The 1153433-nt window shown below is 44.8% G+C and overlaps 1 protein-coding gene and 1 long non-coding RNA gene across 51 annotated transcripts; one reads left to right on the top strand and one right to left on the bottom strand.

The window, feature by feature from the left end:
* Positions 1–89299: 89299 nt before the first annotated feature.
* On the bottom strand, positions 89300–112444 carry LOC142311448 (uncharacterized). Its single transcript, XR_012754270.1, has 3 exons — positions 112241–112444; positions 98432–98612; positions 89300–91032 (listed from the first exon to the last, which is right to left on the bottom strand). It is a non-coding gene; the product is annotated as an uncharacterized LOC142311448 (long non-coding RNA).
* ANK2 (ankyrin 2) lies at positions 109653–921677 on the top strand. 50 transcript variants are annotated; one of them, XM_075349661.1, is made up of 53 exons: positions 206787–206882; positions 282512–282569; positions 592656–592757; positions 641055–641153; positions 642529–642627; positions 681868–681966; positions 686314–686499; positions 691452–691475; positions 696348–696446; positions 707206–707304; positions 720011–720109; positions 721243–721440; positions 722222–722320; positions 722513–722611; positions 735820–735918; positions 736451–736648; positions 748754–748852; positions 749075–749173; positions 749843–750040; positions 750388–750486; positions 752114–752212; positions 760475–760573; positions 765823–765921; positions 774152–774224; positions 777031–777087; positions 778567–778711; positions 782105–782119; positions 785371–785473; positions 788092–788192; positions 791511–791546; positions 804724–804948; positions 811151–811249; positions 811812–811966; positions 812213–812424; positions 816474–816678; positions 817025–817121; positions 821864–822092; positions 822262–822387; positions 822666–822788; positions 841570–841602; positions 850035–850056; positions 853222–858471; positions 867558–867632; positions 872499–872630; positions 881345–881491; positions 886336–886597; positions 889120–889423; positions 902583–902675; positions 903140–903223; positions 903867–904031; positions 909110–909286; positions 913175–913266; positions 919660–921677. In XM_075349661.1, the coding sequence occupies exons 2-53, from the start codon at positions 282558–282560 to the stop codon at positions 919841–919843; spliced, it is 11424 nt and encodes a 3807-aa protein (XP_075205776.1). In that variant the 5' UTR covers positions 206787–206882; positions 282512–282557; the 3' UTR covers positions 919844–921677. The 50 variants fall into 50 exon arrangements, with proteins under 50 accessions (XP_075205669.1, XP_075205776.1, XP_075205640.1 ...); XM_075349554.1 differs by lacking the exons at positions 206787–206882; positions 282512–282569 and adding an exon at positions 109653–110121; XM_075349525.1 differs by lacking the exons at positions 206787–206882; positions 282512–282569 and adding an exon at positions 410436–410596.
* The last annotated feature ends 231756 nt before the right edge of the window (positions 921678–1153433 follow it).

Below are 1153433 nucleotides of genomic sequence, written 5' to 3' on the forward strand. Positions count from 1 at the left end.
TACAATTGAGTGTTATCAGTATACAGATGGTACTGAAAATCAAATCTACTGATGGCTTGTAGAATAGGGGCAGTGTAAAGAGCGAAGAGGAGGGGGCCTAGAACTGAGCCCTGAGGAACCAGCTGGTGATCCACAGTGTCGAATGCAGCAGAGATGCAGGAGAATCAACAGGGAGTAGTGACCATTAGGTATAGCTGTTAGTAGATCATTAGCAACTTTAGTAAGAGCAGTGTGTAAGAAGTGGAAACCAGATTGCAAAGGGTTAAGAAGATGGCTGATTAGACTGGACAAGACCAAGCGATCCAGAAGTTGTGATGAAGGGGAGATTAGAGATAGGTCTGAAGTTCGCAACACAATTATGGTCGACAAATGGGTTCTTTTAACCTCTTTGCGAGAATGGGCATACTGGGTACATCATGAAAGTTGGTGCCCTCCCAACCAATGACATACCCAGAATGTCATGGCGATCACGGGAGTTCAGGTGCTGTACCCCCACAATCGCTGCTGGGTCTGCGACTTATTTTGTAGTCATGGCTCTTACGGCCAGGAAGGGTGCACGGGCCGCTCTACGCAGTTTAACTTCCTAAATGCTGCACTATTGATCACACCATTCAGGTGGCACTGAGAGGATCGTGCTCCTCTCCCAAGCGATTGGCCTTGTAATGTCCTCACCATGATGACCCTGGGGCATCCTGCTACAGAGAGCCTCATACACCTTGCCAGATGCTTGGAGTGTGAGTCGACCTGTCAGTGCTGCAAGTCCAGCACTGACAGATGCAATCCACTGCAGTGCTTGTGCACTGCAGTGGACTATATGAATGATCAGACTGATGAAAAGTAATTTCCTATAAAGGGAGTAAAAAAAAATGGTAAAAAAAAAAAATGGTAAAAATATTTTTAAAAATCTGGAAATAAAGAGCAAAACTAGAAAAACAAAATTCCAATAAATTTCAATTTATGTAACAAAAACTACACATATTTAGTATTATTGTTTCCATAACAACCCGATGTATACAACATTAGCTAACTCCTTCAGTGAACACGGTAAAAAAAAAAGTAGCAAAAGCTATGGCTTTAAATCACACTGCTGACAAAAATAGTGCAATAAAATATGATCAAAAAGTCCATATATGAATAAAAATAGTACCACTGAAAAAGACATTTTGTCCCACAGAAAAACATGCAGGCATACAGCTCCATCAGCCAAAAAATAAAACAAAACTATAGCTCTCTGAATACAGCCATGTGAAATCTATTTTCTTTTTTTCATACAAAATAGTTTTTATGGCTGACAAGAGGCAAAAACATAAAAAAAAAAATATAGATCTATATCTATCTATATATAGATAGATAGATTTTATATATATATATATGTATGTATGTATGTATGTATGTGTGTGTGTGTGTGTGTGTGTGTGTGGTATCTCGTGCTGACCTGAAGAATAAAGCTGTCTTACCACTTCTACGGCACAGTGAACGGCATAAAGAAAAAAACTTCCTGAACTGCTGCTGCTTCATGCTTCTGCCTCACAAAAAGTGGAATAGAAAGCGATCAAAAAATATTATGTGGCTCAAATAGGTACCAATAAACTCCAACTCATGCTACAAACAAGCCCTCACATGACTGTCGGCAGAAAATTATAAAAAGTTAACATTCAAAATACGGTAATGCAAAAAACCTTTATATTGTAAAAGAAAAAAAGCTTTTTTTAGTGTGACAGCAGACAAACCTAAAAGCTATATAAATCTGTTATCGCTGTAATTATACTGACCAGATGAATAAAGCCGCCTAATCACTTATACTGCAGGGTGAACAGCGTAAAATATAAAGCCAATTTTTAATCTCCTTTTGATTTGTTCATTATGCCTCCCAAAGATCGCAGTACGGTGCGGCTCATATTTATCCTTCGCTGAGCGCTTACACCGAGGATTAGAAGAAAATCTATGAAAAACGTAATTCAGCCATAATTCCCAATAGAAAATTCACTGTAATGAGGCAGGGGGAGTCACTTTTAACTCCTGTCTGGCATATGATCTGGTGGTGTCTTTTTACGCGTCTTTTTAGACGTGCACAAATGCGCTGTCGATAAGTTTTGTCCCCCTTTAAAAGATGGACACCGCTGAATAGAGGCCAAACAGAGTCCGTAGTAACACTGCTGCCTCATTATAATGAAAGGATCAGTCGGGGGTTTCACCTGAATCCCATATTTCAGAGATGTAGATGGAGACCCTGATGTAAGTGCTCAGCATAGAGCACAGGATAAATGTGAACTGATCCAAAATGTTCTGTACCCAAATCACCAATAGCATACAACTCAACCCACAAAAACACAAGTCCCCACTCGGGTCTGTTATTTATTAACGAAAATATAGGGGGCTTCCATGTTACTGGTAACAGGCTCTGGAAAAACACTATTGCTCCCACCTCAAAAAAGAAATCCGTCAAAATCTGCACTTCCAAATGCCCTCTCCCTTCTGAGCACCACAATGTGCTTAAACCACAGTTGACGGACGCATTTTTTGCATTATTATAGTGAGGAGAGCCTGCCTAATTTACGGGTGCAGGTTTCCACAAGCATGAGATGGACGCACTACGGGGCACTACAATGTACTGGGCACAAGGGCTTATTTGCAATTTTTTTAATTCTGCAACATTCATTACGTTTCACTCAATAGATATTTTCCAGAGAATAAATCGTCACTTCACCTGTAGATGAATTCCCGTTATTTCCAAAATGTGGTCACTTAAGGGGGAGCTCCACTATTTAGGCACCTCAGGGGCTCTCTAAACATGAGATGGAGTCCGCTATCCATTACAGACAATTTTGTGCTCTAAAATTCAATGTTGCTCCTTCCCTTCCAAGCCCTGCCGTGCGCTCAAACTGGTAATTTCCACCACATACGAGGTATCTGCGTACTCAGAAGAAATTGCACTACAAATTGTATGGAGCATTTTTTTCCTGTTACTCTTGTGAAAATAAAAGATTTGGGGTTCAAGCAATTTTGTGGTTAAAAAAAAAACACTTTTTTTTTTAATTTTCACGGCTCAACATTATAAGTTCTGTGAAGCACCTGCGGGGGTCAAGGTGCTCACCAAACAACTAAATAAATTCCTTTAGTGGTCTAGTTTCCAAAATGGGGTCACTTGTGAGGGTGCTCCACTGTGCGGGCACATCAGTGGCTCTCCAAACACAACATGGCATCCACAATCTATTCCAGACAATTTTGTGCTCTAAAATTCAAATGGTGCTCCTTCCCGTCTGAGCCCTGTCGTGCGCCAAATCAGTTGATTTCCACCACATATGAGGTATCGGCGTACACAGGAGAAATTGCACAACTAATTTTATTGTGCAGTTTCTCTTGTTACCCTTGTGAAAATGCAAAACAGTAAAATGCAAAATAATAGGGTGAGAAGATGCAAGGAGCATGGTAACTTCTGTGACTGGTTAAAAAAAAAAGAACTAGATGAAGTGCAGGATGAAAGAGAATTCGTGATATTAGGAGACTGGTAGAAAATTTCCTGTCAGATATGGTCAATTTTTCCTTTAAAATGTTTGGCCAGATTATCCGCGCTGAGGTCAGTAGTGGGGCCTGCACTTTTGGACCGAGCAGGGAATGAAAAATATCAGTCATTTAGGATTTTTTGATGGAGAGGTGATGAGGGTTTTGATGTAAGCTTGTTTGGAGAGAGTTTAAAGGCAGAATTGTATGTTTTAAGCATAAACTTAGAATGGATTTAATCTTTGGCCAGATTAGATTTATTTCCACAGTTCTGCGAACCTAAAGCACTGCTGAAGAAAACATTTGTAGCGTGTGCAAGAGCTGCCGCTATCTGTACCAAGGTTCTCTGTGTGTAGGCGGTACAGCTTCATCCAGGGCATTTTGCAGTGTTTTATTATAATTAGAGATGGGCAAACCTGCAGCTCTTCGGATTCGGCAAGTCCTTCCGGACTTTAAAAAAAAAAAAAAAAAAATCAGTTCGGGATCGGACTTGAACCTGAACATCTGCCCGGACGCTGCAACCCGTGTAAGTCTATGGGGACCCGAACATTGTACTCTAAAATGGTGGTAGAAATGGCTAGGGGCATTAGAGCAGAACCGTTTTACTTACCGAGTCTCCTGCGCGGCTGTAACACTACTTTCGGGTCCACTCATTAACCCACGTACATATTCACTGGTTCCCCCACCCACCGTCAGTCCTGGTGTCTGTGATTGGATGCAGTCAGACCGCACCCCCACCTTGAGTGACAGCGTATGTGATTGTGTGATTGGTTGGAATCACACACGGTCTGCGTCCCCATAGTGGTGTAAAACTAAATAAATTGGTGTAGGAACACCCAATATTGTGATACCCAGTGCAGATAAAGCATACAGCTACAGGCTGTAGCCCCCTACCGTGTGCTGTGTATCAAAATAAGAGGGATCGTATGTGACTTTTTTTAATTTAAATAAATATTTAAAATAATTTGTGTGTGGTCACTCCCAATTTTAATGACCAGCCATGACACAGCAGACAGTTTGGGGGCTAGCATTCTGGGGAGGCTCATGGTTACTGAACCCTGCCCAGCCTAAAAATAGACTGCAGCTGCCCAGAATTGTCGCATCCTTTAGTCACGTTACCCTGGTCATCCCTATTGTCTTAGTGCTGTGGCTTTCTGGGTTATAATATAAGGGGTTAACCCTAGATTAGTAATGGAAGGAGTCTATGATATCCCCCCATTAATAATGCTGTAAGTGAAAATAAATAAACAAAAAAATCCTTTATTTGAAATAAAATACAAAGAAAAGAAAAAGGATTTTTGTGTACTCACCGTAAAATCTCTTTCTCTGAGTCTTCATTGGGGGACACAGGACCATGGGTGTATGCTGCTGTGACTAGGAGGCAGACACTAAGTGAACATAAAAAAAAGTTAGCTCCTCCCTGGCAGTGTACACCTTGAGCCGGAGGCGGTACTATGCCAGTTTTGTGTAAAAGCAGTAGTAGGAGAGCCTTGAACAACCATAACTAAACAATGTAATACAAGAGAAAAATGTGTGTTGAAAAAAACACAGTGCCTTATGGGCACGTAAATATACAGTAGCCGGATGGAAACAAAGGTGACCCGCAAACAACATCGGGAAACATCCGGTAAAGGAAGACCTCACAATCCAAACAGGGTGGGTGCTGTGTCCCCCAATGAAGACTCAGAGAAAGAGATTTTACGGTGAGTACACAAAAATCCTTCTTTATCGCCTTCATTGGGGGACACAGGACCATGGGACGTCCAAAAGCAGTCCCTGGGTGGGTACATAAGCCGTCCTACAGAACCAAAGCAAACAACAAATCCTGTGGGAACACTCTGTACAAATGTTTACTACCTTTTTAGAGGTGTGCGACGGCCGTCTGCAACGCCTTTCTCCCAAGGCAGGCATCTGCTGATGTCTGGGTGTGGACCCTGTAAAACCTGGTGAAGGTATGAAGACTGGACCACGTTGCGGCTTTGCAGACTTGCTCGGCTGAAGCCTGGTGTCTGATTGCCCAAGACGCCCCAACTGCCCGGGTGGAATGGGCTCTTACTCCCCTCGGAGGGGACTTGTCCCTGATTCGGTAGGACTCCGCAATGGCTGATCTGATCCATCTGGCAATGGTAGCCTTGGACGCCGGCATACCCTTCTTGGAACCAGCAGGCAGGACGAACAGGTTAGACCACCTGAGACAAACCTCTAAAACATAAGTCTTTATTGATATTAAATATTAAAATGAGACACCATGTGTCTGACAAACATAAAGGACAAAAGACAAAGTGCTCGTGAAGGGCCAGATAGAGGTAGGTAGAAAAAAAAAAAAAAAGCGTGCAGGAATATACTGATAATGGATAGCTAGATGAATTCTAGGCAATCTAGGAGGGACTAGTTAGATCCTTCACTTATCCTTCCTACCTGCGGAGAGTGTTATAATGTACAGAACACCCCCCGCTCCGGGTGGCTATCCCTGGCTGTCCCTGCTCTTCCCATGGGAGAAGCCCAGGGTACCGGCCTGCTTGGTGGACCCAGGGGCTTGATCCTAACTGCTGCTGATACAGTATATGACTGGAACATAGGATTCAGTCCAGCTCAGGAACCAACAAATCTAATTGTTTCTGTTTGTTTCTGTTTTGCACACAATTCACCTGGTTGGTGGTGGGCATAGGCCAGGGAAGAGCAGGGACAGCCAGGGATAGCCACCCGGAGCGGGGGTGTTCTGTACATTATAACACTCTCCGCAGGTAGGAAGGATAAGTGAAGGATCTAACTAGTCCCTCCTAGATTGCCTAGCTATCCATTATCAGTATATTCCTGCACGCTCTTTTTTTTTTTTTTTTTTTTCTACCTACCTCTATCTGGCCCTTCACGAGCACTTTGTCTTTTGTCCTTTATGTTTGTCAGACACATGGTGTCTCATTTTAATATTTAATATCAATAAAGACTTATGTTTTAGAGGTTTGTCTCAGGTGGTCTCTTCTGAATCTTACCTCGATAGCTTATTTTTGGATGTGGTTTATTTAGGACGAACAGGTTGTCTGATTTGCGGAAAGGCGCAGTTCTCGAGACGTAAGTCCTGAGCGCTTGTACTAAGTCCAGAGTGTGTAGTGACCTTTCCAAGGAGTGAGTGGGTGCCGGACAAAAAGATGGAAGCACGATCTCCTCATTCAGGTGAAAAGGAGACACCACCTTCGGCAGGAACTCCGGAGCCGGGCGCAGGATAACCTTGTCCTGGTGAAAAACCATAAAAGGTGAGCGGCACGACAGAGCTGCCAGTTCGGACGTTCTCCTGATTGAAGTGACCGCCACCAAAAAGACCACTTTCCAGGATAAGTGTGAGAATGAAGATTCTCTGAGTGGTTCAAATGGAGCCAGTTGGAGGGATCCTAAAACCAGATTAAGATCCCATGGTTCTAGCGGAGCCTGATAGGGCGGATTCAGATGAGCGACTCCTTGGATGAACGTCTTGACCTGCGGACGTGATGCTAGGTTTCTTTGGAAAAGAACAGACAAAGCCGAAACCTGCCCCTTGATGGTTGCCAGCGAGAGACCCGCTTGCAACCCTGCCTGAAGGAACGCTAGAAGCGTCGGTAGTGAAAGAACTAGCGGGGAGAGATGGCCGTTGACCTCGCACCACTGAAAAAATGCCTTCCAGGTGCGGTAGTAGATCTTTGACGATGAGGGCTTTCGAGCCCTAATCATAGTCTGAATCACTTCTGGAGCAAACCCTGACTGGGCTAACAGCCAGGATTCAAGAGCCATGCCGTCAAATTGAGAACCCCTGAATTTTGATGGAAGAGCGGACCCTGAGACAGCAGGTCCGGCCGATCTGGAAGCCGCCATGGGGTGTCTGTGACGAGCTGTGCGAGTTCTGCGAACCATGCTCGCCTGGGCCATTCTGGAGCGATGAGAATCACCGGAATGCCCTCTGCCTTGATTTTCTTGAGGACTCTTGGGATCAGTGGCAGCGGCGGAAAGATGAACGGTAGTCTGAACTGTTTCCACGGAAGAATGAGGGCGTCGACTCCTAGCGCCTGCTGGTTGTGGTAGCGGGATATGAACTGTGGAACTTGATTGTTGAACCGCGAGGCCATCAGGTCCACATCCGGAGTCCCCCACCTGTGGCAAATCTGCTCGAAAACCTCTCTGTTTAGAGACCATTCGCCCGACGCCAGACCCTGTCTGCTGAGGTAGTCGGCCGCCCAATTTTCCGCGCCGGGGATATGTACTGCGGAGATCCTGGCGTTGTGAGACTCTGTCCACCGTATGATCCTCTTCACCTCTCTCATCGCCATGACGCTCCTCGTGCCGCCCTGATGATTGATGTATGCCACCGCCGTGGCGTTATCCGATTGTATCCTGATTGGAGACCCTTGGAGAAGGTGTTGAAAAGCTTGCAGGGCTCGTAGGACTGCTCTGATCTCCAAAACATTGATCGGGAGCCGGCTTTCCTGGTAGGACCACTGACCGTGAGCCGTGTGGTGCTGGAAGACCGCTCCCCAGCCCAGAAGGCTGGCATCGGTGGTGACCGTCTTCCAGTGCACTGGTAAGAACGACGTTCCTTTGACGAGATTCTGCCTGATGGTCCACCAGCGCAGCGAGTGGCGTTCTTTCGAGGACAAACGTATCTTGCGATCCAAGGTGAATAGAGACTTATCCCAATTGTGCAGCAGGAATAGCTGAAGAGGGCGAAGATGGAAGCGGGCAAACGGAACCGCCTCTATTGCCGCCACCATCCGACCTAGGGCCCTCGTACCAAATCGTATGGACACCGCCCTGGAGTGGAGGAGGGTCTGGACGTCTTTCCGGAGGGAGACAATCTTTTCCTGTGGAAGGAACACGCGTCCTTGGATGGTATTGAACTCCATGCCTAGGAAGGTAATCCGGCGAGCCGGGGTCAACGAGGACTTTTTCCGATTGATGAGCCAACCGAGATGGGATAGAGTGTCGATGGTGATCTGGACACTTAGACGACAGTCGTTGAAAGAGGACCCTTTGATCAGTAAGTCGTCCAGGTATGGAATTACCAAAACACCTCTGGAGTGCAGGATCGACATGGCAGCGGCCATGACTTTCGTGAACACTCGAGGCGCGGAAGCAAGACCAAACGGTAGGGCAGTGAACTGATAATGATCTTGTGCTACGGCAAAGCGTAGGAATCTTTGGTGCTGGTGTGCAATTGGGATATGCAGATATGCGTCCTGTATGTCCAGAGAGGCGAGGAATTCGCCGACCTCCATGGAGGCAATCACCGATCGGAGGGACTCCATGCGAAATCTTCGGGTTCTGACGTACCTGTTGAGGATCTTGAGGTCGAGAACAGGGCGCACAGTGCCATCCTTCTTGGGGACAACGAAGAGGTTGGAGTAAACTCCTCTGAACCGCTCCGAATCTGGAACCGGAATCACGACCCCTGAGCGGTGCAGAGATTTGATGGCGCGAAAAAAGGGGCGAGCTCGCGCGTCCGACTCGGGAGGATGGGAAAGAAAGAAGCGGCTTGGAGGAATTGATGTAAATTCTATCTTGTAACCCGAGACTAGGATTTCTCTGACCCAAGCGTCTGTGATCAAAGGGAGCCAGACGTGTTGGAACAGAGAAAGGCGCCCCCCCACCTGGTCTGCGCTGACGCGCGAAGACCAGGAGTCATTTGGAGGAGTATCGCTGAGATCTAGATGCTGGTTTGGCAGACTGGCGTGGTCTGGAACGCCAGGAGGGATTTGTTTTGAAAGACGGGTTCTTCCTGCTTCTCTGCGGGGATCTGTTCCTCCTAGGCTGTGCCGGGGAACTGAAGCTGCGAAAGGGGCGAAAACCTGAGGTCGGCTGGCGGCGTGGGAAACGCCTTGGTCTCAGCTGTGGAAGGGAGGTGCTCTTTCCTCCCATAGCCTCGGCGATAATCTGATCGAGCCTGTCCCCAAACAGTCGGCCTCCTGCAAACGGGAGGGCGGTAAGTGATTTCTTTGAAGCCGCGTCTGCATTCCAGGCTCTGAGCCAGACTGCCCGGCGGATTGCCACCGTGTTGCTGGCCGCTTGTGCTGCGCAATTGGCTGTAGACATAGATGCGTTAATGATGTACTCACCCGCCAGGGCAATCTGTGCAGCCATGTTGACAAGCTCGGGATCGCCCGACTGCGAGCGAAGCCCTTTGCGGAGGGTGTCGGCCCAGGCCACCATGGCCTTAGCTACCCAGACGGCGGCGAAGGCCGGAGACAGTGCCGCGCCTGCCGCCTCAAAAGCCGAACGGGCGAATCTCTTGATGTTACGGTCCGTGGCATCACGGAGCGATGTTCCCTGCGGCAGAGATAGAACTGTATGCGAGGCCAGACGGGAGACCGGAGGGTCGACCACCGGTGAGCCCGCCCATTCCTTCTTGAGATCTTCGGGGAAGGGATAGTGTAAATCAATCGACTTACCGTTGTTGAACGTCTTGTCCGGTTGCTGTCTGTGCTTGCGTAAGATCTCAGCGAACTCCGGATGATCGCAGAAATACTTGTGAACACGCTTAAGTCGTTTGAAAGATACCTGTGAGCCCTGGGTGGTGGCAGAGTCAGGCTGTAGCTTCAGCGTCGTATTCACCGCGTCGACCAGGCTGTCCACCATACGCCTGACGTCGGCTGCCTGATCCGAGTCCATAAGGGAGGCTGCATCCGACTCTTCCCCTGAATCATCACACGGTCTCGGAGACGAGTGGCTCTCAGGCCTTGGAGGGGAGAGAGACCTCTGGGAGGAATCGGAAGACGAGACCGTGCGGGTCCGCTTCCGCGCTCCCGTAGTCTGTTCTGGGTCAGACCGACTGTCATCCTGCGACGGCTGGACCTGCGGGGCATGGCTGAGCGTAGGGAGTAACTGCAAAGCCTGCGCGATGGTCTGAGACGCCCTCGACAGGGAATCCACCGACTGGGAGAGAGAAGTCAGCCACTCCGGGGGAGGGAGCGCATTGGGGCTCGGTGCATCCTGTACTGCTGCAGTAGCGAGTGGGATGGGGGTGTCGGCGGCGTCTGGGGCAATCTGCGTGGGCTGTGGGTCAGGGACGCAAGCTGCGCAGAGGGGGGTAGCCTGGCCTTGGGAGAATTTTTCGTTGCAGGACAAGCACGCAAAATGCATTATGAAAGGGACCTGTTTGGATCGGGAGGACTTAGGGTTAGGCATGGCTGCTCAGGGTGCTCCTACTAGAGACACTAGGGGAGGAGACAGGAGATTGGAGGAAAAAAGTTAGGAGAAAAAAATGTAAGAAAAGTTGCTGGTCCTAATCAGAACCAGCACTCAAAGGCCTGTGTCCTCCCTGGGTCAGCAGGAGGCTCAGAGTAGCTGGGGCCAGCCACCGGAAAAGAGATGCTGCTGCTCAGTGGTCTGCCTGTGCTGTGGTGGGCCGTTTGCAAGAAAACGCGGGCTTTTGCCTCTTTTTTTTTTTTTTTTACTGAGGGGGCGTGCTAGGGATGATATCTGCTGTTGCTGGGCAGAAAAAGCGGGGGGCGGGCCCGGAAGACGCGCGCGCAAACGGGGGGGCAGAGAGCTCCGGCCTAATGTAGGCCCGAAGCCGGGGACTAAATTTGAGAGCGGCGGCCGCTGGGAGCCCAGCGCTGCGCGCGCAGCAGGGCTTACCTGCGTCCCTGCGCGGTGTCCAGGTCCCTGGGTCCCATCCTGGCTGCTGAAGGCCCCCGGTGAGTGCAGGCTTGTGCTGGCAAGTGCCAGGGGAGGCTGCTGGGGGGGCTGTGTGGAAGACTGCAGAGTGCTCCTGCGCTGCAGTGTGTGCTCCTTTGCCTGGGCCCAGTGAAACAGGAGAGAACGCTGGGGGAGGCCTGGTGCTGTGAGCGCTCCTGCGCTTGCGATGTTTCCTCGCCATCTCCATCCGAAACACCCCTTGGGACGGTACCATAGGGGTCGACGGGGAGTGAGCCCATAAAAACGTAGATGCGTGGGACCCCAATCAGCCCCTGGGGTGGTCCATGGGGCCGGAGGGGGATAAGGGCTGTGTCTCGAGTGGGGACGATACCCTGTATGGAAAGAGCAGGCGAGGATACTCTCTGATGCGGGAATTTTAAAAAGCGTAAAAAGGATGAGAACGCTGAGCGGCGCCGTATAGTTGAAAAAAACGGAAAAAAAATAAATAGCCTAGGCTGAGGTTGGCCCACAGAGATATGGGCCCACATCAGCCTCCTACAACCCTAAGCAAAAGAACTGGCATAGTACCGCCTCCGGCTCAGGGTGTACACTGCCAGGGAGGAGCTAACTTTTTTTATGTTCACTTAGTGTCAGCCTCCTAGTCACAGCAGCATATACCCATGGTCCTGTGTCCCCCAATGAAGGCGATAGAGAAAACACCCTCTTTCTCCAGTTTATTAACCCCAAACACCCAGGTCCGACGTAACCCACATGAGCTCACACAGCGATCCCAGTCGCAATGCATGGGCACATTAGAAAACATGACTGCCAGCTGTGGCTTCAGGCAGAGACTGAGTACAGCTGTGAGCGGTGATGTCACTCAGTTTATCTGCAGTCACAGCTGGACGTTCCCATGGTACCCCACCTGTGACCACAGGTAAACTGACCTCAGTGACCTCACGTCAGCTGAACTCATTCATTTCAATGAGACCTGCATCTCCTGGCAAAAAAACAAGTTTTTTTGCAAAGAGATGCAGATATGGTGCTGAAATTAATATACTAAATTCCTGCACCAATACTGTATTTCCTGTCAAGAATAACGCATAATGTGATGCAATTTTGATGCGATATTTTCACAGGAGATGCATATTTGGTGCTGAAATTTATACACCAAATCTGCATCTTCTGGCAAAAAAAACGCATCTAAACATGATGTAGTTTCGATGCGATATTGATGCGGGTTTTTTTACCAGAAGATGCAGATTTGGTTACTAAATTTAAGCATCAAATCTTCATCTCTTGACCAAAAAAACCCCACAAAAAATGGTTTTGATGTCGTTTCGGTGCACTTTTCTGCCAGGAGATACAAATTTGATGCAGTAATCTGGTGCAGACATTTCAGCACCAAAGGACACATGCACCTTAAAACGTCTATTGCAGTTGGCAAATGCCCATTAAGAGGGCTATCCAAATCCTAACATTTCTTCATCCCACCACTAGATGGAGCAGTATTGTATTAGCCAATTGGCCTAGGTTGGTATTTATATACTTTTAGTCCATTATATTCTCTTACGAGGCCATATATTTGTTTTAGGGCTTGAACTAATTGTCTCACAAAAAAGCTGTTGCAATTGTCTAAAATTACTCAGTAAGGCCTAAACCACACGGCATGAAAATAGGACCAAGGGGAATGCGATAAAACATTGCATTCCACTCGGACCAATATTAGCCTGTGTGTCAGCACACATGAGCGATTATTTTCTCGGCCCCAATCGGATCGAGAAAACAATCGCAGCATGCTGCGAGTGTAATGCAAGACTCTTTCTCTCGCACCCATTTAAGTCTATGGGGCGAGAGAAAGATTGCACTGCACTCGCAATACACCGGTGTACCGCAAGTGCAGGGCGAGAATGGCAATAGCTGGCTACGGAGGGGAGAGGGAAATAAATCCCTCCCTCCCCTCCTCAGCGCCGTCCCGCCCTCTCCTCCGCAGTGCCAGCCCGCCCATCGCAGCTGAGGTCCGATCGCATGATCGGACTTCAGTCGCAGTGACACTCGCATGACACTCGGCTCCCGCTGTGCTGCCAGGGTGAGCCGAGTGTCATGTGAGGATCGCATTAGTCCCCATGTGGCCCCGGCCTTAATCAAAATTTGACACAAACATCTAATTGTCTTGTGCTTAAAGCGGTTTTCCCCAAAACAAAGTTAATTTGAATCAACAGATCTTGGAATATTAATAAGTTGCACAATTGGATGTGATTAAAAAATGTTCCTGTGCTGAGATAATCTTATATACAGGATGTGTCCCTGCTATGTACTGTGTAATGGCCGTGTCTGATACTATAGGGACACGGTCGGATCATACCACATCTCCTGGGTCAGGGAGAAAGTAAAAAAAAGTATACAGACATTACCGCACAGGATCGCAAGTAATTCTTTCTTTGAGGTAAAAAAGTTTTAAAAAAACAGTCAGGAAATGTTTTACCTCACAAAAAGAATCAACTTTGTTCACATGCTGTAATGTCTGTATATTCCTTTGTGTCCCTGTACAGTCAGACACGGCTATTACACAGTCTATAGCAGGGGCACATATATAAGATTCTCAGCACAGGAACATCTTTTTTTAATCACATCCAATTGTGGAACTTGTTGTTATTCCAAGATCTATTGATTAAAATCATCCTTAAAATTAACTTATTTTCCTGGGAAAACCTCCTTAAATTCAGATTTGGCTTCTTCAATACGTATAGTTTGAAGCAGTTTTGGCACAGCATATCGCTTTGTATTCTGGGATAGGCTCTGGAAATTGTGCCGGTGCCTGCTTTTATGACATTATAGTAAAACTAATGAGTTAGGCTAATTTCACAGCACTCTTTTGCCATCTTTTTTGGTGGCTTCTATTATGAGATCAGAAAAACAGGATTCAGATGACATTCGAAGAAAGTCATTTGCTCTAATGAGGCAAATAAAGTCCAAAGTCATTTTTTAATCCGTTTTACCATTTTTGTTGCCAATTTGTTGTCTTTTATGTCAGACCAAATAGCACTGTGCTTTTGTGTCCAACATAAAAGGCAGATACCACTGGGGAAAAAATTAGATCGGAGTCCAAGGTTATAGACTTTGGACTCCAGTTGCCTAATTATACTCAATGGCATTTTATGGGTTTCATCTGATTCCCGTTTTACAGAGTTTTGGACAGAAGTCACCAAACGAGGAGGCAATAGAGCCTGCAATGTGGTGTGAGACTAGATATATACTGCTTCCATTTCAGTCTGAATTTATTCAGATGGGCGTATAAAATACTTGTGTGTTTTAAGAATACAGCATGCAATTTCATCCATTATGCAGATGGAAGACACCCACTGAAATTTGCGGAAAGGGAAGAGTATTGCATCAATATTTAATCGGTGTTTCATCTATATTGAATCCGGCTTTCAAAGCAGCCGTCTTAGGCTTTGTTCACATCTGTGCTTATTTCCATATTTTTGGTTTTGTATTTAGGAACAGAAATATGCAAATAATGGTACAAATGGATCTATCACATGATGAACGTCATTCATTTTAAAGGGGTCTACTGGGCTTCAGTCAGGGTCTCCTGCATTTTACCAGGAAAAAAAACAGGCTGCTACATTACTTTGTACAGCATTTTTGGCTTATATACTGTATGTCAATGTCCCACCTACTAGAGACTAAACTAAAAGAACTGATTAAATCAAGACAAAAAAACATACATGCACAACATAAATAAGAGTACATTGTACGTAGTATCAAATATACTGATTGCATGGGTTAGGATTAAGTACAGACCAAGCAGATTATAAATCAGAACCAAAGAAAAGGAGAAAAAAAACGCACGACAGGTCATAACTTTTATTATTAAAATGTGACAAAAAAAAAATGGTTACAGAAAAAAGGGGGTGTCACTACACATAAAAAATCAAAACCAAGTGGTGTACCGTATTTTTCGGACTATAAGACGCACCCTGGTTTTAGAGGAGGAAAATAGGAAAATTTTAAGCACAAAAATGTGGTCATGACACACTGTTATGGGGCAATGATCTGCTGCCTACACGATTATGGGAGTAATGTCCCCAAATGCTCTGCTAAGGTACCCCATCCTGGTAATGATCCTCCTGCCTTGTATATCTATCCCATCCTGGTATATGCCCTTAGCCTGCTATATACTGGCATCCTGCTATATACCCCCATCCTGATATATACTGCCATCCTGGTATATGCCCTTATCCTGCTATATACCCCCATCCATCCTGCTATATACCCCATCCATCCTGCTATATACCCCCATCCTGCCATATAGCATGTATCCTGTATCACACAAAAAAAAACTAAACATTTATACTTACCTTTCCTCGCTCCATGGAGCATTGCTTCTCTCCCTGTCTGTGGTGGCAGCAGCGCCGCTGATCTGTGTGGAGCCGTCACCGGTCACTTCCCTGCAGCATCGCTCGTCCTCCTGTCTGCCGGTCAGTTGACCTGCGTGACTAGCGGCGCGCACAGTGATGACTTCATCGCTGTGCTCACCACTCTCTACACAGATCAGCTGACCGGCAGACAGGAGGACAAGCAAAGCTGCAGGGGAACGGTGAGTATACTGTACTTATTCACTGCCCCCTGCGTTGATGATGATGCGCGGGGAGCAGTGAATACAGCCGCACATGATCACTTCAGGCTGTAGTTGCCAGGGGTGATCACGGCCGGCTGTTTAATATGCGCGCACCCCCCCGCCCTTCATCCCGCCCACCTGTCAGCGCCGGCTTCAGCGCTGAGACATGGGCGGGAGGATGGGCGTGCATATGTAATGAGCGGGCCCACGTGGTCACGGCAGGCGCTGCTGCAGCCTGCTCATGCCGCCGATGACCTGCTCCACCGCAGCGCCCTCATTCCCAGCCGCAGCCCTATATTCAGACCATAAGACGCACCCCCCACTTTCCCCAACATTTGGGGGGGAAAAAGTGCGTCTTATATAAAATACGGTATATATAACAAAGGATCAATTCATTATTAAAAAGTAATATAAGTAAGTTAATAAATAAATATATATGTTGAACTATGCTAAAAATACAAATATGCAAACTCTGTGTATATCAAAATTTATATAAAGTGCATAGGGCCGAGCACGAGGCACTTTGTGTGGTAATGCCCCCTTTTTCTGTAACAATTTTTTGTCACGTTTTAATAATAAAAGTTGTTATAATGATCTGTTGTGCCTTTTTTCTCCTTTTCTTTGGATCTAGACAGTAACCTAGCATATCTGTTCAGTAATACTAATGTAAAGAGCCCTCAAATATGTCCGTAATCAGTATCATACATAATAACTAATGATTTTGCACAGACCGCTGAGCAGAATCACGGCCACTATTATAGTGTTGAAGATGGGATACAAGTGATCCCTTTTTTTCCGATCTGACCGTTGTTCCAAATTAAAATGTCGTTTGTGCACGGCGAAAAAGAATAATAATTAATTGGAAATCAATTATAACTCTTCCTCTCACGACCAAGGCTGAGGCAAGACTGAAAATCTTTATTCTCGGACAATTAGACCACGAAGTAAAAGGGGTGTAAACAAAAGTTTTAGTCCAATCAAGTATCGTAGGTCAGGGCTTCATGACGTAGAGAGATCTGCATATTCTCCGTGGATTGGTCAGTCCAGGCTCCAGGAATTTATTTTGTCCATCTGTCTTGGGTGTAGAACAGGAAATGGTGGCCATCTTCAAGCTATACATATATATATATATCCTAGTATATACTGAGTCTAAGGAAAATACACTGAATATGCAATATACTTATATAAACGTATTAGTAAAAGAATAAAAGAGAACAAAGACATGCATAGATATGTGTGTTAGTTTACATCTTACTAAACTATATACCTGAGTCTATGAAATGGCTGAATTAAGTATTTTTGGATACTCAATTCTTTATCCTCAACAGTCCCCCCTAAAGACTTACTTCTGCCATTTCTAAATTCTAAGGGTACTGTGTTCCCTTAGGAAGAGAGGTAGAAAGACTTATCGGAAAACCTGCCTAACTGAACATTGAGGCATGGGTGGAGAGGGGAAGTGGTTTTTTTCACCGGTTTGAGACCAAGGACTCCTAGGCGAGTCCTCACCCTTTGTAGTTGGACTTTCCCATGTCCCAAGGTTCTCTAAGTCCTCTCTTCTAACAGTTTATTCTAGCAGAATCGTTTTGTAACTGGGGGAGAGGGTCATGTTGGTCTTTATGGGCATGTTGTCTGTCATATCTAGGTCTTCTGTTTCGAGTAAAGGAAAGGTCCCTCCTAATGTTACTTCAGCTGTTTTGGAAAATATTTTCTTCAAACACGGAATTACACAAACCAGAATGGCTAATAATATAACTAATACTATACTTAAGGCGGTCCCTATCGGGATCAACCAGCCTTTAAAAGAACTCGTCCATCCAAAATAATCTCCCCAAGGGTCGGTCACTCCTGAATTTTTCTTTAATTCTTCAGACAGTGTAGTAAGTTTCTTTATAGCTAAGGTGACCTTCCCATCCACTCCAGTGTTATCTGGTATATATGTGCAACAAACATCCCCCACCATTTTACAGACTCCACCTTTCTCTGCGAGGATCATATCCAAAGCCATTCTGTTTTGATAAGCCATGATGGAAGTCGGATCTAGTTGTTCTGCCAGTCCCTGTAAGGCGTCACGTGTATAATTAACAAAACGTTGCTGATTATAGTAGATGTAGTTAATCCAGTCTACATTTTTATTTACAGTAATTATGGGGATAATGGATTCGAACCCCGCCCTGACTTGGTCTCTAGCTTTATATTCGTCAGGGACCCCCCTAGCCACTCCAATAGCATCAATGTAAACATGTGGGTCAAAAGAGCCTTTAGGTGTATTTCTACTGGTACGGTCATCATCTGCACTCCGTCGAGTCCGTAAGTTGATTTTGATGTGTGCTATAAAGTCATTTTCTTTGACAGTGTGGTCAGCGGGGGCTATGTGTATAGGCATAAGTGCCTTAGCTAAAGTGCATTCTCCCGTCCAATTTCCTTCTACTCGTGATCGAATTTTCATATCCCCACAAATCCAAAACACATCTGCCACGGACTGTACCTGGTTAATTAAGTGATCACGGGTGAGATTGCTATAGGATCCACAGAACCCATCTCGAAATCTACCCATATCTCTCCCCTGACCACTCACATTATAACAGGTATAGTTGCCAGGGTATATAGTAATGCCTTTCCCAGGGGAGAAGGCCTTAGCTACTATCGGGTATCTCTTTTTCCATTCTTCACATGCATTACCCTCAGTCATATTTGTAAACAGACTAACAAGACATAATTCAACTTCGTAATCTAAATTCAGTGGGACAGTTCCTAAATGAGGTCTGGCTCCTGCACATACATAACAGTCTGACCTGTTGGCTTGGTGTACTGTATATTTCATCCATTCTAACCACAGGTTGGTGTCTGTATAACCCTGTTCAACTGCATATACATCTTCCATGGTGGGATTAGCTATGGCTACCATACTGTGAAAGGTCTGAATATGTGTAAGCATTCGAAATACTGGTAGAACTTTTGTCATCTGTGATAACCTAAATTTTCCCAACTGCATACAACCATTGTGTCCACCCTTTATATGTGTACCCAGAAGGTATATACCTTCATCCTGTCATTGGGGGTGTTCTATGTTGAGAACTAAAGGGTTACACTGGTTATTCGTAGTACATGTTCTAGTGGCTGGTGCACGGGAGAGTGTCATCCTGGTAAGTAAAGATCTGCCCTTCTCATCCCGTTTATTTAAGGCTACACTTGGTTTGTATCCCCAATTCTCACCAGTATTCCACCCAACAGCCTTCCATGAGCTACATGTGTCTCCATATCCACCTCCTGTAACACATATGTACTGTTGCCCCTGTCTCAAGTGTGCCTGACATCCCATTTGGGGGGCCCGTCCTAGTTGACATTTCACGATATCACAGTAATCAAATGTAAAAGTGACAACTTGTGTCTAACTATTGTACCAATACGTAACCACATCATTTGTTTTAGTAACAGTGGCCTGAGACCACACAGATTTTGTGCAAAGGATAAGTATTAGCAGGACACTCAGTGCAGCTCTGGTGGATCGACCCTTCTGCAATGCGAGGCGTGGATCCATGTTGTCCTGCCTTCAAGTTTCACGGAGGTAGGAGTCACCAGGATTATCTGGAACGGGCCTTCGTATCTGGGCTCCAGACAATTCTTCCTGACGTGTTTTTTAACCACCACCCACTCTCCTGGTTTCAATGTGTGGGTGGCTAGATCTGTGTCAGGATCTGGAAGAGAAGAGAAAACTGCTGCATGTGTTTTAGTTAACTCTCGACTTAGTTCAATAACAAACTGCACAACTGAGTCATGGTGGTCAGACAAATTTTGAGGGAAATAGGACCCTAATCTGGGGACGGAACCAAAAAGTATTTCAAAGGGGGTTAGGCCATGTTTTGCAACAGGGGTGTTTCTGACATGGTACAGGACTATAGGGAGAAGTTCTGTCCAGGGCAGTGCACTGTCTTGTGAGGCCTTGAGCAGTTTGGTTTTCAGAGTTGAGTTCATCCTTTCCACTTTCCCACTGCTCTGGGGGTGATAAGGAGTATGCAGTCCGAGACTTGCTCCAAGCATATTCCACAGTTCTTGGTAAATGTTAGCTGTGAAGGCTGGTCCTTGATCGCTTTCGATGACTTCTGGCATTCCAAACCTGCACACGGTTTCCGTGATGAGCCGTTTAGCTGTGACTCTTGCAGTCATGTTGACTACCGGGTAGGCCTCGGGCCAACTGGAAAAGATGTCGACAACTACCAAAACATACTCGTACTTCCCCACTTTGGGTAGTTGGATGTGGTCCACTTGTATCCTTTGAAATGGATAAAGAGGCTTCGCCAGATGTTTTTGTGGTGTCTTCTCTGTTCGTGCAGGATTACATGTTATGCAAGTCTGGCAGCTTCTGGTGTACGCGGATATTGCTGAGGAAATTCCTGGTGCGTAGTAGAACTTCTGGATGAGTGCCAACATTTGATTCTTCCCTCTGTGCGTACAACCATGGGCCCATGCTACTACTGCAGGGAACATTCTTCTTGGTAGACAGACTCGACCCTCAAGCTTCCATAGTTTCCAATCCACTTTGGCTCCCATCTTCTTCCATTCTTGTCTTTCATCATATGGAGCATGGATCTGTTCCGATATGAGTTTATCATATGGAGTCCTCCCCACTTTATTGCCTGAGTCTTCTGGCTGTGTAGCCTTCCCCGTCCTGGTTATTACCATAAGTAGAATATCCGCCAATTCTTCCGGTTTCTCTCGTGCTGCCGTCTTCGCTAGTTCATCAGCATAATGATTGCCAAGTGCTTCTGGGCTGTCCAGCCGTCCATGCGCTCTGACCTTCATGACAGCTATTTCTCTGGGCATCTGAACTGCCTGCAACAGTCTCTGGACAAGTACCGCATTCTTCACTGGAGTTCCAGTTGAGTTAATGAGTCCTCTGTGCAACCATAGCAGTCCAAAATCGTGTACAACCCCAAAGGCATACCTGCTGTCAGTATAGATGTTGACTCTTTTCCCTTCTGCCGCTTCACATGCCTTGATGAGAGCTACCAATTCTGCTTCTTGTGCTGACATGTGGGATGGTATGGCTCCCGATGTAATTGGCTGATCCAGAGTGGTCACAGCAAATCCCGTGTAGAACTTGCCGCCATCCCCGTACCGAGAACCATCTGTCCACAAAGTAAGATCTGCATCTGGCAAAGGTGTTTCACATACTTGACAAGGTGTAGTAGTTTCCTTTTCCATCTCCTTTAAGCAATCATGGCTGCAAACAGGGACGTCAACCATGTCGCAGGAGCTGCAGCGTTCATGGGCTTCATGCTGACATATGGGGTAGTCCCCCCTAGAAAGCGGAAGAAGAGTGGCAGGATTCAAGGTAGTACATCGCTGTAGAGTAACGTTGTCAGGAAGTAATAGAGAGCACTGAAGACGAAGGTGACGTTGGGCGGACAGGTGTCTTGGTTGAGTCTGGTCAAGAATCGCCTTCAAATCATGGGGTGCTTGAACCACCGTGGGGTGGCCAAGGGTAATGTCGGCCGTTTTGTCAAGAAGAAGATGTGCAGCATGGACCGCACGAAGACAGGTGGGCGAGGCCCTTGCCACAGGGTCAAGTCTGCAAGAGTAGTATCCAACTGGGCGTTTTCTGGAGCCATGGTCTTGTGTTAACACTCCAGAGGCATGGCCATCGATCTCATGAAGAAAAAGAGTAAATGGCAAAGCATAGTTCGGAAGGCCCAATGCTGGGGCTGTTAAGATGGCGTCTTTGAGTTTCTCGAAAGCCCAATTTCGTTTGTCATAATCCTCAGGAGAGTCGTTATATGTGATATGATTGGTCTTGACAGCATCGTACAACGGTTGCATGATCCTGGAAGCGTCTGGTATCCATTGTCTGCAATAAGTGATGAGGCCTAAGAAGGCTTGCAGTTGTTTGATATTCCTGGGAAAAGATAAAGCATCAATGGCCTCTTTCCTGTCCTCCGTAAGATGCTTACAGCCTGGTGAAATACAATGACCAAGAAATACGACTTTGGGTTGGCACCACTGAACCTTTGCCTTAGAGACCTTACAATTTTGGGCTGCAAGGAACTGGAGCAAAGATACGGAGAAGTCGTAGCAGTCTTGTTCACTCCCAGCACAGAGGAGTAGATCATCCACATACTGTAAAAGAGCCACTTCTGGATGTTCTTGCTGCCATGGTGAGAGAATGATAGACATTGCTTGAGTGAACTGATTGGGACTGTTTTGTGCTCCTTGTGGCATGACTGTCCATGTATACTGGCCTCTTTGGAAGGTGAAAGCGAACAGATATTGACAGTCCGGATGTAGAGGTACACTGAAGAAAGCGTTGGCGAAATCAATGACAGTGAAAACGGTCGCTGAGGGTGGGATCTGTCCAAGAAGAGTATGTGGATAAGGTACCACTGGGGTTTCCAACAGAGTAGCAGCATTGACGGCCCTCAAATCTTGCACTAACCGAAACTTAGGAGCTTCTCCTTTAGATGTCTTCTTTTTGACAGGAAACAACGGCGTATTGCATGGTGAAACACAGCGAATGAGGGCCCCGTTTTCAAGAAGAGCTGATATTTGCAGTTTGAGTGATTCTTCCTGGATGGATTTCAGAGGATATTGCGGCACTCGAGGTAGCTGGGCCCCAGGTTTAAGACGCACCATAACGGGAGGTACTTGCAGACGGCCAACATCTTCGGGACCCGTTGACCATAGAGACTGTGGTATAAGAGCTATAACACTGTCAGGTATTCCATACAAGGGATCGTCTCGATGCAAGAGCATCATAGGCAATGCTGAGACAATACACACGTCTTCAATTCCCTCCGGTGTATTGGGATTGTAGAAAGTTACCGTCATGCCATCGGAGTCGAAATTGATGTTGGCTCGGAAACAGTGTAAGAGGTCGGCACCCAGAAGATTAATGGGACAGGTAGGCGACACCAGGAGTCTGGTCAAAACTTCAGGGAAAGGACCGATTGGGACCGGCACTGTAAGTTGGTTTTTTTTTTTTTTTTTTTAACTATATTTTTATTCAAATTTTTCAATAACATAACATTGGCATAAGCGAATTCAGCATTGTAAATTCAACATTACATTGTCATGTTTGATCATCCCAAATTCCATACCAATTTTTAAAATCAATAACCATAACATGGCAAGATAAAGCAAAGGAAAGCAGCGACCCCTTAACCCATCATTCTTATCATTCCCCCCATTGAACCCTTGTGAACATGGTAATGACATATAATAAAGAAGTCCCACTCAAATCGGTTATTTCCCCCTCTCCTTTTAGTCACCTTTCGGCATTTCCTCCCCCACCTCCAAGCCATCCAATGTATCCTTCAATTTTTCAGTATGATACCAGACTGTGTCTTTGAAAGGTGACATAATCCTGACTATCTCCTCCCGAGTACAATAGGCCAGTATGAATTTCTTCCATTTGTTAAAGTGCTGTCGTATTCTATCCGCCCTCCTTTCTGCATCCAATCCTTCTATTTCAAGAAGATGCATGAGCTGACCCAAGATCTCTTCAATCGCGGGGACCCTAGACTCCAACCAATTTTTTAGTATCGCTCTCTTGGCTGCCAGAAGTATCACATGTATAAGTCTGGGTGGGTTAGTCATCTTCCCTTTGGTATCGTTCCCCTCCTCCCAATGGTGAAAAATAGCGAACCCAGGTGAGAGCCGAACTTCAAGACCCCACACCTTTTGTATACAACTTTTGATCTGTGACCATAATGGACTCAAATGGGGGCAGGACCACAACCCGTGAAGGAGATCAGTTCCACTACTCTTACACTTAGGGCAATACGTAAGCCTGTCTGGCTTTGTTGCTGATGGAGGGAGATTAAAACCATAAATTGCCTTGTGCATAATTCTAAATTGGGTTTCTCGCCAATTCTCATTTAAAATTGATTTACGAAGAGCATTCCACCCTCCCCTAATTTTTACCCCCATAGACGGGTCCTCAAATTGTTTTTCCCAAGATTTAAATAAACCTTCCGGGTGCTGTCCTATTAATAGATCACGCATGGCTCCATAAAGAAAAGAGATAGATGATGAAGTTATTGAGTTCTTTACCAGACAATCAAAAGAGTTAAATACTACCTCCTGGGTCACATCATGCAACTGAGTCATAATACTATATCTCACTTGGTCATATTGGATTACTTGGTTAGTCCCCAGGCCATACTGCGCTATAATTTCGTCTCTACTCAACCATCTAGGCTCTGAGGTGTGCAAGAGATGAGCAACAGTCCTTATACCCCGCACCTTCCACTCTTCAAACAGCTTATTGCTTGTCCCCTGCACAAACTCTGGATTCCCCCATATAGGCAAGTATTTGGATATTTTATGGGGAAGTTTGTAGTTTTTCCTCAACGCCTTCCACGCTGCAATCGTGTCTTTAAATAAGGAAGAGTGCTTGATTTTCACAGGGAGATTAGCCTGCCTAGTATGAAGCAATGCCACCAGATCCCAAGGTTGTGCATAGTCTCTCTCAAGCTCCAACGCTGAATAATGCCTAGAGCCTTTAATCCAATCCAATAAATATCTAGTCAAACAGGCTATATTGTAACCCCGAATGTTCGGCAAACTCAGACCTCCATGAACCTTAGATGCCATCAGCTTCTTAAGCCCTATACGAGGGCGTTTCCCCCTCCAAATGAAGTGTGAAAAAGCTCTATTTAGCTGGACAATATCTTTATGCTTGAGAAGCAGGGGAAGTGTTTGAAGATGATACATTAATTTTGATATCGACATCATCTTAATTAGGTGGACTCTACCAATTATGTTCAATGGAAGGTCGTGCCATCTTTTAAGATCTTGCTCTATTTGGCTCAGAAGGGGTGGATAGTTTAGACTATAAAGGGTTGCCGGAACCTTACCTATTTTAACTCCCAGGTATGTGATATATGACTTAGCCACTGTAATTCCTTCAAAAGGGTTCTGCTCCCGTGTTTGAACATTTGTCCCTCCCAGGTATAGGAGCTCGCACTTTGACGCATTAATCTTGAAGCCTGAGTACGCTCCAAACTCTCGCAAAATTTGTAAAATCTCGGGGACCTGCTGAGCTGGATTCGAAAGGAAAAGCAAAATGTCATCCGCAAAAAAAGCTGACTGAATTTGTCTATTATTTACAGAAATACCCTGGAAGGTGCTATGTGTAGATAACAATCGTACCAATGGTTCCAGAGCCAGATTAAAAAGTAATGGGGAAAGGGGGCAACCCTGTCTGGTTCCTTTCAGTAACGGAAAAGGGGCTGACAGATATCCTGGAATGTAAACTTGAGCCTTCGGATTTGTGTAAATTTCTCTAATGTAGGTATAAAATGACCCCGAAAAACGCATTTCATCTAGAACTCTATAAAGCCATGACCACTCAATATTGTCAAAGGCTTTCTCGGCATCTATTGTAAGCAAAGCGGGAGATTCTCCTTTCAGAGGCCGAAGGTTAACCCTATCCAGGACAAGAAGAACTTTTCTAATATTTAGTGTCCCTGATCTTTTCTGAATGAAACCGGCCTGTGCTGGGGAAATCAGTTGGGGAAGAATTATAGCTAGACGATTTGCCATAATCTTTGACATTATCTTCATATCTAGGTTGATAAGTGATATGGGCCTATACGAACCCGGCTCCTTCGGGTCCTTCCCCTGTTTAGGGATCAATTTTATATATGCCCGGTTATTATTTTGGAAAGACGCATTACCGTCTAGTATGCTATTATACAGCTCTAGTAATGTAGGTAAGATCTCTTCCTTTACTGTTTTATAGAATTCTCCCGTAAATCCGTCAGGGCCAGGGGCTTTATAATTATGCATGGAGTTGATTGTCCCCAATACTTCTTCCCCCGTAATTTTGGCATTCAGAAAAGTGCGATGCTCTTCTGTGAGTCGAGGTAGTGTCACTTTAGATAAAAGATTATTATCAGGAAATTTGTCTCGCTTTTCCGACGAATAAAGGTTTCTATAATACGTGCCTAAAGTCTCAATTATTGTCTTAGGGTTTTTGTGTATCTCCCCCTTTTGATTTTTTATTTCCATGGGTCCCTGAGTTATAATCCTATTTTTCGCTAAGTTGGCCAGTATTTTCCCTGCTTTATTTCCAAAGCGATGTAATGTAGCTTCTTGCATTGACCTAGCCATTTGTTCCCGTTTTTCCGCCCACTCATTAAAAGCTCTTTGGGCTATTACCCATCTATCTCTATGGTCCCTATCAGGATGCTTTTGAAAAGAAGTATATGCTTCCCTCAATTTATGGGAGGTTTCAGTAAATTTAAGATGAGCCTTTTTCTTCAAATAGGAAACATGTGCTATCGTTCTGCCCCGTAATACTGCCTTCGCCGTGTCCCATAATAACATAGGTGTGTCTTTATGTTGATCATTATGTACCATAAATTCCGTCCACCATTCCTTTAATTTCAAGGAAAAATCTTCGTTATCTTTAAGGAAGGAAGGATATCTCCACAGATAGTCCGTTCCTCTGGGATAAATGTTTGCTAGGTCTAGCACCACCGGGGCATGGTCAGAAATCACCAAATCCTGGATAGTAGCTGAGTGGAGCGCACGTACCAGGTTCCCTGAAACAAGAAAGTAGTCAATGCGAGACCAGGAGCTATTAGCATGTGAATAGTGCGTAAATTCCCTATCCTGAGGGTGCAGTAGTCTCCACGCATCCCATAAGGCCGTGGCATTTAACAGAGGACGCATAACTTTATCATGGCCGCGCGGTACATTTGGGGGGCCTTTAGCATTTTTCCTGTCCTCTAGCACAGATACCACCGAGTTGAAATCCCCCCCAATTATTAGATTAAAATGGGCATGTTCTAAAATTTTGGCCTCAAGTCGTTGAAAGAATGATTTGTTGTTTTCGTTCGGGGCATAAATATTAAAGATTTTATAAATTCCTCCAGGTATCTCCACTGAGATCATCTGAACCCTACCTTCCGTGTCTGCATATGTTTCCAGGACTTGATGTTGTAATCTCCTACTTACTAATGTAATAACCCCTGCTTTCCTTTTAACTGAAGATGACCCATAGACTCCTCCAACCCATAATTTCCCCATCCTCTGCATGTCTGAACCTTCCAGATGAGTTTCCTGAAGGAGCGCAATGTCCGGTTTGAGGCGATTAAGGTGGCGTAATATCTTAATTCTTTTTTGGGGGGAACGTAACCCCTTAACATTCCAGGTGACTATTCTCATAAAGCACATGTAATAAATGGAAATCCTGCCTTTCGTTTACCATGTTTTTGCTGCCCTCTCTTGCCAAAAAAAAAAAATTCAACCAATTAGACAATTGAACATAGTGCTCACTTGCAATAGTGAGAGTAGTAGTAATAATAATAACTCTGTGTAAAATCTTTGCTACTTCACTTGAATCCAAAATCCCCAAACATTTCAAACATCTCCCTCCCCTCCCCCCCCCCAACTATACCATAATACTCAGACTTCACTTTTTTCTGATCATTTTCCAAGCTCAGTCAACCTTATACTTATAGCGTTTAACCAATATAAAGGAGTGTCCCACCTACAAAGAAAGAGAGAGAAGGAAAAAAAAAAAAAAAAAAAAAGAAAAGTTCTCTTTCCTTTCCTCCGCCTCAGATTTCTTGAACTTTTTCCACTGCGGCTTCTCCAGCCTAAATCAAAAACAGGTGTCCCACCTTGAACTTTACACATCCGACATTTGTCTATTTGTCTCAGGTTCCCTTAAGTTCCTTGTTTTGTTGTCTCCAGTCCTTCGGGGAAGCTGTAGCGTGCTTCACAGAGCTCCCTTTGGTCACTCTCTGGTTCGGTGAGTCGTTGCGCCCTTGTCCTGGAGAATTCCTGAGGTCACGAGGACTGCTGATCCGCTCAATAAAGGCCTCTGCCTCCTTTGGACTTGAGAAAGAATTGTAGGATCCATCCTGATGTCTGATAATCAACGTTGCCGGGTACTTTAACTGGAAGCGTATATTTCTCTTAAATAAGGCAGAGCATATGTATGAGAATGCCCTCCGCTGCCGTGTGACCTCCGCAGAAAAATCCTCGAAGAGCAAGATGCGCGAGCCTTTCACCTCCAAGGGATGTTTCAATTTCTTGTATGCCTGTAATATTTCCTGTTTATCGGAGAAGTCCAAGTATTTCATTATGACTCGTCTTGGGCGTCTGTTATTTTCACTCTCATCACCTCTCCTTGGCGGACCAATGCGGTGCACCCTTTCCACTTTTCTCCTTCCTGCTACTCCCAGGGTTGTAGGAATAGTGGATTCACACAATGTACGTAGCTCACCAACCGGGTATGTTTCAGGCAGGCCGACAATGCGCAAATTGCTTCTTCTGGAGCGGTTCTCTAGATCGTCCACACGGTCCCTCAGGGTCAGATTCTCCCTGGCCAGACGCATGACTGTAGTGTGGTCAGAGCTGAAGTCCTCCTCTAACGTCGACATTTTGGTTTCCATAGCCGCAACCTGTTCCACCGTCTCATCAAGTTGGTTCTGTATGGCACTGAGAGCTTTTGCTATTGATGCTTTAATTGTAGCGGAGATGTCAGGTAGCAAACGATTGGCGACTTCATCAGCCAGACGCTTATAATCCATACCCTCCACTGTTTTGAATACATCCGGGGTCCCCGGGGAATCCTCCATCTCCATCTGATGAGTATTTTCAGGTGCCCGAGGGACACTTAATTCTGTATGGGCAGTCACAATCTTTTTTTCACACTGTACGCTGGATGTATGAGGATTTTGTGTTTTGGAGCTGCTGCGCAGCAGGTATCTTTCCATCAAATAGTGAATGAAGGGACGTAAGTTTTGACACTGATTTAGTGTGGGTTGTCAGACAAATCTTGATTCTGCTCCCCCTTTTGTTTATTCTCACTTTCACCCCTTTCTCCCCCCTGCCAGAGTTATATGAATTCTCACTGTCCTGAAACTTTGCAGGGATGTATGTTTAAACTTCCCTCCTTCAGCTTCTTTCACTTTCTCCAGAGCTTTGCACTGAGTCTGTATGCCTAGAGATTCAGCTCCTGCTTATGCACAGGTCTGGACAAGATGGGGGAAGGGCCCAGGGATTCCCAGCTTTTTAACTCTTAGCTCTTTGCAGAACTTGTCAGTAGCGTGTTGTTTGTCTTATCAGGACTCCAGGAGATTTATTATTCTGCTGCCGGTTAACTGCTTAGTGCTGGGGGAGTGAGTGCAAGGTAAGCTGCGTCCTGCTCTCTGTGTACAGATCTGATTTTAGTGCAGGGCAGGCTCCGGCGCCATCTTTATCACGCTGCCAGATCTTGAGAGGGAGGGGGAGAGCGAAATTCACCGCGCTGTTTCAAGTAATTATCTCCACGGCTCCCCATGAACTTCCCTGCATGTAGCAACTTCACTCACCGGTGGAATGGAGCGGGGGAGGCTGGTGGGTTGTCCGGTATATATGTCAGAGCTGCAGGGAATGACAGAGCTCAGGCGTCCTGTGTCCTACATGATCAGCGCAGGAGCCGGAAGTCGCTTAAGTTGGTTTTTAGTTGGTGTGCCATCTACACCAACACAAGTAAAAGTGTCTGAAGTAAGAGGAACTGACAATGGTAAGTCTTGTTGTCTAATAACAGTTTTGGCCGCACCTGTGTCCACCATGAATTTGATTGGGTTCTCATCTACCAGTAGGGTGACTGCAGAGCAAGGAGAAAAGGCACTTGTGGTAGAAGCCATGGTAGGTTCAGGCGTGCCTGACCATCATTGTGGCTGTTGTTGGGCCTGAGCTCGATCACCTTGTTCAAGTGGTGGGTATTGTTTTCTTGGTTGCCGATTATCGACATTCCGAGGAGAGCACCTATTGGACGGTGTCCGACAATCACGTTGGATATGTCCATCCCTTCCGCATCGGAAACAAGGGCCTCGGAATCCTCTCCGATCAGGGTAGTTTTGAAATTGTGTTGAATGTTCGGCCGTAGTCTGATAGATAGCGGGAGGGTACACTTGCGTAGGAAATGGTGATACATTAGACATAACGTATTGAGGGTTCTCAGAGTCCTCTTCCGCCAGGACAACCATCGCCTTCTTGGAGGGTTTCATATTCTTCTGGAAGCTTTTTGCAATAATAATAGCATCTGTCATGGTAGCATTTTCAATTTCCGGGCGAGTCTTCATTATATTGTTCCTAAGCTCCTCCCTCAGACCAGCGACAAAAGCTTGTGACAAAAGCTGAGCCTGTGGTTTAATCTGTTGTGAGAATCCGAGGTCTGCGAACATCTGGGTGAGTCTGGAAGCGTATTTTTCAACTGACTCTGCTTGATCTTGAGTCACATCCTTAAGGCTGGTGGCTTGATCAGATAAACGATCTTGTGCCCAGGATTTCAACTGTTCACAAAAAGTGACACCGGATTGCCAGGTTTCTTCAGAAGACAGGCGAGAATCATTCAGGGCCCCTTCCATGACTGGCCAATAAGAGTCTCCTGCTTTAATTTGGGCCAATGACATTAAATCTTGCCATGTAGCTGCGTACATCTTCTGGATCTGTACGATACGGCGGTAAAATGGCATAGGTTGGGCCTCTGGGTCTGGCAGTGTGGAGACTAAGGTAGCTGCCTGTCCAGGAGTAAACTTTATGTACATCAAGGGTTCTGAGTCATCCTTATCAAGTACGGCTTTCTGTGTCCGGACTGGTACTTGATCATCACTTGCATCTTCAACCATAATAGGTAGTTTCCTGGAGATGATAGTGGGTTTGGATGGGTGAACATATCCTTGGAGGGCATCCTGGAGTGCCTTAACAGTCGCTTCCAAACTTCCGACTAGACGAATTTCTTGCAAATTCAACATCTGGCCATGGATTAGGGGCATTATGGTTTTAACAATCTCGTTTGCACAAGCTCGGATAGGGAATCCGAAAATTCCAGCCGAAATGGCGGGCAAGGCTATTGACCGTAAAGGCATCTGGGCCTGAGAGGCCTGGGAAGCGTGTAGAATGGCTGCTTCGACTGCCTCTCGGAGGATCCGGCAACTGGTGTCATGTTGATTGGAATCATAAAGTGGGCCAACTGCATGAATGACTAGATTGCAGGGCAAGTTGCCTGGGCCTGTAATAGCAATACGTCCTGGTTGGACAGGGCCTTGTGTACGTACTAGGGCTTCTGAATCACGTTGAATAGATTCGCCTCCAGCCTTGACTATGCGAGCACCTAGGCCACCACTGTGGTGCAGGTGGCCATTGGCAGGATTAACCACGGCTCCTACAGACATGGTAGTGATGTCTCCTTTTCCAACTGAGAGGAGGAGTGTGCCATTGGCACAGGCATAATAACGCTGAAAGACAGGGTCCCACTCCTCGGATATGGTAGAAAATGAATCCTGTGATCCTCCATCTGTATGGGGATTATCATAAGCCACACCGTCCTGTGCATAAGTAACACCCTCCTGTCCGGGTGGATCCAGATCAATAAGCTCATGTGACAGTGCAGAACGGGTAGTATGTGGTAGGGGCCTATGAGGTTGCAAAACTGGAGGTGCCACTGAGGATGCTGAAAGATTGGGATAAAGCAAACCGGGTTCAGGCACCGGGCTATAATAGGTGCCGGCTGGGGTGATGACTGGACAAAGTAATTGTGGTTTATGAGGTGTAGCAAGATGGCCACCACAGGAAGTTCCAGGCATCTGACTTCCGGGAGTATTGCCATGTTGGGACACTATGGGTGTACTGGGAGGGGCAGAAGCTACGGGCGGTGCCAGGGACGTTACTTTTAAGGGCTCTAAACTAGTTTGCATTACAGCATGCAAAGGAGGGGTTTGGTTAATACCGGATACAGCAGCTCCTAGAGAAGGAGAACGATGGGTCACAGTTGAAGGAAGACATTTAGTGACGTCAGAAACAGCAACAGGCAAAGGGGGGTAAAGGGGGGGACTGTAAGCTATAGCAGGCAGTGAAAGAGGTCTTTGTCCTCCACAATTATAACAAACACCACAATAATCAGGATTTTGGCAATCACAAACAGGGCATATCCATCCACCTGGACCAACGCCTGAATCGGCCGCGGAGCTATTGTAAGACGGCGGCAATGAGGTTTGTGAATCTATCACTTGAACCTTTGATTTTTCACTTAAAACATAACCATACAATTTAACATCTCCTTGGTCCACTTCAATCTCCTGCCAGCCCTCTTTCTGTAACACCGCAGCTGTCCGAAACCAAGCCCTTGCTGTATCTAACAGATTATTATCTTCAAGTATCCCCTTATTGGCGGTCAATATAGACTTCCATACACTGGGCTGCAGCCTGCCACCTGGTGGTAATCCAACAATTTTACACAATTTCTTAACATTTTTCGTATATTTTTTCCCTTCTCGTTTTCCAACTAGAATACTAGCGCTCTCGGCATCCTCCGGAAGAACCGTTTTCCTTCTGAACAAAGTATACATAGTGCTTAATTGGATCGGCCGTTCCAACGGAGTCCTTTCTCGCCTCGTCCGCGTTTGTAACACGCTGACAGTGACTCGCGTCTAATACGCAGGAGAATCCGCTAACTCCAGCACCCTTACCTCAACTAAAGTGAGTTCCTTTCCCGCCTCGTCTGCCACGCAGACAGTGACATGCGCCTGAACCGCAGGGGAATACGCTAAATCCACTTTAAGTTAACAGAACCCTTCCCGCCTCGTCTATTATCTATCCAATATTCAATATTCAACACTCAATATTTAATATTCAATATTTAATATCTAACAAACAGTGGCTGTGTTATCCGCAACACAGGGGAATCGCTAGTTCTCATACTTCTGTTCAAAAAGAAAATAACTCAACTGAAAACACCAAAAAATGCATAAACCCGTCAGGTTCTGTTCCAATTTAAGCCAAAATAACACTTATCTTTCTTTCAAATCATTACAACTTGCTGTACTATACAAAGGCTGCAGCCACCTCCACTGACCCCTCCTCTCTCCAAAGAGCTGCGCTGTTTTAACCCCCGGTGTCTGCCTCTTCCCTCTTCCACCCCCCTTCTCCTCCACAGAACAAAGACAGCGGCTGCGTCTATGTGGGCACTATCAACCCCCCTGCTTTCTAACACACACAAACTTTCCTCTTAGTGGAGAAATGCAGGCAGTGGGTGATTAACTTCCCCCCCTGCTTTCTTTGTCTAAGAGACTGCAGACACAGCGCGTAATACAACTCCCGCTCTCAGTCCGTGACTACCCCCCTTCTTCCTTTGTTCACAGCGAAGAAGAAAAAACTACAGGCAATTAACTCTTTGAAAACTAGATCAGAGCGTAGAATCTACAAGCTATCTATGAAGCTAAAAACACCGTTCACAATTAGCAATAAAAAAAAACAAACGATCAGATCGTATGACCCACGGACCCTATGACGCTATGGGGTCTGGGTCCATCTCTTTGTTCTTAGACTACCGGCGAAAGATTCAAGCCCGCTAAGGGTCAATAGCGTCAACCACTTCCTCAGTTCAGGGATCATACCTTTCGCCACAAATCTCCGAAATCGCAGGCAGTACTCATATACATTATATATGACACTTACCTGCGATTTTGAGTGATCAGCTCCTGTTTCGGCGGCCTGTGGGTACTAGGAAACGATCCCTCGGATCCGAGATAGAAGTTCGGCCAATCTTTCTTACGGTTTCTCAGCAGTGCCTCCAATTTGTTGAAGATGGGATACAAGTGATCCCTTTTTTTCCGATCTGACCGTTGTTCCAAATTAAAATGTCGTTTGTGCACGGCGAAAAAGAATAATAATTAATTGGAAATCAATTATAACTCTTCCTCTCACGACCAAGGCTGAGGCAAGACTGAAAATCTTTATTCTCGGACAATTAGACCACGAAGTAAAAGGGGTGTAAATACAAGTTTTAGTCCAATCAAGTATCGTAGGTCAGGGCTTCATGACGTAGAGAGATCTGCATATTCTCCGTGGATTGGTCAGTCCAGGCTCCAGGAATTTATTTTGTCCATCTGTCTTGGGTGTAGAACAGGAAATGGTGGCCATCTTCAAGCTATACATATATATATATATATCCTAGTATATACTGAGTCTAAGGAAAATACACTGAATATGCAATATACTTATATAAACGTATTAGTAAAAGAATAAAAGAGAACAAAGACATGCATAGATATGTGTGTTAGTTTACATCTTACTAAACTATATACCTGAGTCTATGAAATGGCTGAATTAAGTATTTTTGGATACTCAATTCTTTATCCTCAACAATAGGTGCGAGTGGTATCCTTGTAAACATCTGAATGAGGCCCCAGAACGAGAACACTCAAAAATATAAATTAGTTGTTATGGTTTTTTCATTTAGAACTTTATCAACATAAACTATAGGAATATAGATGTATTTTTCTAATAAAATGATACTATAAATAAATGTGCCATTAAAAAGGAAAAAATGAAAGAATGCTCTTCTAAAGGTTGTTCCCAAGGAGGAATAAGCTATATCTAATGTATGTTCAGGTATGTTAGCTGCTTCCTCTGCAACTACGTAGCAGGTACACTTTAATTCCGGAGTTGTCTGCTATCAGACTACATCTACTTCTTGTCACCACTCAGTACAATACAAAAATATAAACAGAGTGCATTATTTATCACATCCGCTCCTCCGCCAACAACAGCACGGAACGTTTTACCATTATGTTCTGTAATGAACAAGTGGAATTCAGATACAAATTGCATTCTCTAACGTGTTTTAATGCCTTTTAAAGAGATCTATCTAATTACATCCTGACGATGAGGAAGTGCATTTGCTAGGGAATATAGGGCCATCAAAACAAATATTTTTAAAAAAAGCCCATTGCTGCAGTTTTGCAGTGCTTTTAAAGTGATACAGACATTTACCGCAGGTACATATTTTTATAGATTAAATGTCAGTCATTTCTGGGAAGCGGAATGGTCTAGCTAAGAAGAACCTTAAAGGGAACCTGTAAGATCCCTTATGCCATTCAAGCCTGCAGCATTCACATTTGCACGTCAATATTTCCTTCCTACCCAGCCCTTTTTAACATCACTCTTTTATTACCTCCTTGTTTTGTATGCAATTTAGTGGCTTGTCTAGTTCAAGGGATTTTGTTTCCCCAGACTAGTCAGCCCTCTATCCATGTTATCCAGTGTCTCTCTCAGCCCAGCACTATGCTTCTCTCCCAACCAACATTCTCGGACACTTCTCAATAGACGTCTTGTCCCACAAACGGCTAGATTTCACCTGTTCCTGCCCTAAGCTCTTCTCCCGCTCTATTTCCCGCACTTTTTGGGCAGGGTTAATCCAACTACACAGTACAGAGGGGAGCATTGTCTCTGTCGGCTAGTCCACAACAGACAGAACACGTGGGAACACCATCTCTTAAAGTCACAGCATGGTTAGTCATTCATAGGGCAGACACCTCTACATACCTCCCCACTTAACGATTGCCGTCCTCGACCATTATGATGTCAGAACTACAAACAGGGAATAAAAGTCAATTTTTACAGGCTTATAATTCTTAATGCAGGGTCCACAGCAAAGAGCATCCATCTTTCCCACCTATTTTGGTCTTGTAGTGTAGCAGGGAGGCGCTTGGCATGTGCGCAGTAACTAAAAAAAGAGAAAACAGAATCGACAGCATAGACAAGGCAAACATATCTAAGTGGTGGAACCCCTGCAGTAGCCCTGTGGGATCTCCGGAGGTCTTGACTATCTGGCAAGACCAGACAGTCTACCAGAGAGATGGTTGCCATTTCCGGCGAGACCTGGCAGTCTCCAGAGGGATGGTTGCCAACAGAGGTTTCAGGGTGGTCCTGATGTGTTTCTTCTGAATGAGTTGGTAGTGGCTCACCCACGGGATCACTAGTGTCGGCGGGCTGAGGATCCCCTGCGGTATCAGAGATGGTCCGCCATTCTTCATCACAGTCATACCCAGGTGACTCTGGCTTGGGAAATGGTGCAGGGATGTCTTTTGATGGTAAACTTGGGAAGACCTCAGAAGGGCATGGCGGTAGCATATTCCTGTGTAGTACTCTTGGGGCAGATGTTCCACTCTGTGACCGCTCTAAATTTAGCTCAACGATCTTGATCTCTCGCCCAGCTCGTCCGAACAGCCACGGATATGGGGTGCAACCCGTAGCGGAGTGAACATGGTTGTTAAAAACCCAAACTAATTCCAGCAAGTAATCCAACCAATGTGCCTTCTTATTTTACTTCTTTTAAAACGTTCACATGCTTCATTGCCCTAGTGATGACAGGGGGTGGTTCTGGACCACTCAATGACATACATGCGGTATAGCTCCTCAATCATCTTGCCATGGAAACAAGCACCTTGGTCGGAGTGCATTTGCTTCAGGAAACCGTACACCCAAGTGTCCTCCCCACTTGATTGTGCTGCTACCAAATGGGGGTGTGAACTTGAAAGTCTGAGGCCTCCTTCTCTGCTAGACACTCGTCGAGATCCGTCACCAGAGCCCTCAACCATGTTACTCTCTACAGGCCATCTGCATTAGTGTTCTCAGTAGCAGATTGTAAAGTTAAACTTCCACTGCTGTTCCAGGGCCCCCAGCTTGGCGTTCTCGAGGTGAACCAGGCAATTGGTATCTATGCGGACCTAAATTTTGGTCCCCATCAGGAAGCCCACAAATTTCTCTGTCATGGCCCATACCAGAGCTAGGAGCTCAAGTTGGAAGGCACTGTAATTATTAGGGTTGCATTCGGTGTCCCGCAGGGACCTACTGGCATAAGTGATGACTCTCTCCATCTTGTATCTGTGACCAGGTCTGACTTTTTTTTGTGTGCATTTAAGATTACTCAGTCAGTACTAATATATGATATGATTAAGAGCAATTTTTTAATTTGAAACACGTAAGATAATTTGCAGGGGTTTTTTTTAACAATTGTTCTTTTTAATAATCTACACAAATAAGGTTTACTACATTTTAAATACAAGGTTATTACCAGGATTTTCTTTTGCGTGAGCTGGATTTTTCTTTTTCTTTCTTTCTTTGAATTCCTCATTGCTGCTTGGGAACCGGCCCATTGATTTCTGCTTGCTCCGCACTCTAAATATGGACCTTTTCTCATGCATCAGGTGAGCTGATTTTTTAATCTATTTTTTTTTTAGTCCAACTACGCAGTACAGAGGGGGGTGCCGTGTCTGCCAGCTAGTTCACAAAACACAGAACACGGGAGAGCCCTGTCTCTTAAAGTCACAGCATGCTTATCCGTTTGTAGGGGCAACACCACTACATACGCATCCCGGCTTCAGAGAGAGGCTCACTGCGCATGGTCGGAAAACAACTTCTACCCTTCCGATCATGCGCAGTATGCCTCTGTGAAGACGGGACGTGTACACTAGGCTTGAGCGGAAACGCTGCTGAAATAAGCCTTTCACATGCACAAGATTTCCAAGTAGTAAAGCCGGCTAGTGGAAATCATGTTTTCACATCCACAGGGCTGTGATAACATGGAAAAAGGGCTGACTAGTCTGGTGAAACAATGCCCCTTCAACTAGTAAAGGATTTAATTTGCATATGAAAAAAGGAAGTAATAAATGCTTTTTTTATACATTGATTTTAGAGAATGATGTTATATGGGGCTGGTTTGGAAGAGAATTTTAATGTGCAAATGTGAATGCTGTTGGCTTGGATGGCAGGTTCCCTTTAAAAGGGTTTACAAGGGATACATCCACCTAACAAAGGCCAAATGTGTGTCTTTTATGGCCTACACCGACGGTGGACCAGGGATGGACTAAGCAATCACTCCTGTCCACGGCCAAAGAGCACTGACCTCGACAGTGGACCAGGGATGGACAAAGTAATCATATTTCTCTACATTCTTGTTCAGTCCGTTGTGCTATTTTATACATTGTACCACCAAAAAAAAGGCATTAGTAGCATTGAAGTCAATGAGTGAAATACCTATGAGTGTCTGACACAAAGATCAGCCAACTTATAAAGAGAGGCTAAAGGCCCATGCAACAACGTATCTAACGATATATCGCCAGGATCATGGATTCCGTGACGCACATCCAGCCTCGTTAGCGACGTCGTTGCGTGTGACAGCAAGGAGCGACTGTTAACGATGGAAAATACTCACCTTATCGTCCATCGTTGACACGTCGTTCCTTTTCAAAAAATTGTTGTTTGTTGAGCTCGCAGGTTGTTCGGCGTTCCTGCGGCAGCACACATCGCTATGTGTGACACCGCAGGAACGAGGAATATCACCGTACCTGCGGCCGCCAGCAATGCCGAAGGAAGGAGGTGGGCGGGATGTTATGTTCCGCTCATCTCCGTCCCTCCGCTTCTATTGGGCGGCCGCTTAGTGACGCCACTGTGACGCCGATCAAACCGCCCCCTTAGAAAGGAGGGGGTTCGCCGGCAACAGCGACGTCGCTAGGCAGGTAAGTCCCGTGTGACGGCTCCAAACAATTTTGTGCACCACGGGCAGTGATTTGCACGTGACTCACAAATAACTGGGGCGGGTGCTTTCACCAGCGATATTGCTAGCGATATCACTGTGTGTAACACCCCCTTAAGGCTACAGTCAGATATTTTGTAGTGGAATTTTTTTTATACGTTATCTGATCTAAGCAGTACCTATTAATTTCTATGGGCAATCCACTTTGACCATTGGTATGAGATATTTTGTAAGGCTTCTGCCACACTCACGTGAAATTCACGCACGTGCCGAGAGACACGTATTTTCCCTGCGTGTTGCGTGCAGGTAAGTACGTGTCTCTGGTACGTGCGTGACACGTGTGTTCTACGTGTGCTATCCGCGATAGCACACGTAGAACCGGTAATTATTATACTCACCTGGTCCTTCCTGATGTCCGCGCTGCTGTCCGTGGTGCTGATCCTCGGTCTCCAGCCCTCCCGTCTCCCCGCTGCTGCTGCTGCCAGGCAGTGAAGTGAATATTCAATGAGAATAATGAGCGGCGGTCGGCAGCAAGAGGCAGCACCGGCAGAGACAGGAGGGCTGGAGAAGGTGAGTTAATGTTTTGTTTTTTTTTCACTGACGTGTGTTTTCTCCGGCGCGTGTCACACGGGACCGCATCCACACTACACCCGTGTGGTACGGGTGCGGGCCGTGTGACACCCGTGCTGCTGGTGAAAAAACGGACATGTCAGCGCTTTGAAAAACGCACACACGTACAAACGCACACGGACACACGTTCCGTGTGGTTTTACGTGTGTGTGCCTGCTACCATAGGGTAGCATTGCTGTACGTGTCTCCGTGCCGCCGGTACGTGTAAAAAATGACAAACACGTGCCGGCGGCACGGATGTGTGGCAGAGGCCTAAGGTAGTGTATGTCACTTTGAAGCAGATCCTCGTGAAATCTGCTCTATACAAAAAGTTTATTTAAAAGAACTGAGAGTCCTCAGTTGTTGATATCTTTTAATGGCTAACTGAAAAGATGGTAATAATAGCAAGCTTTCGAGACTACTCAGGTCTCTTCATCAGGCATGGTATAACAAAATCTGAAGAGTCACACATCTATACACAACAGGACATAGAATAGTGCAGTAAAAAAAAAAAAAAGTTATCTGAGGCAGAACTATCACTCTATCACTATGGCAAGGGGGCAAACTGTTGTGGCCATAAATATTGCTGCAGTTCAGTATGAAAGTTTTATTGTCCTCTGATTAGGGTCTGGTCCGGGCTGTGATGTCCCCAGATGCTCATAGGAACACATCTCTTAATTGATGTAAAAAGACATGAATCCATGTGACACATTTATTCCTGCTCTGAATGTATCAAAGGTCATCAAAGTTTGTACTCCCAGACTCTCCTGTCTCTTTGGGACTTGAAATTTCCTTTCAATACCAGCAATTTCATGTCCATGATGCTGTGGTCTGGGTTACAAAAATGTTTGGCCACAGGTAGATCCATCCTTTTTTCTCTAATTGTGTGGCAGTGAGAATTCATCCTTGTCCTGAGCTGTTGTCCTGTCTCCCCTACATACAGACTCCCAGTTGGACATTTGGTACATATAATTAAGTACACCTATATTTACATATATGCTCTATACAAGGCACTCAAATCAAAAGGATGGAAAAAATATTTCAGGTTAAAAAAAATTCTAAAACTTTTTAAATTTGGTTAAAGAAAAGAAAAACTCCTCAAAACTCCCCAAAAAGGATTGACTTGATAAATGGTTTATGTAAGAAAACTTTGTTGATTCCTCCACCTCAAAAAACTAGATGCGAACATATGTTGAAGGTGGCTTTAAATTTTAGAGAGCGTTCTGCTGAAGACTATCCGTCCCAATTCAATAAACAAAGTTCATGGACCTGATTCAACACAGCTTTTACTCCAGTATTCAGCATAAAAAGCATTGAAAAGTCTAAAACTTTTACTACAACTTGTAGAAGCTGTAGTAAAATTTTGCGATTTTGTAGTTCTCACGTTCTTATCTCCAAGCCCTAACAAAGTAGGAGGTGCTGGGTCAGGACAAGGAAATGGCGACTGCTATACGTCTACTTCATGATGAGCAGCGGCATGTCACTGCACGTCACTGAGTGTAATGCTCGCGGCCGTTCTCAGCCCACAGCTGTGATGTGCGGTGACGTCGCGGGCTCTCGCGTTACTTCGAGTCAGAACGTCTGCGAGCATTGAACTCAGTGACAAGCGGTGATGTCACAAGTTTAGCGGCGTTCATGGCCGCTGGCAATGAACTGAGCTAACCTCATGATGCCACCGCTCGTCACGCCAGCAGCCGTTGTCTGCATCCCCTTGGTGCTAATCCAATTTCAGGGGGACCCCACGTTTTTTGTTTTAATTTATTTATTTAATTTTAAACAAATAATCTAAAGCAACAGCATGGAGTGACATTTGTTTTAGATCACCAGCCAAGGTAAAGCTGTCAGCTGCAGGCTGCAGCTGTCTTCTTTATGTTATCTGGCTACCAAAAGGATGGGGGATCCCATTTCATTTTTTTTTTATATATATATAATTATTGCATTTGGGGCTAAAAAGAAGGCTAAACACCCTTTAGTGCCACATGAAAGGCACTAAAGGTTGCAAGCTTACAATATGCACGTGGTGGGGCATTATACAGTGTGTCCACCCATATCTAGTCCACCGCCATTAACTTGAGAACGGCAGCAGCTATAGGCATAGAAATGGTGCCTAGGTATAGTAAAGTAGCCATGCGCTACTCAATGAAACCACCTATTGCGCCACCTGGTGGAAAACAACAGAGTTAGCATTTATATCTCGAAAATGGAACAAGATAGAGGAAAAAAAGTGAATTACAAAGTTGTAGGGCTTCATCAATTCAATACAAATCGACACCTTGCATACAGAAATGCTATGATTAGTACATATAAAACTCACAAGGCTATGGGCGTGAAGCGATACCTCATGGAGGCCTTCCTACAAGTCATTGGGTATGGTGGCTGCGTGGAGTGGCCTCCACGCTCATCTGACCTGACCCCATTGAACTTCTTTCTGTGAGGTCACATCAAACAGCAGGTGTATGCGAACCCTCCACCAACATTGCAGGACCTACAACGACGTATCACAGTTGCTTGTGCAAACGTGTCACCTACCATATTGCACAACGTGCAGCAAGATACAGTATGCTCTCCAGAGTCCAGATATGCATTGCAGCTGACGGTGGCCACTTTGGGCATCAAAGTTAAATGAGCGCCATATACGTGACCAGCATTCAATGTTTTGGGGGGCTCATCGGTTTCATATCATAGCATTTCTGTATGCAAGGTGTCGATTCGTATTGAATTGATCATGCCCTACATTTTTTTAATTCACTTTTTTTTTTCTATCTCGTTCCGTTTTCAAGATAAAAATGCTAACTGTTGTTTTCCACCAGGTGGTGCTATAGGTGGTTTCATTGCATAGCGCATGGATACTTTACTATACCTAGACACCACTTCTATGCCTATAGCTGCTGCTGTTCTCAAGTTAATGGCGGTGGACAGGATATGAGTGGACACACTGTATATGTGTTGCACATCTATCTAGCATCTACTGTATCTATCCATTCATTCATCTATCTAGCTTTTGACAGTATGAAAAATTCCATATTAAAAACGCATATCACACGGATGCCACATGGACATCACACGGATGACATACAGATAACACGGACAACACACGGAGACTAAGTGAGGGGGGAAAAACACTCACATCGCACTCACATCTCATACGGAATGACACTTGCATGTCGAGTATCAGTATAATGGAAGTCAATTATTGGGCAGTTCGGCCCTCCACCCACATACAGCCAGCCATAAACACAGCATTTCTGGGGGAGGGTGGGCAAGGTTGTATTTTTAAAAAAAAAAAATTCTGAACACGTTGTTTTTACTCCCAGTGAGAGCCATTCAGATACTGCAAGCAGATCTCACTGGGATGCTGGCTCCATGTGTTGGATCCATCGCAAACAATACATCCAAGCACCTGCAATACTCGGCTGAGTACCAAGCGTATTGAGCAGTGGCGAGTGCACTCGCTCATCATTAATAATACATGGTTGAGTGCGCATACGATGCATTGTTCTCAGTAGCACAAGTCCTGTTTACACAGGCAGATGTGCTGCTGAGAACGATTAATTTTTGTGCAGCATAAAAGCTCATTTCACCTGTGGAATGACCAAGCATTTTGCTCGATTGTCTTGTGATCAGCGGCCTGTTTAGACTGCAAGATTATTATGAAACAAGTTTCTAGGAATGCAGTTCTAGGAATGCTCGTTCATGATTATCTTGCAATGAAAATGAGTCTTTAAGTAACAGAAAATAGTGCCGCCTGACAAGGTAGTTCCCTGGCACGCACTAGTATGGATAGTACAGATTATGTTGGGCTCCAGCCTATGGGCCTCAATACGTATAAGACCCTCAAGAGGAACCACAGCACCCTAAAGAATTGTGAAGAAGATTCTTTGTTCATCAAGTGCATGTGACCTTTCAACTCTTGAGGGTTTCTCTAAAGCTTTCTCAAGCCTTTTCTTCCATATTGGCAGTGGACATGTAATGGAACCTAGGAAAGGCTCCATGGTAATGAATGTGGCTATTATTCCGTTCACATCAGTTATACAGCACATCTGTTTCTGACATCAATTTCATGTGTCTATTCTTAAAAACAAAAAAGACAAACAATGTAAAAATGCTAGTGTGAACACAGCTTGAGGCCTCTGCCACATTCACGTGAAAATCACGCACGTGCCGAGAGACACGTATTTCCCCTGCGTGTTGCGTGCAGGTAAGTACGTGTCTCTGGTACGTGCGGGCCACGTGTGTTCTACGTGTGCTATCCGCGATAGCACACGTAGAACTGGTAATGTACATACTCACCTGGTCCTTCCTGCTGTCCGCGCTGCTGTCCGTGGTGCTGATCCTCGGGCTCCAGCCCTCCCGTCTCCCCGCTGCTGCTGCTGCCAGGCAGTGAAGTGAATATTAAATGAGAATAATGAGCGGCAGTCGGCAGCAGCGGCAGAGACAGGAGGGCTGGAGAAGGTGAGTTAATGTTTTTTTTTTTTTTTCACTGACACGTGTGTTTTCTCCGGCGCGTGTCACACGGGACCGCATCTACACTACACCCGTATGGTACGGGTGCGGGCCGTGTAACACCCGTGCTGCGGGAGAAAACACTGACATGTCAGCGCTTTGAAAAATGCACACACGTACAAACGCACACGGACACACGTTCCGTGTGGTTTTACGTGTGTGTGCCTGCTACAATAGGGTAGCATTGCTTAACGTGTCTCCGTGCCGCCGGTACGTATAAAAAATGACAAACACGTGCCGGCGGCACAGATGTGTGTTACAGGCCTGAAATAAAAAAAAAGATCATGCTGGCTTTATGGGCTGCAGATTTGCATTACATTATGATGTTTATTCTATAATATACAAGAACATGCCACAAGCCAACTACAATCCAATAGACATTAATACACTATTAGGGTATGTGCACACTACACTTTCTCATTTTGACTTTACAGTGCATATGTTAATTATGGACATTTATTTAGTGCTTTTTCAGGGAGGTTAAAGGCAGAAACCACCTGAAAAAGTTGTTGTGTGCACATAATTTCAGTTAAACAAACATGTCTGGGGTAGAAAACAAAAAGGGAAAAGCCAAATTAAATTCTGTGCCTATTTTAAAGGGAACCTGTCATCAGATTTGGCCTCTAGAAGCTGCGTCCGTCCACCACCAGTGAGCTCTTATATACAGCATTCTAGAATACTGCATATAAGAGCCCAGGCCATGCTGTATAAAAAAAAACACCTTTATAATACCTACGGGGCAGTCCAATCCGATGCCTGACGCTGCTCTCCAGTCTGGCGCCTCCTTTCTTTGGCGATTGCCATCCTCCTTCTACCCAGCCCAGTGTGGATGATGCGTCTTATGTCATCCACACAGGCCACAATTGTGCTCCTGCGCATGCATACTTCAGTCTGCCCGGCTGAGGGCAGATAAAAGTACTGTAATGCGCAGGCGTGAGGAAAGGTTAAAGACCACCCGTACATGTGTAGTGGGTGGGCCTACCCCCTACCAGTACCAGCATAGTTAACCCGGAATTGTAATAAATAAAAATGTTGACTTTTATTATTCTATGTTGTGATAGGGCACCCCTAGTGGCCGGGTGGGACGGCTGTCGCCACCGGGGAGGAGGAGCCGGCTGTATCATGGGGGAGTGTGTGAGTGTGAGTGTGTGTGAGTTAGTTGGATCCGGGACAGAAGGCTGAGAACACCAAGGGGCAGAGTGTGTGAGCGGGACCACCAGGGGGCGCCGGAGAACAAGGAGGGGAACGTAACCTCAGGGTGTGAAGCAACTGGTGTGGGTCCGGTGTGCATGAAACCAAAGTGTGGGAGCCCGGCGAAGTGGAGTACCCCGGGCATATCCCCACCAGAGGGTGCGTTAGGGCAGGCTGCCCCCAGCTCCACCGAAAGTGCCTGATTTTACTGCCGGATCCTGTCGTGCAATAAAGTATGTCGTTTGTAACCAGCACCCTTTGTCTGAAGATCGTTTGTACGACGTCCGGCGAATGCACTATCACACTCTGCCCCACCAGGTCAGTCCCCGACATTGAAGAAGTGGTGAAGCCAGGGACCAGCCTGAAAACTACCGCCACGACTACAAGGCAGGAGGCTCCCCTGGCTCATCATTTCATGTGGCGTAGTCGGCAGGATGCGATTCCCCTGCCAGGAACCCAAGAAGCCGGAGATCAAGTGGTGCCGAGTGCACCGTATCCGGGCTATGAGAGAAGATTTCCAGTCCCATGGTGGGAGGAAGAAGTGCCTATGGCGTTGGACCGGGCACAAGATGGCGGCAAAATGGCCGCCGTCTGTGAAGCTGAGGAAGAAAAGGCGCGAAAAGTTGGCGCCGAAAGAAGAGCCTGGGGCTGGCCGGTGCCGAAGAAGAGGTACAGAGTACTCCGCCCAAAGAGGGGAGGCGCCGGTCCCAGGTCACGAAGAAAGAGATACAAAGTGGGCGGTATTTTGAAGAAAAAGAGGAACCGCCGTGGAGGAGTCAAGATGATGTGTGAGGCTGGGGGTGGAGCCTATCCAAGAGCGGGAAACATAGGCCCGCCTCCACTTCCTCCAGTCTCAGCATTGACCCCGTCGCCATTGCTAACTACACAACAGGAGAAAGATGGAGACTTCCGGCCAACAGCAGGATCTCGCCACCGCCATGGCCCTGACCAGCTTAAGCCGGGAGCATCCCAAACACGCTGCCCCCGTAGAAGCGTCTCTGCTTGACATGCCGACCGGGCCAGGAGGCCCAGCACGCCCGGAGAAGGTGACTTGGCTGACCACCTGGGACGCGACAACCGGAGGCACGACCACCGAGGTACGGGCAACTTATGCCACCCAGCTACCGGTGGGGAACCGCCCCCTGGGGATTACCTATTCCCCTGTGGAGACACCTCAGCACGTCGCCACAGCCGCAGCACCCACAGCCGCAGCACCATCTGTCCCCGTGCGGGAGCCGGCTGAAGTGATTGCCGAGCGGCGGGAGCAAGATCACCGGGGCTTCTTTTGGGACCCTGTAGTCCCGTCCTCTACCTCATATCCAAGGGCTCCATCTCCGGTGCCAGACCCCGTCCAGGAGCGGCTGCTTGCAGAGATCCTCGTCCGGGAAATGATGTCCGGTCCCGGCGGTGAGGAGCTGGCCCTGCAATTCACCACTGGTATAGTGGTGAAGTTCAACCAGCAGGAGGGCTACGGGTTTATTCGTGAAGCGAGCACCGGAGACGATTATTTTTATAATCGGGTCCACCTGGATGTGGAGGGTCTACCAAAGAGGCTTCACACTCTTTACCCGGGAGAGAAGGTACAGTTCTTACCCGAGGCGGGAAGTCGCGGCCTGTTCGCGGTTGGAGTGACCCGGATGCCGACCGCCCGGGAAGCGGCCCAGTGGCAACAGGAGCTGGAGTGGGAGGAGCACCAGGAACGGCGCCGGAGCCAGCCGAAACCGATGCCGACGGATGCCTCCCATTCCAGGCGCACCTTGGCGGTCCCACCGGAGGTGCAGTCTGGCCCGACCGCTGACCCGGAAAAGGGTACCCCGGTGGTGGCGGTTAACCAAAGTGTCACCAACAGACCGGTAATAGTCCTGGACGTGCCGCAACCTGTGCCTCAACCGCCCCGGGTGGCGACTCCATCGCCTCCACCGGAAACCGAAGAGGCCACACCATCGGAGCCTCCTTTCGCTCCTGTTTCGTTCCGGAGGGTGCACCGACAACCTGGGCAGTCCCTGGGCGTCTACATCCAGGCCCAGGCGGCCGAATGGAAGCGGTCCTGGCCTCCGGAGTAGATCACCCGAGCTGGCTTGTTTGAAGACCGGTATTGTTGTTTAACCGGCAGAAGTTCATGTTCAGTTGATAAAGCCCGGAGAGAGCTCGCTGTCAGACTGAGTCAGGAACTCCTCCACAGGGCGAAGAATTTGCAGTTACAAGTTTATATGCCTGTTGCTCACCATCCAAAGACCGGGAGCGCTATTGAGCCTCCGGGCGCCCTCCAAAGACCGGGAGCGCTGTTGAGCCTCCGGGCGCCATCCAAAGACCGGGAGCGCTGTTGAGCCTCCGGGCGCCATCCAAAGACCGGGAGCGCTGTTGAGCCTCCGGGCGCCATCCAAAGACCGGGAGCGCTATTGAGCCTCCGGGCGCCATCCAAAGACCGGGAGCGCTGTTGAGCCTCCGGGCGTCATCAAAGACCGGGAGCGCTGTTGAGCCTCCGAGCGCCATCAAAAGACCGGGCGCTGGACTGGTGCCCTTTTCTCGTACGGGTCGCTTGTTGTGGACTGGGCTGAAGGGTATTTTTTTTTATGCTATGTTCATTTTTGTTATATGTTTATAGATAGAGCCTTGCCGGGAGGCTCGGATTTTAAGAGGGGAGGCATGTAGTGGGTGGGCCTACCCCCTACCAGTACCAGCATAGTTAACCCGGAATTGTAATAAATAAAAATGTTGACTTTTATTATTCTATGTTGTGATAGGGCACCCCTAGTGGCCGGGTGGGACGGCTGTCGCCACCGGGGAGGAGGAGCCGGCTGTATCATGGGGGAGTGTGTGAGTGTGTGTGAGTTAGTTGGATCCGGGACAGAAGGCTGAGAACACCAAGGGGCAGAGTGTGTGAGCGGGACCACCAGGGGGCGCCGGAGAACAAGGAGGGGAACGTAACCTCAGGGTGTGAAGCAACTGGTGTGGGTCCGGTGTGCATGAAACTAAAGTGTGGGAGCCCGGCGAAGTGGAGTACCCCGGGCATATCCCCACCAGAGGGTGCGTTAGGGCAGGCTGCCCCCAGCTCCACCGAAAGTGCCTGATTTTACTGCCGGATCCTGTCGTGCAATAAAGTATGTCGTTTGTAACCAGCACCCTTTGTCTGAAGATCGTTTGTACGACGTCCGGCGAATGCACTATCACACTCTGCCCCACCAGGTCAGTCCCCGACATTGAAGAAGTGGTGAAGCCAGGGACCAGCCTGAAAACTACCGCCACGACTACAAGGCCGGAGGCTCCCCTGGCTCATCATTTCACATGCGCACTACAATACTTTTATCTGCCCTCAGAAGGGCAGATCAAAGTGCGCTTGAGTAGGACCGCAATGCGTCATCCATGCTGGGCTGGGTAGAAGGTGGGCGGAATTCGCCATAGAGAGAAGGCATCGAACCAAAGAGCAGCGACACCCATCGGACCGGACCACCACCAGGTGAGTTTTATGAAAGGTTTTTTTTCATGTTATACAGAGCGGCCTGGGATCTTATATACAGTTTTCTAGAATGCTGTATATAAGGACTCACTGGTGGTGGCCGCAGCTTATAAGGGAAAAACCTGGTGACCGGTTCCCTTTAAGTTAATTTATTTTATGGTAAATTCTTTAATTTAGAATGTTAAAAAATTACAGCATATCAATTCAGCATTATTACTTATAGCAATATGCGTTTTATTTCAAATCTGTTTTATTGATGAAACTGTTGTCAACATACAAACATATCATTTGTGCAATTACAATACATAAACATCATTTTCTCAATGCAGGGATATCATCCAGAAATTATTACATTACTAAATTTCTTGGAATTCTTCAAATTATCTTTGTGCTATTACCATATAACCATTGATAAATTATAGGTCAGAATTCCCACTTCTTTTGACTTCCCGTATCCTAATATACTCATTCTCATTTTCATTGTATGTCTATTGTCTTTTGAATTATTGATAAATCTTTTCATATAAAAAATGAAACTAGAAAAATGCAGATTAATGCTCAGAAAAGAAAGAAAGAAGAGGAAAGATACAAGCATAAAGAAGAGGAAATTAGAGAGAAGGCGGAAGAGGGGGGAGAGCAAGAAAAGAAAAGAAAAAAAAGGGGGGGGAGGAATGAGACTCCCCACCGTTTCTCAGTTCAAAAAGCTCGCCAAACTTTCCACAAACTCTGGGGACTCCACGAACATAATCCATGGTCCCCAAACTGTAGTAAATTTTTCCGTGTTCCCATTTAGTTCTGCTGTCAGCTCCTCCATTCTCTGGAGGTTTGTCAATTCCTCCAACCAATCCAGCACCGTAGGGCATCTAGTCTGTTTCCAAAATCGTGGGACAATCATACGGGCAGCCGCCAGGCAAAATCGCAACATGTCCCTTCTTTGTGTTTTAATAGCTCCTGAGAGCATAGAAAGAAAGGCAACCTGGGGGGGACTTTTCTATTTCACCTCCGCTCATCTTTTTGTACAGGTAAAACACTGAGTCCCAAAAGGGTTGCAGCTTAGTACAGCTCCACCATATGTGTAGCATTGTACCTGTGTCTGTGCCACACCTCCAGCACACATCAGACACAGAGGGAAATATAGCAAGTAATTTAGTCGGGTAATGGTACCACCTTGTGAGAATTTTATAACTTTTCTCTTGAGCGGCGCACGCCAAGGAAAGCTTGTGGGTCCACAGGTACGCTCTGCTCCAATCGTCCTCTGGAATATCCTCTCCCAGTTCCTCTCCCCACCTACAGACAAAGTGAGGTTTATCCACCCTATTTCTCTGGTTCAGTATTTTATAAATGAGCGAGATGCCATGTCCAGGTGATGACCCCTGTAAAAATACTTTCTCAAAAGGAGTGGGGGGGTGTCCTCATCTTTCTCTCCCTGTCCTGGTATGAGAGGAAAGATTTCAACTGCATATATTCCATCCAGGAAATCTCTCTCTCTGTGTCCTGCATGGAAGTATAAGTTGGTAGGGTGTGTCCCTGGAGTACGTGACCAAAACGAGTATCATCTGCCCGGGTAAATCCCCCGAATCTATGGGAATGGAGTCCTGGGGGGAACTTCTTATTACCGAATACGGGGGTAAGTGGGCCCTGCTCCTGAGAGAGAGAGATCCCTTTTTTATCTCTCCATCCCACATCCCCATCGCTGTCTGCGTGAACTCCATTCCCTTCGCTATCTGGATCCTACTTTCTTTCTCTAACCATGGGAGTAAATGTGAGGGAGTTCCCAGCACATCCTGTTCGATCACCACCCATTGTTTCGAATTCCTATGAAAATGCCAGTCTAGTAATCTCGTTAGGATAGCTGCCTTGTAATATAACTGAAATTTGGGAGCCCCCCCCCCCCCCCGCCCCACCGTCACTTTTGTGTCTGATCAGAGTTTTAATTCCTGTTCGGGGTCTCCTGTTCCCCCAGACAAGGCTGTCCGGATCTTGGAGAAGTAACATAGCGGTAGCTGTATGGGTATTGTCTGAAACAGGAACAGGAACCTCGGTAACACATCCATTTTTATCACGTTTATACGCCCAAACCATGTCAATCTCTTTTTGTCATATTTCTTTAAGTCCCTGATTGTCCTTTCTAATAAGGAGAAAAAATTATTACAATTTTTGCTGGATCCCTAGGTACCATAACTCCCAGATATTTTAAAACTGACGGTTGCCACTTAAAAGGGAAGTTTTGTGATACTCTCGCAAGGTCTTCTGCCGATAAAGTCACGTCCATGGCCTCTGATTTGGAAAAATTTACTTTGAAGTTGCTTAAGTTGCCAAACTCTTCGAACTCCTTGAGCAAGGACAGGAAGGATATGTGTGGTTGGGAAATGAACATGAGAAGGTCATCCGCAAATAGAGCCAGCTTACGGTTCTCCATGACTATGACGTATAACAGGGGTGACAGTGGACATCCCTGTCTCGTTCCATTGTGGACCAGAAAGGATGATGATAGAAACCCATTTGTCCTGACTTTTTCTGAGGGTCTCGTATACAGGGACGCAATTCTACCCAAAAATTTCTGACCCAAACTGACCTGTCTCAAGGCTGCCATCATAAAGCTCCAACTGACCCGGTCGAAGGCCTTCTCCACGTCCATTGAAAGTAAACACATGGGGAGAGACTGAGCCTTCGACCGAGCCATCAGGAGGAACAATTTGTTGGTGTTGTCCCGTGCCTCCCAGTCTTTTACGAATCCCACCTGGTCCGTATGTATTATCCCAGGCAGGGACGGGGCAAGTCTGTTGGCAAGTGCTTTAGAGAAAAATTTCAAATCTAAATTAATCAGTGAGATGGGTCTTTAATTTTTAACCAGCAAGTGGTCCTTTCCCGGTTTGGGGATAACACATATGTGTGCTTCAAGGGACTGTGCTACCCACTGGGAGTTTTCAGATATGGAGTTAAATACTTTGGTCATGAACGGGGATAACTGAGTCTGAAAAATTTAATAGAACTTAGGGGTAAAACCGTCCGGACCTGGGCTTTTGCCTGAGGGAGAATCCCTGGTAATAGATGCCACTTCTGTCTCTGTAAAGTCTGCTTCTAGGTTTTCAACCTCAGTATTGGGTATAGTCGGCAGGGCTGTTTTAAGTATGTAATCATTTATTTTAGTCTCCAAAGCTTTTTGTGTCATATCCCCAAATTTGCCCCTTATGTCGTAAAGGTCACTATAATATTTTTTAAACTGCTCTGCTATGTGGATTGGGTTCTGAGTCAAAAGGCCGTCCGATTTTTTGATCGTAGGGATGTGACTGGGGTCCCCCCCTCGGATGTAATAACCTAGCTAGTGGTCTGCCACATTTGTCCGCATATTCATACATAAATCTTTGTAGTCTATTCCTGTGCCGCTCGTATTGTCGGTCCAGAATGGATTTAAGTTCCTCTCTGTTCTTAACTAGCTCTGTCAGTGTGACCGGGGATAATGTCTGCTTATTGATCTTCTCTAGGTCTGAAATATTCTGAAGTAGAGACAAAATGGTTTGGGCTCTCTCCCTCTTAATCCTAGCCCCATGTTTGATCAGAATCCCTCTCAACACACACTTGAGTGTCTCCCATTGAACAGGTAGGGTAGTAGTGTCTCCTGAGTGTATCTCCAAGAATTCATCTATTGTGTTCTGCAGGTATTTCAAGCATCCCTGGTCCCTCAGTCCCTCAGCAGACTATTATTCAACCGCCAAGACCACGGCCTCCCAGGCCCGTCCGGGATAGTGAGGCTCAAAAATATGGGGGCATGACCTGACCAAGAGATACTGCCTATAGAGGCCTGTATCTGCCATGTCAGGGCCTTGCTGCTGTATCCATTTTGTATTTGCTAGGTTTTTTCAGCTGGCACCTATACACACTTGTAGGATGTGCGGGTCAGTCTTTTGAAATATTTGCATGTCAGGGCCTTCTGACTTACAAGGAATAGGTCTATGCGGCTGTACGAAGAGTGAGTCGGGGAAAAATATGTGTAGTCACGGTCTACTGGGTGTAGTGTTCTCCATGCATCCACTAATCTGAGTTCCTGTATACAACGTTTAACCTTCGTTAGTTTCCTTATTGAAAGAATATTATGTCCCGATGTTGTGTCTACCTTAGGGTCCAAAGTGAAATGTGCATTATTAGAAAATAAATAAATTAAAATGGATATACATGGTAAAAATATGTGATTTTAACTTTACATGTATCAGCAACAATATGTTAAAGGGAATATGATGGATTAATCTAGTTTTATGAATGCCACTTGTTCCAAGAGCGAAGAGATGTAACGTTTTTAGAGTGAAAAATGCATATTTCCATTGTATATTTGGCGTTTGATTTGTTAAATCACTTCAGTTGAAATGGAGGATTGTTATTAGGGATGATCGAATACCTCAAATATTCGGCTTCGCGAATATTCGACGAATAGGTTGCCGCTATGCGAATATTCGATGCGCAATGTAAGTCTATAGGAAGCTCGAATAGTTCCGAATAGTTGTTATTCGGTTTTCCAATAGACTTACATTGCGCATCGAATATTCGCGAATAGTCGAATAGCGGCAACCTATTCGGCAAATATTCGCGAAGCCAAATATTTGAGGTATTTGATCATCCCTAATCGTTATCTTTCCAGTGGTTTTGTTAATTTCTGTAAAAAAATAAATAAATAAAACAAGACAAAGTCATTTTTGTTTTGAAGTAGAAAAAACATTTACTTTCTACCCAGAATAAATGCCCCTAAACAATCCTTTCTCCAAGTCCAGTGAAGCAGACATGGCAACACAGACAAGTGTTTCACACTGAGCTAATTCTGTTAGTAGACTTCTTTGTGCCACTTTACTTTTTTTTTATTTATCTGGCAATGTGTTTAATTCAGCATCACTAATTAATACATACCCATCTTCCTCGTTAGACAAATGATTGTCTGGGAATAGATGTATATGCCTGTCCTAGCTGCGATATTTTCCAGTCTGTTAGGCTAAGTAGCTGACACATATCAATAAGATGGGTAAATATAATTGAAGGTTTGAGCTCGGCCATTGTGACTTTATCTGTAGCCAACATGTGTCCATATTTTCTGACCAAGCTTTCCTTTCATGTAATCAGTGTTTGAGCTGTTTGGCCATAGTCATGCATACTAATTATTTTGTCTCAGTTGTGCTGGAAGGGAAAAAGTATTAATACTTGAAGTCAGCAAGCTTACAAGGCTTCACATCAAATATATTCCACACGTTGTTAATAGCTGTGTAACTAAGATGAGAAGAAATTCCTGCTAATGAGATATCAAAGGGGTACCTTAGATTTATTAAACATATTCAAGATTTGAACTAGGGATTCTTCGCATTCTTTGCAGCACATTTTTCAATAGTAAAAACACTCGCCATTGTACCCTACCAGCTAAATGAATGAAATTTCTCAAATCTTAGTCTTGCTATTTTTTGGGGTTTTTTTTTGTGGATTTGAACCATCAAATCCTTTTTTTGTTTTGTTTTTAATCTGTAGCGCGTCAATTTATTCAAATGATTGGGGGATAAAAAACAGAAATAAAAATGCTTGTATTTTACATAACATTTTTGCTGCCAACAGTGACCATGTGCACATATCGGGGATGTGGAGACATGTCGGTCCCCACGTGTATCCCCGGTACCAGGCGGTTATTGAGCTGCTAGTTTATGGGTGAGTGATACTGGTTGCCCTTATGTGTGATTATTCGTGGATGGTAGTGAGCTACAATCATTATGATATAATCCTGTTAGTCACAATTGTTCAGCACCATTTAATGTTAGTTCCCACTGTATCCCATTACTGAATTTATACATCATATTTACTGGTCCTTTTATTCTGGGGGCACGTGTTTTTTTTCCCCTTTTGCACTATACCCCATCCCTATTTTGTTTAATTATTTGTATTCTGGAGCAAAAATTTAATAAATTATTATTATAATATTATGGTGTTGCTTATTAGGATACTATGTCTACTCTTGGAAAAATGTAAAGACTCCTTTTTTCCTGAGTTTCTAATGTATATTTTTGGGAGTTGTTGCCAATTTGTTTAATATGAGATCTGTGGGTGGTCCTTGTCTTTTTTATATCTGTAGGTCAATAGTATTTTTGGAGGTGACATGTTTCCTTTAAAGGAGTTTTTACAAAATCACAAGTTATCCCCTATCCTTGACAGGGAATAACTTGTAGATTGCTGTGAATTCCAACAACTAAAACCCCTATTAATGCCAAGAATGGGACTTTGGAAAGCCCTGTCTTGTATAAAGACAAGGAACATGACTACCAAAAAAAGCTAAGTACAGCACTTAGTTTGTGGCAGTCCCATTGACAAAAAAATGAAACACAGTCATTTTTTGTGAAAAAGACAGATACTGTTAAAATTTAGGTCACACAGAGTCCCAAATGGATCCATCTTCTTCATAAAAGTCAATAAATCTCTGAATTCTGTTATTCAGGACGTCAGACAGTAGCCCAAACGGAGCCACTGATATTTGGCAATAATGTGATCTGAACATAACATGCTTTAAGCGGTCTTCTTGAACCTAACTAAAATTTCAACTGAACAGGCACAGAGGGTCCAAGAATTGCCAATATATTGAAACCAATGAGTCCTTACTAGTGATGGGTGGACCTGGACTGTAAAAATCCAGATCTGCATGGGTTAAAAAGTACCCATACAACAACCCTGGGCCCGGATTTCACAGGGAAATCTGGGTACCAATCCGGATCCAGCAAAAAAAAAAAAAGGAAAAAAAAAGGGAAAAGCAGACGCTTTATACTTACCAGTCTCCCATGCGACTGTAACAATACTTCCGGGGCAGCTCATACTTCTTCTGGGGCCACTTATTATCCTTCATACATATGCACTGCTTCCCCCTCCCACTGGCAGTCCCGGTTGCTAGCAGTCAGACAGTGCCCCCACTCTGTGTGACAGCATGTCTGACTGCTTGCAAGCGCACACACTGTTTGTGTATGTATACTGGAGTAAAGATAAATAAATACATTGCTGTAGGGTCTCCCCATAATATAATACTCATCATAGATAAAGCATATGGCTACAGGCTGCAGCCCCCAGCCGTGCGTTTATCTTGACAGTGTATCAAAATAAAAGGGACCACATATGGCTTTTTTCTTTTTTTACTTAAATAAATAATTTTTTAAAAACGGCATGCAGTCCCCCCTAATTTTGATACCCAGCCATGATAAAGCCAACAGCTGGTGAAGCGAGGGACAGGAGTTTGGAGGCTGGCGACTGGTGGGCGTCAGTGGGGTGTTAGGCGGGCTTTGCACACTACGATATCACAGGTGCGATGTCAGTGGGGTCAAATTGAAAATGACGTACTTCCGGCATCGCATGCGACATCTTAGTGTGTAAAGGTTCGATGATACGATTAACGAGCACAAAAGCGTCATAATCGTATCATCGTTGCAGCGTCGGCGTAATCCGTAATTACACTGACGCGACGGTCCGATGTTGTTCCTCGCTCCTGTGGCAGCACACATCGCTGTGTGTGAAGTCGCAGGAGCGAGGAACATCTCCTACCAGCGTCACCGCGGCTTCCGTAGGATATGCGGAAGGAAGGAGGTGGGCGGGATGTTTACATCCCGCTCATCTCCGCCCCTCCGCTCCTATTGGCCGCCTGCCGTGTGACGTCGCAGTGACGCCGCACGACCCGCCCACTTAATAAGGAGGCGGGTCGCCGGCCAGAGCGACGTCGCAGGGCGGGTGAGTCCGTGTGAAGCTGCCGTAGCAATAATGTTCGCTAAGGCAGCTATCACAAGGATATCGCAGCTGTGACGGGGGTGGGGACTATCGCGCTCGGCATCGCAGCATCGGCCTGCGATGTCGCAGCGTGCAAAGTACCCCTTAAAGTCACCCATGATGATAGTGGGAATGTCAGCAGAAAGTGTAGAAGCCAGGCAGAGAACTATGTTATTTACATATACTATTACTACTTATTTATTTACTTCAGGGTATTTTGTTTTTAAACCTTATGTAATAAGGTGTCCAGTGCCCTACCGCCCCCACTTCCTTATGGTGACTAATGGAACTGTAGTGCAGGGGTGGGATTAAAATGTTTAAAAACAGGTTCTCTATAAACCCCGCCCATTTGAAAACCACACCCATTCTGTAACCACAATCATTTTGTTAGCCACACCCATTCTTACGCACTTGACCCGGCCATTTTTTTGCAATTCTGACCAGTGTCACTTTATGAGGTTATAACTCTGGAGCTTCAACGGATCCCAGTGATTCTGAGATTGTTTTTTCGTGACATATTGGGCTTCATGTTAGTGGTAAATTTAGGACAATATTTTTTGGGTTTATTTGTGAAAAAAATTGGAAATTTGGCGACAATTTTGAAAATTATGCAATTTTTAAAGTTTGAATTTTTATGCTCTTAAACAGCGAGACATATAACACAAAATAATTAATAAATAACATTTCCCACATGTCAACTTTACATCAACACAATTTTGGGATTTTTTTTTTTTTAGGGGTTTAAAGTTTATGAGCAATTTCTCATTTTTACAATAAAATTTACAAAGCCACTTTTTTTTTAGGGGCCACATCACATTTGGAGTGATTTTGAGAGGTCTACATGACACAAAACACCCAAAAGTGACACCACTCCAAAAACGGCACCCCTCAGGCTACTCAAAACCACATTCAAGAAGGTTATTAACCCTTCAGGTGCTTCACAGGAATAAAGCAATGTGGAAGGAAAAAATGAACATTTTACTTTTTGCAACAAAAATGTGAATTTAGCCTCAAATATTGCATGTTCACAAGGGTAGCAGGATTAAATAGACCCCAAAATTTGTTGGGCAACTTCTTCTGAGCACGCAGATATCTCATATGTGGCGAAAAACCACTGTTTGGGCGCACGGCAAGACTCAGAAGTGAAGGAGCGTCATTTGACTTTTTGAACAGAAAATTAGCTGGAATCGTTAGCCGCACCATGTTGCATTTGGAGAGCCCCTGATGTGTTGAAACAGTGGAGCTCCCCCACACGTGACCCCATTTTGGTAACTAGACCCCCCAATGGCATAAAAAAAAAATCAGGATGCATACATGGATGTGTTGCAAAAAGGGGAGGGGGAACTAGGTGGGATGGAAATGTGCCTACCCCGTGCCAGCAGCCGAGCTGCTCAGATCCGGATCCGTGGTGGTTCGAGGGGTCTTCAGACCCGGGGGTCGTGCGGCCACTCAAATGAAGGGGGTATTTACAGAGGGATGTATTAGGCTATGTGTCCACGTTGCTTTTTACCTGCTTTTTTGCTGCTTTTTCAACTGCAGCGTTTAATGCCAAAATGGATGTGTTCTGCTTTTCAAGCATAGTCTATGGGAATTTGGGTTTCTTGTGCACACTATGCTGTTCAAAAAGGTGCCTTTTTGTGGCAGAAATTTGGGCAAAAACTCTGCTTTGCAGTTCAAAACGCAAATGGCAAAAACAATTGACATGTCAATGTCAACAACAATTGACAATTGGCAATGTCAAAAGGGGGTGGTTTGTTTAGGGAGATAGTTCGTGACGCCACCCACGGGTCGTGGTGATAAAGGGCACCACCGCTGCTGGTGACGGGGATCCCGGGAGCGATGGTAGGGAGCAGCTAGGATCTTGTCCCCTCCGTGGGTAGGGGTTGGGGGTCCCAGGGCCCGGTGGTGTAACGGCTGGGATGCAGGGTTGCAGGGGCAGCGCAGCGCGGTGCCAGATGGCACTGGTGTACTCACTCAGGCAGTCAATGACAGAGTCTTTGGTAAACCAAACGGCTGGATGGACGGGTCCCGCAGCCGGCTGCAGTGTTTTTGTGCTCTCCCCGGACGGCTGATGGTGGCTGTCTTTCCCTGCACCTGTTAGAATGTTCTGACTCCTGTGGTTGCCCACCGGTAGTCCGCTCCCCAGTGTATAGGTACCGAAGGAGCCCGTTTTGCCCGCAGGTGCTGGCCCTTGGATCTCTAGCCTATGGTGGTGGCTGTATATTCTCACGGTGTGGACTGTTGCCTTCTGTCGGGTCTTGGTTTTTGGGAAACCCCTGGGGTTCCGGTCACACTCGGATTTGACCGTTGTTGGCGGCTCCAAGCCTAGTCGTGGTCCAATGGCCCTACCTGTGTGCTTAGCTTTACTCCGCTCCCCGGTTTGGTACCGGCGGGCCACCGCCCGACCCCGGTCCTACGGTTCCACAGAGATCCACTAACTCCTGGAGACGGCCACCACCGTCTGCCAACCTTGCTGACAGTGCCTGGGCTGGAGGGATGGATGGAGGGATAGAGGGATGGATGAAGGGATGGAGGGAGGAATGAAGGGAGGGATGAATGGATGGAGAGATGGAGGGAGGGATGGAGGGAGGGATGAATGGATGGAGGGATGGATGGAGGGAGGGATGGATGAATGGATGGATGAAGGGATGGATGGATGGAGGGATGGATGGATGAATAGAGGGATGGATGGAGGGGTGGAGGGAGGGATGAAGGGAGGGATGAATGGATGGAGGGAGGGATGAATGGATGGAGGGAGAGATGGAGGGATGGATGGATGAATGGAGGGATGGAGGAATGGATGGAGGGATAGAGGGATGGATGAAGGGATGGATGGATAGAGGGATGGATGGATGAATAGAGGGATGGATGGAGGGGTGGATGGAGGGATGAAGGGAGGGATGAATGGATGGAGAGATGGAGGGAGGGATGGATGGAGGAATGGATGGAGGGATGGAGGGAGGGATGAATGGATGGAGGGATGGAGGGAGGGATGAATTCATGGAGGGAGGGATGAATGGATGAAGGGATGGATTGATGGATAGAGGGATGGATGGAGGGATAGAGGGAGGGATGGAGGGAGGGATGAAGGGAGGGATGACTGGATGGAGAGATGGAGAGAGGTATGGAGGGAGGGATGGAGGGAGGGATGAATGGATGGAGGGAGAGATGGAGGCATGGATGGATGGATGGAGGGATGGATGAATGGATGGAGGAATGGATGGATGGATGGATAGAGGGATGGATGGAGGGATAGAGGGATGGATGAGGGATGGCGGGAGGGATGAAGGGAGGGATGAATGGATGGAGAGATGGAGGGAGGGATGGAGTGAGGGATGGAGGGAGGGATGAATGGATAGAGGGAGGGATGGAGGGATGGAATGATGGAGGGAGAGATGGAGGGATGGATGGAGGGATGGAGGAATGGTTGGAGGGATGGAGGGATGGATGGATGGAGGGATTGATGGATGGGTAGAGGGATGGATGGAGGGATAGAGGGATGTATGAGGGATAGAGGGAGGGATGAAGGGAGGGATAAATGGATGGAGAGATGGAGGGAGGGTTGGAGGGAGGGATGGAGGGATGGATGAATGGATGGAGGGAGAGATGGAGAGATGGAGGGATGGATGGATGGATGGATGGAGGGATGGAGGAATGGATGGAGGGATGGATGGATGGATAGAGGGATGGATGGAGGGATAGAGGGATGGATGAGGGATGGAGGGATGAAGGGAGGGATGAATGGATGGAGAGATGGAGGGAGGGATGGAGGGAGGGATGAATGCATGGAAGGATGGATGGATGCATGGAGGGAGGGATGGAGGGATGGATGGAGGGATGGAGGGATGGATGGATGGATAGAGGGATGGATGGAGGGATAGAGAGATGGATGGAGGGATGAAGGGAGGGATGAATGGATGGAGAGATGGAGGGAGGTATGGAGGGAGGGATGGAGGGAGGGATGAATGGATGGAGGCATGGATGGATGGATGGAGGGATGGAGGGATGGATGAATGGATGGAGGGATGGATGGATAGAGAGATGGATGGAGGGATAGAGGGATGGATGAGGGATAGAGGGAGGGATGAAGGGAGGGATGAATGGATGGAGAGATGGAGGGAGGGATGGAGTGAGGGATGGAGGGAGGGATGAATGGATAGAGGGAGGGATGGAGGGATGGATGAATGGATGGGAGGGCAAACACCGGCACTACCGCACTCATCACCGCACACACGCAGGCACTACCGCACGCTTCATCACCACACAAACACCGGCACTATCGCCCCAATCATCACCGCACACACAGGCATTACCTCAGTGACGTCCCCGCTGACAGCGCGGCTCACTTCAGTTGCTGCGTAGATCTGACACAGAGCACTCGTGTTCTACTGCCGCTCCTGTCAGCTTCATGTAGCAGAGCTGAGAGCGTCGTGGGACCTCTGTGGATTACGTCAGACCTGGAGGGGTATGAAAAAGGGTTTTTTTTGTCTTTTATTCCAAATAAATAATTTTTCGTTGTGTGTGTTTATTTACTTTCACTTGCAGGTTAATCATGGAAGGTATCTCGGGGAGACGCCTGCCATGATTAGCCCCTTATTACCCGGATTGCCACCGCACCAGGGCAATTCGGGATGAGCCAGGTAGAGTCCCGGACTGTCACATCTAATGGATGCGGCAATTCCGGGCGGCTGCTGGCTGATATTGTTAGGGTGGTGGGCCCTCCATAACGTGGCGCTCCCCATCCTGACAATGCCAGCCTCCAGCCGTGTGGCTTTATCCTGGCTGGTATCAAAATTGGGGGAACCGTAGGGTTATTTTTATTATTTATTTATTTAATTAACTGTACGATATAGACCCGCCCGCCGGCGGCTGTGATTAGTTGCAGTGAGACAGCTGTCACTCAGCGTGGGGGCGTTTCTGAGTGCATCCAATCATGGGCGCCGGTGGGCGGGGAAAGCAGGGAATACCAGATTGAATAATGAGTGGCAGCCATTTTCAAAAGAGGAAAAGCCGCTGGAGCTTTGTGACAGCCGTGCAGCGCCGCGTCCGTGATCAGTGAGTAGAAAAGAGAGAGGGATTGTGCTGGGGACGCAGGACGCATGCAGATACGCAACGTGCGCACATAGCCTTACTGTGAAAAGCCACGCTTTTGGTGATCGAACCGTTATCGAACGTAACTCGAACTGCCGAACTTGAAACAAATTGTTCGAGTTCGTCGAACACCGCCCAAAATCACTCGAATTTGAAATTGGCAAATGGTTCGAATCGAACATTGCTCATCTCTAGTCATAATGCTTTATTATGCACAGATCTGCAGCTTGTGTTTAAATCCATCTTCTTTCTTTTAGTGCTGTAGGGGTTAAGAACTCTTTCCTATCTGGCTATTCTTTGAAGTCTTAATCTCAGGTGTAGTTCTTTGTGATCACTTCCCTTCGCTATAAATAGTCACGTGTTTTACCTTATGATGCCAGTTACAAAATCTCATCATTGTTATGCTAACCACTTTGGTAGGAGCCAGTCTCTGGAAGAAGCTGGGGGTCATGACAATTGCAGTGGTGGTGTTTAGCTGCATTGAAGGTGCTTGGAGTGTTTTCCTTTTTGTGTTTATTTTCCCCCTGTCTGTCTCCCTCCCCATGTGTTGTATTATTGTAGTGGTGAGACTAGTGCTCTCACCGGCCTTCTCACTAGCCAGGGTGAGTTAAGGGCACGTGAAGGCCTACTCACATGATCGACAATGGGGAGAAGAACCCTTATACGGGCTTTAGGGAGTGCAGGTATCAGCCTTAGGGAAGTGTAGAAGGTGACCCAACTCCCCTCTCTCTAGTGCCAGAGCCCACCGTTGTATCGTGTTCTGGGGTACCCTGTGTGTTGCGGCTCTCTCTAGGGGTTCCCTTATACCTATCGAAAACCATCACTATGAGAGCCTAGTTGTGGCCTCATTGTGACTCTCGTAGAAATGCATTAAGCGATTGTGACATAATTTCTGATTTTCAGCCACTCAGACGCTACGGAAACAAGATGGCACCTCGATACTGGACCAATGCCATAAAAGAATGAAAACGCGTAAGTATAATACAGGGGACAGGGAACTTAGATTTAAAGCGTCCCTAAAATGGTAAAAGAAAACAAAACTTTGGAGTGATGCTTTAAACAGCAAAACTTTGCATTGGTCACTAAACAATGCATGGGGCTGCTGGATTTCTGAAGGAGAACTCATTTTAACTTTAAATATATCATTATTAATAAATATGATAAAACACTTTCATATTCTGATGAAGTTTGTTACATTTCCATGCAGATGTAGCTTTTTCTTTTGCTATGGCAGGGGTAGCAACTCAAATTCCTGATACAGCCGTAACAGTATTTTCAGATATCACATAAGTCTATTAATAGGTAAAGTAAAAATTATATGGCTGCTATATTGTACTCTGGTCTGTAAAAGGCCAATCATCTCTGTTCCTGTGCTCTAATCCTTTTCTAAATTTTAGAAACATGTTAAAAAATCTGGAATATTTACTTTAAAGTGCAAAAGAAGTCTGTGGGAGCTATTCACATTCTGGCAGACATAGCATTTCAATGTGCTACAATGGCAATCATTTATTCTTGTAATGATAAGACAACAACCCCTCAAACAACACTGTGAGAAGCAAATGATAATCTATTCAGCATGTGACCGCCAGTATAGAAATCACATACCGGCAGTCACATGACCACTCACTTGATCTGGCTATTGAGGGGAATCCTGAGATGTGTGCATAATGCACACTGTTAGGACTCACCAAAATGCAGCTATATAGTGTTACTGCAGACCTTTACCCAAGCCTGGAAAACCTCTTTAAATCACAGTGATCACAGTTTAGCTACACTGCCTTAATGGGAGTCTAAAGTACGGTAATTTGAAAACCACATATTGTTTAATTATCCTAAAGACCCCAACAAAATTACATCATATTTCTATTTGTTCTGATTGGCTGATGTTTCTAGGCAGGAACCCACCCATGAGGAGCTGAGTTTCTATTAAAACAAAGACAGAATCATCTTAAGGCAGGAATTGAACCTATAGCTAATAGATCAACTGTGCAGTAATTGATGATATACCGATAATAAATCTTCCCGAGTCTTTTTATTATTTAGGTCATGTCTTTATCAAGATTGTTATAATATATAAAGTTGGAATAATGTAGTGTGCATCTCTCATGAAGTGACATGAGAACCCTCCCCTGACTGTGGTGCTTGGGGCAGAGTTACGGTCTCTACTTTAACATCTCCAGTACCGACGGAAGGGAGAGGGAGCCACATTTAATTTTAGACATCAAGGCATGAAGCACTGTTGGTACTAATTGGTAAAGATGGCTTCCAAGAATATAAAATTGGCTATTTTCATGTAACCTTCTAGTTGAATTCATGTTTTTCTAGTGGGCTCTATAATAGTTAGACTGACTCTACTAACTTCAAGTATTATTGCTGAGGTTGATGTCTTGGTGAAATCACATGGAACAGCAACAGAAGACAACATTTGTGATGGTAACATTTAGGACCATTTTTAAAATGCCCTTTATGTTAAAATTACTTTTTTGTTTTGTGCAAGAGCAAGGTCAAGATTTCATATATGTGATGTCACATTTTGAATTAATTTTCAAGTTTCCCTTCTAGAATTCCCTAGTGAACATCAGCTGGCACCCACTAGTAATGGTGTGTATTAAATCAATTTATGAGAACTGTATAGTTCCCTGGGACTTGACCTAAAAGTAACACTTGGGGTTCAAGGACAGCCAAGTACAGTGCTTGCCTATTTTCTGCAGTCCCAAAGCCAATGAATGGAGCATATGCAGCTCTGCTCCAGGTAAGACGGGGCTTTGAGTTTCATAGGCTTGTTATGGGGATCATTGTGAGTCCCAGTGGTTAGACCCCCAGCAATTTATTCAATGGATAGAGAAAAATGTATTATTTGGGGAATAACCCTTTAGGTTTCTGTATATCTTTAGTTCCCCTTGGGTCAAAACTTGAACATGAACCGTTGGCTGCTGTACTTCTTCTACTTGGCAGTGGAGACAGATGGGTTAACAAAGCTCGTAAAAAGAAACCGGCTTTACCTCTTCATAAAATAATTTCATTAAAGTTGCTTAATCACCTCTTTTGCAGCACAATAAATCGTTTGCATTGTTGGAAGTACAGTTAGAAACTCTTATGCTTTGCTGTTGATAGAATTTGGAAAGTTCACTTTAGTCATTTCAAGTGGATGGATGACAACTAAGACCCAATATATTTCACACCACAGCTTTATCTATAGTCGTGGCCACGAGTTATAATATGGGCACAAATTTTGGCTTTTGCACAGTTTGTTCCTTCATTGTTTTAGGCAGATGTTTCTATGGTTACTGAAGAACAATTATAAGCACTTCATATGTTTTTAAATTTTTATTGACAAATACACCGAGTTTATACAAATACTCAATGTCTACAGTGTTGACCTTTATTTTTCAATACTTATGCAATCTGTCAATGAACAATGCTTTTTCCAGCACGCTGGAGCATTATGTCACAAGGCAAATGTGATAACTAAGTGGTTCGGTGAACAAAACATTGGAATTTTGGGTACACTTGTGGCGCCCTGGACTAGCCAGGTCGTCACAGGGACTATAACACGACACCCCCACCCCGAGATAGGCACATCAGTCAGACACAAAATCCTTGTTGCCATCCTCCAGGGGCTGATGTCCACACCAGGTGGGGTGGAGCCAGGCGGTTGGCCCCACCCACTGAGGAGTTCACAGTCCTGGAGGCGGGAAAGGAAGTTAGTTAAGCTCGGGCAGAGCTCAAGAGCAGTTAGGGAAGTGGTAGTCGAGGAGCAAACTGACTGTGTCCGGGTACGTGGCCCGGGCACCGAGAGCAAGGTTGGCAGATGGTGGCCGTCTGCAGGAGAGGCAGATCAACGCGGAACCGTAGGACCGGGGCCTGCCGGTACCGAACCGGGGAGCGAAGTGAAGCCAGCACAAACCAGCAGGGCCTGCGGACCCCAACCAGGCTTGGAGTCGCCGTTAAACAGGTCAAATCCGTTAGTGACCGGAACCCCAGGGGTTTCCAAACAGCCAAGACCCGATTGAAGGCAACCGTCCAACCAGCACAAGGGAAATACAGCTACCGTCACAGCTAGAGTTCCCAGGGCCAGAGCCTGCGGGCAAAAGGGCTCCTCCAGCCCATATACATGCTGGGGAGCGGGTTACCAGTGGGAAGCCATCGGGACCGAAGATACAAAAAAGGTGCAGGGAAAGGCAGCCACTACCAACCGTCCGGGAGAAACCACAGCAGCCAGCTGCGGGACCCGTCCATCCAGCCGTTTGTTTTACCAGAGACTTTGCATCCATTTGTGGCTGAGTGAGTACTACCGTGCCATCCGGCACCGCGCTGCGCAGTCCAAGCGACCCTGCACCTTGCCAACCCTGCCTCCCCATCACCTCACCGGGCCCCGGGACCACCAACCCCCCTACCCTCGGAGGGGAGAGAAACATCCCAGCTGCTCCCTGCCATCGCTCCCGGGATCCCCGTCAACAGCAGCTGTGGTGCCCCAACCTCACCACAAACCGTGGGTGGCGTCACGGACCAAATCCCCCAAAACTCACTAACCCCCTTTCACTCACGGGCGAGGAGCGCCGCTTGAGTCCCCGGATCTGGCCCACCGCTCGAGCCACCAAGCAGCAGCGGCAGCCGCAGCGCCGGACCCGAGCGTGGTGAGCGCAGCGCCCTCCCCGCCCGCGACACACTCGGCGAGAAAAATGGTGCGAGTGGAAAGCGATAAAAAAATCGCATTCCACTCGGACCAATATTACTCTATGGGGTCGCTCCCATGAGCAATTATTTTCTCAGCCCTAATCGGACCAAGAAAACAGTCGCAGCGTGCTGCGGCTGTAATGCGAGCTTGTTTCACTCGCACCCATTCAGGTCTATAGGGCGAGAGAAACATCGTATTGCTCTCGCGTTACACCGGTGCAACGCGAGAGCAGTGCGATTCTCGCATCAGCCGGCAACGGAGGAGATAGGGAGATAAATTCCTCACTCTCCTCCACAGCGCCGCCCTCCTCTCCGCAGCTGTGGTCTGATCGCACGATCGGACCACAGTCGCATGACACTCGGCTCCTGCTGTGCTGCGAGCGTGAGCTGAGTGTCATGCGAGGACTCGTACAAATCCCCGTGTGGCCTCTGCCTAAAACATCTAAAAATACTGAAGAAGCAAACTTTGTGAAAACCAAAATTTGTCAGTTTCAAAACTTTTGGTGACAACTGTAGATATGGAACAAGGTTTCAAAAGGTCTACAAGTATTTAGGAATTTTACATAAGACAAAAGCAGTGAATTTTCAATTTTCCAGTAAAGACTGTACAATGATTGGCTGCAGACGTCATATCTAAGTACAGGCAGTAAAAGATATAGAGAGGATTTTTATTTTATTTTAAAGTATGCTGAAAGTTGTTTTTTCTTTATAATAAGGGAGGTAGAACTTTATAAATTAACAGTAATACATTTTACACAATCAAGAACGAACAGAAAAAATTGTAAAACCTGCAAAATCAGCAACAGAAGAAGAAAAAAATGTGACCTTATACAACAATATAACGCTAGAATCAAGAAGATTAACTGAACTAGATACAACTGTAGCAAATTGTTATGTGTAGAAGCCAGGGGTGAAATATCATTGGTGTAACCTGTGCAGCCGCTTAAAAGGTAGGGGGGGCACTTTTACCTCCAGATCAGGTGTCAGTGTGCATTATGATGCTCTATGGGACTGCAAAGAGCCTATATACTGTTATTGCACAAGGGCCCTCTTCTGTGTCTGCTCCTGGTAGAAGAGGTTAAACATTGTCATCTGCAGCTATTACAATATACTTAAGACCCAAGAAAAGACATTCAAAGTGGTTTTGAGGGGAAAATATAACACATTTTATTTCATACAGCTAGTGCATCAAATCAGGAAGGTTCAGAAAAGCATTATGGACAAAGGGGTATCAATCGCCAAAGTGTCAGTATGCAATATTACAATATATCGCCATTTATACAATGCATATGATTGAACTTTACATACAGGGTCATACATATTGTATTCACAATAGGGCATTTAGATGCAATTATAACACAAGTAAGGACAACAATAAAGACATCAGAGTAACATCAAAAATTCATCATTATTAGTCCTGAATTGTCACAACCATGTATAACTCCATACCAATGGTATATTGCACCCATGCCCATTTCATGAATCAATTTGCAAAAAATTGACAATCATTATGCAAGCTCAAAAAAACCCTCAGGTACAGATAAAGTGCAAAGTGCAATATACAAATTAATGTTATAATATAACACACTAAATTGCACTAATCCCTTTGAGGTAGTAAAAATGACAGATCATAAAATGGGGTCTCCCAAACCTGAGTATTGCAACAGCCCATAAGGTGTCATACTGCATGTGCATTGAAAAACATCAGCTCATAGTCAAGAAGACATTGTATACATATAGAGCAATAACAATCAATATAAACACATGCAGCAGCACTCCATAAGTCAGGTGGGTCAACCCCACTGTTGCATACTTAACGTTTAGCGATCAGAACCGAAGGAGGTGTACACCAAACCCAGGGACGTACGTTACGCAGTCTTTTTCAACCCGGTATATGCAGGAAAGTATTACTTTCCTGCATATACCGGGTTGAAAAAGACTGCGAAACGTACGTCCCTGGGTTTGGTGTACACCAAACACAATACTTTCCTGCATATACCGGGTTGAAAAAGACTGCGAAACGTACTGTTACAGGTCTTGGAAAATGGTAGCAAAAAACTTAAAAAAAATCAGATTTTAATTTTTACCACTTAAAGGGAATCTGATTTACTGCCCCATCTGAGAACAGCATAATGTAGAGACAGAGACCCTGATTCCAGCCATTTATTACGTTATTGGGTGCTGCAGTTTTGATAAAATTACTGTTTTATCTACTGCCGGTCTACCAGTTCTCAGAATACTGAGGTCTGTATAATGCTGCCCACTCCCCTGATTGACAGCTTTATATGTACACAGTTCATAGGCAGAAATCTGACAACCAGTCGTAGTGTGGGGTTGGACTACTTGGCATCAGGATTACTACTCCTCTATATTGAAATTCTCCTTATGCTAAAAGAGTGATTTTTTTTTTTTTTTTAAAAACTGTACTAATCAGCCAAGTAAGTGACCCATTATTGGAATCAGGGTCTCTGCCCCTACATCATGCTGCCCTCATATTAACCTCCTTCCGAGAGCCGTAACTTTTTATTTTTCTGTCAATCTTGCCATATGAGGGCTTGTTTTTTGCAGCCAAAAAAATTCCAAGTGTGGAAAAACTGCAAAAAAAGTGTGATCGCACAATAGTTTTTGGGATGTTTTATTCACCGTGTTCACTATATGGTAAAATTAATGTGTGGGTGTGATGCCTGAGGTCGGTGCGACTTTGTAGACACCAAACATGTATAGGTTTACTTGTATCTAAGGGGTTAAAAAAATTCACAAGCTTGTCCAATAAAAGTGGCGTACGTTTTGCGACATTTTCCGAAACCCATAGCGTTTTCATTTTTTGGGATCTATGGCTCAGTGATGCCTTATTTTTTGCGTCTTGAGCTGACATTTTTCGTTTAATATTTCTTTATTATTTCAAAAGTTTTCATATAACAGAAGATAAGAAATGTATAAGGGTCTTTCATGTTACCCAATGTTACAGCATATGAAGATTATAAAATAACCTATGTCTTTAAGTCTCGTAAAACGTATGGTACTATGAAATGTATCGCAAATCATGTGGAAGGTAAAATCTGTATAACATCCTATAGAACATCTTAATTTTAACATGTAATAATCTTCTATCTTTATATTTATTCCGTGTAAAGTGTTAAAGGCAACTTCCTTCTGTATAGTCTGGTTCAATAGGTATGAAAACATGACCCTATGTATATCAATTAGGTGAGAAAGAGATATAGAGAGAGGGAGAGAAAGATAGGTAGAGAAAAAGGGAAGGAGGGGAAGACATGAGGAAATGGGGGGGAGGAGGAGAAGGTCTGTATTGTGATGCCGCCCAACTTCTGTGTCCGGGAGCCCATCCCGGCTTCTTGAATATTTATTGTGATAGAGCGCCTGTGAGTAACCAGGTTTGGAATTGCTGTGTTTCTCTATACTGAAGCCACGGGTACCAAACCGAGAAACACAAGGAGTCTTTCCCTTCGTCAAACGCTCTCAACTCCTCCAGACGCCGCAGGCCATCCATAGCCTCTACCCAGTCTGCTCTCCTCAATGTACAGGGGGATCTCCAATGCCTCGGTATGATTTGCCTCATTGAAATCATAAAGTACGAGAGCAAGCCTTTCTTCGCCTTGGAGACTGCCCCTGTATACATTGATAAGAGGGCCACTTCCGGTGAGGGTGTAACTTCCGTGTGATGTAAATGGTTATAGAGAGCAAAGACATCTTTCCAAAGACCCTGTATCCCTGGGCAGGTCCACCAGATATGTAGCATTGTGCCCACTGAGGTCTTGCACCTCCAACAGGCGTCAGATACCTCTGGGAACATTTTATGTAGTCTGGCGGGTGTCCTATACCACCGTGAGAGGATTTTATAATTGAGTTCCTGCATTCTACAAGAAATGGTGGATTTATGTGTTAGGTTAAATGACTTACACCATTGTGCCTTGGGAAAAGTCTGGCACAATTCTGTTTGCCAATGTCTAACGTAGTCAGGCAAGTCGTCTCCTCCATCCCCCTCGGGCACTGCTATGTTGTAGATTATTGAGACTATGTGAGGGGGTGTTTCTCTAAGGAAGCATAGTTTTTCAAATGGAGTCAGATCCTTATGTATCTCAGATCCCGGAGCCAGAGAATCTATGAAACTACGTAGTTGTAGATATTGGAACCAGTAGCCTGGTTCCCGTGGCCGGTCTCCAAGCAGGGATATCAGTGGTTTGCATCCCTGTTGGGTAATTACGTCTTTAACTCGTGGAATCCTTCCCATTGGCGTTGAAATCAGTCTGGGATGAGGTTCGTGAAACCAGCATTGAAACGCGGGGTTGCCCACCAGAGGCGTCATAGGACCCGGTTCTCCTGTCAATCTATATCGTCTATTGGCTGTCCTCCACGCTGTAGCCAGGGACAAGAGGATCGGGGAAACTCCCAGGGTCCCAAGGTTAGTTCTAGATGACAACCAGAAGATTCCGTGTGCCATATTCGGGCATAGGTCACATTCAATCTCCACCCACAATTTTCTGTCTTTACTGTGCAGGAGATCCAATATGCAACCACCCACCGCTGCTGCGTGATAAGCTTTAAGATCCGGGAGCCCCGCCCCTCCATCCCAGCGAGATTTAATCAGCATTGAGTATTTCTGAGCTGACATTTTTAATGGTACCATTTTTGCGCAGATGTTACGTTTTGATCACCTGTTATTGCATTTTGCGTAAAACTTGCGGCGGCCAAAAAATGTAATTTTGGCGTTTGGAATTTTTTTGCCAATACGCCGTCTACCAATCAGATTAATTGATTTTATATTTTGATAGATCGGGCATTTCTGAATTCGGCAATACCAAATATGTGTATATTTTTTTAACCCTATAATTTTAAATGGGGTGAAAGAGGGGTGATTTGAACTTTTAGGTTTTGGGAGTTTTTTTAAACTTTTTTTTTACTTTTTTTTATTTTACTAGTCCCCCTAGGGGGCTATAGCGATCAGCAATGCGATCGCTCTGCCCTATCTGCTGATCACAGCTACACAGCTGTAAACAGCAGATATGTTCATTTTCTGATTCACTCGGCTCCGGGCCAAGTGAAACCGAAAGTGACTCATGATAGCTACAGGCATCATTTCATGACCCTGTGCTACTATGGCAACCACCGAAAGTCACGTGATCACACACGTGACTTCCGGTGGGGGTGGCGGTAAGTGAAAATAATGGCTGCACGCATATACATCTCGCTGCCAGACTTTTGCAGTTAGATGTAAGGGGTTAAATGTTGCGGGTGGAAAGCGATTCCACTCGTAACATGTAGGCACACATGTCAGCTGTTGAAAACAGCTGATATGTGCGTGGATCGCCGCAACCTGCCCACGGCAGGGAATTAACCTCACACGATCCATGACAGATAGATCCGTCATGGGTCGTGAAGGGGTTAAGTAAAAAAAAACCTTTGTTGCAGATTCCCTTTAAATAAAATAAAAAATACAAATTTGCAATTACTGTAATTATACTGACCTAAAGGATCATGTTTTCAGGTCATTTTTACAACAAAATGACCGCCATAAAAAACCCCCCAAAAACAAATGTGGAATTGCGTTTCTTGTGCAATTTCCCCGTACTTGGATTTTTTTCCATTTTCCAGTACATTAAATGGTAAACTGAATGGTGTCACTCAACTACAACTCATCCCGCAAAAAAAAAACAAGACTCTCAAATGGCGAACAGAAAAATAAGAAAGATTATGATTCTTAGATGAAAGAGGAAGAAAAATGAAAGAGCAAAAATGGGAAAATGCCCAAACAGAAAGGGCTTAATAGTGAGTGCTAGGACTGCAATAATTAAAGGACACAGTACAACACTTGCTGCTAATTTGAAGTACCATCACTAGCGCTAATCATACATGAATCACTTGTATCCTTCATACTTTTTTAAAATGTATCATACATCTGCCACAACTCTTTCATAGCATTCACATAGCATAGTAAGCAGACATATAGGTACATAGTTACATAGGTTGAAAAAAGACCTAGGTCCATCTAGTTCAACCTTCCTCCACCAATTCTACATTTTGTCATTAAGTCATTTATAGCCGACGATGTTGTGTGTAGTGAGGAAATTATCCAGCCCTTTCTTAAAAGCTGTTATAGTATATATGCCATTACTACCTCCTGTGGTAGGACATTCCGCAGTCTGACTGCTCTAAGGCTATGTGCGCACTTTGCGTCGAGGTAGTTGAAGTTCTAAATGCATCCCTTGGCAGAAATGGTTTTTGCCAAAGTTGCTTTTGACCACAAAAACGCTATAAATACGCTTGCGGTTTTACCGCATTTTGGCCGCGTTTTTACCGCTTTTACATGCTTTAACATTGCTTAAAGTCAGATGCGTTTTGAATACAAATATACTGCTAAATAAAGTTTTAACATTCAAATACTATGAAAAAATGGGAAAAAATTGATAAATATCAAGATTAAAATCATAAACAAAATAGATTATTTTATTAAAATTATAACTGTGTATTAATATTTATGTATAAAATAACGTTAAATTAATGTTTTTCATATTTTTAATTGTCGGACTATGTGTGTGTGTAAAGGGACATATCATGCCTTTAATATAATGTCAAAAACGCATGCAATTAAATTGTCAAAAACGCTTGTTTTCTGCATCCAAAAAGCATGTAAAACACTAGGATTTTGATGTAGAATGCGTTTTGCAGCTCCTCATTGACTCTAATGTTACCAAAATGCTGACAAAGTGGCAAAAACAATTGACATGCTGCTTCTTTAAATGCGGAGTTTTTGCCCAAAAATATGCAAATTAAACGCTGCGTTTTGAACTGCATAGTGTGCACAAAAAACCCTATTTCCCATAGACTTTGCTGGAAAATCAAAACACATGAATTTTGGCACTAAAACGCTGCAGTTGAAAACGCTGCGGAAACGCATGTAAAAACGCAAAGTGCGCGCATAGCCTAACTGTAAAGAACCCTTTCCTTTTTAGCTGCCGGAATCGGCTTTCTTCCACTCGCAGAGAGTGCCCCCTGGTCCTTAGTATTGTCTTTAGAAGGAACAAGGCATGTGCGATCACGGGATCTAATCTCTCTTTTTATACACCCAAAAATCTTGTTTGCTTTAGCAGCTGCTGCCTGACAATGTGTGCTGTTGCTCAGCTTATTTTTTTTTTTTTTTTTAACTATATTTTTATTCAAATTTTTCAATAACATAACATTGGCATAAGCGAATTCAGCATTGTAAATTCAACATTACATTGTCATGTTTGATCATCCCAAATTCCATACCAATTTTTAAAATCAATAACCATAACATGGCAAGATAAAGCAAAGGAAAGCAGCGACCCCTTAACCCATCATTCTTATCATTCCCCCCATTGAACCCTTGTGAACATGGTAATGACATACAATAAAGAAGTCCCACTCAAATCGGTTATTTCCCCCTCTCCTTTTAGTCAGCTTTCGGCCTTTCCTCCCCCACCTCCAAGCCATCCAATGTATCCTTCAATTTTTCAGTATGATACCAGACTGTGTCTTTGAAAGGTGACATAATCCTGACTATCTCCTCCCGAGTACAATAGGCCAGTATGAATTTCTTCCATTTGTTAAAGTGCTGTCGTATTCTATCCGCCCTCCTTTCTGCATCCAATCCTTCTATTTCAAGAAGATGCATGAGCTGACCCAAGATCTCTTCAATCGCGGGGACCCTAGACTCCAACCAATTTTTTAGTATCGCTCTCTTGGCTGCCAGAAGTATCACATGTATAAGTCTGGGTGGGTTAGTCATCTTCCCTTTGGTATCGTTCCCCTCCTCCCAATGGTGAAAAATAGCGAACCCAGGTGAGAGCCGAACTTCAAGACCCCACACCTTTTGTATACAACTTTTGATCTGTGACCATAATGGACTCAAATGGGGGCAGGACCACAACCCGTGAAGGAGATCAGTTCCACTACTCTTACACTTAGGGCAATACGTAAGCCTGTCTGGCTTTGTTGCTGATGGAGGGAGATTAAAACCATAAATTGCCTTGTGCATAATTCTAAATTGGGTTTCTCGCCAATTCTCATTTAAAATTGATTTACGAAGAGCATTCCACCCTCCCCTAATTTTTACCCCCATAGACGGGTCTTCAAATTGTTTTTCCCAAGATTTAAATAAACCTTCTGGGTGCTGTCCTATTAATAGATCACGCATGGCTCCATAAAGAAAAGAGATAGATGATGAAGTTATTGAGTTCTTTACCAGACAATCAAAAGAGTTAAATACTACCTCCTGGGTCACATCATGCAACTGAGTCATAATACTATATCTCACTTGGTCATATTGGATTACTTGGTTAGGCCCCAGGCCATACTGCGCTATAATTTCGTCTCTACTCAACCATCTAGGCTCTGAGGTGTGCAAGAGATGAGCAACAGTCCTTATACCCCGCACCTTCCACTCTTCAAACAGCTTATTGCTTGTCCCCTGCACAAACTCTGGATTCCCCCATATAGGCAAGTATTTGGATATTTTATGGGGAAGTTTGTAGTTTTTCCTCAACGCCTTCCACGCTGCAATCGTGTCTTTAAATAAGGAAGAGTGCTTGATTTTCACTGGGAGATTAGCCTGCCTAGTATGAAGTAATGCCACCAGATCCCAAGGTTGTGCATAGTCTCTCTCAAGCTCCAACGCTGAATAATGCCTAGAGCCTTTAATCCAATCCAATATATATCTAGTCAAACAGGCTATATTGTAACCCCGAATGTTCGGCAAACTCAGACCTCCATGAACCTTAGATGCCATCAGCTTCTTAAGCCCTATACGAGGGCGTTTCCCCCTCCAAATGAAGTGTGAAAAAGCTCTATTTAGCTGGACAATATCTTTATGCTTGAGAAGCAGGGGAAGTGTTTGAAGATGATACATTAATTTTGATATCGACATCATCTTAATTAGGTGGACTCTACCAATTATGTTCAATGGAAGGTCGTGCCATCTTTTAAGATCTTGCTCTATTTGGCTCAGAAGGGGTGGATAGTTTAGACTATAAAGGGTTGCCGGAACCTTACCTATTTTAACTCCCAGGTATGTGATATATGACTTAGCCACTGTAATTCCTTCAAAAGGGTTCTGCTCCCGTGTTTGAACATTTGTCCCTCCCAGGTATAGGAGCTCGCACTTTGACGCATTAATCTTGAAGCCTGAGTACGCTCCAAACTCTCGCAAAATTTGTAAAATCTCGGGGACCTGCTGAGCTGGATTCGAAAGGAAAAGCAAAATGTCATCCGCAAAAAAAGCTGACTGAATTTGTCTATTATTTACAGAAATACCCTGGAAGGTGCTATGTGTAGATAACAATCGTACCAATGGTTCCAGAGCCAGATTAAAAAGTAATGGGGAAAGGGGGCAACCCTGTCTGGTTCCTTTCAGTAACGGAAAAGGGGCTGACAGATATCCTGGAATGTAAACTTGAGCCTTCGGATTTGTGTAAATTTCTCTAATGTAGGTATAAAATGACCCCGAAAAACGCATTTCATCTAGAACTCTATAAAGCCATGACCACTCAATATTGTCAAAGGCTTTCTCGGCATCTATTGTAAGCAAAGCGGGAGATTCTCCTTTCAGAGGCCGAAGGTTAACCCTATCCAGGACAAGAAGAACTTTTCTAATATTTAGTGTCCCTGATCTTTTCTGAATGAAACCGGCCTGTGCTGGGGAAATCAGTTGGGGAAGAATTATAGCTAGACGATTTGCCATAATCTTTGACATTATCTTCATATCTAGGTTGATAAGTGATATGGGCCTATACGAACCCGGCTCCTTCGGGTCCTTCCCCTGTTTAGGGATCAATTTTATATATGCCCGGTTATTATTTTGGAAAGACGCATTACCGTCTAGTATGCTATTATACAGCTCTAGTAATGTAGGTAAGATCTCTTCCTTTACTGTTTTATAGAATTCTCCCGTAAATCCGTCAGGGCCAGGGGCTTTATAATTATGCATGGAGTTGATTGTCCCCAATACTTCTTCCCCCGTAATTTTGGCATTCAGAAAAGTGCGATGCTCTTCTGTGAGTCGAGGTAGTGTCACTTTAGATAAAAGATTATTATCAGGAAATTTGTCTCGCTTTTCCGACGAATAAAGGTTTCTATAATACGTGCCTAAAGTCTCAATTATTGTCTTAGGGTTTTTGTGTATCTCCCCCTTTTGATTTTTTATTTCCATGGGTCCCTGAGTTATAATCCTATTTTTCGCTAAGTTGGCCAGTATTTTCCCTGCTTTATTTCCAAAGCGATGTAATGTAGCTTCTTGCATTGACCTAGCCATTTGTTCCCGTTTTTCCGCCCACTCATTAAAAGCTCTTTGGGCTATTACCCATCTATCTCTATGGTCCCTATCAGGATGCTTTTGAAAAGAAGTATATGCTTCCCTCAATTTATGGGAGGTTTCAGTAAATTTAAGATGAGCCTTTTTCTTCAAATAGGAAACATGTGCTATCGTTCTGCCCCGTAATACTGCCTTCGCCGTGTCCCATAATAACATAGGTGTGTCTTTATGTTGATCATTATGTACCATAAATTCCGTCCACCATTCCTTTAATTTCAAGGAAAAATCTTCGTTATCTTTAAGGAAGGAAGGATATCTCCACAGATAGTCCGTTCCTCTGGGATAAATGTTTGCTAGGTCTAGCACCACCGGGGCATGGTCAGAAATCACCAAATCCTGGATAGTAGCTGAGTGGAGCGCACGTACCAGGTTCCCTGAAATAAGAAAGTAGTCAATGCGAGACCAGGAGCTATTAGCATGTGAATAGTGCGTAAATTCCCTATCCTGAGGGTGCAGTAGTCTCCACGCATCCCATAAGGCCGTGGCATTTAACAGAGGACGCATAACTTTATCATGGCCGCGCGGTACATTTGGGGGGCCTTTAGCATTTTTCCTGTCCTCTAGCACAGATACCACCGAGTTGAAATCCCCCCCAATTATTAGATTAAAATGGGCATGTTCTAAAATTTTGGCCTCAAGTCGTTGAAAGAATGATTTGTTGTTTTCGTTCGGGGCATAAATATTAAAGATTTTATAAATTCCTCCAGGTATCTCCACTGAGACCATCTGAACCCTACCTTCCGTGTCCGCATATGTTTCCAGGACTTGATGTTGTAATCTCCTACTTACTAATGTAATAACCCCTGCTTTCCTTTTAACTGAAGATGACCCATAGACTCCTCCAACCCACAATTTCCCCATCCTCTGCATGTCTGAACCTTCCAGATGAGTTTCCTGAAGGAGCGCAATGTCCGGTTTGAGGCGATTAAGGTGGCGTAATATCTTAATTCTTTTTTGGGGGGAACGTAACCCCTTAACATTCCAGGTGACTATTCTCATAAAGCACATGTAATAAATGGAAATCCTGCCTTTCGTTTACCATGTTTTTGCTGCCCTCCCTTGCCAAAAAAAAATTCAACCAATTAGACAATTGAACATAGTGCTCACTTGCAATAGTGAGAGTAGTAGTAATAATAATAACTCTGTGTAAAATCTTTGCTACTTCACTTGAATCCAAAATCCCCAAACATTTCAAACATCTCCCTCCCCTCCCCCCCCAACTATACCATAATACTCAGACTTCACTTTTTTCTGATCATTTTCCAAGCTCAGTCAACCTTATACTTATAGCGTTTAACCAATATAAAGGAGTGTCCCACCTACAAAGAAAGAGAGAGAAGGAAAAAAAAAAAAAAAAAAAAAAGTTCTCTTTCCTTTCCTCCGCCTCAGATTTCTTGAACTTTTTCCACTGCGGCTTCTCCAGCCTAAATCAAAAACAGGTGTCCCACCTTGAACTTTACACATCCGACATTTGTCTATTTGTCTCAGGTTCCCTTAAGTTCCTTGTTTTGCTGTCTCCGGTCCTTCGGGGAAGCTGTAGCGAGCTTCACAGAGCTCCCTTTGGTCACTCTCTGGTTCGGTGAGTCGTTGCGCCCTGGTCCTGGAGAATTCCTGAGGTCACGAGGACTGCTGATCCGCTCAATAAAGGCCTCTGCCTCCTTTGGACTTGAGAAAGAATTGTAGGATCCATCCTGATGTCTGATAATCAACGTTGCCGGGTACTTTAACTGGAAGCGTATATTTCTCTTAAATAAGGCAGAGCATATGTATGAGAATGCCCTCCGCTGCCGTGTGACCTCCGCAGAAAAATCCTCGAAGAGCAAGATGCGCGAGCCTTTCACCTCCAAGGGATGTTTCAATTTCTTGTATGCCTGTAATATTTCCTGTTTATCGGAGAAGTCCAAGTATTTCATTATGACTTGTCTTGGGCGTCTGTTATGTTCACTCTCATCACCTCTCCTTGGCGGACCAATGCGGTGCACCCTTTCCACTTTTCTCCTTCCTGCTACTCCCAGGGTTGTAGGAATAGTGGATTCACACAATGTACGTAGCTCACCAACCGGGTATGTTTCAGGCAGGCCGACAATGCGCAAATTGCTTCTTCTGGAGCGGTTCTCTAGATCGTCCACACGGTCCCTCAGGGTCAGATTCTCCCTAGCCAGACGCATGACTGTAGTGTGGTCAGAGCTGAAGTCCTCCTCTAACGTCGACATTTTGGTTTCCATAGCCGCAACCTGTTCCACCGTCTCATCAAGTTGGTTCTGTATGGCACTGAGAGCTTTTGCTATTGATGCTTTAATTGTAGCGGAGATGTCAGGTAGCAAACGATTGGCGACTTCATCAGCCAGACGCTTATAATCCATACCCTCCACTGTTTTGAATACATCCGGGGTCCCCGGGGAATCCTCCATCTCCATCTGATGAGTATTTTCAGGTGACCGAGGGACACTTAATTCTGTATGGGCAGTCACAATCTTTTTTTCACACTGTACGCTGGATGTATGAGGATTTTGTGTTTTGGAGCTGCTGCGCAGCAGGTATCTTTCCATCAAATAGTGAATGAAGGGACGTAAGTTTTGACACTGATTTAGTGTGGGTTGTCAGACAAATCTTGATTCTGCTCCCCCTTTTGTTTATTCTCACTTTCACCCCTTTCTCCCCCCTGCCAGAGTTATATGAATTCTCACTGTCCTGAAACTTTGCAGGGATGTATGTTTAAACTTCCCTCCTTCAGCTTCTTTCACTTTCTCCAGAGCTTTGCACTGAGTCTGTATGCCTAGAGATTCAGCTCCTGCTTATGCACAGGTCTGGACAAGATGGGGGAAGGGCCCAGGGATTCCCAGCTTTTTAACTCTTAGCTCTTTGCAGAACTTGTCAGTAGCGTGTTGTTTGCTGCTGATATCTTATCAGGACTCCAGGAGATTTATTATTCTGCTGCCGGTTAACTGCTTAGTGCTGGGGGAGTGAGTGCAAGGTAAGCTGCGTCCTGCTCTCTGTGTACAGATCTGATTTTAGTGCAGGGCAGGCTCCGGCGCCATCTTTATCACGCTGCCAGATCTTGAGAGGGAGGGGGAGAGCGAAATTCACCGCGCTGTTTCAAGTAATTATCTCCACGGCTCCCCATGAACTTCCCTGCATGTAGCAACTTCACTCACCGGTGGAATGGAGCGGGGGAGGCTGGTGGGTTGTCCGGTATATATGTCAGAGCTGCAGGGAATGACAGAGCTCAGGCGTCCTGTGTCCTACATGATCAGCGCAGGAGCCGGAAGTCGTTGCTCAGCTTATTTGTAACCAGAATCTCCAAGTCCTTCTCCCGTTCTCTAGTCCCAAGTTTACTTCCATTTAATGTATATGCAGTTATAGGATTACTCCGTCCTAGGTGCATTACTTTACATTTATCAAGATTAAATTTAATTTTGCCAAGTGTCTGCCCGTTCCGACATCTTATCCAGATCTCTTTGCAATATTGTACTATCAAGGTCAGTTTTTAATATCCTACATAGTTTGGTGTCATCAGCAAAGACTGACACTTTACTATCAATCCCATCCACAAGGTCATTAATAGAGAGATTAAAAAGAATTGGTCCTAGCACAGATCCCTACGGCACACCACTGCTGACTATTGCCCATTTAGAGAATGTACCATTTATGACTACTCTGTTTCCTAACTTTTAGCCAATTCCTTACCCAGTTGCTTATAGTTTCCCCTAGTCCTTGCTTCTGGAGCTTTAGTATAAGGCTATTATGTGGTACAGTATCAAATGCCTTTGCAAAGTCCGAATAAATCACATCAGCTGCATTACCAATATCCAGGTTTGCACTTACCCCCTCATAGAACCCCAATATGTTGGTTAGACAAGACTTATCTTTCATGAATCCATGTTGTCTGTCAGTTATTATACTATTTTCTGCAATATATTTTTGCATGTCATCCCTTAAAATGCCCTCAAAAACTTTGCACACGACTGATTTCAGACTTACTGGCCGGTAGTTGCCCAGATCCACCCTCTTACCTTTCTTAAATATCGGTACCACATTAGCAATCCTCTAATCCTGAGGAACCAACCCTGTTATAAGCGAGTTTAAGAAGATGAGATACAATGGTCTGTCAATTACTGAGCTCAATTCCCTCAAAATTTGTGGATGAATGTCATCTGGCAGAGAGGATTTGTCAATGTTTAATTTACTCAGATGCAGGCATACATCTTCTTGTGTTAAATTAATTATATCAGCTGGGGAACTTTGATTTTTGACTTGTTAAATGATCCTTGGAACAGTTTGTTCCTTGGTGAACATGGATGAGAAGTGCCTGTTTAATATCTCAGTCTTTTCTTTGTCCTCTATCATTAACTTGTCATTATATTTTAACCTCATAACGACGGCCGTATGACTTAAAGCGGCGGCAAAACAGGGTACTTATTCTGTTCCACCGCTTTCAAGCGGCGGGCCGAAAAAAGCCTGTAGCGCCCCCCAGCAACCGAAAATCTCGGGGGTTTCAGCTACCGGGGGTACCACCCCTACCCCCCCTCCGGAAGTCAAAATGGCGCCGAAGCGCACAGAAAACTGCCGCCACCGGCTCTGCATTCATTTCCTTCCGATCTGAAATGATCAAACATTTCAGATCGGAGGGAAATGTCCTCCCCCTGACCCCTCCTCCGGTACACCAGAGCCCTCTGGTCCCCCGGAGCCCCTCCGGTTCTCCAAATAGCCGCCCGTTCCCCACGCCGGAGCATGCAAGATGGCGGCGCGCAGCGCACAGTAGCGCGCGGCCGCATTCATCCTGCTCTTTCTGCCGCATGTGACACGTCACATGCGACAGAAAAGTTGTCGCCAGGTCTCCCGCCGTCACCCCCCGTCAGCCCCCCCCAGCCCCCGGTCAGCCCCCGGTCAACCCCGTTACCTGGCTTCTGCTCCGTCCCCGCGATCACTCCGCCTCCTTCTAGAAAGCTGGCGGCGCATGTGCAGACAGTGGCTGTCAGCTGGATCCTTACAAGCAGGGACGCTGACCTCGCTGCTGCACTATGGACTGGGGGAGAGTGAGTGCAGTAATCTGCAGCCACACTCCTCATATGGAGAGCCTGCTGTTCTAGAAAATGGGGGGTACGTTCTGTGAGCGTGCCCCTCATATTCTGGAATGAGGTTACTGCAGGTCACTCTGCCCTAGGTTGGACCGGGGCAGTGTGAGTGCAGTATTCTCAGATTACTGCACCCACACTGCTCATGGAGAGCTTGCTCTTCCAGAAAATGGGGGATACGTTCCCTGAACGTGACCCCCATATTCTAGAAGGTCCAGAGTCGTCGAGGGACCTCCAAAATGGATTACAGCGACCGGAATTTGTTTATTTTCAATAAATTGGTGAAAGAGGAATGTTTCGGGGAGGTTTTTTTTTCAAATACATTTTTTTTTTTGTCTTTATTTTTTTCTATTACTGACTGGGTTAGTGATGTCGGGTATCTGTTTAGATGCCGTGACATCACTAACCCCAGGGCTTGATGCCAGGTGACATTACAGCTGGTATCAACCCCGTATATTACCCCGTTTGCCACCGCACCAGGGCGCGGGATGACCTGGGGCGAAGCGCCAGGATTGGCGCATCTAATGGATGCGCCACTTCTGGGGCGGCTGCGGCCTGCTATTTTTAGGCTGGGAAGAGTCCAATAACCATGGCTCTTCCCACCCTGAGAATACCAGACCCCAGCTGTCCGCTTCACCTTGGCTGGTGATCTAATTTGGGGGGTCCCCACGTTTGTTTGTTTGTTTTTTAAAAAAGAAAACGCCTGGGGAGCCATCCAAATTGATCACCAGACAAGGTGAAGCTGTCAGCTGTGGTTTGCAGGCTACAGCTGTCTGCTTTACCCTAGCTGGCTATCAAAAATAGGGGGGACCCCATGTCGTTTATTTTAATTATTAATTTTTTGGGGGGCTAAATACAAGGCTAGGCACCCTTTAGTGCCACATGAAAGGCACTAAAGGGCGCCAGCTTAGAATATGCAGGGGGGTGGGATGTTATATATGTTTGACATCTATCCATTCATCCATTGTAGCATTTTAGGCTGTGTGCCCACGATCAGGGTTTGCAGCGTTTTGGGCGCAGTGTTTTCCCTGCGTCCATAACGCTGCATTGTGCAGTAGAAACACAGTGGAAGGATTTTCAGAAATCCCGTGCCCAATGTGCTTCTTTTCTCCGCAGCATACACTGACCTGTGGTGCAGCTTCCCGAGCCTCAGCATGTCAATTTATGCTGCGGAGACAAGAGTGTTCTCTGCAGGTAGCATAGAGCTCCACAGCAGCCTGAACCCAAATCGTGGTCATGGGCAGCTGCGTTCTCCCTTGGACAACACTCACATCTCTGCAGGAAGGCTGACACTGTGTACTAGACGCCGTGTCACTGGATCATGGCCACATAGCCTAAAAGTGAGAAATTTGTTGCTACAGCAACATTTTTGTGAAGTACCTGTGGATTCAAAATGCTTACTATACTCCTGAATAAAATCCAGTTTCCAAAATGGGGTCACTTGTGGGGGGTTTCTGCTGTATAGGTACCCAAGGGGCCCTGCAAATGTGACATGGTGCCCGCAATTTATTTCCACTTTTCCAGAATTCAAATGGTACTCCTTCCATTCCAAGCCCTCCCATTTATCCAAACAGAGGTTTTTGGCCACATGTGGGGTATCCCTGTGCTCATAAGACATTGAATAACAACCTGTTGGGTCCATGGTTTGTTGTTACCTCTTGAAAAAGTAAGAAATATGATGCTAAAGCAACATTTTTGTGAAAAAAAAAGAAAATTTTCAATATGGCAACCTAAGCTTATCAAATTCTGTGAAGTACTCTTGGATTCAAACTGCTCACTATACACCTAGATAAAAGCCTTGAGGTGTCTTGTTTCCAGAATGGGGTCACTTGTGGGAAACCTCCACTGTTTAGGCACCTTAGGGGCTTTCCAAATGCAACATAGCGTCCGCTAATGATTCCAGCCAATTGTGCAGTCAAATGGCGCTCCTTCCCTTCCGAGCCCTGCTGTGCACCCAAACAGTTGATTTCCACCACACATAAGGTATCAGCATACTCAGGAGAAATTGCACAATAAATTTTATGCTGAATTTTTTCCTTTTACACATGTAAAAAAAAAAGCTACCTGGTTGAAGTAACAATTTTGTGGTAAAAATGTATTTTTTTATTTTCACAGCTCAACATTATAAACTTCTGTGAAGCACCTGGGGGTTCAGGGTACTCACCAAACATCTAGATAAATTCCTTAAGGGGTCTATTTTCCAAAATGGGGCCACATGTTGGGGAGCTTTACTGTATAGACACCTCAGGGTCTCTCCTAATGCAACATAGCGTCCGCTATTGATTCCAGCCAATTTTGCAGTCAAATGGCACTCCTTCCCTTCCGAGCCTCGCCGTGCACCCAAACAGTTGATTTCCACCACATATAAGGTATCGCCAAACTCAGGAGAAATTGTACAATACATTTCATGGTGATTTTTTTCCTGTTACCCTTGTGAAAAAAAGCTACCTGGTTGAAATAACAATTTTGTGGTAAAATTTTATTTTTTTATTTTCATGGCTCAACGTTATAAAATTCTGTGAAGCACCTGGGGGTTCAGGGTACTCACCAAACATCTAGATAAATTCCTTGAGGGGCCTAGTTTCCAAAATGGGGTCACTTGTGCGGGGTTTCTGCTGTTTAGGTACCTTAGGGGACCTCCAAATGAGACATGGTGCCCGCACTCTTTTTCAGCCAAATTTCCTTTCCAAAATTCAAATATTGCGCCTTTCGTTCCAAGCCCTCCCATTTGTCCAAACAAAGGTTTCAGACCACATGTGAGGTATCACCGCGCTCATAAAAAAGTGGGTAACAAACCTTGAGGTCAAACTTTTGGAATTACCTCTTGAAAAAGTGAGAAAATTGATGCTAAAGCAACATTTTTGAGAAAATTATTAAAATTTTCAATATGACAACATAACGTTAACAAAATCTGTGAAGTACCTGTGGATCTAAAATGCTCACTATACCCCTAGATAGAAGCCTTGAGGGGTCTAGTTTCCAAAATGGCATCACTTATGAGGGGTTTCTTCTGTTTAGGTACCTTAGCGGACCTGTAAATGCAACATGGTGCCCGCAATCTATTTCAGCCAAATTTGCTTTCCAAAATTCAAATATTGCGCCTTCTGTTCCGAGCCCTCCCATTTGTCCAAACAGAGGTTTCTGACCACATGTGGGGTGTCGGCGCGCTCATAAGAAAGTGGGGAACAAGTTTTGGGGTCCATTTTGTTGTGTTATTTCTTCTAAAAGTGAATAAATTTGGGTTAGAGCAACATTTTTAGGTAAAATAAAATTTTTGCTTTTTTTCATTGTACATTGCTTTTGTTCATGTGAAGCACCTGAAGGGTTAATAAACTTCTTGAATGTGGTTTTGAGTACTTTGGGGGGTGCAGTTTTTAGAATGGTGTCACTTTTGGGTATTTTCTGTCATCTAGGCCTATCAAAGTCACTTCAAATGTGATGTGGTCCCTAAAAAAATGGTTTTGTAAATTTTGATGTAAAAATGAGAAATCGCTGATAAACTTTGAACTCTTCTAACTTCCTAACAAAAAAAAATTTTGTTTCCAAAATCACGCTGATGTAAAGTAGACAAGTGGGAAATGTTATTTATTAACTATTTTGTGTCACAGAAATCTCTGGTTTAACGGTATAAAAATTCAAAAGTTGAAAATTGCTAAATTTTAAAATTTTTTGCCAAAATTCAATTTTTTTCATAAATAAATGCAAAAAATATTGTCCTAAATTTGGTACTAACATGAAGTCCAATATGTGACGAAATAAAAATCTCAGAATCATCGGGATCCGTTGAAGCGTTCCAGAGTTATAACCTCATGAAGTGACACTGGTCAGAAGTGCAAAATTTGGTCTGGTCATTAAGGTGAAAATTAGCTCTGTCACTAAGGGGTTAAGGGGCCGATATTATCCTTTGCTTTCATTTTGGCATTAATGTATTTAGAAAAAAAAATTGGGATATATTTTAATTTCTTTGGCGATTTTTGTTTCAGTAGCTAATTTTGCTTGCTTAATTTCCTTTTTACATTTCTTATTGAAATGCTTATACTCCTGAAATGCTATTTCTGTATTCTCAGTTTTCAAGATTGCCCTTTGTTTATGTTTTATTATACTTTGTACTGTCTTATTGATCCATAGTGGTTTCTTTTTATTCCTGGACATTCTATTACCAGATGGTATAAGTTTTTTTACACGACTCTAGGAGTATATCCTTAAACTTACCCCATTTATGTTCGGTATCCCTAGTCACCATGACATTGTCCCAATTTACACAATTAAGTTTTCTCTTAATTTGTTGAAATCAGCTTTCCTAAAATTCCAGGTTTTTGCATTTCGCCTTTCAAATGTTTTATTGATTTGTACTTTGAAGCTTACCATATTATGATCGCTGGTGCCCAAGTGCTCCCGGACCTGTAGATCTGATATTGTATCTGGTCTATTTGACAGGACCAGATCTAGCAAATTATCTCCTTTTGTTGGTTCATCTATCATCTGAGAGAGGAAATTGTCTTGTATTGTAGATAACAAGTTACAGCTTTTAGCACAATGAGAAGATTCTATGTCCCACTGAATGTCTGGATAGTTGAAGTCCCCTATAAAAAGGACCTGATTATTATTATTATTTCAATTTGTTGCAGCATTCACCCTCTACCTGTTGAGGTATGTTAGGAGGTTTATAGCAAACTCCAATTAACAGCTTTGCATTATTCCCCTCCCCATGTACATTTACCCATACTAACTCTACATTGCAGTTCCCTCCAATGTCGTCACTGAGCACAGGTCTTAGGTTAGATTTGATAAATATACACACCCCTCCACCTTTTTTGTCTTTCCTGTTCTTCCTGAGTGTAGTATAGCAATGAACCCAGTCAGGGCTTTCATCCAGCCAGGTTTTCATAATGCCCACCATATCATAATCCATGGTTAACATGAGTCTCCAATTCATTAATTTTACTTACAGGACTTCTTTTGCCAATAGACATTTAATTCTATTAACACATTCCTTACTCCTTGCCTCCCTACTTTCCTTGCATGTCCCAGCTCCTCTAAACCTTCATTGACCCCTATTGTCTCACTGTCTCTAGCTGCTCTATCTATCCCCTTATTTGCTCCACTGCCCTCCCTCCCCTGAGATCCTAGTTTAAAAGCTCCTCCATCTGTCTGACCATTTTCTCCCCTAGCACAGCTGCACCCTCCCCTTTGAGGTGCAGCCCATCCCTATCGTATCTCCCTAAACTCCCGTTGTCTTTCTGGTGACGCTCAGTATTTCTGAAAACATCACCTTGGAGGTCCTGGAATTTAGCTTCTCTCATAGTTCCCTGTAATCATTTTTAAGGACCTTCCACCTGACTAACTTTGTCCTTACTTACAGCAAGATGGAATTGTAGCTGTATATTGCTCAGGCCAAAAGACCACTGCTACTCCAGCAGGATACAGCTAAACCCCCACTAGGTGGAGGCATCACAGGTGCAGGGGGAGCCAATCACGCTCACTTCCAAATATGGAGGAAGTGATGGCTGGATGGTAAAACTGCACACTAGTGGCTTGCATAGAGCACTGTTTACACTAGCAGATGCACAGTCACAAACCCGCAGCCTATTAGGTGACGCCCATACTATTAGATCAGGCGGGCTGCCAAGCCGTACCCCCACTGCGCGCTACATAGGGACAGAAACTCTAATAGCAAGGCCTAACAAAAAGGGACCTGGCTGTATCCTGTACAATAAATATAAGAGGTTTTTTGTTAGCGTTATGGCCATAAGACGTAAGCCTACAACCCTCGTCACGGGAACCTCATGCTTGTAGGTCCCTACACTATATATATAATATAAAAAAAGCAAAAAAGAATATCATTACTTAGTATGGGCGTCACCTAATAGGCTGCGGGTTTGTGACTGGGCGTCTGCTAGTGTGAACAGTGCTCTATGCAAGCCACTAGTGTGCAGTTTTACCATCCAGCCATCACCTCCTCCATATTTGGAAGTGAGTGTGATTGGCTTCCCCTGGACCTGTGATGCCTCCACCTAGTGGGGGTTTAGCTGTATCCTGCTGGAGTACCAGTAGTCTTTTGGCCTGAGCAATATACAGCTACAATTCCATCTTGCTGTAAGAAATTATATTCTTTTTTGCTTTTTTATAACTTTGTCCTTAGCACCAATGTGCACCATGACTGCTGGGTTTTCTCCAGCCCCACCCAGCAATCTGTCTATCCGATCTGCAATATGCTGAACCCGAGCAACGGACAGGCAACACACTGTTCGGCAGTCATGGTCTCGGCCACAAATGACCCTGTCTGTCTGCCTAATTATAGAGTTCCACACCACAAACATCTGTCTGGCCTTTGCTGCACTCCTATTTTCCTCCTTCATACAGCAGTCATTTTGCTGGTTGCTAGGAGCAAAGCCCTGCTGTAGTGATTCTGGTCCTGGGCCTTCATTCCTAATATCAGCCAAACAGGCATATTTACTAGGTTGTCCCAGATCAGGACTAGGCTCCCTGACACTTTATCCCTACCTCTTCTTCTAACTGTTACCCCGCTACCTACCTCTGTGTCCTGACCTTCCCTACCTCCACCCTCCTCCATATCACTGGCCCCAGCCAGAGAAAGCTCAGTGAGCTCTAAACTCCTCTCCAGGTTTGCAATGCCTCTAAGTGTTGCAAGCTGCATATTTAGATCAGTTACATGGGCTTCCAAATATGTAACATGTTTGCATCGAGTGCAGGCATATTCATCCTTGAACGGCTGTTCAACGCATGCATACATCTCACAAGATTCACACTTGATAGCATTGTCCATGGAGCACTTATTAAATGGGGATGAACGGTACAGATAAAAGCTATGGAAAACTTGTAAGGATAACTCCAAACTATGCTTTAGTGTCAAACTATGATATTGTATTTAATCTATGGACTTACCTGTACCTTCAGACTCGCAAGATCAGTAACCCTCGCTTGCTGGCTGGGATATGGAGTGCTAGAACAAAAACTTAGTGTGAAAGCAGCCTAAAGCCCGCTTTACACGCTGCAATGTATCTTACAATGTGTCGGCGGGGTCACGTCGTAAGTGACGCACATCCGGCATTGTAAGTACATTGCAGTGTGTGACAGGTACGTGCGATTGCGATTGAACGGTAAAACGTTCATCGCATGCACATCGTACCTGTCTCTAGAATTGCACGTTAGATTGTTCATCGTACCCGAGGTAGCACACATTGCAGTGTGTGACACCCCGGGAACGATGAACAGATCTTACCTACGTCCTGTGGCTCCCGGCCCACAATGCGGAAGGAAGGAGGTGGCTGGGAAGTTTATGTCCCGCTTAGCTCCGCCCCTCCGCTTCTATTAGTTTATGTAGGAACTCCGGCACACTGACTATTACCCATAGAGACTTAGAAAAGCAGAGGACACAATGGTTGATGTCAAAATCCTTTTCTTTTTATTTTGTGAGTGAAAAAACGTGCAATGAGTGCTGTACAAAAGTCCGCCAAATCACAACGTTTCGGCCTATTTGGCCTTCTTCAGGTCGGACAGGCTAGATACAATATTTACAAAAAGGAAAACAAAACAAAACAAAGATAAAGGACATCCATCAGTATGGGATATTGGAACATATTATAGTATAACATGACACATCAGATACAAGGTAATTCATGAGAGACAATAATGCAGTATCGTAGGTGTAAGGACATAGATATAAGAGACGTGGGAACACATTGTTGTACGAGGATTCAAGGGAGACAAAGGAGAGTTGCACTGAGAATGGTGCCTACTGTGAAGGAGTATTCACTAGTATCCATTTATGATAAGACTTATACGTGTGTGTGTTTTATAAGCACCGTGTGGCTAACAAGGTAAAGAAGCTCACCTTAAGAATGACAGGACACGAAGTAGGTAGATGTATGCAGGGCACTGTTGCTCGACCTGTTGTATAGTAAAGTTGGTCATGTGTTAGAGGGTGCCAAGATGTTATGATAAATTGACTGGATGCTATGGGAACATACCATATGTTGGATTGCTGCGTGGGTCAAAATATGTGGAATGTCAAGTTTTGGGTTCCACTATGAGTGGCGAGTGGTACTAGAGATAAACAGAGTTTTGTTATATATAGATTGAGGGTCGAGAGTTAGGCGGGCTTTGCACACTGCGACATCGCAGGTGCGATGTCGGTGGGGTCAAATTGAAAATGACGCACTTCCGGCATCGCATGCGACATCGCAGTGTGTAAAGCCTAGATGATACGATTAGCGAGCGCAAAAGCGTCGTTATCGTATCATCGGTGCAGCGTCGGCGTAATCCATGATTACGCTGACGCGACGGTCCGATGTTGTTCCTCGCTCCTGCGGCAGCACACATCGCTGTGTGTGAAGCCGCAGGAGCGAGGAACATCTCCTACCGGCCTCACTGCGGCTTCCGTAGGATATGCGGAAGGAAAGAGATGGGCAGGATGTTTACATCCTGCTCATCTCCGCCCCTCCGCTCCGATTGGCCGCCTGCCGTGTGACGTCACAGTGACGCCGCACGACCCGCCCCCTTAACAAGGAGGCGGGCCGCCGGCCACAGGGACGTCGCACGGCAGGTGAGTGTGTGTGTGAAGCTGGCGTAGCGATAATTTTCGCTACGCCAGCTATCACCACATATCGCTGCTGCGACGGGGGCGGGCACTATCGCACTCGGCATCGCAGCATCGGGCTGCGATGTCGCAGTGTGCAAAGCCCGCCTTAGTGTGAATGGTTGTATAAAAGTTTACCTGTTATAAGAAAACGCATCCAATCCAATATTTAAATGCACATGATAGTGTGATGAGTCAAGGGCATATAGGGAGGGTCAGGATTTCATCTGAGTCAATCTCCAAGGTGCGTGTCCTGTGTGCAATGGTACAGTATAGTCCATAGGGAAGTAGAGATCGCAAAAGTAAAATAGATTGGATTAGGGTTACCTCAATGATATTCAGCATATGGATGAACCTCTGGCGTGGTTGAGGATCAAGGAGTCCCTGAAGACATGTAATAATGCCTAATAAAGGGTATAAAAGAAAGTAGGAAAAAAGAAGGTGGAGAAGGAGAGAAAGAGGGAGAGGAGAAAGTGAAAAAAGGGGGAAAAAGGAGAGGAGAAGAGAAAGAAGAGGAGGGAGAGGAGAAGGTGAAATAAGGGGGAAAAAGAGAGGAGAAGAGAAGGAAGAGGAGGGAGAGGAGAAAGTGAAAAAAGGGGGGAAAAGGAGGAAGAGGAGGAAGAGGAGGAAGAAGAGAAAGAAGAGGAGAGGAGAAGAGAAGGAAGAGGAGGAAGAGGAGGAAGAAGAGAAAGGAGAGAAGAGGAGAGGAAAGGAGGAGAGGACGAGAGGGGGAGAGGGGGAGAGGGGGAGAGGAGGAGAAGAGGAGAAGAGGAGAGGAGAGGAGGAGAGGAGAAGAGGAGAAGAGGAGGAGAGGAGGAGGAGAGGAGGAGAGGAAAGGAGGAGAGTAGAGGAGAGAAAAGGGTAGAGAAAAGAAAAAAGAAAAAAAAGTATGTGTACATATGTGACAATTAATGAACAACATGGCATAAGAGAATGGAACAGGTTAGTAGAGGGAGAGCAAACAAATAGTAGTGGTGTACCTGGAATGATGTGTAGAAGCCAGGGGCTAGGAGCCAAAAATATGGTCAGGAGCATAGAGGATAATGGAGCAAACATGTACTGGTCCAGGTAACTACGTGACTGTATAGTATGGGGGAAGGGAGAGAGTAAGAGAATAGAAATGTAATAGGAAAGGAAGAAAAGAAAAGATATATACCTGAGACTCCACTGGTTTTAATCTGGATGGGGGTCCATAGAGTATGGTGATAGGAGTCCAGGTAGCTGGCAGAGTGAGAGTAGGAGAAGGGAGATCGTTATGTATAAAATATATGGTGTCAATGAACATGTCCAGATTGTCAGGGTGAGCCACTTACCATATGCCTGCGTGATTGTGGAGGTGAAACGTACGTCCTGTGAGCGGCAGAGCATATGACTAAATGATCTATTTAACAGAAATGGTACCGCGACGTCACTTCCGGTTTCGCACTGTCAATCAACAGTGAAACAGGAAACGCATAATCGCTAGGGGGTGGTTGCCAGGTAATAGTGTCATGCTGCTGGGTGGAACGTGGGAGGGAAGTGCTGGAGCGCTCCCATGGCTAAGGGGGCGTGCTTAGGAGACACATAGTGATATCGGCAGATGGTCCTGGACGGAGGCAGAACATCAGTGTTAGGGCAGGTGAGACGCTAGATGTGGCCCAGGATGGTGTAGAAGGTGCCCAACCACAGAGATGATGTTAGTTCTGTAGAGAGGAGAAAAAGGGGATATTAGAAAAAAGATACATATAACATCATATCGGTATATTGTATATGCTGCTGGTATGGTTATTGTCAACAGTATAATTGGTGTAACAACAGTACAATAAATACAATCAAGTGATATGGTCAACACTGTTACCAGGTGCTGGACTGTAGAGAATCCATGCAGGTGCTGACGTGCATATATGTATAGAGGGAGAAATATATCGTTAGTACATCATAAACAGACGAATTGGTACATAATTGGTCATCAGAAACCCAATTCATATTTGCGATTCAAACCATGGGGTTCAAGGGTCCCCAGGGTATGAATCCATCGTGCTTCTCTTTCACGGAGTAATTTGACCCTGTCGCCACCCCTGCGATGGATTCCCACTTGGTCAATGACCTGGAACCTAAGTTGGGAAATCCTGTGTCCTGCTGAAATAAAGTGGGAAGGGATGGGCAACAGAGTGCGTCCGCATCTGATATCGGACTTGTGTTTGTTTATCCGGTCTCGGACATGTTGGGTGGTCTCCCCAACATATCCGAGACCGCACGGACACTTTATATAATAGACCACATAGGAGCTGTCACAGGTAAAGCAATCTTTGGTTTGGAAGGATTCACCTGTTCTGAGGTTAGTAAAGAAACTGCCCTTGGTGACGTTTGAGCACTGTGCGCATCTGAGACAGGGAAAAGTACCAAATTGTGGGTTATGGAGAAATCTTTGTCTGGGGACCTGAGTGGAGGGGCCTATATCGGCTCGGACATGTTTGTCTCTCATATTGGGAGACTTCTTGTAGCAAAATAGGGGAGATGCCTGGAATTCATTAATCCGCGGATAGGCAAGGCCCAAGAGTGGCCAATGTTTCAAAACTGTCTTCTTAATTAATGGGGAAAAAGGGTGAAAGGTGTTTACCAGAGGGATACGGTTAGGTTGAGTTAGTGGGCCAGATGGGCGAGATGTCATATTGGTGGCTACGTTTACAGGATACCCTCGTTGTATAAACTTGTCAATCATTTCTCTATGTCTCAATGTGCGGACGTCCTTACAACTCACTATGCGGTCAACCCTAGTGTGTTGACTGATCGGTAGGGAGTTTTTGGTGTGTTTGGGATGATTGCTCTTGAAATGAAGAAGGCTATTCTTATCCGTCGGTTTAACGTAGATATCGGTCGTGATAATGCCATCTCCGTTTTTGGCAATCATACAATCTAGGAAGTTGATCTCATTGTTACTGTGATGGATGGTGAAAGTCAGTAAAAATGTATTAACCTCAACAAAAAATGTAGTGAGAGTTTCAAGGGGCCGTCCCATATCAGAAATATGTCGTCGATGTATCGGCGCCATAGTAGAGCATGACGTAGGATCAGGGGGTGAGAATGTATATATCTGTCTTCAAAGAACGCCATGAAGATGTTAGCGTAGGGGGGCGCGACATTCGAACCCATCGCGGCCCCCCTACGCTGCATGTAAAACTGGTCTTGGAACAGAAAATTTTTTTTTTCAAGGATAATCTTTAGTAGGTCTATACAGAATTCCTTATTGTCGGCTGGTAAGGTGGTGAATTGTTCTAAGAACCAACATACAGCCTGTAGACCGTCATGGTGGTTGATGCTGGTATATAGTGAGTTGACGTCTAAAGTGACCAGTAGGGAGGTGGCAGGAATTTAATGTAAATCTGTAAGTATCTCCAAGAAATGGGATGTGTCCTTAAGGTAGGATGGTGTTAGAGGGGGACTTCTTCCTCCTCTTCCTCCTCTTCCTTCTCTTCTCTCCTCCTCTCCTCTTCTTTCTCTTCTTCCTCCTCTTCCTCCTTTTCCCCCCTTTTTTCACTTTCTCCTCTCCCTCCTCTTCCTTCTCTTCTCCTCTCTTTTTCCCCTTTTTTCACCTTCTCCTCTCCCTCCTCTTCCTTCTCTTCTCCTCTCTTTTTCCCCCTTATTTCACCTTCTCCTCTCCCTCCTCTTCTTTCTCTTCTCCTCTCCTTTTTCCCCCTTTTTTCACTTTCTCCTCTCCCTCTTTCTCTCCTTCTCCACCTTCTTTTTTCCTACTTTCTTTTATACCCTTTATTAGGCATTATTACATGTCTTCAGGGACTCCTTGATCCTTAACCACGCCAGAGGTTCATCCATATGCTGAATATCATTGAGGTAACCCATAATCCAATCTATTTTACTTTTGCGATCTCTACTTCCCTATGGACTATACTGTACCATTGCACACAGGACACGCACCTTGGAGATTGACTCAGATGAAATCCTGACCCTCCCTATATGCCCTTGACTCATCACACTATCATGTGCATTTAAATATTGGATTGGATGCGTTTTCTTATAACAGGTAAACTTTTATACAACCATTCACACTAACTCTCGACCCTCAATCTATATATAACAAAACTCTGTTTATCTCTAGTACCACTCGCCACTCATAGTGGAACCCAAAACTGGACATTCCACATATTTTGACCCAAGCAGCAATCCAACATATGGTATGTTCCCATAGCATCCAGTCAATTTATCACAACATCTTGGCACCCTCTAACACATGACCAACTTTACTATACAACAGGTCGAGCAACAGTGCCCTGCATACATCTACCTACTTCGTGTCCTGTCATTCTTAAGGTGAGCTTCTTTACCTTGTTAGCCACACGGTGCTTATAAAACACACACATGTATAAGTCTTATCATAAATGGATACTAGTGAATACTCCTTCACAGTAGGCACCATTCTCAGTGCAACTATCCTTTGTCTCCCTTGAATCCTCGTACAACAACGTGCTCCCACGTCTCTTATATCTATGTCCTTACACCTACGATACTGCATTATTGTCTCTCATGAATTACCTTGTATCTGATGTGTCATGTTATACTATAATATGTTCCAATATCCCATACTGATGGATGTCCTTTATCTTTGTTTTGTTTTGTTTTCCTTTTTGTAAATATTGTATCTAGCCTGTCTGACCTGAAGAAGGCCAAATAGGCCGAAACGTTGTGATTTGGCTGACTTTTGTACAGCACTCATTGCACGTTTTTTCACTCACAAAATAAAAAGGAAAGGATTTTGACATCAACCATTGTGTCCTCTGCTTTTCTAAGTCTCTATGGGTAATAGTCAGTGTGCCGGAGTTCCTACATAAACTGTTAAAAATATTTTTCTCCTGAGCACCTACGCGAGGTGACGCAAGGTCTTCTTCAATTCCTCCGCTTCTATTGGCCGGCTGCCGTGTGACGTCGCTGTGACGCCGAATGTCCCTCCCACTCCAGGAAGTAGACGTTCGCCGCCCACAGCGAGGTCATATGGACGAGTAAGTATGTGTGACGGGGGATACTCATATGTGCGGCACGTTCAACAAATTGAACGTGCCACACATACGATGGGGGTGTGGCACCCTGGATTAGCCAGGTCGTCACAGGTAACACACAAACACCCCCACCCCCACTAGACAGTAACATTAGCCAAACACAAAACCCTTGTTGCCTCCCTCCAGGGTCTTATGTCCACACCAGGTAGGGCGGAGCCAATCGGTTGGCCCCACCCACCGAGGAGTTCACAGGCCTGGAGGCGGGAAAAATGACAGATTTGTCCTGGAGGTTGAAGTGAGAGGAGTCAAGTGGAGAGTTTCTGGGTTTGTGGCCCAGGCACTGAAAACAGGGTTGGCAGACGGTGGTGGCCGTCTGCAGGAGTGGTGAATCAACGCGGAACCGTAGGACCGGGGACGGGCGGTGGCCCACCGGTACCGACCGGGGAGCGAAGTGAAGCCAGCACACACAGGCAGGTCCATCGGACCCCGACTAGGCTTGGAATTGCCGTCAACAGTCAAATCCGAGTGTGACAGGAACCCCAGGGGTTTCCTAACAACCAAAGACCCGTTAGAAGGCAACCGTCCGCACCGTGAGGGTATACAGCTACCGCCCAAGGCTAGAGACCCAAGGGCCAGCGCCTGTGGGCAAACGGGCTCCTCCGGCATCCATACACCGGGGAGCGGACTACCGTTGGTGATCCATCGTAGTCAAACAGTACACAAAGGTGCAGGGAAAGACAGCCACCATCACCTGTCCGGGGAGAGAGACACTGTAGCCGGCTGCGGGACCCGTCCATCCAGCCGTTTGGTTTACCGAGGACTTTGTGCATCTCTTACTGAGTGAGTACACCCGTGCCATCCGGCACCGCGCCGCGCTGTCCCTGCAACCCTGCACCTCACCAACCCTGCCTCCCCGTCACACCACCGGGCCCCGGGACCACCGACCCCTACCCATGGAGGGGGAAAACAACATCCCAGCTGCTCCCCACCATTGCTCCCGGGATCCCTGTCACCAGCAGCGGTGGTGCCCATCTTCACCACAACCCGTGGGTGGCATCACGGACTATGGGGTACTTTGCACGCTGCGACATCGCAAGCCGATGCTGCGATGCCGAGCGCGATAGTCCCCGCCCCCATTGCAGCTGCGATATCCTTGTGATAGCTGCCATAGCGAACATTATGGCTACGGCAGCTTCACATGGACTCCCCTGTCCTGGGACGTCGCTCTGGCCGGTGACCCGCCTCCTTATTAAGTGGGCGGGTCATACGGCGTCACTGCGACGTCACACGGCAGGCGGCCAATAGGAGCGGAGGGGCGGAGATGAGCGGGATGTAAACATCCCGCCCACCTTCTCCCTTCCGCATATCCTATGGGAGCCGCGGTGACGCCGGTAGATGTTCCTCGCTCCTGCGGCTTCACACACAGCGATGTGTGCTGCTGCTGGAGCGAGGAACAACATCGGACCATCGTGTGAGCGTAATTATGGATTACGCCGACGCTACACCGATGATACGATTACGACGCTTTTTCGCTCGTTAATCGTATCATCTAGGCTTTACACACTACGATGTCACCTGCGATGCTGGATGTGCGTCACTTTCAATTTGACCCCACCGACATCGCACCTGCAATGTCGTATTGTGCAAAGTGCCCCTAAATCCCCCAAACCAACTACCCTTTTCACTCACGGGCGAGGAGCGCCGCTCGAGTCCCCGGATCCGGCCCACCGCTCGAGCCACCGAGCAGCAGCCGCAGCAGCGCCGGTCCCGAGCATTAGCGAGCGCAACGGCGGTGCCCTCCCCGCCCGCGACAGGGGCGTTGCAAATCGCATACGAAATCGTATGCGAAATTGCAACGTGTTAAGCAGGCTTTAGTCACAAGACACAGATCCCAAGACATTTATTTTTTCTCTTTCACAGTAGCACAGAGATATCTGACTGAAATAACATAGTACTGGTGTAAGTACTGTGATAAATGCAAATAAATTGCATGGAGAACTATATTAACAGTCCTGTCTTGAGAAGTTGCACTCCACTTTGGTCTATTTGGAGAGCACAGCAATCTTATCGTCTTATTCCATTCCTTATGGTTTATTTATAGACCAGATGAATTTGTATTCGGTACTTTTCCTTTTGCCAGTAAACAAGTATTGACAGAGGAAAACAAATGCAAATGAATAACACCTTAATATAACTGGGCGATGATTACATTTCTCTATGGAAGTTTTCATATTTTTATTTTAGTTGTATGAACATCAATCAAAGACTAAATGAGACCAGAGTATAGTGGTACAATTTTGGTATTTTTCTTCATGGCTACATTCAGAGCATCTCCAAAACAGCAATTTTTGTAGTGCATTCCCATTACACATTGGATGGTAGTAGTGATGAGCTAGCACTACCATGGTCAGTTGCTAGGTACTCGTAGCAAGCATTCGGACACTTGAATGGGCTTGATACGTGTATCAAGTTATAGGCTGGAAACACTCTTATGCGTGTAAAATCGGTCCGACTTGCCTGAAAAAAACTCGGCCGATTTTAGTTCACTAGTCATCAGTGTGCTGTCAGTATGCTGTCAGTGTGCAATCAGTTTTTACCCTCAGCAGCTGCTATTCATGTAATGTTATGTACAGAAGCATTTACATTGTTCTCTGCTACATGCGTGAAATCTATTGTGAAAAACGCATGTCACTAGGATGGTCCGTATGCACCCATAGACTTGCATTGGAGAGACTCGTGCGAGAAACTCACCAAAAAGCAGCATGCTGCGATTTTTTTCTCAGTCTAATTTGGAGTGAGAAAAAAATCGCAGATGAGAGCTGATTCATTGAATAACATGTGTCCGAGTGCAATGCGAGATTTTCTCGCTTTGCACTATTGCGAGAAACTCGCAAGTGAGAGGCTGGCCATAATGGAAGTCAAAAGGAAACTCAAGCATTTTTACAGAAGATCTTCCAGAAAAATGCTTTAGTCCCCAATTGACTTCCATTATACTCTGTACACGAGTCAAGCCCATCCAAGCATCCGAATGCTCACTATGTGTACTGAGCACCCAAGCATGGGAGTACTTGCTCATCACTAGCTAGTACCTAACAAAAGTGGTCCAAAAATGGTTTATACATGCAAACTAGTTAGCAAACCAATGCTGATAACAGTGCATCATTAAGGCCAGAGTCACACTTGCTAGTGCCTCGCGTGTAACTCGCGCGAATCTCTCATTGAATCACCCAGCATGGACTCACACTCTCAGGACAGGAGCGTCTCAGCTGCATAGACATACATGCAACTGACCCGCTCCTGTCAGGAGAGTGCGAGTCCGTGCCGGGTGATTCAATGAGAGACTCACGCGAGTTACACGCGAGTTACACGCGAGGCACTAGCAAGTGTGATTCTGGCCTAAAAGTGTCTATAAGGGCAGCAAAATAAGTAAATCATGGAGCAGTAACAAAATAGTGTTGTCTGATGAATCATGTTCTCTAGTGTGCCTAGAAGAATTGATGCTTTGATGGGTGGTCACTAGTGATGAGCGAGCACTATCATGCTAGGGGGCTTGATGTTTGGAAAGAGCAGCTTGATGCTTGGATGGGCTTGACTCGTGTACCAAGTATAATGGAAGTCAATGGAAAAGTCAAGTATTTTTCCGGAAAAACTACAGAAAAATGCTTGCGTTACCTATTAACATCCATTATACCTGGTACACGGTCCAAGTGTCTGACTGCTTGTTACGAATACCGAGCATGGTAGTGCCCGCACATCACTAGTGGTCTCACCAAATACTGATCTGATTTAGATTTTTCTTCTGTTCATTCACTTTGCATTTTGTTAATTAATAAAAATAACACAGGTATGTAAAATTTGTGTTTATGACATTTTTTTTCAAATCCAATGACTGATTCTTATGTTTTTTATACCTTGATTTAAAAAGGATTTTTAACCATCATGTATGGATTTTGTACAAAACACGAATTAATTATGTACAAGCGAGATGAACAAAACAAATCTTTACTGTAGGCAAAAATGTACACAATATTATATATAGAAATTTACTAAACATTAATTCTGCAACTTTATTTGAAATCAAATCTTGCACCTCTTTGTTTTCTCTTCTAAGCTTCTCCTGATGCCTTTTCTTTTTTAGAAGGCCTCTGGATCTTCTCTGTGAAGCATCCAGCAGTCGTCCCCCATCATGTTCACGTTCCATCTCTTGATATCCTAATGAAATCTTTCTCCATGCTCTTCACTTATAGCACCAAGGTTTCAGGAAAGTAGTCCTAATGGGAATGCAAAAAATGCAACTTCAAATTCATCAGACAACCCAAGGCTTTGAAACGTTGCAGCATGTTCTCCACGATGGACTTACATTTTGAATATGTTATTTGTTGTTACCTGAAAGTTACTTCACAACTTTTTTAAAGGAATCCCAGGCCCTTTTCTCAACATCTTTAATATTTGTTTCAAATACGTTGTCTTTCTTGAGTTTCCAAATATCTGGACCCACAAAAATGCCTTCCTTCAGTTTTGCTTTGGACAGTCCCTAAAACTTGGTACTCAGTACTTAAAAGTCTTTCCTTCTTTCAGTAGAGCGTTCACAAACTTTTTCATCATTCCAAACTTAATGTGGAGGGGTGGCAAGAAAACTTTAGAGGGAGCAACTAAACTTTCCGCAACTATGTTCCTGAGTCCAGGTTGAAAATATGTTCTCATTGGCCAACTTTTATGGCTCCTGTGATGAGTCCTATCCTGGCTGTCCCATTCACACAAAAACCATGGGTACTTTGTGTATCCTCATTGCTGCCGAAAGAGAAAAGAGAGAGCTTTCAGATCACCATGTACCCTTGTAGTTAAATTTCACAATACTTGATCCTCTTAAGCCCGCTTTACACGCTGCAATGTATCTTACAATGTGTCGGCGGGGTCACGTCGTAAGTGACGCACATCCGGCATCGTAAGATACATTGCAGTGTGTGACAGGTACGTGCGATTGCGATTGAACGGTGAAACGTTCATCGCACGCACATCGTTCATTTCTCTAGAATTGACCGTCAGATTGTTCATCGTACCCGGGGTAGCACACATCGCAGTGTGTGACACCCCAGGAACGATGAACAGATCTTACCTGCGTCCTATGGCTCCCGGCCAGCAATGCGGAAGGAAGGAGGTGGGCGGGATGTTTATGTCCCGCTCAGCCCCGCCCCTCCGCTTCTATTGGTCGGCTGCCTCGTGACGTCGCTGTGACGCCGAACGTCCCTCCCACTCCAGGAAGTGGACGTTCGCCGCCCACAGCGAGGTCGTATGGACGGGTAAGTACGTGTGACGGGGTTAATCGTTTGTGCGGCACATTCAACAAATTGAACGTGCCGCCCATACGATGGGGGCGGTTACAATCGCATACGATATCGTATGCTGGATCGTAAGGTGTAAAGCAGGCTTTAGTTAAGTTTCTTGAGAATAAAATCTAAATTCTCATAGCTTTCCTTCTTAGTTCTCAGAATGCCCAGGCACTGAAGCATACTTGCTGCCAATTGTGCAGTAGCACATCTTTCAGACTTTTTTTTGGATGAATCAATAAAAAGTCTCCACTCGCTCACATTGTACTTAATGTTACATTTTTCCATCAGCCCAGGAACATCACTGCAATACACTAGGGCACCGTTTTTAGAAAAGTATGTAAATAATTCCTTTTCTCTAATTCTGTACCATGAAAAACACGTACTACGGTAGGAGTTAGCAGGTTCTTTTCCTTTAGACGAGAGCGTACAAGTTCTGCAAAATGTTTAGGAAGGTCCATGTTCCAGACTAAATCACTTAATTTGAGCTGTGAAAAAAGCTGTGGCTCATGGGCCTATGGAGTCAGTGCTGTAATTACATTTTTTCAGTTTATTGAGTTTAAGTTTCGAACCTATAGAAAAATCCCTTCTTACTTTCAAACAATTTTACCTTTGCAGACCTCTGTAATTATCAACATTTATATTTTTTAAAGTATTTTTCCCCACAGTTTTTGCCTAAACAATTGCTGCACAGTACAGTATATATATATATATATATATATATATATATATATATATATATATATATACGGTATATGCGCAGCAAATGTCATATTTTCACTTTGTTCTTGCCCATTGAGAACATGCCCAGGACCTTGAGGGAGCAGTAGTGACAGGGTCCATAGCCAGGCTATCATGAAAATCTAGGCACAAGTGGTTCATTTATTTAATCAAGCTTTCCCAGGATGAGATATATATTCTCTCCAGTATCCTCATGTTGCAGGCTAACATATCCCCCTGCAGTAAGCAATAAAGTACACTTTTTTGCTTACTGCAGTGCACTTTGGTATTTTTACTGTGAGAACTAAGACCATTGACATTTCTGACCTTTGCAGACTGACTAGAAACCCAGCATTGAACCATTTTCACTATTAGCATATTGCAGCTTATAGGGAATCTGTCAGGTTTTCATCCCCTCCACCCACTCAAGCTATATGCACGTGTACCACTTTCAAAGCCAAGGTTAGCAATACCTATACATGACCAATCCATTCCTCCACTACTGAGAAATAAGGGCGACTTTGCACGTTGCAACATCGCACGTGTGATGTCGGTGGGGTCAAATCGAAAGTGACGCACTTTCGACATCTTAGTGTGTAAATCTTAGATGATACGATTAACGAGCGCAAAAGCGTCGTTATCGTATCATTGGTGCAGGCTCCGACTTTTTCATAATTACGCTGCCACGACAGGTACAATGTTGTTCCTCGTTCCTGCGGCAGCACACATCGCTGTGTGTGAAGCCGCAGGAGCGAGGAACATCTCCTACCTGCGTCCCGGCTGCAATGAGGAAGGAAGGAGGTGGGCGGGATGTTTACATCCTGCTCATCTCCGCCCCTCCGCTGCTATTGGCCACCTGCCGTGTGACGTCGCTGTGACGCCGCACAACCCGCCCCCTTAGGAAGGAGGCGGATTGCCGGCCAGAGGGACGTCGCAGGACAGGTAAGTGCATGTGAAGCTGCCGTAGCGATAATGTTCGCTACGCCAGCAATCACAAGATATCGCTGCTGCGACGGGGGCGGCGACTATCGCGTGCGACATCGCAGAATCGGCTTGCGATGTCGCAACGTGCAAAGCCCGCCTAAGTGTTTGAATTGATATGGCAGTGAGGCTGCTACTCCAGCTCTGTTCCCCGCCCAGCACCACCTCATCCTGTTTGACTTACAGCCTTTATGATGTTCCACTTGAGGCAAAAGAGTCGTCAGTCAAGCAGGAGGAGGCGGTGCTGGGCAAGGAGAAGAGCTGGAGTGACAGAGGCTTCAGATCTATCATAGCAATTTGCATATCAGTTGAATTACTGGTTTCTCAGTATTGCAGGAACAGACTGGCCATATAAACATATTGCTGAACTTGTTTTTGAAAGAGCTTCATGCACATATAAATAGTTTGGAGGTGAAATCCTGCTGGTAGGCAGTCCTGTTGTTAAAGGGAATCTAATTCCACAGAAACACTTTCAAATGGCACTTCAATAATTTGGAGCAGAACCAAGCTTGGGAGGGTTATCAGACACGTTTACAGTAGTTTTTGTCTTCCTAATATACACTTAGCCAGTAGAATACTTAAAAAATATTCTCATGGGCATCTTCTCCTCCACTTAATACCTGTTGTCATGCGATGTTCGGCTTTGCACACACCTGATGGCACGGCGTCGTTAGACTCTGTTCACACTACAGAGTCTGACAAGCAACCTGACGCGTCTGGATTGTTCAGTCAGAGCCAGGTTTTCATTTGCGAGATTATGTCCTGCCTAAGGCCGGAGTCACACTTGCGAGTGCCTCGCATCTAACTCGCGCGTGTCTCTCATGGTATCACCCGGAATGGCCGCACACTCTACTGACAGGAGCGTCTCAGCTGCATAGTGATACATGCAACCGATCCGCTCCTGTCAGGAGAGTGTGCGGCCATTCCGGGTGATACCATGAGAGACTCGCGCGAGTTACTCGCGAGGCACTCGCAAGTGTGACTCCGGCCTAACACTGTATCAGACAGGGGTACTCAGTTCACTGCAAAGTTCTGGAAGGCATTTTGCTCCTGTTAAAGATCAAATTGTTACACTTTGTCAGCCTTCAATCTGTAGTCAAATGGTCAGACGGAGCGTACCAAAACCTGGAGCAATATTTACGCTGTTTTGTGTCTGATAAGCAGAGGGAGTGGTTGGCGTTCCTCCTGCTGGCAGAATTTGAGATCCACAACCGTCGTCATGAATCCTCTGGGGTTTCGACATTTTTGTGTGTGTATGGACAGCACCCCTAGTTTTGTACTTTATGTAAGATTCACTCTTCCGGGGTCCTGGAGGACGATCAAGCAGGGTCGGCATTATTGTCTACTTGATCTAAGGTTCAGCAGCACTTGCGTAGCATGGTCTCTTGGTATAAACGTGTGACTGACAGTGGACATGTGCCTGGTCTGGACCTGTGCGTGGGTGATTGGGTGTGGTTATCCATTGCTAATCCCTGCCTAGCCGTCCCTGTATACTCTAGCATAGATAAAAGGATCTTTAGAAAAAGATCTTTTGTCACGGGCGGAGGGGACGCGCTCGCCACGCTCGGGTCCGGGGCTTCTGCTGCTCGGTGGCTCGAGTGGTGGGCCGGACCCGGGGACTCGAGCAGCGCTCCTCACCCGTGAGTGAAAAAGGATGGTTTGTTTAGGGAGAGAGTTCGTGACGCCACCCACGGGACGTGGTGATGATGGCACCACCGCTGCTGGTGATGGGGATCCCGGGAGAGATGGTAGGGAGCAGCTAGGATGTTGTCCCCTCCGTGGTAGGGGGTTGATGATCCCGGGCTGTCTTTCCCTGCACCTGTTAGAATGTTCTGACTCCTGTGGTTGACCACCGGTAGTCCGCTCCCCGGCGTATAGGTGCCGAAGGAGCCCATTTTGCCTGCAGGCGCTGGCCCTTGGATCTCTAGCCTATGGCGGTGGCTGTATATCCTCTCGGTGTGGACTGTTGCCTTTTGTCGGGTCTTGGTTGTTGGGAAACCCCTGGGGTTCCTGTCACACTCGGATTTGACTGTTGTCGGCGGCTCCAAGCCTGGTCGGGGTCTGATGGCCCTGCCTGTGTGCTTAGCTTCACTCCGCTCCCCGGTTCGGTACCGGCGGGCCAACGCCCGACCCCGGTCCTACGGCTCTGCAGAATTCCGCTAACTCCTGTAGATGGCCACCACCGTCTGCCAACCTTGCTGTCAGTGCCTGGGCTCCTACCCAGGCACACGCAGACGTTTTACTCCTCTCACTTTCAATTCCTGAACTCATCTGTCTCTTTTCCCGCCTCCAGGCCTGTGAACTCCTCGGTGGGTGGGGCCAACCGCCTGGCTGCGCCCCACATGGTGTGGACATCAGACTCTGGAGGGAGGCAACAAGGGTTTTTGTCTGACTGGTGTAACTGTCTAGGGAAGGGGTGTGTATGTTGTTATGTCTGTGACTACCTTATGTTAATGAGTGCGGGGACTAGTCCCAAGGGCGTTATATCCCCCGACTAGTCTGTCCTCTTAGCATGTTAGCATACCCACTGGGGCATACTAACATGCTATTCAATGCAGCTTCACCAGCGGTGACATGTGTACCTGTGTCCGCTGTGAACGCTGAAACTGAATGCCCCGGCATTTCCAGTTATGCACAGTAGACCTCTCTGAAGCTGGGGCACATACACCCAGCTTCATACTGCACATGAGCGGAAGTGCCCGGCACTCAGAAGCGCGGTCACAGCAATTACAGGTACACACATCACTGCTAGTGATGCTGAATTGAATAGCATGTTAGCACACCCCTGTGGGTGTGCTAACATGCTGAGAGGGCGGACTAGTAGTCCCCGCGCTCATTAGCATAAGATAAAAGATCTTTAGAAATACTTTTTCTAAAGATCTCTATATCTATACTACTAGATACATGGACGGTTAGGCAGGGATTAGCAATATGCACCCAGAACTGCTCGTGGTTCTGAGTACATATTCCACCTGACAAGTTCCCTTTAAGTCTTCAACAGTCAATCATTTACAGGACCAATACAGTTTCCTATGTTACAAAATTGCAATGTATCTGTAAAAATCGCAGGCTATACTCTGGCATACACTTTTTCTTGCATTGACAGACTTCAATGGATTTTCCAGAACATCGTGCATGCTGCGATTTTTCTTCTCTCACACAGGTTCTTTCAGTGAACAAAAACAATTCTGTGCTCTGCTCCATTGAATAACACTTGTCTGAGTTCAGTCAATTTCTTTCATTGATAGCGCTTGGACCAAAAATTCAGTTGTGTAAACTGGCCTTAAAACCATTTTTACTCCAGTGCAAAGACAATGTTCAATCAGTGCTGTGAAGTCCAAAAGTTAAGATACTATACCTGCCATGCTAAGTTTTAAACTACTGTACTATCTGAATCTTGATAGACTTCTAGCTGGTAGAACTGGGGGCTTAGTGGGGAAACACCTATGACAGGAGTGTCAAACTCAAGGCTCAAGGGCCAAATCCGGTCCGTCACATCATTATGTAGCCCACATGCTGGATTGCCAGTAAGGCTGTGTGCTTTTTTCTACTGTCCATAGCATACGGCAGAAAAAGGCACCCTCCATGATTTTTTAAAATTTTATGTTAGTTTGTACTGCGCATGGCGCTAAAAAGGCGGTGTAGCGCCCCTGAAGCCATCAGGGAGCTACAAGGTTCTGCATCCTCACCAGGATGCAGGGCCTACCCCCAGGGCCCCGGAAGACCAGTGCCGGTTACACACAAACACTTCACAAAATCCCAGTTTTCCACAATAATCCCCCATAGAATGATTCAAAAATAGGGTCGGACCAATAGATGGTCACCTAGAGGTGTAGCCAGTCCAGTCCACTAGTTGACCAGGTGGGAGGGGCAGACTGTGGACAGTCAGTCAGAGGAGTGAGAGAGTGAAGGTGGACGTGAGGAGACGCACTGACGAGGAGTTGACAGTAACCTGTTGCCCGGGAGGGTAGTTGCCAGTGGAGTACGGTGGAGTACTTTCGGAACTACGCACCAACGGGGTACAGGACCCTAGGTCAGACATAAAGCTCCAGGCAGTCCTGATAACACCTGCACAGCGTGGAGACCCTCAAGGATCTCGCTGACCCTAAAAATCCGAGACTCAGTAGCAAAGGGAGAACCGGGGACAGGGCCAGAGACTCAAACCCCACAGGGTTCACGCTACTGTCATACAGACAGCAGTGGAAAAAACACTGGACGAGGACCCCCAGTTGCTCTACGCCACGGGTACCCACCAACCAGAGACATGTGCAGGGGAGAAGGTACCAGATTACTACACTGGCACTGGGACAAAGGGGACCTGAAGTTGAAACCAGCCGGCCTCGGGTGACCAGTTACCACCAGAAAGTGAGTAAAGAACCAGTTGCACTGAACCCCTTTGGTGGACTACCTTCTTCCGACACCCGTCATTACACTTACCCTCTGGGGCCCGGCCCTGCTTGCGGAGGTTCTAACATCCAGGCTGCCATTAACACCAGCCTCAGTGATGGACATTGTGCAGCGATCTACATAGCCACATCACCGCAAGTGGTGTCAAGTGTGAACACTATTCTAATCCCCTGTAAATAGTCCCCTTTCCAAAAAGGGCCCAGGGCACGGAACCAGGCAACGGCCACCAAAGTGACATTCCCTAGATATACATTGTCCGGGACCAAGTACCCCATATCCCTGGGCGTCACAGCTGCCATTGTGACATCCTGGCAAAACCAGGTAGTCACAAATGGTCCCCTGCATGACACCTTCCCTCACTAGGAAACACACAGCCAACCTTTAAACCCTAGTCACCCCCCTTAGGGACAGACAGACACACCATTGGGCGTGACCAGGCGGTTGGAACATGCCCACCCAGGGGTCCAGACAGCCCGGGGCGGGAAAAAGAGCAGTTTAGACAGTTAGCTTGAGAGTTCAGTTTGGAGAGGAGTATGGGCTGGAGCTAGGGGTAGCTCCAGCAGTCAAGTACAAATTGAACGGTGCCAGGGCAGGAGGCTTGGTGCCTTGGCTAGGAGGCAGACGGTGGTCTCCGTCAACAGGAGACGGGAAGACGGCTCGGTGGAACCGATGTGGACAGGGCCAGGGTAGGAGCCCGCCGGTACCGACACGGGGAACCGACCCGGAAACTGTAGCACAAAGGGGGGTACTCAGACCCTCAAGCCAGGAACCAGAACCTACTGGAACTGGTTAATTAACCGATAGAGGCCAGGACTAGAGGTCCTGTCCCACCCAAAGTCCCTCATAGAAGACAACAGCCCACCGATTAGGGATAAGAAGTGACCCCCAAGGCCCATAGATCCCACGGGCCAGCGTCTGCAGGCACGGCTCCTTAGGCCAGATCCCGCCGGGAGCGGACTCTTACGTTTCATATTGGGAAGTCTTTTCTACTTAAACAGTACAGGAAAAGTATAGAAACCACCAGCCGGGTGGTGGATCCCGAACGCAACCGGCCACGGCACCGGCCACGACCACCTTGGTTTACCAGAGACTTGTGTGTTTTACTGAAAGTGAGTACACCAAGACCACCTGCGGTCGTCATTCCCCCTGCACCAGAGCCATCGGGTCCCGGGGCCACCATCCCTGCCCACAGAGGGGTTAACATCTTGCTGCACAACATCTCCCCCGGGTGCCCCGTAACAGCAGCGGTGGTGTCCCACCTCACCACACACTGTGGGTGGCGTCACAAACCTATTACGGCCTAGCCCGTACATCTACGTCCCCCATTTTATTCGGCGTGTCCGCGAGACCCCAGGTCCGGAGACCCTCGTGTCACCACCCCTGAAGGTCCGGAACCGAGCAGCGTCGGCTGCTGGCACGGGGGCGGCACACCCTATGCAGTACAAATGGTATATGCTAGAATGTATGGGCTTGTGGAAGGTGTGACGCCATTTCTGTCACGTGATGTCACTTCTGCGCCATGCAACAGATGGCTAGGGTGTATTTAGGGGACGGGTATACAATGCTGAAAAGACTGGTGGGATTTTATGGGGTGTGATGCTGTAAGGATGTCTGTCTTGGCTTTTGGGGGGTATGCGATACTGGAGGATGCCTGTGGTGGGATGTTGTGGACCTATAATGCTGTGAGAATGCCTCGGGGGGTCTATGATAAATGTGGTGGGATTTTGGATGTGTGCAATGCCGGATGGGGGGGCACGCTTTTGATGTAATTTTAGCTGGGGTGCTATTCTGGGGGGATTCCTATAGTGGGATTTTTTTTGGAGGGGGTGTGATGCTGAAGGATGACTGTGATGGGATTTATTTGTTGTATAATGCTGTAGATATGCCTGTTGTGGGATTTGTGGAGTGTATACTGCTGGGTGATGCCTGCAGTGGGGGTATAATGCTGTATGGATACCTATGTTGGGATTTGGGGGGGTATAAATGCTGTAGGGATGTCTGTCATGGGATTTGGGAGCATTCAATGCTGAAAAGACTATTGTGGTGGGATTTTGGGGAGGCAATGTTGTAAGGAAGTCTTTTGTGGGGTTTTAGGGTGTGTGCAATGCTGGGGGACAACTGTGGTGGGACGTTGTGGGTCTATAATGCTGTGAGTATGCTTGTTGTGGAATTTTGGGAGTGTATGATGCCTGTGGTGGGAATTGGGATGTGTGCATTGCAAGAGGGGGAGACGCTTTTGATGGGTTTTCAGGGGGTGTGCTACTCTGGCGGGATGTCTGTGGTGGGATTTTGGGGGTGTGCGATGCTGGCAGATGACTGTAATGGGATTTTTGTGTGTGTATAATGCCGTAGATATCCCTGTGGGGGGTTTGCACGGTGCACAATGATGGTGGATGCATGCAGTGGGAGTTTGGGGTTCTATGATGCTGTTGGAATGCCTGTGGTGGGAGATTGGGGGCGTTCGATGCTGTGGGGGGGGGGGGGGAACTGTGGTGGGATTTTGGGTAGTGTGATTTGGGAGAATGTCTGTGGTGTGATTTCAGGATCAATAATGCTGAAAGATGCCTGTGGTGGGAGTGTGAGAGTGTGCGATACTAAGGGGACGCCTGTGAGGGACTTTGAGGGATGCCTCTGGTGGGATATGGGGTGTGTGCAATTCTGGGAGGGGGGATGCTTGTGGTGGGATTTACACCCCAATCACAGCATCCTTAGCCCTATAAGGCACCGTGCCATTAGCCCAACAACCTAGGGACAGAGCACTTAGTCCAACAATCCAGGCACAGCACCCTTAGCCCTACAACCCGGGCACAGCGCTCTTAGCTGTACAACTCAGGCACAGCGCCCTTAGCCCTACAACCCGGGCACAGCGCTCTTAGCTGTACAACTCAGGCACAGCGCCCTTAGCCCTACAACCCAGGGACAGTGCCCTTAGCCCTACAACCCAGGGACAGCTCTTGGATAGCCCTACTACCCTAGCCCTAATGGCAAGGGACAGCTGCTGTATAGCCCTACTACCCACGCACAGCTCTAGTATAGCCATATAACTCAAGGACAGCTCTTGTACAGCCTTAGGCTATGTGTGCACGTTGCGTAATTGCATGCAGTTACGCTGCAATCTGCACCGCAGCGTAACTGCATGCGTCCTGCGTCCCCTGCACAATCTATGGAGATTGTGCAGGAGCCGTGCGCACGTGGCGTATTAGAGCGCAGCGCTTCGGCTGCTGCCCGAAGCGCGCGTTCTAAGAAGTGACATGTCACTTCTTTCCTGCGCTTTACCTGCATCCCCCCCGCCCTGTCTATGGGAGGGGCTGCAGTCAGAGCGCATGGAATCGGCTTTTTTTTCTCCATTACGGACTGTTTCTGCAGCGATTTGAAGCGCACGTGTGCTCTTTAAATCGCTGCAGAAATTTCTGCAGGGCCAGTACGCAACGTGCGCACATAGTCTTACAACCCAGGCACAACTCTCGTATTCCCCAGGGACAGCTCTCTTATAGCCCCTGGCCAGTTTGTGCATTGCAGTCCATGCTCGTACTGTATTGCATGGAGATCTGCATGAGCCATTACTATTGCAAGCAATTCTTTGAAGGCAACCATAATGCTGATGTGGCTCTCAGTGAAAATGAGTTTGACACCCCTGACCTAAGACAATACCTAAAGTGTCAGGTTCTCCTGTCTAATCCAGGACACTTGTGGCTTTGTTGCACCTCAGGCTCCAGTCATTACTGATGCCCAGACGCCTTGACTCAGTGGCCTGGTGGGGTCCCAACTCTTCCAATTTATCATAAAATTAGAGCACCCCTTTACTGTTAAAGCTGCAGCACCATCTACTGGGCGGGAAAGCCGCAATCCTTTGCAGAGAACCACTGATTGTCCTCCTCACGGTGGTGTAGCAGGTTTCCATCCTGATAGCTGCACATTGGCATCCATGCCAGTGTAAGAATCCGGGGCTGTGGGTGCTGAGGGTGAGCTCATCGGCAGCCCAGCCTCCAGCTCATGTCAGCTCTCCTGCTGTAATCATCCCAGCAGTAGTAGCAGCAGCAGGAGCAGCACTCTCCCCCCAGCGTCTCACATACACTGCAGACTGCCAGGCGCTGCTCTGCAGATCACTACTGGACGAAGACAGGAAGGTCATTGCTGCCCTCTCTGCAGTAGGCACCGCTGCCCGGCTCCTACCCATGCTACATGACTAGGAGGAAGGTGTCTGACGGGATTCTCAGCCAAAAACGTGCCACAGAAGGGACTGCTGGAGAAGGAGGGAGGCTGCAGGGACATGGCCTCTCCCACCTCTGCCGCCTCTACACCAGGGGGTGGTGTGTCTCCCCCCATGCCACCCAGGATCCGCCAGGTGGGTGCCTATCTCTATATGCCATGCCTGTATGCATACGGTGCTCTGCCCTGTGCCATCTGTATGGGAGTCACCCCACACTTGTCCCTTCCTAGACAAGGGCACTGACTTTTTCTTCCCCTGGGCACTCCCAGTATAACCACAATGAATACCCAGTCACATGTACAGTATGTAGGTGCAGGTATGAACTGGACTATAACTGGCTGCTAATGTTTTCTTCCTGATAGCCCTGGGATATCACATGACGTCTGCTGCAGCGCCTGCACACATGTATTTGCCATGTACAATATTGGCTTTAGTAAATATGTCGCTGTGCCACGCCTTTCGGAGAGCACAGAAATGTTAGCGCTAATAGTAGAAATGTACAAATAATGCTATTGTATGGTTGTCATAATTACATCAGTACTTATACTATTTTATAATGACCAATACATGCGGAAAAAATGTCTACTATATATATATATATATATATATATATATATATCTATATCATAATGGTGACTCAACAGGTAACAGGTATATGGGATTATTACCGCTTGGCGCTGTAGTATTTGCTTAGGTGCCCACACAGGTGCCGGTGGTGACTGCAGAAACTTCCATCAATATATATATATATATATATATATATATATATATATATATAAAATATGTGTGTGTTTTATACATACACACACATATGAAACATAGTTATATTTTAATATATATATGTGTGTGTATATATATGTATATATATATATATATATATATATATTTATTTATATATATATTTATATGCGTGTACTTTTTATATTGGAAAAGAAGCAATGAGGTGTCCTGAAGGAAATATTGTCTATAAATCAATATACCACACCCAACCTTACTAATATGCAGTAAGATTATGATGGTGTATGGTCTGGATGTTCTGCCACCTATTGATACATGCCATGCCGACCTATACTGAGGGCATGGCTACCAGACTGCCAGTAAATTTACTGTAAAATGCTTAAGTTAGGCTTGGCTTTTATATCCAAAGTCTTCAAAAAATCTGCAGGTGATGTCACCAGTCATGACGGTGCATCTCAAGCAGTGGCCTGACTGAGAATGTTCATCCAAGATCTTCCCTCTGTATTCTTCTGGGCTTATTGAGTTCATACAGTAGTTCCAGGGTGGCCCTGTAGTCTCTGGCCAAAATTGTCACTCTTGAAGTTCTTGGGTTGAAATCTGAACCATAACCCACCATTAAATTCTGATGATGTCATCGCTCTACATTATGACGTCATGCTGTAGTAGGAATGATGTGTGATACTATATATTTCCTGTATAGTGAGATACTGTAATCTAGTTTAGCCCTAGCAATGTCTGGTAGCTGACTGATCCCATATACTATGTATATATATATATATATATATATATATATATATATATATATATATATATATACACATATCTCCCTCTCTCTTTATATGTATATATATATATATATATATATACACACAGTATATATGTATATATATATATATATATATATATATATATATATATATATATATATACGTAGATAAATATGGTCCATGATGATTTTGCAATAATAATAATTTTAACCCCAGTGTGATGATATTAGGTAGGCATTGTCCATTTTTCCCGAATGCACAGATAATCATAATCATGTTGTCATGTTCCGGGAAGATGCAGACAAATAACTCATCTTTGCCAATAATGTGTATTTATATCTTATACATTCTGGTAACAATGTATCATCATGTATCGCGCTTTATTGGGTGCAGCTGGGACGAAAGAAGAAAGCTGTCAACGAACTGCGGGGGGCCGGGGAGCTGGTTGCTCATGATTATCGAGGACTCCCATACTTGGGCGGTCTCCAGGGTGTATATGGTTGTGTAGGTAAAGCATGATTTTATGAAAACTGCATGAAAACCAGAAAGTAACCCAGTGAGTGATATACTCTGTCACGTTATGCTGCCCCCAGATAGGCTCTTTTCTCTCTCAACCACAAGTCAGAAATGCTGCTGCTAGGGCCCAGGACTGGCGCTGATATCTTCAGATCAACTCGTTTCCTAAAGGAGTTTTTCACAACTGAATTATTAAAAAAAATACATGCAATGAGAAAAAAAACCATACTCACCTTACCGATCAGTGCTTTCTCTGCTAGCTAGGACCAGCACAGAACTACTGTCGTCACTGCTGCAACTAGTGATTGGCTGCAGCTGCTACATCTCCTTATGGCCCAAACAAGATGTAGAGATACCAACTCTGGGCATCATCTTACAGTCATGGACCAATCACTACCCGCAGCCGTTACATATTTTTAAATGCTGCAGTCATTGATTGTCTGCAGTGGTTGTGTGCCCATGTTGGCCAGAAGAGGATGGAGCATAAAGATGTATTGTAGACCCAAGCAGAATTAGGAGAGTATTGGTTAATCGGTAAGGCGACCGCTGGACGCCGTACTTGGGATTTTCCACACAGACCTCCCTAAGATACTGGTTGCTGTGGATCCCTGTGGTTACCCCCTGCCCCATTGTGGGATTGCAACCAGATAGGACTTGGAGTGTATGTATCCCCTCCGTTACTGTGGGAGGCTGTATATCCAGATATATTGCCAAGAATACGTGACTGACTGTCCAACACGTACTCAGTCCTGTGGATGAACCTGAGGTCCTCCTGATGGGAGCTATTTGACATTCTAGGAGGCTTTTTCTTATAGATTCATATCAATATATTGCATGGCCAAGTGTGGGCACCTATAACCAACTTAGTATTTACTAGGACCCCAACTCCAGTGGGTTATGAGTAACTCAGGAATCATTAGTGAGAAAGGTGAAAAAGTCATCCTGACACATTTTATGATAAACCAGCTATACAGACAGCATGGTTGTCCCCCTATATTTCTTTAAAGTGGCAATCAGCAACTATTGATCTGTCCAAAGACAGAAAATTCTCTCAAGAAATTGTTGAAAAGCCCCTGATGAGCCCCTGATATTGACAAGGGCGAAACGCGTCGGTCATTTCTTGAATTGAGTACCTTAAATGTTACCCATCTCTTATTGGGCATTTCTTGGTTTCACACTAAGTGTGACTCATCTGTCTACCTTTAACTGAGCACAATGACCGATGTAGAAGCGAGACTCATTTATATCTTCAGTTGAGCACATAGATATATGGAATATCTGACGACTTCCCTATGCCCCATATCCCTACTCGTCTCAGTGGTGATACAGACAAATTAGCCATTGCGGACTGAGCACCTCTTCCTCACTGTGGTGTTACTACTGTAGGGGTTGTTTCCATCTGAGAGGGATCACGGTTATCACTAGGGAGGGCAATACCCAGGGATAGCCGTCGTTGGAACGGGGGCGTCTTCACATTAGGACGCCGACCCCCGTAGTAAGGAAGGAATAGTGATAGGGATAGACAATCCTTCCTCTATCCTCATCTTGCTTTTAATTTTATGTTATGTACGTGAATTTGATAATAATAAAATTATATGATTTTATATAAAAGTAGTAAGAAGTTGGTTTTGGCAAAATATCTACTTTAGTATCCAGAATAGGTTTAGTATTAATCGGTAAGGCGATTAGGATTTCTTTTACATGTTGAGAATCTGCTGCTCTTTTTTTTTTTTTGGAGGAGGGGAGGAGTTAAATCCCCTTTATTTTTAAGAAAACTAAATAGATTTTTTCATGGATATACTATTTATGCTGCAGTGTGAACATACCTTTGCTGCAGTTTTGACAAAATCTGTTTGCTGCATATTAATTCTCTGAATGCTGAGTTTTGTATAACCCCACCCACACCACTGATTGACAGCTTTCTGTGTACACTGTGCATAGACAGAAAGCTGCCAATCAGTGGTGAGGTGAGATTTACACAGAGCTCATGAATACCTGGCAGCAGGTTTACTAGTCCTCTAATGATAATCTTCTGCTGATAAAACCATGATTTTATCAAAACTACAACAAGCAGCTCAGTAAGTGACACATTGCTGAACTCTCTTGTGCTGCTCTCAGATTAGGTAGCAAAAATCTGGTGACAGAATCTCTTTGAGGCTGGAGCTGCAAGAAGATGTTTGTCGTATGAGAGCGATTCTCTGAAAAGTTGTGCGACTATAACATCTGTGCAACCTGTCCGCGACTTTCCGCTCTTATTTAGCCAAGTTGTGACAAGTCCCTGTCGCTTGCGATTGCATTGAAGTCTATGGGAAGTGAGTCGCTTGGGACATTCAACAGAAACTTGTTTACAACAGGTTGCAATATGACACCATAGAAAAACAGGAGTTTGACTGGAGCTCGACCGGATCCATTCACTATTTTGAGGCCGTTGGAGTCATTGTAGACATTATCTGGCCTCTGTCCTGGAAGTGTTTGTCACAAAGACGAGTTTTAGTGCACTCCAGATCAAGATGAACGCGTTCTGTGTTGTTTATAAAAAAGACACCCAATCCACAGGTAATTAGTGCACAATTATTGCCAACAGCAGGTGGGTGAGGTTTGCCATGGCAGCTGCCAGGCCGTGTGCATAATACCAGCCTGACAAGGTGCATAATGCCAAAAACTTGTCACCAGGTTTTTCCCTTAGGCTATGTGCGCACGTTGCGTAATTACATGCAGTTACGCTGCGCTTTGTAGCGCAGTGTAACTGCATGCGTCCTGCGTCCCCTGCATAATCTATGGAGATTGTGCAGGAGCCGTGCGCACGTGGCGTCTTAGAGCGCAGCGCTTCGGCTGCTGCCCGAAGCGCTGTGTTCTAAGAAGTGGCATGTCACTTCTTCCGTGCGCTTTGCCTGCAGCCCCTGCTCTGTCTATGGGAGAGGCTGCAGGCAGAGCGCATGGAATCGGCTTTTTTTTTTTTCACTACTGACATTTTCTGCAGCGATTTGAAACGCACGTGTGCTCTTCAGATCGCTGCAGAAATTTCTGCAGGGCTAGTACGCAACGTGCGCACATAGCCTTATAAGCTGTGGCCACCACATTGAGCCCTTATATATAGTATTCCAGAATACTGTGTATAAGAGCCCAGGCCACTCTGTGTAATGTAAAAAACTCCTTTATAATACTCACTTAGGGAGTGGTGCGATGGTTGTCGCTGGTCTCTGTCCGGCACCTCCTACATCTTGTGCGATCAACGTCCTTCTGCCCAGTCCCATGCGCGTGGTTCGTCTGCGTCATTCATAGAGAGGCCTGCATTGTGCTCCTGCGCATGTGCACTTTAATCTGCTCTACTGAGAGCAAAGCAAAGTACAGTAATGCACAGGTGCGAGATAAGGTCAATGTCTACCCACACATGTGCACTACAGTACACTGATCTGCCCTCACCCTACTGATCAAAAGTGCATGTGGAGGAGCGTAATGGCGGCCTCTGTGTGGATGACATAGGACGCGTCATGCACACGGGGCTGGGAAGAAGGATGGCAACTGCACAAGATGGAGGAGGTGCCGGACCTGAGAGTAGTGACCCCCATCACACCAGATCACCCCCCAGGTGAGTATAATAAAAGTGTTTTTTTATGTTATATAGAGCAGCCTGAGGTCTTATATACAGTATTCTGGAATTCTGGTACTTTATTCTAACCACAATAAAAGTGTGTTGCTCAGCAATCGGACCCCACTGACTTGTAAGTTATCAATGAACGACCCCTTTAATGATAGAAAAACACAAAGAAAGTAAACATTCCAGCTCACCAATCTGTAGATCCAGATGTCCATTTGGGCCAGTGCACGGTGTCTGTGGTTGGCTTCCACAGGTGTAGCAATCATTGAAGGGAGGAAGGGGTAGAAACAAATCCAGCACTGATGTCCATAAAAAGTTATTTTTCTTTATTTCAAATTCATCATAAAAATTAGAATGGATCAATCCTTCCAAAAGCCCTGATTACACCTTACGCGTTTCAGAGAAATACTCCTGAATCATAGGCAAATGTGCCTATGATTAAGGAGTATTTTCTCTGAAACGCGTAAGGTGTAATCAGTGCTTTTGGAAGGATTGATCCATTCTAATTTTTATGATGAATTTGAAATAAAGAAAAATAACTTTTTATGGACATCAGTGCTGGATTTGTTTCTACCCCTTCCTCCCTTCAATAATTGCCCTTTAATGATAGAATGGTAACGCAGCACATAGACCTGCTTTATGGCATCACACTGACCCATTGAGACCTTTCTACGTTTGGGCTTGTGCATTCCTTTTTTGATACCGGATTATTACTCATTTTCTTATGTATAGGCTTGATATTACACCCATATATAATGTTTTAGTGCTCATTACTGCTTTGCTTCAAGTCTATTTGCTGAATATACAGGTCTGTAACACATGCTCTTATTGTGTCCTATGGGATTTTCACACTGCGGTTCCAGTCTATAATATTGTGATTGTCTGGTAGTACCAATCGTGTGAGGTTTAATTTTTCCTGAATTGTCTTCCTGTGAAATTTCTCATGCCAATAAAATAATAAATGTTTGGTGTTTTAGGCATGCACACTGTTCTTTGTCTTATATCTATCTATATATATATAATATATATATATATATATATGTTTGAAAGAAAGCACAATGCAAATCATACTTGTGACTTTTGTGCTGATACATCGATTTTGGAACCTAATATACAGGTTGTAACAATTCTGCAGGATGAGTGCCAAGATAGACGGCTAGAGTCACATGTACATACAGCAGTGCGAGGAAAGGAGGCAGTGTCTGACAAGTAGGCACAACTGTGTGCGGAATACAAATACATTGGGCACAGCCCCCTCCATGAGGGCTAGGACTGTGAGTGGATCCACATTTTACCATCAAGTAAGAACAGAAGAATTAAAAGAAGTAAACAAACGTATAACAATACACGATCATGTATTCTTCATCTGCATGGTAATAGAAGTTACAGTGCCTTGTGAAAGTATTCGCTCCCCTTGAATTTTTCAACCTTTTCCCACATTTCAGGCTTCAAACATAAAGATAAAAATGTAATGTTATGGTGAAGAATCAACAACAAGTGGGACACAATTGTGGAGTTGAATGATATTTATTGCTTATTTTAAACTTTTTTAAAAAATAAATAACTGAAAATTGGGGCGAGCAATATTATTCATCCCCTTTAAGTTAATACTTTGTAGCGCCACCTTTTGCTGCGATTACAGCTGCAAGTCACTTGAGATATGTCTCTATCAGTTATGCACATCGAGAGACTGAAATTCTTGCCCATTCTTCCTTTGCAAATAGCTTCAGCTGACTGAGGTTGGATGGAGAGCGTTTGTGAACAGCAGTTTTCAGCTCTTTCTACAGATTCTCGACTGGATTCAGGTCTGGACTTTGACTTCACCATTCTAACACCTGGATACGTTTATTTGTGAGCTATTCCATTGTAGATTTTGCTTTGTTTGGGATCATTGTCTTGTTGAAGACAAATCTCCGTCCCAGTCCAAGGTCTTTTGCAGACTCCAACAGGTTTTCTTCAAGAATGGTCCTGTATTTGGCTCCCATACATCTTCCATCAATTCTAAACCATCTTCCCTGTCCCTGCTGAAGAAAAGCAGGCCCAAACCATGATGCTGCCACCACCATGTTTGACAGTGGGGATGGTGCGTTCAGGGTGATGAGCTGTGTTGCTTTTACGCCAAACATATCAATTTGCATTGTGCCCAAATAGTTCGATTTTGGTTTCATCTGACCAGAGCACCTTCTTCCACATATTTGGTGTCTCCCAGGTGGCTTGTGGCAAACTTTAACGACACTTTTTATGGATATCTTTAAGAAATGGCTTTCTCCTTGCCACTCTTCCATGAAGGCCAGATTTGTGTAGTGTACGACTGATTTTTGTCCTATGGACAGACTTTCCCACCTCAGCTGTAGATCTCTGCAGTTCATCCAGTATGATCATGGGCCTCTTGGCTGCATCTCTGATCAGTTTTCTCCTTGTTTGAGATGAAATTTTTGAGGGACGGCCGGTTCTTGGTAGATTTGCAGTGGTATGATACTCCTTCCATTTCAGTATGATCACTTGCACAGTGCTCCTTGGGATGTTTAAAGTTTTGGAAATCTTTTTGTAACCAAAACGTCTCCACAACAGTATCACTGACCTGCCTGTTGTGTTCCTTGGTCTTCATGATGCTATCTGCGCTTTAAACAGAACACTGAGACTATCACAGAGCGGGTGCATTTATACGGAGACTTGATTACACACAGGTGGCTTATATTTATCATCATCAGTCATTTAGGACAACAATGGATCATTTAGAGATCTTCAATGAACTTCTGGAATGAGTTTACTGCACTGAAAGAAAAGGAGACAAATAATATTGCACGCCCCAATTTTCAGTTATTTATTTTTTTAAAAAGTTTAAAATGAGCATTAAATTTCGTTTTACTTAACAATTGTGTCCCACTTGTTGTTGATTCTTCACCATAACATTAACATTTTTAGCTTTATGTTTGAAACCTGAAATGTGGGAAGAGGTTGAAAAATTCAAGGGGCGACGAATACTTTCGCAAGGCACGGTATGTAACATATTATATTGTAAGATATTCTTTTGTAATATAATACTTTGTAATACAGTATATAACAAAAGAGAGTACCGTACACTCCTCACACTTGTAACAATTGTATTATGTCTTTTCATGGGACAACACTTAAGGTATGACAATTTGATACAATATAAAGTAATCAGTGTACAGCTTGTATTGGTTTTTTGTTTCCTCTAAATAACTCAATACACATTAAAGGGAACCTGTAACCATATTTGTAGCCTATAAGCTGCGGCCACCATCAGTGAGTCCTTATATACAGCATTCCAGGCCACTCTGCATAATGCGATCACAGCAGACAGGAGGTGGTGGACCCGTGAGCAGTGACGCCCATCGCAGCAGACTGCCCCATAGGTGAGTATAATAAAGGTGTTTTTTACATTATACTGGACTCTTATATACAGTATTCTAGAATACTGTAAATATGAGCCTACTGGTGGTGGCCGCAGCTTATAAAGGACAAACCTGGTGACAGGTTTCCTTTTATGTCTAAACCGGTGGCAGCAAAAGTGAGTTATCTCCTAAGTGAAAATGGCCAAATTATTCCCAAAGTGTCAATATTTTGTCTGGCCGCTCATCATCTTTGGGTATGGAGTGGGTCACTAGAGCTTCACAGGTTGTCACTGGAATCCTCTTCCACTTCTACATGACGACGTCACAGAGCTAATGGATGTTAGAGGCCATGCGCTCCTCCACCTTCCATTTGAGGAAGTCCCACAGATGCTCAATAGGGTTTAGGTCTGGAAACTTGTTTGGCCAGTCCAGCACCTTTGAATATGGCCAAATTGTGCCGAAATAGCCATTTTTCCTCCCCGGTGTCAAGATGTGATTCATTAGTGTTACAAGGTCTCAGGTGGGAATTGGCAGCAAGGTGACTTAAATTTGGTGTTATCACTCACACAGTATCTCATACTGGTCACTGAAAGTTCAACATGACATGTCTTGGAAAAGAATTCTCTGAGGGTCTGAAAAAAAGAATTGTTGCTTTACGTAAAGATGGCCTAGGCCATAAGAGATTGCTAGCACCCTGAAACTGAGCTGCAGCACGGTGGTTAAGACCATACAGTGCTTTAACAAGTCAGGTTCTACTCAGAACAGGCCATGCCATGGCCGACCAAAGGAGTTGCTCACCGTCATATCCAGAGGTTATCTTTTCAAAATAGATATGAGTTCTGGTAGCATTGCTGCAGCGGTTAAAGTGGTGGGGGGGGGGTCAGCATGTCCGTGATCAGAACATACTCTACACATCACATCAAATTGGTTTGCAATGCTGTCATCTCAGAAGTAAACCTCTTGATCCACAAGAAAGCCCAGAAATAGTTTGCTGAAGAAAAACAAACCAAGGACATGAATTAGAAGAACCATGTCTTATAGTCTGAGTCTAAAATAAAATTATTTGATTCAGATGGTGTCAAGCGTATGTGGCAACAACCAGGTGAGAAGTACAAAGAAAAGTGTGTCTTGCCTACAGTCAAGCATGGTGGTTGGAGTGTCATGATTTGGGTCTCCATACCTAAACCCTTTTGAGCATCTGTGGGGCATCCTCACATGGAAGGTGGAGGAGCACAAGGTCTCTAATATCCACCAGATCACTTTTGTTGCCATCAGTTTAAACATTAATGGCTTTGTGTTGAGTTATTTAGCGCCCACACCAAATTTACACTGTTATACAAGCTGTACACTGACTACTTCACATTGTATCAAAATGTCATATCTCCAGTATTGTCCCATGAAAAGATATAGTAAATTATTTACAAAAATGTCAGGGGTGTACTCACGTTTGTGATACACTTTATATCCTTATATTGGTTAAAGCTTTGTTTTGTTCTTGTGATACAGAGCTCCAAATACATAGAGTTAAAAAGGACCTGTCAACATTTCAAAAGTGGCCATTTTTTACTTTTAGGGTGCACTCACATTAGTGTATATATAATTACCCAGATTCTCAACCAGAAAAGTTGGTGAGTGTCAAGCGTTTTTTCCTCACCTAGAATCTGTGTGCCATGCAAGTGCTATACGAGTGTGCGGGGTTTTTGTAGGCGAGAAAAAAAAAAAACACTTGCATAGCATTCGCAAGACATATGGATGCTAGGTGGGAAAAAAGGCACACTCGCATAGCACTTGCATGACATATAGATGCTAGATGAGGAGAAAAATGCATGACACTCGCCTGACACCCGCCAACTTTTCTGGTTGAGAATCTGAGTGATTTTATATACACTAATGTGAGTGCACCCTTAAGGCTGCTTTACACGCTATGATAGCGCTAGCGATATCGCTAGTGAGCGTACCCTCCCCCGTCGTTTGTGCATCACGGGAAAATCGCTGCCTGTGGCGCACAATATCGCTAACACCCTTCACACGTACTTACCTTCCTAGCGACGTCGCTGTGGGCGGCGAACAACCTCTTTGTTAAGGGGAAAGTTCGGGCGACGTCACACAGCGGCCGGCTAATAGAAGCGGAGGGGCGGAGACCAGCCGCATTAACGACACGCCCACCTCGTTGCCGGAGGACGCAGGTAAGCTGTTGTTCGTCGTTCCTGGGGTGTCACACATAACAATGTGTGCTGCCTCAGGAACGACGAACAACCTACGTCCACAACGACCAACGAGATTTTGAAAATGAATGATGAGTCAACGATCAGCAATTAGGTGAGTATTTTTGATCGTTAACACTCGCTCGAAGCTGTTACACACAACGATGTTGCTAACGACGCCAGATATGCGTCACAAACATCGTGACCCCGACGATATCTCTTTAGCGATATCGTTGTGTGTAAATGAGCCTTTAATCTGTCATATGGTTCCAGGATGTCCACTAATGTACAACCCCAGCTTAATCTATTCCAGATTCTAATAAAAATATTTAAATATTGATGAGCTGCAGCTGATGAGTTGCCACTCATTGACTGCAGCTGGTAAGTGACACAAGACACATCACTCTTCTAGAATAGTGCCACCAACATCGCTGGAATGGCATCGCTGTAGGAGGTGAGTGTACCCTGTGTTTATTTAAATTAGGATCTGGAATTTATTAAGCTGGGGTTATCCAGAGGTGCATGTTCCCTTTAAGGTCTTATTTTTTGCATCACAAGTTTTTCACTATCAAAGAGACAGAGAATAGCTTCCTGATCGCTAGGGGTTTGACTACTTAGATCTTCATCGATCATGAGAACAGGGATCTTGAACACCGAGAACTGGGCTCTGTAGAGCTCCATCTTGAATACAGTGGAGGTACACATGTTTGACCTCTGTTCCATTCATTGTCACTGAGACTTGCTGAGTACAGAACTTGGCTCTTTCCATCAGCACTATTCACAATTAAATGATGGAGGTCTAAGGCAGGGGCCACACGAGCGCATGGCATCCGATGCGGGAATATCGGATGCAATATGCTAATGACCCTCGGCTCCTGCTCTGCTGTGATTGTGAGCCAAGTGTCATTATACTGTGATCTCTTCTTGCGATCAGATCACAGCTGTGGAGGAGAGGTAATCTCTCCATCTCCTCCATTTGTCAGCCTGTGTGTATATAGCACTTTACACAAATGTCACCCGAGTGCAGTCCAATGTTTCACTCGCACCCATAGATTTGTATGGGTGCGAGAGAGCTGAGACTTGCTGACACCTGCAGCATGCTGTGATTGTTTTCTTGGTCCAAGTAGGGCTGAGAAAAAAAAATTGCAGATGGGAACGGCCTCATAGAGTAACATTGGTCCGAGTGGAATGCGATTTTTTTTTTTTTTTTTTATTGCATTTCACTTATCAGATTTTACTCGCCATGTGGCCTAGGCCTAACGCGCACTACTGCACCATTCAAGAAAGGGTTCTGCTCCAATGTAATGGAGTACGTTGCTGTTGTAATTTTTTCCACTTTTGTATCAGAAATGATGCTGAATTTGCCTGCAGCGTCTGGCCATGTCCACCTGGACACAAGTTGTGCTAAATAGTCAATCAGGACTGGATTAAAAATTAAAACACAACCCCAAAACATTTAAAGTTTTGCACAATTACACAGTGAACATTAATTTTACATTTACTCTAAAAGTCTGAAAAATACAGTTTCAGAAATTCTGGTGAGGGATACCTTTAAAATGTGGAAAACCGCTGCTGCCCCATGACTGGAGGAAATAGTTCTTTCGGGTGTACAATGGTCAAAATAGAAACTGGCATATTTAGCCTGGAATGAAAAGAATTGTGATTTCAGATTGTTTTATTAATCCAGCGCATTTTTGCCCCGGACTGGCACCTTTCTCAACGTAGCTTTCATAACTTGAGAAAGGTGCTGGTCCGGTGCAGAAACACGTTGGTATTAATAAAAAGTGATTTAGAACCCCAAGGCCCTTAATTCCTGCCGTGCAGCCTGCCTAATATATGACAGTTTCCATTTTGACCAAATACTCATTGATGAATCAGATGTGTCTTACTTATGTAATCCCATGTGTACCTCTTTTTAGTAACACCAGACGAGCGCCCCATTATTGTACTGCCTGACAGTACCGAGGCTGATAGTACAGCAGCATTAGAGACTCATCCCTTATGCGGCCAAAGCCCAGTGGCCATGAGAGTAAAGCTGATTGTTTTATAATTGATGGATGTTTTTGGTTGTGCGGTATTACAGGTTTACCATATGGCTACTAAAATGCATCTCTCCTGATGTGGAAAGACATTGCTGCCATGCCATCCAATGCCCAGCATGTACCTGGCACACTTCCTATTAAATAGAATAGGTTGTGTGCACAATGCTTGCTGGACATTGGACGGATGCCTACCTGTGCAGATTGCCTTCCTTTGATGATACATTGCTCGCTACTTAACTGCATAATCAACAGACGGTCAAGGCTGCGAGGGATCATTGTCTGAGACCTCCACCAATGTCTCCTATAATGGTGTGACAGTCAGTGACTCAGTCTATGCGATGGGCACAGATGTTTGACCACTGTACTTTATTCTCTCTATCAGTCCTATAAACGTTGAATGGAGTTGCATAAAGTGATCACTTAGAACTTATTACCAGAATATCCCTTCAATCCGTAACTGTCATTTATTTTTCCGTAGATCAATATTAGAAGATGTAATCAGAAACTTGGTAATATATCTTATTACAGTTAAGTATTCAGACGACACTAGTAAAATCCTTCTTTATATAGACATTTCGGAGACAATGCGTCAACTTGCTGACAGATCAGTATATAGCTGCTGCCCATAGAAGACACTGCGGTTACTTTTTTCAAGTGTTTCACCATCTTACCACAATGCTGGATTTACAGCAACAATGCTCACTACTAATGTATAATGTATGCCATGTGACTATGGTTTCTATCTTTCTCAAATGCTAGATTTAAGCAACACTGCCATGTACTGCTGTATAATGACCTCCACATTGACACTGCTTCTATAACTTTTTTTCAGCAATATGGAAATAAAATAAAACAGTATACATTAATACTGCTTCCGAATTTGATCAGTTTTTGCAACAGAATTTTCATTCATTGCTATTTTTTTTATTGAGCCAAAATGGATACATGAATCAGTCGTGCCCAGGGAAGAGGGTACTCGGTCCCGGTAGTTGCAAATGGGAATGTCACTCTGATGGCTGTTGCCCGGTCCCATGCCCTGGAGCTTCTTTTGTAAAAGGGGAATATTTACAGGGGAGATAAGAGTTAATGTTCATGTGACGCCACCTGTGGGTTGCGGTTAAAGGTGGAGAACCGCCGCTGCTGAATGTGGGTACTCCCAGAGCTGGTGGTGGTAGCAGCAATGATGTTAGGCCCTCCGCAGGTAGGGCCGTGCCTGGGAGATGTGACAGGATAATAATGGAAACCACACCAGGTTGTCTTGAACAGTCTCTACTCACTCAGGCTCTTGGATTACTGGTTCAGGTCCCTTGGAGTATCAGTGCCAATGTAGTGACCCAGGTTGCTCTGTCCCCGGCACTCTCTGTTGGTTGGGTCCCCATAGCGTGGAGCGTTTGGGGCCCGACTGTCCCTTTTGGGGGTTACAGTCTCCTTCTCCGTACGGCGGGCAGTGCGGACCCTGTGGGAGGTAAATGTCCAAACCCCGTTCCCAGTTTACTGCTGATGCCCCAGGATTATTTGGCTCGCTGAAGTACATGAAGGTGTCCTGACCGGATCAGGTATTTATCAAGCCATGTAGAACTGGCGCCTGATCTATTGCCCTGTGCCCTGTACGTGCTCCGGTCCCTGCGGTACCTGCCCGTACCCACCCTGGCGACCTCTCTCCTGTGCCCCCGGGGTCACCGCTGCACGGACCCAGCTCCAGCACGTCCGCACACCTCTCTATGTGCTTCACTTCTCTCAACTCACTGCTGACCCCTCCCACCAGGTTGGCTAATCCCGGGACTCGTTCCTTCCATTCCCTTACATGGTTAATCCTCTATGCGGAGTGGAGAACTAGAATTTTGGTTGTGCTTTGGTGGTATCGGCACTGGTACTCCAGGTCCCAGGGGTAGGTCCTGCATCCCCAAGAGGATGCAGTTCCTTGTAGTGCCCTGAGTGCCTCAGGGGTGCTACATTCCCCCTTGGTTAAACACAGCGCATCCTTGGGCTGTAAGCAAAATAGAGTTTTTATTTAACCGCAATAAAAAGGTAAACAGGTTAATGCATAACATTCTTCCCACACAGGGGAGGCTCATTTCTTAAACATTGCAGTAATCCCCCATCAACCCACCATCCAAAAGGTCCTGGTCCCCAGAACCCTCTAAGGAGGCAGGTCACCGGTCCCTGTGGTGACCAGGTCTGGGCCATCTCTACCCCAGACCTTTCCTCCAATCTTCCTCTCTTTGGTGGCGGTATCAGTGTCCTGATGGTAAAAAGGATTACTCTGGGAGGCACACATGGTGCAACTATTTACAAGACACAAGTTTGTGTTGGCTGCTGCCAGTCCTGCAGCCTTGGTCCATTTTTAAATTAACTTGTAGAAAATCAGGTTACTTTTCCAGGAATTATCAACATTTTTCAAAACATTTTTCAAATGATTATGCAGATTTTCAAAGAAAATAACAAACACTCAACAAGAACATGTTAACTGCTGGGGTAGCCTGGTTCCGCTACCACAACTGCATCTGGGAACCGATCCCAACTCCCTGGCTGGCTTGGCAGGCCTCCTCATCCACGACAGCCCTCTGTGCTGCATTAGCCATGCCACACTCCCTTTCGAATCTCAGACTCCCTGAACCCGAACATTCCGCATCCAGATCACCATCAGCGGATCTCTGTTCCGACTGGTCACCGGCGACTCCTCTGTCGGTCGTCGGGTGTTCCAGCTCGGACTGTTCACTGGCGACTCCTCTGTTGGTTGTCGGGTCTTCCATTGCTGCTCCCTGCAGCCTAGCCGGGTCCGGTCTAGTCGTTAACGGAGTTGTTGCGGCCTGTTGTGGTCTGGCCGTGGTCGGGGTATCCGATGGCATCGGCGGGTCAGCGGGCAGTGGTAGTACAGGTTCCGCTGCCATGGGGACTAGTGGGCCTGAGGAGGTTGCCACACTTACCGGCTCCTGGTGCCTATCCTCGTGCAGAGCCCATGCATCTTGGACTCGCACAGCTGCCACTACCCCCATCATCTCCGAGCGCCAGTCCTCGATCTGTGGAATCATCTGCAGTCGCATCCGGAGGCACTGCCGTCTCCCTGCACCTCCATCTTGCCAGTCCCCCTCAGTTATTTTCCCCACTCTCGCGGGGACTGAAGCACGCTGGGAGCTTCTGAGTCAGATCACTTCCGACTTCCGCCCGCGCTTACATGACTAGTGGGCGGAACTTCTGCTCGCACACTTTTGCAGTTTTGCACCCTTTTTGTCACAGTGATGGCACAGCAGTTTGTTTTTTTTTCATAACAATCAAAGATGGCAACAGTCTTTACACAAATAGTCCATTAAATGCAGTTCCTTAAGGCACACGTCACCTGTGTTAACAGGCCTTGTCCGTATCCTGTTTGTGACGCCAGAAAAAGAAGCTGTCGTGCCCAGGGAAGGGGGTACTCGGTCCCGGGCGGTTGCAAATGGGAATGTCACTCTGGTGGCCGTTGCCCGGACCCATGCCCTGGAGCTTCTTTTGTAAAAGGGGAATATTTACAGGGGAGATAAGAGTTAATGTTCATGTGACGCCACCTGCGGGTTGAAGTTAAAGGTGGAGAACTGCCGCTGCTGAATGTGGGTACTCCCAGAGCTGGTGGTGGTAGCAACAATGATGTTAGGCCCTCCACAGATAGGGCCGTGCCTGGGAGATGTGACAGGGTAATAACGGAGACCATGCCAGGTTGTCTTGAACTGTATCTACTCACTCAGGCCCTTGGATTACTGGTTCAGGTCCCTTGGAGTATCAGTGCCAATGTAGTGACCCAGGTTGCTCTGTCCCCGACACTCTTTGTATGTTGGGTCCCCGTAGCGTGGAGCGTTTGGGGCCCGGCTGTCCCTTTTGGGGGTTAGAGTCTCCTTCTCTGTACGGCGGGCAGTGTGGACCCTGTGGCGAGGTAAGTGGCCGAACCCCGATCCTAGTTTACTGCTGATGCCCCCGGATTATTTCGTTCGGTGAAGTCCATGAAGGTGTCCTCACCGGGCAGGCATTTATCAAGCCGTGTAGAACTGGCGTCTAATCCAGGGCCCTGTGCCCCGTGCGTGCTCTGGTCCCAGCGGTACCTGTCCGTACCCGCCCTGGCAACCTCTCTCCCGTGCCCCCGGGGTCACCAGCTGCGGCATGTCCGCACACCTCTCTGTGTGCTTCACTTCTCTCAACTCACTGCTGACCTCTCCCACCAGCCTGGCTAATCCCGGGACTCGTTCCTTACATCCCCTTACATGGTTAACCCTCTATGCCTGGTGTGGAGTGGAGAACTAGGATTTTGGTTGTGCTTTGGTGGTATCGGCACTGGTACTCCAGGTCCCAGGGGGTAGGTCCTGCATCCCCAAGAGGATGCAGTTCCTTGTAGTGCCCTGAGTTGTTCAGGGGCGCTACAAATCTATTGGGCAATTATGGATGCAAAGAATGGAGCAATACTGATGGAATACTACTTTATTCCCATAGGCTTTGATGTGTGTATCCATTATAATATTGGATCAAAATAGCAAATGCAGTGTAATAAAAGAAAAAAAAAATGGAATTGAAAAAACCTCCATGTGAACAGTCCTATTAGTAAACTACCGTAGTACTTCAATCCATATAAACCAAATGAAATACAGATGAGAAATACTCTTATATGAAAGAGGCATAAGTGTAAAGGCTGCTTTACACGCAGCGACATCGCTAACGCAATGTCGTTGGGGTCACGGAATTCGTGACGCACATCCAGCCTCGTTAGCGACGTCGTTGCATGTGAAACGTACGAGCGACCGCAAACTATCAAAAATACTCACCTTATCGTTGCTCGTTGACACGGTGCTCCATTCCCAAATATCGTTGCTGTTACAGGACGCAGGTTGTTCGTCATTGCTGCGGCAGGACACATCGCTATATGTGACACCGCAGGAACGAGGAACCTCACCTTACCTGCGGCCGCCCGCAATGAGGAAGGAAGGAGGTAGGTGGGATGTTCGTCCCGCTCATCTCCGCCCCTCCACTTCGATTGGGCGGCCGCTTAGTGACGTCGCTGTGACACCGAACGAACCACCCCCTTTGAAAGGAGGCGGTTCGCTGGTCACAGCGACGTTGCTAGGCAGGTGGTGCATGCCACTGGTTGTTCGTCGTTCCTGCGGCAGCACACATTGCTATGTGTGACACCGTAGGAACGACGAACATCTCCTTACCTGCGTCTATCGGCAAAGAGGAAGGAAGGAGGTGGGCGGGATATTCCACCCGTTCATCTCCGCCTTTCCGTTTCTATTGGACGGCTGCCATGTGACGTCGCTGTGACGCCGCATGAACCGCCCCCTTAGAAAGGAGGCGGTTCGCCGGCCACAGCGACGTCGCAAGGAAGGTAAGTCCGTGTGACGGGTGTAAGCGATGTTGTGTGCCACGGGCAGCGATTTGCCCGTGACGCACAACCGACGGGGGCGGGTACGCACGCTAGCGATCTCGCTAGCGAGATCGCAGCGTGTAAAGCGGCCTTTAGAGCAGGGTGCTTGCAAGCTGAATAGTAAACAGCTTGTAAGCACGTGCTCATTGCCCAAGAAACTGGCCAGGATCAGAGAACTCATACTTCTGACTGGAGGCTCCATGCCTAGCATTGGCAACCAGCAAGCTGGGAACCAAAGTAGTGGTGTGCTCCTAAAGATCGAAAGTCAGGCAACCCCATCGAAGGGTTTATCCACTTATAATAATTTATCCCCTATTCACAAGATAGGTGATAACCTGCTGCTTAGTGTTGCCTGGCTGTTGCCAATCCACAGATGGGGGAAGTTTTATTACAGCATCAGATTCCCACCCATTTAATACTTGTGGGGCCACCAGTAAAACCTGAGCACCTCACTCAGCAGCCCCATAGGGGTCGAACAGAGCATCAATCAAGCATGAAGCATGTGCACTACTTCTCTATTCTGACGGAGAGCAAAGTTTGCTTGTTCTGTCGATTGGTGCATGTCCAATGGTAGGATCCCATCAAACAATAAGTTATCTAGTGATAAGTTGTTTTGACTGGACAACTCCTTTAAGTAAAAGTTTGAGATAGCTGACTTCGGAGAATTAAGATCCTGTGTGATTTGCTGGCTGGACAGTGTTATTTCTCTGTAGGAGTGCAGCTAAAACAAGTAACTATTGTAGAGTGCATGAAGTTCTATGTGGCTGAAGTAAAGAGACTCCATTCATATATCTGCCTGTCTTTCCTTTTGTCAAATTTAAAAGTGTATCTGCTGGATGCCTGGCTGGGCTTTGTCCTAGGTTTATTGGGGGCAAGGAAATGCTCCTCACTCTATTGATCATCCATTCTCCAAAACTGCATTTACTTTTTGTAGTTCTGGTTTCTAAAGAAATAAGTATGCAGGAATTTCCACAAGGCTATTTCTTCAAGCAACCCAAGCAGAAAGTGCCATCATGAGCTGTTTTAAAGAAGAACTTAAAGTTGAGGCAAGTAAAAGCACCTTGTGTTTTTCAAATTGTGCAATTATTTAATGGTTTTTCTAACCTAGTCATAAATTATACATGGGAACATTGATGAAATTAGCCATACTCATCTGCTTTCATCCCCCTAGATCAGGGGTGGGGAACCTTTTTTTTCTGCCGGGGGCCATTTAGAAATTTCTACCAAACTTCGGGGGCCGCACAAAACTATCAACTTGAAATATACCCTGCTATATTTGGTCAAACAATTAATTCACTGTGGTGGCTGGAGCTTCTACTTTTTGGTGTAGCTGTGATATTAGGCGATATTGATCTTGTTGCTTTTCACAACTGCTTTTCCAGGTTTGAGTTGGCTGGGACTGCTGTATATACATCACAGGAGGGTATGGGTGCATACACTGGGTGCAGAATTATTAGGCAAGTAGTATTTTAGCGGATTTTTTTCATTATTGATCAACAACTATGTTCTCAATCAACCCAAAAGACTCATAAATATCAAAGCTTAATATTTTTGGCAGTTGGAGTGTTTTGTTTTTAGATTTGGCTATCTTAGGAGGATATCTGTTTGTACAGGTAACTATTACAGTGCAGACTTATTAGGCAACTATATTCCCATCTCACTTGTTTATTTTCACCAGGTAAACCAATATAACTGCACAAAATTTAGAAATAAACATTTCTGACATGCAAAAACAAAACCCCAAAAAATTAGTAACCAATATAGCCACCTTTCTTTATGATGACACTCAACAGCCTACCATCCATAGATTCTGTCAGTTGTTTGATCTGTGTTACGATCAACATTGCATGCAGCAGCCACCACAGCCTCCCAGACACTATTCCGAGAGGTGTACCGTTTTCCCTCCCTGTAGATCTTACATTTTATGAGGGTCCACAGGTTCTCTATGGGGTTCAGATCAGGTGAACAAGGGGGCTGTGCCACTATTTTTTCATCTTTTAGACCTTTACTGGCCAGCCACGCTGTGAGTAGTTGGATGTATGAGATGGAGCATTGTCCTGCATGAAAATCATTTTTTTTTGAACGATACCGACTTCTTTCTGTACCACTGCTTGAAGAAGTTGTCTTCCAGAAACTGGCAGTAGGTCTCGGAGTTGAGCTTCACTCCATCCTCAACCCGAAAAGGTCCCAGAAGTTCTTCTTTGATGATACCAGCCCATACCAGTACCCCACCTCCACCTTGCAGGCGTCTGAGTCGGAGTGGAACTCTCTGTCCTTTATTGATCAGCCTCTGGCCCATCCATCTGGCCCATCAAGAGTCACTCTCATTTCATCAGTCAATAAAACCTTTGAAAAATCATTCTTAAGATATTTCTTGGAACAGTCTTGACGTTTTATCTTATGTTTATTGTTCAAAGGTGGTCGTTTTTCAGCCTTCCTTACCTTGGCCATGTCCATGAGTATGGCACACCTTGTGCTTTTTGATACTCCAGTAGCGATGCAGCTCTGAAATATGGCCAAACTGGTGGCAAATGGCATCTTGGCAGCTTCACGCTTGATTTTCCTCAATTCATTGGCAGTGATTTTGCGCCTTTTTTTTACCCAACACGCTTCTTGCGACCCTGTTGGTTATTTGCCATGAAACGCTTGATTGTTTGGTGATCACGCTTCAAAAGTTTGGCAATTTCAAGACTGCTGCATCCCTCTGAAAGACATCTCACAATTTTGGACTTTTCAGAGCCCGTCAAATCTCTCTTCTGACCCATTTTGCCAAAGGAAAGGAAGTTGCCTAATAAATATGCACCCTTTATATAGGGTGTTGATGTCATTACACCACACCCCTTCTCATTACAGAGATGCACATTACTTTATTTACTTAATTGGTAGTTGGCTCTCAAGCCTATACAGCTTGGAGAAGGACAACATGTATAAAAATTATCATGTGATCAAAATACTCATTTGCCTAATAAGTCTGCACACAGTGTATACATCACAGAAGAGGGTTGGGAGGAATATAGATCACTGGGGAGGCTGGAGGGCATGGACATGACTAGAGAGTCTGGGGGCATAGACATCAAAGGGGATACTAAGGGCAAATACATCACTTGAGAGGAAGATACAGTTAGGTCCAGAAATATTTGGACAGTGACACAAGTTTTGTTATTTTAGCTGTTTACAAAAACATGTTCAGAAATACAATTATATATATAATATGGGCTGAAAGTGCACACTCCCAGCTGCAATATGAGAGTTTTCACATCCAAATCGGAGAAAGGGTTTAGGAATCATAGCTCTGTAATGCATAGCCTCCTCTTTTTCAAGGGACCAAAAGTAATTGGACAAGGGACTCTAAGGGCTGCAATTAACTCTGAAGGCGTCTCCCTCGTTAACCTGTAATCAATGAAGTAGTTAAAAGGTCTGGGGTTGATTACAGGTGTGTGGTTTTGCATTTGGAAGCTGTTGCTGTGACCAGACAACATGCGGTCTAAGGAACTCTCAATTGAGGTGAAGCAGAACATCCTGAGGCTGAAAAAAAAGAAAAAATCCATCAGAGAGATAGCAGACATGCTTGGAGTAGCAAAATCAACAGTCGGGTACATTCTGAGAAAAAAGGAATTGACTGGTGAGCTTGGGAACTCAAAAAAGCCTGGGCGTCCACGGATGACAACAGTGGTGGATGATCGCCGCATACTTTCTTTGGTGAAGAAGAACCCGTTCACAACATCAACTGAAGTCCAGAACACTCTCAGTGAAGTAGGTGTATCTGTCTCTAAGTCAACAGTAAAGAGAAGACTCCATGAAAGTAAATACAAAGGGTTCACATCTAGATGCAAACCATTCATCAATTCCAAAAATAGGCCAGAGTTAAATTTGCTGAAAAACACCTCATGAAGCCAGCTCAGTTCTGGAAAAGTATTCTATGGACAGATGAGACCAAGATCAACCTGTACCAGAATGATGGGAAGAAAAAAGTTTGGAGAAGAAAGGCAACGGCACATGATCCAAGGCACACCACATCCTCTGTAAAACATGGTGGAGGCAACGTGATGGCATGGGCATGCATGGCTTTCAATGGCACTGGGTCACTTGTGTTTATTGATGACATAACAGCAGACAAGAGTAGCCGGATGAATTCTGAAGTGTACCGGGATATACTTTCAGCCCAGATTCAGCCAAATGCCGCAAAGTTGATCGGACGGCGCTTCATAGTACAGATGGACAATGACCCCAAGCATACAGCCAAAGCTACCCAGGAGTTCATGAGTGCAAAAAAGTGGAACATTCTGCAATGGCCAAGTCAATCACCAGATCTTAACCCAATTGAGCATGCATTTCACTTGCTCAAATCCAGACTTAAGACGGAAAGACCCACAAACAAGCAAGACCTGAAGGCTGCGGCTGTAAAGGCCTGGCAAAGCATTAAGAAGGAGGAAACCCAGCGTTTGGTGATGTCCATGGGTTCCAGACTTAAGGCAGTGATTGCCTCCAAAGGATTCGCAACAAAATATTGAAAATAAAAATATTTTGTTTGGGTTTGGTTTATTTGTCCAATTACTTTTGACCTCCTAAAATGTGGAGTGTTTGTAAAGAAATGTGTACAATTCCTACAATTTCTATCAGATATTTTTGTTCAGACCTTCAAATTAAACGTTACAATCTGCACTTGAATTCTGTTGTAGAGGTTTCATTTCAAATCCAATGTGGTGGCATGCAGAGCCCAACTCGCGAAAATTGTGTCACTGTCCAAATATTTCTGGACCTAACTGTATATCACTAGAAAAGCTGCGCAACATAGATGTGGCTATGGGAATAGACATCAATGGGGGGTGCATATGTACCGCCCCAGCAGCGGATCGAACCGCTCGGATCCGGGGGTAGTGTCTGTTCGTGGCTCGAGGGTCTCCGGACCCGGGGGCTTATGGACCACACTCTAAAGTAAAAGGGGGATATTTACAGGAGAGTTATAGTTCGTGATGCCACCCGTGGTGTGCGGTAACTGGGAGTGCTGCCGTTGGGAGTACCCGGGGTGATGGAATGGGGCAGCAAGGTGTCGTTACCCTCCACGGGTAGGGGTATGCCCCCGGACTCTGGATGATGATACTGGGTGCCGTGACGGGGAGATCACTCATGTACTCACTCAGCCAGTAAGCAGACGCTGACAACCAAGCGTAAACCAAGTCTCTGGGTGCCGCTACCGCTCGGAGGGGAGCTCATCTGGGTCCCGTCCCCTGCAGTGCTGCCTGATCCGTGACCTGCCTCCTGGCACAAAGTTTAAATTCACTGCAGTGGCCCGGTAGTCTGGAACTTGCCGGGTCCCGCTCCCCACTATGGCTAAGTGTGGGAGCCTGCTCTCAGGGCTCACGCTTGGGATTTTAGTGGGCTGCTTGTATGGAAGGCCCTATCCCCCTCATTGCGCTAGTGCCCCGATTCTGGAGCTAGTGGGAACAGTCCATGAAGGCTCCGTTCTCCGCAGGTTAATTGCCAGGTTTCCTGAAGCTTCTCCCCGACCTAGGGTCCGTGTACCCCGCCGTGCCTTCGTTACCGGACCAGTGATAGGACCAGGCTGCTGACCATCCTCTTTCACAGGTCCAGGCACCTTGCCTCAATCCCCTGCAACCGGGGGTCCGACTCCTCTAGGTCCAGACCACCGTCTGCAACCTAGACAGCTACTCTTGGGAGCCACCGCTCCCTGCCTCCTCCACGTCACAACTCTCCTTCACTCTCCTTTCACCTCTCCTCTCTGACACTCCTCACCTACCCTTCCTGACCCCTAGGTGGGTGACCCTATTGCGCTCAAGCCGCCCACTGGTGTGTCTGGTGGGTGTCGTGCAGGGTGTATCTAGGATTTTATTTGCTGTTGGGGGCAGCACCGCAAGATGGGGACCCAGAATCATGAAGGATTTGAATACTGCACTAAGAAGAAAGGGTGTACAGTACCCTGTGACGTCCTGATAGTCCAGGGGCGTCACACATACATCACTTGGGGTATATTCATCATTGATGGGGAGCACATACATAGCTGGGGGAGCATAAACATTGCTGGGGAGGGCTAAGAGGAATATACATCACCAGGGAAGCAGCAGGGCATAGACATCACTGGGGGTACAAACATCACTGGGCGGCACAGACATCACTGGGGGTATATACATCACTGGGTTGCATAGACATAGCTGGGGGGCACAAACATTGCTGGGGGGTCTATACATAGCTGGGGGCACAGAAAGCCCTCGGGGATGCCGAAGGGGCACAGACAGCTCTGGGGGATGCCAAAGAAGCACAGACAGCCCTGGGGGATGCCGTAGGGGCACAGACAGGCCTGGGTGATGCCGTAGGGGCACAGACAGCCTTGGGGGATACCGGAGGGGCACAGACAGCCCTGAGGGATGCCGGAGGGGCACAAAGAGCCCTGGGCAATGCCGGAGGGGCACAGAGAGCGCTAGGGGCACAAAGAACGATGGGAGAGGATGGAGGCACAAAGGGCATTAGGTGAAGCTGGGGGCACAGAGAGCACTGGGTGCACAGAGAGCACTGGGGAGGCTCGGGGCACAGAGATCACGGGGAGGCTCAGGGAACAGAGATCACTAGGGAGACTGGGTGGCACAGTGAGCGCTGGGGGACAGAGAGTGCTGAGGGCACGGACAGACCTGGGGGATGCTGGGGGCACAGACAGACCTGGCGGAGGCTGGGGGCACAGACAGATCTGGGGTAGGCTGGGGGCACAGACAGACGTGGGGGAGGCTGGGGGCACAGACAGACCTGGGGGAGGCTGGGAGCACAGGCAGACCTGGAGGAGGTTGGAAGCAGTTAGAGAACTGAGGGAGGCTGGGATCACAGAGAGCGCTTGGGGAGGCTGCTGGCACAGAGTTCGCTGTCACCGGGCACAGAGAGCTCTGCCGCCGGGCACAGAGAGCGCTGCCCAGGATAGTAGGATCTGGGGGATGATGGGGCAGTCGCTCCTCTTTTGTGGGATTGGAGCACCCCTCGCACCTACCCCGCCTACAAAGTACGTCCTCAAGTAGCCAGTGCCAGCGTGGGGACGTAGTCCTTTAGGTATAGGAATCGCAGCGTTCAGCATTGATCGCGTCGTGCGGGGTTATTAAGGGCCAGCAGCTAGCAGGATGCGGCTGCCGCCCCAGCACTTCGGTCCCCGGGAATCAGCCCGGGGGCCGCAGAAAATGTCATTGCGGGCCGCATCCGGTCCACGGGCTGGAGGTTCACCACCCCTGCCCTAGATCCAGAGGAGGCCTCTTCGGTGGCATGCAGCAGCACTGGTAGCAAGGACCTCATTTGAACCCTAGAACAACTAAAATTAGCTGTGAACATAGCCCTATAGTGACAATTTGGATATGAACACCGATGTTTTTTGTTTTATTGATATACACAGTGACCCCCTATAGGATTAATAACCAGCTAAAGCTTGAATGTGGCCATACAGTTGAAACCAGATGTTTAGATACACTATCTAAAAAGACACATATGCATGTTTTTCTCACTAATTGACATGAAACCAGAATAAACCTTTCCCATTTTAGGTCAAATAGGAACCAAAATTATTTATATTTGCCAAATGCCAGAATAATGAAAGAGAGAGAGAGAGAGACAATGTTTTAAGGCATTTTTTTTTTACTTTCTGCAAAGTCAAAAGTTTATATACACTAAAGGGTACTTTACACGCTGCAATATCGGTACCGATATCGCTAGCGAGCGTACCCGCCCCCGTCGGTTGTGCGCCACGGGCAAATCGCTGCCCGTGGTGCACAACATCGCTAACACCCATCACACGGACTTACTTTCCCTGCAACGTCGCTGTTGCCAGCGAACCGCCTCCTTTCTAAGGGAGCGGTTCATGCGGCGTCAAAGCGACGTCACACGACAGCCGTCCAATAGCAGAGGAGGGGCGGAGATGAGCGACTGGAACATGCCACCCACCTACTTCCTTCCTCATTGCCGGTGGACGGAGGTAAGGAGATGTTCGTCGCTCCTGTGGTGTCACACATAGCGATGTGTGATGCCGCAGGAACGAGGAACAACATCGCTACTGACCAGACAATGATTTTTCATAAATAAACGACCTCTCTCAGACAAACGATTTTTGCCTCTTTTGCGATCGTTTAAGGTCGCTCCAGCCTATCACACGCTGCGATGTCGCTAATGACGCCGGATGTGCGTCACAAACACTGTGACCCCGACGATATATCGTTAGCGATGTCGCAGCGTGTAAATGGCCCTTTAGAGTACTATGCCTTCAAACAATATGGTGAAAAATATGTGGAGAGTGGATGTTTAAAAACCGCGCCAAGGACCACTCATGAAGGAGATGAATTTAACGTGACTTTATTCCATGTTCAGGTCTACGCGTTTCAGGAGCGTCCGCTCCCTTCCTCAGGACAATACAGGCACAAGCACATCATTGGATCTTGATGTGCTTGTGCCTGTATTGTCCTGAGGAAGGGAGCGGACGCTCCTGAAACGCGTAGACCTGAACATGGAATAAAGTCACGTTAAATTCATCTCCTTCATGAGTGGTCCTTGGCGCGGTTTTTAAACATCCACTCTCCACATATTTTTCACCGATTACAGGGATGACTGCTGCCTTTGACCTATTTCAGATGCCTGCAGAGTGGTTGTGACTTTCACAACCACACTTGGTGAGTAACCTCTTGTTATCACACCCCAATTGTTTGTCGGGTAAGACCCTATTGCGCTCCTTTTCCACAGTGTTCAAACAATATGGGGCAGCCCATATGATGATGTCATGCCTTTGGAAGCTTTGATAGGTTTATTGGCAACATCTGAGTTAGAGACACACCTGTGGATGTATTTTAATGCACACCTGAAACACACTGCTTCTTTGTGTAGCATCATGGGAAACTCAAACAAAAGATATCAGCCAAGATCTCAGGAAGAGAATTGTAGACTTGCACACAGGGCAGTGGAGTCGGAGTCGGAGCACATTTTGGTGGAGTTGGAGTCGGAGTCGGTATAAAATGGACCGACTCCGACTCCTAAAATATATAATAAATTGGGTATAGGAGTTCAATACAGAATGTGCTGAATATTTTTTCATAGAAATTTGGGAAAGTTATGAAATGTCCAATAAATGGCTGTTCTATTCCTGATCTAAGGCTACATTCACACACAGCGTTTTTGCTGCATTTTTTGGGGATACGTTTTTCAGCTGCAAAAGCAGATCAGCTTTTTAAAAAAACGCATCACCTGAAAGGTTTTTAAGCTCATAGATAATGTTTTCAATAGCAAAAGCAGATTAGAAAAATAACGGACAATGCTTCAAACATGACAAGTACAGTTAAACTGATGAATGAGAGTAATGAACAACAGCTAGAAGAGAATTTAGGATTTAGGATGTTTGACATGGAAGGCCACAGTGCTGTTCATGTAACTGAGGAACAAACAGATAGTACAACAGAAGAACAGCAAAATTATACTTTAGAAATAGATCATCTTGTTGAAGCTGCCTCAAACACTTTCATATTCATCACATGCGCTGTGTTGTGCACACGCTGCAGCTGGCAATAAGAGATAGTCTGCAAGAGGAACATGCTGGAAATCTAATTGGAAAAGTGAGGAAATTGGTTATTGCCGCCAGAAGCCCTAAAATTGATTCCATCTTGAAGCGACATGCTGTGAAAGGGGCAATTGTCGATCAAGCCACTCAGAGAGGCAGCACTTATTTAATGATTGAGTGATTGCTTGAACTAAAACCGTTTCTTATAGATATGGCAAACCCTCAGGTAACCCTAAATGAAAGTCAATGGACACAGGTGGCTAAATTGAAGCAATTGCTTAATCACCCATTTACCGTGACTAAAAAATTACAAGCTAAGGATTTAACTCCTGGCATTTTCATAAGGGAGTGGAATAACTTACTATTTTGCCTGTCCCAAAGAGGAGTTTTAATCGCAGATGGCATTTCTGCTTCAATGAAACGGAGAGAGATACAACTATTGGAAAATAAAATTCATCTGGCAGCTATATATGTGAACCCAAGTCATCATATACTGCTTGATGATCAACAGCTTACTAAAGGAAAAGAAGCTCTGACTGAGGTAGCAGTTAGGATGAGTAGCCTACAGGACTGCCAGGTGCAAGAGGACTTGGGTCCTGACAGTGCTACTGCTGCCATATCTTCATCCTCATCAGATGAGGAGTTTTAACTTTTGACAAGTATTTGAATGACATGGAGCAGGCAAAGTGTTGCCGCAAGGAAAAATATTTCACTCCGTCTCCTATAGCAGCAGATTGACCATATTTCAGCAAAATTTTTCACTTGCTCTCAAAAAAATAGAAAAATTCAACCGTTCATCAAAACTGACTGCATGAGGCAATTCCTTTATACCCGGAAATTGTTACAGATGTTGGCCATGTGGATACGGCTTTGCCTCCAACCCTAGTTAGTGTGGAGAGGTTATTCTCTAGCCTTAAAATTATTAGGCCAGATTTGCGGTCATCTATGAAGGAGGATCTGATGGAGGCAATTCTATTTCTTACAATAAATTCATAGACTGCACAAATGTTATTTAGTATGTTTTTGTTGAAAACTGTTTTTTGCCACGTACATAGTTTATATATATATATATATATATATATATATATATATATATATATATATATATATACAGTAAAGACCAAAAGCTTGGACACACCTTCTCATTCAAAGAGTTTTCATTGTTTTCATGACTCTGAAAATTGTAGATTCACATTGAAGGCTTCAAAACTATGAATTAACACATGTGGAATGAAATACTTAACAAAAAAGTGTGAAAAATCTGAAAATATGTCTTATATTCTAGGTTCTTCAAAGTAGCCACCTTTTGCTTTGATTACTGCTTTGCACACTCTTGGCATTCTCTTGATTAGCTTCAAAAGATAGTTACCGGATATGGTTTTCACTTCACAGGTGTGCCCTGTCAAGTTTAATAAGTGGGATTTCTTGCCTTATAAATGGGGTTGGGACCATCAGTTGTGTTGTGCAGAAGTCTGGTGGATACACAGCTGATAGTCCTACTGAATAGACTGTTAGAATTTGTATTATGGTAAGAAAAAAGCAGCTAAGTAAAGAAAAACGAGTGACCATCATTACTTTAAGAAATGAAGGTCAGTCAGTCCGAAAAATTGGGAACACTTTGAAAGTGTCCCCAAGTGCAGTGGCAAAAAACATCAAACGCTACAAAGAAACTGGCTCACATAACGACCGCCCCAGGAAAGAAAGACCAAGAGTCACCTCTGCTGCGGAGAATAAGTTTATCTGAGTCACCAGCCTCAGAAATCGCAGGTTAACAGCAGCTCAGATTAGAGACCAGGTCAATGCCACACAGAATTCTAGCAGCAGACAAATCTCTAGAACGACTGTTAAGATGAGACTTTGCGCAACAGGCCTTCATGTTAAAATAGCTGTTAGGAAACCACTACTAAGGACAGGCAACAAGCAGAAGAGACTTGTTTGGGATAAAGTACACAAGGAATGGACATTAGACCAGTGGAAATCTGTGCTTTGGTCTGATGAGTCCAAATTTGAGATCTTTGGATCCAACCACCGTGTCATTGTGCGACGCAGAAAAAGTGAACGGATGGACTCTACATAGCTGGTTTCCACCGTGAAGCATGGAGGAGGAGGTGTGATGGTGTGGGGGTGCTTTGCTGGTGACACTGTTGGAGATTAATTCAAAATTGAAGGCATACTGAACCAGCATGGCTACCACAGCATCTTGCAGCGGCATGCTATTCCATCCGGTTTGCATTTAGTTGGACCATCATTTATTTTTCAACAGGACAATGACCCCAAACACACCTCCAGGCTATGTAAGGGCTATTTGATTAAGAAGGAGAGTGATGGGGTGCTACGCCAGATGACCTGGTCTCCACAGTCACCAGACCTAAACCCAATCCAGATGGTTTGGGGTGAGCTGGACCGCAGAGTGAAGGCAAAAGGGCCAACAAGTGCTAAGCATCTCCGGGAACTCCTTCAAGACTGTTGGAAAACCATTTCCGGTGACTACCTCTTGAAGCTAATCAAGAGAATGCCAAGAGTGTGCAAAGCAGTAATCAAAGCAAAAGGTGGCTACTTTGAAGAACCTAGAATATAAGACATATTTTCAGTTGTTTCACACTTTTTTGTTAAGTATTTCATTCCACATGTGTTAATTCATAGTTTTGATGCCTTCAAAGTGAATCTACAATTTTGAGAGTCATGAAAACAAAGAAAACTCTTTGAATGAGAAGGTGTGTCCAAACTTTTGGTCTGTACTGTATATATACACAGTGTATGTATATATATATATATATATCAAGATATTTAGATATATATTTATTGAAATACAACTTTAGAACACAAAAAACTGTAATAAATTGTAAATTTGTAATACACTATCTAATAGATTATTTATATATATATATATATATATATATATATATATATAATTTATATACATATATATATATATATATATATATATATATATATATATAAATAATCTATTACATAGTGTAATACAAATTTACAATTTATTACAGTTTTTTGTGTTCTAAAGTTGTATTTCAATAAATATATATCTAAATATCTTGATTATGGTATCATTAAAATGATTAAATGTCTGATGTTCACATTGTACTACAATAAATTTTTCACTTAAATATAAGCAATATATGTGGGAGTTGGAGTCGAAGTTGTCGAGTCGGAGTCGGTGCAAGGGAAATTGAGGAGTCGTAGTCGCAGGTTTGGCTTACCGACTGCACAGCCCTGCTTTGACAAGTCTGGTTCATCCTTGGGGGCAATTTCCAGATACCTGAAGGTGCCTCGTTCATCTATACAAACAATTATACGCAAGTACAAACATGATAATGTGAATGGGAATGTCCAGCCTTCATACCGCTCTGGAAGGAGACAGGTTCTGTGTACCAGAGATGAACGTGCTTTGGTCAGACATGTGCATATCAACCCAAGAACAAAAGCAAAAGACCTTGTGAAGATGCTGGCGGAACATGGTAAGATTGGGTCATTAGCCACGAGTACTGTATCAACATGGGCTGAAGACAACTCTGCCAGGAGGAAGCCATTACTTCAAAAGAAACATTAAAAAGCCAGATTAATGTTTGCAGCTGCACGCAGGAACAAAGACCTTTATTTTTGGAGACATGTCCTGTGGTCTGACAAAACTAAAATTTAACTGTTTGGCCATAATGACCATTGTTACATTTGAAGGAAAACTGGAGAAGCTTTGAAACCTAAGATCACCATCCCAACTGTGAAATACGGGGGTGGCAGCATCATGTTGTGGGCTTGTTTTGCTGCAGGAGAGATTGGTGCATTTCACAAAATAGATGGCATCATGAGGAAAGAAGATTATGTAGCAATACTGAAGCAACATCTCAAGACATCAGCCTGGAGCTAAAAGCTTGGGCGGAAATGGGTCTTCCAAAAGGACAATGACCCAAACCATACTGCCAAACTGGTTACAAAGTGGCTTAAGGATAACAAAGTCAATGTTTTGGAGTTGCCATCACAAAACCCTGATCTCAATCCTATGGAAAATTTATGAGCAAAGTTGAAAAGGCAGGTGCGAGCAAGGCGACGTACAAACATGGCTCAGTTACACCAGTTCTGTCAGGAGGAATGGGCTCAAATTCCTACCAACTATTTGAGAAACAAAAGGAGGAAAGGAGATGAAGCACAAATTGTTGCAAAATACATTTTATTGAATACAAATCAAGTAGAAAAATACTACAGACAACATGTAATATATAGGATAAGTCAAAGGTGAATGTGGAAAAGGGGGGTAGTAATTGAGGTAAATTAAAATTACCACACAGAACCAGCCATGATTAGTATGCGTATAATATTTGTGTTAAAATTAGAAATTTACACACCAGCATGTTATTGAATTAAATAAAGTGGCAGACTAAAGGGGGCACATATTGGAAGGGTTATATATGTACCTACAGTCAGGCATATGAAAAAATGTACCCCATATAGAAGAACCGCTATGGTCTATAAACAGGGTGCAAATAGGCTATGAGACTGTGCAGGTGAATGGAAAGTACCGTGTAAAATACCAGGACAAATCATAGAATACCTGGTGGTGTGAAGGGAGGTTGGTTCTGGTGGTAAAGTGACCTCCTGACAGCTGTTTCGCAGCACGCTTTCTCAAAAAGAACTTCCTTTTGAGAATGGCTTGGGCATTCACCACTAATTTATTTCACTCCAATCCCACACTTGGAGTGTGTCTCTTATGGCAGGGCTGTGCAGGTGTTAGGGAACTATTTAGAGACCATAGCGGTTCTTCTATATGGGGCACATTTTTTCATATGCCTGACTGCAGGTACATATATAACCCTTCCAATATGTGCCCCCTTTAGTCTGCCACTTTATTTAATTCAATAACATGATGGTGTGTAAATTTCAAATTTTAACACAAATATTATACGCATACTAATCGTGGCTGGTTCTGTGTGGTAATTTTATTTACCTCATTTACTACCCCCCTTTTCCACATTCACCTTTCACCTATCCTATATGTTGCCTGTAGTATTTTTCTTTTTGATTTTTATTCAATAAAATGTATTTTGCAACAATTTGTGCTTCATCTCATTTCCTCCTTTTGTTTATCATGCCTTTTGGAGTTGGCACTTTTCCCGAGGGATACTACTGAGTTATTCCCTCGGTGTATTACATTACGGCCATTTTTCTGTATTTAATCCAACTATTTGAGAAGCTTGTGGAAAGATATCCAAAATGTTTGACCCAAGTCATACTGTTTAAGGGCAATGGTACCATATACTAATGAAATGTATGTAAACTTTAGACTTTGCAGAAAATAATAAAAATCCCTTAAAACATTCTCTCTATCATTATTCTGTCATGTGGCAAATGTCCGTCTGCTGTATGCTATGTATAACATATTATGGCTGCGTACTATCTTCTTGTAGCCTGCTATATTCTATATTCCGGCCGATATCTATATGATATTTTATGGCATCATACAAGTTGCCTATGTCCCTTTTACTTAATAGATTATGAACCTGTAGGAGCTACATGTGCCCCCTCTGATTTCTACTATGGCTCCATATAAGAGGCCTCCTCGTCTTTCAATAATCATTACAATTGCAATCAAAATGATTCCAATCCCTTTGCAAATTACGACAGCATTTTACAAACTTTCTGCTGTATTCAATACTTTACTCAGACAGGAACAATTTAAATACCAGTCTCCAAGTTCAACATAAAATGAAAGTTTTAATGACTACTAGTCTAAGAATTCTTCATCTCCTTCATGGCAAGCTTAGTAGACTTAGTACAGTAGTACTTTTTTCTAGCTCCCTTTGGCTGTTATAACCTGCTTTAAATGTAATACACTGCCAGATACCAGCTTCTGGCAGCACTCCTGAGAAAGTTTAGCCTATTCCTTTTGGACAATGATCTCCATTTAACTAATATTCTTGATTTTGCGTTCTTCAAATCCTACCAAATATTTTCAATGGGTTTAAGGTCAGGAGACTTTGATGGCCACTTCAGGATTTTTCAGGACTTCTGATACCAATACTTGAGGTACGTGTGGGGTCATTGTCCTGTTGGAAGGTCGTATGATACCCAAACTTCAGCTTCCTCATAGAAAGCATGCTGTTTTCTAGATGGGTTTCCTGATACTTGAATCAGTCAAGCAGCATCAGACCTTCATACAGCCACCGTCATGCTTTATTGTAAGCACTGTGCTTCATTCATCCTCTTCTAGGTATACTGGTGATTAGTTCCAGTTTTGTTTTATCTCTCCACAGAAACAATCCCAAAACATCTGTGGCTTATTTATATGATTTGGAGCTAATTGGAGCTGACTACTCTTGTGTTTGTGTGTCAGTAAAGCTGTATGTTTTGAAATTCAGGCAAAGAGACATTTCCTTACTGTGCAAACCGAGTCCTCAGTGTCTGCTGCCACAAAAAAACTTGCTGTAGCCCTTTTATGTTTTTGACCACCTGCCGTCTCACAAATCTGGTAGGAGCTGCTGATAGATTCCTCTTTCACATCCAGGTAAAGTATTGAGTGTTCATTTAGGGTAACTCTACTTTCCAGTACCTCTTCGGAATAACCTGTCCTATCTGTGCACAGGAGGAATTACAGTATGTCTGGCCATTATATGACTTGTGTTCTGCATTTTCACCATTTTTCCCATATGCAGGCTCTATCACTTAGACCTCATTCACATGTCCTTGTTTCCAATACATATGGTATCTGTTTTATTCACGAATACCACACATACCCATTAAAAACTATGGGGCTGCTCACGTCTATGTTTTACATTCTCTTTTCGGTAGCACGGATACAAGTCTATGGGTTTGGGAAAAACACGGACACGTGTCATCTGTGTGTCATCAATGTACTGTACGTGTTTAATATTGCAAAGGATAGGACAAACTTTGTAATATCTTTATTTCTTTACCCATCTGTGAAAAACACAGATGACATCTGATGGTAAAAAGGAACACATGGATGACACACTGATCCAAAACACTGAGGACATTGGTATAATTTTTTCACGTACATGTTTTATAGAGCTGTGTGAAGGGTGCCTTCTTTACAATCAATTGGGAGTTGGTTGGAGAAGCCTACCTGCAGTGATCATCCCCATACACATCACTGCACACATAAATGAATTCCTGTCCTTTATTTCATTTTTTAGCACACTAAGACAAGCAAAACCAGCCTGGAGGAAATTATACAGCAATGCTATGCTGTCTTGATGTGAATCAGCTTTGGGTATGTTAGAAAGTTCATTACATTCTTTCTATGTTTCTCTTTGCTTGTTTCCTCTCCCTGCTCTTTTCTCCTCATCTACCCTGTTAGAATAATGGGCTATGTCACATGACAACTCAGTGACTCTGCAGTCCATCTTCTTTGAGCCAGATGGATTTGAGCTGGGTTTTTTTTTTCAGAGTGAATGACAAGTTCAAGAAGCAGGGAAAAATGAATAAGAGGCTGATAAATGTATAGTTCCATTCTAACTTGTAGGCTAAGGACACAGTAAGTAAAACGGAGCTACAGGAATACGATTAAAAAAATCGCATTCCACTCAAACCAATATTACTCTATGGGTTTGATTAGAGCGATTTTTTTCTCAGGCCTAATTGGACCGTGAAAACAATCGCAGCATGCTGTGGGTGGAATCTGATTAGTTTTCTCCATACAAGTCTATGGGTGCGAGAGAAACATCGCAATGCACCTGCATTACATCAGAGTGCAGTGTGATATACGCATCAGCTGACAATGCAGGAGATAGGAAGAATAATCCCGCTCTCTTCTCTGCGGCTGTGCTGTGATCACAGGATCGCATCACAGTGGAATGACACGCGGTTTACACTCCAGCAGGTCGGGAGCAGAGTGTCATGCGATACACTCGCATTAATGCTCGTGTAGCATCAGCCATATACTATGCCTTCTCCTGTAGCAATATTAAATGCCTTTGCTTTCTGTTTATATATTTTCCTTGTTTGCTCAAGGCAGGGATTTCTTCTATTAAGTTATATGCACGCGTTAAAGGGGTGGTCTAAAGACAAAGTAATTTTCTTTCTAAATCTCTATTTAGTACCATAATCTAAACTATATTCTAGGATACTTCCATTCAAATTTCTATTTTATTTTTTTTCCCCTACTTCCTTTTTTATGATGCTTTGTTTGAGAATCCCAGTGCATGCTGGGATACTCAAACAAAGCATCATCAAGAGGCAGTGACTGCGGTCACTGTCACAGTCTCTACCCCTTCCCTGAAACAAAGCGTCATCAGGGATGCTTTTTTCAGGGGCTCTGCTAGTCCATGAGTGATGTGTATTGTGCACTAAGCACAATGAAAGCATGCTCTCTGTTGCTGGCTCAGATCAGCAGTAACGAGTCATCAACAGACCAATGTCAGAATACCCGGCGTGCAGAGACCAGTGATGTCACTTGCTGGTGTCCTTGACACTACTTGTCACTACTGGTAGCATGATGCAGTATCTGCAATCCATTCAGGTTATTCAGGTAGTCCAGCTCCTTTAGCAAGGTATATCCATATGTGTTTTTGCAAGAAGGTTTGCAATGTTTCCCTGCAAAGACTCGGGAGCATAGAGTAGATCGCTCCCAACTTTCCAAGATTCATTGGCTCTGTCGTGATTTCAGTGGTCAGTCTCGCTATGTCAGGGTTTTGTCCTGACTTCCACCACTCACTCTCTTTGCCGCCTTTATCATTCATTAGCTCCTTCTCCATCTACTCTCTTACATTAATTAATGCACCAATCCAGTGGGGTTTTTTTGCTCCTCTGGAGTAGTGCTTTAAATCAAAGTCCCCTGACCCTGTCTTATACTCACCTACTGGCAGCTTCAAATTCTATCTCTGCCGCTCTGGTTAGTCTCCTGTGATATGTGACCTGCTGGCAACTCCATTGTTTGCTGGAGTGCACTGGAATTCAAAACTCAATACATCTCTATGAGTGCCTCATTGTGGCCTCATTCTGGCTCTCATAGACATACATTGGAAGCTCGTGACATAATTTCTGACTTCTGACCAGTCAGAAGTTACAATCACAAGATGATGTTGGTAAAAAGTCGCCAGAAGGAGTATATGACAGGGACTTTGATTTAAAATGCCACTCCAGCGCTGAATAAAAACTACTAGAGTGGCGCTTTAAGTAATCAATTCTCTTCTTTTCTTGTAGTCGACTTTCCCTGGGAATCAAAAACACTAGCTGTATCTTTGCAGGCAGAAGGTAAAGTTTTGAGTCACAGCTTTAGAAGCTTAGAAGAATCTGCTATACTTGAAGGTGCATTGCAGGCAGTGAACATAGAAACAGATCATACTGGTCCCTGTATTCTAGAGTTAAAAAAGAGAAGATTTTTTTTGTTCCTATAAAACTACTAAAAAATAATGAAAAACAATTACAAAAATTAATTTTCTATATCTTGAGAGATCTGGTCTTCCTAGGAATCGAACACATAATCTGTATCATTGCAGGTAGCAGCAAAAGCTATGAGCCACAGCTTACAAATGTTTTGGAGGATTTTCTATACTTGAAGCTGAAGAGTAAGCTCTGAACTCACAGACAGGTAATACTAGTACATCTGTATATACAGTCATATGAAAAAGTTTGGGCACCCCTATTAATATTAACCTTTTATCTTTATAACAATTTGGGTTTTTGCAACAGCTATTTCAGTTTCATATATCTAATAACTGATGGACTGAGTAATATTTCTGGATTGAAATGAGGTTTACTGTACTAACAGAAAATGTGCAATCCGCATTTAAACAAAATTTGACCGGTGCAAAAGTATGGGCACCTCAACATAAAAGTGACATTAATATTTTGTAGATCCTCCTTTTGCAAAAATAACAGCCTCTAGTCGCTTCCTGTAGCTTTTAATGAGTTCCTGGATGAAGGTATATTTGACCATTCCTGTTTACAAAACAATTCCAGTTCACTTAAGTTTGATGGTCGCCAAGCATGGACAGCACGCTTCAAATCATCCCACAGATTTTCAATGATATTCATGTCTGGGGACTGGGATGGCCATTCCAGAACATTGTAATTGTTCCTCTGCATGAATGCCTGAATAGATTTGGAGCGGTGTTTTGGATCATTGTCTTGCTGAAATATCCATCCCCTGCGTAACTTCAACTTTGTCACTGATTCTTGCACATTATTGTCAAGAATCTGCTGATACTGAGTTGAATCCATGCGACCCTCAACTTTAACAAGATTCCCGGTGCCGGCATTGGCCACACAGCCCCAAAGCATGATGGAACCTCCACCAAATTTTACTGTGGGTAGCAAGTGCTTTTCTTGGAATGCCGTGGTTTTTTGCCTCCATGCATAACACCTTTTTGTCTGACCAAACAACTCAATCTTTGTTTCATCAGTCCACAGGACCTGCTTCCAAAATGTAACTGGCTTGTTCAAATGTGCTTTTGCATACCTCAGGCGACTCTGTTTGTGGCGTGCTTGCAGAAACGGCTTCTTTTGCATCACTCTCCCATACAGCTTCTCCTTGTGCAACGTGCGCTGTATTGTTGACCGATGCACATTGACAACATCTGCAGCAAGATGAAGCTGCAGGTCTTTGGAGGTGGTCTGTGGATTGTCCTTGACTGTTCTCACCATTCTTCTCTGCCTTTCTGATATTTTTCTTGGCCTGACACTTCTGGGCTTAACAAGAACTGTACCTATGTTCTTCCATTTCCTTACTATGTTCCTCACAGTGGAAACTGACAGTTTAAATCTCTGAGACAACTTTTTGTATCCTTCCTCTGAACAACTATGTTAAATAATCTTTGTTTTCAGATCATTTGAGAGTTGTTTTGAGGAGCCCATGATGCCACTCTTCATAGGAGATTCAAATAGGAGAACAACTTGCAAGTGGCTACCTTAAATACCTTTTCTCATGATTAGATACATCTGCCTATGAAATGCAAAGCTCAATGAGGTTCCAAAACCAATTTAGTGCTTTAGTAAGTCCGTAAAAAGTAGTTAGTGTTCAAAACAAGAAATTGATAAGGGTGCCCATACTTTTGCACCGGTCAAATTTTGTTTAAATGCAGATTGCACATTTTCTGTTAGTACAATAAACCTCATTTCAATCCAGAAATATTACTCAGTCCATCAGTTATTAGATATATGAAACTGAAATAGCTGTTGCAAAAACCCAAATTGTTATAAAGAAAAAAGGTTAACATTAATAGGGGTGCCCAAACTTTTTCATATGACTGTATCAGTGTATTTCTATGTCCCTGTATTCTAGAGGGAAAGTAAAAGTCAGCTTTTTTCTTCCAATAAAATTATAAAAAAATAATAAAAATCAGTTAAAATAATGTCAGTTTAATGTGTTTTATTAAAAAATAATAAACATCACAAATCATTAAATATCAGATGTATTTGGTAACCTGCACAACACAGAGATCAGATTATTTATGGTGATTGGTAAATGGCTTAAAATAAAAATGACATGATTAATTTATTTTCTCAATTAATGGGAATCTGTCAGTAGGATCAACCCTATATGGGTATGCAGGTCATAGGAGGCTGGGGAGGAGGAGGGGGCGGGGACACCGATTCACTGGATCTGCCCTACTAAGCAGCAGGGCAGCAACAGAACGTTGTCTGTGATCCCCATCAACAATGGAGGGGCATAAGCTACTGCCCCTGTCGACATGACATCACAGGACGTAGCAAAATCCCGGCAGGAGGAGTCACATGACCGCTCTGAGCCGGGGGAGAGGGGCTGACAGCAGGGCAGGTACGTAGTTGCTATCTACCTACATGCCCCTATGTAACCCAGGTGTAATACAAAAAAAAATAAGCTCTTTTTAGCATTGGTACTATTTAGCATAGTTTTAAAAAGCAACTATCATTTTAATTTTTTTTGTAAATCAGTAGTATATGTGAAGATGCTGGTGCAATTTTACTTCATTAACCAGGTGCATCGGATGAGTGACATGCAACTATATTTGTGATTTGCCAAAAATCCTACTCCTCTCCCTGCTGGAGTAAAATTTGTGACGTAGTGAATGCCACCACTTGTGATGTGTGATGGTCGCCATGCCTCATCCTACTCTGCTTACTTTGTTGGAGCTGAGCAAAAAGGGCGTGAGAACGTTCAAAGTAAAAAAATGTGAGTGCAGCCTCCACAATTATGCAACTTTTCAAAGCTTTTTATACCAGAATTCTTTGATGGATCAGGCCCTGTGTCTTTTTGTTGGTGGTCCAAGACTCTTCAGGAAACTCTTCTTATCTCTGGAGTTTTGTAAACCTTGAATGTCTCTTTTAGTGTATTTTTTGCATTTCTACTAGCGTTCTTTAAAAAGTTTATTTTGTTTTTTGTATACATTTTTTACATTTATTTAAACAGTAATGGTAATGCTAACACTTTAGCAGCAGAAACGCATTCAAATCACATAAAAGAATGCCCAGGCGACTGCCGGGTATCGCTTTAGCCTTTCCATTGACTTGTATTGAGCAAACAGCAAATCAATGGACATATTGCTTCTAAACTCTTGGTATCATTGAAAGCCTAAACCAGGCCTACTCAACATATACAGTCTGCGACTTCATGTGGCCCCCCAAAGATTTTCTGGCAACTGACAGAGAACTGTGAGACTCATCTTCTTATATTTAAAGGGAATCTGTCACCAGGTTTTTGCTACCCTATCTGAGAGCAGCAAAATGTAGGGGCAGAGACCCTGATTCCAGGGATGTGTCACTTACTGAGCTGTTTGCTGTAATTTTGATAGCAACAATGTTTTCTCTGCTGCAGATCTAGCACTTATACAGCACTAATGAATATGCTGGACTACCTGGCAGCACGCCAAGTATTCCTCTAATGATAATCTGCTGCTGATTAAACAGTGATTTTATCAAAGGTGAACCAAGCAACCCAGTAAGTGAAATTAGGATCTCTGCCTCTACGTTATGTTGCTCTCAGATTAGGTGTTAAAAACCTGGGGACAGATTCCCTTTAAATGTTTTCACGTCTTTAATGGGAATCTGTCTGCAGGTTTTTGCTACATCATTTGATAGCAACATGATGTTGACAAAGGGAACCTAAATCTAACAATGTATCACTTAGATTACTGGGTGCAGCAGTTCTGACAGAATATACATTTTTATATCTAGCCATGTACCAGAGCTGAGAAAGCTGTCCTGCCCACACCAGGCTCTCTATGGAGATTGTACATTGACAGTGAGCTCTCAATCAGAGGAGAGGGTGTGTCTGACTAATGTGCACTTGACATTGTAGGCTGAGCAATGATAAGGGTCTTGCTACTTAAACATACATAGCAAATAAACAACAAATCTGACCTTTACAAGACAGGCATCCTTAAATTCTCTGTGTTAACCCTTGGCACTTGCTCTATTCAGCTTTCATAGCAAAAACCTGCTGAAAAATTAATTCCCTTTAAGGCATGAAAACATTTGAAAATATGAGGGTCAGGATAGGGTCAGAGGTGGTCATGGAAAATGGTAAGTATTCCTTGGAGGAGATGAAGATTACATTTCCTGACAATTACTCTAGATGAGAGAGAAAGGGGTGTTTGGGTAGGGTATTATTGTGAGTGCACATTGTGACGTAATAGGGGGAAAATTGTGAAAGCGGCACATTATAAGGGCAGTCTATGTGTGGGGGGGATACTATGGAGTATGTATGAATATGTAAGATATTATGGAGAAGGGCAACGTGAGAAAATATTACGGACAAGGACAGTGTGGGAGGATATTATGGAGAGGGGCAGCATGTATGTTGAGGAAATATTATGGAGAAAGCTAGTGCAAAAGGATAGTTTGGAGAGGGTCAATATGGGGGGCCATAATGGAGAGGAGCAAGGTGGGGAAATTATGGGGTGGGGCAGTGTGTATGTGTGTGTGCTATATTATGGAGAAGGGCTGTGTGTGGGGGATATTATGTAAAAATGCAGTGTGGGGGGACATTATGAAGAGGGAAAGTGTGGGGGACATTTTGTGCAGGAAGCATAGTAAGGGGCAATTATTTATTCAGGAACACAGCATGGGAGATATTTTTAATTAGGAGAATATTTATACTTTTATTTTTAAGGGCACTATGTTGGGAAGGGCTGCAGAATAACAGAGAAGTCTGGAGTTATGAGCTTTGGGCATGAAATCTCATTATGGCATTGGTACTGTATAGAGACAAAAGGAATGGGAACAGTTTCAATTAGATAAAATGTCAACTATAAGGTGCCTGGATGTAACTGTTAATTTGTGATAATGCCTGAGTCTCATCAGTAGTGTGGTTCCTTTATGATCCGTAGTCTGATGATGGCTAGAAACAACAACTCCCAGCATCTCCTTACTACTGTTAAAGACATACTGGAAGTGGCAGATTCATGTGATGCAAATGTATACGGGACTGATTTGACACTTCTGAACTAAGCTTATCGCTACATTCATGTACTGACAGTAGTTTTGTCTCTAAATTCATTTACTAATGATGGTTCTGGCACTGCATTCATGCACTGACGGTGGTTTTGGCGCTGCATTCATGTACTGATGTGGTTATGCTCTTGTATACATGTTGCAACCATGAATTGCTTCATGGTTATATTAAAACTAACAAATCCTCAAAACTTTAGTTTCTGCTCCAAAAGCAGCGTAATTTAATGTGTGTTTACCCTGACTTTTTGCAGCAGAAACTGAGCAGAAACGGTCCAAATCTTCCTGAAATACTCAAAACATGGTTCTGGTGATATATTCATGGAAGTACACCTTTGATTTTTTTTGTGCAGTCCTTGGGATTAGTTCAGTGTGACAATGTGGCCCTTGGACCAAAAAATGTTGTGCACCCCTGGCCTGAAGCATTTAAGACAATGAAACTCCTGAAAATATGAACAGCAAGGTGTTTTTCCATTAAAATTAGTCTGACTATTCTTTTTAGCGTGACTGAAAAGTGAGTGACTTTTTCCTGTGACAGTATCTTGCATTTCAAAAATACTGGCGAAAGATGCAGTGAGAACATATCCTTACATTCGTGGAATGTGATTGGTCTGACAAAAAAAGATACTTTGCAAGTTCCACTAAAACCACATCCAGTTTTTTAGAAGAGAGTATACTAATCAGTGTGTTTTCCCATCACTGCACATCTAATATATAAAGCTGAATGTGTGTATGTACGTGTGTGTGTGTAAAATTTTGCACACTCACACGTCTGGAGAGAGCGTCATAGGCTATGTTGTGAGGCGAAATGTTAACCCTGCGCATTCCAATTTACCAATCAATTTTGCCCCATCTACATAATGGGAAAAAAGTGAAATGAATCCGCACCGTCGCGTTTACAATCACAAAATTTTGCACAGAGACCTCATGTGACCCAGGGAACGTCGTAGACTATGTTTTGACAGGAAAATTTAACCCCGCGCTTTACAGTTACTCTCCAAAAAACATGCCTCCATTAAAGTACAGTGCCTACAAGTAGTATTCAACCCCCTACAGATTTAGCAGGTTTGATAAGATGCAAATAAGTTAGAGCCTGCAAACTTCAAACAAGAGCAGGATTTATTAACAGATGCATAAATCTTACAAACCAACAAGTTATGTTGCTCAGTTAAATTTTAATAAATTTTCAACATAAAAGTGTGGGTCAATTATTATTCAACCCCTAGGTTTAATATTTTGTGGAATAACCCTTGTTTGCAATTACAGCTAATAATCGTCTTTTATGAGACCTGATCAGGCCGGCACAGGTCTCTGGAGTTATCTTGGCCCACTCCTCCATGCAGATCTTCTCCAAGTTATCTAGGTTCTTTGGGTGTCTCATGTGGACTTTAATCTTGAGCTCCTTCCACAAGTTTTCAATTGGGTTAAGGTCAGGAGACTGACTAGGCCACTGGAACACCTTGATTTTTTCCCTCTTGAACCAGGCCTTGGTTTTCTTGGCTGTGTGCTTTGGGTCATTGTCTTGTTGGAAGATGAAATGACGACCCATCTTAAGATCCTTGATGGAGGAGCGGAGGTTCTTGGCCAAAATCTCCAGGTAGGCCGTGCTATCCATCTTCCCATGGATGCGGACCAGATGGCCAGGCCCCTTGGCTGAGAAACAGCCCCACAGCATGATGCTGCCACCACCATGCTTGACTGCAGGGATGGTATTCTTGGGGTCGTATGCAGTGCCATCCAGTCTCCAAACGTCACGTGTGTGGTTGGCACCAAAGATCTCGATCTTGGTCTCATCAGACCAGAGAACCTTGAACCAGTCTGTCTCAGAGTCCTCCAAGTGATCATGAGCAAACTGTAGACGAGCCTTGACATGACGCTTTGAAAGTAAAGGTACCTTACGGGCTCGTCTGGAACGGAGACCATTGCGGTGGAGTACGTTACTTATGGTATTGACTGAAACCAATGTCCCCACTGCCATGAGATCTTCCCGGAGCTCCTTCCTTGTTGTCCTTGGGTTAGCCTTGACTCTTCGGACAAGCCTGGCCTCTGCACGGGTGGAAACTTTCAAAGGCTGTCCAGGCCGTGGAAGGCTAACAGTAGTTCCATAAGCCTTCCACTTCCGGATGATGCTCCCAACAGTGGAGACAGGTAGGCCCAACTCCTTGGAAAGGGTTTTGTACCCCTTTCCAGCCTTGTGACCCTCCACGATCTTGTCTCTGATGGCCTTGGAATGCTCCTTTGTCTTTCCCATGTTGACCAAGTATGAGTGCTGTTCACAAGTTTGGGGAGGGTCTTAATTAGTCAGAAAAGGCTGGAAAAAGAGATAATTAATCCAAACATGTGAAGCTCATTGTTCTTTGTGCCTGAAATACTTTTTAATACTTTAGGGGAACCAAACAGAATTCTCGTGGTTTGAGGGGTTGAATAATAAATGACCCTCTGAATAAACTTTTCACAATTTAAAAAAAAATAAAAAAAGAAATAACATTCTTTTTTGCTGCAGTGCATTTCACACTTCCAGGCTGATCTACAGTCCAAATGTCACAATGCCAAGTTAATTCCGAATGTGTAAACCTGCTAAATCTGCAGGGGGTTGAATACTACTTGTAGGCACTGTAAATGGAGCCTGGAATTACAGGTTATTAGTAGGAGCTGTGATTGGTTGCTATAGGAACAAAAAACATTCATAGTGTAAGAAGCTTATATGTGAGGTAATAAGATGTCGGTGGGGAGACGGATAAAGAGAGACAGACAGAGAGACAGACAGAGAGACAGAGAGAGAGACGGACAGGGAAAGAGACAGACAGAGACAAACGGTGAAAGAGACAGACAGAGACAGACGGGGAAAGAGACAGACAGAGACAGACGGGGAAAGAGACAGACAGAGACAGACGGGGAAAGATACAGACCTGGAAAGAGACAGACCTGGAAAGAGACAGATCTGGAAAGAGACAGAGACAGACCTGGAAAGAGACTGACCTGTAAAGAGACAGACCTGGAAAGAGACAGATGGGGAAAGAGACAGATGGGGAAAGAGACAGGTGGGGAAAGAGACAGATGGGGAAAGAGACAGACAGACATGCAGACAGGGACAGAGACAGGCAGACAGGGAAGGAGGAGACAGCCAGAGAGACAGACAAAGATAGATGGGGAAAGACACAGACCTTGATAGAGACAGAGAAATAGAGACAGACAAGGAAAGAGAAAGACAGAGACAGGTAGACAGGGAAAGAGACAGACAGGAAAAAACACAGACAAAGAGACGGGGAGACAGACGGGGAAAGAGACAGACCTGGGAAAGAGACAGACCTAGAAAGAGACAGATGGGGAAAGAAACAAAGAGATAGAGACAGACAAAAAAAGAGACAGACAGAGACAGGCAGACGGGGAAAGAGACAGACGGGGAAAGAGACAGACGGGGAAAGAGACAGACGGGGAAAGAGACAGACGGGGAAAGAGACAGATGGGGAAAGAGACAGATGGGGAAAGAGACAGACTGGGAAAGAGACAGACTCGGAAAGAGACACACCTGGAAAGAGACAGACCTGGAAACAGACAGACGGAGCACATTACTTGGCCAATTTAGTTAAATCTGTGTGGAATATCTGTGGTGTTGAAATATATGTTGTGAAATGCTTCTATTAGCTTAGTTTTTGCCTTTTAATAATTACATTTCTATCTATTTATTTTGTGGTTTTTGTGTGCAGAATACATTTTTGTTAATACATTCTATTTTGTCAACAACAGTTATTAACCCGGGCGAAGCCGGATAGTACAGCTAGTTTACTATAAAACTATACTATACTATACTAGATCTGTATATGTAGCATATATATTAAAGTGACGAGAACAGTCTTTCTGCTTATGCATAAGCCATACATGCTTCATATTGGATCAGCCCAAGTGTTTGGTAGGTAGTTTGTCTATACAAATTGCTCCTTTCAAAAGAAGCAGCTAAGAGAGAAGCTCAGATCAGTATGTCATAGTATGTGAAATGAAGATGTGAAATGTTATTATATATGACCACAAAACTCCAGTCTCAGGGCTTACAGCCGGCGCCTTCAAATTACTCAGCACATTCTCCATTTTCCTGTTACTGTCTCATTATTATGTTCAGCTTTTTACAGTAAGTAACAATCTCAGCTTGGATTTTCAGGCTTTAAAATCAGAAAAGGAAACAATTACCTCTTATCATGTCATCATATTGGAATCCTTATTTCTTACATTAAAGCACACCAATCTGCAGGATTTTCATATAGAAAGTAAAGCCGGTGCTATACTGGTGCTAGGATGCTGAATGTAAGCATACATTATGTTCACAGATTGGATGTTTTATTTCAGAAATATGTGCAAGTAAAGTTCAGCAATGCACTGCTATTTGATTGACAGGTGTAACACGAAGGGAATATGTGGGTCGGGTCTTCGTATCTATTTCCGCCCCTGTCTGCCTACCTGGCCGTCTCCCCCCCTGTCGCCGACATAGACATTAATTCCGGCGCAGGCAGACAGACAAGGGCGGGAATAGATAGCAAGACCCGACCCACAGATTCCCTTCCTGTTGCACCTGTCAATCAAATAACAGTGCATTGCTGGATCTGTACTTGCACATACTTCTGAAATAAAACATCCAATCTCTGATCAAAAGATATGCTTACATTCAGCTTCCTAGCGCCAGTATAGCACTGGCTTTACATATATATATATGAAAATCCTGCTGGTTAGTTCCCTTTAAGAGTATATCCACAGGTAAAAAAAAGCAAAATTCTAGCTTTTAGACAAATCTGATTATTTAGTTGAGTGTTCTAACTTACTGACTGTTTAAAGGGATCTTGTCACCTGTATAGATGCTATTAACCTGCAGATATGGGATTAATCTGCAGGTTCATAGCGTTACAATCCTGCCAATTAAACCCCGCTGCTGGGGGGAAATTAATTTTAATCCTCCCTGCAACATTCTGGTTTCAGTCATAGGGGTGGTGCTGGTGTGGGTTCAGTCATTGCTCTGTTTATGGAGAACAGCGGCTGTAGCGGCTCCCCCTCACAGACTGACAGCTGGTTCTAATGATGAGCGGCTGTCAATCAGTGTGGGTGGCACAGTTACAGCCGCCGTTCTCCATTCAGTCAGTGGTGACTGAACCAACACTTGCACCACCCCCATGACTGAAACCAGAATGCAGCCAGGAGAATTAAAGTTAATTTCTTCCCAGCAGGAGGGTTCAATATACAAGCATTGGGCAGCATTCAAACACTATTATCCTGCAGATTAACCCCATATCTGCAAGTTAATAACATTTTACAGGTGACAGGTTGCCTTTAAGGCTCTACTACTGTCTCCATCTTGGTTATCATTATTTTTATATCATTATTATGCACTGCTTATATAGAACCGTCATGTTCCACAACACTTTACAGACATCATCACTGTCCCTATTGGAGCTTACAATTTTAATTTACAATCAGTGCCATTGGATTGTGGGAGGAAACCTACAGAAGGACAAGGAGAACATACAAACTCCTTTCACACATTGCCCTTGTTGGGCAAAACCCAAGCGCTGCAAAGCAACAGTATTAACCACTGAGCCATGAATAGTGCTCCTGAAATGAAACGGTATACTTTTATTATGCAACTTTATTCTTTTGCATTTATGATAAACTTAGTGCAAAGCTTGTAAAACAATTCTGGTATAGAGTTCATATTTCTTGAGGGCATCTTATATCACTAACATCTCTCTAACATTAAACTTTAAAATCTGTCTACACCCAGCAAGAAAGCAGATCTTACAATACAAAAAAACTGAGCCAACAGTCACTAAGGCTTTACGATCTTCTGGGCATTTATGTATCACACAGCAACATGCTATATACAGTACAGACCAAAAGTTTGGACACACCTCATTTAACCCCTTCAGCCCCAAGCCTATTTTGACCCTAAAGACCAGGCCATTTTTTGCAATTTTGACCAGTGTCACTTTATGAGGTTATAATTCTGGAACGCTTCAACGGATCCCGGTGATTCTGAGATTGTTTTCTCGTGTCATATTGGGCTTCATGTTAGTGGTAAATTTAGGCCGATATTTTTTGCATTTCTTTGTGAAAAAAACAGAAATTTCGCGAAAATTTTGTAATTTTCAAACTTTGAATTTTTATGCTCTAAAACCAACGAGACATATGACACAAAATAATTAATAAATAACATTTCCCACATGTCTACTTTACATCAGAACAATTTGGGGGAAAAAAAAATTTAAAGAAGTTATTGGGGTTCAAAGTTTATGAGCAATTTCTCATTTTTACAACAAAATTTACAAAGCCACATTTTTTAGGGACCACATCACATTTGAAGTAATTTTGAGAGGTCTACATGACACAGAACACCCAAAAGTGACACCATTCCAAAAACGGCACCCCTCAGGCTACTCAAAACCACATTCAAGAAGGTTATTAACCCTTCAGGTGCTTCACAGTAACTAAAGCAATGTGGAAGGAAAAAATGAACATTTTACTTTTTGCAACAAAAATGTTAATTTAGCCTCAAATATTGCATATTCACAAGGGTAGCAGGATTAAATGTACGCCCAAAATTTGTTGGGCAATTTCTTTTGAGCACGCAGATACCTCATATGTGGCGAAAAAACACTGTTTGGGCGCACGGCAGGACTCGGAAGGGAAGGAGCGCCATTTGACTTTTTGAACAGAAAATTTGCTAGAATCGTTAGCCGCACCATGTTGCGTTTGGAGAGCCCCTGAGGTGCCGAAACAGTGGAGCTCCCCCATATGTGACCCCATTTTGGAAACTAGACACCTCATGGCATTTATCTAGATGTTTATTGAGCACTTTGAACCTCTGGGGGCTTCACAAAAGTTAATAGAGTTGAGCCGTGCAAATAAAAAAAAAAAAATTTACCACAAAATTGTTACTTCAACCAGGTAGCTTTTTTTTTCACAAGGGTGTCAGGAAAAATTGCACCATAAAATGTATTGTGCAATTTCTCCTGAGTACACAGACATCTCATATGTGGTGGAAATGAAATGTTTGGGCGCACAGCAGGGCTCAGAATGCAAGGAGCGTCATTTGACGTTTCAAACGCAAAATTGTCTGGGATAATTAGCGTATTCCATGTTGTGTTTGGAGACCCCCTGAGGTGCCGAAACAGTGGAGCTCCCCCATATGTGACCCCATTTTGGAAACTAGACCCCTCATGGAATTTATCTAGATGTTTATTGAGCACTTTGAACCTCTGGGGGCTTCACAAAAGGTAATAGAGTTCAGCCGTGAAAATAAAAAAAAATTTTTTTACCACAAAATTGTTACTTCAACCAGGTAGCTTTTTTTTCACAAGGGTATCAGGAAAAATTGCACCATAAAATGTATGGTGCAATTTCTCCTGAGTACACAGACACCTCATATGTGGTGGAAATCAAATGTTTGGGTGCACAGCAGGGCTCAGAATGCAAGGAGCGTCATTTGACTTTTCAAACGCAAAATTGTCTGGGATAATTAGCGTATTCCATGTTGTGTTTGGAGACTCCCTGAGGTGCCAAAACAGTGGAGCTCCCCCACATGTGACCCCATTTTGGAAACTAAACCCCCATGGCATAGAAAAAAAATTAGGGCACACGCACAAATGTTCTGCAAAAAAGGGGGGGGGGACTAGGTGGGATGGAAAAAAGAAGTCCTGTCCAAAGTCGAGTACGACTGCAGGACGATTGCTGATCAGGTACCTAATTGTACATGTTTTGTTTTGTTTTTTTTTATTTGGGGTGCACAAAAAAAAGCAAAAACTAGAGCAACAATTACGTACCTGATCAGCCAATCATGTAGCTGATCGGCACTTGGCCGCAGGCAGGTGGGGGAGGAGGGGGGGGAGAGGGAGTGGGAGATGCGATTGGGGATAGTTAGAAAAGAGCCACGAACAATACTTACAGGATGGATCAGAACAGCGGCAGATTGGGGGGCGGCAGATGGGGGGGCAGCGGCATATAAAGGGAGCATCTGTGAATGTGAGACGGCGGCGGCTGGGATAGGGTGGGGCGGATGGGAGAGGACGCAGTGGATGCAGGAGCGGCAGAGGATGGGGGGAGGGTGGATGGCAGGGAAGGGGAGTGGGAGGTGAGATTGGGGATAGTTACCCTACAGGATGGATCTAGGCAGCAGGATCACAGGAGATGAAGGAGGCAGCAGATCGGGGAGGGTGAGAGGTGGGAGAGGGAGAGCAGCGCAGATCACGGGGGAGACAGGTGAGCAGAGCACAGATCATGGGGGTGAGAGGTGAGAGAGCGCAGATCACGGGGGAGACAGGTGAGCAGAGCGCAGATCACGGGGGTGAGAGGTGGAGGGAGAGCGGACAGCAGATCACGGGGGTGACAGGTGAGGGAGCACAGATCACGGGGGTGACAGGTGAGGGAACACAGATCACGGGGGTGACAGGGGAGGGAGCACACATCACGGCGGTGACAAGGGAGGGAGCACACATCACGGCGGTGACAGGGGAGGGAGCACACATCACGACGGTGACAGGGGAGGGAGCGCACATCACGGCGGTGACAGGTGAGGGAGCACAGATCACGGGGGTGACAGGGGAGGGGGCACACATCACGGCGGTGACAGGGGAGGGAGCACACATCACGGCGGTGACAGGGGAGGGAGCGCATATCACGGCGGTGACAGGGGAGGGAGCACACATCACGGCGGTGACAGGTGAGGGGGCACAGATCACGGGGGTGACAGGGGAGGGAGCACACATCACGGCGGTGACAGGGGAGGGAGCACACATCACGGCGGTGACAGGGGAGGGAGCGCATATCACGGCGGTGACAGGGGAGGGAGCGCACATCACGGCGGTGACAGGGGAGGGAGCGCACATCACGGCGGTGACAGGGGAGGGAGCGCACATCACGGCGGTGACAGGGGAGGGAGCGCACATCATGGCGGTGACAGGTGTGGGAGCACACATCACGGCGGTGACAGGGGAGGGGGCGGGTAGCTGACCACGGGGGTCAGAGGTGGGGGGAGCGTGCAGCACATCACGTAGGGGAGGGGGCGAGCAGCACATCACGGAGGGGAGGGGGCGAGCAGCACATAACGGAGGGGAGGGGGCGGGCACCGATCACGAGGGGGAGGGGCCGGGCAGCAGATCGGAGGGAGCGGTGGCACTATGACAGATGGAGGAGGACAGGGATCGTGCAGCACATCACGGAGGTGAGGCGGGCAACGATCACGAGGGGGAGGGGCCGGGCAGCAGATCGGAGGGAGCGGTGGCACTATGACAGATGGAGGAGGACAGGGATCGTGCAGCACATCACGGAGGGGAGGGGGCGGGCACCGATCACGAGGGGGGAGGGGCCGGGCAGCAGATCGGAGGGAGCGGTGGCACTATGACAGATGGAGGAGGACAGGGATCGTGCAGCACATCACGGAGGTGAGGGGCTGGGCAACGATCACGAGGGGTGAGGGGCCGGGCAGCAGATTGGGGGGAGCGGTGGCACTGTGGCAGATGGAGGGCGGCGGCGGCAGCGGATCGGGAGGTGTGGGGGTGAGGGTGCGGGCAGGAGATCGGGGAGACAGGTGGCAGATCGCTGAGGGCAGCGGCGGCAGCGGTGGATCGGGATGCTTTTCGCCGGTTTCATACAGTGCAATGGCAGCGCGGCAACTTCCGGGTTCCATGCTCCGGTCTCATAACAGCATGGGACCGGAGCTTGTCGCCCTGCCATTGCACTGTGTACACTCACTGTGCTCAGTGTGCTGGCGTGCTGCAGGGACGACAAGTGAAGCTGATGGGGGCGGTCACCGGCAACAGGTCCACTGTGATTGGAGAAATCGGTCACAAGGCCGATCTCTCCAATCAGAGCTACTGGAGCTGGGGGAGGGTGATCCAGTGAGGTCACCCAGCTCCAGCCAATGGCCAGTGCTACAGCTGCACTGGCCAGGGCTGGATTTCAATGTTTCAGTCATTTTAAATGGCTGGAACATTACAGTGGCTGTGATTGGTTGAGCGGCATTCGTCAGCCAATCACAGCCTCCGTAGGTCCAGGGAGGAGGCACCACCCCTCCTAAGGTCAGGAACAGGTCCCCTCCTCCCCGAATCTGCGGTTTATGTTAACATATTGCAGTCACCGGAGGCTCCGGTGCCGCGATTCCGCCATGACGGAAAGATCCGTCCTTGGTCGTTAAGGCCCAGGGCACAAGGACGGATCTTTCCGTCCATGGTCGTGAAGGGGTTAAAGAGTTTTCTTTATTTTCATGACTCTGAAAATTGTAAATTCACATTGAAGGCATCAAAACTATAAATTAACACTAGAAGTCCCAGAGAGGGGTCATTTAACATTTCTACCTTTGGAACCCAGAGACAGGTCGAAGGACCTGAAGGATTTTAGCTAACATCCTATAATCACCGTCTTTTGTTCTGTAATTAAGGCCATTACTGTCGCACCACAGGAGGTTGTTGTTTTCCATTGAATTTAGCCATTTAGTTTCTAGTTAGTTCTATTCAGTTTATTGTATTTGATAATATAAAGACTATAAGGTCATTTGACCCTCTTTCGGGACTTCAGGGGGGAGCTCAAAATTTCTGGAACTTCTAGTGTTAACACATGTGGAATGAAATACTTAACAACAAAGTTTGAAACAACTGAAAATATGCCTTATATTCTAGGTTCATCAAAGTAGCCACCTTTTGCTTTGATTAGTGCTTTGCAAACTCTTGGCAATCTGTTGATGAGCTTCAAGAGGTAGTCATCGGAAATGGTCTTCCAACAGTCTTGAAGGAGTTCCCAGAGGTGCTAAGCACTTCTTGGCCCTTTTGCCTTTACTCTGCGGTCCAGCTCACCGCAAACCATCTCGATTGGGTTCAGGTCTGGTGACTGTGGAGCCCAAGTCATCTGGTGTAGCACCGCATCACTCTCCTTCTTAGTCAAGTAGCCCTTACACAGCCTGTAGGTGTGTTTGGGGTCATTGTCCTGTTGAAAAATAAATGATGGTCCAACTAAACGCAAACCGGATGGAATAGCATGCCGCTGCAAGATGCTTTGATAGCCATGCTGGTTCAGTATGCCTTCAATTTTGAATAAATCCCCAACAGTGTCACCAGCAAAACACCCCCACACCATCACACCTCCTCCTCCATGCTTCACGGTGGGAACCAGGCATGTAGAGTCCATCCGTTCACCTTTTCTGTGTCACACAAAGACACGGTGGTTGGATCCAAAGATCTCAAATTTGGACTCATCAGACCAAAGCACAGATTTCCACTGGTCTAATGTTCATTCCTTGTGTTCTTTAGCTCAAACAAGTTTCTTCTGCTTGTTGCCTGTCCTTAGCAGTGGTTTCCTAGCAGCTATTTTACCATGAAGGCCTGCTGCACAAAGTCTCCTTTTAACAGTTGTTCTAGAGATGTGTCTGCTGCTAGAACTCTGTGTGGCATTGACCTGGTCTCTAATCTGAGTTGCTGTTAACCTGCGATTTCTTTGGCTGGTGACTTGGATAAACTTATCCTCCGCAGCAGAGGTGACTCTTGGTCTTCCTTTCCTGGGACGGTCCTCATGTGAGCCAGTTTCTTTGTAGCATTTGATGGTTTTTGCCACTGCACTTGGGGACACTTTCAAACTTTTCCCAATTTTTCGGACTGACTGACCTTCATTTCTTAAAGTAATGATAGCCACTCGTTTTTCTTTACTTAGCTGCTTTTTTCTTGCCATATTACAAATTCTAACAGTCTATTCAGTAGGACTATCGGCTGTGTATCCACCAGACTTCTGCACAACACAACTGATGGTCCCAACCCCATTTATAAGGCAAGAAATCTCACTTATTAAACCTGACAGGGCACACCTGTGAAGTGAAAACCATTTCCGGTGACTATCTCTTGAAGCTCATCAAGAGAATGCCAAGAGTGTGCAAAGCAGTAATCAAAGCAAAAGGTGGCTACTTTGAAGAACCTACAATCTAAGACATATTTTCAGTTGTTTCACACTTTTTTGTTAAGTATTTCATTCCACATGTGTTATTTCATAGTGTTGATGCCTTCAATGTGAATCTACAATTTTCAGAGTCATGAAAATAAAGAAAACTCTTTGAATGAGAAGGTGTGTTCAAACTTTTGGTCTGTACTGTAAATATACAATGGCCTCAAGGGCAGGAAGAGGATTATTGGGAAAGAGCACTCTCCTTGTAAATTCAGTGGCATGTAAAAGTTTGGGCACCCCTGGTCAAACCTACTGGTAAAAAAGTTAAATAAATCATCTTTTACATTTTAAGAATTACAAAAGGGAAAATGGGCTGATGCAAAACTTTGGGCACCCTTGGAGATTTGTGTGCTCAGACCAAGGTTTTAGACCCTAATTAGCCTATTACAGTTATGGCTTGTTCACTATCATCATTAGGAAAGGCCAGGTGATGCAGATTTCACAACTTTATAAAAACCCTATGCTTGTGCCAAAAAACAACAGCCATGAGTTCCTCTAATCAGGTGCCTAGCACTCTGAAAATAAAAATGGTGGCAGCCCAAAAAGCAGGGGAAGGCTATAAGAAGATAGCAAAGCTTTTTGAACTTGCCCTTTCCTCAGTTCGAAATATAATTAAGAAATTGAACAATGGAGGTCAAGATAAAGTCTGGAACACCATCAAAATTTCTGTGAGAGCTGCTTGTAGGATTGCTAGAGAAGCAAATCAGAACTCCCATGCTTGTCTGCAAAAGACCTCCAGGAAGATTTATCAGACTCTGGAGCTGTGATATATTTTTCTACTGTTCAAAGACACCTGCAGAAATATAGCCTATATGGAAGAGTCATCAGAAGAAAACCTCTCCTGCATCCTCACCATAAAATTCAGAGTCAGATGTATGCAAAAGAACATCTAAACAAGCCTGATGCATTCTGGAAACAAGTCCTGTGGATCGATGAGGTTAAAATAAAACTCTTTCGCCACAATGATCAAAGGTATGTGTGGAGAAAAAAAGGACACAGAATTTCATGAAAAGAATTTCTTCACAAAAATTAAGCATGCGAGTGGATCAGTCATGCTTTGGTTGTGTTGCAGCCAATGGCACTGAGAACATTTCATGAGTAGAGGGAAGAATGGATTCAATAAAATTTCAACAACTTTGTGATGCAAACATAACACCATCTGTAAAAAAGCGAAAGTTGAAAAGAGGATGGCTTCTACAAATGGATAATGATCTTAAACACACGTCAAAATATACAATAGACGACCTCAAATGGCACAAACTGAAGGTTTTACAATGGCCCTCACAGGCACCCTGATCTTAGCATCATTGAAAATCTGTGGCTAGACCTCAAAAGAGCAGTGCATGCAAGACGACCCAAAAATCTCACTTAACTGGAAGACTTTTCCAAGAAAGAATGGAGGAAAATCACTCAAAAAAAATTGAAAGACTCTTGGCTGGCTACAAAAAGCATTTACAAGCTGTGATACTTGTTAATGGGGTTACTACTAGGTACTAACTATGCAGGTTGCCCAAACTTTTTCATTTTCCTTTTTTTTATTTTAAAATGTAAAACAATGGAAAAAATGTTTTGCCTAAAATATAAAGAAAATGTGTCATCTTCAACTTTATGCCTTTTAGTTATCATTTCATCTTCAGCTTGCTTAACTGCTCACAATAACAGTAATTTTGACCAGGAGTGCCCACATGTTTACATGCCACTGTATACTGGATTCATGAACTATCTGTTTGTTATATTTTTCAGTTTTCCTAGTGGCCACATAGAATATTTTTATACTGTTTTAGCTGCTAGGAGTAGAAACCTGTAGCTGTAGTATGCTCATGTATTGGGCCTGTATAGTAGGTTATTTGCTTTCAATATGGATTATAAAGTTTTTCATGTTGTGGCATACACTTTCTTTTATTTAAAGTTGAGATATATCAAATTTTAAAAAATTATAAATGTATGTATTTAAACAAACAACAGCTGCTATTCACTAAAATTGTCAACCTTATACTTTGTAATGAGAAATTTAAATGATATACTGTATTTAAGTATACAGGATTCATATACAGCTCTGGTAAAAAATAAGAGACCAACTGCACATTTTTATATAAATCAGCTTCTCTACATGTCTGACAGCCATTCCATTCCAGTATCAGTTGAATTCCAACCAGAGTACAGACCTGCAGAGGGTGAAAGCGACTCTCCACTAACTGGGATGACTGTCATCTTATTCGAATGTCACTCAGCAACCATGGGATGACATCAAGTGACTTACAAAAGGAATGGCAAATGGCAGCTGTGGTGAAGTGCACAGCAAGAACAGTTCATAACAAGCTCCTAGAGGCAGGGCTCAAGTCATGCAAAGCTAGAAAAAAAGCCTTTCATCAATGAGAAGCAAAAGAGAGCCAGTCTGAAGTTTGCCAAAGACCATAAGGATTAGACCAGAGAGGAATGGAGTAAGGTAATCTTCTCTGATGAGTCTAATTTTCAGCTTTGCCCAACATCTGGTCGTCTAATAATTAGATGGAGACCTGGAGAGGCGTACAAGCCACAGTGTCTTGCGCCCACTGTGAAATTTGGTGGAGGATCGGTGATGATCTGGGGATGCTTTAGCAAGACTGGAATTAGGCAGATTAAACTTCGTGAAGGATGTATAAATAAAGCCGCATACAATGTTATCCTGGAAAAACAGTTGCTTCCTTCTGCTCAGGCAATGTTCCCCAACTCCTAGGACTGGTTTTTCCAACAGGACAATGCGCCATGCCACACAGCTAGGTCAATCAATGTGTGGATGAAGGCCCACCACATCAAAACCCTGTCATGGCCAGCCCAATCTCCAGACCTGAACCCCTTTAAAAACCTGTGGAATGTAATCAAGAGGAAGATGGATAGTCAGAAGCCATCAAACAAAGAAGAACTGCTTACATTTTTGCACCAGGAGTGGCATAAGGTCACTCAAAAGCAGTGTGAAAGACTGGTTGAAAGCATGCCAAGACACAATATTGTTAAAATATTAGTATTAAAACATTAGCATTGTTGTTTCTAAATGATTATAAACTTGTTTTCTTTGCATTATTTGAGGTCTGAAAGCAAGGCATTTTTTTATTTTGACCATTTCTCATTTTCAGAAAATAGAAAATGTATTGCTTGGAAATTCGGAGATATGTTGTCAGTATTTTATAGAATAAAAGAACAATTTACATTTTACTCGAAAATATATCTATAAAAAGAAAAATCAGAAAAACTGTCAATTTTGCAGGGGTCTCTTAATTTTTGCCAGAGCTGTATATTACCACAGTCCATAGCCACCTTTCCCCGCAAAACACAGGGTAATCTTTGGACCATTCTAAATATATAATGTTTTTTCTCCCTCACATTTTAGTTGCATATTTAATAAAGGGCTTGGTTGCTGAATTATGTCGGTTAAGAAATGTTTATGAAGCTTCATGACATAAGTAGTGAAGTTATTTACACTGAAAAGCACAATGTAAAAAGGAATGGCTTTGTGCTAAAGTAGGAAAATATAACAAGCAAAGAAACAAATATAGCAACCGAGAAAAGCTGAAGATAAAGATAAAGTGCATTTCAGCTTAAATATATATTTAAAGGTAACCTGTCACCATGAAAATGCACTACAATCTGCGGGCACCATGTTTTAGAGCATCAGGAGCTGAGAAGATTAATATATAGTTTTATGTGAAAAAAATTCAGTATGATACATATTTAATAGTTTAAACCTTTGCACTTTCTGGGATTTTCAGTCCAGTGGGAGGTCCTATCAGTGACTGACAGCTATTTCTGTATGCACTCTTAAATAAAGAAAACTGTTAGTCATTTATAGGACCACCCACTGGATCGAAAAATCATTAAAGAAAACCCTTAAAACTAAATCTCAATACTCCGCACCACCTGCACTATAACATGGTGCCCGCAGATTAGACTTCCTTTTCATGGTGACAGGTTCCCTTTAAAAAAGTGAGACGTTGTTACTTATTGTGAGAACCAAATTAATAAAAGCATTACATTATGCGCTGTGGCGTGCAGGTATTTTGCTTCTGGGGGTTAAGCCTTCATTAACATCTGTCTACTCTATATTACAACCTACTTTATTCGGACCAATTGCTATGCATTACAAGTACATAAAGAGCTCTCCATGTGTGCAATATTCTTTCTCTATTGTCTTCTATCACCCTTTTCTTTGTAACTTATCACCTACCTACATAAAAAGTCACGATCTGTTAAAAATTAAAGAGTTAAAGAGAAGTTATCATTAGAAAATTACCTATTGTCCAAATCAAGTTTTTGTTACTTCTTTTTTTTTTTTAAATTGTTTTCTTTTTTTCAACTCACGATCTTTCCAAAAAAAAAAACCAAAACATTATTAATCTTGTTATTTTCACACTGACCACTTGGGCTTTTGTAGAATTAGGGTAAGTTCACACAGTGTGTTTTTCGCGGCGTTTTTGCGCAGTTTTCGGGTGCGTTTTTGCTCAGAAAACTGCATGACTTTGCTTCCCCAGCAAAGTCTATGAGTTTTCATTTTTGCTGTCTGCACACAGCGTTTTTTTTCAGCTGCGTTTTTGTGGTGCCACAAAAACGCAGCATGTCAATTATTCCCGCGTTTTTCACTGCGCTTTTCATCCATTGAGTTCAATGGGATGTTGAAAGACGCAATGAGAAACGCAAATAGCTGCGTTTTGGTGCATTTTGGTGCGTTTCTAAGACCAAAAACGCAGCTATAAACGCAGGAGGTGGGTAGTAAAGTGACGTGTACAGGAAGAGGATTCCTTCTGTCAGTATATACAGAAGCGTGAATCCTCCCGGTACCGTCACCGCTGCGTCCACCTCCCGTCCTGTGCAGGTATGCTGCCCTGCGGCGCCATGTACAGGCAGGAGGTGGAAGCGGCTGCGAAAACAAAAGTTAACAGTAGAAAAAAAAAAAAAAAAAGTTATACTCACCTGTCTGCAGCCTCCCGGTGCCATGCCCGCTCCCAGCTCCTCTCACGGTATCGCCACCCCCGCTCCGGCTGTGTGTAGACGGCCGGGAAACCTCCGATGGATGCAGGACCTGGCGATGGATCACCTGATGCAGTCACCTGACGCATCAGGTGATCGTAAGTATCGCGGTGACGCGGGCACCCGGCCGGTATCAGCGGATGCGTCAGGAGACTTCATCCCTGATTACCGACAGCTGCTGCAGCGATCGGGCGGGATCAGACTCCCGCCCCATCGCTCCAGGAGCTGCCGGTAATCAGCACATAAGTGAGTATTATTTTTTTTTTTTTTTTGCACCGATGCATCTGCTGATTGTATAAACGGCTTTTATACAATCAGCTGATGTGTGATGGGATTCAGGCACTTGATCCTGACACATCATCTGATCGCTTTGCCTTCCAGAAAACCGATCAGATGATATTGGATCCGGATTGGACGGCGCGGGACCCTGACCCAGGATTACTGCGGAGGGGGGGTTCTTTATTTCAATAAAGATGGAGTCACTAATTGTGTTGTGTTTTATTTCTAATAAAAATATTTTTCTGTGTGTTGTGTTTTTTTTTATCTTTACTAGAAATTCATGGTGGCCATGTCTAATATTGGCGTGACACCATGAATTTCGGGCTTAGGGCCAGCTATACAGCTAGCCCTAACCCCATTATTACCCAGCGAGCCACCCGGCATCAGGGCAGCTGGAAGAGTTGGATACAGCGCCAGAAGATGGCGCTTCTATGAAAGCGCCATTTTCTGGGGTGGCTGCGGGACTGCAATTCACAGCGGGGGTGCCCAGAAAGCATGGGCACCCTGCACTGTGGATTCCAATCCCCAGCTGCCTAGTTGTACCCAGCTAGACTCAAAAATTGGGCGAAGCTCACGTCATTTTTTTTCAAAAATTATTTAATGAAATTCATGAAATAATTTAAAAAAAAGGGCTTCCCTATATTTTTGGTTCCCAGCCGGGTACAAATAGGCAGCTGGAGGTTGGGGGCAGCCCGTACCTGCCTGCTGTACCCGGCTAGCATACAAAAATATGGCGAAGCCCACGTCATTTTTTTTGTTTGGGGGGGGCAAAGAAATCCTGCATGCAGTCCTGGAAGGAGGATGCTGAGCCTTGTAGTTCGACAGCTGCTGTCTGCTCTCCTGCATACACTATTGGATGGAGGATGCTGAGCCTTGTAGGTCTGCAGCTGCTGTCTGCTCTCCTGCATACACTATTGGATGGAGTATGCTGAGTCTTGTAGTTCTGCAGCTGTCTGCTCTTCTGCATACACTAGTGGAGAATGAAGAACATATTGAAGAAAGAAATGACATCAGACCTTTTTTTTTTGTTCACTGATAAAAAACGCATAAAGACGCAGTGAGCAAAAACGCAGCAAAACGCAGCAAAAAACGCACCAAATCGCGGCAAAACGCGTGCGTTTTTTGCCGCGTTTTTTTGACACGGGTGCGTTTTTGTGCAGTTTTTGCCGCAAAAAACGCACAAAAACGCAGCGTCAAAAAAACGCAGTGTGTGAACCTAGCCTTACTGTGCTTTCAGGAACAGTTTACAGCAGGCTCCTTATCAGCAGAGGGAGGATTACAATGACAGATGACACTTCTCTACCCAGTTGATAACACAGGATCCACAAATCACAATAGTGAATGTCACAGAGGACCCGGCTCCCCCTCCATTCACCCTGACCCTCAGTACAAAGGATAAATAGGCTCGGAGTTTGTTCGTTGATAGAGATGGATGAGCACTGAAATGCTTGGGTGCTTGGTCCTCACGTCTAGGAGGTCAGACGCTCTGAAAGAGCTCAACTCGAGTAACGAGTATAATGGAAGTCACTGATTGGGCAGTTCGGCTCTGCGGCCACATACAGCCAGCTATATACAGAGCATTTCCAGGTGTTTTTCTTCTTTTGACACACTACATCCCAAAACATTGCTTTAACCCCAGTTAGAGCCATTCAGAGACTACTAATGGCTCTTCTTGGGGTGCCTGAACACATGATTCAGTGAAGCAAGCCTGTGCTTTGTGGTAGTTGTTTCACGGACGAGACTTCCAAGCACCCGTGATACTTGGCCGAGCACCATGAGTACCCAAGCACCCCGATGCTCAATCGAGTAACAAATAGTATCGAGTATGCTGGCCAAACATTATTCATTGTAGCTAATATATGCATTTTGTATCCTGAAACAGCAGGAAGTTCGAGTCTAAAAAAGTCAAAGTGGTCAGTCGGAAAATTGCAAAATTTCTCTTTTGTATTTTAAATACAGATTTTGTTTTGGGGGAAAAAAAATTACCAAAAATTCTAAAAAAAATACATCAACATGAAAACCTGATGTAACCCCTATACGACCTAGGACGTACCTATACGTCCTTGGTCGTATCTGTGCCTTCAATGCGGACTTGTGTGATGAGTCCACATATTCCCCACACGTCTGTGGATTTGATCAGCCTACATGTGCAGCTAATGCCTGTTAACTAGTTAGATTGTGCTGTCTAAGGCTGTGTCCGCACTTTGCGTTTTCACCTGCGTTTCAGCTGCTTTTCCGCAGCGTTTTGAACTGCAGCGTTTTAATGCTAAAAGGCATGCGTTTTGAATTTCCAGCAAAGTCTATGGGAAATGGGGATTTCTTGTGCGCACTTTGCCGTTCAAAACGCTGCATTTAATTTGCATAATTTTGGGCAAAAACTAAGCATTCAAAGAAGCAGCATGTCAATTGTTTTTGCCATTTGGGCTGCGATTTGCTGACATTGAAGTCAATGAGATGTTGCAAGCAACATCAAAATTCCAGCGTTTTACATGCTTTTTAGCTGCAGATAACATGCGTTTTGGACTACCAAAACGCATGCGTTTATGACATCAAAATAATAGAATGATAGGTCCCTTTACACACACACATAGTCCGACAATTAAATTAATGAAAAATGTTAACTTATTGATATTTTAGCCATATATAGTATAAAACCGGTATAATTATATTAAATATAACTTTTTTCGATATGATTTAATAAATTATATTTGTTTTAATTTTTTCCCCTTTTTTCATAGTGCTTAAAACTTTATTTAGTAGTGTCTTTGTAATCAAAACGCATCTGACTTTAAGCAATGGAAAAGCATGTAAAAAGCGCTAAAAACGCGGCTAAAACGCGGTAAATACGCACACGTATTTATCGCGTTTTGATGGTCAAAAGCAACTTTGGCAAATGCAATTTCTGCCAGAGGAAGCGTTTAGAACTGCAACTACGACGACGCAAAGTGCGGACACAGCCTAACTCTGGCGTTGTCATGACGCATTTCCTGTGAATGCCAGCAGAGCGCCGGCGTTCACAGGAGATCAGCATTTCTGCTGATCAGAGCAGAAGCAATCAAATAGTGCAGGCATAAAGTTTACTAGGGAGACTGGTAAAATCAATAAAAAATGTACTAAAAAATTTTGAAAAAAATAATCAATCCCCTTTTGCCCAATTGGAAATAAAACAATAAAGAAAAAAAAACAAAAAACATATATTTGGTATCTCTGCATTCAGAAATGTGTCTAAATATATCAATATATGAAAGCAATTAATCTGATCGGTAAATGGCGTAGTGAGAAAAAAAAATCAAAACTCCAGAATTACGTTTTTATTGGTCAATGCAACATGGCATTAAAATGCAATAACAGGCGATCAAAACATCATATCTACTCAAAAATGGTATAATTAAAAATGTCAACTCAAGACGCAACAAATAAGCTTTCACTGAGCTCCAGATCCCGAAAAATTAGAACACTATCGGAAAATGGCAACAAAAGGGCAATTTTTTTTTATTTTTCAATTTATTTTTTTTACAAATTTCTTTTTTTTTTGTTTATGTTTTTTTTTACCATTTAGTTAAAAGTAAAACTATACATGTTTGGTATCTATGAACTCGAATTGACCTGAGGAATCATATTGCCAGTTCAGTTTTACCATATAATGAACATGGCAAATAAAAAACCCAAAACACAATCGTGCAATTGCACATTTTTTGCAATTTCACCGCACTTGGATTTTTTTTTCCTGTTTACCATTAATGATGTCATTCAAAGTACAACTCATCCTGCAAAAAACAAGCCTTCATATGGCTATATTGACATAAAAAGAACAACGTTATGGCTCTTGGAAAAAGGGGAGGAAAAAATGGAAAATTGCCAGTTGGTAAAGGGGTTAAACAAGTGGTTATTTTCTGATGACAGCTTACCTTTATAGCATCATCCTACTCATAGTCCACACAAGTGCACGTCACCCGGTGAGTTGGCTTGTCTCACCAAGTGTTTTAGAAACTTGCATGAAATTGTGACAAAAGATGACCTAGGTAGCAGGATGAGACTTTCATGATATTGAGGGAAACAGATATGATCTTAATTGGTCTTTATTTCCATTTTACAAGGAAAGACTGTTTTCACACAGTGCTTTACAATGACCATTGTAGATACACCAATGTTAAAATCTCCCATAATGGAAAAGATTATACTGCATGGTGTTCTTTAGGGGATAATACTATGTAGAAAATCACATGCAGTATTATTTACAACAGAAAATAAATTTACCAAAGTATACTAGTTTAAAGGGAACCTGTCACGTGTAAAAATTTTATTAATCTGTAGATATGGGGTTAATCTGCACGTTAATTGCATTCTGAACATGCCCGTCGCATCCACATTGATCCCCGCTGCTGGGAGGAAATTAATTTTAATCTTCCCAGCAGCGTTCGGGTTGCAGTCACAGGGGCAGCGCCAGCAGTGGTTCAGTCACTGCTTTGTGTATGGAGAGTGGCAGCTGTAACTATGCCCCCCGCACTGACTGACAGCTTCCTCTAATGCAGAGTGGCTGTCAGTCAGTGCAGGGAGCTTGGTTACAGCCACCACTCTCCATACACAGAGCGGTGACTGAACCTATCCCCATGACTGAAACCAGAATGCTGCCAGGATTAAAGTTAATTTCCTCCTGGCAGGATTCAATGTGCAGGCACCAAGCAGGTTCAGAATGCTATTAACCTGCAAATTAACCCATATATGCAGGTTAATAGCATTTTTCCAAGTGACAGGTTCCCTTTAAGGGTATTGTCCAGGTTTGGCACAAAAGCCTTCAGTCACTCTATGTGACTGCAGGCTTGTGAATCCTCAAATCGTGCTCAGCACGCATTGGCAAGATTCTCCGGTACCAACGGCAAAGTATGTGATATGCATACTTACAGGCACATTCCAACTAGATGTGCATGGCCTGGCTGAATTCACTTGCAGTTTCAAAAGTTTTAGCTGTCAAATTACTGCCTATTAGCAAAGAACTGAGCAGTTGTGGAAACTCAGTGGTGAACGTATGGATATAGATGGAAAATCCTTTTAAAGGGGCTGTTCATGCAGCAAAAACATTGATTCATTAATATATTTCTACACACATAGTCAATAATAAACATTTCATATCACTCAGAAAAGCTGACACAACAACACTGATATATACATACAAACACGCATAAACACTGATATACATACACTAACTAATAAAGTACACACCGGCGCTCATAGGAGACCATGATTTCAGCTATGCACAGCAGTGCTGATGTACTACTCAGTATAAGGCCCGTTTCACACATCTGGCATTTCGCCGGATTGCCGAATCCGGCACACTCCAGTACAGTGTATACAGTACAATGGCATCGCGGCAACCTCCGGCCACATGCTGTCATGTGACCGGAGCATGTGACCGGAGCTTGTTGCGATGCCGTTGTACAGTACTTACACTGTACTGTAGTGTGCCGGATCCAGCAATCTGGCGAAATGCCGGATGTTTGAAACGGGCGTAGCAGAAGCCATTAGACAATCGCAGCTGCAAGACCCCCAAGGGGACTATTAAATATGAAAAAGTTTTGAAAAGTATGAAAAAGAAACATCAAAAAACAAAAACACAAATGTTTAATTACCCCCATTGAAAATATACAAAGAAAAAAAGTTTCGTATTGCTGCAATCAGAAATGTCCAATGTCTCATAATATTAAATAAATTAATCAAATCAGTAAACAGTGTAATGAAAAAAATGAAAAATGCTAGAATTACATTTTTTGGCCTCCGCAATATTGCAATAAAATACAGTAAGAGGCAATCAAGACATTGTAGCTACCACAAAATGGTATCAGTAAATACATCAACTCAGGGCACAAAAAATAAGCCATCACTCAGCTTCAGATTCCAAATAATGAGAACTTTATGGGTCTCAGAAACTGGTGACAAAAGTGTTTTGTGTTTTTTTTTTATGTACGGTATATACAAACTTCTGAATTTTTTTCACCACTTACATTTTTTTTAATAGACAACAAAAGACAGATGCTTGGTATCTACGTACTCGTACTGACCTGGAGATCATACTGTCAGCTCAATCCCAAAAAAACAATTGTGGAATTGCACTTGTTTTACAGTCTCACCGCGCTTATGTTAAAATTAATGGTTTCATTCAAAAGTACGACTCATCCTGCAATAAAACAAGCCCTCATACAGCGATATTGACAGAAAAGTCAAAAAGTTATGGCTCTTAGAAAAAGGGGAGAAAAAACTAAAATAAAGGAAAAAAAAAAGAAAATGACCAGGGGGTGAAGGAGAGGACGTAGAGGTTATGCCCTTTGCATAGTGTCAGTGTAAATCGCAGATGTTATTTGACTGATATGATAATTTTCCTTATACGCTCTGAAGAAGGTATTTGAATATTGCATGGATAGAACACATAACAATTACATATTCTAATTTACGGGGGCTTTACATGTCGATAGTTTTCTTTTACAGACCTCGTGTTCACAAAAAAATCACGGAGACATGTTTGTTTTTAACCTGATTCATGGATCCCAATCATTCATGTAAATCTCTAGGTCGGTGAAAATCATGAGCAGCACACGGATGGCATCTATGTGCTGCCCATTTTGAACAATGAAACGGTTAGGGAAATGCTTTACTTTTTTGGGGGGGCAAGCATTCAGAAAATAATTAAAAAATACTGGTAAAAATGGACTCAATGACCAAAGACTGATGTAAATCTGACCAAACACTGATGAAAATCTTTCCAGCACCACGAATGGAAATTGGTATTTTTTTTCAAGTTCCAGAGGAAAAAAATAATGTTTTTTTAAGTTCGAGAGAAAGAAATGTGAATGAGGTCTTAAGGCCGCTTTACACGCTACGAAATCACTAGCAATTGCTAGCGATGTCGAGCGCTAAAGCACCCGCCCCCATCGTACATGCGATATCGTGTGATCGCTGCCGTAGCAAACATTATCGCTACGGCAGTGTCACATGCACATACCTGCTCTGCAGCAGCGTCACCGAACCGCCGCGCAATAGAAGGGGCGGAGATGAGCGGGACGTAACATCCCACCTCCTTCCTTCCTCATTGCCGGCCGCAGGTAAGGTGAGGTTCCTCTTTCTGCGGTGTCACACATAGCGATGTGTGCTGCCGCAGGAGCGCCAAACTACTTCGTACACCGAGCAGCAGCGATATTCGAGAATAGGGAGGCATGTCACCGATGAGCGATTTTGACCGTTTTTGCGACGATTCAAAATCGCTTATAGGTGTCACACGCAAAGACATTGCTAAAGCGACCGGGAGTGCGTCACAAATTCCGTGACCCCAATGAGATCACTTGAGCGATGTTGCAGCATGTAAACCGGCCTTTAGGCTTTGTGCAGACGACCATATTTTTGATGCAAGCGCAAGTGAGAAACAAATTCCCAATATTCTGGATAAAACTCTGACCGATTTGAAATATGCTTGTGTGACCCTAGCTTTAAAAAGGTTGTTCCCTTTCAGGTAATGTTCAGCTCAACCTATATTTGGTTTAAAAAAAACAACACACCACAATGAACTCTTCTTCTCCCGATACACTGGTGACTCCTCGCAGCTTCTCCCGATATCTGACATTGGTTATGGTGCTAATGTCATGTTGATAGAGTGGCAGCTGATCAGTGAGCTCAGTGGTTCTGGCCGTGTAGGCGCAAGGCCCCCTTCAGAGCTGCTGAGCTCACTGACTGGCTGCCGTGCTATCTGTGACGTTAATGCCAAAGCCAATCCCCAGACATCAGGAGCAGCAGAGGGTCTGGTGTAGGTGAGTCCAGTAAGGTTTGTTGTTTTTTCATACCACTGGAATGTCACCGACACAGGAGGTGAGTATAAGCTTTTTTATATTATGGGCCAAACATGGGGCGTGAAAAGGAATAGTCCAAGTAGTTGACAACTCCTGTGAAGGATATATCCAGGACTTAAAAAAAAAATAAGTGCCTAAGCACTAATAGATGGGTAGTTGCTACTATTCAGCTGCTTTCACTGACGGCGCATCAACATAGCGGCGGATTCTCATCCGCTCTACTCTGTAGATGGAGTGGGACAGCCGACATCGTTTCTGTTTGACAGCCGGCTCACCCAGTTAGGCAGCGAGGAGCTGGCTGTCAATCAACATAATGTCGGCAGTCCCACCCCGTCTACAAAGTAAAGCGTTAACAAGCCTCTGCTCTGTTGACGAAGCCATTGTATCACCAGCAAGAGCAGACTGTGCCGGTGAAGAATGGCGCCGGGCACAACAGGCTGGTATGTAGCAACTACCTGTCTATTAATGCTTAGGCATATTTTTTTTTTAGGTCCTGGATGTACCCTTTTAAGCTTCTTATTTCATATGTATGAAAAATGTAGATATTTCTTCTTTTTGGTGTTTTCTGCTAACCGCTCTGCTAGGTAGTAGTTACACCTTTAGTTCGCTGTACATTTATCCAACTTAAAGGAAAACTTACAGCTTTATTAAAAAAAATAACCCTTTGGTTAGATTTGTGTGTCGTTTAACTTGGCATAAGGTCATGCCGTCTTCAGTTGGCAAATACAATTTAATTGAGAACTGGCAGTTTCTGCTGTGCACAGTCAGGAAAATATGTTGTACTGAACCTGCTAGTGGAATAGTATTAGCGCTCATTAGCATATTGCTCAATAGTTGGATACAGAACAGGAGCCTTGTCTTTTAAACATTGCTCTTTTCATGTGTATCCAGAGAACAAGCTTATAGCCCGCGCTTCACATGGCAGGGTTTCCAAACTGTTATATATTTCCCTCTTTATAGCACGGGGGCATTTTTATGAGCGTCTCTTTTTTTATAAGAACTAAATACAAATCACATAATTCAATCCATTGCCTTTTGTAGAACAAGCCTTTCTTTTATTATTCCCAGGCTTTTTACTAGTTAATTCATCTTACATTTTGACAAGCCTATATTATTAGCTTTTGAGCCATTTTATAATTGTTTTTTACACATTTTCTATGAATCCACTAGGATGGAAACGTAACTATTTATTTTAGTACTAAATCTGTCCAACTTAGCTATGTATTTCCATATGCCATATTACACAATAGTGCAGAAAGTGAACAAGGGGATATTTTCTTCGGCTTCAGTATGTTGTCGGGATATTTATTTGTATTGGAAAAAAAACGTGTCTCCAGTTTTCCACTGTGGTTTAAAACCTCAACATGACCGTTATGTGAAAAAACAGCTTTAGGCTGGATCAGACTTTTTTTTTTTAGCTTCATGTGTGTCGCCCAGGGAAGGGGGTACTCGGTTCCGGACTTTTGAAAACGGGAATGTCACTTCGGGTGGCCGTTGCCCGGTACCGTGCCCTGGGGATGCTTAATAAAATGTCAGAGGCTATTTACAAGGGGATAATAAAGTTAATGTTCGTGACGCCACCTTCGGTAGTGCGGCAAGGGAATAGGTGCCGCTGCTGCTGCTTATGAGGTACTGGGGCTGATGGAATCAGCAGCAAGTGTGTTAACCCCCTCCTCAGGTAGGGTAAACCCCAGTGTCCTATAGGTGCTGGATGAGGTGGATAGTGCAGGAACAGGCTTTGAGACCTCTGGGTGTTGGATGAGGTACACAATGCAGGAAACAGGGACACACACTGCTGGATACCGTAGTGCTGAATGAGGTGCAGGCTGAAAGGAATCCAAACAGACAAAGTCCGAGTGAAACAGGGAGTCTTTACGGAAGATTTTTACCCCCTCCGTGCACTTCTCTTACACAGTTCTGTCAGTCCCCTGCAGACCCCACAGCCAGCTTCTAGTCCCCTGGGCATTGTGCGATGATCCTCAGGCCTCGCACCCAGACCTGACACCTAGCCGGGCGTCCTCCTCCTTCCTTCTCCCTCTCTCTGTCTCTGTCTGGACTTGTCTGATTTTCTCCTCCACTTCACTCACCAACCCCTCCCCTTCCCTCTAGGGACCTAGCTATAGGAGGGTTGGATTTACACCTCCTAGGCAACCTCCACTTCCTGGACAGGCTTTACACCATAGGACGGCCAACCCTCTTGTGGTTCAGGGTTGTGTGAGTGTTTTATGTGTGTGCAGGTTTAGCCAGAGCTAGGACTCCAGGAACCAGGTTGCAGTTTTTAGTAGCATGCCTGCAGGGGCGCTACACATGCAATATAATAAATCAGAATTGATAGTAAAAAAGATGTAAAAATACAACATTAATCATCAGGCTTTTTTACCATTTACCCTGAGGTCGTGGTCCGTATCCAATTGTTACATGAAACGTGATCAAGCCACACAACAGGGGCCAGCATTTCTCTGGTGCAAAAGCTGATGCGCCATAAAGGTGGGATTGATATTATTCCAAACCAGGAGATTACTTCCTCCATCAGTTTCTGTCTGGCATTTGTACAAATGTGAATCTATTTGTTTCAAGTCCAAAATGCTTATTGTTTTTAACACATGCAAAATAGTATACACCCTGAACAGTAAAATTACTATACCAGGAAATGTTGTGGAATTATGGAAATCACAGGATCGATAGACATCCTAATGATATGTAAATGGTGAAAAAATGCAAACACAATTTTCAAAATATCTCCATTTTTCTTCAGTATTGAGTATAAGTGAGTTGTGCAGATATACAGGCATTTACACACCTTGGCATGCTATCATTAAAGTTATTAATGGATGTCTGATGAATGGTCTGCCACTAGAGATGAGCGAGTAGTGAAATGCTCGGACTCGCTATACTCATAACGAGTAGGTCCTAATCTCTCGGGTACTCGTTACGAGTACCAATGCAAGTCAATGGGAAATGTGAGTAATTGTCTGCTGGACCCTACAAAGCGGTCTGGGGGCTGAGTAAAAACCTGAAATGGATGCATGATTGTTTAAAAGCCGGGCAGTAAAAAGCCGCCGGCTTTTTTAAGCAAACAGATGATGCTGCGCTCCCTGCTCCCTGGTACTGCACTCCCCGCCCAGTCTTAACTTAGGATCGGGCAGGGAGGCGGCGGGGGAGCGAAGCACCGGACAGCGGGGATAATAGTAATAATATTTATTTACTTATATAGTGCTTTAAAATATATTGGCAACACTGTCCCCATTGGGACATTGAAGCTTGATATCAACATACCAGTGGTTATATCTGTATTCATTCACTATTGTATATATCATCACATAGAGGAGGATAAGATAAATTATAAGTGAGAGGTACTTTATAATGCTGTATGATCATATTGTAGGCTGGCGTGTTGGGGAATTATGCCATTTTTGGCTTTTTAATTGTTTTTAAATTGTTTGTCTGTGTGCTCCTGCTGCTCCTTGAGCCAGGATTTGTCCACATTGTTTAAATAAAGTTTTTTCCACCTTCTTATATTGTATTGGTGATCCCTTCAAGGTATATCTTTCCTTCTCTTAGTACGGCTCCTTTTCATATACCAGGAGATCCCAATGGGTGGTGCCCTTCTTACTTTGATAACTGTCCCCATTGGGGCTCACAAACTAAAATCCCTATAAGTATGTTTTTGGAGTGTGGGAGGAAATCGGAGAAAACCCAGGTGCAGGTGAGGATTGACTTGACAGTGGCAACGATGAGGCACAGAGCAATCAATAATTAATCAATTATCCATGCACAGAACATATCTATGGTGGAAATCCTTTTTATAGGGCATTCTGGTTCAGGTGATACATTGGCAGGAAGGGGTGTAACTACAATAGGTGCAGGAGTTGCAATAGCACCGGTGTCACAATGTGATTGCACCTGTTGCAGCAGGTCCGATAAGACACCCGGTGAATTGCGTAACACAGAGGGAAAGCCAGGGTAACAATACAATGGAAGGTTCTGGCGATAGGAAGAGGAGAGCAGGGTCACGTCCTAACACTCACATAAGACTGATCACTGCACTCCCTAACGTCTCTAGATGGGTTCTTCCGCCATACCCCGATGATGTGCCTAGGCCCTCACTAGCCCTGACCTCACCCTGAATAGTGAAGTCTAGCAAGACGCTAGTCTCGCTAATGCAATAAGACAACATGAGGAAAGAAAGACAAATAGGTGGGGAAAGACACAACAAATAACACTCCAGCAGTAACTTCTCAGCTGCAACTGAAGCAACACCTCAGTTTTCTCCAGAAACTGGCTCCTTCCAATTGGATAGCATAGCTATGAGCAATAGCCGACAAAGGGAGGAGTGTGGAGTGGATATTTATAGCAGAAGGGAGTGGCTGCAGCATAGATTGCAACTACCTGTTAGATCACTGCATGATAGAAATTAACCTTAACCCCTTCAGTGCCAGAAGGAAGTAAGTACGCTTCTGTGACGCCCAGGGATATGGGGTACTCGGTCCCGGGCAGTGTATATTTGGGGAATGTTACTTTGGTGGCCGTTGCCCGGTTCCGTGCCCTGGGCCCTTTTTGTAAAGGGAAATATTTACAGGGGATTAGAATAGTGTTCACACATGACGCCACTTGCTGTGTTTCAGCTACGTAGATGGAGCCGCCGTTGCACAATGTCCACTACTGGGGCTAGTGTTAATGGCAGCCTGGATATTAGACCCTCCACAAGCAGGGTCGGCCCCCAGAGGGTAGGTGTAATTACAGGTGTCGGAAGCAGGTAGTCCACACAAGGGGTTCAGTGCAACTGGTTCTCTCACTTTCTGGTGGTAACTGGTCACCCGAGGCCGGCTGGTTTCACCTCCAGGTCCCCTTTGTCCCAGTGCCACTGTAGTAATCTGGTGCCTTCTTCCCCTGCCCTGTCTCTGGTTTGTGGGTCCCTTGGCGTAAAGCAACTGGGGGTCCCCGTCTGGTGGTTTACCTACTGTCCATATGACGGTAGCGTGAACCCTGTGGGGTTGGAGTCTCTGGTCCTGTCCTTGGCTCTTTCTTTGCTACTGAGTCTCGGATTGTTAGGGTCAGCGAGGTCCTTGATGGTCCTCTCACTGTGCAGGTGTTATCAGGCCTGCCTGGTGCTTATGCCTGACCTAGGGTCCTGTATCCCGTTGGTGCGTAGTTCCGGGAGTACTCCACCGTACTCCACCGGCAACTACTCTCCTGGGCACCAGGTTACTGTTCACTCCGAGTCAGTGCGTCTCCTCATGTCCACCTTCACTGCTCGACTCCTCTGAACGACTGTCTGACCACTCTCTGTCCCTCCCACCTGGTCAACAAGGGGACTGGACTGGCTCCACCTCTAGACGGCCATCCATTGGTCCGACCCTAGCTTTGCACCATTGTATGGGGGATTGTTGGGGAAAAACTGGGATTACCTGGAGTGTTTGTGTGTTACCGGCTCTGGTCTTCCAGGGCTCTAGGGGGTAGGCCCTGCATCCTTGTGAGGATGCAGAACCTTGTAGCTCCCTGATGGCTTCAGGAGCGCTACACTTCAACTCAGGGTAAATGATGAGTAGGCACTAAAGCGGATTTGTGATCACAACACGATGTGATCTTCTGATGAAGATTCCCCAGAGATCACATCAGGCCATGACACACTCGTGACACCCAGGCCCTGGAGTCCACGGGGCCCCAAAAGTCCCTTTAGCTTATAGAAAAGAGTAAAGCTATTACAGACTTGCATTAATTGGGGGCTCCATTGGAGATTTTGCATTAGGCCCCAAGAGCTTCAAGTTATATAACTGCTGGCAGCCACTGTTCCTTCAAGACACATAAGGAGTTATAGATAGCAATTATATTATTGTCTGTCTACAGCTTCTCATTTTATAATAATGTTTTTATGCTTTCAGCCGGGCGTTATATAAATCTGTCCTGGTAATCATTGCAGTACAGTTATCAGAGCTTTGTCTTGTAATGAGCCATACTATGGTGTTCATCACTTGACCAAGATCTGTTACATTCGCTGGAAGTAAACAATGGAGGTTACAATTGAATGACAGCAAGCAGAGATCCTGAAAACCTTGAGGAAATACTTATTTCAGACCTTCATTATATAAAGTGTGACTTCTATTTCCTATAAGTAGAACCTCCCGTTCCATCATGTGCAGTATTGAGACACACACATTTCCCTGGCAGTGATGAAGCGCCTTCATGATTGCCGCCAGTGTCTGCCCCACCTTAACTGTAAGCGTGTTCTGTCTCAGTTTCGTGAGGATTCTCCTGAAGTCATGTAAGTACAATTTTCTTGTTTTCAAGGCACTCCTTTTTTTTCTGCTGAAGCATGAATTCAGCACTATAGAGCTATTCTATGAGCCCACTATTGAAAAATGTGTTTGGTATCCATTTTTCCTTCCAAATCTGGACTGGCCCGATAGCATTATTCATCATGTTCTGTTTTTTTATTTCAGCAATAGGAGCTCAATGGTATATACAAGTGCATCTCAATAAATTAGAATATCATCAAAAAGTTAATTTATTTCAGTAATTCAATACAATAAGGGAAACGCATAGATTATATAGAGTCATTACACAAAGAGGGATCTGTTTCAAGTGAAGTTATTTCTGTTAATGTTGATGATTATAGCTTACAGCCAATGAAAACCCAAAAGTCATTATCTCAGAAAATTAGAGTATTATCTAAGGCCAACTGAAAAAAAGATTTTATGTCGCGGGCGGTGAGGGGACGCTGCACTCACCACGCTCGGGTCCGGCGCTGCTGCTGCTCGGTGGCTCGAGCAGTGGGCCGGATCCGGGGACTCGAGCGGCGCTCCTCGCCCGTGAGTGAAAGGGGAATAGTTTTTGGGGTTTGGGAAGTCGGTCCGTGATGCCACCCACGGTTGTGGTGAGGTTGTGACACCACCGCTGCTCTGGACAGGGATCCCGGGAGTGATGACAGGGAGCAGCCGAGATGTTTCTCTCCCCTCCATGGGTAGGGGGTTTTGGTGGTCCTGGGGCCCGGTGATGGTGACTGGAAAGTGGATGACGGGGTTTGGCGAGGTGCAGGGTCGCGGGGGCAGCGCAGTGCCAGACGGCACGGTAGTACTCACTCAGCCAATAACGTACACAGAGTCTCTGGTAAAACAAACGGCTGGATGGACGGGTCCCGCAGGCGGCTGCGGTGGTCACTCCCGGTAGGTTGGCGGTGACTGCCTCTCCCTGCACCTGTAGTGTGTTTTCGGCCCCGATGGCTTCCCACCGGTAGCCCGCTCCCCAACGGTGTGTTTGCCAGAGGAGCCCCTTTTTGCCCGCAGGCTCTGGCCCTGGGAACTCTAGCTGTGGCGGTAGCTGTATTTCCCTTCACGGTTGAGCGGTTGCCTTCAGTCGGGTCTTTGCTGCTGGGAAACCCCGGAGGTTCCCATCGCTGATGGATTTGACTGGTTTAACGGATACTCCAAGCCTGGTCGGGGTCCGTAGGCCCTGCCGAATGGTGCTGGCTTCTCTTCGCTCCCCGGTTTGGTACCGGCGGGCCACCGCCCGTCCCCGGTCCTTACGGTTATGCGTCAATCGGCCTCTCCTGCAGACGGTCACCACCGTCTGCCAACCTTGCTCTTAGGTGCCCGGGCCACGTACCCGGACACGGTCTGTCTGCTCCACTACCACTTCACTCCTCTCCTCTCACTTTCCCTCACCGTTTTTTTTTTCTTTCCAGCCTCCAGGACTGTGAACTCCTCAGTGCGTGGGGCCAACCGCCTGGCTCCACCCCACCTGGTGTGGACATCAGCCCCTGGAGGGAGGCAACAAGGATTTGCGTGTGTGACTGATGTGCCTAACCGGGGTGTGGGGTGTGTTGTTGCAGTACCTGTGACGTCCTGGCTTGTCCAGGGCGCCACACAAAAGTCATTATCTCAGAAAATTAGAATATTATCTAAGGCCAACTGAAAAAAAGATTTTACACTCAGAAATGTTGGCCTACTGAAAAGTCTGTAAAGTAAATTCACTCAATACTTGGTCGGGGCTCCTTTTGCATGAATTACTGCATCAATGTTGTGTGGCATGGAGGCTATGAGACTGTGGCACTGCTGAAGTGTTATTGAAGTCCAGGTTGCTTTGATTGCAGCCTTCAGCTCATCTGCATTATTGGGTCTGTTGTCTCTCATCTTCCTCTTGACAATACCCCATAGATTTTCTATGGGGTTTAGGTCAGGCGAGTTTGCTGGCCAATCAAGCACAGTGATACTGTGGTTATTAAATCAGGTATTAGCACTTTTGGCAGTGTGGACAGGTAACAAGTCCTGCTGGAAAATGAAATTTCCATCTCCAAAAAGCTTGTTGGCAGAGGGAAGCATGAAGTGCTCTAAAATTTCCTGGTAGACTGCTGCGTTGACTCTGGTCTTGATAAAACACAGTGGACTTACACCAGCAGATGACATGGCTCCCCAAACCATCACTGATTGTGGAAACCTCACACTAGACTTCAAACAGCTTGGATTATGGCCTCTCCACTCTTCCTCCAGACTCTGGGACCTTGATTTCCAAATGAAATGCAAAATTTACTTTCATCTGAAAGCAACACCTTGGACCACTGAGCAACAGTCCAGTTCTTTTCTCCTTGGCCCATGTAAGACGCTTCTGGTGTTGTCTATTGGTCATGAGTGGCTTGACACAAGGAATGCGACAGTTGCAGCCCATGTCCTGGATACATCTGTGTGTGGTGGCTCTTGAAGCACTGACTCCAGCAGCAATCGACTCCCTGTGAACCTCCCACAAATTTTTTAATGACCTTTTCTTATCAATCCTTTCAAGACTGTGGTTATTCCAGTTGCTTGTGCACATTTTTCTCCCACAGTTTTTACTTTCACACAGCTTTCCATTAATATGCTTGGATACAACACTCTGTGAACAGCCAGCTTCTTTACCAATGATCTTTTGTGGCTTACCCTCCTTGTGGAGTGTGTCTCAATGACTGCCTTCTGGACATCTGTCAAGTTAGCAGTCTTCCCCATGATTGTGTAGCCTACATATGTGAAAAGTAACATTGAAAACGCAATGCTTGTATCTACATCTGTTGAAAATGACATCCATGAAGTTGTGAGCAAAGTTGGCGATATCACAATTGTTAATATTTAAAAGCCTCCTGCAGTACAATGGCCCACAGAAGTCATTCATGTTCACCCACACCCTACTGTATACATAGGAGATTTTAATAGCCACCACGAGCTTTGGCAATATGCTAGCAATGATGACAATGGCGAGTATCTGGTAAACTGGTCTGAAGCGCATAATATATTCCTCGTTTTTGATGCAAAGGACTTTCCAACTTTCCAGTCAGCAGCCTGGCAGAGAGGATACAATCCTGACTTATGTTTTGTGTCACGCAATAGAAACAATCAACCTTTGTCTACATCTCGATGTGTTGTCAAACATTTCTCTCGTAGCCAGCATCGCCCTGTCATCATCACCATTGGAGTATCTATTCCTCTTGTAACGTCGTATCCGCGTCCTCGATGGAACCTTGCCAAAACCAACTGGAAGAAGTTTGCAGATCACCTTGATAAGTGTATCGGATGGATACCTCCAATCAGTAAAAACTATGAACGGTTTTGTAAAGCAGTTATTACAGCTGCAAAGAAATCAATACCACATGGCTTTCGCAAAGAATATATCCCAGGATGGTCTGATGAATGTGAACAACTGTACAGACAATTTCTTGAGAGTGAAGATGGTGAAATTGGTGAGGAATTGTTGAACAAACTGAATGCAGCACGTTGTATTAAATGGATGGAAACAGTTGAGAATTTGGACTTTAAAAGGTCCAGTAGAAAAGCATGGTCTCTTTTAAGAAAACTAGAAGGAAATCGTAAAGTAAAGCACAAAACGAATTCTATAACTTCAAATCAAATTGCAGCACACATTGTGAACATCTCAAGAAGCCCAAAAGACCGAGCTCACACCATTGAAGTTAAAAATAAGTTTAAGGGGGGGCGTGTCCTGGCTATGGAGGAGTGAGGACGTGTTTGTCTCAGCTCCTGCCACCGGACTACATTACTGACAATTAAACCAGCCCAAGAGCCTGGAAGAAAAGGATATGCAGCGCAGGAGAAGGGAGAGCTCCCAGGGGCCCAGCAGAGGAGCGTCACGGACAGAGGAGAAGGGAATTGGAGGCTTCCTTACCGGGCTGAAGCAGAGGACAGCACTGCAGACATCTCCCAAGATGGAGAGGCAGGGGAAGCCCCAGCAGCAGCAGAGACAGAGAGAGGAAACCACCCGGGCAGCGGAGGAGAGGCAGCTGATAACCCCAGACAGCCAGTATACAAGGTCTCAGGTACAGGAGATCCCTGGAGCAGGGAGCATGGGTACAACCCCCACCATTGCTGATTGCAGACCTGCAGTGGGGAGGCCTCAGGAGGGGGGAGAGGTGCCCTTACCCCTGTCACAGAAGGAGGACAATAATAAATCTCAAGCAGAGGCTGTTAATGCTGCAAATGGGGAACAGGGCCCTGCTAGTGGAAATCTCCTATCTTCAGTGAGACACAGCCTGAGTCAAAGTGTGTATGATATGGAAATGCAAGCAGAGTTAGAGCCTGCCACAAGTACAATAAGATCACATGAACCAGGAGTGCTGACAGAACTTAATGAAATCCGGGCACACATCTCTTCTATGCCCACCAGAGAAGATATGGAGACATATATAGCAAGGCTGGAACAGGCATACCGCACAGAGCTGTCGGCCCTGAGGGGGGAGGTGGAAAGAGTGGACACTCAGAACCAAATACAGGCAGCTAAAATACAGAATATAGAAGACACCACTCAGGCACAAGGGGCCATTTTGGATCAACACTCCCGCCAAATACAATATATGGTGGAAGCAATGGACGATGCTGAAAACAGGGGCCGGAGAAACAATTTAAGGGTCCGGGGTTTACCAGAGTCTGTTGAACCTAAGGATCTCCAGAGAGCCCTCCAAGTGATGTTTAATGAGATCCTGGGTGAACCATCAAGCCAACCCCTGGAGCTAGACAGAGTGCATAGAGCGCTTGGCCCTAGACCTACACAGAATGACAGACCTCGAGATGTGATTTGTAGGGTCCACCGTTATGTCCTTAAAGAGGCCATCCTGTTTAAGTTGCGCAGTGGAGTTTCACCATCATACGAGGGGAGCCAAGTCCAGATTCTGCAGGACTTATCCCGTTTCACTTTACAAAGAAGGAGAGCACTGAAACCTCTCCTGGACATGCTCCGTTCGTATGAGTATAAATACAGCTGGGGATTTCCCTTCCGCCTGCAGGTCCGACACGCGGGAAGAATGCATGTTCTTAGGAACCCGACTGATATGCCATCGTTTGCTGCAGCCCTGGACATTCCGTTGGTGCCTATAGAGGAATGGCCGGTGTTTCCAATGGGGGTATGGGGTGCTGCCCCAGATGGTGATCGGATGCGTGGCCCTCGAAGAGGAAGACCAGTCTGATGTTTAAGGAGTTATTGGTTTATAAACAAAAATTCATTGGGTTGTTTCTCAATAGAATGTACCTCCCAGTTTTGCTATAATTTTTTTGCCAGGGGGATTAAGTCTTTCTGATTATGAGGGGGGGGGGGGTTCCCTCCCGCCTTCCTGGAAGAGGGGGCGGGGGGCACCCCCTGACTGTGTATAGCACATTATTCTCTCTAGACCTTGTGTCCTCACATTATATAGGGCTCTGGCTGACAAACTAAGTTGAATAATTGCTTATTGTTAGTCCGGGGCAGGGGGCTCCTTTGTAGAAAGTTCCCTCCCTGATTGGGATAACACGCCATAAAGGAGTGGCGTAGTCTCACCATCCCTAGGTTAGACAGTTTGGTATTCTCATACCTATACAGTTACTTTTAGTCTTTTTAGACCCGACGTTAGGGTCTTGTTGTGACCTTGCAGGTGGGAGGCACTCTGACCTCCTTGCCTTTGGTTTCTACTGCTTTGTTGGTAGTTTCTTTTGTATTCTCAACCTTCTTACCTCTTCTCTTTTATTTCCTCTTCTCTTTCCCTGCTCTTCCTATCCTACTTGCCTGCACATCTCTCTCTCCCTAATCCCCGAACCTATCCCTAGAGTCCCCACCGTTCCTCCGCATTGGAATGACGCAGATTAATTGGGGTTCACTAAATGTGAGGGGACTTAATGTCCCGCAAAAACGCTCCCAGATATTTTTTGACATGCACAAAAAAAGAGTCCATATACTATTGATCCAAGAAACACATTTTAAAACGGGCCACCTCCCCATCTTTAGAGACAGATATTACACTAACTGGGTCCACAGTTCCAACCCAGAGTCAAAATCCAAGGGAGTGTCCATAGGCATCCATAAGTCCCTAGTGCACACAGTTCTAGATACACGGGTGGACACGGAGGGAAGATTTATATTCCTGAAAATTAATGTTAACTCATCCATCTTTACCATTGTCAATTGGTATCTACCGAATAGAGATCCGGCGACGACCTGCTCCTCTCTCCTGTCATCACTGGATGAATTCGCAGAAGGGACCGTGATCGTAGGCGGTGATTTAAACTTCACTTTGGACCCTAAGGTAGACACAACGTCGGGACATAACTTTCTCTCAATAAGGAAACTAACGAAGGTTAAACGTTGTATACAGGAACTCAGATTAGTGGATGCATGGAGAACACTACACCCAGTAGACCGTGACTACACATATTTTTCCCCGGCTCACTCTTCGTACAGCCGCATAGACCTATTCCTTGTAAGTCAGAAGGCCCTGACATGGCAGATACAGGCCTCTATAGGCAGTATCTCTTGGTCAGATCATGCCCCCATATTTTTGAGCCTCACTATGCCGGATGGGCCTGGGAGGCCATGGTCTTGGCGGTTGAATGATAGTCTGCTGAGGGACCAGGGATGCTTGAAAGACCTGCAGAACACAATAGATGAATTCTTGGAGATACACTCAGGAGACACTACTACCCTACCTGTTCAATGGGAGACACTAAAGTGTGTGTTGAGAGGGATTCTGATCAAACATGGGGCTAGGATTAAGAGGGAGAGAGCCCAAACTATTCTGTCTCTACTTCAGAATATTTCAGACCTAGAGAAGATCCATAAGCAGACATTATCCCCGGTGACACTGACAGAGCTAGTTAAAAACAGAGAGGAACTTAAATCCATTCTGGACCGACAATACGAGCGCCACAGGAATAGACTAAAAAGATTTATGTATGAATATGCGGACAAATGTGGCAGACCACTAGCTAGGTTATTACATCCGAGGGGGGACCCCAGTCACATCCCTACGATCAAAAAATCGGACGGCCTTTTGACTCAGAACCCAATCCACATAGCGGACCAGTTTCAAAAATATTATAGTGACCTTTACAACATAAGGGGCAAATTTGGGGATATGCCACAAGAAGCTTTGGAGACTAAAATAAATGATTACATACTTAAAACAGCCCTGCCGACTATACCCAATACTGAGGTTGAAAACCTAGAAGCAGACTTTACAGAGACAGAAGTGGCATCTATTATCAGGGATTCTCCCTCAGGCAAAAGCCCAGGTCCGGACGGGTTTACCCCCAAGTTCTATAAAATTTTTCAGACTCAGTTATCCCCGTTCATGACCAAAGTATTTAACTCCATATCTGAAAACTCCCAGTGGGTAGCGCAGTCTCTTGAAGCACACATATGTGTTATCCCCAAACCGGGAAAGGACCACTTGCTGGTTACAAATTACAGACCCATCTCACTGATTAATTTAGATTTGAAATTTTTCTCTAAAGCACTTGCCAACAGACTTGCCCTGTCCCTGCCTGGGATAATACATACGGACCAGGTGGGATTTGTAAAAGGCCGGGAGGCACGGGACAACACCAACAAATTGTTCCTCCTGATGGCTCGGTCGAGGGCTCAGTCTCTCCCCATGTGTTTACTTTCAGTGGACGCGGAGAAGGCCTTCGACCGGGTCAGTTGGAGCTTTATGATGGCAGCCTTGAGACAGGTGGGTTTGGGTCAGAAATTTTTGGGCAGAATTGCGTCCCTGTATTCGAGACCCTCAGCAAAAGTGAGGACAAATGGGTTTCTATCATCATCCTTTCTGGTCCACAATGGAACGAGACAGGGATGTCCACTGTCGCCCCTCTTATACGTCATAGTCATGGAGCACCTTGCGGTCGCCCTGAGAAACAACACAAGCATCCACGGGATAGAGGCGGGTGGGGAGAACCGTAAGCTGGCTCTATTCGCGGATGACCTTCTCATGTTCATTTCCCAACCACACATATCCTTCCCGTCCTTGCTCAAGGAGTTCGAAGAGTTTGGCAACTTAAGCAACTTCAAAGTAAATTTTTCCAAATCAGAGGCCATGAACGTGACTTTATCGGCAGAAGACCTTGCGAGAGTATCACAAAACTTCCCTTTTAAGTGGCAACCGTCAGTTTTAAAATATCTGGGAGTTATGGTGCCTAGGGATCCAGCAAAAATTGTACATCACAATTTTTTCCCCTTATTAGAAAGGACAATCAGGGACTTAAAGAAATATGACAAAAAGAGATTGACGTGGTTTGGGCGTATAAACGCGATAAAAATGGATGTGTTACCGAGGTTCCTGTTCCTGTTTCAGACAATACCCATACAGCTACCGCTAAGTTACTTCTCCAAGATCCGGACAGCCTTGTCTGGGTTTGTCTGGGGGAACAGGAGACCCCGAACAGGAATTAAAACTCTGACCAGACACAAAAGTGACGGGGGGGCGGGGCTCCCAAATTTTCAATTATATTACAAGGCAGCTATCCTAACGAGATTACTGGACTGGCATTTTCATGGTAATTCGAAACAATGGGTGGTGATTGAACAGGATGTGCTGGGAACTCCCTTACATTTACTTCCATGGTTAGAGAAAGAAAGTAGGATCCAGATAGCGAAAGGAATGGAGTTCACGCGGACAGCGATGGGGATGTGGGATGGAGAGATAACAAAAGGGATCTCTCTCTCAGGAGCAGGGCCCACTTACCCCCGTATTCGGTAATAAGAAGTTCCCCCCAGGACTCCACTCCCATAGATTCGGGGGATTTACTCGGGCGGATGATACTCGTTTTTGTCACGTGCTTCAGGGACACACCCTACCAACTTATATTTCCATGCAGGCCACAGGGAAAGAGATTTCCTGGATGGAATATATGCAGTTGAAATCTTTCCTCTCGTACCAGGACAGGGAGAGAAGGATGAGGACACCCCCTACTCCTTTTGAGAAAATATTTTTACAGGGCTCATCACCTGGACATGGCATCTCACTCATTTATAAAATGCTGAACCAGAGAAATAGGGTGGATAAACCTCACTTTGTCTGTAGGTGGGGAGAGGAACTGGGAGAGGATATTCCAGAGGACGATTGGAGCAGAGCGTACCTGTGGACCCACAAGCTTTCCTTGGCGTGCGCCGCTCAAGAGAAAAGTTATAAAATTCTCACAAGGTGGTACCATTACCCGACTAAATTACATGCTATATTTCCCTCTGTGTCTGATGTGTGCTGGAGGTGTGGCACAGACACAGGTACAATGCTACACATATGGTGGAGCTGTACTAAGCTGCAACCCTTTTGGGACTCAGTGTTCTACCTGTACAAAAAGATGAGCGGAGGTGAAGTAGAAAAATCCCCCCAGGTTGCTCTTCTTTCTATGCTCCCAGGAGCTATTAAAACACAAAAAAGGGACATGTTGCGATTTTGCCTGGCGGCTGCCCGTATGATTATCCCACGATTTTGGAAACAGACTAGATGCCCTACGGTGCTGGATTGGTTGGAGGAAATGACAAACCTCCAGAGAATGGAGGAGCTGACAGCAGAACTAAATGGGAACACAGAAAAATTTACTACAGTTTGGAGACCATGGATTATGTTCATGGAGTCCCCAGAGTTTGTGGAGAGTTTGGCGAGCTTTTTGAACTGAGAAACGGTGGGGAGTCTCATTCCTTCCCCCCCCCCTTTTTTTCTTTTCTTTTCTTGCTTTCCCCCCTCTCCCCCCTTCTCTCTAATTTCCTCTTCTTTATGCTTGTATCTTTCCTCTTCTTTCTTTCATTTCTGAACATTAATCTGCATTTTTCTAGTTTCATTTTTTATATGAAAAGATTTATCAATAATTCATAAGACAATAGACACACAAGGAGAATGAGTATAATAGGATACGGGAAGTCAAAAGAAGTGGGAATTCTGACCTATAATTTATAAGTGGTTGTATGGTAATATCACAAAGATAATTTGAAGAATTCCAAGAAATTTAGTAATGTAACAATTTCTGGATATTATCCCGGCATTGAGAAAATGATGTTTATGTATTGTAATTGCACAAATGATATGTTTGTATGTTGACAACAGTTTCATCAATAAAACAGATTTGAAATAATGCAAAAAAAAAAAAAAAAAAAAAAAAAAAAAAAAATAAGTTTAAGCTACTAAAATCATCAGTGGCGCCATCTGAAGAATACTCACGTGCTTTTACAACCTGTGACATTGAAATTGCCCTTGCTGAAACTAAAATTAACAAAGCTCCAGGCTCTGATGGGATCCATCCTGAATTTCTCAAAAACTGTGGACCTTATGCGAAAAAATGGATGGCAAAGTTCTTCTCAGATATTATGGAGAATGCTCAAGTCCCTAGTAAATTAAAACATGCCAAAATAATTGCATTGTTAAAACCTGGGAAGCCTGAAGATAATCCATCAAGCTATAGACCCATTGCCTTGTTGAGTTGCTTATATAAGCTCTTAGAACGCTTAATATATAACAAGATCAGTTTAAAGATTTTCGACTCAATACCTATAGAACAAGCCGGCTTCAGACCTGCTCGAAACTATAGTGACCAAGTCTTAGCTTTGACAACTCTCATTGAAGCTGAATTCCAGAAGAACAAGAAAGTTTCAGTGGCGTTTATCAATCTCTCTGCCGCATATGATACTGTGTGGAGGGAAGGACTTTTATATAAATTTTTGAAGGTGATTTCATGTAAGAAAAAATCTTTAAACAATGGACTGGCCCAGGGATCAGTGCTGGCACCTCTCCTGTTTGCCCTGTACCTAGCTGATATTCCTAAAACAGTGTCACGGAAATTTGGATATGCCGATGACTGGGCACTTGCTATGGTAAGCAAAACAATGGAGGAAGCAGAGGATATTCTTACAAAAGATCTTAGTGTAATGGGAAAGTACTTCCGACAATGGAGATTAAAACCTAACCCATCAAAAACGGAAGTTTGTTGCTTTCATTTACACAATGCAAATGCTAAGACTGAACTTAAAGTACAATTTGAAGGCCAATCTGTTAAACACAATTTCAATCCTAAGTACTTAGGTGTAACCCTTGATAGAAGTCTAACTTTTAAATCCCATCTGGATAAATTGGCACAGAAACTGAAAGCACGCAATAATATTATTCAGAAACTTTATGGATCCTCCTGGGGCTCGGCAACATCTGTTTTGAGAACATCTACTCTTGCCCTGGTGTACTCTGCTGCAGAATACTGTGCTCCAGCATGGTTAAATAGCTGTCATGTAAATTTAATTGACACTCAGCTGAACAACTCTTTGCGTATAATATCTGGTGCTATTAGACCTACACCTGTTCACTGGTTACCTGTGCTGAGTCATATCGCACCCGCAAATCTAAGAAGACAAAAGCTCCTACTTAAAGAATACACTAAAGTAGGGAATAATGAAAAACTTCCAATACACCAAAATATCAGAGATGTTACAATACAACGATTGAAATCAAGACACCCACCCATCCGAACTGCAATCACCTTGCATGAACAAGACTTCAATTTAGAGGAGAAATGGCGAGAAATTTGGGTCAATGTAGTAGACGGTGATCCCCAAGTGTTCCCTAATTTACAAAACCCTCCACCAGGCTTCAATCTACCAAGGAAAACATGGGTTACTCTAAATCGTATCAGAACAAACTTTGGCGTCTGTGCAGATTTTATGTATAAGTGGGGAAAATATGACTCTCCGACCTGTGATTGTGGAGCAGATCGTCAAACTATCCAGCACATTGTTGAGGAGTGCCCCCTGAGATCCTACCATGGTGATAAGAAGGATTTCTATATTGTAAATGATAACGCTATTGCATATATAGAAAATCTTGATATTCAAATTTGATTTTTTTATCCTTTTGATATTTTTCAATCACTGTCTATTGTCTGGTGTTTACTTTTATATGATGGTAAGATATACGTTCATACGATTAAATTAAATGTAGCCTACAGAACCAGACTAAGGGACCATTTTAAACGCTTAGGAAGCCTTTGCAGGTGTTTTGTGGTAATTTGAACAGCCAGCTTCTTTACCAATGATCTTTTGTGGCTTACCCTCCTTGTGGAGTGTGTCTCAATGATTGCGTTCTGGACATCTGTCAAGTTAGCAGTCTTCCCCATGATTGTGTAGCCTACAGAACCAGACTAAGGGACCATTTTAAACGCTTAGGAAGCCTTTGCAGGTGTTTTGTGGTAATTATTCTGATTTTCTGAGATAATGACTTATGGGTTTTCATTCGCTGTAAGCCACAATCATCAACATTAACAGAAATAAACACTTGAAATAGATCACTCTGTTTGTAATCACTATATATAATATATGCGTTTCCCTTTTTGTATTGAATAACGGAAATAAATTAACATTTTGATGATATTCTAATTTATTGAGATGCACTTGTACTTTATATAAGCTTTTAGGATCTGTGGGAATCTAGAAGAAAACCAGAAGGCACTATTAAACAGTCACAACCCAATGACCAATATTATACTGGATGAAGTCTAACTCATATATATTAATTAATTTGTTCAACAAACAATTAGAAAGTTTCTATTTCTTTAGGACAGACTACTAATATTAGATTGGTAGGGGTCAGCACCGAAGTTTGACAGAAAGGCCATTGTTAGGGATACACTGTGTAATGACGTTGTCAGGGAGCGAGAAGTTGCCACGCTTTGCTCACATGGGCCTTACCGCTCTACTCACATGGAGAAGTCGGGGACTATTTTTCTCCAGAGATGATGATGGTAGAAGGGAGGACCACCAGTGTGACCCCAGGGATCATACACAGGAAAAGTGATGCTCTATGGTTATGAGAAATCTTCTTTAAATCATGGCTACCATAATACTTTATGGAAAAATCAGTACAGATGTACCCCTGTAAACTTTATTAAGCTTTGTATGTAGGCAAGTGGCATCACCATTACATTCCAGAAGCCAGTATTTCCCCCTTCCTCTTAATAATCCTTTAGAAGGCCCTTCAGTTTTCTGAAAAATCTGTCTAGTGTTCAACAGTAAATTTAAAAGTTAGGGGAGGAAGGGGTATGAAGCTGCAGGATGTCTGCCTCAGTGGTCTAATGACTAGGCATCAGAGGGCGTAGCTAGGGAGCAGAGAGCTATTACAGTATATTGTACCATTTATTGCCCCCCACTGGAAAGCGTACTCATACTCATACACTAACTACACTAACCAGCAGAAGGAATAATATCAAAATCTTCAGATTACACACAGCATTTCCGGATGCATCATGTAATCTACACAGATGTTTTATACAGGGTGGGCCATAAGTATGGATACACACTGATAAAATGGAAGTGGTTGCTGATATCACCCTACTGTTTGTGGTATATTAGTATTTAGGAGGGGCAAAACATTTGAGGTCGGGTGACGCCATGGATTTATCAGGGTGTATATATACTTATGGCACACTCAGTATGTATCCATACTTATGGCCCACCCTGTAGTAATAGTCTTTTCTTATGGGTCATAGGGACCTTTTGGGCCTCTCTACTCTCCAGGGTGTGATTGCAGTCCCCAGCATCTATTATAGCTATGCCTTTGCTATGAGAATAGATTACTAAAGTCTTTCATACATTTCACACTTATATGTTATCGGTGACTAGGCCCAGTCACACACGATTTACCAGCGATCCCGACAACGATACGACCTGATAAGGATCGCTGGTAAGTCGATGGGAGGTCACTGGTGAGATGTCACAGTCAGACCTTACCAACGAGGCAGTAACAATACAGGTCGCAGTAGCGTATAACGATCTCTGCTGTCATTGGGACCCTGTCACACAGTGTCAAACACAGCGATGCTTCCTGCCTAGCAGGACATTGCCTTTGAAAAAAATGGTCCTAAACATTCGGCAACGACTAGAGATCTCACAGCAGGGGCCTGATCGCTGGTAGGTGTCACAGATAACGAGATCGCTGGCGATAATGTTGCTGCGTCACAGAAACTGTGACTCAGCAACGGTCTCGTTAGCGATCTCGTTGTGTGTGACGGGGCCTTTAGTGTGTATATAGAGTGATTAGTGATAAAGTGTGAGACTCCAATAACAGTAGAGTTTACTCTGCAATTTATAGGGGTGTTCCTATCGGTTAGGTTGTGGTCATCCAAAAAAGTGGGATGATTTTTTTCTCACTTCTCCTTTCTATACAATCTGTTTTTTTGTTCAGCAGCTATTAATCTTTTACAGCACCATTTACAATTTCTCATCTTATAGAATTGTAATGTATCCGTGAAAATCTGATGCTTTACTGATGGTCCTTAAGGCATCCGATTTTTTTTCTTGCATTTTTTCCGAGTGAAATCACAACATGCTGCCATTTTGTTTTCTCGTGTCGAATACAGCTGACAAAAAACTGTGTGAGCAAGCCCCTATAGTAATGGTTAGGATATGCCAACACTATAGATAGTCAGGGGTTTGATCTATGCTACTGCCTCTGATCCTGAGAATGAAGAGTATGTGGCCGGAGTGTAGCATAGCATCATTCCAGTGTGTCCGTTGGCTGGCGCCCAACTGGTTGGTCCAGGAGCGCTGCTGAGTAGAGAAATGTTAGGTGGGGACTCCGCACTTATCCCAGCACGTCAGAGTCGGTGGGCATCTCAGAGATTGAATCCTTACACGTCAGAATGACTTACCTTAGCACTACGCCATTACTTTATATATAAGGGGAGAAAACGTTTCCAAAATGTAAATATTATATTGTACTATACAAAATCGGGACGGGTTGGTGACTCCATGAGAAGCAGGCTAGAATGTAATCCACGGATCCACGTTTCGCTATGATATCATCCTACAGAGTTTGATGTGAATCCGTGTTGTCAGCCCCCTCTGTACTGAAGCCTCAGTAACCATGTGTACAGCCATGTAGTATTTGCTGCCTCCAGCCTTTGCGTCTCATCTTGTTTTGTTCTCCTCCCCTAGTGTTTCATACCGCTGCTTCCCATTACTGTGATTTTGCAGTGGATGTTGATGTTTTATGTGATAGAGGATGCTAAAGATCATTTCTCTTTTTAGTTTTCAAAGGCCAATTTCATTGTGAAAACATCAAAAACAATAATAAGATTCACCCATTGAAGCTGAAAAGGTATCACTGGTTTTAGCATAGTGTTAGATTAAAGGAATACTCCAGTAGATGCTAAAAGGAAAATCTGCCATTGAGTATTATATATATATATATATACAGTATATGTGCAGTTGTTACCTCCATTATACATATTTATCAGGCTTAACCCTTTCACAACCATTATTTCACATAGCGGTTATTGGCTATCTCCAGCAGTCCCATAAACAATGAGTGACGCAGTGGTGCACTCCTACGACAACTGCTACATTCTGATGGCGCATTTCAGAGCTCTGGTCTCTGGATCAGTGAGGGTCCCAGCTGTAAGACCAGGCCTCCCTGATCCTCAAGTTACCAACTATGTACGTAACCCATTTATGTTGAAAATAAATCTTTACAACCCGGACCTAATCACAGCTTGAACATTATAGTTCTAGACATGGAATTCTTACTCCTGAGTCTGAAAGAATGGAGCTCCAATTTTACTAAGGGCTCATTCACACGTCAGATTTCTACCCATGTTTTTCATGGATTGCCCATGTACCTATGATAGCCAATGGGGCTGCTTAAATGTCACTGAGTTTTTGCAGACCAAGTGGTTCAGGTAGAAAAATGAGCTATGTGTGACTGTGCTGCTACTTTGAACAAATGCTAGAGTGACAAATGGAGTGGGGGTTGAGATGATTACTGGAAAAATGGCTTTCAGTGCCTTGAAAAAATATTCATACCCTGTGATCTACCTGGGGCTAGTTTAGAACTTTTTATTACCTAACCCTGCTTTACTCTTCTCCACAACTTTATCCCTGACCTGTCTGGTGTGTTCGTTTGTTTTCATGATGCTGTTTGATCTTTAATGGTCTTAAACAAACCTCTGAGGCCTGCACAGAACAGCTGTGGTTATACTGAGAATAAATTACACACAGGTAAACTCAATTTACTAATTAGGATAGTATTTAGGACTACTGGGGCTGAATACAACTGCAAGTCACAATTTTCAGATTAAAATATTTAGAAAAGCATGCATCATTTCCTCTACAGTTCACAAATACTTGCTACCGTATTTCCCTAAAAATAAGACACTGTCTTATATTATTTTTTGACCCACAAAATGCACTAAGGTTTATTTTCGGGATAGGGTTTTTTCTGGGTGAAACACAGGTTGGAGGTAAGGTTACCCCCGAAAAAAGGCAGAATACCACCCAGGAGAATCATACATGTCTCTGGACATCTGCATCACTCCCAGGTCCTCCTGCGACCCTCGGCGGGCGCTCCCAACAGGTGTGCTCCACAGCGGTCCTCCCCTGCATCCGGCTGGCAATCACACACATGTCAGATAACAAGCACACACACACACATCAGATCATACACACACACACGACATCCAGTAATACCATATTTCTTCTGGCCAGCAGTGGGACCTGGGACGCAGTATAGTGGAGCGCAAGGACCTGCATCAATGCATTCCATCACAGGTCCTCCATGCTTTCCACTGCAAGTCCTTGCGTTCCACTGCATCCCAGGTCCCTGGACCAGGATGTTATCAGTTGATGTATGTGTATGTGTGCGTGTATTTCACTTCAGATCATCCCATTCAGGGTCTAGTGAGTATGATTGCGGGGTCTTTTTTCTTCTCTCTTTTGGGGGTATCCGCTTTCTATAATGAACTATCCTGCAGTATTCCTTAACTTTTTTTTAGCTGCATGGACATTTCATTATTGAACCACAACTAGGGCTTTTTTTGGGGTAGAGCTTATATTTAAGTCTTACTATGAAAAGGCCAAAAATGGCATGTATTATGAGATGTGCACTGCACTAAAAATTCCAACCTGCACTATTTTAAAATTTGAGATTTTTGGCCAAAAAATTGCAATTTCTTGAGCTACCCCGCCACGTCACAGCAAATCTCTTTGGGGCAGTCCTACTCTAAAATATTTTTATTTAAAATGTGCCATACGGCCTCACATATGAAAAAGTATGACTGAATCATGGCTGTGGGCGGGACAGTTCCAAGCAAATGCTGCATGAATTAAATAGCCTGTGTACAGGGCTTGATGGCTGAATGTGAACAGCTACCAATCGCCAAAATCAAGACAGGTGTAAAAACAATTTAATTAATTACCATTTACTTGGGCCTGCTTCGCCTTTATCCATGGCTGCTGGTCTGACACTGTGCTGGTGTGTGTGGCCTTGCTGCATATGCTGGCACCTGGACTGCCTTTATTCGCAGTTGTCTGTCTTTGCAATATGGGAGCGGTTCTGAGATGTCACAGGTATATATGTGTTGCTCTTATATGGTTCTGCTTATTAAAATATTTAGGAGGCCGTATGGCACAATGGTAAATTATATAATATAGAGTAGGACCGCCTATTGAGATTTGCTGTGATGTGGCAGGGGGGTCTCAAATTATTGATCAATTGTTTGCGAAAAATGTCATTTTGCATTATGGTACAGTAGGAATGAATCTGTGAATTTGACACTTTTTATTTGTTGCATGCCATTCATAGGCAGTGTTGGCTCCCCCTCTATAATTTTTCAAGGTACTGTATTTATGATATCAGAATGGTATTAGTGAGGCAGAGTGGTTTGAGCTTATCATTTTATTGAATGCAGAAAGAACAGATTCACTAATAACTAGAGTTGATCGAATCCGCCAAAATCCGGGAGCGGCGGATCACTGAAAAAAAAATCCGGATCCGATCCAGATTCCATTGTCCATAAAAGTCTATGGGGACCAGAATCCGAAAATTAAAACTATTTGTGGAGGGGATACGAGGATTGGAGCGCACGCGGTGTACTCATTGAGGATTTGTCATGGCAGCAAACTCCTTCCGGGTCACGCTTTTCCCTTCCGGAGCCGACAATTCAATATTCATTGTTTTGCCTTCCCACCAGCACATGTAATTGGCAGCGTGTCAGTTGACTGCAACCAATCACAGGCGGCAGGACGGCCGGTGGGTGGGGAAAGCAGTGCAAGTGACTGCGGGTCAGTATTGTGAACGTGCATGTGTTTCAGAAACACATGCACACTCTTGTCAGAAGTGTGCGCGGCTGTGCTGCGATGTCCGACTCGTGCGAGTCTGGCATGACAGCACCTGGCACAGCCTGCGTTCTCTGAACATGAGCGTGCATGTACACAGAAACACATGCACGTTCCTGTCAAGTGTGCGCGGCTGTGCTGGTGATGTGGCTTTTTTTATTATTTAAATAAATTAAACAAAAACGACATGCGGTTCCCCCTGATTTTATTCCCCAGCCATGATAATGCCGGCTGGGGCTGGTAGTCTCAGCCCACAGCCGCCCAGTATTGCAGCATCTCTTAGATGTGACAATCCCGATGCCTTACCGTCTCTTCTCGATTGCCCCTGAGCGGTGGCAATCAGGGTAATAAGGGATTAATAGCAGCGCACAGCTGCTACTAAACCCTAGATTAGTGTGATAGCACAGGCGTCTATGAGATACCTGCATCACACTAACCTGTAAATGAATGTAAATAAACACAGACACAGAGAAAAATCCTTTATTTGGAATGAAGTAGAAAATACACACCGTCCTTCACCACTTTATTAACCCCCAACACCCTGCAGGTCCAGCGTAATCCACACAAGATCCCACGCCGCTTCAGCTCTGCTACATAACACAGCCAGTGGCCATAGAGCACGACCGCTGGCTGTGCAGACAATGACTGAGCCACATGACTGCTTGGCAAGCAGATACTGTCACAGGCAGGGGGCGCGTGTGCCTACACCCAATCACAGATGACAGGACGGCCGGTGGGCGGGAAAGACACGGAAATCTGTATATATACGATGCACAGTACAGGAAGTGAATGCGCGACCCAGAAGCAGTGTGTCGCCATGACATTGAGTCTCGGTAAGTATGAAACGCTGTTTTATTTCTGTTTTTCTTTATTTTTTAATTATTTTCCCCAATGCCGGATCCGGATCGTGCACCCGGAATCCCGGATCTGGGTCCGGCACCCGGAAATCTTTGAAATCGCGCGGATCTGGACTTTTACAGTTCAGATCCGCTCAGCCCTACTAATCACTGGAAGTTATTATTAGTGCTTGCAGTGTTCAATATGGTTCATATAACTAAACTAAATTAGTCACTGCATAAAGCAAGACAGAATAACTTCCTGTGTTGCTATTCGATCCATTTCTGTTATCTTTCTAAATATTTTAATGTTGCCTGCGGCACATTTTTTTCAGTGGAGAAGAACTCAGTCCGGACTACATTTCACAAGAATTGTAGGATATGGATGATATTAGAAAGAATGAAGTCAAATGTTTACATTAGAACATGGTTTCACAAATTATATATTCATTAACCCACAGTATTTGTCACTAGATTTCCAACTACAAACTGCATACATAGATATGAGGCCTGATGAGACAAGTGTACTTACAGTTGAAACCAGAAGTTTACATCCACTATCTAAAAAGACACATCTGCATGATCACGTTTTTCTCACTATCATGACATCAAAGTAAACCTTTCCTGTTTTAGATCAATTAGGAACCAAAATTATTTATATTTGCCAAATGCCAGAATAATGAGAGAGAGAGAGAATGTTTAAAGGAATTTTTATTACTTTCTGCAAAGTCAATCGTTTACATACACTTAAGGCTACTTTACACACAGCGACATCGCTAGCGATGTCGCTGGTGAAAGCACCCACCCCCGTGGCGCACAACATCGTTAGTCCCTGTCACACATAGTTACCTGCCTAGCGACGTCACTGTGGCCGGCGAACCGCCTCCTTTCTAAGGGGGAGGTTCGTGCGGCGTCACAGCGGCGTCACTAAGCGGCTGCCCAATAGAAGAGGAGGGGCGGAGATGAGCGGCCGTAACATCCTGCCCACCTCCTTCCTTCCTCATTGGCGGCGGGCGCAGGTACGATGTTGTTCCTCTTTCCTGCGGTGTCACACATAGCGATGTGTGCTGCCGCAGGAACAACGAACAACATCGTACCTGCAGCTGCAATGATATTTGAGATTAGAACGACATGTCAACGATCAACGATATGGTGAGTATTTTTGATCGTTAATGGTCGTTCCTGCGTTTCACACGCAACGACGTCGCTAACGAGACCGGATGTGCGTCACGAATTCCGTGACCCCAACGACATCTTGTTAGCGATGTCGTTGCGTGTAAAGTGGCCTTAAGAGTACTATGCCTTTAAATAATATGGGACAGTCCATATGATGATGTCATGTCTTTGGCAACATTTCAGTTAATTAGAGACACACTTGTGGATGTATTTTAACCCCTTCACAACCGAGGACGTAACGGTACTTCCTAAATCATGAAGGGGTAATCACCGCCGGCTGCTGCAGTGAGCCTGCGGTGATCCCAGCACATGTCTGCCAATTTGTACAGCAGACATGTGTGCCTCACAGGTGCAGGTGGATCCATGATCCACCCGCGCCTGTTAACGCCTTGATGACGCTGTCAAAATCTGACAGCGCTATTTAAATGCTTGCAGTGGGTAACGTGCACTGATCCGCTGCCATCGGAAGCCCCGTGACATGGTCATGGGGAGCCAATGGTTGCCATAGTAGCACAGGTGATGACTACTATCGCTATCATGACTCACTTCCTGTTACAGCCGGAAGAGCACTGCCTGTAACAGAAGACAAGCATTTCTCCTGGTCTCAGCTTTGCAACTCTGATCGAGAGATATGAATGAGCAATCTGACTGCAGATCCTTATAGTCCCCTAGGGGGACTACTAAAGTAAAAAAAAGTAAATAAATAGTTTTAAAAAAATTAATAAAAAAAGGGAAAAAGCGTAAAACCCCCATTTGGCCCATTGAAAATTAAAGGGTTAAAAAAAATTGCACATATTTGGTATCGCCGCGTTCAGAAATGCCCGATCTATCAAAATATAAAACCAATTAATCTGATCGGTGGTAAATGGCATAGCGGCAAAAAAAATCCAAACGGCAACATAACGTTTTTTGGTCTTTGCAAATTTTGCACAAAATGCAGTAAGAGGTGATCAAAACATAGCATCTGTGCAAAAATAGTACCATTAAAAATATCAGGTCGAGATGCAAAAAATGAGCCATTATTGTGCCCCAGATCCAGAAAAATGAGAAGGCTAATGCGGGCGTCACACGAGACGAGCTATCGTGCGATGCATCGTCGGGTCACGGTTTTCGTGACGCACATCCAGCATCGTTTGCGACGTCGTCCCGTGTGACACCTACGAGCGACGCAAAACGTTTGCAAATCATGTGCAAATCGTTTATCTGTCACACGTCGCTCATTTTTAAAAAATCGTTTATTTTTCTTTCAGTTGGTTGTTGATCGTACCTGTGGTAGCACACATCGCTCCGTGTGACACCCCGGGAACAATGAACACAGCTTACCTGCGTCCCGCGGCACCCGCTGGCTATGCGGAAGGAAGGAAGTGGGCGGGATGTTTACGTCCCGCTCATCTCCGCCCCTCCACTTCTATTGGCCGGCCACTGTGTGACGTCGCTGTGACGCCGAACGTCCCTCCCCCTTCAGGAAGTGGATGTTCGCCGCCCACAGCGAGGTTGCTCAGCAGGTAAGGCTATGTGCGCACGTGTGCGTATTGCATGCAGTTACACTGCGTTCTGCAGCACAGCGTAACTGCATGCGTCCTGCGTCCCCTGCACAGTCTATGGAGGAGCCGTGCGCACGTGGCGTCTTAGAGCGCAGCGCTTCGGCTGCTGCCCGAATCGCTGCGTTCTAAGAAGTGACATGTCACTTCTTCCGTGTGGTTTGCATGCTGTCTATAGGGAGAGGCAGCATGCAGAGCGCACGTTCTCTGCCGGTACCATGCGCTTCAGAACGGAGCTTTTCAGCTGCGCTCTGAAGCGCACCTTTTAGGTGCTGTGCAGAGCGTACACGTGCGCACATAGCCTGAGTGCGTGTGACGGCAGTTTAACGACTTTGTGCGACACGGGCAGCGATTTGCCTGTGACGCACAAACGACGGGGGCAGGTGCAATCGCTCGTGTGATCGCACGATAGATCGTACCGTGTGACGCCCGCATAAAGGTCGTAGAAAATGGGGCAAAAAGTGCACCACTTTTTAGGGACAAACTTCTGAATATTTTTTAACCCCTTATATAAACGTAAACCTATACATGTATGGTGTCTGCGGACTTGAACCGACCTGAGGCATTACACCAAACATCACTTTTACCATATAGTGAACATGGTGAATAAAATATCTCAAAAACAATCATGCAATTGCACTTTTATTTTTGCAATTTTTCTGCACTTGCATTTTTTTGCTGTTTTCCAGTACACTATATGGTGAAACTCATGGTTTCATTTAAAATGCACGATTCCTCTTGCCTTGGAGGTGATAGTGCCCCACACTCCGTACGCATTGGACCCCGCTGCGGCTGCACAGATTACACCGATGATCTGTCCGCCCCTGGTGACGCGGTATGGTGTCCTCTGGTGGAGATTTCCATTTCATCCTTTACTGTTATGTCTTCATTAGGGAATTACTAGTCGAGCGATCTATTCACAATACATAGTGACAATGGAGCACTGCTACTGTATTTCTTTCCTTGTTTTCAGCCAATATGTAGAAGCCCATGTCAAGTCCCTTGACAATCAGCACTTAAATCTGACCTCGACATGAATTATTGTGCCATTAGGGAGCCCTGATCCCCTCCCCTGACCCTCAGGAGATGTCAGCTATCATATTGCACCCTACACATCGATAATCCATGACCTCCACGACACCACACTCAGGACCACTTCCAGGACGATCGTGGAGGATGCTGCACCTGTCAGGAGCGGGCGTAGCCGCGTGCTGTGATTGGTCGCCGCCCCGGCCGTGACGTCACAGTGTGTGAGTGCCGAAGCGGTGCGGCCAGTGTGAGCTGTATCCTCAGCACATGGATGATCGCTGGAGGCTGCGGAGGATCGCTGCTGGGAATCTCCGGATCTGACTGCCAAACTGCTGCCTGTGCCTAGTAAGTGAGGGTCGTGGGGGAGGAAGGAGGCACGCGGGGGAGCAGAGAAGAGAACTTTTTCCATAGGGAGCGTGTGATCCAGCGGGAGGGAACGTCTAGTGTCCAGGTCGGGGACATCATCTGTATTATGTGCAGTTGCTGCTTATTCCATATATGTGAAGGATGCTGGTAATGGATGACGGACCGAGCAGCCTGGAGCTGCCACACCCAGCTCCTCCCAGGGATCCTCCAGATCCTACTGTAACAATAAGGCAGGGGGATATAGATCCTAGAAGGTGGCTGCCATATGTCACTATTTACAAATATTTATCCTACATAATGGGTCACATTGTGTGATAAACTCTGGATTATGTGATTTATGGCACCACACTCACCAACAATGGTGCCACACAGCCCCAGAGTGCAGGGGGCGGCACGGTGGCTCAGTGGTTAGCACTGCAGTCTTGCAGCGCTGGGGTCCTGGGTTCAAATCCCACCAAGGACACCATCTGCAAAGAGTTTGTATGTTCTCCCCGTGTTTGCGTGGGTTTCCTCTGGGGTCTCCGGTTTCCTCCCACACTCCAAAAACATACAGATAGGGACTCTAGATTGTGAGCCCCAATGGGGACAGTATTGCCAATGTATGTAAAGCGCTATGGAATTAATAGCGCTATATAAATGAATAAAATTATTATTATTATTATTATCAATGTGGGAGACCAGGGGTACACTTGGGCACAGCCCAGACATTGAGCTGTGAACTTTAGAGGGGCAAGGATCAGTCAGAAACAGCCAAGGATTACCTGCCTACAGTGTATAATACATGATGGGACTCTTAGTCCTGCAGCAGCTGTGGCAGCTCTGGTATTAAGGGTTAAGATTGGTATTAAATAGAATGTAAAGCGCATACTCATAGAAAAGGTAGAATCGCAATGTTATTCATTATGTGATGCGTGCTGCTTGGGAGTGGCTGTTGTGATGTCCGGATATCACGGTGTCAGTGTACAAATATTAACCAGAGATGGAATCAGTTTATTATTTTAGATGCACGGTTATGTAAAAGACGTGTAAAATCACTAGTGTAAAAGAAAATGTAACTGATAGAAAGATATATTGTTCTACTTATGAGAAGTTTTTTGTTGTTTTTATGCACAGGCAGCAACCATTACTAAGGCACTGGGGAAATAAAATCCATCTTTTCTTACAGAGGGATGATAACATACTAAGGTGTACTACAATATTATAACTTAGAAATTAAAGCAAGTGTCCATCTTTAACCACATGTCATTTTAAGTCAGTTTTTCTGATTGTAAATCGCCTTCATTGATACATGAGACAATTGTAGCTGCTTGCTGCTACCACTAGGGGGAGCCCTCTGCTTTCTGCTATATTATTGAGTTATAGTATGCAATAAGCTCCATAGCTCCCCCTAGTGGAGGCCAAATATGAAACAGCATGTCCATTTCTAAAATTACCTTTATGTTTGCAATATATAACTTTTTCTCTTTACAAAATTGCCATAATCTTCAGCCCCTGATCCCTGACAGCTGAACATAAGAACTCTTCCTATGTCGGCACACAATCAGTACTATGTGTGAAGAAGGCTGATGGCCTGGATCATCTCAGTAACTAAGCCAGCCTGCTTCTCTGTCACATTGGGCTGACTTCACATATAGCACTGATGATCCTCCAACAGCGGATACACCCTCCTGTGCCAAGCACACAGCTGAAAGTTGTGCTGCCAGGATCGAGGCTCATGCAGCAGTTTTATTAGTGCCTACCAGCAGCCATGTATGTAGACTTTTTACCCTCACAGCTCCTGTTATTGCCATGTTCTGCATCAGTATGTATGTAGTCCCAGCCTATTGCTGGTGGTACTGATTAGATTATGCGCCATTGTTTCTGGAGCAGTCTTCGCGCCTCCTTCTCTATAAGCATGCTTATTTAGGTGGACAGCAGCATACGCCGCGGCAGGTATTCTCGGATTGGACATGTGTATATCCCCTTTGATGATTATTGGGCTGCCCCTATGCATATTAGATCAGCCAATCCCATTAAAATGAAAGACTGGGTGACTTTAATGTGAATACGCAGCGAAGCACAATATGTCGTTTATATAATCACTATTACCTATTGCTTTGGACCATTAGCTTGGACCAGTATCATCTCTCTATGATCAGTTCCTTAGTCTGGTGACTGTAAAGTTTCCTTGTGCAGTAAACGATTACACTCGATGGCCCCAAGGACTTCTGTTTGGATAAGCAGCATCACAGGGAAGCGCCTGTCAGAGAGCCATGCTGAGGGTAGTGTGGGATTACTGATTAGCTGCGAGCAATCTGCTTATCCTACTGAACTGTGGGTAATACTGCAGCTTGGTCTGGCTGTTGAACTGTTTTCTTTTTTTTTGGTGGGGGGGAAGCATCTTCACAGTGTAAAAATCACGCGTGGAATGTACCTGTAATTCCAGCCTGTTACGTAGTGTAGCGCTGCAATCTCTCTGGTGTGATGGATTTATCTTATATGTGAGATTTCACTGTACATAATTTCCAAATTAACATTTTGTTTTTAAATTAAAAGTCCAGTCATAGGGAAAGTAACTTAAAAGTTTCTCAACATAGATCTTCCCGAGCGCACTGCTCCCCAGCCTACCAGCTTCTTGCTGGGGGTTAGATAATGTAGCGCAGCATTCTCTCTGGTCTGATGGATTTATCACATGTGTGAGATGTCACTTACTTTACATGTCACGCCCTGGCCTATCAAGTCGTCACAGTGTATTGTGCAATCTGCCCTCCTGTACAATATCCACCTCCTCCTTGGTTACGGGTCCCTGACCTTTGGTGTTGCCAAGAACAAGCTAATCAAAATCCTAGAAACACTCTGCACCACACCCACCAGACACCAGTGGCTAACCTAAAGGGAATAGGGTTGTCCACTTGGGGGTTGGTAAGGGGAGGTCAGGAGTCAGTTGAGTGGTGACTGTCAAGGGGAGAGGTCACAAGGGAGTTGAGAAGTGACTCTCGAGAGGAGAGGTCAGGAGCTGGGCTCCTTGAGGCTACTAGGTGGCAGACGTTGGTCTGGGCCTAGTAAGATCTGCACCCCGGTCACAGGCGATCATGAAAAGAGGCACGGACTGTTGAGGAGGAGAGCCGGCGGCCTTGTGCCATCACCGGGCAGGGGCCAGGGCACGACAGGATACGTGGACTCTTGGTCAAGAAGAAGCTTCAGGCGTCCTGACAATTTACCCGACGAAGACGGAGCCTTCAAGATCCGTTCTCCACCCGCTCCAAAATTGGGGTACTAGTGCAACGAGGGGGATAGGACTTTCCCACTACATAGTCCAGAAAATCCCAAGCGTGAACCCTGAGAGCAAGCTCACCCAGTTAGCCACACTAGTGAGCGTGACCCGACTAGTTTTATGCTAAAGGGACCAGTTAGAAGAAAAGGTGTTAACGAAGAGGTTACAGGCTAACAGGCAACACCAACGGGCACGGGATCCAGGCATGCTCCCTCCAAGCGGCAGTGTCAAGAACTTTGGTTTATCACAGTCGTTGGTGTCTGCGTTATTAGACTGAGTGAGTACACAAGTGACCCTTACTGTCCCAATGGCGCACCTCCCCGTCACCATCATCGAGTCCCGGGGCATCCCCCCTACAGGTGGAGGGGTTAAACACCTGGCTGCCCACACCATCGCCACCGGGTACTCCCAATCGCAGCGGTGGTACGCCATCTTACCACGCACCACGTGTGGTGTCACAAACTTTCCACACCATCCCCTGTAAATATCCCCCCTTTTATTCCGAGTGGCCGTGCGACCCCGACCCTCGGGTCCGGAGACCCCTCGAGCCACCGCGGATCCGGACCGAGCAGCCTGGCTGCTGACGCGGGGGCGGCACATACATAATTTCCAAATTAACATTTTGTTTTTGAGTTAAAAGTCCAGTCATAGGGAAAGTAACTTATAGGTTCTCTTCACAGATCTTCCCGAGCGCACTGCTCCCCAGCCTACCAGTTGCTTGCTGGGTGGCTGTCTGCTTCTCTTCTAATGATTGATGGTTGAGCTGCTGAAACATATTTCACTCTCCCCATGTTTTACCTCTGCAGCATCAGAAAAGCCCATGGCCACTGAAAATAGTCAGATCCAGTAATCTGGCTTGTTTCAGAGCTGCACATGTAAGTGATGCGCACCATTCGTCCTAAGCCACACGGTGAGAAAATCGGTGCAAGTGGAGTGTGATAAAACATCGCATTCCCCTCGGACCAATTCTAGCCTGTGTGTCAGCACACATGAGCGATTATTTTCTCAGCCCTAATCGGACCGAGAAAACAATTGCAGCATGCTGCGACTGTAAGCCGAGACTCTTTCTCTCGCACCTATTCAAGTGAATGGGGCGAGAGAAAAATCGCACTGCACTCGCGGTACACTGGTGTACTGCCAGTGCAGTGCGAGAATGGCAATAGCCGACTACGGAGGAGAGAGTTAGAGAAATCCCTCCCTCCCCTCCTGAGAGCCAGCCCGTCCCCCGCAGCTGAGGTCTGCTCGCAGGGTCGGACCTCAGATGCAGGCACACTCGTATGACACTCGGCTCCTGCTGTGCTGCCAACACCAGCAGAGTCTCATGCGAGCATCGCAGTAGTCCCCGTGTGGCCCCAGCCTTCCTGGGAGACCAGCTGAGTAGTACAGACAGGAGAGGGCCCCTGTGCAAGAACAGTATATGGGCCCTTTGCAGTCCAATAGCTCATTATAACGCTCAATTCCACCTGGTTTGGAGATGGGAATGAGCCCCTTACCTATTGGGAACCTTTGTGGCTGTACAGGCTGCATAAGTCATAAGTCCGCCCCTGGACCAGCCACCGCTGATTGACTGCAGAGGTGGCCGATAACCTATTCAAGGATTCAAGTAATAACATTAAAAATCTTTCCCCTTATGAGGACAGAAAGGATTTTTTTTTAATAACTAATAAATTGTTTTTACAAGCACTTTGTCATTTTAAGTATTTTTAATGCTGAGAATAACCCTATAAGCTCATCCTGGATTGACGAAAATGAATCCAATGGTAACCAGCCCTAGGCTGTGATTAGTGTTAGGGTACGTCCACCCGCAATAATGCTGCGGAATCCACATTGGAAAACAATATCAGCAAAATCTGTACAAATCTCATCTACTTATAGGAGAAATTTCCTGCCCTACTGTATGGATTTTTAAAGCACAGAATGTAAATTTTTGCTTTCAGTGGCAAAAATGACATCTGAAATCAGATCCCTTGGTTACAGATTTTTCCGCAGATCACCTGCTGATCCTGGTCCCCCCACATGTGCCAGTACACCTGGTCATCACATCATCATAAATCTGCTACAAAATCAGCCCCCAAACATACACAGTGCGGGTTTGTGATGAGGAATTCCATGTCTCTATTTCTGGATTTGCTGTAGGAACCGTTAGATCAAGAGGAGGTTTTCTCGCTCCAGTCAGGGATGGGCATGCCATGGGTGCCATACAAAAGCCCAGGCGGTAAGGAGGCACTTACACCTCCAAAGCAGGTGGAATTGTGGATCATGATGAGCCATTGGATGTCAAAGGACCCATATATTGTTCATACACCAGGGCCTCTTCTGACTTGTGTCCACTCATGGCCCCTACAATGTCCCTAGTTCACTGACAATTCATTGAAAATGATGAAGAACTGAAACACAAAGTGTGTACATATATATATATATATATATATATATATATATATATATATATATATATATATATATATTACAGTGCCATGCAAAAGTATTTGGCCCCCTTGAATTTTTCAACCTTTTCCCACATTTCAGGCTTCAAGGATAAAGATAAAAAAATGTAAATGTTATAGTGAAGAATCAACAACAAGTGGGACACAGTTATAAAGGTGAATGATATTTATTGCATATTTCAAATTTTTGTAAAAAATAAATAACTGAAAATTTGGGTGTGCGATATTATTCGTCCCCTTTACTTTTAAGTGCAGCAAACTCCCTCCAGAAGTTCATTGAGGATCTCTGAATGATCCAATGTTGTCCTAAATGACTGATGATGATAAATATAAGCCACCTGTGTGTAATCAAGTCTCCGTATAAATGCACCTGCTCTGTGATAGTCTCAGTGTGCTGTTTAAAGCGCAGATAACATCATGAAGACTAAGGAACACAACAGGCAGGTCCATGATACTGTTATAGAGAAGTTTAAAGCCGGATTTCGTTGCAAAATTTTTTCCAAAACTTTAAACATCCCAAGGAGCACTGTGGAAGTGATCATATTGAAATGGAAGGAGTATCACACCACTGCAAATCTACCAAGACCCGGCCGTCCCTCAAAAATTTCATGTCAAACAAGGAGAAGACTGATCAGAGATGCAGCCAAGAGGCCAATGATCACTCTGGATGAACTGCAGAGATCTACAGCTGAGGTGGGAGAGTCTGTCCATAGGACAAAAATCAGTCGTACATTGCACAAATCTGGCCTTTATGGAAGAGTGGCAAGAAGAAAGCCATTTCTCAAAGATATCCATAAAAAGTGTTGTTTAAAGTTTGCCACAAGCCACCTGGGAGACACACCAAACATGTGGAAGAAGGTTCTCTGGTCAGATGACACCAAAATTTGACTTTTTGGGCACAATGCCAAACGATATGTTTGGCGTAAAAGCAACACAGCTCATCACCCTGAACACACCATCCCCACTGTCAAACATGCTGCTGGCAGCATCATGGTTTGGGCCTGCTTTGCTTCAGCAGGGGCAGGGCAGATGGTTAAAATTAATGGGAAGATCGATGGAACCATATACAGGACCATTCTTGAAGAAAACCTGTTGGAGTCAGCAAAAGACCTGAGACTGGGACGGATATTTGTCTTTCAACAAGACAATGATCCAAAACATAAAGCAAAATCTACAATGGAATGGTTCACAAATAAACGTATCCAGGTGTTAGAATGGCCAAGTCAAAGTCCAGACCTGAATCCAATCGAGAATCTGTGGAAAGAGCTGAAAACTGTTGCTCACAAACGCTCTCCAACCAACCTCACTCAGCTCGGGCTATTTGCAAAGGAAAAATGGGCAAGAATTTCAGTCTCTCGATGTGCAAAACTAATAGACACATACCCCAAGCAACTTGCAGCTGTAATCGCAGCAAAAGGTAGTGCTACAAAGTATTAACTTAAAGGTGATGAATAATATTGCACGCCCAAATTTTTAGGTTTTTATTTTTTACAAAAATTTAAAATAAGCAATAAATATCGCTCACTTTTACAATTGTGTCCCACTTGTTGTTGATTCTTCACCATAACATTACAATTTTTATCTTTATGTTTGAAGCCTGAAATGTGAAAAAAGGTTGAAAAATTCAAGGGGGCCAAATACTTTCTCAAGGCACTGTGTGTGCATATGTGTATATATGTATATATATGTATGTATGTATGTATGTATGTATGTATATGTAGGTATATATAGTGTATATATATAAGTTGTCGAACTTTTTGTTGTCCAGCCATTTAGTTTCATTTGTATAAGAGCGGAAAACTCCTTGGAGGATACTGGGATTTAATCTTTATCGGTGTTAATACTTTTACTGGAAAACAACTTAGATGAAGTACCATAGGAATAAATTCTATTTGAAGTCATAAATAAAGCATAAGCTATATAATAATGCTAATGTCCTCGGCAGGAGCCAGGAGCTTTGCTCGGTTATTATAACACACTGGGCATATGGCCCATCCTCAGAAATGTCTACAGTTACTGCTCTCTGCATTGTAAGGCTGAGTCACTTAATAGCCAGATGCTACTGTTTATCAGATCTGGGAAGTGGGGAGGAGAAAAGAAAGCATATTTAGAATTGTATCTAGGTATCGCACAGAGAGGCTTGTTTATTGAAGACTTCGATACCCAGCATGCTGTCTCTGAGAAAATAACATTTCCTGATATTCTTCTGCATTCCTTCAATACTGGAAAGTGCAAGTTCAGCATCTGGTTTACCATCATAACCAGGAATCAAGAAATAACGATCTGACTTCCATTTTATTCTGCATGAATATTGACTAGTGGCACTTCTTGAGCTTTCAGGATTTTTAGCTTTATATGTCTGTTAGTTTTCATTTTACTGGGATTACGAGACATTATTTTATGCAGAAACCGCCCTGCAACATTCTAGGGGCTACTGATTGATTGCAATAGAGGTATGAAATAAACAAGTGCCCTCAAGTTTGCTAGATTAGTACTCCTATTAAGTATTGTGCTACTTTATCAAACTAAATTAGTAACCAAAACAAAATTAAAGGGGATGTCCACTACTTGGACAATCCCTACTCATTTACCTTGTTTGCCCCCGTAAAAATAAATAAGCCTATACTCACCTCCAGTGCGGCTACATGTTCCCGTAGGCCCACGCGACATTGTTATGATGCTTGACCCCGCAATCAATCAGCATCGGCTTCCTTCACCCCGCCTTTGGACATTTGAGCAGGATGTGAGTGCTGCGGTGATTTCCTGTTCAAATGTCCTAAGGCGGGGAGAAGGAAGCCAGCGCTGATTGGTCACGAGGACCGCGTGTCATAACAATGTCACATTGGCTCCAGGAACGCAAATTCGAACATCGCTGGAACTACGGACGCTTCGGAGGTGAGTAAAGACTTATTTATTTTTCTAGGAATGAGATGGGGTTGTTCAAATAGCAGACAACTCCTTTAATAACAGAATAAAAAGTTAACAGAATATGGTAAGAAATAGACAAAGACTTTTTAAAAAATGTATTTATTCTGATGGATCAGCCGTGTTGGACCTGAGGATGATGAGTAACACCTCAACTTTTTATTTTTAACTAGACCAAGCTTGTGGCTGCTCCCCTGAGTATTGTTTTTTTTTTTTTTTTTCCTTTTTATGATCCTCCATACGGTTTCAGAGATATGGTCTTGTTTAGTCAGTTTGGGGTTTTTTGTTTTTTTTTTAACTATGGGGGCGTTTAGCTGTTTTGCATAATAACCCTGTGAGCACCATAAAAATTTGCACTGAATAAAAAGTCTACAACTATGGCGGATTTAATACAAATATTCTAAAAAATAATCAGCAGAGCATCAGGAATAAAACAAAAGTAAAAAAATTCCCACTTTTGACCTGGTGGCAGGTCCCCTTTATACTGATGAGTGACAGATACAATAGCAGAAAGTACATTTTTCATTCGTATTGGAAAGAATATACCATCTTCAGGAAATAACCATATTAGTGACTCATCAAGTACTTAGTGTGATCTCCATTAGTGGATTAGGTTACAAATTCAATTACAAAGTCTCCTTTCTAGAATTTGTGTTAGTGGTATTCTCCAGGAATTGTCCAGGGATCTTGTTTAGCTGAGATGTTCACTGATTCTTGAATGCTATCATTGCGTCTGGGAACATTTGCAATTTATAGTAACCCCTCTGTCTAGTGCTGACAAATATGAGTGTCTACAATGGCCATAAATCCATTATTGTAAATGGATGATCTGGGTGGTGTCTGCACTGAGAGTGTACATGTACAAGTACCAAACAATGTATAGCATATGAATAGAGAAATACTCACAGTCCAGATCTATTGTAATTTTCATCCATTTCCACCCTTAAACTTGATGACAGTTGGTTCAAGAAATCATCTACATTTAAAGGGAGTCTGTCACCCCCAATATGGCAATTAAGCTGCCTAAACATTTATATAGGGCACCTATGCCCTACTAAAATCACACTAAGCAAGTATAGCTTTTCTCAGGGGTGCACAACATATTTTGTTTGAAGGGCCACATTTCCATACTGAATCAATTCCCAAGGCCGCCAAAAAGTTAAAGGGGTATTGTATGAATACATAATCAGAACCACCATCAATCAGTACATTACCAGAACCAAGTGTAAAGTATTTGAAGAGATTCTACTCAGTTTCTGCTCCCAAAAATTTAGTGTAAACACATACTAACTTAAACGGAGTATCGGAGCAGAAACGCACCAAATCCTCCTCATAAAAATACTCAAAACTATATGATATGAGATTATTTTTTAACATAGACATGAAGTATGTTATGGATTGCTACATGTGTAGAAGAAGAAACCCACTGTTTGTACATGAGTGCAGCACTAGAACCACCATCAGTACAGGAATACAGCACCATAACCAACGTTACTACACAAGTGCAGCATCAGGACCATCATCAGTACATTAGTGCAGTGCCAGAAGCACCATCAGTACATTAATGCAGCTTTAGAACCACCATCTGTATATTAGTTCACTGTACATTAGTTCAGTGCTAGAACCACCATCAGTACCAGATTTCAGCACTAAAACCATCATCAATACATGAATGTAGCATTAGTATCACTATCGGTAAATTAATATGGTGCCAGAACCACCATCAGTACCAGAAATGCAACACCAGAACCACCGTCAATACACGAATGCAGCTCCAAAAACACAGCCAGTACATGAATGCATAGTGTAGAGATCAAGTGTAATGTCATGTCAGCCCCATAGATGTATTGTCTGATCTTACAATTCTCAGTATGTCCTTAACAATGGGAAGGAGATACTGGGAGTTGTTGTTATCAGTCATCATTGAACTGCCTACCATACAAAAACCACAGTACTGATAAGATGTAGTCAGTGTCACAAAAACATTTACATTCAGGTACCTTATAGATGACATCTTTCCTGATTGAAGTTGTTTCCATCCCTTTTGTCTCCACGTAGCAAAGACCCATGATGAGATTTCATGCCCAGAGCTTATCTCTGCAGACATCCTTCTTCTTCGTTTACAGCTGTACTTCCCAGGACAGTACCTTTAAAAAAAAAAAAAAGTATCATACTGACCCACAAAAATAAATCTCCCATGCTGCGCATCTGAAAAAATAATTAGCCCTCACTGTGCTGCACAAAATATCCACCCCAAACTGTGGGAAGAAACCATTGGGGATCATCCTCTTGGACTAGTCACCTGGTGATATGTTTTCCTTGAAAAGCCGCTGCGTTTCAGAGTAAAACATGCCTGGTTTAAATAAAAGAGCCAGTGTCTGATTCATGCTGCCTGTGATTCGGGCAGCATGAATCAGCTGGGAGATTCTCTCTGCAAATTGTGAAACTACTAATTTGGATAGATCTCAGTGAATGTAATATTCCATTAATAATCATAATTTCAGTTTTATGTATTCTTATGTAATGCCCCATGTCTAGTAATATATATTATAATCACACCTGTATTCTTGCGCATTAATATATTAGGTTAGGTTCACATTAGGCTGGTTTCACACTACGTCTTTTTAACATCCGTTGAAAACGTTTTTTTTAACGGAAGTACGGATCCTGTGCAAATCCGTTTTGTGTTTAATGCATTTTCAATGGACTCACGTCCACTTCCGTTTGCATTCGTTTGCGTCCGTTAGATGCAGGATCCGTCATTTTGCGTTAATTTAACATGTTTCAAAAACGCAACATGTAGCGTTTTTTGGCTTTGTCAAATTAACGTATGTCACAGGATCCTTGACATTGCGCCGCGAGCTGCAATGCATGTCAATGAGTGCTGGATCCTGCCTACCAAAAGTCGTTCAGTTGCGTTATAACAGGATCCTGATTCTCTACTGAGCATGCCCGGTACAGGGACAGGGTCGGTCGGTCGGTCTGTCTCTCTCTCTCTCTCTCTCTCTCTCTCTCTCTCTCATGTGCACGCTGCCCGGCTCTGCTATGTGCACGCTGCCCGGCTCTGCTATGTGCACGCTGCCCGGCTCTGCTATGTGCACGCTGCCCGGCTCTGCTATGTGCACGCTGCCCGGCTCTGCTATGTGCACGCTGCCCGGCTCTGCTATGTGCACGCTGCCCGGCTCTGCTATGTGCACGCAGCCCGGCTCTGCTATGTGCACGCAGCCCGGCTCTGCTATGTGCACGCAGCCCGGCTCTGCTATGTGCACGCAGCCCGGCTCCTAGCAGCTGTAGACACTCGTAACCAAGGTAAATATCGGGTATCCAAGGCCGATGTTTACCTTGGTTACCAGCGTATGCAGCTGTCAGAAGCCGGCTCCCAGTCTAGCTCCCCTCAATCCCGATCACATGACTCCTTTGCCCGCCCCTAACATCCAGTGCAGGATCCTGCAAAATAACATATGCGTTTGCATACGTTATTTGCTGTAAAAGCAGGATCCGTACTTCCGCTAAAAAAACGTTTTCAGCGGATGTTAAAAAGACGTAGTGTGAAACTAGCCTTAGTGAATGGAGAGTCTGTGACAAGTTCTGTCTGGAAATGAAACAAATCTGGTTGTACTGAATGGGGAGCCATCTGGTGCCATATTTGTCCCTCATTGGATAGATGCATTGTTGCAGGTGTTCGCTACTTGTTTTCGGAAGAAACCGAAAAATAGAATATCAAGCGCTGCCTTAACTTCATCTGTACTTTACTTTTAGTGAGATATGTCTCTTTTCTTGCAAAAGTGTCTGAGATTGCTCCTTTTAAACAATTTTCTTCTTCTGACAAAGTGACAGAATTTGAAATGTCATTGAAACTCTTAGCTGACACTGGCCATTAGAGATCACCAAATAATGGCAAGAATCATCTAACATGTTGGTGAGGGTCTGTAATAGGAACCCTCACCAGTCACTAGAATGATGGAGCCCCTTTTGCCAGAGGCGTATCTAGGGGGGGGGCTGGCGGGGCATCTGCCCTGGGCGGAGTGTCGGGGGGGGGGGGGGCGCTGTCATGCCGACTGATGCAGCACTGAGTTTCCCCGGTGGCCAGGGCCAGCGTCAGCACCTGGCTGTCAGCAAGGGCGGTGATGTATGCTGCTGCCCCCGGGCCGAGTTCCGGGTACCGCAGTGCTCCTGCCGGCAGCCCGCACTTCCCTGGTTTGCTGGCTCTTAACTCCTCTCCTGCACGCAGCTTTCACTGCTGCGTGTAGGGTCTGTTTGTCCGTGGGCGGAGCTAGCACGCACTGTGCACTGTGCTCCCCGTCCAACAGATGAAGGTAGATGCTAGAGTGTACTGGCTCCTTCCAGGTATGACTTAATTTGTAATGAAGCTGGTCACACCCACTAACATGGAAGGAGCCCATAAATTCTAGGCTCAACCCACAGAAGAGCCGAAGCATCTACATATCGCCGAGCTGTATGTCATCCTTCCCACCCCAGTGCTGTATACCCGAAGTACTATCTGTCCCACGCACCCCAGAGCTGTATACCCCCAGTACTATTTGCCCCACACACCCCAGAGCTGTATACCCCCAGTACTATTTGCCCCACACACCCCAGAGCTGTATACGCCAGTACTATCTGTCCCATGCACCCCAGAGCCGTATACCCCCAGTAATACTTGCCCCATGCACCCCAGAGCTGTATACCCCCAGTAATATTTGCCCCACACACTCCAGAGCTGTATACCCCCAGTAATATTTGCCCTACATACCCCTGAGCTGTATACCCCCAGTACTAATTGCCCCACACACCCCTGAGCTGTATACCCCCAGTACTAATTGCCCCACACACCCCAGAGCTGTATACCCCCAGTACTATTTGCCCCACGTACCTCAGTGTTGTATACCCCCAGTACTATCTGTCCCACGTACCTCAGTGCTGTATACCCTGAGTACTATCTGTCCCACGCACCCCAGAGCTGTATAATCCCCGGTACTATCTGTCCCACGCACCCCAGAGCTGTATACCCCCAGTACTATCTGTCCCACGTACCTCAGTGCTGTATACCCCCAGTACTATCTGTCCCACGTACCTCAGTGCTGTATACCCCGAGTACTATCTGTCCCACGCACCCCAGAGCTGTATACCCCCAGAACTGTTTGTCCCTACCACCCCAGTGCTGTATGCTCCCAGAACTGTCTGTTCCCTGACACCAGTGCTGTATGCTCCCAGAACTGTCTGTCCACCGACCCCAGTACTGTATACCCCCCAGAAGTGTCTGACTCTCCACTCCAGTGCACTATACCCCCAGAGCTGTATGTCCTCCCCACCCCAGTGCGGTATACCACCCCACAGCTGTATCTCCCCCACCCCAGTACTGTACACCCAAAGAGCTGTATGTCCCCCCCACCCCAGTGCTGTTTGCCACTTCAGAGCTGTATGCCCCCCTCTGGAGCTGTACGTGCCACCATTGCTGTATGTCTCTAGCCTCTCCTGTGATGTATATAGCAGTGTCAGTGTGCTCTGTGTGCGGCCATGTCTGTTAGCCATGGCCACCAATAAGCACAGCACAGCCACATGCCCAGGAGGAGATGGATGGGAGACAAGCTGGAGAGGTGAGTGAGGCTGCTGCTGACTTCCCCTTATTAATATCTCTAATGTGTCTGTGTGTGCATGTATGATGTGTTTCTATGTATGTCAGTGTATAGATTTGTCGATTTAGATGTATTCTTGTGAATTTGTCTTTAAATATGAATATGTATGTATGGGGCCGACTGAGACTCTTTTGCCCAGGGCCCACAAAAACCTGGAGCCAGCCCTAGATGTACTGGAAGTTGTCAGTTCATGCAATACAAATGTGTATGGATCTGACCTGATATTACAATTGATGTACCATGTACTGCTTGTGGTTCTGATTATGTATTTCTGTACCGATGAGGGTTTTGATGCTGTATTTCTGAACTGATGGGGTTATATGGATGTATTTCTGTGCTGCTGGTGGTTCTGATGATGAATTTCTGTACTGCTGGTGGTTGTGAGGCTGTGTTTCTGTACTGTTGGGTGTTATAATTATGTATTTCTGAACCTCTGTTGGTTCTGGTGCTGTTATTAGCTCTGATCCTGTACACAGGTAACAATTCATAAATTGTAAGATTCGACAACCTCTTTACTTACAATTGGGATACACTGCTTAATTGTATAAGTAAAGGGCTTGTCTAAGTTTGAGATGAAATTCTGCAATGACTCTAGGTGACTGCAGGCTTCTGAATTCTCACAATGCATGCTCTGCACACTTTTGTGATTCTCTGGTGCCAGTGGCAAGAGTGAACGGTCATGTGAGCGCAAGTATGAGATTTTTATATTTCTGGCCACATTCTGATTTGACGTGTCCAGCCTCACTCAATTAATTTTGAGCGAGACCACGCATGCCTAGTCAGCACGTGACCACATATATGTAAATCACATACTTGCAGTTTCATGACCTCCCACTCTGACCATTCGCACCAGAGAATCCTGACAGCGGGCAGTGTGCGCACTGTGAGAATTCAGAAGTCTGCAGTCACATAGTAACTGCAGATTTTCATCTCAAACTTGGACAACCCCATTACTTATAAAATTAAAGTCTGTAGCCCAATCATAACAGCATGTAATATACTCCCTGTCAGGATTCAGCTCTGCGTTTGGTTCCAGCAGTCAACATTTCGCCACTCCACTCATATGTGATTTTCATAATTGCATGTGACAACTGGGTTTTCTTCATATGTTTCTCTTTGAAGATTAAGATAATTAAATTATTAAGAGCATCTCTTTATCACGTGACTGTGAGTGTGCAAATCACATATGAATGATTGGTCACATGGGGGGGCGCCAAACTGAAGTCTTGCCCCGGGTGCCAAAAAGCCTAGATACACCTTTGCTTTTGCTTTTAGCTTAGAGATTTACTCAACTGCAAACTAGTGTTGATAGCTGAATCATGAAAATAAATGAGACTATAATCCACATTCACTGCCCAGTTCTGACCTGTGGTCCCTGGATTTCACCTCTGTAGCCGGCATCCTCAGCTAGACATCTCCTGGGCACCTCTGTCATCTCCTAAGCCATGCAAAGTCATGATGTTGTGAAATGCACTTTATGAAGTCAAATGAGTCCTAGCAACATCATTGTGGGGTACTCGGTCCCGGGTGCTTTATAACTGGGGAATGTCACTTTGGTGGCCGTTGCCCGGTCCCGTGCCCTGCGGGCTTTTTAATGGGGAGTATTTACAGGGGAGATGAAAGTTATTAGTGTGACGCCACCTGTGGGTTGCGGTTAAGATGATGGAACCGCTGCTGCTGAGTTGGTTACCCCTAGGGCTGGTGGTAATGGCAGCTATGGTGGTAAGCCCTCCGCAGGTAGGGCTGATCCCAGGGGATGTATGGTGGAGACTTTCACCGAAAAAGGGAAGCCACACCGAGGTTTGCAGTTTAACAGTTCTTTACTCACTGTTGACCCTTGAATGGCTGGTTCAGGTCCCTGTACTTCCAGTGACAGCTTGATGACTCGGTTGCTCTGTCCCCGGCACCTTCAGTGTGGTTGAGTCCCAGTAGTTTGGAGCTGATTTGGGGCCCAACTGTCCTGTTTGGCAGTCTCCTTCTCCAAACGGCGGGCAGTGTGGACCCTTTAGGGCCGGTCTGTGTCCCGAACCCTGATCCTTGCTTTACTGCTTGTGCCCCCGGATCTGTGGGTCAGTGAGGTCCGTGAAGGTTCCCTCACTAGGCAGGTAATTGCCAGGCTGCGTGAAGCTGATGCCTGACCTAGGGCCCTGTGCCCCGTCGGTGCTCTGGTCGCAGTGGTACTCGGGTGTACCTACCCTGGCGAGCACTCTCCTGTGCCCCCGGGTCACCGTTACTCGACCTAGCTCTAGGCACGTCTTTCCACTTCATTCTCTACTCTAGACTCCTCACTATCCCCTCCCACCAGGCTGTCTAGTCCCCTGGACTGGCTGCGCCCTCTAGGTGGCCATCCCCTTTGTGCCTGACTAGCCAATTACCCCTGGTGTGGAGTGGAAACTGGGATTTTGATGTGTATAGGTGTTACTGGCACTGGTGTTCCAGATCCCTGGGGGTAGGCCCTGCATCCTGGTGAGGATGCAGTATCTAGTAGTGCCCTGAGTGGTTCAGGGGCGCTACATCATGACCTCATGGGGCCTAAGAAGCAACAGAGGCACCCAGTAGATGTTGGACTGAGGATGCAAAAGTGAATTCCAGCTGCAACAGATGACTGGACTAGAGGTCGGAACTGGGCATCACAAATCTTTTTGGTCGGAACTTGGCATAACGAATCTTTTTGTTCTTCTCAATCCACAAAAAACTTTTTACTATTTTCAGCCAGTATCTAGGGGTTGTGGTTACCCATACAGCACTCAGGGACTGTTGGAATAAAGGGTCCAGATGTTCAGGAAGCTGGTGAAACAGAAGAGTCAGGCAGAGCAGTCTGCAGGGAAACCCCCCATACACCAAATACCCCTAAGTCAACCCGTATACACTCTCCCCAGACTCTGCTGGAAGCAAAAGACAACATCACAGCAAGCAGCCAGTAGTGTTCGGAGATATGGTGAGGGGCAGTATTGTGACTCGAAACTTGGTTTCAGTGGCTTCCTTTGGCCTTTATGTCTGCCTGTGAAAGTCCAGCATTTTCCGTCTGTATATATGGACAGTTACACAATTAAGGTTTAGGGGGTAGAGAGATTGGGTAAGTGAGTTCCTGGCAACTGCATGATGAGGGTAAATCTAGCTGCATACTTCGTTAATCCATTGTTAAAATTTACTCCAAAAATAAAGGGGACATCATGAACTAATTATAACCTATTGACCTACGTAGTCCTGACCTGTTTGTATGCACAGTCCGCACTCATTGCATAGTAACCTTTTGAAGTTCCTCGGAAGTCATATTATGTGCCTATACAGTTAGTGGAGCCTACTGTAGGGGACATGCATGGAGAGCTCCTGACGTATACCTCCTACCTAGAAAACAAGAAGATGTGAACAAGTCCTACGACAAATAATTTGAGGTTTAGCATGTAGTATAATTTTGTGATCATTTTACAACACACTTCTGGCATATTTTGTTAAAGCACCTCTTCAGCGGTTTTATTGCTTTCACCACTGGAGTGGTTCTTTAACCCCTACACACCATGGCCATTTTTCATTTAGTTTGTTCTTTTCCTTTTTGTTTTTAACTCCTCTTCTTCCAAGAGCAATAACTTTTCTCATTTTTGAATCAGTATAGCTGTATGAGGGTTTGTTTTTTTTGCGGGACGAGTTGTACTTTTGAATGACACCATTCATTTTGCTACGTAGTGTACTGGACAATGGGGGAAAAATTCCAGATGTGGTGAAATTGCAAAAAAGTGCAATTCTACAATTTTTATTTATTACCATATTTACTATATGGTAAATGTGACCAGGGTGTATGATTTCCAAGTCTGTACAACTAAATGGATACCATATACGTATACCGTATATTTTTTTATTTAAAGGGAATCTGTCAGCAGGTTTTTGCTACCTCATCTCTGAGTAGCATGATGTAGGCAAAGAGCTTCTGAATCCAACGGTGTATCACATAGATTACTGGGTGCAGCCATTCTGATATAATCTGAGGTCTGAGGGTGGAAGACTATTCAATTACAAATGACAATGACATGATTTCCTGTTTCTAAAACATTCATTTTACAAACACAACACAAAAAATTGGACCTAATTATAAAATCTTAGCTGCTAGAAGCAAAAGATTAGGCATCCCAAAAAAAGGACATTGATAGATAATGGGTTAAAGGGAACCTGTCAGGTCATATATGCACCCAGAACCACAAGCAGTTTTGGGTGCACATTTCTAATTCCTGCCATACTGTCCCAGCATCTGCTAGCATACATAAAGAGATCTTTAGAAAAAGTATTTCTAAAGATCCTTTATGATATGCTAATGAGCAAGGGCATTATTTCCTCCAACTAGTCCGCCCTCTTAGCATGTTAGTACACCCACATGGGCGTGCTAACATGCTATTCAATGCCCAGCATCATCGGTGGGGTCATGTGTACCTGTGTCGGTTGTCACCGCATCAGACACCAGGTTTAGGCTCAGTACATATGATCAGACGTCCTGACACTTCCAGTCATGTGCACTATGAAGACGGGTGTACGCATCTCGGCTTCAGAGAGGTCTAATGCGCATGACTAGAAGTGCTGGGACTTCTGATCATGCGCACTGAGCCTAAACCCGCTATCTGAGGCGGTGACATCGGCCACAGGTACGCATGTCACCACTGATGATTCTGGGCATTAAATAGCATGTTTGGTCGCCCCTGTGGGCATACTAACATGCTAAGAGGGCGGACTAATTGGGGGAAATAACGCCCTTGCAACTAGTCCCTGGTCTCATTAGCATATCATAAAGGATTTTTAGAAATACTTTTTCTAAAGATCTCTTTATCTATGCTACTGGATACAGGGACATTTAGGCAGGGATTAGCAATATGCACCCGGAACTGCTCGTGGTCCTGGTTGCATATTGAACCTGACAGGTTCACTTTAAGTGCTTGTGACGTAACTTTTGAATTCCGGACAGTCAGAAGTTGCGGTCTCAAGATGGCGCCATGGGACCAGAGTGGCGGCAATAAAAGGGTAAGTATATTATTAGGTGCTAAAAGCCACCCCAGCTGTGAAATAAAAAAATATGCTTTAGTGTTGCTTTAAATATTCTTTTACTTTTTACTTTGAGAAAGAAAATGTCTATGGCTAAAACGTATAGCTATCGTTAACATTTCATGTCTTTCCAAACATTTCAAACATCTTGTCTAACCATTATTGACCTATACAGCCTTATCAGCAATTTTACATGTCAATATATAGCAATTATGTATTGATGTCCAGGCAAATCTTACAACTGAAAGCATCTCTTAGATTTTCATATTCTGTTGTGCGTCCGAATGCAGATTGCAAATCATTAACCCCTAAAACTGATTGTGGTATAATAATGCTATTAAATACAAAAAAAATCTATATGCTGTGAATAACTGATTAGGCAGCATATGCTGTTGCGTCCTTTTGCATGAATAACCATTATGTAACATTGCATCCAGATCTGTATAATTTTTAAAGAAGTGGTTCACCCATATTTATTATTTCCTACATCGATATTATGTTGAGAAACAATGTTTCTCTCAAATACCTTGTGTTGGCAATAGTGCCTGTGAGAGGCGCTATTGCAGACCACTGTTCCCCATGCCTGACCCCCGGGCTCCATGACCTTGGGGATCCGGTGATGTCACGTCAAGTTCCTGATCACGTGACATCACCACGGCCGGCCCCAGTCTTCCTGGGTCACTGGGTTGTGGGGGTGTTTCACCGCTCGTCAGAGCCCCGCGTGCCTCCTGCTTGCAGAGCTTTGCTGTGAGGGAGGAAGGAGCAGGAAGCTGATGGGCTGTCACGCTGGACTGTGCTGAGCGGTGAAACACCGCCCACAGCCAATCACTCACAGAGACTCTGGTCACAAAGCTTAATCTGCCCGATTGGACTGGAGTAAGGTAAACTTCTCTAATAAGTCTAATTTTCAGCTTTGCCCAACACCTGGTCATCTAATGGTTAGATGGAGACTTGGAGAGGCGTACAAGCAACAGTGTCTTGCACCCACTGTGAAATTTGGTGGAGGATCGTTCATGATCTGGGGATGCTTCAGCAAGGCTGGAATGGGGCAGATTAAACTTTGCGAAGGATGTATGAATCAAGCCGCATACAAGGTTATCCTGGAAAAACAGTTGCTTCCTTCTGCTTAGCAATGTTCCCCAACTCTGAGGACTGTTTTTTTCCAGCAGGACAATGCGCCATGCCACACAGCTAGATCAATCAATATGTGGATGAAGGACCACCACATCAAAACCTGAACCCCATTGAAAACCTCTGGAATGTAATCAAGAGCAAGATGGATAGTCACAAGCTATCAAAGAACTGCTTAAATTTTCGTGCCAGGAGTGGCATAAGGTCACCCAAAAGCAGTGTGAAAGACCGGTGGAAAGCATGCCAAGACGCATGAAAGCTGTGATTAAAAATCATGGTTATTCCACAAAATATTGATTTCTGAACTCTTCCTGAGATAAAACATTAGTATTGTTGTTTTTAAATGATTATGAACTTGTTTTCTTTGCATTATTTGAGGTCTGAAAGCAATGCATTTTTGGGGGGGTTATTTTGATCATTTCTCATTTTCAGAAAATAAATACAAAATTTATTGGTTGGAAATTCTTAGACATGTCAGTAGTTTATAGATTAAAAGAACCATTTCCATTTTACTCAAAAATATACCTATAAAGAGAAAAAAAATGACAATTTTGCAGTGGTCGCTTAATTTTTGCCAGAGCTGTATAAAGGCAGACACTAAAGCGGGCTTTACACGCTACGATATTTCTAGCAATTGTTAGCGATATTGTACGCAAAAGCACCTGCCCCTGTCGTGCATGCAATATCGTGTGATCGCTGCCGCAGCGAACATTATCGCTATGGCAGCGTCACACGCACTTACCTGGTTGGCGTCGTCGCTGTGACTGCCGAACAATCCCTCCCTCAAGGGGGAAGTGCGTTCGGCGTCATGGCGACGTCACTAAGCGGCCTGCCAATCAAAGTGGAGGGGCAGAGATGAGCGGGACGAACAAGGTAATAAAAGACAGGAAAGTTCCCCTAGATAGCAGCAGGACAAGACCAAATAACAGTGCTATAATAGACCCAAATCCATCAATAACCCAATACAAAAAATAGAGCATATATGTAAGGTGCTTAAAAGTTATACATTGTGCAAAAACCGCAGTATATTATGTAACATGTAACCTATGCTGCAAAAGTGCAAAGGAGAACTGAAAAATTGCGGGGACCAGTTAACTATAGCTACTATTGTTCAATGTAAAATTCATGAATCACAGGGAAGAGGATTATGGAGGGTTAAGGTACAATACCTTGATGACTGGTCTAGGTAGTCAGAGTGACCTGCTTGCCTGCTGCAGACCCCAACACATGTTTTGTAACTTCCTCAGGCGGTGCTGAGGGTGTGAAGTCTGAAATCCTGCAATTCCTCCTCTCGCCAGTCCATGGGTCTCACTGGCCTCCCAATAAGCCCCTGTTCCTGACTGGCTGGGGCTGTCCTTCCATGTAGCCCTGGTCGATTGGCAGACCAATCATGCAGCCTCATTCAAACTGAGTGGTTTTCTATCCGCCACCTATTCTTTTAAGTCACATGGGAACTTAGACATACATTTTTCCAGCATAAATATATCCAAGACATGTTCTTCCTCCCGAGCACCTAGCCCTTATATCCACCGAGTGTATGTCGTATGTACCGTATTTTCCGGCGTATAAGACGACCCCCAACTTTTCCAGTTAAAATATAGAGTTTGGGATATATCATATATACTCGACTGTAAGCCGACCCGAGTAATGTCCTCATTGTTTAGTGATGTCCCCTGCTGTAATGTCTACATTGTTTAAAGGGACCCTGTCATGTAATTTATGTGTTCTAACCTAGAAACAGTGTGATGTGTGCCCTAGTAACCCCTTCCTACCCATCCCTGTGTTGTTGTTATGTGTAATGTGAATGTATAAAAATGTGTTTTATAACTTACGTGTACCCTATGTAAATGAGCAGGGTCTGTAGCCCCATGGGTGTCGCATCGCCCTGTGGCCATTTGCATGTTTTCCATGGTATCACGCCCCTGTGGGCGTGATACCATTGATTTACATCAGCGACGTCACCATTACTACTTAAGATCCCGCGCATGTGCACTTACTATTCCTGCAGCCTTGTTATCCGGGTATTTGCTTCTCATCTTCAGACGCGCTCTGCGCATGGTCAGAAGACTCCTGCCTTTCTGGTCATGCGCAGAGTGTAGAAAGAAGAAATGGCACTTCCTTGTAGGGATAACAAGAGAAATAGGGGTGCTCTTCAGGTTCCAAAGCCGTAGAATGTAATTAAACAAGGCACTCCCGAACTTGAAAGTGATGCAAGTTTATTAAATGTGCATGATAAATAGCGTTTTCGGTCGACTACGGACCTTCCTCAGTTGCACATTAGTGGAGTGAGCTGGAGGCACAGGATGGTGTGAAGCGCGGTATCCACCGCTGCATGGGGGCTGCCATGCGCAGAGCGTGTCTGAAGACGAGAAGCAGTCACCTGATAACAAGGCTGTGGGAATGGTAAGTGTGTACGCGCGGGGTTGCTCATGTAAATCCATGGTTTCACGCCCACAGGGGCGTGATACCATGGAAAACATGCAAACACCCACAGGGCGATGCGACGCCCATGGTGCCAGAGCCCCTGCTCATTTACATAGGGCACATAAAAGTAATAAAACACATTTTTATACATTCACATTACACATAATTACAACACAGGGATGGGTAGGAAGGGGTTACTAGGGCACACATCACACTGTTTGTAGGTTAGAGGACATAAATTACATGACAGGTTCCCTTTAATAATGCCCCCTGCTGTAATGTCCCCATTTTTTAATAATGCCCTCCTCCTGGTTCCCTTATTATGCAGTTGTTTACACACAATAAAAGATATTCTCACCTTTCCTCCGTGCCCGCGCTGCCTCCAGCTGTTTCTTGCAGTTCCCAAGTACACAGACTCCTCCGTGATAGCGTGAACGGAGCGGCCGCTGCAGGATGTCGTCATGGCTTTACAGCAGTTGAATGCTTTGTGGCGCCGTAAAGCATTCAACTGTAGTAAAGCCATGACGACATCCCGCAGCGATCGCTCTGTGCACCGGATGCTATCACGGTGGAGTCTGTGTACCTGCAGACTGCAAGAAGCAGCTGGAGGCAGCGCGGGCACGGAGGAGAGGTCAGAATCTTTTATTGTGTGTACTGCAGTAAAGCCATGACGGCACCATGCACAGCCGTAGACACCCGGCGTATAAGACGACACCCGACTTTTGAGAAGATTTTCAGGGGTTAAAAAGTCGTCTTATATGCCGGAAGATACAGTAATGTGTTAACAAACTCCCAGTGCCTGTGTGCAATGGGTCTGTCAGTTTCCTGAATATAACTCCAGTAGGTTTCAGGCATGACAGATTACCATTCTAGTAATGTTCTATGAATGGTCGAGTAACATCTCTGATCCCCAGAAGACAATTTATTAAAGCTTCTCTTGGTTTTTTGGTCAGGACAATGCTCAAAAATCTCAGGCAGCCACTGACTGACACCTCATGTAGCGGTTCTCCAATATAACCAGAGATGGTCATCAATATCTTCATTGAAATGTGGTATGTTCTGGTACCTTAAAGGTGTGAGCTCCTCTCTCTTGGCGTCGGTGGTCTTGATCTAACGACTCCCTTCTGCTTGCGATCACTGTCCTTTTGCCCTGCTTTGTGCGAATGACGCATCCTATGTCAACCACACAGTGTCCTCCACTGCGCTTCTGCTCATGCACACGTCTCTATTCCCTGCCACGGGCAGGGCAAAGTATTGTAGTGCACATGCGTGGGCATTCTTTGACCTTTCCCCATGCCTACGTATTACAGTACTTTTCTCTGCCCTCAGCAGGGCAGAGAGAAGTGCGCTTGCACAGTAGCACAATGGAGGACACTGTGGGTGACATAGGACGCGCCATCCACACAAAGCAATACAGGAGAACGGCAGTCGCAAGCAGAGAGGAGTCGCTGGATCAAGACCAGCGACGACAAGAGTGAGGGGCCTGCGACGTCCATCAGACCAGACCAGCCTGCAGGTGAGTATAATAAAAGCTACTTTTTTTGTTATACAGATTAGATTAGAGACTTATATATAGTGATTTAAAATGCTGTATATAAGAGCTCATTGGTGATGGCCGCAGTTTATATGGGAAAAACCTGAAGACAGGTACCCTTTAATCATTATGGTTGAAAAAAGTTGAATACCTTATTACTTATAGCCTTGGAGGGAAAGAAGATATTGGACAGGATACACTAGGATTTTCTACAAGCTTCTCTGGAGAAATTTGGCTCTCAAGGGCAAGTTTTAAGATCAATAATGGCTCCCTATGTTTCTACAACAGCAACCATACTATTTAGTAATTAAATTTATCCCATTCTTTCCAAATCTCAAATGGAGAAGGTTGCCCCTCTCCCCACTTCTGTTTGTTCTTATTATAGAACCATTTACTGAATATATTAGAATATAGCGGAACCCTGGATTAAGAGTAACTTGGTTTGAGAGCATTTTGCAAGACAAGCAAAGCTTTTTACAAATTTGTAACTTGGTTTAAGAGCAATGCTTTACAATAAGAGCAAATACTCACCATGCACACTTCCGGTTCCGTCCTTTCACCATGCTCAGAAAGCCATGGACCCCATAGGGGGGAGGGGCGACATGACCAGTGGGAAGGGAGGGAGTGAGGGGTTAATAAAGTGAATTAAAGGGCATTATGGGCCCTTATAGGGGATTGGTGGAATAGGGTCACTGTAGGGTGGGGAGGGGGCTAGTATATAAACTATAGGGGAGGGGTCTTACCTTCCTTGTGACTCCGGACAGCAAAGGATTCAGACCCAGGACCACGGACCCAGCATGGCGGACCTCCAGGAGCTCGATAGGCTTCTCAGATCGGCGATGGCGGTGCACGGGGCCCAGGCAGTGCAGTCCCACGTCAGGGCTGCCTGGGCTTCCCCGTCGGCACCTGCCCCTTGCACCCCCCCATAGATGCGGGCGGCGTTCCAGGCCCCCCCCCCCATCCGATATTCCCCAGGCGCAGGGGGGGCAAGGAGGCACAGCGAGAGCCCCCCTCGGGACCCTCCGCGGCGGGGCGGGCAGCGGCAGCTCCCTGCGTCTGCCCCGGCCGCCGGGAGGAATCTCCGGCGAGGCCGCGGTGGCCGAGAAGGGGGCGTGGCCAGTCCGGGGGCCTTCTTCCGGTCTCCGGCCTCGGGCTGGAGTCCGAACCCCTGCGGCGTCTCCCGGCCGGGAGCGAGCCCGGCGATGATGTGAGGCCAGCGGTGGCCTGGATGCGGGCGGGCCCGGCCTGGGGCCTACTTCCGGTCCCAGGCCTCGGGCTCAATTTTCCAGGCCGGCGGCAGCCCGGGATCGGGGGCGTGCCCGGCGCGGGACGGAGGCCCGGGGAGGGGGCGTGTCCAGCCTGGGGCCCGCTCTGGACGCCAGGCCCCCGGCGGTGGGGCACGTCCTGGCGGCAGCTACCACACAGGAGCGTGCCCGGCAGAGGAATGAGGCCGGCAGTACCCTCCAAGGACCGTGGGGGAGCTGAGCGCAGGCAGCCAGCAGGGGGACCGGTGTGGGCAGGCGCCACCCGGATACCTGCAAGGCTGGGGAGAGTAGGGGGGACGGCGGGAGCCCGGCGGTGACTGCCAGGTCCCTCATATCAGCTGCACTGCGCCCGGCGGCCGCGGTCTCCCCCGGGCGGGGGAGGACCAGTGGAAGGTTCTGGTCGGAGGCCCTGGAGGGCGAGGGACGACGGTGGGGAGCCCCCTGAGTCCGGGGAGCGGCTCCTCCAGGAAGAGGCCTCGGTCAGCGGCGGCCCAGGGGACAGGACGGTCTCGTGGGCTGTCGCCGCACAGCAAGCGACGGATGTCGACCACCAGTGCCCACGCGGCGGCCCAGGAGGGCGGCCGTGGTGGAGGGGACGCATCGGCTGCGTCCTCTGGAGCTGGAATGGTGGAGGACGCCTACAGCGAGGAAGAAGAGGGAGCCCTCAGGTCGGGGGACGAATCTGACGAGTAGATGGCGGAGGACGTCGCGGTACCAATTTCCATTTCTGCGCCACGGTCGGGTGAGCTAGCCGTGGATTCGGCATTGCTTGCGGCGCGGGTTGCTAGTTTTGGGAAGGTGGCTGCGGGCACGGCAGCGCCAGAGGGGGGGGTCAGCATTGTTTAGTCAGTTGCTGGGCTTGTTGCGGGGTTTAGCGCGCGCGCGCGCCGGCGGCAGCAGCGGCATGGACGGGTCGGCGGTGGATGGCGCAGCGTCGGTCAGCAGCGAGGCGGCGCCGATAGGGACGGGTGCGGTTGGTGGAGTAGTGGAGCCCACGGGGTAAACAGCGGTAGAAAAGGTAAATGGGGATGAGGTGGTGCGTTTGGATGATAGGGCCAAGTTTACGTGTGCTTTGAGGGACCGTTAGGGGCTCACCTCAAGAGGGAGGTGAGGGACAAGATTTGGAAGGGGGAGTATGTGAAGATATTTTCCCTGCTACCCTAAAAAACAAAAAAAAAAAATTTAATCTGGACAAGGTGAAGCCGAACGACTCCAAGAAGGAAAGGGAAGAGGAAGAAAAACGCCGTTATAGGCTCATTCCTCGTTCCTTTTCCAATTGGCTGCAGGCGTTCGCAATTTTGGCAAGTGTAATAGGGGAAAAGGAGCCGGAGCACTGCTCGGCTCTGTTTGGTTATCTGGATGCAATGGGGGAGGCGTATCGCACGGACAGGGGCTTGCCATGGCTGCGGTATGATGAGCAGTTTAGGCAGCGGAAGGCGTTGCGGCCCGTCATGCGGTGGGACCATGAGGACATTTCCTTATGGATGCGTTTAATGGCGGCCCCGAGCCAGCCCTTTCATGGCGGCGCCGGGGGGAACGGGAGCCGGGCCCTCGGGTACCCAGAAAAAGGGAGTGTGCTGGCAAGTTAACGACGGCCGGTGCAAATTTGGGGCAGCATGCAGGTTCGAGCATGAGTGCTCCGGCTGCGGGGGGACGGGTTTGGTAAAAGGGAGGACGCCAGTGAACATAGGGGCAATGGCGCCATTTACATAGGTATCCGGACGGGGCAGCGGCGTCAATTTTGCGGTTTGGTTTTATACGGTTTTCAGATTCCGTCAGCGGTTGAGGCATTGCCTCCGGTTTTGTCGTACTTTACGGTCGGCGAGGGACCACCCTATGGTTGTGGGTGGGAAGTTGGGGACAGAGGTTGAGTTGGGCAGGATGGGGGGTCCATTTGAGAGCCCGCCGTGCAGTAATCTGGTGGTGTCCCTGTTGGGGGTGGTGCCAAAGACGGAGCCGGATAAATTTTGGCTCATCCATCATCTTTCATTTCCGGGGGGGGTCGTCAGTGAATGATGGCATCGCTCCAGAATTGTCGGCAGTGTACTACGTCTCGTTTGACAAGGCGCTGGACTTGGTGCGGGCGGCGGGACGCGGTGCATTGATGGCAAAGGTGGATGTAGAATCGGCGTTTCGTTTGCTGCCGGTGCATCCGGAGAGCCAGCACCTTCTGGGTTGCTGGTGGGGTGATGAGTTTATGTTGATCGTTGTTTGCCTATGGGCTGTTTCAATTTCTTGTTGTATTTTGTGGCGTTTAGTTCCTTGGCTGAGTGGGTGGTGCGGGACGTGTCTGGCTTGTCCTCCATTATCCACTATCTAGATGATTTTCTTGGTGTCGGTCCGGCGGGATCCATGGTTTGCGCTGGCTCGTTGTTCGCCTTACAGAGAGTGGCGGATAGCTTTGGGATTCCTTTTGGCACAGGATAAATCGGAGGGGCCGGCGATGGTTATGCGGTTTTTTGGGGATTGAGATTGCCTCTTTGGCTATGGAATGCAGGCTGCCGGAGGGGAAGATGGTGGACTTGTGGTGAGTGGTAGCAGCACTGCTGGCAGCACGGAAAGGGCGGCTGAAGGTGGTGCAGTCTTTGCTCGGGAAGTTGAACTTAACGTGCAGGCTTATGCCAATGGGGCGGGTGTTCGCCAGGATTTTGGCGGCAGCTATGGCAGGCGTACGGCCCCCCGGCGCACTTTGTGCGGGTCACGCGGGAGATCAAGGAGGATTTTCTGGTTTGGGATGTTTTTCTTGCAATGTTTTAACGGCCGAGCCTTGTGGTTGAAGACGGTGGTGCCCAATGGTGTGCTCGAACTGTACAGGGACGCGGCCGGGTCGGCGGGTTTCATCACCCCCTTTTTCAGGGACATTGGTACGTTGGGAGGTGGCCTGAGGAATGGCGGCAGGTTGGTCTGGTAAGGAATCTGGCCTTGCTTTGGTTATTTCCGATCGTGGTGACGGTAGAATTGTGGGGGGGTCGCAATTTTTCAGGACGTAAAGTGTGCTATCACTGCGATAATCGGGCGATGGTGCATGCGATAAACAGCTTGTCAGCAGAAGTCCGGACCGGTAGTGGCTTATCTGCGGCATTTGGTGCTCAAGTGTTTACTGTGGAACGTTCATGTAGTTGCGAAACATGTGGTGGGGGTGATAACGGGGTGGCGGACGCTTTATCTCATTTTCAGTCCGCAGGTTGTGGGAGTTAATGCCGGGGGGCAGACGAGATCGGAGCAGCGTGTCCAGAGGACTTGTGGAGCCTGGTGAGGCATTGATTGCGGGTTTAATTAGGAATTCGGTGAGTGGCAGGAGCTGCTGGGAGTTATGTTTGGTGACGGGCGAGCAAATTACTTGTTGGCGCTACTGGCACTGGTGAGCGGGGATTTCAGGGCTGGGAAGTCAGCATCAGCAGTGATACTTAGGGTGGCGGCTGTGGCCTTTTTTGGTTGAAGGTCAGGGGTGAGTGGGGCGTGCCGCGGAATTTTGGGTGCGGCAGGCCTTGAAGGGTTTTCGTAAAGGGGCGAAGGAGCGGGACACTAGGCGGCCCGTTTCTTTGGTTTTGTTATGGCGATTGGTGGATGGTTTGCGGGAAATTTGTGTCTCAGTTTATGAGAGGGTGCTTTTGAAACGGCTTTTGTGTTAGCCTTTTTTTTTGGGGCGTTGGTGAGCCCTTCCAGGTTCAGGGGGGGTGGTCTGATGTCCGAGGTTGTGGCAGTGGTGGGACGGAGAGTAGAGGGTCGGCTTAAGCGGTCCAAAAACAGACCAGATGGGTCGAGGCAGGTTGGTTGTGATGGATGCGTTGTGCCCGGTGCAGATGGTGAGGAAGGCGGTCTTCTGGGCCCGCTGTTACGACACGTGGATGGGTCTTGGTTGTCTCGTTACCAGTTTGTGGCCGTACTGAGGAGTTGTTTGCGCTGTGCGGGGGAATGCCCGGGAGATTACGGGCCTCATTCCTTCAGGATCGGGGCGGCTGCGGAGGCTTCGCGTTGTGGCCTGGGTAATGACATGGTGAGACGAATCGGTTGGTGGGAGTCTTATCGTTTTCGGGGTTAGTGTAGGACTGCTTCAAATGAGATTTGCCGTGACGTGGCGAAGCAGCTCAAGAAATTGCAATTTTTTGCCAAAAATCTCAAAAAAAATTTTTATAATGCAGTTTGGAATATTTGATGCCTTAGTGCACATTGGTGCTGGCTCTTTGTTGTTTCTTTGTTGAATTGGTCGGTGGTTGACCTCCACCTTGCTATGCACCCCAATTTGGGATGTATTCCATCTGTATAGATTTTGGCGTTTGGTGACTGTTCACATTGGGTCATCAGGCTTTGTCCACAGGCTATATATATACTTCATGCAGCATTTGCTTGGACCTGTCCCGCCCACAGCCATGACTCAGTCATGGGTACGGGACTGCAATAGACCAGGTGAGTGCTGCTGAGAGCAGTTCTGCTATTTATATGTGAGGCCGCATGGCACATTTTATAAAAATATTTTAGTGTAGGACTGCTTCAAATGAGATTTGCCGTGACGTGGCGAAGCAGCTCAAGAAATTGCAATTTTTTGCCAAAAATCTCAAAAAAAATTTTTATAATGCAGTTTGGAATATTTGATGCCTTAGTGCACATTGGTGCTGGCTCTTTGTTGTTTCTTTGTTGAATTGGTCGGTGGTTGACCTCCACCTTGCTATGCACCCCAATTTGGGATGTATTCCATCTGTATAGATTTTGGCGTTTGGTGACTGTTCACATTGGGTCATCAGGCTTTGTCCACAGGCTATATATATACTTCATGCAGCATTTGCTTGGACCTGTCCCGCCCACAGCCATGACTCAGTCATGGGTACGGGACTGCAATAGACCAGGTGAGTGCTGCTGAGAGCAGTTCTGCTATTTATATGTGAGGCCGCATGGCACATTTTATAAAAATATTTTAGTGTAGGACTGCTTCAAATGAGATTTGCCGTGACGTGGCGAAGCAGCTCAAGAAATTGCAATTTTTTGCCAAAAATCTCAAAAAAAATTTTTATAATGCAGTTTGGAATATTTGATGCCTTAGTGCACATTGGTGCTGGCTCTTTGTTGTTTCTTCGTTTTCGGGGTTATGTACGCCCACAGTTGTTGTCCCAGTGAGGGCTTTATGGAGTAGTTGGTTGTGGCTTTGTCGGGGTTCCTTGCTGCAAATTGGTGTTGGTGGGGTGTGTTTGTTAAAGTTTCTGTGGTTGTAGGAGTTTGCCTGATATGGATTCTGGGGTACTCCTTCGTGTTCTGGGGGGCCCGTCGGGCCGACGCTCGCCTGAATGGTCAGTTTGGTGGGGACAGATCGCTTGCGTTGGTCCAGTGGTTCGGTGTGCGGAGCATGGAATGGAGCAGGGTCGTGACGGAGTTTGAATGCTATGGCAGGGTGGATAGACCTCCGAACGTGTTGGTTTTGCACGTGGGGGGGGAAATGACTTGGGAGCGCAGGCATCACGTGATTTGATCCGGGACATCAAGATGGATCTATTGCGTTTATGGACCAGGTATCCGGGTTTGATAGTGGTATGGTCGGATTGTGGCCACATTGGTGTGGAGGGGGGCACGGTCCGTTGAGAAGCTGAATTGCGCCCGGGCTCATGTGAACAGGGTGGTTGCGTGTTTCGTGCGGAGAAACGGCGGTATTGTAGTGTGACGTGCGGATCTGGAGTCGCCAAAGTAGCAGTTTCGAAAGGGTGATGGGGTTCACCTTACTGTGATTGGTTCTGACCTATGGGCCTTGGGTTTGCGTGATGGGGGAGCAAGCCTTGGGTGTGTGGCGGGTCCAGGCCACGTAAGGTGTCACGTGTCCTGTCCTGTGGCGGGGGTAGGTCTGGTCCAGAGGCGGTTGTAAGGGATTGGTGGCTGGACTGAGAGGCACTGTCTTGGTATGGTGTCTCCGGGTTCCGGTAAATTGCAGGCACGGGGTTCTGCAAGGTTTGGGGGGTATTAATCCACGGGGTGATTAATACCTCATCTCTGGGTCGGAGTGTTGCGGCCAGGGATATTGGTGGAGGAAGTGGTTTCTGGACCGGGCCTACATGGGGTTACATGTACTGTTATTATTTATGTGTTACCTATTATTTGTTTGGGGTCGCCCGTTGGACGGCGCCCCCTTGTGTTAGAATGTTAATAATAGGTAATAAAGGCTGCTGTGGCCAATTTGTTTAACCAAGTCCCATGCAGTCGGTGTGTTATTTATTAGGTTAAGTTGGGTATACTAACCATCACGACCGGAGAATCCTTCCTCAGTGGTCAAGAAAGCCATGGACCCCATAGGGGGGAGGGGCGACATGACCAGTGGGAAGGGAGGGAGTGAGGGGTTAATAAAGTGAATTAAAGGGCATTATGGGCCCTTATAGGGGATTGGTGGAATAGGGTCACTGTAGGGTGGGGAGGGGGCTAGTATATAAACTATAGGGGAGGGGTCTTACCTTCCTTGTGACTCCGGACAGCAAAGGATTCCCGCCCACCCGCCCTTGTGTTTTGCGAGTTCGTTTTGGCTATGTTTTGTTTTTTTTAAAAAAAAAAAAAAAAAAAAGTGAAAACAAAATGAGAAAATGGAATGATGCAGTTTTTTAAAAAAAAAAAAAAAAAAAGGGAATACAGGTTAAAAAGAGTCGTATGTTCTGTCGCAGCAGCGGGGGTAGGTCTGGTCCAGAGGCGGTTGTAAGGGATTGGTGGCTGGACTGAGAGGCACTGTCTTGGTATGGTGTCTCCGGGTTCCGGTAAATTGCAGGCACGGGGTTCTGCAAGGTTTGGGGGGTATTAATCCACGGGGTGATTAATACCTCATCTCTGGGTCGGAGTGTTGCGGCCAGGGATATTGGTGGAGGAAGTGGTTTCTGGACCGGGCCTACATGGGGTTACATGTACTGTTATTATTTATGTGTTACCTATTATTTGTTTGGGGTCGCCCGTTGGACGGCGCCCCCTTGTGTTAGAATGTTAATAATAGGTAATAAAGGCTGCTGTGGCCAATTTGTTTAACCAAGTCACATGCAGTCGGTGTGTTATTTATTAGGTTAAGTTGGGTATACTAACCATCACGACCGGAGAATCTTTCCTCAGTGGTCATGGAGGTAAATTTCTGTACATATGTACTGTATACTGTACACAGTATACCACTGTACAGTATAGTATATACTATATAGCCTATCTATCAATTTGCATTTGTTGATACAGTATTGTACTTTCTTATTGATATCCAGTGCAGCACATTGCTTATACTGTACCTCTTGCTCACCAACAATTCTTGTGTAAGCTAAAGTGCAGTTTAATTTGTTTTTGTTTTTTACTGTACTGTACAATATTTTGTATTAGTGTACAGTAATAACTTTATATGAATACAGTACATTGTTTTGTATTACTGTAATAAGTTTGTATAAATGCAGTAAATATTTTTGAGTTGTGGAATGAATTGTCCGCGTTTCAATTATTTCCTATGAGAAAATTTACATTGATATAAGAGTAACTTGGTTTAAGAGCACACTCCTGGAACCAATGTTGCTCGTAATCCAAGGTACCACTGTAAATTAAAACATAAACGGAATTCATACAAATGCAAGACAATACAAAATATCCCTATTTGCAGATGACATCATAACTACAACAGATACTCTAAACTCCCTTAGATACATCATTAAAGCACATGAAACCTTTTAAAAAATATAATATCTATATATATAATTGCCTTATTCTGTCTGTCTGTCTTGCTCCAAAATGACGTCATTACAGTGACAACCGTTGCATTGGCCGCTCTTCTTGGCCCAGCCCCGCACACATTGGCCGCTCGTCTTGGCCCGGCCACGCCCCCGCACACTTTGCCCGCTCAGCCACACCCCCCACACACACTTTGCCCGCTCGGCCACGCCCCCCGCACGCTTTGCCCGCTCGGCCACGCCCCCCACACTTAACCCTCTCGGCTTAGCCTGGCCACGCCCCCCGCAGACTTTGCCCGCTCAGCCACACCCCCCACACACACTTTGCCCGCTAGGCCACGCCTCCCACACACTTTGCCCGCTCGGCTCGGCCTCGCCCCCCCCGCACACTTTGTCCGCTCGGCCACGCCTCCGCACGCTTTGCCCGCTCGGCCACGCCCCCACACACTGCTTGCTCGGCTCGGCCACGCCCCCCGCACACTTTGCCCGTTCGGCCAAGCCCCCGCACACTTTGCCCGCTCGGCCACGCCCCCCACACTTTGCCCGCTCGACCACGCCCCCGCACACTTTGCTTACTCGGCCCGTCCACGCCCCCACACTTTGTCTGCTCGGCCACGCCCCCCGCACACATTGGGCACCTATACACCTCCCCCCAGGACTACTCCACCAATTAGACACCTCCCCCCCAGGACTACTCCTATTAGATTCTTCCCACAGGACTACGCCTCCTATTAGACTCCTCCCCCCAGTACTACTCCTCCTATTAGACTCCTCCCCCCAGGACTACTCCTCCTATTAGACTCCTCCCCCTCAGGACTACTCCTCCTATTAAACTCCTCTCCCCCCAGGACTACTCCTATTATACTCCTCTCCCCCAGGACTACTCCTCCTATTATCCTGCTCTCCCCCCAGGACTACTCCTCCTATTATACTCTTCTCCCCCAGGACTACTACTCCTATTATACTCCTCTCTCCCCAGGACTACTCCTTCTATTATCCTCCTCTCTCCCCAGGACTACTCCTCCTATTATGCTCCTCTCTCCCTAGGACTACTCCTTCTATTATATTCCTCTCTCCCCAGGACTACTCCTCCTATTATACTCTTCTCCCCCAGGACTACTACTCCTATTATACTCCTCTCTCCCCAGGACTACTCCTCCTATTATGCTCCTCTCTCCCTAGGACTACTCCTATTATATTCCTCTCTCCCCAGGACTACTCCTTCTATTATACTCCTCTCCCCCCAGGACTCCTCCTCCTATTATACTCCTCTCTCCCCAGGACTTCTCCTCCAACACACACACACTGCACAAAACATACCTCCCCCCAAAACACACACACACACCCACACAAACCGCGCAACAGACACAGCACCACACACACACACACAACGCTGCAGACACAGCGCTCCACAAACAACGCAACACACACAACGCAACACACAAACAACACTGCTCTCACACACCTCCACATCCAGACAACACCCAGAGCATTTACAGCGCCCTACACAAACACTCGGCAACTACACACAACAACATCGATATATATAACAAAAATCATACATTAACTACACAACAAATTCTAGAATACCCGATGCGTTAGAATCGGGTCACCTTCTAGTTATAAAATAAACGTCTTCAGTACATGTGGAAACGGACATCACACGTACTGGAAACAAGGACATGTGAAGGAGGTGTAACACACATGGCTTTAAACTCTATTCCAGTATAGCATTACATTTATTAATATAAAATTGAGTATTACATTCTATATTCATTTCTAGAAAACTTGCACTGACCACCAAGTTGTCAGTACAGCTGTGGATAAAAATCGGACAAACATTTCTGACTCTACTTGCACCAAGACTCTATAAAACTTACTTTCATCTGAAAACAACATCTTGGACCACTGAGCAACAGTCCAGTTCTTTTTCTCCTTGGCCCAGGTAAGACGCTTCTGGCGTTGTCTATTGGTCATGAGTGGCTGGACACAAGGAATGCGATACTTGTAGCTCATGTCCTGGATATGTATGTGTGTGGTGGCTCTTGAAACACTGACTCGAGCAGCAGTGCACTCCTTGTGATTCTCCCCCAAATTTTTGAATGGCCTTTTCTTAACAATCCTATCATGGCTGCGGTTATCTCGGTTGCTTGTGCACCTTTTTCTACCACACTTTTTCCTTCCACGCAACTTTCCATTAATATGCTAGGATACAGCACTCTGTAAACAGCCAGCTTCTTTAAAAATCACCTTTTGTGGCTTACCCTCCTTGTGGAGTGTGTTAGGGTATGACCGCACTTTGCGTTTCCACCTGCATTTCAGGTGCTTTTTAGGTCCGTTTTGAACTGCACCTTTTCCATGCCAAAAGGCATGCGTTTTGCTTTTCCATAATAATCTATGGAAAATGTTGATTTCTAGACCGCACTTTGCGTTTTAAAACGTGCGTTTAATTTGCATATTTTGTGGCAAAAACCATGCGTTCAAAGAAGCAGCATGTCAATTGTTTTTTTCATTTTGGGTGCGTTTTGCTGACATTGAATTCAATGTGAAATGGCAAAAACCAAGAAACTTCAAATTTCCTGCATTTTACCTGCTTTTTAGGTGCAGTAAACATGCGTTTTGGACAAGCAAAACGCATGCTTTTCTAACATTAAATTAATGGAATCATATGTCCCTTTACACACACACATAATGTGACAATTAAATATAAGAAAATAATGATTTTATTGCTATTTTAGCATTAAATATTATAAAACCGCTATAACTTCATGAAATATAACTTTTTTCTTTATTAATTCACAAAATATATATGTATTTTTTTTTCTCTTTTTTGATTCTGTTTGACTGTGTAAACTTTATTTAGCAGTGCCTTGATGTTCAAAACGCATCTGTCAAAACACAGGTGAAAAAGCATGTAAAAAGCGCTGAAAACGCATCTAAAACGCGGTAAATACGCATGCGTTTTTAGCGCTAAACTTCTGGAAAAGGAAACTTTGGCAAAATCAATTAAGGCAAAAACATGCATTTAAAACTGCAAGTAGGTGAACGCAAAGTGGGGTCATAGCTTTAATGTCTGACTTCTGGATATGTCAAATCAGCAGTCTTCTCCATGATTGTGTAACATACTGAACCAGACTAAAAGACCATTTTGAACGCTTAGGAAGCCTTTGCAAGGGTTTTGTGGTAAATACTGTATTTTTCGCTTTATAAGACGCACCGGATTATAAGACGCACCCCAAATTTAGACATAAAAAAAGTAAAAAAAAGAAAAATGTGGTCCGTCTTATACTCCGGTGTTCTCTTACCGGAGGGGGGTAGCAGTGGTGGTGAAGCGGTGGCGTCTGTGGTTGCAGGTGCGGTGGCGTCCGGGGTGGCAGGAGCCGCGGGACACCATGGTGGCAGGAGCCGCGGGGTCCGTGGTGGCGGCAGCGGCAGCAGCAGCGGTGGCGGCGGGTGAGTCGTGCAGCAGGCCAGTGCAGTGAGTGTCCCAGTGTCCGCGGTCCCGGTTCAAATGATGGCGCCTGGAGCGGCGCATGCGCAGATGGAGCTCTCATCCAAGGGCTCCATCTGCGCCTGGGACCGCGGACAAACTGGGTAACTTGCTGCACAGTCGCCCGCCCCGCACGCACAGAGTGGCAGCCAGCTGGCTGCCCGCCCACCCTGCGTGCAAGCGGCCGGGTACCTGTGCTTGCGTGCGGGTGCCTGTGCGGCTGCCGCCCGCACACAGGACCCGGCTGATGCCCGCACGGGCACCCGGCTGCCGCCCGCACACAGAACCCGGCTGCCGCCCGCACACAGCACCCGGCTGCCGCCCGCACACAGCACTCGGCTGCCGCCTGCACGCAGCCACGGGTACCCGGCTGCCACCGCACGCAAGCACAGGTACCTGGCCGCTTGCACGCAGCCACAGGCACCCGGCTGCCCGATCGCCGCACAGACAGGACACCCAGGTACCGCTATATTCGGATTATAAGACGCACCCCCCATTTTCCTCTCAAATTTTTGGGAGGAAAAGTGCGAAAGCGAAAAATACGGTATTCTAATTTTCTGAGACAATAACTTTTGGGTTTTCATTGGCTGTACGCCATAATCATCAACATTAACAGAAATAAACACTTGAAATAGATCATTCTGTGTGTAATGACTATATATAATATATGCATTTCCCTTTTTGTATTGAATTACTGAAATAAATTAACTTTTTGATGATATTCTAATTTATTGACATACACCTGTATGTCCAGACATTCAACAGCTCCACGTGTACCAGAGATTATTTTTATTTCAGTTATTTTCACATTTTGTGACATTCATAGATCGAGTCTGTCAGATATAAGGCAGGAGTATGTGAGCAAGGATGGTTGACCTTAGGGAGATCAACATCCACCACTGCGGAGACACCATCACGTGTTTCTCAACGCAGTGATTCTAGAGCAATGCCCCCTGGGAAATATATATATATATATATATATATATATATATATATATATATATATATATATATATATATATATATATATAAGGCAGGAGACCCACAGCCGATCTGAACATTGAAGTCAGACCTTAAATGTCCTACATGTGAAATTGGCCGCAGTATAATTTGATTACATTGTTATTGACCGAGATCCTTCGACAGCACTATGGGGTCTTGTTTTTATTGTGTAACAATTTGTAGGCTTGAATGACACTATTCACTTCACTTTATAATGTACTGAAAATAGGGGGAAAACATTCAAAGTGGCAGGAAGTGGTGAGAATAATGCAATTCGTGATTTTTTTTGTGGTGGGGGATGTTTCTACGTTATTTATTATTGTATGGTAAAAATTACATGGCACCATGATTCTTCAGGTCAGCATAATTATGGCGATATGAAACCTATGTAGATTAAAAAAAAAAAGAAGTTTGTGAAAAACTGTTTTTATTTTTTTGTTTTGTTTGTTTTTTTTTCCAGCTTATTTTTGTTTGACTAAAGCTGGCACTTTTATTTATACCCCCAATTAAAGGTACATACAACATTTTGATTAGATTTAATTGCATTGTTTGTAAGACATGTGGTGATCGAAAACTTCAAATCTGGTGTTTTGTTTTCTCCTTTTGATGGCCTTTATCGAATGCTTTACTTACTTTAAGATTTTAATAGATGAGACTTACAGATGTGGAAATACCTACTGTTTTTATTATTATTATTATTATTATTATTATTTCAAAATTGAGAAAGGGGTGTGATTCTCATTATTATATATTTTTAATTTTTTTTTTGTTTTGTTAATTATTTTAGTTATATTTTCTTATTTTTTTTGTCTCTTTAAAGGACTTGATTTGGGGATTATTTAATCACTTTTTCATATGTTGTAAATAGTGTAAATTATTGTCTTGTATGAAGATGTTTTTGTGATAATTCTACTCAAGTTTCCTGACTGCTGCAGTCAATCACAGGCTGTAGTGGTAGAGTGGTGATGTCTCCTCTAGCTGTGCCAGTGTCAGCACCGATCATGAAGCATCCTGAGTAGGATGTAAGTGAATGTTGTTGGGTATCACTTAGTTTGTTATTTTTTACAGCTCCAAAAACCTGTAGAACTTTTTGTTTTGTCTGGACAATCCTTTTAAAAGGGAACCTGTCACCCGTTTTTTCCTTATTAAACCAAAAATATCACCTTCTGCAGCTCCTGGGCTGCATTCTAGGATGGTGCACTTTGTTGCTGGCCCCCCTTGCAGACACCTAAAAGAACTTTATAAAATTTTACCATTTCCTATGCAAATGAGTTTGGTTGGCCAGATGCGCGGGCTCTAATTCGGCTTCTGTTCCCCCTCCTGCCGCTGTTCGCCGTCCCCCAGTCATGATTTACATGGATGACGCCGCCTCCGTTATCGTCCACGCTGCTGGAGTCTCGCGCAGGCGCATTTCGCTGTGCCCCTATCGCGAGGCTGAACATAAAGTTTCCCTCGCGCGAGCGCCGGTGATGTAGGTGCGAGATTATGGGCGGCGCTGTGTGTAACCTCACCAGCGTCCTCCCAGTACGCACTACTTGGATATATATCAAAGTCATCCTAAGAATGTGAAAAGAGTGGATTCCGAAAAAGGCTCAGTCACCATGATTCTATTAACCATGTTATTGCTGTTGGGTCACTTTCCTATTTTGTTAGCAGCACGAACGCGGAATATAAAAAATGTGTTGAGGCAGAAGTTGTAACTCAGAGAAGAAAGCATATAATGGTTACTTTTGTAGCACTCTGCTACATAAATAGCACTTTTCATTTCCTAGAATTGCAACTTATTTTATATATTCAGGTAACTTCAAAGGAATGAGAAAGAAATTTAATACGTAATTGTCATTTTAATACGAAATGGCACCTCTCCAAATGTTGGAGTGACGCCTTCCTCCGAGCTTTTGCTGAACGCTTTGTGCTAACACTTTACTTTCCAGATTTGCCTAAAGCTTTTATTTTTGATTAAAAGACATGAAATATGTAAATGCTTAAATTGCATTTGAGAAGTGTCTGTAATGAAAAGTCAGCCTGACATACATCCAGGGCATTGATTTAGTATGACATGTACAACTGTTGTCTTGTCTTTTCATTACATGCATCTTTCCTTTGTGTGTTTATTATTTAATGCTTTATCAAAAGGAGAATATTGCTTCACAAACAGCCGGAAGATATAATATCCACAAATTAGGAAGTTGAGTATATGGCCGGGCGAGAGGCTGATATGGGAGTAGTGATGGACAAGAGCAGTAGTTGGGCTGTGTTCACACTAGTCATTTTGTTTCTGCTAAGGCCCCGTCACACACAGAAATAAATCTTTGGCAGATCTGTGGTTGCAGTGAAATCATAGACATATTGTTCCATTTGTACACAGCCACAAACCTGTCACTGATTGTCCACAATTTCACTGCAACCACAGATCTGCCACAGATCTGCCACAGATCTGCCACAGATTTATCCCTGTGTGTGACAGGGCTTTTAATCTAAAACAGCAGAGGAACAGAAAAATGGAATTAAAACATTCAGTTACTAAATCCATGAATGGGCTTTTCATCTAATAAAATATTATCTGCAGACTACTATGCATTTGATGGATGGACAAAAAAGTGTGATCTGCTCAGCTTTTTTCCGTCAAAAAGAAAGACAGCAAACAAAATAGGCATTTTTTTGTATTGTAGTCGAGAGAAAAGAAGTCTTTCTGGTTGGCCATCCTTTATGCTTTATATTTAAAGGATCTGTTTTTTCAGCATTAGAGGTATTCAAACACACGTTGATTTGTGCTTATAAGAAACTTTCCATAAATCAATAGTAGCAGTGAATATAAAAAAAAGTTGTAATACACATGACTTATTCCTTCCAAAGACAATACTAAGGACCATGGGGCATACACTGCGAGTGGCAGAAAAGCAATTCCGACAGCTAAATAGGAAAGGGTCTTTACAGTTAGAGCAGTCAGACTGTGGAATGCCGACCACAAGAGGTAGTAATGGCAGATACTATAACAGCTTTTAAAAAAGGGCTGGATGATTTCCTCACTACACAAAACATTGTTGGATATAAATGACTTAGTGACAAAATATAGAATTGGTGGAGGAAGGTTGAACTAGATGGACCTAGGTCTTTTTTCAACCTTAGTAACTATGTAATATATCTTATCAGACAAATCTGCTTCTTTAGCCACTTTATGAGCCACCTTTTCCCCCACCTTCTCCAGAACTTAGCATTCGCTTTGAAAGAACAGCTCAAATGGCTCTTGCTCTAGACAAGGTTGAAAATAATAATGTGTCAGGTTTTATCTCCTATGATATTCTCTGGAAAAGGGAGAAGGAAGGAGGAGCAGAATAAAGAAACAGGCAGGGGTAGACACAAAGTGTGTGCTGAGCTTTCTAACATGTCTTATGCCAGCCGAGATGGATTCACATCAGCACTGCTCAGTATTACTGTATAATTTTTTCCATGCTTCTGCTGGTTCTCTCTGTGGGCTAAGAAAAGGAAAAAAGTATGGGATTCAATTTTTCTACTGTGTATGGAAGACATCTTCCACTAGGTCAGAGACAATGGAAAACTGGTGAAAATGTAGGATACAAGTATAATGGTAAGAAACAGTGTAATTCCTCATGTGCACAGTCGTGGTCGCGGCCCGGTACCGTGGCCCTTGGGGTGCCGTTCCCCAGTAAAGAAAAAGGTTTGTTTTTTTGGTAAAAATAAAAGAGAATAATAAAAAAGTGTTTGTCGACTATGCCACTTGCGGTGTGCGGCCAGGTTATTTGGGGCCACCACTGCAGGTTTCTGCTGGGGCTGATGGAGTGATGCAGCCTGGATGGTTAGAGCCCTCCGCAAGCAGTGACAGGCCCCAGCAGTGGATGATGGTGGTTGTAGTGGGGAGCAGTCTATGTGAGTGCACGCCGTCAAAGAAACAGTCCACACCGATGTTGTAGTTTAACCTCATAACGACGGCCGTATGACTTAAAGCGGCGGCAAAACAGGGTACTTATTCTGTTCCGCCGCTTTAAAGCGGCGGCCCGAAAAAACCCTGTAGCGCCCCCCAGCGACCGAAAATCTCGGGGGTTTCAGCTACCGGGGGTAGCTGAGACCCCCCAGATTATGAATCGGGGTGTTTTTTCTGGACCCCGTTAATGCGATCGCCGGTATACACCGTATACCGGCGACAACATTAAAAAAAAAAAAATGGCCGGTAAAATTGATTTATTTCTCATCTGACGTGATCAAACATGTCAGATGAGAAATAAATATGAGCCCTTAGTGCCCCCAAAGCCCCTGGTACCGGAGAATCCCCCCACCACCCCTACCCCCCCTCCGGAAAATCCAAGATGGCGCCGACGCGCGCTGAAAACTCCCGCCGCCGCCGGCTCTGCATTCATTTCCCTCCGATCTGAAATGATCAAACATTTCAGATCGGAGGGAAATGTCCTCCCCCTGACCCCTCCTCCGGTACACCGGAGATCTCTGGTCCCCGGAGCCCCCTCCGGTTCTCCAGAGCTGCCTCCCCCCTCCGGAGCGTGGAAGATGGCGGCCGCATTCATCCTGCTCTTTCTGCCGCATGTGACACGTCACATGCGGCAGAAAGTTGTCCCCAGGTCCCGCCGTCACCCCCCGTCACCTCCCCCAGCCCCCGGTCTTACGTTACCTGGCTGCTGGTGCTCCGGCCCCGCGATCACACCGCCTCCTTCTTGAAAGCTGGCGGCGCATGCGCAGACAGCGGCTGTCAGCTGGATCCCTGCAAGCAGGGACGCTGACGTCGCTACTGCACAGGCTGCTCCACTGTGGACCGGGGGAGGGTGAGTGCGGTAATCTGCAGCCACACTCCTCACATGGAGAGACTGCTGTTCTAGAAAATGGGGGGTACGTTCTGTGAGCGTGCCCCTCATATTCTAGAATGAGGTTACTGCAGGTCACTCTGCCCTAGGTTGGACCGGGGCAGTGTGAGTGCAGTTTTCTCAGATTACTGCACCCACACTGCTCATGGAGAGCTTGCTCTTCCAGAAAATGGGGGATTCGTTCCCTGAACGTGCCCCCCATATTCTAGAAGATCCAGAGTCGGCGTGGGACCTCCAAAATGGATTACAGCGACCGAAATTTATTTATTTTCAATAAATTGGTAAAAGAGGAATGTTTCGGGGAGTTTTTTTTTTCAAATAATTTTTTTTTTGTCTTTATTTTTTTCTATTACTTGACTGGGTTAGTAATGTCGGGTATCTGTTCAGATGCCGTGACATCACTAACCCCAGGGCTTGATGCCAGGTGACATTACAGCTGGTATCAACCCCATATATTACCCCGTCTGCCACCGCACCAGGGCGCGGGATGAGCTGGAGCGAAGCGCCAGGATTGGCGCATCTAATGGATGCGCCACTTCTGGGGCGGCTGCGGCCTGCTATTTTTAGGCTGGGAAGAGTCCAATAACCATGGCTCTTCCCACCCTGAGAATACCAGACCCCAGCTGTCCGCTTCACCTTGGCTGGTGATCTAATTTGGGGGGGACCCCACGTTTTTTTTTTTTTTTAAAAAACCGCCTGGGGAGCCCTCCAAATTGATCACCAGCCAAGGTGAAGCTGTCAGCTGTGGTTTGCAGGCTACAGCTGTCTGCTTTACCCTAGCTGGCTATCAAAAATAGGGGGTACCCCACGTCGTTTATTTTAATTATTAATTTTTTGGGGGGCTAAATACAAGGCTAGGCATCCTTTAGTGCCACATGAAAGGCACTAAAGGGCGCCAGCTTAGAATATGCAGGGGGTGGGACGTTATATTTGTTTGACATCTATCCATTCATCCATTGTAGCATTTTAGGCTGTGCGCCCACAATCGGGATTTGCAGCGTTTTGGGCGCAGAGTGTTTTCCCTGCGTCCATAGCGCTGCGTTGTGCAGTAGAAGCACAGTGGAAGGATTTTTAGAAATCCCGTGCCCACTGTGCTTCTTTTCTCCGCAGCATACACTGACCTGTGGTGCAGCTTCCCGAGCCTCAGCATGTCAATTTATGCTGCGGAGATGAGTGTTCTCTGCAGGTAGCATAGAGCTCCACAGCGGCCTGAACCCAAATCGTGGGCATGGGCAGCTGCGTTCTCCCATGGACAACACTCACATCTCTGCAGGAAGGCTGACACTGTATACTAGACGCCGTGTCGCTGGATCATGGCCACATAGCCTAAAAGTGAGACATTTGTTGCTACAGCAACATTTTTGTGAAGTACCTGTGGATTCAAAATGCTTACTATACTCTTGAATAAAATCCAGTTTCCAAAATGGAGTCACTTGTGGGGGGTTTCTAATGTATAGGTACCCCAGGGGCCCTGCCAATGTGACATGGTGCCCGCAATTTATCTCAACTTTTCCAGAATTCAAATGGTACTCCTTCCATTCCAAGCCCTCCCATTTATCCAAACAGAGGTTTTTGGCCACATGTGGGGTATCCCTGTGCTCATAAGACATTGGATAACAACCTGTTGGGTCCACGGTTTGTTGTTGTCTCTTGAAAAAGTGAGAAATTTGATGCTAAAGCAACATTTTTGTGAAAAAAATGAAAATTTTCAATATGGCAACCTAAGCTTATCAAATTCTGTGAAGTATTCGTGGATTCAAACTGCTCACTATACACCTAGATAAAAGCCTTGAGGTGTCTTGTTTCCAGAATGGAGTCACTTGTGGGGGACAGCCACTGTTTAGGCACCTCAGGGGCTCTCCAAATGCAACCTGGCGTCCGCTATTGATTCCAGCCAATTTTGCAGTCAAATGGCACTCCTTCCCTTCCGAGCCCTGCCATGTGCCCAAACAGTTGATTTCCACCACATATAAGGTATCGCCAAACTCGGGAGAAATTGCACAATAAATGTTATGCTGAATTTTTTCCTTTTACTCTTGTAAAAAAAAAAGCTACCTGGTTGAAATAACAATTTTGTGGTAAAATTTTTTTTTTTTTTTTTTCATGGCTCAACGTTATAAAATTCTGTGAAGCACCTGGGGGTTCAGGGTACTCACCAAACATCTAGATAAATTCCTTGAGGGGCCTAGTTTCCAAAATGGGGTCACTTGTGCGGGGTTTCTGCTGTTTAGGTACCTTAGGGGTCCTCCAAATGTGACATGGTGCCCGCAATCTTTTTCAGCCAAATTTCCTTTCCAAAATTCAAATATTGCTCCTTTCGTTCCAAGCCCTCCCATTTGTCCAAACAAAGGTTTCAGACCACATGTGAGGTATCACCGCGCTCATAAAAAAGTGGTTAACAAACCTTGAGGTCAAATTTTTGGAATTACCTCTTGAAAAAGGTGAGAAAATTGATGCTAAAGCAACATTTTTGAGAAAATTATTAAAATTTTCAATATGACAACGTAACGTTAACAAAATCTGTGAAGTACCTGTGGATCTAAAATGCTCACTATACCCCTAGATAGAAGCCTTGAGGGGTCTAGTTTCCAAAATGATGTCACTTGTGAGGGATTTCTTCTGTTTAGGTACCTTAGCGGACCTGTAAATGAAACATGGTGCCCGCAATCTATTTCAGCCAAATTTGCTTTCCAAAATTCAAATATTGCTCCTTCTGTTCCGAGCCCTCCCATTTGTCCAAACAGAGGTTTCTGACCATATGTGGGGTATCGGCGCACTCATAAGAAAGTGGGGAACAAGTTTTGGGGTCCATTTTGTTGTGTTATTTCTTCTAAAAGTGAATAAATTTGGGTTAGAGCAACATTTTTAGGTAAAATTTAATTTTTGCTTTTTTTCATTCCACATTGCTTTTGTTCATGTGAAGCACCTGAAGGGTTAATAAACTTCTTGAATGTGGTTTTGAGTACTTTGGGGGGTGCAGTTTTTATAATGGTGTCACTTTTGGGTATTTTCTGTCATCTAGGCCTATTGAAGTCACTTCAAATGTGATGTGGTCCCTAAAAAAATGGTTTTGTAAATTTTGATGTAAAAATGAGAAATCGCTGATAAACTTTGAACCCCTCTAACTTCCTAACAAAAAAAAAAATTTGTTTCCAAAATTGTGCTGATGTAAAGTAGACATGTGGGAAATGTTATTTATTAACTATTTTGTGTCACAGAAATCTCTGGTTTAACGGTATAAAAATTCAAAAGTTGAAAATTGCAAAATTTTCAAAATTTTTGCCAATATTCAATTTTTTTCATAAATAAACGCAAAAAATATTGTCCTAAATTTGGTACTAACATGAAGTCCAATATGTGACGAAAAAACAGTCTCAGAATCACCGGGATCCGTTGAAGCGTTCTAGAGTTATAACCTCATGAAGTGACACTGGTCAGAAGTGCAAAATTTGGTCTGGTCATTAAGGTGAAAATTAGCTCCGTCACTAAAGGGTTAACTTGCCTTGTTTACTTTTGGTGATGGAACCATGAGTGCTGGTTCCAGGTGTACCCACTCACCTTGTTCTCCGTGCCAGCTGGACCTAAGATGCCTGTCCTCCATGCACACTTGTTGTGATTGGACTTCTGTGGCCTGGAGCTACTTGGAAATCGCGTGTTTTCTCTCTGGGCCCTAATGCAGCAGCCTGGACTATTTAAGGGGTTCATTTGCCGATCCCCTCTTTGCTGCTTCTGCTTCAGGCTTTCTTAGGTTGGAAATTGACCCTGGAGATCTTCTCGCCAGGCAGAGTTAACAGCTGACCATAAAGTGTCCCACTGTCCTAGGGTCTGCACCCCGCTTTGTGCTGAGTCCCGTGAGCCTAGGTTCCAGAATTCCACAGGCCCTCCATGGTTCCTGAAGTCTGCTGCTTCCACAGGTAACCCACGGTGTTTGGAGTCCTGGTTCCGTACTCCACAGTTCTCACTCCTTTTACAGCACTCCGTTGTCTCTGCAGGTCTGCTTTCAGTACTTTACTCTTTCTACTCCTTCACTTCACTCCTCTCTCCTTCTCCTCCTCCACTAAACTCACTGCATGCCACTTCCTGCCAGCTTCCCAACTGACCACTGGCCCCTCACCCTCATTGGGTCTATTCCTACAGGCTGGGTGGCTACATCCAATCAGTGCCCTCCCCTTTTACCTGTTACTAGGCAGTCTCCTAGGTTAGTGTTGGGGTTGTGTACAGTATAGACCAAAGGTTTGGACACACCTTCTCATTCAAAGAGTTTTCTTTATTTTCATGACTCTGAAAATTGTAGATTCACATTGAAGGCATTAAAACTATGAATTAACACATGTGGAATGAAATAATTAACAAAAAAGTGTGAAACAACTGAAAATATGTCTTATATTCTAGGTTCTTCAAAGTAGCCACCTTTTGCTTTGATTACTGCTTTGCACAATCACATTCTCTTGATGAGCTTCAAGAGGTAATCACCGGAAATGGTTTTCACTTCACAGGTGTGCCTTGTCAGGTTTAATAAGTGGGATTTCTTGCCTTAAAAATGGGGTTGGGACCATCAGTTGTGTTGTGCAGAAGTCTGGTGGATACACAGCTGATAGTCCTACTGAATAGACTGTTAGCTGCTTTTTTCTTGCCATAATACAAATTCTAAGTAAAGAAAAACAAGTGGTCATCATTACTTTAAGAAATTAAGGTCATTCAGTCCAAAAAATTGGGAAAACTTTGAAAGTGTCCCCAAGTGCAGTGGCAAAAACCATCAAATGCTACAAAGAAACTGTCTCACATGAGGGTCGCCACAGGAAAGGAAGACCAAGATTCACCTCTGCTACGGAGGATAAGTTTATCCCAGTCACCAGCCTCAGAAATCGCAGGTTAACAGCAGCTCAGATTAGAGACCAGGTCAATGCCACACAGAGTTCTAGCAGCAGACACAGCTCTAGAACAACTGTTAAGAGGAAACTTTGTTCAGCAGGCCTTCATGGTAAAATAGCTGCTAGGAAACCACTGCTAAGGACAGGCAACAAGCAGAAGAGACTTGTTTGGGCTAAAGAACACAAGGAATGGACATTAGACCAGTGGAAATCTGTGCTTTGGTCTGATGAGTCCAAATTTGAGATCTTTGGATCCAACCACCGTGTCTTTGTGCGATGCAGAAAAGGTGAACGGATGGACTCTACATGCTTGTTTCCCACCGTGAAGCATGGAGGAGGAGGTATGATGGTGTGGAGGTGTTTTGCTGGTGACACTGTTGGGGATTTATTCAAAACTGAAGGTATACTGAACCAGCATGGCTACCACTGCATCTTGCAGCGGCATGCTATTCCATCTGGTTTGCGTTTAGTTTGACCATCCTTTATTTTTCAACAGGACAATGACCCCATACACACCTCCAGGCTGTGTAAGGGCTATTTGAGTAAGAAGGAGAGTGATGAGGTGCTACACCAGATGACCTGGCCTCCACAGTCACCAGACCTGAACCCAATCGAGATGGTTTGGGGTGAGCTGGACCGCAGAGTGAAGGCAAAAGGGCCAACAAGTGCTAAGCATCTCTGGAAACTCCTTCAAGACTGTTGAAAGACCATTTCCGGTGACTACCTCTTGAAGCTGATGAAGAGAATGCCAAGAGTATGCAAAACCGTAATCAAAGCAAAAGGTGGCTACTTTGAAGAACCTAGAATATAAGACATATATATACAGTTGTTTCACACTTTTTTGTTAAGTATTTCATTCCACATGTGTTAATTCTTAGTTTTGATGTTTTCAATATGAATCTACAATTTTCAGAGTCATGAAAATAAAGAAAAGTTGTTGAATGAGAAGGTGTGTCCAAACTTTTGGTCTGTACTGTATGTGGCCTGAAGGTGCTGGTGTACTTGTTGGTATGGATATTCTGGGGTTTGGGTTTCCACAGGTTACATTTGTGGCACTTGGGTACTGCAGGGGTGCTACACTCACCTATCAAAAAAACCCAACAGGTAATCTGCATGGAAATAGTGTTTGGCAGTGTAACTGGAACAGCATCTACAGGTAGAAAAAGAAGTTATTTACTTTCTGCAGCCGCTCGTCATTACGTCAGTGCAGAGAGATATAACAGTCGTCACTCACTACACAGTGAGCATGCTGTTTGTGATAGCAGCGCACTTGCTCTGCTTCCTCTGTAGTGATCGGTGGCTGTACCTGCCCACTGCATTGGACTAATGGCTGAAAGCTAGTGGCCTCAAGGAGGATACAACTTCATTTACTCCACCCATATTACCCCTATATCTGCAGGTAAATAGCATTTTTGAAGGTCACAGGTTCCCTTTAAGATTTGTATTAGCAAAGGAGAACATGCAGTATGCAGTTTTCGATCAGGTGTGGTCATATCTAAGCATGTGCCAGGAGTTGCCGCTTATAGATAAATTAGACCTTTAGTCTCATCTAAATTTAGATGATAGTATTTTGGTATATTCTTCATATAGTATATAGGTATTTATATATAGGTATTTATTCAGAAGATGCATAAGGAAAAGGGCACTTTCCATTTCAATCAATGGGCTGTCAATGTAGAGTAACGATATTTTTTGGGTCCTCCAAAGAGAAAGATGCTTTTTTCAGCTGCACTGCTCTCACTAAATAGAGGACCTAGTCTATTTGGAAGGAGGCAATGACTGCTGGTCTTTACCAGACAAGCTCCCTTAAAGGGATTGTCCACTACTTGAACAACCCCTTCTCATTCTCCATGTTCGCTCTCATAAAAATAAAAAAGCTTATACTCACTTCCGGTGCCAGCTCGGTTCCAGCGGTGTTATAACTCACGTGACATTGTTATGACACGCGAGTCCTGCTCCCAATCACTGCTGGCTTCTCACTCCCTGCCTTTGGATATATAAGTAATTAACAGGATGTGAGTGGCAGCCACAGATCTCACTTCCTGTTAATTATTTAACTGTCTGAAGACGGGGAGATAGAAGCCGGCACTGACTGGGCTCAGGGCTCTTGTGTCATAACAGTGTCACATGAATTCCACCACTTGAACCGTGCCGGGACCAGAGGGGAGTATAAGCTTTTTTATTTTTATGGTGGCGAACATTGGGAATAAGAAGGGGTTGTCCAAGTAGTGGACAACCCCTTTAAATTGTAGGATGTAATTATTATTGATGTATTCAACATAAAGGAGTCTGTATGCCGTCTTCATGAATCCTAGTGAAGTATAATTAGGTCTGTAGTACGGTAGATAGGTAGCCTTTAACACGTGAATTAGAGCAGATATCAGTTTTTCAGATGCTTTACTGTAGATGTTTCTCTCTGGTTTTGTGCTCACGGATTATTTCCCAGAAGGCTACAGTCCCATGCTGGTATCCGTATTGCATTGTCCTACAGGAAGATTAATTACCTGTGTGCATTAGGGAAAAGATTGCAAATTGTAATATAAAGGTGCCACATCATACAGAACTATATATTCCCATTATTGTGCCTAAATATTTTGCAGCACGTTCCATATAAGAAATACTTAAAGGGAATCTGTCATGTCCCTAAACGTTATTAACCTCCAGATGTGGGGTCAATCCATAGGTTAATAGCATTACAGAGCTGCCCAGCAGCCCTAAAAAAAGTATGGCTACCAGGAAAACATTATTCCTCCTGGGAATCACCGACTTTCAGTCATACAGACTTGCTGGTGTGACTGCAGCCTCTATTTAGTACATAGCAAACAGCGGCTGTAAGCGCACCCAGCACTTTGATTGACAGCCTGATCTCCCCATCCATTTGCCAGTCAAGGTAATGGGCCATGCTTAGAGCCACCATTCACAATGCTGTGTAAGCAGTGACTGTAGTTGCTATGTGCGCACCTCTATGACTGAAAGCTAGCATCTCCTTCGAAGAATAAAATTCCTTTTTTCCCAGTAACCAGGCTTTCAGTTCGGTGGCCAGACAGCATTGTAAGTCTATTCACCTGCAGATTATCCAAGTTAACTCCTTCACCCCCAGCCATTAAAACACCCTAATGCAGGGCTATTTTTTGCAATTCTGACCAGTGTCACTTTGACAGGTTATAACTCTGGAACGCTTCAACGGATCCCGGCGATTCTGACAATTTTCGAAACAAATTTTTTTTCCGTTAGGAAGTTAGAAGAGGTCAAAGTTCATCAGCAATTTCTCATTTTTCCAACAAAATTTATAAAACCATTTTTTTAGGGACCACATCACATTTGAAGTGACAGAAAATACCCAAAAGTGACACCATTCTAAAAACTGCACCACTCACACTGCTCAAAACCAAATCTAAGATGTTTATTAACCCTTTAGGTGCTTCACAGGAACCAAAGCAAGCAATGTGGAAGGAAAAAATGAAAATTTTACTTTTTACACAAAAATGTTACTTTAGACATAAAATTTAGCATTTTCACAAGGGAGAAAAGAGAAAAGCCCGCTACACACGCTTCAATATATCTCACAATCCGTCGTTGGGGTCAAGTTGTAAGTGACGCACATCCGGCATAGTTTGTGAGGTATCTGCGTGTGACAGCTACGCGCGATCAGGATTGAACGCAAAACCGTTGATCGCAAACACATCGTATCATTCTCTAGAATTGAGCGTTTTGTTGCACGAACCTAGTCAATTGTAACGTGTGACATCCCTCATACGATTTTGGTGTCTGATGCTATGTGCGCAGGTGTGCGCTCTGCACCGCAGCTTAAAAAAGGTCCGCTTCAGAGCGCAGCTGAAAAGCTGCGTTCTGAAGCGCCTCACAATGTCTGTCATTCACTAATCTCTGTCAGTCGGTCACTATCTCTGTCCCTCACTCTCTGTCCATGTCAGTCTATCCCCCTCTCTCATATACTCACCGATCCCCGGCGCTGCACGGCGTTCACACTGCTCCGGCGGCTTTTACTGTTTTGAAAAAGCCGGCCGCCCATTAAACAATCTCGTATTCCCTGCTTTCCCCGCCCACCGGCGCCTATGATTGGTTACAGTGAGACACGCCCCCACGCTGAGTGACAGGTGTCACACTGCACCCAATCACAGCAGCCGGTGGGCGTGTCTATACTGTGTAGTGAAATAAATAATTAAATAATTAAAAAAAACGGCGTGCGGTCCCCCCCAATTTTAAAACCAGCCAGATAAAGCCATACAGCTGAAGGCTGGTATTCTCAGGATGGGGAGCTCCACGTTATGGGGAGCCCCCCAGCCTAACAATATCAGCCAACAGCCGCCCAGAATTGCCGCATACATTATATGCGACAGTTCTGGGACTGTACCCGGCTCTTCCCGATTTGCCCTGGTGCGTTGGCAAATCGGGGTAATAAGGACTTATTGGCAGCCCATAGCTGCCAATAAGTCCTAGATTAATCATGTCAGGCGTCTATGAGACACCCTCCATGATTAATCTGTAAATTACAGTAAATAAACACACACACCCGAAAAAATCCTTTATTAGAAATAAAAAACACAAACATATACCCTGGTTCACCACTTTAATCAGCCCCAAAAAGCCCTCCATGTCCGGCGTAATCCAGGATGGTCCAGCGTCGCTTCCAGCGCTGCTGCATGGAGGTGACCGGAGCTGCAGCAGACACCGCCGCTCCGGTCACCTCCACGCAGCAAATGAAGACAGCCGGCGATCAGCTGAGCTGTCACTGAGGTTACCCGCTGTCACTGGATCCAGCGGTGGATGCAGCGGTGGCCGCGGGTAACCTCAGTGACAGCTCAGCTGATCACGCTACTCACCGCCGCTCCTATCACCTCCACGCAGCAACTGAGGTGAGTAGCGCGATCAGCTGAGCTGTCACTGAGGTTACCCGCGGCCACCGCTGCATCCACCGCTGGATCCAGTGACAGCGGGTAACCTCAGTGACAGCAGCTGATCGCGCGGCTGTCTTCATTACCTGCGTGGAGGTGACCGGAGCGGCTGTGTCTGCTGCAGCTCCGGTCACCTCCATGCAGCAGCGCTGGAAGCGACGCTGGACCATCCTGGAGTACGCCGGACAAGGAGGGCTTTTTGGGGCTGATTAAAGTGGTGAACCAGGGTATATGTTTGTGTTTTTTATTTCTAATAAAGGATTTTTTCGGGTGTGTGTGTTTATTTACTGTAATTTACAGATTAATCATGGAGGGTGTCTCATAGACGCCTGACATGATTAATCTAGGACTTATTGGCAGCTATGGGCTGCCAATAAGTCCTTATTACCCCGATTTGCCAACGCACCAGGGCAAATCGGGAAGAGCCGGGTACAGTCCCAGAACTGTCGCATATAATGTATGCGGCAATTCTGGGCGGCTGTTGGCTGATATTGTTAGGCTGGGGGGCTCCCCATAACGTGGAGCTCCCCATCCTGAGAATACCAGCCTTCAGCCGTATGGCTTTATCTGGCTGGTTTTAAAATTGGGGGGAACCGCACGCCGTTTTTTTTAATTATTTAATTATTTATTTCACTACACAGTATAGACACGCCCACCGGCTGCTGTGATTGGGTGCAGTGTGACACCTGTCACTCAGCGTGGGGGCGTGTCTCACTGTAACCAATCATAGGCGCCGGTGGGCGGGTAAAGCAGGGAATACGAAATTGTTTAATGGGCGGCCGGCTTTTTCAAAACAGTAAAAGCCGCCGGAGCAGTGTGAATGCCGTGCAGAGCCGGGGATCGGGGATCGGTGAGTATATGAGAGAGGGCTGCTAACTTCAGTAATTTAGGAGATTAGCGGTCATCGGTGAGTCCTTCACTGGTGACCGCTAATCAGGGCGCGACACAGACAGAGCCGCAGCATGACCGTGAAGTCGGGTGAAGTTCACCCGAGTTCATTCTGACAGTGCGGCTCTGTCTGTGTCTGCTGTCATCTGCCATTCAGCTCTGCTACATGGCTGTCTGTGTCTGCTGTTAGCGGCCATGTAGCAGAGCTGAATGGCAGATGACATAGTTAAAACGCATCCCTACACATTACACACGCTTGGCAAGTCAATAAAAAAAAAAAGGTGCCCAATGCATACGTCACAGAACACATGATCTAAAGGATCGTACACAAAATTGACCAATTTAACATAGACTACTAACGCACGTGTGACAGCAAATGAACGACCTACATGCAATCTCATAAGATCCCGTATGCAACCTGGGCGTGTCACATCGCAAATGCGATTGTACAACTAATTGCAACGTGTAAAGTGGGCTAAAGTGCACCATACAATTTATTGTGCAATTTGTCCTGAGTACGCTGATACCTCATATGTGGTAAAAATCAATTGTTTGGGCGCACCACAAAACTGTTGCTTCAACCAGTTAGCTTTTTTATCACAAGGGTATCAGGAAAAAATGAACCATAAAATTTATTGTGCATTTTCTCCTGAGTACGACAATACCCTATATGTGGTAAAAATCAATTGTTTGGGTGCACGACAGGGCAGGAGCGCCATTCGAATTTTTTAACACAAAATTAGCTGGACTCATTAGCGGATGCCATGTCAGGTTTGGAGAACCCTTGAGGTGCCTAAACAATGGAGCTCCCCCACAAGTGACCCCATTTTAGAAACTAGACCCCTCAAGAAGATTATTTAGATGTTTGCTGAGCCTTTTGAACCCCTGGGGGCTTCACAGAAGTTGATAACGTTGAGCCGTGAAAATATATATATATTTTTTTACCACAAAACTGTTACTTGAACCAGGTAGCTTTTTTTTTCACAAGGGTATCAGGAAAAAATGCACCATAAAACGTATTGTGCAATTTCTCCTTTATTACGCAGATACCTCATATGTGGTGGAAAGTAATTGTTTGGGAGCATGGCGGAGCTCAGAAGGGAAGGAGCGCCATTTGACAGCAAAATTGGTTTGAATCATTAGCGGATGTTATGTTGCATTTGGAGACCCCCGAGGTGCCTAAACAATGGAGCTCCCCCACAAGTGACCCCATTTTGGAAAATAGACCCCTCAAGGAATTTATCTAGATGTTTGGTGAACCCCTTGAGCCCCCAGGGGCTCCACAGAAGTTGATAATGTTGAGCCATGAATACATATATTTTTTTTTTTACCACAAAACTGTTACTTGAACAGGTAGCTTTTTTTTACAAGGGTATCAGGAAAAAATGCACCATAAAACGTATTGTGCAATTTCTCCTGAGTACGCAGATACCTCATATGTGGTGGAAAGTAATTGTTTGGGCGCATGGCAGGGCTCAGAAGGGAAGGAGCGCCATTTGACAGCAAAATTGGTTGGAATCATTAGTGGACGCCATGTCACGTTTGGAGACCCCCTATCGTACCTAAACAGGGAAGCTCCCCCACAAGTGACCCCATTTTGGAACTAGACCCCTTAAGGAATTTGCGCATCAGTGATCGGCCGCTGCAGGACACACGGACGGATGAGATACAAAAAGGGATACGTAAAAAAAAAAGTCACGCCGAAAATTGAGCAGGGATGTCGATCCATTATGTGCATCCCTGATCAGCGCTTGGCCGCTGCAGGATGCACACACAGATGAGGTGCAAAAAAACAACGCAAGATACGGACAAAAAAAAGTCCCGCCGAAAATTGACCACGGATGCAGATACGTTATCTGCATCACTGAGCAGCGCTCGGCGGGACGCACGGACGGATGAAGTGTAAAAACAGACAGGGGATACACAAAAAAAAATATTATAGTCACAGTAGCCAGAGGATTAGCAGGAGGATCACTGACCTGAGGAACTGCAGGAGGAATAGAAGGCAGCAAGTGGACAGCTTATTACAGGAGCAGCAGGCAGGAAGTTGCACAGCTCATCAGAAGACCCAGGAAGGACCTAGCAATGCAGGCAGATGTGATCGGGCCAGTGAAGACCTCGGACGACTTCGTGAAAGCAGGTAGGGGATGTAGGAGAGGGAGAGCAGATGGACAGGGGGGAGGGGAAGACCGGAGAAGCAGAAGCATGGGAGCAGAATAGAGATCGCAGGTGGGGGTGGGGGGGGGCAGATCGCGGGGGGTGGCACATCGGAACGGGCAGGGGCCATTACAGGAGCATGCAGGGGCCATCACGGGAGCGCACAGGGGCCATCAGGGGGAGCACACAATACTCACAGGGAAAGCAGGAGCGGCAACCAGAAAGCAGCGGCGGCGTGGTACTACAGGTACTAGCCGGTTCACAAGCCTGGGGAGGGTGGTTACCTCCAGATCCGACCGCCCCACTGCAGCTGATTGGAGCGATTGCGCGTCATAGCACGATCGCTCCAATCAGTGCTGCAGGGGCTGGGGGGCACCATGTTTGATCTCCTGCTATGATCTGCTGCAGCTGCTGCAGCACCTCATAGCAGGATTTCACAGGATCACACTGCTTCAGGCATTGTTTTAGCCGAAACCAGTGTGATCATTGTGGTTGGCGGTTCAGATTTGAACAGCCAATCACAACGATTGTCGATGGGGGGTGGCGATGCCACCCCCCCTGGGGTCAGAGAAAGGTCCGATGCTGTAAGAAAGAGCAGGGGACATCATTTGAAAGCCGTTGCTATGGCCACGGCAATCAAATGAACTTTAGGCAGTAAAGTTACGTCCCTAGTCGTTAAGTCACGTAAAAATAGGACGTAACTTTACTGCCCGCGGTCATGAAGGGGTTAAAATGAAGAGATTAGAAACTCTGACAAACAAGGAGAAATTGACCAGGAAATTCTTTGAACATGGAGCCCTTTTATACACACGCCCTTTATTGACACAAAGAACAGTCTAAGGTCTCAATTTGAGAACACCTCGTGATACTGTGGCGCCCCTGACCTGGTCAGGCACCACTGAGTACTGCACCCATGCTGGGGACAGTACAATACAGGTAATCCAGAAGGCTGACCGAGGTGTGACTACACAGGCGCATAGTGATCAGGTCTCACACATTTACCTTTGAGAGGACCCCTGGGGATCCCAGGAGGGGGAAAAGCCTTCACCTCCACTGGAATAGTGGAGGGGGCCAAAAGCCTCCATCTCCTCTCAAGGGGTGTGGTAAGAGAATCTGGTTGCTAGGTGGCGTAGGCAGGCACAAAAGGGAAAAGAGAGGGAGGAGTAAACAGTCTGCAGCAGAGTGTGGAGGAGTGAGGAGCAGGAAAGTAAAGGTCTGACAGGAGCAGCAGTGAAGGTCCCAGATGTGAGCCGGTTCAGAGCAGAGTCCAGGGAGCTCCGAGGAGAGCTGACCCCTTCCCCTGGGCTGCTGTAGTCTGACAGCGTCCGCGCAGTGGCTACCGACGGGGGAGAACGGTCACCTAGGAGTGCTACCCGAAACCCATCTCCAGCTAGAGAGAGAGCACAGAGTGGGAAGTAAGGAGACTGCTAGGGAGAACCAGGCCCAAACGGGCGGCAGATCCCGGAGCGGGGATAGATCCACCTTTCCCTGCTAAACCTGCCGGTGTGGGGCCCTCAAAGCCCACACCACAACACCACAAAAGCCGCAGCCACGTAGCCACAGTTAGGGCCCATAGCTCACAGGAGGCAAGCAGCTGGAGTGAGCTGGTCCAGGCCACAAGCAAACGGCAAACGAAGGGGAGAGAGGCTTCAGCAACTTCCCTGGGTGACCCCCATAGGGACTAAAAGTCGGGGTCACCCCAAACCACCAAGGGCTAAGGAAGGCGAGTTGGTAGTCACCATCAGAAGTCAGCCTGAAGGATACCTGGTTCCCGCCTGGTTCATCCCAGCTACGCCCGGGTTACTCACCCTGCCACCTGAAGTGAGTAAAAACCCTGAAAGACATTCTGCCTGTGTGGAGTTATTCTGCGCCTTGTGGTTCTACGCACCTACACAGGGCCCTGGGGCTTGCCTCACTCTCAGGAGGCTATTCCAACTAACTGCACTCACCATCAGCCCCAGGCGTCCCTCAACCTGCAGTGGCGGTCCCTACTGGCCGCAATACTGAGAGTGGCGTCACGACAAGAAGAAGATCTCCTACCTGTGACAAGATCCAGCCGAGTGGAGTCCCTGAAGGTAATGCACCAACACCTGTGGGGCTTCACAATACTTACTGGAGGTTATTACTGTGCACAACCCAATACCATAAACGCTTGGGAGTGGGAAAGAGCACACGCAGAGGTGGGTCTAGTATCTGTCACCTTGATTTATGTACAAGTAAATATGCATGGATGTTATGGATTGTTTTGTAATGTTAAAATTTCAACAAACAGATTTAAAAAAACAAACAAAAATCTAAACTTTAGCAGCATTGTGCCCTATTGTGTGTATATATATATATTTTCATTTCTGTTTAAATAACCCCCCCACCCCCACTCGCCCTTTGAAATTTCTTAAAACTTTTAGAAGACTTTTCATACAGGCAGCATGTGGACTGACATGTATCCATATATGCTTTCCAATTTCTTATAGGTATTATTTATTTATAGAGCACCATTGATCCCATGGTGCTTTACATGTGAAGTGGGTACATACAAACTACAGATATAAATCACAGTAAGGGTACTTTCACACTTGCGTTGTTTTCCTTCAGTTGCAATTCGCCGTTTTCGAAAACAGCGGAATCCGTTAACAGATTCCGCTGCTTCCCATAGACTTGTATGGACGACGGATTGTGAGTGATGGACCTGCGTTGCTTCCGCTGGCCGACACTGCGTTGCTTCCACTGGGCGGAAGGAACGCAGCATGTAACGTTAAATGACGCCGAGCGGCGGATTCTGTTACATCCGTCAATAGTTATAATGGATCCCTATGGTGGCGGATTCCGTTATAATTTCTACTGAGCATGCCCAGAATGAAAAAATTGAAAAAAAAAAACCAAAGAAAAACGGAGCCGACGCATTCCGTTAGACGAACGCCAAACGAATGCAACGGGTCCGTTGTTTTACAGGAATCAGCTAACAGATTCCTGTGAAATAACGGACCCGTTGCATCCGTTGAGAGCACAAAAATAACGGATGCGTCAAAACGACGCAGCAACGAACCCAGCGGATTCAACCCAACACAAGTGTGAAACTAGCCTCAACAAGCTAAATATGATGGACTGGTACAGAGGGGAGAGGGCCCTGCCCTTGTGGGCTTACGTTCTTTTTAGTTAAGGGGGTTGTCCACTTTACTTTACAGGGATTCTATTACACCAGAAATATTTAAACTTAGTCAAATAGGGGACTTAACCCCTATAAAAATTATACTTTTATAACTTTGGTATAATAAGTGTTGCCTTTAATGTGCACAGCAATCAGTTTGTCCAATACGTAAATGAGGGTGTTCGGTGAAGCCTGGTGCCGTGACAGCAGAGAACGGTAAGACTGACCATGCCTCTGACACTGTGCATTCATTACCATGTTAGTACACCCACAGGGCGTGCTAACATGCTAAGGAGGCCAACTAGCCAAGGGAACTAATGCACTTCCGACTAGTCTCTGCGCTCATTAGTATATTATAAAGAATCTTTAGAACTACATTTTGTAAAGATCTCTTTATGTATGCTACAAGATATAGGGATGGTTAGGCATGGATCAGCAATATGCGCCCAGAACTGCTCGTGGTTCTGGCTGCATATGTAGTGCCCCTGAGCCACTCAGGGGACTAATAGGAACTGCATCCTCACCAGGATGCAGGGCCTACCCCCAGGGACCTGGAACACCAGTGCCAGCAACACCCACATACACCAAAATCCCAGTTTCCACTCCACACCAGGGGTAATTGGCTAGTCGGACACAAGGGGATGGCCTCCTAGAGGGCGGAGCCAGACCAGAGGTACTAGACAGCAGAGAGTGATTGCAATGAAGAAGTAGAGAGGAGAGGTGCCTGAGAGCTTGTAACAGTGACCCGGGGACACAGGAAAGTGGTCACCAGGGCAGGTACACCCGAATACCGCTGGGACCAGAGCACAGGGCCCTAGGTCAGACGTCAGTTTTATATGGTCTGGCAAATACCTGCACAGTGAGGTGACCTCCACGGACGTCACTGACCCACAGATCCGGGGGCACCAGCAGTAAAGCAAGGATCAGGGTTCGAGACACAGACCAGCCCTACAGGGTCCACACTGCCCGCTGTACGAACAAGGAGACTGCAACACAAAAGGGACAGTCGGGCCCCAAATGCTCCACGCTACGGGAACACAACCACACTGAGAGTGCCGGGGACAGAGCAACCGAGTCATCAACTGGCACTGAAACTACAGGGACCTGAACCAGCCGTCTGAGGGTCAAGAATGAGTAGAAACTGTTAATTACAACCCATGGTGTGGTCTCCCTTATTACTCCATCATACATCTCCTGAGCTCACATTCCCCAGTAGTAAACCGCCCGGGACCGAGTACCCCTTTCCCTGGGCGACACACATATTGCACCTGACAGGTTCTCTTTAAGTTTTGGGTCTAGCCCACCAGGGGAAGGATAACGTGAAAGGAAAAGTGACGGTTCATTTTAGAAGAATTAGTTTATGGTGTGAAGACCTAGTGAACAAGAGTGACAGACTTATGGCTGGTTGGTTGTGAAGGTTGCATTCAGTGAGAGGTTTTTGGCAATAAGAGAAGAAGGAGAGAGGACACAGCAGTCGAGAGAGTGAACTTTGAGTGCTGACAGAGACAGAGTGTGAACAGCATTGTAATGAGAGACTGATTCTTTAACAGACTAGCCTCAGACAATAGGAGCTGGAGGAAAGGGCTGTAGTGGCCAGTGTTACGAGGGGGACCCGGGGAAGCGTGCCAAGATGGCAAATGGACAGCTTCCGCCGGTCAAGGTCCACTGTGCGGTGTAAGGGACCGCTGCTATGGTCAGGAAAGAGTGAGCGGGTTGCTACTAGTGATCGTCTGGAATGTCACAGACGATCTATGTACACAGGTCCGCCCTAACCCGTGAGGGTTGTATGGCTCGGGGCTTCTCAATCGGTCTACCTGTTGCACGGGGACGCACAGAGGTGCCTACGCATGTGTGCCAGCGGGAGTCACAGGATATGGCACGAGGGTAGCACAGAGGTGCCCACGCACGTGTGCTTTCAATAACCAGGTGAGTCCGGTGGAGACTCGAGAAGCTCACCTGGGACAGGAACACGGCCTGTTGAAGGAGATACTGCCGGAGCAGCAAGGCAGGAACACGGCCTGCAAACCAGGTGCTGCCTGAGCAGCAAGGGCAAAGCCCACAAAAGACAATAATGCCTGAGCAGTGGCGTGGCAGCACGCTGCCAGACATCCAAACATAGAAGGACAGTCACCCGCCACCATGATGGCAGGGGGAGCTTTTAAGGAGGTGTAGCTCCACCCAAGGGCGGGCGCGAGATGGACGTGACCCAATCAGGATTCGTGACGTCTTGGCCCGGCCAGTCAAGATTCAGCACACCACCAGCCTCGTTATCGGGCCGTGTGATATCAGTGAGCAAATCAGAAGACGTCACGTGGGGCACATACTCATCTTCCTGCCTCTGGGTCATAAAGGCGGGATCCTCGGTTTCACAATGTGCAGAGATAAGGGAAGTTTTGCTGCTTCCCTGAGCATCCATCCTTTGCACACTGCGCAACCTCCCCGACCCTCTGTGATACTGAGCAGGAGGGCTCGTGGCAGACAAGGGATGGGAGACCACTCCATTCCTTGCAAGGGGAGAACCACTAGGTGTCACCCTTCTGCTGCGTCTCCAATGAGGCTACTCCTGCAGACTGCGCAGTCTCCCAGACCTTTGGTGCTGCTGAGCAGGAGGGCTTGCGACAGACAAGGAATGGGGGACCACCTCATTCCTTGCAACAGGAGAGCCACGAGGTGTAACAGGCCAGGCCCCTTGACCATCAAGTTACCGCGTTAACCTTAACTGGTGTGTGAACTTAGTCAACGACCTGAGTGCAAAGCTTTACTCTGGTCATGATGGGACCCTTAAGGAGACTGGACGTGAGCCTGCAGGAATGGCAGGTGACAATCACAAACTGTGCTGTAATGCAGGACTGGGTTGTGCTGGAAGATATGTGCCCACTATCTGGAGTATGAAATTATTGAAAAGATTGAACCATCAAGGAAAGTGTTGTTTGAAAAGAACTGTTGGTCTCCTTGTGTGTAGGAGTCATAGACACAAGTCCACACACCCAGCCAGGACCAGGCATTTCATGTAACATTCCAGAGTATCCAGAGTCAACCCCTTTCCCACGACTACTGCCCCGTAACACTCTACACGCACTTCCTTTATCATATCCGTTGGGGAAATAATTTTGTGATGGACCAGGTCTGGTCACATGTTGCTAATCTATGGCCACTTTGAGATTAAGAGAGCTGCCCATTCTCTTAGCAAGACTGCGCTAACATGTGAACTATGCTCCATTAAGTTATAGAAACTGTAATACGTATAAATTGGTGACACAGATTTGTGTTTCCATCACATTTGATAAAATAAAAGGTAAAGTGACCAACCCCTTTAAAATTGAAACAACAGTTTGTAGGTACAGATGCTCTAACAAAAAAAATTAATAATATCTAGTAATAAGTGAATGTATTTGATACTATTTGCAGAATAGTACGGTATTTGGGCTATTCTTTATATAGCGAGTAATGGTGTATTCGCCTTGCTATATTCGGATGTCCTGCCCAGCATGTTTGGCACCTGATTTGCAGCCACTAAACATGTTGGACTTCTTAACCAATCACAGTAATGCCGCAGCCATCTTGGCTGCAGCATTACTGTGATTGGTTGGCCGCTGCCATTTTGTGCACATTACATAGTCACAGTCTCTCTCTCTAAGCCTTCATACTCACCGATCACAGGCGCGGCTGTCACTCTGCTCCCGTTATTGGAACCTTAATAACGGAAATGCACTGTACTTAATTCTTTTTCTAACATTTTATTTTTTTGTGGTTTGATGGATTTTTAATTATACTTTATTTATTGATGGATATTTAATAATATTTAATTTGCCTATAGTGGTCCCTCTGGTATTTAGACCCTCGATTCCTGCTTTTGTGGAACAACCGTGTCTTTTTAAAGGGAACCTGTCCCCAGTTTGACTATTAAACAAAAAATGTCACCTTCTGCAGCTGCTGTGCTGCATTCTATGAAGGTGCACCTTGTTGCTGATCCCACCTTGCAGACCCGAAAAAGAAATTTATAAAATACCACTGTGTTGTATGCTAATGAGCTATGTTGGACAGATGGGCGAGCTCTATTTCGGCTCCTGTCCCTCCTTGTCGCCTTGTTCACCGTCCTCCTGTCATGATTGACAAGGATGGCGCCGCCGTCATCATCCCACATTGCTGTCCAAGTCTCACGCAGGTGCAGTTATCTCTGCCCCTATCGCGGGTCGAACATAAAAACAGTTTACCTCGCGTGCGCCGGTGATGTATCTGTGCAGGCGCGAGATCATGGTCGGCGCTGTGCAAGACAGCAGCGTTATCCTCGTACCCGACCATGATCTTGCGCCTGCGCAGATACGTCACCGGCGCGTGCATAAAGACCCGACTGGGGGAGGGCTGCAGTGATAGTTGATTTTGTGGAACTTTCTCCCATCTCTCTACTGTATCTCTCAAGCTCAGCCACAGTGATCTTGGGGTTCTTCTTTACCTCTATCACCAAGGCTCTTTTACCACTATTGCTCAGTTTGGCTGGATGTCCAGGTCTAGGAAGAGTTCTGGTGGTCCCAAACTTCTTCCATTTAAGGATTATGGAGGCCACTAGGCTCTTAGGAACCTTGAGTACTGCAGAAATTATTTTGTAACCTTGGCCAGATCTGTGCCTTGCCACAATTCTGTCTGAGCTCCTTGGGCAGTTCCTTTGACCTCATGATTCTCATTTGGTCTGACATGGACTGTGAGCTGTGAGGTCTTATATAGACAGGTGTGCGCCTTTCCAAATCAAGTCCTATCAGTTTAATTAAACCCAGCTGGACTCCCATGAAGGAGTAGAACCATCTCAAGGAGGATCACAAGGAAATGGACAGCATGTGACTTAAATATGAGTCTCTAAGCAAAGGGTCTGAATACTTTTGACCATGTGATATTTCAGTTTTTCTTGTTTAATAAATTTGAAAACATTTCTTCATTTCTGTTTATTTTGAGGTGCAGAGTGTACATTATCGAGAAAAAAAAAAGAAATTTTTAATTTACCAAATGGCTGCAATAAAACAAAGAGTGAAAAATATAAAGGGGTCTGAATATTTTCCATACCCACTGTATATATATATATACATATATATATATATATATATATATATACATATGTATGGATATGTGTGTTGTAACGTTGCGCCCTGCAACGTGGGGGTTTCACTCGCTTGCAGTGGTGTGAGGTAGCTTCAGCAACACACGTACACAGTCTCTTCATAGAAATTCTGGCAGTTTATTAAAAACACTCAGCATAAACTGCCCTCAAACATAAACAATAAGTCCATAATGGAAGTTTAGCAACTTCCCCACTCTCTGGCTCCTGCCAGCATACAACTCTAGCCAAGGTTCCTTCCAGCACCCAGGGCCCTCTGCAGACCCCTGTCTGTCTCTCCTCCAGGAGAGATTCGGCCCTACAGCCCTGGCCTGGCTGCACTCACCTCAGACTCAATATCAGAGCCTTGTGATCAGCCTCCATGCAGGCTGATACACCCAGAGCTCCTGGCTCTGCTCTCACTTGTTTCCAGTCCACACTGGACATCTAGAGCCAGCCTCTCTCTAGACTGCCCTAGACACACTTCTCCCAGGTTCAGAGACAGGATTGCTTTAACCCCTGGAGCCACACCCACAGGTGGTAAGGAGTGTGTAATCAGCATCACACACCCTTCCATGGCTCTACATGTAATGCAATCCTGTGGAACCACAGGTCCCAGCCAGCTTCACATTGCAGAGCACCCACGCTTCTGCAAAACATACCGGCCCTTTGTAATACAGCCGGTTGATACCTCACATACCCTCCCCCTCTGTTCAAACCCGTAGGGGAGAACACTTGCCAATGACCTGGGGCCGCGAGACAGGGCATCCCCGCTGCCATGCCCCACCAGTTGAGAGGGCCGTCCAAGAGCAGTAGTCCCTGAGGCATCGCCCGACACTGTCACCAAACCCTGTCTGGTCAACCTAGGGTTAAAGGACGTCCCATTTCCAGACCGTTCTCTCCCTGACCCCCTCCCAGGGTCACCGTAGTAGAGAGACATGTCCCCAGTCAAACCTACAGTCTTGTCCGAACCTAGGCTTTCTCGAGTACCCCCAAGGCTACTGTCGGAAACTCTAAGCTCATAGCGGCCACTATCTACAGTACATCGTAGGTTACCACTCTGTCGGCGATTCCTTTTATCGCGCGTCTGAACTACTGGACCGACACGCCATCTTCCACTTCTTTCCCCTGAACAACGGGTGGAAGACGGCTGCTGTCCCCCACACAGTTGGCGAAGCTGCTCCTTAATTTTCAGGTTGTCTTGCCACAACCGCTCCATGTCACGTACATGGTGTACCCGATATTCAATAAGGCTTCGAATGTTTCCAAGACTCTCTACAGTCCCGACACAGACGAACGGAACCATACCAGCTACCCTGGGTATCTTGCTCTCATAAGCAGCAGGGATTCTTAATCTCACCAATCCCGACTTATTCACCATGTCTTGCATGACTCGTCCGTTTTTTCCAATGACTCTCCCCACCAGAGCCTGGGGTACTTGGACGATATCTTTCGCCAGACTCTGCGCTTTCCTTTTATACTCTAGCTGTCTAGTGGCTTCTTCCTTTTGCAGTTGGACCTGCCACTTCATACGAACACATCTGAAGTGCATGTCCTTTAGAATAGCCACCCGCTGCCCAGTAATTTCACTGGTGGACAATATCACTAACTGTTCAGCCCCTGGGGTACAGTAGACCTCACACGCTTCCACAGCTCTCTTAAATTCGTCATGCATGCACTCGGTGGCACACGCTTCTCTTAAGTCCTTAGGTATATCCACCATGCACTTGACTACAGAAGTCTCATTCATCCCTGCCACATGCTTGTCAAGTTTAGCTTCCAGAGTCAGCTCTCTTTGGGCCTCCCCTGCTTCAACATGTTTGGTCAGGATTGACACTCGCTGCTCCATCTGCTCCAAGGCTCCCTGGGACTTGGACTGGTACTCTGCCAAGCGACTTCGGAGCTCAGCCACTTCTTTCTCCAGCTCCCTTACTCGACTCTCAGTAGCCTGCCTAAGAAGTATCTCTTGTTGCAGATGGTCTTTGCTCATCCTCTTGAATGAGTCTTCACTTGCGGACCTCTCTGGTCTACGACACACTATTTCTGAGGCTTCTTCCATCTCAGCTTCAGAACGTTTGGGTTTCAGGCTCTTAGCTGAGCCAAACTTCTTGTCTGCGATCTTGGTCTTACCCACTGAGTCAGTCAGGCTCTCAGCTTCTGATGAGACCTCATGTCCAGACTTCACCTCTTCCTCAGAGGCTCTTTCCGCTTTTACAGCACCTGCTGTGTCTTGGGACTTCACTGCATTCCCTCCAACTTCCACTTGGGTCTCTGCAGTGTCCCCCTCTGCCTTCTCTTGGGCATTTACAGCATCGCCTTCTACCAGGGTGTTACGCCCTTCAGCACGGTACTCTGTTCTTCTTAGAACCTTGGCACCATTTTCAACATTCATCACTTCACCACTGGGTAGCTTACCAGTCTGCTCACCATGACCTTTGTGGATTTGTACTCCACCAACACTGCCCTGGATTCCTTCTCCTATATTGTTCTGTAGGATGTCATCTCGTACAGCGCTATCATCCAACAGACCTCCAGCTTCATGCATGGAAATTATAGGAGACACCGCCATTACGTCTTTGGTCGGTTCCTCCCCTGCAATTTCACCCTGCTGGTTTCTGTCGTGACAATGTGTCAGTTCAGTCTTTGATTCCTCTTTCTTTTGCAGGATATCACTGTCTGACTCTTCCGTAGCAGGTGTTACTAGCACCATGTTTTCATTAACCAGGCATATCACTTTCTCTGCACCCTCAGACGGCCTACACTGTGCCCCCTCTCGGCGCTTATTACGTCTTCGGCGTCGGGAGGAAGTTTTGCCCTTCTCGCCCATCTGTACCACACTGTACTCGTTTGTCACCTTACTAGAGTCAGTGTCTTTACTGGAGTCATCATCACTCCCCCTGGTATCCTGGACTATCATGTCCCCACTTAACCAGATATCTGCCTCCCTTTCTGGAGCTACCCCGTTTTTAACGGTCACACTATCGGTTATTCCCTTAGTCCTTATGTCACTAAGTTGGGTCCGTCCATCATTTTCTTTGGTCACCCCTAACTTAGGACAGTCAATTTTAGGAGGTGCTATCTCCTCCTTACCACACATAACTGCACAACAAGGACCCCTTTTCACCTCCCAATGTGGTGGGGTTTCCTTTGGGCTGTTCCGGCTCTTACACAAGCAACCGTATACGTCCCCCTGCTTCCACAAGTGCACAAATAATTTAGAGTCCCAACCTATAATAATTGGGTGCAGTAAATCTGAGACTACTCCAACATCATGAGAACCACTGTCCCAGGCTGTCTTAATGACCACTCTGGAGACCGGGTATTCTGTCTCATTACTGTGGGTGCAGCCGACGTGGATCTTCCTTCCAGGAATCAAGTGGACATCAGAGGTGGCCCTCACCAGGGTCACCAAGCTCCTTGAGTCTACGACCCCTGTTACAGATTCCCCATCCACTTCCACAGAACACAGGCGTGGCTTCTCGTCGGATGGGTGGTCTATATTACAAACAGGACACTTGTGGCATGAACACTGTTGTCCCTGGCTACAGTCCATCTGTGCCACTTCACCCTTGGATTTGGGATGCTCCGCACCCTTTTGGGGGACCACCGCTTTCTGGGACTCCATCCCCTTATGGGCAACCACCCCTTTATGGGACTCCACCCCCTTATGGGCAACCACCCCTTTATGGGACTCCACCCCCTTATGGGACTCCGCCCCCTTTTGCGGTTTCCATGCAATGTCCTTAGCCCCCAGTTCACACAGTTTGCCCTTGTCTCCCTGGGCACCCAGTGTCCATACTGGCCCCCGAAGGGTACGCTCAAACTGGTCCATGGCTGCGACATCGCTACACACTGACAGCTTCTGCTGTCCCTGGACCAGGAACTGGTACAGCTCCTCCACAGCGTCCGCAGGGACCATTCCCTCTTTTTGGCTTTTAGCCCCCACTGCTGTCACTGGACCTCCAGGCACATGCCGTTGGTGCTGCTGGCTCTGCAGCAGCTGGTTCAGGAGCTCCTCCATGCTGCAACGAAAAGAGGAACAGGAGGGGCGCTCCAATGGGTAATACCCGGTGGTCAAAGACAGGGGGGGGGTTAGAGAACCACTAACCTTTCCGGGTTGTACCGCCCGTACAACCAGGATCTTCAGCCTGTGGTGTATCACTGCTCACCAAGCAGGGCCTTGCAATTCCGGCTGGCCTGGAACCTCCAGTCGCTGGACTCTCGCCACTGCAGCACGGGTCCCCAACGACCGGCTGATTCACCACCAGGTGCTTGAGAGCGCTGTCCCTGTTCGTGGACCCGCCGATCCACCGCCAGCTGCTTGAGTGTGCAGACAATTTTCGTGGACCCGCCGATCCACCGCAAACCGCTTCAAAAAATTTTCGTGGACCCGCCGACCCACCGCAAGCAGTCCGTATCCACAGGAATATGTCCTAGGCCGTTGCCCCTAGCAACCAGGCTGCGTTGCCCCTAGCAACCAGACCGCATGCCCGCATTCGAGACACCATATGTAACGTTGCGCCCTGCAACGTGGGGGTTTCACTCGCTTGCAGCGGTGTGAGGTAGCTTCAGCAACACACGTACACAGTCTCTTCATAGAAATTCTGGCAGTTTATTAAAAACACTCAGCATAAACTGCCCTCAAACATAAACAATAAGTCCATAATGGAAGTTTAGCAACTTCCCCACTCTCTGGCTCCTGCCAGCGTACAACTCTAGCCAAGGTTCCTTCCAGCACCCAGGGCCCTCTGCAGACCCCTGTCTGTCTCTCCTCCAGGAGAGATTCGGCCCTACAGCCCTGGCCTGGCTTGGCCGCACTCACCTCAGACTCTATATCAGAGCCTTGTGATCAGCCTCCATGCAGGCTGAAACACCCAGAGCTCCTGGCTCTGCTCTAACTTGTTTCCAGTCCACACTGGACATCTAGAGCCAGCCTCTCTCTAGACTGCCCTAGACACACTTCTCCCAGGTTCAGAGACAGGATTGCTTTAACCCCTGGAGCCACACCCACAGGTGGTAAGGAGTGTGTAATCAGCATCACACACCCTTCCATGGCTCTACATGTAATGCAATCCTGTGGAACCACAGGTCCCAGCCAGCTTCACATTGCAGAGCACCCACGCTTCTGCAAAACATACCGGCCCTTTGTAATACAGCCGGTTGATACCTCACAGTGTGTATTCACTTGATCTATAGATGTGTTTCAAAAAGGCTCTCACTAATAGCTCAAATGCGTAATTTACGCCTGGATTTTGCTTATATGGAATAAATCCTCATAAACTTTAGAAGATTTGGAGTGTCAGTCCTTTATTCAAGTTATATACTGTGGATGCGTTCCTCGGACACGTGCACCTTGGATTGTGTGCCGCCCAGAACACTTGTTTCTGCATATTATGTGGTTATAGATGTCCAATTGTATAGGAATTCTTGCATCCTGGTCCATATCCAGTCCAGATTCAGATTCAGTCCATATTGGATATGTTATAACTAGGGATGATCGAATACCTCAAATATTCGGCTTCGCAAATATTTTACAAATAGGTCACCGCTATGCGAATATTCGATGCGCAATGTAAGTCTATGGGAAGCCTGAATAGTTCCGAATAGTTGTTATTCGGGTTTCTCATAGACTTACATTGAGCATGGAATATTCGCAAATAGTCGAATAGCAGCGACCTATCCGGAAAATATTAGCGAAGCCGAATATTTGAGGTATTCGATCATCCCTAGTTATAACATTAAAATAAATCAGGTCTTTTTTTTACATGCCACATGAAATCCACAACGGCTCTGCTGGACTGACAGGTGTCTTCCTAAGGCCTGTGCCACACTCACGCGCTCCGGTACGTGTTTGGCAGTTTTTTCACGTACCGGAGGCATGTGCACACGTGGACATATGATTTCATAACTGTTTGAACACACGTAAGTATTTTGGAACGGACTTACGTGTGTCCGTGTGTTTCGCACGCTGACATGTCCACGTATTCTCCGGCAGCACGGGTGTCACATGGCCCGCACCCGTAACACACGGATGTAGTGTGGATGCGGTCCCGTGTGACACGCGCCGGAGAAACACGTGTCATTATTTTAAAATAAAAAAGCACATACTCACCTCCACCAGCCCTGCAGAATCTTCCGCTGCAAACAGTTGCTGCCGGCCGCTGCTCGTTATGAGCGTGTTATGGAGGTGGGCGTGCTGTCACGGGCGCTGATCTCCGCCCCTCCGCTCGGCCGGAAGCAGCATCAGCGGGGAGTGGGCCGGGCTGGAGCCGAAGATCAGAACCCTGGACAGCAGCGAGGACCACGTGAGTATGTAAATTACCGGTTCTCCGTGTGTTATCGCGGATAGCACACGGAGAACACACGTGGACCGCACGTACCGGAGACACGTACTTCACGCAACGCGCAGGGAAAATACGTGTCTAGCAGCACGTGCGTTATTTTAATGTGAGTGTGGCACAGGCCTAAGGGTGTATGGAAGAGACCCATCAGGCCAGCAAACCTGGGTGGTAATCAGTTGGCAGGACCAACCCTCCATGACAAATATTTTTAGTCACTTTGGTCCCGGCACCTGTTCTGTATGTTTTCTCTGACATCATGAGGCATTTTTTGAGTAAAATATGGATTCTTGTCATGATGGAGCCAGGCTCTTATTCATGATATTTCAATAAATTCATGTTCACTGATACTTCATAAATAATATGAATCTGATTGGTTATTATAGGCAACAAAGCCACAGAAAACTTACTGAAGTTTCTATTATCATATGGGTTTTGTTTTGTTTTTTATACTGATTACTGAATGTCTAGTATAAAGATAAGATTTCCCAGAAAACAAGTACCTACAGACAGCTCTGTGCAGCCTTTGAGCCAGCTGAATTGTGAGTGCAGCTCTGGCTATAATGCAAGCTGTAACTCAGGATTACGGCAGTATAAATAATGTAATGTATTTATAATGTTACTTATCTTTTTATAAGATTGACTTAGATGAACCTGGGTCTTTTTTTCAACCTATGTATCTATATAACCAGGAGGTTGTCACAGACTCCTGAGCGTGCTCACTCCAACCCGGCCTCGGCGCTATGGCTTCTGGGTATGACGTCACCGGGAGGATTTCCTGGAACCCGGAGGTCATATCGAGTGCTGGCTCTTGGTGTGTTAAGGGTGCTCAGCTGAGTCTGGACACAGCGGTGATTATCACAGCTAATTCCCGCCCCTTATCCCTATTTATACACCGCTGGTACACTGCTGGTCACGGTCTCCCGTTGAAGCACCTGCGAAACACGTGTCGGGACCGGGTCCACATGTGAGGCTGACAAACTCCCCTCCTTGGGTGCTATACATACCACAGGTAGGTCCTTCAGGTGCCAATCTCCACCATTTGTATGATTTTTTTTTTTCTCTTTATTTGCGATTATGCCATGTACTCGCTGGTGGTGTTACATACTATTGTGTTCAGGCCCTGATTTGGACCTTATCCTGTTGGTTACTTTTCATGTATAAGCACTCTATTACTCTACTATCTTAGGGGATATACCTATGTTTCTCTGGTTATTTATATGGCCATCTGGAATTAATCTAACTATCCTGTTCCCCGCACAGAAATTAAGGGGTAGCGTGTCTCCCTCCCTGTGACCTTTTCTCTGTCTCATTTAATTGGATTTTAATTATGTATGTCTAATCACTAACTGCAATCACATGTGATTTCCAGTATTTTTTGTAATAATAAAAACTGTATACTTTTTTCACAATTGTGGTGCAGTAATTCTTACTCCAAAAAAACATGGTAAATACCCCCCCCCTCGTTCGCAAGTTTTTGTATATATAACCAGGAGGCTTAAGTTGAAGAGTGCAGTAGTAAATTGAATTTTTAAAGGATTAAAAAAATGTTAGATACATTACAAGAATTTGTTACATTTTTAAAGATTAATGGGGTTATCTGACAGCAAAAATAATTTTTTCAGGCATGAATTGAGTAAAAATAACAAACAAAGGCATACTCACCCAGCAGATTTAGCATAGGCCGCTCTAGAGGCCACGTGACTACAAGAATAGAATAATTCTCTAATGATACAGTCTTCTAGTCACCTAACTGCTGCAGCCAATCATAGACTGCAGCAGTGCTGTGACTTCCAAATGGGGTAGACACTACTTCTGGAACCTCTGGAGACCTCCAGAGCAGACTATGCTGGAAATTCTGGGTCTCTAAGGTGAGTATGCCTACGTTTGTTATTTATAACGAATCCAAGGCTAAAAATATGCAGTGTGTCCACCCATATCCTGTCCACTGCCATTAACTTGAGAATGACGGCAGCTATAGGCATAGAAGTGGTGTCTAGGTATAGTAAAGAAGCCATGCGCTACGCAATGAAACCACCTATAGCGCCACCTGGTGGAAAACAACAGAGTTAGCATTTTTATCTCGAAAACGGAACGAGATAGACAAAGTGAATTAAAAAATTGTAGAGCATCATCAATTCAATACGAATCGACACCTTGCATACAGAAATGCTATGATATGAAACCCATGACCCCCCCCCCCCCTCCAAAACATTGAATGCTGGTCACGCATATGGCGCTCATTTAACTTTGATGCTCAAAGTGGCCACCGGTCAGCTGCAATGCACATCTGGACTCTGGACAGCATACTGTATCTTGCTGCACATCGTGCAATATGGTAGGTGACACGTTTGCACAACCATCTGTCATACGTCGTCGTAGGTTCTGCAGTGTTGGTGGAGGGGTTGCATACACCTACTGTTTGATGTGACCTCACAGAAAGAAGTCCAATGGGGTCAGGTCAGGTGAGCATGGAGGCCACTCCACGCAGCCACCATACCCAATGACTTGTAGGAAGGTCTCCATGCGGTATTGCTTCACGTCCGCAGCCTTGTGAGTTTTACACGTTCTAATCATAGCATTTCTGTATGCAAGGTGTCGATTCGTATTGAATTGATGATGCCTTACAACTTTGTAATTCACTTTTTTTCTCTATCTCGTTCTGTTTTCGAGATAAAAATGCTAACTCCATTGTTTTCCACCAGGTGGCGCTACAGGTGGTTTCATTGCGTAGCACATGGCTACTTTACTAAACCTAGACACCACTTCTATGCCTATAGCTTTTACCGTTCTCAAGTTAATGGCGGTAGACACACTGTATATTTTTCAAGTTGAAAAAAACCCTTTAAGGATTTAGTGCGGAGTGGGCAATGTCTTTATAAAATGAATAGGAGGGGGCTCTGCCATCATGTGGTGTGGCAGATATAACCTGTTGTTTATTATCCTCTTCTAGTATTGTCTTTACCTAGATATAACTTATTTTCCCCAGATGAGTAGATCATGTTATTATAAGTGCTCTCCTCCCTCGAGCTACATCTGCATTTCCATTTCTGCATGTGTTATGTTCTCATTGCTCATGGCCTTTCCTTGATTTTCCCTCTCTGCATATCTCGTGTAATAATCAGATTTCGCATTCCCGAGCACTGACCTCCTTCTGTCTATTTTAAATGTTTCTTCTGGTGCTCAAAACACCATCAGGAAGCAATTCTCATTAATAGATCTCTTCCTAAACTTGGCAGATTGGGTCATTTTTGTATTCTTAATCCAAGCAATACGCCAAGATTGTAAAGGTCATTCTCTGAATGCTAAAAATATTTTAATAAATGAGCTTTTACTATTCAAAAAAATAGCCTCCCCTTTTGTGCCACAGCTTTTTCTGTCAGGTTGGCACACACACGAAACCTAAAGGCTTCGCACAACACCTTCACAATCCAATGTCTTTAATTGACCGAATGCCCGTAAAGTAAAAATAGATTCCAAGCAAGACGATCGAAATAAACATCTAAATTTTCTTCCTTATGGATGTAGTGCACAAATCAGGAGAATGGCTGTATATGAAACAGGCGTAGGTCGAATTGAGTACTACTCCATTATATATGGGAAAATGGATTGTGGCCTTCAAAACTAGAACTAGTCATGCATAAAACAAGCCATTATACACCCATCAGCAAAAAATAAATATATCATGGCATAGGAAGATGGAATTGAAAAATGAAAGTGAAAAAACCCCCCAAAAACAGATGTAGATTGCAAGAAGATAAAATCAGCATCAGCATTTTCAAAGCTGTTCTCTGTCTCTTTGAGGCAGCCCCATTCCATTTTCCCTATTAAGGTGTGTGCTCATCATATAGGGGAGTTCTCCTGTCATAGAGTCATTAAGTACTAGGACTCCTTCACACACCCGTTCAAAACACGAATGTTTGGCACGGTCCCTGGGGAAGGTGTGTATGTGTGTGTTCCATTCCATGTGCTGTCCCTGTGCTATTTTAGTGACTTCCGAATAGTACACGGACAGCATGAGCTGGTATACTTACCTGTCTCCTGCGCTACTGTTACTTCCGGGTCCCTGGTGAGTGCAGTGAATTTGCAGGAGCTTAATGAGCGGGACCCGGAAGCAAGAGCAGCGCCGAGACAAGTATAAAAATTAATTATTTTTACTTGACCTGTGTTTTCTCTGGTACGTGTCACACTGATGTCATATGGATCATATCAGTATGCAGTCTGTGTGACACCCGTGTTGCCGGCAAAATACGGACATGTCGCTGTGTGGAGCACATGGACACACGTGTGCTCCACACAGACACGCACCCGTTTTAATGGGTCTACGTGAGTCAGAGTCTCCGGAACTTGTGAAAATGGATGTCACACATACCAAACACATGGATGTGTGAAGAAGGCCTTAGTGGTTCCTCTTCTATTGAACCATATCCTCTATGAGCTTAAAGGTGCATTCCCAGTTCCAAGATCCTATCCTAATATGTATTAGGTGCTATAATAATAATAATAATAATAACAATATTAGCAAATACCTCAAATTAGAAATGTAATATAATTCTCCTGCTTAGCTATGTCGCTAGATTGCATGCCCTGCAGATGAGGTAAGAGATATGGCTATCTCACAAGAACTAGACTACATTTCTAATTGGAGTTATTTGCTAAAATTATTATTATTATACCTACTACATATTGGGAATGGATCTTGGTGATGGGAATATCCCTTTAAAGGGTAACTGACAGCTGATATATGCAGACTGAACCATGCAGCAAGTTTCAGACACTGGAGATATGATGTAAGATATGTATGTTTGATTCTGAAATGCTGCAGCTCTTTAGAGAAAAACTTACTTTAAGGCTGGAATCACACTTGCGAGTGTAAAATCGGTCCAATTCTCATGCCAGAAAGTCGGACGATTTTAGTTCACATTTCATCAGTGTGCTGTCAGTATGCTGTCAGTATGCAATCAGTTTTTACCCTCAGCAGCTGCTATTCATGTACTGTTATGTACAGGAGCATTTACATTATTCTCTGCTACTTGCTAGAAATCTATTGAGAAAAACGCATGTCACTAGGATGGTCCGTGTGCCGTCCGTGTGACATCTGTTTTTTTTCACGCACCCATAGACTTGCATTGAATAGACTCGTGCGAGAAACTCACCAAAACGCAGCATGCTGCGATTTTTTTCACAGTCCGATTTGGACTGAGAAAAAAATAGCAGATGGGAGCTGCCTCATTGATTAACATGGGTCCGAGTGCAATGCGAGAATTGTACGCATTGCACTCGTGCGAGTTAATCGCAAGTGTGAAGCCGGCCTAAAAATCTGCCAGGGACTGAACCGGAGTGAGCCCTTGAGTAATAGGTTCGTCTCTCTCTACATACACTTAGGAAGAGACCTGTTACTCAAAGGTAGCTGGTGGGAGAAGCCGCCGGAGACCCGGCTTTCCGACTAGTATCTCATTCAGTGAATATACAGCAAATTAGACTGTTGTACAAGTATACAATTATTAAGCTTCATTAACAGTCTACAAACACTATGAGGTGTGAACATTCAGTATGTTATTGTCTTATTAATACTGTTTTTCTTCTTTTTTTAGGTAAGTAGCTGCTAAGAGATATGAAGATATAGTGTGTACGATCACAATGCTGCACAAGGTATTTCAGCATATTTCATTTCATTAACGTTAGTCCAGAAGTGGCGGATATCTTCTGCAGCTCATGTACAGGAAAATCTGCCTTCTATTATTTTGTAAATAGGGAAACTTGTGGTGAAAATCTTTGAGGATTCCACACAAGAATGATCATGCTGCAGATTTCAGTCATCATCTGAACGAGCGCTTGGCCAACATCTGTAAGAAGGTCATGTAGGGGGGAACACAGCAGGGGATGCCTGTGTGTGAATTGTATAAGGGACCTGTCCTCTCTTAAACCTTTTTTATTGAGCATCATAATGCCTCTGTAACAATTAATTAATAGTGGCATGGCCCTCACATGCAGTATATTAGGAAGCGGAAACTATTAAAGGGATTGTCCACTATTTGGCCAACCCATTCTCATTTCCCATGCTTGCCCCAATAAAAAGAACAAAGCCTATACTCACCTCCGATGCCGGCACAAGTTTCAGCAATGTCGGAACTCGCTATCCCAAGGCCCAAGTGACATTTTTATGACATGCGAACCCCTAGACCAATCAGCACCGGCTTCCTTCTCCCCACCTTTAGATTTTTAAGTAGTTAACAGGAAGTAAAAGCTGCGGCTTCCACTCACTTCCTATTAACTACTTAACCATCCAAATGCAAAAAGAAGGAAGCCGGCGCTGATTAGGCTTGTGGCTCTTGTGTCATAACAATGTCACATTGACCTCGGGAACGCGAGTTCCGACATCACTGGAAACTCGCCGAGTAAAGGCTTTGTTAGTTTTCTGGGGGCAAACAAGGGGAATGAGATGGGGGTTGTTCAAGTAGTGCATAACCTTTTTAAAAGGGAACCTGTCATTTACTTCCCTGTGGGGCAGTCTAATCCGGTCCGATGAGCATCACTGGCCTGTGGTACGACACCTCCTCTTTCCTTGCAGTCACCGTATTGCTTCATGTAGATGATGCATCCTACATCATCCACACAGTGCCCTCCTGTGCACGCGCACTACTCTCTGCCATGCTGAGGTCACAGCAAAGTATTTTAGTGCACATGCACAGGCATTCTTTGACCTTTCCCCGCATCTGCACATTACAGTTCTTTCCTCTGCCCTCAGCATGGCAGACAGAAGTGCGCGTGCGCAGGAGGACACTGTGTGGATGACGTAGGACACATCATCCACATGAAGTAGGAAAGAGGACAGCGATCGCAAAGGTAGAGGAGGCGCCAGGTCAAGATTAGCGACGTCCATCAGAGCGGACCGCCCCACAGGTGAGTAGGAGACAGGTTCCCTTTAAATGCTTTTTAGGTGCCCCTGGGCTCACTAACCCATTGGGCCCCTGAACAGCTGCAGAATTTGTGCATTTGGTATGTTCAGCCCTGTGAGTATGGCTATCTTATTCAAAATTCAAGGGTATAATTTGTGAAAATTGTATTTATAAGATGCAGAAGAATAAAATGCCCTAGTGTTGAGTAACTGGGGCTATGACTGGTATTGCAAGTTAGCCCTATTGACCTCATAGGGATGTTCCAAAAATGTCAGCCAGAACCTTTTTATTACACCAATTTACTGAGCTCATTACCAGTATTTACTCCGAGCTATTCATACAGTAATCACAATGACTTGTTTAAAATAATAAGAATGAAGTACAAGGCTGTTCCCGACCAGTCCCCTCATCCCTCTATGACTTAATCTCCGGCTACCCCTCGTGTAATCTCCATCTACGTGTATGTACTTGAATGTGAAAGCTGTATTTACCCATCCTTGCAAAATAATGTAAGTAATGCAAGCTCTGCTTCCATGTCTCTCCCCGTTGTGTGCGTCATGCTGCAGCTTTTCTAATTCATTCACAGAACACTTAGCAGTGAGAACAGCCACATTTTAACAGAGAAGCTAGTGAGAAAAAAATGGCTACTGGGCTCAGGCATTGTTAGCTGAAAAATGTTGAAAGTAGTAGAATTTTACTATAAATAAGCAGCATCTAATTGTGAACTAACCAGTCTAGGGCTCTGCACACTGAGGTTGGCACCGGCCCTGAGGGAGCTATCAGCTCTCCCCTCAGCGACTGTGTTCTCCTGAGTCTCACTTGTTTCCTGTCCTGGACTAAACTCCTGTAAGTGTGTGTGTGTTGCCTTGCTCCCCGGTGTCTAGCTCCCCCCCCTGCCGGGTTCCTGAACTAGTGAGCAGAGGGTCCACTACATTAGTGATGGCCATCCTCCAATGTCTATACCCTAACCCAGTCCCAGTGAGAGGGCATCTAACTGTGTGTTTTGGTGGATTGTGGTGGTTTTCCTGGCAATGACCTCCTCCGTATCTGGTGAGGTGCAGTACCCTTTGGAGACTGAAGCCTCACACATCCATCTGTGATTGATTTCTCATGCCACCGCAGCATGCGGAATGAATCGTAGCGAGTCTCGGCTCACACACCCCCATGCAAGCCTATGGGAGCGTATGAAACATCGCACTGCACTCGCATGTAATCCAAGTACAGTGCAATATATGAAGAGACAGACAGCAGAGGAAATGGGGAGAAAGTGCTCCCTCCCTCTTTTCCGCAGCTGTGATATCGCAAGATCGCATCACAGTTGCATGACCCTCGGCTGACGCTCACAGCAGAGTTTCATTAGCATATAGCTTCCGATGCTCTTGCACCGGAAGCTGTACGCAACTGGAAAAGTACCCTTATACAGACTGGACACTGACTGCTTTACATTGTATGAAAGTGTCATATCTTCAGTGTATTCCCCTGAAAAAATATAATAAAATATCTGCAAAAATGTGAGTGTACTTACTTTTGTGATATACTGTATGTCCCCAATACACTGTACATAACTCAAAAAAGAACTTTTGTTATACTCATCTACGGGCCGGTCAGTCTGATGGGCATCTGTGGTCTTGATCCAGCGCCTCCTCTCTTAGAATTGCTGTCCTCCTTGTTTTGTGTCAATGACTTGTCCTTTGTCATCAACTAATTTTTCTTCATCGCACTCCTGCATAGACGCACTTCTCTCTGCCTTACTGAGATCAAAAGTATTGTAGTGCACATGTGCTGGGAAAGGTCAAAGAGCGCCAGCGTATGCGCACTACAATACTGTGCTCTGCTTTCGGCAGTAAAGAGAGATGTGCACCTGTGCAGGAGTACGATGGAGAACACTTTGTGGATGATGAAGTACAAGTCATCTATACATAGCAAGAAGGAGGGCGTCAACCCCAAGAAGAGAGGAGGCACGGATCAAAAGCAGCTACACTTATCCAACCATACCGGAAAAGCTCTTTTTTTGCATTATGCAGAGCAGTGTGGGGACATACATACAGCCTTCTAGAACTCCGTAATAGAGGGCTGAAAGATGCTGGCCCTCCTTTTATATGGAGAAAATCCGATGACAAAGTAAGTATAAGACTAAGCTCAGGGAACTTAGATAAGAAGCACGACTTCAGTGGTAAAATTTACAAAACAACCCCCAAAATGCTGGAGTGGTGCTTTACAGAGGACCTACTATCAGGATTTTGGATCTTTCTTAATTAAAGACATGGCTAATTTCAGTGATACCTTTTTAACAATATCTGTTTTGAGGTTCTTCTGTAATCAGCAGTAGAAGTTTTATGCTAATGAGGTGCAGCAGGGCTGGACGTTGCACTTAGTTTTGCCTGTCTGAGTATTATCTGCCCCCTAACTGCTTCTGGCAAGCACAGATCGATTTCTCAGCTCAGGCGTGTCATTTGTAAGTTACTGTGTCGCGCCCAGGGATATGGGGCATTCCAGTGCAGGGCTTTCTTTTCGCACCTTTCTCTCTGCTGTGGCGCAGTTACTTTTCACATGAAAATGGCGCTGGTTTTTCAAGCAATAAGGTATAGTCCATAAAACACAATCTTTAAGGCACATGTCACCCGGTTTGACCGCGTCCAGTTCAATCCTGTTCTTGAAGCCAGGAAAAAGGGTTGTCGCGCTCAAGGATATGGGGCAGTCGGTCCCGGGCAGTGTATAACTGGGGAATGTCACTTTAGTGGCCGTAGCCCGGTTCCGTGTCCTGGGCCCTTTTTGTAAAGGGGAAATATTTACAGGGGCATAGAATAATGTTCACACGTGACGCCACTTGCGGTGTTGCGGGTATGTGGATGGAGCCGCCGCTGCACAATGTCCACTACTAGAGCTGATGTTAATGCCAGCCTGGATGGTAGGCCCTCCGCAAGCAGGGCCGGGCCCCAGAGGGTAGGTGATGTGACAGGTGTCGGAAGAAGGGAGTTCACACAGGAGTTCAGTGCAACTTGTCTTTACTCACTTTTGCTGGTGGTAACTGGTTACCCGAGGCCGGCTGGTTTTACCTCCAGGTCCCCTTTGTCCCAGTGCCAGTGTATTAATCTAGTACCTTCTTCCCCTGCACCTGTCTCTGGTTAGTGGGTCCACGTGGCGTAGAGCAACTGGGGGTCCCCGTCCGTTGGCGCTTCTTTACACTGCTGTCCGTGTGACAGTAGCTTGAACCCTGTGGGGTTGGGGTCTCTGGACCTGTCTCCGTCTCTCTCTTTGTAACTGAGTCTCGGTTTTTTTGGGTCAGCGAAGTCCGTGATGGTCCCCTTGCTGTGCAGGAGTTAACAGGCCTGCTTGGAGCTTCTGCCTGTCCTAGGGTCCTGTACTACCCTCCTGGGCACCAGGTTACTGTCAACCCCGTGTCAGTGCGTTTCCTCCTGTCCACCTTCACTCCTCAACTCCTCAGACTATCTGACTTTCTGTCCTCAGTCCGCCCCTCCCACCTGGTCAACTAGTGAACTGGACTGGCTCCACCTCTAGGCGGCCATCCATGGGTCCGACCCTAGACCCTGTACCATTGTATGGGGGATTGTTGGGGAAAACTGGGATTACCTGGAGTGTTTGTGTGTGACCGGCACTGGTCTTCCGGGTCCCTAGGGGAAGGCTCTGCATCCTGGTGAGGATGCAGAACCTTGTAGCTCCCTGATGGCTTCAGGGGCGCTACATTCCTCCTTGGTTAATTCTAGCACGTCCTCGGGCTGCAAGTGAAACTGGTTACACTTTTATTTTTCACACAAATACATAACAGGTCTTCCTACGCAGGGGAAGTTCATCGCTTTAACATTTCAATAACTGGAGTACCCCTCCCTGCACCCACCACCCAAAGGTTCTAGTCCCAGAACCCACTAAGGAGGCAGGTCATGGCTTCCATTGGTGACCAGGTCCGGACCACCTCTGTCCCGGACCTTTCCTGCACCCGGCCTCTCCTGGTGGCAGTGCTTTTATAGGGTCCACTGGTGGTACTCTGGTGATGCACAACTGGTTCAACTTTATACAGGGTAAGAGTTTTTGTTGGCCGCTGCCAGTCCTGCAGCCTGGGTCCATTTTTCTATCAAAACACAAAACTGGTAAACCTTTTCTTTCATTGTCCATTTTCAAAACATTCAAAAAGAATCAGGTTAAATGAACATTTTCATCACACATTTTCTGGAACAGTCAACAATAAACAAAACAAACTGGTAGCGCAACAGGTCATAGCTACCAGGGTGTTGGATAGGGGCCATCTGATTCACTTGTCCTCCTGGGATCAGCACTCAGAGTCTGGGTGCACTGGTCCCGTGCACCTGCACTGCCTCCTGGTGGCAGCTGAGGGACTGGTGCTGAAGTGGGGGCGGATTCCTCTGCAACGATCTCTGCTGGCACATAGGGTTGCATATAGGCACCAATCTTACGCCGGATTGGAAATGGGACCACAGCAGGTTGGTACACCAATTGCTCCGGCTTAGGCGCCCAGATCCTGGATACCGTGTAGCTCCTTAGAACAACACGAATAAACTTGCCCCCCGCATGCAGGACCCAGTCCAGTGCGGGGAGCAGGTCCGCCGAACCCCCTGCAGTGACTGGGCACAATACCTGGGGAAGATCCTCCGCGGCTCCCAATGGTGTGGTAGCCTGGGCTGTCATCACTGGATCAGATAGTGCTTGCTCCTTCTCCAGCGGAGAAGGTGATTTGACTGCTTCTGGTCTGGCAGGGGAAGCTAGTGCCATTTTTCGCCTTCTCCAGCGGAGAGGATGCAGAACCTTGTAGCTCCCTGATGGCTTCAGGGGCGCTACCACTGCACATGCCCATTACCGGCAATGATAGAGTCTAAAGGCTGCTTTACACGCTACGATTTATCTGACGATATGCCGTCGGGCTCACGGTTTTCGTGATGCACTTCCGTCATCGTTAGCGACATCGTTGCGTGTGACACCTATGTGCAACTCCGAACGATCGCAAATAGTGTGAAAATCGTTGATCGTTGACACATCATTCAGTTTCAAAATATTGTTCGTCGTTTGGAACGCAGCAGACATATTTCTACGTTTGACACCCTGCCAACGACGAACAACATCCACACGACCGCCTTGGTCAAACAATATATCGCTGAAAAGATGTAGCATCGTTTGTGAGATGTGTACGTGTGACCGCTACAAAATGACCTATGAGCGATCTCGACAAATCGTTAGAACGATCTGGGCGTGTCGCATCGCTAACGAGATCGCTAGCGATATCGTTGTGTGGAAAGCAGCCTTAAGTGAGATTTTCGCCAGATGAGGCAGATCATGGAAAAAGCAGTGACCTGTCACAGGCGAGAGAAGACAGAGTACAACGTCTAGCCCTTTGCATTTGCACCTCATTAGCCTAAACCTTTCACGGCTGATTACAGAAGAACTACAAATCAGATTTCTTCACAAAAGGTATCATCTTAATTAGTTTCAAAATGCCATTACAACCATGTCTTTAGTGACAAGTCCAAACTCCTGCTGAATGGTTCTCTATACGTAACGCCATGTATTAACGATGAAATAATGATTCTAGATAATTATTTTCATACCTCTGCATTGTGCCATTTCTCTGTAATGCTTCTTAAAAAGGTATGAATAAAATGATTGTTACTAGTTGGGTTTGCATCCTTTCACAATGTTCAATCAGAGCTGCCAGTGCTAGGCTGTATTGGGGCTAGAGATGAGAGGACTCGAACAGTAAACTTTGGTGTTCGTACCGAACATGGACTTTAAAAAAAAAAATTCAGTGTTTGAGTTCGGGTGCTTTACGTATGAACATCACTCTAACAAGCATCACTGTGCTTTGGTACGCTCCGTGTTCGGCCCAGTGCAGTGTTTGTCTGCCACACACTGGGGGTAAAAACAGCATTATCAGGTATGGTGTGTACAAAAAAAAGTAAAAAAAAAGTGCTGGCTGCAGGTCGGCAGAGACCCAAACTGCCCAATCAGTGACTTCCAATGTGGTTCAGGTAAAGTACGAGTCCAGAACTGAACTTTATCTAAAGGTCGTCTGAACCTGCCAAACAAAAACTTCAACAGGTCCGCTCATCTCTAGTTGGGACATATCTTTTTACAAGAGCAATGGTAACACTCAGTTGCAATTTATTTCTAAAGTCTATGACAAATGGTATAACAGTTCATAGGAAAAAAAACTCCACAATTGTGCTTCACGGAGAACACAAGTAATTACTGTAAGATGTGTGATGAGTGGGGAAAGATCCTCTTTAATTAGGACCTTTGACTAGGTTAAGCATGTTAGACTGGCCACATCATGAAAAAGTGGCTGCATAGCTGAATAAAATGTTTTTATCATGACATTTCTCATCTTCTTTCCGAAGATATTATCTTGTAAAATTTAGGTTAAAATGTATGATATTCGGTTATCCTCCCTCTCCTTGCTAATTTCTGTGGGATCAACCCAAACTGCACAAACGTACATGGTCAAGTACAGGCAGTTACGCAAGATACCACAGAGAGATCATTATAGGTTTATCACTGCATGGCAAAAAAATCTGATCCAATTGTAGAAATGCTTAATTTTCTATTACCTATTTGGTAACCTCTTATCGACGTGTAACGTACTGATGCATTACGTGTCAACTCCCTAACTTAAATAAAAAACTAAACAAAAAAAAAACTATGCATGGTTGATATCGCCATAATCGTATTGACCTGGAGAGTCATATTTTGTGGTTATTTTTATCGTATCATGAACCTTGTAAATAATAATAAAAAAATAACACAAATGTGGAATTGAGCTTTTTTTGATATTTCTCTGTACTTGCAATTTTTTCCCCACTTTCTGGTACATTACACCATAAAATGGATAATGTCATTCAAAAGTGCAACTTGCCCACTGAAAAATAAAAATGTCTATTGGTAGGAGAGAAGATAAAATGAAAGCCCAAAAATGTAATATAGCCTTATCCGGAAGCAATTAAATGGCACATTTGTTGGTGTTGGTTGTTCAGCACCTTTAAATTACAAATGTTATACATTTTGCTCAGGGTAGTCCCATGGGGGCTGATGGGCTTTCTTTTGATTGTGTATGGAGTATGTTAACAAACACAGAAGAGGATCGATAAGAAGTTATGTTATTAGTGTCATTAGTGAGCCTGGGTTCCACTTGCGTTTTGAATGTGCGAGTGCAATCTGATAAAACATCGGATTGCACTCGCACCAGTGCAAAACATTTGGGCAGTGTCCATCTGCGATTGATTTCTCATGCCATGTTGGCATGAGAAATGAATCGCAGCATGCTGTGTTTGGCAGCAAGTCTTGGCTCACACGCACCCATACAAGTCTATGGGAGCGTGTGAAACATTGCACTGCACTCGCATGTCAACCGACCGCAGTGCGATGTACGCAGAGACAGGCCATGGAGGAGAGGGAGAAAGTGCTCACTCCCCCTCTCCTCTGCAGCTGTGATCCGATCTCAAGATTGGATCACAGTGGCATGACCCTCGACTCATACTCACAGCAGAGGGTCATTAGCATATTTTTTGTGATGCTCTCGCATTGAAAGCTACGCGCAAGTGGAACTGAGCCTATAAGTGAATACTAAAATATTTGGGTTCGGGATATTCATACTGAATACCTAATACTAACCCAATATTCGTCATAAATAAGGAACCTAATGCAAGTCAATGGGAATCCTGAGCATTTTTCTTTACTATTTCACGGAAAAATGCTCAGGATTCCCATTGACTTGCATTAGGTTCCTTATTCGTGACGAATACTTGACTAGTACTAGGTATTCGGTATAAATATCCAGAACCAGAATATTTTAGTATTTGCTTATCACTAATGATTATGTTCATTTATGTCGTATAATCTAGCTGAATAGCTGACCAAAGACTTTTCTCCAAAGCTTTCAAAATGGCAGAAAGAACAATCACCCTTGTGTTATAATTAAAATCAGTTTTTGTGCTGACAGCAAAAATTATTAAATTGGCAATTTTTCTTATTTCAGATTTCTTTGCAAGCTTTACTTCCAACGTGTTTGTAAGTTGTAAATTGGCTCTTATAGAGCATTTCTGACCCAGCTTGCAGTTAGTGAGCCGGACAGTTCAGCTTCCAGAAATCACTTGTGTACATGTGGCTGATGAAAGGAGAGCGGATTCGGGCACGGTTGGCAGCTATTTCTGGGTTTTGTGTGGTGAGATAACAATAGACTTGTTATGTAGAGTGCTAATTAACTTTCCGCTCATGGGTGCACAACTACAAGATGACACACTAAGTAGGTGTAAGACGCACACTGAGCATTTCCTCCCACTTACTGACTTTTCTAAATTTCACTCACTAACCTTTATGATCAAAACACATTGATTGAGACATTATTATTCAATCAATATAATGCATTGATGTTGAGCAGAAAACAGCCTTTTCTGAAAATCACAGGGAAATGGGAGACTACTGTTTATTGGCATAGACACGATGCATGCATTCCCAGTATAAGGCCAGGTGCACACAATGAGTATTTGGTTTATTTTTTACCTCAGACAAAACCAGGAGTGAAACATTCTGAGGAAAAGTATACTAGAGACACGGCACCGCTTCTGTATTTCTCACCCACTCCTGGTTTTGGCTATAAATACGGAGATAAAAAAAACCTCTCCAAATACTCATTGTGTGCAGATGGCCCTACTAAACTTGTATTTCTTGAGTTTTACGGCCACGTGCACATGTTGTATATTTGGTGAGTTTTTTACCTCAGTATTTGTAAGCCAAAACCAGGAGTGGGTAAAAAATGCATTAGAGGTGACTAGTGATGGTCAAACACGCAGATATCATGGATCAGCAGGACTAACGGGGCTTTTTTTAAAAAAAAAAAAAAAATCGGGTCCATCCCAGCATTCATCCATCTGGCCGGACACCGGTAACTACTCTGGTGGACGCCCATTCACTTCTTGGGCCGTGAATTTGGCTCATGCATATGCACTGCTTTCTTCGCCCATCAGTGTCTGTGATTGGTTGCAGTCAGGTGCACCCCCACGCTAAACGGCAGCATGTCAGCGGACTGCTTCCAATCACAGGCGCTTATGTGCGTCTATCGTATTTGTTAAATAATTAAAAAAAAGCAACATGCAGTCCCCACAATCTTGATACCCAGCCAAGATAAAACCCAACAGCTGGGGGCTGGTATTCTCAGGCTGCCATTAACCTCTTATATTACCCGATTGCCACCGCACCAGGACAATTGGGAAGAGCTAGGTAAAGTGCTGGAACTGTTGCATCTAATGGATGCGGCAATCCTGGGCGGCTGCAGGCTGCTCTTTTTAAGCAGGGGGGCTCCCAATAACCATGGGTCTCCCAAGCCTGAGAATACCAGCCCCCAGCTGTGGGACTTTATTATGGCTGGGTATCAAAATGGGGGGTGAACCACATGCTATTTTTTAAATTATTTATTTAAATAATTACATTAAAAAAAATCTGCATGTGATTCCTCTTATTTTGATACACAGCCAAGATAAGCACACGGCTGAGTGCTGCAGCCTGTAGCCGTATGCTTTATCTGTGCTGGGTGTCATAATATGGGGGTACAATACGACAATTTTATTTATTTTTATTGTACGCGATAGACCCCCAGACCAAGTCTGTGATTGGAAGCGTCAGAGACGCTGTCACTCAGCGTTGGGGAGCATCTGACTTCAACCAATCACAGACGCTGATGGGCGGGGAAAGCAGTGGATATGCATGAGCCTAATGCATGGTCCCAAAAAGTGAATGGGCAGCCGCCGGAGCAGTTACAGCCATGCCGGAGGTTTGGTAAGTATCAAGCGCAGCTTACTTTATTTTTCCTTTATTTTTTTGTATTATCCAAGTGCCAGATTCCAGTCATTAGCCGTAATTCCCTGAGAATTCTGGGCCCAGATCCGGTACCCACATACTTTTTGAAACTGCACGGATCCGGACTATTAAAATACGGGTCCACCCATCACTAGTGGTGACGTGTTTCTATTCTACTTTTCCTCTGATTGTTCAACTCCTGGTTTTGTGTGAGATGAAAAATTCACCAAATACTCAATGTGCACACGTGGCCGTAGACGTCGTGCATAATTATACTCAACTGCATTTACATTTTTCATTCTAATCCCTAATTGACATGGCAATGCTTATTTTCTAGTCACATTGTGCAGGTAAAATCCGCACCTCAATTTTACAGTAAACTAGCGGATGAAATTTTAACAAATCTTACCTACATGAAAATAAAGTTTTCTAAGTGTGTCAGTTACTTTTGTGGATTGAGAAGGGATTTTTTTTTTTGCAATTTTTTCTCATTGGCTTTAACATGAAAATTAAAATACACAAATAATTCCCAAAGATACAGATTTCTCAGTCAATCAGCAGATGCCAAATTTATACCAAATTTTTAACTTCCTATAGTAAAATACCTGCAAAGTCAAAATTTCTATGACTTATCTTTGCAGAATTCCATGCAGAATTAGGGCTCATGCGCACGTAAATGTTGAATATTCTGCAGCGATTTGACAGCACATATTGTCTCGCATCGGAATCTATATGCAAGTGGAAACAAGGCCATATAGTGTAACCATAGATACCTAAGCTGCAATGCTCCGCACATGACGTAAGAGACATGGCTAGATCAGGAGAACTATACTACATTTCTAATTGGATGTATTTGCTAATATTATTATACCTACTACATATTATGATAGGATCTTGGAGATGGGTATACCCCTTTAAGTGAACTGTCCTTACTACTAGTTGCCCCAATATAAGGCACTTTCATACACCTATATCTCTGCATTAGTAACTTCTATTTAGCGACCAAATAATCACAAACCTGTTACCTGTCATTTTAGGTAACTTTTCACATTAAATTGTCCTTTGTGTGTACTTCAGCAATGCTGCAATTTCTGGTTATTTTATGACCATTATCCTACATTTTCACCAGTTTCAAATGTTTTCCGATTTTCACGAGAGTCACATAACTGAGGTGGAGAAACTTTTCTTTTATTCTCCACCTCCGAGAAAAACATATTTCACTCTGATCAGACTGTGATGAGAGTCTCATTAGCATAATTGGACTGTTTTTCATGGATGGAGAACATATGGTTGTGTGAACCCAGCCTTAGGCCTGAAACACACTTCCATTAAAAACACGCACGTGCCGTGAGACACGTATTTTCCCTGCGTGTTACGTGTGGTAAGTACGTGTCTCGGGTACGTGCGGTCCACGTGTGTTCTATGTGTGCTATCCGCGATAGCACACGTAGAACCTGTAATTTGCATACTCACGTGGTCCGCGCTGCTGTCCGTGGTGCTGATCTTCGGTCTCCAGCCCTGCCGACTCCCCGCTGCTGCTGCTGCCGGCCGCAGTGAAGTGAATATTAAATGAGCATAATGAGCGGCGGTCGGCAGCAAGTGGCAGCAGCGGCAGAGACAGGAGGGCTGGAGAAGGTGAGTAAATGTTTTGGTTTTTTTTTGTCACTGATACGTGTTTTCTCCGGCGTGTGTCACACGGAACCGCATCCACACTACATCCGTGTGGTACAGGTGCGGGCGTGTGACACTCGTGCTACCGGAGAAAACGTGGACATGTCAGCGTGTAGAAAAACGCACACACGTACAAACGCACACGGACACACGTTCCGTGTGGTTTTACGTGTGTGTGCCTGCTACAATAGGGTAGCATTGGTGTACGTGTCTCCGTGCCGCCTGTATGTGCAAAAAGTGGCAAACACGTGCCGGCGGCACGGATGTGTGTCTGAGGCCTAAATGGCAGTGCTTGAGATAATTTTTTGCTGCATTCGACTGGTCTTCAGCACTCCCATTACGATCTATGTAGTGGTAGTCTGCACTATCAACCTCCACTAGTTTCAGTCAGGGCTCTTCAGAGCCACTGCCCTCGGGGTTGATTCGGCCCCCAACAATCGGAAAGTTGAGAATATTTCTTTTAAGGGCAGTTTTGCTTAGAGATGTAAACATATTGCTGATTGCAAAAGCCTGAATACTTTGCTTATCATGTCACTGTAGATCGGCAATAGGGCACTGTCTACCCAGCTCATTACATTACAGAAATAGTCTGCCAGCCTCATAACTACCATATATTCTGGCAGAGTCAAGATCATTGTGGTTTCGGCTAAAATGGAAAAATGATTTAATCCTGTCTGGCTTCGCATGTGGTCTAATCACATTTCTGCTCCCTTCCAATGCTTGCACAGACATATTGTATCTCTTAATTAGTTTAAATTGCTCATTCATACATTTAAACTCGTAATGATCATAATTGGCGAGTCACATGACCAGTGACTTTATCATGTTTTTCCACTCTCAGATGTCAGATGATGGTACATTGTAATTTCTTATTTTATTGTGTTCTCTACAAATGTCAGAGAATTTGCTCAGGAGGAAATAATGTCTGTAAAGGTCACTTCATTGATGTACACACAGACATCTAATAAATGTGAGAACTACCATCTTGTCACATTTCTGCAGTGCCGTATCACGGGGTGATTATGTCTTATTAGCATGCACAGAGCTATTATGCTAATTAGGAACAGGTAATTCAAGGTGAAACATCACACTTGATACGCAGCAAAAGTTTGTACCCCTAAGGCACTGAATTTGCTCTGTCTGTGAAGTATTGGCTGTGGTTACTGTATATTTAGATTTCATAGCTAGTTAATTAATCGCAATATATTACAAGCACACTCATTCTACATTGATGTCACATCATGCTTATTTCGTCACAAAAAATATCCAAAAATCATTTTAATCCGAAACCATGTACATCTGAGACATTTTACAATGCTGATTTGCAATATATAATGAGAAGTGACAGAAACAGCTGCTTATTGGGGACTGTATATAAAAAAGGAGAACAAGAAGAACGAAAACCAAGGATATTGTGAAATATGATTCATTTTCATTAAACATTTTAGTATGCAAAAAAGGTGATTGGTACAAAATAGAATACAAATGAGAAAGATCAGGTACAGAGACAATACTGGCTAATATTTCATGAAAACCTGTGTTAAGTGGACACGATAACGAGAGTAGAGCCCTCCCTCCCAGGCAGCGTGACCACAGAAAAAATGTAAACAATTATTTATATGTAAATATATCTCATAGGATACAGTATTGGATATCAGAATGCCTCTCTGTTGTAAAAAGAGGGACCATAGCTCTCCCGTTATGGGTTGACATCCAAGATGGATGAAAGAAATGTCATGGATGTGATTTCCTTTTTTATATAATGTCTATTGAAGAACACACCCGCTCGGGGGCCACTACGTAGTGGCACCCCTGTGTTTATTTCATAGTATTATGGCCTCCTTTCCATTGTGTTTATTATTGGGGACTGTAGATGACTAATGGAGATCATCCAAGAAATTCCAACCCAAGAGTAGAGATGCTTGAACCTAATCTTTAAAGTTCGGTGCTCGTACCACTAGAATGAGCATCGCTGTGCTCGGGAACGCTCAGTGCTCGGTCCAGTGGGAGCTGCATGCAGTGTTTCAATGGCTCGCATGGGGGGTAAAATCAGCGTAATCGGATGTAGTGTGTACAAAAAAAAAATTAAAAATCCCGCCCTCTTTCCCTCTGAAGTGCTCGGTTTATGGCTGGCTGTATGAGGGCAGAGAGCTGAACTGCCCAATCAGTGACATCCATCGGGGTTCAGGTCAAGTTTGGGTTCCAAATAGAACTTTATCTAAAGTCTGGCTAAACCTGCAGGACTGATGACATGAACAAGCTCACAACCCGTACCCATGTGTCCCGGCGCAGAAATAACAACTACAACTTCATAACCTTTAGTGGACGGGGTCGGCCACAGCTTTATTTTAACCTTAAACTTATTTTAAACAACTTCCACTCAACACGTGAGTGACATCTCTCTTTGAACCGAAACGGTTGCCCCTCCAGCTCCTGGAGGGCATGTGCGTCCTCGGTCCCTTAACTGTTGAAAATACCGCCTGCTGTGACTTGTATCATAATCGTTAGCAAATTGAAACCACAAACAGGGAGGGTGGGTGGGGAGCTCTCGTCAGCCGATGCCGGAAGAGGAAGAAAACGGGGGTGGGGGAACCTATAAGCCCAAGGGCTAAACCATAAACCCACCAACTATAGGGTGAGCACCATGCAGGAGAGGGGGAGGGGCCCAAGCCCTAACCAGCCCATTAACACCAGGGCGCCCCCTGCCACATTCCACAATCCCTCCTCTTTTTTTTTTTTTTTTTAAACAAACTTTAATCATGTGCCCCTTGGTACAAAACAGCTGCCGGACACCGCTCCATTCCTTCTCCTCCAACCTAGGCCTTCAGTCAGGGACTACTTGCCCATAAAGGGCTCGTACTCCATCAAACCTGAACTTCCACCCGTCTGTTCATCTCTACCCGAGAGCTATCATAGTCTGCAAATTAATTGCACATTAAAGAGTTATTCCCAAAATAATTTACTAACAGGAAAGGGGATAACTTCTCGAACCCTTGGGATCTGATTGCATTGACCCCCAGGAATCCTGAAAATGGGCTATGCTGAGCTGTCTCCTGACTGGAGAGGAGAAGCGCATGATCAAACTCCATTCCATTCATTGCCTTGGGGATTGCTGGAAATTGCTGTACTCGATTTTGGCCTCTAGTTCCACAGATAATAACTGGAGCGGCAAGCATGTACACCTGTGCTTCATTCAGGACATGACTTTAGAGGTTTCAGAGCCCCTTTAGCTGTATATTTTGGCTACCTGCGGTTGGCCCCTACAGAGATTAGCAGGTTGTTTCTTACCTTTAGGGGATAGTTTTTTATTTTGAAATAAAAAATCTGGAAATCTCCTAATTTGATATGCAGACAGGCTTGTCATTTTGCTTTATTACCTAACTATAACACAGCCGCTCTGATAGAGTGTGTGTGGCAGGTTGGCAGCTTTGATGCGGGTGATTTCATCTTTCACGACCCCTTTTGCTATGTCTTCGGTGAATATGATTCTTCTTTGGACCACCTAAGATTTCAGTACAAGTATTGAAGTTCCTATATTACAGTCTGCTTCTTTAACCCCTTAATGACATCGGGTGGTAATATTACGTCCTAGCGGTTATAGTCTTAATCCTCACGGGCTGCTGCAAGCAGCCTGCGGCGATCAGCGCACATGTCAGCTGATTTGTGCAGGTGACATGTGTGCCTGCCAGGCACGAGTGGAATCACATTCCGCCCGTGCCTTTTAACCCCTTAAATAGCGCTGTCAATATGTGATAGCACCATTATAATCACGATCGCTGTAAAACTTTACTTACAGCCTGACACCGGACGTCACGTGACGTGATCACGTGAATCCAATAGTTGTCATGGTAGCAGAGGGTCATGTGATGACTCCTGTAGCTCACATGACTAAGGTCCTGTAACCAGCAGCCGAGTACTGCTTATTACAAGAGATGATCATTTCTCCCGGTCTGAGCGGTGCTGCTCTAATCGTGAGAAAGGAACAAGCGACCAGACAACTGATCCTTATTGCCCCCTAGGGAGACTATTAAAAAAAAAAAAGTAAATAATAAAAGTTTTGAAAAATTAAAAAAAAATTAAAAACCTAAAATTTCAAATCACTGCCCTTTCGCTCCATTGAAAATTAAAGGGTTAAAAAAAATATACACACCTTTTGGTATCACAGCGTTCAGAAATGCCCAATCTATCAAAATATAAAATCAATTAATCTGATCAGTAAACTGCGTAGTAGCAAAACAATTCCAAACGTCAAAATTACGTTTTTTGGTCACCACAAATTATATGGAAAATGCAATAACAGGAGATCAAAACGTAGGATCTGCACAAAAATGGTACGGTTAAAAATGTCAGCTCGACACAAAAAATAAGCCATCACCGAGCCCCAGATCCTGCAAAAATGAGAATGGTCGTGGAAAATGGCACAAAAAGCGCACCATTTTTTTGGGACAAACTTCTGATTTTTTTTAACCCCTTAGATTAAAGTAAACCTATACATGTTTGGTGTCTATGAACTCGCACCAATCTTAGGCATCACAGCGACACATCAGTTTTACCATATAGTGAACACAGTGAATACAATATCTCAAAAACAATCGTGTGATTGCACTTTTATTGCTATTTTTCCGCATTTGGAATTTTTTTGCCGTTTTCCAGTACACTATATGGTAACACTCGTGATTTCAGTTAAAAGTATAACTTGTTCCGCAAACAACGATCCCCCACTTGCCTATATTGATGAAAAAATAAAAAAGTTATGGCTCTCGGAAGAAGGGTGGCGAAAAAAAAAACGGAAAGTGCAAAATCGGCCGGTCGTGAAAGGGCTAAGTATACATTTTTATGCATAACATTAAGCCTGAATGTACCAGTCATTGTGCCAACTCATCAAACACTTTCTGACAGAATTCTGGATTACATTTTTTCAAACTTTTGCAAAATATTCAGAAAGTCAGCAGAACGTCTCCAGCTCCTAGAGTTTTGCTTAGTTTAGCCAACATGTTCATGATAATATACACCATAAAAATGCATCAATTACGATAAATTTCTCGCTGACTGGAGTACACTATAGCTTAAAAGTGTGGCAAATTCATCACAAGGCATACGTCCTTTAGTGAATTTGGCACAATTTACCCCAGACCGGTTTTAATGAATCAGGGCCATTGCATTCTATATGTGACCCCTGATATTAAGTCCTCTTTTTAAAAATACTAGCCCAATTCTTCTATGAAATAAGGATGGAAAATATAAAAATCTTTCACCCCTACGTACTACTTCAGTAGTATAAGCACACTTGTTAACATTGAAATTGCAACACCAAGAAGGAAAGTCATGGAATTATGGAAATCACAGGATCGATAGGCATGTTAATGATATGTAGATGATGAAAAATGTAACAAAAAGTTTCAAAGCATCTTGTTTTATATAGTATCCAGTATCAGAGCCACGTGCAGAAATGCAGATACAGGCCTTAGCATGTTACCTGTTATTGAGGTTATTAATGGTTGTAAGAGGACTGTAAAGCCATGCTGATTGCACTTGGGCAAATCATCATCTGTTACTAGCAGCTCCTCTGCAATCGCCGATCAATGGCGTTCCAGACGTGCACAATGGGAAATAAGTGTCATATTAGCACAAGCAACATGCTGCCAGGAATAGTCTTGTTGAAAAATTGTGTAACTAGCCGGCAGACTCAAATATTTTACCAAGGCCTGCAGCATCTCAGGACTTGTCTCCCATCGAGCACATCTGGGACGCCATTGGTCAGCAATTGTAATGGGAGCTGCCAGCAGCGGATCTTGATGATTTTATTGCCCAGGCGCATTCAACATGGCAGAACATTCCTCAGATAATCATTAATAACCTCATTGATAGCATGCCAGGATGCGTGTGTCTATTTATGTACGTGGCACTCATACTTCATATTGAATAAATTGAGATGTTTAGAAAATGTTGCTTCTATTTTTTCACCATTTGCATATCATTTACATATCTGTTGATCCTGTGATTTCCATAATTCCATGACTCCTGGTGTTGCAATTTCCATGTGTTGATAATGTATGCGTTTCCAAATAAATCCCTGTGTAATTTATTTTAGTGAATGTAATAGACACCTGTCACTACTGAAATAGGTGCAATCGCTTCTGTGAGAGAATTTATTTACTTCATGGAGTTTGCCTGCTGTTTGGTAGGAAATGTCTGGGAGGAAAGCTGTGCAGAGTATGTAAAGGATTCAACTGTTTAACTACAAGCTTCTGCAACTGCACCCACGGCACACCTGCCAACGCCTTCACATTGCTGTCTGCTACTCGAAGCGCCATGCTAAGTCATGCTGCCATCCTGACTTATGTTCCTTGCAATAATATTGGGATAATGCCACACAAAAGGGCCCAGATTATTTAAAGAAAGAACATGCTACAAAACATATGTTCTTATATTGTATTTGTCAGTACGTGATAACACTGTTACTAATCATGCAAGGAATCGGTATCATTATGTTATCCATTGCTGGCTAATCAGTGATGCACAGTGACAAAAGCAAGAGCATCATCCAGTGCAGGATACAAAAGGAGGTGACAGAGTGATGACTCACATTGTTATGTCACAGACATGTATGATGTCATGTATATACATTATATCATGTAATAAATGCAAAGCATTTGAAGCATATATTATATACACAGCAGTTGCTTTTTTATGTAGTTTGTGGCATATCCACAATTATAGTTCAGTGTTAAATTGTCAGTAGTACACACAATCGAGATTTATAAGGTAACCTTCACAAAGTCATAATTAGCTCTACAAAATGTGTCATTTAAGGTGAATCTGATGTCCCCAACTCGGCATCCCTATGCAAGTAGTGTGCCTGGGCCCCTTTCCATTTTTGGTGATAGAGCTACAGATCACATTCTCTCTCTCTCGCTCTCTGTGTATATATATATATATATATATATATATATATATATATATATAAAAATATAAAGGGGTCTGAATATTTTCCATACCCACTGTATATATATATATATAATATATATATATATATATAATATATATATATATATATATATATATATATATATGTATGTATACATGTGTGTGTATATATATATATATATATATATATATATATATATATATATATATATATATATATATATATATATATATATATATATATATATATATACATACACAGTGCCTACAAGTAGTCTTCAACCCCCTGCATATTTAGCAGGTTTGATAAGATGCAAATAAGTTAGAGCCTGCAAACTTCAAACAAGAGCAGGATTTATTAACAGATGCATAAATATTACAAACCAACAAGTTATGTTGCTCAGTTAAATTTTAATAAATTTTCAACATAAAAGTGTGAGTCAATCATTATTCAACCCCTAGGTTTAATATTTTGTGGAATAACCCTTGTTTGCAATTACAGCTAATAATCGTCTTTTATAAGACCTGATCAGGCCGGCACAGGTCTCTGGAGTTATCTTGGCCCACTCCTCCATGCAGATCTTCTCCAAGTTATCTAGGTTCTTTGGGTGTCTCATGTGGACTTTAATCTTGAGCTCCTTCCACAAGGTTTTAATTGGGTTAAGGTCAGGAGACTGACTAGGCCACTGCAACAGCTTGATTTTTTCCCTCTTGAACCAGGCCTTGGTTTTCTTGGCTGTGTGCTTTGGGTCGTTGTCTTGTTGGAAGATGAAATGACGACCCATCTTAAGATCCTTGATGGAGGAGCGGAGGTTCTTGGCCAAAATCTCCAGGTAGGCCGTGCTATCCATCTTCCCATGGATGCGGACCAGATGGCCTCGGCACGGGTGGAAACTTTCAAAGGCTGTCCAGGCCGTGGAAGGCTAACAGTAGTTGCATAAGCCTTCCACTTCCGGATGATGTTCCCAACAGTGGAGACAGGTAGGCCCAACTCCTTGGAAAGGGTTTTGTACCCCTTGCCAGCCTTGTGACCCTCCACGATCTTGTTTCTGATGGCCTTGGAATGCTCCTTTGTCTTTCCCATGTTGACCAAGTATGAGTGCTGTTCACAAGTTTGTGGAGGGTCTTAATTAGTCAGAAAAGGCTGGAAAAAGAGATAATTAATCCAAACATGTGAAGCTCATTGTTCTTTGTGCCTGAAATACTTCTTAATACTTTAGAGGAACCAAACAGAATTCTGGTGGTTTGAGGGGTTGAATAATAAATGACCCTCTGAATAAACTTTTCACAATTTAAAAAAAAAAAAAAAAAGAAATAACATTCCTTTTTGCTGCAGTGCATTTCACACTTCCAGGCTGATCTACAGTCCAAATGTCACAATGCCAAGTTAATTCCGAATGTGTAAACCTGCTAAATCTGCAGGGGGTTGAATACTACTTGTAGGCACTGTAATATATATATATATATATATATATATATATATATATATATATATATATATATATATATATATATATATATATATATATATATATAAAATGTAAAAAAAAGTCGCACACTGCAAAACCACAAAAATACTCTACCTAATAAAAAACTTTTTTGGAGATATTTAGAATATTAGAATGGCCATTGTAAGGCTATGTGCCCACGTAGCTTATTTTCATGCAGTTACGCTGCGTTCTGCACCGCAGCGTAACTGCATGCGTCCTGCGTCCCCAGCACAATCTATGAAGATTGTGCCTAATCCATGCCCACGTTGCGTATTAGAACACAGTGCTTCGACTATTGCCGAAGCGCTGCGTTCTAAAAAGCAACATGTCACCTCTTTCTTGCGCGTTGGATGCAGGTCCCGCTCTATCTATGGGAGAGGCTGCATCCAGAGCGCATAAAATCGGCTTTTTATTACGGACTGTTTCTGCAGCGATTTGAAGCGCACGTGTGCTGTTCAAATTGCTGCAGAAATGTCTGCAGGGACAGAACGCAACATGGGCACATAGCCTAATAAAAGCCCAGCGCCACTTCACGGCACCCTCCTTTGCTGGGTCCTACTCTAAACTGCATCTTTCTGGGCTTCTTAAAAACCTACACAAGATCAGCAGGTGACCACAAGAAAGTTAATGAAACTGGCCCCGGGGGCTAGCGTGCAAATCCAGGAAAACAGAGCATCACTCCCTGTTACATACAATATATAATGAAAAAAGAATGAAAACAGGGGTTCCCCTGCTTGCTGGTACTAACCTGACTTCAAACTGGACAGGCAGCACCTTCCAATGTGAACAGGTGCGTATCTGTACGTGATGTGAAATATATGTAAAAAAGAACAGTTGCACACTGCAAAACAACAAAAATACTCTACCTGATAAAAACATTTTTTGGAGGTATTTACAATATTACAATGCCCATTCTAATATTCTAAATACCCCCAAAAAATGTTTTATTAGGTAGTACCTGGTAAACCCTTAGTAGATGTTACAACACACAGGGTCATGAAACAATGGAGGTCCCTGCTGCTACGGAGAGTGGTGAGGGGACACCTTCTGAACTCAAGCTGACTCCTGAGCTCCCTAGCGTCCCTATACAGGTTCTTTCAACCTGTTGCATGCAGTATACCTTATTCCCTCAGCTGGCCCTACACTCACCCTGCCTAGTGGGTAGGCCGATGAGTATAGACTCACCACTACAATACAGAAACACAGGGGAAGGAATACAAATGGGAGGAATAGACATGCAAGAAAAAACACTCCAGGTGGCTTCAGTGCAGCAATCACCACTACTGCACACAACACGACAGACTTCTTCCAGAGCTCGCTCCGTCCAAAGTGGACCACATAGAAATGAGGATTCAGTTTCTATCACAGGCATCATGGGATCAGATTAACGTGACTTAAATAGGAAAGGGGAGGGATCTCAAAGAGCCACTCCTGAGATTGACAGCTAAAGCCCGCAGCCAGGCAGGAAAGGGTGCTTATTAACCCTTACAGCACCACAAGGAAGGAGATGTTGTTAAATAGCAGCATTGAACCTGCCAGCGGAGAGGTGTTTTAACCTTTTGATACCAGATTCACCAGGGGTCTCCCTCGAGTGAGATACCCTCATGACAGAGTTGATGTTGGGATGGTGCAGTGCAGTGTGGGAAAAAAAATAAATAGGTTATTTTGCATTAATTGGAGGATGTTCCAGCAAAATGCCATCATTGCCTAATATGGAAAGTACCAGGGTGAGAATTTGCCAGCCGTTTCCCCTGTCACCAACCGCTTACCCCATTAAAAAAAGAGGGATATGCAATCTATAATCTAGTGCTAGGACCCTCTGCCATTGTGGTAAAGACATTCAGCACTGCTACATCTCTACCATAGTTGTTGTCTCTGCATTGTGAAGCAGCAGAAGAGCAGTAAATCTTTATTTCAATTTGGGTTGTCCAAATGCCTAATACATTTGTTTGGTGCATCTAATGTACCTAATAATGTGCGCTCAGACGGTAATTCACTGATAATACCTAGACGGTATGCTGACGTGACCATTCATCCCATTTCCTGCTGTGATATTTATAAATGGCTTAACAATAGATAAAGGATTCTGCAAGGTTGTATCAGTGTCTGCTTTATGATTGATGGCTGACTTATTTGAGCCAACATCAACATGCACATATTATATATGTCTATATAAGCACTAGATTTCAATGTCTAGAATCACAAAAGCAATGTCTTGTTTTTGAACGATTTGATATCTTAAAATGAATATTACGGTACATTAAAGAGGAGGATTTTCATATATAAGGCTGCTTTCACACTACGTTTTTTTAACATGCATTATGAACGTTTTTTTGCTGTAAAAGCGGATCCTGCTTTTACAGCAAAAAAACGCATGCAAACGCATGTGTTATTTTGCATGATCCTGTCACTTTAAGTTTATGGGCTGGTATTGGAGTCATGTGATCGTGAGTCAGTGGAACTGAACGTGATAGACTGGGAGCCGGCTTCTGACAGCTGCGGAGGCTCGTAACCAAGGTAAACATAGGGTAACTTGCTTGGATACCCGATATTTACCTTGGTTATGAGTGTCCGCAGTTCTCAGGCGGGGGAGAGAGACAGAGAGGGAGGGGGAGAGAGGGAGGGGGAGAGAGACAGAGAGGGAGGGGGAGAGAAGGACTGATCACCCGAGGCTGGTTTCAATTCAAATCAAATCAAATAAGCTTTATTGGCAGGACCAAATACAAATTAGTTTTGCCAAAGCAAGTGTACATTATTGACTGGGGCTGTGGGGATGGTGGGTGAGGACTGTAGGAAGGATGGATGGGGCACATCCAGGGTGGGGACTGTGGGGGGCACTTCTAGGATGGGGGCTATGGAAGTCCATGGCTTATGATGGGGCATATCCAGGGTGGGGACTGTAGTAACGGTGGATGGGGCATATCCAGGGTGGGGATTGGGGGGCCACATCTGGGATGGGGGGCTATGGAAGTCCATGGCTTATCATAGTTCTCTTTCTCGAAGTCTATGACATTCGCTCACATACCGCGCTGCTATCTCCACTGCGCTCTCTTCTTACCCCAGCAGGATATATGTTTTCTCTTCCTCCTTCATGGAGCTGAAATCCGGGAAGAGATGGGAGAGTCTCCTGAAGTGAGTGTCCCTCACTGCTGAGTACTTGGTGCAGTGTAGCAGGAAGTGGGTTTCATCCTCCAGGGCCTCCAGGTCACAGTGTTGGCACAGCCTGTCCTCCTTGGGCTTGTAGCTCTGCTTGTGTCGGCCGGATTCGATGGCTAGACTGTGGGCACTGAGTCTATATCGGCTCAGGGTCCTGCGGTCTCTGGGATCCGGGAGTTTTTCCAGATATGGGGCCAGTCTGTAGTCTCTCTGTAGTCTCTGGTACGTGGTCAGTTTCTGTGAGGTGTTGATGTCGGTCCTCCAGTCGCTTTCTGTGCATGCTCAGTAGAGCAAGCAGGGTCCTGTCATTCAGCATGCCAGCGTTCATATGCGTTTGCGTGCTGTTTAGTCAAGTTCCAGCAATTTGCAGTATTTGGACGCAGCTCAAAAACTCTACAAGTAGTGTTTTTAAAAAATGTTAAAAAACTGCAAGTCGCTGGATCCTCACTATAACGCACGCAAACACATGTGAACGCATGTTGATGCGAGTCCATTTCAAATGCATTGAAATGAAAACGCATTTGCACTGGATCCGTTTTTGCGCTAAAAAAACGTTCAGGACGCATGTTAAAAAAACGTAGTGTGAAAGCAGCCTAAAGTAAAGCCGGTGCTATACTGATGCTAGGATGCTGAATCTAATCATATCTTTTGATCAGAGATTGGATGTTTTATTTCAGAAATATGTGCAAGTAAAGTTCAGCAATGCACTGCTATTTGATTGACAGGTGCAACGGGAAGGGAATATGTGGGTCTGGTCTTGCTATCTATTCCCGCCCCTGTCTGCCTGCTGTACAGGTATTTATTAATAATTAAGCTGGTGTAGTATGTTTGATACTAGTTGAAACATTCACCAGATCTATCGGTTGACCACTTGTAGGGTGTGCCTTACAGTATAGTTAGTAAAAGAAGTTCTAAAAGGAAGCCGCACATCTAAAGAAGGCTTTATGGGACACATTATCTCTTTCAAATATTTATAAAACAAAGAAGTTACTTTATTTATTTTCATAAAGACAATGCAATGTTTAACCATCACATCGTAAGATACGTCTCAACCGAGCATTAGCACACACTGCGGCTGAATTCCATGTACTCCATCTCTTTACTGTCCTGTGCACTCACTTTTAATCTGGCCTATATATAGCGAGTGATACCAGAGTGTGAGAAATGTTGGCACTCCTCTTCAGTGCGTTCTTTGATTTTTAACCTTCAGAATGAGAGTGTCCTTTTTATACAGAGGACATATATCCTTATGAAATGTTACCTACAAATGAAGGTAATCTAGAAATGAGCATGACTCATGTTAATTCAGTTACACCCCAAACAAGGTTAAGAGGTAAAGGTCAAGGAGGTAATCTGGTCGCCTCGAAAATGACTCAGTTATAAAAGATTTTAACCCAATGTAAAATAATAGCAAAATACTAGTAAATCTGAAATTAAAACGGTATCCAAAGTTTAATAATTCTGTTTTATTTACCTACTAAAATATTATTATTATTTTTTGTAATGGTTGTTTTTTTTGCTATCCTTGTAGATTTTTACTTTTAAATCAGCCATTTAGAAACTGATTGTAAAATGGTTGGTTCACAGTAGCCTATTTCACCATCCGTACATGGACCGCAAGGCCCGGACTGACCGCTGGTCTCTCAACCTGAACTTAATAGCCTCATAGACACAGATGAGGCTGTAAGTTTGGGTCGGGAGTCGCGCGATTAGTCCGGACATTGCGGTGCACATACTGACCATGAAATGGGTTACTGGGAATCTGGAGTGTGCCATAAAAATACAGGTTACCATCAATGCTCGAGTCTAAAGCTGGCTTTACACGCAGCGATATCGCAAGCGATATTGCTAGCGAGCGTACCCGCCCCCGTCGGTTGTGCGTCACCGGCAAATCGCACAACATCGCTAACACCCGTCACACTATACTTACCTGCCTAGCGACGTCGTTTTGGCCGGCAAACCGCCTCCTTTCTAAGGGGGTGGTTCGTGCGGCATCACAGCGGCGTCACTAAGCGGCCGCCCAATAGAAGCGGAGGGGCGGAGATGAGCGGGACGAACATCCCGCCACCTCCTTCCTTCCTCATTGCGTGCGGCCGCAGGTACGATGTTGTTCCTCGTTCCTGCGGTGTCACACATAGCGATATGTGCTGCCGCAGGAACGACGAACAACATCGTACCTGCAACAGCAACGATAATCGGGATAGGAACTACTGGACAACGATCAACGTTATGGTGAGTATTTTTGATCGTTACCGGTCATTCCTGCGGTGTCACTGACATGTCAATTGTTTTTGCTATTTGGGTTTTGCACTGCAAAGTTCTGCAACAAAAAGGCACCTTTTTTGAACTGCAAAGTGCATTCAAGAAAACCAAATTCCCATAGACTTTGCTTGAAAAGCAGAACACAACCATTTGGCATTAAAACGCTGCAGTTGAAAAAGTAGCAAAAAAGCAGGTTAAAAGCAAAGTGCGTTCTTACCCTTAAAAATAACATTCCTAAGTTCATTATCCCTTTAAATGGGTCACAAGAAAAAAAGCAATGTGGAAGAATAAAAGGAAAATGTTATATTTTCCCACAAAAATGTTACTTTAGCGCCATATTTTGCATTTTACAAGTTGTACAATTTCTCCTGAGTACGCCCACACACACAGCAGGGCTCAGAAGGGAAGGAGCACCATTTTAATTTTAAAGCGCAAAATTGGCTGGAGTCTATAGTGGACACCATGTAGCGTTTGCAGAGTTCGTTATGTGCCTAAACAGTGGAAACACCCCTAAAACTGACCCCATTTTGGAAACCAGACCCCTCCAGGAATCTATCTAGATTTGTGGTGAACACCTTGAACCCTCAGGTGCTTCACAGAATTTCATAGCGTTGAGCCTTGAAAATTAACAAAAAACTTTTTAGCCCTAAGGCTAAAGGCAATAAACTGGAACCAGGAAAATAACATGGATAAATCTGCACTGCTGTAGACAAAAAAATCCAAGTCGTAGATTGCGGAAGAAGTAGTGTTTCACTTTGAAACGCCCAGAATTAAAGCACCTATTAACAATCTATTATTTGGGTCCTTTTATCTACAGCAGCGCAGATTTAGCCACTTTTTTCCTGGTTCCAATGCTGTAAATTGAGGGTAGCAGCAACTTAGACAAGATTGCCATCCCCATAATAATATACTAAAAATCTGCAATCGAAAAAAAAAGTAAAAAAGATAATGCTGCAGTATTTGGTTTTATTCAGTAAATAAATCTTTTAAGATGTCTGGATAAGCTTCCTTGACCTAACAAAGACAAAACATCCTACTTCTAATGTTGTTGAATCATATAATACACGTCCTTACCAATATCTGTGCCTAGAACAGATTTTCACCCTTTTTTCCCTCCGTTAACACTAAACAACTTGTAAATCAACAGCGCTGAAGTCATTTATCTGGTAGTTGCTATGGCCACCAAGCCAAGCTGATCGTCTCGTCATTGTCACACATTAATCAGTATGCATGATAGCTACATGCTTTATTGTAGGTGTCAGAAGCCATAGCTGAGAATTACTTTTATAGGTCTACAACGTCTGCGTACTGTATATCATGTATACAGTATATGTATAGAGCTGTGAGTTCACATTAGTATTTGATGAGACGTTCCCATCTGAAATCCTCATTGACTCTCCTGCCCATCAACACTATTTCACTTACATTGCCTGTCGGGGATATGAAAGATTGCATTGACTAATCTGTTCCCTGGCTGCTCCTAGGTTAATGGGACATAGAAATATGAGGCAATACTATAGTGGGTGCAGGGGTTGCTGTGGCACACAGGCTTCAAAAGGTCCATTTAGCCCATATGAGAAGACCGGTTGTATTAAAGATCATTGATAGTTGGAGGCCATGTTTGAGTTTCTTTATTGGTGCCTACAAGCTTCAAGTTCCGTGTAGAATTCCTTATAATTAGCATTCTCAGTTGTTTCAGTCACACACTTCAGTTTTAACTCCCACACCCCCTCCCCCCGTGTTTTGTTTTTTCACTCTTTTTCTTCCAAGAGCCATAACTTTTTTTTATTTTCCCATTAATGTAACCATATGAGGGCTTGTTTTCTGCAGGGCGAGTTGTACTTTTGAATGATGCCATTCATTCTGTCACATATTGTATTCGAAATCGGGGAAAAAATTCCAAGTGCGGTGAAATTGCAAAAAAAGTACAATTTTGTTTTTATTTACCGTGCTCACCTTATGGTAAAACTGAACTGGATATATGATTCTCCAGGTTTGTACAAGTTCGTAGATACCAAATAGTTTTACTTTAAGTGGTGAAAATAAATTCAGAAACTTGTCAAAAAAATAATTTGTCTCCATTTTCTGAGACCCATAGCGTTCTCATTTTTCGGAATCTGAGGCGGTGTGAGGGCTTATGTTTTGCGTCTTGAGCTGATGTTTTTAATTATACCATTTTTGGGTAGATGTGATGTTTTGATCGCCTATTATTGTATTTTAATGCAATATTGCGGTGACCAAAAAAACCTTAATTCTGGCATTTTTATTTTTATTCTCTTTACTTCTTTACCAATCAGAATAATTGATTTTACTCTTTTATAGATCGGGCATTTCTGAACTCGACGATACCAAATATGTGTGTGGGTTTTTTTATTATTTTTTCAGTGGGGCAAAAGGCCCACTTGATTTGAACTTTTAGTTTTTTCTTTGTTTTCATATTTTTAAAAAGTTAACTTTTTATTGACTTTACTAGTCTCTTTAGTGGACTTTATATCCGCACTGTTTGATCGCTTCTTCTGTTCACAGCGGTGCCCTCTGATCAGCAGAAATGCTGATCTCCTATGAGTGCTGACGCTCTGCCAGCATTCACAGGAAGCAAGTCATGACAGCGACAGGGGTCAACAGCTGACCCTGCGCTGTCATGACAACCCATCAACGCCCCGTGATCGCTGATGGTGGAGGGGAATGGCGCAATCCCTGTTGGAGTGCGTTAAATCATGCTGTCAGGGCGTGATCCACCCGTGCCTATTAGATACACATGTCTGCTGACCAGATCAGCAGACCTGTTCGGGGAATACTGCAGACAGATACGACCTAGGACGTATAGGTACATTGTAGATTGTAAAGGGGTTAAAAAAATAACTGTCGTTTTTAAATAAATTATATATTATTCATAAATCAATTATATAATAGAAAATAAGTAACTTTGCAATATATCATATCAGAGAAATCTTTTTTCTCTTAAAGAATCTATCAATCATTTTCAAAATTCTCGATTTTGTGGTAAAATCTGTATCAGTGAAGACTTTCCCATTACTGAGATAGGAGAGGTCAGTTGGTACTGTTGAGACTCTATGTAAATGAGAGGAGGAAGGAGGCGAAAGAAACTAGAGAAGAAGAAAGGAGCTAGAGGCAGAGTTCCTCCTCCCTCTTGCCTACATAGAAACTTATCAGTAGTATCGGCCATCGCCTATCTCAGTAATGGGAATATCTGTCTTCACTGAATACAGATGTGTCGCCCTGGGCAAGCCAGGGGACACAGATCACACACCACCACACCCTACATCCCAGGTAGGCACATCTAAGCTGAACCAAAAATCCTTGTTGCCTTCCTCCAGAGGCTGATGATTCACACCAGGGGGTGGGCCAGGCGGTTAGCTCCGCCCACCAAGGAGATCACAGTTCTGGAGGCGGGAGAAACCAGGCAGAACAGTCAGGGAGGAGGAAGTGGAAGGAGTGGAGGAGTAGCCCAGACAGGGCTAAAGTAAACAACGAGTAAAAGTAAGGAAAGTAAAGGAGAAACGGAGGAAAGCAAGAGTGGTGACAGAGAGAGAAAAGCCTGAAGAGTCCAGCTAAGTGCAGGGCAGGTCAGCAAGGTCAGCAACGGCGGAGACTGTCTGGAGGGGGACCGTTTGGAAGTTCCTGGAAGGACCCCGTAGGCTGTGTGCCCGGTGGTCTGGAGCAGTGTTCCGAAGGACAGTCAGCACCAGGGCAGGGGCCTCTCGGACCCCGGCAAGGCTTGGAGTCGCCGTAAATTGCCGAATCCGTCAGTGAAGGGGACGTAGATCCCCCAACAACCAAGACCCGAGTGAAGGCAACAGCCCAACCTGTACAACAGAGACACCGCCACCGCCAGGGCACCAGTTTCTGAGGGCCAGCGCCTGCGGGCAAAGAGTAGAGCTCCTCCGGCCCAGCTTGAAGCCGGGGAGCGGGTTACCGGTGGGGACCCATCGCAACCAACTAGTATACAAGGTGCAAGGAAGAGGGACATCACCGTCACCTACCGGGAGAGCAAGTGCAGCCGTCCGTGGGACCGTCTTACCAGCCGTTTGGTTTACCGTACAAACTGTGTCAATGTCTCAGGCTGAGTGAGTACCACAGTGCCGCAAGGCACAGCGCTGCCCCCGCGTCCCTGCGCCCACCAGACCCTGCACCCCCCAAACCATCACCGGGCCCCGGGATCACCAACCCCTACCCACGGAGGGGCAACACAACACCTGGCTGCTCCGCATCACCATCCCCGGGATCCCCGTATTGAGCAGCGGTGGTGAAATCACCACAACCGTGGGTGGCGTCACGGACTATAAACAATCCCCACACCCAACAAACCCCTTTCACTCACGGGCGAGGAGTGCCGCTCGAGAAACCCCCGGGATCCGGCCCATCGCTCGAGCCACCACTGAGCAGCAGCCGCCGGACCCGAGCAGAAGGGGTGAGCGTAGTGTGCTGACACCCTCCTCCCCGCCCGCGACACAGATATTACCAGTGAATTGACAATTTTGAAAATGATCAGTTCAGATAAAGAAAGAAGCAGATTTGTCTGGCAAGATACATTACAAAGTTGCTTATTTTCACGTGTATTATTGATTTATGAAGTAAAACTTAAAACGGCGGGTACTCTTTCAGAATTAACAGTGACTTGCCATCATTCTTGTCATGAGTAGAGATGAGCGAACCCGAGGTTCGTTGTTCATACTGAACAAAAAAAAACAACATTCAGGTTTAAAGTTTGGGTGCTTTATGTATGCAAACCACTCACGCAAGCATTGCTGTGCTCGGGTACGCTCAGTGCTCAGCCCAGTGCGAGCCGCTTTCAGTGTTTCATCAGCTCGCACTGGGAGTAACAATGTAGTGGATGTAGTGTTCACCCCCAAAAAAATGGAAAAACCCTGCCCCCAAAATTGATCTGTATATGGCTGGTTCGGAGAACCGAATCGCCCAATTAGTACTCCCATTGAGGTTCAGGTCAAGTCCAGGTCCCAAACCGAACATTATCTATAGTCGGCTGACCCTGCCGAACCGAACTTCCACGGGTCCTCTCATCTCTAGTCATGAACAATTATAGTATAAACTTGTATTTTCCAAATAAAAATTATTTTCTCATAATTGTGCATTATTCCAACCGTTTGTTAATTTTCCTAGAAACTTAATAAACTTAATAAACTGATAGTAGGGTGTTACCAGTTAGGTGCTGCTTTCACATTCAGGCATGGTCCAATCTGTGCTGACTGCATCAAACTACATAGAGACAAATAGGTAACTCCCTGCTGCCAGATTGTCCATTAATAAATTATCCATAATTGTCTTATTTTAGGTTTTGGAAAACAGGTATGTCTAGCGTTAGATTATTTCCTCTTTAAGAATTATGATGGTTTTTTTGCAACACTGCCAAATTCCAAACTGCTTCTGGGAAGCAACATCAGCACAAGAAGTGTTTATAGGGTGTTATAAGGAATAGTCATTACACCCAACAGCAAATGTAACCCAGACAGAAGCACACCGCAGATAGATAGATAGATAGATAGATAGATAAAGGCATAGATAATAGATAGATAAAGGCATAGATAATAGATAGATGGATAGATAATGTTTTATATAGATATATACAGTAATGATAGAATCAAAGATAGATGGTTAAATAGATGATATATATATATAGATAATCATAGATGGGTGATGATAGAGAGCTAGATAACGATAGATAGATAGATAGATAGATAGATAGATAGATAGATAGGAAGTAGATAGATAGATAGACTTCAAGAAAGAGAACTATGATAAGCCATGGACTGCCATAGCCCCCATTCTGGATGTGCCCCATCCATCCTTACTACAGTCCCTTCCCATCAGACCTATAGTCCCAGTCCCTATTGTACACTTGCTTTGGCAAAACTAATGTGTATTTGGCCCTGCCAATAAAGCTTATTCGATTTTATTTGATTTTGATAGAGAGATAGATAGATAATGCTAGATAGATAAATAGATAGATAATGCGAGATAGATAGATAATGCTAGATAGATAGATAGAGGGATAGATAGATAGATAGATAATGCTATATAGAGGGATAGATAGATAGAGGGATAGATAGATAGATAATGCTATATAGAGGGATAGATAGATAGAGGGATAGATAGATAGAGGGATAGATAGATAGAGGGATAGATAGATAGAGGGATAGATAGAGGGATGGATAGATAGATAATGCTATATAGAGGGATAGATAGATGTATAGATAATGATATATAGATAGCTAATGATAGAAATATGGATAGATAGATGATATAAAGAGATAATGAAGGATGGATGATGATAGAGAGAGATAGATTTTGCTATATACGGTATTGGGTTTGTAATTATTCTTTATTTAATATGGATTTTACTTCCAAGAAAAGAGCTACAATGTCTTTCAAAGTTAATAAATACAGTATTTTATGCTTAAAATGCACAAAGACAATAGATATGTCTCTTTGAAAGGCAAATGTAGACAGAAGTGGAAAACAGCACAATTACTGGCAAACTATTTATTACAAAAAGTGTTTTCTAGATGAAATAAGTAATGCCTTACCAGCAGTGGTTGTACTAAACAGTGCAACCTGAAATCTGTGAATAAAAACCTATAAAATAGTGCTGTCTAGACTCTTAGGGCGGCTGTGCACGTTGCAACATCGCACGTGCAATGTCGGTGGGGTCAAATCGAAAGTGACGCACATCCGGCGCCACTTTCGACATCGTTGTGTGTAAATTCTAGATGATACGATAAACGAGTCCAAAGGCGTCGTTATCGTATCATCATTGCAGGCTCCGACTTTTCCATAATTTTGCTGCAGCGATGGTACGGTGTTGTTCCTCGTTCCTGCGGCAGCACACATCGCTGTGTATGAAGCCGCAGGAGCAAGGAACTTCACCTTACCTGCCGCCGGCTGCAATGAGGAAGGAAGGAGGTGGGCGGGATGTTTACATCCTGCTCATCTCCGCCCCTCCGCCGCTATTGGCCGCCTGCCGTGTGACATCGCTATGACGCCGCACGACCCGCCCCCTTAGGAAGGAGGCGGGTCGCCGGCCAGAGCGACGGTCGCAGGGCAGGTGAGTGCATGTGAAGCTGGCGTAGCGATTATTTTCGCTACGCCAGCTATCACAAGATATCCTACCTGCGACGGGGGCGGGGACTATCGCGTGCGACATCGCAGCATTGGCTTGCGATGTCGCAACGTGCAAAGCCCGCCTTAGACGTATGAAGAACCTCAAGAAGTCAGGCTAAAGAAGAAAACAAGAACATAGCATTGATGATTGTAAAATGGTTTTGCATTCATGTAGAACCCTATGTACAAGGCTTCAGAAACTTTCTATAGAAGAATTTAGCTATAAACCTTTAGCAACCTATGTTTATAGCAGATAATGATACAAATCCAACAACAATACCAGCTTGGTTCTGTGTCCTTTCTACAGGACATTATTTCTATTCAATGTGACTTGTTTGCATCCCCCAGTAAACAATCCTTCAGGACCATCCTTTTCCATAATTCTCTGTTGTTCTGGTGCTCTCTTATTCCTCCTAGAAATGTAAAAATAAGTTGATAACTCGGTGTTACCATTCAGCTTATCAGGCTATGGGCCTGCACAGTCTGAACTATCATTACTATTAATTCATCATTTTCTATAAGAAATAACAAAGCATAGAGACATAAGTAAATATACCTCTCTCTTGACTTCATCCACAGTTATGAATTGTTATCAGTGGGAAAATGCTAAATATAAATGCAGTGCTCCTGGTCCTGGTGTTCAGTGGTAGGAGCTTTATTGTATGCTTTATTAATGTTTACAGAAATTGAAAGTAAATGCATCATTAAATAATTCTACCATACAATCACTGGATAAAAGCACCATACTCTGACTAAATAACACCATCATACAATAAGCAATTAATACTCTATGGAGTAACTGAATAATACCGCCATAAACAAAAAAAAATAAAATTGAATACAATACCAATGAGACACTGTTAGTAACTAAATAAACAAGTCCAGCAACTTAGAGGTGATGTCTCTGATTATAGTCATTCTTTTATCCAGTCTCTTCCATTTGGCCCAGACCACTATGACACATCCTTTTTTGCTATGAATCACTTGTATAGAGCTTTCTACCCAGTTATAGAACCTCAGTCCTAGTTAGTATCCTAAATACTCCCACCACAAATGGTGCCATATTGCTGCCTAGATCCCCCAAATACCATACTGTTGGTAAAAACAATCAGTACTTCACTGTAAATTGCCCTTCACATATACAGCATATACATATATTCCTTCCCTGGATTCGGGCACCGTGGATTGTGAGTGCTGCCTGGATATGTTGATTTGTTGCCTTTCACATATAGGTGCCCTTAAATGCTCACGCTAAATGATGCAAGTAGTGCTGATACACAAAAAGTGCCCTCCATACCCCCATAATAACATCACAGCTTCACAATAAATGGCACAATAAACAGTGTATTGCTCCATATATAATGTATATATGAAGTGGCCCCTTCCCAGCACTACCACAGAAGTTAACAATATCGGCGCACTGCATATGCCGATATAGTTAACATTAGTGCAGCTCCAGGTGGGCACAGGGCGACCGACCCTCTGCCCCCCCGATGCGATCAAAGTGCTCTCCTCATCAGGGGGCCACTACCGTTGGGCCCCCCCAGCTCACGGGCCCCATATGGCCCGCCTTTATTGGCGGTACGCCATTGGGCCCTTATAAGTAGCAGCTTAATGTACAATACTATAGTTTTTATTATTCCATGTTGTCAATCATGGTGTTGGGGACGGATTAGGGCCACGCTCACTGTATAGTGAGGGATGACTGCACCACCCCGGTGACTGGAAACAAGCAGCTGCAGGGAGGATATAATTTAATTGTCTCTCTGAAGCCACTTTTCCTGTGAACCTGCTAGACATAATCCAACACTATTTATCTGCAGATTCCAGTATGTAAATGACATTTTAGGTGACAGGTTCCCTTTAAATTGCAGTTAGACTATACATGGGATTTTTCCTTGACCGTTTTTCTTGTTCAGTGGACGACATATAGGAAACAGTGAACATATACAGTACACTTATAATATTAGCTGCGATGTTTCCAATAACCTTGCTGTACGTGCAATTAGCCTAAAAGCTTTTAAGTCCCTGACTCAATGATACACTTACTATTTACCTTCTGAATTCCGTGCATTAGTTGATGCTGTAAACCTTTTTAGATAAAACCGTCTCTCCATCGCAGTTTTGACTGTTAGAAATTATTGATTTGTCTTAAAGGCTCATACTTTTCTAAAAGGATGCCAAGAAAGGATTTACATGTCAGCACTTCTGATTTATTTATGACCTCAAAATTCACATCCTTTGTGTTCCTGCCATTATTAGTGAAATAATGGAGTGGTGTTATAAATACATTATAAGAGGAGGCATCAGAGCCCCGTTCTGTTGTGAAACATTACTACCTTATTTTAACAGGACACTGTTAGTGTTATGTAAAGGGAATATGTTACTATGGTGTAACGGACCCCTATACAAAGATTTGCCCTATAAATATTCCTTTAGGTCACATGACAGTTTTAAAAATTGGTCCGATTTTCATGCAGATTTTTTCTCACATCTCATCCATATACAATCCGTTTTTATTATCCTTTACAGGACCATTTACAGTTTTCAATGTTACAGAATTGCAATGTATCCATAAAAATTGGATATTGTACTATGGAATCTGATTTTTTTATACACCCAAAGAATTGAATGGATGAGTCTCATCTGACCTCAGAGGAAAAATCAAGCATATTGCGGTTTTTGCTCACACATAGATTCTGTCAATGAAAAGAAATCGGTCATCTGCACTGGCCCATGACTAACATTGGACCGAGTGCTGTCGGTTTTGTTCACGGCTAGCACGCAAACCGAAAAGAATGTGAATACACCCGGAGAGAACCTGACAGCACAGGCGGAGATGGAGAATGGCAGTGTTTGACGTCTGCCAAGCCATTCTTCCACCTCTCCGCTGTCAGCTCTCCGACAATTTGGCTTTGAGTTGAACAGATGAATCGCTTGGGACAGCTATAAGCCTTTTATGCAGGTTGTAAGGTAGGATACCCTTAAGGCCCCTTTACACACTGCAACATTGCTAGCGATATCGCTGTAACGTCACCGGTTTTGTGACGTAATAGCGACCTCCCCAGCGACATTGCAGTGTGTGACACGCGTCAGCGACCTGGCCCCCGCTGTGAGGTCGCTGATCGCTACAAGTCGTTCAGGACCATTCTTTGATCCTTTGTTTCCCGCTGCGTAGCATGTATCGGTGTGTTTGACACAGTTACAACGACATCGTTAGCGACCCAGCCCATAGGCGTGCTAGCGTTCCCTTTCCAGTGAGGTCGTTCTGCAGGTCCGTATCGCTGCTGCGTCATTGGCCTGATCTGTCTGTTTGACAGCTCACCAGCGACTGTTAGAGACTTTCCAGCGATCCCGGCCAGGTCGAGATCGCTGGTGGGATCACTAGAAAGTCTCAGTGTGTAAAGGGCTTTAGTTTTTTTCATACTTACAACTTTAGCTCAAAGCCCAATTGGCACAGAGGTGATGGCAGAGAAGAGTGCATCAGTCTTAAAGGGAACCCGTCAGGTCTCCCGTGCCCCCAGAACCACTAGCAGTTGTATCTACCTATCTAAATTCCCTAATAGCCCCTTTATTATATTGGACACAAACAGATCTTTGGAAAAAGTCTTTCTAAAGTCCTGTTATGATAGGCAAATGTCCCCCTTGGCTTGTTGATGTGGCATTAGTTTCATCTGGTGATCAATAGCCTGTTTACATGGCAAGATAATTGTGGAATGAGCGATTTGGAAGAGAATCTGTCAGAAGGTTTGTGGCTCCTAATCTGAGAGCAGCATAACATAGGGGCAGAGATCCTGATTCCAGCAATGTTTCACTTACTGTTTTGCTTAGTGTAATATTGATAAAATCACTGATTAAGGGTATGCTCACAGGAGCGTATGAATTGGAGGAGTGCAATGCGAGAAAATCTCGCATTGCACTCGGACCAATGTTCGTTAATAAGGCAGAGCAATTGGTCAGTTGGTTTCTGCCGAAATCGTCCAAGACTCGCCAATACTAGTCAATGGGTGCGAGAAAAAAACGGACGCCACATGGACAGCACATGAACCATCCTAGTGACATCCATTTTTATGGAAACATTACTATCATATAGCACAAAACACTGTAAATGGTTCTGTAAATGACTAATAGCTGCTGAGAAAAAAAATGGATTGTACATGGACAGCACACTGAGTACACACTGACAGCAAACTGACAGCACACAGATGACAAGTGAGAAACAATTGTCCTACATTCCTGGCTGAGAATGGGACCGTTTTTTCATACATTCGTGTGAGTTCAGCCTAATCAGCATCATTTGAGGACTACTTGGCGTGCTGCAGGTAGTCCAGCATATTCATAAGCTCTGTATAGCTGCTAGATCTGCAGCTGAGGAAACATTGATTTTATCAAAATGACAGCAAACAGCTCAGTAAGTGACATATTGCTGGAATCAGGGTTTCTGCCCCTACATTATACTGCTCTTAGATGTGGAGCAAAAACCTAGTGACAGATTCCCATTAACTACTGTCGTTCACAATTATCTTGCAATGTAAATGCCCCTTAACACTGCCATTTATCATTAGATTTTTACAGTAGGGTAGAAAACCTCTACATTTGCATACACTTCTTATTCTCTTTTATGTAAAAATGTTTCTGATGCTATTTTTTTCCAACTGATTAAGATTTCCAAACTTATCAAGCGGTTAACAACACTTAGCTGACAATTCTTCACGCGTTTTCAGCTTCAGTCAAACTCCATACTTTACAGAAAAACTCAAAAGGAAAGCAAAAAAAAAGGTGTCTAAGAATTTTATCCAAATTCGCATCCAAAATCTAATGGATTTAAAAATAACAAACATCCTGAAAATACCAATTAAAAGGATGAACAAAAATTGCTGAAAAGAAAAACAATGGCAGTAAAAAAAAAGTTAAAAAAAGAATCTACAAAGGTGCTTTTGATTTTACAAAACTCCAGAGAAAAGGAGCAAATCTTTAAGCGTCTTCTGCTTGAAAAACGATGAAGAAAAAATTTGTGTGCACATACCCTTAGAAATTCGGAAATGCCAAGAAGCCTCCTATGACAACCTTAGGCTTCACCAAACTGGCATCATGGGTTCAGCAGATGAACAGATTATCTTATCCTGGCCAATAGTGTCGATAGAAAATGGTCAGAGTAGGGCCATGACACAAGCATCCGGTAGATGAAAAGTGCTTTGGATTATATCAGTATTTCATCACTTCTAAGATCATAAGTAATGATGAGCGAGTACTCGGATTCACAATACTCGTAACGAGTGCTGTCTAAAGCGGGCTTTACACTCAACGACATCACTAACGAGATGTCGTTGAGATCACGTAATTCGGGACTTCGTGACGCACATCCGGCCTCGTTAGCGACGTCGTTGCGTGTGAAACGCAGGAACGACCGTTAACGATCAAAATTACTTACCTTATCGTTGATCGTTGACGCGTCGTTCCTTTCCCGATTATTGTTGCTGTTGCAGGACGCAGATTGTTCGTCGTTCCTGTGGCCGCACACATCGCTATGTGTGATACCCCGGGAACGAGGAACATCACCGTACCTGCGGCCGCCCACAATGAGGAAGGAAGGAGGTGGGCGGGATGTTCGGCCCGCTCATCTCCGCCCCTCCGCTTCTATTGGGCACCGCTTAGTGACGCCGCTGTGATGCCAAACGAACCACCTGCTTAGAAAGGAGGCGGTTCGCAGGTCACAGCGACGTCACTAGGCAGGTAAGTATGTGTGACGGGTGTAAGCGATGTTGTGCGCCACGGGCAGCAATTTACCCGTGACGCACAACCGACGGGGCGGGTGCTTTCACCAGTGACATCACTAGTGATGTCGCTGTGTGTAAAGTGGCCTTAATACTCGCGTATGCATTCTGAATAGCGTGTGCAATGCAAGTCAATGGGGAATACTCTCAATGTAACGAATACTGTCTAATACTTGCGTATGCATTCTGAATTGTGTGCAATGCAAGTCAGTGGGGAATACTCGCAATGTAATTAACTTGAATGCCGCACTATTCGCTACTCACATGAATAGTACGGCATTTAAGTTACTCATTACATTGGGCGTATTCCCCATTGACTTGCATTGCACACACTATTCAGAATGCATACGCGAGTATTAGACAGCACTTGTTACGAATATCGTGAATCCGAGTATTTAGAAACTCGCTCATCATTAATCATAAGATTTGTTTCACGTTTCAGCATCGGACTAGTGACATCACTGATGGGTGCTGCACTGACAACCCTCAGTGTGAACTGTGAAGGCAGAAAGTAATCCTCCACTGACCGACTGAAGCACGGGTCACAGCAGAGATTATCACCAGCTGACGGTATTAGGGCTGTGTACAGAGGGGCGACACAGCGCTCAGTGTTTGGAAATGATTGGAATCAGTTTGTGCTGTATACCTTGAGTTTCACCATAGAAAACTGCAGTAACAACGCTCTCTGCAGATATTATTAAAGTCGTAGAAATCCTAAACACAAGGAGACTTTGGTCTGGCCGGTCCTTAGAAAGTCATGTTATCATTCCTTATTTTATGAAAAGTTATAAGATTGGGTCTGATCTGTTCATCACATCCTCTGCCTGATGAGTCCGGGCTCCTTACTTCTCTCTTTAGTAATGAGGCTTTTTTTTTTTCTTGAGATCAGCAGGGACATCTAGTGGACAACACTTGCAAATACAAGATAAATACATGTCATAATAGTAGATTAGTATGCTATAATAATAATAGCAGGAGATTAAAAAAAATATGCTTAAGGTTAAGACTTTTTAAAGTGCTTTGATCTTTGCCTGCAATCACATATTCACATTTACAAAAAGTATCATTTCTTAAGAAGTGATCAGATGACATTAGAGGGTAGAATAGGTACTATTTATTATTTTATATTTTATGGACATGTTTTACTGTGTAACAAAGCACAATTCATTGAACATTTTTGATAATATTTTAATATTTATTACATAAAGTAATATTTTATGAGACGTGAGCAGTATCATATAATGCAGGGGATTTATTATTATTATTATTATTATTATTATTTATTATTATAGCACCATTTATTCCATGGCGCTTTACAGTGAAAGAGGGTATACATACAACAATCATTAACAGTACAAAACAGACTGGTATAGGAGGAAAGAGGACCCTGCCCGCGAGGGCTCACAGTCTACAGGGAATGGGTGATGGTACAATAGGTGAGGACAGAGCTGGTTGCACAGTGGTGTACTGGACTGAGGGTTAACAACACTGTAAAGAGCATGTTCTTCTGATATATATATATATATATATATATATATATATATATATATATATATATATATATATATATATATATATATATATATATATATATAAATAAAAAATATATATATATATATATATATATATATTATCCCCAAGGGCAGTTCCGTAAACTGCAGATTGAGATGAAGGAATCCAGACTGTTCACTTTCCCTGGATCCATGCCACTTGGTGCTTCTTGGGCTGTGTTCAGACAACTGTACTGTTCAGACGACCATACTTGAACCTCTCAGCAGGTTTATGATATGTAATCGGACAGCACCATGAGGTAGAGACCCTTATTTCAGCATTGTATATCTTAGTTACAAGGTGCAGCAGTTTTCTCTGTTGCTGATCTAGCAGAGCTGAGCTGTTTATAAGGCCATGTGCGCACGTGTGCGTCTTGCATGCGTTCTGCTTCCCCAGCAAAGTCTATGTAACTTATGCAAATTCCATGCGCACGTTGCGTTTTAGAATGCTGCGATTTGCATGCTGAAATTTGTGGCCGAATCGCTGCGTTTTAAAAAGCAACATGTCACTTCTTTTGTGCGTTCCGGATGCTTTTCCCACTCTGTCTATGGCAGAGCAAGCTTACAGAACGCAGGAATTCCGCATCCATTCCACATTCATAATACTTCAAAAATGCAGCTTTTCAGCAGCATTTTGAAACGCACATGCAGTGACAAACGCTGCAGAATATTTGTCACGGCAGAACGCAGATGTGCGCTCATACCCTTACCCTGCACACACTACAGCTTTCCGTGTACATCACATAGCGACAGAAAGCTGCTAATCAGTGCTGAGAAGTGGTTGGATTAGGATGCACAAGGCTTGTTGTCTTGTAATGATAATTCCTGTTTTTTAAACTGTGTATTGAAACAGCAACAGCCCATAAGTAACAACGATAGAATCAGGGTCTCTGCCCCTACATTATGGTGTTCTCAGATTACATAGCAAAAACCTGGTGACAAATTCCCTTTAAACTTGGGCCTGTTACATGCACAGATTGCAGATGTGACTGGCTCTGTGTCCACATAGTGGAGGAGTTCAGCAGCTGACAGCTATTTACAGTTACACTGGTCTGCTCTGTATATTGGGTGAGAATAGTTGCATGCTGCAATTCTTTTCCCCGCAGAACATTGGGTCATGTGGAAAATTATCCATGTGCACAGGTACAGTGCTTATAATGGGTCTGTGGGCATCCTGTGTGCAGTTAGTGGCACCCACAGACATAACATGTACATATACAGTAGTGTGTGAGGGCTTACATAGAAATCTTGTGGCCCGATAGCAGAATTTCTAGTTACTTCCTTCCACTCCCCTACCCCCACGCTGTCCCCCAAGAAAATAAATAATTCATATTTGGCTAGGTCCTATAAGAGCATACCTCACAACTTTGCAGCTCTTACAAAATATTTTTTCTCTTATTAAAACCCCTAGATTCCCTTTTTATTACAGCCATAAATTATGATGCCAACAAAAGTGCCCCACAAACACTGTATAATACCCCACAGTGAAATCCTCCACAGTACACTCCATAGGTACATTATGATGAAACTCCTGTACCCCTATTCGACTACCCCAGCAAAGTATAGTAACCTCAACACAGTATGACCCCCAACTTTGACCCCCACACAGCCCTCCATGCAGTATAATGGGCCTACATATAATATAATGGCCCCCTTCACACTGTAACATGGACACCTCTACCTTCAAACAGTATAGTGGTCTTCACACAGCACTCCGCACAATATGATGGGCCCCACACAAACACTCATAGTGTATAATTGCTTGCATGCAGTATAATGGCCCTCAAATAGCCCTCCATAAAGTATAAAGGATCCCTCATAGTCCTCGAAATCTTATACTGGCCTCTATATAACCCTCTAAATTGTATACTAGCTTGCACATAGCCCTTTAAATAGTATAATGCTCTCTAAAAGCTTTCAAAATATTATAATGGCCTTCTCATAGCCCTCTAAATATTATAATGGCCCCACATAGTTCTCCATATAGTTTAATGCATCTCTTTGCCTTCCATATAGTATAAAGGGCCCACATAGTCCTCCATATAGTATAATACACCCCCATAGTCCACATAGAATAATGAGCCGTACATAGTACTGTATATAGTATAATGCACACCCATAGTCCTCCATATAGCATAATGGGCCCCATGGTGTCCATAGGAGCATTCTGAAGCTCTGCACAGTTGGGCACAGTGGGTGCGCAGTAGTGACATCATCGAGCCTGCTGTGCTGAGATGTCAAATCTCAGACTCCGAGGAAGAATGATGGAGGGAGTGGACAGCGAAGTACTCCCTTTTTCACCATTGATTTCACCTTTATTGGTATCTGCGATCCTGATTCAGTTGAAGGTGCATTGGGGCACCAGGCCCCCATGACTCACAGACCTCACGGCGGCTGGCATTGGCGGTACGCCTCTCATCATGTGTTTGCCTGAAGAAGAGCTTAGGATACATACACATTCACACAAAAGTATTAGAAGCTCTGTGTACGGACTGCAATGTCTGGACCAACCATGATTCTCCCGACTGGTACTAACTGCTTCACATAAAACTATGAGGCTCTTAGTTGGGGTCAAGAGACTCGTAGTCTGTTTGTGAATTGTGTTATTTACATGGACCATGTAATACTTTTGTGTGACTGTAGCCCAAGACCTCATCCATATACATTTGTGTACAGTTTTACAACAGTGAGAAATGGACTACAGCTGTATTGCATCTGTTTTTTTCTCATCCGTTTTTGAAAACCTACATAAAATAGCTAAGTGACTCGCCCACCCCAGGGCTATGGGACACCCGGTGCCGGGCCGGACTAGTCCGGGGGTCGTCAGTGGTGGCGGGGCCCGACTCCGTGGCCCTGGTGGGTGTCAATTAAATATGGCTGCAGTGTTGGGGGTGAATAAAGTTTGTGTTCGTGACGCCACCTGTGGTATGCGGCAATTAAGCCGCCGCTGCTGTATGAGGCCTCCGGGGTGATGGAATGGCAGCAATGGTGGTACTGCTCCCCACAGGTGGAGCGGTACCCCGGGGCACAGTTGGTGCTCGTGAGAGTCTATGGTGTGGTGGAATTCTATGCATGCGACAATAACTGAGACAACACCAGAGGGTGCAATTCCAAGGTCTTTACTCACACTTCCTGGGCTTAAGCACACTGGTGCCTCTGGACTGCTGAGACCCACTGTCAGGGACCTCCGCCGATCCTGGGTAATTCCTGGAATGAAAGCCGATACCCTTCTCTCAAGTGTCTCTGTCTGCAGCTGTCTCCTTAAACCTTGCCTTTGTAGGATGAACCTGGCTCGGCCTCCACAACAGCCTCCGGGCTGGGAGCTCACCTGACAGTTATTTGCCCCTTTTCTGGAGGTTCTGCTGTGGGCTGTGGCCCTGGGAGTTTGCAACTTTCCCTGGCCTCGGTTTTTACTGTTGGAGATGATTTTTCACTCCTCCGGTTTCTAGGGACCGTCCCCTGTTGCAGCTTGATCCCTCCACCGATGTTCCTGTGGAACAGGCCACCAGCTCAAAAGTTCTCTGTGGCCCTGGAATCCCTTCTCTTCCTCTGCTTGGTGTCACCTGGACCCTCTGAGTCCCAGGTTCTTCACCAGGAAGCGTCACTTTCTTCTCTTAGCTCCTGTCTGACTAGAGCTTTCTTTCTGCTTCTCCTTCTCGTCTGCCTCCCGCAGACCTCCTCCTCCTTCTCCCCTCTCTCTCTATCTCTAACTAAACTTGACCTTCCTTTCCCTGTCTGCTCTCTGATGGCTCCTCCCACCTCCCCAGTTGCTAAGCTGTACCCTATAGGAGCAGGGATGGGTCTTACGGCCCCTCCCAGCATGCAGCATGGGAGGGTAGCTGCCACTGTCCCTGGTCCCAGTGTGTACCTAACAATGGGTGAAGTGTAAATTTCCCTGGGGACCGGCGTTCACTCCTTTCCTTATCCAGAATGGTACATCACACCGCTGGATGGGGTGCAATATTCCTGTGGCGACGGAAGCCTCAGGGGCGCCACACTCCCCCACAGCGAATCCCAGCACGTCCTCGGGCTGAAAAACAACAGAAAAATGTGGAAGGAATTGCAAAAATTTTTGTTATGCATAACATAAAACAAGAAAACTTTTCTTCCCTTTATGGGAGGCACTGATACTTTTAACGTTTCAAACATTCTTATAAAGAAACTCTAAGTGTGCACTTCCAGTCCATTGCACTGTTTGGCACTTCCACCATAATTCTGGTAGAGGGCAAAACGGGTGCAACTATTTACATAAGGATCTTCTGACCACACAGTCCAGTGGCCCAAAATGTCTTTTAACTTTCTTAACTTAGGGGGGGGGTTGCAAAGAAAAACGAACCAGCCACTAAGTCCAGTGGCCTGGTACCACAGGACACATTACACATTCACAGTCACCGGGGACCACATTCCAGTCCAGTGGCCCGGTAACACATACACATGGGGGGTGACATCTTCAAAAAGTACACGGGGCAGTAAGGCAGGGTAGGGTGTCGTCTTCAAAAAGAACATGAGGGCAGCACAAAAGGGACGTCTTCACAAAGGGATGTGGGGCAGACAGGGGCTATATACAGTTCTGCTACATCTTCATCTCTTTACTCGCGGGGGTAGATACGAGGATCCCACTCCGGCATTGCCCCAGGCAACAGGTAGGCCGAGGAGATCATAGTCTGGGTCTCCTGGGTGCTGGTCACTGGCCTACTGCGGGACGCTGCAGCATGGGTAGGAGTGGGGCTGCTTGCAGGCACAGCACGGCTTTCTTGCAAAGGACTGCTTGCTTGCAGGGGGCTGCCGGCTTGCATGGGACTGCTGGCTTGCGTGGGACTGCTGGCTTGAGAGCGGCGGCGCCACTCTGGCTCTTCTGGGGCTGCCTTCTCCCGCAAGATGTGGACACTCAGGGCGTACCAGCCACGGCTCCCCATCAGCCTGGTGGCCTCTGGACAGATGCTCCTCGATGTCACGGCGGGCAACAAAGACATCCTTGCCCAGGCCGGGCTCCCGGATAAAGCCCCAGCCCGCCGTCTGCCTGAAGTCAATCACTTGGCCCCTTCTCACTGGGCCCTGGGATCCCTTGCGAGCCTTCCGGATCTGTGCCTTGGAGGCCAAATTGGACGCCTCCACGACCCTCCGCATCTCCTCCCGGAGCTCCCTCTCCTGCTGGAACAGCTCCACTTGGGGGGCGCGGGCTATCCCTTTTGCCAGCGGGGTTTCGGCAGGGCGCAGGGGCCGGGCCAGTCCCAGATCACGGACCGGAGTGGCATCCCAGTTCGCTCCCGGTGATGTGGTTCCCAGGAGGCTAACAGGGGGACTCGGAAGGTGGCCCACCAGTGGCTCGGGGCCCAGGTGGCACAAAGGATATCTTCTGTGTTTTTCACCCAGTTTTTTATGGATCTCCATAGATTTTAATGGCCAAGTTTGATTCACAAATCATATGAGAATACAACGCAGTCTGAGTCTCACAGATCAGACTCACAGATCCATTTTTTTTTTTAAAATGGGTGTGTTTATAGATCAATGAAACTCTATTGGTCCATGTGCTGACCTAGAAAAAAGGACAATACTTGTATGTGTCACACAAATGTCCTGTTGTGATAGTGTCTTTGCAATAGATAAAAAATCTGTTCATATAAACAAATTTAGCCAGGAAGGGCCAAAAAATGCCATTTTAATATGACCTTGGGTATAAAAGTCAACCTTTACAAATCGCTGTTGTTTATCTGTTCCTTGGACTCAGACTAATGAATGACCTCATGGAGTGAAGTTCTGAAGGGTTCAGCAATCCGGTAGGCGTCTGCTTTGTCAGATTTGATATTTTAATTAGATTTCATGTCTGGGTAAATATGATAGATCTGAGTATTTTGCCTCTCTGACCATTTACAGCTGCAAATTGAATTTTATGTTCTCTGTGGTTGTGGACATTCTGATAGGTTCAGTTCCTGATTTACTCAACCTGTGGAGTCATGTTTATGGAATAATAGAAGGATAAGCATAAAAAGTCACCAGAAATATTTTTCCTGCAATTATCCACTAGATCTATGTCATGAGGGTACCACGACGGAAAGTGGTCCCTCTGATTTCTGGTGTCAGGAGATCACAGTGCAAGGCTTCATACACAGTTGCTCAAGTTATTACTGCTGGCTGTGCAGATTCTCCTTTTATCCAGCGCTGCTAGGGTTAAGTAGATCATTTGGTTCCTGAAACTCTGATTCAGAAGTATGGGCAGCTATTCTCTATTGCTAATTAGCTCTGCTATAAAGTCTTCCCTACTAGTCCAGGTAAACTGCTGGTGATAGTTTCTGCTTTACTTGCCTCTAGAGGGAACCTGTGAGCTGAGGACTAGGAAGCCATTCAGAGAACATATTCTGTGTGAAAGCTGTGTTGCTCTTCCTTTCCTTAGTCCTTTTGATTTCTTCCCTCTGGTCCGTTCCTCATTATTACCTCTTGTTGTTTGGAGTAGTTTGTATGATTTCTGTTTATTTTACCCATGTCTGTCTTATCCCCTCTGTGTCTTTAATAAAGAGCGAGACTAATATTCCCACTGCCCTGTGCACTATACAGGGCTGAGTTCAGGGGAAGACAGGGATAGGCACGTGATTGGTGACAGGGGTAAAGAACCCGTATAGGGACATTAGAGAGTGCAGAGATCAACCTCAGGTGAATTTAGGAGGGGATCCTGCTCCCCTTTCCCTAGTGCCAGGGCCCACTGTTGTATTGTGTACCCTGAGTGTTGTGATGCTCACTGGGGGTTCCCGTGTACCTGGCAGAACCCCGGTAGTCACTATGTGGCAATCTGTCAGCAGGTTTCAGGCTTTGGTGGTTTGTTAGTTGAGACTAGCATTAATTAAGATGGGTTTACATTAACCGATTTGCACCATTAAATGATCTCTAAATATTTATGGATTGGTAGTTGTTTCATAGCCAGTGTAGACAGGCAGAGTGCACTTAACAATGCACACTGAACGGTTAGTAATAGATCGTTCATTGCATATCGGCTGCCATTGTTCTCGGCAGCTCAGGGCAAGTGTTGCTGAGAATGAAGATCTTTTGTGCAGCACGAGAAATCTTTTCTCCTGATGAGCGAGCATTTTGCTCATTCATCGGGTGATCAGCAGCCTGTTTACACTGCAAGATTATTGTTAAACAATGTTCTTGGGTGTCTATTGTGTTCTTGTTATGGGCAGTGTTTAAAAACAGGCAAAAAATATATACTGTATTTCCATCTGTTAAAGGGAATCTGTCAGCAGGTTTTTACTACCTCACCTGAGACCAGTATGATGTAGGCAAAGAGATCCTGAATCCAACAATGCAGCACTTAGATTACTGGGTGCAGCTGCTCTGACACAATCAGAATGCTTAGATTTAGCCATGTAACAGAGCTGAATGAGCTTCCCCTCCCACACCAGCCTCTCTATAGAGATTGGCACCTTACTGTCAATGTACAATCAGAGGAGCGGCTGTGTCGGACTGCTGTGCACTTGACTTTGTAGTCCGGGCAATGATAAGGGACCTGCTGCTTAAACAAACATAGCAAATAGATAAGCAATCAGACTATGATAAGGATGTGCATGCCTGAATTCTCTGTTTAAACCCTTTCAGCACGCTGTCTTCAGATTACATAGCAAAAACCTGCTGACAGATTCCCTTGAATTGTTTTGTCTATTTATTTTTTTAGCAGTGTAAACTTTTTTTGTTGCATCCAAATGTAATAGATGTAAAATGATTGCACCCATTGAAATTGATCCTGTTTTATATCCATTTTTTTTTCTCCAAATACAGAAATAAATGCTGACGTGAACACAGGCTAACTGCTGGAAGTATAACAATTACTAATTTGATACTACAGGATAAAATAGGATAATATCAGTCAACAGTAACAATAGGGAACAATGTTTTTTTTTTTTCAATGGATATCCCCTTCTATCAATTATAGTTTGATGTCCCTAATTATAGAAATATTTACATTTGGGGGTTTTTTTGTTTTTTTTTTTTTTACAATTTATTTTATGCAATCATCACTAGATTTTTTGAGCTGGACAAAGACAGAAGAGTTTTCTAGAGAAAACTGCTGCAGAAAAATTGTTTGAAAAGCATTTCATTTACTGAAGTGTGTTTTTTTGTTTTTTTTTTTTAACCTTGTGATTGGGCCGTATTAAGTCAGCAAAGTGGTTTCACAAATAGAAAATGGTTTTACAATTGAAAAATTGATAGCAAGAGTCTTTCACGTGTTTCAAGCGTTTTTGAAACAAAATTTCAGACACTTTTTGAAGTGGTGGAACATCATTTGGTTAGGGACCCCATAAATAAGAGATTACCGTGAAGTTGGGTATGGGGCAGTAATGAATTGATCAATACATTAGCTAAATATCTCTTTTTTCAAATAATCATCAGCAGTTGGGCAATGTCACATTTCAATTTTTTCAATTTTTCATATGGCTAATTGTATTTTTCATTCCTTATGTATTATAAAGCAGTTATGCTTGTTCATATTTCTCTGAATTTGGTGTGCAGCTTTCACTTTATATACGGTACTTTTTGAAGTGGGACCTGTTCCAAAAAAATCCTAAAAAACCCTCTATGCTCCTATCTTGTTGATGATGTCATAGATCTATTCTTGGTGTCAGGGCTTGTGTGGCGCTCATCGAGATCGATTTTGCAGATCAAAATAATTACAACTTCTTCATTCTATATTTTTGTGTTTTATTATGTTCATACTTTTTAATGCCAAAGTAGAAAGAGAATGTTACACACTTATTAACCACAAAATAATTGAATATTTAATATTCACTCCCCAGAAAGTCAAACCTAGTAATTTCTTAATCATTTTCTTCTTTTTTTGTTTCCTTTTGAATCTCCAAAAGAACTACATAGAAAGACGTCTTGTTTGATGTCTCTGGCACTTCTGAGATAGAGACACTAAACTTTGAATTGCAGTTTCTCCCTTGGGATAGGTCCGATTGATTTTGTCTGTCTCTTCTGTCGTCCAGTTGAAGTCATATTACTGGATGTATCAGGCAGTTGCGCTTTTTTCCAGTTACTTTATTTGGGTGATTTATTCAAATCTTGTTTTCCGTGGATAAAACATTCCTGTCATTTCTGGAGAAGATCAGAGATAGGGTAAAACATGCTGAAATTATTACATTGTTCACATACACTTCTTAACATTAACGGTGTATCACCAAGAAGGAAAAATTGTGGAATTAAGGAAATCACAGGATCTATAGACTTGTTAGTGATATGCAAATGATGAAAAAAATGGAAACTAAATTTTCAATGATGAAAAAAATGGAAACAAAACTTTGAAAACATCTCGGTTTACTCAGGATCGAATATAAGTGCCTTACGCAAAAATATCCCCACTTACAGCCTAGTATAAATAACAATGTTGATGCATGGTATATAGGCCAATTTTTCAAGACAAGTTCTGTATAGTCTAAAGGCCTCTTCGTTACCGATATCGCTAGCATGCGTATCCGCCCCCATCGGTTGTGCGACACGGGCAAATCACTGCCCGAGGCGCACAACATCGTGCGGACCCGTCACACTACTTACCTGCCTAGCGACGTTGCTGTGACCGGCGAACCGCCTCCTTTCTAAGGGGGCGGTTCGTTCAGCGTCACAGCGACGTCACTAAGCGGCCACCCAATAGAAGCGGAGGGGCGGAGATGAGCGGGATGTAACATCCCGCCCACCTCCTTCCTTCCTCATTGCCGACGGCCGCAGGTAAGGTGAGGTTCCTCGTTCCTGCGGTGTCACACATATTGATGTGTGCTGCCGCAAGAACGACGAACTACATCGTACACGCAGCAGCAACGATAATTGGGAATAGGGGGGCATGTCACCGGTTAGCGATTTTGAACGTTTTTGCGACGATGCAAAATCGCTCATAAGTCTCACACGCAACGACATTGCTAAAGCGGCCGGATGTGCGTCACAAATTCCGTGACCCCAACGAGATCGCTTGAGCGATGTCGTAGCGTGTAAAGCGGCCTTTAATCTTACCTTGTTTCCTCTTAGATTTCTTAAGTATGTAGATCAAACTGCCTATAATAGTTACATAGTTACATAGGTTGAAAAAAGACCTAGGTCCATCTAGTTCAACCTTCCTCCACCAATTATATATTTTGTCATTGTCACTTATAACCAACAATGTTGTGTGTACTGAGGAAATCATCCAGCCCTTCTTTAATAGCTGTTATAGTATCTGCTATTACTACCTCTTGTGGTAGGACAGTCCACAGTCTGGCTGCTCTAACTGTAAAGAACCCTTTCCTATTTAGCTGCCGGAATCCCTTTTCTTCCACTTAAAGTGAATAGTTTTTGTATGAGTATTTAAAAAAAAAATTCCATCTGTGTCCGCTTGTAATTAAGGCCATATGGGAATACCTCCTGACGAAGCTGTGTGATACAGTGAAACTAATCAAGGTTTTTCCCTGGATGCGAAGAGTACGGTATCATTTATGTTACTATGACATCTGGTATCTCATATCGAATGACACTTTCTTATTAATCTTGACTATCTATGTTGTACCTTTATTGAGACCTTGATTACTTTTCCCTAATCAGCACCTAATATTTCAATGGATCAATCATATCCTTGTTACTATATTTTACTTACTGTATGGTTCATGGATTTGTAATGCTTTTTATTTATTAGATGAAATGAATTTCTTTCTACTTATTTGATCTCTATGATCATCATGCCATCTATATAATATTTAGATACATTTATTGTTACACTTAATTCCCCCCCATCTTTCGATATATGTTATTTGCCCAAATACGCTATCTCTTTTAATCTCATCTTTTCATCTATTATCTTTTATATATTGGGATTTATGACTGTTTGCTTATTTTGCTTAAGAACGTATAAAATCTATCTTATTATTTGGGCTATATCTCCTTGTTTTTTCTGCAAAGCGCCATATTGTGCCGCTCAGCAAAAACCGGATGTGTGAAAGCAGCCTACGAATGCCGTCATGTACAGCTCTGGCAAAAATTAAGAGACAGCTACCAAATTGTCAGTTTTTCTGATTTTTCTCTTTATAGGTATATTTTTGAGTAAAATGTAAATTGTTCTTGTATTCTATAAACTATTGACAACATGTCTCCGAATTTCCAAGCAATAAATTTTGTATTTATTTTCTGAAAATGAAAAATGGTCAAAATAACAAAAAATGCATTGCTTTCAGACCTCAAATAATGAAGAGAAAACAAGTTCATAATCATTTAAACAACAATACTAATGTTTTAACTCAGGATAAGTTCAGAAATCAATATTTTGTGGAATAACCATAATTTTTAATCACAGCTTTCATGTGTCTTTGCATGCTTTCCACTAGTCTTTCACACTGCTTTTGAGTGACCTTATGCCACTACTGGCACAAAAATTTAAGCAGTTCTTCTTTGTTTGATGGCTTGTGACTATCCATCTTCCTCTTGACTACATTCCAGAGGTTTTCAATGAGGTTCAGGTCTGGAGATTGGGCTGGCCATGACAGGGTTTTGATGTGGTGGTCCTTCATCCACACATTGATTGACCTAGCTGTGTGGCATAGTGCATTGTCCTGCTAGAAAAAAACAGTCCTCAGAGTTTGGGAGCATTGCATAAGAAGAAGGAAGCAACTGTTTTTCCAGGATAACCTTGTCTGCGGGTTGATTCATACGTCCTTTGCAAAGATTAACCTGCCCAATTCTAGCCTTGCTGAAGCATCCCCAGATCATCACCGATCCTCCACCAAATTACACAGTGGGTGCAAGACACTGTGGCTTGTACGCCTCTCCAGGTCTCTGTCTAACCATTAGACCAGGTATTGGGCAAAGCTGAAAATTAGGTAAAGAAAATTTAACAAACATCTTTGCAAAGGACGTATGAATCAAGCCGCATACAAAGATATCCTGAAAAAAACAGTTGCTGGAAAAACACAAAATTGTGACAACATCCAAGCTCCGGTCAGACAAGTGTGGTTGTTGTCATTAATCAGGATTTTGCCCAGAAGTTGATATTCAGAATACAAGGGTGAATTGCAGACATTTTGAAAATTAAGGGACAACACTGTAACTTGATTCTTTGAATGAAATGTTTGCAATTGTCCTTCAGTAACCATAGATACATCTTACTAAAAACTCTTAAAACATGGAAGCAGCAAACTTTGTGAAAACCAAAACTTGTGTCAGTCTCAAAACTTTTAGCCACAACTTTATTGTATGTCAGTTGTAATTCTAGAGATGTTAACAGCAGAATCTGTCAGGTCAGCGATGAGTCTGGGGACCCTCAGTTCTAGCTATTATGAGCTGGGAGGCCCATTGGTGTCACATTTTGACATGTCTCTAAAAGTAAAGGGTCACTATAGAGTTTTGCTGGTCCTGTGTTTGGATTCATTTCATCCACATTCCCTTACCTGTTGTTTTTTTTTAATGCTACTCAAATCATAATGGAACTTCCTGAATTATTTTCTGATGAAAGAGTGAATAAGTGTGTACCCTGGCATTATAACAAATTATGACGTGTTACCTATGGGCCATGGCAATATCGTATAGTCCATAGCAGCACATGCAAGTTTCATTCTGGGATATGGTTAATGTGAGGCTCTGTGGACATAGCTGCAGGGGTTGCAATTGGTACTGCTCACAATATGCCTATTCAGCACTTTTCCATCCACAAAAATAATTCCCTTGTCACAAAACTTAAATTCAGAGAAGCAGTGTATACATGACCTCAATATTCCAGATTATTGAGAGAGCCCTGTGGGGATGTAATGGGCTTCATATCTGCAAGCAGGGTGTAAACTGAAATCATAGGGCCTTGTAGGAAACATTAAAACGGGCTCCTCACTCCTTCACCCTTTACTGAGACCTCTGCAAATATACTATTCCTTTCATTGTAATGAACGTTGACCATGACATTGTTATAATTTTTCCATGTTGAACTGAACACACGTGTAATAGTGACATCAGAGTGGAATAGAACTTTTTTTGTTGTTTTTTTTTTACATTTTGCCTTTCTTTACGGAGATTTTAGCAACCAAATGATTTGGGTATGAAGTTCTCCCTGTTTGACGCTGACCAGTCATAAGCAGGCAACAACACTCAAAGGATAGAAGAAGACGCCCCACCAGAGCTCAGAGCAGATTTCTCAATGTGTGAAATGTAATGATACACCCCTGATCTCTTGGTCTATCCTCCTTCACGTGTAGGTGTGTGTAGGAGCAACAGTGCAGCAGAGTATAGCTGTGTCACATTACAAACATTTCTTTAGCTCTCCTCATCACATAGTACAGTCACCTCTGCTGTACTGCCCCTCCAGTGTCAGTATCACACATGTGTCTGGTGTTCTGAGGAAACTTGTACTCGTTCTGCAGTGAGATCAGGGCTGACATTATTTCTCACACAGGAGTAAGCTGCCTATTGTGGACTCCTCCTGCGTGAGATATAATGAGATCTTGCTCTGATCTCACTGCAGAGCGATTACTAGTTCAGCAGTACACATAAGTGTGATACTGACAAATCTGTGGACAAGCAGTCTGGGAGAGGGGCAGAAGAGCAGTGAGGCCCATGCTATGAGAGGATCAGATCTGATCAAAAGGTTTGTAATGTGAGATAGTTAAAATCAGCTGCACTGCTCCTCCTACTCATGAAGGAGGGTAGACCAGACGATCAGAGTTGTATTAGTACATCTCATACACTGAGAAAATGCTCTAAACGATTCTGGGGACGTGTTCTTCTTTTGTTCTCCTTTCCTTCTAGTGTTGTTGCCTGCTTATGTTTGATCAGTATACTTTTTTCACTTCCACCAGTAAGAGCTTTTTGATAACACTAACTTGAAATTAACAAAATTAATGGGAATTTATCACTTACATTATTTTCTATGATTAACAGCAGCTATTGCTGTAAGGTGATAGATATGCATTATAGTAGCCACATAGATACATCCTGCAACATTCTGAAGCTGACTCATTGACTTCTATAAGAGAGTGTTCTAGACATGTGGCGTGACCTGTGCAGAGGTCATTATGCAGAGAAGGGGAGGAGGTGCGCTGTGACCATCAACTATCGGAAATGATTCTGCACTATTTATATATATATAATATATATATATATATATATAGTGTTCTGTTATCTCGTATTTTAATCCTGTCTGTAATGATGATAATTGCTGAAAAGTCATCTTTTCAGAACAGGAAGGATGAGCGTTATATTAGGCTTAGTAGCCAGTGGTGAAGTGTTTCACACGAAGTGGCTGTAGTCCAAATGTTCCTAGCTGCTCCCTTTGTTCTTTTTTAAGGATAAACTAATAAAGTACAAGAATTTTATTTAAGGATGGTGGGTGCTACTTCCATTTTTCTCCGCATTGTTTATAAAAATTGCAATATTTCACAATTTTTCATTTGCTACACTGATATGGAAACTTACAACGTATGAGCAAAATGTAAATCACAATAAACATAAATAGGATGGAAGTAATATGCATTTTCTCATCACACATTGTCTTTCTGCTCTGATCATGATGATCTGCAAAATGGTAATGTTTTCCCTTATTCATGTGCAGCTAATGGCCTTGTACTGTAGCACTCCTGTTGTAAATGGAGTAGACTATTTGTCTGTGGTTGTAGCAGAAGTGGAGACAACCACGTATTTCTATTCATAAAAAAGTGCTTGTCCGTTTCTAAATCAATAACAATATCATTTATGCATGAGCAGGTTAAGTCATGGATTAACAAGTAAAACTATATGGCTATAATGCTTTTAGTTTAAAGGGTTTATCGCCTCTTCTTCTGCAGAAGCGCACAGCTCCCCCGTCTCCTGACTTCTGCTTACAAGGGGGCGGTCCCCTCCTACTTGATTGACAGTCCTGACTAGTGGCATTGCTATGCTGCTGGCCCAAACTGTGCGTTGTTTGATGCTGCTATATGAACCTGTAACATTGATTTGGCAAAATGATTCTTCATAACAATAGCGACCAAAAATAGTTATTTTTTTCTTTTATAACTGAAATTTTATTACATTTTTTCCAAAGCATATAAAAAAATAACATGAATATGCTCCACAAGCATGTGGGCTATAGCAAAAAGCCATATATCAAGGTACACATCTTATTATCCATTAATATAAGAAAGATAAGGACTATAACAAGACACACATTACAATACGAGACAAGAAAACAAGGGGAAAGGAGGTACAGAGAGTGCAGGTGAGTATATAGTATTTACGTAGAGACCATACAGACCCACTATTATCTATTGGCCCAGTAAATATCTCAAAGGAACCAAATACTCTCAAAGTGATCTATCATGTTTTTTGATATTGCTGATAGATATTACATTCTCCTCACTTCTTGGATCCGAGAATGGAGATCGTTGAGTGAGGGTAGACGAGCCAACTTCCAGCTACGAGTAATTAAACACCCGGCCACTGTGGTTATGTGTAGTAGTAACCGTTTCACTTTCCTACCCAACTGAACGGGTGGAATATTTAATAGATAGAACTTCGGATCCAGAAATATTTGAAGATCAATTACTTCATAAATAAGGGATTGTACCAACCTCCAAAAGCACTGGATGTTAGGACATACCCAAAATAGATGTGGGACATGCTCACCTGTAACCCCACATCTCCAACAGTTATCAGGTACAGCCGTATTTAGTTTGTGTAATAATGATGGGTTGTGGTACCAATATATAAGTAGTTTATACTGATTCTCCTTGTATACATAGCACGTGGATGTTTTTGAGGCACTATCCCAGATCCGTCTACACTCACCCAGGAAATCCTCCCATTTACCCATATATGTGTGATTAGGCCATTCGTCTGGATAGTCGGTAACTAGAATACGATATATATCTGAGATAAGGCCCTTACTAGAAACCCCAGCTCTGCATAATCTTTCAAAAAGTGTAGGGGTAGAAACTTCTAGGGAGGAAAAAAGGGAGTGCATCAGGTGTCTCACTTGTAGGTACTGATATTGGGAGTTGTCAGGGAGATTAAATCTACTGCATATAGTAGCGAAGGGGAGAACTTTGGAGTGTGAGTCCACTATGTCGGCATAGCAAAAAAGCTTCTTATCAAACCACACTTTGGTCACGGTTCCCTGCATCCCATCCGGCATAATATTTAATTTTTTATATTCTTTACTGCTCTGTGACACCTGCAACTCCCCAACTTTGTTATGGGCTTTGTTGAGGGGCCAGCTATAGTTTTAAGTTCATGAGTCCCAAACTGGAGTTGAAGTGGACTTCAATAGACCCTGGATTCTATGGTAAGCCTTTGGCCCCGGAATTGTGTTACAGGGGAAGATGGCCACTTTAACGGGTCTACCTCCAAAGAATCAAATCACTTAACGAGGAACCATCGTGTATTTGTATATATTAATATAATTTCTTTTAGGCAAGTTTGATATTATAAAATATATAAAATATTAAAAACTCCATTCCCTTTTATTGTTGGTCATAATACCGTATGTTCTTATTGTGAGTAAAAATAAATTATTGAACTATTGCGTTTACTGGAAGACGGAGAAACTGAGACGTGATAGATTCCTGTGGTCACATAATTCTCCTGTAACCACCCTGCCATCTGCTTTGTGTCCTGCTGGTGTCACTGTTGGTAAAGTTGTTCTGCTCAATGACCGTAATGTGTACTGCGCACTGACACTGCTATCCCAAATGTAAAATGTGTGTGCAAGGGAAGATGCTGAGCTATGGAGAAGTAAAGGGGATGAGAAAAACAGACCGATTATTCTGGTCAGACTTTGATCAGACTGCCATCAGTTATTCTCAGACATGGAGAGAAAAACAAAAGTCTCCACCTTATCCATGTTGTCTGTGAAAATCGGACCACTCTCAGATGTCATCATAGAGTTGATTTGCCAATTTTGACCCAAACCCTCATATCAAAATGGGATATGTGTCTGATTTTTTCCACACATCAATCAGTTCAAGCTAAGAATGGAACATGTGCACAGTCTCATAGAATATTATGGGTACGAGTGCGATCTGTGAAAACCACGGATAAGGCTGATCATGTGCACGAGCCCAATTAAGGATACCACATGTATTTCTTCCTTTTAATGAAGAAAAAAAGGCTCTTAATGCAATTTACTATAAATATCTCTACAGAGAACATTATTAGGCCTCATCTTGTCGTCGAGTGGAAATTAGTTGTTAGTGCAAATGTGTTAGGGCCATAGTCACACAGCAGTATGTGATCACTATATTTCATCAGTTATAAAACAAGGGTTGTGTAAACAATGTAGAAATGCAAATATTTCCATTATACTTCTGTGTAGAGTCTGTTATTGGTTTTGACTAACAAACGGATGGAAAATATTGATTGAATACTATAGTGTGAACATGGGCCTAACAATGAAAGATTTCTGATTTTGATAGAAAAAGCTTCAGTCTTGTTATTGGATTCTAGGAAATGGCATTTAAATTTCTATCCCTTGTTCCCCAGTTGCTTCGTTACCAGATTTGGTGTGCAAAGCCTAGGTAACTGAATGTGCACATAGCCCAGGAGAAGGACTTGATGTCTGGCACCACCTATTGGATGTAGTAATCCTAAAGGCCAATATCAATCCATTAACGAGTCTTGCCACATGACCTAGTATAAGAAGCCAAACCAGAAACTCCATTGGCATACATATTTTACGGTGATGCTCTCCTTAATGTAAACCAGGAGATCTGATTTGGCTAGGTGAGACACCTCTGACTGGTGGTTTAAAGGGGAACTTTTCTCCTAGCTGAGAGTGCCAAACTGGTGTAAGGAGACTTATAGGCCATGCAATGCTCCTCTGTGAATTTAAATATACAAGTGGCCTCTTCAAAAGGAGATCTTGATCACCTGGGGAATAATCCACTGCACTGGTTGCTCGGGTTGTGGTCTCCATTGTTAGGTCATACAATAATTTACTTCACTTCATTTACTTCATCTAAGGCTGTAAATGCAAAAATTATTTTATTGTGGAGAAATGTTGAGGTATAGAGACATAGGCTAGAAAATCCGTTTTGACATTTCAACCCCCTGGGTCTTAATCATGTAATTGCTGTGTCCAGAATGAAAACACACAATGAAGTGCTTGCTTTTGTCAACATGGACACTGCAACTATATAATTAAGACCTGGGAGGGGTCGAAATGTCAAAAACGTTTTTGCCTCTTGTGTCCCTATTTAACATTACAAAGAATTCAAGAGAAAACCGATAAAGTCAAACAGTATAACAATTTTATTATTAAAAATGATTGCCAACTGGCAGAAAACCGTGGCATCACATGTATAAATATTTTGTACAGTGGGAGCCGGTATCAAGGTACAGGTACTGTATTATTCATCTGAGGCCAAAAAATGGCATACAAAAATGTAAAAACTTCAGCTGATAGTTTGTTAGAATACAATGAAAGAGGGGGGGGGGGTGGAGTACCAAAATGATTCAACATCAATAGTGTAGTCATACAGGGAAAAACCAACAGATAACAGCCTGCACATGTATCTTAGTGTGAATAGTAGTAATGAGTGAAGGTTAAATGAAGGAAGTGTACCAGTGAGGCATATGCAAGAACAGTTGATATGGAACATGCATGAGGATTATAAGATCTATGGTGCAAGGGGTAACTAAGGCAAAGAATTCAGCCAGGGTTTAAGTACAAGAAAGCATATGAAGAGGTTTTTTTTTACCTGGACACAGAGATACCAGTACTCGCATGTGATGCCAGCCCCGACGCGCACGTTTCGGCGTCACCTTCATCAGGGGGACCCCGCTCTCACGCTGCCAGTGCCGGCTCCCTGTTCCCTGCACTCCTAGCCAGAGTACACATCGGGTTAATTACCCGATGTGTACTCCAGCTACGTGTGCAGGGAGCAGGGAGCCGGCACTGGCAGCGTGAGAGCGGCGGATGCTAGTAACTAAGGTAAATATTGGGTAACCAAGGAAAGGGCTTCTTGGTTACCCGATGTTTACCGTGGTTACAGCTTACCACAGGCTGCCAGACGCCGGCTCCCTGCTCCCTGCTCGCTTCAGTTCGTCGCTCTCTCGCTGTCACACACAGCGATGTGTGCTTCACAGTGGGAGAGCAACGTCCAAAAAATGAAGTGGGACATTCAGCAACGACCGGCGACCTCACAGCAGGGGCCAGGTCGTTGCTGGGTGTCACACACAGTGACAGCGACGGGACGTCGCTGCTGCGTCACTGAAAATGGTGACTTAGCAGCGACGTCGTCGTCGTCGTCGTCGCTATGTGTGACACCACCTTAAAGCTCTATTCTTGTAATATAGATCCTCAAATCCTCTGCATATATTGTATATACATAAATGATAGCGCTTGGTGTGCTGTCAGCTGCCACTGGAGGTTTACTGCATGATGTTTTATTATAGAGTTATGTGTATAAAAGTGAGCTCCTAAGGTACCTTCAAGGGATTCTGTCAGCAAGTGTTTGCTATGTAATCTGACCGTAGTATGAGGTCAGGGCTGAGACCCTGATTCCAATGATGTATCACCTAGTTCACTGGGAGCAGCAGTCGTGACAGTTTTCTCTGCCTCAGATTTAGCAGAGCTTGGAATGCTGAGCCCACACCAATGAGTGTCATCTTTTTGTGTATAAAGTATATTAACAGACAACTGCTAATCAGTGCTGGGGGCAGGGTTGGACCAGCAAGCAGGAGACAATTAGACAGATTGGGATAATCTCCTGGTGATTAAACACTGAATTTATTGAAACAGGAACACACAGCCCAGTAAGTCACACATCTCTGGCATTAGGGTCTAAGGTCCTACATCATGCTGCTCTCAGAACACATAGCAAAAATCTGCTGACAGATTCCATTTTAGTGATAGCAGACTTACTATAACTATTTTTTGTCACATGCACGTAAGGATTGCTAGTCTTCTATGAGCTATATGAGGAACTGGAAAACTAAGATCTTTTTATAATATTGAAAGGAACTTGCTGCTCACTGAGCAGGCACTCGTTGAGTAAATGTAACGCCTGCCTGGATCCACAGACTCAGATGGGCTGTAAAGGGGAGGCTAGAGGGAAGCCACTCACCAAGTAGGACTCCCAGAACCCTGAAACCCTTTAACCCCTATACAGGGATTTGGAATTACACAGGACCCTGGAGATCACTACCTGTGGAAGGCTGCAGTCCGATGAGAGTAGTAGTCAGGCAGGGTCAAACCAGGCATTGTGGAACAGGGACAGAATCGGCAGGCAGTGACGTAGTCAGCAAACGTAGCAGAGGTCAGATCCGGGTCGGGCAGCAAGGTACAAAAACAGTAGGCAGAAGGGTAGTCAAAAACACGCAGAAGTCAACACAGGAATCACCAACAGAATAGGACCTAACAGGAGCCAGGAAAATCAGAACTATATCTGGCAGTAATCATGTGACAGGAGGGGAAATAAGAAGTGTGTGGTGTCTTCCCATTGGCTGTAGCTGAACGCTGGCAACTTCAGCTGGAAGACACATGCCACCCACAGTCAGCCAGCGGTACTGCAGATCCCAAGCTAACCCAGCCCAGTGGATGATCGGAGCCTGTGCCAACTGGTGCCGCTGGCATCGACTTCTCTCCCATCACCAGCACCATCCACAGCAGGAACACGGCATCGCCTGGCGATCGGAGCAGAAGTCGCTGGAGCAGACTCCGGTGGTGACGTAACAGTAAAGGTATGGTAGGATGGTAGCATGGAGTTGCAGGAAATTGAGGCAGTTAGCTGGTTGAAAGAAGGCACAGTAGAGTGTGTCTTTACAGAGCTACAGTCATGGCAGAAAGTGTTGGCACCCTTGAAATTGTTCTGGAAAATGAGGTATTTCTTCCAGAAAATTATTGCATTTACAAATTTGTTTTATACAAGTTTCTTTCCTTTTGTATGTATTTGAACAACACACACAGAAAAAACAGAGGGGGGGGGGGGGGAGAAGGCAAACTGGACATACAGTAATTGGACACAAAACCCCAAAAAATGGGCAGGACAAAGTTGTTGTCACTTTTCCAAAATTGTGGGTAAACAGCTTTATTTCAAGCATGTGATGCTCATTCAAACTCATCCGTGGCAAAAAACAGGTGTGGGCAATGTAGAAATCACACCTGAAATGAGATAAAAAGGGGAGAAGTTGACGCAAGCCTTGCATTGTGTGTCTGTGTGTGCCACACTAAGCATGGAGAACAGAAAGAGGAAAAGAAAACTGTGTGAGGTCTTCAGAACCAAAGTTGTTGCAAAATATCAACAATCTCAAGGTTACAAGTCCATCTCCAGAGATCTTGAAGTTCCTTTGTCCACGGTCCGCAACACAATCAAAATATTTACAACCCATGGCACTGTAGGTAATCTACCTAGACATGGAAAGCAGAAAAAAAATTGATGAAATGTTGCAATGCAGGATAGCCCGAATGATGGATAAGCTGCCCCGATCAAGTTCAAAAGAAATTCAAGTTGTCCTCCAGACTCAGGGTGCATCAGTGTCAGCGTGAATTATCCATCGACATTTGAATGAAATTAAATGCTATGGTAGGAGACCCAGGAGGACCCCACTGCTGACACAGACATAAAAACTGGACTGCAGTTTGCAAGAATGTACGTGAGTAAGACAAAATCCTTACAAGAAAGTGTCTTGTGGTCAGATGAGACCAAGATAGAGCTTTTTGGTAAAGCACATCATTCTACTGTTTACAGAATGGAATGAGGCCTACAAAAAAAATAACAGTATCTACAGTAAAATATGGTGGCAGTTCAAGGATATTTTGGGGTTATTTTGCTGCCTCTGGTCCTAGTTGCCTTGACTGTGTGCAAAGCATCATGAAATCTGAATATTACCAAAGGATTTTGGCTGGCAATATAGTGCCCAGTGTCAGCAAGCTGCGTTTGTGTCCTCGATCATGGGTCTTCCAGCAGAATAATAACCCCAAACATACTTCAAGAAGCCCCCAGACATGGAAGGAAACAAAGTGTTGGACAGTTCTGTGGTGGCAGCAATGAGTCCGGATCTAAATCCCTTTTGAACACCTGGGAGAGATCTTCAAATTGCTGTTGGGAGAAGGCACCCTTCAAATATGAGAGACCTGGAGCAGTTGAAGCTTGTTGATTGATTGCATTTGTGTATTCCAAAGGCTATGAAACCAAATATTAAGTTGAGGGTGCCAACAATTTTGTCCAACCCATTTTTGGAGTTTTGTACGAAATTATGACCAATTTGCCTTTTTTTCTCATTTTTTTTGTGTTGTTCCAATCCACACAAAGGAAATAAACATTTGCATTACAATATACGTGTAATTACAATAATAATGTTCTGGGAGAAATACTTCATTTTCTGGAACAAATTCAAGGGTACCAACACTTTCAGCCACGACTATATATGAGGGATCTAAAGAGACTCTACAACAGCAAAATGATAGAAAAATTCAAATGAAGACTATTGAGAAGGCCACGTACATTTTTATTCAGGAAGCAAATGAAACATTAAAAACATTGATGGGCATAGCCTTTAACAAAGACAGAATAGAGAAGGCACCAAAGATATAATTGAGGGATCAATCCACAAGTACAACCAAACAACAAGTAATTAGAAAAAGAGAAAGCGGATGTACAATAAAGTGGGTTCACCAACCAATGTTTTTAGTGAATTACAAAAGCATTTTATTGTAGACAGCAAGCAAAGTACAAAAATATCACACCATAAAACAATTAAAAAAGCATGATCTTACAACAATATACCAAAGTGTCAATGATGTTGACACCAATACCCCATACCTTCTAAAGATAAACAACTGAACCCTCACTGATAAGACCACAAGAGCATGATAAATGATGTTATCGCAAGGAGTGATGAAAATTCATATGATGAGAATTTACCACTCAGTAAAAGTAATCGATGCCCTCTCTGTAGCTAAACAAAATAAGACGGTGCACCTATGTTGGAAGCTTGTATCAATACATAAATAAATGCAAACAGTGCAGAGGCAATACTAACTGTAGACAAACACCAATGAGTCAGATGGAAAAAATTATAGGAGAGGGATGGGGTCAGGACCCCACGCGTATCGCCGCTAAAGAAATGTGGCTTCCTCAGTGGAAAGTGTCACACTTTAGTATTACCTCTGCATCTATTGACTATTTGCATTTATTTATGTATTGATACAAGCTTCCAACATAGGTGCACCATCTCACTTTGTTTAGATACAGAGGGGGCATCGATTTCTTTTACTGAGTGTTAAATTCTCATCATATGAATTTTCAGCTCATTACTCCTTGCGATAACATCATTTATCATGCTCTTGTGGTCTTATCAACTGAGTGAGGGTTCGTTGTTTATCTTTAGAGGGTAGTGACAACGACATCGCTGCTAAGTCACCATTTTCTGTGACGTTGCAGTGACGTCCCGTCGCTGTCGCTGTGTGTCACATCCAGCAACGACCTGGCCCCTGCTGTGAGGTCGCCGGTTGTTGCTGAATGTCCAGCTTCATTTTTTTGGTCGTCGCTCTCCCGCTGTGACGCACACATCGCTGTGTGTGACAGCGAGAGAGCGACGAAATGAAGCGAGTAGGGAGCAGGAGCCGGCATCTGGCAGCTGCGGTAAGCTGTAACCAGGGTAAACATCGGGTAACCAAGGGAAGACCTTTTCCTGGTTACTTGATATTTACCTTCGTTACCAGCATCCGCCGCTCTCGCTGCCAGTGCCAGCTCCCAGCTCTCTGCACATGTAGCTGCAGTACACATCGGGTAATTAACCCGATGTGTACTGTAGCTAGGAGTGCAGGGAGCCAGCGCTAAGTGGTGTGCGCGGCTCCCTGCTCTCTGCACATGTAGCACAGCGACGCGTGTCGTTTTAATCGCTGCTGCGTCTGCTGTGTTTGACAGCTAAGCAGCGATCATAACAGCGACTTAGGCTATGTGCGCACGTTGCGTAATTACATGCAGTTACGCTGCGCTTTGTAGCGCAGCGTAACTGCATGCGTCCTGCGTCCCCTGCATAATCTTTGAAGATTATGCAGGAGCCGTGTGCACGTGGCGTCTTAGAGCGCAGCGCTTCGGCTGCTGCCCAAAGCGCGCGTTCTTAGAAGTGACATGTCACTTCTTCCATGCGCTTTGCCGGCAGCTCCTGCTCTGTCTATGGCAGGAGCTGCATGCAGAGCGCACGTTCTCTGCCGGCACCATGCGCTTCAGAACGGAGCTTTTCAGCTGCGCTCTGAAGCGCACATTTTTAGGTGCGGTGCAGAGCGCACACATGCGCACATAGCCTCACAAGGTCGCTGTTGCGTCACAGAAAATGGTGACGTAACAGCGATGTGTGAACCCAGCTTATGGGGTATTGGTGTCAACATCTTTGACACTTTGTTGTAAGCTCATGCTTTTTTAATTGTTTTATGGTGTGATATGTTTGTACTTTGCTTGCTGTCTACAATAAAATGCTTTTGTAATTCACTAATAACATTGGTTGGTGATCCCACTTTTTTTTCCGCTTTCTCTTTTTCTAATTAGCCTTTAACAAAGCACAATGCTCACTGATCCTTCAGTAGTGCAATGTTGATTACAAAGTTGATATGTGGGTAATTGATTTATATAGATGAATTTTGCACGTTATTTTTCAGTAAGTATACACATTTATTTAGCTGTGTATACACAGGAAAGACAGTTCAGTAAATTAGCCAGACTGATACTGCTACTATAATAGCACATAATGTATTAACAATGCCATTTGAATCAGTATTAACCTTCTTGAAGGCTATTTTAATAGTAAAATGTTTGGTAATATCTATTTTATAATCTGTCACAAGCTCAGTCAATTCCACTTCACTTCTTGTGACCTTTATTTAGTGGTTAAACTGCTTAATAATCCAGTTAGGGTAACTCGGTTAAATGGAGCTGTGTCAATAGTTTCCCCAAAGCCTGTAACAACCGGTCACAATTCTGTTTGTTTAATTTGTGCGTTTTTATTACCCCAGCATAATCCATTTACTGCTGTAATCTATTACATCCATCTACCCATACAACAAGCCATTCTACTCTTTGGCAGTTCCTTATCAACTGGTTCTCTCAATTATTTACCACCATTAGGTTCAGATAATCATTTAGGCTCAGTTAGGAAATCATAGCTTATTTTGAAATCTCTCCAAAAGACCGCCTTTTTTTAGAAGAACCTTTATCTCAACTTTAATTTCTTGTGACTGATTTTCAGTTTCGCAATATACTACTGTGTGTATAGTTTACTACTAGGGATGAGCTGACCCGTGGATGTTCAGGTTCACCGGGTTCAGCCAAACTTTAGTTAAAAGTTCGGTTTAGTACCTGGATTTGACCCGAACTTGACTCCAGACCCTTAATCCCATAGAAATCAATAGGGACCCAAACTTTGGTGGTCTAAAATGGTTATGGTAAGGGCTAGGGGGCTACAAAATGAAGTAAAATGGAGGGATGAGCAGGACAATTGCCCTGCAAACAAATGTGGATATGTGACGCCCCTGGACTAGTCAGGTCGTCACAGGGTACTGCACGCTCTTTATCTCTAGTGCAGGACTCAACCCCTCTTGGTTCTGGGTTCCCAACTTGCAGTACTGCCTCCATCAGCATCCAAAATCCCAATCACACTTCGCACCACACCCTGTCAGGCACACCAGTGGGCTGCTAAGCTGCAATAGGGCCGCCCACCTAGGGGTCAGGCAGGGAGGTGGGAGGTAACAAGTCAGAGCAGTGATAGCCCTCGATCAGTGAGGAGCTTGGGGAAGCTGGGAGTTGGGTTGCAGACAGTGGTCTGGACCCGGAGGATTCGGAGACCCAGTCGAGAGATATTGGGACTGGGTGCCTGGCTTAGTCTAGGAGGACGGTCAGCAGCAGTACAATAGCCGGTCTGGGATCGAAAGCACATCAGGGTACTGGACCCTAGGTCAGGGAGAGGCTTCAAGCAACCCAGAAATGAACCTGCGTAGGACAGGGCCTTTTTGCACTGTTCCCACAAAGCTCAGAGATCGAGGTCACTAGCGCAATGAAGGGGATAGGGCTTTCCAACCAAAGCAGCCCACTGAAATCCCAAGTGTGAGCTCCAAAAAGTGGTAAGCGGGGCCCGGACAGCTTAAAGCTTACGGGCCACTTGGACTACTAAAATCTGTGTACGGAGGCAGGCTCCGGATCATCAGGTAGTGCTGCAGTAAAAGAAACCCGGACGAGCTTCCCCAAGAGGGCAGCGGCACCCAGAGACTTGGTTTACTACGTTGTCATCGTCTGCTTTCCTTCTGAGTGAGCACTTGATCACCCCTTGCCCCAGCGAGCCTGCGCTCCCCTGCAATCCATTCCACTGTCCAGAGTCCCGGGGCCTTCCCGACCCGTGGAGGGAAAACGTCATCTAGCTGCCCCCGTTCCATCAACCCCGGTTCTCCCATCGGCAGTGGCGGTACTTCCTATTACCGCACACCACTGGTGGCATCACAAACTATCTAATCCCCTGTAAATAACCCCCCATCACATTTTAGAGTGACCCTGAGCCCCCGGGCCTGGAGACCCTCGAGCCATGAGCAGTGACACCGCTGCTGGGGCGGTACAGATACATCTAAAACCCAAATAACATGGAGTCCACCCTGTTTTTGATAACCAGCCAAAATAAAGCAGACAGCTGGGGGCTGGTATTGTGAGGCTGAGAAGGCCTATAGTTATTTGGCCCTTCTGAGCCTAAAAATAACAGCCCGCAGCCACCCCAGAAGTGGCGCATCACATTAGATGCGCCAATTCTGCCACTTTCCCCGGCTCAACTTGATTGCCCTGGTGCAGTGGCAATTGACATAATATTTTTGAGGTTGATATCAGCTGTGAATTGACAGCTGTCATCATGTCCTGGGATAAGTAATGGAAAGGCTTTTATCAGACATCCCCATTACTCCCATTACTAACCTACTGAGTGTACAGTTAAACACACACATACACACACACACACACACACACACACACAGAAAAAAAAGCGTTTATTTGAATAAAGACTCCCACACACTCCCTGAATTTGAGTTACTCCTGTCTCAAGGAGCCGTTCCCTAATAATGCAACCTCAATGAGCTGGATCATGTCAATGAAGATGAAATTAGGCTGTGTTGTTCATGCAGAGGCACAATGGCTGGATTAATGATGTTATTCAAGTAGTAAGGGCTTCTCCCTATGCCATTCACAAAGTGTAGGGTGGTTCTGCGTTGAATAGACATACCTGCCCAAACTGTAACACCACCACCACCAAAGGCTCGTTTGGTGACAACAATGACTGATGTATAGCGCTCTCCTTGACGTCTCCAAACATCATTGGTGGCCATCATTTCTGCTCAGCGTGAATTGATTTTCATCAGTGAACAGCCCACTCGTCCCTTGTCCAGCAAGACTATGACACCTGTGCCTGGTGGTGTGGTCAGGAACACTTGCAGGTCACTTAGCAGGCAGACCTCCCTTGATGTAAACGGTTTAGAATGGTCTGACGTGACACTTGAGTGTCTTTCACCTCCCTTAAATATGCCTACAGTTATGTACCATTCGTAATCCTGTTCCGAAGGGCATTGTTCACAATAAAGCGGTCATCAGTGGGAAATTTGGCTAAAGAATGTCCACTTGTATGCTTTTCTGTGACTCAGTCTCTCTGTATCTCTATTGCAACCTGCTGATGCCACTCTGTGACAATCTAAGTTCAGTGGCCACTTCCGTGTGAGAAAATCCTGCTTCAAACCTCATAATGGTGATGTATTGTTCATCAATTGTTAGGTGTTGGCTTGGTCTCATGATATTAAAATGTGAACAGCATGATGAAGAGGACTGTTTAAATACCAATTTTAATTGAAGCTCAAAATTTATTAGGCGATTCATGGCTAAAACACCTGTTGTGAATTTTGCCATTAAGATCCTTGTTAGAGAACAGCAATTTGGGCAAAAAGTCCTGAAACATTGAACAGTTTGATATGTGCATTCAAAAGTTTAGACAAAGTCACATTAGATTCACCTGAAACTGCATTTTCGGATCATCTTGAAATTCCACCTGAAAGCCAAATATCCCTAACTTTTTGTGAGTAGTGTATATATAATAGCCTGTGGGTTTAAAATAAGTGAAGGGGATCAGTCCTTTTGAGTGAAGGGTGCTTTACACGCTGCGACATCGCTAACGATATATCGTCGGGGTCACGTCGTTAGTGACGTACATCCGGTGCTGTTAGCGACATCGCAGCGTGTGACACCAAGGAGCGACGATCAATGAGCGCAAAAACGTGAAAAATCGTTGCTCGTTGACACGTTGCTCCTTTTCCAAATATCGTTGCTTCTGCAGGTACGATGTTGTTCGTCGTTCCTGCGGCAGCACACATCGCTATGTGTGACACCGCAGGAACGACGAACATCTCCTTACCTGTGTCCACCGGCAATGAGGAAGGAAGGAGGTGGGCGGCATGTTCCGGCCGCTCATCTCCGCCCCTCCTCTGCTATTGGACGGCTGCCGTGTGACGTCGCTGTGACACCGCACAAACCACCCCCCCTTAGAAAAGAGACGGATCGCCGGCCAGAGCGACGTCTCAGGGAAGGTAAGTCTGTGTGACGGGTGTTAGCGATGTTGTGCGCCACGGGCAGCGATTTGCCCGTGATGCACAACCGACGGGGGCGGGTACGCTTGCTAGCGATAGCAGTACCGATATCGCAGCGTGTAAAGTACCCTTTAGTTTTTAATTATATTTCTGCGTCTATGAGCAAATGCAGCCAAACTTATCCCATAATCCTCCATCTTTGCTCCCTTGAATGCCAAGTTACACACATTTTACTATTTATTATCAATGATGATGCAAAACTTCTAGGTAGAGCACCGTAGCAGAATACATACGCAAGTGCATAATGTGCATTTTGTTATTGAAACTGCTTTCTTACTTTTCCCTTATCATGCTCTTGTATCTGTTAGATGTTTTTTGTTTTATTTTTTAAGTTATTGTGTCAGAATATATGCGATATATGAATCTATTTATCTGCATATTTTTTGAAACACAGATCTGTCATAACATTCAAATGCTCATTTGAGAGTTATAACTTTCCAAAAGAAAATCTGAAGAATTGTCACTCGCTAACACTTTTTTCCTTGTATGTTTTTACATGCAGAGTAGTAGGGTGAAACCTGGACCTATAGGCTATTTGTTTATGGGCTGTATCCTGAGTTGTACTTTTGGCAATGAATCAAAAATACTGAATATCATATGTGCCACAGTGTTTCCATCTCTCAAATAATTTGTTGGTTCAGTATTTTTAGAGGGGGCACATCTACGAGGAACCTGACTGTGTGCACCTGGCATCCAGATTCATTCTCCGATCTATCATTCCAGCGACACAACCTTTGATTCTGCTCTGGGGTAATTGCTTCAGATTGCACTTTTGCGATTTAATGCTTTGATTGTATCCATGATGCTCTAAAAAAGATTTGAAATGACAGCTGCACAAAAAAATCGTAAATGTTTTCAGCTATGTGACAACACATGCTTCTTGTATTATATTTCTTACACACTATAAGATACATTTTACTTTGGACCATAAAGAAGAAATAAAATAATGTCACTCCAGTACTTGTCATAAGTGCTGTACACATTTGTCTTCCTTATATTCCCAGACATTTAACTATTTGTCACTTACTGTACGGTCACTCATTGTCACGCTCACGCTAATGTCACACACATACATACACGTAACAAGTCATGCAGCAGTAATACATACACTAATTGTTATTAACATACACATAACCACACTAAAGTTATTTCTGATTAAGAATAGAGTGGATCCTGGATTGATTGGCCCCTCCAGCCGGGAATACTACCATTGTTTATCTCAGAAGGACAATTATTATGCACAATTAGATATCCCTACAATATTACAAACATGCATTCACTACTTATATAAGGATATCCATTGCATACAGTGTATATAAAAAGAATACCATTTTCCTTACTGATAATTTTCAACAATGAAAAACCTTGGCTGTGTTGCAACTGTCAAGAAAATCCTACCACGTTGGCCATGCCACACAGCTAGATCAATCAATGTGTGAATGAAGGACCACCACATCAAAACCCTGTCATAACTAGCCCAATCTCCAGACCTGAACCCCATTGAAAACCTCTGGAATGTAATCAAGAGGAAGATGGATAGTCACGAGCCATCAAACAAAGAAGACCTGCTTAAATTTTTGCACCAGGAGTGACATAATGTCACCCAAAAGCAGTGTGAAACACTGGTGAAATACATGCCAAAACACATGAAAGCTGTGATTAAAAATCATGGTTAAAATAGGCTGTCTGTGAATGTGTTTCTGGCTTGTCATTTATTCCTGGTCATGTTGAAAGTATTGTTTTAGGGTTGGACATTTCTTTCATTATGCTAAAGAACTAATTTGCACACTCCCCTCCCGCCCATACAGAATTGTTTGTAACACTCCATAATTAAAGGGATATATGTCACCAGGGTTTGCCACTTAATCTGAGAGCAGCATAATATAAAGACATAGACCCTGATTCAAGCAATTTGTCATTTACAAGGCTGCTTGATGTATGTTTGATAAAATCACAGATTTATCAGCATGATATTATCACTAGAGTAAACCTGCTCTAGTGAAACCTGCTGTGTAGTTATATTCATGTGTTCGGTATAACTCCGCCTTCAAACACTGATTGGCAGCTTTCTGCATATGCACAGTGTAGACAAACAGCTGCTAATCAGTGGGGGTGCAGTAGGTAAAACAGTTTAATCAAAACTGCAGCAAGAATCACAGTAATCGCTGATACATCACTGGAACCAGGCCCTTACATCATTCTGCTCTTGAAGCAGCGAAAACCAGGAGATAGATTCTCTTTAACAGCTGCCACTAAGCCCTAGATTAGTAATGTGAGAGCCCCCATTACTAATCTGTAAGTGAGAAGAAATATAACACAAAATACAGAAAAAAATCGTTTATTTGAAATAAAATACAACACCCTCTTTCTCCCCTTTATTAGCTCTGATAACACCCAGTTCCGACGTAAGCCACACAAGGTCCCATGACCATTCCATTCCAGCTCTGCTACATACATACTGAAGTCACAGTGCGCGGGCATATAACATGTCTACACGCTGTGGCTTCAGGCAGTGAATGATTAAGCCACAGTTTATTTGCGGTCACAGCTTAGGTTCCCACGGTCCTCTACCTGAGACCACAGGCAACCTGTCCTCAAGTGACCTCATTAAACTCAGTGACCTTACTTCAGGTGAGTTCACTGAGTTCACAGACCTGCATCTCATGGCATAAAACTGCAATTTTTTTGGCAAAAAGATGCTGAAATTTATACACCCTATTCCTGCACCAATTCTGCATCTTCTGGCAAAAAAAATGCAGACGAACTTCCTGCTCTACAATACAACTCTTCCCTACTCATGCAGCGGAAACATTTTTAGCTTAAAAGAATATAATTTATCTGTCCCAGCTGCCCTTTATTGAACAGCTAATAAGGACTGGCAGATAAGTCACTGACTTTCCTAGAATCCTGTTGGGGTAAATTCACAATATTTATATAAAAAAAAAAATCAGAAAGTAATTTTCATATATTGAAAATGCAGCTTGTTCTTAGTGTAATTTTTTTCTAGTGTTTTAACCATGAAATTCTCTAAATTAATCTTTTAAATGTTGCAAAATTAAAAACACCAATAAAAAGCAGCCATTCTCACATGGATAACATTTTACATACACCAAGCTCATCATGTCTGAGAGATGATTCTTTATCAGGGTTTATTAAAGGGGTTGTGCAGTACTTTTTTATTGATGACCTATCCTTAGGATAGGAAATTAAAATCAGATCAGTGGGGGAAATATTCTTGGCACCCCCGCCAATCAGATATTCTTGATGATGGATGTGATTAGTTGTGAAGATGCACAGCACAGCTCTGTCAACTGTATACTGGCCAAGACAAAGTATGACATATCTGCCCCTAATTGACCAACCATTCAAAATATAAATTAGTAGGCCTGCACTGTGCCCCCATTTATTGTGATTGGTTACTGGTCCCCAGCCCAATAAAGATATACATTAATTAGCCACTGTACCTCTCCCCTCCAATTGATTAACAGTTACTATTTGGTGTCCTCACCCACTAATCTGCTCCCCTTCCTCCCCCCAATTCATTACAAGTCCCTGTCCTCTCTCCAACACCCAGTTCATTGTAATTCGATGTCCTCTTTCCCATACATCACCCAATATCACAATTACATAAACATAATCTTTCATTTATATACATCATAAGTCCATGTTCTCTCTGACTGCCCAATTCATTGCAATTTTGTCTTCACTCACCTGCTCCTCAAGTTTTACTCAATTCCATGTTCTCTCTTCCATTCTCCTCCAGTTCAGCACAAGTCCATGTCCTCTCTTCCACCTCTCACCCCTAGTTAATTAAAATTCTATGTCCTTTCTCCTATCTTTACCCTACCCGCATCGTGTTTTCCCACACTATGTTAAAAAAAAGAAAAGGAATCACCTCTACAGATGATCCCCCGGGACCACCACTTCTTTTGGTGGCATTGACCTCTTCTGGTTGGGTATGTACTAAATGATGAGTGATAGAAAGAGCAGTGGACAATAAGCTGAGAATGACGGTGATGTGCGCCACTTATGGTAGTGAAAAGACTATAATGAAGACAGTCGGCCTTGGGCTCTGGGCGGTATTGCCCTTATTATAATCCACACCTTGGCTTCAACAGTAGTGTTCCAGTGCCAGTGCCCACCGGAGGATTCTCTGGTAGATGAGGTGACCTAACACAGAGGCTTACATTGGGTAGTATACAGTCTGTCTACACAGACCTCACACAGACTGAAATTATATTTATCTGAACATACCCTTATTAGTGGTTCTAAGCAGTTGACCCTCTTAATGACATCCATATATCCAATAAAGGCAGAGGCTGTTGTGAGATAACCTCAGTGTCTCAACCAAGCATGTAAAAGACGTCACTTCATCAATTTAATAGGGCGATCTCGAGAGATTATGCTATAACCAACATTGATTCTGAATTAAAATGGTGACAGATGCTCTTTAAAATTCAGCCTTTCATTTCTCTTCACTTTCCAGCTTTAACATCCATTGTAAAGCTTCTGAGTGTGGGTTGTAAATCCTCCAGTATAAAGATATAATAGGTGTAGTGTTATGCTGTGTTCCATTGTATTGGGGTCATCAGGGTGTCTAGCATAGGTACGGTATTTTACAAAGCAGGACCTTTCTAGGGAGTCTCCATGGCACAGAGCAGCACCGATCAGGTGTTCTGGGGGTACGTCTTCCCTTATCTTTTCCCAGCATGCCAAATCCCTGGAGCCTAGAAGTATACAATGAATGGAAATGGCTACCTACTGTATATGAAAGCGCTAGCTAATTTAACATGCCCCCACATACAGCTCTTATGCTATTTTTAATGAGTCCCATAGCTGCAGTGGTGTAATAAGCATAAATAGCTTGCTTTGAGGGCATGGGCACGTCTGTGTACCTTGCTTTTTGTTCAGCTCAATGCCTCCTTCTGCTTTGTTAAATGAAGGCTGGCAGGCTACAGTATGTCACAAAAAAGAAGACAGATGTCACTTAACCCCTTCAGTGCAATCGCTGGTTTCTTGCACTGGAAACCTTTGTGTTAATAAGCCATATATTTACTTAACAGTGCCAGGACGCGGATTTTGCAATCCCTTACACCTCTGCCGGAAACAATGACACTTCTTTAACACCTACATGACACGTGGTGTGCTCCTATGTATGTCAGTGCTATTATATGTGTTATAAAGGCCCTTTGCTGGGAATGTTACCATGTCATAGTATAAACCGCTCCAGATACATAATTGGGGGTTGCCTCTTCCATACAGTTAACATGGTGATTAGCCATTTACAGATTCATGACGCTGACCTGCAATTTTGCCCTGTGCACACATTTGCTGAATCTTCCGCGTGTGACCTCTCACCACCTTTGCTACTTAATATGCATTGTTATAATATCCTATATGGGAAGGATGAGTGTTGTCTCTTCCAATGATTATTGCTTCCACCGAATGACTTAATGAGGTTTAGCATTTTGTAATGACCAGTGCCTTTGATGGATGATACTTTCGGCCTTGGCATATCTGGCTCCTTATGCAATTCTTCAGGCTTTTCTGTTCTCTTTATCTGTTCACAACACATTTATGATTTATATACAAGTCATATCCGAAGATACTCCCATTATACTTATCATAAGGTACAGTATTTATTTTGTAATACTATCAGCAAATTCCCATTAAGTTATTACAGATTGCTTTCAAGAGCTAAGGAGCGGAAAAAACAAATACTTAATTATTAATAAGCAGAAAAAACTTTGATTTGATATTGAAGATTGTCTTGTAGACTGTATATAATATAACATGATTGCTGTGGGTTCCACTGATCAGAATAATTGGGGGGTCCCAAACTCCACTGGCGGACACTGACAAAAAAGGTCTCTATGCAAGAACATGGGCCCTTTTCAGTTGAATAACTCATCAAATGTCACGGGTGTGTCATGTGTGACAGACAGCCATGTGGTTTCTGGCCATAGAAGGTCACAACGTCTGGCTGCACAGAATGTCCCCTGACTATCCATTGTTCCTGCTGTCAGTATTCATTGGTATAGCAAGTACAGAAATCTCAACATTTAGAACCAGAGACGACTATGCTGAGAGGTGGTGACAAAGGACCAACACCTCAGACTGCACTACTCAGAAATACATGTATAGACAAGAGGACAATGAGTATATGTGCAAAAACTAGACAATTTTTATTTGATATGAAAAAAACACTATAGACAATTAAAAACATAAGACATCACCAAAATGAATCATCTGGGGGAATATAAAGATTGTTACACGGACAGAATTGTTACACAGACAAGGATAGTCTCAGGAAAACTACCAAGATAAGTCTAAAAATGCTCAGGATATACATAAATCCTATAGATAAATCGATCGCAGTGTAATTAATTGCATTAAAAGCTCAATCAGGTGAATCCTGAGACCCCCGGTCAGTGTTGGAGTACCACAAACTCAAGGTGTAAAGACTAACCAGGACCATGTAAAAATATATGGCTTGGGGTAGCTAGAAAGCCCGATGCAGGAGTATAGTTATCCCATATAGACTATGTATAAACAATTCAACCATTCAATATAGCCCCCAAAGATGGACCAGTAATTACCTGGAAGTCTGATGGATAAAAATTAAGCCCTCAGTTTGAAGGACCCCCCAGTGAGGAACCTGGACTTCATCAACGCGCGTTTCGCATGGTACAAGAGCTTTTTCAAGATGGAGAGGCACGATCGATTTATCTATAGGATTTATGTATATCCTGAGCATTTTTAGACTTATCTTGGTGGTTTTCCTGAGACTATCCCTGTCTGTGTAACAATTTTGTCTGTGTAACAATCTTTATATTCCCCCAGATGATTCATTTTGGTGATGTCTTATCATGTTTCTAATTGTCTATTGTGGTTTTTTCATATCAAATAAAAATTGCTAGTTTTTACACATATACTCATTGTCCTCTTGTCTATACATTCATTGGTAAAGGTAGCTTTCCTGCTGGATTCATCTCTCCCCCTTTGGACCCAGCAGGAGCTCAACTTCCAACCAGCTGTTGATTATCAGTATTCCCTTGGTGTTTAAATACCCCTTCCTTCCTTTTAACTAGTGCTGGTGATATTTTCAGTTTGTTCAAGCCTAGGTTGCCAGCAGGTGATTTGTACTCCTCTGTGGTATCGTTGCTGAAAGCTCTGCTGAATTTCTTCCTGAGTCACCTAATGATAAGTAGTTCATGATTTTCATGTGCAGCGTCAGAGGCATGGTCGATCTCACCACTCTCTGCTGCTACCGCACCCCACGCTGGATTTCGGCTCATTGCACATGATGAGAAATCGCAGAGGTTTGGTACTGTGGACTGTGAAGTCGGGTGTACGTGTCCTGGCTTCAAACTGGGGTAGTGCACATGACCAGAAGTCTGGGGACGTTCTGATCATGCGCACTGAGTCGAAAACCAGTGGTGGCAGCAGAGGTGAGAGCAACCATGCCTCTGACGCTGCACATTCATTAGCATGTTAGCATGCCCACAGGGACGTGCTAAAATGCTAAGGGGGCCAACTGGCAAAGGGAACTAACGCCCTTGTGACTAGTCTCTGCGCTCATTAGCATATCATTAAGGATCTTTATAAATACTTTTTCAAGAGAGCTCTTTATCTATGTTACTATAGGCTGGGACAGTTAGGCAGGGATTACTAATATACATCCAGAACTGCTCGTGGTCCTGGGTGCATATTGGACCTGACAGGTTCCCTTTATTGTTTTGTAAATTAAATTAGGATTTGCAGTGAGAATGATGTCTGTGCCTCACTGTAACGTGACATAGATGAAATGATGCAGGACAGATGGGTTCAGACGTTTTGTGTAACCAGAAATATGTCGGCGCTCACAAAATATGTCACAATAAACCTGTTTTAAATAGACTATGTAGGAAGTGGATTAATGGCACAGCTTCAGATATTCAGAGAAGTCCGTGCTTAGTACAGTATTACCACCCAGAACACAGCAATGATTGACATGATAGGATGCTATAAAAGGATTAACATATTTTATTTTAAGCACCGCTGAGATTTAACCAATTAATAATCTTCAAATACATGCATAGTTAATATGTAAAAAAAACTATTGTACTAGATTTGCTTCATTACATATTTTAGTATTTCAGTAAAATAAGAATGTTTGTACATTATTGAATATATAGTAATTAGGGATGATCGAATACCTCAAATATTCGGCTTCGCGAATATTTTCCGAAAAGGTCGCCGATATGTGAATATTCGATGCGCAATTTAAGTCTATGGGAAGCCCGAATAGTTCCGAATAGTTGTTATTCGGGTTTCCCATAGACTTACATTGCGCATCGAATATTCGCGAATAGTCGAATAGCGGCGACCTATTCGGAAAATATTCGCGAATATTTGATCATCCTTAATAGTAATGTGCAGTAACTAGGCATCAATTAGTATAAATTAGAATAGGCTGAGTAAAAGCTGGATTTGTTTATTTAGAGAGTAAAGATTTCCCGTCATTTTTAATGGACAGGATGAAAAGTTCAAACATTAGTCCCATTGGTTGCTGCAGATTGTAGACAACACCCCTGCTTAAGTTTTCAGAATGAAACCATGTTATCCCCTTGTTTCCTGAAATAGTTGTCAACTAATACGCTATTTTGCTAGTATGTAGGTGTGACATCTGTGCTGGTGCCTGTCCCCTTTATGTCCGCGATGGAGGGCGACAATAAGGTAGCCCTGTTTTATCCTGAGACTATTGGTTCTGCCCAGGCTGGAAGCTTGAGGGTTAAGGCCCATTTACACACAACGATATCGCTAACAAGATATCGTCGGGGTCACGGTGTTGGTGACGCACATCCGGCCTCGTTAGCGATGTCGTTGCGTGTGACACCTTTTTGCGATCAGCAATGATCGCGAAAAAGTGTCAAATCGTTCGTCGTATGCACGTCGTTCATTTTTAAAAAATCGTTCCTCGTTTGGAACGCAGGTTATTTGTCGTTCCTGCGGCAGCACACATCGCTATGTGTGACACCACATGAACGAGGAACAACGTCGTACCTGCGTCCGCTGGCAATGAGGAATGAAGGAGGTGGGCGGGTTGTTCCTGCTGCTCATCTCCGCCCCTCCAATTCTATTGAGCGGCTTCTTAGTGAGGCCGCTGTGACGCCGAACAAACCTTCCCCTTAAAGGAGAGATTGTTCGGCGTCTACAGCAACGTCGGTGAACAGGTAATTGTGTGTGACGCTGCCGTAGCGATATTGTTCGCTACAGCAGCGATCACCCCATGACGCGCCACCGACGTGGGCTGGTGCTATCGCTCGCAACATCGCTAGCGATGTCGCAGCGTGTAATGCCCGCTTTAGCTATGGGCTAGTCAGTGTTTCTCCCTAGGCAGAGCTGCTCTCTGTGTAAAGTCCTGAGAGTCAGTTTTCAGTTCCATTTATAGTGAATGCATCTCTGAATATCTGCAGTGTTCTCTTGCTTTGCCTATATTTACATTGTTCTGATTTTGGCCCATTATGTGACGATTCTTCTGTCTAAAGATTCTACCTCAGACTTTGTCCTTCTGCCAACCTTACATGATGTCCCTTCTTGCCACCACCTTGCTCCACCAGCCAGCAGCTGCCTCCATGGCTCCAACCTAGGGCCTCCTATGTAAGCACAGATTTCTGTACACGTGTTTAAGGGGTGAAATCCAGATCAAACCCCTGGGATCTGGTAGATGGAGTGGCTTTCACTATGTCTGTCCATGGAAGCCCCAATAACAGTTGCCAGGCTGCCATGAACAGTACGACATAACAGTAGGGGAACTTCACATACAGTGGATATAAAAAGTCAAAGTGCGCATGCATAGGAGTGCAGTGGTGGCAGATGTGTGGATGACATAGGACGCGTCATCCACATGGGGCTGGGAAGGAGGACGGCGACTGCACAAGATAGAGGAGGCACCGGACCTGAGAGCATCTACCCCCATTGGACCGATCTGCTCCCAAGGAGAGTATAATAAAGGTCTTTTTTACGGTATACAGAGCGTCCAGGGCACTTATATACAGAATTCTAGAATACCATATATAAGGGCTCACTGGTGGTGGCCGCAACTTAAAAGGGAAAATCCTGGTGACAGGTTCCCTTTAATGAAATCACTGTTTAATCAGCAGCTGATATCGTTAGAGGACTACTTGCCCTGCTGCCAGGTAGTCCAGCACATTCATGAGCTCTGTATAACTGCAGCAGAGAAAACATTGATTTTCATCAAAATGACAGCACACAGCTCAGTAAGTGACACATCGCTGGAATCAGGGTCTCTGTCTCTACATTATGCTGCTCTCAAATGGGGAAGCAAAAACCTGGTGACAGATTCCCTTTAACATCACTGTTTCGTTAGCATGCTTTTTTTAGGCTGATACATTGCATACATCTGCAATAGAAAATACTTCATATCTTTTATAGTGTGAAAACAAAAATAGTTGCTAAAGTTCACAAACGTCCACTAAATAATTCCCCGAATAATGACTGCTTCTGTTGCACTGTAAACCCGTCCGGCACATAACATGATTGAATGCTTGCCCGGGAAGCGATGTGCCCTTTCCTTGACCCAACACAGAACATTTCCAATTTGTTAGAATAAAATTTCTATTGTTTGCAGCAGACGCTCTCTGATTCTCCGCCATTGTCATGAATAGCATTCAGAAGGATAAGTGCGAGGCATCTACAGTATTTTGTGTAGAGATTGAATGTTTCCATAGTTACGCCTAACTACGTTATATTACTTTGTACCTGTAATTGAAAGTTCAAGGAATACCTAGCATACAGCAAACTCTATTCATAAGGACAAGCCACCATACTTGTTTTTTTTCTCTGCCCTATTGTTATTTACTTATTTTTTCTTCTTTTATTTATCCTTAGTTTTCCATGACACAATCTTTCATTAGGTATTTATGATATAACCCTACTCGATTTGTGTAGAACCTATGAGAATTATAATAGTTGCCTCATCATCATCGGCAGGAGCGCAACGCTCCCCGGTCTCCCAGCTAGTTCTTGATTTACAGTAGGGATCGGCAGCCCACTCTGTAGGCTCCCGATGCGGCTATAAGAGGCAGCCTTGCCTTTGCAGCTGGGAGGAGCACAGTGATGATTGGCATGAGCAATACTGAACAGCATCAGTGCAGGGCTTACAAGCTCTATTGGAAAGAGCTTGTAAGCTTTGTAGATGTGCAGCCACCACTGACAATCTGCAGCTTTGGCCGTAACCTAGGCAACAATCCATAAACAATTCAATAAAACATCACTTTGTTCTTGAGAAGGGAGGAGATTTTGATAACAAATAAATTGCAATGTTGCTTCTTTATAAAAGTACTTTGCGCTTTCACCCATTAAAGATCATAGGAAAAAGGCTTTAAGGTTCTGATCACTTTTGCTATGGGTGCGTTATAGTTATGAACTGCTTTGATGGAACAGAAAATGGAGGTCATAGCACAGATCTGAACGTAGTCTAAAACAGGTTTGTTAGCAATAAGGTGAATAAGATGATTCTGACAAAGGTTTTTACTAAGTGGGAGATATGTCCATAAAGTACATTTGAAACAAGGCAACTATGTGAGCAGTACATGAAAATAGTGACTATTGCCTTTGTAAATATCATAAGTATCCAAATGTTCTACTGTATTATTGTGACAGCATGCAAAAATGAAGAAAATTGAAGCATTAAACGGTTTGACCACTACTTTTTTAATGATGACCTAACCTTTGGCCATCAATGTCTGATCAGTGGGGGTGTGACACCCCTCTGCTGATCAGCTGTTACCACCTGTGGCTGCCGGAACACAGCAGCTCCGTCATTTCTATAGTGTCCGTATCAATTGAATTGGTGGTTGATCTGCAGAACCCTGTCATGGCCACTATAGCTTTGATAGAGCTACTGTCATCTGGCAGGATCTGTTGAATTCTCTACTGCAAATAGCACCAGTAACAGCTTTTAGACGGGGGTGCGGGTATCACACCCCTACCAATATGATATTGATGGCCTGTCTCAAGGAAAGACGACCAATAAAAATGTAGTACCTATCCCAGTGAAGTTTAAGGCTCTGTGCGCACTAGGCAGATTTTCCCGCGGATTTCCCGCGGATTTGCTGCATGTTTCGCTGCAGAAAATGTTCATAACCTTTCTGCAGTGATTCACCAGCAAATCCTATGGGAAAAAATATGCTGTGCGCACAAGGCGGATTTTGACAGCTACAGGTTTTGCTGCGGGATTCCCGCAGCAAAAAGAATTGCATGTCACTTCTTTTCCGCAGGTCCCTGCAGTATTTCAATCCATTGACTGTAATGTAATCGTGAAATCCCGCAGGGAATAACGCAGGTAGGAAATTCTGTGCGTTTCTTAGCGTTTTCCTGCGTTATTCCCTGCGTTATTTTGCGATTTTCGTGACATAGTGATCATCTCTGCCCTGCATTTTTCAAGGAAGTGATGTCACTAGAAGAGGAATATGAAATTGATCAAAGAAAAAATACACACATATCACACTCACACACAGACACATACATGTATCATACACAGACACATAGAAATCAGGCAACACACATTCGGAGGGCTGGTATTTGGCCGGATACTGCTCCTTATATAAAGTCTATGGGGATTAGAATCGGGCGCAAAGGGATAGGAGCAAGCACTTCATACTTACTGATCACTGGGCGGCTGTCACACTGCTCCCGTGGCAGCTCTTTCATCTTCCCGAACTGCTGCTCATTAGTCTCAAAACATATGCATGCCTTCCCTGCTCACCGGTGGCTGTGATTGGTTGCATTCAGACGAGCCCCAACGCTGAGTGACAGCTGTCTCACTGCAAACAATCACAGCTGCCGGTGGGCGGGTCTATATCGTACAGTGCAATAAATAAATAATTTTAAAAAAATGGCTTGCGGTACCTCCCCAATTTTGATACCAGCCAGATAAAGCCTCACGGCTGAAGGCTGGTATTCTCAGGATGGGGAGCCCCACGTTATGGGGAGCCCCCCAGCCTAAAAATGTCAGCCAGCAGCCGCCCGGAATTGCTGCATCCATTAGATGCGACAGTCCCGGGACTCTACCTGGTTCATCCCGATTGCGGTGATGCAGTGGCAATCAGGGTAATAAAGAGTTAATGGCAGCAGCCCATAGCTTCCACTAAAGGCCCCGTCACACTAAGCAACATCGCTAGCAACATCGCTGCTAACGAACAACTTTTGTGACGTTGCTAGCGATGTTGCTGTGTGTGACATCCAGCAACAACCTGGCCCCTGCTGTGAGGTTGTTGGTTGTTGCTGAATGTCCTGGGCCATTTTTTAGTTGTTGCTGTCCCGCTGTGAAGCACAGATCGCTGTGTGTGACAGCGAGACAGCAACAACTAAATGTGCAGGCAGCAGGAGCCGGCTTCTGCGGAGGCTGGTAACCACAGTAAACATCGGGTAACCAAGAAGCCCTGTCCTTGGTTACCCGATATTTACCTTTGTTACCAGCCTCCGCCGCTCTCACTGTCAGTGCCGGCTCCTGCTCTGTGCACATGTAGCTGCAGGACACATTGGGTTAATTAACCCGATGTGTGCTGTAGCTAGGAGAGCAGGGAGCCAGCACTAAGCATTGTGCGCTGCTCCCTGCTCTGTGCACATTTAGCTGCAGCACACACCGGGTAATTAACCCGATGTGTGCTGTAACTAGGAGAGCAGGGAGCCAGCGCTCAGTGTGCGCTGCTCCCTGTTCTCTGCACGTGTAGCTCCGTGCGCTGGTAACCAAGGTAAATATCGGGTTGGTTACCGATATTTACCTTAGTTACCAAGCGCAGCATCTTCCACGCGGCGCTGGGGGCTGGTCACTGGTTGCTGGTGAGCTCACCAGCAACTCGTGTAGCCACACTCCAGCGATCCCTGTCAGGTCAGGTTGCTGGTGGGATCGCTGGAGCGTCGCAGTGTGACATCTCACCAGCAACCTCCTAGCAACTTACCAGCGATCCCTATCGTTGTTGGGATCGCTGGTAAGTTGCTTAGTGTGACTGGACCTTAAGTCCAAGATTAGTAATGGCAGCGTCTATGACACGCCATGACTAATCTGTAAGTAAAGTAAATAAAATGTGTCTGTACATGTTGTAATAAGTGTATTTTTCCATCTACTGATCATGGTGGGGGGATAAGTGATGTACTACTTGAAAGGGGTCCACCGGAGGATTCTCCTCTTCTCTCGTGGGCCAGTCCAAGCCTGGCCTCCATGTTGGAAAAGTATGTCTCAACCATTGTCTGTGGTTTCACGTAGGTTTTGTGTATATGCTGTGTATACGCAGGGACCTGTAACTTGTAGAACCCTGGACCAATCTATCTAGACTATTGTCTACTTTGGTTTGATGCATGTATTACTGTCATTCCCATCACTCCTTTGCTTCACGAAACTGCCCTATACGACAGAGAAGGGATTTTAATTTTTTGGGCTCTCCCAATAATTGTGATCCGATGCCTGGAGTCTAAATTAATTTTATGGAATAGGATATGAACTAATTTTGTAGCTTGGAAACTCGTGGGGGCCGTTTTTGACTTGTTTACTACATGCTTTTGATTTGTCCTTTTTTGTCTTGTACATCATTTGTCAAATCATTAAAAAACAATAATTGGTTGGAGTTCCTCCAATACAAGATTTTTTGGGGCATAATGATTTAGGCTACTCAAATGGTTTAGTGTTATTAAGTAGGTGGTGAGTATTTACTGGTTTATTGACTGGTTTCCTTTAATGCTTTTAACTTCTGCCATTAGGTCACATTAAAAACAAACAAACAGGTAAAACGACTATGAAATTACTTGAGTCTTTGCTCCTGGAATTGCACCATAGGGACATGAAAGGCTGTAAGGAAAGTGAAGCAAATCACTGATTCCAGGCACAGTCTGCTGGACTCTTGCTGGGAACGTAGCAGTAAATCGGTTCATCACTGAGCTGCTATTTTTCTACCTGGTAATTTACTCTCCATAGTATCTGTTATTACCAGGCTTTAGTATTATCATTTTCATTGCATTGCAATTTTGAAAATCAGTATGCCGTTTTATATTTTTGCATAAAAGCAACTCCTAATTTTAACATCTGTTTTTATATATTCTATAGTTTTGATTAGGATATACCGTAAATGTAGAGTAGTAGAACCTTAAAGTAAATGTCCACATTAATATAGGCAGGTTTCATATAGCCACCTCTACGCTCATAGATTCTCTTCCCCTCATGAAATATTGTGTATTTCAAACATAAGAGAAAAAAAAATGGCATGGGAATAAAAAGTAAATTTTCTTCATTAGGTTATATGTGTCTCAAAGGCATTTATTACATCTTATCTAATGTTTCAGCTCTATATTATAAGAAAAAAAAATAATTACACAATTTAAAGGGGTTGTACAATATAACAACATAACTTCTCAGCAGACTATGCAGTAACTTTAAAGGGGTTTTCCAGTTTAGATTAAACCTTATTCCCAGCTACAGTCTGTTAAAAAAAACAAAAAAAAACAACAAAAAAGCCTTTGCTTTACTCACCCTTCCTCAGCGCTCAGTCAGGTGACTGAAGATGGATGTCACTGGATGTCCTTCCTGTCCACTGTACCCAATAATAGGCCTCACAGGACGTTATTTCATGCCAGTGTAGAGACCTCCTGAGTAGCCGGTGCTGGAGTGAGGACATTCCCTAACTTTTGAAAACTTTTTGCTAAGCAAGACAAACCCTTGACTTTGGCATAGGGGAGTTCCGGTGACCCCTACTTCACCTTTCCCCCCCACCATATTAACTTACCCATTAGAAATAACCACAGAAACGAAGCTGGATGAAATGGCCACAGCAGCCTTTATTTAAAACATAAATAACAAATGAACATTAATAGGGGTGTGGTCCTCGAAGCCCATAAGTCTGGTGATTACCAATACCCAAACATTACCTTCCCCCTGAACCAACTTAAGGCCACGTCTCACTAAGCGACATCGCTGCTAAGGCACAACTTTTGTGACGCAACAGCGATGTTGCTAGCGATGTTGCTGTGTGTGACATCCAGCAACAACCTGGCCCCTGCTGTGAGGTCGCTGGTTGTTGCTGAATGTCCTGGACCGTTTTTTAGTTGTTGCTGTCCTGCTGTGTGTGACAGCGAGAGAGCAACAACTGAATGTGCAGGCAGCAGGGAGCCTGCTCCCTGCACACGTAGCTGGAGTACACATCAGGTAATTAACCCGATGCGTACTGTGGCTAGGAGTGCAGGGAGCCAGCGCTAAGCGGTGTGCGCTGGTAACCAAGGTGAATATCGGGTAACCAACCCGATATTTACCTTAGTTACCAAGCGCAGCATCGCTTCCACGCGTCGCTGCTGGCTGGGAGCTGGTCACTGGTTGCTGGTGAGATCTGCCTGTTTGACAGCTGACCAGCAACCCGTGTAGCGACGCTCCAGCGATCCCTGCCAGGTCAGATTGCTGGTGGGATCGCTGGAGTGTCGCTTAGTGTGACGGTACCTTTACTCCCAGCCGCAACCACCAACTTGGGAGCACCAATGTAAAAAGGGGGGGAGGAAGGGTTAAACCACCACAGATGGGAGCCGACAATCCATAGCCGGCGTTGCCCCAAAATCACCAGACCACCCACCAAACCAAGAAATTAAAGGGATCCACATCTCCCTGGACCCCAATCCAATTTACACCAACTTCGAGGACCCACCCCAACCGCCACAGCCACCATGGCCCTGCAACGTTCAATAAGGGTGGGTGGGCGGGATAATCTTCCCAGGAACTGCGGGCCAAAAGATCCCTCCCCCCAGCTAAACCTTATATACCCCAATGGTCCCTAACACCCTCCCCCTCCTGGTCACCTCCCCCCAGCCAACGTCATGACAGCTTCCACCCACACCCGGGGGTGGGGGGTTCCAGCCGTGTACTTTCCTTCAACAAAGTAAATTTCATTAATTTCTTTGTTAATGTTTTTTATGTTGACCCTTTGTTGTTTTCGGAATGTATGTGTTTAAGCGGAGGTACTCTGCAGCGCCAAGCATCTCCAATGATACAGCAAAAAAAGTGTGTGCAATCGAAATCCCTTTTCCCAACTCTATCCAATTATCTACTCTTCAGAAAAGAAAACATGGCATAACCATGCCTATAATCTGACAACCGTGCCTTTGACTAGTGCCTTGAAGGTTAAAAGCATCAAAGGTTCAGTTGGCCGCACACTCTGAAACCAAACCTATATTTAGAACAAGTCGGAGAGATAAGTTTCCACTGTGCTGCACCATTGCTGTGCCTGATGGAAGGAATCCCACACTTCTGCAAGAACTCGACTTTTTCGTTTTTCTGGTGCAGTTGTGATGTAATATACTGTATCTGAGTAATGTAAATTATTACTGAAACTCGTACAGTGTGGATATCTTGTCAAGAAGCCTTGATACTTGAGCAATTTATGAGACGTTAAAGGGAACCAACCCCAAAGTGTTTGCCTTAAAGGGACTCTGCTACCAGGTTTTTGCTACCCCATCTAAGAGCAGAATAATGTAGAGACATAGACCCTGATTCCAGCAATGTGTCACTTACTGAGCTGTTTGTTGTCATTTTGATAAAATCAATGTTTTCTCTGCTGCAGATCTAGCAGTTACTGTATACAGAGCTTATGAATATGCTGGACTTCCTAGCAGCACACCAAGTAGTCTAATAATGATCTCCTGCTGATTAAACAATGATTTTATAAAAACTATACTAAGCAGCCCAGTAAAGGCCCCTGTCACACACAGAGATAAATCTTTGGCAGATCTGTGGTTGCAGTGAAATCATGGACATATTGTTCCATTTGTACACAGCCACAAACCTGGCACTGATTGGCAGATCTGTGGTTGCAGTGAAATTGTGGACAATCAGTGACAGGTTTGTGGCTGTATACAAATGGAACAATATGTCCATGATTTCACTGCAACCACAAATCTGCCAAAGATTTATCTCTGTAAGTGACAGGGCCTTAAGTGACACACCGTTGGAATCAGGATCCTGCCCCTACGTTATTCTGCTCTCAGATTAGGTAGCAAAATCCTGGTGACAGATTCCCTTTAACAACTAAAGGTAGTGCCATAATGGCGCTGGGATGCTGATTAAAATGATACTTTTTAGCTGATGAATTTGAGTCTTGATTGCAGAGTAATATTTGTCCAAACATCCAAAAATGATGTAATTCGTGCAGTGCCTTGAGCATTGGGGCAGGACTTTGTGGGTTGGGTTTTCTGTAATGCTTCCTCCCCTGCCTCCCTGCCTCCCCTCTAATTAAATTTCTTCCCTCTGTTGCCGCGAGTAGTGCCATGTTTGACACATGCGCAGTATTATTTTTAAGCTTTTCTCAAAGTCTTCAATAACATGGTGCCGGAATCAGCACATGCGCGTGTCGCGATCTCCGGCGCCATTTTACTGAGGACACTGTAAAGACGTAATATGAGCGGTGATAGCGGTGTATACTGCTCATAGTCCTCTCCACAGTGTTCTCAGTAAAATGTCGCCGGTGTTATCTATGTCTGATGAAGAAACCTGAGTTGTCTCGAAAGCTTGCTATTATTACCATCTTTTCAGTTAGCCATTAAAAGGTATCAACCACTGAGGACTCTGAAATTCTACAGGTTTCACAAACTTTCAAAGCCACTGTACATGGACTCCTCTCTAATGAGAACAGGTAATAAATGGTGTTCCGGCTTTTGGTCCTCCATGGATTTCACTTTAATTTTTTCCCCCTTTTTAAGAGATGAGCAACCCTTAACACTAGAAGTCCCAGAGAGGGGTCATTTAACATTTCTACCCTTACTTCAGGGGGGAGCTCGACATTTCTGGGACTTCTAGTGTTAAGGTATTTGTACATGTTTTTAACAAAAGAGAAAAAAAAACCTCACTGTGATTGCTTGGTTTTACTGGAGCACAGAATGAATGACACTGTCAGAGATAGTGATCAAAAAATGGTGAGAAGAATCCAGCTCAACGGTAAAATCTTCTAATGACAAATATCTGAATCACAGCTAATCCTTTATCTGCCTTAGTTAACTGTAACTTCCAAGTGGTTTACCAGAGAGGAGTAAAGGGGGCTTTACACGCAGCGACATCGCTAGCACCCGCTGCCCGTGGCGTACAAAATCGCTAGTACCCGTCACACGTACTTAGCTTCCTATCGACATCGCTGTGTGTGGCGAACAGCCTCTTTTCTAAGGAGGCGGTTCGTGCGGCGTCACAGCGACGTCACACGGCAGGCGTCCAATAGAAGCGGAGGGGCGGAGAGCAGCCGCAGAAAGTCACGCCCACCTCGGTGCCGGAGGACGCAGGTAACGTGTTGTTCCTCGTTCCTGGGGTGTCACACTTAGCGATGTGTGCTGCCCCTGGAACGACGAACAACCTGCGGCCTGCACGAGCAATGACATTTGGGAAATGGACGATGTGTCAACAATCAACGATTTGGTGAGTATTTTACATCGTTAGCGGTCGCTCGTACGTGTCACACACAATGACGTCGCTAACGAGGCCGGATGTGCGTCACGAATTTTGTGACCCCAACGACATCTCATTAGCGATGTCGTTGCGTGTAACCGGGCCTTTACAGTAATCTTCTGGTCTGAAATACAGTGCATTGAAAAAGTATTCATACCCCGAGAACTTTTTCACATTTTTTCACATTACATCCACAAACGTAAATGTTTTTATTATGATTTTATGTGATATACCAACATTAAGTAGTAACTATTTTTATATTGTAAAGGAAATGATATATGGTTTTCTGCATATTTTAAAAATATAAATCTGAAAAGTGTGATGAATATTTGTAATCAGCCCCCCCCTTATTTAATACCATTATTTGCTACAATTACGGCTACAAGTTTTTTGGAATATGTCTCTACACGTTCTGCACATCTAGAGGTTGCCATTTTCCCCATTCTTCTTTGCAAAATAGCTCTAGCTCAGTGAGATTGGATGAAGGCATCTGTGAACAGCAGTTATCACGTTTTGCCATAGATTCTCAATAAGATGTAGGTCTAGACTGTGACTGGGTCATTAAAACACACATAAATAAGCTTTGATATAAACCATTTCGTTGTACTGCCATTTCTGGCAGTATTTTTAGAGTAATTGTCCTGATGGAAAGTGAACCTATGGCCCAGTCTCAAGTCTTTGGCAGCCTGTAACAGGTTTTCCTCCAGGATTGCCCTGCATTTAACATGATACATCTTCCCAAGAACTCTGACCAGCTTTCCTGTCTCTGCTGAAGAAAAGCGTCCCCACAGCATGATGCTGCCACCACCATGTATGACTGGAGGTGGGGGGGATGTTTTTAGGGTGGTGTGCAGTGTCAGTTTTGTGCCACACAGCATTTTGCATTGAACCTAAAAAATTCTACTTTGGTCTCTTCTGCCCAGAGCATCTTCTTCCACTTTGTAGCTGTGGCCCCCTACATGGGTTTGCAAACTGCAAACAGGACTTTTTATGTCTGGCTTTCAAAAGTGGCTTTCTTCTTTCCACTCATTCATAACGGAGTATACAGTAAGGCCTCACTCCCACTTGCATTTAACACTGATGAGTGCAATCCGATAAAACATCGGATTGTACTTGCACCAGTGTTAACAATGAGGCAGTGTTCATATACAATTTTTTTTTCTCATGTAAATGAGAAAAAAAATAACAGCATGCTGCTTTTGGCAGTGAGTCTCACATGACATGTAACCATACAAGTCTATGGTAATGTCTGACTGCACTCGGAGGTCATCCGAGTGCAGTGCGATATATGTATAGACAGGCAGCAGAGAAGATGAGAAATCAATCTCTCCCTTTTCTCCGTACCTGTGATACGATAGCAAGAGAAGCATTAGCACAACACTTGCCATACGCAAGTGGGAGGGAGGCCTAATTGTTATCCTGTTGACATATTGTCCCTCCTGAGCTGTGGATCTCTGCAGCTCCTCCAGAGTGATAATGGGCCTCTTGACTGCTTTTGTAATTAGTGCTCTTCTTGCTTGGGATGTCAGTTCAGGTAGACGGCCACGTCTTGGTAGGTTTGCAGTTGTGCCAAACTCTTTCTGTTTTTGGATGATGGTTTGAACTGTGGTCCATGAAATGTTTAGAGGAGGTTGGTTTATTTTTGTAGAACCTAACCATACTTTATTTTTCTCCACAACTTCATTCCTGGCCTGTTTGGTGTGTTCCTTGGTTTTCATGTTTTATTCCTATTTTCAAACAAACCTCTGAGACCTTCACAGAAGAGCTGTAGTTATACAGAGAATTAATTACACACAGGTGGACTCAATTTACTACATAATTTACTTCTGGAGGCAATGGGTCACTCAGGACTTTATGTAGGGGTATCAGACTACAGGGGCCGAAAACAAACGTATGTCACAATTTTCAGATTTATCTTTCTAAAACATTTAGAAGATTATGTAACACTTCCTTTACATTTCACAAATAGTTACTACTTTGTGTTTGTAAATCACATAAAATCACACTAAAATACATTTAAGGGTTTATTCCCTTCTCCAAGATCCTATCCTAATGTGTAGTAGCTATAATAATAAAAGTATTAGCAAATATCTCCAATTAGAAATGTAGTATAGTTCTTCTGATATAGCAATGTCTCTTACCTCATGTGCAGGGAACTACAGCTTAGGTATCCATGGTTATGACCACCTGTATAGTGACAGTGAGTAGATCATGGACATAACCATAGATACCTAATCTGCCATGCCCTGCACATTAAAATGACATCTAACAAAATTTACTTAAAGAGGACCTTTCACTGGCTTTTTAGTGTAAACCGATGACCTCCACCTAATGGCGCTATTCCACCAATTCTGATACAGGATTTTTCTCTTTTTCTGTTCCCCGCTGTTAAAAATGCAAATGTTCCCTTCAATCAGATGACGTCTAACACAGAAATTCTCTGCAAGTGTTTGTCTTTTGTCCTTTAAAAAATGTACTGTTATATGGAAATTTTGCATATATTTGGGAATGGAGGGCGCAGAAAAAAAATGAAAATTGGAATGTTGGAATCTGTGGAAAAGCATCAATTGGAGGAGATACTTAAGGCCCCGTTACACGCAGTGACATCACTAACGAGATGTCGTTGGGGTCACAGAATTTGTGACGCACATCCGGCCTCGTTAGCGACGTCGTTGCGTGTGACACCTATGAGCGACCGCTATTGATGTAAAATACTTACCAAATCGTTGATTGTTGATACGTCGTCCATTTCCAAAATATCGTTGCTGCTTTTGGACGCAGGTTGTTCGTCGTTCCTGAGGCAGCACACATCGCTACGTGTGACACCCCGGGAACGACGAACAACACCGTACCTGGGTCCTCCAGCAACGAGGTGGCCATGACTTTCATGCGGCTGCTCTCTGCCCCTCCGCTTCTATTGGACGCCTGCCGTGTGGCGTTGCTGTGACGCCGCATGAACCGTCCCCTTAGAAAAGAGGCTGTTCGCCAGCCACAGCGACATTGCAAGAAAGGTAAGTATGTGTGACGAGTGCTAGTGATATTGTGCGCCACATGCAGCAATTTGCCCGTGACGCACAAACGACGGGGACATGTGCTTTCACGAGCGACATCGCTAGCGATATCACTGCGTGTAAAGCGCCCTTTAGTCTAAATATAAAAAAAAATACTGGCGCTTGTGATGGCATATACTTAGCATTCTCAGTCACTCTTTATCTAAACACGTGGATGCTCATGGTGGGCCTTGGTTGAAGTTTGTTGTTCTGAAGTATAACCCTCATCAGTTATAATGACTAACTGGTTTCTGTCAGTCTGATATGGGCTGGAAATCTGCCTTACTCCGCGAGACATGGATTTGTATTGATGAGATCTGTCTAGCATGAATGTCTTTCCAAGTATGGCCGACCACTGCACTAGACATTGACCAAAGTATTCAACACCCTCAGCCACCTTCCCACTGATATTGGAGTGTTCGAGTGTCTGATTAACCCCTTCATGACCAAGAACACACACACATATATATACGGTGTGTATATATATATATATATATATATATATATATATATAGATATATATATATATATATATATATATGTATAATATATACACACACACAGTATAAGTACATATATATATAGTCTGCAGCCAATTTTAGAAAGGTTCAGGCAAATTCACTGCCTGTGACCTCAGAAAGAAATCCAGGTCAGTGAGCGCATGTCTATTATTGGTTAATATGCGTCAACGTCATATCAGATTATTGTATACTAGTCAGCTTTGTGTTATAAAAAGGAATAACGTGTGACCTTTTTTATTTGCATTTAAGAAATATTGTTACAGCTTAACATTTTCAATTAAAATTACCCTTAAAAGACCTTTTTATGTATTCTGTAACCAGGGTAACTGCGAGAGTGGAGAGGTAGACAACATTACAGGCTGACATAGGCAACCGGTGGCTTTCCAGCAGCGGGAAGCGTCGGAATATACTGTGTCAATGATTTACTATGTACAAATCCTATATATTAAAACCTGTATTCCTATTTGTTTCATGATCTACACCTTTGGGGCTTGGTCACACATTACGCTTTTGCTACATTTTTATCTGCACAAGCCTTTTACAGTACCAGCAAAGTGAATGACATTTCTGAAATCTCGTGCGTATGATGATTATTTTTTCCTTGCAGATTTGAACAACCAAAGCATTTTATTTTCACATTTACAGCATACCAATTTTTTCAGTGGTTTTATTGCAGTAAAAGTGCATGCAAAACGCGTCATAAATAGGAATAAGCGAATACCTCAGATATTCGGCTTTGCGAATATTTTACGAATAGGTTGCCGCTATGTGAATATTCGATGCGCAATGTAAGTCTATGGGAAGCCTGAATAGTTCCGAATAGTTGTTATTCGGGTTTCCCATTGACTTACATTGTGCATCGAATATTCGCGAATAGTCCAATAGCGGCGACCTATTCGGAAAATATTCGCGAAGCCGAATATTTGAGGTATTCGATCATCCCTAGTTATAAACGCATATTTTACACTACGCTTTCCCTGTCAATACTGGGAAAAATGAAAAATCTGCTGCAAATTCTCAACGAGTGCACATAGCCTTACACTTCCCATTCCACAATGTATCCGCTGTTTCACATGTCTTTGTATTTTTCCAGCCTCCAGTCCTTATCAAAACAAAGTGACATCAGATGTCCAGAGGGAAAATTCAGTCTTACCTCTTATAATTAACAATCTGTTCCTTCATCTGTTGCAGAAAAACATAACTAAAGGCAGACAGTCTAAGTCAATTAAAGAATAGAGATTAAAAAAAAACACTAGAAAGAAATAGAAGAATGGTGTCAGGTCCGCAACAGTAAAAGCCACACATATGTGTGCTAAAGAGCTGGAGACTGTACCAGGTCTTCCATGCTTGCACATCATGGCATTTCACTAAAGAAAAGGAATAAGACGCTCATAAATTAACAAGGGATATGGGTCGTAATGGAAATTGCAATCCTGAAATATCTAACGTTTCGCTCTACAAGACCTTCTTCAGAGTAATACACATAGAAAACTGTATGGAATAGCACTGATAAAATAGAGGGAGATGGCACATCTTGGGGCAGCTTCTCCTATCCTATATATATTCCATATAGTATTCTGAAAAACGGGAGAACTACGTAGAATATAATGCAAAGTACAAAAGTTTTTATTGACATACAACAGACATACGACATTAAAAGTATTTAAAATATTGAGGTTTGACAATTGACAGAGACACAGGAACACTGGTAAATTTGTATTTAAATCAGCATCAAGTGAGCAGGAATCAATGCTTGTCCCTCACAAAAACTATTTCTTAGTTGTGGTGATGAATAAGGCCTTAGTAAAATACATTGTATATAGAATCCTCATCTCCGTATCAGTGAAGCATACAAATTCCAGCTATCACATTACCACAGCATATGTGTATCATAACATACAGTGACATGCCTGATACAAAAATAAGGTAAACGTATAAAGAATAAATACCAATGATCCCCCCCAGGGGGCAGTGACGCGCGTTTCGTCTGGCAACTGCATGCTTCGTCAGATCGGAGGCAAGTGGAATACGTCTGAAGAAGGTCTCTCTGACCGAAACATTCCATATGTCAGGATTGCAATTTTCATTACGACCCGTATCACTTGTTAATTTATGACTGCCTGATTCCTTTTCTAAATTCATATATGGAGCGGTATCCTATCCAGGCATCATTTTCATGTGCAGAGTGATGTATGTCTCAGCCATGTATTTCACTAAAGGGTCTGTTGTAAGGAATACTTTATGATATGGATTTTTACACCCGTAAGGGCTTAACTCACACCACCATATTTTTGGTCCGGGTGCAATCCAACAAAACATCGGATCACACTCGGACCAATGTTATTCTATGTGGCTGAGCAGATATCTGATTTTTTTCCTTGGATTGAGCTGGTTTAAGGAAAAAATTGCAGCAAGTAAGCAAGTATGAGTTGGATTCAATTATCGGATCAAACTTGGCCATACAAGTCAATGGGTCCATGGAAAATATAGGACGGCAATCGGATGACATGTGTTCAGTCTGATTTCATGGATTGTCACAATGGAGAAGATGGAGACTTTTTTTTCTTCATCTCCATATTTGAGAAAATTGGAGTACACTATGATCATACTCTGATCAGAGTTGGATTAGAATGTGATTTGCATAATCAGCCCAATTCTCTCACTTGAGAGAATCCATCTGGCCCTAGCCTAACATTGTGCAGTCTTATATTTGGCCTTTGAATTAGGGACTTCATCAAGGTTGTCTATTTCACATTCTACCAGGTTGGGACAAAGTGTAGACATATACACACATAGATCAATACACTGTCCTGAAAATTGCAAAATCTGCATGACACTGAACTAATTATAATAATTCGCCCAAATCCTAGGAGACACATTAATCACCCAGGTAATGAGAGATTCATGCAATGGTATATTATTAAAAGTTACATCTTTACTGAAATACTTCTAAAATTTGCAGACATACCCTAAAAGCAGAGTTTTTGCCCAAATTTTTGCCACAAAAATGCAGCGTTTTGAACAGCATAGTGCGCACAAGAAATCCCAAATTCCCATAGACTTTGCTTGAAAAGCAGAACGCATGTATTTTGGCATTAAAACGCTGCAGTTGAAAAAGCAGCAAAAAAGCAGGTAAAAAAGCATTAAGGTATATCATTTGTGTGTGTTTCATGAGTGTTTTTGAACTGCTGGTTGTTTATTAGATTCTTATTGAAAGGGATACTTATCCTATACTATATATGTTGTGTTTTTTCTCCTTGCCATACTTTATGCACTTTAACTAGCTGTCTCCCTGTGGTTCTCTAGGCTAAAAGGTGTCTCCTCTTAGGAAAGGATCCCTGTTTTGTTTTTAAGTAATTTTACATATATATCATAAAGATGTAACGTTTTATAATATACCATCATGTGAATCTGTCAATACCTGGATGAGTAATGTATATCTCCTAGGATTTGGGGGCATTTATATACACACATCTCATACATTCATATTTATGACCCAGGTTTCCTGTTATACCTTTTTTTAATCCAAAAGTAGACAAAAATAATTATTCCATAACCGATCTGCAAACAAAAATGCCTATTAATAAAAACTGCAAGTATATGAATATACACACACACACGCGCACACACACACACGTCCATCTAACACTATATGTTGCCATTCCCAACTTCTGGTATGGAGATCTGGACTGTAACTACATCAGAGCCAGTTTGAGACTCCTTTGAAAAACATATTTAAATTGTTTATTTTACTCGCTTATATAGTGCCATTAGTTCCACATCTCTGTTCAGACATCATCATATATAGTGGCAAAGCTTTCATTGTCATGTTAATTTGATTTGCCTTCTTCTATATTTTGCTTGACCTGAGGGAGGAATAGTCTCTCATTTTTCAGCCATGCCCTAAGCAAAAGGTGTCGACTCTATTTTTTTTTTTATCATTATTATCTTTTTTCTTTCCATCTCCCATGGAGAAGAGGCTTTGTATTCCTGGATCAAGCAGAATATATGAACAGTTCATTATGTCACCTCGTACGGACTACGCGGCCAGCGTGGACTGAAGACAGCCTTGAGCACAATGCATGCATAGCCTTTTTATGTATTTGGTTATGAGGTCTATAACCAAACTGGAAGACGTATATCATCACCAAAGGGTTTCATGTGTGTTTTATTCATTCGGTGCTGGGGCTTATTATAATACTTTTCAGATTTTTTTTCCCCAGATTTTTTTTTATCCCTTAATTGGGGTATTTCACTGTCCTATGGGACCTAATTATTTTGGATTTTAAGGGATACAGGAAGGTACTGTACATGGTGCTGTCTAATTCCAGACATTTGTATTTAGTAAAATATATACAAGTTATATATAACATGTATCATACATTACATTTTATTAAATTTTATTCCACGTGTTATTGATGATTTTGTTAGACATTGGTCATTGTTGCTCTTCTGTCGGTAAAATAACGTTTTTTCCTGAAGTCTGCTCACAGTATGGAGTCTGGATTGTAATCCTTCAGATGTGGTTCATTTAGGGTCACTCTTGCTCATTTAGCCCAGTACAGTGTTCCTTATCTTGACTGTTGTATTTTACTCTTCAATATAGAAATTCTTGGAATCTTGTCTTAAAAAAATAATTTCTGATTTAATTGACTTTGTAGATTACCTCTGTGTATATGCATATATGATTATCAGACCAGGACAAAGGGTATTCCTATTTCATACAAAGAAAGTAGGGAGGGAAGATGGACTTTGAAGTAGGTAGTTTGTAGAATTTAATATGTGTAGTACAGAAACCCGTGAAATATGGTCATGATGCCAGCTGAGTACTGAGATGGTGAGTGGTTTGATGGCAGATACTTTGTAGATTATTGCCTTCAAAAAAGATGGAAGATTCTTCATGACTATCAATACTAACCATAGCCGTGTGCACCATGTCCCTAGAGGACAGATGAGTAGGAAGGCATTGAACTGTAAACTGACGCTTGAGCTGACCATGTATGATATCACAGTCTTAGTTATGGTGACATCACTTTTCCTAGGTACCATATTCAGGAAAGCCAACACAACTGGAAGGAGAAATATCTTAATGTTAACAAATGTCAAGTGAACCAGTAAAGCTGACTAAACAGTTTAGATAGTTGTCGACTAAATGATGGCTCGTCCAGTCGTTCGGCTGACAGATATGTCCTCCAAGTCTCCCAATTATAGCAGAAGTTGGCTGGTTGAGCACTTCTGTATTCTCCTTGAGAGCTGCTGCCAGACATCAACAGAAGGATCAGTCGTCCGAAATCTGCCATGCCAGATCCTCATCTCCCACAACATCATTTGTCGGGAGGTCCCCATTGATATTAGGCTGCCATTGTCATTAGTCTAATGTGTATCTGCATTGTTAATTTCCATTGTTTATTGTTATAATAGGAGAATGGCAGTGAAAATGATCGATTCCCAAAAAAAATGCCAAAAGCATCGATTTTACTATGATTATTTTACCAAACAAAATAGCACAGTATTTGCCCACCTTTGGCACACCTAACATCTACTTTACTATGATGGGGTCCATTGGGTTTCCTTGATGGTGCCTATCATTTCACCAAACAAAATAGCACAGTATTTGCCCACCTTTGCTCATCTAACATATATTTTATTGTGATGGGGTCCTTTGGGTTTTCGTGATGGTGTCTATCATTTTACCAAACAAAATAGCATAGTATTTGCTCATCTTTGCACACCTAACATCTATTTTACTATCATAGGGTCCCTTGAGTTTCCTTGATGGTGCCTATCATTTTACCAAACAAATTAGTGCAGTATTTGCTCACCTTTCCACACCTAACATCTATTTTACTATGATGGGGTCCATTGGGTTTCTGTGGTGGTGTCTATCATTTTACCAAACAAATTAGCACAGTATTTGCCCACCTTTGCACATCTATTTTACTAAATGCATAACATATAGGTTACATTTTACTGATTAGAAGCCATATTTCTTCTTCAGCCTGCACATCTTGTATTGTATGAACTCTTATCTGTGCTATGACCTTTCATTTATTCTACTCCTCTATAGACAAATAGCAAACCAGAGGGAATATGCCAAGTCACAGTGTCCACACCAAGGGAGGCTGGTTGCTATAGTAATAGCCATATGGCATGTGATCAAGATGATAATTAGCAATGTTCCTGAAATAGGGCAGCACCTTATGTCTGGATATGTAAGACTATCACGTCTCCAGATCGCAGGTTGTAAGGATGATTCATTGCGCGGTGGCATGTTCTAGATGTGATTCATGACACACAAACCTAACAGCCTAATGGTCTGGTCCCCATCCATCCTCACTGATCAGTCATTATACATGGAGTCCAGGATTCGGCTAGTGTGAGGCTAAATATACATAAGAACCACCTGCCGTATGTGTTCACAGCATCTTCCAGCTTCAAACCTTCATGCTGAGTCTTGTCTTTATTTTGCAAGCAGCTGGATTAATGGTGGTTTAGACTAAATAGTAAGACGGATGACTGACAGATGACTGCCCTATAATCTACACTCTGTGAATCAGATTACCCATGTCTGAACCCCACCGTCACCTCTGCAGTGAGGTGACCACCTGCGATATTAGATCTATAGGAAGAGCCAAATTTCCAGCTAGAAACACTGCCTAGTTTTTGTGTATAGCGCTTCTATGGCTTTTCATTCTTCCGTGATACTTGATCTGTATTATCTTTCTATTTAAACACTGTCAGTGACCTGAATTTGCTGTAATTTGTCTTTGTTAGGAAATTCGGAAAAATAATAATTTGTTCTCCTAGCCTATTACTTGCTGTATGTGACTATTTTTGAGCTGCTATTGAACAGTAGAAAAACAACCAGATCACTGACAGGTGACAGGGAAGTCACAGCTCCAGCGTTGTAGTGTATGATGGCAGATATTAAAGGGGTTGTCGCTCTGTGACTGCAGACTTGTGAATCCTCATATTGCACACACTGTACACTGTGAGGATTCGCTGGTGTCAAAGGTGGGAACGATACGTATACATCTGGCCTGAATCCGACTAGATGGGATCGGTCTCTCTTGATGCAAGTGTAGTACTACTGAGTGAGGCTGCGCCCATCCAGTCTGATTCTTCCTGGGAGTATACATATCACATACTCGCAGTCACATGAACGCTGTTCCCGGCTCTGGCACCAGAGAATGCTTACATTGCAAACACTATACTGTGAGGATTTGTCAGAGCCGGAAATGGTGGTCACGTGGCTGCGAGTATGCGATATGTATACTCCCGGCCAGAATCCAACTAGATGGGCTCGGCCTCACTTAAAGGGGTTATCCGGCTTCTTTTGACTTTTTTTCATTATTCCCCTATTGGGCTACATTGGGGCAGGTAAGTAGATAGAGACCACTTACCTGCCCCGCTGTCAGCCCCTCTCCCCCGGCTCAGAGTGGTCATGTGACCGCTCCTGCCGCGATTTTGCTGCTTCCGGTCATTTCATGTCTACATGGGCAGGGCCATGTTGACATGCAAATCTGGAACAGCATGTCGCCTCCCTGCTGGGCTGTACAGTGCGTGGAGTAACCGCCCCCGTTCCCTGCACCCTCCCGCACATTCCCCTGCACCCCGTACTCTGGCCACAACCTCCCACACACTCCGTAGTCTCCCTCCCCCGCCTCCTGTGCCCAGCTACGTGCGCCCTGAATTCCAGCCGATTCAGTGTCCAGTTCAATAAGGCAAGGAACACTTGCTGTCAGATACACTGTCAGCGCTGTGTCCCCAGCGCTTTATCATGTTTACTGCCTGACGCCCTGGGAACTGTCTCCCCCCCTCCTCCCCCGTGCGCGCTGTCTGTGTCATCATGGGTCACCTGTGTGTGCATCAGTCTGTGTCCCGCGCCAGCCCCGTGGATGCCCGCACTGCAGCGTGTCAGTGTTTGCCCCCCTCTGCAGTATAAGCTGCTTCTCACCCTGCAGTGCGTGCAGCCGCGGGGATGACGAGCGCTGCTTGTCATCACTGCCCGTGCAGTCTGTGTCCCGCTCCCTGCCAGCCCCGCAGCTGCCCGCACTGCAATGTCAGTGTCTGCCCGCAGTATCAGCAGTTTCTCACGCCGCAGGTGGTGTCACACACAGCGACAACGACGTCGCTGCTACGTCACCATTTTCTGTGACGTTGCAGCGACGTCTCGTCGCTGTCGCTGTGTGTGACATCCAGCAACACAGCGAGACATCCAGCAACGAACTGGCCCCTGCTGTGAGGTCGCCGCTCGTTGCTGAATGTCCAGCTTCATTTTTTGGTCGTCGCTCTCCCGCCGTGACGCACAGATCGCTGTGTGTGACAGCGAGAGGGCGACGAAATGAAGCGAGCAGGGAGCAGGAGCCGGCATCTGGCAGCTGCGGAAAGCTGTAACCAAGGTAAACATCGGGTAACCAAGGTGGTTACCCGATATTTACCTTCGTTACCAGCCTCCGCCGCTCTTGCTGCCAGCGCCGGCTCCTGCTCTTTGCACATGTAGCTGCAGTACACATCGGGTAATTAACCCGATGTGTACTGTAGCTAGGAGAGCAGGAAGCCAGCGCTAAGCAGTGTGCGCGGCTCCCCGCTCTCTGCACTGTGACATGTAGCTGCAGTACACATCGGGTTAATTAACCCGATGTGTACTGTAGCTAGGAGAGCAGGGAGCCAGCGCTAAGCAGTGTGCGCGGCTCCCTGCTCTCTGCACTGTGACATGTAGCTGCAGTACACATCGGGTTAATTAACCCGATGTGTACTGTAGCTAGGAGAGCAAGGAGCCAGCTCTCAGTGTGCGCGGCTCCCTGCTCTCTGCACATGTAGCTGCAGGTTAGATTAGATGACATAATTACCTGCTGTGACGATCTCCTGCCTCCTGACGTTACCGCGGTCACTGCCTTCTCTGCCCGTCTCGCGGGCGGCCCGAGACTGTCACTAGCAGTGACGTCACGGGCTCTCGCGATACTGCGTAGAACGCGGCGGCATAGAACTCAGTGACAGCGCTGACATCAGCAGAGCAGGAGATCGTTACTGCAGGTAATGATCTCATCTAACCTCCTGACGGCAGCGCTCGGCATCCCCTGCAGTGACCTGGGCTGACCCATTGATGTTAGCTCAGGTCACTGCACGGCTCTCCCAGCCAATGGGGAACATTTTGTTCTTCATTGACTGGGAGCCTCATTGACTATGGTATGGATCGCCGTGCGCCCCCTTATTGGATTACGCCGGACCCGGATTGGATTGTTCTTGTCAATAAATTGTTGAAAGAGGGAATGTGGGGAGTGTTTTTTCAAATAAAACTTTTTTTGTTGTCTATTTTTTATTTCTTACTGACTGGGTTTGTGATGTCGGGTATCTGATAGACGCCTGACCTCACCAACCCCAGGGCTTGATGCCAGGTGACATTACACATCTGGCATCAACCCCATATATTACCTCGTTTGCCAACGCACCAGGGCAACGGGATGAGTTGGGGCAAAGCGCCAGGATTGGCACATCCAATGGATGCGCCACTTCTGGGGCAGCTGTAGCCTGCTATTTTTAGGCTGGGGAGTGTCCAATAACGGTGGACCTCCCTAGTCTGAGAATACCAGACCACAGCTGTCCGCTTTACCTTGGCTGGTGATGCAATTTGGGGGGGACCCCACGTTTTTTGTTTTAAATTATTTATTTAATTTTAAATAGCGTGGGGTGCCCTCTGTTTTGGATTACCAGCCAAGGTGAAGCTGCCAGCTGTGGTCTGCAGGCTGCAGCCGTCTGCTTTACCCTAGCTGGCTACAAAAGATAGGGGGGACCTCACGTCGTTTTTTTTTAAATTATTTATTTATTTATTTATTGGCTGAATACAAGGCTAAGCACCCTTTAGTGCCACATGAAAGTCACTAAAGGGTGCCAGCTTAGACTATGCGGGGGGGGGTAGGACATTATATTGGTCTTTCTCATCTATTATCTATCCCTCTATTTATCCCTCTAGCTATCTGTCTCTATCTATCCCTCTATCTAGCTGCTTCCATTTTTTGCAGTATGAAAAAAATAGGAAGGTACGCAGATGACACACGGACCATATACAGAATGGAACGGATGCCACACAGTTGCATCCATGAAAAAACATGACCATTTTTATGCAGACCGCAAAAACGGGGCAGTCCTGTGAATGTAGCCTAATCAAGAGGCTTATGAGGGTGATGTATTTAATTACAAAAAACTGTTTTTTCTTGGTGTATGTGTTTATTTACTGTCACTTACAAATTACTGCCCGTGATTGCACTTAGTAATCAACTCACCTGCGCCCGCTCCCGCTCTCCATGGTGCTGATCGCTCCCACGGTGCAGCATCCGGCCGGTGCTGACCCCCGCAGCAGCTGCTTCCGGGTCGGCTGTGTCGCGCATCATGAATATGCGTGACAGTAATCAGCCGGCTTAGAAGCAGCAAGCTGCACGGGCTGCAGAGGACATCGCTGGACGCCGGGTGAGTTAAAATGTTTTTTATTTTAAAAGCACGTTTTTTTCTGGCACGTGTTTCACGGACCACACCACTGCGTGGTCCGTGGGACATCAGTGATGCCAGAAAAAAATGGACATGTCTCCGTGCGGCAATCACGCACTTGCGGGTACGCCGCACGGAGACACTTGCAGTGAAAAATCACTGATATGTGAGCAGACCCATTCATTATAATAGGTTTGCGTATGTCAGTGATTCTGGTACGTTTAAAAAAAAAAGCACAAACGCACCAGAATCACTGACGTGTGAAAGGGGCCTTACACAGTATTCATTTATCTATAAGGGGTGAGGAACATGTAACAACTCTTTCTGTTACCATTGTTGATGGGATGTGAGCTGATTGCTGTGTCACAGATGAGAGAAGCTGGATCTCTGCTCTGTCACATGCTGCTGAGAGGTCAGGTGCTGGGCAGAATACTGACAGCCATTGAATGTGCAGAGGGAGGGCAGGGGGCATTTCTGGACACTGAGGCTGGGCAGGGGGCATTTCTGGACACTGAGGCCGGGCAGGGGGCGTTTCTGGACACTGAGGCTGGGCAGGGGGCATTTCTGGACACTGAGGCCGGGCAAGGGGTGGGGCTGGACAATGAGGCCGGGCAGGGGGCGTTTCTGGACACTGAGGCCGGGCAGGGGGCGTTTCTGGACACTGAGGCCGGGCAGGGGGCGTTTCTGGACACTGAGGCCGGGCAGGGGGCGTTTCTGGACACTGAGGCCGGGCAGGGGGTGGGGCTGGACACTGAGGCCGGGCAGGGGGTGGGGCTGGACACTGAGGCCGGGCAGGGGGCGTTTCTGGACACTGAGGCCGGGCAGGGGGCGTTTCTGGACAGTGAGGCCGGGCGGTGCCAGCTCTGACTGAAGTTTGGCAACCAAGAATACAGGAAGTGGTCAGTTTGCTGGAGCTAAATGTAAACAAGGAGCTGCAGAGAATAAAGGGATAATTCAAGAGGAACAAAAGTTAGAAAACTAAAAATAACAATATAGGGGTGATTTATATGACAATACAGCGCAGATTAGCTTACAATTTTTTTTGGAGTGTATGTCGGATAACTCCTTTAATGCAAGTGTGTATTGAGTGAGGCCGTGCCCATCTTAGTCAGGTTCTGGACAGGAGTATGCATATCACATACTCATGCCTACATAATCACCATTCCCGGCTCTGACACCGGGAACCCTCATAGTGTACAGTGCATGTGATGTGACGATTAACAAGTCTGCAGACACATAGAGTGACATAGTTACTGCAGACTTGCAGATTTAGACAGAAAAACCCCTTTAAATTTCCCATCATACACCACAATGCAAGTTGCTGCAACTGTGACTTTAGACCGGACAAACCCTTAACCAAAGTCCATTAAGTTTGTATTTTTTTTCACTATCATATCACAGTGACCTTAGTTGGATATTTGCAGTGTGAAGCCATTGACAGCTATTAGGATCTTACTGATATCTAGTTGTATCCTAAATAGTTTGTGCAGTTTTAAGAGAAAGTGAAAAGCTTTCTTCACAAACAGTGTTACAACTATCCATGGAGTTAGCCTGGTGCTGCAGCCCGGTTTCATTGTAGTGAATGGCTCCTACCTGCAATATCTGACATTGTGTTTCATATAATTAGCTTTAGATTCGTAACAGTATTAAAGGGGTTCTCCACTACTCAGACAACCTCTTCTCAATCACTATGTTTCTCCCAAATAAAAAAATAATAGCAATATTCACTTCCGGTGCCGTTCCACCTGTGTAGGCCCAAGCTCTAACGTGGGTCATGTTACATTGTTATGTAATACCCTGCAGCCAATCAGTAGCTGCTTCACTCTCCCCTACTTCTGACAAATCTGGCATGTGGAGTAATTGAGTATTGATAAGTGATTGATAAGTGATTGATAAGGGGTTGTTGAAGTAGTAGACAACCCTTCTAAGGGGTACTTCTCACATAGCGAGATCGCTGCTGAGTCACGGTTTTTGTGACGCAGCAGTGACCTCATTAGTGATCTCGCTGTGTGTGACACTGAGCAGCGATCTGGCCCCTGCTGTGAGATCGCTGCTCGTTACACACAGTGCTGGTTCATTTTTTTGGACGTTGCTCTCCCGCTGTGAAGCACACATCGCTGTGTTTGACAGCAAGAGAGTAACGATCTGAATGTGCAGGGAGCAGGAGCCGGCTTCTGGCAGCCTGCGGTAAGCTGTAACCAAGGTAAATATCGGGTAATCAACCGAAGGGCTTTGCTTGGTTACCCGATATTTACCTTGGTTACTAGCATCCACCGCTCTCAGGCTGCCAGTGCTGGCTCCCTGCTCCCTGCACACGTAGCCAGAGTACACATCGGGTAAATAAGCAAAGCGGTTTGCTTATTACCCCGATGTGTACCCTGGCTAGGAGTGCAGGGAGCCAGCGCTAAGCGGTGTGCACTGGTAACCAAGGTAAATATCGGGTAACCAAGCGCTTGGTTACCCGATATTTACCTTAGTTACCAAGTGCAGCATCGCTTCCACGCGTCGCTGGTGGCTTGGGGCTGGTCGCTGGTGAGATCTGCCTGATTGACAGCCCACCAGCGACCACGTAGCGACACACCAGCGATCCTGACCAGGTCAGATCGCTGGTGGGATCGCTGGAGCGTCGCTAAAGTGTGACGGTACCCTAAATGGCCTTTGTCGTTTCAACAAGCTTTGCATAAATCAACAGTATAAAATAAATATTGTTTTAATAGAGATATAATTTTTTTTATCCCCCTATTTGCCACTTCTTCTCCCCACTTATGAAAATCAATTTATATTTGTAGTGGTCAGGACAAGACTACAGCACACTAAGTATCTGGTTACACAACCTATTATACTCTTTGGAGATTGGAGGAGCAGTGAGAGGTACAAACACAGGCAAAGTAACTTATCACCCTAGTGCTGCAATCACAGCTACACAGCTCAGTGCTTCTGTATCATGTCTTCCATGCTGCTTCTGTCTGAGTGCTACAGGGAATGGAAAGCAGGAGTCTATTTGTGCTGTTTTCTGTATAAGAGATCCACTAATTTAAACCCACTAGCTCAGCGAGAAGTGAAAATTAGATATAGATCCTGTTGAGGTGGAATCTGGTGAAGAATGCAGAATGTAAGTATTATAATGGCCAGAAATCGTGTTATTCCTCATGTAGGCACACATTACAGCTTATTCTGAAAAGTTACCTGAAATGACAGATACATTTTGCAGCCAAATGAGAATGTACATGATACATTAGTACAATGTGGAAGCTGAGTCATTCATTAAAGACAATTGCATGATTCATTAGTACAGAAAATGTCATCAGCAATTATCTGGACATCTAAAATTTTCCTTCCACTCATGACCAATGAAACAGTGTATTGTATACGGCGTGGCTTATAATTGCCAGTATGGAGTTCGCTGGCATTCAGTCCTCAGAAATCATACTTAGAACCTGATTCTTTTCTATGTCATATTTCATCATATAAAACATAGGGGACACATGAATGAGCGGCTGATTGACATTGACACTACCCAGTTTAAATAGCACCCGTTGAATTGTTATGGACAGGAAAGTGGAGTCAGTAGAGCAATTAGTCTAAATAATAAATGCATAATTGCTGTGAAAGCAGGACTGACTGCATGTATAATGGGATGGGATAAAATCACAAGATCTATCAAAGTGAGAAACTATTATACAGAAAGTGTTACTGACAATAAATGTAATCCAGCAGCTGGAAAATGGGGTTAAGAGTATCTGAATAATGTGTGTCCCACTCAAAGGTTATATTCACATGCTGCATCTTTTACTGCGTTTTTGGAGCATTTTTGACGTCACAAAGGTGCACCTAAATGCATGTATTTCCTTCTCCCAGTAAAGTCTATGAGATTTCTGTTTTGCTGTCCGCACAGTGTATCCTTTTTTGGCTGCATCTTGGCTGCGTTTTTGAAGAAGCAGCCAAGATGCAGCATGTCATTTTGTTTGCGTCTTGTCCCTGCGTTTCAAAGGACTGGCAGATCAATCGCCCTCTGACTTGGAGTCGGTGGGGGATTGATCCCTGGTATGTGGCTAGATGCCAGTTCTTATAAAGTCAGTGGAGACCAGAATCTGGTGCAAAGGGGTAGGAGCAAGCGCTTCATACTTACCGAATCACCGGCTTGGCTGTCACAATGCTCCTTCGGCCGGTCATTCACTTCCAGACCGCTCATTACCTTAATTGAATATGCACTGCTTTTTTGCCCACCAGTGGCTGTGAGTGGTTGCAGTCAGACAAGCTCCCACCTTGAGTGACAGCATGTCTGACTGCAACCAATCATTGATGCCGATGGGTCTATATCGTACAGTAAAATAAATAAATAAAAAAAATTGACGTAGGATCCCCCCATATTTTGATACCAGCACAGACAAAGCCCAACAGCTCGGGACTGGTATTCTCAGGCTGGGGATATCCATGGTTATTGGCCACCCCCCAGCCTAAAAATATCTGCCAGCAGCTGCCCGGAATTTCCGCATCCATTAGATGTGACAGTCCCGGCACTTTACCCGGCGCTTCCCGCATTGCCCTGGTGCGGTTTCAATCGGGGTAATAAGGAGTTAATAACAGCTCACAGCTGCCACTAAGTCCTAGATTAGTAATGGCAGGCGTCTACCCGAGACACCCCTCATCATTAATCTGTAAGTGAAAAGAAATAAACACAAACACCGAAATAATGCTTTATTTAGAATAGAAGACAAAAAAGCACTCTCCTTCACCACTTTATTAACCCAACACAACCTTCCTGGTCTGACGTAATCCATACTAAGTCCCACTGCTACATATCTGAAGCTCACAGTGAGTACCATAGAACAGTACTGCCCGCTGTGAAGTTCAGACCACCACTGAAGGGAGCCGGGCACTCAGCGGTGACGTCACTCAGGTTAGCTGCGGCCACAGCATCGCTATGGTCTCCACCTGTGACAGCAAATCACCTAAGTGACGTCCGGTTGATCGCACGGCTCACTTCAATCACGGCCTGATTTGCGGTCACAGGTGGAGGACTCCAACTGTGGCCGCGAGTAACCTGAGTGACATCACCGCTTATTGCGAGGCTCACTTGAGTTGCTGTGTGAAGCTCACAGTGGGCAGTCTTGTTCTATGGTGCTGGCTGTGAGCTTCAGATATGTAGCATTGCTGGAAGCGTCATGGGACCTCTTGTGGATTATGTCGGACCGTTTGGGGGGTTAATAAAGTGGTGAAAGATGATGCATTTTTGTCTTTTATTTCAAATAAAGGATTTTTTGGGTGTTGGGGTTTATTTACTTTCACTTACAGATTAGTGAGGGGGTGTCTCATAGATGCCTGCCATCACTAAGCTAGGGCTTAGTAGCAGCTATGAGTTGTTATTAACCCCTTATTACACCGATTGCCACTTCACCAGGGCAACAGGAAGAGCTAGGCCCAGTGCTAGAATTGGCACATCTTATAGATGCGCCACTTCTGGGGCGGCTGTGGGCTGCTATTGTTAGGATGGAAAGGAAATCATGATGGCCCTTCCCACCCTAATAATACCAGCTCCCAGTTGTCTGCTGTTTCTTGGCTGGTATTAGAAAAATGAGGGGACCCCACGTCATTTTTTTTTTTTTTTTTTTTAGATAAATCAAATAATTAAAAGAAAACAAGTGTGGGATCCTCTCTATTTTTCATAGCCAGCCAAGGTGCAGCCAGGTTGTAACCTGCAGCTGCTGCTGTTGCTGTGTTGGATATGAAAAATGGGGGGTACTCCACTTCATTTTTTTAACAAAAAAAAAAAATATAAAAAAAACAGCTGGCCAAGCTAGCTATCTCTCTATCAAGCTATTCTGTTATTTCTTTCTATTTATTCTATCTGTACTTTCTTATTATCTATTCTTTATGTTCTATTATCTATCTGTCTATTCTATATGTTCTATCTATTATCTATCTATTATCTATCTATCCCTATTATCTATCTATTATCTATATATCTATTCTCTAGCTAACTATCAATTATCCATTCCTATCATTGTTTCTCCTTTACGCGGCAAAAACGTGCCAAAACGTCATGAGTTTTTTTTGGGCCACAAGCTGCATTTTCTGAGCCCACAGAAAAAAGATGCAGCGTGTGAACAAAGCCTTAAGGTATTGGTGGTTGTGTGTAGGGGGCTTTGAATTGGACAATTGTGCCGACTAGTCAAATTTCATAGTGTATGATCTAGATATTATGTATTACATCAATATTACGTCTTATTTTATTCCCATGTCATGTGAAAATATGCAAGAAAACATGAAAAGAAACAATTTAATAAGGCTGTGTAGCAAATTAAGATATAAAGTTGGTCTAGGAGTAATGTATTTGGAATAAAGTCATGGAAGCATAACCCCAGTAAAGATAAAGACGCCCTTTCCTTAGAAATATGGCATGAATTAGTATTTGTTAATTTTCCACTTCACGCTGATGTAAGCTATGTTGAAAATGTATGTACATGAATTCTGATGAGTCAAATCGGAACATAAAATGGCTCTATGTATCCACGCCACCGGCATTACTTTAGAAGGGAGGATGGGCGCTTTCTGCACTGCAATGAGTGACGCCTCGTACTGTTACCCTTGTTAATTAATAATGATGCTCCACTAACGCTTTTTCAGACTTGGCAGTAACGTTTCCTGCTCCCGAGATTGCAGCATCCAATGGTTCATCCATTTGTGAAATCTGATAGAGAGATGTTAGTGATTGATGATGGTTATCCTAGCCATCTAATCGAAAGATTGCTCAGATTTGTGCAGAATAAAGAATATGCTGGGGTAGCACCAAAACACAGTAAATGTGCTTCTTCCCAAAATTGGTTTCGAAACATGTCAAGGAAGGTAGAAAAAAGATAGAAGAGAATAACTGTTCTAGAGAGGATTTGTCATAAGAACAACCATGCCCATCTAATGTCACCACAGTGTCAGGATCATTACCGCTGCTCACCAGTGATAGTGGGAATGTTTCTAGACAACCTCGGTCCTTTACTGTACTGTCTTTTTTGGGGGAGAGTGGGGAGGAAATGCCTCAATCAGTTTATTAGGGTAATTCAGTGGACTTGTACTTCTTCAATATCTAGTTTCATCTCCTCTCTCCCACCCCCCAGCATTGTGATTAACGACCAAGATCTTCCAACGTCTGGGCAAATCTACCACATTCTACCATAGGTATATTGTACACACGAGGTCAATTTGGTTCTTTAATGGATTTTTTACTGTAGTGCTGTGGATATTGCAGCTTCTACTGAGCAGATGAAAGATGTCAGTAGCTGGAGCAGGAATGAGGACAGTGAAAGATGTCACTCAAGCTAGGAGATAGCGTTTGCAACCTGAATATACTTGGCCCCAATTCATCAAGACCGGCGTTGTTCACGGAGGCATAGTGAAACCAGGCTCACCTGAATTGTTAAGAGGCGCAAGCCTCCTAATCCATCTGGTGCGCCAACTGGTGTGCGCCACCGTGGGCCTACCCACAAAGCTTCAGTTCCTGACTTTGCGTAAGGTACGCCACAGCTCATCATGAATTATACGAGCGGACATCGCCACTCACTCCCCTGCTCCATAGATTTTGTTGTCTGGAAAACACCAAAAGCAGCAATGTTTGTGTGCAACCTAAGGCGGGCTTTGCACACTACGACATCGCAGGTGCGATGTCGGTGGGGTCAAATAGAAAATACCGCACTTCCGGCATCGCATGCGACATCGTAGTGTGTAAAGCCTAGATGATACGATTAACGAGCACAAAAGCGTCGTAATCGTATCATCTGTGCAGCGTCGGCGTAATCCATGATTATGCTGACGCGACAGTCCAATGTTGTTCCTCGCTCCTGCGGCAGCACACATCGCTGTGTGTGAAGCCGCAGGAGCGAGGAACATCTCCTGCCGGCATCACTGCGGCTTCCGTAGGATATGCGGAAGGAAGGAGATGGGCGGGATGTTTACATCCCACTCATCTCTGCCCCTCCGCTCCGATTGGCCGCCTGGCGTGTGACGTCGCTATGACGCCGCACGACCCGCCCCCTTAACAAGGAGGCGGGTCGCCGGCCAGAGCGACGGTCGCAGGACAGGTGAGTCCATGTGAAGCTGCCGTAGCGATAATGTTCGCTACGGCAGCTATCACAAGGAAATCGCTGCTGCGACGGGGGCGGGTACTATCGCGCTCAGCATCGCAGCATCGGCCTGCGATGTCGCAGCGTGCAAAGTACCCCTTACAGTCATATGAAAAAGTTTGGGCACCCCTATTAATGTGAACCTTTTTTCTTTATAACAATTTGGGTTTTTGCAACAGCTATTTCAGTTTCATATATCTAATAACTGATGGACTGAGTAATATTTCTGGATTGAAATGAGGTTTATTGTACTAACAGAAAATGAGCAATCCGCATTTATACAAAATTTGATAGGTGAATGGATTTGCAAAGTAAGTACACCATACCCATCAGGGCTAGGTGATCTGTTTCATGATGTGTACAGATTTGTTCTGTAGAAAGTACCTCTCTATCTTTGCTGAAGATGGGAGCATTCGAAGCAAATTGGATCTGGCAAGGAGAGCACGATATTCTGTATAGTAGCTTTATCATAAGGTTTAGATTTTCTGAGCCAGAATACTTTATACTTTTCATTCAATCAATGAAGTCTACCTGAAAAGGGGTTGATTTTTCTTATATTTTTGAGCCAATCAGATCACCTTTGATAACCAACCTCCGTGTACAGCACTTTGTTGCCAAGAATAAATCATTTAGATTTTGAGTAACGTAAAGCTGTACTCAGTAGGATCTGGGACCCTGCAAGCTTACAAGCCATTCTTTATAACCTCTAAAGGCCCTGTCACACACAGAGATAAATCTTTGGCAGATTTGTGGTTGCAGTGAAATCATGGATATATTGTTCCATTTGTACACAGCCACAAACCTGGCACTGATTGTCCACAATTTCACTGCAACCACAGATCTGCCGCAGATTTCTCTCTGTGTGTGACAGGGCCTTAACTCCTACTCTCCGCTTCCAGTCTATATAATACCTACACATGCTCATTTGGGATAATATCTACCTTTGTTTTGGACTTTTTCTTCTTGTTTTAAATTTCCATTACTTGATCTAAATTAAAAATAATCAGTTTTACATGGAAAACTGGAACAAGAAGGCTAACAGACGTGGGCCAGGGTATTTCGTTAAGGCATTGTTCTTGTGGGACACCAAAAAGGAAGGGTTCCTGCATATGACTTTCTAACGGATCTGTGAAGAGACATAAATTTAGGTTGGAATGGGATCTCTTGTTTCAGTACTAAATGCCTTTCTCAGCGCTTGCTTTTGGACAGGCTTTTATGATCTCACAGAATGAGGTCTGATGGCTCTAAATATCCTGTTCATGTGCATATGAACAGGTCAGTGAACATCAGCTTGTTGACAGTGTGATAAGGAAGAAATGGGGATTGTAAACTACACAGGATGAATATTGTTCAGTTAGTATAAAGAGATATAGAAATAAGTGTCAATTGCAGCAGGAGACCTGTCTACAGGCCCTGTCACACACAGAGATAAATCTGTGGTAGATCTGTGGTAGATCTGTGGTAGATCTGTGGTAGATCTGTGGTAGATCTGTGGTAGATCTGTGGTAGATCTGTGATTGCAGTGAAATTGTGGTCAATCAGTGCCAGGTTTGTGGCTGTGTACAAATGGAACAATATAGCTGGGTTTACACACTGCAACATCTCAAACGACATCGCTGTAACGTCACCGGTTTTGTGACGCAATAGCGATGTTGTTTGCGATGTTGCAGTGTGTGAATCCTATCAGCGACCTGGCCCCTGCTGTGAAGTTGTAATCGTTACAAATCGTTCAGGACCATTCCTAGGTCCTTTGTTTCCCGCTGTGCAGCATGAAGTTTCAGTGTGTGAATCCTTTTCAGCGACTTTGTTAGCAACTTCCCTTTCAAAAGGCTGCTTATAAACGTCCCCAACAACCAGCTAGGTCGCTCTGCAGGTCCGGATCGCTGTTGAGTTGTTGGCCAGGTTTGCCTGTTTGAACGCTCACCAGAGACTTAGCAGAGACTTAGGGAGGTCGCTATTGCGTCACCAAACCGGTGACGTTACAGCGATGTCCTTTGCGATGTTGCAGCGTGTAAACCCAGCTTTAGTCCATGATTTCACTGCAACCACAGATCTACCACAGATCTACCACAGATCTACCACAGATCTACCACAGATCTACCACAGATTTACCACAGATTTACCACAGATTTACCACAGATTTACCACAGATTTACCACAGATCTACCACAGATCTACCACAGATCTACCACAGATTTATCTCTGTGTCAGACAGGGCCTTTAACACTAGATCTACTGGACTCGTGACACCTATATAGAAATACATGGTGCAGAGTAGTCAAAATGACTACCTCAGTAGTTCTAGTGTTAAGGTCTTGTCGAGTTGGCCTCCTTTTATTTGTCTATATGCCCTACTAGAGAAAATGGAAAGGGGTGGTCTTGGTTAAATAAACCTTCTCTGTTGGAGACTCTGTAATAAGCCCCATGGCAGATTCTATCAAAAATTCTGAAGGTTTGTCTCATAAAATGAAGGTTACAGTGAAGGCAACCCTACAGACCCCATTGATGTCAATGGAATCAACATGTGTGGGTGCCAAGATTGCAGTGCCAGTGCTTACACATTTCTGTGTTTCTGATTTTACAAAGCTCTGTAATTACCGAAATCATTAATACTATTTAAAAAAACATTTTATTTTTATGTTAGTCATCTGTATTTACTAGTATTAATTTGAAATAATGATAATAATTATTATTATTATTAGTATTAATATTATTTTGTTAATATGTTGAGTAGTGTAAAGTTCAGCTAATTACATTAAAATATGCTTTATTTTGTAATGCAGATTTCCTGATAATGGATAAGTATATGTACTTTGTTTCCAGGATAAAGCAATAACTCAGATGACATGTATAGGATACGGCGCAGGCTTTCCAGCAGAAAGATGAGATAAGCTTAATTCCAATTTCTTACTGGCATATTATCTTCAAGGAGCCAGGACTTGTGCAATTAAGGGAATATTAAGTGAAATTAATGTGCTTGCCATGCTTTAATAAGATTCCGTATTCACATGCCTTATCAAGCACTTCACGTGTCTACGGTGGCTGATAGCAAATTCAGGCCAGATTCATTTCTCCTTTTCTATAGAAGTTTAAGTTGCCCTTATTTGTGAAGATGCTGTGACCAGGAATCGCTGGTGGGGTTATATGGAGATAGCAGCCCTGTATTCCAGCTAAGGTCACAGTTGTTCTCTCATGTCCCTTTTGAGGCTAAATCTAAGATTGTTCCTTTTTTATTAACTGCATGCTGCATATACAGCAGAAATGTTGACATGTGAACATGACCTTAAAGAGGTTTTCCCACTAACAAAGTTCATGTTAATCAATAGATCTTGGTGATTAAAAAAATGTTCCTGTGCTGAGATATTCTTATACATGTGCCCCTGCTATGTACTGTGTAATGGCCGTGTCTGACCGTACAGGACATGGTCTGATCATACCACAGCTCCTGGGTCAGGAAAGACGCAAAATAGAATATACATACATTACAGCATGGGCTCACAGCTGGTTCTTTTTGTGAGGTAAAACATTTCCATTCCTGTTTTTTTATTTAAATGTTTTACCTCAAAGAAAGAATAATTTGCGAACCAGTGCCTTAATGTTTTTATAGTTTTTTACTTTCTCCATGACCCAGGAGATGTGGTATAATCAGATCATGTCCCTGTACGGTCAGACACAGACATTACACAGTACATAGGAAGGGGACATTTAAAGGATTATCTTACCATAGGAAAAAAAAGGTTTAATCACATCCAATTGTGGAACTTATTATTCCGAGATCTCTTGATTAAAATGAACTTTGTGGAACAACCCTTTTGACACCTTTGCACACACTGACTGTGACATACAGCTGAGCTTGTGCTGTACTGGCCAGATGCTGACTGTGCAATACATCTGGCATCTGTTTGAACAGCAGTGACCGGATCTAGTACCTTTTGCTTCTGTTTAACCATTTAGATGCCACTGTTAAGGCCGCTTTACACGCTGCGACATCGCTCAAGCGATCTCGTTGGGGTCACGGAAATTGTGACGCACATCCGGCCGCTATAGCGATGTCATTGCATGTGACACCTATGAGCGATTTTGAATCGTCGCAAAAACGTTCAACATCGCTAATCGGTGACATGCCCACCTATTCCCAAGTATCGCTGCTGCAGGTACGATGTTGTTCGTTGCTCCTGCAGCATCACACATCGCTACGTGTGACACCGCAGGAACGAGGAACCTCACCTTATCTGCGGCCGCCCGCAATGAAGAAGGAAGGAGGTGGGCGGGATGTTACGTCCCGCTCATCTCCGCCCCTCCGCTTCTATTGGGCGGCCGCTTAGTGACGTCGCTGTGATGCCGAACGAACCGCCCCCTTAGAAAGAAGGTGGTTCGCCGGTCACAGTGACGTCGCTAGGCAGGTAAGTAGTGTGACGGGTCCGCGCGATGTTGTGCGCCACGGGCAGCGATTTGCCCGTGTCACACAACCGATGGGGGCAGGTATGCACGCTAGCGAGATCGTTAACGATATTGCAGCATGTAAAGCGACCTTTCATTACTGACAGACACATTTGAACGTCTGGGTTGCCATTGTGTATGTGCCCCATCTCTGATTTGTGACATAATTGAGCCCAATCATCAATTTAAATGAGGACAACAGTAGTGCAAAATATAGTATAAGCAAAAAAAAGATCACAGGTTCATATCCACTATGAAGGTTAAAAAACGAAGCAAAATTAAAAAGCAATATAAAAAAAATTTAAAAAGCAGAAAATACAAAAGTTTAAATCACCTCCCTTTTCAAAAATAAAGAAATAAAATTTCATATTTGATAGCATCGTGTCTACAAAAGCCCTAGCTATCAAATCGTAAAATGAGTTCATCCGTACATTAAACACAAAGATGAAAAACAATCTGCACACCAGAATCGCCCTTTGTCAGTCACTGTACTTTCCCTAAAAAATGCAATAAAAAGCAATTAAAACATGGTATGGCATCAATAAATATGCTGTCACCCAACCCCATCACCAGAAATTACAAAAAGTGTCAGGTGACACAAACTACGGTAATTTCTTTTTTTTTTTTTTTACTAGGTTCTGATTTTTGTTTTAACCTTTTTTTAATCACTAGTGCTAAAATATATAAATAAAACTAATCAGTTTTGTATTGCTGTAGTCATACTGAGCTGAAGCATCATACTGGCAGGTCATTGTTACCATACAATGAATACCGTAATAGCAAATCCGCCTTCCCATTAACAAAAAAGAAAATGGCAAAACTGCATTTGTTTTTTTTTTGTATACCATTTTACTTTCTTTTGTAATGGTAATAACAAAAAGTTTGAACTAATGGAAGAAGAAGGAAAACTGAGATAGCAAAAATGAAAAGTAGCTGGTCATGAAAGAAAAGGTGGTTGCTAGTGTACGAAGAAATGTTCAACCACCTGTCGATTCACTTCTATGGAAATTGTGTAGCGGTTTTATCATTTTTATAGAAGTGCAGTATCACACATGCACACTGCCTCACACAGAAGATTTGGGGATCTCGGTCTAAAGGCCCCGTCACTCGCAGCGACGTATCTAACGATATATCACTGGGGTCACGGATTCTGTGACGCACATCCGCCATCGTTAGTGACGTCGTTGCGTGTGACACCAACGAACGGCCGTTAACTCACCTTATCGTTGATCGTTGACACGTTGTTCATTTTCATAAAATCGTTGATTGTTGAGGACGCAGGTTGTTCGTCGTTCCCGAGGCAGCACACATCTATACGTGTGACACCTCAGGAAAGTCGAACTACAGCTTACCTGCGGCCGCCGGCATTGAGGAAGGAAGGAGGTGGGCGGGATGTTACGGCCGCTCATCTCCGCCCCTCCGCTTCTATTGAGCGGCCGCTTAGTGACGCCGCTGTGACACCGCACGAACCGCCCCCCTTAGAAAGGAGGCGGTTCGCCGGCAACAGCGACGTCGCTAGGCAGGTAAGTACGTGTGACGGCTCCTAACGATTTTGTGCGCCACGGGCAGCGATTTGCCCGTGACGCACAAACGACTGGGGGCGGGTACGCTCGCTAGCGATATTGTTAGCAATATTGTTTTTTTTCTAATTTTTTTTAGCACCATTAGTTTCTTCAACACCGTACAGACATCATCACTGTCCCCATTGGGTGTCACACTACAGGCGTGGCGAGCTCGTTCAGACTGAACGAAGTCTGATGTACAACGAATAAACAACTAAAACAACACCACAAACTGGTGGGAACATCGGGGACACAAAAGGAAGGTACCTTCCGCTAGGGAGAGAGGTGAGGAGACACCTCCTGAACACACCTCAAGCTGACTCCCGAGTTCCTTAGCATCCCTATACAGGTTCTTTCAACCTGTCGGTGAGCAGGATACCTTTGGCCCCCCCACTGGCCCTAACCTCACCCTGCCTAGTGAGTAGGCCGATGAGTTCACTAGACTCGCCACTACAATACGGAAACGCAAGGGAAGGAATACCAATAGAGTAAATACCAAGACGCAAAAGAATAAAGGTCGGGTTCTTGGAACACTCCAACACAGCTTCTTCCATCAAGGGGGCCAGTATACAAATGCGTTTGTATCTTCAGCAAGGATTGCTGGGTAACACCTCCATTTAAACCTGAAGGGCGTGACTACAAAGCTACTGCAGTTGAAGCACTCGGCTAGAGACTGCTAGAGAAGCTGCTAGCAGTAAAACTGACATTAACTGTTTAGGCACCAAAGGAAACTAAACCATGTTTAAATATGGATAACCAGATGGAGATACGAGGCTACAGTCCGAAAGCTGTCACTAGTCTCCAAAAACAGGGGGATGACCGTGACATTGAGGCTCACAATCTAAATTCCCTATAATTATGTATTTGGATTATAATGGTTCATTTATATCTGCCAATGTGCACCTTACAGGACCACCAATTCGCAACAATCAACAGATACATTGTTTTGTGTGCATAGGCTGCCATTGTTCTCGGCAGTGCAGGTCCTACTCACACAGGATGATGTGCTGCTGAGAATGATAATGCTTTGTGAAAACCAAAAGATTATTCTACCCAGTAAACAAGGGTTTTGTTCTTTCATTAGGTGATTGGCAGCCTGTTTACATTACATTATTTTTGGTAACGAGAGCTCCTTGGATAATCGTGCAGCTCCCAATAATTGTGCAGTATAAATTGTGTAATTGTGCAGTGTAAGTGTACTATTACAGTAAAGTGATAAGTGGAATGTTTTGGAATGAGTCCTGTGCTTCTGCATTACATGACTAGGACAGATTCTTATCCCCTGTGAGTAAAGATGGCTTATGACAGATGATGCATTTGGTGCACCTTTAAACAATTTGACCTTTGTTTATACCACCACTTGGTTGACTTACTCCAGAACAAAATATTGGCACAATATAGTGCAACTTATCTCAAGCACCTTTTCCTGCTAGAATTCTAGTGTAATTTGATTAGTAAATCTGCCTTAGGGTGGTGTCACACACAGCGACAACGAGGTCGCTGCTACGTCACCATTTTCTGTGACGTTGCAGCGACGTCCCGTCGCTGTCGCTGTGTGTCACATCCAGCAACGACCTGGCCCCTGCTGTGAGGTCGCTGGTCGTTGCTGAATGTCCAGCTTCATTTTTTGGTCGTCGCTCTCCCGCTGTGACGCACACATCGCTGTGTGTGACAGCGAGAGAGCGACGAAATGAAGTGAGCAGGGAGCAGGAGCCGGCGTCTGGCAGCTGCGGTAAGCTGTAACCACGGTAAACATCGGGTAACCAAGGGAAGACCTTTCCCTGGTTACCTGATATTTACCTTCGTTACCAGCGTCCGCCTTCGCTGCCAGTGCCGGCTCCCTGCTCTCTGCACATGTAGCTGCAGTACACATCGGGTAATTAACCTGATATGTACTGTAGCTAGGAGTGCAGGGAGCCAGCGCTAAGCAGTGTGCGCGGCTCCCTGCTCTCTGCACATGTAGCTGCAGTACACATCGGGTAATTAACCCGATGTGTACTGTAGCTAGGAGTGCAGGGAGCCAGCGCTAAGCAGTGTGCGCGGCTCCCTGCTCTCTGCACATGTAGCACAGCGACGCGTGTCATTATGATCGCTGCTGCTTCTGCTGTGTTTGACAGCTAAGCAGCGATCATAACAGCGACTTACAAGGTCGCTGTTGCATCACAGAAAATGGTGACGTAACAGCGACGTCGTTGTCGCTATGTGTGAACCCAGCTTTAATGTGTTATTTGCTGATACCAATATACATGAGCTTAAGCCTTGTTACTTTAGACTTGTTTCTTTAGCAATGTTCCTTTAGCCATGTTCTTCTAGCCTAGTTTCTTTTGCCTTTTTACTTTAGCCTGGTTCCTTTAGCCTTTTCGCTTTGGCATTGTTCCTTTAGAATTGTTCCTTTAGCCTTGTCCCTTTAGCCTTGTTCCTTTAGCCTTCTCACTTTAGCATTGATCCTTTAGATTTGCTCCTTTAGGGTACCGTCACACTTTAGCGATGCAGCAGCGATCCCACCAGCAATCTGACCTGGTCAGGATCGCTGCTGCATCGCTACATGGTCGCTGGTGAGCTGTCAAACAGGCAGATCTCACCAGTGACCAGTGACCAGCCCCCAGCCAGCAGCGACGTGCAAGCGACGCTGCGCTTGCACGGAGCCGGCGTCTGGAAGCTGCGGACACTGGTAACTAAGGTAAACATCAGGTATGGTTACCCGATGTTTACCTTAGTTACCAGCGCACACCGCTTAGCTTAGCGTGTGCAGGGAGCAGGAGCCAGCACTGGCAGTGTGAGAGCTGCGGAGGCTGGTAACGAAGGTAAATATCGGGTAACCACCTTGGTTACCCGATGTTTACCTTGGTTACAGCTTACCGCAGGCTGTCAGATGCCGGCTCCTGCTCCCTGCACATTCAGGATTGTTGCTCTCTCGCTGTCACACACAGCGATGTGTGCTTATCAGCGGGAGAGCAACAATAAAAAAACGAACCAGGGCTGTGTGTAACGAGCAGTGATCTCACAGCAGGGGCCATATCGCTGCTCAGTGTCACACACAGCGAGATCGCTAATGAGGTCACTGCTGCGTCACAAAAACCGTGACTCAGCAGCGATCTCGCTGTGTGTGAAGTACCCCTTAGCCTTGTTAGGTTAGGTTATGTCTTGTTCTTTTAACCTTGTTTGTTTAGATTTGCTCCTTTAGCCTTGTCTCTTTAGCCTTGTTAGTTTAGCTTTGTTCCATTAGCCTTGTTCTTTTAGCCTTGTTTGTTTAGATTTGTTTGTTTAGCCTTGTTCCTTTAGCCCTATTTCTTTAGCCTTGTTCCTTTAACCATGTTCCTGAAGCCTTGTTCTTTTAGTCTTTTAACTTTATCCTTGTTCCTTTAGGCTTGTTCCTGTACTCCTTTTCCTTTAGCCTTGTTCCTGTAGACCTGTTCCTTTAGCCTTGTTCCTGTAGCCCTGTTCCTTTAGCTTTGTTCCTGTAGCCCTATTACTTTAGCCTTTTTCCTGTAGCCCTGTTCCTTTAGCCTTGTTCCTGTAGCCCTATTCCTTTATCCTTGTTCCTGTAGCCCTATTGCTTTAGCCTTCTTCCTGTAGCCCTGTTCATTTAGCCCTGTTCCTTTAGCCCTGTTCCTGTAGCCCTGTTCCTGTAGCCCTGTTCCTGTAGCCCTGTTCCTTTAGCCTTGTTCCTGTAGCCCTATTCCTTTACTCTTATTCCTTTAGCCTTGTTCCTTTAGCCTTGTTCCTGTAGCCTTGTTTTTTTAGTCTTGTTCCTGTAGCCCTGTTCCTTTACCTTGTTCCTGTAGCGCTGTTCCTTTAGCCTTGTTCCTGTAGCCCTATTCCTGTAGCCTTGTTCCTTTAGCCCTGTTCCTGTAGCCTTGTTCCTTTAGCCCTGTTCCTGTAGCCTTGTTCCTTTAGCCCTGTTCCTGTAGCCTTGTTCCTTTAGCCCTGTTCCTGTAGCCTTGTTCCTTTAGCCTTGTTCCTTTAGCCTTGTTCCTTTAGCCCTGTTCCTGTAGCCTTGTTCCTTTAGCCCTGTTCCTGTAGCCTTGTTCCTGTAGCCTTGTTCCTGTAGCCTTGTTTTTGTAGCCTTGTTCCTGTAGCCCTGTTCCTTTAGCCCTGTTCCTTTAGCCCTGTTTTTGTAGCCTTGTTCCTGTAGCCCTGTTCCTTTAGCCCTGTTCCTTTAGCCCTGTTCCTTTAGCCCTGTTCCTGTAGCCCTGTTACTTTCGCCTTGTTCCTGTAGCCTTATCCTTTAGCCCTGTTCATTTAGCCCTGTTCCTTTTAGCCTTGTTCCTGTAGCCCTATTCCTTTAACCTTATTCCTTTAGCCTTGTTCCTTTAGCCTTGTTCCTGTAGCCCTGTTCCTTTAGCCTTGTTCCTGCAGCCCTGTTCCTTTAGCCCTGTTCCTGTAGCCCTGTTCCTTTAGCCTTGTTCCTTTACCCTTATTCCTTTAGCCTTGTTCCTTTAGCCTTGTTCCTGTAGCCCTGTTCCTTTAGCCTTGTTCCTGCAGCCCTGTTCCTTTAGCCTTGTTCCTTTAGCCCTGTTCCTGTAGCCCTGTTCCTTTAGCCTTGTTCCTGTAGCCCTATTCCTTTACCCTTATTCCTTTAGCCTTGTTCCTGTAGCCTTGTTCTTTTAGTCTTTTAACTTTAGACTTTTTCTTTACCCTTGTTCCTTTAGCCTTGTTCCTGTAGTCCTGTTCCTTTACCCTTGTTCCTGTAGCCCTAGTCCTTTACCCTTGTTCCTGTAGCGGTAATCCTTCCAGCTCTACAGACCTTTCTCTTTTTGCACTAAGGTATTAATTTTAATTGTGCCGTAGAATTGAACACTAATCATGTCCAGGCACCATGTTCTGGTATTTAGGGCTCTATTAAAAATAGGCTTAGTCTATTGTACATTTACACCAGTAGATAATTGTTAAATAAGCATTCATAGGAACGCTGCTTCCCGATTATCCACAAATGAAAAAATGTGAGTGATCACATGACAAATGAGCAGAATGCTTGTTTTTTCGGGTGATGTTATTTATGTTGTAAAAAATATGACTGTTATCGGCAGTACATTGTCCTGTGTAAACAGGGAATATGCTGCCTATACTGTGATACTGTATGGGGGATAGAACAATCATTAGTGCTCATTCCGTTTCTATCATTGTTCTTCAGCCTGTGTAAACCGAATGTTTAACAAACGCCGAATGAGGTGTATTTAGTCTATCATCGCTCGTTAATGGTGCATTGACGAGGCAAAATCAAAACAACTAAATGCATCATTACTCAATTACCTTTATATTTAAAGGAGTTTTCCAGCTTAAAGAAAAACCTTGCCATTCAGGTGCAGTTTGTCTTAAAAACAAACAAACTGTGCTTTATTCCCCTCCTCAGGTCCAGTGCGGAGTCTCCGCCAATGCTTAAAGTGCGCCAAAACCACTGACTGCAGCATTGTTTATGTGATGGCAATGCTGAGACAATAACAGACACTGGGAGTGTGACGCCCTGGACTAGCCAGGTAGTCACAGATAGACCCCCGTACTACACCTGTCCCCCAAAAAGGTGTCATCAACCAACCATTAAAACCCTAGTCACCTCTCTCAGTGCTTGATGGACACACTAGGGGGCGGAGCCAGGCGGTTGGCCACTCCCACCGAGGAGTTCAGAGGGCCTGAGGCAGGAAAAGCAGTTTAGTCGAGTCTGACAAGTCAGTCAGTGAGTAGAGAGAGGAGTCTGACAGGTGTCGGGGTTGGAGCCCGGGCACCTTAGGCTAGGAGGCAAACGGTGGCCTTAGTCTGCAGGAGCCGGGAAGATGGCTCGGTGGAACCGTGGTGGACCGGGACAGGGTAGTGGCCCGCCGATACCGACCCGGGGAACCGACTCGGAAACCGGAGCACACATGGGAATACTCAGACCCTGAAACGAGGTCCAGAATCCACTGGACTGAGTTAACTAACTGATTGCGGTCTGGACTATAGGTCCTTTCCCACCCAAGTCCCGACTGAAGGCAACAGCCCAACGAGGGGGATAGAAAGCCACCGCACAGGCAGAGAGATCCCACAGGCCAGCATCTGCGGGCAAAAGAGCTCTCCCGCCATCCACAAAGCCAGGGAGCAGACTCCCGTCGCTGAAGCGTAGGCAGCCCAAGTACACAACACGGTGCAGGAGAAAGGCCAAGACCACCGAACCGTGTGGGGGACCAGACGCAGCTGGCTGCGGGCACCAACCACCATCAACTTGGTTTACCAGAGACTTGTGTGTGTCAATAACAGTGAGTACAACAGTGCCATCCGGCCGCGCACCGCCCTGAACCGCTCAGCTACCCCCATTGGGCCCCGGGGCCACCATCCCTGCCCACGGAGGGGTTAACAACTTGCTGCATAACATCTCCCCCGGGTGCCCCGTAACTGCAGCGGTGGTGTCTACCTTCACCACATCCCGTGGGTGGCGTCACGAACTCAAGCGCTGCTCCAGCCGTGCACCTACCTAACCCCCACCAAAAGCGCCAGCATCCCGTTTCAGAGCGAAGTGACCATGGGTCCGGAGGCGCTCGAGCCACCCACCAACGAGCCCGGATCCGAGTGGCTCGGCTGCAGCCGAGCGCGGGGCGGTACAGGAGCAGTGGCGGAGATTCAGTGCTGGACCTGGGGAGGATGAGTAAAGAACAGTTTGCTTTTAAAAAAAACTACATCTAGGGACCTGGGGTTTCTGAATTGGAAAACCCTTTCACGTAAATATATTTTTGCATTTCAGGTATTTGTGTCATGCATTTATGTAATGGTTTATTAAGTATAACAGTTTTATTCTAATTTAAATGTAACCCAAAAGCCTTAATTATCAGGATCTGTCATAGAAACCTATACTTTAATGGCATGTGGGCTGTGACAGTTCACAATCAACCCACCTCCAGCTACAAGGAATTCTCTCAGTGGGGCTTATACTGTGTAAGGAACACTTGCTGTGTACAACTTACTTGTTAAATCTCTTAACACCCACAGTTAGCTGCTTATTGTGTAGGCTTATACCTATCTAAGAAAAAACATTAAGACTTTAAACTGTTCCTGAATGTATAAATGACTGTACACATTGTAGGAAGAACACTGCAGACATGTAATGTAAGAATTAGTATCTGAGTTTATAACTACTTGTGTTTACATTGATGTCTCTGCAGGCCTTCATAGGTAACCCACCTAAGGAGTCAGGTGCCATTATGGCATTGCAGAGGGTACTGTAGTAAGAGTCCAGTATTGGCCAAAAAACATCCAATCAGGCTAGTTCACTGGGTCAACATCCCAAAAATTAGTACCCATAACCTGTAATAACTTATCTTATTATTCAAGAAAGGCACCCAGACCCTCAAGTGAATCAACCACTATCACGTCATGTGGTAGAGAGCTCCATAGTCTCAATGCTCTTACAGTAAGGAACCTGTGTCTGTGATTAGGATTAAACGGAACCTGTCACCAGTTTTTTGCCCTATAAGCTACGGCCACCACCAGTGGGCTTTTATATACAGCATTCTAACATGCTGTATATAAGAGCCCAGACCGCTGTGTAGAACATAAAAAACACTTTATAACACTCACCTAGACCGGTCGCTGTGTTGGATGTGGCTCAAATGGGCGTCTTCGTCCTCCGGGGCCGGCGCCGCCTCTTTCGGCCATCTTTGTCCTCCATCTTCTGAAGCCGCAGTGCATGACACGTCCGACATCATACACACTCGCCGGCATTCAGGTCCTGAGCAGGCGCACTTTGATCTGCTCTGAGCAGGGCAGATCAAAGTATTGTAGTGCGCATGAGTGGGATCGGCGAGTGTGTATGACGTTGACGCGTCATGCACACAGGCTTCAGAAGGAGGACAAAGATGGCTGAAAAAGGAGGCGCCGGCACCGGAGGACGAAGATGTCCATTTCAGCCACATCCACCACAGTGACTGGTTTAGGTGAGTATTATAAAGTGCTTTTTACATTCTACACAGCGGTCTGGACTCTTATATACAGCATGTTAGAATGCTGTATATAAGAGCCCACTTGTGGCCGCAGCTTACAGGGCAAAAAACTGGTGACAGGTTCCCTTTAAACCTTCTGTCCTCTAGCAGTAGAGGAAGCCCCTTTCTTACCATCGCAGGTTTAGGTGTAAAACAATCATATGCAAGGTTTCTGTATTGTCCCTTATATATTTATACATTGTAGTAAGATCGCTCCTAAGCATTCGTTTTTCCAAGCTGAATAACCCCAAGTTTTATAACGTGCCTTGGTACTACATATATGCCAGGAGGAGGAAATATATACCAATATAATATTATACAGTGGGGAAGTGTGTGTGTGTGGGAAATAGTATACAGAGGGTTAATGTGTGGAGGGCGATATACAGAGGGACACTGTGTGGGAGGATATTATAAAGGGGGCAGCTTGTGTGTGGGGAGATAGTATACAGAGGGACAGCGTATGTGAGGGATATTATACAGAAGTGTGTGTATTATACAGTGTGTGTGTATTAAAAGTGTGTATTATACAGTAGTATAGTACAAAGTGTGTATTATACCGTGTGTGTGTGTGTGTGTGTGTGTGTGTGTGTGTGTGTGTGTGGAGATATTATACTGATGGGCAGTGTGTGTTGGAGATATTATACAGAGAAGTGTTTGGGGGATATTATACAGAGAGGCAATGTGTGGTGTGTGTGGGGGATATTATACAGAGAGGCAGTGTGTGTGTGGGAGTGATAATATACAGAGGGGCAGTGTGTGGGGGATATTATACAGAGGGGCAGTGTGTGTTGGGGATATACAGAGAAGTGTGTGGGGGATATTATATAGAGAGGCAGTGTGTGTGTGGGGGGATATTATACAGAGGGGCAGTGTGGGTTGGGGATATTATACAGAGGAGAAGTGTGTGGGGGGATATTATACAGAGGGGCAGTGTGTGTGTGGGAGAGATATTATATAGAGAAGAGTGTGTGTGTGGGGATATTATACATAGGTGCTGTGCAGGAGAAAGTTTTTCCAAAAGTGGTGGTGGGACTGTGGAAGGTTTGAAGGGTGGAGGTGGAGCTCGGGTGGAGTCTCAATGGGGCCTGAAAATTTTGTGGGCACGTGGCCCTGAAATTACTGATCACCATGAACTCTAATCACCAATAGAAACAAATGATCATTCAACATTCATTTAGTTGTGTTCAAACATTAACTAACTACAATCTGATGTGTAAGTCCACATAGGGCCCAGTGTACGGCTGGTACTGTACTCAGTCACACGGGCTCCTGCTAGAAATCTATCTATCTATCTATCTATCTATCCCTCTATCTATCCCTCTATCTATCCCTCTATCTATCCCTCTATCTATCCCTCTAGCTATCTATCCATCTATCTATCTCTATCTATCTATCTATCTATCCCTCTATCTATCTATCTATGTATCTATCTATCTCTGTCTATCTCTATCTATCTATCTATCCCTCAATCTATCTATCTATCTATCTATCTATCGATATATCCCTCTATCTGTCTATCTATCTATCTATCTATCTATCTATCTATCTATCCCTCTATCTATCTATCCCTCTATCTATCCCTCTATCTGTCTATCTATCTATCCATATATCTATCCCTCTATCTATCCCTCTATCTGTCTATCTATCTATCTATCGATATATCCCTCTATCTGTCTATCTATCCATCTATCTATCTATCTATCTATCTATCTATCTCTATCTGTCTCTATCTATCTATCTACCTATCTATCTATCTATCTATCTCTATCTATCTATCTACCTATCTATCTATCCCTCTATCTGTCTATCTATCTATCCATCTATCTATCTATCTATCTATCTATCTATCTCTATCTATCTATCTACCTATCTATCTATCTATCTATCTATCTATCCATATATCTATCCCTCTATCTATCTATCTATCTATCTATCTATCTCTATATATCTATCCCTCTATCTGTCTCTATCTATCTACCTATCTATCTATCTATCTATCCATATATCTATCCCTCTATCTATCTATCCCTCTATCTATCCCTCTGTCTATCTATCTATCTATCTACCTATCTACCTATCTATCTATCTATCTATCTATCTATCTATCTATCTATCTATCTATCTATCTATCTATCTATCCATATATCTATCCCTCTATCTATCTATCTATCCCTCTATCTCTATCTATCTATCTATCTATCTATCTATCCCTCTATCTATCTATCTATCTATCTATCTATCTATCTATCTATCTATCTATCTATCCATCCATCCATCCATCCATCCATCCATCTATCTATCCCTCTATCTCTATCTATCTATCTATCCATCCATCCATCTATCTATCCCTCTATCTCTATCTATCCCTCTATCTATCTATCTATCTATCTATCCCTCTATCTATCTGTCTGTCTGTCTGTCTGTCTGTCATGATGCCTCTGTCTGTCCGGGTGTACAGATCCGGCTGAGCCCTCTGTGATGTTGTTGTCCCCTTCCCCAGTATACCTGTGGTATAATGGATGGAGTGGGGCAGCTTCTGCTCCTTTGTGTGCCTCCTGCGCGTCCTCCTCTGTGGAGGGAGCAGATCCTGGCGGTAATTGGCTGAATCAGATTTAACAATGCAGCAGATAAACATTTGTGGCAGCCGCTGCCATGGTAACGTGCCTCCTCTCCTCCTCCCCGCGCCTGTAGTCAGCGCACAGTGGTCCGCGCTGGGAGAGGTTTCATGGCAGCGCTGCGAGCTGGGGAAAGTGGCAGAACATGATGAGCGAGGACGGGACCGCCAAGACGGATGGAGCGGAGAGACACAACGGCACCAACCTACGGAGGAAAAGGCCCCGAAAGGTACCGGGGGCAGAGCTGGGCACAGGGAGGCTCCACAGCATGGGCTCTCCTCAGGCAGTGCGCGCACAAGTTCAGCTGTAATGTGTTATTAGCCCCGCTGCTGTGCTGGGAAGAGGATGTAGCTGAGCTGACTGTATGATGTAGCTGAGCTGACTGTATGATGTAGCTGAGCTGACTGTATGATGTAGCTGAGCTGACTGTATGATGTAGCTGAGCTGACTGTATGATGTAGCTGAGCTGACTGTATGATGTAGCTGAGCTGACTGTATGATGTAGCTGAGCTGACTGTATGATGTAGCTGAGTTGTTTGTGTGATGTAGCAGAGCTGACTGTGCGATGTAGCAGAGCTGACTGTATGATGTAGCAGAGCTGACTGTATGATGTAGCAGAGCTGACTGTGCGATGTAGCAGAGCTGACTGTATGATGTAGCAGAGCTGACTGTGCGATGTAGCAGAGCTGACTGTATGATGTAGCAGAGCTGACTGTATGATGTAGCAGAGCTGACTGTATGATGTAGCAGAGCTGACTGTGTGATGTACCTCAGCTGACTGTGAGATGTAGCAGTGTTGACTGTAATATAGCAGAGCAGACTGTGAGATGTACCTGAGCTGATTGCAATATAGCAGAGCTGACTGTGCGGTGTAGCTGAGCTGATGTAGCAGAGCTGACTGCAATGTAGCAGAGCTGACTGCAATGTAGCAGAGCTGACTGTGAGATGTAGCTGAGCTGACTGTGCGATGTAGCAGACCTGACTGTGAGATGTAGCTGAGCTGACTGTGCGATGTAGCAGACCTGACTGTGAGATGTAGCTGAGCTGACTGTGCGATGTAGCAGACCTGACTGTGAGATGTAGCAGACCTGACTGTGAGATGTAGCAGACCTGACTGTGAGATGTAGCTGAGCTGACTGTGAGATGTAGCTGAGCTGACTGTGCGATGTACCTGAGCTGACTGTGCAATATAGCAGAGCTGACTGTGCGATGTAGCTGAACTGAATGTAGCTGAGCTGACTGTGCGATGTAGCAGACCTGACTGTGCGATGTAGCTGAGCTGACTGTGATGTAGCTGAGCTGGATGTGTGATGTAGCTGAGCTGACTGTGATGTAGCTGAGCTGACTGTGCGATGTAGTTGAGCTGACTGTGCGATGTAGTTGAGCTGACTGTGCGATGTAGCTGAGCTGGATGTGTGATGTAGCTGAGCTGACTGTGATGTAGCTGAGCTGACTGTGCGATGTAGCTGAGCTGACTGTGCGATGTAGTTGAGCTGACTGTGCGATGTAGCTGAGCTGACTGTGTATGTACCTGCCACCTGTGACGCTCATAGATCCCATCTTACAGAGGGCTAATAATTGGGCAGATTCCTCCATGGCTCTGGGAAGCTGTACAATGTATACGCCGTATACTGGCCACACCCGGTCTTACACCGTACAGCCGTACATACAATATAGAGGAGCATTGGGAACCTTTTCATCACATCCATATCAGCCTTCAGTGTGTTCCTGGATATAGCCTCACCTCTCCGCTCTGTCCTCGGTAGCGGAGCTCAGGTGCTGGCTACAAAAAGCAACACTTTCCTGTAGACATGGAGGAGGGGGAGGGATGAATAGAAAAATGGCACAAACCTGACGCTTCCATGTAATCCCTGGGAAAGCTTGTGCCACACATTTACCAGCCGCACAGGGCCCCGTGTTACATGCTCTGCCCGATCAGTAGGGTGGTACAAAGGGTTTGGAATTGAGGGCAGGTTCTCGATAAACTTATACATAAAGTGTTTCTACTCCTACGTGTCCTTCTGCCAGAGACCAATGTCCGATATTGATACCTGATTTCCGTCAGCTGGCGCCCCATAAACCGGATCCGTATTGTGAGGATAGCGCACACTCACATATTAATTGACCCTTGAGTTGTACCTGTTTCTCAGTGGTGGACTTCTATTGATCGCTCTTCTTGGTTGGCGCAGGGATGGAAGGTTTTGGTGACAATTGTTGTCACAAATGTGATGTTACAGTTATTATATATTTACAAAACAAAAAACAACCACCGGGCAAATTCTGACCTTTATATTTTGGATAATTTTTCAAAATACTCAGATTATTAAAACAACTTATACCATATCCCAGTGTGAATGGTGAGCGTCACCCAGACTGTGATTTCTAATGTACAAACTATATAAAGGCAGCATTGACCCGGTGGTTGGAAGATCAGGTGGTGGCGCCATATTGGTGCTGGTGGTTGTCGTGCCCCTGGCTTGTCGTCATACTTTGGTTCTGTTTGTGGTAGTAAACGCTTTCCCTTCCTCACTACCAGTTACTGAGAAGCAATGAGGGGATCAATGGGCACTTAATAGTGTGTGCCAATGACTGATGTCCAAATGCTGTTAGGCCCGTGCTGGCCGGTCATCATTCATCATGAATCCTTAAAAAAAAAAATCAAGTGTTTATAAACACTACAGTTCAAAAGTTTGGGGTCACCCAGATAATTTTGTCTTCTCCATGAAAAATCATACTTTTATTTATCAAATGAATTGCATAATGAATAGAAAATATCGTCCAGACATTGACGAGGTTAGAAATAATGATTTTTACTTGAAATAATTTTATCCTTCAAACTTTGCTTTCGTCACAGAATGCTCCTTTGCAGCAATTCCAGCTTTTCAGACCTGTGGCATTCTAGCTGTTAATTTGCTGCGGTAATCTGGAGATATTTCACCCCATACTTCCAGAAGCCTTCCACAAGTTGGATTGGCTTAATGGGCACTTTTTGCGTACCATACGGTCAAGCTGCTCCCACAACAGCTCAATAGGGTTGAGGTCTGGTGACTGGGCTGACCACTCCATTACAGATAGAATACCAGCTGCCTGCTTCTTCCCTAAATAGTTCATGCATAATTTGGAGGTCTGCTTTGGGTCATTGTCCTGTTGTAGGATGAAATTGGCTCCAATCAAGCGCTGTCTACAGGATATGGCATGGTGTTGCAAAATGGAGTGATAGCCTGCCTTATTCAAAATCCCTTTTACCTTGTACAAATCTCCCACTTTACCAGCACCAAAGCAACCCCAGACCATCACATTACCTCCACCATGCTTGACAGATGGCGTCAGGCACTCTTCCAGCATCTTTTCAGTAGTTCTGCGTCTCACAAATATTCTTCTTTGTGATCTAAATGCCTCAAACTTTGATTTGTCTGTCCATAACACTCTTTTCCAATCTTCCTCTGTCCAATGTCTGTGTTCTTTTGCTCATTTTAATCTTTTCCTTTTATTAGCCAGTCTCAGATATGGCTTTTTTTTGCCACTCTGCCGTGAAGTCCAGCATCCCGGAGTCGCCTTAGTCATTTCCTAAAACAGTGTTTATGAAATCCTGCAAAGAACACAAGGGTTAATCCTCCGCTGATCTATTCCGTTTTCTCCCGGGCATGTCATAGGGGTGAAGGGTTAACAGTCTTTTTGTCCTTCTGCTGCAGCCAGTTGTCTCATGGCCAGAGAGGAATTGGCTTATCACCTTGGGACACGTAGTCCCCAATTCATCATGACCTTTGCACCTGTTTTTATCTTGTTTTGTGCGCTTTGCCCCATTTTTTGTGTACCCCCAATTATTCTATTTGCGCCCTTTTTGAAGTCTATTTTATATGTACTTGCATGTGTTTTTTTGCCCTATTTTGCCAAGTCACAGAAACATTTCAAGACAGGAAAATAAGGCCATTTTTCACTTTGTGCCAAATTCACGAATCACATGCACCATTTTGAAGAATCTAATGGCAAAAAACAACAATTACGGTAATACCACAAGACAAAAAGAAAGTAAACAATAAATGATACATCAGGAACTTAGATTAGAGAACAGATCTTCAGAGGAACTGCTATTATATATTTTATTATTTATCCATGTTTTCATTGAGAGACTTATATTTGGGATTTGAATCGTATGTATCTTAACCCTAGAACACATACCTGGGGCCTCGCAGGCCTGCTAGGCTACTTGTTTTCTATTGTAGATTTCTATGGTTGCACATTCTAGGGTTAAATACATTTTTGGGGTTTTTTTTTATCACATTTTAGATAAAATATGGTGAATTTATTTTCAACATAAACTTACACCCTGGTCACATTACACTATTCAGCCTTAAAGGGAACCTGTCACCAGATTTTCCCTATGCAAACTAAATCCACCACCTTTAAGTCATCTTGAACCGCACTCCAGCAACGTGTTGATAAGTGCCAACCTCAACCGCATACTTAAGAAAATACCCCTTCATATGCTAATCAGTGTGATCCAGTCCAGTGATTGTCTCTGTCTTGTGTTCGGTGCCTCCTCTCTCCCTGCAGTCGCCGACCTCCTGTCTTGTTCGAAGTGGCGGACGTCTCCTACGTCATCCAGAGTCTGTGGCACCTGCACAGCTCTTGTTATCTATCTGTGGATGATGTAGGAAATATCAGCCAAATCAACCAGCGCTGGAGAGTCATCAATTATGGGGACAAAAGAAGAGCCAAACACAGACCACTGCCACCCATCGGAATACACTTGTCCAGCCCCATGCCATGATGTTCCCACCTCCAAACTTCACTGTTGGTTTGGTGTTTTTAGGGTGATGTTCAGTGCCTTTTGGCCTCCAAATGTGGTGTGTATTGTGGAATTGAAAGAGTTTAATTTTGGTCTCATCGGACCAGTCTGTATTCTCCTAGTATTTCACAGTCTCGTCTAAATGTTGTTGATCAAATCTTAAACGCGCTTGAACATGATTTTGGTTCAGTAATGGAGTCTTGCGTGGTGAGCGTGCATACAAGCCATGGAGGTTGAGTGTATTACTTATTGTTTTCTTTGAAACAATTGTACCTGATGATTCAAAGTCTTTCTGTAGCTCTCCGTAGGTGGTTCATCACTACTGGACAACACTTTTGACAAGTATTTTCACTTCTCTATCTGAAATATTTTGGAAAGTACTTGGTTGCAACTGGTTTATGGTGAAATGATGTTCTTTCCACATCCAGGTCATGGCTCCAACAGTGCTCAATAGCATGCTTTAATCTTTTGCAACAATAAGGTTGTGAAGGTCTTGCGACAGCTCACTGGTTTTACCCATCATGAGATGTTTCTTGTATGAGACACTTTTTTTATAGTACATCAGTTGAACCAGCTGATATTATTTTTCACCAAGTGGTAGGATTGCTTTCTAATTACGTATAGATTTCAGCTGGTCTCACAACTTTACATGGCTTGTTGCACCTCTCTTTCTTCTTGTGTTCAAACTTTTTCTTTGTGTAATTTCTCATCATTTCACATCACTAAATTTATGGACATCTTTGGTTTGATTTTTTGCCTGTGTGGATTGGATGTGTTGTTTTCGATAACTGTGAGAAAATCATGTCAATAACACATTTAGGAATATATTTACTTCGAAAGTTGGTTGATGTGTTCAATACTTATTTTAAACCCTGTATATGTGAATTGTATATTTTTAGTTGGAATCACTAATGCTGTATATATCATTGTACAATCATTTTTCTGCAAAGATATTTCTGGATTTATCTATGCTATGGAGTGATGACCCAATCCTTTAGCTAAAAAATAGGCAAAAGATGAAATTGACTTCTCTGTATTTTGATCTAAAAAGAGTGTTTTTAAAGGGAACCTGTCAGGTCCAATATGCACCCAGGACCACGAGCAGTTCTGGGTGCATATTGCTAATCCCTGCCTAATCGTCCCTGTATACACTAGCATAGATAAAGAGATCTTTAGAAAAAGCATTTCTAAAGATCTTTTATCGTATGGTAATGTTCAAGGGCATTAGTCCCCTGGGCGTTACTTCCCCGACCAGTCGCCCCCATTAGTATGTTAGTACATCCCTGTGGGCGTGCTAGCATGCTAATGAATACACAGTGTCACAGGATGAGCTCACTCACCTCTCCGCCTCCATCACGTCTGACGCTGGATTTCGGCTTAGTGCGCATGACCACGGAGTTTGGGTCATGCACACTAGTTCAGTTTGAAAACAGGACGCGTACACCCGGCTTCATTGTGCGTACAACCCAAACTCCGGGGCCATGCACACTGAGCCGAAATCCCCCGTCAGACGCAATGGTGGTGGAGAGGTGAGCGAGATCATCCTCTGACACTGCACATTCATTAGCATATTAGCACGCCCACATGGGTATACTAATATGCTAATGGAGCCAACTGGCAAGGGAAGCAACGACCAGGGGACTATTCCCCGCGCTCATTAGCAAACTGTAAAAGATCTTTAGAAATACTTTTTCTATAGATCCCTTTATCTATGGTAGTGTGTACAGGGACAGTCAGGCAGGGATTAGCAATATGCACCCAGAACTGCTCGTGGTTCTAGGTGCATATTGGACCTGACAGGTTCCCTTTAACGGCCTCATCCCACAACTCTCCATACCGTACATCTTCAGAATTGGCCAACAGTCTGATGTGTATGAGGCTTTTCAATTCTTCCCTGACAGATGATTTCAAGTGAGAGAAGAATTCTACAAGTTTCTTTCCGTCATCCGATACTTTCCGACCCGATACGGATTGTTTTGTTTCTGGGAAATAAGCCGCCACTAAAGTCTGGCTGTGGCTTTCTCATAGAGAGTTCTCGTCCGAGCCAAGTGCCCCAATGTATGGATGAGTAAGGAGAGAAATCTGTTCTCTGAACTATTAGCCACACGATCCCTTGGCCAACAGCAATATATTTTGTATGGGAGACTTTAGAGGCTGCTCAGAAGAGTAATCTGCTGATTCCTTTCTCCTGATAGCGAGCATTAAGCAACGTGACCACGCACTTTTGGCAGTGGTAATTGAGTGCTATTTCCTTTCCACTATATATATATAGACAATACTCATTACATATTTATTCATATGTACTATGCCGCTGACTGTTCACATCTTCGGTGTAGGTCCTTATAGCTGCTAGGCTCCCTCCATTACTCTTCTTACCCGCACTTTATGATGCTCTTTGGTTTATGATTACCATTAGCCGTATGAATGTAGTCTCTGTTTGAGGGTTTTCTTACAAACTATGAGTGGAAACTATTTGGGTAGCAGAGCCACGTCATGCAAATGATTCCCGCCTTCACTGTTTAGATGCTGTGAACAATACCCATGCCCGCTTTATAGCATCCGGTAAATAGGATTGTGCGGCTCTGGTCTGTAACCTATGATAACATAGTAACCAGAATACCAAACATAGCAGAGAATTATTAGTTCTAACATAATGGAAGGAGCCAATGAAATCATCGGGATTGCCCTAAAATGAACAAAGCAACATACATTCTCAGAAGGTCAGATTATGTCCGACTGACGCCAAATTTCCAGTATAGGACAAAAAAACAGACAAACCCTTTTTGAGTTGCCCTTTTCGTTGCTCCTCAAGGATTACTTTGTAGACCACAGTGTCCCCATCACTACAGCATATACTCAATCTGTTTGCACTTGTAGACCCACAGAGAACGTTATTCATGGAAGTCCCTCTATAGGAAAATATGACAAATCTCCTAGTATTGTCCCTGGTAATAGTATGCCATGCTATAAATCAATCCGTTCCGATGTCAGTCCTCAATGTGATACCAATATCATTTACAGAAATGGTAGGAAAGATTCCTCACTAGTGCCTATTGAATTCATTGTATAGTCAGTTTACCTGCAAAGCTTTGTGTTTGTGCATGGAAATAGAACTACTTGACTGTAAATGTTTACCAAAATATGCAATAAAATAATACTAAAAAACAAATTTTTCACCTTTTAAAGTGGAGCCAGTCACATCGCCAAATACTTTTATTCTGTGAATATAGGGTTCATCTGCAGGTTAATAGAGTTCTAAAGTCGCGTGGCTGCCGCACTAAAAGCCCAGCTACTGGGAGGAAATAAACTTTATTCCTCCCGGCAACACATGTCTTTCAGTCAAAGAGACGCGGCAAGTGTGACAGTACATAGTGAGCGGTACTGAGTGACAGCCGACTGACAGCCTCCTCTGTACTGATGCATTCCTGAGCCAGCTGTCAGTCAGTGCTGGGGCACGGTTACAGCCACCACTCACTGTGTACTGAGCAGTCAGTGAAGCCATGTTGGCTGCTCCTCTATGACTGAAAGCCTGAGGCTGCTGCAAGGAATAAAGTTAATTTCCTCCCAGTAGATAGGCCTTCAGTGCGGCTGCCAGGCAGCTTCATAATGCTACAGAGGTGTAGCTTAACCCCTTATCTGCAGATTAATACTGTTAGGGGATATGGCAGGTTCCCTTTAAATCTCAACAGCCAGTGAACACTTTCATTTGCATTTCATACTTACTGGCATCACTTTTGTAGCTGGAGATTGGCAGCATGCATTGCAAGACAATATGGCACGTTATTGATGAACCAATCTGTCACCAGTATTTTACTACCCCATCTGAGAGCAGCAGAAGAAGTGACCTGATTCCAGCGATGTGTCACTTACTGAGCTGCTTGCTACAGTGTTGCTAAAATCCCCCTTTTTCTGCTGAAAATCCAGCAGTTCTATGAATGCTGAGCTCTGTATAATCCCGCCCACACCACTTGTTGGTAGCTTTCCGTGTACACAGTACGCCAATCAGAGATGGGACGGGGTTACACAAAGCACATGAATATGAAAGATGACATGGTAGCAGGTTTATTAGTTCTCCGAATGCCCCTTTTTCTGCTGAAAATCCAGCAGTGCTCTGAATGCTGAGCTCTGTGTAACCCTGCCCACACCACTTATTGTCACTTTCTGTGTACACTGCATAGGCAAAAAGATGTCAATCAGTGATGTGGTGGGGTTATAAAGAACACATCAATATAGGGGACTACATGGCAACAGGTTTGCTAGTCCATTTGTAATAATCACCTGTTAGTGAAACAGTGATTTTATAAAAATTACACTAAACAGCTCAGTAAGTGACACATCACTGGGGTCAGGGTCTCTGTCTCTATATTATATGTTCTCAGATTAGGAGGTAGAAACCTGGTATTTTATTTTTATAACTTTTTACTGTATATTACTCTTGGATCATCCCTTGAAGGGGCGCTTATTTTATTGTAGATCAATGACAGATATATCCAGCATACAAAGTACATTAGGATCCTTCAGCCCCAAAAAATGCACGCAAAAAAATGCAGTTGAAGACTTTTTTGAAACAGGACATCTATTTGTCTCAAGTGTATAGTGTCAGGCTTTCAGACAAAGCGTGGCGTGAACCTAGCCCCAGAAGGAGTTTCCTGGGTATTGTTCAGTACAAATCAGGCTATAATTTAGGCAGACAGGCAGTGGTTAATCATCCGTCACCACTTCATCTATAAGTGTAATATTTCCTTCTGACAGCCCCCTGTCAACACTCCTGCCTGCTCACACGTCTCAGCAGTTTGTCTTCTCCTTCCCAGCACATCAATAGGGAGCCTGAATATATGACATTAGTTCCACTAGCTTGGCCAGGATGCATCTTTCCATTGCTGTTCCTCAAAACTGGGAATCCATTAATAATCTAAAGGCTGCTTTACACCAGGCAATCTATCGTGCGATAGATCGTCGGGGTCACGGTTTTTGTGACGCACATCCGGCATCGCTGGCGATGCCGGCCTGTGTGACACCTCCTAGCGACGCAGTATCGCTCACAAATCGTGAGTCGGGTACTGCTCGTTAGGTTCCATAATATCGGTTACTTTAGTTGACCATCGTTTCCGTGGTAGCACACGTCGCTCCGTGTGACACCACGGGAACGATGAGCAGCTCACCTGCCTCCCGCGGCCGCCGCCGGCTCTATGTGGAAGGAAGGAGGTGGACGGGATGTTTACGTCCCGCTCATCTCCGCCCCTCCGCTTCTATTGGCCGGCGCCCGTGTGACGTCGCTGTGACGCCGAACGTCCCTCCCACTCCAGGAAGTGGACGTTCGCCCCCCACAGCGAGGTCGCACGAGAGGTAAGTATGTGTGACGGGGTTTACTAACTTTGTGCGACACGGGCAGCGATTTGCCCGTGACGCAAAAAGGACGGGGGCGGGTACGATCGATTGTGAAATCGCACAATCGGTCGTACCATGTAAAGCAGGCTTAAGACTATTACTTTATATAGAAAATATTTTATTCTTCCATTCTAAAATGTGATAGGAGAATGAAACCAAGAATAAGAGAATGTATTCAGCTAAGATCCATTGATCTGGACTTTGCTCACGTCTTGGTGTGCTCAGATCAGGTCCTGGTCTCCATTTTCAGGGGAGAGGTAGGCTCATGAGGTCTCCTGCTAACGCCTCATTCAGACATCACTTTTTTCCGAGATAAAATATGAGTTTCATCAGTGATTTTCATAAGTTTATCATTTTTTTTTCACTGATGAGAAAAAACAGTTTCCCACCTTCTTCTACCTTATCAGTCTGTGAACAAGGACGTCACCCAGATGTCATCTGATTGCTGCCTGACTTATCATGGACACATAGACTTTCATTGCTGGGTTTGATCCATCACTTGGATCAATATTCGACATGTCTCCCCGATTTTGCATGATGTACCACTTGGGGCGCAGAAAATCACGGACGTGTGAACCTCCCAATAGGCTGTCAGGTACACTGGCGGACACAGACAGAAAAGGGCCCCTGTTCATTCAAAAACATTATTTGGGCCCTTTGCAGCCCAAAACCTCATTAAAACGTACAATTCCAAATATTTTGGAGGTAGATATGGACCCCCTTACCTCCTGGGCCCCTGTGCAGCTGCACCAATGATATGTCCACCCCTGGTCAGGTATGAGTGCTGTCTATGAAGAAAAGAAGGATAGCAGTCGTATGTGAAAAACGAATGTGCAAATGAGTCCTTAGGCTGGGGGCTTAGCCAAAGCAGTCACAGCAGTGTTTTCCAAGTAATAACAATACATTTCTTCCAAATTGCTTTGTGTTTATTCTTTGCAAGATTATATGTGGTGTAGAAAACATGCCAACCCATGACCACTAATGTAAAATGGAGCAAGCTGGTTGGCAACATTCTGGATTTATACTCTAAAATAAAGAACAATAATTCACCGACTCAACTTTGGTACAAAAGTTTTCAACATGGTATGACACGACTATTAAGCCTGCTTTACACGCTACAATATATCTTACGATGTGTCGGCGGGGGTCACGTCGTAAGTGACGCACATCCGGCATCGTAAGGTACATTGTAGTGTGTAACAGCTACGTGCGATTACGAATGAACGGTAAAACGTTCATCGCACGCACGTCGTTCATTCCTCATAAATTGAACGTCAGGTTCCTCATCGTACCCGGGGCAGCACACATCGCTGTGTGTGACATCCCGGGAACGATGAATAGATGTTACCTGCCTCCTGCGGCTCTCGGCCAGAAATGCGGAAGGAAGGAGGTGGGCGGGATGTTTACGTCCTTCTCATCTCCGCCCCTCCGTTTCTATTGGCCGACTGCCGCGTGACGTCGGTGTGACGCTGAACGTCCCTCCCACTCCAAGAAGTGGACGTTCTGCGCCCATATCGAGGTCGTATGGACGGGTAAGTACGTGTGACGGGGGTTAATCGTTTGTTCGGCACATTCAACAAATTGAACGTGCCACACATACGATGGGGGCGGTTACGATCGCATACGATATCGTATGCGAAATCGTAACATGTAAAGCAGGCTTTAAGGGGAACATGTCCCCTGATTCATGAAGCAGAGCCTTTCTGCATGATTAAAGGGGTTGTCTGGGACTTAACTATCATTAGATCATCAGTGTTAAAATCCCGGACAACAACTTTAAGTCTTAAGGGTGCTTTACACGCTGCAACATTGCTAGCGATCTCATTAGCGATGTGACACGCCAGATCGCAGATGCGATCTACCAAGATTGCGAGACCGGCGCTAAAAACCGACTTATGTGCAATCTCGGTAAATCGCATCTGCGATCTAGCGTGTCACATCGCTAATGAGATCGCTAGCCATGTCGCAGCGTGTAAAGCACCCTTAAGATGGTTGTTAAGATCATGGTTTAAAAAAAGTTCATTGCACTGGCATATTCTTATAATGCAGTACCATATTTCAAGAAGGTAAAACTCACTGATGTCTTAAAGCAGGTTAATACCTCAAATAATGGTTAAAACTAGTCATAACGGAACAGAGACAGATTAGAATTTTTGCCCCAAATTCATGTGTAGCTGATTTAGCCACAAACAAACAAGTAATTTGTGAAAAATCAGTGTCCGTTTATTACTATAGAACACTGCTTTTCTTGGTAACCACTCGGTGTGTAACTGCAGTTCTTCAGTCAGGCTCTTAGGGGCAATTTCTAGCGATGTCACGTGCGATAGCACCCGCCCCTGTCGTTGTAATGATATGTGGTGATCGCTGCCGTAGCGAACATTATCGCTACGGCAGCGTCACACGCACATACCTGTTCAGCGACGTCGCTGTGACCGCCGAGCAATCCCTCCTTCAAGGGGGAGGTGCGTTCGGCGGCATAGCGACGTCACTGCGGCGTCACTAGGCGGCCGGCCAATAGCAGAGGAGGGGCGGAGATGAGCGGGCCGAACATCCCGCCCACCTTCTTCCTTCCGCATTGCCGGCGGGACGGAGGTAAGGAGATGTTCGTCGCTTCTGTGGTGTCACACGTAGCGATGTGTGATGCCGCAGGAACGAGGAACAACATCGCTATTCACCTGACAACGATTTTTTGTTATTAAACGACCTTTCCAAAACAAACGATTTTTGTCCTTTTTGCGATCGTTTTAGGTCGCTCCAGCCTGTCACCCGCTGTGTCGTCGCTAACGACGCCGGATGTGCGTCACAAACACCGTGACCTCAACGATATATCGGTAGCGATGTCGCAGCGTGTAAAGCACCCTTTAGTATGGAAGCACTTTGCAGGTCTTGAAGAGTTTCTTGTCAGATTTCAGGCTTAGGGCGGTGTTACACGGGACGATATATCGTGCGTTCGCATGAGCGATCGCACCCGCCCCCGTCGTTTGTGCGTCACGGGTAATTTGTTGCCCGTGGCGCACAAAGTCTTTAAACCCCCGTCACACATACTTACCTCCCTAACGACGTCGCTGTGGGTGGCTAACATCCTCTTCCTGAAGGGGGAGGGACGTTTGGTGTCACAGCGACGTCACACAGCGGCCGCCCAATAGAAGAGTAGGGGCGGAGATGAGGGAGACGTAACATCCCGCCCACCTCCTTCCTTCCGCATTGCCGGCGGCTGCAGGTAAGCTGCAGTTCGTCGTTTCCGAGGTGTCACACGTAGCGATGTGTGCTGCCTTGGGAACGATGAACAACCGGCGCGCAGAAGAAGGAACGATTTTATGAAAATGATCGACGTGTTAACGAGCAACGATAAGGTGAGTATTTTTGCTCGTTAACAGTCGCTCGTAGCTGTCACACGCTACGATATGTCAAACGATGCCGGATGTACGTCATTAACGATGTGACCCCGACGACATATCGCCCGATATATCATACCGTGTGACGCCGCCCTTAGGCGGGCTTTGCACACTACGACATCGCAGGTGCGATGTCGGTGGGGTCAAATTGAAAATGACGCACTTCCGGCATCGCATGCGACATCGTAGTGTGTAAAGGCTCGATGATACGATTAACGAGCGCAAAAGCGTCGTAATCGTATCATCGGTGCAGCGTCGGCGTAATCCATAATTATGCTGACGCGACAGTCCGATGTTGTTCCTCGCTCCTGTGGCAGCACACATCGCTGTGTGTGAAGCCGCAGGAGCGAGGAACATCTCCTACCGGCGTCACTGCGGCTTCCGTAGGATATGCGGAAGGAAGGAGGTCGGCGGGATGTTTACATCCTGCTCATCTCCGCCCCTCCGCTCCTATTGGCCGCGTGCCGTGTGACGTCGCAGTGACGCCGCACGACCCGCCCCCTTAACAAGGAGGCGGGTCGCCGGCCAGAGCGACGGTCGCAGGACAGGTGAGTCCATGTGAAGCTGCCGTAGCGATAATGTTCGCTACGGCAGCTATCACAAGGATATCGCTGCTGCGACGGGGGCAGGCACTACCGCGCTCGGCATCGCAGCATCGGCCTGCGATGTCGCAGCGTGCAAAGTGCCCCTTAGTCTTACAGGGCTGTGGTTGTATCTGTTTTCTCAAGTTTAATCTAAGCTTTTACCTTACTGATCCTGTGTTGCAACTTCTGTCATTTTTGCTGTAAGAAAAAGAGCATCATTTTCTATTATAATGACGGACATCCAATGGAAAACAAAAGAAAATGGGCTTCAACTTGCATAATTCGTGCTCATGATGAAATGAATCATTTTTATTTGAGGTTTTTTTACTGTTCCTATATAAAAAAAAAGAAAACGCAATGAGGAAAACAGATTGCAAGTGGGAATCTATCCAAAACCACGTGGTGCTCCCATGATGCTACCAAAATAGTGTACAGTATAAAGCCTTCAGATAATGAGATGTGTACTGGCTTCTAAGTGATATGTTGCTGTAGGGATTGTAGAGACAGTGTTGGATTGAGCTGCCAAGCACCCACCAGTAACAATGACTCTGGAGCCCACCAGTAACACTGACTCTGGGTCCAACCAGTAACACTGACTCTGGGACCCACCAGTAACACTAACTCTGTGGGCCCACCAGTATCACTGATTCTGGGGGCCCACCAGTAACACTGATTCTGGGGTCCCACCAGTAACACTGACTCTGGGGGCCCACCAGTAACACTGACTCTGGGGGGCCCACCAGTAACACTGACTCTGGGGGGCCCACCAGTAACACTGACTCTGGGGGCCCCCCAGTATCACTGACTCTGGGGGCCCACCAGTATCACTGACTCTGGGGACCCACCAGTATCACTGACTCTGGGGGCCCACCAGTATCACTGACTCTGGGGGCCCACCAGTATCACTGACTCTGGGGGCCCACCAGTATCACTGACTCTGGGGGCCCACCAGTAACACTGACTCTGGGGGGCCCACCAGTAACACTGACTCTGGGGGGCCCACCAGTAACACTGACTCTGGGGGGCCCACCAGTATCACTGACTCTGGGGGCCCACCAGTATCACTGACTCTGGGGGCCCACCAGTATCACTGACTCTGGGGGCCCACCAGTATCACTGACACTGGGGGCCCACCAGTATCACTGACTCTGGGGGCCCACCAGTAACACTGACTCTGGGGGCCCCCCAGTATCACTGACTCTGGGGGCCCACCAGTATCACTGACTCTGGGGGCCCACCAGTATCACTGACTCTGGGGGCCCACCAGTATCACTGACTCTGGGGGCCCACCAGTATCACTGACTCTGGGGGCCCACCAGTATCACTGACTCTGGGGGCCCACCAGTAACACTGACTCTGGGGGGCCCACCAGTAACACTGACTCTGGGGGGCCCACCAGTAACACTGACTCTGGGGGGCCCACCAGTATCACTGACTCTGGGGGCCCACCAGTATCACTGACTCTGGGGGCCCACCAGTATCACTGACTCTGGGGGCCCACCAGTATCACTGACACTGGGGGCCCACCAGTATCACTGACTCTGGGGGCCCACCAGTAACACTGACTCTGGGGGCCCACCAGTAACACTGACTCTGGGGGCCCACCAGTAACACTGACTCTGGGGGCCCACCAATAACACTGACTCTGGGCGCCCACCAGTAACACTGACTCTGGGGGGCCCATTGTAACACTGACTCTGGGGGCCCCACCAGTATCACTGACTCTGGGGGGCCCACCAGTATCACTGACTCTGGGGGCCCACCAGTATCACTGACTCTGGGGGCCCACCAGTATCACTGACTCTGGGGGCCCACCAGTATCACTGACTCTGGGGCCCACCAGTATCACTGACTCTGGGGGCCCGCCAGTGTCACTGACTCTGGGGGCCAACCAGTAACACTTATGTGACGCCCTGGGCAAGCCAGGGGTCACAGGTCACAACATCACATGCACCCCACATTCCCGGCAGGTACATCTAAGCTAACCTAAAATCCTTGTTGCCTTCCTCCAGGGGCTGATGTCCACACCAGGGGGTGGGCCAGGCGGTTGGCTCCGCCCACCGAGGAGTTCACAGCCCTGGAGGCGGGAGAACCAGGCAGAACAGCTAGGGGAGTGAAGGAGTAAACAGTGAAGTGGCAAAGGAGGACAGTAAGAGTGGCGACAGAAAAGAAACAGTTAAGGAAGCCTGAAGTTGGTCCGGGTGTGTGCCCCGGACTGAGACAGCAAGGTCAGCAGACGGCGGTGATAGTCTGCAGGGGGACTGTTTGGAGGTTGCTGGAAGGACCGCGGACGGGTGGTGACCCGGCGGTACTGGAGCAGTATACGAAGAACAGTCAGCACCAGGGCAGGGGCCTTTCGGATCCCGGCAAGGCTAGGAGTCGCCATAATTTGCCAAATCCGTCAGTGAAGGGGACCTCTGTCTCCTAACAACCAAGTCCCGATTGAAGGCAACAGCCCGACCGTGAAGGGGAGACATCGCCACCGCCAGGGCACCAGTTTCCCAGGGCCAGCGCCTGCGGGCAAAGTAGGGCTCCTTCGGCCCAGATTGAAGCCGAGGAGTGGGTAACCGGTGGGGACCCATTGCTACCAAGAGACTTTACATAGGTGCAGGGAAGAGACCGTCACCGCTAACTGCAGGGAACCGCAGCACCGTAACCGTCCGAGGGACCCGTCCAACCAGCCGTTTGTTTACCAAGAACTGTGTCGTGTTTACTAGCTGAGTGAGTACCTCCGTGCCGTGCGGCACAGCGTTGCCCCTGCACCCCTGCACCTCCACAGGCCCCATACCCGCCTGTCCACCATACCAACCCCATCACTGGGCCCCGGGAGCACCAAAACCCCTACCCACAGAGGGGCAAATCAACAACTGGCTGCTCCATACCATCACTCCCGGGCTCCCCAGACAGAGCAGCGGTGGTGTCCACTTAATCACCACAACCGTGGGTGGCGTCACGGACAATAAACTATCCCAAAACCCAATCCCTTTTCACTCACGGGCGAGGAGCGCCGCTAGAGTCCCCGGGATCCGGCCCATCGCTCGAGCCACCGAGCAGCAGCAGGCCGCAGCAGCCGCAGCGGCAGCCGGACCCGAGCAGTGGGAGAGCGCGGCGTCCCCTCCTCCGCCCGCGACACTTACTCTGGAGGCCCACCAGTAACACTGACCCTGGGGGCCCACCAGTAACACTGACTCTGGGGGCCCACCAGTAACACTGACCCTGGGGGCCCACCAGTAACACTGACCCTGGGGGCCCACCAGTAACACTGACTCTGGGGGCCCACCAGTAACACTGACTCTGGGGGCCCACCAGTAACACTGACTCTGGGGGCCCACCAGTAACACTGACTCTGGGGGCCCACCAGTAACACTGACTCTGGGGGCCCACCAGTAACACTGACTCTGGGGGCCCACCAGTATCACTGACTCTGGGGGTTCATCAGTATCACTGACTCTGGGGGCCCACCAGTATCACTGACTCTGGGGGCCCACCAGTATCACTGACTCTGGGGGCCCACCAGTATCACTGACTCTGTGGGCCTACCAGTATCACTGACTCTGGGGGCCCACCAGTATCACTGACTCTGGGGGCCCACCAGTGTCACTGACTCTGGGGGCCCACCAGTGTCACTGACTCTGGGGGCCCACCAGTATCACTGACTCTGGGGGCCCACCAGTATCACTGACTCTGGGGGCCCACCAGTATCACTGACTCTGGGGGCCCACCAGTATCACTGACTCTGGGGGCCCACCAGTAACACTGACTCTGGAGGCCCACCAGTAACACTGACTCTGGAGGCCCACCAGTATCACTGACTCTGGGGGCCCACCAGTATCACTGACTCTGGGGGCCCACCAGTATCGCTGACTCTGTGGGCCTACCAGTATCACTGACTCTGGGGGCCCACCAGTATCACTGACTCTGGGCGCCCACCAGTATCACTGACTCTGGGCGCCCACCAGTATCACTGACTCTGGGCGCCCACCAGTATCACTGACTCTGGGGGCCCACCAGTGTCACTGACTCTGGGGGCCCACCAGTATCACTGACTCTGGGGGCCCACCAGTATCACTGACTCTGGGGGCCCACCAGTATCACTGACTCTGGGGGCCCACCAGTATCACTGACTCTGGGGGCCCACCAGTAACACTGACTCTGGAGGCCCACCAGTAACACTGACTCTGGGGGCCCACCAGTATCACTGACTCTGGGGGCCCACCAGTATCACTGACTCTGGGGGCCCACCAGTATCACTGACTCTGTGGGCCTACCAGTATCACTGACTCTGGGGGCCCACCAGTATCACTGACTCTGGGCGCCCACCAGTATCACTGACTCTGGGGGCCCACCAGTGTCACTGACTCTGGGGGCCCACCAGTGTCACTGACTCTGGGGGCCCACCAGTATCACTGACTCTGGGGGCCCACCAGTATCACTGACTCTGGGGGCCCACCAGTATCACTGACTCTGGGGGCCCACCAGTAACACTGACTCTGGAGGCCCACCAGTAACACTGACTCTGGAGGCCCACCAGTATCACTGACTCTGGGGGCCCATCAGTGACACTGACTCTAGGGATCCACCAGCAACACTGACTCTGGAGGCTCACCAGTAACACTGACTCTGGGGGCCCATCAGTAACACTGACTCTGGGGCCCATCAGTAACACTGACTCTGGAGGCTCACCAGTAACACTGACTCTGGGGCCCACCAGTAACACAGACTCTGGGGCCCACTGTTCAGCTAGCCTCATTCACACATCTGTACTTCTATGGAATGATGCACTGGGTAGTTTGTTGAGTGAATGAGGAGATGCTGCTTTTTTCTGTACCTAGAGAATAATGTAAAGAGGCCAAATACTGCTCAAAATTGGGGGCAAGTGTCACACTCCAGCACGGGGGCCCACTGAGGGATTACCCTGTGGGCCAGTCCAAACCTGTGTAGAGATGCAATTCGTCAGTTAAGCACACCCAGTTCTGCATTCTGTGCTTAGAGACTCTCATGTTTTGTTATAAAACTAATACAGTACTAAATTATATACATATGTATAACATAACTAGTGATGATGAGTCAACTTGCAGATATCTGGGATCTTAGGGACTAACCAGAATAAATAAATAAAATATTGGTTCTGGCCTGAAATTGATCCCGGACATCAATCCCCATATAAGTCTATGGAGACCAGAATCCGCTGCTTAAAAATGGTGGTAGAAGGGATAGGGGAATTAGAGCAAGAGTGCTATACTTAGCGAGTTTCCGGCACTCTTCTTCCAGGGCCGCTCATTTGCATACATGCATATTCAGTGTTTCTCCTTCCCACCGACAGTCCTGAGCATCCAACTGCTCGCTATGAGTTCTGAGCACTAGAGCATGGTACTGTTCCCTTATAACTAATTATATCCAAAAGTGAGTGAAATATAAAAGAGTATTTAAGATGTTGTTGGCTCCCAATGAACTACTAGTTCCTCTTACTACAATGTCCTATTTGAGGCTTACTAAGCTTTTCAGATTGAGCTGACCAGATTTATAGTTCTCTTTCTTGTTGGATATGATTCTGGTTATAGCAAAGATGAAACGTGCACAGTCATCTTATTTATTTATTTTAAGGGTCTTCAGCTTGATCTCGGGCCATGGCGACTTAATGGATGAATGGCCTGTAGGAAGGTTGATCTTGTGCAGCCTAGATAGGTCCACCATGGTCTTCTCTGCCGTTATCTTGATTGCACCAAGCCACCAGGTTGCTGGTCGTTTGCTTTACATTCTTCCTTCTATTCTTCCCAACCATAATGGCTTTCTCCAGTGATTTCTCTTTTTGTATGATGAGTCCAAAGTAGGCAAGTTGTAGCTTGGTGATCCTTGCTTCGAGATACATGTCTAGCTTGATTTGTTCCAAAATTGATTTACTTGTTCTTTTTGCCATCCATGGTATTGATTAACATCCTTCTCCAGCACAGTCATTCATCATGAGTCATTGAGGGTCTGCACTACATGAATGTCAGCCATACCTGCTGATTTAAGTGATATATATTGACAACTTTTTGTTGACTTAAAGCAATGGACAAGTTAGATTTCAGCATTGGGAGATAATTGGGCATGTTGGATTTCTCATGGGTGCTATGCCGTCAGGGGTGTTGTGTTGGAGTTATTGGGGTCGGGACAACCCACTGTTACTTGAATAAGGTGTATGGCCAGCTTTACAGATCCATCACTGAATAATAAGTCACAATTACAGAGTATAATGATAGTATGGAAGGTTATAAAGGAAACCTTCATCAAGGTCGTCCTTAATAACATGCTACAATGAATCAGACGTAATGGCTGAGAAATGATGTGAGGAAAATAAGCTAAGAGAGAGGTTGTGAAAGGGCCCAAGTGAAATAGCAGTCTGATGTGAGAGAAAACACTGAGGAGCTTCGGTCATTGACCAAGGGCAAGAGCAGCATCTTCATGGATAAAAGCATCCGGTTGGATTAGACTTGTAGGGGAATGAGCAGATAAACATGTCTACAGTGCAGACAGTACCACGGTGACTCCTACAGCAGCGTCTGTGAGACTGGTTGGCCATTAATAATCATATTTGTAGTGTATTATACTGTAACCATGGCGATACGCTCAGACATCAGAAAACAGAGCACAGACATCATGTTATGGCAGATTGTCTATGTTTTGCCTTGATGCCTGGTGGTCATGGAACAGAAGTGTCGGCCCTCAGCTGCTTTCCAACCTGCTACACTGGTCATTGTGCCCCTGGATTACCAGAATGCCAACATTTGTTTGAACGTGTGCTATCCCATTAATCTCTATGGGAAATTGATTTTTTGGCATGGCACTTGAATTGCCCAGCTGGCTTTGATTGAGCCGCTAACCTGTACATTGGTTATACAGTAGATAGCGGAACCTTAATGGGATTATTAGAAATGTAGGATGGCGGAGAAGCATCAACATCCATCCATAACCAGAGTCCATTCAGAGGTTGGAAAAATCCACTCATGGATCTCCCGTCTATTACACGAGACACAATATAGCGCTATTCTACACATAAGTGTGGACACATAGAATATAAGATTACATTTTATCGCAGGGAAAATCTTGGTAACCGAGCCTGTGTTCCTCATTTCTATGTATGTTCTGATAGATACCATTCCTGGGGACAAAGCTGTCTTTTTGCACGTATTTTATCATTGTGAACTGCCTTGCACCCCAGAGACTGAATATATCAGCTGTTCTTTGTATTCTGTTTTCTTTTACCCTCGGGTTACAAGCATAGAAGCAGGGCCGGCTCTGTTAGGACAGTTTGTTCTGGTCATAATGGAAGCATTTTACTGCTGACCCTCCTGTGAATCAGTGACAAGCGCTCCATGGAAGTCTGTCTGGTAAACACTCGGCTATTAATTGATCTGCAGCCAGAATGTGGCCACTTGTTGGCAAGCATTGATTGAATGACAGCTATTCACATGGTTTGCAGAAACTGAAGTATCATTTAATTGTCATATTCCCCAAGAGCCTTCACACTATGAATCATATTCAACTTCAGAAATACTCTTATGTTCTCGGTTAAATGAAGTTAATGGGAGATATTGCTTCAAAAGTCTAAAACGTTTAATGTTTTATTAACCATGATTATACTTTACTAGAAGGTGGCCCGATTCTACGCATCGGGTATTCTAGAATTTACGTATTGTGTAGTTCATGTATGATTTTTGTTATATATATATATATAGATGTTGTTGTGTGTAGTTACCAAGTGTTTGTGTAGGGCGCTGTACATGTTCTGGGTGTGATGGGGGGTGAGAGCGGTGTTGTATGTGTGTTGCGTTGTTTGTGGAGCGCTGTGTGTCTGTAGCGTTGTTTGTGTGTGTGTTGCGTGGTTTGTGTGTGTGTGGTGTGTTTTGGGGGGAGGTATGTTTTGTGCAATGTGTGTGTTGTGCGGTATGTGCGTATATTTGTGTGTGCCGCGGTGTTTCTGTGTTGGGTGTTGTGTGTGTGCAGCGTTGTCTGTGTGTGTGGGTGTCTGTGTAGGGCAGTTGTTTGTGGTTCCCAGTGTGTGTGTGTGGTGTGATGTACAGTGCGCGCGCGCGCGTGTGTGTGTGTGTTGGGGGGAGGTGTGCACTTCCCATCGTGCTCCATCCCCCATGCAGCGCACTCCCCATCGTGCTCCATCCCCCATGCAGCGCACTCCCCATCGTGCTCCATCCCCTATGCTGCGCACCCCCCATCGTGCTCCATCTCCCATGCTGCGCACTCCCAAACGTGCTCCATCCGCCATGCTGCGCACTCCCAAACGTGCTCCATCCGCCATACTCCGCACTCCCCATCGTGCTCCATCCCCCATGCAGCGCACTCCCCATCGTGCTCCATCTCTTATGCTGCGCACCCCCCATTGTGCTCCATCTCCCATGCTGCGCACTCCCAAACGTGCTCCATCCGCCATGCTGCGCACTCCCAAACGTGCTCCATCCGCCATGCTGCGCACTCCCAAACGTGCTCCATCCGCCATACTCCGCACTCCCCATCGTGCTCCATCCCCCATGCAGCGCACTCCCCATCGTGCTCCATCTCCTATGCTGCGCACCCCCCATCGTGCTCCATCTCCCATGCTGCGCACTCCCAAACGTGCTCCATCCGCCATGCTGCGCACTCCCAAACGTGCTCCATCCGCCATGCTGCGCACTCCCATACGTGGTCCATCCGCCATGCTGCGCACTCCCAAACGTGCTCCATCCGCCATACTCCCCATCATGCTGCATCCCCCATGCTGCGCACTCCCAAACGTGCTCCATCCGCCATGCTGCGCACTCCCAAACGTGCTCCATCCGCCATGCTGCACACTCCCAAACGTGCTCCATCCGCCATGCTGCGCACTCCCAAACGTGGTCCATCCGCCATGCTGCACACTCCCAAACGTGGTCCATCCGCCATGCTGCGCACTCCCAAACGTGCTCCATCCACCATGCTGCGCACTCCCAAACGTGCTCCATCCGCCATGCTGCGCACTCCCAAACGTGCTCCATCCCCCATGCTGCGCACCCCCCATCGTGCTCCATCCCCCATGCTGCACCAGCATCAGCCTCTCTCCTCCCAGCATCAGCCTCTCTGCCCGCAGCATCAGCCTCTCTCCTCCCAGCATCATCCTCTCTACCCGCAGCATCAGCCTCTCTCATCCCAGCATCAGCCTCTCTCCTCCCAGCATCAGCCTTTTCTGTCCCCAGCATCAGCCTCTCTCCTCCCAGCATCAGCCTTTTCTGTCCCTAGCATAAGCCTCTCTCCTCCCAGCATCAGCCTCTCTCCTCCCAGCATCAGCCTCTCTCCTCCCAGCCTACCCCAGCCTCAGCCTCCCCCAGCATCAGCCTCTCTCCTCCCAGCATCAGCCTCTCTTCTCCCAGCATCAGCCTCTCTCCTCCCAGCATCAGCCTTTTCTGTCCCCAGCATCAGCCTCTCTCCTCCCAGCCTACCCCAGACTCAGCCTCCCCCAGCATCAGCCTCTCTCCTCCCAGCATCAGCCTCTCTCCTCCCAGCATCAGCCTCTCTCTTCCCAGCATCAGCCTCTCTCCTCCCAGCCTACCCCAGCCTCAGCCTCCCCCAGCATCAGCCTCTCTCCTCCCAGCATCAGCCTCTCTCCTTCCAGCATCAGCCTCTCTCCTCCCAGCCTACCCCAGCCTCAGCCTCCCCCAGCATCAGCCTCTCTCCTCCCAGCATCAGCCTTTTCGGTCCCCAGCATCAGCCTCTCTCCTCCCAGCCTACCCCAGCCTCAGCCTCCCCCAGCATCAGCCTCTCTTCTCTCAGCCTCCCCATCCCAGCCTTCCCCAGGATCAGCCTCTCTCCTCCCAGCCTCCTCCAGCACGCCGTGATCCTCTGCCGACACTCACAGATCCGATCGCATACACTCACACACACACCCGATCGCACACACTCACACACACCCGATCGCATACACTCACGCACACACACATTGACGATATTGCACATACGCGTTCACACTCACAACATCCGGAGATACCACATGCTTCTGGCCATGTGATCCTCTGGCAGGTCCTGGAAGCTCACAGCACAGTATCGCCGCCGAGAAGCAAGCGATATCCCAGGATGTTGTGAGTGTGTGGATGTGATGTGATGTGTGTGTGAGGTGTGTGTGAGAGTGAGTGTGATCTGATGTGTGTGTGTGTATGTGTGTGTGTGTGTGTGCTGTTATGTGTGTGCGTGTGTGTATGTTCCGCCGCTGCAGGACCTTGATGCGCTGGTAACTATGCTACCATGGTTACCAGCGTATCTCGTCCCCCGCTCGCACGGGAGCCCACACCAGCATACGCCGGCTAGCCCCAGCAATGCGAGGGTATGTGTCGGCTGGTTTGGCGTACAGTACTCACCTGGAAGTCGAGTCTCCGTGACCGTGTCGGTTCGGGGAATGCGTGGGGGGGCGGGGCCAGAGCTAGCGTGCATTGCGTGAGGGGGGCGGGGCGTGGCCGAGTTGCCAATGCCTGCAGGGTGCCGGGGCGAGAGGCCAATCTGTGGGGGGGGCGGAGCCTGGGCGAGCGGCCGGCCAATCCGTGTGGGGGCGGAGCCTGGGCGAGCGGCTAATCCGTGCGGGGGGCGGGGCCATGGCGAGCCCAGCGGCCAATCAGCTTTGTGTCACCGTAAGGACACAATTTTGGAGCAAGACAGACAGACAGACAGACAGACAGAATAAGGCAATTATATATATATATAGATTAATTGTCCACAGGATGATGATTTTTATTTGCTATGCATGATACTTTGTTTGCAAAGGAATCAAGAATTCACATATTGAAGTGTTAGGGGCACTTTGCACGCTGCGACATCGCAAGCTGATGCTTGCGATGCCGAGTGCGATAGTCCCCGCCCCCGTCGCAGCTGCGATATCATGGTGATAGCTGCCGTAGCGAACATTATCGCTACGCCAGCTTCACATGCACTCACTTGTCCTGGGACGTCGCTCTGGCCGGCGACCCGCCTCCTTATTAAGGGGGCGGGTCGTGCGGCGTCATAACGACGTCACACGGCAGGCGGCCAATAGAAGCGGAGGGGCGGAGATAAGCGGGACGTAAACATCCCGCCCACCTCCTTCCTTCCGCATAGCTGGCGTGAGCCGCAGGACGCAGGTAGGAGATGTTCCTCGCTCCTGCGGCTTCTCACACAGCGATGTGTGCTGCCGCTGGAGCGAGGAACAACATCGTAACATCGGTCATTTCCAAATTATGGAAATGCCCGACGCTGCACCGATGATATGATTACGACGATTTTGCGCTCGTTAATCGTATCAAAAAGGCTTTACACACTACGATATCACCTGCAACGCAGGATGTGCGTCACTTTCAATTTGACCACACCGACATCGCACCTGCGATGTCGTAGTGTACAAAGTGCCCCTTATAGTGTTCTCATAAAGATGGTGTAACAGTTTGGATAGGTATATAAATACTGATGATATGTAAAAATAATGTATTTGCTTGAATTTTTTGTAAAAAATTACTTTAGTTTGTTGTAAAGCAGAAGCAGATACATATTAAAAGGAGTGTGTAAGCACAAAATGACTGTGCAAACCTAGCTCAATAGCTCCGTGCACCCATGGCATGGTCAAACAGTTCAGTGCACCTTCCCACTTTCTTGTTTTCCATCTATCTCTACTCTCCTCTGGCCGCTGGAACACCAGAGCTGGCAATCAAGGAAGAGGAAGGTGGATGCAAAGCAAGTAGGTAGGAAGCGGACTGAATTGTTTGGCCAAGCAAGTACTGTGCTCGGTTAGAACAGTCAGTTTCTGCTGACATAGTCCATTTAAAACTCTGTTTAGCATATTTTGTTTTAATTCTTTTCCATTATGCTCTACACAGATATGGTATTCAGTTCACATTTTGTGCAATGCTCCCATCATATACTGTCACCCATTGACTCCTGTTGCAAGAAAGGAATACAATAGGTGGTAGTCATCAATTTGTTGTAAAGTACAGTCAACATCTGACATACAGTATTGTATATTAGATATTGTAGATATTTTATAGGCACAGAATAATTGCATGTAATCAGTGACGTAACTAGAGTCTGATGGGACGTGGTGCGAAATTTGGACCTGGTTCCACCTCCTCCGCAAGTTGGTCAGATGTATGGGCTCTTGTAGCATTCTAAATCTTATAAAGACTTATGAGTTCCCCCATTCTGTACCAATGTCCCCCATCCTGGTCCCATCTTGGTGTATTTGTCCCCTGCCTGGTATATATGTGGCCCATCCTAGTATATATGTCCCCCATTCTGGTATATATATGTGTTCCCCATCCTGCTGTATATGTTTCCTGTTCTGTTGCTGTTTTTTAACGGATAAAAAAATAAATTATTCGACTCACTTTCCCTCCGCTTTCACCGACCCGCGGTTTCCTCTTCTGAAGTTGGAAACAGACTTCAGCATGCAAGCGACGGGCAGCGCATTACATCAATGCCATGCTCCGCCAGTCACAGGCGCGCCAACATCAGCTGCTGGCCCTCTGATTGGCTGGCAGCTTGTATTGCTGTGAAGGGACCCGGCGGGTCTCTGCACAGCAATACACTTTAGCTGAATTTGTGTCCAGGGATATGCATCGAGCTGAAAAGACTTTTTACATTTTTGGGATCTGGAGCTGTGCGAGGGCTTGTTTTTTGTGCTCTGAGCTGTTGATTTTATTCATATTATTTTGGGGTATATACGATGTTTTGATCGCCTATTATTAGCTGCTAAAAAACTGCATTTTGATTTATTTTTCTCATTACCCTGTTTACCGACTGGATTAATTTATTTTACATTTTGATAGATTGGACTTTTATGAATGTAGCAATACCAAATATGTGGGGGGATTTGTTTGTTTTTTTTCTTAATTTTTCATGGGGGGGATTTGAGCTCATGTTTTGTCTAATTTGTCATATTTTTAAAAACTTTTTTCTATGCTGTTGCTTCATTTAATAGTCCTTATTTTCTACATACAGCTATATAGAAGAGATTTCGGTCTCCTAGGAACGCCAGCCACAGGCTGATTTTTACAGGAGTACTGTGATGACAGACATAGGGGTTATCAGCTGAATTCTGGCTGTTATGACAATTAATCGGCATTACGCAATTGCGGGCACACCGTTGCGGGTCAGAAGAGCTCAGCACCCTGCCAGATTAGCAGCCTCGGGTGGCACACCACTCCACCTGTGGCTGTTAGAGGCAGATGAAGGCTGAATGATACAGGCTTCTTCTGCAGGGGAAGTTGCGGCCTCGGCGTGCTAGCCCGCATTAAAGGCAGTGAAACGACTCATGACCTACATACCACTTCATGGATCGTAAAGGGGTTAAATGACCCCCAACAGCTTGCACAAAGCCCTTTGTCTGTCATTAAATGGCCTACTTCGTACCTAATGAACCTGTCATTAGTGTACATAAATCAGGAAGGCCGATAGCATTGATTTTCAGTATTCTTATACTGTCAAATATTAGACTGTTATATGAATCAAACCAGTAAGAAAGCTGGAAATGACACCCTCTTCTTTTTTCCAACTATATTCATGTGCTGGTTAATAAGTGGTTAATATACACAGTTAATAAAACCATTGATTGGTTACATACTGTAATACTTATTCTATGTTCTGAGGATTTCGATAGCGTAGGGCAATGACAATCAGAGACGAGTTCCGGGTACAAGATGTTTTATAGTATGTCACCACGGTAGATACAGAACAAACACAACAACACAATAACACATACAATACTTTCCGGAATAGACGCGCAGGGGATTCCCGGGGCCACGCACCGGACTCCCCCAGGGAGACCACCAGAGCGAACCCCTATACAGGGACTGTCCGGCAATCTACCCCGGAAGGCCTAAATGCGCAGCAGCCGGGATAAGGAGCAAGCGGTAAAGTCAATGAGTGTCCGTACGGAAATGTTTGTCCAGAATGGTTACGAACCAAAAGAGAACCAGGCGGAGTGCTGACCGAAGATGGTAAACGGAATCCGGGCACAGCCTTGAAGAGCCGGGTACAGTCCAGAGTCAATCGGTAGGTAGTCTTTTAGGGGAATCCAGAGGCAATCAGGAATAAGCAGCAAACACAGCAGGAGCACACAGCAGGCAGTATACTCAGGCACTGGACTGGGCTGGGAGGCGGCCTTTTAAGCAGCTGGACAGGAAGTAGGGCAACAGAACGGTAACCTCCATGTTAACCGAGGGCAAGGGCAGTCAAAAGAGAACTGGAAAACCTGGAAACCTGACATTACTCCCCCCCCCACAGACGGCCTCAGGACGGATCAGGGCCAGGTTTGTCCGGGTACCGTCGATGAAACTGAGCAATCTTCCGGGGTGCCCGAATGTTACCCACCGGTTCCCAGGAATCGTCCTCGGGGGCGTACCCCTGCCAACGTACCAGATACTGAAGCCGACGACGATGGAGCCGGGAGTCAATAATGTCCTCAACCACGAACTGCTCCTCGCCGTCGACCATCACAGGCGGAGGAGGAGGCACAATACGACCATGAAACGTATTAGGGGAAACGGGTTTGAGGAGAGACACATGAAAGACCGGGTGTACCTTTAGATGGTGCGGTAACCGTAGCCGACAGGCCACAGGGCTCACGATCCCGGTGATTTTAAACGGACCGATGAATTTTTGTCCTAGTTTTTGCGAAGGAACACCCAATCTCAGGTTTTTGGTGGATAACCATACAGAGTCCCCTACCTTATACATGGGTGCCGGTTTCCGGTGAGTGTCCGCCGACCTCTTGTAACGCTCCTGGGCCGTAGCCACGGTGTCCTTTAGAACCTCCAGATTTTGTCGTATTTCTGTCACTCTGTCCTCCACCGCTGGTACCGAAACCGCAACCGGTGACCTAGGCAAAATAGTCGGATGGTAACCCAGGTTAGCGAAAAAGGGCGTTACCTTAGTGGAGCTGCTCTGTGTGTTGTTGTAGGAGAACTCCGCCAACGGAAGCATCTTCAACCAATCGTCTTGGAGATGGCTGACATAACAGCGAAGGTATTGTTCCAGGGTTTGATTCGTCCGTTCGGTTTGTCCATTTGTCTGAGGATGGTATGCAGAAGACAAACAGACATCAATCTGGAGTGCCGTACAAAACCCCTTCCAGAATCTAGACGTGAACTGCACGCCCCGATCGGAGATGATCTCATCCGGTACCCCATGCAATCGGAATATGTTCTGGACAACCAAATCCACTGTCTCTGCGGCTGAGGGAAGACCGGTACACGGAATGAAGTGAGCAGCTTTAGTCAATCGATCCACCACCACTAAAATGGTATTATGCCCGCCTGAGACTGGCAACTCCACAATAAAATCCATGGAGATAGACCCCCAAGGGCGAGATGGCACTGGTAACGGTTGGAGGAGTCCCGTAGGAGCCACACGAGGGACCTTGCACCGGGCACAAACCACACATGAGTGGACATAGTCCTTCACGTCCTTTAAACAGGTAGGCCACCAGAAAAACCGGCTCAGAAATTCCTGCGTCTTCTGTACCCCCCTATGACCGGCCAACACGGAGTCATGAACCAACTTGAGAACCCGAAGTCTTACGGCCTCCGGGACATAAATGCGTCGTTCTCTTAACCACACACCATTCCGAAGAACAAGAGTTACATCATTCGGGGGGGCAGCAAGAAATACATCACCATCATAGGCCAGCTTGATGTCCTTCCACAAGTCCTGGTCCTGGATTACTCCAACGAAATTGGCATCTGATAACACGGTCTGCGACGGGGTTCCAGGCACGGAGTCCACGGCAGGGATTCGGGACAAGGCATCGGCTTTCCCATTACGTGAACCTGGACGGTATGTAACAACAAAATTGAATTGGTTAAGAAATAGGCTCCAACGGGCTTGCCGTGGAGACAGGCACCTGGCAGACTTAAGAAATTCCAGATTACGATGATCTGTGAGTACTATCACTTGCTGCGCGGCTCCCTGTAAGTGGTGTCTCCATTCCTTGAAGGCGGCAATAATCGCCAATAATTCCTTATCCGCAATGTCGTAGTTCCTTTCCGCAGGGGACAACCTGCGGGAGAAGAAGGCACACGGATGCAGGAGACTCTTGTCCCCGGTCCTTTGAGAAAGAATGGCCCCTAATGCGTAGTCGGAAGCGTCGACCTCCACGATGAAGGGAAGTGCGGGATTCGGATGCACTAGTATGGGTGCTGAGGTAAAACATCCCTTGAGACGATGGAACGCTTCCTGAGCCTGGGCGGACCATACAAACTTCTGTCCTTTCTTAGTCAACAGGGTGATGGGACGAACAATCTCTGAAAAGTTACGGATAAAGCGTCGGTAAAAGTTGGCAAAACCGACAAAGCGTTGTACCTCTTTGATGTTTCCCGGTTCCGGCCAGTCGAGAATGGCTTGTATCTTGCTAGATTCCATGTTCAGTCCCTGAGGAGAGATGACATAACCTAAGAATTGTATTTGTGAGCAGTGGAACTCACATTTCTCCAGTTTAATGTACAGGTGGTTGTCCCTCAGCCGGGTAAGTACGGTCTTGACGTGCTCCTGGTGTTCCTGGAGAGAATCAGAAAAGATTAGAATATCATCCAGATAGATCACCATGAATTGGTCCATGATATCCCTGAAAATATCATTAACTAGATGTTGAAATGCCGCAGGAGCGTTACAAAGTCCAAAAGGCATCACTAAATACTCAAAATGTCCGTACCGACATCGGAACGCGGTCTTCCACTCGTCTCCGGGACGTATACGAAGCAGATTATATGCCCCACGGAGGTCCAATTTGGTGAATATCTTTGCCTGTTGGACTCTCTCCAATAGCTCCGGAATCAACGGTAACGGATACCGGTTCCGGATGGTTATTTTATTCAGTTCCCGGTAGTCAATACAGGGTCTCAGAGTCCCCTCCTTCTTTTTCACAAAAAAGATGGGTGCCCCTGCGGGCGAGGTAGACGGGCGAATAAATCCCTTGGCCAGGCTTTCATCAATATACTCCTTTAGGGCTTCTAGCTCAGGTGCCGCCAACGGGTAAACATGACCAAACGGGATTTCTGCCCCTGGGAGTAAGTCTATGGGGCAATCATACGGTCTATGCGGAGGAAGCCGATCGGCCTTTCTTTTGTCGCATATGTCAGCGAAGTCACGATAAACCGAGGGTAAAACGGGTACCTGTACCGTGCCTTCTGCATGTGGTGTTACCGGAACCGGAACAGTTGGACAAATGGCCGGATCACTCTGCGGTGGGAAGGATATCTCCTTAGTTTCCCAATTGATGACCGGATTTGTAGACCGTAGCCACGGAATACCTAAAATAATCGGAAAATGTGGAGAAGTGATCATCATGAAAATAAGAGTCTCCTGCTGACCTGGTTTCATCACGCATTCTAGCGGTACTGTTTCCCGATCCACTGGTCCAGATGTTAACGGAGATCCGTCTACCGTCTCCATGGTAACCGGTGAGGATCTTTGCTGAGTCCGGATACCGTGTTTACTAGCAAAAGAAAAGTCCATGAAATTTCCCCCTGCCCCAGAGTCTATCATTGCAGAGGTAGGAATTAGCTGTCCCTCCCACCGGATCTGAATGGGGAGTGAACAATGGGTATATTTCCCTTCTGAGTCCTTCGGTGAGGTAGACATTACAGTCAAGGGAAATACCGCATCCAAGTGTCCACTTGCCTCAGAGATATCAGACTCTGCGTCCGTGTTATCACACTCTGCCATGGCTGCCAATACCTTATTTGGGCGATTCGGACGTTTCGGGCAGTCGATTAAGAAATGGTCCGATTGACCGCAGTAGAAACACAAACGCTCACGGAGCCGGTGTTCACGACGTTCGTTGGTCTCTCGCTTTTGTAGAGAGTCCACTTGCATAGGAACGTCCTCAGCCTCCCGTGGCGTCCTGAAAGCAGGTTCTCTGGAAGGAAACGTATTATTATTTATACGGTTTATAGCTGCCCATTTTTCCTGTCTACGTTCCGTCAAACGGGTATCTATGCGCACACAGTGCTGGAGAAACAGGTCAAAATCCCCTGGGGATTCGGAACGGGCTAACTCGTCCTTGATGGTACCGGACAAACCCTTTCTGAAAACGGACAATAATGCATTGTTTCCCCAGTCGGTGTCTACCACTAACCTCCTGAACTCAGTGGCGTATTCAATGACAGAGCGCTTTCCCTGACGTAAGGAAAGGAGAGCAGATTCAGCGGTAGCACGGCGATTCGGATCATCAAACATCTGCGCCATTGCGTTCAGAAAGTCATCTAGGTGATTTAAACGGATGTCCCGGTTCTCTATCATAGGATTAGCCCAAGCCAGTGCTCGTGAGGTTAATAACATGATGATACATAACACCTTTGACCGATCAGAACGGTAATAATCAGCATGTACATCGAAAAACAGTATACATTGGTTAATAAATCCACGGAACTGACTACGATCACCATTGAAACGGAATGGGGGTAACCTAGGCATACCGGCAGCTGGTACGGACGTAGTGGGGACGGCTTCCTGAGCCTCCACTCTGACTTGCAAATCCTGTATAGCCGGACCCAGTACCTGGTGATCATGGCCCAGCTGCGCTTCCACATCTCTAAGCTTAGTCTGCACCACCTCCATCTCCTGCTGCAGGGAGTTAATCATGGAGAACAGCTGATCTACTCCTCGTGTCTCAGTCATTGCCCCAGCGAAATCCTCTAATGGCCTGAGTATAATGTAATACTTATTCTATGTTCTGAGGATTTCGATAGCGTAGGGCAATGACAATCAGAGACGAGTTCCGGGTACAAGATGTTTTATAGTATGTCACCACGGTAGATACAGAACAAACACAACAACACAATAACACATACAATACTTTCCGGAATAGACGCGCAGGGGATTCCCGGGGCCACGCACCGGACTCCCCCAGGGAGACCACCAGAGCGAACCCCTATACAGGGACTGTCCGGCAATCTACCCCGGAAGGCCTAAATGCGCAGCAGCCGGGATAAGGAGCAAGCGGTAAAGTCAATGAGTGTCCGTACGGAAATGTTTGTCCAGAATGGTTACGAACCAAAAGAGAACCAGGCGGAGTGCTGACCGAAGATGGTAAACGGAATCCGGGCACAGCCTTGAAGAGCCGGGTACAGTCCAGAGTCAATCGGTAGGTAGTCTTTTAGGGGAATCCAGAGGCAATCAGGAATAAGCAGCAAACACAGCAGGAGCACACAGCAGGCAGTATACTCAGGCACTGGACTGGGCTGGGAGGCGGCCTTTTAAGCAGCTGGACAGGAAGTAGGGCAACAGAACGGTAACCTCCATGTTAACCGAGGGCAAGGGCAGTCAAAAGAGAACTGGAAAACCTGGAAACCTGACACATACATTCATTATTTTTCCAGTACTCTTATGTAATTTGGATTTTTTTGATCATGGTATTCAAACATGGTTCACTTTCCAGAATCTTTGATCTGTTGTTCACAAATACGCCAAAGCATTTTTACAAAGGTCAGTGTTTTTATCTTCAGCCCACTCAGAATACTGAAAATGTGCTTTGGCCAAAGACCCAACCTGAATGCTAGAGGGGAAAAATCCCTGAATTTGTTTCTATTTTCATGCGTTTTGCAAAACTACTTGATTGTTTCATCAAACCAAATAATTACTTGGGTGTCAAAAATATATGGAGTGCTGCGATTGATGGCTATTAAAAGCATAATATAGAAGCATGGACACCATTAATACAATACCTTACAATAGAATAATATTTATTTTATTGCTTCTATTGTGAGTCATAATGAAAAAAAAAAACCTATCTTTTTAGATAGAGGGATAGATAGATAAATAGAGGGAGGGATAGATAGGCAGATAGATAAATAAATAGAGGGAGGGATAGATAGATAGATAGATAGATAGATAGATAGAAGCATAAATAGATATCATCTATGAATCGTCTATGATCCTATGAATCGTCGCCACCCCAGAGTGCTGCTTCCATTTTTGTCTTTACTATTCAGGTTTGGCTTATACCTGGGAAGCTTTCAACCCCCATTTTCTTCTTTTTTAATATGTAACTGGTGCTGATTTTTTTGTTTCTCTTTTTTAGATAGCTGATTTGCTCTTGAGTACAGAATAGGTTAGCCTCCGCTCTCCATTCACATCTTATGGGCACCAGATGGCAGGGGATTAAGACAGGAGAAAGAAAACTATATGTAATTGTGTTTAAAGTGGGGGAATTACACTAGTCAGAAAGAGTATTGAAAACACATTATCCAGCCTTAAGAAGCCTGTCACGCTAGGTACGGGGAAGTACCAAGCCGCAAGCGCACAACGAAAGGGAAGGGAAACACTTTGTCTAAGGAGAGGAAAGATGGTGACCCCTGACCAAACCTACTACTGGTCCCTGGGGTATCTCACCACCCTAGATAGGTTCCGCACCTATGCGCCAAGCTCAATACCTGACCCTAGGTATCCCTAGTGCTGGGTTTTAAATAGGTAACGGATGGGATGAGCTCTTCGTCAACCCCATTAAACAACTATAGAAGGCACAAGGGGAACATAAGGGGGAAAAGCATGAACTACTTATCGTTAGATGACTCAGGTAGAAGTTCAGCAGAGTTTTCAGCAATGATACCGCAGAGGATTACAAACCACCTGTTTGCAACCTTGCAGTGAAGGAACTAAAATATCACCAGCACCAGTCCAAAGAAGGGAAGGGTATTTAAACACCAAGGGAATACTGATAATCAACAGCTGGGTGGAAGTCGAGCTCCTGCTGGTCCAAAAGGAAGAGAGATGAATCCAGCAGGAAAGCTACCTATACCAATGAATAGTGACAGCAGGAACAATGGAAAGTCAGGGAGCATTCTGCACAGCCAGACGCTGTGACCTTTGATGGCCAGAAACCACATTACTGTCTGTCACACGTGTCACATCCATGACAAAGCCTATATGAATGTTCCCTTTTGCTACAAGTTGCTCCATTTTGTTAAGCAAAAACACACCGTGATTGTATACTGGTGCCACTGATATTTCAAAAACAATTGTCAATCTTAGTGAAAAAATATTCATTTGCTATATGGCAAGTATATGAGGGAGCTCCCACTGGTCTAATGGGTAGTATGTATTGCCATAGCACTGGCAGGCACAAACATATAAGGGCTACTCTGCAAGAACAGTGTATGGGCCCTTTACAGCCCAATAGCTCATAAAAATGCACAATTGCACTTGCTTTGAAGGGAGTAATGGACCTCCCACAAATGATATGTCCGTCCGTAGGTGATAGTCACTATATTTGGTCACTATGTAACCTACAGGAGTAAAATTTCATATAAACAAGCACATTTTATATTGTGGTACAGTTACAGGACATTGGTCTAGAGTCCAAGTCTCTAGTCCATGACTGCCCGGCCAGGGCCCTGTGCACCTCCTACTTGCCGGCATCCCTCGTGCCTCTTCGGACTAGTAGGTCTGGTGTGAGTCATCATTGTGTCATGTCGACGCACTATATCTACTAATCAGAAAACGCAGTGGGGATGCCGGAAAGTAGGAGGAGGTTCACAGGGCCCTGGTCGAACAGCCATGGACTAGAGACTTGGCTGCTTTATCACGGGCCTGCTAATCTTTTTACTCAACTTTGTTCTTCAGATCAAACTTTTCTGTGCCAATGAACCCACATTCTACTGTTTTGAGATTGCTCTACTGGGCACACAGTGCTATCTGCATTGATTCAGCTGTAATAACGTCCTATAATAACGCCACAGTTACACAAGAAATCATCAGGGACATGCTACTTCTGGGTGGTATTATGTCAGGAGATGAACAGGAGTTGTGAACGCAGAAGGAGGCAGTGATACGATGGCGGAGTGTTGTACCAGATCACAGAATAGCGCATTGCATGATGGGAAGTGTAGTTTCAGCATGAAGATGGATCTGCTGGTGTTCTCCAGCTGCTGTCCTGGAATGAAGAAGGGATGCTGATACTAGCAAAAAATGGCATCTTAAAGACACGGACAAGCTGAATAACACTATGTAACGATGCATAGGAGGCAGGGAATGCATGTACTTGTTATATTAACTGTTTATCTATTCTCTGGATTATTTGGTGGTTCACAAATTGTAGACTATCTGATGCTAGAGCTGTAAAATGTTACTATTCTTATAATAGTGACGGTTTTGTTGCAGCTGAAGTGTCTGACCCTGTTCTCTTTAATATTCATATAGTGGTTCCTCTGCTCACAATGAAGCCATCCAGCTCACATCCAATGCAGACAATGTCTGCCAGTGATGTAATGTCTTGTTTTTATGGTTATTGATATGTCAAGTATTTGGTCACTGTGATATTCTGGTCTGGTTCTGTCACGCTGTAATATTCCTTGACAATTCATATTAGCTGTCCTTCCATTGTCATTAATGGATGAGTTATCTTGTATTGCTGTATCCAGTGTGTCTAATCGGGGGTTTCCATCCTCTTAAAAATCTCATAGGATTACTATGGTAATTTAGTGCGCTAATTCTACAGTGAGCCTGAAAGGTTACAATTATTCTCATTGGTGGTGTCGTTACAAACCAATCTGCGTTCAGCTTTCATTTTCTAATCTACACTTTAAAAATCTATGGGTCATGAACTATGAAGGAAGCACATTTGGCCTCCTCTACCTCCTTCCATTTGCTTCTTTAGCTTTTTATCTGCAAACCCTGATCAAGGCAGAGTGACTTGTTGATAATCCTCCCTTGTACCTTGCATCGAGGTACATGTCCAGTTTTAAAGATTCATAAGAACCTTTACGGCGTCCACTTTTTAATTCCATGGCAGCTAAAGCTCTGTTGTATGAACTTTCTCAACTGGCACTCGAAAGCTGGCATCTTGGGCACATCTGGTTACTAGGCCCCCACAATGTCATGACTAGCCTAATCACTTGGCCTTAACACAACCTCATAATGTGGATTGCACCCATAATGTCATGGTGTCCAGTCAGCCTGGTATTCACAAGAGGCGACCATGATCTTGGCAATTCAATGCCCCAGAGTACGGACGTGAAGACTAGATGAAATTCCTGCAATTCTTTTTGCTCAACTCTTCCCAATATTACCATATTACATTTTTCATGAAATCATGAAGGATTGCTGTATTTCATACAGGTTATTAGTAGAGTTAGGTGTATTGATTCACAGGACTCTAGTCAATCCGCCAGGTCAATGACTGTGACCGCTGGACACAAGGTCTTCAAATCTCTTACCTACCGAAATTCCCAACACAGCTTTTTATTAGCTGGGCTGGTGCAATGTCATCTAAAGCTAATCAAAAGCCACACCAGGATTTAAAGAAGGTAAAAGATAGGACGCGTCATGCACGCCGGCTTCAGAAGAAGGAGAACCAAGATGGCCGAAAGAGAAGGCGCCGAACCCGGAGAACGGAGACACCCATCTGACCAGTCTGCACCAAAGCGACCTCCTAGGTGAGTATTATAAAGTGTTTTTTATGTTCTACACAGTGGCCTGGGCTCTTATACATAGCATGTTAGAATACTGTATATAAGAGCCCACTGGTGGAGGCCGTAGCTTATAGCCCCCAAATCTGGTGACAGGTTCCCTTTAAACCTTGTGGAGCAGAGTGCTGAGAGTCAGGTTGATAATTTCCTTCCACAGCTGGTCTCATCCTATTTAAGGCAGAGGTGTGTAGTAGGAGACCACCGAAGATAGTCTCTGCTTGCAGTGGTGAAATCCCGGCGTCCGTGGCATACCTCTATTTGGTGTGACCAGCTAATCATTGTCTGCTTGGTTTGAGAGTACCCCGGTGTGAATTACTCCTACTCCTTTTGGCTTATTCCCTTTCATGTCGTTTTGGCTCTCATCTGTGGTCATTTGCGGTGTGAGTGTGTTTCAGTTTTATCCTCTAGTCTGTGCCTTTGGGAGGTTGTTACCTGGGGTCCTGCCCATCCCGGGGTTGGTGTTATAAGGACAGGGTTGGACAGGAGACAGGGCTTAGGGTGATGACCTGGACCTCCCTACCATCAAGGGTATCTCCAGGGTCAGGGCAAGCGCGAGGACCACGGTTGCAGGGCCAGCGTAGCACCCATGTCTATAGAGGGCGTTTTGGATTGAATAAGCACGGCTGCCTTTTTCCGCAAACAGCTACACACCGTGGACACTGTCAGTGTCATCCATTGAATTAAACTGAGCTGAGCTGAAATAGCAAGAGTAATCTGTTCATAGCACTGTTTTAAGAAAAAAGAAACCATGTTGCAAACCTGTGCAACCATTTTTGGGTTTGTTTTATGTATGTAATTTACTGTAAGGCTATGTGCATGGTTTTGCTCTTAAAACTGCATGACTTTCCTTCCCCAGCAAAGCCTATTTCAAAGTCATTTTTCCTATCCGCACAGTGCAGTTTTGTGTTCGGTGCGCTTTTAGGTGCAGTTTTGTGTTCTGTGCGCTTTTAGGTGCAGTTTTGTTTTGGTGACCACAAAGATGCAACATGCCAATTATTTCTGCATTTTTGCCAGCGTTTTTCACCCATGCAATGCATTGCAAAAAACGCAGCAACAAAAACGTGCAAAAACGCATGCATTTTTTGGATACGTTTTTTACTGCGGGTGCGTTTTTTAGCGCACAAAAACGCTGCATCTTTGTTGTAAAAATAACGGCAACATGCGCACATAGCCTAAAAATATAAAGATACAAAAATTTCAACATTATGTAACATTTGACTAAATTTAAAGAGAATCTGGCACCAGGTTTTTGCCACCTAATCTGAGAGCAGCATAACATAGAGACAGAGACCTGATTCCAGCGATGTGTCACTTACTGGGCTGCTTAGTGTAGTTTTGATAAAATCACTGATTAATCAGCAGTAGATTATCATTAGAAGACTAATTGGTGTGCTGCCAGATAGTCCAGCATATTTTGAGCTCTGTATAACTCCTAGATCTGCAACAGAGAAAACATTGATTTTATCAAAATGGCAGCAAACAGCTCAGTAAGGGACACATTACTGGAATCAGGGTCTCTGACTCTACATTATGCGGCTCTCAAATGGGGAAGCAAAAACCTGGTGACAGATTCACTTTAAAGGGGTGGTTCACCCATTTTTTTTTTTCCCCAATGATTCTCACTTACCATTGTCTGCATCTTCTGCATTGGCTTCTGTTTCCATTTCTGGCACTGAGCGGCGCTATCCTGCACGCTCAGTGCCAGTCACATGACCCCCTGGAGCTGTGGCCGCCAGCATCCTCTGACGTCCCGGCATTTCCGGGCTCTCAAACTGGACGGGTACGTCAGAGGATGCCGGCGCCACTCACAGTGATTGACTGGGCTGTGGGCGGTGACTACCTGACGTCACAGCCTAGCATTGAGGGGAGGATCCGGAGGACGCCAGTGTGGAGCGGTGAAGGCAGAGCGCGCGCTTACCAGCATTCAGCTGTGGGAGGTACGGGCTCCAGTGTGGAGTACAGGGGGGGTTTCCTCCACTGAAATCCCCCCTGTCACGCAAGTATGTGATCACACTGTCCACCCGCCCGCTGTGCTCAGCTGTCAGGAGAGCGGGCGGTGTCGGCAGTGTGATCATATACTCCCACCAGCAGCACAGGTGACCGGACGCTGCATGCGACCAATCTGCTCCACTCTGTCACCTGCACAAGTCCCAGAGTGGAGACAGTGACATGTAGCATCCGGTCACCTGCACAACAAGTCCCAGAATGGAGACCGTGACATGCTCTGCTCTGACACATAGTGTGCTGCATGTCACTGTCTCCATTCTGGGACTTGTTGTGCAGGTGACCGGATGCTACATGTCACTAACTGTATCCACTCTGGGACTTGTGCAGGTGACCGGATGCTACATGTCACTATCTGTCTCCACTCTGTGATTTCTGCTGCATAGTACCAACTGTATACACTCTCACCTGCACAACAAGTCCCATAGTGGAGACAGTTAGTGACATGTAGCATCCGGTCACCTGCACAACAAGTCCCAGAGTGGATACAGTGACATGCAGCACACTATGTGTCAGAGCAGAGCATGTCACCAACTTGCTCTGCTCTGTCACCTGCGGTGCTGCATGTCACCAACTAAGGGTAAGTTCACACAGTGCGTTTTTCGTGGCGTTTTTGCGCGTTTTTCTGGTGCGTTTTTACTCAGAGAACTGCATGACTTTGCTTCCCGAGTAAAGTCTATGCCATTGTGCGCACTAGGCGTTTTTGCTGCGTTTTTTGCGGCGTTTTTTACCACATTTTTGTGCTGAAAACGCAGTGACATTGGTTCCCCAGCACTGTCTATGGGTTTTCAGAAGTGCTGTCCGCAGACAGCGTTTTTTTGTAGCTGCGTTTTTGTGTTGACCACAAAAATGCAGCATGTCAATTATTTCTGCGTTTTTCACTGCGTTTTTCACCCATTGAGTTCAATGAGATGTTTAACAACGCAATGATAAATGCATATAGCTGCGTTTCTATGACTAAAAACGCAGCTATAAACGCAAGGGGTGGGTACTACAGTGACGTGTACAGGAAGAGGATTCCTTCTGTTGGTAAACACAGAAGCATGAATCCTCCCGGTACCGTCACCGCTGCGTCCACAACCCGCCCGGTGCCATGTCAGCTCAGTGCGGCGCCATGTCTGGGCGGGAGGTGGAGGCAGCGGCGAAAACCAAAGTGAACAGTAGAAAAAAAAAAATGTCATAGTCACCTGTCTGCAGGGTCACGGTGCCATGTCCGCTCCCAGCCCCTGTCTCTGTACCGCCGCTCTGGCTGTGTGCAGTCTCCCCGGGGCACGTACGAAGCTTGCAGGACCTGGCGGTGGATCAGCTCATCGATTCTCGCGGTGTTGCCGGCTTTTTTGCGCCCGGCCGGCTATCAGCTGCTCCTGCCATCAGGGGACTTCATCAGCTGATTACCGGCAGCTCCTGCAGCGATGGGACAGGATCATACTCCTGTCCAATCGATCGCTGCAGGAGCTGCCGGTAATCAGCACATAAGTATGTATTTTTTTTTTCGACTGATGCATCAGCTGATTGTATAAAAGCCGATTATACAATCAGCTGATGTGTCATGTGATTCACGTAGTTTAACCTGACACATCATCTGATCGCTTTGCCTTCCAGCAAACCGATCAGATGATATTGGATCCGGATTGGACAGCGCGGGACCCTAACCCAGGATTACTGCGGAGGGGGGTTTATTTCAATAAAGATGGAGTCACTAATTGTGTTGTGTTTTATTTCTAATAAAAATATTTTTCTGTGTGTTGTGTTTTTTTTTTTTTTTATCATTACTAGAAATTCATGGTGGCCATGTCTAATATTGGCGTGACACCATGAATTTCGGGCTTAGGGCTAGCTGATAATATACAGCTAGCCCTAACTCCATTATTACCCGCATAGCCACCCGGCATCAGGGCAGCTGGAAGAGTTGGATACAGCGCCAGAAGATCGCGCTTCTATGAAAGCGCCATTTTCTGGGGTGGCTTCGGACTGCAATTCGCAGTGGGGGTGCCCAGAAAGCTTGGGCACCCTGCACTGTGGATTCCAATCCCCAGCTGCCTAGTTGTGCCCGGCTGGACACAAAAATTAGGCGAAGCTCACGTCATTTTTTTTTTTAATTATTTCATGAAATTCATGAAATAATTAAAAAAAAAAAAGGGCTTCTCTATATTTTTGGTTCCCAGCCGGGTACAAATAGGCAGCTGGGGGTTGGGGGCAGCCCGTACCTGCCTGCTGTACCCAGCTAGCATACAAAAATATGGTGAAGCCCACGTCATTTTTTTTTTCTTTTTTGGCAAAAAACTGCATACAGTCCGGGATGGAGTATGCTGAGCCTTGTAGTTCTGCAGCTGCTGTCTTCTCTCCTGCTTACACTAGTGAATGGAGGATGCTGAGCCTTGTAGTTCTGCAGCTGCTGTCTGCTCTCCTGCATACACTAGTGAATGGAGGAGAGCAGACAGCAGCTGCAGAACTACAAGGCTCAGCATCCTCCATTCACTAGTGTATGCAGGAGAGCAGACAGCAGCTGCAGAACTACAAGGCTCAGCATCCTCCATTCACTAGTGTATGCAGGAGAGCAGACAGCAGCTGCAGGACTACAAGGCTCAGCATCCTCCATTCACTAGTGTATGCAGGAGAGCAGACAGCAGCTGCAGGACTACAAGGCTCAGCATCCTCCATTCACTAGTGTATGCTGGAGAGCAGACAGCAGCTGCAGGACTACAAGGCTCAGCATCCTCCATTCACTAGTGTATGCAGGAGAGCAGACAGAAGCTGCAGAACTACAAGGCTCAACATCCTCCATCCAGGACTGTATGCAGTTTTTTACCCAAAAAGAAAAAAAAATGACATGGGCTTCGCCATATTTTTGTATGCTAGCCGGGTACAGCAGGCAGGTACGGGCTGCCCCCAACCCCCAGCTGCCTATTTGTACCCGGCTGGGAACCAAAAATATAGAGAAGCCCTTTTTTTTTTTTAATTATTTCATGAATTTCATGAAATAATTTTAAAAAAAAATGACGTGAGCTTCGCCTAATTTTGGTGTCCAGCCGGGTACAACTAGGCAGCTGGGGATTGGAATCCACAGTGAAGTGTGCCCAAGCTTTCTGGGCACCCCCACTGCGAATTGCAGTCCGCAGCCACCCCAGAAAATGGCGCTTTCATAGAAGCGCCATCTTCTGGCGCTGTATCCAACTCTTCCAGCTGCCCTGATGCCGGGTGGCTAGCCGGGTAATAATGGAGTTAGGGCTAGCTGTATATTATCAGCTAGCCCTAAGCCCGAAATTCATGGTGTCACGCCAATATTAGACATGGCCACCATGAATTTCTAGTAATGATAAAAAAAAAAAAAAAACACAACACAGAAAAATATTTTTATTAGAAATAAAACACAACACAATTAGTGACTCCATCTTTATTGAAATAAACCCCCCTCCGCAGTAATCCTGGGTTAGGGTCCCGCGCCGTCCAATCCGGATCCAATATCATCTGATCGGTTTGCTGGAAGGCAAAGCGATCAGATGATGTGTCAGGTTAAAGGATGTGAATCACATCATACATCAGCTGAGTGTATAAAAGCCAATTATACAATCAGCAGATGCATCAGTGCAAAAAAAAAAAAAAATAAATAAATACTCACGTCTGTGCTGATTACCGGCAGCTCCTGGAGCGGAGTCTGATCCTGGCCCATCACTGCAGGAGCTGCCGGTAATCAGCTGATGAAGTCCCCTGACGGCAGGATCAGCTGATAGCCGGCCGGGCGCGAAAAAGCCGGCGAGACTACGATCAGCTGATGCGTCAGGTGACTGCATCAGGTGATCCACCGCCAGGTCCTGCAAGCTTCGTGCGTGCCCCGGGGAGACTGCACACAGCCGAAGCGGCGGGACCGAGACAGGGGCTGGAAGCAGGCATGGCACCGGGACCCTGCAGACAGGTGAGTATGACATACACACACACATACACACTCACACACACACTGTATATATACACACACACACTGTATATACGCGCACACACACTGTATATACGCGCACACACACTTTCTTCCCCTGGCTGTGTAGAGCTGCTGCTGTCTCTGTATGATTGATCTCAGTGCATCCACTGGGAAGAGGCAGGGAGGAGGGTTTGGGTGGGAGCAGAGTGGATGTATTAGACACAATGGGTGTGTTAGATAAGCCAGACACCGCCCTAGAGCCACAAAGAATTCTGGGACTTGTAGGAACTGAACACAGGAAGTCAGAGGAGAGATTAACCCCATCAGAGCTGGAGCCAGCAATGAGCATGTGCTGCTAGTGCACAATGAAAGGTAATTTTGCTGAAAAAACATAATAGATGTGTTGAGGGGCACATATTAGCAAGATTTATCAGAAAAAAAAAAATCAGTTTTGGTAACTGGACAACTTATTTAAGTTTGCCTAATTTAAAAATAACTAAACTGAGGCAAACAATGAAGTCTCTTCTGATATTTGGTTACTTAGTGCAGATTACTAGCTGTAGGGAGCCTCCAGTGTTGGAGGTTCTTATAGTCACACAGAGTTCCTACAGCAGGTTGTCCTAATATAGCTACTTCAAACAACATGTAAGAGCTGGTGAAACATTGGGGTTTTCTAAGGGTGGGATACATTAAAGCTGGGGTCCCCAACCTTTGATACGGGAGCCACGCCAGCCCCTTATGTGTGGCTTGCAGATGTGTGCTCAATTGAGTGCTACTCTCGACTGTATTGACATATCATAGGGGCATTATTGCTTGTTAAAGTGGCACTGAAGGGACAGTATTACTTTTTAAGTGGGTGCTTGTGTGATTATTACTTTATAAGGGGCATTCAGTGCATTATTATTTTCAAACAAGACACTTGTGGCATTATTACTTTTTAAGGAAATGCTCATGGAATTACTGATTTATATGGGGACAGTTGGCATTTTTATTTTTTAGGTAGGCTTCACATCAGCGGTATTCTGCCACAACGCCGGATCTGGCACAAATGTGTTTTACTTCAGTGCAATTCCTATGGACTCGCGGCAAGTTCCGGTCATATGCGGTTGCGTGTGACTCGCCCACCCCAGGACTGTGGGACACCCGGTGCCGGGCCGGACTAGTCCGGGGGACGTCAGTGGTGGCGGAGCCCGACTCTGTGACCCTGGTGGGTGTCAATTAAACAGGGCTGGGGAATAAAGTTTATGGTTGTCATGACGCCACCTGTGGTTTGCGGCTATTAAGCCGCCACTGCTGTATGGGGCCTCCGGGGCTGATGGAATGGCAGCTTGGATGATCCTGCTCCCCACAGGTGGAGCGGTACCCCGGGGCAACAGTTGGTGCTCGTGAGAGTCTATGGTGTGATGTTGTGTGAATAATACGGTGCAGGGCCGACAGGCAGTGAAAGAAACAGGCACAAACAGTAGTGTCTTTACCTTCTCCTCTTTTACTTGGCAACAGTGTAGTCCAGGGAGACTGTCACAGGTGGTAAAGGTGATCCGGCCGGCCTGGAAGTGCCTGGGGGTGATCTCTTTGGCCAGTTGAGTATGAGGCCTACTCCCTGATCTTTCTTTTCTTCTACAGGACCCTGCACTCTGAATTTAGCAATGGCCCTCTTGCTGCTGGGACCGGTGGTTCGTCCCTTTTTCTGTGTGGTAGGCTGCGCAGGCCCTCTCTGGTGCTTCTCTGCTGGAGTCCATACCGGGCCCTTGGGATGCAGCTGTACCTTCAGATTGCTTCTGGGCCAGGGGGCTTGCAGCTCTCCTGCCCTCCGGATTCGGCCACCAGGGAAGGATTTTATACCCTGGCAACCACAGACTCTGATGTCTGAGTCTCTTCTGTGCCTCTCTGCAAATCTTGCTTCACTGGGCCAAGCTATTCCAGCTCCAGACCCCAGTTCCACAAGGCAGCACTACTCTGCGTCTGCTTTCTCTCTACAGACTGACCACTAACTCCTCCCTCAGGTCAGACTTAAGGAATGCTCCCTGGAACTCCAGGTTCAGAGCTCCCCCTGCTGGCCTGAGGGAGAAACTACGTTGGATGTTGAACTTACTGGCCAAAGATTCCCCCAATTACCTCCAGGCTCAGCATTAACCCTTTGGAGGGGCAATGCTGTTGTGGCGACCAGGTCCTGGGGCGCCAAACGTGCGTCATACACAACCGCATGTGACCGGAACTTGCCATAGGAAATACATTGATGTGAAACACATTTGTGCCGGATTCGGAATTGCGGCAAAATACTGCTGATGTGAAGCCCGCCTTAAAGGGGCACTAAGGGTACAAGTACTTTTTAAGGAGACTTAGGCCTTTATTGCTTTAGAAGGAGCCACTTGAAGCATTACTACTTTAGAAAAGGGCATTTCCCCCCAAAATAGAGGAACTAGTGGAGAGAGTTTCCCTCTACAATACATTTGAATATAATTTGGCTCTAAGAGAGAAGAACTACGAAAAAATATAACCAAAAATGGCTTCCTTGGATCAAAGCCTTCACACAATTTATATATTTATGACTCCTTTGACTAGGACTAAGCTTTCTTTATGGCAATAGATATCCAGCTATGGTGTATATATAAAAATTGTATGCGTTCTAGGGTTAACAAACTGTTAACAAAAGGAAAAAGCTCTGATCTTTCCATGTAAATTACTTTATTTATTTATAGCCCCCCCTGTTTACCCCATGTAATCACCACCCCTCATTTTTCCTTCGGTATCCTCTTAAGTTCCTAGTTCATACCCTACCAAACATTTAAAAATCAATAAAAAAACATTTAAAAGAGAAAAGGGCATTAGAAGTATTATTACTTTACAAAGGGGGTACTCCGGGAATTATAACTGTTAAAGAGTCACACAGGGGGCTTCCAGGATTTTTCTGCATAAACTGTAGCTCTTGACAATATCTCATAGCTGAATATATAGTTACATAGTTACTTAGGTTGAAAAAAGACCTAGGTCCATCTAGTTCAACCTTCCTCCACCAGTTCTACATTTGATCACTAAGGCTACTTTCACACATCCGGTTTTTGCTCTGCGGCACAATACGGCGCTATGCAGAAAAACCGCAACCGTTTTTTTTGCCGCCGGTTGCGTTTTCTTTTGGATAGACTTACATTAGTGCCGTATTGTGCCACATGGCCTTGCGTTCGGTCCGGTTTTTGCCGCATGCGGCAGATTTAGCCGATGCCGCGGCCGGATGGAACGTTGCCTGCAACGTTTTTTCCTCCAGCAAAAAAAAACGCATCGCGCCGCATCCGGCCGCTGCGGCGCATTTTTCAATGCATGCCTATGGACGCCGGATGCGGCGCGATGCGGAAAAAAAAGCATCCGGCCGCCGCATGCGGTTTCTTCCACTGCACATGCTCAGTAGCCTGCCGCAACCGGAAAAAAACGGACGGGCCGCATGTAAAAACTTATGCAAAGGATGCGGTGTTTTCGCCGCATCCGTTGCATAGGTTTCACAGCCGCATTGAGCCGCACTGCTCAAACCGGATGTGTGAAAGTAGCCTAAAGCGGGCTTTACACGCTACGACATCGCTAATGCGGAGTCGTTGGGGTCACGGAATTCTTGACGCACATCCGGCCGCATTAGCGATGCCGTTGCGTGTGACACCGATAAGCGATTTTGCATCGTTGCAAAAACGTGCAAAATCGCTAATCGGCGACACGGGGGTCCATTCTCAAATCTCGTTACTGCAGCAGTAACGAGGTTGTTCCTCGTTCCTGCGGCAGCACACATCGCTGCGTGTGACGCCGCAGGAACGAGGAAGCTCCCCTTACCTGCCTCCCGGCCACAATGCGGAAGGAAGGAGGTGGGCGGGATGTTACGTCCCGCTCAGCTCCGCCCCTCCGCTGCTATTGGGCGGCGGTTCAGTGACGTTTCAGTGACGTCACTGTGACGCCGCACGGACCGCCCCCTTAGAAAGGAGGCGGTTCGCCGGTCACAGCGACGTCGCCGGACAGGTAAGTATGTGAGACGGCTGTGGGCGATGTTGTGCGGCACGGGCAGCGATATGCCTGTGTCGCGCAACAGATGGGGGCGGGTACCCACACTAGCGATATCGGGACCGATATCGCAGTGTGTAAAGTAGCCTTTAGTCATTTATAACCAACAATGTTTTGTGTAATGAGGAAATCATCCAGCCCTTTTTTGAAAGCTGTTATAGTATCTGCCATTACTACCTCTTGTGGTCGGCATTCCACAGTCTGACTGCTCTAACTGTAAAGAATCCTTTCCTATTTAGCTGTCGGAATCGCTTTTCTGCCAGTCACAGTGTATGCCCCCTGGTCCTTAGTATTGTCTTTGGAAGAAATAAGTCATGTGCCAGTCCTTTATATTGACCACACGTGTATTTATACATATAAATGAGATCTCCTCTGAGACGTCTTTTTTCTAAGCTAAACATATCTAACTTTTTCAACCTGTCATCATATGGAAGGCCTTCCATTCCTTGTAATAGTCTAGTTGCCCGCCTTTGAACTGACTGTAACTTCTGAATGTCCTTTTTAAAATGTGGAGCCCAAAACTGGATCCCGTATTCCAGATGTGGCCTTACAAGTGATTTATAGAGGGGTAACAATACGTTGGGATCACGGGATCTAATCTCTCTTTTTATACACCCTAGAATCTTGTTAGCTTTTGCAGCTGCTGCTTGACATTGAGTGCTGCTGCTCAGCTTATTTGTAATGAGAATACCCAAGTCCTTCTCCTGTTCTGTAGTCCCGAATTTACTTCCATTTAATGTATACGTTGCTATAGGATTACTCCGTCCTAGGTGCATTACTTTACATTTATCAACATTACATGTCATTTGCCAAGTATCTGCCCATTCTGACATCTTATCCATCTTATATCAGTCCTATGACAAACGTTGGGGACCCCTGCAGTAAATGAACAATTTTTGAAGGTGCACACGGCCTTAATGACGGACACACTTTTTTTCCCGTATTTCCAACAACTTCTTAGCGTTGTTTGCGCTCCACAGTATAATTCATGGTGAAGTTAATATGACGTGTTTGATTAGAAATAACATTTCTAAATGTAATGCATTTTTGTTTTGCACCATCAACTTTTACCATTAATGTATGGCTGTGTTGGTTTCCTATTATAGAAAATGTCAGAAGCCCTTAGGAAAGAAACAGCTGTGAATATAGTGAACTCACATAGCGGTATATTTAGCTGTTGTATAGAACCGAAATGCGTAATGTTGATGTTGGGCAACTTGTTTTATCGTGATGAAAGCTGATTTTAATAAGTTTCCTACTGATATCAGAGGGAAAAAAAGCTTTAATACCAGTGTTATTACTAGGAATGGTCAAAAGTGTTACTCAAGGTGTGGCATGTGTTAATCTTGTCGTTTTACCAACATTCAGCAGTTTGATCTTGGAATATGTCACATTTCCTTTTTAATTCTGGTTCACCTTTTAAGGATCTATTCATGTACTAAAGAATTATTTAAAACACCACTCCCGTGGTTTATTTTTCAGCGCTGGAGTGGTGCTTTAAAGGAAGTCCCCCTACCCATAGCTTTATATTCACCCTTCGGCATTTGCATTCTTTTTCGGTACTGCTCCGGTCTCGTGGCACCATCTTGTAAAAGAGTTAGGAGTTAGAAGTTACATCACAAGCTCCCTATACAAGTCTATGAGAGCAAAAACGAGGCTCTCATAGAGATCCATTGAGGAGTACCTACAGCGTGCTGCATGAAACATTGGAGCTGTCAACAGGTCACAAATGACAGAAGACAGATGGGAGCTGCAGTGATAGAAGATGAAGCTGCCACAAATGGAGTATAAGATGGGTTAGGAACTTAAGGTGGCTTTACACGCTACGCTAAAGCGATCTCGTTGGGGTCTCGGAGTTTGTGAAGCACATCCGGCCGCTTTAGCGATGTCGTTGCGTGTGACACCTATGAGTGATTTTGAATCGTCGCAAAAACGTTCAAAATCGCTCATCGATTACATGCCCCCCTATTCTCGATTATCGTTGCTGCTGCAGTAACGATGTTGTTTGTCGTTCCTGTGGCAGCACACATCGCTATGTGTGACACTGAAGGAACACATCTCCTTACTTGCCTCCACTGGAAAAGGAGGAAGGAAGGAGGTGGGCGGGATGTTCCGGCCGCTCATCTCTTCTCCTCCTTTTCTATTGGGCGGCGGTTCAGTGACGCTGCTGTGACGTCGCTGTGACGCTAAACGAACCGCCCCCTTAGAAAGGAGGCGGTTCGCTGGTCACAGCAACGTCACAGAGCAGGTATGTGCGTGTGACGCTGCTGCAGCGATCACCACATATCGTGCCACCGCCGATGCTAGCGATGTCGCAGCGTGTAAAGCACCCTTTAGATTTAAAGCACCACTCCAATACAAAAAAACGTGAGATCGTGCTTAGATATAGGACTTTCCGTCGGTCTAAATAGACAAGAGCAATAATGAGAACTAGAAATTCCCACCCTATATTCTGTGATTGAAAGAGGTCTTGGCAAATCTGAGGATTGGTGGTCTCTGGAGCCTTGCCATCAAAAACAAGCCCATGGCCTCCTCATTCTTGTTGAGGTTCTGGCAGTCCCCTTATTCTGTATGTTTCATTGACATGCCATGAAATCTATTCGCTAAAAACTACTTTAACAGGAAAGTGGATTACAATACTTGTGAACAGAGTGCGATCTATACTTGTGATATTTTAGTCTGGCTAAATTGAGGCTTTTTATGTAAATATGTGGAAAATTCAATAGATTCTTGCTTTCTAGTCACTAATAATATCTAAATTTATGGTTGAATATATATTATGTTCAATCCGTAATTTGTGGTAGTCAATAATGATTCTTCCCATGCCTTTCTCCTCATACACCTCCGACTGCCAGGACCCCAGCACATAATCCTCCCCTTTAAGAGAAACCACGACACAATTTTTTCTTTTAAACAAACATATTTATTTAACTTTGTATTTGGAGAGTCAAGGGAAAACAATGCTCTCATCTTTTGGGATAAAATTATGGTCACAGCTCTCCAAAACGGGGCATTAAAAACCAGCCCATATACCAGGGGTTTAGGTAAAGTACCGCCATCCGGCCGTCCGGTGCGGGTATTTCGCCTCCATTTTTCCTTATTTTCAACCCCTTCCACCTGCTGTGACTTAAAATACCAACAACCGAAATCCACATTTCCTTAAACCAGAAAACCAAAACCAAGGGGAGGGTGGGCGGGAAACTGGTCCGGGTCCTGGGTAAGAGTGGCTGGAGAAACCACTGCTCCTGCGCAGTAAGCTGCGGGAGGGGGGATCCGATGACGCCTCAGGGGGAGTGGCAATGTCGAGGGATCTCTTAAAGGGGGCGAAACTAATTACCACGGGGGAGAGGGCCAGCAGTCAGGGGGCAGCATCCACATTCGGGCTGCAGTGCCCCACAGACTGCCAGGACCCCAGCACATAATCCTCCCCTTTAAGAGAAACCACGACACAATTTTTTTCTTTTAAACAAACATATTTATTTAACTTTGTATTTGGAGAGTCAAGGGAAAACAATGCTCTCATCTTTTGGGATAAAATTATGGTCACAGCTCTCCAAAACGGGGCATTAAAAACCAGCCCATATACCAGGGGTTTAGGTAAAGTACCGCCATCCGGCCGTCCGGTGCGGGTATTTCGCCTCCATTTTTCCTTATTTTCAACCCCTTCCGCCAAGGAGCAGCCAAGTCTCAACGAGCTGCGACCCCACCCACCAGCGACTGGAGCGCTTGAACTACACCCTCATGGATTCCAGCCATGAACACATCCTGCCCGCTATCATTCAAATGTACTCCATCCGCACGCAGATAAGCCGCATTATCACCCTCCAGCTGGTGATGTCGGACGACCACCCCATTTTTAAAACGAATGAATTTGGAGATACGCTGATTCAGCGTTCGCCGGGTTCTCTCTATGGCGAGGCCTTCCCTAGCGCCATGCCAAACTAGCCGAGGAATTACTTCAGACCAAACCAGCTTCATTTGTGGGAAGAAGCAGGGAAACTTGTCCATATCTGACCGCATGAGGGTCAGTAACTCAGCCAACGGGAAGGAGACCAGGTCGTTACCTCCGGCATGTACCACCAAAACCACTGGGGAGGAGACCATCCTTGCTATTTTGACCACCTCCGGTAGAACTTGTGGCCAAGCCAGGCCCCTGATACCTCTCCAATTGACGTCGATGTCGAGTAAACCTAAGGACCGGCCACCAGGACGAGAGTCCGCTCTCCGAGCTGCCCAGTACACAAACGAATGACCTAGGATCCATACGCTAGGACGGCTTGTATCTGAAAGGAAAACAATGTCAAACCACGGCAAACAAATAAAAACAGGTAACTGCACCTATTCAAAGGCTCAAACTGCGGAGCCCGTTTCTAAGACTAACTCGGGGCGTATATATCTCATGAAGCACTTAGAGTGCCATCTACCGACCCGCTGGATTTCCAGATCTTGCATGCCGGCCCGTGAAGCCTCAGTGGCGGCCCCGATACGGAACGAATGAGTGCCAAATTCCGCTGCTGGCAATCCGAGGGAAACCAAAATGCGTCTCATGAAATTTAAGAACTGCCCCGCCAAAAGGGGGGAACCATCCTCATGTGTGAAAAATTGGGGACCATCGGCTCTGACCGCCAAAAAAGCCCTAACCAGGGCCCTAGGGCACTCGGGGCCTATAATGGAAAACAGTGGAAACCATGTGCCCCTACCCTCCTGATCAGTCTTAGTTTTTCGCAAGCGTACTCGCAGCCCGTCGCCGCATACCAAAACGTCATCCCGTCGCAGTCCACCAGTGGCTTCCCGCGTCTTAGGAACTAGTTCACTGACCCGAAGGGCCCCGAAAAAAGCGGTTCCAAAAGCCGCAGAAAACAGGGTAGACTCGTATGAAGTGTTACACAGGGTCTTAGCGCCATTGATTAAATCGGACAGCAGCTTGAACGAAATGGGCCTTCTGTGGTCAACCCTTACGTCGCTCCTCCTCCAACCCTTCAAGACTTGGTGCACCAAAAAGGACTTAGTAACGTCTGGCCAGTTCCTAAGTTTAAAATGGAATGCTATGCCCGACAGCCGGTTGCGTGTTACCGCCCCCGATGCCCGTCGGTTGTTCAGAGACACCAAATACTTCAGAGTAAGCTGTAATAGAATTTCGCTCGACGGAATGCCAGGGATTTCCCCCACAGACTCACACCAATCACTCCACGCCTTACCGTAGGCCCTCCAAGTCGATGGGGCCACTGAGGAATGGATCATCGGGATCAGCTGAGCGGGACATCCCACATCCATGCTGGACATTCCAAACCTTGCACCTCCGATGACGGATGCAGCTCCCTGAATCTCTGAAATTGAAAACGCGACAGGGCGTCAGCCATATTGTTGCGGCAGCCGGGAACATGCTTTGCTTTGAACCAGGCGTTTACAGATAGGCACTTTAAAACCAAAAATCTAATCAGGCTGATGACCGGGGGGGAAGAAGCGGACAGGTGATTGATGGCATGCACCACGCTGGCGTTGTCACACCAGAAAACGATACGCTTATTCCTCAATGCCTCCCCCCAGAGTTCGACCGCGACCGCTATGGGGAAAAGCTCAAGCAGGGTGAGGTTGCCAGTCCATGCCCACTGTACCCAGGGTTCTGGCCATTTGTCAGCACACCACTGTGTGCCAAAGATAACCCCGAATCCGTAAGAGCCTGCGGCATCCGAAAAAAGCTCGACTTCGGAGTTTGTACATTCCTCATCTTGAAAGTAAGTGCGGCCATTATAAGTGCTCAAAAATTTCTGCCATACCGCTAGGTCATTCTTCAGCGGGGTTGTTATTCTGATTCTATGGTGTGGCAGCCGAGCCCCCCGGGTGGCCAAGGAAAGGCGCCTGGAAAATATCCTGCCCATCGGCATAACTTTTCAGGCAAAGTTGAGGGAGCCCAATAGTGACTGCATTTGCACTAGGGTAACTTTTCCGACCGAGATGACCGCCGAAATAAGGTTAACCAGGCCGCCGATTTTTTCTGGGGGGAGCCTGAACTCCATTGCGTCGGTGTCGATGATTATACCCAGAAAAGACAGGACAGTAACAGGGCCAATGGTTTTTTCTTGTGAAAGGGGGACCCCGAACAGTCCCATCAAGGACTGAAAGCGGTCCAAAACCAGTTGACATGAAGGGGAGGAGGCGGGGCCGACAAATAAGAAATCATCCAGATAGTGGGTTATTCCAGCGGAACCTGTCTCCCGGCGGGCAGCCCATTCTAGGAAAGAGCTAAACATTTCAAAATACTGGCAAGAGATGGAACAACCCATGGGAAGGCAGGTGTCAAAGTAATACTCGCCATCCAGCATAGCCCCCAGAAGGTGGTGGCAATCTGGATGAACCGGCAAGAGGCGGAAAGCCGACTCTATATCAGATTTGGCCAATAGGGCACCCCTGCCGGCCCGCCTGACCAACTCTACCGCCTTGTCGAAAGACACGTAATGGACCGCCGAGTCTTCCTCGGGTATACCGTCATTCACAGACCTGCCCTTGGGATAGGAAAGATGGTGAATGAGGCGGAACTGCCCCTCCTCCTTTTTGGGGACAACCCCCAGAGGAGACACACGAAGATTGCTGAAGGGAGGGGCCTTAAACGGGCCTCGGAAACGCCCTAAAGCAACCTCCTTAAACACTTTTGACCGAATGACCTCCGGATTTTCCCTGGCCGATTTTAGGTTGGGGGATAACGAGGGTAGCTTAGAAAAAAGGAAAGGTATGAAAAAACCGAAAGAAAAACCGAATCTGATTTGGGCTGCTGCCTCCTTATTGGGGTACTTGTTTAACCACGGCCCCATCCTGGTGACGCTCACTGGGGTCCCGGTGTTCCTGGGTACCGGGTTTTGTTCCCTGAACTTTTTGGGCAGATCTGTTGCATTTTGAAGCAGTGTGAGGTCCGCCGCACGCCGAGCATTCGTGCTTGTATTTGCACAGGGTGTGGTACTTGCAGAACCCGTCGTTAAATAACCAACATGTTCCCGGTCGGCGGACGGCCACCGCACCCGTGTGAGACCCGGGCACAGCGGCCGCCCCGGAAAAGGGCTGGATAGCCCTCTGAGCCATCATCAGGCGGAGCCAAGAGTCAGTAGCCTTGACACCCCAACCCAGGTGAGGCTGAAGGCCTAAGCGTCGGCGGAAATCCTCATCGTATTTCCACCACGCAGACCCTCCATGGGACTTATATGAGCTGTAAATGCTGTCCATATAAGTAAACAGTTCTGAGCACCTTTCCGGGTGCCGTTGACCCATAACGCATCCTAAAACGGAGAAAGCCTGCAACCAATTATTTATGGTCTTAGCGACCTTTGGCTTTCGATCGTAAGTTTTTTCACCCAGCCGGCGCTCCCGGTCTATCGAATGCTGGTCAGTCGATATTAACGACCAAATATCGACGTAGCTGTTGGCCCAAATCAGCTCTTTCACTTGTGCTTCAAGGTGGGAACCAAGGGGAGGAACCCCACAAAAAAGCCCATCTTTGTAAAGATCCGGACAGGGGAGGGTCGGTTTAGGCTCGGGATGCTGTAACAATTTTGGGTTCAAAAAGATCTTATGTCCTTGGGTCAGATCCCTGGACTCGGCCCCGGTGGTCCCCACCCCGTTCCAGACACCCACATAAGGGTACTCACCATGTGTCGTAGGAACTGTATTCCCCAGCTCCTGGAGATGCTCACCGGACGTCGGACCCACGTCCACTCGATGGACAGCTGTCGCCGTTGATGATCTTCGTTCCCTGTGCGAAGTCTCCGGGGATGCGTCTGAGGAAGAGGGGGAACGCCAGCGCGAGGACCTAGAACGCCGGCTACGCCGCCTGGACCTGGATCTGCCGTGGCGACGGCTGCTGTGGCGACGCCTGCTGCGCCGACGCGCTCGCTGCTCATCGGATGATGATGATGATGAATCCCGACCACGATGGCTGCCCGCACCATCCGCAATAGCCGTGGCCGGGGTCCCAGCACGTGACCGTGATATATGCTCTGGTAGGCTCCACTAACCACCCCCGCCCTCATCTGTAGGTGGCTATTCTGCAGGACAAGTGGCGAACTAGCACCATCCCCCCTTACATAAGCTGCCAACTGAGTAGGTACCTGCACACTAAAGGGATTCAGCTGAGAAGCTAAGCCTGGACCTGGTGGGGCAATATATAAAGGCTGGCTCGGCTGAGATGGTGGCGGTGTCTGATCAGATGGGGGCCACAGAACTAACTGGCCCTCCACTGTTGTAACATTTTGGGGGCCCTCTCCTCCCCCCCTCTGAACTACAGGGGCAGGTTCAGGCATTGCTCTTATCTCTGCTGAGGCACTACTAGAGCCAGAAGAACTCTGGCTTGTATTATTAGCCCCCATGGATATTAAAGGCAGGCTAGACGGGGCAGTGCTAAAAGCTGGCTGCTGAGGGAAAACGGATCCCTTTCTCCCAGCGCAGCTGCTTGCAGCCTGAGCTGGAGTAACTCCAACCTGCGGTGGGCCCTTGGTCCCTGGAGCTTCCCCCGTGATGGCGCCGGCAGCCGCGATAAAGCAGGTGGGCGGGGGCATAATCTGAGAGCGCGAAGGGTTTTTCTTCGCGCTCTTTTTTGAATTTTGCGGCGGGCTCAAACGAGCCGGCGGGCGGGTATGTCTCTTAGACCTCCGCGCGCCGGCGCCGAACGTTTGAACCTCGGCAGAGAGGAAGCTGCCCACCGGGAAAAGCCCAGTGAGCCATTCGCTGCCCTCCCTGCCGATGCGCTCTCTTAACGCATCCATCAGCGGGTCCATAGTGCCGGCAGTCCACACTGGTCCGGGTCCTGGGTAAGAGTGGCTGGAGAAACCACTGCTCCTGCGCAGTAAGCTGCGGGAGGGGGGATCCGATGACGCCTCAGGGGGAGTGGCAATGTCGAGGGATCTCTTAAAGGGGGCGAAACTAATTACCACGGGGGAGAGGGCCAGCAGTCAGGGGGCAGCATCCACATTCGGGCTGCAGTGCCCCACAATGTGCCCCTTGTGGTTTGTTTATTTGTGTGGAGTGCTCCCCGTATCCCCCAACCTATTATCAGTAATAGACCATTGATATCAGTAGCAATAAAGGCAGCAGTAAATAAAGTGAAGATTTCCATGCATTCCCATACAGAAGAAATACAACTAGGGTACAGTGCACATGCACAGCCCGTGATATGCATGACTTGCTAAATTATTAATGTGGAATGGAGTTTGAGCAAATCCTACTGGGAGCACATAAGCCCTCGCATTGATTCTTTCAGCATAGCGCACATCTACATTGCAACTACAGAAGCTGTAATATTAATAAGCTCCTTTCAATTCTTCATTTAGATGAGACCACGTTATGTCTACAATGATGCATTTATGTACATGGTATATCTAAGCCACTCACACATCCAAATAACATCCAGATATCTGTCTATTCCATTATCTTATTATCAGTAATCATTTTGCAGCTTCATTATTTTGGGATGCTAACTTGTCAAAAAATAATTTAAGTGTATAACATGAGACAATAAAGATGAGCGTAATAAATGACAGAGATACATAAGGAGTGAGGACCCTGCCCCCGAGGGCTTAGAATTCACAGACACGGAGCTGTAAAATATTTATGTTGTGTCTTTTTGACGGGACTTCACCCAAGTGTTGCATCCAGGCTCATTACGACATGTAGTGGGGGAGGGGATACAGAATATTGTCTTCTTCATCATTCGGAGGCACGAAAAAAGTAGACGTTCCAGGTTGATGCTGGTGGTGTATAATTGCATGTGACCAGATCAGATACTGAGTAAGACCATCTCCTTGGTTAGAAATGGTGCTTTTACAAGTCACATATAACATGGTGGTATAGTGTATAGCTACTGAAACTTTTGGTTTGGTAACAGTATTGGTGCTGCCTTTGTAATATCCAGGTCAGCGCTTTTGTTCCAGACAGGAGAATTGTCATGGTTGTCTCTCTGCCATATGAGACTTGTGACTGATCCCGGACTTGAGAGTCATTTCCATTCTTGACTCTCAATATTGAATGTATTCTCCTTTCTTTTGGCAGTTGTAGTGTTGATTTCAGTTTTCTTTGCCAGCTATCAGACTAATTACCAGCTCAGGTGTTTCCGGTTTGGGACCACTCCCAGTCTCTTTATATACCCTCTGCTACCAGCAGAGGGTGCCGGTTATTCTCTTTGCCATTTTGATGCTAGTCTTGGAGGTGGCAGGAGCTGCTGAAACCCTCTGCTGAAGTTGCCTGTGTGGCTGCAATATTGGTTCTGACTGCAGCATTCTGTTGTGTTTTCCCCCTGTCTGTTTTCCTTTCACGTTGTGTTGTTTTAGTGCAGCGGTAAGGCTAGTGTCTGTCACCTGCCCACTCCTTAGCCAGGGACTATTGTAAGGTCTTCTCAAGGCTTAAGGTTCCATGATCAGCAACAGGTGAGGAACCTGTATAGGACTGGCTAGGAGTGCAGGGTACAGCAGCAGTAAATGGAAGAGGTGTCCATTTTGCCTCTCACTAGTGCTAGGGCCCACCGTTGTTAAAGTGTCCCCGGTGTACCCCTTGTTTGTCGTGGTATTACCCTTGTCGTTGTGTGTTTTGGCTCACACCAGTCTCTTCCATAGTCCGTGCCGGGACAAGAACTTGACTTATGGAGGATAATTGTTGATGATGTATTTATTGTGCTAAAACCTCAATATCTGCCTTTATAGATAATGCTCAAGTTCATCACTATATTTTACTTGACGTTCCTTCCTTGAATTCTGCTCTATCAAATGCTGGTATTCTCAGTAATCAGCTGTGTTCTTAGAGGGTTCTTCTAAATTTTAAAACTGATCACCTATCCACAGGATATTTCTGAAATGCCATGTCAAAATGGAGGAACGAGGCACGGAATAATTTGCAGATTTTCTAGAATGTCCCTTTAGTAGAAGCGATTGCTGGTTCCATTGCTCATTTAGTCGCATCTGTATCAACCCATAGCGCAGTTCTGTAAAATGAACGAAACAAAAGAAGAGAAGCCGTATAAATCCACATAAACCGTACAAATCCACATGGATTATCTTTGTCAAGCAACCTAAGTAATCAGACAAAAGACCAGGAAATCTCCACAAATATCATTTTATTATGTTTATTTTATGATAATAGGGCTGTGTTTCCTGGGTGTTGTTTTTACAGAGTATTTCACTCTCTGAGAAGTAATCACTGTCCAAGCCCTTCCAGTACTGACATTAACCATTACATGAAAGGGAGCCTGACAGCTGATACATGTTGCCCAATCCATGAGTAGTATTTGTCAGACACTGGATATAAGATTTCAGCCAGGTATGTTTGACTCAAACACTGGAGCGTTTCAGAAAAAAATATACTTTTATAGCCGCCAGAGACCGAGCTGCATGGGAGACTAGTCGGAAAGGCCGGTCCCCTCAGCTTCTCCCCACGCGCTGCCCTGGAGTGACAGGTCTCTCCCTATACACGCACGCATGTACAGACCTCATAGTCCAGGTTAACGGGTGAAGATATGCCATTGGGGACCCGCATGTCCAACTAGTCTCCCATGTGGCTCAGGCCTCGACATCTTTTAAACTATGTTCTACTCTGAAGCGTTTCATATCTGGCTGGAATCATACAGCCAGTGCCTGATACACCTGATACATGCTGTACGTAGATTGGGCAGCATGTATCCGCTGTCAGGCTCCCTATAAGCCTTCCCCCTGGAATAGTTAAAGCACAATGACCTGGGCTTAGTTTTTTTTCTATACTCAACTGTTTCTGACACCCATCACCTGCCAGCCTCACACAGATTTCCCAGAGCAGGAGATGGCTACTTTACGTAAGGTTACAAGGCTAGGACATGGCAGCATTCATGGTTTTATCAGGAACCACATGCTACTGTAAGTTACACAGCTAGTCCACATTGTGTTCTCGGGATCATTGAGCTATCGTGTCACCACATTTACTGTTCTCTTTGACATTTATGGCCTATTTGACTCTTCAGTTTTGGAGACAAAAACTAAGACATGTTGGTTCCAGTAAATTGAATTGTCATTAAATGAACAGACACTCTCATAATGAATTGCCATTAACGAACTCTCCAGACTCAGTGATGAAAATATTTATAGTCATGCTGATTGATAAGAAGCAGCCTCAATATTCCATGGCTGTTGAAGGCATCTCTGGGTCTCCAAGACTTTGTGAAGATCAAGAAAGGTTATTCATTAAATAGTCTATAGCTTTTCTTTTTTCGGCTGCCAAGTAGAACAAATAGGTGGCCAGGCCCCAGCTCAGGGTTTTCTGTCATGGTGTAGGATTGTACATGACTTCAAGTCTTCTTGCTAGAGCTTCTTAGGTCTATTAAATTAGGAGGCATCACTTTGCTCATAAATTCGGAGGGCCATGATGGTTTAGGCTAGTTTCACACTTGCGTTGGACGGGATCCGTAGCATTGCATTGTGTGACGCATGCAACGGATGCGTTACATATAGTGGCACAACGCATGCAACAAATCGTACAAAATAACGCAATCCGTTGTAGTTTTTTTCTTTGACTTTACACATCTGAGCATGCGCAATTGTGTAAAGACAGCTGCGTTAACGGAATCCGTCAAATGACGCATTCTAACGGAATCCGCCACCATAGGCGTCCATTATAAAAACAACGGACGCCAACGGATTCCTGCAGGTTGCGTTTTTTTGACACTCTGCCAAGCGCAGAAAAACGTTACATGCTGCGTTCCATCCGCCCGACGCAGCGTCAAAATAACGGCGCTGCGTCGTCCAGCAGATGCAACGCAGACACTTGCGTTACAGTGCGTCGTCCATACAAGTCTATGGAGAATAGCGCAGTGCGTTAACGGACTGCGCTATTCTCCATAGTGACGGAATGCGCTGAACGCAAGTGTGAAACTAGCCTTATTAATACGTTCTACAATTATGAGTGTTTCTGACCTCGTATAAACATAGTAAGATTAATTGAATATGACTGTTCTGTTTTTGTTTTATGTATCTGTTTGTATATTTAATTTTCTACAATTTTACACTTTAATCAGCTCTAAGAAGTAATATATGATTTAAAGAAGGTGACGTCTCCATCCTATATGTCCCAATAGAGTATGTTGAGTAAGTTGTAGGGATTCATGTTCAGCTTGAAACTTAGAAGACCACAGTACATATCTGATATATATATATATATATATATATATATATATACACATATATATGTGTGTGTGTATATATATCTGCTATATATAATAGTAGAAATGCTAATACACTTCTGACTTATCACCTTCTACAGTACTATGTAACTATCCTGATGTCCCTATATAGTCAGTACTACTGCCAGAAATTGAAAGAGGTGATAGCTCTAGTTCCTTGCAATTTCAGCGGTGCACATGGGGTTAAAGCCTAAGGTACGGTCCCTCTGGTCCTGGTCTCAGCTGTGACTAGTGTGACATCTGGTCTCATATAGTTGACTAAAATGTGTTTTTAGGCTTCATGGAGTATTTGTTGCAATTTAGTAAGGAATGAATCCAATATTTGTGCTATAAAAATGACACTTTTCTGAATATCATATATAATGCTTAATTGGATTGCTGCAGAGAATTGCTTCATAGTGATGCTGGGTAGCTGAGCACACGGAGCCTCTTACCAGCTGATTGCTGAGGGTCTTGTGTTTGGGAACTCCTGGGATAAGCTGTGAATATAGGATGGGTGCACATTGTAGTGCACAGTACATTATAGAGTATCCATTCATTTTTAGAAATTTCCGTGAACCTCTAGATTAGGAGAATGGGTTTCCTTGAATGTTACTCATTTTCTCATCTATCAATCTATTGTATCTAGAAATTCACAAATAAACACAGGCGCATAAATTAGTATTTTGTAAAATGATAATTTGTCTTAATTATATACAAGCCTTAAGCATTCCATTTATTTCTCATCAACCAATTATTTGTATTTTCTTATCCCCCTTACACACCATTGTCCTCCATAAGATGGATTAGCATATTTTGAAGCCTTTGGCTAGCCGGCACGTGTAATAAATGGCAGGGCAGACACAACTCATTCAATATTAAGAAGAACCAACATACCGTGACGTGCACTGAACCTGACACATTTCATCTGACAGCCTCAAAAAGGCTTTTGTGCCGTCTGGGACTAGATCTTTGTCTGAAGAGGCTATTTTACAGGTAATGACATTGAATAATTCACATATGGAGCTGCGTTTTTCTAAACCATCCTCTATAATTGAGTGTGTAATGTGTGTGGTTTATCAATGAAATATGCCAATATGGGGGATAGTGTACAAACTATACATTACCTAAAATATTTCCCGATTTTATGATCTAGATGAACGCTTCTATTTATCAGAGTTAAAACAATAGTGCCTTATAGCAAAATCAACATGACCTTCATCATCCCCGCTATGTTACTGTGTGACCAGTATTTCCCAAGAAATATTCCCATCCTACATCTTTTGCCAAATCCTGAGGATTAGTACCGGCCACAACAGAAGACACTACCCACATCACTTCAGTGGTGCTCGACAATGATGTATCAAAAGTCTAAAACATAGTTGCATAATATATATTAAGAGATGAATTACAGCACTCAATTCAGCAAACTTTATTCCAAAGCCATTGGACAACTGTGACTTCACGCCTGAAATGCGATTTTTCCATGTCCCCCAATTTATCTCTTAATATATGTGTCATATTCCAAACATCCTTTTTGCTGAAGCTTAGCCCCCCTCTATCTCTGTATGCATATACCGTATGTCTCTATACAGATTTCTATATGTTTATTGTACATAAACTATCAATCTATCTATTTTGCATCTACGGTATATCGGTCTTTCTCTTCATTTACCTCTATGTATCCATTTAAGGCTGTGTGCACACTTTGCGTTTTTCTTGCATTTTTTCCTTAGTTTTTACTTGCAGATTTTCCTAAATCCGCAAGGAAATCCTTATGCCGGGAAGGTCAATGAGAATCCTGAAGTGTAGTGCATACAGTCAGGATTTATTCCTTGCAGATTTTATTGCAGAAAAAATATGCAGCATGTAAATTCTTTGGCTAAAGCCCGCTTTACACGCTGCAATGTAGCTTACAATGTGTCGGCGGGGTCACGTCGTAAGTGACGCACATCCGGCATTGTAAGGTACATTGTAGTGTGTGACAGGTACGTGCGATTGAACGTTAAAACATTCATCGCATACACATCGTACCTTTCTCTAGAATTGCAGGTCAGATTGTTCATCGTACCTAGGGTAGCACACATCGCAGTGTGTGACACCCCGGGAACATTGAACAGATCTTACCTATGTCCTGCGGCTCCTGGCCCACAATGCAGAAGGAAGGAGGTGGGCGGGATGTTTACGTCCCGCTCAGATCCGCCCCTCCGCTTCTATTGGCCGGCTGCCGCGTGACGTCGATGTGACGCCGAAGGTCCCTCCCACTCCAGGAAGTGGACGTTCGCCCCCCACATTAAGGTCGTATGGAAGGTAAGTACGTGTGAGGGGGGTTAATCGTTTGTGCGGCACGTTCAACAAATTGAACGTGCCACACATACGATGGGGGCGTTGCAAATCGCATACGAAATCGTATGCGAAATTGCAACGTGTAAAGCAGGCTTTAGTTTTCCCGATTGAAAGCAATGTAAAAAACATATCAAAAAACGCGTCAAATCACGGCAAATGCAAATTTTTACCATAGCGTTTTCCTACCAGGAGATGTAGATTTGGTGCAGAAATTTCTGCAACCAAATCTGCAACGTGTGCATATAGGCTTAGAGTTCTATCGATCTATATAGTAAGGGCTCATGCGCACGTACCTGCTGAATATTCTGCAGTGACTTGACAGCACATGTGCGCTTCAAATCGCTGCAGAAACACTGCATAATGGATGCAGTTTTTTTGTTAAAAATGCGATTTCATGCGCTCTGGCTGCTGCCCCCACCATAGACAGAGTGGGAGCTGTATCCAAAGCGCACGGAATAATTGACATGCTCATTTTATGAACGCACGGATTTGAGTCAAAATTTTAGCACCCAAATCGCTGCGTTCATAAAAGCAAGGTCTCATGCACAATCTACATAGATTGTGCAGGGGACGCAGGACGCATGCATTTACACTGCAGTGCAATATGCATCATAAATGCATGTAAGTACGCAACTTGTGCTTGAGCCCTAAAGCAGGATTTACCTCTAAAAGGTTTCAGGAGCTTTTTTTTATCAGTCTCTTAATATCATTTTAATAATTCCTCACCAAGTGTTGGTGATGTATGTTAAAAATGATGGTTAATGCTGGCGGTTGTATGCCCGAAATAATCTGGGACCACTGTCACTTGTTCACTTATTCCAACAACCCGCTGGTCTCATGATTGAGAGCTCTGCAAGTCCCTCTTCTCATTTTCCTTACACACTGGGGAGTTAATTATGCACTGAGGGCTGTTGGAATAAGTGATGGGGTCTCAGACTATTTTGGGTTCACAACAAACCCCCCAGCATAAAACATCATTTTTAATCAAACAGCACTAAGGCGGGCTTTACACGTTGCGACATCGCTACTGATATATCGTCAGGGTCACGTCGTTAGTGATGCACATCCGGCGCCGGTAGTGACATCGCAATGTGTAAAACCTAGGTGCGACGATGAACGAGCGCAAAAGTGACAAAAATCGCTGATCTGTGTCACAACGTTCATTTTCATAATGTCGCTCCTGCTGCAGATATGATGTTGTTTGTCGTTCCTGCAGCACCACACATCGCTGTGTGACACCGCAGGAGCGACAAACATCTCCTTACCTGCCTCCACCGGCAATGCGGAAGGAAGAAGGTGGCTGGGATGTTATGTCCCGTTCATCTCCGCCCCTCCGCTGCTATTGGCCGGCCGGTTGCTGACGACGCGGTGACGTCGCTGTGACGCCGAACGCACCTCCCCCTTGAAGGAGGGATTGATCGGCAGTCACAGCGCCGCCGCCGACTAGGTATGTATGTGCATGTGACGCTGCTGTAGCCATAATGTTCGCTACGGCAGCAATCACAATATATTGCATGTCTGACGGGGGTGGGTGCTATCGCGCTGGACATCGCTAGCCGATGCTAGCGATGTCGCAGCGTGTAAAGCCCGCTTAACACTTGATCATGCAGAGATCATTAAAAATGGTATTATGTGGCTGATGAAAAAAGCTCCTAATAGCGTCTATTAGTAAATCCTGCTTTCAAGTTGCCTTTAAATGGAATCGATCAGTAGGTTTTTGCTGCTGAATATAAGAGCACCATGATGTAGAGGCAGAGACCCTGTTTTCTGCAATATGTCACTTACTGGGCTGCTTAGTGTAGTTTTGATAAAATAACAGTTTTTCTCTATTGCAGGTCTAGCAGTTTTCTGAATGCTAATCTGTATATACACACACCCACACCACTGATAGACAGTTTTCTGTGTTTACTGATTATTGAAATTAATCAGTGATGGGGGCAGGGAACTACATGGAATTGAGACAACCAAATCTCTAGTGATAATCTCCTGCTGATAAAACATTTATTTTATTGAAACTGCAATAACCAACTTACATCATGCTGCTCTTAGATTACCTACCAAAAACCTGCTGACAGATTCCCTTTAAGATAGATCATTAATGAAAAGATAGATGCATAGATAGATAAATAGATAGATAGATGGATGAACAGTTAAATTGATAGATTTTTATAAATCATGATCATAGAAGGATCATTCAGGATGTCATAGGGAGGTAAATCTGGCGGTCAGGTTCTTTGTAATTAAGCTGTGGTTTTCTGTACCCGGTTATGATGAGTTTAGCACCATGTAACCACAACTGATTACATATTACAGTCACTGTGTTGTGAATTTGCATTGTACAATTCATTAGTGATAACATCAGTGCTAGGAAGGGTTGCGTTGTCCTCTATTAAGCAGTATTAGTTTACCGCCATACTGAATTAGATGGATGATAAAATTATGCAGACTTCACCTTCTATCCACGAAGAGAATAATAAAACGCTGTGTGTATAACACGCCATCTGCTGGATTAGGTGTCTTATATAGAGTCATAGTCTTGGCAGAAGACATGGCGTACTTTGTACAGACAGCACGCAATTTGTCATCAGGCAAAAAATGACCTGTGGCTTCCATTCTCCTGAAGCAGCACACTGATATGTTAATTAAAATGTAACCGTTATTAAAGAGAGGGTAAGTAAGTGTTTTAATTAGTGTATGTATATGTATGTACAATAATGGCCCTGCTGTACTCATTTACAGGACTGATATATTTCACCGGGCTGCGCCTGTAGGACATCAGTCCAGATTAATATGTCAGCAAAGGTGCAACTCTAATTTAAAAAAAAATAAAAGTCACACAGAGCCCCCCTAATGAACTTCACCAGTGACCTAGCGTCATCATGACAATAGCTTTTCCTGCACCAGGGCAGGTTGGAGCTCTGCCTTACAAAGCTTAAATCTGTCAGCAGGTTTTTAATCTAACAGACATATAACACCAGCATCTATAGTATTGATGATACTACCATATATATGTATATATCCATGTGTCAGTGAGTTAATTTACTCACCTACTGCCGTTCTCCTCGGTGTCCAGCGCTGTTCTTCTCCTCTTCTCAATGATGTCACCTCTCTCCAGACTTTAGGGATCATGCTACGCTCTGTGTGACCCGGAAGTGGCTTTTGCAATGTAAGTCTATGGAGAGACAGAACGAGTCTCAGAACAAAGCCCCTAAAGGCTTACATTGTAAAAAAGACATCCAGCTCATGCTTAGAGCACACATTGAGCTAGATAGTCGATATTGCGGTGACGTCACTGAGAAGCGAAGCAGAACGGCATCGGAGATCAGCGGTAGGTGAGTAAATTAATACACTCCCGCTATATTACATGTATATACACACATTTAAAAAATATGTAGATGGGAGTGCTTCTTTAACCAAAACCGCTGCACTAGGATCTATATTACCCCTATACGTGACCATATAATGGTAATACCAGTTGTGCACCAGTGCTCCGCAGACCATGTATGTGTGTGCAGGTTCTCACATCTGACGTCCTCACTGATTGTTGTCAGTTATTTTCCCTTTATATTTTCCTTTTATTTTCCCTTTTTTAATAACAATGTTTAGGGTTTTTTATCCAGCAGTTCATCCCTCATTTCATCATAAAGGAAGGAAATAGAGAAGAAGCCCTCAGCAAACAGCCAAAACTATTGTATTAGTTTTCTTGAGTGACTTCATCCAGCTGGTTCATACAAAAAATATTTAATCTGCTCAAATTGGATTATTTGGTTGGGACTTAAATGGAATTTGCTAATTAGTTCTCTTTTCTTCCATCTCGGTTCTGAGGGATGAAGAAAACGAGAAACATCTTGTATGCCTTTCTTCTTGCATTCCTCAAACAACTTATTCTCTTTTCCCTATAAAAACTCTGCATTGTTCCAAAGTGGTAAGTATTCTGAGAGTCCATATGACTGGTTCTAATTTTTCCTGACTACCTATCATACAAGTATGGTATCTCTAAACAATGAGGAATGTTTGAGATGGGATGGCAGCATAGACATAAGCGGGCTTTACATACAGCGACATCACTAGCGATGTCGCTGGTGAAACCACCCGCCCCCGTCGGTTGTGCGTCACGGGCAAATCGCTGCCCGTGGCGCACAACATCGCTAGGACCCGTCACACTATACGTACCTGCCTAGCGACGTCGCTGTTTCTGGCGAACCGCCTCCTTTCTAAGGGGGCGGTTCGTTCGGCGTCACAGCGGCATCACTAAGCGGCCGCCCAATAGAAGCGGAGGGGCAGAGATGAGCAGGCCGAACATCCCGCCCACCTCCTTCCTTCCTCACTGCGGGCGGCCGCAGGTACGGTGATGTTTCCGGGGTGTCACATGTAGCGATGTGTGCTGCCGCAGGAACGACGAACAACCTGCGTCCTGCCGCAGCAACGATAATCGGGAAAGGAACGACGTGTCAACGATCAACGATATGGTGAGTAATTTTGATCGTTAACGGTCGTTCCTGCGTTTCATACGCAACAACGTCGCTAATGAGGCCGGATGTGCGTCACGAATTCCGTGACCCCCAACAACATCTCGTTAGCGATGTCGTTGCGTGTAAAGCCCGCTATAGACTGTCTTGAGTGGAGAAGAGTTGTTAAGTTACAGGGAAAAGCATATTCTCTTTCCCATTTATGGGCAGAATATTGGCTTGAACCATGGATCTAATCCACAAGATATCTGGAAATGCAGGCCATGTTGTAGCCTCTGATTCTGGGTAGATTCATTCCCCCATATGCTTTCTTACCCATTAATTTTTTTTAGTCTGATCCATGGTGTTTTGCCTCTCCATATAGAGTGTGAAAATGCTTTGTTTAGTGCGTTAACGTCTTAATGTTTAAAAAGCAGGGGAAGAAAACTTTTTTTTATCTTTACTTACTTAAGTACCCCTGTAATTGTTCACCTGCTTAAGCTATACTTATTGGCTACCATAGTATCCCATCTGCTTTCTGCATTTGCCATTCAGTGATTTAGAGCAACATTTAAATGTATAAACTTCAGTGATTGGAGAAAACTTCTGTAGTGCGCAGATAGTCACTATGCATCGAACATCTCAAGACCATTTTTGAACAAATGTATAATGTTAATACAGGGCTGCCATTAGGAATTTCAGGGTCCCAAACGGCAAAATTCTCAGGCTCCCTTGAGACTCTGCCTCCACCCCAGCTCCATCTCTACCCCTTGAACCTTCCAGAGTTCCACCACCACTGTTGGAAAACTCCACTTCTGCACCACTTCATCACCAATCACACATTAACAGTTCCCATCAAATATTATATCACATTCATAGCCATCAGCTTTTGTTTTGACCAAAACATTTTTCCAGCCTGCCACCATGACAAGGTGGACTTTTTTGGCAGGGTGGTATTCTACTCTAACTTATTAAAATTTTCTTAAAATATCCAATACTCCTTTTAGGTATATTTTTATTTATTTTTCTTTAAGGGAATGTGTTACATATATTTTTTAAAATGATCAATAATACCACATACAAGAGACCAGGGCTGTGGAGTCGGTAAACCAAGCCTTCGACTCCGACTCCTCAATTTATCTTGCACCGACTCCGACTCCTACATATATTGCTTATACTTAGGTGAAAAATGTATTGTAATACATGAACATGTGTATGTGAACATCAGACATTTAATAATTTTTATGATACAATAATCAAGATATTTGGATAGAACATAAAATATATTTATTGGATACAACTTTAGAACACAAAAAACTGTAATAAATTGTAAATATGTAATACACTATGTAATATACAGTAGATTACATATATCTCTTGTGTGTATGTATGTATGTATGTGTGTATATATATATATATATATATATATATATATATATATATATATATATATATATATATATATATATATATATATATATATATATATTACATTTCTTTGTCGCTCCATTGGGAGACCCAGACAATTAGGGTGTATAGCTTCTGCCTCCGGAGGCCACACAAAGTATTACACTTTAAAAAGTGTAACCCCTCCCCTCTGCTATACACCCTCCCGTGCATCACAGGCTCATCAGTTTTTATGCTTTGTGTTGAAGGAGGCACACATGCACACAATGCTCCACATTTTAGTCAGCAGCAGCTGCTGATTATATCGGATGGAAGAAAAGAGGGCCCCTAACAGGGCCCCCGGCATGCTCCCTTCTCACCCCACTGAGTCGGCGGTGCTGTTAAGGTTGAGGTACCCATTGCGGGTACACAGGCAGGAGCCACATGCCGTTTTCCTTCCCCATCCCTTAGGGGCTCTGGGGAAGTGGGATCCTAACCGGTCATCCAGCCACTGGGACCGGGCTCCCTCCGCAGCCCCTGGGGGAATCTGCCGGACAGGAGACGGAGTATCGTCAGGGACATGGCCCTGCATCTACAGGTACTCTGTGTCCCCGTTGGGACGGTGCATGAAGCACCTTGGCCTCAGACGCAGCTGCGACTGCGGTGTGGATTTTTGTCTGGGACTACCGCGCCGACCGTGCCTGTTTGTCGGCCGCGATTTTTACTTTAGTCCCCGGCTTTTGCGGCCTAGTGTGTTAAACTCCCGCCCCTGAGCCTGCCAGTCAGGGAGAAAGGTGGGACGGTCGGTATGATGCCGACAGTGAGGGCTGGAGCACACTTCGCTGTCCTCCGCCCCCCTCACTGATCACTATGGGCCACCAGGTTCCCGCACTTTTGCGGTTCCGCCCACGGCTCTCTCCTCCCCTCAGAACGCCGGCAGCCATTGTTATAATTCTGCCGGTGGAGGATCTCAGAATCTGCTCAACACTGCTCTGGGAGAGGGGGATCCTAACCGGTCGCCATGCTCTGGGACCGGGCTCCATCCGCAGCCCCTGGGGGACTCTGACGGACAGGAGACTGGACATCATCAGGGACAGAGCCCTGCATCATAAGGTACTCTGTGTCCCCTGAGGGACGGTGCATGCAGCATCTGTGTTACAAATGCCGCAGCGGTTGCTGAGTGGTTTGTGAGACTGGGACTACCGCGCCGACCGCGCCATGTTTGCCGGCCGCGTTTTTAAATTTAGTCCCCGGCTCTTGCGGCCTAGTACCATATACTCCCGTTCTCGGGCCTGCCAGTCAGGGGTAACGACGGGACGGCCGACTGGACGTCGGCAGGGAGGGCTGGAGCATACGTTGGTATCCTCCTTCCCCCTCACTGAGCACTGTGGGGCACCAGTTTTCAGGTGCTGGGCACCAGTTTTCAGGTGCTGACCCCCCTTGGTGCCGCAGTGTATATATATATGTTTATTTATATGGTATATGATCTCACTGTTCGGCAGCATTATTTGCCTTTGGCTGTATACCCTCACTGAATACTCTGCGGACGACATGCTGTTGTCTGCTCTTAAAGAGTAAGGGTGCCAAGGTACTGGCTTATTTTACAACCTGTACCTCTTGTGCGGCTATATTACAGGCAGGTTCCACATTCCCTCATTGTGTACAATGCTTGGCCCCGAGGGCACTCACTCAGCTGGAGCCTCCGGCACTGGTGGGACCCTCGGCCAGGTGGTACCGCCGGTTTCCACTGCACAGATGACAGACAGAGTTTGCATGTTGGAATCAGCAAATCTCTGAGTAGCTTTCACATTCCAGGACTCAGTCTATGGACAGAGGGTCTGCTAAGATACTGGAAGCCTTGCAGTCCAGACCGATAACACAGGGCCAGGGAGCTGTGAGTTCATCGCTCCCGGGTCCCTCTGGGTCGGTACAACAAGGGGCTCCTGGGGTAACACCCAGATCCCACGGTGAGAACTCCGTCACGGACCGCGGCCTTTGATAGGCTAAGCGGGCCCGCTGGGAACCTTCCCCGACTTCATCAGGAGTGCGTGTTTCGATCACTCTAACTCCAGAGGGGCCGTCCAAAAGCACAGAACTTTACGGACAAACGCTTACTAAGCGCCTTATTGACACGCGTTACCCAATTTTTTCCCCCCTGACGTTGTTAAGGGTTGGGCTCCGTGTCACAGGGTGGATTCTCCAGTCCCTTGGCTGGCGGCTAGATCCGTAGTATTAGTGGCAGATGCCATCTCTCACGAATGCCACTGACAGGCAAATAAAGCTTATGATGAAATCCATCTATGAAGCCATAGTCGCACCTTTTGCTCCAGCCTTCGCAGCCGTGAGGGCACTCCAAGCTATCTCAACTTCTCTGGCTGAGATTATTGCGGTTGCACGTACCTCTGCCCCGCAGGTTGTGTCCTTCACTTCTCAGGCATAGGTTCTTTCGTTCTACGCCATGAACGCCGTTCCTGGACTCTGCGAGCCGTACAGCGGTAGCATCCACCAATTCGGTGGCAGTCTGCAGGGCCATGTGGCTACGTGAATGGAAGGCAGGCTCTGCTTCCAAGAAGTTCTTAACCGGTTTGCCATTTTCTGGCGACCGTTTGTTTGGCGAGCAATGGATGAAGTTACTAGACAGTCCAAGGGAAAGGTCTCGTCCTTGCCCCAGTCCAAAGGTTTCGGTCTTTTCGGTCCTCAGCAAGTTCCGTTCCTCCACGTCCAACAGGTCAGAGGAGGGCTAGAGGAACTCTTCTGCATGGCGGTCTAAGTCACAAGGCGGCTTCCTCATGACTTCGGCCTAACCAAGACCGCGTCCTCGGTCGGTGGCAGGCTCTCCCGCTTTTGCGACGCCTGGTGGCCACATGTCCAAGACCGATGGGTGAGAGACATTCTGTCTCACGGTTACAGGATAGAGCTCTGCTCTCGTCCTCCGACTCGTTTCTTCAAAACATCTCCGCCCCCCGAGCGAGCCGATGCACGTTCTCAGGCGGTGAACACTCTGAAGCCTCGATGTCACAAGGAGACTTCCTAGCATCAATTGACATCAAGGATGCTTATCTCCATGTGCCGATCGCACCCGAGCTTCAACGCTTCTGCGTTTCGCCATCAGGGACGAACACTTCAGTTCGTGGCACTGCCATTCGGCCTGGTGACAGCCCCACGGGTCTTCACCAAGGTCATGGCAGCAGTGGTGGCGGTCCTACAAGGGCCACTCGGTGATCACTTACCTAGACGATCTTCTAGTCAAGACACCCTCCTGGGTGGCATGTCAACACAACCTGACCATTGCTCTGGAGACTCTCCAGGGGTTCGGGTGGATCATCAAATTTACAAGGTTAAAACTGACACCGACCCAATCACTGACTTGCCTCGGGATGGAGTTTCATACTCTCTCAGCGATAGTGAAGCTTCCGCTGCATAGTCAGCGTTCACTACAGACAGGGGTGCAATCTCTCCTTCGGGCCCAGTCACCCCTTGAGGCGCATCATGCACTTTCTAAGGACGATGGTGGCAGCAAGGGAGGCAGTTCCCTTGCTCAGTTTCGTCTGCGTCCGATTCTATCGGACACCGCAAATGGGACAGGAGGTCGACGTCCCTAGACAAGAACGTCTCTCTTTCCCTTGCGGCAAAACCTCTCTTCAGTGGTGTCTTCTTTCCACTTCCTGGGCGGAGGAAAAATCCTCCCGGCCCCCAGCTGAGGCTGTGGTCACGACGGACGCGAGTCTGTCAGGGTGGGGAGCAGTCTTCCTCCACCACTCGGCTCAGGGAACCTGGACTCCGACAGAGTCCTCCCTTCAGATCAATGTTCTGGAGATAAGGGCAGTGGATCTAGCCCTAAAGGTGTTCCAGCGGTGGCTGGAGGGCAGGTAGATCCGAATTCAGTCGGACAACGCCACGGCGGTTGCGTACATCAACCACCAGGGCGGCACACGCGCAGTCGTCAAGCCTTCCGAGCAGTTCGGCGGATTCGGCTGTGGGCGGAAGCCACAGCCTCCACCATCTCCGCAGTTCACATCCCGGGCGTAGAAAACGGGGAAGCAGATTTTCTCAGTCGCCAGGGCATGGACGCAGGGGAATGGTCTCTTCATCCGGACGTGTTTCTAGAGATCTGTTGCCGCTGGGGAATGCCGGACGTCGATCTAATGGCGTCTCGGCACAACAACAAAGTCCCGGCATTCATGGCTCGGTCCAAGGATCACAGAGCTCTGGCGGCAGACGCGCTAGTTCACGACTGATCGCAGTTTCGAATGCCTTATGTGTTTCCTCCTCTGGCACTACTGCCCAGAGTGTTACGCAAGATCAGGTCAGACTATCGCCGCGCCATCCTCGTCGCTCCAGACTGGCCGAGGTGATCGTGGTACCCGGATCTGTGGCACCTCGCGGTGGGTCAACCGTGGACACTCCCAGACCGACCAGACTTGCTGCCTCAAGGTCCATATTTCCTTCTGAATTCTGCGGCTCTAAACCTGACTGTGTGGCCATTGAGTTCTGGCTCCTAGCGTCATCAGGGATATCTCCAGATGTCATTGCCACCATGAGACAGGCCAGGAAACCAACGTCCGCCAAGATCTATCACAGGACTTGGAGGATTTTCTTATCCTGGTGCTCTGATCAGGGTTTTACTCCCTGGCCGTTTGCCTTGCCCACTTTTCTCTCTTTCCTTCAATCCGGAATGGACAAGGGCTTGTCTCTCGGCTCTCTCAAGGGACAAGTATCGGCGCTTTCCAGTCCCACCTTACAAGCGTCCGTTAACACCCTCGGATCTTAACAGGGTGCTGACGACTCTTCAGAAGCCACTTTTCGAGCCGATGCGGGATCTCTCTATCTCGCCTTTCGCAAAGGGTGGCCTTCCTAGTGGCAGTCACATCACTCAGAAGAGTGTCTCAGCTAGCAGCGCTGTCATGCAAAGCCCCCTTCCTGGTGTTTCACCAGGATAGGGTGGTTCTACGTCCGGTCCCGGACTTTCTCCCTAAGGTATCCCCGTTTCATCTCAATCAGGATATCGTCTTACCCTCTTTGGGTCCGCATCCAGTTCACCAAGGTGAAAAGGATTTGCATTTAGTAGATCTGGTGAGAGCACTCCGGCTCTACAGGTCTCGCACGGCGCCCCTGCGCCGGTCTGATGTGCTCTTGTCCTTATCGCGGGCCAGAGTAAGGAATTTCAGGTTTTCAACTCAACCTTGGCTCGGTGGATCAAGGAACCGATTCTTGAAGCCTACCGTTCTTTTAGGCTTCCGATTCCTGCAGGGCTGAAGGCCCATTCTACCAGAGCCGTCGGTGTCCTGGGCATTGCGACACCAGGCTACGGCTCGGCAGGTGTGTCAGGCGGCTACCTGGTCGAGTCTGCACACTTTCACGAAACACTATCAGGTGCATGCCGATGATTCGGCAGATGCCAGCCTAGGTAGGCGACTCCTTCAGGCGGCAGTTGCCCACCTGTAAGAGGGGGCCGTTTTTCGGCTCTTTTTATCGAGGTATTCTTTTACCCACCCAGGGATTGCTTTTGGACATCCCAATTGTCTGGGTCTCCCAATGGAGCGACAAAGAAGGGAATTTTGTTTACTTACCGTAAATTCCTTTTCTTCTAGCTCCTATTGGAAGACCCAGGACCCGCCCCTGTTCCCTTCGGGCTGTTGTTCTTTGTGTACACATGTTGTTCATGTTGAATTGTTCTTTTGGTTCATGGTTTCAGTTCTCCGTACATCCTTCGGATTGAATTTACCTTAGACCAATTTATAAGTTTCCTCCTTCCTGCTTTGGCACCAAAACTGATGAGCCCGTGATGCACGGGAGGGTGTATAGCAGAGGGGAGGGGTTACACTTTTTAAAGTGTAATACTTTGTGTGGCCTCCGGAGGCAGAAGCTATACACCCTAATTGTCTGGGTCTCCCAGGGTCTCTAAAGTTGTATTCCAATAAATATATTTTATGTTCTATCTAAATATCTTGATTATTGTATCATAAAAATAATTAATGTCTAATGTTCACATTGTACTACAATACATTTTTCACTTAAATATAAGCATTATACTAAATGTTATTATTTAGTAAAATATTCAGCACTTTCTGCATTGCACTACTGTCCCCAATTTATTATATATATTAGGAGTCGGAGTCGGTGCATTTTATACCGACTCCGACTCCACCAAAATGAGCTCCGACTCCGACTCCACAGCCCTGCGAAGAGACAAATAACGCAACACCATGACCAGACCACATATTATCACCATTTAGTGACTGAATAATACCATATGCAAGGGAGAAATACCATCACACCATGACCAGATCAAATATTACGACCACATAGTGACTGAATAATACTACATATGAGGGAGAAATATCGTCACATCATGATCAGATTATATAGTTACCGAATGCTACAATTCTAATCATTAATATAAAAAACCTACAATACTAATATTACATAGTATACAGTGTATAATGTCAATGTACAGGTAATACATAGATTACCAGTGACATATACACAGGAGGAATGTATATAGTGTAAGTGTACAGGTTACACACTGACTAACCAGTAATGTCTCTAGTTGAAGACATTCATCTTTGCTTTTTTTTTTCATCCAGCGTAGACCGTGGTCTTCTTTCAACCAGGACTCATCTCTACGGACAATAACACACAGTTATCTAGAGCACCATGTCCAGAGAACATTTCCCAATTTTTCTCCAACTTCTACACTATGTCAAATGAAGAAAAAAAGTGACATAGTGTCGCCCTGCAAAGTACCAGGGCCCCCATTCCATAAGTATGTGGATATATAACCCAAAACACAATTTTTATATAAATAAAGCACCAGAAGCACCAGCAGTACATTAAAAGAGCACCAGAACCAGCATCAGTACATGAATGCATCCCCAGAAGCACCATCAGTACATTAATACATCCCCAGGAGCACAAAAAAGCCCCCTATACAATTATATCAATTATATATATTTAATAGTGGTGGTAAGGGGACACTGGGAGTTGTTGTTAACAGACATCAGCTAGCAGGACTGCTTAATAAGCAGTTTAAAACTGCTGACGTCAGAACTTTATGGCTTTATACAAGCAACATGAAACTGTTGGCAGCATTCAGTCGTTCAAGAGGCTTACAAGTCACAGCAATAACCTTGTTAACTATTAAAAAGGTTTTTGTTTCACCAAGACACCACGATCATGGAACATGGATATCAAGGCAGATGGAACACAAACATAATGGCAGACTACTGCTGGTAATTACAGCGTGACAACCCTGATTAGAATTATTGCAGAGCATCCAAATAGAGAATATTTCTCCCTAACAAACTGTACATTACTATTACTCTCTTAGTTAGATGATGGACTCGTTTTCTGCATGAAACAAATATATGATGTCCTATTGCTTCTTTAGAAATGAAATCGTAATGTGGCTTCCATATTCCTTCGTACTTTCGGTTATTTGCATAATCCACCCTGCTGATGAATATGTTAGCATTTATTTTTCTGGACCTCCTGCAAAGTATTAGAAGTAGTTATCTGTCAATTAGCATTGTTGTTTGTTAGTGCCAGTGTGAGTGCCAAGGCTTTAAATACTGTTAATTATTGTTTTGGAGTGTTTGGGGACAGGAGCGGTGACAGATTTGTCTTTCCGATGTGAAATGGTTTATTTTGATGTAGCGGTAGTGTTATTTTATCAGTGTTGGTCCCATGCACTACTTGTCTGCAGGGCAGCAGCGGGTACGGATGGAGCACCGCAGGCTCCTTATAATAGTAGACCCTTTGTGATTACAGATATTACCCTGGTATTTTCCGTTTTATAAGAACATTATATTTGATTTCCTATTATTACTGAAAGCTTTTGGTACATTATGGGCAGTTATTCTAAAGCAAGCCAGTGACCACCCATTATTTCTTTCATCAGTGTCATTATTATGGCTAAAAATATTCTGCACAAGAACTGAAATTTTGCTAAAAATAAACTTAAGGCCGCTTTACACGTTGTGATCTCGCTAGTGTGCGTACCCGCCCCCATCGTTTGTGCGTCACGGACAAATCGCTGCCTGTGGCGCACAAAATCGTGCGGACCCGTCACACTATACTTACCTGTCTGGCGACGTCGCTGTGACCGGCGAACCACCTTCTTTCTAAGGGGGTGGTTCGTTTGGCATCACAGCGACGTCACTAAGCGGCCGCCCAATAGAAGCGGAGGGGCAGAGATGAGCGGGACGTAACATCCCGCCCACCTCCTTCCTTCTTCATTGTGGGCGGCCACAGGTAAGGTGAGGTTCCTCGTTCCTGCGGTGTCACACATAGCGATGTGTGCTGCTGCAGGAACGACGAACATCGTACCTGCAGCAGCAACGATATTTGAGAATAGGAGGGCATGTCACCGATTAGCGATTTTGAACGTTTTGCAACGATTCAAAATCGCTCATAGGTGTCACACGCAACGACATCGCTAACGCGGACGGATGTGCGTCACAAATTCCGTGACCCCAACGACATCGCTTTATTGATGTCGCAGCGTGTAAAGCGGCCTTTAGACAATACGTGCACCTATAAGAGGCACAATGTAATACCAAAACATTTCCCTGTGTTCTGTAGAGCTTCTGTTTCAGCCTCCAATGCCAGCTCCGATGACTTTGGACTCTGACAGACGTTAGCCTTCCTGTTAGGCCTCTTCACACGTCCGTGTTTTCAGTATAAGTAAATGCGCATTGTAATGAAAATCAATTGGGATCGTCACACCTCTGTGTTTTCACAGTGACCGTGTGCCAATATGATCCAGCAGCCCGGATACGTGGACCAATACAACTCATTGGGTTAGTGAAAAACACGTACAGCACATTGACGACATCTGTGTGCTATCTGTGTGACATCCGCGTGTCGTCTGTGTGCTGTACATGTTTAGCATTGCAAAATATAGGAGAATCTTTGCAAGTTCATTCTTCTTTTAACCATACCGGAAAACACTACTGGCACACGGATGACACACACATATACACAGATGGACAAAATGGACTGTGCAACACGTGTGTTTTTTAACACGTGTGAAGGGGCCTTATGTACATACACTACAGTTCAAAAGTTTGGGGTCACCCAGACAATTTTGTCTTTTCCATGAAAAATCATACTTTTATTTATCAAATGAGTTGCATAATGAATAGAAAATATCGTACAGACATTGACGAGGTTAGAAATAATGATTTTTACTTGAAATAATAATTTTCTCCTTCAAACTTTGCTCTCGTCACAGAATGCTCCTTTGCAGCAATTCCAGCTTTGCAGACTTTTGGTATTCTAGCTGTTAATTTGCTGAGGTAATCTGGAGATATTTCACCCAATGCTTCCATAAGCCGCTCCCACAAGTTGGATTGGCTTGACGGGCACTTTTTGCGTACCATACGGTCAAACTGCTCCCACAACAGCTCAATAGGGTTGAGATCTGGTGACTGGGCTGGCCACTCCATTACAGATAGAATACCAGCTGCCTGCTTCTTCCCTAAATAGTTCATGCATAATTTGGAGGTCTGCTTTGGGTCATTGTCCTGTTGTAGGATGAAATTGGCTCCAATCAAGCGCTGTCCACAGGGTACGGCATGGCGTTGCAAAATGGAGTGATAGCCTTCCTTATTCAAAATCCCTTTTACCTTGTACAAATCTCCCACTTTACCAGCACCAAAGCAACCCCAGACATCACATTACCTCCACCATGCTTGACAGATGGTGTCAGGCACTCTTCCAGCATCTTTTTAGTTGTTCTGCATCTCACAAATGTTCTTCTGTGTGATCTAAATGCCTCAAACTTCGATTCGTCTGTCCATAACAATTTTTTCTAATCTTCCTCTGTCCAATGTCTGTGTTCTTTTGCCCATATTAATCTTTTCATTTTAGTAGCCAGTCTCAGATATGGTTTTTTCTTTGCCACTCTGCCCTGAAGGCCAGCATCCCGAAGTCGCCTTTTCACTGTAGACATTGACACTGGCGTTTTGCGTGTACTATTTAATGAAGCTGCCAGTTGAGGACCTGTGAGGCGTCGATTTCTTAAACTAGAGACTCTAATGTACTTGTCTTGTTGCTCAGGTGTGCAGTGGGGCCTCCCACTTCTCTTTCTACTCTAATTAGAGCCAATTTATGCTCTCCTCTGAAGGGAGTAGTACATACCGTTGTAGGAAATCTTCAGTTTCTTGGCAATTTCTCACATGGAATATCCTTCATTTCTAAGAACAAGAATAGACTGTCAAGTTTCACATGAAAGTTCTCTTTTTCTGGCCATTTAGAGAGTTTAATGGAATCAACAAATGTAATGCTCCAGATTTTCAGCTAGCTCAAAGGAAGGTCAGTTTTCTCTCATCGGAAGCTATGCGCAAGTGGAACAGTACCCTAAAGGGTGCTTTACACGCTGCAACATCGCTAGCGATTGCTAGCGATGTCGAGCGCGATAGCACCCGCCCCTGTCGTTCGTGTGACATTTGGTGCTTGCTGCCGTAGTGAACATTATCGCTACGGCAGCGTCACACAAACATACCTTGTCAGCGACGTCGCTGTGACCGCCGAACAATCCCTCCCTCAAGGGGGAGTTGCGTTCGGCGTCATAGCGACGTCACTAAGCGGCCGGCCATTAGAAGCGGAGGGGCGGAGATGAGTGGGACGTAATCCCGCCCACGTCCTTCCTTCCTCATTGCCGGTGGACGCAGGTAAGGAGATGTTTGTCGTTCCTGCGGTGTCACACATAGCGATGTGTGATGCCGCTTGAACGACGAACAACATCGGACCTGTGGCAGCAGCGATATTAAGGAAAGGAGCAACGTGTCAATGATCACCGTTTTTGAACGATTTTGCGATCATTGATCATTGCTCCTTGGTGTCGAACGCTGCAATGTCTTTACTGGTGCCGGAGGTGCGTCACTAACGACGTGACCCGGACAACATATCGGTAGCAATGTCGATGCGTGTAAAGCACCCTTAAGAATGAGATTTGGAAAGTTTCCTGGCGAAGGACCCAACATTTCTATGTTTTGTTCGCGGAGCCACTTAGTTATCACTTTTGTCTTGTGACATAGTGCTCCACATGGTCTCCATCATGCTGGAAAAAAATTGCACCTGGATCGTTGGGAGAAGTTGCTCTTTCAGGATGTTTAGATACCATTCTTTATTCAGGAGAGTGTTCTTAGGCAAAATTGTTCATGAGGTCAATGTAAAGCATCAAATGGGAATATTGATTATAAAAAACCTATTGTGATGTCTCCACAAAATAGTGGGAGACAATAATTGCGGGAGAGACCTATGGATTTGAAGCTCTGTATAAGAAAAAACAAGTTGTGACTTCTATAAGGATATATTAAAGGAGCTCTGCAGTGATATATGTTAATTTCCCCTTTGTTGGTACTCATGTGTGTACTGAATGCGTACCTTGCATGTCACCATCTTCTGCTGAGTCCAGCAGCACTCTGGGTCGTTCTGGTACCATTTGTATCACGCAGTGTCTTCTGTATAAGGTGACAGTTACTTTCTCAAAGAAACACCTCATACACGCGTCCATGTTCTATTCTATTTTTTCATGGATACAACAGGCACCCATTATCATCCATAGTGCTATTAACATGTCCGTGTTTTTTCAGGTCACAAATATGATCACGTGGTGCCGGAGCCATGAAAACGGCATGATGTGGCCACTCCTTATGTGTACAAACATGAAAAAAATGCCTGCCTGCTACTTTAAGAAATGAATGAGCATTCACTAACAACTAATCAGGGATAAACATAATATAATATACAGTAAATGTAAAGGTAATAGCATTATAATGCATTCGTGGAGCGTCACACTGTTTCCATTGACAATCCAAAGGCTCCATAATAGTAACTAGATCTTTATTATCTGGAATTGTATGTTATTGAGTAGAGTGAAAACACACAGATGGCGGGTAATGTGTATATGACATGATTGATGGCCTATCCTATACAGATCTGCACCTGAGTGTTTAACTGCTTTCCTGGAATACATTAATTATGATGGTTGCTGCTAATGGGTGTCACACAACCTGTCCTATGCCCTTTATAGATTGGATTCAGCATATTTTTCACTCTTTCGGTGTGGAAAAGGTTAAGCATGAGACTTGTCACCGAGTCTGCCTGACTCAGCTTCTACTAGGACCTTTCTCGGGAAGAAATAGCTAATCGCATTTATCCCAGACCCAACTGTGAAAACAAGCCAAAAGCAGCTTAGACTGCTTAGAAAAACCTATAGTAATCCTATTTGCATTTGTTTAATAATAATATGCCATAATTATGTATAGGGGTGATGTAGAAGCAGCGAAATGTGACATCTATTCTGTTCATATCAGGCATTTTTGCAGTATTTTATTTTTTTCCTGGAGCCAAAACCTTCCCTCTTAGCACTAAAAACACTTCATATAAAATACAGCTGTTTGCGACATTTTTTAACGAAGAGAAAATATGCTGAGAGAATTGACATGCTACATATTTAGGCCTCTCTCACACGTCCGTGTTTTTGGTGTGTGTGATGTCCCTTTTCACATGTACCAGAGACACGGACACACGTAGACCCATTAACATCAATGAGTTTGCATACATGTCTGTGTTTTGACATGGACCCTGTGTCTGTGTGGAGCACACGCGTGTCTGTGTACTCCACTCATCAACATGTCCGTTTTTCTCCATATACTGATGTGATCCGTGTGACATCAGTGTGACACGTACTGGAGAAAACGTGTCTGTGAAATAAAATTATTTTCTATACTCACTGTACCACTTGCTTCCAAGTCCACTCATTATGCTCATGAATATTTACTGCATCGCGGACCCGGAAGCAGCAGCAGCGCCGGAGACAGTAGTGGCAGGGGACAGGTGAGTATCAAAGTTCATGCTGTCCGTGTGTTATGCAGATGTGACACATATAGCACACTGACAGCACACGCTGAACACAGACACACGCACACACATACGTACCTACACCACAAAGTGTGTTTTACACAGATGTGTGAAAGAGGCTTTATAAATTGCTGCAATTGTCAAATTCACTCAGGAAGAAAAAAACAACAGTGTGCATGAGCGTTCTGAAATCTTATACCTCATGCTGGTACCATAAAACTTAGCTTCTTTTCTGCAGACGATAAAATAGCAAACACAAAATGGTACAAAAACACCATGTGTGAACATAGTCTTATGGCTTGGGACTGAAGCCTTCTTTGCCAGACACAAGAACAGTGGTTCACTCTATGGTAGGCTCTCTCCTGTAGTGTTTGCTATCATTGTAGTAATTACAATGAGTAGGGAATTTTATCAAGGTCAACGCTACCTTTCTAATATGAGTGTGGTGTCAGGTTTGAATGGAGTGCTAGAATCTCCTATCCATGTCCACTGCATATTTGGTACTGTACACATTCCTAGGATTTTGGCTATGTCTATCAGTGACACCTCATACGGAGGAGAAATGAATAGTATATACTCTTTTGGTATTCATCCAACTGTCTCAATAGTGCACTACAACAGTGTACTATAATGCTACTCTTCTTACTTCAGCACCAATGTTATCTCCAGTATATGATCAAATAGATAGGACAGCAGTGTGAGCAGCCTCTTCTTACCTCAGTACCCCTATTATCTCCAGTATTAGATGAGAAAGACATGATGGACAGCAGTGTGAGCAGCCTCTTCTTACCTCACTACCCCCATTATCTCCAGTATTAGATGAGAAAGACATGATGGATAGCAGTGTGAGCAGCCTCTTCTTACCTCAGTACCCCTATTATCTGCAGTATTAGATGAGAAATACATTATGGATAGCAGTGTGAGCAGCCTCTTCTTACCTCAGTACCCCTATTATCTGCAGTATTAGATGAGAAAGACATGATGGACAGCAGTGTCAGCAGCCTCTTCTTACCTCAGCATTTTTGGTTTCTCCAGTACTGGATCAGGAAGACACAGTGTATAGTAATGTGAGCAATCTCTTAGCCTCAGTATCACCGGAATATTAGGATATTCACTGAGTATCCTACTGCACATGCTCACAGGCACCTGTCCTAACATTGTAGGACAGACTTCTGTCAGTGTAACAAGATGGCAGCTAGTTTATTACACTATTACCTCCTCAGAAAATACAAGTGAGATTTGCTCATTGAAAGTATTTAGGAATTAATTTACAATTTGTGGTTATTAATTCATTCATTCATTCATTTATCTATAAGACGTTAGGGTTAAGTAAATCTGTATTGCAGACTCTATGGGTTTAAGTACAGTGAAGCCATACATAGACATCAGGTCACCATAACGTCTCCATTAACATTTGCCGGTGTATTCTGCTGGCACGTCAGCTGCCTGGAGTTCTGATCTCCACAGTAGATGTCTCACCTAGGAATATTTTGCTAGAAAAACACAATTTATTTGTGTTCCAACCATCAGAGTGCATAGGATTACATCATTCATGGAATGAACGTTACGAACTTTCGCGGAGAATTGGTCCTTGATCATGAGTTTCGTTTCTTGTGTTGTTGTCAGTATTCTGTATTTCCTCCCACTGCTGGACCACAAATATGGATCGTGTATGATTGCCATTGGCATATGCCAGCAAATAAGGCTGCTTTCACACTACGATTTCTTAACATGCGTCATGAACGTTTTTTTGCTGCAAAAGCGGATCCTGTTTTTGCAAAGAAAAACGCATGTGTTATTTTGCAGGATCCTGTCACTTGAAGTTTATGGGCGGGCATTGGAATCATGTGAGGGGAACTGAACTATAGACTGGGAGCCGGCATCTGACAGCTGCGGTAAGCTGTAACCAAGGTAAATAACGGGTAACTAAGTGAAGTGCTTTGCTTGAATACCCGATATTTACCTTGGTTACAAGCCCGCAGCTGCTAGGAGCTGACTCCCTGCACACGTAACCAAGGTAAACATCGGGTAAGTAAGAAGCGCTTTGCTTGGTTACCCGATATTTACCTTCTCAGGCGGGGGAGAGAGAGAGGAGAGAGAGAGGAGAGAGAGAGAGAGAGAGAGAGAGAGAGAGAGAGAGAGGGATGGGGAGGGGGAGAGAGGGACTGATCACGCCAGGCTGGTTTCTGGGCATGCTCAGTAGAGCAAGCAGGATCCTGTCTATCAGCACGCCAGCGTTCACCTGCGTTTGCGTGCTGTTTAGTCAGGATCCAGCGATTTGCAGTATTTGGACGCAGCTCAAAAACGCTACAAGTAGCGTTTTTGAAAAAAGTTAAAAAACTGAAAGTCGCTGGATCCTCACTATAACGCACGCAAACGCAGGTGAACGCATGTTGACGTGAGTCCATTGCAAATGCATTGAAATGAAAACGCATTTGCACTGGATCCGTTTTTGCGTTAAAAAACATTCATGACGCATGCTAAAAAATGTAGTGTGAAAGCAGCCTAAACAGTATAAAGTGGCCAGTATTTTTACATTTTTATTTGCATCTTAAAGACGGGGTACTGCGCCCACAAAACTCTAGATTCTAAAGAATATCTTCTAACTTGTGCAGAATACTCTTTTAGATTCAGGTACGACCGTTACAGAAAAGGTTTGGCATAACCTACGTGTGCTGTGTGGCGTCTGAATGAGGGGGAGGGGGCATTGAACATACTCATTTAGACTCCTGTATAATTGCTCACAGATGGTGCTTCCATTACATTTCCACCAATCCACCAGTAAGGCACATGCACGCTTTCATACAAGATGAGGGTACATGTATGCAGTGACCCAGAAGATAAGAGCTGGCACATCATAACCCTTGATGAATTATTCACTGTTAAGTGCTGAATTTTCAGGGCTTCATAGGGAATTACAGCTGCAGTGACAGAAAAGACTTGTGCACCTGCTACAAATGATGCGGGAAACGAGCGTCTATGGAAGGTGAAATCAAATCTCATCCTTGATGCATCTTAAAATAAGTATCATTTGGTAAATATATTGGTGTTTTTGACTTTTTAATTGTTCAAGAAATTTTTAAGGATTTTGATATTAATCATCAATATCTGACTCAGAGCGCCACCCACTGATCAATAGTTACAAACTCAGTTGAGCTGCAGTACCCAAGAACAGCCACTATTTAGTGTATGGTGCTGTGTGGTTGCAAGAATATTCAGAGGGTTTTCTCCATACTGGTACAATACTTGTATTTTTCTGATCTACAGTAATATATGTTTTTTTTTGTTACACTAAGGGGTACTTTGCACACTACGACATCGCAAGCCGATTGCTGCGATGCCGAGCGCGATAGTCCCCGCCCCCGTCGCAGCAACGATCTCTTGTGATAGCTGCCGTAGCGAACATTATCGCTACGGCAGCTTCACATGCACTCACCTGCCCTGCGACGTCGCTCTGACCGGCGAACCGCCTCCTTCCTAAGGGGGCGGGTCGTGCGGTGTCACAGCGACGTCACACGGCAGGCGGCCAATAGCAGAGGAGGGGCAGAGATGATCGGGACGTAAACATCCCGCCCACCTACTTCTTCCTTCCTCATTGCAGCCGGGACGCAGGTAAGGAGATGTTCCTCGCTCCTGCGGCTTCATACACAGCGATGTGTGCTGCTGCAGGAACGAGGAACAACATCGTAACATCGGTCCTTCCGAAATTATGGAAATGACCGACGTAACACCGATGATACGATTTCGACGCTTTTGCGCTCGTTAATCGTATCAAAAACGATTTATACACTCCGATGTCGACAGCGACGCCGGATGTGCGTCACTTTCGATTTGACCCCACCGACATCGCACCTGCGATGTCATAGTGTGCAAAGTGCCCCTAAAAGCCTCTTTAAAGGGGCCCATTTGTATGCAAGATTATCAGCGGTTGCATATAGACCTTTGTAGACAGGCCAAAACTGTTTATTAAAACGTTCATTAAAACGATCTGTCTGTGCCTATAGAATATCTTGTTATTGGCAGCACATGATCTGTTTACACGGGACATATGCTGCCAACAGCAATAATTTTAAAGGCAGTGTAAGTCTGTGTTTCCTGCATAGTCCTTTATCTTGCAGGTAAATGGCATTACTTAGAAAACCGCGGGGCCATTTTGCTTGATTGTCAGGTAATTGCTGGTAAATCTTGTTTAGGCCTCGCTCACATGAGCGTATGAATCGGACAAATGCAACGCAAGAAAATCTGTTTTTCATCTATAAAGTTGCAGCATCCTTGCTGCAAGTAGATGCAGAAATTGTTAAAACAGTTTTCATGAAAAAAGGGGGGCTACTATAAAACATAATATGACACAGTGGTCTATTTAAGTATAATATTCCCCCAGTCTCTTACCATAATGTAATCATACGCCTATTCATAATGCAAAAATGTGATACCACACAATGGAGTTTATGATAGCTTTATTAAAGATTTCATCAAAAAATACCAACAACACAACATAGTGTGTGTGAAGACATACAAAAACAGATAATAGGCTAAAAAGAAGTAACCTCACTAAGTGGGCATCCGGATATTAGTAATACAACCTGCACAACTAGTAATGGGATGATAGATTAGAAATATATCATGACAGTCATTATATCAAAAGTCATACCCATAAGGTGCAAGACACTCATATAGCTCCCCCAGGGGTCTGATTCCACTGGTACAAGTAAGACAATATAACTCCGCTATCGGTGGACACTTTAAAATAAAGAGCCACCATTGCCAGCGGAGAATTAGAGTTTAATACATACCCGCCGGTTAACAGATGAATGGGGAATATCCAGGATCACAGGCCCGACGCGCGTTTCGGCTGCCTTTCTCAAGGGCCGCCACACATATGGGTTATATTGTCTTACTTGTACCAGTGGAATCAGACCCCTGGGGGAGCTATATGAGTGTCTTGCACCTTATGGGTATGACTTTTGATATAATGACTGTCATGATATATTTCTAATCTATCATCCCATTACCAGTTGTGCAGGTTGTATTACTAATATCCGGATCCCCACTTAGTGAGGTTACTTCTTTTTAGCCTATTATCTGTTTTTGTATGTCTTCACACACACTATGTTGTGGTGTTGGTATTTTTTGATGAAATCTTTAATAAAGCTATCATAAACTCCATTGTGTGGTATCACATTTTTGCATAGATGCAGAAATTGTGCGAGACTCACCAGATATAAGTCAATGGCCGCGAGAAAAAAACGGACGCCACACGGACCATGCTAGTGACATCAGTTTTTTACAGATACATTTACCATTCTGTAGCATAGAACACTGTAAATGACTGTAAATGAATAGAACCTGCTGAGGAAAAAAACAGATTACATACAGACAGCACAGAAATGACAAGTGAGAAGAAAATCGTCCTACTTTTCTGGATGAAATTGGGACAGATATTTAATAAGCTCGTTTGTCCCCAGCATTAGATGGATAGTTTGGAATGAATGCTCATACAAGAGCTAGTTCCACAATTATTGTTTTATCTTAATGGTCCATAAATAATGATGAGTGGACTTGAAGATACCAAGGATCGGCGGGTCCAACTGGGTTTAAAAAGAAAAACCCATTTCGGGGCTGGAATTGATTCTGGATATCTGGCGGTCCCCATATAAGTTTATGGTGACCAAAATCCGGTGCTTTAAAATGGTGGTAGAAGAGATAAAGGGATTGGAGCAAGTGCGTTATACTTACCACGTCTCCCATGCGGCTCTAAAGGCTCATGCGCATGTAACTGCTGAATATTCTGTAGCGATTTGACAGCACATGTGCGAGTCAAATCGCTGCAGAAACATTGCATAATGGATGCAGTTTTTCTGTACAAAAAAAGCCAATTTCATGCGCTCTGGCTGCTTCCCCCACCATAGACAGAGTGGGAGCTGCATCCATAGCGCACGGAATAATTGACATTCTCATTTTATGAACTCACGGATTTGGGTCAAAATTTTAACACCCAAATCGCTGCGTTCATAAAAGTATCGTGCACACGTATCATGCACAATCTACATAGATTGTGCAGGGGACGCAGGACGCATGCATTTACGCTGCAGTGCAATACGCAACGTGAGCACGAGCCCTAACACTAATTTTGAGTTTTGAGGCCGCTCATTATCCTTCATGTGTATGCACTGCTTCCCCCGCTCACCAGTAATCCCAGTGTGTCTGATTGGTTGCAGTCAGACACGCCCCCACCCTGTGTGACAGTGTATCTGACTGCTTTTAATAAGAGGCGCTGTGTGTGTATCTCTATTGCTGTAAAAATAAATAAGTAGATAAAAAATTGCCATAGAGCCCCCCCATATTTTGATACCAGCATAGATACCAGCTACAGGCTGTAGCCCCCAGCTGTGTACTTATCTTGACTGTGCATCAAAATATGAGGAACCGCATGCAGCTTTTTTTTAATTTAAATAAATAATTTAATAAACCCGACGTGCGGTCCCCCCCAATTTTGATACCCAGCCATGATAAAGTCTGATCAAAATCGGATGTGTCTCTGTTTTTTGCGCAGACCTCTTCAAAGAAAAAGTCGAACCTGTGATATCTGTGAAAACCACGGATAACACTCATAGAGCTGGTGCATGTGACCAACTTTCTCCTAAGTTAGCCAGCCACACAATATACAATCAAGGCCTCATAACACATCAGTATGTTTGATTAATATGTCATCAGTGTTTGTTGCCAAAACCAGGACGTCTCCAAAATCCAGAACAGGTGTCAGTCTTTCAATTATAGTTTTTCTCTGTAAGTTCCGCTCCTGGCTTTGGCTCACGAACACCGATACAAATCTGCTGGCTTGTGAATAAGCCCTTACTTAGGCTAAGGTGGCCACACACCATTCATAACTGTTCTTATTCAGCCGACAGCTGCTCCTTCTACTCCATAATACCCATGTACAAGCCGTTCAGCTGAGCGTGTATGTGATTGTAATGAGGAAAGAAGAATACAAAAAGACAGTTTACACTCTGAAATGGTAAAGTATGAAAACTATGACTGTGTGAATATAGACCTGCATTACTGCGAAGGGGAATCTAAGAAAAATGAGATATTTAGAGGAAAGAAGAATGATCAGCATCTTTTAGGATTAAGGAGCAGACATGTTAAAACTGATCAGACGTTTTCTCCTCAGCCAGACATTGAACTATCATTAGATGGTCGGCAGGGGGACAGGTTCGGCCTACCTTTATAGTATGTTTATACCCATCTTTACTATTAGAGACTATACAGTATCTAATATAGTGTTACACGAGGATAGTAGTGTTAAAAAACAATCTGATATAATGTGAAGCTTAGATCAAATCACTAACGTAAGATCAGTCAGGCAGAATGTTCTAATACATAATAAAAATAAGCGCTAGACAATTTCAATTAAGGCAAATCATCTGAAAGGTATTGAAACCAGAAAAGAAAGGAATATTTTGCATATGATTGTTCTTCCTGGAAAGAATCTCTTCAGATAGCCAAACACAAGCCTGATTTGTGCAGATTTGCTGCCCCCTTCTGTTAGTAAATGAAAATGACATGACATTAATGCTAAAGTGCAAAGGGAACCTGGTAGGCCCCGTATGCTGCCACTTCCGGGAGCAGTACTATATGCGACGGATGCTGATTCTAGTGGTTTGTCAGGTAGGAGTTAATTAGGAGAAGTCGTTTTTGAGAAATGAACCCACGTTCACTCTTTTTTTTATGTGAATTTTGTAACATATTATACAGGTGTACTGTGCGAGTAAAAGTAGGAGAATACACTGACCAGTGTAATTCAGTAGGACTGTTCAGATGACCGGTTTTTCCATGGACCGAGTGGGCGTAAAAAAATGGACCGAGTGTGCGGAAAAAACCCCACAGCATACGCTATTCTGTACCTGCTCTCAGATGAGACTCCTCCATACAAGTCTAAGGGTATGCACAAAGAAAAAACGGATCCCACACCAATCTTCTGTGTAGCACCTGATTTTTACTGATTCGTTTTCATTATTAACATAGCAACATATTTGTTCTTTTACATTTTAAAATATTGATGTGTAAATACAAATGATACATGGATATCACATCCATAGACGTACAATGTAGACACATGGATGACAATATAGATGGAAAATCGTCGGAGTTTTCTGGATGACAGTTGGATGATTTTTCATCTTCTTGTCTGACCCTGGGCGATCGAGTGTTATTTCACATAGTTTATCTTGTAGGACTCTATGTGATCATACCCTTAAGGGTGCTTTACACGCTGCGGCATCGCTAATGATATATCGTCGGGGTCACGGTGTTTGTGACGCACATCTGGCGTCGTTAGCGACATCGCAGCGTGTGACAGCTAGGAGCGACGATCAACGATCGCAAAAACGGCAAAAATCATTGATCGTTGACACGTCGCTCCAAATCATAATGTCGTTGGTGTTTCATTCCGCAGGTTGTTCGTCGTTCCTGCGGCACCACACATTGCTGTGTGTGACACCGCAGGAACGAAGAACATCATCCCACCTGCGTCCATCGGAAAGGAGGAAGGAAGGAGATGGGCGGCATGTTCCAGCTCCAGTTCCCCTCCTCTTCTATTGGGCAGCCGTTTTGTGACGTCGCTGTGACGCCGAACGCACCTCACCCTTGAAAGAGGGATTGTTCGGCAGCAACAGCGACGTCGCTGAACAGGTATGTGCGTGTGACGCTGCCGTAGCGATATTATTCGCTATGGCAGCGATCACCACATGTCGCACGAATGACGGGGGCGGGTGCTATCGCTCGCGACATCGCTAGCGATGACTAGCGATGTCGCAGCGTGTAAAGCACCCTTTAGGCCTTGTTAATACAATGCAATTGTGCTATGTTTATTACCATGATTTTTCAAGAATCTACACTTTTTTTATGATGACTTCAGAAAATCACTGCCAAGATTGCAGGCCGATCGCATTGTGTGAACATGTCGCATAGGCTTTAGCTTCAAAATTTCAGCAGAAAACCTGAACAAAACTTACGTGCGAATTCGAAAGTGAAAGAAAGTATAAAGGGCAGATATCATGCGCCACGACTTTTCTTTTTCTTAATACACTCTACATTTTATCTATAACACCTGCATTAAACAAACAAACAAACACTAACGACATGTCCTCACTCTTAGGCCCCCTTCACACGTCCGTATGTCTGGTACGTATGCGGTCTGTTTTCACACATACAGGAGACACGGGCACACGTAGACCCATTAAAATCAATGGACCGTGCGTCCATGTGGAGCATACATGTGTCTGTGTGCTCCACACGTAGACATGTCCGTTTTTCTCTTGCAGGACGGGTGTCACATGGACCGCACAGATGTGATCCATGTGACACACACCAGAGAAAACCACGTTTCTGTGAAATAAAATGAATTTCTACACTCACCTTCTCCAGCACTGCTGTCTCTGCCGCTGCTGTCACTTGCTTCCGACCCCAACTCATTATGCTCATTGCATATGCACTGCAGCGAGGACCGGAAGTAGCAGCAGCATCGGAGACAGCAGCACCATGGACAGGTAAGTATAAAAATTCATGCTGTCCGTGTGCTATGCGGATGTCACACAGATAGCACACTGGCCGCACATGCTGAACACCCACACGGACACAAGCACACACATACGCACCTACACACCACGGACCGTGCAAAAACACACGTAGGAAAGAGGCCTTAAGCGGGCTTTACACGCTGCGATATCGGTACCGATATCGCTAGCGTGTGTACCCGCCCCCATCGTTTGTGTGACACGGGAAAATCGCTGCCCGTCGCACACAACATCGCGCACCCCCGTCACACGGACTTACCTGCAAAGCGACGTCGCTGTGACCGACGTACTGCCTCCCTTCTAAGGGGGCAGTTCGTTCGGCGTCACAGCGACATCACTAAGCGGTCGCCCAATCAAAGCGGAGGGACGGAGATGAACGGGATGAACATCCCGCCCACCTCCTTCCTTCCTCATTGCTGGCGGGACGCAGGTAAGGTGAGGTTCCTCATTCCTGCGGTGTCACACATAGCAATGTGTGCTGCCGCAGGAAAGACGAACTACATCGCCCAAGCATCAGCAACGATAATTGGGAATAGAGGGTGATGTCACCGATGAGCGATTTTGAACGTTTTTGCGACGATTCAAAATCGCTCATAGGAGTCACACACAACAAGATTGCTAAAGCGGCCGGATGTGCGTCACAAATTCCGTGACCCCAACGAGATCGCTTTAGCGATTTCGTAGCGTGTAAAGCCCCCTTTAGGCCGGATTCACAATGTATTATATATTATCAGAGTTTCATCCAGAAAATACAGACTATTTTTTTATTTATCATCCGTATGAATTCCTTTTTGTTATGCTGCTATTGATGATTTACAGGAGTATTTACAGTTTCCTGTGTTAAAGAACTGCAATGTATCTGTAAAATTTGGATGCTATACTATGGCTCCGTGTGGCATCCTATATTTTTTTGTTTCTTACACCCATAGTCTTGAATGAACAAGTCTCATTCGATTTACAGAAGAAAGTAGTGCATGAGATTTTTTCACACTCAGATTTGTTCAGTGTGAAATTGAATTGAATAATAATAATCTTTATTTCTATAGCGCCAACATATTCTGCAGAGCTTTACAATTCAGAGGTTCGTAAGCTCGTAAGAGCTTACAATCTACAATGCAGTGAGGTGGGGGTCCGACAATCTTGAAGTGGTTATTTACAATGACGGTCCAGCTATCTCCAAAAAAAATGGGGGGATAGATAAAGGCTGTATGAACCAGTCATCAGAATTGAATAACATTGGTTCAAGTGCAGTTCGTTTTTTTACGGGCAATACCTGAACCGTAAATATGGGTGTGTGAATAAGCCCTTAGACTACATACACACATCCATTTCCATATCTACTGTATCAAAAAGAACCATTTTTCTCTTAGGCTTATTGCTTTTGTTTCCATCTGTATTGTATACTTTTTTATTATCCTTTTTTTTTTTTAAAAAAAAAAAAAAAAGCTAAAAGGTGATAAACTGAACTTTTTTTGTCAATTCTTAATGGATAAGTTCAAAATGGAAATAACATGTTTATGATATGCAAGTGAACCCTTTGACTACACCCTCATGCAGAATTATTAGGCAAGTTGTATTTTATAGGATTTTTTTTTTATTATTGATCAACAACTATGTTCTCAATCAATCCAAAAGACTCATAAATATCAAAACTTAATATTTTTGGAAGTTGGAGTGAGGTTATTTTTAGATTTGGCTGTCTTAGGAGGATATCTGTTTGTGCAGGTAACTATTACTGTGCAGAATTATTAGGCAACTTAATAAAAACCAAATATATTTCCATCTCACTTATTTATTTTCACCAGGTAAACCAATATAACTGCACAAAATTTAGAAATAAACATTTCTGACATGCAAAAACCAAACCCCAAAAAATTAGTGATCAATATAGCCACCTTTCTTTATAACACTCAACAGCCTACCATCCATAGATTCTGTCAGTTGATTGATCTATTTACGATCAACATTGTGTGCAGCAGCCACCACAGCCTCCCAGACACTTTTCCGAGAGGTGTACTGTTTTCCCTCCTGTAGATCTCACATTTTATGAGGGACCACAGGTTCTCTATGGAGTTCAGATCAGGTGAACAAGGGGGCCATGTCATTATTTTTTCCATCTTTTAGACCTTTACTGGCCAGCCACGCTGTGGAGTAGTTGGATGCATGTGATGGAGCATTGTCCTGCATGAAAATCATGTTTTTCTTGAACGATACAGACTTCTTCCTGCCTGTACCTTTGCTTGAAGAAGTTGTTTTCCAGAAACTGGCATTAGGTCTGGGAGTTGAGCTTCACTCCATCCTCAACCCGAAAAGGTCCCACAAGTTCATCTTTGATGATACCAGCCCATACCAGTACCCCACCTCCACCTTGCTGGCATCTGAGTCGGAGTGAAGCTCTGTGCCCTTTACTGATCCAGCTTCTGGCCCATCCATCTGGCCCATCAAGAGTCATTCTCAGTTCATCAGTCCATAAAACCTTTGAAAAATCAGTCTTAAGATATTTCTTGGCCCAGTCTTGAAGTTTTATGCTATGTTTCTTGTTCAAAGGTGGTCGTTTTTCAGCCTTCCTTACTTTGGCCATGTCCCTGACTGAGTATGGCACACCTTGTACTTTTTGATACTCCAGTAACGTTGCAGCTCTGAAATATGGCCAAACTGGTGGCAAATGGCATCTTGACAGCTTCACGCTTAATTTTCCTCAATTCATGGACAGTTATTTTGCGCCTTTTTTTCCCAACACGCTTTTTGCGACCCTGTTGGCTATTTCCCATGAAACGCCTGATTGTTCGTTGACCACGCTTCAAAAGTTTGGCAATTTCAAGACTGCTGCATCCCTCTGCAAGACATCTCACAATTTTGGACTTTTCAGAGCCCATCAAATCTCTCTCCTGACCCATTTTGCCAAAGGAAAGGAAGTTGCCTAATAATTAAGCACACCTAATATGGGGTGTTGATGTCATTACACCACACCCCTCCTCATTACAGAGATGCACATCACCTTATATACTTAATTGGTAGTTGGCTCACAAGCCTATACAGCTTGCAGTAGGACAACATGTATAAAAAGTATCATGGGATCAAAATACTCATTTGCCTAATAATTCTGGACACAGTGTAGTTGATGGGGCGCTAGTTTCCGAAGACTAGTCGGCTTCCTTGGCATGTTATCACACCCCTGTGGGTGTGATAACATAATTTACAAGCGTTCAAGTAGGCGTATATGGCTGAAAATGATGCACAATAGAACACCATGTGATTTTTTTTTCAACCTCATTATAGAGAATGGCCTCATCAGGGCATACGTCTGATTCTCTGCCTTATTGTTCTAAGCCATTATGTGATAATAGGCAGAAGCTCTTTTAGTCTGAATCACTGGATTAAATTGTGGACAAATGATGAGTACTTCAGTTTTGTTAGCAATCTGTGGCTACCTCTTTTTTATCGTAGCTGAGTGAGAGATGCACGCTCACAGCATGCAGGAACCTCTGAAAACCAATGACTTCCTGAGCATGAGCATCTTAGAAGTGAAGCTGGGAACATAAAGCCAGCTTCACTGCGAATCCCTGGGGTACAATGTGAGACGTGTAATGATACACACTCTGCTTTCCTCTCTGTAATCACACATGGCATTACATTGAAATCAAAGTGACAGGAGCGGACCAGAGATGAGTGATTACAAACATGTTTCAGCTTTCATGTTACGGCAGTCAGTGTGGGGCAGTACAGCAGAGCTAAGCTTTGTCTCATTATAAACAGTTCTAGCAGCTTTAGTTTCACGGTGATTTGATGGTAACAACCCCTTGGACTCAATATAAATGATAACATAAAGTTTACAAGCCAACATCTCTGCAACGGAGAGGAAAACTTAAAAAATAAAAGTTACGTTTTACTGTGCTATGCAGTCCCTATTCCATGATGTGGCCAGTTTAACATACTCATACGGATGAAGGTTCTCATTAAGACTTCTCACTATTTTGTAGATATTTTTTGGACCTATTCTGTTTTATTAATGCCTTTTTGTAGGTTAGCTCTTCTGGACAGTATTTCAGATGTGGACTCATCAGAGCTTTTTTTTGTGATGACTCTCCATCTTTTAACTGAAGATATCTCCAGCTCTCCGACCAAGTAATACTCGCTTTCCATATTGTCTGGTCATAGTGTTAACTCATGTCTACAGACTCTGCTTACTGTCTCTGTCAGCTTAAGGATAATGGATTTCCATTATTTTATAATGTTGGGTCTTTCCAATATGTTATACCGGTATCTCAGATGGCTTAGCTTGGGCTATTCTTGATGTCTTTGCCAATATGTTGGGGTGTTCCCATTGCATAATTTCATCAATATTTGACACCTCACAAAAAATGTTCCAAAATAAATTATCTCCACTATGTGTCCTACTATAAAGGCTGCTTTACACTGCTCGTGAAAGCACCCGCCCCCGTCGTTTGTGTGTCATGGGCAAATTGCTGCCCGTGGCGCACAACATCGCTAGTACCCATCACACATGCTTACCTGCCTAACGACGTCACTGTGGCCAGAGAACTGCCTTTTTTCTAAGGGGGCGGTTCGTGCGGCGTCACAGCGACGTCACACGGCAGGCGTCCAATTGAAGCGGAGGAGCGAAAAGCAGCCGCAGGGAAGTCACACCCACCTCGTTGTCGGAGGACGCAGGTAAGGTGTTGTTCGTCGTTCCTGGGGTGTCACACAAAGTGATGTGTGCTGCCTCAGGAACGACGAACAACCTGCGTCCAGCACCATCAACGATATTTGGGATTTGAATGGCGTGTCAACGATCAACGATTAGGTGAGTGTTTTTGATACTTAGCGGTCGCTCGTACATGTCACACGCAACAACGTCACTAACGAGGCCGGATGTGCGTCACGAATTTCGTGACCCCAACGACATCTCGTTAGCGATGTTGTTGCATGTAAAGCCCCCTTAAGTGCCACTTGGTGAGAGGATAATATGGGCATTATATATGGGCATATTTGAAACCCATACAAATACAATACCATAATACAAATTTGTGATCTGCTGCTTATTTATTTGTCACATTAACCCCCCTCTTTTTTCCTCATCATCTTCCTTTTGTTTTTTTTTGTCTGTGATTCTAAAAATGTTTTTGGCATTGGTATACACAAGTATAAGCAGTTATACACATCCTAGCAAAAATCTCCATTGTATTATTTGATGAATCCGATTATTATTGGAATACCTTTTGAACAAAAAATGTACTAAAACTGTGATTTTGGGATGCCACTAACAATGGATGGGTGTTTTTTGCTCTTTTTAGCTTAGGAGACCTTTGATTTTCATTGTAGCATATTACCCTAAGAATGAAAACCTATACTTGCACACATTTGTGTCTGTGTATATAGATGAGCTAGTTCCAATAAATACATATGAATCCAGACTGGAACAAGCCACTAGATGTCAGGCAAGCTGCAGTTGCGCTCTAGTGCTTATGTAAGCTGAAGCAGGAGGGCAGTGTTAACATCATATTAAGCCCTACATTTGGCAAATACACAGAGAAAAGCTTTTGGTGTATAAGTCAATTTATCTATTGATCTTTGTTTCACCCAATAAAGGCCAAAGGAGTATCCTTTTGTCTGCATTGTGTTAATATGCATCATAATACATTTTTTACACAATGTAACACTGTATTAATGTATTAGTTTACATTATTTGGTAGATTTATTTACAGGAAGATATACAGCAGTATATTATTGTTTTATGTATACACAGTGAGACACTTTGCAGCAGGGGAACACATAGGCGGGCTTTGCACACTACGACATCGCAGGTGCGATGTCGGTGGGGTCAAATCGAAAGTGACGTACTTCCGGCGTCGCAGTCGATATCGTAGTGTGTAAATCCTTTTTGATACGATTAACGAGCGCAAAAGCGTCGTTATCGTATCATCGGTGTAGGGTTCGACATTTCCATAATTTGGCAGCAGTGACAGGTACAATGTTCCTCGTTCCTGTGGCAGCACATATCGCTGTGTGAGAAGCCGGAGGAGCGAGGAACATTTCCCACCTGCGTCACCGCGTCTAATGCCAACTCTGCGGAAGGAAGGAGGGGGCGGGATGTTTACGTCCCGCTCATCTCCGCCCCTCCACTTCTATTGGCCACCGGCCGTGTGACGTCGCTATGACGCCGCACAACCCGCCCCTTAATAAGGAGGCGGGTCGCCGGCCAGAGCGACGTCGCAGGGCAGGTAAGTGTATGTGAAGCTGCCGTAGCGATAATGTTCGCTACGGCAGCAATCACAAGATATCGCTGCTGCGACGGGGGCGGGGACTATCGCGCTCGACATCGCAGCATCGGCTTGCGATGTCGCAGCGTGCAAAGTACCCCTTAGATTTACACACTTTTATGGACAGGTCTAAAGAAAGAGCAGCTGAGAACTTTTTAATACTAAGGACTTAATAAGCATATCCAACATTTACATAGTTAATGTATGTTATCAATAAAACATGCAGAAGAGTCCAGTTTTGTATTGCTTTTCTCTGGGAATTTCCCATTCTTTCCAGCCCCTTCTGGAGCACGTACATGGAATCTACCATTATACTGGACGGGCACTCCTTTACAGTAATAAAAGAGCTGGTTGTCATAGAAACACATTGCGGAGTTTTATATATGGAGACATAAAACATAGTTGATCTTTGTGTTCTGGAAATAAAATGTTACTCTTTTACTCCATTTCTAACATACACTGTATATAAAATGTGTGCAGAATACCGCATTACTACAGTCTATTTATGGCGAGACCACAGTTATATTTTAGTTGTTGCAATACATTTTATGTCCATTAATTATTTATAAATTATTAAAGAGGACATTTTAGTATGGATAACCCCTCTAAACAGTCCCTAGAAACAAGCTTTATAGTAAGTGTAGCACCCAGGGATATGGGGTACTCGGTTTTGGGCAGAGTCTCTATTGGGAATGTCACGGTGGTGATCGTTACCCGGTTCCATGCCCTGGGCCCTTTTTGTAATGGGGATAATATTTACAGGGGAGAATATTATAATGTTCACTTGTGATGCCACTTGCGGTGTTGCAGCCGAGAATGTCTTTACTGGGGCTGATGGTATTGGCAGCTAGAATGGTAGTCCCTCCGCAAGTAGGGTTTGGCCCCAGAGGGTGTATGGTGCAGTGGGCGTCGGAAGAAGGTAGCCCACACAGATGTTCAGTGTAACTGGTTTACTCACTTTCTGCAGATGTTAACTGGTTGTCCGAGGCCGGCTGGTTTCGCCTCCAGGTCCCATTCATCCCAGTGCCAGTCTGGTTCTCTGGTACCTTCTTCCCCTGCACCTGTGCCTGGTAAGTGGGTCCCCATGGTATAAAACAACTGGGGGTCCCCGTTCTGTGGTTTGTCCACTTCTGTTCGCCTGACGTTAGTGTGAACCCTGTGGGGTTGGAGTCTCTAGTTCTCCCTTTGCTACTGAGTCTTTGGATTCTTTAGGGTCAGCAAGGTCCTTGATGATCCCCTTTGCTGTGCAGGTGTTAACAGGTCGGCTTGAAGCTCATTCCTGTCCTAGGGTCCTGTACCCCGTCGGTGCGTAGTTCCTGGAGTACTCCATCGTACTCCACCGGCAACTACTTCTCCTGGGTACCAGGTCACCGTTAACCCAAGTCAGGACGTCACTTCGCTTCCACCTTCACGCTCATGCAGTCTGACACTTTCAACAGTCACACCCGTTCTTGTCCTGTCTTCCCGACTACTCTCCACAGTCTGCTCCTCCCACCTGGTCAGCTAGTGGACTGGAATGGCTCCACCTCTAGGCGGCCATCCATTGGTCCCACCCTAGCTGGGTACCATTGTATGGGAAATTGTTGGGGAAAACTGGGATTACCTGGGTTTTGTTTGTACCGGCACTGGAGTTGCAAGTTGTGATAATTCTCACTATTGATTACCAACATTGGGAGAATTTCTGTGTAATTTCTTATATGTAGAGATGAGTAAACCTGAGGTTCTATGTTTGGGTGACTTCCAAAAAAAACCAAAATTCGGTTCGAAGTTCGACTGAGTTAAGAGTGCAAACCACTCATGCAAGCATCGCTGTGCTTGGGTATGACTGATGCTCAGCCCTGTGCGAGACGCTGGGCAATGTTTGAACGACTCAAACTGGGAATAACAACAACGTAATCAGATGTAATGTACACACACAAACAAAAAAGAAAATTAAAAACCCTACCCACCATCTCCCGGACGTGTTCTGCTTATGGCTGGCTGCATGTGGGTGGAGCCATGAAATGCCCAATTACTAACTTCCATTGAGGTTCAGATCAAGTTGGGGTCAAAAACCGAACTTTTTTAAGGTTCGAATGTACCTGTTGAACCGAACTTCCTTTCTTTACTTATATGCAGTGATTTCAGTATATCCAAGCTGAGAACCACACTTGGCTTGGATCCTGGCTTACAGGGAATCTGTCAGTAGGACCTATCCGCCTAATAGTTGCTTTTCAAAAACCTGAGGGATCCAAACGTATAAAGAGCATATGTATAGCAATGACTATTTTGGCATAAGTAGAGGGTGTAAATATCATCTCTTTTCCTATTTTTTTCATAGCTTGTATTTGTTCTTCACCTATGCACGCAATATTCACATCATGGCCATTTTAGATTTCATTCTACCATCATTTCTAGAGGTGGACCTCTCTTCTTGTTCTCCATTGTCAATTGGTCTTTTATTTTTAGCTGTCTTAGAAGCGTATCCAATATGTTAGTAAAGTTCTATCCAGATTGCTTTATCCATCTTCCCACATTTTCTACACGTCGCCCACAAACTGCTGAGTCTCTGTTACACAATGTACTTGTTCTGTTTTAAAAGCAATGATTTCTGAAATCTCAGGATTAGTACATCTTTCTGATATATCAACCTACATCTTGCCAAAAACAAAAATTCCTACTTTAGTGCCAACTCTCTCTCTCCCATTTTCTATCCTTTACTTACGCCCAGAGTGGATATGCCATACATTTGTGCTCTGTAACATAGATGTTCTTAAAGATGAACTCAGGAAGATTACCCCGGATTAGCCGGATCTGTCGCGATGCGGCGCAATTTACAATGCAAGCCTATGGACGCCGGATGAGGCATCCTGCGGCAAAAACCGCATCTGGCTGCCGGATGTGTTTTTTTGAACTGCGTATGCTCAGTATCAAGCCACATCCGTCAAAAAACAGACAGGCCGCATGGAAAAACTTATGCAACGGATCCGTTTTTTTCGCCGCATCCGTTGCATAGGTTTTTGAGCCGGATTGTGCCGCACTGCAAAAACTGGATGTGTGAAAGCAGCCTAAGGGTGGCTTTACATGCTGCGATATCCGGCCCGATATCGCTAGCATGAGACCCGCCCCCATCGTTTGTGCGCGACGGGCATATCGCTGCCCGTCGCGCACAAAGTTGCGCACCCCCGTCACACGTACTTACCTACCCTTCGACATCGCTGTGACCGGCGAACCGCCTCCTTTCTAAGAGGGCGGTCCGTTCGGCATCACAGCGACGTCACTAAGAGGCTGCCCAATGAAAGCGGAGGGGCGGAGATGAGCGGCACGTAACATCCCGCCCACCTCCTTCTCTCCGCATTGTGGCCGGAGGCAGGTAAGGAGATGATCCTCGTTCCTGCAGCGTCATACGTAGCGATGCGTGCTGCCGCAGGGACGAGGATCAACTTCGCCCCAGCGACAGCAGCGATAACTGGCAGCGGACCCCCATGTCAGCGAGGAGCGATTTTGGACGTTTTTGCAACGATCCAAAATCGCTCCTAGAAGTCACACGCTACGACATCGCTACAGCGGCCGGATGTGCGTCACAAAATCCTGTAGCGAAATCGTAGCGTGTAAAGCCCGCTTAAGAGCAGGTTCCACTTTGGTCTGGACTTGGTTATGCACGATACTAATGATATTTCTTTTGATATTACATTTCTACTGCCTTTGATGGGAAAAATGAATGACTGTGTATGTTCCTGTTGATACAGAAGCACAATCCATTTATAAAGTGGTTGTTTTTTCTTGTATACTGTTGGAAGCTATGAGAAATCAGGATTGTAATGCTATACAGAAAGATAAAACCTAACATAGACATTACATGGCTGTTGGCCGAACAATAATTCAGATGATTGTACACCCATACACGAGAATTGTTCAGCCACACACTCTTGTCTATATCACAGAGCCTCATCCTGGTGAAAAAAAGGATCAGCAGGCTGAAATCAGAACTGCTGGATTCTTAACTCCTTTAATAATCTAATACACATTTGAGTGTTGGACCAACCTGTCGATATCATTGGGTTTGGCCAACATTATTCTAATGTATATTGGGGCTTAAAAAAAAATAAAAATAAATCTTTATTTTTATATAGCGTTAACATATTCCGCAGCGCTTTACATACTTCAGGAACACTGTCCCCATTGGGGCTCATAATCTAAATTCCCTTTCTGTATGTCTTTGGAGTGTGGGAGGAAACCGGAGAAAACCCACGCAAACACGGGGAGAACATACAAACTCCTTGCAGATGTTGTCCTTGGTGGGATTCGAACCCAGGACTCCAGCGCTGCAAGACTGCAGTGCTAACCACTGAGCCACCATGCAAGCCATGGGGCGTAAGAATTAATCTCCAGATCTGTGGTGAAAAGAGTGTGTCCTCCATCATTTTCGGGAGGCTTTCTGTCGGTTGAATCCTATTCATTCCAACAGATTCTTGGCCCCTGTAAATCAACCACTATTTAGAACTTTTGGATCATTGGATACAGAGTAAAGATAAAGCAAAGGGAGAAGATAAAAAATAGTGTTAGTAGTAAGTAGAAATAGGGATGAGGTTAGTTATGACACCAAACCCAATGAAAGACATCCCAGAGTGCCAACGTTTCAGAGGAATGATGTGGAGATGCTGAAGCTTTTATATGAAGTCTCACAGACACAACGCATTTCATAGCTACTGTGCTTCATTATCAAGATATGTCTTTGTGCTTGATAAAGGAGCACAGTAGCTTCGAAATGCTGTTATCTGTGAGACCCTGGAATAAAAGCTCTAGCATCTCCATCTCTTTGTGGTAGATCTATAGTCCATTCTTATTGATCATTTGCATCCCAAGATGTCCACCCACGTTTACTGGGTTTGGTTTAACAACTAACCTTATTTATATTTCAAGATACTAAGTGAAGGAATTTTAATGTAGATATATATATATATATGTACACTAGTTTTCTGCTCATTATTCTCCGCTATGACCTCGGCTGTTATTTGCTAATTAATCCTTCTTTGCAATTTATCTGCTCGATGGCACAACTACCACCGTTACTCCTCACATGATGGAAATAAAATGTATACAGAGAGCAATAGAAGCAGCTCGCTGTCATAGGGATAAACATTTTTGCAGGATTTTTCCATGATTAATATCTGATTGATAAGGTAAGGGATGTATACAGTGCATGGAGTGAAACCCCAGCGCTCCATCACATTGTTTAGTTGGCACCTCCTTGTCCTATTCAATGAATAGGAGCTGATGTGTAGTGCCCAGCAACCAAACTTTCCTGCTACCTCTGGCAACAATTGAAATGGCGCTCCTAAGTGCAGTGAATAAACGTAATTCAGCCATTGTTTTTTTATTTGTTTTTACAACATTTATTGTATGGTAGAAATGACCTGTCAGCTTGAATCTTTAGGTCAGTGTAATTACGGTGATACCAAACTTAGGCCTCATGCAGAAGCCCAGGTGCACTATGTGCTTTCACAAATACAACACCATTATAGTCTACAGGGCTCTTCGCATGTACGTGTTTTTTCCCGCACTATGTGTCCATGCAAAGCTCACAGAGACATGTCCATTTTTACCGACACCACGAATGAAAAGTGCCAATTCAGGTCTATGGGTCTGTAAAAACATGTATGGCAGACGGACGGCATATGTGTGCCATTCTTGTGCTGTTCGTGTTTAACATTGCAAAGAAAAGAAGAAGCTTTGTAATTCAATTATTATACATGAAAAATACACTGACCAAACACTGATGACACACTGATCCAAAACACTGATGACACACTGATCCAAAACACTGATGACACACTGATCAAACACTGATGACACACTGATCCAAAACACTGATGACACACTGATCCAAAACACTGATGACACACTGACCAAACACTGATGGCACACTGATCCAAAACACTGATGACACACTGACCAAACACTGATGACACACTGATCCAAAACACTGATGACACACTGACCAAACACTGATGGCACACTGATACAAAACACTGATGACACACTGATCCAAAACACTGATGACACACTGATCCAAAACACTGATGACACACTAATCCAAAATACTGATGACACACTGATCCAAAACACTGATGACACACTGATCCAAAACACTGATGACACACTGATCCAAAACACTGATGACACACTGACCAAACACTGATGACACACTGATCCAAAACACTGATGACACACTGACCAAACACTGATGACACACTGACCAAACACTGATGACACACTGACCAAACACTGATGACACACTGACCAAACACTGATGACACACTGACCAAACACTGATGACACACTGACCAAACACTGATGACACACTGACCAAACACTGATGACACACTGACCAAACACTGATGACACACTGACCAAACACCGATGACACCTTTACCATTTTTTTTTTCGCACAGGACAAACACTGACATCTTATTTAGGCCTTTCTCACATTATTTCTTTTATTTTATTGTTGAAAAAACATTCAGAAGCTTCTACCTCTAATTTTCTGTTGTTTCTGAGCTGTTGGATGGAATTTAGCTGCTATGAAGTGTCTGATACACAGTACATGTAAACGTGGTACTCCTGCTCTCCTGTGTCAGTGTAGAACATGCTCAGGAGCAGCAGCAGCAGCAGCATTGAGGATATTATATAGCAGTATTGACCAGTGTAACTCTAAAGGCCCCGTCACACACAGAGATAAATCTTTGGCAGATCTGTGGTTGCAGTGAAATCATGGACATATTGTTTCATTTGTACACAGCCACAAACCTGGCACTGATTGTCCACAATTTCACTGCAACCACAGATCTGCCGCAGATTATCTATGTGTGTGACAGGGCCTTAAGGGCTCTTCTCCACTTGCGTTTTTTTTGTGCGATTGTAATCGCCTGTAAAAACGGTTTGCAATCTGACAAATGATTATATATGATGCTGTCTCCTTTTCCCCGTTTTTTTACGACTCCACACGTGCTCTCGGTGAAATCGCAGCATGCTGCGATTTGCACCGAGTCTCCGCTCTCACACCCCCATGCAATCCTATGGGAGCGAGAAAAAGTCAGAATCCGGGTGGCATGCGCATGTCATACAGATGGCATACGCATGTCACACGGATCCTTGACACTTGCATACCGCGTCAGACTGGCTACCGGAGCTGTCAACTGAGCTCCAGAGATCAGCCCGGTCTGTCTGCAGCTGTGCTGAACTGAACAGCAATCGCCGGGGAATCAATCACTCGGCGCTCGCTGTTCAGGCTGCACTCTGGAGCTCAGGTGACAGCTCCGGAGTTCAGTGTATGTAACTGCGCCAGGCCTGGTATTACTTATTCCTCCAGTAATACCAGGCCTGATACTTTAGTGAGCTAGCATGATGGATGCATTTTAACAGGTTTTTTTTTTTTCAGTGAATGGGGGAGCTTATGAGCCATGAGGAAAAAAGTGTCTAATAAATGGAGAAAGAGGCATAGTTCTCATATAAGATATAATACAAAGTTTCTTATAGTTACTTGTTCTGTTGATTTATTAATAGTTTATTGAAAGAACAGTGAGTGGTTACTGAGTCCTGAACAGTGGCGTAACTAGAGTTTGATGGGCCCTGGTGCAAAGTTCAGACCTCCCCCCCCCCCTCCACGTACGCCGACACTTGGGGTACAGGATAATGACGCTGACACTTGGCTCTTACCCTCAGCACCCAGGTTTCCCATGATCTGAAATCCCTCTATCAGCACCCAGCTTATATCAGCTATGTTCTGATATCCATCTTGTCCTCGGCTCCCAGGTCCCATGCTCTGCTATACATCTTTCCCTCAGCACCCAGCTTTCCCATATCAGAGCATGGGAAAGCTGGATGCTGAGAGAAGATGTATAGCAGAGCATGGGAAAGCTGGGTGCTGAGGGAAAGAGCCTTTTTTCCCTCAGCACAAAAGGTTCCCATCCCCTGCTTGTATCTTTGTCCCTCCCTTGTATATAGTTCTCTAAATACTGTAATGGCCCACACATAGCCTTCCCTATATTATAAAGGGTCCCACATAACCTTTCATATATTAGAATGCATCTCCATAGTCCTACATGTATTATAATGCATTTCCCATAGTTCTCCATGTTATAATTCACCCCATAGTCCTCCATATATTTTACTGCACCACATAGTCCTCCATATATTATAATGCACCCCCATAGTCCTCCATATATTATAATGCACCCCCATAGTCCTCTATGTATAAAATAGACCTCAGAGCCCTCCAATTATAATGACTTTCTCATAGTTACCCATGTATTATAATTCAACCCATAGTTCTCTATATATTATACTGCACCACATAGTCCTCCATGTTTTATAATGCACCTCCATAGTTCATGTATAAGGTGGGCTGCATAGTCTTCCATATATTATAATGTAGCCCCCATAGTCCTATATGTATTATAGCGCAACCCCATAAAACTTCATATTGTATTATGCAGCGCCATACTTCTCCATGTATAATGCACCCCTATATTCCATGTATAAGGCGTTGTTCATTTTGTATTATGCAGCCCCATACTCCTCCATGTATAATGTACCACTAGTCCATGTATAAGGTGTCCTTCATGTTGTATAATGCATCCCCATAGATCTCCATATATAATGCAGCCCCCTAGACCTCCATGTATAATACGCCCCTATAGTCCATGTATAAGGTGTCCTTCATGTTTATTATTCAACCCCATAGACCTCCATATATAAAGCTGCACCCCCAGGCCTCCATGTGAAATATAGCAGCCAGTCTCCCCGGGTCTCCATGTATAATTTAGCAGCCAGCCTCCCCAGGCCTCCATGTATAATAATGCAGCCAGCCTCCCCAGGCCTACATGTATAATAATACAGCCAGCCTCGCCAGGCCTCCATGTATAATATAGCAGCCAGCCTCCCCAGACCTCCATGTATAATATAGCAGCCAGCCTCCCTAGGCCTCCATGTATAATAATGCAGCCCGCCTCCCCAGGCCTCCATGTATAATAATGCAGCCCGCCTCCCCAGGCCTCCATGTATAATAATGCAGCCCGCCTCCCCAGGCCTCCATGTATAATAATGCAGCCAGCCTCCCCAGGCTTCCATGTATAAAAATGCAGCCGGTCTCCCCAGGCCTCCATGTAAAATGCAGCCTTCCAAGGCCTCTGGCCACTGTGTACTCACTAATTTATATAAAAAAAACAAGAAGTACTCACCTCTCTCCTCGTTCCACCGCTGCTTCATCCTAACCTCTGTCCTCGCTCCCTCGCTTCTCCAGTCAGCGTTCCCCTGCCCTGCGCTCTGCATTCCTAAACACAGCAGTCACACAGGAGTGACGTCACCGTGTAGGCACAGGAGGAGAATGATGATGCATAGAGCAGCACAGGCCGCTCTTTGCTTTATCATTGTGTCGTGGGCGGGGAGGAGGGTGTCGGCACACTACGCTCACCCCTTCTGCTCGGGTCCGGCAGCTGCTCAGTTGTGGCTCGAGCTGTGGGCCGGATCCCGGGGTTCCTCGAGCGACACTCCTCGCCCGTGAGTGAAAGGGGTTTGTTGGGTGCGGGGATTGTTATAGTTCGTGACGCCACCCACGGTTGTGGTGATTGCACCACCGCTGCTCTGGGTGGGGATCCCGGGGATGGTGATGGGGAGCAGCCAGGTGTTGTGTTGCCCCTCCGTGGGTAGGGGTTGGTGATCCCGGGGCCCGGTGATGGGTGGTGAGGTGCGGGGCCTGGTGGGCGCAGGGACGCGGGGGCAGCTCTGTGCCTTGCGGCACTGTGGTACTCACTCAGCCTGAGACATGGACACAGTTTGTACGGTAAACCAAACGGCTGGTAGGACGGTCCCACAGACGGCTGCACCTGCACTCCCGGTAGGTGACGGTGATGTCCCTCTTCCTTGCACCTAAGTTTGACTGATGGTAGCGGTGGATTCCCTCCGGTTACCCGCTCCCCGGCTGCAATCTGGGCCGGAGGAGCTCTACACTTTGCCCGCAGGCGCTGGCCCTGAGAAACTGGTGCCTTGGCGGTGGCGGTGTCTCTCTGCTTCAGGTTGGGCTGTTGCCGTCAATCGGGACTTGGTTGCTGGGGGATCTACGTCCCCTTCACTGACGGATTCGGCAAATTTGGCGACTCCTAGCCTTGCCGGGGTCCGAGAGGCCCCTGCCCTGGTGCTGACTGTCCTTCGGAACACTGCTCCAGACCACCGGGCACACAGCCAACGGGGTCCTTCCAGGAACTTCCAAACGGTCCCCCTCCAGACAGTCACCGCCGTCGCTGACCTTGCTGTTCTGGCCCTCCACAAAGCTGGACCCTTCAGGCTTTGCACACTCTCTGCTCTGTCACCACTTCTTGCTTTCCTCCTTTTCCACTTTCACTTAGTTGTTTACTCCTTTCTAGCCCTCAGCTAGACTTCACTCTTGCCCTGCCCGGGCTAATCTTGTTTACACAAGCTCGCCCTGAGCTCAACTGCCTGGTACTTCCTGCCTCCAGAGCTGTGATCTCCTTGGTAGGCGGAGCCAACCGCCTGGCCCACCCCCTGGTGTGAATCATCAGCCTCTGAAGGAAGGCAACAAGGATTTCTGGTTAGCTGTGATGTGCCTACCTGGAGTGTGGGGTGTGGTGGTGTTGTGACCTGTGACCCCTGGCTTGCCCAGGGCGACACAAATGTGTGCGCGATGACTGGGGAAGGGGGCCCAGTGTTAGCGGCGGCCGCGTGGTCTGTGACAGATCAGCTCAGCTCCTCTCTCACAGAAAGGAGCAGGCTACTGATCTGTCGGGCGACCGCTCACTTACCAGTACATCTTGGCCCGTAAATTTTGAGCTATTCAGTTTATCAGTATTACCGATCCGAGGGGTCATGTGTCCACCTGCTTGCATCGGCAGTATCGGGGAATTGTAAGAGAGTACGCAGTGCACACTGTCATGATTCAGCAGAGAGTGCCTGCAGACTTTTGTCCAATGCCTAGACAAGCCCTTTTATTCGTCACCTCGTCAGCCAACTTTTGTGGTTTGCATTTTTTCACTTCTTCCTCCAAGAGCCATATATTTTTTTTTCTACTGACATTGTCATGTTCTTGTTTTTTGCAGGACAATTTGTAGTTTTGAATGACACTATTCATTTACGTAAAATATACTGAAAAATGGGAAAGAATTCCAAATAGGATAAAATACCGAAAAAAAAAACAATTCTGCCATAGTTTTTTGGGTTTTGTTTTTATAGTAGTCGTTGTTTTTATTGTATTTGTTCATCACTTTGCAACATTTTCTTTATTTGGCATGAGGAGGATGAAATGGGAAATGGGTATGGTTGGGGGTGTAGTTAAGGGTGTAGCCTAAAAACCATAAAACCATTACATTTCAGAAAGTTTGGAGGTATGAGCATGTCAATTTCCCTTGAGATAAATATGCGCTTTATTTGCGCTTTTCCCCGTAGACTTGAATGAGATGATGAAACTCCACAAATAAAATGTATTTGAGTTTTTATTTCAATACTGCAGCTGAAACACAATAAAAAGCCATGTAATCCACACATGATTTTATGAATAAGCTAAGGAACACAAAATTTCTAAAACACTAAAGTTTTAATTAATATATGACATAGCAGAAAGATACCAGCTAAAAATAATGCAAAAAAAAAAAAGCCACTAGAAATCACAATGAAAAAATACAAGTAACCGAATTTAGCTAGTTGCTCCAAAAATGCTGTAGGGAATTTTTGGCATGGAAAACTCAATAAAAACTCCTTGAAGAAATTTATCCTAAAAGCGAAAGTATGGATTTTTCTACATACATCCAAAATCTAATCCCAGCTCTCTACTACATGGTCCCAATGTTGGTACATTTTGGTCGACTCACTATGTATACAGCTTTTTCTTTAACTCTACCCACAAGTGTTCGATTGGGTTTAGGTCTGGGGACTGTGGTGGCCAATCTAGCACCTCTACTTAATTGTCATTGATATTATCTGAAAAACTACTAAGTCATTACACCGAATTTTTGTCTTTTACAAAAGTGCAATCAATTTTATTATAACTTAGTGTTTCAACAGTAAAATACATGGATACAGGGAAAACATAGGGGCCCTCTTCACAGATAGCACAGCCAATAGTAAATTGGCAACATTATAGGTGCTTCTAGATCCACACTGGAATGGCATATAGTACCACACTTAGGGGCACTTTGCACACTGCGACATCGCAGGCCGATGCTGCGATGCCGAGTGCGATAGTCCCCGCCCCCGTCGCAGCAGCGATGTGTGGTGATAGCTGGCGTAGCGAAAATTATCGCTACACCAGCTTCACACACACACTCACCTGCCGTGCGACGTCCCTGTGGCCAGCGACCCGCCTCGTTAAGGGGGCGGGTCGTGCGGCGTCACTGCGACGTCACACGGCAGGCGGCCAATCGGAGCGGAGGGGCGGAGATGAGCAGGATGTAAACATCCTGCCCACCTCCTTCCTTCCGCATAACCTACGGAAGCCGCGGTGACACCGGTAGGAGATGTTGCTCGCTCCTGCGGCTTCACACACAGCGATGTGTGCTGCCGCAGGAGCGAGGAACAACATCGGACCGTCGCGTCAGCGTAATTATGAATTACGCCGACGCTGCACCGATGATACGATTACGACACTTTTGCGCTCGTTAATCGTATCATCTAGGCTTTACACACTGCGATGTCGCATGCGATGCCGGATGTGCGTCACTTTCAATTTGACCCCACCGACATCGCACCTGCGATGTCGCAGTGTGCAAAGTGCCCCTCAGGCTATGTGCCCACGGGAGCTCGCACCTGCGGATATATCTGCATGTACGGACGCAGGTTTCCCGCAGCTGCTCGCCGGAAGTACAGCGAAATAGCTGCGGAAAACCTGCGGACATTCGTGCGGCTTACCTGCGGAAGTCCCGGCCTCTATCTCCATAGTGGAGAGGCGGGATTTCCGCAGGTTATTCCGCAGAAATAATTGACATGCAATTGCGTGCGGCTGCGGGACATCCGCAGCATGTTCCGCAGCCGCACATATCCGCAGCATGCACACATCACTCTATGTCCCATATGATAACATGGGGAGTGTCTGTACATGCTGAAACCTGCGGATTTATCTAGAAAATCTGCAAATTTTCCGCAGATAAATCTGCAGGTTTAATCTCCCGTGGACACATAACCTAAATGTGCATAGTCTTACAAACTTTATATGGTATCCATATGCCACTTCCTATAAAGGGGGCTTTACACGCAGCGATATCGCTAGCGATATTGCTTGCGAGCGTACCCACCCCCGTCGTTTGTGCGTCACGGGCAAATCGTTGCCCGTGGCGCACAATATCGCTAGGAGCCGTCACACGGATATACCTGCCTAGCTACGTCGCTGTGGCCGGCGAACCGCCTCCTTTCTAAGGGTGCGATTTGTGCGTCGTCACAGCGGCGTCACCAAGCGGCCGCCTAATAGAAGCGGAGGGGCGGAAATGAGCGGCTGTAACATCCCGCCCACCTCCTTCCTTCCTCATTGCCGGCGGCCGCAGGTAAGCTGTAGTTCGTCGTTCCCGAGGTGTCTTACATAGCGATGTGTGCTGCCTCGGGAACAACGAACAACCTATGTCCTCTACAACCAACGATTTTTTGAAAATGAACGACGTGTCAACGATGGACGATATGGTAATTTTCTTGGCTGAAAAACCACTATTGTTGAGCTAGATGATGCTGTTTCTCTTTTCTTGGAAAATCTTCTTCGAGGTTGCTCCTTGATTCGAAGCAGTGACCTTTTGTTTGGGAATCAACCTAATAAAACACTAAGCTAGGGAATGTGAGAACAGGTTGTGATTTCTCATGCTCGAAGCTCTGATGGAAGGTGAGATATGGCTGAAAAAGTTCAAAACATTGTTACCCTTTTGCTTGTCAGTATAACAAGGCAGTTATAAAATAATATATATGATGTTAAAACAAGTATGTCCTCCAAGAGGCACAATTGACTAAGTGTAATCAATATAATATACAGCTGGCCATAGGCATTAGATACCTGTTGGCCAAACAGTCGTTTGGCTGACAAGAACATTATCTCTCCTGACTCACCTATTCACGGGAATGCTCATCTTAGTACTCCAGTGTTCTCTATGGGTTGGGCTGCCGTCAGACTCCAGGCAACGGCTTATCTCCATGCAAAAAAAAGGGATCAACCATTGAAATTAATCAGGCCGGATCCTTCTTTCCCCCTACATCATGATGTTGGGGAGAGTCGAAAGGCTTCATAAATATAAGGTGACCAGCTGATCCCGATTAAATTGTCAGGTTCTGTCAAACTTAACTAAGGTGTATAGGTGGGCGTAAGGCTTCCTTTATCTTAGTCTATTTTCCCTACTCAATTAGGGAATTTCATTAATGCACAAATTTAGAAAGATCTGAGCTTGCGATAGATTTACTTCAACAAAAACACATTAAGCTCTAGTGTGTGAAAGTATTCCATCGTGTATCAGCTTGTGTATCGGGGAGGGGGATTATAGCGGGTGATCATCCGGTGGGTCCCGGAATGTAGAGTGTATACTTCCAGCAGGAATTTCCAGTCTGCGCTCTCTCTGCTTACTGTATGCAGACTCACGTTTGCTGTAAGCGCTTGCTACAGATGAAGCCATATGAATATTCAGGGAGCTGCTATTGCTTGTTCACCCTTGGATCTGAATAGTGCTAGGTCAGAAGCAGGTGGACCAGATACAGCCAGTGCGGCTTCAGCTCCGAGCTGCAATAATGTAATTAAACAGAGACCAGAAGCAACAGAACAGAGGGAAGGAAGCATGTCATGTGCTCAATCCGAGGCAGTCCTAGCAGCAGCAAGTCATTAAATCAGACTGCACCATTTTTATTCCTACTCTGCTATGAGGTGCTTGTGGAATTTAAAGGAGATCTTCCTCCCCTGCTGACGTCTCCGAGGTGGCCTCTTCCTAGCTGTAGTCAGAGGACGCAGGCTGTATTCAAAGGTCCCAGAAGACCTTTCTGGTTTGCTGAGGAGTTAAAGGATGGACTGTCAGCTGGTCTGAAGCTCGCATTCATGTAGTCAGTGAAAAGCTGGGACCTTGCTAATGTGAAAGACCTGATCCTCTAATCTTTTTCTCCCCACCTCGCCTATGTCTTGTCATTGACACCTGCTATGTGTTAGGTGTAACTGTTCCTCTATAATGCTCTCTCGTTTTATGGGTGCTGCAGCATATGGACACAAGCTGTAATTTATCTCTGGATTGGAGGATTAGAGTGGAAAGTTCTGTTTTACAGCTACAGATTTAGTGGGAAAGGAAAAAAAAGCCTGGATTTTTATTCCTGTGGTTGGAGCTGAGTCCTTGAAGCTGGTTCTTTCCTCCTCAAAATGGCTCATGCTGCTGCATCTATTAAAAAAGTCCGAGATCTGGAACTGCCTCCCATTGATGAGAAAGAGAGGGAAAAAGAGAGGAGACGGCGTAAGATCCCTAGGGAACGCATAGATCGAAAACGTAAGGTATGAAGACTTCCTCTATTGAGTCACATTCATCCACTGCCTGTCATTCTCCCTGTGCTATCCATGTCTTCTGTAGTAGAAGCTGTCTCTGATATTGCATCTCCGCAGTCTCGTAAATGGGACTTTTTGTGTAATCACGCTGACAGGTCTGTTTTATTCATAGGGTCATGCATACATTAATATTCATGGAGTATGTCAATCTGTTGCTGGATGTGGATTTCTCCTGAACACCTCCCTTGTAGAGATGCAGAGTTTTCCTGCATCAGTGAATCCTCGGTGCAGACCCCACCTTCCTCATGTTTGACCATATCGGCTGGCCACCATGCCATTGCAGAGCAGCTGTAGGGATACACCTTGTATCGATACATGTAATGCGGATACGAGGGCAGCTTCGGATTTTCACATCTATCTGGATTTTTATAGCGGGTTATACAGGAGATGTCCAGCATCAAAGCTGATGATTATGGAAAAGACAGCAATCTGTAACATGATCAGGTTCCTAGAGGTGTCACGTATGAAAATATTTGTGGCTTCAGAGGGATGTAAATGGTTGGGCTGCGGTTTTGGTTCATACAGCTGTACACAATGATCAGATGCCAGCCTCTTCCTAAACGAATGGTGCACCAGCAGTCAATTATTGATGCTGCCTTCACTGCAGTACCGAACTTCACTATTACTTGAATTATATAGTCGGGATTTAATATGTGATTTTTTTATATGAAATATTACATTTTGTGCAATGCAGTTTTGTGACCAGCCCGACACACAGAAATACTGCATTTCCAAATCCCTTCTCAGGATGGAGTCTACCTTTATAACTATACAGTATAATATGGCTATTATAAGGGACCTGAAAACATAAAATGGACGGGTGATGGGATTGCGCTCAGACTCCAATGAATTAGCAAAATAATTGGGCCCCAGTGCCAACACAGCCATCCATAAATATGGTGATTCTTGGAAATTCTGTCACTTGACATTAGTGACACCATACTGCAATTATTATGTATGAGCGAATGACTCAATAAAAATGTATAAATATCTCTGGAGATCTAAAATATGACTTAGCCCGTTTGTTGGTAGAAGGCCAAAATCATAAATCTCATAAAAATGTAATGGTATGTCAACATAACATGACAGAGGATTCGTTTTGTGGAGTTGCCCTTTAAGGTTTCCTTATTCTTCAATAAGAGTAGGCCAAGGGACAACTACCTGCCGTGTCATACAGGAGAATGATTGCAGTCATGTCATCCAATCAGAAGTAGTAATACATTTCTACTGTCAAATTTATTCAGAGATCTTTAGGATTTGATACTGCGAGCGAATAGTTATTGGTATAAGGAAGGGTGATATTGGCAAGGTCCCATCTACCCCGCACTTATTTCCTCATCTATTGATTTTTAGTTCCATGATAATCTATGAATAGTTCTTTTAGTAAGTATTATGTAATGAGACAAATAGATCCATTACTTTGTAGCAGCTCACTATGCCCTGGATATGTCATCGCTTTTTTTTAGCTATTTTTACAAAGTTCAGTGTCCTAGTTCCGGGAAGGTACTAACATCTTTCTTAAGGACATAGATTTAAGTTGAATTATAGTAATACTAGAATTGAACAAAAAGATTTGCAGGACCCTGTTAACTGGCGGATGACCAGAGCACTGCTAACCTCCCATTTCCTGATTAGTACGCAGCCGCGAAGTCTTGCTGCAACGTAATGATGTCACAGCTGACTATCAGAAGAGGTGCCATCAATGTTGCAGGTAGTAAAAGGTTTGCAGTGCTCTAGTCATGCAGCCATCAACTACTCCCCCCTAGATGAAGGATCAGAGTCCTGCACATCTTTTTGCTCAACTGTACTTGGTACCCTTTACACTTTGTTGCTACATCAAAGCAAATGTAGAAAAACAATGTGCAATCATCCTTGATCTTCCACACTTAATACTTTCATAATAGACTACCTGAATAACACTGCTGTACATATTTTCAAAAGTTGTCAGGTTCAGTTATGAAATGTGCCACTTCTTTATGATTTTCACGTCCTGAATTCAAAAATGAAAATTCTTGATTGGCTCTTGTTTGTATGATATCAAAGAGTTTTCCTTTTGTTGCTGCATATAATTAATGCATAAAAGTTTCAGTACTTTGAAACATTATTAGTTTTGCAAATATAAAGATGCAAAATGTTTTGTTACACTTTGTTACACAATTCTCTGATATTTATTTAGTGAAAACTTAGCAACAATTCACCTAAATTAAATATGTTTAAATACTATGGCAAATTATAAAGTTACAGAAATTGCACTACAAAATTTGGTTCTCATTCAGTGACAACTCTTTTTTGCTTGGTGATGTTGCGCACAGTTCACACTGTATAATGGGGATATTTACTTTGCTGCGATGCAAGGTAGCACACAGGAATACAGTTGATTAAAAGTCCAAGTGGTTTATTAATACACATGAACAGCTTCTCAAAAAAAAACAAAAAACACAGATTACATGGATACCAGTCTGTTACCTGCAGAGAGGATTCTGTGCCTCTACATTGAGTCCAACTGCCCCTTTTACCGCTCCTCAGGAACCCGGATTTCTCCGCCTTTGTTGCGGTACGCCCGCACAAGTTTGGATACTTCCACTCAGCCAAAGTATTCCAGTGGAGCTGTCACCCTCCATTCACTGACTCTTGTCAGCTCACACACCTCTTCAGGCTCCACATGTCAAACACAGACTGACTCCATTTTACATGACATGTGACCTGTCAGACACACCCATAGGAGTATGTAGGTGTCCAGATCCACCCATCTCTCCAGCCACCTGTGAACCTGGCCCTGTGAACACTTCAGCAAAACATCTGGCACTACAAGTGCCAGAACAAACCTCCAGATTCACACCACTTTCGTGGTACATACTGGCCATTAATATTGTAGCCAGTCGACATCTTACAGCTTATACAAACAAACATCCACAGCACCTAAATAAAACCTCAATCCAGAGGATCACATGGGTAATATTTTAAAAAAAACAGGGCCGCAAGTTACATACCAATTTGTGCACTTGGAAATGGATATTTGCAAAAAGAAAGATCGCGTCTCATAAGGTGAAGCAAATCTGTAACCTGTTTATTCCGCGATACCAGAACACTTAACGACATTTTGACCTCTAACAGGTCTTTATCAAGCAGCAGGCTACAGATTTGCTTCACCGAATGGGACGCTGTATTTCTTTTTGAAAACTCTTTTTTGCTTGTCTCTTGTACTTGTCTGCATCGGATCATTTCTTACAATTGTCCTAAAGTAATCTGGAAGCACTGATGGATCCCATTTTCCTTGATGTCTTTTCTCCATAGCTGCAATATCTTGGTGAAATCTCTCACCATGCTCATCTCTCACTTCTCTGCAGTTTGGTGGAAAGAAGTCTACATGCTAATCTTCAGAAATGAATATTTAAGGACATGCTACAGCCAAGATCCTTATATGTTTTGATGAGATTTACCAACTCTTCATAGTTATCTGCTCTTTAGATTCCCAAAAGATAGTTACCACTAATGCAAATGCTACCAGTGCAGTCTTTTCCTTGCCCTGCAACAAACAGGTGAACTCCTCATCTTGAATTTGCTTCACTCAACCTTGGAAATTTATCAATGAGATACTTGAATGTTATTGCATTTTTATCCCTTGCCTTTACAAAGTTCTTCATTAGACCCAACTTGATATGCAATGGTGGTAACAAACTCTTATATGGCACGAAAAGTGCTGGACGCAGGACATTTTTACTCCATGACTGAAGTGAATGTCGGAGAGGCCACTTTATTTTATTGTAGAAGAGATGAATCCAGCGAGCCAAAGTTGTAGTAGATAAAAAGTTTCTTTAGTCTTTATTTCAATAATATTAAAAAAAAGTCTTTGTCCATAGCAGCATAAATGATGACAGACAGAGGTAGGAAAAGTTGCTGCTGGCGCACGGCAAGACGCGTTTCGGCTAAACCTTTATCATTGCCATCATTGGCAATGATGAAGGTTTAGCCGAAACGCGTCTTGCCGTGCGCCAGCAGCAACTTTTCCTACCTCTGTCTGTCATCATTTATGCTGCTATGGACAAAGACTTTTTTTAATGTTATTGAAATAAAGACTAAAGAAACTTTTTATCTACTACAACTTTGGCTCGCTGGATTCATCTCTTCTATTTGTGCTGGTAAGAGCTTCTACCATATATCCGTGCTAAGAGCCTCTATAGTCATAGCAGCTTGATCCTACAATATATTGGGTAAGCTGGAAAAACTTTTTCTTTTTTATTTTATTGTAGGGGTATTCTCTTGCACAAGTATACCACTCACAAAGAAAGCAGCAGTACTTTGTGTATCCACCGTGGAGACCAAGTAAGAGGGCAACCACCTTTAACCCCTTAACAACTGCAAGCCGTAACAGTACGTCCTAACCTATATAGTTGTAATCATTGGCAGCTGCTGCGGGCAACTGCCAGTGATCTGCACACATGTCAGCTGATTTGAACAGCTGACATGTGTGCCTTGCAGGCATGAGTGGATCCACCCGCGCGCGTTAACCCTTTAAATCGCTATGTCAAAATGTGACATTGCAATTTAAATCCCCACCGCGGTAAATCTTCACTTAACCGGCCCCATCGGCAGCACTGTGAGCCGATGGTTGTCATGGTAGCACAAGGTCATGTGATGACTCCTGTAGCTGTCATGAGTCACTTCCTGTTTCACCCGGCAGAGTTCTGTCAGTAACAAGAGGTGAGTATATCTGGTGATCATAGCTGTGTAGCTGTGATCACCAGAAATGACTGAGCGATCAGACTGTTGATCCTTATAGTGCCCTAAGGGTGCTAGTAAAATAAAAAAAAGATTAAAAAATTAAAACCTAAAAGTTCAAATCACCCCCATTCGCCCCAGTGAAAATTAAAGGGTTAAAAAATTATACACACATTTGGTATCGTCTCGTTCAGAAATGCTCGATCTGTCAAAATATAAAATCAGTTAATCTGATCGGTAAACAGCTTAGCAGGCAAAAAAAAAAATCCAAATGCCAAAATTATGGTTTTTGGTCGCTGCATATTTTGCGCAAATAATAACAATAACAGGCGATCAAAATGTAGCATCTGTGCAAAAATGGTAATATTAAAAACGTCAGCTTGAGATGCAAAAAATAAGCTGTTACTGAGTCATAGATCCCGAAAAATGAGAACGATACGGGTCGCGGAAAATGGCGCAAAAAGTGCACCACTTTTTTTGGACATAATTCTGATTTTTTTTAACCTCTTAGAGAAAAGTAAACCTATACATGTTTGGTATCTACGAACTCGTACTGACCTAAGGAATCATACCAACATATTAGTTTTACCATATAGTGAACACGGTGAATAACATATCTCAAAAACAATCATGCAATCACACTTTTTTTGCAATTTTTTTGCACGTGGAATTTTTTTTGCAGTTTTCCAGTACACTATATGGTGAAACGTATAATTTAATTAAAAAAAACAACTTGTCCAGTAAAAAACAAGCCCTCATATGGCAAGACTGATGGAAAAATAAAAAAGTTACGTATAATTTAATTAAAAAAAACAACTTGTCCAGTAAAAAACAAGCCCTCATATGGCAAGACTGATGGAAAAATAAAAAAGTTACAGCTCTCAGAAGAAGGGGAGCAAAAATAAAAAAGACAAAGATGGAAAATCGGCGTGCAGGGGTTAAGTCACCACAGAGGGGCCACAAAGGTTGGTCATAGCTCAGGCACCTCAACAGCTTTTTCATGTTGTCATAGGTTCCGTTCATGTGGCCTGCATAGCAAGTTGGCATTGAAGGTAAGCACATTGCCTTTAGCAAGATAACTTTTAGGCTTGTTTTGGATGGATTGATGAAGAGTGACTATTCCTCTATATTATGGCTTTTTTCAGCGTTTCCATTAAACTACTGATCTTGCTGAATGCAACAAGGTCGAACTCCATAAAGAAGTATTGGACAAAATTATCATGGTTGTGAGATAAAGAAATCCGAAAATTGCCCTCTAGTAGGTTCTACTGCTGTAGCCTGAAACCGAAGGGCTCAATCTTAGAGTGGTGTCACACACAGCGACGACGACAACGACGTCACTGCTACGTCACCATTTTCTGTGACGTTGCAGCGACGTCCCGTCGCTGTCGCTGTGTGTGACATCCAGCAACGATCTGGCCCCTGCTGTGAGGTGGCCGGTCGTTGCTGAATGTCCAGCTTCATTTTTTGGTCGTCGCTCTCCCGCTGTGACGCACACATCGCTGTGTGTGACAGCGAGAGAGCGACGAAATGAAGCGAGCAGGGAGCAGGAGCCGGCATCTGGCAGCTGCGGTAAGCTGTAACCAGGGTAAACATCGGGTAACCAAGGGAAGACCTTTCCCTGGTTACCCGATATTTACCTTCGTTACCAGCGTCCGCCGCTCTCGCTGCTAGTGCCGGCTCCCTGACCTCTGCACATGTAGCTGCAGTACACATCGGGTAGTTAACCCGATGTGTACTGTAGCTAGGAGTGCAGGGAGCCAGCGCTAAGCGGTGTGCGCGGCTCCCTGCTCTGTGCACATATAGCTGCAGTACACATCGGGTAGTTAACCCGATGTGTACTGTAGCTATGAGTGCAGGGAGCCAGCGCTAAGCGCGGCTCCCTGCTCTCTGCACATGTAGCACAGCGACTCCCGTCGTTATGATCGCTGCTGCTTCTGCTGTGTTTGACAGCTAAGCAGCGATCATAACAGCGACTTACAAGGTCGCTGTTACGTCACAGAAAATGGGGACGTAACAGTGACGTCGCTGTCGCTATGTGTGAACCCAGCTTTACTCTTGGACAGATGCAATTCTCTAACAAGATAGTTCAGTTCCCTTTGTGTTATAACTTGTGTTACATTTAAGTTTGCTGGCAAAAAGTCTGGTTCGTGAGAGGAAGATTCTTCATGATGGCAAGCGTCTTCTTCTTCCTCACTTGACTTGACTGAAAATGTTTCTGGTGCTTTTGGAACCAGCAGTTCTTCTGTATGTGCTACTGAGCATATTGCAGATGGAATGTTTGGATACTGTAAAGTCAATTTCTTTCTTGAAACTCCTTTCCATATGGGGGGCACCATGCAGAAATAGCAATTGGCAGTGTGATCGGTTGTCTCTCTTCAGATCATTGGGACTGCAAACGGCATAGATTGCCTCTTCCCATGCAACCACTGGGTAAGATGTGATGCACCTATCAGAAATGAAGACACTTTCTAATTCACTTGCTGCTACATTTCTGCTCTGTTCCTGAGATGTCATATGTGGTAGCTCCTTACTTCTACTACAGTTGGAGCAAAGCATAGTGAGCACATTTCCTGGCTATGTTTTCATAGGCACAGCCAATAGTTCTACAGTGTGCTGGTGATGTCATGGTGTCATGGTGGGCATGTGACCCCTCAGCAGGTTTATAGTGACTGGAGATGTGCGCAGGGAGGTAGATCAAGGAGAGCGGTGCAGAAAAAATAATCTTTTCAGTTAGTGACTTTGGCCTAAGAGGATGGCCAAGGGCATCCTAAAATGCTAGATTACATTATAATAAATTACTAGAGTATATAAGTCATTGCTCCCTTGTACTCAGTTTGTGTCAGCACCTGTTGCATTAGTGTCTACAGGAGAGTGTCACGAAAGTGCATAGTTCTGTAGGTGAAGTGGGAGGAATACTGTGTGTGCAGGGAGTTTCCATCTTTAGGCTGTGTAGGGGTTTATAGATGGGGATTTGTAGCTGGAGTAGTCGCGGACTGAGGTTGGGAGTGTGTGAGCCTTGGGACAGATGCAGCTCTGTCTCTTGGGAAATGTAGTCCAGCGGCAGAGAACGTGTGCTGGCCGGAAAATCAAGACGATGGCTGCAAGGGAGTGAGGAGTCTGATTGATTGGGCCAAAAATGAAAATAAGGTAACAGTGACACTTGGAGACTCTTTACAGGATCAACCAGATTTTTGTAGAATTTCTATCTACCCGCCAAACTCTTCTAACGTGCTGTATACCTCTTCAAACACAATGTCTCCAGTACCAGTATTGCCAACAAGTGCTAGTTTATTGCCAACAAGTTACGGGAATTACTTCTTCATTTTGATGAATCTGATTATACCTTCTACCGAATCCATAACATTTAGGCTGGTCTATCTTTATCAAATTAATTTATTAACTAATCAATTAATTTACAGTATAGACATGAGGATTCATCACTTAATATATGTTATGTAGTGTTATCACTTTCCTCCACTCCTTGCTTTTCCACAGAGGCATTATTACGGTGTATAGTCGTGTGTTGCCTATGACTTGTGAACATTGCTGAGTTACTTGGCTCTGAAATCATTGGAGGTCAAATGCGGTAATTTGTAGAAAAGTTGGTGAATATGGCTCTACCAGGTCCTTCTCAATACACATTTCTCCATCATTAATGATGTCAGTGGTACAACACACAGAATTATTGAAATATTGGTTGGTCACAGTCTACCCCCACCATGCCCATAGATCTATATTGATCAGGCTGGAATACTCAGTATAACGGGGAGGCCTCTCAATATTATTTGGCACCCAAGGTCACGTAATGAATGCCACCCAGGCATATGACCCAGATCCAGCTCTCTAAATAGCTGTCAGGGGCAGCTAGTCACCAATCTTGCTGAGCGAGCAAGTTTAACTCTAGGAATGCAGCTGTACCAGCTAATAGCCCTCCTTTATTAGATAGCAATGTGTCTCATGACATTCAGCATCTATATAAATGCATGTTGTATTTCCTTAACCCTTCAAGATCCAAAGTTCCGCTGTGTCAGATTTGTTATAAATTGATCAGATGCGTCACCAAATCCTTACATTTTTCTTCTCATTAGAAGATTATCCCCCTGATTCCTGTCTCCATGCAGGACTTTTATCTCCGCAAATGTCACCCGGAATAATTATATCTGGTTGTGAAGTCGTAGTTGAATTGGTAAGATTATGGTTACTTATGACTGTCATGAGCCAACAAACCCCTAGTAAGTAAATGAGGCAAATAATCTCATAATAAGCGAATACCAAACCAGGTTGTCTAGCTGATATGTACTGTATAACACCGCCATACACACACAATAGGACTCATGCTTCAATCTCTACCTTGCTATATTTTTATAATCAATATATAGGGCGTGACTTGATAGTTGTGATATTATTCCAGGTATGTGCCTAAAATATGCCATAGATGGATAAAAGTAATGATATCCTCTCCAGTTAAAGGGAACCAACCACCACGATTTTGCAATATGAAGTAAAGGCAGTGCCATACTGGCACTAGGATGCTGAATCCAAGCATACCTTTTGTTGAAAGATCGGATGCTTGGTTGCTGAAATATCTGTAATCAAACTTCCAGTAATGCACTGCACTTTGATTGGCGTGTTGAGTGAGGTGGAACTTTGTGGGTCGGGTCCTCGCTGTAAATTCCTCCTCCTGCCTCCTCTATGGCTGCTCCCTTTTCTTTATGTAATTATCGCACAACCATTGCCAATGTTGGCAGCGTGTGCACATTGCTGCAGTGATGATGTCTTCATTAAAATGGCACCGTAGTCCGCGCATGCGCGTACCGCGATCTCTGGTGGCATTTTATTACCTTGGATCATGGTACACGCATGCACACACTACGGTACCATTTTAATGAAGGCTTTATCACTGTAACAATATGCACGCGCTTCCAACAGCAGCAGTGGCGGCGCAGCACGATATTTAAGTGAAGAAAAGCGGGCATGCAATACAAGACGCAAGAGGAGGAATTTATACCAAGGACCCGACCCACAAAGGCCTCCCCCGATGCACACGTCAATCAATGTACAGTACATTTCTGGAACTTTGATTACAGATATTTCAGCAACCAAGCATTCGATTTTCCAACAAAAGGTATGCCTGGATTCAGCATCCTAGTGCCTGTATTGCTCTGCCTTTACTTCATATAGCAAAATGCTGGTGGACAGTTCTCTTTAAAGAAGCAAATCACTTCTTAGTAATATTTTAGCAGGAAAACCACTATTAACTTATAACCTCATATCTGTCGGCAGATAGGGAAAGACATTTGCTATTTTCCATTTGCAGGCCGTACTTGTGCTGCTTGTTCCGTTCAATGAGAGGAATATAATCTCACCGTGCTTTGTCTTCAATCCTTCTAAATGAAATTTTCATGTTCCTGTAATTATGGTTTGGGCACACACGCTCTCCCAGGGGTAATTCTGCGCTGCCTGTCATCATGTGGCCTGGTTACAGGAGACGGAGGGTGGGGTTTGATTGATGCTTCGCTCCTCTGTTTTTCCTTTTGTGCTGCTTTAGATGCCGGCATATTAGAACCAAATATACAATTTATAAGGTTCCTAATACACCTACAGAAGATATTATTTATTATCCAGGCAATCATGTATAACATTTCTTGCCTTTAGCCATATTTTTCACAAAATAATAATTAGGGTGTGTATGATCCAACAAGCCAGAACAGGTAATGCAGTCACAAGGGCAATATTCAGAAACAATGCAGCCGGCTCAATAAAACAACATGTAGATCATAGATCTGACGATAACAAAACACTTACCGTAATTATGGAAGAAACGATAAGCAGGAGATGCAAGACGCTCATAATGTCATCTGGTTTACTTTACTATTAGACATTACTATCAATTTTTATTATATATATATACATTTATGATATTCAGTACTGTACAAAAGTTTTAGATAGATGTGGAAAAAAAGAGTAAAGCAGAAGTGTTTATAGTTTATTTTGATTCATTAAAATGCATAGTAAAAAGAAAAGAAAACCCCAAATTCAATCAATGTTGGATATGACCATTGTTTGCCTTCAAAAGAGGATCAAAACATCATTTATTTTAGGTTAGCTTGTACACAATTGTATTGTAGGGAGATTGTTCCAAATATCTTGTGGATCTAACCACAGATCTTCTATGGATTTAAACTTTTGTAAGGCTCTTCCTTCATGTAATCCTACGTAGACTTGATGAGGTAGAGATCAGAGCTTAGTGAGGTCATATAATCACTTCCAGGACTCCTAAGGGTACGTGCCAGTGATCAAGACCCGCTACGTCCTGACCTGCGGGTCCACAAGGCTCTTCCGCAGGAGACCGCAGCATCTCGTGCCCATGATCTGGATTCGGTGCGCTGTGGTCTATCACTTGTGTTCTCCCTATGGAGGATGCTTGTGATTCCTCAGCAAAAAATTAACATGCTGCGGCTCAGGAAAGCCGTACCGCAGGTCAGTTTTTGTTTCAGGCCGCACATGCACAGTGGGCATGAGATTTCTAGAAATCCCATCCACTGTGCTTGTACTGTACAACGCAGCGTTTTGGACACAGCTGAAGCATGCTGCATTCAAAACGCTGCTAACACTGATCGTGGGCACACACCTTTAGTATTCTTTTTGTTGAAGATGGTTCTCAATGGCATTTGTCGGACTTTTGGGGTCATTATCCTGCTGCAGAATAAGTTCCAGCCAGTTAGAAGTCTCCCTGATGGTATTACATCATGGATAAGTATCTGTCTATATTTCTTAGAATTGAGAACACTAAGGGGCACTTTGCACACTATGACATCGCAAGCCGATGCTGCGATGCCGTGAGCGATAGTCCCCGCCCCTGTCGCAGCTGCGATATCATGGTGATAGCTGCCGTAGCAAACATTATCACTACGGCAGCTTCACATGTACTTACCTGCGCTGCGACGTCACTCTGGCCGGCGAACCACCTCCCGTTTAAGGGGGCGGGTCGTGCGGCGTCATAGCGACGTCACCGATCATACGATTTCGACGCTTTTGCGCTCGTTAATCGTATCAAAAATGCTTTAAACACTACGATATCGCCTGCGACGCCGGATATGCATCACTTTCAATTTGACCACAAATTTGTGCAAAGTACCCCTAAGAAAAGGACAATGCTCACGATCACATCTGCCGAAAACTTTTGTACAGAACTGAATATGTGGATGCGATAAGTCTGCCTATTGTTGCTATGCTATTTATGTCACAATATCCTACATATACATTGTACTGATCATACATAGTGGTATGTGTATTTTATTTCTTATGCTGGCATTTGCTGTGTTTTCCTGCAAACCACATTAGGGTTCATGGTAATAGATTGAGGGTCTTTAGGAGATTTGTTTTGTTTTAGATTAATAAAATACTGTATTCAAAAAAAGTGAAATGTTACATTCATGTTTTAGAAACAAGTTCTTTTCTTGGAAATGTATGGTCTCATTATCAGCTAATATAGGACTATTAATAGACTCACTCCTATAAGCAGCGGTGGTCTGCCAGCCCATTAGTAAGCCACACTGGGTTGATGGATGGTGTTTTACAATGTTTTTTCTGTATGTAGATGTGCAATACATACAGTTTTTGGTGTGGAAGTGGGACAGTAAATGATAATGACCCCATGCAAACATACACTAATTTCAATAGGATCTGATCTGCAGTACTCGAACCGCTAAATAGTGTCATGGACCTGTTTTATTCCGCATCGTACCCTGATTGTATATGGTCACTGCTAGAGCTGGTAACTGCGAATCGTTGAGAAAATATTGGACTATTAACAAATTGATATATTCTAAGGATAGGTTGCCAATATCCTAATAGTACAAACCCCTTTAATAAAAAAAAATCCCAAAATATAGTAAAAATGTTGATCATTTTATTTAGGGAATACAGTGTATGTTGTTCTCTGAATGGAGACGATTGTCGATCATGTGTAGAATAAATACAAGATCCCTGGAAAGAAACTGTTTTAACCTTTGCCCCCTCAAGCAGTCTGCTCTCCGTAGGAAATCATTTCTGCCCATTTCATCTCTACAATGTCTGTGCACTTGCACATGGTTTCATTTGAGATTGGCCGGTCTGATTTTGCAGAGCCAGACAATATAATTATCGGAGGCATCCTATTTGATTTCTGAATTGATAGGCGAGCAGCTTGTACTGTAATAGGCCAAATCCTCTCTAACATTTTAATTTGAAGAGCGAGATTACCAAATGTTCAGACACTTTTTTTTCGTATTTACTTACTTGTTGTCTTGTCGGATTTGATGGGGCACTGCCAGGCGTTTGGCTGTAAGTCAGGACACATTTTAATTACAAATTGTAATCTGAACTGCTTACTATAACACTGACTGAAGTGCATGGGACAATGTCTAAAAAAGCCGTCATTAAGTCACCACCGAGCAACATGGCGCAAGCAGTCAAGTGGCAGAAAGATAAGATACACCTTCCAATGTCCCGGACACATCTTGAAATGCACAATTGGGATTGACTTATTGTTTGATTCTATTGAGAGGAGCTTCTTAGTCCCAGTTGATGAAGGATTAGGTGGGCAGCTGGGCACCGTCAAGACACTCAGCCTTCACCAGGGTGTTTAGATACAGGATTAGAAATTGAACTAATTGTGTGTCTCCAATGAATGAAAACTGAACTCTATGTGTAAAGTACAATTCCACTATTAAACATTATTTCCTATCTCCTACAAACTAATGGTAGACATGAACTCACCGATGCGGAAGTCACTTCCTTTACTCCCAGTGGAGGGCTAGATAATTGTACATAGGCTCATGTCTCTTATCATCAGTGTGATGGGAACATTCATTTCCATATTAAATATTCCAAATCCTTTGGTTACTGCAGATAAGATTTTTACTAAAATGGACAGAGTCTCTGCATTATTCCGTAATAGGAGCCCATTTTGTTATAGCATTAGAACTGATAACACCCAGAAAAGAAGGAACGCTTTGGATTTGTACAAACACTAAGACATGTTTGTGTTTCTTAATACAACTGAAGTGTTGCATTTTCAGCCTCTATATTTGCAGTTGAAATGATTTATGTCTTACAGTATGTGTTTCTATAGCAATGTATAAGTCTTTATTGCGGCACAACATTACCACCTGAAGAAAAGCTTTTCCTCTATGTAGAACTAGGAGGTGGATGCACGGCGCTAGTCTGTCCCAGACCATAGCATTAGTGGTGGCGGGGTGGTAGGTTTCTTTTAATTGGGAGTATATTCACTTATGTTTTCCAAGAACTCTTTATGACATAAACTTTATTGCTTTTCAAAAAGTATAACAAAACATAACATAGTATCCATGTCAAATGGAAGAAGCGGATTCTGTCTTGAATCTTTACCATAAAGAGTACCATTCAAACATCATTAATAACAACTATATCCATAACAGAGGGAAAGGGGAAATAGATTATTATTATTTATTATTATTATAGCGCCCGCCGTTTATTCCATGGCGCATTACAAGTAAAAAGGGTATACATACAAACTAGTACAACAGTCATTAACAGTAAAAAACAGACTGGTATAGGAGGAGAGAGGACCGTGCCCGAGGGCTCACAGTCTACAGGGAATGGGTGAGGGTACAATTGGTGAGGACAAAGCTGGTTGCGCAGTGGTGTACTGGACTGAGAGATATTGTAGGTTGTAGGCTCGTTGGAAGAGATGGGTCTTCAGGTTCCTCTTGAAGCTTTCCACGGTAGGGGAGAGTCTGATAAGCTGTACTAATGTTTTTGCTGATTCTTGGCTAAGGAAAGCACTGATCCGGGAGATATTTTTGAGTTGTAGTAGATAAGGGAAGGAGAAAGGAGGATAGACGAAGCAGAGAGCAGAAAGGCAGAAAAGTGAAAACCATTCCAAGAACTCTTTAAATCTATTAAAGTTACTTTCGGGGGTACTAGGACTAGACATAGAGTTGAGGTCAGCGCAATGCAACGTAGACTTAAGGGTACTTTACACGCTGCAACATCGCTAGCGATTGCTAGCAATGTCGAGCGTGATAGCACCCGCCCCTGTCGTTCTTGTGATATGTGGTTATCGCTGCCGTAGCGAACATTATCGCTACGGCAGTGTCACACGCACATACCTTGTCAGCGACGTCGCTGTGACTGCCGAACAATCCCTCCTTCAAGGGGAAAGTGCGTTCGGCGTCATAGCGACGTCACTGCGGCATCACTAAGCGGCCGGCCAATAGAAGCGGAGGACGCATTGCCGGTGGACGCAGGTAAGGAGATGTTCGTCGTTCCTGCGGTGTCACACATAGAGATGTGTGCTGCCGCAGGAACGACAAACAACCTCGCTACTCACCTGTCAACGATTTTTGGTGTTGGAGCGACCTCTCCAATACCAACGATTTTTACCTCTTTTGCGATCGTTTTAGATCACTCAGAGGTTTTACATGCTGCGATGTCGCTACCGGCGCCGGATGTGCATCACTAACGACGTGACCCCGACGATATATCGGTAGCGATGTCGCAGCGTGTAAAGCACCGTTTAGACTTGTCCTCCTGTTATGACTGGTGACATGTCCATGCTGAGCACAATGAAGGGTTTAGCTACGTCAGCATTTACCAATGGTGCCTGAAGCCGTTTCCTTGAGCTCCAATCAAGTGATTATGTCTGAACAGCTGAGGTTTTTCCTTTGTTCCTGCCTTTTATTTATTAATCATATCACCCATCAAGTAGTTCTGAGCGTTTCACATTTCTGTTCATGTAGCAGCTTGTGACTCCTTTTACATTTGGACACATGTAATATATGTAGTTGCAGTTAATGCAGATACTGGGGTGTAATTTATGATTGTGTTGTCAAGTTTAGTTACAAATATTATTTTTCAGGGATTTTTTTAGCTTCTGCTGAGTGCCCATTTTTGGTATATGATGTTTCTACGTTATATGGCACTAATATTTGTATACTTTTTAGCTAAGTTAGTTAGTTGTTTTTTTATTGTATAGAATTGAGTTGGCCTCTGTTTCTCTTTCTTTGAAAAAGAAATAAATTTGCCAGTGTTTGATATGGCCCTATATCCGACAAGAAAAAGGTGAAATGAAAGTATTGGCATTGCAATCATTTCTATGAAGCCTTTATAGCTAATTTAGATACCAGGGACAACAATGATAAAGATTAATAGATTAGAAGTAAATCTTATTTAGAGCCTCCAAGTAGGGCTTACTTACCCAAGAACCCAAAATGTTCACATGTGTTAGGGTGAGCTTCATATTTGGCCGCATTGCCAATTTCAGGGTACCCTTTAACCCTTTGCAATCAATGCACATCTTTAATTCACAATTGAGAGACAACTCAATACAATTAAATCCTGCCTAAGGCGCACACAGGCCCTCTATTGTGAAGCTTCATCATTCATGTGGATGTGTATATTAGATATAAGATTTTTATATATATATTATGGATTTATAGGACTGACAAAATCTCATATAGTTTACAATTTGTACTTTTTAGCAATAGCTTGTTTACGTAAAATGTGCGTATCTGAATGTATTACATGACCCTGATCTGTTTTTGCTTTTTTCTATTTATTATTCCTTTTATTCTTGCTTTGTGCCTTTCCCTTTGGGATTAGCTCACAGTGCAGGGACCTCTAATCTCCTCAGCCAAATGCCAGATGGAACTGTATGTCAGTGTTCCCTCTCTCATCCTAACATTGAGAGCATGCCCAGTTTTTTCCTTTCATCATGACCAACCTGATTGAAATTTTAACAAACTGTTTTTCCTTTGTCATTTTCAAAAAGGTGCCTATGATAATGTATAGTTGCATTTGATATATATATATATATATATATATATATATATATATATATATATATATATATATATATATATATATATATATATATATATATGTGTATGTATGTGTGTGTGTATATATATATATATATATATATATATATATATATATATATGTGTGTATCTCGTGTATATATTCTAGATTTAGTTGACAACAACTGCTAGCAGTTCCTATGACTGGTAGCGTTTGCTCTGTTCACTGCATTATAAAAACAAATCTATAATATCACAATAAAAGATTATAATGAGATGTGAGTAAGCATGTTATACCCTGGCGTGTCACCTATCATCAACTTATTATACACTGTGTGCAGAATTATTGTTAATACACTATATATTTATGAAAGTAAAAGTGAGGTTTTGTCTTTCTTAGGAGAATCTCCATGTGCAGAATTGTTGGGCAGCTATCAGTGTGCACAATTATTATGCAATGAAAGGGAATCTGTCAACAGGTTTTTGCTATGTAAGCTGAAGCCAGCATGCTGTAAGGGTTAAGACCGAAACTACAGGCATGCCTGTTTTGTCACAGACTGATCTTTTGTTTATTTGCTATCTTTGTTTTAGTATCTGGACCCTTATCATTGCTGTGACCAGCTGGCTTATGCCATGTTGTCTGTCACGCCCCCTGCTGTGATTGACACCTCACTGTCAATGTACAATCTCTACTGAGAGCCTGGTGTGGGCAGCTAAACTCAATTCTTAGATAATGTCATAACAGGTGTACCCAGTAATCTAAGTTAAAGATGGATAGTTTCAGAATCTCTTTGCTTACATCATGCTGCTCTTAGGTGAAGTAGCAAAAACCTACTGGTAGATTATCTATAAATGAAAAACGTAAATATTCCCATCTAAATTATTTATTTTTATCTGTTCAAGTGGGAATGATAACCAAATAACTCAAAATGTACAAAAATGCATTTCTGACATAAAAAAATAAATCAATGACTAATATAGTTACTAGTGATGAGCGAGCATGCTCAACACTGTTCGATACTCGATTGAGTATAGGGTGATCAAGACGCTCAGTACTCAACATGCTATATTTCCCAACCGGCATATTCTCTGTCTCTTATTTTTTCAGAAGTCCCAGACCAGAGAGATATCTTATCCCCGGTCCTCCTGTTAGGGGCTTTCTGAAAATGCTTGACTTTCCTGTTGACTTTCATTATGCTCGTTATTTGAATGGAGCCCATCCGTGCATCAGACCTGCTTGATTCGAGTACCAAGCACATGATCATTTTAGTCCTTGCTCATCTATATATATAATTGCCTTATTCTGTCTGTCTGTCTGTCTGTCTTGCTCCAAAATTGTGTCCTTACGGTGACACAAAGCTGATTGGCCGCTGGGCTCGCCATGGCCCCGCCCCCCCGCACGGATTGGCCGCTCGCCTCGCCTCGGCTCCGCCCCCCCCACGGATTGGTCGCTCACCTCGGCCTGGCCCTGCCCTCCGCATGGATTGGCCACTCGCCCTGGCCCTCCGCACGCATCGCCAGACATAACCTTGCGCTGCTGGGATCGTGACGGAGCCGGTGAACGCTGGTAACCATTATACACATCGGGTAACTAAGGTCCCTTAATTACCCAATGTGTATCATAGTTACCAGTGTACACCGGCTCCGTCACGATCCCAGCAGCGCCAGACATAACCTTGCGATGCTGGGATCTTGACGGAGTCGGTGAACGCTGGTAACCATTATACACATCGGGTAACTAAGGTCCCTTAGTTACCCGATGTGTATCATAGTTACCAGTGTACACCGGCTCCGTCACGATCCCAGCAGCGCCAGACATAACCTTGCGATGCTGGGATCGTGACAGAGCCAGTGAACGCTGGTAACCATTATACACATCGGGTAACTAAGGTCCCTTAGTTACCCGATGTGTATCATAGTTACCAGTGTACACCGGCTCCGTCATGATCCCAGCAGCGCCAGACATACCCTTGCGATGCTGGGATCTTGACGGAGCCGGTGAACGCTGGTAACCATTATACACATCGGGTAACTAAGGTCCCTTAGTTACCCGATGTGTATCATAGTTATCAGTGTACACTGGCTCCGTCACGATCCCAGCAGCGCCAGATATAACCTTGCGATGCTTGGATCTTGACGGAGCCGGTGAACGCTGGTAACCATTATACACATCGGGTAACTAAGGTCCCTTAGTTACCCGATGTGTATCATAGTTACCAGTGTACACCGGCTCCGTCACGATCCCAGCAGCGCCAGACATAACCTTGCGATGCTGGGATCTTGACGGAGCCGGTGTACGCTGGTAACCATTATACACATCGGGTAACTAAGGTCCCTTAGTTATCCGATGTGTATCATAGTTACCAGCGTACACCGGCTCCCGGTACACATGTGCAGGGAGCCGGCATTATACTCCTCTCCCCCCAGGACTACTCCTCCTATTATAGTCCTCCTATTATACTCCTCTCTGAGTATAATAGGAGAACTATTATAGCATGGGGGATGTAGCACGATGGGGGGTGCGCAGCATGGGGGATGTAGCACGATGGGGGGTGCGCAGCATGGGGGATGGAGCACGATGGGGAGTGCGCAGCATGGAGGATGGAGCACGATGGGGAGTGCGCAGCATGGGGGATGGAGCACGATGGGGGGTGCGCAGCATCGGGGATGGAGCACGATGGGGAATGCGCAGCATAGGGGATGGAGCACGATGGGGGGTGGGCAGCATGGGGGATGGAGCACGATGGGGGGTGCGCAGCATGGGGGATGGGGCACGATGGGGGGGTGCGCAGCATGGGGGATGGAGCACGATGGGAGGTGCACACCTCCCCCCAACACACACACACAACACACCACACACACACTGGGAACCACAAACACCGCCATACACAGACACCCACACACACAGACAACGCCGCACACACACAACACCCAACACACAAACACCGCGGCACACATAAATATACGCACATACCGCACAAAACACACATTGCACAAAACATACCTCCCCCCCAAAACACACCACACCCACACAAACCGCGCAACACACACACACACAACGCTACAGACACACAGCGCTCCACAAACAACGCAACACACGCAACACACATACAACACCGCTCTCACCCCCCGCCACACCCAGACAACACCCAGAACATGTACAGCGCCCTACACAAACACTTGGTAACTACACACAACAACATCTATATATATATATTTATATATATATATATATATATATATATATATATATATATATATATATATATATATATATATATATATAAAAAACAAAAATCATACATTAACTACACAATACGTAAATTCTAGAATACCCGATGCGTAGAATCGGGCCACCTTCTAGTCTTTAATAGTCACCCTTTTTTTCCATAACAGTCATAATCCTTGCATTCATGGAATCTGTCAGTTTCCACAGCCTCCCAGACACTGTTGAGAAAGGTGACTGTTTTCCTTCACCACAAATATCCTGCTTAAGAAGGGCCCAGTTCTCAGAGTAGGGTTAGGTCAGGAGAGGAAGGAGCCATGTCATTCGTCTTTACTAGCAGCCAAGCAGTGGAGTACTTTGTGAATTTAATTGAGTATTGTCCTGCATAAAAATCATATTTTTTTTGAAAGATGCAGACTTTTTCCTGTACTACTGATTGAAGAAAGTGTCTTCTAAATACTTGTAGTACGTGGGAGTTGATTTTAAGTCCATCTTAAACCCGAAAACATCCAAGAAGCTCATGTTTAATAATTCCAGCCCACCATACCAGCAGTAGCCCACCTCTACCTTGCTAGCACTGGCAGTTGATTCGAAGTTGAGGTCTGTGCTCTTTACTGATCCAGATAAACAAAATATTCCCAATATTAAACAATTTTATTACAGTAAAATCCACACCATTGTGTAAAACAGAACCATGACCTAGTGGTCAAATACATATAAAATGTCAGAGACAAATACAATTAACAAAGTGGCAGTGGTTCACAGTTATCACTTTTGAGCATAGGACTTAACTTGTGGGCTGTAATTAATTATTCGCCAGAGATTTGATTCATGACAGTCCATACAGTCCAGATAATGATATGTTATTGCTCTTCAGGTGTCCTTATAATAGGAGTAAACCATCAGCCTTCATACAATTCCACCTCAGTAACTCCACCTCGACGCGTTTCCCCACACAGTGAGTGTGGTTCATCAGGAGGCTATGAGGCAAATACACCATATCAACATGGAGATACAAATAAAGTGCATAGTTTGAGAACATTATCACAGTGGCATGAGAAGGATAGAATAAGAAACAGATATACAAAAAGTACTTGCCCAGAATGATATGAAAAATCAGGTGTGCAGGTCCATGGCGTCAGGAACAGGATCAGCGTGGTGCAGTTGATACTATGCGGATGACCACCACAGTCCAAGTGATCGCCATGGATCTGCACTACCATCTGTGGTATATATATATACCATACATCATTCAATACACCTGGAGGCAAATCGGGCGTGTGCTCACAGAGCACCCAGTGCGCATGCCTGATACAGCGCGCGCCTACCGCGCGCTCCCGATGGAGGCCTATGAGGGTCAAATCACCCACCGGCCGTTTCCATCGGCACACTATGGGTTCCTGACTGCGCATGCCCCGTATCGCGCGCGCACCTCGCACGCGTCACACGGGAGCATGCACGTCAGACCCACTCGTCTACAAGAAAAAGCCACCGCGCATGCGCACGGTCTCCATAGCAGCAGCGCCAGGCGTCATCAGAAATGACGATCACATGACCTGCTAAAGAAGAACATAGGTGCGCATGCGCGGTGCCCTTAATTTTAACCTTAGATGGATCTTGCAGCCACTGATACTATCGCTAAAACGGTGGCGCAGAATGGCTAATTTAAGCACCACCGAAAGATACCATCCTACTTAACAAAAAATATGATATATAGATAATGCAGTCTTTGATTAGACATCATACAGTATTAAACCAAATACATATCTCATATCGCATAATACAATATAGAAAATGCAATATTTAATTAGATTAGATATCGTACAACATTACAGTATTATGACAGAAAGCGCAACATAGATACCCACTATACACATTCCATATTCACCACAGGGATCCCTAGGGCAAGCACATAACAGAAATCATTTTAATGATAATCATATCCATCAATATAGATACATCCCCCTAACATAAGAGGGTACTCTTCCAGAATAGGGCATAGTGGAATTTTTTAAAACAGTATAAACCCTGTCTATACTAAGTGGGGAGGAAGCAATTAAACGAAAGCTGTTCATTAAGCCCCCTTGGTGTAAGGGAGCCCACTCTAAATATCCATGCTGACTCCTTCTGTAGAAGAAGTCTGTCAAAGTCTCCACCTCTGGGACTAGGCTTTACTAGCTCTATCACAGAAAAACGAATATGAGCAACATCACCACAGTGGACCGTGTTAATGTGGCGAGAGATTGGTGTATCGCGTTCATTCCGAATATCGGACAGATGTTCCCCCACCCTCCTCCGGAGTTCTCTCAGTGTCTTGCCAACGTAGTCCATAGGACACGTGCAAGACGCTCTATAGACAACTCCGGAGGTCTTACAATTACTAAAGCCGCGCAGGTAAAAGGTTTTACCGGTGGCCGCACTTTTAAACCCTTTGCATTGTTCCATTGACCCACAATACTTGCAATTACCACACCGGAACATGCCAGTAATTTTTCTATCCAACCAAGTTCCTCTTGGTCTTGGTGCCTGGTACATACTATGAGACAGTCTATCGCCTAGGGACTGTCCCCGCCTATATGTAATACATGGTAATTTAGAGATATGTTTGGACAGGTCGGGGTCGGCCCTCAAAATTCCCCAATGTTTTTTAATTACCGAAAATACTCTATCTGATTGAGTGTCAAAAGTACCAATAATACGTGTGATATTCAAGTTATCATCACGTATCCTAGGTGTCATGAGCGAGTGTCTATTGGTACTTTGGGCATATGCATAAGACTGCTGTAAAATGCGTCTAGGGTAGCCACGTTCTAAAAACCGATCGAATAGATCCGCTGCCTGTTTTTCAAAATCATCCTCTCTGGAGCAATTCCTGCGAATTCGCAGGAATTGCCCCTTTGGGATCCCTCTTTTAAGAGGAAGAGGATGATGGCTATCCCATTTTAAGAGAGAGTTGGTTGCAGTGGGCTTCCGATGTGTAAGGGTCTGGATCTTGCCCTTCCCATCTTTAACTATTACTAAATCCAAAAAGGTAATGGAATTAAGATCACATGTATGGGTAAATCTAAGCCCTAAGGAGTTATTAAGATCCCGAACAAATTGCTCAAACTCAAAAATGGACCCTGACCAGAGGATGAGGATGTCATCAATGTATCGGACCCAAAGTCCGATACATTGATGAGATTCCCCATCCTCCCCCCCAAATACCACCGTTTCCTCCCACCAACCCAGGAATAAATTAGCATAACTTGGGGCACAAGGGCTCCCCATAGCTGTACCCCTGAGCTGGTGGAAGTACTTGGTGTCAAATAAAAAATAATTGTGATGTAGTGTAAAGGACAGTAATTCTTCAATGAAATCACTGTGCCTCACACATTCAACGGCTCTGGTTCTTAGAAAATAATTCACTGCCTGTATACCTAGTCTATGAGGGATCGAGCTATAGAGTGCCTCAACATCGATGGAGGCCAGGATGGTATCTGGGCTAACACTCACATCCTCCAGGATTTGTAGTAGATGGGGAGTGTCCCGAACATAAGACGGGAGGGAGGTAACAAATGGACGTAGGACTTTGTCCACATAGATGCCAACATTTTGGGATAAGGAATTTATCCCTGCCACAATAGGCCTACCCCTAAGTGGCTCTAGGCCCTTGTGCACCTTAGGGAGTGCGTAAAAAACCGGGATCACCGGACACTGTGGTACTAGAAACTCATATTCGCTATCTGAGACCAAGCCAGAAGCCCTAGCTTTTCCCAGAATTGGAAGGAGGATATCAACATAGGTCTTTGTTGGGTCACCAGGTAACCTCTCATATGTCCCCCTATCCTTCAACAGAGAATAACACATGTCAAGGTATTTAGAGTGACTTAAGACAACAAGATTCCCGCCCTTATTTTTTTTTTTATAATCAAACCATCATTCTTCGATAGCTGATCAAGTGCCAGAGACTCCCCTTCTGTGAGATTAGAGTACAGACCAGGGGATGATTGAGGGATTTTCAACAGGTCCTCCTGCACAAGTTTGAGAAAAATGTCAACACTAGTGCAGTTATTGACCGGTGGAGATTTCTTACTCGGTCTCTTCAGACATGTGAATGGACCATCTCCCCTTCCCTTAGCATTATCCTTGAGGAGATCAGTGAGGGACTGGAAGCACTCAAAGTCCTCCTCCTGAATGCCCAAAGTCCTACACTGATCCCGTGTATTATATTCAAAGAAAAGCTTCCACTTCAGCTTTCTCCCAAATAGCTCCAGGTCTTTAACCCAGCTGAAGCAGTCAAAGCGGTTTGAGGGAATAAATCCCAAGCCCTTAGACAAAACCGCATAGTCATTATTGGTGAGGGGGACGTCTGAGAGATTTATAATCCTCCCCTGGCCTGATGCGCTCTTGTACGTGGGTAGTAGCCTCCCAGATGTCTCTGCTCCAAAAAAGAACCAGATGAACCAGAAGGACCATGCGGTAACCCATGGTGACCAAAATGTCCACCCCTCCTCTTTTTTGATTTTCTTGGAGCTGGCCATAGATTTAGAGGTCGACTCCCTGTCTCCGGGGGGTTAGTACTCGTCCTTGATCTTTCCGAGTCAGATGCCTCAAGATCAGAAGATGATACTGACGATGGTTGTCTAGTGGGAGGTTGGAACACCTTGTCCTCCTTAAATTCTGCTAGATCCCTAATAAATTGAGAATGTTTCCGCTCTTTCAAATTATTTTGGAATCTTTCTATAGAAGTTTGTAATAGTCCTTCTCTTCTAATGAAGTCAGGATCGTTTTTAAGGCGTAAGATGTTATCAATACTTGTGTTGAGAATAATGGTCGATTCTGCAAATAATTTTTTCTCCTCCTCTAAAAGGAGGTTCATTAGCCTTAGGGAGGAAGCTATAGATTCCTTCCGCCACAGGGTTAAGAAATTCTCAGAGGCAGTCTTCGGGGAAGGATGGATGTTAATCCTTAATCCCCTAGGGACAATCTGGTGCTTAAGGTAGTTCTCCAAACCCTTTATTTCCCACCAGGATCGTATATTATTTTTATAGTTAGCAAATAATTCTTTAAATGAATCTTTAAGATTTGAACCTGTATTCCCTACAGAAAATTCATTAGTTGAGAATACTTGGTTCGCTTCCTCAGCCCAAGGTGCCGTATTAACAGGTCCTGACAAAAAACCTGCCATACTCTGGAATATATTAGTATGCAAAATTTGGATCAATAAAGTCCCGGGAATATTGTAGTTTAACAAGATAAACAAAATATTCCCAATATTAAACAATTTTATTACAGTAAAATCCACACCATTGTGTAAAACAGAACCATGACCTAGTGGTCAAATACATATAAAATGTCAGAGACAAATACAATTAACAAAGTGGCAGTGGTTCACAGTTATCACTTTTGAGCATAGGACTTAACTTGTGGGCTGTAATTAATTATTCGCCAGAGATTTGATTCATGACAGTCCATACAGTCCAGATAATGATATGTTATTGCTCTTCAGGTGTCCTTATAATAGGAGTAAACCATCAGCCTTCATACAATTCCACCTCAGTAACTCCACCTCGACGCGTTTCCCCACACAGTGAGTGTGGTTCATCAGGAGGCTATGAGGCAAATACACCATATCAACATGGAGATACAAATAAAGTGCATAGTTTGAGAACATTATCACAGTGGCATGAGAAGGATAGAATAAGAAACAGATATACAAAAAGTACTTGCCCAGAATGATATGAAAAATCAGGTGTGCAGGTCCATGGCGTCAGGAACAGGATCAGCGTGGTGCAGTTGATACTATGCGGATGACCACCACAGTCCAAGTGATCGCCATGGATCTGCACTACCATCTGTGGTATATATATACCATACATCATTCAATACACCTGGAGGCAAATCGGGCGTGTGCTCACAGAGCACCCAGTGCGCATGCCTGATACAGCGCGCGCCTACCGCGCGCTCCCGATGGAGGCCTATGAGGGTCAAATCACCCACCGGCCGTTTCCATCGGCACACTATGGGTTCCTGACTGCGCATGCCCCGTATCGCGCGCGCACCTCGCACGCGTCACACGGGAGCATGCACGTCAGACCCACTCGTCTACAAGAAAAAGCCACCGCGCATGCGCACGGTCTCCATAGCAGCAGCGCCAGGCGTCATCAGAAATGACGATCACATGACCTGCTAAAGAAGAACATAGGTGCGCATGCGCGGTGCCCTTAATTTTAACCTTAGATGGATCTTGCAGCCACTGATACTATCGCTAAAACGGTGGCGCAGAATGGCTAATTTAAGCACCACCGAAAGATACCATCCTACTTAACAAAAAATATGATATATAGATAATGCAGTCTTTGATTAGACATCATACAGTATTAAACCAAATACATATCTCATATCGCATAATACAATATAGAAAATGCAATATTTAATTAGATTAGATATCGTACATACATTGTTAGGGGGATGTATCTATATTGATGGATATGATTATCATTAAAATGATTTCTGTTATGTGCTTGCCCTAGGGATCCCTGTGGTGAATATGGAATGTGTATAGTGGGTATCTATGTTGCGCTTTCTGTCATAATACTGTAATGTTGTACGATATCTAATCTAATTAAATATTGCATTTTCTATATTGTATTATGCGATATGAGATATGTATTTGGTTTAATACTGTATGATGTCTAATCAAAGACTGCATTATCTATATATCATATTTTTTGTTAAGTAGGATGGTATCTTTCGGTGGTGCTTAAATTAGCCATTCTGCGCCACCGTTTTAGCGATAGTATCAGTGGCTGCAAGATCCATCTAAGGTTAAAATTAAGGGCACCGCGCATGCGCACCTATGTTCTTCTTTAGCAGGTCATGTGATCGTCATTTCTGATGACGCCTGGCGCTGCTGCTATGGAGACCGTGCGCATGCGCGGTGGCTTTTTCTTGTAGACGAGTGGGTCTGACGTGCATGCTCCCGTGTGACGCGTGCGAGGTGCGCGCGCGATATGGGGCATGCGCAGTCAGGAACCCATAGTGTGCCGATGGAAACGGCCGGTGGGTGATTTGACCCTCATAGGCCTCCATCGGGAGCGCGCGGTAGGCGCGCGCTGTATCAGGCATGCGCACTGGGTGCTCTGTGAGCACACGCCCGATTTGCCTCCAGGTGTATTGAATGATGTATGGTATATATATACCACAGATGGTAGTGCAGATCCATGGCGATCACTTGGACTGTGGTGGTCATCCGCATAGTATCAACTGCACCACGCTGATCCTGTTCCTGACGCCATGGACCTGCACACCTGATTTTTCATATCATTCTGGGCAAGTACTTTTTGTATATCTGTTTCTTATTCTATCCTTCTCATGCCACTGTGATAATGTTCTCAAACTATGCACTTTATTTGTATCTCCATGTTGATATGGTGTATTTGCCTCATAGCCTCCTGATGAACCACACTCACTGTGTGGGGAAACGCGTCGAGGTGGAGTTACTGAGGTGGAATTGTATGAAGGCTGATGGTTTACTCCTATTATAAGGACACCTGAAGAGCAATAACATATCATTATCTGGACTGTATGGACTGTCATGAATCAAATCTCTGGCGAATAATTAATTACAGCCCACAAGTTAAGTCCTATGCTCAAAAGTGATAACTGTGAACCACTGCCACTTTGTTAATTGTATTTGTCTCTGACATTTTATATGTATTTGACCACTAGGTCATGGTTCTGTTTTACACAATGGTGTGGATTTTACTGTAATAAAATTGTTTAATATTGGGAATATTTTGTTTATCTTGTTAAACTACAATATTCCCGGGACTTTATTGATCCAAATTTTGCATACTAATATATTCCAGAGTATGGCAGGTTTTTTGTCAGGACCTGTTAATACGGCACCTTGGGCTGAGGAAGCGAACCAAGTATTCTCAACTAATGAATTTTCTGTAGGGAATACAGGTTCAAATCTTAAAGATTCATTTAAAGAATTATTTGCTAACTATAAAAATAATATACGATCCTGGTGGGAAATAAAGGGTTTGGAGAACTACCTTAAGCACCAGATTGTCCCTAGGGGATTAAGGATTAACATCCATCCTTCCCCGAAGACTGCCTCTGAGAATTTCTTAACCCTGTGGCGGAAGGAATCTATAGCTTCCTCCCTAAGGCTAATGAACCTCCTTTTAGAGGAGGAGAAAAAATTATTTGCAGAATCGACCATTATTCTCAACACAAGTATTGATAACATCTTACGCCTTAAAAACGATCCTGACTTCATTAGAAGAGAAGGACTATTACAAACTTCTATAGAAAGATTCCAAAATAATTTGAAAGAGCGGAAACATTCTCAATTTATTAGGGATCTAGCAGAATTTAAGGAGGACAAGGTGTTCCAACCTCCCACTAGACAACCATCGTCAGTATCATCTTCTGATCTTGAGGCATCTGACTCGGAAAGATCAAGGACGAGTACTAACCCCCCGGAGACAGGGAGTCGACCTCTAAATCTATGGCCAGCTCCAAGAAAATCAAAAAAGAGGAGGGGTGGACATTTTGGTTACCATGGGTTACCGCATGGTCCTTCTGGTTCATCTGGTTCTTTTTTGGAGCAGAGACATCTGGGAGGCTACTACCCACGTACAAGAGCGCATCAGGCCAGGGGAGGATTATAAATCTCTCAGACGTCCCCCTCACCAATAATGACTATGCGGTTTTGTCTAAGGGCTTGGGATTTATTCCCTCAAACCGCTTTGACTGCTTCAGCTGGGTTAAAGACCTGGAGCTATTTGGGAGAAAGCTGAAGTGGAAGCTTTTCTTTGAATATAATACACGGGATCAGTGTAGGACTTTGGGCATTCAGGAGGAGGACTTTGAGTGCTTCCAGTCCCTCACTGATCTCCTCAAGGATAATGCTAAGGGAAGGGGAGATGGTCCATTCACATGTCTGAAGAGACCGAGTAAGAAATCTCCACCGGTCAATAACTGCACTAGTGTTGACATTTTTCTCAAACTTGTGCAGGAGGACCTGTTGAAAATCCCTCAATCATCCCCTGGTCTGTACTCTAATCTCACAGAAGGGGAGTCTCTGGCACTTGATCAGCTATCGAAGAATGATGGTTTGATTATAAAAAAAAAATAAGGGCGGGAATCTTGTTGTCTTAAGTCACTCTAAATACCTTGACATGTGTTATTCTCTGTTGAAGGATAGGGGGACATATGAGAGGTTACCTGGTGACCCAACAAAGACCTATGTTGATATCCTCCTTCCAATTCTGGGAAAAGCTAGGGCTTCTGGCTTGGTCTCAGATAGCGAATATGAGTTTCTAGTACCACAGTGTCCGGTGATCCCGGTTTTTTACGCACTCCCTAAGGTGCACAAGGGCCTAGAGCCACTTAGGGGTAGGCCTATTGTGGCAGGGATAAATTCCTTATCCCAAAATGTTGGCATCTATGTGGACAAAGTCCTACGTCCATTTGTTACCTCCCTCCCGTCTTATGTTCGGGACACTCCCCATCTACTACAAATCCTGGAGGATGTGAGTGTTAGCCCAGATACCATCCTGGCCTCCATCGATGTTGAGGCACTCTATAGCTCGATCCCTCATAGACTAGGTATACAGGCAGTGAATTATTTTCTAAGAACCAGAGCCGTTGAATGTGTGAGGCACAGTGATTTCATTGAAGAATTACTGTCCTTTACACTACATCACAATTATTTTTTATTTGACACCAAGTACTTCCACCAGCTCAGGGGTACAGCTATGGGGAGCCCTTGTGCCCCCAGTTATGCTAATTTATTCCTGGGTTGGTGGGAGGAAACGGTGGTATTTGGGGGGGAGGATGGGGAATCTCATCAATGTATCGGACTTTGGGTCCGATACATTGATGACATCCTCATCCTCTGGTCAGGGTCCATTTTTGAGTTTGAGCAATTTGTTCGGGATCTTAATAACAACTCCTTAGGGCTTAGATTTACCCATACATGTGATCTTAATTCCATTACCTTTTTGGATTTAGTAATAGTTAAAGATGGGAAGGGCAAGATCCAGACCCTTACACATCGGAAGCCCACTGCAACCAACTCTCTCTTAAAATGGGATAGCCATCATCCTCTTCCTCTTAAAAGAGGGATCCCAAAGGGGCAATTCCTGCGAATTCGCAGGAATTGCTCCAGAGAGGATGATTTTGAAAAACAGGCAGCGGATCTATTCGATCGGTTTTTAGAACGTGGCTACCCTAGACGCATTTTACAGCAGTCTTATGCATATGCCCAAAGTACCAATAGACACTCGCTCATGACACCTAGGATACGTGATGATAACTTGAATATCACACGTATTATTGGTACTTTTGACACTCAATCAGATAGAGTATTTTCGGTAATTAAAAAACATTGGGGAATTTTGAGGGCCGACCCCGACCTGTCCAAACATATCTCTAAATTACCATGTATTACATATAGGCGGGGACAGTCCCTAGGCGATAGACTGTCTCATAGTATGTACCAGGCACCAAGACCAAGAGGAACTTGGTTGGATAGAAAAATTACTGGCATGTTCCGGTGTGGTAATTGCAAGTATTGTGGGTCAATGGAACAATGCAAAGGGTTTAAGAGTGCGGCCACCGGTAAAACCTTTTACCTGCGCGACTTTAGTAATTGTAAGACCTCCGGAGTTGTCTATAGAGCGTCTTGCACGTGTCCTATGGACTACGTTGGCAAGACACTGAGAGAACTCCGGAGGAGGGTGGGGGAACATCTGTCCGATATTCGGAATGAACGCGATACACCAATCTCTCGCCACATTAACACGGTCCACTGTGGTGATGTTGCTCATATTCGTTTTTCTGTGATAGAGCTAGTAAAGCCTAGTCCCAGAGGTGGAGACTTTGACAGACTTCTTCTACAGAAGGAGTCAGCATGGATATTTAGAGTGGGCTCCCTTACACCAAGGGGGCTTAATGAACAGCTTTCGTTTAATTGCTTCCTCCCCACTTAGTATAGACAGGGTTTATACTGTTTTAAAAAATTCCACTATGCCCTATTCTGGAAGAGTACCCTCTTATGTTAGGGGGATGTATCTATATTGATGGATATGATTATCATTAAAATGATTTCTGTTATGTGCTTGCCCTAGGGATCCCTGTGGTGAATATGGAATGTGTATAGTGGGTATCTATGTTGCGCTTTCTGTCATAATACTGTAATGTTGTACGATATCTAATCTAATTAAATATTGCATTTTCTATATTGTATTATGCGATATGAGATATGTATTTGGTTTAATACTGTATGATGTCTAATCAAAGACTGCATTATCTATATATCATATTTTTTGTTAAGTAGGATGGTATCTTTCGGTGGTGCTTAAATTAGCCATTCTGCGCCACCGTTTTAGCGATAGTATCAGTGGCTGCAAGATCCATCTAAGGTTAAAATTAAGGGCACCGCGCATGCGCACCTATGTTCTTCTTTAGCAGGTCATGTGATCGTCATTTCTGATGACGCCTGGCGCTGCTGCTATGGAGACCGTGCGCATGCGCGGTGGCTTTTTCTTGTAGACGAGTGGGTCTGACGTGCATGCTCCCGTGTGACGCGTGCGAGGTGCGCGCGCGATACGGGGCATGCGCAGTCAGGAACCCATAGTGTGCCGATGGAAACGGCCGGTGGGTGATTTGACCCTCATAGGCCTCCATCGGGAGCGCGCGGTAGGCGCGCGCTGTATCAGGCATGCGCACTGGGTGCTCTGTGAGCACACGCCCGATTTGCCTCCAGGTGTATTGAATGATGTATGGTATATATATACCACAGATGGTAGTGCAGATCCATGGCGATCACTTGGACTGTGGTGGTCATCCGCATAGTATCAACTGCACCACGCTGATCCTGTTCCTGACGCCATGGACCTGCACACCTGATTTTTCATATCATTCTGGGCAAGTACTTTTTGTATATCTGTTTCTTATTCTATCCTTCTCATGCCACTGTGATAATGTTCTCAAACTATGCACTTTATTTGTATCTCCATGTTGATATGGTGTATTTGCCTCATAGCCTCCTGATGAACCACACTCACTGTGTGGGGAAACGCGTCGAGGTGGAGTTACTGAGGTGGAATTGTATGAAGGCTGATGGTTTACTCCTATTATAAGGACACCTGAAGAGCAATAACATATCATTATCTGGACTGTATGGACTGTCATGAATCAAATCTCTGGCGAATAATTAATTACAGCCCACAAGTTAAGTCCTATGCTCAAAAGTGATAACTGTGAACCACTGCCACTTTGTTAATTGTATTTGTCTCTGACATTTTATATGTATTTGACCACTAGGTCATGGTTCTGTTTTACACAATGGTGTGGATTTTACTGTAATAAAATTGTTTAATATTGGGAATATTTTGTTTATCTTGTTAAACTACAATATTCCCGGGACTTTATTGATCCAAATTTTGCATACTCTTTACTGATCCAGCCATGAGGTCATCCATCAAATGTCACTCTTATCTCATCAATCCATAAAACCTTTTAAATCTGTCTTCAGATATTTCTTGGCCAATCTTGACACTTCACCTTCTGTGTCTAGTTCAGTGATAGTCGGGCTTCATCCTTTCGCACCCTGGTTGTGTCTCTGAGCACTGAACACCTTGTTATGGAAACTTCAGGGAATATGGAACTTGACAGCACTGGAGAATAATGGGCTCCTGGTCTCCTAACGTTTCATTCTTCTCAAATCTTTAGCACTTGATGTGCATCTTTTTTCTCAAGATGTTTTTTGCAACCCTGTTCAGTATTTGCAACAAATCCATTGCTGTTTCTGTGATTACGCTCCATTATCTCAGCAATTTCAAAAGTGCTACATCCCTTTCTAAGACTTGTAACAATTTTTGACTTTTTAGTCAGTTCAATCTTTTTTGGCCCATTTTGCAGATAAAAACAAGCCGCCTAATAATTCTGCACACCATGATAAAGTGTGTTATCCTTACTCAATGCCGCCCTCATTACAGAAATACACCTACTTCATTCAATAAGAATTTAAGTTTCTACAGCTTGGAGATGGAGAATATGCACAAAAGTGGTGATATGGTCAAAACACTCATTCCCTAGTAATTGTGCGCACACGGTGTATTATACTATAAATAGAGGATTACTATTATGAGTCTTGGTGTTTTAGCTTTTATTGAACATTGCAGCTACTCTATAGTGCCTAGGCGAATATTTCCACAGATGATGACCAGCATAACTCTTCCTTTGAACATCAATCACCGTCAAATGCATCATAGAGTAGAAAGACGGGAAATGTTTGTTCCTTCTCTGTAAATTGTGTATGTAAAGTGTTGATTTACTGTTGGCTATACAGTGTTTTAGTAATTTTGGACCTAAGTCCAGTGTGTATTGTTTAGGGCCAGTAATCATGGTCAGTGTTTTGCGATACGGATCATCCTTGCTGTGTTTTTCATCTAACCTTCATACCTGAGACTTACATGGACTTGTGATGTGAACACTCTCTTGAATACTGTCTCTGGTAGGTGTTGGATAAATATAAGCAGAGTTTATTGAAACAGAAGATGTCTATGACATTTGATGTGCAATATGCGGCTAGCCAACTCCAGGCAATTTGAAGATTTTGTAAGAGGTGAATGGAAATAATTATTGGGAATATGAGATATATATATGCCAGGACTACTTATTGCAACCTCCTGCTCGGTGGCCTCCCTTCTAACAGTCTCGCACCCCTACAATCTATTCTAAACTATGCTGCCCGGCTCATTCACCTGTACCCCCGCTACTCCCCGACCTCTCCTCTCTGCGAATCCTTTCACTGGCTTCCCATTGCCCAACGACTCCAGTTCAAAACCCTAACCATGACCTACAAAGCCATCCACAACCTGTCTCCTCCCTACATCTCTGACCTAGTCTCCCGGTACTTACCTGCACATAACCTTCGATCCTCACAAGATCTCCTTCTCTACTCCCCTCTCATCTCCGCTTCCCACCATCACATCCAAGATTTTTCCCGTGCCTCCCCCATACTCTGGAATGTTCTGCCTCAACACATCAGACTCTCGCCTACCTTGACAAGCTTCAAAAGGAACCTGAAGACCCACCTCTTCTGACAAGCCTACAACCTGCCGTAACCCTCAGTCTGATACAGCGCTGCACAATCAGCTCTACCCTAACCTACTGTATCCTCACCTATACCTTGTAGACTGTGAGCCCTCGCGGGCAGGGTCCTCTCTCCTCCTGTACCAGTCTTTGCCTTGTATTGTTTATGATTATTGTACTTGTCCCTATTATGTATACCTCTTTCACATGTAAAGCGCCATGGAATTGATGGCACTATAATAATAAATAATAATGAGAATAATAATAATGACTATGCTTTAACAAAAGTAGACTGAAAAAAACACTCGCCATGTATTTTGGACATAGTAGGGTATAAAATTCCTTACTAATTTGAAAGGTGCATACTGAGTAAATCCATCCACAATATCCATTTGTACTGTAAGGTGAGGATATATTTAAAGGGTATATCAGGGACATAAAAAAATAAAATAAATATATATATGCACCTAAGCACTAACAGGAAGGTAGTTGCTATCTACCTGCCTGTTGTGTCCGGTCACAGTTTTTGCTGACACAGACCGCTACTGACAACAATTCAGCTGATTCCGCTGACGTTGTAATAACAGAGCGGAGGCTTCTTTTCCAATCTCCTCTGTAGACTGGGCAGGTCGCCGACATTATGCTGATTGACAGCTGACTGACCAAGTTAGGCAGTGGAGAACCAACTGCCAATCAGCTTAACGTTGGCAGTCCTGCCCAGCCCATAGAGCAGATTGGAAAAGAAACCTCCGCTCTGTTGACAAAGCCATTGTATTGCCAATAGGAGCAGTCTGTGACCGCTATGTGACGGCAAAGAATGGCACCGAGCACAACAGCAGGTAGGTAGCAACTCTTTGCCTGTTAGTGCTTAGGTACTTTTTATTTTTTTTTTAAAGTCCCGAATATACACTTTAAGAGAGGAGCATCTTAGGCCAGAGGGCACATAAGAGAAATAAAATCTATCTTTTATGCCTTTATCCTCGTATGATTCACATCTGTTTTTGCTTTAAAAACTGCATAAAAAATACTGCGGCTTCATTCAGATGTCGTTGAGTTATGAACTTGCTCCTGTTTTCATGGACAGAAAACGTACCCAGTATTGTCCATGGTACTACTCACATGTTTGTTTTTTTTCTTTTTTTCTGAACCAGGTAACCTTTCCCAAAACAAACAAAAAAAAATAAACGTTTTTGATCTGAGCCATTGATCAAAAGCACTTGTACACATCTATGGGTCCTTGAACAATATGTAATCAGTGTACAGCCCATGTGCTGACGAAACGTGGATCCAAAGCGCTGATGATCCTAAAACTTGTTGGGGTTTTTTTGGTGTACATGAAAAGTCCCTGACATCTGACTGAGACCTGAACCTGATCACACCCGGAGAGTGTATGGGCTGTAGACTGCCTTGTGTTATGTTATATTTCATATTAGTAAAAACCAGTACGCACTTGTAATACACCAATAATGGTAATCGTAACGTTGAGAAGTTCCAGTGTTTGCACGGTTGTCTAATGCATTTAATGGTAGACGAATAATTATCCTAATTATGGGCTGTATTGATGTAGTGTCAGCATATTCTTCTGCACTTCACAATCAGAATCTGTAGGGGGGAGGGACGAGGCAGATATACATATCGCTTACCTGTTCTTACGCAATGGCTGCGGGATGAGTGGAGGAATGTTTTGTTGCTAGGATACAGTGTGTGCGGCGGGGAGATTCACAGGGTATGGATTCAGATCATTGTGGTAGGAGAATTATGTTAGAAACGCTCTACATTGCATAAAAGATGCCTGATATTCTTGACATATATAAATGTTATCTATTCAGATCAAATCTAGATGACAACTAAAATTACATCCATGTGTTTCAGTTAAAGGGGCGTTCCAGTTCCAGATATCCCATTTACATTGGTTGCAGTTTGTCTTTAAAAAAAAAACCCTGTCCTGTACTTGCCTTCCCCGGTCCATCAGTGTTTCTCCGCTGGTACTTTAGGTGTCTGTTTATTGTCTGCAGCGCTGATGTCTGATGTCACATCAAAGGCGCTGCAGCTAATCAGTTTAGCTTATAGTCACTTGTGCTGTCTCCTCAGGCTCAGTGCTGCACTGTCGACATGGAGTTAGACAATGGGAGCAGTAGTGGAGACTCCGTGCTGAACCTCAGGAGAATGGGTAAAGCACAGCCAGGCAGGCAGACGGGCATAACTAGCAAAAAACGACCCACCTATTAGATATTCTGCAGCACCTATCAATCAAGTAACAGTGCATTTCACAAACTTTACATGCCTATATTTCAGAAACTATACATCCGATCTCACAGCGAGATGTATAGAATTAGCCTGATAGCGCCAGTATAGCACTGGCTTTAGTTTATATAGGAAAATCCCGTAAGTTGGCCTTATTTAAAGGGCGTGTCCCATTTCAAAAATATATCTGATGGACTCAGTGACGGATGAGATAACAAACTGAATTCTTACTGGCCCTCCTGGAGTTCAGTGTAATTCTTGCAATTTGCCTGGTTTGTTGATCAGCTGCAGCGGTAACCACATCATCCGTGCTGAAAACAGTGAGCTCAGCATCTGCATCATCTGCGCTGCTAAGCTCAGTGAGTGGCTGCAGCTCTCAAAAAAGACCAGTGCAGCAATGGGAGCCATGGATCTGGAGCCCGGAGAGTGAGTACAAGCTCAGTTTGTCATTTTATCTGTCACTGAGGCTATGGGCCGATAGGCATTAAAATATGACAACCGCTTTTGTTTTTCTGTTTTTGTAATGGCATGCATTTACACTGCGTATTGCACTGCAGCGTAAATGCATGCTTCCTGCGTCCCCAGCACAATCTATTAAGATTGTGCATGATAAGTGCGCACAATGCTTTTATGAACGCAGCGATTTGGGTGCTAACATTTTGTCAAGAATCCGTGCGTTCATAAAATGAGAATGTCAATTATTCCGTGCGCTATGGATGCAGCTCCCACTGTCTATGGTGGGGGCAGCAGCCAGAGCGCATGAAATCGGCTTTTTTTGTATAGAAAAACTGCATCCATTACGCAGTGTTTCTGCAGCGATTTGACACGCACATGTGCTGTCAGATCGCTGCAGAATATTCAGCAGTTACATGCGCATGAGCCCTTAGAGCTGCCTATTTCTGCTGTCTAAGGGCTCATGCGCACATAACTGCTGAATATTCTGCAGCGATTTGACAGCACATGTGCGCGTCAAATCGCTGCAGAAACACTGCATAATAGATGCATTTTTTTTATAGAAAAAAGCTGATTTCATGCGCTCTGGTTGCTGCCCCCACCATAGACAGAGTGGGAGCTGCATCCATAGCGCACGGAATAATTGACATGCTCATTTTATGAACGCACGGATTTGTTTAAAAATTTTAGCACCCAAACCGCTGCGTTCATAAAAGCAACGTGCGCACGTCTCATGCACAATCTTCATAGATTGTGCAGGGGACGCAGGCTGCATGCATTTACGCTGCAGTGCAATACTCAGCGTAAATGCATGCAATTACGCAACGTGCGCACGAGCCCTTAAAGGGATGGTTCACCCATATTTTTTATTGTCTAGTTCCATATTATATTGAGAAACAATGTTTCTCTCAAATACCTTATGTTGGCAATAGTGCCTGTGAGAGGCGCTATTGCAGACCGCTGTTCCCCGCTCTGTGACCCCAGGCCTCCGTGACCTCGGGGATCCGGTGACGTGACGTCAAGTTCCTGACACCGCAGCCGGCCGCAGTGTCCGTGAGTGATGGGCTGTGGGAAGTGTTTCACCGCTCGTCACAGCCCATCAGCTCCCTCCTCCCTCCTCCCACACAGCAGAGCGCTGCAAGCAGGAGACATGCTGAGCTGTGACAAGCGGTGAAACACCGCCCACAGCTCATTGAGTCAGGAAGACTGGGGCCGGCCACAGGGATGTGACGTGTCCGGAACATGACGTGACGTCACCGGATCCCCGAGGTCACAGAGCCTGGGGGTCACGGAGGGAACAGCGGTCCGCAATAGCACCTCTCACAGGCACTATTGCCAACATAAGTTATTTGAGAGAAACATTTTTTCTCAACATAATATCGATCTAGACAATAAAAAATATGGGTGAACCACCCTTTTAACTCCTGCCATTGTACGACCAAGGCATTGCCCCCAAAACCTGGAGTAGCAGAGAAAGTCTAGGCCAGAGGCTGAGCTCCTCCCTGCTGTTCACCAGTGCAAGAGGCACTTGCTGGTAGGAATATATCTCCCATTTACCACCATACCCCTCACTGCATCACATTTCCCTCTCTGTTCAACCCCTAAGGGATGGACACACATCATAGACATCTACCACCATACCCCCAGTGCCTCATAACACAAACTAAGCATGTTAATACCATTTACAAAGTGTGTTAAATTCAACTTAGGGACCGTTATGGACTAAAAATGGTACTAAGACTTTACAAGATGCTGCATATGAAAAAGCCAGGCTGGAAGTATACTGGGGTCCATACATGTACAGTGCCTACAAGTAGTATTCAACCCCCTGCAGATTTAGCAGGTTTACACATTCGGAATTAACTTGGCATTGTGACATTTGGACTGTAGATCAGCCTGGAAGTGTAAAATGCACTGCAGCAAAAAAGAATGTTATTTCTTTTTTTATTTTTTTTTTTTTTAAATTGTGAAACGTTTATTCAGAGTGTCATTTATTATTCAACCCCTCAAACCACCAGAATTCTGTTTGGTTCCCCTAAAGTATTAAGAAGTATTTCAGGCACAAAGAACAATGAGCTTCACATGTTTGGATTAATTATCTCTTTTTCCAGCCTTTTCTCACTAATTAAGACCCTCCCCAAACTTGTGAACAGCACTCATACTTGGTCAACATGGGAAAGACAAAGGAGCATTCCAAGGCCATCAGAGACAAGATTGTGGAGGGTCACAAGGCTGGCAAGGGGTACAAAACCCTTTCCAAGGAGTTGGGCCTACCTGTCTCCACTGTTGGGAGCATCATCCGGAAGTGGAAGGCGTATGGAACTACTGTTAGCCTTCCACGGCCTGGACAGCCTTTGAAAGTTTCCACCCGTGCCGAGGCCAGGCTTGTCCGAAGAGTCAAGGTTAACCCAAGGACAACAAGGAAGGAGCTCCGGGAAGATCTCATGGCAGTGGGGACATTGGTTTCAGTCAATACCATAAGTAACGTACTCCACCGCAATGGTCTCCATTCCAGACGAGCTCGTAAGGTACCTTTACTTTCAAAGCATCATGTCCAGGCTCGCGTACAGTTTGCTCATGATCACTTGGAGGACTCTGAGACAGACTGGTTCAAGGTTCTCTGGTCTGATGAGACCAAGATCGAGATCTTTGGTGCCAACCACACACGTGACGTTTGGAGACTGGATGGCACTGCATACGACCCCAAGAATACCATCCCTACAGTCAAGCATGGTGGTGGCAGCATCATGCTGTGGGGCTGTTTCTCAGCCAAGGGGCCTGGCCATCTGGTCCGCATCCATGGGAAGATGGATAGCACGGCCTACCTGGAGATTTTGGCCAAGAACCTCCGCTCCTCCATCAAGGATCTTAAGATGGGTCGTCATTTCATCTTCCAACAAGACAACGACCCAAAGCACACAGCCAAGAAAACCAAGGCCTGGTTCAAGAGGGAAAAAATCAAGGTGTTGCAGTGGCCTAGTCAGTCTCCTGACCTTAACCCAATTGAAAACTTGTGGAAGGAGCTCAAGATTAAAGTCCACATGAGACACCCAAAGAACCTAGATAACTTGGAGAAGATCTGCATGGAGGAGTGGGCCAAGATAACTCCAGAGACCTGTGCAGGCCTGATCAGGTCTTATAAAAGACGATTATTAGCTGTAATTGCAAACAAGGGTTATTCCACAAAATATTAAACCTAGGGGTTGAATAATAATTGACCCACACTTTTATGTTGAAAATTTATTATAATTTAACTGAGCAACATAACTTGTTGGTTTGTAAGATTTATGCATCTGTTAATAAATCCTGCTCTTGTTCGAAGTTTGCAGGCTCTAACTTATTTGCATCTTATCAAACCTGCTAAATCTGCAGGGGGTTGAATACTACTTGTAGGCACTGTATATGTACTACTCCTTTCAGCTGTTTTGACATGCCCCAAATGCCTTCCAGCCTGAACTGCAGATGGTTTTTCTGTTACATTAAATGACTGGCACATTTGATCGCTACAAAAAACGTATGTTTTTTAGTTATTGGAGAACAATTAACTATGCAGCCATTCTACTGCTACCATACGTAAAAAGATGCTGACTGACACCCTTTAAAGATGTCATTCTTTACCTTTCTTCATAGCTTCTCATAAGATAAGTGATGCAAGACTAGAAATAGAAAAAAGATCATTATTTTGTGACATTTTCACTACCTTGCATTGATTTTGGACATCCTATAGTGAGAACATTATGGGCTAATTTATGTACTTACTGTAGTGATGAGCGAGTACCAAAAAGCTCGGGTGCTCGAGGCTCGGGCCGAGCATCCCAAGATACTCGTGTACTCGGCCCGAGCACCGAGCCCAATGTTATCCTATGGGAGACCCGAGTATTTTTCTGAAATGACCCCCGGCAGCATGTAGAAACCCTAAAAATGTCACAAAAGTCTCAGAAGAGTGCTCAAATGACATGGCAACAACATAGGGAAGACCCCTTGAAGCATTTATCACTCAAAAGTCACAGCTGTGAACAATTTTGTCCGAGTTTTATGCCATTTTTACGGACTCACCAGAAAACCTTCCAAAATGACACCAAAATGAATTTTCATGGCGGAAATGTTAAGGGCACATACCCAATAGTGAGATAGAGCTGGTGTATGTTACTTTTTGAGATTAATACATGAAAGATTTTACGTAAAACATTGTGTGGCACTCCGATGTCCAAAACGCACGTTTTGTGCTTTTTACTAGCGATGTCAGTCAATTTTTTTTTCATTCTATCTCCCGTCGGTCGGTCTCGCTCTGTCTGTCTCTCTCTGTCTTGTCTGTCCCCCTCTCACAGTCTGTCGGTCAGTCTCCCCCCTCTCTCTTACTTATCGTTACCCGATCACTGCCGCGGCGCTGCACAGCTGTTCACTAAACTCCGGCGGCTTTTCCTCTTTTGAAAAAGCCGGCCGCTCATTAAACAATCTCGTATTCCCTGCTTTCCTGCCTTTCAGCGCCTTTGATTGGTTGCAGTGAGACACGCCCCCACGCTGAGTGACAGGTGTCTCACTGCACCCAAACATAGAAGCCGGTAGGTGTGTGTATACTGTGCAGTGAAATAAATAATTAAATAATTTAAAAAAACGGCGTGCGGTCCCCCCAATTTTAATACCAGCCAGATAAAGCCATACGGCTGAAGGCTGGTATTCTCAGGATGGGGAGCTCCACGTTATGGGGAGCCCCCCAGCCTAACAATATCAGTCAGCAGCCGCCCAGAATTGCCGCATACATTATATGCGACAGTTCTGGGACTGTACCCGGCTCTTCCCGATTTACCCTAGTGCGTTGGCAAATCGGGGTAATAAGGAGTTAATGGCAGCCCATAGCTGCCGCTAAATCCTAGATTAATCATGTCAGGCGTCTCCCCGAGATTCCTTCCATGATTAATCTGTAAATTACAGTTAAAAAACACACACACACACCCGAAAAATCCTTTATTAGAAATAAAAAACACTAACAAAGTCCCTCATCACCAATTTATTAACCCCGACAAACCCTCCATGTCCGGCGTACTCCACAGTCCTCCAACGTCGCATCCAGCTGTGCTGCATGAAGGTGACTGTAGCTGCAGAATACACCGCCGCTCCTGTCAGCTTCACACAGTAACTGAAGACAGCCGCGCGATCAGCTGAGCTGTCACTGAGGTCACCTGGATCCAGCGGTGGATGCAGCGGTGGCCGCTGGTAACCTCAGTGACAGCTCAGCTGATCGCGCTACTCACCGCAGCACAGGTCAGCTCCACGCAGCAACTGAGGTGAGTATCACAATCAGCTGAGCTGTCACTGAGGTTACCTGGATCCAGCGGTGGATGCAGCGGTGGCCGCGAGTAACCTCAGTGACAGCTCAGCTGATCGTGCTACTCACCGCCGCTCCGGTCAGCTCCACGCAGCAACTGAGGTGAGTATAGCGATCAGCTGAGCTGTCACTGAGGTTAATCGCGGCCACCGCTGGATCCAGCGGTGGCCGTTAGTTACCTGACTGACAGCAGCTGATCACGCTACTCATCTCAGTTGCTGTGTGAAGCTGACCGGAGTGGCGGTGTATTCTGCAGCTCCTGGCACCTGCATGCAGCAGAGCTGGACGCGACGCTGGAGTTCCGTGGATTACGCCGGACTTGGAGGGTTTGTTGGGGTTAATAAATTGGTGATGAGGGACTTTGTTATTGTTTTTTATTTCTAATAAAGGATTTTTCGGGTGTGTGTGTGTTTTTTAACTGTAATTTCCAGATTAATCATGGAAGGTATCTCGGGGAGACGCCTGACATGATTAATCTAGGATTTAGTGGCAGCTATGGGCTGCCATTAACTCCTTATTACCCCGATTTGCCAACGCACTAGGGTAAATCGGGAATAGCCGGGTACAGTCCCAGAACTGTCGCATCTCATGTATGCGGCAATTCTGGGCGGCTGCTGACTGATATTGTTAGGCTGGGGGGCTCCCCATAACGTGGGGCTCCCCATCCTGAGAATACCAGCCTTCAGCTGTATGGCTTTATCTGGCTGGTATTAAAATTGGGGGGACCGCACGCCGTTTTTTTAAATTATTTATTTATTTTACTGCACAGTATAGACTCGCCCACCGGCTGCTGTGATTGGGTGCAGTGAGACACCTGTCACTCAGCGTGGGGGCGTGTCTCACTGCAACCAATCATAGGCGCCTGTGGGCGGGGAAAGCAGGTACTATGAGATGGCTGTGTGCAGAGCACAGCGCGCCCGCCGGTATAAAGGCTCGGTCACGCTGTGCGGGCCGGCCAATCACTGCAATTCCACAACTAACAGGGCTGTGGCATTGCAGTGGTCTGCCAGCCAATCCCTGCATGAGGGCTGGCTCTCAAAAGAGCGCCAACATGCAGGGATGAAGACCACGAGTACAGCACGAGTATCGCGAAATTACTTGGTACCCGCCGAGTAGCCCGAGTACCGTGATACTCGTGCGAGTACCGAGTAGTAACAAGCATACTCGCTCAACACTAACTTACTGAGCAATATTTCCAGAATAGTGCAGATATATTGCCATGTATAAGGCTTGTTTACTGAGGGCTTTGATCAAATATTGTACCTCATTTTGGTTTTGAAATCTAAAAAATGTACAATAATGGAACAGTGGCTCACCGTTGGGACTTACCATCAAAATAATTCAATAAAAGTCAATAGGATCATAGCCAAAATATGTTTCTGTTCTTTGTCAGAGCAGGACAGTGTACAGACAAATCCTAATTGGATGAAGAGGTGTGAATAACTATTGTAGAAGAGCCATTTTTCCTAAGATGAAATGTATGGGGATCATACACCATTAAAGACCTATACGTAAAGAATATATTAGAAGAATATATTGCATTTGATAAATTTGCGACAGATTGAGCTTTTCATAGTAAGGCTATGTGCGCACTTACCGGATTTTGCCGCGGATTTTCCGCGGATTTGCTGCATGTTTCGCTGCAGAAAATGTTCATAACATCTCTGCAGTGAATCACCAGCAAATCCTATGGAGAAAAAAAATCCTGTGCGCACTGGGCGGAATTTGACAGCTGCATGTTTTGCTGCGGGAATCCCGCAGCAAAAACAAGTGCATGTCACTTCTTTTCCGCACATCGCTGCGGGATTTCACTCCATTGACTCAATGTTAATCATGAAATCCCGCAGGGAATAACGCAGGCAGCAAATTCTGTGCGGTTCACTGCGTTTTCCTGCGTTATTCCCTGCGGTATTTCGCGGTTTACCTCCAGTAATGTACATCGCTTGTCTGCGGTTTTGCAGGGAAGTGATGTCATTACAGGAAGAGGAAGCCGTACAGAGAGTAAACACACACATCACAGACACAGAACACATCACAGACATAGAACACATAGACACAGACACATAGAACACACATAGAAAGAAAACGGAAATATAGAAAAAAAAGAACGTGGGCTCCGCTGTATATTTACCATCCAGCCGAGGTAAGCACACAGCGGCGGCCTGGTATTCTCAGGCTGGGGAGGGAGAGGGGCAGGGTTAATGTCCCCTGCCTCACTCCCACCTCCCGCAGCCGAGAATATCAGCCGCAGCTGCCCCGGCACTGTCGCATGCATTATGCGGCAATACCGGCGTGTCCCCGGCTCTTCTTGCCGCCGTGTAGCAGTGGCAGCAAGGTAATACAAGGGGTTAATGATGGTGGGGGACCACCGCCATTAACTCCAGGCTTGATCATGGCAGCGTCTATGTGACAGCTGACATGATCAACCCGTAAGTAAAGTGAAAAAAACACAGACACCGAAAAATCCTTTATTTTAAATAAAACAAACAAGTCTCGTTCACCATTTTATTAACCCCTCCCGCACCAAAGCTCCGGCGTAATCCACAGCTCCGACGTCCTGCGCTGCTTACATCCAGCCGCGACTGTCACAGACACAGCACTGAATGAAAGCAGCAGACAGCAGAGGTAATTACCGGTCATTTCCCACGGCCGGTAATGTGAACTCACTGCCGACCATGGGAAATGCAGCGATCTGTCATCTATCTATCTATCCCTCTGTCTGTCTATCTATCCCTCTATCTATTCTTCTGTCTATCTACTCTCAGAATTAAATGACTTTTTTTTTTTTTTTTCAATGTGCTTTATTGCATTGAATGCAATAAAGCACATCCCAACCCGCACGCGGCAATACCGCGAATAATACCGCGGTAAAACCGCAGCAAACCGCGGCAAACTGCATGCGGTTTTCGGGTGCGGTTTCCCGCAGTTTTTTACCGCGGGTGCGGTAATCTTTGAGAGCATGCGGAATTTTCTCAAGAAAATTCCATTTCCCAGTGCGCACAAGGCCTCAAAGTTTCTTCTCGCTCATTGTTACGTGAGTGCAGAATACCTGAACAGTCCATTAGCTCTGAGAACGTCAGTCACCGTTTCATTACATTCAGCTGTTCTAATCTGGAGTAGAGAAGCATGAAGGAAAAATTCAGAGGTCATTCATTATTCCCAAAATAACTCCTGTAATCATTCTCATGTCAAAATTGTATTTGGAGAATGTTAATTTTCTCCAATACTTATACTGAAATGAACCCCTTCGCAACCGTATAAGGTGTATTTACGACGGGTGGGCTCGGGATGGTGTATAACGCAAGCTTGGGAACTAGGCCAGCAATGTACTCAGCAGGTGCGCAAACTCCGATTTCTGTAGTTTAACCATTGAAATGCCACTGGGTTACCATTAGAGATGAGCGAACCTGAACATCAAAATTCGGGATTGGTACCGAACACAAACTTTACAAAAAAAAAATATGAGAGTTCGGAGTTCGGGTGCTTTACATATGCTGACTACTCAATCGATCATCACTATGCTCGGGTACACTCAGTGCTCAGCCCCAGTCACTTTCAGTCTCTGAATGGCTCTCACTGGGTGGTAAACACAGTGTTATCAAAGGTAGTGTGAACAAAAAATAAAAAATCCCGCCCTCCTCTTGAAATGCTCTGTTTATGGATGGCTCAATGTGGCTGGAGACCCCCAATCAGTGACTTCCATTGAGGTTCAGGTCAAGTTGGGGTCCCAAACCGAACCTACTGAACCGAACTTCATTGGGTCCGCTCATCTCTAGTTACGATGGCTGGCAAGGTGATCCTTTTGTTCTTATATGAAGCCCAGCCTGCAGCTGGGCTTCAAAGAAGATTCTCAGTTTAAAGGGAAGGTGTCATTAAAAAAAATAATTAAATAACTGAAAAAATGTAAAGTATTAATGTTTTGTTTAGAAATTATTTGTTTTTATTGAGGAAAATATTTTTTTTTTTAAACTTGATATTTTCCTCTCAAACACTAGGGGGATCAGCTGCTAAAATCCTACTGTGGAACTACTGTAGAACTAGCTCACATTACATCTGCAGTAAAAGTGGGTGTAATCTGCTCTCCAGTGTGTGATGTCACACCTCCCCCTCCCGGTCTGGGTGTTTCCAAAAGGATAAGAGAGAATAATGTTTAGGATCACAGTGCGGAGCCATTTTGTTGGTGACCACAAAGTGATCCTAATATGTCTAAAGTGTCACCAAGCACAGCTGGCACAGTGCTCCACTGTATATTGTGCCCCCATATACTCTGCCCTCGTATTCCTGTGCCTCACTGTATACAAATGCCCCATATACTCTGCCCCCATATTTCTGCGGCTTACTGTATATTCTGCCCTGATATTCCTGTGCCTCCCTGTATACTATGCACCATATACTCTACCCCTATATTCCTGTGCCTCACTGTGTACCTTGCCCCATATACTCTTCCCCATATTCATGTGCCTCACTGTATACTTTGACCCATATAATCTGCCCTCATATGTCTGTGCCTGACTGTATACTTTGACCCATATACTCTGTTCTCACATTCCTGTGCCTCACTGTATACTATGCCTCATATACTTTGCCCTATATTCCTGTGCCTCACTGCATAATCTGCCCTCGTATTCCTGTGCCTCACTGTATACTATGCTCTATAATCTCTACCCCCATATTCCTGTTCGTAACGGTGGTGGTGGGGGAGTGTGGGAGAGGAGGCAGGGGGGTGGTTGAGCAGGGGGTGGTGTGCGGCGGCAGGGGATGGGGAGCGGAGGTGGGGGCAGCACACCAGGATCAGTTAGGGTGCGATCACTGTTGCCCGACACCGATACTCACCCCATGATGAGCGGTGTGACAGGGGGAAAGTGCAGCATACAGCATACGCTGTGGGCTCCACAAAGATGGCGGCAATCTCCTCCCTCTGCTGTGATCTGGACAGCCTAGGGGGCGTGTCCAGCTCATAGCAGGGAATTCTCAGTGTTAATTATAGGGTCGGAGCCTGTCTATCAGAACCAATGCATTGGGAGCTGCCGTATTTGAGGTGAGTAACGTTAATCGTCGTTAATCCAAAATGGCAGCTCCCAGTGTTTCAGTAAAAATGGAATTAAATAAAAATAAAACAAACAATGAATTTAATTTTGTATTTGATTTCATAATCACCATTATCAATACAAAAATTAAAAAACACAATACCTTCCCTTTAACTATAAACTGTAGTATTGCAGTATATAATAAAAAGCGATCAGATGTCTTCAAATTCCTTATATACCATAGACCAAAAAAATTGAGTAAAAATAAAAAATATTTTTAAAATTATTTAGAAGTTTATACAATAGAAAAGGTAAACAAATAAAACAAGTCCTGATTCAATGAAATAATACAAATGTTGTAAGTCTCAGAAAATGGCGAATCAATCCGATTTTAGATTTTTTCAACCTTTTGTTCTGTTTTGCCCCCAAAATATAAAAAGATCCTTATAATTTTGATATTGTTTTTGTCATAGTAAGCTGAAGAATTATATTGGCCGGTTATTTTTACTGCCCTCCTCACTGCTGGTGATACGGTGGCATATGTTGGGAACACTTAGTGGCACCCCCTGTATATCTGACTGTTGCAACTTTCAGGTTAGTAGTTTGCATGGACGGTATATTCAGGATCCCTTTTCTTAAAGGGGTGGTTCCCTACTCTGCAATAGTGGCCACGTCTCTGTAAAACTGATAGGGAAGGCCTTTTCTAAATACCTTGCTTAGCCAATTCTGCCTTTGAGCAGCGCTATTGCAGTCCGCTCATCCCCATGAAGTGACCCCTCCCTGGCTTTTGCGACGTTTCACCACTGATCACAACCCAGGATCTTGTGTGCACTCTCTTTCACTACAGAGTGCCGCAGACAGGATACTGGGCTGTGACGTTGGGCTGTAAAGAGCGGTTAAACGCCACCACAGCCCAGTCACTCAGGGAGACTGGGGCCATGCTCAGTGATGTCGGGTCAACTGGAAGTTGATGTGACATCACCGGATCCCAGAGGTCACGGAGCCCGGGGAGGTCACTTCATGGGGATGAGCGGACCCCAATAGTGCTGCTCACAGGCAGAATTGGCTGAACAAGGTATTTTAAAAAAACCTTCCCTACCAGTTTTACAGAGATGTGGCCTTTATAGTGTAGTGAACCAGCTCTTTAAGACTCTTCATTTTACAGTTCTACTGACTTAAAGGGAACCTGTCACCAGATATGATGACTATAAGCTGCGGCCACCGTCAGTGGACTCTTATATACAGAATTGTAACATGCTGTATATAAGAGCCCAGACCGCTGTGTAGAACATAAAAATGACTTTATAATACTCACCTAAACGGACGGTTCAGTGCAGAATGGTCAAATGGGCATCTCCGTTCTCCGGGTGTGGCGCCTCCCCTTTCGTCCATCTTTGTCCTCCTTCTTCTGAAGCCTGGGTGCATGACGCGTCCTATGTCATTCACACAGGCCGGTATTGAGATTGTGCGCAGGTACACTTTGATCTGCCCTGAGCAGTGCAGATCAAAGTATTGTAGTGCGCCTGCGCAGGACCTCAATGCTGGCGCGTGTGCATGACATAGGACGGGGCATGCACCCAGGCTTCAGAAGAAGGAGGACAAAGATGGCTGAAAGAGGAGGCGCCACACCCGGAGAACGGAGACACCCATCTGATCCATCTGCATTGCACCGACCGTTAGGTGAGTATTATAAAGTCATTTTTATGTTATACACTGTGGCCTGGGCTCTTATATACAGCATTTTAGAATGCTGTATATGAGCGCACTGGTGGTGGTCGCAGCTTATAGTCACCAAATCTGGTGACAGGTTCCCTTTAACAACTGCTCTGCTGTTTGTCTTCTTCATCCCTGGTACAGATGTGTCCTTCCTTAGTTTTGCTCATCTTGACATTATTTCCAGTTGACCACTATTGAAAAACAATCAAATAAACAACATGATATTACAATCCTCTGATGTTATTTATGCCATATGTATCTGTATGTGACTCCACAGGGGTGATGGATATATTGCATTCCAAAGCCTCTTTATATTGTTTACATGTATTTTCAGAGGTCAGAAAACAACTACTTAAATTATTATTATTATTTTTGTTAATATGGCATAATCATCACCTGTGGGGCAATAAAATAGGCTATAAGGCAGAAAGAGCGTGTAAATGTATACAGATCCAATCCCTTTGAGTGTACTAATAGTATGCAACAGGCTTTTAAGAATGAGAGGTTCATAGTATAGCAGGTTTATGTGTAGGAATTAGTTTGATATTTACTTTATACATTGTACATGTAGTAATTTAGTAGCAATTATACTGCATCCTATTTTTATTAATACTTCGATGAAATAGATTTGTGGCACTGTGATGTAGAAGAATGCAATCTATTAGTGGTATTTGTTACATAATCAGAAAGACAGCGAGGGGAAAAAATGAAAACATGGCCCACAGTGAGTAATTCAATAGGGCTCACATGCACAGAGAGGCATTTCACACTGGCAGACTGTTACTCCATGTGCGGAGAAGGCTGGCAGTGTATTGAAAGGCTGCCCCCTCCTAACGCCATTCACATGCATAACTGGCCTAGTAGGTGTAAAAATAGACAGACAGTGCCCGAATTGGAAATGGTCACTCAGTGGTGACCGCAGTTGTTGGAGATGACTCCCCAGAGAGACTCCAGTGAGCAGAGGGATCAGCTGAGAGAAGGAGTGAACACCGGCTGTGAGGATTGCACATGGATGTCTGACACCGTTCACACCTCCATAGCTTAGGGATAAATAGTGATGGGCAATGTACAACTCTGCCAGGCATGTCACACCGGGAAATCTATTGGGCATGTTGGAAATATAAGTGATTTGGAGAAAATTTTGGACTACTATGGCTACAACATTGAAGAAATATCAGAGCAGGAATCTATGGTGAGTACATCAAGTACATAGATCTATAAATGACTAGATAGATAGAGGGATAGATAGATAGATAGATAGATAGATAGATAAATAGTGATAGATAGATAGTGATAGATAGATGGATAGATAGATAGATAAGTAGATGGATGGATGGATGGATGGATGGATAGATGGATGGATAGATAGTGTACAAAACGTATACGAATAATGCAGTCTGCAGTAACTTTATAAAATATTTATAATTATTCAATGGTTTTAAGTATTTAAAATTTCAAAACAATATTATTTATTTATAGACACAGCGATATAAAATAATGCATATTAACCGAAGGAATACAATTCGTGTCCTTCCTTCAGAATAACTTTATGGTAGGTAACGTAATGAAGCTTTTGTATTGGGGTATTAGTAACATGCAATTCCTTAATGTGTTATCTTCTGATAACAACCCGGCTGATGCCTTTCTGGAGCCATCGCCTGTTTAGTGAAGCTTTTACTGACAGACATTGTTGGGAACTGGCTGTATACTGTTTACCTATAGGACGTCCGTAAAGAAAAATATATTAAACACACTTAGGGGTACTTTGCACACTACGATGTCGGTGGGGTCAAATCGAAAGTGACGCACATCCGGCGTCATTGACGACATCGGAGTATGTGAATCCTTTTTACTACGATTAACGAGCGCAAAAGTGTCAGAACTGTATGATCGGTGTAGCGTCGGGCATTTCCATAATTTTGCTGCAGCGACAGGTACGATGTTGTTCCTCGTTCCTGCGACAGCACACATCGCTGTGAAGCCGCAGGAGCGAGGAACATCTCCTACCTGCGTCCCGGCTGCAATGAGGAAGGAAGGAGGTGGGCGGGATGTTTACGTCCTGCTCATCTCTACCCCTCTGCTTCTATTGGCTGCCTGCCGTGTGACGTCGCTGTGAAGCCGCACGACCCGCCCCCTTAGGAAGGAGGCGGTTTGCCGGCCAGAGCGACGTCGCAGGGCAGGTAAGTGCATGTGAAGCTGCTGTAGCGATAATTTTCGCTACGGCAGCTATCACAAGATATCGCATGTGCGACGGGGGCGGGTACTATCGCGCTCGGCATCACTACAATCGGCTTGCGATGTTGTAGTGTGCAAAGTACCCTTTAGGCTGCGTGCCCACGATCAGGGTTCATAGCGTTTTGGACACAGCATGTTTCAGCTGCTTCCAAAACACTGCGGTGTACAGTACAAGCATAGAGGATGGGATTTCTAGAAATCCCATGCCCACTGTTCGTGTACTGCCAGCAGCGTAAACTGACCTATGGTGCAACTTTCCAAGCTGTAGCATGTCATTTGTTTGCTGCGGAGTCACAAGCGTTTTCCGCAGGGAGAACAGAAGAGATAGACTGCAACTGGCCGAGCCCGGATCATGGGCACGAGCAGCTGCAGTCTCCTGCGGAGGAGACTTGTGGACCCGCAGGTCAGGACCCGCAGCGTCCAGGCCACAGCAGGTCCTGATCGTGGTCACGTACCTTTAGGCTGTGTGCACGCTGAGGTTTTTATTGCAGATTTGGGGCAGTTTATTGTGCAGTTTGTTGCCCAGATCTGCATGCCTATCCTTCTGCCAGCAACGCCAATGAGAACTCTGAAGTGCTGTGCACATGTTGCTTTTTTTTCCTTGCAATTTTGGGTGCAGAAAAAATCTACAGCATGTCAATTGTTGGTGCACTTTCTCCTGCGTGTTTTAGCCCTTCTGGGCATGGATTTAACAAAAAAAGCAACAAAAAACGTGTGCGTTTTTCTGCCAGAAGGTGCGTTTTTTGGTGCCGAAAATATCTGCACTTAATCTGCAGCGTGCACACATACCTTAAATCTTATGTGACTGTTCCCATTGGTAAATATTGGCCATTAACACAATGACACATATTGGCAAGAGCAGTGGTATTTAGTTAGAAGTATATTCCAATCTCCAAGATCCTATCCCAATATGTAATAGGTGTAATAATAATATTAGCAAATACCTCCAATTAGAGATGTAGGATAGTTCTATAGTTTTAAAAGTGGACCGTTTTCCATTGCGTGCGGTAGTGTGAAACAATGTGCACTACAAGGCACACATTCTGGAGGGGATTTTGCTGCTAATCCCCATTGGGAAATAACAGGCAATGTATGAATTATCAGGCTCTATTGTCTGGTCACCTGTCGATCTTCCATGATGACATCTTGTCCCACGTGACCGCTAGAAGGCCACACAAGCCTTCTGTGGAGAGGAAAAGATGTGTTTTCTTGCCAGAACTTCCTGATTTTGAGAGTTATAAGAAGCAAAACCCATAAAGATTAGTTTTTTTTGTGAATTTTCACTGCCCCACGTTAATTCCATACCTCTTTTTTTAGACAATATGTGGATGAAATCTGTTCAGGCTTCATCAGCTTATTACACTGCAGATTTTGCGTCCATAAATCTCCCAATGGAAATTCTGCGTGGGGTGAGCATTAAATGCTTATCATTGGAAAAAGTAAAAGCAGCAATGATCCGGAGCTTGTGGTAATTATAGGACATTTCCATTAGCTGGGTGCTGCTCCTGATGTTACCAGTCTTATCCCAGTGATCAATGTGCTCTTGTTATTTCAGCCTGTAGGCCTGTGTAATGGCAGTGACATTATGCATGCCTATTCAATGGAAAGCATTTACGGCTTCATTCCAGGTGACACAGGTGACTTTCACCATACCAGGCGCTCGTCTGAGCTTGTAATGTCACCTTGAGAATTTAGATACCTGTAAATACTTTCGTTATACAATCTGTGCACTTTCTTTATATGATCATTACTTATTTAAAAACCCTTTAGATTAATATCATTTAACCTAGGCAGTAACACAAGGTCTTATACAGGTCAAAGCTATGTACAGGAGACTTTACTGTGCTGCATTAATTGCTTTAGGACTGGTAGAAAAGTACAATAACTTATATTAAAGAGGTTTTCCAGGCTCAACATGAATTCCTTTTGAATCCTGACAGTGAGCAATGTGAACACTGACAGGATTCTTCTTTATGTCCAGCTTAAGCAGGTGGCCACGTGGCCGCAGGTATGCGATTTACATACTTGTGATCATGTGCTAAATAGGTTCTCATCCACTTTTCTCATTGGTGTGCCAGCATAGACATTTATGGCATATTAAGAGGACATAGTGTGATAGAAGCCCAGTCTACCATATAGGGCACTTTTCCACTTGCGATTTTCATGTGCGAGTGCGATCCAATAAAACATCGGATTGCACTCGTACCAGTGTCAATCAATGAGGCAGTGTCTGCTTTCCTTTTATTTCTCGACACGAATTGTGCTCTCGGTGCAGTCGCAGCACGCTGTGTTTTGCAGCAAGTCTCGGCTCACGCACCCCCATACAAGCCTAGCGGAGTGTGTTAAACATCGCACTGCACTCACATGTTATGCGACTGCAGTGTGATGTACGCACAGATGTACGCAGTGTGATGTATGGGACAGACAGCAGAGGAGATGGGGAGAAAGTGCTCCCTCCCTCTTCTCCAAGGCTGTGATACGATCGCAAGATCGCATCACAGTCGCATGACCCTCGGCTGACGCTCGTAGCAAGGGTCATTAGCATATCACTTCCGATGCTCTCACATCAGAAGCGTACACAAGTGGAAAAGAGCCCATAGACAAAAGATCTTTCAAGCCACTTTGTCTATGCTGTGGACATGTGGCCCTGCTGCTTCTAAATCCGATTTTGCTTATTTTTATGTATGAATTGGTGATATTTTGGGATTTTTGATAGCAAAAATCATTTATCACATGGTTGTATATCAGAATGTAAAATTATTTCCATGACGATAGAGGAAGATGCTATAACACATTGTATGTGTCACACTCAGAGTAGTGAGTGTCGGAATACACTGCATGACAGCTGTGCTCAGATCCACGGACTTCTGACGCACTACATCACAAACAAGGGGGACAACGGGGGCACTTTTACAACTGTGGGCCCGGCAGCTAGGGAGAGGGGTGAGGGGGACACCTACTGAACTCATCTCAAGTTGTTTCCTGAATTCCCTAGTGTCCCTACATGTGGTGTTTCAACCCATCACTGAGCCAGATACCAAATACCTTACTAGCCCTGCAAACACCCTGGCTAGTGAGATAGCTGGTGAGAGATACTAGCCCCACCACTGCACTAATCAACAGGTAGGGAAAGGTAGACAGACAGGGGAATAACGACACAACACAAACTTGAAGGCTGCAATAACACAACTCCTACAACTGGCTAAGCAGCAGAAATCAAGCAGCTCCTAGAGACGTGCAGTCACCCAGGTGGTCAGGAACAGAAGGTTTTATTTCCGGCGGAAGCAAAAGGATGGGGAGACTACTTAAAGGAGACGGGAAGGGTAACAAACCAGCTACACAAAAGGTGATTAGCTAGGAGCTGCTAGCAGGAAAACTGACATTAACTTCTGAAGTGCCAGCAGAAAGCAGATACATCAGCAAGAGACTCTCGTGACAGTATGGCTGTGCAATGAGGGTGACGATGGAACCAAGTTTGGTCCAGTTTTTCTTTTTTCTGTGCCTTAAGGTAACAATTTAATGTAATGAGTAAATACTTTGTTACAAGAGTTAAGCTTTGCCAGCAATTCAAGACCCAGCTGGCACGAATGGCTTGTGCTTGCTGGTGCCGGTTTAAAATCCAGTAGGAGTAGCAATGCGGTGACTCACTTGTTCTTCAAGTCTCTTCTTTAGCTGGATTTCTATTAGTTTACACATCCATTTGCGTTATAAGCCATTCTGCATAATGATATAATTCATGATGATAAAGGTAAATCTGCACATGATATTATATTAGTAGTATAGATTTGTGGATAAATATTGTTAGTGACATGGAAGCAGTATTGTCTATTTGTGTCTCAGATATGCCCCGCTCTTACCTTATCTATAATTTGCCACGCATAATCACTAGTAAGAATAATCCACATCAAGTTTGGTGACTTTATAGAAATACTTTATAATGACTTTGTATTATAGCGCCACATAGGTCTTGGTCATTGGAAGTGCTCTTATAATAAGTCATCACACAGACACCTTGCAGTTTAGCTGAGCTCCTGGCATGTAGTGGTAACGGTAGTTTTTCCTACAGTATTGTTTAGTATTAGGGATGATCGAATACCGCAAATATTCAGCAATGCCCATATTCGCCGAATAGGTCGCCACTATTCGACGATTTGCGAATATTCGATGCTCAATGTAAGTCAATGGAAAACCCGAATAGTTGCCGAATAGCAACTATTCGGCCTTCCCATAGACTTACATTGCGCATCGAATATTCGCATAGCGGCGAACTATTCGCCAGATATTCGCGAAGCCGAATATTGCCGAATATTTGTGATATTCGATCATCCCTGTTTAGTATAGAACATTCTCAGAACGCAGTACCGACAGCAATAAAACAAAGAACTCTGAATGGAAACACTTGTGTATTTAAAGCGCTCTTTGGTAACACTTTGATTATACATCGTCATCTTGAGCTATATTTACCATGTTGTTGTAGTCATCGTAGTGGTGCTTACATGTTGCCTTTCTAATCTTTTGGCAGCATTAATGATAAAAGTTGATTCTTGCTCTCACGACAATGCTTTAAAGGTGATCCCGAGCTCTCGCCAGTAAACTGGTTTCCCCCTTTCAGTGAATACTGGTCTCTGGGAGTAGTTTGTTTAAAAAAAAAAATAGATATAAAAAAAATGAAAATAATAAACTGTATTCCCTCTCCGTGGGTCCAGAGCTGAGTTAATGCTGCTACTGCCGGTGTCTGTTATTGGTAGCAGTGCTGACGTCATGTCCACGGTGTGGGAGCCAATCGGTAAGCTCAGCTGTTCTGAGCCATGAATTGGACATGACGTCAGCACTGCATACTATAACTTTTACAAGGAACAGCGGCGCAGAGTTTGCAGAGGACCTGGGGAGGGGAGTAAACTACATTTTTTTTTCTAATAGCTGTCACAAGGAATTTTTGCACAAAACTCATCGAGTGTCATAGTGGCATCAGACGCTGTTCCCATTACAGATCCTGACACTCCACCTTATGGTTTCTCTGGTGCTTCTGAGCTATACAGGCAGGCTCGGGCGTCAACCAGCTGTGGGCTCATTCATGGTCAGGCTAGCAACCTCTGCTAGACTGCTTATTACTTCTGGGATCAGATGTTGTTGGAAGACTATCACATTGGCTGCCTTCCAATTTAAGATGGTGGAATCTGTCTTCTCATACCGACTATAGTTTATTGCTGTGTTGGTCGGCGTGTTGTAGCCCAGTCTAGTTGGTGATTGAATTGCTTTGAGCTTTCAGTTGTTGTGGAGTTCTTCCATAATATTGCTGTTTCCTCCCTGCTCTTACTTTGCTCCTATGCTCTTATTGTCTTACACCTCTGTGTGAGCATGCTGTGAGATAGAGTTTTGGTTTCCCTTGTTTATCTATTTCTGTTGGCCTACTCACACTCCTGGTCCGGGCCCTCCACTGGGGTTGGAGGAAGGGGGTTATACGATCAGGCCTTTTCAGGGCCAGGGAGGCAGCTCAGATGTCCTCACCTTCAGAGGTAACTCTGAGATCAGGGATAGCTAGGCCTCATAGCCTGAGGGCCAGTCTAGCAGCCCCTGTCCCTTGCTTTCTCCATAATCACTGTAACAATTTCAAACTGTGCATGATGACCCGGATTTTCTGAAGGTAGACAACCACTTTAAGAATACAACAACTCCACCCCACTGTTCCTGAATACCATCTGTAGTGGCCAGCTGGTTTGATGCCACAACTGTCCCTTTGAGGGGTCAAAACTGCTGACTGACTCCCTTAAATAGTATGCTATTACGTCATCAGGAATAATTTTAAAGCAGTTGTCTGGTTAGATCAGAGCTGGCCTGAAGTACCTGAGCAGTGTACAGAGCTGTGGTGGTCCGCTTCATACATTGTTTACATCTACTTCCAGAAGGGAAAATAGCTGATTGGTGCGAGTGCCGGGTGTTGCACCCACATGAGCATTTATTAATTACATCATCTAAGGAGAAGCCTGCACTACAAAAAGTGGTAAATCCTTTTCTTCAAAAAGACGATCCTACCGGTGTCCAACGTCTTGTGTCGGCAGATATATCTTCATGCTGAAGCTACATTTCCCAGTATGCATTGCACTCTTATTGTATGTGTTGTCCTCTCTTGTTCTTCCTCCCCACTCCTGTAGAACAGGGCTAGCACTCTGCTCTACTCTATACCTTCAGGTATCCAACTACTGTGTGCAGCTGCATCCCCACACCCTAGTACAACGCCACAAAGCGACACAGCATTGCTAACATCCCCGAGGACAGGACAATGCTTGGGGGGCTCTTGACCATGTGACTGATATGTGTGACATAATCAGAGTGGATCACGGGTGCTCAGAACAGGGGCAGTTTACCTAATTTTAGTAAATTACAAAGCTGTATTTGGGTAACAGTGAGCTGGGTGGCAAATAATCATTTGATTCCAGAAAACACATTTATATTATTTGGTGATATGAAAGTTATATGTGATACATTATTTTTATAAAGTTAGCTGTATTTTTAGTGGTTTCTTTTGGCCATTGCCACCTTTTTTAATATCTTTTACGAAGGTGTGTATGATAGAGTTCAAAAGACTTTGTGATATGCATTAGCCCCCCTTCACACGTCCATTTAAAAAAAAACAACAAAAAAACACCACGTCTGGCACATTCCGTTTTGGCCTTCTGTGTGTATGTATGTGTCATCCATGTGCTGTCCCTTTTCTGTCCATGTGTACATGTGTGCCAGCCGTGTGACATAAACTGGAAAAAAACGCATGACAAATTTGTTTTTTTTATGAGTTAAATATGTCCAAAGATGGATAGATGAAAGATCAATAGATAGATTTTTACAGCTATTAGGCTATGTGCGCACTAGGCCGTTTTACCCGTGGATTTACCCGCGGATTTGCTGCGGAAATTTCTTGAGAAATGTCTGCAATCTTTGTGCAGACATTTCCCAGCAAATCCTATGAGAAAAAAAAATAGCTGTGCGCACGCTGCGGATTTTTCTCAAGAAATTTCCTTGAGAAGATTTTCTTGAGAAAATTTCTTGAGAAAATGAGCATGTCAATTCTTTTCCGCAGGTACCTGCGGATTTCTGCAGTACAGCCTGCAAAATCCGTAGGGAACAACCTGCGGGAAAATCGCGGCAAATTCGCGGCTAATCCGCGGCAAATCCGCATGCGGATTTACCGCGGATTTGGTGCGGATTTTTTCCGGAGGTCCGGAAATCTTCCACTCCCAGAGGTTTCTCAAGAAATTTTCTTGATAAACTTCACATTTTTAGTGCGCACAAAGCCTAAGATAAATAATTAATTGGGGGGAAAAAATAGCATGAGGTTCCCCACAATTTTGATAACCAGCCAAGGTAAAGCAGACAGCTAAGGCTGATTCCACGCTGGGATGGTCATTGGGCCCTTCCCAACCTAAAAATACCAGCCTGCAGCCATCCTAGAGATGGTGCATCCCATTAGATGCACCAATTTTGGCACTTCACCTTGGCTTTTCCCTTGTGTGGTGGCATCAAGCCCTTGTGTTAGTAATGGAGAGGTGTTTATCGGACATTACTAACCAAGTAAGTGAAAAGAAAAAAACATGCACACAAAAATACTTTATTTGAAAACAAACTCCCCCACTATTTCCCTGGTTCATCATTTTATAAAAAAAAAAAATCCAATCAGGTACGTCGTAATCCAGGGATTCCAACACCCCTATTACTTACCCAGTATTAAAAAAAAAAAAAGACACACACCCCTGAATTTTTTTTTTTTTTTTAATTTTAATATACACTCCTGAAACTTTCTCTCTTTTACCATTTAATATATATAACAAAAACTTGCAGCCCCGCTACAGTGCAGGGAATCTTCTATAGTTCACAAAGTCCATCGTTCAAAAAAAGATATCTGATAAACCCCCCAAAAACATACAAACACAGAGGAATAAAACAAGACACTAAGGGGTACTTAACACACAGCGAGATCGCTACTGAGATCGCTGCTGAGTCACGTTTTTTGTGACCTCATTAGCGATCTCGCTGTGTGTGACACTGAGCAGCGATCTGGCCCCTGCTGTGAGATCGCTGCTCGTTACACACAGTGCTGGTTCGTTTTTTTATTGTTGCTCTCCCGCTGATAAGCACACATCGCTGTGTGTGACAGCGGGAGAGCAACAATCCTGAATGTGAAGGGAGCAGGAGCCAGTGTCTGACAGCCTGCGGTAAGTTGTAACCAAGGTAAACATCGGGTAACCAAGGTGGTTACCCGATATTTACCTTCGTTACCAGCCTCCGCAGCTCTTACGCTGGCAGTGCCGGCTCCTGCTCCCTGCACACGCTAAGCGTAGCGGTGTGAGCTGGTAACTAAGGTAAACATCGGGTAACCATACCCGATGTTTACCTTAGTTACCAGTGTCCGCAGCTTCCAGACGCCGGCTCCGTGCAAGCGCAGCGTCGCTTGCACGTCGCTGCTGGCTGGGGGCTGGTCACTGGTCGCTGGTGAGATCTGCCTGTTTGACAGCTCACCAGCGACCATGTAGCGATGCAGCAGCGATCCTGACCAGGTCAGATCGCTGGTCGGATCGTTGCTGCATCGCTAAAGTGTGAAGGTACCCTTACCCTTGTTCACCACTTTATTCAAAAGAAAAAAAAAAATTCTCAGCTGATCCAACGCAGTCCAAGTGTCAGGTTTCCAGGTTTTCCAGTTCTCTTTTGAATGAGCTTGCCCTCAGTTAACATGGAGTTTAAGGTTCTGTTGCCCTACTTCCTGTCCAGCTGCTTAAAAGGCCGCCTCTCAGCCCAGTCCAGTGCCTGAGTATACTGCTTGCTGTGTGCTCCTGCTTTGCTGTTTCTACTTCCTGATTGCCTTGGATTCTCCTGAAACTCTACCGACCGACTCTGGACCATACCCGGTTTTCTTCAAGCTGTGCCCGGACTCCGTCTGCCGTCTTTGATCAGCACTCTGCCCGGTTCGTAACCACTCTGGACAATCATCCCGTACGGACACTCCTGGACTATACCACTTGCCCCTTGTGTACCGGCTGCCGCACATTTAGGCCTTCCGGGGTTGATTGCCGGACAGTCCCTGTACAGGGGTTCGCTCTGGTGGTCTCCCTGGGGGAGTCCGGTGCGTGGCCCCGGGAATCCCCTTCGCTCCGTTTTGTGTGTTGTTTTACTGTGTTTATTCCCGTTGTGTATCTACCGTGGTGACATATTATATAACATCTTGTACCAAGAACTCGTCTCTGTTGTCATTGCCCTAACGCAATCGAAATCCTCAGAACATACAGTAGTATTACACCAAGGCTTTTAACAAGCAAAATCTGTGGAACAGTGTTCTGACACTCCATAAACTTTGCTTACAGGCAATTTCTGGGTCTCTCTTCTCTGCATTAGACCCTGGTGCCTTTGAAGAGTGGTGACATCATTAATGTTACTGCTCATCAGAGTCAACGAATCACGCACAGCGTAGTGGTAACTTTACTGATGTCACCGCTTTTCAGAGCTGCCAGATCTCATGCAGTGCAGATATCCTTTTTTGGAATACGACAGATTCGGTGGACTTCGGCGGGTAAACGAGGGAAAGCTTTGGGGAGTGTATATTGAGATAAATTATTTTTTCTTGTCTCTCTTTTTTTTTTTTTTTTTTTTTATATTGTTACTGGGCTAGTAATGGGGGTGTCTGATAGACGCCTCTCCTTTACTAACACCAGGGCTTGTTGCTAGCTGACACTACACAGCTGACACCAACCCCATAAACCATTACCCCAGTTATCACTGCACCAGAGCAATTGGAAAAAGCTGTGGCGAAGCGCCAAATTGGCGGCGGGCTGTTATTTTTAGCCTGGGAAGGGAGGGTCCAATTACCATGGACCTTCCCAGCCTGATAATATCAGCTCGCAGCTGTCTGATTTACCTTTGCTTGTCATCAAAAATGTTATTTATTTAGCTAATAGATTTTTACAGCTATCCATCTATCTATTTATCATCTATCGCTCTTTCTATATCATCTTTGCACTTCTGTAACACATACAAAGTTTTCATTTCTTGAATTCATTTAATTCTTGTCCATGTCACATGGACAGCACACAGATGTCACACTGATTATACACTGATGTCATCCGTGTGCTCCACGTGTTTTTCACAGACACATAATCATCTATTGGCCCTGACGCTAAAAAATGGACATGTCTCCATGTGGGTCACACGAACACACAAATGCTTCCCACATACTCATGGTCCATGTGAAAACATAGAGGTGTGAAAATCAACACAGATTTTAATGAGTACGCATGTGAATGTGTCTCCAATACATGTTAAAACGGACAACACACATACTGGAAACACAGACATGTAAAGGGACCTTAGAGGGAGTGCACATAGTACATCACTGATTGGGAATTGCTCTCGGCTACTTATGTACTAGTACAGCACTGCGTGACAAGAATTCTGAGATATATAATCAGGACTAATGATCGAAATACACAGATAAAAAGGCTCTGGGATAAATTCAGCATGTATTGTGTGTCTTCACGGAGACTGTTCAGTATTGGGTGTTTATATGGCAGTACCTCCAGTCGTGCACTGGTTAAGCTGTTATGTGCGGAGAGCCACTGTGGGTGTGATGCGGCATTTGTCCTCACTGCAGTTGTGCTCAGCTGAGCTGTGCTTTATCTGCTTACACGATTGGCTAAGCATCAGGGCGACTGGTGACACATCAATGCGGATTACTGGTTTGCTGCTCACAGGACGTGCTGCTTCCCGTGACCTTTAGTTAATGTGCCAAAGAGATAGCATTTGCCTATAGCTACACTCAGACCAGCCTGGTGCTCACATCTATAGGTATAGATATAGACATGAACTCATTACAATAAGACCCTTTTTGCATTGACAGTATTTGCATTCTGAGAGTTCTGTAATGTGTGTGCTTAATCCATTACTAATTTTTCCCATGGAAAGCAGGTCACTCATAAAAGCCTTTAGCACAATAATTAATATTTTATTTCTATATTTCATTACAGCTTAAAAGCCTGCTATGTTAAATGCTGTCACTTTCTTTTTTTACCAGTAGATCAGAGATCTGATCAGCAAAACAGTAAAAAGCTAGTAATATGTACTGAGGTTTTATGCTGTTGCAACATTAAAGAGAACCTGTCTTCTCGCAAAATGCTGTTTACCTACAGACAGTAATATTCTGCAAGTAAATAGTGTTTAAATCATGTCTGAATGGCTTAATGGAGCAGTGGCTGCATGGAGAAAATGGCGTTATTTTTTCCCTTTAGCTGCTCCCTTCCAGTCATTAAGGTGGTGCTGTGAGTTGTTACAGTCACTATACAGTTAAGGCACTGTTATCATTCTGATTAACGCTTGGTATCACATTGTGCATGCAGAGATGGCTGTTAGTCAATGTACAGGGGGATCAATAACAGCCATGACTGTTACAGTCCCTTGTACCACTTCAATCACTGGAAACAAGTGGCTGCAAAGAGATTGTAATTTCAGTCTCAAAAGAGCTGCAGTTATCAAGAAAGGCGCTACCTACACTGCTCTGCTCTTATTTCAGGTACCTTGGCATTATTTCCCAATGCCTCGGATAGAAGCAGAGCGTTGTAAGCATGTCTCCTCCTCTCCAAGTACTTGTGTGACGCCCCTGGACTATCAGGTCATCACAGGGTACTGCACAAGCTGCCCTTCCGTGGAGTATTCCACCTGCCTCTTGGTTCTGGGTCCCTATCTAATAGTGTTGCTTCCAACAGCAAATCAAATCCTAGATACACCCTGCACCACAACCACAAGGCACACCAGTGGATGGCTTGAGTGGAATAGAGTCGCCCAACTGGGGGTCAGGGAGGGGAGGTGAGGAGTGTAGTGAGTAGTTAGTTAGTAAGTATCCCTCGAGCTGTGAGGAGCTCAGAGGAGGTCGGGAGCGGTGGCTCCTAGAGAAACTGTCTACGTTGCAGACGGTGGTCTGGGCCTAGAGGAGTCGGACCCCCGGTTGCAGGGGATTGTGGCAAGGTGTCTGGACTTGTTGAAGAGGACAGCCGGCAGCCTAGCACTGTCACCGGTCGGGGTCCGAAGGCACGACGGGGTACACGGACCCTAGGTCAGGGAGTAGCTTCAGGCAACCTGACAATTCACCTGAGGAGAACGGAGCCTTTATGATCTATTCCCACCCGCTCCAGAATCGGGGCATTAGCGCAAAGAGGGGGATAGGACTTTCCAATCCAAAACGGTCCAGAAAATCCCAAGCGTGAGCCCTGAGAGCAAGCTCCCACACTTGGCCATAGTGGGGAGCGGGGCTCGGCAAGTTCCATACTACTGGGCCACCACGTTGAAGTTAAACTTAGTGCCAGTAGGTAGGTCATGGACCACCAGGCAAAACTATAGGGGACGGGACCCGGACGAGCTCCCCTCAGCAGCAGCGGTACCCAGAGAATTGGTTTACTCGGTTGTCAGCGTCTGCTTATGAACTGAGTGAGTACGAGAGTGACCCCTGCACTCCACGGCACCCCACACTGATTCCTGGGGCATTCCCCCTACCCGTGGAGGGCTACAACAACTTGCTGCCCCACTTCATCACCCCGGGTACTCCCAACGGTAGTGGCGGTACTCCCCAAATTACCATACACCACGGGTGGCGTCACGAACTATACATCAACTCCCCTGTAAATACCCCCTTTCATTTGAGTTGCCGCACGATCCCCAGGTCCGGAGACCCTCGAGCCACAGCAAACCCAGATCCGAGCAGCTCGGCTGCTTCCACGGGGGCGGCACACTTGTAATGTCCGTAAGCACCAGGAGTGAGGAGATCTCAGAGAGAGCAGATTGAGAGTAGAGATGAGCAAACTCATGGAAGTTCGGTTCAGCTGGACTTTAGATAACGTTCAGTTTGGGACCCGGACTTGACCTAAACCCCAATGGAAGTCACCAGTTGGGCAGTTCGGGTCTCTGCCCACACACAGCCAGTCATAAACAGATCACTTCCAGAGGAGGATGAGCAGGGTTTTTCCTTTTTTTTTTTTTTTTTCGGGGTGTGAGACAATTAAACACTCAAGCGGCTCACGCTGGGCTGAGCACCGACCGTACCCGAGCACAACGATGCTCGTGCTAGTAGTTTACATACGTAAAGCATCCGAACTCTGAACACGAACTCTGTTTTTTTTTTGCAAAGTCTGTGTTCTGCCTGAAAACTGAACCTTGTGTTCGCTCATCTCTAGTTGTGACCAATTCAGTCTTACTACATCACACTAAAAAAGCCTGTTCTGGCCTTTTCTGGGAGATAGTTCTTTTTTCACTTCTGTGTGATGCTGTCTTCTTATGATTGGGTCAACGTTATACAGGGGAAAAAGTAAAACTGTGGTTCATTCAGCTCTTCAGACACTTTTCCATAAGGTTAACATGGTAACATGCTCAACCTGGTGACAGGTTTTGTTTTTTTTATAGGTTGTAGTTATTGCTGTCTGAAAAAGTTATGGATATGCCATCACTTTGTGATTGGTGGATCTGACCATCACATCCTGATTCCACGAATGAAGGGGCCACTAATTTTGCATCGTTTCTCCCTTAGGCCACGTGCACATGTTGAATATTTGGTAGCGTTTTACCTCAGCATTTGTAAGCTAAAAATCAGTAGTGGAACAATCAGAGGAAAAGTATAATAGAAACACGGCACCACTTCTGTATTTATTACCCACTCCTGGTTTTGGCTACAAATATTGAAGTAAAAACTCACCTAATAACTTGCTCACATAGCCTAAAAGGCATTGTCTGGTCTAAATCCACAAGTCTGTAGTCACTGTATGTCACTGTGTGTGACTGCAGACTTCGAGTCCTCACACTGTGCACACTGCATGCTGTGAGGAATCTCAGCCCTGTCAGTGATATTCATAGTCCCGGACAGAATCTCACTAAACAGTTTCCGGCCTTGCTCAATGCACTTGCATTGAGTGGCGTGGCCCTGAGACTGGAGAATCCTCACAGTGTACAGTGTGTGCAATGTGAAGAATCACAAGTCTGCAGTCACATAGAGCGACACAGAGTCACTGCAGACTTGTGAATGTAAACTGGACAACGCCTTTACAATTTTAGCTGTTTACCAGTTGTGGATGGAAATGCAGTGCGGCCTAGTTTGTGTTCACGGAGATGAGAATTTTTATATGGGCGGTTAATGAGTTCTATGAAAATCCATCTATTTAAGGATAACGTAGCACGTATCTGTTTTCCTGCCTGTTGCCTATATTACGGTTTCTAAAGTAATGATTACATTGTTCTTCCCCATTGTAGTTCGGACTATTTGCAAATCAATTGTCCTCTCTTCTGCATTCGTTTACTCCTAGTATCCTTGAGGTAGTGAGAATTTTGGCGCTCACTAAGAATACAGCGACTGATATGTGTAAAACTATGTATAGTGCTGCAAAATATATTCCAGCTATATAGAGAAAATATTGTAAAATATTAGATGTATTCATTTTCACAGTCAGGCTGCTTTAAAGTTGTTGGTCTATTTTAATATTAAAATATAAGGCGTATATTTATTGTACAGTGTACTATACCATAAACAGATACTGTGTCTGGCCATCTGTATTCTATGAAATAGGCTATTCGTGCTATGCCACATGTATTCAGAGTGGCCAATCCGGTTTATTTTTGCCTGGACAAGTGATGAAAATATGTCAGATGCTAAAACAGACAAATGCATAAACAGATAATAGATCGTAAAAATAAGGTAATTATAACTGTCTATGGCAGGGACAGACGCTGACAGGATAGGGTCCCTGTGCAGAATGAACGTATGTCAGGGCATCTCCTTCTGTCATCCTTAGCCAATGTATACACAGAGTTATAAAATACTTATATACATACACTTATTAAGCACATTTTATATACGATAGCATACACATTATGCATATACACATCTATACATAACATTCACAAATTACACATAAATGCACACATTGTTACACACATATGACTCGCCCACCCCAGGGCTATGGGACACCCGGTGCCGGGCCGGACTAGTCCGGTGGTAGTCAGTGGTGGCTGGGCCCGGCTCCGTGGCCCTGGTGGGTGTCAGTAGAATTTGTGGCTAGGTGAATAAAGTTTGTGTTCGTGACGCCACCTGTGGTATGCGGCTATTAAGCCGCCGCTGCTATGTGAGGCCTCCGGGATGATGTTATGGCAGCAATGGTGGTACTGCTCCCCACAGGTGGAGCAATGCCCGGGGCACAGTTGGTGCTTGTGAATGTCTATGCAGCGGAAATAACAGAGACCACTTCAAGGGTGCAGTTCAAGTTCTTTACTCACACTTCTTGTCACAGCGCTGTAGGGACCCTTGGACTGCTGGGACCACTGTCAGGGACCTCCGCCGTTTCTGGGTGATTCAGAGAGTAAAAGCCGGTACCCTTCTCTTAGTGTCTCTTTCTTCTGCTGTCTTCCTTAGCCTTGCCTTTGTTAGGATGAACTTGGCTTGGCCTCCACTACAGCCTCCAGGCTGGGGGGGTCACCTGTCGGCTGATTACCCCTTTTCTGGAAGTCTGCTATGGGTTCTGGCCCTGGGAGTCTACAACCTTCCCTGGGCCTCGGTTTTTACTGTTTGGAGATGATTTTGCACTCCTCCAGTCTCTAGGGACCGTCCCCTGTCGCAGCTTGATCCCTCCACCGATGTTACTGTGGAACAGGCCACCGTAGCTCTAAACTGCCCCGACAGCTATACAGACTACCCGTGGCCCTGCGACTCCTTCTGTCTCCTACGTGGTGTCACCTGGACCCTCCGAGTCCCAGGATCTTCACCAGGAAGCGTCTCCTTCTGTTTCTCTGCTCCTGACTGACTTGGAGCTCTTTTCCTTCTTTCTTTCTTTCTTTCTTTCTTTCTTTCTTTCCTCCTCCTTGCCTGCCTCCAGCAGGCCTCCTCCTCCCTCCTTTCTCTCGTTCTTCTTCTCCAACTACATGCTCACTCTCTCACTCCCTGAGGTAGACTGACTAAACTTGACCTTCCTCTCTGTGTCTGCTCTCGGATGGCTCCTCCCACCTCCCCAGTTGCTAAGCTGTACCCTATAGGAGCAGGGATGGGTCTTACGGCCCCTCCCAGCATGCAGCAAGGGGGGGTAACTGCCACTTTCCCTGGTCTCAGTATGTACCTAACAATAGGTGTAGTGTGGATTTACCAGGGGACCGGAGTTCACTCTCTTCCTCTCCCAGAATGGGGCATCACACCGCTGGATGGGGTGCAATGACCTGTGGCGACGGAAGCCTCAGGGGCGCCACACATACATGTTACACATGGATATACACATTACCTACGCCTGCACACTTTATATATGCACACATAATTACATACATATTACATCTTTATATACACTTTACTCTCCTGCACTCATTACACATATACTTATTACATCCATACATGCTACCTATTGCACCTAACATACTCACTCACATGGGTAGTAGAAAAAGAAGGAAGGAGCGATAGCACTCCACATGTCCCTGTACAGACTACAAGATCCTAACCACACAAGTAAAAGTACCACTTTAGACCTGGCTCCATAAAAGCCCATCGAAGAGTTTCTTGTGTCTCCTAAAGGACATGAGAGGAGGCCGCCACACACTGCCAACAAGGGGACAGGAAGGTGTGCAGGAACAAACACAGACCCGCAGTGAGATAAACTGACAAGGTACAAGAAAGAGGAGAAGAAAAATAAAGCAACGCACACAAGGCGCTCAGCTGGTGTTTACTCAAAAATAAAGTCCCAAAGAAATCCACATAGAGATATAGCCAGCAAGGAAATAAGGTGTGAGGTGAACATATATAACCCAACCCCAATGGGGAAATGAGAGACACCAGGGGAGGAGCAACCCGAGAAGGAGAAACAAAGACATTAAGAACCATCAGGATTTGGACAGGGAAGAAAAAGGCAATAGCCCAGCAGGAACTGACCATGAAACAGAGGGTCACCAGATTGAATCTCCAAACCGAGCTATGACAACACATTCACCTTACACATAATGACATTGCAATTGCACACATACCATATAGGGCTAAATGTATGACCAAGCTCTTGTGCGTTGTATGCTGTAGCCATTGAAAAGGCACCTGAATATCAGAGCTTTCTGGCTGCCCCCACCCTTCCCATGGATCATTATATAGCTGCACAGACAGTATGTAAGCCTGTGGTCTACAGACAAGAATACTGATGTAAACACATACTGTAAAATGATAATTATAGTCAATCAATTCTTACTCACATTGGGCAACGTGTAAATTCTCCCTGTGTTTGCATTTCTCCCACACTCCAAAGACATATTGATAGGGAATTTCATTGTGAGCCCCAATGGGGACAGTGATGATCACCTCTGTAAAGCTCTATGGAATTACTAGCGCTATATAAGTGAGTAAAATATATAAACGCTGTACAAGCTATCACACACACACATCTGTATTTTTACAGGCACTAGATAAAAGGTCTCTTATTTTTTTCTGCAGCATTTATTATTTATATTGGAGAACATGATTGTTTTGCTATATGAGCTTCATGCGTTTGTGAAGCATAGTAGAATCCTTGACATACAGTCGGTGTGCCAGACCTGTATAAATGTAGCACGGGGTATTATGGACTATTAGGCCCTGGGCACGCTGCGTTTTTTTGGTGCAGTTTGTTGCCCAATCTGCATGTCTATCCTTACGCCAGCAAAGTGCATGAGAATGCTGAAGTGCTGTGCGCACATTGCTTCTTTTCCCCTTGCAGTTTTGGGTGCGGAAAAAAAGGAGCAGCATGTGAATTGTTGGTGCGTGCTTTTCCTGCGTTTTGTAACCCTTCCAGCCATTAATTTTTTAAAAAAAATGCATGGCAGAAAAACACAGCAAAAAAACACACCAAAAATGTATGTGTTTTTTGGTGCATTTTTCTGCCACAAGGTGCAGTTTTCAGTGCCGAAAATGTCTGCACCTAATCTGCAGCGAGTACTTACCCTTATCCTGTTAGGCTTTACTCACACCAGCACTTTGTAATGTCATTTTTCTATTCCATTGTATTCTGTTCTGTTCATATGGTTTATGTTATGGTGCTTGGCTCTTTTTCCCATAAAAAAAAAAAAGATACCATTATGTAAACCAGGCATTAAAGTCAATATCATCCCATTGATGCGGTTTGCATCCAACCTGGATAGGATCCGTCCCATATAAATTCTATTTCTCTGTTTCAAAACGTGGGAGTGAAAATAGCCGTAGTTGTTGTATTGTAGATACATATCGTAGAATAGATAGTATTGTTGGTTGACAATTCTAATGATATGTGACCGATTTCATTTTTTGTTTCCACAGTCGGACAGCAATACTAGCTTTCTCAAAGCTGCTCGATCAGGCAATTTGGACAAGGTACTGGAGTACCTAAAAGGAGGGGTAGACATCAACACGTGTAATCAGGTACAGTACATTGCCATGTGTTTCTCATATTCACATACAGGTTTTGCCGACCTCAGAACCCTTTAGGTTTCTTCTTTGTCATGTACACCACATCCATTATACTTCTGCCATCACTTGCACCTCGTACGTGAATTAAAACTATTATCATACAAATGTAATAATAATAATAATAATACCCTATAAACAGCTGGAGCTTTTTCCTGCTCCTTGACAGAATGCTACAGATTTGACATTCGATTTTCTTCACTGGAGAGTCGTAGTCATGTTTCCCTATAGCGGATACAGGAGATGAAGAGATCTGCTCTTTACTCTGTACCTAGGAAAAGATTTCAGGTCAGCTTAAAGAAGTTCTTGGGAACACCTTTCATTAAATGAGCACTAAATGTTATTTATACTTATATTTTCCTCTATTAATTCAGCCTCTGAGCAAAGTTCTTCTGCACTGGAGCAGTATGGATATATACATATGTACCGCCCCGCGCTTGGCCGCTGCCGAGCCGCTCGGGTCCGGGCTCGTTCGGTGGGTGGCTCGAGCGCCTCCGGCACCCGGGGGTGACGTCACTCTGAAGGGAAGCTGGCGCTACGTGAAGGAGGGTGATCTTCGGTGGGGATCTTCACGGCCGGGGCCGTGGTGTTTAGGGATGTAAGTTCGTGACGCCACCCACGGGTTGTGGTGAATGTGGACACCACCGCTGCCGTTAACTAGGCTCCCGGGGAACGGTGCTGTGCAGCCTGGTGTTGACCCCTCCGTGGGCAGGGGGTGATAGTCCCGTGGCCCGGTGGTTGTGAGCTGCGGGCGTGTTGGTGCGGTGCGGTGCGCGGCCCATGGGCACTGTTGTACTCACTATGACAGATACACCGGAGTCTCTTGTAAACCAAAAGGATGATGGTTGGTGCCTGCAGCCAGCTGCGCTTGGTCCCCCACCCGGTTCGGTAGTTCCCGCCTTTCTCCTGCACCTCGCTTTGTAGAATTTGACTGCCTATGCTTCAGCAACGGTAGTCCGCTCCCCGGCTTTATGTGTGTCGGGGAACCCGTTTGCCCGCAGGCGCTGGCCTGTGGAATCTCTCTGCCTGTGCGGTGGCTTTCTATCCCCCTCGGTGGGCTGTTGCCGTCTTTCAGGTCTTGGGACGGGAAAGGACCTAAGGTCCAGACCTCAATCAGTAAATTCAACGTGGTCCAGTGGCTTCTGGACCTCGTTCTGGGTCTGAGTACCCCTCCTGGTGCTCCAGTTTCCAGTTGGTTCCCCGGTTCGGTACCGGCGGGCCACTACCCTGTCCCGGTCCCTTACGGTTCCACCAGACGTCTTCCCGGCTCCTGCAGGCGGCAACCACCATCTGCCTCCTGGTCACAGGGTATCTGGGCTACGACCCAGATCCCTGACAGACGTTTACTCTTTACTGCTACACTCTTTCACCTCCAAAACTGATCTGTTTGTGTTTTTCCCGCCTCAGGCTATCCAAACTCCTCAGTGGGTGTGGCCAACCACCTGGCTCCGCCCCCTGGTGTGAACGTCAAGACCTGAGAGGGGTAACTCAGGGTTTTTAGGTTGGCTGCTGTTACCTTGTTAGGGGAAGGGTGTTTGTGCAAGGGCCTACCTGTGGCTACCTGGCTAGTTCAGGGCGTCACACATATATACGGTAGCTATACCCAGTCAGATGGATGTGTAGCTTAAAATTCTATGTTCAATGTTTGCATATTTTAGCTTTTTAGAGTGCTGCGCTATACTTTTGCCATTATATTGTATTTTCAGCTTGCACCTGTTCACACTTGTAGGGTGTGCTGGTCAGTCTTTTATACAGGGTGGTCCAAAAGTAGGTGGACAGTATGTGTAATAGGGTTATGAAGGGGTAGATTTATCAAACATGGTGTCGAGTGAAACTGCCTCAGTTGCCCTTAGCAACCAATCAGATTCCACTTTTCATATTCCAAAGAGTCTGTGAAGAATTATTGGTTGCTAAGGGCAACTGAGTCAGTTTCACTTTACACCATGATTGATAAATCTCCCCCTTCATAACCCTATTACACATACTGTCCACCCACTTTCGACCACCCTGTATAAAGACTGACCAGCACACCCTACAAGTGTGAAAAGGTGCATGCTGAAAATACAGTATAACGGCAAAAGTATAGTGCAGCACTCTAAAAAGACCACCCTGTATATGTATTCTATTGTATGTTCCCTATAGAATAATATGGGATTTCAGTTTTGTTGTAGAAATATTACTAGCAATAAATTGAAGGCACTAAAGCTGAGACCATGGTACCACAGAGGCAGATCATGGCACTGCTTTCTATTCCATTTTATCATTGCTTTTAAAGGGGTTGGCCAGGACTTTACAGATGATAACTAGTGATGATCGAGCACTAAGATGCTCGGGTGCGCGGTACTCATAACACGAAGTCGGACGCTCGGACAGGCTCAACTTGAGTAATGAGTTTAATGGAAGTCAATGGGAAACTTGAGCATTTTTCTGGAATAAAAAGGGGATGATTTGCATCTTTTTATTTATTTTTGTAGTCCCCATAGGTGACTTGAAACTGCGATCGTCACATTGAAGTATTGTAATTTATAGTAAAAGTCATGGCCTTCTATGAAGCCCAGCCAGAGGCTTTTCTTCACAGGATCACCGTCTAGGCAGACATGTGGGCCTTCAGCATGCCCTCAAGTGCCATGGCAGTCTATTGACACCCAACACAATTGTGGGAAGAAGGGTGGGAACGATGGGTTCATGGAAATGCTGTAAATGCATAGATTGACGCTGTCATTTAAGGTGTTAATAAGAACGAACAGACCTCAGCCCCACCTCCTGCTGATAGAGGCAGCTGCTGGCTATGTGAAAGCATCTGCCGGGTATTATGCAAGATTTGCTCCGAATATAGGGACCCAACAAAGGTCGTACAAGTATGATCAATGTCAGGAAGGGATTAAGTCTTAAAAGTACTTTGCTTAAAGTGATGTGTCACCAGAAAATGAGCTATTGTTGAAATCAGTTTTTTTGTTAAATGTATATTTTGTAAAAAAAAAAAGTCTGTTTGTTTCCATATCACAATCTTAATTAAAAATAAAAATGAGAAATCTTGCAGTTTTCACACTGTTCACTGGGGCTTTTTTAAACTTTAGCTTACGGTTGTTTCAGGAAATCCAAATACAGTGGAACCTTGCTTAACGAGAACAATCCATTCTGGGACTGTGCTTGTTAATCAAGTTACTCGTTCAGCAGAGCATGATTTCCCATAGGAAATCATTGCAATGCTGACAATTCGTTCCACAATGTGTTAAATGTCCCATCCTGGTCCCCTATTGTGTCATTCCACACATGCACAAACGCACACAAACATGTACAAACACTCACAAACTCACACAAACACACACAAACACAAGCACGCGCACACACACGCACATATTATATGCTCACCTTACCTTCCGTTCCATCGCCGGTCTCCTGGGACTTGCTGTTCTCCGGTGCGGGCCGTGTATCAGGTAACCATAACGACGAGGGCGGAACTTCCTGCCAGAGCGCTGACGTCAAAGGCAGAGCCGCTCGCCTCTGATTGGCCAGCGCGCTGCCTTTGAGTAGCGGTGACAGGAACCAGTTCCTGCTTCGTCGCTATGGATGCTGATGCCTGGATGCCTGGAGCGGCGCACTACAGGACCCAGGAGACCGGCGATGAAACGGAAGGTACATATATTATATGCTCACCTTACCTTCCGTTCCATCGCCGGCCTCATGGTACTTGTAGTTCGCCGCGATGTACCCAGGAACTACAAGAACCATGAGGCCGGCGGTGGAACGGAAGGTAAGGCGAGCATAATACTGTATGTGCGTCCGTGCGTGTGTGTTTGTGCGTACATGTGTGTGTTTGTGTGGACTGCAAGTGCGGGTTAGAGCGCGGTGGATGTACGGAACCGGAAGTGTGTGCGGTGAGGATTTCGCTCGTACAGCAAAGCTTTCCCGTAAAGCAGGTTACAAATTTACAGAAAGCTTTGCTTGTTAAGCGAAATTCTCGTTAATTGGGTTACCCGTTAAGCGAGGTACCACTGTATACGTTAAGGCTGAGGCTACAGTGGGACCGTACAATCAGACCCCAGCTGCGGAGGTGAGGGCCGGCGCTGCAGAGGAGAGGGAGGGATTTATCTCCCCATCTCCTCCATTGCCGGCTGATGCGAGAACTGCACTGCTCTCGCATTCCACCGCTGTGACGCACACATCGCTGTGTGTGACAGCGAGAGAGCAACAAAATGAAGCGAGCAGGGAGCAGGAGCCAGCATCTGGCAGCTGCGGTAAGCTGTAACCAGGGTAAACATCGGGTAACCAAGGGGGACCTTTCCCTGGTTACCCAATATTTACCTTCGTTACCAGCGTCCGCCGCTCTCACTGCCAGTGACGGCTCCCTGCTCTCTGCACATGTAGCTGCAGTACACATTGGGTAATTAACCCGATGTGTACTGTAGCTAGGAGTGCAGGGAGCCAGCGCTAAGCAGTGTGCGCGGCTCCCTGCTCTCTGCACATGTTGCAGCACAGCGACGCGTGTCGTTATGATCGCTACTGCGTCTGTTGTGTTTGACAGTTACGCAGCGATCATAACAGCGACTTACAAGCTCGCTGTTGCGTCACAGAAAATGGTGACGTAACAGTGACGTCGTTGTCGCTATGTGTGAACCCAGCTTTACTGCAGCAACAGCAATAAACAGACTCTGACCCTATCTTTTGCATTGAAGCATCTAATTAGCCTGTGCAAAGGTCATTATAAAGGGAAGGGGAGCAAAGTCAGGTGTGATATCACTAATTGTAAATGGTGGATTCTGTGTTATCAGCTATGTATAGAGGTGTTACTCATCATTGTAATCCTGCCTCTGATGATAAGAATGAGACTGTTGAAAACTCTTTCTGAAAGACAGGAAGCATGACTCCATAATAGCCCCAGTGGGCATTGTGAGAATTACAAGATTACTAATATTGTTTGTTTTTGTTTGTTTTTTTTATAAAAATTATAAAAGTGTAATAGTGTTTAAATAATACACCTGATATAAACAATAATTTTCTGATGACACATTAATTTTTAAATTGTAAAGTCTTAGACAGCTCTTTATAGCAACGCTGCAGCATTAATGAACAATGGGGTGGGGAATTGAAGTTGGGGAAAGGATTTGGAAGCTCTGCAGGACTAAATAAGGGACTAAAGTGAAGATTTTGTCATTGGAAAAAACTTTACATTACTTGCCTTTTTGTTAGGCTCTCTCTGTACCTGAGTTTGTTAATTCTGTTGTTAGGCTCCATCATAGAGTCAGAACAACTTAATTACCAGAAATGCCAGATCTGACATGGCATGAGATGTGAAATAAGCCTAATTATATTACCTTTTGATCCCTAATCCAGCGATCGAGCCATGGGTGTTTTTTTTTGTTTTTCACTTATCCTATTTTTATTCTGGAAGAATAATCCTGTTAAATTTACTGCAGATTCTAAAAATATTCATTCATTAAGTGCTATTTTGAGCCTCCGGGGCAGGCAGGAGATCACTGAGTAATGACATTAATAGTACTTCTGTGTTCTTCAGAAATGTTCATGAACTTCACTTGCATTAATTAACTTGTTTTAGGCATTTTTCTAATTGCTTGTTTAAGCACATTTGTGTCGGTCTTTGCAAAGCTGACAGAATATCTTATGGTTTAATCAACAAATTCCTAGGTTTAGGATTTTGCTTATGTACTAAAGTCTGTATGTATGTGAAAATGTGCTAAATAGTATATGTGAGTTATGCTGATTAATTATTAATCTTTTTATTTTAATTATATAGTCAGCTGGATGGGTTAACGCTTTACAGAGATGACTTTTGCATAAATGAAGGTCTTTATTATTATTATTATTATTATTATTATTATTAAGGGAAGAATAAATCCAAACTTATATGGCCCTGTGTGAAAAAGTGATTGCCGCCTAAACCTAATAACTGGTTGGGCCACCCTTAGGAGCAACAACTGCAATTAAGCGTTTGCAATAACTGGCAATGAGTCTTTTACAATGCTCTTGTGGAATTTTAACCCACTCATCTTTTCAAAATTATTGTAATTCAGCCACATTGGAGGATCTTCACTTGAGGTCAGCTTGAGGTCACTAACTTTACCTTGAGGTCACTAACAGATGGCGGGTCATTCTACTTCAGGATTTTTTGGTAGAAAGTAGAATTCATGGTTCTATTTACCACAGCAAGTCTTCCATGTCCTCAAGCAGAAAAATAGCCCCAGACCATCACACTACCATCACTATATTTACTGTTGGTATGATGTTCCTTTTTGTGAAATGCTGCGCTACTTCTACGCCAGATGTAATGGGACATACACCTTCCAAACAGTTCCATAGAGTATTCTCCCAAAAGTCTTAGGGATCATCAAGATGTTTTCTGGCGAAACTGAGAAAAGCCCTTATGATTTTTTGCTCAGCAGTGGTTTTCGTTTTGGAACTCTGCGATGCAGCCATTTTTACCCAGTCTCTTTCTTATGGTAAAGTCATGAACACAGACCTCAGCGGAGACAAGCAAGGCCTGCAGTTCTTTGGATGTTGTTGTGACCTCTTTTGTGACCTCTTTGATGAGTTGGCACTGCGCTCTTGGGGAAATTTTTGTAGGTTGGCCACTCCTGGGAAGGTTCACCACTGTTCCTTGTTTTCGCCATTTATGGATAATGGCTTTCACTGTGGTTCATTGGAGTACCAAAGCTTTAGAAATGGCTTTATAACCTTTTCCAGACTGATAGAGCTCAGTTACTTTATTTCTCATTTGTTCCTGAATTTCTTTGGATCGCGGCATGATGTTTAACTTTTGAGGATCTTTTGATCTACTTCACTTCGTCAGGCAGGTCCTATTTAAGTGATTTCTTGATTGAGCACAGGTGTGGCAGTAACCAGGCCTGAGTGTGGCTAGGGAAATTGAACTCCGTTTCCTAAAGATGTAATAAACCACAGTTAATTTATGTTTTAAGTCAGGGGTAAATCACTTTTTCACACAGGGCCCTGTAGGTTTGGATTTCTTTTTCCATTAATGATAAAGACCTTCATTTATAAAATGCATTTTGCGTTTACCTGTTTCACACCACACTTCAGCGAAATTAAATTGTCTGCTTTTAAAGTTGTTATATATGTAAAATTTGTTTTTCTTTTCTTTTTTTAAACAAACAGTTAGGTACAGAAATATTTGGTCAGTGACCGAATCTTCGTTATTTTGGCCTCTGCATGCTACTACTTTTTATTTAAAATTAAACAACTGAGATGCAATTAAAGGGGCTCAAAAGTAATTGGATAAAATGTACTTTACCACAAATAAATTATCATTTTATCATACTTTCCAGGCAATGACTGCCTGAAGTTTGTAAGCCATGGACTTCACTATACGTTGTTTACTTCTTTTTTGATGCTTTACCGGTTTTTACTGTAGCAGACTTAAGTTTGCGGGTCTTCTTTCCTTAAGTTTTGTCTTAAAAATGTGAAACGCATGTTCAATGAGGTTGAAATCTAGTGATTGACTCGGCCATTGCAGACTATTCCACTGCTTTGCCTTAAAATTCTCCTGGATTGCTTTTTCAGTATGTTTTAAGTCAGTTTCCATCTGCACTGTGCGCTGTCCAATCAACTTTGCACTTGGTTGAATCTGAACAGAAATTAAAGCCCTTTACACTTCAGAATTCATCATTGCTTTTATCTTCAGCCACTTCATCAATAAACAGTTCAATTTATGAACAGTTTCAATTACCCAGTGCCATTGAAAGCCATGCATGCCCATGCCATCACACTGCTCCCACCTTGTTTTACAAAGGATGTGATGTGCTTTGGATCATGACTTCTCCATAATTCTTTCTAGCCATCATTTTGGTACAGGTTGATCTTAGTTTCATGTGTCCAACGCATGCTTTTCCAGAACCCTTTTTATTTGCTTTATTTGCCCTCATATTGTCTTCCCTTTATGATAGACTTACATACTGAAACACCTATATCCTGGAGAGTATTCTTCTTGAGTGGATGTTGTGAAGGAAGTTTTCTTCACCATCGAAAGAATTCTGCAATAATCCACCACTGTTGTTTCTATGGACATCCAGGTCTTTTTCAGTTCCTAAGCTCACTAGCGCACTTTTCTATCTAATGGATTTCCTCCTTTTCAACCTAATAATGGTCTGTTCTTCTCCCTCCTCCCTCCTTTAGCCACATATTGTAGGTTCACAGCAACAGAATCCAAATGCAAATGCTACACCTGGAATCCGCTCCAGACCTTTTACTTGCTAAATTGATGATGAATTAACAAGGGAGTAGCCCATGCAGGTTAGATACATATTAAAAAGCTGTGATTCCTACACCCTTACTCCAGTTAGAATATGAATACCCTCAAATTAAAGTTGTGAGTCTGAACGTAAAGGCCATATTTATTATCTAACTTCATCTTAAATATGTTTTGGCACACAGTTAAATTGGCAAAACGTGTGTCATTGTGCAAACATTTCTGAACCTAACTGTGGTTATTGACATGAATTTCTCACCAGATGTTTGTAACAACCCATCCAATCCACACAGGCAAAGAAATCGAATCAGAGATGTCCATAAATTTTGTGATGTGGGATAATGAGAACTATTGAACACACTTACTGAAATTTATTTAATATTTCATACAAAAACCTTTGGTTTCTCCATAGAGGTGGAGTTTTGAAGCTGTAATCACCAACAATTGCATGCATTGCTCAGGTGCGATTTTGGACCATTTTTCCACACAAACACTCTTCATCATCCTGGTAGATGGCAGCAGATTTTTTTTATCAAGCATGTCTCTGTACATTTGTCCATTCGTCCTCCCTTCAATTATCAGAAGTTTGAAAAACAGCCCCACACCATGATGTCCCAACCTCCAAACTTCACTGTTGGTATGGTGTTTTGGGGGCGATATTCAGTGCCTTTTGGCCTCCAAACATGTACATTGTGGCATCCAAAGAATTCAATTTGGTATCATCTGACTAGACTATATTCTCTTAGTATTTCACAGGCTTGTCTTAATGTTATGGTGCAAACTTTAAACTTGCTTTAACATGCTTATTGTTCAGCAATGGAGTCTTGCGTGGTGAGTGTGCATACAGGCCATGGAGGCTGAGTGCATTACTTATTGTTTTCTTTTAAATAATTGTACTTCATGATTCTACTCTTTTTCTGTAGCTCTCCACAGGTGTTTCTTGGCTCTTGGACAACTCTTCTGATAATTCTTTTCACTCCTCTTTTTTAAATCCTATGGGGAGCACCTGATCGTGAGTGGTATTTGGTAAAATGATGTTCTTTCCACTTGTGAATTTTTGGCCTAACACTGGAACCTTTAGTAGTTTCAAAATTGTTCTGTAACCATTGCCATCAGTATGTTTCGCAACAATAGGGTTGCAAAGGTCTGGATTTACCCATCATGAGATGTTTCTAGTATGGCATGTTGATTAAGAGACACGTTTTTATAGGCCATCAGTTGAGCCAGCTGATAATTTTTTTCAGTAAGTGGCCGGATTGCTTTCTCAGTGGTGATAGATTTCAGGTGATGTCATAACTTTCCATGACTTTTTGCACCTGTTTTTTCATAATACTTGTTAATTGTGTCATTTCTCATTATTACATTTAACTTAATTTATGGACATCTATTGGTTTTGGTTGATTTCTTTGCTTGTGTAGATTTGATCGGTTGTTACTGACAACTGTTGAGAAATTAATATCAATAGCACCTTTAGAAATATATTTACCTAGAAATTTGGTGACGGTTTCAATACTTATTTCACCCGCTGTGTGTGTTTGTGTGTATATACAGTGTGTCTACCCATATCCTGTCCACCGCCATTAACTTGAGAATGGCGGCAGCTATAGGCATAGAAGCGGTGTCTAGGTATAGGTATAGTAAAGTAATCATGCGCTATGCAATGAAACCACCTATTGCGCCACATGTTGGAAAACAACGGAGTTAGCATTTTTATACCAAAAACGGAACGAGATAGAGAAGAAAAGTGAATTACAAAGTTGTAGGGCATCATCAATTCAATACGAATTGACACCTTGCATACAGAAATGCTATGATTAGAACATGTAAAAGTCACAAGGCTGCGGGCGTGAAGCAATACTCATGGAGACCTTTCTACAAGTCTTTGGGTATGGGGGCTGCTTGGAATGGCCTCCAGGCTCATCTGACCGAACCCCATTGGACTTCTTTCTGTGAGGTCACATCAAACAGCACATGTATGCGACCCCTCCACCAACATTGCAGGACCTACGACGACATATCACAGATGCTTGTGCAAACATGTCACCTACCATATTGCACAATGTGCAGCAAGATACAGTATGCTGTCCAGAGTCCAGATGTGCATTGCCGCTGACGGTGGCCACTTTGAGCATCAAAGTTAAATGAGCGCCATATGCGTGACCAGCATTCAATTTTTTTGGGGGGTCATGGGTTTCATATCTTAGCATTTCTCTATGCAAGGTGCCGATTCGTATTGAATTGATGATGCCCTACAATTTTTAAATTCACTTTTTTTCTCTATCTTGTTCAGTTTTCAAGATAAAAATGCTAACTCCGTTGTTTTCCACCAGGTGGCGCTATAGGTGGTTTCATTGCGTAGCGCATGGCTACTTTACTATACCTAGACACCACTTCTATGGCTATAGCTGCCGCTATTCTCAAGTTAATGGCGGTGGACAGGATATGGGTGGACACACTGTACATATGCTGTATATTATATATTACACATACACACACACACACACACACACACACACTCACACACACTTGTAACATCGCTTCTATCTTACTTAAAGTGATGGTCCCCCAATTAAATACTAATATAGTGTGTTAGATCTGGTAAAAGATATGTTTTAATTGAGTTATTTTAAGTAAAAGCTGTCATCACAATTTAACCTGTTAAAGTAAAGATATAGCCATAATGGTCCTGTTATACTGAATACCTGTAGTATAAAAAAATCTGCAGCCTGGTCATTGTTTAATTCACTTTAGAAGTTTTTGTGCAACAGCCTGTTTGTGCAGTGGGGCAGAGCTGTGGGTAGGGTCTTTGGCTTTACCGTAGCCCCTCTGCATTTGTATGAGCCTCCTTTTTTAAATCTCATCCTAGCACCGCCCTTGCAGTTGGCAACGCACACATTCATCTCCCGCAAAATGGCACTGGTGGCGACACATACACAAATTAAAATCTCGGCTCGTCATTTAACCAAGATCCCAATCTGCATATGTATCTCCATCAGTGCCATTTTGCTAGAGATCGCCGGAAGTTAGTCTGAGCATTCGTCGCTACTAGTGCCATTTTTCTGGAGAACGCCAGGAGATGAATATGCGTAAGCGCCACCCACAGCAGGGTCAGCAATAGGACGGAATTTAAAAAGGAAGCCCCTACAAATGCTGAGGGGCCACGGCATAGCCGAAGACCCTATCCATAGTTCTGCCCACCAATCCCACCCCTATGCACCAAAAGGCTATTGAATCAAAACTTCTAAGGGGAATTAAACAAGAACCATGGTATGGATTTTTTTTTACTACAGGTATCTATTTAATGGTATAATGGCAATTGTGGCCATACCTTTACTTTAACAAGTTAAATCGTACTGACAGGTTGTATTTGAAGTACAGCTAAACTTTTGAAGAGTTTTTATGTTATTGTCTTTTAAATGTCTTGCAGATGGTGGGTCTTTGGGTGCTGAGACCCTCATCAAAAAGACTGTTCAGCAGCATTCACTTCAGTAAGCAGAATCACTGAGCTTATACAGAAGCATGCGCACAAATTGGTACATAGAACATTAGACTTTCTATTGAACTTGTACATGGCTCAGTGCAAGCATCCAGTACTTTTGCTGGTTTTTGGACAATCATTGGGTTCTCAGGACCTGGACTTCCACCAATCTGAAGAAACTTATCAAAAGACTACCAAAAACTTGGTGATATTTTAGCAAAATAATCATATGTCTAGATATTGCCTTTACATACCGTATTTCATGTGACCTATACTGCAGTTTTTTTTTGTTTTTTTTTTAATTTACTCCTCCTTAGGATGTCCACGTAACGTGTTCAGTGTTTGTAAGAGGAGGTCCCTTTTCGTTTGCCAATTCCTATTGTCTGGCCTGTTTAATAGCAGTAATCACTTTTTTGCCCATAAACAAGAAATCCATTATAGGGTGCCAAAGTAAATATATCATAGCAATATTGAAACACATGAGCTTTTTTTGTTACTACATTTTTTGTATAAACGATTAGGCAATAACTATGGACAAGTGGGGAGGAGTCCTGCGAGGAAAATCTGCATATTCCCAGTGTATTCTGGGATAAGCAAAAAATCTCCGCGAACTCAAGGAGCATCGGGTTTTGGTCATCCAGCTGAAAGGAAGACTTCTGAGCGGCGCGCGAATTGTAGACCAGTCTTTGTCTGCTTTCACATCTACAGATTAAGAACATGGAAGAGGCCAGGAGCCATTTAGTGTGCTGCATTTCATGCTACATGTTCACAGACTTACCAGTGGAGCAGCCAAATTTCACCTGCCAGAAATGCAAGCTTGTGTCCCTGTTGGAGGAGAAGCTACAAAGTCTAGAAGAGAGAATAGCTACATTGAAAACTATTAAGGAAGGTGAGGAGTTCTTAGACAGAGCAGAAGTATCTCTTCAGAATACAGAAAGAGAAGACATTTGTCCTGCACCTGAAGAACCAGAGAAATGGAAGCATGTGACCCAGAGAAGCAGGAGGATCGGGAGACAGCCAGCACCCATACCTCTTAGGAACCAGTACCAGGCACTCACGGATGAGAAACATGATCCACCACATCAAGATAAGACATTGCTCTTTAAAGAACATCCTTGAAAGAACTCAAAGTCCTCTTTGATGGAGAAAGAAACATGTTGTTGAGAAGAAGAAATAGAGAGTGGTGGTCATGGGGGATTCACTATTGAGAGGAACAGAGGCCGCAATCTGTAGAACGGATATAATCTCAAGAGAAATGTGCTGTCTTCCAGGAGCAAAAATCAAAGATGTGTCTGAGAGGATATCGGGACTCTTCAGACCAACAGATAACTACTCATTCCTGTTAATACATGTGGGGACAAATGACACTGCAAGAAACGAGCTGGAAACCATCTGCAGTGATTTTGAAGACTTAAGCGGGCTTTACATGCTTCAATATATCTAACGATGTGTCGGCGGGGTCACGTCGTAAGTGACGCACATCCGGCATCATAAGCTATATTGTAGCATGTGACAGCTACGTGCGATTGCGATTGAACGTTAAAACGTTCATCGCATGTACGTCGTTCAATTGCTAAAAATTGAACGTGAGGTTGTTCAAGGTACCACACATCACAGTGTGTGACACCCCGGGAACGATGAACAGATCTTATCTGCGTCCCGCGGCTCCCGCCGGCAATGCAGAAGGAAGTAAGTGGGCGGGATGTTTATGTCCCGCTCATCTCCGCCCCTCCGCTTCTATTGGCCAGCTGCCGCGTAACGTCGATGTGACGCCGAACGTCCCTCCCACTCCAGGAAGTGGACGTTCGCCGCCCACATCGAGGTCGTATGGAAGGGTAAGTACGTGTGACAGCAAATAATCGTTTGGGAGCACATACGATGGGGGCGGTTATGATCGCATACGATATCGTATGCTTAATCGTAACGTGTAAAGCAGGCTTTAGGCAAGAAAGTGAAAGAACTGGGAGCGTAGGTGGTCTTCTCATCCATCCTCCCAGTGGATGGTCATGGAACAAGGAGGTGGAACAAGATTCTACAGGTGAACAACTGCCTACATCAATGGTGCCGTCAATAAAGATTCGGATTTCTGGATCACGGGGTGAATTACCTGTATGATGGACTACTTGCTAAAGATGGGCTGCACCGTACCAAGACTGGAAAACACATATTCGGAAATCACCTTGCTACACTCATGAAGAGAGCTTTAAACTAGAACAGCGTGGGAAGGGAAGAAAAAGTCCAGGGAAAGCCATACAGGTGACAAATACTATTCAAAACTCTGCTGTTAGTAATGGAAAGGAAGAACTAAGACAAAAAAATCAGAATAATGAAAATATGGGGGAAAGAAAAAACAATCACAAACTAAAATGTTTTTATACAAATGCACAGAGCATGGGCAACAAACAAGGAGTTACTAACTCAGGAAAAGAAATATGATGTCATTGGCATCACAGAAACTTGGTGGAATGATAGACATGATTGGAATACAAGGCTAGAAGGATACAACTTATTTGCAAGAAACAGATATAATAAACGAGGAGGAGGTGTCGCATTGTATGTTAGAAAATCCTATATCTCCACAGAGATTGAAGCTTCAGAGACTGGGAGTTCTGTGGAAGTTGTTTGGGTAAGAATACAAGGAGAAAACAAGGGAAAGAACACTATTGTAGGCGTGTACTACAGGCCGCTTCAACAAGCGGAGGATATGGATGAACTCTTTATACATCTAGTGACCAACTTCTCAAAAAAATATGATGTTGTGATCATGGGAGATTTCAACTATGCAGACATTTGTTGGGAGTCTCTCTCAGGTAAAAGTAACAGTTCCAACAAATTCTTATCCTCTGTTGCTGACAACTTTATCTTCCAAAAGGTGGAGGAAAAACAAGGGGATCTGCTACCTTGGATCTAATCCTTACAAACAGGGAGGAAATGGTTGAGGAGGTAAGGGTGGTTGGGACCCTGGGAAGCAGTGACCATGCTATCATAGAGTTTTGGATAACTAGAGGAGGAAGACCTGTGAAAACTCAGACTTCAAGGCTGGATTTCAGAAGGGCAGATTTTAAGGGACTCAAAAAGGATAGCAGGGATTCAATGGCCGGATGTCCTTAAGGACAGAAATGTCCAGGAAGGATGGGACATCTTGAAAAATGAAATTCTCAAAGCGCAATTGTTAACAATCCCTAAAAGAGGGAAGAATAAGAAACATTTAAGGAAATCAGGTTGGATGAACACAGAACTTAAACACATGCTAAAAAGAAGAATATAACACAATCTGCAAAACCTGCAGGGCACACATCAGATTAGCCAAAGCTGATAATGAAATAAGGCTTGCAAGAGATGTCAAAAGCAATAAAAAGGATTTTGGAGTTATGTCAAAAATAAAAGAAAAGTCAAAGATGTTATAGGAATTTTACAGGATGAAAATGGTGAAGTTGTAAAAAATGATGTTGAGAAGGCCGAACTTTTAAATTATTATTTTGCATCTGTTTGTTTTTTCTGAAAAAGTAAAAGTAAAATCAACTGATCTTCACCGTTCTATTGTAGGATTAGAAGAATCCAGGCCATCAATAAACAAAGAGCTAGTGAGGGAATACTAAGCTAACATTAATGAATTCAAATCCCCAGGTCCAGATGAATTACACCCCAGAGTACTGAAGGAGTTAGCAGAGGAAATATTAGAACCACTCTTCATAATTTTTGAAAATTTTTGGAGAACAGGAGAAGTTCCAGAAGACTGGAGAAAAGCAAATGTTGTCCCTATCTTCAAAAAGGGGAAGAAGGTGGACCCAGGGAACTACAGGCCTGTGAGCCTGACTTCCATACCAGGAAAGATCTTTGAACAAATTATTAAACAACATTTATGCAAGTACCTGGATGAGAATGAGGTAATTAACCAGAGCCAGCATGGGTTTGTAACTAATAAGTCATGTCAGACTAACTTAAGTTCCTTCTATGACAAAATCACTGACTGGGTGGATCAGGGAAATGCAGTAGATATAGTATATCTTGACTTCAGTAAAGTATTTGACAAAGTATCTCATACAATCCTTATTGAAAAAAATGACCAAGTGTGGAATGGACAAGGCAACTGTTAGATGGATTCGTAACTGGCTTAGTGATCGGAGTCAAAGAGTGGTCATAAATGGCTGCACATCCAGTTTAAAGACTGTCTCAACTGGGGTACCACAGGGCTCTGTCCTGGGCCCGGTGTTGTTCAACATCTTTATCAATGATTTAGATGAAGGTATTAAGGGTAAACTGATTAAATTTGCTGATGATACAAAGCTAGGAGGAATAGCTAATACTAGAGAAGAGACAGAGAGGATTCAACAAGATCTAAACAAGCTGGAACAATGGGCAGCAACTAATAGAATGGTTTTTAACAGGGATAAATGCAAAGTCATACATCTTGGAAAGAATAATGAAAAGAACATATACAGCATGGGAGGAATAGAGCTATCCAAAAGCATGTGGGAAAAAGACTTAGGTATTCTAATAGATCACAGACTGAACATGAGTCAACAGTGTGATACTTCAGCAAAAAAGGCAAACACCATTCTAGGATGTATTAACAGAAGCACACAGTCTAGATCACGTGAAGTCATTATCCCCCTTTACTCCTCTTTGGTCAGACCTCATCTGGAATATTGTGTCGAGTTCTGAGCACCACATTTTAAAAAAGACATCAACAAACTGGAGCAAGTTCAGAGAAGAGTGACCAGAATGGTGACTGGTCTGCAAACCATGCCCTATGAGTAACGGTTACAGGATTTAGGATTGTTTAGCTTGCAAAAGAGAAGACTGAGAGGAGACTTAATAGCTGTCTACAAATATCTTAAAGTTTGTCACAATGTAGAGGGATCAGTTTTATTCTCATTTTCACAAGGAAAGACTAGAAGCAATGGGATGAAACTGATGGGGAGGAGACACAGATTAGATATTAAAAAATAGCAACAGAAAGAGAAGATAAAAACTCCTCCAAAAATGTAATATACTCACAGCAAAAAAGAGGGCAACCAGTCTAGTTAGCCCAGGCCAACACATCTAATGCACCAACAGGATGCAGACAAACCTCTCAACATGATGGACACTTCACAGGTGCAAGGTAAATTGCACACTAGTGGCGCGCATAGAGCACTGTTCACACTCGTATGCGCATGGTGTCCAGCCAGCAACCTATTATCACGCCCTTACTATTAGGTTAGGCGGGTTACCCGGACACTACTCACTGCAGCACACAAGGGACAGAGACTCCACTATGCACGGCCGTATTAAGAGGCCCGCCTGCACCCCGTATTAAAAAAGTGCAAAAAATATATATCAAATATATATGAGGTATTAGTTTGTAAATTGGCCAATGTACGTAAGCCCACAATCCTCATCACGGATCCTCATGCTTGCGGGTCCCTACACTGATAAATATCAAAAAATAGCAACAGAAAGAGAAGATAAAAACTCCTCCAAAAATGTAATATACTCACAGCAAAAAAGAGGGCAACCAGTCTAGTTAGCCCAGGCCAACACATCTAATGCACCAACAGGATGCAGACAAACCTCTCAACATGATGGACACTTCACAGGTGCAAGGTAAATTGCACACTAGTGGCGCGCCTAACCTAATAGTAAGGGCGTGATAATAGGTTGCTGGCTGGATACCATGCGCATACGAGTGTGAACAGTGCCCTATGCGCGCCACTAGTGTGCAATTTACCTTGCACCTGTGAAGTGTCCATCATGTTGAGAGGTTTGTCTGCATCCTGTTGGTGCATTAGATGTGTTGGCCTGGGCTAACTAGACTGGTTGCCCTCTTTTTTGCTGTGAGTATATTACATTTTTGGAGGAGTTTTTATCTTCTCTTTCTGTTGCTATTTTTTGATATTTATCAGTGTAGGGACCCGCAAGCATGAGGATCCGTGATGAGGATTGTGGGCTTACGTACATTGGCCAATTTACAAACTAATACCTCATATATATTTGATATATGTTTTTTGCACTTTTTAATACGGGGTGCAGGCGGGCCTCTTAATACGGCCGTGCATAGTGGAGTCTCTGTCCCTTGTGTGCTGCAGTGAGTAGTGTCCGGGTAACCCGCCTAACCTAATAGTAAGGGCGTGATAATAGGTTGCTGGCTGGACACCATGCGCATACGAGTGTGAACAGTGCCCTATGCGCGCCACTAGTGTGCAATTTACCTTGCACCTGTGAAGTGTCCATCATGTTGAGAGGTTTGTCTGCATCCTGTTGGTGCATTAGATGTGTTGGCCTGGGCTAACTAGACTGGTTGCCCTCTTTTTTGTTGTGAGTATACAGATTAGATATTAGAAAAAAAAATTTGACAGTGAGAGTGATCAATGAGTGGAACAGGCTGCCACGAGAGGTTGTGAGTTCTCCTTCAATGGAAGTCTTTAAAAAGAGGTTGGACGGAGATCTGTCTGGGATGATTTAGTGACTCCTGCTTTGAGCAGGGGGTTGGACTAGATGACCCAGGAGGTCCATTCCAACTCTAATATTCTATGATTCAATGAAGTTGGATTATAAAAGTTAGACATGGGAAGCTGTCCATGGCCAATGAAAAGGGCAGGTTATGATTTGCTCTAAGTAAAAAAGAGCAGTACAATGAAAAGAAAACTTGTCATGCCTGAGTGAATTCATATTTAATCATCGCACAGCCACTTTAAAATATATATTACCCTTTGATAACCATTTTTCAGTTCACTTGATCCTTTCACCAGTCTTAGCATGATAAACTAGCTACAGTCAGGGCCAGAAATATTTGGACAGTGACACAAGTTTTGTTATTTTAGCTGTTTACAAAAACATGTTCAGAAATACAATTATATATATAATATGGGCTGAAAGTGCACACTCCCAGCTGCAATATGAGAGTTTTCACATCCAAATCGGAGAAAAGGTTTAGGAATCATAGCTCTGTAATGCATAGCCTCCTCTTTTTCAAGGGACCAAAAGTAATTGGACAAGGGACTCTAAGGGCTGCAATTAACTCTGAAGGCGTCTCCCTCGTTAACCTGTAATCAATGAAGTAGTTAAAAGGTCTGGGGTTGATTACAGGTGTGTGGTTTTGCATTTGGAAGCTGTTGCTGTGACCAGACAACATGCGGTCTAAGGAACTCTCAATTGAGGTGAAGCAGAACATCCTGAGGCTGAAAAAAAAGAAAAAATCCATCAGAGAGATAGCTGACATGCTTGGAGTAGCAAAATCAACAGTCGGGTACATTCTGAGAAAAAAGGAATTGACTGGTGAGCTTGGGAACTCAAAAAGGCCTGGGCGTCCACGGATGACAACAGTGGTGGATGATCGCCGCATACTTTCTTTGGTGAAGAAGAACCCGTTCACAACATCAACTGAAGTCCAGAACACTCTCAGTGAAGTAGGTGTATCTGTCTCTAAGTCAACAGTAAAGAGAAGACTCCATGAAAGTAAATACAAAGGGTTCACATCTAGATGCAAACCATTCATCAATTCCAAAAATAGACAGGCCAGAGTTAAATTTGCTGAAAAACACCTCATGAAGCCAGCTCAGTTCTGGAAAAGTATTCTATGGACAGATGAGACAAAGATCAACCTGTACCAGAATGATGGGAAGAAAAAAGTTTGGAGAAGAAAGGGAACGGCACATGATCCAAGGCACACCACATCCTCTGTAAAACATGGTGGAGGCACCGTGATGGCATGGGCATGCATGGCTTTTAATGGCACTGGGTCACTTGTGTTTATTGTTGACATAACAGCAGACAAGAGTAGCCGGATGAATTCTGAAGTGTATTGGGATATACTTTCAGCCCAGATTCAGCGAAATGCCGCAAAGTTGATCGGACGGCGCTTCATAGTACAGATGGACAATGACCCCAAGCATACAGCCAAAGCTACCCAGGAGTTCATGAGTGCAAGAAAGTGCAACATTCTGCAATGGCCAAGTCAATCACCAGATGTTAACCCAATTGAGCATGCATTTCACTTGCTCAAATCCAGACTTAAGACGGAAAGACCCACAAACAAGCAAGACCTGAAGGCTGCGGCTGGAAAGGCCTGGCAAAGCATTAAGAAGGAGGAAACCCAGCGTTTGGTGATGTCCATGGGTTCCAGACTTAAGACAGTGATTGCCTCCAAAGGATTCGCAACAAAATATTGAAAATAAAAATATTTTGTTTGGGTTTGGTTTGTTTGTCCAATTACTTTTGACCTCCTAAAATGTGGAGTGTTTGTAAAGAAATGTGTACAATTCCTACAATTTCTATCAGATATTTTTGTTCAAACCTTCAAATTAAACGTTACAATCTGCACTTGAATTCTGTTGTAGAGGTTTCATTTCAAATCCAATGTGGTGGCATGCAGAGCCCAACTCGCGAAAATTGTGTCACTGTCCAAATATTTCTGGACCTAACTGTACATCATTAAATATTGGCAGCAGAGCTGAGTAAAATTTAGTTTTCAGCTTTTAATTCTTCATCTCCATTACGGATATATTAGCTTATAATGTTTAAATTACCATTTTCGCTAAGACTAAGGGGGCATAAGCAGAGAACACACCGTCAGAGAAACTCAAAACAGTATTTCTCCTGTGAAACATGTACATTTACCCTTGAGGAAGCCACACTGCAAGTGGCGATACACGTGTGGTTTCTTCCCGCATCTTCATCTTTATTTGGCTATTACTCCCAGCTGTTCCTGGCATCTGGTATCCACAGCTGCATTTTGCAGTCATTTTCCATGCATGGTTTTCCATATGCCTGACACCAGTGGTGTAACTAGAGTTCGATGGGCCCCAGTGCAAAATGTGGACCTAACCCCTTTTCATTCAGTTCAAGATTCATAAGACACATATTACATCAATGGTGTCAGAGACCAGCTCAAAATGAGATGGACCCCTACCCCCATACTATCTAGTATAACACTCCAAAGAATGCTTGAAACACAATTATATGGCCAGAGCAAACAAATCAATCAGCCCAAGAAAGGAATAAAATATATCAAAATATTTATTGGGATACATTAAAAGACATATATAACAGACATTACATATAATAGAGGTCACAAGGAGTACACAGGTACACCCCAAAAAGCAGGGGAACGACGAGATGATGATGGTGATTTAAATTATATATAGTGCAGGCCATCAAGGAACTAAAGGGTACTTTACACGCTGCGATATCGGTACAGATATCGCTAGCGAGCGTACCCGCCCCTGTCGGTTGTGCGACACGGGCAAATCGCTGCCCGTGGCGCACAACATCGCTTACACCCGTCACACGGACTTACCTTCCCTGCGACGTCATTCTGGCTGGTGAACCGCCTCCTTTCTAAGGGGGGCGGTTCGTGCGGCGTCACAGCGACGTCACACGGCAGCCGTCCAATAGCAGAGGAGGGGTGGAGATGAGCGGCTGGAACATGCCGCCCACCTCGTTCCTTCCTCATTGCTGGTGGACGCAGGTAAGGAGATATTCGTAGTTCCTGCGGTGTCACACATAGTGATGTGTGGTGTCGCAGGAACGACGAACAACATCATACCTGCAGCAGCAACGATATTAAGGAAATGAACGACATGTCAACGAGCAACGATTTTTCTCGTTTTTGTGCTCGTTATCGTCGCTTATTGGTGTCACACGTTGCGATGTCGCTAACGGCGCCGGAGGTGCGTCACTAACAACGTGATCCCGACAATATATCGTTAGCGATGTCGCACCATGTAAAGCACCCTTAAGTACATGTATCAGTACAAATATTCAATATATCAAGTACAAAGTGTCCATACATTTGTCAATTAATACGCCATAAAATGCATGGCTCACCCATATGGAGATCCCCACAGTCAGCCTGACGCACATTTCGCGAGATGCCTTGTCCCCATTTTTTGCCCCACCATGGGAAATATGTCCCCTTCCTGCTATATATGTCCCCTTCCTGAGACCTTCCTGCGAGACCCTCCTGCTTTATATGTCCTCATCCTAGTATATCTGTCACTATCATATGTCTTTATTCTGTCTCTATCACAAGTAATAAAACAAAAACATTGTACTCACCCTTTCCAGCTCCCATGTTGCGCAGAATCCTCTTCTGTAGCCAGCGGGCAGTGGCCAGCAGTGTACACCAGGTCTGTGCTATAGTGATACATGACGTCATTCAATTATGGGGACCCCGTTGTCAGCTGCTGGCTGCTGTTCAGCTGGCAGCTTGTATTGGAGTGCAGCTAAGCAGGCCTTCTACACCCAGGCTCGGTCACGACCCCTGCTACAGCGATTGTTCCACCCCTGCCTGACACTAATATGGTGCTTGACGCTACATGCAAGTAACAAATACTTTTGCTTGTTTTTGTTATTTATCTTGGATTCATTCCTCATTGAGGTTATTCATTTATTGGCTTCATTATCTTTATTTTGCAAGCACTTTAATCAACTGTGTAAACACTATTCCATGATGTGGCCAGTTTTTAATATGCTGAAACTGGTGAAAACGTCTCTTTAAAGCTTATACTGTACTTTGGTCCCCATTTTCTTGCCTGTGTTGATGTAGGGGCTTGGTGGAGTCAGATTCAATTGATTCATGAGTAGGTGCATGCCTCTTCATAAATCTGGAGCATCTGAAGATTGGCGTGTGCCTCTGTGTGCTACGCCAGAACTCTTAAGGGGGCTTTACACGGTAGCGATATCGCTAGCAATTTGTAGCGATAGCGAGCGTGTAAGTACCCGCCCCCGTCGCGCATGCGATTGTTTGTGATCGCTGCCGTAGCGAACATTATCGCTATGGCAGCGTCACACATACCTGGTCGTCGTCGTCGCTGTGACTGCCGAACAATCTCTCCTTCAAGGGGGAGGGACGTTCGGCATCACAGCGACGTCACCGTAACGTCACTAAGCGGCCGGCCAATCAAAGCGGAGGGGCGGAGATGAGCAGGATGTAACATCCCGCCCACCTCCTTCCTTCCGCATTGTGGCCGGCGGCAGGTAAGGAGACGTTCCTCGCTCCTGCGGTGTCACACATAGCGATGTGTGCTGCCGCATGAGCGATGAACCACCTGGATAAACAACCCTTACTGATTTTTGAGTTTGGGACGACCTCTCTATGGTGAACGATTTTCACCATTTGAGGTCGCTTAAGGTCGCTGGTCAGTGTCACACGCTGCGATATTGTTAATGACGCCGGATGTGCGTCACTAACAACGTGACCCCGACGATAAAACATTAACGATATCGTAGCGTGTAAAGCCCCCTTTACTCTAGTTAGGGAGTGGAGTGAGGTTTCTGGCGTACAGGACACCACAGCTCGTGTTGAATTAGATGAGCTATGGGGTTACACCCTTGCCATCTCACCCACCCATTTTGTTGGAGTTGGGAGGTACTGGTGTGAAAACTTTTGCGATTTTTCAGAGCTTTCACGTAACTGTTTTGGCATAAAAGCTTTGACTATTCGGGGCCTATCTCTTTATGTATCTCAAAGTGACTTTGAATGAAACCTGTAGTATATCTCACACCTGCATTCACAGTTTTGGTTACTGCTGGAACTATTAACAGACATAACAAAACTGAGCTCCTGTAATGTAATGTGCCGTTTGCAGCATTGAATTCTGGGAGCGATCAAGTTACTGTATAGTGTCTGGTGGAAAAGCTTCAAATTCTTGTAGTCATTAGACCTTCAGGGGAGGGTGTGAGGTTTCAGCTCCGGAGCCTGCAGTGTTGTAGAAGCAGCTGTGGATGAGAACTGCTCTCCGCCTCTATCACCTGCAGAATTAGAAAACAAATCCCCTGGGAGTGCTGCTCACCGGTTACAATTCCATCTTAAATTGTATGACACTGACAGTACTAATAAAACAGGTCTACAAGGGTAAAATTGTTTGAAAAGTAAGACCTTATTTTTATATACTTTTGTTCGCTGAACTCTCAGTAAAAACAGACAAAATTCCATCGCGTACAGTTTTTTTTTACAAGCACTGACTCCATAGGCTTTTTTTGTGCACCATACTTTGACTCATTTGTGTGACCTTTGGTGGATGATTTTGGTGTCATTAGATTGGTAGGTTGGAAATCGGGAAATCAAAGTGGTGACTGTTAAGGGCGCTTTACACGCTGCGACATCGCTAGCGATTGCATTCGCCCCCGTCATTTGTGCGTCACGGGCAAATCGCTGCCCATGGCGAACAATATCAGAGCTACGCGTCACACATACTTACCTTCCTAGCGACGTCGCTGTGGGCGGCGAACAACCTCTTTTTAAGGGGGAGGTTCGTGCGTCCACACAGCGTCCTGTCAATAGAAGCGGAGGGGCGGAGACCAGCCGCATTAACGACATGCCCACCTCATCGCCAGAGGACGTAGTAACGCTGTTGTTCGGCGTTCCTGGGGTGTCACACATAGCGATGTGTGCTGCCTCAGGAAAGACGAACAACCTGCGTCCAGCACCAGCAACGATATTTGGGAAATGAACGACGTGTCAACGATTAGGTGAGGCCGGATGTACTTCACGAATTCCGTGACCCCAACGATATCTCGTTAGCCATGTCGTTGCGTGTAAAGGGGCCTTTACTTTTGTATGTGCAATGTGGAGGGATTAAACCTTAACAATAAAAAGAAAATTATATCCCTGGACCTCCTGTCAGTGATTCACCCTGTGCCTCACATTCCCGGAATAGTTGTCCCTTTCCCTATGGAGAAACTTGAAGATACACCTGATTCAGAAGATTCAGAACATGAAGAATTTCCCACTAGTCCCAATGAACCACAGCTTTTTTAGCAGCTCGATGGAAATGATTTAGTCAGGGACTTAGACCTTCCTAAACATTCTGCAGAATGTGTATGCTCTAGTCTAAAGGAAAAGAACCTGCTAGCTCTAGATACCTGTTTTTCATGGTACAGAAGCAGAGAAAAGGAATTCCTTCAATACTTTATCTAGACTATGCTCCAGTTTATTGCAGTGATATTCCTGGGCTGAAAGAAATATTTAACATTGAGTACAATGTGAGCAAGTGGAGACTATTGATTCATTAAAAAAAAAGTCTGAAAGCTGTGCTACCTTCACAATAGCAGCAAGTATGCTTCATTGTCTGTAGGGCATCATGTGCATTTGAAGAAAATCTATGAGAATTTAGACTTTATTCTCAAGAAACGTGACTACGAGGATGAAGGATGGTCAATATGTGGTGATCTGAAAGTTCTCTCGTAGCTCCTTGGGCAGCAAGGAGGATACACATTGTACCCACACTTTTTGTGGGAATAAGACATCTGGAATAGGACTGCTCGTTAAAAAAACGTTTTTTTTGCTCCAATGATAATATCTTTGCAACCTGGACTCAAGAACATAGTTGCGGAAAGTTTTGTTGATCCAACTAAATTTCTCCTGCCACCCCTCCACAGTAAGTTTGAACTGATGAAGCAGTTTGTGAATTTCTACCGAAAGAAGGAGAGACTTTTAAGTACCTGTGTACCAAGTTTCAGGGACTGTCCAAAGCAAAGCTAAGAGAAGGCATTTTTGTGCAGATATTCGGAAACTCATGAGTGATGACGTATTCAAAAGAAAAATGAAAACTGTTAAAAAAAAGACTTGGGTTTCTTTTAAAGAAGCCGTAAAGCAATTTCTTGGTAACAACTAAGATCCTAAATTTAGGTCCATCGTGGAGAACATGCTGAAACATTTCAAAGCCTTGGGTTGTCTGATGATTTTGAAGTTACATTTTTTTTACATTCCCATTAGGGCTACTTTCCTGAAACAATGGTGCTGTTAGTGAAGGAGAAACATTTCGTCAGGGTATCATGCACATGAAACGATGGAACATGGACATGATGGGGGACGACTGTTGGTTGCTTCACAGAGAAGATCCAGAGGCCTTCTATAAAAGAAAAGGTATCAACAGAAGCTTTGAAGAAAAAAGGAAAAGGCTTCATTTCCAAGAATTAATTTCCAATAAAGTTGCAAAATGAATGTTCAATACATTTTTATTTATAATATTGTGTACATTTTTTAAATCAGGGCATAAGAAAGCATGGGAATTAGTCATTTGATTTGAAACCATTTTCATAAACCCAAATTTTGCATACCTGTGTAATTACAGAAATCTGAATGTGAAACCGCTGTCCTCATGTAAGAGAGTTGGTGGTCGCTGTTGAAATACTTCTCTTAAAAAAATAGCAGTATAACTTTTCTCAATGTACCCTGAGGGGAATGGCAAAAGTCCATTTCACAAGGACCCTTAGAAAAGTCAGGAATAGACCCCTTTTCCACCTTGATAACATTACCATCAGTGCTAGTAATGCAGACAGTAGTAAAGCTACTAGTAAAGGGCAGTACTTGACCTTTCCCTGCACCTGCGCATTACATGACTTTGCTCTGCCCTCAGCAGGACAGATCAAAGTGTGCGTGCTCAGGAGCGCAATGGCGGCCTCTATGTGGATGACGTAGGACGTGTCATCCACACGGAACAGGGAAGGAGGATGGCGATGGAAGTAAGAGAGGAGGCCAACTATGCCCATTGGACCTGACCACCCGCAGGTGAGTATAATAAAAGGGGTTTTTTTTATACAAAGCGGCTTAGGCACTTATATACAGTTTTCCAGAATGCTGTATATAAGGACTGATTGGTACTGGACTAACTAAAGGATGAATAATAGGGTCAAATATGAAATCTACACATGGCGTCTACCAGCATTCACCATAGCCTCAACATTTTTCTCTCACAAAAATGAACCACAATCCAACAACTGCATATGCCCCTCATCTTCTAGGCCTACTTTCTAGTATTGCTTCTGTACTGCAAGTTATGTACCCTTGGCCGAGAACGAAATCCACTATGCCAATTGTCTTATCGTATCTCTGCATCATAAATCTCAGCGTTTGATAACGGAGCAGGGTTGCCAACTTACTTTTACATTTCTTTTCTGCACAATGGACATACACTTCACCCTTTATTAAAAATCATGCCCCCACATAGCGCCCTCCAAGTAGCCTTCAGTCACAAAGATCCAATGAAAGATCCAATGAGTCAGACTCCCAAGTGTCAGGAAAGACAGCGAACATCATTTGCGCTGTGTATGAATGTATTAACACTTGTACAGTACAGTGAAAATTTAGGAACCATTAACCCTTTTCCCCCAAAGCCTATTATCACCTTCATGTTCGGGCCATTTTTTCAATTCTGACCATTGTCACTTTGACAGGTTATAACTCTGGAACGCTTCAACGAATCCTGGTGATTCTGAGATCGCTTCTTCGTGGCATATTGTACTTCGTTATGGTGGTAAATTTAAGACAATATTTTTTGCCTTTATTTGTGAAAATATCTGCAGTTTTGAGGAAATATTGAATATTTTGCAATTTTCAAACTTTGAATGTTTATACCCTTAAACCAGAGCGTTATGTCACACAAAATAGTAAATAACATTTTCCCACATGTCTACTTTACATCAGCGCAATTTTTGAAACATCATTTTTTTGTTAGGAAGTTAGAAAGGTTCAACGTTTATCAGCAGTTTCATTTGTCCAACAAAATTTACAAAACCATTTTATTTAGGGACCACATCACATTTCATGTGACTTTTATAGGCCTAGTGACATAAAATACCGAAAAGTGACACGTTCTAAAAACTGCACCTTTCAAATTTATCAAAACCACATTCAAGATGTTTACTAACCCTTTAGAAACTAAAGCAATGTGGAAGGAAAAAAAATTAAATGTTACTTTTTCCCACAAAAATGTTACCTTAGCCCCAAATTTTGCATTTTCAGAAGGGCAAGTGAAAATACTCTGTACAATTTGTTGTGCAATTTCTCCTGAGTACACCGACACCTTATATATGATGGAAAACTACTATGTGGGTGCACGGCAGGGTCCAAAAGGAAAGGAGCGCCATTTGAATTTTAGAGTGCAAAATTGTCTGAATTCATTAGAGGTAGCCATGTCACGTTTTGAGCCCCTGATGTGCCTTACTATGTGAGCTCCTCCAGAATTGACCACATTTTGGAAACTATACACCTCATTGAGTTTATCTAGATGTTTGTTGAGCCTCTTGAGCCCTCAGGTGCTTTGTAGAATTTTATAACGTTGAGCCATGAAAGTGAAAAAATATATTTTTACAACAAACATGTTGCTTTAACCCCAAATCTTTCATAATCACAAGTGTAACAGGAGAAAGTGCACCACACAATTTGTTGTGCAATTTCTCCTGAGTACACCAATACCCCATATGTGGTTGAAAACTACTTTTGAGGCACAGTCCAAAGTGAAGAAGGGAAGGAGGGCCATATTGGAGTGCAGATTTAATTGGAATGGTTTGGGGGTGTCATGTCACATTAGCAGAGCCCCTAAGGTGCCAGAACAATAGAGATCCCCTACAAGCGACCCCATTTTACAAACTGCACCCCTCAATGAATTAATCTAGTGGTGAAGTGAGCATATTGACACTACAGGTGTTGTCACAAAATGTTATACTATTGGGCGGTGAAGAAAAAATAATTACATTAGATTTCCAATTTTCACAAGGACAATAGGGGAAAAAAGGCCCCATAATGTGTTACACAATTTTTCCTGAAATACCCCATATGTGACTGCACAGTACCATTTGACCGCACCACAGGGCTCGGGAGGGAAGGAGCGCCATTTGATTTTTGGAGCCCAGATTTTCTTAGAATAGTTTGTGGACTCCATTTGCAGTTTGCAAAGTGACAGAACAATGGAAATCCCCTCAAGTGACCACATTTTGGAAATTACACCCCTTTGGGAGTTCATCTACGAGTGTAGTGATGATTTGGTCTCTGAAAAACACCTATGTAGTCAATTGTAATGAATATTGCAGAATTAAAAATTGCAAATTGGTCCTTGTCCTGTCCAGTACATTACATTACATGCCCTTACATTGTGCCTAGCTCGTTCTTCCGGAAATGTGCACCTCGTAAATTAAGCGGGTTTCCTCACTAAAACAAATGTGAAACATGTGGACATTAACCATGGTTTAGGCACATTCCTGAGCTCAGAAGGGAGGGCGGGCATTTGGATTTTGGAGCAAAGATTTTGCTGGATTTCTTTTTTGAGGGGACATAGTTCTCTTCCAGAGCTTTTGTGCTACAAGTAACGTGAAAGCCCCCTGTATTTCTGTTAAAGGAAACCTGTCACCAGGTTTTTTCTTATAAGATGCGGCCACCACCAATAAGCCGTTATATACAACATTCTACAATACTGTGTATAAGTGCCCAAGCCACTCAGAATAAGGTAAAAAAACAACTTTATAATAAACATAACATCTAGGGGGCAGTCCAGTCCAATTGGTATCACTGCTCTCGGGTCCAGCGCCTCCTCTCTTCTTGCAATCACAGACCTCCCTCCAAGCCCTGTGTGGATGATGCTTCCTATGTCATCCACACAGAGGCCGCCTTTGCACTCATGCGCATTACAGTACTTTTTTCTGCCAACAGCAGGGCAGATCAAAGTGTGCATGCGCAGGAGTACAAGGCGGGGTCAAAGACCACCTGCGCATACACACTACAGTACTTTGATTTGCCATCAGCCAGTCAAATCAAAGTGCGCATGCGTCATGCACACGGGGCTGGAATGGAGGATGGTGACTGCACAAGATGAAGGAGGCGCCAGACCGAGAGCAGCGACACCCATCGGATCGGACTGCCCCATAGGTGAGTATTGGAAAGATGTTTTTTTCATTTTACAGTGTGCCCTGGGCTCTTATATGCAGTATTCTACATCAATGAGTTACTCTGGACTCCCTTCGGCCTCTGATCCGTATTTTCAAAGGTGAACAGAACTGTTGATGACAGCAGTTTCGTGCACGTCTAAAAAGATTGACACAGCCGGATGACAGGCCAAAGTGACAGTTTTATAGATCGGGTTGTTACGGACTTGTTGATACGAACTGGGTTTTTTTTTTTTTTTAGATAAATATACATATTTATTGGAATTATTTTGGTCTTTATTTTCTGATTTTTTTTTAAATATTTTTTTTTTTAATTTTATTACTTAGTCCTCATTTGGGACGTTACCTTTCACTGCTCTGATTGCAACTATACTATAATGCAATGCACAATTATTTCAGTACAGTGTAGTTGTCAGAGCCGCTCTGTCAGACGCTTAAGAGATCATGCTCCTGGCATGATGCCTGAGGCTTCCCGTAGCTTGGTAAACCCAGAGATCATCATGACGACCTCTGGTCACAATAATAACGATCAGGCCCTTGCGATTACTTTGCAGGGGCACCGATCAGAATGGAGATGGAGTGCGATCCCGCTCCCAAATCCCCTAAATGCTGCAATTGATATTGATTTCGGCATTTAGGGGGTTAAACAGCCAATGAGGGCACAGGGACCGGGAACAGCAATTGCAGGGCCACATCAGACACCTCTGATATTAACCCAGTTAGTGAAAAGAAGAAAAAAACACAAACAAAAAAACATTATTTGAAAAAAAAAACCCACTCCACCGCACTTTCCCTGCTTCACCATTTTATTAAAAAAATTTCATGCAGGTCTGCCGTAGTCCAAAGAGAGCAATAAAAACAAGACAAGACACTTTATCTCGTTCACCAATATATTAGAAAGCAATGTTCAGAGTTCTGACATAGTCAATCAGTTCCCATGATGTTCCTTGATTACCTAGATCAAAGCCTATGGAGCCTCAGAATGAGGATCCACAGGCTTTGAGCAGCAGCCAGTCCCAACGTGCGCTGCGCATAGAGAGCCTCTGGACACTGATGAGCGGTGATGTCAGGAATGTCACCGCTCATCAGTGTATTTTCAAAAGACAACCCCTGGTTATGATTCTGAGCACGTGCACTCAGCTTCTTTGTTAGACCATGGCGAGGCTTGTTCTTGTTAAACCGCTATATGGTTTTGGCCACCGTACTGCAGATCAGCTTCAGGGTGTGGGCAATCTTCATATAGCCTAGGCCATCTTTATGTAGAGCAACGATTCTTTTTTTTCAGGTCCTCACAGAATTCTTTGCCATGAGTTGCAATGTTGAACTTCAAGTATGAGAGATTTGTATGAGCGATAATATCAAAGTTAACAAACCTGCTCGCTACTCTTATAACACTAATGAGTTACATGACACTGGGAAGGGAAAAGGGCTAATTGGGCACAATTTGGCCACTCTCACTTAGGGGTGTACTCACTTTTGTTTCCAAAGTTTAGACATTAATGGCTGTGAGTTGAGTTATTTAGAGCATATATCAAATTTACATTGTTATACAAGCTGTACACTGACTACTTTACATTGTACCAAAATGTAATATCTTCAGTGTAGGCCTATGAAAAGATATCATAAAATATTTACAAAAACGTTAGGGGTGTCTATATAATATTTGTATACTGTGCCTTGAGTAAAGGGGGCTTTACACGCTACGACATCGCTAATGCGCAGTCGTTGGGGTCACGGATTTTGTGACGCACATCCGGCCGCATTAGCGATGTTGTTGCGTGTGACACCGATGAGCGATTTTGCATCGTCGCAAAAACGTGCAAATCGCTCATCGGTGACATGGGCGTCCATTTTCGATTATCGATACTGCAGCAGTAACAAAGTTGTTCGTCGCTCCTGCGGCAGCACACATTGCTCCGTGTGACGCCGCAGGAACGAGGAAGCTATCCTACCTGCCTTCCGGCCGCTATGCGAAGGGAAGGAGGTGGGCAGGATGTTACGTCTCGCTCATCTCCGCCTCTCTGCTTCTATTGGGCGGCAGTTCAGTGACGCAGCTGTGACGTCGCTGTGACGCTGAACGAACCGCCCCCTTAGAAAGGAGGCGGTTCGCCGGTCACAGCGACGTCGCCGGGCAGGTAAGTATGTGTGACGGGTCTGGGCGATGTTGTGCAACACGGGCAGCGATTTGCCTGTGTTGCACAACCGATGGGGGCGGGTGCCCACGCTAGCGATATCGGGACCGATATCGCAGCGTGTAAAGTAGCCTTAAGTTTTCATACCCTGTTAACTTTTCCACATTTTTCACAAAACACCAACAAACTTAAATGTATTTTATTGGAATTTAATGTGATATATCAAGTCAGAGTAGCAAGTGTATGTGTAGTGTAAAGTAAATGATACATGATTTTCAAAACATTTTAAAAATATAAATATAAAAATTGTGAAGTACATTTGTATTCAATACTTTGAAAGATCACCTTTGCTGCAAATACTGCTGCAAGTCTTTTGGGATATGTCTCTACCAGCTTTGCATATCTAAAGGCTAAAATTTTTGCCTATTCTTTGCAAAATAACTACAGCTCAATGAGATTGGATGGAGAGTGTCTGTGAACTGCAATTTTCAAGTGTTGCCACGGATTCTCAATGGGATTTGGGTCTGGACTGTGACTGTCCCACTCAACCACATGAATGTGCTTTGATCTAAACAATTTTAGGCTATGTGTCCACGATGCGTTTTTACATGCTTTTCTGCAGCGTTTTCAACTGCACCTTTTTAATGCCAAAATGCATGCGTTTTGATTTCCCAGCAAAGTCTATGAGAATTAGGGATTTCTTGTGCCCACCATGCAGTTCAAAACGCTGCGTTTAATTTGCATAATTTTGGGCAAAAACTCAGTGTTTAAAGAAGCAGCATGTCAATTGTTTTTGCCATTTGGGCTGCGTTTTGATAACATTGAAGTCAATGAGAAGTTGCAAGCAACATCAAAATTCCTGCTTTTTACATGCTTTTTAAGGTGCAGAAAACATGCTTTTTGGACATCAAAATAAAGATTTGATATGTCCCTTTACACACACACATAGTCCGACAATTAAATTAATGAAAAATATCAATTTATTGCTATTTTACCGCTAAATAGTATATAACCGCTAGAATTATATGAAATATAACAATTTTCTTTTTTTTTTTTTAATAAATTATATATGTTGTCCCTTCCCCCCCCCTTTTTTCATTATGTTTGACTGTTTAATCTTCATTTAGCAGTGTCTTTATGTTCAAAACGCATCTGTCAAAACGCTATTGAAAAGCATGTAAAAAGCGCTAAAACGCACCTAAAACGCTGTAAATATGCATTCGATTTTAGCGCTATTTTATGGTAAAAAGCAACTTTGGCAAAATCAATTACTGCCAGAGGGAGCATTTAGAACTGCACCTAGCTCGATGCATCGTGGACACATAGCCTTATTGAAGCTCTGGCAGTATGTTTAGGGTCATTGTCCTGCTGGAAGGCAAACCTACACCCTCATCTTAAGTCTTGCAACCTCTAACAAGTTTTTCTCCAGGCTTGCCCTGTGCTTAACTCCATTCATCTTCCGATTAACTCTGACCAGCTTCCCTGTCCCTGCTGAAGAAAAGTTTCCCCACAACATGATGTTGCCACCACTATCCTTCACAGTGGGATGATTTTTTTTAGGGTGATGTGCAGTGCTAGTTTTCAGCCACACATAGTGTTTTGTAATTAGCCCAAATAGTCAGGCTTTGGTCTCATCTGATGAAAGCACCTTCTTACACATGCTAGCTGTGTCCCTTACATAGCATTGTGAAAACTGCAAACAGGACTTCTCATGGCTTGCTTTTCAAAAATGGCATTCTTCTTGCCACTTTTCCATAAAGGCCACGTTTGTGGAGTATACGACTAATAGTTGTCCAGTTTAAAAGTTCTTACACCCGAGCTGTGTGTCTCTGCAGTTCCTCCAGAGTGACCATGGTTCTTTCGGCTGCTTTTCTAATTAGTGCTCTCCTTGCTTGGGATGTCAGTTTAGGTGGACATGTCTTGGTAGGTTTGCAGTTGTGCCATATGTCTTCCATTTTTGGATGATGGATTGAACAGTGATCTGTGAGATGTTCAGAACTTGGACTATTTTTTTTTTTTTATAATAACCTAACCAGGGAGAGGTGTCTGGAGCCCACCCTACAGCTACATGCAAATACCTATTAGCCGTTATAGTGGAGCACTGACTGTAAAGTACAGGCGGCTCCTGCACATCTCCTGTGCACTATAACTGATGTATAATTACAGTAGTTTGCAGTAGAGGGTCTTTGGTGACAAGTTATCACCAATCCACAGGTTAGGTAGGTGATAACTTATTGATCGATTGAACCAGACTAGTGTAAACCGATCAAAAGAATGAGGAACTTTTATCCCTGACAGGGCACTTATATCCCCATTTTAAAATGCAGTAGTGGGTGGGATGCGTGACCGCAGCTCCATTAATCCGCTTTGGGGTGGTCAGATAAAAACAAGTGCAGCGCTCGCAGCCACTGAGGGATTGAATGGGTCAGTGGTTGAGTCGGACATGAGCTCCAGTGTAATGGGGATAAAAGTTGCACAATTTGCCCACCGGTGCAGGTCCCAGCAATCGGATCGGACCCCCACTGATGAATAAGTTATCACATGCTTAGGCCACATTCACACATTCAGTATTTGGTCAGTTTGTTACCTCAGTATTTGTAGCCAAATTCAGGAGTAGGTGAAAAATGCAGCAGTGGTGCCGTGTTTCTATTCTACTTTTCCTCTGATTGCTCTACTCCTGGTTTTGGCTTCAAATACTGAGGTAAAAAACTCACCAAATACTGTGTGCACATGGCCCTTAGTAAAGGTGATTACTTGTTTTCACCGGAGAACCTCTGTAAGTGCATATTTGCTGCAGTGCAATAGTCACAGGACAGCGAGGGGTTAAACGTTCAAATATTTAAACTATTGGAAATAAAGGACTTTCCCCATAGTGATCTCAGAGAGAAAAAGTGACCATCATACACAACACAATCCACTATACCAAGACAAGACCAATAATACTACATACAAGGGGGAAATACCGCCACACCGTGATCAGACAACATATTACCACCACATAGTGACGCATACAGCCACATACAAGAGAGAAATACTGCCACACCATGACCAGACAACATATTACCACCACATAGTGACTGATTACAGCCACAAGAGAGAAATATCGCCACACCGTGACCAGATAGCATATTACCAATACAAAGTGATCAAACACAGCCACATACAAGACCGCCACAACATAATTAGACCACATAGTAACAAAATATTACCACATACAAGGGAGAAATACCATGACACTATTTTTATAATATTTAAAAAAACATCATTTCATTTAGACTTCAGAAATACTAGCTACTTTGCTATGATATATCACATAAAGTGTGAAAAAAATAAATATAAGTTTGTGGGTGTACGTGAAACAATGTGGAAAAGTTCGTGAGGTATGAATACATATTCAAGGCACTGAATATATATTTTTATATATATATATATATATATATATATTTATACAGTGGATGAAATAAGTATTGAATATGTAACCAATTTTCAAAGTACATGTAGTACTAAAGGTACTCACCAGATGTCGGTAACACCCCATCCAATCCATAGATGCAAAGATATCAAACCATAGATGTCAATAAATTTAATGATGGGTAATAATGAGAAATGGCACACAGACAAAGTATTAAACATGCGTACAAAAATGTTTTTAATACTTTTTACAAAAGCCTTTGTTGGTGATGAAAGCATCTAGACTCTTCCTGTATGGAGAAACTAGTTGCATGCATTGCTCAGGTGTGATTTGTTTCTTCATTCTTCCACACAATCACTTTTCAAATCCTGAAAGTCTCTGTGGGCTCCTTCTATGAAGTCTGAGCTTTAGTTCCTTCTATAAATTTTCGATTGCATTCAGCTTTATTTTCTTTCTCTGAAACTAATTGAGACATTCCTTGACTGTTTTGATCATTGTCGTGCCAAAATTTCTACCTTTGTTTCATCTTCATCATCCTGGTAGATGGCAGCAGATTTTTATCAAGACTGTCTTAGTACATTTGTCCATTCATCCTTCCTTCAGTTACATGAAGTTTGCAAGTGCCATATGCTGAGAAATAGTCCCACAACATGATGTGGGGCTCCAAACTTCACTGTTGGTATGGTGTTTTTAACCTTTTGGCCACTAAACATGGTGTGTATTATGGCTTCCAAAGAATTGAGTTTTGGTCTCATCTGATCAGGTTACCGTATTTTTCGGATTGTGAGACGCACTTTTCTTCCCGAACATTTGGGAGGAAAATGAGGGGTGCATATTACAATGTGAATGTAGCTTACCGGGAGGTGGAGAAGGGGCGCTGTGCTGGTGGCAGGGGCTGTGCTGGTGGTTGTGGCCCATGCTGGCGGCTAGAACCCGTGCTGGTGGCGGGGCTTTCCTGGCGGCAGGGGCTCGTGCTGGCGGCAGGGGCTGTGCTGGTGGCTGGGGCCCATGCTGGCGGCTATAACCCGTGCTGGCGGCGGGGGCTTTGCTGGCGGCGGGGCCTCGTGCTGGCGGCAAGGGGCTCATGCCGGCTATGTGGAGCAGGGTGGTTCGGCAGGTGTTCCAGATGCTCTGTCGGCGGTACGGGCTTCAAAGAAATGGCGCCCGTGCGTAGATTGAGCTCTCGGCTCTAGACCTCATCTGTGCAAACCTTGCCTCGGGCCCATTGATCTCCCAGCAGCGGACTTAAGGAAAATGGCACTCAGTGTTGGTGCATGCGTCAATAAGATCTTGGCTTGTCATTGAGTTGAGAGCTCAATCTGTGCACATACGACCTCCGGGCGCCATGTCTTTGAAGTCGACAGCCGACAGAGCATCTGGGAGTAAGTCACCCGCCACACGGCCCTGTTCCACACGGCCCCCGCAGCCAGGACAGACCATGCAGCCAAGACAGACCCTGCAGCCAGCAGAGCCCCCGCAGCCAGCATGGCCTTCGCAGCCAGCTGCCGCACCGCACCACCTACAGCATCGCGCCCTACTCCTACACTGTCCCTGCCTCCTGTGACCCCACTCCACCACCGCTGGCACCCCCCCTCCGGTAAGACACCACCGGAGTATAAGACGAACCCTATATTTTTTTTTACCTTTTTGTTTAATTCTAAAATTGGGGTGCGTCACATAATCCGGTGCGTCTTATAAAACGAAGAATACAGTATATTCTTCCAGTATTTCATAGACTTTTCTAAACTTTAAATGCACTTGAACATGCTTTTAATTCAGTAATGGGCTCTTGCATATGGTGCGTGGATACAGGCCATAGAGGCTGAGTGCATTACTCATTGTTTTCCTTTAAACAAGTGTATCTCCTAATTCTAGGTCTTTCGGTATCTCTCTATAAATGGTTCTTAGACAACTCTTCTGATTCTTTTAACTCCTCTGCCTGAAATCTTGCCCACCTGGTTATGACTGGTTTATGGTGAAATAATATTCTTTACACTTCTGGATTATGGCCCCAACAGAGCTTACTCAAACCTTCAATAGTTTTAGAAATTCTTCTGTAACCAATGCCATCAGTATACTTTGCAACAATAAGGTTGTGAAGGTCTTGAGACAGCTCACTGATTTTACCCATCCTGAGATGTTTCTTGGGTGGCACTTTGGTAATGAGACACTTTAGGCCATCAGTTGAACTAGCTGATATTTTTCACTAAGGGGTACTTTGCACACTACGACATCGCAGGTGCGATGTCGGTGGGGTCATGTCGAAAGTGACGCACTTCCTGCGCCGCTCTCGACATCGTAGTGTGTAAATCCTAGATGATACGATTAACGAGCGCAAAATCGTCGTAATCGTATCATCGGTGTAGCGTCGGCGAATTCCATAATTATACTGACGCGACGGTTCGATGTTGTTCCTCATTCCTGCAGCACCACACATCGCTGTGTGTGAAGTCGCAGGAGCGAGGAACATCTACCTACGTCACCGTGGCCCCCGTCGGCTATGTGGAAGGAAGAAGGTGGGCACTCATCTCCGCCCCTCCGCTCCTATTGGCCGCCTGCCGTGTGACGTTGCTATGACTCCGCACGACCCGCCCCCTTAATAAGGAGGCGGTTTGCCGGCCAGAGCGACGTCGCACGGCAGGTGAGTGCATGTGAAGCAGCCGTATCGATAATATTCGCTACAGCAGCTATCACCATGATATCGCAGCTGCGACGGGGGCGGGGACTATCGCGCTCGGCATCGTAGCATCGGCTTGCGATGTCGTAGTGTGCAAAGTACCCCTAAGTAAAAGGATTGCTTTTAATTACTAATGACTTTCCATGTTTTTTTGCACTTCTATTTCTTCTTCTGTTCAATACTTTTTCCATTTGTCATTTCTCATTATTACACATTACTAAATTTTTGGACATCTATGGTATGATTTCTTTGCCTGTGTTGATTGGATAAGTTGTCACCCGCATCTGGTGAGAAATTCATGTCCATAGCACTTTTAGAAATATATTTACTTCCCGGATTTCCCCACCCTATGGTGGGCTTGTCAACTGTGTTTGATTGATCTAATCAATAAAGTTATATTACTGAAACCAACTTGTACATTTGACATTCTATATGTATTGCAACGGTACTGTACTATGTATAACGGATCGTAAATTTTGTCTATGTTGAATCAATTTATGTTTACTTAGAAAATTGGTGACGTGTTCAATACTTATTTCACCCACTATATACTGTATAAATAACGAATAAGAGTTGATACTGAGCATTGCGCCCAGTATACAGGAGACGTTGTACTTTGCAATGTGTACATACAAAATAAGAGCAGATAATGGGGATAACACCGAATATATTTAACATAAGAAGTGTAACTGTACAGTGTCTATTAGTGATCAGTGTGCACTACTATTGTGGAGAGCTCGGTACTTGTAATGAGCAGTCGGACGTTTGGACGGGCTCGACTTGTGTACTGAGTATAATGGAAGTCAATGGGAAATGCAAGCATTTTTCCATAAGATCTTTCGTAAAAATGCTCAAGGTCTCAATTGATTTCCATTATACTTGGTACACAAGTCAATCCTGCCGACTGCTCGTTACCGAGAATTACAACCAGCATACAGGACAGCAGAAGTATTATTGTGCAGTGGCCATACATACAAAATAAGAGCTGAATCTGAAATGGACACCCAACATATTGGACAAGAAAAGCGGTGTAGTCTTCAGACACACACATCTCACTACTCCACGCCAAGTCTTCGTAAGTAGTAAAATAGTGCGTGAAGGCTGCGCATGACAAAGCTGATCTGACAGTCATGATGGAAGACTCTGGAGCAATGAGGACCAACACAATCTGGTTCTTCACAATCCACATAACATGACTGTCTGTCAAACTCAGGAGGGGGAGCTGAAGGAATTGGGAGTGACTCGTGCACAGTGACTCCCACCACTGCTGCTTCTTCTGAAGGAATCAAGTGACTCACATAGGACATACATTAAAAAAATCACAGAAAAAGAATCAGCCATTACCAACACAAGACCAGATTACTAATGCACTAGCAGAATGCAGCGGACCCCCATGATAAAGTTGGGAGCAGCGGAGGTGCAAATTACTGATGAGACAACCACTCACAACCTATCATTCATGGAGGGGGTGGTTACTAGTAATAGACATGCATGTTGATAAAGTTTGTATAGGGCGCTAGTCATACTGGTACATGTGTGCGCAGTGTCTGGCTTACAGCCTATTGATGAAACCCATACACAATATAAGTGCATCACACAGGACAGACACCCCAATTCACACAGCCAACACTAAAGGGTAGCTGCATCCTGCACAAAGATGATTAAAAATATATATATTTTAATGAAAAATTATATAAAAATTATGTATTGGTTCAGATTCTGCCCAAAATTCACAACAAGCTTGTGAATTGAGGTCTCAACCTCAAGAGTCCTTATACTTGTGAATCAATATACTAAATTGAAAAAACTACTCACATAGGACATAAATTAAGAAAAACTTAGCATTTTTACACCAGTCCCTACCGCCTATGCCAACTTTTTGTAAAGTGGGCAGAGCTGTGGTTAAATGGGGTATGTCCAAGCCATGCCAACAAATTCATCATGATTTACAAAAGTAGTGAAAATTATAACATCCCTTGGCTGATGTACATTTCTGGCTTTGGTGCACAGCAGCTGAAAGATGCACCAAATTAATTAAAGAGGCGCACGCTTCTTCATGAATTAGGTGAATCTCACTCCATTGTTTCTTTCACTAAGACTAATGCACAAAACATCTGTCTTAAAGCAGCACTCCAGAATTATTTTTATTCCACCTCCTTCAGTGGGACTTTAAATCTCACCCTCCGCCATCGATATCTGTTATCAGTACCGCTCCAGTCGCTCTTCTCCAGTTTGTGACCTCCTGGCTGCTTCAGTGTTTCATGGAGTGAGCCGGAGGTCACAACTCGGTAAAAGTTTATGAGAGCCTCTTTATAGCTCTCATAGACTTGTGTAGTGCCCCTGACTATATCAGGGTGCTACCGGGAACTGCATCCTGTACCCCATGGTGCAGGGCCTACCCCCCATGGTTCCAGGTTCCCATCAACAGTGTCACTGATATCCGCACTGCAAATCCCAACCACACGTCACAGGAGGGCTGGACAGACACACCAGTGGGTTGGTCAGGTTGGAGCAGGGCCGCCCACCTAGGGGTCGGGCAGACTGGTGGGAGGGAGTAAGTCAGCTTAGAGTCAGTGAAGTGTTAGCCCTCAAAGAATTAGGAGCTGAGGAGTTGGAGCTCCCAGGGAGGCGACAGGTTGGGTCGCAGACGGTGGTCCGGGACCACAGGAGTCGAGGACCGGTATTAGGAACACTGGACAGGAGTGTAACAGACGCAGTCGAGGAAGACTGTTTGCACCAGAAATCCCAGCCACCTTACCGGTAACGAGCACAGCGGGGTACAGGACCCTAGATCAGGGAAGAGCTTCAAGCGCCTTGGCAATTAACCTGTGGAGGATAGTCTCTTTATTAACTTTCCCTAAGAGATCAGAGATTGGAGGCATCATCACAACGCAGTGAATAGGGTTCTCCAAAATACACAACCTACTGAAATCGCAAGTGCCAGCCACCAAGAGCACAGCTGCCATACACATGGGTAGCGGGGCCCCGAAAGCTTCAAGCCAAGGGGCCACAACTGTCAATCAATTTGTGCATGGAGGCAGGGTTCCGGACTTACCAAGTGACACTGGTGGGAGTGGCACCTGGGCGGGCTCCCCCCATAGAGACTGCGGTGCCTAGAGACTTTGGTTTACCATCTGTGTGAGTGTCTGCTTATTCCACCTGATCCATCACCACGCCTACCGTAGTGAGTAATCTGACCCCTGCTCCCCAAGGCCAAGCCACCCGTTCACCAAATCCCCACTATCTGGGGCCTTCCCTACCTGCGGAGGGACTGCCACCTGGCTGCCTCACACCATCTGCCCTGGTACTCCCATCGGCAGCGGTGGTAAATCCCTTTACTGCAACCCACAGGTGGCATCACGAACATTCATCCCCTGTATCCCTTTACATTTGAAGTGGCCGCAGGACCCAGGGTCCGGAGACCCTCGAGCCACAGCAACCCCGGTTCCGAGCAGTTCGACTGCTGCTGGAGCAGCACACTTGCATTGAGTGATTGTGACATAACTTATACCTCCTGGCAGTCAGAAGTTACGGACACAAGATGGCGGCGCAAGACCAAAGGGATTCTGAAAAAAGGTGAAGCCACTGAAAGGTTAGTATGCAAGGGGCTGCTGATAAGTCTTTTGCTTTACCCAGAAAGAAATGAGAAAGGATGATGAAACTTTACATATTTTACACATACTCTCCACTGATGTCAACAAATTTCTTACATCGGTATTCCAAGTTCTGTAAACCTAGCAAAAAGAAGGATTTCTGCTGTGCCTCAAACCAGGCATTTGTAGCAGCCATGACATCAGAAATGGTGTGAAATTTGGTACCCTTGAGGTGTTTCTTCAGCTTTGGTCAGATGATAGTCGGAGGGAACTAGAATAAGGAGGGTGGTCAAACAGCTGGAAGCCCAGTTCTGCCACTTTTGTCGTGGTTGCTTGTGCAGTGTGAGCGGAGGCGTTGTCTTGCAGGAATAAAATTCCTTTGGATAGCTTGCCGCGCCTTTTGGCCTTCAGAGCTGCCTTAAATTGGTCCAAAAGTTCAATGTAATACTTTGCATTGATGGTGGAACCCTTTTGAAGGTAGTCCACTAGCAGCACGCGCTCCTTATCCCAGAACACAGATTCCATCACCTTAGTGGCTGATTTTTGCACCCTGAACTTCTTTGGACGAGCAGAACTACTGTGCCTCCAATCTCCTTGTTTTCAGGGTCATACAAATAAATCCAGGTCTCATCCATAGTGACCAGTCGATCCAGGAAGTTCTTATCAGTGAGGAAACGCTGACAAATGGACCAGGAAGTTTTCACTCACATGCTTCTCTGGTCTGTTGTCAAACATTTGGGGACCCACTTTGCAGATAGCTTCCTCATGTCTAAATGTTCATGGAGAATGACACAAACACGTTCACGGGAAATCCCCATGATGTCTGCTATTGCTTTAGCTGAAATTCGTTGTTTCTCCAGTATGAGGATGTGCACAGCATCGACGATCCCCGCAACAACAACCACTCTTGGTTGTCCAGGATGTTCCTCATCATTGGTGCTGAAGTGGCCCATTTTAAATTTAGCAAACCAGTTCTTATCTATGGAATAAGAAGAGCATTGATCCCCCAATATCTGCGACATATCACCATGAGTATCCTTCATGGACTTTCCCTGCAGAAACAACAATTTTACCACTCCTCTGCTCTCAGTTGCTGTTAATATCACATTAGACTCCGCTACTTTGTTTTTCTGTGCGTGGAACACTGTTGCCATAGGCAACAAACACAAAATGTTGAAAACATACAGTATATTAGACACATAAGGCTTTCATGTGATGTAACATTCGTTACCATAGAAACAAATAAAGATCACAAAAAACTTATCAGCAGCCCCTCGTATTACTAAAAGCAGGGATCTTAAGTTAAAAGCATCACTCCAGTGCTGTAAAAGAGAAATGTTAAGGCACCGTCACACATAACGAGATCGATAGCGAGATCGCTGCTGAGTCACGGTTTCGCAGTAGCGATCCCATTAGCGATCTCGTTATGTGTGACACCTACCAGCGATCAGGCCCCTGCTGTGAGATCTCTAGTCCAGGCCATTTTCTTCAAAGGCGATGTCCTGCTGGTCAGGACACATCGCTGTGTTTGACGCTGTGTGACAGGGTCACAGTGACTGCTGAGATCGTTATACAGGTCACTACTGCAACCTGTATTGTTCCTGCGTCGTTGGTAAGGTCTGACTGTGTGACATCTCACCTGCGACCTCCCAGCGACTTACCAGCGATCCTTATCAGGTCGCATTGTTTTCGGGATCGCTGGTAAGTCGTTGTGTGTGACTGGGCCTTAACCCCTTCCCGACCGCGGGCAGTAAAATTACGTCCTATTTTAACGTGACTTAACGACCAGGGACGTAATTTTACGGCCTAAACTTCATTTGATTGCCGTGGCCATAGCAACGGCTTTCAAATGATGTCCCCTGCTGTTTCTTACAGCAGGGGACCTTTGCTTGACCCCAGGGGGGGTGGCATCGCCAACCCCCATCGACAATCGATGTGATTGGCTGTTCTAATCTGAACCGCCAACCACATCATTCGCACTGATTTCGGCAAAAATAATGCCCGAATTAGTGCGATACTATGAGATCCAGCTATGAGATGCCGTAGCAGCTACAGCAGATCATAGGTGGATCTCAAACATACCGCCCCCAGCTCCTGCAGCACTGATTGGAGCGATCGTGCTATGACGCGCAATCGCTCCAATCAGTGTGCAGTGGGGCGGTCTGATCTGCAGGTGGCCGCCCTCCCCAGGCCTGTGCTGGTCTGGGGAGCCTCCCCCAACATGTCTGCAGCGTGGAGTGGCTGGTACTTGTGGTACCACGCCACCGCTGCCGCCGCTAATGTCACCGTCTTCTTGCCTGCTCCACGTGAGTATTGCACTCTTCTTCCAGCCCGTGCGCGCTCCCGTTATGACCCCTGCGCGCTCCCGTTATGGCCCCTGCGCGCTCCCATTATGGCCCCTGCCCCTGCCCCCCGCGGTCTGCCCCCCCCACGCGCTGATCTGCCCCTCGACTTTCCGATCTGCTCCCCCTGCGATCTGCCTGCCTCCTCTGTCATCTCTATTCTGCTTCCTTCCTTCCTTCTTTGCTTCTCCGGTATCCCCCTCTGCTCTCCCGCCCCCCCTCTGCTCTCCCGCGCCTCCCTCTGCTCTCCTGCGCCCCCCTCTGCTCTCCCCCTCCCCTCTCCCCTTGACGTCCTCTTACCTGCCTTCACCGGGTCGTCCGATTTCTTCACTGGCCCGATCACATCTGCCTCCATCTCTGGGTCCTTCCTGGGTCTTCTGCTGATCTGTCCAACGTCCTGCCTGCTGCTCCTGTACAGATGTCTATCTCGCTTGCCTTCTGTTCCTCCTGCTACTCCTCTGGGTACTGTGAGTATAACTTTTTTTTTTTTTTTTTTTTTTCCCTGTATCCTGTCCATTTTTACACCTCATCTGTCCGTGCGTCCCGCCGAGCACTGATGACGGATGCAGATAACGGATCTGCATCCGTGGTCAATTTTTGGCGTGACTTTTTTTTTTTCCGTATCCCCAATGCGTTTTGTATTGCATCTGTCCGTGCGTCCCGCCATTCGCTGATCAGGGATGCAGATAACGGATCTGCATCCCTGTTCAATTTTTGGCGTGACTTTTTTCCGTATCCGCAACGCTTTTCGTATCGCATCCATCCGTGCGTCTCGCCGAGCGCTGATCAGGGATGCAGATAACGGATTTGCATCCCTGCTCAATTTTTGGCGTGACTTTTTTCCGTATCCCCAATGCTTTTTGTATCGCATCCACCCGTGCGTCTCGCCGAGCGCTGATCAGGGATGCAGATAACGGATCTCCATCCCTGCTCAATTTTTGGCGTGACTTTTTTCCGTATCCCCGATGCTTTTTGTATCGCATCCATCCGTGCGTCTCGCCGAGCGCTGATCACGGATGCACATAACGGATCGGCATCCCTGCTCAATTTTTGGCGTGACTTTTTCTTTTTTTCCGTATCCCCGACGCTTTTTGTATCTCATCCGAATGTGCGTCCTGCAGCGGTCGATCAGTGCACCGCGTCTGTGCGTTTGAAAAGTCAAATGGGGTTCCTTCTCTTCTGAGCCCCACCATGCGCCCAAACAATTTATTTCCACCACATATGAGGTATCTGCGTACTCAGGAAAAATTGCACAATACGTTTTATGGTGCAGTTCTTCCTGATACCGTTGTAAAAAAAAAAAAAAAAGCTACCTGGTTGATGCAAAAATTTTGTGGTAAAAAAAAAATAAAATTTCACGGTTCAATGTTATCAACTTCTGTGGAGCCCCTGGGGGTGCAAGGGGCTCACCAAACATCTAGATAATTTCCTTGAGGGGATGGGGTCACTTGTGAGGGAGCTCCACTGTTTAGGCACCATAGGGGGTCTCCAAACATGACATGGCGTCCGCTAATGATTCCAACCAATTTTGCTGTCAAATGGTGCGCTTTCTCTTCTGAGCCCTGCCATGCGCCCAAACAATTACTTTCCACCACATATGAGGTATCGTCGTACTCAGGAGAAATTGCACAATACGTTTTATGGTACATTTTTTCCTGATACCCTTGTGAAAAAAAAAGCTACGTGGTTCAAGTAACAGTTTTGTGGTGAAAAAAAAAATTGTATTCATGGCTCAACATTATCAACTTGTGTGGAGCCCCTTGGGGCTCGCTAAACATCTAGATAAACTCCTTGAGGCGTCTAGTTTCCAAAATGGTGTCACTTGTGGGGGAGCTCCATTGTTTAGGCACCTCAGGGGGTCTCCAAATGCAACATTACGTCAGCTAATGATTCCAACCAATTTTGCTGTCAAATGGTGCTCTTTCCCTTCTGAGCCCCACCAAAAACAATTACTTTCCACCACATATGAGGTATCTGCGTACTCAGGAGAAAATGCACAATACATTTTATGGTGCATTTTTTACTGATACCCTTGTGAAAAAAAAAGCTACCTAGTTGAAGCAACAGTTTTGTGGTAAAAAAATTTTTTTTTCTTTTCACGGCTCAACGTTATAAACGTCTGTGACGCCCCCAGGGGTTCAAAGTGCTCATCAAACATCTAGAAAAATTATTTGATGGCTCTAGTTTCCAAAATGGGGTCACTTGTGGGGTAGCTCCATTGTTTAGGCACCTCAGGGGGTCTTCAAACCCGACATGGCGTCCGCTAATGAGTGCAGCTAATTTTCAAGTCAAAAATTCAAATGGCGCTCCTTGCCTTCCGAGCCCTGCCGTGTGCCCAAACATTTGATTTCCACCATATATAGGGTATCTGCGTACTCAGGAGAAAATGCACAATACATTTTATGGTGCATTTTTTCCTGATACCATTGTGGGAAAAAAAAGCTACCTCGTTGAAGCAACAGTTTTGTGGTAAATTTTTTTTTTTTCTTTTCACGGCTCAACGTTATAAACTTCTGTGAAGCCCCCAGGGCTTTCAAAGTGCTCATCAAACATCTAGAAAAATTATTTGAGGGCTCTAGTTTCCAAAATGGGGTCACTTGTGGGGTAGCTCAATTGTTTAGGCACCTCAGGGGGTCTTCAAACCCGACATGGCGTCTGCTAATGAGTGCAGCTAATTTTGTGTTCAGAAATTCAAATGGCACTCCTTCCCTTTCGAACTCTGCTGTGCGCCCAAACAATTGATTTTTACCACATATGGGGTATCAGCGTACTCAGGAGAAAATGCACAATAAATTGTAGGGTGCACTTTCTCTTTTCTCCCTTGTGAAAATTACAATTTTATGGCTAAAGTAACATTTTTGTGTTAAAAAGTAAAATTTTCATTTTTTCCTTCCACATTGCTTTGGTTGCTGTGAAGCACCTAAAGGGTTAATAAACTTCTTGGATGTGGTTTTGAGCAGAGTGAGGGGTGCAGATTTTAGAATGGGGTCACTTTTGGGTATTTTCTGTCACCTCGGCCTCTTAAAGTCACCTCAAATGTGATGTGGTCCCTAAAAATAATTCTTTTGTAAATTTTGTTGGAAAAATGAGAAATTGCTGATTAACTTTGACCCCTTCTAACTTTCTAACGAAAAAAAATGTTGTTTCGAAAATTGCGCTGATGTAAAGTAGACATGTGGGAAATGTTATTTAGTAACTATTTTGTGTGACATATTTCTCAGATTTATAGTCATAAATTTTCAAAGTTTGAAAATTGCGAAATTTTCAAAATTTTTGCAAAATTTCCTAAATTTTCACAAATAAACACAAAAAATATCGGCCTAAATTTACCACTGTCAGGAAGTACAATATGTCACGAAAAAACAATCTCAGAATCGCCAGGATCCGTTGAAGCGTTCCAGAGTTATAACCTGTCAAAGTGACACTGGTCAGAATTGCAAAAAATGGCCCGGTCATTAGGGTGTTTTAGTGGCCGGGGGTGAAGGGGTTAATACTGAATTTACCCAGCCACATAACAAACCACATCAGATAAACTATTCCCTAAAAAAGCATAACCCCTTCATGACCTTGGATGTCCTGTTAACCAATTAAATCTCGCTGTCAATCTCTGACAATTGGAGTTAACATGCCATTCCCCGCCCCATCGGTGGCTCCGATGTGATCACGTGATGCTGATGGGTTATCATGACTGATGACCCCTGTCACTGTCATGACATATAGTTCCTGTAAACACTGGCTAAACGCTCTGTACAGCAGAAGTGATTGAAGTATATAATCTTCAAGTCCCCTAAGGGGACTATTAAAACAATAAAAAATAGTTTTAAAATACCAATATATGAAAAAATGTAAAAAACATGCAATTTCAAATAACCCCCTTATGCCCCACTAAAAATATTACAATTACAAAAAATACACATATTTGGTATGGCTACATTCAGAAATGTTCGATCCGGAAAAATCTAAGATAAATTAATCTGATCGCTAAAAGGCTTAAAGAGAAAAAAAACAAAACCAGAATTACGATTTTTTTGGTCGCCGCAACATTACAATAAAATGCAATAAGAAGGGATCAAAACATGGCATCTTCACAAATATGGTATAATTAAAAACGTCAGTTCAGGATGCAAAAAATAAGCCATCACTGAGCCCCAGATCCCGAAAAATGAGAACTCTACAGGTGTCGGAAAATGGCAACAAAAGCGCTATTCTTTTTATTTTATTTTTTTTTACATATTTCTGATTTTTTTTTCACCACTGAAATAGAAAAAAAAAACGATGGTGGAAGGGCATTTTTTTTTTTTTTTACAATTTCACCGCGCACAGATTTTTTTTCCCCTGATTTTCAGTACAATATGTGGCAAAATGAATGGCGTCATTCAAAAGTACAACTCGTCTCTCAAAAACCAAGCCCTCAGTGGCTGTATTGATGGTAAAATAAACAACTTATGGCTCTTGGAAGAGCGGGAGGAGGAAACAAAAAATGGAAAATCGCCAGATGATGAAGGGGTTAAATAAGCCTAGACCTTCAGATGTTGGTAGTTATGGCCTCAGCGTATTGTGTTTACAAACTTCTAGAGGTTTGGAGCTTTTTGTGATGTCTGAGACAAAAGATGTCAAGTAGGATATGGTTTTATGCAATATTCCAATGCTCGGCACAGTAGATTGTGTTTTCCTTATGAATGAATCTGCTTCACATTCCTCCAGAAAAATGACTTTTCCTTTGTCTAATCATATGCTTTATTCTGTTACAGAATGGACTTAATGCTTTACACCTTGCTGCCAAAGAGGGTCACCTGTATCTTGTGCAGGAGCTGCTGGAAAGAGGCTCTTCAGTGGACTCTGCAACTAAGGTATGAAGACTATGTTATAGAATACACTAACATCAGGGTGAGAGTAATGGACCGCTACTTGCAAGCTTCACCATATTGTCTATCTGTACCACGTACACGAAGAGTGACGACAGTAAGAAAAGGAAAGCGCTGGATAGAAATAATTGAAATACTGTTGAACATGTCTATGTACATAGTTACATAGTTAGTTAAGTTGAAAAAAGACCTAGGTCCATCTAGTTCAACCTTCCTCCACCAGTTCTACATTTGGTCACTAAGTCATTTATAACCAACTATGTTGTGTGTACTGAGGAAATCATCCAGCCCTTTTTTAAAAGCTGTTATAGTATCTGCCATTACTACCTCTTGTGGAAGTGTATTCCACAGTCTGACTGCTCTAACTGTAAAGAACCCTTTCCTATTTAGCTGTCGGAATCACTTTTCTTCCACTCGCAGTGAGTGCCCCCTGGTCCTTAGTACTGTCTTTGGAAGAAATAAGTCATGTGCCAGTCCTTTATATTGACCACACATGTATTTATACAAATAAATGAGATCTCCTCTGAGACGTCTTTTTTCTAAGTTAAACATAGCTAACTTTTTCAACCTGTCATCATATGGGAGGCCTTCCATTCCTTGTAATAGTCTAGTTGCCCGCCTTTTAACTGACTCTAACTTCTGAATGTCCTTTTTAAAATGTGGAGCCCAAAACTGGATCCCATATTCCAGATGTGGTCTTGCAAGTGATTTATAGATGGGTAACAATATGTTGGGATCATGGGACCTAATCTCTCTTTTTATACACCCTAAAATCTTGTTTGCTTTAGCAGCTGCTGCTTGACATTGAGTGCTGCTGCTCCGCTTACTTGTAATGAGAATACCCAAGTCCTTCTCCTGTTCTGTAATCCCGAGTTTACTTCCATTTAATGTATACGCAGTTATAGGATTACTCCATCCTAGGTGCATTACTTTACATTTATGAACATCATTTGCCAAGTATCTGCCCATTCTGACATCTTATCCAGATCGTTTTGTAATATTATACTATCAAGGTCAGTTTTTAATATCCGCCATAGTTTGGTGTCATCAGCAAAAACTGACACTGTACTATCAATCCCATCCACAAGGTCATTAATAAAGAGATTAAAAAGAATTGGTCCTAGCACAGATCCCTGCGACACCCCACTGCTGACTATAGCCCATTTAGAGAATGTACCATTTATGACAACTCTTTGTTTCCTATCTTTTAGCCAATTCCTTACCCAGTTGCATATCGTTTCCCCTAGTCCTTGCTATACAATACACTAATGGTGCAGGAAAAATAAAAAGTAAAGAGTAAGATATATTGTAATAATAAGTAATAGTGACGCTGCATTCAGTTTTTTGCATTCTTTTTCAGAAAGGGAACACAGCACTTCACATTGCGTCACTCGCTGGGCAGGTAGAAGTCGTCAAGACTCTCGTCAAGCAAGGAGCCAATATCAATGCCCAGTCCCAGGTATTGTAAAGCTCATGAATATTTTAATAAACCCGGCGTATCTCTGAGCATGTGGTTAAGAAATCCCTATATAGAATCTGTAGGACTGATTTCATTAGGGAAAACCAGTCTTTAAAGCCTTGATAATGGAAGACATTAATCGTTCTTACTATATAGGAAACTCAGCATTGTTTTCCATCACTTGCTGTTTATATGGGTGAAGCCACCAGGAATGCCAGCCCATCACTTACAGGGGAACAAGAACCTATGCTGACCTGCGATGTAGTGACCATTTACAAGTTGAAATGATAACAATTGTTTTCTTCATTCTCATGTGTGTACTTCTTTTGTATAACTAGGTAGGATAGCATGTTTCAAATTCAAAAATTCAAACAGGATGAATATAGATACAATTGTAATCAAGCAGCTTTAGTTGCACATTTGGCTGACTTAAAGCCGACATACAGATTAGATGGCTGTTGGCCGACCTATTGTTTGGACCGAGGCCATCTCAGACGGCTTTCCCATACATATGATTGCTCGGTTTGCCAACTGCTTCTGTGGTCTCTATGAGAGAGCCACCACCAGGGATGTCTGATGATGACTTATCTTCAGGAAAACAAAAGCATCAGCAGTTCAACATTGGACATGCCAGGCCTTAACTCACCTGACAATCAATTTGTCTGCATCCTCCATACTCATATTAGAGCATTTGCCAACCCATTGATATCGTCAAGTTCGGCTGACATTAAAGAGGTTGTCCACTACTTTAACACTGATGGCCAATCCTTAGGATAGGTCATCAATGTCTCATCGGCCAGAGTTCAACACCCGGCACCCCTGAAAGCAGCAAGTGTTCAGAAATGCTCAGTTCCGGAGCTACCCCATGTTCTATTGGTGGCTGAAGATGGGTACTGCACATCCAACTCCTATTCAAATGAATAGAAGACGGATGTGCAGTACCTAGACACAGCCGCTATCAGAAGACAAAGCATCTCCAGAACTGAACATTTCTACCCACCAGCTGTTGGCGGCGGCACTGATAACAACTAAATTGCAGGTCAGACCCTGGCCAATCAGACATTGATGACGTACCCAAAGGATAGGCCATCAATGTATAAGTAGTGGACAAACTTTTTAAGTTAATGTGGGAGCTTTAGTGACTGGGAAAAGAAGAATTGTCCCATAAGTAAAATAGATCACATACCCATAGAATAGATAAATATATGATTTCTGGCAGGACGGCTGCTTTGACCCTCATGATCATGAAGCCCAAAACCCCTCATGTGGAAGAAGGAATAGTGAGCATTGCTCCATTAATAACTGTCTATAGGAGAGTTGGCTGTATATGCTTACCAATGTTCATGTACAGTACACAGGGGACATCATCGGGATCCCCACTCTCCCTCCTAGTGTTCATAAGTTTATCAGCTAACTTATAGATATGTTAATTATGGGACAACTCCTTTAATCTTAAGTCCATGTCCTATTCGGAGGATAATGCATTCTATAATGTTTTATAGCTGCAACGATTTTCTTTACAATTGGCTTTGCTTTTACAGATTGTATACATCCACCCATCAGTGGCTTGGAACTTTAGTTATACAGAGTTATATATATTCTTATCTTATCCTACCGCAGACCACCATGATTGAGTCAATAATTAGGCCATATGCAGGGCAATATCCACAATGTCTAAAGGTACCGTCACACATAACGAGATCGCTAGCGAGATCGCAGCTGAGTCACGGTTTCTGTGACGCAGTAGCGATCCCGTTAGCGATCTTGTTATGTGTGACATCTACCAGTGATCAGGCCCCTGCTGTGAGATCTCTAGTCGTTGCCGAATGGTCCAGGTCATTTTCTTCAAAGGTGATGTCCTGCTGGGCAGGACACATCGCTGTGTTTGACACTGTGTGACAGGGTCACAGTGACTGCTGAGATCGTTATACAGGTCGCTACTGCGACCTGTATTGTTCCTGCATCGCTGGTAAGATCTGACTGTGTGACATCTTACCAGCGACCTCCCAGCGACTTACCTGTGATCCCCATCAGGTCGCATCGTTTTCAGGATCGCTGGTAAGTCGTTGTGTGTGACTGGGCCTTTAGGCTATGTTCACATGTCCAGTAGTTATTTTCATTTTTAGATCTGTTTTGTGATGACAAATATGGAAACAAAATAATCCTCAGGGTTCATTGATTTGAATGGGCAAGGAAGTGTCCTTTACAAACTAATGACAACTGGACTTTTGAACAGAACCTAATATATAATCTTTATGTGCTTGTTATTTTACTGAGATAATGTTTATCAAGCTGTAAAATGTAACAAATTGTAAGAAATGGATTCTTGGCTTGCATAAAGCAAAGAACAGCTCTGTGGACACTGCTATCAGGTTCACTCTTGGAGCCTCCTTGGAAATAGTTTTGCTACAAAGAATAACACGGTATATAGCTCTATTCCAAAACTGTGGAACAAAATGGACATCAGGTCAGTGGGATCTGATGGACACCAGTGTAATCGTTTAGCAGATCCAACAATGCTTTGTGATTTCTGGTATGAACAAAAACCACAAGAAGAGGCCAAAGTCTTGGATACTGATGCAGAAGAGTATCCAGAAATGTTAGGCTTTGTGTTATTAATGGCCAGAGACAGCACAGTGATCCAATAGGTATATTCTCTTAGGTGAATTAAATAATTCATCTCAGTGATCCAAAATCTCCATAATCGGAATTTCGAGAACTATGAGGATAATACTTTTTGATGAATCATCTCATCTTATTTAGGAATTTTTTTCATCTGTGCATTTTGCAGCCTATTGGGATCAACAGCTGAGCAATCTTATTGGCTTGTAGATAAGGATATTCTTTTAATGGGGTATATTGGTTTTAAAAAAACAATTTTCCAGTAGTTTGTTTGGAAATTATTTGATTGTAAAGGCAGTTTCCTAATCAAGACCCTCATCTATAAGTCAGAGTGGAGAATGAGTAAATAACATTTTTTTCACTATGGATGACCAAGCATGATCTTTGTCAGTTGTTGTCCAGAACTTTAAATTACTTAAAGAGGTTGTCCACTACTTTTACATTGATGGCCTATCCTTAGGATAGGTAATCAATGTCTGATTGGCCAGGGTCTTACATCCGTCACCCACGTTGTTCATCTGTTCTCGGTGGCGGAAGCAGGCAGCCGGAAATACTCAGTTCCAGGGCTGCACCGTCAATTGATAGCAGCCGTAGACAGGTACTGCATCCCTTAACTCACCTGACAATCAATTTGTCTGCATCCTCCATACACATATTAGCGTGTTTGCCAACCCATTGATATCGTTGAGTTCGGCCAATATTAAAGAAGTTGTCTACTACTTTAACGTTAATGGCTTATTCTTAGGATAGGCCATCAATGTCTGATTTGCCAGGATCCAATACCCAGTACCCCTGCCGGCAGCAGGTGACCGATAATGCTCAGTTCCATAGCTGCCCTGTCTTCAGGTGGTGGCTGCGAACGGGTGCTGCACATCCCATTCAAATCAATAGGAGGCAGATATTCAGTACCCGGCTGCGGCCGCTATCAGAAGACAGATCATTGCTCCAGAACTGAGCATTTCTGGCTGCCTGCTGCCGCCACCGGCATCGAGAGCAGATGATCAGCGGGAGAGCTGGGTGTCGGACCCCGGTCGATCAGACCTTGATTACCTATCCTAAGGAGTGGATAACCTTTTTATTTTTTTCCGCTCTGTGGACCATCAGGAAAACTGAACACTTGCTGCTATTTTCCCCACAGATTTTAGTAGATCACTCTAGGTCTAGGAAAATCTATGCTCAGATTATTGATTGACCCTTCTAAAGCTGAGCCCGCACACAGCTTTACTGTAGCTGCAAGGTAACTGAAATCTTCAGCAGCCCTGTGCCACTGTGATTTACATCTGTTATTTATCCAATCACACTATTTTGCAGGGACATTGTGTTTTCATCTGCAGAATTAAGTGATTGTATAAACAAGATATATTGTAATAATAAGTAATAGTGACGCTGCATTCAGAACCGCTGCAGTTTTCGGGGGTGGATAGCCGTTGCGTGTGGGCACAGCTTAACAACAGATTGACCAGTGTGGACAACTAATTTAGGCAGAAATATCATTTTTTTTTACAATGCTTTTAGTTATAAAATGCAGCTTGCTATTTTAACTAAAAATTATGGGAGCAGCTTAAAGAAAGGATTTTCCAGTTGGACAAGATCTAAACTGCCGACATTACACTGAGTGACCTTTTGCAAGTGGCTCCTCTCGTGAATGTCTGGAGGTAGGGTATGGCTCTCACTCCGCTGACATGTATCTAACAGACAGAATTTGCCTTCAGCACAAGCTACGTATTCATTGCTTCTCAGTAAGCACATAGCAGATGGCATGTTTACTTGGTGGAAAGGTGTATGTTACATACACCCTGCAGTAAGAAAGAAGACATTTAGCAGGTTTTGAGACCAGTAGGTTTTTATCCCATTTTCCAATCTCAATAAATGTATTTAAGAATAATATCACTGCTTGCTGTTAACTTAACAATTTTTCATAACAGAAAGTTGTTGTTTCTATATAATGTACAAGACTTAACAGATGAATATGGTGTCTATAAAATCATCTGTTGTGGAAATGCTGATGTCATTCTCCTTCCAATCCTTAAAGAGAACCTGTAAGGTCCAATATGCACCCAGAACCACGAGCAGTTCTGGGTGCATATTGCTAATCCCTGCCTAATGGTCCCTGTATACACTAGCATAGATAAAGGGATCTATAGAAAAAGTATTTCTAAAGAGCTTTTATCGTATGCTAATGAGCTTGGGGACTAGTCCCCTGGGAGTTAGTTCCCATAGCTAGTCGGTCCCATTAGCATGTTAGTAGGCCCCTCGCTCATTAGCATACAATATAATATCTTTAGAAATACTTTTTGTAAAGATCTCTTTATCTATGCTAGTGTATACAGGGACAGTTAGGCAGGGATTAGCAATATGCACCTAGAACTGCTCGTGGTTCTGGGTGCATATTGGACCTGACAAGTTCCTTTTAAGTCATTAGTATCAGATTGGTGGGGGATCAACATTCAGTACACCCACAAATCAGTTATTAGCTCAGTTGGCAGCTAGACGTAAATACTAAATAGCGCAGCTAATTTCAGTGTGCAGCGGACACTGCTGAGAACTACAGATCAGCTCTTATTCTAATTCTCTTTACTAATTTCTTCACTTGTGCACTGGATGATGTATTTTCATATAGAAATAACAAGACCTTTGAACAATCAGATTGCAATGATTAGAAGATCTGCTCTTGAAAATGCTGAAGGTGGAAATTGGAGAATTATGATTATGTAGGACTGATAACAGGTCAGGAATAGTGATAGGTGAACCCGAATTGTAAAGTTTGGGATCCATTTCGGATACAGTACATAGTGTCTATGCACTAACCCCGAACACGGAGTTCTCAGGGAACTTTGTGTTACTGTTCAGATTTGGCCACCCCGTAATTTAAGAGAAAAAAAAAAAAAGACCAAGAAAGAAATTAGAATAAATCACCTTATTTTGATGTGTTTTTTTCCCCAGGAGATGCAGTTTTGGTGCAGGAATATGGTGTATAAATTCCAGCACCAAACCTGCATCTCTTGACAAAAAACACACAAAAAACTATTTTGATGCGATTTCGGTGTGGTTTTGTTCCAGAAGATTCAAATTTTGTGCAGATATCTAGTGTAGAAATCTCAGAAAACCACTTTTTTTGGGGCAAGAGGTGCAGATTTGGTGCTGAAATTTATACACCAAATTCCTGCACCAAATCTGCATCTCCTGGCAAAAAAAGCGCTTCAAAACGTCATTCGGTTTTAATACAATTTGTTTTGCCAGGAACTGCAGTTTTGGTGCTGAAATTTGTACAACAAATTCCTGCAGCAAGTCTGCAAAAAACGCATCAATATCATATTAGTTTTTTGTCAGAAGATGCAGATTTGGTGCAAGAATTTGGTGTATAAACTTCAGCACCAAATCTGCATCTCCTGGCAAAAAACCCCACGGTTTTCTGCCAGGAAATGAAGGTCTGATTGTATGACCTGATGATGATGTGTATGATGTCAGTTGCTGGCCTCTGATTGGCCGGCGGCTGCCATGGGAATAGCTGTGCACAGAGCTTGTCTTGTCAGTTATCTGAAATAAAGCATTGACTGCGGCAGCCCCTGCATCGGCCGTGATCATCAAGGGGGTCTTGTGTTTGAGACCCCTGATCTAGCATATGTCCTGCTGCATTTGAATTATAAATACATTACAGACAAAACTAATCTGAAATCAGTGTCAGACAATGTATTTGCTTGTCATAAGTGACTGCACTAAGTTTTTGCCTTTCTTGTGCAATTTATTTTGTGAAGATGAGGAATCTTTTTTTTTCTAAGTACAAAAGATAATTCCCAAAATTTCAGACCTTTAACTAAAACGGTCTGCCTCAGTGTGGATGTCACAACATTTTTTTTGCACATCTGTTTTACTAGTCAAATTTTACATATTTACATGCCACATCAATACAGCTTTCTGTTGCAGGTGCTGGCCTTTTGGTCATGTATCTACCTAAGGGCTCGTGCGCACACTGCGTCCTGTCCATTGCAGAAATAAATGCATCCTCTGGCAGTTTCTGATTTTGACATTTTTGCTTTTGTCAAAAAAACGCATGCATTTTAAGCGCGTTTTCCGTGCGTTTTTTGTGCGTTTTAAGCACTTTTCCAATGCATTTTCAATGCTTAAATTTTGATGCGTTTACAAAACTTTGTCAATGGAAAATAAAGTTTATTCAATAAAACACCATGAGAAAAAATAATCCTACTGTTGACATTTCCTGATTCTAAAAGTATATTAAATAATAATATTAATTAATTTAAATTACCGTAATATTAAATATAGTACAACTCTCATTTTATTTAGGGCTGGATGTGAGGTCAACAGTAAATCTCTTGACCTCACTTCCAGGCCAAAACACATGCTTTTTTGATGGAAAAAAAATCATGGAGATTTCAACATACAGTTAGGTCCAGAAATATTTGGACAGTGACACAATTTTCGCGAGTTGGGCTCTGCATGCCACCACATTGGATTTGAAATGAAACCTCTACAACAGAATTCAAGTGCAGATTGTAACGTTTAATTTGAAGGTTTGAACAAAAATATCTGATAGAAATTGTAGGAATTGTACACATTTCTTTACAAACACTCCACATTTTAGGAGGTCAAAAGTAATTGGACAAATAAACCAAACCCAAACAAAATATTTTTATTTTCAATATTTTGTTGCGAATCCTTTGGAGGCAATCACTGCCTTAAGTCTGGAACCCATGGACATCACCAAACGCTGGGTTTCCTCCTTCTTAATGCTTTGCCAGGCCTTTACAGCCGCAGCCTTCAGGTCTTGCTTGTTTGTGGGTCTTTCCGTCTTAAGTCTGGATTTGAGCAAGTGAAATGCATGCTCAATTGGGTTAAGATCTGGTGATTGACTTGGCCATTGCAGAATGTTCCACTTTTTTGCACTCATGAACTCCTGGGTAGCTTTGGCTGTATGCTTGGGGTCATTGTCCATCTGTACTATGAAGCGCCGTCCGATCAACTTTGCGGCATTTGGCTGAATCTGGGCTGAAAGTATATCCCGGTACACTTCAGAATTCATCCGGCTACTCTTGTCTGCTGTTATGTCATCAATAAACACAAGTGACCCAGTGCCATTGAAAGCCATGCATGCCCATGCCATCACGTTGCCTCCACCATGTTTTACAGAGGATGTGGTGTGCCTTGGATCATGTGCCGTTCCCTTTCTTCTCCAAACTTTTTTCTTCCCATCATTCTGGTTCAGGTTGATCTTTGTCTCATCTGTCCATAAAATACTTTTCCAGAACTGAGCTGGCTTCATGAGGTGTTTTTCAGCAAATTTAACTCTGGCCTGTCTATTTTTGGAATTGATGAATGGTTTGCATCTAGATGTGAACCCTTTGTATTTACTTTCATGGAGTCTTCTCTTTACTGTTGACTTAGAGACAGATACACCTACTTCACTGAGAGTGTTCTGGACTTCAGTTGATGTTGTGAACGGGTTCTTCTTCACCAAAGAAAGTATGCGGCGATCATCCACCACTGTTGTCATCCGTGGACGCCCAGGCCTTTTTGAGTTCCCAAGCTCACCAGTCAATTCCTTTTTTCTCAGAATGTACCCGACTGTTGATTTTGCTACTCCAAGCATGTCTGCTATCTCTCTGATGGATTTTTTCTTTTTTTTCAGCCTCAGGATGTTCTGCTTCACCTCAATTGAGAGTTCCTTAGACCGCATGTTGTCTGGTCACAGCAACAGCTTCCAAATGCAAAACCACACACCTGTAATCAACCCCAGACCTTTTAACTACTTCATTGATTACAGGTTAACGAGGGAGACGCCTTCAGAATTAATTGCAGCCCTTAGAGTCCCTTGTCCAATTACTTTTGGTCCCTTGAAAAAGAGGAGGCTATGCATTACAGAGCTATGATTCCTAAACCCTTTCTCCGATTTGGATGTGAAAACTCTCATATTGCAGCTGGGAGTGTGCACTTTCAGCCCATATTAAATATATAATTGTATTTCTGAACATGTTTTTGTAAACAGCTAAAATAACAAAACTTGTGTCACTGTCCAAATATTTCTGGACCTAACTGTAAATGCAGGGAAAACGCAATGCTTATTATTTTGGCTGCGTTTTCAAACATCTCATTGATTTCAATGGTTGATAAATGCTACCAAAACACACTGAAGAAGTGACATGCTGCATTTTTAAAAGCAGAGATTTTGTCAAATTTTTGACACTCAAAATGCTGCGTTTAAAAAAGCATCGTACTCACAAATTTTGCATAATTCGCATAGACTTTGCTTGGAATGCAAAGCTCATGCATTTTGACAATGAGATGCTGCAGCTTAAAACGCTGCAGAAACGCTACACCGTGTGCAGAATTATTAGGCAAATGAGTATTTTGATCACATGATAATTTTTATACATGTCCTACTCCAAGCTGTATAGGCTTGAGAGCCAACTACCAATTAAGTAAATCAGGTAATGTGCATCTCTGTAATGAGGAGGGGTGTGGTGTAATGACATCAATACCCTATATAAGGTGTGCTTAATTATTAGGCAACTTCCTTTCCTTAGGCAAAATGGGTCAGAAGAGAGATTTGACGGGCTCTAAAAAGTTTAAAATTGTGAGATGTCTTGCAGAGGGATGCAGCAGTCTTGAAATTGCCAAACCTTTGAAGCGTGATCACAAAACAATCAAGCGTTTCATGGCAAATAGCCAACAGGGTCGCAAGAAGCGTTTTGGGCAAAAAAGGCACAAAACAACTGTCCATGATTTAAGGAAAGTCAAGCGTGAAGCTGCCAAGATGCCATTTGCCACCAGTTTGGTCATATTTCAGAGCTGCAACATTACTGGAGTATCAAAAAGCACAAGGTGCCAGACTCAGGGACATGGCCAAGGTAAGGAAGGCTGAAAAATGACCACCTTTGAACAAGAAACTTAAGATAAAACGTCAAGACTGGGCCAAGAAATATCTTAAGGCTGATTTATTGAAGGTTTTATAGACTGATGAAATGAGAGTGACTCTTGATGGGCCAGATGGATGGGCCAGAGGCTGGATTAGTGAAGGACAGAGAGTTCCACTCCGACTCCGACGCCAGCAAGGTGGAGGTGGGGTTCTGTTATGGGCTGGTATCCTCAAAGATGAACTTGTGGGACCTTTTCAGGTTGAAGATGGAGTGAAGCTCAACTCACGGACCCACTGCCAGTTTCTGGAAGACAACTTCTTCAAGCAGTGGTACAGGAAGAAGTCGGTATCAGTCAATAAAAACATGATTTTCATGGATGACAATGCTCCATCACATGCATCTAACTACTCCACAGCGTGGCTGGCCAGTAAAGGTCTAAAAGATGAAAAAATAATGACATGGCCCTCTTGTTCACCTGATCTGAACCCCATAGAGAACCTATGGTCCCTCATAAAATGTGAGATCTACAGGGAGGGAAAACAGTACACCTCTCGGAACAGTGTCTGGGAGGCTGTGGTGGCTGCTGCACGCAATGTTGATTGTAAACAGATCAAGCAACTGACAGAATCTATGGATGGTAGGCTGTTGAGTGTCATCATAAAGAAAGGTGCCTATATTGGTCACTAATTTTTTGGGGTTTTGTTTTTGCATGTCAGAAATATTTATTTCTAAATTTTGTGCAGTAATATTAGTTCACCTGGTGAGAATAAACACGTGAGATGGAAATATATTTGGTTTTACTAAGTTTCCTAATAATTCTGCACAGTAATAGGTACCTGCACAAACAGATATCCTCCTAAGATAGCCAAATCTAAAAAAAAAGCATTCCAACTTCCAAAAATATTAAGCTTTGATATTTATGAGTCTTTTGGGTTGATTGAGAACATAGTTGTTGATCAATAATAAAAAAGTCCTCTAAAATACAGCTTGACTAATAATTCTGCACACGGTGTAGAAAAAATGCAACGTGCGCACAAACCTTAATGGTAGAGTCAATCAGGCGTATGACTCGCATGAATACAATGCGACAAAAATCTCGCATTGCACTCCGCCCCTTGGAAGACAATGCTGCAGCTCAGATCTGCAAATTTTTCCTCAACCCTAATTGGACTGAGGAAAAAAATCACAACATGCTTTGATTGTCTGTGAGTCTCAGATCACTCACACCCATACAAGTCTATGGGTGCGAGTGAAACATTGGACTCCACTCAAATAACATCCAAGTGCAGTGCGATATATGCACATGTTGGTAATGGAGGAGATGGAGAGATTAATCCCTCCCTCTCCCCTGCAGCTGTGATCCAATCGCAGAATCGGATCACACTTCCATGACACTTGGCTCACACTCGCAGCAGAGCCTGAGCCGAATGTCATTGACATATCGCTTCCAATGCTCTCGCATCAGATGCCATTCGCTAATGTGGCTCCAGCTTAGCAGTTGTTTTTACTTTGTTATTTTTGAGAAGAGGGTTGAATATTGTTGAAAACATGGAAAACGAAATGTAGACCTAGTCCAAATTGACATATACACCTCACCTATACTGCAGCCTGCTGCCACATTTTGCTTTCTGTCTATGTATCTACTTACCTAGCATTTCTTATTTGCCTTTTTGACAAGGGTTGAATAATTGTGGTTGAATATATTGTCAAAGGTTAATTACAGTGTTTTACAAAAAATATGGTAAACAATAAAATGGCAAATTTTAAGAATGTGGGAGCAGCTAGCAGCAGCGTAAACACCACCTACACCACTGGCACCTGCCATCCAGGCTGTAGTAATAAGAAACGTGGGCCACAATTGGCCATTTTTGCCTCTGAAAAGCGTATTGGAGGGAGAAAATGGAGAACATTATGGAATATATGGCACATCACTTGTCTCAGTCACAGCAGGATGATGTTACCACTGTTGTCAGTACCATCAGTGTGAGATGGTATTCTACTGTTAACAGTCTGCCTGATCACAAATAATGAAGAAAATTCATTTTTGGACCATTTTTTTACTGAAAAAAGTGTACTATGTACCAATGGGCTATTGGTTACCACTAATGCTGGGCAAGCGTGCTTGGTACTGCTTGGTACTCAATCAAGCATTGGGATGGTCGGGTACTCGTAGCGCTCAGCCGAGTATCGCAGGTGCTCGGATGTGTTGTTTGTGAAATAGCGAACACAAAGCATATACTGGCTTCACTGAATAGTGCGATTCGGCACACCAATGAGAGCCATTTGCAGTCTCCGAATGGCTCTCACTGGGGGTCAAAACAATGTTTTCCGATGTATTGTGTGCAAAAACAAAACAAAACAAAAAAAAACAACTCACCCTCCATCCCTAGAAATGCTATATGCATGGCCGGCTGTATGTGGGTGTAGAGCCGAACTGCCCAATCATTGACTATCCATCAGGCTGTGTGCCCACGATCAGCGTTCACAGTATTTTAAATGCAGCATGCTTCAGCTGCATCCAAAATGCTGCGATGTACAGTACAAGCATAGTGGATGGGAGTTTTAGAAATCCCATGCCCACTGTGCGTGTGCGGCCCACAGCAAACACTAACGTGTGGTGCGGCTTTCCGAGCCGCAAGGTTGTCAGTTGTCTGCTGCAGAGTCACAAGCATCCTCCATAGGGAGAACACAGCGAGGAGACCGCAGCTCCCCGAACCCAAATTGTGGGCACGGGCAGCTGTGGTCTCCTGCACAGGAGACTTGCAGACCCGCAGGTCTTGACCCGCCGCGTCCAGGATGCAGCAGGTCCTGATCGTGTGCACGTACCCTCAAACTCGTTACTTGAGTGAAGCCCATCCAAGACTAGGACTTGAGTAATGAGCAATTGAGCATTTTAGTGCTCGCCCATCATTAGTTACCACCAGTTACCATCAGTTTTTATGGTGAGGTCACTTTGGCATTATTAAGGCTGTGTTTGCATTAAAGAGATTGAAAGGGGTTGGATATAGTCCAGGAGAATTGAGTGTCACACAAATCTTTTTGGGGGCAATTGCAGAATCAAATTATTGTGAAAAATTGTCAGGAGCTGGCAAATTTCATTTTCTAAAGTTTCAAATATCTCTAAGCACTATCTTTTTTCAGTTTCTTAACGTTGTAGGAAGTATGGAGTTGATATTATATGAAGAAGTGCATGCAGAACATATTATCAGGAGGCCAGTCTTCACGTGAGATTCTTTCATAGCTTTTGGAACACGGGGGTCCTTGCATGCGCTCCGTGGGAGACCGCTTTACTCAATTTTCCTGTTGTCATCTACAAAACAATCTCACATGGAGATGAGAGTCTAGAATTTTTTTTCACCCAAATTGCTCTCGACATTATGTAAGTCATTAAAGCATGCATTGGCAAGGCTTCCTACAGTTTTACTTTGCAGCATGAGCTGGATTAAAATGATTTTCATTGCTGGATTTACAGTTTAAAATAAACATGATCACGACCACCGGTTATATAGCAGGAGGATTCTTTATAATGTGATGGATAACCTAGCCACAGGGGATTTGCATTGGATTAATGTGGAACACTGCCAGGGATGTTTTATAGTTTATCAGAGGACATCGGACAATCTTCTGCCAATGAGGTCACAGTGAGCAATGCGGACATGTCTGGTCTGTGAACTGAAGTACAAAACTGAAAAGAAATGTGCAAAGGGGCTTATAGGACTGAACAACTTATGCATGCTGTGTAGGTGTCGGAGGGTAAATGAGACATGAAATAGATATAGAAGAAAGAAAGATACAGAGATATCCCAGAGATACTGTATTGATGGATAGTGACGTTGTTATAGGGCAGGGATGCACAATATATTTTGGTCCAAGGGCCACATTGCCATACTGAATCAAGCCCAAGGGCCACAGAAAATTTAAAGGGGTATCTACATGAATACATCACCAAAACCACCATCAGTACAATAATACATCACCAGAACCAAGTTTTGAGTATTTGAAAATGATTTGGACAATTTATGCTCAGTTTCTGCTCCAGAAATATCAGTGTGAACACACGCTAACTTAAACTGAGTTTTTGTTGCAGAAACTTGCCAAATCCTCCCCATAATCTTAAATCTCAAATTTTCGAGGATTCTTTAAGTTTTAACATAGTCATGAAGTACGTTATGGATTGCTACATGTATACAAGATCAGAACCACCATCAGCACATGAGTGCGTTTTCAGAACCGACATCAGTACATTCATGTAGCACCTGAATCATTGTCAGAATATAAATGTAGCATTAGATCCACCATTAGTGCATGAATAGAGTGCCAGAACCACTGTCAGTGCAAGAATACAGCTCCAGAACCACCGGGGGTTCATGAAAGCATTGCCAGAACCAACGTCAGTACATGACTGCAATGCCAGACCCACCATCCGTACAACAATCAAATGTAATGTCAGGTCAGCCCCATATACAATTGTATTAATTGAATCTATAATCTCCTTAACAATAGTAAGGAGATACTGGGCGTTGTTACCAGCCTTCATCTGACTGCGGACCATAGAGGAACCACAGTACTGATGAAGCGCAGAGATCATATTTGCCGCTATTAAAGAGAATGAATATTCACTGTTCTCCAGGCCCATAATCCTGCCCACCTCTTGGCGCTGACTTCAGTACCAAGAGGAGTGCGAGATTATGGGCGTGGGGAGCAATGAATATACATTTTTTTATTAGCAGGCACACTGTTAGCCCCAGCATTGGCTCCTGCCTCTTGTGAACCATTCCTCTGCTATCCCCCCCTGTACAGCCATAACCAGGTACATTTGGACTATAAGACACACCCCCACCTTCCTTCAAAATGTTTGGGATAAAAACTCCCTCTTATAGTCCAAAAATATGGAACATTTCTGATTTATATTATTGGCGTTCATTCTAGTACTTTACTGTGTAAATGTCATATTCGCATGAAACAAATGTACCACTGACTAAACGTATCCTGCAATAATCACATAAAATAATTTGGATGGTAAAAAGGTAAAGCTACGTTCAGACAGAGCATAGGCTAGGAGTAAGGCAACATGTTTCTGACCACGAAGGTAAAAAACATGTTTCCTTGCTCCTAGTCTATGCTCTGTACCTTGGAAGTATTTTTGGATGCATTTTATCCGTTGAATAAAAGTTTTGGGATTTTTTCCAGGACAAGTGCTGTTTTATTTCTATATTTACTTGCTGGAGTCTTTTCCATGCACTACATGGGTGAGCTGATTCCAGTTTTTCTTGTTATTATTCAGTTACTTTTGCAGACAAAGAAGAAAAAGTGCACCATGCAGAACTTTTTATTTCGGGACCCAATGAGAATAAGTGAGGTTCCACTCTTTCCGGTTGCATCAATTATACAATGGACCGGTTGTAGACAGAAAATCCGCTTCTCTGTCCATAAAATGTAACAGTCCAGATTAATGTAAGAAAATGGTGTAATTTCCAAGGCACCGAAACTCCTGTTGATTATTCAAAAAAACTTTATTGATCCCAGCATACAATGAAAAAGTGCAAAATACAACGTTTCAGCCAGCACAGGGCCTTTGTCAAGCCAGTAAAAATGGTGTGTTGGCTGAAATGTTTTATTTTGCACTGTTTTCAGTGTACACTGGGATCAATAAAGGTTTTTGGATAATCAACAGGTGTTTCAGTGCCTTGGAGTCTACAATATTTCTTTCAAGTTTGCAGCTGAAGTAGGGCTGTACCAAGCAGCAGGAATAGTGGAGTGGTACATGGACTTTGCCGCTTTAAGGCCCCGTTACATGCAGCGATATCGCTAGCGATATTGCTTGCGAGCGTACCCGTCTCGTCGTTTGTGCGTCACGGGCAAATCGCTGCCCGTGGCGCACAACATCGTTAAGAGCCATCAAACGTACTTAGCTGCCTAGCTACGTTGCTGTGGCCGGCGAACCGCTTCCTTTCCAAGGGGGCGGTTCATGCGGCGTCACAGCGGCGTCACTAAGCGGAGGGGCAGAGATGAGCGTGACGTAACATCCCACCCTCCTCCTTCCTTCCTCATTGCCGGCGGCCGCAGGTAAGCTGTAGTTCATCGTTCCCGAGGTGTCACAGGTAGTGATGTGTGCTGCCTCGGGAACGACGAACAACCTGCATGCTCAACAATCAACGATTTTTTTAAAAGGAACAACGTGTTAACGATGGACGATTTGGTGAGTATTTTCCATCGTTAACGGTCGCTCCTTGCTGTCACACACAACGACGTCGCTAACGATGCCGGATGTGCGTCACGGAATCCGTGACCCCGGCGATATATCATTAGGTATAGATTTTACGTCATTGCGTGTAACGGGGCCTTTAGGCCAGATTAACGTTTCACACAGGAGTCAATGTAGCCTCAGGTGCACTGTATCATTGATGGGAGGAAGATCTGGTGATTTGTTCTAATTATCATAAATGTGGTTGGACGGAAATCCCACCCTTAACATGGTTCAATTTCCATCTGCTGTATTGGGTGTTTTGGGTGTAGTATTACATGTTGTAACATGATCGACATGTGTCTTAAGGCCACTTTACACGCAACAACATCGCTAACGAGATGTCGTTGGGGATCACGAAATTCGTGACGCACATCCAGCCTCGTTAGCGACCGTCGTTGCGTGTGAAACGCACGAACAACCGTTAACTATCAAAATTACTTAAGGACCCATTACACGCTACAATATATCAAACGATATGTCGTCGGGGTCACGTCGTTAGTGACGCACATCGTTTGACATATCGTAGTGTGTGACAGCTACGAGCGACTGTGATTGTGCAAAAATATTCACCTTATCGTTGCTCGATGACACGTCGCTCATTTTCAAATATCCTTCTGTGTCCTTCTGCGTGCCGGTTGTTCATTGTTCCCGAGGCAGCACACGTCGCTCCGTGTGACACCCCGGGAACGATGAACTGCAGCTTACCTGCGTCCCGCCGGCAATGTGGAAGGAAGGAGGTGGGCGGGATGTTACGTCCCGCTCATCTCCGCCCCTCCGCTGCTATTGGGCGGCCGCTGTGTGACGTCGCTGTGACGCCGATCGTCCCTCCCCCTTCAGGAAGAGGATGTTCGCTGCCCACAGCGATGTCGTTTGGAAGGTAAGTGCGTGTGATGGGGGTTACTGACTTTTTGCGACACGGGCAACAAATTGCCCGTGTTGCACAAACGATGAGGGCGGGTGTGATCGCACATGTGATCGTACGATAAATCGCCGCGTGTAAAGCGGCCTTTACCTAATCGTTGATCGTTGACGCGTCATTCCTTTCCCGAATATCATTGCTGTTGCAGGACGCAGGTTGTTCGTCGTTCCTGCGGCAGCACACATCGCTATGTGTGACACCGCAGGAACGAGGAACATCACCGTACCTGCGGCCGGCCACAATGAGGAAGGAAGGAGGTGGGCGGGATGTTCGGCCCGCTCATCTCCGCCCCTCTGCTTTTATTTGGCGGCCGCTTAGTGACGCCGCTGTGACGCCGAACAAACCGCCCCCTTAGAAAGGAGGCGGTTCGCTGGCCACAGCGACGTCGCTAGGTAGGTAAGTATGTGTGATGGGGACGAACGATATTGTGCGCCACGGGCAGCGATTTGCCCATGACGCATAACCGACGGGGCGGGTACGCTCGCTAGCGATATCGCTACCGATATTGCAGCGTGTAAAGCCCGCTTTAGTCCAACCACATCTACAGCAAAATTTTACTTGACAAATAATGCACCATGCTGATAACTTTTAAGATAAGGCTATTTCAACTAGGAGGACTTAGGTACCATTGCAGAAGTCATTGACTGATGTCAAATAACACTGTTTTTTATGCCGTTAATATCCAAGTTTTATTGTTTTCATTAAAGGCAATGTCAACAGATTTGTGCAAATCCAATGTTATATCACTTATATTATTGTGTGCACTGGCTCTGACACAATGAGAGTTTTTAGATCTACCAATGCAGCAGAGCTGAGAAAGCTAAGCCGCCGACACCAGGCTCTCTATGTACATTTCTAGTCAATGAGCTGCTAATCATATAGGGGGGCGTGCCAGACTAGCTGACCTTTAGCTGACCTAGTCCATCAATTATAATCTTCTGAAGCGAAAACAACTCTATCATCATGCTGTCTTCAGATTAGGCCCCCTTCTCACATCAGTGATTTCGGTTCGTATGACGTCTGTTTTCATATGTTCCGGAAACACGAACATATGCAGACCCATTAAAATTAATGGGTCTGTGCACACATCCCTGTTTTCTCACAGACGTCTGTCCATGTGGAGCACACGCGTGGCCGTTTTACATCTGGCAGCACAGGTGTGACATGGACCTTACACTGATGGCATCCGTGTGACATCAGTCTGACACATACCGGTTGAAAACAAGTGTCTTTGAAATAAACTGATTTTCTATACTCACCTGTCTCCAGCCCTGCTTTCTTCGGCGCTGCTGTCACTTGCTTCTGGAGCTGCTCATTATGTTCATCGCATACTCACTGCACCGCAGACCCAGAAGCGGCAGCAGCGCCGGAGACAGCAGCAAGGGGGACAGGTGAGTATAGAAGTTTCTACTGTTCATATGTTATCACAGATAGCACACGGAGAGCACACTGACAGCACACGCTGACCACACACACTGTACACACATACGCATCCACACCACGGACCATGAAAAATGGGCATTTTTAGCACGGACGTGTGAAGGGGGCCTTACATAGAAAAAAAACTGCTGGCAGATTACTTTTGAGGTAAATTTTGGTACATCTATATTTTTGATGTTTGTACAGTCATGGACAAAAGTTTTGAGAATGCTACAAATATTAATTTTTACAAAGTCTACTGCTTAAGTTTTTCTAATGGCAATTTGCATATCCTCCAGAATGTCATAAAGAGTAATCAGCTTAACAGCAATTACTTGCAAAGTCAATATTGGCTAAGAAAAAAAATACGGGTTGACAAACAAAAACCAACAAATTCTGGCAAAATGCAAGCATTGCTTATGCAAGAATGGACAGCTATCAGTCAGGATTTGATCCAGAAGTTGATTGAGAGCATGCCAGGGAGAATCGCAGAGGTCCTGAAGAAGAAGGGTCAACACTGCAAATATTGACTTGCTGCATTAACTCATTCTAACTGTCAATATAACCTTTTGGTACTCATAATATGATTGCAATTACCGTATTTTTCGGACTATAAGACGCACCGGACTATAAGACGCACCCTGGTTTTAGAGGAGGAAAATAGGAAAATAAAACTTTAAGCAAAACAATGTGGTCATGACACACTGTTATGGGGTGAGGATCTGCTGCTGACACTGTTATGGGGGTAATGTCCCCAAATTCTCTACTAAGGTACCCCATCCTGGTAATGATCCTCCTGCCTTGTATATGATCCTGCTATAAACCCCCATCCTGCTTATATACCAGCATCCTGCTCATATTCCCCCATCCTGTTCATATACCCCCATCCTGTTCATATACCCCCATCCTGTTCATATACCCCCATCCTGTTCATATACCCCCATCTTGTTCATATACCCCCATCCTGTTCATATAGCCCCCATCCCTCCTGCTCATATACTCCCATCCTGCTATATGCCCCCATCGTGCTCATATACCATCCTGGTATATGGCCTGTATCCTATAGCACAGAGAAAAAAAAACAAACGTTTATACTCACCTTTTCCTCACTCCCTCCAGCAGCGATCATCTTCCTCTCTGCGCCGCTGACCTGCGTGTGTGGACTGGAGCCGTTCCCCTGCAGCACGCGATGTCTTCCTGTCTGTGCCGATCAGCTGATAAGCACAGATCAGCTGACCGGCACAGACAGGAAGACATCGCGTGCTGCGGGGGAACGGCTCCACACACGGGGACGGGTGAGTGTACTGATTCACTGCACCCCGCGCTGATAATGATGTGCGGGGGGCAGTGAATACAGCCGCACATGATCACTCCAGGCTGTAATTGCCAGGGGTGATCATGTGGACCGGCTCTTTACTATGCGCGCGTCCCCGCTCGTCCTCCCGCCCACCTGTCAGCGCTGGCTTCTGCGTTGAGAAATGGGCGGGAGGATGGGCGTGCATATGTAATGAGCGGGCACACGTGGTCACGGCAGGCTGCTATAGTAGTCTGCTCGTGCCCCCGATGACCTGCTCCACCGCAGCACCCTCATTCCCCACAGCCACAGTCAGACCATAAGACGCACCCCCAACTTTCCCCCAACATTTGGGGGGAAAAAAGTGCGTCTTATGGTCCGAAAAATACGGTATATTTCTGTATGTGATGTAAACATCAGCCAAACACAATTAAAAACCAGAGGGCAACAGATCATGTGAAAATATAATTTTGGTGTCATTCTCAAAACTTTTGGCCATGACTGTAATAGCAGATATGTCTGTAAAAGATTACATATATTCATAGATCCTAAAATGTAGGAACGCGTCAATATTCTTGACTAGTAATAGTGTAATAGAGCTGTTAGAATACAATTTCTAATTCTGTTTTAGCTATAAAATGCTTGTAGTTAATTGTTGCTGAGCTGAGGTCAATGATTTTGCTTCCGATTTGATTAAGTGTTGATACCCTGTAGTTAATGGACATGCTGGAGAAACACGATATCGCAAAATAGAGTCTTACCCAAATATAAATAGCCAAACAAAAACAGAAGAGACTTACCTCATAGGGTTGTGAAAGTCCCAGACCCTCTAACAGCATAGAATGGCTACTCAGACCCACATGAATTTAGCAAACAAACGGAGAAAGAAAAGGGGTATAATCCGCACTGCCGTTGAAAGACCCAGGATAAGGGCGAAGACAAGAAGTGATTTTATTCGTCAACGCGTTTCAGAATAGTAGTAAAGTATGTGATTTGTCTTGAAGAAGACGCATTTAACTCTGAAACGCGTTGACGAATAAAATAATTTCTTGTCTTTACCCTGGTCCTGGGTCTTTCAACGGTAGCACAAATTTTACCCCTTTCTGTCTCCGTTTATTTGCTGATACCTTGCAGTTGGCATATAGTTATTATACTGTAGAAGTTGGTTTGATGATTGTTAGTTTGTTCTACTACGGAATTGACACCTCCCAATGCAGTTTTGCTTATTGATTATATTAAAAAGGGTTTTCCCAGGATTGAATATCATGTACTAACTATAGCATAAGGGATAATTTTCTGATCGATGTGGATCCGACAATTGGGATCCCCACTAAGCCTGAGCACAGGGCTCTATAGAACATCATCTGAATACAGTGTAGTTTGAGTACATGCACCTCTACTTCATTCATTCTGTATGGGACTGCCAAAGATAGCAGGCTGTGGTGTTCTTTTACATTTGATAGTCATAGACAGTGAATGGAGCAGGGACCTTCACTTTTTTCAGATGGGGGCCAAAGTGCTCCTTTTTCCCCGGACTTAGAGGGTGTCTGCATTCAAACCTCTGGCAATCAATAAGTTATATCATATCCTTAATAACTTTCAATCTAGAGAAAACCACATTGTCCTCGTGTACATGCATTCATGTAGCTATAGCTTCAAAAAGGTTCATGATTATAGCAGATGTTATTTTCTTTATTATCAAAAGCTATAACATATATGTTGATTCACCAAACAGTTATCCTTTAGCTAGTTTACAAATAGGCCATATAAGTTCGAGACTGGTGTCCTGTATGGAATATCATAATTTTGAAGTCTCAGCTTGCTGTAAAAATTATTGAAAGGGAAGTAGTCACCAGGTTTTTGCCACCTAATTTGTGGGTAGCATATTGTACAGAGACCCTGATTCCACCAATGTGTCACTTAAGGCCACTTTACACGCTGCGATATCGGTACCGATATCGCTAGCGTGGGTACCCGCCCCCATCGGTTGTGCGACATGGGCAAATCGCTGCCCGTGGCGCACAACATCGCCCAGACCCGTCACACTACTTACCTGCCCTGCTACGTCGCTGTGACCGACGAAACGCCTCCTTTCTAAGGGGGCGGTTCGTTCAGCATCACAGCTGCATCACTGAACCACCGCCCAATAGAAGCGGAGGGGCGGAGATGAGCGGAACGAACATCCCGCACACCTCCTTCCTTCTGCATTGCGGGCGGGAGGCAGGTAAGGAGAGCTTCCTCGTTCCAGCGGTGTCACACGTACCAATGTGTGCTGCCGCAGGAACGAGGAACAACTTCGTTACTGCTGCAGTAACGATATTTGAGAATGGACCCCCATGTCACCGATGAGCGATTTTGCACGTTTTTGCAACGATGCAAAATCGCTCAAAGGTGTCACACGCAACAGCATCGCTAAAGTGACCAGATGTACGTCACATATTCCGTGACCCCAACGAGATCGCTTGAGCGATGTCGCAGCTTGTAAAGCGGCCTTTACTGGGTTGCTTGCTGTAGTTTACACTGCTTTGTCCAAAGAAAATTATCAGCTGAGGACTACAGTAGTAAATTTGTTGCATATAGTCCTCCATAATCATGAGCTCTGTATAACTGTGCCCCGACCACTGACTGACTGCTTGATGCCTGTACACAGTATACACAGAAATCTGTCAATCCGTGATAGCTGGCATGTACATACTGGCGCCAGCGCATGCACATTGATGTAATCGCCGGCGCATGCTGATGCCATCATTCTGCTGGAACGTCATAGAAGAGGCAAAAGGAGCTGCCTCTGTATTGCCCGAAACAAAGCTCCAGGAATGCTCCTGCCTGGATATATGCGCCGCCGATAACGGCACACAAAATATTGTAGTGAGGGCAGTCCGGCCATGTGCTCCCCCAGACCCCTGGGCCTCAGGCAGCAACCCAGACTGCGCTCAATATAATCCACCTATAGTTACAGACATTTCTGCATCAAAAACATGTCTCTTAGCAGGAACAAAATGTGCATTTTTGATGTTTCTTTTCCCCCCAGTCATTAGAATGGATGGGTGAAAAACGCTGCAAAAACGTTGAACAAATTGACTTACTGCAGATTGGAAACTGCTTCAAATCTGTGAGAAGAAAATAAGAAATGTGCATTAGATTTGTAAATCTCCTTCACTTTGCTGGGACAGTAAAATGTTGCGTTTTTCATGGGACAAATGCATGGGAAAACAAGACAAAGACGTATTGTGTGCAAATACCTGTAAGCTAGAAGAGGGAAGTGAACTGCTGTCAGATTCCTCTGTGATGACTTATCTTCAGGAAGAAAACGATTGGGCAAATGAAATACAGCTGCCCGATTCTTATCACACCCAAACATCTGCCATCAAGGTAGAGTCTGTAGGCCTTGCCATTGTACATCTAAGGGCGCAGTCACATGACTGTATAATGCAGACTACAATCACATCAAAATGCTTGGACTGGCCGGTGGCTCTCCTGACCTGAGCGTGAGAGCTGCATAGAAATACATGTTGCCACGCTCGGGTCAGGAGAGCCGCTATACAGGCCCTTCATTGCGATGCGATCGTCTGCCGTGTTATGCGGCCATATGACTACACCCTAATGTATAAAACCTGCTTTAGTTTTTTTTTGTTCTTAAAGGGGTATTCCCATAATTGAAAGTTAGACTTTATCCTTGGTATAGGGGAACATTTATTGATAGTTTAGAGTCTGTCCTCTGGGGATCCTGAAAAGGTGGTTCTAGATTTGAGCCTCCATCTTGAATATGTATGCTAGATCTCCTCCCCATTCATTGTCTATGGGACTGCCGATTACTGTCCATGACTTTCTCCAACAGTTCCATAGACCACCTCTGATTGCACAGAGTATTTAATTAAAAATCTAATTTACTTTTCTTTAAGATTTTAAGTTTCCATGGTTCATGCATTTCTGTTATTTAGCGGTTCCACAATAAATTGCAGTCAGTGGGGATAATTACGTAGAATAAATCATTTGATGCATATTCAGCTGCTCTATCACGTCATCCATTAGATGTCACATTATCGTGAAACATTTTTAGCGTTGTACACATCATGTCACAGGGATCGTTTGCATACTAGTTTGTGTACTGGTTACCAAGCACTTAGTGGCTGGTAATTCCATCTTCGCATAGCAGAAAAGAGTGGTCTGGCCAGTACATTTGATCACAGCTGCACGCGTCTTGCATTCCCTCTCTGAGTACACTTATTCTAAGGGAACACCGAGTTTGCTTTACATAAATAGCTACAGAATTTGTCAGGGAGAACTACACACAGTATATTATCGCTTTCTACATATATTCTTGTTTGTCCATTCAGTGTATTCACCAGTATTATACAGATGACTATTAACATACTGCTTTATATCTAGTAACAAACCCAATGGAATTACCTATATCTAAATCATGAATATACTGTGGCATGTAAAAGTTTGGGCAGCCCTTGTCAAAATTACTGTATATTGAACAGTTAATCAACTTGAAAATATAATGATCTTTAAAAGGCATAAAGTTAAAGATGACACATTTCATTTGCATTTAAGCAAAAAAAAAATGTATTTTACATTTGAAAAAATTACAAAAAAGAAGATGGCTGATTCAAAAGTTTGGGCACCCTTGGAGATTTGTGTGCTTATAATATTGACCAAGGTTTCAGACCTTAATTAGCCTGTTCAGGTTATGGCATGTTCACTATCATCGCTAGGAAAGGCCAGGTGATGCAAATTTCACAGCTTTATAAAAACCCAGCTTCCTCTAAACTTGTGGCAAAAAGCAGCAGCCATGGGTCCTTCTGCTGCCTAGCACTCAGAAATTGAAAATGGTGGAGGCCCACAAAGCAGGAAAAGGCTAAAAGAAGATGGCAAAGTGTATTCAAGTTGCTTTTTCCTCAGTTGCAAATGTAATTAAGAAATGGCAGTTAACTGGAAAAGTGGAGGTCAAGATAAGGTCTGGAAGACCAAGCAAAATTTCAAGAGCTGCTCGTATGATTGCTAGAGAGGCAAATCAGAACTCAAGCTTGACTGCAAAAGACCTTCAGGAAGATTTAACAGACTCCAGTGTTGTGGGTACATTATTCTACTTTTCAGAGACACCTGCACAAACATTTCCTTTATGGAAGAGTCATCAGAAGAAATCTCTCCTGCCTCCTCACCATTAAATTCAGAGTCAGAAGTATGCAAAAAAACATGAAGCCTTGATGCATTTTGGAAACAAGTCCTGTGAACCAGTAAGGTTAGAATAGAACTTTTTGGTCACCATGATCAAAGATTTGTGTAGAGAAAAAAATGGTATAGAAATTCAGGAAAATAATATCTCACCAACCATTATGCATTGTGATGGATTAATCATGCTTTGGGGTTGTGTTGCAGCTAATGGCACTGGCAACATTTCACAGGTAGAGAAAAGAATGGATTCAATGACATTTCAATAAATTCTTAATGCAAACATAACACCATTTGTAAAAATTCTGTAGTTGAAAAGAGAATGGCTTATACAAATGGATGATGATTAGTGATGGGCGGACTCAGATACCCAGGATCGGCAGGTCCAACAGGGTTAAAAAAAAAAACAGTTTGGGGCTGGAATTGATGCTGCTCCCCATATACGTCTATAGGGACCAGAATCTAGTTCTTTAAAATGGTGCAAGCAAATGTTAAAACACATAATGGAGTGTAAAAATCCACTGAATTTATTAAATATATTAAAAAGACATACATTTAAAGAGAAAAGACTCTATATGTTGATACACGATAAGGAAAGAGGCAAGTAACAAGGAGGTAGTAAATCTCAATTGGTGGAGACGACATGACTACACGTATTGATAATCAAGGAGGTCTGGGGAGGCAAAAGGACACTAAAGTACAAATAGAACAAGGACGTTCATAAGTTCACCTCCCACAGACCAAACTCCAATAATATCCCACTAGTAAAGTGGGGGCTAATCTCCCATACTGTCACCGATCCGCGTCCCATACAATATGTTAGCAAAGTTTCAAATCGTATTTACCTTAGGGACACGCAGGACACACAGGATAAAGTATCGGTCGCCCTCACGATAACCAGACAGGATCAGGTAGTCACTGGTCAGAGCCCGACGCGCGTTTCGTGATCCTTCTTCAAGGGCCACCACACGTCCTTGTTCTATTTATACTTTAGTGTCCTTTTGCCTCCCCAGACCTCCTTGATTATCAATGCGTGTAGTCATGTGGTCTCCACCAATTTGAGATTTACTACCTCCTTGTTACTTGCCTCTTTCCTTATCGTGTATCAACATATAGAGTCTTTTCTCTTTAAATGTATGTCTTTTTAATATATTTAATAAATTCAGTGGATTTTTACACTCCATTATGTGTTTTCACATTTGTTTGCATTAATGTAGGAGTTGATCCTTTTCCAACTATGGGGGAATATATGTGCATTAGCACTTGACGATGGTTTATAATATGATCTCCCCCACTGTTTCCATGAATATTGTATTCTTTAAAATGGTGGTAGAAGAGATAGGGGAATTGGAGGAATCACATTATACTTAAAAAGTCTCCGTGTGGCTCTAACACTACTTCCTGGGCCGCTCATTATCCTTCATACATATGCACTGCTTCCCCACCCACCGGCAGTCTTCACGTCTCTGATTGGTTGCCGTATAGACGTTCCCCACCCTGTGTGGCAGCGTGTCTGACTGCAATCAATCAGAGGCACTGTGTGCGCATCTCTATTGCTGTAAAAAGAAATCAATAAAAAATTGGCATAGGGTCCTCCCATATTATGATGCCAGCACAGATAAAGCATACAGCTACAGACTGAAGCCCCCAGCCATGTATTTATCTTGGTTTTATATCAAAATTAGAGGAACCGCATGCTGCATTTTTAAAAATAGATAAATAATTTTAAAAAACTGTGTGCGTTACCCTCCAATTTTGATACCCAGCCATGATAAAGCCAACAGCTAGGAGCTGGTATTCTCAGGCTGGGAAGGCCCATGGTTATTGGGCCCCACCAGCCTAAAAATAGCAACCTGTAGCCTCCCAGGATCTTCGTATCCATTAGATGCAACAATCCCAGAAATTTGCCCAGCTCATCCAATTGCCCTGGGGCTGTGGCAATCGAGGTAATAAGAGGTTAATGACAGCTCACTGCTGCCACTAAACCCTAGATAAGTAATGGAAGGCATCTATGAGACCCCCCCATTACTAATCTGTAAGTGAAAAGAAATAACCACAAACACTATAAAAATCTTTTATTTGAAATAAAATACAAAAAACACATCTTTTTTACTTTATTTTATTTACTTTATCAACCCCCAAAACACCTAGGTCTGACTTAATCTGCACGAGGTCACACAACGATTCCAACTCTGCTGCATCTAATGTGACTGCACTGGGGCATAGAACTTGACGCCTTCTGTGAGCTTTAGGCAGAGACAGAGCCACAGTGATCGGTGGTGATGTCACTCAAGTTATTTGCCGTCACAGCTGGAGGTTTCCATGGTCCTCCACTTGTGATCGCAAGTAACCTGACCTTAGGTGACCTCATTGAACTGAGTGACCTCACTGTGTTCCAGTTCAACTACCAGGATACTAGTTTGGGCTCACTCATCTCCAATCATCAAAAATAGAAATTGCCTAAAGATTCTGTACACAGTGTATGGTATATGGGATACTTCATGGCACTACTTCCACCCATAAGTTAAGAGAGAACTGAAAATCAGAGATAAATTCTATAGAGGAGAAAACTAGTGAAAAAATTCAGGATCTAAATCCTCATGCACAAGTAAGGACAGCTTATTCTGAAAAGTTACCAGAAATTATATATATATAATTTAAAGCCAATTGAGGACGCTAATGTACATGATACATTAGTACAATGGGGAAGCTGCATCATAAAGGGAACCTGTCAGGTGCAATATGAACTCAGAGCCAGGAGCAGTTCTGGGTGTATATTGCTATTCCCTGCCTAACTGTCCTTGTATACACTAGCATAGATAAAGAGATCTTTAAAAAAAGAATTTCTAAAGATCTTTTATTTTATGCTAATGAGCACGGGGACTAGTCCCTAGGGCAGACCTGGGCAAAGGGCGGCCCGCGGGCCACATCCGGCCCGCCTACTCTGTGACCGGCCCGCCTGTCTTTCAGGGAGAAATCCTGCAGGTCCGCACAGTAAGTGCAGGCAGCGGAACGCAGGAGTCTCTGCTCTGTTCCCTGCCGGCACTAATTGTCAGTGACACACACGCGCGCTCTGATGTTATCAGTACTGTGCTGCGTGTGTCATTTCAAAAGTTCCCACCCGGCAGAAGGAGCAGCACAGTGGGGGCCTTCACGGAGAGAAGCAGCGGCGGGGGCCGCAGAACAGCATCAGCACAGCCAGGGCCCGTATAAGAGGAGCCAGCTCAGCGGGGGGCCTGTACGGAGGGTGCCTGAGGACGGGGACGATAACAAGGGAGAGGTAAGTAGTGACTAATAAGCTGAGGAGGGGACAATGGGGGAGGGCGGGACTGGTGACTAATACTGGGGGTGTAGTGGTGTAGTTTTACAGGTGTAGTATATGGTGTTGTATATATAGTGGTGTAGTAAATGGGGTCAGGGGCGTAACGCCCGCGGTCGCAGAGGTCACCACTGCGATCGGGCCAGCAGGGTTATAGGGGCCCGGGAGCCGCTCTGCAGAGCCGGCTGCCGGGCCCCTATTAATAAGTGCCGCAGTGTAGTGGCCGACAATGCGACTGTCAGGGGGCCGGCCTGTGAGTCAGGGGAGCCCAGTGTCAGCAGAGGGGCCCCTGACCTGGAGAGGCCACCAGCCATGTCTGAGCTGCAGCAGAGCAGGAGTGCCTCCTGCACAGCAGACGGAATAAGCCATCCTGCAGGACCTGCGATGATGTCACGCCCATGTGACTGTGTGGGAGGAGACACAGGAGGCCGGGCAGAAAGCAAAGATACTGAATCCTAAAAGAGATTTGGACACATGATGACTGGTAAAAAGAAAAGAGGGGACATGAGAGGGGGAAGGGGGCTACAGGGTGAGTGGCATATGAGGGCTTCAGACTGACAGAAGGATGTGAACGGGTGCAGAGTGTTTGAGAGGGGTAAGTTGGGGTACAGGCAGGGTGAGATGTGTGGGCATGGGGTGTGACATATCGGGGTGTAGTGTGTGATCTGGGGGGTGCAGGCTGTATGGGGAGCAGGGTTTGTGATATATGGGAGTGCAGGTTGTATGGGGAGCAGGGTATGTGAGATATGGGAGTGCAGGTTGTATGGGGAGCAGGGTATGTGAGATATGGGGGTGTAGTGTGTGTGATATGGGGGTGCAGGCTGTATGGAGAGCAGGGTATGTGACATATGGGGGTGTAGTGTGTGTGATATTGGAGAGCAGGGTGTGTGATATATGGGGGAGTAGTATATTACAAGTGTACTATATGGAGGTGTAGTATATTACAAGTGTACTATATGGAGGTGTAGTATATTACAGGTGTGCTATATGGAGGTGTAGTATATTACAGGTGTACTATATGGAGGTGTAGTATATTACAGGTGTGCTATATGGAGGTGTAGTATATTACAGGTGTACTATATGGAGGTGTAGTATATTTCAGGTATACTATATGGAGGTGTATATAGTGGTGTAGTATATGGGGGTATAGTGATGTAGTATATTACAGGTGTACTATATGGAGGTGTAGTATATTACAGGTGTACTATATGGAGGTGTAGTATATTTCAGGTGTGCTATATGGAGGTGTAGTATATTACAGGTGTACTATATGGAGGTGTAGTATATTACAGGTGTGCTATATGGAGGTGTAGTATATTACAGGTGTAGTATATTACAGGTGTGCTATATGGAGGTGTAGTATATTACAGGTGTACTATATGAAGGTGTAGTATATTACAGGAGTGCTATATGGAGGTGTAGTATATTACAGGTGTACTATATGGAGGTGTAGTATATTACAGGTGTGCTATATGGAGGTATACTATATCACAGGTGTGCTATATGGAGGTGTAGTATATTACAGGTGTACTATATGGCGGTGTATATAGTGGTGTAGTATTTGGGGTATAGTGATGTAGTATATTACAGGTGTGCTATATGGAGGTGTTGTATATAGTGGTGTAGTATATGGGGGTATAGTGATGTAGTATATTACAGGTGTACTATATGGTGGTGTAGTATATTATAGGTGTACTATATGGTGGTGTAGTATATTATAGGTGTACTATATGGTGGTGTAGTATATTATAGGTGTACTATATGGTGGTGTAGTATATTACAGGTGTGCTATATGGAGGTGTAGTATATTACAGGTGTACTATATGGAGGTGTATATAGTGGTGTAGTATATGGGGGTATAGTGATGTAGTATATTACAGGTGTACTATATGGAGGTGTAGTATATTACAGGTGTACTATATGGAGGTGTAGTATATTACAGGTGTGCTATATGGAGGTGTAGTATATTACAGGTGTAGTATATAGGGATGTAGTGATGTAGTATATTACAGGTGTACTATATGGGGGTGTACTATATTACAGGTGTAGTATATAGGGATGTAGTGATGTAGTATATTACAGGTGTACTATATGGGGGTGTACTATATTACAGGTGTAGTATATAGGGATGTAGTGATGTAGTATATTACAGGTGTACTATATGGGGGTGTACTATATTACAGGTGTAGTTTATTACAGGTGTAGTATATAGGGGTGTAGTGGTGTAGTTTATTACAGGTGTAGTATATGGAGGGGGTGTAGTGATGTAGTATATTGGGTAGAACTGAGGTAATTATATTAGTCCGGCCCTCTAAACCAATCCCGATTTCTCATGCGGCCCCATGGGAAAATTAATTGCCCACCCCTGCCCTAGGGTGTTATATCCCCGACTAGTCCGCCCTCTTAGCATGCTAGTACACCCACATTAGCGTACTAACAAGCTATTCAATGCAGCGTCACAAGCGGTGCCGCATGTACCTGTGTTCTCTGTGTGGGGCACTTCCAGCCATGCGCAGTAGACCTCTCTGAAACTGGGATGCATACATCCGGCTTCATACTGCGCATGACCGGAAGTTCCCGGCAATCAGAAGCGCGGTTACAGCAAACACAGGTACGTGCAGCATCGCTCGTGACCCTGCATTGAATAGCATGTTAGCACGCCCCTGTGGGTGTGCTAACATGCTAAGACGGCAAACTAGTCGAGGGATATATCACCCTTGAGACTAGTCCTTGCGCTCATTAGCATAGGATAAAAGATCTATAGAAATACTTTTTCTAAAGATCTCTTTATCTATGCTACTAGACAGGGACAGTTAGGCAGGGATTAGCAATATGCACCCAGAACTGCTCGTGGTTCTGGGTGCATATTGCACCTGACAGGTTCCCTTTAATTAAAGAGAGCTACATGATGTACTAGTACATAAAATGTCATCAGTTTTAAATAGCTTGATTAGGTAATCGTATGTGGCAAATCTGTGGGCTCCTTAAATGGAATCTGTCACCAGGTTTTCACTACTTCATCTAAGATCAGCATGGGGAGAGGGAAAGACCTTGATTCCATCGATTTGTCCCTTACTTGACTGCATGTTGTATTTTTTTTTTTTATAAAATCACTAGAGATAAGCAGATCCGTGGCAGTTCAGTTCGGCGGGTGCAGACGGACTTTAGATAAAATTTGGTTTAAGACCCAGACGACTTGAACCCCAGTTGAAGTCACTAATTGGGCAGTTCGGGTCTCCGCCCACATGCAGCCAGCAAAATAAACATCACATCCAAGGGCGGGGTTTTTTAAACATTTTTTTGGGTGTACACTACATCCAACCATGCTGTTGTTACTCCCCCAGTGAGAGCGATTTAAGCACTGCAAACGGCACACCGATGCTCGCGGGAGTGGTGTTCATATGTAAAGCACCTGAACTCCTTACTCAAACTCTGGTTCTTTTTTGTTTGTTTTTTTGTTTTTTTTTTGTAGAGCTGTGTTCAGTATGAACACCGAACTCTGATCCTTGCTCATCTCTAAAGATCACTTATACAGATTGTCTTACTGCTGAACTTTGTATAACCCCACACACCACTTATTGACAGCTTTTTTTTCCTCCTATTCACAGCATACACAGAACGTTGTGAATTCGTGATGGGTGCAGGATTGTACATAGCCCATGATTGTGGAGAAATTGATGGTAGTAAGTTTACTAGTCTTCTAGTGATAACCTCCTGCTGATAAAACCGTGATTTTATCAAAATTATACTAAGCTGTCCAGTAAATGACACATCGCTGGAATCGGGGTCACTGCCTCTACATTGTGCTACTGTCAAAGTATCTGGTGACAGATTTTATTTTAGGGAATATTATTTTTGCATTGCGTATTATCTGAGCAATTTATATGACAGTATTATACTGCTATTATCTCTTTATAGCATGACTGTGGAGTCGGAGTTTGAGTCGTGGAGTCAGAGTTGATATCCATTTTGGTGGAGTTGGAGTCGGTATAAAATTGACCGGCTCTGACTCCTAAAATATATAATAAATTGGGAAAAGCGGTTCAATGCAGTGTGTTATGACTATTTTTTTCATAATAATTTTGGAAAGTTATGAAATGTCCTATAAATGTCTGCTCTATTGCAGATCAAAGGATCTAGGCTTTTAGTTGAGATGAATCTGTGCTGCACTTCAGCTACATGATGTAAGTAGTGCTGTTAGCATTCTACTACAGTAAATTTATCACAAACATGAGTCATGTACAGTTGAAGTCAGAAGTTTCCATCCATTATCTACAATGTGCAATACAAGGTAATATTGTGGTACCGTGTTAGGCAGAAAAATCAATTGAAATACTATGTCCCAAGAATGACAAAAGTATCCTTTATCTAAAAAGACACATATACATGTTTTTTTCTCACTATCTGACATGAAATCAGAATAAACCTTACCCGTTTTAGGCAAATTAGGAACCAATATTATTTATATTTGCCAAATGACAGAATAATGAGACATAATGTTTTAAGACATTTTTATTACTTTCTGCAAAATCAAAAGTTTATATGCACTAAGAATACTATGCCTTTAAACAATATGGGACAGCCCATATGATGATGTCATGCCTTTTGAAGCTTCTGATAGGTTTACTGGCAACATCTGAGTCAATTAGAGACACACCTGTAGATGTATTTTAATGCACACCTGAAACATTCTGCTTCTTTGTGTAGCATCATGGGAAAGTCAAAAGAAATCAGCCAAGATTTTAGGAACATAATTATGGACTTGCACAAGTCTGGTTCATCCTTGGGTGAACTTTCCAGATACCTGAAGGTGCCTCGTTCATCTGTACAAACAATTATGCGCAAGTACAAACAAGATGGAAACGTCCAGACATCATACCACTCAGGAAGGAGACTGGTTCTGTGTACCAGAAATGAACGTGCTGTGGTCAGACTTTTACATATCAACCAAAGACCTAACGCAAAAGACCTTGTGAAGATGCTGGCAGAAGTGAAACGAGTACTGTATCAACATGGGCTGAAAGGCCACTCTGCCAGGAAGAAGCCATTACTCCAAAAGAAACATAAAAAAGCCAGATTACTGTTTGCAAATGCACACAGGAACAAATACCTTAATTTTTGGAGACATGTCCTGTGGTCTGACAAAACTAAAATGGAACTGTTTGGCCATAATGACCATCGTACATTTGGAGGAAAAAGGGAGAAGCTTTGAAGGCCCAGAACACTATCTCAACTGTGAAACATGGGGGGTGGCAGCATCATGTTCAGGGGTTGTTTTGCTGCAGGAAGGATTGGTGCACTTCACAAAATAGATGGCATCATGAGGAAAAAAGATTGTGGCAATATTGAAGCAACATTTCAAGACATCAGCCAGGAACTTAAAGCTTGGGTGGAAATGGGTCTTCCAAATGGATAATGACCCAAAGCATACTGCCAAACTGGTTACAAAGTGGCTTAAGGATAACAAAGTCAATGTTTTGGAGTGGCCATCACATAACCCTGATCTCAATCCTATTGAAAATGTATGTGCAAAGCTAAAAAGGCAGGTGCAAGCAAGACAACCTACAAACATGACTCAGTTACACCTGTTCTGTCAGGCGGAATAGGCCCAAATTCCTACCAACTATTGTGAGGAGCTTGTGGAAGGATAAGCAAAATGTTTCACCGAAGTCAATTTAAGGGCAATGGTACCAAATACTAATGAAATGTATGTAAACTTTTGACTTTGCAGAAAGAGTTGGAGTCATGGAGTCCGAGTCGGAATCAGGGAAATTGAGGAGTCAAAGTCGGAGGTTTGGCTTCCCAACTCTACAGCCTTGCTTTATAGAGTATATAGTTTGACAAGTTGAAGCGAATTATGAAACTCAAGGAAGGTAAAGAATATCTTAAAAAATCTTCACAGACAGGCACAACCCTGGATTGGAGACTAGCATTAATCAGAATCCAACATTTACTAAAAATCATTCATGTTTAATAAGAGAATTTAGTGCAGATGGCATCCTATTTTATAGATTAACGTCTATATTTTATAATATAAAATGTATATATAACAGTGATATTGCTGACAACAAATCTGATCCTGGAAACATAAAAATATTTATTTTTTTAAATTGCTGCAAGATTATTTACCTTTTAAATGGTAGAACAGAGTGTGAGTCACACTGTCTATGGAGGATCATGTTTCTGTGGCCTACAAGGCAGGTGCTTGATGAGAAAACCAGCGCTGGCAAGGCTTGAATAAAGATTTTTGAGACACTTTGTAGTTGGACACGTGTCCTTCGGTATTTAAAAGATATTTGACACTAGAGCCTGCAATATTCCAAAACTGCTTATCATACTCACAGAACAGATCAGAGAACTACACGGCATATCTTTCTGCAATCATAGGGCCAATCCAAGATGACCCAAAGACTACTGGCACAGACGCAAACTTATTTATTGATGATTATTACATCTACAGAAGCTTAGTAAATGTGCCTAAGCTTCCATGGTTGTTGATTTAGATTGACTATCACATTAAGTATCACATCTATAAAACAGCCTATTAAAATTCAAGAAATAAAGTTCAAAAATAAAAAATGAACCTACCTTCTTAGGAGATTAACCTAATACAGTATGTAGCTGAATGAAATAACCCAATTGTTAGGTCTCCTAGTTTGGAGCACGGTTGGCTGCTTCCTTTTTGGTTTTGTAGAAAAAACTTTAGAACTACTAATGCCTTCATGGGAATTAGACTGGTGAAAGCAGGAAATTTAGTGCCTTCCACTACTTAAAGTCAACCTACTCAGAAGTTGGGTGTATGTGTTGCATGTAGTGTGCATGACCGGAAGTGTGGCAGTCTTCCGATCCAGGGCAGTGGTACACATAGAGTGGTACACTTAGAGGATTTTACCAACATCACCGATTGACTGTCATGTTAGTGTCAGGATCTGTGAAGACTACAGATTCTGGCACTCTGCCTACTAACTTTTCTGATGTCTGTGATCAGCGCAGGCAGATTCAGGTGTCGACCCTCAGATTGGTAGTTCATAGGCAGGCTAGGAAGAGTTAATCTCTGCTGTGCTGCTTGTTAGTCTCCTTTGATCACATCGTGTGTGGGATCCGGTCATATTCGCGCCTCTCCTATATATGCTGGCTTGACCCTTCCTTTAATGCCAGCTATAATTTCTATACTGGTCAGGTGAGATGCTGTGATCCAAATTTACTGGTGGTTGTTGTACTTTATTGCTGTGAGTGATTGTGGTGTTAACCCTTGTTGTCCTTTTCCTTCTCTTGCTTTTCTCCTTAGGCGGGCTTTACATGTTGTGACATCGCTATCGATTGCTAACGATGTCCAGCGCGATAGCACCCGCCCCCGTCGCACATGTGATATGTGGTGATTGCTGCCGTAGCGAACATTATCGCTGCGGCAGCTTCACACGCACATACCTGCTCGGCGATGTCGTTGTGACTGCCGAACAATCTCTCCTTCAAGGGGGAGGTGCGTCCGGCGTCACCGCGACGTCACTAATCGGCCGGCCAAAAGAAGTGGAGGTGCGGAGATGAGCGGGACATAACATCCCGCCCATCTTCTCCCTTCCGCATTGCCGGCGGGACACAGGTAAGGAGATGTTTGTCGTTCCTGCGAGTTTACACCCAGCAATGTGTGGAGCTGCAGGAACGACAAACAACATCGTACCTGCGGTCGAACCGACATTATGGAAATGAACAACGATACACAGATCAGCGATATTGTACGCTTCTGTGCTCGTTCATCGTCACACCTAGGGTTTACACGTTGCGATGTCGCTACTGGCGCCGGATGTGGGTCACTAACGACGTGACCCCGACGATATATCAGTAGCGATGTCGCAACGTGTAAAGCTCCCCTAAGTCTCATACTGTTTGTTCCTGTGAGTTTGCAGTGTCTGAGTTTTGGTTTCTCTCTCTCTCTCTCTCTCTTTATCTGTGTTACCATCTCACTCCTGCCCCTTCCATGCATGGGGGAAGGGACAGACTAGTTCTGCTCAGTAAGGCACAGAGCTTTGGCATCTCCACCATCAGGGCTATTCCAGAAGTTAGGGATAGCCTAGGGTCCCCTAGCATGACGGACAGTATTGGAGTCCCTGTCCCTCGTTATTTTATAGTCACATTGTGACCACCAGAGAATAGTAAGATATCAGACCTTAACCAGACCCATTAATAGGGGAGCTGCTGGATTACCAGATCTTCGTAGATACCATCAGGCTGCTCTATTGGTGCGCATGCTTGACTGGCAGTTTTCGGCTAATCACAAAAAATGGGTCGTGTTGGAGCAGGTGGGAGCGCCAGTGCCTACGAGGTATCTGTCATGGCTGGAGTCACGTGAGGGGGTGAAGCTACCTAAGGCCATGCTAAATGTATGGGTTCGGGTGAGGCAAAAGGACTCCTTGACTGGTCCTCCCCTTCTGCTTATCCCGATATGTTTCCAACCCAGAATTTGCCCCGGGATTCACACGCTCCACCTTTCTGCGCTGGGAGGTGGATGATGACTTTAGGATATATCACGCGTTAAAAGGAAATGGTATTATATCTTTCGGAGACATGCAGGGTTTGGGTCCCAAGTGCTTGCTGTCATGGATTGAGTATAGACAATTACACTCATTTGTTTCAAGTAAAATATACAGTACAGACCAAAGGTTTGGACACACCTTCTCATCTCTAGAACAACTGTTAAGAGGAGACTTTGTGCAGCAGGCCTTCATGGTAAAATAGCTGCTAGGAAACCACTGCTAAGGACAGGCAACAAGCAGAAGAGACTTGTTTGGGCTAAAGAACACAAGGAATGGACATTAGACCAGTGGAAATCTGTGCTTTGGTCTGATGAGTCCAAATTTGAGATCTTTGGATCCAACCACCGTGTCTTTGTAGAAAAGGTGAACGGATGGACTCTACATGGCTGGTTCCCACTGTGAAGCATGGAGGAGGAGGTGTGATGATGTGGGGGTGCTTTGCTGGTGACACTGTTGGGGATTTATTCAAAATTGAAGGCATACAGAACCAGCATGCCTACCACAGCATCTTGCAGCGGCGTGCTATTCTATCCGGTTTGCGTTTTAGTTGGACCATCATTTATTTTTCAACACTGGGAGATTTATTTTTTCTAACTGGGAGATGGAACTGGGTACTACTTTTACTGAGGAGGATAAACAGAAAGCTTACTTGTTTACCCATAAGATGTCCACAGCTGGTTATGCAAAAGAAAAGAACTACAAAATTTTATCCAGATGGTACCAATTTCCAGGGAAGCTACATAAGATCTATCCTTCTGTGTCCGAGTTGTGTTGGCGATGTGGGAGGGCCCCTGGGACGATGTTACACACTTGGTGGGATTGTTCGCTGATTAAACCCTTCTGGTTGGAGGTGTTTCAAACATAAACCAAAATTACCGGAGAAACAGTGACACCCCCACCACAGACCTCGTTGCTGTCCATGTTGCCCGGCTCTATTAAAACACAAAAGGGAGACCTGCTTAGATTTTGTTTAATAGCGGCCTGTTCGGTGGTTCCTAGGCACTGGCGGACAATGATGTCTCCATCCATGCAACAATGCCAACAGGAATTTGCCTCCATATTTTATATGGATGACCTGTCCGCAGAGACAACAGGGGACAGCGAGAGATTCTTAAAAATTTGGCAGCCCTGGATCCTTATCAAAGATACTGAAGCGTTTCGAGAACTGTTTGGTCCTTGAGCCGCTAGGAACTATGAGCGGAGTTTGGTAATTTTAGACTGCCACACCTGGGATCATCACGGCCTCCTTCCCCCTCTGACCTTCCCTCCCCTCAACCTCCGCTGTTTCTTCTCTGCTACTCATTTCTTTTCTCCTCTTGGCTATCTATTATTTACACTCTAAAGGCCCTGTCACACACAGAGATAAATCTGCGGCAGATCTGTGGTTGCAGTGAAATTGTGGACAATCAGTGGCAGGTTTGTGGCCGTGTACAAATGGAACAATATGTCCATGATTTCACTGCAACCACAGATCTTCCAAAGATTTATCTCTGTGTGTGTAAGACGCCTTGCACTATGGTTGGGGATGTTACCCCTCATTTTTCAAGCTCAATATATGGGATCTCTATGCTAGGTTAATGTTGTCGATTCTTCCTCTTTTCCTCACTGGAACAATGTCGTGCCTCTCATGGAGAGAGAATGCTAGCGTTGATCAAATAATGGAATTGGGGGGGGGAGGATGGAAGGAGCGGTGAAGTTAAAACTGCATAAAGCATCGCACGCTACATGTTTACCTTACAATTTTTTCAAAGAAAAGAAAGAAAAAAAATATTCTTATATGATTTGTTTAGTTATACTCTTTTGGAATAGGACTATTATTGCAAAATTTTTCTGCAAGATTTAACCCTTTTTTTCCTTATTTTTCTGTATTTCACGTTTTTCTAATAAAGAAAGATTATACATAATGACAATCGGCTCAAACTCTGATCAGAGCACAGCTACGAAGAAAACAGAATTTTTTTTCCATCTTCTCCATTACTTGTGTATATCAAATTACACTCGGATGACATCCAAGTGCAGTCCAATACTTTCCATGCACCCATAGACTTGTATGGGTGCTTGTCATCCAATATTACGGATGCACTCGGAGCATTGTGTTTTTTTGGGGGTTTTTTTGTTTTTTGCCATGAGAAAAAAGCACTGGTCTGCATTGCCCCACAGTATAGTACTGGAGCAAGTGCTATCTGATAAAACAGATAGCCCTCAGCCATATTATATGCTCGTGTGAGCCCTAATGCTTTTGCAGACCTCCAAATTGAATGATCCCTTTATACTTCACGTCTTTAACTACCTAAGACTCAAACATGCTATGGTTACTCAGATTGGTAATGGAGAAATTTAATTTGTAGAATTCCTTTTTCTAAATATCTTCATACTACTCCCTCAATGTTTCATGTTTTTTTTTTGGTTTAGTTTTACAAAAAAAATAGAGAAAGAACAATTGTACATCTTTGAGCAAAATTTGATGAGGATTTGGACTGGACAAGATTTGGGGGAAAAAAAAAGTGTGTCTTATAGTCCGAAAAATACGGTATTTGGTCTGATATTAGGATACAAATGTTTTGTGTTATAACTCTTCTACTTAATTTTACCTGTTCATCCAGATTCTATCTTTTTATGTCCGTTGGATCCTAAGTATAAACATCTGGACACTTAGTACCTGTATTTCCTCATGTAACCGACTTACAACTGTTTACATGTTTGTTCGTGTCTAAATTCCATTTTGACCTGTGCAAATAAAGTTTTCTACATTTTAAAATGTTAGATAATAATGGATTTTGTTATGAAAATCGTAGGTAAAGAAAGACTAAGATAATGTTACATTCGCTTTCATTTACAGAATGGATTTACCCCTCTGTACATGGCTGCCCAAGAGAACCATCTTGAAGTTGTGAAATATTTGCTTGAAAATGGGGCCAATCAGAGCACTGCCACAGAGGTAAGTGTATCCTCACTTTTGGTCTGGTATACCTCTGTTTACTGATTACATTCATGTGTAGAGATGAGCAAATTGAATTTGTGTAAAATTTTATTAAATTTGCTGCACTTGGCAAATTCAAATAACTAGAGAACTGATTTGTGCGAATATCCCAAAAAATGCCCTTTGCCATTTTATACAAAGCATAAGTTTCACATAACCTCAGGCGCAACCCCTCAGGTTTCTACATAATTCCTTGCAACTACAACCGCACAGCCAGTCGGATGGAACTATTGTAGCCTGTACAAAAGCAGAGGCAGGGAATGCAGCAGCTGCTTTGTAGTGAATCTGGACAGTGAGAGAAGAGCACAGTATAGAAATGGGGAGAGAAATAATTCAAATTCTGAATAAGCATTACAAGTATTGTGTGACGGCATAGCAGTGAAGAACAAGTACTATCAGTGTACCCATGTATGTTGAGGTCACTTTAGAATATATTTGCGATAAAGTGTGTTTACAAGCAGTTGTGGGCTTAGTTGTATTTCACAGCATATTAATTCGCTGAGAATCAAATATTTTTAAAAAAAATAAATAAATAATCTTGATATAGCTGGCCAATTCGAATTTCAACAGATTTAGTCTCATTATTCATTAGGATTATATTTATGACAACCTTGTGGATTATACTTCCATCAATACAAATATTCCTTAATGAATTGGAGCACTGGTTCATGTAGAGCTCTGAATTGGCTATAAGCTATAAATTAGGAACACTGTGATAACTTTTTTCAATGTTGCTACAGAGTGATTTACCTACATCTACCTAAATCCCATTAAACGGGATATAATTAAATAGACTTTTCTTGAAATGTAAAACTGCTATGAATTTCAACTGCAGAATGAAAATCATAATCAGATTATTTTCTTTTAATGTTTACTCCTAAAAGCAAAGGTGAGCAACAGTCAAAATAATATTCATTACATTTTTTCCTTCCATTTTGCAGCTGCACAGTACCTGAAAGTATATGATCTATTTTCTTTCAGTATTGGAGATCTCATGAAGGATGGGGAGGGGTTTTAACAGAGATCTGGAACTTAAATGGAACCTGTTACCAGATTTTTTCCCTATAAGCTGCAGCCACCACCAGTGAGCCCTTATACACAGCATTGTAGAATACCGTATATAAGAGCCCAGGCCCCTCTGTATACCGTAAATTTTTTTTTATTATACTCACCTAGTGGGTCTGGTCCGATGTGTCTTGCTGCTCTCGATCAGCCGCCTCCTCCATCTTGTGGAGTCGCCGTCCTCCTTCCCAGCTACGTGTGGATGAGGCGTCCTACGTCATTCACACAGAGGCCTCCATTGCGCTCCCGCACATGCACACTTTGATCTGCCCTGCTGAGGAAAGAGCAAAGTACTGTAATGCGCAGGGGCGAGGAAAGGTCTAAAGCGGGCTTTACACACTGCGATATCGGTCCCGATATCGCTAGTATGGGTATCCGCCCCCATCTGTTGCGCGACACGGGCAAATCGCTGCCCGTGCCGCACAACATCGCCCAGACCCGTCACACATACTTACCTGGCCGGCGACGTCGCTGTGACCGGTGAACCGCCTCCTTTCTAAGGGGGAGGTCCGTGCGGCGTCACAGCGACGTCACTGAGCGGCCGCTCAACAGAAGCGGAAGGGCGGAGATGAGCGTGACGTAACATCCCTCCCACCTCCTTCCTTCCGCATTGTGGCCGGTAAGGAGAGCTTCCTCGTTCCTGCGGTGTCACACGGAGCGATGTGTGCTGCCACAGGAACGAGGAACAACCTCGTTACTGCTGCAGTAACGATATTTGAGAATGGACCCCCATGTCACCGATGAGCGATTTTGCACATTTTTGCAAAACGATGGAAAATCGCTCATCGGTGTCACACGCAACGGCATCGCTAATGCGGCCGGATGTGCGTCACCAATTCCGTGACCCCAACGAGTTCGCATTAGCGATGTCGTAGCGTGTAAAGCCCCCTTATGACCGCCCGCATATGTCCACTACAGTACTCTGATCTGCCCTCAGGAGCGCAATGGTGGACTCTGTGTGGATGACGTAGGACGCGTCATCCATATGGGGCTGGGAAGGAGGACAGGGACTGGAGGAGGCTCCGGACCGAGAGCAGCAGCATCCATCGGACCGGACCACCCCCTAGAAGAGTATAATAAAGGTCATTTTTACGTTCTACAGATCGGCCCGGGCTCTTAAATACAGTTAGGTCCAGAAATATTTGGACAGTGACACAATTTTCGCGAGTTGGGCTCTGCATGCCACCACATTGGATTTGAAATGAAACCTCTACAACAGAATTCAAGTGCAGATTGTAACGTTTAATTTGAAGGTTTGAACAAAAATATCTGATAGAAATTGTAGGAATTGTACACATTTCCTTACAAACACTCCACATTTTAGGAGGTCAAAAGTAATTGGACAAATAAACCAAACCCAAACAAAATATTTTTATTTTCAATATTTTGTTGTGAATCCTTTGGAGGCAATCACTGCCTTAAGTCTGGAACCCATGGACATCACCAAACGCTGGGTTTCCTCCTTCTTAATGCTTTGCCAGGCCTTTACAGCCGCAGCCTTCAGGTCTTGCTTGTTTGTGGGTCTTTCCGTCTTAAGTCTGGATTTGAGCAAGTGAAATGCATGCTCAATTGTGTTAAGATCTGGTGATTGCCTTGGCCATTGCAGAATGTTCCACTTTTTTGCACTCATGAACTCCTGGATAGCTTTGGCTGTATGCTTGGGGTCATTGTCCATCTGTACTATGAAGCGCCGTCCGATCAACTTTGCGGCATTTGGCTGAATCTGGGCTGAAAGTATATCCCGGTACACTTCAGAATTCATCCGGCTACTCTTGTCTGCTGTTATGTCATCAATAAACACAAGTGACCCAGTGCCATTGAAAGCCATGCATGCCCATGCCATCACGTTGCCTCCACCATGTTTTACAGAGGATGTGGTGTGCCTTGGATCATGTGCAGTTCCCTTTCTTCTCCAAACTTTTTCTTCCCATCATTCTGGTACAGGTTGATCTTTGTCTCATCTGTCCATAGAATACTTTTCCAGAACTGAGCTGGCTTCATGAGGTGTTTTTCAGCAAATTTAACTCTGGCCTGTCTATTTTTGGAATTGATGAATGGTTTGCATCTAGATGTGAACCCTTTGTATTTACTTTCATGGAGTCTTCTCTTTACTGTTGACTTAGAGACAGATACACCTACTTCACTGAGAGTGTTCTGGACTTCAGTTGATGTTGTAAACGGGTTCTTCTTCACCAAAGAAAGTATGCGGCGATCATCCACCACTGTTGTCATCCGTGGACGCCCAGGCCTTTTTGAGGTCCCAAGCTCACCAGTCAATTCCTTTTTTCTCAGAATGTACCCGACTGTTGATTTTGCTACTCCAAGCATGTCTGCTATCTCTCTGATGGATTTTTTCTTTTTTTTCAGCCTCAGGATGTTCTGCTTCACCTCAATTGAGAGTTCCTTAGACCGCATGTTGTCTGGTCACAGCAACAGCTTCCAAATGCAAAACCACACACCTGTAATCAACCCCAGACCTTTTAACTACTTCATTGATTACAGGTTAACGAGGGAGACGCCTTCAGAGTTAATTGCAGCCCTTAGAGTCCCTTGTCCAATTACTTTTGGTCCCTTTAAAAAGAGGAGGCTATGCATTACAGAGCTATGAGTCCTAAACCCTTTCTCCGATTTGGATGTGAAAACTCTCATATTGCAGCTGGGAGTGCGCACTTTCAGCCCATATTATATATATAATTGTATTTCTGAACATGTTTTTGTAAACAGCTAAAATAACAAAACTTGTGTCACTGTCCAAATATTTCTGGACCTAACTGTACAATAATCTAGAATGCTGTATATAAGGGCTCGCTGTTGGCGACCGCAACTCAGGAGGGAAAAACATGATGACATGTTCCCTTTAAATCAGGTTGCAAACTGTATATCAGGAGGTCAGAGGCGAAATGGAGAAACAAAGATTTCTTCTCAATGTAACCACTTACATTTGTAAATACTGTATATATTTTTTAATTTCAAAGGTATCCATAGTCTTTAATACTCTTGTTTGTGATTTTATAGGATTTAGTTCAGTAATGATATATTGTTTTTTTTTCTTCGTATTTCTATATATTTTACAGCATTTTGAAAAAAACATATATACCAGTACCAATGTAACATAATTTCTAAAGTTATTATAAAGTTATATAAGTTATTAAATTACAGAAACTACCAACTTTGTAATATCGCATTGCTCAACTTTCATACAGCAATGCTATAAAGTCTGGATGTTGCTTGTTTCCCCGCCAGGATGGCTTCACTCCGCTGGCTGTTGCTCTGCAGCAAGGACACAACATGGTGGTTGCTATTCTTTTGGAGAATGACACAAAGGGGAAGGTTAGACTTCCAGCTTTACACATTGCTGCCAGGAAGGATGACACAAAATCTGCAGCCCTTTTACTGCAAAATGACCACAATGCTGATGTGCAGTCTAAGGTAAGCTATCAAGCAAATACATTAAATGACATCTTTAAGTTGCATGCATTATTAAAATGATGCCATATACAGTATTAATATACAGTGCTGTGCAAACGTTTTGGGCGGGTGTGGAAAAGTAACTATGCATTTGAAAATAAAAGTGTTAATAGTTTATTTTTATCAATTAAAAAAAAATTCTAAATGATGTCATGTTATATTTTTGAAAATCAATAAAATTTACGTTATAAAAAAAAAATTCTAAATGAATAAAGAAAAAAGAAATTTAAATCAAATGAATATATAATATATTTCGCCTGACCTCCATTTGTCTTCAAAGCAGCATCAATCCTTCTAGATACAATTGCACAAAGTCAGGGATTTTGTAGGATTATAGTCACATGTACAAGCAACCAATTATACCAAGCTGGTGAGAATAACCATTATTTTCATATTTTCAAGTTGAAACACAGCCAATTACTGAAACAGAAACGGCTCTGTGAGAGGCTTTTGAGATATTTTCAAGTTGTCTCTTGAGCAGCTCATAACTCTGCAGTCTCCTTATGTCCTGGTTTCTGGCAGGGCAGGCACTCCTCCTCTATTGACAGTTCAAGTGAGTAGTAGAACTGTAGCATTATCAGTAGAAATACACCTATATTTTTGTCTACACTGTTATCACTGTATTTGCATATGTGCATGTAGTGATAACAGTGTATTTGAGCAAGCACAGACCTCAAGAAAGTTAGGGGTACTTCTCACATAGCGAGATCGCTGCTGAGTCACAGGTTTTGTGACGTATCAGTGACCTCGTCAGCGATCTCGCTGTGTGTGACACTATGCAGCGACCTAGCCCCTGCTGTGAAATCGCTGATTGTTACACACTGTTCTGGTTCATTTTTTGCTTGTTGGTCTCCCGCTGTGCAGCACACATCGGCGTGTTTGACGGCAGGAGACCAACGAGCACCGACTCTGTGTAAGCAGCGTACGCTGGTAACCAGGGTAAATATCGGGTAACTAAGCAAAGCGCTTTGCTTAGTAACCCGATGTGTACCCTAGCTACGTATACAGGGATCCAGCTCTGGCAGCCTGTAAGCGGTGTACGCTAGTAACCAGGGTAAATATCAGGTAACCAAGCAAAGCGCTTTGCTTAGTTACCCGATATTTACCCTGGTTACCAAGCGCAGCATCGTTACACGAGTCGCTGGTGGCTGGTCGTTGGGAAGATCTGATTGTTTGACAGCTCACTAGCGACCCTGTAGCAATGTACCAGCGATTCTGACCAGGTCTTATTGTGTTCGCAATCGCTGGTACGACGTTTAGTGAGACGGTACCCTTAGTACCATGATTATGCTGGTTCTTGGGGGATTGTGATTACAGAGGACTGATGAGAGCAGCTTGTCTGGAGCTGAGAAGGTCAGGGAGGTAATTGAGCTGCCAACTGCTGTATAAAAATCAGTGGCTAAAGAAATCTGATTGGGATGTTAAGAGTAAAATTCTCTCAAAAAATGCATCTACTGTGCACACTTGGCCGTGATCTGGAGATTAAGCTCCATGGAAACCAGCTGTACACTATAAAAGATAAAATATTGACATAAAGATCATAGGAAGGTGAATAAAATGATGCCTTCATATCTTCGATCCAATGTTTTATTCCAAAGAAATTCACGTATTTCTTACATGTAAATGAGCTCTTCCAGGCTATTGGGATGATGTTGCCTGAAAGATCAGCAACTGTGATCTGATCTCATGATTAATCTCTCCATCTTATTCATTGTCATCCTGCGCACTGCACATGGATGACATCCGAGTGCAGTTCGATGTTTCACACACACCCATAGACGTATATGGGTGCGTGTGATGCGAAACTCACTGCCAAACGCTGAATGCTGCAATTTTTTTCTCAGACCGATTAGGCATCAGAAAAAAAAATAGCATATGGACACTGCGTCACTGTTTAACAATGGTGCGAGTGTTTTATCGGAGTGCTCTCATCCATGTTAATCGCAAGTGGGAGCAAGGCCCTATAATCACACACAGCTCTGCAGTGAGAACAAGAGAGCAGAGATCGGCCATCACATATTACACTGGTAACGCCCCTTCTATATAAAATAATTTATGGAGGTGGAGTTATCCTCCAGGCAGCATTCGCCCCATAGCCTGGAAGATTTTATTTAAGGAACGTGATAAAACATGATATTTCAACAACAAGGCATCTGATATGACGCATAAAGGTATGACATTATTCAGCAGTATACAACCTTTATACCCAGATTAATAGGTTAAATTGTTATATATATATATTAATAACAATGGCCCAAAGTTAGGCAGTCAATGGTTGCAAACTACCATAGCTGCTTCCCCAAAAAGACAGCTGTACCTTTATTGCTGTGCATTGGAGGTACAGATGTAGACTTTATTGAAGACATCCCTATGAAGAAGAGTTTAACTCCACACCTAAATGGATTTAGTTGTGTTGTGTTCATTTTAAGCATCATGATATATTTTTTTTGTGTATTAGTTTAACCCATTACCACCAAAGACAGTTTTCACTTTCCTTATAGAGCCCTAGTTTCCAATTCTCACATGTCGCTTCATGTGACTATAACTTTGGAATGTTTCTTCCAATCCCATTGATTCCAAGTTTTTGTTTTTTGTGACCGTTTGAAAGTAGAATAAAAAAGTGAAAAAATACATTCTGTCTAAACTAAAATGTTTCTCTAGAAAGAAATTGTTATATATTTTCTACTGAACTGCTGATAACCGGTATTTAGTTGCAACCTACTGCTTGGGCACACAACACGACACAGAAGGGAAGAAGAGCTGTTTGATTTTTGGACTGCAAATTTGGCTAGAATAGATTGTGGACGCCGTTCTGCAATTGAGTCCATTAGGTGCCTAAACTGCAGAATCCCCCAACAAGTGACAACATTTTGGAAATTACTCCACTCAAGTAATTCATGTAGGGGCATAGGGTGCTTCAGAAAAATGTATAACATTGGGACATGAAAATGAAAAATTATGATTTTTCCTCTAAAATGTTGTCTTATCCCCAAATATTTATTTTTTTAAAAATTGGTGGCAGGGGACAATGGACCCTATAATCTGTTTCAAATATCTCCTTAATACCACAACATATGGTACAGAATTGAAGGTATGCAATTTAACTGTTAGAGCAAAAATTGGGCTCAAATAGACTGTGAATGTCATGTTGCATTGCAAAGGGGAATTAAGAGAAATTGGATCCTATCATTGGTAAAGCAACCTCTTCCAAAGTTAGGAATTGTTCACATGTGGTCAAAAACACTGTGTGGACCCACCACAGAGCAAGGAAAGAAAGGCATGCTATCTGGCTTTTGGAGCACAAATGGACAGTAATGGTTTATGGGTGCCACATGCAGAGCCTCCACGCTGCCAAAACAGCTGCCAAACCCCATGTTGAAAAATACACCTCTAAATAAATTCTCCTAAAGGTTCTGATGAACATCTTGAATCCAGAGGTGCTTCATAGAATTTTATAATCCTGGGACATGATAATACCTGGGACAATGAAAAACGTTCATTGTTTGTACTAAAATTATGTTTTAGCCTCCTTCGTCTTCGTGATAAGGAGCTGTAGGAGAGAATAGACAAAATTTGTTGTGCAATTTCTCCTCAATGCCTCAATTTCTCCACAATGCAATACCCAATGTGTGGTCAGAAACCACTGTATGAGTAACAGCAGGGCTTAGAAGGGAAGAATCACAATTTAGATTTTGAATAGCAAATTTGGCTGGAATAGTTTTACAAAGCCTGTGGTGCCAAAACTGTAGAAATCGGATTACACTCGACCCAATGTTATTCAATGAGGCAGGTCAGATCTGTGTATTTTTTCTCAGCTGTAATCGGGCGGAGGGAAAAAAAATCACTGCACACTGCGATTGTCAGCAAATCTCGGTCACGCGCACCTATGGTCTATATGTCTATGTCTATGGTGCATGTGGAACATCGTTCTGCGCTGATGACATCTAAGTGCAGCCCGATATATGCAGATACAGACAATGGAGGAGATGGAGAAATTAATCTCTCCTCCTTCTCCGCACCTGTGCTCTGATTATTGCATGAAAGAATTGGAGCACAGTGACATGACACTAGGTTCCCACTTGCAGAAGAGTTTGACCCTGGTCTTAGGCCTCCCTCATTAGCGTTTGGCATCTGTTACGAGAGTATCGCATGTGATAGTATAATGACACTCGGCTCAAACCCTACTGTGAGCGTGAGCCAAATGTCATTCTACTGTGCACCGATTCTCACGTGAGAGTTGGATCACAGGTCGCAGAGAAGATGGAGAACTTAATTTCTCTATTGTCTGTCTATATCGCACTGCACTTGGATAACATCAATGCAGTCTGATGTTTTGCACGCACCCATAGACTAGAATGGGGGGTGTGTGTGATCCAATGTACATGCATTCTGCATTTTTTTTTTCTGATACTATTTTAAGACAAAAAAAAATGCAGATGAACACTGCCTAATTGTTTAACAATGTTTTATCGGATTGCATTTGTCTGCATTAAACAAAAGAGGGAGCGAGGTCTTATACTAAATCTTTTCTCACAAAACTATACATCAATCTGCTCTGCTGCCCCTGCTCTATAACATACTGCCCGCAGATTGGACGGCATTTTTATGGTAATAGGTTTCTTTAAGAGACTAGGGACATACAGTGTCATATATAGTAGTATTGCTGTTGGACTATTTGGACTTATTCTGCCTGCACGGTAATATATACTGCTCAAAAAAATAAAGGGAACACTTAAACAACACAATGGTATTTTAGTGTTCCCGTTATTTTTTTGAGCAGTATATATTACCGTGCGGGCAGGATAAGTATTTATGGCAGGTCCCACACCCATTGCGAATAAAAAGCATGTTGAATGTGCTGACTTATGAATGGCATCTAATATGTGCTCTTTTTCCAAAATCTGCTGCTTCAGATGATGGTGAATAGGACGACAGAGGTATATTTATCACACATTGCTTCTTGTTGATATGTTGCATGCATCTTTGCTGTCACTAAGAATACTATTGTTGTATTTTTTTATTTTCTTTATTTTCTCATTTGTGTACAACTTTTTTTTTAAATTTTTACACTATAGTGAAAAGTAACAGATATCAATGTAATTCTCCTGAATGTAAATGTGATTGTAACAGCGGGAACGTGGAAAATGACACATTAGGAGAGTAAACATAGCAGATATAACACATACTGCGAGTGGCCACTCAGATGTGGGAACTAGTAATGACTGGTAAGGCCCCACTCACACTTGCGCTATTTTGACGCAAACGGAATCCGTCAGTAATGTAGTACAGTTCATTTATTTACAGTAGAAGCGCGACACCATGTGGACACAAGCGGGTACTGCATGACACACTCACGCGGCATATTAACGTGCTTCCACTGTAAATAAATGAACTGTACTACATTAGTGACGGATTCAGTTTGCGTCAAAATAGCGCAAGTGTGAGTGGGGCCTAAGGAATGACATATTAGAATGAGTTGTCTACTACTAAGGGAATCCCTTTTTAAGTACTATTTTCCTCAATGTAAAATAAAAATTATATACATATATATACATACATACCGTAATGTATTCTTCTCCCATACCGGCGCCATTCCAGTTATGTTGGCACCGGATCACCTGAGGCGTTGTTGTGCCATTTAAACCCTGCAGACAATCAGTGGACGCTAATCTGCTGCTGCTCACTTACTTCCTGCTGAATCTGGGGTGTGTTCTAAGGAAGTGGGAGTACAGCAAGCCAGTCAGCGGCGGCAGTTGAGCTGCTGTGCTCTCACTTCCTTAGAACAGACCTCAGATGTCAGGAAGAAGTGTGTGAGCAGCAGCAGATTAGCATCTGCTGATTGGCTTCAGGGTTCACATGGCACAACAATGTGACGCAAGCCTCAGGACAAGCACCGGTACAGGAGGTGAGTACAGGGTATTTTTGTTTTACATTGGGCAATATCATATTTAAGAAGGGCTTGTCCAAGTAGTTAAACTAAATAAAGATAAAAAATGAAGAATAAGGTCTTGAAGAATAAGGGCTCATTCAGACGCCTCTTGTTCTCGTATTTGATTTTCACGGATAGAACTAATACCTATTAGAAACTATGAGCATGTTCACATGTCCATCGACAGACCCATTCATTAAAATGAAAATGAATAGGTAAGTACAAAAAAAATGAATAGCACTAGGAACTATTTGGCAGTCACCTGAGTGCTGTTCTTTCAAGGAGCAATCAATGGACGTAAAACAGATTGCCACATGGATTGTAAAAACTGCCACATCGACCAATAATGTATCTTCCACACTAAAAACTAAAAAATTCAGTATATTTTTCACGTATAAGAAAAAAAACAGACATCCTAATGAGGTGTTAGTAAGACAGATGTGTAGGCCTCATTTAGAAGTCCATGATTTTTCTGGCACTTGAAAAACGTTCCAAGTCGCATCTGTGTTTTTGGTCAGATTTTCATTAAGGTTTGGTCGGTGTGTCAGTTTTTACTGTTTTTTTCAGTGATTTTTCACTTCTGGAAAATGCATAAATAAATTGCAAAGTTTCTGCTATACATTACATCGTTAATCACAGACCGCTCACGGATTGCACAGTCTGCAACATAGACATGTGAATAACACCATAGACTTTAATGGGTGAGGGTTCTATCTGCGAAAAACATCTAGCCGATTCTCAGAGTGCTGAACGAGGCCTTTCTAGGTTGTTATTGTCCTGATTTCGCCATTTCAGTGACTTATCCTGGTCTCACATAGTTGTCAGCATGCAGTTGTGATGCCTTATAAAAGTTGCTGTTAGCCGTATTATTAGCATTTCATTGCTTGTTATTTGTTAATAGCTGCAGAATCGCAGACCATTAACAATAGGCGATCTGGTAATACATTTCTGATAATACGGGTGAAAGCCGCTTCTTTTTATATCACAGTTTCCATAGACTGTGCGCTCGCTGCTCTCTGACCACATTTTGTGCCCTCAGTGCTAGGTCTCAGAAGGAAACGCTTTCAGCATTTTCTGATTTATCATTAGCAGAGAATTCACAATCTCTGTGTTATACCATCGTCAACATTTTATAGCTATAAAAATGTGTTAAATAACAAGGAGCAAGGAAGAAATACAATAGGTTGGGTTTTCGTGCCATTACATCACTGTGGCTTCATTATTATTTTCCATTCCTGAGTGGTGATTTCAGGGCCCACAGCTACAGTTGGAGATTATTTATAAGGGCTCTTTTCCACTTGCGATTTTCATGTGCGAGTGTGATCCGATAAAACATCGGATTTCACTCGCACCAGTGTTAATCAATGAGACAGTGTCCTCTTGCCTTTTCTTTCTCAACAAGAATCGTATTCTCGGCGCAATCGCAGCATGCTGCGTTTGGCAGTGAGTCTCGGCTCACGCACCCCCATACAAGCCTATGGGAGCGTGTGAAACATTTTACTGCACTCGCATGTTATGCGACTGCAGTGCGGTGCGCGCAGAGACAGACAGCGGAGGAGATGGGGAGAAAGTGTTTCCTTCCTCTTCTCCGAGGTTGTGATACAATCGCAAGATCACATCACAGTCGCATGACCCTCGGCTGACGCCTGCAGCAGAGGATCATTAGCATATTGCTTCCGTTGCTCTCGCATCAGAAGTGGTACGCAAGTGGAAAAGAACCCTACAGTATATACTCTGATTCTGTCACTGTACATACATAGACTGACATTTTACAAGTTTAGAGCAACTAAAGTTCATATACTCTAGATAGCTGTCGGCTGAAGGATGGTTCTGCCATTTGTTCGGCTACCAGCTATAAACCCTAATACACGTTAAATTGTTGGCCATAACGTGGACATCAGTGGGTTCAAACAATGTTAAGTCAGTAATGTGTATTTGGGTCTTTTACATGAAAATTTAACACTAAACACAAATCTTAGATCTATACAAAAGACAAAAGGACGTGCTATAAACCAGTAGGGGTTCCCTAAAAACACCTTTCTTAAATAAAAGCCGGCTTGCCAAGCAGCAACATTTGCCATCAGTAAGAACAGAGGTCCCGTCTTGAGTTTTTTACTGTTTGTCGAACACCACGTGGATTTTAAATAAATCCGAAAATAAGTCATGAGTTTGTAGATGGACTAGAACTCTCGTGCAGTAAATGGAAGCAATCAGCTGATCACCACTGGTTCAGCCTTTAACCCTGTCTGGCCACACGTTTTTTGTAATTTTGTAATGCATGGATGGTCCGGGGTCACCAGAGCTGGAGCTGATATTACGGTATATACTGGCTCTCCATCCTGACTCTTAGAGGCAGGTTCCAAGATGGAGACTTCCCTCTGTTCCCAGTCATGTTTTTTTCTATAGGAGCGGATATTAGTCATTGACATTTCCTTTTAAAGGGTAACTCCGTCCTGAGGGTGTTTATACATGTGTATAAACCATGCCCACACATTGCCTCATACATGACCTTAGAAACCAAACTGGAACAGATATCAATACATCCCCCCCTCCCATACATTAAGATTTATTGTCTCCGAACAAATAACCTTCGAATCATTGTCGAGATAATGTATCAACATTGTCTGACATCAGAGGCTTCTCAGAGTGCAGATTTGCACCAAAGCCGCTTATCATAGTATATACCTTACAAAGTACTACACATACTATAATATATCGTCCATACATCACACTGTATACAATGTGGAATGCTACTATAACGATCCCATACCATTCAGTGCAGATTCTGGGTCCAATAATGGCTGCTGAAACAAACACATTCTAGTGCTGCATTGCAGGGAGGTGGATGAGCACAAGTTCTGCACACACAGTCATTTCTGCTGGGAGCCTCCTCACAGGCCGTCAGGCTGCACATTACAATGCCGAGAAACAGGCGATAACCCCCGAACATTAACATATCACACAATCTATCCATGCAGTCATATTACTGGCACTCATTTCTGAAAATATATGAATTAAACCATTTTATTTTCCCCAATAATAGTAAATCTATCTATTTATCTATTATCTAGTGATCTATTCATCCATAAACACTGAACTTTTCTTTCCATAATTTGTAGGCAATGTCCAGGGAATAAACCAATATTATTTGCCTGTTTAACCCCTCTAGGATCAAACACCTCTGCTTTAGTGATCCCCACCTCTCTATTTCTGTGCAGAGTATGAGTGATCCCCACCTCTCTATTTCTGTGCAGAGTATGAGTGATCCCCACCTCTCTATTTCTGTGCAGAGTATGAGTGATCCCCACCTCTCTATTTCTGTGGAGAGTATGATTGATCCCCACTTTTCTATTTCTATGCACATCCACTTACATGACCACTGCTGCCAATCACGGGTAATAGCTGTATATGTACATTGAGACCACACAGGCCAGTGATTAGCTGCAGTGGTCATGCGGGTAGACTGCAGCTGCCAGAAAGTAAACTTATACAGGCTGTCCATTACCTATACAAAATGTATGTCCTGGATGACTCCTCTAAAAATGAAACTCAGCAATTTAGTGCAGAACTCGTCAGAACACACGCCTATGATGCCCACTGTACTCCAGCACTCGGTGCCGCCTCATGTCATTTCAGACCATTTTCTTTATGTACCTTTGCACTGTGACACATCCAAGTTGTACCTTCTACTAATAAAGTCCATTTGTTTCTAAAGTTAATTTGGCTTCCTGCTGCCTAACCTGTTTCTCTGATGTACTGACCCTGCGTGACCCTCCAGACCGCGCTGATGTTCCTTACTGCCGGCTAATGCTTCCTCACACAATGTAGTGGGAAAAGATGTTGCTTATGACTTACCTTATTGTTTTCTTGGATTTTGCAGAGTGGATTTACACCTTTACACATCGCTGCTCATTACGGAAACGTCAATGTGGCAACACTTTTGCTGAACAGAGGAGCCGCCGTAGACTTCACAGCAAGAGTAAGAGCATTAAGACTTCTTTAAGGCCGAATGTATTTATTTTTATGTTCAGTGAAGCGTAGAGATCATGTAAGATTTTGTGCCGCAATTACATCTCCTGATTCAAAACAATCATTTTTTAATTCCAATCATCAAAATGCCCTCGTGTCTAGAAATCGCTGTCACATGCTTGTCATGGCGCCCTCCGGTGGCCTTTTAGTTCCCTCTCTGAATTTTCTTGAAGGTCGGCTCCTGTACAGCTGCACAGGTTAAAATACAATGTGCCCACCCTGGCTGAGTGATGGAGGAATAGATAAATCCTGAATACTGGGCAGTCGTCAGTATTTAAAGCTTTCTCTTTTTTTTTTTTTAAGCATGCATTATAATCATATTATATATTTATTCTGCACATGATTCTCTTCAGCAATTTACACTACAGTGATCTTGAATATTATTTATGTATTTTAACACATTGCTTGCTGAGAGAAATTCATTGAGCCTGCGTTCCGACCATGAGCTTTTGCTGAGTTTTTGATGTTGCAGATTTTCTGCAGTATTTCTCCACCAATTATGTAAATAAGGTTTCTTCATTGCGTTCCAAATGCTTTTTTTATGTTTTTGACTCTCTGGTCTTTATTTCTATTTGGTGTGTCATGTGTAAATAAAGCTACTTTGTTTACAGTAAAAACGCAAATGTGTTTCCGCATGTAATGCAATTCTAGGGCAAAAATCTGCACAAAAAACTCAGTGTACCAGCAAGAGTAATTGACATGCTGCAGATTTAAGACACGCGCTGCAGATCAATCTGTGCTGCAAAAATTACGCACTGTGGACATAAGGTTTCTATAAATCCCATCTACTTAGCTGGAACTGTAAGACACTGCATTGTTTCCATCTTTTTGATGCAGCATGAAAAACTCACCGAATAACACACTAATTGTGGGCAGACAGCTTAAGGCTATGTGCGCACGTTGCGTTCTGTAACTTGCAGAAATGAACGCATCCTCTGGCAGAATTTGTCATTGTCAAATTTGGTGTTGACCCCATAAACGCAGGAAATACACATGCGTTTTTCTTGCGTTTTTGCCGCGTTTTCACTGTGTTTTACATGGAGTTTCAGTGCTTAAAATGGGATACGTTTTCAATACAAAGACACTACTAAATAAAGTTTGAACATTCAAACAGTAGGAAAAAAATGAAAAAAAAAACAAAAACAAAAAAAAAACTTTAAATCAAACACTATCATGATAATATTCCGAAAATGATTATTGAGATTTAATATTTATATGAAAATAAATTTAAATTATTGTTTGACTCTTCTTTTTAAGTCGGGCTGGATGTGAGGGCAAAACTAAACCTATTGACCTCACTATAAGGCTGTGTGCGCACTTTGCGTTGAGGTAGTTGCAGTTCTAAAAGCATCTTCTGGCAGAAATTGTCTTTGCCAAATTTGGTTTTGTCAACAAAAACGCTAAAAATACGCTTGCGTTTTTATCGCGTTTTACCTGCTTTTTCATTGCTTAAATTCAGATGCGTTTTGAATACAAATACACTACTAAATAAAGTTTAAACATTCAAACACTATGAAAAAAAAGATAACAAATTTCTTGATTAAAATCATACACAAATTAGCTAATTTTATTAAAGTGATAACTGTGTTCTAATATTTATGTATAAAATTAAGTTAAATTATTGATTTTCTTTAATTTAATTGTCGGACTCTGTGTGTGTAAAGGGACATATCATGCCCTTATTATAATGGCAAAAACGCATGCATTTATTTTGTCCAAAAAGCATGCTTTCTGCATCAAAAAAGCATGTAAAACGCTTGATTTTTGATTTAGGATGCGTTTTGAAACATCTCATTGCATTGACGCTAATGTTAGCAAAACGCTGCCCAAATGGCAAAAACAATTGACATGTTGCTTCTTTAAACGCTGGATTTTTTACAAAATTTTTGCATCCAAAACGCAGCGTTTTTAACTGCATAGTACGCACAAGAAAACGCATGCATTTTTGCATTAAAACGCTGCATTTGAAAACGCCGGAAAAAACGCAAAGTGCGCACATAGCCTAATGCCAAAAACGCATGCTTTGATTTTGACAAAAAAGCATGCGTTTTGCATCAAAAATGCATGTAAAACGCTAGATATTTGATTTAGGATGCATTTTGATAATTCTCATTGACTTCAATGTTACCAAAACGCTGCCAAAACGCTCAAAACTATTGACATGTTGCTTCTTCAAACGCAGCGTTTTTGACAAATTTTTGTCACAAAAAACGCAGCGTTTTTTTCTGCATAGTGCGCACAATAATGGCCTATTTCCCATAGACTTTGCTTGGAAATCAAAACGCATGCATTTTTGCATTAAAACGCTGCAGTTCAAAACGCTGCTGAAACGCATGAAAAAACGCAACGTGTACACACAGTCTAAGGGTCCTTTCAAATGAGACCTAGCACAGTGTTTATTTCATAAACTGTCCTAATTATTTCTGTAATTTTATGTAAATGTATTGCATATACTTACTGATCGCTATGGTATCCAGTTTCCTGTGGCATCCTGATCCCACGTGAGTGGTCCTGTTCTTTCCCTTCTCATACAGGGATCATTGTGTTGGCTGAAGCTAATCCCTTCAGTAAAAGTCTATCGAACCTCTGAATGAGGCTCCATAGAGTTAAGGGTGCTTTACACGCTGCGACATCGCTACCGATATATCGTCGGGGTCACGTCGTTAGTGACGCGCATCCGGCACGGTAGCGACATTACAGCGTGTGACACTAAGGAGCGACGATCAACGATCGCAAAATCGTTCAAAAGCGGTGATCGTTGACACGTCGCTCGTTTCCTTAATATCGCTGCTGCCACAGGTACGATGATGTTCGTCGTTCCTGCGGCCCCACACATCGCTATGTGTGACACCGCAGTAACGACGAACATCTCCTTACCTGCGGCCACCGGCAATGCGGAAGGAAGGAGGTGGGCGGGATGTTACGTCCCACTCACCTCCGCCCCTCCGCTTCTATTGGCCGGCCGCTTGGTGACGACACAGCGACGTCGCTGTAAAGGTATGTGCGTTTGACGCTGCCGTAGCGATAATGTTCGCTACGGCAGCGATCACCAGATGTCGCACGAGCGACGGGGGCGGTGCTATTGCGCACGATATCGCGAGCAATCGCTAGCGATGTCGCAACGTGTAAAGCAACCTTTAAGCTATGTGCGCACGTTACATAATTTTATGCGTGTACGCTGCATATTGCACTACAGTGTTAACGCATGCGTCCTGCGTCCCCTGCACAACCTATGAAGATTGTGCCTAATCCATCCGCACGTTGCTTTTTTGAGTGCAGCGCTTTGGATGCTAAAATTTTGATCCAAATCGCTGCGCTCAAAAAAGCAACGTCACTTATTTGATGCGCTTTGGATGCTGCTCCCACTCTGTCTAATGGAGAGGCAGCATCCAGAGCGCATGAAATCGGCATCCATTCTGTTGAAACACTGCATCCATTACGCACTGTTTCTACAGCGATTTGAAGCGCACATGCACTGCCAAATCACTGCAGAAATTTCAGCATGGACACTACGCAACGTGCGCACATAGCCTTAGGGGTACTTTGCACGCTGCGACTTCGCAAGCCGATGTAGCGATGCCGAGCGCGATAGTCCCTGCCCCCGTCGCAGCTGCGATATCTTGTGATCGCTGCCGTAGCGAACATTATCGCTATGGCAGCTTCACATGCACTTGCCTGCCCTGCGACGTCGCTCTGGCCGGCGAACTGCCTCCTTCCTAAGGGGGCGGGTCGTGCGGCGTCACAGCGACGTCACACGGCAGGCGGCCAATAGAAGCAGAGGGGGCGGAGATGAGCAGGACGTAAACATCCCGCCCACCTCCTTCTTCCTCATTGCAGTCCGGACGCAGGTAAGGCGATGTACCTCGCTCATGTGGCTTCATACACAGTGATGTGTACTGCCACAGGAACGAGGAACAACATCGTACCGTCGGGGCAGGGCAATTATGGAAATGTCGGACCCTACACCGATCATACGATAACGACGTTTTTGCGGTCGTTAATTGTATGTAAAAGGATTAACATACTGCAATGTCGACAGCGACGCCGGATGTGCGTCACTTTCGATTTGACCCCACCGACATCGCACCTGCGATGTCGCAGCTTGCAAAGTACCCCTGACACCGAAAAAACAACGTCCATTTCACACATAAGCCCTGTGTGAGTCGCATAGTCTGTTAGCAGGTCAAGTAGGCCAAAAGAGGATCATAGCAATGCTGGAAACTGGGGAAGACTGCGATCTTTAAGTATATTTATCCACTTAGACATAATTTTATAGGTAATTAGGTTGGATTATAAATTAAAACTGTTGCTGAAACTTCTTTTAAAATTCATTATTCAGCAGCTAATTGGGCAATTGTTTAACCTAAAATCTCACATAGAACTACACAGAATCAGATTGGTCAGAGACCCCACTTGCAGCTCCAGCATTAGACTCCCTTTAGGCTGTATGCCCACAATGGCTTTTTGATGCTGTACATTTTTGCAGCCTCAAAAATGCAGCGTTTTAGGCTATGTGCGCATGTTCTAGATTTGGTGCAGAAATTTTCTGCATCAAAACTGCACCTTCTGGCTGAAAAACGCACTAAAAAGTTTGGGTGCCGAGCGTTTTTCTTAATGAAGTCAATGGGTGGAATGCCTAAACTACGCAGGCAAAAACGCACCAACAAATGGCATTCTGCAGATTATTTTCTGCATCAAATCTACAAGGAAAAAATAAGCAACGTGTCCACAAAACATCTGAATTCTCATGGACTTTGCTGGTATAAAGAATAGACATGCAGATTTGTGCCAAAATCTGCACCAAGCCTGCATCAAAAAGAGGCAAATCACAGCAAAAACATGGCTGCTAGAACATGCAGATTTGATTGCAGATTGTATGCAACCAAATCTGCAACGTGTGCACATAGCCTTACAGTTCCAGCAAAATGAATGAAATTTATATTGTAGAAATCTCCTGCCTACTGACTGTGCTTCTTTTTTACGCTACGTAAAATGACCTGCGGTGCGTGTTTCAATTTCTCTCATGGCTACGCTTAGTTTTTCTGTGCAGATTTTCCCAAAAATTCATTAGATGCAGAAAAAATGCATGTAAAAAATACATTTACTTTTTTTAAGTGCATTTCTACTGTGGAAACATAAAAAACACATGTAATCCACATCTAAAGCCTGCTTTACATGTTACGATTCCGCATACGATATAGTATGCGATCGTAACCACCCCCATCGTATGTGCGGCATGTTCAATTTGTTGAATGTGCCGCACAAATGAGTAACCCCCCGTCACACGTACTTACCTTCCATACGACCTCGCTGTGGGCGGTGAACGTCCACTTCCTGCAGTGGGAGGGACGTTCGGCGTCACAGCGACGTCACGCGGCAGCCGGCCAATAGATGCGGAGGGGCGGAGCTGAGCGGGACGTAAACATCCCGCCCACCTCCTCCCGCATTACCGGCCGTGAGCCGCAGGACGCAGGTAAGATCTGTTCATCGTTCCCGGGGTGTCACACACTGCGATGTGTGCTACCCCGGGTACGATGAACAATCTGACGTTCAATTCATGAGGAATCAACGACGTGCGTGCAATGAACGCTTTACCCTTCAAACGCAATCACACGTAGCTGTGACACACTGCAATGTACCTTACGATGCCGGATGTGTGTCACTTACGACGTGACCCCGCCGACACATTGAAAGATACATTGCAGCGTGTAAAGCGGGCTTAAGTATATCAATAAATTGTATTAATTTCTTCATCGTCTCCGCTTCTGACATGTGAGAGAATCAGGTCACAGGGAATGACACTTGGCTCATAATCACAGCAGAGCCTAAAGGGTGCTTTACACACTGCGACATCGCTAGCGATTGCTAGCGATTTTGAGCATGATAGCACCCGCCCCCGTCATTCGTGCGACATTTGGTGATCGCTGCCGTAGCAAACATTAGCGCTACGGCAGCGTCACATGCACATCCCTTGTCAGCGACGTTGATGTGACCGCCGAACAATCCCTCCTTCAAGGTGGAGGTGCGTTCGGCGTCATAGCGACGTCACTGCAGCGTCACTAAGCGACCGGCCAATAGAAGTGAAGGGGCGGAGATGAGCGGCCGGAACATCCCGCCCACCTCCTTTCTTCCGCATTGCCGGTGGACGCAGGTAAGGAGATGTTCGTCGTTCCTGCGGTCTCACATATAGCGATGTTTGGTGCCGCAGGAGCGACAAACAACATCGTACCTGCAGCAGCAACGATATTAAGGAAAGGAGCGATCACCATTTTTGAACGACTGCGATCGTTGATCGTCGCTCCTTGGTGTCACACGCTGCGGTGTCGCTACCAGCACCGGATGTGCGTCACTAACGACGTGAACCCGACGATATATCGGTAGCGATGTCGCAGAGTGTGAAGCACCCTTACGCTAAGTGTCATTAGTAGATCGCATCCCATTCTCTTGCACGAGATAATATACACTTGTGTGAAAACATGAAAGACGTAAAAGATATCTGATTGACCTTAGAAAAAAAAAAAGTAAACAAATATTTATTACCCCTGCTGACAGATTGAATTTAAAGGCCATTTTTTGTCATTTTATCTAAACCCATCAGTGTGTACGGCGATGTAATCTGATGCAAATTTACAGTGCGTAATATGAAACACAAATCCAAAACATTTCTCCCACATCTAAATATGGTGGGAAATAGTGCTCTGAGCCACGAGATTGATGAGCCTTGCCCTTGCATGTCCCAGAGGAGAAATGGCGTATACGACATACCACATAACATATATCATATATGACACACCATAATTGTATGCTTTACATGTTCCTAATGGTCTTATTATATTGTGCCTTTTTTTCGTGCCTTGATTAATTGAATTATTTGGGCTTGAACAGATGTCGACCACTGAATTCCACACTTAGAAGAACACATTTTGCTTACTGTATGAGAACATATTTTCCCTTTTGCATAACTAGGATAAAGTTCCTATTCTCAGCGGACACAGATTCTCTCAGTACATCCCCATGAATTTTCTGCTAATTTTCCTGGACACATACTCTGCTTTCCCCTTGAAGAGGTTGAGCATGTGAGCTAAGAGCAATCCCTTCATGAAATAGTGGCATGTCTTTTAGGATTTAGCTATTACAATTGCTACACTCCTACGTATTAGAGAGAAAAAAAAATCTTTTGGTCTAGGACTTTGGATGGCTAAGATGATATGCAAGGATGTCTTCATCAATAGTACATTAGGTTTTGAATTTTCCTATAGTCCATATCATTAAGAATTGCTACAGGGTTATTTCCATCTCGGCTGCTCATGGCCAAGATGACAATAGCTGCTTCTAGGACCCGGCCACCATAAGCCAGGTAATGGAAACATCCAAGCATAGCATAGGGAAGGTGTTGCGTTTTTCTATTTTTGTATTAATAATAGTGATTATGGAATCAAGTATTTTTAATACAAAATTAAACTCACTGTTTATTTAGTTTTTATTTAATTCTAGTTCACTGCGGGCTGCCATCTTGGATTTGCTGTGTGTAACAACAGTTACTCACCTCCTTAAAGGCAGCCCCCTGCGCATAGAAGACCGTTGTCGGGCTGCGACCTTATTCTCTGACACTACTTCTGCTGTGACCTGGATATGCCCCCTGGGCTGTCCAGATCACAGCAGAGAGAGGAGAACACCGCCATCTTTGTGGAGCTCACAGCATATGCTGTGTGCTGCATTTCCCCCCTGTCAGCCGTTTGGGATGTGTGAGTACTGGCACTAAGCCGCCGCCACTACCCTCCCCAATGTGGGCGTGCAGCAGAGCATTGCGGGCGTTCATGCAGCAGAGCATTGCGGGTGTGCGTGCGGCAGAGCATTGCGGGCGTATGTGCGGCTTAGCATTGCGGGCGTGAGTGCAGCAGAGCATTGCGTGTGGGCGTGCATACAGCAGAGCATTGCGGGCGGGCGTGCGACAGAGCATTGCAGGCGGGTGTGCATGCGGCAGAGCATTGCTGGTACGGGGCGTGCAGAGCGCTATGTGGGGAGCACTATGCAGCTGTCCTTGGTGACACTTTAGACATATTAGGATCACTTTTCGGTCACCAACAAAATGGCTTCGCACTGTGATCCTAAACTTAATTTTCCCTTAGCCTTTTGGAAACACCCAGAACGGGAGGGGGATCTGTGACATCACACACAGGAGAGCAGTTTCCCCCCACTTTTACTGCAGTTGTAATGTGAGCTAGTGAAGGAATGAAGACCTCGCATCACCTCTTGTAGGTGCTCGGGAGAAAATAAACAGTCATGAGAGGCTAACTCCGGCACACTACCGATTTCCCATAAACCAAAAAAGAATGCAGTAGTTGGATGTCAAAATCCTTTTCTTTTATTTCATTTTGTAAGTGCAGAAATGTGAAAAAAACGGTGCTGTACAATTGTCCGCCAGGTGTCGACGTTTCGGCTAACAAGCCTTCATCAGGTCGGACAGGCTTGACTTACACTGGGATGGCAACCTGGTAAATATGTAGGGTGGCTGCAAGAATGTAATGCCCTCCGTGCGGAGATAGCTTATATCAAACATGTAAATTCTCTGGGTAATGTCGGCATATAGGATCAGATCCTAGGAAAGTATGTGGATCATGGTGGGGAAGTCTCAGTGGTTGTATATACCCCTTTGTTGGAGAATCCAGATGCTTGGAAAGGGTGGCGACCATGCAAGTCTGGGGGAGAAAGCAGCTCCTATTGGCTCTGGTGTTATAGCCTAGAGAAAGATCCGCACGGCCTGAGATATATTACAATCATAAGATAGTAAGGAGAAGGGCAGCTCCTGTGGTGTGGAGTGAGGGTCCCGGGCTCACGCTGGGAATCAGGATATTGTGCCTGATTGAAATCCTGCTATACCAGAGGAGATAACACAAAGGAGATTCAGTGGTTACTGGTGACTTCAGTGATATAGCTTGGAGGAAGGTCCGTTGGACTTGGGGGATATAGCAATCATGAGAGTTACACAGAGGACAGCTCCTGTAGCACGGAGTCAGAGTCCAGAGTTCACACTTGTAGTCAAGGTAATATGCCTGTTTGTTGCCTCAGCTAATGACTTCAGTGGTATGGCCTGGAGGGAGGTCCGTTGGGCCATGAACCTGTGGTGCCGCAGAGGTAGATCGCTCGTCCTGAGGCAACAAACAGGCATATTACTTTGACTACAAGTGTGAACTCTGGACTCTGACTCCGTGCTACAGGAGCTGTCCTCTGTGTGACCCTCATGATTGCTATATCCCCCAAGTCCAACGGACCTTCCTCCAAGCTATATCACTGAAGTCACCAGCAGGATTTCAATCAGGCACAATATCCTGATTCCCAGTGTGAGCCCGAGACCCTCACTCCACACCACAGGAGCTGCCCTTCTCCTTACTATCTTATGATTGTAATATATCTCAGGCCGTGCGGAACTTTCTCTAGGCTATAACACCAGAGCCAATAGGAGCTGCTTTCTCCCCCAGACTTGCATGGTCGCCACCCTTTCCAAGCATCTGGATTCTCCAACAAAGGGGTATATACAACCACTGAGACTTCCCCACCATGATCCACATACTTTCCTAGGATCTGATCCCATATGCCGATATTACCCAGAGAATTTACATGTTTGATATAAGCTATCTCCGCACGGAGGGCATTACATTCTTGCAGCCACCCTACATATTTACCAGGTTGCCATCCCAGTGTAAGTCAAGCCTGTCCGACCTGATGAAGGCTTGTTAGCTGAAACGTCGACACCTGGCGGACAATTGTACAGCACCGTTTTTTTTCGCATTTCTGCACTTACAAAATGAAATAAAAGAAAAGGATTTTGACATCCAACTACTGCATTCTTTTTTGGTTTATGGGAAATCGGTAGTGTGCCGGAGTTAGCCTCTCAGTAATGTGAGCTAGTTCTACAGTAGGATTTCAGCACCTGCTCCCTCTAGTGTTTAAGAGTGAAAAATATCTTACTTTTTATTTTTTTTATATTTTGCTCAATTAAAAACAAATAATATTTAAACAAAACCTTAAAACATTAATACTTTACATATTTTCAGTTATTGAAATTTTTTTTGGATGACACCTTCCCTTTAAGCACTGTAAGAAATTAATATTAGCTCTGGAGCAGCGTAGCACGGAGAGTTATACTGTTGGCATAAATCTGCACTGATGTCATAACTGCTATTCATTTCTATGGGACATATGCAAACAGTGGAGTTCAGCTTTGCTCGGCTGTTTTTGGAACCCTGATATTGATGGCCAGGACTTAGTCAGTTGTTTTCACCTCATCCATAAAGGCATGGTGGTAATAACCCTTAACAAGAAAGGTGAAAACAGGACAAGGAGATTCTTGATTTTTTTGTTGCCTGTAGTTCTGTGTCTCTTATATAGCACTAACATATTCTGTAGTGCTGTACAGAGATTTTCTTCATTTACATAAGTGTCTGCTCCCAATAAGCTTCATAATCTAATTTGCTCACACATACTCGGGTGAGTCTTCTAGAGGAGTGTGGGAGGACATCAGGGCCATGCAGACAAATGGAGAAAATACAACAGCCATACAGATGTTGTCCTTGGTCTGATTAGGATCAAGGACTTGTGGGCTACAACAGTTCTAACCACCGTACCACCTATTTCTTTTAAAAATAGAAATTAAATGCATTGTTCTCGGAACTTCTGTGTTAACTACTGTTACTAATTTTACCACACAGAATGGAATCACCCCATTACATGTGGCTTCCAAAAGAGGAAATACGAATATGGTGAAATTATTGCTTGACCGAGGAGGACAAATTGATGCCAAAACCAGGGTAAGAAGTAACCAACTATTTGTCTGTAACACATTATGTGAACATACTACAAGTGCATCTCAATAAATTAGTATATCCTCAAAAAGTTAATTTATTTCAGCAATTTAATACAAAAAGGGAAACACATACTATACAGAGTCATTACAAACAGAGTGATCTATTTCAAGTGTTTATTTTTGTTAATGTTGATGATTATGGCTAATACAGTCAATAAAAACTCAAAAGTCATTAATATCAGAAAATTAGAATAATTACTACAAAACACCTGCAAAGACTTTCTAAGCATTTAAAATGGACCCTTAAGGCTACTTTACACGGTCCCGATATCGCTAGCGTGGGTACCCGCCCCCATCTGTTGTGCAACACGGGCAAATCGCTGCCCGTGCCGCACAACATCGCGCAGACCCGTCACACATACTTACCTGCCCGGCAACGTCGCTGTGACCGGCGAACCGTGAGGCGTCACAGCAACGTCACTGAGCGGCCGCCCAATAGAAGCGGAGGGGCGGAGATGAGTGGCCGGAACATCCCGCCCACCTCCTTCCTTCCGCATAGCGGCCGGGAGGCAGGTAAGGAGAGGTACCTCGTTCCTACGGCGTCACACATAGCGGTGTGTGCTGCCGCAGGAGCGACGAACTACATCGTTACTGCTGCAGTAACGATAATCGAAAATGGACCCCCATGTCACCGATGAGCGATTTTGCACGTTTTTGCAACGATGCAAAATCGCTCATCGGTGTCACACGCAGCAACATCGCTAATGCGGCCGGATGTGCGTCACAAATTCCGTGACCCCAACGACTCCGCATTAGCGATGTCGCAGCGTGTAAAGCCCCCTTTAGTCTGGTTCAGTAGCCTATACAATCATGGGAAAGACTGCTGACTTGACAGATGTCCAGAAGGCAGTTATTGACACATTCCACAAGGAGGGTAAGCCACAAAAGGTAATTGCTAAAGAAGCTGGCTGTTCAGAGTGCTGTGTCCAAGCATATTAATGGAAGGAAAAAGTGGGGTACAAAAATGTGCACAAGCAACTGAGATAACTGCAGCCTTAATAGGATTGTTAAGAAAAGGCCATTCAAAAATTTGGGGGAGATTCACAAGGAGTGAACTGCTGCTGGAGTCAGTGCTTCAAGAGCCACCACACTTCCTTGTGTCAGGCCACTTATGACCAATAGACAACGCCAGAAGCGTCTTACCTGGGCCAAGGAGAAAAAGAACTGAACTGTTGCTCAGTGGTCCATGGTGTTGTTTTCAGATGAAAATAAATTTTGTATTTCATTTGGAAATCAAGGTCCCAGAGTCTGGAGGAAGAGTGAAGAGGCCACAATCCAAGCTGCTTGAGATCTGGTGTGAAGTCTCCACAATCAGTGATGGTTTAGGGAACCATGTCATCTGTTGGTGTAGGTCCACTGTGTTTTATCAAGACCAGAGTCAGCGCAGCCATCTACCAGTAAATTGTAGAGCACTTCATGCTTCCCTCTGCTTTTTGGATATGGAAATTTCATTTTCCAGCGGGAATTGGCACCTGTCCACACTGCTAAAAGTACCAATACCTGGTTTATTAACCACAGTATCTCGTGCTTGATCGTCCAGCAAACTCACCTGAGCTAAACCCCATAGAGAATTTATGAGATATTGTCAAGAGGAAGATGAGAAACCAGACCCAACAATGCAGATGAGCTGAAGGATGCTATCAAAGCCACCTGGGCTTCCATAACACCTCAGCAGTGCCACAGGCTGATCGCCTCCATGCCACACCGCGTTGATGCAGTAATTCATGCAAAAGGAGGCCCTACCAAGTATTGAGTGCATTTACTGTACATATTTTTCAATAGGCGCCAACATTTCTGAGTTTAAAATCATTTTTTCAGTTGGTCTTATATGATATTCTAATTTTTTGAGATAATGACTTTTGGGTTTTCATTGGCTGTAAGCCATAATCATCAACATTAACAGAAATAAACACTTGAAACCGATTACTCTATTTGTCTATATAATATATGTATTTCCCTTTTTGTATTGAATTACTGAAACAAATTAACTTTTTGAGGCTATTCTAATTTATTGAGATGCACTTGAATTTATTAGTGAATCCCTTGGAGCACTCTATCTATCTATCTATCCATCCAGTGTATATATACAGTGTGTGTATATATACGGTATATATACGGTATATTATATATACACACACACACACACACACTAGTACAGACCAAATGTTTTGGGCACACCTTCTCATCTCTAGAACAACTATTAAGAGGAGACTGTGCAGCAGGCCTTCATGGTAAAATAGCTGCTAGGAAACCACTGCTAAGGACAGGCAACAAGCAGAAGAGACTTGTTTGGGCTAAAGAACACAAGGAATGGACATTAGACCAGTGGAAATCTGTGCTTTGGTCTTATAAGTCCAAATTTGAGATCTTTGGATCCAACCACCGTGTCTTTGTAGAAGGTGAACGAATGGATTCTACATGCCTGGTTCCCACCGTGAAGCATGGAGGAGGAGGTGTGACGGTGGTGGGGTGCTTTGCTGGTGATACTGTTTGGGATTTATTCAAAATTGAAGGCATACTAAACCAGCATGGCTACCACAGCATCTTGTAGCGGCATGCTATTCCATCCGGTTTCCGTTTAGTTGGACCATCATTTATTTTTCAACAGGACAATGACCCCAAACACACCTCCAGGCTGTGTAAGGGCTATTTGACTAAGAAGGAGAGTGATGGGATGCTACGCCAGATGACCTGGCCTCCACAGTCACCAGACCTGAACCCAATTAAGATGGTTTGGGGTGAGCTGGACCACAGAGTGAAGGCAAAAGGGCAAACTAGTGCTAAGCATCTCTGGGAACTCCTTCAAGACTATTGGAAGACCATTTCCGGTGACTACTTCTTGAAGCTCATCAGGAGAAGCCAAGAGTGTGCAAAGCAGTAATCAAAGCAAAAGGTGGCTACTTTGAAGAACCTAGAATATAAGACATATTTTCAGTTGCTTCATACTTTTTTAAGTATTTCATTCCACATGTTTTAATTCATAGTTATGATGTCTTCAATGTGAATCTACAATTTTTAGAGTCATGTAAATAAAGAAAACTCTTTGAATGAGAAGGTGTGTCCAAACTTTTGGTCTGTACTATATATATATATATATATATATATATATATATACATATATATAAAAATATATATGCAGTACATATATTTAGTATGTGTGTGTCATGGGGTAGCATGGACACAGAAGCTCAAAATAAGGAGCAAAGTGGTCCTTGACATAATGACTAAGATCAGGACAACCTTTGCTTCTAGCTGTTTAACAACTAAGATGCCATGGTTGATTGCATTGAAAATGACTGCCTCCAGTATCTGCCATTGACTAATAAGTTGCCAGTAAGTGTAAGGGCTCATTCAGATGGCTGTGAAAATCAGTCTGCGGCAAGGCCGCAGTGAAGATAGTCTCATGTTCGAAGCTGTAATGGATGATGAGATATGGAAAATGAAAGTCAAACGTTTAAAACATTGTTACCCTTTTGCTTATCAGTGTACTTGCATCCAAAGGTTTCCACTTTCCCCCATTTAGTTTTTTGCATCAAGCAGTCTCAACACGCTGTTGGATCCACTTCAAGCACCCCATCTAGCTGCTAGCATCCACAACAAAGCCAGTATGTGGTCATCGAGAGCTCCTCTTCTGTTTGGGGATGCTCACAGAAGTCACCATCTGAAGACCTGTTATTCATAGCTTTTTCTAGACCTGGTGCTTATGCATCAAGCTGGTAGACAGCCGAAAGCCACATATCAAGGGCCTATGAGCCTATGAGCCACATGTGGCTTTCGTGCGACAGATTTGGGATCCCTGCGGTATAGTCAAATGTGCCATGTGGTAATACCATTAGTTTTTGACAGGGTATATCTCAAATATTCAAAATAGTAATACAAAATTGTGCAAGACTACTATATGGTCAGGCTACTACATATCTACTAATCAAACTTCGGGAAATCGTGAAATCTTTAACTTTTAGTCTGTGTTCACACACAGCATTTATCCTGTGTTTTTCTGCAGCCAAAAGCTGCTTTCTTGGCCGTAAGAACGCTGCGTTTAAAACACTTTTTTTTTTTTTCAGCTTTTTCATAGTGTTTTTTGCTGCATTTTTTACTTGCTTTTTTGCACAGTTTGTTAGGTGCAGTTAAATGTGTGCTTTGTCTAAAGTCCATGTTTAATAAAGTAAGTTGCATTCCCCAAAAACGTTGCAATACGAGAAAAAGCTGAAAAACGAAGAAAAAAATGTACATGTTGCAGATTCAAAGAACTCTGCAGTTTACCAATTCAGTCAGCAAAAAATCAAGTGTGTACATGAGATTTCTGAAATCTCAGATTTTGCAGATGCTCTAAAAAGCAGCTTTTAATTTGCATGAAAAACACTGGGAAAAAATGCTGTAAAAACACAGAACAAAGCCTTATAGGAATGTACCTACGGTCCCTGACAGAAGTTCTGTCGCTTATCCATGTTATGTAAATAAAAGCTTATAACCTGACTTTAAATTCATCCATTGGTTTTATAAATAACTCTTTTGAAAGCTGAAACACTCCCAAATTTGGTTTAGGTTATGAAAATAAAGTTGCTGAAATATTGATCATTTAATGAACACAGAAAAGTCAGATTTTGGCAAGACAAAAGTTTTGTCACCTTGTCATATAATGCACCCAATCCTAGTTTACATCCTCACCTGTGCTCACTAAATGATCGGTTAATTAGTGGGTGTGTATAAAAAGAAACCCAGCACCCCAGACCTACAGTTCAACTGCAACTTCACCTCTGACAACATGCAAAAAATCTACCCTGCGACCAAAGCCTTGATTATCAAGAGGCTGAAGACCAGATCCGCTGCAGAGGTGGCTGGCATCTTTAATGTATCTCAGCGTCAAGTACAAAGAATTAAAAAAAGATTTGAAGAGACTAGAGATGTTTTTGAAAAGCCCAGGTCCGGCAGACTCCGCAAGACAACTGCTCAGGAGGAACATTTGTTGGTTAGAAAATCCAAAGCCAGCCCTTCTTCCACTGCAGCAGAGCTCCAAAAGGTCTAGTCACCTCAAGTCCCTGTGTCAACTAGAACAGTTTGTAAGATTCTGTCTCAAAATGGCCTCCATGGTCGAATCAGTGCCCAGAAGCCAGCACTAAACAAAAGGCAATTAAAAAACCGTGTGGCATTTGCCAAGTCCCACAGCCTGCTAAACAGATGGACGCTGGAAAAGTGGCAGAAGGTGGATTTCTCTGATGAATCTTCAGTTGAATTACACCACAGCTGCCACAAATACTGCAGGAGACCTACTGGAGCCCGTATGGATCCAGAAAACAGTTAAGTTTGGTGGTGGAAAGATCATGGTCTTGGGTTACATTCAGTGTGGGAGTGTGCAAAACATTTGCAAGGTGCAAGGCAATATCAATAGCCTAAAATATCAAGAAACATTAGCTACCTCTTACATTCCCAATCATAAAAGGGGTCAAATTCTGCAGCAGGATGGTGCTCCATCCCATACATCCATCTCTACAACAAAGTTCCTCCTGGTGAAGAAGATGAAGGTGCTCAAGGACTGGCCAGCCCAGTCACCAGACATGAACATCATTGAGCATGTTTGGGGTAGGATGAAAGAGGAAGCTTGGAAGACAAAACCAAAGAATCTAGATGAACTCTGGGAGGCATTTAAGACTGCATTCTTTGTTATTCCTGATGACTTCATCAATAGATTGTATGAATCACTGTTGAACCGCATGGATGCAGTCCTTCAAGCTCATTGAAGTCACAAAAAATATTAAATATGGCTCTAGTAGCACCACAACTTCATTCACCAATGTTATGCAAAATATCTTTGTATTAGAAGTTAATTACTTGTTTGAATTTTACATTACTTTCTGTGGGCGACAAAACTTTTGTCTTGCCAAAATCTGACCTTTCTGTGTTCATTAAATGATCAATATTTTAGCTTTGCAGCAACTTTATTTTCATAACCTAAACCAAATTTGGGAGGGTTTCAGCTTTCACGAGTAATTTATAAAACCAATGGATGAATTTAAAGTCAGGTTATAAGCTTTTATTTACATAACATGGATAAGCGACAGAACTTCTGTCAGGGACTGTACAACATTAGCGTACATTTTATTTTTTCAGCTGTCTATCATAATGATTACGTTTTAATACCTTTGGTTCATCGTGAGAGAAGTACATACAGTACCTTAGATGTCTCCTGAGTTTTCTCCTCTAAGCTTAATGGAGAATGAATAATCTAAGCATTTAGAGTTTTGGAGGTCCCTAAATAATTCAGAACATAATGAAGATATAAATCTGCCGAGCAATTAATTATAAATGATGAAGTTGCATCCATTCTTTTGAAAATAAAGAATCTTTAAATAATTTAGGTTTAAGTCTGGATCTGTTTTTCTAAATTTCTTTATGAAGAATAGTTAAAGGGGTTGCCCAAAACCAAAGGTGAATTTTAATACTAAATATCTCGTTTTATAGAACTGAATTTTTATTATTTTTGAATTTCCAAAATTAAATTTAGAAAATTACATCACAAAGCTCAAAATAATAAAAATCCATATAATACAGTTTTAATCTATAAGCAACAATGGATGAACTCAGCCCTTGAGTGTCCAGACCTTATGTTTACATTTAGCATTATAACCCTCACCGCAGCACGGCGAGCGTGGATGTGTAAACCCACTAGACCACAGCGGAGCTGTGGTAGCTGACCACAAGCACGACACAGGAGAGCATAGATGGTGAGCACTAGACTAAGTTTATTGACAATCCTTAAATAGGAAAGGAGTGCGAAGGTGACCGGGAGAGGCTCCATGCACCAGACTCCCCTGGAGGAGCAACCTGGGAGCAAACCCCTATATAGGGCTGTCCGACCCAACCCCAGGGGGCCTAAATGCACAATCTCCAAGACAGTGGTTACGACTCACCGTGTCACAGGGAAAGAGCAAAGTCTCTGGTTAGTGTACCCAGACAGTCAGAGGAAGCACTGTGGAAGAGAAGCGCAATAGGGTCTTACCCCAGAAATATGGGGGGGAAGGAACACGGAGGGTGGACTTACTCACCTATAGGGGTTGTGAGAGTCACAACGCCTATAACAGCATGTTAAGAATCCAAGCCACGGCAGCGGACCCAAAATTGGCAGATAACAGAGAGTGGTAGATAGGGATGTCAAACCGCGCCACTGACTCAGCCGATCCAGGAGATTATGGATTGATGTTGCTTTTATTCATTACACAGATCAAGTCAACGCGTTTCGGGGGTCGCAGCCCCCTTCATCAGGACAGACTGGCAAGCAAAACAAATCAGTGTTTTGCTTGCCAGTCTGTCCTGATGAAGGGGGCTGCGACCCCCGAAACGCGTTGACTTGATCTGTGTAATGAATAAAAGCAACATCAATCCATAATCTCCTGGATCGGCTGAGTCAGTGGCGCGGTTTGACATCCCTATCTACCACTCTCTGTTATGTACCCAGACAGTGGCACAGCAGAGCGTGTGAAGAGACGGCAAACTTGAAGGAATTGGAAGTGGCTCCCCTGGATGCGGCACCGCTGTTACAGCAAGGCTCTGTGGACGTGGACCCAAAAGTGGAGCTTGAGACCAGGAAGGAGAAACAGCTTACGGGTCCTTTTGGCAACAGAGAAGCAGCAGTTCCGGAGGCTCAGCAAACAAGAATAAATCTAAGGAAAGAAAATTAAACATTAGTAAGAGGCACAGGAAGAGGTATGCAGCGCGACCTCTACACTGACAACATACCTAAGGATAGAAAATGTTGCCCAAGCACCTCCCGTAAGGGGAGGGGGCTTTATATACACAGAGCTGCTCAGCAATAGGCTAGGAGGGAATTGCCCTCAAAACAGCTTTGTACTAACAGGACCTGCAATGATGTCAGAGAAAGGGGAGGAGTCAGATCACAAGATCCTTAGTGTATGCCGGACTCTGCAGTGTTACTGTGGATGCAGGAGAGCAGGGCGCACGTGTGGGCTGTGTCAGCTTGCTGTAAATGGTAATTACAGAACGGACAGAAGCCGTTCCAGCCCTGGTGACACTGCGGAGCTGCCCCCGGTCCCCATGGCCAGCGGGGACCGGAGTCACAGAGCTTGGGGACGGCACAGGACGGAGCATGACAAGCATTTGCAAAGACTAGACAAGACAGGATATTGACACAAAAGCGAAAGGGGGTGGATAAGAAAATACCAAAGGACACTGTCAGTCTAATAATTCTACATGAACTACCTTTCATAATCATATTCATTAACAATCTCTTTGCATCCAATAAATGTCTCAAGAGGCCCACACCGCGTAAACATGCTCCACTGTATTATTTGTTAGAGCTGTTTTGTTTCCATGCTTTGTACATCTTAGATATGTGCGTGAAGCTCATTATTTGATGGGCGTTGGGTCTACCTCCACTTACTGTACATGCTATTAAGCATCGAGCAGCTGTAGTCATGTGGAGCAGAAGCTGTCCTGGTTTACAACTAATCTGAATGGTGGGACAGTGAGTATGATAAAAATAATAATTTGACATATAATCTGACATAATCTATTCTAATTTAATTGACATAATAATATTGATAATCATAACAATGACATTTTAGCCATTGTCTAAGTCATTGTAGTACAAAGCATATGAAGCGTTACCTAAGATGGTGTGGTATTATTCTTCAAGTTGAAGAACTTTAGGTCTCGTCTCGACTTTTGGGACATCGGTGCAACACTGATAAACAAATCATGAAGCTGTTGATTGAGACACAAAAGAGATTGGGAAATACTAGGACAGTACAGTACAACATAAAACATATAAAAACATCCATATTGTTACCATTGGAGAAGGGAAGAAAGAAGAAGGGAAAAGTAATCCACCTTTCACTTTTTCTAAAAATCTGTATATGTATGCTAATACATGAAATGACTGTTAGGCAGTGGTTATACAGTAGATATGTCCACAGAAGTACTCGTGGTTCTGAAGGGCACAGGAGACTTGACAAGTTCCCTTTAAATTAAAAATTCCCTACCGTTCCTTCTCTACTGTAACTTATCACCTGGGGCTGGGTTAGTCACTGCTAAACTGAGCAAGCACTAGTAGTCAAAGTTCCAATGCATCCTCAGTATGCACTCCTAGTTTTCTACACTGCTTCCTTTGAACACTAACTGACATTGTGCTCACTTGTCGAGTATAAATAAAAGTGATGAACTGGCAAGGGAGGGCACTGTTGGTTCCTATTAAAAAGAAGAGAATGCGGCAAGCAGGGAGAGCAGAGACCGGGTCATCATTGAAGTCATATTTCAGGTTGATGACGTCCATTTAAATCAAAATATTACTCTATAGGGTACTTTACACGCTGCGACATCGCTAACGATTTATCGTCGGGGTCACGGTGTTTGTGACGCACATCCGGCGTCGCTAGCGACATCGCAGCGTGTGACACGTACGAGTGACCTTCAACGATCGCAAAAGTGGTAAAAATCGTTGGTTTTGGAGAAGTCGTTAATCACCAAATATCGTTGTATGTGCAGTAACGAGGTTGTTCCTTGTTCCTGCGGCAGCACGCATTGCTGTGTGTGACACCGCAGGAACGAGGAACATCTCCTTACCGGCGTCCACCGGCAATGAGGAAGGAAGGAGGTGGGTGGGATGTTATGTCCCGCTCATCTCCGCCCCTCCGCTTCTATTGGACGGCCGCTTAGTGACGTCGCTATGACGCCGAACTAACCGCCCCCTTAGAAAGGAGGCGCTTCGCCGGTCACAGCGACGTCGCTGGGCAGGTAAGTATGTGTGCCTGTTCCTAGCGATGTTGTGCGCCACGGGCAGCTATGTGCCCGTGACGCACAACCGACAGGGGCAGGTACGCTCGCTAGCAATCTTGCTAGCGAGATCGCAGTGTGTAAAGTACCCTTAAAAGTGTCTATTACTACCCAAAAAATTGGCTACTCAGCAGGGGTAGTAGAAATTATAAAACTTGCCATTTAATTAAAGTAGTTAAAAAGCCATATTGAAGACACACAAATATGCCAAAAAGTTTAGGTTGCTCACACAGAGCTATTGATCGCTATTGCCCTGTTAAGGAAATGCCAGATAATAATTGTAACAACTCTGCTATACAAAAAAGTGACACCTGTTGTGATCCAGTGACCGAGGAAGATCAGAAAAAGAGCAATAACTCTGAAACCAAGAAAATAACCAGAGGGGCTGAAACCTTAACAGACTGCAGACCTAATACTGACACACAACTAGAAGTAGCCGTGGGACGAGCCTACGATGACCTAGTCGTCTCGACACAGCCGGAGAACTAAATACTCTAACAGAGAGAAATGTAGAAAAGCTAATCTGCCTCGATGTAGTCCCCAAAGATATAGATGGCCCCCCACATGTAAAGGTTACGGTGATGTAGGAAAACAAAATACGTAGCTAGAGAACAGATTCAGCAAAGATGAGGCCCAAAATTATCTGCATAGGAAAGAATAGGAAAGAGCACTGACTGCAGCCGTAAAAACCCTAATAAATACCAGCACGCCTGACATGGAAAAATGCTGAGCCTAAAGAGGCTCTCCCCCGCTATATCAGTACTCTGGTGTTACTGGGATCCAAGAAAAACATTGATATAGAGAGGGGACTGAGTATTGTACCATGCATGAGAAAACACAATACATAACAGAACATGGAGCAAGGTACACAGATACTCCCAGCAGGGAATAATCCAATTCCACCAGGAACTCCACACAAGCAAAATCACAAGAAAGTGAAAAACCATAAGCAAAGGTACAAGACCAACTTATCTGAGAGGAGTTCTGGTGACACAGAGAACAGGACTGGTTTCAGGAAGTCCTTAGAACACAGGAAATACAATTGAGCACTGGCAAGAAACCAAAGGAAGCAACATAGTTATATAGACCCAAACCAAATGGCCTGATTGCAAATCCTACTCAGCTGTTCAGTTCCCACTCAGCAAGTCAACTGCATTACCAGCACTGACCACAAGAGGGAGTCTCAAACTGGAATCTAATTCAAATGTATTCACAACAGACACCATCACCTAGTGGGGCTGTAAACAAATCTGGTATTTGCAATGCCATTGTAGGTAGTATAGAGAAGGAACAATGTCAGCGGATGTTCAGGGGTTGCAGATATGTTCCATGAAGTGGACTTGTCCCTCTTATCCAGAAGAATGAAGGGGTGGGTGGTCACAAATTACCCTCTTAATGAACCATCCTTAAGAAGAGGCTCCTAAAAAGCTTCAGATACGTTTTGTAATATAGTCATCAGAGGAGCAGGAGTTCTAATGTAGCTACAAGGGCTTAATGTGATACTGCTCGGCACTGTGTTCTTTTCTTTGTAGGCCTCCTTATATTTTCAGTAAACAGTAGAATGATGTGCTTTAACAAATACTCTATCTTGGTCTCATCGGTCCACAAGATGCTTTTCCATAAGGATTTTTGCTTACCTACATTTTGGCAAGGTGCAGTCTAGCTTTTTTATGTCTCTCTGTCAGCAGTGGGGTCCTCCTGGGTCTCCTGTCATAGTGTTTCATTTCATTCAAATGTCGACGTATACTTTGCACTAAAGCTGATACACCCTGAGGCTGCAGAACAGCTTGAATTTCTTTTGCATTTGATTAGAGCTGCTTATCCGCTCTTTGGAATATCCCGTGTTGCAACCTTTTAACAGTTTTCGTCCATGTCCATGGAGATTAGCTACAGTGCTATGGGTTGTAAACGTCTTGATTATGTTGCGCACCATAGACAAAGGAACATTAAGATCTCTGGAGATGGACTTGTAACCTTGAAATTGTTGAAATTTTTCAAGAATTTTGGTTCTCAATTCCTGAGACAGTTCTCTTCTCATCTTTCTGTTCTACATGCTTAGGAACACAGAAACAAGATACAAACTTCTCCCTTTTTTATTTGATTTCAGGTGTGATTTTCATATTGCCCACACCTGGTACTTCCACAGAATAGTAGCTATAGAGTCAATTAAGATACTAACTGACATTGTTAAAGAAATGATAAGACATTATGGACCTTGTCTGGTTCTAGTTAGCATTGTGACAAGTTTGTGTGGCAAAATGAACAGATTATATTATTGGTTAACTACATTGCTATTCAAAATTATATTTTCTAGCACTATATAGTGTTTCAGACTCTGAGAAGATGAGCAATAACAGTTTGGTTTTAGATGATTGGTGGTCATTTGTTGGCTTGGATCGACTCCTGTAAAGGGAGCATTACTATTAAATGTGTTGAAATGAATATTCAAAGTCCAGGTCAGGGAAAATCTCTTAGCTAGCCCCTCAAAAATGGGTAAATAATTAAAATGATTTATTTTAATGCCCGCATCCGATGTATAAAATATATTAGAATTAGGAGCTATTGAATTCCTATAGAATTTGTAGTTACTATGTATGCAAGTTAGCTCTTTTTTAGAAGGAAGAAAGCTTAAACAAGTAGCTAATGTACCTAATGCATACATTTTTCTAGGGATCATTGCTTGGCCTAAAAACTGCCAGTCTACGCAAGGCAAAACAAGACCTCCTAGCTAATATGTCAGTTTGTGTAGAGATAGTTGTTGGTTAATTTATTTGCAAATTATCTATATTGTAGCTGTGTTTATAAACTGTTAAGTAATTTATTATTAACTGCCTAAAGGTTTCTGGTTTATTAATTTGTCACAGGATGGGCTTACACCACTGCACTGTGCAGCACGTAGCGGACACGACACTGCAGTGGAGCTGCTTCTAGAGAGAGGAGCACCACTGCTTGCAAGGACCAAGGCAAGTGATGATTTACTTATGTTTTTCTATTAATCATATATCTAGTTTTTCTTCTAAAACAAATGAGTCTAGTGTAGTCCTATAGTAGATATGAGAAGCTTTCCTTATGCCGGCGTCACACGGTACGATCTATTGTGCGAGCGAACGAGCGATCGCACCCGCCCCTGTCGTTTGTGTGTCACGGGCAATTAGTTGCCTGTGTCGCACAAAGTCGTTAACCCCCTGTCACATGCACTTACCTCCTTGACGACCTCGCTGTGGGCGGCGAACATCCACTTCCTGAAGGGGTTGGGCTGTTTGGCGTCACAGCGACATCACACAGTGGCCGGCCAATAGAAGCGGAGGGGCGGAGATGAGCGTAACATCCCGCCCACCTCTTTCCTTCCGCATTGCCGGCGGGACGCAGGTAAGTTGTGTTCATCGTTCCCGGGGTGTCACACGGAGCGATGTGTGCTGCCCCGGGAACGATAAACAACTGGCACACAGAAGAAGAAACGACTTTTTGAAAATGAGCGACGTGTCAACAAGCAACGATAAGGTGAGTATTTTTGCTCGTTCACCATCGCTCGTAGCTGTCACATGCTACGATATATCAAAAGATGCCGGATGTGCGTCACTTACGACGTGCCCCCGCCGACATATCGCCCGATATATCGTACCGTGTGACGCCGGCATTAGATTTTGGGTTTATTACTAGTTGGTGTATTTTTCTGATAAGGAACAGCGTAGAGATATTTGATGGTAAATAAAGCAACTTTACATAAACCTAATGAACCTAAAATGACAGTTGACCTAGTCATAAAGAATTATAAAATTGTTGTAACTGGGTAAGTGTAAAAGTCTTTCCTAGGCTGGAGTCACACTTGTGAGTGACTCGTGCGTGACTCGTGAGAGTCTCGCATCACATCACCTGGCCTGCCCGTACACTCTCTTGACAGGAGTGGGTCATGTGCATGTAATTCTATGCAGCTGAGACGCTCCTGTCCGGAGAGCATCAGACTGCGCCGTGTGATGCAAAGCAAGATTCTCGCGAGTCACGCACGAGGCACTCGCAAGTGTGACTCCGGCCTTAGCATCACTCCTAACACAATTAAAGACTCATTTTATTTTTGTTTCTTGGTTTTTTTTTGTAGAATGGACTGTCTCCACTTCATATGGCTGCCCAAGGAGACCACGTGGAATGTGTCAAGCACCTGCTACAACACAAGGCACCCGTAGACGATGTCACACTGGATTACCTGACAGCTTTACATGTTGCAGCTCATTGCGGACATTACAGAGTAACCAAACTTCTTCTTGACAAGAGGGCAAACCCTAATGCCCGAGCCCTGGTAAGATCTTTACATTATCTAATGCTACATCCAATAAAACATAAATTACATCTACTGTGCCAGATGAGTAAAATATCCTAAAGTTAGAGAAATTTGCTTTTTAAGTTTTTTTTAATTCTTCATATCTGCATCCTTGAACCAATTTATTAAAGAATATCTGTCACCAAAATGCTCTTGTAAATTTAATCTGCGTAATGTGATCAAATTCACTGCTCATAACTAAGAAAATGATAATTAAATTTCTATAGCGCCAAAATTTTCCACATTAAAATGAATTGAGTGCTGACTTAGTGGAATAAATATTTCCGCAGTGCCGTCTACTAATTGACAGCTGATGGGCCTGCTATGTGAGCTGCTATTCACTTCTGTGCAATATTACCCAAAAAATGGTCAAAAAAGCTGTGTCTGAACATCGCTGAAGGAAAACTGCTCAATTGGAGACTAAATGAAGCATTTTGTAAAACCAGTGACAGATTTTCCTTAATAAATAATACAATTTATAATCTTAATATTATATCTTGGATAATTTGTGTAAATCTTTTATGAAAAAAAGATGAAAAATGGTGCACATCTTTCATAATCACATTTTTTATTTTCTTACGAACATTATGCCTATTTTTGGTGTATTTCATATGATTAATGTGCCCCATTGTGTGGTCAACGTGTGCTCATTCCGATACTTCTGTATATATGACAGCTCTTGGGTGGTTTGCATGGGTTGCATGATTTGCAGGCTTCGATCCGTGCATGAGTCTCGCTAACAAGTTGTTTCTCTGAACAGAATGGTTTTACTCCATTGCACATTGCCTGCAAGAAAAACCGTATCAAAGTTATGGAACTGCTAGTGAAATATGGGGCTTCAATCCAGGCTATTACGGAGGTAGAACAGGTTTTCTTAGCTTTCGACTACATCTAGCCATTTCCTGCTTTCCCCGTCCTGTCTCTGTGTTTCCTCTTCCATCAGATCTTCACTGCCGCCTCTCTATCCTCTCCAACATCTGCTGACTTGTAACTGTGGACGCCCCATTAGTCTTGTGCAGGGGAGTAAAATGCCTGTTGGTTTGTTTCACAGTCTGGTCTCACTCCAATACATGTGGCTGCTTTCATGGGCCACTTGAACATAGTCCTCCTTCTGCTGCAGAATGGAGCCTCTCCAGATGTCACTAACATTGTGAGTATGTCTTAAAATAAAATAACCGGATTTACTGTACATTATGCAACCTGTTTGATAATTCATTTCACTCAGTTTGTGTATGCAATAAAACTGGCTAACTTGTTGATGTGCATGTCATTACCTCTATTCTAGTGTGTAGAGAAAACGCTTAGGGTGCGTGCCCACGATCAGGAATAGCAACGTTATGGAGACCAGGAATAGCAACGTTATGGGCACAGCGTGTTTTTACTGCATCCAAAACGCTGCAATGCACAATGGACGGAACTTATAGAAATCCCATGCCCATTATGCTTTGTTTTTCGGCAGCATAAAACGACCTGCGGCTCAGCTGTTGGAGGCGCAGCATGTCAATTTATGCTTGCGGAGACATGAGAAGTCTCAGCGTGGAGAACACAGCGAAAGTCTGCAGCGCCCATCACCCTGATTGTGGGCACAAGCAGCTGTGTTCTCCTCCGGACAACATTCACGTCTCCGCAGGAGAAGACATGTTGCGTCCAGAACGCAGCGTGTGCTGATCGTGGGCACGTACCGCTATGGTGCTCATTTGATCTGTGTGTTTGTCCAGATGTACTAACGTAAAGGAAATCCATCATCATGTTTTTGCCACCTAATATGAAAGCAATGCGATGTAGACACAGAGATTCTGATTCCAGCAATGTGTCACTTACTAGGCTACTTGCTATAGTTTTGGTAAAATCACTGTTTTAGCAGAAGGTGATTATTCCTAGAGGATTAGTAAACCTGCTGCCATGTAGTCCTGTGTATTCATGAGCTCTGTATAACCACACTCTCACCATTGATTGGGCGATTTCTGCGTATGCACAGTGTACATATAAAGCTGTCAATCAGTTGATTTGTGTGGTCAGGGTTATACACCGCTCAGCATTCAGAGAAATAGTAGATGAGCTTTGTATAACCACACTCCCACCATTGATTGGCTGATTTCTGCATATGCATAGTGTACATATAAAGCTGTCAATCAGTTGAGTTGTGTGGTCAGGGTTATACACCGCTCAGCATTCAGAGAAATAGTAGATGAGCTTTGTATAGCCACACTCCCACCATTGATTGGCTGATTTCTGCGTATGCACAGTGTACATATAAAGCTGTCGATCAGTTGAGTTGTGTGGTCGGAGTTATACTGAGCTCAGCATTCAGAGAAATAGTAGATGAGCTTTGTATAGCCACACTCCCATCATTGATTGGCTGATTTCTGCGTATGCACAGTGTACATATAAAGCTGTCAATCAGTTGAGTTATGTGGTCGGGGTTATACAGAGCTCAGCATTCAGAGAACCAGTAGATGAGCTCTGCATAACCACACTCCCACCATTCATTGGCCGATTTCTGCCTATGCACAGTGTACATATAAAGCTGTCAATCAGTAGTGTGGTCACAGTTATACAGAGCTCAGCATTCAGAGAACCAGTAGATGAGCTCTGCATAACCACACTCCCACCATTCATTGGCCGATTTCTGCCTATGCACAGTGTACATATAAAGCTGTCAATCAGTAGTGTGGTCACAGTTATACAGAGCTCAGCATTCAGAGAACTAGTGCACCTGCCGCAGATAAAACAGTGATTTTACCAAAACTGCATCAAGCAGCCCAGTAAGTGATACATTACTGCAATAAGTGTCTTTGCCCCTACATCATACTGCTCTCAGATCGGGTAGCAAGAACCTTGTGACAGATTCCCTTTAAACAGATCATGATAAATGGTGTCATTGAAACGTCACAGCAAAAACAAATGGATACTTAGTATAGTCCAGAACGAACCTGCAGATTAATTATGTAAGAAACAGTCTTAAGTCTTCACAGAAATAGAAAATCTCAGCTCACGCATCTCTATGTTACTCACTGAAGGAGTCGGTAGTGTACTCGTGTGTTAGTTACATGTTGCTGTCTTGTGTGCTTTCAGTAATCCATTGAAACATTCTGTCTTCGTAGCATTGCAGGACTTTATGGTGTGATTTAATACATAAACTGGTAAATCAATATGAAGTACAGTGCCTTGAATAAGTATTCATTCCTCCTGAACTTTTCCACTTTTTTCACATTAGACCCACAAGCTTAAATGTATTTTATTGGGTTTTTAAGGTGTAAATTAAATGATGCATGGTTTACTAATTATTTTACTGAAAATTGTGGCTTGCATTTGTATTCAGCCCCTGTAGTCTGATACCCATCAATAAAATCCTTAGTAATCAATTGCCTTCAGAAGTCACATAAATAGTAAATTGAGTCCAGCTGTGTATAATTTATTCCCAGTCCAACTTCAGCTGTTCTGTGAATGGCTCAGAGGTTTGTTTGAGAAAATTAGGTATCAAATAACATAATGAAAGTCAAGGAACATTCAAGACAGGACATGGATAAAGTTGTGGAGAAGAGTAAACCAGGGTTAGGTTATAAAAAAAAAAAAATAGCCCAAGCTTTGAACATCTCAAAAAGCACGGTGTAAACCATTATCCAAAAATGGAAGGATTATGGCACAACTGCAAATATATCAAAACATGGCTTTCTAACTAAACAGACTCCCAATCAAGGAGAGCACTTAGTAGATAACACAGCGAAGAGGCATATTGTCACACTGGAGGAGCTGTAGAGATCCACAACTCATTTGGGACAATCTGTCCTCAGGACAACTATTAGGCCACGTTCACATGTTCAATATTTGGTTGGTATTTTACCTCAGTATTTATAAGCCAAAATCAGAAGTGGAGCAATCAGAGGAAAATATTCCAAATATTTAAGTAAAATACTGACTAAATACTGATATAGTCATATACTCCACAAATCTGGCCTTTAGTGAAAAGTGGCAAGAAGAAAGCCTGTTTTGAAAGCAAGCCATAAGAAGTCATGTTAGCAGTAGTGATGAGCGAGTACTAAAAAGCTCGGGTGCTTGAGGCTCGGGCCGAGCATCCCAAGATACTCGTGTACTCGGCCCGAGCACCGAGCCCAATGTTATCCTATGGGAGACCCGAGTATTTTTGTGAAATGACCACCGGCAGCATGTAGAAACCATAAAACTGTAAATTAAAAAAAAAAACGTGCGTGTGTGTGTAAGCGTGCATATATATATACACGCGGAGTGGAGTGCGGGAGGGGCCGTAGCCGAGCGGGGAAGTGTCGGGCTAAAGGCACGGTCATTCTGTGAGGGCCGGCCAATCACTGCAATTCCACAAGTAACAGGGCTGTGGCATTGCGGTCTGCCAGCCAATCCCTGCATGAGGGCTGGCTCTCAAAAGAGCGCCAACATGAAGACCACGAGTACAGCACGAGTATCGCGAAATTACTCGGTACCCGCCGAGTAGCCCGAGTACAGTGATACTCGTGCGAGTACCGAGTAGTGACAAGCATACTCGCTCCACACTAGTTAGCAGTTTTCAAAAAGCCATGTACAGCACACAGGTAGAGTGTGGAAGAAGATGAGACCAAAGAAGAACTTTTTGTGCCACATGCAAACTGCTATGTGTGGTGTAAAACTAACACTGCACAATACCCTGAAAACACCATCCCCACCGTCAAACATGGTGGTGGCAACATTATCCTATGGGGATGGTTTTCTTCAGCAGGGACAGGGAAGCTGACCAGAGTTGATGGAAAGATGGATGGAGCTAAATACAGGGCAGTCCTAGAGGAGAACCTGTTAGAGGCTGAAAAAGACTTGAGACTGGGACATAGTTTCACCTTCCAGTATTTCACCGACAGTAAACATAATGACAGAGCTACAAGGGAATGGTTTAGAATAAAGCATATTCTTATTTAAATGCCCAGTCACAGGCCAGACCTAAAATCCATTGAGAATCTGTGGTAAGACTTGACAATTACTGTTCACAGATGCTCTCCACCCAGGCTCAATGAGCTAGAGCGATATTGCAAAGAAGTATAATCACATTTTTAACCTCTAGATGTGCAAAGCTGGTAGAGACATACCTTTAAAGCAGCAGTAATTGCAGTTGAAAGTATTGACTCAGGGGGACTGAATACAAATGCATGCCACTATTTTCAGATTAAAAATATTTAGAAAAACATGTATCATTTCCTTTACACTTCACAAATACCTGCTAAAACTTGGAACAGTTAACAGGGTATGAATATTTTTTCAAGGCACTATATATGGATAGAAATTCATGATAAGAGGTTCCTTTTCTCAAACCTTGCCCAAACAGGCTATCAATGGCACTTTTTATATTGGCGATGTCATTTGCAAACGTGGCTGCCTCTGCATCAAAGCCATTGTAGCTGGCCCCCACTTTATAACCATACATTGGGGTTCAATATCCTTTTCAATAGGTTGGATTTTTAGACCTTCATCTATCTGATATTTATAGCCTATCATGTCAATATGCCTTAACCCCTCACAACCTTTGATGTACACATATGTAAAAGGTCGTGTCCCTGCCTTTTAATGCAGGCTCGCCTGATGAGCCCGCATCTTTCCCAGCACGATGGTTGATGTAATAAGCAAACATGGGCCTTGGGTGGAGCGGAGCTTCACCTGCAGCTGTTAACCTGTTCAATGCCGCTGTCAATTTCTGACGGTATCGCAGGGCACCGATGGGTTACCATGACAAGTGGGGGTCTAACGTGCCTGTCATTACGATTCTTCTGTGAAAGCCAGCGTTTAGCTGGCGTTCATTGGAGATTGTGATTTTAGCTATAAATAGCAGTGCGATCAGATGATTAAAGTATTAAATACAGTAAAAAAGTTTAAAAAAAAAAAAAATTTTGAAAAAAAAAAATACAACAAACCTAAAACTTCGAATCATCCCCCTTTTCCTGCATTAAAAATAAAACAATTAGAAATAAATTAAAAATACACATCTATTTGTTGTTGCTAAGTAAACGTTCTAGCTATTAAATACCACTTCAAAGGATTGCCCTAAAATTCCCTACCATGTACAAGCGTTTGTAAGAATTCTTGGATCATTGTCACATGTATACATGGCAGCAATCAACCGATGAATGAGCGAAATTTAGTCGATATCATCATTTCTGCGGCCTTAATATAATCGTTGTCGGCAGCACATCTACTGTACTCAGGTAGTGTGCTGCTAACAATATGCAAACTGCAATGGGCCCGAAAGATGGCGTTAACCATCAGTTATCCACGTACACAGCCCGTGTGATGGGTCAATAAATGAGTCGCTGGTCATGTTGTGGATTGGGCTTGTGCTTACATACAGCAGCCATTCTGGACATGTGGAGTCGCAGTGTATAATCATGGGGTATATATAGGGGAGCAGTGCGAGCCTTTGGTGAGTACTCCTGAGGACACAAGGCTCCTCCTCTAATTTGGAGGAACTGCTGCAAGATGTGTTCTAATTCAGTAGAGCAGTAATGTCACTAACCAAATTACCCAAAGGTGGATTCATTATTACTCTTATAACATGTACTTTAAATCTAAGTTAATGTTGAGTATCTTTACAAGTATGGTACATTTTCTTTTACTGTCTTACCAACATACTATGTCTTTTTTTCCCACTCATATCCAATGGCGAATTTGATTTTCTTTTATTAGCTTAAAGGGAATATGTCACAGGAATTTGATACCAAATCTGAGAACAGCACAACATAGGGGCAGAGACCTTTATTCCAGTCATGTATCACTTCCTGGGGAATTTAGTATAATTATAATAAAATCACTGTTTTATTAGAGGAGATTATCATAAGAGGACTAGACTACTGCAAGGTAGTCAAGCATGCTGTTGAGCTTTGTATAACCCGCCCCCAGCACTGATTGGCAGCTTTAGGTGTACATGGACAGAAAGTTGCCAATCAGTGGTGTAGGCGGGGTTATACAGAGATCTACATTCAAAGAAATGCTAGATCCATAGTAGGATAAAACTTGCACCAAAATGATATCAAGCAGCCCAGTAAGTGAAGCATAACTGGAATCAGTGTCTCTGCCCCTCCATTATGCTGCTCTCAGATGGGGCACCAAAAACCTGGTGACAAATTCCCGTTAAAGACTATAACACTTTGTATCTCCCTATTGTGTAGTGAAGACTTAGGCTAAGTTCACATGATGAGTTTTTGGTGAGTATTTTACACTGCATATTTTACACCACTTTTTTCCTGCCAACACCCTAGTTTTTGGTGCGGAACAATATCCTGCAAATATTCAACGTGTGGACATTCAATCAGGCCACGTGCACACGCTGAGTATTTGGTGACTTTTTTACCACTCTATTTGTAGCCAAAACCAGAAGTGGGACAATCAGAGGAAAAGTAGAATAGAAACACGGCACTGCTGTATTTTTTATTATTATTATTATTATTATTATAGCACCATTTATTCCATGGCTCTTTACATGTGAAAGAGGTATACATAATAGTGACAAGTACAATAATCATAAACAATACAAGGCACAGACAGGTACAGGAGGATAACCCACTCCTGGTTTTGGCTACAAATACTGAGGTAAAAAACTTACCAAATACTCAACCTGGGCAGGCGGCCTAACAGTTCCGGCAATCTGGATGGGATTAATGGAAAGCTCATACCCCATATGCTTTTTTTTTTACATTACGTAAATGAACCTGTGGTTAATCAGTCATCAGGTAATACTGCGGGCTAAGCGTGTGAGCCCACATCAAAGGAAGAGACACAACTTTTGACATACATGTACGTCAAAAGACATAAAGGGGTTAATCTATTGGCGAATTTGTATGCCAACGAACAAATGTAGAGGCTTGGTCTGCACTTACAGCTTTACTGGTAATGATTGACCAGTCACTTTTCTTCGTGACTTGCTCTCCACATGTTGCGCAAACGCCATGGTTGCAGGGGCGGCGCATGCGCATGGACGGAGTCAGGAGGTAAAAGAAGCCGCAGAGCTGTAAGTGCAGACCAAGCCTCCCGACATCAAGCTCATTTGTATAAGAAAAGGCAACATAGATATGGATTTGTGATATAAAGATGTGGAAGTAATCATCATAACAGGTACTGTACTGTGATGATCTTACTGTGGGGTCTAAACCGACAAAGCGGATCGCTGGCGTAAGCAGAGGGCAGTTATCAGTTATTAATTATTAAGGGGCACGTCTATATTAGGTTCCATTGTGCGCACTTTTTAGTATGTAAAGGAAAAGTCCGGTATGATGCACTCTTCCATTTCCTTCAGTTACGCATCAGATCTATTTTGGATATTCGTCCATTTGTCTTAAGATAGAATAAACAAAAGGAATATCTGGACAGAAGTGTGAAGGTAGCCTATTATAACACATTGAAATAATGTGATATTTGACGTTATAAAGTGTAAAGGAAATGATGCATGATATGTTAATCATTCTAAAAATATAAATCTGAAAATTGGGAGGTGCATTTGTATTCAACCCCCCTGAGCCAATCAATACTTTATAGGACCACATTTCTCTGCAATTACTGCTGAAAGTCTTTTGGATATGTCTCTACCAGGCCTACCCATCTGGAGTTAGAAATTTTTGTCTATTTTTATTTGCAAATTAGCTCTAGCTCTTTGAAATTGGATGGAGACGTCTGTGAACAGCAATTTTCAAGTCTTGTTAAAGATTCTCAATAACATTTAGGTCTAGTCTCTGACTGGGCCATACAAACACATTAATGTACTTTGCTCTAAACCAGACCTGGGCAAGGGGCGGCCCGCGGGCCACATCCGGCCCGCCTGCTCTCTGTGACAGGCCCGCCTGTCTTCAGCCGGTGCAGTGGAGCCGGGCCGCAGCGTGCCGAGCAAGGAGAGATCCTGTGCAGGTCCGCAGTCCGCACTCCGCACAGTCAGTGCAGGCAGCGGAACGTAGGAGTCTTTCCTCTGTTCCCTGCCGGCACTAATTGTCAGTGACACACGCGCGCGCTCTGACGTTGTCAGTACTGCGCTGCGTGTGTCATTTCAAAAGTTCCCGCCGGGCAGGAGAAGAAGCAGCACAGCAGACGGAGTAATCCATCCTGCACTGTAGGACCTGCGATGATGTCACGCCCATGTGACTGTGTGGGAGGAGACACAGGATGCCGGCAGAAAGCAAGACATGCTGAATCCTGAAGGAGATGTGGACACATGATGACTGGTAATGAGAAAAGAGGGGACATGAGGGGGAGGGGGGCTGCAGGGTGAGTGCATATGTGGGAACATGGAGCTGCAGGGTGAGTGGCATATGTGGGAACATGGAGCAGCAGGGTGAGTGGCATATGTGGGAAGATGGAGTTGCAGGGTGAGTGCATATGTGGGAACATGGAGCTGCAGGGTGAGTGCATATGTGGGAACATGGAGCTGCAGGGTGAGTGGCATATGTGGGAACATGGAGCTGCAGGGTGAGTGGCATATGTGGGAACATGGAGCTGCAGGGTGAGTGCATATGTGGGAAGATGGAGCTGCAGGGTGAGTGCATATGTGGGAAGATGGAGCTGCAGGGTGAGTGCATATGTGGGAAGATGGAGCTGCAGGGTGAGTGGCATATGTGGGAAGATGGAGCTGCAGGGTGAGTGGCATATGTGGGAACATGGAGCTGCAGGGTGAGTGGCATATGTGGGAACATGGAGCTGCAGGGTGAGTGGCATATGTGGGAACATGGAGCTGCAGGGTGAGTGCATATGTGGGAACATGGAGCTGCAGGGTGAGTGCATATGTGGGAAGATGGAGCTGCAGGGTGAGTGGCATATGTGGGAAGATGGAGCTGCAGGGTGAGTGGCATATGTGGGAACATGGAGCTGCAGGGTGAGTGGCATATGTGGGAACATGGAGCTGCAGGGTGAGTGGCATATGTGGGAACATGGAGCTGCAGGGTGAGTGCATATGAGGGAAGATGGAGTTGCAGGGTGAGTGCATATGTGGGAACATGGAGCTGCAGGGTGAGTGGCATATGTGGGATCATGGAGCTGCAGGGTGAGTGCATATGAGGGAAGATGGAGCTGCAGGGTGAGTGCATATGAGGGAAGATGGAGCTGCAGGGTGAGTGCATATGAGGGAAGATGGAGCTGCAGGGTGAGTGCATATGAGGGAAGATGGAGTTGCAGGGTGAGTGGCATATGTGGGAAGATGGAGTTGCAGGGTGAGTGGCATATGAGAGCTGCAGACTGACAGAAGGATGTGAAGGGGTGCAGAGTGTTTGAGAGGGGTAAGTTGGGGTACAGGCAGGGTGAAATATGTGGGCAGGGTGTGTGACATATGGGGGTGTAGTGTGTGTGATATGGGGGTGCAGGCTGTATTGGGAGCAGGGTGTGTGACATATGGGGGTGTAGTATAATACAGGTGTGCTATATAGGGGGTGTAGTGATGTAGTATATTACAGGTGTACTATATGGAGGTGTAGTATATTACAGGTGTGCTATATAGGGGGTGTAGTGATGTAGTATATTACAGGTGTGCTATATGGAGGTGTAGTATATTACAGGTGTAGTATATGGGGTGTAGTGATGTAGTATATTACAGGTGTATATAGGGGTGTAGTGATGTAGTATATTACAGGTGTACTATATGGAGTTGTAGTATATTACAGGTGTGCTATATGGGGGTGTACTATATTACAGGTGTAGTATATGGGGTGTAGTGATGTAGTATATTACAGGTGTGCTATATGGAGGTGTAGTATATTACAGGTGTGCTATATGGAGGTGTAGTATATTACAGGTGTAGTATATGGGGTGTAGTGATGTAGTATATCACAGGTGTATATAGGGGTGTAGTGATGTAGTATATTACAGGTGTACTATATGGGGGTGTACTATATTACAGGTGTAGTATATGGGGTGTAGTGATGTAGTATATTACAGGTGTAGTATATAGGGGTGTATATAGGGGTGTAATGATGTAGTATATCGGAGGTGTATTATATAGTGGTGTAGTATAATACAGGTGTATATGGGGGTGTAGTATATTACAGGTATATGGAGGGAGTGTAGTATAATACAGGTGTAGTATATAGGGGTGTAGTGGTGTAGTTTATTACAGGTGTAGTATATGGAGGGGGTGTAGTGATGTAATATATTGGGTAGAACTGAGATAATTATATTAGTCCGGCCCTCTAAACCAATCCCAATTTCTCATGCGGCCCCATGAAAAAATTAATTGCCCACCCCTGCTCTAAACCATTCCATTGTAGTTCTGACAGTATATTTAAGGTTGTTGTCCTGCTGGAAGGGGAACCTACGCCGCAGACTCAAGTCTTTTGCATACTCAGGTTTCCCCCAGGATTATCCTGTATTTAGCTCCATCTATCATTCCATTAACTGTCACCAGATTCCCTGTCCTTGTTGATGAAATGCATCCCCACAGCATGATGCTACCACCACCACGTTTGACAGTGGGGATGGTGTTTTCAGGGTGATGTGCAGTGTTAGGTTTACACCACACATAGCGGTTTGCATGTGGCCCAAAAAACTCTGGGCTCATCTGATCAGTGCACCTTCTTCCTCATGACAGCTGTGTTCCCTAATTAGCCTTTTGCACACTGCAAACAGGACTTCTTTTGGCTTGTTTTAAACATTTTTTTTGTCACTTATCTATAAAGGCCAAATTTTTGGGGTTTATGACTCACTTCACACATTCAGTACACGAGTAATAGTTGTCCTGTGGACAGATTCTACCACTTTGCTTTGTATGTCTACAGCTTCTCTAGAGTGACCATTGGCCTCTTATGCAACTTCTCTAATTAGCGCTCTCCTTGCTTGGGATGTCAGTTCAGGTGGACGGCCATGTCTTGAAAGTTTGCCGTTGTGCCATACTCCTTCCATTTTGGGATGATGGATTGAACAGTGCACTGTGCGACATTCAGATCTTGGGCTAATTTTTTTTTAACCTAACCCTGCTTTACTCTTCTCCACAACTTTATCCATTACCTGTCTGGTGTGTTCCTTATTTTTCATGATGCTGTTTGATCCCTAAAATTCTCAATCAAACCTCTGAGGCCTTCACAGAACAGCTCTAGTTATACTGAGAATAAATTACACACAGGACTCAATTTACTAATTAGGTTAGGTGACTTCTGTAAGCAATTGGTCACATGATTTTTTTTTAAGGATATTAGACTGCTGGGGGCTCAATATAAATGCACATCACAATTTTCAGATTTATGTTTTTGAAATATTTAGAAAACCCTGTATTATTTCCTTTACACTTCACATTCACTTGCTACTTTTTGTGTTGGTATATTATATAAAATACCAATAAAATACATTTAAGCTTCTGGGTGTAACTCGACAAAATGTGAAAAATTTCACGGGGTATGAATACTTTTTCAAGGCACTGTATCTGATCCTTTAAAGGGAATCTTGCATCTGGTTTTTGCTAACTAATCTGAGAACAGCAAAAGGTAGAGACGGAGACCCTTATGTCAGAGATGTGTCTTTTATTAGGCTGCTTTCTGTAATTTTGATAAAAATCACAGTTTTATCAGTGGGGATTATCACTAGAGGACTAGTAAACCTGCTGCCAGGTAGTCAAGAATATAACCCCCCCACCAGTGTTTGGCAGGTTTATGCCTATGCAGAATAAACAAAGAAATCTGTCATTTTGTTGTTTGTTTGGGGTTATACAAAAAGAACTGGTAGAACCGCTTCAGATAAAACTGTGATTTTATCACAATGACAATAAAACAGAAAAAACTGTGGAAATAAAAGCACAGATAGGGTATTACCCCAATATATGCGGGGTGAGGAGGGGGGGAGTAATATACTCACCAGATGCAGTTGTGACAGTCACAACTACTTTATTCGCGTGTATAACTTTGATCAAGGCTGCAGCCACCCCAGAGGCAGATAACAGAGAGAGGTAGAGAGGGGTGTTTTATGCCGCGCCAAATGATCACTGTACAGAAGTCAGATTAACGTGTTAATCTGACTTCTGTACAGTGATCATTTGGCGCGGCATAAAACACCCCTCTCTACCTCTCTCTGTTATCACAATGACAGTATGCAGACCAATAAGTGATACAGCTCTAGAATCAGCGTCTCTGCCCCTACATCAGGCTGATCTCAGATGGGGGAGTGAAAACACCTGCTAACAGATTCCTTTTACATAATCAGATTCTGGCTTATTTTTCTCTTTTTTTTAAAAAAAACAAAACAAACAAAAAACTCATTCATACTTGGTCAAGAAAGGTGTGCAAGTTTAAAGGGGTTGTCCATGCAGGATTCTCTAGAACTGGTGTCGGGCAACTTGCATACATGCAGTCTTGTGCGGCTAGACGTTTGTGGCCTCACTTAATACAAGTTAATTGAGCAAAACAAAATGCGTCTAGTCAGAATGTGGCCAGAAGTATGCAAATCACATACTTGCAGCCACATAACAGCTATCTTCCAGCACTATAGAATCCTTACAGTGCGCACTGTGCACGCTGCAAGGATTCACAAGTGTGCAGTGAAATAAGATTGCAGACCTGAGCCCCAGGCCTGTATATTGAGCGATCTCCCTGTTGTATGACCAATGTATGAGCCGTTTATGAACACCAAGTTCAGTGAAAGAGAGCCTTACATTGATTGCCAGTGAGCAGAGATCTTTTAAACAGTAATGAAGTCTAAAGCTTTAAGGTACCGTCACACATAACGAGATCGCTAGCGAGATCGCTGATGAGTCACTGTTTGGTGACGCAGTAGCGATCCAGTTAACGATCTCGTTATGTGTGACATCTACCAGTGATCAGGCCCCTGCTGTGAGATCTCTAGTCATTGCAGAATGGTCCAGGCCATTTTCTTCAAAGGCGACGTCCTGCTGGGCAGGACCCATCGCTGTGTTTGACGCTGTGTGACAGGGTCACAGTGACTGCTGAGATCGTTATACAGGTCGCTACTGCGACCTGTATTGTTCCTGCATCACTGGTAAGATCTGACTGTGTGACATCTCACCTGCGACCTCCCAGCGACTTACCTGCAATCCCTATCAGGTCGCATCGTTTTCGGGATCGCTGGTAAGATCTGACTGTGTGACATCTCACCTGCGACCTCCCAGCGACTTACCTGCAATCCCTATCAGGTCGCATCGTTTTCGGGATCGCTGGTAAGTCATTGTGTGTGACTGGGCCTTAACTGTATTACCAATGAAATAGCCTTATCATAGTGTGGTAACATGCCATTTACATCTATTGTTTATTTGATTACTGATTGGTCTGTATTGGTATTAGGAAGAAGATATGGATGAAAATAGCAATTATAACAATTATTACCTTTACAGCAAAGATGCAGATTAACGCTGAAATCTATCAATGTGTTTATTGCTTATCTATGTATTTCCAGCGAGGAGAGACCGCATTACACATGGCTGCTCGCGCAGGGCAGGTTGAAGTGGTCCGTTGCCTTCTTCGAAATGGTGCCCTGGTGGATGCCAGAGCTAGGGTAGGTTTACTGTTGTATTGTCTCTATCGAATTTCTGTATCTAGAGGGTAAATGTTATATATTATGTATGATGATTACTATAATGATTAGTATATATTACTATATATTTTGGGGTATACAGTACACGGTATTGTAGGATAAGACCTGCACAAGAGAATAATTCACATTTTATTGTAAAACTACAAGGTAATGAATATGATCTTATATACCGGCCTTTGTAAGTTGTATCCTGTGAATCTGAATTATACTGTCATTATTTGGATATTAGTCTGAAGCTAAGTATGAGTTTTATGTAATATAGTGTCCCATTACACTGGAGTTATCCTCCATAGATGCCCTTCTTCACTATGTGTGGTCCTTCTATATGCCTGTGCCCAACTCCCACTGCAGATTTGCCCATTGGCAAACTGAACTAGTTGAAGCTATCTCTCATGGTTCTTACAAAAATATGCCTTATTGGTAGATGTCAAATAAATATCTATCGCCTTTATCATGTAGGCAGATTTATTACATGCACTATTCTATTGCGCAGGAGGAGCAGACACCTCTCCATATTGCCTCTCGTCTGGGCAAAACGGAAATTGTCCAGCTTTTACTGCAACACATGGCTCACCCAGATGCTGCCACCACAAATGGATATACCCCTCTGCATATCTCAGCCCGGGAGGGACAGGTGGATGTGGCGTCAGTCCTAATAGAAGCGGGGGCCTCCCACTCCATGCCTACCAAGGTAAGAGATGCTTTACATTCAATGGTTTGTAATATTTCTAGTGTTAGGAATGACAATTTTACAATTAACTAGCTAAAATTCTGAATAAAGAGCTGATCAGTGTTAATAATGGAGGCTTACAACATTTATAGGGACGGGCACTTATATTGCCAAAAAGACTATCAAGTAAGATTCTGTAAGTTGTATGGGCTTGATATATTGAGGGATGTGCCCTTTGAGCAGATTCTCCCTGCCTAACCAGTCCTTTGGACGCCTTTGAATTTTAAATAACCAACCTGTAATATTAATAATGTAATTTGCCAAATAGGAAGATCCTAGCCTAATAAGTAGTAGGTGTAATAACAATAATAATATTTGCAAATACCCCCAATTAGACATATAGTATAGTTCTCTTTATTAGCTATGTAGCTTACCTCATCTGCAGGGTATTGCAGTAGCTTAGGTATTCATGGTTACGAGTCGACCACTAGCAACTAACTGTTAATACATGAGTGGTTGTAACCACGGATACCTGAACTACTGCAATGCCCTGCACATAAGGTAAGCAACATAGCTAATCAGGAGAACTATACTACATTTCTAATTGGAGGTATGGGAATACTCCTTTAAGGGTCATGGGCCTGGTTGCAAAAGTTCCGCTTGGAACCTTCCTTTAACTCAAAACGCTAGAGCAGATTTTCTTTATGGCCATTGTCTGCTGCTTATCCCTAATAAGTTCACGCTTCCGTTGTTTTGCATCAGTCACAATCCGTCGCCTTAGGAATTACGGTATCCTGCAAAATATTTAGCAGGAATCCGTTTTTTCCCCATAGACTTCTATTAGTGACGGATTATGACTGATCCCTTGCATTGTATCCGCCACGTGATGGATCAGTTATTTATTGACTGACTGTCAGGCGGAAGCAAAGCTGAATGTAACGTTTTTTGTGTGCGGCGGATCATTTTTCTTTACTGTGAACATGCGCACAGTAAAAAACCATGATCTACTGTAAATTCAGTTCTAGCGGCCGGAACGATCAGCTGATCACTTGGCGGTCGGCTTTTGTGAACAATCAGCTGATCGCCCAGCGGTCGGCTTTTGTGTGAGATCAGCTGATCGCTTGGCGGTCGTCTTTTGTGAACGATCAGTTGATCGCCCAGCGGCCGGCTTTTATGAATGATCAGCTGATCGCCGGGCGATCAGCTGATCGTTCACAAAAGCTGGCTGCCGGGCGATCAGCTGATCGTTCACAAAAGCTGGCTGCCGGTAAAACAGTAAGAAAACCCCCAAAAAACAACGGATTGTTTTTTTACAGCATCAGTCACATCAGTTGTGCCACTATCTGCAAGGCATCTGTTGCATCAGTCACACAACTGATTGTGACGGATGCAAAACAACGCAAGTGTGAACTTAGCCTTACTTTCACCCTCATTTCTTAACAAATACTGCAGCACTAGCAGGGACATGTGTAGGCTCTTAAAAGATCAGACTAACAGGAAGATTTCTCCTGTCCATGACACGTCTCTGCAAACACTCCCGCCACCCATTGTGCTGTTACATATTGTGCCCCACCTCAGTACCTTTCACACAATAAAGGAAGAGCCCGGACTGCTGACCCGAAGGGGCTTAAGGGAGGGCTACATGACTAGGAGGGATGCCAGGCCATAGGGTTAATAAGGGGTTAATGGAGAAAGTCAGTTTGGGCGCGAAATTTGGGGGTGGTGCTAAGGGGCAGTTAGGATCAGGGGTCAGTTTGATTGGTCAGGGGGTGGTGGCTATAGGGGGTAGTATATAGGGCAGGTCAGAGGGGGGGTGGGTCATTCCTACCTGGACGGTGACTGGAATCGTTGTGGCTGGATCCCGAAGATGGAGGATTTCATGGCACAGATGAAGAGGATGGCGGAGCAGCGTGGACAGCGTTGGATGGACGAGCAGCTCCAGCGATGGTCCGGCGTCGGCGAGGAAGATGGGACCCCCCTGCCTCCGAAGCGGCAGCGAAGAACTCGGCCCCCGGAGCGCCTCAGCCCGGAGATGACGCCGAGGAGCCGGCAGCGGAGACGGAGCCCAAGTGGATGTGCGGCGGTGGATCCGGGAGCCGGAACGTCGCGAGGCCCCGGCCGGAAGTCGGGCCGCGGGCGCCAAGGCAACGGGGCGGTGAGCGACACGGCCGGCCTCCCCTCCTCTTCCGGTTCGCGGCGCACGGCAGTGACGCGCGCGTCGCGGCCGCGTGACCCGGCGCGGTCACCTGACCCGTCGCGGTCACCTGACCCGTCGCGGTCACCTGACCCGGCGCGGTCACGTGGTCCGCTGCGCTCACGTGACCCGGCGTCCCCTGGTGCTCCGGCGGCCTCGCCTGACCGAGCGCGCTCACCTGACCCGCCGCGGTCACGTGGGGCGGCGCGGTCACGTGGGGCGGCGCGGTCGCGTGGGGCGGCGCGGTCGCGTGGGGCAGCGCGGTCACGTGGGGCGGCGCTGTCACCTGACCGGGCGCTGTCACCTGACCGGGCGCGGTCATGTGACTCCGCGTACTCACCCGTCCCGGCGCGTCCCCGCGATCCGGCAGGCTCGCCTGACCCGGTGCGGTCACCTGACCCGCCGCGGTCACGTGGGCCGGCGCGGTCGCGTGGGTCGGCGGGGTCGCGTGGGCCAGCGGGGTCGTATGAGCCAGCGGGGTCACGGGGGCCAGCTGGGTTGCGCGGGCCAGCGGGATCGCGGGGCGCAGATGAGGCCACAGTGGCGGCGGCAGCAAGGTCCAGGAGCAGAGCGGGGCCCCTGCAGGAGCATGGGGTCCCAGTGTCGGCGGGGGAGTCCGTGCGGAGACGGCCCGGATCAGCGGGGCCCGGCCTGGGATCGCAGCGGAGGGACAACGATGGGACGGCGTCGGGATCAGCCGGAGCACGCGGGGATGCCGGACGGCATGCCCCAGGCGGTGTATATGTGGCGGAGCCAGCGTCTGGATCGTCGCGGAGGATGGATGGTGCTGCGGGCGGACGGGGCCTAAGGTCGAGTCTGCCGGACGGCGGGCTCCCTGGGCCTGGGTCCAGTGAGGACGATGAGGCCACCCTGGAGGAGGACGGCGCGGAGGACGGCACCGGGGACCAGATCGTGGAGGTCGGCGAGGCGGCTGGAGTGCGACGCGGAGGACATGTGACGGCTGTTTCGGGATCTTCTCGGAGTCAGCCTGGTAAGACCACGGTTTCTTCTATTTCTCGTGCATCTGGTTTGGCTATGGATGGTGTGTCTGGTGATATGGATGGCGTGCAGGGCGTGAATGTGGTTGGTGGTACGGGTGGTTTACTTGGTGGCCCGAGTGGTGGGCGGGTCGTGAATGTGGTGACGGGTGACGGCAGTGTGGCATCCGAGTTGTTGAGGTTGGTCAGGGGTTTGTTTGCCCCTGTGGGGGGCCCTAGCATGGTGTGGCAGGGAGCGACGGGGCAGGAGGTTGCGACTCCTGCGGTTGGAGGGGTTGCTAGTGGCAATGCGGTTGGTGAGCCGGTGGTGGCGGCTCCTGCGGCCCCAGCTGCGGCTCCCGCTGCCGCAGCTGCGGCTCCCGCTGCCGCAGCTGCGGCTGCAGTGGACATTGTTCGATTGGATGACAAGGCGAGAGGGGAAGTGTATGTTTGCTTTGATGGCCCGTTGGGGGCGCATCTGAAGCAGGAGACCAGGGAAAAAATATGGAAGGATGAATATGTTGAAATATTCTCATTGCTTCCGTTGGAAAAGTTTAATCTGGATCGGGTTAAACCGGATGAGAGCAAAAAGGACGAGGAAGAACGGCGGCGTTATCGCCTTATTCCCCGCACTTTTCAGAACTGGTTGCAGGCCTTTGTGATACTGGCCGGTGTGGTGGGGGAAAAGGCTCCGGATAACTGTACGGCGCTTTTTTGTTATCTGGATTCTATCTGTGAGGCGTATAGGACCTATGGGGGGACTGCTTGGCTACGGTATGACGAGCAGTTTCGCCAGAGGAAGGCGGTCAGACCCAGTTTACGGTGGGACCACAAAGAAATTAGTCTATGGATGCGGCTGATGGCTGCGCCGAAGTCGGCATCACAGTCCTTTCCAGGGGGCACCGGCGGGGGATCATTTGGCACCTCGTCGGGGCCCAAAAAGGGCGTTTGCTGGCAGTTTAATGAGAAGGAATGCCGGTTTGGGTCTTCCTGCCGATTCAAGCACGAGTGTTCGGGCTGTGGTGGCGCCCACAGTCACCTTAAGTGCTTCCGGAAGGGAAAAGGAAAGGCCGCTGAGTCTTCGTCAAAAAGGGAGGACCCCGGTGAGGGTAGATCGGATGGCGCCGTTTCTAAGTAGATACCCGGATCGGGGGTCGGCGGAATTGTTGAGTGACGGTTTTAGTTTTGGTTTCAAGATACCGTCAGTGGTTAAGACGGGAGAGATTCGTTTAAAAAATTTACAGTCGACTCGCCTACATGGTGAGATTGTTGCGGATAAGTTACGGAAGGAGGTGGAGCTTGGACGGATGGCGGGGCCTTTTGATGCCCCTCCATTGCCGGACTTGGTTGTGTCCCCGTTGGGGTTGGTCCCGAAAAAGGAACCTAACAAGTTTCGGCTCATCCACCATTTGTCCTATCCTACTGGCCGGTCGGTGAACGATGGTATTGATCCTGAGCTGGTTTCGGTTTCGTATGTCCGTTTTGATAAGGCTGTGGAATGGTTAAGGAAGTTGGGTTGTGGTTCGCTTTTGGCGAAAACGGATATAGAAGCGGCCTTCCGCCTGTTGCCGGTGCACCCGGACAGTTTTCACCTGTTGGGGTGTTGGTGGGAGGACAAGTTTTATGTAGATTGTTGTTTGCCTATGGGCTGTTCAATTTCATGTTCTTATTTTGAGAAGTTTAGTTGTTTCTTGGAATGGGTAATTAAGGAGGAGGCGGGTCTAGATTCAGTGTTGCATTACTTGGACGACTTTTTGTGCATGGGGCCTGCGGGATCCTCGCTGTGTTCCCTTTTGCTTCGGACAGTGGAGCAGGTTGCTCGCCGGTTTGGCGTTCCGTTGGCGCCGGAGAAGACGGAGGGTCCGGTTACGGTTTTGAAATTCCTGGGTATCGAGCTGGATACGGTTGCCATGGAGTGCCGCTTGCCGGAGGACAAGCTGGTGGATTTGAGGCGTTGCGTTCAAGGGGCCATTGAGGCCAAGAAGATTCGTTTACGGGACTTGCAGTCCCTGTTGGGGAAGTTGAATTTTGCGTGTAGAATATTGCCGATGGGGAGAGTTTTTTCCCGTCGCTTGGCTCAAGCCACCACCGGTGTGTTGCACCCTTTGCATTTTGTGCGTTTGAAGGTGGAGCATAAGGCGGACCTGAGAGTGTGGTCCCGTTTTTTGCAGCTGTATAATGGACGGTCATTGTGGCTTCGTGAGGTGGTGTCAAATGAGGAGTTGGTGCTGTATACGGACGCGGCGGGATCCAGTGGTTTTGGCGCATATTTTGGGGGGAGATGGTGTGTCGGCAGGTGGCCTGATTCGTGGCGGGTTTGCGGTCTGACTAGGAATTTGGCCCTGTTGGAACTTTTCCCTATTGTCGTGGCCTTAGAGGTTTGGGGACAGGATTTGAAAGACAGGAAGGTGCGTTTCATGTGTGACAACCTGGGGGTTGTTCAGTGTGTTAACAAGTTGACAGCTGATTCCCCCCCGGTGGTGGATCTCTTGCGTCATTTGGTGCTGAAATGTCTGGAGTTGAACTTGTGGGTCTGCGCTGTACATGTGCCGGGGGTGCTGAATTCTGTGGCTGATGCTTTATCTCGCTTCCAGTGGGACCGCTTTCGAATGCTGGCGCCGGACGCGGAGCAGCAGGAGACCGTATGGCCCGTCTGGTTGTGGGACCTGGTTTGCAGCCGGCCTGGGAATTGATCCGACACTCGGTGGCACCCAGTACGTGGCGCAGCTATAATTCAGCGTGGGACCGTTGGCTCGAGTTGGTTGATGAGGTGGGAGGTCATGTATCTGAAGGTGACAGAGTTTATTTAGTTTTGTTCATGTTGGGCAGGGCTAAGGAAGAAGGCCTTTCGTGGTCGGCCGTGGCGGGCAGGTTAGCGGGCATTTCCTTCTTTTTCAAGTTATTGGGCTGGAAGGATGTTACGAAGGATTTCTGGGTGCGCCAGGTGATGAAGGGTTACCGGAGGGCGGGGGCGCGCCGAGACCTTCGGCGCCCGGTATCTTTTGAGCTGCTGGGCAAGCTGTTGTCGGTGTTGCCTCGGGTGTGCTGTTCGGAGTATGAATGCCAGTTCTTCGGGACCGCTTTTGTTTTGGCCTTCTTTGGGGCGTTTAGAATTAGTGAACTGGTGAGCAGAAACACGAGGAGTCACGGAGGTTTGTTGCTGGAGGACGTGGAATGCGGTATGGATGTGGTGCGGTGTTGCTTGAGACGGTCAAAGACGGACCAGCTGGGTAAAGGTCGGATGGTGGAACTATGGGGTGTACCTGGTTTAGCGGAGTGCCCTGTCAGATGGCTGTCGGCGTTTTTAGAAGTGAGGGGAGCTCGCCCGGGGTCCCTTTTGTCCCACCAGGACGGGTCAGCCTTGTCGAGTTACCAATTTGTCTGCATCTTTCGGAGGTGCCTGCAGTGTTGCGGTCTCAACGAGGCTGAGTTCGCGTCGCATTCCTTTCGGATTGGGGCTGCGACTCAGGCGGCTCGTTGGGGTCTGGGCGCGCAGGCTCTCCGTAAGATTGGACGATGGGACTCGGCCAGGTTTAGATCTTACGTCCGGCCGAACTTGTTGTGAGCTATTGGTGGGGAAGGGGGGGGGGGGTCGGGGGCGGTATTTGTTTGGTAATCATTACCCATTTTCTTCCTCGTGCCCCCCCCCCCACCCCCTCTGTGTTGTCACCTTTTGTTTTGTAGGTTTACCGTTGTTGGTGTGGGTGCTCGGCCACTCATACGTGTATTGGGGGGCGTTTCGTGCGGGAATACGACCGGACGGCCGCCAGTTGGGGGTTCCCAGAGAAAAGGCTACTGTGCGATGGATCGGGGTAAGGGGCATGCTGTGGAGTGAGGTGTTGCCTACCTGGCGCCACCATTCGCAGCTGGACAGAGCACCGGACGTGGTAGTACTACACGCGGGTGGGAATGACCTGGGTCTCCGGGCTTCCAGGGACCTGATACAAGACATAAAATGTGACTGCCTGCGGCTCCTGTCTTCCCACCCGGGTCTAGTAATTGTCTGGTCGGATATGGTTGCGCGGCTGACATGGCGGCACGCCAGGTCGGTGGAGGCAGTAAACAGGGCGCGAAGTAAAGTGAATCGGGAGATTGGGCGGTTCATTTCCCGGGTTGGGGGTGTCTCTGTTCGGCACCCGGAGTTGGAAGCGGCGTCCGCCGACTTGTTGCGCCGGGACGGGGTCCATTTAAATTCGGTGGGAAATGATATTTGGGCCTTAGGGCTGATGGAGGGGCTTGAGAAGGCTTTGTTGGTGTGGGAGGACTCGCGCGCACAAGGGGTCATGCGAGCTCGCGGTGGCGGAAAGGAGGGGGGTGTCTGAAGGTGGGGGTTTGCACAGAGGAGAGGACGGAACCCAGTGCCGGAGCGGGTTACCTCTAGCGGTGCAATTGTTTGGTAAACGGGTCCTTGCTGGGTTGAGTCTCAGCGGGACATAGTGGGGGCAACATCTGGCTTGGGCTCTCGAGTCGGTGTGTTGCGGCTGAGGGTCAGGAGACGGGCTGATGTTGCAAAGAACATTTTGGTTAACCTTCAGGTACCCCCCCCTTCCTTTTTCGGGTTCTTCAATGAAGAGTTGTATTGTTACATGGCTGATGTTTATGTTATGAATAAATGGGGCTGCTGTGGCCTTTATATTCCAACGTCACACAGTGTTTGTGTTTATTTTAGATAAGAACCCTAAGGGGTAGGGGGTTGTTGGGGAAGGTCAAAGGCCTTCAGTCAGACATTCCGGAGTCAAGGAAGAGCCCGGACTGCTGACCCGAAGGGGCTTAAGGGAGGGCTACATGACTAGGAGGGATGCCAGGCCATAGGGTTAATAAGGGGTTAATGGAGAAAGTCAGTTTGGGCGCGAAATTTGGGGGTGGTGCTAAGGGGCAGTTAGGATCAGGGGTCAGTTTGATTGGTCAGGGGGTGGTGGCTATAGGGGGTAGTATATAGGGCAGGTCAGAGGGGGGGTGGGTCATTCCTACCTGGACGGTGACTGGAATCGTTCCCGCCCGCCCGCCCTAATTGTGGATTCGACATCGATGAAGAAAAGAAGGAAGATCGAATTTGTCGCAGCGGCGGAAAGGAGGGGGGTGTCTGAAGGTGGGGGTTTGCACAGAGGAGAGGACGGAACCCAGTGCCGGAGCGGGTTACCTCTAGCGGTGCAATTGTTTGGTAAACGGGTCCTTGCTGGGTTGAGTCTCAGCGGGACATAGTGGGGGCAACATCTGGCTTGGGCTCTCGAGTCGGTGTGTTGCGGCTGAGGGTCAGGAGACGGGCTGATGTTGCAAAGAACATTTTGGTTAACCTTCAGGTACCCCCCCCTTCCTTTTTCGGGTTCTTCAATGAAGAGTTGTATTGTTACATGGCTGATGTTTATGTTATGAATAAATGGGGCTGCTGTGGCCTTTATATTCCAACGTCACACAGTGTTTGTGTTTATTTTAGATAAGAACCCTAAGGGGTAGGGGGTTGTTGGGGAAGGTCAAAGGCCTTCAGTCAGACATTCCGGAGTCATGGTTTCCCTCTTTGTGCCCAACATGGTACCAGTGCCCAGCAAAGTCATAGTTCTCCCCACATTAATAATTCCTCTAAGTGTGCTCACCACAAACTAAAAATGCTTCCTTTGTGCCCAACAGTACTAGCACCCTCATTTTTGCTCCTTATAGTAATGATACCCACTTTCTGCCCTTACGTACCATTGTAGTGTTCTTAAATATGGTGACTGGCTTGTAATTAAGGTCAGCTCACTCCTTCAAGAATGTGGGCCCCACTGGATTAGGGGCATTGTCACATCTGCAACTGCTATAGCCTTGTCGCTTTTACAGACTTTTCCTTAGCATATAATTCTTTCATTGAGAGGATTATCTTTATTCTATCATTTCTGAACTTTACGTTCTTGTCTGCTAGAGGGCAGCAGAACACAATCCAATATAACTGCAGTACAGCTCTTGTAGAAAACAGAAACCATTTCTGCATTTGGTTCTAGAAGGTTCTTGTTATGCAGTATATGGATCGTGCTTGCTCTGTCTGAGATCTTTGTGGATGCTGGGAAGTAGCAGCTTTACTATTACATTAAATTCATTTTTTCTATTAACTTATCAAATAGACCAAAATCACGAGTTTACAGTGTTGTTATTAAGTGGGTGTCTTAAGAAACCCTAATCTGAATTATGGGAGCGATACTTCCATAGGAACGTTTTGCAGCAATTTTCTATTTTCCTGCTAGGAAAAAAAAAATGCATGTCTGTGCCCTTGGAACACTATTAATTCACTTAAAAGCCCACCCTTGGGTAAATCAGATAATGTCTCCTCATGAGGATGTGAATTGGGGCATATATGTGGGTTGAAAGATATTGATGTTAATAGTGTAGCACAGTGCAATACTAGGGCAGTTAATTAGTCTCTGACATGTCCTCCCTATCTAAAACTGTATCTATTGAAACCTGGACTTCTCGTGTCTCCTCGATCTACGAACCTTCCTAAACCCAATATTACCCTTTCCATGTGTGGTTCTATAATTACTTCCCAGGAACATGCCCACTGTCTTGGGGTTACATTTTACTCAGATCTCCCCGTAACTCCCTTTATCCGATCACTCACTAGCTCATGTCATCTCCACCTCAACAACATCTCTAGAATTCCACCTTTTCTTACCTTTGACTCTGCAAAAACTCTTATGGGCGGCACGGTGGCTCAGTGGGTAGCACTGCAGTCTTGCAGCGCTGGAGTCCTGGGTTCAAAATCCCACCAAGGACACCATCTGCAAGGAGTTTGTATGTTCTCCCCGTGTTTGCGTGGGTTTCCTCCGGGTACTCCGGTTTCCTCCCACATTCCAAAGACATACAGATAGGGACTCTAGATTGTGAGCCCCAATGGGGACAGTGTTGCCAATGTATGTGAAGCGCTGTGGAATTAATAGCGCTATATAAATGAATAAAATTAATTATTATTTATTCATTCCCATCTGGACTACTGCAACTATGTACTAATTGGTTTCCCTATTACTAAACTCCCCCTTCTCCAAACCATCCTGAATGCAGAAGCCAGATGCACATTGCTATCCAACCACTAAACCGATGCCTCTACCCTGTACCAGTCATTTCACTGGTTGCCCATCTGCTACAGAGTCCAATATAAACATATCATGCTCACCCACAAAGCTCTCTCTACAGTTCTACACAATGTTACACCTCCATCCTCCTCTCTGTCTATCACCCCACCCCTGCCCTCTGTTCTGCTAATGCTCTAAGATTGACATCCTCAATTTTCTGAACCTCCCACTTTCTCCAAGACTTCTCAGGAGCTGCACGAATTCTCTGGAATGCATTATCCAGGACAATTTGCTTAATTCTCAATGTCCACAGTTTTAAGCGTGGCCTAAAAATGCATTTCCTTAGACAAGCCTATCATCTCATTTCACTTATCTAACTGTACCTGTTTTGTCCTTACAAAACTTTCTTTCAAATATGGTTCTTTTTATCATCTGTTTATATCCTCCATTCACTAAATTGCACTTTGTACATGTATTTGTACACATACTGACTGGTGACCAGTTCATGCAGTGATATGTGAATACCCTATTTATTATACTGTTGCCTGGACCAGAAAAAACAAGCACATATTACCATTTACCTATTGTGCCTCCCCTATTTCCTCATAGATTGTAAAGCCATCACTCCTCTTGGTATCTGTTGAATTGTGTTAAGGTGGCTTTACACGCTACGAGATCGCTAAAGCTATCTCGTTGGGGTCACGGGATTTGTGATGCACATCTGGCCGCTTTAGCGATGTCGTTGCGTGTGACACCTATGAGTGATTTTGAATCGTTGCAAAAATGTTCAAAATCGCTCATCGGTGACATGCCCCCCCTATTCTCGATTATCGTTGCTGCTGCAGTAACGATGTTTGTCGTTCCTGCAGCAGCACACATCGCTATTTGTGACGCCGCTGGAACGACAAACATCTCCTTACCTGAGTCCACCGGAAAAGGAGGAAGGAAGGAGGTGGGCAGGATGTTCCGGCCGCTCATCTCCTCCCCTCCTTTTCTATTGGGCGGTCGGTCAGTGACGCTGCTGTGACGTCGCTGTGACGCTGAACGAACCGCCCCCTTAGAAAGGAGGCGGTTCGCCAGTCACAGCGACGTCGTTGCACAGGAATGTGCGTGTGACGCTGCTGTAGCAATAATGTTCACTACGGCAGCGATCACCACATATTGTGCCACCGACGGGGGCGGGTGCTATCGCACGCGACATCGCTAGCCGATGCTAGCGATGTCGCAGCATGTAAAGTACCCCTTAGTATACTTGAACATGTTGAGTTTTTCATTCACTTTGCTGGTACTGTAAACTGCAATGTTTTACCCCTGAAAAAAGCGTAGAAAAAAATGTGGCCAGGACAAACATGTGAATAAGCCCTAAGACCCTGCATTTTTTTGTGCAGTGAAAGCAATCATCATCAAAATCTCATTATGGGAACTTATTTTAAAGGGGTTGTCCACTACTTTGACATTGATGGCCTTTCCTTACGATAGGTCATCAATGTCTGATTATCCAGGGTCTGACAGGCCGCACCGCTGCCATTCAACTGATTTTGGTCTCGGCGGAAGCAACAGGCAGCCGGAAATGCTCAGTTCCGGCGCTGCTCTGTCTTCTGATAATGGCCGGGTACTGCACATGCGCCTCCTATTCTAATCAATGGGAGGCAGAGGTGTGCCACGGCCGCTATCAGGAGACGGAGCAGAGCTGGAACTTAGCATTTGCGGCCACTTGTTGCTGCCGCCGGGATTAAGATCAGCTGATCGGCTGGGGTGTGACATGTCTGACCCCAGCTGATCAGACATTGATGACCTATCCTAAGGATAGTCCATCGATGTCAAAGTAGTGTCAGAACATTTGTCTTTTAGCTTATAAAATGACTATATTTGCAGTTTTGTTCTTAAATCTAGTTTATTGTCTTTATTTCTGCAGAAGGGATTTACCCCATTGCATGTAGCTGCTAAGTATGGAAGCCTAGATGTGGCCAAACTCCTCCTACAACGCCGTGCACCGCCTGATTCTGCCGGCAAGGTAAATCACCGTGGTTAGATTTCCATTATATGAGTAGACTCACGTATTTGTTGTTTTACGTCAACACTGTCCATATGTTGTGTTCTCACTGGTACATCACAACCATGTAATTACATAATTACTTTAATATGCATTTTATGTTAGTATTTCCTACAGTGTAAATGTCTAGAGCTTCTTCTTCACTAACTGGTTTAACCCCCATAACAAACACGCCCTTTGCAGAATGGGCTCACGCCACTCCATGTTGCTGCTCACTATGACAACCAGAAGGTGGCGATGTTGCTACTGGAAAAGGGAGCTTCTCCCCATGTCACAGCCAAGGTGAGAGTCTTATATCCAAGGTGGCCAGATCCACTGTTATTTTTAGTAGTCTTTAGTGTATCTTTGATGACAGTGGTATGGTGAGGGGTAAATACCGTAATTACCCGGGGGTTGCTTGTTGTTTATAGCGAATATCTTTTTACTGACATCTTTAGATAAAGTTCTGTATTATTTCCATATGCTTGAGCATATACCGTGTAGTATGGATTTTATCTATATGTCTTTTGGGGTGAAACTAGGATTAGATCCAATAAGGTAGAGAAGTAGACTTCTATATACCACTTTTACTTTTGGGATCCATCCCCAGATAATGAGGAAAGCCCTTTTACCGCTACATATAGTGGATTGCACCTTCATTCATATCACTGCACAGATTCCGCTACTGTCTTTGGATATACAGTACTGGAACATATCTATTAATTAGGTGACCCCTAGGAATCACCGCTTTACGATGACTTTAGTCCATTCATCATTTCTTGGTAATGTTGCCCACCTCAGCCTTGTGCATGCCCATCTGTCATTATAAAGTGCACATTAAAGCATCTGGTATTGCACACCTACTAGAAAAACACTCTTAATAACAAGCATGGAGTAGGAGGTGGTGTCAGTTTAGGCGTGCCATAATAGCATTACAGGGGAGTACTGAATTTGATCATTTTAATGTTGTAGAACGGTTATACACCTCTTCATATCGCTGCCAAAAAGAATCAAATGCAGATTGCCACGACATTACTGAACTACGGAGCAGAGACCAACATTCTCACCAAGCAAGGCGTCACCCCGCTTCACCTGGCAGCCCAGGAGGGGCACACTGACATGGTCACTCTGTTGCTGAACAAAGAAGCTAATATTCACGTGGGCACTAAGGTAAGATTTGTTTCAGAAAAAGCGATCAATGACTTTACTGTCAAGACATCAATGTATGATAATAATTGGAAATGTGAGGTTCCAAAGTAAAGGAGATTGCCAGGATTGGGGCTTATTTGGCTCATCCATGACCCATCTTCTCAATGGGTTTCTTACTCACAGATTGTAATTATTGTATTCATTCTGTAGTAGAAATTGGAAACATCCTATACACTAATTTGCAATGAGCCTTCAGGCAATGTAAACAAGCGGTTTGCTACTAGGACTTATCACCTGACACATCATTGGATTGGCCTATATGATATATTCTTATTACTGTGGATTATTCTTTTTTCTAATGCATACAGAATGGACTGACTCCTTTGCACCTAGCAGCCCAGGAAGACAAAGTGAACGTATCTGAAATACTAGCAAGACATGGGGCAAATATGGATGCTCAAACCAAGGTAACTATGTAAGGTTATCATTCAGTCATAGGGTGCATTATGTAACTATAGGACCAATGGTAGGGTTTCCTATAAATGCATTTTTCCAAAGACTAGGTGATAAATGTATGATTGCTTAAGTGACCAAACTCTTGAAACCTCAACTTTTACAAGAAAGTGAGTTCCAAAGTCCCTTGTCTAAATGAAGTGGCAGTGTGCATACATGGATATTAGCCATTCACTTCGAAGTGACACATGAACAGCTATCTTCAGCAGTCCCATAGAAAGTGAATGGAGTGGTGGTCACACATACAGACTACTGACGTGTTTGAAGCAGGGAACTTTGGAACTTCTGTTTTTGTGATTTGTGAGGGTTCCAGTGGTCGGACCCATAGAAATCAGATATCGTCCACAGTATTCTATGGACACGTGACAAAAGTAATTAGTGTAAAAACCCTATAAAGTGCTTGGCTAACATACCTCCATTGTCTTGCTGCACTCATTTAATACTTTACATATCCTGGAAATGTCTACATGAATTTGATAAAATTTGGTTGCCTTGCATAGACACAGTGATTACTGCTATATAAATAACAATGAAATGCTTTCTACACGTAAGTAATTTGGTGTCTAATGGCTAGGTCAACTTTATAGATTTGTGTACGTATGAAGGAATGAAGAGATTTCTGTATGGTTTGATAGGGTTGTATGTGTCTGATGCATTTGATCAGTTGTTAGAGCTACGTTTTTATACTTCCTCCCTTGGCATAATTGACAGCATTCATAGATTCCACGTCCCTATCATATTAGGACTCTTGGCATGTCAGACGAGATTTTTGACGGTCTGACCGTGATGAGGATCATATGACGGCTGTAGACCTCTATTATACTCGGTACAAGAGTCGAGTCTGTCCAAACATTCAACTTCTCGTTACAAGTAATGAGCATGGTAGTACTCGCTTAGCACTAAGTTATATTAAAGGGGATGTCCACTACTTGAATAACACCTACTCATTCCCCTTGTTCGTTCCCGTAAAAATATATATGCTTGTAATGATCTCTGGTGCGGCTTTGGTTCCAGCGATGTCTGAAGCTGCATTCCTGGGGCCCACATAATATTGTTATGATACGCGAGCCCCGTGACCAATCAGCACCCGGTGTCTGTCTCCCGCCTTCGGACATTTGAGCAGGATGTGAGCGCTGCTCTGACTTCCTGCTCAAACATCCAAAGGCAAGGTGATGGAAGCCGGCACTTACTGGTTGTGGGGCTCGCGTGTCATAACAATGTCATGTGGGCCCCGGTTACGCGGCTTCAATCATACTGGAACCACGGCCGCATCGGAGATTATTTTAGGCTTATGCATTTTTACGGAGGTGAACAAGGGGGATGAATAGGGGTTGTCCAAGTAGTGGAAATCCCCTTTAATGGATAAGAAATATCTTATGCATTGCAATAATTTATTTGTGCATTGCTAGTATACAGTTCAATAGATAGTTTTGTCAGTAAATAGCATTTTTTTTTTCAAATTGTGTCTGTATATAATGTTTTGTTATATTATATTTTGGGAAAATTAGCTTTAATCCAGATACTAGCCACAAGCTGATATCGGGGTTTCTGGTTTTTAGTAAATTATTCTCTTTTTTCCAGTTGGGTTACACACCACTAATTGTCGCCTGTCACTATGGAAACATCAAGATGGTGAACTTCCTTCTGTCGCACGGAGCGGGTGTCACTGCTAAAACAAAGGTAATGCCACGTCTTTACACGTCTGATACGAACGTACATTGAGGGTTCATTGGGTTTCTCATACCAGAATGCTAAGATCTGTCACTCATTATGTTTCTGATTATCCGCCTTACATGTGTTATACATTAGGGTGTGCGGCAGTGCTGTCCTCAGCAGAAATACACTGTAAACAGAAAACGATAAGTCAATTAATGTAGGCTCCCATCCCACATTGTATAGGGATATACTATTGTATATAATATTGTAAAGGAATGGTCCATAATGAAGACGGCGAGTTGTTATTATGCTGCACTTGGACTCTTTTAGGAGATATTTTTTGAGTAACTGACGATTCTAGAACTTTATTAAGAAAAAATGTATTTACCTGCAGATATAGTGACGTAAATAGCATTAAAATCATGGTAATGTAGAACGTCTGCTCAACTGTGTAGGTTTCGTGCCCAGAAAAGGGACATAAGTCAAAAGAGTAAAATGCAAACTTTGGCCCTGAAAAGATGAAATGCTTACTAATTGCTGCTCAAATGATATTTTATTAAACTTCGACCAGTGAAAGACAGATTGAAGTCCAACGTTTTGGCCATAGAGGCTTTTGTCATGGCAATCTATACATGCCATACACAAAAATAAGTATAGCAATACATAGGAAAAAAAATATTACAATATACATCAAGTGATAATAATTCAGAAAAAAACATAACACTAATAATGATTATAGGGCGGCACGGTGGCTCAGTGGTTAGCACTGCAGTCTTGCATCGCTGGGGTCCGGGGTTCAAATCCCACCAAGGACACCAGCTGCAAAGAGTTTGTATGTTCTCCCCGTATTTGCGTGGGTTTCCTCCGGGTTCTCCGGTTTCCTCCCACACTCCAAAGACATACAGATAGGGACTCTTGATTGTGAGCCCCAATGGGGACAGTGTTGCCAATGTATGTAAAGCGCTGTGGAATTAATAGCGCTATATAAATGAATAAAATTATTATTATTCTCAAAACAAAAGGATGTTCTGTGGATCGTTATAGGTTTCCATTTATACCTACCGTACTTTTTTTAATTCATTACCCATGTGGTTATTATACCCATTTGTTTTGAGAAGATCTCTCTGACCTATCTTTTATATAGATTGTCTCTCTGACATATTTTTTTTCTGATTTATGATTAGTCGATATATATTGTAATATTTTTTCCTACCTATTGATATACTTATTTTTGTATATGATATTTATAGATTGCCTTAACAAAGGCCAACACATTGGATGTTAATCTGTCTTTTACTGGTCGGAGTTTAATAAAATATAATTTGAGCAGCAATTTGGAAGAATTTCCACTTTTCAGTGCTGAAGTTACCATTTTAACATTAAAGTCATGCCTGAATGGTTTACTAGAGCAGGGGTTACAGGGAGAAAATTAAGTTATATATATTCTCTCTGCAGCCACTCACTGCCAGTCAGCAGGTTGGAGCAAAGACTATTATAATCACTCCTCACTATACAGTGAGCGCGGCTGTAATCAGTCCCTGACACTTTGATTGACAGCCTGCTCTGTATATAGATATTGCATACAATCACAGCACTGTGGTTGTCAATCAAAGTGCTGAGGAATGATAACAGAGTGCTCACTATGAAGTGAGCAGTGACTGTAACATTTCCAGTTCCACAACTTTAATAACTCCCTGTGCCACCATAATGACTGGAAGCAAGAGGCTGCTCCAGTAAGCCAGCACTATACAGGATTTAAACACTATTACATTCAGATGACCCCAACATGTGCTGATAAATAGTATTTTTGGAGGTGACTGATCAAGTCCTCTTCTATAAACATATTTTGTTTATTATGCTTAATTATATAGCAGCACCATATTATTATTATTATTATTATTTTATTATTATTTATTATTATAGCGCCATCAATTCCATGGCGCTTTACATGTGAAAGGGCTGTACATAATAGGGACAAGTACAATAATCATAAACAATACAAGACACAAACAGGTACAGGAGGATTCCTATTTCATGCACTTTACAGACATAATCAATCTCTGTCCCCATTGGGGCTTACAGTCTAAATTCCCTATTTATAAGCCATTGTAGGGTGGAAGGAAACCAGAGGAAACCCACACAAATGTGGGAGAGCATACAAACTGCTTGCAGATGTTGTCTTTGACTTCGTTTTACACTAGGACCTCAGAACTGCAAAGCTACAGTGTTAACTACTTAGTCCTCGGTATTCATGAGTTACAGGAAACCTGCAGCTTATGATTACCAAGGATTCCTGGTCCACAGCACAGAGGGATATCTAACAAAGTGGTAATTTCACAGATTTCACTGGCTCATATAACCATCACAATGCTGAAATCTGAGTGTACGTCATTGTCTTATGCTGTCCTCTTTAAGATCAATAGAGAGGAGGAGACAGATTTCCTTTAAAGGAGCACTCCTGCCTTGTTCGGAGTCTAGTAGACTAAAGGGCCCTTTACACGCTGCGATATCGGTACCGATATCGCTAGCGAGCATACCCGCCCCCGTCGGTTGTGCGTCACGGGCAAATCGTTGCCCGTGGCGCACAACATCGCTAACACCCGTCACACAGACTTACCTTCCCTGTGACGCCGCTCTGGCCGGCGATCCGCCTCCTTTCCAAGGGGGCGGTTCGTGCGACATCACACAGCAGCCGTCCAATAGCAGAGGAGTGGCAGATATGAGCATCCAGAACATCCCGGCCACCTCCTTCCTTCCTCATTACAGGAGGTCGCAGGTAAGGAGATGTTCGTTGTTCCTGCGGTGTCACACATAGCGATGTGTGCTGCCGCAGGAATGACGAACAACATCGTACCTGCAGCAGCAACGATATTTGGAAAAGGAGCGACGTGTCAACGATCAACGATTTTTCACGTCTTTGCGCTTGTTGATCGTCGCTCCTTGGTGTCACGCGCTGCGATGTCGCTAACGGCGCCGGGTGTGCGTCACTAACGACATGACCCCGACGATATATCGTTAGGGATGTCGCAGCGTGTAAAGCACCCTTAAGGCTACATGCGCACTTTTAGTATTAGGTGAGTTTTTAACTCAGTATTTATAAGCCAAAACCATGAGTGGAACAATCAGTGGGAAACATACAATTTTTGCCTCTTCATGAATCAGGACTAGCGGACATGTTGTATCCACCTCGCCACACATCCTACTCCAGTCTCTGCTGGAGTAGGATTTGTGAAATTTGATGAGTGGCAGTCGCCACTACCCCATCCCATCCTGGCTCCGCCAACTTTGTCAGACCTTGGCAACAATGACACAAGAACACCATAAGTTGCAAAATGTTAGCATAACTTCAAGTTGTGCCAAAACTTTGCCACTTTCCAAAGCTTTTTATGCCAGAATTCTGGCATAAAAACTTTGATGAATCAGGACCAATATTTTAAGTGAGTTCCTCAATGAAACACCATATACAGATGATGTAAACTTTGAGAGAAAAAAAACACCACCACTGTGCAAATAAGATAATTGTGAATTTTAAATAATTGATCTAGGTAAGCTTCATATCAATTAGGTAACAGTTAACCACAAACAATGGGTATAAAATAGTTGGTAAATGATGGGAGACATGTACATAATGCAAATACTTTAACTCACTGTCCTGAGAAGCTGGAGACTAAAGAAATCACAATTGACAATATACAGTATATCACAAAAGTGAATACATCCCTCACGTTTTTCTAAATATTTTATAATTTTTTCATGGGACCACACTGCAGATATGACCCTTTGATACAATATAAAGTAGTCATTGTACGGCTTGTACAATGGTGTAAATTTGGTGCCCTCTAAATAACTCAACACACAGCCATTAATGTCTAAAGCACTGGCAACAAAAGTGAGTACACCCTTAAGTGAAAATAGTCAAATTGTGCCCAATGTGTCAATATTTTGTGTGCACCATTATTTTCAAACACTGCCTTAACTCTCTTGGGCATGAAGCTCACTAAAGCTTCACAGGAGCCACTGGAATCCTCTTTCACTCCTCCATGATGACATCACGAAGCTGATGCATGTTAAAGACATGCTTCCGTTTGAGGATGCCCCACAGATGCTCAATAGTATTTAGGTTTGGAGACATCTTTCGCTATTCCCGCACTATTACCCTCAGTTTCTTTAGCAAGGTAGTGGTCATCCTGAAGTTGTGTTTGGGGTCGTGCGGCACAATTTCCAAAGGGAAGGGATCATGTTCTACTTCATTATGTCACAGTACTTGATGGCATTTATACTTCCCTCAATGAACTGTAGCTCTCCACAGCCAGCGACACTCATGCAGCCCCAAAACATGGCACTCCAACCACCATACTTGACTGTAGGCAAGACACACTTGTTTTTGCACTCCTCACCTGGTTACCGCCACAAAAGCTTGAGACCATCTGAAACAAATACGTTTAGTTTGGTCACATCAGACCATACGACAGGGTTGCAGTAATCCATGTCCTTAGTTTGCTTCAGCAAACTGTGCAGGCTTTCTTGTGCATTATCTTTGGAAGAGGCTTCCTACTGGGACAACAGTCATACAGACCAATTTGATGCAGTGTGTGGTGTATGGTCTGATGCCCCAATCTTTTCATCTCTGTAGCAATGCTGGCAGCACTCATACGTCTATTTTGAAAAAACAACTTTTGGATATGACACTGAGCACATGCACTCAGCTTCCTTGGTCGACCATGGTGAGGCCTGTTCTGAGCGTAACCTGTCTTGTTAAACAGCTGTATGGTTTTGGCCACCATACTGCAGCTTAGTTTCAGAAAGTTGGCAATCTTCTTATAGCCTAGGCCATCTTTATGTAGCGCAACAATTTTTTTTCCAGATCCTTAGAGATATTTCTTTGCCATGAGGTGCCATGTTGAACTTCCAGTGACCAGTATGAAAGAGTGTGTGAGCAATAATACCAAATTTAACACACCTGCTCCCAATTCACACCTTGTAATTAGAGATGAGCGAACCCAAGGTTCGGTGTTCATACCGTACACAGGCTTTACAAATAAACAAAGTTTGAGTTAGAAGATTTGGTGCTTTACGTATGCAAACCACTTGTGCGAGCATTGCTGTGCTCAGGTACACTCGGTGCTCAGTACAGTGCAAGCCACTTGTTCGCACTGGGGGTAGCAACAGCATGAGTAGATGTAGTGTGCACCCAAAAAGAAAACAGAAAACCGCACTCACCTGCCCTGGAAGTGTTTGTTTATGGCTGGATGCATGTGGGCGGAGACCCGAACTGCCCAATTAGGGACTTCCATTGGAGTTCAGGTCAAGTCCGAGTTCCAAACCGGACTTCTTCAAAAGTCCGGTTGCACCTGCTTAACAGAACATCCAGGTTCCACTCAACTCTACTTGTAACACTGAGTCATATGGAACCAGGGATGGAAAATGGCTAATTGTGCACAATTTGGCCATTTTCACTTGGGGGTGTACTCACTTTTGTTGCTAGTGGTTTAGACATTAATGGCTGTTTGTTGAGTTATTTAGAAGGCACCAAATTTACACTATTATACAAGCTGTACACTGACTACTTTACATTGTATTGACGTGTCATATCTTCAGTGTTGTCCCATGAAACGATATAATAAAATATTTATACAAATGTGTGGAGTCTACTCACTTTTTTTATACTGTACTTCAAGTCTATATCTAACCAAATAACACAATTCACTAAAGTAAAGCAGTACACTATTTACCTACCAGAATTAGGGCAACAATTCAGCTTACGACAGCTGTGTCTAGGTACCTCTATTAAGCATTCTAACTGTATGGCCCCGATTCATTAAGAACGATGTTGTTCTCCCCGGTCTTGAAGAGAGGACGTGCTGGAGTCAGACATTCCTGATTGAAAAAGCGTTGCATGCCTCTGAATAAATCTGGTGCGTCTGATAAGTGGTATGCTGCTCCAGGTGCCATATCAAAAATCTTAGTCCAGTTAGGATTGGAGTAAGATTTTTGGCATAAGGAATGCCACAGCTTGCCATAATTTATTCAAACTATAGTGTCTCGCCTCTGGGTCACTCCAGCTCCTCCCATTTGGGCGACGCTGGGTGAAACTGGCATGAAAATGCCAAAGGTCACAACATTTTTCAACTCAAAAATGTTGAATTTTTCAAGCGATTGACACCACAGTTTTGGCCTAATGACTTTGATGAAGCCTATATTAAAGGGTATATCCAGGAATTATTATTATTTTTTTTTTTAAAAGTGTCTAAGCACTAACAGGCAGGTAATTGCTACCTACGTGCCTGGTGGGGCTCATACCCTGCTATTCAGTTGCTTTTGCTGATGTTGCGGCAACAAGCAAACGCTATTTCTCTGCTCTGTAGAGGCAGTGGGTCAGCTGATATTACACTGATTGACAGCTGGCTCCTCTAGTTAGGCATTGGGGAGCTGGCTGTCAATTTGTATGACGTCGGTGGTCTCGCCCCGTCTACAGAGCAGAAAAGAAGCCTCTGCTCTGTTGACAAAGCCATTGTATCGCTGGCAGGAGCAGTCTGTGCTGGCCAAGAACAGTGCCTGGCACGAGAGGCTGGTATATAGTAACTACCTGCCTGTTAGTGCTTTGACACTTTTTTTTTTTTTTTTTTTTAAAGTCCCACATATACTTTTTAATACAGGGGATGTCAAGCTCTGTATTCAAAATACAAAGCCGCAACCTCTATAAAAGTATAATGTAAGAGGAGTCAGCATAGGTTAAAAAGGGTCAAGGTAATTTTCAGGGTTGTGATTAAGTTTAAAGACATTTTCTGGGATAGATAATCAATATTAGATTGAATGTGCTATGGCACACCGGTAGTGGCACAACCTCTTACATTGTGTAGTGGCTGTGAGGGTGCCAGCAGTTTTGTAAGGATAGGTGATCATTAGTGAAATCCCCAAAAACCCTTGTACAGGTATTCCAATCTAAACAAGTTGATACCTATACCAAAACAGCAACCAAGGTGAATGCAGACCTGAGGCATTGACAAAGAAAGCTGAACGCTTCGCACCAGTCGATTCTCTTCGTATCATGGACTTGAATGGAGTAGCAGAATCCATACTTGCTGTACCATTCAGCTGCTCCTGGCCACAAGCACTGGGACCCACATTGTTGTAACCCTTATTACCTATCCACAGATGGGTGATAGCTTGTTTTAAGGGGTTATCCCTTTTTACCTATTTTTAGACTATAGGCTCTGTGATGTGTAAAATAACAAATTAAGCTTTACTTAGCTTTCCCCGGGTCCAATGCTGCCTCCCTGATTCTGCCCCGGTCTGTGCTGATCAGCCGTAGTGATGAAGTTACATCGATGGGGCTGAACCAGTCACTGGGCTCAACAATTCTGCTAATGTAGATGGCAAAAGCCACTGAGCTCAGTGATGGCTGCATTGCTACCAACTTGAACCTGACCAACAGAGACTGGGCAAGAGGTAGAAGGTGGTGCTGGACCCAGGGAGGGTAAGTAAACTCAGTTTATTTTACAAATGATTACACGTATGGGCAGAAAATTGGTGAAAGGGGACAACCTCTTTAAATTAGAATATGTCTTTTGTATTTACTATAAAGCTGCGTACCCACGACCCATGTTCACAGCGTTTTGGATGCAGTATGTTTCAGCTGTGTCCAAAACGCTGCGATGTACTGTACAAGCACAGCGGATGAGATTTCTAGAAATCCCATGGCCACTGTGCGTTTTGCGGCCCGCAGCGTAAACTGACCTTCGGTGCGGCTTTCCAAGCCACAGCATGTCAATTCTTTGCTGCGGAGACACAAGCATTCTCAGCATGGATAACAGAAGAGAGAGACCGCCAATGCCCAAGCCCGGATCATAGGCAGCTTTAGTCTCCTGCGGAGGAGAATCACGGCCCCGCAGGTCAGTACCCACCGCGTCCTGGACGCAGCGGGTCCTGATCATATGCACATGCCCTAAGGCTCAATTGAAAAAAAAAGGAAAAAAGCCAGCTGACCGCAGTTGCCTAGTCCCTCCTAGCACAGAATGAACATCACCGGCGATGAGGATCAGGATGTTGTAGAATAAATCCAGCACTATGGTATAAAATCTTCTAGTTTATGTGATTAGGATTAAAACCTCATTATTCCTTGAATAGGGACATCATCATCATCACCTTATTTGATCCGTTTTCCCTGTTGATCAGTATTATTTTAGCAGGCTATGTTGTGTAATTCATCCTGAGGCTTGTCAGTAGACTCATGCATTTTGAGTGTAATGGTTAAAATCCTTGTATTTTTCCTTTGTTGCATTACAGAATGGCTACACACCTTTACATCAAGCTGCTCAACAAGGCCATACTCATATTATTAATGTTCTGCTGCAGAATGGTGCAAAGCCCAATGCTACTACAGCGGTAAGTTCACAGATTAATACTATACTATATACTGTCCATGCCAGCTTGCCATAGTGCCTACAAAAGTTTCTCTTCACATTATCAATGTGTCAGTGCTGCCATATTGTGCCCCTAATAATACTATACTCTACATGGCCTGCAAACTGCCTATGATAATGTCGTGTAATGGAGCTTGCCAGAAGTGTCTACAGAAATTTCTTCTCATAGTATCTATAAAACAGTGCCTCCTTTAGTTTGCCTTTAGTGTCCATTACAATATCATAGAGAATTGGCCATGTCAGCAAATTACTGAAAACACTTTCCTAAGTCATTATAGAAGTAAAGTTGACAAATGTTGAAAAATGTGAGTAACAAAACATTTACTGAAATGGATTCTGTCATCAGAATATGGCCGTTCAAACCAAGTGCGGGCACTCACTACGGCCAAACATTGCACCTTCTAACCTACATTTTCCATCTATTTCCACTTTTCTTTGAGTTCTGTAACCCTAGATCTGTCCACTAATGAACATGCGGGTGGAAAACAAGTAGCTGGGAATGAAACTGGTTGTGCCAAGAGTGCTTCGGGTTCTTGAGCTTGGTTTGATCAGTCATTTTGTAATGACAGACTCCCTTTATTGTCATGAACTACAAATCCATTGGAAAATGTATCTTTTATAGGGACGGTATACAGCTGTAGTACAATATAATTATACTGGGCCAGATAATATATAGTTAGGTCCAGAAATATTTGGACAGTGACACAAGTTTTGACATTGTAGCTATTTACCAATATCTATTCAAGATACAGTTATAATGTGAATATGAGCTTAACACTACAAGTCCCAGAGAGGGGTCATTTAACATTTCTACCTTTGGAACCCAGAGACGGGTAAAATGACCTGAAGGATTTTAGCTAACATCCTTTGTTGAGGTGGATCAACACAATTCCTTAGGCAACGGCCACATTTACAAATGAAAGTATGCTAATTGGAGCCATCAGAGTTGTCAGTTGTCAGTTTGGACTAAGGGTCATTTGACCCTCTTTCGGGACTTCAGGGGGGAGCTCGAAATTTCTGGGACTTCTAGTGTTAAAGAGCAGACTCTATTTTAATTTGAGGGTATTCACTTTCTAATTGGAATAAGGGTTTAGGAATTACAGTTCTTTAACCACTTCACGACCGATGATGCACACGGGTGTGTCCCTGTCTGTGATGCGGGCTCACATGCTGAGCCCACATATTTCCCGACACTTGTAAGCTGATTTAATCAGCCATCAAATGCCTCTAACAAGTTCCTTCATATGGCTATATTAACAAAAAAATAAAAATGTCATGTCTCTTGGAAAAAGGAGACGATAAAAGGAAAAACGAAAAATCGCCTGGGGTTGAAGTGGTTAATCTCTCAAAAGCTCTTTAATGGGATACATGGGCTATTGCCTCATTAATCCTTCATCACTTACCAAGTAAAAAATATGAAGCTAATTCCAGGTGTGGTATTTGCATTTGGAAGCAACAGGGGGGTCAAAGGAGCTCTTAAAGGAAGAGAAATAGATCATCAATAGGCTGGAAAAAAAGAAGAAATCCATTAGAGAAATATCAGAAATGTTAGGAGTGGCCAAATCAACATTCTATAAAAAAAAAAAAAAAAAAAAAAGAGTGCAGTGTTGAGCTTGAGAACTCAAAAAGGCCTGGACATCTACCAAAGACAAAAGTGGTGGATGATGCAGAATCCTTTCCATGGTGATGAAAAATCCCTTCACAACATTCACCCAAGTGAAGAACGCTCTCCAGGAAGTAAGTGTTTCATTATCTAAGTATACCATAAAGAGAAGACTTCATGAGAACAAACACAGAGGGTTCACCACAAGGTGCAAACCATTAATCAGCCTTAAAAATAGGCCAGATTAGACTTAGCCAAAAAACATCTAAAGAGTCCTGACCAGTTCTGGAAAAGCATTCTTTGTACAAATAAAACTAAGGTCAACCTGTACCAGAATGATGGGAAGTAGAAAACATGGAGAAGGCTTGGAGCGGCTCATGGTCCAAAGCACACCACATCCTCTGTAATACATGGTGGCGGCAGTGTGATTGCCGGGCATGCATGGCTTCCAATGGCACTGGGTCACTAGTGTTTATTGATGATGTGACTGAAGACAAAAGCAGCAGGATGAATTCTGAAGTGTACAGGGCTTTACTTTATGCCCAGATTCAGGCTGGAATCACATGGGCTTTTAATCTCTCATGTGATCATGCCTGATTATGGCAATGACGCTAGGATCAAACTCTGATCAGAGTCTCATTTGCTGTGATCTGATTCTCTTGCATGCAAGAATCTGATCACAGGTGAGAAGATGGAGAGCTTAATTTCACTGTCTTGTCACTTGTCTGTGTCGCTGTATATCAGACTGCACTTCAGTGACATCTAAGTGCAGTCCAACGATTTCCACACACCCATAGACTTGTATGGGAGCGTGTCATCCATTTTATCGGATGCACTTGCATCATGCTGGGATTTTTTTCTCATGCTGAATTGGCATGTGAAAAAATTTCCATACCTGCAGTGCCCATAGTATAACATTGGTCTGAGTGCTATCTTATAAAACTTTGGATCGCACTCGTCTATGTTATACGCTTGTGAGAGCACACCTTCAACCAAATGCAGTAAGGTTGATTGGACGGCTCTTCACAGTACAGATGGACAATGACCCAAAACATATGGAGAAAGCAATTCAGGAGTTTTTTTAAGGCAAAGAAGTGAAATATTCTGCAATGGCCTAGTCAGTCACCAGATCTCCAACCCATTGAGCTGCATTCACATGCTTAAAGGGACTTTGTCACCAGGTTTTTGCCATTTAATCTGAGCGCAGCATGATGAAGGAATAGAGACCCCGATTCCAGCGATGTGTCGCCTACTGGCTGCTTAGTGTAGTTCATATAAACTCACTGTTTAATTAGCAGGATATTATCATTAGAGAACTACTTGCCGTGCTGCCAAGTAGTCCAGCAGATGCATGAGCTCCGTATAAGGCTGCTTTCACACATCCGGCTTGAGCTCTGCAGCTCAATCCGGCTGTGCAAGCTATGCAACGGATGCGGTGAACACACCGCATCCTTTGCATAAGTTTTTCCTTTGCGGCCAGTCCGGTTTTTGCCGCTTGCGGCATGCTACTGAGCATGCGCAGTGGCAAAAACCGCATGCGGTGGCCGGATGCGGTTATTGCCGCATCGCGCCGCATCCGGCCGCCATAGGCATGCATTGAAAAATGCGCCGCATCGGCCGAATGCGGCGCGATGCGGTTTTTTTGCCGCACGAAAAAACGTGCCAGGCAACGTTCCATCCGGCCGCTGCATCGACTAAATCAGCCGCATGCGGCAAAAAACGGACGGAACGCAAAGCCATGCGGCACAATGCGGCACTAATTAAAGTCTATGCAGAAAAAACGCAACCGGCAGCAAAAAAAAACGGTTGCGATTTTCCTGCAAAGTGCCGGATTGTGCCGCATTGCAGAAACCGGAGGTGTGAAAGCAGCCTAACCCTGCTCTACATTCAAATAACTGCTATATCTGCAACAGAGAAAACATTGATTTTATCAAAATGACATGAAACAGCTCAGTAAGTGACACATCGCTAGATTCAGGATCTCTGTCTCTACATTATGCTGTTCTCAGATGGGGTGGCAAAAAACTGGTGACAGATTCCCTTTAAGACAAAACTTAAGGCAGAAAGACTCGCAAACAAGCAATAACTAGAATCAGCTACAGTAAACAACCAGCAAAGCATCTCAAAGGCGGAAACAGGAGCGTTTGGTGACATCCATGGCTTCCAGACCTCAGGCAGCCAATGCTTACAAAGTATTAGAAATTAACATTTTATTTATGGCAAAGTTCTTTGTCCAATTTCTTTTGAGCCCCTGAAATGAGGAGGATTTGTAGAAAAATGGTTTTAATTACTAAAGTGGCCTTTACACGCTATGATATTGCTAGCAATTGCTAGCGACATCGTACGCAAAAGCACCCGCCCCCGTCGTGCATGCGATTTCGTGTAATCGCTGCCGATCGGCGTCGTCGCTGTGACTGCCAAACAATCCCTCCCTCAAGGGGGAGAAACATTTGCCATCACAGCGACGTCACCGCGACGTCACTAAGCGGCCGGCCAATCAAAGCGGAGGGGTGGAGATGAGCGGGACGTAACATCCCGCCCACCTCCTTCCTTCCGCATTGTGGCCAGGGGCAGGTAAGGAGAGGTTCCTCGCTCCTGCGGTGTCACACACAGCGTTGTGTGCTGCCGCAGGAGTGATGAACCACATCGATAATCAACCATTACCGATTTTTGAGTTTGGGACGACCTCTCCATGGTGAACGATTTTCACCATTTTTGAGGTCGCTTAAGGTCGCTGGTAAGTGTCACACGCTGCGATATCGTTAATGACGCCGGATGTGCATCACTAACAACATGACCCCGACGATAAAACATTAACGATATCGTAGCGTGTAAAGCCCCCTTTAACGTTTGTTTCTTCAACCCCTTAAATTAATTCTGAAAGTCTCCACTTCAATTACATCTTGGTTGTTTCATTCCAAATATGAATTTGTGTCATGCAGAGCCAAAATCAGGATGATCCGGTCACTGTCCAAATATTTCTGGACCTAACTGTGCATTATACTGTGTGTGCCTTATGGAAAGGTATTCCCCAATTATTTGAGTTACTGACCTATAGTTTCCTCTATTTATCGAGCAGACTAAAGCTTTCCTCCATGGAAATAACTAGCACTGCTCCGAAATGACTGTCAGATGTGTTTGTGGAGTGTTATTTTTTTAAGGCGGCACAGAGTTCAGATGCCTCCAAATGTTAGCGTCTGCTCGGTCCTTCTGCCATAATGGACACTGGAGGGGAATCACGTAGAGAATATCCTCCTAGACATTCTCATTACTGTGTACAGTGTTTGGGAGGCATCTTCAGCTAATCCTGCATGTGAAGGCATTTTAAGTAGCTCGTATTTAAGGCAAATTTCTGCCGGTGCGTGACAGCCTTAAAGCAGACAGAACATTTTTCTGCCGAGAAGCTGGCAGATGTCAGTGTGTTGTGTTGCTATGGGGATTAAAGCTGCCGGAGAAGCCTTCAGAAGTGAGCTCCACATTACTGTAACGCTTTCCGGGGTTTGGCGCCTGGTTTGGGGTGGAAAGGCTGGCTCGCTCGCTGGGCTGTGAGTGATCTCATTGGCTCCCATTGTATCGTTCTCTCCTCACCACTTCATCTTCCCCTGCAGAATGGTAACACTGCCCTCGCGATTGCCAGGAGACTGGGATATATCTCTGTGGTGGACACTCTGAAGGTTGTCACAGAGGAGATCATCACCACAACCACTGTGAGTATTACTCCAACTTTTCACAATATGTCAGTAAAGCTTGCGTTAGGACGGTCATCATCACTTCACGACCTCCTGCGTCCTCCTGGAATGCTTCTGGTGTAGCAGAGCTGAATGTGGTACTTAACTTTTGGGGCTGTTTATTTGTAACGACCTTTCCTTGGGTTAAGATATCTCAATTGATTTATGTGCAGTCCTATGTAAACATCACAATGACACAAGCCAGTATCTAAAAGAGTAAAGTTGTATATTTCTTCTCTTTTTCTATACCTCATCTGTTATACAGACTAAGTCCTCAGTCTCGTATTCTTTGACATTCCCCCCCCTTTGAAATACATTAAAGTATATAACACCACATATTATGGTCAAAACTTATATAAAGTTTACCAAATTAGAGGGTTAAACATTTTCCACATGAATGGATGACGATGACTTATAGACATCTTGTAGAGTTGTGTAATTCCATTACGTATTGTATCTTCATGGGTTAAATTTCCCGAGATCTGTGACAGACAGCCTCACATTATCAGGAGTGACAGCAACAACACGGGACACAGACTCTAAATCTAATGATAATTGGCAACATGTGACTTCTATACAATGTGATTCATCCCTTTGTGTCATAATTGCAGATGGGTTCATGTGCAAATAAATCTCATTTCATGGTGTTCTGTTAATGTGGAAGGTGTTTGCAGCATTGGAAAGCTATAGGAATGGCGCCTGATTATTAGACTGTAGCTGTCCCTTTCTACTTTTGACAAGCCTTCTTCATATGTTTTTTTTCGATATACATCCAGCTCTTGGACCCATTATACTATCAAAAGAGAGAAAGCTGCTCCTAAAGTGGCTTCTTCACTACTGAACATGGCAATTGATTTGAATGAAAGCTACTTAATAGGAAAAAAGGGTATAAGTATACCCCATTACGGTGCCCTTACACATTGTTAACAATGGAGTTGGAAAAGTCAATCCTTAACAATTATGGGACAGATTTATGAAAACATTCAAAAAAACATCCTTGTCATTCATAGCAATCAATTAAAATGCAGCTTTCATTTTACCACAGCTGATTAAAATGTGAAAACCGGGCTCTGATTGGTTGTTATTGGCAATAAACAAACATTTTTTTCTTTAAAGCAAATCTGTCAGTTGAAACAACCTTCCTAAGCTATCTATATGAGCATGTAGATCATAGGAAGCTGAATACCTCGTTATCTGTTATCTTTTTCCAGAGAAATCCACGTTTTTCCTAAAGCCCCCATCACATTTAATGACTTACCAGCGATCCCGAAAACGATGTGACCTGATAAGAATCGCTGGTAAGTCGCTGGGAGGTCGCTGGTGAGATGTCACACAGTCAGATCTTACCAACGACGCAGTAACGATCAGCGACCTGTATAACGATAAGCGACCTGTATAACGATGAGCGACCTGTATAACGATGAGCGCCCTTTATAAAAGGTCATTGTTAGGTGTCAAACACAGCGATGCTTCCTGCCCAGCAGGACATCACCTTTGAAGAAAATGGTCCAGACCCTTCGGCAACGACTAGAGATCTCACAGCAGGGGCCTGATCGCTGGTAAGTGTCACACATAACGAGATCGCTGGCAAGATCGTTACTGCGTCACAGAAACGGTGACACAGTAACGATCTCGTTAGCGATCTCGTTGTGTGTGACGGGGCCTTAATATGTAAAGGATCTGTTGAGCTCTATAGTCCAGACACAGTTCTCACTGAGACGCTGCTTCCAGAGCTTATTGTAAATTAAAGGGGAGCATTATCAGTGTGAGACATGTAATGACTGACAGTTTGCTATTCTGATCTACATTTTTCACTCTGGTAACGCCCCCCTTTCATTTAAAATAAGCTATGGAGGCATATTCTCAGGGAGATCTATGTCCGGCCCATAAATCCTAACAGCTCATTTACATATTAAAAAAAATCTTGGATTTCTCTGGAATAAGACATCTGATCTCAGATATCAAGGTATCATTCTATTCAACTTTTTCTGACCTGAAGGTCCATATACACGGCTTAAAGGGGTTGTCCGGGACAATTTTATTTTTCAACCAGAGCTAACTACTTTCTTGTTCTGCAGACCTCTGCTGGCACAGATCGGTCACGGACCACTCCTGTTAGCAATTTTGTGTCTTATGCTGGCATCACGTTCACCGAGCAAAAGCTTTTGTTCCTCTCTGCCCTGTTGACCGGGCATTACTGCTGACATCATGCTGAATGACAGTTGTCCATACTGCAGGGAGATAGCTGTCAATCAGCTTGACGTCAGCAGTCATTCCCTGTTGAAAGAGCAACTCAAAAGAGGAAGATCTTCTCTGTTGAAGTGAAGCAGCAGAATCACTGGCAGAAGTGGTCTCTGACTGCTCTGAGCCGGCGCTGGGTAGAACAGGCAGATAGTTAGCATCTACCTGCCTGTTAGTTCTTAAGTTTATAGGTAAGAAATAAAATTGTTCTGGATAAACCCTTTAAGAAGGTGGATCCTACTGACAGATGCCCTTTACCGCAATATTGAAAAGTGAGGTCTTATGTGTTACTACAGCAACTAGATCTGACTGATGGAAATGTGTTTCTTCAACTAGTGCTGATAAATAATCATTTAGCCTTAAGATCACACAGCTTATCCAGCAATAATATCAATAAATGCAGGGAAGGCACATTTATAGCAATGAGAAGCATTTTTCACAGTGAAAGTCAAACATAGTTGATATTTGCTAGTGTATGCCTTATAGGTCATCAATATCGTGATTGTGTAAGCGGGCTCACTGATGGAATCTTAGTTAATTCATTCTGTAGCCAGCATAGTCAGTGCAACACAAAGGCTATAGAAGGCAAACCGTACCAAATTTCTAATAAAACCCAATTACATTAATACTTTTTAGCCCCACGTAGATGTATTTTAATAACAGAACAATTATTTCCAAAGGAGGACAGCTCCTTTAACCTTTTAGTATTATATATTATACATTCAGTGATATAGTATTACTGACCTACCATTCTTTTCTCTATCCAGCCTTGCAAAGATACACTAGTAGTACTAGTAGTACTAATATAGTTTCCATGTAGGGCCAGATACCATATTATGTGTATAGAGCCCGGCTCTTGAGCTGCACCCCGGTGATGATGCTCCTACTTTTACAGCCTAGTTGCATTAATATAGTCTCCCTGCAGGGCAAGAAAGCTATAGTATCGTATGATGTGTATAGAACCCGGTTCTTGAGCTGCACCCTGATGATGATGCTCCTACTTTTACAGCCTAGTTGCATTAATATAGTCTCCTTGCAGGGCAAGAAAGCTATAGTACCATATAATGTGTATAGAGCCCGGCTCTTGAGCTGCACTACGGTGATGAAGCTCTTACACTTGCAGCCTAGTAGTACTAATATAGTCTCCTTGCAGGGCAAGAAAGCTATAGTACCATATAATGTGTATAGAGCCCGGCTCTTGAGCTGCACTACGGTGATGAAGCTCTTACACTTGCAGCCTAGTAGTACTAATATAGTCTCCTTGCAGGGCCAGAAGGCTATGGTACCATATAATGTGTATTGAGCCCGGCTCTTGAGCTGTACCCCGGTGATGACGCTCCTACACTTACAGCCTAGTACCGTATTTCCCTGAAAATAAGACAGGGTCTTATCTTTTCAGGGGATGTCTTATATTTTCCCATAAACAACAATCCACATTTATTGTTGAACAAAAAAAAAATCAACATTTATTCAAATAAAACCCTGTCATTTCATTCTGGAACATCAACATTTGGTGTTAATCCTATTACTGGCTCAGATGCACATTTTCTTACCTGATCTGCTATTTTTTTGGTGCAGAACCAGCCCTGTAGTGGTGGGTACATACCATATTTACAAAGGTTTAATTTACCTGCTTACATATATTATTCTCAATGTACTGCTTAGTTTAACCCCTAAAGAAAGCAAAGACCCCCTAAAAGAATCGCACTTACCAGACCCCAAACAATTAGATTTGGCTCTCAGATACAAATCTGTGTCGCTGTCAGGTCCCCCTGCGTTCTACAAGCAGTTGGCTGCCCCTGGTGACTGTAAGCAGGATCACTTGTGTGGAGTGATACTGGACCCCGATCTGTTTGTAAAATCAGCAGTGCAATGCACCTCTAACGGCGAGGAGATCTCTGTGTGAGAGCCCATCCTCCATTGGCACTTGCCAACTGTAATTGTTTGGGGCCTGGTAAGTGTGATGTTTTAAAAAAAATATATATTTTTTTTGAGGGGCGGTCTGCCTCCTTTTGGAGATGTCTATTTTCTTTGATGAAAAGCCCTGCTGTATCCTTTAACTGTTTTAGCTGCTTGAACACTTTCTTATGAAACCGCAACTAGGGCTTATTTTTGGAGTAGGGCTTATGTTTTAAGCATACTCAAAAAAGCCCCAAAAAACGTAGTAGGGATTATTTTTGGGGTATGTCTTATTTTCAGGGAAACAGGGGTAGCACTAATATAGTCTCCTTGCAGAGCCCCAGAAGGCCGTAGTACCATATGATGTGTATTGAGCCCGGCTCCTGAGCTGCACCCCTGTGATGACGTTCCCTTTTGGCTTTATAACATGTTGTGTAATATATTTCAGACTATATCATCTATACATTGTATGAAAAAAATGTTATGTGAAGAAGAATGTAAAAGGTGTCTAATGTAATGTAAAGAAGTCGGCAAATTGCCACTTTTCAGAATGCCTTTCAAAGGAAACCTTGGCACAGAAGCGGCATAATTATATGGCTGTCAAAAGCTTAGTCTTTCTGCTTTACATAAGTGACTGGATTGAGTGCCAAACTAACTTTTCCCAAGTTTGAAGCATCTTGGGGTTTTCTTGCGCACTCTCTGGGCTTTGCCTTCATACAAGTCATAAAATACGGCTCTTGCCTAATCAATACTATATGTATGAATCCCTACCTCCCCCTCCCCTAAACTTCAGTGCTGCCCACCTGCCTGCTGTTATATCTCTGCTATCTTTGTCTATGAAAATCTGTCACAGATTTGTGAAAAGACGTAAACACATTTTAACTCCTTAATAAGTATGTGCACACATTAAGACATTGCTGCATCAAAAACGTGTCTCTTGGCAGGAAAACGCTGCATAAAACACACGCGTTTATGCTGTGGCTTATTTTTTGTTGGTTTTTGATACGTTTTTTCCCATTCATTTGAATGGGTGAAAAATGCTGCAATAAGATAAAAGCATTGGCATGCTGCAAATTGCTTGAAATCTAAGGGGTACTTTGCACACTACCACATCGCAGCTGCGATGTCGGTGGGGTGAAATCGAAAGTGCCGCACATCCGGCGTCGTTGTCGACATCAGAGTATGTGAATCGTTTTTACTATGATTAACGAGCGCAAAAGTGTCGAAATTGTATGATCGGTGTAGTGTCGGGCATTTCCATAATGTCGCGGCAGTGACAGGTACGATGTTGTTCCTCGTTCCTGCGGCAGCACATATCGCTGTGTATGAAGCCACAGGAGCGAGGAACATCTCCTTACCTGCGTCCCAGCTGCAATGAGGAAGGAAGGAGGTGGGCGGGATGTTTACGTCCCGCTCATCTCCGCCCCTCTGCTTCTATTGGCCGCCTGCCGTGTGACGTCGCTGTAACACCGCACGACCCACCCCCTTAGGAAGAAGGCGGGTCGCCAGTCAGAGCGACGTCGCAGGGCAGGTAAGTGCATGTCAAGCTGCCGTAGCGATAATGTTCGCTACGGCAGCTATCACAAGAGATCGCATATGCAACGGGGGCGGGGACTATCGCGCTCGGCATCGCTACAATCAGCTTGCGATGTCGTAATGTGCAAAGTACCCCTAATAGTCAATATCAGATCCATAAGAAACAAATACAGTTTAAACAGCACTTGGAGCGGGAATTACAAACCCAAACGGTGTAGCAAACACTCCATGATCAAATAGGAACACGGAATATGAGGCAAAAATAGTGAATCATTTTATTTCAAGCAAAAATACATATAAAAATAGTGAACAAAGATGCAATTAAAAATATATGCTGGGAAAAATTGTACAGTCACATATATGGAGTGAGACAAAAAAAAAATGAATGAATCAATGAGTACAAAAATAGTATTCATTACATAAGAAATTAAGGATGCTTATTTATCACAAGCCCCAATAAACTGCCAGTGCATAAATAATGGTGCGGGCGGTATATCAATATGGTTTATGTCTTAATGTAGTATACTTAAATAAGTACTCAAAGTGTAGTCTCAACTCCTATGAGATTCATTTACTTGGTTAAACCAGGTATCCGACGTAATCCACACGAGGCCCCATGACGATTCCAGCTGTGCCACACCTGAAGTAACCGTGTGCGGGCACAGAACGTGACCGCCTACTGTGAGCTTCAGGCAGAGAAGCAGAGAATGAGCTGCAGCTATGAGCGGTGAAGTAATTCAGGTTATTTGCAGTGACAGCTTGAGGTTCCCACGGTCCTCCACCTGTGACCGCAAATAACCTGAGTGACGTCACCGCTCATCGCTGCAGCTAAGTCATGCTCTGCCTGAAGCTTACAATGGGCGATCACGTTCTGTGCCCACGGGCTGTCACTTCTTATGTAGCAGTGCTGGAGTTGTTGTGGGACTTCGTGTGGATTACGTCGGATCTGGGTGTTTTGGGGGTTAATTGAGGGGTCAAAGTGGGGTTTTTCTGTATTTTATTTCAAATAAAGGATTTTTTCTGGTGTTCGTGTTTATTTCTTGTTACTTACAGATTAGTAATTGGGGGATCTCATAGACACATCCCATTACTAGTCTAGGGCTTAGTGGCAGCTGTGGGCTGTTATTAACCCCTTATTACCTCAATTACCACCACACCATGGTAATTGGGATAAGCCGGGTAAAGTTCCGGGATTGTTGCATCTAATGGATGCGACAATCCTGAGCGGCTGCAGGCTGCTATTTTTAGGCTGAGAGAGCCCAATTAAAATGGGTCTCCCCAGTCTGAGAATACAAGCCCCCAGCTGTCAGCTTTATAAGACCCTGCCCCTCATCCACCAATTTATTCGAAAGCAAGGTTCACACGTCCTAAGTAGTCCAGCAGTTCCCACAACATTCGTCAATTACATGGATCAATAGTTATGGAACTTCCGAACAAAGCTTTTAGGCTGGGGGAGCCCAGTAAGCATGGGCCTGTCCTGCCTGAGAATACCAGCATTTGGCTTTATCATTGCTGAGTATCAAGATTGGGGGGATGCACGCCGGTTTTTAAAATAATTTATTTAAATAATTTTAAAAAGCCGCATAGGGTCCTGCTAATTTTGGTACTCAGCCAAGATAAGTGCACAGCTGGGCGCTGCAGCCTGTAGCCGTAGTCTTTATCTGCGCTGGGTATCACGATAGGGGCACACTCAGAGTGTGCGATTGCAAGTAGTCAGACACGCTGTCACACAGGGTGAGCGCGCAGTCTGATTGCGATCAATCACAGTCGCCGGAACTACCGGTGGGTGGGGGAAGCAGTGCATATACATGAGTCCTGGAAGTAGTGTTACAGCCCCGCAGAGACTGGTAAGTATAATGCGCCTGCTCTATCCCTATTTTCTTTCCTTTTTCTTTTATGTTTTTTTAAATGATCCGGATAGTTGCATGGAGTTCCCGAATCAGCGCATGGGTACTAGATTACGTACATGGACCCGGACTTTTACAGTCTAGGCTTGCCCATCACTAGTTATCAGTAAATATAAGAAAATATGTACTGGTAGCAGACGTCAGAAATTCTCACTCATGAATCTGGCATGGTATGGCGAGCTTTTAGAAATTTACTATACCTGTATGTTTCAAAAGATAGCAACGGGGGTTTAAGTAACCCGTACATGCATTGGTATTGTTTCCTACTAAAAATACTGTACAATGACAATACTAATGCATTTCATACCATTTTCTGATTTCTATCTATTATTAGTAAATTCACTTGTTGTTTATTCATTTTCATTCATTACTATTATGGTATTATTAACTAGATAACTAATGTAACCATAGGTATGAGTATTCAACAGTCACTGTATGAAGACCGAACTTTTTGCTAATAGAAAATTCTGTAAAGAGATAAACAATTTCTTTCCAGAACTGGATGTGTTTCTGCCATTGAGTGTAATGCAATATCTGATGTTTCACCTCATTAAAAGAGGCTGTAGAACTTAATGATAATAAACAGAAGTGGATCCTTTTTACTGAGCCTGGTCTTGTCTCTGCAGACTGTGACCGAGAAGCACAAGCTGAATGTGCCTGAGACTATGACAGAAGTCCTGGACGTCTCCGATGAGGAAGGTCAGTGTCCGATATGTGTCGTAAAAGTATCATAACATTATCAATGTGAAAAGTACAGGGAAATAATGTTTTCAGAACTTTTCTAGCGTGAAGGGTATTAATTGGTGAAAGACTATAATTATACTATTTTTGTTACTACTTACTTTTTTAAAGGGAATCTTTCATCAGGTTTTTGTCACCTAATCTCAGAGCAGCATAATGTATCAGCGTCAAAAATTCAAATTACAAGTGCAATCCCGCGCTCGTAAGAAGTTTGTCAGCAATAATAATAAAATCACGATTTAACTATAACTGCTAACCAACTTCTTACGACAGCGCGGGATTGCACTTGTAATTTGAATTTTTGATGCTGATCTCTTCGTGGTCCTGCTGCAGCCGTAACCTACACACTTTCTATAGTACAAGTATATAGTAATAAATCTGAACCAATATCTTACATGAATATAAAAACTTTTATTCCAAAATTGCAATATAGCAAGATTTAAATCATATCATACAAATATTAAGTACATAACATACAGGTTTAAGCAGAGAGGGATCCTGACAAAATACACCGAGGTCCAATATCAGACATGGGAATAAGATTAGAAGTCCAATAACTCTATCAAACAGGGTGCACCACACAAAGTTCATCTATGTTAATAACAGCCATCAATGGACATATAGTCCTATAAATAAATGAAACATAGATACACTGTGGGCTTCCATGTACTCATATCAAACAAAGGAGGTGGACTTCATTACTGCAAAAAAGAGACCAGGGACATTTCGAAATTGAATACACTATGTCATAGTCAAAAGCCAGAGAGGTCGGCATAGTCAAAAAGCCAGAGAGGTCTCCCCAGGTCTAATGTGTAGCAGTTCGTTAGTTGGATTTACTCACCCATATCAGAGTGGATGCCAGGGTAGAGAATGTGCCCCAACGCGCACGTTTCGTTAGCTTCCTTCTTTCTTTTCCTTTTTGTTGCTTGTTATGACTGTATTTTGGGTTTAGTCCTTTAAAAAGAAGCAATGGTCCTATACTCTGCCCTTTTCTGTTTTATTTATACACTTTCTATAGTAGTTGTGACTATTTTCACAACTACATCAGGTGAGTACATCCATCTGACATTACTTACCATCGTTCTTACGCTATTACTCTATTAGCGCCTTTTGTCTTTTCAGTTTTCCTTTATATTATTCTAGCAGCATAATGTAGACAGAGATCCCAATTTCAACAATGTATTGCTTACTGGGCTACTTGCTGTAGTTTTGATTAAAAAAAAACAACACAATTTTATCTGCAGAAGATTATCTCTAGATAACTAGCAAACCTGTTGCAATTTAGTCCTCCATATTATTGAACTCTGTATATCCCCGCACCCACCAGTGAATGGCAGATTTTTGTCTACGTAAAGTATAGACAGAAAGCTGTCAATCAATGGTGTGGGCGGGGTTACACAGAGCACAACATTCAGAGAACTGTTAGATCTACAGCAGAGAAAATCTGATTTTATTAAAACTGCCACAAGTAGCCCTGTAAGTTATACAGTATAGACCAAACGTTTGGACACACCTTCTCATTCAAAGAGTTTTCTTTATTTTCAGGACTCTGAAAATTGTAGATTCACACTGATGGCATCAAAACTATGAATTAAAACATGTGGACTGAAATACTTAAAAACGTGTGAAACAACTGAAAATATGTTTTATATTCTAGGTTCTTCAAAGTAGCCACCTTTTTGCTTTCATTACTACTTTGCACACTCTTGGCATTCTCTTGATGAGTTTCAAGAGGTAGTCACCGGAAATGGTTTTCCAACAGTCTTGAAGGAGTTCCCAGAGATGCTTAGTACTTGTTGGCCCTTTTGCCTTCCCTCTGCGGTCCAGCTCACCCCAAAACATCTCGATTGGGTTCAGGTCTGGTGACTGTGGAGACCAGGTCATCTGGCGTAACACCCCATCACTCTCCTTCTTAGTCAAATAGTCCTTACACAGCCTGGAGGTGTGTTTGGGGTCATTTTCCTGTTGAAAAATAAATGATGGTCCAACTAAACGCAAACCGGATGGAATAGCACGCCATTGCAAGATGCTGTGGTAGGCATGCTGGTTCTGTAAGCCTTCAATTTTGAATAAATCCCCAACAGTGTCACCAGCAAAGCACCCCCACATCATCACACCTCCTCCTCTATGCTTCACGGTGGGAACCAGCCATGTAGAGTCCATCGGTTCACCTTTTCTACAAAGACACTGTGGTTGGATCCAAAGATTTCAAATTTGGACTCATCAGACCAAAGCACAGATTTCCACTGGTCTAATGTCCATTCCTTGTGTTCTTTAGCCCAAACAAGTCTCTTCTGCTTGTTGTCTGTCCTTAGCAGTGGTTTCCTAGCAGCTATTTTACCATGAAGGCCTGCTGCACAAAGTCTCCTCTTAACAGCTGTTCTAGAGATGAGAAGGTGTGTCCAAACTTTTGGTCTGTACTGTACATAGCTGGAATCAGGGTTTCTGCCCCTACATAATGCTGCTCCCAGATGGAAGAGCAAAAACCTTGTGACAGATCCCCTTTAAATGCTATTGTATACATAGCACAAACAAGAACTGTCAATATGAATACATCTAGCACGATATGTATGATCACTGGTGTATCGGTTCCTGTAGCTGCAATGGAATATTTTCATTTTTTATTCCAACTTTTACAATTGCCTAAAGACATTCTAGAGCTAGTGATAATTTAGGTTAGGAAAAGGTAGTAGCTTAGATACCAGTAGAGTGCTATATCAGGAAATCTATATTACCTTTCCAAACTAAACTATACTTTACGCAGCTATTAGATTGTTTGCTGGTGACTTCATGTCCGATGAAGAGCTTCTAAGTATACAAGGTATTGGTGTATGCATTGGAGAATGGTGTGGATTCAGTGTGACTTGCTGTGAGATTTCTTGTCCATTTTTCAGTTCCTTATATATTGAGTTGTCAATATTACTTTTATTTTAACTCTAAGATAACTGGTTCTCTTAGTGCATGTTCTGAGGCTTTGCAAATGCCAATGTGATCAAGCAAATAAAGTGCTAGTGTAGGGCAGGGGCGGACATATCATTGGTGCAGCCACACTAGGGCCCAATAGGTAAGGGGGCCATTTCCATGTCTAAAGTAGGTATAATTGTATATTATAATAAGCTATTGGCCAGCAAAGGGCTGAATTACTGTTTTGTACAGGAGCCTCTTCCATCGGTGTCTGCCAGTGGTGTAGGTATAATATAAAAATGATGCAAGCTAGAGACAGAACAAATTCTGCATTGTTTTCTAATTTACTGCTTGTTTGTTTCCCCTAAATAAATAAAGTTTAAAGGGTGCTTTACATGCTGCGACATCGCTAGCGATTTTGCGAGCGATAGCACCCGCCCCCGTCCGTGCGACATTTGGTGATCGCTGCCGTAGCGAACAATATCGCTACAGCAGCGTCACACGCACATACCTGTTCAACGACGTTGCTGTGACCGCTGAACAATCCCTTCTTCAAGGGGGAGGTGTGTTTGACGTCACAGCGGCGTCACAAAACGGCCACCCAATAGAAGTGGACGGGCGGAGATGAGCGGCCGGAACATGCCGCCCACCTCCTTCCTTCCTCATTGCCGGTGGACGCAGGTAAGGAGATGTTCGTCGCTCCTGCAGTGTCACACATAGCGATGTGATATGCTGCAGGAACGACGAACAACCAGCGGCATGCACCACCAACGATATTATGAAAAGGAGAGACGTGTCAACTATCAATGATTTTTGACGTTTTTGCGATTGTTGATCGTCGCTCCTTGGTGTCACACGCTGCGATGTCGCTAACGACGCCAGATGTGCGTCACAAACACCGTGACCCCGACGATATATCGTTAGCAATGTCGCAGCGTGTAACGCACCCTTAAGACTCTGCTCACATGTCCGGATTTTATCCGTGTAAAAAAAATCAGGATCCATTAAAAACAGAGTAAAAATGGATGCAAAATGTTTCTCTTAAAAGAAACGGATACATTTGAAAATGGACACTTTGGTTTTTGCTTGTTTTTATTCTGTTTGTAATGGATCCATTTTTGTTAGAAATTTCGTTAAACTTACCTAGTGTTATGAGCATGTACACTGCAAAATAACCTATCTAATGATGGATGACATAACAGATTACCATCTATTATGAATGGGATCTATTTCCCATAATCCTTAATATAAAAAAGGCATCCAATAAAAATCTGTAGTGTAGTTTCAAAGCATGAAGCTTTGCTTAATCAAGTAACATATTATTAGTTATTACTGTTATATGTAATGTTTGTGAGATATGAGACACGCCTAAAGCTTCTGTACTGACTTTCACAAGGAGATGATACAATGACCGGAGATGGAGGAGAGTACTTGCGACCTGAAGATTTAAAGGAGCTAGGAGACGATTCACTGCCCAGCAGTCATTTTCTGGATGGAATGAGCTACCTGAGGTACAGCTTAGAAGGAGGACGCTCAGAAAGGTATGCCGATGTAGCTGAGGTGTAGCTACTGTGACTACAAGGATATTTTGTATCTTGTCTTCCAAGACGCGACTACGTAATTTTCTTTAATACATGATCGAAAACTGTTGTCATTTGCGAGCCATTATTTAAAAATGAAATAAAGATCATAGTCTTCCAAATAATGTTTAATTCATTGAAGTGTAGGTTCACCTCAAATTAACATAGATTTTAGGATACAGAGGATAAGCTGTGGAAGAAAGCACAATAGGGTCTTACCAGGCAGGGCATCAGGCAAATGTAGGTGGACACGCTCTCCTAGTGAGGTTGTGACAGTCACAACTCCTATATTCACGCTGTAGGAAAGGCGAACAGCTGCAGCCCTGGAGAGAATCGATAAATGTGAAACAAAATGAATCCGGCTTATGCCGCGCTATCACCAAGGAATCGATGTTGATTGATTATTTCATCCTTTTATTCTTTGTACAGGTCATTGCGTTTCAGAGATTGCAGTCTTCTTCATCAGGACATCAAAGAAAGAACATCAACAATCCTTGTTTTTTTGTTGATGTACTTTCTTTGATGTCCTGATGAAGGAGACTGCGATCTCTGATACCCATTGACCTGTACAAAGAATAAAAGGATGAAATAATCAATCAACATCGATTCCTTGGTGATAATGAATCTGGTTTATGCCGCGCTATCACCAAGGAATCGATGTTGATTGATTATTTCATCCTTTTATTCTTTGTACAGGTCATTGCGTTTCAGAGATTGCAGTCTTCTTCATCAGGACATCAAAGAAAGAACATCAACAATCCTTGTTTTTTTGTTGATGTACTTTCTTTGATGTCCTGATGAAGGAGACTGCGATCTCTGATACCCATTGACCTGTACAAAGAATAAAAGGATGAAATAATCAATCAACATCGATTCCTTGGTGATAATGAATCTGGTTTATGCCGCGCTATCACCAAGGAATCGATGTTGATTGATTATTTCATCCTTTTATTCTTTGTACAGGTCATTGCGTTTCAGAGATCGCAGTCTCCTTCATCAGGACATCAAAGAAAGAACATCAACAATCCTTGTTTGTTTGTTGATGTACTTTCTTTGTAGTCCTGATGAAGGAGACTGCGATCTCTGAAACACATTGACCTGTACAAAGAATAAAGGGACGAAATAATCAATCAACATTGATTCCTTGGTGATAGCGCCGCATAAACCCGATTCATTTTGTTTCACGTTTATGTATTTTAAGATGGCAGATTTCATAAAGAATTTTAGATCTTTTTTTGCATAACTGATGACAAAATTGTTCAACTTTCTGGCGTTAATATAGACCTTTTTGCATACTGTTTTTTTTCCATCTGTAACATGGAGAACTGGTGACTTTAGTCGCACAAGTGATCCCATCAAAGACTGCGTCTTCATTTTTGTCATCAGTTCTGGAGATGAGTGAACCCAACTTTAAAGTTTGGGGTTTGTACTGAACACGTAAAAAAAAAATCTGTGTCCAAGTTCGGAGGTCAGGTGCTGTACGTCTGCTAACCACTCGATTTATTGTCCCATAAATTATGCAAGCTAGTTTATTTAGTAGCGTATTACTCCAGGCAGCTCAGCGCTCTTACAGAACATAAGTAACATACTGTACCTTTAAAACAGAGCTATAATGTAAGTTGATAGAATAAAAGTGGCTTCAGGTAAAATGGCAGCGTTGTCACTGCTGAGCGGTAAATGGATCATACAGAGGTTTGCTTCGTGATGAGCTCATTTCTGCTTCCCCAGCATGGTGCATTCCCAGTGCTTTACTACAATTAACTTCCAGTTTAGCAAAATTGCTGCTTCAAATTCAGAGAAGATAACCGTGATTATCTCCACAATGGAGGCAAATTTCCACAATTTTACATGGCTTCTAAAAATAACGTTCCCTATTTCATCAGACTGATGTTGCTTTGCATTTTTCATGCTGAATTGATCCAGAGATGACAGCTAGAATTATATCATTTACTATAAAGCAGTGTTTTTAAAAACTCTCTACAGGGATGTCAGATGGAAGCCTGTAAGTTAGCTGGGGAGTTCACCATGCCACATGGTGGGCAGTTCACCATGCCATCTCTACCACGTTCAGTAGCAGAGACCTTGTAGAGACTATAAGGTATTGAAGAACAATTGTTTTACAGAACTCATGCTACTCTTACTGTTGTTACTGGTATTATTACACCGTAACCTCTTCAAAGGGAATTTATCACCTGATTTTTGTTATGGAATCTGAGAGCAGCATCATGTTATGGCTGAGATCCTGATTCTAGTTCTGATCTGCACGTTGTCATTTTAATATAATCACTGCTTTCACTTTTGCAGAATGCTGAGCCCTGTATAACCCAGCACACCTCATTGATTTACAGCTTTCTGTGTACACTCTATATTAACAGGCAGCTGCTAATCAGAGAGCAGAGCAGTAGATTACAGAGAGCAGTTGACTAGGAGGAACAAGACACCTAGTCCTGTAGTGGGAATCTACTGCTGATAAAACACTGATTGTATTGAAACAGCAACAAACAGCGTAGTAAGGCCACATCTCTGGAATCAGGCTCTCTATATTATGCTGCTCTCAGATTACACAGCAATAACCTGCTTACCTTTAAGCCTTTAAGGTTTTTGTACACAATGGTGCCCACAGACTTTAGTGTAGCCATGTGATTCTCTTTACTATTGTTTAAAGGGAATCTGCCCACTGATTCATGCTTCCAAACCACGGGCAGCACGACTCAGAACCTGACTGCATAATTGCAGCAGAACATCTGCCACTACTTCAGATGATTGACAGGTCTCACCTCTAACAACCAAATCATGCAGCCAGGCAATTCATGAAGTTCGTGGTTTGGGCTACGTGAATCAGCTGACGGGTTCCCTTTAATTGTTGTTGGGAAATTCCAATTTTCACTATACAGTGTAATTATCTGGACATGTATGTGTCTGTAAGGGCACGGAGAGCACACACACCCATTATAGCCAATCTGCATATGGCCATTTTTCCACAAATGGTTTGTGTGAAATTAATTTCAGCATTCCCTGCTTTGGTTCCATTTACAGACCAAACCAATGAATGTAAATAGGCAGTTCCTGCACTCATCTGATATGTGGACGAGCACATGGATATTTACGGATACGACTGGCCCAAGCTTTCGTACGGCATCTGACCTCAGCCTTAAACACTTTGGAAAAACTGATATTATTACTAACATCAAGCCAACCTCACTTCCATGTATATACATGGTCCATGACTAACTAGACGTTATTTTGCCTGATCTTACCGGATACCCTTTTATTTCTGACTAATGCAGCGTTTCTTCATAACTATCTCCCTTTCATTATTTTTTCTTTCCATTTCATTTGTGTGGATGCTTCCAGCAGCACCATGCCTAGGTAGGTATGACATTGCATGGCACCACTGTGTTTTCCCTGTGCTAACCCTCCACCACAGACTCTCATCCATCATTGCCTCACGTACTCCTCACATAACTGCCTGTCTGCTGTGTAAGATCAGTGGCTGTAGATCTGTATGCTGCTATCACTCTATAATAGCTTTTACTCAGTCTACACTTAAGTGTTTTACCAAATAATAGCATTTTACTAATCTGTGTAGTATGAATCCTTAATACAGTGCGCCTTGACAGCATTGGACACATACTTTACATTTCATTTTATACATATTGTTCATTACTATATTACTTATTTCTTGAGTTAAAGCATAGCCGTCATTTTAACTTTAAGGCAGAGGCCACACGGGGATTTGTGCGAGTCCTCACATGACACTCTGCTCACGCTCACATCACAGCAGGAGCAGAGTGTCATGTGAGTGTCATGCGACTGTGGTCCAGTCGTGAGATTAGACCACAGCTGCAAAGGGGGGGGGCACGGCGCTGCGGAGGGAAGGGAGGGATTTATCTCCCTATCTCCTCTGTTGCTGGCTGATGCGAGAATCGCACTGCTCTCGAGTTAAGGGGGCTTTACACCCAACGACATCGCTAACGAGATGTTGTTGGGGTCACGGAATTCGTGATGCACATCCGGCCTCGTTAGCGACGTTGTTGCGTGTGACACATACGAGCGACCGCTAACAATGTAAAATACTCACCAAATCGTTGATTGTTGACACGTCGTCCATTTCCCAAATGTCGTTGCTGCTTTTGGATGCAGGTTGTTCATCGTTCCTGAGGCAGAACATGTGTGACACTGCAGGAACAACGAACAGCACCGTACCTGTGTCCTCCGGCAACGAGGTGGGCGTGTCTTTCATGCGGCTGTTCTCCTCCCCTCCGCTTCTATTGGACGCCTGCCGTGTGATGTCGCTGTGACGCCGCACGAACCGCCCCCTTAGAAAAGAGGCTGTTCGCCGGCCACAGCGACGTCGCTGGGAAGGTAAGTCCCTGTGACAGGTACTAGCGATATTGTGCGCCATGGGCAGCGATTTGCCCGTGACGCACAAACGACGGGGGTGGGTGCGTTTGGCAGCGACATTGCTAGCGATGTTGCAACGTGTAAAGTGGCCTTTACACTGGTGTAACGCGAGAGCAATGCGATGTTTCTCTCACCCCCATAGACTTGAATGGGTGCGAGTGAAACAAGCTCGCATTGCACCCGCAGCATGCTGCGACTGTTTTCTCGGTCCGATTAGGGCTGAAAAAACAATCGCTTATGGGAGCTGCCCCAGAGAGTAATATTGGTCCGAGTGGAATGCGACTCCGTATTACTCGACGTGTGTGCTAGGCCTAAAGGGGGCTTTACACGCTGCGACATCGCTAATGCGGAGTCGTTGGGGTCACGGAATTTGTGACGCACATCCGGCCGCATTAGCGATGTTGCTGCGTGTGACACCGATGAGCGATTTTGCATCGTTGCAAAAACGTGCAAAATCGCTTATCGGTGAAAGGGGGGTCCATTCTCGATTATCGTTACTGTAGCAGTAACGATGTAGTTCGTCGCTCCTGCGGCAGCACACATCGCTATGTGTGACGCCGCAGGAACGAGGAACCTCTCCTTACCTGCCTCCCGGCCGCTATGAGGAAGGAAGGAGGTGGGCGGGATGTTCCGGCCACTCATCTCCGCCCCTCCGCTTCTATTGGGCGGCCGCTCAGTGACGTCGCTGTGACGCCGCACGGACCACCCCCTTAGAAAGGAGGCGGTTCGCCGGTCACAGCGACGTCGCCGGGCAGGTAAGTATGTGTGACGGGTCTGCGCGATGTTGTACGGCACGGGCAGCGATTTGCCCGTGTCGCACAACAGATGGGGGCGGGTACCCACGCTAGCGATATCGGGACCGATATTGCAGCGTATAAAGTAGCCTTAAGTCATAAATCAATAGTGCACATGAAAAAAAAGTAACTTTGTAATATATCTTGTCAGAGAATCTGCTTCTTTCTTCTCCCAGACTAATTCACAGGTAAAAGCTGTATTCAGTGGAGACCGATTTTTCTATTACTGAGATAGGAGATGACAGTTAGTGCTTTTAGTATTCTATAGGGGTGAACTGGAAGCAGATAGACATTCTGCTGCATGTTCTCCTGAAACATCAGTTACACTTCTCCATACAACTTTGAGCACCAACTTTTATCTCCTATCTCAGTAATGAAATATCTGTATTTACTGAATACACATTTTCGCTGGGAATTGAGAATTTTGAGTGTGAATGATCAGTCCCTAAATAGGAAAGGGTTCTTTACAGTTAGAGCAGTCAGACTGTGGAATGCCGACCACAGGAGGTAGTAATGGCAGACACTATAACAGCTTTTAAAAAAGGGCTGGATGATTTCATCAATACACACAACATTGTTGGTTATAAATGATTTAGTGACAAAATTGTCAGAGGAAGGTTAAACTAGATGGACCTAGGTCTTTTTTCAACCTATGTAATGAAGCAGATTTCTCTGATGACATATTACAAAGTTTTTTATTTTTACTTGTACTATTGATTTATGAAACAAATGATAGTTACTCTTTATTTGTGACATGCTGTCTTACGGAGGTGTTCTGCAGGGACATTTGACGTGCCCACAGGCCCGTGTTATGGATCTGCAGGGGGTCTGTGAGCTGCCATAACGGGTCCGAAGCCCAAAATACCCTGTTATTTTTTGGAGTGCTATTTATCGTATATTCATGTGTCTGTTTCTTGTTGTCAAATCAAATGCTCTCGTAATGTCTCTGGCTGTTTGTGCTTTGTTGGTTTGTGTTAGTGTCATATAGCTCCTAAGTGAATCCACCAAAGCAGTATCTTCCAGGGGATATGCACTAATCTCAATCACGATTATTAAATCATTTTTCCATCTCAAAATTGTAATTTATTTTGTTTTGACTATCCAGTTGAGCTATTACCAAAAAGGCATATATATGTAGGGCTATAATAAAAAAAACAGCAACCAGTCAAACAGACCACAAAGCAACTCTGAAGACTTTGTACCAAGGCTGCGATCACACTTACGTTTGGGACATTTTGACTGAGCTCATCCATGGGTTCTGTAAATCCAATAAGTGGGAACTTTTTGTATTTAGAATGTGGTCGTTGCAAAAATTAACTTTTTCCCCTGGAAGCTGCATCAGGCGCTAATTGCTAATTTTTCCATTCACCTTTTCCATTTCACCCTCACATTTCTGGTGATTTGTATGTGTCAACCGACCAGCCTGCGATCCTTCAGTTCAGACAGGTCCCACTCGATGAGTCACCACAATTATCCTAGGGGCAGTGCCATCATAGACGACTCCGTCATCATTCCTCATGACCAGGTGGGTGATCCATTTGATTTTATTCCACACTACTGTATATACAGCAGCTCTGTATGTTTGGGGGAATTATTTTCCAGCGTCATGTCCAAGTATAGAATAATTTAAAAATCCATTTTATTGCAAATTCGTTAAAACTAACACTCAGGTGGACATCCAAATTAAAAAACGTCTTACGTGTTTCGAGCATAGAGTGCCTCTTAATCCTGGCAGCTCTGTGTGTATATTTTATTACCTCCCAAAAATGACCATTCACAATTCCTCCAGGAGAAATAGGTATACTTATCAAAGAGTTATGGTTATGAATTTGGAGGAATAATTGAGATGCAAACCTTTCAAATAGGAAGCTGACCATCAAAACTACATACAGTATATTAGAAAAGTGAGTACACCCCTCACATTTCTCTAAATATTTTATTATATCATTTCATAGGACAACACTGAAGATATGACACTTTGATACAATGCAAAGTAGTAAACAGTGTAAATTTGGTGCCTGCCAAATAACTCAACACAGCCATTAATGTGTAAACCACTGGCAACAAACGTGAGTACACCCCTAAGTGAAAATGGCCAATTGGTGCCCAAAGTGTCAATATTTTGTGTGGCCAAGCTTATTTCCAAGCACTGCCTTTACTCTCTTTGGCACGGAGTTCATTAGAGCTTCACAGGAGCCACTGGAATCCTCTTCCATCCTTCATGACGACATCATAGAGCTGGTGGATGTTAGAGACCATGCGCTCCTCCACCTTCCATTTAAGAATGTCCCACAGATGCTCAGTAGAATTTAGGGCTGGATAAATGCTTGACCAGTCCAGCACCTACCCACAATTTCTTTAGCAAGGCAGTGGTCATCTTAAAGGTGTGTTTGGTATCGTTATCATGTTGGAATACTGTTTTTCAGCCCAGTTTCCAAAGGGAGGGGATCATGATCAACTTCAGTATGTCACAGTACATGTTGGCATTCATGTTTCCCTCAATGAATTGTAGCTTCCCACAGCTAGCAGCACTCATGCAGCGCCAAACCATGACACTCCCACCACCATGCTTCACTGTAGGCAAAATACACTTGTCTTCGTACTCCTCACCTGGTTGCAACCACACACTCTTGACACCATATGAACCAAATAAGTTTATCTTGGTCTCATCAGACTACAGGACATGGTTCCAGTAATCCATGTATTTAGTCTGCTTGTCTTCAGCAAACTGTTTGCGTGCTTTCTTGTGCAACATCTTTAGACGAGGCTTACTTCTGAGAGGACAGCCATGCAGAGCAATTTGATGCAGTGTGTGGCGTATGGTCTGAGCACTGTCAGGTTGACCCCCTCATCTCTTTCACCTCTGCTGCAATGCTGACAGTACTCATACATCTATTTTGAAAAGACAACCTCTGGATATGATGCTGAGCATGTGCACTCAACTTCCTTTGTCGATCATGACGAGGCCTGTTCTGAGTGGAACCTATCTTGTTAAACCGCTGTATGGTCTTGGCCACTGAGCTGCAGCTCAGTTTCAGGGTGTTGGCAATCTTCTTATAGCCATTTTGTATATAGAGCAACAATTCTTTTTTTCAGAGATTTCTTTGCCACGAGGTGCCATATTAAACTTCCAGTGACCAGTATGAGAGAGTGTGTGAGCGATAACACCAAATTTAATGCACCTGCTCCACATTCACATATGAGACCTTGTAACACTGAGTCACATGACACCAGGGAGGGAAAATGGCTAATTTGGCACAATTTTGCCATTTTCACTTAGGGTTCTACTCACATTTGTTACCATCGGTTTTGACATTAACAGATGTGTGCTGAGTTACTTAGAGGACACCAAATTTACACTGTTATACAAGCTGTACATTGACTACTTTACATTGTATTAACGTGTCATATCTGCAGTGCTGTCACATGAAAAGATATAATAAAATATTTGCAAAAAATAACAGGGGTGTACATATTTTCTCACTTTTGTGATGTACTGTAGTTGTCATACATTGGCACAGAGGCTTAATGGTGGCACACATTGCCCTGTACAGCTCCATCGTACAGTGAACTACAGGGTCTTTATGTGCCACCATACAAATCTATTTGGGGTGCAAAGAGTATGTGTGCAGGTGTCTATACCTTGAAGGAGAAAAGCACCATGTTCTTCATACAGAACTACCTATTACACGTGTGTGCCATACCAAGAGGAGTGTAAGCCCTGCTTTCAAGGTTACAATCTATGAGGAAATAGGGGTAGCACAAAAGGTAAAAGATACTAAGTACTTGTCGCATATCATTATAATAAAGAAAAGCATTAAAAGAAATTCTGTATGAGCCAGTCACCATCCAGCATCTGTACAGTACAGGTACAAAGAGCTACCAAGTGCGAGGAAGAGAGAACAGGGTATAGTTAGATTATTGAGCTGAGGTGAGGTGATGGGCCAGTCTATAGAAATATGTTGAACCTATGGATGCTGGGAATTTATCGGATTGTCTGCAGTAGCGCATTCCAGAAAACTTTTTCAGCATGAGAGCAGTCCTGGAGACGGGAATGAAAGGTTTAGTTTATAGAGGATGTTATTCTTAGTAATAGATAGTAATAGATAGTATATTATAATTTACTTCTGCTTAACTGTTTAGGTCTCGTATTTAACAAAGACAGAACAAAACTCATATCGTCTCAGCTGGGGAAATGACAACCTGGACAATGTGGCACTCTCCTCCAGCCCCATCCATTCTGGGTGAGTAAAGGAGTAAATATGATTTACAGAAAACAATTGTAAATATTTATTTCATTAAGAAAGTGTTTGTGGCCATCATGGAAGATGAAAAAGCTACTATGTACCCAGAGGAGTCAATGCACTGAGGTAAAATAATGGATATTTTACAATCACGGTACATTTATGATTCAGTAGTGTAGTTCTGTATTAATATGCAACAGTAGAAAGCTTCTTATGTTGTCAGTCAGGACTGTTTTTATCACGCTGCTGTTTATCATGTTCATGTTGTTCAGGGAATTATTTTGGTGACATAAGTGGGAGTTGTTATCTCTGATTTCTTCGCTTTATTGTAAGATCACATTGAATGCCTGTCTACAGTATTAGAAGAGAGGTAGGCCTAGAAATGAGACTCCTTAGATAATCATGACGGAATTTGCATCTTACAGTCAATTACTGTATGTTACTTCAAAATGTCTAGAATCTAAAATGCACAGCTCTCCGTCACCGTGGGCATAGATTTGTTCCCCCTTCCTTTCAATCCCCATCGAAAGCTTTAGGTTAAGGCCATGCAAAGTGTTTGTGTGATTTTACTGAGAATTGGCACTGTTTTTAAATGAATGTCAGTTGGTAATGACCATGTGGGTTTGCAGGTAAAACATTAGAGTGAAGCGCTATTCATGGGTTAGGGACGAGTTTCTGAGAACAGGTTCCCAACACATTTGTGGTATCCTCAGGGAGTGCAGATCGGGTAACTGCTGTTTATTCTAACTCCCACTCTTCAATCTGATGTTTTTGGCTCAAAAATTCATATGTGCCTTTTTCTCCTGGAGACCGGTATCTTCAGTGCTCTCTCCTTTGATACAATCTATGCTCAGTTGATTGCTTACTTATACGCTTCATGTTTTTACCCTGTAGAGCAGTGTTTCTCAACTCCAGTCCTCAAGATCCACCAACAGATCATGTTTTCAGGTTTTCCTCAATCAGGTTTTTAGGATTTCCATAATGTTGCAGAAGTGATGGAATTATTCCCTGTTTAATATTGAAGAAAACCTGAAAACATGATCTGTTGGTGGGTCTTGAGGACTGGTCTTGGGAAACATTGCTGTAGAGTCATTAACAACCACTTATGGCATAGCTTCAGGTGAGTCAGGCAGACCATGGTCATCATGGGACAATAATCTCTGATCCCCTGACTGTTCTTGGAAAATACAACTGCTTATGGCAGCCTGTCCACAGTAGGTCTGGTTTGGCCATGTTGGTTCTGGATTTAGCTGGTAGCAAGTATCGAAGTACAGCTCATGTCCTGCTTTCAGCTTTCCACTTAATACCCGACCATGGAGTCTGCGAAAGGAAAAAACCACAGCAAGGAGACAATAAACAGTCTAGTAAATAATGGGTTTCTGGAGCGAATGGTTGTACCAACCTTTGTACCTCTGCAGCTGCCTCCAAGGCTTGTTGAGTCTTCTGCTGGGCAAGACTTATCTCCAGTACACTCAATCCAAGTCTACCTGATGTGATCTTATTAAAGACATATGCCACCTAGACAATGCAAATCAAGCCGCCCAGCTATCTTATTTGTAGCAGCATTTGTAGGAAGAATGGACTGTTACATAGTGGTTACTTAAGCTGGGTTCACACATAGCGACAGCGACGTCGCTGTTACGTCACCATTTTCTGTGACGCAACAGCGACCTTGTAAGTTGCTGTTATGATCGCTGCTTAGCTGTCAAACACAGCAGACGCAGCAGCGATCATAACGACACGTGTCGCTGTGCTACATGTGCAGAGAGCAGGGAGCCGCACACACTGCTTAGGGCTGGCTCCCTGCACTCCTAGCTACAGTACACATCGGGTTAATTACCCGATGTGTACTGCAGCTACATGTGCAGAGAGCAGGGAGCCCGCACTGGCAACGAGAGCGGCGGATGCTGGTAACGAAGGTAAATATCGGGTAACCAGGGAAAGGTCTTCCCTTGGTTACCCGATGTTTACGCTGGTTACAGCTTACCGCAGCTGCCAGACGCCGGCTCCTGCTCTCTGCTCGCTTCATTTCGTCGCTCTCTCGCTGTCACACACAGCGATGTGTGCATCACAGCGGGAGAGCAACGACCAAAAAATGAAGCTGGACATTCAGCAACGAGCGGCGACCTCACAGCAGGTTCCAGCTCGTTGCTGGATGTCACACACAGCGACAGCGACGGGACATCGCTGCAACGTCACAGAAAATGGTGACGTAGCAGCGACGTCGTTGTCGTCGTCGCTGTGTGTGACACCACCCTAACTGTACATAATATATGATGATGTTGAGCTACCGGTAATTTAATTGGTAGCCATACTTTAGAGCATCTCTCTTTGCTATAAATAGAGTGTGGACCACCCTTTAGGGCTCCTATATCCTCTAATAGTATGGACAACTCTTGTAATTATGATATCTCCATTCAGAATATTCCCTCTCACAGTACTATAGTGTATATATAGGTTTACAAGGGAACCTTTATGGTATGTATTAGCATATTTTACAGCTAAGGGAATAGGCGGCATATGTAGCTAGAACACTTGTTCCCTAACAGTTTGACAGTCCAGGTTAATAAAGACTTGTTCTGACGAATCCTGGATACTTTTATGCACAAGTTATTATAGGAAATATAGTTTTCATGAGTTATTTCTGGGGAAATAACTGCTTGTATTTAATCTGGCCAGTAAGTCACGTAGTATGATCATTCTTTTCAATTTTCATTAACTAGTAGAGAAATTGTGGCCCTTTAAAGGCTGCTTCAGACATCTGTGTAAATCGGTCAGATCACAATGCTTGAGCTGGCCAGAGGTATTCCGACCAAAGCGTGACAGCTTCATATATGTCTAAGTGGCTGTGACACTTGAGTCAGGAGAGCTATGGACAGTACATGCCTTGTGGTCCGTGCTCTGACCAATTTACACAGATGTCTAAAGGAACCATTACGTTGTCCGTATGGATAAATCATGCTAATTTTCCACATCTGCACCCACCGGTAGCGATAGCATGGAGCTGGGACCATATCAAGTAGACCAAATGCCATATTTGAAAAGTGTTTACTATCATGCTTAGTTTTTATATGCTCATAACGTTTTTTCTTTTGACGTTGACAATCACACTTATGTAACAATTGAATTTTTGAACTAATGTATGAAGAAAGTTGAACATTTGCATGGTTGAAGTCAGTATAAACTGGACCATTTTTTCACAAATCCATTAGTTCTCTGTAAGTGACATGATGATGGATATACCTTTGCTACATTTATTACCACTGTCTCTTTTTCTATCTCTCCTTTATTTCTCATGATTAATCTGTTCTGTTGCAGCCGCATGTCTCCTTGTCTTGATCGAGACCACAGCAGGTGATCCTTTGTGTTCAATATGTGATTGCATTGTTTCCACATTGTATGCCAATAATTCACATCAGGATGCATTAGTGTTTTGACGTCTAATGATTGGCACAACATTGACATAACATTGACACAACTGCATTGGACAGATATTCAAAATGTTTTACTTCTAGAATCATTCTCCTGAAAAGTTTTTAAGATACTTGTAACAAATGGCACCCAACCCAGCCACTCATGGACTGATTTTTCTTAAAAGAGAAAGATGATGTTGCAATCTGTTTCCCCCTTGTTTGTTTGCTAATATTACACGAGAACCTGTCTTGTTCGGTTAAGTCTTAGGAATAGTGTGTGTGGAAAACAGGTCAATACTCATACAACATGTAATCTACTAGTTGATGTGATCTGTTTTCATAATGGTAGTCTCTAACTATGCTCCCCACTGATCGAAGCTCAGCCATGATAGGCGTGTTTGATATGGAGATCTAAAATGTAAATACAATCTATGTCATAAAAGGTTAAAAAGGTTAAGATCCAGCTTAACCACAAGGTTAAATTCAGACACTTTGACCCCAAGTCATCAAAGCAATTATTCAAAATTGGTTTGAAGAATATAAAAATTTTTGTGCAGCCCAGAGTTGCACAAAAATTTGCAACTTTTGGCATATTCATGTCAGTTATCTGCCAAAGTAGGTGATGCAAAAGTTTGGGCACCCTGCATAGTTAGTACCTAGTAGCACTCCCTTTGGCATGTAAAGTCTTTCAATTTTTGTTTGAGGGATATAATTCATCCATTCATCCTTGGAACAATCTTCCAGTTCTGTGAAATTCGTGGGTCGTCTTGTATGCATTCCTATTTGGAGGTCTAGCCACAGAATTTCAAGGATGTTCAGATTAGTGGACTGTGAGGGCCATTCATTCACCTTCAGCTTGCGCAATTTGAGGTTGTCTATTGTGGAGTTTGACGTGTGTTTAGGATCATTATCGATTTTTAGAAGCCATTATTTTTTCAACTTCAGCTTTTTTCAGATGGTGTTATGTTTGCATCAAGAATTTGTTGTAATTTCATTGATTCCATTCTTCCCTCTACCTGTTAAATGTTCCCTGTGCCATTGACTGCAAAGCAACCGCAAAGCACGATTGATTCACCCTCATGCTTAATGGTTGGCAATATGTTCTTTTCCTGAAATTCTGTGCACTTTTTTCTCCTCCCATACCTTTAATCATTGTGTCCAAATAATTCTATCTTAAGCTCATCAGTCCACAGGACATATTTCCAAAATGCATCAGGCTTGTTTAGATGTTCTTTTGCATACTTCTGATTATGAATTTTATGGTGAGGACATAGGAGAGGTTTTTTTATGATGACTCTTCCATGAACACCATATTTGTGCAAGTGTCTCTGAACAGTAGAAAAATGTACCACAACCCCAGAGTCTGCTAAATCTTCTTGAAGGTTTTTTGTAGTCATGAAGTTGTTCTGATTTGCCTCACTAGCAATCCTACAAGCAACTTTCACAGAAATTTTGCTTGGTCTTCCAGACCTTATTTTGACATCCACTGTTCATGTTAACTGCCATTTCTGATTTACATTCCAAACTGAGAAAAAGGCAACTTGAAAACGTTTTGCCATCTTCTTATAGCCTTCTCCTGCTTTGTGGGCCTCCACTATTTTTATTTTCAGAGTGCTAGTCAGCTGCTTAGAAGAACCTATGGCTGTTGTTTTTTTGGCACAAGGTTAGAGGAGGCTGGGTTTTTATAAAGATGTGAAATTTGCATCACCTGGCCTTTCCTAACGATGATAGTGAACAAGCCATAACCCCAACAGGCTAATTAAGGTCTGAAACCTTGATCAAAGTTATGGGCACACAAATTTCCAATGGTGTCCAAACCTTTGCATCTGGTCATTTTCCTTTTTGTAATTTTTAAAATGTAAAAGATGAAAATATACTGTATATGTTTTACCTAAAATACAAAGGAAATGTGTCATCTTGAGCTTGATGCCTTTTAGAGATTATTTCATGAACTTGCTCAACTTTTCACAATAACAATAATTTTGACCAGTGGTGCCCAAAATTGTGCATGGCACTGTAAGCAAATACAATGTTAAATTGTATACTTGGCATCAATGCTAAACAGATTCCATTTCGAACCCTTTGGAACATGGTCATGTACCTGATATTTTTGCACGAGTCCACATAAGTTGTTTTTCTTATATGGTGTGAAAATAATGAAATATTTATTGAACCAAATTTTTTCAACAGTTGAGACAAATATATATATATAGTCAATGGAAAGAGAACATTTACCCCCCCCCCCACACCACTAGTCTTATATTGCTAGCTTGCTAACTTGAAGGGGTTGTCCACTACTTGGACATCATCTTCTAAATCATAATCTTCCCCCAAAAGTAAAATAATAACACTATACTCTCCTCTGAGGCCAATAACATTCTAGCAGTGTCAACACTGATTCTCCCGGGACTCAAGTTACTTTATGTAAGGCCTAAAACACACGGCATGAAAATCGGTGCGAGTGGAATGTGATAAAACATCGCATTCCACTCGGACCAGTATTAGCCTATGTTTCAGCACCCATGAGCGATTATTTTCTCAGCCCTAATCGGACCAAGAAAACAATTGCAGCACGCTGCGACTATAATGCTTTCCTGGTTTCTCTCGCACCCATTCAAGTCTATAGAGCGAGAGAAAAATCGCACTGCACTCGCAGTACATCGGTATACCGCGAGTGCAGGGCGAGAATGGCAATAGCCGGCAATGGAGGAGAAAAAGATAAATCCCTACCTCCCCTCCTCAGTGCCGGCCCTCTCCTCCTCAGTGTCGGCCCGTTCTCCACAGCTGAGGTCCGATCGCATGATCGGACCTCAGTCGCAGTGACACTCGCATGACACTCGGCTCCCGCTGTGCTGCCAGCGTGAGCCGAGTGTCATGCGAGGATCGCACTAGTCTCCCGTGTGGCCCCAGCCTCACACGATCCCTGTGGTCAATCAGCGGCCACTTCAGTCTCTCCTCCTTCAAACGTAATTGACATCCAGAGGAAGTGACAGCTGTGACTAATGTCTGATTTGTTCAAAGGAGGGGAGCGTGAAGTGGCCGCTGATCCAAGCATCTGGAGAGTCAGTGCCTGCATCGCTAGAATGGTTATACATAGTGTTTATAGATACTATTAATTTCTTAGGGAAACCTTGTGGTTGAGGGTTGTCAGAGTAGTGGACAAGCCGTTTGAGACAACTGTGAAGTCTGCATTTTGGTAGTTCCCGTTCAATCATTGTTATCGAGTATCGCAGGTACTCGGATGTTTTCTCTGTGAAACAATGACCACAACGCACACGCTTGCTTCATTATATGATGTGAGCAGGCACCCCAAGGAGAGCCATTTGCAGTGTCTGAGTGTACGGTACTACTGTATGTCCAAAAAAAAAAGTCTTTTTTAAGACATGAATGTAAAAAATGCAATTTTGTTTAAAAATGTATAATCCCAGTATCTCTGTGTTAACAAACACCTTAAAAAAACACTGCTTCAAATATACACCAAAAAAGTGGAATGACAGATAATGCTTGTTGAATACAGTATGTACAGTCATGGCCAAAAGTTTTGAGAATGCCACCAAAATTATATTTTCACATGATCTGTTGCCCTCTGGTTTTTAATTGTGTTTGTCTGATGTTTACATCACATACAGAAATATAATTGCAATCATATTATGAGTACCAAAAGGTTATATTGACAGTTAGAATGAGTTAATGCAGCAAGTCAATATTTGCAGTGTTGACCCTTCTTCTTCAGGACCTCTGCAATTCTCCCTGGCATGATCTCAATCAACTTCTGGATCAAATCTTGACTGATAGCTGTCCATTCTTGCATAAGCAATGCTTGCATTTTGCAAGAATTTGTTGGTTTTTGTTTGTCCACCTGTCTCTTGATGATTGCCCACAAGTTCTCAATGGGATTAAGATCTGGGGAGTTTCCAGGCCATGGACCCAAAATCTCTATGTTTTGTTCCATGAGCCATTTAGTGATCACCTTTGCTTTATGGCAAGGTGCTCCATCATGCTGGAAAAGGCATTGTTGGGCGCCAAACTGCTCTTGGACAGTTGGGAGAAGTTGCTTTTGGAGGACATTCTGGTACCATTCTTTATTCATGGCTGTGTTTTTAGGCAAGACTGTGAGTGAGCCGATTCCCTTGGCTGAGAAGCAACCCCACACATGAATCGTTTCAGGATGCTTAACAGTTGGCATGAGACAAGACTGGTGGTAGCGCTCACCTCTTCTTCTCCTAATAAGCTGTTTTCCAGATGTCCCAAACAATTGAAAAGGGTATTCATCTGAGAAAATGACTTTACCCCAGTCCTCAGCAGTCCACTCCCTGTACCTTTTGCAGAATATCAGTCGGTCCCTGATGTTTTTTCTGGAGAGAAGTGGCTTCTTTGCTGCCCTCCTTGAAACCAGGCCTTGCTCAAGCAGTCTCCGCCTCACAGTGCGTGCAGAAGCACTCACACCAGCCTGCTGCCATTGCTGAGCTAGCTCGGCACTGCTGGTAGTCCGATCCCGCAGCTGAAACAGTTTTAAGATACGGTCCTGGCATTTGCTAGTCCTTCTTGGGCGCCCTGGAGCCTTTTTGGCAACAATGGAAGTTCTTGATGATGCGATAGATTGTTGACTGAGCTGCAATCTTTGTAGCTGCGATACTCTTCCCTGTTAGGCCATTTTTGCGCAGAGCAATGATGGCTGCACGTGTTTATTTAGAGATAACCGTTAACTGAAGAGAAACAATGATACCAAGCACCATCCTCCTTTTAAAGTGTCCAGTGGTGTCATTCTTACTTAATCATGACTGATTGATCGCCAGCCCTGTCCTCATTAACACCCACACCTGTGTTAATGGAACAATCACTAAAACAATGTTAGCTGCCCCATATTAAGGCAGGAATGCAATGATGTTGAAATGTGTTTTGGGGGTTAAAGTTCATTTTCTTAGCCAATATTGACTTTGCAAGTAATTGCTGTTAAGCTGATCACTCTTTATGACATTCTGGAGTATATGCAAATTGCCATTAGAAAAACTTAAGCAGTAGACTTTGTAAAAATTAATATTTGTATCATTCTCAAAACTTTTGGCCATGACTGTAGATAGCAGTGCTTATGCAGTAATGCCAGCAGTGCCTTTTTCATCTAAACATTTACCGTATTCAATTTTGCAGCATGTATATAATTGACGCAGTTGCTCCTATATATTTCTTGACTATTTTTCTATTTTAAAGATGAATTAAGGAATATTGTTACCAACAGTTGTTCTTACAATATTATGGGATAATTCTTTTTACAAGCTGAAGCAATAAGTGTTTAAGTGCTCATATAGCCTTTAAAGGGACTTCCCGCTTCAAAACAAATATCTTTAAATATAATCTGTCAGAACAAAATGACTAAACTAAACACAGTCACTCTGTGAACCCTTGGTGTTGCCAAGCAATTCAGTGCACCTTTCCACCTACTTGTTTTGTATATATCTGAGCCCCTTCGTCTTTCAGAATTATGGCTTTACGGGGTGCGCCTAGTGCATGTGCTTGATTTGATTTGTCATTTTATGCTGACATACTCCTTTTCAAAGGGAATCTGTCAGCAGGTTTTTGCTATGAAAGCTGAAGACAGCGTGCTGCAAAGTTTAACACAGGAAATTTAGGGCTGCCTGTGTTGTCACAGTCCAATCTTTTATTTATTTGTTATGCTTGTTTAAGCGGCAGGATCTTTTTCATTGCAGGACTACAAAGTCAAGTGCATTCCCCCTGCTGTGATTGGCACTTCACTGTCAATGTATAATCTTTATAGAGTGTTGTATTGAATTGATGATGCCCTACAATTTTTTAATTCACTTTTTTTCTCTATCTGGTTCTGCTTTCGAGATAAAAATGCTAACTCCGTTGTTTTCCACCATGTGGCACTATAGGTGGTTTCATTACGTAGCGCATGGCTACTTTACTATACCTAGACACCACTTCTATTCCTATAGCTGCCGCCGTTCTCAAGTTAATGGCGGTGGACAGGATGTGGGTGGACACACTGTATAGAGGCTGGTGTGGGCAGGGAAGCTCACTCAGCTCTGCTAGATTGCTAAAACTAAAAATTCTGATTATGTCAGAATGGCTGCACCCAGTAATCTAAGTGATACCTTGTTGGATTCAGGATCTCTTTGCCTACATCTTGCTGCTTTCAGCTGACAGATTACCTTTATATGGCTGTTCTCAGATTTGAAAGTTATCCCCTATCCATAGGATAGGGGATAACTTTCTGATTGTTGTGGGTCTGACAGTTATGACCAGTAATCCTAAGAATTGGGCTCTGAAATGTCTAATAATCCTCTATGTGACAACTGTAGATAGTCGAGCACAGTACACAGCCTTTTCTGACAATCCCATAACAGATGACTGGAGTAGTGGCACAAATGTGTGGTCACCGCTCTATTGCAACAGAACATTTCAGAGCCCCATTTTTAGGATTAGTGGGCGTCACAGGAGTTGGAATAAACCTTTAAATACAGTTATAATAGAAACATATAGAACTCAATAATTTACTTTAATTTTAGGTATCCCAGTCCAACTATTATCAGCATTCCAAGTCCAAGCAAGTCTAGTTCTGTCTTGGGTTCGACATAACAGAGTTTCTAGTGCTGGGACATCATCAGTGCTGTGTGTGGAGGGGGCTGGTTGACTGACCATTTCAGTAGCTAACCAAGCCCCCTACTCTATCTTTTAATCAGCCGAGAGACAAAGTGGCTGACTAAAGGCCCCTTTACACACTGAGACTTTCTAGCGATCCCACCAGCGATCCCAACCTGGCCGGGATCGCTACAAAGTCTCTGGTGAGCTGTCAAACAGGCAGACCTGGCCAACGACGCAACAGCGATCCGGACCTGCAGAACGACCTAGCTAGTCATTGGGGACGTTGTAATGCAGCATTTTGAAAGGGAAGTCGCTGTAAAGTCCCCTTTACACACTGAGACTTTCTAGCGATCATGCTGCACAGCGGGAAACAAAGGACCAAAGAATGGTCCTGAACGATTTGTAGCGATCAGCAACTTCACAGCAGGGGGCAGGTCGCTGATGTGTTTCACACACTGCAATGTCGCTGGGGAGGTCGCTATAACGTCACAAAACCGGTGACGTTACAGCGATGTCGTTTACGATGTTGCAGTGTGTAAAGCCACCTTTAGCTACTGAATTGACCTAGCCGGTTTCTTTCATGTACAGAACTGATAACTTGCTAAGTCAGTATTAGAATGGAATTGGAGCTGCCAGGATCCAGGGCTCTACTGATAAGATGGGGATATCTCTGGAAATCATTTTTTGAAGTGGACAGCTCTTCGAGGTCTATACATAATATTAACTATAATAAATAGGAGTAGTAGAAAGAACCATGTCTAGTGACATGTGCCAAAAATAATTTCATCAATCTAATACTTCTCCCGGAAGAATACATAATTTTTACCTCATTTTATAATTTTATCAACTTTTAAAATAAAGCTTGTTTATTTTTGTGTTGGCCTGTAATTGATATATATAGTATGTGTATATATACAGTATATATATAATCTGTGTGTGTATGTTTGAGTATATATATAAAATGAAACACTTTTTGCTCCCAATTTTGATGAGCTGAGCTCTTAAGATCTAAAGGGTGCTTTACACGGTGCGACATCGCTAACGATATATCGTCGGGGTCACGTCATTAGTGACACACATTTGGCGCCGTTAGCAACATCGCAGCGTATGACACCAAGGAGCGACGATCAACGAGCGCAAAAACGTGAAAAATCGTTGCTCGTTGACACGTCGCTCCTTTTCCAAATATCGTTGCTGCTGCAGGTACGATGTTGTTCGTTGTTCCTGCAGCAGCACACATAGCTATGTGTGACACCGTAGGAACGACGAACATCTCCTTACCTGCGTCCTCCGGCAATGAGGAAGGAAGGAGGTGGGCGGGATCTTCCGGCCGCTCATCTCCGTCCCTCCTCTGCTATTGGTCGGCTGCCGTGTGACGTTGCTGTGAAGCCCCACGAACCGCCGCCAGCCAGAGCGACGTCGCAGGGAAGGTAAGTCCATGTGACGGTGTCGCGGGCGGAGGAGGGGACGCTGCGCTCGCCCACTGCTCGGGTCCGGCTGCCGCTGCTGCTGCGGCCTGCTGCTGCTCGATGGCTCGAGCGATGGGCCGGATCCCGGGGACTCGAGCGGCGCTCCTCGCCCGTGAGTGAAAGGGGTTTGGTTTTTGGGATAGTTTATTGTCCGTGACGCCACCCACGGTTGTGGTGATTGTGTGGACACCACCGCTGCTCTGTCTGGGGATCCCGGGAGTGTTGGTATGGAGCAGCTAGTTGTTGATTTGCCCTTCCGTGGGTAGGGGGTTTGGTGATCCCGGGGCCCAATGATGGGGAGGTCAGGATGGTGGACAGGCGGGTTATGGGGCCTGTAAAGGTGCAGGGACGCAGGGGCAGCGCTGTGCCGCACGGCACGGAGGTACTCACTCAGCCAAAGGATGATGACACAGTTCACGGTAAACAAACGGCTGGCTGGACAGGTCCCTCGGACGGCTACGGTGCTGATGTTCCCTGCAGTTAGCAGTGACGGTCACTTCCCTGCACCTAAGTACGGTTCTTTGGTAGCGATGGATTCCCACCGGTAACCCGCTCCCCAGCTTGGATATGAGCCGGAGGAGCCCCTCTCTTGCCTGCAGGCGCTGGCCCTGAGAAACTGGTGCCCTGGCGGTGGCGGTGTCTCTCTTTAACGGTCGGACTGTTGCCTTCAATCGGGACTTGGTTGTTGGGAGACCCAGAGGTCCCCTTCACTGACGGATTTGGCAAATTCACGGCGACTCCTAGCCTTGCCGGGATCCGAAAGGCCCCTGCCAATGGTGCTGGCTTCTCTTCGTATACCGCTCTGGTACCGCCGGGCCACCACCCGTCCATGGTCCTTTCGGCAACCTCCAAGTAGCCTCTCCTGCAGACGGTCACCGCCGTCTGCCAACCTTGCTGTCTCAGTCCGGGGCACACACCCGGACTAACTTCAGGCTTTTCAACTGTCACTTTCTCTGTCACTACTTTCACTGTCCTCCTTCTCCTTCCTCTCACTTTGAACTCTCCACTTAATCTGCCTGGTTTTCCCACTTCCAGGGCTGTGAACTCCTCGGTGGGCGGAGCCAACCGCCTGGCCCACCCCCTGGTGTGGACATCAGCCCCTGGAGGAAGGCAACAAGGATTTGTGTTCTGACCTTGGTGTTCCTGCAGGGAATGTGGGGTGCGTGTGGTGTTGTGACCTGTGACCCCTGGCTTGCCCAGGGCGTCACATTCCCCCTTAGCAAAACGCAGACCGTCCTCGGGCTGCCCGTCCAACACCGGTTTTATTTTCCTTTTTTTTTTTTTTTTTTCTGAAAGATAAAAACAAGACATACAAGTAAAAGAACATCATCCCACATCGGGAGGCACATTGCTTGAACGTTACGGTAACGAACGGTTGCGGCTGCCGCTCTCTCCTACCCAAGTGACCTGGCCCTGATGCTGCCCCTAGAAAACAGGCAGCACCCCCTTGACCCCAGTCCTTAACCAAGTTACCCAAGCGGGATATGTCCTTCCCCTCCAGAGGGTAGCCACCGGTTCCTGTTGTGGCTGGGCCCCAGCCTGCTCTAATGCGGGCCCTCCCTCCAACCTGCCTCTCCGGAGGCGGTAACGGTGCTGCAACGGAAACATTTTTATTTACAAGCCACTTAACGTCTGTGGTTGCCCTGCAAGTTCACGGGCTTGTCCATTGAAAGTTCTCTATGCAACTTTTTGTGGATGGTCCCCACGGGAACAACAATGCCGGCAACGGCCGGTTCCAATCACGGTAGACAATCAGGTTACTCCATCAGTTGATCACTTTCATTTGCAAACTTTTTCAAACTTTTAAACACACACAGACTTTCTGGTCCCAACGGGGACGGTGCAACGGTACTCCGCTGCCATCACTCGGAGTCCTCAGCTAAGGCGAATCCATCCCCCTCCACTAGCATATCAAGCATGCACTGACATGCCCGCTGTGACAGGGGCACCCGGTACCCATTTCCACCGGTACGCGGGGTATGGAAAACCACTGGGCCTCCTACATAGTGGGCACGCTCACTTGCCTCCTCAAGCTCAGCAGAGGACCCGGGGCTGGGGCCAGAGTCATCATCTCTTGTTCCTGCGTCAGGCGGGTTACCGCCAGCTGCCGCAGCCTCCCGGCCTCCAGCATCCAGCACTTCAGACCCTGCTGCGGTAGCACGGAGCAGCAGATTAGGCGAGCTTACACTGAGGCGCCCCATAAGTAACGGCTAAGGTGATGCATAGGCCGAGACTAGGCCGGGCCCCTCAGCCGCAGCGGCCGGTCCTGGTAGGACATAGGGACGTGGGTCACTAGTCGACTCTGTTACATCCATTCCCCCTCCGTACATCGGGGCAGTTGTAATCAGCATCTCCATCTCGTTGGTCCACTGCTCCATCATCCGGAAGATCTGATCCTGCTGACGCTGGTGGAATTGAATCACCCGGGCCTTCATCCAGGCCACGGTCCCGGGCTCGGGGTCTGGCACAGTCACTACCGGGACTTCTGGCACCATTCTTTTAAGGGGCCGCGGTCCTAGCGGTTTCCCCTGGTGTACTTCAGGGACGTCCTGGACGTCTGCAGCCGGCTGGCCCGCCGGGGCGGCTTGGCAGTGTATCGCTACCGGTTGGGCAGGTAGCGGGCCTAATGGCGGAGCGGCAGCAGCTATCACGGGTAGCGGGGAGAGAGGCAGGGTGAGCGGAAGCCGGCCGGGCCCCTCAGCTCCAATGGCCGATCCCTCAGGAATACAGGGGTGTGGGTCTCTTACCCGCTCCTCCAAATCCTCTTCCAACTCGCGTCTCCACATAGCAGCCACCACGTCCGCCATGTCGGTCTCCCACTCCTCCAGGAGGAGTTGCATGTGGGCCTGCAGACGATTACTCAGCGGGACGGTCCGGTCCCTCAACCACGTCGCCGTGCCGGGCGCGGGGGTCTCGCTGTTATTAACTGGATCGGCCATCTCGGCAGTCGTGCTTTCCAGGAACTAGCAACAAGATGGCCACAGGGTCCTGGCGTCCCTGCTTTTATAGCCGCGGCTACATGCGTCCAGTCGCCATTTCGTCCCCCTTAGCCTCTTTCCGGACCCTCCTCTATCGGGGCGGGGTTTTGGCCTTCGCGCCTCTGCTACTCGAGAAGACACTCGAGCGGGAACTCTTCGCGCCAAAGATGGCGGCTTCTCAGCTTGGATATGAGCCGGAGGAGCCCCTCTCTTGCCCGCAGGCGCTGGCCCTGAGAAACTGGTGCCCTGGCGGTGGCGGTGTCTCTCTTTAACGGTCGGACTGTTGCCTTCAATCGGGACTTGGTTGTTGGGAGACCCAGAGGTCCCCTTCACTGATGGATTTGGCAAATTCACGGCGACTCCTAGCCTTGCCGGGATCCGAAAGGCCCCTGCCAATGTTGCTGGCTTCTCTTCGTATACCGCTCTGGTACCGCCGGGCCACCACCCGTCCACGGTCCTTTCGGCAACCTCCAAGTAGCCTCTCCTGCAGACGGTCACCGCCGTCTGCCAACCTTGCTGTCTCAGTCTGGGGCACACACCCGGACTAACTTCAGGCTTTTCAACTGTCACTTTCTCTGTCACTACTCTCACTGTCCTCCTTCTCCTTCCTCTCACTTTGAACTCTCCACTTAATCTGCCTGGTTTTCCCGCCTCCAGGGCTGTGAACTCCTCGGTGGGTGGAGCCAACCGCCTGGCCCACCCCCTGGTGTGGACATCAGCCCCTGGAGGAAGGCAACAAGGATTTGTGTTCTGACCTTGGTGTTCCTGCAGGGAATGTGGGGTGCGTGTGGTGTTGTGACCTGTGACCCCTGGCTTGCCCAGGGCGTCACAACGGGTGTTAGCGATGTTGTGCGCCACGGGCAGCGATTTGCCCGTGATGCACAACCGACGGGGGCGATATCGCAGCGTGTAAAGTACCCTTTAGACTTTTTCTAGGTACACAAATATTGTGTATTCTCACAAATATTGTCTTAATCTGTGTTAGTCAGCACTTTTCCTTCGCCAAGATAATCCATCCACCTCACAGGTGTGGCTATTTGCCTCGCGCAGTGTAACACATCTCCTTCACATAGAGTTTATCAGGTTGTTGATTGCGGCCTGTGAATTGTTGGTCCACTCCTCTTCAATGGCTGTGAAGTTACTGGATATTGGCAGTAACTTGACCATACTGTTTTATACAACGATCCAGGAGAATCCCAATCATGCTCAATGGGTAAAGTGTCTGATGACTATGCTGGCCATGCAAGAGCTGGGATGGTTTCAGCTTTCAGGAATTGTGTAGATCCTTGCAACATGGGGCCGTGCATTGTCATGCTGCAACATGAGGTGATGGTCGTGGATCAATGGCACAACAATGAGCCTCAGGATCTCGTCACGGTATCCCTCTGCATTCAAAATGGCATCAATAAAATGCACCCGTATTCATTGTTGATAACATACTTCTGGATAACCATAACCATAATCATGTTGTCTAATCAGCATCTTGATATGCCACACCTTTGAGGTGCATTATCCCGGGAAAGGAGAAGTGCTCACCAATACAGATTTAGACAAATCGGACTTCAACTCATGAAAAACGGGAGCAAAAACAAATGTTGCATTTATATTTTTGTTATATATATATATGTACATATATATAATGCGTGTGTGTGTATACACGTGTGCATGTTCACAATTCCTGCATTGTTCACATGCATTATGGGTGCATGCTGTTCTTTTCCCAGATGTTGCATTCTGCTTTTTTTTTACCACTCAGTGTGTATTGACTTGTTTATTCTCACTCTGATCAGAAGCATGTGGGATCGATTTTCTTTTGTGACTGTTTTGTTCCACAGTTTGCATTTCTTCAACAGTTGCCTGGCACACATTTCATTAGCAAATTAAAACTGTTTGCACAAATAAGGCTCCAATGAGTCAAAAAGCTTTTCTTCTGAACCCAATGTTAAAGTACATATTCTATATCTACAAATATATCTAAATTGCTCAAAGATGGCTATCTAAGCATAATGTTTGGCTTTATAAAGTGATTTGCTTTTACAGTCTTGTATTTTTATTTCTTCTCCCTTAGTTTCCTAGTTAGCTTCATGGTGGATGCTCGTGGAGGTGCCATGAGAGGTTGCAGGCATAATGGACTAAGAATCATAATTCCTCCTCGGAAATGCACAGCCCCTACAAGAGTGACCTGCCGCTTGGTTAAGCGCCATCGATTGGCTACAATGCCTCCCATGGTGGAAGGGGAAGGTCTTGCCAGTCGGCTTATTGAAGTTGGGCCTTCAGGAGCTCAGTTCCTTGGGTAAGTTATAATACATAATACATGTGGATCTATTAAGGTTTTCAAGCTATATGAAACTAAATGAGAAGCAGGACAGGACCTGCTAATTGTGTTCATATTTCAACTTATAACATCGCATCTGTTTTATGGAACTATTTTTGCATATTTCAGATATTTCTAACACACCCAGATTTTATGAACTAAAATATGCACTCAATAACATGCGGAAAAAAACCACAAGATGAATTTAGATTGAGGGACATATTTATTTTAGAATCCTTTATTTCATTAAAATAAAATATTTTAGTCTGAGAAACATAGCGCCATTAAGGATCCTTAAAATTTTGGGTTGTATACAGCCATTATACGGCTCTCATGGAAACCCATTGAGTTTTTTCAATTGATAATAAATCCAGAATAAAAAGTGTTGTGTACTGTCCGATTCTGGGCCACTAGGTATTTAAAATGGTGTGTTCTTGCAAAAGTTCCTTTTGGCCACTCCTTGGATTACTACATACCCGTACATGCTAATATACTGTATATATAGTACCAGGAATATCACGTGCTATTATGACTATTTATTTATAGTGATGTTTTCTTTTTACACATACACTATTTTTAGTCTTAGAAATCTCACATGGTAGGTGGGGTATGTTACAAAAAAAATTGTCTGAGGAGCCTCAAGTTATGCCTCTGAGAGCATCTCAATAAATGAGCAGGTTGAAACTTGTATATTTTACTATAACTTTTTTTGTATTAAAAAGATATATATAATTAAGAATATATATGATACAGGCACTGTGTGAAAAGAAGTTGTTGTGTAGAGGTAGTCAATAGAAAGCTAGTGTTTTCTTTTTGGGTTAAAGGTTATATGCAGGATAAAAAAAATAAAAATAATGTGCCTAAGCATTAATAGGAACGTAGTTGCTACCTACACCATTATTCGCTGACACAGAGCAGTCACAGACCACTGGTGACGATGATTCATCTTCTTCCTCTGATGTTACATGACGTCTGCAGTCCTGTCCTGTCTACAGAGCAGAGTCGGAAAGAAGCCTCCACTCTGTTGACAAAGGCACTCCATTACCAGCAGGAGTGGTCTGTAACCGCTCTGTATCGGCGAAGAAGAGCGCCGGGCACAACAGTCAAGTAGGTAGCACTTTTTTTTTTTTTGTTTTTTTTAAGCCCCATATACACCTTTTAAGTATTAAATAATGAACAACTGAAGAGGTCACAGCAATAAGAAAGAGAAACAAAGAGCTATGCATGGACAGGCACATCTCAAATGTAATATTTTTTTAACTGTCCAACTGGGGGTCTGTATGTAGGGGAGACAGGACAACAGCTCAGGACAAGGATGAATTCTCACCGCCACACAATTAAGGAAAAAAGGATGGATCTACCTGTGGCCAAACATTTCTGTAACCCAGACCACAGCATCATGGACATGAAATTGCTGGTATTGAAAGTACAAACTTGGAGTACACTCTTATGATGACCTTTCACACATTCAGAGCAGGAATGAATGTGTCTCATGGATTCATGTCTTTTTACATCAATTAAGAGATGTGCTCCTCACACCATCCAATACAATAAAACTTTCACACTGAACTGCAGCAATATTTTGTCCTACAACAGTTTGTCCTCTTGCAATAGTGATAGTTCTGCTTCACATAGCTTGTTTTATTTACTGCCCCATTCTATGTCCTGTTGTGTATTAATATGTGACTCTTCATATTTTGTGTTATATTGAGCCTGAAGAAGAGACCTGAGCAGTCTCGAAAGCTTGCTATTATTACCATCTTTTCAGTTAGCCATTAAAAGGTATCAACCACTGAGGACCTCAGTTCTTTTAAACAATTTTTTATCTCTACTGGCTAACACGGTACAAAGATATATTTTACTGGTATTGAAAGGAAATTTCAAGTCCCAAAGAGACAGTAGAGTCTGGGAGTACAAACATATGATGACCTTTGACACATTCATAGCAGGAATGAATGTGTCACATGGATTTATGTCTTTTTACATCAATTAAGAAATGTGTTCATATGAGCATCTGGGGGCATCACAGCCCGGACCAGACACCCCAATAAGAGGACAATAAAACTTTCACACTGCTTATCTATGAACTACAACAAAATTTATGGCCACAACAGTTTGTCCTCTTGCAATAGTGATAGTTCTGCTTCACATAGCTTGTTTTAATTACTGCACTATTCTATGTCCTGTTGTGTATAAATATGTGACTCTTCAGATTTTGTTATACTGAGCCTGATGAAGAGACCTGAGTAGTCTCGAAAGCTTGCTATTATTACCATCTTTTCAGTTAGCCATTAAAAGGTATCAACCACTGAGGACTCTCAGTTCTTTTAAACAAACTTTTTATATTTTTTTAAGTAATGCAAAAAAACACCAGATACAGACAAACAAAAACCATTTAAAACTATGCACAAAACCTGAGGAAGCTGAATTTCAGCGATACACATGGGTATTCTTAGTTTGTCTGTTTCTGGTGTTATTTTGCATTACTGAATGAAACTATTACATTTAGGAATGTACCTGTCCATGCATAGTTTATTTTTCTCTTTCTTATATGATTCTTTACTATTCCCTACTATTTTGCTGCTACTTACTCCAAACTAACTAAAGAAGTGATTTTATTACCAAATTGTTCCCTGTTAGGCTATGTGTCCACGGTAGAATGTACCTGCGGATTTTTCTGCATGAAAATCCACGACTTTCGCGGCAAATCCGCACCTTATTTTTGGCGCGGAATTTGCCGCGGATTAGCCGCGGATTACCGCGAATTTGCCGCGGATTTTGATGCAGATTTTTGATGCACCAAAATCCGCAACAATAATTGACATGCTGCAGATTTTTCCGGATCAAAATCCGCGGCAAATCCGCCGCGGAAAAATCCGCAGCATGGACACAGCATTTCCAAAATGCCATTGAAATGGCTTGGAAGTGCCGCTGCTGCAGATTTTCGGAAAATCCGCGGTAAACCCGCGGCAAGTCCGCGGCAAAATCCACGGTAAATCCGCAGCGTGGGCACATAGCCTTAAACCCAAGTGAGCGAACTAGAGCTAGAATAAATAACAGAGCTGCAGTGATGACAATTGTTTTTTATTAACAAACTGTTATCTAAAAGCAAATAGTACATCATTTTAGCTTTTTGTATTATTAGGGTTAGAAATTATATACATATTAGAGCTAAAGTTTGAAGGGTTAGAAGAAGTGTAAAAATTATGGGTAAAAAATGTGTAAAGATTAAAGCCCCCCCCACACAGTGGTATACTAATAGAGGCCAAAAAAAACATGGACACCATGGGACCCCTGAGTCGTAGTGTCCCAGAGCCCAGATACAGTTAGGTCCAGAAATATTTGGACAGTGACACAATTTTCGCGAGTTGGGCTCTGCATGCCACCACATTGGATTTGAAATGAAACCTCTACAACAGAATTCAAGTGCAGATTGTAACGTTTAATTTGAAGGTTTGAACAAAAATATCTGATAGAAATTGTAGGAATTGTACACATTTCTTTACAAACACTCCACATTTTAGGAGGTCAAAAGTAATTGGACAAATAAACCAAACCCAAAAAAAAAATTTTATTTTCAATATTTTGTTGAGAATCCTTTGGAGGCAATCACTGCCTTAAGTCTGGAACCCATGGACATCACCAAACGCTGGGTTTCCTCCTTCTTAATGCTTTGCCAGGCCTTTACAGCCGCAGCCTTCAGGTCTTGCTTGTTTGTGGGTCTTTCCGTCTTAAGTCTGGATTTGAGCAAGTGAAATGCATGCTCAATTGGGTTAAGATCTGGTGATTGACTTGGCCATTGCAGAATGTTCCACTTTTTTGCACTCATGAACTCCTGGGTAGCTTTGGCTGTATGCTTGGGGTCATTGTCCATCTGTACTATGAAACGCCGTCCGATCAACTTTGCGGCATTTGGCTGAATCTGGGCTGAAAGTATATCCCGGTACACTTCAGAATTCATCCGGCTACTCTTGTCTGCTGTTATGTCATCAATAAACACAAGTGACCCAGTGCCATTGAAAGCCATGCATGCCCATGCCATCACGTTGCCTCCACCATGTTTTACAGAGGATGTGGTGTGCCTTGGATCATGTGCCGTTCCCTTTCTTCTCCAAACTTTTTTCTTCCCATCATTCTGGTACAGGTTGATCTTGGTCTCATCTGTCCATAGAATACTTTTCCAGAACTGAGCTGACTTCATGAGGTGTTTTTCAGCAAATTTAACTCTGGCCTGTCTATTTTTGGAATTGATGAATGGTTTGCATCTAGATGTGAACCCTTTGTATTTACTTTCATGGAGTCTTCTCTTTACTGTTGACTTAGAGACAGATACACCTACTTCACTGAGAGTGTTCTGGACTTCAGTTGATGTTGTGAACGGGTTCTTCTTCACCAAAGAAAGTATGCGGCGATCATCCACCACTGTTGTCATCCGTGGATGCCCAGGCCTTTTTGAGTTCCCAAGCTCACCAGTCAATTCCTTTTTTCTCAGAATGTACCCGACTGTTGATTTTGCTACTCCAAGCATGTCTGCTATCTCTCTGATGGATTTTTTCTTTTTTTTCAGCCTCAGGATGTTCTGCTTCACCTCAATTGAGAGTTCCTTAGACCGCATGTTGTCTGGTCACAGCAACAGCTTCCAAATGCAAAACCACACACCTGTAATCAACCCCAGACCTTTTAACTACTTCATTGATTACAGGTTAACGAGGGAGACGCCTTCAGAGTTAATTGCAGCCCTTAGAGTCCCTTGTCCAATTACTTTTGGTCCCTTGAAAAAGAGGAGGCTATGCATTACAGAGCTATGATTCCTAAACCCTTTCTCCGATTTGGATGTGAAAACTCTCATATTGCAGCTGGGAGTGTGCACTTTCAGCCCATATTATATATATAATTGTATTTCTGAACATGTTTTTCTAAACAGCTAAAATAAAAAAACTTGTGTCACTGTCCAAATATTTCTGGACCTAACTGTACCTCCCTCCGGCATCACATTTTCAAATGTATCTGCATTCTAGGTGCAGACATAGTGAAATCAGTGATGGAACAGGGCGCTCCTCCATCATTCTCCCAGTGTATTGGAGCCCTTATTTCTTGGCGCAGCAAGCGAGATAACATCACTACATTGCACCTGCTGGGGGAGCATTATACTGTTTGGAGGGCTATGTATGGTCCATTATATTGTTTGATGTGGTATGTAGGGCCAGTACTCTGTTTGGAGGGCTATGTAGGGGTCAGTGTACTGTATAGAGGGCTTTATGGAGCCATTATACTTTTTGTAGTGCTTTGCTGTGGGGGCCATTATACAGTTTGGAGGGCTATTTCGTGCCATTATACTGTGTGAAAGACTATTTGTGGCCATTATACTGTTTGGAGAGCTAAGTGGGGGCCATTATACTGTATAGTGGGCTCTGTGGAGGCTATAGTACTCTTTGTATTACTTTCTTGTGGGGGGCCATTATACAGTTTGGAGGGCCATGTTGTGGGTGACCTGTTATGTTGTTTGTAGACATATGTTGTGGGGGCCATTATACTGTTTGGGAGGCTATGTTGTGGTAGGCCACTATGCAGTTTGGAGGGCTTTGTTGTTGGGGCCATTATAATGTTTGAAGAGCTGTGTTGCAGGGAACCATTATACTGTTTGGAGGACTTTGTTGTGCGGGGCCATTAAACTGTTTAATACTAGGGTTAGGAAATGAGTACAGATTAACATTAGTAGTGTTGGGGTAATGGTTTGGAAACATATACAGATTATGTTACAATATTTGTACTGATTAGTTTATTTGATTCCTGTAGGTTTTATGCCACTGAATGACTAAGTGTTCGGTTTAAAGTATTTATATTATAGATTTTAGCCACATTTTAGGCATTCAGTACAATACTTTCAGCTCTATAATTCTAAACAGTTTTCACTTCATACATTGCCTGTAACATCAAAATGAATGGAATCTTAATTTTGATCTGTCTGTTGTATGAAAGAGCTTCATTCATTAACATTCCAAGAACGTGAAACACTGATTTCAGTTGATATCAATGCCCAAGTGAAAAGTCGTGTTCTGTCTGGCATGTAACCCTTTACAGAATACATTTTTTTTCCCAAATTCCCCTTTTCACCTTTAAGATAAGCTGAAATTCCTCTTACCTATGTTCTTTCTCCCACTGCTGCTTTGGATGTACTCAGTAAACTTCACCTTCCTACCGCTCCTCCCCCTCTAAATGAGGGAGAAAGCTTGGTCAGCCGAATCCTTCAACTGGGACCTCCTGGGACCAAATTCCTTGGGTAGGATAGACTTATCTAGTTGATGGATGCCGGCATCATCCCCGTTGTTCTTCAGTATTATTTACTTTTTGTCAGTGGTTTTGTCAGTGTACTTTAATTTGAAAATGTCACTATCGACTGCGGTCTGATAAAGCATTTTAATCTGTGTGTGTTTATGGTTTTAGTGGTATTGTATGTGTTGTTACTCTCTTCTTTGTACTATTGTTTAGTGCTGTTCATTCTTTTGGTTGAGCATGCGATTTTCTTTTTTCATAGTGGTTGGAGTCAGAGGAACCTGGATCATTTATTTAAACAGCATGTTCATTGACCTTTACAGTAATATGGCCAAAATTCATCATCTACTAAATTTGATTAAAAAAAAAATCTAAATTCTAGCTTTTTTGACTAGATGGTACCAGGTCATCTATGACCTTTATATACTTCCCGTTCCCAATACAGTGAATTGTTGCCTCCACCCTGTGTTGTGTGTGTGCTTGCTAACTAAACATCCCAGGTTTCTTTGTCCCAGTTTCTTCTCACCTTTTTCCCCTCTAATCTTTCAATATAATGTATTGTTACTCAGGCCAGTGATTGTGGAGATCCCTCATTTTGCGGCACTGCGTGGAAAAGAGCGAGAGCTGGTCATACTGCGAAGTGAAACTGGTGACAACTGGAAAGAACACTTTTGTGAATTCACAGAGGATGAACTCAATGAGATACTTAATGGCATGGATGAAGGTATTGTTCTGATGAATTTCAGTCAGATACTGTGATTATCATCTTCTATACTAAAACATGTCTAAATAGTAATAAAATAATACTCATTTTACTTACTTACATTTTTTTTTACTTCTAGAAAGTTCTATTCACACTAGTGTCATGGCTATTGCTATGTCAGCTCCATGACTGATACATTGATATTTTATATTGTGTCTTATGAATATTATTTAATTTTCTGAGATCTATTTTTCTCATATTTTTCAGTTCTTGACCCACCTGAAGAACTGGAAAGAAAACGCATTTGTCGTATCATCACTCGAGACTTTCCACAGTATTTTGCAGTGGTTTCTCGTGTGAAACAGGACAACAACTTGATTGGACCAGAGGGAGGAATTCTTAGCAGCACTGTGGTTCCTCAAGTCCAAGCTGTCTTCCCGGAAGGTGCACTTACGAAGAGAATCCGTGTTGGCCTTCAGGTATCAACAGACTAACAAGAATAGTTTGTCATTCTACACGTATATCCAAGTATATGAATCACGTTTACCATGACAAATGTGTGATAAAATACTGTATGTCTAATTATATACCATGACTCTGTTTATTACCTGGAGTTACAGGCCTAAAGCCTGCTTTACTGCGAGAATACTAGTATTTGCTCTTCTAATTTTTGCCAGGTCCATTGTTGTCATTGTGAAACTTTATGTGAAGTCAAATCACCCTCCACATCTATTTTCACCCATACACATAGTTTTCCTACTGTTCAAGCCAGTTAGTAAGTACAAATTGATGTAAATATGATACATACTAAGTGTCCCAATTTTACCTGGTCTTTCACAATCTTTCGGAAACAATCTTGGCAAATTTGAGAAGTCACTTGTTGAAAAGGGGTATGGTTTATGTAATTCCCACCTACAAATGGACGGGAGTAGAGGCACGATTGAACAGCTCGAAGTTCTCCTGACAGAAATAAGAAGGACACATATTACCAACAATAGCAGGGGAGGGCAATTAATTTTCCCTACTGGGCCGAACAATAGGCTGAAATTAATTCTGTTCAATATTAATATTAAAATATTAATTATAATTTTTCTTTTTTATTAATATTATTTGTATCACTTAATATTCAGCAGAATTAAGTATGGTGACATCTCTCTGTATACAGTATGAACCCACACACAGCCCCTCTATATACAGCATGAACCCTCACTTAGCTCCCTACATACAGGATGAGCTCTCACATTGCCCCTTAGAAATAGTATGAGCCCCCACATAGCCCCATATATTCAACATGAGCCCTCACATTGCTCCCTTCATACAGGATGAGCCCTCACACAGCCCCCTACATACAGTATGAGCTCCCACATAACCCCTACATACAGTATGAGCCCCCACATAAATCTGTACATACAGGATGAGCTCTCACATTACCCTTGTCCAATTCAAAAGAGAGAAAACCACGGCACAGTCCATCCAATATTCCAAAGTGCTTTATTTAATTCATATGGTGCAGGTAAAAATAGTGGGGAAAGAGCGGGGTGCAGGCCCCTAGTGGACGACGGCCGTTTCGCACCTCCATGTGCTTCGACAGGTCCAATTAATACAGGATGAGCTCTCACATTGCCCCTTAGAAATAGTATGAGCCCCCACATAGCCCCATATATTCAACATGAGCCCTCACATTGCTCCCTTCATACAGGATGAGCCCTCACACAGCCCCCTACATACAGTATGAGCTCCCACATAACCCCTACATACAGTATGAGCCCCCACATAAATCTGTACATACAGGATGAGCTCTCACATTACCGTTGTCCAATTCAAAAGAGAGAAAACCACGGCACAGTCCATCCAATATTCCAAAGTGCTTTATTTAATTCATATGGTGCAGGTAAAAATAGTGGGGAAAGAGCGAGGTGCAGGCCCCTAGTGGACGACGGCCGTTTCGCACCTCCATGTGCTTCGACAGGTCCAATTAAATAGTATGAGACCCCACATAGCCCCATATATTCAACATGAGCCCTCACATAGTTCTCTTCATACACATTGAGCCCTCACATAGCTTCCTACATACAGGATGAGCCCCCACACAGCCCCCTACATACAGTATGAGCCTTCACATAGCTCCGTACATACAGGATTAGCCTTCACACAGCCCCCTATATACTGTATGAGCCCACACACAGCCCCCCTATATACAGTATGAGCCCCAACACAGCCCCCTACATACAGTATGAGCCCACGCAAAGCCCATTTTTGCAAGTATGAGCCCATAAGTTGTAAAAGAAATTAAAAACACAATGAATAAATAAAATTAGCAGGTAAAAATAAATAAAAAATGTTAAAAAAGCCACTTTTTATCTAAATCACTGTTGCTCCACCCTGTAAAATAAAACCTTGCCCAATATATAAATATAATTTTTACAGAATGGGTAACATATTTTTAAATGTGTTTTAGTGGTTCTTTGTGGTCATAAAAAAAAACAAAACCAAGAGAAACACAGATACTTATTTCCCTTACTTTTCCCACAAATATTGCTCGATAACCACGAAAGAAGAAAAAAAAAAAGAATTTGACTATGACAAAATAACATAAGATTGAAGCCCCATGTGTCATAGAAGAAAGAATAACACAAAAATTATTTGACTTTCCAAACAGGAAAAAAATGTACAGCACTTTAAACCTTATATACAAAAAAAAAAACCCGAATATGTGCGTGGACTGGAATGGGTAAATGGCCTGTTCTTCAACTGGTTAAAAAGTAACTATCGTTATAATTTTTATTTCCGAATTCATTAGTACACATAAACATAGCTAATTTTGTAATACACCTTATTAGTGAAATCTGCATCTTTCTCCTCATGGGTTGGCCTTTCCCTCTCAATTCATGGGTAACATCAGAAAACGATGACTGAGATAGGGGATGGCAGTTTGTGCTTTTAAATTCCACATAGAAATGAGTAGCTAGAGGCAGACATACACATTCTGCTGCAAGTTCTCCTGACACAGCAGTTACCGTTCTCCATAGAACTTTGAGTACTGACTGTCAAACTGTCATATTCTATCTCAGGTAATGGGAAAGTCTGTATTCAATGGAGATAGATTTTGCCGGTAATTTGAAAATTTTAATAGTGAATTATCAGCCCAAAGGGAGAAGGAGGTGGATTTCTTTAATAAAATATACAATAATAATACTTATTCATTTATATAGCGCTATTAATTCCACAGCGCTTTACATACATTGGCAACACTGTCCCCATTGGGGCTTATAATCTAAAGTCCCTATCGGTATGTTTTTTTGGAGTGTGGGAGGAAACCAGAGTACCCGGAGGAAACCCTCGCAAACATCGGGAGAACATACAAACTCCTTGCAGATGGTGTCCTTGGTGGGATTTGAACCCAGGACCCCAGCGCTGCAAGTGCTAACCACTGAGCCACCGTGCCGCCCTATACAATAGTTTCTTTCACATGTACTATTGATTCCTAAAGAGTAACTGTTGTTTTAATTTATTTTTCAAGTGTATTCCATTAATGACTTTGGGAAAGTCTTGTTAGCAGATGTTAAAGGGAACCTGTTACCAGATTTGGCACCTATAAACTGTGGCCAGTGAGCCCTTATATGCAGCATTCTAGAATACTATATATAAGTGCCCAGGACAATCTGTGTAACATAAAAACAGCTTTTATTATACTCCCCTGCAGGACTGTCAGGTCCGATGGACATCGTTGGTCTCGGTCCGGTTCCTCCTATCTTCCTGCAATCACCGTCCTCCTTTCCTGCTCTGTGTAAATGATGTATCCAACATCGTCCACACAGTGTCCTCCATTGTGGTCTTGCACACACTAATTTTTCTCTGCCCTGCTGAGGTCAGATCGAAGTATTGTAGTGCGCATGTACGGGTGTTCTGTGACCTTTCCTCATGCCTGCGCATTACAGTAGTTTTCACCTGTCCGCAGCAGGGCAGAGAGAAGTGCAGGTGCGCAGAAGCTCAATGGTGGACTCTGTGTGGATGATGTAGGATGCATCATCCACTTAAAGTAAGGAGGACAGCGATCGTAAGAAGAGAGGAGGCGCCAGACCGAGACCTGCAACACCCAATGTACCCGACCGCCCCACAGGTGAGTATAATATAAGCTGTTTTATACATTATACAGAGCAGCTTGGTCACTTACATACGATATTCTAGAATGCTGTATATAAGGGCTCACTGGTGGTGGCTGCAGCTTATAGAGGATAAATCTGGTGACAGGTTCCCTTTAATATTGTACGATTGGGCCTTGGGTCATGCATGTACATGATTCATTAGCATTATAATTCCCATTTTGACTGTAGTGTGGAATAGCGTAGACTGCGTCTTTTCTGGTCAGTAATTAGTAATATCCAGTGCTGAGATTTCCCTAATAACAGTTCTTGGTAATCGCACCATCATTATGTAATGTATGTTAATGTACAATCAAGTCGAACTGTTTAAATAAAAAAGTATAATCTGCCGAAATAGAATGAGTGTTCTTTTATAACATCTATAGGCCCAGCCAATGCACCCAGAACTAGTGAAGAAGATATTAGGCAACAAAGCAACATTTAGTCCTATTGTAACATTGGAGCCAAGAAGACGGAAATTTCACAAGCCAATAACAATGACTATTCCGGTTCCCAAGGCCTCTAGTGAAGCAATGCTGAATGGATATGGTGGTGAGACACCTACACTAAGGTTACTATGCAGTATAACCGGTAAGTACTTGGGAATTACGGTACTAATTCTACAGTACACTATATAGATATAGACTTCATATTTCAGAAACCCAAATACCTTTGCATTTGTATATTATTAGGTTTTTTTTATGATAGGCTTTTTTAATTACTTTTATCAAATGCTAAATAGAAAAGAGTTTTTAATAAAAAAAATAAATATTGGTAATACTTGTCTACAATGAGTTATAATCCTGCGCTCAGGATTTATAAGCTGTTAAAATGCAGGTTTATCACATGAAGTGATGTCCTTTCAGTTTCATTCTTCATACATATTACTATTAATTTCATAATAATAATCTGATATAAATTCTATGCTTGCCTTTAGGTGGTACAACTCCTGCACAATGGGAAGACATCACCGGGACAACACCACTTACATTCGTTAATGAATGTGTCTCCTTTACTACTAATGTGTCTGCTAGGTAAGGTACCACATTAGGGTATCCATGATGGGTTAAAGATTCAGGGATATTGATTTTGATTTTCCACCAGAAGTTCAAAGATTTTGGAGATATTCTTTAGAAGTAATTGAAGCGTTTACTGGTATCTCTTTACCATTCTCCCAAAACCAATTAACCCCTTTGCCCTGAAGCCTGTTTTCATCAATCTGACCAGGCCATTTTTTTTTCAAATTCTGACCAGTGTCACTTTATAAAGTAGTAACTCTGGAATGCTTCAACGGATCCCAGTAATTTTGAGCAATGTGATTTGTGTTTATTCGTGAAAATATTGAAAATTTGACAAAAAATGTGAACATTCCACAATTTTCAAACTTTGAATTTTTATACCCTTAAAGGGAACCTGTCAGCAGAAATTTCGCAATAAACCTAAAAGATTCCCCTTCTGCAGCTCCTGGGCTGCATTCTAGAAAGGTTCCTGTTGCTATTGTGCCCCCTTTGAGACCTAAATAATAATTTATAAAGTCTTACCTTTTTGTATGCAAATTTTTTTTATGGTCACGGGGGCAGGCTGTCTTGCGTCCGTTATTCGCCTCCTGACGCTTTACGCCATCCCCCATTGCTCATTTCCATACATGAGGACGCCGCCCAGTGCTCCCGAGGTCTCGCGCATGCCCAGTGGCACTATCGCGGGACAGCACTATGTAAAGTGTTACCGCTGGTGAGGTGATTGCGCAGGCGCGAGATTATGGGCAGCGCTGTGATTGACATCAGCAGCGTCATCCAAGTACCCGCCCATAATCTCGTGCCCGCGCTTTTCCCTCTGCCTCCACCGTTATGCGCAAGCGCTGGCCATTTGAACCCACGTCACCTATTACCGCTGGCGTGAGATTATGGGTGGGTACTTGGATGACTCTGCTGATGACAATCACCGCTCCGCCCATAATCTCGCGCCTGCAGTAATAGGTGACGTGGGTTCATATGGCTAGCGCTTGCGCATAACGGTGGAGGGAGAGGGAAAAGCGCGGGCACGAGATTATGGGCAGGTACTTGGATGACGCTGCTGATTACAATCACAGTGCCGCCCATAATCTCGCGCCTTCGCAATCACCTCACCAGCAGTCACACTTTACACAGTGCTGTCCCGCGATAGTGCCACTGGGCATGCGCGAGACCTCGGGAGCACTGGGCGGCGTCCTCATGTATGGAAATGAGCAATGGGGGACGTCGTAAAGCGGCAGGAGGTGAATAACGGACGCAAGCCAGCCTGCCTCCGTGACCATAAAAAAACATTTGCATACAAAAAGGTAAGACTTTATAAAGTATTTATTTAGGTCTCAAAGGGGGCTCAATAGCAACAGGAACCTTTCCAGAATGCAGCCCAGGAGCTGCAGAAAAGGAATCTTTTAGGTTTATTGCGAAATTTCCGCTGACAGGTTCCCTTTAAACCAAATAGTTAAATCACACAAAATTAAATAACATGGGCCACATCACTACTATATATCACCACCATTTTTGAAAGATACTTTTTTTTTGTTAGGAAGTTATAAGGGTTAAAAGTTTATCAGCCATTTTAATTTTTCCAACAAAAGTCATTTTTTTAGGGACCACATCACATTTAAGAGACTTTGAGCGGCCTATGTGATAGAAAATACCCAAAAATGACTCCATCTTAAAAATTCCACCCCTCAAAGTGCTCAAAACCACATCTAAGAAATTTATTTACCCTTCAGGTGCTTCACAAGAATTAAAACAATGTCCTTTAGCCTCCAATTTTTCATTTTCAGAAGGGTAACAGGAGAAAATGTACCATACATTTTGGTAGGCAATTTATCCTGAGTACGCCGATACCCCATATGTGGTGGAAAACTACTGTTTGGGGGCACGGCAGGGCTTGGAATGGAAGGAGTGCCATTAGACTTTTGTAGCGTAGAATTGGTTGGAATCATTAGTGGACACCATACTGCTTTTACTTGTGCCTAAAAGTGAAACTTCCCAGAAGTGGCCCCATTTTGAAAGCTACACCCCTCAAAGAGATTATCTAGAGGTGTGGTGGGCACCTTTAATCTCCAGGTGCTTCAGAGAAGTGTATAATATTGAGCCATGAAAATAAGAAATTATATTTTGCTAATGTGCTCAAAACCACATTCAAGAAGATTATTAACCCCTTCACGACCAATGACATACCTATACCTCATTGGTTGTGTATGGCCCTTTAATGCGGGCTCGTGCGTCTAGCCCTTGTTATTCCCTGCCAGATCAGCAGACATTTGCAGCTAACAAGAGCGGGTGGATATCCAATCCACCTGCGCCTGTTAACCCCTAAGATCACTCTGTCAAACTCTGATGGCGCGATCTTACGATGATGTGATGACGCCTTCACAGGGTGCTAATGGGTTGTCATGATGACAGCGGAGGTTCATCTGATGAACACCCCTATCACTGCCATGACTCACTTCCTGTGAATGTCAGCAGAGCGCTGGCATTCACAGGAGAACAGTATTTCTGCTGATCAGAGGGATGTTGAAGCATCGCTCGATCAGCTGAAGCGATTGGACAGTGCAGGCTTTAATTCCCCTATGGGGACAAAAAAAAAACCCAATAAAAAATGGGAAAAGAAAGTTTTTAAAAATATGAAAAAAAAACCCAAAAACCTAAAAGTTAAAATCTTAGTTTTAAATTAATTTGTATTTACTAGTCCTCTTAGGAAACTTGAAGCTGCAAATGTCCAATCACTTCTGCTCTACAGAGCAGTGCACAGCTTTCTATAGCAGAAAGTATGATTTCCTATGAGGAAGAGCGTCATGACAGACACAAAGGTGATAGCTAACCAATGGCTGTCTTGACAACCCATTGGTGCCCCACAATGACATCACAGGAACGTCAATGGGAGCAGGGAATGGCACACTCCCCACCGACGTGTGTTAAAACCTGCTGTCAGAGATTGACAACTGGATGTAACTGGTTAACAACCTCGTGCAGCTCTCCAATCCACCCGTGGCGGTTAGAGGCACATGTTGGCTTAGGAGATGGGCTGACATGTGCAAGGAAAGATTCGGGATTGGCGTGGAAGCCCTCATCAAAGCAAGGGATGTGACCTAATACGTACCAGTGCATCCAAGGTTGTGCAGGTGTTAAAGGGGTTGTACAAAGAACACAGTACATTTTAATCAGTAGATCTTGGAATAAAAATAAGTTCCACAATTAGATGTCTTAAAAAAACGTTTCTTATAAATGTGCCCCTACAATGTACTGTGTACACACCACAGCTAGTGACCAGGGTAGGAAACAAAAGACATGACAGCATTGGATCACAGATGCTGTTTTCTGTGAGGTAAAGCATTGTTTTAAAACAGACAGGGAAATGTTTTACCTCACAGAAAACAATAGCTGCGATCCAATGCTGTCCTGCCTGTATACTTTCCTTTGTTCCCTTTCCTGCTAAGGAGTTTTAATATGTTCAGACCATGTTCCTGCACGGTCAGACACAGCTATTATCCCTACATAGCAAGGGCACATTATTTTAGCACACATTTTTAACACTTCCAATTGTTGAACTAATTATTCCAAGATTTACGGCTTACAATTGACTTTGTCCATGGGACAATCCCTTTAATCTACATTACTCCACTGCATTCTCTTGGCCACTAACCAAATCTCCCGATCTACTTTTTTTAATTTCTGACATATATAACTATTTTAGTTCTTACCTCTTTTCTAATCTTTTTTTTTCTGCACTACTACATCATAGGTTTTTCACTTTAGAATTTACCACTCGATGGTTGTGAACCTAGTATAGTCTTGTCTGACCCTAATACAGTTCATTTTACAATGAGACTTGGATATCATCATTATTATTATTTCCTTTTTTATATTTTGCTTTTTTTTCTATACCTCAGACAATTATGTATGTAATGATTTTTTATTTTCTGACCGGTACGGGTACTAAGCCTGATGAAGAGACCTGAGTAGTCTCGAAAGGTTGCTATTTATTACCATCTTTTCAGTTAGCCATAAAAAGTATCAACCACTGAGGACTCTCAGTTCTTTTAAACAATTTTTTTTATCTCTCCTGGCTAAGGCCTCTTTTACACGTCCGTGAAAATCACGCACGTTTTTCACGGACGTGTCAAAGGTGCGTATTGCCCTCTGTGTGCAGTGTGTATCGCACACGTGTGTTCTCCGTGTGTTATTTGTGATAACACACGGAGAACGAGAACTTTCTACTCACCTGTCGCTGTCCGTGGTGCTGATCTTCAGTCTCCGGTCCTGCCGACTCCCCGCTGCTGCTTCCGGCCGCAGTGAAGTGAATATTCAATTAGCATAATGAGCGGCGGTCGGCAGCAAGTGACAGCAGCGGCAGAGCAGGAGAAGGTGAGTAAAGTTTTGTTTTTTTTTCTCACAGACACATCTTCTCTCCGGTGCGTGTGACACAGAACACATCCGTGTGGTCCGTTTGCATTACGTGTGACACGTTTGAGTTCCGTGTGACACACATGATGCCGGAGAGAAACAGGATATGTCGGCGTGAGAAACACACGGACACACGTAAGTACGGAACGGACACACGTTCCGTGCGCAAATACGTGTGTCCAAAACCATAGGAATACCTAGGTCTACGTGTGTACGTGTCTCCGGTACGTGAGAAAACTGCCAAACACGTACCGGAGGCACGTACGTGTGAAAGAGGCCTAACACGGTACAAAGATATATTTTACCTGTATTTTCTGACCATGAGCCAATCAAAAACATCATTTATTTTTCAGGTTCTGGTTAATAGACTGCCGACAGATTCAAGAGTCTGTTACTTTTGCCAGCCAAGTGTACAGAGAAATTATTTGTGTACCTTACATGGCCAAATTTGTTGTGTTTGCCAAATCCCATGACCCCATTGAAGCTCGTCTGAGATGTTTCTGCATGACCGATGACAAAGTAGACAAGACGCTGGAGCAGCAAGAAAACTTTGCCGAAGTTGCAAGGAGTAGAGATGTAGAGGTACGAATTTCCCATATGCTGTCAGTTTGAATAGCAAGTCATTGCTGCTTTAAGAAGACAGTGGTTAAAATTAGTTATATAAATCGGTTGAAAAATACGATTAAAAGCCATGTTTATTTTATATTATGTACAACTATGTGACAGATTTATCTGAAATGGTTTTTTTTAGGTCCTGGAAGGAAAACCAATCTATGTGGATTGCTTTGGGAACTTAATACCCTTAATAAAGAGTGGTCAACATCACATATTTAGTTTCTACGCCTTTAAAGAAAATAGACTTCCATTATTTGTCAAGGTAATATTCATACTTAGTGTAAACCATACAATGTTATCAGTTGGGTTCTTTTTAACTTTTCCATACATTTTCTTATAACTAGTTAAAATGCAATAAATTAATATTTTTCCAAATCATCTCTTCACGTTATAGCTAACCTAATAATCTTACGTTAATTTTATCAGTCATTGGTTTATGGCCTTAAACCAAAGATAAAATTGATATGGTATTTTAAATTTCTTAAGTTTCTTATCTGTACCACCAAGAAAGGAATGTGACGTATAATGTTTCAATCAAAGGTGCGGGATACAACCCAGGAACCCTGTGGACGCTTGTCTTTCATGAAGGAGCCAAAATCCTCTAGAGGCCTTGTGCATCAAGCCATTTGCAATCTAAATTTCACTTTACCACTTTATAATAAGGTAACATTTATTTTAACCTATCAATCTTTCTTAACGGTTTACATAATACTAGTATGTTTTAGTGTCACTTATTCGGTTAGAGGCAACAAGGTTGTTAGACTGAAGTAGAGGATAGTTAGGTGGGCGGATCATGGAGTAGGTCTACTTATTGAAGGTTCATTATTGCTCTTGGCTTATCTTTTATGAAAATGCATACCTTAAGATGACTATGGAGCACACATCTGTTCAGAATAGAAGAATTTATCATGCAGTAGAAATGAACAAAACTTAAAAAATTAGATGGAGGCTGAAATATATTTTTATTGTCTTATGTGTAAAATACCATTATGTAGGATTAGAATTCAATGTGTGCAAAATATTGAGGAGGTGGGACAGTCAGACTCCATATATGAATCATTGCTCGAAAACTTTCATGATTGTGTTTCTATTTCAGTAATTCCAATAATGGAAGCTAGTGGCTGCAGGGAGAATTAAACGTCATATTCTCCCTGTAGCCGCTGTTCCATTGAGTCTGCCAGATGTGTTTTTAAATGCTATTTAACTGCAGATTATCACTAAATCAGGTACATATCATTTTTAGAGGTGACAGATTTAATTTAATATGTCAAGATGTAAGTTGGGGCTGCACTTTTAAATAAGCTATACTGTAACCAGCCAAACCCTAGCATTCATGTGTTATTGGGTTCTTTCGTTTTGCAAGCAGTGACTTGCATTTTGCATTTGGAGAACCATCATAGGTTTAGAGTTTTGTCATTTGAGTGATTCCTAGTAGTGGACGAGAGAGAGTTATGTAGCATACAGCTGTAGGCACAGTTACAAAAGGTAAATGCTTAGCAAGCTCTATTTAATTGTTAAGCCTTAGTAATATTTAGAATTACACAAGACATTGCTGCCTTGTGTGTGGCTCTCACTTGGAAACAGTAGTGCAAGGATATGACTGATAGAGATGTAAAATAGAACACAAATGACTTTAGTTGCAGCTTCAAAAAGTCTCTACATGTAACGGAATTTTTTTTTTTTTTAAATCAGATCGTTTTTATTAAACAATGGCACAAAACAGAGAAATGATCATTGCATAACAAATACACATTTTCATAGTAAGTTAAACATCATCATATTATGCAGAGCTATATAATTACTCCTCATACACATTTATGATAGTATTTTGATTTTCTATAAACTAACCAGTTAAACTACTTAACTTCTTTAAATATACAAAGAGTTATTAAGGATAAAAGTTGTTTTCCCTACCATGTTTGTCCCGCTCAACACTCCTTCTCCGACCATGTCACTCCATAACATTTTCCAATCAGTCACATCTAACCCTCCCTCCCTTCCCGGTATATCAAATTATTTCTGCCATTTCTCTCAGTACCCCCCAGAGGTTCTGATACCATATGGAATTTCCAAGCCCCCAGTACCTTAGTGGTGCCCCCCTACTGCAAACATAACAACAAATTATCCAGTATGCCATCTTGAATTAACACATTGGAGGGAAGACCAGGAACATCCATCCAGGGCTGCCAGATCTTATAGAATTTGCCCAGTGCCCTCCTCTTCAGATATACTCCCCTGTAACGGAATTTAAAGAGTATCTAACCATTTTTAAAATTGATTAGCTTTTGCAAATTTTTTAATCTTTGTAATACACTCCATTACCTTATTTTGCTTCCTTCTCTCATACACAATTCTGACAGTGCTGTTCTAACTGTCTAGTTCATGATCTTTTATAAACTACATTGAATTGCTGCTCTAGCAAGAATCCATACTCATACCTTATTTACAAACACTATCACTGCATGAGCTTGGGAGAAGAGAGCACAGAAGCTCACACAAGGAAAGTGTTTATAAATAATGTTTGAGTATGGATTCCTGCTAGGCTAGAGCTGCAATTCAAAGCTGCTTGTAAAAGAGCATGAACTGGGCAGCTAAAACAGCAATGTCAGCCTGGAAAGTACATCTTGGATTGTGAGAAAAACATAAAGACTAGCAGTAAATGAAATTTTAAAACTTTCCTTAAATATATATCAATATTTCAGGATTTACTATAGCAGAATGAGCTTAAAATCTGGTAAAATTCTGTATTTTTATGAGAGGTGTAGAATATGTTTCTATACCATACCTAAATGATAAGCAGAGCTTTGTACTCAGACCTGGCAGTATTTGGGGGAACCAATCAATTTGCCTCTTTTGCTCATTAATTAATAATTAGCTTATTGGTCCATGGAATACAATGGGAAAATGAATTCACTTATTTTTATCAAAAATCATTTTAAAATGAAACGCAAATGTTGTAAAACAATTCACAAATGCATACCAATGGGCAGCATATCAGCAAAACAAAAATCTTGCAAAATTTTGTACATCTGTAAGCAGGAATACTATCTCCATTTAATAAGAGTTACCTGTTTTTTATGCAGCCAAACTAAAGGAGAAGGACATTACTGCTGCTCGGACAAACCTTCTCAATCAGCCTGTTTGCCCCCATTAAAATAACAACACTTAAGCGGGCTTTACATGCTGCGACATCGCTAGCGATGTAGCGAACATTTCTCACTACGACAGCGTCACACTCAATTAACTCTTCACCGACATCGCTGTGGCCGCCGAACAATCTCTCCTTTAAGGGGGAGGTTTGTTCGGTGTAACAGCGGCGTCACTAAGTGGCCGCCCAATAGAAGCGGATGGGGAGGAGATGAGCGGGCCGAACATCCCGCTCACCTCCTTACTTCCTCATTGCCGGCGACCGCAGGTACGATGTTGTTCCTCGTTCCTGCGGTGTCACACATAGCGATGTGTGCTGCCGCAGGAACGACGAACAACCTGCGTCCTGCTACACCAACGATATTTGGGATGAGAACGATGTGTCAACTATCAGGTGAGTAATTTTGATCGTTAGTGGTCGTTCGTGCGTTTCAAACGCAACAACGTCGCTAACGAGGCTGGATGTGCGTCACGAATTCTGTGACCCCAAAGACATCTCGTTAGCGATGTTGTTGCGTGTAAAGCCCCCTTTATACTCACCTCAAGTGTCGGCACCATTCAAGTGGCGTCAGCACTTTCCCAGGGCTCACGTTACATTGTTATATTATGCAAGCCCTGCCCTAATCTTTTCTTATCTTGTTATATGTATTTGAGAAAAGTTTGAAGTCACTTTTTAATTCACAAAGTTTCGTATGAGGTGATAGATACTCTTAAAGCATCACTCCAGCAATTTATTTATTTTTTAAATTATGGCATTTAAATGTAAGTCCCCGGTCTAAAGCCCGCTTTACATGCTTCAATATATCTCACAATCCGTGGTTGGTGTCAAGTTGTAAGTGACGCTCATCCGGCATCGTTTGTGAGGTATCTGCGTGTGACACCTACGTGCGATCAGGATTGAACGCAAAACCGTTGATCGCAAACACATCGTATCTTTGTCTAGAATTAAACGTTTTGTTGCACGAACCTAGTCAATTGAAATGTGTGACATCCCTCATACGATTTTGATGTCTGAGGCTATGTGCGCAGGTGTGCGCTCTGCACTGTAGCTTATAAAAGGTCCGCTTCAGAGCGCAGCTGAAAATCTGCGTTCTGAAGCGCCTCACAATGTCTGTCATTCACTAATCTCTGTCAGTCGGTCACTATCTCTGTCCCTCTCTCTCTCTGTCCATGTCAGTCTATCCCTCTTACCCCCTCTCTCATACTCACCGATCCCCGATCTCCGGCGCGGCGCTGCACGGCGTTCATACTGCTCTGGCAGCTTTTACTATTTTGAAAAAGCCGGCAGCCCATTAAACAATCTCGTAGTCCCTGCTTTCCCCGCCCACCGGCGCCTATGATTGGTTGCAGTGAGACACGCCCCCACGCTGAGTGACAGGTGTCTCACTGCACTCAATCACAGCAGCCGGTGGGCGTGTCTATACTGTGCAGTGAAATAAATAATTAAATAATTTAAAAAAACGGCGTGCGGTCCCCCCAATTATAAAACCAGCCAGATAAAGCCATACGGCTGAAGGCTGGTATTCTCAGGATGGGGAGCTCCACGTTATGGGGAGCCCCCCAGCCTAACAATATCAGCCAACAGCCGCCCAGAATTGCCGCACACATTAGATGCGACAGTTCTGGGACTGTACCCGACTCTTTCCGATTTGCCCTGATGCGTTGGCAAATCGGGGTAATAAGTAGAGTTGAGCGCGGTTCGTGGTTCGTGGTTCTCCAGTTCGCGGCTCGAGTGATTTTGGGGCATGTTCTAGATCGAACTAGAACTCGAGCTTTTTGCAAAAGCTCGATAGTTCTAGAAACGTTCGAGAACGGTTCTAGCAGCCAAAAAACAGCTAAATCCTAGCTTGGTTTCTGCTGTAATAGTGTAAGTCACTCTGTGAATCAAACTATTATGACATTTCAGTGTATAGTGTGCGTGAACAGCGCCTTCAGATCACTGCTGTTTCTATAATGGCGATCGCCATTTTTTTTTTTTTTTTTCTTGTCTTCCTTCCCTAAGCGCGCGCGTCTTGTGGGGCGGGCCAGCATGTCAGCCAATCACAGACACACACACACCTAAGTGGACTTTGAGCCAGAGAAGCAACGGCATGTGTGATAGGATCTGCATGTCACATGTCCCTGCATTATAAAACCGGACATTTTCTTCACGAACGCCATTATCTGCCTTCTGCGTCTTTGGTGTCAGACATCATTGTCGCAGCTCCGTCCTCCTGAGTCCTATAGCCGATACAGCTGTATGCGCTGCATACACAGCGTTAGACAGCTTAGGGAGAGCACATTCTAGCAGTCCTTTTAAGGGCTCAAAGCGGCAGGGTCAGAGAGCCATAAGTGACAGGTCCTGCAAACAGCAACAGCGTCTGTGTAGCCCAGGTCAGGGATTTCCTCCCTGCATTTCACCATTAGGAGGGAATAGAAAGGCAGGCTTCCATTCCTCTACCCAGAGCACCACAATCCTGCCACTGTACCCTCTTGTCCTCTGCACACTCCAACTCATTCTAAGTAAGCCATTATACTAGCAAACATTCAGTGTACCTAGTGGCATCCTATACGTGGCTATTGGACTTTGCTATAGTCCCACTAGTGCAAAGACATTTGCAGAGCACGTCTGCCTGCATTGCACACTACAACTTTTTTAAACTAAGCAATTTTACTAGCAAACACTCAGTGTACCTAGTGGCATCCTATACGTGGCTATTGGACTTTGCTATAGTCCCACTAGTGCCAAGACATTTGCAGAGCGCATCTGCCTGCGTTGCACACTCCAACGAATTATAACTAAGCCATTATACTAGCACACACTCAGTGTACCTAGTGGCATCCTATACGTGGCTATTGGACTTTGCTATAGTCCCACTAGTGCAAAGACATTAGCAGAGCACATCTGCCTGCATTGCACACTACAACTTTTTTAAACTAAGCAATTTTACTAGCAAACACTCAGTGTACCTAGTGGCATCCTATACGTGGCTATTGGACTTTGCTATAGTCCCACTAGTGCCAAGACATTTGCAGAGCGCATCTGCCTGCGTTGCACACTCCAACTAATTATAACTAAGCCATTATACTTGCACACACTAAGTGTTTTTTAGTGGCATCCTATACGTGGCTATTGGACTTTGCTATAGTCCTACTAGTGCCAAGACATTTGCAGAGCGCATCTGCCTGCGTTGCACACTCCAACTAATTATAACTAAGCCATTATACTAGCACACACTCAGTGAACCTAGTGGCATCCTATACGTGGCTATTGGACTTTGCTATAGTCCCACTAGTGCCAAGACATTTGCAGCACGTCTGCCTGCGTTGCACACTCCAACTAATTATAACTAAGCCATTATACTAGCACACACTCAGTGTACCTAGTGGCATCCTATACGTGGCTATTGGACTTTGCTATAGTCCCACTAGTGCAAAGACATTTGCAGAGCACGTCTGCCTGCATTGCACACTACAACTTTTTTAAACTAAGCAATTTTACTAGCAAACACTCAGTGTACCTAGTGGCATCCTATACGTGGCTATTGGACTTTGCTATAGTCCTACTAGTGCCAAGACATTTGCAGAGCGCATCTGCCTGCGTTGCACACTCCAACTAATTATAACTAAGCCATTATACTAGCACACACTCAGTGAACCTAGTGGCATCCTATACGTGGCTATTGGACTTTGCTATAGTCCCACTAGTGCCAAGACATTTGCAGCACGTCTGCCTGCGTTGCACACTCCAACTAATTATAACTAAGCCATTATACTAGCACACACTCAGTGTACCTAGTGGCATCCTATACGTGGCTATTGGACTTTGCTATAGTCCCACTAGTGCCAAGACATTTGCAGCACGTCTGCCTGCGTTGCACACTCCAACTAATTATAACTAAGCCATTATACTAGCACACACTCAGTGTACCTAGTGGCATCCTATACGTGGCTATTGGACTTTGCTATAGTCCCACTAGTGCCAAGACATTTGCAGCACGTCTGCCTGCGTTGCACACTCCAACTAATTATAACTAAGCCATTATACTAGCACACACTCAGTGTACCTAGTGGCATCCTATACGTGGCTATTGGACTTTGCTATAGTCCCACTAGTGCCAAGACATTTGCAGCACGTCTGCCTGCGTTGCACACTCCAACTAATTATAACTAAGCCATTATACTAGCACACACTCAGTGTACCTAGTGGCATCCTATACGTGGCTATTGGACTTTGCTATAGTCCCACTAGTGCCAAGACATTTGCAGCACGTCTGCCTGCGTTGCACACTCCAACTAATTATAACTAAGCCATTATACTAGCACACACTCAGTGTACCTAGTGGCATCCTATACGTGGCTATTGGACTTTGCTATAGTCCTACTAGTGCCAAGACATTTGCAGAGCGCATCTGCCTGCGTTGCACACTCCAACTAATTATAACTAAGCCATTATACTAGCACACACTCAGTGAACCTAGTGGCATCCTATACGTGGATATTGGACTTTGCTATAGTCCCACTAGTGCCAAGACATTTGCAGCACGTCTGCCTGCGTTGCACACTCCAACTAATTATAACTAAGCCATTATACTAGCACACACTCAGTGTACCTAGTGGCATCCTATACGTGGCTATTGGACTTTGCTATAGTCCCACTAGTGCCAAGACATTTGCAGCACGTCTGCCTGCGTTGCACACTCCAACTAATTATAACTAAGCCATTATACTAGCACACACTCAGTGTACCTAGTGGCATCCTATACGTGGCTATTGGACTTTGCTATAGTCCCACTAGTGCCAAGACATTTGCAGCACGTCTGCCTGCGTTGCACACTCCAACTAATTATAACTAAGCCATTATACTAGCACACACTCAGTGTACCTAGTGGCATCCTATACGTGGCTATTGGACTTTGCTATAGTCCCACTAGTGCCAAGACATTTGCAGCACGTCTGCCTGCGTTGCACACTCCAACTAATTATAACTAAGCCATTATACTAGCACACACTCAGTGTACCTAGTGGCATCCTATACGTGGCTATTGGACTTTGCTATAGTCCCACTAGTGCCAAGACATTTGCAGCACGTCTGCCTGCGTTGCACACTCCAACTAATTATAACTAAGCCATTATACTAGCACACACTCAGTGTACCTAGTGGCATCCTATACGTGGCTATTGGACTTTGCTATAGTCCTACTAGTGCCAAGACATTTGCAGAGCGCATCTGCCTGCGTTGCACACTCCAACTAATTATAACTAAGCCATTATACTAGCACACACTCAGTGAACCTAGTGGCATCCTATACGTGGATATTGGACTTTGCTATAGTCCCACTAGTGCCAAGACATTTGCAGCACGTCTGCCTGCGTTGCACACTCCAACTAATTATAACTAAGCCATTATACTAGCACACACTCAGTGTACCTAGTGGCATCCTATACGTGGCTATTGGACTTTGCTATAGTCCCACTAGTGCCAAGACATTTGCAGCACGTCTGCCTGCGTTGCACACTCCAACTAATTATAACTAAGCCATTATACTAGCACACACTCAGTGTACCTAGTGGCATCCTATACGTGGCTATTGGACTTTGCTATAGTCCCACTAGTGCCAAGACATTTGCAGCACGTCTGCCTGCGTTGCACACTCCAACTAATTATAACTAAGCCATTATACTAGCACACACTCAGTGTACCTAGTGGCATCCTATACGTGGCTATTGGACTTTGCTATAGTCCTACTAGTGCCAAGACATTTGCAGAGCGCATCTGCCTGCGTTGCACACTCCAACTAATTATAACTAAGCCATTATACTAGCACACACTCAGTGTACCTAGTGGCATCCTATACGTGGCTATTGGACTTTGCTATAGTCCCACTAGTGCCAAGACATTTGCAGCACGTCTGCCTGCGTTGCACACTCCAACGAATTATAACTAAGTTACATTGTCAGGGATATTTATTCTTTATTATTCTGCTGTTAATAAAGCTAGACCACCACTGCAATCTTCACCACCTCTCAATTTTTACTACCACATTTTCAGTCCACAATCTTGTCGCAATCAACATGAGTGGCAAAATGACAGATGCTGGTGGAAAGGGGAAGAGGCGTGGTGGAAAAGGCAAAAAAGGTTTTGTCAGTGGGGAAGGTGCCAAAGCTCCATTATCATCTGCTGAAGATAGACCATCTACTAGCAAAAGTAAGATGTCTACTACTTATTGTGGACAATCCGATGTGCTCCCTTTTTTACGGACACGAACAAGAGGAACAAAGGTAGATGATGGGCAAAAAAGGAAAATGCTTGAATGGATCTCAAGTGGTCCAACAAGTGCCCTCTCAGCCACTTCAAGTACCGCATCCAAAAAACACCATTCCTCTGAGTTGTCATCCCAATCACACTTGATTTCTCCCAGCTCTGAAGTCTCCATCAGCCCTGCACAGTATGGTGGAACTGAGATGGCTGAGTCTGCAGAGCTGTTCAGTCACACTATAGCCTGGGAATCAGAGGTCTGCTCCCAAGCTACAGTGAGTACAGAACAGGAAATGGTCTGCAGTGATGCCCAGAACCTTTGTGACTCAGATTCAGGCCGTGAGGACCAAGTTTCTGAGCATAATGTTGACCCTTTGTCACAAACTGTAACACCTGTGGTTATAGACAATGAGGAACATACTGATGAAGATGAGACGCAGATACCCGATTGGGATGACAACTTAAATATTCGGTCAGGGCAAGAAGAGGCTCGGTCTGAGGGGGAGGGGAGTGCGAACACAACAATTGATGATGACGTTCTAGATCCCACCTACTGTCAACCCCCAGTCAGGCACTCGAGGAGGTCAACAGAGGCGGTGGAGGAGGATGCAACCGACGACGAAGTTACCTTGCGCCTTCCTGGACAGAGTCGGAGCACTGGTAGCACGTCTACAACTGCATCCTCAGCCACCACTCTGCCTATGAGCATTATTCGGAGTGGATCAACAGGTCGCATGGCCTCTAAGCCTTGCCTAGCCTGGGCCTTTTTTCACATCGAAAAAGATCGCCCAACTCATGTGATATGTAACATTTGTCATGATTCTGTTAGTAGAGGTCAAAACCTCAGCAGTTTGACAACTTCTTCCATGAATCGTCACATGAATAAATATCATAAGTCCCGGTGGGAAGCTCACCGTGCTGCAATGCCGGCTAGCGGAGCGAACCATCCACCGCCCGCCCCTTCCAGTGCATCCGCGCGCTCTTCATCTTCTAGGACTGTGGGGACAGCTGTCACACCTGTTTTTCCACGCAAAACTTCCACCACTGTAACCGCAACAGGCAGTTTGCTTGTAAGGTCGTCAGTTGGTTTGGAAGGGGAAACAAGTGAGTGTGTACAGCTCTCTCAGACATCGATAGCACCAACGTTGGATGAAGGCAACATCATGTCTCCGCCTGCACTTTCCTCACAAACCTGCATTTTTCCATGGACACCCTACTCAACACCGTCTACACACAGCAGCCAGATCTCTGTCCCTCAGATGTGGTCAAATAAAAGGCCACTTCCTCCGACCCATGACAAAGCTAAGAGGTTGACTCTATCCCTCTGTAAGCTGTTGGCTACCGAAATGCTGCCTTTCCGCCTAGTGGACACACAGGATTTTAGAGACCTTATGTCTGTCGCTGTGCCCCAGTACCAGATGCCTAGTCGCCACTACTTCTCTAAGAAAGGTGTGCCCGCGCTACACCAGCATGTCGCACACAACATCACCGCTTCCTTGAGAAACTCTGTGTGTGAACGGGTGCATTTCACCACCGATACTTGGACCAGTAAGCATGGACAGGGACGTTACATGTCGCTGACTGGGCACTGGGTAACTATGGTGATAGATGGTGAAGGGTCTGCTGCACAAGTCTTGCCGTCCCCACGACTTGTGTGTCAATCCTCTGTCTGTCCAAGTTCCGCCACAGCTTCTGCATCCTCCACCTCATCTGGGTCCTCCACCTCCGCCCCAAGCCTGCCTGGTCAGGCCACCAGCGTTCTCACTGCGCAGAAGGAATCACGCACGCCTCATTACTATGCTGGCAGCCGAGCGCAACGGCATCAGGCGGTCTTTAGCTTGACATGTCTTGGTAATAAGAGTCACACAGCTGAGGAGTTGTGGTCAGCTCTGCGGTCCGAGTTTAATAAATGGTTGTCTCCACTCAACCTGCAGCCTGGTAAGGCCGTGTGCGACAATGCTGCAAACCTGGGTGCGGCCCTTCGCCTGGGCAAGGTGACACACGTACCTTGTATGGCTCACGTGTTGAACCTTGTCGTGCAGCAATTTTTAACACACTATCCCGGCCTAGATGGCCTTCTGAACAGGGCACGAAAACTGTCTGCTCACTTCCGGCGTTCAAGCGCCGCAGCTGAGCGACTTGCATCGCTACAGAAGTCTTTCGGCCTGCCGGTTCATCGCCTGAAATGCGATGTGGCGACACGCTGGAATTCAACTCTCCACATGTTACAGCGACTGTGGCAGCACCGCAGAGCCCTGGTGCAATACGTCATGACGTATAGCCTGGGCCAACGAGATGCAGAGGTGGGGCAGATCACCCTGATGGAGTGGTCTCAGATCAAGGACCTATGCACCCTTCTGCACAGTTTCGACATGGCGACGAATATGTTTAGCTCTGACAATGCCATTATCAGCATGACGATTCCAGTCATTTACATGCTGGAGCACACGCTAAACACTATTCGGAGTCAGGGGGTGGGACAACATGAAGGGGAGGAACTACAGGAGGATTCATATGTGCAAGGGACAACAACATCACCAAGGTCCAGACGTTCATCATCACCAACGCAGCAGGCATGGGACCATGGGGAACAGGGATCGACAAGGGCGCATAGTAGCAGGCGAAATGTTGAGCAAGGTGCAGGAGAACATGAAGAAATGGAGGACGAACTGTCCATGGACATGGAAGACTCAGCGGATGAGGGAGACCTTGGTCAAATTTCAGTTGAAAGAGGTTGGGGGGAGATGTCAGAGGAAGAAAGAACGGGTAGCACCTCTATGCCACAAACACAGCGTGGACTTGGTCCGCATGGCTGCGCAAGACACATGAGTGCCTTTTTGTTGCACTACCTCCAACATGACAGTCGTATTGTCAAAATTAGAAGTGATGATGACTACTGGATTGCCACACTATTAGATCCCCGGTACAAGTCCAAATTTTGTGACATAATTCCAGCCATAGAAAGGGACGCACGTATGCAGGAGTATCAGCAGAAGCTGTTACTCGATCTTAGCTCGGCTTTTCCACCAAACAACCGTGCAGGTGCAGGGAGGGAATCTCCCAGTTGTAACTTGACAAACATGGGACGGTCTCGTCATCTTCACCAGTCTACCCGTACCAGTAGGACCGTATCTGGTGCCGGTAACAGCAATTTTATGGAATCTTTTCATAATTTTTTTAGACCCTCTTTTGCAAGGCCACCAGAGACAACAAGTCTGACACACACTCAACGGCTGGAGAGGATGATACAGGAGTATCTCCAAATGAACATCGATGCCATGACTGTGCAACTGGAGCCTTGCTCCTTTTGGGCTTCAAACATAGAAAAATGGCCAGAGCTCTCCAGTTACGCCTTGGAGATTTTGTCGTGTCCAGCTGCCAGCGTTGTCTCTGAACGTGTATTCAGTGCTGCTGGGTGTGTGCTGACAGATAAGCGCACGCGTCTGTCCAGTGACAATGTGGACAGACTGACGTTCATCAAAATGAACAAGTCATGGATCCAGAAGGAATTTACTACCCCTGTGTCATCCTGGGGAGAGTAAATGCTTGTGGATTTGGAATGTGCTTGATGCAAATCAAAACATCCTGTTTGCAACTAGGGCCCAAGTGCTGCCACTGATGGGGTGGGTGTCTGTGTGGCCCAATTTTTGGAAAAAAGGGAGACTCCGCTTGGAGTAACCCTTGCTTACATTGTTTTTAAAAGAAGCCAAGATGAACAAGTCATGGGTCAGCAAAGACTTTGCTACCTACCCCGGTGTCATCCTGGGGACGGTTAATTATGGGGTATTTTTGAATGTGATTGATGCAAATCAAAACATCCTGTTTGCAACTAGGGCCCAAGTGCTGCCACTGATGGGGTGGGTGTCTGTGTGGCCCAATTTTTGGAAAAAAAGGGAGACTCCGCTTGGAGTAACCCTTGCTTGATGTGTTTTTAAAAGAAGCCAAGATGAACAGAGCTGGGATCAGCAAAGACTTTGCTACCTACCCCGGTGTCATCCTGGGGACGGATAAGAATGGCGTATTTTTGAATGTGCTTGATGCAAATCAAAACATCCTGTTTGCAACTAGGGCCCAAGTGCTGCCACTGATGGGGTGGGTGTCTGTGTGGCCCAATTTTTGGAAAAAAGGGAGACTCCGCTTGGAGTAACCCTTGCTTACATTGTTTTTAAAAGAAGCCAAGATGAACAGAGCTGGGATCAGCAAAGACTTTGCTACCTACCCCGGTGTCATCCTGGGGACGGATAAGAATGGCGTATTTTTGAATGTGCTTGATGCAAATCAAAACATCCTGTTTGCAACTAGGGCCCAAGTGCTGCCACTGATGGGGTGGGTGTCTGTGTGGCCCAATTTTTGGAAAAAAAGGGAGACTCCGCTTGGAGTAACCCTTGCTTGATGTGTTTTTAAAAGAAGCCAAGATGAACAGAGCTGGGATCAGCAAAGACTTTGCTACCTACCCCGGTGTCATCCTGGGGACGGATAAGAATGGCGTATTTTTGAATGTGCTTGATGCAAATCAAAACATCCTGTTTGCAACTAGGGCCCAAGTGCTGCCACTGATGGGGTGGGTGTCTGTGTGGCCCAATTTTTGGAAAAAAAGGGAGACTCCGCTTGGAGTAACCCTTGCTTGATGTGTTTTTAAAAGAAGCCAAGATGAACAGAGCTGGGATCAGCAAAGACTTTGCTACCTACCCCGGTGTCATCCTGGGGACGGATAAGAATGGCGTATTTTTGAATGTGCTTGATGCAAATCAAAACATCCTGTTTGCAACTAGGGCCCAAGTGCTGCCACTGATGGGGTGGGTGTCTGTGTGGCCCAATTTTTGGAAAAAAAGGGAGACTCCGCTTGGAGTAACCCTTGCTTGATGTGTTTTTAAAAGAAGCCAAGATGAACAGAGCTGGGATTAGCAAAGACTTTGCTACCTACCCCGGTGTCATCCTGGGGACGGATAAGAATGGCGTATTTTTGAATGTGCTTGATGCAAATCAAAACATCCTGTTTGCAACTAGGGCCCAAGTGCTGCCACTGATGGGGTGGGTGTCTGTGTGGCCCAATTTTTGGAAAAAAAAGGGAGACTCCGCTTGGAGTAACCCTTGCTTGATGTGTTTTTAAAAGAAGCCAAGATGAACAGAGCTGGGATCAGCAAAGACTTTGCTACCTACCCCGGTGTCATCCTGGGGACGGATAAGAATGGCGTATTTTTGAATGTGCTTGATGCAAATCAAAACATCCTGTTTGCAACTAGGGCCCAAGTGCTGCCACTGATGGGGTGGGTGTCTGTGTGGCCCAATTTTTGGAAAAAAAGGGAGACTCCGCTTGGAGTAACCCTTGCTTGATGTGTTTTTAAAAGAAGCCAAGATGAACAGAGCTGGGATCAGGAAAGACTTTGCTACCTACCCCGGTGTCATCCTGGGGACGGATAAGAATGGCGTATTTTTGAATGTGCTTGATGCAAATCAAAACATCCTGTTTGCAACTAGGGCCCAAGTGCTGCCACTGATGGGGTGGGTGTCTGTGTGGCCCAATTTTTGGAAAAAAAGGGAGACTCCGCTTGGAGTAACCCTTGCTTGATGTGTTTTTAAAAGAAGCCAAGATGAACAGAGCTGGGATCAGCAAAGACTTTGCTACCTACCCCGGTGTCATCCTGGGGACGGATAAGAATGGCGTATTTTTGAATGTGCTTGATGCAAATCAAAACATCCTGTTTGCAACTAGGGCCCAAGTGCTGCCACTGATGGGGTGGGTGTCTGTGTGGCCCAATTTTTGGAAAAAAAGGGAGACTCCGCTTGGAGTAACCCTTGCTTGATGTGTTTTTAAAAGAAGCCAAGATGAACAGAGCTGGGATCAGCAAAGACTTTGCTACCTACCCCGGTGTCATCCTGGGGACGGATAAGAATGGCGTATTTTTGAATGTGCTTGATGCAAATCAAAACATCCTGTTTGCAACTAGGGCCCAAGTGCTGCCACTGATGGGGTGGGTGTCTGTGTGGCCCAATTTTTGGAAAAAAAGGGAGACTCCGCTTGGAGTAACCCTTGCTTGATGTGTTTTTAAAAGAAGCCAAGATGAACAGAGCTGGGATCAGCAAAGACTTTGCTACCTACCCCGGTGTCATCCTGGGGACGGATAAGAATGGCGTATTTTTGAATGTGCTTGATGCAAATCAAAACATCCTGTTTGCAACTAGGGCCCAAGTGCTGCCACTGATGGGGTGGGTGTCTGTGTGGCCCAATTTTTGGAAAAAAAGGGAGACTCCGCTTGGAGTATCCCTTGCTTGATGTGTTTTTAAAAGAAGCCAAGATGAACAGAGCTGGGATCAGCAAAGACTTTGCTACCTACCCCGGTGTCATCCTGGGGACGGATAAGAATGGCGTATTTTTGAATGTGCTTGATGCAAATCAAAACATCCTGTTTGCAACTAGGGCCCAAGTGCTGCCACTGATGGGGTGGGTGTCTGTGTGGCCCAATTTTTGGAAAAAAAGGGAGACTCCGCTTGGAGTAACCCTTGCTTGATGTGTTTTTAAAAGAAGCCAAGATGAACAGAGCTGGGATCAGCAAAGACTTTGCTACCTACCCCGGTGTCATCCTGGGGACGGATAAGAATGGCGTATTTTTGAATGTGCTTGATGCAAATCAAAACATCCTGTTTGCAACTAGGGCCCAAGTGCTGCCACTGATGGGGTGGGTGTCTGTGTGGCCCAATTTTTGGAAAAAAAGGGAGACTCCGCTTGGAGTAACCCTTGCTTGATGTGTTTTTAAAAGAAGCCAAGATGAACAGAGCTGGGATCAGGAAAGACTTTGCTACCTACCCCGGTGTCATCCTGGGGACGGATAAGAATGGCGTATTTTTGAATGTGCTTGATGCAAATCAAAACATCCTGTTTGCAACTAGGGCCCAAGTGCTGCCACTGATGGGGTGGGTGTCTGTGTGGCCCAATTTTTGGAAAAAAAGGGAGACTCCGCTTGGAGTAACCCTTGCTTGATGTGTTTTTAAAAGAAGCCAAGATGAACAGAGCTGGGATCAGGAAAGACTTTGCTACCTACCCCGGTGTCATCCTGGGGACGGATAAGAATGGCGTATTTTTGAATGTGCTTGATGCAAATCAAAACATCCTGTTTGCAACTAGGGCCCAAGTGCTGCCACTGATGGGGTGGGTGTCTGTGTGGCCCAATTTTTGGAAAAAAGGGAGACTCCGCTTGGAGTAACCCTTGCTTACATTGTTTTTAAAAGAAGCCAAGATGAACAAGTCATGGGTCAGCAAAGACTTTGCTACCTACCCCGGTGTCATCCTGGGGATGGATAAGAATGGCGTATTTTTGAATGTGCTTGATGCAAATGTAGCTGTGAAGTGTACAACTGGGGCACAACTGCTGCCACTGAAGGGGTGGGTGTGTGTGTGGCCCAATTTTTGGAAAAAATGGAGACTCCGCTTGGAGTCACCTTGCGGTGTTTTACATGATTTTAGAAGGGCGTGCCATGCCTATATCTGTGTGTCCTCCTCTTTTTCCTTGTCCAGCTGTTTTGTTTTCGCATGAGTATATGTCCTTGTCACTTTCCAATGTGTTTGAGTTGTTTGTCACCTTTAGGACACCTTTGAGGGTGTTTTCTAGGTGTTTTTCTGTGTTTGTGATTGCCTGCCATTGTTTCCTATGCAGTTCGAGTTCGGTTCGTCGAACGTTCGACGAACCGAACTCGAACGGGAGGTCCGTTCGGCGAACCAACCTCGAGCCGAACCGCGACCGGTTCGCTCATCTCTAGTAATAAGGAGTTATTGGCAGCCCATAACTGCCAATAAGTCATAGATTAATCATGTCAGGTGTCTCCCCGAGATACCTTCCATGATTAATCTGTAAATTACAGTAAATAAACACACACACCCGAAAAAATCATTTATTAGAAATAAAAAACACAAACATATACCCTGGTTCACCACTTTAATAAGCCCGAAAAAGCCCTCCATGTCCGGCGTACTCCAGGATGGTCCAGCGTCGCTTCCAGCTCTGCTGCATGGAGGTGACCGGAGCTGCAGCAGACACCGCCGCTCCTGTCACCTCCACACAGCAACTGAAGACAGCCGCGCGATCACCTGAGCTGTCACTGAGGTTACCCGCTGTCACTGGATACAGCGGTGGCCACGGGTAACCTCAGTGACAGCTCAGCTGATCGCGCGGCTGTCTTCAGTTGCTGCGTGGAGGTGACAGGAGCGGCGGTGTCTGCTGCAGCTCCGGTCACCTCCATGCAGCAGAGCTGGAAGTGACGCTGGAGGTCCGTGGATTACGCCGGACATGGAGGGCTTTTTCAGGCTTATTAAAGTGGTGAACCAGGGTATATGTTTGTGTTTTTTATTTCTAATAAATGATTTTTTCGGGTATGTGTGTTTATTTACTGTCACTTACAGATTAATCATGGAAGGTATCTCGGGGAGATGCCTGACATGATTAATCTAGGAGTTATTGGCAGCTATGGGCTGCCAATAACTCCTTATTACCCCGATTTGCCAACTCACCAGGGCAAAACGGGAAGACACGGGTACAGTCCTAGAACTGTCGCATCTAATGTATGCGGCAATTCTGGGCGGCTGTTGGCTGATATTGTTAGGCTGGGGGGCTCCCCATAACGTGGAGCTCCCCATCCTGAGAATACCAGCCTTCAGCCGTATGGATTTATCTGGCTGGTTTTAAAATTGGGGGGGACCGCACGCCGTTTTTTGTAATTATTTAATTATTTATTTCACTGCACAGTATAGACACGCCCACCGGCTGCTGTGATTGGGTGCAGTGAGACACCTGTCACTCAGCTTGGGGGCGTGTCTCACTGCAACCAATCATAGGCGCTGGTGGGCGGGGAAAGTAGGGAATATGAGATTGTTTAATGGGTGGCCGGCTTTTTCAAAATAGTAAAAGCCGCCGGAGCAGTGTGAATGCCGTGCAGCGCCGCGCCGGTGATCGGGGATCGGTGAGTATATGAGAGAGGGCTGCTCAATTCAGTTATTCAGGAGTTTAGCGGTCACCGGTGAGCCCTTCACTGGTGACCGCTAATCAGGACGCGACACAGACAAAGCCGCAGCATGACCATGAAGTCGGGTTAAGTTAACCTGAGTTCATTCTGATCGTGCGGCTCTTTCTGTGTCTGCTGTCATCTGCCATTCAGCTCTGCTACATGGCTGTCTGTGTCTGCTATCAGCGGCCATGTAGCAGAGCTGAATGGCAGATGACATAGCAAAAACGCATCCCTACACATTACACACGCTTGGCAAGTCAATAAATAAAAAAAAAAAAGGGTGCCCAATGCATACGTCACAGAACACATGGTCTAAAGGATCGCACACAAAATTGATCAATTTAACATAGACTACTAACTCACGTGTGACAGCAAATGAACGACCTACATGCAATCTCATAAGATCCCGTATGCAACCTGGGCGTGTCACATCGCAAATGCGATTGTACAACTAATTGCAACGTGTAAAGCAGGCTTTATACTCACCTGCCTTCATCTTTATCTTTTTAAAGTGTCACCTGGTCAGTCTCTGGAGATTTGTGACCTGCCGGCAACCCCAGTGCTTCATGGAGTGAGACAGAGGTCACAAATCAATGCATCTCTATGGGAACGTCTTTCTGACTCTCATAGAGATGCATCAAGTGCTTGTGCTGTAAAATCTGACTTTCAGCTAGTTAGAAGTTGTGGGCACAGGATGGCGCTGTGGGACCCGAACAACACTGAAAAAAGGTAACGCCACCGGAGAGTGAGTATAAGACCGTGGGCAAGGGACTTAGATTTAAAGCACCACTCCAGCGCTGAGAAATAAACCAAAAATGCTTTAAAGGAAAAAACATTTTGCAATATATTCTAATGTTTTTATTGCTCCTATTGGCAGTAGAAATTGCACTTCTGCTTCCATATCCTGTTTGTGGCATATTGATGCAGTTTGTCTTTATGCATAATTTAAGTCAATGGTTTGATGTTATTAATTTTTAAACCAATAGCCAGGTTTAAAAACCATTTAATCATTTTTATTCTTTGTATTATTTTTTCTTATGTCTGGCGCACTGAAACTTGAAGGAATCTGAATCAGATCAAGAATACGAAGATGAGGTAATTTCAATAATTCAGATATACTATAAAAATGTGATAATATAGCCCAATTAACTTGGTGTTTTCCTGTTGCATATTCTTTGCTGTACAGTAATACCTTTACATATGAGTTTAATTTGTTCTGTGACCAAGCTCTTAACTCAATTTGCTCTTATGTCAAATTAAATTTCCCCATTAATATTAATTGAATTGCTACTAATCCTTTCCATCCCCTACTTATGGCCCCCCATCCTGGTAAATGCCCCCTTCCTGGTACTGTATATATGATTCCCCAACCTGGTACATGACCCCCATCATGGTATATATGATACCCATCCTGGTACATATACCCCATCCTGGTTTATTTGATCCCCCATCCTGTTACATGGCCCTCTTTCCTCTTACATGACCCTACTTCCTGGTACATAGCCCCCCATCCTGGTACATGGCCACCATCCTGGTACATATGACCTCCATCCTGGTACATATGATCCCCCATCTTGGTACATGCCCCCCATCCTGGTACATGGCTCCCATTACACCACACAGTTAAGAACAACTATTATACTCACCCTCCCTCCCGATCATCCACAGAGCAGCATCCTCATCTCATCCAGTCAGCAGATCAGCATGTGAGAGTGCAGCACTCACACGCTGATCAACTGATTGCATGAGATGCGGATGATGAGCTGCAGGGGATCAGAGTGAGGGTGAGTATAAGGGGTTTTTTTTTAAGTGATCAGCTGCCTGCATGAGATGAGGATGCTGCACTGTGGGGGATCGGAGGGAGGATGAGTATAAGATGCTCTTACCTCACATTTCTGCTCACATTATGAAGTAAAAAGATACAAAGCGACGGCTTGTATCTTGCAAAATTCGTAACTTTCTGCACTCTTAAGTCAAGGTATTACTGTATGTGCAAAATGTAAGGCATCCAGTATACTATATTACATGCTGTTCCATCCCTCTGGTAGCTCAGGTTTGAAATGTTGCTGCAGCTTGAACTTTTTCACAGAATGCCTTGTATGGAAAATTGTACAGCCTTCTATGTCATAGTTAATGTTTTTTACTATACTTTCTGGCCAGTGGAGTGACTAGGAGAGGGAAGAAGCAGAAAATTAATGAGGGTGGAAGTAGATTAAAGGGGGCTTTACACGCAGCGACATCACTAGCGATGACGCTGGTGAAAGCACCCGCCCCTGTCGGTTGTGCATCACGGGCAAATCGCTAGCCGTGGCGCACAATATCGTTAGGAGCCGTCACATGGACTTACCTGCTTAGCGACGTCGCTGTGGCTGGCGAACCGCCTCCTTTCTAAGGGGGCGGTTCGTGCGGTGTCACAGCGGCGTCAGTAAGCGCCCGCCCAATAGAAGCGGAGGGGCGGAGATGAGCGGCCGTAAGATCCCGCCCACCTCCTTCCTTCCTCATTGCCGGCGGCCGCCGGTAAGCTGTAGTTCGTTGTTCCAGAGGTGTCACACATAGCGATGTGTGCTGCCTCGGGAACGATGAACAACCTGCGTCCTCAACAATCAACGATTTTTTGAAAATGAGCGACGTGTCAACGATGGACGATTTGGTGAGTATTTTCCATCGTTAACGGCCGCTCGTTGGTGTCACACGCAACGACTTAGCTAACGATGTCGGATGTGCGTCACGGAATCCGTGACCCCGGCGATATGTCGTTAGATACGTCGCTGCTTGTAATGGGGCCTTAAGAGTTAAGGACGGATTGGAGCTTTACAAGAAAGTTACAAGATGATGTTGAAGTAGTTTAGATGGGATAAGATAAAGGCGTGTTGATGATTAAAAATTTGAAAAAAGCTGATTTGAGAAATGTTTTTGAGCTGGAAGCAGCAGGAGGTGGTAAGTGGTTAACTGTGAAATTTGAAGGACAAAGCAGTGTCAAAACTTTACCGCAAATCATTGGACATTGGAGCTTAGGGAAATCATGGAGCCATTAACAGCGATTGCTAAGTCTAGTGAGGATTTACGTTAGTTGCCGGGATGATAAATAATTTAGTTGTGTTGAGTTTAGGAAAGTGGGAGAAAACGTAGTAGACTACGTTTTGGTGTCCGCCTGCAGAAAATGTATGTGCCCGAAAATAGTACAAAACAGAGCACACGCTAACGTAGTCTGCTCCATTATAGTCAATGGCCCTGTCGGTGCATGCATCCGAAACACGTTTTGCGGGGTGGGGGAGGGGCGGTTCGGACGGATACCCCGATGGGACCACTAAACGTAAGTCAAAACGCAGTGTGATAGTAGCCTAAGTCATGAGAAATGAGTGGGTCATAGATGTTTAGTTGGAGAGTTTTTCACAGACAGAGCATGTATTCGCTAAAGCCAGCTTTACACCTTACAATTAGGTATGCGATCTCGTATGCGATGTGACACGCCCAGGTCGCATATGCGATCTAATGAGATTGCATGTAGGTCGTTCATTTGCTGTCACACGAGCGTTAGTAGTCTATGTTAAATTGATCAATTTTGTGTGCGATCCTTTAGATCATGTGTTCTGTGACGTATGCATTGGGCACCCTTTTTTTTTTTATTTATTGACTTGACAAGCGTGTGTAATGTGTAGGGATGCGTTTTTACTATGTCATCTGCCATTCAGCTCTGCTCCATGGCCGCTGACAGCAGACACAGACAGCCATGTAGCAGCGGTGAATGTTAGTTCACAGCAGACACAGACAGAGCCGCAAAAAACACAAAAACCTGAGCTGAAACAATGTTCAGTAAACATGCAACATTAAGCATGTGAATTGCAGCCTTAAGACTAGAAAAAACCAAGGAGAAAAATTGTATGAAAAATACCCTGAATATAAATAAATAAATTGCAAGTGCTTAATAACAGGGTACTTAGTGTATACATTTTTGCAAAAAGGTAAAAAGCTGTCTCACCTCGTCACGGTGTACCCATCTGAGACAGTCCCTAACCTACTGAAGTTAAAAACATTATCAATACCTGACTTGTGTCATGTCAGAACTCCAATATGGATGGTGGCAAGTGGTTAGCTGTGTCCCAGATAAAATACACAGCAAAGTGAGACGCAATCAGCTGTTCAGTCTCAGTACTAGGAGGGCTGCACCCCCAAATTGCAACCAAGCAAGAAAACATACAAAAAACACAAAAACCTGAGCTGAAACAATGTTCAGTAAACATGCAACATTAAGCATGTGAATTGCAGCCTTAAGACTAGAAAAAACCAAGGAGAAAAATTGTATGAAAAATACCCTGAATATAAATAAATAAATTGCAAGTGCTTAATAACAGGGTACTTAGTGTATACATTTTTGCAAAAAGGTAAAAAGCTGTCTCACCTCGTCACGGTGTACCCATCTGAGACAGTCCCTAACCTACTGAAGTTAAAAACATTATCAATACCTGACTTGTGTCATGTCAGAACTCCAATATGGATGGTGGCAAGTGGTTAGCTGTGTCCCAGATAAAATACACAGCAAAGTGAGACGCAATCAGCTGTTCAGTCTCAGTACTAGGAGGGCTGCACCCCCAACTTGCAACCAAGCAAGAAAACATACAAAAAACACAAAAACCTGAGCTGAAACAATGTTCAGTAAACATGCAACATTAAGCATGTGAATTGCAGCCTTAAGACTAGAAAAACCCAAGGAGAAAAATTGTATGAAAAATACCCTGAATATAAATAAATAAATTGCAAGTGCTTAATAACAGGGTACTTAGTGTATACATTTTTGCAAAAAGGTAAAAAGCTGTCTCACCTCGTCACGGTGTACCCATCTGAGACAGTCCCTAACCTACTGAAGTTAAAAACATTATCAATACCTGACTTGTGTCATGTCAGAACTCCAATATGGATGGTGGCAAGTGGTTAGCTGTGTCCCAGATAAAATACACAGCAAAGTGAGACGCAATCAGCTGTTCAGTCTCAGTACTAGGAGGGCTGCACCCCCAACTTGCAACCAAGCAAGAAAACATACAAAAAACACAAAAACCTGAGCTGAAACAATGTTCAGTAAACATGCAACATTAAGCATGTGAATTGCAGCCTTAAGACTAGAAAAAACCAAGGAGAAAAATTGTATGAAAAATACCCTGAATATAAATAAATAAATTGCAAGTGCTTAATAACAGGGTACTTAGTGTATACATTTTTGCAAAAAGGTAAAAAGCTGTCTCACCTCGTCACGGTGTACCCATCTGAGACAGTCCCTAACCTACTGAAGTTAAAAACATTATCAATACCTGACTTGTGTCATGTCAGAACTCCAATATGGATGGTGGCAAGTGGTTAGCTGTGTCCCAGATAAAATACACAGCAAAGTGAGACGCAATCAGCTGTTCAGTCTCAGTACTAGGAGGGCTGCACCCCCAACTTGCAACCAAGCAAGAAAACATACAGACAGAGCCGCACTGTCAGAATGAACTCGGGTGAACCTCACCCGACTTCATTGTCATGCTGCGGCTCTGTCTGTGTCGCGCCCTGATTAGCGGTCACCAGTGAAGGATTCACCGGTGACCGCTAAACCCCTGAGTAAGTGAATTGAGCAGCCCTCTCTCATATACTCACCGATCCCCGATCACCGGCGCTGCACGGCATTCACACTGATCCGGCGGCTTTTACTGTTTTGAAAAAGCCGGCCGCCCATTAAACAATCTCGTATTCCCTGCTATCCCCGCCCACAGGCGCCTATGATTGGTTACAGTGAGACACGCCCCCCACGCTGAGTGACAGGTGTCACACTGCACCCAATCACAGCAGCCGGTGGGCGTGTCTATACTGTGTAGTGAAATAAATAATTAAATAATTAAAAAAACCGGCGTGCGGTTCCCCCCAATTTTAAAACCAGCCAGATAAAGCCATACGGCTGAAGGCTGGTATTCTCAGGATGGGGAGCTCCACGTTATGGGGAGCCCCCCACCCTAACAATATCAGTCAGCAGCCGCCCAGAATTGCCGCATACATTATATGCGACAGTTCTGGGACAGTACCCGGCTCTTCCCGATTTACCCTGGTGCGTTGGCAAATCGGGGTAATAAGGAGTTATTGGCAGCCCATAGCTGCCAATAAGTCCTAGATTAATCATGTCAGGCGTCTATGAGACACCTTCCATGATTAATCTGTAAATAACAGTAAATAAACACACACGCCCGAAAAAATCCTTTATTGGAAATAAAAAACACACACACATTCCCTGGTTCACCACTTTAATCAGCCCCAAAAAGCCCTCCATGTCCGGCGGAATCCAGGATGCTCCAGCGTCGCATCTAGCGCTGCTGCATGGAGGTGACCGGAGCTGCAGCAGCTCCGGTCACCTCCACACAGCAAATGAAGACAGCCGCGCGATCAGCTGAGCTGTCAGTGAGGTTACCCGCTGTCACTGGATCCAGCGGTGGATGCAGCGCTGGCCGCGGGTACCTCAGTGACAGATCAGCTGATCGCGCTACTCACCTCAGTTGCTGACTGGAGCTGACCGGAGCGGCGGTGAGTAGCGCGATCAGCTGATCTGTCACTGAGGTTACCCGCGGCCACCGCTGGATCCAGTGACAGCGGGTAACCTCAGTGACAGATCAGCTGATCGCGCGGCTGTCTTCATTAGCTGCGTGGAGGTGACCGGAGCGGCTGTGTCTGCTGCAGCTCCGGTCACCTCCATGCAGCAGCGCTAGATGCGACGCTGGACCATCCTGGAGTACGCTGGACATGGAGGGCTTTTTGGGGCTGATTAAAGTGGTGAACCAGGGTATATGTTTGTGTTTTTTATTTCCAATAAAGGATTTTTTCGGGCGTGTGTTTATTTACTGTTATTTACAGATTAATCATGGAAGGTGTCTCATAGACGCCTGACATGATTAATCTAGGACTTATTGGCAGCTATGGGCTGCCAATAACTCCTTATTACCCCGATTTGCCAACGCACCAGGGTAAATCGGGAAGAGCCGGGTACTGTACCAGAACTGTCGCATATAATGTATGCGGCAATTCTGGGCGGCTGCTTACTGATATTGTTAGGGTGGGGGCTCCCCATAACGTGGAGCTCCCCATCCTGAGAATACCAGCCTTCAGCCGTATGGCTTTATCTGGCTGGTTTTAAAATTGGGGGGAACCGCACGCCGTTTTTTTTAATTATTTAATTATTTATTTCACTACACAGTATAGACACGCCCACCGGCTGCTGTGATTGGGTGCAGTGTGACACCTGTCACTCAGCGTGGGGGGCGTGTCTCACTGTAACCAATCATAGGCGCCTGTGGGCGGGGATAGCAGGGAATACGAGATTGTTTAATGGGCGGCCGGCTTTTTCAAAACAGTTAAAGCCGACGGATCAGTGTGAATGCCGTGCAGCGCCGGGGATCGGGGATCGGTGAGTATATGAGAGAGGGGGATAGACTGACATGGACAGAGATAGTGACGGACTGACAGAGATTAGTGCATGACAGACATTGTGAGGCGCTTCAGAACGCAACTTTTCAGCTGCGCTCTGAAGCAGACCTTTTTTAAGCTGCGGTGCAGAGCGCACACCTGCGCACATAGCCTCAGACACCAAAATCGTATGATGGATGTCACACGTTACAATTGACTAGTTTCGTACTACCAAACGTCCAATGTATGAGGAATAAACGACGTGTATGCGATCACCGTATTTTCGTTCAATATCGATCGCATGTAGGTTTCACACGCAAATACATCACGAACGATGCCGGATGTGCGTCACTTACAACTTGACCCCGACGACGGATTGAAAGATCTATTGAAGTGTGTAAAGCAGGCTTTTGGGACACTGCAAATGCATTGTGAATACAAAGTAAATGCAAAGTGTGTGATAGAAATCTGTCACATACTGCTCAACGTAATAAGATAAGTTAATAAATGCACTTTAGTAAATATAATCAACTTGAGTTCAGAGAAGTAAATCATTATCCACTTTCTTTAAAGGGAGTCTGTTGCCACTAAATTGCAAATTCAGCTACTTAAATATTTATCTAGAGGACTTAGCCATATCTATACCAGTAATATACATTTTAGAATTGTAGTTGCTGATAAATTCACTTTTAATCCATATGCAAATTAGAGCAATTTAATGCACCTTTAGTGTGGCCAATATCCTTGTGCACCATTCTGCCCTCCGATTTGTATATACAGCACTGGCCCTGATTTTGTTTGACAGTGCTGGGCACTCACAGCGAATGCAACCTAAACTCAAATCCCTTTTCTTACGTGGGCACACTGATACTGGAGAAGCCTAGTGACATGCTAACAATGTTATGTCAAGTGCGCTCTGATCTCAGGCTCCTCTTTCAAGCCACCAGTTTGCTTCACTTCTGGGTGTACCAGTGGAAATCAGATTGTGCCCACACCCATAAAGTGTACTTGCCCTTCATGACACTGTGAGAGCTCTCATGGGCACCTCCAGTTATCAGTGTATAAGCATAGAAAGAGGGGTTTGAGTAGTTTAGGGAGTTACTCAGTACTGTCAGTCAAGATTATAGGGGACCTGTGACAACATATGGCAACTATAAGCTGCAGCCACAGTCAGTGAGTTCTTATGTACAGTATTCCACAATGCCGTATATAGGTGCCCAGGTCATGCTGTATAACGTAAAAATGACTTTTATAATACTCACCTAGGGGGCGGTCCGGTCCGATGGGTGTCACTGCTTTCCGGTCTGGTGTCTCCTCTCTGCGATGATGACAGTCCTCCTTCTACCCAGCCGAGTATGGATGACGTTTCCTACATCATCCACACAGGCCGGTATTGTGGTCCTGTGCAGGCGGACTTTGATCTGCCCTGCTGAGGGCACTGTAATGCACAGGCACAAGGAAAGGTTAAAGACCGCCCGCGCATACGCACTACAATACTTTGATCTGCCTTGAGTAGGGCAGATCAGAGTGTGCCTGCGCAGGACTGCAATGCCGGCCTGTCTGGATGACTTAGGACACGTCATCCATGGGCTGGGTAGAAGGCGGATGGCAATTGCTGCATAGAGAAGGCGCTAGACCGGAGAGCAGCGACACCCATAGGACCAAACTGCCCCCTTAGTGAGTATAATAATTATATTTTTTTACGATATACAGCGTGGCCTGGGCACTTATATACAGTATATTGTGTATAAGAGCCCACTGGTGGTTGCCGCAGCTTATAGTCGCCAAATCTGGTGACAGGTTCCTTTTAAAGAAAGTGCTGGTTATGCAAATCAGAGGGCATAACATTTTACCGACACATTAACGATGCCATGGGTGCACAGAAATTCCCTTATTTACATCTGGATTAGAAGGGAATTTATATACAACTCAAAAATGTACATGACAGACATGATTTCTGTAGGGGCTAAATCCCTTTTATAATTGTTTAAGTAGCTGAATTTGCATTTTGGAGGGGACACAGTCCTTTTTTGCCCTTATCTTCCTATAGTATCAAAATCTTGCATATATTTTCATATTAATTGTATGACTTTGCTTTGTCTTTCTAGGGAAATCTAACGTCTGAGAAAAGTAAGTGGTTTAATACGTATAAATTAAGCTTTGAATGATTAAATGGCGCTAAGCACGCCAGCCATGCTGACAAATTCAACTAAACTGATACTAACACTGCTTTAATAAAGATAATACACATAATATACTAGCATTGTTCATATAACATTTTGTAGGGATCTAAGCTACAACCTAATTATGAAACCCCCAAACTAACCCTTTTCCCTGCTACTGACTTTCCCTGTGACCCTCCCCTTTACTCCTGCTACAATGCCCATTCCATTTTATGTTTTTTTTGCATTTGTTGACATGACATTGTCATCTCATTAACTGGCTAATGACTGTATCGGTTTTGCGGGCACCAAGCAAATATCCACATTAGGTTTTCTGCAAACTTAACAGCAACTAACTTCTTGCAGTGCAAATAATGTGATGCCTGGTCCAAACAGATACTGTCCTAATGCTTTAGATGGCCGTCAACATTACTGTGGTGAAGTGTCAGTAGTTTCATCTTCACTAACCAAGCAGATGGTATTTTTAGTAGTGTCCATATATTAACACAATATCAAACCTAGAACTGGGATAAAAATAATAAAAAAATATTCTGCTATAGTTAATTAGTCTTGTAAAAGACCGGTCCATATTCCCTATGGGTATAGTGATTTCATAAATACCCCATTGTTGACCTGTAGTATGAGAGGGCCAAACAGGTTGCCCATGTAATGCATTAATTTGCGTGGCCACAACTGTGGGTAGTTTCTGGTCAAAGAAATGTTGGCATTCTCAGTGAAAAAGGTGTCTTAATTAGACAAAACCCCAAACCCCTGTAAGTGACCACATAAAGTATTGCAGGCTGGAAAGCGTGTTAGTACAACTTGTGCCTTTCCAGCCAGAAATCTATGTAACTAAGTCAGTGATAGTTATGAGTAGTAAAATGTATTATTAAAAAAAGTTTCATAGCCAAATATTACAATTTTTAAAAAGATTTTCAAACTTCATGTTAATGATTATTCTGTGAAAATAAGGTAAAAAAAGGCCATGTCTCCATATTACCTAAAATATTTCTCTAACCTAACTGCCAGTATGTAGGAGATGGCAGTGCTCAAGCATGTGTTAGCTATGTGAGCAGCATGATGATGAGCCAACTAGGCAATAATAAGTACCAGACCGATCAAGAACTACTGTTCACTAATCACTGAAACTGTAAGGCTGCTTTCACACTGCACTCCTGTCCCCGTTCAGTGGTCCCACCGGGGTTTCCCTCCGAGCCTCCACAAAATGGGTTTAGAATGTATGCGCTGAGGGGCCACTGACCATAATGGTGCAGACTGATTCACCGTGTGCACTGTCGTGCACCATTTTTGGGAGTATACACTTACAGGAGGCGGAAACCCAGACACAGTCTATTATGTCTGGGTGTCCTCCTCCAATAGGCGTAGGGACCACTGAATGGGGAGAGGACTACAGTGTGAAAGCGGCCTAACAAAACTAGGATGACCCTTCATTTACAGGTAGAACCGCCTGCTCCTCGAGGTCCTGTGCTTTGACTTTTTTTTATTGAATTTATTGAGAGTAGGTAGTACCTGCTGCATTATTGGCCTCTTACCAGAGTTGAATTATTGCTATACTTCACCACAGTATGTTGCAGATTCTTCCTTTTAGTTTGAGGCTTTTGCCACCATGACCTGTTCCCATAGCACCTTTGCTTTGCATGGAAATAACTTGACTTACATATACAGTGCGTGTGCGTGTTTTGTGTGGATGTAATGACCTTTTGTTTGCCGTACATAACATCTTGTATTTCAATTCATTTTACGTTGATCCATGAAAACTCCTTTTTTCCTATGATTTTGTTATTCAGACCTCACCTTATGTCTCCTTAAGTCTGAGGATGCTCCAATGATAGGATCATACTACCACTTTATTTAAACATTGCATAACATTAAGTTAAACAATCATTTTTCACAAGATTTCTTCCTAGATGAAATGCCGGTTTGTAGCTGATTCAGATAACTATTTTTACCAGCTCTTCTGCTGCAAGAGAGGGTGTTACATTTTTTTATTTTTGTAATTCTAGAGTATCAATTTTCTACATATGCCTGACATGCACTCATAGTCAAATATAGACTTCTTCTGACAACAATAATTGTATCTCACTATTTAATAAGCAAGAAAAGTTACATATACTTTATATAAAACAACTGTCAGTGAGGAAAGATAAGTTTAAAACTTCAACTCTTTGCCGCAAATTCTTCTACTATTTGCATTTAGAAGAGATGCAAATAACTCTATAATGATCCCTATCATTCTGAAATTTGATTATCTGCAACTGCCCCTAAACTACTTGGGCAACCAATCAAAGAACATTGAGGAAGAAATATGCTTTCTCCTATCTTTCATGGACCAAGTTATGAAATTGTCCTCATTTCTTGCGGGAAGATATAACAAAAAGAAATATTCTACCGAGTAGAATTTAACTTTTTAAAGATATTAAGCAACTTGCTATTCTTAAATAGTTAACAGGTCAGTATAGTTCACAAACTCATATTGCAACATCTAAATTGCAGGTACATGAAAAATGTCAAAGTATGAGTTTAATTCATCAATATATATTACTACAGACCTCTCTGGCAGCAAGAGTTACACTACGATAGATTTGTCACACGAATATATTAATCTTTATATGTGGTGATAGCATATTACTTATGACAATCCTGTACCAATTCCGTTAACCTGTTTTTCTGGCAGCTTAGTACCACTGGCTTTCTCTTTGAGGCAATCGACAATCAACAATTGTAGTTCTTCTTTCTATTTTTATTTTCTATCGGTTGTGTAGCATCAAAACAATCTTGAGATGCCTTTGTTCAAATTCACTGTGATTTTGTTTTCTATTTGTAATTTATTTCATTTGCTGTTTTGTCTCAGAATTTATGTTGTCGTTCTGTTGTATGTGTGAGTGTGGTGTAGTATGCATTCTAAGCAAGTTATTTCCTGCCCATTTTCCTTCCCAATTACCTTTTTCCTTTAGCATGATGTTCAAGGCCGCTTGGAACCACCAACCACGTCAGTTCATTGCATTCCCACCCCACCTCAGCCAGAGCTGTGATTATTTCCTTCATGATTACATTATTCAGTCACTATTTATTTATTGCCATTTTATGTTAATATTTCTCATTCACCTCAAAGATGACGAAGAAACCGAATCCACGGAAACTTCCATCCTGAAAAGCCATCTTGTCAATGATGAGCCAGTTTTAGCAAGTCCAGATTTGCTGTCTGAAGTGTGTGAAATGAAGCAAGATTTGATAAAAATGAGTGCAATTCTAACTATTGATGCCACGCAAAAGCCATTTTCTTCTAAAAATAAAGAACTTGAAAGAACGGAAGAAGATCCTGGAGAACCGTTTGAAATTGTTGAAAAGGTAAAAGAAGATTTGGAAAAAGTGAATGAAATTCTCAGAACTGGAACCTACTCTAGAGAAAAACACGAAGAAGCTCACTCTTCAAAATCATATAAAAAAGATGAGGAATGGGTTGTTGTAGGAGCTGAAGAAATAGCAGAAGCCAAACTAAAAGCCCTCCAGCAAGCTGATGAAACACCATGTATAGAAATACGAATAGACCGAGGGGAAAAACCAAAAATAAAAGCGGAAATGCATGATATGGTGAATTTTCTTACAAATGACCTAAATTCTTACTCAACTGATTCTACGACCTCTAGTGGAATTGGAACACAGAAAACAGAACAACGTAAGCTTCCACTAGAGATCAAAAAACCAATACGAAGAAAGCTTAGAGAAAGAAGGAGGCAAGAAGAGCTCAATGGAACAAGTGACTCTTCAGGACTAACAACATTTAGTTCAGAAGAGTCATTAGATGATGAAATTGGCCTTACTATAGCATCTGCTCCACCTGTAAAAGAAGTTTCACCAGTGATTGAAGAAACACCAATAGGATCAATAAAAGACAAAGTGAAAGCTCTTCAGAAACGAGTTGAAGAAGAACAAAAGGGACTTTCAAGCATATCAAGCAAAGTACAGATTAAGGAGATTGTTTCTGAGCCTTCCAAGCAACCAACTGCAATGACTGTGGTGCAGCCACCAGTTTCGCCATCTTCTAAAACTGAAAAGTTGGAAGAAACTATGTCAGTTCGTGAATTAATGAAAGCATTTCAGTCAGGTCATGATCCATCTAAGGAGAAATCTGGACTTTTTGAGTACAAAACAATAAAATCCGTACAAAAGCAAACCTTTATAGAAAGCCAATTAGTAGATAGTACAGTTCCAACTTTAGATAGTAATACATTTATAGATAATTCAGGGAAAGAATATTTAGCTTCTAGTGAAGGTGAGGTAAAATCCCCAAAAGGCCATGTTAAGTTAAAGTCCATCTCCGATGATCATAAAGAATACAAGGAAAGTCCCACATTGCCGCCTATTGATATTAAAGAGGTAGTGACTCAAATCCATACAATAGACGAACCTATTCATTCAATTATTGATGAGGAAATCTATAATGAACGATCAAATATAAGATTAAGAGTTAGCAGTAGTGACCAAGATGTTGATCCACAAATTAGCCCTGACAGGAAAACATCCACAGACTTTTCAGATGTTATTAAAGAGGAGCTTGAAGATAATGACAATTATTTACAATTTAAACATCTCCCAGAAGCTGAAGGTGTTCAGTTAAATTTAGATCAAGTACTCATTAGCCCATTTAATGTAACCTTTCCTTCTGAATATGGAACAGATGACTTTTTACCTGCTTTACATTTACAAGGTGGTACTTATGATGACAGCTCAGATAGTCTTAAGCATGAAGGGGTTGCTGATTCACCAAGTGGCAGCTTATTGGAAGGAACACCTCACATGAGCTCAGAAGACAGCTACAAGCATGAAGGACTAGCAGAGACTCCACAAACAAGCCCTGAAAGCCTATCAGTTTCACCAAAGAAATCTGATGAAGAGACTGAAGGTAAACTTAACACAAAAAAAGAGGATGCACTTGACACTAAATCTGTTATTAAAATAGTGGATAAGGATAGCAATTTGGCTGATGAAGACAGCTATATCACACAAATACCTGAAGTTCACAGTGATGAAAAATCTCATGGTACTGAAGAATTTCCCTTAGACTGCAAAGATTCTTCAGTTAAAGGTGAACGTCATGTAACTTTAAAAAGCCCTCAGGGACTAGAATTAATTTTCCCTACTAATACTGTTCAAGATGATGAGGTTAGTAGCCCAGTGGCTGACGACTCTGTAGCAATTAGTCATCAGGATTCATTGGAAGCAAGCCCAGTGCTAGAAGACAACTCTTCACATAAAACTCCTGATTCATTAGAACCAAGTCCCTCAAGAGAATCACCATGTCATGACTCACTTGAGAGTAGCCCAGTGGAGCAAAAAATTAAGTCTAGTATCTTCATAGGCTCAGCCCTTCATGCAAGTTTGAAATCAGACCTGGCAACAGAGTTGGCTCTTCGTTCTAGAATTCTCAGAGATCCAGATGGAAGTGCTGAGGATGATAGCTTAGAACAGACTTCACTTATGGAAAGCTCTGGCAAAAGCCCACTTTCCCCAGATACTCCCAGTTCTGAAGAGATAAGTTATGATGTTACACCCAAAATACAAGATTTGCAAGCATTCTCTACCCTTCCAAAGCCAGGTATTATTCCAGAAGTTTCTGAAGAGCAAGAAGAAGATTCTGAAAGTGAGCCGAAAAAAAGATTTACACCTGAAGAAGAAATGTTCAAAATGGTAACAAAGATAAAAATGTTTGATGAGCTGGAGCAAGAAGCAAAGCAGAAAAGAGAATACAAAAAAGAAATGAAGCCAGAAGATTTTATATCAGAAAATGACTCAAAAACTTTAAGTGATGATGACATTGAAGAGAATGGTATAAAATTAGTGCAGGATGAAGATGTTCAGATTGTAGTCAAGTCTATAGAAAGCAGAAAAAGTAGTTCGTCTTCAGAAAGTGAACCAGAATTAACCCAGTTGAAAAAAGGAGCTGATTGTGGTCTATTACTAGACCCTGTGATAAGAGTTCAACCTCCATCTCCACTTCCACCAAGCTTAGATTCTAGCTCAAGCCCCGAGGACACAGCTTTTCAACCAATTAAAGACTCATTCAAAACAGAAGAGACCCAGGCAGATGATGTTAGCATCCAAAAAAGAGAACAAAGGGGGAATGATGAGCATGAAAGCCCCAGTTTTTCTGAAGATAAAGTTTTAACAGTTCAGGCGGAAGGTAAAGAGACCTCTTTTTCATCATCTATGAGAACAGATGTACATGAGAAAATTAGTACAGATGAGTCAATAGCACAAAATCTTACAGATGATGTTAAAGATACACATGAAAGTACATCTGATTTTAAAGAGACAACCAATGTAGAGAAAGATCATACAGCTTCTTATGATGTCTCTGTCAGGGAAACCAATATGTCTCAGTGTTCAGAGCACACTTCAGTGTACAACAATGTAACATATCCAATTCAAAGTGATATATCTCTGTTTGATGATAACAGTGCATGTAATTCATTTGCTTCATCATCATTAGTGATTCAGAATGATTTCTGCGAAATATCTGTATCTTCACAATCACAAAATGACACTATTGAGCATGAACGTAGTGTCTTAGTGCCTGAAATCACAAGTCCTTATGAAAATGTACCAATAGAACACTTTTTTACTAGTGATGATAAAACTCAAGACCCTGCACTTGACATTAGTATGGTCGAAAGCCTATCATGCGGTAAAGATGAAGATACCTTCCAGCAGGAAAAAGGTGCACCCGGGTGTTCCTCAACAGATGATGAATGTTTTAAAAGAGATGCCTTAAGTGAAACTACAGAACATCAAAGTGAGCACATTATTATAACTAAATCTGAAGCTGAACCAGACTCTTGGAGCTCCATCAGAGAAGATGATGAAGCTTTTGAAGCACGTGTTAAGGAAGAAGAGCAAAAAATATTTGGGTTGATGGTAGATAAACAGTCACAGGGAACTACACCTGACACTACTCCAGCACGTACACCCACTGAAGAGGGTACCCCATCCAGTGAGCAAAATCCCTTTATGTTTCAAGAAGGGAAACTCTTTGAGATGACCCGCAGTGGAGCTATAGATATGACCAAAAGAAACTATGCCGATGAAAGCTTTCACTTCTTCCAAATAGGACAGCAGTGTGCAGATGGTGTACAAGAGGACATCAAAGAAGAAAGCGGGGAAGAAGAATCACCAAATCCTGAAAGTTTATCAGACCCATTTTCCGCCGTTGAAACTGATGTAACAGAAAGTGAATTGCAAGATACAACAGATTCACCGTTTGATAGTCAATCGATTGCTGAATCTGAAGTGGATGTTGAGGATATGGAAACGGACAGTAATAAAACAGAGCAAAAGTCAAGAATTAAAATGGGTATTTCTGCTTCCTCAAAAACATCTAAAAAGGATAGTGAAGTGACTTCTGCAGAGGAGAATTTAACAAATACTCTGGAGGGCTATGATAGTTCCTTAGACTCTTGGTCACCATCTCCTGATTATTCTACAGTAGATATGCAAATAGATTTTACTACTATCCCAAAGTTTGTGGCTTCTGAACGGGATGAATCCCCAGATTCTTCACCAGAAGAAGAGAGGTCTGTAATTGAAATCCCAACTGCAGATGTAGAAAGTGGTTCCTCTTCAGTATCAAAGTCCAAAATTCCGATAAGATCTGTTTCTTCAGCATATGACGAAAGTCCAAGTCCACAAAGTTTTATATCTGCTAATACTGAAAGCAAGTTACCAAATGATGGCCTTACACTAGTGGAAGATCAAAAGCCAAAGTCCAAGATTCCTGTTAAAACAACTGTTGCTAAAACTGAACAATCCTTCACATTTCCCGAATTATCTAGTAGCAAAATACCAGTGAAACAAGATAGTAGAAGTAAATCAGAGTCTGATGCTCGGACATCAGATTGTAAAATAAAAACAACCATAAAAACCAAAAGTTACACAGAATCTCATTGTGAGATTTCTGAAAGATCTTGCCAGGTAGTTAAGGGAGAAAGTGTTGAGGTAACTAAGCAAAAATCATCCAAACTTCCAGTGAAAGCTAAGAGTTTGTCCCCTGCCCAATCATCATCAACAGCAACCGAGCAGGAACGTTTCTTTGAAATGTACAAGAATTCTATTGATTTCTTTGAAGAAATTAGTGACGAAGCATCAAAATTAGTGGACAGGCTTACCCAGGCTGAAAAGGAGCAAGAACCAGTTTCTGACGATGAGAGCAGTGCCTTTGATATTTCAGTCATTGAAAATCTTCCAATGTCTGGAACCCAGCCATCTGTTCCAGAAGACATCTTTGATACGAGACCTATATGGGATGAGTCAGTAGAAACCCAAATTGAACGTATTCCAGATGACCATAGCCATGACATTGCACAAGGTATTTGCCAAGAAAGTGGAATTTTCCTCTGTTATGCATGTCATAGAGTTTGAATTCACTTTCTGTGACTTGTGAACATTTTCTTTTGTGGTGATTGTTTTTGTTGGTGCATGTCGTGTCTATTTGTGTTATTTTGTTAAAAGTCATCACTGTTTGTGACACAAATCTCAAGATTGGACATTGTGAAGGCTTAATAAAGCTATAATAAGAACCCATAATATGAAGGGTCATTTACTTCAGTGTGAAGGTTTGCAAAGACTGACCTTTTTATAACCAATTATGACTTTCTTGATGAAAAAATAGATATGGTGCTCTTCCTGCAGTGACGGTTGTCGCTATACACTTTCCGCCTTTGCTTCTTCTCTATTCTTAGTTTCCTTGGCTTTTATACAAGCTGTGTTTCTGATGACGGTTTATGATTTTAGACCGAATTGTCTCAAAATACACTTTGGATTGTTTAATATACATAAACATAATCAACTTTGTATCTGACCGAGTATTGGATTCTTTCTATATTTTAAAAATAAGGAGCACTAGGAGTTGCGTAAATTGTGTACTCTACATAGACATGATCACAAGGCAAATGGTAATTTATGATTTCATTAAAATTTTGAATCACGGTGAACAAAAAAAGTTATTTGTCAAGAAGCATCCAATTATCAGTAATGATTCCTGGGAACAATGCTCTTAAAGGGAATTTGTCACCAGGTTTTTGCCACCTAATCTGAAAGCAGCATAATGTAGAGACAGAAACCCTGGTTTTACTGATGTGTCAAAATACCATAAATCCAAGACCCGAATTATAAAAACATGTCTCTTTATTGGTTTCTTACAAGTAATTAAAAACACCAAATTTACCCCTGATATCTCCCTATGATGTCCACTGCCTAGCAGCGGAGACCTCCCTAAGGTGATATGGGGTCCCTGCTCCACTAAGACTGTCCCTCTAATAATTCCCAGTATTCCCTAATCTTGGCTAAGATCAACCATACACCAATAGTAGATAGACAAAGGCAATGAAGGAGAAAAAAGAGAGGGGTAGACAATTGTTTCATTCAAACCGGGCAGGTCAAACCCTATAATACATACATGTAAATTTAAACTGATGGAAGGAGATTAAACAAATCACCAGTTGTATAAGAAGTATACAGGGGAAACCTTTACATCAGTTATTCAGAAATAGATAAATAACATGGATTCTCTATACCTTATTAATAATCATACATAGCACCAGTAGAATTCCCTCTTAATAGTGAACATATCAGTAGTAGGCCAAAATATCAACCTCAACTGATAAAAAAGGTAAAAAAAATCACCAGTATTATAAAGAAGTGTCAGGGCTGTATTAGGTGTTGTGGGGCAATATTAGCAATTGGCACTCTTATCTTGCACTGGTGCTTTTTTTTGTAAATTTGGTGTTTTTAATTACTTGTAAGAAACCAATAAAGAGACATGTTTTTATAATTCAGGTCTTGGATTTATGGTATTTGGACGAATTGGCTTGGATTGATTATCCCTTGTATGGAATATTCTAGTGGTGTGTCACTTACTGGGATGCTTAGTGTAATTTTGGTAAAATCATAGCTTTATCAGTAGCAGATTATCATTAAATGACAAGTAGGTAGTCCCTATACTCATGACCACTGTATAACCACATCTACACCACTGTTCCGTAGCTATATGTGTGCACTGTACATTGGTAGAAAGCTAGCAATCAGTGGTGTGGGACGGGGTTATACGAAGCTCAGCATTCAGAAAACTGCTACATCTATAGCACATACTGTATAACAGTGAATATGTCAAAATGACAGCAAGCAGCCCAACAAGTGAAACATCGCTGAAAACAGGGTCAATGTGTCTGCAGCATGCTCTCAGATTACATAGCAAAAATTGAGTGCCAGATGGCCTTACATATGAAAAAAAAAAACCTTTGTAATTAGTTCCTGTGCTATTTTACATATCTAAATGTCAATAACAGCCTACAAACAAGGTCGGCATAGTCTTATCCTATAGTTACATTTAGTAGGTTATCAAAAGTAAAGATGCAAATGGACAGCAGGGTCAGACAGCATGGAGTTTGTAATCATGAAGGGTGCATAGGAGTTGTGCATACAAAATACTAAGATATTTTTAATTAGGGCCAGTTTCCATAGTTGTTTTAATATTTATTCTCCACAGATCCTGACAATGAAGGGGACACAGCACTAGTGGCGAAAAATGTATTTTTAATTCATATCTCATTTGAATGCCATATGATCTGAATTGTATTGATGGTGCCAGAAGAGAAAACCTTTGTTGGCCCTAGGTGTATTTGTGCATGATTAGAGTGAATCCAGCAATAGTCATCTGGTATTCCTTCCAAATGTCCGTCCTCTGGTATTTCTTTAAAACAACATACTTTATCAATCCAAGGTTAAAATTCACTCCATATAGTTAATACAGAACATCCTGAGATAAATCTAATCCACTAGTCTACTTGTTTTTACACCTGATTGTATGTATGGTCCTGGAATAAATGCAGGGGGTTGGATGCAAAGGCACGGGTGACACGAGGCGGAAAAAGGCAATGAACTTTTATTGCTGGCAATATGGCAGGAACTTCAGCAATAGAAAAACCGATAAACAGTGAGAATAGACAGTGCAAGGTCACAAAATTAACACAAGTGTTCAATCTAGGTAGCAGCAAAGTCTCTTAGGGATTATACTGACATCCCTGTAGTAGAGATGATGCATCCATACCTTGGGGAGTTACTGCGCTTACTCTTCTTGGCATCACTGGTTAGTTTTCCCGCTAGGCCGTAAGTGCTCTTAAAAAACTCTATAAGGAAAGTTGGGCCTCGTGTTCTAGCCGACCCCCACCCTGTCTGTCATAGCCCAGGTAAACCCCTGTACCATACATTGGTGTTGGAAGCTATAGCCCGGCTTACTCGGGTCTTCCTTCTATCATTACAGGCATCCTCCGGGACCTGTGAAAGAGGGGGCTGAGTTCTGGCTCTCGGCTGACGTCTCCTGGACTCTGGGTCTTGACCGGTATAGTCTGGGTCTGCAGGATTCACTTAGCGGCGATGGGGCTCTGTACCTTAACCGGCGTGGTATGGGTCTTCAGGTACTTCTGCTGGAGTCACTCACAGTTCTACGGGAGTCGATTCCGGCTCTGCTCTGGGTGCGGGTTCCAGTAACCATAGGCCTCCCCAGTATGAGAATACCAGCCCCAAGCTGTCGGGCTTTATCATGGCTGGGTATCAAGAATGGGGGGGACCGCACACCTGTTTTTTTAAATTATTTATTTAAATAATGAAAAAAAAAGCCACATGCGGTTCCTCTTATTTTGATACACAGCCAAGATAAGCAAAAGTCTGCAACCTGTAGCCGGGGACTTTATCTGTGCTCATCATAATATGGGGCGACCCTACGGCAATTGTTTTATTTATCTTTATACCATGATACTGACCCGCAGACAGTGCCTGTGATTGGTTGCAGGCAGACACTGTCACACAGGCTGGGGACGCATCTGACTGCAACTAATAACAGACGCCAGGCCAGCGGGTGGGCAGGGAAAGTAGTGCATATGGATGAGCAATAATGAGCAGCCCAGGAAGTGAAGGAAAGGCTGCAGGAGCAGTGTACAGCCGCGACCGTGCCTCGGTAAGTATGAAGCGCTTGCTTCATTCTTATTTTCTTTATTTTTGTTTTGTTTTGTTTTTTTAATTTCTTGAGTGCCGGATCAAACACCCGGGTACCTTTGAAACCACGCGGATTCGGACTTTTACAGTCCTGGTCTGCCCATCACTAGTCTTTACTCCTAGCTTAAAGGGGATCTGTCAGCAGGTTTTTCTTCTGTAAGCTGAGAACCGCATGATGTAGGGGTTAAAAAACAAAAAGCAACTATTCCTTTCTTATCTGTGTGTAAGCTATTGTTTACTTAAACTAATTGCTTTATTACCCTGTGATTATCATTGCTAAGTCTGGCTGGATAGTGCACTGGAATGTGACACAGCCCCTGCTGTCGATGACACCTCACAGTCAATGCACAATCTCTATTGAGAGTCTGGTGTGGAAGGAACAGCTCCCTTGGCTCAGCTACATGCTTAAAACTCAATTTTTTGAACATGTGAGACCGGCTGTACCCCGTAGTCTGTCATACACCGTTAGATTCAGAAGCTCTTTGCCTACATTATGTTGCTGTCACATGAGGTAGCAAAAACCTGCTGACTGATTCCCTTTAAGTAAGAATGGTGCATATAAAACGATCTGAAACCCGAAGGCCAATGGATCACGTTTATGTCAGAACGTCCTGGTTTAACATTACAGAGTGAATTCTAGCATTTGATTAATAAAGTATGTAATCTTAAGGAAATTCCAGAGGATGTATGCTGGATTCCCACTGCTCCCCTGAGTATTCTGTTTTTTGTTGTTTTTTTTTTTATTTTAAATCTGCCATATGGTTTTAGAGATATTGACCTTTTCATTTAGTGCTAATTCTTATGGTCTGTACAAAAAGGGTTTGTTAACAAAATTATATTACAGAGCAGCCTAAAGCTATGTCCCCAGAGAATCGTGTGAACAAAATACTGTAAAATGCACCTAATAAAAAGACCCATATTTCTAGAGCCCAAAAGTAGATTAAAAAACAATATTCAGGGGAGCAGCAGGAATAAAATCTGATCTAAAGTTGGTTATGTTTGATCTTCTGACAGGTCCTCTTTAAAGTGCATCAATCACCAGGATTTTCCTATATAACCTAAGGCCAGTGCTATACTGGCACTATCAGGCTGATTCTATACATACCTTTAGTTGTCAGCTAGGATGTATAGTTTTTGAAACACAAGCAAGTAAAGTTTATAAAATGAACAGCTTGTTGATTGGCAGCAGCTGCTGATCAGCTTATAGCTGGGATGGGTTTTCATAGTGATTCCTGCCCCCCTCCCTATTGTTCCTCCCTCTATCTGTTATTTATGCTAATTCTATTATAGAACCATTTTACTAAGTGGCTAGAAAGAACTTTGCTGATGCCATATCCATGTGACCAAAAGGGGTGGGGCCTCAGCCAATAGAAAAATAATGTTGCTTCCTGGTATTAGCTATCTTGGCTGAGTCCCCGCCCCTTCTGGTCATATGGGTATGACATCAGCAAATGTCTTTCTAGCCACTTAGTAAAGCGATTCTATAATAGAATTAGCATAAATAACAGAGAGGGGGAGATACAACAGGGAGGGGGGCGGGGATCACTATGAAAACCCACGCCAGCTATTAGCTGATCGGCAGCTGCTGTCATTCAAAAAGCTGCTCATTTTGCAAACTTTACTTGCTTGTGTTTTAAAACCTATACATCCTAGCTGACAACTAAGGATATGTATAGAATCAGCCTGATAGGTGCTTTAGGTTATATAGGAAAATCCTGGTGACTGGTGTGCTTTAAGGCTTCAATATGCATTCAATGAAAGTTTGATGAACCCCACATTTTGGGGAGACTGAGTGACCATCTGAGGTGTATGGTAATCTTCTAAATCTTCTTTGAGAGATGATGTTGGTGGAGAGACAGATCAGGCAGGTAGAATTGCAGTGGCAATCCTTTTGTTTTCAGGGGAGCCGATACGCTGTCAGCGAAGTATGACAGTGACTTTTTCCTGTTGAAAAAACTTGCACAAAGCTGAGTGCTCATGTGCATGGGGAATATACAGTATAATAATAATAAGTTTTATTTCTATAGCGCCAACATATTCCGCAGCGCTTTACAATTCAGAGGGGACATGTACAGACAATATGAGACAGTACAAAATAACAAAATTAAGATACCAAGAGAAGTGAGGGCCCTGCTCATAAGCTTACAGTCTATGATGGAATAGGGGAGGCACAAAAGGTGAATGGGGGGGGGAAAAAGCTTGTCATATATGGTCCAGCCATTGATTTAATAGGGGATTCAAAACCAGCTGCGTGGACCGATCGCCAGCCAGAATTTATACAGGTACAGAGTGTAAAAAAGTACATGAAGGAAGGCGGGAGAGATTGGTGTCTTCCCAATAAACATTTGGTCATCAGTTAACAATACATAAAATGCATATTATTTATAATAATTAGAGATTTATTACATAATGGGGAAGTTATCAAGCAGTATAGTTGATTGTTGTTCACATGTAGTAAAAACTATACAAGATACTAAACTTCCAGAAGAAACAAATACATATATTAGAAAATAAAGTGGATATGTATAAATAAAGAACAACGATTTTAAGACCCTTTATATAAAGAAGTGAACAAAAACATAGACACACAAAGACATTATAAATAATACATTGTAGTGTATAATCATACATTATGTATAATCCATAAAATATCAATAGTGGAATATATGAAATAGCATTTACACAGCAGTGTGCAGGATCAATCCACTGCTCTATTCACAGCTGAGCCTCTCTTCTTGGGATCCGTGATGGCTCCAGCGGTCAAGCCCTCAACACTCTGGAAGTTGTTCACATGTATAGAGATTAACTTCCAGATTTTGAGAATGCTTCTTTAAGGCATACTTACGGTATTTCTTCTAATGATGTGTTTGTAATTTGTGCTACTATTTTTTCTTAGGACTCTGAGTGGTAATGTTTCTTTGTAATACCTGCTAAAAATTGTTCTTGGAGCTTAATATTGCGCTTGTTTATATACGGTAGTATGTTCCTGCTCGGTCAGCACTGATCAGACAGTGTCACTGTGTAGGGACATGCACTGATTGACATGGTAATGGTAATTCACAGTTCTAAGATTATTCACAGATTTTCAGGAGAAATAGCAGAAGAATGGCATATCACAGAGTTTGTAGAAACAATGCTCAAAAATAGCTAATATTTACTTAAAGGGTTTTTCTCACAAAGTTAATTTGAAAGTTGATTTTAATCAATAGATCTTGGAATAATAATAATTCATAGAATTGGATATGTTTTTAAAAAAAAATGTCCCTGAGCTGAGATAATCTTACATATGTTTCCCTCCTATGTACTGTGTAATGGCCGTATCTGACCATACAGGAACGTGGTCTGATCATACCACATCTCCTGGGCCGAGGAGGAAGCAAAAGAGAGTATATAGATAGCACAGCAAGTGATCATATCTGATTTTTTTTTCTTACATAAAGCATTTCACTGCCTTTTTTTAAAAAAATATTTTACCCCATAGAAAGAATAATTTGTGATCCAATGCCATAATGCCTGTATACTTTATTACTTTCACCGCTGGCCCAGAAGATGTGGTGTGATCAGACCATGTCCCTGTACTGTCAAACACATCCACTACACAGTACATAGCAGAGGCACATATATAAGATTATCTAAGCACAGGAACATTTTTTTTAAACAAATCCAATTGTATAAATTATGCGGGCTTCACACGGTACGATCTATCGTGCGATTACACGAGCGATCGTACCCGCCCCTGTCGTTTGTGCGTCACGGGCAATTAGTTGCCCGTGGCGCACAAAGTCATGAAACCCCCGTCACACGTACTTACCTGCTGAGCGACCTCGCTGTGGGCGGCGAACATCCACTTCCTCAAGGGGGAGGGACGTTCGGTGTCACAGCGACATCACACAGCCACCAGCCAATAGAAGCGGAGGGGCGGAGATGAGCGGAACGTAAACATCCCGCCCACCTCCTTTCTTCCGCATTACTGGCGGGAGCCGCGGGACGCAGGTAACCTGTGTTCATCATTCCTGGGGTGTCACACGGAGAGATGTGTGCTGCCCTGGGTACGATAAACAACCGCACCATTAAAAATAAACAATTTTTTAAAAATAAGTGACGAGTACACGACTCACGATTTGTGAGCAATTCTGCGTCGCACGGAGGTGTCACACGAAACGACGTCGCAAGCGATGCCGAATGTGCGTCACGAAAACCGTGACCCCCGACGATGCATCGCGCGATAGCTCGTCTCGTGTGACGCCCGCATTAGTATTATTCCAAGATCTATTGATTAAAATGAACTTTAAAATGAACATTGTTCGTTGGAAAACACCTTTAGGCACCCTGCACACATCCGTGCAAAACACATGTTTTGCACGGTCCGTTGTGGAGTTCTCTGGACAATCTGTGTGTCATTGTGTGTGTGGGTGTGTCATTGTGTGCTGTCTGTGTGACATTGGATAGCACACGGATAGCATGAACTTGTATACTTACTTACCTGTCTCTTGAGTTACTGTCACACTTGCTTCCGGGTCCGCAGTCAGTGCAGTGAATATGCATGAGGCATAATGAGTGGGGCCCAAAAGCAACATCAGAGCTGAAGATAGATAAGTATAAAAAAATCCTTGTTTTTCAGTGACTTGGTTGTCCTCCGATGCATTTCACACTGACGTCACATGGATCACTTCAGTGTGCAGTCCATGTGACATCCATGCTGCCAGCCATAAACGGACATGTCGCTGTGTGGAGCTCACAGACAATCGTATGCTACACGTGGACACACGGTCTGTGTGAAAACATGGACATGTGACCGAAACCCATTGAATTTAATGGGGTTATGTATGTCTGTGTCTCCGGTATGTGTGGAAAGGGACACCACACATTTCGCAAACACAGACGGGTGGAGGGGGCCTTAAACAGATATGTTAAGAGAGCTAGTGAGTTCTCTTTACAGGGAAATCACAGTGGCACATTTTTCTATAATGAATTTGGCTGCAGCAAATCTGCTGCAAAATCTACGTGTGCAGCTTTTTTGTGGTCTTGCTGATGATTTGTGCTGTAGGTGAATCTACCCTAAGATTAACACTGGGCACTCGCATAAGATTCATTCACATCTCATTTAGCTGTACAAAACTGAGAAGCTGTGCTTTAATTCCCAGTAAATTAATATCTAATGGACATCACTCTTTGCAGACCTCACACTGGTTTTAGTTTTTTTTTTGTTTTTAGTCATTGATAGAAATTTTGGTCTTTTCTTATTCTCTGTTTCTCTTCACTCTCGCTGCCAGATTCTATTATTACTCTATCAAGATAAAGTGAGATCTCATCACTCGTAACTTTTGCAATCATTTTTTAACTCTTTCAGAAATCAATTACACACTGGTGACATATTCCATTGTTTTGGTTTATATTGTTTAGATTTCGAGGAGGACCAAGAGAGGACAGAGCAGAGACTTGCTCATATTGCTGATCATCTGGGCTTTAGCTGGACTGGTAATGTTTTAAATCTAAATTTCTATTGTCATATGGGTGCATGCAACTCACAGGAGTAAAGCCCGCTTTACACGCTGCAATGTATCTTACAATGTGTCGGCGGGGTCACGTCGTAACATTGTAGTATGTAACAGCTACGTGCGATTGCGAATGAACGGTAAAACGTTCATCGCACACACGTCGTTCATTCCTCATGAATTGAACATCAGATTGTTCATCGTACCCGGGGTAGCGCACATCGCAGTGTGTGACACCCCGGGAATGATGAACAGATCTCACCTGCCTCCTGCGGCTCCCGGCCCACAATGCGGAAGGAAGGAGGTGGGCGGGATGTTTACGTCCCGCTCATCTCCGCCCCTCCGCTTCTATTGGCCGGCTGCCACGTGACGTCTATGTGACGCCGAACGTACCTCCCACTCCTGGAAGTGGACATTCGCCGCCCACATCGAGGTTGTATGGACGGGTAAGTACATGTGACGGGGGTTAATCGTTTGTGCGGCACGTTCAACAAATTGAACATGCCACACATACGATGGGGGTGTTGCAAATCGCATACGATATCGTATGCGAAATTGCAACGTGTAAAGCAGGCTTAAGGCTGCCATGGAAAGCACAGCCAAATACCTCTATTTGGATACCGATTTGGATTTGTTTTTATTTTATGATCAAAATCACAAGAAAAAAACTATGTAAAAAGTTGTTCGATACTGATAATCTTCTGCTGAAACAGCAAAACACATCTCAGTAAGTGACACATCCTTGTAATCTGTGTAAAGTACCCCTAAGGCCTGCGCCACACATCCGTGCCTCCGGCACGTGTTTGTCATTTTTTACACGTACCGGCGGCACGGAGACACGTTAAGCAATGCTACCCTATTGTAACAGGCACACACACGTAAAACCACACGGAACGTGTGTCCGTGTGCGTTTGTACGTGTGTGCGTTTTTGAAAGCGCTGACATGTCCGTTTTTTCACCGGCAGCACGGGTGTTACACGGCCCGCACCCGTACCACACGGGTGTAGTGTGGATGCGGTCCCGTGTGACACGCGCCGGAGAAAACACACATGTCATTGAAAAAAAAACAAAACATTAACTCACGTTCTCCAGCCCTCCTGTCTCTGCCGCTGCTGCCACTTGCTGCCGACCGCCGCTCATTATTCTTATTGAATATTCACTTCACTGCCTGGCAGCAGCAGCAGCGGGGAGACGGGAGGGCTGGAGACCGAAGATCAGCACCACGGACAGCAGCGCGGACAGCAGGAAGGACCAGGTGAGTATAATAATTACCGATTCTACGTGTGCTATCGCGGATAGCACACGTAGAACACACGTGTCACGCACGTACCAGAGACACGTACTTACCTGCACGCAACACGCAGGGAAAATACGTGTCTCTCGGCACGTGCGTGAATTTCACGTGAGTGTGGCAGAGGCCTAAGAGAGACTGTGATTCCAGGGATGTGTCACATACTGTGCTGAATTTTTCTGTTTGGATGCAATCAGTGTTTTAACAGCAGGAGATCATCACTACAGGACAAGCTAGTCTCCTACCTGCTAGTTTATCCATGTTCCTACCACTGATTAGCAGCGCTCAGTATACAATATACACAAAGATGTGGTGTGTGCAGGTTTATACACAGCTTAACAACTGAGTTCTACTAGATCTGCAGAGAAAAATGTGACCTCTTTCATAAGTGATTCACCCAGTAAACCAAGTGACATATCACTAGAATCAGAGTTTCTGTCCCTAGATTACATAGCAAAAACCTACTGACTGATTACCTTTAAATGGGTTCTCTGCTGTATTTTTTAACTTCAAAAAAGGAAAGGAAGCCAGCCTGAAGCAAATAAGAAGGAAGATGTACTTAGCACCAAAACCTTGAATGACTAAGGCCCTGTGCGCACTTACCGGTTTTTACCGTGGATTTCCTGCGGTTTTGCTGCATGTTTCGCTGCAGAAAATGTTCATAACATCTCTGCAGTGATTCACCAGCAAAACCTATGGGAAAAAAAATGCTGTGCGCACTATGCGGAATTTGACAGCTGCATGTTTTGCTGCGGGATTCCCGCAGCAAAAACAATTGCATGTCACTTCTTTTCCACAGGTCCCTGCGGGATTTCACTCCATTGACTGCCATGTAATCGTGAAATCCCGCAGGGAAGTGATGTCATTACAGGAAAAGGAAGCGGAGCAGAGAGTAAACACACACACATCACACTCACACACAGACATAGAACACACATCACTCACACACAGACATATAGACTACACATACAAATCAAACGGAAATATAGAAAAAAAAACACGTGGGCTCCGCCGTATTTTTACCTTCCAGCCGAGGTAAGCACATAGCGGCGGCCCGGTATTCTCAGGCTGGGGAGGGCGAGGGACAGGGTTAATGCCCCCCCCTCTCGCAGCTGAGAATATCAGCCCGTAGCTGCCCCGGGGCTGTCGCATCCATTATGCGGCAGTACCGGAGTGTCCCCGGCTCTTCCTGCTGCCGTGATGCGGTGGCAGTCAGGGTAATATAAGGAGTTAATGGCGGCGGATCGCCGCCATTAAGTCCAGGCTTGATCATGGCAGCGTCTATGAGACAGCTGACATGATCAACCCGTAAGTAAAGTGAAAAAATACACACACCGAAAAATCCTTTATTTTAAATAAAACAAAAATAAGCCTCCTCGTTCACCCTTTTATTAACCCCTCCCAAAACACACCGCTCCGGCGTAATCCACGTCCTCCGATGCTGGCATCCAGCCACGACTGACACTGACACACGCTGCTGAATACAGCCTCGCAGCGAGACAGCAGAGAGGTAACCACAGGGCATTTCCCACGGCCGGTAATGTGAACTCACATTACCGCTCGGGAGAACTGCAGCGATCTGTCCTCTATCTGTCTATCCCTCTATCTATCCCTCTATCTATCCCTCTATCTATCCCTCTATCTATCCCTCTATCTATTCTTCTATCTATTTGTCTATTTATCTATCTATCTACTCTCTATCTCAGAAGGAAATTATTTTATTTATTTTTTTTTTTCAATGTGCTTTATTGCATTGAATGCAATAAAACACATGTACCTACCCGCACGTGGCAAAACCGCGGCAATACCGCGAACAATACCGTGGTAAAAACGCAGCAAACTGCGGCAAACCGCATGCGGTTTGCCGCGTTTTTTTACCGCGGGTGCGGTAATCTTTCAGACCCTGCGGAATTTTCTTAAGAAAATTCCGTTTTCCAGTGCGCACAGGGCCTAAAGGCCGCTTTACACGCAGCGACATCGCTAAAGCGATGTTGTTGGGGTCACAGAATTTGTGACGCACATCCGGCCCCTTTAGCGATGACGTTGCGTGTGAAACCTACGAGCAATTGAAAAAGGTCGCAAAATTGTGCAAAATCTTTAATCGTTGACATGCTCCCCTATTCCCAATTATCGTTGCTGCTGCAGGTGCGATGTTGTTCCTCGTTCCTGCGGCAGCGCACATCGCTATGTGTGATACCGCAAGAACGAGGAACCTCACCTTACCTGCGGCCACCGGCAATGAGGAAGGCAGGAGGTGGGTGGGATGTTCGTCCCGCTCATCTCCGCCTATCCGCTTCTATTGTGTGCCCGCTTAGTGACGTCGCTGTGACGCTGAACGAACCTCCCCCTTAGAAAGGAGGCGGTTCGCCGGTCACAGCGACGTTGATAGGCAGGTAAGTAGTGTGACTGGTCCGAGCGATGTTGTGCGGCTGTGCGCCAAAGGCAGCGATTTGCCCGTGACTCACATCCGATGGGGGCGGGTACGCACGCTAGTGATCTTGCTAGCGAGATCGCAGCATGTAAAGCGGCTTTTAAGGACGTCCTGACCATGCAGACAGTCATTGACCTCAGCAGTCAGGTTTCTAGTGGTCGTAGCGTCACCTATTCTAGTTCGGCAGAGACTGATGGAGTGTTTGGGAGTGTTTGTCCTCGACTCCTCTACAGTATAGGGCTTTCCTTATCCAATATATAAATTACACAGCCTGTGGGTAATTTCCATACCTAACGCTTAATTAATGGGACTTTCCCACACCTAGCATAATAAGGGTGGTCTTTATTAGGCAGAATCATATTCTGGAGATGAAACCTCAGCTTTTAGGGGTTTTGCCATACATAAATGTATTACTTATCCGCATGACAGGTGATAAGTGTAACATTTCTGGATGCCCCATTAATCATTAGAATCACTCTTCTTTACTTGACAATCTCAGTGAGGAGGATTTTAAATGGGGCAATGATTGACCCAATCCATTCAAACTCCTCGCCATTAGAGTCATGTAGTAAGGAGTAGCATACATCACACCAAGTCTAGAAATCATTGGGGTGCCCCCTTTAATCACATCCTGATATATGATGTGCTGTTAGATCATATGTCAGGTCCCCTCCTTTTGAAGTAGGCGCAGAAGCTGAGCCCGCTTTATTGCTGGCAGATGATGGCTGAGTCAGGTGGAGCTGCTTGCTGCCGTTAATCTGTTACATGCTGCTCTGAAAGCAACATTTACAGCATGCAGCCCATGACACGTATCGTTCTAAGTGCTGCTATCTTGGTCAGAAGACCCACATGCCTGCCAGGACTGCTATTATGAAAGCCAACCTTGTAGATTGTTTTTTACTTTATATTGCAATGCAATATATAGTCCAAGCAATTGGACATTCTCAGGGTTGTGTCACCTAATGGGACCTCAAAGTACAGTAAAAAGCAAAAGGAAAAAAAATATTTTTTAAGAAAATAAAAATGAACATATTTATTTGTGCTAAAATGATATCCCCATCGTCCATAGGGTGGCATCATTTTTACACAGCTGGATTTATCCTCATATGTGTTCTCGTTTTTTTCAGAACTAGCCAGAGAGCTGGACTTCACAGAGGAACAAATTCACCAAATACGAGTTGAAAATCCAAATTCCTTACAGGATCAGAGCCATGCGCTGCTTAAATATTGGCTTGACAGAGATGGAAAACATGCAACAGGTAAATGATGATCCTATGAGGACAGTGAGGGTGATGCACTACATCTGACATCCCGGAATATTGACTATATATATCTATGTAATGCTCATCTCTCCAGACGTCCTGTGAAGACGGGAGGGGTGCAGATCCACGGTGAACCAATGAGTCTAGGGAAAAAACAAAATATGATACAGCATAAATCAATAACAAATAGAAATGCTGAAGAAAAAATTATAATTAATATATATATATATAAATTAATAAGAAAACTAAAAAAATTTGTCATTTGATCCAAAGAAAAGATGCAAACATTGTGTTCTGTTGTAAAATGTATTTTTGGCGCCCCTGAGGCTTCAGTCGCCACAGAGTATTGCACCCAACATTGGGTGTAATGCTAAACCTGATTCCTGAGGAGGTCAGTCCCAGTTTCACCACATCACACACTCAAATACACACCAGATTGCCAGGTTCCCACTGGGGACTGGATTAGGGTCGGGTAATAAAGGGGTCGCCGACAGAGAGGTATTTATAGGATGCCCTCAACAGGGGCCCCAATCCCACTAGCTTAGGACCTGGGAGGGGGGAGGTGCAGCCAGCAATGGGAGTCAGGAGCCACCACAACAGTTAGAGAGTTCTCCAGCAGGAGATGAAGGGAGCAGTTGCATCTCAAGGGTGCTCCGGTGAGAAGGAGGATAAAGTTCACACGGTTGCCGTGGGGAGAGTGAATCTGCTCCCCTCGGAACCGACGCCACACAGGGCAGCAGGACCCTAGGGAAGATGATACTTAAGTTGGTTTTCCAGAATCTGCCTGGACAGGGAAAGTTTCAAGCTTCCCTGACCACACAGTGCCCGACAGCACAGTGCCATATAGGATCCGGGGTCTCGCATAAAGCCGGACCCCACATCGGAACCGCGGCACCTGCAGATAGGGACAAGAGTACATCTCATGAAACCCAGGGTCCCCTCGTAGCTTCAAGCGAGGGGATCCACAGACAGGCGTTATAAGGAGAAACCCACCGAACACCAAACCGGACTGATCTCTAAAGGGATTCGGGTTCGACGGAGCCTATCATAGCAAGTGACCGGTATTACCTGGGTGAGCGTCACAGCACTAAAAATGAGTAAACAACCTGGAACTGCAGCCATAGGCTCTGAGTCTTTATTACCCGTACTGCTGCTCCGAGCCGCCATCACAACTTCCCTCATCATCCTCCCCTGGGTCCACTCTACCTGTTGAGAGCCATACCATCCCTGGCTACTACTACCATCTGCCCCAGAGGACAGCGACAACAGCGGCGGCCTATTCCCTGGCCGCATACCACAGGTAGCGTCACAACAAACATCTCACAACTACCCCCACCATCCTTCCCCAGCCATTCACTGTACGCCTCGGGGCAACGGAGCCAGGCCAGGCCGCCCGTGACGACAGTCGACGGCCCGGTGACGAGTAGGTTAATCCACCTGCCCCGTGGGGCGCTACTTATTGATATCTCAATATTGCAACATACACAATGGTTGTAACTTAATTTTTCTCAATTTTCTGTCTATCTAGCAATTAAAGGGTATTTGTCAGCAGGTTTATGCTACCTTTCCCAATGATGTATCACTTAGTTTAGTGCTGCAACGATTCGAACATAATCAGAGTTTTTAGATTTAGCAATGTAGCAGAGCTCAGAAAGCTACCCCCACCCACACCAGTAATCACAACAGGGGGCGTCACAGCAATCATAAGGCCCTGCTGATAAAACAAACATTGTAAATAAAAGCCCCATCACACATAACGAGATCTCTAACGAGATTGTTGCTGAGTCACAGTTTCTGTGACGCAGCAGCGATCTCGTTATCTGTGACGTGACACCTACCAGCGATCAGGCCCCTGCTGTGAGATCTCTAGTCGTTGCCGAATGGTCTGGACCATTTTCTTCAAAGGCGATGTCCTGCTGGGCAGCACGCATCGCTGTGTTTGACACTGTGTGACAGGGTCACAGTGACTGCAGAGATCGTTATACAGGTCGCTACTGCTACCTATATCGTTACTGAGTCGTTGGTAAGGTCTGAATGTGTGACGTCTCACCAGCGACCTCCCAATGACTTACCAGCGATTCTTATCAGGTAGTATCGTTGTCGGGATCGCTGGTAAGTCGTTGTGTGTGACTGGGCCTTAAGCAACACCAGTCTTTGACAAGAGAGGCATCACTAAATTCTGTTAACCCTTGCAGTATGCTGTGTTCAAATTACTTAGCAAAAACCTGCTGACTGATTCCCTTTAAAGATCTTGTTTTTTTGCCGGATGACTTGTATTTTTTTCAAGGGCACCATTTTGGAGTACATGTAACTTAATGAGGACCTTGTTACTTTTTTGTGTGTATAAATAATGTGACAACAATAGCACATGTATTTCAAAAGCCTTTTTTTATTTTCTCTGTGTATCTACAATGTATTTACAGTGTCTCAGGGTTGGTTTTCTGCAGGGCTTGTCATTTAATAGAACCATTTTGGGGTACATATTACTTTTTTACATTGCTTAATTTACACTTAATGCCAATGTATGTAAAGTGCTGTAGAATTAATAGCGCTATATAAATGAGTACAATTATTATTATTATTACTTAATGATTTGCGGTTACAACATAATTACTTTGTTATATAGATCACTACAATTGCAGTGATACCCCTGTACAATATATGTGGGTATTTTTTGTACTTTTGAAGAATAACATTTTGCACAAGTATTTAAAAATTTGTATTGATTTTTTTTAGTCCTATTATTGGATTTCACAATAAAATTATTTGAATAAGCCTCCTCTTGAAATTTAAAGATGTTGTCCACCTCTCTGACAAACCCTTCTCTAGCCCTATGTTTCTCCCCCGACAAAATAACAACACGTATTCTCACCTCTTGTGCCTGCACTATTCCAACTATGTCGGCACTGGCTCTCCCAGGGCTCACGTGGCATTGTTTTGTAATGGTACCTCTAAGGCTATGTGCGCACGTTGCGTCGGAGTACCTACAGTTTATTCTGCACGTTTTCCTTCCCTTGGTTTTTGACCAAATTTGCTTTTGACCATTTTTTAGCGCTAAAAACGCATGCGTATTTACCGCGTTTTTAGTGCGTTTTCAGCGCTTTTTACCTGCGTTTTCACCTGCGTTTCTGCAGATGCGTTTTGTAGATCAGAACACTGAGAAATAAAGTTGGAATAGACAAAAAGAATGAAAAAAGAGAAAAAAAGGATAAAATTAACTTTTAATAAAACTATATGGAAAATTATCAATTTTAATGAAATAATAGTGGTTATGCACATTTTAACAGAAAAATAGGTAAAGTTTATTATTTTTTAGCATTTAAATTTTCGGTTATTGTGTGTGTGTAAAGGAATATTATAACCCTTTAATTTTATGCCAGAAAAGCATGCGTTTTTTAAGCCAAAAATGCAGTGGAAAAGCAGGGAAAAAGCATGAAAAACGCAGGAAAGTTGATTTTGGTTGCATTTTGCCATTTCTCATTGACTCCAATGTTAAGGAAACGCTGCAGAAATGGCAAAAACAACTGACATGCTGCTTCTTTTTCTGCATGGTTTTTGACCCAAAATATGCAAATTAAACGCTGCAGAAAAAAAAGCAAAGTGCACACAGGATTTCATCTTTTCCCATAGACTTTGCTGGAAAACAAAAACGCATGTGTTTTAGCGCAAAAACGCTGCCGCTAAAAACGCTGCAGAAACGCGGGTAAAAACGCAACGTGCGCCACATAGCCTAAGTGTGACATTTATCTGCTCCATTCCCTCAATACATTTATTTCAAAACCAAAGAAATCATCCAGACAATATGTTGATACAAGTGCAAAGTGTAGGTGCACAAATACTGTATGACCCCACCTATCTAAACTATACTCCCTTCCTGATCCTTTACCTACTGATTTAGATAAAAAGAGGAAAATCATTCAAACTTTCCTCTAACAATGTAAACTCCCTAATCTCTATATGGAAGCAATAGCTTCCCTCGATAAAGAGATTTCCCAGGAGGAAATAAGTGATGTCCTCACATCACTTTCTAATAACTAATTCCCTGATCCAGACTTATCTTTGTTACAAAACGTTTTTAACCCCTTGTTTTGTTTACCTAATTTAATTAATTTCTTTTAGGTTCACCGATACAAACCACAATGCTTCACTCTTATATTACTGTCATTCCAAAACCAGGAAAAGCCCTGTTAGATTGTGACAGTTATAGGCCCAAAGCCCTTCTTAATGCAGATATAAAAATCTTAAGCAAAATATTAGCATTATATTTATCTAATTGGCTTCCCCATTTAACCAATAAAGATCAGGTAGGTCTTATACAATATAGACAAGTTGGCGATAACACAGGAAAGGTAATAGACCTTATATAAGTAGAATATATCAAAGGGTAATCAAGGGGCCCACAATTCAAAAATCACTATGATAGAATACCCCATAAAACATCTTTATTAGAAAAAATACAAAACAATCCCACGCATAGGAAGAAATATTAAAAACAATAGTACACATGTGTGTCCCAACTAGGGAATCAAGGGAAAGGCACAAAGGTATACGACCCATACAAATTGTCCCATAACATAACCCCAAGGGAGGTGTCTTAGAGAAAGATGATTATTTCCCAACTGTATCCCTATGTTCACCCTTCTACTAATACGGCTTTAGATATATTTTTTTTTATATTTTTAATGATAGACAGGGACCATACAAGGAAAAAATCGAGACCCTAGACCAAGTAGGTAACAAACTATACAGCTTATAAACTACCCATCTAATATATAAAGCTGAATGTGTGTGTGTATGTGTGTGTGTGTATGTGTGGGTGTGTGTATGTGTGTGTGTATGTCTGGGATTGGCATCCGCACCGTCGCAGCTACAGCCACAAAATTTTGCACACTCACACGTATGGACCCCGAGAGTGTCATAGGCTATGTTTCGAGGGGAAATTTGAAATTTTACAGTTATTCGCCAAAAAACCTGCCTCCATTAAAGCGAATGGAGCTGGGAGCCACAGTGCAGCCAGAACTTCAGAAGAATGCACAGCCACGCCCTTATATGGAATGTTGGCGTGTCACAATGCAGCCAGGGAAAGAGACAGACACAGACAGGGAAAGAGGCAGACAAAAAGAGACAGACACAGACAAAGAGACAGACTGACAGGGAAAGAGACAGACAGGGAAAGAGAGGGAAAGTGACAGACAGGGAAAGTGACAGACAGGGAAAGTGACAGACAGGGAAAGTGACAGACAGGGAAAGTGACAGACAGGGAAAGAGATTGAGACAGACGGAGAAAGAGATTGAAACAGACGGAGAAAGAGATTGAAACAGACGGAGAAAGAGATAGACAGGGAAAGAGACAGACAGGGAAAGAGACAGACAGGGAAAGAGACAGACAGGGAAAGAGACAGACAGGGAAAGAGACAGACAGACAAAGAGATAGAGAGAAACAGAGAGATATATACAGAGGGGCAGACAGAGAGTGGGAGAGAAACAGAGAGACAGTTACAATCCCGGGCAGCGCCGGGTGCTATGTTGTGAGGCGAAATTTTAACCCCGCGCGTTCCAATTTACCAATCAATTTTGCTCCTATCTACATAATGGGGAAAAAGTGAAACGAAAAGTGTTGGGGGCAAATTGACAGCTGCCAGATTGAACAAGGGGCACTTAAAGAATTAGAGCGATGGCGCCAAAGAGTATATACCGTACAGTTGCTAAGGTGGGGCCCCGACATGGGATACTCACCACACTCGGGGATATGAACACACACACAAAATGCGCCACACACTACCACGTACTTGAACACATATACCACCCTCAGCACACATCTCACTACACATACACCAACCTCGCCACATAATCGCCCTAAACACACACAAGTCTGGTATTATCCTTTACAAATAAAAATCTGATTAATAAGCAGCCAAACTACAAGAACAACAAGTGTACCACATAGGAAATACGGCAGCTGTCAGTCACATGACCTGTCTATTATGTGTATGTGTGAGCTAATATATACTGTCAGGGGGAGGGCTTTCTGTTGCCTGGAGATTTATCAAGCTGCCAATAGCAACCAATCACAGCTTAGCTTCTATTTTGCTACAGTTAATTAATCTGAGCTCTGATTGGTTAATATAGGCAACAATTTAATAATTACATTTCTATCTATTTGTTTTGTGGTTTTTGTGTGCAGAATACATTTTTGTTAATACATTCTATTTTGTTAACAGCGGTTATTAACCCGGGCGAAGCCGGGTAGTAAAGCTAGTTAATGATAAACACAAAGCTAGGATCCTGCAGTCACTGCCAACCGCTGTTTGTTCAGAGTACACTAATCAGTGGACACCAAACAAATCTATATAAACCGCCACGATACCATCTGGCAGTATATATGCAGGTATGGACACGAAGCTCTCCCACACATGAATATAATAATGAACCCACACAGTTTAAATATCCTTACTCCCCAACCTCATTTAGAGGCCATGAATAGCATAGAACTATATGTAGGTATAAACGATATGCTGTCACAAACACGTATGTAATAGTAAACCCCTACAGTTTAATATCCTAATTGATCCTGACAGTATGCATACAAATTAGGCAGGATGCTATTAAATACATGTATATTCTGGTGAATCCATACAGTTTAATATCCTTAGTGGTCCATAACCTCTTCAGAGGCCACAAACGATACACACCTGCATGTAGGTATGAACAAGATGCTATCACAAACATGTTTATAATAGTGGACCCATACAGATTAATATCCTAAAAGATCATCTAAGGCTATGTGCGCACGTTGCGTCGGAGTACCTGCAGTTTATTCTGCACGTTTTCCTTCCCTTGGTTTTTGACCAAATGGCTTTTGACCATTTTTTAGCGCTAAAAACGCATGCGTTTTTACCGCGTTTTTAGTGCGTTTTTAGCGCTTTTTACCTGCGTTTTCACCTGCGTTTCTGCAGATGCGTTTTTTAGAGCAAGACACTGAGAAATAAAGTTGAATTAGTCAAAAAGAATGAAAAAAGAGAAAAAAAATATAAAATTAACTTTTAATCAAACTATATGGGAAATTATCAAGTTTAATGATAAAATAGTGGTTATGCACATTTTATCAAAAAAATAGGTGAAGTTTATAATTTTTTAACATTTAAATTTTCGGTTATTGTGTGTGTGTAAAGGAACATTAGAACCCATTAATTTTTGTCCAGAAAAGCATGCGTTTTTGGAGCCAAAAACGCAGTGAAAAAGCAGGTAAAAAGCATGAAAAACGCAGGAATTGTGCTTTTGGTTGCGTTTTGCCATTTCTCATTGACTCCAATGTTAAGGAAACGCTGCAGAAATGGCAAAAACAACTGACATGCTGCTTCTTTTTCAGCATGGTTTTTGACCACAAATATGCAAATTAAACGCTGCAGAAAAAAAAACAAAGTGCAGACAGGATTTCTGCTTTTCCCATAGACTTTGCTGGCAATCAAAAACGCATGCGTTTTAGCGCAAAAACGCTGCTGCTAAAAACGCTGCAGAAACGTGGAAAAAAACGCAACGTGCGAACATAGCCTTAAGGATAAAAAAAGATATTGCGTTAGATACACAAAAACCTATGTCATTGGGAAGAGAAAAAAAAATAATAGATATTCTTTTCTTTTTTTGTATTTAATTTCAATGATATTTCTTCCTCTCTATATAATCACAGGTGAGTATCAAAAACTATTCAGCAGGTAAATAGATTGTCAAAAAGCCTGTCCAATCATCTAAAATTGTTAATCCATGATATTAATAATCACTGCAGAAGTTCAATTCATAGATGTTAATCCTCAGAATCTGTCAGGTAATGCCGCACAGACCCAGCAAAGATAGGTAGATTTTTCAGACGATATAGATAAAGCAGCGTCTAGTTCATAGATCTTCAGATTACTTGCACCTCGACGTGTTTCCCCCCAATATACACATTGGAGTTCATCAGGAGGCTTTTTTTAGGTATATTCAACAAATATCCGTGGGAAAATAATCCAGCATTTTTATAGATAGAAGAGAAATAAAATATATTGGTGGCCATTTAACAGACAAAACATAACATAAAAACATAATGAGCAATTACCCTGTTCTAAGTAAATAAATAAATAGTATATAACACAGGATACATAGTAAACATTATTTTGATAAAAAAACATAAAGGCCATCCCAGTGCGATAAGGTGTGCCCAAACGGGATGGTCCCGTCTCTACTATTAAACCTCTCTGTGTCTCCACAGACCTCAGTACTCGTAGATGGAGATAGAGCAAGTCCCCGACTCGACTGTTTAGACACCTGCCTGGGAATCTAGACAAAATGCCAGCTTAAAAAGGGGGATCCACGCCCCTGTTTATACAAGAAACCAAAAAAATGAGCTGGACCATATGTCAGTATAAGGGAGCGTTCACAGTGTGGACAATTTAACAGACAAAACCTAAGATAAAAACAGAATGAGCAAATACCCTGTTGTAATGAAATAAATAGTACATGTAAATATCTTAGGGCACTTAAGTTAATACTATTTTGATAAGTGCAACAAGATGTTCTATTGTAGATCTGCATCCCATGGTTCTTTCTTATACACTTACAGAATACCCCAATAGTCAGTCATTCTCCCCTTCTAGATATTGCTGGCCGTCTGATACAAATATATTTCTATATCATTGCACGCATTGTTCATTTTCTTCCTTTTTTTTCTAATGTAGATTCCAGTCTAAACCAGTGCCTCACCAAGATCAACCGAATGGATATTGTCCATCTCATGGAATCGTACATGAAGGAGCCCATGCTACGCCATGCCAATCGCACATATGCCGATATAGAGCAGACAATTACACTGGATCATAGTGAAGGTGGTAAAATATTAAAATCCTGCAGAAAATGGGGAATTGTGTAGAGGGGGCTGTTATGTCATATAATTAATAACCTTTCATGGATGACATTCTAAAGGGTGCTTTACACGCTGCGACATCGCTAACAACATATCGTTGGGGTCACGTCGTTAGTGACGCACATCCAGCGCCGTTAGCGACATCGCAGCATGTGACACCAAGGAGCAACAATCGCAAAAACGTCAAAAATCGTTGATCGTTGACACGTCGCTCCTTTTCATAATATCGTTAGTGGTGCATGCCGCTGGTTGTTCATCGTTCCTGCGGCGTCACACATCACTATGTGTGACGCCGCAGGAACGAAGAACATCTCCTTACCTGCGTCCACCGGCAATGAGGAAAGAAGGAGGTGGGCGGCATGTTCCGGCCGTTCATCTCCGCCCCTCCTCTGCTATTGGGTGGCCGCTTAGTGACGCCGTAGTGACGTCGCTTTGACGCCGAACGCACCTCCCCCTTGAAGGAGGGATTGTTCGGCGGTCACAGCTTCGTCACTGAAAAGGTATGTGCGTGTGACGCTGCCGTAGCGATAATATTCGCTACGGCAGAGATCACCAAATGTCGCACGAACGACGGGGCGGGTGCTATCGCGCATGACATCGCTAGCTATCGCTAAAGCGCCCTTAACAGTTCAATATGGAGAACACGAATGGAGCTGAGCATCACTATGTAATCTATGGTTGTGGCCAAAACACTCACATAGTTTTTGGTTTTCATCAAGTTTGCTGCTTCAGTGTTTTTATATCTTTAGTTACATGTTTCTGTGGTTACTTAAGTAAAATTATCAACATTTCACAAGTATTTACACTTTTATTGACAAATGCACCAAGTTATGCAAAGACTCAACATTTATAGTGTTGAGCCTTATATTTCAAGACTTCTGCAATTCACCCTGGCATACTACATATCAGCTTCTGGGCCAAAACCTGACAACCCATTCTTGTCTAATCAGTGTGTGGAGTTTATCACAATTTCTGTGTTTTTGTCTGTCCACCCGCTATTTGAGGATTTACTACAGCTCCTCAAATGGGATTGAGATCTGGGGAATTTCCTGCCCACTAACGCAATATTTCAATGTTTCTTTCAGTGATGCAGCTATCTCATTTCTCTTGTGATATCATCTCCATCATACCGGAAAAACTATTGTTAGTCATTAAATTGCTCCTGGATCATTGGGAGAAGGTGCTCTTGGAGGATGTTTACAGATCAGTATTTATTCATGGCAGTGTTTTTAGGCAAAATTGTGAGTTATCCCACTCACTTTGATGAAAAGCAACCCCACACGTGAATGGTCTCAGGATGCTTTACTGTTGGTATGACTAGAGTTGATCGAATCTGCCAAAATCTGGAACTGGCGGATCCCTGCCAGATTGAAAATAAAATCCGGATCCGCTCCGGTTTCCGGTGCCCATATAAGTCTATGGGGACCAGAATCCGGAGATTAAAAACGTTTGTGGAGGGGATGGGGGGGAAGAAGCGCGTGCAGTGTACTCACCCGAGGCTGTGTTATGCCGACACACTCCTTCCGGGTCACGCTTTTCCCTTCTGGAGCCGACAATTCAATATTCATTGTTTTGCCCGCCCACCGGCACATATAAATGGTTGCAGCTAAGTGTGTCCCACCCTGGGTGCCAGCTGACTGCAAGCAATCACAGGCGGCAGGCCGGCCGGCGAGCAGGGAAAGCAGTGCAAGTGTCTGCGGGTCAGTATGGTGAACGTGCATGTCTTTCAGAAACACATGCACGTTCCAGTCAGAAGTGTGCTGCTGTGCCGGTGATGCGCTGTCAGACTCGTACAAGTTTGACATGACATCAGCCGGCACAACCTGCGCGTGCATGTACCTAGAAACACATGCACGCTCCTGTCAGAAAGTGTGCGCGGCTGTGTCGGTGATGCAGCTTTTTTTTTTCTTTTTTTTTTTATTTATTATCATTTAAATAAATAATTAAAAAAAAAAACGACGTGCTGTCCCCTCTAATTTTTATCCCTAGCCATGATAATACCGGCTGGGGACTGGTATTCAAGCCCGCAGCCGCCCAGTATTGCCGCATCCATTAGATGTGACAATCCCGGTGCTTTACCGGCTCGTCTTGATTGCCTTGTAGCGGTGGCAATCGGGGTAATAAGGGGTTAATAGCAGCACACGGCTGCTACTAAGCCTTAGGTTAGTGAATGCACAGGCGTCTATGAGATACCTGCATCACACTAATCTGTAAGTGAATGTAAATAAACACAGACACAGAGAAAAATCCTTTATTTGGATTGAAGTACAAAACACACACCCTCCACCACTTTATGAACCCCCAACACCCTGCAGCTCCGGCGTAATCCACACGAGGTCCCATAACGCTTCAGCTCTGCTACATACACAGCTACATACATACAGCTACATACACAGCTACATACATACATACATACATACATACATACATATGTGATGACTCCACGGCAGTCAGATACTGTCACAGGCTGGGGGCGTGGTCTGCCTGCAACCAATCACAGACAAGAGGATGGCCGGTGGGCGGGGAAAACACAGAAAGCTGTGTGTATACGATTCACAGTACAGTAAGTGAATGCGTGACCCAGAAGCAGTGTGCCGCCATGACACTGAGTCTCGGTAAGTATGAAACGCTGTTTTATTTCTGTTTTTCTTTGTTTTTCAATTATTTTCCCCAGTGCCGGATCTGGATCATGCACCCGGAATTCCGGATCCGGCACCCAGAAATCTTTGAAACCGCGTGGATCCAGACTTTTACAGTTCGGATCCGCTCAGCCCTAGGTATGACACAAAACTCATGATAGCGCTCACCTTTTCTTCTCCAGTCATTTTTCAGATGTCTCAAGCAAAGGGGCTTTATCAGAGAAAATATCTCTACTCCAGTCCAGTCTCTGTGCTTTTGTGCATAAATATTTTCTCTGATGAGACCCCTGCAGACTGTTTGGGACATCTAGAAGAGCTATAGTCTGGAGAAGAAAAGGTGAGCGCTACCATGAGTCCTGCGGCATACCAACAGTAAAACATCCTGAGATCATTTACATGTTGGGTTGCTTTTCATCCAAAGAAGGGGCTCACTTAACATTTTGCCTAAGAAAGTTGCAATCAATAAAAAATGGTTTCTAAACATAATTTAAGAGTAACTTCTCCCAACGATCCACAAGAAATTTGGTGACGGACAATGTTTTTCCAGCTTGATGGAGACCATGTCACAAGGCAAAAGTGATAACTAAGTAGCTCGGTGGACAAAACATTGACATCTTGTGTCTATGGCCATGAAGCTCTTCAGATATCAATGCCATTGAGAACCTGTGGTCAATCCTCAAAAAATGGGTGGAATAGCAAAAACACAGAAATTGTGATAAACTCTAATCACTGATTAGACAGGAATGGGTTGTCATTAGTCAGGATTTGGACCAGAAGTTGATATCCAACATGTCAGGGCGAATTGCATAAATCTTGATAAATAAAGGTCAACACTGTAAATATTTTAGTTTTGCATAAAATTGATGTATTTGTCAAGATAAGTGTAAAAGCGTCTGAAATGCTCATTAGTATGTCAGTAAACATAGAAACATCTGAATAAAAGATCTAAAAGCACTGAAGCTACAGGACTTTGTGAAAACTAAAATTTGTGTCAGTTTCAAAACTTTTGGCCACAACTGTACAATACCTCGGAGATTTGAAAGAACCCTATTGGTGTGCTAAGAAAAGTCTACTTAGTCCTATTGTACCTCCATGTGCTCATACAGAGCTTTCTTCTTTTGGATTCTGTATGGAAGTGACAGAATTGAAAATCACAACATATTTCATAGGATGCTGTATTATTCAATTTCTGTATTCTTGCAACACTTTTTCTACATTATCCAAAATTTCTGTTGTGGCCTCATGTATAGAAGGTGATAATAGTAAACTTTAGTAGATATTAGTATGTAATTTTTTCTAGCTATTTCTATACTGTACACATTTTTTGGCTACTTTCACACTTCAGTCTTTTTCCATCAGTCACAATCCATTGCCTTGAGAAAATACGGTATCCTGCAAAATATTTAGCAGGATTCACTTTTTTCCACATTCGATTGTATTAACGACGAATTGCGACTGATGGCCTTGCGTTGCATCCGTCATGCGACGGATCAGTCGTGGAATGACTGACCGTCGGGCGGAAGGAACTGACAATGTAACATTTTTTGGAGCATCAAGAAAACGCACTGCGCAGGTTTCTGTCGCAATCCGCCAAGAGGTATAATAGTTGTCTATGGTGCAGGATTCTTCCGTAACCCATCACACGACCGTATCCAGTGCTGAATTCCGTCATGTTCTACTGAGCATGCCCAGCATGTCTGGCACTCCCATTGGGCTGTCCAAAAAACAAACGGATCACGACGGATCCATTGTAAAACGGACGCACAAGGGATGTAATGGACGCGATGGATTAGTTTTTTCACAGGATTCCAGTGAACGGAATCCTGTGAAATAACTCATCCGTTGCGTCCGTTGACAGCTAAAAAACGACAGATCCGTCGTTCAGTCGCAGCGATGGACCTGGTGGATTTGAAATGACTGGAGTGTGAAAGTAGCCTTAGATGTACTCACCTGGAACTCACTATCTAATTTTATGTCTCTATTTCGGACATATCTGCTATTAACAATTTTATATAAAGCCAATAATCTTCCTGCATGTTTTTGCTCTAAAAGCCTTAGGAATAATATAGGGAATGTTATAGTTAGTTGATATTCCTTGCACAGTATTGTTGCTTCTACTTTCAGAAGTAGTCATTACTTGTAGTAAATACTTCATTTATATTCGTAGGCTTTTCGGCTCTTCAGGATGAGTTCTCCAGCCCTCAGAAGCAGATCAATATTGATCATTCAGAATCACGAGGCGGTGAGAAGGGTGAACATCCTCCCCTTGTGTCAGAGGAGGACGTTTCAATCAGTTATTCATCCTTCCATGAAAGCTCAGCCAGGGTTGAAGATGACAAGTCTGTTGCAGAAATAATTCGTCAACTACAGAAAGAGAAAGTAGAGGCTGACTTCTCAAGGGAATCCTTCTCTTCTAAACTAAAATATGTGTAAGTTTTCCATTTTTTGCAAAATGGAAAAAAAATATCTAACAATTTTCTATTAAGAATGTATAGTTATCTACTTTTTTCGTCCAGTGCAACATGATACTGAATATAAATGGGAAAGTGAATATGGTTCCATTGAAGAAAATACTATCAACCTGAGTATAGTTGTTTAACAGCTGTATAGTCCTTATATTTATAGCTTGCCAGAAGGTACCATAATCCAAAATAGACTGCAGAATGAAATATGGTCTAGCATTGATGCCTCAAAGCAAAAGTCAATGTGGGACAGTCTCTCAAGAAGAAAATGTAGGGGCCGATTCACTAACAGTGTTGTCACATGCTCCTTTAATCTGAACTTACAGAAAGTATCCCAGCTTAGTGAATAAAAACACAATCGTTCAAAACATACACTGACAAGCAAAAGGGTAAAAAAAAAATTGTACTTTTGACTTTCAGACTCCTTATCTCTCCATCCTTACAGGTTCAAAAATAAGACTACCTTCATTTTGTACGCAATCATCTTGGTGATCTCATAAATGTGACTTGCAACTATTTACCATATGATTAGTTATGAAGATTCTTGTCAAGTCACTGAATTGTTACTGTTTTGCTGCTGGTGGTGGAAAAAATTATTTTCTGCCTGTATACTGCAAATTACAACCTGTTCTCACATTCCCCAATAGCTCAGTGTGTTATTAGGTTGATTCCCAAGTGAAAGGTCACTGATTCGAATCGAGGAGCAGCCATGAAGAAAATTTCCCAAGAAAAGAGAATCTGCATCATCCAGTTCATCTATAGTGGTCTCTCACTACCCAAAATTACCAAACTGCTTCATGCGAGTGCCATGACAGTTGGAAGAATATGAAATGAAGTCTGTCCATCAATTTAAAAGCCAAGAGGTGGACATCCAGGCAAAATGTCAAGGTCAACAAGCCGGCTCATTACAAGGTTTATCAGTTCTAGTGTAAGAAACACAGCAGTGGAGATGGCTTGTATGATTCATAATAGTGAGATCACAGACATCCATGCAAGCACCATGCAATGCATGTTACACAAGTTTAGAATGGTGGCACGAAAAAAGGTGATGAAGCCTCGACTTCAAAGTGGACAGTAGAAGATTAGAAATGGGTGATTTAGAGTGATGAGATGAAAGTCAATAGACTAATCTCTGTTGGATGCAAATGGGTCTGGAAGAAACAAGGGAAAAGGGGCAAACGGATTGAGAAATTGAAGGAACTGTCAAGTTAGACAGGAGGAAGCTCAATCAACCAATAAAGGGAATCTGTCAGCAGGTTTTGCTACCTCATCTGAGAGCAGGATGATGTAGGCAAAGAGATTCTGAATCCAATGAAGTATCACTTAGATTACTGAGTGCAGTTGTTTGGACACCGTCAAAGATTTCAGTTTTAGCAAAGCAGCAGAACTTATAAATTCTATCCCTGCCCACACCAAGATTTCAGTGTACAATTCTATAGACAGAAGTTGCTAATCACACAGGGGGACAGAGTCAGACTTGAGCTTAAAGGTGGTGTCACACACAGAGACGACGACAACGACGTCGCTGCTACGTCACCATTTTCTGTGACGTTGCAGCGACGTCCCGTTGCTGTCGCTGTGTGTGACATCCAGCAACGAGCTGGCCCCTGCTGTGAGGTCGTTGCTCGTTGCTGAATGTCCTGCTTCATTTTTTCGTCGTCGCTCTCCCGCTGTGAAGCACACATCGCTGTGTGTGACAGCGAGAGAGCGACGAAATGAAGCGAGCAGGGAGCAGGAGCCGGCGTCTGGCAGCTGCGGAAAGCTGTAACCACTGTAAACATCGGGTAACCAAGGGAAGACCTTTCCCTGGTTACCCGATATTTACCTTCGTTACCAGCCTCCCCCGCTCTTGCTGCTAGTGCCGGCTCCTGCTCTGTGCACATGTAGCTGCAGTACGCATCGGGTAATTAACCCTATGTGTACTGTAGCTAGGAGAGCAAGGAGCCAGCGCTAAGCAGTGTGCGCGGCTCCCTGCTCTCTGCACTGTGACATGTAGCTGCAGTACACATCGGGTTAATTAACCCGATGTGTACTGTAGCTAGGAGAGCAAGGAGCCAGCGCTAAGCAGTGTGCGCGGCTCCCTGCTCTCTGCACATGTAGCGACATTATGATCGCTGCTGCGTCGCTGTGTTTGACAGCTAAGCAGCGATCATAACAGCGACTTACAAGGTCGCTGTTACGTCACAGAAAATGGTGACGTAACAGTGATGTCGTTGTCGCTGTCGCTATGTGTGAACCCAGCTTTAGTGCTCCTCAGTCTGATTAATGATAAAGCTACTGATGCTTAAACTAACATTGATCTCTATCTATCTATCTATCTATCTATCTATCTATCTATCTATCTATCTATCTATCTATCTATCTATCTATGCAATGTAGTTTGTTTAGACTCTCTCCAACACAGGTTAAGAGGACCAAGCCCTTAATAAGGGTTTACTAAGAGATTTGTCTACAGTAGAAGATAGTAAATTTTGTCTTATTCCTTTTAGTGTTACATCCCCTGATCTAGAGAAAAAGCTGCCAGAGACAGATGAAGCTGAAGACACCCTTGATTGTAAAGAAATGCCACAGTCTCCCCTTGGAGTATCTAAAGATTTAGATAGGCCCTCTTTAGAGACTCCTGTGGCTGACCGACATAGTGATTCTCCTATTGTGCAAGAACCGGATGATCTGCAGCAGAAGGATGAGCAGGGAGCAAATAAAAATGACCTCTGCATAGTGGAGTCATCGGACGAGCAAGCAGACAAGGTGGATAGAGTCTCAGAATACAGATCACTCGGCTCATTTGAAAAGGTAAAGCTCTACTGAGATTGGCTTGACAGAGGCCTATATAAGAAGGTCTCCTGTTGTACCTGTGCAGTGGTTGTGTTCTAATGTCTTAAGGTGGCCATACCTGTAAAGATTATTACTACTGATCTGGAATCTTTTATGACAGTGGTTTTGTTTATGGTACTAAAAACAGAAGAGCCTACCCTGCTGGTTGATACACTTGGGGTATGTTCACATGTAATGTATTTGCTGCAGAATTTCTACAGCGAATATTCTACAGCCACAATATTAACACTAAATTGTGTCCATCTTGATGTGGTTACTGCCGCAAAAACGCTGCTGATATATTGTCAACGTGATCTTTCAAATAACCACATTCCGCAGCTGTCAAACTTGCAGCGCTGGTCAAGCTATGCTGTGTGTGTTTTTTTTTCAGAAATGCGAAAATGATACGTCATCAACTAGGCTGGCTCTATAAAATGCTGTCTGGATATTCTGGACAACAAATCCACTGCAAATATGTCCATTATGATTAAACCCTTAGGGTATATTCACACATGTCAAATTTGTTACAGAAATTTCTGCTAATGAAAAACAATCTCCACTCTCCATTCATCTAATGTAACTGATTTCAGTCTCCGAAATCTCTGGAACAAATTTGTCACAAGCGAATAGCTCCTTAATGTTCTTGATTCAAATTTTTCTCAGTTATGGTTTAAAGAGCTGCTTCACTACTCTTCAATAGTGGCCACATTCCTGTAAAACTGATAGGGAAAGCTTTTTCTAAGTACCTTGTTCAGCCAATTCTGCCTCTGAGTGGCGCTATTGCGGTCCGCTCATCCCCATGAAATGACTCCTCGGGCTTCGTGACCTCTGAGGTCCAGTTGACCTGACATCACCGAGCACGGTCCCAGTCTCCCTGAGTGACTGGGCTGTGGGTGGCGTTTCACCGCTCATCACAGCCCAGCACGTCGCACGCTCTCTCCTTTGCTGCAGAGCACTGCAAGCTGCGCTGTGACGAGCAGCGTACCTCCACCCACAGCCCAGTCACTCAGGGAGACTGGGGCCGGACTTGGGAATGTTGGGTCAACTGGAAGTTAACGTGACATCACCGGATCTCAGATGTCACGGAGCCTGTGGGTCACATCATGGGGATAAGCGGACCCTAATAGTGCCACTCAGAGGCAGAATTGGCTGAACAAAAGATGTGTTCACTATGGCTAAGCAGAGAACCACCTCTTTAATATTCTCTTAAAAAAGTACACTTGGGACTATAGATAGATTATAAGAAAAATCATTCCAAGTTTCCAAATAAAGTAAAATATTGGGGTAACATCTTTACAGTATGTCAGTTACTAACTTTAAGATCAGTTTTCACTACCCGTAAAATAGTGACATTTATTATAGTATATACGAATATGTTTTCTACTTGAACAATAGCACAATCCTGTATTATGGAGCGATGAGCACTGTTTCTGGATAAGAAAACCCATAGTTTAGAATACTTTGGCATATACGCAAAGGTGCAATATGAAACCATAGATTTCATGTGCCATATCATGAAGCCATAATGTAGCTGTGAACTTACCTCCAACCTGGAAGGGTTAATAATTATCTGAAAATTGTCATGATTGCTCTTAGTCATATTTTATGAGAAAAACAAATGTATAAATTCCCAAGTTTATAGTATAAATGTAATATATAATATAAATTCTACATGGACACTGGGGCTTACGGAAGTATTGTCTATAACGTGTCCAAATCATGAACATTATGTCTCATGTGCTTTCTTGTCTTCAGGAGACATTCTGTTTAAACTCCAGGATGTATATTATTGAAGGAGAAAGTAACTTGACAAGTGTCACCCTGTATCCTGAGGCCTAGCTCAGATATTACTAACAAAACATTTTAGTAAACAATCAGACAGCAGTAATGCATATCAAATATACTTGGCGTGGGTACAGCTGCATTACTGTATATAGGTGTATCCATATATCTATCAATATATATTCAGTTGAAATTAGAAGTTTACATACATTATCTAAAAAGACACACAGCCTTGTTTTTCTCACTATCTGCCATGAAATCAGAATAAACCTTTCAAGTTTTAGGTCAATTAGGAACCAAAATTATTTATATTTCCTAAATGCCAGAATAATGAGATAGAGAATGTTTTAAGACTTTTTGCAAAGTCAAACATTTACATACATTTCATTAGTATTTGCTACCATTGCCCTAAAAACTGTATGACTTGGGTCAAACGTTTTGGCTATCCTTCCAGAAGCTTCTCACAATTGCCCGCACTTGCCTTTTCAACTTTTCCCATAAATTATAAATAGGATTGAGATCAGGGTTTTGTGATTGCCACTCCAAAACCTTGACTTTGTTATCCTCAAGCCACTTTGTAACCAGTTTGGCAGTATGCTTCTGGTCATTGTCCATTTGGAAGACCCATTTCCCAAGCTTTAAGTTTCTGGCTGATGTCTTGAGATATTGCTTCAGTATTGCCACATAATCTTCTTTCGTCATGATGCCATCTATTTTGTGAAGTGCAAGTAACTCCTGCAGCAAAACAACCCCACAACATTATGCCGTCACCCCTGTGTTTCACAGTTGGGATGGTGTACTTAGGCTTTAACCCCTTCACGACCGCGGGCCTTAAAATTACGTCCTATTTTAACGTGACTTAACGACCAGGGATGTAATTTTACGGCCTAAACTTCATTTGATTGCCGTGGCCATAGCAACGGCTTTCAAATGATGTCCCCTGCTGTTTATTACAGCAGGGGACCTTTGCTTGACCCCAGGGGGGGCGGCATCGCCACCCCCTATCGACGATCGATGTGATTGGCTGTTCAAATCTGAACCGCCAACCACATCGATCGCACTAATTTCGGCAAAAATAATGCCCGAATTAGTGCGATCCTGTGAGATCCTGCTATGAGATGCCGCAGCTGCTGCAGCATATCATAGGTGGACCTCAAACATGTCGCCCCCAGCCCCTGCAGCACTGATTGGAGCGATCGTGCTATGACGCGCAATCGCTCCAATCAGTGTGCAGTGGGGCGGTCTGATCTGCCGGTGGCCGCCCTCCCCAGGCCTGTGCTGGCCTGTGAGCCCTCCCCCAACATGTTTGCAGCGTGCAGTGGCTGGTACTTGTGGTACCACGCCACCGCTGCTGCCACCGCCGATGTCACCGCCGCTCCGGCTCCACGTGAGTATTGCGCGCTTCCCGTGATGGCCCCTGCATGCTCCCTGATGTGCCGCCCTGCTGCGATCTGCCCCCTGCTGCGATCTGCCCCCTGCTATGTGCTTCCCTGCTGTGATCTGCCCCCTGCCATGTGCTTCCCTGCCGCGATCTGCCCCCTGCCAATGTGCTTCCCTGTTGCGATCTGCGATCTGCTGCACGTGAGTACTGTGCTCACTTTGCAGCCCGTGCGCTCTCCCGTGGTGCCCCTGCGCGCTGCCGTGATAGCCCCTGCCGTGCCCCCCCCCCGCGATCTGCTCACCCCAACCGGCCACCCCCCCCCTTACATCCCGATCCGGTCCCCCCGCGATCTGACTGCCTCCCCCATTATCTCTATTCTGCTTCTGCAGCTCCCTCTCCGGTCTCCCCCTCTGCTCTCCCCCCTCCCCCTCTGCTCTCCCCCCTCCCCCTCTGCTCTCCCCCCTCCCCCTCTGCTCTCAACCCCCCCTCTGCTCCCCCCCCCTCTCCCCCTCTGCTCTCCCCCGACGTCCTCTTACCTGTCTTCACCGGCCTGATCACATCTGCGTCCATCGCTGGGTCCTTCCTGGGCATTCTGCTGATATGCCTGCTGCTCCTGTAAAGCTGTCCATCTCTCTGCCATCTGTTCCTCTGCAGCTCTTCTGGTCAGTGTTCCTCCTGCTAGTCCTCTGGGTACTGTGAGTATAACTTTTTTTTTTTTTTTCCGTATCCCCTGTCCATTTTTACACCTCATCTGTCCGTGCGTCCCGCCAAGCGCTGATCAGGGATGCAGATAACGGATCGGCATCCCTGCTCAATTTTTGGCGTGATTTTTTTTTTTTCCGTATCCCCGACGCTTTTTGTATCCCATCCGTCCGTGCGTCCCGCCAAGCGCTGATCAGGGATGCAGATAACGGATCGGCATCCCTGCTCAATTTTTGGCGTGACTTTTTTTTTTACGTATCCCCGACGCTTTTTTTTATCGCATCCGACCGTGCATCCTGCAGCGGCCGATCAGTGCACTGCGTCTGTGCGTTTGAAAAGTCAAATGGCGCTCCTTCTCTTCTGAGCCCCGCCATGCGCCCAAACAATTACTTTCCACCACATATGAGGTATCTGCGTACTCAGGAGAAATTGCACAATACGTTTTATGGTGCATTTTTTCCTGTTACCCTTGTGAAAAAAAAAGCTACCTAGTTGAAGCAACCGTTTTGTGGTAAAAAAAAAAATTTTTCTTTTCACGGCTCAACGCTATAAACTTCTGTGAAGCCCCCAGGTGTTCAAAGTGCTCACCAAACATCTAGAAAAAATATTTGAGGGCTCTAGTTTCCAAAATGGTGTCACTTGTGGGGGATCTCCACTGTTTAGGCACCATAGGGGGTCTCCAAACGTGACATGGCGTCCGCTAATGATTCCAACCAATTTTGCTGTCAAATGGCACTCCTTCTCTTCTGAGCCCCGCCATGCGCCCAAACAATTACTTTCCACCACATATGAGGTATCTGCGTACTCAGGAGAAAATGCACAATACATTTTATGGTGCATTTTTTCCTGATAGCCTTGTGAAAAAAAAAGCTACCTAGTTGAAGCAACCGTTTTGTGGTGAAAAAAAGTTTTTTTCTTTTCACGGCTCAACGCTATAAACTTCTGTGAAGCCCCCAGGTGTTCAAAGTGCTCACCAAACATCTAGAAAAATTATTTGAGGGCTCTAGTTTCCAAAATGGTGTCACTTGTGGGGGAGCTCCACTGTTTAGGCACCATAGGGGGTCTCCAAACGTGACATGGCGTCCGCTAATGATTCCAACCAATTTTGCTGTCAAATGGCGCTCCTTCTCTTCTGAGCCCCGCCATGCGCCCAAACAATTACTTTCCACCACATATGAGGTATCTGCGTACTCAGGAGAAAATGCACAATACATTTTATGGTGCATTTTTTCCTGATAGCCTTGTGAAAAAAAAAGCTACCTAGTTGAAGCAACCGTTTTGTGGTAAAAAAAAAAAAAATTTCTTTTCACGGCTCAACGCTATAAACTTCTGTGAAGCCCTTAGGTGTTCAAAATGCTCACCAAACATCTAGAAAAATTATTTGAGGGCTCTAGTTTCCAAAATGGGGTGACTTGTGGGGGAGCTCCATTGTTTAGGCACCTCAGGGGGTCTTCATACCCCACATGGCGTCCGCTAATGAGTGCAGCTAATTTTGCACTCAAAAATTCAAATGGCGCTCCTTGCCTTCCGAGCACTGCCGTGTGTCCAAAGATTTGATTTTCACCACATATGAGGTATCTGCGTATTCAGGAGAAAATACACAATACATTTTATGGTGCATTTTTTCCTGTTACCCTTGTGAAAAAAAAAGCTACCTAGTTGAAGCAACCGTTTTGTTGTAAAAAAAATTTTTTTTCTTTTCACGGCTCAACGCTATAAACTTCTGTGAAGCCCCCAGGTGTTCAAAGTGCTCACCAAACATCTAGAACAATTATTTGAGGGCTCTAGTTTCCAAAATGGGGTCACTTGTGGGGGAGCTCCATTGTTTAGGCACCTCAGGGGGTCTTCAAACCCGACATGGCGTCCGCTAACAGGTGCAGCTAATTTTGCACTCAAAAATTCAAATGGCGCTCCTTGCCTTCCGAGCACTGCTGTGTGTCCAAACATTTGATTTCCACCACATATGAGGTATCTGCGTACTCAGGAGAAAATGCACAATACATTTTATGGTGCATTTTTTCCTGTTACCCTTGTGAAAAAAAAAGCTACCTAGTTGAAGCAACCGTTTTGTGGAAAAAAATTTTTTTTTTCTTTTCACGGCTCAACGCTATAAACTTCTGTGAAGCCCCCAGGGGTTCAAAGTGCTCACCAAACATCTAGAAAAATTATTTGAGGGCTCTAGTTTCCAAAATGGGGTCACTTGTGGGGGAGCTCCATTGGTTAGGCACCTCAGGGGGTCTTCAAACCCGACATGGCGTCCGCTAATGAGTGCAGCTAATTTTGCGTTCAAAAATTCAAATGGCGCTCCTTCCCTTCCGAGCTCTGCCGTGCGCCCAAACAATTGATTTTTACCACATATGGGGTATCAGCGTACTCAGGAGAAAATGCACAATAAATTGTAGGGTGCACTTTCTCTTTTCTCCCTTGTAAAAATGAAAATTTTATGGCTAAAGTAACATTTTTGTGTTAAAAAGTAAAATTTTCATTTTTTCCTTCCCCATTGCTTTGGTTCCTGTGAAGCACCTAAAGGGTTAATAAACTTATTGGATGGGGTTTTGAGCAGTGTGAGGGGTGTAGTTTTTAGAATGGGGTCACTTTTGGGTATTTTCTGTCACCTAGGCCTCTCAAAGTCACCTCAAATGTAATGTGGTCCCTAAAAAAAATTATTTTGTAAATTTTGTTGGAAAATTGAGAATTTGCTGATGACCTTTGACCCCTTCTAACTTCCTAACGGAAAAAAAATTTGTTTCGAAAATTGCGCTGGTGTAAAGTAGACAAGTGGGAAATGTTAGTAACTATTTTGTGTGACATATCTCTCAGATTTATGGGCATAAATTTTCAAAGTTTGAAAATTGCGAAATTTTCAAAATTTTCGCCAAATTTCCAAATTTCCTAAATTTTCACAAATAAACGCAAAAAATATCGGCCTAAATTTACCACTGACATGAAGTACAATATGTCACGAAAAAACAATCTCAGAATCGCCAGGATCCGTTGAAGCGTTCCAGAGTTATAACCTGTCAAAGTGACACTGGTCAGAATTGTAAAAAATGGCCCGGTCATTAGGGTGTTTTAGTGGCCGGGGGTGAAGGGGTTAAAGCTTCTCCCTTTTTCCTCCAAATGTAACAATGGTCATTATGGCCAAACAGTTCAATTTAGTTTCGTCCTACCACAGGACATGTCTCAAAAAATTAAGGTCTTAGTTCCTGTGTGCATTTGCAAACAATCTGGCTTTTTTATGTTTCTTTTGGAGTAATGGCTTCTTCCTGGCAGAGTGGCCTTTCAGCCCATGTTGATACAGTACTTGTTTCACTGTTGATAATGACACAATCTTACCAGCTTTTGCCAGCATCTTCACAAGATCTTTTGCTTTTGTTCTGAGGTTGACATGCACATGTCTGACTCAAAACACTTTAATCTCTGGTACACAGAACCTGTCTCCTTCCTGAGCGGTATGATGGCTGGACATTCCCATCATGTTTGTACTTGTGTATAATTGTTTGTACAGATGAACGAAGCACCTTTGGGTATCTGGAAATTGCTCTCAAGAATGAACCAGACTTATGCAAGTTCACTATTGTCTTCCGGAGATCTTGGCTGATTTCTTTTGACTTTCCCATGATGTTACACAAAGAATCAGTGTGTTTCAGGTGTGCATTAAAATACATCCACAGGTGTGTCTCTAATTAATTCAGATGTTGCCAATAAGCCTATCAAAAGCTTCCAGAGACATGACATCATCATATGGGCTGTCCCATATTGTTTAAAGTCATAGTACTCTTAGGGGTACTTTGCACACTACAACATCGCAAGCCGATGCTGCGATGCCGAGCGCAATAGTCCTCGCCCCCGTCGCAGCAGCAATATCTTGTGATTGCTGCCGTAGCGAACATTATCGCTATGGCAGCTTCACATGCACTTACCTGCCCTGCGACGTCGCTCTGGCCGGCGAACCACCTCCTTCCTAAAGGGGCGGGTCGTGCGGCGTCACAGCGACGTCACACGGCAGGCAGCCAATAGGAGCGGAGGGGCGGAGATGAACGGGACGTAAACATCCCGCCCACCTTCTTCCTTCCGCATTGCAGCCGGGGACGCAGGTAAGGAGATGTTCCTCGCTCCTACGGCTTCACACACAGCGATGTGTGCTGCCTGCTGGAACGAGGAACAACATCGTACCGTTGCGGCTGCTGCGAAATTATCGAAATGTCGGACCCTACACCAAACATACGATAACGACGCTTTTGCGCTCGTTAATAGTATGTAAAAGGATTCACATACTGCGATGTCGACAGCGACGCCGGATGTGCGTCACGTTCGATTTGACCCCACCGACATCGCACCTGCGATGTCGTAGTGTGCAAAGTACCCCTTAGTCTATGTAAACATTTGACTTTACAGAAAATGATAATGCCTTAAAACATTCTCTCTCTCTCATTATTCTGGCATTTGGCAAATATAAATAATTTTGGTAATCCTAATTGACCTAAAACAGGAAAGGTTTATTCTGATTTCATGTCAGATACTAAGAAAAAAAACGCATGTGTCTTTTTAGATAGTGTATGTAAACTTCTATTTTCAACTGTATATGTCCTTGGTCATGAAGGGGTTAATGAAATCAATCATAGTTATCAGTCAGGATTTATATCAAACAAGTCCACAGCTATAAATGTGAGAAGGCTTTTTAAAAAAATACAATTGAGTTCCTAGGACACTGGTTCAAGGGCGGTGTAATCTTTGGATGCTGTTAAAATATTTTACACTGTGGAGAGGAACTTTCCACAGATTGTCCTTCAGAAGATGAGAATTGGCCCTAAATTTCTTGCCTTTGTTAATTTGCTTTATAATGAACCTTCTGCTAGAATACGTGTCATTGGTGGATTGTCTGACACAGGTTGACAATGAAGAGGGGCAGATGGGCACATGCCACCTGTCTCCCCTTTTTTTGCTATAGCTATAGAACCCTTGGCGTGTTTGATATTGCTTCTCTAGAGGTAAATGGGTTTAGCCAGGTAGAAGAACGCATACAGTGGGGAAAAAAAGTATTTAGTCAGCCACCAATTGTGCAAGTTCTCCCACTTAAAAAGGTGGGAGAGGCCTGTAATTGACATCATAGGTAGACCACAACTATGAGAGACAAAATGAGAAAACAAATCCAGAAAATCACTTGCTCTGATTTGGGAAGATTTTTTTGCAACTTATGGTGGAAAATAAGTGTTTGGTCAAAAACAAAAGTTCATCTTAATACTTTGTTATATATCCTTTGTTGGCCATGACCGAGGTCAAACGTTTTTTGTAAGTCTTCATAAGGTTGGCTCACACTGTTGGTGGTATGTTGGCCCATTCCTCCATACAGATGTCCAAAAGAGCATTGATGTTTTGGGCCTGTAGCTGGGCAACACTGACTTTCAACTCCCTCCAAAGGTTTTCAATGGGGTTGAACGCTGGAGACTGGCTAGGCTACTCCAGGACTTTCATAAGCTTTTCACAAAGCCACTCCTTCTTTGCCCTGGAGGTGTGCTTGGGATCATTATCATGCTGAAAGACCCAGCCACGTTTCATCTTTAATGCCATTGCTGATGGAAGGAGGTATGCACTCAAAATCTCACGATACATAGCTCCATTCATTCTTTCATGTACACGGATCAGTCATCCTGGTCCATTTGCAGAGAAACAGCCGCAAAGCATGATGTTGCCACCCCTATGCTTCACAGTAGGTATGGTGTTTTTTGGATGCAACTCAGCATTCTGTCTCCGCCAAACACAATGAGTTGTGTTTCTACCAAACAGTCCTATTTTGGTTTCATGAGACCATGTGACATTCTCCCAAAACTCTTCTGGATAATTCAAATGCTCTCTAGCAAACTTCATACGGGCCCAGACATGTACTGGCTTAAGCAGGGGAACACGTCTGGCACTGCTGGATCTGAGTCCCTGGCGGCATAGTGTGTTACTCATAGTAGCCTTTATTACGGTGGTTCCAGCTGGCTGCAGGTCATTCACTAGGTCCCCCCGTGTGGTTGTGGGATTTTTTCTCACCGTTCTTGTGATCATTTTGACCCCACGGAGTGAGATCTTGCATGGAGCCCCTGATCGAGGGAGATTATCAGTAATCTTGTATATCTTCCATTTTCTTATTATTACTCCCACAGTTGATTTCATCACACCAAGCTGCTTGCCTATTGCAGATTCAGTATTCCCTACCTGGTGCAGGGCTACATTTTTGTTTCTGGTGTCCTTCGACAGCTCTTTGGTCTTTACCAAAATGGAGTTTGGAGTCTGATTGTTTGAACTTGTTAATATAAAAGACACCTGTTCACAACCTCAAACAAGTGCCATTACTACAGGTAATGAGTGGAGGACAGAGGAGCCGCCTCTTAAAGAAGAAGTTACAGGTGTGTGAGAGCCAGAAATCTTGCATTTTTTTAGTTGACTATCGACCATAATTTGCAAAAAAAAAAACAGAGAAGGTGATTTTCTGGATTTTGTCGCTCATAGATGTGGTCTACCTATGATGTTAATTTCAGGACTCTGTCATCTTTTTAAGTGGGAGAACTTGCACAATTGGTGGCTAACTAAAAAATGTTTTCCCACTGTTTCTTGCTATGCAGATGATATGGTCTTGTTTCTTGGGGACGCCCCTCATCAGGTAAGCCGGTAATGGCTATTCTAGAAGGATTTAGAAAATGGTTAGGACTGCTCAAAAATGGGACCTATCAGTCTTTATGCCTTAGATTCGACACCGGACTGGCAATGGTTGGACCACAAAAATTTCTAAACTGGTAAAGTAACTAAAATACCTGGGAGTTGGGGAAACAGGAAGGCCTCAAGACTATATCAACCTTAATCTAATTCCACTGCTAGATAGGTGTATGGAAAAAAAAAAATGCTTGGTGCTGTCAGCCCATATCTATTATAGGAAGGGTCATCTAGGATTTTTTTCACCTTTGGGGGACATCAAGTCTGGTCTCACACTTGGGGGCTGAACTTGTTAAAGTGGGAGCAATCACACAGGCCACAAGAGGGCAGTCAGGGCTGTTCCTTTGATTGGTCTTTCCCTTTCATGGTTCCATGGCCTCAGTGATTCAATCTACAAAATTGGTAAGATTGACACATTTTATTATCTACATAGGTTTGCACTTGCATTTTATCATCATTATTATTTTTGTGGCGTGATATCTTGTTTCATTGGGGGACTACAGGAGCATCTGTTCTAGGTATATCCAGATTTTTATTGATATCTATTAAAGGTTATGTCTTACTGGTCTCTGCTGGTCTTCTGCCAAATGCGATCATAAATCTGCATACTTAAAGGGAATCTGTCAGCAGGTTTTTGCTACCTTCTCTGAGAGCAGCATGAAGTAGGCAGAGAGATCCTGAATCCAACAATGTATCACTAGGATTACTGGGTGCAGCCATTCTGACATTCATTCAGAATTGTTAAATTTAGCCATGGAGCAGAATTGTCCCACTTATACCAGGCTCTCAGTAGAGATTGGCACCTCCCTGTCAATGTACAATCACCGGAGGGGAATGTCGGACTGCCATGCCCCTGACATTGTAGTCCGAGCAGTGATAAGTCCTGCTGTTTAAACAAGCATAACAAATAAACAGATCGGACCTTGACAAGACAGGCATCCTTGAATTCTCTGTGTTAACCCTGGCAGAATTCTGTCTTCAGCTTACATAGCAAAAACATGCTGACAGTTTCACTTTAACTGGCCTAAATATGTCTCACTTTCACAATAATCAACTGTGCTACATTTTGTAGTTTGGTTTATGAGTTAATGTAATCTCAGTATAGTACAACCTTACTGTTTAAATGACTAGTTCAACCCAACAGAATGACCATTTAAAGGGAATCTGTCACTGAGTTTTTGCTACCTCATCTGAGAGCAGCATAATGTAGAGACAAATGCCCTGATTCAAGTGATGTGTCACTTACTAAGCTGTTTGCTGCCATTTTGATAAAATTATTGTTCTCTGCTGAAGATCTAGCAGTTATACAGAGCTCATGATTATGCTGGACTACCTGGCAGCACATCAAGTAGTCCTCTAATGATAATCTACTGCTGATTAAACAGTGATTTTATCAAAACTACACTAAGCAACCCAGTAAGTGACACATTGCTGGAATCGGGGTCTCTCCCCCTGTACATTATGCTGCTCTCAGATCAGGTGTTAAAAACCTGGTGACAGATTACCTTTAATTTCTATTCGATTATATAGCTACTGTTCACGGGCAGGAATTCAATGTATCATAAAATATCTGGGATATTTTCTTTTGATTTGACCATAAGGAGCCTTATTAGTTGAATGGGTGTAAACTTATAACTTAAAACTTACTTTTCACACCCATTTTAAGACAATATGGCCATGGCTAAGATTGTACACCCCCCTTTTTTCATAGATTGGGCACCTGACTTCCCTGTACACTGTATGTGGGAAGGTGGGTTTGCGCACCAACATACAGTAGGGAAGCTTGAATAGGAGAGGTTTCATTTATCATTTATCATTTGTAATCCTAAATCATTCCTGATAATGCTTCCACTTATGGCCAAAAAATAAGTGAAGAACGCTGGGAAACCGATTGGAACACGTTTTTAAGCTTCTAGTTAAATTCCCTGTTTTGCATTATGGAAACACATTTTGGCAATATTTTACATGATCAGCAACTGTTAATTTCATTGTGTTTTATTTTGGTCATATTATCTCTGTTCTATGAAATAAGTGCTGTATGTGTGTCATTACAATGGTATAACTGTTTTGCCTTACTCTTTGATTGGCAAAAACATATTTTTCTCATCACTGATTTATAATGATTAGTTGGTAAATTACAATTTGATATAGAATTTAAAGAGGACTTGTCACCAGGTCAAAATTAGACAATTTTTTGCTCTTATTTTATCTCCACTGCTCTCCCTGATTATTCCATTAATTTATTATGCTTAATTTGCCTATCTATTTAGTGCTAATTTTTATGATGTTACCAAGAGAGTATTACTCATAGGAATCATTGGGACGTGTCTGATTTCCCAGCTAGCCACATTCCCTTGGTAAAGACCACAAAAATAGCATTAACGAAATGGACCCATATCTCAGGAAGGCTATGACGGTATGGGGGATTAAAATAAAATACAAAAACGGAATACTCAGACGAGCATTAAAAATAAACAAAGAGCGACAACTCCTTTGACTTGGTGACAAACAGGTCCTCTTTATGGAAGCCTAAGATGTAGTATTGTAAAAAGAGTACTACTTCCATGCCTCCACCAGGAGCTAGCAGAGGAGCTAGGTGAGCTAGAGACCAACTCAGATGAGGACGAGATGGTAACTACCAGGGTCGTACGTCGCCGTGTGATTATTCAGGTACATAGCGTTTAACTCCTGCACGTCCCTCAGCCAGTGGTTACAAAGTCCTGGTTACAATTGCAAGGAGTCTTTGATGGCCATGCAATGCAATTAAGTACTGATTAACATGGCTGTCTGCATGATTCCCAACTAATGCATGCCCAGTTCTGTGACTTAGCAGCACCCTCACCCTTCACCAGTAGCAGTAGAGTAAGTAGATTGTTAGCTTCTTCTCACCTTCAAAAGTTCAGATAGAAGACCAACCTAATCCTGATCGTAAAGCTTTCTGCAATGCAGGGTCAACTACTGCACTTTTGTCCAAGGTCCATGCATGAACCTAACACTTTTATTTTTCAGATTTGTTTTTAGAGTTTTATTGCTAATTTTAGATTTCTGTTTTTGTTTCATGCACTTACTAATGTTGATGTGGTTGCTAAATAATGTATGAATTTGGTAAATGTCAGCTCTTTTTTATTCTGTAGGCTGACAATATGGCAGACATCCTCCCCGAAACAGTGACAGAAGAGCAGTACACAGACGAGCATGGCCATATTGTGGTAAAAAAGGTATCGCATCCAAATAATATGAAATAGATAAAATACAAATAGTGAGTTTCGCCTTGCTGCTTCTTCCTGAATCTTGGGCGCATGATCTCACAACAATTTTTATTTTATGAATTGTTGAAAGAAATTATCACCCCTTAAAAGGATTTTCCACCATTACCCTTTTTAAAAAGTCATGTCTGTAAGGCAAATGTGTACAGAAAAATCCCCATACATAAATTGTTGTCTATGGAACTGCCAAAGAAAGCAAAGTAGAGCTGTCAGCTTTTTTCGGCGGTCCCATAGGCAATGAATGGAGTGAAGATTGAGAATATACACCTATGCCCCTTTCAAGACAGGGCTTTGCAAATCCCAGCTCTTGTGATCCAGAGCCCCATTAATGAAAAAATATTTGTCCGACCTCTGGGATCCTAATACTGAGGTACCAACATCATTTTGGTCTATACGGTGAGGCCTAGGTATAATCATGGCCTGTGTGATGAGGTCCCAGTAGAAAAAGTTCAAGAACCCCGCTCTAGACTTAATATGTCCCAGTGATTGCTTCTGATTTTTCTTAAAGACTCTCTTTTGTTACACATAAAGCTGCATGTAAAAAATATTTTGTTAGCCAGCACAGTGATATGTACGTTTCTTTTTACCACTACAGGTCACAAGGAAAATTATTAGAAGATTTGTATTGCCTGATGGTACAGAAAAAGAAGAAGTAGTGGCACAGGGGGGATCACAAGAACCAGTGACTGTAGATGATGGAGACTCCGTATCTAAAGTTGTGAAACGCACCATACTCAAAAGTGACAGTGAGCAGTCTGAGGTGAGCACGGCCAAACAGCCTGAGAAGAAAAGAAAATGAGAACTAATTCATAGCTAAAGGGAACCTGCCATGTTGGAAATGGCATCCAATCTGCAGCCAGGATGTTAGAGAGCAGGGGGAGCTCGGCATATTGAAAGGGTTCAGCAAAACCTGCATTTTATTTATTCAAATCCCTGTTTGTTTTATGCATATGAGTCCAATGGGAGTGACTGTGCATGCACATAGCTGTCAATCACTAAATAGTACCACCCACTGGACTCTTATGTATACAAACACCACAAACTTTAAAGACAACCAATCAGTATGATTTTGTAAAATGTAAAGTCATGGCCATAATGGCACTGTTATACAGCCTAAATTGATATCTTTGGTGAAGAAACCAGCTTTTGTGTTTTTCTTTAATCAGCATTTCAATTTTTGCATGTAATGAGATTATGATGTACAGGGTCGAGACTGTACACTGGGTCTACTCCACTTGCCTCCACCGTTTGAATGACAGGTCATTGATTTTTCTGTGACTTGCCTTCCATTTTAAATGTGACACTGGCACTATCATTAAGTAAGAAGATAGAGAAAGGAGCGCATGTGAAGAATTTCAAGGAACCGATCGTTGTGAAACGATTATAGCCGCTCACGTAAAGGGGTTGTGCAACCCTGCACAACCTCAGTTTAAGCGTGGATATTTGAGCTGGGTGCACCGCCCAGATGCTGCTCTGGATGTTTTGGCCTCTTTAGCGCTCTCCCAGACTGTGATATCATTTTTTATACTGGCACTATCATTGGCATGGGTGACCCATGCTCAGGTTGTTTTCTTAGATGGTCTACAATAACATGGCACCATGGGCGGCCCATGTGCAAATTGTTTTCCTGGCTGGTCTACAATAACATCGTGCCATTGGCGGCCCATGTGCAAATTGTTTTCCTGGCTGGTCTACAATAACATCGTGCCATTGGCGGCCCATGCTCAGATTGTTTTCCTGGCTGGTCTACAATAACATGGCACCATGGGCGGCCCATGTGCAAATTGTTTTCCTGGCTGGTCTACAATAACATCGTGCCATTGGCGGCCCATGTGCAAATTGTTTTCCTGGCTGGTCTACAATAACATCGTGCCATTGGCGGCCCATGCTCAGATTGTGTTCCTGGCTGGTCTACAATAACATGGCGCCATGAGCGGCCCATGTGCAGATTGTTTTCCTGGCTAGTCTACAAAAACACGGTGCCATGGGCGGCCCATGTGCAGATTGTTTTCCTGTCTAGTCTACAATAACATGGCGCCATGGGCGGCCCATGTGCAGATTGTTTTCCTGGCTAGTCTACAATTACATGGCGCCATGGGCGGCCCATTTGCAATTGTTTTCCTGGCTAGTCTACAATAACATGGCGCCATGGGCGGCCCATGTGCAGATTGAAATCTCAGCTTACTGACATTTTATAGACAATTGTGTATATTCCGCCCATGGTGTAATTTTATTGTAGACCAGCTGGGAAAATCAGTCTGCACACACATCGCCCACAGCAATGACGGCACCAGTGACAGATATCAAAGAGGAGGCACACCACTGAAGTCAACAGTCCTGAAAACTTGAAATGCTGATTAAATAATGAAACAAAAAAAGCAGATTTCATCATTAAAGGTTCAAATTAATCTGTGTTACCTCACATTAAAGCCATATCTTTACTTTATATTGCAAAATTGTGCTGGCAGGTTCTCTTTAATGAATGAAATAGAAGTTATACTGAATCATTCTGCTTAACGTTTCCTTCTCTTTAATAAACTCTCCATAGATTTGACTGCATGCTCGTACAATGTGACAGGTTCCTTTTAAGCAAGTGATCTAAAACTAATGCAGTCTTATCGGTTGAAGGACTGTTACAGAGCAGGAGGAGCTGCGCAAATATGTAGCATGATACAGTTTAAGTCTTTAGGCCCTGTGCGCACTGGGAAATAACTTTTACTTAAGAAAAATCCGCACCCTCTTGCAGAATACTGCACCCGCGGCAAAAAACGCGGTAATAATGCACCTGCGGTTTGCCGCGGTTTTGCCATGGGTTGGTCCCTGCGGGTTTTTACCATTATCTATGTATGGCAAAAACCGCAGGTAACTGCGGAAAAGAAGTGACATGCTCATTCTATTTGCTGTGTTCGCACAGCATTTTTTTTTCCAATAGGTTTTGCTGGGGAAGGACTGCAGCAAGGTTAGGAACAAAAAACAAACCTTTTCTGACGCAAAAAACGCGGCAAAAACCGCAGTGTGCGCACAAGGCCTATAGGGGTTTTTCGGGGTCAGCATAAATTTCTACAGTCACTCTGTGACGCTAAACAGTTTGATGCTGATTGTGTGCAATAAACACAATGTTAAGATTCCCTTCTATTTCCAATTACAACGGGCAATTTGCATACTTGCAGTCATGTCACATGCCAACTGAATTCATTGAACATTTGAGAAAAGTGGATGAGAAGCTAGACCACACAATTGAACATTGTGAGAGGCTAGTTAGCATGTGACCGCAAGTACAGTGTACAAATTGTCCTGTTTAGCTAGAAACAGAGGGGAATCCTAACAGTGTTCAGATTGCTCAATGTCTGGATTTGGCAGTCTACAGTCACATAGATGGGCTGGAGAAATTAATGTTAATCTTGAAAAAAACATTTAATTCCTTGCTTTCTCTAGACTTATGAGTGGTTGTAGTCTGTGATTGAATGGTATATTGATTTGCAAACATACTGAACAGAGAAGTTTGGATATCACAGATTAGCACCACCTACTAGACTTCTAAGCCCATAGAGAGCATGAAATTATCAGCTGTTCCTGCGGTATAACATGCTGCCTGCAGGTCAGACAGCAGCTGTTCATTATTTTCCCTTTAAAGGTTTACAGACCATTACACATTGGTAAAGAAGCTTTTTATAATGTCCTTAAAGTGAATGAGTCATCAGAAAATTACCTATTGTTTAAATCTCTAAATAAATCTTAAATTTGTATTAAATGTATTTTTTTTTTTAATGTTGGTAAAGTTTTTTTTTCCCCCCTATAATTTGTATTAAAAATAACAATAAAATCTTGCAATTTTCACATAGGAGGTGTTCTATATGCCATACTTTCTGTTGTTTTAGGAAATAATAGATATAAATTAGCCACAGTGACCAGACTCTGACCCTCACTTTTGTATTTAAAGCACCACTCCAATGTTTTTTTTTTTATTTCAGCTCTGGAGAGATGCTTTAAATGTAAGTCCACTGCCCCCTGTGTTATACTCACTTGCCACCGTTCTCATCTGTTTCCAGCATCACTACGGTCAGTTTTCCATGATTTGTAACTTGCTGTCCATTGTTTCATGGAGTGTGCCGGAGGTCACAACTCAATACAAGTCTATGAAAGCCTTATTCTGGCCTCATTCTAGCTTTTATAAACTTCCATTGAGCACTTGTGACGTAACTTCTGACTTTTGGCTAGTCAGAAGTTACAGCACAAGATGGCGCTGAGGGACCGCTGACAAGGGATGAAAACGCTGGAAGGTAAGCTTAAAACAGGGGTAGGGGATTTAGATTTATATCTCCACTCCAGCGCTAAAATCCCCCCAAAAACCGCTGGAGTGGTGCTATAAGCATCTAATGAGCGTGTGCAAAGGACATTGTGATCGTGAAGAGATGGGAAGCAGAGACAGCAGTGACATCACTTATTGTGATTAGGGTGATCATGTGCTATCATTTGTGTCTATACATGTTACCTGTCCTTGAAATGTTGCCTCTGATGATAATGAGTTTACAGAAAACTTTTCCTAAAAAGGCAGGATGTCCGAATTTGAAAAAAAACTTTGCCAAATTAAAAAAAAAATAATAAATATAACAGCCATGTAACACAAAAATCTAATTTAAACCATTGGTCATTTTCTAAAAACAAATTCTCTTTAATATATCTAATTTCCAATAATGCTGTAAATTTTCACATTTCTGCTAATATCTAAAATCAATATATAGACTAAATGAGATTCAATGTGAAAGTCATTTATTAATAAATATACATATTAGTGAGCATAAATGAGGCTTCTGAATCAGTAGAAAAGCTCATAAAATACCCTTAGGCTATGTGCACACGCTGTGTTTTTTTGATGCTGCGTTTATGTGCGTTTTTGGCCGCTAAAAACGCACAAAAACACACCCGCGGCAAAAAACGCATATGTTTTTACTGCGATTTGGTGCGTTTTTGATCTCTGTGTTTTTCTGCGTTTTTCCAATGCATTGCATGGGTGGAAAACGCAGAAAAACGCAGGAAAGAATTGACATGTCCATTTTTTTTTTGTTTAAGCTCAAAAACGCAGCTTAAAAAAAAAGTGTGCGGACAGCAAAAATGAAAACTCATAGACTTTGCTGGGGAAGGAAAGTCATGCAGTTTTGAGGCCAAAAACGCACCCGAAAAACGCGCAAAAACGTCGCAAAAAACGCACTGTGTGCACATAGCCTTATTTGAATTGTACATTATTAATGTTTATTAAACCAGTTCAGTTACATTTAGTCCTTGGCCACGCAATAAAATTCCTTTGTTTTATTAATCGCGTTAAAAATTGCTTAAATGATAGAGGTAGAGTGCAATTAGAGGTCTTAATTAGTGAACTCAGTGACAATAAGATGTATAGATGATGATGATGATGGATGAGAAGATTGGAAGGCTTACCATTTTGAACTGACTATTCTGACACTGAAATGAGAGCTGAGCTGCAATACCCAAGAATGGCCACTATGCAGTATATTGAGCTGTGCGGAGCGGGCTTGATTCACTTTTGGCACCCTTGGGACATGGTAATAACTGATTGGTGGATGTGGTGTAGGCCCTCACAATCTGATATCGCTGACCTAACCTAAAGATAGACTATCTATATCAAAGTCCTAAACAACCCCTTTAATGTAAATGCAAGGTATCTTATCCCAGTACTGTTAATTATTGCATTGCACGTTTTTCTTGTGTTCTTTGAAGTTACAGTTTTTATATCTTGTTAAAGGTACTTTATATCTGTCCAAGGCAGAACAAATATATTCACTAAGATTTGAAAAACAAAAAATACAATTGTGTCACCAGATCTCATTTTCTGAGCCAAGTGTAATGTCATCAGACTTTGAAGTTGAACCTGTGGAAGGACGTATGGTCAGCAAAGTTGTGAAGACCACCATGGTCCATGGTGAAAGGACAGAGAAATATTTTGGAGACTCTAGTTTAGCATCTGATTTGCCATCAGCCAAGGATGACTTTGAGCAGGTAATAAGGTGGCAGCGGAGGATTTGGTCAGAGATGACCATATAATGTAGAATAGTTTATTTGGTTACTTTTTAACATTTGTAGAAGCTACAACATTGTAGTCTATACACTTAACTTAAATTACTGATCTAGCAGAGCCATAACTCCTTCATGGAAATTTATCACAACTGATATAAAAGTGGAGCAATGACCTCTAGCTGCTGATCATTTAGTGGAGACACTCCACGACGTTGCCTCCACTTCAATGAATCTCCCCTTTGTGATCTCACACTATTTTTATCTGTGTTTTTCATAGGACTGTAGGAAAACCAGCTGTATTATCTTAAAGTAATTCATCAAAAATTCAGTTCTATGCCTAACAAACCATATAAAAGATCCCTGATCATTGCCTACGTACCCGGTGCTTCATTCCGCCAATTCCCTCAATTCCCTATGAACATTGTCGCTCACAAAATAATTCCGTTTCCTCAATAAACTGGATGATTGAAGAGCTGAAAAAAGGAGTAAATCCTCATCTACAATCTGTTAATTAATCTAACAATATCCAGGGGGATACACTGTTTGTAAACATGTTAGTATATGCAAATATCTCTAAGCTAATGCACACATCCAGAACATCATATTACGGAATTATATTCCTCCAGGGATGTGCAGAAGAACATTAGGAAGCTAGGGAATCCAGGCAAAAACCTCTCAGCCGCATAATCTGTGGAGCTTGTTTGTACAGCACATAAACACAGAGGTAAAAAGATAGATAGATAGATAGATAGATAGACAATATATATTTGGTCCTGCCAATAAAGCCTATTTGATTTGATTTGATTTTTTATTTAAGAATGAAAAGAGAGCTGATGGGTAGATAAATATCAGAAAGAAAAGATAGAGCACTAAGATGCATGCAAGCATTGGATATAGGAAATGTAAACAATATATATATATATATATATATATATATATATATATATATATATATATATGTATATATATATAGATAGATAGATAGAATACAGTGTGTCCACCCATATCCTCTCCACCGCCATTTGCTATGCAGTGAAACCACCTATAGCGCCACGTGGTGGAAAACAACGGAGTTAGCATTTTTATCTCGAAAACGGAACAAGATAGAGAAAAAAAGTGAATTAAAAAATTGTAGGGCATAATCAATTCAATACGAATCGTCACCTTGAATACAGAAATGTTATGATATGAAACCCATAACCCCCCAAAACATTGAATGCTGGTCATGCATATGGCGCTCATTTAACTTTGATGCTCAAAGTGGCCACCGTCAGCTGCAATGCACATCTGGACTCTGGAGAGCATACTGTATCTTGCTGCTTGTTGTGCAATATGGTAGGTGACACATTTGCACTAGCATCTGTTATACGTCGTCGTAAGTCCTGCAATGTTGATGGAGGGATCACGTACACCTACTGTTTGATGTGACCTCACAGAAAGAAGTCCAATGGGGTCAGCTCAGGTGAGCATGGAGGCCACTCCACGCAGCCCCCATACCCAATGACTTGTAGGAAGGCCTCCATGAGGTATCACTTCACGCCCGCAGCCTTGTGAGTTTTACATGTTCTAATCATAGCATTTCTGTATGCAAGGTGTCAATTCATATTGAATTGATGAAGCCCTACAACTTTGTCATTCACTTTTTTTCTCTATCTCGTTCCGTTTTCGAGATAAAAATGCTAACTCCGTTGTTTTCCACCAGGTGGCGCTATAAGTGGTTTCATTGCATAGCGCATGGATATTTTACTATACCTAGACACCACTTCTATGCCTATAGCTGCCGCCGTTCTCAAGTTAAAGGCGGTGGACAGGATATGGGTGGACACACTGTATAGCTAAAAAATATGGTACTTAGAGCACTACTTGGCCAGTTCATGCAATCCCACCAGTCACGACAAGATGACCTTTCTCTGGTAGGACCCTAAATGTAATATTTATCAAACATACCTCTCCTATGCTAAACACGCACAAATTTAAAGGGCAGGTAAGATTGAGCACTAATTAAAAACAGCCCTAGGATTTGCGGAGTAGTGCTCATCCAAATATGGAGGTTAGTCTGCTCCGCCAACTGTATACTACAAAATACAATCACTGATCAGCTCCTCCTAACAGAATAAAGCAAGTGTGAACAGGTGCAAGCTGCTATGACAACATAATATAAGCAAAAGAATACAGCAGCACTCTGTATCTTTTCTGCTCCTTTATATGCCTATATAAGTAGCAATGTTTGAATTCCTTGTAAGGCTAACTTCACATGTCCAGTAATCATCCATTAGAACAGATGCAGCGGCAATCAGTTGGTAGAAAGTTGTGCAAATACAATTTTTTTTGTCAGTTTTGAAAAAAAATTGATTTTGGCAGGATTTGTTTTTGTAACATGGAAGTCTGTGGAAAAATGATCTGCTAACTGATTGCTATTTAACCATCCCTTTTTCATTTAGGTTTGTTTTTTTTTGGTAATAATTTTGGTAAATAATTTTTGCTTACTAGATCATTTCAAATGGAAAATAATAGCAATCAGTTAATGGATCCGTTTTCCATAGACTCCATGTTAAAAAAACAGATCCAGCGAAAGTGGTTTGGGTTTTTTTCAAAATGAACAAAAAAGTTTTGTTTGCACAACTTTTTTTGTCAATGGATTGCTGCTAGATACATTCTAAGGCCAGAGTCACACTTGTGAGAGACTGGTGCGAGTCTCGCATCGCATCACCCGGCACGGCTTGCTGCCCTCCGGACAGGAGCATCTCAGCTGCATAGAAATACATGCAGCCGACCCGCTCCTGTCAGGAGACTGTGTGGCCGTGCCAGGTGATGCAATGCAACACTCGCGCGAGTCTCTCGCAAGTGTGACTCTGGCCTAACAGATGATTACTGGACATGTGAACTCAGCCTAAGAAGGGCAGGTGGAAACTTAAACGTTGCTGCTTACACAGACCTGGAATACATTTTTGTTGTGTGATCTGAGAGCAGCATGGAGTCAGACAAGAGACCATGATTCCACTGATGTGTCATTTACTGGACTGGATGTTGAGGTTTCAATTAAATCAGTGTTTTATCAACAGGACATTATCAGCAGAGGACTTGTTGTCTCGTAGTCCTCCTGCTCTGTGTAAACCCCACCAATTATTAGCAAGCTTTTTGTCAATTTATAATGTACCTAGAATGCTGCCAATATGTATTGTTGGGGGTTTACAAGAGCTCATCTTTGAGAACTGCTAGATCTGCTGCAAAAAAGAAGCAATAATTTTATCAAATTGGGAGTCAGCAGTTCAGTAAGTGACACATCGCTGGAATCAGGGTCTCTACTCCTACATCATGCTGCTTTCAGATTTCATAGCAAAAACTGAGTGACATACTCCCGTAAAAAGGTCGGATTGCTACTTCCAAAAATCGGGTTTAAAGATTCTGTTGCCTTTCTCTTTGTAGAGGCGATTTGCCTAGATAGACCTATGTAGATTAAAAGGTACATAAATAGGCAGATAGACATTCGAAAACTAGGTTGTAGAAAGATGGATGGGTATTGGGTAACAGATAGATGCAAACATTCATAGATGGATAGATATACACAGATAGATGTACAGCGTAACGCATATATCAGAACACGTACACTACAGTATCTAAGGCGTACTGATACATCCTGACGAGCACATCTACTGTGTACTTGTACATAATAGTGGAGTAGGTGGCTGCTGTTGTTGGCAGATCAGAAGAACATTGCACAATTATTTTTATGTCTAAGTGTTATGTTTGTGCATAGCTAAAGTACTCGTCAGTGAATATTTCAGCTGCTTGGCTTTAGATGTATTATTCATTATTTTTAAAACAAAACTCATAAAATCACTCAGCAGTGAGATTCTTCTCATTTTCTAGGCTTTAACTTATGTGGGTGCAGATGTAAGCGTTCATCTGCCAAACTTAGTGGAATCAGAAATTACCAAGGAGGATGGATCTGTTATCAAAAGGTTTGGGCTGGCATGGCATCGACATTAACAGATTGAAGTGGAACTAACAGCAGTGGTCACTCTTCACTCAATAACTATCTGTTACCCGAAAACACACACAGCATGGCGGCTTTCATTGAAGAGCAATCCTTGATGGCTTACATGATCATCTGTATAAAATACAAAAATACCGTGTTTCCATGAAAATAAGACCTACCTCGAAATAAGCCGTTTGGAGTATGCTTAAAATATAAGCCCTACTCAAAAATAAGCCCTAGCAGCAGATCATCATACTAATAGTATCCTGAAATAAGGCTTGGGCAGCTCTTTCAGGATATGCAACTTTTATTGGCGTACATTGCTGTAAATCACATGTCGGCTAGTTAATGGAATGAATATTCACTCCTCTTCCTGCCCATAATCCCGCCCATCCCTCTGCCGGCATCGGTGATTGGAAATTGTGTTAATGAAATAATAAATATTCACCCCCTTCCTGTTCACTCCTATGCCTGTGTTAGGAAATGTAATTTATGTTAATGAAGAAATTAATATTCACCCACTCCCTTCCCTACCCACCCCTATGCCGTTGTCAGTGATTTAAACTTCTGTTAATGAAAAAATAAATATTCACCTCCTTTTCCACCCACCCTCTTTGCCAAGTGTCAGTGATTCACTCAGACTGTCATATTACTGCCCTATGATTGCAGCGAATGCTCGCACTGGCCGGCAGCCCTCCGGGGTGTTACAGCTGCATAGAAATACACGCTGACATGCTAGGGTCAGAAGAGCCACCAGCCAGTGCAAGCCTTGTGCTGTGATCCTCAGGTAGTAATACGACAGTCTGAGTGAATCACTGACACCTGGCACAGAGGGGTGGGCAGGGAAACGGGGTGAATATTCAATTTTTCATTTACACAAGTTCCAATCACTGACACCTCTCTTTTTTTCAGGGAAACAGTTAACTACACATTGACTTTTAATCTACTGTAACTATTTTATGGGATGACTCAGGGAAGTATGTCATCAGGGGTATCCCCAACCTCTACTGTGTACAGCTGACAGGTTAGATTGAATGTCAACCTTTCTTATAATAGATGACTTCATGTTGTACAATTCACAGTGTAAAGCTGGTTTCACACTTCTGATATTCATGGTATGAGAAAGGATCTGCCACTGGATTCTTGACCCGAACTCATCAGCATCATATATGATTGAGTTTGGGTCAGTAGGCTGGTGACTAGGTCAGACATCCCTGTTTATTCTCTGTCCATGAATATCGGAATATGTGCAACCGGACTTATGGTTGCTTTACACGCTGCGACATCGCTAGCAATTGCTAGCGATGTCGAGCGCGATAGTACCCGCCCCCGTCGTTCATGCGACATTTGGTGCTCGCTGCCGTAGCGAACATTATCGCTACGGCAGCGTCACACGCACATACCTTGTCAGCGACATCGCTGTGACCGCCGAACAATCCCTCCCTCAAGAGGGAGGTGCATTCGGCGTCATAGCGATGTCACTGCGGCGTCACTAAGCGGCCAGCCAATAGAAGCGGAGGGGTGGAGATGAGCGGGAAGTAACATCCCGCCCACCTCCTTCCTTCCGCATTGCCGGTGGACACAGGTAAGGAGATGTTCGTCGTTCCTGCGGTGTCACACATAGCGAAGTGTGATGCAGCAGGAACGACGAACAACATCGTGCCTGTGGCAGCAGCGATATTAAGGAAAGGAGCGACGTGTCAACAATCATCGTTGCTCCTTGGTGTCACACGCTGCGATGTCGCTACCGGCGCCAGATGTGTGTCACTAACGACGTGACCCCGACGATATATCGGTAGCGATGTCGCAGCGTGTAAAATACCTTTTATACTTTCATGACATGACAATTTTCCATTTTTTTGTTTTTGTTTTCCTCCCCTTCTTCCAATAGCTGTAATTGTTTTATTTTTCCGTCTACATAACCATATGAGAGTTTGCGTTTTGCGGGACAAGTTGTACTTTGGAATAATACCATTTTTTTATGACATGATGCACTGGATAGCAGGAAAAAATCCAAGTGTGTTGAAATGGAAAAAAAGTTCAATTTCATTTGTTTTTGTAGTTTATTTACCATGTTCACCTTACGATAAAGCTGATCTGGCAGTATGACTCTCCAGGTCAGTACAATTAAGGAGATAACAAACATGTATAGTTTTTTTTTTTTATTTACGGGGTGGAAAAATATTCTGAAATTTGTAGAATTTTTTTTTTATTCTTGTCGCCAGTTTCCATAACCCATACATTTTCAGTTTTCAAGCTCTTGTGGTGGGCGCCCTAAGCTGATATTTTCACTGATATCATTTTGAGGTAATTAAGATGTTTTGATCACCTCTTATTGCAATGTTGCGGCGGAACCCCCCCCCCCCTAATTCTGGCATTTTTTTTTTTGTTTTCTCATTTACCAATCAAATTAACTTATTTTATATTGTGATTAATTGGAGTATTACACATCAATACAAAATGTGTATTTGCTTTATTTTTAATGGAACAAAATATAGGTAATTTGAACTTTAGTTTTCATATTTTGAAAAACATTTTTCTCCCTTTTTACTGTATTTGTAAGCCCGCTTAATCATCCGATCACTTGTAGTATACATAAGCAGCACCATAGCACTGCTTTGTGTGGCGAAAATCAAAGACTGACAGCTGCATTTTACATGTTAGCAGCCACTGGTTTCACCTTGCTCCACCCTCAGCTGTTAGGCTATGTGTGCACTTTGTGTCGAGTTCCTTGCAGTTGTAAACGCATCCTCTGGCAGAAATTGTCTTTGTCAAATTTCGTTTGGACCACAGAAACGCTAAAAATACGCATGTGTTTTTACCACGTTTTGACCGCGTTTTACCACGTTTTTCATGCTTTTTCATTGCTTAAAGTCAGATGCATTTTCATTACAAATACACAACAAAATAAAGTTTTAACATTCAAACACTAAGAAAAAAATTGAAAAAAAATATGATGATTTAAATCATAAATAAAATATCTAATTTTATTAAAATGATACCTTTAATCTAATATTTATGGCTAAAATGACTTTAAAATATTATTTTTCATTAATTTAATTGTCAGATTATATGTGTGTGTAAAGGAACACATCATTACTTCAATTTAATGACAAAAACGCATGCGTTTATTTGGTCAAAAAAGCATGTAAAACACTAGGATTTTGATTGTGGGTGCGTTTTGAAAGATCTCATTGACTCCAATGTTAGCAAATTGCTGCCAAAATGGCAATAACAATTGACATGTTGCTTCTTTAAACGCAGAGATTTTGACAAATTTTCTGCACCTAAAATGCTGCATATTTACAAGCATTGTGCGCACAAGAAATCCCCATTTCCCATAGGCTTTGCTTCAAAATCAAAATGCATGCATTTTTGCATTAAAACGCTGCAGTTGAAAATGCTGCGGAAACACATGAAAAAACGCAAAGTGCGCACACAGCCTTAGAGACAGATGATGGCTGAATAATTCAGCCATCATCTGCACGATGGCTGATTATATCATAAAGGGATTGTCCACCTCTATTTTAGTTAAATCATCTTTTCAATTGGGTTATATTAAAATGTTTGCACTGTTTGACTTCTATAAATTCTCTTTCTTTCTTTCCTTGCACATTCAACTTTGATGTAGTCTACAGTCATGAATCAAATCATCTGAGAGAAGCTCTGATGAACATCTAAAAGAGATATAGCAGCTCACTGACAGACTCTCAGTTGATTTGTTCTGCATCCAGCACAACACAGTGGCTAGAGAAGGCAAACAATGCAAAATTAACAATGAAACCCAATTGTAAAAATGCTTTTCAGTATATAGTTTTTCAGGTTTCATACTGGACTCAATTTGTGTATGGCTACCTTATCACCTAATTCACCCAAAAAAACCCGTACAATTCAAAAAACATTGTAGAATAAAATGTAGCCTTTCTTACCAACACTAGGTCGCAATACCAAAGCACTACAGCACTTAAGGATGCCGCAGACCACCATCATAAAGGCGGGGTAACAGAAGTGCAAGATAATGAAACAAAACACAAACCTACCATTCATGGATTGGGTGGTTGCCCAGTATTATAAATGCACGCTGATAAGGCTTACACAGGGCACCCGTCACACAGATATATGTGATGCACAGTGTCTGGCTTACCATCGATTACCGATGCCGATTAGATCAGGTGGGCTTCCCAGCACTATATAAGTGCACCCCTCCAAATTACAGACACCACAATTTACCCAGCCAACACCAAAGAACCTGACTGCATTGTTCATAAAAATGCAAAACTGTGCAATAAAAAGATATGTAAAGCACATGTATTGGTTGATGTATTAAACAAAATATGCAACCTTGCAACAAACATCAAAGGTTTTCATTGTCTTACTAGTCCCTACACTAAAATAAAAAAAGTTACTGAAAGTGGTATAAAATTTTAAAAAATCACAAATAAAAGGCAGCCTTCTTCCCAACACCAGGTCACAATACCAAAGCACTACATACAGCAGACCCCCATGATAAAGGTGGGGGAAGAGGTGCAAAGTCCTGATAAAACAACCATTTGTAAACCTAGCATTCATGGAGTGGGTGGTTGACAAGTATTATAAATGCACACATATGGGGCTTGTATAGGGAGCCAGTCACACAGAGGTAGTACACAGTGTCTGGCTTACAGCCTAAAGGCCACTTTACACGCTGCGATATCGGTACCGATATCGCTAGCGTGGGTACCTGCCCTCATCGGTTGTGCAACACGGGCAAATCGCTGCCCGTGGCGCACAACATCGCCCAGACCCGTCACACTACTTACCTGCCTAGCGACGTCACTGTGACCGGCGAACCGCCTCCTTTCTAAGGGGGGCGGTCCATGCGGCGTCACAACGACGTCACTAAGCGGCCGCCCAATAGAAGCAGAGGGGCAGAGATGAGCGGGACGAACATCCCGCTCACCTCCTTCCTTCCGCATTGCGGGCGGGACGCAGGTAAGGATAGGTTCCTCGTTCCTGCGGTGTGTGCTGCCGCATGAACGAAGAACTACATTGTTACTGCAGCAGCAACGATAATCGAGAATGGGCCCCCATGTCACCAATGAGCGATTTTGCACGTTTTTGCAACGATGCAAAATCGCTTATAGGTGTCACATGCAACAACATCACTAAATCGGCCGGATCTGCGTCACAAATTCCGTTACCCCAGTGAGATCGCTTTAGCGATATCGTAGCGTGTAAAGCGGCCTTAAGGCCGGATTCACACTTGTGAGAGACTCACGCAAGCTTGCATCGCATCAACAGGCGTGGCTGCACACTCTCCTAACAGGAGCGGGTCGGCTGCATGTATTTCTATGCAGCTGAGACGCACCTGTCTGGAGGGCGGCAAGCCATGCCGGGTGATGCGATGTGAGACTCACACAAGTCTCTCTTGGATGTATGAGTCCGACCTAATGGTGATGCCCATATTGTTAGATCAGGCTGTTTTCCCAGCACTCTATATACATGCACCCCACAAGGGCAGACACCCAAATTTACCCCACTTTTATCATGGCGGTCCGCTGCATCCTGTACTGCTTTGGTATTGTGACTAGGTGTTGGAAAGCAAGGCTGCCTTTTTTCTGTGATATGTTTTTAAATTATAACCTAACATTGTACTTTATCAATAAAGACTAAAATCTTCATGTTGACCGTGTTATTTGGCAGCAGTCAGAATTCCCGTTGCCAAGTTATCATCATTAAGTTTTTAACCATTAATTATTTGTAAATGGCAGAAATCCTACTTAAAATTTATCTCTAAAGCCTGCTTAATAGCAGCCATCTGGAACAGGGCTCCGGCCGACATAGCAAAAACTGGAGATTGCAACTTATTGGTTTATTAATTAACAAGCTAAATAGACATCTGTTAGTTGTGTGCATGGATGTATGTATGCTGAACTCTATACACAGGAATCATGAATTCCCTACGGAACCAATGACAATTTTTAGCTCAGTCTTTTCTGTCTTTTCTAATGTAGACTTCTCCACATAAAGTGGGAATATAAAGCAGGTATAAGGACTTAGAACTATGGCAAAGTAGCGTTTGTGTTATGAGATGCTCTATATTCTCCCCTAAAAACAAGGCTTTCAGTGGATATTGTCACCATAGGGCTTACATTGGAAAATGCTATATATTCCCCCCTCCCTGATTTTGTTGTGTCGAAAGCCCATACATTTCTCTGGATGTTACCGTAGTATGGCGTTGATTAAAAACCACTGCAATAAAAAGTGTTGACTAACTGTAGCACTGATATATAAGTTATTCATACAGATTCCTTGCTGACATCTGCAAGAATATGAGGGAACCCCATGTCATGTATTGTAAATGTAACGTACGATCAATGTGTTTTATGCCCTACAGAACAATGATGAATAAAGCCAGCGCACAGAAGAGGACTGTGGTGAAGGACCAGCATGGGAAACATGTTTTCGTTGAGCAGCTGGAGGATGTTCCTGTAGCGCTACAGAAGGATGACCTCCAGACTGACCTTCAGCAACTTCTCAACCGCTTCTGTGGAAAGGACTGGGAGAAACAGGCCAAATAAGAGGCTGCTGCTCCATACTTACCACACATATCTGTAGTCAGTATGCAAAAGATACATTCTAGTCCATGCACAAGGGCCATGGGTACCACGCGCACTGGGTAACACTGACACTCCTGTCCTGCAAATGTCATAAAGAATATGATCAGTTTTGTTTGTAAATGCAAAGATAATTTGTGACCAAAGATAGCATCCTTGGATGGTATATCCATATATTCTCATTCAGTCCCTTCCTCCTACATGTCAGCTCCGTCCACAGGCCTCTTCATATGCTGTTAAGAAGGAAGGACCATACCAGATGACTTACACAGAGGGAATGTGCTTGGTGGTTTTTGGAGATACCAGATACTACTTTCGGCCTTTATTATACTTGCATAGAAGAACGCAAAGCAGTGAATGCAAGAGACTTACTAATGATTTCTGTATTTAGATGAGGATTCCAAGTCATTACAGTTTCAAGTTATTCGAGTATCCCTGGATCTAAGATTTCTTCTCTACAGTTATGGAGACCAAATACGTAACCAAGTTACTGCTTATAAAAAGGCAGGCATTCAAAATATACCGAGATTGTAAAGTGAACACGCCTACCCTATGTTACGCGTGTTCACATCAATGCTATAGCATACCGTTTTGTCCTATAACTAGAGAAAAAATACTGCTGATGGTGGCACTGTAAATAATGTAATGGGCGAGATAATCCCCCAGTTAAGCAAAACTACTAATAAGTAAGTCACCTTGTTTATCAGGATTTCCTATGGCACATGCATGTGGCATTAAACAAAGATTAAACTCCTGTAATCATGTGTGGAACTTGTTAACCCTCTTAGCACTGAGCAAGCAGTTTTCACAAATGTGTCCTCCTCTATTTCTGTATTTTATTTTTATGTCAAAAGCTAAAGACACAATGCAGGTTTCAGTTCTTCTATTTTTTATGTTTTTACGTCGGGACTAATCCTTGGAAATGATTCTAGCATTTATGCACTTTTTTTTTTAAGAAGGGATTATAAAGAAAATGGAAATATTTTTTGTCTTCTGTACCTTATTCTTCTCGTGGTTTAAACTATGTAGCCTTTTAACGTACAAATATATATATAAAAATACATATAAGCACTATACCTTTTAAACCCATTTATTTAATGTAAGTAGAGATTGGGAATCGAAAAGAACAAAACATTGCATTAATCAAGAACACGCTAATTTATAAATAAGGAAAAAAAATGAAAAAAATAAATAAAAACAAAAAACAAATTCGGCTTTTGCTCTTCACAATTTATGCGGGAAAAGACCCACCGAGAGAGACGAATGTCAGCTGTAAATGAATAGGGTTTAATTTAATCCCTTAACAATTCAATAGGGTCCTTGGGGTTATTTAATTAAAAAAAACCATTGTGTAGCTTCATTTCTTTCTGTCTGAAAAATTGCTAAATGACTTTCTCAGTGGAAAAGTCAGGTCACTTACCATGAAGTTGAGATGGGAGTCATGCAGCGTTTGTCATTTGGGGCTATCATGTCCATTGTGTGACGAGGTCTGAAGAAACAAGTCGGTTGTGCTATTTGCAGTGCAGATGATGTCTGTGTAACAGCATAAATTGTTCCTCACTTTTATGGGTTCTGGTTCCTTTTTATTTCTGCTCTGTTATAAAACCAAGTTTACTACTGTGAGAAGTGGCATTTAAGTTGATGATTCAGCATCTTGTTCCCATGGTGATAACACTAATTTAATATATCTATGAGGGCATGTCTTAGTTAAAAATGGCAAAAATAAATCACACTAACAATACATAGCTGCAATGTGTACAATGGCTGATTTAATTAAATAAAGTGTTCAATGTACAAATGACTGACTCTCTCTTCTCTGGTGATCTGAAGTGCATCCACATCATCGTCCACAATGTACAATTTAGAAATAACTAGCTTTACTACCCGGCTTCGCCCGGGTTAATAACTGCTGTTAACAAATAGAATGTATTAACAAAAATGTATTCTGCACACAAAAACCACAAAACAAATAGATATAAATGTAATTGTCTGTCTCCCCCTCTGCATATATCTCTCTGTCTCTCTCTCTCTCTCTCTCTCTTTGTCTGTCTGTCTCTTTCCCTGTCTGTCTCTGACTGTCTCTGTCTCTTTCTCCATCTGTCTCAATCTCTTTCCCTGTCTGTCTGGTTATCTATCTCTTTCTCTGTCTATCTATCACTGTCACTTTCCCTGTCTGTCTCTTTCCCTGTCTGTCTCTTTCCCTCTCTTTCCCTGTCTGTCTCTTTCCCTCTCTTTCCCTGTCTGTCTCTTTCCCTCTGTCTCTTTCCCTGTGTCTGTCTCTTTGTCTGTCTCTTTACCTGTCTTTGTCTGTCTCTTACCCTGTCTGTCTCTTTCCCTCTCTTTCCCTGTCTATCTATTTCCCTGTCAGTCTGTCTCTTTGTCTGTGTCTGTCTCTTTGTGTCTGTCTCTTACCCTGTCTATGTCTGTTTCTTACCCTGTCTGTGTCTGCCTCTCTCCCTGTCTGTGTCTGTCTCTTTCCCTGGCTGCATTGTGATACGCTAACATTCCATTTAAGGGCGTGGCTGCGCATTCTTCTGAAGTTCTGGCTGCATTGTGGCTCCCAGCTCCATTCTCTTTAATGGAAGTAGGTTTTTTGGTGAATAACTGTAAAGTGCGGGATTAAAATTTCCCCTCAAAACATAGCCTATGACGCTCTCGGGGTCCAGAAGTGTGAGTGTGCAAAATTTTGTGTTTGTAGCTGCGACGGTGCGGATGCCAATCCCGGACATACACACACACACACACACACACACACACACACACACACACACTCAGCTTTATATGTTAGATTTCCTTGTAGCAAGTAGGATTCAAACAATAATGCAAAACACAATTAGTAATTCTATATATTGGGCTGCGTGTGGACCAGTCAAGCTCCTCTTCACCAGTCTCACCCAACCATGTCTGTATGGACATTGCTCTGAGCAAAGGGGCCCAGTCATGCTGGAACAGAAAAGGGCCTTTCCCAAACTCTTCCCACAAAGTAGTCAGAAGCCGTATGCATTATCTGTGCTGAATATCACAATATGGGGAGACCTTAAGCCAATTTATTCATTTATTTTTACACTATAGAGATGCACACGCCTGTGATTGAAAGCAGTCAGACACGATATCACACAGGGTGAGGGCATGGTCTGACTGCAACCAAGCAGAGACTTCAGGACTTCTGGTGGGTAGGGGAAGCAGTGAATATGCATGAGGGTTAATGAGCGGCCCCAAAAGTAGTCTTACAGCCATGCTGGAGACTGGTAAGTGTAACGCGCTTGTTCTAATCCCCTATCCCTTCTACCACCATTTTAAAGCACCAGATTCTGGTCCCCAAACATTTATATGTGGACTGGCGTCTGAGCAGATAACCAGGATTCACTTGTATTAAGCAAGGCCACGTATGTCTAGTCGGCATGTGTCTGCATGTATGCAAATCGCCTGCTTGCTCCCAGAACCAACACTGGAGAATCCTGACTGCATGCACTCATATATCACAGAGTAACTGCAGAATTCGCCCTGAACCTGGATAACCGCTTTAAATATATATTTGATATGGTCATTATTTTTCAGAGCTCTTTTACACAAAATGCATTTATCATCACGGGAAACTCCCTTTAAGATTTTTCTCCACAACCGCACTTCCCATATCCCTCACTTACCAAACTTTCAGCTTGCACATTGCAGTCAGACAGGTAATGTTCTCTTGCCATTCATCACAGACAAACTTGTCCATCAGACTTCTAGATAAATGTGTGATTCATCACTCCACAGAATATATTTACACAGCGCTCAAGTCTAGTCACTGTGGGTGACAGACAGCCATGTGGTTTCTGGCAGTAGAAGCTCACAGTGTTTGGCTGCACAAAATGCTCCCTGACTTTCTACTGTGTTTGCTGTTATTATTCATTGTATTAGGTAGCTTTCCAGCTGGGTTTCTCTGGGGGTATCGCTTCTCCTTTTGGACCAAGCAGAGCCCTCCTTCCATCCAACTGCTGAATATCAGTATTCTCAATGTGTTTAAATACTCCTATCTTGCCTGGACTTGTGCTGGTGATCTTATTCAGTTCATTCAAGCTCTAGTTGCAAGCAGGTGGCTTGTACTCATGTGGTATCATTGCTGAAACCTTGCTAAACGTCTACCTGAGTCATCTGTGGATAAGTAGTTCATGCATATTTCCCCTGTGTATCCTCCTTGTGTCTTCTCTAGTGTTTAGTGGGAATGACGAAGAGCTCATCCCACCCATTCCCTATTAAGAGTCCAGCTCTAAGGATACCTAGAGTCAGGTATGCTCGGCGCATAGATGCGGAACCTATCTAGGGTGGTGAGGGACCCCAGGGACCAGCGGTAGGTTTGGTTAGGGGTCCCCATCTTCCCCCTTCCTATACACAGGGTTTCCATTTCCTTTGGTCGTTCACTTGGTATTTCCCCGTATGTACCATAACAGTCGCGGTGTGTTTTAAAGCACTCTTAGGCTTGGGGATGTAAGGCTTGCGTACATATATAAACCTACAAAAATGACAAGCAAAATGTAATACAAATAATCTTTTAGTAGTATTTTTTTTTTTTTTTTTAATCAGGTAAATTTTTGTTGCATTTTAAAAGTTTTATAAACATAACAAATTGTGAGGATAGTCCTCACACATACCCCCTCCCCCCACCCTCTTCCGGTCGACAGTCTCACTCCTCCACTTCCAACGTCCCTCTCTTTATTCACATAATGACCTGCCCTCCTTATTTCTCAGCCACTGCAATCTTTCCTTTCCTACCTATAGTCCAAATATCCTATCTTTCAGTAGATCAAATGACGCCAATCCTGGAAAGTCCAGCCACTTGCTCCAGATCTTCTCATATTGAGTTTTCCTTCCCCTTTTAATATAAATATTTTTCTCCATATAAATAATATAATTCACTTTTTCAACAAATTCCTTACGTGTCGGTTCTTTTTCAGATAGCCAATACAAGACAATTAGTTTCCTTGCTGCATACAACAATCGTGCCACTGCCAGTTTCTCTTGTTCATCCATCCCCACTTCATCCACATACCCCAGCACACACACCAGCGGGTTTCTGGGTAGGTCCACTTGCATCACTGATTGAATTAAATTTAACACTGTGATCCAAAACCCTTGTAAACACGGGCATTACCACAACATGTGCATGATCCCTGTTTCTTCCACAGTACATTTTGGACATTTGGAATCAGTTCTCACCCCCGCTTTCTTCATGCACACAGGGGTTCTATATACTCTGTATATAACATATATTTGCGATAGCTGTTTCTCCTCGCTCAGAGATATTTTAATAACATATTATAGACTCCCATTTCTGCTCCCCAATTTCTCCCAAATCTTCCACCCACCTTGCATATGCCCCAATTTGTTGCCTCCCAACAGACATGGACAGAAGTCCCCCATAGACCATCGATATGCACCCTGCTGTCCCTCTCTGCGTCCCTAATATATTAATTACACTATCTGATTGTATAACAATTGGTGTTATTCTGTTCTGCGTGACGTAGCTGCAGGTATTTATAAAACATACTATGTCCCAGTGGGAAGTCTTTTAGCAGTCCTTCAAAAGTCTTAAATATGTTTTCATCCATCACTTGGGAGAGGTATCAGATACCAATTCTCCTCCATTGCCCGAATTCCTTAAGGAATAAAAATTCCGGAATGTTATGGTTGTCCCACATGGGGGTATATCTAGTGAACCCTGTGACCTGTCTCACTTGTTTGATCTTACCCCATGCTTTATTTATCAACTGTATAGCAGGGTATGATGCAGAATGTGGACGAAACTTTCCCGCCTCCAGACTTGCCAGTAGAGGACCTTTTCCGATCACACAGTGTAATATTTTCCCACCGAGGTCTCCAAACCCGTCACACCCCACCCCACCATGTGTTGACTCTGGGCAGCTAAGTAATAGCACCAAGGGTTAGGTAGAGCCAGTCCCCCTTCGTCTTTCGGTCTCTGTAAATACTCTAACCTCATCCGTTGGCGCTTCCTTCCCCAGATTAAGGTTTGGAAAAGAGTTTATTTTATAGAACCTATTTTGTGGTAGCCACACCAAGGCATTATGGAGCACATAGAGCAGTTGGGGCATTAGTATAATTTTAACTGTTAACTCTCCCCACCACCGTAAGGTACAGTTTGGACCAAGTCAGAATCTTTTGTTTGAATTTAAGTAAAAAGGGGGCGAGATTAAGATGTTCATACGCAATCAATTTATTGGATATCATAATGCCCAGATATTTAAACTCTGACACCACTTGAACCGGAGCACAAGTCACCACCATATTGAAGGGCGTTTCATCTAGTGGCATCAAAACCAATTTGTTCCAATTTATAGTGAGTCCTGATATCCTTCCAAAGTTAGATATGACCCTCATTACCGCCTCCAGGAACTCCCTGCATCTCCCAGAAACAATAATAAATCGTCCGTGTATAAGGTACAGTCTCCTAAGGTTAGTTGCCGTTAATTTGTTGGGCATAAACCCTGCTTAATCTGAGTGTATTAGGGATGTAATGACTTTGGTGAGCCTATTCACAAGCATCTTAGCCAGGAGCTTTACGTCTACCGTCAGTAGAGAAATCGGTCTGTAAGAGGCTGGCAAACCCGGGTCTTTGCCTTCTTTAGGGAGTACCACAATTATTGCCTTCTGCATAGACTGCATCAGCTCTCCTCTCTCCAGGCATTAATTATATACCTTAAGCAGCACTGGCAATAAAACCTCCCTATGTTGCTTACATACTTCAGCCGGAAACCCATCTACCCCTGGCGCATTATCGCTTGCCATATCACTCAGAGCTAGCTCCAACTCCTCTAAGTCAAATGGCTCATCTAGTAACTCTCTAGATTCCCTTGAGAGACCTGGCACCTGGGCTCTGCTTAGAAATTCATCCACCTCCCCCGCTTCCGGGTACACCTTGACTGAGTATAAATCAAAGTAGAATGTTTCTAGTACTTTCAGGATCACAGAGGTGTCCGTGACAACTGCCCCATCTACTGACTGTAACCATGCAATATATGTCGATTCCCTCTGTGCCACAGCTAACACTGTAGGTGACCTGCCCGTTCTCCGTTTTCAAAGGACTGCATGGTCTGGAACATTAACTTTTTCTCCGCCATCTTTATGGTCAATCTATTAACCGTCGTTTGAGCTGCGTTCATCCTAGCTTTTGCCGCCGGCGTGGGGTTTGATATTAAAGCATCTTCCGCCTCCCCCAATTCCTGAAACGCAAGCTGATTTTGCCTCCGACTTTACCTTAGATATACCTCTTATATACAATCCCCTCAAGTACACCTTCATTGCTAGTAGTATTATTTACATGATGAAAATTATTAAAACCAATTAAAAATATGGAGAATTATTATGTTACCGAACACAGAGGAGTACAGACCATATGCAGCTCTGGTAGTTATTACACACTCTATATTTTCCTTGCCTGTGAGCCTTTTGTGCTTCGATTTTGATGTGTAATATGACCCATATGTAGCTATTTATTACTAAGCCACCACTGTTGCACATATATTCTTGTAGTCCTTGCATCCTTTGTATTGGGTTCAATATATTTAAGCACTTAGCACCTATAGGTCTCTTTATATTTCCTCATGGATTATATTTTAATAATTTGCATGTATGCATCTATAACATGTACTTTTGAAAAAGCAATTAACTATAGCAACAATCCCAGAATATTTATCACCTAAGCAGACCCTGACATACGGTATGTACCTTATTACTATGTGTGACAGAGGCTGGCTGGCACGTTTTAGCCTTTGGGGCAATCACAAGGCAGTGACCCTCGAGTTGCAGTGGCCCACCTCTGGCCTTTTTAGTTCTGGCTGCTGCATTAAAGCTGCAGAGGTAGCAGGCTTTATGAACAGGCTGGTACATATACAGTTAGGTCCAGAAATATTTGGACAGTGACACAATTTTCGCGAGTTGGGCTCTGCATGCCACCACATTGGATTTGAAATGAAACCTCTACAACAGAATTCAAGTGCAGATTGTAACGTTTAATTTGAAGGTTTGAACAAAAATATCTGATAGAAATTGTAGGAATTGTACACATTTCTTTACAAACACTCCACATTTTAGGAGGTCAAAAGTAATTGGACAAATAAATCAAACCCAAAAAAAATATTTTTATTTTCAATATTTTGTTGCGAATCCTTTGGAGGCAATCACTGCCTTAAGTCTGGAACCCATGGACATCACCAAACGCTGGGTTTCCTCCTTCTTAATGCTTTGCCAGGCCTTTACAGCCGCAGCCTTCAGGTCTTGCTTGTTTGTGGGTCTTTCCGTCTTAAGTCTGGATTTGAGCAAGTGAAATGCATGCTCAATTGGGTTAAGATCTGGTGATTGACTTGGCCATTGCAGAATGTTCCACTTTCTTGCACTCATGAACTCCTGGGTAGCTTTGGCTGTATGCTTGGGGTCATTGTCCATCTGTTCTATGAAGCGCCGTCCGATCAACTTTGCGTCATTTTGCTGAATCTGGGCTGAAAGTATATCCCGGTACACTTCAGAATTCATCCGGCTACTCTTGTCTGCTGTTATGTCATCAATAAACACAAGTGACCCAGTGCCATTGAACCCATGCATGCCCATGCCATCACGTTGCCTCCACCATGTTTTACAGAGGATGTGGTGTGCCTTGGATCATGTGCCGTTCCCTTTCTTCTCCAAACTTTTTTCTTCCCATCATTCTGGTACAGGTTGATCTTTGTCTCATCTGTCCATAGAATACTTTTCCAGAACTGAGCTGGCTTCATGAGGTGTTTTTCAGCAAATTTAACTCTGGCCTGTCTATTTTTGGAATTGATTAATGGTTTGCATCTAGATGTGAACCCTTTGTATTTACTTTCATGGAGTCTTCTCTTTACTGTTGCCTTAGAGACAGATACACCTACTTCACTGAGAGTTTTCTGGACTTCAGTTGATGTTGTGAACGGGTTCTTCTTCACCAAAGAAAGTATGCGGCGATCATCCACCACTGTTGTCATCCGTGGACATGTTACACCTCGTGGCTCTCCTGTGGCAAGGAATGAGACAGTCTCCTTGCCTGCCACGAGCGCTCCTGCTCAGCAGCGCCGAAGGTCTGCCAGACTGCAGGAGAAACCTCCTCAGAGAGGCAGCACCAGAGTGACACCTAGTGGTACTCCTGTTGCAAGAGATGAGGCGGTCTCCCATTCCTTGCCTGCCGCAGCTCCTCCTGCTCAGCAGCCTCGAAGGTCTGTGAGGTTGCGCAATGTGCAGAGGTTTGCTGTTCAGGGAAGCAGTGAGACTCCCGTTATCTCTACACATTATGAGACCGAGGATCCCGCCTCTATTTCCCAGAGGCAGGAGGGTGAGCATGTGCTATGCTTGGTGGATCCTGATTCGCCCACTGACGTCACACGGCTTGATGACAAGGCTGGTGACGTGGTGAATCCTGACTGGCCAGGCTGGGATGTCGTGGATCCTGATTGGGTCAAGTCCGTCATCTCCGCCTCGCGCCCGCCCTTGGCTGGAGCTACACCTCCTTAAAAGCTCCTCCTGCCATCATGGCGGCGCGCGACCGTCCTTCTATGTTTGGATGTCTGGCAGCGTGCTGCCACGCCACTGCTCAGGCATTATCGTCTTCTGTGGGCTTGGCCCTTGCTGCTTAGGCAGCACCTGGTTTGCAGGCCGTGTCCCTGCCTTGCTGCTCCGGCAGTAGCTCCTTTGACAGGCCGTGTTCCTGTTCCAGGTGAGCTCCTCGAGTCTCCACCGGACTCACCTGGTTATTGAAAGCACACATGCGTGGGCACCTCTGTGCTACCCTCGTGCCATATTCTCGTGACTTCCACTGGCACACGTGCGTGGGCACCTCTGTGCTTCCCCGTGCAACAGGTACACCGAGCCGTGTGATCCCTGCCATACAACCCTCACGGGTTAGGGCAGACCGGTGTACATAGATCGTCTGTGACATTCCAGACGATCGCTAGCAGCAACCCGCTCACTCTTCACCCACCATAGCAGCGGTCCCTTACACCGCACAGTGGACCTTGACCGGCGGAAGCTGTCCATTCCCCATCTTGGCACGCTTCCCCGGGTCCCCCTCGTAACATTACGGTCGCGCCAAAGGTCTGGCTATGGCTGAAGAGCAGCAGCAGTTGCTGCGTTATGTGCAGCAGTTGGAATCACGATTGGCAGCAGTGGAGCAGTCTTCCTCCGACAAGACTACTCTGACGACAGTCGCCACCCAGGCGGCTACCCAGGCTGTGATATTGGGCGGAAGGTCTCCTCGCCTTGTGCTTCCAGAGCACTTTAGCGGGGACAGCTCCGAGTGCCGTGGCTTTATAAACCAGGTCACCACCTACTTAGAGCTGTCCGCGACTCTTTACGCTACCGAGAAGGCGAAGGTAGCCTTCGTCCAGTCCCTGCTCACAGGCAGAGCGCTGAAGTGGTCCACGCCGTTGTGGGAGCGCGGAGATCGGGTGGTGAATAACTTAGCAGCCTATCTTGGGGCCATGAGAATGATGTTCCTCGGGCCTCAAGTCACCCACGACTCCGCGCTGCGCCTCCTACGACTTCGGCAAGGGTCCGCTTCAGTCGGGGACTTTGCCGTACACTTTAGGACACTTGCCGCAGAGCTGGACTGGCCGGATAAGGTCCTTGTCCCTGTGTTCTGGGAGGGCCTGGCGGGGTTCGTCAAAGACGCACTGGCCACGCGTGAGGTGCCTGCTACTTTAGAGTCCTTGATTGTGGTTGCCTCTCGCATAGACATCCGCCAGGCGGAGCGGAGGCTCGAGGTCTCTTCAGTACCCACGTCCTCAAGGCCTAAAAAGCGTCTGGCTTCCGTTTTTCACCAGACAGGTCTCCCAGCCAGCTCTGTAGGCGACTCCGTGGAGTCAATGGAGGTGTCCAAAGCGGTCTCCTCTACCCCAGGTTCTCGGTCTGGTGTCATCTGCTTTTCCTGTGGGCAGAGGGGACACATAGCTACCCGATGTCCCAAACCGTCGGGAAAAGACAGCGTCTAGTTTCTATCAGAGGGGGGACTCTAGACGCTACCTCTCCCTCTAGGTTGACTATCAGCGCCCAGTTGCAGTTCGGCACTACTCTCTTCTCTGCCCTGGCTTGCTTGGACTCAGGCGCTGAAGGCAATTTTATCTCGACCTCCCTGGCAACCCGATACTCAGTTCCCCTGGTTCTGTTGCCCAAGCCACTCAGGGTCCGGGTAGTCGACGGGTCCATACTACTCGATCCTATCACCCAGATCACTATCCCTCTCAGGATGGATGTACCACCGGGACACCATGAGCAGGTGTCCTTCCTGGTGCTTCCAGGGGGGACGGATGAGATCCTACTGGGCCTTCCCTGGTTGAGACAGCATGCTCCTATACTCAACTGGGCAACAGGGGAGATCTCATCCTGGGCAGGATCCTGTAGAGAGCACCTCGTGACTACCGAACCACCCGCTACCATTAGGTCGGTTGGGTCCTCAGAGAATACAGGGGGGCCGGGTTTACCGACACCTTATGAGGCCTATAGGGATGTCTTTTCAAAAAGGGCCGCAGATACTCTTCCTCCCCACCGGCCATATGATTGCCGAATAGACCTGAAGCCAGGCTCCGAGCCCCCTAGGGGCAGAGTGTATCCACTCTCTGCTCCAGAGACGGAGGCTATGTCCAAATATATTCAGGACAGCCTGGCGAAGGGGTTCATTCGCAAGTCTATTTCACCGGCTGGTGCAGGGTTCTTTTTTGTGCAGAAGAAGGAAGGAGATCTGCGCCCCTGTATCGATTACAGGGGATTAAATGCAATCACGATCAAGAACAAATACCCTTTGCCCCTCATTACTGAGCTATTTGATCGATTCCGCGGGGCAAAGGTCTTCACAAAGCTGGATCTACGCGGGGCGTATAATCTAGTGCGAGTCCGAAAGGGCGATGAGTGGAAGACCGCCTTTAACACCAGGGACGGTCACTACGAGTATCTAGTAATGCCCTTCGGACTCTGCAATGCCCCCGCCGTATTTCAAGACTTTGTGAATGACATTTTCCGGGATTTGTATCTTTCCGTGGTTGCATACCTGGATGACATTCTTATCTTCTCACCCGATCTTACCACCCATCGGAGGGATGTCATCCGAGTACTTAAGAGGCTCCGCACCCATTCGCTATATGCTAAGCTGGAAAAGTGCGTTTTTGAACGGGAATCCTTGCCGTTCCTGGGGTACATCGTGTCCAGTCAGGGGTTAGCAATGGATCCGGGGAAGTTGGAGACAGTGATGAACTGGCCTGAGCCCCGCTCGCTGAAGGCGATCCAGCGATTCTTGGGGTTTATCAATTATTATCGCCAGTTCATTCCCAACTTCTCGACGGTGGCAGCACCCATCATTGCCCTTACCCGCAAGGGCGCTAATCCCAAAGCATGGACACGAGAAACGGTAGAGGCATTTCACTGTCTCAAAACTCACTTCTCCAGAGCTCCCATCCTTCATCGTCCAGACATCTCCAAACCCTTCCTACTGGAGGTAGACGCCTCTTCGGTCGGTGCAGGTGCAGTCCTGTACCAGAAAAACGAACGAGGAAGGAAGCATCCTTGTTTCTTTTTCTCCAAGACCTTTTCTCCGGCCGAGAGGAACTACTCCATAGGGGATAGGGAGTTACTGGCGATGAAACTAGCATTCCAGGAATGGCGGCATCTCCTGGAGGGTGCGAAGCATCCATTTGAGGTATATTCTGACCACAAAAACCTCACATACCTCCAGACAGCACAACGCCTGAACCCAAGGCAGGCCCGTTGGTCTTTATTCTTCTCCCGGTTCCGCTTTATTATCCGCCACCTGGCCGGTGAGAAGAACGTACGGGCCGATGCCTTGTCATGTTGTATGGTTGTGTTGGAGGAGGACGAGGAGGAGCCTCGTCTTATACTACCCCCGGACAGCTTGAGGATGGTCACTCCCACTTCTTTGGACCAGGTGCCACCTGGCAAAACCCTCGTTCCCCCTGAACTACAGAACGAGGTGCTATCGTGGGCCCATGCCTCCAAGGTCGGGGGTCACTTTGGGGTCAAAAGGACCAGAGACCTGGTGACCAGGCATTATTGGTGGCCGAGACTACCCCAGGACGTACAGGAGTATGTGGGAGCCTGTATGTCGTGTGCTCGGAATAAGCCGTCCCGGCAGAGACCGGCAGGTCTTCTTCACCCACTGCCAGTGCCGGATCGTCCCTGGGAAGTGGTAGGGATGGACTTCCTGGGAGATCTGCCCAAGTCAGCAGGGCACAAGGTCGTATGGGTCATCACGGACCACTTCTCTAAAATGGTCCACTTGGTGCCTCTCCCACGACTCCCGACGTCACGTGCTCTCGCCACCTTGTTCATTCGGCATTTATTTAGGTTGCATGGCATGCCTGACAAGGTGGTGAGCGACCGGGGTCCCCAGTTCGCGTCTCGCTTCTGGAGAGAGCTCTGTAAGCTCCTGCAGATAGAGCTGAACATCTCCTCCGCATACCATCCCGAGACCAATGGACTAGTGGAGAGGACTAATCAAACCTTGATAACTTACCTCCGCCATTTTATCTCCGCGCATCACGACAACTGGGCTAACCTCCTTCCTTGGGCCGAATTTGCCATTAACAATTCGGTCCATGAATCCTCTGGCCAGACTCCATTCCTACTCAATAACGGACAACATCCCAGAATCCCGGTTCCGATGCCCATTACGTCACCCGATACTAGAGTAAAGGATTGGGCGACCAAGGCCCGGGAGATCTGGGATGACACCCAAGAGGCTCTTAAGAGGGCTAAAGACCGGATGGTGACAACGGCTGATGTCCGCCGTCGCCCTGCACCATCCTTCGCCCCTGGTGACCTAGTATGGCTGTCCTCTAAGAATGTTAACCTACGGGTACAGGCAGCCAAATTCGCCCCTAGGTATCTGGGTCCGTTTAAGGTACTACAGCAGGTAAACCCGGTGGCATACCGACTCCAGCTCCCTCCATGCTGGGCTATAGCCAACACCTTTCACGTGTCCCTCCTGAAACCCGTACGACTTAATAAATTCTCGGGGTCCCTGCCGGCTCAAACAGACTCCCCGTCCGATGACCCTGAGGTGGCAAAAATTGTGGAGACAAAAGTCATACAGGGCAAGAGGTACTACCTCGTGGAGTGGGCCGGTCGTGGTCCGGAGCATAGATCCTGGGAGTTGGAGGATCATATCCGCGCCCCGGGGTTGATAGCGGCCTTCGAGCACGGGCAGGGGGGGGGCCTAGACGGGGGGGTAATGTTACACCTTGTGGCTCTCCTGTGGCAAGGAATGAGACAGTCTCCTTGCCTGCCACGAGCGCTCCTGCTCAGCAGCGCCGAAGGTCTGCCAGACTGCGCAGAGTGCAGGAGAAACCTCCTCAGAGAGGCAGCACCAGAGTGACACCTAGTGGTACTCCTGTTGCAAGAGATGAGGCGGTCTCCCATTCCTTGCCTGCCGCAGCTCCTCCTGCTCAGCAGCCTCAAAGGTCTGTGAGGTTGCGCAATGTGCAGAGGTTTGCTGTTCAGGGAAGCAGTGAGACTCCCGTTATCTCTACACATTATGAGACCGAGGATCCCGCCTCTATTTCCCAGAGGCAGGAGGGTGAGCATGTGCTATGCTTGGTGGATCCTGATTCGCCCACTGACGTCACACGGCTTGATGACAAGGCTGGTGACGTGTTGAATCCTGACTGGCCAGGCTGGGATGTCGTGGATCCTGATTGGGTCAAGTCCGTCATCTCCGCCTCGCGCCCGCCCTTGGCTGGAGCTACACCTCCTTAAAAGCTCCTCCTGCCATCATGGCGGCGCGCGACCGTCCTTCTATGTTTGGATGTCTGGCAGCGTGCTGCCACGCCACTGCTCAGGCATTATCGTCTTCTGTGGGCTTGGCCCTTGCTGCTTAGGCAGCACCTGGTTTGCAGGCCGTGTCCCTGCCTTGCTGCTCCGGCAGTAGCTCCTTTGACAGGCCGTGTTCCTGTTCCAGGTGAGCTCCTCGAGTCTCCACCGGACTCACCTGGTTATTGAAAGCACACGTGCGTGGGCACCTCTGTGCTACCCTCGTGCCATATTCTCGTGACTTCCACTGGCACACGTGCGTGGGCACCTCTGTGCTTCCCCGTGCAACAGGTACACCGAGCCGTGTGATCCCTGCCATACAACCCTCACGGGTTAGGGCAGACCGGTGTACATAGATCGTCTGTGACATTCCAGACGATCGCTAGCAGCAACCCGCTCACTCTTCACCCACCATAGCAGCGGTCCCTTACACCGCACAGTGGACCTTGACCGGCGGAAGCTGTCCATTCCCCATCTTGGCACGCTTCCCCGGGTCCCCCTCGTAACAGGACGCCCAGGCCTTTTTGAGTTCCCAAGCTCACCAGTCAATTCCTTTTTTCTCAGAATGTACCTGACTGTGGATTTTGCTACTCCAAGCATGTCTGCTATCTCTCTGATGGATTTTTTCTTTTTTTTCAGCCTCAGGATGTTCTGCTTCACCTCAATTGAGAGTTCCTTAGAACGCATGTTGTCTGGTCACAGCAACAGCTTCCAAATGCAAAACCACACACCTATAATGAACCCCACACCTTTTAACTACTTCATTGATTACAGGTTAACGAGGGAGATGCCTTCAGAGTTAATTGCAGCCCTTAGAGTCCCTTGTCCAATTACTTTTGGTCCCTTGAAAAAAGGAGGCTATGCATTACAGAGCTATGATTCCTAAACCCTTTCTCCGATTTGGATGTGAAAACTCTCATATTGCAGCTGGGAGTGTGCACTTTCAGCCCATATTATATATATAATTGTATTTTTGAACATGTTTTTGTAAATAGCTAAAATAACAAAACTTGTGTCACTGTCCAAATATTTCTGGACCTAACTGTATATGGGAACAGAACTGAGCTTACTGCTTACATAGATGCTGCAACAGAACCAAGATGACTACATAGATAAGGGAACTAAAAGGAGATTACTTCAGAGATATGGGAGCAGAACCAAGCTTACTACAGAAATAAGGGAGCAGAACTGAGCTTACTACCATAATAAAGGAGCAGAACCGAGCTACTAAAGAGATAAGGGCGCAGAACCAAGCTTACTACAGAAATAAGGGCGCAGAACCAAGCTTACTATAGAAATAAGGGTGCAGAACCAAGCTTATTTCAGAGATATGGAAGTAGAACCAAGCTTACTACAGAAATAAGGGAGCAGAATCAAGCTTACTACAGAAGGGAGCAGAACTGGGCTTACTACAGAGATAAGGGATCAGAACTGAACTTACTACAGAGATATGAGATCAGAATTGAGCTTACTACAGGGATATGGGAGCATAACTGAGCTTACTACAGAGATAAGGGAGCAGAACCAAACTTACTACAGAAATAAGGGAGCAGAACTGAGCTTACTACCGAAATAAAGGAGCAAAACTGAGCTTACTAGTTAAGCTAGTAGTAGCTTAGTAGATAAGGGAACAGAACCGAGCTTACTGCAGAAATAAGGGAGCAGAACCAAGCTTACTACAGAAATAAGGAAGCAGAACCAAGCTTACTACAGAGATAAGTGAGCAGAACCAAGCTTACTACAAAATAAGAGCAGAACCAAGCTTACTAGAGAAATAAGGGAGCAGAACCCAGCTTACTACAAATATGGGAGCAGAACTGAGCTTACTACAAATATATGGGAGCAGAACCCAGCATACTACAGAGATTAGGGAGCAGAACCCAGCATACTACAGAGATTAGGGAGCAGAACTGAACTTACTACAGAGATATGGGATCAGAACCAAGCTTACTACAGAGATATGGGAGCAGAACTGAGCTTACTACAGAGCTATGGGATCAGAACCAAGCTTACTATAGGGATATGGGAGCAGAACTGAGCTTAGAACAAGGATATGAGAGCAGAACTGAGTACAAGGATATGGGAGTAGAACCGAGCTTACTACAGAGATATGGCAGCAAAATTGATGTTAGTACAGGGATATGAGCAGAACCAATCTTACTATAGAGATATTGGATCAGAACCAAACTTCAGAGATATTGGAGCAGATCTGAGCTTACTACACAGATACAGGATCAGAACTTAGCTTACTACAGAGATATGGGAGTAGAATCGAGCTTACTACAGATATGGGAGCAGAACTGAGCTTACTAAAGCGATAGGAGATCAGAACCAAACTTTCTACAGAGATATGGGATCAGAACTGAGATTACTACAGAGATATGGGAGCAGAACCGAGCTTACTACAGAGACATAGGAACAGAACTGAGTTCACTATATCAATACAGGAACAGAATTGTGCTTACTAAATATACTATAAAGAAACAGAAATAGAATCAAGCCTCCTACATAGATACGGGAACAGCACATAGCTTACTTACACATAGTACCAGAACTAAGCTTACTGCTTAAATATGGTACCATAGCTGAGCTTACTATATAGATATGGGAGCAAAACCATGTTTACTACATAGATACAGTACCATAACTCAGCTAACTACATATACAACAATTACCTAGTGAAGCTCTTTTTAACATCTTTTAAAAAAAAACCTTTTGGAAACTTTATTTTCAACCTCAAAAAATACTTTCAGATTCTGTGTTCGGGTACGGCTGTTTTTATACTCTCTGCGCTTGTCACATCACTGCTCCATATGCATTTTGCATAGAGACAATCACATGACAATCTTTTTCTTCTGAAAACCCAATTGAAACAATGAGAGAAGCAGAAGAGAGAGTGCTTGGCAAGTGCTTCTCTCTATAAATATTACATATGCTTCTCTCAGTAAATATTACATATGAAGCAGTGATGTGAGGAGTGCAGCGAGAGTAGAAACAGCCGAGTCCTAATAGTACATTACACAATGTTAAGAGCCAGTGAAATTCTACAAATGTTCCAGACACCTCTTTAAAGTTATCTTGTCACTTTGAGAAACCCTTTATCTGCAGATGTAAGGTCAATTCACAGAGAATAGTATTTGAAGCCAGGTTAGTTAGCTTACTGGAAACATGTTGGCTACAAATAGAAAATTCAGTTTTATTCTCCCTGCCACCACTTGCTTCCAGCCATAGCGGCAGTTTAGGAGCTGTTCCAGTCACCTCTCACTACAAAGTGAGTGTGCTGTAATAACTTCCCAGCTCTTTGATTTTGACATCTTCCTAGGAGCTCCAGCCTTCGGCTTTGCTTCATATAATGACCATCATGGCAGCAACACAGTGCAACCCGAAGTAGTGTCACAGGGAGGCTGATGGGAGCTGATCAGCGCATGCATCGGCCATGGCTCTAGTGACTGACAATGACTTTAAAAACTTAAAGCGACTATCTGGGACTTTGTTAAATTAAAAAAACAAAATTGTACCTAAGCATTAACAGGCAGATAGCCGCTACCTACCTGCCTGTTGTGCCAAGCGCTGTTCTTTTCCAGCACAGAGCATTCACAGACGGCAACTACCTGCGATTAAGCAGCTTCTGCTAATATAATTAGCGGAAGATGCTGACTCCTGTCTGCTCTGTTAACAGTGCCGATGTCATACTGATTGACAGCTTTCTCCCCCAGTTAGGCAGTGGAGGGCCGGCTATCAATCAGCATGACGTTGGCAGTCCCGCACTGTCATCAGAGCAGAGAGGAAAACAATCCACCACTCTGTTGACGTGACGTCAGCGGAAGCCACTGAATTGCAGGCAGGATCAGTCTGTGACCGCTGTGTGCTGGAAAAGAACGGTGCCTGGCACAACAGGCAGATAGGTAGCACCTACCTGCCTATTATGTCTATTAATGTTTAGGCACATTTTTTTTTTATTTTTTTAACCAAGGTCTGGATATCTGCTTTAAAACAGCTGCAACTGAGGTGATGTAGGATCGCTGCTGTTACAGGTAGATGCAGGCTATCTATAAGGGCTCTTCTCCACTTGCGTTAAAAAAATCACAGCGATACTCGGCTACAAATGGGAGTCGAGTGTCCTGCGTGTGGTCTGCGTACGGTGTTTTTTTTTTCTTCTCACATAGCATCCGTATGACATGAGAGCGTCATGCGTGTGCTATGTGAGTGTTTATGCAAGCAGCGTAGGACTGGCTACCGGAGGAATCTCCAGTAATACCAGTCCTGGCCGCAATTACCTGCACTGAACTCCAGAGCTCTCACCTGAGATCAAGAGTTCAGCCCGGTCTGTTTGCAGCTGTGCTGAACTGAACAGCAATCACTGGGGAATCAAAGAGGCCTCAAAGTGACATAGCTACGTCACAGTGCAAGAAGGGGTTCATTTGACTTGTCTTTTCAAAGACAAATGAAATTCTCTAACACATATGTGAATCAGCCCTTAGGCTGCGTACCCACGATCAGTGTCAGCAGCGTTTTGGACGCAGGGTTGTTTTTGTCCAAAACACTGCCTTGTACAGTAGAAGCACAGTGGATGGGATTTATAGAAATCTCAGGCCACCTGTGCTTCTTATAGATGGAGATACTAGTGTTCTGAGCAGGAGAAAACAGTGAACATCCACTACATCAGTAACCCTGATTGTGGGCACAGACGGCATGGCCCCTTGCACAGTACACTAGCGTTTCTGACAGAGAAAGTACGCTCTGTCCAGAAAGAAAGGAAGCCTGAAGGTGGCCACTCACCCTCATAGATTTAGTGTTGTACACTGAATATTTAAATGTTTTAACCATACACCGCAATACACTATTACATACACACATCCATACAGACCATGATGAAGGTGTAGCATATCGCTGAAATTCATTGTCTGGGACACTGTTAGTTTTTCACCAGCCATCTGAATGTAGTGCTTTTTAATGTTAACAATAAACATTTTGGAATCTTTTATATATATATATATATATATATATATATATATATATATATATATATATATATATATAAAATAATCAAGAAAAAACTTTTTTGTCCACGTGGATCCGCTGAAATTTCTGTAACGGGTTCACAGTTGGCTCTAACAAGGGTAGTTACCCAACTCCATGCAGCTTCTTGGGACATAGACGCTGTGGAGACACGGGGCTCAGTGGGCGCTCTCGTCCACTAAAACCCGCCGCCTTTAGAAAGACAGCGTGGCTTAGGGCTCATCCCAACTGAACGCCGGCCTCCCTAACCGTGGGCATAACACTACTCAGACAACACAGGGTGAGGGAACCACAATAATTAGACTTTATTGGATCCCCAAACAATTAACGGCACATAACACATAACCAGCAAAACACACAAATGTAACAGGCAACAGAGTCTCACCCTTCCGCTGGCTCACCAGGGATTTAGAATGTCCATGCCTCACAGGTTCCAAGCTGTCTGAGGTCTGCAAAGTCTGTAACAGGTGACTGAACTGTCCAAACCTGAGTGTCCTCCTTAGGTAGACCTGGTTTGATGTTAAAATCCTGGCAGCCGGAGTCGAAATCCCTAGGCTGTGGATATGGTCTCCAACCGGATCCGGAGTCCCTATATTGAAGCCATAAGATGTCCTGATCCTCCAGTCAGCTCCAAAGAGCTTAGACTGAATCCATCAACCATCAACAACCCCTGGTGGCTTAAAGAAGTCCCTTTTATAGCCATAACTTTCCCTTAGGATACACTGCGTCCTCATCGATTGGTTGGACAAGATCGCCTCTCCCATTGGATGAATCTCAAGCTGCATAGACAATGTTCATTTAAATGATATGGGTAGAAATACTGAGGGTGTACATATAAACTGGGAGTCACCGACTAGACAATGGCTACTAAGGTAATTACATTATCAATACACAACTACAATACAATGGTTACTGGAAATGTCTGGAGAACAATACGTCTAGCTTTCAGTGGCCAACACAATTACATTGAGTCAACAAGAGTCTTGTAAAAACAATGAGGGACTTCTCCCCCGTCTATAGACAATCTATCATGCTGTCTGGCTGGATTTTAAGAAACTTTAACCCATGAGAGTCCATGTCGTCACAGACGCTACATGAGGGATCTCTACTACCGGTAAGCTGTCCTTTTTTCTCCCTTCTATATATAATGTAGTTATACAATAGGGGTGATTTCACCCAAGGTGCACTATTTCTCAAAAACATAAAAAAATCTCAAGGCCATGTGGACTGCATTAGTAGAACCATGTTATCACAATCATGATCACAATATACAAATATAGGGTTAATATCCAGATACGTAGTGACAGTGGAGAAGTAGAGACATTAACCCCAGTACAGCGTCTGTAAACACTCAAAGTATATGTAAAGACACACAGTGGCAGTATATAAGGCAGAGGACATTAACCTCTGTCAGATAGTATGAGCTGTTCCTTCTATCAATGGAGGTACGTGATAGCAGATAACAACACAAAAGATGGCACACAGTAGCAGTATAGATAACAAGCGAATACTTACCTAAGCACGACAGAAGCACCAGGTCAGTGACTGTGACATCCACCCTTACGCGTGTTTCATTAGTGTTGTACCCTAAATATTCATATGTTTTACATATACACCGCAATACACTATATCATACACACATCCTACAAACATTCATACAACCCCAGCAACACGGACATATAAACATACTGTATAGAAATGTGAACATATATACAGACTTGTACACATACAGTTTACAGACGTTCACCCAGACTGTGTGCAGACGTGTACCCACACGGCGTACAGATGTGCATACACACGGCGTACAGACGTGCACCCACACGGTGTACAGTAGTGCACCCACACCGTGTGCCGACTTGCACACACACAACGTACAGATGTGCACCCGCATGGTGTACAAATGTGCGGTGTACAGATGTGCACCCATGCGGTGAACAGACATGCACCCACATGGCCTACAGACGTGCACACCGCGTACAGACGTGCACCCACAGCGTACAGATGTGCACACGCACAGCATACAGACGAGCACATACACTGTACAGATGTGCTCCCACATGGTGTACACACAGCGTACACACATGTACACATGCATATACTTAGATATATTCAAATAGAAGCATATACATATTTGAATAAATTGCCAAACAAATAAAAAAACATAAATAGACCAACACAATTATACACACAGACATACACACATACTGAGGGTGTTCTTACTTTTGATGATTGGGAACAACACTTCTCTTGTCTCACTTGTGGCCCACATAGTTGTTTGATGCTCCTCTTCATCAGGAAGGAGGCAGCGCGCACTGCATGATGTTATTATAACACACATGAAAGCACGCGGTGAACTGCACGTGGCCGTGTGTACTGTACTGTGTTGTGGCCCGGCCGGCACAGTCTGTGCCTGTAAAGTGTCAATGTACCGGCCCCACAGCATTGCAGTACAGCAAACACGGCCGTGCACAGTTCACTGTACACAGCCATGTGTGTTATAATATCATTATGTAGCAGACGGCTGACCCTGTACAGTTACTGGGAGAGCAGCCCAAGGAGCATTTGCCCTCCCCCCCAGGGATGAGCAATAATTATGTATGTTCCCCCTTTGATACCTGGTAACATGACAGTCCTCCATATGTTTAAAGGGAACCTGTCAGCAGAAATTTTGCACTAAACATAAAGATTCCCCTTCTGCAGCTCATGGGCTGCATTCTAGCATGGTTCCTGTTATTATTGTGCCCCCTTTTAGACCAAAATAAATACTTTATAAAGTGATACCTTTTTGTATGCAAATCTTGTTAATCATACACGGGGGTGGGCTGTCTGTTGTCCGTTATTCTGCCTCCTGCTGCTTTACGCCGTCCCCCATCGCTCAATTTCATACCTCAGGATGCCGCCCAGTGCGCCCGAGGTCTCACGCATGCGCCGTGCCACTCTAGCGGGACTGTGCACTATGGACAGTATGACCGCTGGTGTTGCGCAGGCGTGAGATTATGGGCGGCGCTGTGATTTTCATCAGCAAGTACCCGCCCATAATCTCGTGCCCGTGATTTCCCCTTATCTCCACCGTTCTGCGCAAGCGCTGGCCAGATGACCCCACGTCACCTCTTTCCCATCTTGCCCTGGAGCAGGAAATAGATGGGAGGAGCGGAGAAGCATAACGGTGGAGGCAGAGTGAAAAGCCCGGGAAGGGGAATCTTTTAGGTTTAGTGCAAAATTTCTGCTGACAGGTTCCCTTTAATTGCATTCAATCATGTTCCAGAAAATGAAGTATTTCTCCCATAAAATTATTGCAATTACACATCTTTTGTTATACAGTGACGAGCAAAAGGGTACAATGTTTTGAACTTTTGACTTTTAGGCTCCATATCTCACTATCCGCTATATCTTTGAGCATGAGACTACCTTCATTTAATGGATAATGTATCCATGCATCATAATATCTAGCAGTTCTGTTATGACAAACATGACAGTGGAGGTGGCTCTCATGCTTTGTAAGATCCCAGACGTTTATGCAAGCACCGTGCGACACATGTTAGAAAAGTCTGGAATGGTGGTCCGAACAAAAGATGAAAAAGCCTCAACTCCAGGATCATAAGAAGCATCGGCTCGAGTTTGCAAAAAAGTACTAAAAGTAGACAGTAGAAGAGTGGAAATGGGTGATTTGGAGCGATGAGACGACAGTCAATAGACTAGGCTCTGATGAGTGCAAATGGGTCTGGAAGAAACAAAGGAAAAAGGGGTTAACAGATTGAGAAATTGAAGGAAGTGGAGAAGGCTTGATGATATGCGGTTATTTCACAGCCAAAGGCATTGGATAGTTCACCAGGATCAATGATGTTCTTAATGTTGAGCTTTATATTAGTATTTTACAAGACAACTACTTCATGCACTCCAGTACTGTGGGTTTGAAAAGAACGACATAGTGTTTCCACAGGACAACGACCCGAAGCATCTGTCAAGAGTGGTGAAGAAACGGTTGAATGATAATGAAGCAGAGGTGTGGGATTGGCCCGCACAAGCCCAGGACCTCAAGCCACTTGAACACTTGGGTAGAGTTGAAGAAGAAGAAGCTGTATACATACACAAGTGAGTCGACTAGTATGCACTAACATTGGGAATATGTAGAAGAGACCTGGAATCAGATTTCGGTCAAAACATGCTTGATTCTAAGAAAAAGGATGTCCAGAAAGATTCAGGCAGTGTTGAAAGCCAATACTAACAAAATAATAAAATCTTAAATTTAGATTTTAGGAGCAAAACAGTAACAATGCAATGACATGAAAAGAATCTATATAACTAATCATATCCTAAATATTAGAAACGTCAAATTTATGTATGAGATGGCCAAGATGAATGTTTATAAACAGAAGGCAGTCTCACGCTCAAAGCTGTAGTGGTTGGTGAGATATGGGAGCCTGAAAGTCAAAAGTTCAAAACATTGTTACCGTTTTATTTATCACTGTACACATGTTTATTTCCTTTGTGTGTTTTCGAACAACACAAAAAAAACTGATAGCAAAAAAGGCAAATTAGACATAATTTGACACAAAACTCCAAAAATGGGCAAGACAAAACTGTTGGCACCCTCAACTTAATAATTGGTGGCATACACTATTGAATAAATAACTGCAATCAATCCCTTCCTACAACCACAAAAAAAGCTTCTTACACCTCTCAACTGGAATTTTAGACCACTCTTGTTTTGCAAACTGCTCCAAATCTGTCAAATTTGAAGGGTGCCGTCTCCTAACAGCAATTTTAAGGTCTCTCCACAGGTGTTCAATGGGAGTAGATTCGGACTCATTGCTGGCCACTTCAGAACCCTCCAGCACTTTGTTTCTATCCATTTCTGTGTGCTTCTTGAAATATATGTGGCTACACTGGGCAAAGAGTCCTTTCATACTCTTCAGATTTCATGATGACCTGCAGACAGTCAAGGCACCCAATGACAGAGGCAGCAAAAATATCCCAAACCATCTTTGAACCTCCACCATATTTGACTGTAGGTACGATGTTCTTTTCTTTAAAGGACTCATTCCATTTTTGGAACACAGTAGAATGATGTGCCTTACCAACAAGCTCTATCTTGGTCTCATCAGTCCACAAGACACTGCCCCAGAAGGATTTTGGCTTACTCATGTACATTTTGGCAAACTGTCAGCAGGGGGGTCCTTCTGGGTCTCGTACCATAATGTTTCATTTAATTCAAATGTCGATTGATTGTTTGTGCTGACACTGATGCACCCTAAGCCTGCAGGACAGCTTGAATTTGTTTGGAACTTGATTGGGGTTGCTTATCCACCATCCGGACTATCCTGTGTTGCAACCTTTCATCAGTTTTTCTCTGCTTCCACATCCTGTGCACCGTGAACAAAGGAACATCAAGATTTGTGGAGATGAACTCCACAAACTCCATGATTATTCTGGCACACACACACATAATGAAATAATTGACTCAACTTCTCCCCTCTTTATTTGGTTGCATGTGTGATTTTCATAATGCCCACACCTGTTACTTGCCATAGGTAAACTTGAACTAGCATCAGATGCTTGAAACAAAGTTGTTTACCCACAATTTTGGAAAGAAGCCAATACTCTTGTATGGTCACTTTTGGGGATTTTGTTTGCAATTATGTCCAATTTGACTTTTTTTCTCAGTTTTTTTGTTGTTGTTATGTAGCGCCCCATGGGGCAGGGGGTTAGCCCACTCATAGCTGGGCCTTTGAGGGTCAAGTCTGTAGATGTGATGGATGGCCTTGCCCAGTTCCGTTGCCCCGAGGCGTACACAAATGGAGGGGAGAATCGGGGGATGGTTTGTCGTGACGCCCCCTGTGGTATGCGGCCAGGTATTTGGCCACCGCTGCATGGATCCTCGCTGGTGCCGGTGTTAATGCAGCTCAGGTTTTGTTGCTCCTCACAGGTGGAGCGGGTCCCGGGTGCATTGTGTGGGAGGTAGTAGTGCAATGGGATGCAGGACTGGATCGATGACAGCAACTAGACGACACAGGCTGGTAATTTCCTTTTTACCTTTACTGGTCGGGAGTTATGGTCCAGGAATCAGCCCAGAAGCAGTGTGAGTCTCTCCTTGCCCGTCAGGTTGGAAGCCTTCCTTAGTGTGCTTTTGGGGGGGGGTCGCTGTGGCCTGGAGCAGCACAGCATCCCCTTCACTACCTCTCCTAAGGATGTCTGTCCCCTGTGACGGGCAGTGCGAGCCGGTTTTGGGACGACATTATTATTACAGCGATCCCGGGCTCTATATTACTGCTGCGTCTGGGACTTTGGTGGGCCAGGAAATGTAGAATCTCCTGTCCGCAGGGTTTCAATACTAGGCCGTTAGCACCCAGTAGCCGACGACCCCAGTGTACTGTTCTAGTGCTCGGTCCCGGAAAGCTCAGACTATAGCTCTCAAACAGCGACCACTTTCTCTCTCACCAACATTGTTCTGACCCTCCTCCTTCCTGTTCCTTTCTAACCCTTCCCCCAGGTCAGCATGTCCAGAGAGGCTCCCTTCAAAACAGGTTATGAGCTCCCCCTGCTGGCCTGGAGTAGGAGATGTTGTATGCAATGTACCCGACAAGGAGATGTCCCCTTACTGCTTCCAAGCATAGCATTGATCCTGGTGAGAAGAACAACACCACTGTGGCTCTCTTGACCACTGGGGTGCCACAGTTACAATACACATAGAGGAAATAAACATGTGTACAACAAAATGTAATTGAAACATTTTTGGAAAAAATACTTAATTTTTTTAAACAATTTCAAGAGTGCCAACATGACTGTATTACTAGAATAAAGACTGATTTGTATTACATTTTTCTTGTGGTACTCATTTTTGTAGGTTTCTACATTTAGTTTTCAGTGACTATGCCAGTAGTACATATTTATTTGTGTAGGAATCCAGCTCACCCACGTCTGACCTCACCGTGCCTCAGACTCGGATCCGGCCCTGCCCTGGCCGCACAGCAACGATAAATGAAGAAGGTGATCCAGCTGAGAGATCAGGTGATTTATTCAGTGCAGTTCAGACAATGCATAGAGACGTTGTTAACGCGTTTCTGGCTTAGCGCCCTTAATCATAAGTTATGATTAAGGGCGCTAAGCCAGAAACACGTTAACAACGTCTCTATGCATTGTCTGACCTGCACTGAATAAATCACCTGATCACTCAGCTGGATCACATTCATTTATCAGTACATATTTATTTATAAAAAAAACTAACTGGCACATCCAAGAAACAGACAAATGTGAACAGGTGCATACTCAAGGAACCAGTCAATACAATTATAGAAGTGCAGCTGCACACTAAAATACTATATTAGGTAAACATTGAATATAAAAAATTTGGAACTGCATTACTGACATAGAAACTAGGGTCAAAATGAGGTATTTGGTACATAATTTGACCATTTCATGATAAACAGAACAGCCAGCAACAAGGCATACCCCGTTGTTGGGAAGTTATCCTTGAATGCCTCTACCTGGGTTGAAAGTCTATAATTTAAAGGGAAAGTAGGATCCAAATATAACTAAATGTACATGGCTGGTGTTAGGAGTGCTCAGTCAGAAGGGGGTATACTACAAATATCAAAAAACTGACCTGCACATCCAAGAAACTGACAAATATGAACAGGCCCACACTGAAGAAACTAGTAAATACAAATAAAGTGAAAACAGCTGTACACTGAAATACTATACTACAAGTATGTTAGGTAAATTAGGATTACCAAAATTATTTATATTTGCCACATGCCAGAATAATGAGAGAATCTTTTAAGGCATTTTTATTACTTTTTACAAAATCATAAGTTTACATACACTTAAGCAATATGGGCCAGCCCATATGATGATGCCATGTCTTTAGAAGCTTTTTGGTAACATCGGAGCTAATTATAGACACACTTGAAATACACTGCTTCTTTGTGTAGGAATGTCAAAAGAAATCAGCCAAGATCTCAGGAAGAGAATTGTGGACTTTCACAAGTCTGGTTCATCCTTGGTTGCAATTTCCAGATTACTTTTGTTCCCAGCAGTATAGAAGGGCAGTGAGCCCCATAGGGGTGAATGGACCCCATGACGATCGGGAGGGTGCAAGGTTAGGAAAGGGTTAATAGGTTTGCATGGGATGGGGGATGTGTGGGAGTACAGGATTGGTAGTAGGGAGCTGTAAGGGGATTGGGGGGGAGCAAGGAAGGGGTGGGGTGTTGGGAGAGGTATAAGAGAGGGGGGTGTGCTGTTTACCTCCCCTTTCGTCGATTGATCTTTGTGTCCCAGGACGTAGTGCTGCTGCTGCTTCCTGCCATGGCTGCCCTTGCTGAACTCCTGGAGATGGTGCGGGGGGCATCCGAGGTCATGGGAGTGGATGCCCTGAGGCAGCAGCTGGCAGCGGTCTGTGGGGCTGGAGCGGCGCCGCCTGCTGTTCCAGCGCCCGGGCCGTGGCTACGTGCTCGGCGGGCGCGACCGCCGGAGCGCTACTCCCCCAGCTGGAGGGGGAGAATCAGATCAAGGAGCCCCTGCGGGGACCCTCCGGAGCAGCGGCGGAGCCCTCCAACTAACCTAGGGGAGCAGCCGGCCACCGGGAGGAATCCGCGACGGAGATCCCGTGGGTCGGGGGTGGGCGGAGCCTCTGCGAGGCCCACTTCCGGTCCGCGGCCTGCGCAGCACCAGACCGGAGCATGGATGACGGCAGCCCCCAGTGATGTGCCGGCTGGGGGTGGCGCTCGGCGTGCCGGATTGCCGGAGGAGACTCCCTGCAGGCCGCAGGGGAGAGCAACAGGACGGGGGATGGGAGCGGATGTGAGCGGCGAGGTCAGGAGATCGGAGGAGGGGTACGGTGGCCCGCAGGCACAGAGGAGATCGGTAGTCACGGTCCCCCCCGGCGAGGAGCGTGCTGGGGGTGGGTCCCGGCGAGGAGCAAGCTCGGCACGGCCTTCCGGCAGTCGGCAGGGAGGGAGCCCACTGAGGACGACAGGAGAAGGGGCGGCGCAGCAGGATATCACGATTACAGCGGGAAGAGACGGCGGCAGGGCGCCACGGCGGGAGAAAAGGAAGAGGTCAAGCAGGAGTCGCCCGGACGAGCGGGGTGCGGTGACCGTGGGGGTCGACGGCCGCCAGGTGCGGGCTGTCCCCTCGCTGGTCCCCCCTGAGGATTTCGGCAGCGCATCAGACTCCAGCGAGGAAGAAGGAGCAGCGGCAGGTCGGACGGAGCGGCAGCTGGAAGATCGTGGCACGGCTGTTCCGGCGTCGGCTCAACGGCAGCCTGGTGAGCAGACAACAGAAATGTTACATGCTGTGGGTAGCGCGGGCGAGGGCGGGGGTTCCGTCGCGGGACGCGTTGCGCTGGGGGCGAGTGCGGTCGGGCAGTCTGGTTTACCGGGTCCGGAGTTTTGGGGGCAGCTTTTGGGGGTGTTGCAGGGGTTGTCTGCGGAACGGGTTAGTCGGACTGGGCCTGGGGCTCCGGTGGGGGCGTGGGTGGGCCCCACGGAGGTGGTGCGGACAGAAGCGCCGGTGCGCGATGTTGCTGCGGGGGACACGACCTCGGCGGCAGGTACGGGACAGGAGGCTGGTGGGGCGGCTTCCTTGGGTGCGAGTAAGGAGGCGGAAAAGGAAAAAGAAAAGGAGGATGAGGTAGTGCGTTTGGATGATAGGGCACGGAGTGAAATTTATGTGTGCTTTGAAGGGCAGTTAGGGGTTCATTTGAAAAAGGAGGTGAGGGAAAAGATTTGGAAGGGGGAGTATGTGGAAATTTTTTCCCTGCTTCCCTTGGAAAAGTTTAATTTGGATAAGGTGAAACCTAGTGATACAAAAAAGGAGAAGGAGGATGAGGAAAAACGGCGATATAGGTTGATCCCGAGGACGTTTACCAATTGGTTGCAGGCCTTTGCTATCTTAGCCAGTGTGATCGGGGAAAAGGAGCCGGAGCATTGTTCCGCCCTATTTGGATATATGGACGCGATAGGGGAAGCGTATAGAGTATACGGCGGTTTGGGGTGGTTGAGATATGATGAGCAGTTCCGGCAGCGGAAGGCTCTGCGGCCGGGAGTCCAGTGGGGCCACAAGGATATTTCTTTGTGGATGCGGTTAATGACGGCGCCGGCTCAGCCCTTTCGAGGGGGTGCCGGGAGCCCGGGTGCGAGTGGCGGGTCCTCGGCTGGACAGAAAAAGGGAGCTTGTTGGCAGTATAATGAGGGACAGTGTAAGTTCGGGGCCTCTTGTCGGTTCAGACACGAGTGTTCCGGATGTGGAGGGTCCCACCCTCTGGCCAGGTGCTTCAAGAAAGGCAAAGGAAAGGCGGGGGAGGGGTCTGGAAAAAGGGAGGACGCCAGTGAGGGTAGAGGCGATGCTTCCCTATTTAAGTAGATACCCGGATGTGCGGGCGGCGGAGTTGTTGGAACGTGGTTTTACAGAGGGCTTTCGGATTCCGTTTGAATCTGAGGCGCCGGTGTTTCGCCCGGGAAACTTGCGGTCCGCAAAAGAACATCCGGCGGTGGTGAAGGAAAAGCTGCAGAAGGAGGTGGAGTTGGGGAGGATGGCGGGCCCATTCCAGGACCCGCCATTCTCTAATTTACGGATTTCCCCCCTTGGGGTGGTACCTAAGAAGGAGCCGAACAAATTTCGGCTCATTCATCATTTATCTTATCCGGCGGGATTGTCGGTGAATGATGGGATATCACCGGAATTGTCGGCGGTATGTTATGTATCGTTCGATAGGGCCTTGGAGCTGGTAAGGGTAGCGGGGCGGGGGGCCCTGATGGCAAAGGCGGATGTGGAAGCAGCTTTTCGTTTACTCCCGGTGCATCCAGAGAGCTTTCATCTCTTAGGGTGTATGTGGGATGGTGAATACTATGTGGATCGTTGCCTGCCGATGGGCTGTTCCATTTCGTGTGCTTATTTTGAGGCATTCAGTACGTTTGTGGAATGGGTAGTCAAGGAGGTGGCAGGAGTCCATTCGGTGATTCACTATTTGGATGACTTCTTTTGCGTGGGTCCGGCGGGCTCTTCGGTTTGCTCCTTGTTGTTGTTTACGTTAGAGCGGATCGCGCGGAGCCTGGGTATTCCGTTGGCAAAAGACAAAACAGAAGGGCCGGCAATTTTTCAAACGCGCTGGTGCGTGGGAAAGTGGCCGCGGCGGTGGGTGGAAGCAGGTTTGGTGAGGAATTTGGCGCTGTTGGAATTGTTTCCCATTATTGTGGCGGTGGAGTTGTGGGGCCCTGTTTTTGCTGGAAGAAGGGTTTGCATGCATTGTGACAACATGGCGGTGGTGCATTCCATCAACGCACTGTCGGCAAAATCCCCGCCGGTTGTGGGGTATTTAAGGCATCTAGTGTTGCGTTGTTTGGAGTTAAACATTTGCGTGGTGGCTCTGCATGTGCCTGGGATTCGCAACGAGGTGGCTGATGCACTATCACGGTTTCAGTTTTGCAGGTTCAGGAAGCTGGTGCCGGAAGCGGACGCGGAGGGGGAACCTTGCCCGAACTGGCTGTGGGACCTGGCATCGGTGTAGCTTTTGAGGGAATTCGGAGATCGGTGTCTGAGGCTACTTGGTGCCGATATCAGGCGGTGTGGCAGGAATGGGCAAAGTTGGAAAGTAGGGAGTTCATGGAGTCGGGTTACCAGGGTCGAGTGTTGGGGGTACTGATGTTAATAAGTGGGGATTTTTCGGAAGGCAGGTCTGTTTCGGTGATTGGTTGCAAGTTGGCGGCGTTGGCCTTTTTGTTCCAGATGCAAGGGGTTCGGGACGCGACTAAGGATTTTCTGGTGCGACAGATGATGAAGGGTTTTCGAAAAGGGGCTCAGTCGCGTGACTGTAGGCGGCCGGTGTCATTGCCATTGTTGGTGCGTTTGGTGGGGTGTTTAGGGGAGTTGTGTTCGTCTCCTTATGAGCGGGTGTTGTTCTCGGTAGCTTTTGTACTGGCGTTTTTTGGGGCCTTTCGTATTGGCGAATTGGTCAGCCCGACTAAGCAAGCGATGGGTGGTTTGCTGTTGGGTGATGTGATGCTGGGGGAGGATAGAGTGGAATGTCGGCTTCGTTTTTCTAAGACGGATCAGAGGGGCCGGGGGCGCTTAGTAGTGTTGTACGCTTTACCGGGGCACCAGTTGTGCCCAGTGTTACATGTGTCAGAGTTTTTAAAGGTGCGCGGCGGTTACCCTGGTGTTTTTCTTAGACATACGGACGGATTGGCTTTGTCGCGGTATCAATTCAATGCGGTGCTGAAGATGGCTCTAGCAAGGGTGGGGGAGGAGCCACGTGAGTACGGGTCTCACTCCTTCCGGATTGGGGCGGCAACGGAGGCCGCCAGGTGGGGCTTGAGTGAGGATTGTATCCGGCGGATTGGGAGGTGGGAGTCTTCCAGGTTCCGTTTGTACATTAGGCCTCACTTGGTCAGGTGATGGTCAGGGGTGGGGGATTCAAGGTTGGTGTTAGATGCCGGTTTGTGGGCAATTTCTTGTGCTGTTGCTGTTTTTATTCGTGGTCTTTGTATTTTATAGGTCCATGCCTTGTGTGGATCCTCGGGCACTCCTATGTGTATTGGGGAGCGTTGCGGGCGGATGTGCGGCGTGACGGTCGGCAGCTCGGAGTGTCGGTGTCGGAAGCTCGAGTAAAGTGGCTCGGAATTCGGGGCATGACCTGGGGTAGGGTGCGCCCTGAGGTGGCTTATTATAGCCGTATGGATCGTGTCCCTGATGTGTTAATTTTGCATGTGGGAGGGAACGATTTGGGAGTAAGGTCGGCGAGGGAATTGAAAAGGGATATAAAGCTGGACCTTTTACATTTGTGGAGGGCGTTCCCGGGCATAGTTATCGTTTGGTCGGACATTATAGCTCGGACGCAGTGGCGTTTTGGGAGGTCGGTGGACCGTATTAATAGGGCTCGGAGCAAGCTGAACCGGGCTATTGGCAGGTTTGTGGCGAGAAATGGTGGGTTGGTGGTGCGGCATAGAGAATTGGAGGAGTCCACGGAGCAGTATCTAAGGAGAGATGGGGTTCACCTGACTGATGTGGGTCTGGATTTATGGATGTTGGGTTTGAGGGATGGCCTAGAGCAAGCACTGGGGGTGTGGGGGGCCCGGGCCAAGTAAGGGTGTCACTTGGCCGGCCTGTGGCGGGGTGATAGGTCCGTCTGAGAGGTTGGGAGTACCGACAGTCGGCTTGTTGGTACGAAGTCGCTCAAGGGGAGTGGCTTCGGAGTGGATGGGAACTTGTGGGCGGAGGTCCCGCAGGTTCTGGGTAGGGGTAATTAACGATGGAACGTTGTTACCCCTCACCTCGGGCCGGGTGGTCACGGCCGAGGTGGTCCTCTGGGCCGGTTTGGAGGTTACGGCCGGGGGGTTAGGAATGATGGTTTGCCTCTCGGACGGATCTATCGGTGTTTCTGGTTATACGGGTATATATATGTATAAGGTTAAGTTTAACAATTGAGTGGCATGTTGGGCCACAAGTTTGGTATACATATATACGGTAAAATAAAACTGTGGCCATTCCTGCAATAAAGTCGTGGTTCTCGTCTTCATTTAGGTAGATATGGTACGGGGGGTGTGTTTTACAGGATAACCTGCTTATCCCTTATAGATGCGTCAAGACATTAATGGCTGTGTGTTGAGCTTTTTAGAGGGCACCAAATTTATACTGTTATACAAGCTGTGCACTGACATTGACTTACATTGTATCAGTGACATATCTCCATGTTTTTCTCACTACTGACATGAAATCAGAATAAACCTTTCCTGTTTTAGGTCAATTAGGAACCAAAATTATTTATATTTGCCAAATGCCAGAATAATGAGAAAGAGAATGTTTTATGGCATTTTTATAATTTCTGTAAAGTTAAAACTTTACATACACTAAAGGGGGCTTTACACGGTAGCGATATCGCTAGCAATTTGTAGCGATAGTGAGCGTGTAAGTACCCGCCCCCGTCGTGCATGCGATTGTTTGTGATCGCTGCCGTAGCGAACATTATCGCTACGCAGCGTCACACATACTTACCTGGTCGGCGGCGTCGCTGTGACTGCCGAACAATCCCTCCTTCAAGGGGGAGGGACGAACGGCATCACAGCGACGTCACCGCAACGTCACTAAGCGGCCGGCCAATCAAAGCGGAGGGGCGGAGATGAGCAGGACGTAACATCCCGCCCACCTCCTTCCTTCCGCATTGTGGCCGGCGGCAGGTAAGGAGACATTCCTTGCTCCTGCGGTGTCACACATAGCGATGTGTGCTGCCGCATGAGCAATGAACCAACTGGATAAACAACCCTTACCGATTTTTGAGTTTGGGACGACCTCTCCATGGTGAACGATTTTCACCATTTTTGAGGTCGCTTAAGGTCGCTGGTCAGTGTCACACACTGCGATATCGTTAATGACGCCGGATGTGCGTCACTAACAACGTGACCCCGACGATAAAACATTAACGATATCGTAGCGTGTAAAGCCCCCTTTAGAGTACTATGCCTTTAAACAATATGGGACAGCCCATATGATGTCATGTCTTCTTAAGCTATTTAGGCAACATCTGAGTTAATTAGATACACTTGTGGATGAATTTTCTTTGCACTACCCAACTACTATGTTTTACTTTGGCAATAAAAAGGAGGAAAGCACATAAAATGGCAATTGCATTATGACGATATATTAGCTACTGAAAATCTAAGCACCTTGGTTTAAAATAGACCTCACATCCAGCCAATTTTATTGACACTCTCAAAAGAAAAAAAATTGAAACTTAACATGGATCAAACTTCAAAATGCATATCAGGGTGTCTGTGCAGAGTGGCACTGGGCAGTAGTCGTGGGTGAGGTGTTAGTTCCTGACGCCCCAGCATGCTACATGGAAGACATGCCTAGGTGTATAGACTTGTGTAGTGCAGGCCTCATGTTACAGCTTCTTTTGGCTGACCAGGACAAGATGACGACTCTTTCCAAAAAGGAGACCACCTGTTAAGTTCATATGACTGAATTTTACTTAGCAGTTCCTCATCAACTCTTTACACAAGATAGCAGGTACTTAACGTCCAGTACGTTTCAGTTGTACAGAGCTAATCCAGACACCCTTTCAGTTCCATTTGGGTTATTTCTGTTCTTACTGGTCTTGTTAGTTCCAGTACAACGCAGCCTAACACCACAGTACAATCTGTGACAGTCACTTTCCCCTTCAGCACTAAAAAGAGAAATAGCGCTTATGAGTAGTACCCGCGGGTCTAATATTAGATTTAGAGGTATAAGGGTTTGCTCACCTGGTGAGGTTGTGCACCCTCGCACAACTCCGGTGTTAGTTGTATAGATCCTCCGATCTTGTCTGGATTGGGAGTTTGAAGCCTTGGTATCGATCCTATTAGATCGTGATCTTTGTTGGAGATGTCCGGATACAGGACCGCTGGTTTCCTCCTATGATCCCCGGCACTCTGGGTTCTGGAGTGTTGCAGCGATCCACCGTTCTCCAGCTATGGGTTTCCCTTCTAAATGGAGTGCCTATGTCTTGCTGCAGCTCTGACCGAATCCCTCAGAAGGGAGTGTGCATATAGTAGGTAATTAGATTATCGGTCTGGCGAGCGCTGACAATGCACAGGTTCCATTAAGGTTAAAGTTGCTTTATTATTAAAATATTTCAGAATGCTCCTGTTATTCAGATACAACGCGTTTCAGCATTACATCAATGCTTTCCTCAGGTATAACAGGAGTATTTCTCAAACAATAAATATATAGGGGTTGCACAGGTGTTTGTTCTTATGGGTGTGCCTTTAATTAGAACTTTTGCTTCCTTTATACAAAATATAGTGAGATAAAATTTATTTAATTTCATAATAAAATGGTTATTATAGAGATAGTTGTTAAAATCCTTTTAGGGGTATTAGGTATATAGTATAAATAAATAATATATAATAAAATTTATTATGTGATAAAAATTATTTGAATTAAAATTAATAAAATTTTATAATTTTATTAAAAAATCCGTTTGAGAGTTTTATTTTTCCTTTGTATATTTCTTTAAAATTGTGTTCTCTATATTTCTACTATGTTTATTTTTACTATATATGTATGTATTATAATATCTTTATAAATGAAATTCCTTTAAGGATTTTTCTTGATTTCTCTTAAAGGGATTTTTTTCCTCTCTTAAAGGGATTTTTTTCTAAAAGGGATTTTTTACTATAGGAATCAGACATTTAGTGATCTTATCTGGCTACATTGTCCAATGTTAAATTGTGCCCTTCTGGGGCTAAAGTGCCCAGTTTAAAGATCCAAAAACTTTCTCTCCTGGTTAATTTCATTAATGCTTCTGGGTCTTTATTATCGACGGAGTCTATAATGATGAGGGTCATCTTTGTGTGATCCCTGTTGTGCTGAATACTATAATGTTTTGAGATACTGTGTTGCATATAACCATTTTTAATATTATGCCGATGTTTGTTTAATCTGGAGTGCATCTCTTGTATTGTTCGACCCACATATTGTGTGCCGCATGGGCATTCTAGGAGATAAATTATATATGTAGATTTACAATTGAAGATATATTTTATTGGGAAGGTTTCCCCTGTAGTTTTGGAGGTAAAAGTTTTAGCTCCTTTTTTCATGACTTGACAGCAAAGGCATTTGGATGCTGTGCAGGGGTAACATCCCCAAAGGTTCGGATTGTCTGTTTTGATTATTTTTGGTTTTATGGATGTGTTGCTGGGTGCAACCATATTTCCTATATTCCTATTTTTCCTGTATATAACCATTGGTTTATGAGGTATATGGTCTGTTAGGATAGGGTCATTTTTCAAAATGAACCAATATTTGTTCATTAATTTTTCTATGTGGGTTCTCGGTTGGCAATATGTAGTGATTAGACTCCATTTTAAATATTTATTTTTTCTTTCTTTTTCCATTGTGTTTTCTTGTTTGGGTTGTAAGCATTTTTCTTGAGTGAGGAGATTTGTCTTTTTATAGGCGTCTTGGATAAGTTTTTTTGGATAGCCTTTTTCTAAAAACCGCTGCTTTAAAGTCTTGGATTCATTTTTATAGTCTTCATCGGCCGTACAGTTTTTCCTAATTCTCCTGTATTGTCCGTATGGGATGTTGCGTATCCACCTTGGTAGGTGTCCGCTATCAAATTTAAGGTAGCTATTGACATCCACCGTCTTAAAGTGTGTAGACGTTGTGATATTACCAGTTCCATTACAGGTGATTTGTAGGTCCAGATATTGGATAGTATGCTCTGAATAATTAGATGTAAAGGAAAGACCCCAACTGTTTCTGTTTATTTCTTTTATAAATTCTTTTGCTTCTGTTAGTGAACCCCTCCATATTATGAAGAGGTCATCGATAAAGCGACGGTATAGGGCTATATGTTCTCTGTATTTTGACTGTGCGATGGAGACGGATTCAAACGCACCCATGAATAGGTTTGCATAGCTTGGTGCGAATCGCGTCCCCATCGCACAGCCTTTAATTTGTCTGTAAAAAGACCCTTCAAATGAAAATACATTATTCTCCAATATAAATGCTATTGCTGTTGTTATAAATTGTCTTTGAATTGGGGGGATTTCTTTATCTTTTTTCAGAGTTTCATCTATGACTTGTAAGCCTTTATTATGTGCTATGTTGTTATACAGAGCGCATACGTCCAATGTGATTAGAATGCTGTCCTTTTGGGGGGGTAAATTTAATAGTTCTTTTATTAGTTGGGTTGAATCTTTTAAGTATGAGTCCAGTTGGACTACATATTCTTGTAGGAATAAGTCTACATAATGGGAAAGGTTACTGGTGATAGAATTTATTCCTGAAATTATTGGGCGTCCTGGTGGGTTTATTGGGTCCTTATGTATTTTGGGTAGGTAGTAGAAGTATGGTGTTCTGAAATTTGTAATATTTAGAAATTTTTCTTCTTTTTTATTTAATATTCCTTTCTCTGAGGCTTCCCTAATGATTTTACTATAATTGATAAAAATCTGGAGCGAGGGATCTTGTTTTATTAGTTCATAATATTCCCTATCATTTAGCATTTTAATACCTTCATTGATGTACCATGATCTGTTCATTACCACTACCCCTCCTCCTTTATCTGCTCTTTTTATAACTATATTCTCGTTTTCCCTTAAGGTGACGATGGCTCTTGATTCTCCTGGTGTTAAATTCTTTTTTATTCTTGGATTGATATAGGATCTAATTTCTTTTAATATTATTTGTTGGAAAGTTTCCACATGCGAACCCTTATGATGGATTGGGTAAAATTTACTAGTTTTATTTTTTGGGTTCACATGTCTAGTAATTGACTGTGAATCTTCGGTATTATCTTGGTATTTTTGTATATTTTGTCCTTGTTCGTTCTGTCCTTATGGTGGGAGCCGGTAGAAACAACAGGGATATTTAATATATCTTATTATATGATGATAGAAGAAAAAGGAAAAGGACAGAACGAACAAGGACAAAATATACAAAAATACCAAGATAATACCGAAGATTCACAGTCAATTACTAGACATGTGAACCCAAAAAATAAAACTAGTAAATTTTACCCAATCCATCATAAGGGTTCGCATGTGGAAACTTTCCAACAAATAATATTAAAAGAAATTAGATCCTATATCAATCCAAGAATAAAAAAGAATTTAACACCAGGAGAATCAAGAGCCATCGTCACCTTAAGGGAAAACGAGAATATAGTTATAAAAAGAGCAGATAAAGGAGGAGGGGTAGTGGTAATGAACAGATCATGGTACATCAATGAAGGTATTAAAATGCTAAATGATAGGGAATATTATGAACTAATAAAACAAGATCCCTCGCTCCAGATTTTTATCAATTATAGTAAAATCATTAGGGAAGCCTCAGAGAAAGGAATATTAAATAAAAAAGAAGAAAAATTTCTAAATATTACAAATTTCAGAACACCATACTTCTACTACCTACCCAAAATACATAAGGACCCAATAAACCCACCAGGACGCCCAATAATTTCAGGAATAAATTCTATCACCAGTAACCTTTCCCATTATGTAGACTTATTCCTACAAGAATATGTAGTCCAACTGGACTCATACTTAAAAGATTCAACCCAACTAATAAAAGAACTATTAAATTTACCCCCCCAAAAGGACAGCATTCTAATCACATTGGACGTATGCGCTCTGTATAACAACATAGCACATAATAAAGGCTTACAAGTCATAGATGAAACTCTGAAAAAAGATAAAGAAATCCCCCCAATTCAAAGACAATTTATAACAACAGCAATAGCATTTATATTGGAGAATAATGTATTTTCATTTGAAGGGTCTTTTTACAGACAAATTAAAGGCTGTGCGATGGGGACGCGATTCGCACCAAGCTATGCAAACCTATTCATGGGTGCGTTTGAATCCGTCTCCATCGCACAGTCAAAATACAGAGAACATATAGCCCTATACCGTCGCTTTATCGATGACCTCTTCATAATATGGAGGGGTTCACTAACAGAAGCAAAAGAATTTATAAAAGAAATAAACAGAAACAGTTGGGGTCTTTCCTTTACATCTAATTATTCAGAGCATACTATCCAATATCTGGACCTACAAATCACCTGTAATGGAACTGGTAATATCACAACGTCTACACACTTTAAGACGGTGGATGTCAATAGCTACCTTAAATTTGATAGCGGACACCTACCAAGGTGGATACGCAACATCCCATACGGACAATACAGGAGAATTAGGAAAAACTGTACGGCCGATGAAGACTATAAAAATGAATCCAAGACTTTAAAGCAGCGGTTTTTAGAAAAAGGCTATCCAAAAAAACTTATCCAAGACGCCTATAAAAAGACAAATCTCCTCACTCAAGAAAAATGCTTACAACCCAAACAAGAAAACACAATGGAAAAAGAAAGAAAAAATAAATATTTAAAATGGAGTCTAATCACTACATATTGCCAACCGAGAACCCACATAGAAAAATTAATGAACAAATATTGGTTCATTTTGAAAAATGACCCTATCCTAACAGACCATATACCTCATAAACCAATGGTTATATACAGGAAAAATAGGAATATAGGAAATATGGTTGCACCCAGCAACACATCCATAAAACCAAAAATAATCAAAACAGACAATCCGAACCTTTGGGGATGTTACCCCTGCACAGCATCCAAATGCCTTTGCTGTCAAGTCATGAAAAAAGGAGCTAAAACTTTTACCTCCAAAACTACAGGGGAAACCTTCCCAATAAAATATATCTTCAATTGTAAATCTACATATATAATTTATCTCCTAGAATGCCCATGCGGCACACAATATGTGGGTCGAACAATACAAGAGATGCACTCCAGATTAAACAAACATCGGCATAATATTAAAAATGGTTATATGCAACACAGTATCTCAAAACATTATAGTATTCAGCACAACAGGGATCACACAAAGATGACCCTCATCATTATAGACTCCGTCGATAATAAAGACCCAGAAGCATTAATGAAATTAACCAGGAGAGAAAGTTTTTGGATCTTTAAACTGGGCACTTTAGCCCCAGAAGGGCACAATTTAACATTGGACAATGTAGCCAGATAAGATCACTAAATGTCTGATTCCTATAGTAAAAAATCCCTTTTAGAAAAAAATCCCTTTAAGAGAGGAAAAAAATCCCTTTAAGAGAAATCAAGAAAAATCCTTAAAGGAATTTCATTTATAAAGATATTATAATACATACATATATAGTAAAAATAAACATAGTAGAAATATAGAGAACACAATTTTAAAGAAATATACAAAGGAAAAATAAAACTCTCAAACGGATTTTTTAATAAAATTATAAAATTTTATTAATTTTAATTCAAATAATTTTTATCACATAATAAATTTTATTATATATTATTTATTTATACTATATACCTAATACCCCTAAAAGGATTTTAACAACTATCTCTATAATAACCATTTTATTATGAAATTAAATAAATTTTATCTCACTATATTTTGTATAAAGGAAGCAAAAGTTCTAATTAAAGGCACACCCATAAGAACAAACACCTGTGCAACCCCTATATATTTATTGTTTGAGAAATACTCCTGTTATACCTGAGGAAAGCATTGATGTAATGCTGAAACGCGTTGTATCTGAATAACAGGAGCATTCTGAAATATTTTAATAATAAAGCAACTTTAACCTTAATGGAACCTGTGCATTGTCAGCGCTCGCCAGACCGATAATCTAATTACCTACTTTCCCCTTCAGCGGCCCCATGTCTATTCGCATCGTGGAAAGGAGTCAAGGGGTTTGCCAGTATTGCAAGAGTGGAGCCTTTAGCTCTCAGATGCACAAATGCATCTCTGCCTGCTACTTTGGAGCTGTAAGCTACTTGGGGTCTTCCTGGTCCCATTCTCTGGTCCCTTATGTCTGGGGCCACTACGGTGAGACAGTTGGTCCCCAGTCTCAACATTGTCCAATGCTCGGTGTCTCAGTCAGTCCTTCTGGATCACCATATTTCAGATCCTGTCTCCTTTCTAATTCTTTTGTCACAAGTCACCCACTGCATGCAGTCTTGATCATATTCAGGCCATAGGTCCACTTTTTTCAATCTCAGGGTCTTAACTAAATTTCTAAAAGGAAACTATCTCTTTCCCGATCAGCTACCCCTTGCATTGTGGGCTAGTCCCAACACTTAATTGTTTTTTACCCTACAATCTGGTAACCACCTTTTGAGCATAGCATGCATCAAAATTCACATATCACATTACAGAGACACAGAACACAAATCACATGACATCACAATAAGGCGATTGGGAAAGGAACCTAAAAATGGATGAAGGAATGAAGATTGCAGACAGAAAATGTGTGCAATTTTATTAACTAATCATAACGAATGACATGTAAAAATATTTTTTTGCCAGAAAAATGTGTCAATTAGCTTTGAAGAGCTTTTCCTGATCTTTTACTTTTATTTAAAATTCAAAAGATATACCATAAATGCATGATAGACACAAGCTACATTACTGGAACTTATATCTATTGGTACAATGGCCACCTTCTTGTGCTCTACAGTGGGTACGGAAAGTATTCAGACCCCTTTAAATTTTTCACTCTTTGTTTCATTGCAGTCATTTGATAAATTCAAAAAAGTTCATTTTTTTCTCTTTAATGTACACTTTGAATGCCATCTTGATAGAAAAAAACCCAGAAAAGTAGAATTTTTTGCAAATTTATTAACCCCCTTCACGACCAGCCAATTTTATATAAGGGGTTAAAAAAAATCAGAAGTTTGTCTGAAAAAAGTGGCGCACATTTTACGCCATATTCCGTGACCCGTAGCGTTCTCAGTTTTCGGGATCTATGGCTCAGTGACTGCTTAGTTTTTGTGTCTTCAGCTGACGTTTTTAACGGTACCATTTTTGCGCAGATGCTACGTTTTGATCGCCTGTTATTGCATTTTGCGCAAAAGTTGTGGCAAGAAAAAAAATTTAATTTTGGCGTTTGGAATTTTTTTGCCGCTACGCCGTTTACTGATAAGATTAATTGGTTTTATATTTTCATAGATCTGGCGTTTCTGAACGCAGCGATACCAAATGTGTTTATATTTTTTATTTTTTTAACTCTTTAATTTTCAATGGGGCGAAAGGGGGGTGATTTGAACTTTTAGTTTTTTTTGTTTTTTTTTTAAATTTTTTAAAAACTTTTTATTTTTTTTATTTTACTAGTTACCCAAGGAGGCTATAGCGAGCAACAATCCGATCGCTCTGCCCTATCTGCTGATCACAGCTACACAGCTGTAAACAGCAGATACGCTCACTTTCTGCTTCACTCGGCTCCGGGCTGAGTGAAATGGAAAGTAATTCATGGCAGGTACAGGAGTCATCACATGACTCTGTCCTACCATGACAACTACCGGAAGTCATGTGATCATGTCACGTGTCTTCCGGTATCGGGCGGTAAGTAATTGTTTACCACGATCGAGATTATAATGGCGCTGTCACATATTGACAGCACCATTTAAGGGGTTAAACAGCACGAGCAGATGACGATTCTGCTCGTGCCTAGCAGACACACATCTCAGCTGTGAAAATCAGCTGAGATGTGCGCCGATCGCGGCATGCTGCTGGCGGCAGACCACGGGCAGTAACATTATGACCGCTAGGACGTAATATTGCTGTCCACGGTCGTTAAGGGGTTAAACAAAAACTAAAATATCACTTGGTCATAAGTATTCAGACCCTTAACTCAGACACTCATATTTAAGTCACATGTTGTCCATTTCCTTGTGATCCTCCTTGAGATGGTTCTATTCCTTCATTGGAGTCCAGCTGTGTTTAATTAAACTGATAGAACTTGATTTGGTAAGGCACACACCTGTCTATTTAAAAGCTCACAGTGCATGTCAGACCAAATGAGAATCATGAGTTCAAAGGAACTGCCCAAGGAGCTCAGAGACAGAATTGTAGCAAGGCACAGATCTGGCCAAGGTTACAAAAGAATTTATGAAGTACTCAAGGTTCCTAAGAGCACAGTGGCCTCCGTAATCCTTAATTGGAAGAGGTTTGGGACCATCTAAACTCTTCCTAGATCTGGCTGTCCAGCCAAACTGAGCAATCATGGGAGAAGAGCCTTGGTGAATAAGGTAAAGAAGAACCCCAAGATCACTGTGTCTGAGCTCCAGAGATGAAGTAGGGGATGGGAGAAAGTTCCACAAAGTCAACTATCACTGCAGCCCTCCACCAGTTGAGCTTTTATGGCAGAGTGTCCCAACAGAAGCCTCTCCTCAGTGCAAGACATGAAAGCCTGCATAGAGTTTGCAAAAAAACACATGAAGGACTCCCAGACTGAGAAATAAGATTCTCTGGTCTGATGAGACGAAGATAGAACTTTTTAGTGATAATTCTATGCGGTATGTGTGGAGGAAACCAGCCACTGCTCATCACTTGCCCAATACAATCCCAACAGTGAAACATGGTGGTGGCAGCATCATGTTATGGGGGTGTTTTTCAGCTGCAGGGATAGGACAACTGTTTGCAAAAGATTAATGCGGCCAAGTACAGAGATATCCTGGAAGAAAACCTCTTCTAAAGTGCTCTGGACCTCAGACTTGGCTGAAAGTTCACCTTCCAACAAGACAATGACTCTAAGCACACAGCTAAAATAACAAAGGAGTGGCTTCAGAACAACTCTGTGACCATTCTTGACTAGCCCAGCCAAAGCCTAACCTAAACCAAATTGAGCATCTCTGAAGAGACCTGAAAATGGCTGTCTCCCAACGTTCACCAGCCAACCTGATGGAACTGGAGATGATCTGGAAGGAAGAATGACAGAGGATCCCCAAATCCAGGTGTGAAAAACTTGTTGCATCATTCCCAAGAAGACTCATGGCTGTACTAGCTCAAAAGGTGCTTCTACTCAATACTAAGCAAAGGGTCTGAATACTTATGACCATGTGAAATTTCAGTTTTTCTTGTTTAATACATTTGCAAAAATTTCTGGGGTTTTTTTTGTCAAGATGGGGTGCACTGCAGAGTGTACATTAATGAGAAAAAAAATGAACTTTTTTGAATTTACCAAATGGCTGCAATGAAACAAACAGTGAAAAAATTAAAGGGGTCTGAATACTTTCCGAACCCACTGTACGTGGATCCCAGAGGTTGGAACTGTACTTATCATACAGTAATGGTATATCTTGTGGATATGCCATAAATGTAAATAACAAGAAGAACACTTTAACTCTGTATTATTTTTCACATTTTAAATCATACTTTCTTGTATACTTTCAACATAAACAATTCGGAACAATTACTGCTAAGGCAATTCTACTTTCACATTTTCTAGCATTTTTTACTTTGAAACATTGTGTGACACAAATAAGATGAAGCTGCAACTTTGAAACTACTTAAAGCGGTTCTCCGCTACTATTTTATTTTTTTCCCTATTGCTAAGAACTAACAGGCAGGTAGTAACTACCTGCCTGTTCTGCCCACCGCCGATCTCTGCTGGCTCAGAGTGATCACAGAGTGATCTGCCGGCGATTGTGAGGCTTCCGTTCTGCACTGTTACTGCCGATGTCATACTGATTGACAGCGGGCTTCCTTCTGCCTACCTGCGGGGAGTCGGCTGTCAATCAGCGTATCGTCATCAATAACACCCCTTTAACAGAACAGCCTGGAAGAGGAAGAACTGCTCTGCTGATGTGAAGCTGCAGAATTGCTGATAGGAGCGGTCTTGTGCACTGAGCTGGCGCCGGGTAAAACAGGCAAGTAGTTGGCAACTACCTGCCTGTTCGTTTTTAGGCCCATAGTTCAAAAATAAAATCGGCCTGGATAATCCCTTTAAATTATATTTTTGTTTGCATTACCAGCAATGCTCTTACACACTGTAATATAGTTATGGAAATCCCTTGCTATGTAGTGATAAGAAACCTGGAAACTCCCTGTCACTGCCAATGCTACCATCAGAACACAGAAGCCATTTTATAATGATGTTTGTGTATGGAAATGAAGATTTGTGGAATGTGCAACTAGTTCTAACCTGACCTAACCCTCAGTCCTGTACTGTGTACAAGCCAAATCACTTTAACCCCGCGTCTTATTGATTTGGATTCTTGCTTCTGCATGTTTATTTGTTTGATTGCCTTTATTCCTTGAGGATTCCTATGTACAGGCTCGGCTTCGTTTCCACAACATTTTACATTCCACTGAGGATTTTTCTTCTAGAGTAATGTCACCTGAGAGGCAGGAGCATAGCAGGGAATACCATCTCTATTTATGTCCACACATAATGGAATCACAGGATGTCTGAGCATCAGAAGGTCACGGAGAAGAGAATTGAACAGCACAGCTCTGAAATAAAATATTTAAAGTGCAAACAAAAGCTGTTTACAATGGTTGTGGCTGATGTAGAGTATGAAATCCTAAAATGAGGATCCCTGTGATTGTTTATAAAGTAGCATTTTATTGACTCAACATCTCGTCCTATGCATCTTATAAAACGAGAATCTGTCACCAAATCTTCCTTTATCATCTTAGACAAGTCTAATGTAGAGGCACAGATGATGATTTCAGTGATGTATCACTTGGCTGCTTGCCAAAATTATAAAATCAACATCTACCAGTTCTCTGAATGCTAAGCTCAGTATAACCCCGCCCACACCACTGATTGGCAGTTTACTGTGTATTCTGTGCATAGAAGTAAAAAATGTTTCAGCTCACCACCATTAGGCTTTGTGCGCCCGTTGTGTAAATTCATGCATTTACGCTGCGTCTAGCACTGCAGCGTAAATGCATGTGTCCTGCGTCCCCTGCACAACCTATGAAGATTGTGCATAATCCAACCGCACATTGCTTGTTTGAATGCAGCGATTTGGATGCCAACATTTTGACACAAATCCGTGCGTTCAGAAAAGCAACATGTCAATTAATTTGTGTGCTTTGGATGCTGCTCCCACTCTGGAGGCAGCATCCCGAGCACATGAAATCGGGATTTATTCTGCAGACACACTGCATCCATTATGCAGTGTTTATGCAGCGATTTGAAGCGCACATGTGCTGTCAAATCGCTGCAGAAATTTTAGCATTTACGTGCGCACATAGTCTGAGACAAATTCCAGGAGGAGAATCTGAACGGTGCTCGCAGGACTGGAGAGGCTGTGGGTAATCAAATAAAGGTGGATCCCCGGCATAAAATAGCCATGGAAAATTTGGAAGTAAAAGTAAAACTTCAAATTTATTTCATAAATTTAAAAGAGTAAAACATAACTCCAGCGATCAAGACATAAGACATGCGTATGCAATCCATTTTTAACATTATTTTTTTAATACCATAACTCTGAAATTTTAAGCTACATGGCATAATTAATAAAGCAATCCTATATAAAGATATAGAGAGTGGATAAATATATATATATATATATATATATATATATGAGCCATTGCGATTACTCGTGGTTACTCGCTAATCCCACCCCCGCACATTACCACACGCGGCTACACCCCCGCACATTACCACACGCGGCTCCACCCCCGCACATTACCACACACTGCTCTGCGCCCCCGCACATTAAACACGCAGCTCCGCCCCCCCACATTACACAAACAGCTCTGCTACTTCCACACTCTAAATCCCTCCGGACCCCACATATAAACTTCACCTCATCTAGCACTATGACAACCAGCATAGCAGAGTCCTGCATACACTGAGGAGCTGATCATGCGACCCCTGACTCCTCCCCTCCATGTGACATTATGACAGGTCCTGTAAGCACAGACACAAATCCTGTTGTGTACGTTGCACACTCACACATCTCAAGCTGAGCTGATTCAGCCAATGACAGACAAAGGGCGTGTAATGCTAAATTGCAACTCCGAGCATTTTTCATGTCACGTTTTCGTTGATGTCTTGCAGCCAGGTCCAGGTGTGATCAGTAAACACACATATATATATATATATATATACATATATATATATATATATATATACTAGCTGTTCCTAGGCAGCTAACGCTCGTCACGCCAATTCCTATGTAATTAACACTGCTGGTAATTAAACTAAAGTTAATAATGACAACATTCAGTACCGTTGAAGTGGTTGAATTACATGTAAAGGAAGTTGATAATTATCAACTGACAACGAAAACGTGATGTGAAAAATGCAGGGAGTTGCAATTCAGCATTATGCGGCCTTTGTCTGTCATTGGCTGAATGAGCTCAGCTTGAGATGTGTGAGTGTGCAGCTTACATCATTTTTCACGTCACATTTTTGTTGCCATTCAACAATTATCAACTTCCTTTACATGTAATTCAACCACTTCAACACTACTGAATGTTTGTCATTATTAACTTTAGTTTAATTAATGACAGCAGCGTTAATTACATATGCATGGGCGTGCTGAGCGTTAGCTGGCTGGGAACAGCTAGTATTACATATATAATGTTTTGCGACTAATCTTCGGCCTTATCATTTTGTTCCTTTATTGCCCTCCTCATTCTGACACAGAACATTCTTCTTGCCAACTCACTTCTCCGGACAGCGGCTATATCCGTGGCTTCACGGTAGGGGTCTCTGTTGAGTCCAGATCCCTGTATAGGGGTTAAAAGGTGAAGGCCAGAATAACCTCTTTAATCTGGAATATGAAGTAGCTTGTGCCAAGCCTGTATGTGATATCCCTCATTAGAGCTGTCAAGTGACTACTGGCAGTGCTCCCATTACAAACCTGCGATATGTAGTGTTGACAATGTGTAGTGTGAAGTATGGCAGAGCACTTGTGTAATAAGTTACTAGATCATAGGATAAGCAAAAATTAAGTGTTGAGACTAGCCCACAATGGGAGGAGCTACTTGATAGGGTCAAGTACGGTTCATTTTATAAGAGTCAGTTGAGTTTTAGGCTGTGTTGACATGCGTTAATGAGGATCCAGCGAGCTGCAGTATTTTAACATTTTTCAAAAACGCTACTTGTAGCGTTTTTGAGCTGTGTCCAAATACTGTTTGTCACTGGATCCTTACTATATTGCACGCAAACGCATGTGAACGCTGGCATGCTGATAGACAGGATCCTGTTGGGCAGAAACTAGCCTGGCGTGAACACAGAGTCTCTCTCTCTCTGTCGGTCTCTCTCTCAGTCTCTATCTCTCTCTCTCTGTCGGTCTCTCCCTCTCACCCCCTCTCTCATGCTCACCGATCACCGGCACGGCGCTGCATGGCTGTCACATTGCTCCGACGGCTTCTTCTGCTTTTGAAAATACCGGCCACTCATTATTCCATCTCATATTCACTGCTTCCTCTGCCCACCGGTGCCTATGATTGATTGCAGTCAGACACGCCTCCACGCTGAGCGACGGCTGACTAACTGCAACCAATCACAGCCGCCAGTGGGCGGGTCTGTATCGTGCAGTACAAGAAATAAATAATTAAACAAAAACGACATGCGTTCCCCCCCAATTTTGATACCAGCCAAAGTAAAGCCACATGGCTGAAGGCTAATATTCTCAGGATGGGGAGCCCCACGTTATGGGGAGCCCCTCAGCCTAAAAATATCAGCCAGCAGCCGCCCGAAATTGCCGCATCCATTAGATGCGACAGTCCCGGGACTCTACCCGGCTCATCCTGAATTGCCCTGGTGCGGTGGCAATTGGGGTAATAAGGAGTTAATGACAGTCAATAGCTGCCACTAAGTCCTAGGTTAATAATAGCAGGCGTCTATGAGACACCCCCCATGATTAATCTATAGCGAAAGTAAATAATCACAAACACCAAAAAATCCTTTATTTGAAATAAAAGACAAAAAAATCACCCTCTTTCACGACTTTATTAATCCCCAAATACCCCTCCAGGTCCGGCGTAATCCACACGAGGTCCCACAACGCTTTCAGCTCTGCTACATGAAGCTAACAGGAGCAGCCACAGACCATGACTGCTCTCTGTCAGCTCCACGCAGCAACTGAAGTGAGTCACGTTGTCAGCGATGATGTCACTCAGGCAGTACCTGTGTGTGCGGCGGTGATGATGGGGGCAGTAGTGCCTGTGTGTGCGGTGATAATGGGTGTGGTAGTGCCTGTGTGTGCAGCGGTTCTGATGGGGGTGGTAGTGCCTGTGTGTGCGGTTATGATGGGGGCAGTAGTGCCTGTGTGCAGTGATGATTGGTGCGGTAGTGCCGGTGCTGGTGTTGGTGTTGATGTGACCGCAAAGCAGACTCTGACACAAAGGTAAACCAAGTCTCTTGGTGCCATTGCCTCTCTGGGGGAGCTCGTCCGGGTATCCACTCCCATTGATGTTGCTGGTGGTCTTGACCTGCATCCTTGCACTAATGTTAGATGTTTCCCACTGACCCCTCGGCTTATAGCTTTCAGGGTCCCACTCCCTACACTTAAGTAGAGGAGCTGTGCTCTCGATGGCTAACACTTGGGATTTCAGTAGGCCGCAGGGGTTGGAAAACCCTATCCCCCTCATTGTGTTGGTCCCTTCAATCTCTGAACTCTTGGGGACAGTTCACAGAGATACTATCCTCCACAGTTTAATTATCAGGTTCCGTGAAGCTACTCCCTGATCTAGGGTTCAGTACCCCGCCGTGCTCGGTCCCGGTTCGGTTACTAGGTACTCTGATGCCAACCGTTCCCCAAAACTAAGTCTGGCTCCTTTCTCCAATACCCTGCAACCGGGTCTCTGACTCCTCCGTCCACTGTCTGCAACCTAGCCAACATCTCCCAGGGAGCTCCAACTCCCTTAGCTCCTCACTCTCTGAGGACTACCACTCTTCTGACTCTGCCCCTCCCACCAGTCTGTCTGACCCCTAGGTGGGTGGCCCTATTCCAGCTAGATCACCAACTGGTGTGCCTGACAGGGTGTGGTGTAAGGTGATTAGGATTTGCATGCTGATGGAGCAACACCAAAAGTTAGGATCCTAGAACCATGGGGAGTTGAGTCCTGCACCAACAGATAAACAAGTGCAGTACCCTGTGACACCCTGATTACTTCAGGGGCGTCACGGGGCGGTAGTGCCTGCGTGTGTGTGGTGATGATGGGCTCGGTAGTGCCTGTGTGTGCGGTGATGATAGGGGCGATAGTGCGTGTGCGTGTGCGGTGATGATGGGTGCGGTAGTGCCTGTGTGTGTGCATTGATGATGGGGGCGGTAGTGCCTGTGTGTGTGTGGTGATGATGGGGGCAGTAGTGCCTGCGTGTGTGCGGTGACATTGGGGGCGGTAGTGCCGGTGTGTGCGGTGACGTTGGGGGCGATAGTGCCTGCGTGTGTGCGGTGATCATGCGGGCGGTAATGCCTGTGTGTGTGCGGTGATGATGGGGGCGGTAGTGCCTGCGTGTGTGCGGTGACATTGGGGGCGGTAGTGCCGGTGTGTGCGGTGACGTTGGGGGCGATAGTGCCTGCGTGTGTGCGGTGATCATGCGGGCGGTAATGCCTGTGTGTGTGCGGTGATGATGGGGGCGGTAGTGCCTGCATCTCACACTGACTCTCACACTAACTCATTAACTCTCACACTAACTCATTCACATTCACACTCACTCACACTCACTCACGCTCCCAACGTCTGAATTTCTAGTCTATCACATTCAGTTCCCCTCACTGCCAATCACATGACTCCAATACCCGCCCATATTTTCAAGTGACAAGATCCTGTAAAATAACACATGCATGTGCATGCGTTTCCCTTTGGAAAAACAGGATCCGCTTTTGCAGCAAAAAAACATTCAGGACGCATGTTAAAAAAACGTAGTGTGAAAGCAGTCTTAGAGAGTGAAGATCCAGCGAGCAACAGTTACGGATGGATAGTTTGTAGTTCATCAGGTCACATACAATGGGTGGCTTGTGGCAATAGAGGGTAGAAAGGAGAGACTAGCCTGGAGGCAAGATAGCGTGAAATTATAGAATTAACTGAAAAATAGAGTCCAAATAGTGTTGACATGAAAGACCAATCTTTGAATGGAAGGCCCCAGACAATAGGAGCCAGAGGACAAGACTCTACTCACCAGTCAAGGCACTGGGTTTATCCTAACTGGTGTATGACTGAAGTAGGTGTATCTGAGCGGATTCTCCTTGAGTGCATGAGAGTGCAAGGATCTACTCTGGCCATGGTGATGAGACCCCTAATCCTCACCCCTGTAAGACTGGAGGTGGAACTGCTGCAAGGAAAAGTGACCATCATGAGTTGTTTAACGCTGAGCTGGGTTGTGATGGAACTCACAGGACCAGTAAGATCTGAAGCAACCCTGTGGGAACTATGATTGTGCCTGAATCTGCCTTGTAGAACTGTAACTTGCTGGAAGATATGTGCCTGCTATGTAAACTGTAAAATTGCTGAAAAGAATCAAGCATTGAGTAAAGAGTTGTTGTTTGAAACAAATTGTTGGTGTTCTTGTGAGTACAAGTCGTCATCGGGTCCTGCCCAATCAGCAGCAGTATATCAACAAATTCACTGCACTCAATAGTTGTGATGCAAATTGAAGAATTTATTAATCAAAGAAATGCGACTGGGTAGTCATCCGACGTTTCGACCCACCTGGGTCTTAGTCAAGAATCGCTATGTAAAAGAAATACAAAATGTGCAATCAAAATCAAAATCAAATCAAATATGTACAGTAATAACAATATATACAATTTTTACAAAATATACAGATTTTTGCAAGATCAAGAAATCATTTCATCAAAAATCAAGAGGTAGATATGTTTGGATGGTTAGATCGATTAACAATATATAGCAGAAGGGCATAAAAAATTACATTATTCATTGATCTGGATAATGAGCTCCAGTAGAAAATGGTTATGGGCCAAATAACATCAAGATATTAATGGAAGGAGGCCAATAAATGTTTGAAATGGGTAAATCGCCAAATAAACAAACAAAAAGGAGTAATGTAAACGATGGTGCAGTACAATGGCAACGTTACCTGTACAGTAGGTGACTGGAGGATTAGAGATGAGGTGCACTGTAGCACTGGTGCATAAGAGAAGATGCCTAATAAAATAGAATATGGTAAATGGGTGTAGCATATTGAAATAGGGGTTAAACACAAGCTAGAAATTAGAGTACATAGTTACCTTGAGGATAATATACAGGGTATACAAGCACAGCAGCGCTGTTGCTGGTTGTAGCTTGTATCCTAAGGCGGGTCGAAATGTCAGATGACTACACAGTCGCATATCTTTGTTTAATAAATTCTTCACTTTGCATCACAACTATTGAGTGCAGTGAATTCGTTGATATATGACTTTAAGGTCTCAGACCCAATCTTCACTTGCACCATCACCATGGCCTAAGACACACGGCGTGAACATCGGAGCGAGTGGGATGCGATAAAACATTGCATTCCACTCGGACCAATATTAGCTGATGTGCCAGCACCCATGAGCGATTATTTTCTCAGCCCTAATCGGACTGAGAAAACAATCACAGCATGCTGCAGGTGCAATACGAGACTCTTTCTCTTGCACCCATTCAAATCTATGGGGCGAGAGAAAAATCGCACTGCACTCGCAGTACACCGGTGTACCGCGAGTGCAGAGCGAGAATGACAATAGCCAGCTACGGAGGAGAGAGGGAGATAAATCCCTACCTCCCCTCTGCAGCACTGGCCCTTCCCTCCTCAGAGCCAGCCCGCCCCTCCTCAGCGCTGGCCCGCCCCTCCTCAGTGCCGGCCCGCTCCCCGCAGATGTCCGATCGGATGATTGAACCTCAGTCGCAGGGACACTCGCATGACACTCGGCTCCTACTGTACTGCCAGCATCAGCCGAGTGTCATGCAAGGATCGCAGTAGATCCACGTGTGGCCATGGCCTTATTGTCTGTGTGCAGACCATTTTTCTAAATATCAATCAGCAGCAGTATGCAGCCTGCACAGGTTCACAGCACACTCAACACAAGTCCACATACCCAGCCAAAACCAACATTTCCATGTACGTGCTGGGGCATCTGGACTCAATCCCTCGTCCATGACTATCACCCCGCACCACTCTACATACACAATGTCGCGGGCGGAGGAGGGGACGCTGCGCTCTCCCACTGCTCGGGTCCGGCCGCTGCTGCTGCGGCTGCTGCTGTTCGGTGGTGGCTCGAGCGGTGGGCCGGATCCCGGGGACTCGAGCGGCGTTCCTCGCCCGTGAGTGAAAAGGGTGGGGATTGATTGTGGGGATTTGAGATTGTCCGTGACGCCACCCACGGTTGTGGTGAGGTTGTGACACCACCGCTACTCTGGACGGGGATCCTGGGAGCGATGACAGGGAGCAGCCTGGGTGTTAGTTCTCCCCTCCGTGGGTAGGGGGTTGGTTGTCCCGGGGCCTGATGATGGGGTAGGGATGGATTGCAGGCGGGTTACGGGGCCTAGCGAGGTGCAGAGTCGCGGGGGCAGCGCTGTGCCGCACGGCACGGTGGTACTCACTCAGCCAATGATATACACAGAGTCTCCGGTAAAACAAACGGCTGGATGGACGGGTCCCACAGACGGCTGCGATGTTTCTCCTCCCGGCAGGTTGATGGTGACTGCCTTTCCCTGCACCTGTGTAGTGTGTACGGTTCCAATGGCTTCCCACCGGTAACCCGCTCCCCAGCTTGAAGGTTGCTGAAGGAGCCCTTTTTGCCTGCAGGCTCTGGCCCTGGGAACTTTAGCCTTGGCGGTGACTGTGTTTCCCTCTCTCGGTTGGACTGTTGCCTTCTGTCGGGACTTGGCTGCTGGGAAACCCAGGAGGTTCCCTTCGCTAACGGATTTGGCAAATTCACGGCGACTCCTAGCCTTGTCGGGGTCCGTAAGCCCCTGCCGGATGGTGCTGGCTTCTCTTTGCGTACCGGTCCGGTACCGCCGGTCCACCGCCCGTCCATGGTCCTTACGGGTAGCTCCAATAGGCCACTCCTGCAGACGGTCACCACCGTCTGCCAACCTTGCTGATCCGTCCGGGCCACACACCCGGACCAACTTCAGTCTGCTCCTCTACCACTTTCCTTCCTCTCACTTCCACTTCCAAACTGAACTCCTTACTTTTCCCGCCTCCAGGACTGTGAACTCCTCGGTGGGCGGGGCCAACCGCCTGGCTCACCCCCTGGTGTGAACATCAGCCCCTGGAGGAAGGCAACAAGGTGTTTTTGTCTGACTTAGGTGTGCCTGACCGGGAGTGTGGGGTGTGTTGGTGTGTTGTTACCTGTGGCCCCTGGCTTGTCCAGGGCGCCACACACAGCATGCTGCGTTTTTTTGTCAGCCGATTACAGCTGAGGAAAGCTCACAGATGAAAACTGCCTCATTGAATAACATTGGTACGAGTGCTATGCGATTTTATTCTCACATTGCACTCATCTGATTTCTAAGCACGTAGGAGAGAGGCTTTATAGATATATCAGTGGAATCAGGGGCTCTGTCTCATACATACTTCTCTCAGATAGGTGTCAAAAGGCCTATGACAGATTCCCTTTCAACCTCTTATTCTTAAGGCCGCTTTACACGCAACGACATCGCTAACGAGATGTCGTTGGGGTCACGGAATTCGTGACGCACATCCGGCCTTGTTACTGACGTCGTTGCATGTGACACGTACGAGCGACCGCTAACGATGCAAAATACTCACCAAATCGTTGATTGTTGACACGTCGTCCATTTCCCAAATATTGTTGCTGATTTTGGATGCAGGTTGTTCGTCGTTCCTGAGGCAGCACACATCGCTACATGTGACACCCCAGGAACGACGAACAACACCGTATTTGCGCCCTACGGCAAAGAGGTGGGGGTGACTTTCATGCGGCTGCTCTCCGCCACTCCGCTTCCATTGGACGCCTGCCGTGTGACGTCGCTGTGACGCTGCACGAACCGCCCCCTTAGAAAAGAGGCTGTTCGCCGGCCACAGCGACGTTATTAGGAAAGTAAGTATGTGTGACGGCTACTAGCGATTTTGTCCACCATGGGCAGCGAGCGATTTACACATGATGCACAAATGACAGGGGCGGGTGCGAACGCTAGCGACATCGCTAGCGATGTTGCAGTGTGTAAAGCCCCCTTTAGGCCCCCTTCACACGTCCGTGATACACGTGCGTGTTTGGTCCGTTTCCGTATATACCGGAGACACGGCCAAACGTGCACCAATGTTAATCTATGATTGTGGTCACACGTGCGTTATTTCATTATGTCCGTGATCCGTATGTGTTTGCGTTTTGCACGGATGCATGTCCGTTATCTGCACGGAGCACGCACACGTGAACACAATGAAAGTCTATGGATATGTGCACACACGTTAGTAAACACGTATGCATCTACCTATAGTCCGTGTCAGTTTGGTGTTTTTATTTCTAGTGATGTCGGCTATTCTTTCTATTTCTGTGTATGTCGGTCAATCTCCCTGAGTCCGTCGGTCGGTCTCTCTGTCCCTCTCTCACAGTCTGTCGGTCAGTTTCCCCCCCTCTCTCATACTTACCGTTCCCCGATCACCGGCGCGGCGCTGCACGGCATTCACACTGCTGCGGCGGCTTTTACTATTTTGAAAAAGCCGGCCGCTCATTAAACAATCTCCTATTCCCTGCTTTCCCCGCCCACCGGCGCCTATGATTGGTTGCAGTGAGACACGCCCCCACACTGAGTGACAGGTGCCTCACTGCACCCAATCACAGCAGCCGGTGGGCGTGTCTATACTGTGCAGTAAAATAAATAAATAAATAAATAAAAAAAAACGGTGTGCGGTCCCCCCCAATTTTAATGCCAGCCAGATAAAGCCATACGGCTGAAGGCTGGTATTCTCAGGATGGGGAGCTCCACGTTATGGGGAGCCCCCCACCCTAACAATATCAGTCAGCAGCCGCCCAGAATTGCCGCATACATTATATGCGACAGTTCTGGGGCTGTACCCGGCTCTTCCCGATTTGCCCTGGTGCTTTGGCAAATCGGGGTAATAAGGAGTTAATGGCAGCCCATAGCTGCCACTAAATCCTAGATTAATCATGTCAGGCGTCTCCCCGAGATTCCTTTCATGATTAATCTGTAAATTACAGTAAATAAACACACACACACCAGAAAAAATCCTTTATTAGAAATAAAAAACACACACATATACCCTGGTTCAACAATTTAATCAGCCCGAAAAAGCCCTCCATGTCCGGCGTCATCCAGGATGGTCCAGCGTCGCATCCAGCTCTGCTGCATGGAGGTGACAGGAGCTGCAGAAGACACCGCCGCTCCCGACAGCTCCACGCGGCAAATGAAGACAGCCGCGCGATCAGCTGAGCTGTCACTGAGGTTACCCGCTGTTACTGGATCCAGTGAGACAGCGGGGTAACCTCAGTGACCGCTCAGCTGATCGCGCTTCTCACCTCAGTTGCTGCGTGGAGGTGACCGGAGCGGCGGTGTCTTCTGCAGCTCCTGTCACCTCCATGCAGCATAGCTGGAAGCGACGCTGGATCATCCTGGATGACGCCGGACATGGAGGGCTTTTTCGGGCTGATTAAATTATTGAACCAGGGTATATGTGTGTGTTTTTTATTTCTAATAAAGGATTTTTTCGGGTGTGTGTGTTTATTTACTGTAATTTACAGATTAATCATGAAAGGAATCTCGGGGAGACGCCTGACATGATTAATCTAGGATTTAGTGGCAGCTATGGGCTGCCATTAACTCCTTATTACCCCGATTTGCCAAAGCACCAGGGCAAATCGGGAAGAGCCGGGTACAGCCCCAGAACTGTCGCATATAATGTATGCGGCAATTCTGGGCGGCTGCTGACTGATATTGTTAGGGTGGGGGGCTCCCCATAACGTGGAGCTCCCCATCCTGAGAATACCAGCCTTCAGCCGTATGGCTTTATATGGCTGGCATTAAAATTGGGGGGGATCGCACGCCATTTTTTTTAATTTATTTATTTATTTATTTTACTGCACAGTATAGACACGCCCACCGGCTGCTGTGATTGGGTGCAGTGAGACACCTGTCACTCAGTGTGGGGGCGTGTCTCACTGCAACCAATCATAGGCGCCGGTGGGCTGGGAAAGCAGGGAATAGGAGATTGTTTAATGAGCGGCCGGCTTTTTCAAAATAGTAAAAGCCGCCGCAGCAGTGTGAATGCCGTGCAGCGCCGCGCCGGGGATCGAGGAACGGTGAGTATGAGAGAGGGGGGGAAACTTCAGTCACTCGGGGGATTAGCGGTCATTGGTGAATCCTTCACAGGTGACCGCTAATCAGTACTCGACACAGACAGAGCCGCGGTGTGAGGATGAAGTCGGGTGAAGTTCACCTGAGTTCATTATCATCGCGCAACTCTGTCTGCTGTCAGCCGACATTTATAAATGACATTGTGCATCACACACACGGACATTCCACACGGACATTCCACGAACACATACACGTTAATTCCACACGCACACACGGACGTTCTACACACAAACACGGCTAGCATACGCAATTCACACAGGTGCCACACGGACCATAAAAACGGACACAAAAACGGGACACGGACCCAAAAAACGGCCCGTAACACACGTGCGTGTTTTTCACGGACGTGTTCACGGACATGTGAAGGGGGCCTTAGACTGATATAGATTGTTAGCTCCATGTGGCCACTTCTTCAGCAACATCGCTCCAAATAATTCTAGAGCAAATGTAGTAAAATTGAGTTTGAAATATAGGAACAGTGTGTACACTGAATATCTAGGGTGATTATTTGCATCATTTACCCCCTGCAGTTTGCTTTTATTGTAGACTAATCAAAGTGGAAATTAGAACATGATGATACCATTATGCTTTATATAAAACAAGCACATTTGGATGAGTTCTGATATATGACTTTTGCTAGTATTTTTGTAATCCGTTCTTGTGCCAAGCCAAACTTGTCTTTGAAATTCAGGGCTCACCTCACTTCAGAGCAATTTCAAAGTTTAAGGATGTCATTAATAAAACAATCTGAAAGACGGCTACAATCATCCACGTAGGGAGGAATCAAATCTAAAGAAGGTCACTCATGACAGCGACATAAATACCAAAAGGCAGAGACTAATCATCCCTGTAAATTATTTAGCCTTCTGCTCCACTGACTGCTTTATTTAATGAAAACATAAATATCAGGCCCACTGACAATCTCTAGAACTAGCATACTATGAACCAATAACAGCCCAATAAGGCAGAAGTGATGGACGGCAAGCGGGAAATTCTGCTTCATCTACTTAACTAGTGAGACACAAATATTTTCTGACCGCAATACATGATACAACTTCACCATATCAGTCATTTATATTCTGGAAAAAAACAGGCACCGTGAATAGCCTGTGATCAATCATCCTGATCAGGACATGGAGCTGCTGCCACATCTGTGCACAATTCTGAGATCAGAGGTGCAAGAGTGCAATGCTCCATACACATTAGGGTCTGTTCACACGTATTGTAGATTATAGTCTGTTTACACGTATTGTGTTGCGTCCTGGGGCAGCCGGGCTGCTCGGATCCGGACGGTCCGTGGTTTTAGGGGTACCGGATCCGGGGGCACCGTCGACCAGTTTTAAATGCAAAATAAAAATAAAAATAAAGTCCGACTCACCACTTGCGGTTTGCGGCCAGGGATGATAGGGCCGCCGCTGCGGATTCCCACTGGGCATGATGGATAGGGACAGCGTGGATGGTTGAGCCCTCCGCGAGCAGGGCTGTTCCCCAGGGGTAGGTGAAGGGTTAACGTGGAGGCGCAGCGCAATGAAGCAGTCCAGACAGAGAGTGCAATTTGATGGTTTTTACTCACTGGATTTATGCCTTGGGGATGTACTGGATCCCAGGTGCGCTTGTGTCTTAATGGCTGTGCCAGCCAACCTGGTGCCATTCTCCTCCTGTGCACTCTGGTGTATGTGGGTCCTCCCTGGTGTGGAGCACTTGCAGGCAGCTTGGACTATTTAAGGTAATATGTCCCGATCCCCTCTTTGCTGCTGATACCTCAGACCTTAGTGGTGGCAGATGAGTCTGTGTCGCCCGGGGACCAGGGGTACTCAGATCCGGGACTCGGGGTCACTTCTGTGGGTATCACGGTGGCGTGACCCGGTCTGTGATCCCAGGCTCCACAGTAAAAGGGGATTTGGTAAGGGAGATTGTCCGTGACGCCACCCACGGGTTGTGGTGATGGTGGACACCACCGCTGCGATGAAGGTGCGGAACTCCCGGGAACGGTGTTAGGATGCAGCTTTGGATGTTAACCCCTCCGTGGGTAGGGGCAGTTGGTCCCGGGGCCCGTTCGGGGATAAGCAGGGAGCCGGGCGCAGTGCTGCGGTGCGGTGCCCGAGGGCACGGGCGTACTCACAAATATTTCACACAGAGTCACTGGTAACTAGGAATTGCCGGTGTCCGCAGCCTTCGGTACGGGGATGTTAGTGTCCCACACACGGTGCAGCAGCTCCTGTTGTTCTTTCCCTGCAGCCAAGTGCCTTTCTCTCCACTCTCTTCCTCTTTCTCCTCAGCCAGGAACGAGGAATCCACTCCCCTGTAGTGATCCAGGTCACCCTAGGTACCGAGGGGCCACTACCCTGCTCCGGCTACCTCACTACGGCCTGTCCCGGCCCTCTCGGAGCATGCTTCACTTTCAGCCTGGGAGCTACAACTCCAGACTCCTCTTCTGTCTGCCTCTCCAAACACTCTGCTCTAGCCCCTCCCCTCTGATCTGCTTTTCTCTTACCCTGGGGGATGTGGTTTGTCCTGCTGCACCGGTGTGAGATCAGATTACCAAGGAGGATTAACTCTTCCTGTGACAACCTGGCTTTGCCAGGGCGTCACAAGTCCTCAAAACCCACCCGCCTGGCAGTGTTAACAGATGGCTTAAAGTCCTGGTCTGTTCTGGGATCTGCAACCCGTGTGTACAAAGTACTGTGAGCCCTGGATGTCCACCCCACAGGATCCCTCTGTTCTTGGAGCTTGCTCTCTCGCTCTTCAGCTACTTTCCTCCTCTGAGTGGCTGTTTTTTCTACTCAGGTCTTTGCAGAGTCTTTGCTACTTTCAGTGTGTCTCAAGAATCTGTGGTCTGTCTTGACACCTGTCTTTTTACTACTCCGCCAGCCTTCTTACTCCTTCCTCTCTGACTGCCTTCCGCAGACTAACTAACTAACACCTCCCAGGTCACTTTCTCCTCCCCCAGGTCTGGTCTCTTTCTCCCCAGTTGGCTGCCTGTTATCTAACAGTGCCCAGCCCTGTCATCTGGCTAACAGAGTCTCCCAGCCGGGTACAGCGAGTGTAAATGTCCTGGTGTGCTAGTGTTTGTGTGTAATGACTGGCACAGTCATGAAGGACCTGAGCTGTTACCTTTTTTTGTGACACCTGGTTACCCCAGGGGCGTCACAATTGTAGATTAGGGTCTGTTCACACGTATTGTAGATTTTTTATTTAATCGTATGAACGTATATCTTACCATCATATAAAAATAAACACCAGTCAATCAATAGACAATGATTGAAAAATATCATAAGGATAAAAATCAAAGTCGAATATCAACATTTTCTATATATGCAATAGCATTATCATTTACAGTATAGAAATCATTCTTGTCACCATGGCAGGATCTCAGGGGGCACTTCTCAACAATGTGCTGGATAGTTTGACGATCTGCTCCACAGTCACAGGTCGGAGAGTCAAATTCTCCCCACTTATACATAAGATCTGCACAGACGCCAAAATTCTGATACGATGTAGAGTAACCCATGTCACAGTATTGTACATAAGGGTCTGTTAATGTCGCGGGCGGGGAGGAGGGTGTCAGCACACCGCACTCACCCCTTCTGCTCGGGTCCGGCAGCTGCTCCTGGTGGCTCGAGCTGTAGGCCGGATCCCGGGGTTTCTCGAGCGACACTCCTCGCCCGTGAGTGAAAGGGGGGTGTTTGTTGGGTGTGGGGATTGTTATAGTTCGTGACGCCACACACGGTTGTGGTGATTGCACCACCGCTGCTCAGTATGGGTGTCCCGGGGATGGTGATGCGGAGCAGCCGGGTGTTGTGTTGCCCCTCCGTGGGTAGGGGTTGGTGATCCCGGGGCCCAGTGATGAGATGTAAGGTGTAGGGCCCGGTGGGCGCAGGGACGCGGGGGCAGCGCTGTGCCTTGCGGCACTGTGGTACTCACTCAGCCTGAGACGTGGACACAGTTTGTACGGTAAACCAAACGGCTGGTAGGACGGTCCCACAGACGGCTGCACCTGCACTCCCGGTAGGTGACGGTGATGTCCCTCTTCCTTGCACCTTTGTTTGACTTGTGGTAGCGGTGGATTCCCTCCGGTTACCCGCTCCCCGACTGCAATCTGGGCCGGAGGAGCTCTACACTTTGCCCGCAGGCGCTGGCCCTGAGAAACTGGTGCCGTGGCGGTGGCGGTGTCTCTCCAATACGGGTTGGGCTGTTGCCTTCAATCGGGACTTGGTTGTTGGGGGATCTGCGTCCCCGTCACTGACGGATTTGGCAAATCTGGCGACTCCTAGCCTTGCCGGGGTCCGAGAGGCCCCTGCCCTGGTGCTGACTGTCCTTCGGAACACTGCTCCAGACCACCGGGCACACAGCCAACGGGGTCCTTCCAGGAACTTCCAAACGGTCCCCCTCCAGACAGTCACCGCCGTTGCTGACCTTGCTGTTCTGGCCCTCCACAAAGCTGGACCCTTCAGGCTTCTTTCTCTTCTGTCACTTCACTTGCTTTTCTCCTTTACTACTTTCACTTTCACTTTCTTAACTCCTCCACTTAACTCAACTTCACTCTTGCCCTGTCTAGACTACTCCTTCACTCCTTCCACTTCCTCCTCCCTGACTAGACTGCCTGGTTTCTTCCTGCCTCCAGAGCTGTGAGCTCCTTGGTGGGCGGAGCCAACCGCCTGGTCCACCCCCTGGTGTGCATCATCAGACTCCTGGAGGAAGGCAACAAGGATTTGTGGTTAGCTGTGATGTGCCTACCTGGAGTGTGGGGTGTGGTGGTGTGTGACCTGTGTCCCCTGGCTTGCCCAGGGCGACACATTCCCCCTTAGCAAAATGCAGACCGTCCGCGGGCTGCCGTCCTACACCGGTTTTATTTTTCTGTAAAAAGGGGATAACAGGGTTAAGCAAAACATAAATAACATTTTTAATCAAAACTCTTCCCAAGACGGGAGGCACATTTTCTTAAACGTTGCAACGGTTTACGGTCACGATTTCCGCTCTCTCCCACCCAAGCAACCTGGCCCTGATGCTGCCCCTAAAACCCAGGCAGCACCCCTTGACCCACAGTCCAGCACAAGTTACCCGAGCGGGATCTGTCCTTCCCCTCCAGAGGGTGGCCACCGGTTCCTTTGGTGGCTGGGCCCTGGCCTGCTCTGCTCAGGGCCCTCCCTCCAACCTGCCTCTCCGGAGACGGTATAGCGGAAACGGTAACGGTAACCAACATATTTACAAGCCACTTAACGTTTGTGATGCCCTGCAAGTTCACGGACTTGTCCATGGATAGTTCCCATGCCAAATTAAACTTTAAACGGTCCCCACGGGGACAACAGTGCCGGCTCCAGCCGGTTCAATCACAAGGCAAATCAGATGAAAAACTCGGTAATTTTCATTTTCCTTATCATTCTTTTGCAAACTTTCAAACAAACAAAGTGGTGGTCCCAACGGGGACGGTGCAACGGGCATCCGTTGCCCTACTCGTACTTTTCTGCTGAGGCGGACCCATCCTCTGCCACCGGCACATCAAACATGCACTGACATGCCTGCGGTGACAGGGGCACCCGATACCCATTTCCACCGGCACACGGGGTATGGACAACCACGGGGTCCCACACATAGCGGGAACGCTCACTTGCCTCTTCAAACTCAGCAGCAGACCCCGGACTAGGGCCGGAGTCGTCATCTCGTGCTTCTGCGTCAGGCGGGTTGCCGCCAGCCTCCTGGCCTCCCACATCCAGCACTTCAGCCCCTTCTGCGGTAGTACGGAGCAGCAGAGTTGGCGAGCTGACATTAAGGCGCCTCATAAGTAACGGCAAGGGCGATGCATAGGCCGAGACTAGGCCGGGCCCCTCAGCCGCAGCGGCCGGTCCTGGTAGGACATAGGGACGTGGGTCACCAGTCGGTTCTGCTACATCCATTCCCCCTCCGTACCTCGGGGCAGTTGTAAGCAGCTCCTCCACCTCGTTGGTCCACTGCTCCATCATCCGGAAGATCTGATCCTGTTGACGCTGGTGGAATTGCATCACCCGGGCCTTCATCCAGGCCACGGTCTCGGGCTCAGGGTCTGGCACAGTCTCTATTGGGACTTCCGGCACCATGCTGTAAAGGGGTCGCGGTTCCAGCGGTTCCCCCTGGTATGCTTCAGGGACGTCCCGGACGTCTGCAGATGGCTGGTCCGCCGGAGCGGCCTGGCAGGGTATCGCTACCGGTTGGGCAGGTAGCGGGCCTAATGGTGGGGTGGCAGCAGCTACTGCGGGTAGCAGGGAGAGAGGTAGGGTGAGCGGAAGCCGGCCGGGCCCCTCAGCTCCAACGGCCGATCCCTCAGGAATACAGGGGCGTGGGTCGCTTACCCGCTCCTCCAAATCCTTTTCTGCCTCGCGTCTCCACATAGCAGCCACCACGTCCGCCATGTCGGTCTCCCACTCCTCCAGGAGGAGTTGAATATGGGCCTGCAGACGATTACTCAGCGGGACAGTCCGGTCTCTCAGCCACGTCGCCGTGCCGGGCGCGGGGGCTTCCTCGTTGGGATTTGGGTTGTACATCTTGGCAATCGTGCCTTCCAGGAACCCAGTGTTGCTGCAGAGTCCTGGCGTCTCTGCTGTTATAGCTGCTGCTACATGCGTTCAGCCGCCATCGCGTCCCCCTTAGCTCTTTCCGGCCCCTCCTCTCTCGGGGCGGGGTTTTGGCCTTCGCGCCTCTACTGCTCGAGAAGACGCTCGAGCGGGAACTTTTCGCGCCAAAGATGGCGGCTTCTGAAATTTTTCTGCCGGATACCTCCGGCGGTAACAAGGCGCACCTCTACCAGACGGCAGAGCGGTAAGATCCTGTTCGTGACGCCAAGTTGTCGCGGGCGGGGAGGAGGGTGTCAGCACACCGCGCTCACCCCTTCTGCTCGGGTCCGGCAGCTGCTCCTGGTGGCTCGAGCTGTAGGCCGGATCCCGGGGTTTCTCGAGCGACACTCCTCGCCCGTGAGTGAAAGGGGGGTGTTTGTTGGGTGTGGGGATTGTTATAGTTCGTGACGCCACCCACGGTTGTGGTGATTGCACCACCGCTGCTCAGTATGGGGGTCCCGGGGATGGTGATGCGGAGCAGCCGGGTGTTGTGTTGCCCCTCCGTGGGTAGGGGTTGGTGATCCCGGGGCCCAGTGATGAGATGTAAGGTGTAGGGCCCGGTGGGCGCAGGGACGCGGGGGCAGCGCTGTGCCTTGCGGCACTGTGGTACTCACTCAGCCTGAGACGTGGACACAGTTTGTACGGTAAACCAAACGGCTGGTAGGACGGTCCCACAGACGGCTGCACCTGCACTCCCGGTAGGTGACGGTGATGTCCCTCTTCCTTGCACCTTTGTTTGACTTGTGGTAGCGGTGGATTCCCTCCAGTTACCCGCTCCCCGACTGCAATCTGGGCCGGAGGAGCTCTACACTTTGCCCGCAGGCGCTGGCCCTGAGAAACTGGTGCCGTGGCGGTGGCGGTGTCTCTCCAATACGGGTTGATAACAGAGAGTGGTGGATATAGGTGATAATGCCGCGCCACAGATCACTTCAGGAACAGTAAGATTAACGTATCTTTATTGGCATAGGTCTACGCGTTTCAGGAGCTCCGCTCCCTTCCTCAGGACCGTACAGAACCAAGAAACATCAAATCAGATTTGATGTTTCTTGGTTCTGTACGGTCCTGAGGAAGGGAGCGGAGCTCCTGAAACGCGTAGACCTATGCCAATAAAGATACGTTAATCTTACTGTTCCTGAAGTGATCTGTGGCGCGGCATTATCACCTATATCCACCACTCTCTGTTATCTGCCATCGGGTGGCTGCTGCCTGGATCGTTAATTTACATGCTGTTTAAGGGGTTGTGACTTGCACAACTCCATCTGGTGAGTATATACTCTCCCCCCTCACCCCATTTTATTGGGGTAATACCCTATTGCGCTTCTTTGTCCACAGCTTATACACAGTCCAATACGGGTTGGGCTGTTGCCTTCAATCGGGACTTGGTTGTTGGGGGATCTGCGTCCCCGTCACTGACGGATTTGGCAAATCTGGCGACTCCTAGCCTTGCCGGGGTCCGAGAGGCCCCTGCCCTGGTGCTGACTGTCCTTCGGAACACTGCTCCAGACCACCGGGCACACAGCCAACGGGGTCCTTCCAGGAACTTCCAAACGGTCCCCCTCCAGACAGTCACCGCCGTTGCTGACCTTGCTGTTCTGGCCCTCCACAAAGCTGGACCCTTCAGGCTTCTTTCTCTTCTGTCACTTCACTTGCTTTTCTCCTTTACTACTTTCACTTTCACTTTCTTAACTCCTCCACTTAACTCAACTTCACTCTTGCCCTGTCTAGACTACTCCTTCACTCCTTCCACTTCCTCCTCCCTGACTAGACTGCCTGGTTTCTTCCTGCCTCCAGAGCTGTGAGCTCCTTGGTGGGCGGAGCCAACCGCCTGGCCCACCCCCTGGTGTGCATCATCAGACTCCTGGAGGAAGGCAACAAGGATTTGTGGTTAGCTGTGATGTGCCTACCTGGAGTGTGGGGTGTGGTGGTGTGTGACCTGTGTCCCCTGGCTTGCCCAGGGCGACACATTAACACGTATTGTAATTACTTTTGTCATATGGGACAGTAAAGCTCCTGACACAAACAGAATAGAGCCCCTAAGAAATAACAGTATGAGGGCTCTCTACAATCCAATAGCTTAACATAATGCACAATTCATGGCCTCTGCCTTGGAGGTGGTAGTGCCCCACTTACCTCTTAGGCCCCTGTGTAAGAATAGTATATGGGCCCTTTATAGTACAATAGCTCATCATAATGCACAATTCCTCCTGCCTTGGAGGTGGTAGTGGCCCTTCACTCCTTGGGCCCCTGTGTAAGAACAGTATATGGGCCCTGTGCAGTCCAATAGCTCAGCATAATGCACAATTACTCCTTCCTTGAAGGTGATAGTGGCCCTATAACCCCTTGGGCCCCTGTATAAGAACAGTATATGGGCCCTTTATAGTCTAATAGCTCATCATGCATGAATGCACAATTCCTCCTGCCTTGGAGGTGGTAGTGGCCCTCTTAACCCTTGGACTCCTGTATAAGAATAATTTGAGGGCTTCGTGCAGTGTAATAGCATACCATAATGCACAATTTCTCCTGCCTTGGAGATGGTAGTGGCCCTTTTACCCCTTGGGCCCCTGTGTAAGAACAGTATAAGAGCCCTGTGCAGTCCAATAGTACACTATAATGCACAATTGCTCCTGCTTTGGAAATGGGAGTGCCTCCCTTAAATCTTGTACCCATGTGTAAGAACAGCATATGGGTCATTTATAATCCAATAGTTCATCGTAATGCACAATTCCTCCTGCCTTGGTGGTGGTAGTGACCCCCTTACCTATTGGGCCATTGTCTAGGAATATTATATGGACCCTGTGCAGTCCAGTAGTTCACCATAATGCACAATTACTACTGCCTTGAAGGTGATAGTGGCCCTATAACCCCTTTGGCCCCTGTGTAAGAACAGTATGAGGGCCTCGTGCCGTCCCATAGCTTACCATATTGCACAATTCTTCCTGCCTTGGAGGTGATTGGGCCCCTGTGTAAGAACAGTATATGGACCCTGTGTAGTCCAGTAGCTCATCATGTGGCGCCCTGGACTAGCCAGGTCGTCACAGATAACACACAAACACCCCCACCCCCATTAGACAGAGACACCAGCCAAACACAAAACCCTTGTTGCCTCCTTCCAGGGTCTGATGTCCACACCAGGTGGGGCGGAGCCAAGCGGTTGGCCCCACCCACCGAGGAGTTCACAGGCCTGGAGGCGGGAAAAGTGACAGTTCAGTGAGGAGTAGGCACTTGAGTGTCTGGGTTTGTGGCCCAGGCACTGACAGCAAGGTTGGCAGACGGTGGTGGCCATCTGCAGGAGTGGTGAAGCAACACGGAACCATAGGACCGGGGTCGGGCGTTGGCCCGCCGGTACCGATCGGGGAGTGAAGTGAAGCCAGCACACACAGGCAGGGCCATCGGACCCCAACCAGGCTTGGAGCCGCCGATAATAGTCAAATCCGAATGTGACCGGAACCCCAGGGGTTTCCTTACAACCAAAGACCCGATAGAAGGCAACCGCCCACACCGTGAGGGTATACAGCTACCGCCTAAGGCTAGAGACTTAAGGGCCAGCGCCTGCGGGCAAACGGGCTCCTCTGGCATCCATACACCGGGGAGCGGACTACCATTGGGGATCCATAGTAGTCAAACAAGAACATCAAGGTGCAGGGAAAGACAGCCGCCATCACCTGTCCGGGGAGAGAGACACTGCAGCCGGCTGCGGGACCCGTCCATCCAGCCGTTTGGTTTACCGAGGACTTTGTGCATCTCTTGCTGAGTGAGTACACCCGTACCATCCAGCACCGCGCCGCGCTGTCCAATAAAACCCTGCACCTCACCAACCCAGCCTCCCTGTCACATCATCGGGCCCTGGGACCACCGACCCCTACCCACGGAGGGGGAAAACAACATCCCAGCTGCTCCCTACCATCGCTCCCGGGATCCCCGTCACCAGCAGCGGTGGTGCCCGTCTTCACCACGACCCGTGGGTGGCGTCACGGACTAAATCCCCCAAACCAACTACCCCTTTCACTCACGGGCGAGGAGCGCCGCTCGAGTCCCCGGATCCGGCCCACCGCTCGAACCACCGAGCAGCAGCAGCTGCAGCAGTGCCAGACCCGAGCGTTAGCGAGCTCCCAGCAGCGGCAGCGTCCTCCCCGCCCGCGACAACTTGGCGTCACGAACAGGATTGAACCCATCTACTTACCAGTAGAAGTGCGACCTTGTGATCTCCGCCGGCGATGTCTGACCGAAAATTTTGAAGCGCCGCCATCTTGGTGCGATAATCTCCCGCTCGAGCGTCTTCTTCGAGCAGAGAAGGCGCGAAAGAGAAGCCCCGCCCCCAACAAACGGAAGTGCTGAAGAGAACCAAGGGGGGGCGGGTGTGTGTCTGAATAAGGTAGCCGAGGCTATAGAAAGCGGGGACGCCAGGACTCTGCAAGATATCCCGTTCCTGGAGGCCGAGCAAGTAGGATGTCCGTCCCGTCCAGCAGGCCCACGCCCGGAACAGCGGCGTGGGTGGAGGCTCGGGTGGCCCAGTTAAGCCGCAGGCTGCAGACCTGGCTCCAGCTCCTGGTGCAAGAATGGGAGGCTGGAATGGTGGAAGTGGTGATGACTGTGCAGGCCCGTGAGGCGAAAGCAGAATCGGAGGAGCGGGTGAGTGACCCACGCCCCTGTGTCCTGGAGGGACCGGTCGCTGCGGCCGAGGGGCCCGGTCTGCCGTCGCTCAGCCTGCTGCGTTCCCCGCTGCCCGTATTGGTTGGCGCCACCCCGCTGGCCGGCCCTCTGCTTCTGAACCCGACAACAGATGACATCACTCCCGCCTGTGAAGATCCACCTACAGGTGCTGCCCGCGAACAACAACTTGCCTGGCCAGCCCCGACTCCGCTCCCCTGGAAGGTGCCCGCTCCCCAAAGGGAGCTGTAATGCTGCCACCAGGGGGAGCCAGAGCTCTGCAGCAGACGACACTACACAGAGCAATAAGAACCAGGAAGGAAATGCACAGCGTTCTCATGCACTGCCTAATCAGCACAGCTGAGAGGCAGAACTGCAGGGTTTGTGAGGAATAGTCAGACAGGCTGGGTCAAACACCGTACGGGCAGAAGCAGGACCGGAGGAGCATGCAGAAGCAAAGTCAAAGTCAGGCTAAGGTCAGTACCGGAGGAAGCAACCGAGTGGGGAATAGGAGGGGGGACACAGGACAGGAGGGACGACCAGGGGACAGAACACAGACAAGGGCACGGGGGCACAGGAACAGACAGATCAGGATATCACTCACAGGACCAGCAATCACAGGCAAAGCAGAGCTAAGCTTATAGCCGGCGCTGGTTCACTGGAAGTGTCAGCTTTTAAGGTATCCAGGGGCCGGAAGTGAGGCCCGAGAGAAGGCTCCGCCCCCTAGCCATGTGGATAGGGAGGCGAATCATGACAGTACCCCCTCCTCAAGGGGGGGCCACCGGACCCCCAGGCTTCCCAGGATACTTACGGTGGAAAGCCGCAATTAACCAATCGCCCAGCACGGAGCGAGCCGGCACCCAGTATCGGTCCTCCGGACCGTAACCCTTCCAATGAATCAGATACTGGAGGGAACTACGAACCCAACGAGAGTCGAATTTCGTACTCCTCCCCGTCCACCAGTATCGGAGCCGGAGGGGTCTGAGAATCCACCACCGAAGGGACAAATGGCTTAAGCAAGGAGGTATGAAATACATTGGGAATACGGAAGGTCTGGGGCAGTTGCAACCGAAAGGCCACTGGGGTGAACACTTCGATGATCTCATAGGGCCCTATAAACTTAGAACCCAACTTAGCAGACGGAACCCTGAGCCTGATATTCCGAGTGGACAGCCACACTTTGTCCCCCACCTGAAAGGGGGGTCCCAGAGAACGGCGTTTGTCCGCTTGGGGTTTCTGGGACTGTTGAGCCATCACGATGCACCACCGTACCTCCTTCCACACCTCCCCCAGATGCTGAACGATGGAGTCGGCCCCTGGACACCCCGAATCCACTCTAGAGAAGGTCCCGAAGTGAGGGTGAAACCCGTAATTACAGAAGAAGGGAGAAGTTCCCGTAGACTGATGGACTCTGCTATTGAATGCAAACTCCGCAAGGGGCAAAAACGTACACCAATCCTCCTGCTGAGCAGAAACCAAGCACCACAGGATTTGCTCAAGGGTCTGATTCGTCCTTTCCATCTGCCCATTAGACTCGGGATGATAGGCGGACGAGAAGGACAACTCAATTCCCAACCGCCTGCACAAGGCCCTCCAAAACCGAGAAATGAATTGTACCCCCCTGTCAGACACAATATTCAGGGGCAACCCATGTAACCAAACCACCTGGTCAATAAAGTGGTTGGCAAGGGTTGCAGCAGAACGTAGACCGGAAAGGGGAACAAAATGTGCCTGTTTACTAAAACGATCCACCACCACCCAGATCACAGTCATACCATTTGAGACAGGGAGGTCCGTAATGAAATCCATCGACAAGTGGGTCCATGGTCTTTCAGGAACAGGTAATGGAACCAGTTCCCCGGCCGGCCGGTTATGACATACCTTAGCACGGGCACATGTAGCACAGTCAGACACAAACCGAGCAACATCTGAGTGAAGAGACGGCCACCAAAACAGTCGAGCAACAGTCCTGCGAGTGGCTGTAACTCCAGGATGGCCACTAAGTACGGACTCATGGAAGTCTTGAAGTACTCGTAACCGGAGGTGCAAAGGGACAAACAGTTTAGTGTCTGGAGAGGAAGATGGCGCTGAGGACTGGGCCTCCCTGACCTCAGCCTCTAACTTGGACGACAAGGCAGCGACCACCACCCCTCGTGGAAGAATGGAGGAAGGAGGCTCTGGAGGTGACACCGGGTCCAAACTACGAGACAGTGCATCTGCCCTCACGTTTTTAGACCCCGGCCGAAAAGTAATACAAAAATGAAATCTAGAAAAGAAAAGAGCCCACCTTGCTTGTCGAGGCGTCAATCTCTTGGCGGACTCAATACACGCAAGGTTTTTATGATCAGTTATGACAGTAATACGGTGAACAGCACCCTCCAAAAAATGCCTCCATTCTTCGAATGCCAACTTTACTGTTAATAATTCACGGTTACCCACAACCTAGTTCCTCTCAGCTGGAGTGAATTTCTTGGAGAAGAACGCACATGGTCGCAGATTAGTCAGAGTAGCAGGGCCCTGAGAGAGAACAGCTCCCACCCCCACCTCTAAGGCGTCCACCTCAACAACAAACGGCGCCTCGAGGTCAGGCTGTACCAGGACTGGGGCGGACATAAACCGGTCCTTTAACTCAAGAAAAGCCTGGACAGCCGTTTGCGACCAGTTGTGCAGATCCGCCCCTTTCCGTGTAAGGTCAGTCAATGGCTTGGCAATTTGAGAAAACCCCTTAATGAACCTTCGATAATAATTAGCGAAACCCAAGAAGCGTTGTAGCGCCTTGATATCCCTGGGTTGCACCCAATCCACGATAGCCTGCACCTTTCCTGGGTCCATTTTAAACCCATCACGAGAAAGGAGTAATCCAAGAAAGGCTATTTCCTGAACAGAGAAAACACATTTTTCAAGCTTGGCAAACAGATGGTTATCACGTAATCTCTGTAATACTGACCGAACATGCATAATATGCGTATCTCTATCGGCAGAAAAAATCAAAATGTCATCAAGATAGATGACCACAAAACGACCAAGAAAATCAGAGAAGATATCGTTGATGAAATTTTGAAACACCGCAGGGGCATTTGTTAGACCAAAAGGCATCACCAAATTCTCGAATAACCCCTCTGACATCAGAAAGGCCGTTTTCCACTCATCCCCTTCTCTAATACGGATAAGATTATAGGCCCCCCTGAGATCTAGTTTGGTAAACCACCGGGCTTCAGAGAGTTGGTTGTAGAGATCGGGGATGAGTGGAAGCGGATACGTGTTTTTCACAGTAATTTTGTTTAATTCTCGGAAATCGAGACATGGCCTTAATCCTCCGTCCTTCTTCTTTACAAAAAAGAACCCAGCAGCCACAGGGGAAGAAGAAGGACGGATATGCCCTTTACGTATACTATCAGATATGTGTGATTTCATAGCAGCCCTTTCTGGACCCGAGAGGTGATATAAACGGGCCTTGGGCAATTTGGTATTGGGAAGTAAATCAATGGCACAGTCATATGGGTGATGAGGCGGCAAAACCTCGGCCTCTGTTTCCGAGAATACGTCTCCGTAGTCCCTCAGGTATTCCGGAAAACCCTCAGGACTTACGGAGAACACAGGTACAGATTGTAAACACCTTTTATGACAAGCAGGACTCCATTTGACTATGGTACGACCCTCCCAATTAATAACGGGATTATGTAACCTTAACCATGGATACCCCAACACTAATGCAGCAGGGAGATTGGCCATTACAAAACAAGAAATAGTTTCAGAATGCAGAGACCCGATCACCAGAGTAAATTTTTCTGTAGCAAACCGAATGAGGTTTTGAGGCAGCGGTGTTTTATCAATTGCCAGGAGTTGAATGGGTCTTTCTAACCTCACTGTCCTTAACTCTAATCTTTGGACCAACTCAGAGTCAATGAAGTTCATAGCGGACCCACAGTCAACGAAGGCAGTAACAGACCAGACCGACTCCTTGACCCGGAGGTCGACATTCAGAAGTATCTTATTGGAGGAGAGGAAAGGTACCTGATAGTCTGGGCAACCTCCTCGACCATTACCCAGACTTAGAAGTTTCCCGACGACTGTTTAGCGGAGGGGCAAGCCGGGCAGTCTTTCCTCCAATGTCCATGGTGTCCACAATAGAAGCACAGCTTGAGATCCCGGCGTCTTCTCCTCTCCTTCTCATCTGGACTGATGGCTCCAACTTCCATCGTTTCCATAGCTGGCAAAGAAGGTGCCCTAGGTAGAGGGGGCAGAATCTCACGCATGGTTCCCCTTCTTTCCCGTAATCTGCGGTCCATACGAACTGCCTCCATTATCGCATCATCCAAGGTGCTGGGAGGAGGGTGCAGAGCCAAAGCGTCTTTCAGGGAGTCCGAAAGACCTCTCCGGAATTGGCACCTGAGTGCAGAATCATTCCATCGTACCTCAGTGGACCACTGCCGAAACTCAGAACAATATAGCTCAGCAGTGTGGTTTCCCTGAGTGAGACACATGATCCTGTCCTCAGCCACCCGTACACGGTCTGGTTCATCATATATCACCCCGAGGGAGTCAAAGAAGAGGTCAACCGAATGCCGTTCCGGGGCTGAAGGGGGTAGGGAAAACGCCTAGGTCTGGGGACCCCCTCTAAGTAACGACATGATGATCCCCACCCTCTGGGTCTCATTCCCCGAGGACCGAGGCCGGAGAGTGAAAAGAAGCCTGCAACTCTCCCTAAATGTCCGAAATAGTTTTTTTTCCCCCGAGAATTTATTGGGGAGCATCACCGTGGGTTCGGGGGAGGTCAGTTGGACATCAGTGGGACTATGCTGTCCTACGGTTTGTGAGGTAACTGCCACTGAGGTGGCCCTCGCAGAAGCAGAAACCTCACTCTGCAGAATGTGGTGTGAAGCTACCAGGGTGCGATGCTCTGCAGCCAAATCCTGCACCAGCTGCGTAAGGTTGGCTACTTGCTTGCACAAAGTACTGAGTGGATCCATTACAGTTTGTTATCCTGCAAAGTTGGATCCCACTACCAAGAATTAAATGGCTTTTTTTTTTTCCTATGGGAGATAAAGCCTATTGGGGCCGGCTATACTGTAATGCTGCCACCAGGGGGAGCCAGATCTCTGCAGCAGCCGACACTACACAGAGCAATGAGAACCAGGAAGGAAATGCACAGCGTTCTCATGCACTGCCTAATCAGCACAGCTGAGAGGCAGAACTGCAGGGTTTGTGAGGAATAGTCAGACAGGCTGGGTCAAACACCGTACGGGCAGAAGCAGGACCGGAGGAGCAAGCAGAAGCGAAGTCAAAGTCAGGCTAAGGTCAGTACCGGAGGAAGCAACCGAGTGGGGAATAGGAGGGGGGACACAGGACAGAAGGGATGACCAGGGGACAGAACACAGACAAGGGCACAGGGGCACAGGAACAGACAGATCAGGAAATCACTCACAGGACCAGCAATCACAGGCAAAGCAGAGCTAAGCTTATAAGCCTGCGCTGGTTCACTGGAAGTGTCAGCTTTTAAGGCATCCAGGGGCCGGAAGTGAGGCCCGAGAGAAGGCTCCACCCCATAGCCATGTGGATAGGGAGGCGAATCATGACAGGAGCCATCCAGCTCGGAGGCGGTCACACCCAAAGAGGCCCCGGCAGTCCGCCCGGCCAGTACAGAGGTGGAGGGTAGCCCGCCTCAAGCCCGGAAAGTGACGCTGACCGCTCTCAAACTCCAGGCCTCGGCTGAGGCTGCGGAGGGTTGCCACTGCAAGGCAGCAAAGCAGGCTGCGACACAGCGGTGCCCCCCTAACCAGAAGGTGCCGGTCGTGGCCCACATCGGGGGTACCAGCTGGACCCAACCCCCGCGCTGGAGGAGCCGCCATGTTGGGAGCGGCAGCCAAACCTGATGGGCCGGGAGACAGAGGCCCGGGAGAAAGAGAAGGCTGCTATCCTGGCCCACACCATAGAGGCAAAGGACGCTCTCCGGAGAGCCTCTCCCGAAGCTTGGGGCCCGATCTTTGAAGGTCAAGTCCGGCAGTTCTACCCCTGGCGTGGATGGGGGTTTATTCACGAGCCAAGCCTGGGGGTCGAGGCGTTCTTCTCCAGGCGAGATGTGCTTAGCCAGCTGTCCCTGGGCCATCCGGAGCATGACCTTTGTGCGGGAGAGTTGGTCACAGATACCTGTCACCTGGGAGAGAGGGGCTGGTTCGCCCTGGATGTCCAGAGAAGGGTGAGCCATGATGACCACGAGCAGCCCCGGTCACCTCCTCCGCCATACAGTCCTAGGGCGGATCCGGATGAAGCGAGTGGTGATGGTGATCTCCAGTAGTGGCAGCGGTCCGCAGTTGCAAGCAGTTGTTCCCCGTTGGGACCCTCAGCAGTTTACATGAATGACATTAATCAACTGTGACCTTCATCTGATTGTCTGCCTGATTAACCCGGCCGTTGCCGGCAAGTTGTCCCCGGAGGGACTCTCTGTGTGTTTGTACCAGCTGCATGAGAGACTACTCATGGACATGGCCGAGAACTGGCAGGCCACCCACGAACTGGTGGGCATGTAAATAGTTTTATGGGATGGAAACCGTTGCCGCCTCTGGAGAGGCAGATTGGAGGAAGGGCCCGCAGCAGAGCAGGCTGGGGCCCGGCCACCACCAGGACCGGTGGCCATCCTCCGGGGGTCAGGGGTCCCCCTAGACGTGGGGTCCCCTGAAGTGACAGCTGGGTGCGAGTAACCGTACCCATTCCCGCTCGGGCAGCCTGAACCTGGACTGAGGTTAAGGGGTGCTGCCCACTTCTTAGGGGCAGCATCAGGGCTAGGTTGCTTGGGTGGGAAAGCGGAAGACATCCGTCCGTCCGTCATTATTAAAAATGTTTTTGTTTATATGTGTAACGTTTAAGTGTCCTCACAAAAATGCTTATATGTTCAAAATGTTTACATGTTATTAATATTTTTACAGTTTTGAAAATAAAATAAAACCGGTGATGGACGGGCAGCCCGCGGATGGTCTGCATTTCACCAAGGGGTAATGTGGCGCCCTGGACTAGCCAGGTCGTCACAGATAACACACAAACACCCCCACCCCCATTAGACAGGGACACCAGCCAAACACAAAACCCTTGTTGCCTCCCTCCAGGGTCTGATGTCCACACCAGATGGGGCGGAGCCAAGCGGTGTCCCCATCCACCGAGGAGTTCACAGGTCTGGAGGCGGGAAAAGTGACAGTTCAGTGTTGGAGTTTGAAGAGTGAGGAGTAGGCACTTGAGTGTCTGGGTTTGTGGCCCAGGCACGACAGCAAGGTTGGCAGACGGTGGTGGCCGTCTGCAGGAGTGGTGAAGCAACGCGGAACCGTAGGACCGGGGTCGGGCGTTGGCCCGCCGGTACCAACCGGGGAGCGAAGTGAAGCCAGCATACACAGGCAGGGCCATCGGACCCAGACCAGGCTTGGAGCCGCCGACAATAGTCAAATCCGAATGTGACCGGAACCCCAGTGGTTTCCTAACAACCAAAGAAGGCAACCGCCCACACCGTGAGGGTATACAGCTACCGCCTAAGGCTAGAGACCCAAGGGCCAGCGCCTGCAGGCAAACTGGCTCCTCCGGCATCCATACACCGGGGAGTGGACTACCGTTGGGGATCCATAGTAGTCAAACAAGAACATCAAGGTGCAGGGAAAGACAGCCGCCATCACCTGTCCGGGGAGAGAGACACTGCAGCCGGCTGCGGGACCCGTCCATCCAGACGTTTGGTTTACCGAGGACTTTGTGCATCTCTTACTGAGTGAGTACACCCGTGCCATCCGGCACCGCGCAGCGCTGTCCCTGCACCTCACCAACCCAGCCTCCCCGTCACATCATCGGGCCCCGGGACCACCGACCCCTACCCACAGAGGGGAAAACAACATCCCAGCTGCTCCCTACCATCGCTCCCGGGATCCCCATCACCAGCAGCGGTGGTGCCCATCTTCACCACGACCCATGGGTGGCGTCACAGACTAAATCCCCCAAACCAACTACCCCTTTCACTCACGGGCGAGGAGCGCCACTCGAGTCCCCGGATCCGGCCCACCGCTCGAGCCACCGAGCAGCAGCAGCTGCAGCAGCGCTGGACCCAAGCGTTAGCAAGCTCCCAGCAGCGGCGGCGTCCTCCCCGCCCGCGACAATCATAATGCACAATTCCTCCTGCTTTTTAGATGTTAGTGGGCCCCCTTATCTGTTGGCCCCCATGCGGCTTCATAGGTAGCACCAATGATATGTCTGATCACTACGTGGCACTAATAGTACCGGGACCGGAACGAGCGTCCCAGAGCTCTGAGTGAGTAAGGACTTGGTTTACAAACTGTGTGTAGTCCTTGTCTCCTACACCGTCCCCCTCATCCAGCACCACGATAACAAGCAGTGTGTGTTGCTGTTTTCCTGCATTATCAACCCTATCCAGCACCACGATAACCAGCAGTGTGCGTCCCTGTTTCCTACATTGTGCACCTCATCCAACACCAAGAGGTCTCATAAACTTTTTCTGGACTATCCACCTCATCCAACACCACGAGAGCACTGGGGCCTTCCCTACCTGCGGAGGGACTCACATCTAGCTGCTCCATTCCATCAGCCCCGGCCCCCTTACACAGCAGCGGCGGTATACCCATAACGCAACCCACTTCTCCCTTGTAAATACCCCCCTTTATTGAGTGTTTGCTAAACCCGAGTCCGGGGACCCTCGAGCCACAGTAGTCTTAGATCCGAGCAGCTCGCCTGCCTAGGGGCGGCACAACTCCATCATTCCATCATACTATGACTTTTAACTTGCTTAAACCTCTTTTCCCCTTTGTAGAAATGTACATTTTGATGTGTGATACAGGACTAATCTTGGCACTCTGCTAGTACTAATGCATAGCATTATGGCAAACCCTCATGGGTGATTTGGAGTGGAATCTAGTGGAAGACATTGAATCTACTACCTATACTTGTGTTTGGATCCCAAAGTTTGGAGGCACATTACTTGTGGGCACATGTAAGTGTGCCGCCCCTGCAGTGGCCGAACCACTCGGATCCGAGGGTGGTGATTACTTGTGGCTCGAGGGTCTCCGGACCCGGGGGCTAGGAGCCACACTCAAATGAAGAAGGATATTATTTATAGGGGATAGGTATAGTTCGTTATGCCACCCGTGGTATACGGTAATTGGGGGTACAGCCGCTGCCGTTGGGAGTACCCGGGGTGATGGAGTGGAACAGCAAGATGATGTTACCCTCCACGGGTAGGGGAAGTCCCCGGGACTCTGGATGGTGCTATAGGATGCAGGGGGAGCGCAGGTTCGCTGGTTGCAGGGGTTAATTAGGTACTCACTCAGCAATAAAGAAGATGCTAACAACAGGGTAAACCAAGTCTCTGACCGTCGCTGTCTCCCGAGGGGAGCTTGTCCGGGTCCTGTTCCCTGCAGCACTGCCTGGTGGTCCGTGACCTGCCTCTTGGCACAGAATTTAGAGTGTCCTTTGTGGCCCGTCAGCTTGGAGTTTTCCGGGCCCCACTCCCCACTATGGCTAAGTGAAGGAGCCTGCTCTGAGGAGCTCACGCTTGGGATTTCAGTGGGCTGCTTGTTTGGAAAGCCCTATCCCTCTCGTTGCACTAGTCCCCCCGATCTCTGAAATTCGTGGGAACAGTCCTTAGAGGTCCTGTTCTCCGCAGGTTAATTGCCAGGTCGCCTGAAGCTTTTCCCCGACCTATGGTCCATATACCCTGTTGTGCCTCAGTCCTAGAGCGGCAATAGGACCAGGCTGCTAACCGTCCTTCTTGACGGGTCACAGGCACCTAGCCTCAATCCCCTGCGACCGGGGGTCCGACTCCTATAGGTCCAGACCACTGTCTGCGACCTAGTCTGCTTCTCCCCTGGGAGCTACAACTCCCAGCTTCCTCTGAGCTCCTCACAGGTCGAGGGCTACCACTGAACTAACTTAACACCTCCCACCTCCCTGCCTGAACCCTAGGTGGGCGGCCCTATTCCTGCTTAAGCAGCCCACTAGTGTGCCTGACAGGTGTGGTGCAAGGTATATCTAGGATTTGTGAATGCTGGTGGAGGCAGTACTGCAGGTTAGGTTCCCAGAACCATGGGGGTTTGAGCCCTGCACGGGAAAGAAAGATTGTGCAGAACCCTGTGACAACCCAAATAGTCCAGAGCATCACATAAGCATGATGGCTTGGATACTGAGCTTAATTGTAAATCAGTACATAGAAAGGGGAAAGCTGTTTTCCTTATCATACTGGACCTCCACTGCATTTTACCTATTTGCAGTACTGCTGATTAGCAAAACCTCAGTCCAACCCTTCCCCTTTACAGACAGAAAGAAACATTTACTACTAAATTGTGGTACATATTATAAAAGTAATATATACACAGACATATACTAAGACAAGCACGTGGACTAAAAATCACCCAGACTTGGTTGGTATTAGTGGCACCACTGTTTCTCTCCTTGCTATGGTCTGAACAGATACATTTATAAGGAGATTTTCAGGAATAGTCTGAGCACTGAACAGGTGACGCTAAAGCGGGCTTTACACGCTACGATCTATCTAACGAGATGTCGGCGGGGTCACGTCGTAAGTGACGCACATCCGGCATCGTTAGTGATATCGTAGCGTGTGAGACAGCTATGTGCGACGGTGAACGATCAGAAATACCTTCTCGTTCATCATTGACACGTCGCTCATTTTCAAAAAATCGAACGTCCGGTTGTTCATTGTTCCCGAGGCAGCACACATCGCTCCGTGTGACACCCTGGCAACAATGAACACAGCTTACCTGCGTCCCGCCGGCAATGCAGAAGGAAGGAGGTGGGCGGGATATTTACGTTCCGCTCATCTCCGCCCCTCCGTTTCTATTGGGCGTCCGCTGTGTGACGTCGCTGTGACGCCGAACGTTCCTCCCCCCACAGGAAGTGGATGTTCGCTGCCCACAGCGAGGTCGTTTGGAAGGTAAGTACCGTGTTTTTCCAAAAATAAGACATGGTCTTATATTTTTTTTTTCCCCCAAAAAAAGCACTAGGGCTTATTTTTGGAGGAGGTCTTATTCTTGGAGAAACACGGTTGGGGGTAAGTTTACCCCCCCAAAAAAGCAGACCCCTACACTTCCCAGGAGACTCATACTCACCAGACCAGGACTTCTGCGTGGCTCCCAGGTCCTCCCTGTGATCTCCGGTCGGTGCTGCACGCCGTCCTACCCTGCTGCTAGCTGACATACTGACACACACAGCAGATCACATACACACACACACACACACACACACAGCAGATCGCAAGCACACACAGCAGATCACACACACACACAGCAGATCGCAGGCACACACAGCCAATCACAGATACACACAGCCGAACGCAGACTTACACAGTCGATCACAGAAAACATATAGTACAGTAAAGTGAACCCCAGCACTCGAATGAAGACAAAAAGGGAATATGCGTAAGTGAATTTATTGACTGACACACTGCAAAAGGAACCTAACCAGAGTAACAGCACCAATGTTTCGGCATAGAGCCTTTCTCAAGGTTGTTGCCTGAAAAGGTGTGAAGACAATAACAATAGTGAGTGCATTATGTACAGGTGATACACAGAAATATATACAAATATTCATGAAGGAATACTGCGGATGGAACGTACATCACTGGTCAGAGTAAGGAAACACGGGTCTCGAAGGACAACCGGAGGTGGACAAATAGAGGTAAGGTTCCACACGTATTGCAGAGTGTGCTCTTAACTACATGGGAAAAAAATAATTAGTACAGGTAAAGTAACATATTACGTACCATGGGAGATAATAATGGTCAAGTGACATAGATAAGTAGCTTGTACAAACCAAACTGAACAGCCGGAGCTAGTATCACTACCAAGGAGAGAAAGAAAGACAAGGAAACAAGAGAGAGAAGAAGAAAGGGAGAGAAAAAAGAGAGAATAAAAAGGGGAGAGAGGAAAACAGAGGGAGGAAAAAATAGAGGAGGAGAGAGGGAGAGAAAGAGAAGGAAAGAGAGAGGGAGAAAGAAAAAGAGGGAAAAAGAAAGAGGGAAAAAAAGAGAGAAAGAAAGAAGAGAAAAGAAGGGAAGAAAGAGAGAAAGAGAGAAAGAGAACAAGGAGAGAGAGAGAGAGGGAAAGAGGTAGAGAGGGAGGGGGGGAGAGAAGGAAGGGGAAAAGAGGGGATGAAAAAGGAAAGAGAAATAAAGGAAGAGAGAGAGAGAGAAAAAAGAGAGAGGGAGAGAAAGAGAGAGGGAGAGAGAGAAAGAGGGGGCAGAGAGGAGCAAGAAAGGAGAGGGAAAGAAAGAGGAAGAGAGAGAAGGAAAGAGAAAGAGAGAAGGAGAGGGGGAGAGAGAGGAAGAGAGAAAGAGAGGGAGAGAAAGAAGGAGAAAAGAAAGAGGGAAAGAGGGAGAAGAAAAGAGTAGAAAAAGAGAGAACGTGAGAGAGACAAAAGGAGAGCAGTGAAAAAAGGAGGGAAAAGAGGAGCGCAGCAGGTAAACATGGCAACAACAGAGAGATAGGTGCTACATACCATAGGTGAAGGGGTGACAGGATCACAATGTGAGGTGAATGGACGCCTAGAAAAACAAAGCAGCAAGGTGAGATTGGTTGGTAATTCGCATCAGTGGTGGCAGGGGAGTGCAGGGCAGAGGCAATATCTGCAGTGGAGGTCCGGAGCTGGCACAGTGGCAGGGAGAATGGCTGCAGCAGCGTGGAAGTCTCTGCCGCACGGCGCCATTATAAGGAAGCCGGCAGTGGAATGGGATGCGCGTCACTTCCGGTGGCGTGCGATGGAACGCACGTGTGGAACGCACATAGTGCGCATGTCTGTGACGCGTGCGGTCACATGACAATGAGCCGGGCAGTGGGTGGGGAGAAGGCGGTGAGTTAGAAGGGCGTAGAAACAGGGGTTACCTGCTGCAGAGCGTGAATGGGGGTGTGCCTTTAGGAGGATGTGAGGGATGGGAGAAGGTCAGTTGTGCGATATCTGTAAGAAAAAAAGACAGGGGGTTAATATCAAGAGCTGACAGGGGACATATAAGGACATAGAGGATAAGAGTATGTGATAATGCACAGGAAATAGAGGAAACAAGAATGTATGACCATATAGATCTATAGGAGAGGACTCAGAGATCTAATGGCAAATCAGGATTTCAACAATATGGTGCTCAATATTGCAATAAGAGGACATGAAAACAAAAGACCCATAACAGATTTAATAGGGAGCCTCATACTCTCTGTTGAGCCCTAGTGGCTCTAAAGTTTGTAGGGTATGGATCCAGAAAGCCTCGCGTTCTCTAAGTGTTTTAATGCGATTGCCGCCACGGCGGGGTTGCTTGACATGTTCGAGTACTTGGAACCTCAGCTGTGGTATGGTGTGACCTGCGGCACAAAAATGGGCTGGGATGGGTAAAGTAGTCAGTTTACAGCGAATGGTAGACTTGTGTTTATTAATGCGGTCTCGGATATGTTGGGTGGTCTCACCCACATATCCGAGACCGCAGGGGCACTTGATCAGATAGACGACAAAATTCGACTCACAGGTGAAATATCCACGGATCGGGAATTTCTTACCCGTGCGTGGATGTGTGAAAGAGTCGCCTTTGATGATGTGCAAGCATTGAAGACAGTGCAGGCAAGGGAAAGTGCCCTTGTGCTGGCATGAGAGGAGGGTCTGTCTAGCTGATGTCTTGGAGGAGCCAATGTCGGCTCTAACAAGACTGTCCCTCAGGTTGTCGGGCCGTTTGTGGCAAATAAGTGGCCGGGAATCAAATTCAGGAATAGAGGGGTATGCCTGATGGAGTAGAGGCCAATGTTTGAAGATGACGCCATTAATGAGAGGGTTGAACGGATGGTATGTACTCACAAAGGGGACACGTTTGTGACCCCGTGAGTTGGGAGTTGAGACAGAGGGTGGGGGTCTCACATAAGGCGGGTAACCCCTTGCTGAAAATTTCGTGTCCATGTCAACGTGGCGTGCATCCGTAGTGGGAGGATCTGAGACGATCCGGTCAACCCGGCAGTGTTGAGAGTGAGGTAGGGACTTTTTAATGTGCCGTGGGTGGCAGCTGGAATGTAGGAGGAGACTATTTCTGTCAGTAGGCTTAGTGTATAAGTCTGTCGAGAGGGTGTGGTCAGGATTGATGATTACTGTGGTGTCGAGGAAATTGATGGAGTGGTCACTATGATGAAGGGTGAATGAGATATTGTTGGTGGCATTGTTGATGTCGGTGAAGAAAGAGTTAAGTGATGTGACATCACCTGTCCAGATGAGAAAGATGTCATCGATATAGCGTTTCCACAGTGTCACCTGACTGTCAAATAGCGGATGGGAGTAAATGTGGCACTGCTCGAAGTGGTCCATATCAAAGTGGAGAAGGAGAAGGGGTTAAACCCGCGCAATCCGCCAGATAAATTCAGAGGAGATGTTGATAATTCAGAACATTCTTTTATTCCATGGGTCTACGCATTTCAAGGTCTGTGACCTCTTCATCAGGACCAGTAAATCAACACTACATGTACATACAAATGAAGCTCTTTTATACCTGTGGTAACCACAAAGTACCGCCTCCCGGCACTTTGAAAAAAGTCAGAAGGGAAAGAAAAAAAAAAAAAAAAAAAAAATCTGCATGCATGATACAGCATTTTTCACAGATATCATATACTTTGTAGAATGCTATTATACTGGTCATAAAAACAATTTATATGAGAAATACACATTCATAAAATGGAAAATTATAAAATAAAAAGAAAAGGAAAGAAAAAAATGTCAAAAATCAGGACACGAACTCCAAGAAAGTTGCCCATAAGGTAACCTTCGATTTTTGTGGTGTACGCCACCAGTAGTTCTCAAAAAGCTGTGTATCCCTAAAGTTATGTTCACAAGGTTGTGATATATGCGTACAATTAAATAAAACATATGTTTAATAAATATATTAAAAACATTTCAATATAGAAAAAATGATAAAGGAAAAAGATGAAATAAAATGATAATAAAAATGCATAATTTGCTGTGAACTTTTTATATAGAATAAAAATTCTTTCACCCAAGAATACAAAGTGATGTGTATATAAATATATGTGAATAAAAATTATAATATAATGTGTGCTATATTCTTTGTTTGTGTGTTAAAGAGGATGTGATATTTACTTTTTCTTTTTCAAAGAGGATCATAGTATCAACGAGCTTAAGGTTATTAGCGGGCATAAGCGTGGGAAAAAATATATATATGTGTGCGCATGCTCTTGACCCTACCATGAGGACACATAGTACAGCGGTACGGAGTAGATGCCAGAACTGGGACCGTGGGAATAAAATCTGAGGCGCCTGGGCCAGGGATATACCTGGTTCAAGGTGGCTGTGTATGTAGTTATTTAAATTCTGAAGAGCAACATATAAATTAATAGATATAAAAACATAATATAAACAGTTATTTCTCTAAAAAATATATATATATATACATAGAGCCTATAAAAAGGGGACAATAATAAAAGGAGAATGAATAAAAACTCCCTTATTACTGCTATCTCATTTTTTCATATAGCAGTAATGCAGTACCAGAGTTCACTTATACATTGATGGCATTTAGTGTACGGCTGTATCCATTTTGTATTTGCTAGGTTTTTTCAGCTGGCACCTATACACACTTGTAGGATGTGCGGGTCAGTCTTTTGAAATATTTGCAGTGAGTTTTTTTCTGACTGAGCACTCCGCCCTACAAACCAGGCTGTGTTCATAATCCTTATACCAGGAGTCCTAGCTGCCCAGACATGGAGGTTAGTCCAGATAGTGGCATTTCAAGTTAGATTTTTAGTCTAGCTGCCCAGATATGGATGGTTTTAACCTAGATAGTGGCATTTTAGTTAGGGACCCGGAATATTGAGATTTACCTTGCCGTTTGGTTTCCGGGCTTACATGCATTGGCCAATTCATAAACTAAAAATCTCATTTTTTCATATAGCAGTAATGCAGTACCAGAGTTCACTTATACATTGATGGCATTTAGTGTGCGGCTGTATCCATTTTGTATTTGCTAGGTTTTTTCAGCTGGCACCTATACACACTTGTCGGACCTAAAAAAGACTGGGAATCTGTAGAAAAATGGTCGCTGTCGGACCCAGAAGAGAGACCGCCACCACGACGATAGTTGCGGGGTGGAGCGGACGATTGCCATCGGTATACACGATTCTTAAGATAATCTGTTAGTTTGGTTTGTTCAGTTTGTTTTGTACAATTCTTACAATGTAAAAAAGGAGGCTGTTCAGTTTGGTTTGTACAAGCTACTTATCTATGTCACTTGACCATTATTATCTCCCATGGTACGTAATATGTTACTTTACCTGTACTAATTATTTTTTTTCCATGTAATTAAGAGCACACTCTGCAATACGTGTGGAACCTTACCTCTATTTGTCCACCTCCGGTTGTCCTTCGAGACCCGTGTTTCCTTACTCTGACCAGTGATGTACGTTCCATCCGCAGTATTCCTTCATGAATATTTGTATATATTTCTGTGTATCACCTGTACATAATGCACTCACTATTGTTATTGTCTTCACACCTTTTCAGGCAACAACCTTGAGAAAGGCTCTATGCCGAAACGTTGGTGCTGTTGCTCTGGTTAGGTTCCTTTTGCAGTGTGTCAGTCAATAAATTCACTTACGCATATTCCCTTTTTGTCTTCATTCGAGTGCTGGGGTTCACTTTACTACACTATATGATTCTTTATCCCCATAGCACCTATATTGTGCGTGGTAGAGCCTTTAATCTCCAAGTATTGATCACAGAAAACACAGCCGATCGCAGACACACACAGCCGATCACACACACACACACAGCCTATCGCAGAAAACACAGCCGATCGCAGACACACACAGTAGATCACACACACACGCACGCACACACACATACACAGCCGATCGCCGTACACACATCCCATCCAGCGCTTACGGCCGCAGGGAATGAATCAAGTCACGTGTCCCGCCGCAGGTCCTGTTCGTCGCGCTGCACTGCACTGCCTCTCAGGATTCTGCCGGCGAGAAGAGATCGGTGTTGCTGGATGAGGTGAGTGTGTATGCGATCTGATGTGTGTGCGATCCGATGTGTGTGTGTATGTGTGTGTGATTTGATGTTTGCGTGTGATCCGATGTTTGTGTGTGTGTGTGTTTGTGATGGCTACAGGTCCTGCCACTCAGTGTCGGGTGAGTGTAATTGCCGGGTGCCGCTGTCTATAATGAAGTGTCCTGCAGTGTTTGTAACCTTTTTAGCTGCACGGACACTTCATTATAGATCCGCGACTAGGGCTTATTTTCGGGGGAGGGCTTATATTTAAGCCTTGCTCTGAAAATGCTGAAAATCCCTGCTAGGGCTTATTTTTGGGGGAGGTCTTATTTTTGGAAAAACACGGTACGTGTGATGGGGGTGTGGCACCCTGGGCAAGCCAGGACATCACAAGCACTACACCAACACACCCCACACTCCCGGTCAGGCACACCAAAGTCAGACAAAAACCCTTGTTGCCTCCCTCCAGGGGCTGATGTTCACACCAGGGGGTGGGCCAGGCGGTTTGCCCCGCCCACCGAGGAGTACACAGTTCTGGAGGCGGGAAAGAGAGTCAGGTTAGAGTTGAGTTTGGAAGTGAAAGAGAGAGGAGAGTGAAGTGGTAAAGGAGCAGACAGAAAGTGGTCCGGGAGTGTGGCCCGGACGGAACAGCAAGGTTGGCAGACGGTGGTGACCGTCTGCAGGAGAGGCCTATTGGAGCTAGCCGTAAGGACCGTGGACGGGCGGTGGCCCAGCGGTACCGGACCGGTACACAAAGAGAAGCCAGCATCATCCGGCAGGGGCTTACGGACCCCGACAAGGCTAGGAGTCGCCGTGCAATTTGTCAAATCTGTTAGCGAAGGGAACCTCCTGGGTTTCCCAGCAGCCAAGTCCCGACAGAAGGCAACAGTCCAACCATTAGAGGGAAACACAGTCACCGCCAAGGCTAAAGTTCCCAGGGCCAGAGCCTGTGGGCAAAAGGGGCTCCTTCAGCAACCTTCAAGCTGGGGAGTGGGTTACCGGTGGGAACCCATTGGAACCGTTTACACTACACAGGTGCAGGGAAAGGCAGTCACCATCAACCTGCCGGGAGGAGAAACACCGCAGCCGTCTGTGGGACCCGTCCATCCAGCCGTTTGTTTGACCGGAGACTCTGTGTTACTGGCTGAGTGAATACCACGGTGCCGTGCGGCACAGCGCTGCCCCCGCGACCCTGCACCTCGCCAGGCCCCGTAACCCGCCTGCCATCCATCCCTACCCCCTCACCGGGCCCCGGGACAGCCAGGGGAGAACTAACATCCAGGCTGCTCCCTGTCATCGCTCCCGGGATCACCGTCCAGAGCAGCGGTGGTGTCACCAATCTCACCACAACCGTGGGTGGCGTCACGGACAATGTCAAATCCCCACAATCAATCCCCCCCCTTTTCACTCACGGGCGAGGAACGCCGCTCGAGTCCCCGGGATCCGGCCCACTGAGCAGCAGCAGCAGCAGCCGGACCCGAACAGTGGGAGAGCGCAGCGTCCCCTCCTCCGCCCATGACAGGGGGTTACGACTTTGTGTGACACGGGCAAGAAATTGACCGTGCCGCACAAACGATGGGGGCAGATGCGATCGCACATGGGAGCGCATCACTAATTGCAGCGTGTAAAGCAGCCTTAAGCAAATCATGGTTTGTTCTAACACTCAAGATATCACCTATGCAGCCTGGAACATGACATATAAAGAGCTGCATTTTGGATGTGTATGCAAATCCAAAGATATCACCTACCTGTAGTTGTGCTCATGCCACTACTCTCTAAGGCTGTCGTGGTGCATGATACCAAGAAGGCAATAGATGCAGCAGCACATCTAGATGATACGTGTGTATTGAGCATGGCAGAACATTCCTCATAGAGGCATTAATAACCTCACTGATAATGTGCCAAGGGGTGTAATTGTATCTAGTTCTACGATTAACACTCATACTTGACACTGAATAAATCAAAATGTTCTGAAACGTTTGTGCCGCCCCAGTGTCAGCAGCCAGAACTGCTCGGATCCGGATCAGCGGTGGCTCGAGGAGTCTCCGGACCCGGGAGGGGTTGTGCGGCCACTCGAAATAAAAAGGGGGTATTTACAGGGGGTTGTGTGTTTAGAGTTCGTGATGCCACCCACGGTGTGTGGTAAGGTGGAGTACCACCGCTGCTATTGGGAGCGCCCGGTGGCGATGGGATGGCAGCCAGGTATTTAACCCCTCCGTCGGTAGGGGGGAGATGCCCTGGGGCTCGGTGATGGTAGTAAGGGGATACCGTTGGGGAGGAAAGGGTCACTGTGTACTCAGTCAGTCCAATGACGCTGACACTGACAACTTGTAAACCAAAGTTCTGAGCACCGCTGCAGCAGGGAGGGAGCATGCCTGGATCCCGTGCCCGTTGGTGTTGCTTGTTAGCCTGTGACCTTTCCCTTGGCACTTTCTTTACTGGTTGGCCCCTGTAGTATAGAACTAGTCGGGTCCTGCTCACCCGTATGGCTAACAGAGTGAGCTTGCTCTCAGGGTTCACGCTTGGGATTTTCTGGACTGTGTATTTGGAGATCCACATTCCCACCAACGCAGTTGCAGGCTTCCGTTCACCTAATCTCAGCCGGCAGCACTGCCATTCCTCCTCTCTGGAAGCATTCCTGCTCTGCTTGCTATAAGGGAATTTCCTTCAGACAAATTGGATCCCTCTCCTGTAGGGAACTGTTATATGTTTTTCCAATAAAAATCATTACCTACAAACCAGTCATATACCCAGTGATACACACTTAACAGTGACCGTCAGAGTGCCACTCCACGCCTAATATTAATGCCCTATCTACCAGCAAGGTTTCCCCTTCTCCGATCACGTTATATAAAAGAATTACATTAATGTGACCCCCTCAGTGGCATGATCGGTTTCCCCATCTGACATTGTGTGACTAACATTTATCAGTTCCATTGATCCGGATTCTTCCTTGTTATACACAAGACCACAGCACGTTCTTGTTAGACACTCCCCTAGCACTGTATCACTAAGTAGAATTACTGAGACCGCTTACGCATCCTTCTGGTATACTTTGATGACCATCATTACCTGTACTGATACGATTTGACAACCCTTTTATACTTCAGGTCCCATTGTCCCTGTGAAAGATCCTTTTGGATCGAAACGTTGGACGGACTTTTCCTGTACATACACAATAAATCCATGTTTTTTTCAAACCAATTCCAAGATTCCTCTCTTACATAGTGGTGTGCCGGATATATTTTTGTTATACTGTGTATTTGGAAAGTCCTATCCTTCTCGTTGCGCTAGTACCCCAATTTTGGAGCGGGTAGAGAACGAATTTTAAAGGCTCCGTCCTCGTCCGGTGAATTACCAGGACGCTTGAAGCTACTTCCCGGCTTAGGGTCCACGTACCCCGTCGGGCCCTGGCCCCTGCCCGGAGATGCGGAGATGACACAAGGCCGCCGGCTGCCCTCCTCGGCAGTTCCGTGCCCCTTGTCACGATCCCCTGTGACCACGGTTCCAGCTCCTACCAGACCCAGACCAACGTCTGCCACCTAGTAGTAACACTCCTGACCTCCTCCAACTGACTTGTGACCTCTCCTCACGAGAGTCACCACACGACTGACTGCTCCTGACACTCCTGACCCTCCCTAACCAACCCCCCAAGTTGGCGTCCCTATTCCCTTCAGGCTCCCCATTGGTGTGTCTGATGGGTGTGGTGCAGAGTGTTTCTAGGATTTTGATTAGCTCGTTCTTAGCAACAACAAAGGCCAGGGACCCGTAACCAGATTGCACAATACCCTGTGACGACCTGATAGGCCAGGGCATCACACTTTTCTTTCCATTTTTTCATCATTTGCATATCATTAACATATCTAATAACCCTGTGATTTCCATAATTCCACAACTTTTTCTTCTTGATGTTGTAATTTCAGTGTTGAGGAGGGTATGTACAGTATCTGATGATGCAATAGTGAGATGTACTATATATAGAGGAAAGACATACATTTCTTTAACAGAAACGGAAACACATTATCCATTGAACTATCACCGTTTAATAGAAATATCACCAGAGGCATTCCGCGTATATGTGTGTGTACATTGAGCAAAAATATAAACTCAACGTTATTGTTCCTCTTCCCATTTTTCATGAGCTGAACGCTTATATCTAAGACTTTTTCTATGTACAGATAATATATTTTTTCACTCAAATATTGTTCACAAATTTGTCTAAATCTGTGTTACTGAGAACTTCTCTTTTGCCGAGATAATCCATCCACCTCACAGGTGTGGCATATCAAGATGCTGATTAGATAGCATGATTATTGCACAGGTGTGCCTTAAGGCTGCTTTACATGCAGCAACATCGCTAGAGATGTCGCTGGTGAAAGCACCCGCCCCCGTCGGTTGTGCGTCACGGGCAAATTGCTGCCCGTGGCGCACAACATCGCTAGGACCCGTCACACGTACTTACCTGCCTAGTGACGTCGCTGTGGCCGTTGAACCGCCTCCTTTCTAAGAGGGCGGTTCGTGCGGCGTCACAGCGTCTTCACACGGCAGCCGTCCAATCAAAGCGGAGGAGCGGAGAGCAGCCAAAAGAAAGCGACGTCCACCTCATTGGTGGAGGACGTAAGTAAGGTGTCATTCGTCGTTCCTGGGTTGTCACACGTAGCGATGTGTGCTGCCTCAGGTACGACGAACAACCTGCGTCATGCAACAGCAACGATATTTGGGATTAGAACGACGTGTCAACGATCAACGATTAGGTGAGTAATTTTGATCGTTAGCGGTCGTTCGTATGTTTCACACGCAATGACGTCGCTAACGAGGCCGGATGTGTGTCACGAATTCCGTGACCCCAACGACACCTCGTTAGCGATGTCGTTGCGTGTAAAGCCCCATTTAGGCTGGCCATAATAAAAGACCAGTCTAAAATGTGCAGGTTTACAGTATTGGGGGAGTCAGCAAGGGTCAGAAAACCAGTAAGTATCTGGTATGACCACCATTTGCCCCACACAGTGTAACACATCTCCTTCACATAGAGTTTATCAGGTTGTTGATTGTGACCTTCAATGGCTGTGAAGTTGCTGGATATTGGCAGGAACTTGAACACACTATACGCTGATCCAGAGCATCCCAAACATGCTCAATGGGTGACATGTCTGGTGACTATGCTGGCCATGCAAGAACTGGGATGTTTACAGCTTCCAGAAATTGTGGACAGACTCTTCTAACATGGGACCGTGCATTATCATGCTGCACCATGAGGTCATGGTTGTGGATGAATGGCACAACAATGGGCTGCAGGATTTCGTCATGGAATCTCTGTGTATTTAAAATGGCATAAAAAAGGCACCTACACCGTGTGCAGACTTATTAGGCAAATGAGTATTTTGATCACATGATCATTTTTATATATGTTGTCCTACTCCAAGCTGTATAGGCTTGAGAGCCAACTACCAATTAAGTAAATCAGGTGATGTGCATCTCTGTAATGAGGAGGGGTGTGGTGTAATGACATCAATACCCTATATAAGGTGTGCTTAATTATTAGGCAACTTCCTTTCCTTTGGCAAAATGGGTCAGAAGAGAGATTTGACGGGCTCTGAAAAGTCCAAAATTGTGAGATGTCTTGCAGAGGGATGCAGCAGTCTTGAAATATTTTGAAGCGTGATCACCGAACAATCAAGCATTTCATGGCAAATAGCCAACAGGGTCGCAAGAAGCGTGTTGACAAAAAAGGACAAAATAACTGCCCATGAATTGAGGAAAAGCTGTCAAGATGCCATTTGCCACGAGTTTGGCCATATTTCAGAGCTGCAACGTTACTGGAGTATCAAAAAGCACAAGGTGTGCCATACTTAGGGACATGGCCAAGGGAAGGAAGGCTGAAAAACGACCATCTTTGAACAAGAAACATAAGATCAAACGTCAAGACTGGGCCAAGAAATGTCTTAAGAATGATTTTTCAAAGGTTTTATGGACTGATGAAATGAGAGTGACTTTTGATGGGCTAGATGGATGGGCCAGAGGCTGATCAGTAAAGGGCAGAAAGCTCCACTCCGACTCAGACGCAAGCAAGGTGAAGGTGGGGTACTGGTATGGGCTGGTATCGTCAAAGATGAACTTCTGGGACCTTTTCGGGTTGAGGATGGAGTGAAGCTCAACTCCCAGACCTACTGCCAGTTTCTGGAAAACAACTTCTTCAAGCAGTGGAACACGAAGAAGTCGGTATCGTTAAAAAAAAATATGATTTTCATGCAGGACAATGCTCCATCACATGCATCCAACTACTCCACAGTGTGGCTGGCCAGTAAAGGTCTAATAGATGAAAAAATAATGACATGGCCCTCTTGTTCACCTGATCTGAACCCCATAGAGAACCTGTGGTCCCTCATAAAATGTAAGATCTACAGGGAGGGAAAACATTACACCTGTCAGAACAGTGTCTGGGAGGCTGTGGTGACTGCTGCACGCAAGGTTGATTGTAAACTGATCAAGCAACTGACATAATCTATGGATGGTAGGCTGTTGAGTGTCATCATAAAGAAAGGTGGCTATATTGGTCACTAATTTTTATGGGTTTTATTTTCGCATGTCAGAAATGTTTATTTCTAAATTTTGTGCAGTTATATTGGTTTACCTGGTGAAAATAAACAAGTGAGATGGGAATATTTTTGGTTTTTATTAAGTTGCCTAATAATTCTGCACAGTAATAGTTACCTGCAAAAACAGATATCCTCCAAATCTAAAAAAAACCCTACTCCGACTTCCAAATTATTAAGTTTTGATATTTATGACTCTTTTGGGTTGATTGAGAACATAGTTGTTGATCAATAATAAAAAAAATCTGCTAAAATACTACTTGCCTAATAATTCTGCACCCAGTGTATATTTGTTGTCAATAACTTACGCCTGATCATATCATACCCAACCACCACCATGGACCACTCAATTCACAATGCTGACATCAGCAATCCACTCATCCACATGACTCCATACACTCAGTCTGCAATCTGCCCTGTACAGTCTACACTGAAACATGGGATTCATCCATGAAGAGAACACTTCTCCAACATGCTACATGCCATAGAATGTGAGTATTTGCCCAATCAGGTTGGTTATGATGACGAACTGCAGTCAAGTGGAGACCCCAATGAGGATGACAAACATGCAGATGAGCTTCCCTGAGACGGTTTCTGACAGTTTGTGCAGTAATTGTTTGGTTAGGCAAACTGATTGTTGCAGCAGCGGTCCAGATGGCTGGTGTCAGACGATCCTGGAGATAAAGATGCTGGATGTTGAGGTCCTGGGCTTGTGTGGTTACACATGATCTATGTTTATGAGGTCGGTTGGATGTACTGCCAATTTAGCTGAAACACCTTTGGTAAAGGCTTATGGTAGAGAAATGGACATTTAATTCATGGGCAACAGCTCTGGTGGACCTTCCTGCAGTCAACATGCCAATTACAAGCTCCCTCAAAACTTGCAACATCTGTGGTATTGTGCTGTGTGATTAAACTGCACATTTTAGAGTGGCCTTTTATTGTGGCCAACCTAAGGCACACCTGTGCAAAAATGATGCTGTCTAATCAGCATCTTGATATGCCACATCTGTGAGGTGGATGGATTATCTCAGCTAAGGAGAAGTGCTCACTAACACAGATTTAGACAAATTTGTGAACAATATTTGAGAGCAAAAAGACTTTTGTACATAGAAAAAGTTTTAGATCTAAGAGGTCAACTCACGAAAAATGGAAGCAAAAACAAGTGTTGCGTTTCTATCATGCATACTGTTATTTATCCAGTAGGCTGTGCTGTTGCTCTCCTTTCAAAGGCTTGACAAGGTTATAACATGAACTACTAAGTAGGTGAGGTTGCAGAATAATAACATGTAATAACATGATACAAATTTGCTCTCTTAGGTTCCTGTATCTTCCTTATTGTTAATTTGGCACTTTTACACCATATTCATTCAGTTATCTGTTTTGCATGTTATTCTTGCGTCACATCAGCAGCTAAAAATAACAATTCTGCGAGTAACATATTATTAACACTTTGTTATCTGAAATATCCAATTCCAAGGTGTTTTCCCAATTCAGATATTTATGGTATAACTACAGGACATTCACTTCTGGTAAAAACTGGACTTCTTACCCAATTCTCTTCAGTCAAGACTATGTCCACCATTACAATCAGGCTGCTGTTAATTGAATGTTGAATGTGGTCATGGGTTTTAGGCTATGTGTCCACGTTGCTTTTTACCTGCTTTTTACCTGCTTTTTTGCTGCTTTATCAACTGTAGCGTTAAATGTAGCACCAGAACCCCCAATCAGCACATGAATGTAGCATCAGAACCCACCATCCAGCACATGAATGTAGCATCAGAACCCCCATCAGCACATGAATATGTTCCGCCCCTGCAGCGGTTGAACCGCTCGGATCCGAGGGTCGTGATTACTCATGGCTCGAGGGTCTCCGGATCTGGGGGCTAGGGGCCACACTCAAATGAAGAAGGGGAGTATTTACAGGGGATAGGTATAGTTTGTGACGCCACCCGTGGTGTACGGTAATTGGGAGTACCGTCGCTGTCGTTGGGAGTACCTGGAGTGATGGAGTGGGGCAGCAAGATGATGTTACCCTCCACGGGTAGGGGAAGGCACCAGGACTCTGGATGGAGCTATGGGATGCAGGGAAAGCGCAGGCTCACTGGTTGCAGGGCTGAATTAGGTACTGACTCAGCAATAAAGAAGACGCTGACAACAGGGTAAACCAAGTCTCTGACTGCCGCTGTCTCTTGAGGGGAGCTCGTCCAGATCCCGTCTGCCTGGTGATCCGTGACCTACCTCCTGGCACAAAATTTAGAGTGTCCTTTGTGGCCCGTCAGCTTGGAGCTTTCCGGGCCCCGCTCCCCACTATGGCTAAGTGAAGGAGCCTGCTCTCAGGAGCTCACGCTTGGTATTTCAGTAGGCCACTTGTTTGGAAAGCCCTATTTCCCTCGTTGCGCTAGTGCCCCCGATCTCTGTGCTTCGTGGGAACAGGTACTGTTCTCCGCAGGTTAATTGCCGGGTCGCCTGAAGTTTCTCCCCGACCTAGGGTCCATTTACCCTGTCGTGACTTCAGTCCCGGACCAGTGATTAGGCCCAGGCTGCTGACCGTCCTCCAAGACAGGTCCCAGGCACCTAGCCTCAATCCCCTGCGACCGTTTGGTCCGACTCCTCTAGATCCAGACCACCGTCTGCGACCTAGTCTGCTTCTCCCCTGGGAGGTACAACTTCCAGCTTCCTCAGAGCTCCTCACAGCTCGAGGGCTACCACTCAATTGACTTGACACTTCCCACCTCCCTGACTGACCCCTAGGTGGGCGGCCCTATTCCTGCTTAAGCAGCCCACTGGTGTGCCTGAAAGGTGTGGTGCAAGGTGTATCTAGGATTTGTGAATGCTAGTGGAGGCAGTACTGCAGGTTGGGTTCCCAGAACCATGGGGGATTGAGCCCTGCACGGGGAGGGAAAGATTGTGTAGAACCCTGTGACGACATAAATAGTCCATGGCGTCACAAATGCAGCGCCAGAACCACCATCAGTACAAGAATGTAGCATCAAAACACCAGAAGCATATGAATGCAGCACCACAACCATCATCAGCACATGAATGTAGCATCAGACCCACCATCAGTACATGATTGCAGCACCACAACCATCATCAGCACATGAATACACCACCAAAGCCACCATCAGCACATGACTGCAGCGTCAAAATTAACGTCAGTATATGAACCATGATTAGCCCCATGTACAATTGGATTGTATGAACCTACAACTCTCAATTTGTCCTTAACAATGGTAAAGAGATGCTGAGAGTTGTTGTTATCAATAATTATCAGACTACTGACCATACAGGAACAACAGTACTGATAAGACGCAGGCAGTATTACAAATAAACATTTACATCCAGTTACCTTATAGATGACAGTCTCTGATCAGAGTCGTTCCTGTCCATTTTATATTCACGTAGCACAGACGCCATGATGAGATTTGATACCCTCAGTTCCTTTAAAAATAAGAGTATCATTATTCTGACCCATTAATATGAATATTTCCCATGCTGTGCCCCTGAATAAATAATTGCTGTACTTCCTTCACAAAATATCTCCACCCTTATATACACTGCCCCTCTTCATAATAAATCCCTAACACTGCCCCTCTTCATAATATACTCCCTATGCTGCCACTCTCCTTAATATACCCCCATGCTGCCACTCCCCTTAATATAACCCCTACGCTGCCACTCTCCTTAATATACCATCACGCTGCCACTCTCCTTAATATACCCCCTATGCTGCCACTCTCCTTAATATACCCCCCACGCTGCCACTCTCCTTAATATACCCCCTATGCTGCCACTCTCCTTAAACAGAACCTGTCAGGTAAAAAAAGAGTTATTGCCTACTACAAAGCAGAAGCATGTGTGAGCTAGTAACCCCTTCCTACCCATCCCTGTGTTGTAATAATTTGTAATATGAAAGTAATAAAATATGTTTTATTACTTACATATTCCCTATGTAAATGAGCAGAAGCTGTAGCCCTATGGGCGTTGCATCACCCTGTGGGCATTTGCATGCTTTCCATGTGGGCATGATACCATGGATTTACATGAGCGACGGTAACATCTGCTTCTTCAGAATCCTGCACGTGCGTGCTTACCATTCTCGCTGCCTTCTCATCCTGGTTGCTTGTCGGCTTCAGACGCGCACTGCGTGATGCCCTAGCAAAACCAGGTAGTCACAAAAGTGTACATCCTCCTTGTTACCACCAGAAACCCACATTTAGGCATAACACACAGCCATTAAACCCTAGCCACCCCCTCATGATAATATGGGCACACCAGTGGGCGGGATCTGGCGGATGAGAATGCCCACTTAGGGGTCCTGAGGTGTCAGGGGCGGGAATACAATAGAACAGTCTGGGTGAAGTGAAGTTCAAGTTGAAATGTGGAGAGCTGACAGCTGTGTAGTCTGGGGTAGTAGCCCTTGGACTATCCAGCTAGGTGGCAGACAGTGAACAGGGCCACAGGCGACAGAGATCCGGTCGCGGGAGACCTAAAATGGACCAGGGCAGGGTTGTAGCCCACCGGGCTACATTAACCTGAGTGCGGGACCCGAATGCACCCTCCTAAGGCAGCCGGCCACTGGCAACTTGGTTTACTGCTGGACTTGTGTGAAATTACTGAACTGTGAGTACACCATTGTCCCCTGGTCCAGCCCGGCACACCACCACCAGCAGCCATCACTCCCGTGTTCAATCCTCGGGCCCCGGGACTACACCTCCCCTACCCGTGGAAGGGATCCCATCTTGCTGCACCGCTCCATCAGCCCCGGGCGCCCCATTACCAGGCAGCGGCGGTGCTACCATTCCGTACCGCAACCCACGGGTGGCGTCACAGACACAACACCTCCCTTGTAAATGTACCGCCCCGCGTTCGGCTGCAGACACGAGTGGGTACTAAATCCACTCATGCTTGATAGATGCATATGTCAGGTGTTCAAATCAGCTGACATGTGCAGCGATCGCTGCCGGCGGCAGCAGGCAGGCATAAACCTGACACGATCTATGATGTACCCAGTACATGACGAGGTTAAAATTCCTTGAACAAGAAATCTTGGAACCCCAGTCTGCTTTGAAATTGTTTCCACTTTTTGCTGTGCTCTGTCTTGACATGAAATTGTCTTCATCAACTTCACCTTTGCAGTTGGGTTTGTTTTTCCCTCACCCAGTTTTTCACTATTTACTCAACACACCTGGACTGGTCTACAGGAGAACAGGTGAATTCCCCAGGGCCCCTGTGCAGTAGTGGGACACCCAGCAACCTATATGAGCAGTAGTTTACACACTAAAATTGATTAACCGCAAACACCCCCTGTTTAATACTTCATAGAAGCCTTGGTTAACCTGTGAATAAGGGTATATTTGCATGTAGCTGAACAGTTGACCATGCAGTCAATGTTACTGGTGAGCCCTTAGCATCCCAGTTTGACACTGCTTATACATAGCCTGATGATATGCTGTACATTTCTGGGGATTCCAATACCCTTTGGGATTGGATATTTCAGAGTAAACAAATTAGATAGTAGTGAAGAATTCACACCCTTAAATACTGACCAGTCATGTCTGAGCTATTTGATCTTCTACAGATGAATTATTAACACTAATAGTAGCCATTGCTGTGACCATAATAGCAGACACTGAGGGGCACTTTGCACACTGCGACATCGCAGGCCGATGCTGCGATGCCGAGTGCGATAGTCCCCGCCCCCGTCGCAGCAGCGATATGTGGTGATAGCTGGCGTAGCGAAAATTATCGCTACGCCAGCTTCACACACACACTCACCTGCCGTGCGACGTCCCTGTGGCCGGCGACCCGCCTCCTTGTTAAGGGGGCGGGTCGTGCGGCGTCACTGCGACGTCACACGGCAGGCGGCCAATCGGAGCGGAGGGGCGGAGATGAGCAGGATGTAAACATCCTGCCCACCTCCTTCCTTCCGCATATCCTACGGAAGCCGCGGTGACGCCGGTAGGAGATCTTCCTCGCTCCTGCGGCTTCACACACAGCGATGTGTGCTGCCGCAGGAGCGAGGAACAACATCGGACCGTCGCGTCAGCGTAATTATGAATTACGCCGACGCTGCACCGATGATACGATTACGGCGCTTTTGCGCTCGTTAATCGTATCATCTAGGCTTTACACACTGCGATGTCGCATGCGATGCCGGATGTGCGTCACTTTCAATTTGACCCCACCGACATCGCACCTGTGATGTCGCAGTGTGCAAAGTGCCCCTGAGTTGACATATCCTAAATGCAGAGGTGTAGGTAGGGATAGCTAGGGGGTTCACATGGAGGAGCACACACATCTGAGTGTGCCCTCATCCCAGATAATGTATGTGCATAACTATTAATTCAGGATTATCACAAAGTCATTTATCAGAGTTCTCTCTCACAGAGCTAGCTTCTGAGCGCTTTCAGAGCCATGTGCAAGAAATCTAAGGGGTACTTTGCACTCTACGACATCGCAGGTTCGATGTCGGTGGGGTCAAATCGAAAGTGACGCACATCCGGCGTCGCTGTCGACATCGCAGTATGTGAATCCTTTTACATACGATTAACGAGCGCAAAAGCGTCATTATCGTATGATCGGTGTAGGGTCCCACATTTCCATAATTTCGCAGCAGCGACGGTACGATTTTGTTCCTCGTTCCTGCGGCAGCACACATCGCTGGGTATGAAGCCGTAGGAGCGAGGAACATCACCTTACCTGTGTCCCGGCTGCTATGCGGAAGGAAGAAGGTGGACGGGATGTTTACGTCCCGTTCATCTCCTCCCCTCCGCTCCTATTGGCCGCCTGCCGTGTGATGTCGCTGTGACGCCGCACGACCCGCCCCCTCCTTAGGAAGGAGGCAGTTCGCCGGCCAGAGCAACATCGGAGGGCAGGTAAGTGCATGTGAAGCTGCCGTAGCGATAATGTTTGCTATGGCAGCAATCACAAGATATCGCTGCTGAGACGGGGGCGGGGACTATCGTGCTCGGCATCGCAGCATCGGCTTGCGATGTCGTAGTGTGCAAAGTACCCCTAAGACCTAGTGTGTGCCCCTGATTTTCTGCAGGCTGCTAGTCTTGTGTAACACTGATACATATGAGACTGGTACTGGGGATCCTGATGGCCACTCAGTCTTTACCCCTACCACTGATTAGGCAACTACTTAATTGTCATATAAATCCGTAAAAGTACAATATCTATCTAAGACAGTAAAGTCTTTGGAGAGTATATTATGTACTTTGATCCTGGGAGGGTCTTTGATTCTGTCATTGTGGACACTAGAGGGGTAGACTTTAGAAGTTCCTAATAGAAACATTCCATAATATCTGGTATAGTATGATTCTTTTATTGGGATGATGTCCATTACTTACCAACAACAGGTCACAATGCTAATGTACTAAAGGATGCAGCACGCCCCAAGATAAAAGGCAAAGGCAGCACAGATGCAAAATATTGATGAATAATCATTGACATATCTACCATCCATGGTACCGGTGGGGGTGGTTCCTTAGTATTATTGATGCACATGTAGAAAGCTTCAGAGGCATAACTAGAGTTTGATGGCCAACTGTGCAAAGTTTAAACCTGGCCCCCTCCCCCTCACTGTACACTGACACTCGGGATACAGGATAATGATGCTGACCCTTGGATAATTTCACTGACATTCAGGGTTCGGGATAGTGTCACTGATGTCCCGCGCCCGGGCCAGCAGCCGACGCTGCTCGGACCCGGACCTTCAGGGGTGGCTCGAGGGTCTCCGGACCCGGGAGTCTCGCGGACACGCCGAATAAAATGGGGGACGTTGATATACGGGCTACGCCGTAATAGGTTCGTGACGCCACCAACGGTGTGTGGTGAGGTGGGAGACCACCTCTGCTGTTACGGGGCACCCGGCGGAGATGTTGTGCAGCAAGTTGTTAACCCCTCCGTGGGCAGGGATGGTGGCCCCGGGACCCGGTGACTCTGGTGCAGGGGAGATGACGACCGCTGGGGGTGCTGGTGTACTCATTGTTAGTAAAACACACAAGTCTTTGGTAAACCAAGGTGGTGGTGGCCGGTGCCACGGCCGTTTGCGTTCGGAATCCCCCACACGGCTGGTGGTCTCTATCCTTTTCCTGCGTTGTGTAAGCTGGACTTTCCCAGTATAAAACTCAGGAGTCCGCTCCCTGCTGGATGTGGCCTAAGGAGCCGTGCCCACAGACACTGGACCGTGGGATCTATGGGCCCCGGCGTGACCTCTTATCCCTAATCGGTGGGCTGTTGTCTTCTATGAGGGACTTTGGGTGGGACAGAACCTCTAGTCCTGGCCTCAATCGGTTAATTAACTAGTTCCACTTGTTTCTGGTTCCTGGCTTCAGGGTCCGAGTACCCCCTTTGTGCTATGGTTTCCGGGTCGGTTCCCCGTGTCAGTACCGGCGGGCTACAACCCTGGCCCGGTCCACCTCGGTTCCACCGAGCCGTCTTCCCATCTCCTGTTGACGGAGACCACCATCTGCCTCCTAGCCAAGCCACCTGGGCTCCTACCCTGGCACCGATCAACTTGGGCTTGACTGCTGGAGCTACCCCTAGCTCCAGCCCACACTCCTCTCCAAACTGAACTCTAAGACAAACTGACTTACTTTCCCGCCCCCGGGCTGTCTGGACCCCTGGGTGGACGTGTCCCAACTGCCTGGTCATGCTCAGTGGTGTGTCTGTCTGTCCCTAAGGGTGGGGTGACTAGGGTTTACTGGTTGGCTGTGTGTTTCCTAATGAGGGAAAGTGTTATGTAGGGGCCTATTTGTGACTACCTGGTTTTGCCAGGGCATCACACTGACACTTGGCTCTTTCACTCAGCACCCGTGTTTTGATATACATCTTTCCCTCAGCACCCAGCTTTCTTATGATATTAGAGCATGGGAAAGCTGGGTGCTGAGGGAAAGATGTATAGCAGAGCATGGGACAGCTGGGTGCAGAAAGAAAGAGCCTATTTCGCTCAGCACAAAACTTTCCCATCCCATGCTTTTATCTGTTTATTATTATTATGGCCCCCACATAGCCTTCCATATAGTATAATGGGTCTCACAAACCCTTCATATATTAGAATGTACCCCCATAGTCCTCCATGTATTATAATGCACCTCCCATAGTCCTCCATGTATAAGATAGCCCTCCAATTATTATAATGCATCTCCCATAGTCCTCCATATATTATGCTGGACACCCATAGTCCTCCGTATATTATACTGCACCCCCATAGTCCTCCATGTTGTATAATGCACCCCCATAGTTCATATATAAGGTGTCCTTCATATTGTATTATGCAGCCAAGAACTGTTTAATGCACACCCATAGACCTCCATACAGTATAATGCAGCCCTATAGTGCTGCATGTATTATAATGCACCCTCATATTCCTCCATATATGATAATGCAGCCCAATAGTCCTCCATGTACTATAATGCACCCCCATAGTCCTCCATGTATTATAATGCACCCCCATATTCCATGTATAAGGTATCCTTCATATTGTATTATGCAGTCCCCTTTTCAATAATGCAGCCCCATAGGTTTCTGACCACCTTATAGTCACTGATTAAAAAATATTAATAAAGAACTCCTCACCTCTCCTCATTCCCCCGCTCCTCGTGTCAGAGCATCCTCCCGTCCTGTGCTCTGCATGTCTCAGCACAGCAGTCGCGCCATAGTGACATCACCATGCTCTGCTACACTGAGATGTCGAGCGCAGGCACAGGGGGAGAAAAATGAAGGATGGAACGGAGCGCCCTGCTCCATCCTTCATCATTACTTTGTGGGCGACTCACCGGGTCCCATAGCAGCCACATGGTCTGCCACTAAGCAGAGAGAGGAGCCGGTTGCTTCTCTGCCGGCTGGGCACTGGGCCCCTAGCCCTGCCGGGCCCGTTTGCAATCTCGATCTCTGCGACTGCGGTCGTTACGCCCCTGTAACGCTTGTATAAGTTGCTACTCAAACAGAATCATTTACTGCACCCTTTTGAATTAAAGCTTATTAATGATGACCTTACTATTAGATTAAGAGGGATGCTCAGCACTCTATAAGTGCATGCCACAAGGACAAACAGCCCAGGCCCAAGTGTAATGGTTCTACCATTGGTATTTTGTATCAACACCTTAGAATGAAACTATCAACAAACTGAAAGAAATTAAAGCTGCTGAAAAGTAGAAAGAGTGGGAACAAACCAAAAAAAGCACATTCAGTGCATTCAGTGAATAAATACTCTTCAAATCTAAGTAAAAATGTGTGGAATAAACAAAGAAATTAGTACACTTCATTTTTGCATGGTGGCATTGTTATTCTAAAGTCCCACCCATACACTATAGATAGCTTTTGACTGACCTTTCATTTGGCAGCAATGGCTCTCGAGTCTCTCATACACAAGAACGCCCGACTCAGCTCCCTGTGTTCACTATGAGAACACCTGCCTAATGCCTCTAGCAGTGGCTTATCTCCTGTAGAACAAAGGGATCCAACATCAGAAATCTGACATTCCAAATCTTTTTATACCCTGACATGAAAAGACATGGGAAGCCACCTTTCACAATAGACCTTTGTCCGATCGCACTGATATTGGCAGGTTTGGCCGCCATTAATCCAATGTGAGTGTGGGCCAAGAAAACGCCTTGCACACACTGCTGCCAGGATAGCTACAGCCTCCAAGATTTTTCCTCATGTATTGTTTCCTTTATGGCTTCGTTACTGTTTTTCATTCCTATTTAGTTACTGTTTTTCATTACTTATATCTTAGTCATGAAGTTCCTTCTCTGAAACTAAGGGACCTAGCACAAACAATTCAGCGCTTCCAAAACCCCAGATTTCTCCAACACAATGCAAGATGTTGTTATTCCATCCCTCATTATTCCGATGTCCAATTCTAATACACCCCTCCAAGCAATGTTTGGCATTGATAATGATCTCAGACTAGTGTGTAGCTGTTATGCCACAGTAAGTCAGTCCGTGTAGCTTGCAGCGACAGTTCTTCTGCCAACTTGGCATCTCTAAGCATTTAGGAACTCTGAAGTTTATATTAAATCCTATAATGTATTAATAATATAATGAATATAATATTATAAATATTGCCAATATTTGGTGAGCAATGTAAAGCAAAAATCAAACTGACTTGTTAGAATACTTGCATTTAAAAATCACTAAGTCCATTAACAAAAGGGAGAATAGGCCCTATTATACTAATGACACTAGGCTGAAACTCTGATCAGTTTGAGCTTAGTGTCATTTATTATGATCTGATTCTTTTGCATCAAAGAATCGGAGCACAGGTGAGGAGAAAATGGAGAATATAATTTCTCCATCTTCTCCATTGGCTGTGTTCGAATAAATTGGACTGCACTAAGATGACATCCGAGTGCAGTCTGATGTTTCACACGCACCCATAGACTTGAATGGGTGTACGGCAGCCGGTATATGCTGTCAAACTTTTCTCAAGCCAAATTGGCATAAGTAAAAAATACACTCATTGGCACTGACCCATAGAGTAACATTGGTCCGAAGGCTAGCCAATAAAATATTGGATATTCCTGTCTGGGTTATATGCTTGTGTGAGCGAGCCCTCACAGTGTTTTCTTACACAGAAACACTTGCTATTATCCATTTAGAGACTGTTAAAGGAGTTGGTTGGAATCGGGAGAGAGGAGTATTGACCATCCACTAATCTGATACTGATGACGTATCTTAATGGTCAGCAATAAATGGAAAACCCAATAACACAAGCTTATAAATGGCAAATAAGCATTAATAAGAACTTCCAATCTACAGCCAAATAAACATGTTAGTGGTCAGCCAATGAATGAGCAACTGAGCATTACTTGGCTGATTGGATCATTCATACAGGCCACTAAATCATTGTTATTAGCAGCACATTACCCAGTGTATACAGGGAATGTAGTGTCTGCAACATGCAGACTGCATGGGGAAAGAATGGTCATATTAACAATTGTTCCTGTGCACAAACAGTTGTGAATGCAGGTATAAAGGAACAAAAAGCTAAATTTGTCTCTACCCTGTATGTCCTATATTGTGGATTGTTAGCTGTGATGTGGGCAGAAAAAATGTTGAGGGGTCGTCAATCCTTTTGTTTTTAGGATTGTACCCCCTTTAACCCTGAACATAATGTTATATAAATTATCTAAATGTATTCATCAGTTATATTGACACATTTTAGATTAGTGGGAGTCCAACAGCTTGGACCACGAATAACTGCCAGAACGTGTTTTGTTATAGTATAGTATATACAGTGGGAGGAAAAAAGTATTTAGTCAGCCACCAATCGTGCAAGTTCTCCCACTTAAAAAGATGAGAGAGGCCTGTAATTGACATCATAGGTAGACCACAACTATGACAGACAAAATGAGAAAACAAATCCAGAAAATCACCTTCTCTGATTTTGCAATTTTTTTTGTTGCAAATTATTGTGGAAAATAAGTATTTAGTCATCTAAAAACATGCAAGATTTATGGCTCTCACAGACCTGTAACTTCATCTTTAAGAGGCTCTTCTGTCCTCCACTTATTACCTGTACTAATGGCACCTGTTTGAGGTTGTGAACAGGTGTCTTTTATTCTGATAACAAATTCAAACAGTAACACTCCAAACGTCACTATAGTAAAGACCATAGAGCTGTCGAAGGACACCAGGAACAAAATTGTAGCCCTGCAGCTGGGAAGACTGAATCTGCAATAGGCAAGCAGCTTGGTATTATGAAATCAACTGTGGGAGCAATAATAAGAAAATGGAAGACATACAAGACCTCAGATAATTTCCTTCGATCTGGGGCTCCATGCAAGATCTCACCCATGTGGGGTCAAAATGATCACAAGAATGGTGAGCAAAAATCCCAAAACCACACGGGGACCTAGTGAATTACCTGCATAGAGCTGGAGCCACCGTAACAAAGGCTACCATCAGTGCCAGTACTTAAGCCAGTACATGTCCGGGCCTGTATGAAGTTTGCTAGAGAGCATTTGGATTGTCCCGAAGAGTATTGGAGAACATCATATGGTATGATGAAACCAAAGTAGAACTGTTTGGTAGAAACACAACTTGTCGTGTTTGGAGGAGACAGAATGCTAAGTTGCATCTAAAGAACACCATACCTACTGTGAAGCATGGGGGTGGAAACATCATGCTTTGGGGCTATTTCTCTGCAAAGAGACCAGGACGACTGATCCATGTACATGAAGCAATGGATGGGGCCATGTATCGTGAGATTTTGAGTGCAAACCTCCTTCCATCAGCAAGGGTATTGAAGATGAAACCTGGCAGGGTCTATAAGCATGATAATGATCCCAAACATACCCCCAGTGCAACAAAGGAGTGGCTTCTTAAGAAGCATATGAAGGTCCTGGCGTGGCCTAGCCAGTCTCCAGATCTCAACCCCATTAAAAACATTTGAAGGGATTTGAAAGTCTGTGTTGCCCAGCGACAGACCCAAAACATCACTGCTCTAGAGGAGATCTGCATGGAGGAATGGGCCAACATACCACCAACAGTCCAACAGTGTGTGCCAACCTTACGAAGACTTACAGAAAACGTTTGACCTCTGTCATTGCCAACAAAGGATGTATAACAAAATATTGAGATGAACTTTTGTCATTGACCAAATACTTATTTTCCACCATAATTTGCAAAAAAAAATCTTGCCAAATCAGACAAGGTGATTTTCTGGATTTGTTTTCTCATTTTGTCTCTCATAGTTGTGGTCTACCTATGATGTCAATTACAGGCCTCTCTCACCTTTTTAAGTAGGAGAACTTGCACAATTGGTGGCTGAATAAATACTTTTTTTCCCCACTGTATATTATGAAAAGTTGTATTTTTACAGAAATTTTATGGTTTAGAAAAAAACATGAATACTATGTATGTATTAATCTAATTGTACAATTCTAATACATAGAATAATAACAGATAAACCAGACAATGTTTTCATATTTATTTCAAAATAAATTCTTTTCATCCTCCTACAGTCAAAAGCTTTATAGGGAACCTGTCACCAGATTTGTCTCCTATAAGCTGTGGCCACCACCAGTGAGGGCTTATATGAAGCATTCTAGCATACTGTATATAAGTGCCCAGGACGATCTGTATAACGTAAAAAACACCTTTTATTATGCAGAAAAAAGATGTCCAGCTCTTCAGGCAAAGAATCACGTCTTTATTTCATCATGCAGACACAGAGAATGACATGACCAGCACTACGCGTTTCAGGTGAAAACACTCACCCTTAATCATGATTAAGGGTGAGTGTTTTCACCTGAAACGCGTAGTGCTGGTCATGTCATTCTCTGTGTCTGCATGATGAAATAAAGACGTGATTCTTTGCCTGAAGAGCTGGACATCCTCATTTTTCTGCATTTCATTGGGCTGTGGCAGTGCCTGTCCGTGCTCCAGGACGGAATCGGGATTGAGCCTTACACGGTGAGCTGATTCATACAAATTGGACCTTTTATTATACTCACCTGTGGGGCGGTCTATTGGACGTCGCTGGTCTTAGTCCAACGCATCTTCTCTTCTTACAATCGCCATCCTCCTTGCTTCGTGTGGATGACGCACCCTACGTCATCCACTTAGAGGCTTCCACTGCACTCCTGCGCGCATACACTTTTCTCTGCTCTACTCAGGGCAGATCAAAGTATTGTAGTGCGCATGCATAGCGGTCTTTGACCTCTCCCCGCACTTACGCATTACAGTACTTTGCTCTAATTTCAGTAGGGCAGAAATAAGTTAAATGCATATAAGCGCAATGTCGGACTCTGTGTGGATGACATAAGACATGTCATCCACGCGAAGCAGGAATGGAGAACGGCGATCGTCAGAATATAGGAGTCGCTGGACCTATACCAGCGACACCTATCGGGCCGGACTTTCCCACAGGTGAGTATAAAAAAAATCAGATGAGCTTCGGGACTTATATACAGTATTCTAGAATGCTGTATATAAGAGTTTACTGGTGGTGGCCGCAGTTTATTGGGGACAAATATAGTGACAGGTGAACTTTTCAGATTTTCCCCACAAATTTGATCAATTTGCAATTTGATTAGCAAGGATTGAAAAAAATCCAGGATTCATTTCAGCAAAAGACTGCAGCAGTAAAAGAGTGGGCTAATGATCTCAGACAGAGGCTTCACCATAATAAATTGCAGCTATCAATAAATACTTTATCATTCAGGGGTATTATCACAGATGCTATAAAACGTGAAGGCCAACCATGCACTGCCATTGTAGGATTTTACACTGTGGGGATAAGAGGTCAAAGGACAAAGCTCATTCAATATAGGGATAGAAAAATGCTGAAATCTTATTGTGGTGCACCACTGCAGGGCAGTACATAGAAAATGGAAACTATCTATCTCACAAAGTGCACGTTTTGTACAATAAAATGACTCTCATCACCAAGAAGAACAGCGGGCGTTGCACCTGCGAAATGTGCGTTGAGTTAGTTGGGTCTGTCTGCGTGCCTGAGTCCCTCTTTCTGCTAGTAGTAAGCTTTTGGCTTCTTGTTCTTTCTTTTTTGAACAGTTACATTACACATGTCACTTGCCACTTTACTTCTAATGATGCCTCTTGTGTAATTACTAGCTGATATGTTACTGTGAGTACACCTGAAGCAGAATTTGATGAGTATATGTGATCTGCAGGCACGAGCATTTGTCACTTTATCTTTGCAATGGCACTTTCTTATTTTAATGTTATTTTATAAGCAAAAATAATAAATAAAAAAAATCTGTTTTGCCCAAAATAACTTCACCTCCCGTTCTCCCTTTTTTTGCATCTAAATCAATGGATTATGCCTACCCTGGGGTCTACATGGGTGTAATTCTATTTCAATCTTGGTCTTAGACATCATGACAAAGGGTATTATTATTGATCAATGGTTCTCTTTTACTTGTCTATCTCACAGACTGCATGTTTTGTACAATTAAATGTATTAATTTTTGAAGACCTACTTGAAAAAGTCCAAAATTAAATACCTGCTTGCTACATAAATATCACTGTTAGTTAATACTGGTTCCCATTTATTTTCCCAAAGTCAGATAGGCTGAGGTCTCTTGGACATTAATAAGGCTGTGTTTGCATTAAATAGCTCAAAACTGGATTTAATGCACTCCTAGGAGACCTCAGAGTCTTCTCCAGGTAGTTGTAGGCTTGAATTGAAAATATGTTTGCAGCAAATCTAATTTTTGAGAATTTAAATTTAAAAAGATTAACTTGTCTCTAGCATCCATCTATACATAGACATACCGTTGAAACCAGATGTTTACATGCACTCTCTATAAAGACACATCTTCATGTTTTTCTCACTATCTGACACGAAATCAGAATAAACATTTCCTATTTAAGGTCAATTAGGAACCAAAATTATGTATATTTGCCAAATGCCAGAATAATGAGAGAGAGAGAGAGAGAGAGAGAGAATGTTTTGTTTTATTACTTTCTGCATAGTTAAAAGTTTACATGCATTTTATTAGTATTCGGTACCATTGCCCTAAGGCCCCTTTCACACGTCAGTGATTCTGGTACGTTTGTGCTTTTTTTTAAACGTACCAGAATCACTGACATACGCAGACCCATTATAATCAATGGGTCTGCTCACACGTCAGTGATTTTTTACTGCACGTGTCTCCGTGCGGCGTACCCGCGTGTGCGTGTTTGCCGCACAGACATGTCCATTTTTTTCTGGCATCACTGATGTCCCACGGACCACGCAGTGGTGTGGTCCGTGAAACGCGTGCCAGAAAAAAACGTGCTTTTAAAATAAAAAACATTTTAACTCACCCGGCGTCCAGCGATGTCCTCTGCAGCCCGTTCTCCCTGCTGCTTCTAAGCCGGCTGATTACTGTCGCGCATATTCATGATGCGCGACACAGCCGACCCGGAAGCAGCTGCTGCGGGGGTCACCGCCGGCCGGATGCTGCACCGTGGGAGGATTCAGCACCATGGAGAGCGGGCGCGGGTGAGTTGATTACTAAGTGCAATCACGGGCCACGGAGAACGGAGCCCGGATTGCACTTAGACAACCCACGTGTGCCGTGATTCACGGCACACGCAGGGACATGTGCGTGTTTTACACGCCAGTGAAAAACGTCTGTGTTTTTCACTGACGTGTGAAATGGGCCTTACACTGTGTGACTTGGGTCAGACGTTTTTGAAATCCTTCCACAAGCTTCTCACAATATATGGTAGGAATTTGGACCCATTCCTCCTGACAGAAATGGTGTAACTGTGCCATGTTTGTAGGTTGCCTTGCTCGCACCTGCCATTTCAGCTTTGTCCTTAAATTTTTAATAGGATTGAGATTGGGGCTTTATGATGGCCACTCCAAAACATTGACTTTGTTATCCTTAACCCCTTCACCCTCAGGCGATTTTCCATTTTTTTGGTTTTTGTTGTGTACTGGAAAACAACAAAAAAATTCCAAGTGCGGAACAATTGCAAAAAAAAGTGCAATTGCACAATTGTTTTTGAGATATTTTATTCACCATGTTCACTATATGATAATACTGATGTGTCGTTGTGATGCTTCAGGTTGGTGTGAGTTCACAGACACCAAACATGTATAGGTTTACCTTTTATCTAAGGTGTTAAAAAATTCAGACGTTTGACCAAAAAAAGTGGCACACTCTGCAACCTGTAGCGTTCTCATTTTTCAGGATCTGGGGCTCAGTGACAGCTTATTTTTTGTGTCTTGAGCTGACATTTTTAATTATATCATTTTGCACAAATGCTATGTTTTGATCACCTGTTATTGCATTTTGTGCAAAATATGCGACGTCTGGAATTTTTTTGCCGTTGCGTCGTTTACCGATCAGGTTAATTGTTCTTATATTTTGATAGATTGGGCATTTCTGAACTTGGCAGTACCAAATATGTGTATATTTTTTTTATTCTTTTTTTAACTATTTAATTTTCAATGGGGCGAATGGGGGGGTGATTTGAACTTTTAAGTTTTTTTTATTTTTTAAAACTTTTTTTTACTTTTTTTATTTATTTTACTATTCGCCCTAAGGGGCTATAAGGATCAGCAGTCTGATCGCTTGTTCTTTTCTGCTGATCATAGCTGCACAGCTCAGATCAGCTGAAATGCTTGTCTTCTGTTACGGCCAGCGCTCAGCTGGCTGTAACAGGAAGTGAGTCATGATAACAACAGGAGTCATCACATGATTCTATGCTACCATGGCAACCATTGGCTCCCTGTGATCACGTCACAGGACCTCTGATGGTGGCAGGTAAGTGCGTGTTACCTGCTGCGGCCAGTTAAGCCACTTTTTAACTAGTTTGGCAGTATGCTTTGGGTCATTGTCCATTTAGAAGACCCATTTCCACCCAAACTTTAAGTTCCTGGCTGATCATATGGGCTGTTCCATATTATTTAAAGGCATAGTACTCTTAGTGTATGTAAACCTTTGACTTTGCAGAAAGTAATAAAAATGCCTTAAAATATTCTCACTCTCTCATTATTCTGGAATTTGGCAAATATAAATAATTTTGGCAATCCTAATTGACCTAAATGGAAAAGGTTTATTCTGATTTCATGTCAGAATGTGAGAAAAACATGCATATGTGTCTTTTTACATAGTGTATGTAAACTTCTGGTTTCAACTGTATATAAAAATGGTATAGTGGGTAAAAATTGTTACCTTTTCAAACCTTTCAGCTCTGCAGTGGTGCTTTAAATCTAAGTCCCCTGCCCCCTGTCATATACTCACCTTCCAGTGTCTTCATCTGTAAGCAACCGGTCCCATGCCGCCATCTTGGTCTTTAACTTCTGACTGCCCGAAAGTCATAAGTTACGTCACAAGCTCTCAATGCATCTCTATGAGACCCAGAATGAATCCAGAACGAGGCTCTCATAGAGTTGTATTGAGTTTTTATCTCTGGCGCGCTTCATGTAACACTGGAGAGCACTGGCAGGTCATAAATCGATGGAGAACGACTGGAGCAGCGGTGATAGAAGGTGAAACCTCTGGAAGATGAGTGTATGACAGGGGGTAGGGGACTTAGATTTAAAGCACCTCTACAGTGGTGGAATAAAAAAATGCTGGAGTGGTGCTTTAACAATTGCAGAAAGGACTCATATTCCACAAAGTTAAAACAACTCCTTGGTTAAGTGACAAACATTTGTACTTTGGCATTTATGTATACAGATGTACAGTATAGATACATACAGTAGGAATACACACATGAACTAGCAATAGGTTGTGAGAATGTGTTCTTGAAAAAGATCGTGTCATACCCCTTCCACATCACCGCGCACAACAATAATTGAAGGTTTCAATATAACTGCAGTCTGAAAGGAAATGAGTGACATTTTCATTAAAAACCCTATTTTACAAATACAGAGATTGCTTTCTTTTAGGACAGCTTGACAGTGATAAGTATAAAAACTTCTCAATCAGTTCAAAATATTCTCATAACAGCATATTACAGGTGAAATGACAGCATACAACTGTAAAGGTCAGGTATTATGCTGCTACATTAAAGCCGGCTTTATCTGCACAAATCTATTCACAGCACATGGAGAAACATAATGAAGATAACATTTGATGTTGTACCTTTATCCAGGGAAGCAATGTTTGACTCTACAATCAATGTGAGAGTGGTTTCGTGTCCAATGTAAAGAAAGCCTAATCGTTCTATTAGGAAAAGTTGGAAAACTTTATTAAACAAAGGAGCATAACTGTAGATGGTGCAGGGATTGTAGTCCCCCTGGAACCTAGGGGGGACCCAAAAACTTCCTTTGGTCCTTATGAATAAAACTATTAAAGACCGGTGATAGTTGGGGGCCCTGTTGGAGAAAATGCATTGGGGTCCACCAGCTTCAAGTTACACAACTTGTAGACTTCATGTTGTTGCACAGCTTCTAGCTTCTCAGTTGCTTCACAGACCAGATTACATGGGATAACAAGCTTTTACTTGTCAGAACATGAGGTAAATATGCACAGTCATACAGCATTGCACCAGGAAGAGAAAAAACAGGAAGTACAAAAGACTTTTTTCACAATACAGTGAGTAAGGAAACTTTAAACAACATTGCCATCTACTGTTACATCAGCATAAAGTCCTCCTTCAGACAAACAAATAAGTCCTCAACTGTTGCATATACCAACACATGTATCAGATATTTAGTGAAATCTCTTTGACATGATCACCTAAAATTATATTTAAGTGTTCTGCTAAGGAGGAGGCAGCTCAAGTGTGCATAGTATATATTGTAACTAAAAATCTGTCCAAGCAAGCCAAGTCTAAATAAGTACCTGGTCTTCTCAATGATAATAATCTAAGTGGGGTAAATATGGTGAAAAAAATGCAATACCTCCAAGAACTTTGAAGGGCATTTTAACATATTAATATATTCTTTTTATTTCTGATTTCCCCTGTAAGTGTGGCTGGTATACTAACCACACTTAGAGGGGAATTTCAGCTTTTTGCATGTATAGCAGAGCTGACTGGGTCTCCTAAGACCCAGCAGTTCCTGGTCCCTCCCTACACCCAGTGATCACATAACCGCTTGGTCTGGAGGAGGAAGCACTGTCAGTGCTTTCTTATCTATCTACTAGAGATGAGCCACCCCCTAGAGTTCGAGTTCGGTTCGTCGAACGGAGGACAAGTTCGTCGAACATTCGACGAATGTTCGACTTAGCAATTCGAACCCCATTGAAAACAATGGCAGGCAAACACAAACACATACAAACACATAGAAAACACCTTCTAAGGTGTCCAAAAGATGAAAAAAAACTCACAAAACACCACAAACACATGGGAAAGTGACAAGGACATATACTCATGCTGAAAGAAAAGAGCTAGATGAGTAAAAAGAGGAGGAGACACAGATATAGGCATGATATGCCCTTCTAAAATCATGTAAAACACAGCAAGGGGACTCCAAGCAGAGTCTCCCTTTTTTCCAAAAATTGGGCCACACACACACCACTTCAGTGGCATCACTTGTGCCCCAGTTGCAAACTTGACATGTTGATTTGCATCAAGCACATTCAAAAATACGCCAGCCTTTACTCTCCCCAGGATGACACCGGGGTAGCAAAGGCCTTGCTGATCCATGACTTGTTCATCTTGATGAACGTTAGTCTGTCCACATTGTCACTGGACAGACGCGTGCGCTTATCTGTCAGCACACAACCAGCAGCACTGAAGACACGTTCAGAGACAACGCTGGCTGCGGGACACGACAAGATCTCTAAGGCGTAAGTGGCGAGCTCAGGCCATTTTTCAAGATTGGAAGCCCAAAATGAGCAAGGCTCCAGTTGCACAGTCATAGCATCGATGTTCATTTGGAGATACTCCTGTATCATACTCTCCAGCCGTTAACTATGTGTCAGACGTCTTGTCTCTTGTGGCCTTGCAAAGGATGGTCTAAAACAATTATGAAACGATTCCATAAAATTGCTGTTACCAGCAGATATGGTGTTGCTGGTACGGTTTGACTGATGATGACGAGACAGTCCCATGCTTGGCAGGTTACAACTGGGAGATTCACTCTGTGCACCACTGGTGTTTGGTGGAAAAGCCGAGCTAAGATTGCATAACAGTTTCTGCTGATACTCCTGCATATGTGCGTCCCTTTCCATGGCTGGAATTATTTCACCAAATTTGGACTTGTACCGGGGATCTAAGAGTGTGGCAACCCAGTAGTCATCATTACTTCTAATTCGGACAATCCGAGGGTCATGTTGTAGGTAGTGCAGCAAGAAGGCGCTCATGTGTCTTGCACATCCATGCGGACCAAGTCCTTGCTGTCTTTGTGGTGGCGAGGTGATAACCATGCTTTCTTCCTCTGACATCTCCCCCTAACCTCGAACAAACGAAATTTGACCAAGGTCTCCCTCATCTGCGGAGTCTTCCATGCCCATCGACAGTTTGTCCTCCATTTCTTCCTGGGCTCCTGCACCTTCCTCAACAGTTTGGCTGCCACCATGCGCCCTTGTTAATCTCTCTCTCCCACCGTCCCAAGCCTGTCGCCTTGGTGATGCTGAACATCTGGACCTTGTAGATCTTGGTATCCCTTCCGCATATGAATCCTCCTGTACTTTCTCCCCTTCCTCTTGTTCCACCCCCTGACTCCGAATAGTGTTTAGAGTGTGCTCCAGCATGTAAATGACTGGAATTGTCATGCTGATAATGGCATTGTCAGCGCTAAACATATTCGTCGCCATGTCGAAACTGTGCAGAAGGGTGCATAGGCCCTTGATCTGAGACCACTCCAGCAGCGTGATCTGCCCCACCTCTGCATCTCATTGGCCCAGGCTATACGTCATAACGTATTGAACCAGGGCTCGGCGGTGCTGCATGAGTCGCTGCAACATGTGGAGAGTCGAATTCCAGCGTGTCGCCACATCGCATTTCAGGCGGTGAACCGGCAGGCCGAAAGACTTCTGGAGCGATGCAAATCGGTCACCAGCGCTGGTTGAACAGCGGAAGTGAGCAGAGAGTGACCGTGCCCTGTGCAGAAGCCCATCTAGGCCGGGATAGTGGGTTAAAAATTGCTGGACAACAAGGTTCAACTCGTGAGCCATACAAGGCACGTGTGTCACGTTGCCCCGGCGAAGGGTCGCACCCAGGTTTGCAGCATTGACACACACGGCCTTCCCTGGCTGTAGGTTGAGTGGAAACAACCATTTACTAAACTCGCTCTCCAAAGCTGATCACAACTCCTCAGCTGTGTGACTCTTATTTCCCAGACATTTCAACGTAAAGACCGCCTGATGCCGTTGAGCTCTGCTGCCAGCATAATATGGAGGTGTGTGGGAATCCTTGTGCGCAGTTACAACGCGGGTGGCCTGACCAGACAGGCTTTGGGCGGAGGTGGAGGACCCAGACGAGGTTGAGGAGGCAGAAGCAGTGGAGGAACTTCGACATACAGAGGATTGACGCATAACTCGTGGGGATGGCTACACTTGTACAGCAGACCCTTCTCCATCTCTCACCATCGTTACCCAGTGCCCAGTCAGCGATATGTAACGCCCCTGTCCATGCATACTGGTCCAAGTATCGGTGGTGAAATGGACCCTGTCACACACAGAGTTTCTCAAGGAAGCGGTGATGTTGTTTGCGACATGCTGGTGTAACGCAAGCACGCCTTTCTTGGAAAAGTAGTGGCGACTGGGCATCTGGTACTGGGGCACAGCGACGGACATAAGGTCTCGAAAATCCTCTGTGTCCACCAGGCGGAAAGGCAGCATTTCTGTAGCCAACAGCTTGCAGAGGGTGAAAGTCAACCTCTTAGCTTTGTCATGGCTAGGAGAAAATGGTATTTTAATTGTCCACATCTGAGGGACCGAGATCTGTCTGCTGTGCGGAGACGGCGTTGAGTATGGTGTCCCTGGAAAACTGCTTGTCTGTGAGGAAAGTGCAGGCGGAGACATGATGTTGCCTTCATCCAAAGTTGGTGCTCTCGATGTCTTAGAGAGCTCTATTCCAGCACCTGTTTCCCCTTCCAAAACAACTGACGACCTGCGAATCAAACTGCCTGTTGCGGTTAAAGAGGTGGAAGGTCTGCGTCGAAAATAATGTGTGACAGCTGTCCCCACAGTCATAGAGGATGAAGAGCGCGCGGATGTACTTGAAGGGGTAGACGGTGGTTGGCGCGCTCCGCTAGGCCGCATTGTAGCACAGTGAGCTTCCCACTGGGACTTATGCTTGTTATTCATGTGACGATTCATGGAAGAAGTTGTCAAACTAGTGAGGTTTTGGCCTCTACTTACAAATTGGCGACAAATCTTCCAGATCACATGAGTTGGGTGATCCTTTGCGATGTCAAAAAAGGACCAGGCTAGGCAACTATTAGAGCCCATGCAACCTGCAGAGCCACCCCGATTTGTGCTCAGAGGCAGAGTTGTGGCTGAGGATGCAGTTGTTGACGTGCTTCCAGTACTTCGTTTTTGTCCAGGAAGGTGAAAGCTAACCTCGTCATCAGTCGCATCCTCCTCCACCGCCTCTGCTGACCTCCTCGAGTGCCTGACTGTGGGTTGACAGTAAGTGGGATCTACAACCTCATCATCAACCTGTGTATTTGCACTCCCCTCGCCCTCAGACCTAACCTCTTCCTGCCCTGACTGAATAGTTAAGTTGTCATTCCAATCAGGTATCTGAGTCTCATCGTCATCAGTATGTTCCTCCACCTTGTCTCCACCAAGAGGTGTTACAGTTTGGGAATGAGGGTCTACATTATGCTCAGAAACTTGGTCATCAGGGCCTGAATCTGACTCACAAAGCTTCTGGGCATCACTGCCGATCATTTCCTGGTCTGTACTCACTGTAGCTTGGGAGCAGACCTCTGATTCACAGGCTATAGTGTGACTGAACAGCTCTGCAGACTCACCCATCTCTGTTACACCATACTCTGCAGGGCGGGTAGAGACTTGAGAGCTGGTAGAAAGCAAGTGCGTTTGAGGTAACAACTCAGAGGACTGTTGTTTTTTGGATGTTGAAGTTGAGATGGAGGAGAGGCCACTTGTTGGAGCACTTGAGATCCATTCAAGCATGTTCTTTTTTTGTGCATCATCTACCTTTGTTAGAGTTGTTCAGTTGCGTAAAAAAGGATCACATCCGACTGTCCATGGAAAGTAGTAGACATCTTACTTTTGCTGGAAGATGGCCTTTCTTCAGCAGATGTTACTGTAGCTTTACCACCTACCCCACGGACACAAACTTTTTTTCTCTTTCCAACACGCCTGTTTCCCTTTCCACCAGCATCTGTCCTTTTGCCATTTATTTTGTTTGTGACCAGATTGGACACTTAAAATGTCATAGCAAAAATGGAGAAGTGGTATACAATGCAGAGGTGGTCTAGCTTTATTGACAGCTGAAGATCCAACACTGACTATCCCTGACAATGAAACTATGGCCCTAAAACTGGCAGCACTTTTTGCAATTTAAAATAGCGTAGCAAAAATGGAGATGTGGTGTACAATGCAGAGGTGGCCTAGCTTTATTGACAGCTGAAGAACCAACACTGACTAACCCTGACAATGAAACTATGGCCCTAAAACTGGCAGCACTTTTTCCAATTTAAAATAGCGTAGCAAAAATGGACAGGTGCTGTACAATGCAGAGGTGGTATAGCTAAATTGTCAGCAGAGGAACCCTAATGTAGTATCCCAGACAATTAAAGTATGCCCCTAAAATGGTAGTACTTTTGGCAATTAAAATAGCGTAGCACAAATGGAAAGGTGCTGTACAATGCAGAGGTGGTATAGCTAAATTATCAGCAGAGGAACCCTAACGTAGTATCCCCGACAATTTTAGTATGCCACTAAAAGTGTCAGCACTGTTTGCAATTAAAATTGCATAGCAAAAAATGGGTAGGTGTGTAGAATGCACAGGTGCTGTAGCTAGCTGGTCAGCAAAGGAGGCCTCACTTTCTATCCCTGCCAATGAAACAATGCCCCAAGGAATTGCCTGAGCTGATGTAGCCAGACGCTGTGATATAAACCCCTGCACAGCGTTGGCAAAGACCTGCCTAGCAACAATGGCTATGAACGGCATAATGCAGCCCTGAAAAGGGCTGAAACTATAAGTAATCCCTAATCCGTAAAGCACTGTGTAGATTGCACTGTATGTCTAAAGAGCACACAGCAGCATCGGGAGCGGTGACTGTCACCCACCCACAGCAGACAGATAATGGCGGCGATGGGGAAAATGGCCGTGTCTTATAAGGCAAGGACATGTGCTATCCACAGCCTATGACACATGCCCTTGCTTGTCTGGCAAAAATCCACTTTGCTGTGTGTGTGTCTGTGATTTACTGACAGCCTGGGCTGCCCCACTGTACGCGTGGTTAGGAAAAAAAAAAAATGGCATTTTTTCAGCACTCAGCAGCAGCACTGATCTAAACCTTGTCCCCTCCGCACATTATACGCTGAATTTTGATAATATCATGATTCACAGTGACTCACACTATTACAGTGAAAAGCCAGCTAGTAACTAGCTACGCTTTTTGGTGATCGAACTGTTCTCGAACGTAACTCGAACTGCCGAACTTTTAGCAAATCGTTCGAGTTCGTCGAACGACTCAAACACCCCCCAAAATCACTCGAACATGAAATTGGCGAACCGTTCGACTCGAACATCGCTCATCTCTACTATCTACACAAGCTCTGTATCAGCACTCTGTATACAGTGATGGAGAATGTTAGGTCGGGGCCACACGGGGCACTAGTGCGATATTCACATGACACTTAGCTCACGCTGGCAGCACAGCAGAGCCGAGTGTCATGCGAGTGTCCCTGCGACTGAAGTCCGACTGTGCGAGTGAACATCAGCTGCAGGGGGTGGGCCGGCACTGAGGAGGGGCGGTAGAGATTTCTCTCCCTCTCTCCTCCGTAGCTGGTTAGTGCGATTCTCGCTCTGCCTTCATGGTACACCTGTGTACCGCGAGTGCAGTGCGATTTTTCTCTCGCCCCATACACTTGAATGGGTGCGAGAGAAAAGAGTCTGGCAGATTCCTTGGGCCACAGCGCTTGGCCGCCGCTTTAAATCCACATGTGCACTGTGATGACGCGCATTCTTGAGTTAAATTTGCGAGTGACTCACACGAGTTTTGCATCGCATCACCTGGCATGGCCACACACTCTCCTGACAGGAGCAGGTCAGCTGCATATATTTTTATGCAGCTGAGACGCTCCTGTCAGGAGAGTGTTCAGCCGTCCCAGGTGATGCGATGCGAGATTCGCACGAGTCTCTCGTTGGTGTGACAGCCAATGTGTTCACTACTGAATGCTGTGTGAGTGTACCATTGGATGCCAGTGTGCTCAGGACTTAGGGGTACTTTACACGCTGCGAAATCGCTAGCGATTGCTAGCGATGTCGAGCGCAATAGCTTCCGCCCCCGTCGCTCATGCAACATTTGGTGCTCGCTGTCGTAGCGAACATTATCGCTTTGGCAGCGTCACACACATATACCTGTGCAGCGACGTCGCTGTGACCGCCGAACAATCCCTACTTCAAGGGAGAGGTGCATTCGGAGTCACTGCGACGTCACTGCGGCGTCACTAAGTGGCCGCCCAATAGAAGCGGAGGGGCGGAGATGATCGGGATGTAACATCCCGCCCACCTCCTTCCTTCCGCATTGCCGGTGGACGCCAGGTAAGGAGATGTTCATCGTTCCTGCGGTGTCACACATAGCGATGTGTGCTGTCGCAATAACGACGAACAACATCGTAGCGGTCGCAGCAGTGATATTAAGGAAATGAACGACGTGTTAATGATCACCATTTTGAAACGATTTTGCGATCATTGATCGTTGCTCATTAGTGTTACACGCTGCGATGTCGCTACCGGCGTCGGATGTGCGTCACTAACGACGTGACCCTGACGATATATTGGTAGCGATGTTGCAGCGTGTAAAGTACCCCTTACTTTGTGAGTGGGGTTAGCGCTCCGCGCTCCCGTCCCACAGAAGACGAGCAGCAGCAGCTTTACAGCTTCCAGTGCTGTGTAACCGCCCTTCAGTGCTGTGTGCTCCCCCTGCTGCTGTTTGCCACCCACAGTGCTGTGTGCCACCCACTGTGCTGTGTCGCACCCAAAGTGCTGTGTGCCCCCTCCCCCATTGCTCTGTGTGAGTACTACGAGATAATTGAGCAGCTATGCAGGAAAGCTCAGGACCACGCAGCACGAGGATGGCCATGCAGGGAAGATGCGAGTGCAGGGACAATGGCTCTAGGATGTCATAAAGCGATGCCGCAAATAGGGAAGCCAGCATTACACAAGCTATATATGTCCCCTGTTTAACTGCTGTTTTTTAATGCAGAGAAAAAAAAATAATTATTTGCCATCCTCCACTCCCAGGACATATGGCATCATCTTCTGTAGGGAGAGCAGAAGCTGGCAGCTGACTTCAGAGTGCAAGCAACAGATAACGCATGACGTCACTGCCGATGTTAGCTGCCGCATCTGAGTGGGCAGCAGTGTGTATTGCCGTGAAGGGACCCGACGGGCCTGTGTGCCACAATTCATTTCATCTGAATGTGTGTCTGCCACACATCCAGCCGAAATAGGCATCAGCCGGCCCCCCTTCAGCACAGGCCCAGTTGCAGTTGCACCTTCTAAGTATGTAATTGTTATGCCCTTGTATGTGGTAAACGTTATGATCACTATGTAGGCTACTTCTCAGCTATTCCATGTCCCTGTTTTTCATAAGAATGTATTTAGATTGTCATTATGGTTTCCATATACCGTAGGTTGGTGCCTAACAATTTCACACCCATGTTTTTTATGTTTTCTTTTTTTTTACTGCCACTGTGGTCTCTATGTAGGCTGACACCCAACTTTTCCAGGCCCTTATTTTTCAAATAAACATATTTTTGCCTGCTATTAGAGTTTCCATGCATATTGTTGTCCATCTTTTATAGAACTCTGAATTTAAAACTTACTTATTTGTTGGAAGGTAGTACAGCTATATCTGAGCCATTGACTCAGACAGGTGTCGATGTTAATTGGGAATTGGGGAAGTCCTATTGCAGACAAGTCTGGTCTATATAGGAGAGCACTTTCTGCCTGTATCACTAAGCAAGTTTCAGTTTTGCCTTGTTTTCTGGTTTACACCTTAAGGTGTTGTTTTTCCTTGCTTTGCTGTGTATCTGTTTTCTTGCAGGTGAAATTTTGTTTCTATTGTGTTGTGAGCATCAGGGTTTTCCCCTGTGCTGGCTTTCTTGCAGGAAAAGGGATTTTTATCACTGTCTGATTTGATTGTTTGCTCTTCTGTATTTTTGTGTTCTTTTTTGGTATTTTGTCTCTCCCATTATTTACATGAGTACCTGATATAGTGGGGGTGAGGTCATATGACCTCCAGGGCCTTTTTTACTATCAGGAGTTTGGTATTTTTCTATAGGGATTTTCCACTGACCACAATCAGTTCTTTTCCTTTGCTTTGTATCAAGTTAGTTGGGCCTCGCCTTTGCTAATTCTATTTTTCCTATCTGAGTATTGTGTTTTTCTATATCACCGTAATCTTTATATGTGGGGGGTTACCTACTCCTTTAGGGACTGCTCTGAGGCAAGGTAGATTTCTTCATTTTATTCTGTGAGGCGTAGCTAGTTTATCAGGCTGTGACGTGGCATCTAGGTTTTTAGGAATGCTCCACAGTTACTTCTAGTGTGGTCTGATAGTCAGGGGATTGCGGTCAGCCCATGTTCCAACTACTCCTGTTTCTTGGTGTTTTTTCATCAATGAGAATTTTTTGTAATCTTCCACGGTTACCGGATCATAACACCTATTATTGGCTGTTATTACATTCTCTGTGCAGGCTGTTGCTCAGTTTTTCTATACTCGATTAACACATTTATTCATTTTTGACTGCTACTATGTATGGAGATACAATGGTCAGTGGGCACTCTTGTCCACTGGCCTGGCTGTCTTTAGAAAGATTGCACGGACAAGGTCTCACCTGACTGAACACCCACACTCCTTCCACAAGGGCAGAACACTACTCAGACAACACAGGGTAAAGGGAACTACACATTGGTAAGGCTTTATTAGGTCAACAACAGTCAAAAGCATATCATACATTCCCACTATGAACACAAGATGGCATAACAGCATCTCACTCTATCTGTGGCTTGCTAGGGATTAGAATCTTCGTGACTTCGGGACTTCTAGGGCCAACTATCCCTACTAGCAGGACCCCACTGTTGGTGGGCAACCACTGAGAGGCGATAGCGACAAACTAAGGAAGCTGACCAAGCACAGCAAGATATGCAACCAGATGACCAGATTGTTCAACCTGGGTTCACCTAGTGAATTTGTGGTCTCAGTGTTGGGCAGTGAAGCACTTCTGTAATCCTCCAGCTGGAACCATGAACCCTAGGCTCAAGTCCTGTAGAATTATGTAGTCAAAGGGGTGTGAAGCAAATCACACTTATCAAGCAATCCACAAATTAGCAGACAAAAGTGCTCTGGTCAGTCTGACAGGAAACAATGGCTAATTTGTTTTAATTTATTAATCAAAGCAACAATATGCCTGACCTAATTAATAACAGTTCCCACCCCATCTGTGATCAGATGCTTAGTCATCACACTGTGGTTTCTAGGTTGGTACCCTGCTGATTTCTCCATTTTTACTCACATTCCTTAAATTCTGTTTTGTGGAGCTCTATCCTATATAATAAAAAATATTTATTCAGGTGATCCTGGAGCCAATTATTCATTATCCAGTCTTTGGGAAGCAGTAAAGAGGGGTGATTAGCTCTTCGGATCACACATTTCCAATCACTCGTGTAGCTTAGCATCACAGAGGTATATGGGCTAACCTTCATTAGGGGTTTATTTGCAAAGATCATGGCAAATATTTGCAAAATGATTGCTTAGCTATATAGTGTACATATACGGATTATGCACTGCTTCCTGTATAATGTAGATATGATGTTATGTTCTTAATTTGTTTTTAAACTTTTATTACCCCTAATATTGATGACAGCTGTCTTGACGACAGGAAAGCAGACAAGGAGGAAAAGTAGGCTACGTTCCCATGATGAGTATTTGGTGAGTGTTTGATATTGCAGATTTTCTGAACCATTTCTGAACCTGTTATGTAAAATAAGTCACAAGTTCTTTTTTGGCATTTTTGAGTGCATATTTTTACATGTGTTTTTTAATCACGTTTTTGATGTTGCGTTTTTTTGTCTCTTGTAGGCTTGTCAATTACATAAAGCTACTTTGTTTTTGATACTTCTTGATTTAGCTTTGACAAAACTTTATTGCTACAGTCATGTGTGGATTACATGAGTTTTTGAGTCATTTCCACATCTAATGCAAGTCTATATGAAAAATCTGTTTAGAAAACTCAGCGCACCCACAAGAGAAATTGACATGTTGGGGACTTGAGTCACACTCCGCAGGTCAGTTAACGCTGAGTAAAACAGAAGCACAGTGGGCAGGAGATGTCTATAAATCCCATCTACTTTGCTGGAACTGTAAATCGCTGCATTTTTTTGACACAGCAAAAATATAGTCAAAAACTCATTCTGTGCACACAGCCTTAAGGCCCCGTTACATGGAGCGACATCGCTAACGAGATATCGCTGGGGTCACGGAATTCATGACGCACATCTGGCCTCGTTAGCGACGTCGTTGCGTGTGACACCTACGAGCGACCACTAACGATCAAAATTACTCACCTAATCGTTGATCATTGACACGTCGTTCATTTTCAAAAAATCATTGCTGGTGCAGGATGCAGGTTGTTCGTCGTTCTTGAGGCAGCACACATCGCTACGTGTGACCCCCCTGGAACAACGAACAACAACGTACCTGCGTCCTGCCGGCAACAAGGTGGGCATGTTGTTAATGTGGCTGGTCTCCGTCCCTCTGCTTCTATTGGCGGGACACTGTGTGACGTCGCTGTGACGGCGCACGAACCTCCCCCTTAAAAAAGAGGTTGTTCGCCGCCCACAGCGATGTCGCTAGGAAGGTAAGTCTGTGTGACGCGTCCTAGCGATATTGTTCGCCACGAGCAGCGATTTGCCTGTGACGCACGCACGACGGGGCGGCTGTTTTCACGAGCGACATCGCTAGCGATGTCGCTGCGTGTAAAGCGCCCTTTAGATGTGAAACTGGTAAACGATATTGCGTAAATAACTGCCATTTTTGCTTGTCTGTATCTATAGATTTTTATTGTTACCTTGCTTGATAAGACCAATATGGCCAAAACATTGCCACGTTACTTTGTTACTATTTTTGTAGCTTATTCTGAAAAAATATAAAATTAACTTTTAACCCAATTCTAATGCCTTGGATTGCAAAACCAAAAAAAAACAAAAATCCAAACTAAACTTTATCTAAAGTCTGGCTGCACCCACCGCACTGAACTTCCAAGGGTTCACTCATCTCTATTTTTTACCTATTCCAATGTACAAGAAAAAAAAACACAAGTAAAGAATATGTCAAAAATGCAATTAAAAAACGTTGTCAAAACATGTATATTTTCCTCTGCGTTTTTCCTGCCATAGACATGTTTGTGGCAGAATAAATGTCTGCAGCAAATTCTTAATATGTGCACATACCCTTAGGGGCCCTTTGCACACTACGACATCGCAAGCCGATGCTGCGATGCTGTGCGCGATAGTCCCCGCCCCCGTCGCAGCTGCAATATCATGGTGATAGCTGGCGTAGCAAACATTATCGCTACGCCAGCTTCACATGCACTCACCTGCCCTGCGACGTCGCTCTGGCTGGCGACCCGCCTCCTTATTATGGGGGTGGGTCGTGCGGCGTCATAGCGATGTCACACGGCAGGCGGCCAATAGAAGCGGAGGGGCGGAGATGAGCGGGACGTAAACATCCCGCCCCCCTCCTTCCTTCCGCAGAGCCGGCGTGTGACGCGGTGACGCAGGTAGGAGATGTTCCTTGCTCCTACGGCTTCTCATACAGCGATGTGTGCTGCCGCAGGAACGAGGAACAGCATCGTACCTGTCGCTGCTGCCAAATAATGGAAATGCCAGACCCTACACCGATGATACGATAACGACGCTTTTGCGCTCATTAATCGTATCAAAAAGGATTTACACACTAAGATATCAACTGCGACGCCAGATGTGCGTCACTTTCGATTTGACCCCACCGATATCGCACCTGCGATGTCGTAGTGTGCAAAGCCCACCTTAGACTAGACAGATGTATTAAAGTAGTTGTAGTTGTGTGATAAATCTAACGTATTTTTAAAATATGTAGTCTGTTTACACCACTTATTTGTTGGCTTAACCTTGTGCCTGAAATGTGCTCCACAATTTTTTTGTATTGCACATTAGGTCATGCCTTTTTCCACTAAATCTTGCATCCTTGTTAGGGCGGCGTCACATGGGACGATAGATCGGGCGATCGCATGAGCGATCGCACCCGCCCCCATCGTTTGTGCGTCACAGGCAATTTGTTGCCCGTGGCGCACAAAGTCCTTTACCCCCGTCACACGTACTTACCTCCTGAACGACCTCGCTGTGGGCGGCGAACATCCTCTTCCTGAAGGGGGAGGGACGTTCGGCGTCACAGCAACGTCACACGGCAGCCGTCCAATAGAAGCAGAGGGGCAGAGATGAGTGGGACGTAACATCCCGCCCACCTCCTTCCTTCCGCATTGCCGGCGGGACGCAGGTAAGCTGTGTTCGTCGTTCCCGGGGTGTCACACGGAGCGATGTGTGCTGCCTCGGGAGCTACAAACAACTGGCGCGCAGAAGGAGGAACGACTTTATGAAAATGAACGACGTGTCAACGAGCAACGATAAGGTGAGTATTTTTGCTCGTTCACAGCCGTTCGTAGCTGTCACACGCTACGATATCTTTAACGATGCCAAATGTGTGTCACGGAATCCGTGACCCGACGACATATCGCTCGATATATCGTAGCGTGTGATGCCGGACTAAGTGAAGTCATGCGCCCATGTCATACAAGGATCAGAAACACATAGTAAATATGGTGCAAATGATGAAAGACAGGTTTTTACTTTGTGTTGCAAATTGCACTAGAATTCTGGTGCACTTTGTTAAATATCTCCCACTATTTGTTTCTGTATGCTTGTATAATCCACCCCTTCAGGTTAATGGCTGAGGATGAGCATATTTCAGAACATCTCTAGATATAAAATCCAATATTAATTTGTTAATACTGAAAAGCTTCATTTAATTGAACTTAACATTTAATTGCTTACATTTCACACTTATCACTAGAGATGAGCGAACCAGCCGTGGTTCGGCTCGAGTTTGGTTCGTCGAACGGAGGTCTCGTTCGAGTTCAGTTCGGCGAACGTTCGACGAACCGAACTCGAACCAATAGGATATAATGGGAGGCAATCACAAACACATAAAAACGCATTATAAATGTACACATAGAGTTAATAAACATTGCCATAACACTTACCGGTCCCCGCGATCCCTCCTGCACTCTGTCTCCTGCCGCTATTCCATCCGATGATCGCTGAATCCTCCCGGTGACCAGCACTGCCAGCAGTGATGCAGGACCTATTGTGACGTCAAAATAGCCATGTGACCAGTCACGTGGCTATTATCTCATTGGCTACAGACTGGTCACATGACTATGACGCGTCATGTAGGACCTGTCATTGCACTCTCCGGTACACGGTCCACATTTGTGTATCGCCGTGTACCGGCGACATGCTCTAGCACACGGTCGACTCCCCATTCCGTTAGGGACCGGCTGACACAGCCGGTCATTAACGGAGATCACCGTTGCCATAGCAACGCAGTTAGCGGTGACGTCACCGCTAACCGCGGCTCCGGGAATCACATGATCGGAGCCCTGTTGCTATGGTAACGTGTCTGTCACCGCCAGCAGCACTGATCTCTCACGGAGTGAAGACTGCACGCTGCTTCCCGTGCAGCCTTCACTCCGTGAAGGCTGCACGGGAAGCAGCGTCTTCCCTCATGCAGCAGTGATGGAGCAGAGCTGCATTTGTTGAACGAGAAAGACAGAAGACCATGGATCGTGGAGGGCTGACAGGGGGTAATAAAGATGGAGTCTCTAATGTGTCTGTGTATTTATTTCTATTAAAGTATTTTTTCTCTGTGTGGCGTCTTTTTTTTAACCCTTTATTGGAGATTCTTAATGGCCGGGTCAAAAGTGCCTGACATTAAGAATCTCTGGCTTAATACTAGCTAGTAAAACAAAGCTAGTATTAACTCATTATTACCCAACAAGCCACCCGGCTTCAGGGCTGTTGGAAGAGTTGGATACAGCGCCAGGTTGGCCTGAGCTTTCTGGGCCCCACTGCTGCGAATTGCAGTCTGCAGCCGCCTCAGAAAATGGCACTTTCATAGAAGAGCCATCTTCTGGCGCTGTATCCAACTCTTCCAGCACCTGCCTGCTATACCTGGCTAGCATACAAAAATATGGCGAAGCTCACGTCCTTTTTTTGTAGTTTTTTAGCAAAAAAAATAAAAAATGCTTCCCTGGATTTTCCATTGCCAGTGAAGGTAACACCAAGCAGTGGGGGTTACCAGCCAGTAGCTGCTTGGATTACCCTTAGCTAGCAATACAAAAAATGCAGCGGGAGCCCATATATATTTTTTTTTAATTATTTATTTAAATAACTAAAAACAAAATGGGCTTCCCTGTATTTTGATTGCTGGACATCACAGTGCTGTAAAAATAAATCTTTAAAAAAAATGACGTAGCGCTCCGTGGTATTTTTGATTCTCAGCGCAGATAAAGCAGACAGCTATGGGTTGCCACCCCCATCTGCCTGCCGTTACCTTGGTTGGCAATCAAAATACATTAATTTTTTCTATTTAAAAAATAGTTAAAAAAAAAATGACGTTGGGTCCCCCCATTTTTGATAGCCAGCTAGGGTAAAGCACACGGCTGTAGCCTGAAAACCACAGCTGGCAGCTTTACCGTGGTTGGGGATCCAATGTGGAGGTCCCCCCAGGCTCTTTTTTTATAATTATTTTATAAATATTAATAATTACACAAAAAAAGTAGGGTCCCCCCCAAATTGGATCACCAGCCAAGGTAAAGCGGACAGCTGTGGTCTGGTATTCTCAGGGTGGGAAGGTCCATAGTTATTGGGCCTTCACAGCCTAAAAATAGCAGGCCGCAGGCACCCCAGATGTGGCGCATCCACTAGATGCGCCAATCCTGGCGCTTCACCCCAGCTCATCCCGTGCCCTGGTGCAGTGGCAAACGGGGTAATAAATCGGGTTGATACTAGCTGTAAGGTCACCTGACATCAAGCCCAGCAGTTTGTGATGTCATGGCGTCTATTAGATACCCAACATCATAAACTGTCAGTACTAACAAAAAAAAAATCGACAAAAGAAATTTATTTAAAAAAACAGTCCCCAAAACATTTCCTCTTTCACCAATTTATTGTAAGAAAAAAAATAAAGGGGTCACACGACGACTCTGGACCGTCTAGAATATGGGGGGGAGACACTCAGGGAACGTATCCCCCATTTTCTAGGAGTGCAGACCCTTCATGTGAGGAGTGTGGGTGCAATGAATCTGCACTCACTCTCCCCGGGTCCACAGCAGCAGAGTCCATGTCGTAATGGTTGCTACCAAAGCTGCAATGCCCTGCTCATGAGGTAAGGGCATGCCTAATCAGGAGAACTATTCTACATTTCCAAATATTGGTATTTGCTGATATTATTGCTATTCCACCTACTATATATTGGGGATAGGATCTTGGAGATGGAATACCCCTTTAAGTCCAGTTATCGAGCTGAATGAATACTTAACAACAGAGCTCGCTATTTAGATGCGTTTTCTTGTGGCGTATAACGGACTCTCATGTTTGGTAGTCGTTCAGCAGGGAAACTATAAAAGCAAATCCCTCCATTTGGAAATGTAGTATATAGCTCTCCTTATCAATTATGTTCCTTACCTCATGAGCAGGGCATTGCAGTAATAATAATAATTTATTCATTTATATAGCGTTATTAATTCCATAGCACTGTATGTCTTTGGCGTGTGGGAGGAAACCAGAGTACCCAGAGGAAACCCACGCAAACATGGGGAGAACATACAAACTCCTTGCAGATGGTGTCCTTGGTGGGAATTGAACCCAGGACCTCAGCGCTGCAAGACTGCAGTGCTAACCACTGAGGCACCGTGCCGCCCATTTAGCTTACAGATGCATAACCACCACTCACTGTGTCTGAACACAGGAAGCTGAGCTGATAGCCGCTCTGTGCATGCGGCAGCGTCTATTGTGAAGGAGAGGGCCGTGGGGGGATCAACGCTGCACAGGTACCATGGGACACCGGGGAACACCGGTAAGGTTATAGGGGGTGACCTGGCAGGACCTGGGGAGGAGTTTTCTGTTGCATGTGTTATGGCACATGCGACAGAAATCAGAGGAGTAGGGTGAATGCGGCTGGCGCGCTGCTGTGCGCGCGGCCATCTTGGATTTCTGGGAGGGCATCAGGGGGGGCACTTTGGCGACTCCGGGGGACCGGAGGGGATCGGGGAGGAGATTTATCATGTTTGTTAATGCCAGATGGGAGATAAATAATTTTTTACCGGCGCTGTCATTTACTGTAACGTGATCATCGGTGTACGGTGTATACCTGTGATCACGTGAGCGGGGACCAGAAAAACCGTCCTGAATCATGATCTCCAGGGTCTCAGCTAGCCCTGAAACCACGGAGATTTTCTGACGCTGGGGGGCGTTATTCACTTATTTCTGCCTGCTGTTTATAAACGGCAGATCAGAATAAGGCTACATTAACACGACCGATCCATTTTTGCGGTCTGCAAAAAACAGTCAGTTTTTTTCACGGGTGCATCCGTGTGGCATCCGTTTCTGTTCCGTAGACGGTCCGTATGTCATCTGTTTGTCATCCGTGTGCCTTCCGTTTTTTTTGTGTACTGCAAAAAAACTGAAGGAGGGTAAATGCATAAATTTACCCAGGATCCATAGCTTCATCCTACATGAGGCGGTCACATGTTCACTCCAGTGCCATTTTCTACTGCTTTTCACAGCGTAGAGCGCTCTGGTGATTTTCTTGTGCTTGTGCACTTCATATCAGTCTTTTCTGTCATTATAATGGCAGAAAAACACATAATGTCCCACTCTCCTGCATTTTGTAATTTTGCACCCTTTGGTTCTTAGCTTTGTATTTAGCCAAAAAAATGAAAAAAAACTGACGTAGGGTTCCCCCTATTTTTGTAGCCAGCTAGGGTAAAGCAGACGGCTGCAGCCTGCAGACCACAGCTGGCAACCTCACCTTGGCTGGTAATCCAAAACTGAGGGCACCCCACGCTGTTATTTTAAATTAAATAAATAATTAAAAAAAAAAACACGTAGGGGACCCCCAAAATTGGATCACCAGCCAAGGTAAAGCAGACAACTGGGGTCTGATATTCTCAGACTAGGGAGGTCCATGGTTATTGGACTCTCCCCAGCCTAAAAATAGCAGGCCGCAGCCGCCCCAGAAGTGGCGCATCCATTAGATGTGCCAATCCTGGTGCTTCGCCCCAGCTCATCCCGCGCCCTGGTGCGGTGGCAAACGGGGTAATATATGGGGTTAATACCAGATGTGTAATGTCACCTGGCATCAAGCCCTGGGGTTGGTGAGGTCAGGCGTCTATCAGATACCCGACATCACCAACCCAGTCAGTAATAAAAAAAAATAGACGACAAACACATTTTTATTTGAAAAAACACTCCCCAATACATTCCCTCTTTAACCAATTTATTAGAAAGAAAAACAAATCCAGGTCTGGTGTAATCCAAGGGGTTGCCATGACGATCCACACTGTCCCAGTCAATGAAGAGCAGGATGTTACCCATTGGTTGGGAGAGCAATGCAGTGACCTGAGCTAACATCAATGGGTCAGCCCAGGTCACTGCAGGGCATGACAAGTGCTTCTGTCAGCGAGGTACATTACCTGCGCTGATCTCCTGCACTGCTGACAGCACCTGTCACTGAGTTCATTGACCTTCACAGCCAAGTATTACGAGAGGCCCGTGACGTCACCGCTAGTCAGTCTCGGGTCGGAAGCGAGAGAAGGTGATGTGACAAGCAGCGGCCATGGAGGACAGTGACAGCGCTGAGGTCGGGACTTCATCACCGCAGGTAAGCCGAGCGGGACCATGTGTGCAGAGTGCCAGGAGGACGTCAGTGTCGTGGACTGCATGGCTGGGGACGTGTGTGTGTGTGTGTATGTATGTGTACATGCCGCGTGCAGGAGGGGGCGGAGTGAGCTGAGCGGGGAAGTGTGGGCTTCCTGCACGTAACTAGGATAAACATCGGGTTACTAACCAAAGCGCTTTGCTTGGATACCCGATGTTTATCTTGGTTACCAGCTTCTGGCAGGCTGCCAGCGATGGCTCCTGCACACTGTACCTGTAAAAAGCCCTGCTTTTTGCTGCTAGAACCGTTCTCGAACGTATCTAGAACTATCGAGCTTTAGCAAAAAGCTCGAGTTCTAGTTCGATCTAGAACAGCCCCCAAAATCACTCGAGCCGCGAACTGGAGAACCTCGAACCGCGAACCGCGCTCAACTCTACTTATCACTTTCTCCAAGCACTTACCAAAAATCACAAAGGTGAAAATGAGTTGAATCTAGTGAATGAATGTAATCTACATATCACTTCTCAGCCCCTCAGAGTTTACAGTTGCACTAAATTCTATTGTATACTGCTTGTAGTGTGACATCCGGAGCACAGTGTATCCAGGATGGTAGGCATCCTTGCAGAGTGTCACGGATAGTGATGGCCATGTTTGGGACCTGGCGCTCCAGTGGCAGTGAAGGGCTGATTGCTGCAGATGTGCGTGGGTTAAAGCAGGCATTCAGACATTATTGTTTCCCTTTGGCTAGGCGGTTAGTGGCATTTCCCATGATATTGGTGCAGGAAAACAGGAGAGAGTCAGCAAGCAGGCATGATGTTAAACTAAATATCAACTTTTACTTAATGGCAGCAGATCACATTACAATTATAGCAGGTTCCAATACACAAGCTTTCAGCAGAGAATTGGCCTTATGAGGAGTAACAAGCCCCTCAAGGGTCTAAGCTGAAGTCCAATACTGCGACTTTGGAAGGGCTTCCACCTCACCAGAGTTGTCTATCCCTAATGGGTCTCCAAGTTTCCACTCCCACTCATCGTCATGGTGTACAGAGGCTAATATTCCCATCTCCTGTATGGGCAAACTTACTTCTGTCCAAGTCCTTGTCCTCCCATTTTTGATTATCAGCCAATGCAATGCAGACAGCTGTGAGCTGATATTATCAGGCTGGGAAGGTCCATGGTTATTGGGATCATCAATTTGCTAAAAAAAACCAAACCAAAACATTCAGGTCCGAAGTAGTCCAAAAATGGAAACCTGAAAGACATAAAAAGAGTGAAAGAAAGACAAGATACTGTCAGTCAATCATCAGTTTGTTATATATAAAAAATATCCCCTCAACTCTGACATAGTTCATGGCATTCCCTCAACATCCACCAGTTCTACAGTACAACCTATGGAGCCTTATTTTGAGAATGACGCTTCATAGGTCACTGCCGGTAAAGCAGCGCTCTGTAATACCCGCCAACTGTGACAAGTGGTTATGATGTCACAACTCATCATCGCTCTCGTTGGGTCACACAGAGGGAAGTGCAAGATTAGCGTTGACGTCACTATCTCAGTAATGTCACCACTTGTCAGACATTCCGGACAGACAGAACCTCACATACTATAGCCTCCTCCACAGTCACTCATGGATGTCCCCCACAGCATCTCATTTGACATTCTCTACAGCTCTTAATGTGATGTACCATACAGCCCCTCATTTGATTTCCAGCACAGCCCCTCATTTGATGGCCCCCATTAGGTGGCCAAATAATATAAGATTATAGAAAAGCTTATGCTCACCTAATCCAGGCTCCCTGTACACCATGGCTGTCATCTCCGTGTCTATCTTGAATAGCAGTGGGTGCTGGATGGCACAATGCAGTGACATCATCACGCCGCCTAATGCCCCCTGTGTATGTTGTCCTTCACAGAGTGCAGGCCTGAAAAAGATAGTGTACAAAATTATTCACCATACCCCCAAATATTATTGATTGATTTCATAGACATCATGTATCAGTTGTACAGAAAAAAATCCAGTTTTCAGTAGAACGTTTGTGTTTTTGAGAAGTGCATCTCCTATTTATAGAAATGTTGAATATGAGCAGGCGTACATGAAATTATCTCTCTGTGCTGGTGATTGATACTTGATTCGGAGCACACACTGTTTGTTGTATGGGGCCTCAGTAGTGCTCTTTAATCTTATTTGTCTTTTATCTTCAGTACACTTTCATCTCAACCCAAATTACAATTGTCTGGCTTGCAATGATTGCTTCCAGAGTGCATCTACCAAGTTGACAGAGCTAGCCTACATTTTTCATTACTTTATTACTACACTAAAGCTTGCACCATCCTCCTCCTAATATATATACAATCTAAATTTTAGAGTTTTACATCAGTGGTAATTTAGGCTCCTCATTAATTTTTCATATGAACAAGTCTTTCTATTATCTATGGATCATAATAGAACTGCCATGTATATCTGTCATTCATTCTGCATTGTGTTGACCTGACAGAGTTATTTTGAGTACTGTAAAAAAATGATACAAAGAACAGTGCAGAAAGTGGAGGTGACATGGGAATCATCAGTAGGATAAACCCTCCTAAGCAGGTTATATGGGCATTGAGATATAGAAAGTCAAATAAAATGCCACAAGTTAATATTTAGCAAAGGCAAAACAGCGTGGCAATCCCACAGGCGCATCCTGATGTAGCTCATGCCTACCAACATGCTTTGGCAACCGTTTGAGTCCTAGGAACATATTGTAAGAACTGCATGTCTAAACTCAGCATATGCATTCCTCAAAGCAGGTTAAAATGTTTCCCAGAACTTCATTATTTCCTTGCTAATTAACATTATTATGTAATTTGTAACAAGTAATATTTAATGAGTGCAGTGGTGATTGACAATTGTGTTTTTGGCACTCAGAGAGTAAATCATTGAAATGCATTAATGTAAGTTTACTGTGCCTTTACAGCTGACTATGGTGGGTAAGTGAACGCCTACGAGCCTTCGACATTGATGTAGTATCTCTAAGGCCTCTTTCACATGTCCGTGAAAATCACGCACATTTTTTACGGTGCGTATTGTCCTCCGTGTGCCGTTTTTATGGCACACGTGTGTTCTGCGTGTGTTATTCGTGATAACACACGGAGAACGGGAACTTTCTGCTCACCTGTCCCTGGCGTAGCTGTCCGTGGTGCTGATCTTCGGTCTCCGTTCCTGCCGACTCCCCGCTGCTGCTGCTTCCGGCCCGCAGTGAAGTGAATATGCAATGAGCATAATGAGTGGCGGTCAGAAGCAAGTGACAGCAACGTTAGAGACAGCAGGGCTGGAGAAGGTGAGTAAAGTTTTGTTATTTTTTTACAGACACGTGTGTTTTCTCCGGTGTGTATCACACGGAACACCTCCATGTGGTCTGTTGGCGTTCCATGTGACACCCGTGATGCCAGAGAAAAACGGCCATGTGTACGCGTGGAGCACACGGGCACACGTATGCTCCACACGTACACACGGTCCATGGCAGAATACGCACGTGAGCGCAGACCCATTGATTTTAATGGGTCTACGTGTGCCCGTGTCTCCGGTACGTGAGGAAACGGACCAAACACGTACCGGAGACATGGACGTGTGAAAGAGGCCTAACACGGTATGTGACCGGGGAATCATCTCCTATTGTAAATTAAATTTTGTACATCTTCTCTAAACTTTACATTAAAACGTAAGGTCTCATTCACACATCACTTTTTCTTGTTCGAGTGCTCTCCATTTTTGTATGGATATCACTCGTAACTAAGAAAGTCTAGGCTGCTGATCACTTCTTCGGCCAAATGGCCTGTACAAAATTGTGGAGATATGTCTGATATTGATCCGAGTGTCACATCAAACTCTGCAATGATAGTTTATGGATCTATGGAGAAATCGGACGGCGCTTGGATGCCATCTGTAAGCTGTCTGTTTTTCACTTACTGATAGGAAATGGGGGTGAAACTTTTTTTTTCTCATCAGTGAAAAAACTTAGAAAAGTCTGAGAAAATTCTGATGTAAATCACTGAAAAAACCTGGTCTGTCTTTTTCTTATTTGTCAAAAAAAACCCCTGACGTTTTCATTTTTATTTCATAAATGAATAGAACACAGTGTAGCTCATCAAAGAAATCTGCTTCTGTCTCCTCCTAGGCTGATCATTCTCAATTTATGGATAAAATATGTATTTACTGAAGACAAACTTTCCAAATCCTGAGATAGTAGTAGTAGAGATAAGCGAGCGTGATCGCCACTGCTCGGTACTAGATCGGTGCTTGGCTACTCACAGTGCTTGGGTGCTCAGATGTTTCGTCCGTGAAACAAAGACCGCAAAACACAGGCTTGCCTCACTGCATGATGTGTGCAGGTACCCCAGGGAGAGCCAGTAGTAGTCTCTGAACGGCTGTCACTGGGGTTAAAGCAACATTTTCGGATGTAGTGTGTCAAAAGAAAAAAAACACCCTCCCTCCCCCAGAAATGCTCTATTTATGGATAGCTGTATGTAGGCAGAGAGCCGAACTGCTGAATCATTAACTTCCATTATACCCGTTACTCAACTTGAGAACTTTCAGAGCGTCTGATCTGCTTGACTCGACTGAGCACCCGAGCATTTTAGTGCTCGCCCATCTCTAATGAGTAGCAACTGACATCTCCTAAGATTCTATGGAGAGGGAAGAAGAAGAGAGAAACTGAGGGCAGACACAGATATTCTGCTGCAAGTTCTTTGGAAATGACCGTTATACTTTAAATCTATGGTAACACAAAAGTTAAAATTTAATGGTCATTTCAGGTGAACTTGCAGCAGAATGTCTCTGTCTGTCTCTAGCAAATCTATGGTCCCTTCCCCTTCTCCCCGCCATAGATTCCTCCAAACATCAATGGCCATCTCCTATATCAGTAATGGGAAAATCTTAACTGAATCTAGATTTTACTTATGAAATGAAAGTGACAGATCAGTCCAGGAGGCGAAGAGAACAGATTTCTCCAAAGTTTCTCATTTTCATGTTACTATTGATTATGAAATAAAAAGTTAAAATGACGGTTACTGTTTAAACACATTTAATACATGTTAATACCTGGATATGTTCTGCTCCAATGCCTACTTGCTCCGAGCATAGTCACAGTAAAGTGACATTTGACTGCCCTTTACAAAGTGCAACAAACGTACAATTAAGAAATAAAAAGTGAGATGTTTTGCAGCATAGTGGAAACATGAAAAGATTTCTAGTAAAGTTCCCCGTTAATATGACAGCTGACAAAATGCATTTTAAGCAAGACCGAACCTCTCATTATTCATCTAATGTCAAGCTGGTACAGGATCCAAATGACTTTGCTTCTGTGCAGATTGGATTTTGATGATGTGCCTTAGGTGGAATAGATGGATTGGTTACAAACTTTTTGGCATTGCTTGATTATTCATTCTGTATTCCCCAGTGGGTGTATGCTTCCAGACACATAAACAAAGTAAATGATAATGTGCATTAAATATGAGCCTAGGATCATTGGCCACGTGGTACACTATCTCGCTCAATTCTACAGAGCTGCAAGCGGAGAAGCCTCGAGATGAAAGCAGATTACGCATTTTAATCAAAAGCAGCTTTCTTTTTTATTACACCATTTCTACATTTCCTTTATGTAAGAATTGTGAACCTGAACTGCAATATATGTAACTCACTAAGAATGTCTTCATTAATATCGGTGGCTTCTTTACTGAACATTTATATTACCCGTTATAATAGATGTGTCACATTTATCTACCTAAATGTATTTTCAGAAAAAATGTGTTTCGCACCGCAGGCTGAGACGTTGACACAGTGTGACTGTTACCAAGCTGCTTGTCCCCTTCTCCGCTGATAGCACAGTCATGTGAGAAATGCTGATCTCTAGAGATAGATGGCCTGACAACAAAGTATTCTCAATGGAGTCAGTCTAAGATTACCCATGTCTTCTACTCTTAGGTAAAAACAGGTCACGGGGCATGGCAGGTCATGGATTACTAATTTGTCAGTAAGAAAACTAAATTCAATATTAAAGATGATAAATACTAACTAATCCAAAAGTCAAAGCATGAAAATATTATACACAAATGTAGCTTTTATGATAATGAGATTTATAGTTTAATCCCTTAACGCAAAATCACGTACATGCACATCAAGGGATGTGATGCCTTCTCGCATTCTTCTGTACACGTAGGTGATTGATTTAAACTGTCACCGCACAAAATCGTATGGAGACAGTCCACATCAAACTGCTGCAACTACACCACAAAAATGTAGTTAGCAGCCTGGATCCAATCAGCTTTGGCCATTTGTGGTGATTGCAGTGATTGGTCTGTTTGTACTGACAGACCATTTATAGTGAAACTGGCTAGTTTACTGATGTCACGGAGAGGACCAAAGTGCATCTTCTGCATTGGTCACAATCATGATCATCTATCATGACCTTCTGACCTCCTAGATGCCATTCTTATTAGCAACAGCAGCATCTAAATGGTTAACCCCATTGGAATCCCACAATGAAATAATGAACTGTGGGATTTTCCAGCTATGGTAGTCTGTCAGGCCCTACTATAAGAAGGGTCTATCGGGTGAAGTATCAATGCAAAACTGACAGGTCTCATGCACTACAACTCACTTCATAAATGAATTTCCTGAGGGAATTTGTTTTCAAAATTAAGTCCCTTGTGGCGGGTTTGAACTGTTTTGGCACTTCAATGACTTAGTAAATGTAATATCATTAAAGATGAGCAGCCAACCCGCTGAATTTCGGTTTGGCAGGTGCAGCTGGATTTTTTAAAAAGTTCGGTTTGGGACCCGGACTTGACCTGAACCCCAATGGAAGTCACTAATTTGGCAGTTCAGGTCTCTACCCACATGCAGCCAGCCATAAACAGAACACTTCCGGGAGCGAGGTTTTTCCATTTTTTTTGTGGTGCACACTACATCTGATCACGCTGTTGTTACCCCCCAGTGCGAGCCGTTAAAACACTGCAAGCGGTTCACACTGAGCTGAGCACCTAGCATAGCCTCATTTAATATCCCACTACAAGATTCACGAGCACCAACCTTGTATTTCAATTTGTCTATGAACATCCATAGCGTCCACTGGGAATAATATTATCCAGTCACATATTTAATGTGGATATTCTTTTCTAAGAGATAAGAAGCTGGCTGGATTTGTCTAACAGCATGTGCAGCCAACTCAATCATCTGCCCTGCTGTGCTGTCTACAAACATGGACATATCTTCCAGTGTATATAATAATAGGTAACAAACAGAAATATAATGGAGTTATAAAAGAAAAAAGAACAACAGAAATAAAGTAATACATTCCTCAATATTAAAATTGCAACACCAAGTCATGGAATTATGGAAATCACAGGATCGATAGACATAAAGTATTAATAGAATGCAAATTCTAAAAAATATGGAAACAAATTTTTCAAAACATCTTGATTTGTAAAGTATTGAGTATGAGCGAGATTCTCAGAAATACACGTATGTACATGCCATCAGGTTATTAATGGTTGTCTGAGGAATGTTCTACCACACTGCATGCACTTGGACACGAAAATCATCAAGATCCGTTTGACAGCATCCTTTAAAGTTGCAAATCAATGATGTCCCGGATGTGCTCGACTGTTGACAAGTCTAGTGACTCTTCAGGCCATGGTAGCATGTTTAGACCACACAGGCTGCTCACAGTAGCACAAGCAGCATGCAGCCTAGCATTGCCATGATGAATACGGCTTCTTGGACACTTTGGAAATATAGCCATACCACTGGTTCCTCCACAAAATCCATGTAACGCTGACCTATTGGTGTACCAGGAATGAAGACTAGAGGGATCCGTCTATTGTACATTATGCCACGTTAATCCTATTAGTAGAACTAGTGTGAGGTACCATTTGGTAAAATGCAGCCCGAAAACTTGCATGAAAGCTCCACCATGCTTTTGCTGCAGACACTCATTGTAGTGTTCTACGATCCTATGGTGAACAAACTGCCTTTTATTACAAACTAGCTGTAGCACCTTGTGTTACTCGGGATAGTAACTGTCTCTCTGTTTCTCTCTCCCAGTCTATGTCTGTCTCCCTCTCTGTCTGTGTCTGTCTCTCTGTCTCTATCTCTTTGTCTGTCTCTTTCCTTGTCTGTCTGTTGCTTTCCTTGTTTGTCTCTTTCTTTGTCTGTCTATCTCTTTCCGTCTGTCTCTTTCCCTGTCTGTCTCTTTCCCTGTCTGTCTGTCTCTTTCCCTGTCTGTCGTTTTCCCTGTCTGTCTCTTTCCCTGTCTGTTTTGTTGTCTGTCTGTCTCTGCCTGTCTCTTTCCGTGTCTGTTTGTCTCTTCCCTGTCTATCTCTTTCACTGTCTCTTTCCATGTCTCTTTGTCTGTCTGTCTGTCTCTGTCGGTCTGTGTCTGCCTCTTTCCCTGGCTGCATTGTGACACTCCAACATTCCATTTAAGGGTGTGACTGCGCATTTTTCAGAAGTTCTGGCTGCACTGTGACTCCCAGCTCCATTGAATTGAATGAAGGCAGGTTTTTTGGTGAATAACTTTAAAGCGCAGGGATATAATTTCCCCTCAAAACATAGTCTAAGACGTTCCCTGAGTCAAATGGAGTGTTTGTGCAAAATTTTGTGATTGTACATGCAACGGTGCAAATTCCTTTAGCGGACATACATACATACACTTAGCTTTATATAATAGACTAGCTTTACTACCCGGCTTCGCCTGGGTTAATAACTGCTGTTAACAAAATAGAATGTATGAACGAAAATGTATTCTGCACACATAAACCACAAAACAAATAGATATAAATGTAATTATAATGTCTGTCTCCCCCTCTGTATATATCTCTCTGTCTCTCTCTCTCTTTGTCTGTCTGTCTCTTTCCCTGTCTGTCTCTGACTGTCTCTGTCTCTTTCTCCGTCTGTCTCAATCTCTTTCCCTGTCTGTCTATCTATCTCTTTCCCTGTCTGTCTATCTATCTCTGTCACTTTCCCTGTCTGTCTCTTTCCCTCTCTTTCCCTGTCTGTCTCTTTCCCTGTCTGTCTCTTTCCCTCTTTCCCTCTGTCTCTTTCCCTGTGTCTGTCTCTTTGTCTGTCTCTTTACCTGTCTTTGTCTGTCTCTTACCCTGTCTATCTCTTTCCCTCTCTTTCCCTGTCTGTCTGTTTCCCTGTGTCTGTGTCTGTCTCTTTGTCTGTGTCTGTCTCTTTACCTGTCTGTGTCTGTCTCTTAACCTGTCTCTCTCTTTCCCTCTCTTTCCCTGTCTGTCTCTGTCCCTGTCAGTCTGTCTCTTTGTCTGTGTCTGTCTCTTTGTGTCTGTCTCTTACCCTGTCTATGTCTGTTTCTTACCCCGTCTGTGTCTGCCTCTTTCCCTGTCTGTCTCTTTCCCTGGCTGCATTGTGACACACCAACATTCCATTTAAGGGCGTGGCTGCGCATTCTTCTGAAGTTCTGGCTGCACTGTGGTTCCCAGCTCCATTCACTTTAATGGAGGCAGGTTTTTTGGTGAATCACTGTAAAGCACGGGGTTAAACTTTCCCCTCAAAACATAGCCTATGACGCTCTCGGGGTCCAGAAGTGTGAGTGTGCAAAATTTTGTGGCTGTAGCTGCGACGGTGCAGATGCCAATCCCAGACATACATACATACATACATACATACACACATTCAGATTTATATATTAGATATGTTACATTTTGCCTCTTCATTCCAGAGCGCCTGCTGACATTTTTCTGCAACCTATAGTTCATATGTGGACTAGTTCATGATTGGGGAATCACTTCCCATTGTTTCCATGTCGAAGGTGTAGTTTTTTGGCCACAATTCTTCCATGAAGACCACTTATGGCCCGACTTCACTGAATTGGAAGGAGTTCAGCTGCCAATTATGAGCTGAAGGTAGTGGCAGACTACATCTGATTTTGAAGTGAGGTAATCATGAAATCATAATTTCAGCTGCTGCATTAAGTTTCTACTACTATGGTCCCCAACATTGTCCATTTCTTGGTGCTTCTTCAAAAGAACTTGAGCAGCTCATCTTGAAACCAAAATCTGCTTTGATATCTTTGCTTGGGAGAGACCTCCCTAATGGAGTATATCTACCTTGTGTCTTGTTGCTTCTCACTCTTGCCATGATATGGACTGTAACATGAAACTGTCTTCCAACACATCAACTTTCCAGCAGAGCAGGGGTAGAATTCAACCGGTTCTGTCCGGTTCTGGTGAACCGGTTGTTAAAATAGCAGCCGGTTCCCCGAACTGGCAAGAAACAGCTCTGGCGATCCGGTTCCCTGTATTCACTTGTGTTAGTGTCTTTAAGATGTGATGCCCTGGCAAAACCAGGTAGTCACACATTAGGCCCCCGCATAACACCTTCCCTCACAGGGTTATATACAGCCGACGTGAAACCCTAGTCACCCAATCAGGGCAAGACAGGCACACCATTGGGCGGGACCAGGCGGTTAGGGAACGCCCACCTAGGGGTTTAGACAGCCCGGGGCGGGAAAACCAACAGATTAAGTTGTAGTTCAAGTTGAGAGGAGTGGAGGCTGGGGCTAGGTGTAGCTCCAGCAGAGGAGAAGCTCAAGTTGAACGGTGCCAAAAATTTGGCACCGCCGCGTTCAGAAATGCCCGATCTATCAAAATATAAAATCAATTAATCTGATTGGTAAACAGCGTAGTGGCAAAAAAATTCCAAACGCCAAAATTACGTTTTTTGGTCGCCGCAAGTTTTACGCAAAATGCAATAACAGGCAATCAAAAAGTAGCATCTGCGCAAAAATGGTACCATTAGAAACGACAGCTCGAGACGCAAAAAATAAGCCATCACTGAGCCATAGATCCCAAAAAATGAGAATGCTACGTGTTTCGGAAAATGGCGCAAAACGTGCGCCACTTTTATTGGACAAACTTGTGAATTTTTTTAACCCCTTAGATACAAGTAAACCTATACATGTTTGGTGTCTACAAACTCGCACCAACCTCAGGCATCATACCCATGCATCAGTTTTACCATATAGTGAACACTGTGAATAAAACATCCCAAAACCTATTGTGCCATCACACTTTTTTTGCAGTTTTTCCACACTTGGAATTTTTTTGCTGTTTTCCAGTACACCATATGGTAAAACTTATGGTTTAATTTAAAAGTACAACTTGTCCCGCAAAAAATAAGCCCTCATATGGCAAAATTGACGGAAAAATAAAAAAGTTACGGCTCTCGGAAGAAGGTGAGCAAAAAACAAAAACGCAAAAACGGAAAGTGCCTTGGGGCTGAAGGGATTAAAACTGGTTGATTAGGCACTTATTCACTAACATTTTCTTTATGAAAAATAATAAGCTATGAAAAATAATAAACGAAAACACCGATACCTAACAATTCTATGGCATCGTATCTGCAGGTATTGTAACATTTTTGAACACTCTTCTCTGTACCTCCATGGGTTGACCTCCTCAGCTCTGGACTCTCACTTCTCTCTAGGGAAGCATCTACACTTTCTACGGGTCCCTCGCCCCCTATGCTAGGTGTAACCGGCAGTACCCTACGTGTTCGTGGCAAGGGGACTGGTGGTACTCTAGGTGCTGTAGTGGGTGCAGTGTCAGTAAGCCTTTTCTGCTCTGGTTCTTCCACAGGTTGTGGGAATGTTAACACAGGGACTATTACTGCTCCATTCTGCATTGGCCAGTCTTCTAGAAAATCCTTTCTTCTACCACTGGAGGCTGGGACTGAGGTTCTTCTGTTCTTTTCAAGGGTTCTGGGCACTTTTTCAACTTCACCGGAGACAAAGGGGGCTGCCATAGCCTGCTTATTAAAATTCCTTTCCTGCCGCTCCCGGGTCTGATCCAAACTTTCTTCAACACACTTCTGGATCTGTTTGTACTGGGCTTGGCGACGAGAGTCCCAATCTTCTCCGTGCACGTAAGTTTCAGGCCATTCCACCTCCATCTCCAGATCCACTGGGAGCCTTCCTAGACGAGCTCTCATTAGGTAGGCTGGGGTACACTTGGTCGACCCCACGAGAATGTTATTGTAAATGTCGACCAAGTCTGGCAGCTTTTCGGGCCATCGTTCCGTTCTTCAAGAGGGAGGGTCTTCAACAAATTAATCACCAGATTGTTCATCTTCTCGCACATCCCATTTGTCTGTGCATGATAGTGTTACGGGGGGCTGTCTGATAATAACATAAAGGAGTATCAGACAGTCAGGGTCCACCGTGCAAAGACTCTGCTGCAGACTATGGCAGAGTGCAATACCTCTGTTAACTCACAGAAGGATATAATAAGAAAGTAAAGCAATTCCTCCCTTACTTGGAGGGTGTGTGGAATGATCTCTGTTAATAATCACAGAGACAAAGACAATGTGTGCGAAATGGCACCTACCTAGGTCCGCTCTTCTAGTGGTGCAAAAGAGACGAACAGCAGCGTAAGCCGCACAAAGCTCCTACCTGCGTTCGCTCCACTAGTGTGCGAGGACACGAACCACTAGATATGGCACCTGCCTAGGTCCGCTCTTCTAGTGGTGCAAAAGAGACGAACAGCAGCGTAAGCCGCACAAAGCTCTTACCTCTGTTCGCTCCCCTAGTGTGCGAGGATACGAACAACTGCTAGTCGCAGTATAAGGAACGTTACCCTAGCGGCAACGTCCACCTACGAGTCGAGCCACAAGGCCCAGCCAGACCATGTGCCTCAGGCACCTGCCTATGTCCGCTCCCCTAAGAGGTAAGGATACGGACAGCAGCCGAAGCTGTAAGGTATAAGAACGCTACCCTGCCGGTAGCGCTCACCTAGCATAGACAGAGGAATGCCTAGAGGAACGCGCACAGAGCGTCTACTCTTATGCATGAACCAAGAGGACTGAGCGCCATGCGGCGTGTGTCAGGGTCTTATATAGACTCTGCCTCATCCAAGATGGAGGACACCAGAGCCAATCCGCTGCCAGAACGACATGAGTGACATCATGCTGGCCTATCACCGAGCAAGGCATCACAAGCACATGACCAGCGACCAATCGGCATAGAAGGTGTCAGAGACATGTGACCTCGTGTCAGCGATGATGTCACCCGCACATGTGCAATGGCTCCAAGATAGGACTTAGTCTCCGGCGCTCGCACATGTGCAGTAGCAAGAAATCTGGACTTAGTCTCCTGCGCTCGCACATGTGCAGTAGCAAGAAATCTGGACTTAGTCTCCAGCGCTCGCACATGTGCAGTAGCAAGAAATCTGGACTTAGTCTCCAGCGCTCGCAGCAACCGTAACAGTACCTCCCCCTCAAGGGCCCCCCTCCCGGCGACGCAGGTAATCGGCAACTAAGTCGGGAGCATGGACAGCCTCCTCAGGCTCCCAAGAGCGATGTTCCGGGCCGTAACCCTCCCAATCTATCAAGAAGAACCTGCGCCCTCTAACCATCTTAGAACCAACTATGGCTCGTACCTCATAGCTAGAGCGAGAGGAATCAGAGGCAGGAGAGTGCACCTCACGAGCGTGAGGTAAAATAGCCGGCTTTAGCAGTGAGACATGGAATTTGTCATGAATCCTAAGATGGACGGGTAACTTCAATTGGTAGACTACAGGATTTACCTGTCGAAGAACCTCATAAGGACCCAGGAAGCGAGGAGCAAATTTGACAGAGCTCACTCTAAGTCTCACGTGTTTTGCAGAGAGCCACACAAAGTCCCCTGGAGAAAAGACAGGAGCCGGGCGACGAAACCGATCGGACACCGTCTTCATACGGTCCTTAGCTGCTTGGATCGACTCTTGAGTCCGATCCCAAACCTCTCTGGCATTAGTTGCCCAGTCGGCCACAAGAGGAGGAGGTGCAGCAGCGGGAAACGGTACCGGTACCCTAGGGTGTTGCCCATTATTGAGTACAAACGGTGTCTGCCCAGTGGCCTCAGCCAGCGAATTGTTAAGGGCAAATTCTGCCCAGGGTAGGAGGGAGGACCAGTTATCGTGGTTCTCAGCAACAAAGTGTCGAAGGTATATAATCATGGATTGATTGGTACGCTCAACCAAGCCATTGGTCTCCGGATGGTATGCCGAAGAGAGATTCAACTCAATTTGCAGAAGGCTACAAAGATCTCGCCAGAAACGGGAAGTAAATTGCGGGCCTCTATCACAAATGATACGATCTGGCATCCCGTGAAGCCTAAAGACATGCTTGAGGAATAGTTTGGCTAGTACCCTGGAAGATGGGATTCTCGATAACGGTACGAGATGAACCATCCGGGAGAAATGGTCCGTAATGACCCACACAAATCTATGTCCCTGTGAACATGGAAGATCACCCACAAAGTCCATGCCTACCACCTCCCATGGTCTATCTGGCACTGGTAAAGGATGCAAGAGCCCAGCCGGTCTCTGCCGTGATGGACGGTTGCGAGCACACGAGTAGCAGGAACCGACATATCTCTTGACGTGGCTGGCTAAGTGTGGCCACCAATACCACCTCTCCAGTAACTCTCGTGTCCGCCTAATACCAAAATGCCCACCCACCTTTGAGGTGTGGGCCCATGACAGTATATCATTCTGTCGATCAGGCGGAACAAAGGTCTTGCCCGGTGGGATTTGGTCTAACATCACAGGGGAGAGCGTATGAAAAACCCTGGAGGGAAGGATAAGACGAGGTTCGTCAATCTCTTCCTGGGTAGAAAGCATAGAGCGAGACAGGGCGTCTGCCTTGTTATTCTTAGTCCCAGACAGATAGTTGATGGAGAAGTGAAAGCGGGAGAAAAACAAGGACCAGCGGGCTTGGCGAGGATTCAGACGCTGAGCGGTTTGTAAGTACGTCAGATTCTTATGGTCTGTATAGACCTGGAAAGGATGTTTCGCTCCTTCCAGCAAGTGACGCCACTCCTCCAAGGCTAATCTCAAGGCGAGCAGTTCCATATCCCCAATGGTATAGTTTCTCTCTGCCGGTGAAAAGGTTTTCGCAAAGAAGAAACACGGCCTTTTTCTACCTGCACCGTTCTTTTGATACAAGACCGCACCAGCACCCACTGAAGAGGCATCAACCTCTAAGAGGAAGGGCTTACTCTCATCGGGTCTTTGAAGAACGGGAGCAGTTGAAAAGTGTCTTTTTACTGCCTCAAAAGCCTGAGATGTCTCAGTAGACCAGGCTTTGGGATTAGCACCTTTCTTAGTCAAGGCCACCAAAGGGGCCACCAAAGTAGAAAAATGGGGTATGAACTGCCTGTAATAATTTATGAATCCTAAGAAGCGTTGCACCGCCTTCAAGGAATGAGGTTCGGACCATTGCAGGACAGCAGAGAGCTTCGCAGGATCCATAGCCAGGCCCTCTTGTGAGATAATGTAACCCAAAAAAGGCAATGAGGACTGCTCGAATACACATTTCTCGAGTTTAGCAAACAATGAGTGCTCCCTTAAACGGGAAAGGACACGAACGACATCCTGACGATGAGTCTCCAGATCAGGAGAAAAAATCAGGATGTCGTCCAGATACACCACTACTGAGGATAACAGTAAATCCCTGAACACATCGTTTACGAAGTCCTGAAATACTGCGGGTGCATTACATAACCCAAAAGGCATGACGAGGTATTCATAGTGACCGTCTCGGGTGTTAAAAGCGGTCTTCCATTCGTCACCCTTTCGAATTCGTACCAAGTTATACGCACCCCGCAGATCCAACTTCGTAAAAACTTGAGCTCCTCTCAGTCTGTCAAAGAGCTCCGAAATTAAAGGTAATGGGTATTTGTTCTTTATTGTGATTGCGTTGAGACCCCTGTAATCTATGCAGGGACGCAAATCACCCTCTTTCTTCCGAACAAAGAAAAACCCAGCTCCCGCGGGAGAGACAGACTTACGAATGAACCCCTTCTCTAAACTCTCTCTTATATAGGTCGACATGGCCTCCGACTCAGGTATCGACAGGGGGTAAACCCTGCCTTTAGGTGGAACCGAACCTGGGATAAGGTCTATGGCACAGTCATACGGCCTATGGGGTGGAAGAACCTCAGCACCCTGTTTGGAGAACACGTCAGCGAAATCCAGATAGGGTGTAGGTATGGGAGAGAGATCAGTAGATGCAACCGCAATGACCTTAGGTGGTAAGGGAAGACATCGGGACTGACATTTCGAACCCCAACTAATAATGCTGTCAGACTCCCAGTCAATGTGAGGAGCATGAGTCCGAAGCCATGGGAGACCCAGAAGGATGTCGTCTATACCGTCAGGCAAAACAAGAAAAGAAATCTCCTCTATGTGACCCTGAGACAGGGAAAGGCGCAAGGGAACTGTCCTCAATGTAATGGAGTCAGACAACATAGTTCCATTAACAACACGGACAGGAATAGGCGCCTCTAACATGATAGAGGGAATATTGTGTCCCTTTACAAATCCTGAGGACACAAAAGTCCCGTCAGCTCCGGAATCCACAAAAGCCATAATAGGCCATGTATTCTCAGATAACGAGAGCTGACCTGGGATACAACACTTAGAGGGTGCAGAAGACGTCTCTAGTAACCCCCCTCTAATGGTTACTAGGCCAGGGAGTTTCCCTGACGACTAGGACACTTGTTGGCATAGTGCCCAGCCTGACGACATACGTAACATATAGGAGGACCAGACTTGCGTAGTCTGGAAGACGTATGACCTACCTCCATAGGAGTGGGAGATGTTTCAGATGCTGAGGAAGATGGTAGTGGACCCTCAACAACTGGAATAGCCCGATGCTTAGGGCGTGAGGAAGAGACCTCGAGTCTACGTTCCTTATGGCGTACATCGATCCTCGTTGCTACTGTGATCAAGTCCTCCAGAGAAGCAGGGACCTCACGAGTAGCAAGAGCATCCTTGACATAGCCTGCCAACCCTCTCCAGAAGATAGGAATCAACACCTTCTCTGGCCAATCTAGTTCTGCCACCAGAGTTCTAAAAGCAATGGCATAAGAACTAGTGGATAACGAACCCTGAGATAGATCTAACAGTCTCAGGGCCGCATCATGGGTAACCTGCGGTCCCATGAATACCGCCTTAAGAGCATCAAGAAAGTCTTGATGTCTCAGAGTAACCACATCAGAGCGCTCCCATAGGGGAGTCGCCCATTCTAAGGCTTTGTCCTGAAGTAAGGAGATGATAAAGCCTACTCTGGACCTCTCCGTAGAGAAGCGAGAAGAGTTGACCTCTAGGTGTATCTGACACTGACTAATGAAACCACGACATGATCTGGCATCGCCAGAATATCTGTTTGGCAGAGCAAGTCGAGGATCATGTGCAGATGTCACCATGGTCTGAGGTTTATCCTCTATACTCTTGAGCCGTGACTCAAGTACTTGTATGTAACGGTGTAACTGCTGATATTCTGCCATAACTGCCAGACCCTTGGCTCAGTCCTAATGTTACGGGGGGCTGTCTGATAATAACATAAAGGAGTATCAGACAGTCAGGGTCCACCGTGCAAAGACTCTGCTGCAGACTATGGCAGAGTGCAATACCTCTGTTAACTCACAGAAGGATATAATAAGAAAGTAAAGCAATTCCTCCCTTACTTGGAGGGTGTGTGGAATGATCTCTGTTAATAATCACAGAGACAAAGACAATGTGTGCGAAATGGCACCTACCTAGGTCCGCTCTTCTAGTGGTGCAAAAGAGACGAACAGCAGCGTAAGCCGCACAAAGCTCCTACCTGCGTTCGCTCCACTAGTGTGCGAGGACACGAACCACTAGATATGGCACCTGCCTAGGTCCGCTCTTCTAGTGGTGCAAAAGAGACGAACAGCAGCGTAAGCCGCACAAAGCTCCTACCTCTGTTCGCTCCCCTAGTGTGCGAGGATACGAACAACTGCTAGTCGCAGTATAAGGAACGTTACCCTAGCGGCAACGTCCACCTACGAGTCGAGCCACAAGGCCCAGCCAGACCATGTGCCTCAGGCACCTGCCTATGTCCGCTCCCCTAAGAGGTAAGGATACGGACAGCAGCCGAAGCTGTAAGGTATAAGAACGCTACCCTGCCAGTAGCGCTCACCTAGCATAGACAGAGGAATGCCTAGAGGAACGCGCACAGAGCGTCTACTCTTATGCATGAACCAAGAGGACTGAGCGCCATGCGGCGTGTGTCAGGGTCTTATATAGACTCTGCCTCATCCAAGATGGAGGACACCAGAGCCAATCCGCTGCCAGAACGACATGAGTGACATCATGCTGGCCTATCACCGAGCAAGGCATCACAAGCACATGACCAGCGACCAATCGGCATAGAAGGTGTCAGAGACATGTGACCTCGTGTCAGCGATGATGTCACCCGCACATGTGCAATGGCTCCAAGATAGGACTTAGTCTCCGGCGCTCGCACATGTGCAGTAGCAAGAAATCTGGACTTAGTCTCCAGCGCTCGCACATGTGCAGTAGCAAGAAATCTGGACTTAGTCTCCAGCGCTCGCACATGTGCAGTAGCAAGAAATCTGGACTTAGTCTCCAGCGCTCGCAGCAACCGTAACAGATAGGGTGTGGTGCGGATCTTCTTGCACCCATATAGGCTGCAAAACTCTTGAAAGATCTCGGCTTCAAACGCAGGACCCTGGTCTGTCAGAACTCGGTCGGGATACCCATGCGGCCTACAGAAATGGGTCTGGAACGCCCTTTCTGCAGTACTGGCAGGCAAATCTTTCACGGGTACCACCACCAGGAAGTGGAAATAGTGATCAACCATCGTGAGCGCATACGTGTACCCACTTCTGCTGGGGGTCAATTTAACATGGTCCAGAGCCACAATCTCTAGAGGTTGTTTGGTGACAATTGGTTGGAGGGGTGCACGCTGGCTAGTGCCGTCTTGTCTTCTCAAGGCACAGGGACCACAATTTCTACACCAGGCTTCTATGGAATCTCTCATTCCTATCCAGAATGGGCTTCTCAGCAACATCTCCAGCTTCTTCCACCCAAAGTGCCCGGCTCCGTCATGGTATGTCTCCAGCACCACTAGGACATATGACTTGGGAACTACGATCTGGCAGATTCTCTCATGAGTCTTGGGGTTGGTTAAGCTTCTGCATAGTTTACCTTGATGCAGATAGAGCCGACTCCGATCTTGCCACAACTTCTTGGCCTCTTCTGGAGCACCTGGTCCAAGATGGGCATCAGGTCTGACCAACAGCACCTTGACTAATTTGATCGCTGGGTCCTGATCCTGAGCTTCCTGCCAGCCATGGTTGGGCAACGGATTACAGGTCATTTCCTGCTTTTGGGCACTGAATTTGGGTCGTCCCTCTGGTGAAGGCTAATGAAACCCAGGTAGCTCAACCTCTTCCAGGTCCTCTTCATTTCCACCATCATCGGACAGGTGAGGCATCCGGGATAGGGCGTCTGCGTTAGTGTTCTTACGGCCAGCCGTGTACTTAATGACGAAATCGTAGTTGGCCAGTCATGCGACCCATCGCTGCTCCAAAGCCCCAAACTTGGCCGTGAGTCAATGGGTTATTATCAGTGTACACTGTGAACTTGGCAGCATCAAGGTAATGCTTGATCCGTTCAGTCACCGCCCAGACAAGTGACAGGAATTCCAATTTGAAGGAGCTATAATTTTCTGGGTTTCTTTCCGTGGGTCTTAGTTTCCAGCTGACATAGACGATCACCTTTTCCTTGCCCTTCTGTACTTGGGACAAAACGGCTCGAAGCCCCACATTGCTGGCATCAGAGTATAACATGAAGGGGAGGCCATAGTCAGGATAGGCCAAGATCTCATCCCCAGTTAGGACGGACTTCATCCTCTTGAAAGAATCTTCTTGTTCCGTGCCCCATTTGAACAGAGGTCCTGAGGATTTACCGTGTGCAGCCTGACCCACCAGGAGGTCCTGTAAGGGGGCCGCCATTTGGGTATACCCCCTAACGAATATCCGGTAGTACTCCATCAGGCCTAGGAACTGCCGCACTTCTCTGACTGTAGTGGGCCGTGGCCAATTCTGGATGGCTGTGATCTTTTCAGGGTCCAGGTGATATGGGCCTGTACCTTTATTTGATGGGTGGTTGCGTGCCTGTGGGTCTGTGGTGTTGTACCCCCTTAATTTGCCCAAAATCCAGTGGGTGCTTGTTAAAGACCTTCTCATATTCTCTAACCACCCTGTAGACCCCTTGTTTGTGATGTGCGGGTGTAGAGTCGGTGCCCACATGTAGCTCCTGACACCACTTCTCTACCGGGACCCTGGGGATCAGCATTAGGATGTTGACTCTGCTTGTCTGGAGACCCTGTTGCATGACTGTGCTCAGCATTTACTGTAAACAGTTTGGCTATGGTGGTATAGTGGGGCAATGTGACCTCCTCCTCCCCACAGTTTAGCACGCACACGGGTACTCTCCCCTTCTGGACATCAACTACTCCTCTGGTCGTTAACACAGTAGGCCGATGCTCTGAGTGTAGGGGCTCCACCACTGCCTGGTAACCCTGTCCCCGGGAGCCTATGGCTGCTCTGCACTATATCAACATTTCACTTCGTGGGGGCACTACTAGTGTGGCTGCATCCATTACCCGTACACCACCTATCTCACCTCCAGAGAGATTTACCTGTTGCCGTTGCAGGAGAGCTCGGATCTCACATTGCAGGACCCTCTGTTGCCCTGCTCTTGCAGTCTCAGACAGCTGTTGAAGCAAAAACACTTCACCCATGCAATTCTCTATGACATTTGTTCCTAAAATGATCTTCGGGTTCCGATCACTAGGGTCATTTTGTACTACTATGAGGCCTTGTCTGGCTAATTCTACTTGGCCCTCCAATGTCATTGGTCAGTCTCAGGGTCCGCAGCGCTGCTTGCAATTTCAGGCCATAATCTCGGATGCTATCCTGGGGTCATTGCTTACAGGTGTAGAATCTCATTCTCAGCTCCGCTTCCATGCAGGTTTCAAATGCAGCTCCCAGCCTCCTAAAAATGGCAGTCACTGATGTCCGGTCTGCTTCGGTCCACGTCTCCACTTCCAGCTCGGCAGCACCAGTCAGCTGTCCCAGCACCACCGAGGCCCGCTGCCGCCCATTCAAGGCATACATATCCAGGACATTACAGGCTTTTCTCTTAAACCCTTGCAGCGCGTCTGGTCGACTGTCGTACTGTGGGAGCCAGGCCGCTCCTGGTACGTATGGCAGCGTTATCGGCATTATGGGGACAACTGCCTTGGGTCCCGGCGCCGCCGCTCTTGCGGCCAGAGCGGCGTCTGCTACGCCATCATTACCCTGGTCGGGCGGAGGCAGCGCCGTCACACTCCCATCGTCTGGAGCCGACATCTTCGCGTGCCCCCTTGGTCTTTTCGCAGCACTCTCTTGCTGACCGTGGCCCTCTGGGAACTTCCAGTTCTGGCCTCACTAGGAAGACGAAGGGCAGGGCCTAATCTTCGCCTGCTTTCTCGGAGAAGACGGTATTTTGTCACGAAAAAATGGCGGAAAATGGCGGACTTGGTGGGAAACAGAATTTTGACTTGCGGTTCTCGGCTTTCAAGGCACACGTCACCCAGGTAAGTGGCTCCTGCTCGTATCCTGTTCGTGACGCCAGGTTTTTCGAGTTGTAGCGCCCCACGACAGCGGCCGAGCCGCTCGGATCCGGAGCCCCGGTGGCTCGAGGGGTCTCCGGTCCCGATGGTTCACGCGGACACTCGAATGTCAATAGAAAAAGGGGAGTGTGTACAATGGAATTGAAAGTTCGTGATGCCACCCACGGTGTGTGGTAATGTGAGAGACCACCACTGCTGTTGGGGAGCCCGGTGACGATGTTGAAGCAGCTGGATGTTTAACCCCTCCGTGGGTAGGTGGTTTGGGTGTCCCGGGGCCCGTTGGGTAACTGGGGTGTGGGGTGCCGTTGGGGATAGGAGAACGGTTTCCAGTGTACTCACTCAGTCCAGAAATAATCACACCGACAGCTTGTTAACCAAAGTTCTGAGCACCACTGCACCTTGGAGGGAGCACGCTTGGGTCCGTGCCCTTGGTATTGCGGTCAGTCTGTGGCGCTTTCCGTTGCACCTTCTTCACTATTTGGACCCTGTAGTGTGAAACTAGTTGGGTCCCACTCACCTGTATGGCTAATGGAGTGAGCTTGCTCACACGTAGGATTTCTGTGGACTGTATTGGGAAAGTCCTATCCCATCAGTGCGCTAGTACCCCAATTTTGGAGCGGATTGGGGATGACACTTGAAGTCTCCAACCCCGTCGGGTAAATTACCAGGACGCGTGAAGCTACTTCCCGGCCTAGGGTTTATGTACCCCATCATGCCCTGGCCCCTGCCAGGTGATAGCTCAAGGCCGCCGGCCGCCCTCCTCGGCAATCCGTGCCCTTTGACACTATCCCCTGCGACCAGGGTTCCTGCTCCTACCAGGCCCAGACCAACGTTTGCCACCTAGTATCTACAGGAGCCCTGCTTCGTGACCTCTCCTCACAAGGGTCACCACTCCACCACCTCTCCTTTCACTCTCCACTGCTCAACCATCACTTTCCTCACTTCCCCTCACCAACCCCCCATGTGGGCGGCCCTATTCCCTTCAGGCCCCCCAATGGTGTGTCGGGTGGGTAAAGTGTAAAGTGTTCCTAGGATTTTGATTGGCTCAGCTGTTAGCAACACCAAAGGACCAGGACCCGTAACCAAGGAGGGTGGATACTGTGCAGAAGGGAAGATTGCACAATACCCTGTGACGAACTGATCGGCCAGCTTCACCTCTCAAGGAATTCATATTGGGGTGTACTGAGCAATTTTAACCCTCAGGTTATCCACGGAATTGTAAAACATTGGGTTGTGAAAATAAAAAAGTTACCATTTTTTTTTTCCACTAAAATGTTGCTTTGGTACCAAAGTTTTCATTTTAAAACAGAGTAATAGAAGAAAATGAACCATACTATTTATTATACAATTTCTCCTGAGTGCGTCAATACCGTATATATGGTTGAAAAATACTTTTGCGCTACAGTGCAAAGCTCAAAAGGGAGAGCCACATTAGACTTCAGAATTTGCTGGAATAGTTTGCGGGTGCCATGTCACTTTGGCAAAGCCAAGGAGTGTCATGGTATTCGGCTCCACACTTGCGGGGTGCCACAACAGCATCATACTCTGTTCCCATTGTAGAGTCTGACAGGCAACCTGATGTCTCCTAGTTGCTCAGCCAGAGTCGGGTGTTGGCTGATTTATTTTCATTTCTCCCAAGTCCTGCAGGATTTAAGTCCTATGAATTGGTGTGCGTCTCCTGGGAGCTCAGGTTGCTTCTTACCACCCACAGCTGTCTCCTTTCTATTTAAGGTCTCTCAGCCGATAATAGCTTTAGCCTAGCGCCAGCGATTCTGGTGTTTCTGGTGATCCAGTTCTTGGTGACCTGTAGTTTGCTATTTTGAGTGATGTGGAAGTTTCCCTGTTGTGCATTTACTGCCTTCTTTTTTTCTTTATTTCTCTGTACACACAGTCTCTCCTTCATGTTTGAGTGCGAGGGTACGAGTTTTGTTTTTCCCTTGTTTGTGTTGTCTTTGTGGTAGCTCGCTACCATCAAGTGTACCTCTGAGATAAGGGACAGCGCAGGGTCTTTAGTCTGATGGCCAGTCCAGGAGCACCTGTGCAGTCATTTTATATCCCGTGACACTGAGTTGCCAGAAGAGCAAAAATCCTTCACAAGTGACCCTATTTTACAAACTGCACCCCTCAATGAATTCTTCTAGAGGTGTAGTGAGCATATGGACACCACAGGTATGTCACAAAATGTTATACTATGGGGCTGGGTGGTGAAGAAAATATAATTACATTTTTAACACTAAGATGTTGTTTTGGACTAAGATTCCAATGTTCACAAGGGGAATAGGTAACAAAAGCCCCATAATGTGTTACACAATTTCTCCTGAACGTGGCAATACCCCACGTGACTGTACAGTAGTTTGGATGCACCGCAGGGCTTCGGAGGGTTTGGGAGGGAAGGAGTGCCATTTGACTTTTGGAGCACAAATTTTCCTAGAATAGTTAGTGGACTCAATTTGCAGAGCCCCTAAGGAACAGAACAGCAGAAACACCTTCAAGCGACCACATTTTGGAAATTATACCCCCCTGGGAATTCATCTAAGGGAGTAGTGATGATTTTGTCTCTGGAAAACATCCACGGAGTTAAACTCAGTGAATGTTGCAGAATTAAAAATTGCAAATTAGGCTTTGTAATGCCCAGTGAACTGTAGTGTCTGTACATTGTGCCCAGTTCTTGCTTTTGGAGACACACACCCTTAAATTAAGAGGTCTTTCCTCACTACAATAATGCCAAACATGTGGACCAGGGCCACCACTAGGAATTTTAGGGACCCATACTGGCAAAATTTTGCGGCCCCCTTGAGATTCCACCCAAGGTCCACCCCAGCTCCGCCTCCACCCATCAAGTCTTTTACAGTCTCACGGACACTCTTGGAAAAACATGTGTGTATATATATATATATATATATATATATATATACACACACACACACACACATACAGTCATGGCCAACAGTGTTAGCACCCTTGCAGTTGTTCTACAAAATGAAGTATTTCCCTCAGAAGATTAATACTACACCCCTTATACCTTCCCTCTCCATAATAGACCCTTTACACAAACCATCTTCATAATATCTCTCCCACATTGCCCCATGTATAATATCCCCTCCAAACACACATTGCCTCTGTGTATAATATATATACATATAATATATGTGCATATATATATATATATATATATATATACATACATATACAGTCATATGAAAAAGTTTGGGCACCCCTATTAATGTTAACCTTTTTTCTTTATAACAATTTGGGTTTTTGCAACAGCTATTTCAGTTTCATATATCTAATAACTGATGGACTGAGTAATATTTCTGGATTGAAATGAGGTTTATTGTACTAACAGAAAATGTGCAATCCGCATTTAAACAAAATTTGACAGGTGCAAAAGTATGGGCACCTCAACATAAAAGTGACATTAATATTTTGTAGATCCTCCTTTTGCAAAAATAACAGCCTCTAGTCGCTTTCTGTAGCTTTTTAATGAGTTCCTGGATCCTGGATGAAGGTATATTTGACCATTCCTGTTTACAAAACAATTCCAGTTCAGTTAAGTTTGATGGTCGCCGATCATGGACAGCACGCTTCAAATCATCCCACAGATTTTCAATGATATTCAGGTCTGGGGACTGGGATGGCCATTCCAGAACATTGTAATTGTTCCTCTGCATGAATGCCTGAGTAGATTTGTAGGGGTGTTTTGGATTATTGTCTTGCTGAAATATCCATCCCCTGCGTAACTTCAACTTCGTCACTGATTCTTGCACATTATTGTCAAGAATCTGCTGATACTGAGTTCAATCCATGCGACCCTCAACTTTAACAAGATTCCAGGTGCCAGCATTGGCCACCCAGCCCCAACGTATGATGGAACCTCCACTAAATTTTACTGTGGGTAGCAAGTGCTTTTCTTGGAATGCAGTGTTTTTTTGCCTTCATGCATAACGCCTTTTTGTATGACCAAACAATTCAATCTTTGTTTCATCAGTCCACAGGACCTTCTTCCAAAATGTAAGTGGCTTGTCCAAATGTGTTTTTGCATACCTCAGGCGACTCTGTTTGTGGCGTGCTTGCAGAAACGGCTTCTTTCGCATCACTCTCCCATACAGCTTCTCCTTGTGCAACGTGCGCTGTATTGTTGACCGATGCACATTGACACCATCTGCAGCCAGATGATGCTGCAGGTCTTTGGAGGTGGTCTGTGGATTGTCCTTGACTGTTCTCATCATTCTTCTTCTCTGCCTTTCTGATATTTTTCTTGGCCTGCCACTTCTGGGCTTAACAAGAACTGTACCTGTGTTCTTCCATTTCCTTACTATATTCCTCACAGTGGAAACTGACAGTTTAAATCTCTGAGACAACTTTTTGTATCCTTACCCTGAACAACTATGTTGAATAATCTTTGTTTTTGGATCATTTGAGAGTTGTTTTGAGGAGCCCATGATGCCACTCTTCATAGGAGATTCAAATAGGAGAACAACTTGCAAGTGGCCACCTTACATACCTTTTCTCATCATTGGATACACCTACCAATGAAGTTCAAAGCTCAATGAGGTTACAAAACCAATTTAGTGCTTTAGTAAGTCAGTAAAAAGTAGTTAGCAGTGTTCAAATCAAGAAATTGATAAGGGTGCTTATACGTTTGCACTGGTCAAATTTTGTTTAAATGCGGATTGTACATTTTCTGTTAGTACAATAAAACTCATTTCAATCCAGAAATATTACTCAGTCCATCAGTTATTAGATATATGAAACTGAAAAAGCTGTTGCAAAAACCCAAATTGTTATAAAGAAAAAAGGTTAACATTAATAGGGGTGCCCAAACTTCTTCATATGACTGTATATATATATATATATATATATATATATATTTTTATATATATATATATATATATATGCTGCCCCTGTGTATACTATCCCTCCACACAAGCTGCCACTTTCTATACATATCCTCCCACCGAGACTGCCCCAATGTATATCACCCCAAACCCACTACCACCCTGTATACTATCCTCCCTCGCCCCAAATACACACACATTTCCCCTCTGTATAATATTCTCCTGGTATATATGTCCTGGAATTGATGTGCAAAATGGAGGATGCCTGTGCTGCTGATTATAGCACTTTTGCAAAAGATCAGTTTTACTCATAAAAATCTACTGATCTATTCCAGAAAAGACAAATGGCATTTTCCAATGTAGAGCCTGTTACGTCACCGCCGGAGTCTGCTCCAGTGACTTCTGCTCCGAGAGCCAGGCAACACTGTGTTCCTGCCGTGGATGGTGCTGATGATGGGAGAGGAGTCGATACCAGTGGCACCGGTGGGCGCAGGCTCCTGTTACATCTCGTGGCTCTCCTGAGGCAAGGACTGAGGCAGTCTCCCATTCCTTGCCTGCCATGAGCACTCCTGCTCAGCAGCGCCGAAGGTCTGCCAGACTGCGCAGTGTGCAGGAGATACCTTCTCAGAGAGGCAGCAGAAGGGTGACACCTAGTGGTTCTCCTGTTACAAGGAGTGAAGCGGTCTCCCATTCCTGGCCTGCCGCAGACTCTCCTGCTCAGCGGCCCCGAAGGTCTGCGAGGCTGCGCAATGTGCAGAGGTTTACTGCTCAGGGAAGCAGTGAGATTCCCGTTATCTCTCCACATTGTGAGACCGAGGATCCCGCCTCTATTTCCCAGAGGCAGGAGGGTGAGCATGTGCAATGCGTGGTGGGTCCTGATTCGCTCACTGACGTCACACGGCTTGATGACAAGGCTGGTGACGTGGTGAATCCTGACTGGCCAGGCTGGGACGTCGTGGACCCTGATTGGGTCAAGTCCGTCATCTCCGCCTCGCACCCGCCCTCGGGTGGAGCTGCACCTCCTTAAAAGCTCCTCCTGCTATCATGGCGGCGCGCCACCGTCCTTCTATGTTTGGATGTCTGGCAGCGTGCTGCCACGCCACTGCTCAGGCATTACTGTCTCTTGTGGGCTTGGCCCTTGCTGCTCCGGCAGTACCTCGTTTGCAGGCCGTGTTCCTGCCTTGCTGCTCCGGCAGTACCCCCGTCAACAGGCCGTGTTCCTGTCCCAGGTGAGCTCCTCAAGTCTCCATTGGACTCACCTGGTTATTGAAAGCACACGTGCGTGGGCACCTCTGTGCTACCCTCGTGCCATATTCTCGTGACTTCCACTGGCACACGTGCGTGGGCACCTCTGTGCTTCCCCGTGCAACAGGTACACCGAGCCGTGAGATCTGTGCCATACAACCCTCACGGGTTAGGGCAGATCGGTGTACATAGATCGTCTGTGACATTCCAGACGATCGATAGCAGCAACCCGCTCACTCTTCACCCACCATAGCGGCGGTCCCTTACACCGCACAGTGGACCTTGACCGGCGGAAGCAGTCCATTTCCCATCTTGGCACGCTTCTCCGGGTCCCCCTCGTAACAGGCTCCGATCATCCATTGGGCTGGGTTATCTTGGGATCTGCAGTACTGATGGCTGACTGTGGGTGGCATGTGTCTTCCAGCTGAAGTTGCCAGCGTTCAGCTACAGCCAATGGGAAGACACCACACCCTTCTTATTCCCCCTCCTGTCACATGACCACTGCCAGAGATAGTTCTGTACTCCTGTCTCATGTGCTGTTTGTATTTTGATTCCTGTGATTTCTGCGTGTTTCCTGACTACCCTTCTGCCTGCTGTTTTTGTACCTCGCTGCCCGACCCGGATCTGACCACTGCTACGTTTTCTGTTTACCTCTTTGCCTGCCGATTCTGTCCCTGTTCTGCTATTCCTGGTTTGACCCTGCCTGACGACTACTCTTTCGGACTGCAGCCTTCCACAGGTAGAAATCTCCAGTACCCTGTTTAATTCCAAATCCCTGTATAGGGGTTAAAGGGTTTCAGGGTTCTGGGGGTCCTACTTGGTGAGGGGCTTCCCCCTAGTCTGTCCATTACAGCCTGTCTGAGTCTGTTGATCCAGGCAGGCGTTACAGAGCCCTTACAGATTTAGTAAATATGTCCCAAACATCCAAATATGTTTTTACACACAAACATATCTAATCACATGTATCTTTGCACCACAAAACACTATTATGTTCCATTCAGACTTGAGTGTTATTCACATACACAAAAAATTAGCACCAGTGTCATCAGTGTTTTGGATCAGTGTGTCATCGGTGTCCGTTTTTATCATCAGTGTCATTAGTGCTTTTCCACAGCTAGAAACATAAATAAATGACAAATCTTCACCTATCCTTTACAATATTTCAGGGGTTGTCCATTACTCTGACAATCCCTTCACAATACCTATGTACCTATGTTTCCCTACTGTAAACTAATAACACCTATACTCACTTCCACTGCGGCTCCAGCAGCGTTGGAATTGACTCTCCCAGGGAACAAATGACACTGTAATGTCACACGATCCTTGCAGCCAATCAGAACTGACCTTTACCTCCTTCAGTTGTCTTGATTTGTCCGCAGATGGGGAGACTGGAGCCAGCGCTGATTGGACAGTGTAACATAACAATGCATTGCAATCCTTGGGAGAGCCAGTGCTTACCCTGTGTAACAGTGGCGGCACCAGAGGCGAGTATAGTAGTTACTATTTTACTTGGGGGGGGAAGGGATTGAGAAGGGGATGCCGAAGTATTGGACTCCCCCTTTAAACAAGGATAGCCCACGGGCTGTACACTAATGCCATCCATGTGCTGTACGTGTTGTTCATAGGCCCATAGATTTGTATTGTCAATATTCATCTGTGCTGCTGGGATAAAAAACAATGTTTTGCATGGACATATGGCCCATGAATAAACTGGACAATTCTCTTGTACTGATCAAGGCAATGTATGTATTGCCGAAACGTGACCGCATGTATGCAAATCTTGTGCTTGCAGTCATGTGCCCGCCGCTGGCACTGGAGAGTCCTGACAGCACGCACACTGTGAGCGCTGAGAATTTACAAGTTAGCAGTCACATAAAATTAAGACTTGTACCCCAAGGCCAGACCACCCATTTGACCTCTGCAGGCTGTGATACAGATCAACAAAGTTCTCATCACTACGAGACAATTGCTCAAACTCCTCTCATGCATTTGTAAGGTTGCACCCCGCAACCTGGGGGGTTCCACTCACTTGCAGTGGTGCAGGGTAGCTTATGCATACACAGGCAACACAGTCTTTCTCAAAAATGCAGCAATTTATTAGTAACCAACATAAACTGCACTTCCAAAACACAATGAAGCCTCTCCTGGCTTAAAGGAAAAGGTAAACTAAACACCTTCAAATACCGTGGGCTTCAAGTCCATTTAAATGTCCATAGTGAAGGTATGGCTGTCTCCCCAGGAGCTATAAATGTTCAGAGTAAAAAGGACGGGTTTTTTTACCGCGCTATAAACCACAAAGGGTGTTTATAAAAATAAAAATTCTTTTATTGAAACATTCCTACGCGTTTCAGAGGCATGCACGCCTCCTTCTTCAGGGAAGAAGGAGGCGTGCATGCCTCTGAAACGCGTAGGAATGTTTCAATAAGAAACATCCCTACGCGTTTCAGAGGCATGCACGCCTCCTTCTTCAGGGAAGAAGGAGGCGTGCATGCCTCTGAAACGCGTAGGAATGTTTCAATAAAAGAATTTTTATTTTTATAAACACCCTTTGTGGTTTATAGCGCGGTAAAAAAACCCGTCCTTTTTACTCTGAACATTTATAGCTCTCTCTCTAACGGGGCCGCTGCTTAACCACTCCAGCACTCACATATGTCTGCACAGGGGTTGTGACTGGCACAACCTGATCAGGTGAGTGTATTCATTTCTCTTTTTCGCCTTAAACCCATATACCGGGTAAGACCCTATTTCTTGCGCCTTTTCCCTCCTCAGAATTTGTCTCCCCAGGAGACACGGATTTCTGGTCAGTCTTTGTAGCGGACCGCCCGCTCAAGTTTGGACACTACAAGTGTCAGAGTGGAGCTCCCTCAGCCTCCACACACTCAGTTCCAGATGGTTGAAGGCAACCCACGCTTCCTTAGTCAGGTTCCTTCCAGAGGCTCCAACCTCTCTGAGAATAGCAGCCTCTTTACCTGCCTGAGGCTGCTCCTCAAGCAGGGCTGCTCCACACACTGCTTCACACTCACTGACAGTCTACTAAATCAGACTGGACACACCCACAGGTGGAGGTCTGTGATTCTTCAGACCTGCACAGCACACTGGGATTATTAAAGGAAACCTGACCCTTATATGCATAAAGAAGCCTTTGTGGAACTACAAGTCCCATAGCAACCTCTTCAGTTTAATATCGCAGGTACCTTCTCCACTGTGACATATAGCGACCATTTACCACATTGGTGGTCGCTACCTGACATATCCCCCCCTCTGTTCAAACTTGTAGGGTTGAACACTCGATACCCTACAGGGGCCCCGAGACAGGGCATCAGGGTCACCTTGCCCTACCAGTTGAGAAGGCCCTCTTTGACAACCTTGAGCTTCAGTTCTCGACATACCGTCTGTCACCAAACACAGGAAACCTTCTTCTCAGACACGGTCCCTGGTCAGACCTATCTCTCCATGACCGTCTTAAATGGTCAGTGTGGTAGTGAGACACTCTCTTAGTCGTAACTACCGTGCGGCTTGACCCTGCATTATTCAGTCCACTAGAGGGGCTACTGTTTGGGTACATTAGCCCTGAGGTTCTGCCATAACTAGACCCTATGCATTCTCTGTTTGCAGATCGATATTGGGCTCTTCTAGGACATCTTCGTCCGTTACTAGGATTGTTCACTTTCTCAATGCTATCTTTGGCTAGAGACATGTCCCAAATGCCACTCTTTCCTTCGGACATTGCCTTAGAGGGCTTAGAGCCTTCAGAGTCTGTGCGATAGCCTGATGTATAATTAGGTCCTCTATAACCTTGGCTCCTGTTACTACAGGACCTGCTTCCTTTGCCATCTGAAGCAACACAGTTACCAGGTGGACCACACTTCTTTGGGCCCTGGACCGAAAGCGGTCGCGACCTCACACTAACTTGACAAAGTTTTTCTGCAATCTTCTGTCTTTCAAGACTCAATTGCTTTATTTCTTCCAGGTATCCCAGTCTGTATTTTAGGAGAACTCGTACATTTTCAACACACTCCTTTGTTCCAACAATGACACAGGGAACCATACCGACTTCACAGAGTATCCTGGCTTCATTATAAATATCAAGTCTAAAGGCCCTGTCACACACAGAGATAAATCTGTGAAAGATCTGTGGTTGCAATGAAATTGTGGACAATCAGTGCCAGGTTTGTGGCTGTGTACAAATAGAACAATATGTCCATGATTTCACTGCAACCACAGATCTGCCAAAGATTTATCTCTGTGTGTGACGGGGCCTTTACTCTCGTCACACCGGACATATCAACCATCTCCTGCATGACTCTTCCATTTCTGCCAATCAGCTTCTTGACAAGTTCTCTGGGCACTTGTGTGACTTCTTCTACAAACTCCAACAGCCTTCTAGCTGTCTTCACTGCTTCTGCAGTTTTCCCATAGATTCGGAATGTTCCACTGTGTCCTACTTCAACAGCTGTAATACCTGGAACCTTCCTGGCTTGCTGAATGTTACTTCTCAGCGCTCTTATTGCAAGCCCAATTAATGCTTTCTTCACAACCACCACTTCCTGAAACGCTGCGGTGAGCTGCTTCATATGCTCCAATCATCTGGTGTCTTCTTCCATCTTTATAGAGATGAGCCACTTTGTGCGAAGACACTGTAGGTGCATGCCACTCAGGATAGCCACACGCTTCTTTGTGACATCACTTACAGAGCACACCACCAACCGACAAGACTCTGGGGCAAAGTACACTTTATAAGCTCCTACGGCCGTCTTGAAGTTTTCATGTACCGCCTCACTGGCACAGGCTTTTCTCAAGTCTGCAGGGACTTCTACTATGCACATAAAGACTGGCCGAATTTCTTTATCTGTAAGGCCATCGGACCGTTCCTTGGGTCTTCCACATCCATCCTCTTTTCTTATCACAGGCTCCACCTTTGGAGTTGCATTCTCCTCAGGTTTTTCCATAGCCTCAGAGCCTTTGAATTTTTCCTCATCTTTGACCTCAAGATTCTCAATCTTCTGAACCAAGTCCATCTTTATGGCCTCCATCTTGGTCTTACCAGTAAGTTCAGTTAAGCTCTCAGCTGCTGATGAGACTTCTGGGCTAGATTTGCCTACTTTAAGGGTTCTCTCAACTTCTGCAGCTTCATCCATCTCTTTTTCCTCTTGATTCTCTGCAACTTCAGAGGCTTTCTTGCACTCCATACCTTCAACCTCAGATTCTCTGGAGTCTACAACAGCTTTTGTGCCATTTGCACTATTATTCACCCCAGCACTGGGTGGATCACTGGTCTGCTCACCATAACCTTTGTGGATTTTTCCTCCACCAACAGCCTCCAGGATTTCTTCTCCTATAGTGTTCTCACTCAACAGACCATCAGCTTCACACCAGGAACTCATAGGGGACATCACCACTACTGTTTTGGTCGGCTCCTTTTCTGCATTTTCACCCTGCTGATTTCTGTCGTTACAATGTGTCAGTTCCAGCTCAGACTCATCTTTCTTTTGCATAATTTTTCTGTCTGACTCTACATTAGCGGTTGCTATCGGCAACGTGCCCTTCTCAACCTTCTCTGCATACTTAGATTCTGGAAGGGAATCCACACTTTGGGCAGAAATACATGACACTGTCTCTACCTGGACCATATTTTCAGAGGTTGTAGCTTGCTCCGCCTCACTACGCCTGTTGCGCCTCCGGCGACGGGAGGAGGTTTTCCCCTCTTTGCTCATCAGTACCTCACTGTACTTGTTTGTCACTTTAGTAGAGTCAGTGTCTTTACTGGAGTCGTCACTCGCCCTGGTGTCCTGGACTAACATGTTCCCACCTAACCAGGTGTTGGCTCCCTTTTCTGGAGCTCTCCCATCACTAACTGTCATATTGTCATTTATTTTCTTACCCATCATGTCACTAAGTTGGGCATGTCCACCTTTTTCTTTGCTCCCCACTAACTTAGGACAGTCAACTTTAGGGGGTGCTATCTTCACCTTACTACACATAACCACCCCACATGGACTCTTTTTAACCTCCCACTGTGGTGGAGCTTTCTTTGGGCCATTCTGGCTGTTACATAAGCAACCGGACACTTCCCCCTGCTTCCACAAGTCCACAAATAATTTAGAGTCCCAACCTATAATAATTGGGTGCTGTAAATCTGAAACTACACCAACATCATGAGAACCAATGTCCCTGTCTGTCTTAATGACCACGCTGGACATCGGGTAGTCTTTATCATTATTGTGGGTGCATTTGGCGTGGAACTTCCTTCCACTTACTTTCCTTACTAGTGTCACCAAACTCCATGAGTGTACGAGTCCAGTTACTTTCCCATCCACTTCCACGGTACACAGACGTGGCTTCTCGTCAGATGGGTGGTCTATACTGCAGACAGGACACTTGCAGCATGAACACCTCTGTGCTGGACTACTGTCCATAAGCGCCACTGCGCCCTTTTCTATGGGATGCTCCACCCCCTTTTGGGCAACCCAGTCCACAGAGGGTACATTCCATGGCCTTTACAGGGAAAACTCATGTCTTAAACCACACAGTACATCAGAGAAAAAAAAACCTTCGTGGACCCGGCTGATCCACAGGAACAACACCTCTGCAGTTGCTGGACGTGCTGCCTGGATTGCTGCCCGCATTCTCCACCATATGTAAGGTTGCACCCCGCAACCTGGGGGGTTCCACTCACTTGCAGCGGTGCAGGGTAGCTTAGGCATACACAGGCAACACAGTCTTTCTCAAAAATGCAGCAGTTTATTAGTAACCAACATAAACTGCACTTCCAAAACACAATGAAGCCTCTCCTGGCTTAAAGGAAAAGGTAAACTAAACACCTTCACATACCGTGGGCTTCAAGTCCAGTTAAATGTCCATAGTGAAGGTATGGCTGTCTCCCCAGGAGACACGGATTTCTGGTCAGTCTTTGTAGCGGACCGCCCGCTCAGGTTTGGACACTACAAGTATCAGAGTGGAGCTCCCTCAGCCTCCACACACTCAGTTCCAGATGGTTGAAGGCAACCCACGCTTGCTTAGTCAGGTTCCTTCCAGAGGCTCCAACCTCTCTGAGAATAGAAGCCTCTTTACCTGCCTGAGGCTGCTCCTCATGCAGGTCTGCTCCACACACTGCTTCACACTCACTGACAGTCTACTAAATCAGACTGGACACACCCACAGGTGGAGGTCTGTGATTCTTCAGACCTGCACAGCACACTGGGATTATTAAAGGGAACCTGACCCTTATATGCATAAAGAAGCCTTTGTGGAACTACAAGTCCCATAGCAACCTCTTCAGTTTAATATCGCAGGTACCTTCTCCACTGTGACATATAGCGACGATTTCCAACATTGGTGGTCGCTACTTCACACATTGTACATTTGGTACATTTGGTCGTAGTTATGCTACAAATTCTGGTGGCCGGTCACCACCATGCCATGCACGCCTGATTTTGGTTTGCTATGTATTCCTCCTGTTGGTAGCTGTTCAGATTCAGTTACCTCACCCCTTTCCACAGGCAATGATAATTAAGCACCATCTTGGATCTGGTCCGCCTTTATCAATGGTTGCTGTTTGGCACTGGGAGGATCAGTTCTGATATAGTCCTGGTATGGTGCAGAGCTTGCTCCACATGCTGGGACCTGGGCTGGTCTCTACCCACAAGTGCCTTTTTTGCAACATAGAAGCGGTTATATACAGGTTACAGGTATGTGTGCTCTATTATGGTTCTGCTTTTAACTTTATCTAGGAGGCCGCATGGCACATGAAATACAGAATGTAGAGTAGGACCCCCCTATTGAGATTTGCCGTGACGTTGGCAGGGGTGGCTCAAAAAATTGATCAATTATTTGCTAAAAATCTCATTTTTTTGAATGTAGTACAGTTGGAATAAATCTGTGAATTTTCACTTTTTATATGATGCATGCCAATTTCAGATCGTGCTGGCTCCCCTCTCACACATTGTACATTGTAATGTCAATCCCATAAAAGTTCACAGCCGCTCCGAGTATAAAGTGCTGAATTGATACCTATGCCCTTCAAAGTATAACACACAAGTGAAACACACAGTACAGTACAATATTATTTCAGGCCCAGCACGCAGTGTAACACCCCTACTCCTCATACAGGGTATGGAGTGCAGCTGACCCTACTACAGCCCTCATCCCCACAGGGTAATATACCCAGTCGCTCCCTCACTGTGCACAATGCTGAATGGATGCTGTTTGCATCTTGTTCTGTCCCCACTTAAAGGCGATTGAAGGCGCGTAGTTGTGGGATGGTGTGAGAATCTTACCTTCGTTTTCCTATAGGTGAGGCAGACATGACCAGAGCGCTCCAGAGTTAAACATGCACATGCTGAGATGAAACAAAGGTGGTTTATTTTCTCCAAAGGTTAAGGACATACAGGAGTACAGCGGTCCAAGTACCTGGCATTGTGGTTCTGTTGTGATGCTTGTTTCTGGAGTCACTAAGGTCAGAAGACTTTGCTTCTAGCAGCTCCAATAAGGGATGTTAATTCTCACAATCTCTGGCTGGAACTGAATATGCCAGGAAGTGATGCAAGAGGATGAGCAGACACTCCCATGGGCTGGACAAAAGAAACAGAGGAGCCGAAAGGTCTGACCAGTAGATGGCAGCAGAGACAAGCATGAAAAACATTAAATAACAGTTTTAATTAAAACAATTGGGAACAGCACACTCCCCGTCTGAAATTCACTTTGGGGATTTCACTATTGAGTCCATAAGACAACCTGAAAGGAAAGGCACGTTAAATGCAAAAACAAGCTCAATTGAGTCCAAAACAAGAAAGATGGCTCAAAGTTCAGGTCCGGTAGCATTCATCCCGTAGGGACGCTCTCTATGGGCAACAGCAGAACAAGTTCGTGGATTGGCCTTGCAAAGGTCTTCGTCTCACCTTTCCTGATGACCTTTAGCTCCACCTTCCGAACATTGCCGTCCTGGCTAGGCAGTATCCTAGTAATCAGTCCCATAGGCCAGTCAGTCCTTTCTGTGGTCTGGTCTATCATGAGGACTAGGTCTCCTTCTTTGAGGTTCGGCTTGGGATGTCGCCACTTCTTTCTTCCTTGAAGAATGGTGAAGTACTCCTTCCTCTATCGGTTCCAGAAGTAGTCAGCCAAGTATTGAACCCGTTTCCAGTGTTTTTGATAAGTGTTCGCGTGGTTGAACTCTCTGCTGGGCATTACCACGTTGTCAGTTTTTTGGGTAATAAGAATAGTAGGAGTCAATATGGTTGGTGTTTCTGGATCCATGGTCACCAACACAAGGGGTCTTGAATTGATAATGGCTGAGACTTCAGCTAAAAGATTGACTAGAGTCTCATGTGTGAGTTTTGAGGAATTGACGTCCATTAGCATGGAGTTCAAGATGTTGCGTGAAATCCCGATCATCCTCTCCCAGGAGCCTCCCATGTGAGAACTGTGAGGGGGATTGAAGATCCAGGTGCAACCTTTCTCTGCCAGCTGATCTTGGATAGGCTTGATGTCGATGTTCAGTTCTCTACATGCACCGATGAAGTTGCTTCCACGGTCAGACCTCAGCTGTTTCACTGGTCCTCTGATGGCAAGGAACCTTCTCAATGCGTTAATTAGGCTGGAGCTATCCATGGACTCTAACACCTCAATGTGAACGGCTCGAACACTCATGCAGATGAATAACACAGCCCACTGCTTACTGTTTGCTTGGCCGCCGCGAGTTCTGCGCGTGGACACCATCCATGGTCCGAAAACGCCTAGGCCCATGTAGGTGAAAGGTGGCTCTGTAGAAAGTCTGTCTGTAGGCAAGTCAGCCATTTGTTGGTACAGTTGTTTTCCTCTCGCTTTACGACAGTGCACACAATCGTGTAGTATTTGTGCTACACGTCTCTTCATCCCAATAATTCAGAGGCCTGCAGACCATAAAGCGCCCTCTGTAATTTGCCTGCCTTGGTGTTCATTCTTTTCATGGTGGTGTCGGATCAGCAAGACTGTAACATGGTGTTTGTTGGGAATGATGAGAGGATTTTGTTCTGCAACTCCAAGATGAGCCTGGTTCAAACGACCACCACCTCTCAGTAAGCCGAAACTGTCGATAACTGGGTTTAAATTGGCGAGAGGGCTTCTTAATGGAATCTGCTGTTTGTTGTGTAAACACTTCCATTCTATGGCAAATTCACTCTGTTGGAGGTGGAGTATTATGAGGGACTCACTATGGGAGATGTCCTCAGCAGAAAGGGGTTTGTGGCAGACATGCCAGCGATGACAGTCTTTGTTTTTAAGGTCCATATGATAGCATCTGGCGATGTGCACTAACCTAGCGACAGTCCTGACAAGCCTCATCCAGCTAGAGAAACGTTCAAAACGTTGGCAACCGAGGTTGGAAGTTTTTTCTGCACTGGTGGCCAGGATATTGACTTCAGCTCGGAGATCTGGATCGTTGTCTGGATCTAGGATGCTGAAGGCTTCCTGGACACCTTCTTCTGACTGTCTCAGCAGGAACTCTGGACCCATAAGCCAAGAAGAGTTAGCAAAAGAACTTATAGACATAGGTCTAGTTGCGTGATCTGCTGGATTCAGTTCAGATGGTACATAACGCCATTGTTCTGGTTTGGAGAATCTCCTGATCCTTTCAATGCGGCTACTGATGTACACATAAAATCGTCTTGATTGATTGTAGATGTAACATAAAACGACCTTACTGACAGTGTAGTATTGGACCTCATCTATTTCAACACACAGCTCTTGTCGTATGAAGTCGGCAATTTCCACTGCCAAAACGGTGCCACAGAGTTACAGTCTGGGAATGGTATGGTCGGGCTTCAGGGCTAGCTTTGCCTTGCCGAATACAAATCCTACATAGTTTTGTCCATTGGGGTCTGTCACTTTAAGGTATGCAACCGCTGCTATAGCTTCTGTGGAGGCGTCTGAGAAGATGTGGAGTTCCTTCTTTATGCTAGAGGTGAGGGAGATTTTGATATAACATCTTGGGATGTGAATGTTGTTCAACCCACACAACAACTGTTTCCAAGCTTCCCATTTTTGCTCTTTGTTGGAAGGGAGTGGGGCATCCCAGTCCTTGACGGTTTCAGAGAATTGTCTCAGCAAGGATTTGCCTTGTATAGTGATAGGCGCCACAAATCCCAGCGGGTCGAATAAGCTGTTCACTATAGAGAGGACACCACGTTTTGTGAATGGCTTGTCTGAGGAACTTACTTGAAATCCGAAGGAGTCGGCTGCAAGATCCCATCTGATGCCCAGGCTCCTCTGCACGGGTGGACTTTCTAGCCCCAAGTCAATGTCCTTGAACCCAGGGGCGTGATCACCCGACTCAAAGGCTCTCATTACGGTCAGGCTATTTGAAGCAATTTTGTGTAACCTGAGTTTTACCTGGGACAGCATGCCTTGAGTCCTTTTGAGCAAATCAATGGCTTCTTCCTCGGTGGGTGGTGATTTGAGCCCATCATCTACATAAAAGTCTTTCTCAGCAAAGTCTCTGGCGTCTGTTCCATACTCAGACTCTCCCTCTAATGCGGTTTTCCGGAGGCCATAGGTTGCAACTGCGGGTGAAGGGCTGTTTCCAAATACGTGGACCCTCATACGATATTCCACCATTTCTTTATTGGTGTTATTGTCCTTGTACCACAGAAATCTGAGGAAGTTCTGGTGTTCATCTCTGACTAGGAAACAGTGGAACATCTGTTCAATATCGGCAGTGATGGCGACAAGCTCTTTTCTGAACCTCAGCAATACTGCTACCAAGTTGTTTGTTAGGTTAGGACCTGTGAGGAGAACATCGTTAAGGGATACGCCTTCATGTCTGGCGCTGGAGTCGAAGACAACCCTCATTTGATTTGGTTTTCGTAGGTGGTATACACCGAATGAAGGCAGATACCAACACTCTTCGTTCTTTTTCAAGAATGGAGCAGGTTCTGCGTGGTTGTTGCGGAATATTTTGTCCATAAAGGCAACAATATGTTCTCTCATTTCAGGTTTGCTGTTCATAGAACGCTGAAGAGAGTTAAATCTGGTCTGAGCTTGAGCTCAGTTGTTTGGGAGTCTTACCCTGGTAGATTGGAAGGGTAATGGAGAGACCCAATGGTTGGTTTTGTCTTTAGAAAACTCACAGTCCATTATTCCGATGAATTCTCTGTCCTCTACTGACAAGGGTACTTTATCGTCGTCCTTGGTTGTGAGAAAGACTGATCTTCCCAAGTTGTCGATATGCAGAGAAGAAGCGATGTCAGGTAGCTTTATTGTGTCTGGAGACTTCTTTCACTCCATAGTGATGAGGACATGGCTTTAGGCAGGTTGTGCGACCATCTCCATGTACGTAAGTCTTGAAGGAATCAATTTCTGATCGGTCAACGCACACATTTCCTATGACTACCCATCCCAAGTCCAGTCTCTGGGCGTATGGTGCATAGTCAGGCCCAATACACTGCTGTCGCACCTTGTGTACCCTTAGATTGTCTCTGCCGAGCAGGAGTAGAATCTCTGCGTTATTGTCCAGAGGTGGGATAACACTAGCGAGGTGTCTTAGGTGTGGTTGATGAAATGCAGCTTCTGGGGTAGGAATTTCATTCCTGTGGCTGGGTATTTGGTCACATTCAACGAGCGTTGGTAGAGGTATTTCAGTCTTCCCATTAATAGGAGAATCAATGAATCCCTGGGCTCTTCTGACGCTAGTCTCTATGCGACCCGAGCAGGTGTTCAAAGTGTAGGGTTCTGATGGTCCATTAATTCCGAAAGCTTCAAAGAATTTGGTTCCTGCCAGGGACCGGTTGCTTTGGTCGTCTATGATGGCATACACCTTCATTGCCTTTTCTGGATGTCCCTCGGGATAAACCTTGATGAGGCATATTCGGGCACAACATTTCTGCGTTTGGCCCTCTCCACATACCTCTGAGCATGAGCAGGAGATGACTGTGGTGGTGTCAGTCTGATTCTTGAACTCCCCGCTATGACTTGGAGTGGGAGTGGTGGTGACTGCAGCCGGTGTGTCTCTAGCTAGCTGGGTTGGGTGCATGGCTGAAACGTGTTTTTCACTATGACACTCTTCACACTTGACGATGGATTTACAGTCCTTGGCCATGTGCTCAAGTGATGCGCAGCATTTGAAACAGATCCCAAGCTCTGTGAGGACTTTCTTGCGCTCCTGTAGGGTTTTGGATCTAAACCCTCTGCACTTGTTCAGTGAATGCGTTTTTTTATGGATGGGACATTCTTGATTGAAAGACTTATCTCTTGATGAGATGTACTGTTTATCTGTGGGTGCTGCAGGTGATGGTAGCTCAGTCTTCCTAACACTCACAGTGTTCTTAATGTCTCTGCGTTTGTGTATGGCACCTTCATACCTTGATGATGATGTTGTTGCAGCTGCCGAAGTGTTGAACTCTAGGAAGTCGAGGCTGGGGTCGTTCCTCATCTGGGCCTGCTCGTCGATGAACTCGCAGAAGTGAATAAATGGGGGAAAGGTGACGTCATGCACTCTTTTGTACCTTGAGACTGACGTTGCCCATTTCTCCTGCAGACTGTATTGCAGCTTCACCGCGATTGGGTTCACTCCATGGGCTGTATCCAGGTAGCACAGCCCAGACAGATGAGGATCTCTTTTGGCGAGCTCCAGCTCTATGAGCAGATCACCGAGGTCTTGAAGCTTGTGGACTTCTTTAAGGTTGATCTTTGGGATGTCCTGCAGTCTCTTGAATAGGGCTTTCTCTATTGCTTCTGTGCTGCCAAAGGTGCGTTCCAGTCTTTGCCATGCAGCAGTGAGACCTGCTTCTGCTTGTCCCACATAGACGGTTCTGAGGCTCTTGACACGGTTTGTAGAGCCTGGGCCCAACCACTTGATCAGGAGGTTGAGCTCCTGTTCTGCAGTTAAGTTGAGATTGGCGATGGCTGCCTTGAAAGTTGCTTTCCAGGCCCTGTAGCTCTCTGCACGATCATTGAATTTCGTGAGACTAGTGTTGATTAGCTCTCTGCTCACCATGAACCTGGCAAACTCAGACATATCTGATTTCTCACCACTTGTTGCCACGACGACTCATGATGTTCCTGGGGCGTATGGGCTGCCTGGTGTGAATGGATGAGATGTTCCCGGGTAGAATGACGTTGCTGCAGGGTTGAGCTGTGGTTTAGCCTCTGTAGATTCTGATGACCACTGCTTGAGCTGTGGAAGTGGGTCAGGAAACACTTGGTTGCCATCTTGCCGTGGTGACTGTGTTTGAGAGGGAACCTCTTGGTCACTGTTATTAATTTGCTCGGGTGCTTTAGGTGGTACTGGCACTGGTAGAGGTAAGTTGGAGGTTTCGGTGTTGTCGGCTTGGATGGTACTGCAAACCAGGGTTGCTACAGGTAACTGATTCAGTACATAGTCTCTTGTGCGATCAACTGGATTGTCTGCTTCCAGTGGTGACGAGTGAGCTGGATCAGGACCTTGGATCAATGCTTGCTCAAGTAGTCTCACTTTAGCTAGCGCAACTTCCTCTTCCATCTGTGACCAAATAATCTTTATCCGAGCCTCCGCTTCTGCCCTTTTGGCTTCTGCTTTAGCGGCTTCTGCTTTTGCATTGCCTTCTGCTTTAGCGGCTTCTGCTCTTGCAAGGGTTCTGCTTCTGCCCTTTTGGCTTCTGCTTCTGCCCTTTTGGCTTCTGCTTCTGCCCTTTTGGCTTCCGCTTCTGCCCTTTTGGCTTCTTCTTCTACTTCTCTTTCTGTGAAGGAGCATCTCACCTTGGATTCTTCTGCTCTTATGCAGGCCTCTAGTATCCTGTCGCTCAGGGCTGAGCTTCTTGAGGATGATGACCCGGATGACCGAGAGGAACGTCTAGATGAGGTTGATCGGTGTGATCTGGTTTCTTGCTGGTGAGAGATACGGTGTTCGGCCTTGTCTATGGCATCTTGCACCTTGGCATCTCTTTCCTTGTCCACCTCTTCTGCCTTGCTCAGGTCTGAAAGAGCTTCATCAATTTTAGAGTTTTTTTTAGAAAGGTAATGTACCTTGTTGACAGTCTCTTGTATCCTTCATGAGCTCTGTTCAGCCGTTCCACAGCGGCTTGTAAGCATGCGGCATCACCTGATGAGGATTCAAGTCTTGACATGTAATAGGTGGCTCATTCCCACTGTTCTTCCAGGTGTTCACATAGCTCATCTTTCATAGTGTGATAGTTTTCAGTGGCCTTTATCGTGGGTTTGGAAGAGCGCTTCGGTCGGACAACTTGGTCTGTTGGAAGCGCGGGATCTGCCTCCTGGGCTTCATAATGGACAGTATCAGGTTGTATTTGCTCTTTTTCAGCATTGGGGAACTGTCCGAGATCCTTTTCGGCCATTTTGATTTAAGGTGTACTGTCTCTTTAAGAAACTTGACTTTTGAATATGGGTCCGAAAATTGTTGTGCAGCTCTGCAAGGACTCCCTGATGAGATTCCCAAGGTGTCTTTAGCAAAACTTGTGGTTTGCAGTCCAGCAATGTGCAGTAATGAGGTATAATGTACTGCAAGTCTATAGAAGGGGTATAGCAAGAGAGAAACAGCAGGTGCATAAACTGTCCCTTTACAATGCAAGCAGAGGTGACACAGGACGTGGCAGATGGGAGACCTTCCCCTTAGGCTTGTCCAGGCATGCACTGTTGCAGGCAGACTAGTGCACAAGGCTTGTTGCTAGGCAGATTACAAGTGAAGTTACAGGGCTCTTAGGGATCTGTAGCTGGGGTATTGAGCTGTTAAGAAGTCTTCTGACTGATTTGGGCTCTCAAGGAAGTTTCTGACTTTGGGCTGTTAAGCAGTCTTCTGACTGATTTGAGCTCTCAAGGCAGTTTTTTTTACTTTGGGCTGTTATGCAGTCTTCTGACTGTTCTGTCCCCACTTAAAGGCGATTGAAGGCGCGTAGTTGTGAGATTTTGTGAGAATCTTACCTTCGTTTTCCTATAGGTGAGGCAGACATGACCAGAGCGCTCCAGAGTTAAACATGCACATGCTGAGATGAAACAATGGTGGTTTATTTTCTCCAAAGGTTAAGGACATACAGGAATACAGCGGTCCAAGTACCTGGCATTGTGGTTCTGTTGTGATGCTTGTTTCTGGAGTCACTAAGGTCAGAAGACTTTGCTTCTAGCAGTTCCAATAAGGGATGTTAATTCTCACAATCTCTGGCTGGAACTGAATATGCCAGGAAGTGATGCAAGAGGATGAGCAGACACTCCCATGGGCTGGACAAAAGAAACAGAGGAGCCGAAAGGTCTGACCAGTAGATGGCAGCAGAGATAAGCATGGAAAACATTAAATAACAGTTTTAATTAAAACAATTAGGAACAGCACACATCTTACCATCAATTTCAGAGACAGGAGCTGCCAGTAGGAGAGAATCACTGAGAGGCAGCACAGCAAAGAGGAGGCGGAGCCAGCACTGAGCCCCGCACAGTCCTGCTGGAGCAACAGATGTCCGGGAATCCCAAGGGATCTGCGTGCTGTGTGCTCCATCCCGGCAGGCTGCTTTAAAGGTACAGTGATACCCAGTGGCCGCTAATGAAGCAGGTTGCAGGGTGGCTCTCAACAGCTGTTGGAGGAGCAGCTCAGCAGGTATTTGCTCCCTGGGTCAGCCCCACCCCAGGCGATCTTCGGCTCACTGGAGCGCTAACCGGCTTTCCCCCGTCGCCTGCCGCATCCTCGCCACCTCTGCTCTGTGTGTTGCCTATGAGGTCGCAGAATGATGACCTCATCACGTTGAGCCGCAGGATGATGCGCCTCCTCCCTTTTCTGCTCTACTGATCATCCTGCCTCCAGTACACATGGCTAACTTGCATGCGATGCCTATAAAGTGCATTGCCTGCAACTTAGCGATGTGTTGTAGCCGAAGCGACATCGACGGGCCCCTTTGCTATGGCTGTGACTGGTGCCCGCTGAAGAGCAGGGGGGCCCAGCCAGGTAACAAAGTAATTACCCTGTACCTGGCCGGGTCCCCCCTCATCACCGGGCCCCCTACACCAGTCACAGTAGTAATGCCCTGATGGTGTAGTGGCCCGGTCCAGATTGTCTGTTTCTTTAAGTACATTCACTTATATGTAAAATTATGTTATATGTTATAAGTAAAGCATTTTTCATTTGTTGTGTTCTAGCACCATCTACTGGTGAAAACTGTAATAATCTGAAGTGTGCATTGGGTGTTATCCTATTGGCTAGTTCTTGGTCATATGGCTCAATAGGTGGAGCTATTCTCCAGCCTCTGTCTGGAAAGAACTGGAATGTGCTGGTTCTGGCTGAGTCTCCTCTGAGGGCAGAGATTATGTGGAGTTTCTCTTCACCACAAGACTCCTACTAGGCCAAGGCCTAGAATTTCATCATTTCCTGACTTTTACAGCTAATATGCTGAAGGCTTCCTATCCTGAATCCTCACTGGCCAGATATACATTGTGCATCTCTTCAGACAGTAGGGCATACTGAGTATATACCAGACCCTACTGCACACAGATTGGGGAAGTTTGAGGGTCTCCCGCCCCACTGCAATATTAGTGGCTTGCATGCCATTGTCCACGCACCAGCCATCCGGTCTCCGTAGCACGCTGGGTGTGCCGCCTCCCACGCCTGTAGCAGCTGAGCTGCTCGGATCTGGACCTGCTGTGTGGCTCGAGGGATCCTCCGGACCCGGGGGTCACACGGACACGCCAAATGAAAAGGGGGACGTAGTTGTACGGGCTTGGCCGTATTCAGTTCGTGATGCCACCCACGGTGTATGGTGAAAGGTGGCACCACCTCTGCTGTTGTGGGACACCCTGGAGGAGATGTAATGGCAGCTGGATGTTAACCCTCCGTGGGTAGGGATGGTTGTCCCGGGGCCCAGTGGCTCTGTGCAGGGGATGGCGATGGCAGGGGCCTGCGTGCCTGGACGTACCAGGGGATGTTTGGTTACTCACAGTTGAATAAATCACATGAGTCTTTTGGTAAACCAAGGTGCTGGTGGCTGGCCGCCGTGGCCGGTTGTACTCTGGTCCTCCACTCGGGCTGGTGGTCGCCGTCTTTTCCCTCTGCACTGTTTTTGCTTGTGTTGGACTTCCCGGTATGGAACATGGGAGACCGCTCCCGGCTTGTTGTGTACCTGAGGAGCCGTGCCCGCTGACGCTGACCCGTGGGATATATCGGGCCCTGGCAGTTGCCCTATCCCTCTCTGTGGGTGGTTGTCTGCTTTTGGGACTTTGGTTGGGACAAGACCTAAAATCCTGCCCTCAATTGGTTAATTAGCTAGGCCGTTGGTTCCGGTCCTGGCTTCAGGGTCCAAGTACCCCCTCTGTGCATGTTTTCCGAGTCGGTTCTCCGGTGTCGGTACTGGCGGGCTCCAACCCTGTCCCGGTCCACCTCGGATCTCCAGCTGCCGTCTTCCCGTCGCCTGCTGACGGAGACCACCATCTGCCAAGGCACCAGGGTTCCGATCCTGGTGCCTGTCAACTTGAGCTTCACCTCCACTGGAGCTACACCTAGTCCCAGCCTCCACTTCTGTCAACTTGAACTCTAGACTTCAACTCATCTGATCTGATCTGATCTCATCTGATCTGCCTGTTTTCCCGCCCCGGGCTGTCTAGACCCCTAGGTGGGCGTTTCCTAGCCACCTGCTCCTGCCCACTGGTGTGCCTATGTAAGGGGTGGGCAGACCCCTTACAATGAAGGACAGTTTACCCGGAATGTTGTTATTAATAAAAATGTTTTTATGGTTTTTACTTTGTTTTAGTGGAGCCCCTAGGGGCCGGGTGGGACGGCTGTCACCACAGAAACAGGGCAGAGGAAAGGAGGAACCAGCAGGCAGACGAGTCCGGGACAGGAGAGAAGAAGAAGAAGGGGCAGAGTGTGGGAGCTGGGTAAATAGGAAAGCCGGAGAGAAGAGAAGACGGAATCTCAAGTGTGAAGCAGTACTGGTGTGGGTCCGGTCTGTGGGTAGCCGTAGTGGGAGCCAGGTGAAGAAGATTAGCCGGGCACATCCCCACTGGAGAAGACGTCTAGGGCAGGTTTTTCCCCCGGCAAAGGAAGTGTGAAGACAACTACTGTGTTTGTGGCCTTTGAGATGGAAAAGCGTTTAATAAAAATGCCAGCTGATTCAAATGATCCACGTTTACAGAGTCTCTGTGTGACTGATGACGGCGTCTGCACCACCACACTCTGCCCCACCATGACATCTCCTGTCCCCAAAGTGACGGCGGAACCAGGGGTAAGCCTGATGGTAAGGGCCACGACTACAACCCCCGAGATCCCCCTGGCACCCCGTTACATGTGGCGTAGTCGGCAGGATCCGGATTTTATGCAAGGGGTCCCAACTCAAGAAGACGGAGACCAAGTGGTGCCTAGGGCACAGGATCCAGAGTATTGGAGAAGGGTCCCGATACCATGGTGGGAAGAAAAAGCAGTGCCTGAGGCGTTGGACCGGGCACAAGATGGCGGCAAGATGGCCGTCGTCTTTGTGAACGCTGAGAGCGCGCGAAAAATTGGCGCCAAAAGAAGAGACTGGGGCTGGTCGGTAAAGAAAAAGAAGTACGGAGTACTCCGCCCAAAGAGGGGAGGTGCTGGCCCCAGGATGCTGAAGAAGACATATGAAGTGGGCGGTGTTCCAGGGAAAAAGAAGAACTGCCGCGGAGGGGTCGATCTGATGTGTGAGACTGGGGGTGGAGTATGCCCAAGAGCGGGAAAAGTAGGCCCGCCTCCACTTCCTCCAGCATCTCCACTGACCCTGACGCCCTTACCAGAGACACAGACTGCAAGCAAGATGGAGAACTCCGAAAGACAGCAAGCGGAGATGGCTGCGTTGGTCGCGACTGGCCTGGGCAGAGGACACCAGAAGCAGACTGCGTCTGCGGAAGGACTCCTCCCTCACTTACCGGTGCCCGGAGGACCGGGGCGGCCCGCGAAAGTTACCTGGGTCACAACCTGGGACGCCGCGACCTGAGAGACCACGACCGAGGTCCGAGCTACTTATACGGCACTGCTGCCGTCGGGAAACAGACCCCTGGGAACTCCCTACCGGTGCCCGGAGGTGCCCCCGCCGGCCGCAGCGGAATCTTCCACCCCCGCCACAGTTCCGGCTCCAGAAGAACCATACGCCCAGGAGCTAGAGAAGGACGAGTGGGGGTTCTTCTGGGATCCAGTGGAGCCGTCGTCCCAGACTCGGCGGAAGTCCCCATCACCTGAGCCCGACCCGGTACAGGAGAGATTGCTGGCCGAGACCGTGGCCCGTGAAATGATGGCTGGTCCCCGGGGTGATGAATTCGAACGGCAGTGGACCGTAGGAACTGTGGTAAAGTTCAACCAGAAAGAGGGTTACGGTTTCATCGAGGATGAAGAGACCGGTGATCACTACTTTTATAACCGGGTGAACTTGAACACGGAGGGCCTGCCACAACGCCTGCATACTTTATACCCGGGAGAGAAGGTGCGGTTCATGAGAGAGGTGGGATGCCGGGGCTTGTTTGCGGTAGGAGTGGCCCGGATGCCCACTACTCAAGAGGCTGACCAATGGCAGCAAGAAATCGAGTGGGAGGAATGTCAATACCGGCGACGTGCACAGCAAAGACCGGTACTGGCCGAGACCTCCCGCCCGAGAAGCACACTGGCGGTAGCACCTGAAGTGACCGGACCGAGCGCTGACCCAGAGAAGGGGACCCCGGCGGTGCTGGCTATTCAACAAAGCCTAATTTCTCATCCGGTGATCGTAATGGGCAGCCCCCAGCCGTCCCGTGCAGCGACCCCATCACCCCCGTCGGGGGTTGAGGAGACAAAGCCGGAGACCGAGACATCGGAGCAAACCGCCAATTACGAACCTTTCCGGAGGCTGCGCCGGTTGCCGGGTCAGCACTTGTCTGACTACGTGCGGGCTCAACGGGCGGAATGGCAGCGTGCGTATCACCCCGAGTGAACCGTCATGACAGGAAGATAGTGGACCTGTTTATGTTAAAGACCGGCATTGTTCAGAGCCGGGAGAGTTCTGCTGTTTGCAATTTGTTTAAGCTACTGAGCCCGGAAGGAGCCTGACGCTGGACTGAGCCAGGGGCTCCCTCCGTGTTGTTGAAGGAGACCTGGCTGTTTTGTGTTCCTGCCGTCTAAGACCGGGAGTGCTGCAAAAGCCTCCGGGCGGAAGTCCTGCAAAGACCGGGAGTGCTTACTGAAGGCCTCCGGGCACGTTACCTCCAAAGACCGGGAGCTCCCAGGAGGGACTCCGGGCGCTGGACTGGTGCACCCCTTGCGTGTGCCCTAAGGTGGACATGTATGTAGTTTTAATTACAATGTCTTTATTACGTAAATGTGATTTTTAGGTTTGTGCCTTGCCGGGAGGCTTAGGTTTAAAGAGGGGAGGTATGTAAGGGGTGGGCAGACCCCTTACAATGAAGGACAGTTTACCCGGAATGTTGTTATTAATAAAAATGTTTTTATGGTTTTTACTTTGTTTTAGTGGAGCCCCTAGTGGCCGGGTGGGACGGCTGTCACCACAGAAACAGGGCAGAGGAAAGGAGGAACCAGCAGGCAGACGAGTCCGGGACAGGAGAGAAGAAGAAGAAGGGGCAGAGTGTGGGAGCTGGGTAAATAGGAAAGCCGGAGAGAAGAGGAGAAGACGGAATCTCAAGTGTGAAGCAGTACTGGTGTGGGTCCGGTCTGTGGGTAGCCGTAGTGGGAGCCAGGTGAAGAAGATTAGCCGGGCACATCCCCACTGGAGAAGACGTCTAGGGCAGGTTTTTCCCCCGGCAAAGGAAGTGTGAAGACAACTACTGTGTTTGTGGCCTTTGAGATGGAAAAGCGTTTAATAAAAATGCCAGCTGATTCAAATGATCCACGTTTACAGAGTCTCTGTGTGACTGATGACGGCGTCTGCACCACCACACTCTGCCCCACCATGACATCTCCTGTCCCCAAAGTGACGGCAGAACCAGGGGTAAGCCTGATGGTAAGGACCACGACTACAACCCCCGAAGCACCCCTGGTACCCCGTTACACCTGTCTTGCCCTTAGGGGGGTGGCTAGGGTTTCAGGTCGGCTGTATGTATCCCTGTGAGGGATGGTGTTATGCGGGGGCCTCTTGTGTGATTACCCGGTTTTGCCAGGGCATCACACTGGGCAACTGTCTTCATTTGCTTACAAGTACTGCACCTGTCTGAACTAGCAGTGATATTAACCCCAGAACTCCAGCTCTGCTTTTGGGACTTTGGTTGGGACAGGACCTAAAATCCTGCCCTCAATTGGTTAATTAGCTAGGCCGTTGGTTCCGGTCCTGGCTTCAGGGTCCAAGTACCCCCTCTGTGCATGGTTTCCAGGTCGGTTCTCCGGTGTCCTGTCCCGGTCCACCTCGGATCTCTGGCTGCCGTCTTCCCGTTGCCTGCTGACGGAGATCACCATCTGCCACCTAGCCAAGGCACCAGGGCTCCGACCCTGGCGCCTGTCAACTTGAGCTTCACCTCCACTGGAGCTACACCTAGTCCCAGCCTCCACTCCTCTCAACTTGAACTCTAGACTTCAACTCATCTGATCTGATCTGCCTGTTTTCCCGCCCCGGGCTGTCTAGACCCCTAGGTGGGCGTTTCCTAACCACATGGTCCCGCCCACTGGTGTGCCTGTCTTGCCCTGAGGGGGGTGGCTAGGGTTTCAGGTCGGCTGTATGTATCCCTGTGAGGGATGGTGTTATGCGGGGGCCTCTTGTGTGACTACCTGGTTTTGCCAGGGCGTCACACTGGACAGCTGTCTTCATTTGCTTACAAGTACTGCACCTGTCTGAACTAGCAGTGATATTAACCCAAGGACTCCAGGTCTGTACAATCTTATTATCATATCTACCCTCCAAGCTCAAGAGACTCTGTACCTGTTTCTACAAGCATACCAGTATTAAATGTGAAACAAATCGTGCTCTTAAAGCTCCAGAACCTTAATTGCACTTCAGCATTCAACTCCAAGCTGTATTTGCTGTGGCCTACCCACAAAAAACTGTGAAACATACAGTATATTCTGTGTTGTTTTCCTTTGTTCCTGCTGTATTAAAGCAACTGTTATCCCCAAGATCGTATCTGTGGACTGTCCTTCAGCTGTGGATACTGTGTGGGGGTGGATAGCAGGGAACACGGCCCCTGCACCCTTGTGCCAGAACAGCAGCAACTGTGACATATAGAACATTTGAGGTCCTCTGTCCCTGTGCCCTTACAAAGGCGGTCCTGATGTGGACGTTAACTGTAGTTTAGACGCTTTGAGGTGCTCAGAAGAGAGGGGTACATTTATATTTCTGTTAGCAGATGACCGGAATATGTTTTTTTGTCGTTTGAGGTGAATAGTATTGGTGGCAATTTGGAGAGCAGAACATTTGACATCAGTTGACCATTATCTTTTAAGTGGTCAGCTTCATGCTTAGCACTTTCCATCATTCACCCTGTTGTTGTGATTTTGAGAGCCCATTTTATTTCTTTCTCATGACGGGAACCATAACAGTTACTATGCCAACATTTCAGTCACTTATTATTAGAGTTATAAAATGATTTAAAGATGTATATGTAGAATGTGTTTCTGAGGAAAGAAATCAACTCAATATCTGTTCTCAAATAGGAAGGGAAATCTTACCATTAGAAGAGTTTCATGGTATCCCTCGGTATTACCCCCCGGCGAGACTATATGGACATGTTCTGAGATTGTTTTTATGATTTATTCTCCTCATTAGGTGAATGCCCTTTCATCCTCAGGCTGTAATTAGGGACTGTCATCCAAACATTTTTACTGGTAATTCCAAATATTTGGTAAACACATTAATTAGCCATATAAGCACTAGTAGAAACACAAGACTATTTTTTTTCTCCAATTATCTCCAAAACACAAATTTATTGTATATTCATTATATTTGGTATACATTTAATTTTAGAGCAGGATATATTTACACTAATAATGCAACCATCACAGTTATAGGATTTTACTTGAATTTGTTTGGAGAACTGTTTATTGATGCAAATTGGGCCAGTATGTGACCTATCTTCATCTCCAATGTGAAGATCTACCTTTGTTAGAGATCCATATGGATATACAATGCTAGTACTTCCAGTTAAAGGTAGTCTGTCATCAGGTTTTGCTACCTCATCTGGGAGCAGCATAATGTAGGAAAAGAGAGCTTGAGTCCAACAATGTATCCCTTAGTTTACTGGGTGCAGCAGTTGTTCTTGGATGTTGCAGAGCTCAGAAAGCTAACCCCGCCCACACCAGGCTCTCTATGTAAATTGTATATAGCCCGTATGCTGCTTATCAGAGGAGGAGGCATGGTCAGACCAGGGCTCATGTGCTGCTCTAGTCCTAGCAGTGATATTATCTTGGTGATAAAACCTTCATTCTATATAACAGCACCCAACCTAATAAATGACATCACTGAAATTTGTTTCTCAGCTGCTACATCATGCTGTCCTTAGATTATAATGCAAAAACCTGCTGACACAATCCCTTTAAGGTCCAGAAATAATCTAAGATGGCTGGGACTTCTCAGGAAAACTCAGTTTTCAGTGTTGTAGCATGCATGTGTGTCGCCCCAGGAATGTCGCTCCAGTTTCAGGGACGCCACAGAGTCTTCTTCTGTATATGGCAAACAGGTATGTCAGATTTTGTATGTGTCGTGACGCCACTCACGGCTTGCGGTCAGGGATATGGATGACCGCCACAGCAGGTTTTAAGAGTGTCTGGGGCTGAGGAGATCTGCAGTCAGATGGTGTGGCCTCCCGTGAGTGAGGTAGGCCCCAGGGGCTCGGGTGTGTAGAATAGCGGGTCAGGAATAACTCAGGCAGAGTCCAAAAGTCTTTCAACTGCTTTTTACTCACTTCAGTTGTTGTTGTGGTGAGCTGACCCGGGCGATGCTGAGATAAACCAGGTTGAACCAGGGCTCCTTCAGACCAGTCTGAGGTAACTAGTTGGCTCGCCTTCCTAACACTTCTGTGTTTGGATAACCCCTGACTTGAAGTACCGTGTGGGGTCTATCCAGGGACTTGCAACTACCTTTTCTCCCCTTTTTGGACCGTTTGCCGGCAGCGTGGACCAAGTGAGACGGCGTCAAGTTCTGTCCCCTTATGGGTCCCTGCGTTGCTGCTGAGGCTTGGACTCTGTAAGGTTGGTGAGCTACTTGTAGGTCCCCTCACCGGCAGGTTTAGCAGGTAGTTAAAACTGAAGTCTGCTCTAGGGACCTGTTCCCCGTACGTGCCTAGTCACCGGCAACCTCGTACTGACTGTCTGACTGACTACGTGACTGTTCTCCCCCGCCAACTATCACTACACATGTGCAGGGTCTGACTAGTGGCCATGCGCATATCCCCTAGCGACCACAGCTCACCACTACCAGACTGGCTCGCTCCACTCTTTTCCTGACAACCTCTGCACTTTAGCTCCCAGCCCCTCCACTACACCCCTTGACAAGAATTGAAGGCCAGACCCCTCTGGAGACTGCCCAAGGATCACATCTAAAGGTGTGGGAGATCTGGTTGCTATGTGTCTGTACATACACACCTCATTCTGGCCCTTAGGATTACCAGGAAGTACTGTCCCAGCATGGGTGCAGTACTCAGTGGTGCCTGACCGGGACAGGGGCGCCACACATGTCTTAGTAGTTGAAGAAAATATTGCAAAGTTTATATAAAAATAATAGTGTGTGAGGAAAAGCATTTAGTACAACATGCTAGATATGTTAAATATTTTCTCTTTTTCTGTGCCACCTCATAGCTGGCACACATTGACACAAATATTCCAGAAATCATTGCACGCGTTTAGCAAATTGGCCCATTTTAAAATTAACAACGTTTCTACAAGCTTTTATTATCACTATTTATTTTTATTTATTGATATCTTAACGTTAGCTTTAGGTGTAATAAAAATCGAACAAACATGTATGTGCTTTGGACAGATTAAGTGTGACAGTCACTAATGAGATGAGTGCTTAATATTTACCTGATGGTGGCTAAGTGTAGTGCCTGCTTGAAACTCCGAAAATGGATATCCCTTATCCCCCAACAGGCATCTTTGCAGAGGAGGATCGGTGGTGGTGGTGATTTCTGATATATTAATAATTTATGATGGGAGTTAACTCCTGACATGACCATGTCGGGTCTGTGAATCTCTGGAGCGCAGAATACCGGACCTGGATCATGACAGTAATAATGTCCCCCTATGTTGACCCCATATATTTCTATTGCCTCCCTCTGTGGCCCTCAATGTGTCGCTGTGGGTGATCCTCACAAGTTCTCCGCTACTATAATAGAATAAAAACACACAAAAAACAATATCTCAGATATGTCCTCTTCCTGGCTAGATCTCTCCGCAGCACTAACTACCTCGGCAGTAGAGTTGAGCGCGGTTCGCGGTTCGAGGTTCTCCAGTTCTAGGCTCGAGTGATTTTGGGGCCTGTTCTAGATCGAACTAGAACTCGAGCTTTTTGCAAAAGCTCGATAGTTCTAGAAACGTTCGAGAACGGTTCTAGCAGCAAAAAAACAGCTAATTCCTAGCTGGCTTTCCGCTGTAATAGTGTAAGTCACTCTGTGACTCACACTATTATGAAATTTCAGTGTATAGTGTGCAGGAACAGCGCCTTCAGATCACTGCTGTTTGTATAATGGCGATCGCCATTTTTTTTTTTTTTTTCCTTGTCTTCCTTCCCTAAGCGCGCGTGTGTAGTGGGGCGGGCCACCATGTCAGCCAATCCCAGACACACACACACAGCTAAGTGGACTTTTAGTCAGAGAAGCAACGGCATGTGTGATAGGATGTCCATGTCACATGTCCCTGCATTATAAAAACGGACATTTTCCTCCAGCACGCCATTATCTGCCTTCTGCGTCCTTGGTGTCAGACATCACTGGCGCAGCTCCGTCCTGAGTCCTATCGCCGATACAGCTGTATGCGCTCCATACACAGCGCTGGACAACTTAGGGAGAGCACTTTCTATCAGTCCTCTTAAGGGCTCGTACCGGCAGGGTCAGAGCCATAGGTGACAGGTCCTGAAAACAGAGACAGCGTCTTACTAGCAAACACTCAGTGAACCTAGTGGCATCCTAAACGTGGCTGTTGGACTTCTGTATCGTCCCACTAGTGCAAAGATATTTGCAGCACGTCTGCCTGCATTTCACACTCAAACTCATTGTTACTAAGCCATTATACTAGCAAACACTCAGTGAACCTAGTGGCATCCTAAACGTGGCTGTTGGACTTCTGTATCGTCCCACTAGTGCAAAGATATTTGCAGCACGTCTGCCTGCATTGCACACTCAAACTCATTGTTACTAAGCCATTATACTAGCAAACACTCAGTGAACCTAGTGGCATCCTAAACGTGGCTGTTGGACTTCTGTATCGTTCCACTAGTGCAAAGATATTTGCAGCACGTCTGCCTGCATTGCACACTCAAACTCATTGTTACTAAGCCATTATACTAGCAAACACTCAGTGAACCTAGTGGCATCCTAAACGTGGCTGTTGGACTTCTGTATAGTCCCAGTAGTGCACAGATATTTGCAGCACGTCTGCCTGCATTGCACACTCAAACTCATTGTTACTAAGCCATTATACTAGGAAACACTCAGTGAACCTAGTGGCATCCTAAACGTGGCTGTTGGACTTCTGTATAGTCCCAGTAGTGCACAGATATTTGCAGCACTTCTGCCTGCATTGCACACTCAAACTCATTGTTACTAAGCCATTATACTAGCAAACACTCAGTGAACCTAGTGGCATCCTAAACGTGGCTGTTGGACTTCTGTATAGTCCCAGTAGTGCACAGATATTTGCAGCACGTCTGCCTGCATTGCACACTCAAACTCATTGTTACTAAGCCATTATACTAGCAAACACTCAGTGAACCTAGTGGCATCCTAAACGTGGCTGTTGGACTTCTGTATAGTCCCACTAGTGCAAAGATATTTGCAGCACGTCTGCCTGCATTGCACACTCAAACTCATTGTTACTAAGCCATTATACTAGCAAACACTCAGTGAACCTAGTGGCATCCTAAACGTGGCTGTTGGACTTCTGTATAGTCCCAGTAGTGCACAGATATTTGCAGCACGTCTGCCTGCATTGCACACTCAAACTCATTGTTACTAAGCCATTATACTAGCAAACACTCAGTGAACCTAGTGGCATCCTAAACGTGGCTGTTGGACTTCTGTATAGTCCCAGTAGTGCACAGATATTTGCAGCACGTCTGCCTGCATTGCACACTCAAACTCATTGTTACTAAGCCATTATACTAGCAAACACTCAGTGAACCTAGTGGCATCCTAAACGTGGCTGTTGGACTTCTGTATAGTCCCAGTAGTGCACAGATATTTGCAGCACGTCTGCCTGCATTGCACACTCAAACTCATTGTTACTAAGCCATTATACTAGCAAACACTCAGTGAACCTAGTGGCATCCTAAACGTGGCTGTTGGACTTCTGTATAGTCCCACTAGTGCAAAGATATTTGCAGCACGTCTGCCTGCATTGCACACTCAAACTCATTGTTACTAAGCCATTATACTAGCAAACACTCAGTGAACCTAGTGGCATCCTAAACGTGGCTGTTGGACTTCTGTATAGTCCCACTAGTGCAAAGATATTTGCAGCACGTCTGCCTGCATTGCACACTCAAACTCATTGTTACTAAGCCATTATACTAGCAAACACTCAGTGAACCTAGTGGCATCCTAAACGTGGCTGTTGGACTTCTGTATAGTCCCAGTAGTGCACAGATATTTGCAGCACGTCTGCCTGCATTGCACACTCAAACTCATTGTTACTAAGCCATTATACTAGCAAACACTCAGTGAACCTAGTGGCATCCTAAACGTGGCTGTTGGACTTCTGTATCGTCCCACTAGTGCAAAGATATTTGCAGCACGTCTGCCTGCATTGCACACTCAAACTCATTGTTACTAAGCCATTATACTAGCAAACACTCAGTGAACCTAGTGGCATCCTAAACGTGGCTGTTGGACTTCTGTATCGTCCCACTAGTGCAAAGATATTTGCAGCACGTCTGCCTGCATTGCACACTCAAACTCATTGTTACTAATACATTATAATACCAAAAATTGAGTAAACTTAGTGGCATACAAGAAGTGGCTGTTGTACTCCATTAGTGCCCCACTGGTGCCAAGCTATGTGCAGCACCTCTGCATGACACCCTCCTGCTCTGTTTTTAATAAGCTATAATGATAGCAAAAAATACTGCCATTTAGTGGCATCATAGAACTGTCTGTTGTATTCCATTAGTGCCCCAATGGTGACAAGCTATTTCTAGCACCTGTGCAGGACACCCTCCTGCTCTGTTTTTAATAAGCTATAATGATAGCAAAAAATACTGCCATTTAGTGGCATCATAGAACTGTCTGTTGTATTCCATTAGTGCCCCAATGGTGCCAAGCTATGTGCAGCACCTCTGCATGACACCCTCCTGCTCTGTTTTTAATAAGCTATAATGATAGCAAAAAATACTGCCATTTAGTGGCATCATAGAACTGTCTGTTGTATTCCATTAGTGCCCCAATGGTGCCAAGCTATGTGCAGCACTTCTGCATGACACCCTCCTGCTCTGTTTTTAATAAGCTATAATGATAGCAAAAAATACTGACATTTAGTGGCATCATAGAACTGTCTGTTGTATTCCATTAGTGCCTGTTATGGTTAATATTTTATATTAAGTTTTGATTATCATTTAAGCAATTTATATATGTTTAATAATTTTGTATTTTTGTATTAGCTTTATAAGTGTTATTCATAAAAGCAATAGCACTGGGTGTAGTCTCTTTAAAGAGGCCTTTGTCTAAAGTTTCTTTGTTACTGAAGGTCCAGAAAACTGGACAGATCTGGTTTTAAGGAATTCAGCAGGGTCCATAATTTACGATTTTGTTATTTCCAACTTTCATTCCATTTTTGGTCATGTACTAAGCCGTCCCCTTTTATTTTGTGGTTGTAATAAACTACTGTTTGGGCATCTGAGATTCAGACAAAGCCTGGTACACGGACATTAACTGTGTGTTCTTGTGTTTGTCTCCGATGCATCGCTATTAATTGGACCAACATTGGCAGATCTGGAGATCCCTTGCATCTCACCCTAAATTAGCTCTCCCAAGAAAGGGGTTTCCACGACAGAACATGGTGCAGAAACCCGGGATGGTTAACTGGACCTCTCTGTGACCCGACTACAAAGACCTTCCCAGGAACCACTGAACAAAATCCGCGGTGAGTAACCCATTGTGTTACAAATGTTTCAGTGCTTTCTGGAGGTCCGAGACGGGTACGTAGTGGTCCAACAAGACCATTCTTATCAAACCTCTGCCAGTGTTTGGATTTTGTGTGTATGATTGAAATAATAGAGATATGCCATCTGTGATCTGTTATATGTATCAATGTGTTTTTAAATGTGCGAATGATTGTTGAAGGAAATTGAATGAAGAGTATATCATATCAGCAGTTGAAAGATTATATGTTGTCCTGTGTTTTCTATATGACTGTTATGTCTGGAATTATATTTTAAGATATGAGGATCCTTTAATGTTGGACTGATTGATCTTTGAGTGACGGATGTATTGTAAAAATCTGATAAACCATTGTGCTGGTGTTTATGTTCTCTTCAATTTGCATTTAAGATGGGAATTGGCTTAATAGGAGTTGTAGTTTGTAATCATCCAGTTTATCCAGATAAAGAAACATATAGCCAGAGAGGGAAAACTTATTGAAGCTTTTATTTTATATTTTTATCTTGTTTGAGTAGTTGAAATCTGATATGCTCTGGTCTGGATACACTGTCTCTTTTGTGTTTGATGTAATCTGTTTGAGTCAGAGGTAGATGGAGATTTTGTAGGAAATTAGCTTATTCTCCCATGATATATTATATTGAGAAGTAGAAGTAATCCCAATAACTGTTGGTAGTAGAGTTTATGAATTGTTATTTGTTTGGTTCTGTCTCAGAATTGTACGGGTACAGAGGGCTGGTAACCTGATGCTTCCTAGAAATTCTTCTCTTGTGAGAACAGTGGTTCTGGGAGTAGAAATCCTTCTCTTGCGAGCAAATTGGTGCTGGGAGAAGAGTAGAGTCTTCTGCGGTTAAGACTCTATGGCCCATTTCAGTTCTACGGTTAACTGCGGGCATTGAAGTTGCAGTCAGAGGACTGGCAGCTATAGGATGTAATCAGCCTCAGAGGTACCACCCATGTCCCTACAAAGGATATAGAAGAAAGACGAAAAGGGAATGAAGCAATGGATTGATGCAACATGTTATTGGAATTTTTTTTGTTTTGGGAGACGTTTTTCTGCAAATGTGAAGACTGTTTGAAAGATAAAACAAACAGGTTAGAATGTGGTAAAGTATCCAAGCGTCTCTCACTGAGTGACCATAAATCAGATTAAACCATTCATGGTGGTGTATATGTAATCTATGATAGTATAAAGGCCCAGGGAACGCTGCAGTCTCTATAACTGATGTAAAACCTGCGCTGCCTCCCCCCTTCAGCACCCCTGCCATATGCAGGATCATTGGGATAGACCTGCAGACATTGTGGCCAACACAGTCCCTCTGGAGCTAATATTGCGTGTCCTGTGTTTCCCCATGCCCAGGCATATTGCCCTTGCTACCTAGATCCTGAATCTCCTGTAAAATTACCCTTACATTTAGAACATATCTCCAGGGTATTCAGGAGGTATATCTGGCCACATAGGAAAACCTAATCTTGGTAACTTTCCAGAGAATGGAGTTTAACAGAGGATTAGACACTGGTTTTAGGCAGAATAAGCGACAAGATCTGTTGCAGATTGTAGCATAGGACCATACTCAGTTTTGGGTATGAACATAATGATAAGAATCATGGACTATTGCTGCGGTGTGTTCTAAATGCCCACAGACCTACAGTCCAGGGCGCTGTACCAGTCTCCCAAGGTGGAGCAATATGAAATGGATGTATTTGAGGGAAATATCTCCTGGGGAGCTGAACTAGAAAGGAAAGCGTTAATTAGGCCCCCCTGCAGCCAAGTAGAAGAAAAGGGAGGGGTAGAGGGGGAATCCACCACAAGAAGGAGATAAGAGACTAAACTACAGGAATACACAAAAGAGTGAGGAGAAAAAAAAATAGCCTATATGTAACCATTATAGAGGAGAAATAACACAATCATTTTTATTGATAACAAGTAAAATGGTGCAGTGGGTACAACCGAGAAAGGGCAGCATCACAACAATCAAAATACGTAAAAGGAATGTTTATAATGATGACCACAAGCAGCAATGTATGAAGAAGCATACAAAAGTAACATGCTGCATGTGTATGTAAGGCAATGAGTTTATAGAACAGAATGGAATGATGGTGAAGTATATTACAGCAGCAATGTATGAAGAACCATACAAAAGTAAATGGTGTAAATGTAAGGTGCTTAAAAAAAAAACCCCACCAAAATATAATGAGAAAATGTGCAAGCAGTAGCAATGGTAAATGTGTCAGCTAAAAAGACTGAAGGTATGTCAGCCATGCTGCATAGGAAGATAGCACAATGTGTGAGAGGATGGTACATCGCTACGGACATCTTGTTGGTGTGTGATGTCCAGAACCAATGTGTGGTTTTGTGATTAGTGTCACCTTCATCAGGGTGTGGGGTTGTCGCAGCCCTAGAGGCTTTAAAGGCTTAGACTACAGCAATGTAAAAGGTTGGGCTTGTGGGCAAAAAGGGTTTGTTTGTTTTATTGAGGGGACAAATGTCCCAAAAATGCAACAACTACTATCGTGACCCCCACCACCATAGGAAACTGACAATTCAGATGTCTCCCACAACCCCATTGTCATCCCCCGGGGACTACATTCACTGTTCCTATTTTGTGATCCAGGTTTTAGTTTTCTCATATTCACTTATTAATTTAAGGACAGACGTGTTGCAGAAAATTGGGACCTGCATATAATTTACCCTAATTGGGCCCAAGGTGACCACCCCCCTTAAAAGAAGGCGCCCTGTGTAGTCTCCGAATCCTGACTGACAATTCCCAAAGCTAGTTGTTTGACTCGAGAATAAACCCAGAGAGTTGTGGTCACATAAGCAAAATAGACGTGGGAAAAACCTTTAACCCTTTACCGCCACAAGCAGGTTGGACATATAGCCGGCGTCCTCACCCAAGAACACGGTGGCAGACAGCACCCTCCAGAGTATTACTCTGGGATACTACATTCAGTTATTACAGTGACCCCTGCTTGTGTAAGAGCTGGGCAGCTGTTTCAGGACTCTATTAGACAGACAGAGGACATAGTGTTAAGCTTCCCCCTCACTCCAAGCTCCTCATGCTGTATCTGAAAGACTCCAACAGGCTCAGACCCACCATCTTTCAGTATAAAGGCCGGACAAATATTAAGCTTTTCCCTCTTTACATTCCCCCATAATGCTCTCAAACTGTAATGGTCTAAATCCAGCTGCATGATTAACAGTGGATTGTAGAAAAGGGAGGAGAATATTTGGATGGGGAAGTGGGAGGGACCGTGAGACAAGACCTGTCCCTGTGGGAGGGACCATGAGAAAAGACATGTCCCTGTGGGAGGGACTGTGAGCCAAGACCTGCCCCTGAGGGAGGGACCATGAGACAAGACATGTCCCTGTGGGAGAGACCGTGAGACAAGACCTGTCCCTGTGGGAGGGACCATGAGACAAGACATGTCCCTGAGGGAGGGACCATGAGACAAGACATGTCCCTGAGGGAGGGACCATGAGACAAGACATGTCCCTGTGGGAGAGACCGTGAGACAAGACTTGCCCCTGTTTTTCAAACTAGCAGATGAAGTTCAGTTTGATATGACACATGACTGTCAGGCATTGGTGGAGGCAGAAACAGAGGACTTGACAAATATCACTGATGTACCACTCACTAACCCCTCTGCTGAGTATTTTATAGGTGGTTCCATAGCTTTGGACAATGATCAAGGACTGTTCATCACCGGGTATGCAGTAGTCCACAATGGTAAGGCAGTAAGAACCATTCCCTTCGAGCTACTCTGCGCAAGAGGTTGAGCTGAAGGCATTCGCTGTAATGTGCAGTCTGGGAAACGGTAAGAAGAGTAATGTATTTTCTGACTCACAATACGCTTTTGGGGTAGCACACGACTTTGGCGTCATTTGGCGGAGCCGTAATTTCCTGAAGTATGCGCAGGCGGTAGAGCAGCTACTCGCAGCACTCACCATTCCCCAAAGGGCAGCCATAGTCAAAGTATCGGCACACGCACGGGAACAAACTCCCCTTGCAGTAGGGAATGCACTGGCCGACAAGCCGGCTAAAGAAGCAGCAAGACTACCTCTGACAGGAATACTGGCCATAACAGACATAGCCCTCTAAGGGAGCTTAGTGACCGAGAGTGCGGGGCGCCACCTTTCAGCAAAGGAGGCTGGCACCGTACCGGTCCCAGTGGTCGTTGATCGTGAACTGTTTCAGGTCTTCCAGACCCAGGCCCCCTCAAACGAACAGAATGCAATGCGCTGTATGGTCAGAGTCAGTGGTATGGCAGGTAAACACCCGGATTTGCCTCCCTCGCTGCCTGTTCCCCATGATGGCTGCCCTGGCACATTCCCCGGTGCAAAGGTGTGACGTGTGCGGTAGTGCTGCAAAACTGATGTGCCCCAGGGTTCCCGAATATGGCTGCAAAGTATGTCTTGTTTGTGCAAAACACAGCCCCGGTAGGCCTATTTGAGTTCCGCAGAAATTCAGCACCAAAACCAGATTACTCATTTCAGAGACTGCAGGTGGACTACATACTGCTACCTAAGGTGGGTACTTATGAATATGTCCTGGTATGTCTGAAGCTTAGACCGTGATGAAAGATAACACAAAGACCACAATTACCACCAAGAAAGTAATAAGTAAGGTGGTTTGCAGATATGGGTTTCCCAAAACTATAGAAAGTAACAGAGGTGCTTACTTCAATGGAGAATTAAATGAAACAGATCATGGCTACTTTGGGATTAGAACATGCTTTCCACGTTCCCTATGACCCACAAAGTAGTGGGAAGGTGGAACGCTTTAACGGTACCCTTGAATTAAAGTGCATGGAGGACACACACTTGTCCTGGGTAGATTGCTTGCCCATCACATTGCTTTCAGTGAGAACTGCCCGAAGAGGTATAAAGAAGCTGTCCCCATATGAATTAATGTTTGGTAATGTTCCTTAGACAGAATTATATTTCCCACAGCAATTGCAGGCCTCGTATGCTTTTCTCACTGAATATGTCGCTGAGTTGCACAAACATCTGACTGTTACTCATAACTGTGTTCTTTCCTCCATCCCAGACCCCATGTTTATAAGCGGCACACACACACACACACCGGCACCAGGCGACTGGGTCGTGGTCAAGAGACACATAAGGAGACCATTGGAGCCTTGATCCAGGGAGCCATTCTAAGTGATGCTAACCACTGCCACTTCTGTCAAGATCCAAGGCAAAGATACAAAGATAACCACTCTGCCTTTTGGATTATGCTGATGGCAACTGTACCTCTTGTCCTATCAATGAGGCACTAAAGCTGGGTTTACACACTGCAACATCGCAAAGGACATCGCTGTAACGTCACCGGTTTGGTGACGTAACAGCGACCTCCCTAAGTCTCTGCTAAGTCGCTGGTGAGCTGTCAAACAGGCAAACTTGACCAACAACTCAACAGCGATCCGGACCTGTAGAGCGACCTAGCTGGTTGTTATGGACGTTGATAAGCAGCCTTTTGTAAAGGGAAGTTGCTAACAAAGTCGCTGCAAAGTCTTCACACACTGAAACTTCATGCTGCACAGCGGGAAACAAAGGACCTAGGAATGGTCCTGAACGATTTGTAACGATTACAACTTCACAGCAGGGGCCGGGTCGCTGATAGGTTTCACACACTGCAACATCGCAAACAACATCGCTATTGCGTCACAAAACCGGTGACGTTACAGCGATGTCGTTTGAGATGTTGCAGTGTGTAAACCCAGCTTAAAAGAGGACTGTGATAACAAACTGATAAAGCATCACCAAGTTCTGTTCCAAGATATGGACTCTAAAGCACTAAGAACTGTTGGATATGCACTCCGAGCCCAATATCTTCTAATTCTACGCCATATCTTGCAGATCCCCTGATCCTATATGAGGACTATAAGTTAAGCCTGTGATGCTCACACTCTTAGGACTGGAAAAACTGTGAGAGTACTTCAATTACTCGTGATTATTTGTAATGATAGTTGTTTCCAGAAAAGTGACCATGGATGTTTTGAGCAATGGTGAACTGTGGTTTACACATTCTGTGTAGACTTGTGAACAACTTTACCAATTTAACTAACATTTTGAGTCTAAGACATCCTGAAGGAATGAGGTCTGTCTCAAAAACTGCTGAAATTTGTGTACCAAACCTTCGAAGCAAAGGACGTTTGACTGATATGTGTTGTGTTGGGAGAACCACTGACATAATACACTGCACAATTCCTAAGGATTTATATCTAGTGTGTGGTCACCAGGCCTATAAATGACTTTCCCGGGGCGCAGAGGGGATCGACACCTCTGCACGCCTTATACCGTTACCTTTATATTTCCTCATGGTGTTCTAGATATAAGTGCTTTACACAAACGTTCCCTATATAACCGAGCTGCAGACAAATGTATCCGACAATTTGGTTCTCAGGTATCACTGGGTGGCTGATGGGCATTCTACAGATGGGAATGTTGGTACTATTAGTGTATGTAGCTGCTAGAATTGGTATATTTGTAATGACAACACTATGAAAAGAGACATGTAAGATCAAGTATCACAGGCCGTCAGTTACAACATGTGAAAAATACCTCAGTGCTCCCTTAGTAAATATATATGATGAAATTTACAAACAAGATATCTATCGGTGAACGGGGTTGGCCCCTCCATGCTGTCATAGCATGGGGATATAGCTGATGGATAAATTGTCTGTAAATAATAAAAAGGGAGGAATTGTTATGGTTAATATTTTATATTAAGTTTTGATTATCATTTAAGCAATTTATATATGTTTAATAATTTTGTATTTTTGTATTAGCTTTATAAGTGTTATTCATAAAAGCAATAGCACTGGGTGTAGTCTCTTTAAAGAGGCCTTTGTCTAAAGTTTCTTTGTTACTGAAGGTCCAGAAAACTGGACAGATCTGGTTTTAAGGAATTCAGCAGGGTCCATAATTTACGATTTGTTATTTCCAACTTTCATTCCATTTTTGGTCATGTACTAAGCCGTCCCCTTTTCTTTTGTGGTTGTAATAAACTACTGTTTGGGCATCTGAGATTCAGACAAAGCCTGGTACACGGACATTAACTGTGTGTTCTTGTGTTTGTCTCCGATGCATCGCTATTAATTGGACCAACATTGGCAGATCTGGAGATCCCTTGCATCTCACCCTAAATTAGCTCTCCCAAGAAAGGGGTTTCCACGACAGTGCCCCACTGGTGCCAAGCTATTTCTAGCACCTGTGCAGGACACCCTGCTGCTCGGTTTTTAATAAGCTATAATGATAGCAAAAAATACTGCCATTTAGTGGCATCATAGAACTGTTTGTTGTATTCCATTAGTGCCCCAATGGTGCCAAGCTATGTGCAGCACCTCTGCATGACACCCTCCTGCTCTGTTTTTAATAAGCTATAATGATAGCAAAAAATACTGCCATTTAGTGGCATCATAGAACTGTCTGTTGTATTCCATTAGTGCCCCAATGGTGCCAAGCTATGTGCAGCACCTCTGCATGACACCCTCCTGCTCTGTTTTTAATAAGCTATAATGATAGCAAAAAATACTGCCATTTAGTGGCATCATAGAACTGTCTGTTGTATTCCATTAGTGCCCCAATGGTGTAAAGCTATGTGCAGCACCTCTGCATGACACTGACTCGCCCACCCCAGGGCTGTGGGACACCCGGTGCCGGGCCGGACTAGTCCGGTGGTAGTCAGTGGTGGCTGGGCCCGGCTCCGTGGCCCTGGTGGGTGTCAGTTGAATATGTGGCTTGAATTAAAGTTTGTGTTCGTGACGCCACCTGTGGTCTGCGGCTATTAAGCCGCCGCTGCTGTGTGAGGCCTCCGGGGTGATGTTATGGCAGCAATGGTGGTACTGCTCTCCACAGGTGGAGCGGAGCCCCGGGAACTCTGTTAGTGCTCGTGAAAGTCTATGGTGTTGTGTGGCTAACACGGTGCAGGGCCGACAGGCAATGAAAGAACCAGGCACAAACAACAGTCTCTTTACCTTTTCCTCTTTTACTTTGGGAACAGTCCAGTCCTGGGAGACCGTTACAGGTGGTGATGGGGATCCGGTCAGCCTGGAAGTACTTGGGGTGATCTTTCTGGCCAGCTGAGTATGAGGCCTACTCCTGTGCTTTTCTTTGTTATGATAGGACCCTGCTTCTCTGAATCCAGCAATGGCCCTCTTGCTGCTGGGACTGATGGTACGTCCCTTTCCCTCTGTGGTAGGCTGCGCAGGCCCTCTCTGGTGCTTCTCTGCTGGAGTCCACACCGGGCCCTGATGCTGCAGCTGTACCTTCGGGCTGGTTATGGGCCAGGTGCTTGCAGCTCTCCTGCCCTTCGGATTCGGCTACCAGGGAGTATGTTAAGCCCTGGTGGCCACAGACTCCGATGTCCGAGTCTCTTCGCTGCCTCTCTGCTACTCCTGCTTCCCTGGGCCAAGCTACTCTAGCTCTAGGCCCCAGATCCACAGGACAGCACACTCTGCGTCTGCTCACTGTCACTCCTCTCTACAGACTGACTCTACTTCCTCCCTCAGGTCAGACTTGAGGAAGGCTCCCTGGAATTCCAGGTTCAGAGCTCCCCCTGCTGGCCGGAGGGAGAACTGCGGTGGATGTTAAACTTGCTGGCCAATGGACCTCCCCATTACCTCCAGGCTCAGCATTAACCCTTTGGAAGGGCAATGCTGTTGTGGCGACCAGGTCCTGGGGCGCCACACTCCCCCTTAGTTAAATTCAGTACTCCCGGACTGTGGAAAACAAAACAAGACATACATGTTACAACCTTAAACAACTTTAAGAGTCCAGTGTGGCTCCCAGCCGGGTGTCCATTACACTGCTCCATGGGGGACCCGCCGCGATAAAACCCCCAACGTAGGCTTTGGGCGTGCGTCAGAGCATTGATGACCCCACTCTATGCACGCCGGACGGGTTTTTCTTCAGGGGTGCTGAGCACACTGGTGCTAACTATGTACAGCTAGGTGTTGGCCACCCATAGTCCAGTGGCCCAATTGTCCATTTTCTCAATCAAAAAAGAAAAACATTTTATACACAACATTACAGACATTGCACATAACTATTTACATTCTAATAAGTACTCTTTCTTTTTACTCTCTATACCTTGGAGGGGGCTGTCCCCGAGTGCTGCGTTGAGACCTGCGTAGCTCTGGTGTTTGTCCCTGACTACTTGGTGTGTCTTCTACCTCAGCACTACAGGTAGGCCTAACCCTGATAGGTATGCGTGATGAGTGCCTATGTGGTCCAAGAGTCGCCAAGGGTATGACAGGTTCCAGGTTCTCCTGTTCCACTGCTGGCGTGTCATCTCGTGTTGGAGTGGACGGTTCTTTAGGTAGATCTGGAACCTCTTCTGTTTCTGGCTCAACCAACTGCGGGAACGTCAACACTGGTACCACTATGGCATTGTTTATTCGGGTCCAAGTTTTGGGGAATTTCCCAAGGATTGTTTGGATCATCTCTCCCTCTCTTTCTTGACTTTGGGGACTTTCTTGTACTTCTTCTACTTCTTTTTGGGTTCTGCATTGTTCAAGGCACGCTTTCAGGCGGTCTCGAGAAACTGCTTGATAGGTCTTGCCTTCATCTTTGCTTATGAGGCATACCTTACTATTGTCAAAGTTGGAGGGAATAATGGTGTAGGGTTCATTCTCCCACTGATCATGTAATTTATGCGCCCTCCGCTTTTTCTTGAGGACCTGTTCTCCAGGTGCTAAGGGAGTTGCTGGAGCTGTTTGATTGTAATGCTGCTCTTGTCTCGTTCTTGCTTGGGACAGGCTCCTTTCTACGCATTCCTGGACCTTGCGGTACTGCTGTTGTCGCTCTGTATCCCAATCTTCTATCTCCTGAACCGCTTCAGGTGACACAGTCCCCATCTCAAAGTCTACAGGCAACTTGCCAGGTCTTGCTCGCATCAGGTAAGCAGGGCTGCAGTTGGTCGAATTTACTGGGATATGGTTGTACAGGTCTACCAGATCTGGTAACTTCTCCGGCCATTGATTTCTTTCTTCCAGAGGGAGAGTCTTGAGCATATCAATGACCACATAGTTCATCTTCTCGCACAATCCATTGGTTTGGGGGTGGTATGGTGTTGTTCTGATTTTCTTACAACCGTACATGTTACAGAACTCTTGGAACACCTCTGCCTCGAATGCAGGACCTTGATCAGTCAGTACCCTCTCAGGGTAACCGTGAGGTCGACAAAAGTATGCCTGAAATGCTCTAGCTGCTGTTCTGGCTGTCTGGTCCTTCACAGGCACTACTACCAGGAAACGAGAGTAATGGTCCACAATGGTGAGGGTGTACAGATAGCCTGACCGGCTTGGTGTTAACTTCACGTGGTCCAGGGCCACCAACTCCAGGGGCTGCTTCGTGATAATTGGCTGTAGGGGAGACCTCTGGCTGGCATCATCTTTCCGCCTCAGGTTACACGGACCACAGTCTTGGCACCACTTCTCGACTGTCTTTCTCATGTGCACCCAGTAGAACCGATCACGGAGTAGGGTCTCCAACTTCTTCCATCCGAAGTGTCCTGCGGTATCATGGTAAGCTGCTAGGACCATTGGAGCATCCCTCTGTGGGACCACTATCTGCCAGACGAGTTCATTCGTTCGCCAGTTGACATATCTCTTGCAGAGCTTGCCTTGGTACGTGAACAGTCGTCCCCGCTCCTTCCACAGCTGCTGGGCTTCTTCTGGAGCATCTGGGCCTAGATGGGTCTCAGCTTGTGCTAGCTTTTCTTTGACCAATCGCACGGCCGGGTCACCGTTCTGTGTCTCTTCCCAATTATGGTGGAGTAATGGGTTGACCGATACCGCGTGCTGGCTCGAGCGCTTCACTCCTACAGCATGCTCACACTGGGAAACACCTTGGTGATGGAAAGCCGGTAACTCTATCTCTTCGAGTTCATCCAGGTCTTCTCCAGACTCGGGTAAGTGAGGCATTCTGGACAGCGCATCAGCATTGTTATTCTTCTTGCCAGCCCGGTACTTGATGGTAAAGTCAAAGTTAGACAGCCGGGCCATCCATCGCTGTTCCAAGGCACCTAACTTGGCTGTTGCCAGATGCGTCAACGGATTGTTGTCCGTGAAGATGGTGAACTTGGCCGATGCCAGATAGTGCTTGAAGCGTTCAGTCACTGCCCAAACAATAGCGAGGAACTCCAGCTTGAAGGAACTGTAGTTTTCTGGATTCCTTTCTGTGGGCCGAAGCTTCCTACTGGCGTAAGCTATCACCTTCTCTCTGCCTCCCTGCACCTGGGACAGAACTGCTCCCAGTCCCACGTTGCTGGCGTCTGTATACAGTACAAACGGCTGGCTGTAGTCAGGGTAGGCCAGAATTTCTTCTCCCGTGAGAGCCCCTTTCAGCCGGACAAAGGATGTTTCTAGTTGGCTGCTCCATTCAAATGGAGGGCTCTGCTTCTTAGCCTGCTTTGGCTGGCCCACCAGGAGATCTTGAAGGGGCGCTGCTATCTTTGTGAAACCATCAATGAACCTTCGGTAGTAGCCCACCAGCCCAAGGAACTGCCGCACCTCCTTTACCGTGGTAGGTCTTGGCCAGTCCTTGATTACGGTGACTTTCTCCGGATCAGGTGCCACACCTTCTGCGCTGACCACATGACCCAGGTACTGTACCTTTGGCTTCAAGAGGTGACATTTGGACGGCTTTATTTTCAGGCCATATTTCGACAAGGACTCAAACACTTCTGCTAAGTGCCTCAGGTGGTCTTCATAAGTCTTGGAGTAGACTATGACGTCATCCAGGTACAACAGCACGGTTTCAAAGTTGTGGTGGCCCAAGCAGCACTCCATCAACCTTTGGAATGTCCCTGGGGCGTTGCAGAGCCCGAATGGCATACAGTTGAACTCGCAGAGTCCCATTGGTGTCGTGAATGCAGTCTTCTCCTTGTCCGCCTCTGCCACGGGAACCTGCCAATACCCACTGGTGAGATCCAAGGTGGAGAAATAGTTAGCTGACTTTAAGGCTGTTAGTGACTCCTCTATTCTGGGTAGTGGATAAGCATCTTTATGTGTAATGCGGTTAATTTGCCTGTAATCTACGCACATTCTCATTGTACCATCTTTTTTCTTTACGAGCACTAGTGGAGCTGCCCAGTGGCTACAACTATCTCTGATAACCCCAGCCTCCTTCATTTCCCGTAACATTTCTTTGGCACGCTGATACTGTGCGGGGGGGTACAGGGCGGTATCTCTCTTTAATGGGATGATGATCACCCGTGGGGATTTGATGTTTAACCCCTTTCACCTGCCCAAAATCTAGGGGGTGTTTGCTGAAGACCCGCTCGTACTCCTGTACCACCCGGTAAACCCCATGCTTTTGGTGTGAGGGGGTGGAGTCGGTGCCCACATTTAATTTTTGGCACCAGTCTTCCAGCTGCCCCTTGGAGCCATTGTCTTCCGCCTGGTCGGACGGGATCAAGGGTTCCACTGCTTTGATGGTATTGTTGCTGACAGTGTACAGTTTTGCTACAGTGGCGTACCGGGGCAATTTGGCTTCCTCCTCCCCACAATTCAGGACACGGACGGGCACTCTCCCCTTGCGAACGTCTGCTACCCCTCTGGCTATCAGGACTCCAGGCCTACTGTCTGAATACACTGGTTCTACCAAGGCATGGTAATCCTGACCCCTGAGGCCTATTGCTGCCCGACACCATATCAACATTTCACTTCTTGGGGGTATTGCAATGGGGGGGGGGGTCACTTACCCTCACACTGCCAATTTCTCCTCCGGCCAGCTCTACCTGCTGCCTCCTCATCAGGGCTCTGATCTCCCTCTGTAGGGCACGCTGCTGCCCGGAGCTGGCAGTTTCAGACGCCTGTTGCAACAAAATTATCACTTCGGCAATACAATTTTCTATCACATTTGTACCAATGGTTAGCAGTGGGTCAGATTCTTTGCGATCAATATCTACAATTATCATCCCCTGACATGGCAATTCTACCCGCCCCACTTTAATGGTTACTTCTTTATACCCAATTTGAGGTAAGGGCTGACCATTACTGGCCACAATTGTTAAATCATCATCTGGGCCATGGTCAATGTCTGAATTAGCCCAATATCTTTTGTACAGTTTATAAGGGATGGTTGTTACCTGGGACCCCGTATCCAGGAGGGCATTCAAAGGGATCCCATCCAGCACAATAGGAAGGACCGGGCGTCCTCCCACATACTTGCTGCGACTGGGGGTTGAGCCGGGCTTCCTTACACCTGGGGGTTGGCTCCTGGCCCCAGGCTCGGCCCATTTAAAGGACAGTGTCTTGCAATGTGGCCCGCCTGGCTGCAGCGGCGGCAGATCGGTTGTCCAGTTGAATCATACCGGTCTGTGTCTTTGCCTCGGGTCGGCGGAATCCTCCTCTGTCGCATCCATGGGACGTCATCTGGGCTGGAGGCCAACTCGATTCTTGCAGGCGATGGGGTCACTTGTAGAGACTGCACGGTCTTGGCAAGGGCAGCTACAGTCTTGGTCAGCTCCTGGACCTGCTGTCTGAGCTCTGCAGTGGGATCCTTACCCAGGGACTGCGCCTCAGCCCCTGCAGCGGCTCGTGTTGCAGGCACCACCCCGGGGTACGTGATAGCAAGAGGCCGGAGGGGTACTGGGTCATTCGGTGTAGATTCTCTCAGTACCCGGATGGCCTGGTCCTTAAACTTTGCAAAGTCCAGAGCAGGGTTCTGCAGGACCATGATACGCAGCTGTGTCCTGTGGGCATCTGACAGGAGCCCCTCTATGAACTGCTCAGTTAGGAGTTTGTCTTCTTCACGTACACTCTCTGGGTCCACCTGTTTAATTGCTTTCAGGGCCTCCTGCAGGTTTAAGGCATAGTCCCTTATGCTGTCTGTGGCCCGTTGTTTGCACCCAAAGAATCTCATCTTTATTTCTGCTGCGGTGCGGGTGTCAAAAGTACTCTTTAGCTTGGCCAGTATCTGGGTTGCTGTCCCTTTATCTGTATCAGGCCAGGACTTCACTTCACGCTGGGCCGCGCCGGCTAGCTGCCCCATTAATATGCCCACCTTCTGGCTCTCAGTCAGCGGATACACCCGGAACAAGCTGTGCAGACTTTCTCTGAAGTCGCTCAGGGTATGTGACTCCCCGGAGTACTGCGGCAGCCATTCTGCTCCCGGGATGTACGGCATTGTGATCGGCATTACCAGTGCTACAGCGGGGGCTGGGGTGACGGCGACTGGGATTGCTTCGGCTGGTGCCGCGGCGTCTCGGGCTATGGCAGCCACCTGCCCTCCCTCCGAGTCGGACATCTTCCTCCCCCTTAGTGAACCTCACCAGGCTCCGTTCACTTTTCAAATTCCCTTCTGGGTCGCGCGGGGTTAACGGCGCTCTGCTCTGATGGCGCGCTCCCTTCGCGCTCTTTGTCAGGCACGCCCCCCTTTTTCCTGCGCTCGGCGAGGCTAATGGCGGCGGCAGTTTGCAAACAGTAACAGTCTTTTAAGCACAGTTTCTGCAGGCGCACAGTACCCGGTGGGACCAGCCACGAAATCCTGTTCGTGACGCGAAAGTTGACTCGCCCACCCCAGGGCTGTGGGACACTCGGTGCCGGGCCGGACTAGTCCGGTGGTAGTCAGTGGTGGCTGGGCCCGGCTCCGTGGCCCTGGTGGGTGTCAGTTGAATATGTGGCTTGAATTAAAGTTGGTGTTCGTGACGCCACCTGTGGTCTGCAGCTATTAAGCCGCCGCTGCTGTGTAAGGCCTCCGGGGTGATGTTACGGCAGCAATGGTGGTACTGCTCCCCACAGGTGGAGCGGAGCCCCGGGAACTCTGTTAGTGCTCGTGAAAGTCTATGGTGTTGTGTGGCTAACACGGTGCAGGGCCGACAGGCAATGAAAGAACCAGGCACAAACAACAGTCTCTTTACCTTTTCCTCTTTTACTTTGGGAACAGTCCAGTCCTGGGAGACCGTTACAGGTGGTGATGGGGATCCGGTCAGCCTGGAAGTACTTGGGGTGATCTTTCTGGCCAGCTGAGTATGAGGCCTACTCCTGTGCTTTTCTTTGTTATGATAGGACCCTGCTTCTCTGAATCCAACAATGGCCCTCTTGCTGCTGGGACTGATGGTACGTCCCTTTCCCTCTGTGGTAGGCTGCGCAGGCCCTCTCTGGTGCTTCTCTGCTGGAGTCCACACCGGGCCCTGATGCTGCAGCTGTACCTTCGGGCTGGTTATGGGCCAGGCGCTTGCAGCTCTCCTGCCCTTCGGATTCGGCTACCAGGGAGTATGTTAAGCCCTGGTGGCCACAGACTCCGATGTCCGAGTCTCTTCGCTGCCTCTCTGCTACTCCTGCTTCCCTGGGCCAAGCTACTCTAGCTCTAGGCCCCAGATCCACAGGACAGCACACTCTGCGTCTGCTCACTGTCACTCCTCTCTACAGACTGACTCTACTTCCTCCCTCAGGTCAGACTTGAGGAAGGCTCCCTGGAATTCCAGGTTCAGAGCTCCCCCTGCTGGCCGGAGGGAGAACTGCGGTGGATGTTAAAGGGAACCTGTCATCAGAAATTTCGCCCAAAAGCTAAAAGATTCCCCCTCTGCAGCTCCTGGGCTGCATTCTAGGAAGGTCCCTGTTATTATTGTGCCCCATGTGAGACCAAAATAAAGCCTTTATAAAGTTCTACCTTTTTGTATGCAGCTTCTGTAAATCCGTCACGGGGGCGGGCTCTCTGCCGTCCGTTATTCTGCCCCCTGGTCCTGTATGCCGCCCCCATCGCTCCTTTCCATATCTGATGCACCGCCCACTGCTCCAGCCATCCCCGCGCATGCCCAGTGCCAGTCTCACAGGACTGAGCAGTTTGACCGCTGGTGACGTGTGCGCAGGCAAGTGATTATGGACGGGACTGTGACTGTTATCAGCAAGTACCCGGCCATAATCTCTTGAGCGCGCAAACCTCACCAGCGGTCACACTGTGCTCAGTGTAAATGCTAGACTGTATGGGCTGCTTCCAGGGATGACGTCCCTTTGTCATGTGATAGGGGCGTGTTCGAAATACTATCACATGACAAAGGGACGTCATCCCTGGAAGCAGCCCATACAGTCTAGCATTTACACTGAGCACAGTGTGACCGCTGGAGAGGTTTGCGCGCTCAAGAGATTATGGCCGGGTACTTGCTGATAACAGTCACAGTCCCGTCCATAATCACTTGCCTGCGCACACGTCGCCAGCGATCACACTGCTCAGTCCTGTGAGACTGGCACTGGGCATGCGCGGGGATGGCTGGAGCAGTGGGCGGTGCATCAGATATGGAAAGGAGCGATGGGGGCGGCATACAGGACCAGGGGGCAGAATAACGGACGGCAGAGAGCCCGCCCCCGTGACGGATTTACAGAAGCTGCATACAAAAAGGTAGAACTTTATAAAGGCTTTATTTTGGTCTCACATGGGGCACAATAATAACAGGGACCTTCCTAGAATGCAGCCCAGGAGCTGCAGAGGGGGAATCTTTTAGCTTTTGGGCGAAATTTCTGATGACAGGTTCCCTTTAAACTTGCTGGCCAATGGACCTCCCCATTACCTCCAGGCTCAGCATTAACCCTTTGGAAGGGTAATGCTGTTGTGGCGACCAGGTCCTGGGGCGCCACAACACCCTCCTGCTCTGTTTTTAATAAGCTATAATGATAGCAAAAAATACTTCCATTTAGTGGCATCATAGAACTGTCTGTTGTATTCCATTAGTGCCCCAATGGTGCCAAGCTATGTGCAGCACCTCTGCATGACACCCTCCTGCTCTGTTTTTAATAAGCTATAATGATAGCAAAAAATACTGCCATTTAGTGGCATCATAGAACTGTCTGTTGTATTCCATTAGTGCCCCAATGGTGCCAAGCTATGTGCAGCACCTCTGCATGACACCCTCCTGCTCTGTTTTTAATAAGCTATAATGATAGCAAAAAATACTGCAACTTAGTGGCATTTAAAAAATGGCTGTAGGACTCCTTTATTGTGCCACTTGTGCCAAGCAATCTCAAGCACCTCTGCATTCTACCCTCATACACATTTTGCTATGCTAATTTTATAGCAAACTCAGGGAATTTCTTGCTGCATTTCATCATTAGGAGGGATAGAAAGTGAGGCTTCTTTTACTGTCCTGGTACCCACAGAACACGGCCACTGTACCCATCTGTCCACTTTTGCCACGCTATTTAATTTGCCCAAAGAGCTGACTCTTTTTCTGCCATCCTAAAATTGTCTGGAATACTAAGTTAGTGTTCCTTTGCTGCCAAGCAAGGTACAACACATGTGCATTCTACACTCCTTTCCATTTCTGGAATGCAATTATTAACTGCAGGTAGTCCAGCCAATCTGTGACGAAGGTGCAGGCGTGGATATAATGTAGCCTGCATCCAATGATGGTTCTCTCGATGTCTGACAGCTCAACAATACCTTCTGTTTCCACTTCCAAAACAAGTGATGACCTGCCAATCACACTCCCTGTTGCGGGTAAAGGAGTGGAAGTTCAGTGTGAAAAACCATGTGTGACTGCTGTCCCCACAGTCACAGAGGATGAAGAGCACGCAGATGCACTTGATGGGGCAGGCGGTGGTTGCACAGGCACGCTAGGCCGCATTGTAGCACAGTGAAATTCACATTGCGACTTATGCTTCATTTTAAGTCGTGTACAGTTTGGGCTCCCCAGTATGCAGCAAAACCAGGCAACAGGAAAAGGACTCTAGGCAGTTGGGTTGATAAATGATTGTTTAACTTTACCAAAACAAACAATAAGAACCATGCATACAATTTAAATAATTGAACAATCTATTCTGTTGCCTACTACCTGCTAATCCCTCTGTGTAGCAGTAATTGTGTGTTTGTGCATGTGTGTGTGTGTGTGTGTGTGTGTGTGCGAACACGACTTACTAGTGTCGCATCACAGAGCTTCCAAGTTATCTACCTAAACATAGACAAAACACATTACCCCCCCTGAATACCCTTGTTAGCTGAAGCCTCACAGATAAGGCAGATGATAGCAGTGTGAATGCAAACCACACAGCTCTGCAACACAGTCATGGAAATCTTGAAAAGCAACAGTCAATGCAAACATGTGTCGCTGTCCCTCTATGATTTAAACTGTACGTGACAATTTGACAGTGCAGAGGCAGCAAGTCTTATTGTCTATATAGTCAGCCTACTCAGAACAGATATGTGTTTTGCTAATAAAACAAAGTGTTGCGTGCCCGCATTATTGTCTGGGCACAGCCTACCGTACCCGGGTACTGTGATGTCTAGTTGCCAGAAATATAGACTTTACGCTCCTCTCACGGTAAACAGTATAGACAGCACCGTAAGAATGTTGGTCTGTGGCACAGGATGCTGCTCACTGACGTTACAGTGCTCATCATCAAAGTACAACACAACTCCCCTCACAATTGAACAAACTGTTTCCGCGGTGGCTCCTTGCTGTAACACACACCTTTAGCTTTTCCTTCTGTTCATAGACAGCATCTCCAAGTCCACACACGAAGAGCAATTTGATTTGCTATAGTGACCAAACAAAGGCAGATCCAAAATAACAGCAGCCCCTTGTGTGTAGTCTGCAACAATGCATGCAATGGCAAATAAGCATGTTGCATTGACAGTGGCTAAAGCTGAGCAATACACCTTCACGCTGTCAATTCATATCCATGTGATACTTCATGGAGGAAGTACTCAAAAGTGTGAGTTTTTGCCTTCTACTTACAGATTGTTGACAAATCTTACAGATTCCATGACTTGGGTGATCCTTTGCGATGTCCAAAAATTCACAGGCTCGGCAAGGCTTACAGCCCATGCGACCTGCATAGCCAACACGACTTCTGCTCAGAGTCAAAGTTGTGGTCCAGGATTCAGTTGTTGACGTGCTTCCAGTACTTTGTCTCTGGCCAGGAAGACGCAACGTAACCTCGTCGTCAGTAGCATCCTCTTCCACCTCCTCTGCTGACCTCATCGACTGGCTGACTTTGGTTTGACAGTAAGTGTGGTCTCCAACCTCATCAATAACCCTGTGTGTTTTCATTCCCCTCGTCCTGAGTCCTCCGAGACAACCTCTTCCTGCCCTGACCGAATAGTAAAGTTGTCATTCCAATCAGGTATCTGTGCTCCTCATCATGTTCCCCATTGTCTCCACCAGGAGGATTTACTTTTTGGAAATGAGGGTGTAGATTAGGCTCAGCACCTTCTTCATTGGGGCCTGGATCCCACTCACAAAGCTTCTGGCCATCTGCGCAGATCATTTCCCCTGTCTCATGGAACTCGCTACCTCAACACGTCAGATTATCTGCTACACCCGCAAGCTTCAAACTGAATCTGAAAACTCATCTGTTCAGAAATGACTATAACCTTCAATGACACCACCACCATACATACTTGACGCTCAACCTAAACCACTCCTACTGTCTCCTCCCAAAAATCCTTTAGAATGTAATCCCGCAAGGGCAGGGCCCTCTTCCCTCTGTACCAGTCTGTCTATAGTTACTTGTATATGTATTCTGTATGTAACCCCCTTCTCATGTACAGCACCATGGAATCAATGGTGCTCTATAAATCAATAATAATAAAAATAATAATAACTTCCTTGTCTGTACTCATTGCAGCTTTGGAGCAGACCTCTGATTCCCATGCTATAGTGCGACTGAACAGCTATGCAAACTCAACCATCTCTGTTACCCCATACTCAGCAGGGCTGGTGGAAACTTGAGAGCTGTTAGGAAGCAAGTGCGATTGGATTGACACCACAGAGGAATGGAGTATTTGGGATCTTGAAATTGGGGTGGAGGAGAGGCCACTTTATGGAGCACTTCAGATCCATTGAAGCAGCTGCTGTTTTGGCCTCATCTACATTTGTTAGCGATGGTCGTGTCCATGAAAAAAGGGATCATATCAGATTATCCATGGGAAGAAGTACACCTGTTCTTTTGGATGGTATTTGTTGTTACAAAACGGTGACGCCTTAAACGCAAGCAGCCTGCTGCGGTTTCAGTTGCGCCCAGGCATCAGCTGCCATTTAGGCCTGTGCCTCGGGTTGTCCAGCTGGCTGCTTTCTCCTCCACGTCTAAGTGTGGAGAGGCAGCTAGTGCGCATGCGTGTGCCGAATTATCCCAGCTGCAGCCTAACTCCAGTGTTTCGCCTAGTGAGTATGCTCAGCCTGACTGTGCCATTCCTGAGGCTAAGTCTTCATTTCGGGCTACAGCGCATGCTCCCACACTTAGTGCGAAAAGCCTCTTTGCACTCCGTGCCGGGTCTAAGTCCTGTGTTGTGCCTAGACACCATGCTAAAGCTGATCTTTTTTCAGAGACTGTATTTCATGCAACTGACCATGGTCAGGCACTTACTGCATCAGAAACTAGGTCCGGTAATGAACTCTTTGGCCCTGCCCCTGATGTGGGGGGCCCATTTAGACCACAGGGCATCAGGTGTCCTGACGATGTGGCCAGGCCACTCCCAAATGGCTTGCAGAGGCCCGCCCCTATGACTTGTCACCTCATTATTGATGGTCAGACGATGACTGGTGAGGTGTTTGGGTCATGACAGCCATGAGGTCATCATTGAAGTTGCGGTTCCAAATAGGACGCTAGTTATGCCACTCATGACGTATCACTCTGCTTTTGTCTCCAGGAGGTGCATTGTGGTCCACCCTGGTTTGGGGCGGACCCAGGTTATAAAAGGGGCTGGAGACAACAAGGAGGTGCGCAGTCTTCTATTATGCTCCGAAAGAGCACACCTCCATGTGTTGAACCCATTGCGGCTTTAGGCCAGAGGTAGGCAGGGATAGGGCGTCGATGCAGGCCGCCACCACAGTTGGTAACGCAGAACGGTTAAGACCAGCTCCTGTCCTACAAGTCCTGCTTGTGCAGCCCAGTGGCATTAACAGGCCTGCTGCTGCTGATGCGCCTGCTGTCCACAGGTGTGGCCCCAATGCACACGGTCAGCGTACTGAATGGCCCCTGTGATGTTAACAAGGAGTTCCTGGGCTGGGTGGGCGTGTGGACCCTGTGACGCTAACAGGGCTCCCAGTCTCAAGATCCGAGTGGCGTCTAACTTGGTTCAGGCTACTATTAGTTTCATAGCCACACAGCTCTGTATCCTCCACCGAACCTTCCAGTTGCCAACCTCTCCTTTTCCATCTGGGAGCACGGTGGACACTGACTGCTGATGGGGATATATACCTTTCTCTTTCTTTTCTTATTAATTTTCGTTATATAGCGGTAACATAGTATATACCACCTTATCCAAATCTGCCAGTCCCACCGTAACAGATGGTGTTTCTTCATCAAATGTTACTTTTGCTTAACCACCAAACCCACGGACCAAAACTTTTTTCCCCTTTCCAACACACCTGTTCCCCTTTCCACCAGCATCTGTCCTTTTTCAACTCATTTTATATATGACCAAAAGTGCAACTCTGCAGGGACACCGTACTCAATGCCATCTCAGCACAGCAGCCAGCCCTCGGTCCCTCAGATGTGGACAAGTAAAAGACCATTTCCTCCTATCCATGACAAAGCGTTGAGATTCACTCTGTGCAGCACTGGTGTTTAGTGGAAAAGCAGATCGAAGATTGCGTACCACCTTCTGAAGATACTCCTGTACACGTGCGTCCCTTTCTATGGCAGGAATTATTTCGCCAAATTTTGTCTTGGACCGGGGATCTAACAGTGTGGCAACCCAGTAGTTAGCATTACTTCGAATTCGTACAATCAGAGGGTCATGTTGTAGGTAGTGCAGCAAGAAGGCGCTCATGTGTCTTGTGCATCCAGGAGGACCAAGTCCTTGGTGTGTTGGTGGCAGAGAGGTGAGAATCGTGCCTCCTTCCTCTGCCCTCTCCCCCCAACCTCGCACAACCGAAATGTGAGCAAGCTCTCACTCATCTGCTGAGTCTTCCATGCCCATCGCCAGTTCATCCTCCATTTCTTCATGGGCTCCTGCACCTTCCTCAACAATTTTTGCTGATACTATGCGCCCTTGTTAATCCCTCTCCCCCACCATGACTGCCGCCTAGGTGCCGCTCACTGTATGGACCTTGTAGATCTTATTATCCCTTCTGCATATGACTCCTCCTGTACTTCCTCCCCTTCCTCTTGGACCAACACCTGACTTCGAATAATGCTTACAGTGTGCTCCATCTTGTAGATGACCAGAATTGTCACGCTGAGAATGGCATCGCCATTGCTAAACATCTTCGTCGACATTTGTAAACTGTGTAGAAGGGTGCATAGGTCCTTGATCTGACACCACTCCAGCAGCGTGATCTGCACCACCTCTGGATCAAGTTAGCCCAGGGTATACGTCATACCGTATTTCAGCAGGGCTCTGCGGTGCTGCCACACACGCTGCAACATGTGCAGATTCCAATTCCTGCGTGTCGGAACATCGCATTTCCGGCGTTTAACCGCCAGACCCTAAGACTTCCGGAGCGATGAAAGTTGTTGAGCTGCTGGGTGCGAAGGATGAAAGTGAGCACATAGCAGCGTGCCCGCTGCACAAGGCCATGTAGGCCGGGATGGTATTTTAAAAATTGCTGGAGAATCAGATTCAACACGTGAGCCATACAAGGCCCGTGTGTCACATTGCCCTGACGAAGGGCCGCAGACAGGTTTGCATCATTGCCGCACACGGCTGTTAAGTCACCAACGTAGTCCACTCAATCAATTTGTACTCTGGTCCCAATGGGAAGACATCACACCCTTTTTTAGGCCCCTCCTGTCTGCAGACCACTGCCAGACAAAGCTATGAACCTCTTGTTACTGTTACCCCCAGTTCAGTTTTATGAGTTTGTGTGCTTGTTACCTGACTACGTTTCCTGCTTGCTGTTTATGTACCTCGTTGGCCGATCCGCATTTCACCTCTGCTTGTTTTCTGATTAAGTCCTGGCCATCCCATTCTGTTCCTCTTCCTCAATTATTGTTTTTGACCCTGCATGACTACTATTCTCTGGAACTGCAGCCTTCCACAGGTATTGATCAACTTGGGCCCTGTGTAATTTCAAATCACTGTATAGGGGTTAAAGGGTTTCAGGGTTCTGGGTGTCCAGCTTGGTGAGTGGCTTGCCTCTAGCCTATCCTTTACAGCCCATCTGAGTGTGTCGATCCAGGCAGGCGTTACACCGTGCCCTCTGCAGAAGGCCATGTAGGCTGGGATAGTGTTTTAAAAATTGCTGGACAACCAGGTTCAACACGTGAGCCATACAAGGCACGTGTGTCACATTGCCCTGAAGAAGGGTCGCAGACTGGTTTGCATCATTGTCGCACCCGACCTTCCCTGACTGCTGGTTGAGTGGAGACAACCATTGATGAAACTCGGTCTCACTCTCCAGAGCTAACCGTCCACAATTCCTCAGCGGTGTCTCACATTTCCCCTACATTTCAAAGTAAACAATTGACCGCCTGATGGCCTTGAGCTCTGCTGCCAGCATAGTAAGGAGGTGTGTGGGATTCCTTGGGCGCAGTTACAAGGAAGGGTGGCCTGACCACACAGGGTTTGGGCCGAGGTGGAGGACCCAAACGAGGTTGAGGAGGCAGAAGCAGTGGAGGGACTTGTACATACAGAGGAAGGATTGACACACAAGTCGTGGGGATGGCAAGACTTGTACAGCAAACCCTTCTCCATCTCTCACCATAGTTACCCAGTGCCCAGTCAGCAACATGTAACTCCCCTGTCCATGCTTACTGGTCCAAGTATCTGTGTTGAAATGCACCCTGTCACACACAGAGTTTCTCAAGGAAGCGGTGAGGTTGTGTGCGACCTACTGTGGTAGCGCGGGCACGCCTTTCTTGGAGAAGGAGTGACGACTGGCCATCGGCTCTTGGGGCACTGCAATGGGCATAAGGTCTCAAAAATCCTCGGTCTCAAAAGGGTGTAAAGGCAGCCTTTCTGTTGCCAACAAGTTGCAGATGATGAAACTCAACCTCTTAGGCATGTCATGCCCTTCGAAAATCATGTAAAACACAGCAAGGGGACTTCAACCACAGTCTCTCTCGTTGCCACTAATTGGGCCACACACACCCCACTTGACTGGCATCAGTTGACCCAATTTTCAAGATGAAAAAGATGCTTTGCATGAAGCACTCTCAAAAATACGCGTGCCTTTCCCGTCCCCTGGCTGACCCAGGGGAAGACAAGTCCTCTCAGAGCCATGACTTGTTCATCTTGGTTCTTTTAGAAACACAGCGAGGGGACTCCAACCACAGTCTCCCTCGTTGCCACTAATTGGGCCACACACACCCCACTTGACTGACATCAGTTGATGCCCCTTTTCAAAATGAAAAAGATGCTTTGCATGAAGCACTCTCAAAAATACGCGTGCCTTTCCCGTCCCCTGGCTGACCCAGGGGAAGAAAAGTCCTCTTAGAGCCATGACTTGTTCATCTTGGTTCTTTTAGAAACACAGCGAGGGGACTCCAACCACAGTCTCCCTCGTTGCCACTAATTGGGCCACACACACCCCACTTGACTGGCATCAGTTGACCCCCCTTTTGAAAAAGAAAAAGATGCTTTGCATGAAGCACTCTCAAAAATACGCGTGCCTTTCCCATCCCCTGGCTGACCCAGGGGAAGAAAAGTCCTCTGAGAGCCATGACTTGTTCATCTTGGTTCTTTTAGAAACACAGCGAGGGGACTCCAACCACAGTCTCCCTCGTTGCCACTAATTGGGCCACACCCCCCCCACTTGACTGGCATCGGTTGACCCCCTTTTGAAAAAGAAAAAGATGTTTTGCATGAAGCACGCTCAAAAATACGCGTGCCTTTCCCGTCCCCTGGCTGACCCAGGGGAAGAAAAGTCCTCTGAGAGCCATGACTTGTTCATCTTGGTTCTTTTAGAAACACAGCGAGGGGACTCCAACCACAGTCTCCCTCGTTGCCACTAATTGGGCCACACACACCCCACTTGACTGGCATCAGTTGACCCCCCTTTTGAAAAAGAAAAAGATGCTTTGCATGAAGCACTCTCAAAAATGCGCGTGCCTTTCCCATCCCCTGGCTGACCCAGGGGAAGAAAAGTCCTCTGAGAGCCATGTCCACATTGTCAGTGGACAGACGCGTGTGCTTATCTGCCAGCAGACCCCCAGCAACCCTGAAGACAGGTTCCGAGAGAACGCTGGCTGCAGGACACGACAAGATCCCCAAGGTGTACATGGCAATCTCAGGCAATTTATCCAGATTGGAAGCCTAAAATGAGCAGGGCTCAAGTTGCACAGTAATGGCATCGATGTTTCCTTGCATATACTCATATATCTGTGTGTCCTCCTCTTTTTCCTTGTCCAGCTCTTTTGTTTTCGCATGAGTATATGTCCTTGTCACTTTCCCATGTGTTTGTGTTGTGTTGTGAGTTGTTTGTCACCTTTTGTACACCTTTGAGGGTGTTTTCTAGGTGTTTTTATGTGTTTGTGATTGCCTGCCATTGTTTCCTATGCAGTTCGAGTTCGGTTCGTCGAACGTTCGACGAACCGAACTCGAACGGGACCTCCGTTCGACGAACCGACCTCGAGCCGAACCGCGACCGGTTCGCTCATCTCTACTCTGCAGGTGTATCAGAGGTTTACAACTGCAGGGCACACGGACATCATGGCATAGGGGGTGTAATGATGTGATGCCACCTTCACAATGCCCTCTATTTAAAAATAGCACTGGCCCCAATAGGTGCAGCTACACTCTCTTTGGCCCCTATTTGTAAACACCAGTATATTACCATTATTTATACTATTTTGAGTGCAGGAAATATGGATGCCTATCAGGATTTTCAGATCTTATTTATGCCCCTTCAAATTCAATGCATTTTAGCATACAATGCCACTTTTACTTGGCAAAACAGCCAGGTGCCAACCCCAATTCTAGCTAAATAACTGTCAGCACAAATAAAGTGATGAGCGGCTCCCTGCTCTGTAGCAGTGACCACAGCTGACTAGCAGGGAAAGCAGGAATGCAGATTGTTCCTTTCTACACACAAAGGAAGCAGCTGCAATTCGCCCCTGATTGAAGCCAGGCAATAAATAGGAATCCTTAATTACTTTCATTGAACTAAAAATAGCAGCTCCTGTCTTGGCCGAGTTGGGCTGTTTCTTCGTGCTGTCATGGTGATAGAGAATGGATACATGTGCCGTCTATTCCCTACAGCATAGCTTGTGATTTATTCATCTTTTATTATTATGCCGCAATCTCCTGAATACAAATTATTAGTTTATGACTTTTACAGGGGTTTTCTTATTATAGAAATTCATGGCACGTTCCAGCCGTCAGAATCTCCATTAATAACAAGAAGGGGTTTCCCGTTCCCTTATTCACAGGGAAAGGTGGCAACACAGGCTCAGTTCCCTATCGTTATAATAAATGAGAAGATAGGACTTGGGTGAGCAATCTCCGCTATTTCTGAATCTCTCATTTATAATAGCAGAGACTGTTGCTGGATACAGTCACCTCCACCATACCTCCCAACCGTCCCGGATACAGCGGGACTATCACGCTTTGCAGAGTTTGTCCCGTTGCCACGGGCGGGAGGTCTTTATCCCGACTCCGCCCACCCACTCTCTCCCCGCCTCGCTGCTTTTCCCTCCTACCATGCTAACACGTTTCTTGAGCATTACAGAGCAGAGCGCGCTACGCTAGTCTCTGTGCTGCTGCTGCTAAGGTAATGAATGTCCCCAGCGCTGATTCCCTCCCCTCCGGTCCGGAGCCTGTGCTCCTCCAGCTGTTTCTCTGATCTATCGTGTGTGCAGTGTTTGCTTCTCAATGCTGCAGGCACAAGGAAGATAAGGACATTGGGGAGAAAACAGTGTGTACTTACCACTTGTGTCGTCTCCTGCAGATGCACAGACAGCACTGGCCGGTAATATGCAAAGATAGAAGCATTGGCAATGCTTCTATCAGCTACCGACCACATGCTCTCCTGCCTGGCAGAGCTGCTGCATCTTAGGCTAAGTTCACACCACCGGTTTTGCAGAGCCGGCCAATCCGGCTCTAAAACCTTTGCAATGGATGCGGCGACAAAACCGCATCCTTTGCATAAGTTTTTTACATGTGGCCCGTCCGGTTTTTGCCGCTTGCGGCAGGCTACTGAGCATGCGCAGTGGAAAAAACCGCATGCGGTGTCCATAGGCATGCATTGCAAATCGCGCCGCATCGGCCGGATGTGGCGCGATGCGGTTTTTTTTGTTGGACAAAAAAACATGCCAGGCACTGTTCCATCTGGCCGCCGCATCGGCTAAATCTGCCGCATGTGGCAAAAAACGGACCGAACGCAAGCCCATGCGGCACAATACGGCACTAATGTAAGTCTATGCAGGAAAAACCGCAACCGGAGGCAAAAAAAAACGGTTGCGTTTTTCCTGCAGAGCGCCGTATTGTGCCGCACAGCAAAAACCGGATGTGTGAAAGCAGCCTTAGGCTAAGTTCACACATCAGTTTTTTCCAATCAGGCACAATCCGGTTTGTGCCTGATGCAATGGATCCGTCTCAGATTATGAAAAAACTGATGCAACGGATCCGTTTTTTGTTTTTTTTTGTTTTTTTTGTTATGCTGAGAGAGAGACAGAGACCCCACCATCACTGCACAAACACCGGCACTACCTCACACGCATCATCACCGCACACGCCAGCATTACCCAGCACGCATCATCACCGCACAGGCAGGCACTACCTCACACGCATCATCACCGCACATGCCAGCACTACCCAGCACGCATCATCACCGCACAGGCAGGCACTACCTCACACGCATCATCACCGCACACCCCTGCACTACCGCACGCATTATCACCGCACACGCCGGCACTACCCTGCACGCATCTTCACTGAACACAACCCGGCATTACCTCAGTGACGTCACCGCTGACAGCGCGACTCCCTTCAGTTGCTGCGTGGAGCTGATAGAGAGAGGCGGTGTTCTACTGCCGTTCCTGTCAGCTTCATGTAGTAGAGCTGAGAGCGTCGCGGGACCTCTGTGGATTACGTCGGACCTGAAAGGGATTTTGGGGATTTTAATAAAATGGTGAAAGAGAGTGTTTTTTTGTCTTTTATACCAAATAAAGGATTTTTTTGGGTGTATGTGTTTATTTACTTTCACTTACAGGTTAATTATTGGGGGTGTCTCATAGACGCCTGCCATGATTAACCCCTTATTACCCCGATTGCCAACGCACCAGGGCAATTCAGGAAGAGCTGGGTAGAGTCCCTGGACTGTCGCATCTAATGGATGCGGCAATTCCGGGCGGCTGCTGGCTGATATTTTTAGGCTGGGGGGTCCCCATAACGTAGAGCTCCCCATCCTGAGAATACCAGCCTTCAGCCGTGTGGCTTTATCTTGGCTGGTATCAAAATTGGGGGGGGGAACCGCACGCCGTTTTTCTATTAATTATTTATTTATTTTACTGCACAATATAGACCCGCCCACCGGCTGCTGTGATTGGTTGCAGTGAGGCAGCTGTCACTCAGCGTGGGGGCGTGTCTGCCTGCAACTAATCATAGGCGCCGGTGTGCGGGGAAAGCAGGGAATACGAGATTGAATAATGAGCGGCCGGCATTTTCAAATCAGGAGAAGCTGCCGGAGCAGTGTGACAGCCGTGCAGCCCTGCGCCGGTGATCGGTGAGTGGGTGAGAGTGAGTGAATAAGTCAGTGAGTCAGTCAGTGAGTGAGAGAGTTTGAGAGTGAGTGATTGATTGATTTTCTGACAAGCAATGAATTTACATCACTTCTGGGCATGCTCAGAAGTAAAAACCGGATACGGTACATGCTTCCGGCGTTTGAAGCATGACACCGAATCCGGCTCGCATAGACTTTCATTATGCACCATGCCGCACAGCGCCGCACCCGGAGCTATGCATTTTTTTGCCGCTGGCAAAAAATGTTCCTCTCTGCGACCTGTGCGGCCGCCGGAGTGACGTTTTTTGCCGCATCAGGCAAAAACCGGATCAAACGCAAGTACATGCGGCACAATCCGGCGCTAATAAAAGTCTATGAGGAAAAACCACACCCGGCGGCAAAAAAGAAAACCAGATGCGTTTTTCCCGCAAGGCGCCGGATTGTGCCGCACAGCAAAAACCTGATGTGTGAACATACCCTTAGCTGCACACCCTGTTCAGCTCTCCTAGGTCCTAGCTGCCTGCACACCCTGTTCAGCTCTCCTCCTGGGTCCTAGCTGCCTGCATACCCTGTTCAGCTCTTCTCCTGGGTCCTAGCTGCCTGCACACCCTGTTCAGCTCTTCTCCTGGGTCCTAGCTGCCTGCACACCCTGTTCAGCTCTCCTCCTGGGTCCTAGCCGCCTGCACACCCTGTAGTTAACTCCCTGCCTGTTCTGCACATTGCTGATCTGTGGTGGCTCAGAGCGATCACGGACAGCTTCTGCAGTTTCAGTTTCCTGGATGGGTGTAGATGGGGAGTTGATATGGGTGTGGCCGTTTGTAAAATTGGGTGTGGGTAGGGGGGTGGCCTAAAAATTGCCGCGGCGCGCGTTGTGCGCCGCAAACTTTCTCCCTCTTTCCCTTCTTTAAAAGTTGGGAGGTGTGACCTCCACTGTTGGTCCTATACACAGTGGGTTTGAAAAGTATTTAGACCCCTTTACATTTTTCCCTCTTTGTTTCATTGCAGCCATTTGGTAAACTCAAAAAAGTTCCTTTTTTCTCATTTATGTACACTCAGCACCCCATCTTGACAGAAACCCCCCAGAAATGTAGACATTTTTGCACATTTATGCCGGTCAGTAAAATCATCTATCATGTGAAAGGTGAGGATATATTATAATAAAGAAGAAGTCCAGCTCATGCTAGTTTTCACATTTGGAGCTCGGATCCGCTGTGGCGGGACTATTGATAATGGAAGAAGATTCTGAGTCCAGCTTTACAAACTCTGACTTCATGACTAAAGGGTGCTTTACACGCTGCGACGTCGCTAGCGATCTCGTTAGCGATGTGACACGCCAGATTGCAGATAAGATTTGCCGAGATTGCACATAGGCCATTTTTGTAGCGCCGGTCACATGTGCGATCTTGGCAAATCGTATGTGCGATCTGGCGTGTTATATCGCTAACGACGTCGCTAGCGATGTCGCAGCGTGTAAAGCACCCTTAAGGATGCTTGATATCTGAAACGCATGGAGGCAAAATAGGGGAATCTAGCGTCTGCTGTATACACCACATTTTATTCTAATATAAGAAGTCAAAGTTTGTGATGCTGGACTCAGAAGATATATTATCACTGACACTGCTGAATCTTAATATTTAGATACATGGGATTCAGATAACTCTATAGATGATACTTATACTGATTAAAGATCTAGGGCCCAATTCATAAAAGCCTTTACTCGAAAAATGTGTAAAAGCATTGAAAAGACACAAAATTTTGGCATACATCAGAGTTGCACTAAAATTGTGCTCCTTTTGTCTCAATCTAACATAAATTGGGCACAGCTGAGCGGGACAGGAGTGTGACACCACAGCTTGTCTAATCCATGATGAGCTGTGACACTCCCTATGCCAGAAATCTTAATCTGGGATTGGAGTATAATTTTTGACAAGCATTCAGATTTTTTTTCTTATGGCATTCACTCTATGGATTATTTGTATACTTTGATAGATCAGACTTTTACAGATGTGGCAATACCATATGTTATTTTTTTTTTTTTTTCAGTTTCACATTGGCAATAGGGGTTATTGAAATTTATTTATATTTTCTTGTTTATTAAAAACTTTATTTTTATCATTCAGTTTTTTAGTCCCTTTAGTGGATATGAAACTGCAATCACTTCATTGCTTGTTCTATATATTTTGATAGTACTCTATTGAAGTGTAGAAAAAATACCGTTCACCTGTGAAGCTCAGCTGAAGGCTTTGGTCTGCAGGAGGACTGAGATGGCAGCCATTGTGGACATACCCACGCCCTTGGGTGAATTGACTGACAACCCATAGTCTGTGATTATGTCGCAGAGGCACAGTGATTTACAGCAGCATGTAAATTGTTAAGTAGCAGAGATCAGAGCTCACTATGGCTGACACTGATACCTGCATCTCCTGCGTACGGTGCAGGCTCAGCTCCTGAACTTGCTACATACATGGAGACCAGGATGTACAATCACATCATATATTGGGACGGGGTTAATGTTCTATAAGTTACCATTCTTTAGATGGAATAAACTAATAAAGATTTTTGTTAACTTAGTTGTCAAAGGACCTGCAAGGACGACCGGAAGATACAAGCCTCGTCCTACTCTTCCTAATGAGCTTGACATCACTACGCCGGAGCTGCCATTTATTCAGACACAATCCTTCATAGTAATATTGGTGGCCGGCGGCATCACCATCCTATTGAGTGCTGGAATATGGTATGTACCCTTCATAGTACATAAGTGTTGAGGAGAGCCATAAAATGAAATACTTAATTAACCTCTGGACATAGAGCATTGTGAGAAGTGTGTTCAATTAAATCAGTTCTCTATACATAAGTAAGTCACTCATCAGAGGAACCCAAAATGGCCCCCGATGACATCACAGACCCTACCATCAGCATGGATCCACCAGATGACGTCCCTCCCATCACCATCACCATGGATCCATCCAATGACGTCATAGACCCGCCTACAATGATGCTCACCAATCAGCTCATGGACTAACACATTGTTCGACCCACTGACCAATGAACACATCCGGACATGCCCCTTTGCAAGGTTATATCAGACCAAGCTCAGTGGTAATAAAGGCAGAGCCCGGGCTGACTTTTGTCGAGGAAAGATGAATATTATTATTATTATTTATTATTATTATTATTTATTATTATAGCGCCATTTATTCCATGGCGCTTTACAAGTGAAAGGGTATACGTACAACAATCATTAACAGTACATAACAGACTGGTACAGGAGGAGAGAGGACCCTGCCCGCGAGGGCTTACAGTCTACAGGGAATGGGTGATGGTACAATAGGTGAGGACAGAGCTGGTTGCGCAGTGGTCTACTGGACTGAGGGCTGTTGTAGGTTGTAGGCTTGTTGGAAGAGGTGGGTCTTGAGGTTCCTCTTGAAGCTTTCCACGGTAGGGGAGAGTCTGATGTGCTGAGGTAGAGCGTTCCAGAGTATGGGGGATGCACGGGAGAAATCTTGTACGCGATTGTGGGAAGAGGAGATAAGGGAGGAGCAGAGAAGGAGATCTTGTGAGGATCTGAGGTTGCGTGCAGGTAGGTACCTGGAGACTAGGTCACAGATGTAGGGAGGAGACAGGTTGTGCATGGCTTTGTATGTCATGGTTAGTGTTTTGAACTGGAGTCGTTGGGTGATGGGAAGCCAGTGAAGGGATTGGCAGAGTGGCGAGGCTGGGGAGTAGCGAGGGGAGAGGTGGATTAAGCGGGCCGCAGAGTTTAGGATAGATTGGAGGGGTGCAAGAGTGTTGGAAGGGAGGCCAGAGAGCAGGAGGTTGCAGTAGTCGAGGCGGGAGATGATGAGGGCATGCACTAATGTTTTTGCTGATTCTTGGTTAAGGAAAGCACGGATCCGGGAGATGTTTTTGAGTTGTAATCGGCATGAGGTGAAGAGGGCTTGGATGTGTGGCTTGAAGGATAAAGCAGAGTCGAGGGTCACTCCAAGGCAACGAGCTTGTGAGACTGGGGAGAGTAAGCAACCATCGAGTTTGATGGAAAGGCTTGTTGGAGGAGATGAGTGAGGAGGAGGAAAGACAATGAATTCTGTGTCTGATCTCATTTTTCAAGCATGCACTCGATCCACACCAATTAGACCAGGTAGTAAGCAACTAGTGATCTCTGATTAAGAGTTCACCCTAACATTATTGGTGCCCAACGTGGGGCCAATAGACGGAGACACCTGAAATCCTGATGAACCGGCAACTGGAATGGCATGACGTGCTGGTCACCCCAGGAATTTGATCACCTCCTAACGAGAGTACGGTAGGTCTGCTGATTTTTCATAATCTGTAGTCTTCCCGTGGTCTCGGTGGGGTGTGTGGCACTGATTGCCTGACTGTGTCCGGTTTGTTGGGGTATCTGTTGACGGGCAGATGGGTCTCACGGCTATTGGCCATATTAATCCCAGAAGAACCGTCACATATTCAGTTGCCTGCTGCCTGTTGTGTGTATTTGTCTTGAGGGGAGATTGACTGGTAGTTAGGAGAGCAAGTAGGGTTTTGAGCAGTGTTTGGAAACGTGGAGGACGCTCCATGTGGTACGGTTTTTGGTTGTTGCCTGTCATATGTTTTGCGGTTATGGTGGAGATTTAAATAGAGTTGTGGCTCGAGGCCTAGAGTGAATGACTCGGCGAGAGGCCTAGAGATAAAGCGCAAGTTTTAATTGGTCGGGTTAGGCACGTGTTTTTCACGGGCTCTCAAAGCCTGTGTTAGAGAGGCTAGTTACAAGTCCTCCAAGAGGAGCTTGTTAACGGGAGCCTTTGTTAGAGAGGCTAGTTACAAGTCCTCCAAAGAGGACCTTGTTAACGGGAGCCTGTGTTAGAGAGGCTAGTTACAAGTCCTCCAAAGAGGAGCTTGTTAACGGGAGCCTGTGTTAGAGAGGCTAGTTACAAGTCCTTCAAAGAGGAGCTTGTTAATGGGAGCCTGTGTTAGTGTAATACTATTGTATGTACTGAGGATTTCGATAGCGTTAGGGCAATGACAACCAGAGATGAGTTCTTGGTGCAGAGATGTTTATAATATGTAACCAACGATAGGTACACAAACGGAACAAAACACAGTAGAACAATAAACACAAGAAATACCTTCCAGGATCGGAGCGAAGGGAATTCCCGGGGCCACGCACCGGACTCCCCCAGGGAGACCACCAAGAGCGAACCCCTATACAGGGACTGTCTGGCAATCACCCCAGAAGGCCTAAATGCGCAGCAGCCGGGACACAAGGGGCAATAGGTAAAGTCCAAAAAATGTCCGCACGGGATGAGAGTCCAGAGTGGTTACGAACCGGAAGGAACCGGGCAGAAGTGCTGACCAAAGACGGCAGACGGAGTCCGGGCACAGCTTGATGAGACCGGGTAAAGTCCAGAGTCGGTGTCGGTTGTTTTTCAGGAGGATCCAAATGTCAATCAGGAACTAAGAGCAGCAAAGCAGGAGCACACAGCAAGCAGTATACTCAGGCACTGGACTAAGCTTAGAGGCGGCCTTTTAAGCAGCTGGACAGGAAGTAGGGCAACAGAACAGCAAACTCCATGTTAACCGAGGGCAAGCTCTTTCAAAAGAGAACTGGAAATCCCGGAAGCCTGACAGTACTCCCCCCCCCAGAAACGGCCTCAGGACGGATCAGGGCCTGGCTTGTCCGGGTACCGCCGATGAAACTGAGCAATCTTCCGGGGCGCCCGAATGTTACCCACTGGTTCCCAGGAATCGTCCTCGGGGGAGTACCCCTGCCAACGTACCAGATACTGAAGCCGATGACGATGGAGCCGGGAGTCAATAATGTCCTCAACCACGAACTGCTCCTCGCCGTCAACCATCACAGGCGGAGGAGGAGGCACGACACGACCATGAAACGTATTAGGGGAAACGGGTTTGAGGAGAGAAACATGAAAGACCGGGTGTACCTTTAAATGGTGCGGCAACCGCAGCCGACAGGTCACAGGGCTCACGATCCCGGTGATCTTAAACGGACCGATGAATTTCTGTCCCAGCTTCTGCGAAGGAACACCCAATCTCAGGTTTTTGGTGGATAACCACACCGAGTCCCCTACCTTATACATGGGTGCCTGTTTCCGGTGAGTGTCTGCCGACCTCTTGTAACGCTCCTGAGCCGAAGCCACAGTGTCCTTTAGAACCTCCAGATTCTGTCGTAGCTCCGTCAATCTGTCCTCCACCGCTGGCACCGAAACCGCAACCGGTGACCTAGGCAAAACATTCGGATGGTAACCCAAGTTAGCGAAAAAGGGCGTTACCCTAGTGGAGCTGCTCTGAGTGTTGTTATACGAGAACTCCGCCAAAGGAAGCATCTTCAACCAATCGTCCTGCAGATGGCTGACATAACATCGAAGGTACTGTTCCAGGGTTTGATTAGTCCGTTCGGTTTGCCCATTTGTCTGAGGATGGTATGCAGAAGATAAACAGACATCAATCTGGAGTGCCGAACAAAATCCCTTCCAGAACTTAGACGTGAACTGCACGCCCCGGTCAGAGATGATCTCATCTGGTACCCCATGCAAATGGAATATGTTCTGGATAACCAAATCCACTGTCTCTGCGGCTGAGGGAAGACCGGTACACGGAATAAAGTGAGCAGCTTTTGTCAACCGATCCACCACCACTAAAATGGTATTGTGACCGCCTGAGACTGGCAACTCCACAATAAAATCCATTGAGATGGATCCCCAAGGGCGAGATGGAACGGGTAACGGTTGGAGGAGTCCCGTAGGAGCCACACGAGGGACCTTGCACCGGGCACAAACCACACATGAGTGGACATAGTCTTTTACATCCTTTAAACAGGTAGGCCACCAGAAAAAACGGCTCAGAAATTCCTGCGTCTTCTGTACCCCCCTATGACCAGCCAACACGGAGTCATGGACCAACTTGAGAACCCGAAGTCTTACGGCCTCCGGGACATAAATACGTCGCTCTCTCAACCACACACCATTCCGAAGAACAAGAGTCACATCATTCGGGGGGGCAGCAAGAAATACGTCACCATCATAGGCCAGCTTGATGTCCTTCCACAAGTCCTGGTCCTGGATTACTCCAACGAAATTGGCATCTGATAACACGATCTGAGACGGGGTTCCAGGCACGGAGTCCATGGCGTGGATTCGGGACAAGGCATCGGCTTTCCCATTACGTGAACCTGGACGGTATGTAACGATAAAATTGAACTGGTTAAGGAATAAGCTCCAACGGGCTTGCCGTGGAGACAGGCACCTGGCAGACTTAAGAAATTCCAGGTTACGATGATCTGTGAGTACTATCACTTGCTGCGCAGCTCCCTGTAAGTGGTGTCTCCATTCCTTAAAAGCTGAAATAATCGCCAACAATTCCTTGTCCGCAATGTCATAGTTCCTTTCTGCAGGGGACAACCGGCGAGAAAAGAAAGCACACGGATGCAAGAGACTCTTGTCCCCAGTCCTTTGGGAAAGGATAGCCCCTAATGCATAATCGGAAGCGTCGACTTCCACAATAAAGGGGAGTGCGGGATTCGGGTGTACTAGTATTGGCGCTGAGGTAAAACAAACCTTGAGACGATTGAAAGCTTCCTGGGCCTGGGCGGACCACACAAACTTCTGTCCTTTCTTGGTTAACAGAGTGATGGGACGGACGATCTCTGAAAAGTTACGGATAAAGCGTCGGTAAAAGTTGGCAAAACCGACAAAGCGTTGTACCTCCTTGATGTTTCCCGGTTCCGGCCAGTCTAGAATTGCTTGTATCTTGCCAGACTCCATGTTCAGTCCCTGAGGAGAGATGACATATCCTAAAAATTGTATTTGTGAGCAATGGAATTCGCACTTCTCCAGTTTAATGTACAGGTGGTTATCCCTCAGACGGGTAAGTACTGTCTTGACGTGCTCCTGGTGTTCCTGTAGGGAATCAGAAAAGATCAGGATATCATCCAGATAAATCACCATGAATTGGTCCATTATATCCCTAAAAATATCGTTGACTAGGTGTTGGAAAGCCGCAGGAGCGTTACAAAGTCCAAAAGGCATCACTAGGTACTCATAATGTCCATACCGACATCTGAACGCTGTCTTCCACTCATCTCCGGGACGTATGCGGAGTAGATTATATGCCCCACGGAGATCCAATTTAGTGAATATCTTTGCCTGTTGGACTCTCTCCAATAGCTCAGGAATCAACGGTAACGGATACCGGTTCCGGATGGTTATCTTATTTAGTTCCCGGTAGTCAATACAAGGTCTCAGAGTCCCCTCTTTCTTTTTCACGAAAAAGATGGGTGCCCCTGCTGGTGAGGTAGAAGGGCGAATAAATCCCTTGGCTAGACTTTCATCGATGTACTCCTTTAGTGCTTCTAGCTCAGGTGCCGCCAACGGGTAGACATGACCAAACGGGATCTCCACCCCTGGGAGTAAGTCTATGGGACAATCATACGGTCTATGCGGGGGAAGCCGATCTGCTTTTCTTTTGTCGCATATATCAGCGAAGTCATGATAAACCGGGGGTAGAACAGGTACCTGTACAGTGCCCTCCGCATTCGGTGTTACTGGAACCGGTACAGTTGGACTAATGGTCGGACCACTCTGCGGTGGGAAGGATATTTCCTTAGTCTCCCAATCGATGACTGGATTTGTAGACCGTAGCCACGGAATTCCTAAAATAATCGGAAAATGGGGAGAAGAAATCAACATGAAAACAAGGGTCTCCTGCTGACCTGGCTTCATCACACATTCTAGGGGTACTGTTTCCCGATCAACTGGTCCAGAAACTAATGGAGATCCGTCTACCGTCTCCATGGTAACCGGGGAGGATCTTTGTTGAGTCCGGATACCGTGTTTCCTGGCAAAAGAAGAGTCCATGAAATTACCCCCTGCCCCAGAGTCTATCATAGCAGATGTAGGTATTAACTGTCCCTCCCACCGGATCTGAATGGGAAGCGAGCAATGGGTGTATTTCCCTTCTGAGTCCTTAGGTGATGTTGACATTACAGTCAAGGGAAATACCGCATCCAGGTGTCCACTTGCCTCAGAGATATCGGACTCTGCGTCCGTGTTGTCACACTCTGCCATGGCTGCCAATACCTTATTTGGGCGATTTGGACGTCTCGGGCAGTCAATCAAGAAATGGTCCGATTGACCGCAATAGAAACACAAACGCTCACGGAGCCGGTGTTCACGACGTTCGTTGGTCTCTCGCTTTTGCAGAGAGTCCACTTGCATAGGAACGTCCTCGGCCTCCCGTGGCGTCCTGAGAGCGGGTTCTCTGGAAGGAAACGCAAAGTTGGTTACCCGGTTTACAGCTGCCCATTTTTCCTGTCTACGTTCCGTCAAGCGGGTATCAATACGCACACAGTGTTGGAGAAACAGTTCAAAATCCCCTGGAGATTCGGAACGAGCTAACTCGTACTTGATGGTACCGGACAAACCTTTTCTGAAAACTGACAATAACGCATTGTTTCCCCAGTCGGTGTCTACCACTAACCTCTTGAACTCAGTGGCGTATTCAACGACAGACCGCTTTCCCTGACGTAAGGAAAGGAGAGCCGATTCAGCGGTAGCACGGCGATTCGGATCATCAAACATTTGCGCCATTGCGGTCAGAAAGTCATCCAGGTGATTTAAACGGATATCCCGATTCTCTATCATAGGATTAGCCCAAGCCAGTGCTCGTGAGGTTAACAACATGATTATACATAACACTTTTGACCGGTCAGAACGGTAATAATCAGCATGTACATCAAAAAACAGTATACACTGGTTAACAAATCCAGAAAACTGACTACGATCACCACTGAAACGAAATGGGGGTAACCTAGGCATACCGGCAGCTGATACGGACGTAGTGGGGACGGCTTCCTGAGCCTCCACTCTGACTTGCAAATCCTGAATAGCCGGACCCAGTACCTGGTGATCATGGCCCAGCTGTGCCTCCACATCTCTAAGTTTATTCTGCACCGCCTCCATCTCCTGCTGCAAGGAGTTAATCATGGAAAAAAGCTGATCTACTCGTGTCTCAGTCATTGCCCCAGCGAAATCCTTTTATGGCCTGAGTATAATGTAATACTATTGTATGTACTGAGGATTTCGATAGCGTTAGGGCAATGACAACCAGAGACGAGTTCTTGGTGCAGAGATGTTTATAATATGTAACCAACGATAGGTACACAAACGGAACAAAACACAGTAGAACAATAAACACAAGAAATACCTTCCAGGATCGGAGCGAAGGGAATTCCCGGGGCCACGCACCGGACTCCCCCAGGGAGACCACCAAGAGCGAACCCCTATACATGACCTGTCTGGCAATCACCCCAGAAGGCCTAAATGCGCAGCAGCCGGGACACAAGGGGCAATAGGTAAAGTCCAAAAAATGTCCGCACGGGATGAGAGTCCAGAGTGGTTACGAACCGGAAGGAACCGGGCAGAAGTGCTGACCAAAGACGGCAGACGGAGTCCGGGCACAGCTTGATGAGACCGGGTAAAGTCCAGAGTCGTTTGTTTTTCAGGAGGATCCAAATGTCAATCAGGAACCAAGAGCAGCAAAGCAGGAGCACACAGCAAGCAGTATACTCAGGCACTGGACTAAGCTTAGAGGCGGCCTTTTAAGCAGCTGGACAGTAAGTAGGGCAACAGAACAGCAAACTCCATGTTAACCGAGGGCAAGCTCTTTCAAAAGAGAACTGGAAATCCCGGAAGCCTGACAGTTAGAGAGGCTAGTTACAAGTCCTCCAAAGAGGAGCTTGCTAACGGGAGCCTGTGTTAGAGATGCTAGTTACAAGTCCTCCAAGAGGAGCTTGTTAACGGGAGCCTGTGTTAGAGAGGCTAGTTACAAGTCTTCCAAAGAGGAGCTTGCTAACTGGAGCCTGTGTTAGAGAGGCTAGTTACAAGAGCTCCAAGAGGTGCTTGTTAATGGGAGCCTGTGTTAGAGAGGCTAGTTACAAGTCCTCTAAGAGGACCTTGTTAACGGGAGCCTGTGTTAGAGAGGCTAGTTATAAGTCCTCCAAAGAGGAGCTTGTTAACGGGAGCCTGTGTTAGAGAGGCTAGTTACAAGTCCTTCAAAGAGGAGCTTGTTAATGGGAGCCTGTTTTAGAGAGGCTAGTTACAAGTCCTCCAAAGAGGAGCTTGTTAACGGGAGCCTGTGTTAGAGAGGCTAGTTACAAGTCCTCCAAGAGATGCTTGTTAAGAAAAAAAAAAAGAGTCTGGGTTAAAAAGGCTGGGTAGAAGACATCCAAATGGGGCTTATTACAGGAGCCTGGGTGTTATAGAGACCGGGTACAAGGGTAGATTGAGGCAATTAGAGACCAGGTAGAGGAAGTGTTTTGTAGAGTTCAGAACAAGGACTGGTTTGGAAGTATATGCTGCAAACCCTAGGTTTTCTTTAGTGTTTCAGTTATTTGTCATCTCCCCCGTCTATTTGTTGTCTGTTCTTATATTGGTATGCATAGAGAAAGATTGCTTGTTTGGTGTTGTTTATCTTGAGAGAAAGATGGAGAAATTGATGAAGTTGTGAGTAGTTGTGGTCGGAAAAAATCCGGATGAGACTGGACTTTGTTGAGATGTGGGGACTCTAGGCCGCAATCCTGTAATAAACCATGTGCTATTTTTGGGGGCAGCCATTTTAGGTCAGATTTTAAAATGGTGGACAAAGCACATGGCTGAGGCATGATTGAGACAAAGAAAAGGAAGTGAGTCGGGGGATGTGTGAAGAAGATCATGTGCTCTGTAAATGTTTGAACAATGGATTGGATGGAGTACTATATACTTAGACTTAGATCTGGGACATATGTGTGTGTGTTTGTATAAATATATATGTATAAGTACAGACTATAGAAAAGAGGGGAGAAAGAGTTTGAGCAGATGTGAGGTCAGTTTTCCCTTTTCTCTGCCACATGTTCCTACAGATTTTAAAATAGTGGATGAAGCACATGGCTGAGGCATGATTGAGACAAAGACACAGAGTGAGTAGGGGGATGTGTAAATTAACCAGAAGATCATAGGTTGTATGAAAGTCTGAACAATGGATTGAATGGAGTAGTACATACTTAGACAGAAAAATTAGTGTTTTTAACTGTAGTTGGAGCAGGACTGTGGATATGTAAATCTGTGTGTATATGTATAGAGTATGGAATATAGGCAGGAAGGATAATTGGTTAAACTTGTAAGTTTAGCAGAAGTAAAATCAGTTTCTCCCTTCCCCCTCCCATGTGGTTCAACCGCCCTTACACAAAGAAGCCATGTGCTATTCTGGCAGTGGCCATTTTGTTAGTAAATCTGTATGTAGCCCTCCAGTGAAGTTGACAAAACTGCTCTCACTGAATAACCTATGAAGTGTTAGTAAATGTTTATAGTACTAAAAGATGGAATATTGAATGATTGGGTAGTTGTGGAAGACACTTAATATAGATCCAGTGTGCAGGTTGGATTGAGTCAGGACAGTCACAAGGAGCAATATCTTATTAATTAGTAAGCAATAAAAGAATAAGAGAAAAACCTTAAAATAAACGTACCTTAAAACAGATCTGATGAAAATAAATAAATATTCCTGTTATGGGTCTGATAGATTGATCCTGAGAGTTGCATGTTTTAAAAATAAATAAATAAATAGATTAAAATAAAATAATAATAATATATCCAACAGAAGAAGGGAGATTTGACTTCTCTCCTGCCTCTTTGCATCTGGTTTTGGGGGAGGGGCAATCTTAAAAACTTGTGGAACAGGATTTTTTGCCTCCCCTTGCACAGTGAAATCTATTGTGGGCCAGCTGTGAAAAGAGCAGCCCAAACATGGTCATGTTGGTCAAAAAAAAAGAGGACTTTCTGCATTTAATTCATTGTAAATTGTATTGGAAAACGTAACTGAAACTAGTTTGTTTTTTTTTAATTTTTTTATTTTTACTAATTTTATCCCAAAGGAATAAAAATTAACTGTGGACATGTTTAGATTTATTGATAGATATTCAAGCATAGAAGTCAGAAGTCTGTTAGATAGATAATTTTCTATGGCAAATCAGCATTTTGTAGTGATTTGTTTGGAAAATTAATTTTTATTTCATATCTGTTCCCACATGGCCAGTTTATTTGTTCTGCATTCTTTTATCCCTTCAAGTTATAGGACAGTATCACAGAGATGCTGATGATCTAAATTTTTCAAAAATGAATGCCTCTATATCCAATATCCAGAGGTTGTGCTACGTTATTATTATGGTTAATAATAATAATAATAATAATAATAATAATAATTTTTGTTAATATATTTATTAATAATTACAATAATTTGATTTTAAGGTATGTGAATGATTTATGGCATTCTGTGTTTGATATATAATGTATTGAATCATCTGTTTTCTTTTTTTATAGAAAGAAAGATTGTAATGCAGATTTCTGTGGTTCAAGCGAAGGTTAAAAAAACCATTGAAATAGTTTTCCATTATAAGGTTACACATAACTTAATATTTATGGTGTTTCTGGTTAGGTACAATCTATACAATGTGACTTTTATGCCTAAATGTAGAGCTCTGGGGCCACACACTTTTTTTGAATCTAATTATGTTTTGGATAATAGATTCAAAAAAGGGGGGAAAGATGATGTGGAAAATCACACATATTATTTAAGGTTTTAATTTGTTCATCAATTGAGTTTTTCTATTAAGCTTTCTTTATATTTTTATCTGTAAGGAGGATACAGCAGACATGCATATATCTCATGATTGCTCTGATGTAACAAGAATTGTCAGGTTTTGAACATGTCTCAGATGAGCCCATTGCTAATGCAGATTTTGAGTTTTTCCGTAGATGGATCCAGATACCAAGATGCTGGTTGATTCTACACTGGATATGCTGAGGTTACACAACATGAGGTAATAAAAATCAAACCACTCGCTCCTCTCCCATCGGAATAGGAGAACGAGATGAAGATTTGTGATCACTGTGGTTCGTAGAGCGGAGGGGGGTAAGATAGAAAAATGTGCATATAGGCAGCGGATCTTTTCTAGTGTGATGTGATAAATCTAGAAAGACCATAGAGCGTGTGTATGAGCCCAGGTGGAGGCGCTCTCCTGTTATTAAAAGAGCCGGTGACTGATGGAGCAGACAACAAAAGCAGTGAACGGGCCTAGAGTTGAGAGTCCTTTACCAATGCAGACCAGTACCTCGGTGGCTCCTCTCACGTCGTCCGTGACATTGGTCACTCCTTGTGTTCTTAAATCCTTACAGGAACAAGCGATTCAGCAAGGAACGGAGTGTGAGACGCAGGGAGCCAGTGACTGAGCAAGGTCTGTGGATAAAGGGCGGTAAGCTTTCTCTGCCATAAGCACTCTACTCAATAATGGCCCAGGTAACCAAAAAGCACGTGACAAAGAGTGTGGTGGTGGACAAGATATGGGCGGCACCACTGCTTCAGTACCCAGGTGGCCAGACACATCCAGTCTTGTAAGATGTGTACCTATTAAGGTAGAAAAACTGTAAAGACCTCATAGAAACACCCCCCTCATCCGCTCTATTGCTCCAGTAATTGCAGATTAGTCATATACATCTACCATGAGTAGGTTTATATGAGTTTTGTGCGTGTTGTGTGAATTTCCTTTCAGGCCTGCTGTGAAACATATCCAGTATGGAAAACATTACTGCTGAAAAACTCATGATGCTGGTGGTATGTAAAGATGGAGTTCCTAAAAAGTGGTAAAAATACGTATTCTATAGAGATCTTACAGTACCTGGGGATGCCCCTGATGAACCCTCGTCTGCCATTGTGAAGAGGGGAGAAATGCGTTGGGATTCTTTCATGCTAAGTGTCTGATAAATATGTGTTTATTTTATTAGCCTGAGTGTGAATTGGACAGTGGAGGGTCTGTGATTGGACAAGATCTCCTCATGACTTTACCTGGCCTTATTATTATATTTATACAGTGGGTACATGTTATACATGTGAGATATTTAATTTCTTTTAGGGTTCGGTCCTTGAATTTGCTGTAGCATATTGATTTAAGCTACCAAACAGCTATGTAAAATACAGAGTTTGAATATTTAATCTTTTTTGAATTAATTGGATATATATATAATTGCATATTGACGCCTCTTTATACCCTGTATCTCACGGTTTCTATATCTCCTCACTGACATTAGCAGCACGTATTAGCTTTGCAGTGTAGGGATAGGGAGGGTGAGCCGTCGGGGAGCGGGGGCGCCAATTTGGCTTATAGGGTGCCGACCTCTGCTGCGAGGTAGGGAGAGTTTAGGGTTATTGCCCCAATCCCTGCTCCCTCCTTTATTGGAATATTTAATTGTGTCTATAGTTACTCACATGTGTGTATGTTGTTTGGAATTTTAATGATTATAACATAAAAATGTAAGAATCCACAAGATAATGGTGTACGCTGGCAAATCATGTAACAAATGTTCATTTTCCTTCTCTTAATAATTAGATCTTTTTACATAAGATATTTTTGGTTTAGCACCTAGAACGTGATTATATTTCTCATAGATACTTCAGATACAGTGATATCCTGACCAGTGATGTACGAGCTTTATACAACTGCCTATATAGTGTGTTAAACATGTGTATCCTCCAATTCCAGATCCTAAATCAGTGTCAGGAGCACGTGGTCTCAAGCCAGGAGACTGGGTGACCCTAAAAAGACAAGTTAGAAAGAGCCATGAGTCAGAATCAGATGGGCAGATCCAGCTTTCCCCAACCACAGCAACTTCCATGAAGCTTGAGGGAAAACCCATCTGGACACAACAACCGCTGTAAAGAGTCCATAGTACCAGCAGAATGAGGGTCACAACACCCATAGTGCTGGATTATCTCACATAGAACCTTATGGAGAATTTCTAGATTGGGGATGAAACATGGGAAATAACCATGATAAGGGAACAATGGGTACAGGAACATTACACAAAGAAGGGCTCATGGTGGGAGAAACATTATCTGACCTGAACCAACCAATTATTTTAAGGGTTTAAGTGACTTTTTAAGGATAACATACACTTGTAGGTAACTGGTATTGTCTTATTTGTTGGTATTTGAAGCTGTAAAAGTGCTACTCTGTGTTACTGAAAGTAATCGGATCCATGCGTAAGGGAAATCTTGTTAAAGGCCTCTTGGTGATAGATTATGTACCCGAGAGAAAAAGAGATCCATTAGAGTTATAATACAATTATTTTGTACAATTATATTATATTACAGCACTCAGATGTTGACTGAGAATCAGTCTTTCAGAAAAAGTAATGCTAAAAGCTGCAGCATAACGGTAAGAAGCTTATTCTTACAATTGCCTTACTCTTTCTAATCGATTAATCTCAAAATCTGGGTGAGCTCTTCGGCATTAAATAGTCTGTTCTAAGGACTGGGACATTACCTGTGCCACTGTGAACTGTGTGCGCGGGATGTGATCAACTCTCTGATCAACAGTCTGTAGTAGTGGGGGCAGAGGCTTAGCAT

The sequence above is a fragment of the Anomaloglossus baeobatrachus genome, chromosome 1 (assembly GCF_048569485.1).
Source record: "Anomaloglossus baeobatrachus isolate aAnoBae1 chromosome 1, aAnoBae1.hap1, whole genome shotgun sequence".
Classification (NCBI taxonomy): Eukaryota; Metazoa; Chordata; class Amphibia; order Anura; family Aromobatidae; genus Anomaloglossus; species Anomaloglossus baeobatrachus.

Bases quoted from the DNA above. Each gene is read 5' to 3' on its own strand.
- ANK2 (XM_075349461.1), top strand. From the start codon at position 573,177: ATGGGCAATGTACAACTCTGCCAGGCATGTCACACCGGGAAATCTATT. The intron at 681,967-686,313 runs GTAAGTGTATCC...TTTCCCCGCCAG, and splicing joins ATCAGAGCACTGCCACAGAG to GATGGCTTCACTCCGCTGGC. The intron at 886,598-889,119 runs GTAAGTTTTCCA...TATTCCTTTTAG, and splicing joins TCTTCTAAACTAAAATATGT to TGTTACATCCCCTGATCTAG.